Source organism: Xenopus tropicalis, chromosome 7, assembly GCF_000004195.4.
Source record: "Xenopus tropicalis strain Nigerian chromosome 7, UCB_Xtro_10.0, whole genome shotgun sequence".
Taxonomy (NCBI): domain Eukaryota; kingdom Metazoa; phylum Chordata; class Amphibia; order Anura; family Pipidae; genus Xenopus; species Xenopus tropicalis.
The window spans coordinates 112,574,435-113,672,738 of NC_030683.2; the positions used below are offsets into that span (position 1 = coordinate 112,574,435).

Genomic DNA, 1,098,304 nt, shown 5'->3' on the forward strand with positions numbered 1-1,098,304 from the left:
TTTACTTGCTGATAAATTTGTAATACCCAATACATCCCACCCCTTTCCTTACCTTCTCTGCGCTGATCAGCCTTAATACTCACGGGCCCAAACTACCCCGCCCATTTTCCTGCCCACTCTGCCCATTTACCAGTCACATTCATTCTTTCCCTACCTGATTTTCCCACCGCTTCCATCATAGCCACACCCCCAAATGATGTCACAACCCGTCCCTGACCCAAAGGCTGGTATTATAGAAAAATTAAGGTGGTAACCCTACCCGGACTGGTTCCATAAGATGCCCTGCCATTTTAAATATACAGAGGCCCAAAGAACCCCCCACCAGACCAATAAATAATGTTTATAGCATCATACAGCAGCCCCTGTTGCAGATTGCCAGTCCTGGCCTGCTCAGATGCACTGTAACATTGTATATCAGATAAGAGAACCAATCAGCAAAGGTCACTAAACTCTTCTGCCAATCAAATAAAGGGTTCTTGCCGGGCATTCACGTTTCATTAGAAAAACTATGGAAAGCGATAAAGGAAACAAAGAATGATTCAATCACTCGATTTCCTATGAGATAACATTGTTTACTGCAAAGCAAATTAACTGACAAACTCATAAACAGCAGTGAAAAATATTCTCAAAACTCAGAATTGGAATTGAATTTATTATGTACAATTACTGCACATTTCCATGGTTAATTGTCCAGCGCCATTACCCTTTCCAGAAACCTATTCCTTCTGCAGTGTGAGGTTTCCCCACCTGTCACTTCACTGTGCCTTGTTTGACTGATGGCTTTAGAACATCAATGTAATTCTCTTTCAAGGGCACAGCTGTCCATCTTCTACATGAAGTGATGAAATGCCATGACAGATATGGAGCCCTCAAGTTTGCTGATGGGATTGTTCGCAGCTCTTGAAGGTTGCTAAAAGCCTTTGGTCATGCATTAGGCAGGCCTGCTCCTGAGAATAGAACGTATGAATGCCCGCGCCTAAATACTGCATGCAACCCTTCACCCGTCTCTGCTGGACTCATGTTTCTTCAAGAACAGAAGAAACTCATTGAGCGATACCCAACTCTTTTCTTTGGATAAGGTCTAGGAGGGATTTGGCATGACACTACGGTGTCTGGCATCCAATTCTAATTTACAGAAAATCGTATAGTTACGGAATAAGCCGAACGGAATATAAATATAATGGGCAATGAGGTAACTCCATAGCAACGCACTTCTCATGCTCTACCAGAGATGATGTTGCATACTGTTCATTGGCTTGGACCTTTCATCTCCTGATAAAATAGCTTCCGGGTGTTTGGTAGAAGCTCGTAAATACTTTCTGGCCTCAAAATAGAGGACACTAGGGGGAGTTCTATCTTGAATGATCAGTTTGGGCGTGATTTAGGGCAGAGGCAGATTCATCGTAACAACCAAGGTTTCATGTATCTGTAACCATATTATGAACTAACAAATGGTCCACCCTGAAAGGGCAGGGGAGGGTTGTCAGCTGATGGGGGAAGTAATATATTTTGGTGTGTCTTTTGCCAGTATGTTGGTTAATCTGCCCATGTTGGATAAGAAAGACCAAAAAGTCTGGAGCTCAAAGTAGAGAAATTAGTGGGTACTAATGAAGACACCCAATAAAAGACTTTATGTATCCATATTAAAATGTGAAAGGAACATGCCATGACCACACAATTTGCACAACTGGCGACAGATACAATGGTTTGTAATATGAACACGCCCATGTTACTCTAGGACAGAAATGCCAGACATGTGGCACATGATGCACCTCCTCCCAGTCAATGGCTGTCTGAGGCTGCTGGGTGCTGAATTTCACAACAGCTGAAGGCTGCTGGGAGTTGCATTGCTAAACAACTCATGCCAGGCATTCCTCTTTGTCTCTAGTTCAATGAAACACTGAATTCATTGGGCCACATTCATTTAAAACAAGTTTGGCTGGCATGGTGGAATTGTGGAAACATGACCCTACGTCACGGAGTAAAGATATATATAGATATCTGGAAATATATATTTTTATATAACTCTATTTTTTTTAAAAATGAATAGTTAACACCAAGTGGTGCTAAGAATTGGCCATGCCCTATCATCATGGAAATGTTCTACATTATATCCCTGGTTTTAGCATGGGGGAGTCACATAGTAATGTGTACGTCTAACTCAATTCACTGTCAATGATAAACGCACCTTCTCATTTGTTATTGCTTACACACTTATACAAGTGATAGACTCTTATAACACACACGCCTTTGCGGCATCTATACACGTAACAAGCAAATCACTGATACCAGAAACAGAATTGGCCAATGGAAATGTAGGGGCAGTCCAAGGAAGAGTAGGCACTGCCTTATTCCCCCCCTTATGTATAATAAATGGAAAGGTATTGAAACAATAGAAAGGGTGCCATGTAATGATGTGGCTAAAAATGGGGAGACACTGAAATACCAGTCACCTCTCCTTTCGTACTCGCCAGTCTTGCAGATAGAGGTGAGACATTGATATTGGTTTAATTATATTTTTTGCTTGTAATTCTATTCAAGATAAGTCTCTTTCAGCAACTGTCCCATATAAATAGGGGTCCTTTCCCTGGTCTTGGATGAATTCCTCTTTTTTCTCCCACTCAGCTGTCCATCCGCCATTCTGCTGGCTTGTGGTTTGGGTGGCACCATAGCTGCCATACGCTCCATAAGCTTGGCTTTGCTCTTCACTTTCGTCTGCCAGTTCATCTTCGTGGATGAAGCCGCACTTTTCGTCGCTGGTTTCTTCTGGTTCTGCCCATGGCTGCTTCTCCCCCGAGGCGAAGATCCCATAGAAAAGAACACCACCATAATGGACAAGGGAAGCAATCAGGAAGACATATTGCCATTCCTCACGGGTCTGCAATCAAAGATTGGTAAAAGGTTAGATGAAGGTAAAAACCTTGCTTATACAATTATAACATTTATACTCTTATGTAAGACCATAGTACATACATGTATATCCAACAGATATGTGTGATGTCCCGGCAATGTAACTGCATGTGATATTACTACTGGCGTAGTAACCAAAGACCACAGCCCCAGTAAACACCTTCATTAAGCAGACGGCATGTAGACATATTGCCTGCCTTACCTTGTGCTTTGTCATGGCTCCTACAATCAGTGGGCACACCATTCCTGATAAAGTTCCAACTCCATTGGAAATACCCATGAGGATGCTGGCATAGCGGGGGGCAATATCCAGGTGATTCACATTGAACCCTGAGATGATTGTAGGACAGGGAAAGCAGAACATAATACACATTAGATTAGAACTTCTCTCCCAAGCCACTACAAGACCAACTTCTTCTTCATTTCCATGGTAATCAAGTTGAACCTTCATTGTATATACATTGTGTAGTAATACCTTCACTATTTTATACTGCTATGACACAATTATTACCTTTTATTATAATGCCATAAATAGTTTTTTGGTCAAATTAGAGGTTGAGATTTTATACATGTATATAAAGTAATCAATCTGTTGACATTGCCTCAGCTTATCCTCCTTATCTCTTTAACTGTCATTGTTAAACCAGCCACAGGCATTCCATTCAGCAGTGTAGTAAATATTTATGAACCATTCAGATAATGGGTCTAATTCCATCATGAGATATATCTTTGCATGTATACACAGTAGGATGTACAGGTTTAAACAAAACCCATGGGACCAACACACTGCCTGCTGGGACAGGACACCTGCCAAACTTTGAACCAGGCCAGAACCAGGCCAAACTGAACCAGGCCAAACTGAACCAGGCCAGAACCAGGCCAAATGCTGATGTGTCTGTAACTCCCAGCACCCTCCTCAGTGGCATAATCATTAGGGATATGGTCTCTATGTGATATTACCAGAGAGGCAGGTTGAGTGCAGGTACTTAAATCCTCTCTTAACCTTAAGATGGGTGGAGTCTGTATTGACAAAGTGTGGTATAGGTTGAAAAATGACCATCTGATGCACCAGTAAGAAACAGAATCATTTGCCTTCTTTAGAAAAGGTAAGGTTATCCAGAAACCGGTTATCCAGAAAACTCCAAACTACGGGAAGGCCGTCTCCCATAGATTCCATTCTAATCAAATATTTATAAAATGTTTCCTTTTTCTCCGTAGTACTAAAACAGTACTTGATCTCTTCTATGATATAATTAATCCTTATCGGAGGCAAAACAATCCAATTGGGTTTGATTTTTCAGTAGAGAAAGTATGGAGATCCAAATTATGGAAAGACCCCTTATCCAGAAAAACCCAGGTCCTAAGCATTCTGGAAAACAGGTCCCAGACCTAGATAAGAGCCTTCATTATCTGAATCAGCAGACTGCTGCTGCTCTGACTTATCTACATATGATCCCATTATTCTATATAGGGAGAGTGAGTCGAGGATCCAAAAGAATGTGCACAAAAATGCAAACAGGGCTCATAGAACATCTCTATGGCTGATAGGAGATACAAGTATACAAGTATAGTATATCTTAGTCTGAGAGCCATTGGATACTTATTGTACATTATGTAGTCTCAGTAGCATTAGTATCAGTTTTGTCATTTGATACCATCTGTCCCAGTATAAGAGTGGGTCCTATAAATGAACAATGAGCAATGATAGACTTTGGCCCTCCTTATTTAATATATATTTCAGTAAAATATGTGTATATTTTTTAAAGGAAATCATTATCGGATTAAAACAAAGCCCATTAAAACACAGACCCACCTGATATGGCGAAACCACTGAATCCCACGGCCAAGACCAGGAAGGAGATGGCAACTCCTCTTGAATGGGAATAACCCACAACTAACAGAAGTGTAGCTTCCATGCCAAACCCTTTAAAAAATAAAGATATAATCAACATTTAAAGAATTCTGTCATGGGAAAACATGTTTCTTTCAAAAACATCAGTTAATAGAGCTTCTCCAGCAGATTCCTGCATTGTAATCTATTTTTAAAAAATGTGAACAGATCTTTTTATACTTAATTTTGTGGTTTCACATGGGGCTAGCCATATTCTTCATTTCCCAGGGTGCCACAGCCATGTGACCTGTGCTCTGATAAATTTCAGTCACACTTTACTGCTGCGCTGCAAGTTGGAGTGATTTTTTCCCCCTCACCCCCAGGAGCCGATCAGCAGAACAATGGGAAGGGAACAAGATATCAGCTCCAAGTAGGTATCAGAATAGCTCTCAATAGTAAGAAATCCAAGTCCGGCTTGGGACTCCTCCAGTTACATGGGAGTAGGAGAAACAATAGGTTACCTGAAAGCAGTTCTAATGTGTAGCGCTGGCTCCTTCTGAAAGCTCAGACTCAGGCACAATGTACTGAGATGGCGCCTACACACCAATATTACAGCTAAAAAAATACATTTGTTGGTTCAAAATTTCTATTGGTATAATTTCCTCTTGGTATCAAATATACCAACAACATTCTGCATGTTTGACTGCTCTAGCACTTCCCAGTTTCTGAACTGTGCCTCTATTTTTCTATAGCATAGTTCCTGCCATTGGGTCATTTTTCAACCCAATTTAACTATGTAACTATGAAATGGTAAAACCGTATCTGGCTTCAACGGAAATAAGCACATACAACTCCTTTTTGAATTAAGTGTTGGCCACATACAGCCTGCCTGATTGGAGATGCATGAAAGTCTGAACTCGAATAGATATATAAATAGTGTATTCAGGGACATGACTAGATATGGGATACAACAGGAATAGTGTGGTAGTAGGAAAGGAAGGACAGACTGTTTCTGGTGCAGAGGTGGAGAAATATGCATCATTTAGCGCTTTAAACCTCCCATGTAAAATTGCACTGCATTTATAAGTACTGTATATACTCGAGTATAAGCCTAGTTTTTCAGCACCCAAAATGTGCTGAAAAAGTCACCCTTGGCTTATACTCGAGTCGGGTGCCATGGGTCCCTCTAGACTAGCACCCTCTCTCTCCTTTGTGTGCAAATTAGGCCACCAGCAACCAGACCCTCCAGTGCCCTGGCCTAGGCTCCCACTAGCAATACTTATTTCCCCTTACATCCCTCCGGGACTGGGTCTGCTGCCAGTTTACCAATGTACAATACGTGTGGGGTAGTACTCATATTGTTTTTGTTGACCCTCTTCTCCGCTTACAGACCTAGTTTACTGTTTTTCTTAAAAAAATATTGAAAAACATATACCCCACTGATGCCTCAATTAATGTCATTTTATTGGTATTTATTTTGATTATTAAAACTTAGCAGTAGCTGCTGTATTTCCCACCCTAGGCTTATACTCGAGTCAATACGTTTTTCCAGTTTTCTTAGGTAAAATTAGGTACCTCGGCTTATATTCGGATCGGCTTATACTCGAGTATATACGGTATATACATATACTGTATAGTGGTGATTGGAGGAACCTGAACAGTTACAAAGCCAGGGAGGCCGTATGAGTTGTGTTGCTCACACAACCAGCACATAACTCACATCATACCAAACTGTAACACACAATTCTGTGAAAAACTGGTTTCCTATAGATTAATGGGGGCCAATTAATGAGGGACAATTTCTTCTTTTCATACCAAGCTCACTAAAAGCAGCAACTTTTCCAAGTTCAATATACTGTATATTTTCATAGTACAGACTGCCACATAGGTGTATTACTCACCTCCACAGTTCATCATTTTGCGCACATTGGTTGTAGACATTATCCGTTTGGTCCGTAGGAAATCAGCAATTTGACCACCAATAGGAACTATAATTGTCATAACCAAGTGGGGTAAAGCTGAGAGAAGTCCAACCTGTGTATAAGATGAACACAAATTGGGAAAAATTCCATGGAAAATGGGAACATATTTGGTCATGTCATGTGTAGGTGTCAGGGACATAATACAAATTATGTCGCCCGTTTCGCAAAAACAATGTCTATGTCAATGCCAATTTCACCCATCACTAATAGGAACATATTCTGAAGGCAACTGTCAACTAAGGAATAATATCAGAGCTTTTCAGAAACAGCCAGCAATGATCCCTAGATAGGCCAGATAGGGCAGAATGTGGGGGGACAAAATGAACTGGTCTTAGTCAGAAAACGTAACTGAAATTCAGTAAAAATGTGAAACTTCAAGGGCTAGAGCAGGGGTCCCCAACCTTTCTTACTCACGAGTCACAGCCAAACGTAAAAAAGACTTGGAGAGCAACACAAGCACCATAAAAGTTCATGGAGGTGCCAAATAAGGGCTAAGATTGGCTATTAGGCAGCCTCTATGCACACTATCAGCTTACAGGGAGCTTTATTTGGTAGGAAATCTTGTTTTTATTCAACCAAAACTTGCTCCCAAGTCAGGAATTCAAAAATAACTCCCTGGTTTGGGGGCACTGAGAGCAACATCCAAGGGGTTGGGGGGCAACATGTTGCCCCTGAGCCACTGGTTGGGGATCACTGGGCTAGAGTATAAACCTCAGTGTATCAAAATATACTCAAATTTGTAATAATTCTCCTGTATGTGCTATGCTGATGAATATATTAAAAATGTGGTGTATTACCCTAAACCTTCAGATCCCAGAAGGTCCAAAGTGGACTTCTGATAACAAACTGGTGCTGGATTTTTGCCACAAATGAATTGGTAATGTCTTTTCATGAAATAAACATTGAACTGGTGTTAAAACATATCAATTTAATTAGAAAAGACAGTGAACAGTGAAAGAAACTAAAATGCAGCAAATTCATAATCTCTGCATCATTGTCAATGCATCTACAAACTCAAAGAAATGAAAAACTTGAAATCAAATAATTCATAAATTTTGCCTGGGACAACTCGCATTGGGTTGATACATGATACATGAATGTGCAAGCTTTTACATGCTGAAGTTACAGGGGCTCATTTACTAACCATCGATTTTTTTATTTGAAACTTTATTTTATTATTTCTTTATTTATTTATTTATTATTTTAAGCTTTTATTTACTATTTGTCTAAACGGCTAAAAATCCTAAACTGTCAATTTGCCAGATTAAACTTGCCGAGTTGATGTAGAAGTCAGTGGTAAAGGTCCCTTCCCTTTCCTTGAAGTTCTTTCTTTTGTTTTGAAACTTTAGAGACTTCGCTGGGTCCAGAGACAAAAGTTTGTCCAAAAACTTGACTTTTTCGTATTGTTACAGCGACAATTTGATAAAGTCGAGATTTTCACAGCAACGATTCGAAAAAGTCAAGTTTTTTACGGGTTTTCTCGTAGTGACTTTTCTTGTGATTTTTTTAGTAAATATCAGACATTCGGGAAGACGAACTTAGACAAATTAGATTTACATCCTGGCAGGGGAAGAGGAACTAAAACATTGATGTTACCTAATGTAACAATGTAACTCCACAGCTTACAGACAGCATGCAGGAACTACATAACCCAAAATGCATTGCACTGCGAAGTTCCTTTCCTTATTGACATCACATGTGCAGGGAATTGTGGGATTGGGAGGATGCAGGCTGAAGGCAGGCTGAGGACAGGCGACTACTGTTACATTTTATGAGTCTCAGAGTAGTCAGATCAGCAGGGGAACAGGGGCGGGGCTTAGGGAACTGTTCCAAACCATATTATTATATTAAATGCTTCATATTTTTAATTGATGTATATTGCAAAGTCGGTTGAAATTGTGTTTTCTTTTCAAAAAGCTCAAGTTGTGTTTGGGTTGAGTTCCCCTTTAATAATAGGGGGGTGTTGGTGGTACCGTTTTGCCTATGTGTTGCTTTATGGGCTAAATAGGATGCATTTTCTCTTTTCATGGACACCTGATATAGACTCTCTTGATGTGAGTAGATTTCTGCTATGTGCTTGTTTTCCAGTACGGAACATTAATTATTCATTCAGTTATTGGCTGAAAATATGTGTTGATCAAAATCCGCTAGATTGAGCGACTGGCTGAATGCCTATAGCATATGCATCGTAGGCAATATACACGTACCTTGCTGATTTCAAACCCAAATACTTCTTCAAAATAAGCAGGCTGGCTAATTAGCAGCAAGTAGAAGGTCCAGCTACGGCAAAAGTTTGCAACAATGATGGCGTACACCGGCATGGAGGTAAAGAACTTGCGCCATGGAGCCTTGAATTTCTGTGAGAAATAAGATGGAAGAATAATTTGAGGAATTTTAGTATTTATTTCAGGGTTTGTTTGAGCAATCATAAACCTAGCATAGGGACAGCATTGCATTCTACATGCCTGTGGGGCAAAATGTGAATTACTAGGTATCTCTACTAAACTAGCACTCTTATTTAGATCCTGAAGCTCTCCAATATCACAGACGTGATTCCAAACATTAGTTTGTTATATGTGAGGCACTTGATAACATATAGAATGATAGTACCGGTATGGGACCCATTATCCAGAATGCTCGGGACCTGGGGTCTTTCTGTAATTCGGATCTTCTACCTTAAGACTACTAAAAAAATGATTTAAACAGTAATTAAACCCAATAGGATTGTTTTGCCTCCAATAAGGATTCATTATATCTTAATTAGGACCAAGTACAAGGTACTGTTTTATTATTACAGAGAAAAGGGAATCATTTAACCATTACATAAACCCAATAGGACTGTTCTGCCCCCAATAAGGGGTAATTATATCTTAGTTGGGATCAAGTACAGGTACTGTTTTATTATTACAGAGAAAAGGGAATCATTTAACCATGAAATAAACCCAATAGGGCTGTTCTGCCCCCAATAAGGGGTAATTATATCTTAGTTGGGATCAAGTACAGGTACTGTTTTATTATTACAGAGAAAAAGGAAATCATTTAACCATGAAATAAACCCAATAGGGCTGTTCTGCCCCAATAAGGGGTAATTATATCTTAGTTGGGATCAAGTACAGGTACTGTTTTATTATTACAGAGAAAAGGGAATCATTTAACCATTAAATAAACCCAATAGGGCTGTTCTGCCCCCAATAAGGGGTAATTATATCTTAGTTGGGATCAAGTACAGGTACTGTTTTATTATTACAGAGAAAAGGGAATCATTTAACCATTAAATAAACCCAATAGGGCTGTTCTGCCCCCAATAAGGGGTAATTATATCTTAGTTGGGATCAAGTACAGGTACTGTTTTATTATTACAGAGAAAAGGGAATCATTTAACCATTAAATAAACCCAATAGGGCTGTTCTGCCCCCAATAAGGGGTAATTATATGTTAGTTGGGATCAAGTACAGGTACTGTTTTATTATTACAGAGAAAAGGGAATCATTTAACCATTAAATAAACCCAATAGGGCTGTTCTGCCCCCAATAAGGGGTAATTATATGTTAGTTGGGATCAAGTACAGGTACTGTTTTATTATTACAGAGAAAAGGGAATCATTTAACCATGAAATAAACCCAATAGGGCTGTTCTGCCCCCAATAAGGAATAATTATATCTTAGTTGGGATCAAGTACAGGTACTGTTTTATTATTACAGAGAAAAGGGAATCATTTAACCATTAAATAAACCCAATAGGGCTGTTCTGCCCCCAATAAGGGGTAATTATATCTTAGTTGGGATCAAGTACAGGTACTGTTTTATTATTACAGAGAAAAGGGAATCATTTAACCATTAAATAAACCCAATAGGGCTGTTCTGCCCCCAATAAGGGGTAATTATATCTTAGTTGGGATCAAGTACAGGTACTGTTTTATTATTACAGAGAAAAGGGAATCATTTAACCATTAAATAAACCCAATAGGGCTGTTCTGCCCCCAATAAGGGGTAATTATATGTTAGTTGGGATCAAGTACAGGTACTGTTTTATTATTACAGAGAAAAGGGAATCATTTAACCATTAAATAAACCCAATAGGGCTGTTCTGCCCCCAATAAGGGGTAATTATATGTTAGTTGGGATCAAGTACAGGTACTGTTTTATTATTACAGAGAAAAGGGAATCATTTAACCATGAAATAAACCCAATAGGGCTGTTCTGCCCCCAATAAGGAATAATTATATCTTAGTTGGGATCAAGTACAGGTACTGTTTTATTATTACAGAGAAAAGGGAATCATTTAACCATTAAATAAACCCAATAGGGCTGTTCTGCCCCCAATAAGGGGTAATTATATCTTAATTAGGACCAAGTACAAGGTACTGTTTTATTATTACAGAGAAAAAGGAAATCATGTTGTAAAATTAAAATTTGTAAAATTTGCTTATAATGGAGTCTATGGGAGATGGACTTTCTATAATTTTCTGGATAATGGGTTTCCGGATAAGGGGTCTGATACCTGATATACTGAATAATCAAGTAATTCTTGTGCCCAGTACAGACTGAAGTGTTTAACAAGTGTTTAACTGATTTCTGCTCTCCAGTTTCTCCCTTTAGATCAATGGTTTTAAACATAGGATGATGGGAAGACCCCCCCCCCTGGAGATGCCTGGAACAGTGGTTGGAGACTCTATAGAGCAATTAGGGTGACATTTTGGAAAAACGCCTACTTGCCCTTCTAGATACTCCTGGAAACTTAGCATAAATGTCAAATAGAACTAAGGGGTGGGCATTTCTTTGCTGTTCTGTGCATTGCTGGAACTATGGCTGAATGCCCGATACAGCAAGGTTTTCCTTGTTCTGACCTAAGGGTCCCATCACCAAAGGTTGGATCTCTAGAGCGGGGACATGAACTGAGAAGGTACAGGTTTCTCCTCCTGAAACAGCCATATCACTGATTCATGCAAAATGTTTAAGCCAACCTAGATATCTAGTACTAAAAGGAGTAAACTGATGCTACCTCATCTTTTCTTTATTTTGCGTCCCACTGCACATTTCTTATTTATAGATCCATTTTTTTTAACATATCACTGCAGTTAAAAGTCCAACTGACCGCCATTGGGTTCATGAGTCCTGTGGACTCTCCGATGCTTTCTTCAATGTATTTCTTCTCTTCCTCAGATATTGTAGGATGTATTGCTGGACTTTCGTAGGACACAAGTATCCAAAACATGTACCACATTATGCCGAAACTTCCTGCCAACACATACAATAATGTTCACTTTAGTAGTTGAAATAAAGTATAAGGATCAGAATTATGGGTGTAATATGACACATAATAGCACTGAATACTGTGACAGTGTGTGGAAGGATCTATGGGGAATTATGATTACCATGTGTCTTCTTACCAAAGGGTAATAGTAACACTGGGGGAATGCCTTTGGGCCATCACAAGTGATTCTCAACAAATAACATAAGAATAAAATAGGTAAGAACTAGGAGGCTGAATAGGCAGCAACTGGTAAAGCCACAATAGTATTGATCCCTAGGCATTATTGAGTAAATTCTAACTGCAGAATCATATGACTGATTTCATATCATGGGTCTTATCTTGCATTTGTGTGAACTGTATATACAAAATAATGTCTATTCTGTGTTTATTTAGGCTGTATTATCCCTATTGCAGAATCTAACACAGATTATTCTAGAAGGTTACCCTACTATTGTTTTACATTTCTACAGTTTGTTGACTTGCCACCAAAATCTCACATACCCCAAATGAAATCCATTATTTAGGTACTGTGCCTTTTTCCAAGTCCACCATTGTGTAGATAAATGTACGTGTATTCATGAAATGCTAAGGACATTTTATTAAATTGTTTTTTATTGTGTCTGCTATTTCCTATCCTCTGTCATCCTTTCTGGGGTTTTTTGTTAAAGTTTTTATTTGTACATTTTTCAGTTTAACATAAAAAAGGAAACAACAAACACAAGGGGGAAAGTAGAGAGAAAGAGCAAGTAAGAGGGAGGAGAGGCAAAGTGTAGAGCTGGGGAGATTTTAACCAGTTTGTCTTCATTGTTGTGGTGTGCTGTCCATGGAGTTTCCTGGGGTTTCAAGTTCACCCAGGGGCGCCATATTGCAACCCTGTGCGAGGTAGGTCAGCTTTTGGTTGGTAACGGTGTTATTGACTAGAGCAATGGGGGGGGCCAAGGATTTCCATTGTAGAAGGATGGCTTTTTTGGCATTTTGCTGGGGTTTCAGTAAGAGAACATTGACTTACCGTAAACATAAAAAACTGAACTCCACCCAGAGTATTGAACTAAGACCCCAGCCAAAGGCATGGCCACCACAGCTCCGGCATAGGAACCTGAAAGAAACAAGACAACCATTGCAGAGACATGGATACAAAGACAAGGAACCTTCATCATACATGAAATAAAGATGTACAGTACAGTATGTAGTTTTGGATACTGCAAAATAATCAGTGTCAGTTAAATCACAGTCCACTTTGTCTATGTTCTGGTAAAGGAATATACATACTTTAGCATTCTTTCACTGGTACTGGCCCTCGGTTAGGGGTCTACAATTATCAACAAAGCAAAATATCAGCACAATAATTGATTAACTGGGTTCATCCCATATTGGCTGATAAACCCATAAATGTGCCAGAGAGGAACCCCAGCCAAACTGGCTTTATCCTTTGGCCAAATGGCTATGTTGGCTCCAGACTGAAATAATCTATAAATAACTGATGATGATGCAAAGAATATGCAGAATCCTAAAAAAAATGAAAGCTGTGCTCAAATCAGATGAAATGTTCGGATCTCTCTATGCATTATTATTTAAAGGATGCTTTGCAGTGTGCATTATTCATGACCCTGAGTGATGAAAGCTGTTCTTTTTTTATCCTATAAACCTGAAAGCTCAGGAAGAGAGCTGAATCACTGCACAAAATGACATTTTGCAGAAAAAGTGAAAAATTCCTCTTACTGCCCTTTTCTTTTTCTTTACCCCTAGATTGAGTTAAACACGTTATACAACACCGCTTCCCGTAGGAAACTTGCTCACACCTGAAGTGCTAGCTGCCTTGTAAGGAGAGAGTCAGCTGAATAGAAAGAGGAGAAGCAGAACCTTGTCCTGGAATATGGAGGATCAGAGAGAATTTGTTGTGGGACCCACTGGCTTCTATTTACTCTACTGGGAGGCCATTGGACTGCTAAAGCCAGCAACATCCTACACTCAGCCAACCATGAAGCACTTATGGCTTGTGATGAGCGAATCTGTCGCGTTTTAACTAAAAATTTATGAAACACATTAAATGCATTGAACAATTACTTTTTTTTTTGTTTGCACAAAACACATTGAAGTTAGTAGTGTTTTTGCCTGCAGTGTTCTTTTCATGTTCTTTTGCCAAGTTGAGTCTGTTTACACTGGAGAAGAGGCTTAAGGGGTGACATGATAACTATGTATAAATATATAACGGGATCATATAATAACCTTTCTAATGTTTTATTTACCAGTAGGTCCTTCCAACGGACACGAGGGCACCCACTCCGTTTAGAAGAAGGGAGGTTCCATTTAAACATTCGGAAAGGATTTTTTACTGTGAGAGCTGTGAAGTTGTGGAATTCCCTCCCCGAATCAGTCGTACTGGCTGATACATTATATAGCTTTAAGAAGGGGCTGGATGGATTCTTAGCAAGTGAGGGAATACAGGGTTATGGGCAATAGCTCTCAGTACAAGTGAGGGAATACAGGGGGAGATAGCTCTCAGTACAAGTGAGGGAATACAGGGTTATGGGTAATAGCTCTCAGTACAAGTGAGGGAATACAGGGGTAGGGGAGATAGCTCTCAGTACAAGTGAGGGAATACAGGGGTAGGGGAGATAGCTCTCAGTACAAGTGAGGGAATACAGGGGTAGGGGAGATAGCTCTCAGTACAAGTGAGGGAATACAGGGGTATGGGAGATAGCTCTCAGTACAAGTGAGGGAATACAGGGGTATGGGAGATAGCTCTCAGTACAAGTGAGGGAATACAGGGGTAGGGGAGATAGCTCTCAGTACAAGTGAGGGAATACAGGGGTAGGGGAGATAGCTCTCAGTACAAGTGAGGGAATACAGGGGTAGGGGAGATAGCTCTCAGTACAAGTGAGGAAATACAGGGTTATGGGAGATAGCTCTCAGTACAAGTGAGGGAATACAGGGGTAGGGGAGATAGCTCTCAGTACAAGTGAGGGAATACAGGGGTAGGGGAGATAGCTCTCAGTACAAGTGAGGAAATACAGGGGTAGGGGAGATAGCTCTCAGTACAAGTGAGGAAATACAGGGTTATGGGAGATAGCTCTCAGTACAAGTGAGGGAATACAGGGGTATGGGAGATAGCTCTCAGTACAAGTGAGGGAATACAGGGGTAGGGGAGATAGCTCTCAGTACAAGTGAGGGAATACAGGGGTAGGGGAGATAGCTCTCAGTACATGTGAGGGAATACAGGGGTAGGGGAGATAGCTCTTAGTACAAGTGAGGGAATACAGGGGTATGGGAGATAGCTCTCAGTACAAGTGAGGGAATACAGGGGTAGGGGAGATAGCTCTCAGTACATGTGAGGGAATACAGGGGTAGGGGAGATAGCTCTTAGTACAAGTGAGGGAATACAGGGGTAGGGGAGATAGCTCTCAGTACAAGTGAGGGAATACAGGGGTATGGGAGATAGCTCTCAGTACAAGTGAGGGAATACAGGGGTATGGGAGATAGCTCTCAGTACAAGTGAGGGAATACAGGGGTATGGGAGATAGCTCTCAGTACAAGTGAGGGAATACAGGGGTATGGGAGATAGCTCTTAGTACAAGTGAGGGAATACAGGGGGAGATAGCTCTCAGTACAAGTGAGGGAATACAGGGGTAGGGGAGATAGCTCTCAGTACAAGTGAGGGAATACAGGGTTATGGGTAATAGCTCTCAGTACAAGTGAGGGAATACAGGGGTAGGGGGGATAGCTCTCAGTACAAGTGAGGGAATACAGGGGTAGGGGAGATAGCTCTCAGTACAAGTGAGGGAATACAGGGGTAGGGGGGATAGCTCTCAGTACAAGTGAGGGAATACAGGGTTATGGGAGATAGCTCTCAGTACAAGTGAGGGAATACAGGGGGAGATAGCTCTCAGTACAAGTGAGGGAATACAGGGGTAGGGGAGATAGCTCTCAGTACAAGTGAGGGAATACAGGGGTATGGGAGATAGCTCTCAGTACAAGTGAGGGAATACAGGGGTAGGGGAGATAGCTCTCAGTACAAGTGAGGGAATACAGGGGTATGGGAGATAGCTCTTAGTACAAGTGAGGGAATACAGGGGGAGATAGCTCTCAGTACAAGTGAGGGAATACAGGGGTAGGGGAGATAGCTCTCAGTACAAGTGAGGGAATACAGGGGTATGGGAGATAGCTCTCAGTACAAGTGAGGGAATACAGGGGTAGGGGAGATAGCTCTCAGTACAAGTGAGGGAATACAGGGGTAGGGGAGATAGCTCTCAGTACAAGTGAGGGAATACAGGGGTATGGGAGATAGCTCTTAGTACAAGTGAGGGAATACAGGGGTAGGGGAGATAGCTCTCAGTACAAGTGAGGAAATACAGGGGTAGGGGAGATAGCTCTCAGTACAAGTGAGGGAATACAGGGGTATGGGGGATAGCTCTCAGTACAAGTGAGGGAATACAGGGTTATGGGTAATAGCTCTCAGTACAAGTGAGGGAATACAGGGGTAGGGGGGATAGCTCTCAGTACAAGTGAGGCAATACAGGGGTATGGGAGATAGCTCTCAGTACAAGTGAGGGAATACAGGGTTATGGGAGATAGCTCTTAGTACAAGTGAGGGAATACAGGGGGAGATAGCTCTCAGTACAAGTGAGGGAATACAGGGGTAGGGGAGATAGCTCTCAGTACAAGTGAGGGAATACAGGGGTATGAGTAATAGCTCTCAGTACAAGTGAGGGAATACAGGGGTATGGGAGATAGCTCTCAGTACAAGTGAGGGAATACAGGGGTAGGGGGGATAGCTCTCAGTACAAGTGAGGGAATACAGGGTTATGGGAGATAGCTCTCAGTACAAGTGAGGGAATACAGGGTTATGGGAGATAGCTCTTAGTACAAGTGAGGGAATACAGGGGGAGATAGCTCTCAGTACAAGTGAGGGAATACAGGGGTAGGGGAGATAGCTCTCAGTACAAGTGAGGGAATACAGGGGTATGGGAGATAGCTCTCAGTACAAGTGAGGGAATACAGGGGTATGGGAGATAGCTCTCAGTACAAGTGAGGGAATACAGGGTTATGGGAGATAGCTCTCAGTACAAGTGAGGGAATACAGGGTTATGGGAGATAGCTCTTAGTACAAGTGAGGGAATACAGGGGGAGATAGCTCTCAGTACAAGTGAGGGAATACAGGGGTAGGGGAGATAGCTCTCAGTACAAGTGAGGGAATACAGGGGTAGGGGAGATAGCTCTCAGTACAAGTGAGGGAATACAGGGGTAGGGGAGATAGCTCTCAGTACAAGTGAGGGAATACAGGGGTATGGGAGATAGCTCTCAGTACAAGTGAAGGGATACAGGGGTATGGGAGATAGCTCTCAGTACAAGTGAGGGAATACAGGGGTAGGGGAGATAGCTCTCAGTACAAGTGAGGGAATACAGGGTTAGGGGAGTTAGCTCTTAGTACAAGTTGATCCAGGGACTGGTCCGATTGCCATCTTGGAGTCAGGAAGGAATTTTTCCCCTCTGAGGCAAATTAGAGAGGCTTCAGATGGGGTTTTTGCCTTCCTCTGGATCAACTAGTAGTTAGGCAGGTTATATAAAGGCATTATGGTTGAACTTGATGGACGTACGTCTTTTTCAACCCAACTTACTATGTTACTATGTTACTATGTAACTATGTTGCTATGTTTTGCAGCAAATATTTTAGTGGAGAATTTTTTGCTGTGGTTTTGTGAAAAAAATCATTGCTGGTGAAACACAGAATTTAGGTGCAAATCCATGCCTGGCAAAACAATTTGCTCATCACTACTTACAGCTATAAAGGAATCAGTTAAGGTGAATGTAAACTCCCCCAAAGTTTGTCTAATGACAGAACATATATTTCTACTTATAATTTTAGGTTGATTTGTAAACGTATTTTCTATAAGTGATGAATGAAACTGATTTGTTGTTTCACCGGAAAATTAGGGAAACGTTTTTTTTCCTCTTGCACAAAAAGCCGAAAAAATGGGCTCAGCCTTATTTGCTATTGAACATAGTATCCGTCTGTCACTTTCTCTAATCTGCTGTTTCTGGCTCATGAAACCATGTTGCAGAAGCTAGCTGTTTAACAAACCATCAGCCATTTTCTTCTAATAGACATGAAAAGATGCATATTCCTGTCTCAAAAAAAGTGCCAGTGGGGTAGAAGCAAAATTACCACAGAATGCCGTAGTTGCCAGTCTGCTGCGCTCCAGGGGTGGTGCCCATTTGCTCCAAATCCCGTGGCATGCTGGGTACGTTACTCCCTGGAAAGGAACAGAATTTGTTAGCAAAGTGAGTAGAACCTAAGAATGCAGAATAATAAGTTCAAATGTTATTAAGCTTTCTCTGACATCTCTACCATGGAAGGCACTAGACTGAAACTCGTGGCTATAAAGGTTTATATAATAGTGCTGCAGATGGCTGACACTGTGCATGGGTCCCATGGAATGTAACAGCATTTATTTCACTGGAAAAAGGAGTGATAATTGCTTAGATGGAGTGACATGTTAATCCATATGAGCCTAAATTCAGAAAGAAAATAGTCTCTGCTTAAAGGTGTTGTTTACCTTTAGGGCTGTGGCACACGGGGAGATTAGTTGCGGGCGACTAATCTCCCCAAAATGGCATCCCACAGGCGAGAATGTAAATCGCCGGTGGGATGGCATACGCGGTGCCGTGATTTCCCCGAAATCCCGGAAGTTTCCTCTCAAGTTTCTCTGGAGCTACTTGTCACGGCTACTAAACACCAGAAAATCCCCTGCCATGGACAATACAGAGAATTGCCTCTGCTAAAACACATGTAGAGACAATTATCAGTATTGTGTATTTTGTAGCTGCTGGCTGTAAGTAGCTCTGTATGTCTTAGCCCTTAAATTAACATTTAGTATGAAGCAGGGAGTGCTATTCTGAGACAATTTGCAATTGGTCTTTGTCATGCCAGGCACCATATGGCCTGGACCTGGCAAAGAGTTAACCCCTATCACCATCTAGTCTCCTGCAGAGACCCTTAATTAAATAGGCATTTAGAGGCTGCGGGAAGGGGGCAACTCATATTGTGGGGCATCCATGTTCTTTTGGATTGTGAGTTCACTGTTCCTAACTCTCGCCTCAGGAGGACACAAGATCCCGGTAACGTTTCTCTGTGTTTTTATCCCCTTTATTTTATTTACTGTTTGTACATGTCCCTTTTGTAATATTCTTTTAATGCACTGTTTACTTTTGTAACATTAAATCTAAAATTTAATAAGTTATGTCCTTCGGCTCTATATTAATTCCCACGTACCTTGTATGACTGCTCAGGCCTAGAAGTGTACTAATTGTTTGGCTGTGTGGATGCTAATTAGTTAGTGGACTGTCAGTAGGGCAGTGTGTATGTAAATTAACCGTGGCTGCTGGTGTGTGTGTGGAAGTAGTAGAACTATCCCTCACTGCAGTAGGAAGTTTGTGCATGAAATATTTGGGTTTCTATCGCCTGTTAATGATAGATGGTGGCAGCGAATAGTTGTGTTTGGGGCGGTGGTTTGTTTGGGGGTGCTTGATGTTAGTCTAACCTGTGTGAAAGGTGACTGAGTGTAACCCCTTGTTCCCCATCCCGGTATCAGGCGCGTCTGTGAGTAACGTTTCCGTGACAATTGGTGTGCAGCGCTGGGATATTGTTTAATTTTTTAATAGAGCATTAGTGCTTGGATTAAGTGTTTAACCCTCGCACTAAGGGACTGTAAATCCTTGAGAGGAATATACAGTCCTGAAGGACAAAACACAGTGCATATTTTTTTTTAAAAAGACATACCTGCAAACAGTTCCCTACTTTCATAATAATATTGAATACTGGCAAGTACCAATATTATATGAAAAGAAACTGGCATGAGAAGTACAGCTCTCTAAAGAGGTGGACCACCCAAAGGGGTCATGTGACCAGTTCCTGGGCACTCCCTCCTCATGCATACGGTAATGAGGGAGGGGCCCAGCGGGGAATAAAAGCACGCATGCCCAGGTATTCTTTAGCTCATTCTGGAGGCCGCAACTTATGATGGGGGATGGGCTCAGGACTTTCAACCTCTTGCCTCAGAGGGCACAACAGATCACTCGGTAACGTACTAGGGTTTTCTCTGTGTTTTTATTTATTTTATTGACTGTTTTGCATGTATGTTTCTCTTTTGTAACATCTTTTTGAAACGGCACTGTTTACCCTGGTAATATTAAATTTAAAATTTAATAAGTTTAGTCCTTTGGCTCTATTCCCACGTACCTCGTATGACTGCTCAGGCCTAGGAGTATTAACTGTTTGGTGTGTGTGTATGTGCATTGGGTAAAGGGCAGATTCTGTGTAGATGCTAATTAACTAGTGGGCTGCTAGCAGGGGGGTAGGTTTGACTGTAATTTTAACCCTGTGACTGCAAGTGTGCTGTTAAATTAGTGAGAACTAACCCTAACTGCAGTAAGAAAGTTTGTATGTGATATATTTCAGTAACTACAGTAGGTTTCTATCGCCTGTTAAGGATAGATGGTGGCAGCGAATAGGTGTATTTGGGGCGGTGGTTTGTTTGGGGGTGCTTGATGTTAGTTTAACCTGTGTGAAAGGTGACTGAGTGTGACCCCCTTGTACCCCGTCCCGGTGTCAGGCCCGTCTGTGAGTAGCGTTTCCGTGACAGTCTTCATTTTTTTATTGTTTTTTTAATTATTTAGCTTTTTGGTTAGTAGCTCTCCAGTTTGGATTTTCAGCAGCTATCTGGTTGCTAGAGTCCAAATTAACCTAGCAACCAGGCAGTGGTCTGAATGAGAAACAGCAATATGAATAGTAGAGGGCATGAATAGAAAGATAAGGAAGAAAGAATGAAAATAACGATAACATTGGAGCCTCACAGAGTAATAAGTTTTGGGCTGGGAAGGTCAGTGAACCCAAATTGAAAGCTTGAAGTCAGAAGAAGAAGGCAAATAATTTGAAAACTATAAATATAAGAATTTAAAACCAATTAAAAAGTCTTGGACATTCTATAACATACTAAGGACTAGCTTGGTGAACTACCCCTTTAGGGGTAGCTCAAAGGTTGTACAAAAGGGCTGTCACGGTGTATTTGCACAAAATCCATATTGCATCAGCCTTTGTATGATTGAAATGAGAACTCAACTTACTCTATTTTTGGAATTTTTTACACTAAGACATTTATCAGAGGAGAACCTTGCCTCTTACTGCTGTGAATATGCATTGTTTTCCTATTCCTGTGCCTCCTCTGGCTGTGCGAGACCATATCAGGCCCAGACTGGCAATCTGTGGGTTCCGGCAAATACCAGAGGGGCTGTTATAAGTAGCCGTAGACAGTCACTGATTAGTGGGCTGGTGGGGGCTGTATGGACTCCCATGTTTTTCAATGTCATAATAAAATACAATGGTAGTAACTCTTTATGTGGACTCTTAGCTTCAGCAAGAGACATATTTATTAAAGTGTGTAAGCCAACATCACTGTTGATGTTGCCCATAACAACCAATCAGCAATTAGATTTGAATGGTCACCTACAAGTCATAAAACAAAAGCAAAGATCTGATTTAATCTGATCTCACTGTTGATGTTGGCTTACACACTTTTATAAATATGACCCTGTGTCTTTTGGTGTTTGAGCAAAGGTAGAAGTTGCAGCCCCAATAGTGCTTGGCCACTTATAGTTGTATAATGATCTTATAAATTCCATGGACCCAATCAACATAATTAAAATTCAGAGCAGAAGTTATACCCAGTTCTTGTAACTCACAAGGGGAGATGGATAGGTGCTGCCTGGAAATAGGTTTTGTTGTTTTTGGTAGAGCACATTGGCCGTCATGTCCCCATAGGAAACAATGAAACTTATTTCTAGCCACTAATACTTCTAATGGAAAACAGACTGCAGGGAGCATGCTGGGAAATGCTGAATTGGCAAAAAAGTGCAAATTCTGTTTCTCTAAACTACATCTTTGTATAGAAGCATTAAGGTACTGAAACACAGTTTGGTAGGTAATCAGTAAATATTGTCAAATAAATGTAAATGCAAAGAAATGCAAAAACAAAAGACTCATGATAAATAGTGCAGATGCGTCAGCACAGAAATAAATGCATAGGCAGCACAAAGAGAAAGCATGATACCCCTGAGACAGGTAATTGTCCAGAAAGAAGTATTTTATATCATTTTCTACTCACTCTGTGCCTGACCGTCCTGCCCTTTTGTGCTGTTTTGCTGTTCTCACCAGAAAGCCCTTTCTTCTCAGCAACAGCAAGAAATGTACTGCCCGCTGCATGGCATTCTGAAGGGCAAGGGGTCTCTGAACATCAGGGATTTAGAACCCCAGTATGTATGTGCTGGGTATAGCTGTAATGTGCTCTGGCATAGGCTGTGAATACATCCATTGGACCTTTTATTATAGGCATCATGCGAACTACTATGCCATTGTAGTACTACTTAGCCGGCACCCTATTAGACAGATTTAAAATACATTTCTAGGGATACATGTTTTTGGATTCAAGTAGGGAGCCAACTACCCTGAGCCTCCTACAAAGCAATAGACTGGCCCACTGGGACACCGGTTCTTTGGGTCAGGGTGCAAGTATTTGTGCTGTAAGCAGGGCATTGCTGTGATGGGGTTCTAAGTAGTTGGTGGCAGTGGGGCCCTAAATGCCAAGTCCTCCAATGAGCCCTTGGCTCTCAAGTCTAACACAGTCCTTACATAGTGGGGAATACAGAACATCAAGTGTAGGAACTGCGGGTATAGTAGGGCAATATGGCAACATATTTACACTCTCTACCTGCATAACTTCAGCTTCCACTGAAGTGCAACAACATTTTTAGACATTTACCGGTCTGTTACCGGTATATTAAACGTGATATAGAATTCCATGCACTAATCAAGTCTTTAAAGTACTGAAGAATGAATCTTTCAGCTTTAGAAACAAAATGACCCAACAGCACAGGTACCAAGCCATGCTATGATTTTTCACTTTCCTATTCCTGGAATAAAGTTTAAAACCAACTTACCTCTACGAGACCCTGTAAGATCCTGACGCAGATCACACAGGCGAAGTGCACTCTCGCAGCCGACGGGATCAACATGTTTAACGTAGACGTGGCTACTATGGCAAACCCAAACACCCTGTAGAGTAAAGGCATTGAGCAATGAGTAGCATTATTTCTGTTAGCAAAAGCTGAACAAAAAGCAGTGACCAATCATACAAGGGCAAGGTTTGTCTTGATTCAACACTGATACAGTCCTCTTTTGTACTGCGGAGAGGATAAGACGCTTTGGTATTCTGTGGAACCCAAAGATTTTTTTATTTAGAGCATCTCTACTACTTAGTGGCTGTAGTTTGAAGGTGGCTGACCTTCTCAAGGTTGATGTCCTTGAAAACCAATACTGAGGATCTAGAGATACAAACACTATGAGCTGTAGATAGAACCTTTTTGGGGCCTTTCCGTATGAATTCCTTGAGGGACACCAAAGAGTCTATGCTACTGACTTATTTAGCTGAGCTCCAATAACCAATACTGTAACCACATGTAAATCGCCCTGCTTCTTCCATGTAGAAGTCTCTTGAAGATAAATTCCAGTGTAGCATTGGTCATGAGCTGTCTGGTTATAACCTTGCTTTTCAGCTCTCCGCTACTGACTAGGGGTTTTATTTGCTATCATTCACAGCCACTAATGGTTTTCCAAAGGCAAAGCCGCAGTAGCAAATTTGCCCTTTCAATTCACCAGAACAGAGAAATACCACAACACTATGCCACTATAATTTATTATTATTATTATTATTATTATTATTATAATAATCATTTATTCTTAATATTAAGGAATAAAGTACTGTCAATATGAATGGATTTTATTACAACACCACAGCTGCTGGTCAGTTTCAACCATGATCCAGATGAGGAAATTGTCAGGAGAAAGAAAGAGGGCTGGGCTGATGTTCTTCTGGTTAGGAAAAACAATAAAAACCTCAGATAACTTTTCTCACATCTTTCCTACCCAGAAGAACATCAGATCAGCCCTCATTCTTTCTCCTGACAATTTCCTCATCTGGATCATGGTTGAAACTGACCAGCAGCTGTGGTGTTGTAATAACAACTTCCTCAACTGGATCATGGTTGGGAAACTGGCCAGCAGGTGGCGCTGTTCTAACAAAATTCCTTCATATTGACAGTACATATTTTTCTTAATATCTTGAAATTAAATAAACTAAATAATAAATGTAAGTGCTTAGAATAGCACATAGCACTCTCATCAAGTTTGCATTTGCTCATTTGGAAGGTTTACTTCAGCATAATTCATTAGGGAAAACTGTAATGTACAGTGACCCTTTCATAGAAGTGACATACTTTTTGTCACCCTAAAGGGATCATACTCATCAGTATTTGAGTGATCACAAATGTTATCAGTTTAAATGCCAGAGCACCATTACAGCAGAGGTGCCCAACATGGACCTCTGACCCTCTTGAGGGGGCAGACTGAGAAACAATTATGGTTAGATTTGGGGGATAACGTCCTCTTTCTACAGCAGCACGGCTGTTCATATACGTGCAACCTGAGAAGCCCGAAAGCATTTGCCACTTACCATACAGAATTTTCCAAAGAACCTGTTTATAAAGGGGGAGATGAAACCACTTTGAAATCACATTTATTCTTTCTGCCTGGTTTTCATTAGAATACATGCTCAGGCTATTGTTCAACCGAACGAGAATGATTTCATGGTGGGAAAGAAGGATAACAAAGGGATGAAAATCCATTGTTTGCCTCCGCGCCCGGCTCTTGCTGGTAGAGCTATTGAAAAGCTACTCGGTGGGCCTCATTAATGTGTAGCTTCAAGCAAGTGCTCTAGCCGGCCTACACATGTCTTGATATTATTCTACAAAGGCTTTCTGGCTGATGAATTGAAAGCCAGGTTGTTTAAAAGCAGGCAATCGCAAAGCCGCATTAAATTACACTGTAAAATTGAATCTGCTGCAGTATATTCACACTTTACAACATGGTGGGTGTGATTCAGAGATGGTTAATTTAAAGGAACACTCTTATCTATGATACGTCAGTGGCTGGAAACATAATGTTTTGCAGGGTAGTGCTGACCTGGTGGCATGGTGGGGAGTATAGAGTTAAAACTCCTGAATCCTCTGCACTCCCTGCTTTACTTCCCTTCTATGAAAACAAGGATGGAGTTAACCCACTACTTAATCCAGTAAAATCCCAGTCTGGAGTGGGTTCCAGCCTATTTGGCATCCAAGTGTACTGGATATTGGAATGCTGGATAGGAGGACCAAAACCTGAACCTAAACGGTACCCAGGTCTGGACTAAGACTCAAAATAAGCCCCTGGCATTTCAAGTACACAGAAACAAAACAGCCCCCCACCAGTCCAATAAATAGTGACTGCCTATGGCATCTTACAGCAGCCCCACTGGCATTTGCCAGATTTAGCAGATTGCCAGCTCGGCCTGAATGTATTTCTGCTTAATAAAGGTTACGTTAATACTTTTTGATTGCATTAAGACCTTAATTAAAACTTAAAACACCCCCCTCCGTTCTGTCACACAGCAGCAGTTAGGTCATGCTTTATGGTTCAGCTACTTGCTATCTTTATAAAAGAGCATTCAGACTACAGTGGTCAGTGGTTAGTAACTATCATTACTACTTAACTGGCCCCAGTAATACATTTTTTCATAAAAAAAAGCCCAAAACTAGTTAAAAAATGACAGAAATGGGTGAAATGATAGAAGGAATGCATCTGTGAGTCTTCTTGTTACATAATCTTCCATCTTTAATGCTTTGCATTTTTCTTGCTTCCTGTGCAGTATATTTTTAAGTGCTGTATTAATAGATCATTAGATGAAAACCCACAATTCCCTTTATCTGCCAATGCCATTGAAAAGTCATTAAAAAAGACATTTTCAGAAGACCAAACCATTGCAGGGTGAATGAAAATACCAATATGAATAAAGGGCTAAAATAAAGCTTCATGGCCTCCCGCTGCTGCTTGTTTTGCTGTGCAAGGTGTATACCTGGGAATTAAATATCTCACCTCTGGTTTTCCCCTCCGTCTCCCCCCAACTCACCCCGGTGCACTGACACACAATAAATTAGTGTGAGAAGACTTCAGCTCTGTCTTTTTGATTAAAAAATGTGTCATCCACACTTTGCTGCCAGGAGGTTGCAGGCCCCTTGTAACAGATGTCTGGGCTGTGGGATAGAAAGTAACTGACTCACTGCCAGTGGGCTGGATATTATTCTGGGGTATGGAATTCATTATAAGTGATCACAAAGCTGGATATACAGAGCCACATCCTATGGTGAGCCTGTGGCACTGACGTGGCTGCTAACCTACTATTATTCTTCAGCAGTCACTGTCAGGTCTAAATAGCGTTTGTGGTCTTTGTCCAACAGATCTTAGTGGTCCCCAGTGTAATCTGATTGTTGATTAGTTTAGGCTAGGGTCAGAATGGGCCAGCGGGGCAGTGGGAAATTTCTATGGCCCCACCAACCCTGACCCGCACTTGTGTAACAATGGGCACTCCTCCCACCCCAGATCACAACTGCAAGGAGAAAATTTCAGCTATGCAGTATGCGGTGTGCGTCAGGGTTGGTGTTGGGTGTCCAGTTGCTCAGAGAAGCTTGGGACCAGGGTGGGGGGACCCCTGAGGTGCCAGCCCCGGTGAGCCCCCGTGGGTCCTGGACACCCCAGTCTGACACTGGATTGGGCTTCACCCAAAATGGGCAAAGTTTGGGCAATATTGTCAGGTATGTGGATCTATGTGTGATTTCCACACACAGGATATAAGTTCAATTCTGTACCCTGTGGGGGGGGTGACCAAATCGCATTTTAGGGATAGATAAGTAGTTAGTAGCAGCAATCCAAATGCTGAGAAACTCTGTTGCTCTCCATTATCTAATTACAATTAGAAAACTGAAAGTGGCTACAGCCAACACAATCATCCGAAGATGCTAGCACTTGCTTTTGAGGAATAATCATTGGCTAATCATCAGTGACAAAGGCCCTTTCTCCTCAGTCAGCAAAACCTCAATAACCCCCCAGGTTTAGGATAAGAGTAGTTTCTGGGCCTCAGAGGCAACGCAATGGCCACAATGGATCGCGACACCATTGCTACTTCTAGCTCTTTAATTGTAGACAATGGGAAATAAGTGATGTATTCAGATTTCCTGCCGATAATTTACCAATAGGCGCCAATACTTGGACCAAGGCATTTTAATTACCTCAACCGATTGGCTGTGATAAAAAAGCCCATGTGATATCACAATAATGGGTCTGAGAAGATACAATAAATGGTACATGAGAGTCTTTCCTTGAGGAACACTGGGTTCATAAGTACTGAAATATTTAGTAACATGTATATCCCTTCTGCTTCAGTGGCTGCACCTTATTCTATATATTATATCATTTGCAATTAATGGTGCATTTCCACGCGGCAAATGTTTTTTGCAACTGTCAGGCAGCAGTTTCTACCTATAATCCTCATATACAAAATGCAAGCCAAAGATTCAAGAGGGATCATGATGGCATCATTTCTGCCTGTCGCGTCACCAGTCATAAGCACACAAATTCAATTAATTTGAATAAATTCACATTTTCCCCCAGACAACACGGATGACTCTGCTTGGTACAGAGCCGCTATTGCAATGGGGGACATGGAGCAGCCTGATATATAATGAATTATTACTCATGATTTTAATGAATGGAACATTTTTCAAGCAATGACTGGCATGCCAATCTCCTACTAGAATATAAGGAGGGCGCTAATAGATTAACCCCTTAATTACACAGAGATCCCCAATTCTTTTTTACCCATGAGCCACATTCAAATGTAAGTAGGGTTGGAGTAGGGTTGGAGAGCAACACAAGCATGAAAAATGTTCCTGGGGTGCCAATTATGGTCTGTGATTAATGACTGGTAGCCCCTATGTTTTTATTAAACCAAAATTAACAATAATTACAAAATATTCACAACCAGGGTCGGACTGGGCCGCCAGGACACCGGGAAAATATCCGGTGTCCCAGCGGCCCAGACCTGACCCTATTGCTGCTTCCTCTGGCCTCTGATGTCCTCCCTGACGTGTTTCACATATGTCAGACAGGGGCCTCTGCGGGGGGTGTTTAGGGGTGCACGGTGGGGGCCCCTGCGGGGGATGTGGCCAGAGGAGGCACCTTGGAGCGGTGCGGGGCCCAGGGGTGGCGGCCCCGGTGGGCCCTGCACCCCCCAGTTCCCAGCTCTTGTATATTATAAGTAAATAATAAAAAATAATCTATATATAAGGAAAGGAACAACATTTGTGCCATGTCTAGTAACCGTAGCATGCATCAGTCACCTGTTATATAATATTAGATTGGTTTCTATGGGTTGCTAGATGTAGTGCAGTTCTGGACCTTGTGGGTAAACCTTGAGTCGCTAGGGGTCATTTACACAAACCCGGGGCAGAATAGTTTAGGCACAAGTTGAAGAGTACAGCCAAGCTAAACATGTCAAATTCTATTTATTTTCTCTTTAAGGGGAAGTTCTCCTTCAGATGATCTTTTGGCATGCTACAGATAAACTTCTAATAAGTCTTAAGGTGGCCATACACGAGGCGATTTCGCTCGTTGTGCGATGAACGATTATATCGACAAACGATCGTATGGCGATCGAGTTCCCATACGATATGCCATCCACGGGCAACGATAATTCGGGAAAGATTTTGTCGCATCATTATCGTAAAATACCTACGATCGTACATCTACGTACGATCGATGTCGTTGACTTCTGCTGCTGGCAATCGTGACATGCGCAGAGAACAATCGTTGAAAGACAAATGTCTGACACTCACACCAACTGGCAGATTTTATCGTTAAACGACCAAAATTTTTAAACCTGGCCGATCGATTTTGGGGACGATAATGTCGGCTCGTTTAGTGGGCCGACGATCGTTCGTACACCACCAACTATACGATAACTTAACGATAGCATCGGATCGTTCGGGAATCGGTCGTTTGTAAGTAAAAAATCGGTCCGTGTATGGCCACCTTTACTTCTCAGTTGGTCTTTATTTTGTATGTTTCTTGTTTCTACTTTTAGGGCTACTGACATGTTTTAGGTTCACGAATATTCTTAGTTCTATTGCTTACTTTATCCTTTCAGCCTCAGCAGCCATTGTAATTTCATGCCTCAGTGCTAATTGCAAAGTCTCCTAGTTCTAGAATACACTGTCTGTTCTACAAAACCTTCACAAATTTACCATGCTTATAAAAAGGAATCAAGTCATTCCTTTTCTGTTTAAAGGACAAGGAAAGCCATATTTCAGCTTGCTAGAATGTTCCCTGGGCCTGTAAGGAAATATGGCTCCAGCTAGGGCTGCCCTTTCTGACTGAATTTCACAGGCAGCTGGGGACGTGCACAAAAGGGGCTGGATGATGAAATCAAATGGGTGGGGTAATGATGCAAAATTGGCGGAGGTATGACGGGGTGATGGCCGGAGGAAGGGTTATGGAGCACATCCAGGAAAAATAAGGTAAATAAATAAAGCAGGTAAATAAGTAATTATATTGCCAGTAAACTAGTAATTCTGGCTGGGCCATGGCAAGTGTTTTACCTGTAAAATACAGGCCAGGTGGCAACCTTAGCTCCGGCACCAGTTTGGCACCATATTACCTTGCTTTCCCAGTTTCCCCTCAGTCAGATATAGATTAGATTTAGATATCCAGATCAGCTGTGCCCTAATTCTTTATTGCCTATTCAGGGACAACAAACCCTATGGTAAATTGTACTGATCAATATGCTATATTTCACCTTAAATATAAGATTGAAAGCACCGAGATATTATAATCAGTGGTCAGATGTATGTACCAAAAGCAGTCCTAGTTGTAGGGATGGGGATGCTGAAGATCGAGTATAAGGTAATGCCAGATACACAACCATCTGGCTGGCCCAGCTGTGGCCCCCCTTGCCCCAGTCCTAGAGGTGAGTAGTTGAAGGGGTTACATTGCCCCTGCATGAGGCAGGCAGTAATTCATTAAAATCTAATTATTAACATACAGTATACATACCTGTTGGCTGCAAATTTTTGACAAATGTAACCTCCGGGAATCTGCGTGACTATATAACCCCAAAAGAAGGAGCCGTGTATCATGCCGACAGTCTCAGGATCCCAGGTGAACTGTGCTTGCTGTAGGGACAGAGATACGAAAGCATGTCACATTAAAGCACCTCTGAACCCTTATTGCTAGGGTTTACTGGGGCTGATTTAAAATAAGGGCCCTAATCTGCACCAGTGTAGGCTTTATATGCTTCAATATAGGCCCTGGCATTTCAAGTACAGAGGCCCAAACCACCCTCCACACTCCCACTATTTAGTGACTGTCTATGGCATCTTACAGCAGCACCTTTGGCATTTGCCCTAACCCACAGATTGCCAGTCCGGGCCTAAATTTACTTTGGTAAGTAAGTACATTGGTAAGTAATTTCTGTACAGGTATAGAATAGAAATGCATGCTAGAAAACTGTACACGTTTGCAGGGAATATGGAGCTCCCCCTTCAGGTAAATGGAGGTAACTACGTGCAGAAGCAGCCATTTTGATTTCCACTGTTCTTCCTGAGAAGAACAGAAGGACAAAGTAAGGTGTATATATATATATAATATACTTTTTCCCATTGCATTGTGCAATTTCAGATGCAATTTTCTATGTTTAATTACCCACAATGCAGTGTTTTATCCTTACAATTCCAGTGTTATTGTGGTCACAAGCAGATTTGCACTCAGTGTAGTTGCATCTGATGCAAACAATCGTGCAGTTGTTGTGTTTGTTGATGATTTGGATGCAATTAGTCTAAGATTTTTTTGAACTGTGCATGATTCACAGAGCTGTTAACTTTTAATGATTCGGAGCCAGGTGATACTGCCACACGCGCCACCAAAAATTTGCGCTGATACCCATAAGTGGCGTCACAAGTGTCGTAAGTTTTAGTAGACTGTTCTACGGTAATTGCTGATTAACTGATATTACTATCTGTACTGGTGCATTTTAGCACATATGTAATTAAATTAGCCCCAGTATCTCCACAGTAGCAGCAATGGACGACATTTTAGACACCAAAGTACATTTTGATATTGATAATAAAACAAGAGAATCACTCAACTCCCTGTATACATTAATGTGTGCCATAGACATAACTGGCCAAAAATGGACTGTGGTCTGAGTCTGTCCCTATATTTAAGCATACTGACAGATAGCTATATGTTGCACAGCAACCATGATTGGACCATATCAATGGGGAAATTGTATGTGGGATCACAGGGCTAGGTAGTACATTAGCCATAGATCATTATTGATATTCAACCATTTTTTGTCACCCACCAAATGTTGTTAGTGAGAAACGTTGGCCAGCCATGCATAATGTAATAGTGATGGTATTTTAGGAGTGTTACCTACTCATTTTGCTTTACCCATGAGAGAACATAATGTCAGTGCTACTGAAAGTGTTCTTGCTGCCAGTGAATGAATGATTAGATAATCATACAGAAGATACAGAAAGATAACACATTGGGCACCGCTGGGACACACACAAAGGCATGACAAAATAAGTGTCATAAGGCAACAGAAAGTGTGAAAGGTTATGTGATGAGATTTTATCTGCCAACAGGATGGAGAAGGTGGTGACAGTGAACCATTTTACAGAGAGAAGGGTGGGCATGTATGGATCAAGTTGATTTACGTATTTTGAAATATTTTTGTATTTTTGAAATAAATCTGATTAGCTGGCCAGGGTACATTATAAAACACTTTAAAAAATCTTCTGGAGTCTATCCATGGGCCAATATAGCCCGCCATGGCAATAGTGTTGCAGAAATATATACTCCATCCTTATACATTCTGATAATCAAAGCAATGAACAGAATGGAAGATTCATATGAGCCTTCCCACACCAGACATCACATGTGGTAGGGATAGAAGCTAAATAGCGCGGTTTGTAGAACGTATGGTTTTTACCCCATGTTTTTAGAAGCCCTATACAATATGTTGACCTGGTACCGGGTACCAGAACATTGAGGTTAATATTATGTAATGTTTGGAGAGGGTAAATAAAGATCTGCTACTTTTTATAATTTTGTGTTCCACTGGACACATTTTAAAATACCATTGGCTGTCTTACCATCCACCTGTCCTTTAAGTTCCTTGAACTGAATGGAAGTAATTCAATAATGTGTGGCTTAAGGAATTATGACCCTTTGGTTACCATTGAGCTTGGCTTTCATGCCTCATTGCCTGTGTATTGGTAAGACCCTGTGCTAATACTGAAACGTCAAAATAAATGCGGGCTGACCTTTAAACCATTATAGATGTGAAGCCCACCCCCTCAAAAGTTATGAATGAGATGGTGATTTTATTGGGGGCCATTGAAAGTGTTTTGTTCAAAAGGTAATGACTCCCCTGGAGAAGCAGGGGAAATATGTGGAGAACACGTCTTTCTCTTATGCGATAAAATATTTATTCTCACCTCGATAACAATCTTATTCCCCTTGTAGACTGTGTTATTGTTGACCATGCTCACAATGGCTACACCCAAATTACATCGGATGCCAAATGAGATACAGAAGCCCAAGCCACTCATGATGGCGATGATGTACCGACGAGGAAGCCCAAAGCAAGTACAGTCTACTACTGGTTGGCGTTTTTCTTCCTTGACGACAGGCCGCCCTTCTTCCGTCAGCTCAATGGTTTCTCCATTTGTCTGCTTCTTCTCCAATATCCTAGAGTTTAAAAATCAAGAAATAGGGTATGTGAGTTAATATCTCTTTGCATAATACACAAAAAGGCCACAAATACGCTGAAGTGTTACAAATGTAAGTTATTCATGTGCAGGAACTCCTTGGTGCACCTTTATCACCCACATGAGCCGAAGGATAAAATACATTTCACCCTTGTTTCCAACATGACCCCAATAAAACAAGGTTGTATTAAAAATGTCATCTGCTTATTGTATTAAACTTGCTTTGTTAAACAGTATATGTAGCAAAACATTATTTTACAGTATATTTAGCCATTTGAATGCTGTAGATAAGTGGTCCCCACTTTTCTAGTTCATTCCCTACTTTAAAGGTCCAGCATTTGGTCAAAGCATCCTATGGCTCTTAACCAGGCTAAAGATACATTAAAACATTGCTATTTTAGCCATATTCATTCATCTCAAATCTCACCCTAATAAACCATCTAGACTAAGGAGTATCTAGAGCACTGATCCCCAACCAGTGACTTGTGTGCAACATGTCGCTCACCACCTCTTTAGATGTTGCTCCCAGTGGCCTCAAAATAGATGCCCATTTTTAAATCTTTGGCTTGGAGACAAGTTTTGGAAGCACAGAGACGTGGTTTTACTCCCAGCAGAACCTGCAGGCTAACAGTCCACATTGGGCTACCAAATACCCAATCACATTTGGTATCCCCAAAAAACCATAAAATCCACCATTCTTTATATGACACCATGATGTAAATATAAGCAAGGGATGGTCAAATAATTTGCCCATTGGAAAAACTATCTGTGTTCTATGCCATGTACTACTTTTAGGCACAAGATGTATGCCATTTTTTTGCACTTTGCCACAAGTCTGCACTCGGTTTCATACAGAGGTGTATTTACCATATAAGCGCTTGAGGGCCTGAGCCTAGGGCAACACCTTTATGGGGGTGGCCCTCAGATGCCTATATGGTAAATAAAACTTTTGGGGGAAAAAGCCCCATCCCCTGCTGCCAGATACTTTTCTATCAAATCTGGCAGCAGAGGTGGGGGTAGTGCGCGTAAGTGACGTCATACGCAGGTGCGTTACGCCATGACATCACTTCAGGTGATGTAATTGCACATTCCCCGATGCATTGGTCCGATGACTAGGGCAACACCGGACCAGAATATGCTACTGGTTTCATAGCTCTTAGGCCTGTGGCTGCACCCATGAATACAGTGCTGCCTGTGTTTGATGAGGGTTTAAAGGAGTATTCATATAGGCCTAACATCTCCCACCCCCTGTCCATCCCTTAATTTGCATAATATTTAGATGTTAGAGCAGTGATCCCCAACCAGTGGCTCAGGGGCAACATGTTGCCCCCCAACCCCTTGGATGTTGCTCTCAGTTCCCCCAAACCAGGGAGTTATTTTTGAATTCCTGACTTGGGGGCAAGTTTTGGTTGAATAAAAACAAGATTTCCTACCAAATAAAGCCCCCTGTAAGCTGATAGTGTGCATAGAGGCCCCTAATAGCCAATCTCAGCCCTTATTTGGCTCCTCCATGAACTTTTATGGTGCTTGTGTTGCTCTCCAAGTCTTTTTACATTTGACTGTGGCTCACAAGTTGGGGACCCCTGTGTTAGGAAATAATGGTGCCCCTTATCGCTCCTGCACTCCTGCCTTTGTTATTCTAAATTACCCCTAAGGTCTCATTATCATAGCATTGGGGTATTTTTCCTCTCGCAATAACTCTGCAGATTCTAAAGGGATGGTGTTTAAAATATGCATTGGGTTGTAAACCGAAATGCTCTGTATATAAATCCTATTCCCTCAGTTACAGTAGGATGCAGAGTAGATGCCAGCATTGCATGATTTCCTGCAGCAGAAGACTTTGCAATAAAAATAGCCCAGTGTTGCTCAGATAAAGTTTGGAAGCCAGTAACTTTCCCACAATGCTCATCTCCAAAAATTGCCAATTAACAGCTCTTACAGCTCTGCACTTACACATTAGAGTTGTTAGAGAACACGTTAACAGGGGGTGAGAGAAAGCGAAAAATCACCACTTCTTATGAATAAACTATGTGCAAAATGCGACTAATGGAAACAAGATAAAAGCACCGGCCCGTCTATATTTAGCCCTCATTTATGTAATCCCTTGAAGTGCGTTTTGTTTTAATCATGATGCATAATAAAAATTCATATATTTACAGTGTGCTAAAATTGGTAATTAAAAAGACAAGCGTCCATAAATGAGGTCTCAAATAGAACCCAGAAAGTGATTCCTAGCTATCGTATCAAAGCAGGGATAAGCTTAGTACCCTGGAAAAATGTGTCCCAACTGAGCATTGTCCCCAGCTGATGGATTTGTCTTTAGCAGAAAAACACTCGTCTGGAGTTAAGGTTGCCACTCTTTTTTGTGACTAATACCGGCCTTTGGGTTTGCGGGGGCAGGAAGTGTCAGAATTCAGAACGAAGTGGACTGGGTGGGGTTAGGCAGAAAAGAGGTGGGCCCATAATAATAATCAATGGCAGCAGAAAGGGTCAGGGTTGGGGGCATTTATAGGCCATTAAAATTTACCAACAAGTAAGTTGCTGGTAAATTTGTAATACCAGTGCCAGCCCTAACTGGTCATTTACCGACTAGGTCGGTCAAATACCAGCCTGGTGGCAACCCTATCTGGAGTAAGGGCTCAGACATATGCTAGTGTAGGCCATGTTACTGTAAACTGTAAACATATTTCTGATAATTTTTGTTAAATATTGCATTGGGTCTATGGCTTGGGTGTCATTTAAGAGCTTGTTTTAAATATAATCATCACTGTCCAATTTCTAATCATCACTGTCCAATTTCTACACACACATATAAACATATAAGCTGCATAAATATATGTTGGTGGCAAAACAATCCTATTGGGGTTATTCAGTGTTTAAATCTTCTTTACTGGATATCATTCAAAGAGTAAAATATGACAAACCCCCTAAACAATATGAGATAAAGACCAGTTGCAAATCACCTTAGAATTCCCTTGTCAACATCATACTAAAAATTTAGTTCAGCGTGGGAATTCTGCAGGTTTTCTCAAACTCAGATGGAGTCAGAACAGCACTGTTTCTTCACATGCCAATTTGATCCATGAGATAGGATGCTAAATCCAATGTAATGGTCTAGGATGCTAAATCCAATGTAATGGTATAGACAGTGATTGATATTTACTGATTTAACACTTCCTGGAAAGATTGATCACTATTAGATCAATCCACAATGCCATAATGATATTTTTTATAAATTATGCCTTAATTTTAAGGTAAACACCCTCTTTTAAAGTGGTTGGTACTACATTGGTGCTTCTTGGTACCACAGGCCACCACTAGGCCAAATGATATTAAAGCACTGGTATCCATTTTTTTCATTAGCTGGGCACATTTATCCTTTGAAATCGATATAACAATTCCCAGGCCACTATTACAGAATGATCTTTTATTTATATGGTGCCAGTAGGGGCTGCCAAGGCTGTTGGGCACTTCTCCATCTACATTTTGAGTACTTATGCAGAACAATTATCCACTTTTTTCTTCTTTTTTTTTCCCACCCAGATCCTGACATTTCCAGCTTCTTGTTTACTCAGCATCTCTCACATGGACTTGTTAATTGACTGTTTCATTAATTCTTGTCGTGCTGGTTTCCTGCGTCTCGGGGAGTAGGAACATATGGAGCTGGCACCGACATCTTAGGAAGTGATGAAGGGATCTGCAGCCTCCGAGCCTCATAAAATATTCAGGAGAGCAGCAAGGGAGCCACCCCTCCGTACCTATAAATAAATAATCTCAGGTGGCTGCAGGGGGCAGCTACAGTGCTTTACCATCTCCAGTTTAAAGATGAGACTAGAGATATAATATTATACTAAGGCATATACTCTGCAACAGGGATGTCAAACTGCAGCCCTTTACAGCATCATGCAACTGCCAGCCGCATATTCAACGCTCTTCCAGCCTAAATTTGCTGTAGATGGCAGCAGACGATTCATTATCATTACAATGCTGAAAAGCCATCTTGGCTTTGCATAAAACTTTCTACTTTTCATTGAAACACAGTGTTTGAGGTATGTTAGATTGTAAGCTCTATGGGGCAGGGACCTCCTTCCTACTGTGTCTCATACCACATGGCACTTATATATACAGTGGAGGAAATAATTATTTGACCCCTCACTGATTTTGTAAGTTTGTCCAATGACAAAGAAATGAAAAGTCTCAGAACAGTATCATTTCAATGGTAGGTTTATTTTAACAGTGGCAGATAGCACATCAAAAGGAAAATCGAAAAAATAACTTTAAATAAAAGATAGCAACTGATTTGCATTTCATTGAGTGAAATAAGTTTTTGAACCCCTACCAACCATTAAGAGTTCTGGCTCCCACAGAGTGGTTAGACACTTCTACTCAATTAGTCAACCTCATTAAGGACACCTGTCTTAACTAGTCACCTGTATAAAAGACACCTGTCCACAGAATCAATCAATCAAGCAGACTCCAAACTCTCCAACATGGGAAAGACCAAAGAGCTGTCCAAGGATGTCAGAGACAAAATTGTAGACCTGCACAAGGCTGGAATGGGCTACAAAGCCATTAGCAAGAAGCTGGGAGAGAAGGTGACAACTGTTGGTGCGATTGTTCGAAAATGGAAGGAGCACAAAATGACCATCAATCGACCTCGCTCTGGGGCTCCACGCAAGATCTCACCTCGTGGGGTGTCAATGATTCTGAGAAAGGTGAAAAAGCATCCTAGAACTACACGGGAGGAGTTAGTTAATGACCTCAAATTAGCAGGGACCACAGTCACCAAGAAAACCATTGGAAACACATTACACCGCAATGGATTAAAATCCTGCAGGGCTCGCAAGGTCCCCCTGCTCAAGAAGGCACATGTGCAGGCCCGTCTGAAGTTTGCCAATGAACACCTGAATGATTCTGTGAGTGACTGGGAGAAGGTGCTGTGGTCTGATGAGACCAAAATAGAGCTCTTTGGCATTAACTCAACTATGACCCCCAAAACACCGTCCCCACCGTCAAGCATGGGGGTGGAAACATTTTGCTTTGGGGGTGTTTTTCTGCTAAGGGCACAGGACAACTTATTCGCATTAACGGGAAAATGGACGGAGCCATGTATCGTGAAATCCTGAACGACAACCTCCTTCCCTCTGCCAGGAAACTGAAAATGGGTCGTGGATGGGTGTTCCAGCACGGCAATGACCCAAAACATACAGCAAAGGCAACAAAGGAGTGGCTCAAGAAGAAGCACATTAAGGTCATGGAGTGGCCTAGTCAGTCTCCGGACCTTAATCCAATAGAAAACCTATGGAGGGAGCTCAAGCTCAGAGTTGCACAGAGACAGCCTCGAAACCTTAGGGATTTAGAGATGATCTGCAAAGAGGAGTGGACCAACATTCCTCCTAAAATGTGCGCAAACTTGGTCATCAATTACAAGAAACGTTTGACCTCTGTGCTTGCAAACAAGGGTTTTTCCACTAAGTATTAAGTCTTTTTTTGTTAGAGGGTTCAAAAACTTATTTCACTCAATGAAATGCAAATCAGTTGCTATCTTTTATTTAAAGTTATTTTTTCGATTTTCCTTTTGATGTGCTATCTGCCACTGTTAAAATAAACCTACCATTGAAATGATACTGTTCTGAGACTTTTCATTTCTTTGTCATTGGACAAACTTACAAAATCAGTGAGGGGTCAAATAATTATTTCCTCCACTGTATACAGTATATATTTATTGTATTTATTTATTATATCACTTGTCCTCACTGTGTGTAATTTTGTGTTCTGTAAGATTGTACAGCGCTGCGTACCCTTGTGGCGCTTTATAAATAAAGTTATACATACATACATACATACATGTTCACCTTCTAAAGTCCAACCAAAGACCATTGGCTTGGGACTTGGGGTTTTTTGGACTGTATGGGAAATGGCATTCCCGTATTTCTGATGCTTCTAGATAATTGGTTTGCAAATAATAATGAGGATAATGGCTTTGCAGATGATAGAACCCACCCTTGTACAATAATCTGCTATACCAAGGGCTGACTCTAATGTCACTGCATTGTATGGGCAGCCATCATGATTTTTTCATTTCTAAATGACACTGTTTACATAGCAAATAATTCACTCTACCAGTTAAAGTTTTATTCTTCAACCAACAAATGTATTTTTTTTAGCTGTAATATTGGTGTGTGGGCGCCATCTCAGTGCCTTGTGCCTGAGTCTGAGCTTTCAGAAGGAGCCAGCGCTACACATTAGAACTGCTTTCAAGTAACCTATTGTTTTTCCTACCCCCATGTAACTGGAGGAGTCCCAAGCCAGACTTGGATTTCTTACTATTGAGTGCTATTCTGATACCTACTGGGAGCTGCTATCTTGCTCCCTTCCCATTGTTCTGCTGATCGGCTGCTGGGGGGGGGGAGTATCACTCCAATTTGCAGCTCAGCACTAAAGTGTGACTGAAGTTTATCAGAGCACAGGTCACAAAACTAAACATAAAAAAATCTGTTTGCCTTTTTGAAAAACAGACTTCAGTGCAGGATTCTGCTGGAGAAGCTCTATTAACTGTGTATGTGTTTTGAAAAAAACATGTTCCAGTATTCGTTTAAGATTATTTCATGTTACCAACCAGATACCCTGTTTGTGATAGATAACTTTTGCTGTGGTACAAGGAGGGGCTATTACTATTTTTGGTTTACTACAAAAGGAAAACAGCAATAACTGGTTACTAAATTCAACTGCAGTAGTGCATTTAACCCTTGAGAGTTGTAAATCAGTACAAGAAACAATGTTGTTAGATGAAAACCCTTCTTTATAAGGACATGAGTTTATTGTCTGGCAGCAAACTTCAGGCACAGACTATACAATTCTCTGCAAGCTTGCCTTGTTCTCACCTCTCTACATCTTCGCCAATGTCCTACCATCTGTCGCACAATCGTCCTTTTGGTAAGTGGATTACTTAGTTAACAGCTCAATAATTAGATGTTGGCGTGAAGAATAATTTGGTGCCACTAAAGAGAAGCTGGATAAGAAAGCTGTGCAGCCTAATAGGGATTGGGAAATTTCCTATCACACACCCAAAAAAATGGCCCAGTACATCGCTGCGGAATATGTTGGCGCTTTATAAATACATTTTAATAATAATAATAATAATATATTGCTGTTTAAATCAGGCTGGGCAGGCCCATAGGGTAATATAAAAAAAAAAGAGCATAGGGAAACAGTGGCAAGTGTGGGGCCCTCCATAGGGCCTTATGGGGCAAAATAGCTTTCACTGGCACAAGGCCCCAGTTGTGTATAACTACAAAGCTCCACTATCCTTATAGTTCCCAGCAGGGGACACAATATCACTCATATAATCACCATATTTCTTGTCTGGACCACATGAGCAGTATGTATTGACAATTGCTTGGAACCAATTTAATACATGCTAAAAGTCTATTATATATTCTAAATATAACTATTAAAGGTCACATTTTATATTAGTTTACATGGTTTCATCTTTCATTCAAAGATGTCCCTAGATCTTTACGTCATGCATCCAATTCTTTGACATCACACATTGTAGATGATCTATAATACACTCCATTATTTGCTCTGTTCTTAAGCAATGTATTTTGGGTATCTAGGGATGCATATTATGATTATTATTACAACATACATCTCATTTAAAATATATAATGCCAACATATTCCATAGTGCTTTTCAGAAAATATATATCATTCACATCTGTCCCTGCCCCAGAGGAGCAACCAAAGGTACATATAAGGCCTATGTAATCAGCCTATGTAATTCCATACAGGTATAGGATCTGTTATCTGGAAACCTGATATCCAGAAAACTCCATATTATGGAACAGCCATCCCCCATAGACTCAATTTTAATCAAATAATTCACACGTTTTCCCTGTAATAATAAAACAGTACCTTGTACTTGATCTCAACTAAGATATAATTAATCCTTATTGGGGGCAGAACAGCCCTATTGGGTTTATTTAATGGTTAAATGATTCCCTTTTCTCTGTAATAATAAAACAGTACCTGTACTTGATCCCAACTAAGATATAATTACCCCTTATTGGGGGCAGAACAGCCCTATTGGGTTTATTTAATGGTTAAATGATTCCCTTTTCTCTGTAATAATAAAACAGTACCTGTACTTGATCCCAACTAAGATATAATTACCCCTTATTGGGGGCAGAACAGTCCTATTGGGTTTATTTAATGGTTAAATGATTCCCTTTTCTCTGTAATAATAAAACAGTACCTGTACTTGATCCCAACTAAGATATAATTAGCCCTTATTGGGGGCAGAACAGCCCTATTGGGTTTATTTAATGGTTAAATGATTCCCTTTTCTCTGTAATAATAAAACAGTACCTGTACTTGATCCCAACTAAGATATAATTACCCCTTATTGGGGGCAGAACAGCCCTATTTGGTTTATTTAATGGTTAAATGATTCCCTTTTCTCTGTAATAATAAAACAGTACCTGTACTTGATCCCAACTAAGATATAATTACCCCTTATTGGGGGCAGAACAGCCCTATTGGGTTTATTTCATGGTTAAATGATTCCCTTTTCTCTGTAATAATAAAACAGTACCTGTACTTGATCCCAACTAAGATATAATTAATCCTTATTGAGGCAAAATAATCCTATTGGGTTCAACTAATGAATAAATATTTTTTTAGTAGATTTAGGATATAAAGATCCAAATTATGGAAAGATCTCTTATCCAAAAAAACACAGGCTCCAAGCATTCTGGATAACAGGTCCCATACCTGTACTTGCTGTACAACAAGTATGCTACTACAGGTATTCTCAGCAGAAGACATACAAGTGGGCCCTAAAGCTTCCCCTTAGTTGATTACTGATTGTCACTCAGTTATCTCATCCATTTATTATGTAGTGTTTTGGGAAACAGTTATTTTGGTGATTTATGAAATGCATTGTTTAAACTTTAAGAGCAATTTTATAGCACTTTTAATATTTCCCAACCTGCATTTTTCCTCCAAATAATTCATCTACAAAAATATATATGTATCACCAGTATCATGGCAGGTTCTATCAATAAACATCACATTTTCTGCTGATTATACTGGAGAAACTGGAGTAATTTCCTGAAAATCTATAGCTTCAGTCAATATGTTGGAATCAATCCCTTTTACAGCTCCTCACTCACTTCTACATAATATCAATGATTTGATATGGCTATCTTTATTCTCAGATAACATTATTAGTTATACAGGGCAACTGTTTTGATAACATATCCCCTGGTCCATTGAGTTTAGAATCTAATCTAAAGTGCCAGAAAAGAACTAGAATAAATACCCTTATCATTGATGTTCCATCATTCAGTGCAAACAAATGATAGGAATTCTTCTCTTAAGTCAATGCAGAACAATTAGAAAGGCTATTTAAAATACATAGCATAAATAAAGTTTGATTATTAATGAAAAACAATGTTAGTTTGAACCAGATAAATGTATATATATATAGGAATTTTATTAGTTGTACAGTTTGGTTGATATGATGAAGGTGAGTGGACCTGCTGTCATGTGACTCACAGGATGCACCCCTATCATTACTGGGAAGGAGCCAAATGATGTCAATTACTAACCCAATAATAGTCTTTATAACAGGTGGCAGCATCATGTACCAAGGCCCAAGGCCAACAGACATCATTAAACTAGGATCAGCAATGATGTTACCTGCATCACTAACCCCTGTAGTCTATATACATATACAGAAAAAGCTGGTCATGATTCACTTATATAGGACCTGTCACCCAGACATAAAAATTAAATACATGAAACCCAAATTCATTTTTATATTAACACATCCAAACCCATTATAAAGGTATTTAAAAATCTTAGCTGTCAATCATAAATTGCTTGCCCCGCCTCTATGCCTTAGGCATAGAGGCGGGGCAGACAATAACTTTAGCTTTCCGTTCAGCACTACCTAGATGTCACTGCACTCCTCACTTTCCCCCTCCCTCCTCATCATCTAATTGTGTAGCCAGTGCATGGGCATCTGGTCCCCCATTCTGGCACATAAACAAGATTTTGGGGTGATACAAAGGGGCAGATTTATCAAAACACGAATTCGAATCCCGAATGGGAAAAATTCGGATTGGAAACGAAAATTTCTGAACATCGCAAATATTACGAAAATGCTTCCGAAAAAAATCGTATTAGTCACGATAATATCGTATTGGCGTTCCGAAAGTCACGAAATTTTCGTACCGAACCATTGTAAACAACGGCAGAGCCTTTCCGAATTTTTCGTGCGGATGCGCGACAAAATCGACGAGAATACGCTCGGAGCGTTCGCATGAATGCTCCGAGCGTTCAGGTCTTTGTAAATCTCCCCCATAGTTTGCCTTCATAACAGTGCCCACAAAATGGTGCCTGCCTGCTTGCTTTGATTGAGTAATTCCACGACAGAAGGAAACAAAATTTATATTATTTATATAGAGTAAGTAAAGTTTATTTTGCTCAACTAACAATATAGAAAATAATTTGGAGTTATTTCTTAGGGTGTCAGGTCCCCTTTAATGTTGGGCAAGTAAACCTTATAACAATGACTGAAATATAAGGAGGAATTAAACTGATGATGGTTAAGACATTCAATCCTTTCATGGTGACTACTTATACCATTAATAGATGGTATAGTAATTGCAAATTTGCACTAGGATTTCACCATATAGTTTGCTTCTCCTGAAAAAAAATCTCTTTTTTACATGCAAAAAGCAACCCAAGGGTGAGAAAAAACGCCTACTGACGTGTTTGGCACAAGAAAAAATGAACCTTAACTAAAAAGCATTTTGCATGATAAAAATGCAGCGAAAAAACAGCCATTGACTCCCATGCATTTGGCAACATTTCACCATTTCACAAATATTTCTGTGGCTTCTTTTTGGAAAAAAGGGCAGTTTCGCTCCTCACTACTCATAACTATATGCCATAACAAGGACTTAGATAAAAATTCTTGTGTTTAGAAAACAGGTTTTGACAGGAAAGGTTTGAACAAGGTTTCATGTGAAGAAAAATTCCAATAAATTTTAGAAGAGACAACAAGAAATGCCTTGTGTTAGAAATAAAACATTTCCATCAAAACATAGTTTATAGAAATAGTCAAAGGACAAAGCAGGAGAATTTATCTAAATTTGACCAAATTTCCCATTTCAATAGGTTATGAATAAGGGCCTAAATAAAACAAATTATCATTTTTTTTGCTTCAAATCAAAACGAAAAACTTGCCCAACAGTTTCCTTAAAAAAGAAAAAAAAAACTGATTGGCAAAAATCCCCAGCCCCCAGGCTAAAAGGCTATAAGGTGAAAGGGTCTTCGGATCTCCTTTCACCAGAAGGCTTGGGAGACCCATTTGGTCTTAAAAGCTGATGAAACTGGCCATACAATAAGTTGTGTCTATGCTTCCATACCTGAAATATAATGGCCAACAATATACGGCCCAACCAGACTTGGGGAGAAATAATTCATTATCATTATTTCCTGGAGGCTTGGTTCTGTCAGAGAAGAGTTTAAGGTTACCAGATCCGTCAAAAAAGCAGGGAGACTTCTAATAAATGCAGCTGCAGTCATTGCCATTGAGTGAAATGCATCTGGGTCGCCCTTATAACTGAATTTTCTGGAAGTGTTCCTGATTTTTTATTTGATGTGGGGAACCCCTCGCCTACCCTCGGATCATACTGAGCCACGTGCTGCCAGACAAACCCATGGCATAGATCAGAGTAAGCTGGAAGCCTGGAAATGTAAATCCTACAGCAATGGCAGTCAATGTATGGTAGGCAAGTGCTTGAGGGACTGATCTTTATTTGAATTTCTGAAAGAGGCTGAAAAAATGATATAAAGACATCATGTCTGACCTTTTCAAATTCCAGTTTCTGTTGATCCAGAAGAAAGTGAAGTCCCCAAGAGGCCAGCTGCCATTTATACCTCCTGGGTTGGGAAACCTTCCTGCCCCAAATATGGCATTCAAACAATTCACTGGATCAATAACTACTGATTTTGTTTAATATTAATAATAACTATATACAGTATGTTTGCACCCAGGAGAAATCAATAATTACACTTTCACCTGGAAGGGAATTCCATAACCAAGCTGCCTTTATGGTAAATGAACCCTTCCTATGATGATGGGTCTATAGTCTTAATGGGTATTTCTAGGTACACTTTTTTGGGCAAGAAAAAGACAAATCTTTATATTGACTGTACTTGCATATGTTAATCATATCCTCTAAGGAACCTTGCTTTTGGCTTAAGGAAGTGGTTACCAAACTGTTGGGCTCTAGATACCTGAGAACCCAGCTTTAAGATCATATATAGTGATACTTGGGATGATAATGTATCTACTGTCCTAGATATGACTGAAATACCTTCTTATGATTGTTATAAGATAAGAGGAATGCCCTCCCTAGTGATGCTGTAATGGCAGATTGTGTTAATGTCTATAAGAGGGGCCTGGATTGTGATCTTAACATCTACTGTTAATTAGTATATATATATTGATATTGTATGTACAGGACAGTTTATATATGTGAGTGTATCACTAGGTCTGTCTAGTTATATATTTATATTTATATATCATATATATATTTGCACTGGGCTTTATTTGAAGGGATTGAACCTGGACATTTGTCTTTTTCCAATACAAACTGTAACAATTTAGATATAAAAAGATCAGAGAGGGCTAAGTCCAGTGGCACTGCCATTTTTAGCAATAGTAATGCAGTAGTTTGTTATGCTGAGCCCTGATCTTGTTTACTACTTCTTCTACTACTCTTCATTCATGGTAATCAGATTAGTCTGACATAACCAATCACCCATAAGGCCATGCTCAGCCTCTCAAATTAGCACACTGTGTTTACTATGTTTTGTTCTGAATATTTGTTCAAAAATATTTCCCACAATCAATATAAAGCCCATTAGCCTTTAGGTTTATGGATGCCATCTGGTTCCCTTTTCTAAATTCTAGTAGCACCTTGACTGTATGATGCCCATGTGCCTATAGGCCAATAAATGTTATCTTGACCCTTTAAAAAATTAGCCATGTATGTATGTATGTATAAATTTATTTATAAAGTGTAGCAAGGATACGCAGTGTATCCTCTTACAATATACACAATTACACACAGGGAGGACAGGTGTTATAATAAATACAATAAATAAGTACAGAGAGATTAAGTGCCATGTGGTATGAGACACAGTAGGAAGGAGGTCCCTGCCCCGTAGAGCTTACAATCTAAGTGGTAGCCATTACCGAAACATAGTAGGCCGGCATTCCAAACAAACCCAACATGTAGGCCATTAATGTAAAAACAAAGTATTTTTATTCTACTTACATGACCATATTCAGCCTTACACGTTTTGTGCTTCAAGGCACTTAATCATGGGCTGTTTTTATATTTCTGACCTGCATTGGGGAGTGCCAGCTTACATTGTTTTGGTAATAGCTATCTGTTACCTCTGACTGTAGATTTGGGGCTTGACACCCAAACCCAATATCCCTATAGGTGAGAGATTCACTGTACTGCACCATTGGGCTGTCATTTTTTAATATATAGGTAGGGACCTCTTATCCAGAATACTCGGGACCTGTGGTTTTCCAGATAATAATTTGGATCACCATGCCTTAAGTCTGCTAAAAAAAATCACTTGAACAATTAATAAACCCAACAGGATTGTTTTACCTCCAATAAGGAGTAATTATATCTTAGTTGGGATCAAGTACAGGTACTGTTTTATTATTACAGAGAAAAGGGAATCATTTAACCATTAAATAAACCCAATAGGGCTGTTCTGCCCCCAATAAGGGGTAATTATATCTTAGTTGGGATCAAGTACAGGTACTGTTTTATTATTACAGAGAAAAGGGAATCATTTAACCATGAAATAAACCCAATAGGACTGTTCTGCCCCCAATAAGGGGTAATTATATCTTAGTTGGGATCAAGTACAGGTACTGTTTTATTATTACAGAGAAAAGGGAATCATTTAACCATTAAATAAACCCAATAGGGCTGTTCTGCCCCCAATAAGGGGTAATTATATCTTAGTTGGGATCAAGTACAGGTACTGTTTTATTATTACAGAGAAAAGGGAATCATTTAACCATTAAATAAACCCAATAGGGCTGTTCTGCCCCCAATAAGGGGTAATTATATCTAAGTTGGGATCAAGTACAGGTACTGTTTTATTTTTACAGAGAAAATTTTAAAAAATTTGTATTATTTGATTATAATGGAGTCTATGGGAGATGGCCTAATTCAGAGCTGTCTGGATCACTGGTTTCTGGATAATGGATCCTATACCTGTTTATATCAGACCTTACAATATAATTTAACTTCTCCTTTGAACTCGGATCCTATGAGTAGTATTATTAAGTCATTATATGAACGACGGTGATTATTTTATTTAAGCTATTATATCATAACAAAAGAAATCTTTTTTTATAAACTGATTCTTTCTTGGAAAATTAAAAGATTGGCTTAAAACACCCCATTATGTAGTGCCACTCACATAAGCACCAAATGGCAAGCTGTTATTAAAGAGGTCTCAGTCTAAACATCGATGTATATAATGATGTGCCCTTTCATCTCCTCCATGTCTGATATCTGATTGTGCTCTTTGAGGCTGCGCAGCCTGATATCTCTCAATAGTTGGATGTATCTACTGTTGTTAGAAGAGTCCGCTGGAAATCAGCTCAAATATGTTTTTAACACTTTTTCCCTTTATCTATTACAGAACAAAAAGGCCTCGAGCTGAACCCATCACAAAACCCCTTTGAGTTCAGTAATCCGGAGGATGATATATATTACCTATTGCTTGGGCAACAGTTAAAATATGTTTCAGCGCACCAGAACTGATACCAAACACATTGCAATAAAAAAAATCTGGATTTCTGCTTCAAAAGCAACAATTATTTAATTACTTACTCATAAAATAGGAATAAGTGGTTTATTATATTAGTTTAAAATAATTTTTTGCATTACTGGCCTCTTAGGGCTCTGGCACACGGGGAGATTAGTCGCCTGCGACAAATCTCCCATGTCTCGGGCGACTAATCTCCCCCGATTGCAATCCCACCGGCGCGATTCCTCTCGTGGCAACTTGCGTGATTTCACTGAAATCCCGCCGCCGCGTATGGGATGGCAATCCGGGGAGATTAGTTGCCTGAGACACGGGAGATTTGTTGCGGGCGACTAATCTCCACGTGTGCCAGAGCCCTGTCATTCAGTGCTACAACTTGTGGAGCAACTTGATTTAAGGCACAGATCCCAGTGACTAATGGCAGCAATTGTAGAAAAATAACAATGTTGTCAATTTAGGGGCTGTAAGTGTGGCAACACTTAGGGGTAGATTTACTAAGACACGAATCTGAACCGAATTGGAAAAATTCCGATTTGAAAACGAACATTTTGCGACTTTTTCGGTTTTTTTGCGTTTTTTTCAGCGTCTTTACGACTTTTCGGAAATTGTCGCGACTTTTTCGGTACCAAAACGCAAGTTTTTCGTAGCCATTCCGAAAGTTGCGCAAAATCTGGCGATTTTTTCGTAGCGTTAAAACTTGCGCGAAAAGTTGCGCCTTTTTTGTAGCATTAAAACTTAAAAGGTGCGACGTTTCGCGCAAGTTTTAACGCTACGAAAAAATCGCAACTTTTTGTGCAAGTTTTAACGCTACGAAAAATCGCCAGATTTTGCGCAACTTTCGGAATGGCTACGAAAAACTCGCGTTTTTTCGCACAAATCGTATTAGTAACGAAAAAGTCGTGACAATTTTCCGAAAAAATCGCAAAATACCGATCATTACGAAAAAAACGCAATCGGACGCATTCGGCCCGTTCGTGGGTTAGTAAATGTGCCCCTTAGGGGTAGATTTACTAATCCACGAATGGTCCGAAGGCGTCCGAATGCGTTTTTTTCGTAATGATTGGTATTTTTGCAACTTTTTCGTCAGCATCGCGACTTTTTCGTATGTCCCACGCCTTTTTCGTCTCCGTCGCGACTTTTTCGTCGCCGCCGCAAGAAAATCGGATTGGTTTTTACAATCACTCGATACAAAAAAATCGCGTGGCGGCAAAATAGTCGCGCAAAATACGATAAAGTCACGGCGGTGACTAAAAAGTCGCGACGGTGACGAAAAGACGGCGAAATTTTCATTTCCAATATGAATTTTTCCCTTTCGGTATTCAGATTCGTGGATTAGTAAATCTCCACCTTAGGGTGAAGACACATGGGGCGACTAATCGGCGCAACTTTTTTTTGTCGTGGCGATGCAATTGTACTCTATGGTCGGAAAGTCGCCACGATTAGTCGCCGCAACTGAATTAATTAAAAGTCTTGTCGACTAATCGCCCCGTGTGTCTTCGCCCTTAAGGAGAATCACTCGGCCCTACCAGTTTGCTTGTAGCGAAACACCAGGAGCCCCAAGCTGCGCAGGGTAGGTACTGTGGTTCAGAGTGGCGCTGACTGGGGAACAAGCAGGGGGTATATTTAGGGTGGGAGATTTAATCTATTCAGGAATTGAGGGATTGGGAGGATGCAGGCTGAAGGCAGGCTGAGGACAAGCAACTACTGTTACATTTTATTTGAGTCACAAAGTAGTCAGCCAGATCAGCAGGGGAACAGGGGGCGGGGCTTAGGTAACTTTTCCAAACCATATTATTACATTAAAATCACAAAAAGGCTGCATATTTTTAATTAATGTATATTGCAAAGTTGCTTGTTTACTTTTGGGTGTTTGGGTAAAGTTCCCCTTAAGGCATGTTTAATTGGTATATGCCCTGTATGAATGAACAAGCTATTATTTCACAGTTCACTAGGAATTCAAAGGAATTCTGTCTGTATCAACTGATGCCTAAATGGTTAATGCAATGGCAAGGGCTGCTGTAGATGTTTGTTCATACAGAAGGGAGATGACTAATAAAGTCTACTAACAAACAGGATAGATTTGACCTGTGTATTCCTGTTGCTTATTTACTTGTTCATGTTTATCTAGACTCTGGCACTTTGGCTGCAGAGAAATTAGTGTTAAATGGAGAAGCTGTTGCTATGGATTTATTAGCATGGAGCTCATTAGCCGGGGGGCACCCTGGCACGTGCCGCTGATTGCGTAGGGCAGTGAAACCCTGTTACAGACCCTTCAGTTCCTCCCTAATGTTCTCCTGCTTTTCTGGATTTCAGAGAGTAATTCTGCGAGCGTGAATGCTTTCCCCGGAGGATTACATGGAATCAGATGGTAATCCCTACAAAATGACAACGGGAAGAAATAAAGCTTAACCCTTGTTATTCCAGAATGATCACCAAAACATGACAACTGAGGCCAAATGGGTCAACACCGATAGCAATTTGAGGAGCTACAGGCAGGGCTGCTACAATGAAGGGAGGGGGTGCCATGGCATTTGTAGGGGTGACATTTTAAAGGGAAACTATACCCCCAGAATGAATACTTAATCAACAGTTTATATTATGTTAAGTGACCTATTAAATAATCTGGCCAAACTGCAATATATCTATCAGTAAATATTGCCCTTTCCCTTTCCCTTGAGCCGCCATTTAGTGATGGGCTGTGTGCTCCCTCAGAGATCAGCTGACAGGAAATAATGCAGCTCTAACTGTAACAGGAAGTAGTGTGGGAGCAAAAGGCAGAACTCTGCCCATTAATTGGCTGACGGGGCCTAGCATGTATGTGTGCCCTTGGTTTGTTTTTGTGCGCTGTGAATCATGTGATCCCAGGAGGCGGCCCTTAATTCTCTTAAAATTTCCTCAATTTCCCTGATTTGACCGTAAATCCATTATCATGATTTCACCCTGCAGTCCCCTTTTTAAAATAATAATCAACCTTGCCAAAAAGTCCCCCAGTACCAAACCATGCCACCATATTGGCAGGCTGAGTCCTCCAGAGGTATTATAGTGGGGGATGAGCCACTATGCTTCAGAGCCTGTAATGTCTGTAATGCGCCTGCATGTGGTCCCTGTCAATATGGTGGATATAAGTAGGGTTAGATAGAGATAGGTAGGGTCTTGCACCTAAAGGTGGCCATACACCTTCTTCCCACGAACCTTTGGATATCGATCATACATTTAAATGCAACAATCTAAAACTGACATTAAGGGGTATATTTATCATGCTGTGTAAAAAGTGGAGTAAAATATCACCGGTGATGCTGCTCATAGCAGCCAATCAGCTGCTTCGCTTTGGTTTTTTAACTGTTGAAATCTAATTGCTGATTGGTTGCCCTGGGCAACATCACCGGTAATGCTTCACTCCACTTTTTACACAGCATGATAAATATACCCCTTAGACTGAAATTGTAGGATAAAATTGGAAGATGTTCTGCCCATAAAATAGTTGGCAGACACCAATCATAGGAAAGGGACTTCCATTGGAGGTCCCCCAAGTATATCAGGTGCAGATTTTATCTTTACCTGACTGAAATTTTTTAACCTGTCTGATCGACTAAAAGACCGACATGGTACAAAAATTAGCAGGACAATAATTTGGAGCCCAAACACGGTCTGAAAATCATACAAAATGAATGATAAATAGACAGACAGATAGATAGATGGATGTATAGATAAACTGATAAGTGATGAGTGCAATCGATCCCGTTTTGTGTGTGTAAGTGTGTATGTGAGTGTGTAAGTGAGTGAGAGAGTGAGTGAGAGCTGGAGGCACAATGATACAGTGAGTGCTGGGGGGTAGGACGCTGATCCTGGTGGGACCCAGGGAAATGGGAGTATAATTAGGATTGGCAGCATGTCCGGGGCAGCCCAAGCCCATAGAGGGGCACAAGCAGCTTGTGATGTCTGTATAATGAATGGGAACATGGGGGCCAGGCTGCTGCCGGGGGATGCTGCTGCTCAGAGAAATACAAAGATCTCTTTTATGTCTGGGGCCAAAAGGTTCCGAGCCTGCGGTACATGGAATAACGAGCTGCCATTATATTCCTGCAAATAAACAGATCTGCCCGGGTTCCCTGCGCCGTAACCTGTAGTACCGTGTATCAATAAGTCTATATTCCCAGCCTATACTGCTTATTATTCATTTGACTTCTTTCTATTATATCTATTGTATCTAGCACTTCTGCTCATTTATCTGCCTGTTTGTCTTTAAATCTGTATATATATAGCTGTCTGTCTGTCTGCATACATACTTTCTCCATGCCGGTCTATTAAATTCAGCCTGTCTATCTATCATCTATCTATCTATCTATCTATCTAACATCTATCTATCTATCTATCTATCTATCTATCTATCTATCTGTATACTACAGTATATCCATCCTCCTATCTATCTTGGTGTCTTCAAATGTATGTCTTACTCTTTTCTCTCTCTCTGTTAGCATCTCTCTCCGTCTGTCTGTCTGTCTATCTAGAGAGACAAAGATGTGTATGTGTAATAGAGGGAATGAGTAACAAACAAGCAACAAACTGTATGGGGGGGTGAGAAATAATATGAAAGAAATGCTATGTGCGTGTGTGTGTGAGTGTGTGTGTGTATGAGAGAAGAGAGAAGAAGGAAAGGAATAAATCATTCATTCAATTTAGAAAGATAAAATGGCAATGGAATTTATATATATAGTAACAAATAGGATGTCTGCTCTCTGCTTAATTCAAATAGGTGTATACAATACACTTTGTTTAATTTGTATATTAACAGATTTACTATTTTCCTTACTACACTAAGTTGCGGTTCACCCAACACACGGAATGCAGTTGAGGAATGCGGATAATGATTGTGCCAGTGTGTGACTGTGTATCTGGGAATGTTTGTGCTGATTTTGATGTGTAATATATAGTAGCGCTTACAGGGATTCATTTGGAAGGGTTTATTATTGCTACGGGGAATTCATCTCTCCCCAGCTATCTGGACAGGAGCATTTCTTTTCCAAGTATTTGCCATTGCAGGACACTAGGATGACAGATGGACAGGACCCAATTAAGATCTTGTTACAATTAGATCTAATACAGATTTTTGCTCATTAGGGGAAGGCTGGTACACCTCTCTATACACTATAGGGGAGCACCGACAAATGTCACTGATATATATCTTTTTGCTTAATTCCTCTATCCACCATTATACCTTTACTCATATTATTCTCTCATTGCCCTTCTAAACCTCCTCTGCCTGGCAACGCCCATCCCTCGTCCCCAGCTACAATCCCCAGTGATTCCCAATAATATTATTAAACGAAAAAATAAATAAAAACAATACATTTGGCAGCATAAATGCCACTTCTGGAAATTTCTAACTGGTATAGTTTAATATCATTTGTATTCAAACTTATAATTTTACTGATCTGATACAGTTTATATTATATATTTATATACATCACTATCTGCCTCCCTAATCTATCTATCTATCTATCTATCTATCTATCTTTCATCTATCTATCTATCATTTATCTATCTATCTATCTATCTATCTATATCTATCTATATCTTTTATATTATATAGATATAAAAATAGATTATAGACATTATATAGATATAGATATATCCAAGAGAATATTTACATCCGTAAGAACTGATACAATAATACGAGAACATGTTTTTCCCTACACTCACACACATACAGCATGCAATCATTCGTTAAATCTCATTTAATTTTAGCCCCTAATTGATCAAACTGCAGTTCATTTTTTTGCAGTGTAGGTGACGGCTGCACCCTAATGATGTGTGGAGCCCTGTGGGTGTTATTATATTTTAAAGACTGGGGGGATTGGTTTGGAGAGGGAACTCATGCATTGTTTAGTGTTAATTTGCTAATAATAATAAAAAAGTAAATATACTCTTTAAATGTCAAATGTAAAGCAGCTCTTATAGAGTCTTAATTGACAGGCTATAGTAGAATACAATGGGAAGGGCATCGTTATAGTAGAATACAACGGGGAGGGCAGGCATATTTTCGCATAGTATGTACACTAGTATTATGTACACGGACTGGCCTTTATTCTGTACATACATTTATTTAAACCCGAAGGTTAGAGAATGGAAAGTACATGGTTTTGTAATTTTTCATTGTTCCTTTATGTGTACAAGTCATACATAATTTAGGATTATTCGCGACCTGAGATTTTCCTTCTTAAATACATTTTTGGGTGATTTGTCGGTGCTTGGGCGAAACAAGGCGACTGTGCCAGACCATGTATTAATCAATCACTAGATGTGCGCAACAATAATTTCGCATTGTAACCCTGCACCAAATATTCCTATTCCCCTTGTGAACTGACTCTCTGCCTCTTAACCAGGTTATCATTTCTAATCATTTTTTTTATTGTTTGTGGCTATCACAAAATAAATATATGCTGAGAACAGGTTTATTAAAATAATAAATATATACACATATACGCTACATTACTGCTCAGGACTCCAAATAAAACACAAGCTTGATGCTAAACTGCATGAAATATATATGACGGCTCTGCATTTATTTGCAGGGTGTATCAATTATTAAACCTGTTCTCAGCAAGGAGCCTCCTAAAGTCATTTCTGCAATTAGCCACCGGTCTTAATCAATATCCCAGATGTGACTGCCTTACTTATGTTATAAAGGATTTATATTTAACAATATACATGGCCAAACATCCCATATTCGAAAGGAATCCCAGCCAACAAAATCTACACATAATTGCAAAAACAGGCATATGTGTGAGTGTGTTTTCTATATTTTTTTATCATCTATCAATATTTTATTATCTACGTATCCCTCTATCTTAACTCTACATTTGAACAAATTATTGCACACACACAGCAGTTGTGTGGTACAGAAATACATGAACACCAGTGAATTCACGAGAAAGCTGGTTCTGTCCTGACCCAACTCTCACAAGGCTATAGTGAAAGAAAGAGGCACAGTTTCCAGTCTGAGAGGGAAAAATGATGTGAATGATGTTCAGCATATACAGTAGTTTGGCCCTCCAGCTGTTTATGAATGAAAACTCCTAGAATGGCAGGCAGAGCAGAATGCATAGCCTTGGTGCAGAAGGTATGCTTTAGGTTTCATTTCATAGGCCACACAACACGCCATCACAAACGCTATGGCTATCAAATAAAAAGTGAAAATACAAGAAAAGGAAACCAGTAAGTTCAAATATTATTTACTTAAATTTATGGTAAATGGAATTAAACTACTGAAGGGTCCAGTCCCACCCTTTATGCAGCCGTGGTCACCATGTTTGCAGATTTAGCCGCCCAAGGTGAAGCCCAAGGTGACTTTGGCGGGGGGAGATGACTGCAGTACTACTTGTTCTCACCTGGATTGTGATGTCACAATGGCAAGTTTGTGTCACTGCCTACTGCAAGGGACAGCCCATACCAACCTGACGTGGGGGAAGGGAATCAAACATGGCGGATCTGAGTCTCAGCCGATTCCGGCTTAACACATCCTAGTAAAATTCCACTTACAAACACATGGAAAATACTGCCTAAGTCATTCTATACAAACATGGGAATTTTACTTTATGGGTGTCTGTCCACTGAGCACCCCTTCTGTCCTTACTGCTAATCCCAAAACCTGTGTGTCCTTTCACAAGAGAGGTCTCAAATTCCAGATTTAAAAAGCCCCTCCATTAAATTATCCCTAACCTCACAGTGGGATTACAGGATAATATACTTTGCAGCCCATCAACGTAATCACCTCTCTCACTATTCCCCCCGTGCTAAACCTATAAGCTCATTAAGGTCCCTCTCTGCCCACTCCCCGGACATGGGAACATAAATTAATCAAGGAGATAGAAAAATGGAAGGACTGAATGGGAAAATCGGCTTTCCCCCGACGGATTAAGATTTCTGGAGGAAATGAATGAATGGCCGCGAATGTTAGGGGACGAGACACCCCCCCCCCCAAGTCCCACGCCTGGTACAGACCCCTTGGGGTTTTACAATAAATCACATGTGCCTTACAAGAGCACCAGCCAACGAGAATTTAATTAAATTTGGGGGCTGTCAACACAAATCATCACTTGCGAGGCAAGAAAGTACCATGAGATCTCTATTAGAGAACAATGGAACGCATTTTTAGAGATTCCTTTTATTTAAAATTGTACTGTGAAGCCGAGGCGTTTCTAAAGGAGATGTTGTCATATATATAGTATATATAGTGCAGTATAATATCACAATATTCCAACATAAGGGTTAGTGTGACTGTTGGGCTCAGCAAAGTGATCAAATTTGATAAAAAATTAGAAAATATAATGTTTGTCAGTGAGATAATTTCATGCTGTTTTTCTTTTTTTTATCTCTTCATATGTTTCTTTTTTTCTCTGCAATGTACATATATAGACAAATATAGATATATATATATAAATAATGGCAAATACCTGTGCAGGTGTCCTAGCGTATTCCCCGCTAGTTTCTTGAATTCCTCTTTCCTAAACTCCATTGTGATCCCCTTTTCTTCTTCTTCTTTCCAGCTGTCAGGGAGATTCTTTTACGAAAAAGTTCTCATAACGACTTTTAAGGCCGGGGCATTTAAATGTCTGTGTGTCCAGCGCAGGGGTTAAGTGGGGCTTTACTCTAACACACAGAATGAGTAGGAATTAAACGAGTCGGAGCTGTGGCCTGGCCAGGGGCAGGCATTACGGGATACCAGCTTAGGTAGTAATGGGAAGAGCCATCAGAATGATAGAACGGGGGGATCAGACTTTGCAGGAGAGGAGAATATCCAATAAATATCCCTCCTTCTTGCGTGGGATGGCCATGAAATGGAGAGGGAGAGAGGAAAAATCCCTTTAGTCAGTTCCAGTCAAGCACATTCACTGGCAGGCTAAGTTGCCCCTACTAGGAGTAGGGCTGTACAATCAGCACTTCCGACAGTAACCCCCGCCGCGTTTTGCCTATATTAGCAGCACCATGGAGAGTTGCCCCAGTGTTCCGCTTAGAGTTTCAGTACCATGGACAGCGCTCTATTTGCCGATTCCTTTCTCTTCTGTATTTGTCTCGGCTTGTTATGTCATTTATCCCCAAATCTTTCCCATTGAAGGCTTTTCACACAATTAAGGCAAAGTGTGCTCTGGTTGACGAACAGCCCTAGCCTCCACCCCCTACCTCTCCCTTCCAACCTTCAGCACCGCAGACTGTTCCACACCAACTGCTATATTTGGAGGAGGATTAGAAGACGTTCCAGGCTAGTCCCAGCTGATTTCAAGGGTGGGGAGGAGGAGGAGGGTCAGCAGGAAGGTGGGTGAGCAGGAAAGGAACAAAACACATAACTCTAATCTGCAAAGGTACTTACTGTAACTTGGGGTAAGGTTGAGGCTATTGTTGCACAGGAATGCAGCACAAACTCAGAACCCCTGGTATTGCCCTAAATGTACACAGAACCAGACTGCATTCCCTTGTGGGACACATAACATTGGGTTAAATCTCTGTTATTCGCTGTGTATGTGTAAGACCAGTCCATGTACAAAATACTAACGTTCACACAATGCGAAAATGTGCCTGCCCTCCCCATTGTATTCTATTACAACCTGTCAATTGAGACTCTATATGAACTGCTTTATATTTGACATTTAAAGATTTACCTTTTCTTTATTATTAACAAATTAACATTGAAAAATGCATTATTTTCCCCCTCCAAAAAAAGTTTGTCATATTCTGCGCAGTAACTAGCAGTCTAATAAAGCTTTCAAATATTTAGTAAAATTCTCCCAGTCTTTATAATATAATTACACCCACCGGGCTCCGCACATCCTGCAGCGTCACCTACACTGCAAATAAACTGCAGTCTGATCAATTAGGGGTTAAAATTAAATAAGATTTAGCACCGTGTGTGTAGGGAAAACATTTTCTCGTTTTATTGTATCAGTTCTCATGCATGTATCTCTGATATATCTTTGTGATATCTAATGTTCGTATTTTTTCATTTTCACAAATCAGGGTTTTTAGCGCTAAAATTCGTAGATTGTACTAATAACACAAAAACTCAATAAAATGTGGGATTTATTAAGCAAAAAAAACCACAAAAAAGATAAAACTACATCTAAAAGCTGTCAAGGTCATGTGGGAGTCAGTGGATGCTGTCCTGGGCAAATTGTAACAATCTTTTTATTTGGGGTTTTAGGAGTTTTTGCTTATATGTTGTTTATTTGTAAGCGCATGAAAATTTGTGCGAAAACGAAAAATTCAGGTTTTTTTTTTCTTTTTCAGTTTTTGTTCTTTATTTTAATTTTTTTGTGCTTTTTTATATTCAGATCTTTTAATAAATCAATAGACATGGTTTTAGTGGAAACAAGTTTTTTCATGGTTTCAAAAAACTCTAAAACAACTAAAATTAGAATGTTGGTAAAATCACCTCCCCGTATTGATAATGATACACTATCTCTGGCAAAAACCTCTGATAATTAGAAAATCATATATATATATAAATCAGTAAAATTAGGCTAGAGTTTGCTTCAATACAAACAGTGTTAAACTATACCATTTAGACATGCTGCCAAATGTATTGTATTTTATTTCTTTTTTTGTTTAATATTATTATCTATACTATATTGAATGAACTATTTATTCCAAGGGGCACCAAACAGTATTTATTGCTCTTCCACTTCCGTTCCCTTCCATTCTCTTCTCTCAAACACACACAGACTCACTCACTCACAGGCAAAGGAATTGTTACTCTCACACACAACGAGGACAGTACTTATTGCGCTTCCTCTCCCCCCCCCTCCAAACACACAGAGATCACGTGTTCCACTCTCTCTCATACACACACTGCCTCTCTCACACACAGAGCATGTGTTACTCTCATAACACATGTTTCTCTCTGCCCCCCCCCCCCCACAGTACAGGTATGGGACCCATTATCCAGAATGCTTGGGACCTGAGGTTTTCCGGATAAGAGATCTTTCCGTAATTTGGATCTCCATAACTTCATATAAATATTAAATAAACCCAATAGGCTTGTTTTGCCTACAATAAGGATTAACTATATATTAGTTGGGATCAAGTACAAGGTTTTGTTTTATAATTACAGAGAAAAAGGAAATCATTTTTAAAAATTAGAATTATTTGCTTATAATGGAGTCTATGGGAGATGGCCTTTCCATAATTTGGAGCTTACTGGATAACGGGTTTACTCTGGCACACATGTAGACACAGAGGGATTCTAACAGAAAGAGAAAGAGTAAGACAAGACTTTCAAATGGGGGTCACTGACCCAAAAACTATGGTTCTGTGAGACTACTATTTTATTGTTATTATTACGTTGTATTACTTATCTTTCTATTTAGTCGCTCTCCTATTCACAGGGGCGCTTCTGCCATTAGGCGAGTTGAGAAACTCGCCTCAGGCGGCAGAAGCGCCCCAGTTACCAGGGGCGGCAAAAAGCCGCTCCTGGTAAATGTAAGAGCCGAATTTCCGGTTTTTAAACCGGAAATTCGCCTCTTCTAGTGCAGAGAGCGCAATTGCGCTCTCTGCACTAGCAATCAGACCGCCCCCGGACCCGCTCCTGCGCTGGAGAGGTAAGCGCTGGGGAGCGGGGGGGGGCATCCAGGAGCCGCCTCAGGCGGCAAGAGGGGCCCAAACGCCCCTGCCTATTCATATTCCACTCTCTTATTTAAACCACTGTCTGGTTGCTAAGATAAGCAAGACCCTAGCAACAGCAGTTGGAGTTTCGGTTCACTTTTTGTTAGTACATTTTTACCACTTTTTAAAGCCGAAAAGATGCAAAAGAGTTCAGCTGCTCTTTGAGCTTTCATGATATATTTTTCTTTCATAAAACCTTAAAGGGTAACTAAAGTCTTGACCTACTTTGTATTATGTGTCTGCTGCTCTGTGTCCTTGCTGGTGTCTTCCTGCTAATGCCAGCATCATCTGTACAGTGTGCATTGTACAGCAGCCCAATGGGATCATGCCCTGAGCTACTGATTTAAAGAGTTTTGCAAGGTAAATAGCACTATAATTAAAATGTACATATCTATATATATATATATATATATATATATATAAAGAATGGCAAATACCTGTGCAGCTCTCTTGGCGTATTCCCTGCTAGTTCCTTGATATCCTCTTTCCTTAACTCCATTGTGATCCCCTTTTCTTCTTCTTCTTTCCAGCTGTCAGGGAGATTGTTGTAGGGGATCAGAGAACCCTGTCCCCTGTTTCTCAGTCTGTGATCTCCTCCAGCCTAGCTACAGCCTGGGGAGGGATCCGGTTGGCTGGCTGCCCCAGTACACGTTTGGGAGAGGTGTGCCAAGTTTTGGAGCCAAAAATCTAGGGGCGGGCCCAGCAGTTTATAAAGCGAGCCCCTGCTGTTGTTTGCCAGTGCAGAGATAGAGACCCAGGGGTTAATTCACTAAAGTGCGATAAATTTTATCGCACATTTTTTTGCGTTAAATAAGACGCTACAATTAGCGCGCAATTCACTACAGTATTATCGCGTGCGTTAAGTCGCATATCGCATGCGTTAATTTTCGCCCCTGAGCCAGCAGAGGCCCCTAAGCCAGCAGAGGCCCCCGAGCCAGCGGACTCTCCCCAGGCCAATTTTGCTCCCCTGGCCGAAAACTGGGAAGAGGCAAGTCCTCCGACCGAAGAAGTGGGGACTCAAACATCATCATCCAGGATTGACCTCACTCTTCGGTCCATACAAGAGGACCTTGCCTCCATGAAGGCCCAGTTGGCCAGAGTGGAGCAAAAAGTGGACTCATTTATGGGCAGCAAGCCCTAAGTGTTTAGAACAATTAGCGCGTGTTATTTAGCACATAAAATATCGCATGCAGTATCGCGTGTAAATTAGCGCAAATGTGCTTATAGTGAATCGTGCGTTGTCGCGAAACTTTAGACGCGATACAAATTTTAACGCACGCCATAAATAGCGCACATTAAAACGCACTTTAGTGAATCAGCCCCCCAGAGTGAGCAGTCAGTAAAAGTCTGTGTTCAGACTGGAAAGGATAAAAGTCTGCTGGACTGCCAGGGAGTAATAAGTCCTCTGTGGTATCTCTTGTGTGTGTCCCCGGCGATGAACAGGTATTGCTTGTTTGCCTGCTACGTGGGAGCAGCCACCTTTATACAGGGAAGGTACTCTGGGGCAGGTAGCGCTACCTGGGGGGACTTAAGAGCTCTTGGGGAAGGGACTGAACTAACCTAAGGGTTGTGGTTTATGCGGATCCAAGTGGGGATTGGGCATCTATAGAGACTGTCTGTGCCAGCTGTGGATAAACTACATGGGTTCCTCAGAGCAGGAAAATCAGTTATACTTGTTAACTTCCAATTACAACAGTTATATAAAGTTTAGCATTTCTGCAAAAGCTGTGTGTTTCCTGGTGGAAATGCCCTAGAGGAGTGTTCCTCAGTGTCCACTAGGTGGAGGCACTGTGCTGTTCCCAGTTCCCAGTATCAATATCACTTTGAGAACACATATCTCCTGACATACAGCCCAATATTAAGTGAATGTGACAAGAATGGGTTACATTGTTTTACAAAAAAAGTTCTCTTAACAACTTTTAAGGCCGGGGCGTATAAATGTGTGTGTGTCCAGCGCAGGGGTTAAGTGGGACTTTACTCTAACACACAGAGTGAGTAGGAACTAAATGGCCTGGCCAGGGGCAGGCATTAAAGGATACAAGCTTGGGTAATAATGGGGAGCACCATCAGAATGACAGAACAGGGGGGACCAGACTTTGCAGGAGAGGAGAATATCCAATAACTATCCCTCCTTCTTGCGTGGGATGGCCATGAAGGGAGAGGGGTTTAGTCAGTTCTAGTCAAGCACATTTACTGACAGGCTAGCTTGCCCCTATTAGGAGTAGGGCTGTACAATCAGCACTTTGGACAATAACCCACTGCTGCATTCTGCCTATATTAGCAGCACCATGGAGAGTTGCTCCAGTGTTCCGCTTAGAGTTTCAGTACGATGGCCAGCGCTCTATTTGCAATTCATTGCTCTTCTGTATTTGGCAAGGGTCAGTCCAGCAGTTGTTGGCTTGTTATGTCATTTATAGTTAAGTCTTCCCCATCAAATTACACAATTAAGGCAAAGTGTGCTGCTCTGGTTGACAAACAGCCCCCACCTCTCCCTTCCAACCTTCAGCACCGCAGACTGCTCCAAACCAACTGCTATATTTGGAGGAGGATTAGAAGACGTTCCAGGCTAGTCCCAGCTGATTTCAAGGGTGGGGAGGAAGAGGGGGGTCAGCAGGAAGGTGGGTGAGCAGGAAAGGAACAAAACACATAACTCTAATCTGCAAAGGTACTTACTGTAACTTGGGGTAGGTTGAGGCTATTGTTGCACAAGAATGCAGCATAAATTCAGAATCCCTGGTGTTGCCCTAAACGTACATAGAACACCAGGTGTCCCTTGTGAGACATAAAACATAGGGTTAAATTTTGCTAAGTGATACCAACCCAATATCATCACTACTAAGATGAGCCTGTCAGATGAAGCAGACATTTTAATTCAGCAAAATGATGGGGATGTTTGTGTGGATTTAAAGAAGTAACAGATGGAAGGAACTGCTGCTCAGATGTTACCTTTATACCTTTACCTTTATAAAGATATAGCACAGGTATGGGGGTTTTCCGGATAAAGGATCTTTCTGTATTTGTATCTCCATACCTTAAATCTACAAAAAAATTATTTCAGTATTAATGAAACTCAATAAGATTATTTTGCCCCCAATAAGGGGTAATTATATCTCAGTTCGGATCAAGTACAGGTACTGTTTTATTATTACAGAGAAAAGGGAATCATTTAACCATGAAATAAACCCAATAGGGCTGTTCTGCCCCCAATAAGGGGTAATTATATCTTAGTTGGGATCAAGTACAGGTACTGTTTTATTATTACAGAGAAAAGGGAATCATTTAACCATGAAATAAACCCAATAGGGCTGTTCTGCCCCAATAAGGGGTAATTATATCTTAGTTGGGATCAAGTACAGGTACTGTTTTATTATTACAGAGAAAAGGGAATCATTTAACCATGAAATAAACCCAATAGGCCTGTTCTGCCCCCAATAAGGATTAATTATATCTTAGTTGGGATCAAGTACAGGTACTGTTTTATTATTACAGAGAAAAGGGAATCATTTAACCATTAAATAAACCCAATAGGGCTGTTCTGCCCCCAATAAGGGGTAATTATATCTTAGTTGGGATCAAGTACAGGTATTGTTTTATTATTACAGAGAAAAGGGAAATCAGTTTTAAAATTCTAAATTCTAAAATTCTTCTGCATGATCATACTTGGCTTTAAGGTGTTGCTTATATTCCTCTCAGTTCTAATTTCAATGAAAGTCCTGGATCTTCATCAGTTGTTGACATCAAGTTCTTTATTATTGCATCAAGCAATCTGTGTTATTGTGTAATGATGATGGATCAAAAGAACACCCGTACTTATTGAATTATCCTGCACAAGACAAGGAAATCAGGTTTCAGGAGTGCGTGTTTGGGTGAAGACACACAGAGCTACTAGTAGCAGCTACTTCTTGTGGCTATAGAAATAGACAATGTGTTTTAGCAGAGGCAGTTCTCAGTATTGTCTATGGCAGGGGATTTTATGGGGTTTTGTAGCCGTGACATGTAGCTGCTACTTAGTAGGTCTGTGTGTCTTCACCCTTTGTGTTAATACCGCCGAGTGAATATCATAATTGGATACCATCTGGAACACAGCCAGGGGTCTGTTTAGAGTGGGAATGGGGTGGCTATTAGATTATTGTAACAACTGCTTGATTTCCATGGATATTGCTTACCAAATCCCAAGACCACCAGTGCTGGTAAAGAAATTGTATGACAGGCACCAGAGGGATTCCTAAGAAAGGTAGAAAAGAAAAATGAGAGGGGGTAAGAAAACATTAACCTGACAATTCTACTAAACTATATTGTTTAGAAATGTACAGTTTGGGGTATTTAGTGCCATATAAAGCAATTTTAAAGAAAGCTACAGTATAACTGAGATATGAATTGCTACTGGATAAACATCAAATATAAAAATACATTTTTTGCATTCTTTGGACACTTTAAGCCCTGTGGTACTGTACAATAAGCTGCTCCTGGCCACCTAATGCAAGGCAACTGCAAAACACAGCAGAACGTTTCTGCAAGGATGGTTCATGGATGTTGTTTTATGCTGCCTTCTTGCATTTCAGGAAAATAGAAAGTATACCTTTAACCCTCCCCCCCTCCCAACCGCTCTGTAAATTAATCTTATTAAAAACTCTGCTGGAGTCTGCTCTAGTGCAAACACCAGCGTCGGGCCTAGCCAGCCTGGCAGACGTGCTCCCCACCCCGCGCGTGTGAGCATGCATTAACGTGTATGTGCATAGGACATGGAGGCACCAGTGCCAGAACTAAGGGTAGGCGAGAGATACACTTTTGTTTTTTCAATCACCTTTTTATTTGAATAAAAGTGCCCTTTACCTTGCAAAATTCCTTAACTCAGTAGCTCAGGATATGATCCTATTGGGCTGCTGTACAATGCACACTGTACGCCTGATGCTGGCATCAGCATAAACACACCAGCAAGGACACAGAACAGCTGGCACATAATACAAAGTAGGTTAACTTATTGCTAGACTTTAGTTGCCCTTTTTTATGAAAACAAAAAATATTTGTCTTGACAGCTGAATTCTTTTGGACTTGCTAAAATGTATTGAAAAGTGAAGCAAAACTCCAACTGTTGTTGAACTGCAACTAACAACAGCCTAGGAATGGTGCAGGGGGTGCTGCAAGTTGTAGCGGCACAGCAGCTGGAAGGTGAGGGATGTCATGCAAGGGGCAAGCATTTTATAAAATTTTGTGGTAAGTAACCGTCCTCATCTCCCCTTGCCCCTCTAGGACTGTTCCCATGAACTGAAACCACAGCGGCCCAGGCAGCTCACTCAGACACCCTCTTCTCTGCATGGTCAGGTATAGGTTTAATTACTCATAGGAATTATTCTAGAATAATGCCAGTGCCCCAGGCAAGTATTATTTAGCCTACAAATAGCTATTCTATACATTCGGCACACCCTGTGTCCCTGAGCTGCTTTGCATAGTCACCCCCTTAAGTATTTGCAGCAGATAATTCCTGTCTTGTAAACTACTAAACCCCCCTTCCCTCAGGAGCATATTAGCGTGTGATTGGGCAAGCACATCATATAATACTTACTTATACTACTCAAGAATTTATTAAGCCACGTGATCCCTATAGCAGGACCAAAGCATGGGAAATGTTTTCTTATATAGTACAAGTATGGGACCTGTTATCCAGAATGCTCGGGACCTTGGGTTTTCTGGATAAGGGATATTTCCGTAATTTGGATCTCCATAACTTAGGTCTGCTAAAAATCATTTAAATATTGAATAAACCCAATAGGACTGTTCTGCCCCCAATAAGGGGTAATTATATCTTAGTTGGGATCAAGTACACGTACTGTTTTATTATTACAGAGAAAAGGGAATCATTTAACCATTAAATAAACCCAATAGGGCTGTTCTGCCCCCAATAAGGGGTAATTATATCTTAGTTGGGATCAAGTACAGGTACTGTTTTATTATTACAGAGAAAAGGGAATCATTTAACCATTAAATAAACCCAATAGGACTGTTCTGCCCCCAATAAGGGGTAATATATCTTAGTTGGGATCAAGTACAGGTACTGTTTTATTATTACAGAGAAAAGGGAATCATTTAACCATTAAATAAACCCAATAGGGCTGTTCTGCCCCCAATAAGACGTAATTATATCTTAGTTGGGATCAAGTACAGGTACTGTTTTATTATTACAGAGAAAAGGGAATCATTTAAACATGAAATAAACCCAATAGGGCTGTTCTGCCCCAATAAGGGGTAATTATATCTTAGTTGGGATCAAGTACAGGTACTGTTTTATTATTACAGAGAAAAGGGAATCATTTAACCATTAAATAAACCCAATAGGGCTGTTCTGCCCCCAATAAGGGGTAATTATATCATTGTTGAGATCAAGTACAAGGTACTGTTTTATTATTACAGAGAAAAAGGAAATCATTTTTAAAAATTAGAACTATTTGCTCATTATGGAGTCTATGGGAGATGGCCTTTCAATAATTTAGAACTTTCTGGATAAGGGTTTCCAGATAAGGGATCCCATACCTGTATATGCATTGCTTGGCTTCAAAATAGGCCCTGGCATTTCAAGCACCCCCTTCCAGCCCAATACATTTTTTGCCAGTCTGGTTGTAACAGGCCAATGAAAAATAACCTTACATACAAATCTGGGCTGCTTTGTCCATAGTCATGGGCACAAAAATAGGTAGAGAGGAGTCACATTGGTTGGTGCATTGACCGTGTGGCATAATCTCCACAAGCATGGGGCTCTTATAACATATCCAACTGATACTACATGTTTAATTTGCCCAGGTTGGCCAGCAAGAGCATCAGTGAATTCCAGCAATGTGCATTACTGGCTTCACCAAGAGTCAAATGCTGGTGTAGTAAATGAGCGCAACCTTTATTAATATAGTGTATATGAAGCTACTGTATGTATCATGTGTCTGTATATTGCTTATTTAATAATAATATAAAGTATAGAATCTTTATTGAATGTCTACAGGAAGCTACAAGAGGCAGAATCTCTCCAGGAATTGGTACCTTCTGTGTTCCCCATGATGCAGGGAGCTATTTTCAGCCTGTACAATATGTTATCGTTTTCTCTTGCCGCTCCCAAGAGCCATCGCCTGAACTCTAGTGCATATTCCCAGTGCAGACTCTCACTCACGGGGTGGATCCCTGCATAATAAAAAGAAACTACATCCACACAAATGCATTTTGTACATAAAACCAAACCCAAGGGGATCTCAAGGTCGGCTATGATGAGAAACAAGATGCTTGATTTTGGCCTGTTTGAGTCCAAGCAGCCAAACTGAGATCTGCTGAGCTGGAATTTCTGCTTTGGGAACAAAGGGATTAGATATTTATTGAACACCTTGTACTATATACAGATATAAGCAGCTTGTTCTTAACATATTAAAAGTCAAAAGGACAAATCCCTTTTTCCTCTATAAGTAATGAAGTATAATAATGTTTTTTTTCAGCAGGTGAGAAACAATTTGCTTAGCACTGCATACCAAAGCCAGCGAGGTGTCCAAAGGAAAATCTTACCCTTCCCAAACACGAATTCACCCAAATGTTCCTAATGTTCATTTGCTTCTGTCCCTGCTGCAAGTGCAGAATAGAGACGTGCCGGTAAGGGGTTAGGGCTAACCCTGACACACGGTTTGTGGGTCACAGGCTGGTTGGGGCTGAGTTACCCCCAGAATGAATACTTAACCAACAGTTTATATCATATTAAGAAGCCGATTAAACAATCTCACCAAACTGGAATATACAGTATATATTAGTTAATATTGCCCTTTTACATCTTTTCCCTTGAGCCGCCATTTAGTGATGGGCTGTGTGCTCCCTCAGAGATCAGCTGACAGGAAATAATGCAGCTCTCACTGTAACAGGAAGTAGTGTGGGAGCAAAAGGCAAAACTCTGCCCATTCATTGGCTGATGTGCCCTAACATGTATGTGTGCCCTAACATGTATGTGTGCCCTAACATGTATGTGTGCCCTAACATGTATGTGTGCCTTGGCTTGTTTGTTTGTGTGCACTGTGAACTGTATGATCCCAGGGGGCGGCCCTTAGTACTTAATATAGCAAATTTTCTATTTAGGATGACCTAATGGCACATACAACTAAAAAGTTCTTATGAAAATGGCTTCTATCTATCCATCATCTATCTATCTTCTATCTATCTGCCTATCTATCTAGCATCTATCTATCTATCCATCATCTATCTATCTTCTATCTATCTGCCTATCTATCTAGCATCTATCTATCTATCTATATCTATCTATCTGTCATCTATCTATTTATCTTCTATCTGTCTGTCTATCTATCATCTATCTATCTGCTATCTATCTATCATCTATATCTATCTATCTATCTGCTATCTATCTATCATCTATATCTATCTATCTATCTATCTATCTATCTGTCTGCCTATCTATCTATCTAGCATCTATCTATCTATCTATCTATCTATCTATCATCTATCTATTTATCTTCTATCTGTCTATCTATCATCTATCTATCTGCTATCTATCTATCTATCATCGATCTATCTATCTATCTATCTATCATCGATCTATCTATCTATCTATCATCTATCTAGTATTTATCTATCTATCATCTATCTGTCTGTCTATCTATCATCTATCTATCTATCTATCTATCTATCTATCTATCATCTATCTATCTATCTGCTTGCCTATCTATTATCTATCTATTTAGCATCTATCTACATCTATCATTTATCTCTTCGCACAGCGCACAGAGAATGCACTATGTTGAATATTTATAATTTCCTCACACCTTACAAGGTTGGGGGAGACTTCAGTACAAAATTGTGTGACATGTTCCACCTTCAACCAGCTGAGATCTGAGTGGAATCCAAGCATAAGCGGGGGTGGAGAATTTAGAGCAACATATGGTGGGAAGAGGATGAGTGCTTAACCATTTAAATGACAGAACACTCTCCTACATATTATCCCTAGGAACACAATGGGATGGTCTCATTTCATGTTCTCTTGTGTTGAGGAGAATTCAGTGGACCCACTTTTACAACTCTCACCAGATTTAAAAACTAGACTTGGCATTCCCCAAGAGTGCGTGGTTCCACTATACTTACAGGGGAGCACCAGGGGGGCTAGAAATTCAGAAAAAAGCCACTCCTAATCACTGGCCCATCTGTCCATTTGCTGGATCCTCAGTAGATCAGGAAAACAGTGCAATTAGCTATTAAACATTATGTAAGCATTGCTCACCATTACTGAAAAATAGGAGATGAATTATGGTAGGGATAAGGCCAGTGCTGAGATGATAGTTGAGTTCACACATCTCAAAGATGACCAGTAAAATGTTTGTGGTTTAAGAATAAATCTTTTCAATATCAAATACACAGTTTGCAACTACAACTCTTGACAAGTCCCGACAATTTAACTGGCCAATGTGTCAAACAATAGGAAACCTTATTATTAAGCCTTTCAGGGTCCATACTATCAGTTCTACCCCCTCATCCCATATGGCAGGCCAGATCAGTAACATGGGCCCAGTCTAAAGACAATTTTGGTGATTTGTTCTTCTAGAGTAGATCTGGGATACAGATCTATGAAAATATCAGTTTGACCAAGAGTATCTAGGTTGGCAAATACATATTCACCCCATTTCTCAAACTAACGGATCTTCTAGATGGGGTTTCAGGTGTATCTAGGACAACCTTTAGCACTGTTCCTGATAAACACAACTGGGCCTCTTCCAATATGTTTTCATTTTTAGAGTCCTGTTCAGTGTCCAGTGTGTGCCAGCTGTTCTTAAACTTATTAGAGTATTAGAAAGGCATTTATTGGCCACAAATGAAATTGTTTTCAAAGAACTACCATTGTGAAGTCATAATAGAGTGTCCTGTCAACTGCTCCCATTGTAAACTGACAAGCCCAAACATGCTCCAAACATGGTGAACGTATGGGAGCACTTGCACATAAGACACAAGAATTGTGCATTGTCATTTGCTAAGATTACCATGTTCATAAGACTTTACTACAAGAAAATTCTTATTGTCTAAAAAAAAAAAAAAATCAACATTACTAAATGTTGTTTTTTTCCATGTCAAATCCATGGCTAAATTAACAGTCCATATTATTAATAACAAATGAAAGATGAATGTGGTTCCTCATGGCAGCTCTATTTGACATTTTGGTGATAAATCCTGGAAATTAGTGGCGGAACTGCAGCAAAATGAACAAAATAAAACTGTCAACAATGCTTGACCTCCTCCCAGACGTCTTGCTTATTAGCCCACAAAGCCATTTTCAGTTCCAGCTGCTCCTCAGATCCGATAGGATACTGGGATGGTATTGATCAATTAGGCACCGTTTGTTAATACATTGTTCTTGGATCATGAGCTGTGACCAAACAAGACAGCAAGTTTCCCAACAATCCCTATTTACAGCTTTATACATTTTAGGCTGTTCCTATGTCTCTACCAGCCATGTCCAATTAAACCCAATGACTCACCAACCTCATTTCCCTTTAAGCCTAACCCCTAGATCAGGCCCACAGATGAATGGAAACACTTTCAATGCTTTTGATCTATTGTATTTGTGTTGCAAATGAGCAAATGAGGTCAAAAGGCAAGAGGAAAATAAGGTGTTGGCATCCCTTTTAGATTGTAAGCTCTTGCGAGCAGGGCCCTCCCCCTAGTGTCTCCGATCCTCATCCAATGTAACTGCAAACCATTCTTGTGAATTGTTTATATGTACATGTTAACTGTTCTGTCTTTTGTACCCCTCTATTCTGTAAAGCGCTGTGTAAATTGATGGCGCTATATAAATAATAATAATAATGGGACATTTACGCTGGGGTTGTAGATCCTACATTTGCTGGATTGTAAAGGTTAAACATCCAAAATAGGCAGAGCTGGGAGGTGAAAAATGGACTTGATATAAATGAACAATTAGTAATATTGCCATATTCAGAACTGTGAGAGCCTTAAAAGAGGTAGTTCATCTTTACTCTAACTTTTAATATGATGTAGACATATATTATTTTGATATTATTATTATTGATTATTATTATTTTGCAGTTGGTTTTCTTTTTTTTTTATTATTTGTGGTTTTTCAGTCATTTAGCTTTTTTTCAGCAGCTCTCCAGTTTGGCATTTTAGCAGCTATCTGGTTGCTAGGGTCTTGTATACCTTAGCAACCAGGAATTGTGTTGAATGAGGGCATGAATTAGAGATGGACTGAGTAGAAAGGTAAGGAATAAAGAGTAACAATAACAGTAAAACTGCAGCTGCTGTGAAAGCTGAAAAGCTGTAGAAGAGGAAAGCAAATCATTCAAAAACTATTAAAAATAAATAGTAAAGGCCGATTGCAAAGTTGCTAGGAATAGGGCATGCTATAACATTAAATGTTAAAAGGAGAACCAGCCCTTTAACAGTGTCTGGCCTTCAGAGCCACACCATTTATGATTTATTCTTTAGGCACAAATATTTAGTATGCACTGTACATAGTAATTTCTAAAAGGATTTTAATATTAATTTTACCTCTTGACAAGGAGGACACTGCATATTGTAGGGAGGCTGTATTTAATTCTAAATCAGCTGCCATTTATTCCTGGATCTTGTCAATAGAAGATACTGTATAGCAGTGTTTCCTAAATATTTCACTTTGTGAGAATTGTGGTGGGATATGTTCTTTATAAACAGACAATTTCAATTCTCACAGAGATGGGGCAGGGTCGGGCTGGCAGGACACTGGGAAAAAACCCGGTAGGCCCCATTGACCCAGACCCAATCACTACCTGCCACTCCACTGCCGTCACTCCCCTCGATGCCCTCCCTCCCCTGATCAGGGGCAAGCATAAAGTATGCACATGTGGGGGGGAAGGAGCTGGCAGTGGGTAAGTGGGCAAGCGGATAAGTGGGTGGTCTGACACTGAAAAGGGGTCATTTATAATGGATTAAGTAGAGTGCCAAAAACAGGGGCAGACCACCTTATTGTTGCACTTTGCACCCTAAGTTTCACCCTAGATGAATTGCTGCAGATCTCTGTCCTCCACAGTGACTTAACTACTACGTGCTGGCAACCCTCTTATAAAGAACTCCGGAGGGGGCATTGTTCCTTCCCCAACTTCTAGCTGCCCACCGCTTGATATTTGGTCACAGCGGGCGACAAAACTTTAACAGTCATGGAATCTGCTGTATGGTAGGTACAACACTGCTGCTCCATTTTGGAGCACAGAGACCTGCGGACACCCCAGTGAATACAACGGTGACTGCTTATATATTCACATAGGCATTCGCCCCTCACACCCATCCGCTGATGGAAGCATCATTTGGATGGTCAAGTTAGGAAGCATTGGCAAATGGGACCCCTTCACTTAACCAACTGCCCAAGCATGAGCCTATTGGGTATCTTAGTTGGGATCAAGTACAAGGCACTGTTTTATTATTACAGAGAAAAGGGAATCATTTAACCATTAAATAAACCCAATAGGACTGTTCTGCCCCCAATAAGGGGTAATTATATCTTAGTTGGGATCAAGTACAGGTACTGTTTTATTATTACAGAGAAAAGGGAATCATTTAACCATTAAATAAACCCAATAGGACTGTTCTGCCCCCAATAAGGGGTAATTATATCTTAGTTGGGATCAAGTACAGGTACTGTTTTATTATTACAGAGAAAAGGGAATCATTTAACCATTAAATAAACCCAATAGGGCTGTTCTGCCCCCAATAAGGGGTAATTATATCTTAGTTGGGATCAAGTACAGGTACTGTTTTATTATTACAGAGAAAAGGGAATCATTTAACCATTAAATAAACCCAATAGGACTGTTCTGCCCCCAATAAGGGGTAATTATATCTTAGTTGGGATCAAGTACAGGTACTGTTTTATTATTACAGAGAAAAGGGAATCATTTAACCATTAAATAAACCCAATAGGGCTGTTCTGCCCCAATAAGGGGTAATTATATCTTAGTTGGGATCAAGTACAATGTTCTGTTTAATTATTACCGAAAAAAAGGACATCATTTTTAAAAATTTGAATTATTTGCTTATAATGGAGTCTATTGGAGATGGATAATGGGTATTACGGAAATTTGAGATACCAAAAGTTGTTTGAGGTAAAAGTTGAGGCAAGGTTCATTAGTTACATATGTGGGTTCTGAGCAAGACATCAGAACTGCAGAACAAAGACAGCACTGGGTTTATATAGACTTTGTGACATAGTAACATATAGAAACGTATGAGCATAGGCGTTACCAGTGTACGCGCATAGAAATATCTGTTCACAACACACAAAACAAGGAGCTGCTTCTTGCCTAACAGGTGGTTCTGTCTTCAAGGCCATACAGACATAACTAAGGCTAGCTTGGGAACAGAATCCATCCAAGTCAGGGGGCCTGAAGGTGAATCTGCACACACAGAATGTATTCCTTATCACGGGATTCCGGATAACAGATCCCATACCTGTACCAAACAATCTATGACTGCCAATGTGTACTGCAAATCTTGCCATACTTGGCCTTTAGGTTGTTATTTCAGGGAAACAATGAACATTTACCCTTAATGCATTTCTGTATTTGGGTCCCCATTCAGTGCTTTGGCCCCGCTGAGGGGAGTAGCTGCAACATCTGGGAAATACTATGCAATACAAAAATGGAAAACCTTGATACCTTCACGGGTTTCCAATTATTTTATATAAACATTTGTGTGGCTTTTGACTCTCCTGTCATTAGGCTGATCAGAAAGCATCCAACGGCACTGCTGCCCTCAAAAATGGTCTGTAGTCGAGATCTTGCCCCAGTTAACCTCTCAAGCCCAGTGGGTAAGTTCTATGTTTTAGGGCATTTCACAAAATTAGATAATTTTCAGGGTGCTTGCCATAATAATTCTGAATGTCTTTGCTCAAGGGAGAATATTGTTGGGATCACCCTAAAAAGCCTGTAACAAAAATAATAAAAGAGCAAATTCTTAATTCTTTGTTTTTATTCAGGCAGGGCCATAGCTTAATCATTTACTCCCTCCCTATTCACTATGTAAATCAGAGTGTGAGGATGTAATTGCACGTGCCGGTCGCCCCCCCGGGAATCAGCTTACACAGGGGTCATGGCATGACAAGTATTACATTAAGATCGATGCATTGCTCCCTCCTAGCAGCTGAACCCAGGCAACTGTCATTAGAGTGTGACAGGCCCGTGACTACTAAGTGTGCTGTGTGGCCTGTCCTGGGGCAAGTGAAATATATTAAATGTGTCTGGGGGGTTCGATATTATTACAGATGCAATTGTCATAGGGATTTAGACCCATCTGTTCATCTGTAACATTATATACAAAAATAAAAAATACATATATATATGAGAATTAGGATATTATGTTATAATTGGGTGCAGGATGGTTGGGAGCTATAAAAATAACATTGAGGGCCACATCCGGGTCACATGTCTCCAGCTGGGTACCCATGTTCTACAACATTATCAGCACGGAGGCAGAGCAGAGACATGGATACTTGCCCAAGCGGGTAGCGTATGGATAGAAGCTTGTTGGACAGGGGATTTAATGAGTGTTGTGATTTACCAATCCTCTGGTAACAATTTGGATAGAGATTTTGGTGTCTGGCAATGACACAACAGAGGTGCCGACCTGAGTCCAATGAAAGTTCTATGGGTTTTCTGTTCTCTAATGATCACTCCTACGGCTCCCTAACTCTGTGCTTTTATTACGTCACTTCCTGCAATATTTAAATTCATGTTTAAAGTTCAAGTTTTAAACTACTACCATGAGAAGAACAAGATCAATTACAATGAGGTTTGACCACCAAGGCAACCTCTCGTAGGTCATAAGAGAAACTAGCTGTAACAGATTTATTTATAGATTAACTGCACAGAAAGTAGGTTTATATAAATATCAGATGATAGATATTAGATATATAGATAGATAGATAGATAGATAGAAAGATAGATAATAGATAGGTAGATGATAGATTGATTGATTGATTGATTGATTGATTGATTGATTGATTGATTGATTGATTGATAGATAGATAGATAGATAGATTGATAGATAGATAGATAGATAGATAGATAGATAGATGATAGATAGATAGATGATAGATAGATAAATAGATAGATAAATAAATAGATAATAGATATATAGGTAGATGATAGATAGATAGATAGATAGATAGATAGATACATTGATAGACAGACAAATAATAGAAAGATAGATAGATAGATAGATAGATATACAGATCAATAGATAGATAGATATCTGATAGATAGATAGATAGATAGATAGATAGATAGACAGATAGATAGATATACAGATCAATAGATAGATAGATAGATAGATAGATAGATAGATAGATAGATAGATAGATAGATAGACAGATAGATAGATATACAGATCAATAGATAGATAGATAGATAGATAGATAGATAGATAGACAGATAGATGATAGATGATAGATAGATAGTTATCATAGTACAGGTATATGACCCGTTATCCAGAATGCTCGGGACCAGGGGTATTCCGGAAAGGGGTCTTTCCGTAATTTGGATCTCCATACCTTAAGTCTATTAAAAAATCAATAAAACATTAATTAAACTCAATAAGATTATTTTGCATCCAGTAAGGATTAATTATATCTTAATTGGGATCAAATACAGGTACTGTTTTATTATTACAGAGAAAAGGGAATCATTTAACCATTAAATAAACCCAATAGGGCTGTTCTGCCCCCAATAAGGGGTAATTATATCTTAGTTGGGATCAAGTACAGGTACTGTTTTATTATTACAGAGAAAAGGGAATCATTTAACCATGAAATAAACCCAATAGGGCTGTTCTGCCCCCAATAAGGGGTAATTATATCTTAGTTGGGATCAAGTACAGGTACTGTTTTATTTTTACAGAGAAAAAGGAAATCAATTTTTAAAATCTGAATTATTTGCTTATAATGGAGTCTATGGGAGACATGCTTCCATAATTCGGAGCTTTCTGGATATCGGGTTTCCGGATAAGGGATCCCATACCTGTATATGATCATAGTATATCATCATAGTATGTCAGTGTTCTGGCATAGACTGGATGGAAGAAAGTAATTTCTATAGGCTGGGCCCTCCTTCTCCAATCAGCCCACATTGTTGGTCTGTCACTCCCTGTTCACGTAACTTTTTTTGTGTTTGCTGCGCGTATTGATGGGGCCTGGGATGGGAACTATGGAGCTGCCACTTTTAAACTAGACATATTAAGGTTCAATCTGGCTCAACCATCTGTGAGAGGCACTAACAAATACCCAATATATGTCTTTCTAAAATAACCCAAAGAGCCTGTTATTATTATTATGTACGTGAATTGGAAAGTCTTCCTATTACCAGTCCAGATTGGGCAAATCTAAATCTAAATAACAAATTGCAGTCCTTATTGGCACCCCTAGGAACCTTGTTAATGTTGCTCCCTAACTTTTTTTATATTTAAATGTGGCTCAGGGGTAAAAAGGTTGAGGACCCCTGGTATAGGCTGTGTCTCATAAAGAGGTGTGTCTTATGTGTATATGGAACGGGGCAGTTGAAGGCATATACTCACAGTACTTGTATATGTGATCCCACTTGCATTAGACAATGGAGAGTGAGGAGGTGATATGTATAAAGTCAGGGGTGACATATACAATTTATAAAGAGAATGCGGATATTTACAAAATAAGAATTAAACTGACTCTTTATTGAAGCCCTAGCTGAAAGCCCAGCCTCCTTGTTTGGGACAAATCAACCTCAAACGGCAGTGAAAAAAAAGAGTTTAATGGACGCCCTTATTATATTGAGTAGAAAATTCAGCAGCACGAAGCTAGTATGTTGTACAATGATGCCCCTTTAGCTTAGAGCCGCGCCATCTGTTCCGCCAGCTCATTACCAATGCAGAACATAATTCAGAATTTAATCGCGAGGCGGAAGCGACAGAGATCCCTGTGCCTGTTCCCTAGTCCCACGGCACGCATCTGTTCCCTTCGCTTTGGTCGGCACACATGATAGGAACACTTTCCCCGGCTCGTGCTCGGGAAGGGGATTGGGAAGATGATGATTTCTGCAGATCAGATGTAATCTGGCCCCCAATCTCTGGTGGGACATTAATCCACTTCCTGGGTTTAACATATATATTAATAATATTTTCCTGTAAAATTCTTACAGATACCAGACTCAGTGGTGTAACTACGTATACAGCAGATACCGTGGTTGCGGGGGGGGGGGGCAAGCAATAGGGGGGACCTGACCCTGGGGTCTGCAATTCCTTAGTCCCCCCACCCGGCCCCTCTCCTACATTTAAAAATAGCAGCCGGGGGCCAGGAAGTGCGGTGCCAAAGGTCTGGGAGGGGCTGGGGGAGGAGGGACTTGTCGCCCTGGGCCCCCCTCAGAAGATTTTTCAGCAAGGGAACCCGGCACTGACCAGAATCATTTTTGCCCTGGAAAGCCTTACTTGGCTGCTATCATTGCTGCTTGCCTGCATTCTTTTTAAGATGCTTTGTAACCATTTCCGTGAATTAAGGGGTCCCCATTCTACTAAGTTAGCAGGCCCCGATGTGCAATCCCACCAGGGCTTGAACCCCCTCGGGGCCCTCTGGATGCTCGCACCGACGATTACGCTTTTTGGGGTATATTTATCATGCTGTGTAAAAAGTAGAGTGAAGCATTACTGGTGATGTTACCCAGGGCAACCAATCAGCAATTAAATTTCAAGAGTTAGAAAACCAAAGCAAAGCATCTGATTGGCTGTTATGAGCAGCATCTCTGGTAATGTTTCACTCCACTTTTTACACAGCATGATAAATATACCCCTTACTGTTGAATTCACCACTAAAAAATTTGCCCAGGGGCGGAGTTCATTATTGCCTTTATTGCTCATTACCACTGGCCACCTGAGAATTAATCAGTGGAAGCCACTCCCCTTGTGTGATTTATACAAGTAGGGGGCCCATAACGAGGAGCTGACAAAAATCATAGACAACAATCTACATGACCCCTGAAGTCAATATTTACTGGCCAAGATGGGTAGCCCCACATGGCAGCACAAGGGCAATTGGCCAACAATAGTGCTCAGGATGAATGAATGGGTGGTGAAAAGCTAGGAGCTCCATGGTCACAGATGTCATGGATTCAGAGGGGCTACACCATGGAACCAAGAATAAATAAGAGTAGAATTCTGACGGCCAGTTAGTAACATAACGAGAGCCAAAATACAATTAGAAGTGAGCAACAGATCTATCTAATACCAGGGGCGGGCCAAGCCGACCGGGCGCCCTAGGCAACCGGGTCGGCCACCTCGCCCACGCACCTTCCGCCCCCCCTCGCATTTCAGCGTGCATGCGCAGTTCCGGGGGAGGGGGGACGGTGGCTACGTGATAGTTCATTGCCCCACCGCGTATTGACAATACGCGGGGGCAATGAAAAAGGAGCTAGGGGTAGGCAGGAGAGGTTCCTGCCTGGCGCCCCCCAGTGTTTGCGCCCTAGGCAGCTGCCTCTTCTGCCTACCCCTAGTTCCGGCCCTGTCTAATACCCATGTTACAATGGGGCTCAGCAGTGGTGAGGCTGTAGTTCTTTAGAGGAAAACTAAACCCCAGAACAATATAGGTCTCTATAAAAATATATCACATAAAAAAGCCCATATATAAGAATTAAATAAACCATTTTCATAAAAATATACTTTTTTAGTAGTATGTGTCATTGGCTTATCCTGGGATCATATGATTCACAGCCAAGGTACACATACATGCTAGGCCCCATCAGCCAATGAATGGACAGAGTTCTGTCTTTTGTTTCCACACTACTTCCTACTACTACTTATATATATATATATTCCAGTTTGGTATTCTTTAATAGGCCACTTAATATGATTTAAGCTATTTCTGTTGGTAAAATGTTCATTTTGGGGGGGAATAATTTTTCTTCAACTTGTGGCTAAAAGCTAATAAAGTTATAAAGGAGAACATTGTGGACTGATTGGTTGATGCTAATACTATGAGGTTACTTAGCTGGCTAACCATGCTAACTGTAGCCCGGATCCTGGGCCATGCATGTATTTACTGTGTATGGTGTCGGCCCAAAGCAGATAAGCTATGGTCTTATTATGTGCAATGCAGCAGTTTTACTCCTTTTATATCTCTCTTGGTTGCATGTTCAGATTTAGAGGCACAGAGAAGCACAGCCCTTACATACTAATCAGTTAACACTGTTTTAATGAACCCCCGCCTGTTGCCTGTACATGGTGTGTCTGTAGCAGCGACGGCGGAGGTGAGAGATTTCCTCCTACAGAATAAGCTGGCACACTTTGCACATGAGCAAGGGTAACCAACATGGTTTTCAGGTTAACGCTTTACATAGGAGCCCAACCAGCAGGGGTGTGACTACAGGGGAAGCAGATCCTGCAGTGGCAGGGGGGCCCGGGAGTGTAGGGAGCCCAGTAAAGTCCTAATTAATGAGCAATTTCAATATATCCTGGTAGAATAGGTCAATTTATCAATGTTTGGGGGCCTATATTGACTTTCCTGTTGGGCGCTGTAACATCTAATAATACCACTGCTAACCAGTATACTCGCCTAGGCATCACAATGTAACTAGGGCTGGCCAAGTCACCTAGTGTGTGACCAATCATCCCATGGACTACTAACCAATGGCTGTGGATGGGCATGATTGCAGTGATCTGATTAACTTGCACCAAATAAGGTCACTGTTGTTATTTCTGGCCAATAAGCTTTGGAACAACTGCAGAGCTGTCAACCCCCCCCCCCCCCCCCCCTATTTTTTTAGGAGTTACCAGATTTTGGTTTAATGACCCAATATCATTCTGACATTTTTTTAAAAATCCCCCTGCGTAAAATTCCGAGCATGCATGCGCAGTACACAAACGGTGACGTTATCCAAAGCATTCGCGCATGCACGGGTGGTTATTTTTCAGCTTCAATGGGGCACTTGCGCATGCACGTGATGTCACTTCTGGAAGCATGTGCTGGCGCATGACATCACTTCCGGGTATCGGCGCAAATTTCCCAGCCAACTGATAAGTTGACAGCTCTGCAACTGCACCAGCGAGGTGAACAACTAAATACATTTTTTTCATGGGCATCACCAGTGTTCTTGGGATTTCTTCAAAAATTCTGCCACCTTTACCTGGAGAATCTGGATCGCTCTCTCAGGCCCAGATGGATAGATAGATACAGGTATGGGATCCGTTATCCGGAAACCCATTATCCAGAAAGCTCCGACTTATGGCATGCCTCCCATAGACTCCATTTCAATTAAATAATTCAGATTTTTTAAATGCATTTTCTTTGTCTCTGTAATAATAAAACAGTACCTTGTATTTGATCCCAACTAAGATATAATTACCCCTTATTGGGGGCAAAACAGCCCTATTGGGTTTATTTAATGGTTAAATGATTCCCTTTTCTCTGTAATAATAAAACAGTACCTGTACTTGATCCCAACTAAGATATAATTACCCCTTATTGGGGGCAGAACAGCCCTATTGGGTTTATTTAATGGTTAAATGATTCCCTTTTCTCTGTAATAATAAAACAGTACCTGTACTTGATCCCAACTAAGATATAATTACCCCTTATTGGGGCAGAACAGCCCTATTGGGTTTATTTAATGGTTAAATGATTCCCTTTTCTCTGTAATAATAAAACAGTACCTGTACTTGATCCCAACTAAGATATAATTACCCCTTATTGGAGGCAAAACAGCCCAATTGGGTTTATTTAATGTTTTATTGTTTTTTTTAGTAGACTTAAGGTATGGAGATCCAAATTACGGAAAGACCCCCAATCTGGAATATCCCCAGCATTCTGGATAATGGGTCGCATAACTGTAATAGAAAAATAGTTAGCAAAACTACCGTATTTTTCGGACCATAAGACGCACTTTTTTTGGGGGGGGAAAAAGTCCCTGCGTCTTATGGTCCGAATATACTTTAAAAAAATGTTCTTACTTGCCCGCGTGGTCTCCGTGCAGGGCCTCTATTCAACGGCGCTTAGCTGTGGCGCTGTGCGCATGCACAATGACTCGCATGCCCATACGCATGCGCGTCATTGTGTATGCGCACAGCGCCACAGCTAAGCGCCGGTAAATAGAGGAGGGCCCTGCACGGAGACCACACGGGCAAGTAAGAACATTTTTTTAAAGTATATCTGTAGGCTATATGCTGGTACAGATGGGGGCAATATGTTGGGTGCTGCTGGTACAGGTGGGGGGCAATATGTTGGGTGCTGCTGGTACAGGTGGGGGGCAATATGTTGGGTGCTGCTGGTACAGGTTCGCTTTTAATGCACATAAAATATTTTAGGACAGTATTTGTTTCAGAATCTTTTTTTCTTCATTTCCCTTCTCTAAAAACTGGTGCGTCTTATGGTCCGGTGCGTCTTATGGTCCGAAAAATACGGTACATACTACAGCATATATCTATCTACCTATCTATATCTATCATCTATCTATCGATCTATAAGCTATCTATCTATCTATTTATCGATCTATCTATCTATCATCTATCTATCTATCTATCTATCTATCTATCTATCTATCTATCTATCTATCTATCATCTATCTATCTATCTATCATCTATCTATCTATCTATCTATCTATCATCTATCTATGTATCTATCTATGTATCTATCTATCTATCTATCTACCTATCTATATCTATCATCTATCTATCTATAATCTATCTATCATCTATCTATCTAGTTTAAAGTGAAATGTGTACAATTTATATACAGTATCTATTTTCCATGTATTACCTATTTATCTATCAATCATCTATGTAGTTCAAAGTATGTAGTTTTGCAGTCAAGTATTTATATATGTTTTCCATGTTTTACCTATTTGTCTATCTATCATCTATCTATCTATCTATCTATCTATCTATCTATCTATCTATCTAACTAGTTTAAAGTGAAATGTGTACAAGTTATATACAGTTTGTATTTTCCATGTATTACCTATTTGTCTATCTATCTATCTATCATCTATCTATCTATCTATCTATCTATCATCTATCCATCTATCTATCATCTATCTATCTATCTATCTATCTATCTATCTATCATCTATCCATCTAACTATCATCTATCTATCTATCTATCTATCTATCTATCTATCTATCTATCTATTTATCATCTATCTATCTATCTATCTATCTATCTATCATCTATCATCTATGTAGCCTGTGAATTGGTTTATTAAAGCTTACAGTCTCCTTCCCGTATGATATTAATGCTGGCCAGTGAAGGAGAGGTGTCAGAAATGATTATTGATCTAGGAATCAGGAACACATGGCGACACAGGAATGCGTAGCAAGTGGTTGGCTGCAAATCCTGAATAATGTATGGGACCTGGGGAGATTATGGATTTGTAGAATGCCAGTGAGGTGGAGGCAGGGGTAACCCAAGGTCATGGAGGGCAGGACACAGGGTAAGTGAGAATGAGTTAAAGGAAAACAATATACACAATAACCTGGTTAAAATAAAAAGCTAAAACAGTTAAAGTGATATACACATATCTGTAATGCGTTTAGAGAGTTACTGACACCAGAAATTAAACCTTTTTTACATCTATCATAGCATTGTCTTTGTATGACATTAATCATTTTGCCATAAAAGTATTTTCCTGATGCTTTAACATTGTCTGTCTGATCCCCCATGTTCCTCTACGAGGGGGCGGCCATGTTTGTGCAGCAGTAGGCTATAAGCTATAACTGACAGGCTGGGAAGGGACAGACAGGTTGGAGAAACAGTCAGGTTTAGGGACAAAAGCAGCCCTATCACCGAAAAACAATCAACATGACCTATAGGCAACTTTTAATGTACATTCATATTTGAAAGAGTTCTTTTTAGTGCCAGTATCACTTAAAGCTTTTGTCTGGCTGTGTGTGAGGTGGCAGCAATGCTACGAGATACTGCGGCTCTTCCAGAGTCTCCTCCGCTATAACCGCACAGATTAAATGACTGGGAGTTCTGACTTCTGTCTGACACTCTACCCTAGCAAACAGCCCAGCATAGTTCCATTACACCTCCTCTCCATCCATCTGAAGCACAGGGGTATCTGCCTCAATTTTCCACCCACAAAAGGCGGCTCTGCTGCCCCCGGTGACACAAAGGGAGATGACAATCACCCTGGGGTGATTTTTAAACAAGAGGTACCCTGGCCCAGGGTTGATCCACATCCTGGCAGGGACAATGCCATTCTCACACTCTAAGTGATTGCATGGATTTATTCCTATATAATACAATGGACAATCTGACTGCTATCCCTTCTATGCCTGCAAATACAGTAACTGTCACCTTTGGCAAACCACTGGCTGGCAGCTACATTAGGAGAATGTGGGAGTACTGCAGGCCCTGCATGTGTCATAATCGGTGCCATTCGGTAAAAAAAAAAGTCAATGTAAGTAGTAAGTAATTAGCAAAGAGCAGGTCACTGAGTCACCTAATTAAATCAGCGTTAAAATCAGTACTGCTCACATCCAATGGAAAAAATGGAGAGGTTAAAACTTGGCACATTCCATGATTGCTTCCTGGGGGTTCATTGTGGTTTGCCTAGAATCTCATGCAGTTTAAATGGAGGGATCACACTGGAGATTTTGATAAGCAGCATTGGTAACAGACACACAATGATCCACTCTGGCCGATGGACAAAAATTGGTCAGAAATTGAAAGAAAGGTGCAGCCTATGATGCTACATGCAATGATGGATGGACAGTGCCCCCTATGTATGGGCCAGCTCGTATGGCCACCATGATGCCAGGTCCTATTTATATTTAGTAGGCTACCGCCACACAGGGCAGTTTCTTTGCCTGCGTATAAGCTTAGGCTGGGAAACTGCCCCTCCGCTCCTATCTACACTAGGGCCGATACCCAGCCGGCATTGCACCGGCCAAGTTGGTAAAGAGGTACTTTAAATCCCATAATTCATCACTTCACAATGGAATAAGGTGTGGGATGGGTTGTCTTACACTGTGAGCCTAAGGGATGTTGGGACATGGTTTGTCAGAGAACCATTCTATGAGTCCAAGGGCGGACTAGACTGTCCCCTCCCCTTATTATCTGAAGGCTGAAGATGTATTAAGACACCAAGTGCATTTACTCCCATATCCCACCCTAGCAGGATTTCAGTCTAGGCCCTTCCTCCATTGCTTTGAGCCCCTGTGCTAGATTCTCAATTTAGGAAACAGTATAATAAAATTGAGAGAAGACAGGAAATTTCAAATTATGTCAGTGTCGGACTGGGGTGTGTGAGGCCTGTGTGTGAGGCCTACTGGGGCTGCCACTTCAGGTCCCCCCACCCCACGAGCTTCTCATCAGGTAAAGATCATCTTGCCTGCCTCTTTATGGGTGAGATAGGGGATTAAGTGCTTAATTGCACCCATAGGAGACAGAGTAGGACCGGGACGGCATGACCCACAAAGGCCAGAGTCCACAGGGTTTTATCCTGGTGTCCTGCCAGCCCAGTCCTTGATTCTGTTCATTTCTATTGTTTTATTGCAAATGGTTAACAGCGTTATCCCTATAAGAGCAAGGGATTGAGAAGGAGCTCTTTAGCCACCAAGATAACAGATGGCTCTCCGTGTCAGCAGCATTCTCTGCAGGATTGTCGGCCCAAAGCACTGAAATGAAAATGAGCCGTGCCATAGGATCATACACACACACTGCATAGTATGTGCTAGAAAACCCTCTCCATATACATTTCTGTCAATAATAACTAACCCTGTGGAACCCGACGGAGCACAAGGGGCACAGCTGGCTGACAATCATTAGTGCCTCTTCCATAAAACATGCTTTATTCTCTCTTTAAATTCCCTTTCTCATGTATTTCTGTTTGAAATAGGTCTGTGCCTACGCTAAGAATATCCAATAGGTTTATTCTCTTGGGGCCTGAGAGGTGAGAGCGAATGACTTTACATGACTAGAAAGCCAAGTCGCTTTCATATTTACCAAAGAGATATTCCTTTAAACCCTTTGCCTGCCAAGTGCCCTACAAGCTTTACTGGCCTGGAACGCTGCCTGCCCACGTGCAGCCTGGGAGTTGTAGTTTATAACTGTGGGTTTGACATGTTAGATACAAGATAAATAAATAATGCCTTTGATTCCAGAGCCTTGCCTGCCAATAAGACATGAATTATTTACAGCCAGAGAGTTTGACAGCAGAAAAGAACCAATTTCTTCATATTTTATGCCCATGAAATGATTTAAGCAGAACTTTCTCTTTATTTTATACGTTATGCTTTGGGGCATAAGCCTTTCTTTTATCAAAGTCGGCGTTTGCAGAGCTGAGATTGTTGCCAGCCTTCAGAAACCAACCACAGAGAGTGCCAAGTGCTTCTTAAAAGAGATGGCTAAGGAACACGAGTTCATGTTTTTAAAGGGGAACTCCAGCTTCCGAACCAAAATTTGTTAAAGAGCCCCACACAACACAGAAACCCCTAATATACCTATCCCTGTAATCTGTTCCTTCAAACAGTATGAATAAATACCATTGTATATGCTGATATCCAGCTGCAAATCAGTTCTTCTCTTTCTGCATCATTTAAAATCCTGGCAGGGGAGGAGGGACTGAAACATTGATGTTACAAATTGTAACAACTTCTTCACAGCTTACAGACAGCATGCAGGAACTACATAACCCACAATGCATTGCACTGGGATGTTCCTTTCCTTATTTGCATCACGTGTGCAGGGAATTGTGGGATTGGGAGGGTGCAGGCTGAAGGCAGGCTGAGGACAGGCGACTACTGTTACATTTTATTTGAGTCACAAAGCAGTCAGCCCGATCAGCAGGGGAACTTGCTTCATGTAAACCCCAAAATGGGCATGAAGCCTTGTGTCCCAATGCTGTGAAACAGTCCCGCACACTCAATGCAGAAGTTTCTATGGTCCCGCTGATGTTCCTTGGATACCAGGCAGTGTATCACCATACAGGTATGTATGTATCATCATCAGTGTATGACCCTCTCCACTGGCAGATTAAACCATATAAGGCTGATGGCCCACATAGCAAGTTAGTAGCCCACTATAGATCTATGTTACCACAGGCGACCGCTCCGCTCCAAAGTGCCTAACGGACCAACAAAGGAGCAGCTGGTGGAAAGTAACCATAAATGTACATACAATGGGCTAACTGAATAGATCTAACTGTGCAATCAAAGTGGATGCTCTCTGAATATCCCTCTGGGCAGAAGTTCAAATATTAATAGAAACTGGCAGATTAAAGTTACCTACCTACACATTTTTAAAACAAGCTTAATTATTATTACGGTTGAGCAAACAGGAACTGAATAATCAATGTATTATGCAATTAAGCCAAATATTGGGTTTCATAAAGGGGTGCAGACCCCCATGTTGTATGCACTTTGTACCCTGCCCTGCTATCATTACCTGTGGGTCCAGTCAGGATCTCTGATACCCCCCCTCTCTGTACTTAACACTTTGGCGTTGAAGTGGGTCAAGGGGGGGCCGCATCACTAGTGCTATAGTGCTCTCTGCACTATAAGAACCAAAATGGAAATTTGGCTTTTTGCCACCTCTGGTACCTGGATACTCACTGCCACCTTTGGCAAGGTTCTGGGCACAGATCCTTCCACAAGGACGTGTACTTTCTGTATGAATACAGTGCTGCCTGGGTTTGGAATTGCGAACACCACTAGCTGGGGGTGGTAAATATTTGACCCCCTCCTGCCCTCCTACTCATCTCCTAACCACCCCCTGCACAACCCTTAACCATCCCCTTAACCATCCCCTACACATCCCCAACCATTCCCTGCCTGTTATTATGGTGCCAAGGGCGGACGTCAGCTATGCCCTAGATACAAGTGCCTGGCGAGTAAGCACTATAGAACACAATTTTTTTCTTTACATCACTGCCCCTTAATGCTCTTGCATTTGCATCCTAGTGCATAATGTTGGCAGCAAAACTATTCTCCATTAACATGGCCAAAGCAGCACCATCTAGTGGTCCCAAATAGATGATGGCGTTCTATTTAGACGTAGATAAAGGCAAGTACGCAAATAAGAAATGATGTGCATGCACTATACACTCAGCTGCTTAATGTTTTTCTTTGTACAAGGAATAGAATACAGATAATATCGGCTTTAATTCATACTATATTTCCCATATTGTGGTTTATAGGAAGGATGTCTGTGATAAACTGGGTGAAAGAGAACATACTGAGAGTGCAGGCTGTGATACGGACATTGGAATACAGAGCCCACATAAAACCTACAGATATAACAGAGATATAAACCTTATAGCTGCAGATTCACCTCCATGCATAAACAGAAGAGGGACATGATTATTAATGGCCAGGGCTGACGATCTAAATCTCTGGGGCTACCAACTGTCAGCAGATTTATAAACAGTTGGAAATGGCACTATCTCTTGGGGGTGCTACGGTTCACAGCTGAACAGATAAATCCTCCAATCAGAGGTCAGAGCACGTCACCCCAGAGGAGAGCCTTGCATCTGTTCATTGCATCTCCCACAGGCCCATCCGGAATACTGGGCTTCTGGCGCAAACAAGGGAAACAGTAAAGGCAAGAAGAGACCATTTCTGACCCATACGCTTTCTGCTGTCTGACCATTTGCACTGACCTCTGTCCTTCTTTCTGACTGTCTGCCAGTCTTCATATCTAAGGCCCCTTAGCTCTTGAGGGGTTCATGCATTTGAGGGGTTTGCTTTCTTACTTTGCTGTGCCATAAAGCAGTAACTTTGTTAGGGCTTACATATTAGATAAATATACCCCTTAACTATAACCATTTAGAATTTCTTCATTCCAGCTGCTCTAACGCAATGAAGCTGACTGCAGTGTCAGACTAGGAACCCAGAGGCCCACCAGAAAACCTTAGACCCTAGGCCCGCTTTGTAAACTATTTTTTCCTCCTTTCTTTACACACAACCTCTTTATTCTCCTAGTCTCTTTTATTTACATGCTAGCATCTATTTCTCCTCTTTCTTCCCATTCACAAATAGGGAATGACCATGAAACAGGCCAAATGGCCAGGAGCAGGAGGGCCCACTGACACCTGGGCCCACCGGGAGTTTTCCTGGTATCCTGGTGGGCCAGTCCAACACTGCTAACAAATGCCAGGGGGGCTGATATAATAAAAAATAGACAGTTATTATTTATTGGGCGGGGGGGGGGGGTGCTGTTGGGGTCTCTGTGTACTTAAAATGCCAAATACTTTGAATCCCAGTCCAGACCTAACTGAAGTATTTTGTAGGACTGATAACTCTTTGGTTGCAGAGAGATAACCAGAAGCAATTAGCCAAGAGGCTCCTAGTTGCCCATGCTGCATATGTGGCTATAAATATATATTTTTGAACACTACCGACTCATGAAAGCCTGGGTTTGGAACATATTTCCTGTTTATGTGACAGGTTTATCCTAAATCCCAGGCCCATTATTTTAGTGCACAGAGATCCCACTGAGACAGTAAAGGAAATGACTTGGTAATGGAGCTTTATTTGACAGAAGAAGATGGGAAGCCCGAGGCGCGTGCAAGGCTGCTGTGACACTTATTGTGCACATTCATTACCTTGTGTAGGAGGCCAGACATAGCTCACTGTTATTCCTGACCCCAGGCTTGGAGTTCACAGATTGTGTGTTCAGGTGCACAACACTGTAGCCAAAATAAATAAATTACAGATGCAAGTGAGGGGGGGGGGCACATCAACAATTACATCACTTAGGCCAGGTACTTTATCCTTAATATCTATATTATTATTATTTTAAAAATAATGAATGCAAATTGCTTAGAAAAATGCTTAGAATAGCACTCTCATCAGTAAAATATTATGCAGCCATCACAAACACCTAGGGTCCCCTTAGTGAATCCCCAAGCCTTCGGCTCCTTGGCCTACCCTACATGGGAGCCACTCACAACAGGCTCTGGACTAAATCTTTCCTGCTCACTCATTTACTGCTCCAAGTCTGAATTTGAAAAAGTATGTTGTGTATTGACTGTTAATGTGTGATCACTAGATGGCGCTGTTACATGTACAAAACTGATATGTGTCATCCGGTTCTGCTAATAATTGTTTCCCCTAGCATTGCCTGTCTATCCTTGCCTTCCTCCCAACTTGTTGGCAGTTCAGCCATGTTTTGTTCTAAGTAAAGTTGTTCCACTACAGCTGCTGTGAGCCTCTTTTATAATACTGTGTCCAGAATACAACACTGGCGACGAGGATTGGGATTAATGCATGAAAAAAAATCAAAAAAGAGTCAGTGAGTAAACAGAAACCTTGAGACCTTATTGCTCCAAAATGGTGTCCCTGGGCCACATAGAAGAGTTTGATATTGCCAGGCCATCCTCCTGGGATTCCTATGCAGAGAGATTGCATTTCTTTCTAGAAGCAAATAATGTGACAAACCCTATGCAGAGACGTGCAGTGCTGCTCAGTGTCATAGGCTCAAAGACTTATGAGATTGTGCGCTCTCTGGTGTCCCCCACTAAACCCAGTGACTGCTCATTTGAGGAAATTAGTAAGCAACTTAAAAATCATTTTGCACCCACCATATCTGAGACTGTTAAGAGGTTCCACTTTAACAGACGCAGCCAGCAGCCGGATGAGAGTATTGCTGCCTATATAGCAGAGCTGCGCAGATTGGCAGAAAGTTGTAATTTTGGCAGCAGTTTGAAATCTTTGCTAAGGGACCGTATTGTGTGTGGGGTCAGGGATGCAGCACTGCAAAGAAGGCTGCTAGCTAAGCACAACCTAACCTTTGCTTTGGCCCAGGAGGAAGCACTTGCTTATGAGGCTGCATCTGTGCATTCCAAGGAAATACAGGCCTCACCCAGTTCAGTTATTGCACCGGAGCTGCATCAAGTGTATAACAAGCCTGATGTTAAACTGCAGCCTGCATTAGCACAAGTATCAGATCAAGCAAAAGTAATGTGCCATAGTTGTGGGGGAGGCCACCTGCGTGGAAACTGTCGTTTCAAAAATGCTGTGTGTCACAAATGCAAGCGTCGTGGCCACATACAGAGAGTCTGCCGCCAAGCTGATAATCTACAGAGACCCAAGCAAGCCAGAGCAAATCTATCTGGGAATGCAACCCATATAGTGAAAATCCAAAATGACACCACTGAGAAAGAGGCAGATACAGGTATCTATATCTCTGAAATAATAAATAGTGTTGAAAATCAGCCAATGTGCAAAAAGAAATACACTGATGTAATACTACAAGGATCTAAGTGTAGAATGGAGGTAGATACAGGCTGTGACTATTCCTTAATTTCAGAGGAAACCTTCCATGCATTATGGCCCACTAATTGCCCACCTATTTTACCATGTGACGTTAGACTTGTGGATTACAATAAAAAGCCTGTGGATGTTGTGGGTGCATGTTTTGTTAAAGTCCTCTATGAAAAAGACAGAGGAAAACTACGCCTCATCATTACTAAAGGTCAAAGAGCAAGTTTATTAGGAGTAGAGTGGTTTGAACCCCTGGGCATTCAGTTAACCGGAGTAAATTATGCAACAGCAGACTCTTTGCAAGCAGTCATCAAAGACTTTAGTAGTGTATTTGAAGAAGGCCTGGGTAAATTTAAGGGCTCACCAATATCATTCCTACTGGATCCCAAAGTTGTCCCAATACGCATGAAGCCCCGGCCTGTACCATTTGCTCTCCGTTCAAAAATAGATGACGAAATAGATCGCTTAGTGCAACAAGGAGCACTAATTCCAGTAACCCACCCAACTTGGGCCACCCCAATAGTGCCTGTACTGAAGCCAAATGGAGAAGTGAGGATATGTGCTGACTATAAATGCACAATCAACAAGGCATTACAAGAACATCCATATCAAATTCCTGCTGTCAATCAAATTCTCAGCACCTTGGCTAAGGGGAAGTTATTTGCCAAACTTGATTTAGCGCAAGCATACCAGCAGTTGCCGGTGGATGATGCAGCTGCTGATGCACAAACAATTATCACACACAAAGGAGCATTTAAAGCTACTAGATTGCAGTTTGGTGTTTGCATTGCACCAGGCGTTTTCCAGAAATTGATGGATGACCTTCTTTCCAACCTGCCAGGGGTGGTGCCATATTTTGACGATGTCCTCATTGGAGCAGACTCTCTGGAATCATTAACTGAAAGGGTGAGAGCAGTATTAAAGCAAATTTCAGATGCTGGATTAAAACTTAAGAAAGAAAAATGTGTTTTTGGGGTACCAAGTGTTGATTTCCTTGGATACAAAGTTGATGCACATGGAATACATCCAACAGATACAAAAGTGAAAGCCATTCATGAAGCTCCATTCCCCAAAAATAAACAGGAGCTGCAAGCATTTCTTGGCCTATTAAATTTCTACCATTCCTTCTTGAAAGACAAAGCTACTGTGGCTGAGCCGCTGCACAGACTACTGGATAAAAATGCTACCTGGAAGTGGTCAGCCCTGCATGAGCAGGCATTTAGTGATGCCAAGAGACTTTTATCATCAGACAGTGTGTTAGTACATTATGATTTGAATAAACCTCTTACCCTGACATGTGATGCTTCTCCCTATGGAATAGGCGCGGTTTTAAGTCATACCGTAAGTGGCGGTCGTGAGGCTCCAATTGCATTCTATTCACGGACCATGAGTACCACAGAAAGGAATTATGCTCAGATTGATAAGGAAGCTCTAGCCATTGTGGCAGGTGTAAAAAAATTCCATGAGTACTTGTATGGCAGAGGTTTTGCTATTATTACTGACCATAAGCCGTTGTTGGGACTTTTAAAGAATAATGGGCCTACTGCACAGATAATTTCTCCACGCATGCTAAGATGGTGTTTATTGCTGAATGCTTATGACTATGAGTTGCAGTACCGTCCAGGGAAAGACATAAGTAATGCAGATGCGTTAAGCCGTTTGCCTCTAAACACTCCTGATTTTCAAGTACCGGCCTTGTCCGAGGTCCTCATGCTAGAGTCCTTAGCTAGTCCCCCTCTACAGGCATCAGATATTGCTCGCATGACAGCTACCGACCCAGTATTGTCTCGAGTGTTGAACTGGGTATGGAGGGGGTGGCCAAAAATAAGTTTAAAAGAAGAGTTCACACCTTTTGAGAAACGCCAGCATGAACTCTCTGCATACAAAGGGTGCCTTTTGTGGGGAAATAGAGTGGTAATTCCCAAAGCTGGGCAAACCCATGTTCTCAAAGCCCTGCATGAGAGTCACCTAGGTATTGTAAATATGAAAGCCCTTGCAAGAAGTTATGTCTGGTGGCCTAAAGTGGATGAATGCATTGAAAAATGGGTAAAAAGTTGTGTTCCTTGCCAATCCACCCGCCATGCCCCTGCTAAGGCCGGGGTACATCCATGGGAGGTGACTCGGAGCCCATGGTCTCGGCTACATATAGATTTTGCAGGCCCATTTCAAGGTCAAACATTCTTCCTTGTAGTGGACTCCTTTTCCAAATGGTTGGAAGTTGTTTCAGTTGCATCTGCAACCACCAATGCAGTCATTCAAGTGTTGCGGAAGTTGTTTGCCACACATGGGCTCCCAGACACAATTGTATCAGATAATGGAGCACAGTTTACATCTGCAGACTTTAGAGCATTTATGGAAAGTAATCTTATTCGTCATGTGACAACAGCACCATTCCATCCATCCTCAAATGGGCAAGCTGAGCGAATGGTCCAGACTACAAAGGATGCATTAAAAAGGATAATTGATGGTGACTGGAATTATAGACTGGCAAAATTTCTGTTGCAGCAGCACTTTTGATGAACCGACGTCTTAAAACCTGTTTGGACAGACTGCATCCTGACCTGGCTTCGGATTTACAAAATAAACAAGAAGATCAATTCCATAAGAATGCACAGACCTCCACAGTGAGGATGTTTGAAGCAGGTAATAGTGTGTATGCCAGAAATTATGCAATGGGACCATAATGGATACCAGCAGTCATTGTTGAAGCCACGGGCCCTGTCTCATACAAGGTTAAGATTGCGGATGGCCGTGTTATTCGAAGACATGTTGATCAGCTGCGGAGCAGACTAGGGGACAATGCTTGTCCTAACACTGAGGGTAACCATGGCCAGTCTGGATTGCAAAATGACTTAACTCCTCTAGCTTTTCCAGAGGAAGAGATTCCTGCAGCTGAACAAACAGAAGATGTACCTGAGAGGGTACCCGATAACACTGAGGCCAATCTACAAGGAGAGGTTATCAGTGTCCCACTGGAGCGGCCCCGAAGGGCCATTCAAAAGCCCCGCTAACTAGAGGATTATGTTATCTAGGAGGGGAGGGGTGTTGTGTATTGACTGTTAATGTGTGATCACTAGATGGCGCTGTTACATGTACAAAACTGATATGTGTCATCCGGTTCTGCTAATAATTGTTTCCCCTAGCATTGCCTGTCTATCCTTGCCTTCCTCCCAACTTGTTGGCAGTTCAGCCATGTTTTGTTCTAAGTAAAGTTGTTCCACTACAGCTGCTGTGAGCCTCTTTTATAATACTGTGTCCAGAATACAACAAAGTACATTACATCCCATACTCCTATGGGGAAGCCTGGTTGGTGTTGAGAGGTTATTCACTCTGGGCCTGGTGATTGGCTTAAGGGAAGTTTGGTTAAAAAAACACTACTGTGATTTACTACAAGCAGTAATGACATGTTCCTAGCTGTTATAGCAACAAGCAACTTCTGTCTTTGGTGAGGAGTTAGGGTCAGTCTTTTTCTGCTTATATGAGTTACAAATGGCACAAAGTAACCCTCCACTAACACAGATTCCTTTACACCAGTCAAGCCTGAGCCGGACCAGAAACTCAGTGGGTGCTCCATTCTGACAGAGGCAAATGTAGTGGGACCTGATTACACACTCACTGATTCTTGACCTCAATGAAGCAATTTACTTAACAAGTAAATTAATGATTAGAGTACAAATCTCTTGGGTCTCTACTTTCTTTTATATAGTTCTATGTTTCATTTGACACAATAATGAGCTGGTGATAAGCCAAAGCTACCCAGTATATATTCTAATTCTCAATATAGGCTTGACTTTGTCCTTACTCCGTGCATGGATCCTGTGTTGGTTTTGGCCACCATTGGGATGTTTAGCCCACACCCTAATCCACCATGGCCACACCTACACATTCCTGGATCATACCAGATTTCCACCAGCTTCTGAAAGCTCTACCCTTTCTGAGGTCCTACAATTCTACAATGTCCCATCAAATTTGGGGCAGTTGATGTGTGTGCCTAAGGTTTAATGGCAAGCACCACATTTCCATAGGACATTATGGTTTAGCAGGGGCCAGTGCACTCTCTTGCCCTACATCATATTGTCTTTACAAGGCTTGTCTGGGCTCATTAGTGTTTATAGTTGTGTACCCACTTACAAATAATGAAACCTATCCAATGGGAACACCAGCAATTACTCGTATGAAATTTGTAACTGATAGAAGTAAATCCATTCAGCCTTTGTAAAGCTTAGTTATGGTCTGATCACACTACAAATTCCCCCGCACGTGGACCGACGGACACCCAGTTTGGTAAGAATAGGTTGAAGTAGCATCTAGTTTAAGTTATTGTGTGTCCATGTTTCAGTAAGCTCATTGCATATGATAAATTGCTTTTCCATTTCTGTCAGCAAATGAGCCCATTCATCCATCCTCCAAGCACACGTACTTAGGGGATTTTGGCATCGCAACAGAAGACTTATATATATTCAAATTGATGTAGTAAAGCAAATTGCCTATGACTGCATTTGGAGTCTCATGATCCACTGCAAGCACCCAGATCCATAAATGATCCCTGCCAGTGTCGGACTGGCCCAGCAGGATACCAGGAAAACTCCTGGTGGGCCCAGGTGTCAGTGGGCCCTCCTGCTCCTGACCATTTGGCCTGTTTCATGGTCATTCCCTATTTCTGAATGGGGACAAAGAGGAGAAATAGATGGAAGAATAGCTGCTAGCATGTAAATAAAAGAGACTTAAGTGGCTGAGTGAGGAAAGGAGGAAAAATAGTTTGGAAAGTGGGCCATGGTCTATGGTTTTCTGGTGGGCCCCTGGGGTCCCAGTCCGACACTGATCCCTGCAGTTGTTCTTCTTTTTTCTGTGAACTCAGAATGTGAGGCCATCACTGAGATTTATGCAGAGCTCTAACCACTACTTGAATAATGCATGTTGTTCATAGAGGTTATATAAATGAATGTTCTGATTGCCCAAAAGCTATGCCTATGTAACCCTTTCCCAGCATTATCTTGAAGGACAGAATGACAATTCAGCATGCACAGGGTGTGTATCTGCTGGTGAGAGCCACTGTGTAGGAAACAGAGAAATCTGCTACTTTATTTTGTGGTGCCAACTATAGGTTGCAAGGGGCAGCATCCAACTGGGTGTCCGAGGCCTATCAGGGCTGCTGCCCCAGAGGCCCCCACACATGATCAGGGCTCTCTGCAGCAGAAAGCTGCCAACCCTACTTCATTCCCAGACAAAAGTCCCATCCCATTGGATGCAGATTTGTAAAGCAAAATGATAGAACAACTTGCTAGAAATGAAATGAGTGTTCTAGGGGCATTATACCATAAATGTTATTAGCACTGTATTTATGTTACTCGTACTGAGTGTTCTAGGGGCATTATACTAAAAATGTCATATTTGGCACTGTATTTATACTGCTGTTTTCTCAGGGCATTATACTGTACAGGTATGGAACCTGTTATCCAGAATGCTAGGAACCTGGGGTTTTCTGGGAAGGGGTCTTTCTGTAATTTAGATCTCCATACCTTAAGTCTACTAAAAAATCATATAAATGTTAAATAAACCCAATGAGATTGTTTTGCCTTCAATAAGGATTAATTATATCTTAGTTGGGATCAGTTACAAGGTACTGTTTTATTATTACAGAGAAAAGGAATCATTTAACCATGAAATAAACCCAATAGGGCTGTTCTGCCCCCAATAAGGGGTAATTATATCTTAGTTGGGACCAAGTACAGGTACTGTTCTATTATTACAGAGAAAAGGGAATCATTTAACCATGAAATAAACCCAATAGGGCTGTTCTGCCCCCAATAAGGGGTAATTATATCTTAGTTGGGACCAAGTACAGGTACTGTTCTATTATTACAGAGAAAAGGGAATCATTTAACCATTAAATAAACCCAATAGGGCTGTTCTGCCCCAATAAGGGGTAATTATATCTTAGTTGGGATCAAGTACAGGTACTGTTCTATTATTACAGAGAAAAGGGAATCATTTAACCATTAAATAAACCCAATAGGGCTGTTCTGCCCCCATTAAGGGGTAATTATATCTTAGTTGGGACCAAGTACAGGTACTGTTTTATTATTACAGAGAAAAAGGAAATTATTATTAAAAATAAGAATTATTTTCTTATAGTGGAGTCTATGGGAGATGGCCTTTACGTAATTCGGAACTTTCTGGTTTCCCGGATATCCTGTATTTGTGGCACTGTATTTATACTACTGTGTACTTTGGGCATTATACTGTATATAAAAATTGGCCCTGTATTATACTACTAATTGTTCAGAGGCATTATACTATAAATATCATTGACCCTGTCTTTATACTTCTGTGTTCTAGTGACATTATACTGTGTATAAAATTGACATAGCATCCAGATAAGCTATCCAGATAAAATATGTATAATTTACCTTTTACAAAGTTAAACAGTAATGTTTTTTCCTTTATATGTGACTGTGTTTTATTTCCTGAAGGAACACATCCAACAATCTACAGAGAACATTCTATGGATCCTTTTTGACATTATTACAAGGTAATTAACTCACTGGTTGAAGAGTTTTCTCTATGGCTGGCCCTGCGCACACCCCGCTCCTATAAATGAGACCCTCTAAGTCTTTTATTAATATGACAGGCTGTCTCTGGCTGCTATTAAATCTGTCATGTGGAACGGCACTGCATATCTGGTGATGCCTTCCTTATGATTTATACACAGGCGGATGATAATTTGCTACACAGCTCCATAAATACTACATAAATACTCCTGCTAGTGCGGCTGTCACGCACTGCAATTGCTTATTCTTTCCTAGGGTTATGTACACAGGCACAAGGTTTGGTTTGATGACAAGAAAATAATTTCATAACTAATCCACAAATGGGAAATTTGGACCCAAAACCTGGAGGCAGAGTTTAAAGGTAACTAACCAGTGTATGCGCCCTCTTCTATGGGTAACCTAACCAAAACTTGAGCATCCCATAAGGCAAGGACCACAATGACACAGTGATGCAGTGCTCTCCCAGGAGGTCCTTAAATCCCTTTAATGATCCCATTGTCACCCCAGAGGCTGAACAACTGATTACGCTAATCCAAAGATTTGGGCCCCTTAGACTGGGTTCCCCTTCAGACAGGCAAACTAGAGGGTGGCCTTGTGGGATATGGACACCTAAGGATTCCTATGTGATTTAACAGCCACCACTAGGTGGCGGTGTGCTGCAATATAAAAAGGGATGACACACACACTGGGGCTGATTTATTAATCCACGAATCTGAATCCCGAATGGGAAAAAATCGGATTGGAAACGAACATTTTGCGACTTTTTCGTATTTTTTGCATTTTTTTTCGTCGCCGTTGCGACTTTTTCGTAGCCGTTACGACTTGCACGAATTGTCGCAACTTTTTCGTATTGAGCGCTAGTAAACGGCGGGCAAACCTTTCCGATTTTTTCGCGACGGCTACGAAAAAGTCGCGACAATTCAAGCAAGTCGTAATGGCTACGAAAAAGTCGTGACAATTTACAAAAAAGGCACGACAATTTACGAAAAATTAGCGAGAGCGACAAAAAAATCGCAAAATACCAATCGTTACGAAAAAAATGCATTCGGACACTTTCGATCCGTTCGTGGATTTGTAAATCGGCCCCACTGTGTAGATCTTTGGTCCTGGGACCCCTCCTCTGTCAGAGGTAAGCTACAGGATTCAGTTAGATAGTTCAGATAGATCATTTATAGTCACTCTAGGAGTGAAAGGATAGATAGGGTATCTAGTAAGGGTAGTCCGAAGCCCCTCCAAGGAGATTAAAGAGGTTAGTACCTCCCGGCATTACTGGCCGTAGTTCAGGTATATCAAGCGGCTAGCTCAGGTGATAGCCAGTTCTATAAAAGGGGAGATTGCCTAAGCGAGAGGGTGTTCTGGCGTGAGTACAGGGGAGACCCCTAAGAGAAAGGGTCCCTTGGCGGGAGTACCGGGGAGTAGTCCTAAGCGAGAGGGTCTCCTAGAGGAAGGAGAGATATACCTGAACCTGCATAACAATTACTGGATACTGTTTGGATTCAATAAAGAAGTTATTTGGTTTATCAGCAACTTCCAGTCTCCTGGTGAATTCCTCTAAGAGCGGATCCTCAACTGCCTGGTAAGCAACAACCCCAAGGGGGGCAAGGTCCCGCTACATTTGGAGGACTGCACAGATTAACCCAGAGAAGTTTCCCAGGGAGGGGTGTTACAGTTCAACCTGTCCTGACCCTGGGTGGAGGCACGCCATTAACAGTGTACCTGCTCTTCCAGATAGCAGAGGCACAGGACTCCAGTAGCGCCACACGCAGGTAAATGCATGTTAGAAGTCAAGCAGTAGCAAAAGAGGGCTACACTAACATGGCCCAGGGTGTTGGTGAAGCCTAGGAACAAGAATCCTGGGGACATGAAATGCACCAGGTTAACAAAATGATTGTTTAAAAGCTATTTAAATAAAATACTACTATTTTGCTGATTCAACATCTCTACTATTTGTGGGTCTGGTACAGTGCCAGCCTGATGATCATCCTTGGTATTCGAGGGGGTTGGTGGTCAAGCTGAGTTAAGATCTGCTTGTTTGTACCCTGCTAAAAGAGTTGATTTTAAGATATTTGCCCCCCCTTCTTTTTAGTAAATGGAATATGACCCACAGTTACCCAGTGAGGCAGGAACCATCAAAGTCATTCTTTGCCAAACCCTCCCATGTGGATCCAGCACATAGAAAAGCTCCCAAAAATACGGTGAGGGAAACAGTTTTTACTGTATTTCATTTCAACCAGAAATGTAGCTCAAGTGACCCGGAATATAGAAGAGCACCCGTGTCTGTGTATCAGAGAGATTTAGGGTGGCCAACATGGCAATGTAAGTAAATGTAGCCTTTCTATAGTCCTTATCTATAGTTTCCTTATCCGGAAACCCGTTATCCAGAAAGTTCTGAATTACAGAAAGGCCATCTCCCATAGACTCCATTTTAATTAAAGAATTCACATTTTTGAAAATGATTTCCTTTTTCCCTGTAATAATAAAACAGTACCTGTACTTGATCCCAACTAAGATATAATTACCCCTTATTGGGGGCAGAACAGCCCTATTGGGTTTATTTAATGGTTAAATGATTCCCTTTTCTCTGTAATAATAAAACAGTACCTGTACTTGATCCCAACTAAGATATAATTACCCCTTATTGGGGCAGAACAGCCCTATTGGGTTTATTTAATGGTTAAATGATTCCCTTTTCTCTGTAATAATAAAACAGTACCTGTACTTGATCCCAACTAAGATATAATTACCCCTTATTGGGGGCAGAACAGTCCTATTGGGTTTATTTCATGGTTAAATGATTCTCTTTTCTCTGTAATAATAAAACAGTACAGGTATAGGACCCGTTATCCAGAATGCTCGGGACCAAGGGTATTCCGGATAAGGGGTCTTTCCGTAATTTGGATCTCCATACCTTAAGTCTAATAAAAAATCAATAAAACATGAATTAAACACAATAGGATGGTTTTGCATCCAATAAGGATTATTTACATTATTTAAATGGAGTCTATGGGAGATGGGCTTTCCGTAATTTGGAGCTTTCTGGATAACGGGTTTCCGAATAAGGGATCCCATACCTGTACCTGTACTTGATCCCAACTAAGATATAATTACCCCTTATTGGGGGCAGAACAGCCCTATTGGGTTTATTTAATGGTTAAATGATTCCCTTTTTCTCTGTAATAATAAAACAGTACCTGTACTTGATCCCAACTAAGATATAATTACCCCTTATTGGGGGCAGAACAGCCCTATTGGGTTTATTTCATGGTTAAATGATTCCCTTTTCTCTGTAATAATAAAACAGTACCTGTACTTGATCCCAACTAAGATATAATTACCCCTTATTGGGGGCAGAACAGTCCTATTGGGTTTATTTAATTTTTAAATGATTTTTAGTAGACTTAATTTATGGAGATCCAAATTATGGAAAAATCCCTTATCCAGAAAACCCTAGGTTCCAAGCATTCTGGATAACAGGTCCCATACCTGTACAAGCATTCATTAGAAATTACACTTGAAAGACCCAAACTCTTGGTCGTTTTGTATTATCCCAGATATCAACCCGGTGGGACCTTTTACTGGGTGCATTTTGGTAACCCCCCAGTCACGCTCTGAGCTCTACTCAATGTTGAATTAGAGGTAATTTTGGTGGGTGTTAGGCCTTGTCGGTTGTAGGGGGGGTGTACAGGTAATTTTGTCTAAATTATAGGGCAGCTAAAAAGCAATCTCTGCTGTATTGGGCACCCACCACAAGGCTGATATTCGTATTAATAAAAAGGCTATAGAAGGATTTCCAGTCAGAACAGAAATGTTAGAAGGTAGGCAGTGGTGTAAATTACTCTGCACATTTAATGAAAACATCTTCTCGCCTGTCATAACATTTTTTTATAGCAATGTGATGATTGAATACAAAATGGCCATTAAACCCCAAATGCATGTTCTTATACCACTAAAAATAGTGATAACCCCATAGCTCAACAGCCTATCACTGGAGCTGGAGCTGTTAAAAGGGAAAGAAGAGCATTTGTTTAGTCAGAGTGCCACCTAGTGTACAAGTGTGGGAATAAAACAGCGAATCAGGAAAGATTCAGTAAGGCGCTTCTGATGTTAGGCGCAGTCCTGTCTGACGTCTACTTGTGTGTCCAGGCCATACAGCGATCCCAACCAGCAATAACCCGCTGCAGCCCTTTATTATTTTCACCATAAGCTTATATATATATATATATAGGCATGGGATCCCTTATCCGGAAACCCATTATCCAGAAAGCTCTGAGTTACGGAAATCCTGTCTCCCATAGACTCCATTTTAATCAAATAATTCAGAATTTTAAAACTGATTTCCTTTTTCTCTGTAATAATAAAACAGTACCTTGTACTTGATCCCAACTAAGATATAATTACCCCTTATTGGGGGCAGAACAGTCCTATTGGGTTTATTTCATGGTTAAATGATTCCCTTTTCTCTGTAATAATAAAACAGTACCTGTACTTGATCCCAACTAAGATATAATTACCCCTTATTGGGGGCAGAACAGCCCTATTGGGTTTATTTCATGGTTAAATGATTCCTTTTTCTCTGTAATAATAAAACAGTACCTGTACTTGATCCCAACTAAGATATAATTACCCCTTATTGGGGGCAGAACAGCCCTATTGGGTTTATTTAATGGTTAAATGATTCCCTTTTCTCTGTAATAATAAAACAGTACCTATACTTGATCCCAACTAAGATATAATTACCCCTTATTGGGGGCAGAACAGCCCTATTGGGTTTATTTAATGGTTAAATGATTCCCTTTTCTCTGTAATAATAAAACAGTACCTGTACTTGATCCCAACTAAGATATAATTACCCCTTATTGGGGCAGAACAGCCCTATTGGGTTTATTTAATGGTTAAATGATTCCCTTTTTCTCTGTAATAATAAAACAGTACCTGTACTTGATCCCAACTAAGATATAATTACCCCTTATTGGGGGCAGAACAGCCCTATTGGGTTTATTTAATGGTTAAATGATTCCCTTTTCTCTGTAATAATAAAACAGTACCTGTACTTGATCCCAACTAAGATATAATTACCCCTTATTGGGGGCAGAACAGCCCTATTGGGTTTATTTAATGGTTAAATGATTCCCTTTTCTCTGTAATAATAAAACAGTACCTGTACTTGATCCCAACTAAGATATAATTACCCTTATTGGGGGCAGAACAGCCCTATTGGGTTTATTTAATGGTTAAATGATTCCCTTTTCTCTGTAATAATAAAACAGTACCTGTAATTGATCCCAATTAAGATATAATTACCCCTTATTGGGGCAGAACAGCCCTATTGGGTTTATTTAATGGTTAAATGATTCCCTTTTCTCTGTAATAATAAAACAGTACCTGTAATTGATCCCAATTAAGATATAATTACCCCTTATTGGATGCAAAACAATCCTATTGGGTTTAATTAATGGTTTATTGATTTTTTTAGGTAAGGTACGGAGATCCAAATTATGGAAAGACCCCTTATCCGGAATACACTTGGTCCCGAGCATTCTGGATAACGGATCCTATACCTGTATATATATATATATATTATATATATATCTCAAGCTGTGAGAGTGGGTCTTGATTATTAGGTTCTCTGGTGGGCTTAAGGCTCCCACCTTTTCTGGATCAAAATTCCAGCATTCTGATATGATTTTCTTCATCTGGCAAGGTTATCTGTATACCAGCTAGCAGGCAACCCTAGGACATCCAGTGTAACATAATGTACATGTCCTTATAATGTTACTGACAAAAAAGGCAAAAGCCCTTCAGATACATTAAATGGGTTGTTCACCCATTTAAGGTATCTGAAGGGCTTTCAAATTAACTTTTAGTATGATGTATGAGAAACTGATACAGGAATAGAAAAGGACCTGAATTGTAAGAAAAATAAGTTATATATAAAGTAACAATAACAGCCTCACAGAGCAATAGTTTTTTGGTTGCCGGGGTCGGTGACCCCCATTTGAAAGGTGCAAAAAGTTAGAAGAAGGAAAATAATTCAAAAACTATTAAAAAAATATATATAATGAAAAGTTGCTTAGAATTGTCAAATCTATTACAGGTATGGGATCCCTTATCCGGAAACCCGATATCCAGAAAGCTCCGAATTACGGAAAGCCTGTTTCCCATAGACTCCATTATAAGCAAATAATTCAGATTTTAAAAATTGATTTCCCTTTTCTCTGTAAAAATAAGATAGTGCTTTGTATTTGATCCAAACTAAGATATAATTAATCCTTACTGGATGCAAAATAATCTTATTGAGTTTAATTAATGTTTTATTGATTTTTTAATAGACTTAAGGTATGAAGATCCAAATTACGGAAAGACCCCTTATCCGGAATACCCTTGGTCCCGGGCATTCTGGATAATGGGTCCTATACCTGTACATACTAAAAGTTAACTGAAACTAAACCACCCCTGTAATGATATTGCTTATAATCAATCAGTTTTCCTTAATTCTACTGTCACGGAATCTTTATTAAAAAGAAAAAGACAAAATAGCTAAGCAGCAAGACCCTCCCGAGCTATACCCAGGGTCGGATTGGGCCGCGGGACACCGGAAATATACCCGGAGGGCCCCAGCCCTGGTGGGCCCCAGTGGCCCAGACCCGACCCTGTTGCCGCTTCCCCTGGCAGCCGATGTCCTCCCCTCATGCGTTTCACATACACGCTTACAGAGAAGGATGTCGGGCGTGGCCTCCTGCGGGGGAAGGGGGTGGTAGGGGTGCACAGTAACCCCGGTGGGCCCTGCACCCCCCCAGTCTGACCCTGGCTATATCATATCAGTTGCAAGGCTTGCTAGCTGCTTGGGTCAATTAAGCCCATTCTGGAACACCCTATTTATTTGTGTTCTGGCTACATCTATGTGGCCACCCGCTGGTGGACTTGAAGCCAACATATTAAAATCTATAACTGGTTGAAAGGGTTCCTGTTCAGCTTAGGCCCACAGAAACTGTGTTACCCTCACTTTAACTATGCCATATAAGTATGTACCTCTCTTTAAAGCCATAAAACATGGCAGCCCCTTACAGGCCATGCCAGCTGTTATGCTTCACTAACTAAATCTGGAGACAAAGAAAGTTTGATCTGTATAGGTCTACTCCTTACAGCAGGGGTCCCCAACCTTTCTTACTCGTGAGCCCCAGTCAAATATAAAGACTTGGAGAGCAACACAAGCACCATAAAAGTTCATGGAGGTGCCAAATAAGGGCTAAGATTGGCTATTAGGGGCCTCTATGCACCCTATCAGCTTACAGGGGCTTTATTTGGTAGGAAATCTTGTTTTTATTCAACTAAAACTTGCCCCCAAGTCAGGAATTCAAAATAACTACCTGGTTTGGGGGCACTGAGAGCAACATCCAAGGGGTTGGGGAGCAACATGTTACCCCTGAGCCACTGGTTGGGGATCTCTGCTTTACGGTATGTGTAAGTAGGTTCACACAACACACTAGGGACTTGAGTCTGGTTATAATACTATGACACCCCAAGCACAGCTAATCAGCTACTGTTTTACATCTAAATTATAACCTCATGTGGGAATAACTATTGTAACTTGAAGGGGAAGTCATGCGTATAGTTACTAAATTACAATTATTAAGGAAGTTACACCAGTCATAATTGGTTGAATGTGAATTAGCAGCCCCCAAGAACACAACCATAAAATATTAACTATTGCCATATCATCTCAATGTCACCATGGTGCTGTTGCCTCAGCCTGACCTCACCCTGGAAACCTCAGAAGAATGGAGGCCGAGAGGCAAGTAGGGGAGTAGTAAAACTGCCAATCATGTTGCACACAAATCCATTGTCTTGCTGTTCAATTCTACACTAATAACAGATTTCCATAGGAGCCCATAATAATGTCACTGCTTTACTGCTAATTGTTTTTATTTGCACAAGAACATCAAGTAGAGTGGCGGTGGGTGGGGGGATTGTATATAAAAACAGAAGCAATAATCCAGTTGATGAGAGTTAATCCACAGGAAACAGTGCGCTAGGAATGAGATGTAAATCCATTCACTATACAAGTGATATTAATCCGGAGGCAATGATTTAATGTTAAACAGGGACCGGCTGACCTTTTATAATACTTGCCTTATAGGAAAAGCTACAACTGGTGCTGTTTGTTTCTCAGAAATAAGTGGTTTTAGTTGCTGCAGGTACCATATACTAATTGGCGTTAAGCGTTATTTCCGATCTCTCACAGTGCTGTTTCAAAAAAAGAGATAAATATGGGCAGGTTTAATAGCTACATTAACAGATAGTACATTAGTACTTAACACTTCATCTGCCTTTTCTGTGATTAAATAATGCAGCCGTGTGGTTAACATGGTACAGGTATAGGACCCATTATCCAGAATGCTCAGGACCAAGGGTATTCTGGATAAGGGGTCTTTCCGTAATTTGGATCTACTAAAGAATCAATAAAACATTAACTAAACCCAATAGGATTGTTTTATATCCAATAAGAATTAATTATATCTTAGTTGGGATCAAGTACAGGTACTGTTTTATTATTACAGAGAAAAGGGAATCATTTAACCATGAAATAAACCCAATAGGGCTGTTCTGCCCCCAATAAGGGGTAATTATATCTTAGTTGGGATCAAGTACAGGTACTGTTTTATTATTACAGAGAAAAGGGAATCATTTAACCATTAAAGGAACAGTAACACCAAAAAATGAAAGTGTATAAAAATAATTAATATATTATGTACTATTGCCCTGCACTGGTAAAAGTTGTGTGTTTGCTTCATAAACACTACTGCAGTTTATATAAATACCCTGCTGTGTAGCCATGGGGGCAGCCATTTAAATTGAAAAAAGGAGAAAAGGCACAGGTTACTAAGCAGATAACAGATAAGTAACATAGATTCCCATTGTATTCTTCACTGTTATCTGTTATCTTCTTATGTAACCTGTGCCTTTTCTCCTTTTTTCAATTTAAATGGCTGCCCCCATGGCTACACAGCAGCTATTTCTATTAACTACAGTAGTCCTTTCTGAAGCAAACACACAACTTTTACCAGTGCAGGGCAACAGTACATTATATTTTAATTATTTTAAAACATTTTTATTTTTTAGTGTTACTGTTCCTTTAAATAAACCCAATAGGACTGTTCTGCCCCCAATAAGGGGTAATTATATCTTAGTTGGGATCAAGTACAGGTACTGTTTTATTATTACAGAGAAAAGGGAATCATTTAACCATGAAATAAACCCAATAGGGCTGTTCTGCCCCCAATAAGGGGTAATTATATCTTAGTTGGGATCAAGTACAGGTACTGTTTTATTATTACAGAGAAAAGGGAATCATTTAACCATGAAATAAACCCAATAGGGCTGTTCTGCCCCAATAAGGGGTAATTATATCTTAGTTGGGATCAAGTACAGGTACTGTTTTATTATTACAGAGAAAAGGGAAATCACTTTTAAAATTCTGAATAATTTGATTGAAATGGAGTCTATGGGAGACAGGCTTTCCATAATTCTGAGCTTTCTGGATAGCGGGTTTCTGGATAAGTGATCCCATACCTGTACAAGATTTCTCTGCATTTATTTCAGTGGAAATGTATAGATTGAGGTTGCTTAGTAAATGGAGGGCATTTACTAACACCCTGGGCAGAAGTGCAAGAGCGTGCCCCATAGTGATCATGCACCGTGTATCTCACATAAAAGTCTGGCACGAGGAGCACAGCGTTGGTGGGGGCAAAAGGTAAGGACAGAACCCCATCATGTAAGGTTTTCGCCCAACCTTGGGTGTCTACTAGAGAGGCAAGAAATGCTAAGACTCAACTTATTCAATGCCTGGGGTTATTTTTGTAATTTTGTATGTAATTTTTTCATATGCCGTTTTTATGGTTTAGGGGCCATAAGTCAAGGCCACAAGACCGTCAGGACCAGCAAGTAGGGATTAAGGGGAAACATGGCCAATGGTGTTGTAATAGAAGAGCAAATTAGTAGTCAGGCTAACGATCAGGATTAATTAAAGCAGACAAGGAATCAATAAACCAAAATACCAGACAATATACAGCACCATCAGCAAGTAACCCCTACAATTATGAGGGTTTCTATCTCTACTAATGTCCTTACAATTACGATCTTTCCCACAACCATTGGTTGTAGGAAAGATCATTCGTCCACTTTACTAACGTTAAGAGCATATTCTATATGCAGGTAAAAACAAAGGAATTCTTTACCCCTATCTGCCAATTTAGCATTAACGTTACAAAGTTCAGACACTTTCAAAGGCACCTGATCAAACTCTCAGTCCTGCCTCTTGCTCCCTTGCTCCTGAGGAAGCGTAACGTGCAGCACGCGAAATGCGTTGAACTATTGTTACTGCCTCCATTACTCCTGAACAGTGTGAGTAGCCTGCATTGCGCAGGGTTTTTTGTCTTAATAAACTGTATTTCACTATCCATGTTCTCTTCTATTTAACCCATTGAGAATCGGGCAATGACTGCAAACAATATTTGATCTGTGTTTCTATGGGCTTTATCCTACATACATCTGGTGAGCATTTGAATTGACAGATTGCGTGTGCACTGATATATAATATTTTGCCACTTTGCACGTTTGGTGCTGTTGTTATTTTAATGTACTTCACTAGATTGCGTTCTATTTGTTTTATTTTACATTCGCTTCCACGATTACCATTGTGCAAGACAACTGATACCCAGGGCTTTTACTTATATAAGTCGCCTCGTCTCCCAACATACATGCACTGTGTTTTGTGTGATAATATCGGTGCGAGTGTGGCCACCTTAAGAACCATATCTGTTCCCATAATACATTTGTTGATCAGCTAGACTAGAAATAACAGCCAGCCTATTGCTCGGCAATTTGTTTTGGAATTAAACACAGTGGGCCTTTCATGATCGCAAAGCAAGAAAACCCATATAAACACATTTTGTGTATTTTATGCTTTGAAAAGGATACGAGAGGCACAAAATGATCTGAAATGACCCCCAATCTTTACAGACATGCAGAGGTGGTTAAGGCTGATGCCACACGAGGTGTAGGGCTGATATTTTCGGCAAGCGGAAAAACGCTTGGCGAAAATTCAGCCCTACGCCTGCTACTTGTGCCTGCACCCGAATGAATGGGATACGCTCGGGTGTGCCTAAAATGTGAAGACATAATTAATGGACATTGAATCTCAAGGACTCCCTTGTTCGAATCTTTGTGTTCTTGATAAGCTGTTCTACCTCCTAAAACATGCATTCTCATTGGAGAAAAAGGTAGATGCCGTGACTACAACAGACTGCTTTGGGTCCCCTGGAATGAAAATATAGCTGTCTATAAGTCTCAGTCCCATTGTTTTCCTCAAAAATAAAACAACATTAGGCACATTACAAAGAAGACCATTTGTAAAAATGCTAAATTCATACTCAACACACACTTTGCTATTCATAATGGAGTCTTAATTAACCATGTAAAAAGATCTCATGGGCTTAGAGAGCCCTCAGGGTTGAATAGAAATATTCATGTATGCATTACACGGCTCTTACACAACACTGCATATCTCATTACCGCCCTGCAACAGGTTTTGTATTAATGATGAGCTGGCTGTGCTATAGAATGGAACAGTCTTCACAGTTAATTATCATCGTCTGCAACGTGTCCTTGTTATTTCTATATTTATGTGTATATTTGAGATAGAAATGTAAGTTTGAGACGCACAGGGAAAGCTGGGGGCTCTGCCAGTCAGACAGGTTGTCTGTAGCAGGTTAGTGAAGGTGCCAATCAGCCAGTTATACTGCTATAGGGATACCAAGAAAAAAATCCAATTTTCTCAAAAGAAAACATTTTGGGGAGGAGTCTAGGGCAGGGGTGGGCAAACTTTTTGGCTCAGGTGCCAACAGACGGGCCGGGGGTTTGACAGACGAGCCAGGCCAGCGTTACGTCGTCTCAGCCCGTCAGTCCAAGTCTCGCGTGATGAGACTTGCGGAGTCGGCGGCCGGATTAAAAAGGCCAACGGGCAAAGGTATGGTCACCCTGGGACCTACTCACACGGCCAACACAAACTTAGACCTGGGTATTCCTATACAGATAAGACAAAGCCTTTCTGGAGCTCTCTCCCCTCAATCTATGGCTAAACAACCTCCCCCCCCCCAACCCATATATCTCCTTTCTACTGTCCCCTTTTTCTCTCAATATATGATTGTGACAGACGACAAATGTATAAACAAAGGTATAAAATGCTTTACTATGCTTTGTGAAACTGCTAACCCTTTCCCTTCTTTCTTTCTGTACCCCCAAAATCTTTCAATAAAAATTGTAAGTTACAAAAAAAAAAAAGGCCAACGGGCCAGACGGCCGTAGTTTGCCCACCCCTGGTCTAGGGTGTAGACAGCATTGCTCACAGAATCCAAGAGACATCCACATACGGCTTCCATGACTTCCAGTTAATAGGCAAATGTATCTTAATGGCAATGGTTTGAGAGACTGGAGGGGGTCTGAATAGAAACATAAGGAATAAAAAGTGACAGGAATAATAAAACTGTAGTATCACAGAGCAATGGTTTATTTTGTAACAGTAGTAAGTGACCTCCCATTTGAAAGCCGGGAAGATGTAGAAGAGGAAGGCAAATCTTTCAATAAAGATCAACTACAAAGTTGCTAGACATAGGACATTCTATAACCTATTACAAGTTAACTTAAAGATAAATCACTTTAAAGGAGAAGGAAAGGTAAAAAACTACTGAGCTTTATCAGAAAGGTCTATGTAAATACAGTGAAAAAGTATTGCATTCCCTTTCTTCTATTTTGAACACATGGGTTATGGTATCAGACTTCCTTTGCTCAACTCAAACATCCCACCGCTTGCTCCTCTTTACCCCTCCCCTTCCCCCTCAGCAGTGAGAGATACAAGCACGGAAGTGACATCAGACCAAGCTAAAATGGCAGCTGAATAAATATAGTGTTCTAGCTTGCCCTGTTGTGACTCTATTGGCAATAAACTACAGGCTGTACCTATTGCAATGGGAAATCAGCTGTGCCAAAAAGGAACTGCAATCAATTCGCCCCACAGAATAGGAAACTTAATATAGATCATAAGGAGGGAGGGGAATTATGAAGAGAACAGTGACACCTAGGAAGTGCTGAATGGAAAGTGAAAGTAATTGACTGCCCTACCTTTTTGCCTGAGGCTTAGAGACGGAGCAGGCAATATATGACTGACAGCTCGGATTTTTAAATACCTTTATAACAGGTATGGATGTTTTATTTAAAGAAAGAAGAATTTGGGCTTCATGTTTAATTTGCAAAGGACTTTTATTATACAGCTTTTTATGTCTAGATGAAAGGTCCCCTTTGAATGGAGTAACTTACCTTGTATTACAATGAGCGTGGAATTGTTCATTTATAAAAGACCCTCAACATAAATCAGCCTGATTGTTATATACATGCAGCCGACCTTAGTCAGTGCTATTATCTATCCAGTTATTCTACAGAGTGTTTGATACTATTTACCCCCACACACATAGGAAGAACACATACTCTCCTTATAGATGGAATAATACACTCCTTATATAAATGGAATAAATCACAAGAAACTATTACATTCCTGTGTCAATTGTGATCCCTCCCATCCCAGGATCTGGTGCTTAAATCTGATAGTATGTCTATGGAGCATCTATTCCTCACCTACATAAATATTTTCGAGAAGATCCATTCGCAATAAAGTTGTTATTGGGAGATAACTGGCAAAAGCATGACATGACTATGAAGATTTTCATCCAGGTCATGGTATATCTAGTATAAATAAATCTAAAGCAACTGGACTTGTTAAGTAATCATTGAAGACGTTTCACTACTCATCCGAGCAGCTTCTTCAGTCCGACTGACTGGTATGGGAAGCCCTCAGCATATATATACTCTTTCACTAATCCAATCACAATGGCACTATGTAAGTTTGGTGACATCTGAAACGCACAGAGGTGTGAATGCTGTGGAGTTACTTTGAAATAATCATAAGTACATTAAAGGGAAACTGGAAAGCAATGGAGCAGCCCAGTGCAATTAATTACAGGCTAGGTTTCTTACGGCACAAATCACATATAAGTGCACTTGCCTCACATCACATGACATTGCTCGCTGTCTCTCCATAGGTCATTATTTGTAGACAGTTCAGCTGACAATATCTTGCATCTTTTAACCCTTAGGGGGAGATTTATTAAGACCCGAACGGGTCCGAACGCGCCGAGTGGATTCGCGCCCGATTTTTTCGAGCGGCCGCGGCGTTTTCGCGTGGGCGCACGGAAAAGTCGGGCGAAAAGTCGTGCGCCCGCGTGAAAAATTCGGAAAGACTGCCGCTGTTTGCAATGGTTTGGTACGAAAATTAAGTGACTTTCGGATCGCCAATACGATTTTTTCGTGACTAATACGATTTTTTCGTGACTAATACGATTTTTTCGTGACTAATACGATTTTTTCGTGACTAATACGATTTTTTCGTGACTAATACGATTTTTTCGTGACTAATACGATTTTTTTGTGACTAATACGATTTTTTCGTAAGCATTTTCGGGATATTTGCGATCTTCAGAAATTTTCGTTTCCAATCCGAATTTTTCCCATTCGGGATTCGAACTCGGGTTTTGATAAATCTGCCCCTTAGTCTTTTGTCTTAGAACTTTGCCTGCTTACTATCAGAATCTTATCTTCATGATACTCCAAAGCATTTCTTATAAACGAACGTACTCTGCATCCAATTATACGCTCTCGTTATATTATTATGTCACATTAAAAGTATTTATGGACCCTGAGATACAGAGTACCTGATGCCATTTTGTACACATACATTGAGTTGGACACGACCCTCCAAAACAACATGCTGTATTTCTTCAAAGTAGATATTAGGGATCATTTATTACCTGCAGGGCAGGGTGCAAAGTGCTAAAATAGGGTAATCCGCCATGTTTATTGCCTGTTCACCTGTCCTGCATCTAACAGAATTACTGCTCCATTTTAGAGACCTACGTTTGCCCCAATGTTTGTGTTTGAAAATACAATATTCATGACAGGTGATACGGGGGGGGGGGAGTACTGTATGTGCATTGTTGTACCCCTTGGTGCTTTTGCACCTGCATCAGAGTTGCCAGTAAATGACCCATTTTGTCTGTTCCAGCTGTGTAATGCAAGGGCCTTTGAAGACCATGTCATGTTTCAGTTAGTCATTGTAGGTCAATAATTAGTAAGCGTCATAAAGAGTAATATAATATAAACATGTCTAGTTTGCCCACATCTAGTAACCCATGGTTACCAGTAAATGCTATCTGCTGATTGGTTGCTATGGGTTACTAGACAAGTAGCAAACTTACATACAAACATAATTTATTACATTACCTTCATAGTTTTTATTAAAACCAGATCTTTTGAGATAGAATATCTACTGGTTATTTTATCATATGTCTGAAGTTCATTAGATCTGCTACTTGCGGGCAAGTTATTAGGTGTCAGGTGTCTACAGTTGAAAGCAGGTCCACAATGTATTTATATATGCTTAACTGAAAATCTTAATGAGCTGCTGTGAGGTTGGAAGTTCATGCATAGCTTGTCTATAAATTGAGGAAGAGCTGACATTTGGGAGCGAAATAATTAAAACATTGAAAATGCAGATATTATTGCTAATAGCACTCAACCCAGCTAGAGTTCTATCCTAAATATGAATGTAAGGAAATGAGGTGTCTGGGTTTCTGATTACCATCGTGATGTCAAGGAACAAAGTTCTTCATGTGGTCATGGGGGTAGAAGGTATAAAGCTGGTGGCCTCCTGGGGTTGGAGAGCCACAAGTCAAGCAAAGCCTTGCAGCAGAACAGACCCTAGCCATGGCCAGCTCAATAAGAGGTAACCTTTGCATGATAATGGGTTTTCTTCTGGGTACTTGAATTTTGTCATGGACTAACTCTTAAGTGAAAATGTAGCCTAAGCCATAGGTTCTCAAAATGGGGGCTCAAAGAGAAGATAAAGGGGTCCAATATGAAGTTCATTCATGGTAAGATTTGGGATACCCAAGCCTAAGCCATAGGTTCTCAAAATGGGGGCTCAAAGAGAAGATGAAGGGGTCCAATCTGAAGTTCATTCATGGTAAGATTTGGGATACCCAAGCCTAAGCCATAGGTTCTCAAAATGGGGGCTTAAAGAGAAGATGAAGGGGTCCAATCTGAAGTTCATTCATGGTAAGATTTGGGATACCCAAGCCTAAGCCATAGGTTCTCAAAATGGGGGCTCAAAGAGAAGATGAAGGGGTCCAATATGAAGTTCATTCATGGTAAGATTTGGGATACCCAAGCCTAAGCCATAGGTTCTCAAAATGGGGGCTCAAAGAGAAGATGAAGGGGTCCAATCTGAATTTCATTCATGGTAAGATTTGGGATGCCCAAGCCTAAGCCATAGGTTCTCAAAATTGGGGCTCAAAGAACATGAAGGGGACCAATCTGAAGTTCATTCATGGTAAGATTTGGGATGCCCAGTTTTTTACTGTCCTGGGTATTTTTTTTGATTATGAAGAAATTTGTATATAATTATTTACCTTACTATGATGATAGAGGATCTTTTTTTTTACAATTTTGAGATTCACTGTGCACCCTCAACAAACAAACCATTAGGAAGTATAGAAAGTAGCAAAAGATCAACAAAGTTTCAGATTTACATAGTATCTAAGCAGTCTACCTATACTGGTGCAGGGCAGGTAGAAAGATAAAAGCAAACATCTGATTGGTTACTATGGGTTACCATAAATAACAGACATTGCCAATGTTATTGTGCCAACTCATATATATATAATATAATGTAAAGCTTAAAGGTGTCACCAATTACTGAAATCGAAATACTTCCATTGAGGTACAATGTATGTGTGTTGCTTAGTAAATGACTTATATATAAATGGTAATGGTATAGTGTTACTGTTTATAGGTATCCGAGAACATTTTTTTTAACCTGGTATTTACTGTTTCGTGATCTCCTCTCCAGGTATCATGCTTCTTGCACTGTTGATGTCTGATGGGTTCAAGATGAGAAAGATGGCGTCCTCTATGCCAATATGCACCCCAGGGAGTTTCCAGTGCCAGGTTCTGCTCAGTGACCTCTTTGACCGAGCCGTAAAGTTATCACACTATATCCATTCTCTGTCCACTGAGATGTACGAAGATCTGGTGAGTAGAGCACAGACTTAAAGTTCCTCTTCTGATTTACCCCAAGCATTAAAACTATTGCATTATCTTCTTGATTCATAATTCAAATATTAAAGGGGAACTCCGGCTTCCAAACCAATATATGTTAAAGAGCCCCACACAACACAGAAACCCCTAATATACTGATTACTGTAATCTGTTTCTTTAAAAAGTGAATAAATAACATTTTATATGCTGAATCCAGCTGCAAACAGTTCTTCTCTTTCTGCCACATTTGAAATCCTGGCAGGGGAGGAGGGGCTTGAATATTGATGTTAAAAATTGTAACAGTTTACAGACAGCATGCAGAAACTACATAACCTTTCCTTACTGACATCACATGTGTAGGGAATTGTGGGATTGGGAGGTTGAAGTCAGGCAGGGGACACGTGACTACTGTTACATTTATTTGAGTCACAAAGTAGTCAGCCAGATCAGCAGGGGAACAGGGGCGGGGCTTAGGGAACGGTTCCAAACCATATTATTACATTAAAAGGCTGCATATATTTTAATTGATGTATATTGCAAAGATATTTATGTTACTTTTTCAAAAAGATTACGTTGTGTTTGGGTGGAGTTCCCCTTTAAAGTAGGCAGCTGGGACTGGGGCATCTGCTTTGCCTACTAAATGTATGTCTACATCCAAGGGCATTTAAAAGAACATAAATAACCAAACAAGCAGTCTCTGGATATATATTAAGAGTCAATAAAGCTTAGCTGGATTTTAACAATGAAAGAATTTATAACCCACAAAGCCCAGGATTTGAAGGAAGGATGAATAAGCATTTGGCTAAAGGACAGAGTATGTTATTCGGTGATATGAAGGGATTCTGTCATGGAAAAACATGTTTTTATAAATTGCATAAGTTAATAGCACTCCTCTAGCAGAATCCTGCATTTTAAAATTAGACATGGGGCTAGACATGTTTTTAGTTTCCCAGGTGCCCTCAGTTATGTGACTTGTGCTCTGATAAACTCCAGTCACTCTTTACTGCTGTGCTGCAAGTTGGAGTGATATCGCCCCACTCCATTCTCCCCCACAGCAGCAGATAAGCAGAACAATGGCAAAGTAGCATGATAACAGCACCCAGACAGCTGTATTGCTAAAAAAAAAAAAAATGCTCACAAGCCCCTAGTGGTAGATATGAGAATAGCACTCAATAGTAAGAAATCCAAGTCCAGCTTGGGACTATAGATAGATCTCTTGTAATAATGGGAGTGGTTTGGATTAGAGGCAGGAATATGAATAGGAGAGAGGCCTGAATAGAAATATAAGTAAGAAAAAGTAACAATAACAATAAAATTGTAGCCTCACAGGGCAATAGTTTATGGGCTACCAGGGTAATTGAAAGCTGGAAAGAGCCGGAAGAAGGCGGCAAATAATATTAAAAAAAAAAGACTATTAAAGATAAATAATGAAGTCCAAATGAAGAGTTGCTTAGAACTGTATTATCTTATCCATAAGATCATACAAGTTAATTTAAAGGTGAACAACCCCTTTAGGGACTATAAAACTGCACCACCAACCATCTAGAGTGTGGGGCACTTATGTGTGTGATAGTTACCCTTTAGAATTATACCTGAACCAGCAATTGGAATGTTCACTTTCACATAGACAAGCAAATCAATTAACTGGACCTCTATGGTTCCAGGATCAACGGTTCTCCCAGGGCCGCCAGTTTTTGGGCAAATCCATGAGCAGCTGTCACACCTCCTCGCTAAGTACCCCGGAGGACAAGGACCAGGCTTTGCAGACGCACGTAAGTACATACAGAACGGCACAAGTGTGTGTTACCCCTGTGTGGCTCCCTGGCATCTGTAGCACAACAAGGCAGGGAATATGTAGATAGGGTCAGGGTACAATATAAATCACTAACCCTATAAATGTATTGGGATATTTGTGTAACCTTTGTGTTTATATGACTTCAGGGACTGACACAGGGGACAAAAAATGCCTAGTTGGCTGCATGGCTTCCCTGAGCTTGCAGATACACAGATACACAGATACACAGATACACCTAAGCGCACAAGGGGCTATTAGAAAACATTACATGGGTGTCCAGTCCCAAGGGCAGCAGAAGACTCACCAATATTGTGCATAAGTTGGATTAAGTGGGTTTTCTTTTATAGCTTCCATCCCCTATATCAGTCCCCAACAACCTCCAGGTACATTTTCCTGCTTGTGTTGCTCCCCAACTGTTTGAATGTGGCTCATTTGTAAAAACAAAAGTTTGGGGATCCCTGCCCTAAATCTAGGCCAGCCTGTATCTATGCTAGGTTCTCAACCTGTGGGTCGGGACCCCTTTGGAGGTCGAATGACCCTTTCACAGGGGTTGCCTAAGACCATCGGAAAACACACACTTCCGATGGTCTTAGGAACCAAGACACCGCTCCTCTATGGTTGGGGGTCACACCAACGTGAGGAACTGTATTAAAGGGTCACGGCATTAGGAAGGTTGAGAACCACTGATCTAGGTGGATAGGGAAGAGATTGGAGGTTCATTCTAACCATTCTAATTCATTGATAGGAATATGGGCTGAATTGTGCAGGGTCTAGTCATGGTTAAAGAGGCTGCTACATGTATTTTTAGCAATTTGTGGGATAAAGGAGCAGTTGCAAAGTCTGTATGAGTTCTAGTAACCCTCATTAACCAGATTCTTGCTTTTAAGCAGGGGACCAATTATTGCTGCTTGGGGATTGGTTCTTATGGGTCCTAGCTCTGTTTAAGGTAAGGGATGTAATTCACAGATGAAATGTCGGTGTGCTCACCATTATTCTGTATTATATACTGTACTATATAATGCAAAGGGCATTTATGGTTTGATTCCCAAGCAATTGTTTGCAGAGAAAATAACTTCTATTCATCAAAAGTAGCTAATGTACCAATATAGCTCCCCTGATAAATGGCCTCTTGCTCTACATATTTATTCATTCAGATTCAGTACTATGAGAGACTGAGGCCTATGCACATACCCATGGAAATGCCAACACTTACATAATAAGGAGCAACTATAATAGTGCCCATAGGCACTCACCTGTGCGTTCATAAGATCAAAGTGCTTTCAGCTGTTACTCACCTTCTTTATTTTGGTTCCACAGCACGACGACCTGATTAACCTGGTGCAGAAGTTGCTGCGCTCATGGAACCAACCCCTGCAGCATTTGGCGCTGGAGGCTCCAGACAACATGGCGAGTAAAGTGAAAGAAGTAGAGGAACACGCTAAGATCCTGCAGGGAGGGATTGATAGGATTGCTGGAAGGGTAAGCAGCTATCCACCCAATACAAAGGGCATTGATATTCTGTTTGTCAACTGGGGGGGGGGGGGGGGGGTTAATATTATATTATTAAAGGGACAACACCCACCTGTAATCAACATGAGCTGAAAAAAATGCATAGTTATTGTTGTAGATTGTGCTGGATAGCATTAGGCTGTGACACCAATAGCAGCCACAACAATTAGGGGCATATTTATCAAAATGTGAGATTAGGGATCACCATAAAACAATTTCCCACTTTCTATTTATTTCTATGGGATTTTTAAAAGTGTATTTATCAAATGGTGAACTCTAACTTTCACCCATTGACAAATACGCTTCTAAAAATTCCATTGTAATGAATAGAAAGTGGTTGATTATTTCTGTACTGAGCCTAATCTCATATTTTTGATAAAACTGTTCTGATTTTTTTTTTTTAATCTGTTCAGATTTGTCAACATTATGATTTTTGTGGTTTTATAGGTTTATGACACCACAACTACATTTGCTCTAAAACAATGAATGCCAAGTGATTTAAGAAAGCCTTTTACAAAAAGCATGAACTACAGACACGTAAAAATGCAAAAAACACAAATATTTGTATTGTCGTACAAATGAAAGAATTAAAAAAAAAAACCCTGAATACAAATACAAATCGTGAAAAAAAATATGACCTTTAGTAAATGCCCCCCTAAATTGTGATCAGCATACGACTACAATATAGACAATGAATGCAAGGATCTGATTTTATTTTTTATGGATCACAGTAGTGGTGCAATGTCACCCCTATATTTGTAAATTAGCTTATATATTTATTAATGAGGTCCCTACCTTTGCCGTTAATCACACCGGCCAGGATATGTGATACTATGGGTCTAGCAAAACTAACAGTGCCCTTAACTTTAGATGCAAAGCAATCTGGGAGATGACTTCTACCCTCAGTGGTTCGGCCCGTTGGATCCCAGGATGCCAAAAGGAGATTCGGAGAGTTACGCCCTCTATCACTTGCTGCACTGTTTCCGGAGGGATTCCAACAAGATAGACAACTACCTGAAGATCCTGCGGTGCCGTATGGTGCATGCCAGCAACTGCTAAAGGCGCCACTTGGGTGTCACTCTGTCTGCAATGTCACCTCTATGGTTAGACATCCTAGCTCTGTTCTTTTACTGCACTTATCTAGGGATATTCCCGACTGCATTACATCAGGGGACATATTTATTATGTGTAAGCCAGCATCAGATCTTTGCTTTTGTTTTCTAACTTGTAGGTAAATGTATAAATCTTATTGCTGACTGGTTGCTATGGGCAACATCACTAGTGATGTTGGCTTACACACTATAATATACCTGAAGCCTTCAAATCTACCAAACTAAAACTATGACCCATAAATAAATATTTTACTGTAATAATTTCCACCCTAATTCCCATGCCCCAACCTCTAAAATGTGATGATATCAGATATAAATATACAGGCCGGCCTTTATCCATTATCCTTATCCAAGTCCTATGGGTAGGAAGAGATCAGTCACTGCATTCCCGCTGGTTTTGGAGGCACAGAGGGTTCTTTCTCTTGGAAAACCCAAAATCCCATGTGCTCATGGACTTTTTTCTGCACAACATTGATTTGCATGAAAAAAAACCATAGGCTGAGAGTGAAAATAGTGAAGTCGATCATTGGTGGCTTTCCCATAGCAAATTAGTTCCACCATAGTGTCCCCCCAATTTGACCCCTGTGGGGTACAGTGTCTTATATGGGACATTTTTATGAGTGTCACTGCTGGGAACAAGTATGGACCATTGTAGGGCCACCCCCAGGTAGGGATTTTAGCCTTCACCACTGAATGGCAGAAGGACACTGACAGTCATAAATAAAAAATTACGCCTTTTTAGCAGTGCTTTTTGCATTCCCCCCAACTGTTTTATTGGAAAGTGCTGCTGGGGGGTTTATGCTCCACCTAGAGGTGTTTTTTCTCTGCACATCAGTCTCAATTGATCCTAGTAGAGATATGACGACAAATGATGCAACCAGGTTGGTCCCGCCCCCCTTCCCTGCAATTTGGGTCAAAATCTAAACATAGAAGCAGAATCAACCCTTTCGGTAACACTGAGCCACAGCGTCAGGCTTCTGGCAGCTAAAGAATAGCCACAGACCCCTTAAGGCTTATATCACAATTGGCAGAAAGAAAACAGTGTGACTTCCCTTTATAATTAAAAGAAGCCTGTGTGGCTGCAAATGCCACCAAAAAGTATTATTTATACAGTGCAGACATATTCTGAAGTGCTTTATAGAGATTATATGCATTCACATCAGTCCCTGCCCTAGTGGAGCTTACAATCCAAGGTCCCTATCACATTTACTAGGAGCCAACCTGCCTGTAGGTTGGGAGGAAAAGCAGAGTAGCCGGAGGAACCCCCAGTAAGCACAGGGATAACATGCAAGCTCCTTGCAGATGGCCCAGGCTGGAATTGAACCCAGTACCCCCACCAAGTGCTGCAAGGCCGCAATACTAAGCATCCTAGTGGTGCCTTTAAACATATACACATCCCTCTTTTCAGGATTTTCCTGCCACATTATGTGAGATAACGTATAAAACATAGCACCTCTATACAAGCTAATGGCATAATGATGTACATAAAGATGTTTTAAAGTTCTGTGAGGCAAATGATACCTGTTGGCAGCAATAAATTCTATGCAGTCTCTCTTGCTTCACCTTTATTTCCATATAAATAAAAGGGACAAAGGAGTTTGATTATTGATTCTGTAATGATCATCTATCTTGCTGATAGATGTAACAGTGAGTTGTCACAGACCATAGATTTATTGCATTTGCATTTATTACTGACTGACCAGTGAGTTGATAAGAAAATATTTAGTAAATATTGCCCTTTATTCTAACATCACATCCCAGTAACAGCTCGTTCCCGGAGACCCTGGCACAAGTACAGAACCTTAGACAATGAATATCAAATTGATCATTAGTTTGCCCATTTGCATGCTGAAGACCAATTACTTTTTGGTTATATAGCATAAGTGAGTATGGCATAGCTGTCTACTTATTATTCAGTTCAACAACCCTTGGGGCCCATAGTTGGCTCAGGCCCCTTTTGCTCACAGAGAGAGGTTAAAGACTTTAGTATCTGCAACATTAAATATGTGTTCACCTAAATATTTTCTCTAACTGCCCTTCAAGATGGGTTCCATGGGCCCAGCTAAGGTTCTGAAGCCCCCAAGGGGGGCAGCCTCACCCATTTGGGAACCTTTGTGTTTAAATGAAATATGAAGGATGGTTAATTATAAAATTATGTCTTAAGGCTAAGACTTATTTGACAGACAGAACCCCACTTCTGATAATGGTATAGCAGACTACCAGCTCAACATTTAGTAGTTGCGTAAGTCAGGGTTTGGCCACTGTATTAAGAAAATGGGCAGTGATGCAGCTTCTAAGGGTGCTACTAAGGGTGCAATGGTCTGCACTGCTGCCTTAAAGCACTATAGTACAAGGTTCAGTTTACAGAACCTAAACTGGTCTCTGTATTACCCAAACCCCCATATGCAATAAAAGGCACTAAGTTTGCCCAGTAGCAGGAACCCATAGCAACCACTAAGAAATCTGAAGTCCCTTAAGATGTTAGAATAAAGAATATGGATTATTATAAGCTTTAAATAAGCAGAACAGGCCCAGTTCCATGACACAAAATATTTATTATATAGTGTTATATCCCAGCCCCAAACATTGGGACGAGTCAAACAGATTTTCCTGATTTGGATCCATTGGACCTATATATTGTATAGGATTTGTAAGAAGTTGCAAACTTTCCCGTCACAGTCTTGTTATATTGGTTGCACTGGCATGGTAATGGTCAGCACCTAGAAAATACAACCAAGTGTTATATTAAATGGGGATCCTGCAGGCCAGGAAGCAAACTCTATGGCATCTGAAATAATGTGCATCAATGAAAATACAGACATATATATATATATATATATATATACCTATATATATATATATATATATATATATATATATATATATATATATATATATATATATATATATATATATATATATACAGTCCAAGACACTTTCACAATACAAATTACCTGGGTGCTACCTCCATGTATCAAACTATCCAAAAATCCAAAAATATAAGGTGCACACCAGGATCTTTTAAGGATAAAACATTACTTTTATTGTGTCATAGTATTAAAACAGGCCAACGTTTCGGTCTCCACCTAAAGGTGATAAAGGTCTTAGGTGGAGACCGAAACGTTGGCCTGTTTTAATACTATGACACAATAAAAGTAATGTTTTATCCTTAAAAGATCCTGGTGTGCACCTTATATCGTTGGATTTTTATATATATATATATACAGTATATACACACACAGAGACTCATGTAGGCAACATTCAGTCAGCAAGAAAACGAAAACTTGTCTTGGTGCTTTAAAAACAAAAGCTTATTGCCTATGGGAAACTACGCATATGCACTATATATAAACTATGAAGACACACTGTCATTCCATATTTGCAATATAACTGCGACTAAGTGATGCCGAGTGGATTATGCCTGCACAGCTATTTCATACCAGTGAAGGAACAGCAGCATCTATTTTAAGCAATGCTATTCTCAGAGGAGAGATAAGGTAGAAGTGTAATGCAAATATGCAGCAAGAAGGATCTGTGAACACAGCAAGTTAATGCAGGCCCTGCCCAATGAATTCTAATCACCAACAAACCAGTGTCCCATTTGACCAGAGCAAACCTTACCTGATGTATAAAATGAGTAAGGTAACTGTTTGTCTCTTTACATCTCAGCTAGGTGTAAGTCAATACGCCTTACCCAACATATAACAATACAAACACAGACTGGTTATTTCCACAGTTGACCTCTGGGCAGCAATATAATATGTTGCCTGTGCATTTATCCTGGGAATGTTTCCTGCTAAAGATTTTTCATGGTGCTGCAGGAAAGTTGCCTATGTGGCCAGAGCCGGACCAACACAGGAGAGCGCCCAAGGCAAGTCCCTGGCTTTATCCCCTCCACCCTGCAACTCTCCCCTCCCATTACCTGCCCATTCCACCTCCATATGCAACTCTCTCTGACCGGCCCCCACTGCTGACATTTCTGCTGGGCTGAAGACACAGAGGCCAGCAGAAGTATATACCCAGGGTCCTAACCCCCCCACCCCACTGTTGCACCCTAGGCATGTGCCTTTTCTGCCTACCCCTAGTTCCAGCCCTGCATCTAGGCAGCTGTAACCCTGCAACTTTAAAAATCTGTATTATTTTCTTACATAGAGCATATAATACTTTACCTTGATAGCCATGGTCTGGGCAGTGTGGTATGTTAAGAGAGTAACCATAAGCAAGGCCACATGAAACTAAAACTGCAGCTTGCAGAGTATAAGAGACACACCCAATGATGGTGCATACATATTTTTAGCTTTTTTGTAAAGTAACACAACAGATATACTGCTACAGTTACTCATATGGCACCTACTTTTGTGTCTCGGTTGAACTGTGCTCCACTCTCCTCCTGGGCAATGTTGTAAGGAAGGAAGATATCCAGGTGGTACAAATCTGGCCTTCCCCATAGCACTATTCGATCTTCACCAAGGTCTAAAACCAGGGATCTGACTGATGTCTAAAAAAAATCATTAAAGGAGAAGAAAAGGTAAACACTAAGTAAGCTCACAGAAAGCACACACAGAAATGCTGCACTGAGTCCTCTATCAAAAGAAACACAGGATTTCTTGTCTCCTTTTTTTGAGAACAGGTTCTTAGGGTATCCAACTTCCTCTCTCAGAAAAATCCTTCATTCCTGGGGCCAGAGTCTGCCCAGCTCTCTCCTCTCTCCCCTCTCCCACAAGAATGCTGAGCTACCAACTACAGCTGTGCAGGAAGCTACTTAAAATGGCAGTTGCTGTCTTAAACAAATGGAGAAAGCTCTTTACTCAGGTATGGTAAAGCTTTCTGCAGAATAAATATAGTGTTCTAGGTGGCACTAATGTGGCGAATCTATTGGCAGTAAAATGCCAAAATGACTTTCCTTCTCTTTTAACCACATTAAAGATATTGAACTCTGCATTCCCAAAGATAAAATAATGGATTCATTAGAAAGCATGGGATTAAAGAGGAAATTCGCCATAAGATTCAATGTCATTGGGGTTGACTTAAAAACACAGAGTGAAATTTCCCCTGGGCATTAACCTACAGCAACCAATAAATGATGACATTTTTCTTTCAGCCAACTTTAGGTAGAACAATGAAACCAAACATCTGATTGACTGCCACGGGGCAAATTTGCCCCCCAGTGTGTTATAGTTGGTCCCATTCTGCTCATTTCTGAATTAGTCTTGATTTTGTATTGTTTCCTATTCTGCAACTTTCCGGTCACACATAGAAACAAGGCAGAACTTACCACTTTTGGCAAGGAGATCTCTGCAACGAGGAAGCTTGGGTGCCCTTCAGCCGGCTCTGCCACAATAGTGTACTTTGGCACCTCTGGTGAACTGAAAAGCAAATCAAAGAGGAAAAACAAAAAACTTAGAGTTTCAGCATAATGAAGCTTAAAATTATATTTAGTGGTTAATTATATTTTAGTATTGCACTCCTGTTTCATCCCCCCAACTGTAGGGCTGACCCATAGGATGTCCAGTTTGAATGGCAATCATAAGACTGCACGGACTGAGTGCTGATTTGGTGTTCAGGAACTCTAACATTGTGCGACTATTTACCATTATTTACTGTTAAACTTGTAATAAAAGGCTCTAAGTTTTCCCAGGAGCAACCAATAAGATGTTTTCTTTCAAACGGCTGTCCAGCTACCTGCTCATTGGTTGCTATGGGTTACTGCTCCTGGGCAAACTTACTTTTATTACATAACCCCATAAGAGTAGTACCATTTTAGCAACACTCTAACAGCAAAAATTAGTGTAATTGTATAGGTAATACTGAACACACCTTTTGATCTCTGAAATGAGGGGCTTGCTCTGAGGTTTCTGTGATGCACTAAATAAAAAAAAAAAACACGGTGGTTAGCCTCCCAAATGCAAAAACTGGAAAAACAACATGAACATGCACTGCAGCTAGCACTTATACTAGTTATTCATATGCAAGGTGGGCCTAAAAATGGTCTGCCAATCACTAGTGGTGTAACTAGATGTTGCTGGGCCGCACAGCAAATTCAATTTCAGGCCAGAAGAAAAAAGGTTAGTTTTTTTTAACCAGGATATACTTAAACTGCTCATTAATTAGGGCCTTGCTGGGCCCCCTACATGCCTGGCCCCCCTAGAACCACAGGGTCTGCTTCCTCTGTAGTTACGCCGCTGCCAATCACTTTAGGGTGGGTCACCAGGATCCATTCCTACAGTAAAGCATTTTTTTCTGACAGTACCTATTAAAAAGTTATACATGTTAATTACATATCTAATTACATTTCTACTAATGTATGTATTCTATACTAATTTGCAGTCACTAATGTCGCTAATAACTCAGCTCAGCCATTATGATGGACATGATACACTCTGCATAATGAGGGGCTCCCTTATCTATAAGTCTAACAGGCTGCAGCTTAGGGAAAGGAGGGGTTTATTTCCACAAAGTCTTCTCAAAGGACTGCCGATTTGTTTTGATTGTACTGAGAGGGATCAGGAAGTTTTATTTCCCTGTATGGCTTGTTTAGTGCAAGAAATAACAAAAAATGTTCATATTTATAGGGGGTACCTTGTATCCATTTCCTGAATGATGGGCTTTGATTTTGTTCTGATGTTTTGATCAGAAATGGATCCCATGAACTTACGATTCTTCAGCATTCGCCAGTCTGCAAGGGGAACATGAAAATATGATTGAGGATTTTATAAAAAGAAAAATATATAAATGATTAATTACATATAATAAGTAGTTATTTAAAGTCTGCAGGATTCCAGTTGGTCTTTTAAATAAAATGTGCATAGATACTTGTAACCGATGATACAATTCATTTTTAGCCCCTAAATAAGGGCAGAAGGGCAGTTTATTGGAACCCTACACTCCTTCCTGCCCCTGCTCTGGCTGTTATTGCTTGATATGGAGGTAACACAAATTGCTACAAAGTTATGTAAACTGCAAAAGTTTAGGGGCCCGATGATCTTGCTGTGGGGCCCTATAACTAGTCAATAGTAGTTCATAAAGACGTAAACATAAAAATAATTACTGTGCTAATAAGTCAGTGGCGTTTATACACAAGTTACTTAAGACTCTTTAAAAGTAAAGTAGGTTTTTGCCTGTTACGTAAATTGCATAGGGACCCAATGATGTTGCTGTGGGGCCCAATAACCAATCATTCCACATAGGAGCCACTCATATAATTCAGTAAATAGATCCCAATATAAACAGCTGATGTTACTCTATAATAAGCAGTTCATATAAACAGTTAAAATGAATAATTACTGTGCTAATAAGTCAGTTAATTGGGGGCAGTGGAATTTACCTTATAGAGATACTGAAACCAGAAATTACATTTTTTTACATCTATCGTAACTTGTCTTTGAGTGCTATTATGCCATAATTTTGCATTAGAAGCTATAACTGACAGGCTGAGATGGGACAGTCAGGTTTAGGAACTTCACATAACAATTACAGGTATAGGTATCCAGAATGCTCGGGACCAAGGGCATTCCAGATAAGGGGCCATTCTGTAATCTGGATCTTCATACCTTGCCTACTAAAAAATCGATAAAACATTAATTAAACCCAACAGGATTGTTTTGCCTCCAATAAGGATTAATTATATCTTAGTTGGGATCAAGTACAGGTACTGTTTTATTATTACAGAGAAAAGGGAATCATTTAACCATTAAATAAACCCAATAGGACTGTTCTGGCCCCAATAAGGGGTAATTATATCTTTGCTGGGATCAAGTACAGGTACTGTTTTATTATTACAGAGAAAAGGGAATCATTTAACCATTATATAAACCCAATAGGACTGTTCTGCCCCCAATAAGGGGTAATTATATCTTAGTTGGGATCAAGTACAGGTACTGTTTTATTATTACAGAGAAAAGGGAATCATTTAACCATTAAATAAACCCAATAGGGCTGTTCTGCCCCCAATAAGGGGTAATTATATCTTAGTTGGGATCAAGTACAGGTACTGTTTTATTATTACAGAGAAAAGGGAATCATTTAACCATTAAATAAACCCAATAGGGCTGTTCTGCCCCCAATAAGGGGTAATTATATCTTAGTTGGGATCAAATACAGTTACTGTTTTATTATTATAGAGAAAAGGAAATCAGTTTTAAAATCTAAATTATTTGATTAAAATGGAGTCTATGGGAGACAGGCTTTCTGTAATTCAGAGCTTTCTGGATAACAGGTATGACCTATAGGCAACTTTTATAATTTGAAGAGTAGTTTTTTAGTGTCAGTATCATGTTAAGTTTTTAACTCAGTGGCGGTCAGTCGAGTTTTACCCTTCCTGCCCATCACGCTTCTTTGCACTGTTTTAGTTTTATATGCAAGTTAAGCAAGTTTCTGGAAGTTACGTAAATTGTGTAAGTTTTGACATAACTGTATACTTAACTTACACAATTCGCATACCGTTTGCAACATGGCCGGACCCCCCTTACGGGAGAGGATTTCTTTGGGCCTGGCACAACTGTACCAACTCTCCCCCCCCCCCAGTTGGCAGCCAGGTCTATCATGTTTAATAATGTGCCCAAGTATTAATTCCAGAGGAAAGGATAAAGAAATAAAACCTGAAGCTGTCAGCACATTGACTCTAAGCCCATTTATATCAGGGGTGTTACGTTAGACCTATTTAGCCTACAGTAAAGTATTATCCTGCATTTAATAGGCTGTAATATAATATATAGTGCTGGGTTATTAACAGTTGGACATACAGAAGCAAAAGCTAGCAAAAGATTGCTGGGAAGTGGTACCCAGCAACAACTACAGGGGAACAGTGTGAATTCCCCTTTTCTAAACTAAGGGGAAAAAGTGACAGAAACAGATATGGATTCTTTTCAGTTTACAGCAGCACATCCCATGTCACACAGCAGCAGTTACCTCTAGAGAGTTCCATTTCATACTTGTTTTCCAGTCCCTCCATTGCCACTGTGATGAAAAATTCCCTGAACAGCTCATTGCTCTGAGGAAAGAAAAATGTCAGAAATATGCATATAAACACACACGGGTACAGGTATAGGATCTATTAGGGGTTTTACAGATAAGGAATCTTTCCATAATTTGGATCACCATACCTTAAGGGTGAAGACACACTGAGCTACTTAGTAGCAGCTACTTATCACGGCTACTAAACTACAGAAAATACCCTGCCATAGACAAGTAGCTGCTACTAGTAGCTCTGTGTGTCTTCACCCTAAAAAACATTTCAACCTTAAATAAACCCAAAAGCATTATTGTGCCACCAAGATGGATTCCTGCAGCTTAGGTCTCATCAAGTACAAGCTACCGTTTTATTGTTACAAAGAAAGGGGAAATCATTTTCAAGAAAGTAAAGTTATTTGCTCATAATGTAATCTATGGGAGATGGCCTTTCTGTCATTCAAAGCTTTCTGGATAAAGGATGTCTGGTATAAGGGATCCCTTACCTGTACTAAACTAACATTGATTTGTATTCATAAAGATTTATCTAATTAAGTTTAGCACTGATGCCAAGTTGAAAAAACAAAAAAAAAATAGGTGCACATAACCAACAGATGATAAATACAAGCTGTTACAACTGCTTCCACTGTGTTAAAGGGTGCTCCCTCTGCTGTGCAAAAATATATTATCCCCAAAAAAGTAAAATCTTTTCTTGGGCTGACTAAAATAAAACTCTTGAACATATCAAAAATAGAGTTAAGATATCCAGATATCGGTCAGGCAGGCCCGTCGTTAGTGCCCATACACGGGCAGATAAGCTGCCGAATCAGTCTAAGGGACCAATATCAGCAGCTAGAATCGGCCTGTGTATGGGCACCTTTACTCTACCTATACTCTGCAAGAAAGGCATATATAACCTATAGTGTTACCAAAAACCAATAACATCCCTATAAACCAGCTGCTTTTAACATATCCATGCCTGCCTGTTTACTGCTTGCAATCACATTGTGGGTACCTTCATCTTATCAAAGAAAGTGCTGTTTATGACAATTTCATACACTGTGCAGCCGTTCCCACCTGCAAATAAAAATAAAGAAAAATATTGTAAGCAAACTTCCTAAAGCAGACAGCTCTGTCCAATCATGGTTACTGACAGCAGGGATGAAAACATACTATTGTCTACTTCCACATGTGGTTCTCCAATGCTCATAGGAACACGGTATCCTGAAGGGTCATCAGATTCCAAGATGTTAACCAGCTCCACCTCACTTAAATCTGGGGGTGCTGGGATGTCATTTGTCTTGCAGATATTTATAAAGATCTTTGCATTTTCAGAGGTCCGGGTCTTAATGCAGAAACCTTACAAAGGTAGAACACAAGTGATAGTTAACACCACAGGTATTTCTGAGGACAGGAATAAATAATAAAATGTCCCGGGCTAATTATATATATATATATATATATAGATAGACAGAGTACCGCACATGTCTATCTGTGCGGTACTCTGTCTATCTATTGAATTTTTTGACCAGCACCGAGGGCATTTGCCTCTGCTTGAAGGGTGTGCTCCTTTCTGTTTCTCCCTGATGAAAGTTCCTGCTGGAACTGAAACGTCGGATGAATAAAGAAACCATGCTGTGACGCTTTGCTTTGGTATATTCTTTTATTTTTTACTGTTGTTAAAAGTCCCGTGAGTGCTGGCTTTTCCATGCACCTAGATTCATTTTTTACTGGCATTAGCACCCGGGCATTTTCTATTGTTTGTGGAGTGCTACCTGTCCTGGAACTGTATATATATATAATATATATATATATAATATATATATATATATATATATATATATAAAAAATTGGCCAGGGTGCTATGCTAAGCACTTTTGCTGTTTACATTAATTATTTTTTCCATTATTTGCTATTTAACAATTGTTTTTAACCAATATAATGAATTTTGTAACAATAGCGCCTGCTGGTCAGTTACTGTAACTGGGCAGCCAAAGAGATATACCTTCAGAAGGAAAACAGAGAAGGGTTCTGATGTTGCTCTGCTCGAGAAAGAGATCAGATGCCCTTTCCCATCTCCTTCCTGAGCAGAGCAACATAGGAACACTGTTTTCCTTCTGAATGTATATTAGTTACAAAAAAAAAGTTAATATGAACTAAAACAGCTCAGAAACTGAAAGAAAATGAATCAAAGTAAATTGTAAAAGTGTTTAAAAAAAAAAAAAAAAAAACTAATTAAACTAATTTTACAAATGCATTTATCATGCAATCATATTATCCATAGAAGAGAAACCAAATATACCTGGTTGTGGTCGGATCTGTTTTGATTCAGGAGTGCTGGGTAATCTGTTCTGTATCTCTTGCTTAGCCTTTAGGAGGAGACATATTTAAGGATTATTAAAAAAAATACACTTCTAAAATATATACACACGGTGATGGGAAAAAGTTTGAAGACCACAAATGATGCAATAATCTTGGTTAGAAATACCATCAGCCATTTTAAATATATTTGTAGCCAGGAGGAGACCTTAAAAAGGGATACTGATTTAATAGATGTATTCAGGGGATATATCTACAAAAAAATGTGAAGACTTTCACACATACAGCATAGAGCAGAAAGAAAACAGAAGATTTGAATCAGAAATATTAGTTTCATTCTTGGACTTTTAGAGAGGATATTGTGCTTAAATGATAAGTAATAAAATTGACAAGAGTGCTATTCTAGGCAATTTATATTGATTATTATTATTTTTAATTCCAGGATATTAAGGGATAAATTACTGTCAATATGATTAAAAAAACACAAATACAAGAGTAGTGTAGACATGATACCTATATTGGCTAACAATAGGAATACATTGCAAGCTTTCGGAGCTCTAAGGCCCCTTCTTCAGGCAAAATACCCTGACAAAGGGGCCTTAGAGCTCCGAAAGCTTGCAATGTATTTTTATTGTTAGCCAATATAGGTATCATTTCTACAATAAACTTGTATTTGTGTTTTTTTAATTATTTTTGACACTGGCTAACAAGGTACTACAGTTTTTGTTTTGTGTCACTATGAATGAATGTTGTTACAACAGTGCCACCTGCTGGCCAGTTTCCGACCATGATGCTGTTGAGGAAGTTGTCAGGAGAAAGTAAGAGGGCTGATCTGATCTGTTCCTTTAAGTTGGTAGTGAGGGACAGAACAGAGATCTTGAAAATGCTATTACTTGTCTAATGTGTATATTTCAGAGACACAAATGGGAGAAGAATGATGCACTAAGGCTTGCCACAACCAAGTTTCGAGTACAAAGAATACAAGCTCTTTATATTCCTCCATGCATTCCGACCTCAGCGTATGGCTGTTAGCTATGAATATGTAAGCATACGACTTACCTTTAATAACATTTGCTCATAAAGAGCCTGCTCAAACTCAGAATTTAACTCTGCTGACAGCAAGGATTTGTCCGATTCCATCGTCTCAAGTTAAGAGCTGCAGCTGTGAATATGGTTTTCTCTCACTGTGACAGGGCTGCATAAACAAACAGAGCGGAAAGACTTAATATTTCATTTTAAACAGGCTTGGCAATATAACAAAAAGGGTAACATTAATAGAAATACAATTTTTTTTTACAAAATCTGCTGAACTGTATTATTGGCAAGAAAACTGATCTTGCATTTGGAATTTATTTTGAATTCAATACAAATTCAGTTTCATGCTTCAAAAGGAAACATGGAATCCAGTAGCGTCCATGCAAGCCCTGGGCACACACCACATTGTCCATATTTTCAAGGTACAGGTATAGGACCCATTATCCAGAATGCTTGGGACCAAGGGTTTTCCGGATAAAGCATCTTTCTGTAATTTGGATCTCCATTCCTTAAGTCTACTAAAAAATCAATAAAATATTAATTAAACCCAACAGGATTGTTCTGCCCCCAATAAGGGGTAATTATATCTTAGTTGGGATCAAGTACAGGTACTGTTTTATTATTACAGAGAAAAGGGAATCATTTAACCATTAAATAAACCCAATAGGGCTGTTCTGCCCCCAATAAGGATTAATTATATCTATTATATTATAAGAGGATTGGTGGAGAAATGTGAATGCAGCACCCGAGCGCGTCTCTGACAGACACGCTTCCATGTACTGGGACTGGGGGTCAAGGGAGAGTTCAAAAACTAAGGAAGGGGCAAGAATCCCCCCCACTGGGAAAACAAATGAATGTAAATCTTACAACTCCAAATGCAATTTTCAATAAAAAAAACACATTGAGCAAAAAAAAAAAACAAAAAAAAACAAAACATCGGAGGAACGATCTCATGCGGGAATCGAACCCTGGGTTCCCAGCCCACCCAACCTTACCAGGGTGTCGCCCCAGTCCAATTGAGCTATCCTTCCTCTCAACTGTAGTAGGTGCTTTTTGGTCTGTTGTCCTAGCGTGTTGTCCGTTACAGAAGAGCAGTTGGCATCTTCTGTGGAAATGAAACATTCCGGCCTAAAGCCTGTGTAACTAGGGGGACTGTCTCATAAGTAGAGAGTTTGCGCGCAGCTCTATGTTTAACATCGAAATAGGCAAAAAAAAATCTTTTTGAAAAACGTTTGACCTGAAAGCAGTGGCTTGTGTGCCCATCCAAGCTGGACCCAATAAAGAAAATCTTCTTGCGTCAACTCCACTGACACCCAATGCACTGAATTTTAATTAACACATTAAATCAATGAGCTGCTTATTATAGATGAACGTGAGCTGGTTATATTACACACAATAAGGGGCCTGCCAACATTTTTTGTACTGCACACGTGTGTTAATGGGGGGCCCTATATAAATAGTTCATTTCTTTAACCAGCACTTTATTTAAGAACAACGTACAGACAGAATCTTCATTCCGGTTATCAAGAGTGGATTCATTTGACCATTAATTATATCAGAGCTAGTAACTATCAATTTTCATCATATTGTTACATTGCATGTAGATTTGTTCACCTGATTCCCCCGCCCCCCAATTTTTATTTCTTAAACTTATTTCTAAGGGTTTCAATAATATTTATGGTACCAAGTACATTTACCATTTACACAACACACAGCAGGTTCAGTTTCATCAGAAGCACAGAAATGCCAACTAACCCCATGTGACTAGGGTCATAGTGATCCAATTCTGCATTATTTAAAATCTAATACAGGTATGGGATCCCTTATGTGGAAACCCAATATCCAGAAAGCTCCGAATTACGGAAAGCCTGTCTCCTATAGACCCCATTTTAATTAAATAATTCAGATTTTTAATATTTATTTCCTTTTTCTCTGTAAAAATAAAACAGTGCTTTGTATTTGATCCCAACTAAGATTTAATTAATCCTTACCGGATGCAAAATAATCCTATTGGGTTTAATTAATGTTTTATTGATTTCTTAGTAGACTTAAGGTATGGAGATCGAAATTATGGCAAGACCCCGTACTGGGAGTTGCATGTAAAAAACTCTCATAGCGATTGCAGAACGTAACACTGATGGGCAGGGACACTGTAGGATTGGATGCAGGGAGTTGTTGCGGGAGAAAATACCAAAAAAAACCCAGTTTAGGAATCAAAGTACAAGTTACAGGGAGTTGTGTGTAAAAAACTCTCATAGTGATTGCAGATCATAACACTGATGGGAAGGGACACTGTAGGATTGGATGCAGGGAGTTGTTGCAGGAGAAAATAACAAAAAAACCCAGTTTAGGAATCAAAGTACAAGTTACAGGGAGTTGCGTGTAAAAAACTCTCATAGCCGCTGTTTCACTTTCAGAACCTGATCAAGTAAATGAACAATATAACTATATATAACAGGAACCTAACATGGATGCAGGGAGTTGCAAGCAAATAACACACATTTAGTTATCATTAGGGTCAGTTTATAGCAGAAAAAGTTTTGACTCCTTTATTATGAATAACATTTTTTTTTAAAAAGAGATTCCTTACATTCCTCACAGATGCATCGAATCTGGGAGCACAGTGAGCCGCTAGTGGGGAGGGCCAGGCGGGGTGGGTTGGGAGGGGCGGGGTGGGTTGGGTTGGGAGGGACAGGGTGGGAGAGTCCAAAAACTAAGGAAGGGGCAAGAATCCCCCCCACTGGGAAAACGAATGAATGTAAATCTTACAACTCCAAATGCAATTTTCAATAAAAAAAACACATTGAGCAAAAAAAACCAAAACATCGGAGGAACGATCTCATGCGGGAATCGAACCCTAACCCTGGATTCCCAGCCCACCCAACCTTACCAGGGTGTCGCCCCAGTCCAATTGAGCTATCCTTCCTCTCAACTGTAGTAGGCGCTTTTTGGTCTGTTGTCCTAGCGTGTTGTCCGTTACAGAAGAGCAGTTGGCATCTTCTGTGGAAATGAAACATTCCGGCCTAAAGCCTGTGTAACTAGGGGGACTGTCTCATAAGTAGAGAGTTTGCGCGCAGCTCTATGTTTAACATCGAAATAGGCAAAAAAAATCTTTTTGAAAAACGTTTGACCTGAAAGCAGTGGCTTGTGTGCCCATCCCAGCTGGACCCAAAAAAAGAAAATCTTCTTGCGTCAACTCCACTGACACCCAATGCACTGACTTTTAATTAACACATTAAATCAATGAGCTGCTTATTATAGATGAACGTGAGCTGGTTATATTACACACAATAAGGGGCCTGCCAACATTTTTTGTACTGCGCACGTGTGTTAATGGGGGGCCCTATATAAATAGTTCATTTCTTTAACCAGCACTTTATTTAAGAACAACGTACGGACAGAATCTTTATTCCGGTTAATCAAGAGTGGATTAATTTGACCATTAATTATATCAGAGCTAGTAACTATCAATTTTCATCATATTGTCACACTGCATGTAGATTTGTTCACCTGATTCCCCCGCCCCCCAATTTTTATTTCTGAAACTTATTTCTAAGGGTTTCAATAATATTTATGGTACCAAGTACATTTACCATTTACACAACACACAGCAGGTTCAGTTTCATCAGAAGCACAGAAATGCCAACTAACCCCATGTGACTAGGGTTATAGTGATCCAATTCTGCATTATTTAAAATCTAATACAGGTATGGGATCCCTTATGTGGAAACCCAATATCCAGAAAGCTCCGAATTACGGAAAGCCTGTCTCCCATAGACCCCATTTTAATTAAATAATTCAGATTTTTAATATTTATTTCCTTTTTCTCTGTATAAATAAAACAGTGCTTTGTATTTGATCTCAACTAAGATTTAATTAATCCTTACTGGATGCAAAATAATCCTATTGGGTTTAATGTTTTATTGATTTCTTAGTAGACTTAAAGGGGAAGGAAAGGCTAAGTCACTTGGGGGTGCCAAAATGTTAGGCACCCCCAAGTGACTTAGATTACCTTTTACGTACCTTTTACCCTGGGCTGGTGCCCCTGTTAGGAGAAAAAAGCACCAGCCCAGGGTACCTGTAGGAAGCGCTTCCTCCTTCCTTTCTCTTCTGCAGGCGAAATCCGTCGGCTGGCGCATGCGCAGTAGAGTGAAAAGCCGACTTTCTTGTTTAAATTCGGCTTTTCACTCTACTGCGCATGCACGTGCAAGCGAAAAGGAAGGAGGAATGCTCGCTACTACCCCGGGCTTCTCCTTTAAGGTATGGAGATCGAAATTATGGCAAGACCCCTTATCCGGAATACACTTGGTCCAGAGCATTCTGGATAACAGGTCCTATACCTGTACCTCTTCACTCAAAAAGGAAACATAAAAGAAAGGTCTTAAATATGCCTGGAATGGACCATCATCATCTCCTAATGACACAGGGTTGGTCAGTGTCTCTGAGAGCTTGTGTTTTGTGATTATCCAGTAAAGTTAATCAGTTATGTGGCCAGGTCTGTACAGGTCTTTTTTTGCATATTTGTGGCCTAAAAGGTGCGTTTTGGGATTTGGGTACCATTAACTATAACCATGTAAAATGGATTTTAGCCTCTGTATGTTTATGTTAAAAGGTATTTGCCATATTCCTTTCATTTGGGGAGTTCTGTGGCTTATCCATTGATAAAATTGTATGTTATACTATTTCTTAATTGGATAATAAGCAATGTTACAAACAACCACAAAAATGGTACTGCAGGTATAGGACCCGTTATGCGGAATGCTCGGGACCAAGGGTATTCCGGATACCTTAAGTCTAATAAAAAAATCAATAAAACATTAATAAAACCCAATAGGATGGTTCTGCCCCCAATAAGGATTATTTACATCTTAGTTGGGATCAATTGTAAGGTACTGTTTTACAAACCGGATTCCAAAAAAGTTGGGACACTAAAGAAATTGTGAACAAAAACTGAAAGCAATGATGTGGAGGTGCCAACTTCTAATATTTTATTCAGCATAGAACAAAAATCACGAAATAAAAGTTTAAACTGAGAAAATTCTGAATATTGATTCAGAATTTCATGGTGTCAACAAATCCCAAAACAGTTGGGACAAGTAGCAATAAGAGGCTGAAAAAAGTAAATTTGAGCATAACGAAGAGCTGGAAGACCAAATAACACTAATTAGGTCAATTGGCAACATGATTGGGTATAAAAAGAGCTTCTCAGAGTGGCAGTGTCTCTCAGAAGCCAAGATGGGTAGAGGATCACCAATTCCCATAATGTTGCGCAGAAAGATAGTGGAGCAATATCAGAAAGGTGTTACCCAGCGAAAAATTGCAAAGATTTTGCATCTATCATCATCAACTGTGCATAACATCATCTGAAGATTCAGAGAATCTGGATCAATCTCTGTGCGTAAGGGTCAAGGCCGTAAAACCATACTGGATGGCCGTGATCTCCGGGCCCTTAAACGACACTGCACCACAAACAGGAATGCTACTGTAAAGGAAATCACAGAATGGGCTCAGGAATACTTCCAGAAACCATTGTCAGTGAACACAATCTACCGTGCCATCCGCCGTTGCCAGCTGAAACTCTACAGTGCAAAGAAGAAGCCATTTCTAAGCAAGATCCACAAGCTCAGGCGTTTTCACTGGGCCAGGGATCATTTAAAATGGAGTGTGGCAAAATGGAAGACTGTTATGTGGCCAGACGAGTCACGATTCGAAGTTCTTTTTGGAAATCTGGGACGCCATGTCATCCGGACCAAAGAGGACAAGGACAACCCAAGTTGTTATCAACGCTCAGTTCAGAAGCCTGCATCTCTGATGGTATGGGGTTGCATGAGTGCGTGTGGCATGGGCAGCTTGCATGTCTGGAAAAGCAGCATCAATGCAGAAAAATATATTCAGGTTCTAGAACAACATATGCTCCCATCCAGACGTCATCTCTTTCAGGGAAGACCCTGCATTTTTCAACAAGATAATGCCAGACCACATTCTGCATCAATCACAACATCATGGCTGCGTAGGAGAAGGATCCGGGTACTGAAATGGCAGTCTGCAGTCCAGATCTTTCACCTATAGAGAACATTTGGCACATCATAAAGAGGAAGGTGCAACAAAGAAGGCCCAAGACGATTGAACAGTTAGAGGCCTGTATTAGACAAGAATGGGAGAGCATTCCTATTCCTAAACTTGAGAAACTGGTCTCCTCGGTCCCCAGACGTCTGTTGAGTGTTGTAAGAAGAAGGGGAGATGCCACACAGTGGTGAAAATGGCCTTGTCCCAACTTTTTTGGGATTTGTTGACACCATGAAATTCTGAATCAACATATTTTTCCCTTAAAATGGTACATTTTCTCAGTTTAAACTTTTGTTCCGTGATTTATGTTCTATTCTGAATAAAATATTAGAAGTTGGCACCTCCACATCATTGTGTTCAGTTTTTATTCACAATTTGTTTAGTGTCCCAACTTTTTTGGAATCCGGGTTGTATTATTACAGAGAAAAAGGAAATCAATTTTAAAATTCTGAATTACTTTATTAAAATGGAGTCTATGGGAGACGGGCTTTCCGTAATTCGGAGCTTTATGGATAAGAGGTTTCCAGATAAGGGATCCCATACCTGTACCTTACTAGTACCCATTGTAAATCAACTCACCAAATTCAGTAGGTAATCCAGGTGCACAAGGCCCAAACCCTTATCTTAGGGGAGCAGAAAAACAGTCAATGAACAGGAGAATGGGAGCCTCCAGGCACACGGAAAATCCACAGGGCAAAATAAAAGTAAAAATATTCTTTATTAAGGTTGAATTAAAAACCAAACATCTCCAATGTCTCCACACATATCGTGCCCCAGGGCACTTAACGTTCCCATTTGGGTTGATGCAGAATACCTTAGCATAACTTAAATAATACAAAGGGAATAATGCACTTTTGCATTTAAATTAAAATCACATTCTACTCCCTGACTTGTACAAGCACAATCAAAGCAAAACCAGCAGCCCACTAAGAAGAACCCCCCACCCCCCTTCCCCAAGCTGCAGCCGGCAAGGCTGTGAGATAAAGAGCAGATCATACAGATGGTTTCTCTGTTGACTGCAGATTTGTTCTGACTTGAGGACCAGGAAGTAGAATGAGACCTTACTTTTTAAGTGTTTAGTGCAAGAAATAAAAACTGTTGACATTTTCTAATTAAAATTATAAGCAAAAAGTGTGTTGAGCCCTGTTCACTGCACTAATGTTCCTTTAAATGACAAGTAATTATATAATGTCATAATGAAAAGTGATTAAAATATAATGTTGCCCTGCTATGTAAAAGTTGCCCGTTTACTTCAGAAACACTACCATAGTTACGATAAACAAAGTTGCTGTGTGGCCAAGAAGTCAGCTTTTCAAGCTAGAAAAAGGCAAAAACGAGAAAATGCAGAGGTTACATAGCAGATAACAAAGACACTCTGCAGAATACAATGGCAATATACAGAGCTTGTCTTCTGCTATGTAACCTGTTCCTGCCCACATGTCAGTGTCTGTCTCCGTCCCCCATGTAATGCTTCTCATATCAGGCTTTGCCATTCCCCATGTGTCGCCCCCTGCTGCTGCTGCTGCCACACACGGCCCAGTGCCCTCATTGGGGTCACTTCCCTGGGATGCCATCAGGGGGGCGAGAGGGTAGTGTTGTGCCGGGCCCGGGAAAATCTTCCCTAACTGCCAAATAGAGCCTCCTATAGGCTGCCAGTCCAAATAAGGGCTACCTAAAAACCAATCACAGCCCCTATTTGGTGGTAAGACCCCCTAACTGTACAAAGACCCCCAGAAAACCACATATTTTTGGGAAGGACATATTCTGATGAATCTAAAATAGCTAAAGATGTCTTTCTGCACCAAACGACAAAGCTTTCCTAAACTTAGCGGTATTTATGCCATTTCTAAAAATTGCCTAAAAATGTTACAATTTGCCGCATTTAATTCACACGTGATGGGGTGACATGATGCCCAATATGCACAGATGTACCAAAGCAGGCGGCATCCATGGACCCCGAATGATAATAGCGCACAATTGTACTGACAGCACACTTCCACTAACTGTCACAGCAACCATAATGGGCAATTTCATAGCTTGGTACAAATAATCATTAGCTGCCCCTTTAAAAACCTGCACAACTGGCCAAAGCCCACATTCGGGATATATAACATTGCAATATATTACTACTAAATACCAAATCAAGTTAATTTACTAAGAGTTGCACATGTACAGTAACCCATAGCAACCAGTCATTTCCTTTGTTCAGTCAGCTGCAGGAATTATAATGAAAGTAAGAAAATTATTAAATGAGCCCTAGTGCGGATCTACGCCAGGATTTCAGGCAAACACATCAGGTAACAGCACAGTCCGCCTTTAAATCATTAGAGATTTGCCCTCGTATGAAGCAACACATTCCATCTCACCTTAGCAACCACAGCATTCGGCCTTCTAAACACCGACACTTCCGCGTAGATGCTTCATTTCCGATTGACCTTCTTCCGGTCTTTACCAGTCCTTAACCCATATCATATGCATCGTACATTTTAGCATTTTGTGAGTAGTATCCATTCTAGTGGGAGTAAATTTAACGAGAACCGAGCACAAAGGTCTGAAATATATTATTACCTGAGAGTCGGTTCTTTCACATTCTTGACATTCGTGTGATGTGCGCCGCATGTCCGCTTTGGCTCCTCCCCCTGCCATTCATTAGGCTCCACCCCTGCCATCACGCCCCCTGCCTGCCTGTCACTATCCCCTGTCAGCAAGTGGGGTAAAGTTCCGCGTTTAGCTATGGCTGCCTCCACTGGAGCGGAGAAACTCTCGGTTAAGGACATTTTCCTGAGCATGGAGTACGGGCCGGCCCCGGAGGCTGCCAATATAGCTCAGGTGAGAGCCTGCTGTCTGTGTCTCTCCTGGGGAAGCGCTGAGTGAGCTCCCATATGGGCATTACAGCTCCCACTCACTCTCTCAACTTGCCCTCCCAGGAATGCTACGTGGTATTGCTATGAGGATACTATGGCTGCCCACTTCTTTACTATCTTAAAGTGATACTGACACGAAAAAACAACTTTTTAAAATATGAATCTACATAAAAAGTTGCCTATAGGTCATGTTGATCATTTTTTGCTGATAGGTTTGCTTTTGTAAGTAATTGTTACTTGAAATCCCAAAACCTGACTGTTTTGCCAGCCTGACTGTCCCTTCTCAGCCTGACAGTTACAGCTTCTAATGCTAACGGCCCCCTGCTGGACAAATATGGCAGCCCCCTTATAGAGGAACATGGAGGATCAGATAGGGAATGTAAAAGCTTGGACAAATACTTTTATGGCAAAATTATAAATAGCATGCAAAGGCAATGTTATGACAATGTTATAAAAGGTTTGATTTCTGGTGTCAGTATCACTTTAATATGTATGTTTCTCTGTGTACCATTCAGGCAAGGTCAGCCACGGACAGTGAGTGAGCAGTTTCAGCTGAACTATAACTTACTGCAGCACTGCTTCTGGCATTATAGTTATTAGGGCTAAACATCTGAGCAAAGGATGACTGTTATCTATTACCCAGTGATTACTAGTGGTACTGCCCAGTCTAGTGAGTACTAGTGGTACTGCCCAGTCTAGTGAGTACTAGTGGTACTGCCCAGTCTAGTGAGTACTAGTGGTACTGCCCAGTCTAGTGAGTACTAGTGGTACTGCCCAGTCTAGTGAGTACTAGTGGTACTGCCCAGTCTAGTGAGTACTAGTGGTACTGCCCAGTCTAGTGAGTACTAGTGGTACTGCCCAGTCTAGTGAGTACTAGTGGTACTGCCCAGTCTAGTGAGTACTAGTGGTACTGCCCAGTCTAGTGAGTACTAGTGGTACTGCCCAGTCTAGTGAGTACTAGTGGTACTGCCCAGTCTAGTGAGTACTAGTGGTACTGCCCAGTCTAGTGAGTACTAGTGGTACTGCCTGTCTAGTGAGTACTAGTGGTACTGCCCAGTCTAGTGAGTACTAGTGGTACTGCCCAGTCTAGTGAGTACTAGTGGTACTGCCCAGTCTAGTGAGTACTAGTGGTACTGCCCAGTCTAGTGAGTACTGCCAAAAGTGATTACCAATGGTACTGACCAGTGCATTCATTATTAGTGGTACTAATTACTAATAATTACTGCCCAGTGCTGTAATTACTAGTGGTACTAACTACTGCCCAGTGCAGTGATTACTGGCAGTACTGCCCATAGTGATTACCAGTGGTACTGACCAGTGCTGTTTTTAATTAGTGCCCAGTGTAGTGATTATGCCCATTACTATCTACTGACTTTCTGGGACTACTTTTATTACTGACTACTGCATAGTGCAGTCATTACTGTCAGTTCTAACTACTGCCCAGAGCTCTAGATATTTCCACTGTTAAAAACCACCAAATGAATTGATGCTATTTAGTTCCCAGTGATTACTGTCAGTACTAATTGCTACACAGTGCTGTGATTTATGCCCGTACTATTTGTTTTGTATTGTTATGAGCTAACTCCTGCCTGGGGCAGTGATTACTGGGAGGCCTATCTCAGAATTTGGATCCATTATTTCTTATACATTCTGGAGTCTACTTTTTGTATTTCTATGTTAGATTATATATATATATCCGCAGCTGATAGTTTAGATTTAGATAGTGACCCGATTAAATAGCTTTTTTGGGAAGGATATTCTCATTGCCACCTCTTTGCAGTAACCCAGATATACAGTTCCTGGAAAACTCGCCCCCTGTGCTTGGGTAAGAGACAGAGTGACCTTCCCTTTGTTTGCTGTACAGTACGGACTGCTTGTTAGTAAAGTCAATAGTACAGTGCAAAGGTACCTTCCATGTTTGTATGGATATGTGCTGTATTTGTTAAAGGGATTCCCACAGCAGGCTTGCCAGGAGTTACCTTTTCTAACTAATAAGTGTTTGGATGTCAAAATGCATAGAAGAGGCTCTAAAAAGAGAGGATAATAACAATATAACCTACTTTTGGTGTAAATACTATAATGTTTTTCCTTCATAATTTATGGAATACAGATGAGAGTACTTCATGGGGTCAGGTACCCACAGAATACCTGCAAAGCAGTTGGGTTTCGGGCAGAAAGTCCCTGTTTTTCTGAGAGTGTGGGCAGTCTGCAGATAACCCGTCTGGGTGCCCGGCTAAGGTGCAGGAGTGGTCCCTACCACCCTCCCCGTGGATACCGCAAGTTTTTTCCATCACCCATCTCCATCTCACATAGGCTCCATTTTAATCAGATAATTTACATTTATCCAGGAAACCCCAGGTTGAAAGTATTCTGGGTAACAGGTCCTATACCAGTTTAAGACAGAAATATCCTGTCAACTATAGGTGGGCGAGGGCTGTTGGGGATGGCAGGAGGGAGGAGCTGGCAGGGCACCCTAGATTAACCTGAGAGTCCCATGGCCGAAAAGCATGGCTACCTTTGTACCTAACTGGAAATGCAGACTCAAATAACTAACAAATAATCATTTACTTTGGTCAAGGTCCATACAATAGATAACTTCCATTATCTCCTTATATATGGACATAGGTTGCTATTATATGAGTATTTGTTTTATATATACAGTGGTGTGAAAAACTATTTGCCCCCTTCCTGATTTCTTATTCTTTTGCATGTTTGTCACACTTAAATGTTTCTGCTCATCAAAAACCGTTAACTATTAGTCAAAGATAACATAATTGAACACAAAATGCAGTTTTTAAATGAAGGTTTACGTTATTAAGGGAGAAAAAAAACTCCAAATCTACATGGCCCTGTGTGAAAAAGTGATTGCCCCCCTTGTTAAAAAATAACTTAACTGTGGTTTATCACACCTGAGTTCAATTTCTGTAGTCACCCCCAGGCCTGATTACTGCCACACCTGTTTCAATCAAGAAATCACTTAAGGCTGATGCCACACGTGGCGTTTTTACGCTGCGTTTTTTCTCAGCCTAAAAACGCCGCACAAGCCACACATGGCGTTTTTCAGCCTAGTACTGGTGACGTAAGCAAATCCCGTTGCCATGGTGCTAATAGTGTGAAATAGCAAAAAACGCTGCGTATTTCCGCTAGGTCTGGCAGCTGCCTTTGCGTATCCATAGGAATAGCTTGCTTTGCAAGTACTGGCGTATTTCAGCCAACGCTTGAAAAATCCGTGCTTAGGCGTTTTCTAGCGTATTTCTGCTTTGTGTGGTTTGCTGCGCGTCTTTTCAAGCTATTTCTATGGATGATGATATCAGGCGTTTTTCAGCCGCCGAGAGAATTCGAAAATACGCAGCGTAAAAACGCCACGTGTGGCATCAGCCTAAATAGGAGCTACCTGACACAGAGAAGTAGACCAAAAGCCCCTCAAAAGCTAGACATCATGCCAAGATCCAAAGAAATTCAGGAACAAATGAGAACAAAAGTAATTGAGATTTATCAGTCTGGTAAAGGTTATAAAGCCATTTCTAAAGCTTTGAGACTCCAGCGAACCACAGTGAGAGCCATTGTCCACAAATGGCAAAAACATGGAACAGTGGTGAACCTTCCCAGGAGTGGCCGGCCGACCAAAATTACCCCAAGAGCGCAGAGACAACTCATCCGAGAGGCCACAAAAGACCCCAGGACAACATCTAAAGAACTGCAGGCCTCACTTGCCTCAATTAAGGTCAGTGTTCACGACTCCACCATAAGAAAGAGACTGGGCAAAAACGGCCTGCATGGCAGATTTCCAAGGTGCAAACCACTTTTAAGCAAAAAGAACATTAAGGCTCGTCTCAATTTTGCTAAAAAACATCTCAATGATTGCCAAGACTTTTGGGAAAATACCTTGTGGACCGACAAGACAAAAGTTGAACTTTTTGGAAGGTGCATGTCCCGTTACATCTGGCATAAAAGTAACACAGCATTTCAGAAAAAGAACATCATACCAACAGTAAAATATGGTGGTGGTAGTGTGATGGTCTGGGGTTGTTTTGCTGCTTCAGGACCTGGAAGGCTTGCTGTGATAGATGGAACCATGAATTCTACTGTCTACCAAAAAATCCTGAAGGAGAATGTCCGGCCATCTGTTCGTCAACTCAAGCTGAAGCGATCTTGGGTGCTGCAGCAGGACAATGACCCAAAACACACCAGCAAATCCACCTCTGAATGGCTGAAGAAAAACAAAATGAAGACTGGAGTGGCCTAGTCAAAGTCCTGACCTGAATCCTATTGAGATGTTGTGGCATGACCTTAAAAAGGGGGTTTATGCTAGAAAACCCTCAAATAAAGCTGAATTACAACAATTCTGCAAAGATGAGTGGGCCAAAATTCCTCCAGAGCGCTGTAAAAGACTCGTTGAAGTTATCGCAAATGCTTGATTGCAGTTATTGCTGCTAAGGGTGGCCCAACCAGTTATTAGGTTCAGGGGGCAATTACTTTTTCACACAGGGCCATGTAGGTTTGGATTTTTTTTCTCCCTAAATAATAATAACCCTCATTTAAAAACTGCATTTTGTGTTTACTTGTGTTATCTTTGACTAATAGTTAAATGTGTTTGATGATCAGAAACATTTAAGTGTGACAAACATGCAAAAGAATAAGAAATCAGGAAGGGGGCAAATAGTTTTTCACACCACTGTGTATATATATATATAATTATAATTTATATTCTAATAAAGGTATTGTTTTCTTTACATACATCCTTGAAGTTAGAGAGTACAACATACAGGTATGGGACCCCTTATCTGGAAACCCATTATCCAGAAAGCTCCGAATTACAGAAAGCCTGTCTCCCATAGACTCCAATTTAATCAAATAATTTAGAATTTTAAAACTGATTTCCTTTTTCTCTGTAATAATAAAACAGTACCTGTACTTGATCCCAACTAAGATATAATTACCCCTTATTGGGGGCAGACCAGTCCTATTGGGTTTAATTAATGTTTTATTGTTTTTTAGTAGACTTAAGGTATGGAGATCCAAATTACGGAAAAAACCCTTATCCGGAATACCCTTGGTCCTGTGCATTCTGGATAGCAGGTCCTATACCTGTATTTAGTACTGATGCAGATATTGTTTTCTCTCCCATGTACTTTAGTTTCCTGTGACAGAAGAGTATTTATAATTGAGACTTCTTAGTGCTCACCAAAGGATTTTTTCCCCTACTACAATGGCAGCTGCCAAAGTATCTTCTGTTTATTGTGTTTAAAGGAGAAGTAAACCTACTTAACCAACATAGGGTCCAACATGGCCCTTTCCTGGAGCACTATCTGTGGTGGTACAACAGCAAAAAACATAAGGTGTAGCGTCTCACTATTTAAAAAAAAGAACCCCCCCACCCCTGCCACTGTCTTGTTTCATTAATTTAAAAACCTCCCCTATATCTTTAATTTATGTCATTGCTTGATGCCTGGATGCATTTTGCCACTTGAATATTCTTTGACCCTTTTGCTTCCCTCTAGGCTTGGCTTGATTCCCATCAGCGCAGCTTTGGACATTTTATTGATGGCAAATGGTTAAAGCCCGAAGGCCGGAAGACATATACCACCAAGAACCCAGCTACAGGTAATTTTATGTGGGCTCACAGATGCTGTTTTCTTTCTTTGCAGAAAGAAGTGTTTTGCAGAACACTCATGTCATTTTGTTCTCAATGATATCTTTAGAACTTATGAACTCAGAAGGGCAGATTCATTTTATACACAAAGGATAAGTAAACCTTTAAATAAATGAATATAAAATCAATGAGAGTGCTATTCTAAAGACTTTTGCAATTACATTGATTTTTTAAGATACATGAGGGAAATATGTACTGTTAATACGAATGAATTCTGTTACAGCAGCGCCACCTGCTGGTCAGTTTCCAACTGTGATCCAGTTGAGGAAGTTGTCAGGAGAAAGAAAGAGGGCCAGTCTAATGTTCCTCTGTTTAGAAATAACATCCCTAAACAGGGAAACATCACAACAGGCCTCTTAAGGTTGCCATACACGCACCGATAATATTGTACGAAACCTCGTTTCGTACGATATTCGGTGCGTGTACGGTATGTCGGCGAGTCGACCGATATCGCAGGAAGCTGCTGATATCGGCTGACTCGCCGATCGGACCAGTTTGAAAATTTTGATCAGGCGCCATAGAAGGCGTCTGACCAAAATCTCCCTTCAGCGCTGAATCGGCAGAAGGAGGTAGAAATCCTATTGTTTCTACCTCCTTACCTGCCGATTCAGCCCTGAATGGTGTGTGGCACATCTGACGATGTTTTGTGCGACCATCGTCAGATCGCCACGTGTATGGCCAGCTTTACTTTCACCTTTGACAACTTTCTTGACTGGATCGCAGGTTTGAAACTGACCAGCAGGTGGCGCTGTTATAACAAAATTAATTCATATTAACAGTACAGTAAGTTGCAAAACTGCTTAGAATAGCACTGTCATCAATTTTACATTCACTTATTTTAAAGGTTTACTTATCCTATAAGGTATATATTATAATATTTATATGGATAAGGATATGGGTATAGAAGTAAAGTGTCAGTGCGATTCCAAAATATGGAATGCGATGTGGGAAATTAGGACAGTAAATTAGGACATGACTTTAAGACTAGACTTAAGAATCACATTTCTCTATATTTTAGGAGAAGCTCTGGCCAGCACAGTCCAAGGAGAGGAGGAGGATGTGGAGACTGCAGTTAAAGCTGCACGGAAAGCCTTTGAGTCCTGGAGCAAGCTTCCTTGCCATGTCCGAGCCCGCTACCTGTACAGGTCAGACAGGACTTTTTGTCTCTCCCCCAGCTCAGAAAAAGCTGAGAAATGGCAGTCTAATGTGTTAATGTAGAGCTGGCCCCTAGGCAGATAACATTTGGCAATTGGAGCAAGCAAACTAGCGCAACATCTGAGACAACTTCTGAACAGAATCACCTTGGAATTTAGCAGGTTCCTATGAAACATTTTGCGAAGCTGTTAAGATGATGATCAGGTTGGTGGGTTTAAGTTGTCAGTCACAGCTCCCAGAGTGATCAGTCATTCAGGCAACTTCCATTACACCATGTCTGGCCTTATACTGATCAGTTTGGGCCACTACATGTGTTAACTGTGTTGCTGTTTGTCTGCTGATTTGACTTTTGAGGTAACAGGGGGATCAGCCTTTGTTTTAGCAGTCTAACTGGCTTGTTAAAGCCAGTGGCAAATTAATTAAGCCAGAAGTTATGTTCTTTTAGTAGTCTTTTCACGATTGCTAGGGGACGTTCCTTGCGTCAGTAAATAAGCTTTTGACGTTCTGTCCAGCCCTTGCCTAGAGAAAACAGCAAGGGAATTCCTGTTACACGATGATATCTGAGCAATTCTACATTAAGTTATGAAAGTAGGTATATGTGCCTGTTAACTTGCACTCTTTAGGCCATTCTTTGGCCTCATATTTTTTGACTGCAACTAGCAGGTCAGTCGTGCTGTTTTTCAGTTTAATATGCCAAATTGCTGACTAATGAGTTTTTTACACCAGGGAAATCATTAACTGACACATACTTCCAGGGCTATTGAAAATAGCTCTAATACAAGTGATCCAGGGACCGGTCCAATTGCCATCTTGGAGTCAGGAAGGACGTGTGTCTTTTTTTCAACGTAACTTACTGTGTTGCAAAGTATTTCCTTGGGGGCAACCAGTGTTAATTAAGCCCACTGCAGAAGCAATACAGTTGTAAACAACAACAATAAACTGGCTGTTGTTTATGCCAAGGTTGGAAACATGTCTGTATCCACTCATGGTGTGTGCTAGAGTTTCAGGTTGATCCACTTTAATCTCAAAATTTCATTCAGGTATGAGACCTGTTTTTGAACAGAACATGGGGTTTTCCAGATAACTCTTTTTGTAATTTGGATCACCATACTTTAAATCTAAGAAAAAAAAATCTTTTTTTTAAGATTTTATTAAAATGAAGTCAATGGGAGGGATCCAATACCTGTACCACATATTTAGTTTATTATCTGTAATTAAAGGGGGTACATCATGAGGCTCAAGATGGCTCCTGCCTTCATTTTGAGACCATCCTATAAAGGCTAAGTAATACCAATCTTGGGTAATTCATTCATGAACGTTCAGTTTATAGGCCAAGGATAAAATAATTTTTTATCCACTAGAGAGCAGCATAAGAAAATCAATGGCAGTGTAGGAAAGAGACAGCTTTAAAGTTTCCCAACAAACTACAGTGGTTTAAAATTTGGTGGTGAGCACAACTTCCTTTTTTTTGCTATAGTTTATACAGGAGCAGTGGCCAGCTCCATTTTGTAGCTCCCACCCTTCCCAGCAAAAGTCAGGTGATCCCAGTGGAGCCAATAAAAGGGTAGGAAAGCACATACTCACTTGACAGCAGCATCTGTATTTGTCCGATGCATTGCCACTGTTTCTAGAATTCAGCTCCGATACCTTTTGAGACCTGTAAAGTTTTTTTTTTGTGTATGTTTGCCTCCCCTTGTTGCAGGCAGATAACAAGTTATTGGACCTCTAATGGGAATTAGAGTTTCCATTTAACAGGAAACTAAGTCTAGAAATTAATTTTGCTACATATCAATATTATATATATATATATTTACTGCACCAGTCTTAAGGTTTAGCAGCCTTTTACAAAGTAATGACCCAGGCCTTCAAAGTTGTCCAGCACAACTCCCAGTTTTATGCTGTGGGCTGCTGCTAAAAAGCTATACTTTGTAGGCCTTGCTTTGTGGCACCTATGCTTTGGGTGTAAGATCAAAGGATGCCCTGGAGACTGACGGCCTCTGAGCGCCTTGAGAATAAATCCAGCCCTGAAGAATATTGGGCATAAAAAATTAATCAGCACATTAGCAGAACGTGTGCTTACATCTGACTTGGAATGCTTATTACTCCATTCTGATGGAAGATGTGAATCTAAATTACGTATTAGCCTTGTGTTACGAATTTCATATTCTATATATACAGTGCATTGTGAGTGGGTCCCTAAGCTCAGGTAAGTGACAGCAGAAAAGATGATGGGGTGGGGGGCTACTGGGGCATCTTTGGGGGCACAGATCTTCCCTGCCTCTGCCCTTGGGTTGCTGCAGAATCCCTAAACATAATGCATTCCTAGCCTGATTTTTTGTTCATGTTTATTTCTTCATTAACATTAAGACACTAAGATCAGTCGCAGGTAATGCAATATTGAACATAAATCCGTTTTATTTCCTCCCCAGCATTGCCCGCACTGTACAGAAACACCAGCGATTACTAAGTGTGATTGAGAGTATGGACAATGGGAAGCCAATCCGTGAGGCTCGGGACTGTGATGTTCCCCTTGTGGTTCGCCATTTCTATCATCATGCTGGCTGGGCACAACTCAGGGACACAGAAATGAATGGGTGGAAGCCCCTTGGTAAGTGTAAAAAAAGTGTGAAATCTTGCCTGCTGAAGATGGCCATACACTCTACAGTTACGATCTTTCCCACAACCACTGGTCGTAGGAAAAATTGTTTATCCACTCTACTCAGTCAGAGCTGAATGGTCAGATATTCAGGTAAAAACATAGGAATTTGTTACCCCTAACTGACGATTCAGCATTAATGTTATGATGTTCAAGCACCTTCAAAGGTGCCAAATCAAATTTTTTAGTCCTGTCTGATTGACTGATACCCAAGGCCTTTATGTATGAATTTTTACTATGTCATTTTCTAGGGTATTTTCTCTGACAGCATATATTTAAGTTGGGGGGAAGAAACCCGATCCCTTATGCCCACACAGAAATGTGTACTGGCAGGCATGGCATCCTACTGTCATTGCGCACACAGGGTAGATTTCATCTCGGAAACAAATTTATACAGGCATATGCTGTACCTTTTGGAGTGGAAGGTAGTGGATTGTCGTTTTCTTCCCTGGCGTAAAATAGTCTAATGTGACATAACCTGTAGGTGTTGAATAAACAAGCCACCCTATTCTTTGTTTTTATCTTTAGGTGTTATTGCTGCTATTGTTCCCTGGAACTTTCCACTCATGTTACTCACCTGGAAGATTTGCCCTGCTCTTGCCATGGGTAAGTGCACAGTTTAATCTCTAAATAGACCTTACCCTGCTTATGGACTTAAGGTCGCCATACATGTGATGATTCACTCATTTGATAAGATCTCCAAACAAGCGGCTCTGTCATGCCATGATGCCATGAGGTGTTCAGTATTGGATTGATCCAATTGCTTGGTTCTCGGTCTAAACAATCAGATCACATTGACAGGATGCAGACCACCTGGGTGAGGACTGCATCGACGAGCCAATAAACATCTGGCCAATATCGGTCAGGCAGGCCGAATGAGGAAATCTGTATGCCCTGTCCTGTGGCTAATAAGGATAGGGCTGTCAAGCACCCCCTGATGCTACTGTCTGCACCTCACACAGGATTTTCTTTATCTGCTGTGAGCTTCAGACCACAGCCAGACTAGGGGGAAGAAGCTGCCTGAATGAGTACAATTGCTATTTTCCCTGGACTGTCATAAATGACCCCTTTTATCGTTTGTTACAAACTCTCCGTTTATGGTATTTTTTCTTGAATTATTCCCACTCTGATTGACTCTAATTCATGGAAACTTTTTAATTTGTTATACTGCAGGCAACACCGTAGTGCTTAAACCAGCTACCTACACACGGCTAACAGCACTGCTACTAGCAGAGATCTGCGCTGAGGCAGGACTTCCACCAGGAGTTTTCAATGTGGTCACGGGCAATGGAGCCTTTGGTGGGAAATTGGCTGACCATCCTGATGTGGACAAAGTAGCATTTACTGGTTCTACTGAGGTAACATAAAGTACATATATGTTTAGGAAGTAACTATACTGCTGAATACTTGTCCACTTGGCTCCTGTAGAATAATTTAAGCTGCTTTCATTTGTATGGACCTTGTCATTGCAGGTTGGACGCACTCTACGTAAAGCAACAGCTGGCACTGGGAAGAAATTATCTCTGGAGCTTGGTGGGAAGTCGCCATTCATTGTATTCGACACATCTGATCTGGATAGTGCTGTAGAAGGGATTGTGGATGCCATCTGGTTCAATCAAGGCCAGGTTGGTAGGACTATAAATAGTATAGCATAGGCATAAGTTATCATATATTCTACTCTAAGATGTCAGGCGTATATTATTTGACACTTGAACAGTCATTAGTTAGATTGGGGGTCCCCAACCTTTTTTACCTGTGACCCACATTCAAATGTAAAAGGAGTTGTAAAGGAACACAAGCTTGAAACAAATTACTGGGGGTGCAATATAAGGGCTGTGGACTGGCAGCCTAAAGGCTCTGTTTGGCAACACCCCATGGTTTTTATGCAACCAAACGTTGCCTCCCAGCCAGGAATTCAAAAATAAGCACCTGCTTTGCGCCCACTGGGAGCAACATCCAAGGGGTTGGTGACATGTTGCTTGTGAGCCTCTGGTTGGGGAACACTGAGAGATGTAGAAAATACTATGAGCAAATTTTTATTGCTTTACTTTGTTCCCCTTTATTAGGTAACAAAGTAAAAAAAACTTGCAGCTAGTATAGTATTTTGATAAAGAAAAATTAAGTGGAAAGTGGCAGTGTGAAACAAATATATACATATACTGCCTGAAGCAGAAAGGTCAGCTGATCTATATCCCTAGTACAGCATTTTCATCCTTTTCCATCCTTGCTAATTAATCTGTATAAAGTAATAAGGAGAAATCACTAACTGACTGCTTTGCATCAGGTTTGCAGCGCCGGGTCTCGGCTTCTTATGCAAGAATCAATCGCTGAAGATTTAATTCGCCGACTGAAGCAGAGGATGTCACATTTGAGGCTGGGAGACAGCCTAGATAAAGCCATAGATGTGGGAGCCCTTGTGGATGAAACACAGAAAAAAACAATTGAAGAGTTTGTGGAAGAAGCCCGAGCAGAGGGAGCCGATGTAAGAACAAATGATATAACATGCCTAGAATAATGTATGCCATCTTCACAGTGTCACATTTCAGCAAATATTGTTATGGCAGAACAATAAACTGGTCCTGTTGTAACAATCTGGAAGGAGGTCCGACTTATGTAAACACCTGACAGGTTGTGATAAATGTTATTTTATTGTCCTCTGTAACTTTTAATGCATTGAATGTTTCATTATTGTACTTTCTCCCACTAACTGTGTGTTCCCCGCTGCAGCCAAATTGCCTGTTGTATTACCATTGTAAAATCACAAGTCAATGACCAGAAAGCAGCACTATTTTCATATCTGTAGTACAATGTTTTACTCTGTGAATATGTTATATTCTTAAAGCTCATTCAGGTGGGATTATGTAAAAATGTGCATAAACATCTGAAAGAATATATTAATCCACAGATTTAAAGGAAGCCATGATAGTCTCTGTCTCATAGCAACTATTTCCCAAACCCTTCTTAGTCGCACAGAGTTATTCACTATCCCTCACCTTTTTCTGTATTAAAAGGATGGATTCTGGGCGGTGCACAGATTATTTGGAAAGCAGAGGGACTTCAAATCAGTCAGTGAGAGTGGTAATCACTCTCTAGGTTTGGATGCACCAAAAAGGATTGCATTCGTAAAGCCAGCAACATGGGCATCTCAGGGCTCACTGCCACCCTGATGTGGGCACGCTGATGTTGCCCCCTGATCCGAGTTTTTAAACTTGAGTGGGTCGAGGGTGTGGCGCATTGCTAATAGCACTCTCTGCACTAGAAGAGCCAAAATTCCAAAGTAACAATCAGAATTTGGCTTTTTAAGTTTTTTTGCAGAGAGAAGAACTTTGCACATTCACCTTACCATTTTGTTTTCTGTCAGTGGGACAAGGGAAATAAAAACAAAAGTTGATTCTCTACTCGTCCTTTTATTAAAAATAATTTTTTTTACCATATTATTTTCATCCAGGTTTTCCAATCACCCGGTCCCATTCCCAAGAAAGGATTGTTCTACCCGCCCACCTTAATCACTGGAGTGAACACCACATCGCGCTGTGTGAGAGAAGAGGTAACAGCCATGTCTGGACTAGGAGTCAAAATAGGCCCTGGCATTATGAGTACACAGGGGCCCAATCTGTCCCCACCAGCCCAATAAATAGTGACTGTCTATGGCATCTTACAGCAGCCCCTCTGGCATTTGCCTGAATCCACAGATTGCCAGTCCGGGCCTGATAACAGCCTGTCCCAGAAAATTTATAGCAGCCTGTACAATCAGGGTCATCTCCTGGTTTGTGTATTATACTTCACAAATATAGGCCAGCTTACTGCTCTTATTACTGATTCTATAGCGTTCTGCTGATAGAATCACAGATTCATACCAACTTACAGGGCATTACTAAGTCAGATATAAGGGATGATAAAGAAACGTGTGCAGAAAGGATATAAATATATGTTCTTAACAGCATGTGAGATGTGGGCACAGGTTGTTTGGAGTTTATTGTTAATATAGCTGTGAGCTTGAGAGATTTATAGACAGAACTGTCATTTTAATCTACTTATTCAAAGCCCTGACTGCAATGTAGATCAAACTAGTTTCAGGGAAAAATAAGCCGATGCAGGATTGGAGTCTGTCAATGGAGATGCCTGTGATATTTCAAAAATCAGGCAGAAAGCTGAAATTCAAAGCAGCAGTGGTTTTAGGGTTGTGCAGAAAGAGCGTTTATTTATTCTTTATAAATGCTTGTGTAGGTTCACTTGCATTCACACCTAGTAATATTTTGTTAAAGGAGAAATTACCATTTAAAACAAGTGAATGTAAAATTGATGAGAGTGGAGTGCTATTTAAGTGGTTGGCATTGACCTATTCCAAGATATTGGCAATCCCCCGACAGTACAATTATCACTTAGTTATGGCATTGAACTCTCTGGAAGGTACTTACTATTCTGCCCCCACCTTTTAATTTTTCAGTACTTGGCCAGAAGTTTTTGGAATCTTTTTGTTTGTAGTTTAAAGGGAAACTAGAGAACAAAACTGATTTTTTTTTTTTTTAAAATTTGGATGCTTACTAATTTATTAATATAGAAATGAAAGGGACTATTCATAGGTACCTTGCAATTTATATGCATTATTTTTTTTTTTTTTTTTTTGTTTCAGAGCTATTTCAGTTTTTATTAATTGCAAACATAATATATTTTGTAACAACAGTGCCACCTGCTGTTCTTGTTTACTTATCCTATAACTTTATCTTCTCAGCACATTCCATGTCAGCTCTGCCTCAGGAAATCTGAGCTTCCATTATCCTTCTAGTCCAATATTTATGATTTTAACCCCCCATAAATGATAACTCCTTGAACTGCATTTAATTTGCTTTTCCTTCCTGCACAACTGCCCTGTTGATAGTGCTGTTGATGTGCCACTTTTGGCCCCATGATCCAATTAGATGAATGCGATGCATTCCACTCTCTGTAATATTATATACATTAACCTGTAAATACACGTCATGTTTTACAGGTCTATTCAGTTCTATGCAATTTTATGTTCTATTGGTCTGTGTTCAAGGCATTGTGTCTGAGCTGACATAGTAATATCAGACATATGATGGACTCCATATTACATTGCATACACTTTCAGGCCTGTACTGGGATACAAAATAGGCCCTGGCATTTCAAGTACAGAGAAACCCAAACAGCCCCCACCAGCCCATTAAATAGTGACTGTCTATGGCATCTTACAGCAGCCCCTCTGGCATTTGCCTGAATCCACAGATTGCCAGTCTGGGCCTGTCCACCTTCAGTACAGGTGCCAAACTCTTAATGCTGTTTAGCCAAAGCACTTAACTGTAGAACTGTGCTACAGATAGAAAAGTGCAAGCATTAACACAAATTTTAACAAAAGCTTCACTGCACATAAACATATCTATATTTTCCCCCCTTTTCTAGATTTTTGGACCAGTCTTGGTTGCAATGACATTTCGCACGGCAAAAGAAGCAATAGCCCTGGGGAACAATACTCCATATGGACTGGCTGCAAGTGTCTGGACAGAAAACCTCCCCTTAGCACTGGAGGTTGCTATAAGGTAACAACAAAGTGTTAAAATGTTCATATTCAGTGAGCCTGGCTTATTTTAAAAACATGTATAGAACCCTTGGAAAACTAAAGATTTGAAATAAGTGAATGTTTGAAATTAGTGAATACTATTCTAAGCACTATTGCAAATAGCATTCATTGAGGGTATGAAGGGAAATATATACTTTAAATATGAATGAATGTTATTACACTAGCGCCACCTGCTGATCAGTTTCCAACCGTAATCCAGTCGAGGAAGAAAGAGGGTTGTGCTGATGTTCTTCTGGTTAGGACAAACATTTTACACCTCTCATGGCTTTTCTAACCAGAAGAACACAGACCCAGCCCTCTTTCTTTCTCCTGACAACTTACTCGACTGGATCATGGTCAGAAACTGACCAGCAGGTGGCACTGTTGTGGAAAAAATCATTCATATTAACAGTACATATTTCCTTTACTTTAAATCTTGGAATCTTAAAAAAAATGTAAATTGCTTAGAATAGCACTCTCATTAATTTTACATTCACTTATTTTTTTTTTTTTTTTCAAAGGTGTTTATTTATGCATTTGTAACATAGAACAACATGAACATTCATTCACTTATTTTAAAGGTTTACTTTAACCTTTAAATAAGTCAAATGTAAAAAAAAATTATATTTACAAGATACAAAGATGGCGTTGCTAACATGTACCATAGGTATGGTTTTATACAAGTGCAGACCAAAATCCAACTATCACTTTCAGCTAATAGAACTGTTTGTGATTTGTCCCTTTTGTCTTCTTTCTCAGTATAAAGGCAGGCACAGTGTGGGTGAATGGACACAACATGTTTGACGCAGCTGCTGGATTTGGCGGTTATAAAGAAAGTGGATTTGGCCGTGATGGGGGTAAGGAGGTAAGATATTCTCTCAAAAATGAATCTACATTCATATCATGAATACAACAAACAGGTCCCCAGAAATAGATTTCTTACCGAGGGTTGGAGTAAACACGATGCAAACCACTGTAGTACATGCATTAGTTGACATACTGAATGCTTTATAAGTGAAATCCCTACACATAACAGTTGCAGCACACACACTGTGATTGTCAGACTAATAGCAGGAATAACTGGAACTAACAGGGAACCCAGTGATGCTACTCTCTAGGCCCCTCCAGAGTCAGAATTTCACTGGCCCATGTATGGAGCCCTCTCCACAGCCTTCCCTACCTATATATGGCAGTCAGCTTTAGATTGGCAGAGCATGTGTCCGTGGTTTCCCTAGTGTAATAACAACCCGATTCCAATTTGCGTCAGTGACTTTGCATGCCCAGCTCATTCCAGCATGATGGCGTATGGTGAAAAAAATGAGTACAGTTTAGGTCAGTTTTTATAGATAATACAGTTCTGTATAATTGTGTTTGATAAGAGATGTGACCAGGCTGTCAGCTCTGTGCATATCTATTGCACACACGTTTTTATTCCAGCAGAGGGAGATCTCGTTCCACAGCAGAGCAAGCAGGACAGCTTTACAGCTGTGGGGCAAAGAAAAAGCATCTTATGGTTTATAGGAAAATGAAGCCAACAGTCATTTTTCATCAGATCATTTGTGGCTTATTATTTGACATAGACTTCCTCTAGAAAAGCATAGGCTGAACATGCTTGTGGGAAACATTGTTTCACATTTGTTCATAGTAAGTTAAAGAATGGCCAATTCTTAGCAACCTTCTAATTAGTCTCCATTTTTTTTAATAGTTTGAACTATTTGCCTTCTTCTTCTTTCCAGCTTTCAAATGGGTATCACTGACCCCAGCAGCCCATACACTATTGCTCTGTGAGGCTACAATTTTATTATTATGTTTTTATTATTTATCTTCCTGTTCAGTCCCTCTCCTGTTCATATTCCAGTCTCTCATTTAAACTACTGCCTGGTTGCTAGGGTAATTTGGACCCAAGTAACCAGATAGCTGCTGATATGCCAAACTGGAGAGCTGCTGAACCAAAATCTAAATCTTTCAAAAATCACAAATAATAAAAAAAATGAAGACAAATTGCAAATTGTCTCAGACATTGTCTCTACAATGTTGAATCTGCATCATACTTAAAAGTTAATTTAAAGGTAAACAACCCCTTTAAATAGGCGTAGGTTAGCGGGCAGTTAATATTGGGCAACTCTCAATAGCTTGTTACATATGCCTGTTTAGTTAAATGATTTCTTCCTTTTACCTTTATTCTTCCTGTGGCCCCACGTTGCACAGGTGATCAGGGGTGGGCTATTGCTGACTGCTGTCAATTACCATACAAAGACTTTTATCCTGTGCTTTATCCAGGGACTGTATGAATATGTGAGGCCATCTTGGGAGAGCAGGCCCCAACCTAACCCAGGCGAAGTGAACTACAAAACGTTTGCTGCCTCATATGGGGCTGACTTACCCCCTATTCCAGGGCAGAAGGATATCCAGCCATCTGTTATCCGACTCCAGGACAGCCAGATCCCCAGGTACATGTTTATATTATACATTGTAGTTTTTGTAGCCATGTGATATTCCAGCTAGGGGCTTTTACTGAACTACATATCTAAGATAGAAGTATTGTTCTTGAATGGGGATAGAAAAGGTTCCAAAAGTGTCAGCATAAGTCTTCTCTTTCTGGGAAGCACAACTGTGAAGGAAGGAAAGGAAAAACCATTCCCGGGATTTCTGCAGTGGACTTGCCCTCTACATTGTTTTATTTGGCAACCAGCATTCCTGTAACTATCTACAGTCCTACATCTGGCATCTTCAGATTGTGCCTTTATGTTCCTGTCTTTTAGATTACAAAGGTGAAAATCACAAAGCCAACACGCCAAAGTATGCTGCTGAGTATATATAAAGTATATTTAGAGTGTATGCTCAGTTTCTCTTTATTTGTAGCTAATTGACCAGTTCCCAGTTGTTTAAAGAAACCATAATGCAAAAAATGAAAGTGTTTAAAAGTAATTAAAATATAATTTACTGTTGCCCTGCACGGGTAAAAATAGTGTGTTTGCCTCAGAAAGGCTACTATAGTTTATATAAATAAGCTGCCATGTACCCATGGGGGCAGCCATTCAAAGGAGAAAAGGCACAGGTTACATAACCGATAAGCCCTGTAATATACAATGGTGTTTTACAGAGATTTTCTGTTATCTGCTATGGAACCTATGCCATTTAGCCCTATTTATATTTGAATGGCTGCCCCCATAGATACACAGCAGCTTTGTTAAATTGGTGGTTCACCTTTGAGGTAACACTTAGTATGTTCTAGTATGTTTATTTCCTAGCAACTTTGCAATTGGTCTTCATTATTTATTTTATATAGTATGGTTAAGTTATTTATTTTCCTCTTCTACCTCTTTCCAGCTTTGAAATGGGGGCCCCTGACCCTAGCAGCCAAATAACTGTTGGTCTGTGAGGGTAACATTTTATTGTTACTTTTACCTTTTCTACTTATCTACCTATTCAGGCCCTCTACTATTTATATTCTAGACTCTCATTCAAACCACTGCCTAGTTACTAAAGAAAATAAAACCCTAGCAACCAGATAGCTGCTAAAATGCCAAAATCAATAGCTGCTAAGCAAAAAACATAAATTAAAAATGATGACCAATTGCAAATTGCCTCAGAATGTCATTTTCTATATAATACTTCAGGTTAATTTAAAGGTGAACTATGCCTTTGATATAAACTATTACCACTGCAGGGTAACAGTACATTATATTTGACTTATTCTGATACATTTTTGGTGCTACTGTTCCTTTAAGGCAGTGATCCCTAACCAGTAGCTCGTGAGTAACAGGTTGCCCCCCCCAACCCCTTGGATGTTGCGCTCAGTGCCCCCAAACCAGGTAGTTATTTTTGAATTCCTGACTTGGGGGCAAGTTTTGGTTGAATAAAAACAAGATTTCCTACCAAATAAATAATAAATAAGCTGATAGTGTGCATAGAGGCCCCTAATAGCCAATCTTGGCCCTATTTTGGCTCCTACATGAACTTTTATGATGCTTGTGTTGCTCTCCAAGTCTTTTTACATTTGACTGTGACTCACGAGTAAGAAAGGTTGGGGACCCCTGCTTTAAGGTGTAAGTCACAAATCCTGTACTAACGTTATATAATATTATTTGTTGTACTTTACGTGCTTAAAAGCACAGCCCTGACAATAGTCTCTACTATACACTCACCAATCGGCACGTGTGCGGTACAGCTTGCCTGGGTGATTGCTGGTCAGGAATGTATTTTTATGCTTTCCCTTTCAGTGTCGACAGGACCTACAAGCTGTATTATGCTGGAGCCCAGAAGCGCCCCGATGGAATGTACTCTCGGCCAATCTGTGGACCAGATGGGACAGTAGCAGCTTATGTCTCTGATAGCAACAGAAAAGATGTCCGCAATGCAGTGGAAGCTGCACACAAAGCTGCTCCAGGGTAAAGATGGGGGTAGTGAGCTACATCTGGGGTGCTAGGGAGCCTAGGGATTTCATTTTAGCCTTACTTAGTAACCACTATTGCCTCAGTGGCAGAAGATTAAAGGAAAAGTATAAGCCTTTCCTTTTAACCTGCAGCACATTTATCAAGGAGTCACAATGTGATATTTCATGCAATACTTTGGGCTACCGTCTGTGGCAAGTGGCAGGGCTCTGACTTTTTAGTCCATGAAGTGGCTCCATGAGACTCCCATCATCCTCTGTTTTCTTGAGTAGCTGCATGTTTTGTAATTTAAAGTAGAATTTAGGCTTCTAAACCAAAATGTTAAACAACCCCATGTAACACAGAAACCCTTAATATACCTATCACTGTAATCTGTTCCTTCAAAGAGTAAGAATAAATACCATTTTTATATGCTGAAATCCTGTTGCAAAACAGTTCTTCTCTTTCTGTATCATTTTTAATCCTGGCAGGGGAGGAGGGACTAAAACATTGATGTTACAAATTGTAACAACGTCTCCACAGTTTACAGACAGCATGCAGGAACTACATAACCCATAATGCATTGTAATGTGATGTTCCTTATTGACATCATGTGTGCAGGGAATTGGGGGATTTGGAGGATGCAGGCTGAAGGCAGGACAGCTTTTTACATTGCTGATTGGTTTGATTTGTCAAATTGGCCATTGACAGAAATGACAACATTTCTTGAGACTGAACCTTTGCATTTCTAGGTGGGGGAAAAGGGCAGCACACAACAGAGCACAGATTGTGTACTACATGGCCGAAAACCTTGAGCTGCGAAGAGATGAGGTGGCGCAGAGACTGAGCACCCTGACGGGGCAATCCAAGGAGAAGGCTTTGCAGGAAGTAGATCTGAGCATCCAAAGGTTGTTCTACTGGGGAGCATATTGTGATAAATATGGAGGCACTGTTCAGGTAAGAACTAGTGTCAGACTAGAAAGCCTAAGAATGGAAGGGTTGCCACCAGTATCAAAACCAAAAAAACCATAAATAAGCCAAGATCCAATAGAGTTTTGCTCAAGGTTTCTTGCTACTTGAATGAGCCTTAACTCTGTTTAACCATGAATAATTGTATCTGTTTATAGGAAACGTTGCTGTATGGGGCCACTGTTATGATTCGGGAACCTGTCGGTGTGGTGGGCATTACTTGTCCAGATGAATATCCTCTTCTGAGTTTCGTCAGCCTCTTTGCTCCAGCTATTGTTCGTGGAAATGCGGTGGTCATGATACCAAGCGAGAAGTTCCCTCTGCCAGCCTTAGATTTCTACCAGGTAATTGTTTCCATTGGTCAGAAATGATAGGAGGAGGCTTATTGTTCCTAGGTGCAACAAATGTAAGACTAAGGGGGGTCAAAGATTGCCTTAATGATGCCACCCTTGCCAAGTGAGCTTCAGACAGCATTTACAGATCTAGTGCTTGTAGAATAATGATATTTTATTTATATTCTTGTTTGTATATTATAGGTGTTCGATACATCAGACCTTCCCGGAGGAGTCGTGAACCTTCTCACAGGAGGACGTGATCACTTAGCCAAGTACTTGGTGGAGCATCAAGATGTCCAGGCCATGTGGTACTTTGGCTCTGAGCAGGTATGGATTATATACTATGTATATAAATGGCACGCCAGTCGCAGGCAGTGTGAAAATGAACAGAATTGTGTATATTGAGCAGCAGTATATATGAGACACCACACCACACTTTTGTGAACGTGACACAGACATGCCAGCCTTGCTAAGCCAGCTACATGCTTTAATATGTGTTTATCATCCTCTGCCATTTTAAAAAAAAAGTTTGCCATTCATTTAAAAGGGGTTGTTGTATTCCAGCCTCACATTCAAATCACTGTCTGATTGCTAGGGTAAATAAGACCGTAGCAACCAGATAGCTGCTGGAATACAAAACTGGAGAGCTGCTGAACAAAACGCTAAATAACTAAAACAGAAAAAATGGCTTCCTTTGGGTGTAGACTATGAAAATCAAAAGTTTATTTCACTTATACCTTCTCTGACTGGATCTGCCCCTGTTCTTTCCAATTAAAAAGGGAATATTATGTATATAGTCATATCTATATAGTGATATCTAGTTATATGGGGATTTTTTTTTAGTTTAGAAATGTTGGATTTAAGAAAAATAAATCAATCCCATTTCTTATATAAGCATTGGCCTGTCTAACCACTATCTCTTTAACAAGGGGCAAATGCTATTCTTTGTTTAGGAATAACAAAAAAACACCATTATTTTTTTTTTTCCTGCCTACAGGGTTCTAAATTTGTTGAATGGTCTTCAGCCGAGAACTGTAAGCGAACGTGGGTGAACTACGGCCATGCGAGGGATTGGGAAGATGCGCAGCAGGGAGCAGGGGAAGAGTTCCTGTACCAAGCTACTCAGTGTAAAAATATCTGGATTCCCATGGGGGAAATCTTTGCCAATTAACACTGATGAAAGCCTCTTTTACGAGTTATAAGATTATATCTTATTTAGTAATTACAAGGGATCAGTGTAGGATGGGGCTCATTAAATTCATGTGCAAATTGTGTGTATTCAAACACAAGCCTTAACCAGTCTCACATCTGTTTTTGCTTCTTGCACTTACATCAGTACAACGGTTGAGATTACTGGTTGCGACATGTTAAGTACACTAAGGTGCAAGAATTGCCCTAAATTAACAGTAGTTTGAAAAGTGTTACTTGCAGGGGTCCCTTTGCTCATTCACACACATCTACCTAGCACTTAATGAATTACACACATATGCAGAGTTCTGCATGCACATACAGGGCTGTCATCAGGGGAGATACAGGGGGAAAGGTCAGGGGCCCTAAGAGACATGAAGGTCCAATTGGTGGGCTGCAGCCAGGTTTAGGCTTTCTCCATAGACTGCAATGACAGCACCTCTAGTGCATTGTTCTTATGGTATGGTCCACAGAGCAAACAATATGGCATCTGCCATTTATTCAGTGTGCCTACATGCAAAGGAAAGTTCTGCCTATGTTTTACCCTCATACGTTACATTTCAGGAAAAACCTACGAACCATTATCAATATTTATAAACAGTATGTTGGCTCTTTAACTGCCAAATATTACTTTACTTGTTAAGTAATCACAGTGCCTTTAAATGCCCCTCAGGACATCAGAATAATAATAATAATGTACTGTATTGCAGCGGTGGCTACCAGAACATTACCCTCAAACTGCTGCGGCCGTGGTGCTATATATCAACTGTAACAATATGGGGACACTTGCATTTCAATAAATTCATATATTGCTCATGACGTGGTATTATTATTATTATTACATTTTTCTATTGAGTAACAGTTACAACAAGTAGTTCAGTAAATGCCTGTGGTGTCACGGAGCTAGACAGAGCACTGGTGTGTTCATTGTTTAGCGTGTAGAAGTCGGAATTTCCCTCAGGGGATTTGCACTCCCTTTGGAAGTACTGATAGAAAGTTTATTACACAACTGCTTCTGCTTCATTACAGTCCAATACAAGGAACCATTATTGCAATTTTACTAGCAGGATGTGGCATCCATAGTCTGAGCACAGCACAGTGTGCATTGTGTTGTATTGCTAGTTGGGCAGTTTTTTTTGCATGTTGTGTGCTTAAAGGGATACGGTCATGATTTTTATGGGGTACGTTTTATTTCTAAATTACACTGGTTACATAGCAAATAATTCACTTTACCATTTTAAATTATATTCTTGAACCATCTCAACCAGAAGGAGCCAGCAATACACATTAGAACTGCTTTCAGGTAACCTATTGTTTCTCCTACTCCCATGTAACTGGAGGAGTCCCAAGCCGGACTTGGATTTTTTTTACTATTGAGTGCTATTCTGATACCTACTGGGAGCTGCTATCTTGCCCCCTTCCCATTGTTCTGCTGATTGGCTGCTGGGAGGGGGGGGGATATCGCTCCAACTTGCAGCTCAGCAGTAAAGTGTGACTGAAGTTTATCAGAGCACATGTCACATGGCTGTGGAACCCTGGGAAATGAAGAATAGCTAGCCCATGTGAAATTTAAAAATTAAATATACGAAATCTGTGTTTTCCCATGACAGTTACTCTGTACAGCCCAATTACTCTGTACAGCCCTCAGAATAATATACCTTTCTCCCTGCATCCAGATGTATTTTATTTCTCTATTACAAGTAACTGAACAGCAGTTGTTTTACTTAGTTCCTTGTCTAATATGAAGCTCCGCTCCTTTTGCTTTCTGGGCCCTTTGTCTCTCTCCGACTATTATGACCTCAAAGAGGTGCCTACTGGCAATGAGCACCTAGTTATATCGGAATAGACAGGACTCAGGTGTGAGTGGCAGTGCTACCGGTAATGGAGCAGCACTCACGTGCCTGATATACAGTGGCTTGCAAAAGTATTTGGCCCCCTTGAACTTTTCCACATTTTGTCACATTACAGCCACAAACATGAATCAATTTTATTGGAATTCCACGTGAAAGACCAATACAAAGTGGTGTACACGTGAGAAGTGGAACGAAAATCATACATGATTCCAAACATTTTTTACAAATAAATAACTGCAAAGTGGGGTGTGTGTAATTATTCAGCCCCCTGAGTCAATACTTTGTAGAAGCACCTTTTGCTGCAATTCCAGCTGCCAGGCTTTTAGGGTATGTCTCTACCAGCTTTGCACATCTACAGACTGAAATCCTTGCCCATTCTTCTTTGCAAAACAGCTCCAGCTCAGTCAGATTAGATGGACAGCGTTTGTGAACAGCAGTTTTCAGATCTTGCCACAGATTCTCCATTGGATTTAGATCTGGACTTTGACTGGGCCATTCTAACACATGGATATGTTTTGTTTTAAACCATTCCATTGTTGCCCTGGCTTTATGTTTAGGGTCATTGTCCTGCTGGAAGGTGAACCTCCGCCCCAGTCTCAAGTCTTTTGCAGACTCCAAGAGGTTTTCTTCCAAGATTGCCCTGTATTTGGCTCCATCCATCTTCCCATCAACTCTGACCAGCTTCCCTGTCCCTGCTGAAGAGAAGCCCCCCCAGAGCATGATGCTGCCACCACCATATTTGACAGTGGGGATGGTGTGTTCAGAGTGATGTGCAGTGTTAGTTTTCCGCCACACATAGCGTTTTGCATTTTGGCCAAAAAGTACCATTTTGGTCTCATCTGACCAGAGCACCTTCTTCCACATGTTTGCTGTGTCCCCCACATGGCTTGTGGCAAACTGCAAACGGGACTTCTTATGGTTTTCTGTTAACAATGGCTTTCTTCTTGCCACTCTTCCATAAAGGCCAACTTTGTGCAGTGCACGACTAATAGTTGTCCTATGGACAGATTCCCCCACCTGAGCTGTAGATCTCTGCAGCTCGTCCAGAGTCACCCTGGGCCTCTTGGCTGCATTTCTGATCAGCGTTCTCCTTGTTCGGCCTGTGAGTTTAGGGGGACGGCCTTGTCTTGGTAGGGTTACAGTTGTGCCATACTCCTTCCATTTCTGAATGATCGCTTGAACAGTGCTCCGTGGGATGTTCAAGGCTTTGGGATGTTCAAATCTTTTTGTAGCCTAAGCCTGCTTTAAATTTCTCAATAACTTTATCCCTGACCTGTCTGGTGTGTTCTTTGGACTTCATGGTGTTGTTGCTCCCAATATTCTCTTAGACACCCTCTGAGGCCATCACAGAGCAGCTGTATTTGTACTGACATTAGATTACACACAGGTGCACTCTATTTAGTCATTAGCACTCATCAGGCAATGTCTATGGGCAACTGACTGCACTCAGACCAAAGGGGGCTGAATAATTACGCACACCCCACTTTGCAGTTATTTATTTGTAAAAAATGTTTGGAATCATGTATGATTTTCATTCCACTTCTCACGTGTACACCACTTTGTATTGGTCTTTCATGTGGAATTCCAATAAAATTGATTCATGTTTGTGGCTGTAATGTGACAAAATGTGGAAAATTTCAAGGGGGCCAAATACTTTTGCAAGCCACTGTATAGTGAGTGAAGCTGCAGTCTAACCCCAGAGCAGAGGATATTTGGGAAATGCCATTACTGCAGGGACCCCAGACATGACTAAAAGCAGCCGACTCTATTAACTGCAATATGTTGGGGTAAAGCTTCCAAAGAATCATTCCTGAGTGTTCTGTGGCCGGACAGTGAGTTTCTGCCTTTGGTTCTTATTTATGTTGAGGACTAACAACTAAATGTCATTGGGTCCCTTTAAGGAGTAAGTTTTTAAAGCATTTTCTAAGAGGCATTTCATGTTAAAGTAGAAGGAAAGGTGAACTCACTGGGGGTTGCCAAAGTTAGGCATCCCCAGTGATTGTATTTACTGACCTGATACTCCAGGCCGGTGCTTTTGTTAGCAGAAAATTGCCCTGGCCCAGGGTACTTCTCAGCAAGCACCACGGAGCATTCCTCTTCTTCCACTTCATCATTCTTCCCTGCCCCAGGGCCGACACATGCCCAGTAAAGGGAAAAAGATGCCTTTTTTGTTTAAAGTTTAGATTTTCAGTTTACTGTGCGCACCCGCACGAAGAGAGAAGTAAGAAGGGGATCGCTCCGTGGTGCTCACTGGGAACAAGCCTGGGCCAGGACAGTGCTCTGCTGATAGGAGCACCGGGGCTGGGGTATCAGGTCAGTAAATTATAAATGGACCTTTTCAGTTCGTCTTCATTTTGTATTTGTTGTGGTTTTTTAATTATTAACCTTCCTGTTCCTTCTACTTCTCTCTGCCCTGTAACTGCAGCACTCTCTCATTCTTCCCCTAAGCATTGCATCACTCATTGCAGCACTTACTCGGTCACCCCAAGCATTGCGTCACTCACTGCAGCACCTACTCGGTCACCCCAAGCATTGCGTCACTCACTGCAGCACCTACTCGGTCACCCCAAGCATTGCGTCACTCACTGCAGCACCTACTCGGTCACCCCAAGCATTGCGTCACTCACTGCAGCACCTACTCGGTCACCCCAAGCATTGCGTCACTCATTGCAGCACCTACTCGGTCACCCCAAGCATTGCGTCACTCATTGCAGCACCTACTCGGTCACCCCAAGCATTGCGTCACTCATTGCAGCACCTACTCGGTCACCCCAAGCATTGCGTCACTCATTGCAGCACCTACTCGGTCACCCCAAGCATTGCGTCACTCATTGCAGCACCTACTCGGTCACCCCAAGCATTGCGTCACTCATTGCAGCACCTACTCGGTCACCCCAAGCATTGCGTCACTCACTGCAGCACCTACTCGGTCACCCCAAGCATTGCTTCACTCATTGCAGCACCTACTCGGTCACCCCAAGCATTGCATCACTCATTGCAGCACCTACTCGGTCACCCCAAGCATTGCATCACTCATTGCAGCACTTACTCGGTCACCCCAAGCATTGCGTCACTCACTGCAGCACCTACTCGGTCACCCCAAGCATTGCGTCACTCACTGCAGCACCTACTCAGTCACCCCAAGCATTGCGTCACTCACTGCAGCACCTACTCGGTCACCCCAAGCATTGCATCACTCACTGCAGCACCTACTCGGTCACCCCAAGCATTGCTTCACTCACTGCAGCACCTACTCAGTCACCCCAAGCATTGCTTCACTCACTGCAGCACCTACTCGGTCACCCCAAGCATTGCTTCACTCATTGCAGCACCTACTCGGTCACCCCAAGCATTGCTTCACTCATTGCAGCACCTACTCGGTCACCCCAAGCATTGTTGTGTGACTGCAGCACCCCTCATTCACCCTGTCAGTGAACCCATGTTTGTGGAACACATCGATTCAATGGACCATTCAGTGAGGGAAGTTTGTCACTGACAAATACTTTGCTGGGCTGCAAGGGGCGCTGCTTTCCCTTTACTATAAGGCAGACCGGCATTTTGTAAGAGATGAGACAGCACTTGAATTTGCACATTAAAGAGACAGCAAAAAGACATTAGCCCTGAAATTCATCCTAAATAAGATTAAAGCCGCCCCCTGGAACAGCTCCATATTTTAACAACCTCAGCTTGGAAGTATCCACCATCCATTCTATGAAACAATACAAACAATCACATCTCTCATGGTTATAAACCTTGTATAACTCAAATTAACCCAATTTGTAAGAAGTGAATATGTGTTCCTATTCCTTTCTGTCTTCCCACTTGTTACTAAAATCAATAAAAATTCATATTGGAAAAAAAAAACAATCACATCTGCCTGCCCTTCCCTTTTTCCAATACAGAGCTGAATTTATGACTTCCCTTACCACACAGAACCAGTCACTGTAATTCTTCAATTCTCTTGCCTAGTTCCAGTATAGACTGCGTGCAAACTCAGATCCCTTGTTAGTTAATTGAACATGTGGAGAATTACAGAGGCTGTTGTGCTGCATCTGTTTTCCTTTGTGAGGCTTCAAAGCCAATTTAGCACTAATGAACTTCAGAACCCAAGAATGCTGTTCATGTACAGCACTGCCTTCTTAGCTTGAAAGTCAACTAGATTAAGATTACATATGTTGCCCTGGATATCCCTGGGACACACGGGACGCCAGTGCTTTTTTATATCTGTAGCCTTTGCAATAAGCTAAGGGGGGCCCCTGGCCAAAGGTTGGACCTCTAAGGGGCTTGGACTGAAAAAATCTTACAACTGCTGCTTTACAGCGACTCATCCCTGCCCCAGCAGAGTTTACAGTCTAATTTCATCACATTCACACAATACACGCTAGGGTCCATTTTCCCCAGGAAACAATTAACCTGCATATATGTTTTTAGATTTTGAGAGCTTTGAGCAGAAGGAGTTCTGGGAAGGAAACACAGCGTAGCCCCTAAATGTTTCATAGAATTTCCTATATGCTAAAGCTCACCCTGTGCTGTGGAAGCAGTCTGTATTTGGGGTCTGATCAGCAACTACCCTGGCTGTGATTTAAACCCCAGTAGGTGCGCTTACAACTCAAAAGTATTCTGTGTGCCCATCTGCACCAAAATACGACCTTTTTACTGTTTTTAACGTTTAGATGAAAAATTCAATCAAACTATAGCAAAAAAGGGAAAGTTGTGCTCACCGCTAAATGTTAAACCATTAGGCGGGGGTGCAATGAGGGTGTTACCACAAAATTCATACAGACAACAACAAGAGCCCCCTCTGAACTCAATTATCAATATATATAGAACATTAAGCCATTCTGTGCATTAAGATAGCAAGATATGCCCTCCCCTTTATATTTGTCCATATACTGCAATATATTCAAGCTGCCCAACCATGTCACAGTCACCCCCGGTCTGGCCAGTCCTACACTCACTTGTATCTGATTCATTAATAATTCTACTGCTTTATTGTACATTATGCACAGGGACTAAGTTGCCGAGCTTGAATATATTGCAATATATGGACAAATAATCCCTGTTTTGCTTAAAGGGGAGGGCATTTCTTGCTAGCTTAATGTACAGAATGTCTTAATGTCCTATATATATTGATAATGGGTGAGTGCAGGGAAATTCAGATCAAAGCCACTGACATCTCGTCAGCAAAGGAATAAATTGTTAGCATTGCCTTCTGCCAGACATTGGCCTGTGAGCAGAACAGGCTCCTCCAGGATTATGATAAAGTAGGAGGCCATCTTTCTTCAAAGTATTTGACCTTTTTTATCTTGGTGTGTGTTCATCACACTAACATTCTGTTTTACAGTGTAAAGGCTTCCTGTTTGTAATAAAAAAAAAAAATCCTGAAATTCCTGTCGTTTAATCCACTGCAATAGAGGGCAAAATCCAAAGGTCCCTGCTGCAATATACTGTATATTTGGGTACATGATGGGACAAAACTAGCGGAACCAGATTTGTAACTTACATCATTTCTATCCAGGTCCAGCATGTGGCTGGTATTGAACCAGTTTCATATAGCTCAGAGTTTGCTGAGGAAGCAACTGTATATTATGGAAAACTTAATATGCTTCTTATCGTTATTCTTCTGGTTAATTGTTTCTGTAACAGGGCAGTTGAACTAGGGGCCATGCAAGGTATTTTTATAGCCCTTTACCTGCCAATAGACTTCATAGACGACTAAGACATCACCACTTTGATATAAATAGGCCCCCAGACATATAGTACATCAGCTTATTAGCCCACAGCATGGGAAACATTGAACAGCTCTGTCCTATAAGGTATATGTGTTGCATACATCCAACCTTTATGGAGGAGATGACCACATGTGGACATGACCACTGCACTGAATTCTTAGTTCTGAGCAAGTATAGAAGAGATCTGGTATCTGTTATCTGTTATCTAGTAATCTGTTATCCAGAAGGCTCGAAAATATGGCAATGCCATTTCTCATAGCATTGTATGTAATCAGTCAAATCAGAAACCCTACTACAGTTTATATAAATACCCCGCTGTGTAGCCCCGGGGCAGCCATTCCTGCACTGGTACAGCTGGGGTGTTTGCTACAGAAACCCTACTATAGTTTATATAAATACCCCGCTGTGTAGCCCCGGGGCAGCCATTCCTGCACTGGTACAGCTGGGGTGTTTGCTACAGAAACCCTACTATAGTTTATATAAATACCCCGCTGTGTAGCCCCGGGGGCAGCCATTCCTGCACTGGTACAGCTGGGGTGTTTGCTACAGAAACCCTACTATAGTTTATATAAATACCCCGCTGTGTAGCCCGGGGGCAGCCATTCCTGCACTGGTACAGCTGGGGTGTTTGCTACAGAAACCCTACTATAGTTTATATAAATACCCCCCTGTGTAGCCCCGGGGGCAGCCATTCCTGCACTGGTACAGCTGGGGTGTTTGCTACAGAAACCCTACTATAGTTTATATAAATACCCCGCTGTGTAGCCCCGGGGGCAGCCATTCCTGCACTGGTACAGCTGGGGTGTTTGCTACAGAAACCCTACTATAGTTTATATAAATACCCCCCTGTGTAGCCCCGGGGGCAGCCATTCCTGCACTGGTACAGCTGGGGTGTTTGCTACAGAAACCCTACTATAGTTTATATAAATACCCCGCTGTGTAGCCCCGGGGGCAGCCATTCCTGCACTGGTACAGCTGGGGTGTTTGCTACAGAAACCCTACTATAGTTTATATAAATACCCCGCTGTGTAGCCCCGGGGCAGCCGTTCCTGCACTGGTACAGCTGGGGTGTTTGCTACAGAAACCCTACTATAGTTTATATAAATACCCCGCTGTGTAGCCCCGGGGGCAGCCATTCCTGCACTGGTACAGCTGGGGTGTTTGCTACAGAAACCCTACTATAGTTTATATAAATACCCCGCTGTGTAGCCCCGGGGGCAGCCATTCCTGCACTGGTACAGCTGGGGTGTTTGCTACAGAAACCCTACTATAGTTTATATAAATACCCCGCTGTGTAGCCCCGGGGCAGCCATTCCTGCACTGGTACAGCTGGGGTGTTTGCTACAGAAACCCTACTATAGTTTATATAAATACCCCCCTGTGTAGCCCCGGGGGCAGCCATTCCTGCACTGGTACAGCTGGGGTGTTTGCTACAGAAACCCTACTATAGTTTATATAAATACCCCCCTGTGTAGCCCCGGGGGCAGCCATTCCTGCACTGGTACAGCTGGGGTGTTTGCTACAGAAACCCTACTATAGTTTATATAAATACCCCGCTGTGTAGCCCCGGGGGCAGCCATTCCTGCACTGGTACAGCTGGGGTGTTTGCTACAGAAACCCTACTATAGTTTATATAAATACCCCCCTGTGTAGCCCCGGGGGCAGCCATTCCTGCACTGGTACAGCTGGGGTGTTTGCTACAGAAACCCTACTATAGTTTATATAAATACCCCGCTGTGTAGCCCCGGGGGCAGCCATTCCTGCACTGGTACAGCTGGGGTGTTTGCTACAGAAACCCTACTATAGTTTATATAAATACCCCGCTGTGTAGCCCCGGGGGCAGCCGTTCCTGCACTGGTACAGCTGGGGTGTTTGCTACAGAAACCCTACTATAGTTTATATAAATACCCCGCTGTGTAGCCCCGGGGGCAGCCATTCCTGCACTGGTACAGCTGGGGTGTTTGCTACAGAAACCCTACTATAGTTTATATAAATACCCCGCTGTGTAGCCCCGGGGGCAGCCATTCCTGCACTGGTACAGCTGGGGTGTTTGCTACAGAAACCCTACTATAGTTTATATAAATACCCCGCTGTGTAGCCCCGGGGGCAGCCATTCCTGCACTGGTACAGCTGGGGTGTTTGCTACAGAAACCCTACTATAGTTTATATAAATACCCCGCTGTGTAGCCCCGGGGGCAGCCATTCCTGCACTGGTACAGCTGGGGTGTTTGCTACAGAAACCCTACTATAGTGCCTTTACTCCTTTTTTCCAGCTTGAATAGCTGCCCCCATAGCTACCCAGTAGCTTATTTATATAAACTATAGTATACTTTCTGTAGCAAACACCCCAGGGCAACAGTACATTATATTTTAATTACTTTAAAACACTTTCATTTTTGTGTTACTGTTCCTTTAAGGCCTGGAGTATGCACAAAAAGAGAAAACTCTGTGTGTACCCCTGGCCTATAAACTCCTGTTTGCTGGCTTGTTCACAGGGCCAACCAAAACCACATCTTATCTACCGCTCTTTAGCAATACTACCGCAGACTGTCTTTACATATTCTTTAATTTACAAGGTGCCAGAGAAGCAAAGCATTTCTAAACAATGCCAAGTGATCTCTGTTTAACAAACACCTTGGTATTTTCAGAGTAATCTGGTTAATTAACATTCCTGTTAAACATGATGCCTGGAGCTATGACTTTGCTCATCTCTGCTTGGTTTGTCATGAAGACTGATGTTCCGCAGTTTGTTTGGATGGATAATAGTTACTGAGATACACAGAGATAGATAGAGGATAGAGAAGGGTCAAAGCAGACAGGCTAATAATTAAAAAAAAATGCAAACAGTAGACAAGAACTGGTCATAGATTGTCTTTCAATACCACGGTCTATGTCTTAGTAAGTGTAATTAATTAATAGCTCCTGTTATATCACCAGTAAATATAAACTATATACTATATATATATATATATATATATATATATATATATATAAACTCACATGGGGAACAATATTTGCTGGTCCCAAAATGACCATAAGGATAAAACTGAAGTGAATTAATTCTGATTAAATCTAATAAATAATATAGGGAGTCATATGGATGGATTTTCGCCCAGCTACCTTGCTTGTATGCATTTTAAAAAGATAATAATAATTAATATATAAATAATAATCTTTAGAGCAATAGTACATGGGGCAGTTTCACCCCGGACAGTGAGTAGCTATGGGGTTGTGCTATATTACTTGAAATGTCCTCATTGGCTGTAATGACAACCCTTCAGTTCAAGCCTACTACTCAAGCCTTGGGCAGAGCAATTCAGGTTTCCCACTATATTACCAAAAGAGTCCAAAAACCACCATGTTCAGTGCCTCATTCAAAAACCAGACTTGTTGCTATTACAGCCTCTATTCTTCTGGGATGGCTTCCTATTAGATGTCCAAATATTGGAGGGATTTATTTCTATTCAGTCACAGGAGCATTAATGAGGTTGGGCACTGATGTTGGGGATCAGGCCTGGCAGTTTTTACTAAATATCAGATACTGTAGCAAATCCCTTTGTGTGGAGGTGCTTGATATTGGGCCAGTCGAATTCCATGTAAAGGTGGCAATACACAGTAAGATTCAATCATTTGGCAAGGTCACCAAATGAGCGGATCTTCTCCCCATACGCCCACCTAAAGGTGGGTGATATTCGGCTAATTAGATCGTTTGGCCCAAGGGCATAGGCGCCGTTGGACTAAGGGATGCATCAACAAGCCGATGTGGTCCCCGATCCGACCTGCCCGATCGAGATCTGCCCAATCAGCAGCTGAAATCTGCCCATGTATGCCCATCTAACACAACTGCTCGCATTTCCATTCAATTTTTTTTAACAATTACATACCTTGGCACCGCTGGTATCAGGCACAACATTTTGCACATCATTGCACTGGATCCACTCAAATGCTGGAAAAAAAATGTTACATTGTGGTTAAAAATCATGTTCAATTGTGCCTTTTTCCATTTTGAACTTTAATAAAGCTTAAAAAGGTCCTGTGAATTAAATCTGTAAGCTGAAGGGGAGTTCATGGAAGCACATAAGTGTAGGGACATGCAGAGTGCCCCCTGGCCATAGGGGAGGTCTGGGGAAAATCATTTAGAGGTTGCACTGTTTGTTTTAGTCTGCGCTGCCTCTGTGACATGTCAAGTATGTCTGAAGTGCTGTAATTTATGTGTAGGGAGCAGTTAAATTAATGACTCTGTTTCAACACAAATCTTATTATTCTGCCATAGTCCTTGCCTGGATAAGGCACAATCTCATTTTACTGAAAAATAACCATGTCCAGTGTCTCTTATATGTCTGCTGACCCTGGCAATTGCCTAGGGAACATCCATCGCTTTATGTAAATAGAAGAATAAGCAGTGCCGGATTTCAAATCCAGGCGCCCCGAGGCCGCCCCCCCACCCCCCCGCGCGCATGCGCAAACGCTCGAACAATCTCCCCAATCACGCATGCACAAACATCTCTTCTTCCCCTTCTCCCTACACTTATACTCCATTACGGAGCTGTGGGGAGCAGCCCCATTGCTTTGTATGGGAGCAAAGTGTCAAAATTTGTTTGCGGCATGCCGCCCCTAAATATGTGCCGCCCTAGGCCCGGGCCTTTGTGGCCTCACCACAAATCCAGGCCTGAGAATAAGTCACTGAATCTTCTTCATGGCAGCATTAGCTCTGAATCTTATTACAAATTGCACAGACTGATGAGATTTAAGGTTTGCCTACATGGGCCTATAAAACATGCCGAGGGACTGTGTTGGCAATTTATCAGCCTGTGTATGGGGCCTGTGTATGGGCCTATGTATGGGACCTGTGTATGGGACCTGTGTATGGGGCCTGTGTATGGGCCTGTGTATGGGCCCTGTGTATGGGCCTGTGTATGGGGCCTGTGTATGGGCCTGTGTATGGGCCTGTGTATGGGCCTGTGTATTGGGCCTGTGTATGGGGCCTGTGTATGGGCCTGTGTATGGGCCTGTGTATGGGGCCTGTGTATGGGGCCTGTGTATGTTGATGGAGCAGATTTAAAAATCCCGACAGGGGGAGAAGCTTATCAGCATGTTGACACAGTCCTCCTCATGATGGCCTGTATCCTATCAATGTGATCTGATTGATCAGCCAGAGGCTAAACTATCAGATCAATCCAATGTCGCCCACGCTCAAGGTGGCAGTCAATCAGATGCTTTGCTTTTCTAACTGTTGAAATCTAATTGATGACTGGTTGCCCTGGGCAACATCAGCGGTAATTGCTCTCTCCACTTTTTACACAGCATGATAAATATACTCCTTAAGCCGGCCATACACACACCAATGATATTGTACGAAACCTCTTTCATACGATATTCAGTACGTGTATGGCGGCTCGACCTATATCGCAAAAGGCTGCGGTCATCGATTGGCCAAGTTAAAAGATTTTGCGCCCAAGCAAAATCTACATTCAGGGCTGAATCGGCAGATGGAGGTAGAATTGCTATTGTTTCTACCTCCATATCTAATGATTCAGCCCTGAACGTCAGTGGAGAGTGGGAACGATCGTTATTGCCACGTGTATGGCCACCTTTAGGGCTGTGACACGGGGAAATCAAGACAAATCTCCCTTGTTGCGTGCAACTAATCTCCCTGCAATACCCAGCGCCGGATTTCAAATCCAGCCCCCAATTCGCGCCCCCACCCCCGTGCACGCATACGCGAATAAGCCTCCCCCGCTGCGCGACGCTTGCGCCACATTTATACTCCCATACGGAGCAGTGGGGAGAAGTTCCATTGCTCTGTATGGGCGCAAAATGTAAACATTTTGTTGTAGTGCGGCGTCATACCACCCCTAAATTTGTGCTGCCCTAGGCCCAGGCCTTTGTGGCCTGGCAATGCCATCCCACCAGCTAAATTGGTGGGTGGCGCCGTGATTAGCCGAAGTCACCGAAGTTGCCTTGAGAGGAAACTTCAGGCGACTTGGGCAAATCGTGGTCCGCGTTTGCCATCCCACCGGCGATTTACATTCTAGCCGGTGGGATGGTTTTGCAGGGAGATTAGTCGCCCGTGACAAGGGCTCACTAATAAAAAGGGTAACAAGGGCAAACCATAGTCAAAGTCCCTTACTGTCACGTGACTTCCTGTTATCTATATTATACAGTAAATAATAAACATCCCATAGATAAGCTCTCTCATGTTACTGATAAGCACCTTTGTTGGGCTTCTAGTCTGCCATTCCCATTACCAAAATTCAAGTCATATTTCTGTTTCTATATACAGTCTCATTAATAGATTACCTAAAATGTTGTTCCCTTCAGAAAATATTATCACGTCACTGCATAAATACTGTCAGAAGCCTAAGCAATAATTACGGCTGTTTCATTGGTCTGTTCAAGGTAAACTCCTCTTCCAATTGCAGGGACAAAGTGCAGTTGTACAACACAGAGATTAGGATCATGGGAGAATGCAGCCCTGTAATGCTGGAGCCTTAATGTTGCTGGACTTCAGCTCTCAGAACGCTTTAATCCTTAATAATATGTTGGAGTGCGCGAGTATGTGCAGGTCAGCAGAACTGGGACAAAGTATTGTTGAGAGTCATTGTTTATATTGCCTTTAAAAAATGAGAGTGAAAGAGATAAAGAGGCTTAATGGGTGCAAAGTAAACAGATTCACATCAGGGATATAAATATTATTGTTACCCTTAATAAAAGATCAACATGCTTACACAGGGCTTTACAGGGATTCTGCATCAGTCACATCAGCCCCTGCCCCAGTGGAGCTTACAATCTAAGGTCCCTATCCCATTCCCATCAGTCCCTGCCCCAGTGAGCTTACAATCTAAGGTCCCTATCACATTCCCATCAGCCCCTGCCCCAGGGGAGCTTACAATCTAAGGTCCCTATCACATTCCCATCAGTCCCTGCCCAAGTGGAGCTTACAATCTAAGGTCCCTATCCCATTCCCATCAGCCCCTGCCCCAGTGAGCTTACAATCTAAGGTCCCTATCCCATTCCCATCAGTCCCTGCCCCAGTGACCTTACAATCTAAGGTCCCTATCCCATTCCCATCAGCCCCTGCCCCAGGGGAGCTTACAATCTAAGGTCCCTATCCCATTCCCATCAGCCCCTGCCCCAGTGGAGCTTACAATCTAAGGTCCCTATCACATTCCCATCAGTCCCTGCCCCAGTGGAGCTTACAATCTAAGGTCCCTATCACATTCCCATCAGTCCCTGCCCCAGTGAGCTTACAATCTAAGGTCCCTATCCCATTCCCATCAGCCCCTGCCCCAGTGGAGCTTACAATCTAAGGTCCCTATCACATTCCCATCAGTCCCTGCCCTATGGAGCTTACAATCTAAGGTCCCTATCCCATTCCCATCAGTCCCTGCCCCAGTGGAGCTTACAATCTAAGGTCCCTATCACATTCCCATCAGTCCCTGCCCCAGTGGAGCTTACAATCTAAGGTCCCTATCACATTCCCATCAGTCCCTGCCCCAGTGGAGCTTACAATCTAAGGTCCCTATCACATTCCCATCAGTCCCTGCCCCAGTGAGCTTACAATCTAAGGTCCCTATCCCATTCCCATCAGTCCCTGCCCCAGTGAGCTTACAATCTAAGGTCCCTATCCCATTACCATCAGTCCCTGCCCCAGTGGAGCTTGCAATCTAAGGTCCCTATCCCATTCCCATCAGTCCCTGCCCCAGTGGAGCTTACAATCTAAGGTCCCTATCACATTCCCATCAGTCCCTGCCCCAGTGAAGCTTACAATCTAAGGTCCCTATCCCATTCCCATCAGTCCCTGCCCCAGTGAAGCTTACAATCTAAGGTCCCTATCCCATTCCCATCAGTCCCTGCCCCAGTGAAGCTTACAATCTAAGGTCCCTATCCCATTCCCATCAGTCCCTGCCCCAGTGAAGCTTACAATCTAAGGTCCCTATCACATTCCCATCAGTCCCTGCCCCAGTGAAGCTTACAATCTAAGGTCCCTATCACATTCCCATCAGTCCCTGCCCCAGTGAGCTTACAATCTAAGGTCCCTATCACATTCCCATCAGTCCCTGCCCCAGTGGAGCTTACAATCTAAGGTCCCTATCACATTCCCATCAGTCCCTGCCCCAGTGGAGCTTACAATCTAAGGTCCCTATCACATTCCCATCAGTCCCTGCCCCAATGGAGCTTGCAATCTAAGGTCCCTATCCCATTCGCACACAGTAGGGCCTTTCATTAGTCAAGTAATGTGCCTGTTTGCTTTTATGAGAATTATGGACACTGGGAGGGGCGTGGCCAACCACCGAGCAAGATGGCTGCCTAATTCTTAGCTCCGTGAGTGCTCCGATATAGTGCTCATCACTTCGTCCCAGCGTCTCATGAAAAAGTTTCTTGCGGCTCCAGAAGCAGAAAGTGCTACCAAAGGTGACGACACAAGGCCTACTCAAATAGCAGATCCATCCGAGGATTCAGACGGAGACTCAGCGACCTCGGAACACAGTGCAAGAAGTTACCTTAAAACTCTACCTACAAAAAAGGATCTCAGGAACCTAGCGAAGCAAATAACTACGCTGAAGGAAGAGATCGCGGATATAGAAACAGAAATCGCATCGTTACTGGAGAGAACTGCGGAAGTCGAGAGTCGGAACGAAGGGATAGAAAACTCAATCGATTCCCTCATAGAGGTAAATACTGCACACACTAAGACAATCCAATCCTTACTACGAAAGATGGATGATCTAGATAACCGAAGGAGGAGAAATAACCTCAGAACCAGAGGCTTACCTGAAACGTTCGGTATGAAATTTTCATACAGAACGTTTTTAAACAGCGGCCGAACCTTTCCTAATTTTTTACACAAGCGTACGAAAAAGTCGCGCAGCGTACGAAAAAGTGGTGTGGGCGTATGAAAAAGTCGTGCAAACGCGAAAAAATCAGCAAAAATGCGTTCGGAGCGTTCGTGTCTTAATAAATCTCCCCCCAAGGGGCTGATTTACTAACCCACGAATCCGACCCGAATTGGAAAAGTTCCGACTTGAAAACGAACATTTTGCGACTTTTTCGTATGTTTTGCGATTTTTTCGGGGTCTTTACGAATTTTTCGTTACCAATACGATTTTTGCGTAAAAACGCGAGTTTTTCGTAGCCTTTACGAAAGTTGCGTAAAATCTTGCGCTTTTTCCGTAGCGTTAAAACTTACGCGAAAAGTTGCGCCTTTTTCGTAGCGGTAAAACTTAAAAGGTGCGAAGTTTCGCGTAAGTTTTAACGCTACGAAAAATCGCAAGATTTTACGCAACTTTCGTAATGGCTACGAAAAACTCGCGTTTTTACGCAAAAATCGCATTGGTAACGAAAAATTCGTAAAGACGCCGAAAAAATCGCAAAAAATACGAAAAAATCGCAAAATACCGATCTTTACGAAAAAAACGCAATCGGACTCATTTCGACCCGTTCGTGGGTTAGTAAATGTGCCCCTAAGTGTTGGATTTAATTTTGGTCTATAATGCTATATTTGACACATCCACTTTATACTGAAGGTTTTTCAGTGCTTATGGTTTCAGTTATAAGATGTTTTATGTTTACTACTTTATACAGATGTGGTCGCCTGGGCCTGGTATTTCAAACTGCTAGAAATATATATTTCTTCTTACAAATATGTGTAACCTAAAGGTCATATCCCTAAATGTTAATGGAGTGAATATCCCAGAAAAAAGAAGGCAACTGGTAACTATCATGCGTAGAAAGAAGGGAGATATACAATTAACCCAAGAAACTCATTTTAAGGGAGACTTCTGCCCCATGGAAAAGCTAGGGATGTATCCCAAATGGTGTTATAGCAATAACCCAAACCAAAAAACTAAGGGAGTAGCAATTGCATTTTGTAAAAATATAGACTTCCAATTGACAGATACCCTAGTTGACCAAGAAGGGAGATACATGTTTATTAAAGGCTTATTATACCACACGCTATGTACAATTGGAAGTATAAATGTGCCAAATAAGAACCAAACACGTTTTCTTACACAAATTGCCCATAAAATTAGGGACTTTGGAGAGGGAACACTAATAATAGGAGGAGATATTAATCTCCCATTCAACCCCTCACATCCAAAGGACACTCAAATATTCCACACTCTAAACTTAAAAAGGGACTGAAAATTATTCAGTCTCTTAGAATTATAGACACATGGAGATTTATGAACCCCACAATGAAACAATATACCTGTTTCTCCCCCCCCCCCACAAAACTGTTACTCTAGGTTAGATTATATTTTCTTGTCCCAACACAATTTGCAATGGCTGAGATCAGCCTCCATGCACAGCATATACTGGTCGGATCCGCAGTGTCAATTCAAATCCTGATTCCAAATAGACCTAAGACATGCTGGCAGTGGAAATTCAAGTATGTAATGCTGCACACCTACAGAATCAATACAATAAGGTGGGTGCTCACTGCAGGGGTCCCCTGAAAGATCCCCCCAAAAAATCCAAAATATAAGAGAAGAGCAGGGCACATCCAAATGATAAAAAGTTACAGCTTTATTTTACATATGATAAACAACTTATGCTGGAGATGTGAGGAACCCTCTGGATCACTGTCACATATTTGGTTCGGATGTAGAATTATCCCCAACCTCAATTATTCTACATATTCCTTCTGAGGAAAAATAGTTTAAGCAAAGCCTACTCCTTCAATTGTTCAATAGCAGCATGCTCCCTGATACCTAAACACTGGAGAGATCCTAACCCACCAACAATTGAAGAATGGCGAAATACAGTTAATGATATTTACCTCATGGAAGAATTGTCTTCCTCATGTAATAACAAACAAAATGATTTCATAGCTACTTGGCTGCTATGGGTCTCCTATTATATGACCAGACACAACCAGGCGACCACATCCCCTTCTCTTTCTCTCTCTTTCCCTCTACTTTCAACCTTTACCCCCCAACCGCTGATAACTAGTGATGGGCGAAATGTTTTGCCAAGCACGGATTTGTGGTGAACTGAGTTTAGCGGATTGTTTCGCGAGACGGATGAAAATATTCTCAGCGGAAAAATTTGCTGCACGTCCAAAAACTGTCTATTAGCGGCTATTCTTTTGTCGCCCGCGGCTATTCCTTTGTCGCCCGCGGCTATTCTTTTTTTGCCTGCGGCTATTCCTTTGTCGCCCGCGGCTATTCCTTTGTCGCCCGCAGCTATTCCTTTGTCGCCTGCGGCTATTCTTTTGCCACGTGACTATTCTTTTGACGGGGGCGACAAAAGAATAGCCACGGCGACAGAAGAATAGCCACGGGCGTCAAAAGAATAGCCGCAGGCAACAAAAGAATAGCCACGGGCGACAGAAGAATAGCCACGGGCGTCAAAAGAATAGCCGCGGGCAACAAAAGAATAGCCGCGGGCGACAAAGGTATAGCCGCGGGCGACAATTTTTTTTTGCCGTGCGGCATTTTTGCCGTTTCGCGAATCTTTTGAAACATTCGCAAATTTTTCGGCGAAGCGAAACGGGACAAATTCGCTCGTCACTACTGATAACCTATACTTTTCCTTCTCTTCTCTTGTTTCACCTTAGACTTCAATATGCTTAAGTCCTATAAAGTTACTATACATTTGTTATACAATGTTTATAAGTCAGAAATTGTGATAAAATTGTCTATGCAAATGTGAAATGTTATAACTATATGCTTCTGAAGCGTTATTATTATGACAATAAACAAGTTTAATACCAAGTAAATATAGGAAATCTGAACTTCTAATATTAGATTCTAATTAATTAATTAGATTCTTCTAATACAGTAGGTTCTGATTTAAATATGAAATGGTATTATAATCAAAGGGATAAATGAAATGGGAAAGGGTTAATTAAAAGGAAAAGTACTGGCAGCATCGCTGAATAAGCAAACTAGACTGTTCCATTCATGATTGCAGACAGCTGCAGCTAAAGGCGTAGGAATAACACCATGTTACATTTGTTTTTACAAGATAATAAATGTGTGTTAGTGATAAACTGGATTCCCATGTGTGCAGGCTGCTGTGTGTACTGACCCAGCTCCCTATATCTTACAGTACAGCTATGGCTCCTGTCATCCAGAATGCTCGGGACCTGGGGTTTTCCAGATAAGGGGTCTTTCAGTAATTTGGATCTCTATACCATAATTCTGCTAAAAAATAATTGAAACATGAATTAAACGAAATAGGATTGTTTTATCTCCAATAAGGATTATTTATATCTTAGTTGGGATCAAGTACAGGTACTGTTTTATTATTACAGAGAAAAGGGAATCATTTAACCATGAAATAAACCCAATAGGGCTGTTCTGCCCCAATAAGGGGTAATTATATCTTAGTTGGGATCAAGTACAGGTACTGTTTTATTATTACAGAGAAAAGGGGATCATTTAACCATTAAATAAACCCAATAGGGCTGTTCTGCCCCCAATAAGGGGTAATTATATCTTAGTTGGGATCAAGTACAGGTACTGTTTTATTATTACAGAGAAAAGGGGATCATTTAACCATGAAATAAACCCAATAGGGCTGTTCTGCCCCAATAAGGGGTAATTATATCTTAGTTGGGATCAAGTACAGGTACTGTTTTATTATTACAGAGAAAAGGGAATCATTTAACCATGAAATAAACCCAATAGGGCTGTTCTGCCCCCAATAAGGGGTAATTATATCTTAGTTGGGATCAAGTACTGGTACTGTTTTATTATTACAGAGAAAAGGGAATCATTTAACCATGAAATAAACCCAATAGGGCTGTTCTGCCCCCAATAAGGGGTAATTATATCTTAGTTGGGATCAAGTACAGGTACTGTTTTATTATTACAGAGAAAAGGGAATCATTTAACCATGAAATAAACCCAATAGGGCTGTTCTGCCCCCAATAAGGGGTAATTATATCTTAGTTGGGATCAAGTACAGGTACTGTTTTATTATTACAGAGAAAAGGGAATCATTTAAACATGAAATAAACCATAACAGAGTAAAAGAAAATAATTTTTTTTACATGGAATCTTCCTTTAATTCAGGGCTTTCTGGATAAGGGTTTTTGGATAACTGATCCCTTACCTGTACAACATTCCTTGCTGTAATCCATCACAATGCGACACACTGTAGCAGCACAAGCCTCTTGTTACATCCTAATGAATCTGCCGTATCTTTCCGGACAATCATATATATCCCTTCACTTAAAAATGTCCAATTTTCAGTATTTAGAGACTTCACAAACTTATACGGGTATAGGATGTAAGGACCTAAGGTTTCCAGATAAGGAATCTTTCCATAATTTGGATCTCCATACCTTTAATCTGCTAAATCTCATTTAAACATGAAATGAACCCAATAGCATTGATCTGCCCCCAATATGGATTGATGCAGATTAGTTACCATCACATACAAGCTACTGTTTTATTATTACAGAGAAGAGTTAAATGGAGTCTATGGGAAAATAGCCTTCCTGTAATTCTGAGCTTTCTGGATAAAGGGATTTAAGGAATTAGATCCTATTTCTGGCAGCTATTCATGCGCAGCTTGTTTCCGCTTTATCCAGCTAGTTATCATTTTTTCACACAAACCATCTTTATTATTTTTTTTGCCAAAAATGATTTGGCCGCCTGAAGCTATTTAGCTTTGTTATAACATGCAAAGGTTCACTCTCAAAATATGTTGGTAATTTACAAGAAGATTTAAACATATTAAAAAACAGATTTACCACGTAACAAATAGAGGTAGGGTTAATACTTTTGGGCTTCTTCTTATCTTCTAGGGCAGGGGGCGGGTCAACAGGGGTGGGTCCATTACATCATGTACGGAGCAATGACGTTAATGGGGTGGGGCAAGAAGTCAGTGGGCCACATTCGAGGGGAAATAGTTTGAGGGCTAAAAAGGGAGCTGGGAGAGGGGATAGGAAGAGGACTGGGGTCAGACCAGAGGCAGGATGGCGGTGGATCAGAAGTGGGCCGCGGGAGGATAAGAGTACAAGATATTACAAACTTACTTGCATTACCAGTACATCTGTAATATTGGCCCTGGCCCTAGGCCGATGAAATACTGCCCAGGTGGCAAGCCCAAATGAAGGGATCCAGAGTTTGATATTTTTGATATAAAAGTTACTGGGCCCTATATCATTCTTTATAAGCACATGTAGGGAGGCTGGGGATACCTGTCCCACCCTCTGTGTTGTCTCTGTACAGTAAGGGAAAGGATTCCCCACTTTCTCAGCGAGCCTTCCTTCCTGTCATTTCACAGGGGAATTTACAGGAAGTGACAGGAAGGCCTGCAGAGGAAGTGCTGGGAGAGATGCAGGCAGAAAGAGAGAGAGAGACGAAGGTGTTCCTGTAAGATCCCAGATCTTACCAAGTGTAAAAAGTCAGTAGAGACCCAAGTGGCAGGAAAGCAGGCTCTGTTTAGGGTACATAAGGAAAATGTCTCCTTGTCAGGGTTCTAAAGAACAAAACATGATATTTTCACAGAAAACCAAAGGGATTCTGAAAAAAACACTGCAAGATAGACTCATTTGGCAAGGTCACGTAAGGTGGGCAATATCAGAGTAATCTCCCAAAAATCGAATTACAACAAACACCTAGTCAGTTTTGGAGAGCCCTGCCCTGTTTCCAAACTGGGAAAACCAGGCAGGCAGTTTTGACTTCGACAGCCCTTTTGAAAATCAGGCTGTTCAGGTCAAAACTGGGCAGGTGGCAACCCTGTGTGTGTATGCGTGCCTTGGCTTGTTTGTGTGCACTGTGAATCATATGATCCCAGGGGGCGGCCCTTAGTACTTAAAATGGCAATTTTCTATTTAGGATTACCCAATGGCACATACTACTAAAACAGTATATTTTTATGAAAATGGTTTATTTAGACGAAGCAGGGTTTTACATTTGTGCTTGTTTATGAGATATATTTTTATAGAGACCTACATTGGGTATAGTTTTCCTTTAATTCAGATGGGGACAAAGCATATGGACAAACCTCCATGCCAACATGGATAAGAGTTTGGTAAATGGGAAACTCTGATGAATCTACTTCCTACCACCTCGATATTTCACTTCAACATCGGGAGAAAGATGAATGTGTCCCATAGTCTCAGTAATAAACAGGGTTATATAAGCACAGATGGTATACAGAAAAGACCTTGCACTATAATCACACTACAGGGTGCACACTGTGTCATTTTGGATACAAATTGAAATTCAATATAAGCAGAGATGATCATTCCCACGGGTGCCATTGCTGTTTTGCTTTACAGAACTCTCAGATTTGAAAAATATGTAAAAACCACCTGCAATACGACACCACAGACACAACACTGACACAAGGGGGTTTCTGGCACAAACAATAAATGTTTGGTTTTTTTTATAGAAAACAGTGACTGGGTTCTTCTGCCTCTTTGTTTTACATGAGAACATGGAAAAAGTGCCTTCTTCCCATGGAATGTTATTATAACATCTTATTCTAAGTTATTTTGTTTTATTACATTGATAAAATTAGATAGATTTGCTGCTTGTTTGTCACCCATGACTTATACTTCACAGGTGTAGATATCGTCAGCCCATGCTCATCTGGCCAGGCCTGTAAGCAGTGATATCCACCTGTCACTTTGCACAAGGGGTGATTTGGGGGCTGTTCAGCACAGACAGTATCCTCAGGGACAAAAGCTCCTGGTCTGCACATTGCTCACTTTTAATTCCATCCTCTTGTAAAGCAACATTAGTTGTTGCTTATAAAAGCCGTAGATGTGGTCTTCCAATTACTTAGTTGGGTATACCTTGAAGCCCAAGGCCTGGACCTGCATGTTTGTAATAACAGCTCTCAGTATGGGCCCCCAGTAAAATAAGGAACCCCTTGTCATTGAAAACCCCTGATATTATAATAATATTATATTATTAATTATTATTATACAGGTATGGGACCTATTATCCAGAATGCTCGGGACCTGGGGTTTTCCAGATAAGGGATCTTTCTGTAATTTAGATCTCCGGCCTTAAGGCTGCTAAAAATCATTTAAATATTGAATAAACCCAATAGGATTGTTTGTCTCCAACAAGAATTATTTATATCTTAGTTGGGATCAAGTACAAGGTACTGTTTTATTATTATAGAGAAAAAGGAAATAATTTTAAAAATTAGAATTATTTGCTTATAATGGAGTCTATGGGAGATGGACTTTCCGTAATTCGGAACTTTCTGGATAACAGGTTTCCGGATAAGGGATCCCATACCTGTAATTAGAGATGATACATTAGTCATATCAATCCTACGATGAGATTCTTCCCAGGGTTTTACTGGGCCCATTCTCCTGCCCTACCACAGCCACGAGGTCAGCTCCCTATATTGTTGACATGAGCATTGTTAGAGCGCTTTCTCCCAATAGTATTTGGCTAGAGGATGCCCATTACATGTGTCAGTGGTTTTAAGTTCAAGTGTTTGCCCTGGTATATTAGGAATAGGCAGTCTCACCTGTCGTACTGGCAAGTTATCTTTGTTACCCTTGCGTAGCTGTTAGTTTTGTCAATTGGGACTGGCTCTGGGTGATTGAGGTCAGGGGCGGGCCAAGCCGACCAGACGCCCTAGGCAACCCGGTCGGCTAACTCAGCCCACCTCCCCGTGGAGGAGTCATTGCCTCCGCCGCTAATGACAAGCGGCGGAGGAAATGACAAAGTAGCACTAGGGGTAGGCAGGAGAGGCTGCCTGGCGCCCCTCAATTGTTGCGCCCTAGGCAGCTGCCTCTTCTGCCTACCCCTAGTTCCGGCCCTGATTGAGGTCTCCAAGTATCTAGCCAGTCTCTGGCCTCTTGTGGCGTCTGGAAGAAGAGGGCTCTATCTCCAGCTTGAACCCTCATTTTGGCCAGGTATAGCATGCCATATTTTAAGTTGGCCTCACGGAGTCGACGTTTGACTGCTGTGAAAGTTCCTCGCTGGCGCTGTGGCTCGGCCAAGAAGTCTGGGAACACTGAGACTTTCTTCCAGTCCACCATGACGTCTGGGCTTTGACGGACCGCTTGACTGCTTCCTATATTGTTACACAGCTGTCTATAGTTTTATTACTTCTCATCAGAGATAAAAGTGCATTTCAAAAAGACATACAGGCAGCTGGATGCACTGCTTGAAACATTTATATAATATGTAAGGGGCAAATAGAAAAGGCTAGGGGTATTACTGTTATTGCTAATGATAGCAGTAACAAACTCTTTGAGGTACTGATATACTGCTGTTAGCATTTAACTCCCTCATTATGGGACTGACGTATTGCCGGAGTCAGTTTTTCACCTATCATGGGATATAGTGCTGTAAGCAATAACTCACTTTTCAAGGGACTGACTGCTGGATTGTGGCAGTGCCTTTATTATAGCATTGACATACTGCTCGTGGCAATACTAAATATAAATCATTTAAACTGTTAAATATTATCAAATTTTGTACAGTTTCTGAAGTAGTCAAATTACTCTTCTCTATCCTTCTCTATCCCTCTATCTCTATCTACTCTTCTCAGCATCTGTCTCTCTTCATTCTCTTGTCATGCAGGAGCCGGAATCAGATTATGATTGACAGGTCTAATACAGCCTTTGGGGGCAATGCACCCTTTCCCTACAAGATGAACTAGAGCTTACTCTTTCAAAATAATTTGCTCTGATGGAAATGCCGTCTCTCTACATGCAGGAGTCAAAATGTAGAGTTGATATATTTAGAATGTTTCCTGTTTCCAAGAGGTAAAGCTTATATCAAACTTTGATTCTCACGATAGTTCACCTTTAAGTGCAAGCATACAAAAGAGAGAGGGGTATTAAACAATGCACATACCCTGGCCCCTTGTTTCATAAGTGATTCACTTTGCCAGTGCATCTTTAAAAAAACAGGGGGTTCTAGTTACAAAATTGGCAAGCCACCACACCACGTGAAGGCAAACCTAACATAGTGGTCCCAACTATTCACCTCTGGTCATACCCCTCAAAGGCTGGCACCTCCCTGCATGGCAGCTTCTCCCAGGACAAGTGTCTTCTGAGCAGGGCATTGGTTCCAGTCACAGGGCTTATCCCCCCCCCATGCCATTAGCATTTATAGGAGAGAGACTGCCAAGGCCACAGCATTGGTTGGTTCTACAGGCTTACAGCTTGCAGCTTGTAAAGGAGAAAAACTGGCCACTTACCAACACCCATTTTTTCAAGACATAAGACCACCATTAAACTAGGAGAGAATTGATCAATGCACATTCCCTGGTCCCCTGCTTCATTAGCTATCCAGCATCTATACCAGTGTTTTTTGAAGATGCATGCAGTGCAATAGACGTTGAATGGCTTATGAAAAAGGGGACCAGGCAATGTACATTGATCCACCCCTCCCCCCACCTCTCTTTTGTATATCTGTAGCTTATTTCACCAGATTAGTTGCATTTCCAATGTACTTGTATGCTTTACTTAGCCTTGGAGAGCTCCCACAACTCCCCTTTGTGTATTTATGTCATTTTAAATGCAAAAAGGGTTCCCTATTTTTACCCACAATGGTAAAACAATCGTTTCTCTCCACTATCCATTGGAAATCGTTGTGCCCCATATGCCACCCCATACAAAGCAACCACAAGTTTCTGCCTCCTGGGAGCTATAACCAGCTACAATGCAACAAAATACATCAGTCCATGTGTGGGAAACACTACTGAATCTTACTTCACACTACTTTTAATACATGCAGAAAGCGGAAAAAAAAACAAATGGCATCAAAAACTTAAAAGAAATAAATGGTTTTCTAGAGAAAAGATCAACTTAAAAGAAAATTACATTTTGTGCTGTGGCTTCTGAAGTTAACTTCCTGTGTGGGACATTTTACTAAGAATATGCTTAAGTATCGACAGACATGCTTTATTTCAAGGAAAATGTAGCAAATAAAAGGTGCTGTGGGGGGGTTGAGGTTTATGTTTAAGGCACGAAGCCTAAGCAGAGGTGTCTGTTATATTTAGTAGCTAATATCTCAGCCAACAGGTAGAGAGGTGGAAACCATTAGGTCAATGTCTTCCTGTTCAGAGCATGGAAACTACTCATTTGGTGTCAGATATAAGTAGTAGGTTATTAATGGGCTGAAGTTTGGCCAACGCATAATTGCAGAGGATGGATTTTCATAGCCCACTGTGGATAATTTGAGTCATCACCAATACAGGTTTGGGTCAGTTTTGTGTGATCTTGGTTTGGGGCCTCGCAGCATAGAAAATGAAGCAGCCAATGTTCGTAGACATGAAAACGATCATGGTCTCAGGTACTTTCCAAGGAAAATGTTAGTTTCCATGAATCATTTATCATTTGCACACAAAATGCTATTGAAATAGCAATGGGCAAATTTGCACCTGGGCAGTAACCCATAGCAACCAATCAAAAGTGATTTCATTGCTCAACCTGAAGTTGCCCGAAAAAAAGCCAATCACTGATGATTGGTTGTTACTGGTTATCACGCATGTGCCCAGTGTTTATAAATTAGCAGTACAATATTTTATGGCATGGCACAACAGAATTTGATAGAACTAAGTTAATTGTATTAGTGGTGGGCTAGGGTGCTGGGTACAACTGGCACTGACCCACCAGAACAGATGTTGTATGGCACAGAAAGCTTGGTGCTGGCTTCCTAATAACCCAAGGTCAGAAAATATGTGTCAGTGCAACAAATGAAAAATCAGGGTATTGGGGATGCCATCATAAATGTTTTTTAAGGACTCCTTATGGAATGACTAGAAATGTTATGGTGTTAGTCTTTGATTTTGGTCTTAGCTCATAACAAACATATATAGCTGCCGACAGTGCTAGGTGTCACCTAGACCCATGGCGGAAACCAGAAAGGGCTGATGGGAATTGTCCTTTGCTGGGGCCCAACAGGAGATCATTTGATACTCTGGCATGGGTGTTTTATAATTTGATGTGTTTAAACCTAATTATATATAAGAAACCAAAAAATGTTTTAGAATGCCATGCAGAACAGATAGTGAATCTCAAAATGATTATGTTGCATGCCCTTATGTGGTTGGATGCGGAATATATGGTTGGCTAACATCTATAAGCTCTAATGAGAAGGGCCCTCTTTACCTTTACAGCACCTGCTATGTAGACTTTTTAAGAGCAGAGTGGGGGTTGAGCATCGAGAGCAGAGTGGGGGTCGAGTATCGAGAGCAGAGTGGGGGTCGAGTATTGAGAGCAGAGTGGGGGTTGAGTATCGAGAGCAGAGTGGGGGTTGAGTATCGAGAGCAGAGTGGGGGTCGAGTATCGAGAGCAGAGTGGGGGTTGAGTATCAAGAGCAGAGTGGGGGTTGAGTATCGAGAGCAGGGTGGGGGTTGAGTATCAAGAGCAGAGTGGGGGTTGAGTATCAAGAGCAGAGTGGGGGTTGAGTATCGAGAGCAGAGTGGGGGTTGAGTATCGAGAGCAGAGTGGGGGTTGAGTATGAGTTGTGTGTGCACCTTGGGCACCAATGCTGCTTGGCCCAGCTCTGCTGAATACCTGTGATTGAGGCACCTGATTGACCAACAAGGTACAAGATTGATATGCAGCTTAGGATATGTGTAGGGGGCACAAGGAGGGACATCTACATGCCACCCCTCACCTGCCCTTCATGAATAGAGCAGTGCAGAACACAGGCAGTGCAGTATTCATGGAAAAAAATATAGGCTTCATTGCCCGGTTTTGGAGTGTGCCAATTTGTGCCAATTCTCCTCCGTGCAAGGAAGTGTGCAAAATTTCCCCCTGCACTGTGCTCATTCAGTAAACACATAAAATTTAAGTCTAACTCTGAATTGCTCATCACACTAATACCTACAATTGTTTCCTCATAGATTTTCTTCCCAAAGGGAACTACTGGAACTTCTTCAATACCTACGGCAAGACTATACTTAAGGGGCCAGTAACAAGAAAGGGCTTTGTATACTTTATATATAACTCACTGTTACCTTGACCAAGCAAAAAACATATATACTGGTTTCTGCATTGGCGCCAAATAACACCTATTTTAGCAAATCAGCCCCATAATCTATTAATGTAAATAAAGCATTTGTACTTTTTGGTGGTATCTGCTCTTTAAACCACTTTAATAGCTTTATGTCTGTACTATGATCCACATGGATTGGATAGATAGTGGAAAGGAGCTTCACAATCTTTTCATACAACCAAGCAAATCAAAACATGACTGTTGAGCAGAAGACATGGTAGCTCAGTTTATTTGTAATTACCCTAAGATCATAGGGTGGGTGGGATAGGGGGGGGGGATACAGTTCTTTACAAATACATTCAGTGAACTCAACAAACAGATATTTCCATGATACTAAAACTCAACCATCACTAGTCAACCAGTGTGAGGTCCAGAACTACCGTTCCTTACTATGAAAATAATATTCCTTAATCTTCATGCGGACGTATGGACTAGAGAAAGAGAACTCTTTGCCTTAATACAATAGAAAATCATGAATTGAATGTTTCATGAACTAAAAGAAAATCTCCAGGGAATTGAGCTAAATATTTGGGTTTATGCCTGGGAAGAATTTATGTGGTTTCCTTGACCTGCATACTCAGGGCAATGCCTCCATCTATTAAGGACATGTAACAATAATAGACAAGTAGGCTAACATTCTTCATGCCAGACTCGGGAGACAGAAGACCAGGGACAGATCTATCAAAGGTTGAATAGTTTATGCAGATACAACTTGGTGTTTTCCACCCGAAAAGTAAAAACCTTTCAAAGTATTTCCCCGCTGATTTTTTTTTTTATCTCCAGAAAGTCATCACCAGCTTTGAGCAGTAATCGATCACAATACAAGTCCTGTAACATATCACATGTTTTATTACATTTTTCTAATTCATTGAACATATAATGAAACATTCTCTGAAAATGGAATGTAGGGTTTTTATGGCTGATAAGGCAAACAAACCTAAAGGTCACTGCCAACGAATTCTGAAGAGGTTTTCTGAAGTGATAAATAGCTTCTAGCCAAGTGCAGTCTGGGTTAGGAAGATGCCTTCTGAACACTACATGAATGCATAATGCCATGTACAATGGCCTGGCTGTTTCCATGGCTTGGTCCCCTGGTTCCATTGAAAGAAAACCCAAAGACTGCACTGTGTAGTAACATCCTTGACAATTCCATGCTTTGTATTTTGTGGCTAGAGTTTGAGAAATGTCACTTCCTGGTTTGAGGAGAATAATGTTACCATATAGAATGGGTTTGCTGAGATACATAGTTACATAGGGTTGAAAAAAGAGTCCATCAAGTTCAACCCTTCCAAGTAAACCCAGCACACACAACCTATACTTATCAATCTTTACTATCACATACATAAACTATCTATACCAACATCAATACTAGGGGGCTGATTTACTAACCCACGAATTCGAATCCGAATTGGAAAAATTCCGATTGCAAAACGAACATTTTGCGACTTTTCCGTATTTTTTGCGATTTTTTCGGCGCCTTTACGTCTTTTCGGAAATTATCGCGACTTTTTCGTTACCAATACGATTTGCGCGAAAAAACGCGACTTTTTCGTAGCCATTCCGAAAGTTGTGATTTTTTCTTAGCGTTAAAACTTGCGCGAAAAGTTGCGCTTTTTTCGTAGCGTTAAAACTTAAAAGGCGCAACGTTTTGCGCAAGTTTTAACACTACGAAAAAATCGCAACTTTCGGAATAGCTACGAAAAACTTGCGTTTTTCCGCAAAAATCGTATTGGTAACGAAAAAGTCGCGATAATTTTCCGAAAAAATCGCAAAATACCGATCATTACGAAAAAAACGCAATCGGACGCATTCGGCCCGTTCGTGAGTAAGTAAATGGGCCCCTAACTGTAGATATTAGTATCACAATAGCCTTGGATATTCTGATTGTTCAAGAACTCATCCAGGCCCCTCTTAAAGGCATTAACAGAATCTGCCATTACCACATCACTAGGAAGGGCATTCCCTAACCTCACTGCCCTCACCGTGAGGAACCCCCTACGCTGCTTCAAATGGAAGCTCCGTTCCTCTAATCTAAAGGGGGGGCCTCTGGTGCGTTGATTGTTTTTATCGGAAAAAATAACCCCCCCATCTGCCTATAATCCCCTCTAATGTACTTGTACAGAGTAATCATGTCCCCTCGCAAGCGCCTCTTTTCTAATCTAGTCTAATCTCATAGTTTAACCCTTCCATCCCCTTTACCAGTTTAGTTGCGGTCTCTGCACTCTCTCCAGCTCATTAATATCCTTCTTAAGGACTGGAGCCCAAAACTGCACTGCATACTCAAGGTGAGGCCTTACCAGGGACCTATAAAGGGGCAAAATTATGTTTCATCCCTTGAGTCAATGCCCTTTTTATACAAGACAGCACTTTATTTGCTTTAGTAGCCACAGAATGACACTGCCTGGAATTAGACAATCAACAAAAAACCCTAGATCCTTCTCCATTAAGGATACCCCCAACACACTCCCATTCAGTAGATAGTTCGCGTTTATATTATTTCTACCAAAATGCATAACTTTGCACTTATCAACATTGAACCTCATTTTCCAGTTTGCTGCCCAGTTTCCCAATGTTGTCAAATCGCTCTGCAAAGCGGCAGCATCCTGCATGGAACTTATAGTTTTGCACAATTTTGTGTCAACAGCAAAAATAGAAACAGTACTCTCTATGCCCACCTCCAGGTCATTAATAAACAAGTTAAAAAGCAAAGGCCCAAGGACTGACCCCTGCGGTACTCCACTAACCACACTGGTCCAATTAGAATATGTTCCATTTACCCCCACTCTTTGTAATCTATCCTTCAGCCAGTTCTGACCCCTCTGACCCCCTCGTGATAATAAGGTTCCCACCCCTTCTTGCTTCATTTTTTTTCACATAATTAAAAAAAAATATTCTTTTTACTCCTAGCTGCAATATCCCTTTCCATCTCTATTTTAGCTTGCTTGATAGCTTTTTTGCATGCTTTATTTGCTTCCTTGTACCTGATGAAAGTTTCTGCTGTCCCAGCTAACTTGAATGCTTTAAAAGCACGTTTTTTCTTACCAACCTCGACACTAACACCTTTATTCAGCCATAAAAGTTTTGCTTTGCGATGCCTCTCCTTGCTTACAAGGGGAATATACTGTTGTGTATACCTGCAAAGCAATGTTTTAAAGATGTTCCATTTTCCTTCTGTGTCTAACCCCATGAAAAGCCTTTCCCAGTTGACACATTGCAGAGATGCCCTTATACTGGCAAAGTCTGCACGTCTAAAATTGAGCGTTTTAGTTACTCCCTTATAGCGCTGTCTCTGCAGCATTATCTCAAAGGAGACCATGTTGTGATCACTGTTCCCCAAATGCTCACCCACACAAATGTTAGAGATGAGTTCAGTATTATTAGATATTACCAGGTCCAAAATAGCGTCATTCCTAGTGGGTTCTTGAACTGCCTGAAATAAAAAGTTGTCATTTAGCATATTTACAAACCTACTAGCGTTTTCTGACTTAGCCACCCCATTACTCCAGTCAATGTCCGGATAATTAAAGTCCCCCATAATAACAACTTGACCCAGTTGTGAAGCCTCCTCCATTTGCAACAATAGCTGGGCCTCATCCCCCTCATCTATACGGGGTGGTTTATAGCATACACCAATGATCATTTTCTTTGTGACCTTCAGCCCTACTGAAATTTCTACCCAAAGAGATTCAACGTTTTCATTGGTAATGTCTTTATTACATTGCTTTAAGTCTGACTTTACATAAAGACAAACCCCTCCACCCTTTTTAATCCCTCTGTCCCTCCTAAAAAGTGTATAACCATTTAAATTCACGGCCCAGTTGCATTTTTCATCCCACCAGGTCTCAGTGATACCAATTAAATCATAATTTTCAATACATGCAATAGCTTGCAGCTCTCCTAATTTACTCGACAAGCTACGCGCATTAGCCAGCATGCAGCGGAGATTACTACTACTCCTCCAGCCTCTTAACCATTATCTCCCCTAGCACAGCGGACCCCCTTCCATTGAGGTGCAATCCGTCACGGCTGTATAGATTGTACCCCAAAGAAAAGTCAGGCCAGTGCTCTAGGAACCCAAACCCTTCCTTCCTACACCAAGACTTTAGCCACACATTTAGCTCCCTAAGCTCCCGTTGTCTCCCTAAACTTGCACGTGGCATCTGCAAAATTTCCAAAACCTACCATTCACTTTGTCATTAGTACCGATATGTACCAAGACAGCCGGGTCATGCCCAGCCCCTCTCAATAATTTGTCAACCCGATCAACCACATGCCGAACCCTGGCACCAGGAAGACAGCAAACTGTTCGGTTGAAGGAGTGAAAGAACTTAATTGGCCTGCTTAGAGCCCTGACCTAACCTAATTGAACCGCTGTTGGATAACCTGGAACATCCATGCCCAACCTCACTACTGCTCTTGTGGCTGAATTGATCCCACCTACAACGTCCCAACTTCTAGTAGTAGCAGCAAAGAAAGACCAACTTCATATTAATAATACCCTTGGTTTGTGAACTGTATGTGGTTTACAAATCATATTCTTTAAACTGTTGCTCTTTAAGATGGATTTGACAGCAGAATCATGAGCCGTTATGAAGCTGACAAACTACAACCTGGGTTATGAGTAAGACAGTTACGATTGGCTTTGTTAAAATTAGAGTTAAAATTATGTGTGTTTAAAGATGAATATGGTATTAATATTGTATTAATATGTACCTGTGTCTCTGTAGAGCTCCCACTAAATTACTCTTAGGCCAGTTGGCTTATATGGATATGAATATTATATACTGTAGATCAGTGTTTTTCAACCTTTTTTGGGCAAAGGCACACTTGTTTCATGAAAAAAATCACGAGGCACACCACCATTAGAAAATGTTAAAAAATTTAACTCTGTGCCCAGCAGCAGTGCCCCCCTAGTACACTGGTGCCCAGCAGCAGTGCCCCCCTAGTACACTGGTGCCCAGCAGCAGTGCCCCCCTAGTACATTGGTGCCAAGAGCAGTGCCCCCCTAGTACATTGGTGCCCAGCAGCAGTGCCCCCCTAGTACATTGGTTCCAAGAGCAGTGCCCCCCTAGTACACTGGTGCCCAGCAGCAGTGCCCCCCTAGTACATTGGTGCCAAGAGCAGTGCCCCCCTAGTACATTGGTGCCCAGCAGCAGTGCCCCCCTAGTACATTGGTTCCAAGAGCAGTGCCCCCCTAGTACACTGGTGCCCAGCAGCAGTGCCCCCCTAGTACATTGGTGCCAAGAGCAGTGCCCCCCTAGTACATTGGTGCCCAGCAGCAGTGCCCCCCTAGTACATTGGTTCCAAGAGCAGTGCCCCCCTAGTACACTGGTGCCCAGCAGCAGTGCCCCCCTAGTACATTGGTGCCAAGAGCAGTGCCCCCCTAGTATATTGGTGCCCAGCAGCAGTGCCCCCCAGTACATTGGTGCCAAGAGCCAGCCCCCCTAGTACATTGGTGCCCAGCAGCAGTGCCCCCATAAGTCAGTGTGCCCCGTGGCCCCCCCTAATACATTGGTGCCCAGCAGCATTTTACTTCTGCTCTTCGGCGGCTTCAGCAGCATCTTCCCCTCACGCGCGCCGCCTCTGCACTTCTGCCTACACGCGACCGCACACATGCCCTTTTATAACGTTGCGCCCCGTGCGTACTGACGTCACCCGTACACACGAGGCGCAACCAATGACAGGGCCCGGATTTTATTAAAGGGGGCCCGAGCTACTAAGAAAAACTGTAGCATCGCCGGGCCCCCTTTGAAAGTAAAAATTGCGGCCCTGCCTATGGCACACCAGGCAACATCTCGCGGCACACTAGTGTGCCGCGGAACAGCGGTTGAAAAACGCTGCTGTAGATAACTGCAGACCCCCTGTTCTTGACTTCTTCTCTGTGTAGTTATTTGACTCTGAGCTGCTGAGGATCTTCTTTTCTCTCTCTTTTGTACTCCATACTGGTTAATTCAATTCTCTATCCTGCTGTTGTGTTGGCCATGTGGTGGGATGAACCCAGGTAGCCCAATGACTAAAGGCATTTGATAGGTGGACAAGAGGTGTAGCGTGGCAGGACTTGTTAACAGAACCTAATCTAAAATCTAATTGATTTCAGGGTCAATAGAAATTTAGGACAGTGGCACACAGTCAGGGAGATTATATTGCTGTGGTTAAATCTTGGCTACTTTGGGCGACTTTGGAAAATGAAGTCTCATGTGTGTTTTCCCACTGGAAATTCACTTTATAGCTGGTGGGAAAGCATTCTGGGGAGACCTGTCACCTGCGGTAGCCAAGATTTAACTACGGGCAGTTTAACTATCTCCCTGTGTGCCAATACTACTGTGGTGCTAACAAGGCATCGACCTGCTACAACAGGACTGCCTGTCAGTCAAACACAAGAGCTTTTACTGGCAATTTGTTCATGCCAGGGCAAATACTACAGGTTGGGCACACAAAGGGCACACAAAGGATGCTGTTGGTAAATTTGATGCCACTGTTTTAGGTATGTAGTGATTTCATCTTCTTTTGTGTGCAGAGTGCGAGGGAGGTGTGAGTGGGTCGCTGCAGCAAGTATTTATAGCCTGGGGTATGAAACCACACAACTACAGAAAGAGTTGCAAACCTTTAACTGCGTCTCATACATTCAGAAGTTCAACATATGACAAAGGTATAAGTAATGGGAACCCATTTTTGATCTAATAAGACATTTTAATACAAACTGAATGGAAAGGCAATGTGCAAAGTGCCGACAACAGGTGTGATCTGCCATGTTCTGCACTCTGCTTTAATGAATATTGTAGCACAGAGACCTGTGGCTGTCCTGATGAAGGCCTGTGTTTGGCAGAACTGTACACATGAGAGGCAGGGGGGTGGCATCTAGGCACATCAGTGCTGTATGAGTGCTAAGGGCCTATTCCTGCACCCTGCGTAGGGTCATCGTATACGTATAACCCCTTATGTTTTATTGTTACCATTATCATCAATCACTGGACCCTCTAATAAAACGCGCCTTTGCTGTATGCCGCTGACTACTTTATTAATAAAGAAGAGAAAGCAAATGCAATGCTAAGCCACTTTCCAATATACAGTACATCTATTGAGCGTTTATGTTTCTAGTTACAGGTATAGGACCTATTATCCAGAATACTCGGGACCAAGGGTATTCCGGATAAGGGGTCTTTCTGTAATTTGGATCTCCATACCTTAAGTCTACTAAAAAATCAATAAAACAGTAATTAAACCCAATAGGGCTGGATCAATTACAAGGTACTGTTTTCTTACTACAGAGAAAAAGGAAATCAGTTTTAAAACTCTGAATTATTTGATTAAAATGGAGTCTATGGGAGATGGGCTTTCCGTAATTCAGAGCTTTCTGGATAATGGGTTTCCGGATAAGGGGTCCGATACCTGTCTTTGTAAACTAAACTGCAAATAAAAGCTCTCCCCCCACACATAACCTTGCATAATATCATTTAAAAAAAAAGATTTAAAAAGCAATATCAGAGAAAACGGGAAAAGATAAAATAGATGCAGGCAAGTATGCAGAGTCTTGGCATAACCAGCAACCTCTCCGGCATTTGCCAGAACCCACAGATTGCCCGTCTGGGCCTGAACAGATATTTAATATTTCTTAGATAATAAACTGAATTCCCTAGGGAGATCTCTCTCATGCTCTCAGCAGATCCCAGCCCACAACTTGGCTTTTCAAGATTTTAACGCCACAAATTATCTTCATAATCTCCATCTTTATATCAAGTTAATGGGCTTGTAAAATACCACTATGAAACAATATTTGGAGGGATGGAAGGGGCCCACCAGTTGGATCTTTGCCTACGACCCAGCAAGGCCTTAAAATGGCCCTGCATAGGAGCCAGCTTTATTTACCGACTGTTTAGTCTAGTAACCTTGGCTTATGCTCAACTTATGTGGTTTCCTGTTAATAATTCTACTCATAATTACAATCATTTGGTGAATATACTGCACAGATCAACTTATATAAGCACTGCCTAGTCAGTTTGAATAGGAGAAATGTCATTGCTGTGTCTAACAGAAATTGTGTTGAAATCCTTAATGTAAAGCAGTGCTGTCCAACTGGCGGTCCGTGACCCCCCTCTGTGTGGGGGACGTGTCTGGCTGCTGTGACCTTTGTGTAAGCTTTAAATAGTATCAGTACTGAGATTAACTGGCCCCCTGTATGGTTCACACCTCATATTCAGCCTGTAATTCCCCTGCATTATTTAAACATGTAATCCGCTGTTCTGTTCACACCTTTTAATCCCTACATTGTTCACACCTCAGGCTCAGACTGTAAGCATCCACATTGTTCACCTGTTCACACCTCAGACTGTAGGAGCTGTAGAAACCCACCCATAAACCCTACACGCTATAAAAAGAACATATACTGAGGTGGTACTGCAATTAAAAAGTTTTTTAATATATAATTATTGTGCAGACTGTAGGAGCAGTGCCAGAATTGTGTCACTGTATGCTGCCTGTGTGTGTCATACTATGCCTGCCCTATGCTGCCTGTGTGTGCCATACTTTGCCTGCCCTATGCTTCCTGTGTGCCATACTCTGCGTGCACTACCCTGCCTGTGTGTGCCATACTCTGTCTGTCCTATGCTGCCTGTGTGTGCCATACTCTGCCTGCCCTATGCTGCCTGTGTGTGCCATACTCTGCCTGCCCTATGCTGCCTGTGTGTGCCATACTCTGCCTGCCCTATGCTGCCTGTGTGTGCCATACTCTGCCTACCCTAAGCTGCCTGTGTGTGCCATACACACAGACAGCAAAGCGCAGGCAGAGTATGGAACACAGGCAGCATAGGGCAGGTAGAGTATGGCACACACAGGCATGGTAGGGCAGAAAGAGTATGGCCCACACAGGCAGCATAGGGCAGGCAGAGTATGGCACACACAGGCAGGGTAGGGCAGACAGAGTATGGCACACACAGACAGAATAGAGTAGGCAGAGTATGGCACACACAGGCAGCATAGGGCAGACAGAGTATGGCACACACAGGCAGTATAGGGCAGGCAGAGTATGGCACACACAGGCAGCATAGGGCAGGCAGAGTATGGCCCACACAGGCAGTATAGGGCAGGCAGAGTATGGCACACACAGGCAGCATAGTCCAGGCAGTGTTTGACACACACAGGCAGCGTAGGGCAGACAGAGTATGGCACACACAGGCAGCATAGGGCAGACAGAGTATGGCACACACAGGCAGTATAGGGCAGGCAGAGTATGGCACACACAGGCAGCATAGGCCAGGCAGAGTATGGCACACACAGGCAGGGCAGGGAAGGCAGAGTATGGCAGGTTTTTGCTGTGCTACCACCACTTATATGGGTATGGTCATGTGATAACATGGTGTGGTTTCAAGTGGGTGTGGTTTTAAAAAAGGGGAGTGGTCAAAACCGGCTTCCAGAATCGGCCCTCCACCATGTAGGCCAGAAAAATTCTGGTCCTTGGTACCACAGAAATTGGACAGCACTGATTTAAAGCATCGGTATTATGGTAAGGGCCACAGAGAGAGATATTTACTAGGGCAACACTGTATATGCAAAGAACCAGAGAGAAATATTACCCTTTACATGTATTTATTAGTAATTCTGGAGCTTTGGCAAGATTATTTAAAGGGTAGTGCCGATTCTGTCATATTCATTGTTCATGCAATGGGATATTGGAACCCTACTGAGCTCTTCAAAGATATGTGCAGTATATAGTGTTACATGTGCAGGCAGCTTTCTACATTCTTGCAATAGCTTCCTAATACAGACAAGGGGCACCAACATTGCGGTAAATAGAAATGAAATTTATACAGTTACAAAGATTAAATACCGGTATGAGCTCTGAATTACTGGATTCTAAACCCCCTGTGCCATTTCCTTTGGAGCCCCAATAGGCACACATAGCCTGCTATCACATAGTTCAATCATGTATAACACTCATGCCAGGGACAGCCACTCTGTGGCCTTTTAGCTGTCAAACTAGAGTTTTTTGTGCTTGTTAACTACAGTACCAGTAGGTTTCTCATGGAATAAAACCCAGTTTATTTTAACAGCTGTTGTGTAAACACAGGGAACCTCCAGGATTTGGCTACAGTCACCATAAGGGTGAAGACAGCTACTAGTAGCTGCTACTAGACTCCAGAAAATCCCCTGCCATAGACAATACTGAGAACTGCCTCTGCCAAAACACACAGTGACAATTATCAGTAAATGATCAGCATTGTCTATTTTAGTAGCCACGACAAGTAGCTGCTACTAGTAGCTCCGTGTGTCTTCACCCTAAGGGTTCATTGTTTTCCTCCAGCTTTAAAGATTTTTCTATTTAGAAAAATGTCTTTCTGATTTTTATCCCAAGCTGTTTGAATGAGGAGGTAAACTCTAGGCATCAAGGGCACAAGATGTAGATGGCTACGTCCCCTAAGGAACAGAGGGTTATCTTTACTGTTTATAGCTGGGACCAAGTATCATCTTAGAATTACTTTATATGAAGTAGAAGGGTATTGAGCTATGTGCCCCTATGTTATAAGGACTTTAGATTGTAAGTTCCTCTGGAGAAGGGACTGATGTATAATCTCTGTAAAGTGCTGTACTATAATAATAATGTTGGAAGAGTATAGTATGGAGAGTATTAAGTAAAAAAATAGGGGTGCAATCCCTCTGTACAGTAAATCTAAGCTATTGATTTCTATTGTATTCATTTCTTAATAAATGAATAATAATAAAAAAGGATATCCATGCGTTGCCTATTTTACACTGCCAGACTAATACAATAAAAATATGTGTTATTGCTCCATTATAGAGACATCTGTCAATTTTTTTGCATCTCAAGACTATTGAGACATTAATGCAGGTATTTAACTCCCAGGGTATTCCATATCATAAGTCCATTTTTTTTTCCTCCCTTCATTATTTGTTTTTTTATAGTATTTGAATTATTTGCCTTCTTTTCTGACTCTTTCCAGCTTATAAATGGGGGTCACTGACCCCAGCAGTCAAAAATGATTGCCTTGTGAGGCTACAATTTTATTGTTATTGTTACTTTCTGTGTACTGTTATTGTTACTTTCTATTCAGTCCCTTACTATTCATATCTGTCAATCTCTCAAACCACTTCCTGGTTACTAAGATAAAATGGACCCTAGCAACCAGCTAACTACTGAAATTCCAAACTGGAGAGCTGTGAAACAAAAAGTAATGGGGCCAGGGTATGACAGGCGTGGCCAAGATCACTTAGGGTCTGGTTGGCATCTCTGGATAATGTATCTGCTAGTAGTCACTATAACAAAGACTTTTTGCTCTTTAAAGGGGTGGTTCACCTTTATGGAAACTTTTAGTATGTTATAGAATGGCCACTTTTCAATTGGTCTTCATTTTTTATAGTTTTTGAACTATTTGCCTTGCTCTTCTAATTATTTGCAGCTTTAAAGGAGAAGGAAAGGCTAATAAAGAGTTAATCTCAAGCTGCAGGCATACCTTCAGTTCTCTCAATAGTGCCCTTAAGTCTCCCCATATTTCTACCGTTCAGATGATCAGAAGCCTCATAAGGAAAAAAACGCTGAGCTGTGTAAAGAAAGTTCCCATAATGCCTCACTCCTGCACCAAGACCCAGACCCATGTACATGCGCAGTTTGTAAGACTATGAGGAAGCTTCCTGCTGATTGGCTCAGATCCACATTCCTAAGGGGGGGGGAGTAAGTTCTTAGTATTCTTTATGGAGGGGGAGCAGGAGAGAGGAGAGAGCTGCATGTCTCTGGCACAGGAAAACAAACAGACAAGAAATCCTGTTCCTTTTGACAGAGGACTCAGTGCAGTGTTTCTGTGAGTGCTTATGGCTGTATTTACATAGACCTTTCTGATTAAGCTTACTTAGTTTTTACCTTTCCTTCTCCTTTAAAATGGGGGTCACTAAGCCCGACAGCCAAAAAGCTATTGCTCTGTGAGACTTTATTGTTACTTTTTATAACTTCTTTTTCAATTCAGGTCCTCTCCTATTCATATACCAGCCTCTCATTCAAACCACTCCCTGGTTGCTAAGGTAATTTGGACCCTAGCAACCAGATAGCTGCTGAAACTCTGAAGTTGAAGAGCTGCAGAACAAAAAAAAAACTACAAACAATAAAAAATGAAGACCAATTGCAAAACATTTCCATATCACTCTCTACATCATACTAAAAGTTAAGTCAAAGGTGAACAACTCCTTTAAGGTGGAACTTTCCTTCTTATAATGTCAAGGGATGATCTTATGCCCTCTGGAAGGATCTTCTGGTGACCGACATAAGGCAATTAAGGTTTGATTGAAACTAGTGCCCCTTACATATAACAAAACAAACCTGTCCCTCATCAAACTCTAACCAACCTGATCCAACAGCAACTGCTCTCCACCCTCACCCTTATGGATTCTACTGTATAAAGTCGTTATTGTTAGAAAAATGTGGTTTTGCCCGGTGACTGTGAATCTGTTATTCTCAATTTACTGGAAGGGTCACTTTCTTCCTGGTAATAATGTTATTAAATGACATTTCTTTCACTGATTAGTAAACAATCCTCCCTTCTCGTGTGACGAATGATTGGGAACTTCTTGTACCAGTCTCAGAATCTTTTGTAAAGATATCACTTCAATGGGTTATTTTATCTTCTATTGGGCAACTTTTCAGCATGGATGGGTGTTAGGAGTGGCACTGCCAGGTGAATTCAACTTGCCCGACCCAACCATAAGTACATGCACGCAACACTAATGTACCAAACAATTACTGATTTTGCACTCAGCAAGTTCAAGTACTGCTAATGTACCTGGGGCTTGTATGCTGGCCTGTTCCCAAACAACTCCTGCCAAAAATGAGTCAACAGAACCTTCTGAAATGTTTCTGAAACTAGTGTGGACAGGGTCGGACTGGGGGGTGCACGGCCCTCCGGGGCTGCTGTCCAAGGGGCTCTGCAGGTGCCCCTGCTGGCCATGTCCCCCACACTGAGTCTCCACTTAGCCCCCACTGAGCCTCCCTTACCCCCCCTGCAGGGGCCCCCACTGAGCCTCCCTAACCCCCCCCCACGGTCCCCCACCCGACGCCCTACTCTGAGTGTGCATAAGTTTAATGCATCAGGAACGGTCAGCTGGGGGAGCCCTGGCAAGTGTCGGGTCTGGGCAGCCCACTAGGACCGGGGCCCACCGGGTTTTTTCCCAGTCTGACCCTGAGTGTGGAACATCATGGGGTCAAAGCAAGACTGTTTAGGGGCCCCCAGACTTTGAAGATTCGCTCGCTTACGGGTGGGCGATATCGGGGAACATGTAGGCTAATTCGAACGTTTGGCCCTGGGGCCAAACAACTGAATTATAATGGCGGCAATGGGGCAGTCGATTTGGGGACCGCATCAACGAGCCAATGTGGTCCCCGATCTGACTAAATCTTTTAACCTGCCCTATCGATATCTGGCCAGATATCAGTCGGGCATGCCCCTCGTTCCTGCCCCTACACGGGCTGATAAGCTGCAGAATCGGTCCAAGGGACCCATATCAGCAGCTACAATCGGCCCGTGTATGGCAACCTTTAGTCAGAAAGGATATGCCCTTTGCCAACAACATCAGAGAATCCCCATGGAAGACTGCAACACAGCAAAGGGCATATATATTTGGAGTATACACATAAGGGATGTCCAGTCTAAACTGCAAACCCAGCATCCTACCAATCTGAAGGTTTGTTGTAGGGATGTTCAGTTTTATAGCAATATAGGAGCTGCCGGTTGCGCATAAATAAATATTGTACTTAACAGTATGGGGAATTGCACCTCTGGAAAAGGCAGTTGCCAAACACCTGACTCCTGAAAGCACAAGCAGAAGGGAGAGATAACTTACGACAATAAGGCTTCTGTGCATGCCATGCCTCTTAGTCACTCATTATATATCAGTAATCGTATTAATTGTCAATGTAAATGATTGTGGGTACATGTGCAGTATCGTACATCTGCCCAAAATTGTTCATGGATCCTTGTAATTGGTGGATTCCACAGAGCTGACTAATGTTTAGGCCTACAAATGCCAGTGAGGAATTTGCCCTGTTATTAGACCCAGCACGGAAGGGCAGACTGTGTGTGGGGCAGGAACTCAGAGATGAGTCTTCTGTGCTATTAACTTGAAAGTGGCAATCTGCTGTACATCTGATGGTTTTCAATTGTATCTACTTTTCTTATATACCTTTCCTTTATTGCCTGGTATATATTATATATATGATATTTTTATTTTTACTGTCCAGCAACCAGGCACCCACCCCAACCACATGGGGCCTGTTCTTTAGTTACAATGTTAATATCTGCCTGCAACTGGCTGCTCTAGTATCTACGTCAGCATTTCTTTTTAAATAATGCTTTATTTATTGCTTTTATGTACATGTAGTAAGGGTACAGCAGAGGAAGGAGGGATAAGGGATAAGCATATTGCAGATTAACAACTGTACAATAGTCTGTAATGATTAGGATGTCTAGGGGGCTGATTTACTAACCCACGAATCCGACCCGAATTGGAAAAGTTCCGACTTGAAAACGAACATTTTGTGACTTTTTCGTATTTTTTGCGATTTTTTCGGCGTCTTTACGAATTTTTCGTTACCAATACGATTTTTGCGTAAAAACGCGAGTTTTTCATAGCCATTACGAAAGTTGCGTAAAATCGCCCGATTTTTTCGTAGTGTTAAAACTTACGCGAAAAGTTGCGCCTTTTTCGTAGCGTTAAAACTTAAAAGGTGCGAAGTTTCGCGTAAGTTTTAACGCTACGAAAAAATCGCAACTTTTTGCGCAAGTTTTAACGCTACGAAAAATCGCCAGATTTTACGCAACTTTCGTAATGGCTACGAAAAACTCGCGTTTTTACGCAAAAATCGTATTGGTAACGAAAAATTCGTAAAGACGCCGAAAAAATCGCAAAAAATACGAAAAAATCGCAAAATACCGATCATTACGAAAAAAACGCAATCGGACTCATTTCGACCCGTTCGTGGGTTAGTAAATGTGCCCCTAGGTGTATGTCCAGTTTTGTCCAGTGAGGCGATCTTTTCTTAATTTGGCCCCCTACATGTTGGCTCCTCTTATTGCTTGGCCCACAGGCCAATAATGAATTATAATGGAAGCCTATGCAGGCCCATTAGGAGAGGAACCACCTGCTGGGTGGCACCCCTACCTTCACTTGTACCCAAAGAGTAACTGCTGAGATTACAGGCAGGAGGGGGGTCTCCCTGAATACATAATATTATCTAATACAAGCACTGCATGTGCAGGATAAAACTTGCAGTCTTCTTTTATTATGGACTAAAACATATATATATTTGTGTATTATAAAAATTCTGACCTTGAATAAAGCAATAAAAGCTGCTTATTAACTGGTCAATCCATTAGTAATTTGTTTGTTTTACTGAGCTGCAATGGGTCCCTCCTTTATTATCTAAAGTAAATACTGACTGCACATGTTTCCTTAATATATTATATAAATTGCAAAATATTTTAGAGCTCAACCTGTTTAAGACTGAGAAGTTTCCATGGTAGCTAAACAAACAGAAACACTTAAATAAAATCGGCAGTGCCCATTTACAAAAGTGCGCATCAGTTTAAATGGACACAAGGCTGTGTTCATATAAATGTTATTCATTAAAAGTACTTGCAAACTAGGCCCAGACTAGCAATGTGGGGATTCTGGCAAATGCCAGACGCAATAGCCGGTGCCATTGGAGGGGCCCAGGGGAACAGGATGCAATGTATTGTAGTATAGTTCACCATGATAATAAATTTAGGTGCCCAATGTAAGTGAGCGGCAGCAGAGCAAGCCTGGGAGAAGTGAATAGGATGCGCCGTGCACGCACTCAAGGGTAAGCGTTGGGCCACCTGAAGATTTTTTTTGCTTGTAGTTACCCCACTGGCCAGAGGGGCTGCTGTAAGATGCCATAGACAATCACTATTTATTGGGCTGCTGGGGGCTGTTTGGGCCTGTTTTGAAACCCAGTCCAGACTGTTGCAAACAAACACACTCCTGCCACATTGTTGTGTTGAGCACCTATTGGTTCATTAGGAAAATCACGCCCTAGTATGCCTATTGACGCAAGGGAACAAGCCTGAACGATTACAGGATTCCCACAGCGAGCTTTGTCACTAGGCGCAACACCAGAACAGACACCATTTTATTATATAAAAACTTACTAAGCTACTGATTATTAGTCATGAATCAATTCCATGTTTAACTATTACTTAACTATTTGTTCAATCATGATTTAATAATCAGTTTTAATAACACTTCTTCCCCAAGGCATATCCTAATATCAATATGCTAGGTGTGAGCTGTAGGGGGTGCAATTTTTATAATGATGGATGGGGCTGTCTTTCTTGTCTCCATAATGGGGATCTTAATTCAAAAATTAATCAATGTATTAATCAATCAACTTTTCAATACACTTTCATAACAAATTCCATTGGTTTTAATGTTATTCCTAAATGTAATTGCAAGTGAAAGCAGTGTCGGAGTACCGCTGGCCATTTGCTGCCATTGAATCAATGTAGCAGGAGGCAGCCCATTAACAGATCTATGAAGCAGCATGTAGGGTATTGAGGGAGTCCTACATAGTTTTTAGGAGACAGAACCGGCAGTCCCAAAAGAGACAAAAATTGCTTTCAATTGCAATTACATTTACAAAGAATTTTCAAATCAATATAAATGTACATTGGAAAGTTACTTAGAATTACAGAATCTTCCACCAAGCATAACTATTGTGGCTGTGCCTCTGCCAGGAATGAAAATCTAAATCTATTCATTTCTATATCTGCAGACAGAATAACTAAGCAACTGTGTCAGCCTTGCACAGGCTACCAGAAGTGCCTCAATGAGGTGTTACATTGTAAAGGTGAGTTGTGTTCTCTTTTGGGTCTTGGTAGGGTTCTGGCTGGGCCGATAATCAGTCAGCGCTTGAGAGGAACAAATTCATGTTTATTGCAATATTTGTATCTTATAGATCAGGATCTCCGAGTTGCTGAAGGAGAAGACCTAAAGTTTGACTGCAACGTGAATTTTCTTAACAGCGTTGATGAAAAATTTGAATTTGTTTTAGAAAAGGTAAATTGCCCCAGTTCTCTTTATACTGATTAATCAATTCATTTCTCACATTGGAGGGTAAGGAAGGGAGAAAATAAGGGGAAAAATAAAGTGTAAATAACTGAACCTCTAAGCTTTTACACAATAAGCCAGACACAGTGTTCAAAGTGATTGTAGTGATTGTGGCCCCTTGTAGTCAGTTCAGTTATTTAGTTTGCCAGTTTGTTTAGGAATACTGATATTTGTCACTATCATATAACATGGTTTTATTTTTTGTTTTGTAGAGAGAAGAATTGGACGTCTCACCCACGCAGACCGCCAACAAACCGGACATCCTTTTTCACAAAGCCAACAAGGATGTTTCAGGCCGTTACAGCTGTACGGCAAAGGCCAAAGATGCAATGTTTCCAATAAGCAGATTTTACAGTAAAAGTATTTATTATTAAATAGCACTGATTCAACCATGTGTATCTGTCTGTGGGTAGATAAAATGGGAATAAGTACAGCATTCAGGGTATTAAACACTGACCCAACATTTTGGTCCCATCTCAGATTTTCTTAAGAATTGCAGGCATAGTGAGGAGTACAGACATCTTATCTTATCACACAATATTTTTCTCAATAAGAAGTGTATTTTCTAAAATATATAATTGTTTATATTGTTATTTAGGAAGCCTGATCTAATACGCAGTATAACAAATATTCATCTTTGTTTCTCATGTGCAGTTGTGAGCCCACGGAAACCTGAATTTCTGGGCTCATCAGTTCCATCTCCTGCTGGAGATAGGAAATATAAATTTAAAGATATTCGGTTGGCCAAGATAATGGTGATAAGTGGCACTGTAACCTGCTTGGCCATTACTGCATCGATAATGACCTGCATATGGTAGTGTGCTTTAATTAACATTGGGAATTAATGCCTGTGGCACATGGAATGATTTTCAAGCATTCCTCCTATTTTTAATACTTAAAACTCAGCTTCTAAATATCCCAAATCACCCCTTCCCATTTTATTCCATGGTAGGGCCTGAAAATACCAGCATTGGCCCCTAAGATGTGATTGTCACATGAGAAATGTTCACAGTCAGCTGAGGAGGGCCAAGCTGGTGCTTTCATGCAATTCCTATTAAACACAAAGGGGGGCAGGAGAGAATGTTGTAATGTCATGCCATGGTGGACAATATTCCTCACATTCTTCCAGTGTGCCATAGGTCTAAGAGACAGATAAGATAATAACCCTACTAGGTTGTATGTGTAAAGCTTTAGAGTAACTTCAGCATATTAATGATGGACCCAAGGGAATAAAGTTTGATTAAATCCTGAATAAACCAAAGCTTTCCAGGCTTACTAGAATTGAGCTTTAAGGGGAGCTGCGAGAAATAAGGTTAGACCCCCTGGAAGAAGCCTCACATGATTTTTGATGTTTCAGTTTATATATAAGAGAAAGCCACAGAGCAGAAGAGGCTCGTGCCCAGAAGAAACCAACGGTACTGGAAGAAGTGAAGATCTCCATGGATAGTGAGAAGCCAGAAACTAGAGAAAAGGCAACACAAACAGATGTCTGAGGGCAACAGATATTCCGTCCCTCTATGGCTGTACCCCAACGTCATTCTGTTACGTGTATCAGCGCAGGTTAAATGCCACAGAAACCTTGATCCTATTCTGCCCTGAATACTTACACAGCGCTCCCTCTTTACACCCCCTTATTCTAACACTCAGTTGGTGAGGAAGGGCGACCGAGGGATGGTGGGCGGGTTGGGGGTATATATGGTCTATGCTTCATATCTCCGCTTCAAAACCTCACATAGTAGGCAACATGCCCTAAAACCTCCTGTCTGTATTCAGCAATGTCCTAGTCTTTAGGTCACAACTTTATTGCTCATGTATGAAGCTCCAGTTATGGCGGCCTATCCCAAAAGCCTGTCCATATGTTCTTATAAAGCAGGCTCTGCTCACTGTCAAATGATACAAAACAAGTCTACACTTACATGTTAAATGCTGGGTCCATACATTAGTGTTTGGGTACTGATGCTATTAAAACAGGAAAACTTCAATATGATCTATAGTGCTCTTGGGTAGTTGGGGAAACATTGTTGCGTTGTTATTGCAAACACTGTGTTACTGGGATTGTTTTTGCAGCACTGTTTAGTTATTATACCCCAGCAGTGGCTGGGTTACCCCTCTGTAGGCAGCTTAGCATTAGAGCCAAGATAAGAGGCAAGTCTGCAGATAGGGAGAGAGGTTTCTGGGCAGGGAGCGTGTGGGGCCTACATTTTCTAATTGGACCAGTGTGGTTAGTGGAGTACCGCAGGGGTCAGTCCTTGGGCCTTTGCTTTTTAACTTGTTTATTAATGACCTGGAGGTGGGCATAGAGAGTACTGTTTCTATTTTTGCTGATGACACTAAATTGTGCAAAACTATAAGTTCCATGCAGGATGCTGCCGCTTTGCAGAGCGATTTGACAAAATTAGATAACTGGGCAGCAAACTGGAAATTGAGGTTCAATGTTGATAAGTGCAAAGTTATGCACTTTGGTAGGAATAATATAAACGCAAACTATCTACTGAATGGTAGTGTGTTGGGGGTATCCTTAATGGAGAAGGATCTAGGGGTTTTTGTTGATAACAAGTTGTCTAATGCCAGGCAGTGTCATTCTGTGGCTACTAAAGCAAATAAAGTGCTGTCTTGTATAAAAAAGGGCATTGACTCAAGGGATGAGAACATAATTTTGCCCCTTTATAGGTCCCTGGTAAGGCCTCACCTTGAGTATGCAGTGCAGTTTTGGGCTCCAGTCCTTAAGAAGGATATTAATGAGCTGGAGAAAGTGCAGAGACGTGCAACTAAACTGGTTAAGGGGATGGAAGATTTTAACTATGAGGTTAGACTGTCAGGGTTGGGGTTGTTTTCTCTGGAAAAGAGGCGCTTGCGAGGGGACATGATTACTCTGTACAAGTACATTAGAGGGGATTATAGGCAGTTGGGGGATGTTCTTTTTTCCCATAAAAACAATCAACGCACCAGAGGTCACCCCTTTAGATTAGAGGAAAGGAGCTTCCATTTGAAGCAGCGTAGGTGGTTTTTCACGGTGAGGGCAGTGAGGTTGGGGAATGCCCTTCCTAGTGATGTGGTAATGGCAGATTCTGTTAATGCCTTTAAGAGGGGCCTGGATGAGTTCTTGATCAATCAGAATATCCAAGGCTATTGTGATACTAATATCTACAGTTAGTACTAGTGGTTGTATATATAGTGTATGTATGTGAGTGTATAGATTGGTAGGTGTGGGTTAGGTGTGCTGGGTTTACTTGGATGGGTTGAACTTGATGGACACTGGTCTTTTTTCAACCCTATGTAACTATGTAACTATGTAACTATATCAGTATGGAGATTGTGTGACCTTTGTGCAACATTACAGTTCCGGGGTCACTTGTTATTAACCAATGGCTGAAATCTGAGCTGGCTGCTGATGGGAAGCCAAATCTGAAAAGCCCCTTGTCTAACCTTTAAGCATTTGCTGGAGATAAATATGGCTCATCCAAGGTTCTGCACAAACCTAAAATAAAAAGGGGTTTCCCTCAATAAAATAGCAGTTGCTGCTTAAAAACATTTACAGAGGCTGAACTAACAAAATTATCCTTTATCTGTAAATAAACATTCATGTTATAATGCGGCTGGTGATTTGATAACGTTTATATAATTGGATGCCCTTTATGCCCTCTCTGAGGTCTGTCTCTGGGGCTGTATAACAAAGCGGAATTAGGGCAGGTTTTGTATGGCAGTTGCCTAAATTATTGGGCGAATCAAGGTGTTATGCTCACACAGGGCCCCCCTCAATTGCAGACAACTGTCATGCAGATAAAGGGATGATTCCAATCATTTGGTAGCCCAACTGCAGAGCTAAAAAATATTCAGAATCAGTACATCTGCCATTGTCCTTAAACCCCCTCTATGACTCTAAAAAAGTGCTGTCCTACATCGGTGGACTGAAGGCCGTAATTTTTCTGGCCTACATGGTTGAGGGCTAATAATGGAAGCCAGTTTTGAAAACTCCCCTTTTTTAAACTGCACCCACTTCAAATCACACTCATGTTATCACAAGAGCTTTTAAGACCATAGCGACATTTACGGTGGTAGTGCAGCAAAACCCAAATGGTTGGTGCTCACTGTCGGGATATCATCCTATTCATATGTTATTGTGTCATATTAAGACATGTCCTTAAATCCATATGCCTGCCTTGTGGAAAGCACAGCAACACATAATTACATACCTCCCACAGGCAGAATAGGGCAGGTATAGTATGGCACACACAGGCAGGGTAAGGCAGACAGAGTATGGCACACACAGGCAGCATAGGGCAGGAAGATTATGGCACACACAGGCAGCATAGGGCAGGTAGAGTATGGCACACACAGGCAGCATAGGATAGGCAGAGTATGGCACACACAGGCAGCATAGGGCAGGCAGAGTATGGCACACACAGGCAGCATAGGGCAGGCAAAGTATGGCACACACAGGCAGCATAGGGCAGGCAGAGTATGGCACACACAGGCAGCATAGAGCAGGCAGAGTATGGCACACACAGGCAGCATAGGGCAGGCAGAGTATGGCACACAAAGGCAGCATAGGGCAGGCAGAGTATGGCACACATAGGCAGCAAAGGGCAGGCAGAGTATGGCACACACAGGCGGCAGCATAGGGCAGGCAGAGTATGGCACACACAGGCAGCATAGGGCAGGAAGAGTATGGCACACACAGGCAGCATAGGGCAGGCAGAGTATGGCACACACAGGCAGCATAGGGCAGGCAGAGTATGGCACACACAGGCAGCATAGGACAGGCAGAGTATGGCTCACACAGGCAGCATAGGGCAGGCAGAATATGGCACACACAGGCAGCATAGGGCAGGCAGAGTATGGCAAACACAGGCAGCATAGGGCAGGCAGAGTATGGCACACACAGGCAGCATAGGGCAGGCAGAGTATAGCACATACAGGAAGGATAGGGCAGGCAGAGTATGGCACACACAGGCAGCATAGGGCAGGCAGAGTATGGCACACACAGGCAGCATAGGGCAGACAGAGTATGGCACACAGGCCGCATAGGGCAGGCAGAGTATAGCACATACAGGAAGGATAGGGCAGGCAGAGTATGGCACACACAGGCAGCATAGGGCAGGCAGAGTATAGCACATACAGGAAGGATAGGGCAGGCAGAGTATGGCAAACACAGGCAGCATAGGGCAGGCAGAGTATGGCACACACAGGCAGCATAGGGCAGGCTTAATATGGCACACACAGGCAGGGTAGGGCAGGCAGAGTATGGCACACACAGGAAGCATAGCCAGGCAGAATTTGGCACAGAAAGGCAGCATAGGGCAGGCAGAGTATGGCACACACTGGCAGCATAGGACAAGCAGAGTATGGCACACACAGGCAGAATAGAGTAGGCAGAGTATGGCACACACAGGCAGCATAGGACAGGCAGAGTATGGCACACACAGGCAGAATAGGGCAGGCAGAGTATGGCACACACAGGCAGCATAGGGCAGGCAGAGTATGGCACACACAGGTAACATAGGGCCGGCAGTACATAAACTGACACAATGTTAGCATTGCTCCTACAGTCTGGTGTAAACAATTGAACAATGTGGCCACTTACAGTCTGAGCCTGAGTTGTGAACAATACAGGGACTAAAGAATGTGAACAATGCAGGGGGCCAGTTAATCTCAATACTGATACCAATAAAAGCTTACACAAAGGTAAGCAGTGACAGCAGCCAGGGGCTGCTGTAAGATGCCATAGACAGTCACTATTTATTGGGCTGGTGGGGGCTGTTTGGGCCTTTGTGTACTTGGAATTCCAGGGCCTATTTTGAATCCCATTATAGGCCTTGAAGATATTTTGAAAGAAGTCATTATTCCTTTGTTTTTCAACATGCAGGCCCCATGCTCTTTTGCAGTTAGACACCCACCTGCACAATTATAGAATTTATTATCCTGGAAATTACTCATCCTGGGTATCAAAAGACTCAGAAACCAACAGCTAAAATATAGTAATCTGAAGTTCTGCCCATAGAAATGCTTTCAATCACTGGACGTTTGTATTTAAAGGGAAACTTCAGCCAAACACAACGTAAGCTTTTAAAAAATTAAACATAATTTTAAGCAACTTTGCAATTTACTTCAAATAAAAAATATGCAGCCTTTTCATGATTTTGTAATAATATGGTTTGGAACAGTCCCCTAAGCCCCGCCCCCTGTTCCCCTGCTAGTTCCCTAAGCCCCGCCCCCTGTTCCCCTGCTGATCTGGCTGACTACTTTGTGACTCAAATAAAATGTAACAGTAGTCTCCTGTCCTCAGCCTGCCTTCAGCCTGCACCCTCCCAATCCCACAATTCCCTGCACACGTGATGTCAATAAGGAAAGGAACATCACAGTGCAATGCATTGTGGGTTATGTAGTTCCTGCATGCTGTCTGTAAACTGTGGGGAAGTTATTACAATTTGTAACATCAATGTTTTAGTCCCTCCTCCCCTGCCAGGATTTCAAATGAGGCAGAAAGAGAAAAACTGTTTTGCAGCTGAATTTCAGCATATAAAATGGTATTTGTTCATACTTTCTGAATGAACAGATTACAGTGACAGGTATATTAGGGGTTTCTGTGTTGTGTGGGGCTCTTTAACACATTTTGGTCTGGAAGCCTGAGTTCCCCTTTAATGTACCATCCAACAATACACAGGAAACCCACTGACAGATTTATATTCCCATTGGAACATAAGCTAGGTGTTATCAGAACTCACACCACAAATACCTCTGTGGATCCCCTTACCGAGCCTTATCAAAGCCGCAGCAAGGTCAAGCAGGAACACCAGACTGATAAACAGAGGGGAGATGCAGAACATAATTAAGATATTTGTCTTGTGGTTGAAGAGACTGAATAACTCTCACTAAGCATTGCCACCCAGTGTTTTTCAAACCCAGGACTAATAAAACACTAAATCCAGTATAGTGAGAAGTGCCCATTAATGCTCTAAGGGTCGGCCTAGCAGAAAAAAACTTAGTTGGCACTAAACCTGTTGGGCCCTGCCACTTCAGAAAGATTAAAGCAAAATTAAAAATGGAATGCACAGCCATCTTTAATTTTCATCCCTGGAGGTGTGGTCTAGGTGGGGTGGCTGGGGCAAAGTAAGGAGGGGGGGTGGGCGAGGCAGATCAGGGAGTGGCAGTGGCCCTTAAGTTAGGTATCTGGCTGGCTCTGGGTACCCTGTGCTCTGACAGTGTCCTGGTGAATAACATTCAGGTGAATGGTGGGGTGTTCCTGAATGTTTTACTGATCGTTAGTGATGATTAAAAATTTCCCTATTTCTCCTTTCAACAAAATACGCAAATCAGTGTAAAAACTTGCAAAACGATGACATTTAACCAAATGAATTTTTTCCTCAAGAACGTTCTCACTCCAAATGCACTGAAGTCAATGAGCCTTTCTCACATTTTTTTCCCCAGTGAAACAAAACAGTGAACAAAAGTTCCCCCTTTTTTTGCTATAGTTTATACAGGAGCAGTGGCCAGCTCCATGTTTTGGCTTCTGCCCTTTCTAGCTACAGTCAGGTGATTCCAATGAGCCAATGGAAGGGCAGCTATTTGGGGGTTTTAACCTTGAAAACAAGCATGTTGTAGGTAAAGCTCAGCCCCTTTGTTAAATGTACAATGAAGCAGTAGAATTTTTAATGAATCAGATAAAAGTGAGTGTAGAGGTCCCCATACACGGGCCGATAGAAGCTGCGGATATCAGTCCCTTGGACCAACTCGGCAGCTTATTGGCCCGTGTAGGGGCAGAAACGAGCGGGCTGGCCGACCGATATCTGGCCTGAAATTGGCCAGATATCGATCGGCCAGGTTAGAAAATCCAGTCGGATCGGGGACCGCATCGGCTCGTTGATGCGATATCCGAACCGACTGCCTCATTGCTGCCTATGTAATCCGGTCGTTTGGCCCCAGGGCCAAACAATCGGATTATTTTTTTTTATAACTTCAAGCTCCCTGATATTGCCCACCCGTAGGTGGGGATATCGGGGGAAGATCCGCTCGCATGGTGATCTTGCCAAGCGAGCGGATCTTACCGTGTATGGGGACCTTTAGACTGGCCAAAGAGGTGACTGACGTAGTTGGGCAGCTTGAATACAGGTCCTTTTCAAAAAATTAGCATATTGTGATAAAGTTCATTATTTTCTGTAATGTACTGATAAACATTAGACTTTCATATATTTTAGATTCATTACACACAACTGAAGTAGTTCAAGCCTTTTCTTGTTTTAATATTGATGATTGTGGCATACAGCTCATGAAAACCCAAAATTCCTATCTCAAAAAATTAGCATATCATGAAAAGGTTCTCTAAACGAGCTATTAACCTAATCATCTGAATCAACTAATTAACTCTAAAAACCTTAAAAAATTCCTGAGGCTTTTAGAAACTCCCAGCCTGGTTCATTACTCAAAACCGCAATCATGGGTAAGACTGCCAACCTGACTGCTGTCCAGAAGGCCATCATTGACACCCTCAAGCAAGAGGGTAAGACACAGAAAGAAATTTCTGAATGAATAGGCTGTTCCCAGATTGCTGTATCAAGGCACCTCAGTGGGAAGTCTGTGGGAAGGAAAAAGTGTGGCAGAAAATGCTGCACAACAAGAAGAGGTGACCCGGCCCTGAGGAAGATTGTGGAGAAGGACCGATTCCTGACCTTGGGGGACCTGCGGAAGCAGTGGACTGAGTCTGGAGTAGAAACATCCAGAGCCACCGTGTACAGGCGTGTGCAGGAAATGGGCTACAGGTGCTGCATTCCCCAGGTCAAGCCACTTTTGAACCAGAAACAGCGGCAGAAGCGCCTGACCTGGGCTACAGAGAAGCAGCACTGGACTGTTGCTCAGTGGTCCAAAGTATGTCATTCGGAAATCAAGGTGCCAGAGTCTGGAGGAAGACTGGGGAGAGGGAAATACCAAAATGCCTGAAGTCCAGTGTCAAGTACCCACAGTCAGTGATGGTCTGGGGTGCCATGTCAGCTGCTGGTGTTGGTCCATTGTGTTTTATCAAGGGCAGGGTCAATGCAGCTAGCTATCAGGAGATTTTGGAGCACTTCATGCTTCCATCTGCTGAAAAGCTTTATGGGAGATGAAGATTTCATTTTTCAGCACAACCTGGCACCTGCTCACAGTGCCAAAACCACTGGTAAATGGTTTACTGACCATGGTATTACTGTGCTCAATTGGCCTGCCAACTCTCCTGACCTGAACCCCATAGAGAATCTGTGGGATATTGTGAAGAGAAAGTTGAGAGACACAAGACCCAACACTCTGGATGAGCTTAAGGCCGCTATTGAAGCATCCTGGGCCTCCATAACACCTGAGCAGTGCCACAGGCTGATTGCCTCCATGCCACGCCACACTGAAGCAGTCATTTCTGCAAAAGGATTCCCGACCAAGTATTGAGTGCATAACTGAACATAATTATTTGAAGGTTGACTTTTTTTGTATTAAAAACACTTTTCTTTTATTGGTCGGATGAAATATGCTAATTTTTTGAGATAGGAATTTTGGGTTTTCATGAGCTGTATGCCACAATCATCAATATTAAAACAAGAAAAGGCTTGAACTACTTCAGTTGTGATGTAATGAATCTAAAATATATGAAAGTCTAATGTTTATCAGTACATTACAGAAAATAATGAACTTTATCACAATATGCTAATTTTTTGAAAAGGACCTGTATATTGCAATATATGGACAAACAATCCCTGTTGGGAGGGCATTTCCTAGAAGCTTAATGCACAGAATGGCTTATGTGCTATATATATTGACAAGTCTGAGGGTGATAATGTGAAGGTAATACAGAGTGTGAGCAGCCATCTATCTGCTTTCCATAGCAGCCGCCCAGGCCGGCAGTTAGCTGATGGGTTGTGAATGATTTATGGGAAACATGTTTGATGGTGCTCTGTTATCTGTAATGTGGATTCAGGGAAGTCAGCTGATATATAGCGAGCAGACTGATGAATATTCAGAGAGAGTCGCACAGCTGGAGGCATGACAGCAAGGGAATTGTGTGTATGAGCGACAATCACATACATGGAACTCTAGCAATGATCTCCTGTATGTACTTGTATGAAGTAAAGGTGCTGAATACGGGTGGGGGGGAGAAGAGAACAACAGTCAAAAATAAGGAATAAGTTAAGGCAAAGAAGGGTCTTTTTCTGATCAACTGGGGGCTTTCATGGATCCCACAAAGGCTCATTCATAGCCAACTAAACAATCCCCATCGCAAACAAATGATACAACAATACAATCATGTTCTGTTTTCACTTGAGTTGGCTGCAGAATTGCTGTAGAAGAATGATAGGTATAGAATGATATATCTTCTCTGTAAAGCGTTGCAGAAATGTGTCAGCGCTATATTAATAAATAAAGTACTTATTTACTGGGCTATGTCTCATAGGTTAATGTTGAACATGAATCATTCTGGGTGCCGTTCCTTCTAGGGGCCAGAGGGGTTAGGGAAAACAAGAAAGTTATAAGGGGTTGTTCACCTTTGAAATAACCTTTAGTATGATGTATAGAGTGATATCCTAAGCAGACATTTGCAATTGGTCTTCATTTTTTATTATTTTTAGTTTCTTAGTTATTTTATTTTCAGTTCAGGAGCTCTCCAGTTTGGTGTTTCAGCTGCTATTTAGTTGCTAGGGTCCAAGTTACCTTAGCAACCAGGGAGTGGTTTGAATGAGAGACTGGTATATGAATAGGAGAGGGCCTGAATAGGAAAGAAAGTTACAAAAAGTAACAATAACAACAAATTTAGACTCACAGAGCAATAGTGTTTTGGTACATACATACATAAATGCTAGGCCTAGAGCCCACACTACAAACATGCTAGGCCTAGAGCCCACACTACAAACATGCTAGGCCTATAGCTCATGCTACAAACATGCTAGGCCTATAGCCCACACTACAAACATGCTAGGCCTATAGCCCACGCTACAAACATGCTAGGCCTATAGCCCACACTACAAACATGCTAGGCCTATAGCCCACACTACAAACATGCTAGGCCTATAGCCCACACTACAAACATGCTAGGCCTATAGCCCACGCTACAAACATGCTAGGCCTATAGCTCATGCTACAAACATGCTAGGCCTATAGCCCACACTACAAACATGCTAGGCCTATAGCCCACACTACAAACATGCTAGGCCTATAGCTCATGCTACAAACATGCTAGGCCTATAGCCCACACTACAAACATGCTAGGCCTATAGCTCATGCTACAAACATGCTAGGCCTATAGCCCACACTACAAACATGCTAGGCCTATAGCCCACACTACAAACATGCTAGGCCTATAGCTCATGCTACAAACATGCTAGGGCTAGAGCCCACACTACAAACATGCTAGGCCTATAGCCCACACTACAAACATGCTAGGCCTATAGCCCACACTACAAACATGCTAGGCCTATAGCCCACACTACAAACATGCTAGGCCTATAGCCCATGCTACAAACATGCTAGGCCTAGAGCCCACACTACAAACATGCTAGGCCTATAGCCCATGCTACAAACATGCTAGGCCTATAGCCCATGCTACAAACATGCTAGGCCTATAGCCCACACTACAAACATGCTAGGCCTATAGCCCATGCTACAAACATGCTAGGCCTATAGCCCATGCTACAAACATGCTAGGCCTATAGCCCATGCTACAAACATGCTAGGCCTATAGCCCATGCTACAAACATGCTAGGCCTATAGCCCATGCTACAAACATGCTAGGCCTATAGCCCATGCTACAAACATGCTAGGCCTATAGCCCATGCTACAAACATGCTAGGCATTGAGGGACCTGTTGAAGAGGCAATCATTACAAGAACATAATGGTGAGCACATAGAAATAAGATGCACAGCGTGGGGCACAGGAGTTGGGAACTCCTTTGGATATGAGAATCTGCAGCTTATATGTTTTCCTGATAATGAATTTATACATTACTTCAGTGAAGTGAAGGATAAAGTGGAAAGTAAGAAATATTAATAGTATCTGTAACCCTATTCTGGCTAATAATTGCCAGTACCGGCTAGTAGGTATGAGCACGGGCACATGTGACTCCAACACACAGGCTGGGCCTTCGCAAAACGGAAGAATTACACTTGAGAGGTGTTGCAGAACTACAACTCTCTACTGCCACAACGTGTATACTAGTAATTATGGACGCCAGAGGTTCTTTTGCATTGAACTAGAACTTGGTTTATTAATGGTACACAGCATATGCAGGGTTAATACTCACAGCTTTGAGGTAGAATAGCACATAAATGTCAAATGCAGTTGCAGATAGCAAGAATAGTATGGCACCACTGTGGAGATAGGTATAGGGGATAGCCAGGAGTCCCAAAGGTAGTGTCTGCTTTATCTGGACCGGATCCCTACAGCGACGGTGGTTCAGGGGTTAATAACAGCCTAAATCCTATGTCTGACACTGCGGTCCCTACAGTAAGGCAGCAGAGCCTTGGGTGTACTAAACCCTCTATAGTCTCCTATGTGGGAGCGTATAGCTGCTCATACTAAATAGCCCTGAACTAAGTCACACTCCTAAAGCGTGCTATAACAGAGTCTAACCTGCAAATGACTACACCTCATTCACGGGGTCCCTGATCCCCGACTTAGAATCACTAGATGGATTGGCTTCCTCTAGGGCACAGACTTCTGGGCCCAGTTGAGAACCCAGGCTCGATGTGCAACCTGTTCTGAAGGATAGGAATGCCAAAGAGGAAGTGTCCACACCCTGCAAATCACTATATTACAGTGTGCAGGAAGTGGTCATCCTAACTAAGGGCCAATAAGTGCATAGTGACACATAACTAAAGTGGCAACATTACAATCTGCTCAGTAACAGCAGATAGCACAGTGTAGGGCTAAAGCCATAGGGAGCTTAGTTCCTATGGGTCCCTACATATCAGTTAGGGAAAATGAGTTGCATGGCCTTAGATTTTTAACCCTGCCCCAGAGTATGTGAGGCCTTAGAATGAAGCTGCATAAGGGGTCACTTACATTGCCTTGGGTAAGCTGTGCTTTGCTGCTCATGCTGGATTGGTCACTCTGGGCATTGTGCCTAACCAACTAAGTAGAAAGGGTACCCAAATTTAAAAAAATAAACAACTAAATTCCACGCTTTACATTACATTTCAGAACATTTCCACAATCCACTGAAATTCTGCCAACTCCCTGAAAGACATACCGCCTTTACGGTTTGTGAATTGGACCTTTATGTCTCCAGCTCCCCTGCACCACAGAGCCCCTGATTACACTTCCCCCGTCGGTCCCCCCTCATAGTGACCCTATATACTAGTCATCATATAGGGCCCTATAATATATTTCTCTATTGGATATCAGATATAGGCAGATACGTTAAGACCCCAAGGCTGGCACGAACAAGTACTAAAGACCACAAAGGAAGTTGGCACCGGGAATAGACATAATAGTCTGAAATCCAGTGGTGTGGTATTAGAAGGGTTGAGCAAACTCAAAGTTCAGGCATCAGACAAGCAATAACCAGGACAGACACAAGCAAAGCAAAGGGTAGAAGCTAAGGGATGAGAATTAAGTACACTAGGAGACAATCTAGGACGATCTAGGAAATTCATGGGCTTGGAACTACAGTAGGACATTGAATCAACACAAGGGGGTATTTTGTTTGGAATCTGGCATCAAGCTGTGTTGCAACGACACCACATGTCATATTGGCTTGAAGTCCATCTCATCAAGGGTGCTGGGAAGTGGGTACATGACCAGAGCTCCTTGCTCATCCATAGAAAGCTATCCAGACTGTTGGTTCTGAAGGAATAGCATTAGAACTGCAGAACGTATTAAAAAACAGAAAAAAGGGACACCGTTTCAGTTGATCCTTAATTAGACGCCAATCAACTGCCTAAAATGCACGCCATCAACACCCTTCCTCCCCCCTCAGAACAAAATGCCCGACGCACGTTTTGCTCTGTCAATTCAGAGCTTTGTCAAAAGCTTGCAAAATGCCCAACGCGCGTTTCGCTCCATATCTTTATGTGGAAGGTGCAACTCTCCCCTTTTCTACATATTTTTTGCCAAAACGCATAAAAATGATGAATGGTGATTGGTCACACGTGCCCTAATCCTCAAGCTACTGTTCTGCTGGGAATACAATGCTGATTGTAGTTTAGAATTGTGTGTATCAATTGTACCCCGATTCATTGCATATCCGATTGTCTCAATGCATGTACATAAGAGTCTATCTGTGGCCTTTTGTATGCACACGCTTGTGGGGGTGGGGATGAGGGGCGAAGAGAACAACGGTCAAAAATAAGAGCAAAATAGTGGGAGAGAAAGGGGATTTTCTATCAATCAGGGGCTTTCATGTATCCTACAAAGGGTCTTTCATAGTCTCATAAAAATCCCCGTCAAAAACAAATGATACAACAATACAATCACAATCTGTTTTCATTTGGTCACACACTTTGGCATTTAAAAAATACTATTCCTAATGTGCTAATATCTCATAGGTTATCATTACTGTACTGGGCACCATGCCCCATAGAGCGTGCATCTAACTGCATGGGTAACTTACAGACAACAGTGCTTAGTCTGTGCCCTGCTAAACTCAATCATTTCCCTTCTTGCACCATCAGGGCTAGACTCTGGGCTGCCAGGGTTACAGGAAATCTCGGTTAAATTCAATCAGCATTTAGTGGTGGTCCACCTTTGGGTTAACTTTTCTTTGCAAGTTTTTAATTGGTGTTAATTTTTTATAGTTTTTGAATCATGTGCCTTCTTCTTCTGCCTCTTTCCAAGCTTTGAAATGGAGCCACTGACCCCGGCAGCCAAAACGATATTGCTCTGCAAGACTACAATTTTATTGAATTTTTTTGTTATTGTTACATTTTATTTCCCATCTTTCTCTTCAGTCCCCCTCCAATTGATATTTCCATCTCTCATTGAGCCACTCCCTGGTGGCTAGCTTATATTGGACCCTAGCAACCAGATAGCTGCTAAAATTTCAAACTGGAGAGCTACTAAACAAAAAGCTAAAGTATTCAAAAACCACAAAAACAATTACAATACCCGTTGAAAATTGTCCCAGCGTATCAGTGTCTGCATCACTCTAAAAGTCAAATGCCCTACATGTACATCTATATGATGTTTAGATTGTAAAGGTCCCCATACACGGGCCGATTGTAGCTACCGATATCGGTCCCTAGGACTGATTCGGCAGCTTATCGGCCCCTGTAGGGGCAGAAACAAGGGGCCTGGCCGTCCGATATCTGGCCTGAAATTGGCCAGATATCGATTGGGCAGGTTAAAAGATTCAGTTGGATCGGGGACCGCATCGGCTCGTTGATGCGGTCCCCGAACCGACTGCCCCATAGCCGCCAATATAATTCGATCGTTTGGCCCCAAGCGAGCAAATATTAACGTGTATGGGGACCTTTAGCTTTTTTTGGACAGGGTCCTTTTTACCGCTTATAAGTTGAATGTATACACTCACAGAGCTGTCAACTTTTCACTTTGGGCACGGGGGGAAGGACTGCAAACTTTTTTTGATACATGGAAGTGACGCCACTCACAATCGCAAAACCGGCGCTGAAAAATTCTACCCGTGCGTGCGTAAATGCATCACATGACGTCACCAAACTCTTCCTGCGCACGGGGGGGTTAACAGTTCTGCATTTATTGTACAGTGCTGCAGAATATGTTGGCACCAAGAAATCTATTTTATCTCTATTTTTTTAATATTCTTTTCCTTTACAGAAATCGCAGCAATCACTCAAGCTCACAAACTGGAGATGGTTTCTCCTCCCCCCCCCCCTCTATTTATGATAGATGGGAGGGTGTGCATTACAGGCAGTTACTTTCACTTTCTCTTTTTCTCAGCAGCAGTCTATCCACAGGCAGATACAAGGACTGCTGTGGAACAGGGGTGCCCCTCCAGGACTGTCATTGCAAATATACCCCCATTAGGAAGGTCTCACCACGTGTGCAACGCCCATGTACCATCTGAGCTTAGTCCCAGGCTGGGGAATTCCTGCTGGGTAGGTGAGTGGGTTTCAGGCTGCAGCGCTTTGCCTTTAAATAAGCCTCATCTGGGGATATTGCAACTACTCACAAGTGATGCTCAGGAGCTGATGCACAGCAGAGAGGATTGTGATGCGACTATAAGCACCGGCGCCCCATTACGCAGAAACCCTGGTGGGGTAAGTTTCCTTCTCTCCTTTTACTAAGGGGCAGGGTAGAGTATTTTGTTTATTGCCAGACTCTTACAGATTGCATATAGCTGGCTAAAGCTGAGATTCTAGTCTCTTATTCTGAGCAGCCATACATGAAAAATAGCTGTGCTCATACACCAGGACCATCCACAGGAGTCAATTAAAATCCAATTTTATTCTCTCATTTAAAAGAACAAAGCCTAACTAGTTTCGTGCACAGGCGCACCTAATCATAGGCATTTCTTTTTCTGAGCAGGCATAATGCTTTGAGCCAGCCCTGTTACTCACGCACTGACTGTCAAATTGTGACCCCCTGTGGCTGTTTCTAAGCTGCTCAGTCACAAAACAAAAACTGTAGTACCGTGTTAGCCAGTGTCAAAAATAATAATAAAAAAACAACAAAACACAAATACAAGAGTATTGTAGAAATTGGCTAGCCTGATGAAGGGGCCTTAGAGCTCCGAAAGCTTGCAATGTATTTTTATTGTTAGCCAATAGAGGTATCATTTCTACAATACTCTTGTATTTGTGTTTTGTTGTTTTTTTATTATTATTTTATGCTGCTCAGTGAAATAGAAGCTGGGACTTTAGTCAGTACTGCCGGGGCAATAGAGAGTACACCGTGCAGTTCAACTTGGCAGCCCCTGTGGGTGCAGGGTGTAATGTGATATTTCTTCAACCAGAGCACCCTGTGGGTGCAAGGAGCAAAGAAGCACTCGGCGCAAATACAGAACAGTGCCAATAGGTGCAAGTACCTTCATAAGAAGGATTTATTTGGCTGCCTCTTTGCCCGCAGTGCCATGCATAGCAACCGTAAATGAGCCCATGTTTCTACAGTCCCAAGCCTCAGCTTCATTGGGCACTTAGGACACTTACACCACTAGGAGCATAGTCAGCAAGTGTATGCACTATTGTGTCTATTCTGCTACATTTCATTAAGCATTGATATAGAGCCAACATGTGCCGTAGCAGTGGAGACAATAACATTAGGGCTGGTGATGGGATACAGACAGCATCGGGGCAGTAGGGGTGCAGAGTTTTGTTACATGCAGTTAGTGTTAATCAAGTATTACAGATAGCTGTTGGAAGTAAAGTTACACATTCTACCTCCTGGTTTCTACACATTCAAAACAAAGCCCTCTGTATAAACAAACTCCATCCCCTCCCACAAAACCTGCCTCAGATACCAATATATTAATGCCCTTACCCCATTACTGTTCCAACAAACAATGCCCTGCTTATCACTTACTCCATGATAACAGCAGTAATAACAACTTCAATTAACCCCTTTCTTGTCACAGCGATACCTTAAAGTACATCTATGTTTCTAGCAAGGGTTAAGTAGAATGCTTCATACAAATGCTGTCTCTTCCTCAGGTGTCTCAGCTGCTGGTTCTTACTGAAAACTAATAAAAAGAAAAATCCTTGCCTGCCCTTTGACCAGTACTTAATTAATAGCTAGTAGTAAAAAGTATATCCCTTTAAGCAGTGGTTTCCAGGCAGTTCAAGCCCCTCTTGTAGTTCTAATATTATTTGACATGTTTCTATAGTCCCTGAACTAATATTCTCCTTTAGCCTGAAACCTTAAAAAAATAAACAAATCCAAAGTAATTGACTTATATTGCTGCCTCTTATTCCAGTACTGATGTACTAATTGCACTTCCAGGAACTCTATCAGACATCGAGTATAATTGTAAAAACTACATGCCACATGGATAATTGCCTGTCATACAGAATGGCTTGTTAATGATCTGTTGAAATATATTGTTTATAATAATTAGATAAACTGTATATCAAATGCTGTATCTATTCTATTGTTTCGAGGACAGGAGAGTCATTCTATTCAGGGCAGTGCCCCTCTAGTGTATACTAGTTATACAGTATGTAGGATTGTAACTAGCATTAATACTAGCAGTAAAAGAAAGAAAGAGGGCTAGGCTGATGTTCTTCTGGTTAGAAAAAACATTAGAAACCTCAGGTAACTTTTCTCACGCCTTCTCTAACCAGAAGAACATCAGCCCAGCCCTCTTTCTTTCTCCTGACAACTTCCCAGACTGGATCACAGTTGGAAACTGACCAGTAGGTGGCGCTGTTGGGACAAAATTCATTCATATTAACAGTACTTTATGTCTTAATATCTTGGAATTAAAAAAAAAAAGGAATGTAAATTGCTAAAGTGCTTAGACTAGCACCGTCATCAATTTTGCATTCACTTGTTTTAAAGGTTGACTTATCCTTTTAAAGAGAATTTATTACTCATATAAACTGGAAACAATTGGTATGCCTGATCTGTGGCTAGTAGAACCTGATTGACGTTATGGGTATATAGGGCTTTTAGTTTTAATCTATTAAAGCTTATGGCTATGACACACATTAGGGCTCATTTACAACTTGCACTTTTCCTCACAGTGGGTTTCATCTAAAACCACTTCCATTAAAGAAACTTGCATCCAAACGTGCTTCTGTACAGTTGCACTCACCGCTGCTCACCGATGCAGGCAGACTTTAAAAATATTCAGTGCAACTGCGCCTGGTTTGCGTCAAAATGCATGTGTGGTTGCGTCTGTTTTGGCTAACTGGCCAGAACTGATGTAGATGCAGCGCAGTTGCACCAAGCAAATCACTCCTGTGTGCCCACAATATTGCTAGAAACTAGGCAAAAACACTGCATTGTGGGAAAAAAACATGTCAGTTGTGCTCTAAATTGCACACTGCATCAAGGTAAGTGAATGGGCCCTATGGTGCACTGGTTTCTGATACTTTTGGGGCCAAGTAGTGGCAGATTAATTGCTGCCATAAGTAGGGAGGCTCTTGGGAGCAGGCTGTCAAAGCTTTATATGAGAAGGGCTATGGCACTCATGGGGCTGTTCAGCCTGGTTCATTTCACTTTTAGACCTGAAAATTCAGTTCTGAGCATATTCAGGTTTAAAGTAGAAGGAAAGGCTAATAAAGAGTTAATCTCAAGCTGCAGGCATACCTTCAGTTCTCTCAATAGTGCCCTTAAGTCTCCCCATATTTCTCCTGATCAGATGATTAGATGCCTCATAGGAAAAAAAAAAACCGCTGAGCTCTGTAAAGAAAGTTCCCATAATGCCTCACTCCTGCACCGACAACCAGACCCAGACCTCAGTTAGATAGACTATGAGGAAGCTTCCTGCTGATTGGCTCAGATCCACATTCCTAAGGGGGAGGAGGGAGTTCTTAGCATTCTTGAGGGAGGGGGGAGCAGGAGAGGGGAGAGAGGAGAGAGCTGCGTGTCACAGGAAATAAACAGACAAGAAATCCTGTATCTTTTGACAGTGTTTCTGTGAGTGCTTATGGCTGTATTTACATAGATTCTGATAAAGTTTACTTAGTTTTTACCTTCCCTTCTCCTTTAAATGAACCTGTAACTGGATGTTTCATGTATATTAATCAAGGGCAGCTGAATTTGGCAGTTTGGGATGGTTCTCACTTCTCTGCTAGGTCAAAGTGCTAAGGAACATAGGCACAACAATGGAACAATATGTGATTTTACTGTTGAACTTGCCTGTTTACTCTGATGATGATGATTCATTGCCTTAGAATGAGAATTGCCTAGTAGAAGTAAATAAAGGTCCCATTTTCCTCAGGTCACTTAAGGTGAAAGATAAAAAATGTCCGGCATGGCAGATGTCACTTTATAAGGAGTCTTTCATGACTCAAAATGGCAGCTGGATAACTCTGTTTATTCGTTTATCAGATTTATTTATCACTGTTTGTTTCATAATCACACTACAAATGTATCCCACTAAAGGTTTTGCTCAGTATTTTCTGGACTTTTTTGGTTCAAGCCGTCTTTGTGTTCTTGGCCCCCCCCCTTGGCTCATAACAATGTTAAACATGCAGTATAAGGATGCTGTATCGGCCATTTCAGCCATAGTTATTTAGCAAAGTAAATAAATGTACATCCAAATCCCAGCCTGCCCCGAGCCCGCCCAAATCCCCTGTCTGTGCTCTCCTTGTGGCCCACAGATCACCTGCTAAATCACAAAGTTCTCTTCTTATTAGGCCAGTAATGCCATGGCTCTCCCCACTTTGAATTGTTGCCCCACCCCTTACATCATGGACCCGCCTCCTCACTGACCCACCCCCACCCAGCCAGTATTGTAAGTTTGAAAAGGTTGCCACTCTCTCAAATCTCAATCTAAGTGCTGGGCCCCTCTGCCCATGGCTCCAAGCCCCTATATGGGGGCCAGCTGCACAGAACCACCGGCTTAGGCATTATGGCAATAATAATGTCTCGCCTAATGTCTTCCTAATATTTCCATGAAAGCTGATAGCGTAGGGAACGTCTAGCCCTTCATCAACAGTATTTAATACATAGCAGCAAGTTTCCATTCCACTGCTGTGGTTTTAATATAATGTTGATAAAACAAGTTCAATTTTAATTTAATTGTGATTAATTGTAATTAATTGTGACAGCTGAACCCTAATTATTGATAACTGGGAAATTCCAGCCTGACTGCCTGGGCAGTAAATAACCAAAGCGCCAGCAAGTTTCACAGCACTTGACAATAATTCACAACAAACTGGTTTACATAATACCGATAGCATAGGAGGGTCCTGCTCACAGGAGCTTACAATCTAAAGCTCTCCTCTTTCACAAGTCTTTAGGGTTATCCCTTGAAGTCCATCTGCTCTCTGCCTTTCTTATTGATAATGAAGTTATTACAAGCTTGCCCCACTACAATTGGAACTCCGCCTTTATAAGTGTGCCTGTACATGTATGTGTGCAAGTTTGTTTCTTTAAATAAATGAAATTAAAAGGCACATTCTCCAGGTGAAGCCAAGACTAAACTGTCAGATAAAGGACAACAAACTCAGCTGTATATAAACACACAACACATATTATTCCTCCCAATGTTATATGCACACCTCTCACTAATTATTTATAATTACTTTTATTCTATTATATAATGTAGTTTAGCAATGTGTAAAATGCACTCAGTGTGTGTTTAGTTTGTAGGGGCCAAAGTGTCAACCATGAAACTGTTATTATTTTGGGGTCTGTTGTAGGTGGGCAAACATATGTGTTTTGCTACTGTTATACAGAAAGACGCCATTTACTCACTGCTATACTTTTACAAACTTAACTTGTTTATTAATGACCTGGGGGGGGGGCATAGACAGTACTGTTTCTATTTTTTCTTATGATACTAAACTGTGCAAAACTATAAGTTCCATGCAGGATGCTGCCGCTTTGCAGAGCGATTTGTCAAAATTGGAAAACTGGGCAGCAAAATGGAAAATGAGGTTCGGTATGGACAAGTGCAAAGTTATGCACTTTGATTGAAATAATATAAATGCAAGTTATACACTAAATGGTAGTTTGTTGGGGGGATCCTTAATGGAGAAGGAAAGGCTAAGTCACTTGGGGGTGCCAAAATGTTAAGCACCCCCAAGTGACTTAGATCGCTTACCTTGTACCCTGGGCTGGTGCCCCTGTTAGGAGAAAAAAGCACCAGCCCGGGGTACCTGTAGTGAGCGCTTCTTCCTTCCTCTCTCTTCTCCCGGCGAAATCCGTCGGCCGGCGCATGCGCAGTAGAGTAAAAAGCCGACTTTGTTTTTTAAGTTCGGCTTTTCACTCTACTGCGCATGCGCGTGCGGCGCTACAGGAAGGAGGAAGCGCTCGCTGCTACCCCGGGTTGGTGCTGTTCTCTCCGTACAGGGTATGAGGTGAGTGATCTAAGTCACTTGGGGGTGCCTAACATTTTGGCACCCCCAAGTGACTTAGCCTTTCCTTCTCCTTTAATGGAGAAGGATCTGGGTGTTTTTGTAGATAACAAGTTGTCTAATTCCAGGCAGTGTCATTCTGTGGCTACTACAGCAAATAAAGTGCTCTCTTGTATAAAAAAGGGCATTGACTCAAGGGATGAAAACATAATTTTGCCCCTTTATAGGTCCCTGGTAAGGCCTCACCTTGAGTATGCAGTGCAGTTTTGGGCTCCAGTCCTTAAGAAGGATATTAATCCAAATAACATTTTTAATTGATTTACTACATCTGGTACAACACTACAAGGAAGGTGTTATGGCAGGAGACTCAAATATAAGTATAGATCCAGGAATGGATAGATCAAGCCCCCTGATATCTTCCCAAAGACTGCCTCCCTCTACAAACCGAGGGCTTCACGATCTCAAAAAAACGTTAGCAAACCTACAACTTGTGGATATCTGGAGAGAATTACACCCTAGGCAAAAAGACTACACTTTTTATTCAAACCCCCACTCTAGCTACTCTCGAATAGATCATATATGGGTCCCGCAAACCCTACTAGCAAAGGTAGCCTCCTCTAAAATACATACCACACCATGGTCAGACCACTCCCCACTATCATTAGTCCTAAATGATATCTACGACAAACCGCTGACACGAAAATGGAGGCTAAATGACACATTTTTAAAGCTTCCACAGATCCAGCAAGAAATCCAAAACCATTTAAACCAATACTTTAGTGAAAATGAACATAGCGTTCAGTCGAAAGTTACTCTATGAGAGGCACATAAAGTGGTCATGAGAGGACACATTATTAACTCAATAGCACACAAAATTAAACTACAAAACCAACAAACAAAGATTCTTAAAAACAAATTAGAAACCCTAGAAAACCAAAACAAAAAGAAATCTACTCCCACATTAAGAACCCAACTGTCTTGGGGACAGAATTGGACGTCCTTCTTTCTGCTAAAGCAGCTTCCACACTGCAATGGAGATCCCAGAAGTATTATTCATTGAGTAACAAACCTACTACATTACTAGCTAACAAATTAAATAAACCCCTGAACCCAACTTATTCACCCCATAAAATTAGAACATCCCAAGGGGAAATCTCGGGCAACCCAATTAAAATTTTAGAGGAATTTAGTAAATTTTACAAAACCCTTTTTTCCTCTAAACCTGACCTACTTAGAGATAAAGCAGATAAACTTCTAGGATCTATTAACCTCCCTTGCCTAACCGACTCTCAGGCAAACATAATGGAGAGTCCGATTACACAGGAAGAGGTACAATGGGCCATCAAACAGTTAAAAGTATCTAAATCTCCAGGACCCGATGGCTTTTCAGCCCTATATTATAAAAAATTTAATAAAACACTAGTCCCAAATCTAACCAAAACCTTTAATCAAATACCAGATGGAGGAGAATGGGGAAGGGACACCCTCCTGGCTCAAGTCACACCAATTCCCAAGCCAAACACAGATCAGTTGAAGTGTTCAAACTACAGACCCATCTCTATAATGATTATAGACCTGAAACTTATGTCAAAAATCTTAGCCGAAAGGTTAAATTCATTTCTCCCTACAATAATTGATAGAGACCAAGTGGGCTTTGTCCCTAAACGCCAAGCGGCTGATAACATAAGGAGAGCACTTACCTTTATACATAGGATCCAGGAAAAATCAATCCCGGGGTCATTACTATCAATTGATTTAAGTAAAGCCTTCGATTCAGTCTCCTGGCCATATTTACACTACATAATGGAAAAATGGGGCTTCAAACCCAAATTCAGACACACAATTAAAGCTTTATATAACCATCCAACAGCATACGTAAAGTGGGGTCCATATCACTCAAACTCCTTTTCCTTATCTGGAGGTACAAGGCAGGGCTGTCCATTATCCCCAATCCTATTTATCCTCGCCCTGGAACCACTAGCCACATTAATCCGAGAGAATACAGACATCACTGGCCTCTCCCAGAACTCAACGCAGCACAAAGTATGCTTATTTGCAGACGACATTCTCATGCTTATCACGAAACCACTCACCACTCTACCAAATTTAATCAATACCTTCAATAAATTTGCAGAAATATCCGGCCTAAATATTAATTACTCCAAATCCCATGCTTTGAACATTAATCTACCACAAACAACTGTTAAACTCCTTGAATTAAATTTTGACTTCCACTGGCAAACACAACACCTTAAATACTTGGGAATTAACATAACTGCAAATATACAAGATCTATATAAGCATAACTACTCATCCCTCTAGAAAGAACTTACAGAAATGTTAGAAAATTGGTCTAAATATGAGATATCATGGATAGGCCGCATACATGCAACCCGAATGACAATACTACCCAAGGTCTTATATTACTTCAGAACTTTGCCGATATGCATACCAAGGTCAGATATAGATAGATTACAGAATCAGGTAATGAAATTTATATGGAACACCAGACCCCCCAGGGTATCTAAAGCAACAATGTTATCATCCAGATTAAAAGGAGGTTTAGGGGTTCCAGACTTTGGAAAATATTACCAAGCTGCCCAGTTATCTACCATCCCATTACTATTTGCAAACCCACCTCCAAAGTGGGTAATGATGGCAGAGGCGGAGACCCTACCGATTAAACTGGCAGCGACCCCATGGACCCCATATGTTTTAAGACCCAATAATCTTACCCCAATGCTGGAACAAGCTCTGAATATCTGGGACAAAGTAAAATACAAAACCAAATTGCTATCTCCGCATTTCCCAGCATCTCCCTTACTGGGCAATCCGGAATTTCCCCCAGGTCTAGAGGGAAAACCATTCCAATGGTGGGAAAACAGAGGTGTTAAATTTATAAAACAAGTATACGGTCTCTCAGGACCACTAAAATGGGAGAGATTTCAGCAACAATATGCGGCCCCCCAGGCTGAAACATTTCGCTACTTGCAAGTACTACATTATTTGAAATCAAAATATAATGGATCTAACACACCCCCATCTTCATATCTGGAAAGTATTCGTATTAGTTACCCCTACTCCAGAGGAGTGCTTTCAAAGCTCTACCAAATATTACTAGAGGTGTACTCCCCACCCAATTTACCCTATATGAAGGCCTGGGAGGGGGACCTGGGGTATCAATTAAATGAGGACACATGGTTAAAGGTATGGGACTCAACAGCAGAGATCAATACATCTCTGCTGGAAGCAGGATATAAAGTCCTGCTAAGATGGTACTTGGTCCCCGCAAGATTACATATGATAAACAATGCATATAGTTCCCAATGCTTTAGAGGTTGCGGAGAGGAGGGCACGACATATCATATCTGGTGGCAATGTCCCAGAGCCCAGCGTTTCTGGAACAGAGTTTACGAACTAATTTTTTCTGTAACTGAGATAAACCTACGCAAATCACCAGAACAAGCTTTGATAGGAACTAAAATCCCGAATATAAACAAACACTCGAGATTTCTGATTACCCAAATTTTTATAGCAGCCAAACTGACTATAGCTAGATCATGGAAATCTCCACTCCTGTAGAAATAAAAAATTCACTGGAGAGCCAAATGCGTTCTGTGTTGTTTATTAGTTCAGAGATGCATAGCACTACATGTTTCGGACCGCTGGGGTCCTTCCTCTGGTGCAGTATAAAGAACACTAGGTGAAAACCTTTTTAAACCCCCACTCCACCAATTAAGCCATGTGATAAGCATACCAGCTCCATCTAGAGGCCAGGTATAATAATTACATAAACAGAGCAATTTAATGGAAATTACCGCAGGGTCTATCCACATAACACCACAAAAATATATAGTATCTTTATGTATCCAAAACGTTACTCCTACCATCTGGTAGTTCAGTCCATTGTAAAGGTAGGAAGCAGTATAGGACTCAATCTGCAAAGATATTTTTTAAAAGGGTTATTAGCTTAGCAATGTATAGTCCTGTGGTTTACAGAAAACATTTTAGACTCCAAGCCTCATTCATTCCCCTTGGTTCAATAGTATTTAGAGACTCAATCCATTTCGCTTCAAGTCTCAATAGCATGGCTTTCCTGTCCCCCCCTCTTGTAGGCATAGCAACCTGCTGGAGGACCATCCACCTTAGAGTGGTTACATTATGTCTTTCATTAAAAAAATGTCTGCCCACCGGTGTGTGTGTCTTTTCTCCACTCCTACCAATACAACAATTCAAACATAAAATAAACTGGATTCTAGTAAATGAGAAACTTACAAGCATCCTAAATTTGTAATTGGATAGAGAACTGGCTGAAGGATAGAGTACAAAGAGTGGTTGTAAATGGAACATTTTCTAATTGGACCAGTGTGGTTAGTGGAGTACCGCAGGGGTCAGTCCTTGGTCCTTTGCTTTTTAACTTGTTTATTAATGACCTGGAGGTGGGCATAGAGAGTACTGTATCTATTTTTGCTGTTGACACAAAATTGTGCAAAACTATAAGTTCCATGCAGGATGCTGCCGCTTTGCAGAGCGATTTGACAAAATTGGAAAACTGGGCAGCAAACTGGAAAATGAGGTTCAATGTTGACAAGTGCAAAGTTATGCATTTTGGTAGAAATAATATAAACGCGAACTATCTACTGAATGGTAGTGTGTTGGGGGTTTCCTTAATGGAGAAGGATCTAGGGGTTTTTGTAGATCACAAGTTGTCTAATTCCATGCAGTGTCATTCTGTGGCTACTAAAGCAAATAAAGTGCTGTCTTGTATAAAAAGGGCATTGACTCAAGGGATGAGAACATATTTTTGCCCCTTTATAGGTCCCTGGTAAGGCCTCACCTTGAGTATGCGGTGCAGTTTTGGGCTCCAGTCCTTAAGAAGGATATTAATGAGCTGGAGAAAGTGCAGAGACTGCAACTAAACTGGTAAAGGGGATGGAAGATTTAAGCTATGAGGTGAGACTGTCGAGGTTGGGGTTGTTTTCTCTGGAAAAGAGGCGCTTGCGAGGGGACATGATTACTCTGTACAAGTACATTAGAGGGGATTATAGGCAGTTGGGGGATGTTCTTTTTTCCCATAAAAACAATCAGCGCACCAGAGGTCACCCCTATAGATTAGAGGAACAGAGCTTCCATTTGAAGCAGTGTAGGTGGTTTTTCACGGTGAGGGCAGTGAGGTTATGGAATGCCCTTCCTAGTGATGTGGTAATGGCAGACTCTGTTAATGCCTTTAAGAGGGGCCTGGATGAGTTTTTGAACAAGCAGAATATCCAGGGCTATTGTGATACTAATATCTACAGTTAGTATTACTGGTTGTATATATATAGTTTATGTATGTGAGTGTATAGATTGGTTAGTATAGGTTGTGTGCTAGGTTTACTCGGATGGGTTGAACTTGATGGACAATGGTCTTTTTTCAACCCTATGTAACTATGTACCGTAACTAACTATGTAACTATGTAAATGATAAACAAACACAATTCCAAAAAATCTGGGAACCATGGTTACATTACATTGCACCAACCAGGGAGAACCATGGCCTCCTCTCCAACTGAACTGAATTATATAAATAAGGATAAGGTAAAATCACACGGGAAGATTTATCTCCTACCACTCTGGAATAAACTGCATTAACTTTGCTATCTGTTTACCTACGGCCAGCCCTCACATCTATCATTATGTGGGAATGAAATTTACCCTGACAGGAACTACTTATATAACCAGGAAACTAGGGAGGAGAGGGAAAAGGAGGCACCACTTGTTAATCTTGTTAATCTAGTTAATTGTGTTAAATTGGTTAAGGCTATAAGTTTGTTATGTGCGATAAGATTTCTTTCAGAGCAATAATACCCCTAGAAGATTTGTACACCAACGTCTGGGAGGATCTTTAATATGGCAAGCTACATAACAGAACAATCAAAGGTTACGAACGTTATCAAACTCAACATCATCAGCCATCCACAATAAAAAGTAACAAGATTCAGAATAGGTCTGGAATCCAAAAAGGAAAGAATCCAGCCTATCCAAAAGTACTTTATTAATAAAGAGACTCAGGACACAAAATTGGTTACCAATCACCAGTTTATTTTACAAAACTTTGCTGTAAAACAATTTTCTTAACAAACTTACTTCTCTGTATAACTGTGAAACTATCAATAAAAGTTTTAAAAAATGAAAAAAAAAAAAAAAAAAAAGAAGGATATTAATGAGCTGGAGAGAGTGCAGAGACTGCAACTAAACTGGTAAAGGGGATGGAAGGGTTAAACTATGAGGTGAGACTGTCAGGGTTGGGGTTGTTTTCTCTGGAAAAGAGGCGCTTGCGAGGGAACATGATTACTCCGTACAAGTACATTAGAGGGGATTATAGGCAAATCCTTGTTTTTGAGTGATCTGCTTTTTGTCTCTATAATACTAAATCAACTGCATTTGATAATTAATAGATTACAGATTTTGTCACCCTGAGATCTTTCTTGACACCTGGTCTCCAACATGAGATCTACCTTAATAAAAATAGTGCACTGTCTATTGTATGGCACAAGCCGCAAGAAAAGGTATCACTCTGCTGTCAGACTTTTTATCACAATAACGATTACTATTCATTTTCCATGCTATTATCTACCATTGCCCAGCCTAATGACTTTGAGTGGGAAGAAGATGAATAGGAAATAATAGCAGGAACTGTAACAGTTCCTAAATTGTAATTCAGCCAGTGGAAAAGTACAAACTGTCATGTTAATATGTTTATGAACCCTGTAACCAAAAGTCATCTGCAAATAGATGAAATGATGTTTTACAAAATTGTAAGTAGGAAAATAGTGGGAAGTGATCAACTCATCCACTAAGTGAAGATCTCAAGGACAGACTGCAGGTCATCTTCTTATTGGTCAGCATTTTATCATTCATAATATTATTTCCCTTTATATATAATGTACCGGCATATTCCACAGGGCTTTATATGGATTATCCAACATTCACATCAGTCCCTGCCCCAGTGGAGCTTACAATCACACACATGGGTCAGTTTTATCAGGAGCCAGTAGATAAAAGCTCTGATTATTGCTGTTCTAGACACAAACAAGATAAAAGCTCTGATTATTGCTGTTCTAGACACAAACAAGTTTAAGTATGATACCAACCCTGGCTTCATGCAAAATGTGTCTACAGACATGATTGATCGGTCTGTTGGATCCATGGAAGGAGCTATCTAATTTTAACCTATGATGTTACATTATTTTAGGACTGATTTAGTGGGTTGCAGGAGGCTATCAATAGTATTTTACCCCAAAACACATCTTACAATCTCATTTAAAGAATTGGAGGGTAGTAAGTGAAAGTGCCATACCTTGAAGCTTCTTACAATATTAGTTACATAGTTACATAGTATGTATTGTAATACAGATATGCAATAAATGTACATCAGCAGGCAAGTTTTACTCCATCTAATAAGACTATTGCCTAATACATGTCAATACTCTGCAACTGACAGTTCAGCAAGCGAAGTGCGTAGGGCAGGTCTGTATTGGCAGTCAGAATAGGCCCTGGAATTCCAAGTACACAGACCCAAACAACCCCCACCAGCCCAATAAATAGTGACTGTCTATGGCATCTTACAGCAGCCCCTCTGGCATTTGCCCGAATCCACAGGTTGCCAGTCCGGGCCTGGCATAGGGACATGTGTTTCCCCAGGGGGAAATGTTCTATATATACTTTTTTACTTTTTTTTTTTTTTTTTTATCCATTTCTGATGGATTTTCAAATTTATTGAATAAGGTTTGTGGCTTGCAGTATCAGCAAATTGCTACAAATTGAGCAATAATAAGAGCAATAATACAAAGTCCTGTTCAAGCCCAAACAGTTTAAATCCTTATCCAGCAGGCTTGGGTTTCTGCTGGACACTCTGGCACAGGGCAAATTGTGCCTGATAAGGGTTTCTCACTGATAGATCTGTTACATTGCACTGGAACCTAGGCAGAGTAGGGTCAGAGCAGGACAAGTGTCCCTTTGGATATGGGTTGGCATCCTCGAGAGACATGTAAAAAGAGGTTAATAATAAACCAAGACAGATTAGGGACCCACTCAATACACAATATACTGTATATATATAATACAGATTATTAGTACATGGCAGCTCTGAAGCCAGTGCAATTAGAATTAAATAATCAGTCCTGTAATATCAGCTCCTATAACAAACAAACCTTATTTTCTGCTTGAAAATTTGTGACAACCCCTAAGCTTAGCGTCTCACCAGCTGCCCAGAGCGGACTGAGCATGTGCAGTGTCACTGACACTCCTAACAGAATTCAAGATCGGGATTTCCAACGGCAAGTTTGAAGGCCTGGATTATTACTGCCATAGAGATGCTAAACCTTTAGGCTGATACAGTAAGTTCAGATAAAATAAAAAGCATTTCTAGCTAAATTTATTTTTGGGGTTGCAACTGCAGGTGATGTTTAATAAGACATTCTAATGTTAGCATGTAATGTGCTCTACTATCTTCCTAGCCAAAATTTGTATCAGGAGAGGTGAAGGTGAAGCTTGTGTTGTTGAAGGATGGTATTGTATATAAGGCTTCAAGAGAAGCATGATCTGTGGTATTGAAGCTGTTTGTTCAAACCCATTGGCATCGCCACCACTGGCATTTACTGTTGTTAATGTAAGATGGACATATATGGATCGATATTGGCTGTCAACTCTGCCATTCTTAAGAGATTCAGCACCTTATTGGATCATGTATGGGTGCTGAATGATGTCCTTCCCGTATCTGTTCACAAAGGCTGAAAAATAATGTGGAGGTGAAGTTAGCATTTGGCCATATATGTGGTTCTCTCCTGTCATGTGTGCACTGTACATGCAATCTGGTCTTGGTCTATGAGAGGGTGAACCCACTCTTACCCACTTAGAACAATTTATTAGTATGTTCCTGTTAGAACTAGCCATAAATGTTTAGATGTACTGCACTGGTGAGGTTAGTCACGTCTAGCCAATGCTTTTGCTCGTACAACCAAGACTTGGTCACCCAAGTAGTTGGCTAAATGGGAAACTGTATCACAGTGTGGGCCAATGCAGAGCAAGGAAGGTGGTGTTCAGGCAAAAGTTCACTAAGCAAATATGTATTTTAGGGTTTATAACCCACACACAGCATTAGCCTGTAATTCTGTTCTGTATAAACATATTCTTAGTTTCAGCTCTTTATATATATGAAAATAACAGACCCTCTTTAATCACATATTCCATTTTATTGTTGTTTATATATGTTTTTTTAACAGAGTTGGAATTTCCCAAAAATTTCTAGAAGTTGCTAATAGAAAATTAGCATGGGTGTGCTGCTGGCATATCCAAAGCACGTCTGTGCCAGAGCTCATAAACATCCTAATTATCAAATATATTCATGAATATATGAAAAATCTAATTGTGTAAGCCTGATAAACGTCACCAAGCATCTGGCGTTCACTGTTTTACAAGGCCAGTTGGTAATTTACCAACTGATTCAGGGATAAATTCTTATTTCTAAAACTCTATGTATCAGGAGTTATCTTATTTTCTGTTGCTGTGTATATTCTGCCTAATGCTAATGATTCTCTGCATTTCATACACGTTGCAAGCAGAAAACCAGCAATTGTTGAAATATCAATTTTGCCAATAAAATATTATTTTATTAATATAATATTAATTTCATTTAGATCAGCAACAGGTGAGAAGGAACATTACATGGGCCCCACATTAACCTGATAACTGTCTATCAGATATATCTCTCCAGCTATAGTTCATAATTCCCCCATTAATCTTCCAATACAATGGAATGGTGCAATCTCATTGGACACATGGGCAAATGTGTGATTTGGGTGTAAACAGATGGCAGACTGAAGCTTAGCACCTTTGGATACATGTTTTGTTGCATTTGGTTGTACCTTATAGAAAGTAGCCCAATGACCCGTAGTGTAACGTAGGGAAGCAGGGGCATGACAGATATGTTGGACAGACTTAGCCACTCCCAGTTGCAGGTGATTCGCTGATTCATAAAAGGTATAAATGCTGGTAAACCGTTCCCGCTTCTCAATCCATTTTAGTCAGCATAGTAAAGCGCCCACCCTCCCTCCCTATAGAGATGGAGATAGCGGAGTGTTGTGGGTGGGGTGATTGAGTTGGGGGAAAACAATGGTTGGGTTAGGAGGGGAGTTTTATAGTTAATTGGGGCTGGCATGCTTGGAACCTCAGGGGTAAGAAAGTGGATTAGAGGTGAGTTTTGTTGGGTAGTTGGTTCCGGGCTAGAAGGGCAGCTGGCAGCGCCAGTTGCACTGCGCAGTTATTGGATTGTTACAGTGTTTGGTTATTTAAAAGTTGGTTTGTTTGTTATACAAACATTTGTGTTATGTTTGAGATGTTTTGTTTCACATTTGTTATTTATGTTATGTTTTAAATTAAAACTTTGATTGTTGTTAATAAATTTTCTGCGGCCATTTTATCCCAAGAATTGGTGTTCGTGTGTTTATTGGGGATGGTATGTAAAGAGGTAAAAGGGGGTGTTGGTTGGGAGAAGGGCGGGTCAGGATCCGACGTTACTCATGTCATGCAGAAATGGATTTGGTCAGACAGAATGGTGGCTACTGTAGGCATGGGGCTGATGTTTTGAGATCAAAAAGTAGTCCTTGATGTCATCCAGGATGGGACAGTGGACCCTAGGGAGTTCTCGGAATGGTACTTGGGGAGGGTATAACACACCAGGCGTACCTGTATCTAGTTGCATCCTCAGAACAAAACACTTGTGCCAGTATAGAAGTAACACAACTGAAACAACTATAGCCACCATAAAATTCAGCAGGTAGGGGGTGGGTCAGCTGGGAGTAGATGCCATATTTAAGAGAGACAAGAAAGACCAAGCTGTGCTGTATATATACTTTAGCTGTGTATTTGTATATAGTGTATAGAGTTATTCTGCCCCCCCCCCGAAAAGTACACTTTGCTTATTAGATTTTTTCAAAAAGCGATTAACATATAGACATGTACAAAATGATATTTATTTTGGGTGCATGCCACGTACACACTTGATAATTTATACGATGAAAAGCCTTATGCTTAGTAGTGGCCCCCCATGCAGACAAGATTTTTGGGACTTTCCATTTTAACTGAACCAAAGAACTGTCCCACGTGGGGCCACTACTCACACTATTTTGGATTTGACACCAGGATAATTGTTTAGATGCAGTAGGATTTATGATTCTTAGAAGCGTGTTTTGGGCATGTGAAGAAGTTCATCTGAGTTCATTGATAGGTTTAGGCAGGTTCATTAGCGAGAGATCCACCACACCCCTTAGTATTTACACAAACTTTCACACACTTATGAGGCTTGGTAGGGCCCCTCTGTGGCATCTGTAATTTGTTGATCTCCTTGGTATGTGGCCTGGAAATTTTGCGGTGGAGGAACAAGTTACTGTTTTATTATTACATATTTTTTTAAAAAAATGTGAATTATTTGATTAAAATGGAGTCTATGGGAAACGTTTTGGAGCTTTGGAGCATACCTGTACTACTTTGTCAGATATGCTTTTTGGTAGGCATTTCTGGAATGTAGCAGGCTGGCCACAGTATGTTTCAAAAAAACATGACCCGGGTATCAGCCAACACTCTAAACTGACTAGCAATTAAAACAGGTGACCATATCATTATGGAATACAGGTATGGGACCTGTTATCCAGAATGCATGGGACCTTTGGTTTTCCGGATAAGGGATCCTTCCGTAATTTGGATCTCCATAACTTAAGTCTGCTAAAAATCATTTAAATATTGAATAAACCCAATAGGATTTTTTTGCCTCCAATAAAGATTAATTCTATCTTAGTTGGGATCAAGTACAGGTACTGTTTTTTTTATTATTACAGAGAAAAGGGAATCATTTAACCATGAAATAAACCCAATAGGGCTGTTCTGCCCCCAATAAGGGGTAATTATATCTTAGTTGGGATCAAGTACAGGTACTGTTTTTTTTATTATTACAGAGAAAAGGGAATCATTTAACCATGAAATAAACCCAATAGGGCTGTTCTGCCCCCAATAAGGGGTAATTATATCTTAGTTGGGATCAAGTACAGGTACTGTTTTATTATTACAGAGAAAAGGGAATCATTTAACCATTAAATAAACCCAATAGGGCTGTTCTGCCCCCAATAAGGGGTAATTATATCTTAGTTGGGATCAAGTACAGGTACTGTTTTATTATTACAGAGAAAAGGGAATCATTTAACCATTAAATAAACCCAATAGGGCTGTTCTGCCCCCAATAAGGGTAATTATATCTTAGTTGGGATCAAGTACAGGTACTGTTTTATTATTACAGGTATAGGACCCGTTATCCAGAATGCTCGGGACCTGGGGTATTCCGAATAAGGGGTCTTTCTGTAATTTGGATCTCCATACCTTGTCTATTAAAAAATCAATAAAACACTAATTAACCCCAATATGATTGTTTTGCATCCAATAAGGATTATGTTTATCTTAGTTGGGATCAATTACAAGGTACTGTTTTATTACTACAGAGAAAAAGGAAATGAGTTTTAAAATTTGGAATTATTTGATTAAAATGGAGTCTATGGGAGAAGGGCTTTCCCTAATTCGTAGCTTTCTGGATAACGGGTTTCCGGATAAGGGGTCCGATACCTGTACAGAGAAAAGGAAATCATTTAACCATGAAATAAACCCAATAGGACTGTTCTGCCCCCAATAAGGGGTAATTATATCTTAGTTGGGATCAAGTACAGGTACTGTTTTATTATTACAGAGAAAAGGGAATCATTTAACCATGAAATAAACCCAATAGGACTGTTCTGCCCCCAATAAGGGGTAATTATATCTTAGTTGGGATCAAGTACAAGGTAGTGTTTTATTATTACAGAGAAAAAGGGAATCATTTTTAAAAATTTGAATTATTTTCTTGTAATGGAGTCTATGGGAGATGGCCTTTCTGTACTTTGGAACTTTCTGGATAATGGGTTTCCGGATAAGGGATCCCATACCTGTAATACATGCCATAGCTTTTAGGGTGCACAAGCAGTGCAAATACATCAATATATCATACAGTGCAGTAGAAAACAACATGTATTTAAAGGAGAAGGAAAGGTAAAAAAGTAAGTTTTATCAGGTCTAAGTTTTAAAGGTCTATGTAAATACAGCCATATGCACTTAGAGAAACTCTGCACTGAGTTCTTGGTGAAAAGAAACACCACATTTCTTTCCTTTATTCTGTACACATGTTCTTAAGTATCGGAAAAAATCTTTCAGGGCAAGTTTGCTTCCCTCTCCCTCTGCTGCCCCCTCCCCTGTAATCTGAGCTGAGAGCTGTCCCTTGCCTGCACCCTGCTGCCTGGAAGTGAAGTCAGACCAAGCTAAAATGGCAGCTGCTATCTTAAACAAATGGAGGGAGATTCTAGGGCTCTTTACTCAGGTATGGTAGTGCTTTCTACAGAATAAATATAGCGTTCTAGCTTGCACTATTGTGACTAATCTATTGGTAATAAAATGTCTGACTAGCTTTTCTGCCTGCTGTGTCAGACAGCAGGTGGTGCCTGGAAAGTAACGTGAACGTGCACAGTAGGGGGTCCACTTTGACACCAGGCTTCTCCTGCCTTATCCTCTTTATTCTGGAATGTGGGAAGTGCTAAGAGTGATTTTTTACCAGTGACCCCCTGGTAAAAGCAAATAGAGCACTAGTCTCTGCTGTGGGTAATTACACACTGGGCTGTTTCTGGCCATCAACCTAGGTGCAGATACACAGAGGCAATTTTGGTGCGAAAAATCTGCTCCATGTGTCTGCACGCAGTGGGGACGCTTGGAGGGACTACTGGTGGTGAAATATTTTCTTGAGAATTTAATTTGTTTGTGACCTTCTGAGACTTGTACTATATCATAATAATTTTACATTTGATAATGAATTTTACCCGCACACCCTGGGAACAACTAAGGCATGTGCTGCCACATATGCAAATGTTTTACTAGGCTTTCGGGAGGAGACAAAAGCTCCTGTCAAGCAAGAATATCCCCACAAATGACTTGGCATAATTCCCTAAGCAGTACATCCAGTTAGTCTTAGGGCAAGGGCACTCGTAGCATTGACTCCGCTGCTCTCAGCCTGTGTTTGTTCTATAGGTTGAGACAGCAGATCTGCTCCATTCTGCCTCTCTGTATAGCTGTATTGACAATCACAGCTTGTATGCGTGTAGCTACAGAGAGCAAACATCGCAAAAATAAAACAAAAAAGCAAATGCTGGCATTTTCAGGCCAGTCTCCACTGTGGTCCATGTAGCTGGCTTGTGCCAGCATTACCCCTCAGTGTTCTTTGACAAATCCAGTAGGTACAATATATAGCCTTTCTTCACACATTATGCAATTTTGTTTTCCTCAATAATTTAACTATTAGAGCTCCCAGATCCCTGCAAAGAATGGGCCCAGACAATAAATAAGTTCAAGTGAATCTTAGTACAGTCGGCAATTATATAAATAATAGGGACTATAATTAATAGCAGATGATATTTTTCTAACATCCCAGTTCTTAATCATTAATCTGTTAGTAATGTCACTCTCAGCACTCTATGGCAGCTATACATGTTCTCTGCTTACCCCTATACATACCTATTGGCCTGTCTGTGTGAGGGACTGATATTGAAAATTGGTCAGATATCAGTGATGCACGTGGCAACAAAAGGCCCTCTCCCAACATTATTATTATTAACATTAATTTATAAAGCGCCAACATATTCTGCAGCGCTGTACACCAGCCTAACCACAAAAAAAACAGTGTCAAATTTAGGAAAGCTAAATTTAGGATGTAAAGGTTTATCTATGAATATACATCTACCATAATATAGGTATGGGATCTGTTATCCAGAATGCTGAGCACCTTAGGTTTTCCAGAAACGGATATTTCCATAATTTGGAGCACTATACTTTGTCTACTAAAAATAATTTAAATATTAAATAAACCCAATAGGATTGTTTTCCCTTCAATAAGAATTAATTATATTTTAGTTGGGATCAAGTGCAGATAATGTTTTATTATTACAAAGAAAAGGGTAATTATTTTTACAAATTTGAATTATCTGATTAATATAGAGTGTATGGGAGATGGCCTTTCCCTAAGTCAGAGCTTTCTGGATAACTGATACGAGATGCCACAGCTGTAGATATGAGATGTCATAGTTGTAGAGAAATGGACAGAGATATACTGTACATAGATATACAACACTCTGGCTAGGAATGTAAGTCTCATAGGTCTGGTAGAACAGACTATAACATGGAGTCAAACTACAGTGCGGGTGTTGGGAAGGAACTGTAATTTGGTGGTTGATCTGTTCCACCATTCAATTGTAAATTTGCTTATCAATCCTGTTTCCCAAACTGAATACACTGGCAAGTTGATTGAACTGGGACTAAAACCACAAGAATGGCTTTGTGGTTGTTGCCATAAACAGTAGCAACCCCTGCAGCAACCCAGACAATATAGTATACTAAGTAGGGTTGCCACCGGCAAATACCGGCCTTCGTATAGTTTGCCTATAAGTAACATTAGGAGCAAGCATCATTTTTACCAGCCACGTGGCAACCCTAATATCAAGACATGACGCCAAGCATCAGGTCCAGACTAAAATTCAAAATAGACTCTGGTCCAAATAACCCATCCACAGGCCCAATAAATTCCGACTGTCTACTATGGCCCCTTTGTCATTTGCCAGAATCCTCAGATTGCCAGTCCATGCCTGCTACACACATAATGAATACACAAACAAAGTGAAATGACAAATAATGTTCAGAAATCCTCACTGGGCATTGCTGATTATCAAGTTTCTGAGTGTTGTAGTTCAGAGCAAGACTGTCAAACAAGTTTAAGAAACTTATACACATACAAGGTTTAGCCACACATACTGTGACTGACAATAGCATTTATTAAGGTGCAAGGAGCTGTAGTGTCAGTTTACTCCTGCACAGCGAATAAGATATATACAGATCTAGCAGTACACTAATAAACAATATTGTGATCTAAGAAATAAAACAATTCTAAGGGTTTGAACTAGCAAAATCTCTACGTAATGTAACACAACTTATTATAACTATACCCCTGTTTGTGTTCTCACCTTGCAAAGCACTGCGTACAATTTGGGTGCTGTATAAATAAATACATTCATACACCCCATTTTACCTCTTTACTTACTCACTGATATACAAGAGCACATGTATGGTATGGGTTTTATTTTAATTTATAAACACTGCATACTGATACTTATATATGCACGATATGAGGAACCAGAGGAGACATACTGGTGTTTCTCATATAACTTTTATATGATTACTTTGAACAGTAATACAAAGGCTGCATCTAAATGAAAAGGAATGTGACTGTCTGTACATTGTTCTAGTCTACTTCATCTGTATGTATATATATATATATATTGGATTTTTTAAAATAAAATTATGTTTGATTCCAATGTTATTAATAGGACAGAAAGATAAAAATATAGGAAGGCAAGTATTTTTTCACAAGGTGACAAATATATATCTAACTAGAGGGTAAGGTATCTTTCACTTTCATTTTACATGCAAAGAGACTAGAAAGAACAAGCAGTAAGGGTGCTGCTCCGGAAGACAAGCAGGGGGTAAGGGTAAGGTCCTATTGACTTCTTACATATATATATTTAGATACTTATATCTATATATATCTTATATTAATAGCATTTAACTCAATGTTGGGCTGTAAGTATACAGTATGCTTGTTATGTTGTTTGCATGAATGAATATAGAGTACAAGAGAAAGTCCCCTCAGACTATTTGATAAATTTATATTAATCTTTTAATGTGCTAAAGTCATACAAAGAAGCTCTAACGGCTGGCAGCCATAAAATAAATACTTAACTGCTTGTTATCAATGGGTAGTTCACCTATAAATGTAATCCAGTACGCAGATATTGTGAAACCATTTGCAGTTGGCCTCCATTTTGTGGAATCTTGATTTATTTAGCTTTATTTTCACCTGCTCTCCAGTTTGGAATTTTGGCAACTAAATGGTGAAGGGGTGCAATCTACCCTAGCAACCAATCAGTGGTGTCCGTGACAGACTGGAAGATGAATACGAGCTAAGTAAATTTAAGACAGCAATAATATACAAAATAAAACATTTTGACAAATGGAAAAGCCTCTGAGAATAGGACACTCGATGACATGTTTAAGAAAAACACATTTCTTGGCAACATGTGGTGCTGCAGCAGCCACACAAGCCTGCACTAATTTGTGCTTTTGTTAGTTTTCTTCCTAAGGTGCCCATTTGGGGTGAGGAATGCTGTTTGTGGTATATCTGTAAAGGTCCCTTTTATCCTTGGGGTCCTAATTTCATGTTTCATTGGTGCCACAGAGAAAATAAGTGGGTATCTGATAGCTGTTCTGCTCTATGCCTGTAATGCTGGGGCACTAGGGCAGAGACTGTACCTTCTCTGCCCTTCCCTAAAGCCCAACCTGCATTCCCTGTAGTTCAGAGCAGACAGGCCTTTTGCATGAAGTTGATTTTGTAAATAAAAGCATTTGTCTTGGCATATTTATAATACAGGGAATAATATACCCTCAACTGTATAATAAGGATATTAGAAGTCACAGACTTCTAAGAGGGGAGGTAAGAGGGGTACATTATATTTTATAATACACAAGTTTCTGTGAGTCATGTGATACATATGTCATTCCTAAGCGCCAGTTATAACTGATGACATCAGTATTTCCCAGGGTATTCATGGCTCCTGTGTGATATAACCCTATAATACTCAATTGCCATGTGTAAGATATTTTCACAGAATTATAATTCCACAGCATATGTGTCACGGTCGGCACCCTAAACCAGAACAGATGCCAAGTTCCCTTGTCTCGGCTCGGCTTCACCAGTAATGTGACCGCCTTTGGCTTTGGGAGGAGCCCTCAGCTACTCAGATGCCACCTGGACTTAACGAGGGGAACTAGGCAGGAGTTCTGGCAAGCAAAGGGGCACGACTGTAGATAGAGTCAGTTAGGCCGAAGATCACGGTACAATTAGGGTTAAACAAGTTCGTAGTCAGGCAGGCTGGGTCGAGGCAGGCTGAAACCAGGGATCGTCAGACAGGCAAGGGTCAACCAGATAATCAAGCCGAGGTCAGGTTACGGATTTCAGAATAGTCAGGAACAGGCCGGGTCAAAACAGGAAAAATACCAACAGGAACAAAGGCACAAAGCTCAGGAAGGCACCAGAATCAAATTTTATCACGGGCAATGAGTCTAAAGCAAATGGCCCTTTAAATATTTTGAATTTCGCGCCTTTGCGCGCTGACGTCATGACGTCAGCGCGCATGCGCCTTTAAAATGCGGAAGTGCGTGCGCGCGCACCTAGGAGAGAGCCGGCACAGGGAGCAGACGGCGCGGTGGGCGTCCCCGCCGTGCCGGTAAGGCACTTTTCGTTACAATATGAAATGTATACCTGCCATTCACACATACTTGTAAACTAATTTGGGAAAGGACTGAGCACGCCTTTTAACATATGTTCTTGCCTTTTATAGATATTTGGGGAGTAGGGACATACTGACACCAGGCATATAGTCTTGGACACAAGTCTCTTGCTCTCTTCCCAGGAGGGACAGACAGGTCTCTCTTCCTGAGACATGGGCACGCATCCAGGCACACACACATATATGAAACATACACACATATCACATATACTTAACATTATATTTATATGCATTAATTGTACAGATTACTCCTGTGAGCTGGGGTATGTTTGACTGGCTGTTTGTACTGTGCATATCATTTAAACTCCACACAATAAAGATATTTTATCACCTTGGTGAGTGGTACTTTGACCATAATACTTATACAAACATTTTATAATAAATACATGCTTTTCTACACTGTGTACATCCTGTAATAATATCCTTTTTACAAAAACAGGGCTTAGTGACATTAGTTATAATCACAGCTTAGTTTTGTTGTTTGTGTCTCATGTATAAAACAATATTGTTATTATAATAAATACTATGCCACCTGTAGTTAAATATGAGAAAATAAAGGCTGACATTGAATTTCTGTGACCTATGGACAAGCACTTGGACTACAGCCTTGGGCCTTTATATGGTCATATAATCCCTCACTGGCTTCCAATATCCTTATCATTTACAGTAGGGGGTACATTATTATTATTATTATTAACATTTATTTATAAAGCGCCAACATATTTCGCAGCGCTGCACAATAAGTGGGTTTCATACATTGGACATACAGAGTAACATATAAAGCAATCAATAACCGATACAAGAGGTGAAGAGAGCCCTGCCCAAAAGAGCTTACAATCTACAAGGAGAAAGGGTTGAGACACAAGGTGTGGGAATGGGCATGACAGAGTTGTGAGAGGTGTGGCACAGGGTATTGCTAAACTAGATTAGGGTAAGCTTCTCTAAATAAATGTGTTTTTAGAAACACATTATCCCTTATAATACATGATTAATACTCCCCGTTAAACTTGGCCTGCAGCCTTGTGCCTTTATATGATCACAAAACCCCTCAGTGACTTCTAATATTCTTATAATTTAAAGTAGGGGGTACATTACCCCTTATAATACATTTGTGATACTCAGAGTTCCCTATATAAATCAGCCTACAGCTTTGTGCCTTCTCAGTGACTTCTAATATCTTTATATTTGAATATAGGGGATACTAATACCCTATATAATTATGAAACAATATATAGCAGACATAGTTTGGTCCAACTCTAGTAACCCGTAGCAACCAGTCAGCAGATAACATATACTAGTCTGTAGAGTGGGTCATTAACCTGGAGCCAACTGAAGGTAACATTAGACCTGTAGATGTTCTGGTGCCACATCACCCATGAATTCCCCTGAAACAGATACAACACATTACTGACGTTATGCACAGATTCTATAAAAAGGTCACAGGCAGCTCTAGCCGGAGGGAAAAGCTGATTTTATCCTTTTAGTTTCAGTTTGATAGGGACCCTCTCTGAGTTGATGATAGAGGAGAAATGTGTGCAAGGGATGGTGGGTTTCACTTTTATATCCAGTTTGCTTAAAGGAATACTGTCTTGGGAAAACATGTTTTTCTCAAAATACCTCAGTTAATAGAGCTTCTCCAGCAGAATCCTGAATTAAGATCGGTTTTTCGAAAACAGATTTTTTATATTTAATCTTGAAATTTCCTATGGGGCTAGCCATATTCTTCATTTCCCAGGGTGCCACAGCCATGTGACTTGTGCTCTGATAAACTTCAGTCACACTTTACTGCTGAGCTGCAAGTTGCAGTGATATCCCCCCCCCCCTCCCAGCAGCCAATCAGCAGAACAATGGGAAGAGAGCAAGATAGCAGCTCCCAGTAGGTATCAGAATATCACTCAATAGTAAGAAATCCAAGTCCGGCTTGGGACTCCTCTAGTTACATGGCAGTAGGAGAAACAATAGGTTACCTGAAAGCAGTTCTAATGTGTAGCGCTGGCTCCTTCTGAAAGCTCAGACTCAGGCACAATGCACTGAGATGGCACCTACACACTAATATTACTGCTAAAAATACATTTGTTGGTTCAAGAATTTTGAAATGGTGGAGTGAATTATTTGCTATGTAAACAGTGTAATTTAGAAATAAAAAGTATATAATTAAAATGATAGCAGAATCCCTTCAATATTTTTCCTTTAACCTTCCAGGAAACTGTGACCTTTGACCACTCTCTTCGATGCAGGGATTCTGTTCCTCGACAATGTGGAGATGAGTTTTTGCCATGAGGCGCACTGCACGATTTGTGGTTTGTGCTACATGACACCGAGGGCTGCTAGCGTGAGTCTCATTCTACTTCTTTCCATAATGAGTGGGACCCTTATTTTATAGATTAAAGAGGACGTTCACCTTTAACTATTAGTATGATACAGATAATGTTATTCTGAGACAATTTGCAATTGGTCTTCATTTTTTATTATTTGCGGGCTTTGAATTATTGCACTTTTTGTTCAGCAGCTCTCTGTTGTGGAATTTCAGCAGTTATATGGTTGCTAGGGTCCAACAGAGACAGAGAGACATATGGCGGGCCTAAATAGAAAGATAAGTAATAAAAAGTAACAATAACTATAAAATTGTAGCCTCATGGAGCTATCAGTTTTTTGGTTGCTGGGGTCAGTGACCCCCATTTGAAAGTCAGAAGAGAAAGGCAAATAATTCAAAAACTATAAAAAATAAAACATGAAGGGCCATTTGAAAAGTTGCTAAAAACAGGCCATTCTATCACATACTAAAATGTAACCTGAAGGTGAACCACCCCTTTAAAGTGATTAATTATTGTCTGTAAATGTTCATTTATCTCTGGATATTCAGAGCCAAAGCTTATGGAAATACGGCTTATATTTAGAGAATTGTCTGGCCAGTGATTCCATGCTTTTAGTGAATGAAGCAACTCTTGGCATTCAGTGCTGTAAATCAAGCAGCCATGACTGGAAGCAGAAAAGGGAGTTAATTGGTAATGTAAGAAGATAGATGGCCATGATTACATGTAAGGCCCTGTTCAGACGAGAGTTTAAAGTGTTCCACTGACTTTCACTCAGAGACAGTTGGATCCAGCTGTGCCGATTCTGCTCCAGCTGCAACACAAGGTTTATCTCGCAACACACTAGACTAAATATTAATTAGAATGCAGAATTAAGCCTTAGGCTAATGCCAGACGAGGCGTATGGCAGATATTTTCGGCAAGCGGAAAAGCATTTGCTGAAAATTCCGCCCTACGCCTCCTACATGTGCCTGCACCTGAATGAATGAAATACTCTCGGGTGCAGGCACATGTAGCCGAAATACGCATAAAAACGCAAGAGAATGCAAAGTCTCACGTTTTTATGCGTATTTCAGCTACATGTGCCTGCATCCGAGTGTATCTCATTCATTCCAGTGCAGACACATGTAGGAAGAGTAGGGCGGTATTTTCAGCAAGCACTTTTCCGCTTGCTGAAGATATCTGCCCTACGCCTCGTCTGACATCAGCCTTACAGTCACATCGAAGCCTACAAGGAAATAATTGTTACAATGCTAACCTATTCATAACCTCACTCATCCATTTTACATCAGTTATATGCCACCTCTTTAGAAACTAAAGGCTATGGGGATCTTCCCAACTTATGAATGTCCTAGTGCGGGTCCCACTCAGCTAACTTTTTCCATACTATCTGGACCTTCTGGTCCCATGTAATGTACACTTCAGCCACTGCACTAGATCTACCTTTTGCCACCTTTTCTGAAAAAAAATATTGGCCTTCCTATATTTTTTCCCTATAAATAAAGTTGACATCAGGCATCATTTTTACCGGCCAGGCCAGAAAATACCAGCCAGGTGGCAACCCTAGATCTACCACAGGTAATCTCCACTTTCACATGTCTTCTGGGTATTCTAGATGATCTGGGTACCACCCAGAGGAACTTCAGATAAATTTAAAAAATTTTGGAGCCCCTGGACTTACTCACCCTCCCACCCAATGAATGTAACAAAGTTACTTCTTAATTGTATTTGTTATACTTCACGGGTGATTAACCAGTGGCGTTTATATTAACGTGTAATTGTATGTCATAAAAACAAGTTGAATTCACCTCACTTATAAAAATATAAGTACAGGTATGGGATCCATTATCCGGAAACCCACTGTCCAGAAAGCTCAGAATTAGAGCTCCGAAGACTATCTCCCATAGACTCATATAATTTATTTTTTTTTAATGATTTCCATCTCCTCTGTAATAATAAAACAGTACCTTGTACTTGATCCCAACTAAGATATAATTACCCCTTATTGGGGCAGAACATTCCTATTGGGTTTATTTCATGTTTAAATGATTCCCTTTTCTCTGTAATAATAAAACAGTACCTGTACTTGATCCCAACTAAGATATAATTACCCCTTATTGGGGGCAGAACAGCCCTATTGGGTTTATTTAATGGTTAAATGATTCCCTTTTCTCTGTAATAATAAAACAGTACCTGTACTTGATCCCAACTAAGATATAATTACCCCTTATTGGGGCAGAACAGCCCTATTGGGTTTATTTCATGGTTAAATGATTCCCTTTTCTCTGTAATAATAAAACAGTACCTGTACTTGATCCCAACTAAGATATAATTACCCCTTATTGGGGGCAGAACAGCCCTATTGGGTTTAGACCTCTTATCCGGAAAACCCCAGGTCCTGAGCATTCTGGATAACAGGTCCCATACCTGTATACAAGAACTTGCTGCCGCCCTTTAAATGTAGAATCATATTCACTCTGATCCATCACCCTATACTCTTTTACATTGATCGTTAACTTTTTCTGGTTCCCAGGAATTCAGCTGTCAGCCTAGATATGACCCTTTTGTTCCCGTATTTTTTCTCTAGGTGGTTCTGTTGCTGTTGGTCATCAAAACCTGCCTGGGATGTAACTTCACCGAACACAGTCCAATAAGTTCCACATTTGATGACACCATTAAGAAACTGGTGAGTCCCTTTTACCATACAGGTATGGGATCTATTATCTGGAATGCTTGGGATCAGGGGTTTTATGGATAATGGATTTTGCCTTAAATTGGATCACTTTACCTGAAGACTTTAAAAAGCATTTAAAAATGTAAAAGAAACTATCAGATTCTACATCCGGGATGTAGGTCAATCTATGGTGACAGACACTGTGGCACAGAATGGGTAAAAGCATCACTACGTTTTCATATTTTAATAATTCTCCCATGGGTTTACCTACTGGATATTTTAAAGGAGAAGGAAAGACATTTTGGCATTTTATTGCCGATAGATTTGCCACATTGGTGCCACCTAGAACACTTTATTTATTCTGCAGAAAGCTTTACCATACCTGAGCAAAGAGCCCTAGAAGCTCCCTCTGTTTGTTTAACATACAGTAGCTTCCTGCTGCAGCTCTAGCCTTTGGTAGCTCAGATCACACATTTCTCACACAAGGGAGGGGGGAGTGAATTCTTATGGGAGGAGGGAGCAGGAGACGGGAGAGAACTGTGCAGACTCTGGCCCCAGGAATGAAGGATTTGAAAGTAAAATACTGAAAAACATGTTTACAAAAAAGGAGACAAGAAATCCTGTTTCTTTTGATAGAGGACTCAGTGCAGTTTTTCTGTGAGTGCATAAGGCTGTATTTACATAGACCTTTCTTGATAAAGCTTACTTAGTTTCTAATTATATATTTTATATGTTTTTAGAGTTATTAGTAAAGCAGCCATTGTAGGAAGAACTAAACCCATTAGTGATGTTACCATGGAAATAGCCAGTAAGTGAGGATTTCCATATAAAGTCACATTCATACTTACTTCCAATTTAATGACACCTCAAGTAGTGAGTCTAAACCCATCATCCAACTGTGTTTTTTAAAAATTGTGGTTCAGGTAAACCCTCCAGGGATAGGTACTGTGCAAAAGCATTAATACTAAACCGTTAGTGTCATTGTGTGTTTAGAAAGGACAAGTCTGCATCATGTACAACATTGACTGGAAACGCATTTGGAGACTTGGCTGGGCCTATGGTACCTTGGTGAGAACAAGTTCACCATCCCTATTCTTAGGGCTCATTTACATCTGCAAGTGAAGTGAGCAAAGTGCAATTTCGAGCGCAGCCCCCTTGTTTTATTCCCACAATGGAGCATTTTTTTCCCAGAATTCTGCTATCATTTCAGTTGCAAACAGGCAGGTGTCTCAATGCAATTGTGCAGTGCCTACCCTAATCTGATTCAACGAAATGAATGCAACTGTGCATGCACTTCATCACAAATGGGGCACAGTTGTACTAAGTATTTTCAAAGTCTGAATTAGAGAGGGTCTAAAGAAGGGCAACTTAGCTAGTAAAGGGCATGGAAAGTCTCAGTTATGAAGAAAGACTGGCCACGTTGGGTTGTTTACACTGGAGAAGAGGTGCTTAATGGGGAATATGATAACTATGTATAAATATATAAAGGGATCATATAATAACCTCTCTAATGCTTCTTCTAAAGAAAGGAGATTCCATCTCTATATTGGGATTTTTTTTTTGCTGTGAGAGCTGTGGAAAGTTGTGGAATTCTCTCCCTAAAGAGAAGTTGTACTAGCAAATACATTAGATAAGAAGGAGTTGGATGGAAAAGACAGGGTTACTGAAAATAGCTCTTAGTACAGGTTGATCCAGGGACTGGTCCAATTGCCATCTTGGAGTCAGGAAGGAATTCTCTCCCCCTTTAAGGCTAATTGGAGAGGCTTCAGAAGGGGTTTTTTTGCCTTCCTCTGGACCTTCCAGTTAGGCAGGTTTCATATAGATATGCCAGGTTGAACCTAATGGATGTGTGTCTTTTTTCAACCTAACTTACTGTGTCTTCTGGGTGTCATTTCCGGCGTTAAGGATGCAAGTAACGGATGAACCCTATACTTTTGGTGCAACTGAAATGTAGCAATCGACACTAGGTGCTATGGGAGCCCTGGAGATAACACCTGGTCCAGAGGTGGTGGTAGCTCTGGGGTTCCCAGTTGTACGGAAGCCCAAGTACCTTTAATGAAAGTGGTTTTACGTGCAACTGATGTGGGGGAAATGGTGGGGACCATACTAACGCTTGCAAATGTAAATGAGCCATCTTAGCTGCTTTTCCTGCTGGACTAGAATTCAGTTGCAAAGCCTTTATAAAACTGCATGTTATCAGACAACCCTTATATCACTAGAACGTTAGCACGTAGCTCCAACATACACCCGTGCTGTACATTAACCTCATTTTTAATACATTTTTTTTATCTTTTAGTTAAAGTACCTTCCTTGGGACTACAACGTTTCTGTCATTGCCAATCTACAACCAGTAAGTTCATCTTTAACAACTTTATTACATTACAAAAAGACTTCAAAACAGCTTTTACACACACAGCGATGCCTCATGTTTTTTCATGTCCAAAAGTTTATGAGAGGACGAAAGCTAAACAGGTCGACCTGCAAAATGCATTTTATTGCCATATTTTGACCTCCAATGGTGTTTATAAAGTATGAAACACATGCTTCCCAAAAACACCATAAATGTTTCCCACAACTGTTTGGTTCAAACCAAGTCTATAAAGTACATTTAAAGGAACAGTAACACTAAAAAATGAAAGTGTATAAAAGTAATAACAATATAATGTGCTGTTGCCCTGCATTGCTACAACTGGTGTGTTTGCCTCAGAAAGACTACTATAGTTTATATAAGTAAGCTGCTGTGTAGCCATGGGGGCAGCCATTCAAAGGAGAAAAGGCACAGGTTACTTAGCAGATAACAGACAAACCCTCATTATATGGGGCTTGTCTACTAGTTATCTGCTATGTAACCTGTGCCTTTTCTCCTTTTTTCCAGATTGAATGGCTGCCCCCATGGCTACACAGCAGCGTATTTATACAGTATCTTTTCTGTAGCAAAAACACCAGTTTTTTGCAGAGCAACAGCACATTATATTTTAATTACTTTAAAACACTTTAATTTTTTGATGTTACTGTTCCTTTAACAAGGTGTGTGTCCATCTATGTGCAATACAGGTAATGTTACAGAAGGATCCTTTTATTTCTTCAATGCTTATGTAGCAGGACTGTGAAGTCCCATTAGATATGGATTCATTCATCTATGCCAGGGGTGGGCAAACTTTTTGGCTCAAGGGCCACATTGACTTACAGATGGGCCGGGCCAGCGTTACGCCCAGGGCCGCCATCAGAAATCACGGGGCCTCTCAGCTCCCCCCCAGCATGCTCCCCAACATCCTCCAGCTCCCCCCCCAGCATGCTTCAGCTCCACCACCAGCATCCTCCAGCTCCCCCCATCAGCATCCCACCCAGCATCCTCCAGTTCCACTCCCCAGCATCCTGCAGCTCCCCCCCAGCATCCTCACGCTCCCCCCAGCATCCTCCCACCAGCATCCTCCATCTTTCCCCCCCCCCCAGCGACCTACAGCTTCCTGCGGCTCCCCCCAGCTCCATCCTCCAGTGCTTCGGTCTGCTTCCTCCGTCCTTCGGCTGCATCTGTCCCCCTGCTCCCCGTTGCATCAGAACACTTTTATGCGGTTGCACCCATGCATACTGACGTCATGTGCAAGCATGGGGCGCAACAAATCAGGAGTCGGCAGCCGGATTAAAAAGGCCAACGGCCTGTACTTTGCCCACCCCTGATCTATGCAGTCCTTTTCCAATGGTACTTTTAAACCTATCTGGCCAAATGTTGGGCCCTCCCTCCCAATGTGTCATTATCTCTTATTACCCCACATATAGCCAGCTTGACTTTGCAGTTTCATCCACTAATGGGCTTATTTATCAATTTTCGAGTTTGTCAATTCGAGTTTGTTTTTGTAAATCGAATAAAATCACATATCGAATGCTTGCTTATTTATTAATGAGGAAAACTCGTTCAAATAAAAAAAACAACAACAACTCCCATTGACTTCTATAGAAACTCACAAGCTTTTAGATGGCATATTTTTACATTTGAGTTTCTTGCACGTAATAAACACTGGACATTCGAGTTTTTTCAACCATAATTCAAATTCAAGTTTTTTTAGCGCAAGAGAACATGAATCCTGAAACAAAATCACACTTGAATGTTGATAAATCTCCCCCTTAGTGTTCACTTGCACTAAGGGCTCAATTTGTATAAAGGTATCTAGGAAGAGACCTCAAGGGGGATAAACTACATACATATATGCAGAGGTTGGGATCAGTGTTGGACTGGTCATCTTAGGGACCACCAGTAAACCTGACATCCAGGGCCCACTATTCAATTAAATGGAGCCAAATAGTATAGAGCTTATATTGGCTTATAGTGAAAATATGAATGATTTGACTAAATAAGCGAATGTTTAAACGAATGTCGAGAGACAAAGCTAATCTTATATAATATTAACCATATCTGTAGGCTTACTGCTACATAAATTATAATTATAATGTTGGGAGTCAACAAGTCAAGTGGTTATAGGTAAATGGTAGTTATTAATTCTAACAACTCTTTTCCAAGAATTATATCTAAATGTTACCAACCTTGCTTTATACTGTGTTACCCAACAGTTTCCTAATAAATGTTATTATTTCCAGCACAGCCAATGCTCTGATCTGTGGATGGTGTATTTCCTCAGAAAGGAACTGGTGAGAATAGAGGGTGTCTCAGGGGAAAGGCTGAAGGAGCAAGTAGCGGATATGCGGGGAGAGATGGAGTTTATTCAGACTGAATGTCATTTTAATGTAAGTAATCTGGGGTATTTTTGTAAATATGTATCAATCTGCCATAGTGCCTCTATGTAGGTCTCTAAAAGTCAGCATTCCATATCTCTCTTATATGTACTCTATAAAACCTACCATGGTATAATAAACAGATAAAAAAGAAAAAATAGTGGTGGGACCATATAGTCCTATGTAACTGAAGAATGTTCCAGGTTTGTGGAAATCGATAGGCAGGCCTTTGGGAAGCACCCATACATTCAACAATACCCTGCTGACATGGTCTAGAGGGGCTGAGTTGGCTTGTGTATGACCAGTTAATGAAGAACACATACCATATTGTAAAGTGTTTAATCTTCATGGGAAACTCCCCATTGGTTGTTTGGTAGCCCCATGTGGATTGGCAGCCTGCAGAAGGCTCTGTTTGGCAGTGCTCATGATCTTTATGCCTCCAAGTCAAACATTCAAAAATAAGCACCCGCTTTAAGGCCACTGGGAGCAACATCCAAGGGGCTAGTGAGCAACTTGTTGGGGATCACTGGCCTAGAGGAGGAGGTAGAAGATGACTGTCTCTTGTGCTCTTGAACAGAAGAATGTGTTTCCTGAACCCACCGACCCAAATCTTCAAGCTCTGCAGGAGACCTAATGGGTTTTTCCCTCAAATTGCACCCTTACTGGCCTTCAGTCTGAGCTTATTTCTTCAAGTCCCCTAGGGGGATCAGGCCAACTGTTTAGGAACTGCTGTCAGACTTTATTATATATCAGTTGCAGAATATCAGCAAACACACAGCCCAGCATCGTATATCATATAATTATAATATACCTGCAGTATGTGAACTTTTTTTTTTAGGTCTCAGAAGACTGCAGAATGCAGAAAAAGAATGTTACTGACTTTTTGGGCATAATGTCTTCCACAATGAATCACATGGCGGCTGGTAACAGAATTAAAGCCGATTTCTCCAGTTGCGCCATGATCCTCTGTAAAAAAGGTATTGAGTACTGCAATTCCAATGTAAAAAATAATCACTGTGTCCTTCAATTCATTGGTAATATTTCTACAGACAGACAGAATACTTAAGGCGAGGTCTCATATAAGTAGTTTATACAGTATAGCTTCCTGCTAATACTTTTTCTTATACAGGTATAGGACACGTTATCCAGAATGCTCGGGACCAAGGGTATTCCGGATAAGGGGTCTTTCTGTACTTTGGATCTTCATACCTTAAGTCTACTAAAAAATCAATAAAACAGTAATTAAACCTAATAGGATTGTTTTGGCTCTAATAAGGATTATTTATATCTTAGTTGGGATCAAGTACAAGGTGCTGTTTTATTTCTACAGAGAAAAAGGAAATCAGTTTTAAAATTCTGAACTATTTGATTAAAATGGAGTCTATGGGAGACAGGCTCTCCGTAATTCGGAGCTTTCTGGATAACAGGTTTCCTGATAAGGGATCTGGCTTTTCTTTGTGCATCATTACCACTTCCGAATAATGTCACTCACTAAGCTTGTTGGAGTGTTAATACGGTTCAATTTGTTAAAAATATATAACGGCCCTTTTTTACCAAAAGTTGTATCAAGAGAGCATTAAATGGGGAACACAAGCAATTGTATTAAACCATGGCTAAAGTTTGGGTTGCTTGCCTGACCAGGCTCAGACTGGAAATCAGAATAAGCCCTGCCATTTCAAGTGCACACCCAATAAATATTGACTGTCTGTGGCATTTGCCAGAATTCACAGATTGCCAATCTGGGTATCTGCCTGATATTTGACATTTGTATTGATTCTCCTCTCCTTTTTTATCATGGTTTGTTGCTTCCTATGAAATTAGCAATAGGGGACCTTCAGCCAGTACCTGTATTCTGTTTTTTGGGTGGCAACCAAACAGTGTCAGGTTTTGCACATGTTAAGGTTACAGAAATAGATATGGTGTCATTGTTGGATCAGTATACATAATGTATTCTATCTATCATCTATGTATCTATCAAAGTTACATTAAATGAAATGGGTTAAAAATAGGTGCATATGTGCAGATCCACAGCTAATTTGTTTAGAGGATAGCACTGTACACCAATGAATGCTACCAACTAGGGTTTTCAACCAGCCGGTATCTTATTGGCCTAGCCAGTAAAACACCTGCCATGGCAGAAGTCGGTATTACAAATTTAATTTAAATTAAACTCTTGGTCCACCTCTTAAGACCCAATCCTCTCCAATTTTACCTGCTCTCTTTCCTGATCTCTCCTTAATCCGACCTAGACCTGTCCGGTGTGTCATACCTCTGCCCCTTTTGATGTTACTCTGCCCCCTTGCCCCTCCCCACCTCACAAACTACTCCCTTTTTTAAATGTGGCAACTCTGCTACCAACAGGGCCACCTTTGGAGCATATGACTAATAGTGGGCTAGACAAATTGTAAGGTACTGTATGGACAGAGGCCCCTTGGGCTTTCTTGCTTTTTAGCAGGCAAGGCAATATCTAGTCCATGTGGTGCTTACAGCAATAGTCATGGGAGAGGGACCCTGATCATGGCTGTATTTGGGTCTAGGGATTTTTGATGATGTCCCTGCCTAACAGTGCAGGCTTCTTTCATACTGGCCTATATAAACATTTGAGAACCATAATACATCCTCTGGCTAATTTATCTGGGCAGGAGGGTCACATGTTAGCTTAAACCATTACAGCTGTAAGTGAATATGTCTCCAGCATTGGTCCATGTTGCCCATGTGAGCAGAAATCTAGTCTCCTAGAAAAGCTTCTATTTCCCAGAAGTTGGTATTAGTATCCATTGCTGGAAACAACCATGGACATGCACAGTGGGATGGAATGATCCTTAGGTGGTGCAATTAGAAAGTGAAAGTGACTTTTAATCTTTGTATTTATTCTGCTAAACTAATCTCTGTGCAAACAATTCTCTTCTCAAATACATTTCATTATGGTATTTTTTTCCAGTTTTTCTGTTTGGTTAGGCAAGCAAATGTGGACAAGCACAGATTCCTAATATTTGACAGTTTAAACCCTCAAAAGAAAAGCAAACAGGACCATGACATTTTGTTGGACAGACCTATAATCCAATCATCACACTAATGATGAGCAGAGGAACGTCCAGATTATGTACAGTATATTTTAAACATGGGCAAGCCCAGCCAGGAAGGGTTGCAGGATGTTTTCTATAATGGGGGGGTGTGACCTTGATGTTAGGGGGTGGATCGGAGATGTCAGTGGGTGGAGCTATGACATAGGTCAGTTTAGTGATGAGGTGTGTGTATGATAACAGATTCTTTACCTATCAGCAGAGAAATAGGGCTTAAATTGGTATTATGTATGTCTGTCTCATCTATCTATCTATCTATCTTTCTAACTAACTGTGTGTTTACGTACAATGTTGCAGTCAGGGGCTGCACATTAGTTACTGCTTAATTTTATATTTTAGCCATTGCCAACAAACAAAGCCTCTAACGCTTAATGATCTACAGCTCACAGTAGCCACCAACAGCTGGAGGGCTTCAGGTTAGCTACCAATTACACAATTTAATAAAATATTTAAAGTAATGGAAAATAACAAGCCTCTAGATGTCTATGAACAACAGCTTTCAGCAACCCCAGAGCTGTAGCTTGGGGAGTGCACAGATTATCTGGTTTTGAGCTACAAAACTTGGAAGCCATGTATCTGCATCCACATACTGCTTTACATGGATTCCAAAGGCGGAAGAAAGGTCGGGTTACTGGGGGCAAAGTGTATTGTTCGAGTGTTGGTGGTGACAAGTTAAGAGAAGACAAGGGACCAAGTTGTAGTTTCTTCTCCTTACTTTACTTCTACCACCCCCTCCTTCCCATTGCTGTACCATTTGTGTAATCTTATACTTTACAGTGGAGGGTACATCATTTCTTATATAAACAATGTTGGTGATATCACGTTAGCCCAATGATCATTCTGCAGTCCTCCTGCTGTTGTGGGACAATAACCAGCATCCCTGAGAAGCTATATATATATATATATATATATATATATATATATATATATATATATATATATGGCTGTATTTAAGGATATATTTTGTGTTGCATTGTGAGATACCCAAGCCAGTTCCCAAATCTAACAAATGAAACTGAAATCTTTATATTTTGCTACAGACACCTCTGTTAATAATACAGTGCAGCACCAAAGACATAATGGCACTAAAGATTGTAAACAGCCTGAAAAAGAGCAGAACTCCAGAGTACATACCATTGCTATCCCCATCGCCGTAGGTTTGGTCATCGTACTTCTTGTTGTAGTGGTCTTTGTACAGCGGCAACTGGTAAGATTCATATTATTCTAGTTTAAAATGGGTTTCTACTAAGCTAAAATCTGTACCATTTGTGTGTGTACTGGGGGGATGTAGAAAATAACATTATGACAAATAAGGTGCATTACAAGAACATTAAGCCCCAGTTAAATTAATTTGGATCTGTGTAGCACCAGTTGAAGGTCTTTATAAAGAATAAAAGTTCATTTTGGAAACTTTTTTGCCCGGTTTTATAATCGTGATAATCGTAAATTATTATAGTGACCATTTTAATTATATACTCTACAGAAGAACTTCCCTGAGCATATATGTTATCAGTTGTTTTTAGCTGATGTTCAAAAAATGAATTTGCCAAAGGGTTCTCCATTCAGAAGCCATTCTACCCTTCACCCTAGGTGCAAAACTATGCAGACTCTGCGACTGCTGGGTGGACCCATGTGGTATAGGTGCCCCAGTGGGCCACTTACTGATAAGTACTGTGCACCAGAAACATTTTACCAGGGGTGTGTAGACTTTTTATATCCACTGTATATATATATATATATATATACAAGAACAAACAGGAGCACACCCTTCAAGCAAATGCCCTCGGTGCTGGTCAAAAAATTCAATAGACAGACAGAGTACCGCACACATAGGGACTTTATGAAAAAACAAAAAGGGTTTATTGAAAAAGATCCGACGTTTCGAGCACCAAACTGTGCTCTTCCTCAGGGACAAACCAAAAGACAAAATACATACATACCCCTTAAATACCCTAGTGTACAAAAACGGCGCCAAAATGTGCAAGCTGTCGCCATAGTAACCCATATAAACAAATAGCATGTAGCAATACTCAAAGTGAAAAACACAAGTGAACAATCAAATGGACATAGTTAAATATAAAACTAGTTACTAGAAGAAAAAGCAGACAGAAGGGAATGATACAAATAAGATACATGTGGCCGATGTTCACAGTGAAAGTATCGAGTTAAATAGGATACAAAGTTGCAGAACGGTGAAGTAAGAAAGTTATCAGAGAAAGATCGCTGTTGAGCAAAGGAGTTAATGCCGTCCAACACACTATCGTTATCTCAGTGGTTTGAGACGTCATCATTTTTCATAAAGTCCCTATGTGTGCGGTACTCTGTCTGTCTATATATATATGTATATATATATATATGTGTGTATATATCTATAAATATTGCCCTTTTACATTTTCCCCTTGAGCGCCATTTAGTGATGGGATGTGCGCACCCTCAGAGATCAGCTGACAGGAAATAATGCAGCTCTAACTGTAACAGGAAGTAGTGTGGAAGCAAAAGACAGAACTCTGCCCATTAATTGGCTGATGGGGCCTAGCATGTATGTGTGCCTTGGCTTGTTTGTGTGCACTGTGAATCCCATGATCCCAGGGGGCGGCCCTTAGTACTTAAAATGGCAATTTTATATTTAGTAGTACCCAATGGCACCTACTACAAAAAAAGTATATTTTTATGAAAATGGTTTATTTAGATCTTTACATATGAGCTGTTTTATGCAATATATTTTTATGCAGACCTTCATTGTTTGGAGTATAGTTTTCCTTTAACTTGGAAAACCCTCCCGACCCTGAACAGACCCAGCTCAGTGCCAAACCTTTATCCTCCTACATGTGCATTGTACTAATAAACGCTAATCAGAATAATAATTGGAACATTTTTAAAGCTTGGGTAAAAAGCCAATATATAATTACACAAGGGGGTCATTAAATGATGATAGCATCCCTTCAACAGGGGCAGTTATTTCAGTAGGACAGTAAACCAAAGTAAACAAGCTGCAAATAGTATTGGCTGGTAAATGCAGGAAATGTGCTCCAGTGCAGTAACCCATAGCAACCAATAAAACATTTGTTTATATTTTGTTCCACCCGCTGCTGGCAGATTAGAGCAAGGAGAGCAATGATGCATTTTACAGTAAATATTTTTCATATTTTTTTCCTGCTGAATAGAAAAGTGTTCCTGTGCTAAGACAAGCTTTATTCCTGCTGAAGCTATTACTAAAATATATATTCTTCATTTAACCTTTAGTGCTGTTTCTGGGCATAAATACAAACTTATCCTTTTGGTTAAATTGTTTCTCATTTTTACTCATTTGTTCTAGTGCTGCAATAAAATCACTGATCAAAGAACAGAAGAATCAAGAGAGGGGCAAAGGGTATCATCTTGTAAAGTAAGCCTCATTTACTAACGCGGGGTGTATTTGCCCTAGTGCAGGAACCTATAGCAATCATTGGGGGATTCACTTTCATTATTCTGCCTGCAGCAGGCTGATAGAAGTTAATTGCTGACCGGATATAGGATATTTATTGCCCCGTCATGCATCATCAAACCACATTTCTAGCAATTCTAGTGACACCATAGGGGTCATTTATGACCTCCTGGGCAGTGTGCCTGTTTTTTGCTCTTGCTAAGGGGCCTCTGTGCTCTCTACTTCAGGTTGCTCTTTAAAGGGGAACTCTAAACAAACAAAATCTAGACTTTTTCAAAAGTAAACATAATTTCAAGCATTATACATCAATTAAAAAATATTCAGCCTTTTCATGATGTAATGTAATAATATGGTTTGGAACAGTTCCCTAAGCCCCACCCCCTGTTCCCCTGCTGATCTGGCTGACTACTTTGTGACTCAAATAAAATGTAACCGTAGTCACCTGTCCTCAGCCTGCCTTCAGCCTGCATCCTCTCAATCCCACAATTCCCTGCACACGTGATGTCAATAAGGAAAGGAACATAAATGCCATTGCATTGTGGGTTATGTAGTTCCTGCATGCTGTCCGTAAGCTGTGGAGAAGTTGTTACAATCAATAACATCAATGTTTTAGTCCCTCCTCTCCTGCCAGGATTTTAAATGATGCAGAAATCTCTTTCTGCATCATAGTGCCAAGAACTGTTTTGCAGCTGGATTTCAGCATATAAAAATGCTATTTAGTGGCTGACCTGCAAATTTAATGTGGTGCAAGGAGCAGAGTGCAGCATTTTTTGGGGTGCAAGTACTTGTTAGATAATCACTAAGGGGCGTGCTCTAGCTCCACATATTGCTCTAGTTCTTGCATCCTGGGCAAAAATACATGAACCCTTATATAGTTTATCCAGTGCCAATAACTCAAGCATGTCCATTTTACAATTCTATCTTCTGTTTAAAATACAGGTATGGGATCCGTTATCGAGAAACCTGCTATCCAGAAAGCGCCGAATTACGGGAAGACCATCTCCCATAGACTCAATTATAATCAAATAATTCACATTTTTAATAATGATTTCCTTTTTTTCTCTAATAATAAAACAGAACAACTAAGAATTAATCCTTATTGGAGGGAAAACAATCCTATTGGGTTTAATTAATTTTAAATTATTTTTAGTAGAATAAAATATGGAGACTATGGAGAGTATGGAGATCAAAATAACACAAAGACCCCTTATACGGAAACCCCCAGGTTCCGAGCATTCTGGGTAACAGGTGTCATACCTGTACGTATTTCGATAGCTTCTATTTTTCCCTTTATATAAACTTGCAGAGAGTCACCCAGTAAAAGAGATGGCAGCCAGACAACATGTGAATTTGATACAGTTCTTGGCAGGAGAGGGAATTATAATTGCCGCACCAACAAGCAGTGATCAGAATGCTGTCATTTCTTTTCAAGTTGATATTATAATATTATTTATACTTTCTGTTATCCTCCTTAGGGTCTTGAATAAATACAGAGGGATTATCCTTGTGATGTGACTTTCAACCTGTTGCCTAGTCGGGATATGAAGATAATTGTGGCCTATGGTACCCTTTACTGGCAACGTCTGATACTGCAACGTGATTTTATATCATTAGGACCAATAATGGAAACTGTTTAACAATACACTCATTAATAGACTACTCAACATTAACAGAACCGAGCATGAGAAATTGACTGATAATGGACTGATAAAGGACAGAAGAGCTACTGTATAATAATTCAGTTAAAAAAAGATTAATATACATGATTTTATTTTCATGAGTCCGAAAATGTGCAGTGTTTGTGAGTTGTTAACATAAAGATAAGACTGACCATCATGGCTGCAAGTTGTACATGTCTGTCGGCACTTTTAGAACTGTTGTTTGCCGGCTCTAGGGCTTTTGTCTTTATCCCGATGTGAGGAGTAAGCTGAGACCTGGTGTTCTAGGCAACCATAAAGAATCGGCCGTGGTGGCTATCCTTGGAGAAATAACATATGTACAAGTGTTACCATATTTCATCAGTATTCATTAAATAAAAAAGCAATGCGAGGTATTGGCAATGCACTTCTGGAAATGTCTTTACCCCAGGGATGGATCAGTTTCTCAACCAATCTCCTCATCTGTACCATAAATGGATCTATTACCATTCTCTTTTTATGGCTTTGCAGCTGCAGTAACTCCAATTGTTCGAGAGCTCCTCCAATCTAACAGCTTACAGACCCACAATGCATTGCACTGTGAAGTTCCTTTTCTTATTGACATTGTGTGAGGACAGTCGACTACTGTTACATTTTGGGTCTCAAAGTAGTCAGCCAGATCCACTGGGGAACAGGGGGCGGGGCTTAGGGAACTATTCCAAACCATATTATTACATTAAAAATCATAGAAAGGCTGCATATTTTTTAATTAATGTATATTGCAAAGCTGTTCGAAATTATGTTTACTTGTTCAAAAGCTTAAGTTGTTTTTGGGTAGAGTTCCCTTTTACAATGGAAATTAGGTAATATATTATTCTGAATTATTGGCAAACACAAAGACACTTTGGTGCCAAATGCAATGTGTACCCGTGATGCTCAATGCTATGGTAATTGACTTACTGCACTGGTCCAACTAGAAAATGCTGTTATCATTAATGACAAATGTCATTGTAAATACAATATTTAATCCAGTTGTCTCCAGGTGAATGTTCATTGACACCCAAGCTACCCTACATAGAAAACTATAATTAAAAAATGATAAATCACATGACACTCATGATACCTTCAGTGCCCTTAGGTGGAAGGGAGAGAAAGCTTCTTGGCTGGATAGAGCTCAAAGGCCATATGTGTCAAATCTTCCTTAGAATTATATTCTATATATAGTTTACATTACTGGTAGGCAGGAAAGAACCTTTACCATAGTATGGTATCAGAAAGTTCAATAGATATTGCATAGTCCATCCATAATCTTATTACTCATCATTTATACAGATATATACAAATGGGGTAGATTTTAATGATGCACAAAATGAGACTCTTCCTTGTAGTTATTGCCCTTGCAATGCATATACAGGTATAGGACCTGTTATCCAGAATGCTCGGGACCAAGGGTATTCCGGATAAGGGGTCTTTCCGTAATTTGGATCTCCATACCTTAAGTCTATTAAAAGATGAATAAAACATTAATTAAACCCAATAGGATTGTTTTGTATCCAATGAGGATTATTTATATTTTAGTTGGGATCAATTACAAGGTACTGTTTTATTATTACAGAGAAAAAGGAAATCAGTTTTAAAATTCTGAATATTTGATTATAATGGAGTCTATGGGGGACAGGCTTTCCATAATTCGGAGCTTTCTGGATAATGGGTTTCCGGATAAGGGATCGCGGGTATCATAGTTTGTAGCAATTAGGTAGTCCTACGTGGACTGGCAGCCTGCAGGGGGCTCTCTTTGGCAGTACACATCGCCTCCAAAACTCGCCTCCAAGTCAGGAATTTGAGGCCACTGCATGCAACATCTATGGGTGGGGGTGAGCATGTAGGAAGCTAATATATAGTTTATGCCAATGCTAATAGTTATGTTGTAGCAATAAACTTGGTTGACACAAAAGGAATAAAGGAAAAAGGAAGCGGAAGGAGGAGGCCATCTGGCAGTATTAGTGATAGGGAGAGAAGTATTGTGCCACGGGGGGAGATTAAGCCTGGACTCCATTGCATGCTGACCCAGAGTGGGGCCCACAAGTTGTATGCAAGTTGTTGAGGAAATAAATCAATGACCCAGCCTTCCATACATTCTTTGTGTGAACCTTTCAAGGAATTTGTTCCTCATGAGCCACTGGTTGGGTATCACTGTTTTAGCGGATGGCAGTGCTAGACAAGATGGAGGAATAGGATGGAGACACAATAAGCTGATTTAAACCTTAGAGGGAAGCGATATATCTACCAGAATGTTCGATGTTACACATCAAATAAGGTGAATGGCACAGGCTGTGTGTGAGTCACTACTAGGGAAAAGGGGAGTGGCTGGGGGTAAGCTCTCTGCCCAGGAAATAGGAAGTAGGTGAGAGAGTTGCTTGTGCAGGGGGATTTGAAATTCCGGAGAAGCAACACAGAGCTTAGAGTTATATTTGTATGTGAATAAAATGGAATAAAGATGGATTTCTGTTCCTTACTTAGAGAATGTATTGCGAATTCAGTGAATTCCCACACTATATATAAACAAAGGTTAATAGCCAGTGTATATCATTTTCTCTATGGCAGCGAGATATGGGGCCAGACTCAACTAGATGAGAAAGACTCCTCTCCTTATCCGATTCCAGATTTTCCTACAGATGCAGTTCAGTGAGAAAAACGTACTCTATGGGGCTGATTTACTTACCCACGAACGGGTCGAAATGAGTCCGATTGCGTTTTTTTCGTAATGATCGGTATTTTGCGATTTTTTCGTATGTTTTGCGATTTTTTCGTATGTTTTGCGATTTTTTCGGATTCTTTACGAATTTTTCGTTACCAATACGATTTTTGCGTAAAAACGCGAGTTTTTCGTATCCATTACGAAAGTTGCGTAAAAAATTGCGCTTTTTTCGTAGCGTTAAAACTTACGCGAAAAGTTGCGCATTTTTCGTAGCGTTAAAACTTAAAAGGTGCAAAGTTTCGCGTAAGTTTTAACGCTACGAAAAATGCGCAACTTTTCGCGTAAGTTTTAACGCTACGAAAAAAGCGCAATTTTTTACGCAACTTTCGTAATGGATACGAAAAACTCGCGTTTTTACGCAAAAATCGTATTGGTTAACGAAAAATTCGTAAAGAATCCGAAAAAATCGCAAAATATACGAAAAAATCGCAAAACATACGAAAAAATCGCAAAATGTTCGTTTTCAAGTCGGAACTTTTCCAATTCGGGTCGGATTCGTGGGTTAGTAAATCAGCCCCATTATCTCATGTTTATCACATAAAACTACTATGGGAAAAACTGGACCTGAATTAGGAGAGAATTGTTTTTCTCCTCAAATTGAATCTCACCCATAAGTTTTCACGGAAAACCATAAAATTATGTTTTCTCATGGATTTGAGTCTGACCTATGGGAATGGCTGATCTTTTAAAACAACAGAAGTCATTGTAGATTTTCGCTTAAGGCATGTCTTGGCAGTAAAAAAGACAAATGTAATAGCTATAAGGACCTCTTGAGGATTACTGACCTGTTGTAAATATTTTTTTAAATTCAAAGCAGGAAAGGGAAGTGGCAAAGTCTTCCTAGACCTTCAGCTGGAATTATTTCCCATCCACTATTGAAAAGGACTACAGTAGTGGAAACAAGCCCTGGCCAAAATGAATAACATCCATAAACATAGTTTTTTTGTGGTTTCTTTTCTTTTTTTTTTTGTTGTCTGCTATTGCCTCGTGAGTGGGAGAGCCTTTCGGTAGCAACCGGTCCCATGAAGGCTAATGGAGTTATGTACTAAATGTCATTAAGAGCAATTTGAATTTCAACCTTTTTGTAAATGAGCCCTTTATTAATAACATTTTTAATTATTGATTGCAATGCTTCAGTATAATTAATGTGAAGTCATTTCTGCTCACACTCTAATAAGAAACAGTGGGTTTACTGTGTCACAGAATGCTCAAGGGGGCAGTTAACGGTTGCATTGTGTTATTGCTTTAAGATCAAAGTTATCCACCAAAGGGGAAGAAACAGGAAATATAAGGAATAGCAAAATATGAGAAAACACACTTAAACAGATGTGTTAGAAGGAAACAGGAAATGACTGCAGCAAAATATATCACTTTGCCTCAAATCATAGACCTTTATTAAGCTGACACAAGGGTCAAACACAAATACAGGCAATTGTATTATTTAACTTACAGAATAGACAGTACTCAGGGGAGCCTACTTCATGTTTATGTTTTCCAAGACTTAAATACATTTTTGTTTGCCTTCTATTAACCAAGACAAATCCGTCTTTTGTGGAATGGAGACCTCTCAATGGGGCCTCAACGCAGTTCACCATAGTTCACCTGAGGAAAAGTGAATAGAGTTGTGGAGTTCTTCTGTTGGCTGTCTCTTTCCCCTTGAATAAATATTCCCTACTGACTTTATATTCATTCATTAATGTAATGATCTTTATATAATTTTTTTGCAGATTTACTTTACAATATTGTTATTCTACGTTTGTAGATTGTCAAAGCTAATTATGTCTTTTAGTACCATGTTGTGATAGTGACTGTTATCCATTTGCAACGTCTTTATATATGACACTCAGGAGAGAGAGATAGCCTGCGCAGAACTAACGCTGACTGCGTAAAACAAATGAAAATAACATTTTTCCATTCATTTTCAACACGGAATCTGGCATAGGTGGCAGAATATTTCATTTGTTTTTCCATTTTTTTTAAAAAGTTAATCCTAAATATTGAAAATGTGAAAACCGTGACAAATGAAAGCATAAAAAACAGTGAAAACCTCCAAAAACACAAAGCAAAGAAAAGTCTTCCAGTTGTAAAGAAGCAACTGCCATTGGCTTCTACATGATCTTGACGTATTTTTTCTTTGGATTCAAATCATGAAGAAAAACATTAGCAAATACTAATTAGTATAGTGATAAATATTAGTTACTGTCATGAAGAGAAATCAGTTTTTAAAATATATTTGCTTTTTTTCTTATATTTTTTTTTCCATTATTTCAATTGTAATAAAGAGTGAAGGTTAAATAAAATGAAAATGCGGTATTTCCTAGAATTACAGGGTTAAGTCTCAGCAAAGCCTTTTGACTCTTGGAGACGATAGAGAGACCCTCTATACCCTATATAGAGGGTTTTAATTATTATTGAGCATTGAGGTTTAATTTCATTTTTTTCTATAAATTAACATCTATACTTGTAGCAATGTAGTGATTGTAGTGTAAAACGAGTGTGGAGTGGGTAGGAAGAGAGCTAAAAGTAATGGGGTCATACACTTGATAGCATGGCATCACTACTTGAAGCATTTTAATCCCCTAACGGGATTCCCTTCAGAATAACTACAGTCATTCACATTGCCTGCCTCCTCTTCAGACGGATGAAGGCTGGAGATGCTGGAGCATCCAATGCCAGTCCAGATGTGATTGTGATTTGATTCGGCCTCAACTGAGTTTTATCCATTTATTTATTCTCTTATTATTTCTGGACTTGGTATTTGCCACTTGGCCGCTATCATCAACGCTGGACTGGGCTGCCCATTCAAGGTATTGTAACAAAAAACAAATTAAAAATGGTGGATTCTTCTCACTAGAGACTACAGTGTGGCTATAGATATTCACCAATACCAAAAACCATGACCCATATATATATACTTTTATTATTATTACTATTATTAATATTATCATTATAGCTCATCCAAGTGCAAAGCAATTTCTGTACAAAAATACAATACTTAGAGCTGCTGTACAGGAAGAATTTACTCTCTGCAAATCCCAGCATTCCAATAACCACCTAACGTTGCTCTTCACATCAGCAAACCCCCACTAGAGAATTATTTTCTGAGTGGGGCAAAATTAGAAGTAATTATCCTGTTTGATTCTCATAGTTGAGGGTGAACTCTGCATTAAGTTGTCCCATCTATATCTGTTTGCTTGCCTATAAAATGTATTGATCTGTGAGCTAATTGGTTCAGGGCCTATGCATCCACTTATGCCATGTAAATAACTGTTAATTGGGTGTATCGGAATTAAAAAAGATTAAAAGGGATGTACATTTTATGTTAATCCCAGCACTCGTAGATGGTAATTCAGCACTCAATTGCAGCAATCCCCTACATAAAAATAACGTTGAGAGCCAATATCTTAGATTTGGTGTAAATCTGGGAGAGGAGTGGGTTCTTTATATATTTCTATACCCACAACAAATGAATGAAAATTAAATATTGAATAATGAAAAATGTATATTATTCTTCATGAAACGAAAGTCACTAAATATGTATTGTACCAATTCCTTCTATCAAATACTTGCTAGCTCCAGCTGTGCTCTGCCCCCCAAGCACTGTATCTCTCACTTCAGTAGTGTATTTCTTTTAAGTCATATGTCGGTTCTTCTATAACTGTTTATCCAGTAATCGTTATGTCTTCTTTTATTCTCACCCATGGGGAAAATATTGGGAAAACATTAAGTCGATTCATGTTTTTCTAATTTTTCAATTTTTTTTTCAAGATCTTTGATTCATTAAAAATAAATATAATATATATTGTACAGGTATCAGACCTGTTATCTGGAAACCTGTTATCCAGAATGCTCCGAATTACGGAAATGCCATCTCCCAAAGACTACACTTTAATCAAATAATTCAAATTTTAGAAAAAGTTTCATTTTCTCTGTAATAATAAAACCGTACGTGTACTTGATCCCAACTAAGATATAATTACCCCTTATTGGGGGCAGAACAGCCCTATTGGGTTTATTTCATGGTTAAATGATTCCCTTTTCTCAGTAATAATAAAACAGTACCTGTACTTGATCCCAACTAAGATATAATTACCCCTTATTGGGGCAGAACAGCCCTATTGGGTTTATTTAATGGTTAAATGATTCCCTTTTCTCTGTAATAATAAAACAGTACCTGTACTTGATCCCAACTAAGATATAATTACCCCTTATTGGGGGCAGAACAGCCCTATTGGGTTTATTTAATGGTTAAATGATTCCCTTTTCTCTGTAATAATAAAACAGTACCTGTACTTGATCCCAACTAAGATATAATTACCCCTTATTGGGGGCAGAACAGTCCTATTGGGTTTATTTCATGGTTAAATGATTCCCTTTTCTCTGTAATAATAAAACAGTACCTGTACTTGATCCCAACTAAGATATAATTACCCCAGTACCTGTTATACGAGGTATCTGAAGTGAGGAGCATACACTGAAATTTGCACTTATTTATATTTGTAAAAACTGTTTTATTATTACAGAGAAAAGGGAATCATTTAACCATTAAATAAACCCAATAGGGCTGTTCTGCCCCCAATAAGGATTAATTATATCTTAGTTGGGATCAAGTACAGGTACTGTTTTATTATTACAAAGAAAAATAAATAATTTTTAAAAATTAGAATTATTTGCTTATAATGAAGTCTATTGGAGATGGCCTTTCTGTAATCCGGAACTTTTTGGATAACAGGTTTCCGGATAACAGATCCCATACCTGTATCAACATTAAAGAAGCATAACATTATAAACCCTCATTATTGATGGCTACAGAAAAAGTGTCCTTGGTGAGATACCGTAAACGTTCTTTACAATTTTTACCATGTAACATAATTTTTTTTCAAGTAACAGTAAATTACTGGAAAATGTACTTTTAAGGACATGGATTGTATGTTTGTTTTTTAGTATGATCAGTAGGACTGATAAAATTATAAAACAAAAGAATAAAGTTTTTAAATGTAATTTTCACTGGTGTTTTAGAAAAGGAATTACCTATTACTACAATGGCCAACAACTTTTACCCTATTTACTGTCGGACGGGGCTGTGTAATGTACAGTATTCAGAAACAGGTCCAACCAACATGCGAGGTTGTTGGGGTGCTGTCAGTGAGTTGCCATTGCTTGTAACCATTAAGGGTGAAGACACATGGAGCTACTAGTAGCAGCTACTTGTTGTGGCTACTAAAAAATACAATACTGATCATTTACTGATAACTGTCTTTATGTGAGTTTCAACAGAGGCAATTCTCAGTATTGTCTGTGGCAGGGGATTTTCTTGTGTTTAGTAGCCTTGAAAAAGTAGCTACTAGTAGCCCAGTGTGGAGTTGCCATTGCTTGTAACCATTAAGGGTGAAGACACACAGAGCTACCAGTAGCAGCTACTTTTCACAGCTACAAAAATAGACAATGCTGATCATTTACTGATTATTGTCTCTATGTGTTTTAGTAGAGGCAATTCTCAGTATTGTCTATGGCAGGGGATTTTCTGGGGTTTCATATCTGTGACAAGTAGCTGCTACTAGTAGCTCTGTGTGTCTTCACCCTAACTTGAAAGTAGCAGCAACTTATTAATGCTTGTTCATATAACAGCTGGGAGGCTGTGGGGTTGCCCCCTACTGTAATCACACAGTTAGTTAAAGTGTTACCTGTAAATAGAATTTCCCTTGAATTTTCTGTATGATTAAATGACTGAAAGGGATTAGGCAAGATTAGGATCTATCTCTCGAACACAAATTATTGCACAGGCAACCTGTGACCCTCCAGCTGCTGGTGAATTGCAGCTGAAAACCTCTTCAGTCCTTTAATAGCTGCCTCAGCCAAGGATTCTGGGAGTTGTAGTTCAGCGGCAGCTGGAGATGCACGGACTCTTCTTCTAATCACATGATTCCAAAACAGATGCTATGTATTTTATACAGAATGTACAAGGTCTACAGTTTTGAATGGCAATGCTTTCTTTGTAAAATTGCTCGATAAGCGATTTGATATAGTATCATCAGTTTAGGTACCGGCGATTTATATTCTTCTCTTCTCGAGCAACTTGTCGCTGGAATTCGCTTTATAAAAATCGCAGCAACTAAATCTCCCTGTGGGACAATAGCCTAAGGGCAGTGACACACGGGGAGATTAGTCGCTGCGCGACAAATCTTCGTTGTCGCAGGCGACTAATTTCCCCACAATGCCATCCCACTGGCTAGAATGTAAATCGCAGGTGGGATGACATATGCAGCGCCGCGATTTGCCTAAGTTGCCCAAAGTCTCCTCTCAAGGCAACCTCGGCAAATCGCGGCACCGTGTATGCCATCCCACCGCCGATTTACATTCTAGCCGGTGGGATGGCATTGCGGGAGATTAGTTGCCCGTGACAACGAAGATCTGTTGCGCAGCGACTAATCTCCCCGTGTGTCACTGCCCTAAAAGTAACAAACCTGGCTATTCCAGATAATAGCTCTACAGAAACCTGATATTCTGCATTTCTACATGAAAGGACATCTCTGTCTGTACAGATTCCCATTGTCAAACGTTTACAAGGAAACTTGTCAAATCTTTCAAAGACTCTTTGGATGTGGTTCAACCTTGTTTTTGTAACAAACACAAAGTCCATAGATTTTGTTTTGAATCTGTATTGAGAACATGGGTAGATGAATTTCAAAGTTTTTACATTGTAATATAATGCCAATTACTGACTTGTAGTGAAAAAAACGAAAGCTCTACAAAAAGTCTACCGAATTTATTAAGTGATTTTTATTTACTTCAACCTAACACGTTTTTCTTCTGCAAATATTTCACTGATGCAGAGAGTAAAAGATTTCCTTGTCTAAAAAGCTAATTCCATCATATAAAATATAGTGATTTCAAATCATGTTGTGCCGGAATAAATGGGTTTTCTGCCACAAGAGAAAGATAACAATGTAAATGTATTAATGAACAATTGTAGGGTGTTGTATTGTACTAACAAAAAAGAATGTTAATGTAACACAGCAACCAAGCAGATGTTTTCTTTCAAACAGCAGACAAGTAGATTTCTCTGCTGATTGGTTGCTATGGGTAACTGGAACGTGAACAAACTTTAAATTCACTACTATAAAATTCTTCCCTTAGTATTAAATGTGTAAAAAAAAGTTCATCAGAAGGGAAAAAGTTAGACTGGTAAAAGTCAGTAGTGATTTAGTGAATCTGTCCTTTTTCACCAACAGTGCAAAAATTTGCCAAACACATTCAAGTAACAGGCAATTTTTTTAGCGGAATCTTTTTTCCATTTCATTGGAGTCTATGGGGCACATTCATCAATGTACGATTGAGTCCGAATACCAAAAAATCTTATTTTTTCTAAGTTTTAGAACTGTGCGTATTTTCTGCGTTTTTTTTCATTAATTTGCGCAACGTTTACGTACTTTGCGACAATTTGTGCGACAAAATCGTATTGTCGCAACAAGTACAAAAGTTTTGGATTCATTCACGCTTCAGTATCGTGACTTTCCTTTGGCCAGGTTGGAGCTGCAGAGTGCCATTGAGCCCTATGGGAGACTTTCCTTGGGCCGGGTTGGAGCTGCAGAGTGCCATTGAGCCCTATGGGAGACTTTCCTTGGGCCGGGTTGGAGCTGCAGAGTGCCATTGAGCCCTATGGGAGACTTCCCTTGGGCCGGGTTGGAGCTGCAGAGTGCCATTGAGCCCTATGGGAGACTTTCCTTGGGCCGGGTTGGAGCTGCAGAGTGCCATTGAGCCCTATGGGAGACTTTCCTTGGGCCGGGTTGGAGCTGCAGAGTGCCATTGAGCCCTATGGGAGACTTTCCTTGGGCCGGGTTGGAGCTGCAGAGTGCCATTGAGCCCTATGGGAGACTTTCCTTGGGCCGGGTTGGAGCTGCAGAGTGCCATTGAGCCCTATGGGAGACTTTCCTTGGGCCGGGTTGGAGCTGCAGAGTGCCATTGAGCCCTATGGGAGACTTTCCTTGGGCCGGGTTGGAGCTGCAGAGTGCCATTGAGCCCTATGGGAGACTTTCCTTGGGCCGGGTTGGAGCTGCAGAGTGCCATTGAGCCCTATGGGAGACTTTCCTTGGGCCGGGTTGGAGCTGCAGAGTTCCATTGAGCCCTATGGGAGACTTTCCTTGGGCCGGGTTGGAGCTGCAGAGTGCCATTGAGCCCTATGGGAGACTTTCCTTGGGCCGGGTTGGAGCTGCAGAGTGCCATTGAGCCCTATGGGAGACTTTCCTTGGGCCGGGTTGGAGCTGCAGGGTGCCATTGAGCCCTATGGGAGACTTTCCTTGGGCCGGGTTGGAGCTGCAGAGTGCCATTGAGCCCTATGGGAGACTTTCCTTGGGCCAGGTTGGAGCTGCAGAGTGCCATTGAGCCCTATGGGAGACTTTCCTTGGGCCGGGTTGGAGCTGCAGAGTTCCATTGAGCCCTATGGGAGACTTTCCTTGGGCCGGGTTGGAGCTGCAGAGTGCCATTGAGCCCTATGGGAGACTTTCCTTGGGCCGGGTTGGAGCTGCAGAGTTCCATTGAGCCCTATGGGAGACTTTCCTTGGGCCGGGTTGGAGCTGCAGAGTGCCATTGAGCCCTATGGGAGACTTTCCTTGGGCCGGGTTGGAGCTGCAGAGTGCCATTGAGCCCTATGGGAGACTTTCCTTGGGCCGGGTTGGAGCTGCAGAGTGCCATTGAGCCCTATGGGAGACTTTCCTTGGGCCAGGTTGGAGCTGCAGAGTGCCATTGAGCCCTATGGGAGACTTTCCTTGGGCCAGGTTTGAGCTGCACAGTGCCATTGAGCCCTATGGGAGACTTTCCTTGGGCCGGGTTAGAGCTGCAGAGTGCCATTGAGCCCTATGGGAGACTTTCCTTGGGCCGGGTTAGAGCTGCAGAGTGCCCTTGAGCCCTATGGGAGACTTTCCTTGGGCCAGGTTGGAGCTGCAGAGTGCCATTGAGCCCTATGGGAGACTTTCCTTGGGCCGGGTTAGAGCTGCAGAGTGCCTTTGATTCCTATGGGAGGCTTTCCTTGGGCCAGGTTGGAGCTGCAGAGTGCCATTGAGCCCTATGGGAGACTTTCCTTGGGCCAGGTTGGAGCTGCAGAGTACCATTGAGCCCTATGGAAGACTTTCCTTGGGCCAGGTTGGAGCTGCAGAGTGCCATTGAGCCCTATGGGAGACTTTCCTTGGGCCGGGTTGGAGCTGCAGAGTGCCATTGAGCCCTATGGGAGACTTTCCTTGGGTCAGGTTGGAGCTGCAGAGTGCCATTGAGCCCTATGGGAGGCTTTCCTTGGGCCAGGTTGGAGCTGCAGAGTGCCATTGAGCCCTATGGGAGACTTTCCTTGGGCCGGGTTGGAGCTGCAGAGTGCCATTGAGCCCTATGGGAGACTTTCCTTGGGCCGGGTTGGAGCTGCAGAGTGCCATTGAGCCCTATGGGAGACTTTCCTTGGGCCGGGTTGGAGCTGCAGAGTGCCATTGAGCCCTATGGGACACTTTCCTTGGGCCAGGTTGGAGCTGCAGAGTGCCATTGAGCCCTATGGGAGACTTTCCTTTGGCCAGGTTTGAGCTGCATAGAGTCCTATGGGAGGCTTCTGAAATCATGCACTGAAGGTTCAAAGTCAGAAAGTTGCGCCGTTTACGATCGTTTGGATACGTAAATTTTGTAACTTTCGGATCATACTACGATAATTTCATACAAGCACGACACGACTTTTCGCAAACTCAACGCACATCAGAAATTTTTTGTATTTAATGCGAATTGTAGCAAATTGTACTCGTAATTCGCACTTAATGAATCTCTCCCTAAGTGTTTTTTTTTTTACAGCAAAAGCTGGCGAAAATTTTCGCTCATCACTTAAAGTCCACATTTGTTTCCCAGTGTGCTCATTGGCACTTGCATATTACTGGTGGCCATAAGAAACAGAGAGACATTAGCAGAGAGATGTGACGGAAGAGGGTGCATTGGGAACGTCTCCTGTGTATAACAGTACTAGTTGGCGTGTATGTGTTTGGGGAGGAGCTTAAAATGTTATTTACCTTTATGGGGGCAATATAACAAAAGTTTTAATCAGAATAGAAATTTGGAAAAGAAAGAAACTGAGAATGTCTTGTTGCAAAATCTATAGAAATGTAATTTGTGCACAGTATGTTGAAATTAAATTTCATTCACAGCGTGTGAAAACTTTATTTCAGGCAGTGGAGGAGTTGCTAAATACCTTTACGGTTGGATAAACATATTGAAACTTAATCAAGGTTTGTTTTTTACTGTGGTTGAAGTTTTCATCCATCAATAATATAATTCCCCCAATGGCCTGGTAACCAAATCAGATCTGTGTGGGATAAGCTTTTTTAAAAGACCATGGAGAAACTACAAGAAAGGAGTTCAGACACATATAGGAGATATGCAACATGACATTTAGTGCTACAACACTAATAAACATTCTACAGACAGACTGGATAGAACATATTGTTCTTTTCTACTGTCAGATTTCAATGGGTTAAAATAAAGAACAGATGCCTTGTTTTATCAGTTTCTTTCAAACCACTCAGTTCCTTCGCTTTGCAAAGCTTTTCCTTTCAAGGTTTGTTTTGAAAGCTATGAATTTACTTTACACCCTTCCCCTCATTCAGTAGATCAATCTTTCATCACCACAAAACACAACATTACATCTTAATCCAACTATAAATTGTTTTGTTCTACTCTATTGACTCATTATAATGCCTGAGGCTCTCATGGTGAAGCTACATAGAGCTCAACCAGTCAAGGAATTTGACCAGTCTTTGTGCCTGGTATTTTTTTTTACAAACAATGATATAATAATTCATACATAATGCATTTATACATATAATAAAGTGTCTGTACAGCTGTCTATACACTAATAGAATGGGGATTAATTTGAACAAACAAGCAACTGCCCCAGGCTCCTTTCTTTATCTTACCCAACATCTCAACCCTGTCCTGATAGCACAACTCTAATCCTGCCCACCATATCCATTTAAACCAACCTACTAGTGGGTACGATACACAATACCCCACGAAATAAGGCCCACTGACCTTAATGGCTGCAAAAAAAAAAAAAGTCAGAGTATGGAAGAACTTGCTGCGTAAGAACGCCCATTGACTTCAATGCGTTTTGCAGTTTTTTTCCATTTCGTGTAATTTCCGTAAGTGAAATGGGACAGATTCACTCATCACTCTTTGTAACGAATGTAAAGTAATGTATTCTCAAAGCATGAGCTTATTTTCCAGTACAAACCTGGAACTGGCACTGAATCAAATCTAGTTACTGTAGATACAACTGGTAAAGGTATCTATCAAATTCAGGTTCCACTTATTTGTTCATGTCACAGGCTTTTTTAAATGAGCATTAAAATAAAAGATAATCCCAGAGAGATAAGGAACAGCAACATTTTAAAGCTCAACAGAAAAAGGGCTAAAATATGGTATAGAAGACAAAAAAACAACAGCGTTACAGCTGAGTAAGTAGTACCAAAAACATTACTACCAGGAGTACCAAAGTATTTACTACTTCTGGGGCTTGTGTTACTTACAGTATTTACTCTTTAAGTGACAATGACACATCTAATCTAATGATGGCCTCAGATTTACACTAGTTGTGCACTTAAAGGTGTTTGGATCAGGGCCATCCATGGAATAGGAAGTGAGGGCTAAAGTAGTTGAGGGTAAGCTTCTGTAAAGAATTGTGTTTTAATAGATTAAAGCAGTGATCCCCAACAAGTGGCTCGTGAGCAACATGTTACTCATCACCCCATTTAATGTTGTTCCCAATGGCTATTTTTACATTTCTGCCTTGGAGACAAATTTTGGAAGCACAGAGACGCAGTTTTACTCCAAGCAGAGCCTCAGTTCATATGGGGCTATTAAATAGCCAATCACAGCCCTTATTTAGCATCCCCAAAGAACTTGTTTCATGCTTTTTTTTTCATTTGCTTGTGTGGCTCTCTAAAAAAATTATCCCTGACTTAATGGCTGAAAAATTTGGAGTAGGCCCAATGGAACATGAAAGGTATTTAGAAAAAAAGGGGTGCAACTCTAGCATAGTCTTAGATGCATAAATGAAGAGGTAATAAGTAAGGTGTTGAGTAGCAGATTGTAAAAAGAGCAAAATGAGTGGTGAATATTTGGAAAGAGCTCACATCTGTGTCATATTCTGTATCTGTGAACTTGCTTTGAAATTCGAGGGTAGTGGTTTAAATTCTATACTGAGTGGTAATGGAAGTCAGTATAGGGATCAGCAGAGTGGCAAGGAAGAGGAAGAAAGGAAGGTAATTAGGTAATTATTGTGATGTGTTGGTCGAGAAAAACTCAAGCCTCACCTGACCTTAACCCACCCACTCCCAACCCACTCTACTCCCATACACCTACTCCCCTCTATTTATAGACATGTGCCCGCCCCCTTCACTGATGATGTCACAAAAGGGGAAGGGCGGAGTGGGAGTGAACCTATAAATCCGAAAGTGCAAACCAGCAGCGTAAGGTTGCAAATGATGCACTGAGGTCAGCCCGAACCTATGCACTAGTGCATTAGCCTGGCAGCAGCATTTGCTGCGGACTGGAATTATGCTCGTCTGTATGGTGAAAAGCCAGTTAGTAGTTACGTTAGTTAATAGAGCACATGAAGAGAATTTTGGTGGCATCCTGTGTCATAAACAGTTGTATTTTATTCTGTTATTAGCTGGATATAAGGAGTGAATGAGGGCAAAACCAAGGATAAATATTACAAAATAGCCAAAAAGAGGAAAAAATAAAAAAAGACTATAAAGTAAATTCAAATTTAGGCGTGCAGACTCAACCCTCTAGTGACCAGAAGGAAAAAGCAATACAATTTAAAGATTGAGTCCGCAACAATAAAAAAAAAAGTTAAAATGAAACATCTTTATTCTAATCCATTAAAACAAACCCGATGTACAAAGCTTAACTACCCCAAGACATCATGTTAAAGTCAACTGAGAATTTTTTACATTTCGGGGTAATAAGTGCATATCTTGATCAGTTATAAAGGAAAGTCTAAATAGATGCCATAGAACTTTGATTAATGAGTGATAAACAATACTTTGAGCAGTGTATGAAAGGGAGAGTAGAAACCTTGAGTAGCGGGATTAAAGAGGTCTTTTACAGAATGAGGCAATTAGTACAAAGAAGAAGCTTTGTTTGGCCAAGCAGAGGCTGGTATTATAATATTACTCCCACTAGCATGGAAATCAGCAACAAAGGATTTCCACTTCTGACTGTCTTTGGACAATTTTGTGCCTGTGCCCCATGTTATTAAATTCTGCCTCAACTGTACATTGCCTTGTCACTCTAGCCCAGCCTCTCCTCCACTTCCCTTCTGGTGTCCAGTGAATGGAAATGGTGGTGGTTGAGTCTGCACTACACTCACGTATGTGCCCAATCCACTTCCATCGCCTTTGCATTATGATGGTTCCCATGTCCTCTAGATGACACTGAGTAAGGATGTCGTAGTATGAAACCTTCTGTGGCCAAAAAATGTGCTTTTAAGACTTGTGGCATGGAAGGCTGGCAGCTTTACTGAGTCAGGAGCAGTGTAGTGCAGATTTATAATTGGTACTTAAGAAACCTGGTAGCTTTCTTGTGCATCAAACACCACAAAATACAACACTGCATGAAACTAATGGCACTCATAAATATAATCATAATAACACTTATATGTGCACCCCTTATAGAAAAAGTCTAAATAAAGATGGTCACACAAAATTGTCCAACCGTGGCTCTGTATCTGGTGCTCTTAGCTTGCTATATTGAGTAACTATATATAATCCAATTAACTTACAGTCTGTTGCTCTAGGCCACGGATCTCCAACCTTCTTTACTTGTGATCCACACTCGAATGTAAAAAGTGTTGGTGAGCCACACAAGCATGAAAAGAGTTAGATTGTAAGCTCTATGGGGCAGGGACCTCCTTCCTACTGTGTCTCATACTACATGGCACTTATTCTCTGTGTATTTATACTTGGTTATTGTATTTATTTATTATATCACTTGTCCTCCCTATGTTTAATCGTGTATTTTGTAAGATTGTACAGCGCTGTGTACCCGTGTAATGCTTTATAAATAAAGTTATACATACATTGAGGAGGTAAAATAAGGACTGTGATTGGCTATTTGGTACCCCCATATGGACTCCTGGCCTGCAGGAGGCTCTGCTTGGGGTAAAACTGCATCTCTAGGTTTTCAAACTTGTCTCCAAGCCAGATATGTAAAAGTGGGCACCTACTTTGAGGCCACTGGGAGCAACATCAAAGGTGAGCGACATGATGTTTACTGGTTGAGGATGACCCTCATCAGCATATGTAAGAAGCATATGAGAATCCATACATCCATGAGAAGCATTGTAGTTATGGGTACCAGACGTTGACCAAAAATGCAAGTGGTCTGTAGCTGATGAAAGGCTGTATAAACTACAACAAAATGTGTTTTGTTTTTCAAGATTTAGGTGAAATAAAAACCTCTACTTGTAGAAAATGGCAAGATTGTATTTCCCACCAACTTCCTGCTTTCTCCAGTCCAGCTGATAGGATTAGTGCAATTCACCCATCTATAGGGCTGATTCACTAAAGTGCGTTAAAACGTGCGCTATTTATAGCGTGCGATAAAATTTTTATTGTGTCTAAATTTTCGCCACTTAACGCGCGATTCACTATAAGCATACTTGCACTAATTTACGCGCAATATATTATGCAGCATTTACCGCATGCACGCTAATTAACGCCTATTATTATGTGCGCTAATAGTCGCCGCGTATAAATAGTAGCATATAAATAGTAGCCACATATAAATAGTGAATAGCAGCCACATATAAATAGTGCATATAAATAGTAGCATATAAATAGTAGCCACATATAAATAGTGCATATAAATAGTAGCATATAAATAGTAGCCACATATAAATAGTAGCCACATATAAATAGTGAATAGCAGCCACATATAATTAGTGCATATAAATAGTAGCCACATATAAATAGTAGCCACATATAAATAGTGCATATAAATAGTAGCATATAAATAGTAGCCACATATAAATAGTAGCATATAAATAGTAGCCGCATATAAATAGTGCATATAAATAGTAGCCACATATAAATAGTGCATATAAATAGTAGCATATAAATAGTAGCCACATATAAATAGTAGCATATAAATAGTAGCATATAAATATTAGCCACATATAAATAGTAGCCACATATAAATAGTGCATATAAATAGTAGCATATAAATAGTAGCCACATATAAATAGTAGCCACATATAAATAGTGCATATAAATAGTAGCCACATATAAATAGTAGCCACATATAAATAGTGCATATAAATAGTACCATATAAATAGTAGCCACATATAAATAGTAGCATATAAATAGTAGCCGCATATAAATAGTGCATATAAATAGTAGCCACATATAAATAGTGCATATAAATAGTAGCATATAAATAGTAGCCACATATAAATAGTGCATATAAATAGTAGCATATAAATAGTAGCATATAAATAGTAGCCACATATAAATAGTAGCATATAAATAGTAGCCACATATAAATAGTAGCCACATATAAATAGTGCATATAAATAGTAGCATATAAATAGTAGCCACATATAAATAGTAGCCACATATAAATAGTGCATATAAATAGTAGCCACATATAAATAGTAGCCACATATAAATAGTGCATATAAATAGTAGCCACATATAAATAGTAGCATATAAATAGTAGCCGCATATAAATAGTGCATATAAATAGTAGCCACATATAAATAGTGCATATAAATAGTAGCATATAAATAGTAGCCACATATAAATAGTAGCATATAAATAGTAGCCACATATAAATAGTGCATACAAATAGTAGCATATAAATAGTAGCCACATATAAATAGTAGCCACATATAAATAGTGCATATAAATAGTAGCATATAAATAGTAGCCACATATAAATAGTAGCCACATATAAATAGTGCATATAAATAGTAGCCACATATAAATAGTAGCCACATATAAATAGTGCATATAAATAGTACCATATAAATAGTAGCCACATATAAATAGTAGCATATAAATAGTAGCCGCATATAAATAGTGCATATAAATAGTAGCCACATATAAATAGTGCATATAAATAGTAGCATATAAATAGTAGCCACATATAAATAGTGCATATAAATAGTAGCATATAAATAGTAGCATATAAATAGTAGCCACATATAAATAGTAGCATATAAATAGTAGCCACATATAAATAGTAGCCACATATAAATAGTGCATATAAATAGTAGCATATAAATAGTAGCATATAAATAGTAGCCACATATAAATAGTGCATATAAATAGTAGCCACCTATAAATAGTAGCCACATATAAATAGTAGCCACATATAAATAGTGCATATAAATAGTAGCCACATATAAATAGTAGCATATAAATAGTAGCCGCATATAAATAGTGCATATAAATAGTAGCCACATATAAATAGTGCATATAAATAGTAGCATATAAATAGTAGCCACATATAAATAGTAGCATATAAATAGTAGCCACATATAAATAGTGCATATAAATAGTAGCATATAAATAGTAGCATATAAATAGTAGCCACATATAAATAGTGCATATAAATAGTAGCCACATATAAATAGTGCATATAAATAGTAGCCGCATATAAATATTTATATGCTACTATTTATATGCTACTATTTATATGCACTATTTATATGTGGCTACTATTTATATGCTACTATTTATATGTGGCTACTATTTATATGCTACTTTTTATATGCACTATTTATATGTGGCTACTATTTATATGCGGCAAACTGGAGGCTACATGACTCTGGGGCCAACACAGACTTGAATAAATAACACTGCAAAGTCCATATTTTATTGCCAAAAGCTCATTAACTGTACTTTTCTATAATTACCGCCTGCCTCAAGTAGGTGTGTATTTTCGCATAGTCTAATGCAATATTTAGCGCGCCTAAGTGTTTGTGAATCATGCGTTAGTATTCTTTTCTGTGCGCTAATTAACGCATGCGTTAACATTACCGCATGTGGTTGCGCGCAAATTAACGCATGCGATAATACTGTAGTGAATTGCGCGCTAATTGTCGCGTCTTTTTTAACACAAAAAAGCGTGCGATAAAAATTAACGCACTTTAGTGAATCAACCCTTATGTGTCATGCTTAAATTGTATGTGACTGGATCACTTGTAAGAGGACAAATAATCTAATCATATAGAATCTTGATCAAAGAAAGAATTTTCCAGTTATAAAGGAAAGTCTAAATAGATGCCATAGAACTTTGTTTAGTGAGTGATAAACAATACTTTGAGCAGTGTATGAAAGGGAGAGTAGAAACTATGAGTAGTGGGATTAAAGAGGTCTTTTACAGAATGAGGCAATTAGTACAAAGAAGAAGCTTTGTTTGGCCAAGCAGAGGCTGGTATTATAATATTACTCCCACTAGCATGGAAATGAGCAACAAAGGATTTACACTTCTGACTGTCTTTGGACAATTTTGTGCCTGTGCCCCATGTTATTAAATTCTGCCTCAACTGTACATTGCCTTGTCACTCTAGCCCAGCCTCTCCTCCACTTCCCTTCTGGTGTCCAGTGAATGGAAATGGTGGTGGTTGAGTCTGCACTACACTCACGTATGTGCCCAATCCACTTCCATCGCCTTTGCATTATGATGGTCCCCATATCCTCTAGATGACACTGAGTAAGGAGGTCATAGTATGAAACCTTCTGTGGCCAAAAAATGTGAAGAATCCTTTTAAACCTCGTGGCATGGAAGGCTGACAGCTTGCCTGAGTCAGGAACAGTGTAGTGCAGATTTATAATTGGTACTTAAGAAACCTGGTGGCTTACCAAGAGCAGCCATAGCTCCCAAAAATGTGCTTATTTTTCTTGTGCATCAAACACCACAAAATACAACACTGCATGAAACTAATGACACTCAGAAATATAATAATAACACTTATATGTGCACCCCTTATAGAAAAAGTCTAAATAAAGATGGTCACACTAAATTGTCCAACCATGGCTCTGTATCTGGTGCTTTTAGCTTGCTATATTGAATAACTATATATTATCCAATTAACTTACAGTCTGTTGCTCTAGCCCACGAATCTCCAACCTTCTTTACTTGTGATCCACACTCGAATGTAAAAAGTGTTGGTGAGCCACACAAGCATGAAAAGAGTTAGATTGTAAGCTCTACAGGGCAGGGACCTCCTTCCTACTGTGTCTTATACTACATGGCACTTATTCCCTGTGCATTTATACTTATTTATTGTATTTATTTATTATAACACTTGTCCTCCCTGGGTGTAATTGTGTTTATTGTAAGATTGTACAGCGCTGCATACCCTTGTAATGCTTTATAAATAAAGTTATACATACATTGAGGAGGTAAAATAAGGACTGTGATTGGCTATTTGGAAGCCCCATGTGGACTCCTGGCCTGCAGGAGGTTCTGCTTGGAGTAAAACTGCATCTCTAGGCTTCCAAACTTGTAGCCAGAAATGTAAAAGTGTGCACCTACTTTGAGGCCACTCAGAGGCAACATCAAAGGAGGCGGTGAGCGACATGTTGCTCAGTGGTTGAGGATGACCCTCATCAGCATATGTAAGAAGCATATGAGAATCCATACATCCATGATGGAAGCATTGTAGTTATGGGCACCAGACGTTGACCAAAAATGCAAGTGGTCCAACTATTGTCTGTAGCTGATGAAAGGCTGTATAAACTACAACAAAATGTGTTTTTTTTCAATTTTTAGGGGAAATAGAAACCTCTACTAGTAGGAAATGCCAAGATTGTGTTTCCCACCAACTTCCTGCTTTCTCCAGTCCAGCTGATAGGATTAGTGCAATTCACCCATCTATGTGTCATGCTTAGATTGTATGTGACTGGATCACTTGTAAGAGGACAAATAATCTAATCATATAGAAATCAGCTTTGCCTATTTGAAAATAAGTGCTGCCCTTCTCATACTCATAATTCAAATATTTTAGTGCTGCCATTGGCCATTTAAATGCAGCACTGTGTAGTTAAGCCTGATGTATGTGTTCTGTATCTTATAAAGTACTGTAAATATAAGGAAGAAATAATAACGTATTCATGCCAGGCGCGCAAGGAATTGCCTTCAGTTTGGCCAAAGATTAATATCCCTGTAAAGATTATTTATTGTCTAAAACAAATTAAAAAATACAACCTACATCCTTGTGGATTAAAGGTTATTCATCTCTGTCCAGATGCTGAGCACAGACCAAAAAATTGATACTTAAAGACACAGATTATTACTTATTTTGTAATCCCTTGAATAGTCTTACACAAATAATCAAAGACAGACTGGAAGTTTTGGTCAGAGGAATCTGCTGTGGGGTTTTTTTCATGTGTTATTCCTGGAATCGCTCCACGTTTATATTTATACATAAACCCCTCCCCATGGCCTCTTTTTGTGCCAGCTGTCCTTGTTGGGATGATCCCTTTGTGCAAATCTATTTGTCCTCGCACCTGAAGTAGTCTATTACACCTTTTTTATATCAGGCATGGGCAAGCTATGGCCCTACATACAGAAGAACTACATACAGAAGAACTCCGGCTTCCAAATATGTTAAAGAGCCCCACACAGAAACCCTTAATATACCTGTCACTGTAATCTGTTCCTTCAAAAAGTAGGAATAAATACCATTTATATGCTGAAATCCAGCTGCAAAACAGTTCTTCTCTTTCTGCCTCATTTAAAATCCTGGCAGGGGAGGAGGGACTAAAACATGGATGTTACAAATTGTAACAACTTCTCCACAGCTTACAGACAGCATGCAGGAACTACATAACCCACAATGCATTGCACTGTGATGTTCTTTTCCTTATTGACATCACAGTGCAGGGAATTGTGGGATTGGGAGGATGCAGGCTGAAGGCAGGCCGAGGACAGGCGACTACTGTTACATTTTATTTGAGTCACAAAGTAGTCAGCCAGATCAGCAGGGGAACAGGGGGCGGGGCTTAGGGAACTGTTCCAAACCATATTATTACATTAAAAATCATGAAAAGACTGCATATTTTCAATTGATGTATATTGCAAAGTTGCTTGAAATTGTGTTTACTTTTCAAAAAGCTCAAGTGGGGTTAAGTGTGGGTGGAGCTCACAGGATTTGGACACAAACTCCTTAAAGTCTTTACAAATTCTTCTCGTTCTCAATAACTGGCCCCCACTCCTACAATTCAAACCACATGTCTAAACGCTTCTTACTATATAGTGAACTCAAAACCTGATGTGCACAACGCGTGAGTGCACACGTGAGATTCCATTAGTTATGATTCATATCAGCCTAAATTTCATCAACGTTTTCTGTTGTATCATTCCTAATAAATAGCAGATAATGAATGTACCTGTCATAGTAAAAAAATGAAACTTATAAGGATTGATATCATTTTATATATGGGTCGTTAGGACCTGGGATCACTAACACTTGAAGACCCATATAGAATGTTCAATCAGAGAAGGAATTTTTATTGTTCCAGTGATCTTTTTCTCCAACGGGCTAACAGCATATAATAGTACAGGCATGGAATCCCTTATTGGGAAACCCATTATTCAGAAAGCTTTAAATGACAGTAAGCCCATCTCCCATAAAGTCCACTTTAAGCAAATAATTCTAATTTTTAAAATTATTTCCTTATTCTCTGTAATAAAACAGCAGCTCGTACTTGACGGAAACTATGCTGCAAGAATCTGTTTTGGTGGTAAAACAATCTTATTGGGTTTATTTCATGTTTAAATTATTTTTAGCAGACGTAAGGTATGGAGGTTGAAATTACATAAAGATCCCTTATCTGGAAAACCCCAGGTCCCAAGCATCTCAGATAATGAGTACTATACCTGTACAAAAAAACAGACATCATTATATTAGAATTCTTACTATTTCAATTTGTTAAGTATAAATCTGCATTATCATTAAATTCTTGATCATTATATACTGTGATAGCCTCTAGTGACCAGGCCAGCCTTCAGTTCATTCTATTCTTTTTGCAACTTCCTTTTCCCTTGCAATACAGCTAGCATATCAGATCTTCAATGTCCAAACCTTATTATACCATGCTTTCATTTTCATTAAAATATAAAGGCCACTGTAAAAGCTACTATTTATACCTGCTAAATCAGTCCTTCTCCTGTCTCTCTGATCAGTTTTCTGAAGGGATGGGAGTGGCCTATATTGAACCTGACACACTGAGAACTTCCTGTATGCTTACATCATCACATCCAGGCTTTCCCTTACATTTTATTTATTGGGCCAATTCATTGGTTGTTTGTGCTCCAATCAGCTGCTTAAACTGAAAGGTCATTGGTTAATTTCTCCCTTGCAAAGGCATAGGCAAACAGACTCAGCATATCACAAATCTATCATACTGTTATTTACTCTGTAACAAGCACAGGAAGCAGTGTCTGACTGACCGGAGAAACAGCCAATAGGAGTTAAGTCTGCTGTCAGTCTAATGTATGACAGGAAGTAAAAAAGTGCCCATAGAAAAAAAGCATTTTCCCAAGACTTTTCTGAATGCTGACTCCTTTCACCCACTAACTGGAAATAAGAGCGGCTGTGGGATTCTTTTGCTGGACCAGCCCTATATCTTTGTGTGCAACCTACATCTATACCTATACCTATGCCTGTGTGGACCTATATTCTGTGTGAAATGGTACCATATGCCAAGCAGTCTCCCTGTCTCTCCAATCTGTGTGCTCTGCAATAAACTGTGTGTGTGTTTCTCTATAGGGACTAGTACTCTGTTTGTAATGAAATAGTCTGTAATGAAATAGTCACCTTTTCCCTTTTAGTAATAAAGGATCTTTTCTTTTATAAGTGCCCATTTGTGACAGATGAGTGCCTGCTCTATGCCCTGAATACAATCTATAGCCCTGCCAATATGGTTTTACTAACAGCACCCTAGCACCTCATGGATCCACTTGTACAAGGTGCCCACCAGCTTCATGTGGAGCACAAAAGTCATCTGTGTTCCAGGATGTGACAATTTTGATGCGCATGCTTGTGTCTTGGCACAATTACGTCACCATATTTTGCACCTTATGCTGATGCCTTAAACCCCCAAATAGCAACGCAGCAATGCTTGGTTATCAGGTTATCTTATGCCTGGTGTTCCTTAGTCTTGAGCTTCTTGTTGTGACCTGGTGCCTGACCTTCACTGTCTGCCTTGACCTGTTTGGCGATTCTATTGCCCATTCCCTGGTACCGCACTACTCCAGCCTCACCCCACTGCTGTGCTTCTTGTCCAAACATTCAGCCAGTTTGAGGTGCTTGTGGGTGTCAATCTCATCTAACCTGCTTGGCGTGGCACAGTGTGGATTTTGGGAGCACTGAGTATTCACGACATGTGACCCCCTCCCTGAAGTCTATTAATCTGTGCCGTTGTGCACTAGAGAAAAAGAAGAATAGAGACAGTGCCTCTCTATGAAATGAAGGTCTATAGCTTCAACTTGTTTTATTATCTGTGAAGATAACAACACTTTTTTGGGCAGTAATAATGTGCTTATATGACTGCATGTTACCATAAAAGACTGTTCTGTTAATATAGAAAGCCAAGTGTTTAGACTGATGAAGTCCACTGATTGCAACATAGGGAAATCTCTACCATTCATTCATGAGGCAACACCATCATCACATCAACAGCTAATTAGTGCATTAATTATGGATGTACTGAATCCAGGATTTGACCTGATACCAGCAGCTTTCATAGTATTCAAAAATCTATCTAGAGCTCAACTTTTTATGTGTTTATTTACAAAAGCAGCTATACCTACACATGACATCCAGTCTGCAGGGAATTGTGGGATTGGGAGGATACAGGCTGAAGGCAACTGAGGACAGTCGACTACTGTTACATTTTATTTGAATCACAAAGTAGTAAAAATCACAATGCTGTTGTGATAGAAACTGGGTAAAGATGTGCATGTTACTGATGCTATGCCGTGTAAGAATGGCACTGCTTGTGTTGCAGAACCCACCTATTTCTGGATAGCTGTTCCAGCTTGACATATATGGGCCTTCCTCATGATTTATATCTTGACATGACTAGACTTTTTTTCCTTGGGATCAGAAGGTAGAATTTGGCTTTAGTGTCATTTTTAACTTACTGCCTTATTTAGAGCACAAGCTCTATTTATTGCACCAATGTGGAAAATGTGGCTATAATACTCCTTTAATTAGGATCTAACCTTTATTGAATCACTCTCTGCCCCAAATGAAGTAAACAGTTTTTCTTTCTTATCCAATTGTTAGATTATTTTTGAATATTTTAAAATTCCATGTTGGGAAGGAGAGTTAATTTTCGAAGGCAAAAGCAATGATTAAAGTAAAATTGATCTAATGGCATAATGGATTATACTCTGTCATTTTGGCATAGCCATAATCGCTGGTTTATACAAGGAAATAGTATTTGAGATGTCTTCTTGATAAATTCATAGCTTATCCTAAGAATAACAATTTAATAGTCTAATCTTTAAATAATCATATAAAAAAATTATTGTACTGAAGTGGTAATCCATCCTTATGTTAAAAAATATAAGAATTATTTTGGAAATGTGTTGCTCCTTTGCTGGCATTTTGAAATTTAAAAAAATTACCTTACCCAATTTTATTTCTATATTGGACAAGGCAGTTGCCTATATAAATGTGAAAATCCACTTTGAATAATGGCTGTACAAGGCCCAATATAAACTGCTGACTCGGCCACTCCAGCCTGCCAGATTGTATGGTTTTAAATTAGCTAGATGTTTATCAGGCAGGTAAAAAAATTACCATCAGGTGAGGACCACATAATCCTCTACCTTCTCAATTGTATAGACCTCTATTATGATCTGATCATTGGCCCAGAGGCCAAATGATCAGATGAGAACCATTCTGGTCCATCACATCGGTTATCTACCAGAATTTCAGAAACTAGGCAGGCACACTGGAACATGTTTGTAGAAAAAGTGCAGAAGTTTATATAGAAATGGGCAATATATACGTTGGTGCTTAATCCTAGCTTACCATTAAGTATCTATTTTCAGGCATAAAAGTAAGTTTATTTTTCTGCAGTTTTTACGCAAATGTGTCCCAGTGTGCCTTGCGTGTATGGTTTTCTGAAATTCTGGTGAATATTCGCTCCCTATGCTGCAAGGCTTGGGGCATGTCCACCTGGACCCCCGTGAGATCAAAAGATTAAAATGGAATTTATTATTAAACAGAATTACCAGTGCCTACGTTTCCAAAATCAGGCAAAGATCAATTTACTTTTACTTGGTCAATAAGGATGAGAGGATTACAAAGTCCAGTCACAAAGTCCAGTTCAGGTGTTGATTCCAAATAAATCTCTGTCCAGTTGGCGTCAAAAGGAAATGCAATTCTTCTAGACTTCAGAATGGCAATACTACTAGGTGCTGGATAGCTATTCTTCTATATGCATTAGCACCAATAGCTTTGAATATTCTAATTTGCTTAGAGTGCATCCAGAACTTGACCTTCACACAAACCTTTGTTTCTTCCAGTCTTAAATGATGTACTTTGTGCTCTGTTAAAATCTATTGGTAAACAGGCTTCTTGCATGGTCCCTTTACACATGTATTTAACATGTTTATATCCCTCTGTAAGAACTTCTTGTACATTGCAAATCAGACCCAACTCATCCAGCCTACCTTCAAAACAGAAATCTTCCACTCATTTACTTCCACTATTTAATTTAGTTTTATATGAAACCTCATAATTTCCATCATTATTTTTTTGTGAAATACACACCACAATGCCACTGCATATGCTAGTTATACAAATCAATTTCCTATAAAAAGAAGTACAAGTATGAAATCTATTATTAATCAAGTATAAGTTATTGTCTTATAACAAAGGAAAAAAAAAGTAAAAAAATGCCAAATTGTTTGAATAAATCTGACTTTGTGGGAAATGACAACAACATATTTCCATGCTTTGTCAATAAAATTCTGGATAATTGATCCCATACCTAAAGTATTATAGTTTCTTCATAAGGCGATATATATCTATCAGTATGATGCTGAGCCTATGGTAGGTACTGGGTTTTTATGTGCAAATCCTACTAGTCATTCAAAGAAGTAACTAAATTCCATAAATATCCCCATATGTACCATGAATGTTCATTTACACTGCAAAAGCATTGCCTACATTTAATTTTATCACCCACCAACATGTATAAATCTCCATTTGTCTTGGCATAAGCAGACATGGATGCATTGCCTTCACTGCCTATAATCAAAGTAGTTTGAGAACAGAATACTATGGAACACTACTTATATATACAAAAATAGGTTATGATGAACCATTACCAGTTACACAATGCTTTTGCCAAGACTTTGTCTAGGTACATCAATATATTTAGTAATGGCGTATTTGGCACTGCTGTATGTCAAAAGCCCGCTCTAACTTCATTGTTAATAGCAAGTCCATTTTGTTTTCTAGGTTATATCTCTCATAAAACAATTCAAAGTCAAGAGTAAAGTAAAAATGTATAGATTGTGTGAACTACTCCAATGCGAGCAGTGAAACACTAGTGCTTATATTTTTGCATTGAGTAAAAGAAATAATTTTCCTTCCTTTCCTTGATATGATATGCTTTTTGAAAGTTTGTCTTTGATTCCTTCTTTTCAGGGTTAGGTAGCTGCCTATTTGTTTGCATTTGTTGCACTTCTTTTTGTTTCTAAATGTATTTTCTGACACCTTATATTTTATAATATTTTGCAAGAATTTGCACTATACATATATCACATAGTTACATAGGGTTGAAAAAAGACCAGAGTCCATCAAGTTCAACCCATCCAAGTAAACCCAGCACACACAACCCATCACATCTATAGAATGTTTATACTATATTAGACTTATACTCTCTAATCCCCTTATATATTGCTAACTCTCTTCTGCTAACTGTACCATCTCACTCTGTCAGTCACTTATTCATACTTTTTGTTATTTTTTGTCAGCATAAAAATATTAATATGAACATTGAGAGCACACTGAAAACTGAAGTGGGGACAGTTCATATCTAATTGATGCTTATTTGGATACCAATCAATCCTACCAACTCAGCACTTCATTAGAACAAAGAATTGTTCACAAATTTCCTTTGTAATTTGATTGTTGGCCAATGTATATGCTTGGGGAGTACAAATATATTCTACTGCATAAACTGTGTGGTCTGTACCGGGTTTTTACAAATAAAAATAATGTGTAATGCACAGAAGTAACTAATGTATATACTCGAGTATAAGCCGTTCCGAATATAAGCCAAGGTACCTAATTTTACCTAAGAAAACTGGAAAAAGGTATTGACTCGAGTATAAGCCTAGGGTGGGAAATGCAGCAGCTACTGCTAAGTTTCAATAATCAAAATAAATACCAATGAAATTACATTAAATAAGGCATCAGTGGGGTCTAAGTTTTTAAATATTTATTTCAAAGAAAAACAGTAAACTAGCTCTGTAAGTGGAGAAGAGGGTCAACAAAAACAATATGGTATCAACAATGATGCTTTAAGAGTACTACCCCCTTAGCTCAATCATCAACCAAGCTAAACACAAAGAGTTAAAAAAAAGTTTCAGCACATTTTTGGTGCTGAAAAACTAGGCTTATACTCGAGTATATACAGTATCTTTCATTTTGCCATTGCATATACTCTATTATTTGTGCTTTAGTATAATAGAGCTAATGGCTTAGTGGCATCTGGTTTATTCTGCTGACTTAAGGAGCATGTTCCTGGATATTCCTGCCCATTATTTTTATACTATATACATATATAATTCTTTCTAATTCCCACTATGAAAGCTGGTTAAAGGTGTTGTGAGTATCCCAACATTGTGTTCCAACAAAAGTTATGATGGCACCAGTTTCCTGTCTCTGGTCTCCATCTTCTGACTTATGTTTATATTGAGGTCTACAACTGCACTAGTATCAGTTCTTCTCCTAACATGGCACTAGTAAAAGGAAATATTCCATTGTCTATGTTGGTCCATTAAGCTACCGGGTGTTTAGTTCTGTAAGAAATAAGTGTATTAGTAAGAAATATGTGTAATAAGTGTATTCTTGTTCCATTACATAATGAACATAATAAATGTGAAACAAATTAAATAAATCTATTAATTTGCCACATTGATTTTATGATGATGATTAGTAACAATGGATCAACATTATGATGCTTATGATACTTTTTCATTAACTAGGATGACCAATCACATTGAGGCTCCAATCTCAGATGGACATCACATGAGCATAGAAGACCTTCCCAAGCCATGCTGGACTAAAAGATGTAGTTGGCTAAGAAGGAATCTTCTTTTAATCCTCACCATTGGAGGTACGTGATTGCCATAGTGACATTTGTAGTGACGTTTGTATTGTTATTTGTGTGATACAAAAATATATTATTATTCATATAGATAATAAATTGTTCTCTTTTGTGAATGTAGTTAAGTTTGTGCATGTTAATAGATAGGTTTACACTCTTTAAAACATCTTTAAGACACATACAAAAGTAACTGCACTTGCGGAGTGAGCTAAAATAGACACAAAATTGAGTGCACATTGGCACGATTCATAAAACATACTTGCTTCCATACATGATATATTTGCTTGTGGGTACTTCCAAGGAACACCAATGCTCCAATGCACCAATTGTGTGTAAATGCATATACATCAATGCGAGGGGACCCTGGTAATTCTAGGGCTCCCATAGCGGGTTGCATCAATATTCACAACTGACTTATAAAATTAAGTGCATCGGAAGTGACAACAAACCCACTCTGAAAATGTTCGCTGCAACTTACCCCGTTGATGTCTCAATACAAGTACTATAAATATGAAAAGAAGCTCAGATTACAATTAAACACACCTTCATATGCTACATTCTAACATATAACCTATATTATTTAACATAAATTTACATTTATGTAAACGTATGGGGCTCCTTTATTAGCATGAGTGTTAATTGCAGTTGCCAATATCAACCAATCAGCCATTTGTTTTGTAAATTCACTACAAATTATAATCTGGGTAACTGCATTGGTGCAAATGAGTTCCTATGTTAGTAAATCAGCCTGCTATTTCCAGCTGCATTCAGTGAACCAGAGGTAGTAACTAGAATGTGCCCTACTGGTAGGTCTGAACAGGAACAGTGGACGTCTTGTAAACAGTACCTTTAGATTCTTCCCCCAAATTTTCTCTGGATATTAATTTAACATTTCAGATGAGACAAGAATACCGAACACAAAAAATACTGTACGGCTTAATCATGCCACCATCCCTTTGGGTGATCAACAAAAAAAGGGTTACCTTAAAGGAAAACTAAACCCCTAGAATGAATACCAAACAACATTTTATATTATATTAAGTGGCCTATTAAGGAATCTTACCAAAGTGAAATATATCTATCAGTAAATATTGCCCGTTTACATATTTTCCCGTGGGCCACCATTTTATGATGGGCTGTGTGCTCCCTCAGAGATCAGCTGACAGGAAATAATGCAGCTCTGACTGTAACAGGAAGTAGTGTGGAAGCAAAATGCAGAACTCTGTATATTAATTGGCTGGTGATGTGGCCTAGCATGTATGTGTGCCCTTGGTTTGATTGCGTGCTTCATAAAAGGGGGTGTCCCCTAGTACTTAAAATGACAATTTGCTATTTCGGAGTACCCAATGGTAGCTTAGGAAATAGGTAGGCAATATTTTCTCTTAAAAAGGACATACCACCCTCTGTAAGAAGAAATGGGAATAAAAATTCCTTTTCTTCCACATCCTGACATGTCAGTACACATGGGTAGTATTGCCCACCGGCACAAGGAGGTAGGACCGGACCATAGCCTATCAAAACTAATCATGACCTATAATATCACACATATTCTGACTCCAATTGCTGTGATAATGGCTGAGTTTCTCCTGAGACCCCTCTCCCTGGGCCTGTATGGAGCTGGGCACAGTCACTGTGGGCAATCTTTGCCAGATAGCAGAACTCACCAGACACTTGGGATCCACAAAAGGTTGTTTATTTGTTGTGGGTTAACAAACGTTGGGGGTGGATGGACAAATGCTGGAGGTCAAAAGAAATATGCTTTCCCAACCCCTGGAGTAGCTCCTCACACATAGAAAGCAGGAACATGAATGGCATGATGGGAGGAACTGACGTCACACATAAGGAAGGGAATGGGAGGGTATACAGACTTAGAAGTAAACAAGTTGTAATGCTACCTTGGTCACTAGGTGGCAGCATAACAATGAAAACACATATAACCCATTAACTTTAAAACATGATATACATTATTAACTGCTGGGGCAGCACACTCCCCGTCTGGTATCTTTAGGTACCACTATATCATAAACATTACAGTAGTTATGAAATTGCAAAATAAACATAAGTGCAATTTTGCTTGAAGATCCTTCCTGTGACCTGGAAGACAAAAGAGAGAAACAAGCATGCAATGCAACAAACATGGCATTTTAAACTGTATGTCATAGCAGGTTCCCTTGGGTATCAATGTAAGTCTCTTACTTCAAGCACATTAAGAGTTCAATGCTCAAAAGGTAAGAGCAGTATAAGTTCAGTGATGGGACGACTGAAAGTCTTTGTGGTACCATCCTTGGCAACCCTCACTTCCACCTTACGTACCTTACCATCATCACTGGGAATGATCTTTGTAATAAGTCCCAATGGCCAATCGATCCTCTGAGCTTGTTGGTCTTTTAGTAGGATAAGGTCTCCTACTTGTAGATTAGGAGTCAGTCTTTGCCACTTTCTGCGTCCTTGCAAAAGGGTGAGGTATTCCTTCTTCCATCTGTTCCAGAAGTAGTTGGCCAGGTGTTGCACACGCTTCCACTGACTCTGGTAGAGGTTCCCAGCTGCAAAGTCACCAGGTGGAACAGGAGCATTCCCCATTTTCTGGGTGAGAAGAGTGGCTGGGGTAAGGATGACTGGAAATTCTGGATCTGTAGACACTGGAACTAGAGGTCTTGAATTGATTATGGCAGACACTTCTGCGAGGAATGTAGTAAGGATCTCATGAGTGAGCCTTGTGGAATTCAAATCCATCAACATGGAGTCCAATATTCTACGCGTGATGCCTATCATTCTTTCCCAAGATCCACCCATGTGGGAAGAATGAGGAGGATTGAAGATCCATGTGCAACCATTGCTGGCTAAATAGTCTTTGACAGGCTGAGTGTCAAACTGTAGCTCTCTGCAGGCTCCAGTGAAGTTAGTCCCACAGTCTGATCTCAACAGTCTCACTGGCCCTCTGATTGCAAGGAATCGCCTAAGAGCATTGATAAAGCTTGAGGTATCCATAGACTCTATGACCTCAATGTGTACTGCACGCACACTCATGCAGGTGAACAACACTGCCCACCGTTTGTTATATGCTTCACCACCTCGAGTCCTCCGTGCCATAACTGTCCATGGCCCAAAGACATCCAGGCCAACATGAGTGAAGGGAGGATCAGTGCTCAACCTGTCAGCTGGCAATTCTGACATCTGTTGTTGTTGAATTTTCCCCCTTAGTTTACGGCACTGGATACACTTGAGAATCACATTACTTATCTGTCTTTTTGCACCAATAATCCAAAGTCCTGCAGCTCTTATAGCACCCTCAGTAAAATGTCTGCCTTGGTGCTTGACTTGCTCGTGGTGATGGCGAATAAGCAATGTGGCAATGTGATGGTGACCAGGTATTATCAAAGGATTTTGTTCATTTCCTTGTATTGTGGCCTTGTTCAAGCGGCCACCAACCCTTAACATGCCATCACTGTCAATTACTGGGTTCAGGTTGGCAATAGGACTATTTTTGGAAATGTTTTCCTTTTTAAGAATGCATCTGGTTTCTGCAGAAAATACATGCTGTTGCACACAGCGTATGATGATTCGCTCACCTTGAGCAATATCTGCTGCAGTGGGAGATTTGTGGCATAAGTGCCAGCCATAACAGGCCTTAGCATCCTTGGATTGTGTATGGTAACAGTGTGCAATGTGAACTAACCTTGCAATTGTGCGTACAAGTCTTGTCCACGTGGAGAAGCGTTCAAAGCGCTGACAACCTAAGTTGAACCGTTGCTCAGCTCTTGTAGCAAGTGCTGAAACTTTAGGTCGAATTTCGGGGTCTCTGTCAGGATCTAGGAGACTGAAGACATCTGCAGTAGTTGTAGCCTCTGAGTGATCCAGTAAGAATTCAGGACCCATTAGCCAGGAAGTACCTGCAAAGACAGCTGTGGACACTGGCCTGGTTGCATGGTCTGCAGGGTTAATTTCAGATGGTACATAATGCCACTGTTCAGGTTTGGTAGATTTCCTGATTCTTTCTACTCGATTGCTCACATACACATAAAAGCGTCTTGTCTGATTGTATATGTAGCCTAGAACAACCTTACTGTCTGTGTAGAATTTAACAGCATCAATGTGAATATCCAGCTCACACAAAATAAAGTCTGCAATCTCAACTGCTAACACAGCTCCGCAAAGTTCAAGTCTTGGGATGGTGTGCTCAGGTTTTGGTGCTAACTTAGCCTTGCCAAAGAGAAAACCTATATGAGGTTGACCACAGGTGTCTCTTACCTTCAGGTAGGCCACAACTGCTATGGCTTCAGTAGATGCATCTGAGAAAATGTGGATCTCTCTCCTCTGACTTTCAGCAAGGGAAGTTGAAGTGTAGCACCTAGGTATGTGGAGTTCCTCTAGGTCCTTTAGAGATTGCTTCCAAGACTCCCATTTTGTTTGTTTATCAGTTGGTAAAGGAGTGTCCCAGTCTTTAACAGTCTCTGATAACTGTCTTAGTAAAGATTTACCTTGTATGGTGATGGGTGCTACAAACCCCAGTGGGTCATACAGGCTGTTCACTACTGACAGGACACCACGCCTTGTAAACGGTTTGTCTGCAGTGGTAACCTGGAAACCAAATGTGTCGTTCAATAAGTCCCATCTTAAGCCAAGGCTTCTTTGAATGGGTGGATTGTCTATTCCCAAATTTAAGTCTTTAAATTCTGTGGCATGATCATCAGTTTGAAAGGCTTTCATTACGGTAGTGCTGTTTGAAGCAATCTTATGGAGTCTCAGGTTGGCCTCAGAGAGCATGCTTTGTGTCCTCTTAAGCAGGTCGATAGCCTCTTCATCTGTTGGTAAAGATTTTAGGCCGTCATCCACGTAGAAGTCTCTTTCTACAAAATGCTGTGCATCTGCACCATACTCATTTTCACCTTCGCAAGCAGTCCTTCTTAGGCCATATGTTGCAACAGCAGGTGATGGACTGTTACCAAAGACATGCACTTTCATGCGATATTCGATCACTTCACTGTTGATGTTATTGTCGTGGTGCCAGAGGAATCTGAGGAAATTTCTGTGATCCTCTCGTACGATAAAACAATGGAACATCTGCTGGATATCAGCCGTGATTGCAACTGGCTCCCTTCTGAACCTCATGAGCACTCCCACAAGGTTGTTAGTTAGGTTGGGACCAGTGAGAAGAACATCATTGAGAGACATACCTTGATACTTGGCACTTGAGTCGAATACCACCCTGATTTGTTTTGGTTTGCGGGGGTGATACACGCCAAAGGAAGGTAGGTACCAACACTCATCATGCTCTTGTAGTGGTGGAGCTGGTTCCGCGTGATCATTTTCAAATATTTTCTTCATAAATGCGACAAAGTGGTCTTTCATTTCAGGCTTGCTCTTAAGAGTTCTCTGTAGTGAAGCAAATCTGGAAATGGCTTGCTCACGATTGATTGGAAGTTTGGTTCTGGTAGTACGGAATGGTAAGGGTGCAACCCAACTGTTGGAATTGTCTTTGAAGAATTCATTGTCCATTATTCTGATGAACTCTTTATCCTCAATGGAAGGTGCAATTTTGTTGTCATCATTTGTAGTATGAAAAACTGTAATCCCAAAACTGTCATCACAAGAAGTAGGAGTGACACTGGTTGCTGGGATCATATCCTTAGTATTCTCTTTCACCTCAAAATGATGAGGGCATGGTCTGAAGTGAGTAGTGCGTCCGCTTCTCAATACATGAGTTTTGTAGGAGTCTACTTCAGATGGCCTGTGCATTTTGTCAAGGCACACATCACCCACTATTACCCAGCCTAAGTCAAGTCTTTGTGCATAGGGAGCATCATGAGGACCATTGCACTGCTGGCGTACCTTATGGACCCTAAGAATGTCTCTACCCAACAAGAGCAGGATATCAGCATCTTTGTCCATGGCAGGAATTTGGTTGGCCAGGTGCCTTAAGTGGGGTTGGTAGTATGCAGCTTCTGGTGTAGGAATCTCCTCCCTGTTGTTAGGGATTTCATCACATTCAATTAAAGTAGGTAAAGGTAGATGAATGTTACCTTTGATTGAAGAGACGACATACCCGTTAGCCCTTCTGCCCAGAGTCTCTATGCGACCGGCACAGGTATTGAGGGTATATGGTGATGCATCTCCCTTGATGTTGAAAATCTCAAAGAACTGTGGTCTTGCAAGAGATCTGTTGCTTTGGTCATCAAGGATGGCATAAATCCTGATCGCCTTCTCTGGTTGTCCTTCAGGATATACTTGTACTAGGCATACCTTGGCACAGCATTTGGCACTGCAACCTTCCCCGCAGACTTCAGTGCATGAAGTTGAAATCTTTGGTGAAGCTGGAACATGCCCCTGTTCCTCCCCGCCATGAGTTGAGGCAGGGGTTGGAGGCTGCAGATTATCAGGAGGAGGAGTTGGATGCATTGCCGCAACATGCTTGTCACTATTGCACTCTGCACACTTAATAACCGCCTTACAGTCTTTTGCAAAATGGTCTGAGGAAGCGCAGCACTTATAGCAGACCCCACACTTCTGGAGAATCTCCTTGCGCTCCTGTAAAGACTTTGCCCTGAACCCACGACATTTTTTAAGCGGGTGTGGTTTCTTGTGAATTGGGCACTGACGATTGGGATCCTCAGTTTTCCCAAAAGAGGAAGATTTGTCAGTGTAAGAGACTGTGGTTGGAGGAACTTCTGTCTTTCTGACTGACACTGTTCTCCGCAACTCTTTGTGTTTAGCAGCTGCATTGTCGTGCTTTGAAAATGATGAAGCAGGAGGGTTAGGCTCACTGAAGCTAAAACTGGGATCATTCTTGGTCCAGGCATAGTCACTGATGAACTTGCAGAAATATGAGAATGGAGGAAAAGATACATTATATTGTTTCTTGTACCTTGAGCCCGTTGTGGCCCATTTCTCTTGCAATCCGTAAGGCAGCTTCAATACTACTGGGTTTACACCATGTGCAGTGTCCAAGTAGCTGAGCCCTGACAGGCGAGGATCTGCCTTAGCTAACTCTAGCTCCATCAGAAGGTCACTAAGTTCTTGCAGCTTGCGATTGTCTTTGTTAGTTATTTTTGGGAAGTTTTGCAGTCTCTTAAACAAGGCATTTTCTATGGCTTCAGAGCTCCCATAGGTTTGCTCAAGCCTTCCCCAGGCCGCAGCAAGGCCTGCATCTGGGTAGTCAACATGTACAGCTCTAAGTCTCTTTACACGATCAGCAGACTCTGGACCAAGCCACTTAATAAGTAAGTCAAGTTCCTCCTTGGCAGTGAGGTTGAGGTCAGCAATAGCAGCTTTAAAGGTTGATTTCCAGGCTCTGTAACTCTCTGGACAATCGTCAAACCTTGAGAGACTGATATTTATGAGCTCACGACGTATCATATACCTGGCGAAGTCAGATAAGTCTGATCTCTCACTCTTTGGTGCCTGAGTAACTTGTGGAACCCTGGGGTTGTATAAGCTTTCTGGCGTATAAAGGTGAGATGAACCAGGATAGAATGAAGTGGCATGAGCATTCAGCAGTGGTTTAGTCTCTAAGGCCTTTGCTGGCTGTAGCTTACTGCTGCAGTCCACCTGAGTGATGGTAGGAGGCAGTATTTTGTGCTGTGTGACAATGTCTGTGTGGCTGACCTGTTGCTGTGCCGGCATTTGCAGCTCTGCAGGTTGGGCACTGTAAGGAACAGCGGTATTAGAAGTGACAGGTATAAGAGACTGACCTGTACTGTGGGTTGCAGGGGTTGTCCCTGGACGTTGCAAGCTTGGTTCTTTGGCATTAGATGCATCCTGGTTTAGTACATATTTACTTGTGCGTTCAACAGGATCTTCAGACTCTGTTGGAATAAGGCAGTCCTGATCATGTACTCCTCCCAGTGCTTGTTCAAGAACCTTTAACCTCGCAATAGCTGAAGCCTTTTCTTTCTCCATTTGAAGAATTTCTAATTCGGCTTCCATTTCTGCCTTTTTACGGGCAGCTTCTGCTTGCTGGCGTGCGGTCTCAGTTGCAGCTTCAGCCCTAAGACTTGCCTCTCTTTTAGCAAAGGAAACTTGCACCTTAGCTGCTTCTGCATTGGCGCGGGCCTCTATAAGCTTGTCACTCAGTGCTGATTTCCTAGAGTGAGAGGTTTTAGAAGATCTTGATGTAAGCTTTGATGACGTGGATCTGTGAGACCTGGTCTCTTGCAGGTGTGCAATCCTGAGCTCTGCCTTCTCTTTAGCACTTAGCACCAGAAGGTCTCTCTCTTGATCTAAGGCCTCAGTTTTGCTCAGCTCTGCTAAGGATTCCACTATATTAGTGTCCTTTAAGAAGGAAGTATACTTAGCGGACAGACGCTGATAACGCTCATAGGTGGAAGATAAGCGATTTATACAGTCTCTTAAATCAGCTGCGTCATTATTAGAATATGAAAGAACTGACATGCAGCGTACAGTTCTATTCCATAGGTCTGATAAACTGCTTGACAACTCATCCCTTGTAGCCTCATAGTTTTCTCTAGACTTTTGAGATGGTTTTATTATACGCTTGGATCTAACACTTTGCTCTGCAGTATGTATGGGATTTTCTCCCTGGATGTCTGTGAGCTCTGGTTCATGGGGTACTTGCTCAGATTCACCTGCAAACGAATGCACAGAGCCTTGCTGGGACATTTTGCACTTTTGGTGAAAAAGGTTACTGTCTCTTTAAGATGCTTATAGCAGTGGTAGGTGTGCAGGACAAACTGCAGTAGTGTTATAGCAGGACCAAGATAATGTGTTTAGCCAGTTATAAAGGATATACGGCACCTTAATATTCACAGGGTACAGACTGCGCTTGTACAATCAGGCGCTTGCAGGGAGTTGTGAGCTGGCATTAAGCTTGGGTGCAGACTGAATATAAACAGCTGCCTGTGAGTGGGGACTTGATGGAACAGGCACTCTGACAGCAGGTTATGGAATTCTATTTCTTTTGACTATTCTGACTCCAATTGCTGTGATAATGGCTGAGTTTCTCCTGAGACCCCTCTCCCTGGGCCTGTATGGAGCTGGGCACAGTCACTGTGGGCAATCTTTGCCAGATAGCAGAACTCACCAGACACTTGGGATCCACAAAAGGTTGTTTATTTGTTGTGGGTTAACAAACGTTGGGGGTGGATGGACAAATGCTGGAGGTCAAAAGAAATATGCTTTCCCAACCCCTGGAGTAGCTCCTCACACATAGAAAGCAGGAACATGAATGGCATGATGGGAGGAACTGACGTCACACATAAGGAAGGGAATGGGAGGGTATACAGACTTAGAAGTAAACAAGTTGTAATGCTACCTTGGTCACTAGGTGGCAGCATAACAATGAAAACACATATAACCCATTAACTTTAAAACATGATATACATTATTAACTGCTGGGGCAGCACAACACACTTCCCCCTCACCACTGTTATACAGTCAAAGCTGTACAGGAACCCACAATATACTTGGGATAGGAACTTGTACTGACATGTCGAGACACGAGAGAAAAGGAATTTAAGGCAAGCAAGTAAGCAAAATTCCCATTTTCATGTCCCTTCCATGTCAGTACACATGGGATCTAGCAAAGCAATCCCATGTCTAACAAAGGGTGGGAATGAACCTTTATCCCCTTCTAGAACAAGTAGATAAAAATGACTTTACAATCATTCAGTTCCAGTGCTTTAGCAACTAATGAATCTGAAAGAAATTTACAACAATGGGGAATGCTTGGCCCAGATGTTGACCTACGGACAGACTACAGCAACACTGCGGTCCTCTAGGCCTTGATTAGTTTTGATTGGCTATACCGGTCCTACTTCCTTGTGCAGATGGGCAATACTATCCATGTGTACAGATATGGAAGGGACGTGGAAGAAATAGTATTTTTAATCCAGCTCTTTTATTTTCAATAAAGAATACAAGTTTACTGCTCAGAATTATTATGGACAATTCATGAATATCATAGGTTCCTGTTTTTCTTCTTAAAAGCACTCATTCTAAATCATTTACTAACCCACGAATCCGAATTGGAAAAATTCCGATTGGAAAACGAACATTTTGCGACTTTTTCGTATTTTTTGCGATTTTTTCGGCGTCTTTACGACTTTTCGGAAATTGTCGCGACTTTTTCGTTACCAATACGATTTGCGCGAAAAAACACGAGTTTTTCTTAGCCATTACGATGCGCTCGTATCTTGTTGCGACTTTTTTGTATTGAGCGCTCGTAAGCGGCGGGCAAAACTTTCAGACTTAGCATGATTTTGGAAGCCTCCCATAGGACTCAATGGCACCCTGCAGCTCCAACCCGGCCCAAGGAAAGTCTCCCATAGGGCTCAATGGCACTCTGCAGCTCCAACCCGGCCCAAGGAAAGTCTCCCATAGGGCTCAATGGCACTCTGCAGCTCCAACCCGGCCCAAGGAAAGTCTCCCATAGGGCTCAATGGCACTCTGCAGCTCCAACCTGGCCCAAGGAAAGTCTCCCATAGGGCTCAATGGCACCCTGCAGCTCCAACCCGGCCCAAGGAAAGTCTCCCATAGGGCTCAATGGCACTCTGCAGCTCCAACCTGGCCCAAGGAAAGTCTCCCATAGGGCTCAATGGCACTCTGCAGCTCCAACCCGGCCCAAGGAAAGCCTCCCATAGGGCTCAATGGCACTCTGCAGCTCCAACCCGGCCCAAGGAAAGTCTCCCATAGGGCTCAATGGCACTCTGCAGCTCCAACCCGGCCCAAGGAAAGCCTCCCATAGGGCTCAATGGCACTCTGCAGCTCCAACCCGGCCCAAGGAAAGTCTCCCATAGGGCTCAATGGCACTCTGCAGCTCCAACCCGGCCCAAGGAAAGTCTCCCATAGGGCTCAATGGCACTCTGCAGCTCCAACCCGGCCCAAGGAAAGTCTCCCATAGGGCTCAATGGCACTCTGCAGCTCCAACCCGGCCCAAGGAAAGTCTCCCATAGGGCTCAATGGCACTCTGCAGCTCCAACCTGGCCCCAAGGAAAGTCTCCCATAGGACTCAATGGCACCCTGCAGCTCCAACCTGGCCCAAGAAAAGTCACCATACTGAAGCTTGAATGAATCCGAATCTTTCGTACTCGGCGTGAAGGCTACGAAAAAGTCGCGACTTTTCGCGCAAGTAGTAACGCTACGAAAAAATCGCCACATTTTGCGCAACATTCGGAATGGCAACGAAAAAGTCGCGACAATTTTCCGAAAAATCGCCAAATACCAATCATTACGAAAAAAACGCAATCGGACGCATTTGGCCCGTTCGTGAGTAAGTAAATGTGCCCCTTAGTAAGATGACACTAACACTATCTAATGTCAGCTACAGGCGGTGCTGACTGCACCCAGATGTAATGGTATTCACTTAACAATATTGTCTAGTGGTTATACTCTCTTGCAATATATTAAATTAATCTATTACAAATTCCTTAAAAGAAAAGAAAAATTGATTTAGCAAAGCTAAACATGCAAAGGTTTAAAGTGAAAATATACTTAAATAATATAAATTGTTCCACTGAGCACTTTTGCAATTAAAGTTCCTATTCTGTTTTGAGCAGTTCCTGAGATATTAGCAGTGTAAATACACTACTAAAACCAAGCTTTGGCTCAGTAGCTATCTTTCCAGCAACACTGGGATTAGTTGACTATGTGGGCATTTGTGATCCCATAGGATCTGGAAATCTATAAGCTCACATTTAAAATGAAAGTGCTCTTAATGTTCCCTGTTCTTCACATTATAACACATTAAATACAAATCTCGTCATTTCTTTAGAATACAATATTTTCATCTTAAATTAACCGGGCTATTACTGGAAATATTTGCATACTGCCCATATCACCCTTTGAAGATATTGGGGACATTTACAAAGCTCTTGGGCTACTGGGCCCAAGAGCTCACCCCTGAGAGCTCATTCAGGCAGTACACCCCCCTGGGATTGGTTGCATTGCCTCTGGCCTTTCGGGCATTGTTTCTATCTACTGTTTATCCCCTTTCCTAATCTTTTGGCTTCTTCCGTATTTCTTCTCTCCCTAAAAGAGAGGATTAGCCACTGATCAGAATACTAGTGGGAGTTTAGCCCAGATGGCCCTCATAAGAATCTCATTGTTTCTTTAACATCATTCTGTAGAAATAAAATTAAAGTCCACATAATCCCCCGAGCTGCTGTTCCTTCCTTCCTTCTGCTTCTTCTATCTCATGTATTGCTTCATCGCTAAATACAGTATATCCCCTCACTACTTCTGCATTCTGATCATAATGAAACCTTATTGCATGAGTTATCAGTTTGCTTCCTGGGTATTTTCTGCTGTGTTATCTTATTTGACTGTAAAGCTATTTTTGAAGTTTTTACTTTGCTTCCGTATTTAAATTATGATTACTTTACAGCTCAGGACTAGGTATTTTTCAATTAAAGTAAGAAAAATCATTGCCACAATACGGGGCGTCCTTTGTTTGCTTTTGACACAAGTTTTTTCCCCCTATGCATTGCTCATAAATACAGGTATAATAATGAGTGTGGATCTTATAAGATTTAATTCCCTTTATACAGTCATTGCAGTTATATGTATTTGTGGGGCTCCATATTGCTTTTGTTAGCCATTACAGTATAAGGTAGTTTTGTTATTGTGTGTATAATATTCTGCTTCTTTATACATGTCCTGGGGCTGTCATATTGTTGTACAAAAAATTAACATTGATTTAGGCTGTTTAGGTACAATTTAGGTTAGTAAATTGTACATAAATGGCCACAACTTGCAATCACCAGCATATCGTTACATGTAGTGGTGAGCGAATCTGTTCCGTTTCGCTTCGCCAAAAAATTTGCGAATCTTTCAAAAGATCGGCGAAAAGACGAAAAATTCACGAAACTGCGAAAATGTCGTGTAAAAAAAAAAATTGTCACCCGCAGGTATTATTTTGTTGCGCGGCTTTTGTTTCGTCGCCCGCGGCTATTATTTTGTTGCGTGGCTATAGTTTCGTCACCCGTGGCTATTATTTTGTTGCACGGCTATTATTTTGTTGCAGGGCTATTATTTTGTCACCCGCGGCTATTGTTTCGTCGCCCGCGGCTATTATTTTGTCACGCGGCTATTATTTCATCGCACGGCTATTCTTTTGATGCCCGCGACTATTCTTTTTTGACGCCGGTGACAATTTTTGGACGTGCGGCGAATTTTTCCCCACCAAATTTTTTTAGCCATTTCACGAAACAATCCATCAATGGCGAAACGCGGAAATTCGCCGCAAATCCATGCCTGGTGAAACATTTCGCCCATCACTAGTTGCATGCTCTTCCATTGCATGCAGCTCACACTGGTGCAAAAGTGTTTAGATAAGTTGAGGCAATTCAGGGACACTTTTATAAATAAAAACATGTTGCAGGGTGACATTTAAATTAAATTACAGTGAGCGCAGCCCTTCTAGCTGTGCCCCCGATTTTTTTATATGAGCTGGTAACCTCAAAGGGGTTGTTCGCCTTTAAATTAACTTTTAGTATGACATAGGCATTAATAATTCAACTGGCAATTGGTTTTCATTTTTTATCATGTTTTTCAGTTATTTGGCTTTTTGTTCAGCAGCTTTCCAGTTTGGAATTTCAGCAGCTATTTGGCAGCTAGGTTCCAATTTAAAGGATACTGTCATGGGAAAACATGTTTTGTTTTGTTTTTTGTAAACACATCGGATACTAGAGCTTCTCCAGCAGAATCCTGAATGGAAATCCATTTTTCAAAAATCTAAGCAGATGCTCTAATAAACTTTAGTCACACTTTACTGCTGATCTGCAAGTTGGAGCGATATCCCCCCCTCCCAGCAGCCAATCAGCAGAAGAATGGGAAGGGAGCAAGATAGCAGCTCTCAGTAGGTATCAGAATAGCACTCAATAGTAAGAAATCCAAGTCCGGCTTGGGACTCCTCCAGTTACATGGGAGTAGGAGAAACAATAGGTTACCTGAAAGCAGTTCTAATGTGTAGCGCTGGCTCCTTCTGAAAGCTCAGACTCACGCACAAGGCACCTACACACCAATATTACAGCTAAAAAAAAACATTTGTTGGTTCAAGAATAAAAGTTTAAATGGCAGAGTGAATTATTTGCTATGTAAACAGTGTAATTTAGAAATACAAAGTACCCCATAAAAATCATGACAGTATCCCTTTAACTAAGCAACTGGGCAGTAGTTTGAATAAGAGACTAAAATATGAATAGGAGAGGGACTGAATATAAATATAAAAAGCTGGAAAGATGTAGCAGAAGGCAAATAATTAAAAACTGTAAAAAATATTGAAGACAAATTGCAAAGTTGCTATGTATCGGACAGTCTATAACTTTTAGTTAACTTTTGTGAACCACCCCTTTAAAGCAAGTGCAACTGTGGACTTGGTGACCAGCACTGCAAGTAAATTCAAACCCATTTAAAGTGTGGATTCTCTGCCAATTTTAGTGCCATGCTTTGTTCATAGTCATTGTAAACAATGACATACAGTAACTAGATATCATATTAAGTGGCATATTAAAGAATCTTACCAAACTGAAACATATATATCAGTAAATATTGCCCTTTACATCCCATGGGCCACCATTTTGTGATGGGCTGTGTGCTCCCTCAGAGATCAGCTGACAGGAAATAATGCAGCTCTGACTGTAACAGGAAGTAGTGTGGGAGGAAAAGGCAGAACTTTGTCCATGAATTGGCTGATGGGGCCTAGCATGTATGTGTGCCCTTGGTTTGTTTCTGTGCACCACATATGATCCCAGGGGGCGGCCCTTAGTACTTAAAATGGCAATTTTCTATTTAGGATTACCCAATGGCGCATACTACTAAAAAAGTATATTTTTATTAAAATGTTTTATTTAGATGAAGCAGGGTTTTATATAGGGCTATTTTATGTGATATATTTTTGTAGAGACATACATTATTCGGAATATAGTTTTACTTTTTTGGGGGACACAAATCGAAAGCATTTTATGGCCCTCTGAGCTTGGTAAACAAACTACATATTGTCATTCTTATATAGCAAAGTAGCCTTAATACTATCCTATAATCACACTGTGCCTGGATGTGTGGCAGAGATCCATCTTGTTGCAGATGATAAGGCCATCAGAAGTCTATGCAGCTCATTTGAGCTATTAAATGTATAGATGATAATAATATAAGCATCCTTAGAAATGATAGGAGGTCATGGCTTCAGGGTGCCACAAAGATCTGAAAAAGAGATTCACTGTTAGAGGCAATTTATATAACCTCATTTAACCTCTAGACCAGGAATACCAACCACAAAGTGTTAGTGGGCCACACAAGCATGAAAAAAGTTCTTTGAGAATGCCAAATAAGGACTCTAATTGGCTATTTGGTAGCCCATGTGGACTGCCTGCTCTGCTTGGCGTAAAACTGCCTCTGTGTTTCCAAAACTTGCCTTCAAGCCAGAAATTTAGAAAAAGGAGAACCTACATTGAGGCCACTGGGAGCAACATCAAAGGATTGGTGAGCTACATTTTACTCACAAGCCTCTGGTTGGGAGTCACTTCTCTAGACCTCCCCACACATACTACTAATACAAATGATACACTGTGCATGGGCTTTTCATTCTTTGTAAAGAAAATGTTAATTTAGTACCAAGACCAAGCATTTTTGTTCAAACGTTCAAGGAAAGTGAAAACCAGATAACTAAGTATTTATGGGGTTAGGAGTGGGGTATCTCTAAATCTATAGGTTTTCACACCCTGGTCATCAGCCCCAACATGGACACAGATTTACTGTATTTTATGTAGAGTGCTTCATTTGTTGGAATTCCCTTATCAGGGGGAATGCCAGGGAAAAAGGAAACAGCCCAGATGAAGGTAGGACATAACCTATATATATCTGGAACAGGGATCTACAATATGTGGTTTAATTAACGCTTTGACAGTGCAACATATGGACAAACCCTATGGAGACATCTCTCCAAAATAATAAGGCAGTTTCCCCTCACCAGTTAATCTAAGGGATTATCAATTATATGCTGAGGTGTAGGTAAAGACACCATTTTTGGTTGGTACTTATTCTCCTCAGCAGGTATCATGCCTTGTCTTTTTGGAACTACAGGATTTTACTGTTATTATACGTGTTCTTGACCTTTTCTCTCCCTCTAGGTGTACTATTGGGCTCCCTTTTTGGCTGCCTCCTTCGTCTCCTTCCTCCTTTGGATAGCAATATTCTGATTCTGATATCATTCCCAGGAGACATTCTCATGAGAATGCTGAAAATGCTTATTTTGCCTCTGATCATCTCTAGCTTGATCTCTGGTAAGACAATGTTATACTTATAATTATACACAGATCTTTCTTATCACTCCCAGAGGCATGATGGTAATAGTGAAGATCTGTGACTCCAAATTTGTCACTATAGCTAAGGGATCCCCAGCCTTTTTTTAACTCGTGAGCCACACTCAGATGTAAAAAGTGTTGGGGAGCCACACAAGCATAAAAAAGTTCCTTGTGGATGCTAAATAAGAGGTGTGATTGGCTATTCGGTAGGCCCATGTGGACAGCTGTCCTACAGGAGGCTCTGCTTGGAGTTAACCTGTGTTTCTGTGCTTTCAAAATTTGCCTCCAAGCCAGAAATGTAAAAATGGGTACCTACTTTGAGGCCACTGGGAGAAACATCCAACATGAACCACTGGTTGGGGATCACTGCTATAGTTCCATATTTATGAAATCTTGATCAGCCCTTTCCCTGCTGTCAGTGACTAATACTGATTGTGCTCTTGGCTGCCGTAGGTGCTTAAATGAATAAATAAAAATGATGACATTTAATATTTATCTTTGGAGACATGGTTCCTGTATCTCCAGACATGAACATTTCTAACCTAACACTTTGAGGGGATTTAGAATTTTATAACATTATTGACCATCAACAGGTCTGGCTGGTCTTGACGCCAAGTCTAGTGGGAGGATGGGTACTCGTGCCATGGTCTATTACATGTCGACGACAATCCTAGCAGCAGTACTTGGGGTTATCTTGGTTCTCTCCATCCACCCTGGCAATCCCAAACTGAAGAAACAGGTCAGCATATCATCAAAGAATGAAGAGGTTTCTAGCATTGATGCCTTCCTGGACCTTATAAGAAACCTCTTTCCAGAGAATCTGGTACAAGCATGCTTTCAGCAGGTATATTATCATTTTACCATTCTTTCTTCCCCATACTGAAATATGAAGTATCCTACTGGCTAGGATTCTTGTTTTAGTTTCCATTTGACTCCAAGGTGTCTCATCTAGTCAACATTAAGTGACTTGCTTATATTGGAAATGTTACCTTAATCTATAGGACAGTATTTAAAGGAGAAGGAAAGCTACTGAGGCATTTTATTGCCAATAGATTAACCTCAACAGTGCAAGCTAGAACAATATTTATTCTGTACAAAGCTCTACCATACCTGAGTTAACAGCCCTAGATGCTCCCTGTGTTTGTTAAAGATAGCAGCTGCCATTTAAAGGAACAGTAACACCAAAAAATAAAAGTGTATAAAAGTAACTAAAATATAATGTGCTGCTGCCCTGCACTGGTAAAAGTTGTGTGTTTACTTCAGAAAGTCTACTAAAAATTCATATAAATAAGCTGCAATGTAGCCATGTGGGCAGCCATTCAAAGGAGAAAAGGCACAGGCACATAGCAGATAACAGATAAAACACTATTGTATTCTACAGAACTTATCTGTTATCTGCTATGTAACCTGGGCCTTTTCTCCTTTTTTCCAGCTTGAATGGCTGTCCCCATGGCTACACAGCAGCTTATTATATAAATTATAGTAGTGTTACTGTAGCAAACACACCAGTTTTACCAGTGCAGGGCAACAGTGCATTATATTTTTGTTACTTTAAAGCTCTTTCATTTTTTGGTGTTACTGTTCCTTTAAGTTTGTTCTTAGCAACTTCTGTGCTGAAGCTCTGGGTGATGGTAGCTCAAATTACAGCAGAGAGAGGAGGGGGAGAGAGTACAAATACATGGCTGTATTTACATAGACCTTTCTGATACAGCCTAGGCTTTTTACATGGGGTTTGTTTTAATGGATTGTAATAAAGACTTTCTGATAAAGCTAACCTAATTTTAAAAATGTAAAAAAGTACACTTTAACTGCTTACCAAACAGTTATCCTAAAACAGTAGAAACAGAAGTATTAAATGTTAAAGGAACTCACCTACAGTATAATCATTCCAACTATCTGTATATGCTGAAACCAAGCACCTGCTGCACTAATACAACTAATACAAAAGATTGAATCCAAACTATTCTCCTCCTTTTGTATTACAACAGAGAACCCAATATTGGCTATGAAGCCATTTTGCCAAGCACATGGTGTTTACCACCTATATCACAAGTATAATTACATGAAAATAAGTTTATTAATACTTAAAAAAAAATTAATTTGATTTATGCAGATATTGCTCTATCTATATTAACCAATTAAGTTCATTGCCTCATTCAAATTCATTAGACTAAGTTAATAAATGTATTTAAACTACATTACAATATACAGGTATAGGATCCCTTATCCAGAAACCCACTATACAGAAAGTTCCGAATTAGGGAAAGGCCATCTCCCATAGACTCCCATAGACTCCATTTTTTAAAAATGATTTCCTTTTTTTCAGTAATAATAAAACTTTACCTTCTACTTGATCCCAACTAAGATATAATTACCCCTTATTGGGGGCAGAACAGCCCTATTGGGTTTATTTAATGGTTAAATGATTCCCTTTTCTCTGTAATAATAAAACAGTACCTGTACTTGATCCCAACTAAGATATAATTACCCCTTATTGGGGGCAGAACAGCCCTATTGGGTTTATTTAATGGTTAAATGATTCCCTTTTCTCTGTAATAATAAAACAGTACCTGTACTTGATCCCAACTAAGATATAATTACCCCTTATTGGGGGCAGAACAGCCCTATTGGGTTTATTTCATGGTTAAATGATTCCCTTTTCTCTGTAATAATAAAACAGTACCTGTACTTGATCCCAACTAAGATATAATTACCCCTTATTGGGGGCAGAACAGCCCTATTGGGTTTATTTAATGGTTAAATGATTCCCTTTTCTCTGTAATAATAAAACAGTACCTGTACTTGATCCCAACTAAGATATAATTAATCCTTATTGGAGGCAAAACAATCCTATTGGGTTTAATTAATATTTTAATAATTTTTTGGTGGATTTCAGTTACGGAGATCCAAATTATGGAAAGATCCCTTAACCGGAAAACCCCAGATCCCAAGCATTCTGGATAACAGGTCCCATAACTGTATTACAAAAGTGGAGGGTTCAGTTAATTCATGAGCTACTGCCAGAGTAAATAGCAGTAGCTCACAAATTAACTTAACCCTCCCCTTTTGTAATATATTGTAATATAGCGTAAATACAAATGTATATTACAATATATTACAAATAAGTTTATTAATACTTAAAAACAATTCATTTGATTGATGCGGATATTGCTCTATCTATATTAACTTGGCACTTACGTACCTGATAGCGGTTACATGCTCTTAGTCTAATGAATTTGATTGAGGCAATGAACTTAATTGGTTAATATAGATAGAGCAATATCCGCATCAATCAAATGAATTGTTTTTAAGTATTAATCAACTTATTTTCATGAGCTCGGGTTCTGTTGTTTTTTAACTTTTTTATACTTTACAAATTAAAGGATAAGTTTTATGTTAAAAACACTAAAGGTTTTTGTAATTATATTCCCCTCGTTCTCTTTTCTCTCTCCTATTTTATCCTCGTGTCCTCTCTTTACATACTATAATATCTATTTGTTACTTTTTTTCGTAATATTCTCATACAGAAAAGGCGCTGGTATAGCCATAAAAGTACAAATGGCTGGGCAAGCAGTAGGGCTACTGGGATTTTTCCTGGTACTCAGGTGGGCCAGTCCAACATTGCTAATATAATTAATATTATTCTAATGATCCTTACTAGTGCCAGCACATTCTCAGGCTCTTTAAAGCCATAGTGAAGCTGTTTTCATATCACAAGGACACACACTTGGGTCCACTTAATGAGATGCCGGTTAACCTACCAGTATGTTGATCTAAAGAGAGAGATGGCCAGATGCAGGTAGATGTTGCAATTTATGAAAAAAGAAGACAGAAAGGCATCGACACGCTCTTGATATAGCACATTTAAATAAGGCATATCAAACCTATTCTGGTACCTAAGATGTAAACTGGTTTTATCTGCAGATTTCGACCGTTTCCAAGAAAGTTCCTGTTGCTCCCTCACCACTTGAGCTTATGAAACCAGAAAATATTTCCAGCATGTTTAGCAACATATCTCAGCCTAACAGCAGCATGGCTGAAATGGACACTGAGCCACTCATGGTAACACAGAAGAAGCTGGAGTTTAAGAGTGGCATGAATGTGCTTGGTAAGACAATGTTTTGAGTACTCTATTGAGGTGGAACTTTATTGGAGCTGTGCTTCCAGCTTTACCCTAGCCCTAAATTCAAACTGTGAATTAATATATGTGATTTCTTTACAATTTACATATCTATTATAGCAAAACAAATAAGACATTTACTGTATATTGCCTATTAATTCCTTGGGACCCATTCAGATTATAGGTTTTGTGGATCTCTATACAAAGGAGCCACTAGATTACAGGTTGATCTGTCAGTATTACCTTTCCACTTACTCAGCAACAAGAATTTGTTTAAGTTACAGTTCAGGGCCCCTAAACACAAGCACATCAACACTAAGGGGCTGTTTTACTAATCCACGAATCTGATGGGAAAAATTTGGATTGGAAAACGAACATTTTGCGACTTTTTCGTATTTTTTGCGATTTTTTTCGTCGGCGTTACGACTTTTTCATAACCATTACGATTTGCGCAAATTGTCGCAACTTTTTCATAGCCGTTACGATTTGCTCGTATATTGTCGTGACTTTTTCGTATTGAACGCTCGGAAACGGCGGGCAAAGCTTTCAGACTTTGCATGATTTTGGAAGCCTCCCATAGGACTCAATGGCACTCTGCAGCTCCAACCTGGCCCAAGGAAAGCCTCCCATAGGGCTCAATGGCACTCTGTAGCTCCAACCCGGCCCAAGGAAAGCCTCCCATAGGGCTCAATGGCACTCTGCAGCTCCAACCCGGCCCAAGGAAAAGTCTCCCATAGGGCTCAATGGCACTCTGCAGCTCCAACCTGGCCCAAGGAAAGTCTCCCATAGGGCTCAATGGCACTCTGCAGCTCCAACCTGGCCCAAGGAAAGTCTCCCATAGGGCTCAATGGCACTCTGCAGCTCCAACCCAGCCCAAGGAAAGTCTCCCATAGGGCTCAATGGCACTCTGCAGCTCCAACCTGGCCCAAGGAAAGCCTCCCATAGGGCTCAATGGCACTCTGTAGCTCCAACCCGGCCCAAGGAAAGTCTCCCATAGGGCTCAATGGCACTCTGCAGCTCCAACCCGGCCCAAGGAAAGTCTCCCATAGGGCTCAATGGCACTCTGCAGCTCCAACCTGGCCCAAGGAAAGTCTCCCATAGGGCTCAATGGCACTCTGCAGCTCCAACTTGGCCCAAGGAAAGCCTCCCATAGGGCTCAATGGCACTCTGCAGCTCCAACCTGGCCCAAGGAAAGTCTCCCATAGGGCTCAATGGCACTCTGCAGCTCCAACCTGGCCCAAGGAAAGTCTCCCATAGGGCTCAATGGCACTCTGCAGCTCCAACCCGGCCCAAGGAAAGTCTCCCATAGGGCTCAATGGCACTCTGCAGCTCCAACCCGGCCCAAGGAAAGCCTCCCATAGGGCTCAATGGCACTCTGCAGCTCCAACCTGGCCCAAGGAAAGCCTCCCATAGGGCTCAATGGCACTCTGCAGCTCCAACCTGGCCCAAGGAAAGTCTCCCATAGGGCTCAATGGCACTCTGCAGCTCCAACCCGGCCCAAGGAAAGCCTCCCATAGGGCTCAATGGCACTCTGCAGCTCCAACCCGGCCCAAGGAAAGTCACGATACTGAAGCTTGAATGAATCAGAAACTTTCGTACTCGGCGCGACGGCTACGAAAAAGTTGCGACAATTCGCGCAAATCATAATGGCTATGAAAAAGTCGGGCCATTTACGAAAAAGTTGTAACGGCTACAAAAAAGTCGCGACAATTTACGAAAAAAATCGCAAAATACCGATCATTACGAAAAGAAAGCATTCGGACGCCTTCGGAGCGTTCGTGGATTAGTAAATGTGCCCCTAAGGGTTATAAAATTGCAACCCTTGAAAAATAACTGATAAACGCTAAAGACTGAGTGCAAATATCCCTGTCCACAACGAGAAGGAAAGCTGCTACCGGCTTAGGCATGCATGATAATGCAAGCTTGCTCCCTAGTGGAAAGAAAACCCCTTTAAAGCTCCACTGACACCAATAGCCATTGCCAGTTTGTTGGCCTCATTCCTGCTGGTGGCTCTGCCCCTGGCAGGTCCCTTCTTCCTTGTTTCTTTTGTTATTTGGTATTGACCCTTGCCTGCTTGATCTTACCTGAACTCTACCAGCCCTGAACTGATGCATGTTCTTTGGAATTATTTGCCCCCTCTGCCCCCCCCAGTGGCAATGCCTGTCATCAGTTATTTTTTTCCTGTGCCTGTCTTTCTGTTTGTTCTGCAAATTCCTTCCTGCCTGTTTCCCAGTACACATCCTCCTAGGTCTCTACTCCATACAATACTGCCAGCGGCCCCTGAGACTTTTGACCCTATTGGTAGTGACAGTACCCAATCTAGACCAAAAGAAAATGCATGGAAATAGGAGTCCTATTTTATTTACATTGTTTAAACAATCATATTTATAGCCTGGCACATTTAGTGCCTCCCATGGGCACTTAATAATAGTAGTTTATTTTGTCATCCCCACCCCCTGCAATCACTAGAAGGTTAACCTAATGATTAGCACTAACCTTTGTCTTTATTGCATTATTTACACAGGGCTTATTGGCTTTTTCATCGCCTTTGGTATTTCAATGGGGAAGATGGGGGAGCAGGCCAAATTAATGGCTGATTTCTTTAACATCCTCAACGAGATCATAATGCGGCTTGTGAACATGATTATGTGGTAAGAAGGTGCAGAAGGGTCACTGTGATATAGACTGTGGTTTGGGGAAATGTTCCAGCTTGTCCAGTGAGGAGTTTAAGGTTATTTTGGTTTTCAATGATACAGGGTTTCAGGGTCAGGGTTTCCATTACAGGGGGAGAGCAGTTACTGCTGAGCCATAATCTATTTTTCATAAGCAATTACAACGCAGAGCAGAGATAGGGCAAACTGCACTGACTCCCCATAAACTGACTGTTATTTAGCACATTAATTAATTATTGGAAAACTTTATATGGACTGCTTATTATAGAGTAAAATCAGCTGTTAATATTGCACACACAAGGGTATGGCCAAAATGTTGGTACTGTGCACTTGTATTCATGGGGCCCTATATAAATAACTTGTATAGACCCCAAAGTTTCTGATGGGGGCCCTGAATACAGTCATAGAAGGTCACAAATTACAGAATGGTTTCATTCCTTATAGCAATCTACAGTAGCAAGACTAAACAACTGCAACACATTTGGCAGATCTGATTAGATTAATATAGCCTTTTGGGAAACATACATTATCACATGGTAACACCATAATAACTATGTCTAGTTAATTGGGAACTCCAGCTTCCAAACCAAGACCCACACAACACAGAACCCCCTAATATACCTATCACTGTAATATTCCTAAGGGGGGGGGTTTATGCATTCTTATTGGAGGGGGGAGCAGGAGAGGGGAGAGAGGAGAGAACTGAGCAGACTCATGCATGAAACCTGAAGGAGCCCTAAAAGAAAGGAAGAAGAACATGTTCACACAAAAAAAAAAAGACAAGAAATCCTGTGTTTCTTTTGAGTGCAGCGTTTCTGTGAGTGCTAATGGCTGTATTTACATAGACCATTCTGATAAAGCTTACTTAGTTTATACCTTTCTTTCTCTTTTAAGGGGGCTTTTTGACCTTGGGGGGGGGTAGTTCTTTTTTAATAAACCCTGGTGCTGGGCTTTGCAGCCTCTACGTAGACGTAGTTTAAAAATGCCTGCACAGGGTATGTGTCCCGGAAAATAAACACTTTTTTAAAATTACTGTCCCAATGTTTAATGGGCGTATAGCTGTGAGCGAAGCCCACTCAATCAGATTTGTTGCAAAGTTTACTCGTGTTTCCATTGTGAAGTCATATAGACAAATAACAAGTTTTTCACTGCAAGCCAGTACATACAATTATACTAATATATATATATACATACTTATTTGTCATGGTTTTTATGGTGTTCGTTTTATTTCTAATTTACACTGTTTACATAGCAAATAATTCACTCTACAATTTAAAATGTTATTCTTGAACCAACAGATGTATTTCTTTTAGCTGTAATATTGGTGTGTAGGCGCCATCTCAGTGCATTGTGCCTGAGCTTTCAGAAGGAGCCAGCGCTGCACATCATTGCAGTCTGATCTGTAACAAACTGTTTTGCCACTAAATGGCGCTTTCTTCTGAGGCTCCTGAATATTTGCTACTGCTCTGTTCTTTAAACATTTATCTGTAGACAAGGCTGTCATTACTTCAAGGTTAAATCAATATAAAATAAAAACATGTGCTGCTTAATGACCCTTTCTTTCTCTCATTTAGGTATTCTCCAATAGGCATTGCTTCTTTGATCTGTGGAAAAATTGCAGGAATCAAAGATCTGGAAGTAGTGGCACGGCAACTGGGAATGTACATGGTCACGGTCATAGTGGGTCTGGTCATTCATGGAGGGATGGTTTTGCCCCTTATCTTTTTCTCAATCACCAGGAAAAACCCTTTTGCATTCTATGGTGGTATATTCCAGGCCTGGATCACTGCTCTTGGAACAGCATCCAGGTAATGGGAGGAAGGGGTGATTAGTTACATCTGCACAAATGTGATTCTGTTTATAATCCAGGGAAGAATCAGATTACATTTTTAGCTATTATATGGGGACAAAGAAGAAGAGGATATATCTTGTTGTTCCAATTGTTCAACCCTTAGGAACTGGATAATATGGGAAATCCATGCAGATATGTTAGGATGGAACCACATTCATAGCCCAATGTGGTCCTTGGGATTTCCTGTTCTACCTATATGTATCTGATTAGATATTGGTCAAGAAGTCAGTAATGTTGGCTCCATATATTGGCCAATAGACTGATGACTGGTTGCTTATGGAATATGCCACCCCATTATGTATTAATCAATGTAATAAAAGTGCAGCTCAATATTAAAGCTAAGATTTAAACCAGCAGTTGGACCTGCTCTCTTTTCATAAATATGTGCCGGGTGCTAAGCAGCCGGAGGAGTTTGTTATACATACTGGTCTTATAATGCAATATTTGGGCTTACTGTCCGACCCTTGTACATGGGTTTATCCATATGTAAGTAATTGAGATTGAAATAAAAAAATACTTCCTTGTGGTCAAAATTAATCCCGCTGATACAAATCCAATATAAGGCAAATATAATATCTCCCCTCCTTATTCTATACTTTTCAAAATAGATTTCTTATAGCTTTTTTTTTTTTTTAATATAATTGGTGTGATAGGAAGCTGCCTCAACCCAACTTTTTTCTGCTGAAAACAACATAGTCATGCTGCCTGGCAGTTAAGCATTACAAATCACTGATGTTGCAATTGGCTTGTTAGACCTAGTAAATAAGTCTGGGACTGGCATTAGAAGTGAGATGCTTGCAGCAGCAGAACACTGTACATTGAAAATTCAATGGAAGGCAAACATTAATTTACCTCTATTAAATATAACTTGCTATAGATATAAACACAACAATACTGCAGGGGATGTTAAGTAAATACCTTATAGTTTATGAGATATAAAATTTGTTAGTGTGCTTCCTCAATGGCGTCAGCTTTTATACCTAGGACTTGCTAAGCATAATAACTGTTTGGACCAGGAATAAATGTTAGGGTGAGAAGTTTACAAATAAATCTAAAACGAGTAAAAAAGTAAATAGGTGTGGGGCCCACTTGATAGGCCAGTGCTCAAATAGATATTCACACAGCACTCTGAAGCCTTGGGCCCCAAATGTGGCAAAACTGACTACTTCCTTTTACCAACAACATAAATTTTTTTTTTCCATCCAGTTACAACCCACATTTTTCCCCTTTATCTAAAAATTCAGCCATGACTGAATAGTGTCAAAACAGTAACTTATTATATAATTAATCTACAGATTATCAGTTTCTGATAAGGGATGTCCTTATGTCCTTGTCATAGAGACTAAATAATTTCCTTACCCAGCTTTGTTCCACAAATTAATCATAAGCTTTATGGCATTTAATGTGTATTTTCTCTAAGAATAACACATTTACTTTACAAGATCTTTCTTCGTGCAGTCACATTTAGGGTTAGCTAAATAGTTGTAACTGGTTTATTTTCTAATGTTATCTTTAGCTGGGGGGCTCCCAAAGTCTGTGGGGTCTGCCTGAAAGTAGAGAGGATGATACATTAAAAGCTGTCACACTCAGAATGGGCCCTTGCAGATGTAGGAAATGTAAGAAGAGAGCATTTGTTTTGGGGTGCATACATGATACAAATACATGGATCCTTAACCATATAGTTATAAATGGTTTATGAATGACAGTGACAGAATAAAGATCAATACTCAGCACATTATAGGCAACCACTGTTGAGCAGTCCTTGGATACTTTAGGGATAATAATTTTCCCCGTGTCTTCTACTTTTGTACCTACATCAGTTCCCATACACCCTAAAGCCTGCTGGGAATCAAAGATAACAATCTAGTTAACACCCCTAATTAGGATAAAATACAGGAAGGTCCTGAGAAAATGAAGCTACCCTAAACTTTCCCACTATATTTACCCTAGGTCAGTTCCTACTCATAAAGATATAGCCTTGGTTTACAAACTGCCTGCATTGGTAATTTCATTAATTTCTCCAAGAACGGCAAGGCTCAGGAGCAACATGCTGCTCACCACCCCATTTCATGTTGCTTCCAGTGGCCACAAAGTAGGTGCCCATTTTTACATTTCCTCTTAAAGGTATACAAAGTTTTGGAACTCCATATGGGGCTACAAAATAGCCTATCACAGCCTTTATTTAGCATCCTCAAGGACTTGGCTCCCCAACACTTTTTACATTTGAGTGCGGCTCACAAGTAAAAAAGTTTGGGGATCCCTGTTCCAACCCTTTCAATCAAGTAAATACTCAGTTTACCTGGCCTTCTCCATCTGTTACAATCTAGATTTTTGTTTATTCTTCTGTATGCTCAAATTGATTGAAATTTATATCTCTTGCATATGTGAATCTTGTGGAACAATATTTTATTATTTTTCGCAGCTGCTTGCAACATTGTAGCTCTGTCAGTTGCCTGATAGCAGTCCTACGATATGCATAGAAAAGCAGAGATAATTTGCTGATTTGGTGTCTCTTGACCAATTATAGCTAAGACAATGACCTTCCAGCTCAATGGCCTCATTGGATTTCAGTCATATATTGAGTAAGCTAGACTAAAGATCTCTTTGGCTATGAGCCATATCAGGCATGAATATGGAAAGCAGCCAGTAGCTTATTGTTGGCCCAGGAGTCACATTTTATAATTAATACTAATTTAACCCATAATTTGTTTGTTCACCTGACACAACAAGAAAACCTTTTTATGTATGTGCAGCTTTATAAGCGTATAAGAACAGAAACCCACATTCCATATTTCAGAAATAATCTTCCAGTAATGTATAATTATGGCTACTTCCCGTTTCACCAGCATGGTTTTCACTATATCAGCATAGAGCTGAAAAAAATAGAAAAATAAAGTTTAATTTTAATTACCAGACAAACATCCAACTAAGTGATAATAATAATAAAGCTAAATGAACCCGGTCAAGTGCTAAACCCTATACCTTACCACATCTTATTCAAATTCAGCTCCAAATCACTCCACGTAAAACAAATATTTGATCACTTGTCTTGGGCTAGTTTGCTATTTATATTAACGTTACTATAATTACTTTACTGGAATTTATATTATTTAACTTTATCAACACAACACTTTATTGTATGTATTATTCCTATAGCCATAACTGTGTTTGTTTAACAGTGCTGGGACCCTCCCTGTGACTTTCCGGTGCCTGGAAGAGAACCTAAAGATTGACAAACGGGTTACACGGTTTGTTCTGCCAATAGGAGCCACCATTAATATGGATGGCACAGCCCTCTATGAAGCAGTGGCAGCCATCTTTATTGCTCAGATGAATGACGTGTCCTTGGATGGTGGTCAGATAGCAACCGTGAGGTATTTATCTGTATTAATCATCTATTTGTCTTACATAGGTAGAATAAATGTAACATTATTATTATTATTAACCCTTAATGTCTTCTTTTTGCAGCCTGACAGCTACATTGGCCAGTGTAGGTGCTGCTAGTATCCCCAGTGCAGGCCTTGTCACGATGCTGCTCATCTTAACTGCTGTCGGCCTCCCAACCCAGGACATTAGTCTGCTGATAGCAGTGGATTGGCTGCTGTGAGTACTGAGTCCTGTTTAACACAATATACATGAAACTATGCTGGTATATTAAATATAGGTATGGGACCTATTATCCAGAATGCTCAGGACCTGGGGTTTTCTGGATGAGGGATCTTTCCTAAATTTGTATCTCCTGCCTTAAGTCAGCTAAAAATCATTTAAATATTAATAAACCCAATAGGATTGTTTTGCCTCCAATAAAGATTAATTATATCTTAGTTGGGATCAAGTACAGGTACTGTTTTATTATTACAGAGAAAAGGGAATCATTTAACCATTAAATAAACCCAATAGGGCTGTTCTGCCCCCAATAAGGGGTAATTATATCTTAGTTGCAATCAAGTACAAAGTACTGTTTTATTATTACAGGGAAAAATGAAATTTTTTCCTTATAATGGAGTCTATGGGAGATGGCCTTTCCGTAATTTGGAACTTTCTGGATAACGGGTTTCTGGATAAGGGATCCCATACCTGTACTAATTATGAGAATAAAAATATTTTGTATTGTTTAATGTCCTATTTTCAGCCATAAGGAACATAGCAGGTAATGTAATAAAATGTGCACTGTTTGCTCCATTTCTAGTTACTCATAGCAACCAATCAGCAGGAAACATTTAAAGTGAAAATATTGTGTATTATGGGTTAATACACCTAAGGGGTATATACAACGGCAGAGGTGGGTCTTTTACTCCCACACTACTTCCTGTTACAGTCAGAGCTGCATTATTTCCTGTCAGCTGATCTCTGAGGGAACACCCAGCCCATCACTAAATGGTGGCTCAAAGATGTAAAATGTATATATGTATTTGCCAATTTGATATGATTTATTAGTTATTTATTAGGATTTATATTATCTGATGGTTTTTATTCAGAACTTGTCAGCGCTGGCAGCTGCGTTCACACTCACTCTTGGAAAATATCAAATCATGTAGTTTTCAGGACACTGTTTAGTTTACAAGTCAAAGCAACTGCATCAAAAAAAGTGGTTCTTGAGGTACCATGGTTGCTTCAGTCAAGGGTTGAAGGGCAGTGGGCCTGTCACTCAGGGATCTATTCAATGTTTAAGTTGTGACTAGGAGCACAAGCTATGTTTTATAGAATGGTGGGTAAACTGTTATCTCTTTAGGCAAGGCAAAAATAAAGTACCACAACGGCTTTAAAGTTCTATTTTTTTTTCTTCCAGTGACCGCATGCGTACATCTATCAACGTTGTGGGTGACTCCTTTGGAGCCGGTATAATCTACCACTTGTCCAAAGAGGAGCTGGCAGCCATAGATGCCAAACATGATGCTAAGGACGGGGCCGATATGGTCAAGCTGCAATTAATGAACCACGAAGACCTCAAGAAGCCCCTCAGAGAGAGCAGGAATACCCCTCCTTTCTCAGGCTACACCTCCCTGCCTAGTGATGAGTATGAGGTAGAAGTAGAGCAAGCAATGCGTCTTTAGTCCAGCTGACATTGCTGCAGGTTTACTTTTGGGCTCTTAGGCCTGGATTTAGAGTCAGAGTAATGCTTGAAGGGCGTATTCCAAATATGAAGGAAAAACCTATTTGAATCAGGAATGTGTTTTTAAACTGTACCTTTCTGTACCCCTTGATTATTTGTCTCCTGTTTATATTTCATCAACAGATGGAGGAACGATGCTGTGCATGCAACATAACCACATGCGCAATGCTTGATTCAGGTCTTGAAACACAAAGCAACCAATCACGTCTGCTTTCAAACAGTGGATTAATAAATTGGTTGCTATGGGCTTCAAGATCTGGTGCCCTATCTGCCCATTTTTTCATATTCCTTCCATTTTGAAGACAGCAGCAGGATCTAACACAGGCAAACTCAGGCTGCCCAGCCTTTCCTAACCAACGTAGGACTGACCTATTCAATTACAGATCTGGGTCTGGTCGCCTGAGTTTGCACCTGTTAACTGATGCCTTTATTTACTTTATCCCTTTCATTGCTATTATTTACTATAAGTAAAGTGACGACTACATTTTATAAAAATACTTGGGGTTAAAAAGCAACCTTAAAGATACACGCTGCTACTATGTGAAAAAGTATCCAGTAACGTTCATAAATATTGATTTCAGCATTTTCCTGTCTTAATTTAACTGAACTCCATAAGCTTTGAGTTTGCACTGGTAACTTTAATATATCTCAGAGTCATTTCCTGCTGGGTTGCACAGTAGCCTTACTGTAGGAGACCAGAAGCAGTTTCCTGTTTGGCAGAACAGGGAGCGAATACATTCATTTGCTTACTGCTTTTGATTTCTGAGAATTTATATATATATATTTATATATATTTGTGAATATTAGCATTTTTTATATAGGAGCAGCTTGTATTTTAGAAACGTTCGCTTTGCTTTTATTAGTATAGTAATAAGTTTAGCATTAGTCTGTGTAATTGCCTGTGTCAGTTTATATACATGCCATAGTCATTTAAGCACACATACATTCTGTAGTCATTTCAGCACAGAAAAAATAATAAAGCAAGAAAAAAATGATGCTATGTTTATGTTCCATTGAAACTGAACAAGATTTACTATTTGTAACTAGGTTTCCTTTCAAGGTGCTGCCCTCACGTGGTGATTTCAGTAGTCTGAACAATAATCAGTCATTATCTACAGAATGTACTTGGCCTACACACGAATGCAATCCAAACTGATTCTGGCTAGTAACCAAGTTGGTTTACAGGGTTGTTAATGGAGGGGGTGGATTTTGGAAAGCTAATTTGCTGAGTGAAAACACGCAAACATGCAGATTAATTATCCATGGCAATAAGGCCAACAAGGAAAATATGTAGAACTGAGTAATAACCTCTCCATCGTTCAGGACCACTTTAAAGGGGAAGGAAAGGCTAAGTCACTTGGGAGTGCTAAAATGTTAAGCACCCCCATGTGACTTGAATCGCTTACCTCGAACCCCGGGCTGGTGCCCCTATTAGGAGAAAACCGCACCAGCCCGGGGTACCTGGGGTGATGCGCTTCCTCCGTCCTGCTCCGTTCAGCCTTGACTGTGAGTCAGGCGCATGCGCAGTAGAGTGAAAAAGCCGACTTCTCTGTTAAACTTCGGCTTTACACTCTACTGTGCATGCGCGTGCGGCGAAGAAGGAAGGAGGAAGCGCTGTAAGTACCCCGGGCTGGTGCTGTTCTCTCCGTACAGGGGCACCAGCCCGGAATACGGGGTAAGCGATTCAAGTCACTTGGGGGTGCCTAACATTTTGGCACCCCCAAGTGACTAAGCTTTTCCTTCTCCTTTAATAAATGGGCAAAAGGGACATTTGCCCAGGGCCTACCAGGGCAAGGGGCCCACTACCAGCCAAATCATTTGCTATAGCCTTTTAATGAAGTGTCCCCTATAAATAAGACCCCTCATTTTAATCAGCTGGAAAAGTCATGCTATTGGGCACCTATTATTTTATTTTGTTTGTTTTTGTAACTTTATCGTTCTTTAATTGTCCCATGAGCACACAGAACATTATTAGCTCTGTAAAACACTCACTCAAGGCACTGTATAAACAGATCTGATGATGTTTATTTAACTTTACTTCTTTAATAGGGATTTTCTTTTCTCTCCACTGCAAGGATGCACTTAAATGTGGGTGGATGGATATTAGGTCAGCTGTCCAGCTAGTATTTAGATTACCCTTTGGCCAGTTACAGTGCTTTGGGGCAGCTTCATTATTCTGTATATGTCATAGCCAATCCGGATTTTCTGTTCTGTCAGGTCACTGACTGACTGATACAGTCTGACACGGTAAAGATCTACTCACAGGTTCTAAGCAGCACTGATTGGTTGCTGGGCTATGTCAGTAAATTAGACCCAAGATAACTGACTCCAATGTGTGTGATTATTTTGGGAGTGGGTGTTTGCTTTCAGAAATAATGCACATTCAAATGCACCCCCTAGTATTCTAGTTGTTCTGATGATGTATTTGTTTGCATTTTTTTTGTATTGTTTTTTGTGTTATTTTGTATTTATTGTAGCATTGTTAAATTGACTTATTCACTGTATTGGTGTCTAACCTAATATAATTGCCCAGGTAGGCTGTAACAAATACTCAGAAATTAAAGTCATTTTTATTTTCTCTGTGTAATGGTTGCAATTATTTGTATTTTTCCAACCCCCAAAGCACAATATTGTGCTATAATCTGAATCAGGTTTAGTCACTCTGTGTCTCTCTAGCTGGATATATGCCCCCCAAGATCCTCTGCAGCAGTAAGGCCATGGGCTGGCCTGCCATAGGTAATATCACCTTGCTACACATCTTTGTGCTGTTACAGTAGAAAGAATATGAAAATGATTCCATCTAAAATCCTGAGCAGTGCTGTTCACCTGGAGGTCTTTTTGGGTCACTAAATGCTCCATAGAACTTCCTCATACCAATAGAGTCCATCGGTGGACACAAGGACAAGAAAGTGACCCACCACATGGGAGAAGCCAAAGAGTGCAGCTAAATGGACACATGTATTAATACAGTGCAGTGACGCTATTACTAATGACCAGCGCTCAAGTGACGTTGGTAAAGCTTGCACCTCCTACATTAATACCAGCATCATAGAAGGCAGCTAACAGTAGCCTCCATAGATGCCAACTCTTATTTTATGGGACATTCCCGATTTTTGAGCTCTCCCTATACAGTCCCGCCACAATTCCTTGTTTCCTCAGTATCTAATGTACGCATGCGCAGTGCGTAATCCCTGATACGTAAATTACGTCGGACAACCTTTTCCTGGCTGCGTTCTTCACACACAAACGACTGCCAGTCTTGGCGGCGGAGCAATTAAAGTCTGCGAACCTTACTTTTATTAATGTTCTTGTATGGCCATTGATGACATCAAATAGTCAAAAATCGAGTACAAAACCTGATACCAGCACAAACAGGGGGAAGCCTAAACACCATGAGAGCGTTAATGTTTTTTATTTCTTTTGGAGGCCATTATAGTAGGGTTGCACCTCAGAGAATGTTATCTGGGAATTTGTGAGATTTTCTATTTTGAGACAGAATTAGCAATGGCCCGGTCAGTTGTTACTCTCCATGGATGCAGCGTACATCACCCACGTATTGTAACAGATTATACCATCTGTATACAGGAAAAAAAATCAAATATAAACAGATTTACTGAGTAGAAACAGAGCTGATTTAGGAAAGCATGTCACCAGTAATCCATATTTGTAGGAAAGGGAAAAGAAGAAAATACTTTGGGGCTTAGAAAATGAAATCTGTCTGCATAACATTAATCAGCGGAGAGGGCACCCTTTATAAGAAAGCCTGATCTGCCTTTGTGGATTAACACATAAAAATACAGTTCAACCTGCAATCTGCTCAGAAAATTCCACTGAAGGTTCTGTGGGCTGGGAGTGAGGGGAGGATTACACAGCATCTCCGCTTCCTGCACATTTAGGCCAATGTGTTGCAAATGTATTTAAGTTGATATTGAATTGATTTCTTCTGTGGTTTTCTGTTCATGAATTAAGTTTTTTGTGTATTAAATCAATAGTGTTTCTGTAAGGATGTGATTGGCTGGGAGATATAATTCTGCAAAATTTATATAGCTGCAGCTGGCAAATTCCTGGCGTAGGAATCAGGTTTAAAATGTCACCACTGGGATAGCTGGAGATCTCCAAGCAGGGCATTGTATCTGCAGGGCCTGAAATTCTCCATGAAAGATTTTAAAAAAGCACAAACAAAAAAATGTATATGTATTAGTAAAGATAGGTACCCAGAATCCTCGGGACATGGGGTTTCCAGATAAGGGGGGATCTTTCCATAATTCACCTTACTTGCTAAAAAAATCCATTAACACATAACATAAACCCAATAGGATTGTTTTGCCACCAATGTGGATTAATTATATCTTAGTTGGGATCAAGTACAGGTACTGTTTTATTATTACAGAGAAAAGGGAATCATTTAACCATGAAATAAACCCAATAGGCTGTTCTGCCCCCAATAAGGGGTAATTATATCTTAGTTGGGATCAAGTACAGGTACTGTTTTATTATTACAGAGAAAAGGGAATCATTTAACCATGAAATAAACCCAATAGGGCTGTTCTGCCCCCAATAAGGGGTAATTATATCTTAGTTGGGATCAAGTACAGGTACTGTTTTATTATTACAGAGAAAAGGGAATCATTTAACCATTAAATAAACCCAATAGGGCTGTTCTGCCCCCAATAAGGGGTAATTATATCTTAGTTGGGATCAAGTACAGGTACTGTTTTATTATTACAGAGAAAAGGGAATCATTTAACCATGAAATAAACCCAATAGGGCTGTTCTGCCCCAATAAGGATTAATTATATCTTAGTTGGGATCAAGTACAGCTACTGTTTTATTATTACAGAGAAAAGGGAATCATTTAACCATGAAATAAACCCAATAGGGCTGTTCTGCCCCCAATAAGGGGTAATTATATCTTAGTTGGGATCAAGTACAGGTACTGTTTTATTATTACAGAGAAAAGGGAATCATTTAACCATTAAATAAACCCAATAGGATTGTTTTGCCACCAATGTGGATTAATTATATCTTAGTTGGAATCAAATAAGGGGAAAAGGGGGATCATTTATATAGCGCTTTTCTCCCATGGGACTCAAAGAGCTTTACAACAAGCAAGGCAGCCATTTTAGGCATACAAAGTATTCTGGGACACCAGCAGATTAAGTAACTTGTCCTGGGTCAAACCAGGATCTCTAGTAAGAGATACCACATCAGAGGCTACAAGGTACTTATTTATTATGACTGAGAAATAGAAAATAATATAGAAACATTTGAATTATTTGATTAAAATGGAATCTATGGTAGATGGCCTTTCTGTTATTTAGAGCTTTCTGGATAACGGGTTTCCTTATAAGGGTGAAGTTACAAGGAGCTTCTAGTAGCAGCTACTTTTTCGTGGCTACTAAACGCAAGAAAATCCCCTGCCATAGAGAATACTGAGAATCGCCTCTGCTAAAATGCACGTAGAGACAATAATCAGTAAATGATCAGCATTGTCTATTTCTGTAGCCGTGACAAGTAGTTGCTACTAGTAGCTTTGTGTGTCTTCACCTTAAGGGACCCCATACATGTAATGTAAGTTGATTAAAATTAAGATTTAAATAAAAACATATTGAAAGGGAAGAACTGTGAGAAGTAGCAAGTTGGGGGGGTTAAAATACAAGGGTAATAAGTAATTCTACTTGGTGTTCACCTTCATCCTTTTTTATTGCCAGAAAGTAGGTTTATTCACAAATCTAGGTTTACAAAACAAGTTTAATTTCGGTGATAGGATCTCTCCTTGTATGGGCAGAACTCACTAGTCTCTGTATACGTTCTGAGCCAATTTAGTGTCTGGATTTTGAAGCAGAAATTTTGGAGACACAAGAGCTCTTGGCTGAGGCTCTGGGTTGATGCTTAGAAATAGGGGTGTTTGAAGCAAAGACCATTGTAATAATTGGCAGTTGAAATGATTATTTTTCTGGCATTTTTAGTGCCAGTATCCCAGTAATATTTAACCTTAAAAGGAACAGTTCAGTGTAAAAATGAAACTGGGTAAAATAGACAGACTGCGCAAAATTAAAAAATATATTTCTAATATAGTTAATTAGACAAAAATGTAATCTCTGAAAGCTGGAGTTAGCAGATACCTAAAATAATAGCCAGAACTCTACTTCCTGCTTTCAGCTTTCTAACCTCTTAGTCAGTGACTTTAGGGGGGGGGGCACATGGGACATAACTGTTCAGTTTGTTTGTGAGCACACAGGTCTCATTCAAATGCAAAGTAACGGAACAGTTATGTCCCATATGGCCCCCCTCAAGGCACTGATTGGTTACTGACTGACAGCTTAGAGAGCTGTAAAGAAGAAAGTAGTGTTCTAGCTATTATGTTGGACATCTGCTCACTGCAGCTTTTATAGATTACATTTTTGCCAAATTAACTACATTAGAAATATTTGCAATTTTGGGCAGTCTATCTATTTTACCCAGGTTACATTTTTACACTGAACTGTTCCTTTAAAGCAAAATAAAACATGGGCAGTGTGGTTGAGCTGTGTTTTCCTGAACTCAAACCAACATACCCTAAATGCTCCATCCTCATTTTGGGGATATAAATACCACAGCCAATTTATTAATTATAGGTAACCATTAAAAAAAGCATTGACACATGTTAACATCAGTGACATTAGATCGATCAGATGGCCAACTCTGATACTAGTTTAGCTGCTGAAGGCTGTACTTGCAGAGAACATTCTTGCCTCACCTCCCTATCAGATCTGTGAGGCTAGACCCCCATATTGCTCAACCAACCACTTCTCACTGACTTATTACCTCCATATAACTCTATCTACTTCTGAAGCGTAACCCCTAGCAGCAACTGACCATGAAAGTCTTCCCACCAATTACACCCAAAGGCATGAAAACTGAACCTAAAAAGGGAGGATGCAAGGAAATGCTGCAGTAGAATTGTCGATATCCATTCTCCACCACCCCCTTACAAACTCCTGTCAGAACAACTAATTTTGCACAATCCCCAACCTTCTGGTAGGTCCTACTTGTAAACCTCTGATGGCACTGTCTCTTCACTGGTGCCATTCTCAGTCCCTGGGGCCCACCATTGCTTAAAGGAAATCCAAAATGTCTTCCTAATAGATAATAGAACAGGAACCAACAAGTCTGAACATCTGAGATATCAGAGGGACTTGTATCATTTATGTCTGGAGCACCATATTGGCAAATAGCAGGCATGAAACAAAATATATAAATGAGAAACAGGAGACTCACTAATTGCATAGGGATGGGTTTATTCTGGGAAAATGTAACATTTATAACAGCAACAAAAACAATTAAACCATCATTATATCATGCAGGAGTGATGATGTCAAAGTTGTGAGATCACATTTTCATGGACATCTTGTTGGTTAGAGCTGTGACCTCATAACTCTAATATTGCAGTTAACATGACTGTTTTTAGTATTATAAAGCATTTTAATGGAGCTTTTCCATCTAACTGGAAATGCTATAAACTATATCCTTCCATCATCACAAGCCACATGTAAGAGCAGGAATTAAATTACAGTGAAAAACAGTCCTTCATATTGTTTCCCACCCAGGTTGGCTTAGTTATCTCTTATATCATTCAGTGTTTTAGACCTTGGCAGTAGAAAAACACTGTGCTATTATAAAGTGCAGAAAATAAGTTGCATTCAACGTTAGTCATTGTTGGCTTTGCCGATTTGGGTAAAAGTAATACATTATCTAATTTGGAGAATAAAAAAATCTGGTTCCACTACACACACTGTCCCAGTGGCGATTTGTACATGACATGGGCTTACACCAAGTCATGCTTTGATTGTATTAGGGATGGGAATACCAGGAAATATAAATACCAGGAAATAATGGGAAACCTAAAGTTAATGGAAATGATAACTATCAGCTTTTTTTTAGCTTGGCATTGACCTGATAGGGATGTGCGTAGATTTCTACAGCAGCTAAAATGGTGTCTTTTTATAACTAAGCCTAAAACATGGTATGATAATGGGAGACACTACGAAAAACAGTATGTTTGCATAATACACACAACGGATTGTTCACAGTAATGCCATTACTTGTATCACACCCACAGGACACCCTTAGGTTGCACAGCACTAGGTGTCACTGTATGTAACATGGGAATGTGGTTTGAGCCAATTTCCCCTTGGTTGTTCCCATTCAGTAGATCATAATTGGGTTGCTCCTTAGGTGTCAGATACAAACTGAAAACCTAGCTGCTGGTTCCACCCTGATCACCAAGGGGTTAAAAGAAAACCAAACATCATACAAAATACGTTTTCAAGAAAAAAAGAAACAGAGATTGTCGAAGGCCCACAGTTTCTATCGGATGATGCCATTAGCTTGTAGCTAATGTTATTCAAATCAGGGATGACCTTAGCTTCTGATGAATTCTGACCATTCATGAAAGCCACTTCCATCACTTGAGCCTCCATCGCCGCTGCCACTGCCACTTCCACTGCCGCTGCCGCTACCACTTCCAGGTTCATATGGCCCTGAGCAGGTGTTGCAACCACAAGTGACTGCATTCCTTACTGTCAGACTTGTGCGAGTGCCATCAGGACAAGGCAGCTGGAAGGTCATGAAGCGATCGGTTTTTATAGAGCAGCATCGGCAATGAGTTATGGGCTGCCAAAAGCTGGTATATTCTGTCTTGGAGTGACAGTATCCACTGCACACGTTCAGCTCCACCTGATAAAAGAACACAACCCAGGAATTAGAAGAGGCTTCTTTTTTAAGATAGAAAAGATGAACATTTTTTATCCATTTACTATCTTATCCTGAGGCAGCATTTTCTAAATTTTGGGTCCAGCTCTTCTAGCTAAAACAGTGGATGGGTCAACTGAGCCATAAATCTGTAGCCATAAATATTCAGACAATCCAGTGATGAATGTATTGCTGTAACCTAGTGAAAGATGTTGTTGCAGCAAGGCATTCTTGTGCTACCATTGTACAATGATATGGCTTTAGAGCAGTGATCCCCAACCAGTGGCTCGTAAGCAACATGTTGCTCCCCATCTGTCTTAATATTGCTCCCAGTAGGAGACACAGTTTTACCCCAAGCAGAGCCTTCTGCAGGCTAGCAGTCCACATGTGGCTACCAAATAGCCAATCACAGCCCCTATTTGGCATCACCAAAGAACTTTATTTATAGTTTTGTGGATCACCAACACTTTTTACATCCGAGTATGGCTTATGGGTATAAAAGGTTGGGGATCTTCAGAGTGTATTATAGTTTACATATGAACCACACTTTTCTTATCCTTGAGAAACTCATTGGGCCATATTCAATTTAACAAGAAAAATATATTCAATTATTTAATTCATAGAAACTCAACTGATGTCAATGGGGAAATCAGGAACTGATTGAGTTCACATTGAATCTGACCCAGATTATTAAAGAGATCATAACCTCTACCTATTAACCTTGTCCAAACCACCATTTCTAATCTGAGTCAGAGTTAGTCACCACACTGTCATGTTACAGTAGGTGATATGGTCCAAAGCTCAGGCAGAGGAATGGAGTAGAACATTGTCATGGTAGCCTAGCATGGAGAAAGCATGAATTCCTACCTATGACATTTTGTATTGAATAAATAAAAAAAAACATTTTCCTTGTATTTCTGCCCCAGGCCCATTGTATATAAAAATACTTACAGAAGCGCTACATTGGCCTGACTTCAGAAGCATAGTTTTACGCACTGGATGGCATTCATCCCTCTTGCGCTCTATAAAGAAAATAAAGGAATTCATTTTGACAACAAGTTCTTGAAATCTGAATAGATGTGCTATTTACTCTTAAGCTGACAAAAAACATGATCGTGGATATATTACAAGATATAAATGGGTCATTAACAAATAAACCAAAACACAGGTTGGATCTATTTGCAAGAGATACTTCAAGTTAAGATGAAAAATATAAATGTAGTCACTGCTATTCCACTTTATCATGCGTGATTTAAAAAGTTGCAGCAGAGTGCAGTGTTTTTTTTAATGTTATAAAGCAATAAGTCCACCCTACTGTCTCCATCTTTTGCTAAGCTACTGCTAGTGCCAGTCTATAAAAGGGACTTTTTGTACCAAAATAATCAGCCAGCACAGTTGGAGTTGACAACATTTGGATGCCCTTGACTTTGCCACCCCAATTACAATATTATGTTCTACATACCGCATTTAAGCTTTGGACAACACTGGCCATTCTGACTCACGGGGACCAGTCGCTCGTCACTTCTGCATTTTGGCACGGTCTTGCACTGGCACTCTAGAATAGAAACATATATTTTATATATGCACTGCACAAATAGCAAAGAGAACAGATGACAGAAAATGAAATGATATCTTCCCCTCATATATATATAGGTGAAAAATAAAATAACAGAATTATAGGGTAAAATTTGATTATCTAAAAATCCACTTCAAGATCGAGAACGAAGAAAGAAATAATTAGGGCAGGTGTGGCAATCTAAGGCTTTAATATAATCATTACCCTCCTTAGAAATTTGATATCTTAAGTATTTGAATAATTTTTTTTAATATTACAGCAATAAAACTGCTCCCATACCCCACCTATTGTCAAATATAAAAATAGCACTCAATAGTAAAACACCCAAGTCTGGCTCATGACTCCTTCAGTTACACTGAGTAGGAGACACAATAGCTTATCTGAAAGCAGTTCCATTGGCCACTGCTGGCTCCTTCTGAAAGCTCAGACTCAGGCACAATGCACTGAGATGGCGCTTACACATCAATATTACAGCTAAAAATACATTTGGTGGTTCAAGAATAAAATTTTATATGGTAGAATTATTTTTTTTCAGTGTGAACAGTGTTATATAGCAATAAATACAATAAAAATCATGACAGAATCCATTTAAGTAGGCCAAGGGTACAACTGTACTATTTTTATACATGGGTGACCTGTCCAGAGTGACCTGTCCAGAGTTATACAAGCTTTCCACAGGGAGTTCAAGCAAGGTCTGTAGCTTGGTATCTAGTGACTTGTTCTGTGCATACTTACCGCACTTTTGAATGGGACAACAGGGGTCATATGGATTTGGCACCTCAATAAGTTTTTCTGAAAGACGGCAGCTGGTTTTGACACATATCCTTTTAGAGCAGTCAATCTGCAAGAGTATATACAAGGTAAAGAATTTTTATTCTAGGAACAAATTGCTTATTAATCTTATCAAGTGTATTAAATAACACATTTATTAGGATAAGCACAAGAGGAATGCCTGTGTTTACCCCCTAGTGCTCTTTAGCTGGGCAGGGATAAGTCCTAGTTACAAAAATGCTCTTGCTTATATAATGGGTGATTCAAATCATTTTATGGCAGCAATTTTTTGGAATATACATTCTCCATCAAGGTAAAAAAAATAAAAGCAAGACTGTGTTTAAGGTGTAGCTGAAAAGGGATATGCTCTGCGGTTCCCAGCAACTGCTGGACCTCTCAGAAAGGACATAGATCCAAGCATATTGAAAATTTTATGTTGCATTACAACTGTTAGTTATTTAAATTATTTACATTGGGGGTGTCCCAACAGCAGCCCACTTGCTGTGTGCCGGCATTGTATGGCTAGGGATACAGTCCTATCTACAACCATTCCAAAAGCAGGCACTTGTATCAGGGTCTCCCTCTTAAGAATCAGAATTACAGTTAAAGCTCATATAGTCTAAGGCAGCTATGGTTAAATAACTCCTGATGGTTAAATAAGTCCTGATGTCCTTAAGAGTCCAAGGCTATCAGCACAAACCCGGCTTGAGAATAAGTGAACCAACTATTGTTTTAGTCAAAACGATGTTAGTAATACCAGGAGCATTTCTCATTTCGCTTAACTATTTCAATATTTTTGTTGGTTACAGTAACAGTAAATTACAAGGCACATCCAGGACTAGTAGGAATTCTGACTTTACCTTGGTGGTGCTGATGATTCTGGTGGTTGAGGGTGGCTGTGGAAAGGAAGAAAGGAAAATGCAGTTAAAAAGATTACTGTCTTGGGACAAATTATAGAAAGGTCTATTGTCAATATATATTTAATAAACAGGCTCCACCTACTTACATCACAATATTTGATTTCCCAAACAAAGTGGGATAACTAAATCAGTGACGGTAAATATAAGGTTAATCTTGTAAATCATGTATTTGTTATTTTTCTACCCATTATATTATAACCTTTATTTTCACTATGGGGCCCATTTACTAAAGGTACTAGAGGTTTTCATTTTGCTTTTACTCTTTCATTTGTGAGACAAAATGAAAAATTGGAATTTTTGCATTTTATCCACTTTTTTTTATTTGTGCTTTTTTTTTAGTTTTAATAAATCACTTGGCTTTGTGGTTTTAGAGAAAATAAGTTTATTTGTGGTTTTCAAAAAAACTTTAAAACCACTAAAATGAGAATGTTGGTAAACTGTTGCAAAAAACATAAGTGGGCAAAGTAGTGGTCAAGTAGTGTGGCAAAAGAGTAAAGAAACACTTATCTTTTTATATAAAACTGACATTTATATTAACATAAGCATATTTTGGGGTTAAGTAAAAGGGGGTTTTATATCAAGGTATAAGAACAACAGGAAACACATGGAAATCAAAGGCATGTCATACATAAACTTACCCCTGAAGGTGAGATTGTAGATTTTGGCTCTAAAATATAAGAAAAAAACATAATTAATTATTTTAGTAATAGAAACAGGAATTCTAAGAGACTATACTCTCTGTTTTAGGTAATAGTTTAGATTGTAAGCTCTACGGGGCAGGGACCTCCATCCTCTTATCTCTTTGATTCTTAACTTATTGCAACTGTACCTTGTATTTATTTGTATTTTTGTTATACTTTGTATGTATCTGTCATTTTAATAATCTATTCTACTGTACAGTGCTGCGTATATAAGTAGAGCTTTATAAATAAAGATATACATACAATAGTTTAAGCGTTATAGGTTTGATTTCAAACTCTAATGGTGGCAAATTGGTGGCCACTAGAGGGCATGTACATTTTCCTGGTGTCGGCTATTTGCCAATACTGAAAGAGTGCCACCTTATGGCAGAAATAACACTTATTATAAGGTACATTGAAGATAGTTTCCTAGCACTTATATCATAGTCGTACACACACAATCAGGGCTTTTACGTTTCATCTCACAATCGTCTATTACATCATCCCGTTATTCACTTACCACAATAGTAGTTGGGGCAGCAAGGATCAGATGGGTTTGGAATCTCAACCTCATTCTCATTAGGTGCACAAAAGTGTTTTTTGTTACATGTGACACCAGCACATTCAGGCTACAAGAGAACAAGAAAATAAAAGCCTTAGCACAACGTTTCTTATATTTTTTTTTTACCAAGAAAATCAATTACGGTGCAAATGAATTGCTGTTAGAGTACTATGTGATTTTTGTCCATCATTTAAAGAAGCAATATACTGTACTGTTGAATATAGGTTGGATAAGCAATCACAAAAATATGGCCCACACAAAAGGCCACCAGGCTTATTCTGCCTAGCACAACCGTTGATTGGTCACATTGGTTATAAGGAAAATGGCATCCTAACTCCAAGCATTTCAACATTCTTATTCTTGGTTAGATTTCCACTGAAGCTAGATACAGGTATAGAATTTATTATAGGAAAACCCATTATCCAGAAAGCTCTGAATTACAGAAAGCCCGTCTCCCATAGACTCCATTTTAATCAAATAATTCACATTTTTAAAACTCTGTAATAATAAAACAGTACCAAAACAATCCTATTGGGTTTATTTCATGTTTAAATTATTTTTTAGTAGACATAAGGCAGGGGTGTCAAACTCAATCACATAAGGGGGCTGAAATCTAAAACACAGGCTAAGTCGCCGGCCAAATTTTTTATTAGGATACTGTATGGTCAGTCACAGTGCAGTCAGGCGATTGGTGCTGCACAGTCAGCCAATTATAAGGTATGGAGATTCAAATTACGGAAAGACCCTTTATCTGAAAAACCCCAGGTCCCGAGCATTCTGGATAACAGGTCCCATACCTGTATTGTGTATATCAGTTACTGAAAAAATGGAACAAAGTGGCACTTTATTAGTTTTAGGAGTTTGAATTGTACCTTGGTGGTGATCGGTATTGTCTGTGGAGAAGAACAGAAAAATGCTGATTAATAAAGAGAACTGTTTGACCAAACACAAGCAAACTTGAGGAAAAAAGAAATGTAATAGTATTTAATGGCAATAGCTATCTATCATGATCACCCATTACACATTACTTTCCAGGAAGCAGTGAGGATAATAAAATATCTACACAGGAGGTCAACCCAATATAAAGTATTAGCTACATTTTTAAATGAAACATTTTTTTTAATTAAAAATGGTGGGGGGAGAAGGCTAGGAATAAAAGTGATGTAATGTCACAATCCATCTACTTACTGTAGGAGGCTGGATAGTTGTTATCTTGGGCTCTAAAAAAAATAAAATAAAAAAAATGTTACCAAATGGGAAAACAGTGATATCATCTATATATATATATACATATATACAGGCATAGGATCTAGTTTCCTTAATCCTGTTATCCATAAAGTTCCAAGTTACGGGAAGGCTATCTCCCATATACTCCATTTTGATCAGTTAATTAAAACTTTCTAAAATGGTTATATTTGTTTTAATAATAAAACAGGACCTTGCACTTGATCCTAACTAAGACTAAGAAGGAATCCATATTGGGGCAAAACAATCCCATTGAGTTTAATTAATACTGAAATTATTTTTTGTAGACTTAAGGTATGGAGATCCAAATTACAGAAATATCCCTTATTCAGAAAACCCCAGGTCCCGAGCATTCTGGAGAACAGGTCCCATACCCATATATCTATATATCTATACATACCCTCTAACCCTTATTTGAAACTATAGCCCAGAACTTCAACATTTCTGGAAGAATATATATTTATAGCACCAATACAGATGCTTTTATGGAGACATTTTCAACTCTCATGTATGAATGTAACAAGGCAAAGAAGAAATTTAACAATTGGTTCATTTTTAACAAGGTAAACAATTTCAAGACTTTATTCCTCTTTAAACTTATGAATACTTTGTGACTATAATGTGATGGTTGCTTCAAAGCCCCTATATCAGAGTTCTTTCTGGACTACAATAAACTCAGTCAGACTTTGCCTTTAGTGTCTTTTCAATGATAGTCATTGATATCCAGTCTTTACTTACCACAGCGATATCTTGGACAACAAGGATCATATGGATTTGGTTCTGCAATTTCAATCTCGTTATATTGACAGGTAACATCTTTGTAACACGTGACGCCGGTACATTCAGGCTATAAGAACATGTAACATATGTAAGAGGACATAGTTCAATCTTTATAATAGGTTCAACAAACATGGCTCAGTTTAGAGAGACCATGACGAATACTTCAGCCTTATCTCATACCGGAGTGGTGAAGTCTGGTCGTCTGGGTGTTGTAGAAACTTCTGGCTGTAAAAGTAAGAAAAGAACAGCACATTATTGACTTTTTCAATGAAATTGTTTCTGTAGATATATTCTGTATATATGTTTTTATCTAAAGCTGATGTAGGGGTAGTATAGGATTTATAGAAAGCAAGTGTAGTTCAAATGGATTTCATTGATGTGCACAGTCTACTTACTGGAGGAGTTGGGCCTGGTGTTGGCTTGGGCACTAAAATTAAAGGAAACAATGTTTAGTAGTTGAATTCTATAGCAGCTTGGAGCAAGGAGGAAAGCAAAGACTGTTTTAATAGCCTTTCCTAGAGAAAATATACAGGTATGGGATCCCTTATCTGGAAACCAATTATCCTTTTTCTCTGTAATAATAAAACAGTACTTTGTACTTGATCCCAACTAAGATATAATTACCCCTTATTGGGGGCAGAACAGTCCTATTGGGTTTATTTCATGGTTAAATGATTCCCTTTTCTCTGTAATAATAAAACAGTACCTGTACTTGATCCCAACTAAGATATAATTACCCCTTATTGGGGGCAGAACAGCCCTATTGGGTTTATTTCATGTTTAAATGATTCCCTTTTCTCTGTAATAATAAAACAGTACCTGTACTTGATCCCAACTAAGATATAATTACCCCTTATTGGGGGCAGAACAGCCCTATTGGGTTTATTTAATGGTTAAATGATTCCCTTTTCTCTGTAATAATAAAACAGTACCTTGTACTTGATCCCAACTAAGATATAATTACCCCTTATTGGGGGCAGAACAGTCCCATTTGGTTTATTTCATGTTTATATATATATATATATTCTTCAATAGTATAGAAATACAGTTTCATTAACAGAATAAACATTACTCTTCTGCTATAATTATCCAGCCATATCGAGCAAGCATGTATAAATGCAAGTGTGCACAAAATTAGTACTATGGACACTGTACAATAGATTAGTTCTTTCTGGACTTCTTTCAATATAATTAGTGGTCTTGTGAAAGTTTTTATATTACTAAACAAGACTATAAAACATGTATGGCAACCATGAGTAACTATGTCCTGTCTTTTAAGTCAAGCTCATGGGTAAGATCATTGCACTCTGTACTTACCACAGCGATATCTTGGACAGCAAGGATCAAATGGATTTGGTTCCTCAATCTCATCCTCGTTGTAACGACAGGTAACGTCTTTGTAACATGTGACACCGGCACATTCAGGCTATAAAAACGATAACAGATATAAGGATATACACGCTTAGAAATATAGCTTGTGTCAAAACCCCTCTAATATTAAATGATATGGAGTAAAGAAACAAGATGGTTTCTTTTTTCTTTCACACTAGAGAAAAGAGATCCATGTGCATGAGAGGGGTGGTGGGGACTTAAAAGCATTTTCAAGTTTCCTTCCAATAAAAAAAAACTTTGTGCTTGCAGAGTGGAGAGGAAAGAATTGTGCCTGCCCTGAATGCGGTGCTGGCAATCACTTCTAGTTTAGCATACGGGAAGGGTGAAACATTGGCACAGGCAGTCATTTAGAACATGGCTCCTTGCACTTTAGGTTGATGTCCCACAGAGCATGTTAGTCGTCCGCGATAGATCTCTACTAGGCCTTTCCACCGGTGACTCCTATTGTTGCAGGTGAAAAGGTGTTTCGGAGCGGCGACTAACTCGCTCCGTGGGGCATCAGCCTTATAGTGCTCCATTACAATGAGCATGTTATCTATGTGATGAGAGAATCCATCATACAGCGTTCAAAGCTCAGTTTTGACAGACAGCGTTCCTTTAGTACAGAGTGAATATTTTTGCCCTATCCCATACCGGAGTGGTGAAGATTGGTGGTCTGGGTGTTGTAGTGAGTTCTGGCTGTAAAAATTAGAAAGAACAGAACATTATTGACTAAGCAAGAAATAGGAACTTCCCTAGCACACAAAAACACAAATAAAGACGGAAGGAGCTAGGAAAGGAATGATTAAAAAACAAGTAATAAATTGATTCCCACTAAAATGTGTTTTTTTTTATCAAAAAGTGTCATGGTACCCCTTAACATTTACTTTAATATATTTATTTGGGGTTCAAATGAATCATTTTCAATCACTTTATTCTAAAGTTATTCTCTATTTTGTGTCGTTTTATTTGTGTGGATTCATAAGACCTTGCAAGATGCTTTTATATATAATGCGCTTGTCCTGCATGTTTATTGGATTAAGAATGGGTTATATAGTAGAAGGGGATCAGTTCATTTTTTATGAACCTTTAGAAAAATGTACACTAAATACATGTTCTATTTTTAATTAAAAGGTAGACTGAGGATCACAAATGCTTTCATATGTAGTTCAAACGGATCTAATTGGTTTGCACGATCCATCTACTTACCGAAGGAGTTGGCTTGGGCTCTGAAACAAAAGGAGAAATATGTTTAGTAATTGAATCCTTTAGCAACTTGGAACAAGGAAGAATAGCTTATAATAGGGGGGTAGACACAGTAAACATACTTAATAGCATTTAATCTGTTTTATAGCCTTGATATCAATGGTTCTGTATAATACACAAGGTCAGAGTGCTTGCTAGAGTACACTTAAACTAGTCACAGTTTGACATTGGCTTTCAGTATAATTTGTGGTTGCGTATATTAATATATAAAACCATAGGGCACCTATGGCAACCATGGGTAACTAAAACCTGTCTTCCAAGTCAAGCTCATGGGTAACATCATTCCACTCTGTACTTACCACAGCGATATCTTGGACAACAAGGATCAAATGGATTTGGTTCCGCAATCTCATCCTCGTTGTAACGACAGGTAACGTCTTTGTAACATGTGACACCGGCACATTCAGGCTATAAGAAACGATAAAAGATATGAGGATATACACGGTTAGAAATATAGCTAGAGAAAAGAGATCCATGTGTATGACAAACAGGGGTGGTGGGGAATTAAAGGCATTTTCAAGTTTCCTTCCAATAAAAAAAACTTTGTGCTTGCAGAGTGGAGAGGAAAGAATTGTGAATGCGGCGCTGGCAATGCCTTCTAGTTTAGCATACGGGAAGGGTGAAACATTGGCACAGGCAGTCATTTAGAACATGGTTCCTTGCACTTTAGGCTGATGTCCCACAGAGCATGTTAGTCGCCCGCGATAGATCTCTACTAGGCCTTTCCCCCGGTGACTCCTATTGTTGCAGGTGAAAAGGTGTTTCGGAGCGGCGACTAACTCGCTCCGTGGGGCATCAGCCTTATAGTGCTCCATTACATTGTTCCTTTAGTACAGGGTGAATATTTTTGCCCTATTCCATACCGGAGTGGTGAAGATTGGTGGTCTGGGTGTTGTAGTGAGTTCTGGCTGTAAAGATTAGAAAGAAGAGAACATTATTGACTATGCAAAAAATAGGAACTTCCCTAGCACACAAACACACGAATAAAGAGGGAAGGAGCTAGGAAAGGGATTATTAAAAAAAGAAGTAATAAAATGATTCCCATTAAATTGTATTTTTTTTTTTTTTTTAATCAAAAAGTGTTATGGTACCCCTTAACATTTACTTTAATATATTTATTTGGGGTTCAAATGAATCATTTTCAATCACTTTATTCTGAAGTTATTCTCTCTTTTGTGTCGTCTTATTTGTGTGGATTCATAAGACCTTGCAAGATGCTTTTATATATAATGCGCTTGTCCTGCATGTTTATTAGATTAAGAATGGGTTATATAGTAGAAGGGGATCAGTTCATTTTTTATGAACCTTTAGAAAAATGTACACTAAATACATGTTCTATTTTTAATTAAAAGGTAGACTGAGGATCACAAATGCGTTCATATGTAGTTCAAACGCATTTAATTGGTGTAAACAATCCATCTACTTACCGAAGGAGTTGGCTTGGGCTCTAAAATAAAAGGGAAAATATGCTTAGTAGTTGAATCCTTTAGCAGCCTGAAGCAAGGAGGAATAGCTAATAAGGTAGGGTGGATACACTAAACAGTTAATAGCATTTAATCTGTATGATATAAATGGTTCTGTACAATACACAAGGTCAGAGTTCTTGCTGGAGTACACTTAAACTGGTTATATGTTTGCTTTCAATATAATTAGTGGTTGCATATATTCCTATATAAGACTATAGGGCACCTATGGAACCCATGGGTAACTATGTCCTGTCTTTCATATTAAACTCATGGGTAACATCATTCCACTCTGTTGGAACAAGGAAGAATAGCTCATAATAGGGGGGTAGACACAGTAAAGAGACTGAATAGCATATAATCTGTTTGATTGCCCTAATATAAATGGTTCTGTACAATACACAAGGTCAGAGTGCTTGCTAGAGTACACTTAAACTAGTCACAGTATGACGTTGGCTTTCAGTATAATTAGCGGCTGCATATAATTAATATATAAAACCATAGGGCACCTATGGCAACCATGGGTAACTATGTCCTGTCTTCCAAGTTAAGCTCATGGGTAACATCATTCCACTCTGTACTTACCACAGCGATATCTTGGACAACAAGGATCAAATGGATTCGGTTCTACAATCTCATCCTCGTTGTAACGGCAGGTAACGTCTTTGTAACATGTGACACCGGCACATTCAGGCTATAAGAAACAATGAAAGATATGAGGATATACACGGTTAGAAATATAGCTAGAGAAAATAGATCCATGTGTATGACAAACAGGGGTGGTGGGGAATTAAAAGCATTTTCAAGTTTCCTTCCAATAAAAAAAAAACTTTGTGCTTGCAGAGTGGAGAGGAAAGAATTGTGTATGCGGCGCTGGCAATGCCTTCTAGTTTAGCATACGGGAAGGGTGGAACATTGGCACAGGCAGTCATTTAGAACATGGTTCCTTGCACTTTAGGCTGATGTCCCACAGAGCATGTTAGTCGCCCGCGATAGATCTCTACTAGGCCTTTCCCCCGGTGACTCCTATTGTTGCAGATGAAAAGGTTTTTCGGAGCGGGCGACTAACTCGCTCCGTGGGGCATCAGCCTTATAGTGCTCCATTACACTGAGCATGTTATCTATGTGATGAGAGAATCCATCATACAATGTTCAAAGCTCAGTTTAGACAGACAGTGTTCCTTTAGTACAGGGTGAATATTTTTGCCCTATCCCATACCGGAGTGGTGAAGATTGGTGGTCTGGGTGTTGTAGTGAGTTCTGGCTGTAAAAATTAGAAAGAACAGAACATTATTGACTAAGCAAGAAATAGGAACTTCCCTAGCACACAAAGACACAAATAAAGACGGAAGGAGCTAGGATAGGGATGATTAAAAACAAGTAATATAATGATTCCCACTAAATTGTATTTTTTTAAATCAAAAAGTATTATCTTACCCCTTAACATTTATTTTAATATATTTATTTGCGGTTCAAATGAATCATTTTCAGTCACTTTATTCTAAAGTTATTCTCTCTTTTGTGTTGTTGTATTTGTGTGGATTCATAAGACCTTGCAAGATGCTTTACATTTATAATGCACTTGTCCTGCATGTTTATTGGATTATGAATGGGTAATATAGTAGAAGGGGATCAGTTCATTTTCTATGAACCTTAATACATGTTCTATTTTTAATTGAAAAAGGTAGACTGAGGAACAGAAATGCGTTCATATGTAGTTCAAACGAATTTAATTGGTTTGCACGATCCATCTACTTACCGAAGGAGTTGGCTTGGGCTCTGAAACAAAAGGAGAAATAAGTTTAGTAATTGAATCCTTTAGCAGCTTGGAACATGGAAGAATAGCTTATAATAGGGGGTTAGATACAGTAAACAGACTGAATAACATTTAATCTGTTTTACAGCCTTGATATCAATGGTTCTGTACAATACATGAGTGCTTGCTACACTTAAACTGGTTATAGTTATATAAGACCATAGGGCACACATGGATAACTATATCCTGTCTTTCATATTAAACTCACGGGTAACATCGTTCCACTCGGTACCTACCACAGTGATATATTGGACAACATGGATCCAGTGGATTTGGTTCCGCAACCTCAATCTCATTGTATGCACAGGTCAGTTCTTTGCTACACGTGACGCCGGCACATTCAGGCTGTATGGAAAGGTAACAGATATAAGAGGATATAGACACATAAAAATATAGTTAAAGAAAAGAGATTAGTTTGTGAAAAACAGAACTGGTGGGTTATTCATGGCATGTCTATTTTTTTAAACACCTACTTAGGAGAGACATTTAGCACATATCTCCTTGCACCTCTGTAGACTATGCTGTATTTATACTGTATACTGCGCCAATAAACTAAATATATTATCTGTGTGATGAGAGAATCTCCCGTAAAATGTCAAGGCTCAGTGTTCAATTAGCAAATAGTAAATAACTTAACCCTATCTCTTACCGGAGTGGTAAAGATTGGTGGTCTGGGGGTTGTAGTGAGTTCTGGCTGTAAAAATAAGGTAAAATAGAACATTATTAACTTTTTCTCTTCAAATGAAACAACTAAGCAATAAATAGGAGCTCCCATAGCACACAACATACAAATAAAGAGGGAAGGAGCTAGGAAACAAATAATTAAAAAACAAGTAATAAAAGGATTCCCACTGTATTGTATTTTTATATCAAAAAGTGTTATCGTACCCCTTAACATTTACTTAAATACATACTGTATATTTGGGGTTCAAATGAACCATTTTCTAATCATTTTATTTTGATTGTTATTGGGATGTTATTCTCGCTGGCTGTAAAAATAAGGTTAACATAGAACATTGTTGGCCTTTTCCCCTAAGGCGCTGCTGCAATAAATACCATTTTTCTATTTTTAATTGAAAGGAGTGAACTAAAGATAAAAAAATTATTGCGAAAAATTTAGTATATCCATCCATCTACTTACCGAAGGAGTTGGCTTGGGCTCTAAAATAAAAGGAGAAATCTGTTTAGTAGCTGATTCTTTCAGCTGATTCATTGAGCAATAGCTGATAAAAGGGAGTATATTCATATATATCCACTCTATACCTACCACAGTAATATAGTGGACAACAAGGATCCAGTGGATTTGGTTTTGTAACCTCAATCTCATTGTATGCACAGGTCAGTTCTTTGCTACACGTGACGCCGGCACATTCAGGCTGTACGGAAAGGTAACAGATATAAGAGGATATACACACATAGAAATATAGTTAAAGAAAAGGGATTAGTATGTGAAAAACAGAACTGGTGGGTAATAAGAAATTCCTGCCATTAATTCTGAGCTTCCCACCTCAGCAATTCAGGACCCAGACCTTTCCATTCAGAATTTAAAGTACCATGGTTTGTACTAGAGTACAAAGAGTTGTTCCTGTCCATCTGTTTGGTACTAGTGATGCCTGTCAGCCTGCACCATGACTGGCCTACTGGAGGGGTGGAACATGGGTCATGGTCATACCCAACAATTCCCTTCCTTTTGTCCCATTCACAGCACAAGTGAGCCCTGTATTTAATACTGTATACTGCACCATTACACTAAGCGTATTATCTTTATGATGAGAGAATCTTTTATACAATGTTCAAAGCTCAGTTTTTCATTCTGAACACTTTTGCATCAGTAGGGAATATTTTTTGCCCTATAACATACCGGAGTGGTGATGATTGGTGGTCTGGGTGTTGTCGTGAGTTCTGGCTGTAAACATAATAAAAAAAAACAGCACATTATTGACTTTTTCTCTTCAACTAAAAATATTAAGCAAAAAAATACAAGCTTCCTCTAAAGCTGACCATAGCACAGGATGGAGTAACATGAAAGAATAACAATGATGCAAGACTGAAGATCATTGTTTAGTTGATATGGATTTAATCGATGTGCAGAATTCTACTTACCGAAGGAGTTGGACTTGGTGTTGGCTTGCGCTCTAAAGTAAAAGGAAAAATATGCTTAGTAGTTGTTCTCTCCACTAAATTTGAAGCCATTAGGCAGGGATGCAACAAGAGCCCCTCTGCACTCACTTGTTATCAATATATATAGGACATTACGACATTCTGTGCATTAAGCTAGCAAGATATGCCCTCCCCTTTATACAAACCAAGGATTATTTGTCCATTTATTGCAATATATTCAAGCTGCCCAACTACATCACAGTCATCCCCGGTCTGGCCAGTCCTACACTCACTTTTATCTGATTCATTAAGAATTCTACTGCTTCATTATACATTTAACAAAGGGGTGAGTTTTGCCTGCAACTTACTTGTTTTCAAGGTTAAAACTCCCAAATGGCTGCCCTTTATTTGTTCCATTGGGATCACCTGACTGTAGCTGGGAAGGGTGGGAGCTACAACATGGAACTGGCCACTGCTCCTGTATAAACTATAGCAATAAATCACCCCCTTAAACTAACTTTTGGCACAGTCCAGTAACCAATGGACTTTTGCTTTCAATATGTTTAGTGAGCTTGTGTGCATTTATATATTCCTGTATTAGACCATAGGATATGTAAGAGAACAATGGGTAACTATGTCCTGTCTTTCATGTCAAGCTCATGGGTAACATCATTCCACGCTGTACTTACCACAGCGATATCTTGGACAACAAGGATCAAAAGGATTTGGTTCCTCAATCTCATCCTCGTTGTAACGGCAGGTAACGTCTTTGTAACACTTGACGCCGGCACATTCAGGCTATAAGAAACAATAACAGACATAAGAGGATATACACGATTAGAAATATAGCTGGAAAAAAGAGGTGTGAAAAGCAAAGCTAGTGGGTAAATAGAAAGAACTTCTCACTATTAAACCTAATTGGGTCAGATTCAATTAAAAAGCACTCTCCCTTTACCTCAAGAGAGTTTTAAGATAAAACCATGTGTTTTTCTTATTGAATTGAACATAGCTCAGTGTATCTTACATGTATGAGATCCATTATCCAGAAAGCTCCAAATTACAGGAAGTGCTTGTCCTATAGACCCCATTTTAAGATAAAACCAGGTGTTTTTCTTATTGAATTGAACTTAGCTCAGTGTATCTTACATGTATGAGATCCATTATCCAGAAAGCTCCAAATTACAGGAAATCCTTGTCCTATAGACCCCATTTTAAGATAAAACCAGGTGTTTTTCTTATTGAATTGAACTTAGCTCAGTGTATCTTAAATGTATGAGATCCATTATCCAGAAAGCTCCAAATTACAGGAAATCCTTGTCTTAGACCCCATTTTAAGATAAAACCAGGTGTTTTTCTTATTGAATTGAACATAGCTCAGTGTATCTTACATGTATGACCCCATTTTAAGAAAATAATTCTAATTTTAAAAAATGATTTCCTGTTTCTCTGTAACTTGTACTTGAAGGCAAAACAATTCTATTGGGGTTACTTAATGTTCAAATTATTTCTTAGTAGACTAAAGGTATAGAGGTCCAAGTTATGGAAAGATCCCTTATCCAGAAAACCCCATGTCCCAAGCATTCAGGATAACAGATCCTATACCTATACAATATTACAGGCTTGATTCATGAGGCCAAGATATATATATACGTACCAGAGTAGTGCTACTAGGTGTTGGGGCAGTGGTTGTAAACTGTAGAAAAACAAGGAATAAAAATAAAGAACACATTAGTGACATTTTCTTTTCAATTAAATAACCAGCAGAGAAAAAGAAGAAATCAAAAGAGTCATGGTCTTCAAACAGAAAGTGTCAGCTTTGAGATCATGGTCAAGCTATTACATACCTGTGTTTCATATGGAGTAGTCTGTGAAGGAGAAATAATAGAGATATGATGAATTCTCGTCTAATATGATAATGTAACAAACCCATTCAATACAATTGTATCCCCCCTTCCCCTCCATTCTTTCCTTCTGTACCCCCATCCCTATTATATAAAAAATAAGTAATGATAAACAATATTACATAAACCTCAACTGTCCATAGCAGATTCATAAGCTCAAACTCTGTGGCATGTTGCCTTTATATGGCCATGGAACTCTATGGTTATTTCTGATATCCATAACATTTATGATATAACGGTTATTCCATAGAAATTTATATTTATGTATATTAGAAGTTACTAAGGGTCATTTATCAACACTGGACAAATTTGCCTGTGGGCAGTAACCAATGGTAACCAATCAAATTGTTGCATTCATTGTTCTTCCTGCAGCTAACTAAGAAAATCTCTGATAGGTTGCTATAGGTTTCTGCCTATGGGCAAATTTGCCCAGTGTTGATAAATGAGCTGAGTTTCATGACCATATAAAGGCACAGGGTCACAGTGTGAGTTCTTTTATACAGGTCATTGGAATTGGAGATGAAACCAGTAATGACCCACAAATAAATGTTATAGAAAAGTAAAATAAAGAGAAAATAGAAAAGAAATACATTTTATGAAGGTCATTTAATAAAAGATGATGGGCCTAGAGACCCTTAGCTACCTACTATCAGAAGATAGCATTTCCTTTAATTACATTACGCCTAATACATTTCCTGAGTGTGCTTAGGTAATCAAGGTGCACAGTTATCCCTTCTGGCCATACCTAGGGGAACATTGGCTTTGCCCTAGCACTGTTTATTGATACAAGTGAAGATCTTAGCTCTCTTTAACATTTGGTTTTATGTCCTAGTGTTGTTCACAGAACCCCCTTCAAATGACATGGATTCTCGTCAAGCAGTGTAGTAAAGAAAAGACTTTCTACAAGACATGGATTCTGTCCATTGAAAATACAAAAGTCAAAATGAAATGCCCCAATGAGCGCTGCAAACTTGCTGCTGTGGTCTGTGGCATTCGCTTCTGCTATAATTGGATGTCACTAACATTGACTATGTGACAAGTGTGTATAAATATATGTATAAGTTGAATATACAGTACAGGTATGGGACCTGTTATCCAGAATGCTCGGGATCCAGGGTATTCCGTATAAGGGATCTTTCCATAATTTGGATCTCCATAACTTAAGTCTACTAAAAAATAATTTAAATATTTAATAAACCCTCCAATAAGGATTGATTATATCTTAGTTGGGATCAAGTACAAGGTACTGTTTTATTATTACAGAGAAAAGGGAATCATTTAACCATTAAATAAACCCAATAGGGCTGTTCTGCCCCCAATAAGGGGTAATTATATCTTAGTTGGGATCAAGTACAGGTACTGTTTTATTATTAGAGAGAAAAGGGAATCATTTAACCATTAAATAAACCCAATAGGGCTGTTCTGCCCTCAATAAGGGGTAATTATATCCTAGTTGGGATCAAGTACAGGTACTGTTTTATTATTACAGAGAAAAGGGAATCATTTAACCATTAAATAAACCCAATAGGGCTGTTCTGCCCCCAATAAGGGGTAATTATATCTTAGTTGGGATCAAGTACAGGTACTGTTTTATTATTACAGAGAAAAGGGAATCATTTAACCATTAAATAAACCCAATAGGGCTGTTCTGCCCTAATAAGGGGTATTTATATCTTAGTTGGGATCAAGTACAGGTACTGTTTTATTATTACAGAGAAAAGGGAATCATTTAACCATGAAATAAACCCAATAGGGCTGTTTTGCCCCCAATAAGGGGTAATTATATCTTAGTTGGGATCAAGTACAGGTACTGTTTTATTATTACAGAGAAAAGGGAATCATTTAACCATGAAATAAACCCAATAGGGCTGTTTTGCCCCCAATAAGGGGTAATTATATCTTAGTTGGGATCAAGTACAGGTACTGTTTTATTATTACAGAGAAAAGGGAATCATTTAACCATGAAATAAACCCAATAGGGCTGTTTTGCCCCCAATAAGGGGTAATTATATCTTAGTTGGGATCAAGTACAAGGTACTGTTTCATTATTACAGAGAAAAAGGAAAAATTAGAATTATTTGCTTATAATATAGCCTATGGGAGATGGCTTTTCCGTAATTCAGAACTTTCTGGATAATGGGTTTCCAGATAAGGGATCCCATACCTGTACACTCATAATAACCCCCGCACCAATAACAGATAGCACCTATTAACTTACAGTTTTTTCTGGAACTTTTTCAGGAGCTGTAAAAAAGAAAAGGAAGTGTTACTTTACAATATAATGCTTGATTTGAAGTGCACAGTCCTAAAAGTTCTTAAAAGCATGGCATCCTATGAATTAGCTTAAAAAATATCCAGAACAGATTAATGGTACATCAAATTTGTTACCTAGGATGGATACTTACGACAAGTGTATGTGGGGCAGCATTCTGCTTCTGGATCAATCTTCATGGTTGGCTTGCCTGTTTTACAAGTCAGCGGTGGTGGGCATGGGTCAAGGCAGTCTGTAAAAGGAAAGAAGGTCCAAGATAAGAAGTCAGACCAAACACTATCCCATTATGCTTCCAAATATTAAAAGCATTATCTTGAACAAAGCTGTACGGTCCCCATCGTGCTGTGAATGTCACATTACAGTTAGAAATGGTGATAAGAACCTAAGAGAGGCAAATTGTACTAATCCTGCTGATAAAGAAACAATAGCGGCTTACAACCAATAGTCTGTTCTTAATTGTATCATTTGAATGATTATAAAGTTGGCACACAGCCTTGAATCTTGAAACTACTATAAAATACCACTCACCACAATATTCTACTTTACAGCAAGGATTTTTTCCCATGAAAGACACAAGACTGGAACCGTTCTTTATGCAGTTTATCACTGGACAAAGGACATCCTTGCATGGTTCCTGAAAGACAAAGAATCAGTATGAGTTATTTCATTCCTTTCAAGTTCATGCATTCATTTTTGCATTTTGTTACAATGTTGCTATGTCTTACCTCTGGTGTGGTGTTTGGTGGTAAGGTGGGAATTGGAGGCACTACAAGAAAAACAAAATACAGTTTCGATAAACTGGTCATCCTTCAAGTGGGGCAGTCAATGGAGGTTAAAAGGCCTTAAGCTAATATGCAATAATATAAGTTGCAGGTTTTGAAATGGGTCTAGTAGCCCATATCAACCAACCAATCAATAGATAGCAAGTGTTTGAAAGTAGACTTCTAATTGGTTGCTCTGGGGGGGGGTGTTACATGACCTTGCCGTCTGTTCCTATATACTTACAGCATTCATAGGTTGGACAGCACTTAGTTGCAGCGTCAGTGATTTGCACTGGTGGTTGTCCATCCACGCAGGGAACAGGAGGGCTGCATGACTGAGCGCATTCTGTAAATAAATGTAAACCTCAGATTGTTATGACAGTTTAGGAAGATACAGTCAGAATGTCAGGTACGGGTATGGGATCCCTTATCCGGAAACCCGTTATCCAGAAAGTTCCGAATTACGGAAAGGCTCTCCTATAGACTTGATTATAAGTAAATAATTCTAATTATTAAAAATGATTTCCTTTTTCTCTGTAATAATAAAACAGTACCTGTACTTGATCCCAACTAAGATATAATTACCCCTTATTGGGGGCAGAACAGCCCTATTGGGTTTATTTAATGGTTAAATGATTCCCTTTTCTCTGTAATAATAAAACAGTACCTGTACTTGATCCCAACTAAGATATAATTACCCCTTATTGGGGGCAGAACAGCCCTATTGGGTTTATTTAATGGTTAAATGATTCCCTTTTCTCTGTAATAATAAAACAGTACCTGTACTTGATCCCAACTAAGATATAATTACCCCTTATTGGGGGCAGAACAGTCCTATTGGGTTTATTTCATGTTTAAATGATTCCATTTTCTCTGTAATAATAAAACAGAACCTTGTACTTGATCCCAACTAAGATATAATTAATCCTTATTGGGTTCATTCAATATTTAAATGATTTTTAGCAGACTTAAGTTATGAAGACCCAAATTACAGAAAGATCCCTTATCTGGAAAACCCCAGGTCCCGAGCATTCTGGATAACGGGTCCCATACCTGTATATGCTAAATGTTAAGTCAATGGAAAAGCACAATATCCCTCAAATGAGGTTGGAGCGACATAAGAATGTAAAAAATTGCTCCCTGAGCAGGTAAGAGAATGAGCTTGTGCTTTTTATACAGTAAATGGCTAATTTAGGAACATTAAAGAAAGAGAAAGTTGTGCTCAGAGTGACAAATGTTATTAGACATGGTGCAATAAGAGCATAACGGCAAACTTCATACATACAGAAACATCATATTGAGGCCAGTAAGTCATTTAAAATTGGCATAAAACTACTTGTTTCTGCCTATAGAAACTTACCGCACACAAATTTTGGACAGCAGGGATCTGAGGAAGGAACTTCAACCACTTGTTCACCCTCCTTCTTACAGGTTACAGTTTTACAAGTCACACCACTGCATATGCTCTAAAAGGTAAAAAACATAAATAGGGCGAATTATCTCTCTTTTCCATTTCCAATACATGGAGTTTTTCAAGAGAAGGATGTCCAACCTATGGCCAATGAGCTGATACCATCAGCTGACAACATGCCTTGTGGTTGTTATGGGTTGCAGGGCGTCACAGTGCAACAAAAACTAAAGGGCCTCAGTTTGGCCAGGGTTAAGGACTGAAAAGTCATATGCAATATTGTTTTTCAGAAACTAGAAAAAACACACAATTTGCTAGAAGTAAAAGCATCAGGCTAATAAACGTAAAGCAGCATGGAAAGATTTATAGTAAGGATGGACCATTATTCTGCTTTTGTAGACTTTGTAGATCAGAACCTAATTTGTGGAAACATGTAAACACGCACACAATTTTAGAATTTATCATTTTAAATAAATGAAATCATAAAAGAAAATTATTCAAATAATAATTGCATTTAGTAGTACTGGTCACTTAGGTCCCCGCAGGCTTAAAAGTATTCAAATGCAAACGCACAATGTCTGCTAAAAATTGATGTAGGTTACATAGAGGTCTACCTCCCTAGTTCCATTTCATCATTAAATTCAGCCAAGTTACTAAAAACAGCAAGCACATACCGGTGTAACGGGGACTGGTGTGGTCTCGGACACAGGTCCTATGAAGAAAAACACATTTTTCATATAAACCTGTACACTGAATACATCAACATTGGGAAATGATCAAATGTAATAGAAATGAATCATCTGACAGTTACAACAAATCTATGATCTCTCATTCCAGTATTATTGTCTTGACAGGATAAAGCATCATTTCTGCAATAGGTATAGGTAGCATTAATGGCAACTAGATCTGAGAAGCAACCTTGTGGAAGAGCCCACAATTCAGTCATATGATTGACCTGGCACGTTGTGGTTTCTGCCCTGATGAAGTCTTTAATATTGTTGCTAATGTGCAGGACCATTAATAGATGCAACATTGAATCACACCTGATTTGATACTTAGTCAAAGTGAGTGCACTCCTACAAACTTGTTCAGATTTTGTAAAACCTAAAGGACCTTACAATCCAACGTTGGGACTCTGGCTATTGCAGACTAAAATATCATTATTCTAAGACAGCCAAGCAGATAATAAAGATCAAGGGAAGTATTTTATCTTATTGGAGACTGGAGCAGATATTTTAAAATGAATGATAGCCATTGTCCATCCTTTAGCTCTCTGGCAACTATTGATGATAGGAACTGAAGTTAAGTCTAGGCATATTTGATATATAGCATTGTTAAGCATCCAGACTCATAAATGAGTAATGATTACATTTATCTGTAATAGATCGGCAATTTAACTAAAAGCTGAATTTCAGAAAAAGAACCCATCCAACCTACAAACCAGATCAAAGTCATTTTGGAAACTGTGTTGGACTGGCCCACCAGGATACCAGGAAAACTCCCGGTGGGCCCAGGTGTCAGTGGGCCCTCCTACTCTTTACCAAATGCCTGCTTCATGGTCATTCCCTATTTCTGAATGGGAACAAAGAGGAGAAATAGATGTAAGAATAGCTGCTAGCATGTAAATAAGAGAGACTTGGAGAATAAAGAGGTTTGGTGAGGAAGGGAGGAAAAATAGTTTGGAGAGTGGGCCTATGGTCTAAGGTTTTATGGTGGGCCCCTGGGGACTCAGTCCGACGCTGTTTGGAAAAGTTCTGTTTTTTATATTTTTATATAATGCCCTTGTATTTCAACTCTGTTACATTCTGTTACAGACCTTTATTTCTCACTACCTCAAGAACATCTATGGTAGAATCAAAAAGAATTTATCTTGAAGAACCCATTGCTTCCCTCTATTGATCAGTAAATAATTCATTATAATATAGTCAACAATTAATGATGCCCTGTGTGTACGTACTGCATTCATACTCTGGACAGCATTGGGTATCAGGGTCAATCGTCTTTAGTGGCGGTCTTCCGTCAGTGCAGGTAGGAGGAAGGCTGCAATCGGAACTGCATTCTGCAAGAAAATATTCTGTCTTAAATAGATGCCTATGTTGGTGTTTCATAATGTATCGTAAATGTGTATTATGTGTGTCCCTACTCTAGCTTGAGACTTGTAGACTTTAAGCATAAGCCTACTGTTGTCCAAAAATAGCATCAAACTAATCATTTTAATAGCTTCAAACTAGTAAAAGTCAACCACAAACATGGTTTTCATAGTCCATTTCAGGTCACATTTATCGTCAGTCACAAGTAGAACTTACTACAGACATGGCGTGGGCAACAAGGATCTGCTGAAGGAACTTCCACCACAGTCTCTCCCTCCTTCTTACATTTCACCACTTCACACTTGACTTCACTACATACCCCCTATAATGAAATTAACAACCAATAAAGTAACCTATTGAATAAACATTGTATTGTTATTTTGTAGAAAAAAGAGGAAGGAAGCCGGGTCGGGTTGGGAGTGGGCGGGTCAGTTTGGTAGCGGGCGGGTTAGTTATATTTAATTATATTTAACAGTTGACCGCGAGTGTCATTCACCATTCAAATAAATCAAAATGTATCATTTGAACCCTTTTGGGAGGTCTCTAGATTCTTACCTGTGTAACTACCGGTGTAGTGGGGAAGGGAGGTAGAGTAGCGATTTTAACTGTAAACAACAAAAAATAATTAAAATCATTTTTATTTAAATGATTTATTATTTCTATTATTCATCTTTGAGCCATATTGCCCATCTAACACAGCATTGTTTAAAAATACAGAGAATTTATGTACACAAATTAATCTTGTATTCACATTAAGATCTATAACTGAAAAAATTATATTTTCTTAGATTTTCCTTCCTGGATAAAACATTATTACTCTGAACCTGTAATAATATTCATTTAAGAACTTACCACAGGCATAATGGGGGCAGCAGGGATCTGATGACTCAAGTGCCACCATATCTTCTCCATCTCCACATGTCACCGTATTACATGTTACACCCTGGCATACCTCCTGTAAAAGGTAAAAAAAAAAACAATATGGGCATGTTGACTTAAATATATATATATATATCTATATAAATATTAAAGGTAATGGGAATGTTTTTCTATATTACTGAGTTTTGTTTTTTATCTAGTCACATAATGTTGTATTTTTCTATAAATACACAGTATAGAGCAGTGATCCCCAACCAGTGACTCAGGAGCAACTTGTTGCTCACCAACCCCATGGATGTTGCTCCCATTGTCCTCAAAGTAGGTGCTTATATTTGAATTCCTAGCTTGGTGGAAGTTTTGGAGGCATAAAAACCAGGTGTACTGCCAAACAGAGCCTCCTATAGGCTGCCAGTCTGCATTGAGCTTCCAAATAGCCAATCACAGCCCTTATTTGGAACTTTTTTCCTGCTTGTGTTGCTCCTCGGCACTTTTTATATTTACATGTAGTTCACATGTCAAAAGGTTTGGGGAGTCTGGCCCTGAACAGAATTATATATATTGAGTGTGACGTATAGTATTTTTCCATATAAGTGGGGGCTTTCTAATGAATTGCTTCAGAAGAGGCACTCAGTGAAACAGCATCCCTAGGAACAGATTTATCAAAATTTACGACTGTGTCATTTTCCTTAATTCGAGAAAATCGCTGCAGAAAAGGTAATCTCAGCTTTATTCTAATATGAGTAAGAAAACTTGAAATTTCAAATGAAAAAAAAATTCAGCAACTCAACCTGGTAAGCTCCTATAGATGTCAATGGAAGGTGTATTTTTAACAGTCAGTCTATATTTTAGGGTTTTTTTGTTATTGACTTCTAGTGATTGAGTTTTTCCAGTTCATATCTTTTTGTAAATATGATAGTGATCAAAAAAAGTGAAATTTCAATTAAAATTCTAATTCAAAAATTGATAAATCTCCCAATGTTTATGAACAGCCTGTACTGAAACCTACTGAATATACCTTAGCAATGTGAATCAGTGTGGCTTCTCATGTGTTTGACTTAATGAACACAAATGTTCCATAAATGCTACTGATTTATAGTTGGGGCACTTACAGTTCTGCCCAAGTTGCGTGTATGTAGTACTGTAGCTTATTTAAGAAATATATGTAATGCTACAAAATTAGTTAAAACACCAACAAATACCCTGAACTAACTATTTAACGTGTCTCTATAAATAACATTTCATCATGGAACTGTTAAAGTGCTACTCAGTATGTAATTAGTGAAATAGGACACTAGTTACCCCTAAAAGGTCCGCCATGCCCCGCGATTAACAGACTTGCATTTTTAAAGGATCATTTCAAAGCTACACAGCCAATCACAGGTATCAGACAAAGCTGAATATGTAGAGTTGTAAGATCTTCATCTGATCCTCTGGTCCTTATAGGAAGTGACCACTGGGATTGTGACACAAAAATTGTGAGTGTTTGGTTGAACCTTACCGGTAGTGTTGTAGTAGTTGTCGGTAATGGAGTTGTATTAGGCTGTGGAACTGTAAAGAGAGAACAATTGATATTAAAATTAATTTACAATGACAAAGCCACAGAATTCTTTTTTTTTATTTGCTAAAAATACTACAGGTATGGGATCCCTTATCCGGAAACCCGCTATCCAGAAAGCTCCGAATTACGGAAAGGCCGTCTGCCATAGACTCCATTTTAATCAAATAAATTAAAATTTTAAAACTGATTTCCTTTTTCTCTGTAGTAATAAAACAGTACCTTGTAATTTATCCCAACTAATATAATCCTTATTGGGGGCAAAACAATCCTGTTGGGTTTAATTAATGTTTTATTGTTTTTTTAGTAGACTTAAGGTATGGAGATCCAAATTACGGAAAGACCCCTTTTCCGGAATACCCTTGGTCCCAAGCATTCTGGATAATGGGTCCTATACCTGTATTCTATTTATTCATGTTTGCACCATGGTGCAGTAAGGGGTAGCGATTGGGGGACACAAATCAAATGTAAAACTATAAACATGCCAAAATGCTCACATTCAATTGAACTGCAAATAATAAGATAATAGATCTTACACTAAAAATATTTTTCTATTTTGGAACTTACCACAGACATAACGTGAGCAGCAGGGGTCTATTTTGGGACCTTCCATCTTAGTTTCTCCATCTGTGCATGTCACGTCTGAACATGTCACATACTGGCATGGCTCCTGCAATGAAAAGGATATAAAGTTAATACATATATATATAATATACAGTTTGGTCATTTCCCTATGGAACCAAACTGTAAATGATCCTTATAAACAGTGCTAAGTGATGTGTTTAGTTATAATCAGAGCTTAATGACTCAACCCAAAACTTGTATATTATTATAAATAAAGTACCCCCTGTTATATGAGCGGATATCAGAAGTGACCTCTGCGTTCCATGGCATGTATAAAAGCACTTGGCCTTCAGTGGAACTCCTCAGTGACTTATAATAACGCTATATTTAACAGTAGGGGGTACATTATTTACCATATATATATATCACTCTACTCACATAGAGGGGCTGATTTATCAGCGCTGAATTACGGGAAAGCCATCTCCCATAGACTCCATTATAATCAAAAAATTCACATTTTTAAAAATGGTTTACTTTTTCTCTGAATTTATAAAACAGTACCTATGGTACCTAACCAGTCCCAACTAAGATAAAAGTATTCCTTATTGGAGCCAAAACAATCTTATTGGGTTTAATTACTGTTCAAATCAATTGTTTAGCAGACTTAAGGCTGGAGATCCAAATTACAGAAAGACCCCTTATCTGGAAAAAACCCCAGGTCCTCAGCATTCTGGATAACGGGTCCCATATCTGTACTGGATGTACAACATCCAATCAAGAGAAAAACCACATGAACAGGTCACATTGTAAGCAGATTGTGGGAGCTTACCGGCAGTGGAGTTGTGGATGGGAATGGAGCTGTAGAAAAAAAAAAAAAAGATTAAGGCTAAATAAAATGCATTTATAATAATTCTACTACAATTCAGAGACCTTTTTTCCTTAACTGCACAGGTGCAGGCCTGAGGGGTTATGTAATAAATGTACAAAGTTTGTCCCATCATCTGTAGCAACTAATCATGTTTAAATATGAACTTAATAGAACTAACTGGCAAGTTAAGCCTACTATACTTTCATAGTAATGCTGCTGCTTAATTCTAAACTAATCATGACAAAATACAATGCAGTTAGTATTACTAGTGCTACAAATTGTGCTCTGATTCATGTAATGAATGTAACTAATATATATATATTTCCCACATTCATGTTGTTCGTATAACACACTCCCCATATGTAATAAAAGCCAATGTTTGCCCAGAAGCAGTAACCTGTAGCAACCACTAAAATGTTTGCTTTCAAACAGGTGACCAATAAATTCTACCTTCTGATTGGCTGCTATTAGTTACTGCTCATGGTAGTGCCTTTTACTACGTAACCTCCTATGACTTCTAACCCTCTTTAAGTACAAGCAGTAACATAGTAAGTTAGGTTGAAAAAAGAGCTACGTCCATCACGTTCAACTTTAATGCCTATATATAACCTGCCTAACTGCTAGTTGATCCAGAGGAAGGCAAATAACCCCATCTGAAGCCTATGAAGCCGCAGAGGGGAAAAAAATCTTTCCTGACTCCAAGATGGCAATCAGTAACACTGTAAGACAGTAACACTGTCTAGATAACAAGCATTGCAGAATTAACGGCAACAAACTAAATATTCTTATGTTTGAACCTACCACACACAAAGCGTGCACAGCAGGGATCTGATGAAGGAGCTTCTGTCTTAAATTCTCCTACTGCACATGTCACATCTGAACAAGTCACATGACTGCAGGGCTCCTGTAAAGAAAACAATTCAGATTGTCTATGAAAATTTTAATTCATCCAGTCATGATATACAGCAGGGGTCCCCAACCTTTCTTACTTGTGAGTACAGTCAAAGTAAAAAGACTTGGGGAGCAACACAAGCACCGTAAAAGTTAATGGAGGTGCCAAATAAGGGCTTAGATTGGCTATTAGGCAGCCTCTATGCACCCTATCAGCTTACAGGGGCTTTATTTGGTAGGAAATCTTGTTTTTATTCAACCAAAACTTGCCCCCAAGTCAAAAATAACTACCTGGTTTGGGGGCACTGAGAGCAACATCCAAGGGGTTGGGGGGTAACATGTTACTCACGAGCCACTGGTCGGGGATCACTGATATACAGTATCTAGTAGAATTAAGTCTAAGGCAACATGACTTGAAAATGTTTTACCACTCATTCAAGTGGCTTTATCAGTTCAACTGAGTTGTAGGGAATTCCCCGGCATGTTGTTTTAACCATTTTACCTTTATAGAAGTCCATAAAATTGAATTTTTTGTGCCAAAATAGGCATTTTTGTAATTAAAATCTTCTGTAGCCTACTGAAAGACTTCCAGATATGAAATGTGACTAATAGAAATGCTGAAATCCATCTAATTTTGATTAAAGTCTATTTCAAAATTAACATTACAAAGTGTTAGAGGAACCTTACCTCTGGTGTGGGTATAGTTGTTCCTGGAACTGTTAAGTAAGAAAAATAAAAGGCAAATTATTATCGTTTACAATTTTCACTTTAGCTGCTGCAGGTCATATCCAAAAATGGTCTCAACTTGGAACTTACCACACGTGTAACGTGGGCAGCAGGGATCTGCTGAAGGAACTTCCATCTGTGTTTCTCCATCCGCACAAGTCACCGTTGCACATGTCACATACTTGCATAGTTCCTACAATGAAAAATTGCCATGTAATTCAAATAAAAATGTATTGTGTTCATGGGACTGGACTTGTGTGTGCACTAAATTAATGGAAAAGGGGACTAATGGAACTATCTTTTATATTATGTCTAAAAGTCTGAGTCTAAACTTCCATGAATTTTGTGAATGTTTTCTTTTTATGCTTTTGGTTAGGTAAAACATAATTGTCATGTATTGTGAATGCTTGGTGGCACCTTACCGGTTGTGGGGTTGTAGATGACTCTGGAACTGTAATGAGAAAACAATTGACCTTAACATTTATTTACAATAACAAGGCTGTAGAACTTTGTTTTGATAAAAATCATTCCATTTTCTCATGTTTGCACCATTGTTGTTACTATATTTCAGGGAAAAAAATCCATATACATTTCTACATAGTGTTTCAGGCCCAGACTGGCAATCTGTGGATTCAGGCAAATGCCAGAGGGGTTGCTGTAAGGTGCCGTAGGCAGTCACTGTGTACTGGGCTGGTGGTGGGGGGGGGGTCTGTTTGGGCCTCTGGTTACTTGAAATACCACGGCCTATATTAACTCTCAGTTCAGACCTGCAGTGTTTGAATTTTACCATGGTGCAGTTGGTGGCAAGGTTTAGGGGACACTCAATGGACAACTTTATAATTATGACTTTTTTCCTCCATACTGAAATATTGTCAACAATCATAACATTTCATTGAACTGCAAATAACAATATGCCTTTATAAATTTTATAACTGAAATATTTTTCTATTTTGGAACTTACCACACACATAACGTGCACAACAGGGGTCTATTTTGGGACCTTCCATCTTAGTTTCTCCATCCGCGCATGTCACGTCTGAACATGTCACATACTGGCATGGCTCCTGCAATGAAAAGGATATAAAGTTGTATATAGTGAGTAGCCGCCATTTGCAGCTGCCTAGAAAACAGTTTAATGCATTTACTACTTGAAATGCAACATTCCATCAGACAAAAACCACAAAAACAGGTCACATTGGAAGGAAATGGTGGAAACTTACCGGTAGTTCAGTTGTAGTTGGCAGTGGAACTGTAAAAAACAAAAAATTGCAGGTAAATAAAATGTATTTACACTAAAACCACCAGAAGTTTTTTTCCTCTACTGCACAGACGCAAGTCTTAGGTCTATGATAGGGATGACTGGAAAGGCAGGGAAGATGGCCACATGGCACTGGTTAAGGGGGGGGGGATTCTTTTCATGTGTTTGATTAGAAGCCATTGATGGCCAGCAGTGCACAAAACACATTAGTTGGGGATCGTTTTACCAATGAAAGTAGTAAAAGAGTCTAGAGTTAAATGAAACAGCTCTGGGTTTAGTGTGTGAATATGGGCTTAAAACATATCTGTAGGATGACCCTACTATAATTTCTCTTTCATGTTTATTTATAAGATGGGATGAACAGTAGAAAGGAAACATGAGGCACATGCATGGAGAACAGGGTCGGTCAATTCAAGGCATCACTAAAATAAAGGTAACAACTTAAATATCTTCATGTTTGAACCTACCGCACACAAAGCGGCTGCAGCATGGATCTGCTGAAGGAGCTTCTGTCCTAGTTTCTCCAGCGGCGCAGGTCACGTCTGTACATGTCACATGACTGCATGGTTCCTACAATGAATACAATTCAATATGTAATGTTACTCTTTCACTTTTGTAGAAGTCCATAAAATACAAATGGTTATAGGTATAGTGGCAGCCAATACAATTAATGTTGTGCAATGAGGCAGTTATCCTGAATTACTCTGCTCTCTAACCTGGACTTTAATTGACTGATTTGCTAAAGCTGATTATTCTGCTGATAAACATCCTATCCAATAGTGAAACAGATGATCCAAAGGCAATTATCTCATTAGAAGTAAACTAATATTCTATTTATATTTGAACCTGTAGAGTAGAGGTTGTCATGAATCTATTATGCTAGTATAGATTGGATAAGAGGTACTGTATATACTTGAGTATAAGCCTAGTTTTTCAGCACCCGAAATGTACTGAAAAAGTCATCCTCGGCTTATACTCGAGTCGGATGCCATGGGTCCCTCTAGACTAGCACCCTCTCTCCTTTGTGTGCAAATTAGGCCGCTCGCAACCAGACCCTCCAGTGCCCTGGCCCGCTACCAAATTCATCTTTATCTACCATCCTCACCCGTCCCATTCTGCACTAGGCATGGCACTTTATATTCTATATAAACTATATACAGTTTTGAGGGATTGAGCTAAGGGGTGTAGTACTTTTAAGTTATCATTGTTGATACCATATTGTTTTTGTTGACCCTCTTCTCCATTTACAGAGCTAATTTACTATTTTTCTTTGAAACAAATATTTAAAAACATATACCCAACTGATGCCTCAATTAATGTAATTTTATTGGTATTTATTTTGATTATTGAAACTTAGCAGTAGCTGCTGCATTTCCCACCCTATAGGTTTATTCTTGAGTCAATACGTTTTTCCAGTTTTCTTAGGTAAAATTAGGTACCTCGGCTTATATTCGGATCGGCTTATGCTCGAGTATATACGGTAAGTCAATATTAGTCTAATTTTGATTAAAGTCTTTTTCAAAATTACTATTACAAATCGTTAGAGGAACCTTACCTCTGGTGTGGGTATAGTTGTTCCTGGAACTGTAAAGTAAAAGGAAAATAAGAGGCAAATTATTATTTACAATTTTCTTGCAGGATCACTTCAGCTGCTGCAGGTCATATCCAAAATGGTCTCAACTTGGAACTTACCACACGTGTAACGTGGGCAGCAGGGATCTGCTGAAGGAACTTTCATCTCAGTTTCTCCATCTGCACAAGTCACCGTTGCACATGTCACATACTTGCATAGTTCCTACAATGAAAAATTGCCATGTAATTCAAATAAAAATATATTGTGTTCATGGGACTGGGCTTGTGTGTGCACTAAATTAATGGAAAAGGGGACTAATAGAACTAGCTTTTATATTATGTCTAAAAGTCTGAGTCTAAATTTCCATGAATTTTGTGAATGTGTTTTCTTTTTATGCTTTTGGTTAGGTAAAACATAATTGTCATGTATTGTGAATGCTTGGTGGCACCTTACCGGTTGTGGGGTTGTAGATGACTCTGGAACTGTAATGAGAAAACAATTGACCTTAACATTTATTTCAGTGAAAAAAATCCATATACATTTCTACATAGTGTTTCAGGCCTGGACTGGCAATCTGTGGATTCAGGCAAATGCCAGAGGGGCTGCTGTAAGATGCCATAGACAGTCACTATTTATTGGGTTGATGGGAGGCTGTTTGGGCCTCTGTGTACTTGAAATGCCAGGGCCTATATTAACTCTCAGTTCAGACCTGTGGTGTTTGAATTTTACCATGGTGCAGTTGGTGGCAAGGTTTAGGGGACACTCAATGGACAACTTTATAATTATGTCTTTTTTCCTCCATACTGAAATATTGTCAACAATCATAACATTTCACTAAACTGCAAATAAAAATATGCCTTTATAAATCTTATAACTGAAATATTTTTCTATTTTAGAACTTACCACACACATAACGTGCACAACAGGGGTCTATTTTGGGACCTTCCATCTTAGTTTCTCCATCCGCGCATGTCACGTCTGAACATGTCACATACTGGCATGGCTCCTGCAATGAAAAGGATATAAAGTTGTATATAGTGAGTAGCCGCCATTTGCAGCTGCCTAGAAAACAGTTTAATGCATTTCCTACTTGACATGTAACATTCCATCAAGACAAAAACCACAAAAACAGGTCACATTGGAAGGAAATGGTGGAAACTTACCGGTAGTTCAGTTGTAGTTTGCAGTGGTACTGTAAAAAACAAAAAATTGCAGGTAAATAAAATGTATTTACACTAAAACCACCAGAAATCCCTAAGAGTTTGTTTCCTCTACTGCACAGACGCAAGTCTTAGGTCTATGATAGGGATGACTGCAAAGGCAGGGAAGATGGCCACATGGCGCTGGTTGAGGGCAGGGATTCCTTTCATGTGTTTGATTAGAAGCCATAGATGGCCAGCAGTGCACAAAACACATTAGTTGGGGATCGTTCTACCAATGAAAGTAGCAAAAGAGTCTAGAGTTGAATGAAAAATCTCGGGGTTTAGTGTTTGAATATGGGCTTAAAACATATCTGTAGGATGACCCTACTATAATTTCTCTTTCATGTTTATTTATAAGATGGGATGAACAGTAGAAAGGCAACATGAGGCACATGCATGGAGAACAGTGTCGGTCAATTCAAGGCATCACTAAAATAAAGGTAACAACTTAAATATCTTCATGTTTGAACCTACCGCACACAAAGCGGCTGCAGCATGGATCTGCTGAAGGAGCTTCTGTCCTAGTTTCTCCAGCGGCGCAGGTCACGTCTGTACATGTCACATGACTGCATGGTTCCTACAATGAATACAATTCAATATGTAATGTTACCCTTTCACTTTTGTAGAAGTCCATAAAATACAAATGGTTATAGGTATAGTGGCAGCCAATACAATTAATGTTGTGCAATGAGGCAGTTATCCTGAATTACTCTGCTCTCTAACCTGGACTTTAATTGACTGATGTGCTAAAGCTGATTATTCTGCTGATAAGCATCCTATCCAATAGTGAAACAGATGATCCAAAGGCAATTATCTCATTAGAAGTAAACTAATATTATATTTATATTTGAACCTGTAGAGTAGAGGTTGTCATGAATCTATTATGCTAGTATAGATTGGATAAGAGGTACTGTATATACTCGAGTATAAGCCTAGTTTTTCAGCACCCGAAATGTGCTGAAAAAGTTATCCTCGGCTTATACTCGAGTCGGATGCCATGGGTCCCTCTAGACTAGCACCCTCTCTCCTTTGTGTGCAAATTAGGCCGCTCGCAACCAGACCCTCCAGTGCCCTGGCCCACTACCAAATTCATCTTTATCTACCATCCTCACCCGTCCCATTCTGCACTAGGCATGGCACTTTATATTCTATATAAACTATATACAGTTTTGAGGGATTGAGCTAAGGGGTGTAGTACTTTTAAGTTATCATTGTTGATACCATATTGTTTTTGTTGACCCTCTTCTCCATTTACAGAGCTAATTTACTGTTTTTCTTTGAAACAAATATTTAAAAACATATACCCCACTGATGCCTCAATTAATGTAATTTTATTGGTATTTATTTTGATTATTGAAACTTAGCAGTAGCAGCTGCATTTCCCACCCTATAGGTTTATTCTTGAGTCAATACGTTTTTCCAGTTTTCTTAGGTAAAATTAGGTACCTCGGCTTATATTCGGATCGGCTTATACTCGAGTATATACGGTAAGTCAATATTAGTCTAATTTTGATTAAAGTCTTTTTCAAAATTACTATTACAAATCGTTAGAGGAACCTTACCTCTGGTGTGGGTATAGTTGTTCCTGGAACTGTAAAGTAAAAGGAAAATAAGAGGCAAATTATTATTAACAATTTTCTTGCAGGATCACTTCAGCTGCTGCAGGTCATATCCAAAATGGTCTCAACTTGGAACTTACCACACGTGTAACGTGGGCAGCAGGGATCTGCTGAAGGAACTTCCATCTGTGTTTCTCCATCCGCACAAGTCACCGTTGCACATGTCACATACTTGCATAGTTCCTACAATGAAAAATTGCCATGTAATTCAAATAAAAATGTATTGTGTTCATGGGACTGGGCTTGTGTGTGCACTAAATTAATGGAAAAGGGGACTAATAGAACTAGCTTTTATATTATGTCTAAAAGTCTGAGTCTAAATTTCCATGAATTTTGTGAATGTGTTTTCTTTTTATGCTTTTGGTTAGGTAAAACAAAATTGTCATGTATTGTGAATGCTTGGTGGCACCTTACCGGTTGTGGGGTTGTAGATGACTCTGGAACTGTAATGAGAAAACAATTGACCTTAACATTTATTTACAATAACAAGGCTGTAGAACTTTGTTTTGATAAAAATTATTCCATTTTCACATGTTTGCACCATTGTTGTTACTATATTTCAGTGAAAAAAATCCATATACATTTCTACATAGTGTTTCAGGCCCGGACTGGCAATCTGTGGATTCAGGCAAATGCCAGAGGGGCTGCTGTAAGATGCCATAGACAGTCACTATTTATTGGGTTGATGGGGGCTGTTTGGGCCTCTGTGTACTTGAAATGCCACGGCCTATATTAACTCTCAGTTCAGACCTGTGGTGTTTGAATTTTACCATGGTGCAGTTGGTGGCAAGGTTTAGGGGATACTCAATGGACAACTTTATAATTATGTCTTTTTTCCTCCATACCGAAATATTGTCAACAATCATAACATTTCATTGAACTGCAAATAACAATATGCCTTTATAAATTTTATAACTGAAATATTTTTCTATTTTAGAACTTACCACACACATAACGTGCACAACAGGGGTCTATTTTGGGACCTTCCATCTTAGTTTCTCCATCCGCGCATGTCACGTCTGAACATGTCACATACTGGCATGGCTCCTGCAATGAAAAGGATATAAAGTTGTATATAGTGAGTAGCCGCCATTTGCAGCTGCCTAGAAAACAGTTTAATGCATTTACTACTTGACATGCAACATTCCATCAGACAAAAACCACAAAAACAGGTCACATTGGAAGGAAATGGTGGAAACTTACCGGTAGTTCAGTTGTAGTTTGCAGTGGTACTGTAAAAAACAAAAAATTGCAGGTAAATAAAATGTATTTACACTAAAACCACCAGAAATCCCTAAGAGTTTTTTTCCTCTACTGCACAGACGCAAGTCTTAGGTCTATGATAGGGATGACTGGGAAAGGCAGGGAAGATGGCCACATGGCGCTGGTTGAGGGCAGGGATTCCTTTCATGTGTTTGATTAGAAGCCATAGATGGCCAGCAGTGCACAAAACACATTAGTTGGGGATCGTTTTACCAATGAAAGTAGCAAAAGAGTCTAGAGTTGAATGAAAAATCTCGGGGTTTAGTGTTTGAATATGGGCTTAAAACATATCTGTAGGATGACCCTACTATAATTTCTCTTTCATGTTTATTTATAAGATGGGATGAACAGTAGAAAGGAAACATGAGGCACATGCATGGAGAACAGGGTCGGTCAATTCAAGGCATCACTAAAATAAAGGTAACAACTTAAATATCTTCATGTTTGAACCTACCGCACACAAAGCGGCTGCAGCACGGATCTGCTGAAGGAGCTTCTGTCCTAGTTTCTCCAGCGGCGCAGGTCACGTCTGTACATGTCACATGACTGCATGGTTCCTACAATGAATACAATTCAATGTGTAATATTACTCTTTTCACTTTTGTGGAAGTCCATAAAATACAAATGGTTATAGTGGCAGCCAATACAATTAATGCTGTGCAATGAGGCAGTTATCCTGACTTACTCTGCTCTCTATCCTGGACTTTATTTGACTGATGTGCTAAAGCTGATTATTCTGCTGATAAACATCCTATCCAATAGTGAAACAGATGATCCAAAGGCAATTATCTCATTAGAAGTAAACTAATATTATATTTATATTTGACCCTGTAGAGTAGAGGTTGTCATGAATCTATTGTGCTAGTATAGATTGGATAAGAGGTAAGTGAATATCAGTCTAATTTTGATTAAAGTCTATTTCAAAATTACTATTACAAATCGTTAGAGGAGCCTTACCTCTGGTGTGGGTATAGTTGTTCCTGGAACTGTAAAGTAAAAGGAAAATAAGAGGCAAATTATTATTAACAATTTTCTTGCAGGATCACTTTAGCTGCTGCAGGTCATATCCAAAAATGGTCTCAACTTGGAACTTACCACACGTGTAACGTGGGCAGCAGGGATCTGCTGAAGGAACTTCCATCTGTGTTTCTCCATCCGCACAAGTCACCGTTGCACATGTCACATACTTGCATAGTTCCTACAATGAAAAATTGCCATGTAATTCAAATAAAAATATATTGTGTTCATGGGACTGGGCTTGTGTGTGCACTAAATTAATGGAAAAGGGGACTAATAGTACTATCTTTTATATTATGTCTAAAAGTCTGAGTCTAAATTTCCCTGAATTTTGTGAATGTGTTTTCTTTTTATGCTTTTGGTTAGGTAAAACATAATTGTCATGTATTGTGAATGCTTGGTGGCACCTTACCGGTTGTGGGGTTGTAGATGACTCTGGAACTGTAATGAGAAAACAATTGACCTTAACATTTATTTACAATAACAAGGCTGTAGAACTTTGTTTTGATAAAAATCATTCCATTTTCTCATGTTTGCACCATTGTTGTTACTATATTTCAGTGAAAAAAATCCATATACATTTCTATATTGTATTTCAGGCCTGGACTGGCAATCTGTGGATTCAGGCAAATGCCAGAGGGGCTGCTGTAAGATGCCGTAGGCAGTCACTGGTGGGGGGGGGAGGCTGTTTGAGCCTCTGGGTACTTGAAATGCCAGGGCCTATATTAACTCTCAGTTCAGACCTGCAGTGTTTGAATTTTACCATGGTGCAGCTGGTGGCAGTGTTTAGGGGACACTCAATGGACAACTTTATAATTATGTCTTTTTCTCTCTTGTCAACAATCATAACATTTCATTGAACTGCAAATAACAATATGCCTAAATAACTGAACTATATCTCTATTTTGGAACTTACCACACACATAACGGTCGCAGCAGGGGTCTATTTTGGGACCTTCCATCTTAGTTTCTCCATCCGCGCATGTCACGTCTGGACATGTCACATACTGGCATGGCTCCTGCAATGAAAAGGATATAAAGTTATATATAGTGAGTAGCCGCCATTTGCAGCTGCCTAGAAAACAGTTTAATGCATTTACTACTTGACATGTAACATTCCATCAAGACAAAAACCACAAAAACAGGTCACATTGGAAGGAAATAGTGGAAACTTACCGGTAGTTTAGTTGTAGTTGGCAGTGGAACTGTAAAAAACAAACAATTGTGGGTGAACAAAATGTGTTTACACTAAAACCACCAGAAATCCCCAAGACTTTTTTTTTTACTCTACTGCACAGACGCAAGTCTTAGGTCTATGATAGGGATGACTGGGAAAGGCAGGTAAGATGGCCACATGGCACTGGTTGAGGGCAGGGATTCCTTTCATGTATTTGATTAGAAGCCATAGATGGCCAGCAGTGCACAAAACACATTAGTTGGGGATCGTTCTACCAAACGAAACTAGTAAAAGAGTCTAGAGCTGAATGAAAAAGCTCGGGGTTTAGTGTTTGAATATGGGCTTAAAACATATCTGTAGGATGACCCTACTATAATTTCTCTTTCATGTTTATTTATAAGATGGGATGAACAGTAGAAAGGAAACATGAGGCACATGCATGGAGAACAGGGTCGGTCAATCCAGCACATCACTGAATTAAAGGTAAGAACTTAAATATCTTCATGTTTAAACCTACCGCACACAAAGCGGCTGCAGCACGGATCTGCTGAAGGAGCTTCTGTCCTAGTTTCTCCAGCGGCGCAGGTCACGTCTGTACATGTCACATGACTGCATGGTTCCTACAATGAATACAATTCAATATGTAATGTTACCCTTTCACTTTTGTGGAAGACCATAAAATACAAATTGTTATAGGTATTTTTGTAACTCATTACAGAAGTGGCAGCCAATACAATTAATGCTGTGCAATGAGGCAGTTATCCTGACTTACTCTGCTCTCTAACCCGGAATTTATTTGACTGGTGTGTTAAAGTTGATAATTCTGCTGATAAAAATCCTACTTATTCAATTGTCTAACAGATATTTCAAAGGCAATTTGTCAAGAATCTACTGTGGGAGTATACATACACTTTGGGGCTGATTTACTAACCCACGAATCCGACCCGAATTGGAAAAGTTCCGACTTGAAAACGAACATTTTGCGACTTTTTCGTATTTGTTGCGATTTTTTCGGCTTCTTTACAATTTTTCGTTACCAATACGATTTTTGCGTAAAAACGTGAGTTTTTCGTAGCCAAAAGAAAATCGCAAAAAATATGAAAAAAACGCAAAATACCGATCATTACGAAAAAAACGCAATCGGACTCATTTCGACCCGTTCGTGGGTTAGTAAATGTGCCCCCTAATGTATGCACTTTATAAGCAGTGAATAAATATTAGTCTAATCAACACATATACAAAGAATTTGCTTCTCTACTCCATCAAAATGCTAAATGTGACTAATAGAATTTGTCTTTAACTGATGGATGTTTTAAAGTGAACCTTTATTAAGTATAATCATATGTAATCTACTGTAGCCTTCTGAAAAAGTGAAACTTTCAAAATTTCTACAAATATCAAATTGTTGGTGGAACCTTACCTCTGGTGTCGGTATAGTTGTTCCTGGAACTGTAAAGTCAGAGAAAAATAAAAATTAATATTCTTCATTCTCATACAGTAAGTCCCTGCCACATTTGATCTTACAATCCTTATTAAACTAAGGATAGATCTACAAGGTGAGATCCACAAGAGGCAAATTATTATTAACAATTTTCTTGCAGGATCACTTCAGCTGCTCCAGGTCATATCCAAAATGGTCTCAACTTGGAACTTACCACAAGTGTAACGTGGGCAGCAGGGATCTGGTGAAGGAACTTCCATCTCAGTTTCCCCATCCGCACAAGTCACCGTTGCACATGTCACATACTTGCATAGTTCCTATAATGAAAAATTACAATGTTGTCTTCAAATAAAACTATATTGAGTTCATGGGACTGGGCTTGTGTGTGCACTAAATTAATGGAAAAGGGGACTAATAGAACTAGCTTTTATATTATGTCTAAAAGTCTGAGTCTAAATTTCCATGAATTTTGTGAATATTATTATTATTATTATTTATATAGCGCCATCAATTTACGCAGCACTTTACAGATTAGAGGGGTACAAAAGACAGAACAGTTAACATGTACATATAAACAATTCACAAAAATGGTTTGCAGTTACATAGGATGAGGATGTGTTTTGCTTTTATGCTTTTGGTTAGGTAAAACATAATTGTCATGTATTGTGAATGCTTGGTGGCACCTTACCGGTTGTGGGGTTGTAGATGACGCTGGAACTGTAATGAGAAGACAATTGACTTTAACATTTATTTACAATAACAAGGCTGATACAAATTATTCTATTTTCTCATGTTTATACCATTGTTGTTACTATATTTCAGTGAAAAAATCCATATACATTTCTATATGGTGTCTCAGGCCCAGACTGGCAATCTGTACATTCTGGCTGCTGTAAGATGCCATAGACAGTCACTATTTATTGGGCTGGTAGGGGGCTGTTTGGGCCTCTGTGTACTTAAAATGTCAGGGCTTATATGAAATCTCAGTTCAGACCTGAATTTTACCATAGTGCAGTTGGTGGCAAGGTTTAGGGGACACCCAATGGGCAACTTTATATTTATGTCTTTTTCCCTCCATACTGACATATTGAAATATTGTCAACAATCATAACATTTTATTGAACTGCCAATAATAATATGCCTTTATAAATCTTATAACTGAAATATATTTCTATTTTAGAACTTACCACACACAAAGCGTGCACAACAGGGGTCTATTTGGGGACCTTCCATCTTAGTTTCTCCATCTGCACATGTCACATCTTCACATGTCACATGCTGGCATGGCTCCTGCAATGAAAAGTATAAAAAGTTATATAGAAGTTTATTTTGCAGCAAAACTACACACTCGCATTTATTTTCGAATTCAGCTTGAATTCAAGTTGAAATAAAATGTGAACGTTTGAATAAAAATATTCAGCAGCTTATCTTTAAATTCAACTTTTTGGAAATAAACTCTACAGGTCCATGAAAAATAAATTGTAGAATGTGAATTTTGTCAGATTGAGTTTTTTTGGCATGGTTTTATGCGTCTGGCTCAGGTCACATTAGATGGAGATGGTGGCAGCTTACCGGCAGTGGAGTTGTGCTTGGCAGTGGAGCTGTAAAAAGAAAAAAAATGAAGGGTAAATAAAATGAATTTACAATAACAGCATCAGAACCTTTTACACGCTACTGTCCATGTAATTAAAGTTATATGTGTATTTCCCACATTATATTTGTTGTTCGCCCAACACAAGAAAAGCTCTTACAGACTTATGAGCATCCTTAATTAAAGGAGAAGGAAAGTCATTTTGGCATTTTACTGCCAATAGATTCGCCACATTAGTGCCACCTAGAACACTATATTTATTCTGCAGAAAGCATTACCATACCTAAGTAATCAACCCTAGAAGCTTTCTCTGTTTGTTTAAGATTGCAGCTGCCATTTTAAGTAAGGGAGGGGGGTGGGAGTTCTTAGAAATATTGTGGGAGGGAGGAGCAGGAGAGAGCTGTGCAGACTCTGGCTCTAGGAATGAAGGATTTTTCCGAGAGAAGAAGTCTGATACCCAAGAACATGTTTACACAAAAGGAGACAAGAAATCCTGTGTTTCTTTTGATAGAGGACTCTGTAAGTCCTGTAAGTGCTTATGGCTGTATAAAGCTTACTTAGTTTTTACCTTCCCTTCTCCTGTAAGAGCATTAACCCTGGGTAGAGAAGAACTGTCAACTGTAACCATCACTTTCATGTTTAATCATAAGATGGAATGAACAGTAGGAGTAGACACATGAGGCGCTTGCATGGGGATCACTGCCATTCATTTAAGGCATCGCTTAATTAAAGGTAAAAGCCTATTTTTAAACTTACCACACACATAACGTGCACAGCAGGGATCTGCGGAAGGAACTTCTGTCTTAATTTCTCCAACTGCACATGTCACATCTGAACAAGTCACATGACGGCAGGGCTCCTGCAACGAAAACAATTGAATATGTTATTTTTTTTTTGCCATTCTAAAAGTCCATAGAATACAGTGGTATTGCAAGACTTGCCACATCTCAGTAAGTGAAGCCCTCAGGGTTTCCAGACATTGCAAACTATTGGTGGAACCTTACCTCTGGTGTAGGTGCAACAGTTGTTTCTGGAACTGTAAAGTAAGAGAAATATAAAAGCCAAGTTATTATTATTCACAGCATTTATGATATGTTTTATGATAAGCTAATGTCAGTACAGGTATGGGATCCCTTATCTGGAAACCCATTATTCAGAAAGCTCCGAATTACAGAAAGCCTGTCTCCCATAGACTCCATTTTAATCAATAATTCAGAATTTTAAAACTGATTCCCTTTTCTCTGTAATAATAAAACAGTACCTGTACTTGATCCCAACTAAGATATAATTACCCCTTATTGGGGGCATAACAGCCCTATTGGGTTTATTTCATGGTTAAATGATTCCCTTTTCTCTGTAATAATAAAAGAGTACCTGTACTTGATCCCAACTAAGATATAATTACCCCTTATTGGGGCAGAACAGCCCTACTGGGTTTATTTAATGGTTAAATGATTCCCTTTTCTCTGTAATAATAAAACAGTACCTGTACTTGATCCCAACTAAGATATAATTACCCCTTATTGGGGCAGAACAGCCCTACTGGGTTTATTTAATGGTTAAATGATTCCCTTTTCTCTGTAATAATAAAACAGTACCTGTACTTGATCCCAACTAAGATATAATTACCCCTTATTGGGGGCAGAACAGCCCTATTGGGTTTATTTAATGGTTAAATGATTTTTTAGTAGACTTAAGGTATGGAGATCCAAATTACGGAAAGACCCCTTATCTGGAATACACTTGGTCCCGAGCATTCTGGATAATGGGTCCCATACCTGTTTTTGTAGGATCACTTCATGTGGGGCAGGTTGTATTCAGATAGCAACTCAAGTTAGAACTTACCACACGTGTAACGTGGGCAGCAGGGATCTGCTGAAGGAACTTCCATCTCAGTTTCTCCATCTGCACAAGTCACTGTTGAACATGTCACATACTTGCATAGTTCCTATAATGAAAAAAATGATGTGATAAGTCTTTAAATATATTGTGTCCATAGTATTAGGATATTAAAATACATTACACCTATTCAAAATGCTAACAGTTCCAGCAGGCCACATCTATATTTAATAGAACTAATGCAATTAGACACCAGCATACATAAACTCATTATCCCAACAAAACAAATGAAGTTATTGTATTTGCTGCCATAAACTGTGCATAAAAACAGTTTCACTAGCAGTTACCAAAATATCTATAAGTTTCTCTGCTGCTACTGAACAAGTGTTTGGGGGACTAAATTTATGGGAGAGATTGGTAGAATCTTACCGGAGTTGTAGCTAAGGTTGTAGTTGGCTCTTGATCTGTGACAAAGAGATAACAAATAGAAAGTCAATGACACAAACACAGAATTATTTGACAGAACCATTTATAACAGTGCAGATATGTCTATAGGAATTAGATGAACCATAAAAAGCAACCGAACATAACCAAGTTCTAGCTTCAACCAGAGGAGACTTGCATTTCTATCTAGCACATTTATTTTGAAGGCAATTGGTAACTGGAATCTGAATGAACTTCCTATCAAAAGAGCTTGAAGACCTTCCTGAAGGGTTGGAAAGGTAATAGTTCAAACATTTATATACAAAAACTTACAACACTTATATCTTGGACAGCAAGGATCTGCTGAAGGAACCTCTGTCTTTGTTTCTCCCACAGAGCAGGTCACCACTTGACATTTCACCTTTGTGCATGATTCCTGTTATGAAAAGGTAAAACCATTGATATAGGTTTGCAGGTGTTATTAACAGTACTAATAATAGTCATATTTGAAAGCTATCTTTGGCCTTCATCATATGGTCCTTACCGGTGTTGTAGGTTTAATTGGAGTTGGGGTTGTTGATGAAACTGTGAACAAAGAACAGTGATTTTTAAAATGTAAACATAATAACGCCTTGTACAGAAGAAGCACCTAGCTAAAAGAATTCACAGTGGGTCTGCAGGTCACTTCAGCTGTGGGAAATGGTAAGGGTCCCCCAATGGGAGCAGTAATAGCAACTTTACCAATTAGTTATATTTCCTACACTGAGTGGAAGTTGCTGATATCAACAGAGTTCTCCATAATTGTCTGTCCCAGTAGGGCACAGGAGTAGATGTAGCCCCTACCCCCCCCCCCCCAGCTATGATCCAGAAAAAAAAGTATCAATACAGAGGTCCATCATTAGATGAAATGAGATAGAGCTTTTCCAAGAGGAGTGTAGGCTGAATGAGTACACAGTTCCTTCTGGAAGGGCTATAGGCACCCTTACAGACTACATTTTTTATTAGGCAGGGCCCTGTTTACCCCATTTATCTGCTATAGGTGGTTTTTGTATGTCAATATATATGTTCAGTGCATACATCACTATATTGTACAGTGCTGTGAAATTTGTTGGTGCTTTATTAATTTATGTTATAATAAAGGGAAATTTGGTTGGCTGCCTTTATGTGCCTTCTTCTGAATGAACAGGAAGAGAACAGGAAATACATTACTTTAGATCTTACCACACACATAGCGGGAACAGCATGGATCAGTTGAGACAATGGCCACCTTATCTTCACCCTCTGCACATGTCACTATTTCACATGTCACACCCTTACATTGCCCCTGTAATTAAGAGAATTCATTGATGCCTTAAAATGTGTAATATCTGCTTACCGTTGAGATTGCAGTTTGATATTGGCTTTTTGACTATTACTAACATTTTTATATTGACCATATCTATAATATATATATATAATAGTCAACATCAAGTTGACCGACGTGACACTGCAGCTTAGTGGATGTCCATAACTAATACAGTATATGGTGTATTGCTGATATCCACCAACCATCATAATAAAATGGTCTATTCAATAAACAAGTGTAATCTTCTCCATCTCTTGGATCAAGCAGGAATTGGCATAAACCCTAGTATGAGGTTTTGATAATTTCTTACCGGAGTTGTTGTCCTTGGTGCAGGTGTAGTTGTCTCTGGAACTGTAAGTGAAAACAAAAACAGTCAAGCAATCAATCATGCAATTCCCTGGAATAACATAAACGCAAATACAGAGGAACTAGGTCTTTTTATAGTGAATGTCCTAAACAGAGGGCAATAGAGTTTTCCTTCTGTTACATAGTTACATAGTTAAGTTGGATTGGAAAAGTCCATCAAGTTCAACTCCTCCAAATAAACCCCCAGTGCACATATACACACACTTATACTGACCTATCTATACACTCACATATTGGTATCACAATAGCCTTGGATACTGTGCTTGTTCAAGGACTCATCCAATCCCCTCTTATAGGCATTAACAGAATCCGCCATCACAACATATTTCCTGATTATATTTTAGCATTTTAATTAATATTGTTGTAATCTCTCTTGCTGAAAAACCATACAATGACTTTGTTCTCAAAATCCATATCTGGCACAAAATTTGCTTTTGGTGTTAAAGAAGCCACTGCAAAATGTGGCCAATGCCTTTTTCAAAGTGAGAGCACAAGTGCAGGTCTGAAACAGGGCCTGTCAGGCTTATCATCGTACAGATGAATGATCTACCTCTGGATATATGTATGTCTGTCTGATCAATCAGCCTGTAAGGACATAGTGCCTACCTTGCTGCCTTATTAATAACATGGGTACTTACGGCATTCATATTTGGCACAACACTGAGAAGTTGGGTCGAAATTTTCTATGGGTGGTCTTCCATTGCTACAAACAGGGGGAGGGCTGCATGTAGTCAGGCACTCTGTAAGTAGATGCAGAACCAAGACATGATTAAATACTGTGAACTAGAGAAGTTGTTAATCTGCAGATACCAAACAAAAAGAGGTTCATCTATTCTATTTTGTAAATATATAAGCAAAATGCTCAGTGCATGCATATTTTCTACACAAATCCCAAGTTAGAAATGGTGGTTATAGTAGGAGGGTGGAAAGGACTATTAAGACCAACCTGTACCCACAAGCAGTCTGTGGACATCCCACAAAAGCTGGTTATTATAAAGAAACAATTAAAACAAGTAATAGTTATTTCATAAATGACTAATGTTCTATTTCTAATAAACTAAGACATCTCCTGCAAAAGGTGGCAGTTGTTGACGGCTCAGGGCAAAAGCCACATCTGCCCTAAATCTGCTACATGATTGGTGTAATTAAATACATTATTGTAATACTTACGACAAGTGTATTTTGGGCAGCAAGGGTCTGTAGATGTAACTTGTACAAGCTGTTGTTCTGTATTGCACTTTGGAACGTTACATGTTACACCTCTACATGGATTCTGTGAAAGGGCACAGATAACAGTGTTATACAAAGTCCAGCACCTTATATTGTACGATAATATTTGTTTAGTTCCATCCTCTATTCCCGAGCAAGAGAAGACAATAAGCATATTCCTATTCATGCATGATAAAAAGAAATAACTGGAAGACAATACACATAACAAATCATGGATGGAATGGGTGCTTAGGGCTACATCCATCAAAAAAGTCATGTTTACATGTTGGAGTATATTTTTATGTAAAGGTGTTGGCTAAATGATCGGAGCTTTAACTGGCCACCAAACCAGACTGACATGACTTGTTCTGTGGTCCTTGTTATACCAAGTAGCAATAGTGTTATATAGTGCAGTTGTGTGGGGGATCACTGGATGGTCTATATCAGCGATCCCAACCAGTGGCTTGTGAGAAATATGTTGCTCACCACCCAATTGGATGTTGCTCCCGGTGCCCATTTTTAAATTTCTGGCTTGGAGGCAAGTTTTGGAAGCATAGAAATAGATTTACTCCAAGCAGATCCTCCTGCAGGCCAGCAGTCCACATGGGGCTACCAAATAGCCAATCACAGCCCTTATGTGGCATTCTCAAGGACATTTTTTTAATGCTTGTGTGACTCACCAATACTTTTTGCTCACAAGTTAAACAAGGGTGGAATCCTTGATCTATATTACAGGTATGGGACCTATTATCCAGAATGCTCTGGGATTTTCCAGATAAGGGGTCTATTCACTAAAAAATTAATTAATAACCATTAAATAAACCCAATAGGATTGTTTTGCCTCCAATAACAATTAATTATATTTTAGTTGGGATCAAGAACAAGGTACTGTTTTATTATTACAGGGAAAAAGGAAACCATTTTTAAAAATTATAATTATTTGCTTAAAATGGATTCTACGGAAGATGGCCTTTTCGTAATTCAGAACTTTCTGGATAACGGGTTTCTGGATAACAGATCTCATACCTGTATAAACAATATGTGATAAAGACTTTAATACTACTGAAGATCCTTACCGGTGATGTTGGTGGTGATGGGGTAGTAGGAATGACCTCTGAAAAAACATATACAATAATAAGTCCAATATAGAATATAAATAACACCACACAATAGTAATTGTTTCTAGTAAATTGTAATACAAAATAGCTATCAAAGGGGGCTAATATCTACATATCTGTGCAGAGACTGACCAACCTAACCTAAACATATATATGAGCCATTACTTACCGCATTTATAACGTGGGCAGCAGGGATCTGTTGTCGCAATTTCCACTCTTTTTTCTCCAACCTTGCAATTCATTTCTACACAAGTCACACCGGTGCACGGTTTCTGTAATGTATACACACAATATCAGTTTTGGCCAAATAGACTGTATCTACAGCATCTTAATATATTAAAGTATTAATACAGAACATCTGGGCAATATCTGACCAGGGAGATATCTGACTGGCCATTGTATGTACAAAATCCACTGGGCAGTTTGGACAAGCCTGGTTCAGACTTAGGGGCTGATTTACTAACCCACGAATCCGACCCGAATTGGAAAAGTTCCGACTTGAAAACGAACATTTTGCGACTTTTTCGTATGTTTTGCGATTTTTTCGGATTCTGTACGAATTTTTCGTTACCAATACGATTTTTGCGTAAAAACGCGAGTTTTTCGTATCCATTACGAAAGTTGCGTAAAAAGTTGCGCATTTTTCGTAGCGTTAAAACTTTAAAAGTTAAAAGTTTTAACGCTACGAAAAATGCGCAACTTTTTACGCAACTTTCGTAATGGATAGGAAAACTCGCGTTTTTACGCAAAAATCGTATTGGTAACGAAAAATTCGTAAAGAATCCGAAAAAATCGCAAAACATACGAAAAAATCGCAAAATACCGATCATTACGAAAAAAACGCAATCGGACTCCATTCGACCCGTTCGTGGGTAAGTAAATCAGCCCCTTAGTGTTAATCCCACCATAATTAACTGCTCTATTCAAGTGTGATGGATTTGTAGAAGTCCATAATTCAGTAAGATAATTACCTGAGTTGGTGTTGGTGGCACTGGTGTTGGTGGTACTGTAGGAGTTGGTACGCCTGGAATCAGATCACTAGGATTAGTGGCCAGATCTCATTTTTTAACAATGGGATACAATTTATATAACAAAACAAGTTGACAGGTCATTTAAAGTGACTTGTCTAAGTGCATAATATATATCTTCTCAGGGTGATGGAAAAGGGGGTTCTTTTTAAGTCAGGCTTTCAACAAAGAGGTAAGTGATGTGCAAGAAACTTGCCTTACAATGAGGTTAAAATGTTTTATTTGAGTGCTGCAAGAGCTGAATAATAGGAACTTACAGTCATCTTTATTCACACAACGATGGGTAACTTCATCAAACACCATTCCTGGGGCACAAATAGGGTAGCAACCCTCCACTCTATAAATAAAAAAAGCCAACAAAAAATTAGATAATCTGCATAGAACATTCCTTCTCTACATCAGCCTTCTTCAGTCTGTGGCTTTCCAAATCTTGCCAAACCACAACTCCCAAAAAATGTTCAATGGAGTCCTGAGGGATCAGTCTGCTTATGAGAAGTGGAGCAATTATTAATGCTACTTACGGAAGAGTTAGGGTGCACTGCGTTGCCTGAGGATCTTGGCATGTTGGGATGCAAGGAGGGCCACAGGATCTGTACTTCCAGGTGCAGATAGAGAATGATGGTAATCCAAAGTTTTCCTCTGGAGAGACAAGAGCATGAAGGTTACAAAACAGTGGTCATCTAAATATGTGTTATATATGGGGCTCAACCTGTTTAAAAACATTGGCTAAAGGAACAGTTAAATGGGATCAGTAGCGATCAAATGCACTTTTCTAAATGATTGATCATAATAATTCTGATTTAATTACCTGACTAACTAAATTGCAATGATTACTTAAATCTAACAGGTTGTGGTATATTTAGGTAAGTATGTTTATCTTCTTGTAGTTTTTATGATATTTATGTTTGTATCAGTGAGTTTCAACACTTTTTTTTCTGCTGCAAACAACTGACTCATGCTGTTGGTCTTGTTTATTAGAAGGAACAATTAGACCATTGTACATGATTCCGTGCCTTCATTTCTCCCATGCACCCACCTGTAAGCTTGAAATTCATTGCCAGCATGTTAGCAGATTTTACCCTGGTCATCACCAGATTATCATTATTGCTGTCAAAAGAGAGATATTGGCCCCTGGAGGAATAGGATTCAAGGGTGCTGTAGCCATTGATCCAGCGACCTTCTCTCAGGATAAAAGTGGCCTGTGTACGAAAGCTGGCACTTGGCTGCCACTTCTTTAAGCCTAGGGTGCCATCTGCATTCTGAACGATGAAGAAGTTGCGGTGCAGAGCAGATTCCAAGGAGATTAACTTTCTGCCATCTATAAATGGATAAAGAAGTGTAAACCATAAGCTGCTGAATTCAAAGAATATTTGCCATGTCAGTGTTATTTCTACTGTTAATTCATAATCTGGTGGGATAATGTCAGATGCAGTGTTTTGCAACTGTAGTCATTAGGTGGTCAAAACCCTCCTCTACAGCTGTTGCTACTTTCCAAATTACAGATAGCCACTTGATCAGGATTGGATAGGATGATGTCCTTATTGAGGAAAACCAGTTTATAAAAGACTAAAGTCAAGATGGAGTTAGACTATGGGCATTGAATTCATCAGTGCAAGGCAGGCTAAGAGAATCTCTGACAAGAAATAGATAATTAAAGTAAAAACCTTTGGACCATTTAGTGGGAATACTATGTGTTTTGGAGGTCCTTGATGCAACCAAGTTATTAGGCAGATTAACAACTTACACTGTGGGTCCTTGTAGAGACTTGGGGTGACCATGAAGCTGACTTTGACATTTCCTGGTGTATCCTTAGGGGTCAGTGACACAGACTGGGTGTCATAATCTGCCATCAAGGTCTGACCATTGACCATGACTAAGCGATATGGTCCATCTCCAGCATCTAAGAGAACAAAGAGATAGTAGTAACCATAACCTGGTCCAAACCAAAGATACATACTCTACATCAGTGATCACCAACCAGTGGCTTCTGAGCAACATGTTGCTCCCCAACCCCTTGGATGTTGCTACCAGTGGTCTCAAAGCGGGTGCTTATTTTTGAATTTCTGGTTAGGTGGCAAGTTTTGATTGCTTAAAAACCAGTGTAATTGCCAAGCAGAGCCTCCTGTAGGCTGGCAGTCAACATAGGAGCTACCTAATACCCAATCTACCAACCCATAGTAACAAATTTTTGAAAAGAAATCAGCTAGTACTGTATATTTACTTTTCAGATTCTGAAAACTCTTTAATGTTAACAAGGCTTATACACAGGGGGACGTATATAACATAGAGCCCCTATGCTAGAGTCCTGGGCCCCAGAGTACCATTGGGCTTGCTAAACAAGCTTTCAGTTCCTATTCTATAGCGTGTTTATTATGCTTACCTCTGTTGTAGTATTCACAAGGGGAAGCTAGTAAAGGGGAAAAAGAAAGAATAACTTGTTAGATTTAAGTCAAATGCTACCATCCATAAACCATAACACTAAACAATAAAAATCCTCACAGCAGGTGTCGGGGTTTCTCCAGTCAAGAGTGATGCCTTTACGGCAGCAGGCTCGGGCATAAGCAGCAAGGGATGTACAGAAGCACAGACAGCTTTCTCCTTCTCTGCAGGCCTCAGTCTCTTCTACACAAGCTGTGTAATATGGCTGTACAGGGACCTGTTACAAAGACAGGGTCTTAAAAACTAACAGGCAACGTGTATGTATTCTTGACCCAACTATGGCATTGGGTCCCAAACCAAATTTAAATGCCTGGCAAAAAAAATAATAATTACCGCGATGTGACATTCAGCAAAGTCCTCATTGAACAGCTGACTGCAGCGTTTCTCTGTGTAATGCTTGTTATCAGGTGGAGGAGGTTGGGGTACATCTGGGGAATCACACTGAAAATAAGGAGAATTCATGTCAACATAACAATTTTAGGACGTTAATTGGGTCATTACAATTAAACTGGTAAATATTTACTTACCTTGCCAATGATGAACTGAGCTCCATACTGTGCCATGTTGCTAATAGCCAGTTCATAAGTTGTTGACTGGTCAGCATCACCACACATACCCTGGACCTTGCCCTGAATGGGAAAAATAAATACGTGTATGGCTTCATGTATTTTCCCAAAATACTTTTTTTGTTACTTCCTATAAAATCCCAACTTCTTTGCCTAGTCACATAATTAAATAATGATAAATTATCCATTGATGAAGATTGTTTCCCACCAAAGTGACTTTTTCTAGCCTTTGAAATGCTGTACCCTTCCCAAATATATCTAATTGTTATGTATTCAATGAAGGCATTGAATCTGATCTTCAGTTAAACATACAACATATTTACCAGCGCTGTGACATTGCTTTTTGGTGTCAAAAACTTCTACTTAATGCTATTATAACCTTTGCTGTTGCATTGGTACATACATGAAAAAATGGGAACCCTATAATTAATTATATACAGGTATGAGATCCCTTATCCGGAAACCCGTTATCCAGAAAGCTCTGAATTACGGAAAGCCCATCTCCCATAGACTCCATTTTAATTAAATAATTCAGAATTTTAAAACTGATTTTTTTTTCTCTGTAGTAATAAAACAGTACCTTATAATTGATCCCAACTAAGATATAATTACCCCTTATTGGGGGCAGAACAGTCCTATGGGGTTTATTTCATGGTTAAATGATTCCCTTTTCTCTGTAATAATAAAACAGTACCTGTACTTGATCCCAACTAAGATATAATTACCCCTTATTGGGGGCAGAACAGCCCTATTGGGTTTATTTAATGGTTAAATGATTCCCTTTTCTCTGTAATAATAAAACAGTACCTGTACTTGATCCCAACTAAGATATAATTACCCCTTATTGGGGCAGAACAGCCCTATTGGGTTTATTTAATGGTTAAATGATTCCCTTTTCTCTGTAATAATAAAACAGTACCTGTACTTGATCCCAACTAAGATATAATTAATCTTTATTGGATGCAAAACAATCCTATTGAGTTTAATTAATGTTTAATTAATTTTTTAGTAGGTGTGGAGATCCAAATTATGGAAAGACCCCTTATCCGGAATACCCTTGGTCCCGACCATTCTGGATAACAAGTCCTATAGCTGTATATACTTTAGCCTTGAAGTCTATGTTTCCAAAAAAATGTTACAGATCATCTCACCTGTAGTTGAGGCTGGAGCTGAACAATAACATCTAAGTGCTGATCATAGTAAACTGCAAGACCATCCAGAAAATGGGCAACGACATAGAATCCAGAGCGATATACTCTTACTTGGGTTGTACTTCCCGGTTCTTGAGCCTTGAGACAGGACACATGGATAATGTATGAAGAATGCATTTAAACAACCAATAATAATTGACCTATAAATAATTGACCTAGATTTCTATTTACCAAGTAAGGATCTGAGTCGCTCAACTCGACATATGCTCCTCCAAATGTGATGAAGAGCTTCTTGGTGGCCAAAGCTCCACCAAGATTTTCTGTTTGTGTGTTTTGCATTACGACTCTAAACTTCGGGACTTGTCCATCTTGAGACTAAGAAGCCAAAAGAGAAACAGAAAGGATGCATTTGTAAGAGAAACAGTGACATCTATTTAACCTTATGCTTGCAGGTTGTAAAAAGAAAAACTTACTTCAACTAGAATGATCTGGCAGTTGCCTGTGTTGAAGGTTTTCCAGATGTTATCGAAGAGGAAGAACTGACCCCCAGCGTAGGCATTACACACTACGTTGCAGGCGTTATTGGTGCAGGAGAACTTGCCATCTTTGCAGGTGCTAGTGATGGAAACAGGGTTGTAGAAGAATTAATATTGCTCACAACTACATCTCTAATAGTTACTTAATGTATAATGTGTATAAGGTGCTCACCAAGTGTTGCAGTCTTGTGCCAGTGTCTCTCCAGGGTTATAAACATCTTCTCCGTGCACACATGGACATTCCTGCAGTGGGACGCAGCTTCCATCATTGCTCCTCAACGTCCTATAGCATGACAGGAGAAAAGTTATATTTTCATAACTTCTGATCTTAATGTGCCAGTTTAATGTTCTGTATTACGATTGTTCCCCAATATCTGTCTATGTTGACAACAATATGACAACAACTGAATTAAAAGTAAAATGTTTGATACAGGTCAAATGACTTATAGCAACTAATAACCTGATGGCATTTACTGCTCAGGTGTTTACAAAATAATATCTGATTGGTTGCTCAGGGTTACCAACCCTAAGCAAACTTTGCAACTTGTGTTACATTGCACTGGTATGTACTAGGTATGTGGTGAGCATCTAAAATGCTTAACTACCACTTATCTGAACTACTGAAATGAATGGAATGACTGGAAATGTGCAAAGCTATGGATACACAAACCCCATGAATAGCAATGACCTGGAATAATCATAGTTCCTTCTCATGGGCAGTGTAATGCAAGTACTAAAGTTTTCACCAGGTTTAATATCCCATAGCAACTAATAAGAATGTTGCCTACTACTGGTCTGCTGTTTGCGATATGGAGACTATAATGATGCCATTGCCACTTTGCCGCTAGCCACCCCCTAGTGAGTTCTATAACTTTAATAAGCAGTCCGCCAACCAAGATCTCAAGATCTTTTGGAGTTTTAGTGTTTCTAACTCTAGTAGTCACTGTATTAGAATTAGTCTTAAGCACAGATATCCTTTGTAGAGTTTTAGGGGAACCTAGGTACATAAGGAGACGCGTACACCACTTTTTCTAAAATGTATATGCACATCATGTTTTACACACATTGTTAAATGCTGCCCTTGGATTGCTTTGGAAAGCTTACCCATATTTGCAGATGCAGCCCGCCTCACACTCAAGAGGACATACTTGGTCGATGACTGCCATGTTTTGGCAGCTTGGCTCACAAGACTTTCCAGATCCCATCAAACAGTCAGAAAATACTTCACCTTCTGGACATGTTGGAACTTCATCTAAAAAAATGACAAAGCAAGACATGTGGCTTCACTAAAATGTATTATGACACCAGGAATAAATCACCATGAGAACGTGGGTCATTCCATCACCGGCCTTAGAGCTCTATGGCCTGTAGTATAGGATTTTGTGTTATACTTTTAAAAGTGAAATGGGTAATTTGTCTTGTTTGTAGTCACGTTTTGGTGTGCCGGCTTTATCTATTCATCGTGCACACTCTGGAATATTTGCTGTGGATTAAGGCTACATCTTTTTGTAAATGTGCATTTTATGAACATAGTAATTGTATGTTAGGTGTCTCTTGCATACCAGCTATATTTGTCATGCTGTACACAGGCCTAGAGAATTTCTGAACTTCTCAAAAGCGACTGATAAAGCATACATATATACACAGGCTATGAAAAAGACAATTTTTTAGTACGAGTTTCTTAGTTCATAACAAATGATATAATCTTACCTGTAGGCAATTCTGGATTATCTGTGCATTCCATTATTCTCTCACAAGTACTATAAAAAAAATAGATACACATTGTAGATGTTTGTATTAGACATAGTTTTCACTTGTGATCTTTAGAGCAATTTATTGGGCAAAACACACTGACAATAGGTGCAGAATGTAAGTGTATTGTACCTTTTTGAATGGCATTTAAAGCATGTGCAAAACTATTTCCAGTTTCTTAGATCAGGCTCATAACCCACAATCCTTTTGGCCAAGTAGAAGCACAAGAAATGTTCTGCTATAGTGTTGTCCATAATAATCTGTGCCATGAGCTAATTATCCCCTATATCGTGTTTGGGGGATAGATAATTATAAGACAATAATGTCATACAAGGAGATCTATAGATATCATGCTGGGGACCTTAAAATTTCTCATTGGCCTCACACATGAGCCTTTTAGATGGATAGTCTATAACTATGAAAAAGGTACATAAAAGAAGCAAAATATTTTTGACTATTAAGAATACAAAGGCCTGGAAATCTCACCATGATTGTCCATTGGAAAAAGTGACGTTCTCTCCAATCTTGTATGCATGGCTGTTACTATAACATGGACATACATCGCTGTGAAAGAAAGATGATTTATTACAATTGAATTCATTTTTTTATTGTATTCAGTGAATTACAGAAGAGCAAATGGCTCAGAAAAGTATAAAATTAGAAATTGATAAAAATCAACAATATATCATTCCTGGGATAGTGGGCCTCACTATTTTCATCTTAATTCCAAACCCTACTTACCCATCAACACACTGATTTATTGTAGAATCATAGTATAAATTATCAGGGCAAACACAACCCTCGCTCAGTGGAAGCTTTATTAAAAACTTCAAGATCTCTGAAGAATGTTCAGCACAGTCATCCTGACTGAAGAGACTTTCTGTAATGGGAACCATGCCTCCCTCACAAGAAACAACTGCAAGAACAACAAAAATGCTTTATATTAAATAAGGCAATTCATTAATCAATTGCTTTTAGGAAAATTCATTGGCTGTTACTTTATGACATCTGAGGTTTAGTTCAAAGAAAGGTTGTAGCTCAGGTAGCCAGAAATAAATTATAAATGTTCTGATACATGAGGAAATACCACTGCAGTGGAATTATGTTATCACAACTCATTTCTGCAACTTCTAGGCATTTTGTCTAGATCATACTGAATATATTTATCTGTGCAGAAATGCAGTCTTGCTAGTAGGAAGAGGTTGAAGAGACTGTGGAACATGTGCAGTAGGAAAGAGGTTGAAGACATTATAGAACATTTGCAGTAGGATAGAGATTGAAGAGAGAGTGGAACACGTGCAGTAGGAAATAGGATTGAAGAGACTGTGGAACATGTGCAATAGGAAAGAGGTTGAAGACATCATAGAACATGCAGTAGAAAAGAGGCTGAAGACATTATAGAACATGTGCAGAAGGAAAGAGTTTAAAGAGGCTGAAGACACTATAGAACATGTGCAGTAGGAAAGAGTTTGAAGAGGCTGAAGACACTATAGAACATGTGCAGTAGGAAAGAGTTTGAAGAGGCTGAAGACACTATAGAACATGTGCAAAAGGAAAAAGTTTAAAGAGGCTGAAGACACCATAGAACATGTGCAGTAGGAAAGAGGCTGAAGACACTATAGAACATGTGCAGTAGGAAAGAGTTTGAAAAGGCTGATGACACTATAGCACATGTGCAGTAGGGAAGAGATTGAAAAGACTGTGGAACATGTTGAGTAGAGAAGAGGCTGAAGAGATTGTAAAATGTGTAGTAGGAAAGAGGTTGAAGACACTATAGAACATGTGCAGTAAATAAGAGGCTGAAGACACTGTGAAACATGTGCAGTATGATAGAGGTTAAAGATTCTGAAATGTGTGCAGTATAACAGTTCAGCATAACATGTGCAGCAGAAATGCCATAAAAAGGGTAGTGGAACATGTGCAGCAGGTAAGAGGTGGGCAGGCCAATTGTACATGCTAGCTGAACTAATGTTACATTTGATTAGATTGTTGGAAAATACTTTTGGTACTTACAGCAGTCTGGGAATGCAGAACTCAAAGGTACATAAATGCCTGCCAAAGCACATCGATAAGCATAGTCTGCCATGGCTGAGCAAAAGCCATTATCTTTCCCGAAATAAATGCTGTTGGAACAGGAGGCCTGATAGTTATGAGTATCAATCACAAGGTTGCAGTCAGCGAAGATGGAGTCCTGAAGGGAATTGGTGCAACTTAAATCCGCTGTGACTCGCTGAGCTACAAAACAAAATGTGAGAATTGTACTGTAGAATGAAGGTTTTGCCAATTTCATGAGAATAAGCAGAGATATTCCTAATCTAAGATGGAAAGTAAGAGAGATTGATTTCATTTTCATACTCCAGGACCTTTAGAATGACTGCAATTGACATGTTTATTTTGGGCAAGTATCATATTGTATAAGAATAAATGCCGATTCTAGATATAACAATAGAATATCAGGCAAATTTCAGGGAAACGTTTTTTCAAGAGCAATACAAAGCATCCAGACCAGAGATTTTCTGACTTTTGATTACCTGGACTATCTGATGTTTTGACATTTTCTGAGCATTGAGACTGCAACTTCCAGGATTTGCTGAACAAGCTGGAGACTGTCTCAGTTATATCACTGGAGCTCCTGGGATAGAATACAAACATTGTGCAATATAATCAATATAATATCATAAATAAATATTGCTCATTGACTAATCTTCTCATGCATCTCTATGCTCTTCACTTTCCAATGCACATTCTTGTACCATATATATATATACTGTATATTTCCCCATTGCTATTAGCCCCATTCCTGTGGTATTTGTGCAAACCATACACTGCAGCCTTTCCCCGTGTAATATTAGTCCTATTCCTGTGGTGGTAACCTCAGCTCTATTCTGTATTCATTCCCCAAGTGCTATTAGTATATATTCAGAACCATGAGTCTTAGAAAGTAAAAACAGTCTGCATTATCCATTTTCGTTGGCCCATTTGTTTTATTACTGAAGATATATGGTTCTTTCAAGTACAGTAACAGCATCCCAATAAGTGCTACTCAGCTCAGACTCCAAATGAAGATGAAATATTAGAAGTGGAAAAATAAGAAGATATTTACCTGAAGTCATCAAGGCGGTTGTCATTGTATGTGCCGCAAAGCCCACTAGTTTGATCCTTGTAGCTTGTTTGAACGATGACATAGAGTCGGTTTCCCTTGATGTCATACTGCAGGCTGAACATTGGGGTGACCACATCCAGGAAAGTAGAAGAACTTCTTAGTATAGTAATGGTTTCTAAAAGATAATAAATTACAAGTTGATTTAATTCCAGGTACAGATGGAGAGGATTGCATTGAACCCCATCTTATCACATCTTTTCCACAATCCTGTTAAACTGATTTGTCTGTTAGATAAACCAAGATTCATCTATCAACATATTTTCTGCTTTTTTAAGCTAGGTTTCTCACCCACCTTCTATCCGTAGTACTTTTGCAGGCACACTGCCCTAAATACTAAACCCAGAACATTACAGCAAAAGCTACAGTATAAACAAGTACCCTGGCTACATGATCCCCAGAGTAGCCCTGGTTTAACAGATCTATCGTAGAAGAACTCTAGCAACTGATAACACACACCACTGATAATTGGTCCTCAACTGTTTGAAATCTAAGGACTGCCAGTTTTGCCACCTACCCGCAATAAAGAATGGAAGGTCAACTTGCTGTCCTGCTGACAGTACTGATCCATCTGGTAGAATCTTAATGCTGGCAATTGTAGGCAAGTAAATGTCCACTGTGTCGATGCAAACTGCATCTGGGTTCTAAAAATACATAAGGGATTATTTTATGTCCTCTTGGAACCTGTGTGCTTTAGTTTCTTTATAGATTAACTACTAACCGTAATCCCATTATCTTGACCAGAGCAGGGCTTGTTGCTAAGGCTAATTGTGAAGTTGGAGGTTTTGACCAAAACATAGTTGCAGGTTCCAGGGCTGTCATACAAGGAACCATCAAAGGTCCGGATCATCTGATAACCTGTGACCGAGCAGACACCTGGCATAGACATAATTAAGAATCAAACATTAATACAAAACACTATTACATCCTACCCCATAGATACCTGTGGTTAAGCTATTATATTTATAAATATATTAATTATAAAAAAGAAGCTACCTGGACAGTTCAGGTTCTTCATGCAAGTGAGCTTCCCTTTGTTACAGGTGCTAAAAAAAACGAAAGCAGAAAAATAAGCACAAATATAAGAGATGCCGCCAACTGTCAGTATCTCCCGATTGTCATATGTGATAGTATGGTTAGTCCTGCTTATTTCTAATAAACACTGGCATTACATTTGAGAACATGAGAGGTTTAAACTCCTTTGTATCGCAAACATTTACAACAAAAGCATTTAGAATTACAACATGCTACAGTATATGTGTATGTGTAGGGTTTATCGTAATTGAATAACACAGAGACAATAAGGGGCCCGTTTACTAATGTTTGTATCTTTTTCATTTTCACTAAAAGTTGTGGATTTTAATAATTACATGAAAACTCAAAAAATGTAATGATTTATTAAGAAAAAAAAAACTGGATAAAAAGAAGAAACTACGCCATCTACAAACGTCATGTAGACGTCAGTGGAAGCCGTCACGGCAAATTGTAGCAATCCTTATTTTATTTGTGGTTTTATAGATTTTCAGGGTTATTTTACGTTTGTAATCGCACAAAAATTTGCGCGAAAACTAAAAATGTGAGGTTGTAATGTTCTTTTCGGTTTTGTTCAGCATTTTAATTCATTCGTGCTTTTTCCATTCAGATCTGACTAGACATTTGTGGTTTTAGTGGAAATGAATTTTTGCTTGGTTTTAAAAAAACTCTAAAACCACTAAAATCAGAATGTTGATAAATTTGCCCCCCTAGTCAATGCTTAGATAAAGTAATATGCCATTCTCTAAACATTAACACCTGTACACATGGCTTGCACTGACTAATGCCTTTAGCTTAGGTATCTATCTTATCATGTGACTAAGAATACACTTCTAAATGGAGAGCCAAAGCCAATAAGCTCTTTCCATTCATATTCAGATATGGTCACAAATGATACATCTATGCACTCAATAACATATGATTTAGTATTTTATTTGGACCATTTTTCTTTAAATACCTCTTAGCTGCATGGTAAATGACGGAGACAAAGGGTCATGTCAATTTAAGGCATTTTATTGGCCCTCTAGTACAAGTCAACTTACCAGCTGGAACAGCTAAGGTCTTTGGTTTCTCCATCAGCTATAGACTCCTTATTAAATATGCATGAGTTTATAACTGCCTCCTCTGGGCCGTCGGCTGTTTAATAAAACAAAGGGAGAAATGGAGACATTATTTCAGTTTCACACATAAATGCAAATAAATAAAAGTAAGAAAAGCTCTGCAGCTCTCCAACTGTTGCTAAGCTGCCCCTAAAATTATATGCTGGAAGATGCAATGAGATTTAGTTTAGTAAAAAGTAAAAGCTATGTACGGAATATCTCAGCAATACATTATTTGGAGCCAAGGAAATGTGTTTCAGACATAATGAAGAGAAGACAATGCAAATGTAGAACAATTGTTTGTTTACTAATCATTTTCCCCAGAAAATTACTTTTTGGCAATATGAAGTCACCTTATAATAGTTCCTGTTACAATAAATGATTATTGGTGATTGTCCATACAGATGTGCTATATCTCCTCTTAGGATACTTAATAGGGCTCACTTACTAACGCAAGTACAAGATTGTGTTGGTAAATATGCTATTCATTAAAGCCACGCTTCCTACACTTGTGAATTGGTGCCATGAACGACTGTAAATAACCCCTATGGCTAATTCTCTGATAAATGTATTTTGCATGTTCTTACTGGAGATGTCCTGATCACGTTTTTGTTCTACGACTGGCGTCACGCTTGGTGTTACGTTGTTATCCTCCTCATCGCCTAGAGTCAAAAAGAAAAGAGTTTTAGGTCTTTTTCAGATTTTTATATTGATATGACGTAAATGTACATACTGCATAAGGCTTGACTTAAGTTGTGGAAAGTATGAAATGTGAGTGCAACCTGGTATATTTTCAAAATGCAATAATATCAGCACAACTGAAGGCACAAATGTACTCAGCAAAGATTGAAGAATGCCCATGATCAATATAAACCCAATAGTTAATATAAGAACTATACAGTCCACGCAATGGAAGAGCCAAAAAGACACTTAAGGACAAGGGGAAAAAAACAGGGATATACACAAAAAGTACTTGATTACCCTTTATAAAGTTTAATGATGATTAAACTGAATATTTAATTTCAGGTGCCAATTAATTACTGAATGTAAAACTGAACTGTGGCTTTCAGTACTATTATAAGAAACATTCATAGTGATCAGTGATGGCTGAACTATGGGGCTACAATGTGATGCTGACCAACTTGTGTTACCTATCACACACATGGATAATTCTCAGATACACTGTATGTATATCTTATCTATCTTTACACTTACCAGTGTTTTCATTGGATACGGTGGGTACAATTTCTACAGATGAGTCCTTGTTCTGTCCTTTCTCTTGGCTATTACTCTTGCTTTCATTGCTGGAGTCACCTTGATCTTTACCCTTGTTTTGTTTTGGCTTTCCTTTGCCATTCTTCCAATGACCTTCAGTAAAAGAAAGACAACATGAGTTTTAGGGCTATTTCTAATGTTTTATTGGTATAAAACATCCTACATATAAACTCCTAAACTATACTCCTGGAGATTAAGACAATGAGCTTGATGTGTCATATTTTCTACCCAAAATTCTACCTCCCCCCAAGAATTCCAGCATAACGGTGGCCACTACAAACTGGGGAAAATGTTTTGCTCCAGACTAGCGTCTGTCCTCACCTGTGCTATCAAGAAGTGCCAGTGCATTGGTGGAACATTGGTTTTTTGGCAGAAATATTATGGTTCAACCATACCAGTGACATTAATACAAAAGATAATTCATAAAATATGGTTAAACTCTGCTGTTGCCTTTGCAACTTTTTCTGAAAAAGGAAGAAAGTCCTTTTGCCCACTCTGTGGCAAAACCAATAAGACAGTTGAGGGATGTAATGTGGTTATTGGGTGTAATGCCAAAATAAAAGAAAAAACTCGATCAAGCACTTGATTTCAGATATAAAGGCAGATGCAGGGTATCAATATTTCAATTTAGTAATTGACTCTTTGAGCTGTGACCTTCTTTATCACAATGAGCTGAACAATAGGACCTTGGTTTTGCTGTTCAAACAGAGCTGTGTTAACCATCACATACATGGATAATTCGCTGATGGGTGTGGGTGTTATCTTTGTTTATACTTACCCTCCTTTTCTTTGGATCCATCATCCTTTTCATGAGATGAGTTCTTAAGCCATCCGTTCTTGTTTTTCTGTCCTTTCTGTCTGTCTGTATTCTCCTTGCTTTCCTTACTGGAGTCATCATGATCATTCCCTTTGTTTATATTTGGCTTATTTTTGTCATTCTTCCCATGACCTTCAGTCAAGAAGACAAACATATTTTTATTTCTGTTTCTAATTTTGCCGTAGCTATGGTGAACATATAGAATATATAAAACATACTGCATAAGAGCTCATTTAATACATTAGTGGAACGTGTAATATATGGATGTGATCTGCCATGTTTTTCTCTCTCAATACTACATTTCTCACCCAGAATTCCAGCATAATTGTGGGAACTACAAACTGGACCAGAATTTTGCCCAAACACTGGCTTGTCCCCTTTGCCATCTTCCCAGCATAATTCCCATTATAATAGGCTTCCTGGCAGAAATGTATAGGTGATGATTCGAGCATGCCCATAGCAGCAATACAACCCAAAATAATAGGTAAGCTAACATATTAAAATGTATACAAAACCCTTTTATATTTTTTGGTGTTACTGGTTCTTTAAACAACAAATTGGATAACCTGTACTACCCATTACACACATAAATACTCCTCTGATAAATGTATTTGCTATCTTTGTTTACACTTACCCGATTTTTCTTTGGATCCATCATCTTTTTCTTCAGATGAGTCCTTTGAAAATCCATTCTTGTTCTGTCCTTTCTTGTTCTCCTTGCTTTCACTGCTGGAGTCATCGTGACCTTTTCCTTGGTTTTGGCTCGTCTGTACTGAGTAAGTCTTCTTAAAAGCTTCAGTCAAAAAAATGGAAAATCTAGTTTTAGGTCAACTTCAAATCTTTTATTGGTATGATAAATCTGTATAAATGATGTACTGTATAAGGGATCGTTTGCTAAGCTTGCAGATTGTAAGCTCTTTTGGGCAGGGCCCTCTTCACCTCTTGTATCGGTTATTGATTGCTTTATATGTTACTCTGTATGTCCAATGTATGTAACCCACTTATTGTACTGCGCTGCGGAATATGTTGGCGCTTTATAAATAAATGTTAATAATAATAATAATAATCTGGTGGAAGATGGTTCATATTAATACAATATACTGTTTCCTACCCATAATGCACCATTATCCCCACTGACTTCCAGCAAAATTACACATATAAGTATAGTATGCTAAGTATTACATTTGTACATCACATATTGACATGCAGCTTTGCATCGGTTACATGTTATTTGAGGTTATTTTTATATTCCACTATTGCTATCTGTATTATGTTATCTTATTGTTATCTCTATGTATATTACAAATAGTTTTACACTATCTAATAACCCATAGCAACCAATAAACAGGTAAAAGTTACTGGTCACCTGTTTAAAAGCAAACATCCTATGAGTTGCTGTGGTTGCTGATATCGGGCAAACTCATTGCCTTTGATGTAATAGGGGGGTTCATAATTTATCTTTTATTAATATGGATAAGAATGCAATAAAGAGCCCAAGAAGGAAATCATAATGGGTTGTACTACCCATTACACATAAATGTGTGTGATGATAAATGTATTTGGTGTTTTTGTTTACACTTACCCGATTTTTCTTTGGATCCATCATCTTTTTCTTCAGATGAGTCCTTTGAAAATCCATTCTTGTTCTGTCCTTTCTTGTTCTCCTTGCTTTCACTGCTGGAGTCATCGTGACCTTTTCCTTGGTTTTGGCTCGTCTGTACTGAGTAAGTCTTCTTAAAAGCTTCAGTCAAAAAAATGGAAAACCTAGTTTTAGGTCAACTTCAAATCTTTTATTGGTATAAATCTGTATAAATGATGTACTGTATAAGGGATCAGTTGCTAAGCTGGTGGAAGATGGTTCATATTAATGCAATATACTGTTTCCTACCCACAATGCACCATTATCCCCACGACTTCCCGCAAAATTACATATAAGTATAGTATGCCAAGTATTACATCAAATATTCACATGCAGCTTTGCATCGGTTACATGTTATTTGATGTTATTCTGATATTATGCTATTGCTATCTGTATCATGTTATCTTATTGTTATCTCTGTGTATATTACAAATAATTTTAGGCTAATCTAATAACCAATAGCCACCAATAAACAGGTAAAAGTTACTGGTCACCTGTTTAAAAGCAAACATCTTATTGGTTACTGTGGTTACTGATACTGGGCAAACTCATTGCCTTTGATTACATATAGGGGTTAAAGTTTTATTAATATGCCTGACAATTCTATAAAGAGCCCAAGAAGGGAATAGTAATTTTTTGCCCATTTATTCAAAACATAATTATCAAATGCCCCATAAACCAGAACAGAATTAGTTGGGTTGTGGGGAAAGTTATTAAAGACGGTGGACCTTATTTGATAATAAATGCGCCAGAATCATTTTATTGGGCCTGAATAAGACATCATGCAGTGAATGGCAGGGCTCCCCGGCAGAAATGTATAGGTGATGATTCAAGTATTCCCATGGCAGCAATACAATCCACCATAATAGGAAACATGCTTACAATACTCTTTCATCTGTTGGTGTTACTGGTTCTTTAAACAACAAACTGGATAACCTGTTCTACCCATTACCCACATGAATTCTTCTCTGATAAATGTATTTGTTATCTTTGTTTCCACTTACTTGATTTTTCTTTGGATGCATTATCTTTTTCTTCAGATGAATCCTTTGAAAACCTCTTGTTGTTTTGCTGTCCTTTCTCTTGGCTATTATCCTTGCTGTCCTTTCTGGAGTCATCGTGACCTTTTCCTTGGTTTTGGTTTGTATTTACTTTGTCGTTCTTTACATTACCTTCAGTCAAAAAATGGAAATGTTAGTTTCAGGTCTACTTCAAATCTTGATATGATAAATCTGTATAAATCAGGATGTATAAGGGCTTATTTGCGTATAAGGGCTTATTTGCACCTTTGTTCCCCATGATTACAGGTATGAATAAGGTATGCTGAGTATTACACTTGCACACCATGCAGCTTTGCATTGGTTACATGTTATTTTAGGTTATTGCTACGCTGTTACTATCTGTATTATGTTACCTTAATGTCATCTCTGTGTATATTACATGTGGTTAAAGGCTTATGGTAATTGCTGCAAGTAAATTACATTACTAGTGGCGATTCGACTTAATTGCAAAAATGTGAGAGCGGAAACAAGACGGAGATGAATATCAATCTGTATTCAAACACTAATTTAATTCAGAAGCCAACAGACTCGATTTATCTACAACAAATGCAACAAACTGAATCTCAACAGAATGGACCATCGGCAATAATCAGCTGAAGACCATGAGAAGGGTTCCAAAGAAATAAATAAAGCAAGGTCAACAACTCTCATTCGTTATGTATAATGTTCAATAGGTTATATAGGTACGCCAGTGTGCAAAAGGCAATCAGGGTTCTATTCTTAAGGTTTTATCTTTAATAATATGCCTGACAGTTCTATAAAGAAATTAAGAAGACAATCAAAATTGTTATGGGCCATGATTCAAAACACAGCCATCAAAGGCCCCACATGCCATAACCCTAACAGAATTAGGAGATACAGACGGAGAGTTTAGGGAAAACAGAGCAAGAAAAAATTATTATGAAAAAAGAAAGAACATCCTTTTGCCCACTCTGTGGCAAAACCAATAAGACAGTTGGGAGATGTACTGTGGTTATTGGGTGTAATGCCAAAATAAAAAAAAAAACTTGATCAAGGATTTGATTTCAGATATAAAGCCAGATGTAGGGTATCAATATTTCAATTTAGTAATTGACTCTTTGAGCTGTGACTTTCTTTTTCTTTCATCACACATAAATGTGTGTGATGATAAATGTATTTGGTGTTTTTGTTTACACTTACCCCATTTTTCTTTGGATCCATCATCTTTTTCTTCAGATGAATCCTTTGAAAACTTCTTGTTGTTTTCCTGTCCTTTCTCTTGGCTATTCTCCTTGCTGTCCTTTCTGGAGTCATCGTGACCTTTTCCTTGGTTTTGGTTTGTATTTACTTTGTCGTTCTTTACATTAGCTTCAGTCAAAAAATGGAAATGTTAGTTTCAGGTCTACTTCAAATCTTGATATGATAAATCTGTATAAATCAGGATGTATAAGGGCTTATTTGCACCTTTGTTCCCCATGATTACAGGTATGAGTAAGGTATGCTGAGTATTGCACTTACACACCATGCAGCTTTGCTTTGGTTACTTGTTATTTTAAGTTATTGCTACGCTATTACTATCTGTATTATGTTACCTTAATGTCATCTCTGTGTATATTACATGTGATTAAAGGCTTATGGTAATTGCTGCAAGTAAATTACATTACTAGTGGCGATTCGACTTAATTGCAAAAATGTGAGAGCGAAAACAAGACGGAGATGAATATCAATCTGTATTCAAACACTAATTTAATTCAGAAGCTAACAGGCTCGATTTATCTACAACAAATGCAACAAACTGAATCTCAACAGAATGGACCATCGGCATTAATCATCTGAAGACCATGAGAAGGGTTCCAAAAAATAAATAAAGCAAGGTCAACAACTCTCATTCGTTATGTATAATGTTCCATAGGTTAGATAGGTACGCCAGTGTGCAAAAGGCAATCAGGGTTCTATTCTTAAGGTTTTATCTTTTTATAATAAGCCTGACATGTCTTGTCTACCAAGAAGACAATCAAAATTGTTATGGGCCATGATTCAAAACACAGCCATCAAAGGCCCCACATGCCATAACCCTAATAGAATTAGCTAAATATGAGATACAGATGGAGAGTTTAGGGAAAACAGAGCAAGAAAAAATGATTATAAAACCTTGTAACGTTATTTAAAAAAAAAAAAAAAAAAACATCGTTGTTTAAAATATTTATGGAAGATGCGTCAACTTACTCTTTAGGAATTCCTTATCCTCATCGGTACCGGTAATCCCAAGGCTGAATTTCGTTGCTGTTTTGTATAAAGTGGTTGAAGAGAAAGAGAAGTTATGAAAGTTGTGGGCCCTATGTGATAATAATACTTGTATGGGATCTGTTATCCGGAAGCCCAGAAAGCTCCAAATTATGGGAAGGCCATCTCCTATAGACTCCATTTTAATCAAATTACATTTTTTAAATAATTCTCTAACAACACCTTGTACTTTATCCCAACTAAGATATAATTACTCCTAAAACAAACCTGTTCTATTTATTTTGTTTAATGTTTAAATTATTTTTTACAGACTTAAGGTATTGAATCCAAATTACAGAAAGATTCCCTATCCGGCAAACCCCAGGTCCCGAGCATTCTGGATAACAGGTCCCATACCTGTGGTAGAAGCATTTCATTGGGCCTGAGGAATGTATCATGCAGTGAATGATGGAGAGAATAGCAGGAAATTGGACATATTTTATAACAAGTTTATAACTTTCTGTATTACATTTGCCTGTGATGTCATATTAGTTGTCTCTTTTTTTATATGAATGTTTTGATAATATCTGTATAAAGCAGTTGGCTTTTTCCTATTGTGTATTATTTGAAAAACAGAAGCCAGCTACACTCCTGAAGGGTGGAATTTATTATGTGTCCTCTGCTGCCCTGTTAAAGAAGCAGCTACATGGATTTCCTTCAATATGAACATTATGCATTATTAATTGCATATGAAATTAAATCTGTAGCAATGTGCATTCATTTCATATATGAGGGAAAATGAGCAAATGGAACACTCGCTGTGGGACTGAACAGAATACATACCAGCAGAGTTCTTCTTATTTACTCCAACTGCAGCCCGTTTCGCCCTAACATTCCCTTTGCCCTCGCTGCTTTCAATGACACTTGGATCATCATCATAGACGATTGGAACCTCATCCTGCTCAGGTGTGACTGCTCTCTTAATTTCTATTTAGAAGTAAAATACATGTCAGTCACAAAATATACTCTTAGGAATATGGAAAGCTAGAGAAAAAAATGTTCATTCCCTATCTCGATCCTTTATGCTGGGATCTCCTCAACAGAGAACCACAATGATCAAAACACTTTCTCCATCTATCACCAATTTCCCATTCTGTTAATTAGGAAATGCAACACAAATATGGTAACATAGTAGGTAACATAGTAAGTTAGGTTGAAAAAAAGACATACGTCCATCACGTTCAACCTTAATGACTATATATAACCTGCCTAACTGCTAGTTGATCCAGAGGAAGGCAAAAAACCCCATCTGAAGCCTCTCTAATTTGGCGCACATGGGGAATAAATTCCTTCCTGACTCCAAGATGGCAATCGGTTCATTAAGCAAGTGTTGCTTGGCATCTATGCTCCGGAAATGACTTTAGCATATTGTAAACAATTACTGAAATGCTCTGGTACATGTATAATCATATTATGTTTAGGAACCAGAATAAAACAAAGAAACATCAAAGATCAGATATTGAAGAAACCCAGACATCTGACCATTTTAAAGAGCTGGATTAGGTTTCAGCTGGTATGACAAATCTCTCCTGCTATTGGGTCAGAACATTTTAGGTTTGAAAGAGTTCACTAACAAAACAGGTTTTTTTCTTTAATGCCTCTATGGTAATGGGCCCAATATTAGACACTAGCTGATACAGGGTCATAAGCTATAGTAGCATGAGTGAATTTCTCACCAAACATCCCCAAATAAATAGTCCAACCTAGGTAGCCTATCGGTAGCCTTCTCCGTGTAATTGAGCTACAGCTGAAAGCATCGCTGCAATGGACATTTATCATGCAATTTTTGTTGCAAGAAGTGAACACTTACTGCAGTTTACGTCGCGTGCACAGTCTTTAATTTTTCCATTCTCGCATTCACTGCAGGGTGTAAAAGAGACAATTTTGATGTACTATTTTTTAAACTGTAAAAAAGATGCAAAAATTCTACATTTTTAAATAAGAGTCTGGGTTAATATAATGCTCAGTAGTAAACTCCAACTCCCACTTGTGTGCTGGTGTTTTCTCATGTTTCCTTTCTTTGTGTATGTTGCGTTGGTGTCTCCTACAGTGCTAAGAAAAGCATTTACTGGTGCAAAGCTAAGCTAACCCAAGGCACATTTTTGTGACTGACCAACGTATTGTTTAGAACAGCCATACACTGATGATTGATATATGACTTTACAGCTTTAAATCTGGTTTGAAAGTTGTACAGGGTGAATGATATTGGGTTGTATATGTCTAAGGGGGATATCAGAGTTTACCTTTTGATGACTGTGTGCCTACAAATCATATATAAATTCTGAATAAAGCTGCTGTGAAACGTTCAGGCTTTCATAAGTATGCCTTAATGTCTTTATTATTAATCATTTTAAATGGTATTATAAGGCCAGTTATAAAATATCACATCTGAGAACAATACAAGCCTATACTGTTTTAAAAATGAAGCTATACCTTAGTTATTAGGATAAGGGATGTAGCTACTAAAAGCTAGAGCTGAATATTTTCTTTATAACTTTTCTCCAAATGGCCTTGGATCAGGGCTGGGAATTTATTCTACAGTCAGAATGCAGAACTTAATGCAATATTATGGCCTTTGGCCATGATCTCCATGCAGTGTCACAGCCTACACACAAACACATCAATAAGCCCATTACACTGTAAATATTTGTACAGCCCCCAGCTGGAAGGCTTGATTGTATCTCTGGCTGACAGTGGGGATTATATAAGAATGTCTGATATTCACTGGAAGAAGGTGACAAAGAGAGTTCAGACTCAGAAGATATAGTTTCTTATATTAGTTAATTGATTGGGTTGGCCCAGAGCAGGGGGATACTGAAAGCAACATCAAAATGCAATCATAAAACTTTAGATTCTTACCAGATTTGGCAGTTAGATTTAACAGTATCTCCATTTTTGTAGATCTTATCATTGTAGAAGCAATCTGTCGGAGAAATAATACACAAGTATGAGATAAATATTTAGAACATAATAATAGCTAAATTAAACATAAATCATCTCCTTGATTTTTTAAGCTATTCACTTTTGTGGTTCTTTTACAGGTGTCAATCAATGCCCCAACACTTTGTTGGCAATGGAACTTGTATCATACAAATGTCATAGCCAAGACGAGCCTTGGCCAATCAGGTGTCATTTTGTTTTTAAGCTGTTCATACATAATTTGTGTATAGTTTCATACAATTGATGATACACATATTGACTACCTCTGGTATAGTGCCAGTTTGTACTTCATTCAAAACAATTTGTGGGGACTCAGAGGACAAAGTGTTTGACAAAGTACCATTTGCTAAAGGGAGAATATAAAGAGAGGTTAGTGAATGGCTCATTGATTGTATTTGATCAATCACTGTTTTCCATATAATGAGCCTGATTCAGTTTGATGAGAGAAGCTAATCTAATTCAGTTCCATGTTTTCCCATAGAGCCAGGTGCAAATCAATGAGAAAAACGTATCTCACTGTTTATCACATTAAAGTCTATAGGGAAAACTAGAACTGGATTAGGAGAAAAGTCTCTACAAATTGAATTTCAACAATAAGTTTTCATGTGTGCTGTATATCCTGTGGTATATCCTCTGCACTCCATTTCAAAACAAAGAAACCTGCATTGACTGCATTTGGCAGCCCTGTATTCATGTGGTATGGGAGGCATGTAGCTGCCCCCTCCCATCCTCTAGTATATGAGTCATTGAAACTCCCATGCCAGAGGATGTTTTTGTGCCTATTGTTTTTTTAGTAATAAGCCTTATAATATGTAACTTTAAGAAATCTGGATATAATTACTAAATGCCCAGCATTAAACTGATGTGGATTTTGAAGTGGACATTGGGGCGGGGGGGGGGGGCTGCTTACTGAGAAATAAAGCCTCTAGCAAAATAAAAATGTCTGTGTCTCATAAAAGCTGTTGCATTGAAAATGGTTGGGCCTACAGACCAGCTGAACCATGCCAGGGTATGTTACTATAAAGACTAAACTAAAGAAATATATAGAGGTGTTTGGAAATAACTGAATATAAGAAACATATGCCTAGCTATGTTTTATTTGGCAGAAGGGATTTTCATGTTCCATTTTTATGGATCTTTTCTGACCAGCAGAATTTTAACACTCAGAAAGTCAGAAGTCATTATTAACAGTTCATATCCACGTCATGACCATCCCTTCTGGGACTCTCCCTCCAGTTTAGACGTGAATGTGGAAATACTGCTAAATATCTCATAAACATTTCAGGCAGCTTAAATGGTGTCCAACCAGATTTTCACCCTAAAAGTTAGTCATTAACGTGCTTCCCAAGTACTCTGGTCAAAGAAAGAAATGGCAGGGGGAGCATCACAAAAATGTTTGCATTGATATATAAGAGCAATGGGACAATCATTCATGGCTGGAACAACTTAAATTGTCCCCAGAAACAATCTGGATCATCTTAGAAATCAATGGAATATCTTGTCTAAGAAGGCATCACTTTCAACCTAAACCTCTAACAAACTCCAATAAAGCCTGCTTTAACTGCTAAGATTCCAGGCTCCATCATTAGTAAATATCTGACACAATAATGATATATTGATACATTCATATAATGTAATATAATGAAAATGAATGTGACATGGCTATGGGATCCACCTAAACAAGTGCCCATGGGTGAAGCTAAGATAAAGGGAGGCTTTAGCATTCTCAAAAAGAGATATATAATTATAAGTTCTCCAATTAAATGCCTTCTGGCACCTGCAATTGTCCACTCTTTAGGATTTTCTTGTTTGAAGGAAGCTAATGCTTGTTATTTATAGTCAGAAAGAATTTCTCTAGCTCCAGGCAGCCAATTCACTTGAACATATCAAAGATTCTTAGACCCTTATCAGAGGCATAACATCAGGAGCAGCAGACCCAACTGGTTTTACAATGGCAAGTTGCTCCACTAGTGTTATAATAATACACAGATACACAGATAGCTGAAAAGCAGTAACCTATTTGTTTACATAATGGCCTAAATGAGCAGATCCGAGTTGGAGTGAGTGGGTGCTGTGAGTCGCCTCAATCTCATGTCAGTCAATGCCCAATCCACCCAGAAACTGGTAAATTCATAGATAAGACTTTTGGTTAGGAAAAGTTCAGAAAGGTTTGATGTTACGGAAGGAATTGACTCAAGGGATGAGAACATAATTTTGCCCCTTTATAGGTCCCTGGTAAGGCCTCACCTTGAGTATGGGGGGCAGTTTTGGGCTCCAGTCCTTAAGAAGGATATTAATGAGCTGGAGAGAGTGCAGAGACTGCAACTAAACTGGTAAAGGGGATGGAAGGGTTAAACTATGAGGTGAGACTGTCAGGGTTGGGGTTGTTTTCTCTGGAAAAGAGGCGCTTGCGAGGGGACATGATTACTCTGTACAAGTACATTAGAGGGGATTATAGGCAGTTGGGGGATGTTCTTTTTTCCCATAAAAACAATCAACGCACCAGAGGCCCCCCCTATAGATTAGAGGAACGGAGCTTCCATTTGAAGCAGCGTAGGTGGTTCCTCACGGTGAGGGCAGTGAGGTTGGGGAATGCCCTTCCTAGTGATGTGGTAATGGCAGATTCTGTTACTGCCTTTAAGAGGGGCCTGGATGAGTTTTTGAACAAGTATAGTATCCAAGGCTATTGTGATACTAATATCTACAGTTAGTATTAGTGGTTGTATTTATAGTTTATGTATCTGAGTGTATAGATTGGTAGGTGTGGGTTGGGTGTGCTGGGTTTACTTGGAAGGGTTGAACTTGATGGACACTGGTCTTTTTTCAACCCTATGTAACTATGTAACTAAATCGGCCATTCTGCAAAATTCAGTCTAGGACACTTTGAAGAAAAAGTGATTTTTTACAAGGAATCTACCATTTATAGGAGATATTGCAAATGCTTTTCCAGTATAACAAGCAAAGCAAAAGTGCCAATTTGGCCAAACAGATAAGAAGGAGGTGGTAATGCCAGCAGCTAGATTAGACTTCAACAGAAGATAGGAATAATGGTAGAGCTCCTGGTATATGTGCCATTAGACATATGTGACTCACACTACAGCCTGATACAGTGAGACCCAGTCAGATCTAGTTCCCTGCAGTTTGTTTGTTTATTGTGGGCAGGCTGGTGTGTCTCCATAGCACAGCTTCATAGCAAGAATTAGTTTTTATGGGGGTAAATAATGCATATGCACGCCTTTGACATAAGTCATAAGTCTGAAGAAAATAAATACTATGCTTTAATTGTTTGTTTCATTTCTAAATGTGACTTGATTGTGAATAGGCTAGAGCAGGTTTGTCCACCCTGAGACACCTACAAAAGATTATTCCCTGCCAAATGTTTGCTCTGTATGTAGCAACTTGTGTGTTTCAAATGACTGCACCAAGAAATAAAGCATCTGTCAGCCTAGCCCATGTTATAGCATTGCCCAGCTGCTAGGAACCACTGCGTGCCACTGCTCAGTGTAACCTATAATCAAAAGCTAGCCAGCTGCTGCAACACCAACAGGATCTGTTATCCAGAAACCCATTATTCAGAAACCTTTGGATTGCAGAAAATACATCTCCCATAGATTCCATTTTAATCAAATAATTAAATTTTAAAAAGGTACTGTATTTTCTCTGTAATAAAACAGTACCTTTTACTAAGATATAATTAATCCTTTTTGGAGGCAAAACAATCCTATGGAGGTTAATCAGTGGTTAAATACTGTATTTAGTAGACTTAAGGTACAGGTATCTGGAAACCCGTTATCCAGAAAGTTCCGAATTACGGAAAGCCTGTCTACCATAGACTCCATTTTAATCAAATAATTCTAATTTTTAAAATGATTTCCTTTTCTCTGTAATAATAAAACAGTACCTTTACTTGATCCCAACTAAGATATAATTACCCCTTATTGGGGGCAGAACAGCCCTATTGGGTTTATTTAATGGTTAAATGATTCCCTTTTCTCTGTAATAATAAACCAGTTCCTGTACTTGATCCAACTAAGATATAATTACCCCTTATTGGGGGCAGAACAGTCCTATTGGGTTTATTTCATGGTTAAATGATTCCCTTTTCTCTGTAGTAATAAAACAGTACCTGTACTTGATCCCAACTAAGATATAATTACCCCTTATTGGGGCAGAACAATCCTATTGGGTTTATTTCATGGTTAAATGATTCCCTTTTCTCTGTAATAATAAAACAGTACCTGTACTTGATCCCAACTAAGATATAATTACCCCTTATTGGGGCAGAACAATCCTATTGGGTTTATTTCATGGTTAAATGATTCCCTTTTCTCTGTAATAATAAAACAGTACCTGTACTTGATCCAACTAAGATATAATTACCCCTTATTGGGGGCAGAACAGCCCTATTGGGTTTATTTCATGGTTAAATGATTCCCTTTTCTCTGTAATAATAAAACAGAACCTGTACTTGATCCAACTAAGATATAATTACCCCTTATTGGGGCAGAACAGCCCTATTGGGTTTATTTAATGGTTAAATGATTCCCTTTTCTCTGTAATAATAAAACAGTACCTGTACTTGATCCCAACTAAGATATAATTACCCCTTATTGGGGGCAGAACAGCCCTATTGGGTTTATTTAATGGTTAAATGATTCCCTTTTCTCTGTAATAATAAAACAGTACCTGTACTTGATCCCAACTAAGATATAATTAATCCATATTGGAGGCAAAACAATTCTATTGGGTTTAATTAATGTTTTATTGGTTTTTTTTAATAGACTTAAGGTATGGAGATCCAAATTACAGAAAGACCCCTTATCCGCAATACTTTTGGTCCCGAGCATTCTGGATAACAGGTCCTATACCTGTATAGAAATGCCATACTTTAGGACAATCCCTTTGCCGGAAACCCCCCAGGTCCTGAGCATGTTGGAGAATAGGCCCCATACCTGTACAGCCATTATTCACACACTTAGATTACAGCACACAAATCCAGCAGGTGTTAATATATTCATTACAGGAAAAAATGCAGAATCAGGTATTATCCAGAAACCTGTTGTCCAGAAAGCTCTGAATTACGGGAAGACAATCTGCCACTGATTCCATTTTAATTAGATAATACGATTTTTTTAAATTGATTTCCTTTTTCTCTGCAATAATAAAACAGTAGCTTGTACGTGATGGTAACTAAGCTGCAGGAATCCATATTAGTGGCACAATAATCCCATTGGGTTTAATTCATGGTTTTATTTTTTAGCAGATATAGAGGCCCATTTAACAACATTATTGTTTTGGGGGTTTTATAGTGTGGACTAAACTCCACTAAAACCATGAACGTCTAGTCATTTTTTAAAAGATCCGAATTGAAAAAGCACAAACAAAAAAAAAAAAAAACTGGAAAAAACATTTTCCAGTGAATGGAGTGTCCAAAAACTCCAAAAAACCTCTAATACCAGGAAGCAAAAGAAGATCTTCCAATCAGAGACAGGGCAGCTGCCCACTTATAGTGCATTTTTTCTTTAGAATTTTTATGCATAATAAATGTTAAAAAAAAAAAGTTTTTTCTCCACTAAAAATGCAAAAAAATGAATTGTGAAAAAGTACCAACGTTAGTAAATGCCCCCCTTAAGGTATGTATTCAAAATTACAGATATAGCCCTTCACCAGTGTCAAGCATTCTGGATAACAGGTCCCATACCTGCACCACACCAATATATGTAAGCTCTTGTGCCATGTCAAGGCCCCTCATTGCACATGTGTCCTACACTGCCTATCCTTATATCTCTTAGCAGCAAGGGAAAGTAATATATGATAAATGAGAGTATATATCTGTGTATATATATATATAGAGTCATACATACCTCCATCATCCCCAGCCCCAGTGCCGACGAGGCAGGCGACAGTCACAACCAGGATAGGTAATACCCTCATGGTTCTAGCCACAGTGGAACCACACCAGCTGACACAGTAGCTCCTGATTCCCTTGCTTTCCAAGTCAGGTTACTTTGATAGCAATAACATTCCCCACGCCCAAAGAATATCTCCCAGTGGCAAGCTTGCTTGGTGGAATGTAAGGGCAGCCCGTCCATCTCTTCTTTTTATAAGATGGACTACAGGAATGGGGGAGGAGAGCAGTGACAGGTATGACAGGTTTAGCAACACTCTGACAGGTCTCCGTACTGCAGGTTGTACTTGCCTGAGAGATATTTCCATTTAATACATCTAAATGTATCTAATTCTTAGCATTATGTAAGCTGTGCATTATAACTGGTAGCAATAGTTAGCATTATTAGGAATATAACTTTTTGCATTGTACTTATCCTGCAGTCTGGCAAACTGTCAGTAGTGTTAATAACCGCTTTGTATCATAAGAACTTATGTATCTTACATACTTACTATCTACTCTATCTATATATGTATGTATCTATCTATTATCTGTCTATCGTCTGTCTATCAATCTATCCTCAATCTATTATCTATCATTTGTCTATCAATCTATCATCTATTATCGATCTATCATCTGTCTATCAATCTATCTATCTTCTGTCTATCAATCTATCATCTATCAATCTGTCATCTATCTATCGTCTATCTATCAATCTATCGTCTGTCTATCAATCTATCATTCTATCTATCATCTATTGTCTGTCTATCAATCTATCATCTATCTATCGTCTGTCTATCAATCTATCATTCTATCTATCATCTATTGTCTGTCTATCATGTATTATCGATCTATCATCTGTCTATCAATCTATCTATCTTCTGTCTATCAATCTATCATCTATCAATTATCTATTGTCTCTCTATCAATCTATCATCTATCTATCTGTCATCTATCTATCGTCTATCTATCAATCTATCGTCTGTCTATCAATCTATCATTCTATCTATCATCTATTGTCTGTCTATCAATCTATCATCTATCTATCGTCTGTCTATCAATCTATCATCTGTCTATCATCTATCATCTGTCTATCAATCTATAATTCTAGCTATCATCTATCGTCTGTCTATCAATCTATCATTCTATATATCTTCTATCTATCACCTATCGTCTCTCTATCAATCTATCATCTATCTATCATCTATCTATCGTCTATCTATCGTCTATCTATCGTCTATCTATCATCTATCTATCGTCTGTCTATCAATCTATCATTCTATCTGTCATCTATCTATCATCTATCTATCGTCTGTCTATCAATCTATCTATCGTCTATCGTCTGTCTATCAATCTATCATCTATCTATTATCCATCTATCTATCTGATTTAGCTGTCATCTATCTAGCTGTCCTTTTGAGCTAGTAAGCCTCTTTTAAAGCACCAATGCAGAGCAAAAGCATAAGGTGAAGTTTGGGTTGCTTATGAGGGTCCCCTTACCATAAACTGCATTGGGCGGAATCACAAATAAAGAAATACATCATAATCAGTGAGAGGATATTTTATTTATGCAGTCAGAGATCTGATTGGTTGGTTGAGTCCCAATTGGTGCATATATATTAAGGAGGGGAGAACATTTAGTTTTTATGAATGGCAGTCATTTATCAAAAGATCCAAACTGAAAAATCATAGATGAAAAAAGTTGTGGAAACAACGTGAAAATCGCACAAAAGCCAATGTAAAATAAAACCCAAAAGCCTCTAAAGCCACAAAGCAAAGAAAGTTCTTCCAGTTATAAAAGGGATATCTGCTATTGACTTCTACGTGATCTTGACAGGTTTTAGGTGGCGCATTTTTCCATTCAAATTTTTCTCGTATTTGTCACAAACAAAAATGCAGTTTTTTTTGTGACAAAATTGGGTTTTGGTATAAAAAAAAAACCATTAGAAAATGCCCGCTTTAGTATTAATATACTGTCTAGAGGGCATTTTTCTTTTAAAAATGCAACAATAAGCCCTGTACAGTGTATGGAAGGGATCATAAAAGTCACCAAGGAATTTAGGCTGCAGGCCATAGCCTTGTATTATGGTAATGAACTATTTATTATCTTTACCTTTTCTTTGGGCTATATAACTGGACATGCTTCATTAGTATTATCCATATGGTAATATAAGAGTGTTTATTACTATATCCAGTAGTGGAATATTCTATTAGCCTTCTATATTTATGTTTTCCAACTTAGATTAGAGAGCCAAGTATTTCCCATATAGCATGTTCAAGGGCTGGGTTATAATAAAGTGATGAAGTCATACAGTAAAGTCTATGGAGCCTTCCAGTTCTACTGGGCCTCCGGAGTCTTCTTTATTTGATTATCCCTGCATGCCCCAAATGAAAAAGCATTGGAGATGCTGTGGTCAGGCAATCCAATGAATCTCCATTCATTTGGCCTAGATGTCCTCTGGTCTACAACATTTCTAGGGTCCACAAAGTTTAATGGGCTCACAAATTTTATAGGGTCCACAGTGTTTATAAGCATAGGCTTATTTTGTCTTTTGGCCTTTTATTTTTGTGTTACTGTAGCCTTTAAAACATGGCTCCCAGGTTGCTTTTTTTTTTTTTTTTTAAAGATTAGTCACATTCATCGTTTCAAAGGGCTATACACAAGAAAACAGCCCTGACTGGATTATTTGCAGAGAAGGGAGGTGAAGTATTTCCCCCAAAGAATACAATGGCACATCCCATGTATGGTGATACTACAGTAACCCTGAGGTTTTGCAATAGCATGCATTTTTCCTGTATGTCTCACATTTCCACAGTGATTGCTTGCCATACTCTTCTCCTTATCTCGTTATATGTATATAAATGTGTTAAGGGAAAAACCAGACATAGGGAAGAGCAACCTGATTCAGTGTGAGTATCATAGAACAATTAGCAGGGTCGTGAGTGAGTGTGTGTGTGAGTGTATGTGTGAGGGTGTGTATGTGTGAGTGAGGGTGTGAGTGTGTGTGTGAGGGTGTGGTGGGTGGGTGTGTGAGTGTATGTGTGAGTGATGGTGTGTGTGTGTATGAGTGAGTGGGTTGGTGTGAGTGGGTGGGTGTGTGTGAGTGAGTGGGTGTATGTGTGTGAGTGGGTGTGAGTGAGTGAGTGGGTGTATGTGTGTGAGTGGGTGTATGTGTGTGAGTGAGTGTGTGAGTGGGTGTGTGTGAGTGAGTGGGTGTTTGTGTGTGTGTGTGTGTGTGTGTGAGTCAGTGTGTGTGTGTAAGTGAGTGTGCGGGTGTATGTGTGTGTGGGTGTGAGTGAGTGTGGGTGTGTGAGTGGGTGGGTGTGTGTGAGTGGGTGTATGTGTGTGAGTGAGTGGGTGGGTGTTTGTATGTGAGTGGGTGTGTGTAAGTGAGTGTGCGGGTGTATGTGTGAGTGGGTGTATGTGTGTGAGTGAGTGGGTGTATGTGTGTGAGTGGGTGTATGTGTGTGAGTGAGTGGGTGTATGTGTGTGAGTGAGTGGGTGTATGTGTGTGAGTGAGTGGGTGTTTGTGTGTGAGTGGGTGTGTGGGTGTGTGTAAGTGAGTGTGCGGGTGTATGTGTGTGAGTGAGTGGATGTGTGTGAGTGGGTGTTTGTGTGTGTAAGTAAGTGTATGTGAGTGGGTACAGTATTGAGGACTGAGGATGATGCTATAAATAAAACATGGCTTACAAACAAAAGATTAGTCTGTTAGAGTATGGAGTTTCTTCTGACAGTCTGGCCCAGAATTTCTCATTAGTTCTCCAAGTCTTCATGATTTGCTATGTAAATACCCTGTGGCCCAACTGTGAGCTCTTGTGGCAGGGCATTTTCTCTTGTCTTTATAACTTTAACTTTGTATATTGAAGGACCCTACTATATAGCACTTTACAGCAATATGATACAGGTATGGGAAATGCTACCCAGAATGCTCAGGACCTCGGGTTTACCAGATAAGGGGTCTTTATGTAATCTGAATCACTGTCTGCTAAGGGAAAACTTTTAAACAATAATTGAACCCAAAATAATTGTTCTGCCCCCAATAAGGGGTAATTATATCTTAGTTGGGATCAAGTACAGGTACTGTTTTATTATTACAGAGAAAAGGGAATCATTTAACCATTAAATAAACCCAATAGGGCTGTTCTGCCCCCAATAAGGGGTAATTATATCTTAGTTGGGATCAAGTACAGGTACTGTTTTATTATTACAGAGAAAAGGGAATCATTTAACCATTAAATAAACCCAATAGGGCTGTTCTGCCCCAATAAGGGGTAATTATATCTTAGTTGGGATCAAGTACAGGTACTGTTTTATTATTACAGAGAAAAGGGAATCATTTAACCATTAAATAAACCCAATAGGGCTGTTCTGCCCCCAATAAGGGGTAATTATATCTTAGTTGGGATCAAGTACAAGGTACTGTTTTATTATTACAGAGAAAAGGGAATCATTTAACCATTAAATAAACCCAATAGGGCTGTTCTGCCCCAATAAGGGGTAATTATATCTTAGTTGGGATCAAGTACAACGTACTGCTTTATTATTACAGAGAAAAGGGAATCATTTAACCATTAAATAAACCCAATAGGGCTGTTCTGCCCCCAATAAGGGGTAATTATATCTTAGTTGGGATCAAGTATAAGGTACTGTTTTATTATTACAGAGAAAGGGCACATCATTTTTTTTTAAATTTTAATTATTCAGTTTAAATGGAGTCTATGGAAGATGGCCTTCCAATATGAGCTTTCTGGAACATGGGATTCCGGATAATGGATCCCATGCCTGAATACAGAGAGTGAATAATGTACCCATATTGTAAAATATAAGGATATAATAAGTCACTGAGGAGTTCCATGACCATATAAAGGCATAAGTCTGAACACGAGCGAAAAAAAGTAAAGGAAAGGTTGCAAAACACACAACTGTTTTAGTTTGTCACACAATACCTGGACTTTTTTGATGTGCGCAACTTTTTTTGACGTGGCCAGCACTCACTAACTTGCTCAGTATTTAGGGGGTGGGATAGGGCCCATGTACCCCCTCAACCCCTCCACAAAGGCAAACAGCGCTGTATTAATGTGAGAAGCATAGGTCTGTGCACTGTATGGCAGGTTGCAAAAGTGCAAATACCATGGAGCTATGTGTCAGATTTTGCAATTCTCTGCACAATAAATTAGCCATTATAGACCTTGCATGTAGTTGGTTATGCTGGTAATAGTACAGGCCATTTTTGGTAGTAGGTAATTGGAGATGTTGCATTTGTAGTATTACTAAAATGTACAAATGTCAAAGTTTTCCAAAGGGTAAATATCAATACCAAACCATTTAGGCAATTCAGCAATTGTGACTGAGCCTCCATGGCAGTACTGGGAGCTGCATTGGTGTATAGTAGTGTGTGTTGTGTGTGGGTTCAGGTTGAAATTTATTGTGGGTTCGGATTGGGTGTGGGTGAGATTGTGGAAGAACACACCATTTCTGCTCCCAAAGATTCCCCTTCTTGGAACCAATGGCATGCACAGAAGTATTGTACGGAGTGGGAAGATGCTGGTATGGGTTGGGTGGGGGTCCTATAATGATAAAATTTAGCGGTTATGGGTCAGGTGTAATTTAGCGTAGCGTAAAGGTTTTGCGGGTTAGGGTCGGGTGCAGGTTAAGGTTTTGTGGGTTAGGGCCGGACATCACTAGTGTATAGTATGCAAAATATCTTTCCTGTTGCCGTTGGGAATAGCCTACCTACTATCATCAGGCCCGGACTGGCAATCTGTGGGTTCAGGCAAATGCCAGAGGGGCTGCTGTAAGATGCCATAGACAGTCACTATTTATTGGGCTGGTGGGGGGGCTGTTTGGGCCTCTGGGTACTTGAATGCCAGGGCCTATTTTGTATCCCAGATATGACTATAATTCCTGTATAGACCACTGTTTGGCACACTTTATGTGCGTATGCGCAGACTAGACACATATCCCAAACACTAATATTGTTGTTAAGTCAAAGCAACACAAAGTTGGATGGCAAATAAACAATTTCCAAGCATTTTATATACATGCCCTTAAGCAGCAATGTTAATCAGCATTCGGGTACATGTGCGGGATCCCTTATCCAGAAAGTGCCGAAATACTGGAAGGCCATCTCTTATACAGTACATTTTAAGCAAATAATTCTAATATTAAAAAATTATTTCCTTTCTCTCTGTAATAAAACTTGATGGTAACTAAGCTGCATGAACCCATACTGGAGGCAAAATAAACCTATGTTTATTTAATGCTTAAATGATTGCTAGTAGACTTAAAAGTATGGAGATCCAAATTAAGGAAAGACTCCTTATTCAGAAAACCCCAAGGCCCAAGCATTACAGAGAATAGATTTCATACCTGTGTAACATACCTGCCTACATCTGTAATATGCTTCCCTGCTTTTTGCCAAACTGGTCCCTAATGCCTTATTCTATCCAGTCTATCTGCCATTGCTATTCTTGTATAGCCTGTTTAACTTCCCTCCCTAGTTCATCTCTAGATCTCGTAACTGGGAGAAGTGTATTTAGGATGTGATTTACATGCCCCATTGTTTGATCCCAAGCTTTCCATCTTGTGCTGAACTCTAGTAAGCATGGGCACTTTATAAATGGATTTAAAAGGAAAACTATGTCTGTAAAAATGTATTGCATAAAATCCTGCTTCATCTAAATAAACCATTTTCATAAAAATATCCTTTTTTAGTAGTATGTGCCATTGGCTACTCCTAAATAGAAAACTGCCATTTTAAGTACTAAGGGCCGCCCCCTGGGATCATGTGATTCACAGTGCACACAAACAAGCCAAGGCACACATACATGTTAGGCCCCATCAGCCAATTAATGGGCAGAGTTCTGCCTTTTACTCCCACGCTACTTCCTGTTACAGTCAGAGCTGCATTATTTCCTGTCAGCTGATCTCTGAGGGAGCACACAGCCCATCACTAAATGGTGGCTCAAGGGAAAGGATGTAAAAGGACAATATTTACTATATATATATATATACAGGTATAGGACCCGTTATCCAGAATGCTCGGGACCAAGGGTATTTTGGATAAGGGGTCTTTCCATAATTTGGATCCTCATACCTTAAGTCTGCTAAAAAATCAATAAAACATTAATTAACCCCAGTAGGATTGTTTTGCATCCAATAAGGATTAATTATATCTTAGTTGGGATCAAGTACAGGTACTGTTTTATTATTACAGAGAAAAGGGAATCATTTAACCATGAAATAAACCCAATAGGGCTGTTCTGCCCCCAATAAGGGGTAATTATATCTTAGTTGGGATCAAGTGCAGGTACTGTTTTATTATTACAGAGAAAAGGGAATCATTTAACCATTAAATAAACCCAATAGGGCTGTTCTGCCCCAATAAGGGGTAATTATATCTTAGTTGGGATCAAGTACAGGTACTGTTTTATTATTACAGAGAAAAAGGAAATTAATTTTAAAATTCAGAATTATTTGATTATAATGGAGTCTATGGGAGACGGGCTTTCCGTAATTCGGAGCTTTCTGGATAATGGGTTTCTGGATAAGGGATCCAATACCTGTATATATATATTCCAGTTTGATAAGATTCTCTAATAGGCAACTAAGGTTCTGCCGCTGTTTGCAATGGTTCGGTATGAAAATTTAGTGACTTTCGGATCACCAATACAATATTATCGTGATTAATACGATTTTTTCGTAAGCATTTTCGTGATATTTGCGATCTTCAGAAATTTTCGTTTCCAATCCGAATTTTTCCCATTCGGGATTCGAACTCGTGTTTTGATAAATCTGCCCCATAGAGTATCTCTTGGTTAAGTATTCATTCTGCGGGTATAGGTTACCTTTAATAAGGAACTCTGTCCCACCACTAGTTCTACACTGGTCTTGTAAAATGCCAGTAAGTCTTATGCTCGAAACACTGATTGCTTTAACATCATCATCAACATTTCAGCTCTTCTAATGGAACCTTTGTTGGGTAAAATGTTACAATGTGCCTCATTCACTGGAGCAACTACCTACTGCATCCGGAGGGGACCTAGGGTACTGGGGTGTATGGTAAGTTGTGCCAATAGCAATTGACTCACAGGAAGTGTAACCACCCTATCAGGAATTTCAGCCATAACAACTTGGATAGAAATGTGCGTCCATATTGGTGCACCAATATGGATGCAAATAGATGGTATTTACAGAAACATCTTGAAAACCCCAGGTCTGGGTAACAAGTCCCATGTCTGTACATTATAATTATTTATGATAGTTATTATGCTGTGTAAAAAAAGCAACAAAATTCACCACACATTGCGAGGCTTCGTCATGTAAAATCGGCTTTTTGCCCGTTTTTTCTTCCGCACAACTTACATAAAATAATGGCGTAAAATTTGGATGCCAAACCTCTCCATTTACTTTACACAGTCTTTAAAGAAATCATAACTCAAAAAGCATAAAGACTAATCACACAAAATGGCTCTTAATGTCATTGTCCTCATCATATAAAAAGTTAATTGAATGGTAAACTGAATTTGATTGCAGAGTAATACCGAGTAACAGAAATGCCTTTTCTTAAGAAATGGAGAATCTGTAGAAATGATTCATCTAGTGAAGATGTTCTGCTTCCAGCCAAGCTACAAGCTATTTCCCCTCTGGCAGGGAAGCGTGCCATTAGTACAACAGCTGTTATCTTACATGTCTCATCATACTAAATATTGCAGAAATGCATTGTAATACTACATACTTGGTTTCACTGTAATTATAATGGCTGATTGCCAGGAGAGTTTAAATGTCTTATTGGATAAGAATCATAATAAATAATACAACTGGGATAACACTTGCCTCAGATATCCTTCAGGATATTCTATGGGGCACATTCATCAAAGTACGATTGAGTCCGAATACAAAAAATGTATATTTTTTCTAAGTTTTAGAACTGTGCGTATTTTTTTTAATTTTTTCGTTAATTTGCGCAACTTTTTTGGACTTTGCAACAATTTGCTTCAGTATCGTGACTTTCCTTGGGCCGGGTTGGAGTTGCAGAGTGCCATTGAGCCCTATGGGAGACTTTCCTTGGGCCGGGTTGGAGCTGCAGAGTGCCATTGAGCCCTATGGGAGACTTTCCTTGGGCCAGGTTGGAGCTGCAGAGTGCCATTGAGCCCTATGGGAGACTTTCCTTGGGCCGGGTTGGAGCTGCAGAGTGCCATTGAGCCCTATGGGAGACTTTCCTTGGGCCGGGTTGGAGCTGCAGAGTGCCATTGAGCCCTATGGGAGACTTTCCTTGGGTCGGGTTGGAGCTGCAGAGTGCCATTGAGCCCTATGGGAGACTTTCCTTGGAAAAGTCTCCTTGGGCCGGGTTGGAGCTGCAGAGTGCCATTGAGCCCTATGGGAGACTTTCCTTGGGCTGGGTTGGAGCTGCAGAGTGCCATTGAGCCCTATGGGAGACTTTCCTTGGGCCGGGTTGGAGCTGCAGAATGCCATTGAGCCCTATGGGAGACTTTCCTTGGGCCGGGTTGGAGCTGCAGAGTGCCATTGAGCCCTATGGGAGACTTTCCTTTGGCCGGGTTGGAGCTGCAGAGTGCCATTGAGCCCTATGGGAGACTTTCCTTGGGCCGGGTTGGAGCTGCAGAGTGCCATTGAGCCCTATGGGAGACTTTCCTTGGGCCAGGTTGGAGCTGCAGAGTGCCATTGAGCCCTAGGGGAGACTTTCCTTGGGCCGGGTTGGAGCTGCAGAGTGCCATTGAGCCCTATGGGAGACTTTCCTTGGGCCGGGTTGGAGCTGCAGAGTGCCATTGAGCCCTATGGGAGACTTTCCTTGGGCCGGGTTGGAGCTGCAGAGTGCCATTGAGCCCTATGGGAGACTTTCCTTGGGCCGGGTTGGAGCTGCAGGGTGCCATTGAGCCCTATGGGAGACTTTCCTTGGGCCGGGTTGGAGCTGCAGAGTGCCATTGAGCCCTATGGGAGACTTTCCTTGGGCCAGGTTGGAGCTGCAGAGTGCCATTGAGCCCTATGGGAGGCTTCCAAAATCATGCATTGAAGGTTCAACGTCAGAAAGGTTTTTGCGCCGTTTATGATCGCTTGGATACGAAAATGTTGTGACTATTGCAAACGATCGTTTCGATATGAAAATTTTAGATCATAAGTACAAAATTTTCGTATTCAAATGGAAAGAATTTTCAAATTTTCAGGACATTTGCGATCATCAGAAATGATCGGATTTCATGATTCGGATTCGTACCTTAGTGAATCTGGCTTTATGTTTGGGGACCAAAAGCAAATACTGTATATCAGTGTTTGGCTCTGGGTTTGATTCTTGTCAAGGCATTGGGTTTGTATTTATATGGATTTCCTCTGGATACAATACTGTCCGCCCACAGTCCAAAAACACACCAGCCATTTGTGGTTCCTGTCAAAAATCAAACCTCATTTATGATTTAAAGGGACAGCACACCCCTTTGTTCAACATGAGTTCAGTGAATGGGGCTTGTGCTAAACGTAGTTTTTGCCCTTTGTTTTAATCATGAAAAAATGTTTTTCGTTATTTCCTGAGCTAAACAAGGAAAACAGATGCAACTCCATGTTTGGTTCTTTCAAGGTAGATGATTAGATTCCCAATGCACAGAAAACCCCTCTGCATAATGGACTCCTGCTAACAAAACAGTTACAACAAAGAGGATGGAGGTTGATTATTGGTAATATAATTATCTACTTTACAAGAACCAAACATGGTGTAGCTTCAGTTTCCCTGTTTGCCCTGTTTAGCTCAAGAAATAACAAACCCCATTGATTTTTCATGATTATAATAGAGCTAAAAGTCCCTATATGTTGCATTTAGGCTACACATGGGTGTATACGGCCCCTTTTAACTGGCTTCAACAGTATGTAGCCCTATAAAAAGTTTGCATTGGCTATTTCTTGGTTCTAGCCTTCCAAACACTATAAATAAACCAAAAGGGAAATGCTACTAAATAACGGACAGTAAAATAATGCATTCATTTTCCTCATATATTTCTCATACAATCCGTTGCTAGTGTGGGAATGTTATTGTTACTATAGTTTCTGCCTGCAGTTTCTCATAGACATTGTGATAGGCGTGCATCACAGCAACATTGTTATGCAAAGAGGTTTCTACTCCCTTCTCAGTTGCCCTTCTTTTTCTATACAAAAGAATAATCTCACATTTCACTTGCACTTGAGGAAACAACATAACTAACAGCAGCTCACTTTGTTTTTCTATACCTGGGTCACACGGAGAGGCTGTAACTTTCTTCTTCTCCAAAATGCTCCTGATGTTGAAGCTCAGACTGCCTTTATAGTAAAGAATATGTTTTCATCCTCCAAGTATGTAAGTGCGCGGTTTCCGTATCATGATAGGACTGGGATCCAATCAGGTGTAACAGATTTCCTCAACCAGGTTGTTTATCAATATCTGAGAAATAGCCACCCACCTGGGCCTCGTACTGATTAAATCATAAAAGTTAAATAAAGTTAAATTAACCCCAGTGCACATATACACACACTTATACCTATACTCTATACACTCACATATATAAACTGTATATGCCAATAGCTATTAACTGCAGCAGTGATCCCCAACCAGTGGCTTAGGGTAACATGTTGCTCTCCAACCCCTTGGATGTTGCTCCCAGTGGCCTCAGAGCAGCTGCTTATTTTTGAATTTCTGGTAACTTGAAAAAGTGTTGGGGAGCAAAACAATCATGAAAAATGTTCCTGGGGGTGCCAATAAGAGCTATAATTGGCTACTTAATAGCCCCTATGTGGACTGGCAGCCTACAGAAGGCTCTGTTTGGCATTATACTTGGTTTTTATGCAACCAAAACTTGCCTCCATACCAGAAATTCAAAAATGAGCACCTGCTTTAAGGCCACGTGAGCAACATCCAAGGGGTTGAGGAGCAACATGTTGCTCATGAGTCACTGGTTGGGAAACACTGTTCTAGACGTTGCCGGATTTTCATTTGTAGTTTGCTTGACTTCTCACCTCGGCCTGCCCTGACTGTGCTTCTTGCTAACAGCCATGACTTTTGGATTATCTGACCAAGGGCTACTAACACTAGTCGTAGAGAACTGCTCTTTATATCAGTTAGCTACCACATTGTCTACCACTGAGGGCGTACTGTGTGGGGAGCAGTAAGATAAACCTTTACCAGTCACAGGTTCCAAGATATCAGTAAGCCTTACAAGAGGCTGAAGAGTTGCTACTGAATGCAGGTTGGTAGTTGGACTTACTGATGCTTTGTGCATGGGTGGAGAGCTTCTTAATGAAAGCACATAATAACTGTAAGAGAAACTATGGCAAGTGTGAAGCTTCTCTGGAAAGACCAAGGATACAAAACCCAGATTCCATCGAAGTGAGGGAAGGGTGTGGGCAACTCATCCCTACAAACTGAGATAAACTATCATGGTTTCCTTTTCGTCTTGGGAATTAGTTATGTCTGTATAAAAAAATGTGATTTCTGGAAGTTCATTCCAACTGTATGAGCTCATGTGAAAAACCCCTAGAAGCCCTATTACTGTATATGGACTTGCAAAGAATGAACTGATAATAAAACATGGAGCCAGGAAATGACCACTGATCAGTGTTTTTGTGTGCACGTTATAGGGCCAGTTGCATTATTATGGGACCTAGAACTGTGAATGTTTAAGGGTTCCCTCACATGCTCCTCACCCTCGCTGTGATACATTTTCAAACGAAACGCATTGTATTTGTTCAAAAAGGCAGAGACATGATGTATGTGTATTTTAACCTCTGGTAGTTTTAATAAACATACATAAATAAATTAGATAAACTAATATTTCAAAGGCTTTATTGTAATTCCGTTTGACAACTGGATTGTTATGTCTACTTATAGGTGTGTGCAGGTTAGTCACCTCATAAGGATGTAAATATATGAGAGCCTGGGGAAAGAACAGCCTTTATGGTTTATATATTTGTCATTTTTATCACTAGAACTTACATAAGCTTTAGGTAAAAGTCTGAAATGTCAACAGACTAAGGGGCAGATTTACTAAAACTCTTGAAATTTCTTATTTTTTTTCTTTAAAATTCAAATAAAATTGTTTCCATGAATGTCTGACAGTTACCAAAAACTGGAAAAGTCAGGACGGGAAAAGGTTGCAGAAAAGTTGCGAAAACTGGAACTTGGAACTGCTATAATTAAGGAGCAGAAGAACATCTTCCCAGGACAACAGGTCTAGGGGATACTAGAAGGCTCATTTACAAAATGGGGTGGTCAATTGCAATGCTTTTTGTACTTTTAAGCTTACTGGCCCCTAGACTTGTGGCAGCTGATCACATGGTCACAAATGGTGTCTCCTACAGGAGGTGGAACATAGCAAGTATATGGCTGTCACACACCTGCCTTGACCTGTGCATAGTACTATTGCAGGCAAGGCCCTGTAGTTTACAATTGTATTTGTAAAGGCAGAAGCCCCCTTGTCCTGTGTGATCTGTACAATGTAGTGGCTTGAGGTGATAATGCCCTAGGTAATTATTGGGTGGTTTCATGACCATGTTTCATGTTCTAAAGCTGCAGGTTTGATTTGTTCCAATTTAAATTATTTGTGGGCAAAACTCTGTGCCTCAGTGCCCAAAAATATGGATTAATGAGAACAAAACCTATAAAAATAACTTTGGGCCACTGAAGAGACCTTCCCACTTATCTCCTAAGCTGGAATATACATTACATACTAGCCCTACATGTTAATAAAATGCAGAGTAGCACAATGGGGTTAGCAGTCATTATCTCTGGATCTCTTGGTATCCTCTTCTCAGCTCCCTTCTCAGCCAGAGTTCCCTGACCAGGAGTATGCACAGATGGAGTCAGGACCAGAGCAACTTGAACTGCACAGGCTTCTGGCCAATAGGGAGCTAGAAATAGGATGTCAACAGGAGAATGTGGCCACCAACCATATTGGAGCCATATTGGTGGTCCTGTGTGGTGTCATTCAGGACAGAAAGGAGAGGCCTCTGCAGAGACCCAAGTAATGTAAATGGGTTGTATTCTCCTTTTTGCAAAGGCAAAACTTCTTCTCATACAGTGACAGAATAAACAAGGTAGGGGTTATTATTTATGCCTGACCTGCACAAATAATTTCTGGCTTTTATGATCTACTACCAATATGTATAGATTTGTGTTTGCTTTTACACAAGGCGTGGATGTGTTATTCGCATGGAACTAATACAAAGGGACCTGAGGAAAAGCCTGTGGCCTCTCAGCTGCCTTTTCTTTTACTGGATGTCTAAGTAAAGTTCATTCTGGGTACAATGTTTAGGTACTGGGAGGCAAAAAGGCAACTACAGGCAGTTACCCTGAATTCAACTTGAAGTCTAGGGCAATTTAATTTACCCTTAGAGCAGCCTATTCAAATATATAACCAGGCATAATAATGGATAGTTAAGGGGGTGATTCACATTTACATTAAAAGGATTCTGTCATGATTTTTATGGTGTACTTTGTATTTCTAAATTACACTGTTTACCTAGCAAATAATTCACTCTATCATTTAACATTTTATTCTTGAACCAACAAATGTATTTTTAGCTGTAATATTGGTGTGTAGGCGCCATCTCAGTGCATTGTGCCTGAGTCTGAGCTTTCAGAAGGAGCCAGCGCTACACATTAGAACTGCTTTCATCTAACCTATTGTTTCTCCTACTCCCATGTAACTGGAGGAGTCCCAAGCCGGACTTGGATATCTTACTATTGAGTGCTATTCTGATACCTACTGGGAGCTGCTATCTTGCTCCCTTCCCATTGTTCTGCTGATCGGCTGCTGTGGGGGGGGATATCGCTCCAACTTGCAGCGCAGCAGTAAAGTGTGACTGAAGTTTATCAGAGCACAAGTCACATGGCTGTGGCACCCTGGGAAATGAAAAATATAGCTAGCCCTGTGTGAAATTTCAAAATTCAATTTAAAAAAAAAATTTGTTGCAGGATTCTGATGGGGAAGTTCTATTAACTGATGTGTTTTGAAATAAACATGTTTTCGCATGTTAACCATTTAGTATGTTATAGTATAGCCATTTCTTAGCAACTTTTCAACATGTTCTCATTTTTTAATTTCTTTAGTTTCTGAATTATTTGCCTTTTTCCAGCTTTCAAATGGGGGTCACTGTCCCCAGCGGCCAAAATCTATTGGTCTGTGGGGCTACAGTTTTATTATTATTGTTACTATATATTCTTTATCTTTCTATTCAGACCCTCTCCTATTAACATCCTAGCCTCTCACTTAAACCACTGCCTGGTTGCTAGGGTAATTTAGACCCTAGCAACCAGATAGGTGCTGAGATTACAAACTGGAGAGCTGCTGAACAAAATGCTAAGCAATTAAAAAACCACCAATAATAAAAACTGAAGACCAATTGCAAATTGTCTCAGAATATTAGTGCCTACTTCATACTAAAAGATATTTTAAAGGTAAACAATAGCCAATGTGTTTTCTCTGAGACTGGGCCTGTAGGACTGAGCCTTATCTTACAATCAGCCTTATCCATGCCAGGGCCCGTTGCCTCTCTTATTGCACATATTGTGAGTTTTTTTATAACTGTTTGGTGTGTTTCTTCCCTTGAAACCAAAGCCCAAGTGGCCCATCCTTTCAATAGATAATGAATGTTTGGATTTTCAGTGCCGCGCCAGCAGTTCCGTAGGTCTATATGTGCAATCCATATTCTTAAATAAGCTGGACTTATGGTTCTGTTTGTTCCCTTGAAGCAAGTGCAAATGAATTAAGAGTAAACATGCCACAAGATGCATCATCAGTTCTATACATACAGAGTTTGGGAACATTATGCTTTTTATTATGCAGGATTGTATAACTGGCAGCAAAAATTCCTGCTCCTACTTACATAACATACCCACACAAACACTGTCACTCAAATGCCCCTAGGAATATTAGGAACCAAGTACTCACTCCCCTTTATTGAAGTTAGCCTGTCCTGCCTCCGTCATGTTTCTCTTCTTTATTTCTCTTGCCTTGTTCTTCTCTTCTCAATAATTGATGTTTTCAGACCACCTTTCCTTTATTCTTCTTGACCTTCCTTTCTAACTTTTGTGTCCCCAAAATATTTGTCTTTACTCATTTGACTTATTCTCATTTCATTCCTTGTTGTAATCCTCTTCCCCTCACTCTTATCTTCTTGCCTCTATTGTATCTATAACCCCTTTCTTTACATTCATTAAATGCTATACCCCCAGAATGAATACTTAACCAACAGATAGTTTATATCATATTTAGTAACCTATTACTGAATATCACCTAGCTGGAATATATATATCAGTAAATATTGCACTTATACATCTTTCCCCTTGAGCCGCCATTTAGTGATGGGCTGTGTGCTCCCTCAGAGATCAGCTGACAGGAAATAATGCCGCTCTGACTGTAACATGAAGTAGTGTGTGAGTAAAAGGCAGAACTCTGCCCATTAATTGGCTGATGGGGCCTAGCATGTATGTGTGCCTTGGCTTGTTTGTGTGCACTGTGAATCACATGATCCCAGGGGGCGGCCCTTAGTACTTAAAATGGCAGTTTTCTATTTAGGAGTAGCCAATGGCACATACTACTAAAAAATGATATTTTTATGAAAATGGTCTATTTAGATGAAGCAGGGTTTTATGCAATATATTTTTACAGACATAGCATACATAACATAACATAACTCTGCCCATTAATTGGCTGATGTGCCCTAACATGTATGTGTGCCCATGGTTTGTTTGTGTGCACTGTGAACCCTATTATACATGGAGGAGGCCCTTAGTACTTAGGATTACCCACTGACTCATCCAGCTAAAAAAAGTATATTTTTTATTAATATGGTCTATTTAGATGAAGCAGGGTTTTACATATGAGCAGGTTTATGCAATATATTTTTATGGAGACCTAAATTGTAGGGTATACGATTTATAGTTTTCCTTTAATATGCTTCTTCCTCTCCTCAACACTTTTTCCTTCCTCTCTTACCTATTACTTTCTGTCTGCCCTAAAATTTCCCTTCTCCTGTCCATCTCACTTTCTATCATTCTCTTCAATACTGATACATAATATAGGGAGTTCATTTAGATTCAGGTAGATTAGTGAGTCAACTAAAGGAAGCCAAGCATGTCCAGCTCCTACCATCATAATATATCATAATATTCTGAAACATTGTTTTGTGTGATTTTATCTGTGCAAGTATTTCCACCTTAAAACCTGCGTACAGTGTCAAATTGCAATTATGGATGCAAATCTCCATGTTTTTCACTTATAATGCAGTTGGGCTTACTTTCCCTTTTTATTTTCTATCAAATAATACTGTGCATTTTTTCACATTCCTAGAGCGCAATCAAGAACTTGGTATGAAAGGAAAGGTTAGGAACACGCCTAAAAAGAAAACATTTGGCCTACATTCCTCATCTTAACATTTTGTGTTTACACGACAGCTACTCTGGACTTATTGACACTTTGGCAACTACTACGCTCAACATAACAAAGCTTTCTCCGTGTTGGCATGGATGTCGCTGTGAAATAACATACAAGAACATTAGTCATCAGCGCTGGAAGCTTATCATTAACATTCTATGGCTCAGAATGTTCTTGCTGGTTATTCTTAAACGTAATCCATGCCAACAGGTGCAAACACAGTGTAACTTAAATTCTAGGTGAAAAAATGGAGAAGAGCAATTTAGTACCACAAAGAAGAAGACCATGGCAATTGCCTCTCATATTATAGACCAGGTCAGTGTATGACTCTTGAACTCTCAGTTGCACAGCCAGGAACTCGATAGTTATAAAAGTGAAACTGAATTTTTTTTTTTATTATTTCTTTCCGCCCCTATTGTGCCATCTTGGTTCTTTGCAGGAAGTGTAGGAACAAAATAAATTAGTCAGAATCTCTATTGTAACCATTGTAACTTAAGGCTCTTGGAGGGATATATCTATATACACTAGGGGGCTGAAAAATTCCGATTGGAAACGAACATTTTGCGACTTTTTCGTATTTTTTGCGTTTTTTTCGGCGTCTTTACGATTTTTGCGTAAAAACGCGAGTTTTTCGTAGCCATTACGAAAGTTGCGCAAAGTCGCGATTTTTTCGTAGCGTTAACACTTGCGCGCAAAGTCGCGCCTTTTTTGTAGCGTTAAAACTTAAAAGGCGCAACGTTTCACGCAAGTTTTAACGCTACGAAAAAATCGCGACTTTGCGCAACTTTCGTAATGGCTACGAAAAACTCGCGTTTTTACGCAAAAATCGTAAAGACGCCGAAAAACTCGCGTTTTTACGCAAAAATCGTAAAGACGCCGAAAAACTCGCGTTTTTACGCAAAAATCGTAAAGACGCCGAAAAAATCGCAAAATTACCGATCATTACGAAAAAAACGCAATCGGACGCATTCGGCCCGTTCGTGGGTTAGTACAGTGTTTTTCAACCTTTTTTGGGCAAAGGCACACTTGTTTCATGAAAAAAATCAAGAGGCACACCACCATTAGAAAATGTTAAAAAATTTAACTCTGTGCCCAGCAGCAGTGCCCCCCTAGTACATTGGTGCCCAGCAGCAGTGTCCCCCTAGTACATTGGTGCCAAGAGCAGTGCCCCCCTAGTACACTGGTGCCCAGCAGCAGTGCCCCCCTAGTACATTGGTGCCAAGAGCAGTGCCCCCATAGTACATTGGTGCTCAGCAGCAGTGCCCCCCTAGTACATTGGTGCCAAGAGCAGTGCCCCCCTAGTACATTGGTGCCCTGCCTACGGCACACCAGGCAACACTAGTGTGCCGCGGAACAGTGGTTGAAAAACGCTGGGTTAGTAAATGTGCCCCTAGGGGTCATTTTTCATTCCTCAAGGTGCAAGTGCTAGAGCCCAAGGAGTTGAAGTGAAGAGGAGCACTAGCTCAGGGTTAGGGTTCGGGACCCCCAGCGATTAACCCCAGGTTAACTCTCCACAGCTATGTTATCAGCAGTGTATTATGTTCATAGAAAATCCCATTATGCTATTTCAGACAGAAGGTTAATATTTGCTTTGACCATTTACAGAACCCTGAACCCAGAACCATTTACTTAGAACCCTGGCTGGGGTAATCAGGTCCTATTTAAAAATATTGTACCTCAGACATTTGCCAAATTCTATAATCCAGCAGGCACAATGGTCACATAGAGGGACTTGGCTCATCTACATGCGGTGGCTAAACTCTGAAAGATCATCTCTTTTGGAAAGGTCACCAAACAAGCATATCTTTCACCAATATTGATCCTTGGGCCTAACAATCATATTATATTGATGGGATACATGCTGTCAGGGACAAGGACCACATCAATAAGGAGATGCGCTCCTTGTCCTGAAAAAAAATGTTTAAACCTGACTATTGACATTTATCCAATTTTTGACCAAATATCGATTGGGTAGGACAGTCTGAGGGCTCCATATAGGGGCCAATAAGCTGATGGCTGTTCGTGCCCTTCAATAAAAGTAATGCATGACCATGTTTTGGAAACATTGTGTCCTCCCTGTATTTTATGATGTGGACAACGGTTTTAATAGACATTTATTGATTTTTAATTTTTTGTGGCTTTTGACATATTTACAGCTTGGATCGTGTAGCCGGCCACTATTCATTGCAAAGACACCTAACAAGTGTGAAACAACCATAACACAGGTATTTCATTGGCTTCAGCAAGAGCATTGGCAAGATGCTGGGCACTTGTTGGACCTTAAAGAGGCCTTGCAGTCCGCATTTCAATTCATCCCACATGGGTTCAGTTGGGCTTTCTCAGTAACCAATTATTGTGAAAAATTGTCAATAATGTTGTTATACCCTGTTTTGTTTTGTATGTGACCAGGGACAATAGCCCAAACCCATTCCCAGTCTCAGATACAATTCCTCCTGCAACAAACTTTACCTACAGCATTATGCATTCAGGCAGGTAATATTATTCCTGCATCTGCCACACCCAGAACTTTCTCTGCTCCAGAGCCCAGTGGTAGTGAGATTTTTTTACCACCCCAATTGACTCTTGGCATTGCACATGGTGACGCTAGCTTTCTATGTCATCACCTACACACCCTCCCTACTTAAAGCCATTGTGTTGCCATTGTTTGTGGATAGGGTTTGGAACTCAGCAGTGAGTGCAAAAAGTGCAACCCCAAAATGAATCCTGGTTTTGTTGCAGCCCTAGCTTTAAGTGATATAGGTGCTATGCACCAGTATGGTGGAATTACAGTAAGAAGGGGCTAATAGGGCCCACTAAGGAATCCTCTAATATTTGAAGAAACAATAGTGTAATGGGATTATCTAAGGCTTTTATTGAGAGAAACAATGGTTTTCAATGTAGTGGTGAATAAAGCATTTCACATGCTCCCTAAAAAACTACTCAATACACAATATTTCCAACCATCTGTACTCAGTGGAAAGGGGATATTATATAAATGCCTTTGTCAAAGAAGTACAGGTAGATGGGAAAATTAGATTCAATTGGCCAGTCTGTATCATTATTTCCATAAAATGTGTACTAATACTGAAGGCAATATGGCATTTCAGTCTTTAGTTAGGCTAAAGTCTAACTAAAAAAGTAGGGTACAAATATTGCACATTATGTTTTGGGTTTCTGTACCAGCCCAAGGCACCCACAGCCCTTTAACAGGAAGGTCTGTGCCCCCAAAGCTGTCCCCCAGTAACCTCCCATTTCTTTTCTGCTGATTCCCTGCACAAACTCTGTGCTGCTGTCACTTACCTGAGCTTAGGGGCCCACTCACACTGTACTGTATATATAGAGTATAAATGTCACAATATAAGGCTGATTATTAAATAATACAGATTATTAGTACATGGCATCTAAGAAACCAGTGTAATTAGTATAAAAATGTAATAATCAGCCCTGTAGCTGACAGGCCAACCCTTATTTTCTGCTTGATAATTTGCGACAACCCCTAAGCTTAGCTTCTCACCAGCTGCTCAGAGCGCACTGAGCATGTCCAGTGTCACTGACACTCCTAACAGAATCCAAGATGGGGAGCTCCTGTAACAACTGTAAAGGCCTGGATCATTACTGTTATAGAGATGCTGAACCTTCAGGTTAGTGCAAAAAGTTTAGTATATAAAATATGGCATTTCTAGTCATATTCATATTTATGGTTTAAATCTCACATAATCAGCCCTTAGTAAAGTCTCTAATCAACTTATCATACCCTTAAGCTGTTCTATGGTGAAGCGGCACGTATGCTTTTAGTTTGATCTTTTGTTTATAAAAATAATATTCATACTGGATTTAGAATGAATAGATTCATTCATTTATTACTGCAGGGCAAGGGGTAATTTTCAATAAATGAGCACAAAGCATGCCTTTTTTTGCACTTTGTCCCTTCTCCCTATGAGATTCCACCCCAATGTGCAACATTTTGCACCCACAACACTCACCCATAGCATATAGAATATAGGCAGGAGGAATTTATCCGTATCTTTGCACCCCTATTGCGATATTTAATAAAAGGCACCATGTTTGACCAGGTGCAGTAACCTATAGCAACCAGTAAGAGTAGGTAGATGGAAAGTTCCCAGTTCCCAGCCATGATCATAAATGTCTTTAAATAGCAACATCTTAAAGGTTTTGCTGAAATGTTATTACTATACACAATAGCATGTGTAGCTTTGTCTTTATTCTAAGTCGAAGGCTGGAAGGGTGTACAGAAAACTTGTTTTGCCTTAAGGCACAATTGTCAATGCAAAAATCTATGCCCAGCCTGTTTGTTATTCCAACCCTTCCCTGAAGACATTGTTAACAGCACAGGAACCAAAGATATCTAGAATGTGTTATTTATTAATTATGATCAATGGCAGTTGTAAGCAACACCAAAAATTGTCTGTAGGGCTCATTAATGAGCAATGATGCAGTGTGCAAAGTGCAATTTTGGATACAGTTGCCATATTTTTTTCCCATATTTTTGTTTCCCAAAATTCCAGTGTAATTGCACATTCTCTAGTCACAGGTATCTGCATTGTGACTACTGTAATTCTTACTGATTTGTGTCCTCCTTGCATTTGATTCTGTTGAATATGTATTAGAATTATTACTGATGTGCACAAATATCCGTAACTTAGCTGGGCATGTTTTTATCCTCTTTTAACAACGAGTAGCCAAAATGAAAAATATTCTGTTCTGTAGCCATGAAGCGTACCATTCTAGATTCTGTGGGGCTATAGAGTCAATTTATATGTCAACTGCAAAAAAAATGCAATCGACTGACCACTACAAGGGGTAAGGGTCCTGCCCTAGGGTTACGGTACATGTATCTCAGTCTCCTCCTATGAGTAGCAGCTCACTGCTGGTTGTGTGCCATTAACTTTAGAGAGAAGCCTGTAGCAGTCAGCTGTTGCCCAAAAAAGAGCACCATTAAATGTGTATTCAAAGGGCACATACTGTTGGTATCTCTTTATGCAACTGTTGGTATTTTAAACAACAAGTACTTGTTGGTTCAAAGCAAGGTGATTTAGTATGATTTCCATTGCATTCAGTGGTTTAGCAAACTGTTACTGTAGTACAGGTATAGGACCCGTTATCCAAAATGCACGGGACCAAGGGTATTCCGGATAAGGGGTCTATCCGTAATTTGGATCTCCATACCTTAAGTCTACTAAAAAATTAATAAAACATTAATTAAACCCAATAGGATTGTTTTGCCTCCAATAAGGATTAATTATATCTTAGTTGGGATCAAGTACAGGTACTGTTTTATTATTACAGAGAAAAGGGAATCATTTAACCATGAAATAAACCCAATAGGGCTGTTCTGTCCCCAATAAGGGGTAATTATATCTTAGTTGGGATCAAGTACAGGTACTGTTTTATTATTACAGAGAAAAGGGAATCATTTAACCATTAAATAAACCCAATAGGGCTGTTCTGCCCCCAATAAGGGGTAATTATATCTTAGTTGGGATCAAGTACAGGTACTGTTTTATTATTACAGAGAAAAGGGAATCATTTAACCATTAAATAAACCCAATAGGGCTGTTCTGCCCCCAATAAGGGGTAATTATATCTTAGTTGGGATCAAGTACAAGGTACTGTTTTATTATTACAGAGAAAAGGGAATCATTTAACCATGAAATAAACCCAATAGGGCTGTTCTGCCCCCAATAAGGGGTAATTATATCTTAGTTGGGATCAAGTACAGGTACTGTTTTATTATTACAGAGAAAAGGGAATCATTTAACCATTAAATAAACCCAATAGGGCTGTTCTGCCCCCAATAAGGGGTAATTATATCTTAGTTGGGATCAAGTACAGGTACTGTTTTATTATTACAGAGAAAAGGGAATCATTTAACCATTAAATAAACCCAATAGGACTGTTCTGCCCCAATAAGGGGTAATTATATCTTAGTTGGGATCAAGTACAGGTACTGTTTTATTATTACAGAGAAAAGGGAATCATTTAACCATGAAATAAACCCAATAGGGCTGTTCTGCCCCAATAAGGGGTAATTATATCTTAGTTGGGATCAGTTACAAGGTACTGTTTTATTACTACAGAGAAAAAGAAAATCAGTTTTAAAATTCGGAATTATTTGATTAAAATGGAGTCTATGGGAGACGGGCTTTCCATAATACGGAGCTTTCTGGATAATGGGTTTCCGGATAAGGGATCCCATACCTGTACTGTAGTATGCATGGCTTATCCTGGTAAATGTTATAGCTGCAGCTTTCAAGAGAATATGCATTTATTGGCTTACATTTGTGATGTGTAAAAAGTTATGGAAAGTAGTCCAAACAAGGTTACCCCCTGGCAAACGGGAAGATCTTTGGCTGATATCCTTGAGATCATAGCAACAGGGATACAGGCCGCCCAGGTGAGTTTTAATTCAGTTTTAATTCAGTTTTAAAAGCTGTGAAATGTGGGAAAACTGAAAAACTTTCCTAGGGGGAACTAATCTTAGCTACTGAATTTTGACTCTCAAAGATTTTGTCCATTTTTTAGAGTGCATTTGTCCAACTGCCATGTAATGGGTGGGACATAGATATCCAAATGCCCTCCAATTACTAGCACGCTATTTGATGCACCTAGTGTGCCCTTGGAACTTTTATATTTCACTTATTACTCTGTTTAGTTACTTTTTTCATTTACTTAGTTTTTTCAATTTAACCCAAAAACTCTAAAAAAATAGAAATAAAATCTTATTAAATTCTGCCTTCTCTAGACAATATGGCATTGCGTCAAAGGTGCTGAAGAGCAATGAAACCAGCCCTTTCAGCATTCATCTCACTGCCTTCTATATAACCAACAATTTGGAATCCATAGACTTCTTCTCATAGGTTTGCCTGAAGGAGGAACCTGAACAAGAGAAAATTATTAATTTTAAAAAAAATATGACATTTTGGCATAATTTTAATTCTTCTAATGCCCAACCATATGTTTGAGCAATATGCATTTTCCTCATCTTGATTGATTTCAGCACAAAGTTGACAGGGAAACTTGGGATGGAAGTTGCCAGTTCCCTACTGATACAAGTTTCATGGTTCAGTCTACAGTAGTGACTATTGGACTATACCAGATGAAGCCCACCTTATATTTCCAGGCTTTGGTCAGGGCCGTTTATCTTTCATCTATGGCTGATGCCACACGTGGCGTTTTTACGCTGCGTTGTTTCTCAGCCTAAAAACGCAGCACAAGCCACACAGCCCCTGACTATGGCGTTTTTCAGCCTAGTACTGGTGACGTAGCAAATCCCGTTTCCATGGTGCTAATAGTGCAAAATAGTAAAAAACGCCGCGTATTTCCGCTAGGTCTGGCAGCTGCCTTTGTGTATACATAGGAATAGCTTGCTGTGCAAATACTGGCGTATTTCAGCCAACGCTTATGCGTATTTCCGCATTGTGTGGTTTGAAGATAAACCTTAAGAGGCATTAATGGTCGCGGTTGTGTCAAAAAAAGGTGTGGGCGAAAAATAGACTCAGGCGACAAAAAAAATGCAAAATTCGCAAATTTTTCGCCACTTCGTGAATTTTCTTGCCATTTCGCAAATCTTATGGCGAAACGGGACAGATTCGCTCATCACTACTCATGATCATTTTTACAGTACATCGTTCAACATCCATCCCTTCTTCCCAGTTATAAACTTGACATTGTCTGCTTTAACTGATTCCTGAAGATAAAATTTCACAGCAATGTATAAAATGTATAATATCTTATGTTGCTTTATGTAGCCAAGAATTATTTGTCTTAGAAGTGCACATTGCTGCATTTTTTCACACAAACTTATTTATGCTCTTGGGTGTTTGGATATTCCAAGTCGCTGACTCATGCTGGAATCAACTGGTTAGACTGGACATTTTTTACAAAGGGGTTACCTATTAATTGGCCACAGACTGCCTTTTCCCTCCATGTTCCCTTGTGTTCTGGGCTATTTATACGAGTGCAGTTGCTGCTCATTGGAAATGAATGGACTCTTCCATGCCTTCTTAATTATGCCTTGTTTCAGAATAATAAACCAAATGTGACCTAATTGCTCATATTGATCCTAGACTTTCCTTATTATTACATCTTCCATATTTGAAAAACACACAAGATAGGGGAGGAGGCTGGAGGTGGGATGCCTATGTCCCCCCCCCCCCATAATGCTGTGCTCTGGTATGAGTGCAGAGACTGTGGTGATTCCCCTATGTGCAGGACAGGGTGTACAGTGCAAAAAACATGGCACTACCTGCTTCAGTTCATCTTTCAGCAATATATTAATGTAGAATGCAAGATGCGTCTCCAAGGCAAAGCTTTACATTGCCTACAAAGGCTTCGACCAGGCCAGATATCATTGCACGCCCATTATTATATTTCTCTCTTTTTCTTCCTTTCTTTGTAACAGAATGATTTTGAGTTCATTGGGCAGAGACAATTCCTAGGATCAGTCAAATCCCAAGACGAGTTTGAACCATACTAAAGCAAAATGAAACACCATGTTATGGAAACTCATTCCCTTTTCTCAACTGCAGGATTGTGCAGATAATAAGAGGATGAGGAAGTTTCCAGTGGTATACAGAGGTTTTGTATAATTCCTGTCTAGGCAATGCTGAAAGTAATGTTTTGTGGGGGAGGGGGGGGGTTCAAGATACTTCAAGTTACAGAGCCAGTGCCATAGATTCTACTTTTGTTGGTTCCTTGAGATTCATGAAAAAATCATGATTCATTTGAAGAGACTGAACTGGATGTATATGTTTTTTTTTTTTCCCAGCACCACCGACTGTACAGAGAATGGTGCTTAGAAAAACAGTGATTACTAAACTATGGGTCAGATTTGAGTTTTGGGGAAAATGCCTGTTTGCTCTGCTGGATGCACATGGAAACCCAGGCTGAAGAACAGTTAGGAAGAGATGGGATGAACGTTTATTTGCTTCCATAGTTATCCTTGGAACTATAGCTGAAGGACTGATACACCAATGTTTTCCTATAGCTCTAACCTTGTTATAAACTAAGGGGGATGTATGCAAGCTTTTGTATTGGTGGTAGAAGATAAGATAGCATCCCCTGAGTCTCACAAAACATAACCAACCATCAAACCTCATTTCATCTCATGGGTTTGTGTGTCAACTGAAGCCAGACAGGTGTTCCTTTACATCCCTGTAGCACTGTTGCAAGAGGATAGGTCAGCACAACTGGAACTACCTTATAAGAAAACACACAATAGGTTCCTGCATTTCATTTTTCCATATTATTATTATCTATTTGATATTTTAAAGGGAAAGGCTTCAGAAAATGCACAAAAAAAGAAAGCAGAGCAAAAAAAGAACTAGAATGAAAATGAAAAATAAATTGAGAGAACAAAGAAAGGCAGGGGATCAGCAACAATCAGGTTTTTCTGGTACCTGGGGTGCATTCCATTATCTACAGTCATCAGCTCACTTGAAAAATGGCAGGGCTTCCTCAGAGGCGTACTGTAAATACAGGTAACATTACACGAATCTGAGCAGTCTGAAAGAGAGAAAATGGCAGGGATTTATGGAACAATAACTTAGAGTTTATTGAAATAAGGTAGTGCCTCTATTGGACTCGGTACAATAGATTGTAGATTGTAAGCTCTTTTGGGCAGGGCTCCCTTCACCTCCCTTCACCATCGGTTATTGATTGCTTTATATGTTACTCTGTATGTCCAGTGTATGAAACCCACTTATTGTACAGCGCTGCGGAATATGTTTATTAACAAATAAATGTTAATAATAATAATACATGTTAATAATACAAAGTTTTTTTTAGGATTTCCACATCCTTCCCATTCTGTCCGCTTATTTTTCTCCATAATGCATCTTTTATCCAGATTCCGGCAAAAACTGGATATGCATCTAATTTACTTGCGGAAAAACTGTTTGTGTGTTTTGTTGTTTGTGTGTGCAAGTGGTGTATGCAATAAAACATGTGCAGGTCAGAATGTCTGAATTATATATGTCCAAAAAAATTCCATGCAGATCATCCCAATTCATCTGAATAAGATTTAACTCATTCCAACCTGTATACCCATAACATCTAACTCTATAAGTGGGGCAGTCATCCTGCTTACCGTAGGAACGCCCCATGCAAATTCTCATCCATATAATGTAACCAAACTTTCTAATGAACATAATCATTTTGGTAATTGTTCACATGTTTGTGGCATTTTCCTGTGTAATGTTCTGGGAATCTCTCAAACAGGGAATGTGCATTGAGCAGAAAAAACAAATAAATAAAATATTGAGGCTCACAGATGAAAGAGTGCAATCTTGCACCCCGTCCCAGGGTGCAGCATCAGGGGACACAGGGCATAGGGAAGGCAGTAAGGACAGGGCTCAGTTGTGCATCTTTTACTACTCCCTATCTTGTTGTACATATGAATTAAGTACAAGATGAGGGGTAAGTAGAGGATGGGAGGAGGGGACCTTGCGTACCCCTTATGAATGCAGGCAGCCCTGTATTCATGGGGACCACTGTGCAAGTACAGCAAAAAAAGGCAGATTGTGGTAGTAATTTGCCCCTTCCAGTAAATGAGCCCCATTGGTCTCTAAATCCATTATGAGTTAGTATCATGTTTATATAATATTTGAATATTCCATGTTTATTTCTACATGGACAACTCTGACACAGCAATAGTATCAGAATCCATTGCATTGTGTCTTTGTATTTTCACATGGAATGACTTCCTTCTCTAACAGGATTCTGATGCCCGAGGCTAAACAAGACCAGTGTCTGGCGTAGAAAAATGACTGACCTTAGGTCACAGCACAGTTCTGGGAATCTGTCCCTTTGTATTCATCCAGTTGTACAGCCCTGGGACTGAGCCGCACCTGCAGCCAACACATAAGACCTGTTAGATGACTCAGTCTGGTTTAAGGTATTGATAATAAGATGCCTTTCCCTCCGGACTGGAACTAGGGGTAGGCAAAAGGGGCAAGCGCCTAGGCCATTGCAGTGCGGAGGAGCATTCTGTCTGCCCACCCCTAGTTTGGCACTTGGATGGGTGAAAGTTCAGTACAATGAGTAGCCTGCAGACAAATCGCTGGCATTTACACACAATGCCAACATGACACTATTGGGGTTGGGTGGAGGGTGGGCCCTTGCCTAGTCATTCGCCAACTCCATGTGCTTGTCACTTTGTGAAGGGAAGGGTAGGCAAGCAAGGGTGGCTTACCTTGGGTGCACTTGGAACTTGGCCCAGAACTGCTTTTCCTTTCAGAGTAGGACAAAATTATTAACTGTTTCATACCAACAGTCATGGACACTAGCACTTATACAAACCATTGGACACTAGGGGGCACATTTACAAAGGCACGAAAAAATCGGAAAGGTTTTACCACTGTTTACAATTGTTCGGTACGAAAATTTCGTGACTTTCGGATCGCCAATACGATATTTTCGTGACTAATACGATTTTTTCGTAAGCATTTTCGTGATATTTGCGATCTTCAGAAATTTTCATTTCCAATCCGATTTTTTCCCATTCATGATTCAGATTCGTGGATTAGTAAATGTGCCCCTAGGTGTAATGCAAAACATTTATCAAGTTTCAAAATTCCCCAAATTTTGACTGCTTTTCAATCCATGAAACCTTTTAAGTATAAACCTGACAGAAAACAAAGGGTTTTATTCTCATAATTTTGCAACATAACAGATTGGGCTCCACAGATTGACAAAATGATCTCCTATTTCATGAACATATTTTAATGATGGGTGGAACACAGAGGGAAAGAGATGGTGACGATGGAAACAAAGGGCAAAGACAAGGGACATTCACAGGAATGGCCTTCGTTGACACATACAGAAGTGGTGCTCATCAGCAGTAACTGCAGTAAATGGTTCTCTGAATATATTTTCCCCTGGCTATCCATGTCATCATTCACTCATGGGTTATTCCACCCATGAGTGAATGCTGCCATGGATCGCCAGGAAAAAAAAATTATGGTAAGTTGGTATTGAATTTTCCCTTTTATCTTAGTGCTGTTCAGTATCATATATTTTAGGAGAGGCTCCATAGGAAAGCAGCAAATTATGTTAAACATCAACATTTAAAAAAAAACTTAAATAAAAATTTGTAATTTAAAAAAAATGCAGTCATCAGTCGTAAAAGATACTCCAAGGCATTTTAACCTGGTGGCTCAAATACCTTGGAAAGATTTTGATCTTTAATACATGGGGAAGCGCATCTTGTACCGTGTCCCTTGACGTAGCCTGACCTGCTTGAGGTGTTAAAATGGCTAAAACTGCAAGTGCACGTGTTTCGCCTGTGGGTGGGGAAAGGAACCATCCATCATCTCACTCTCAAGATGAAAGGAAAATGGAAAAAAGGCGCTTGCGAGGGGACATGATTACTCTGTACAAGTACATTAGACGGGATTATAGGCCGATAGAGGGGGTTCTTTTTCCCATAAAGACGATCAACGCACCAGAGGCCCCCCCTTTAGATTAGAGGAAAGGAGCTTCCATTTGAAGCAGCGTAGGTGGTTTTCACGGTGAGGGCAGTGAAGTTGGGGAATGCCCTTCCTAGTGATGTGGTAATGACAGATTCTGTCCTTTTTGGATGAGCTCTTGAACAAGCAGTATCCAAGGCTATTTTGATACTAAAATCCACAATTATGTGAGTGTATAGATAGTCCAGTATAGGTTTTTGTGTGCTGGATTGAACTTTGACGGGTTTTTTTCAACCCAGACTAAGTATGTAACTATACAAGGCCTCATGTATTAACAATAACTTCATATTCATGCACAGTTGTGCAGTTGCATGAGAAATGTTCCCTTGTGCACTTGCTGCCACTGTTGGCTCTGACCATTACCAGCAGTCACGGCGCCACAAATCTAACGCTCAGCTCAGGAGGCGTAAAGAATCTTAAGAATGAGCAAAGCTCTCCCTGTGGGTAAATGATAGCCCTTATTTGTGGAGAGCTTTTATTCACTGTATTATATGGAAGTGAAGAAATCCTGTGAGACTGGAATAACCAGAAGCACCAGGTTTTTGGTAAGGAAATTACTTTACACTCTAAATTAAGCCACCCTCCAGCTACTGCTAAAATATATTATAGAGCAGCTCCTAGTTTCTAGAAAAGCCCCTACTCTCGCTATAATAAGGGCCCTGTTACATTTTTTGCTGATAAAACATACCATTAAGCATGCTATATACATGGGGTGTTCTTATCTGCTCTCCAAGGGGGCACACTGTACCAGTAGAGAAAAATCCCTGAATTTGTGAGAGACCATAATTTGACCAAGGTTATTGAAATAATAGGATTTCTATGGCATGTACCATCAAAGGCACGTCTGACCTTCTACTACCTGTGGTGGTACTCAATGCCAGCCCTACGCTTTGCCCTTCACCTCTGTGATTTCCTCTTGTACTTGGACCATGTAATGTTTAGATAATACAGTTGTGCATTTTACATTAAAAGAGACATTTCTGGTTTTGTGACCAAAAATTAAGCTCTATCATTTACGTTATCTCCCCATGGCACATAACATTATAGCTCCAGTATTATTGGATCATTCAGTCATGTTGGTCTTGGGGTGGCAACATCATTGAAAGACTGGAGTATGGTTTGCATTTGTACTCCATTTTATCAGTGGAGCCTCCCCCAGACTGGCAGCTCTGTCTCTGCAAGAACTAGACAATAAGGGTCAATAACTGAGCAGAAGGCAGTGTGCAATGTGTAAAAAAGGGTATTTTTGTACTTTGCACACTGCATTTTGCTCTCTATGCTTTATCACAGGTCTCTGCACTCCATTTTACTACCCCAAAATACAGTACTCACTGTGTTTGCAAGCATTGTATGAGTAAGGGGCAGGAGGGAGAGGTACCTAGGCACCCACCTTGCCCCCTAACCATTCGAACATTATTTAGATTTCCAAGTAAGGTTGTGGCAGAAGACACAGGCCTCACTAAGGAAGTTAGTACGGACAGATCTGACCTGTGCCCTCCTGATGCTGCACCTAGCCTTGGGTTTTCCATCTGGCAGCATTTCCCAGGATACAAGTCCTTGTTAAATGAGCACTAAGGGTCGGAGCTCTTGCTTCTCTTGGTGAGCCCTAGGGAAAAGTAGATGACCCTCTAGTGCAGTGATCCCCAAGCAGTGGCTCACCAACCCCTGACGGTGCTCCCAAGTTTTGGAGGCATAAAACCATGTGTACTGCGATACAGTAGTCTGTCAGATCACATTGGTTCATCACGTTCAACCCTTCCAAGTAAACCCAGCACACACAACCTATACTTACCAATCTACACTCACATACATAAACTATATATACAACCACTAATACTAACTGTAGATATTAGTATCACAATAGCCTTGGATATTCTGATTGTTCAAGAACTCATCCAGGCCCCTCTTATAGGCATTTACAGAATCTGCCATTACAGCATCACTAGGAAGGGCATTCCCCAACCTCACTGCCCTCACCATGAAAAACCCACCTACGCTGCTTCAAATGGAAGCTCCGTTCCTCTAATCTAAAGGGGGGGCCTCTGGTGCGTTGATTGTTGTTTTTATGGGAAAAAAGAACATCCCCCATCTGCCTATAATCCTTTCTAATGTACTTGTACAGAGTAATCATGTCCCCTCGCAAGCGCCTCTTTTCCAGAGAAAACAACCCCAACCCTGACAGTCTAACCTCATAGTTTAACCCTTCCATCCCCTTTACCAGTTTAGTTGCACGTCTCTGCACTCTCTCCAGCTCATTAATATCCTTCTTAAGGACTGGAGCCCAAAACTGCACTGCATACTCAAGGTGAGGCCTTACCAGGGACCTATAAAGGGGCAAAATTATGTTCTCATCCCTTGAGTCAATGCCCTTTTTTATACAAGACAGCACTTTATTTGCTTTAGTAGCCACAGAATGACAATGCCGGGAATTAGACAACTTGTTATCTACAAAAACCCCTAGATCCATTCAGTAGATAGTTCGCGTTTATATTATTTCTACCAAAGTGCATAACTTTGCACTTATCAACATTGAACCTCATTTCCCAGTTTGCTGCCCAGTTTTCCAATTTTGTCAAATCGCTCTGCAAAGCGGCAGCAAAAGGTGAAGGTCTTTACTGTTACGTTTTGAAATGGTTAAAATGACTCAAATGCACTGGTTTGACAATACATACCTTAAAAATAAAGAAAGACTTAAAGGAGAAAAGAAAAACCTGTCCCCCAGGGTTTCCAGAGAAGCTTATCTTACTGTATCTTTTCTTGGTGAACACATTTCTTTCATGATAAATCCTAAAAGTGTCACAAAAACCAATTATGTATATTTTAAGGCACCTCTAAGGGAACTATAATTATGAGGAACACGGTTGCCCAAGAAGGACTGAGTGTTGCCCTTGGGCATTTTTATGGCCCCCAAACAGATCATGGACTTCTTTGCATTCAGCATTTCTATCTATAGGATTTTTGAGGCTTTAAGAGTTGTCTCTTGCTTATTGCCCTATTATTTGGGAACAGGTTAATAGCCCTGGTGCTGAGCATTATTGTGGAGATTTGCTCTAAAATAAATTGTAATTTAATTTCAATATCCATCAAAGACTATGAGTAGTAGAATGATGGGAGCCTATAGATGTTTTATTAGAATTAAAGAAAGCTATCTCTGGTAACACAGACATAGGGAGAAAAATGAGTAGTGATGAGCGAATCTGTCCCGTTTCGCCAAAAAATTTGCAAATCTTTCAAAAGATTTGTGAAACGGTGAAAATGTTGCACGTAAAAAAATGTTGTCGCCCGCAACTATTCTTTTGACACCTGCAACTAATTTTTTGACGCACGACTATTATTTTGACGCCGCTACTATTTATTTTGCCGCGCGACTATTCATTTTGACGTGCGACTATTTATTTTGACACCGCGACTATTCTTTTTACAAACGACTATTTAGTTTGACGCCGCAACTATTTATTTTGCCACCACGACTATCCTTTTGACGCACGACTATTTAGTTTGACGACACGACTATTCTTTTGACGCACGACTATTTATTTTGACGGTGCGACTATTTATTTTGCCACCGCGACTATTCTTTTTACGTGCGATTATTTAGTTTGACGCCACAACTATTTATTTTTCCGCCGCGACTATTCTTTTGACACACGACTATTTAGTTTGACGCACAACTATTTATTTTGCCGCCACGACTATTCTTTTGACACACGACTATTTATTTTGCCGCCGCAACTATTCTTTTGACGCACGAATATTCTTTTGACGGACAACTATTCATTTTGACACCGCAACTATTCTTTTGACGTGCGACTGTATATTTTGCCGGCGCAACAATTCTTTTAGGACCCGCTTCAATTTTTGGACGCGCTGCGAATTTTTCTGCAGCAAATTTTTTCTTCCATTTTGCGAAACAATCCACCAATGGCGAAACGTAGAAATTCGCCATGAATCCATGTCTGACACAACATTTCGCCCATCACTAAAAATAAGGATTGGATCTCAGGCAGCACTGGGATTACATTCAGACCCATCAAGCACATGTAACTATAAAATACAAAGTTTCTGTGTGAAGAGCTACCCTTCCTGTTGGGAATCTTGACTAAGGGCAGAAGAGTGTATTCTGTCTTTTCCATCCCCTAAATGGACTGACATCTCAAGGGTGGCTTAGGAAAAGTGGGTCCAGGGTGGCCACCTAGATTGTCTTCCTTAGGCTCTTATATTATTCTTGTCTAATGGTTCCTTCTGTGTTGTTTCCCATGCCTATCCTGAGAGAGGGAGCCAATTCCAGATGAGGGTGCAGCTAGTTAGGCTGGGGAAGAGGAGGACCCATTGCCATTTTTCTAGCCTGTAGAGAAAGGCACAGATGTTACTCAATTGGCCATACTCAAGCCAATAACATCTATGGGTACATATATGCTGACAGCCCCCCCAATCCTGACCAATATTCATGTACTATAGATATAGGTTGTTTCAGGATTAGGGCAGGTTTGAAATTTCATCAGCCAGTGCACTATGTCAGTCATTTTCTCATCTTCCCCCTCTACTGATTCGGAAGTGACCGACATGCAAAGACAATAGAAATCACAATGAACAAGTTTATAAATCTAAAGTGTCAACAAATAATTCTAACTTTCAAACATGGTTCAATCCCTGAACCAACCTGTATCCATAGTGAAGAGGAGCCACAGCAACTTTTCACTTCCAATAAATGATGGTCTTTGTGCAAAAGATAGGAAGGCGCCCATGCTGGGTGTGACCCCTCTCCATCTGTTGTGTCCATGGGCAGATTGGGTGGACACGGTCAGCTCATATATGGCTGCCTTTACAGACAGTTAGGCCAAGAGTCCATGTTACATGGGAATGACTCATCTGTATGTATGTATGTATGTATATCTTTATTTATAAAGCGCTACTTATGTACGCAGCGCTGTACAGTAGAATACATTAATACAAACAGGGGGTTAATAAGATAATAGATAAATACAAAGTATAACAATAAATACAAATAAATACAAGATACAGTTACAGTTGCAATAAGTTAAGAGTCAAAGACACAAGAGGATGGAGGTCCCTGCCCCGTAGAGCTTACAATCTATCTGTTATGACATAAAGGGGGCTATGTTACAAAAGACACTAAGTTTGCCCAGGAACAGTAACCCATAACAACCAATCTGCAGGTAGAATATACAGGTCAAGCAAAAAAAGCTTCAAAGTTTTCTACAGGTCTTGTCACCTATTGCAACCAAGCAAAGAGGAAGTATTTACTGGTTATCATAAGTAAATATCTGATTGGTTGCTATGGGATACTAGGAAACGTTTATTACATATGACTGGTTAAATGATAAATTGTTTCATTGTTATTTCTGTGTTATGAACCCTTTGTTACTTGACAGGCTTCTAGTTAATTCTAAACCTGCCTACTACCAGTTGGTTTCATAAATAGGTTCTTACCCCCCCCCCCCCCTTTCCCCCAGAGAAATACTCCTAGAAAATAAAACACTAGTAAAATATACTGACCAGTTTGGTAGCTTTCTGAAGAGAACTGCATGGTTGGCGATCTCTTAGGAACATACTCTATCAACAAGAAAACTTATCCTTCTAGTGTATAGAGTCCCTGTCACAATGTCATTATAGGAACTAAAAACAGCGTTGTGTGGAACATAAATACCAACAGCCTCCTGCCTTGTTTAAGGGAAACCCTAGCAAAGAGACTCCTATTCATGCAGTTCACAATTGTACATAGTAGTGTGAGAAATACTCGGCCACCACCCAACCCTAACTGCTTCCGGACCCTACCAAACCTGGCTTCCTCCATTTATTTATAGACCCGTACTTGCCCCGCCCCACCCGGCAATGAAGTCACAGAGAGCCGGAAGAGGAAGCCAGCAGTGTAAGGTTGCGGGTGGGGGAGGTGAGCGGAAGTGCTCAAGCTGAACCGTCCCGCAACTCACAGTTGATGTGGCAAGGTTGGCCCAAACCCGCTCGGCCCACGGGTTAACCCGTGGCTCCTGTGGGTATCGAGCCAGCCCGCACATCACTAGTACATAGGCACTCACCTAAGGAGAAGAAAAGGTAAAAACTAAGTAAGCTTTATCAGAAAGGTCTATGTAAATACAGCCATAAGCACTCACAGAGTCCTCTATCAAAAGAAACACAGGATTTCTTGTTTCCTTTTTTGTAAACATGTTTTTTGGGGTATCTGACTTCCTCTCTCAGTAAAATCTTTCTTTCCCGGGGCCAGAGTCTGTGCAGCTCTCTCTTCTCTCCTGCTCCCTTCTCCCATAAGAATTCATAAAACTCACTCCCCCCCACTCTTAGGAATGTGTGATCTGAGCTACCAACCACTAAAGCTGCAGCAGGAAGCTATGAAGACCAAGCTAAAATGGCAGCTGCAATCTTAAACAAACAGAGAAAGCTTATAGGGCGGTTTACTCAGGTATGGTAAAGCTTTCTGCAGAACAAATATAGCATTATAGGTGGCACTAATGTGGCAAATCTATTGGCAGTAATATGCCAAAATGACCTTCCGTCTCCTTTAAATATGTTGAATTGGGTTGCAGTTTTTGAGTGTTATTAAATCCAGCGCTCAATAATGCACCCAGAAACAGAACAGGAGATGTGATTGGTGCTTACAGTGTGACAGTAGGGGAGCAGGAGATGTAATTGGTGCTTACAGTCACAACTTGAAGAAAATAAATCAGTGCAAACTGATAATATATTTGGTAAGGCTAGGAAGCCCCCCCCCCCCCCCCCACCTTCCCAATTTTGCAGGTTGTTGTTGGTTAGTGGGATTCCCGGGCTTTGGAAAAGAGTATAGCTTACCAGTTCCAGTGGATCAGTGGGACCAGCGTCCCACCCTTGTTATGGTCGGAGTAGTCAGTCGCAGTTAGGAATCGTTTGACCCTAAAGGTGGCCATACACGCACCGATATTATCGTACGAAACCTCGTTTCGTACGATAATCGGTGCGTGTATGGTATGTCAGCGAGCCGACCGATGTCGCAGGAAGCTGCTGAAATCGGTCGGCTCGTCGATCGGCCAGGTTAGAAAATTTTGATCGGGCGCCATAGAAGGCGCCTGACCAAAATTCTCCCTTCAGAGCTGAATCGGCAGAAGGAGGTAGAAATCCTATTGTTTCTACCTCCTTACCTGCCGATTCAGCCCTGAATGGTGTGTGGCGGATCTGACGATGTTTCGTGCGACCGATGGTCGTACGAAACATCGTCGGATCGCCACGTGTATGGCCAGCTTAAGCCTTAAGGGCACTGGAATGGGTAGTTGGAAATGTGAATGGGTAACTGGGTAGGCCTGGGGTCCTGTAGTCAGACTCTTATGGGGCCTTTAGAAAGGTGGTGATCAGACTTTAGGCTCTGGGTCTTTATTGCTAAGGTTAATATTTGTTGGACAAAGAGTTTACAAAATGTTTTGGCTGGTTGTACTTGTTAACTATGTTAAGAAAATTGATAATAAATAACTGTGGCCTTCACTTTCCAAACCCTGTGTCAGTTCAATTTATTGGGGATAAAGCGAAACGATTGGTTAGGGCAGATATTGATGCTGCATTTGTCATTCATAAGATTAGTGTATAGGAAAACCCTGGTTTACCAGTCATTCAGCCATTGTTCCAATCTACGATAGCAAATAAGCATCAGCCCAAATTCTACCATTTTAACTGAACTACACTAGCAAAACTAACTATGGGATAATGGCTTTTCTTCATAGCACCCTATGACCTGTTTCTGCATCATAAAGCACAGCCATATGCTGACAGGAGTGCTTTATTTTTATATATGACCACAATGATAATCATATACTATTTTACCAAAGAAAAATGTAAAAATTTAAAAAATGTAAATTGTAAATCTCTTCTGGGTTTAAATATATATAAAACCAAGGAAAAAGTGAAGCAGGAGGATACATTTGAATAAGTAAACACACTGAGCATTCCTTCTCTGCATAACTGCCCATACAGACACACACATAACTGGCAGCTCTCACCCCAGGGGTGCTGGACTATCTGTGAGATCTCACTGCCACTCCCAAGCTATGGGTCTGGGACTTGGGTACCTGCACCCTACAATTTCATGTGTCAGCGGTGGCGCATACCTAGCATCCTTGTTTTGTTCTCCATAGATAATATAACGACAACATCTTTTATGGTCAAAATTAGCTTTTGCTGTCAGTCAGACTGAACTATAATGCTCAGAATCTTCAACCCAAAGATGGCAGGGGTCATTTACTTATTCCCCAGGCAGAAGTGTGAGAGTGTGATCCCTTAGTGCTCATTCAGGCAGCACTTCTGCCCAAGGGAATGGTTGCACTGTGCACCTTGCTGTAGTATGTATTTCTAAAGCGCCACAAGGGTACGCAGCACTGTACAATCTTACAAAATACAAATTACACACAGGGAGGACAAGTGTTATAATAAATACAATAAATAAGTATAAATACACAGGGAATAAGTGCCATGTGGTATGAGACACAGTAGGAAGGAGGTCCCTGCCCAGTAGAGCTTACAGTCTAAGTGGTTGGGTAACATACAGGCACAAATTGGAAGGTATGAGTGCACCAGGTATGGGCATTTGCCCTTAAGCGCAGGACTGGGCAAAATAATGTTTTAGTGCTCCAGAAGGTAACAGCTGAGCTTTTCCTTAAAGCGAGTGGGTGAGTGTTCCCTATGGAGGGATTCAGGGATAGAGTTCCAGAGGTAAGGGGCAGCGAGATAGAAAGGTTTAAGACGGGGGGATTCAGGGATAGAGTTCCAGAGGTAAGGAGCAGCGAGATAGAAAGGTTTAAGATGGAGGGATTCAGGGATAGAGTTCCAGAGGTAAGGAGCAGCGAGATAGAAAGGTTTAAGATGGAGGGATTCAGGGATAGAGTTCCAGAGGTAAGGGGCAGCGAGATAGAAAGGTTTAAGACGGAGGGATTCAGGGATAGAGTTCCAGAGGTAAGGAGCAGCGAGATAGAAATGTTTAAGATGGAGGGATTCAGGGATAGAGTTCCAGAGGTAAGGAGCAGCGAGATAGAAAGGTTTAAGACGGAGGGATTCAGGGATAGAGTTCCAGAGGTAAGGAGCAGCGAGATAGAAAGGTTTAAGACGGAGTGATTCAGGGATAGAGTTCCAGAGGTAAGGAGCAGTGAGATAGAAAGGTTTAAGACGGAGGGATTCAGGGATAGAGTTCCAGAGGTAAGGAGCAGTGAGATAGAAAGGTTTAAGATGGAGGGATTCAGGGATAGAGTTCCAGAGGTAAGGAGCAGTGAGATAGAAAGGTTTAAAATGGAGGGATTCGGGGATAGAGTTCCAGAGGTAAGGGGCAGTGAGATAGAAAGGTTTAAGACAGAGGGATTCGGGGATAGAGTTCCAGAGGTAAGGAGCAGTGAGATAGAAAGGTTTAAGACAGAGGGATTCAGGGATAGAGTTCCAGAGGTAAGGGGCAGCGAGATAGAAAGGTTTAAGAAGGAGGGATTCAGGGATAGAGTTCCAGAGGTAAGGAGCAGTGAGATAGAAAGGTTTAAGATGGAGGGATTCAGGGATAGAGTTCCAGAGGTAAGGAGCAGTGAGATAGAAAGGTTTAAGATGGAGGGATTCAGGGATAGAGTTCCAGAGGTAAGGAGCAGTGAGATAGAAAGGTTTAAGATGGAGGGATTCAGGGATAGAGTTCCAGAGGTAAGGAGCAGTGAGATAGAAAGGTTTAAAATGGAGGGATTCGGGGATAGAGTTCCAGAGGTAAGGGGCAGTGAGATAGAAAGGTTTAAGACAGAGGGATTCGGGGATAGAGTTCCAGAGGTAAGGAGCAGTGAGATAGAAAGGTTTAAGACAGAGGGATTCAGGGATAGAGTTCCAGAGGTAAGGGGCAGCGAGATAGAAAGGTTTAAGAAGGAGGGATTCAGGGATAGAGTTCCAGAGGTAAGGAGCAGTGAGATAGAAAGGTTTAAGATGGAGGGATTCAGGGATAGAGTTCCAGAGGTAAGGAGCAGTGAGATAGAAAGGTTTAAGATGGAGGGATTCAGGGATAGAGTTCCAGAGGTAAGGAGCAGTGAGATAGAAAGGTTTAAGATGGAGGGATTCAGGGATAGAGTTCCAGAGGTAAGGAGCAGTGAGATAGAAAGGTTTAAGACGGAGGGATTCAGGGATAGAGTTCCAGAGGTAAGGAGCAGTGAGATAGAAAGGTTTAAGATGGAGGGATTCGGGGATAGAGTTCCAGAGGTAAGGAGCAGTGAGATAGAAAGGTTTAAGATGGAGGGATTCGGGGATAGAGTTCCAGAGGTAAGGAGCAGTGAGATAGAAAGGTTTAAGATGGAGGGATTCAGGGATAGAGTTCCAGAGGTAAGGAGCAGTGAGATAGAAAGGTTTAAGATGGAGGGATTCAGGGATAGAGTTCCAGAGGTAAGGGGCAGTGAGATAGAAAGGTTTAAGAAGGAGGGATTCAGGGATAGAGTTCCAGAGGTAAGGGGCAGTGAGATAGAAAGGTTTAAGAAGGAGGGATTCAGGGATAGAGTTCCAGAGGTAAGGGGCAGTGAGATAGAAAGGTTTAAGATGGAGGGATTCTGGGATAGAGTTCCAGAGGTAAGGGGCAGCGAGATAGAAAGGTTTAAGACAGAGGGATTCTGGGATAGAGTTCCAGAGGTAAGGGGCAGTGAGATAGAAAGGTTTAAGACGAGAGAGCGCAGTGAGTGTGAATGGTGTAAAGAGACGGAGGCTCTGAGAGAAGCAGAGGAGACGACCAGGAACATGCAGGGAGACCAGTGAAGAAATGTAGTGAGGAGCAAAGGAGTGAAGGGCTTTGAATGTTAGCAGAAGGATTTTGTAAGCTATCCTTTGCTTAACAGGCAGCCATGCTAGGGAGCTTAAGTGAGGCTGAGCAGGTTCCCTCTTCGGAGAGCAGGAGGATCCTGGCAGCAGAGTTTAAGATTGATTGCAGGGGAGAGAGGTGGGAGTCTGGGAGGCCGGTTAGTAAGAGATTGCAGGTTTTGGCAGTGTCTAAATGATGTGCAAATAAGGGGTCAGGTCAGTGCAGGAAGGGGGACTATAATGTGCCTCCATCCTACTACCCTCTCAGCAGCAGCTGCAAGTCTCTGTGTCTCTTAATGATCCAATAAGCTGAAAAGTTACCAGTAATCTTACTCATTTAATGTCGGAAACAATTGCCAATAGCTAGTCCTAGTGCCTGCCACCAAGGCATGTCAAATTGTTATGGTTTTCATATACAGGATTAGCAGATAAAATCTTCCTATTACTCAAAGAGAAAGTAATAATGAATATATGGGACATGGTTCCAAACCCACATCAAACTATCTTTAAGGTTAAATGGAGAGATGTAATACCACCCATGATGTACATATTTTTCTTCTGGAAGTGGTCATCTAGGTCAGGCATGAGCGAGAGGAAGCCCTTTAGAAGTTGTTGCCCTACAACTACTCTGATACACCAGCATCAATAACCTTATCAATAATCTGCTCTCTGTGGATTAAAGTAGATAAGGGCTTGTTCTAAATTCATCTTCAAAGATATTTTTTGCATACAGTGCCTTGAGCTATAATCAGTATTAAAGTACCCTGGGCCATTTACTCACCAGGATACAAGCTTGGCAGGTTTTTCTAGTTCTTCTCCTTGTGCTGCAACCCAGGCCGCCATTGTAGTTCTTTGTCACTAAAGAAATGCATTTTCTATCTTAAAGGAAAACTATACCCCCAAACAATGTAGGTCTCTATAAAAATATATTTCCTAATCAAGTTCATATGTAAAACCCTGCTTCATCTGTATAAACCATCATCATAAAAATGTTATGTAGTATGTGCCATTGGGTAATCCTAAATAGAAAATTGCCATTTTTAGAATCAAGGGCCGCCCCCTGGGATCATAGAATTCACAGTGCACACAAACAAGCCAAGGCACACACACATGCTAGGCCCCATCAGCCAATCAGTGGACTGCCTTTTGCTTCCACACTACTTCCTGTTACAGTCAGATCTGCATTATTTCCTGTCAGCTGATCTCTGAGGCAACACACACACCCTCACAAAATGGCGGCTCAAGGGATGTAAAGGGGCAATATTTACTGATATATATATTCCAGTCTGGCGAGATTCTTTAACAGGCCACTTAATATAATATAAACTATCTGGTGGTTGGGTATTCATTCTGGGGGTATCGTTTTCCTTTAAATTGTGTTCATTTGCTCATTTTTTGACATTCTGTCACTGGACGTGACTAACATATACTAATACTATGGGGATGTCTCATTTATGTTCCATTTTTGAGAACAGTAAGAATTAGCCAGAACCAGTTGTGGTTGTGTATTGGCCTTCTAGCACTGAAACCAGGAATGTCCCCCAGCATCTTCTCTGAGTTTCCCACAGATTTCAGTAGACAGAATGCTGTCTGAATGCCCAAACACCAGTATAAACATTAGATAAACAATACACTGTCAGAAAATAATGTATGATATTTAGTAAAGGAGTGAGGATAAATGGATATAATGTGTTCTTATCACGTCCTGAAGTGACAGAGCAGCAGCTCTGTCTTGCTTTATGACCGACATTCTAGCTGCCTTAGTAAGTAAATAGTCATCAATCCTACTTGAAAGCCATTGCTTATATAACTGCAAGCTTGACTAGCAAACTGAACGATAAGATAAGAAAGTTATACTAGAAATGCAAACAACTGAATACTATGGGGAAACTGCACAGCATTTTCAGGTCAATGCAAAGCTCACAAGGCTATCTACAGAGATAGGAAAATAATTACTCAGATATCTTGCTCTAAGGCTATTGCCACACATAGCAGATCCAGTGGTTCCCATTGAGTTCAGTTATAAATGTGTGGAAATGCCTGTACTTCCACTTATTTCTCATTGATATGAACAGAAGCCATGAAAAGCCATGATGGGTCTTTCTCTGTTGTTGTCCTAAGTGGCTTTAAGGATGGGCTCCCGTCTATGGTTTTAGGGATCACTGCTCTATAGAATTGCCATACTATGGCATGATAGCAATGGTCCTCAGGAACAAGATTTCAGATACATTTTTTTTTTTATTTATAAAGATCAAGAAAACTCTAATAGATGGGTACGTTGGGGATCATTTCCAAACTAGGCCCAGGTTATATTGTGTTTTCCCCATACAAAATTGTCCCTGCGTAAGACCACAACCAAGTTATGCAGCAACTGGTGCAACATTTTCTGACCAATAGTAATGGGGTTATGGTAGGGTTATGGGAGATAGCTCTCAGTACAAGTGAGGGAATACAGGGGTAGGGGAGATAGCTCTCAGTACAAGTGAGGGAATACAGGGGTAGGGGAGATAGCTCTCAGTACAAGTGAGGGAATACAGGGTTATGGGAGATAGCTCTCAGTACAAGTGAGGGAATACAGGGGTATGGGAGATAGCTCTCAGTACAAGTGAGGGAATACAGGGGTATGGGAGATAGCTCTCAGTACAAGTGAGGGAATACAGGGGTAGGGGAGATAGCTCTCAGTACAAGTGAGGGAATACAGGGGTAGGGGAGATAGCTCTCAGTACAAGTGAGGGAATACAGGGGTATGGGAGATAGCTCTCAGTACAAGTGAGGGAATACAGGGGTATGGGAGATAGCTCTCAGTACAAGTGAGGGAATACAGGGGTAGGGGAGATAGCTCTCAGTACAAGTGAGGGAATACAGGGGTAGGGGGGATAGCTCTCAGTACAAGTGAGGGAATACAGGGGTAGGGGAGATAGCTCTCAGTACAAGTGAGGGAATACAGGGTTATGGGAGATAGCTCTCAGTACAAGTGAGAGAATACAGGGTTATGGGAGATAGCTCTCAGTACAAGTGAGGGAATACAGGGGTATGGGAGATAGCTCTCAGTACAAGTGAGGGAATACAGGGTTATGGGAGATAGCTCTCAGTACAAGTGAGGGAATACAGGGTTATGGGAGATAGCTCTCAGTACAAGTGAGAGAATACAGGGGTAGGGGAGATAGCTCTCAGTACAAGTGAGGGAATACAGGGGTATGGGAGATAGCTCTCAGTACAAGTGAGGGAATACAGGGGTGGGGGAGATAGCTCTCAGTACAAGTGAGGGAATACAGGGGTGGGGGAGATAGCTCTCAGTACAAGTGAGGGAATACAGGTTTATGGGAGATAGCTCTCAGTACAAGTGAGGGAATACAGGGGTAGGGGAGATAGCTCTCAGTACAAGTGAGGGAATACAGGGGTATGGGAGATAGCTCTCAGTACAAGTGAGGGAATACAGGGGTAGGGGAGATAGCTCTCAGTACAAGTGAGGGAATACAGGGGTAGGGGAGATAGCTCTCAGTACAAGTGAGGGAATACAGGGGTAGGGGAGATAGCTCTCAGTACAAGTGAGGGAATACAGGGGTAGGGGAGATAGCTCTCAGTACAAGTGAGGGAATACAGGGGTAGGGGAGATAGCTCTCAGTACAAGTGAGGGAATACAGGGGTAGGGGAGATAGCTCTCAGTACAAGTGAGGGAATACAGGGGTAGGGGAGATAGCTCTCAGTACAAGTGAGGGAATACAGGGGTAGGGGGGATAGCTCTCAGTACAAGTGAGGGAATACAGGGGTATGGGAGATAGCTCTCAGTACAAGTGGGGGAATACAGGGGTAGGGGAGATAGCTCTCAGTACAAGTGAGGGAATACAGGGGTATGGGAGATAGCTCTCAGTACAAGTGAGGGAATACAGGGTTATGGGAGATAGCTCTCAGTACAAGTGAGGGAATACAGGGGTAGGGGAGATAGCTCTCAGTACAAGTGAGGGAATACAGGGGTAGGGGAGATAGCTCTCAGTACAAGTGAGGGAATACAGGGTTATGGGAGATAGCTCTCAGTACAAGTGAGGGAATACAGGGGTAGGGGGGATAGCTCTCAGTACAAGTGAGGGAATACAGGGGTAGGGGAGATAGCTCTCAGTACAAGTGAGGGAATACAGGGGTAGGGGGGATAGCTCTCAGTACAAGTGAGGGAATACAGGGGTAGGGGAGATAGCTCTCAGTACAAGTGAGGGAATACAGGGGTAGGGGGGATAGCTCTCAGTACAAGTGAGGGAATACAGGGGTAGGGGAGATAGCTCTCAGTACAAGTGAGGGAATACAGGGGTAGGGGAGATAGCTCTCAGTACAAGTGAGGGAATACAGGGGTAGGGGAGATAGCTCTCAGTACAAGTGAGGGAATACAGGGGTAGGGGAGATAGCTCTCAGTACAAGTGAGGGAATACAGGGGTAGGGGGGATAGCTCTCAGTACAAGTGAGGGAATACAGGGGTAGGGGGGATAGATCTCAGTACAAGTGAGGGAATACAGGGGTAGGGGAGATAGCTCTCAGTACAAGTGAGGGAATACTGGGTTATGGGAGATAGCTCTCAGTACAAGTGAGGGAATACAGGGGTAGGGGGGATAGCTCTCAGTACAAGTGAGGGAATACAGGGGTATGGGAGATAGCTCTCAGTACAAGTGAGGGAATACAGGGGTATGGGAGATAGCTCTCAGTACAAGTGAGGGAATACAGGGGTAGGGGGATAGCTCTCAGTACAAGTGAGGGAATACAGGGGTAGGGGAGATAGCTCTCAGTACAAGTGAGGGAATACAGGGGTAGGGGGGATAGCTCTCAGTACAAGTGAGGGAATACAGGGGTATGGGAGATAGCTCCAGTACAAGTGAGGGAATACAGGGGTAGGGGAGATAGCTCTCAGTACAAGTGAGGGAATACAGGGGTAGGGGAGATAGCTCTCAGTACAAGTGAGGGAATACAGGGGTAGGGGAGATAGCTCTCAGTACAAGTGAGGGAATACAGGGGTAGGGGAGATAGCTCTCAGTACAAGTGAGGGAATACAGGGGTAGGGGAGATAGCTCTCAGTACAAGTGAGGGAATACAGGGGTAGGGGGGATAGCTCTCAGTACAAGTGAGGGAATACAGGGGTAGGGGGGATAGATCTCAGTACAAGTGAGGGAATACAGGGGTAGGGGAGATAGCTCTCAGTACAAGTGAGGGAATACTGGGTTATGGGAGATAGCTCTCAGTACAAGTGAGGGAATACAGGGGTAGGGGGGATAGCTCTCAGTACAAGTGAGGGAATACAGGGGTATGGGAGATAGCTCTCAGTACAAGTGAGGGAATACAGGGGTATGGGAGATAGCTCTCAGTACAAGTGAGGGAATACAGGGTATGGGAGATAGCTCTCAGTACAAGTGAGGGAATACAGGGGTATGGGGGATAGCTCTCAGTACAAGTGAGGGAATACAGGGGTAGGGGAGATAGCTCTCAGTACAAGTGAGGGAATACAGGGGTAGGGGGGATAGCTCTCAGTACAAGTGAGGGAATACAGGGGTAGGGGAGATAGCTCTCAGTACAAGTGAGGGAATACAGGGGTATGGGAGATAGCTCTCAGTACAAGTGAGGGAATACAGGGGTAGGGGAGATAGCTCTCAGTACAAGTGAGGGAATACAGGGGTATGGGAGATAGCTCTCAGTACAAGTGAGGGAATACAGGGGTAGGGGAGATAGCTCTCAGTACAAGTGAGGGAATACAGGGGTAGGGGAGATAGCTCTCAGTACAAGTGAGGGAATACAGGGGTAGGGGAGATAGCTCTCAGTACAAGTGGGGGAATACAGGGGTAGGGGAGATAGCTCTCAGTACAAGTTGACCCAGGGACTGGTCCGATTGCCATCTTGGAGTCAGGAAGGAATTTTTTCCCCTCTGAGGCAAATTAGAGAGGCTTCGGGTGGGGTTTTTGCCTTCCTCTGGATCAACTAGCAGTTAGGCAGGTTATATATAGGCATTATGGTTGAACTTGATGGATGGATGTCGTTTTTCAACCTAACTTACTGTGTTACTAGTGATGAGTGAATCTGTCCCGTTTCGCTTCACCAAAAAATTTGCAAAACTGCTGAAAAATTCATAAAAAGGCAATAAACTCAAGTCAATGGGCATTTTCTCGTAGCTACTGTGCAACTTTTTTACATGTGCAACTTTTTTTCTATTCCAAATGCATTAAAGTGAATGGGTGTTTTTTTTTTTATCAAGTTTATTCTCACACCAAATAAATTGGGCCTTTTTTGCTGTGTTTTTCATGGCAAGTTTATTTTTGTGACACATTTTTGTCACAAAATGTGAAATTTCGTTGCAAACCCGTCTGGTGAAAAAATTGGCTAAAAATTGGGTAAAGTACAAATTATATCTTGTCACCTAACAACCAGTCCTTTGCATAGGGTGCATCTTTTATTCCATTTGACATAAGCCTTATACACAAGTCTGAGAAAGAAAAGAAAATATTTGTGAGAATAAAGTCTGAAGCTGTGGCTATGGTTACCAAGTTGCCTAGCTCCAATGCTTTTATAGATATAGTAAAGTCACAACATAGGTCCCCAGGTATGGGACCTATTATCCAGAATACTCAAGACCTGGGGCTTTCTGGATAAGGGATCTTTCCATAATTTGGTTCTCCATACCTTAAATCTACTAAAAAATCATTTAAATATTAAACCCAATAGGATTGTTTTGGCTCCAATAAGGGCTCTGGCACACAGGGAGATTAGTCGCCCGGAAGGCTTTTTCGTCGATTTGCCGAAATCGCGCCGCCGCGTGTGCCATCCCACCGACGACTTACATTTTCGCCGGTGGGATGGCAGGTGATGGCAACTCGGGGAGATTAGTCGCCCGCGAACAGGGAGTTTTGTCGCGGGCGACTAATCTCCCCATGTGCCAGAGCCCTAAGGGGTAATTATATCTTAGTTGGGATCAAGTACAGGTACTGTTTTATTATTACAGAGAAAAGGGAATCATTTAACCATTAAATAAACCCAATAGGGCTGTTCTGCCCCCAATAAGGGGTAATTATATCTTAGTTGGGATCAAGTACAGGTACTGTTTTATTATTACAGAGAAAAGGGAATCATTTAACCATGAAATAAACCCAATAGGATTGTTCTGCCCCCAATAAGGGGTAATTATATCTTAGTTGGGATCAAGTACAGGTACTGTTTTATTATTACAGAGAAAAGGGAATCATTTAACCATTAAATAAACCCAATAGGGCTGTTCTGCCCCAATAAGGGGTAATTATATCTTAGTTGGGATCAAGTACAGGTACTGTTTTATTATTACAGAGAAAAGGGAATCATTTAACCATTAAATAAACCCAATAGCGCTGTTCTGCCCCCAATAAGGGGTAATTATATCTTAGTTGGGATCAAGTACAGGTACTGTTTTATTATTACAGAGAAAAGGGAATCATTTAACCATTAAATAAACCCAATAGGGCTGTTCTGCCCCCAATAAGGGATAATTATATCTTAGTTGGGATCAAGTACAGGTACTGTTTTATTATTACAGAGAAAAAGTAAAACATAATATAAATATATATATATATATATATATATATATAAATATAAATAATTTGCTTATAATGGAGTCTATGGGAGATGGCCTTCCGGTAATTTGGAGCTTTCTGGATACCAGTAGTGATGAGCAAAATTTTTCGCCAGGCACGGATTTGCGGTGAATTTCCATGTCTCGCTATCAGCGGATTTTCAAGCGAAACGGAAAATATTTGCTGAGTGAGGAAAAAGTCACGGTCACATAAAATAAAAAAGTTACGCAAATTTTCCGGCAATGCAAACGGGATAGATTCGCTCATCACTAGATACTAGCTTTCCAGATAATGGATCCCATACCTGTATTACATTCATTATGAAATGAGGTGTTACTGTAAACTTTGACCATGTTACATGAAGAATGAAAGATCAGATACTGAGTGCAATGAGTTTACAGATATTTGGAGCTCATTTGTCATTGATGTCTGACTGGACCTCAGACACATCAGTGCGAGTGACGTCATTTGCACTAAGAAAAACTTGTGGAGCAGGTTGAGTTTAAGTTGCCAAAATTGTGCACAAGGTACAACGGAATTCTGAGAATAAATGCTGCATTGTGGGTAGAACTGGGTTGTGCTTTGTACTTGCACTTGTAAACAGGCCTTTGTATGTGTTGTCTCCCCCTCTATTTCCATTATAAATGGGGTGTCTGAACATACTGCCAGTCTGTAATTATTAGGCGTGAAAGTTTCCCATTAAATACATGGGCAATACATTTTGAAATTGTAATAATATATCCTCATAAATATTGTTTCACTAAATATTATTGGAATTGTCCTATAATTATGTCAAACTAGAATGATTTATGCATGCTTAGTAATTTGGATTCTTTGGTGAAGGGATCCCTTACCCAGAAAGCTCTAAATTATGGGAAGGCCATCTCCCATAGGGCTCATTTTAAGTCAATAAGTGTAATATTTAAATATGATTTCCTTTTTCTCTGTAATAATAAAACAGTACCTGTACTTGATCCCAACTAAGATATAATTACCCCTTATTGGGGCAGAACAGCCCTATTGGGTTTATTTAATGGTTAAATGATTCCCTTTTCTCTGTAATAATAAAACAGTACCTGTACTTGATCCCAACTAAGATATAATTACCCCTTATTGGGGCAGAACAGCCCTATTGGGTTTATTTAATGGTTAAATGATTCCCTTTTCTCTGTAATAATAAAACAGTACCTGTACTTGATCCCAGCTAAGATATAATTACCCCTTATTGGGGGCAGAACAGCCCTATTGGGTTTATTTCATGGTTAAATGATTCCCTTTTCTCTGTAATAATAAAACAGTACCTGTACTTGATCCCAACTAAGATATAATTACCCCTTATTGGGGGCAAAACAATCCTATTGGGTTTATTTCATGTCTAAATGATTTTTAGTAGACTTAAGGTATAGTGATCCAAATTAATAAAAGATCCCTTATCTGGAAAACCCGAGGTCCCAAGCTTTCCTGGTAATAGATCCTATACCTGTATACTATTTTTACCCTTTTCTTAGGTGTAGTATTCCATCTTATGTTTGCTAAAATCTACCACCTCTCTTTTTCCCATTATCAAAATATCATAGTAATTTGCCAAATGGAAAAGAATGCTGAGCCTTATAAAAATAACAAAAAGGTACAATATAACAGGGAGGGTGACATTTTGTTTATGGAGGCTACAGATAGATGGCTTTTCATGAGAAAGCTTATACATGCATACTTTATATACGTGTCAGTTGGTCTCATTTTGGGGGCTGAAGCTGCCCAGATAAATAAGGACCACTTGGATCATCCATTACCACCAACAATATTAAACATAAACCCAGTTCTGGGACTCTTCCCAGATGAAAAAATATATCAGGATGTACAGTATCCATTAAGGCCTGAATGGTACAGGACATCACTACTTTTTGCAGAGACAATTCTCAGTGTTTTGTCTAAATCTTATGGTGTTGCACAGCAATAGCTGTAACTATGACATATTGAGATTATCACTTGAAAAAATCCATCTTATGCTGGAACAGTGATCCTTGCATTAACATTCTGTAAGAGTTGGCACTTAGTGTGCTGGGAGACCATTCTACATTAGTAGTAATTACCCATTTATTTATATACAAAACACCTAGAGGGTGGAATTGACTTTTGATGTAAAATACATTCTTCATTAGGTTACAGATGGCAAGATGGGAGATAATAGGAGGGCCAACTGTTCAGTTGGTTCTGCAATGCAGAAGAAAATATATATTCTATACTAAACCAGGTGCAGCCCTAATATACAAGCTATGGTTACATTTTGGCATGTCACCAGTAGCAATCAGAACAGCAAACAGATGGTGAGAGTGGCATTCATATGATCAGATTCCATGGACAAAGTGTGGAAAGTCAAGGGATGCTGACAGTTTATAAGAGCTGACTTTTGGCGAGTCCAAATCATAACCATAACAGTAGCCAATACAGTACCAATATCAGGACCAATTCATTATGAAATATTAAGATGATCAAAGTTTTTATCTATCATGCAACTCCTGCTCAAGCCCTTGGAATCAGAGATAGAGGCAATACACAGACCACTAAGGTCAAAGTAGCTAAAACGGCAGCCAAACTGCCTGAGCATTGCTACAAATACAGCTCTTATTAGGCAGCAGTTTCCTGTAATATCTTTGAATTGTTATTGGTTCAGACAGAAAATCAGGCTGCCTATGCCTTCCTTTGGATGCAATGGCTGACCCAAACAAGGGCACACATCCTTTAAGCTTTCACATATATGATCTTTCCCATTGGCTGCTATTTTTGGCATCAAAACCCTTTCTCCTTGTAGATTATAAGCTCTTTTGGGCAGGGCTCTCTTGTATCGGTTATTGATTGCTTTATATGTTACTCTGTATGTCCAATGTATAAAACCCACTTATTGTACAACCCTGCGGAATATGTTGGCGCTTTATAAATAAATGTTAATAATAATAATAAAACCTTTTTTGCCCTACCTTTGCCTTTATTATCAAACCTGTGCCACCAGGGACAGAGAACTTCTTTACCAATTTAAATCGCATTCCAGAGCAACTCACATTTTTTCGCATATTACAAAGTTGGTATGTATGCAAGCAGGTACTGTGTTTCCTTTGAATTGCTCTTGGCTCTTGGCTCTCTATCATGGTTGCAATCAAAAATGCGCTTTTTAGAAATGTGATAAATGACACCGTGTAGCTCTCCAGGAAGTTTGGCCAAGCAATAAAATAATCTGTAGGGAGCCATAGGGTTAACAACCCCCATGGCTTTAAGTCCCTACACTTCCTTATTTCTAGTTGCTGGGCATATGCCCTTGTATCACTTTTCTTTTATTTCTATCATTGGCCATTAGGCTTATAACCACTTCCTGCCCGCTGTAATATAGTGTTTAGCAGGGGTGGGATCTTCCTCTTTGGCCTGCATCTGTTGAACCAGGTGGATGTTGCAGGGAGCTTGGGATCAACAACAACCAGTTAGTGTTCTGCCCTTTATCTATAGTGAAGTCAGGGAGCGGGGACCCCATGAACGAGGCTTAAAGAAAGGTTACTTATGGTTATAGCACTTTCTAGGACAGTCAGATAGATTTAACTAGAAAGTGCTGTAGATTCAGCTAGAAGGTGCTCCAACTAGGATCAATAGCAGGGAGTAGCTCCCCCCTAGACTCTGCTTGCCTAAGGGAAGGGGCTGCAGTTCTGAACAGGGTATGACGCTTATTTTTATCTTCCCAATCCATGTCTGCTGTATGGGATCAGGACTACATGAGGCATTGAAACCCTAGAAGGTGAACCTTAACATTTCCTAACCTCTGCACGGTGTCACATTGTGCTGTCTCCTCTACTTCCCTAACATGTGCTATTGTCATTTACTTGCTGCTATCTTGCCTTTGTGGCCTGCGCGTATGATCAACCCTGCCTTGCATTGTCTTGGACAATAAAATCAGTTCTGTGGTTGTTTGTGCAAGAACCTTCTGGTGTCCTTTATTTTATTATATTAGCACACAGCATAAGCTAGTTGTAGCTGCATAGGCTTATCCTATATGTTAGAATGCAGTGTACCCCCTGCTCTAACCAACCTACTGTAGCTGGTCATTGTTTGTTTTACAGCCAAAAATTGGTTATAAAATATAAAATTGCCTGAAACTCCTTTGTGTTTCATGAATGAACATTTATTATTATGCTGTCACACAAGAGGTCCAGGTATAATATAAATATATATGTCTTCAAACTCCAGTAGTTTGGTTTCCTTTTCCTACTCTTTGGTTTCTCCAGCTAGCAGAGCTATGGAGACTATTATAACTAATTCTCTGATTCTATCTCTACAGTACACTGGTGGGCCCCGCTAACCCAGACCCGATTCCCGCCGGCACTTCCCCACTTATCTACCTCCACCATTTGAGCCAAAAATAAGTACAGTGTATGTGTGCTTGGGGGGGTGGGACAGGGACATGATAGGGGCTCCTGGGGCGGCAGCCTTGTTTGAACCTTCTCACCCCAGTCTGACCCCGCACACCCCAGTCTGACCCTGCACAACACTACCCAGTAGACAATAAAGGTTGCTGCCTTTTGCCAGTAAATACCAGGAAATATAGTAATGATAACATTCTCTACTTCATTATTTCCACGTGAATTGGCTCATGCAATGTTTTTCTTCCCTTAAAGGGAACCTATCACCCCTATATTGTTTCTCCTGTTTGGAGTGAGGGCTAATAGAGCCTGTACTCCAGATAGGAAAACAATAGTTTGTTTTATTTTAAAAACTGCCCCTGCCAGCGCTGGGCTACCCGCACCGGGAGGGTACTTTAAACCAAACATTTTGAGTGAATTAATTTCAATGGTGGACAGAAACACTTTTGTGCTATTGGGTGTGTGAACGACCAGTTGGATTTGCTTTTAAATAACCCAGAAATGAACCCAGGCAAGTGCTGTGTATAACATTGCTGGCTACATTAAAGCCTTATGTATATAAACAATATAATATCTGTGATATCGAAGTATGGGTTTCTTGTGTTAGCTGAACGTCATATCCCCATAAAAAGGAAATTTGGAAACCAAGGCTATCCATTATCTTTTCCTCTTATGTTTTTTCCTGCTTTTTTATCCTTTTTTATAAACTTTTCTTTCCCTCTTTCTCTCTTTCTTCCTACCATTTCTATTTTCTGTCTTCTCCCCTTCTTTTCTTGATCTCCTCATTCCTTCTCCCCTTTCCCCTTCTGCTCGCTCCTTTTTGTTTCTTTTCATTATCATCCCCATTTTGCTTTTCCTTTCTTTCCTCATTCTACCAATATTTCTCTCAGTCTGATCCATTTTCTCTTCCATTTCCACTTTCATCATTCTGTTTAGGTTTCCATTACCCAGGCCTGGATTTGTGGAAAGGCCACAAAGGCACGGGCCTAGGGCGGCACAAATTGGGGGGCGGCATGCTGCACCAAAATATTAAAGTTTTTCTCGCATACGGAGCAATGGGGACCTCTCCCCCACTGCTCCGTATGCAATTGTAAAGACCTACGATCGTGAGTTTGCGCATGAAGGGGGGTTGCGTGCGTGCGGGGGGGGGGGGATGGACAGGTAGCGGCCTTGGGGCGCCCGGCTTACAAATCCGGCCCGGCCCTTACCCAGTCATTTTCCGATATTCACTCCTCTCCCAAGTCCTGGTTTTTCTCTTTTCACACTTTTAAATACTCACACTTTCTGCCTACATCACCCTTCCAAACTAGTCCCTTGATGTACCCCAACACCAAATCCCCCTTTCTCTTTCAGGTTTTTTTAATTATTATTATTTTGTTCTATTCTTCATTCTACATTTTCTGTTGTTTTTAGAGTTGAAAGAAACACTCGCAAACAAGGATGCAAAGAGGGAACTTGCTACATGGCAGGAAGTTAAATATATATATATAATATTAGCCCATGTCCTGTATGCATTACATCCATTTTGTCACAGGCGTCATTCTATGTGACTTACTATTGCCGTATATTTGTCTGCCACTTTTCAGGAACTGCAATTAAACTAAAGTTCTGGTGAAAAGAGCTGTGAGAAAAAACATTGTGACTTGCACTTTGCAGTTTGTCCCATTTAATAAACTAGGCCTAGTTTTACAGAAAATAGCTGCTCAGGAACAACAAAAGCGCAGAGAATGTTAATCATTTCATTGATGCCTTCTTGTTTGTCATTATTAGGAAAAGAAGAGTCAGACAATTAACATTCTTACTGCATCATTTTGTCAATATGAAATTCCAAGAAAATATAAATATATTTATGTCATAGGGCAGGAGGTAAGTACCTTGTGACCTGAGTCCTCTTGCACACTGCCTTTCATATAGTAAATGACTTCTTGTATCTTGGTTATTATATGCTTTTATATATGTTTCCCATCATTTTAACTGGCCTGGCTGCTGCTCATCAATCTAACCTACAGCCTGCCTTTGTTTATAGAAAGCTGATAGCTCTCTCCCCCATAATGACAGCAGTGAAACTTCCCTAGGCACTCTCTCAGCTCCCATTTCAAGTAGATGTATAATATCTTTGAATGGTGTGTGTGTGTGGCTGCAGATGAGCCGCACGTGTGTTGGTGCCGTGCATTGTGATCTGTCCTGTTTATGTGGTACAGAGTATCTGCCGCGGCTCTGGGTTCTTTTATAACCCTCGTTCTAAGAAATCTCTCTAAGTATTTAAAACAATAACCCCTCATATCCTCCTCGTAACCTCTCAATCTAACAAGTTGAAAAAAATGTGTATTTTTGTGGCAATATTTCACGTGTATGAAAAATATCATGAATTATTAGTGAAAGCCAAAATAAAGCAAACACCATCTAGTATCTGGGGACAAAATCTGGATTTGTTACACGGCTTTACTTCAGAAATGATGAACAAAAATGCCTGTCGGAGCATGTGTAACCTGTTCTGTGCATTTGCCAATTGGCGAGGGGAGAGGGGTGGGTAAGTTCTGGTGTGTAGGGTAGTACCAGACCCAAATACAGCACTGCATTTGAGCACTCCATTTATTGCATATATGGTAGTATACATACTATTATACACAATATAATATATAATTATACAGTGCCTTTGGGGCAAAAAGGTTCCAGCTTTTCACCCTCAGAAGTTATTTTGCAACATTCATGAAGGCTGATTTGATTTGCCACAAGTTATTCAGGTTGGTTGGATGAGGCTTGTGCACTCTCAGGGGGATCACATTGTGTCCCCATCACATTAGAAAAGTATATTTCTGGATGCAGCCCATGATCCCTCACAGATACCATTGAGGTTTGAGGCACCTTACTTTGCCCCCGGCAAGAGTCTATACCAGGGATCACCAACATTTTTCACTCCAGAGCAACACTCAGATGTAGGTGTGCACACAAGCATGACAAAAGTTCCTTGAGGATGCAAAATAAGGCCTGTGATTGGCTAGTTGGTAGTCCCATGTGGACTTCTGCCTCCAGGCTACTTCTGGGCTGGCTTGAATGAACTGTGTCTCTGTTCTTCCAAAACTTGAAATGTAAACATGGGCATCTACTTGAGGCCATTGGGAGCAACATCAAAGGGGCTGGTGAGCAACATGTTGCCCACGAGCCACTGGTTGGGGGTCACTGGTCTATATTTACTCCTGGGTATCTTCAGTATTAAATAGTACAACAGATTCTCAGCTGGAAAGAGATTAAGGCTTTGACTGGGCCATTGTAGGACATTCACAATATATATTGCAAAATAGAAATAAGTAATGGAACTCCCAACCTTCCTTGAAGGTCTGTGAGTCTACTAAGACAGCAAATGATTAGTCCTGCAAAATCATTCAAATCAAGCAATTGTGCCAAAAGTCTAAACTGGTTTGAATGTGGCTAAATATAAATAGTTTGAGGACACCATCAATTTTAGTTTATGAAATATAGAAAAAAAACCTCAGGGTTTCCCAACCCAAAAGGAACACATTCTTTCAGGGGCTTTTCCACACCAGGCTCTGGATTGTATTACTGTCTTTATATAGCACGCCTTTATTTACTAGATAACTAACTAACTGTTCCTGTATGCAGAGAACGAAGGAATCTGATTGTATGTATGTATGTATGTATGTATGTATGTATATCTTTATTTATAAAGCGCTACTTATGTACTCAGCGCTGTACAGTAGAATACATTAATACAAACAGGGGGTTATTAAGATAATCATAGATAAATACAAAGTATAACAATAAATACAAATAAATACAAGATACAGTTGCAATAAGTTAAGAGTCAAAGACACAAGAGGATGGAGGTCCCTGCCCCATAGAGCTTACAATCTATTATTTTGTTCATGGTCCAATAGCTATTTTTTTTTTTTGTCCCAGAGCCACCCCAAGGACTTGGAACACCCTACCCTTTCTGCCTGTGATCTTTAATGCCCTAACTGGAAATGCAGATCCACCTAAAGAAATATTATATCATATCTGGAGCTTGAGAAAGGGCCGATTTGGACGTTGCTTGTACTTTCCAGGATGTAGCCGCAATGGAATAAAGGCTTTTTATATTCTTAAAAAAAAAAATGTTGGTGATGTTCATTACATATATGGTTTATTTTGTGGCACGTGCCCACTAGTTTATAAGGTTTTGGTCAAGTTGTGTGCTGTTCGGTTTTCTGCATTGTCAGTATGTACAGAAATAGGGTTGTTAAGAGTTTTTTCCGCTGGTGTTTTTTTGTTTCACCTATTATAAATCAGATATAGAATTATAAATCAGAGCCCTGAATATGCTGTAAATTATACCCTTATAATCGGTGCTTACTGGTGTAATTTGTGTGACATGACTCGCTGTCATTTTTGTATTGTAATAAATAATGTACCCCCTGTTGCAAAATGTAAGGATATATTTGAAGTCCCCTCTGACAGTGTAGACTGTCTCAGACTGACAGTCTATGGTGAATGTACAAAGGTCACAGTCTCTGGACCCTCCATGGCAAACCAAGAGCCCAGCGGAAACCCAAACAGGAGAACATGCAGACTCAATGCCGAACCCACTACCACAAGGCAACAATGCTAAATCCTACACCATCGTATGAGATTATTATTAGTATTATTATATGATTATATTATAAGTATATTTTTTGAAATGGACTGTTTCTTACCTAGTTCTCATATATATATCTTATTTTTTACCCTATTAATGCTTTACCAAGCCCACGTTGCATTGTAATCCTAGGCTTTTCTCATAAAACCAGCTATGAAGTAATCTCAGCAATGATTTACCCCACTCTTGTTTGCCTTATAAATGAACATTTTTTAGGGATGCTGGAAAAACTTCTATTTAAGTGGTGAAATATTTGAATCTAGGCCCCCACTTTTTTCTACCCTAACACCTATGTTCTTAGTTATAACATACCTCATCTAACCTCCTTTATCCATATAGATTTTAACACATGGGAAGGATTATTGGCCCCAGGGTCAGACTGGGGGATGCAGGGCCCACCGGGCTACCTCCCCAGGGACCCCACACCCCCCAAGATGCCCCCCCGCACGCCACCCTAACCCCCGCCACCCACCCAATGCCTTCCCCTGAGCACAAAACTTACTTTTAATGCATCAGGGGAGGGACACCGGCAGCCGGGGGAGTGACGATAGGGAGCAGGTCTGGCCCGCTGGGGCCCACCAGGTTTTTTTCCTGGTGCTCCGGCAGCCCAGTCCAACCCTGATTGGCCCACTGACACTGCACTTCTTCCTTTTGTTCATGGTCCAATAGCTTTTTTTTTTTTTGTCCAAAAGCCACCCCAAGGACTTTGGAACACCCTGCCCTTTCTGCTTGTGATCCTAGAAGTCCACATTGTCATCTGCTCCAAATAAGTGATACATAGTCATCGTTTGCTGTTTGTACATAGAAACTGAAATACCAAGACAATTTGGAAAGAATGGAACCGGTCTGATACTATGCGCGGAACCTTCACATTTATGTCATTGTTATTTCAGTATTTGCTATTGTTATTTTAGATTTAGATTTTAGAATCAAATTAAAGGGCATGTTTTAACAGCCAGAGACATTTATGTTCAAACAGTGAAGTTTTGTTTTGCAAATACATATTTATAAGGACTAACAGCTCGGAGGATCTGCCTATATTTAGAGATGGCAATCATAATCCAGCTCTGGCGCATATGTTGCGTTTAGGTCAGTTGAAGCACAAAAACCCATTGAAGTCTGTCAGCTCCCACTGCGACGATATACTGGGCAAATATAAATATCAACTGTATATGTGGGTCCCCAAGGCTGTACTTACTGCTCGTGCAAACTGTACCTGTATATACAGTCAGAGGTGCTAATGGGAAAATATGTACAGGTATGGAATCCGTTATCCAGAAACACGTTATCCAGAAAGTCCCAAATTACGGAAGACCATGTCCCATAGAATCAAATAATCAAACATTCTGGATAATAGGTCCCATACCTGTATATGGACACATAGGGGCCGATTCATTAAAACACGAGTTCGAATCCCGAATGGGAAAAATTCGGATTAGATACGATAATTTCTGAAGATATGCTTACGAAAAAATCATATTAGTGACAATAATATCGTATTGGCGATCCGAAAGTCACAAAATTTTCGTATCCGAACGATCGTAAAATGCAGGAAAACCTTTCTGACTTTGAACCTTCAGTGCATGATTTTGGAAGCCTCCCATAGGGCTCAATGGCACTCTGCAGCTCCAACCCGGCCCAAGGAAAGTCTCCCATAGGGCTCAATGGCACTCTGCAGCTCCAACCCGGCCCAAGGAAAGTCTCCCATAGGGCTCAATGGCACTCTGCAGCTCCAACCCGGCCCAAGGAAAGTCTCCCATAGGGCTCAATGGACACTCTGCAGCTCCAACCTGGCCCAAGGAAAGTCTCCCATAGGGCTCAATGGCACTCTGCAGCTCCAACCCGGCCCAAGGAAAGTCTCCCATAGGGCTCAATGGCACTCTGCAGCTCCAACCCGGCCCAAGGAAAGTCTCCCATAGGGCTCAATGGCACTCTGCAGCTCCAACCCGGCCCAAGGAAAGTCTCCCATAGGGCTCAATGGCACTCTGCAGCTCCAACCCGGCCCAAGGAAAGTCTCCCATAGGGCTCAATGGCACTCTGCAGCTCCATCCCGGCCCAAGGAAAGTCTCCCATAGGGCTCAATGGCACTCTGCAGCTCCAACCCGGCCCAAGGAAAGTCTCCCATAGGGTTCAATGGCACTCTGCAGCTCCAACCTGGCCCAAGGAAAGTCTCCCATAGGGCTCAATGGCACTCTGCAGCTCCAAACCGGCCCAAGGAAAGTCTCCCATAGGGCTCAATGGCACTCTGCAGCTCCAACCCGGCCCAAGGAAAGCCTCCCATAGGGCTCAATGGCACTCTGCAGCTCCAACCCGGCCCAAGGAAAGCCTCCCATAGGGCTCAATGGCACTCTGCAGCTCCAACCCGGCCCAAGGAAAGTCTCCCATAGGGCTCAATGGCACTCTGCAGCTCCAACCCGGCCCAAGGAAAGTCTCCCATAGGGCTCAATGGCACTCTGCAGCTCCAACCCGGCCCAAGGAAAGTCTCCCATAGGGCTCAATGGCACTCTGCAGCTCCAACCTGGCCCAAGGAAAGTCTCCCATAGGGCTCAATGGCACTCTGCAGCTCCAACCCGGCCCAAGGAAAGCCTCCCATAGGGCTCAATGGCACTCTGCAGCAATTTTGTTGCGTTATTTTTAACGCACAGTACGAGAAAGTCGCGTTAAATAACGAAAAAATCGGCGAAAATACGTAAGGTACAAAAAAGTCGCGGAAAATACGAACGGTCTGATCGAACAATTGCTCAGAGCGTTCGTGGATTGATAAATCTCCCCCATAGTCATATATCTCTGTGAGTGCTGAAATGCATAATAGAATATGAACATTGGTTCCTGAGGGCCCATATCAGCAAACAGAAACAGTTAGAAGTTTTATCATTTCGATAAAACTTTCAATCAAACATGTTGATTCAACATTCCTGATGGGCAAAAATATCAGGGTTCCCGATATCAAAACAAATCGTTCTGTGCTAAATCACAGAATTCATGCTGAATGGAATTGTTTTGCCTTCCTATCCAGAATCAGTTCTTTTTCCTACCACCTTTTATTTATGATAGGGATAATGTACCCCAGCCATGTCCCAAGTACCCTGTACAAGAAGTCTGGGAGGAATATGCAGGTATTATCATGATCCATTATTAAGCTTGAAGGAAATAAAGGCTTCAGAATTTTGTTTGGTTTCAGTTTACTGAAACTGTGTTCTGCATAAATATAAACGTGATGCCCTGCTGCATCAGGATTAACTAAATACTTTTAGACAACTATCCCCTTTCAGTATTTGCGTTGGGAAATTATATTAGAGAAGGCATTTTCCTCTTGTCTTTGTGTCTATGTACAGTATAGCAGGGATCCCCAACCTTTCTTACTCGTGAGCCACAGTAAAAAGACTTGGAGAGCAACACAAGCACCATAAAAGTTCATGGAGGAGCCAAATAAGGGCTAAGATTGGCTATTAGGGGCCTCTATGCACACTATCAGCTTACAGGGGGCTTTATTTGGTAGGAAATCTTGTTTTTATTCAACCAAAACTTGCCCCCAAGTCAGCAATTCAAAAATAACTACCTGGTTTGGGGGCACTGGGAGCAACATGTTGCCCCCGAGCCACTGGTTGGGGATCACTGCTGTATAGTATATACACACCAATCACTGGTGTATGGGCTGGGCCAAGGCCTGCAAGTCTACCCCCGGCTGCAAAACAGGTAACAGGCAGGTTGCAGGCCAAACTCTGCTTACTGACCGCCATCAATTCCTCCATCGGGAACATACCATCTGCTTATTCATATACTTGCGCCCCTATGATGACATCACAATTGGGTGAATCAGGCACAGGTATCAGAGCCAGGCCAAGCTGTATTGCTGTCCAAGCCAATACTACCTGGACCTGCACCAGTCTAGCCACTGCACACCCACAAAATCCAGGTGCCCATCCACCCATCTGCCACCACCGCTAGGCACCTGTCAACCCGAGCTGTCACTCCAACACTCCTCTGTCCCTCCCTCCCTGGCAAGTATATAAATAATGATGGCTCACCGGGCTTGGTTGGAAGAGGGTGGGTAAAGGACCTACACATCATTACTACCAATCCCTATTTTTCTACAAGAAATGAAAGCAGAATAAACTTTCTTCTTGTCTCCATTTCTTTATGTTTGGCATTTATCTACTCATGTCTGTATGGGACATTATGAGTCAGTGGTCTGAAATTCCTTTGTTTTTGTTCACTTTGTTATATCACCGTGGGATGTAGGGTTGTAAAGCAATACATAGTTACACAGTTAAGCTGGGTTGAAAAAAGTCCATCAAGTTCAACCCTTTCAAACGAACCCCAGTGCCCATATATACACATACTTATACTGACCTATCTACACACTCACATATATAAACTATATATACCAATATCTATACTAACTATAGACCTTAACATCACAATAGCTTAGGATACTATAGATCCTATAGCCTAAGATGGCAGATAGAATCTGCCATCACATCATTCGGAAGGACATTCCCCAACCTCACTGCCTTCACAGTTAAAAACCAGCTACAATGCTTCATCTAAATCGTTGGTCTCTGGTGCACTGATCTTTTCTATGGTAAAAGAGACAGAACCCTAGGAGTGAGGGTAGTACAGACAGCCAGAATCCTTGGAGTAAAGGGAAGAACAATGAAACCTAATCTGTTAGGCTACTGCTACATATGGGCAATTCTCAGCCTGCACGTATCCCCTACGCTCCTTCCGGTTGCACTAATAATTCCTTAGCACAAATAATTCAGAATCACATGTTGCTCTCAGGTGCAAATGTGTTTATGTGGCGGTGTGAGAGTGTCCATTAACCTTATTTTCTGTTCCTTATTCATATCTGGTTTCACATAGCTATTATGTGTGTTGGCCTGGCAGCGTGGAGACAGCTCTATGGGTTGTTCATTCCATGCTGTCTCTTCATATTTCTTCTCTTTAGCAAAGCGCTTGTTCTTAATTGTTCTCTTTGACAGACTTTCTGCTAACTCTCATTATAGAGCGGCTTCAGATTACAGAAAGAGGCAGCTAATTCTGCTATGGGATTTCCTCTAACTCAGTCTCCCATAGACTCCCTTTCAAAAATATATTGCTCATTTTTAAAAAGATTTCCCTTTTCTTTGTAATAATAAAACAGTCGCTTGTACTTGATGGTAACTAAGCTGATGATTTTTAGTATGGCTATGCCAATCCCAGAAAGATCCCTTATCTAGAAGACCCCAATTCCCACGCATTCCAGATAACAGATCATTAGGATTAGGTGATTCATTTGTTACCATGGATGCAACCTGCAAGGGGATCCCTGTAATTAGCTCCATGTATGTAGTTTGCACATGTTTCAGCTCTTTTTGTGTCCATTCTTGTACAGGTATGAGACCTGTTATCCAGAATGCTTGGGACCTGGGGTTTTCCAGATAAGGGATCTTTCCATAATTTGGATCTCCATACCTTAAGTTTGCTAAAAATCATGTAAATATTGAATAAACACAATAGGGCTGTTCTGCCCCCAATAAGGGGTAATTATATCTTAGTTGGGATCAAGTACAGGTACTGTTTTATTATTACAGAGAAAAGGGAATCATTTAACCATGAAATAAACCCAATAGGGCTGTTCTGCCCCAATAAGGGGTAATTATATCTTAGTTGGGATCAAGTACAGGTACTGTTTTATTATTACAGAGAAAAGGGAATCATTTAACCATTAAATAAACCCAATAGGGCTGTTCTGCCCCAATAAGGGGTAATTATATCTTAGTTGGGATCAAGTACAGGTACTGTTTTATTATTACAGAGAAAAGGAAATCATTTACCATTAAATAAACCCAATAGGGCTGTTCTGCCCCAATAAGGGGTAATTATATCTTAGTTGGGATCAAGTACAGGTACTGTTTTATTATTACAGAGAAAAAGGAATCATTTAACCATTAAATAAACCCAACAGGGCTGTTCTGCCCCTAATAAGGGGTAATTATATCTTAGTTGGGATCAAGTACAGGTACTGTTTTATTATTACAGAGAAAAAAGAAATCATTTTAAAAAATTAGAATTATTTGCTTATAATGGAGTCTATAGGAGATGGCCTTTCCGTAATTCTGAACTTTCTGGATAATGGGTTTCTGGGTAAGGGATTCCATAGCTGTACTTTGCACTTGTGTTTGTGTTGGTAAAAGAACCCTCTCCTCTAGACATCTAACCCCACATTAATTTGCATTAGGGAACTTGCATTAACCAATGGCAACTAACCAGATTCTAGGATTAAGCAATTGTTGAATTAAATTATAAATGGCCGATACTATATTGGGGGGGGGGGAAATGGCGCCTGTGACGGAGACTTCTTATATAGACTGTAGGAAAAATAAATGGTATTTAGAAAAACAAGGGTGGCCAACAACATACTAAAGTCTTGTAGTAAAGGTTTTCTTGTCCTTTAATATGATATAAACTATATGTTGGTTAAGTAAATTTTAATCAATTTATAATTTAGGGCAAAACATTTATTGTTGCTGTTTAGAGTCTCTTCATTCAGAAGGCATTAATTATTTGTTTCCTGAAGGAACCCTTTACTTAAATAGACAGGAGGGTTATCTACTATGTACACATGACATTCCTTCACTTTTTACTGGCATTCATGCTTATCAATGGGAGCTAGAAACTGCTCGCTGGGGGCATTATTATATATTATTCCCATATTTATATGGGAATAGAACCATTGGGAATACAACTATTGGTGGTCACCATCTCTGGTGCAAGATCATACAATGGAAAATGCATTCAAACACGGCAGATTCCATTGATATGAATTTGCTTTCAGTACATTAACAAGTCAGAAAGGAAACTTACTAACATAACTATTTGCTCTTAAACTAAGCCATGTTAAAGGGGCAGTAAAGCCCTTGTGCAGTGAATAAGGCTGTGCATTCTTTCAGTTTTAATCATGATAAATGTGTTTTGTTATTGCTACAGGTAAATGGGGCAAACAGATTGGAGATTAGAGGTGATTGAAGCTACTTTATATTTGGCCCTGGCGAGGTAGATAATTAGATTCTGAGTGCACAGATAATTCCACTGCATAATGGACTCCTGCTCACTAAACAGTCACTTGGGCTTGGGAAGGATTCCCCTAGATCAGTGTTCCCCAACCAGTGGCTCCTATGCAACATGTTGCTCCCCAACCCCTTGGATGTTGCTCCCAGGGGCCTCAAAGCAGGTGCTCATTGTTGAATTCTTGGCTTGGAGGCAAGTTTTGGTTGCATAAAAACCCAATATAACACCAAACAGAGCCTCCTGTAGGCTGCCAGTCCACATGGGGCCTATTAAATAACCAATTATAGCTCTTACTGGCACCCCAGGAACCTTTTTCATGCTTGTGTTGCTCCCCAACACTTTTTCCATTTAAATGTGGCTCACGGGTACAAAAGGTTGGGGACCCCTGCACTAGATGTTGGAACATTGTTGGTGGCATTTCATACTATTAATACACAAGAGGTCTGTAGGGATCAGACCAGAGACTCGCATCAGTGTAACAATTCATCTCACAGGGGTTCAGATCGGTTGAGGGCATGAACCTGTGCAGTCAGGTCCATCCATTCCCATCTCAGAAAGTCCATTCTGTATGGACCTGGCTTTGTGAATAGGGGGGCATTATTGTGCTGAAACTGAGAAGAGTGTACGACAACTGTTGCCACAAAATAAGAAACCAAGTACTGTCAAAAATATCACTCTATGCGGCACCTGTTGGTGATGGGTAAACAGCCAATTCTAACAATTAGAAGATGTATCCCCTAATTTTGGGCCTGTAGTGTAGGACTGTCCAAATGAAGGCCCATGAGGGCTCCTAGTCTGATCAAGGGTTCCATTACCTTCTTTGTATGGCGTCATCATTTTAATATACAGTGGTGTGAAAAACTATTTGCCCCCTTCCTGATTTCTTATTCTTTTGCATGTTTGTCACACAAAATGTTTCTGATCATCAAACACATTTAACTATTAGTCAAAGATAACACAAGTAAACACAAAATGCAGTTTTTAAATGAGGGTTTTTATTATTTAGGGAGAAAAAAAATCCAAACCTACATGGCCCTGTGTGAAAAAGTAATTGCCCCCTGAACCTAATAACTGGTTGGGCCACCCTTAGCAGCAATAACTGCAATCAAGCGTTTGCGATAACTTGCAACGAGTCTTTTACAGCGCTCTGGAGGAATTTTGGCCCACTCATCTTTGCAGAATTGTTGTAATTCAGCTTTATTTGAGGGTTTTCTAGCATGAACTGCCTTTTTAAGCTCATGCCACAACATCTCAATAGGATTCAGGTCAGGACTTTGACTAGGCCACTCCAAAGTCTTCATTTTGTTTTTCTTCAGCCATTCAGATGGATTTGCTGGTGTGTTTTGGGTCATTGTCCTGCTGCAGCACCCAAGATCGCTTCAGCTTGAGTTGACGAACAGATGGCCGGACATTCTCCTTCAGGATTTTTTGGTAGACAGTAGAATTCATGGTTCCATCTATCACAGCAAGCCTTCCAGGTCCTGAAGCAGCAAAACAACCCCAGACCATCACACTACCGCCACCATATTTTACTGTTGGTATGATGTTCTTTTTCTGAGATGCTGTGTTACTTTTACGCCAGATGTAACGGGACACGCACCTTCCAAAAAGTTCAACTTTTGTCTCGTCGTTCCACAAGGTATTTTCCCAAAAGTCTTGCCAATCATTGAGATGTTTTTTAGCAAAATTGAGACAAGCCTTAATGTTCTTTTTGCTTAAAAGTGGTTTGCGCCTTGGAAATCTGCCATGCAGGCCGTTTTTGCCCAGTCTCTTTCTTATGGGGGAGTCGTGAACACTGACCTTAATTGAGGCAAGTGAGGCCTGCAGTTCTTTAGATGTTGTCCTGGGGTCTTTTGTGGCCTCTCGGATGAGTTGTCTCTGCGCTCTTGGGGTAATTTTGGTCGGCCGGCCATTCCTGGGAAGGTTCACCACTGTTCCATGTTTTTGCCATTTGTGGATAATGGCTCTCACTGTGGTTCGCTGGAGTCCAAAGCTTTAGAAATGGCTTTATAACCTTTACCAGACTGATAGATCTCAATTACTTTTGTTCTCATTTGTTCCTCAATTTCTTTGGATCTTGGCATGATGTCTAGCTTTTGAGGTGCTTTTGGTCTACTTCTCTGTGTCCGGTAGCTCCTATTTAAGTGATTTCTTGATTGAAACAGGTGTGGCAGTAATCAGGCCTGGGGGTCACTACAGAAATTGAACTCAGGTGTGATAAACCACAGTTAAGTTATTTTTTAACAAGGGGGGCAATCACTTTTTCACACAGGGCCATGTAGATTTGGAGTTTTTTTTCTCCCTTAATAACGTAAACCTTCATTTAAAAACTGCATTTTGTGTTCAATTATGTTATCTTTGACTAATAGTTAACGGTTTTTGATGATCAGAATCATTTAAGTGTGACAAACATGCAAAAGAATAAGAAATCAGGAAGGGGGCAAATAGTTTTTCACACCACTGTATATATATCCTGCCCTCAGACATGCAATCTGGCAACAACATTTCTGTGGACTGGTTTATAGTCTTGGCAGTTTTCTCTGGAGAAGAGGCACGTGTAAAGGGGACATGATAACCTTTCAATATCTTAGAGTATTTTAGACAGTTACCTGGGGATGTTTTCACACAGAAAAAAAACAAAGGTAAAGAGGCCACCTATTTACTCTGGAGGGAAGGAATTTTTGCCTGAGAAATTGTTCTTTACAATGAGGTTGGTGATGGAAATGGAATTCCCTGCCGGGTGATTTGGTGACGGCACATTCTTTTAATGCCATCAGTAGGGCTGGGACTTGTTGGAAAAGCATAATGTTCAGGGCTATATTTCCATCAGCGTATTGAAATTAATGTATATATGCAGGTATGATGTTATATTTACAAAGGGAAACACAAAGTTGAGAAGCCACTTGTTACCTTCTTAATTTGGGTCAGTGATGCTTCGGGGGGGGGGGAGGGGGTCACTGAAGGGTTTGTTTATACATGGGCAGCTGCCTTTGTTTACCCTAAACTCACTTTCAAACACACTTCACTCCTAAAGGGAAAAGTTCATTAGCATTAAATATTTTGAAAACTTAAAAAAATATGAAGACTACTTGTTAAGTGTGCAGGTTTGTGTGTGCCAAACCCCATTCATGAAGCACTTGTGCCTATATTTTATGGTGCCCAAGTACTAATGCGCCACACTGAAAGGTTGATTCATTAAAAAACTTAAATCTGAACAATTTTAAACGTACAGGTATGGGATTGTTATCCGGAAACCTGGTATCCAGTTCCAAATTAAGGGAAGGCCATTTCCATAGACTTCATTATTAGCAAATTATTCTAATATTAAAAATGATTTGCTTTTTCTCTGTGATAATAAAACAGTACCTGTACTTGATCCCAACTAAGATATAATTACCCCTTATTGGGGCAGAACAGCCCTATTGGGTTTATTTAATGGTTAAATGATTCCCTTTTCTCTGTAATAATAAAACAGTACCTGTACTTGATCCCAACTAAGATATAATTACCCCTTATTGGGGGCAGAACAGTCCTATTGGGTTTATTTCATGGTTAAATGATTCCCTTTTCTCTGTAATAATAAAACAGTACCTGTACTTGATCCCAACTAAGAGATAATTACCCCTTATTGGGGGCAGAACAGCCCTATTGGGTTTATTTCATGGTTAAATGATTCCCTTTTCTCTGTAATAATAAAACAGTACCTGTACTTGATCCCAACTAAGATATAATTACCCCTTATTGGGGGCAGAACAGCCCTATTGGGTTTATTTCATGGTTAAATGATTCCCTTTTCTCTGTAATAATAAAACAGTACCTGTACTTGATCCCAACTAAGATATAATTACCCCTTATTGGGTGCAGAACACTTCTATCGGGTTTAATTAATGTTTAAATGATTTTTTAGTAGACTTAAGGTATGGAGATCCAAACATAAAGACCCTTTATCCAGAAAACCCCCAGGTCCCAAGCATTCTACATAACAGCTCCCATACCTGTACTTTTTTTTTGCAGTGTTTTTTTCAAATTGTGGCAAAAACTCCAATTTAGAAATTTATAAATGGAAGCATTAAACTCATCTGATCAGCCACTTAGCTTTGTAATGACAATTCCCAACATTCTAGTGAATGTGACTTCCAGTAACCCTCACAAGGCAGTCTGGCTATGAAAGCTGCTTTTTCTATGAAATCTGGTTGAACATGTACAGTTACATTCTTTCTGTCCAGCCTTGGGGCAGAGGACCGGACAATGTATTTCCCGCCCCCCAGATTGTGGTTTCACACGCTCTCCTGCAGGAGGAGAAAGGTAATACAGGTTTCTTTGTCCCCAGGAAATGCATATGGTGATGCGTTTCTAGAAAACTTCTCATATTCTGTTTGGTTATTCTCGTTACACACAGGCAATGGGCATGAGAGGTTTCTCTTTCAGACATGGAGTTCATGAATCCATATGATGAGGATGATCCACCGTAGGATCATTTTTACTCACAAAACACCTCGCGTGCCAAAATAACTATAGTGCCACATGACTCTATGCATTAACCAGGCCATGAATAACGTGAAGGTGGCAAGACACGAGTAAGGGCACCCATATTGTATCCATATATGAGTTGGTTACCATAAAGGAACAGCCAATGTTTAGCCATCTCTGGTGCTCAAGCAGATGTTCTTACAGCTCCCTCTCTGTGCCTTACAAAGCACTCAGGGGGCTCCAAATATACTCTGTATTAAACAACAGGGCGCATTCAACTTGATGCAGTGTGCAATGTGCAATTTTGAGTTAAATCACTATGTTCTTTTCCCACAATGCAGCAAATTTTCTCCCCAGAATTCTGGTACAAACAGGTGATTCAACTGGGCGACATAATTGCACTGCAGCTACCGCAGTTACGTTCGTTTTACCGTAATGGATGCAACTGCACATGCGCTTTGACACGTGTCAAATATACGCCAGACCCCTCGTCTGACATCAGCCTAAAAGTTTTTTTATGTGGGGAAAATTGTCCACTGTGTTTGTGGATAGAAATGTGTTCTAATATCTTGGCTTGTACAGCTGGCGGGTCAGGTTTTTCCCCTGAGGGTATAATTAGGGTTTTTTGAACCTGTGACTCCTGTAAGGCCTGATAGTATTTATAGCCAGTGCCCTCTGGCTATGAATGTGAAGAAGCCGGATCTTTGATGTGCATTTTACTGATATTTCTCCCAAATAGCCACTGCTCTAAGTGGGGCCTTTGCTGTAATCCATATGAGGTCATTTACTGAGACCCCAGTCAAAAGCGCAAGGGCACTCCATCTGGGGTCTGACTGCACTCTACATCTTGTGCCAGATAAGAAAAATCTGGCACAAGGTGGTGATCCCTAGCAAGTTAGGGGTGTAAGGTGGTGTTCCCTAGCAAGTTAGGGGCACAAGGTGGTGTTCCCTAGCAAGTTAGGGGCGTAAGGTGGTGTTCCCTGGCAAGTTAGGGGTGCAAGGTGGTGTTCCCTGGCAAGTTAGCGGTGCAAGGTGGTGTTCCCTGGCAAGTTAGGGGTGCAAGGTGGTGTTCCCTGGCAAGTTAGCGGTGCAAGGTGGTGTTCCCTGGCAAGTTAGGGGTGCAAGGTGGTGTTCCCTGGCAAGTTAGGGGTGCAAGGTGGTGTTCCCTGGCAAGTTAGGGGTGCAAGGTGGTGTTCCCTGGCAAGTTAGCGGTGCAAGGTGGTGTTCCCTGGCAAGTTAGGGGTGCAAGGTGGTGTTCCCTGGCAAGTTAGGGGTGCAAGGTGGTGTTCCCTGGCAAGTTAGGGGTGCAAGGTGGTGTTCCCTGGCAAGTTAGGGGCGCAAGGTGGTGTTCCCTGGCAAGTTAGGGGCACAAGGTATTGTTCACTAGCAAGTTAGGGGCACAAGGTGGTGTTCCCTAGCAAGTTAGGGGCACATGGTGGTGTTCCCTAGCAAGTTAGGGGCGCAAGGTGGTGTTCCCTAGCAAGTTAGGGGCGCAAGGTGGTGTTCCCTAGCAAGTTAGGGGCACAAGGTGGTGTTCCCTAGCAAGTTACGGGCACAAGGTGGTGTTCCCTGGCAAGTTAGGGGCGCAAGGTGGTGTTCCCTAGCAAGTTACGGGCACAAGGTGGTGTTCACTAGCAAGTTATGGGCACAAGGTGGTGTTCCCTAGCAAGTTAGGGGCGCAAGGTGGTGTTCCCTAGCAAGTTACGGGCACAAGGTGGTGTTCCCTAGCAAGTTAGGGGCGCAAGGTGGTGTTCACTAGCAAGTTACGGGCACAAGGTGGTTTTCCCTAGCAAGTTAAGGGCGCAAGGTGGTGTTCCCTAGCAAGTTAGGAGTGCAAGGTGTTGTTGTAAATGAACTGTACAGTTTTAAAAAAATACAAAATAAAAAGCTTTGCACACACAATGTACAAGAATTATAGAGGGAGCATTGCCTAAGGACAATGACAGTCTACATGCTCCATGTGCCAGTGCCCTTAAAGTTGCAGCTGTGTCTTGCAGAACCACAAAGAAGCTAAAGAGTTACCTAAACTAAACGACCCAGTTAGTCTATGGACAGGTTGTGCCCAGTTAATGATTTCATATGACACAATAAGCTAGGATGGAATCTCCGTTTGGGAGGGTACCCCCAACATCTATATGCTTTATTGGCACACATATTTCTGTTTATATATAGGTGTGCCGCCCCAGCCCTCTCCACAGACAAAACACTTGTTCGCCTGTAAAGAAGGCAGATAAAGATCAGCGGGGCTTATCTCTGTAACTCTGACATTTGCACAGAAGCAGAACCTGTCTGGAGGAATTTCTGAAAGCTACAATGTACGATCGCTGTGAACTTGCTGAACCAGCTGTGATGCAGAAAATTAGATGGTGAAAAAAACAAAAAAGCACTGGAAATGTTGAAAAATTTGCCGCAGGAAGGGTGTTTTTTTTTCTTATCTACAAATGGGCACATTTCACAAATAGTAAATGTATGAAATTTGCCATAGGCGGCAAGATTTTTCATTAAAAAAAATATCAGCACATTGACACAGCTCACAAATGAGCTGACAGTTGGGGCTTATTTTGGCTCCCTACATGGGAGTTGCCATTTCCAGCTCTGCATGCAAACACTGTGGCGCTCCATAAGTGAAACGCCAGCTCCTCTGACTTTACTCCCTATGCCTAAGGCTCAACCCCAGCTTGGAACTACTGCAGATAGGTTGCCCGCAGGTGCCAAGCAGGCCTGGGATTCAAAATAGGCCCTGGCATTCCAAGGATGCAGAGGCCCTAACAGCCCCCCACCAGCCCAATAAATAGTGACTGTCTATGGCATCTTACAGCAGCCCCTCTGGCATTTGCCCAAACCCACAGATTGCCAGTCCAGGCCTGATGCCTAGGCCTTTCTCCCCAGTAGGCGCTGTCATTTAAAAGCAAATGTCCACATCACTACAATCTTGTTTTGCCAACGCAAAGGCTCTAAGTAAATGTATTGAGTTTTAAATCGGGTCATAAGTGAATTTTTACCGTGTATTTCAACTAAAGGAACGTCCCATCCCAACAGCTTAATCTTGAAAAGTGAGAAATGTGCTGCGCAGAGCAAAGTGTAAAAAATAAATATTTGTCAAACTGATTAGGGAAGACAAAAGAGACCACAGTGCACATTCTTTTGCTAAACATATAGTATTTAAGTCCCCCTTCGGGGAAGGTTATACCTTGATCCTCCCTTAACCTTGTCAATGTGGGGGGGGTAAAAAAAAAAAAAAAAAGAAGCAGGGAGACTTCTTATGGCTCATTTATGTGCACAAGTGCAGGGAGCAAAGTGCACTTTTGAGCACAATCACCATTTTTTCCCCACAATGCTTCCAGCCCAGTTTGCCTACAGCAATTGCGTCCAATTCTGCTACAACTTAAGCAAATCAGACCAAGTTGTGTGAAAGCTTGCCTGGTGTCATTTCTGGTGTTTGCCACATGAGTGGGGTCTGCACCCAATTCTTTGGGTACATGTTCTGTCTATTGACGCTGGGCATGAAGGGTTCCCTGGAGCTACTGCCAGGTCAGGAGGTGGAGGTAGAACCAGGGTTCTCCTGTGTCAATAGGCAGAGCAATACTCTATATGGAACAGGCAATAAGAACTGAGTGGCACCAAGCATAAATATATAGGAGTGCAAGAGGCACATATTGACGAAGGTACCTTTCATGAAAGTGGTTTTATGCGCAACTGACTGCAGGAATCACAACTTCACTTGTGCCCTTATATCTTCTTTTACCTGGGGAATTATGCCCTTAAAAAAAGAAAATTGCTTGTTTAAATGTTAGGGTTCCCACCTGTATAGTTAGCTAAAGTCCTTTTTTATTTTATTTTTATGGATTATATAGACACCCAAGGACGCCCCTCTTAAAGCTGCCAAGGTGTATGTATATATATATATATATATGTATAAAACCAGCATATTCCTATATTTAGTATTGGGTCATGTCCCAAAGACACTTATAGATATTCAGTGCCAGAGACTGCCATGATAAAAATGTATGGCATCTGTTTTTGTTTTATTATTACAGAGAAAAGGTAATCATTTAACCATGAAATAAACCCAATAGGGCTGTTCTGCCCCCAATAAGGGGTAATTATATCTTAGTTGGGATCAAGTACAGGTACTGTTTTATTATTACAGAGAAAAGGGAATCATTTAACCATGAAATAAACCCAATAGGGCTGTTCTGCCCCCAATAAGGGGTAATTATATCTTAGTTGGGATCAAGTACAGGTACTGTTTTATTATTACAGAGAAAAGGGAATCATTTAACCATGAAATAAACCCAATAGGACTGTTCTGCCCCCAATAAGGGGTAATTATATCTTAGTTGGGATCAAGTACAGGTACTGTTTTATTATTACAGAGAAAAGGGAATCATTTAACCATGAAATAAACCCAATAGGGCTGTTCTGCCCCCAATAAGGGGTAATTATATCTTAGTTGGGATCAAGTACAGGTACTGTTTTATTATTACAGAGAAAAAGGAATCATTTAACCATTAAATAAACCCAATAGGGCTGTTCTGCCCCCAATAAGGGGTAATTATATCTTAGTTGGGATCAAGTACAGGTACTGTTTTATTATTACAGAGAAAAGGGAATCATTTAACCATTAAATAAACCCAATAGGGCTGTTCTGCCCCCAATAAGGGGTAATTATATCTTAGTTGGGATCAAGTACAGGTACTGTTTTATTATTACAGAGAAAAGGGAATCATTTAACCATTAAATAAACCCAATAGGGCTGTTCTGCCCCCAATAAGGGGTAATTATATCTTAGTTGGGATCAAGTACAGGTACTGTTTTATTATTACAGAGAAAAAGGAAAACATTTTACAAAATATGAATTTCAAAACATATTTGATGACACGCAGCCAAATGAGCCACATAATAACTCCAACATGGTGACCTTGAAGAAGAAGAGTCTTGTCTTTAAAATTCATCTGCTCTGAGTGTTTTATATACAGGTATAGGAGCCGTTATCCAGAATGCTCGGGACCAAGGGATTCCGGATAAGGGGTCTTTCTGTAATTTGGATCTTCATACTTTAAGTCTACTAATAATTCAATAAAATATTAATTAAACCCAATAGGATTGTTTTGCCTCCAATAAGGATTATTTATATCTTAGATGGGATCAAGTACAAGGTACTGTTTTATTATTACAGAGAAAAAGGAAATCAGTTTTAAAATTCAGAATTATTTGATTAAAATGGAGTCTATGGGAGACGGGCTTTCCATAATTCGGAGCTTTCTGGATGTGTTTCTGGATAAGGGATCCCATACCTGTATTGTGTAACCTTTATATATAGCACTGAAACTCCAATGTGTTTTGCTTTATATTATGCCCACTGTTTTCGTTTGCATCAAATTATATGAATAATCCAACAAATTTCATATTTTAAAAGCTATTGCATTTGGTTATCTCAATAACACAACAGCTGAGGCTTCTAAACCCTGCAGTGACATTTGCGACAGAATACAAGTAAAATCTCAGCCATAAAGGGAGGTTGTACTGTTGTGCTGTAAGCTGCTTGGCTTCTGCTTGGCAGCCAATGCCATAGTGTTTTTTTTAGTTTTGCTAAATATTTGGAAGCATTACCAACTTTTGAATGTTTATCCAGTTGTTGCACTACTTTGCTCCATGGGCACAGGCTGTAATGTTCTCCTCTGAGATGAATAAACAGTCCTCTGAGGAATAAAACAGAAGCAAAGCAGAAGGAAAGGTAACGCTTGTGTGTAATGCAAATACATGAATAATACCATTCCATGCAGATGTCTCTTCTTGCAACACACAAATCTATTTTTTACGTTCTGTCACCAGTGAAAAACCTTCAAGCCAATAGGAATCTGTCCCAAGTTTATCATTGTTCCCCAGCATTTTTTCTAAGGGGCAAATGTACCGTATATACTCGAGTATAAGCCGAGATTTTCAGCACCAAAAATGTGCTGAAAAAGTCAGCATCGGCTTATACTCGAGTATATACGGTAATAAAATTTGAGAACACTGCTGTTTTTCCCATGTTATCGCATTTATATTTAGTAGTGAAAAAAATTCTAATTTTGATAAAATGTAAAACCGACGAGAGCGCTACTTTGCTATTCTAATAACCTGTGTAATTTACATTCATTTTTTTTTAAGGTTCACACATATTAATTAAAACATGTACTGTTAATATGAATGAATTTTGTAACAACATCGCCACCTGCTGTTTCCAACAGTGATGTCCAGGGAGAAAGAAAGAGGGCCGGTCTGATGTTCTGGTTGGGAAAGAAGTGAGACAAGTTATCTGAGGTTTATAAGGCTTTCCCTAACCAGAAGAACATCAGATCAGCCCTCTTTATTTTTCCGACAACATCATGGTCACAAACTGACCAGCAGGTGGCGCTGTTGTGACAAAATTCATTCATATTGACAGTACTTTATCCCTTAATATCTTGGGATTAAAAACAATGATGAATGTAAATTATAGAGGGGCTTAAAATTAATTTTACCTTTCAATTATACATTCACTAATTTGAAAGGTTTACTTATCCTTTAAAGGTAACTTTGGCCACAGGGTGCTCCTTGCTCTTCCACAGAGTTACCATACCATTTCCATCCCGCCTACTGTTCTGAATTTAGTGCAGTGCGCCTATTGACACATTTACGTATCCACAATGCAGTGTTTTCCCATAATGCCAGCGTAATTGCAGCCACAAGGAGACGCAACTGTACCAGATGCTGAAAACTTTGTAATTTCAGTTGGTGTCTCATTTCCAACATTTGGTATCAAAATGACTTGTACGTTCCTTAGACATAAGTGTGCTACTAATATATTGACCTGGGCCACTGTAGGAGCTACTACCTCCTAGCGAGTAAGGTAGAAAGTAAATTAGCCAGTGAGAGTGACTGACTGCCCCCCCCCAGTAACTCTGAGTTAAAACAATAGGTCCTGTTTCAAGGCAAGAACATTACAGAACATGCCCCATAAATAATATTCCTGTTGCAAAGATATCATGCAGCTAGAGACCTCTAGTGGTTATAAGGTCTCCATGCATGTCAGTCTTTCTTTCTTTACAGAGAAAGCCATTTGTTCTTCCTGAGATTGTCCCAGTCATCCAAGCAGAGAGATGTACAATGTACTGGGATGCTGGGGGGATGGAAGGGCCCAATAGCATAGGGCTGATGTACACTGGAAATTGCAATGTAGTGAGCAAAAGGTCATTTTGACTTGCCCGCTTTCCCCCTGCAACGTTATGGCCTTTAGTGCCACCTAGTGGAACAGTTTGTACTCACACTACCCAAGCAGGATCAATGTCTTCTTCAGCTTCTATGATACTGGTCTGTTCCAAACTGTTCCACTAGGTGGCACTAAAGGCCATAAAGTTGCAGGGGGAAAAACTCATGTACTGTATGTATCACATACTATGCTAGTGCCATTTATTTGTGCATGAATGTTACTTAATAAATGGCTCTGTTTTTATTAAATGGGACACAAACTGATTAGTTCTTGAATATTAGGCTTCCAATACTATTCTTGGTATAAGGATGAGAACACAGGTAGAAATGCTGTATTTGAGTAAGTAGAAGGCGGCTTTTAGACAAAAGTGATTGGATGAGAAGCCCGTCTTTGTGCAGACAGGGCACCAAGGAGTTCTACCTCCATATAAATGAATTAAACAACAGGGTGAGTGCTTTTATACAGGTTATGGGACTCCAAGGTGTCTTCTTCTATGCTTATACCTGTACATTAAACAGTAACCACCATATGTAATAAAACGCACTAAGCCTGCCCAGGTGCAGTAACTCATACAACCAATTAAATGTTTGTGGTTGAACAGGTGACCAGTTAATGCTACCTGCTGATTGGTTGCTATGGGTTACTGTTTCTGGGCTAACGTAGTGCCTTTTTACCTCCTACGAGACATAACAAAGCACCGATGATATTATTCGCTGTTTATAATGTAAGTGCCCTGCTGTAACAGACAGGAGGCAAAATGTACAATCTCATTTTATTCTGAGATGATTCTTCCAAAGTAACTTTGTACTTCATTTACCACAATTAATTCTAGTCTGCCAAAAGAGTAAAAACCATTATCTTGCCCAATGTCTTGTTGTTTTTTATGGATACGTAACACCGAGTTGCTGGAGAGCTTCATCCATGATGCTGGCTACCATTTCACTATCTGCTAAGCTCATTATTGGACTTTCCTTTAACCCTATAAAAGAAAGAAATAACACAGCTCAGCCTCATCCTCTTGGCACCTCCTCTTGGCACCCCACTCCAGTGTCGGACTGGGACCTCAGGGGCCACCAGGAAACCTTAGACCCTAGGCCCACTGTCCAAACTATTTTTCCTCCTTTCCTCGCCCACACCCTCTTTATTCTCCTAGTCTCTTTTATTTACATGCTAGCACCTATTCTTACATCTATTTCTCCTCTTTGTTCCCATTCAGACATAGGGAATGCAAACAGGTACACGGGAGCACTTACCGCTGAAAAAGTGTGCTACACGCGGGTCCTCTCCCCCAAGGATCCAAAAAATCGTATAGTAAAGCAAAAAAATGCGGAGCACCACTAAAAATAAAACCAGTCTTTTATTGCATATTTCTTAAGAGGTACACGTACATTCCTTAACAGGACTTTGGCGCATAGGGAATGACCATGAAACAGGCCAAATGGTCAGGAGCAGGAAGGCCCACTGACACCTGGGCCACCTGGAGTTTCCTGGTATCCTGGTGGGCCAGTCCGACACTGCTCCACTCACACAGCCTCTTAATCCCCCCTGCTGCTTTCTGCTGATTGGCCCCTGCATATCGTTCCCCCCAACTGTGCCTTTGCTGCCTCCCCCTAGTGTCAGCCTTGACTTGATTGTATATATGCAACCTCCTGCCCAGATACAACCAGGGCCATATTTTCTATACAGACACTGTGGGCCGGTGCCTAGGGTGGCAGCCTCAGGATGCTTGGGCACAGAGCCTGGATGTGCTACGCTAGGGGGTAATTAGTTTTAAAGGGTTGTGTCAAGCTATAAATGTGTTTGCACATAGAGTATGGTACCTTTTAACAGACACTGGCGCACGTGCTCTGCTTCATAACTCATCCCCGTTCCATTGGAAAAATTCATCGGCTTTGTTGTATGTGGAATGTCGAATTTCCTTTCTTTCCCATTAACAATGATTGAAGTGGGGCTCCACATGTCTGAAGGGATCTGCAGAGAGCAGAGATTACAGATGGAACATGAAATCTATTAGGCCATTACTCAAGAAAATGAGAGTTACTCAGTAATATTTTAGATTCAGGTTATTAGTCTGCATCTGATTTCGCTGCAAAAACTCTTCGGAAAGGCCCTGCGTATACAGCGTCCCCCTAGCCCCCCGTCTGTAGGTGCCTGGGGAAGAGGGATTTCTTTACAACTACAGGGGAATCAGACCCCCTTCCTGTAATAGCCGCAGTACACAAACTGCTTTAAAGGATAAGTAAACCTTAAAAAAAGTGAATGTAACATTTACAAAAGTGCTTTTACAGTTACACAATTTGTGTTCTTTTTTTTTAAGATTCAAAGATAGTAAGGGAAATATATACTGTTAATATAAATTAAATAATAATGAATGTAAATTATGTAAAATCAATCGTACATTCATTTATTTTAAAGGTGTATTTTCCTTTAAAGGCTATCTGGTTAGTAGGGCCTGTGCCCAGAAAGATATATTTATCTTTTTATTTTGTACTAGGAGTCTTTCTACCCCTATAATTCTTGCTGCAATTCAGGCAAATCCCTGGTTTCTGGGGTCAGTGAGCATAGCTGCCAGACAGCATTTAATCGGTGATCCATTAAGTAGTGAGCGTCAAAAGGTAAATGCCCCAACCCTCATACCCTGCTGCCTTATTTGCGGTTAAACAGTTACCAGGCAGATTTGTGGTGGTTCCAACACACCCAAAGGTGACTGTCATTGTTGCAACCCTGTTATATGAAAGCCTCACAGTGGCATTAGCCAGCACTTCTACCCACAATCAAACACATTTGAAAAAAAGAATAACATACACTTAAATGGGCTGTTCCCCTTTAACTTTCAGTATGACTTAGACATTGATATTTTGAGATGAAAACTGTAGCCTCAGAGAGCAATAGTTTTTTGGCTGCCGGGGTCAGTGATCCCCATTTGAAAGCTGGAAAGCTGTGGAAGAGGAAGGCAAATAATTCAACAACTATAAATAATGAAGACAAATGGCAAAAACTAGGAATAGTAAAATGTTATTCTAAAAGTTAATTTAAAGATGAACCACCTTTTAAAGGAGAAGGAAAGGTAAAAACTAAGTAAGCTTTATCAGAAAGGTCTATGTAAATACAGCCATAAGCACTCACAGAAACACTGCACTGAGTCCTCTATCGAAAGAAACACAGGCTTTCTTGTCTCCTTTTTGTAAACATGTTCTTCGGTATCAGACTTCCTCCCAGAAAAATCCTTCATTTCCCAGGCCAGAGTCTGTGCAGTTCTCTCCTCTCTCCCTCCCTTCTTCTGCTCCCCCCTCCCATAAGAATGCATAAGAACCCACTCCCCCCTCACCTAAATGTGTGAGCTGAGCTTCCAATGGCCAGAGTTGCAGCAGGAAGCTACCAAGACCAAGCTAAAATGGCAGCTGCTATCTTAAACAAACAGAGAAAGCTTCTAGGGCTCTTTACTCAGGTATGGTAATGCTTTCTGCTGAATAAATATAATGTTCTAGGTGGCACTAATGTGGCAAATTTATTGGCAGTAAAATGCCAAAATTACTTTCCTTCTTCTTTAAGAAGCCTTGTTTATAATTAGCAGGAGTGCCAAAACTGTCAAAATCCATGTTTTTAACTTGCACTCACACCTTACCTTACACATATAGGATTAACGAAAAAAACTCTAACCTTGTAGGCAGCTATGATTATTATATGGTTCTGGTTTCACATTGGTCTAAAAATTAATAATATCTGTAAAAATAGCCCCTTTATTGGAGCTCCCTATAGATCCTTTCAGGTCCCTGTATAGACCAGTGCCCGACACATCCCATCTGTGACATCATGAAGGGGGCAGGGCAGGAAGACACACACCTATAAATATAGGCTGCTGGAAGCAGAAGCCGGACAGAGTAAGGTTGCGGGAGGGAAGGTGGAAGTGAGCGCTCAGCCAAAACCCACGACCCGCAAGCACTGCAGGTTTTAGGAGGGCCTGCACATCACTACTGCACAGCCCTTGGCAGTAAATGTCCGAACAAGTCAGGAGTGGGTGCTTCCTACTGGGAGAGCAGGCCTACCTTGGTCCCTTTTGGCCAAATAAGCATAGAGCGGATGGTGGCTTACTCATAAAGTATCAGCAGGTAACAAGTAAACATCTGATTGGTTGCATAGATTAGATGAACTAGTGCTAAATTTGTTATTTGTTATTGTAAATCTGTTCCCTAAACAATGTTTTTATCATTTTGCCAAAATGTACAGTGGTGAAATACCTGGATAATGCCTTTGGTACCGCAGATAGCAGCTTGGTTCGGCAGTGTAGCCATGATGGTTGAGGAAAGGACGGCCTGGCGTTTCCCTGAATACTGAAGGATAAGGCTCATTGATTCATCCACTCCTACAGAAAAGAAATAGATTAATAACATTCTGCATTGTTATAAATTTAGCGCATCAAATGCAGAATTTGGTTTGGGATTCGGACAAATCCACACCTCTGACCGAACCAAATCCAAATCCTAAAAATCACTTGACTTTTTGTCACATAAACATGGAAGCTGAAAATCTTTCACGCGCATGGTTCTCTTTGATACTTTCTTCTCCTTGTTTGTATATGAAAATTAGGAATCGGATTCAGGCCAAATCCAAAGGATTCGAGGTTCAGCCAGATCATAAAATAGTGGATTGGGTGCATCCCTTCCGTAAGTTGAGTAGTTATGAGATTTTTGTAGACCTTATCCTCAATATCGATATCGCTACTAGAGAAATACTTACCAGTCTCATGCAGAAACCCCTTAGCTGTCACAGACTCCGGTCTCTCCCCATTGAACACCATTGTTACAAACTGCACACAGTAACAGCCAATATCAAGAAGGGCCCCCCCACCGAGTTCTTTCTCAACAGCTCGCGGGACCTTATAGATTTCTACGCCAAACTCCGCCCTTATAAATTTCACATCTCCAATAGCCTTCTGGGACAGGAGAGCTCTAATTTCTTCATATACGGGGAAGAAACGGCTCCAAAATGCCTGTAGGCCAATAAGAGAGTAGGCTGCTTATTTCCAGAAAAAGAGTTGGAATAGAATGTAGCCAATGTCTATCTTGTATTGTATAGTAAATAATTTACCCACTATTGTAATTTATAAGGATATTATAAGTAACCCTAAGTAAGGGTGACCAGATCACTTGAAAATTCAGGGACACAACTAGAAAATCCAGGAAAAAGGGCTGCCCTGATTGCAATTAAATGTCCCTGAATTTTCAAGTGTTCTGGTGACCCTACCTTAAGTCAGGTGGTAAGGACAGGGCTAGCTGCATTTGTCAATGAGATGGAAAATCCGTCAGTCAGTGAAGAGCGCAGCAGTCAGAGGGGCACCAATAATTCAGCAATGAGATTACATCAGCCTCATACAATTAATATAATGAAAGCAAATGTCTGATTTGTTCCTGGGTGGTTACAGTGTGGTTCACTAGTAGTAAATGTGGGCTTGTTGGTCTGGTTAAATATACAACACTAAAACCTGAGCTGAGCTATAGTGAATGAATTCCTCTACCTCCATGAGGAATACGTTGAATTTCCTGGCAGTTGCAATAAGTTCCTGGACCTGAGCAGCATTCATAGCCAGTGGCTTTTCACATAATATGTTCTTGCCATTCTGTAGGCACATCAGTACCACATCTCGATGGACTGGATGGATGGCACCAACATAGATAACATCTGCAAACAGAAGGTACATGAAGGCAGTGACTATATAGAGCATGTTTGTACAGTATTCATTGGTTTAATGCAGTACTTATGCCAGCTATTACCACAAAGCTCTTCCCTTACTTCAAACCACAACAGAAATTACATTTTTATTTTGTTGTCAAAATGTAACTTAAACAGCTTAAGGTTTGCATTAAAATGGACCCTAATAGGCCATGTGCTGGGCATTTGTGTTACTTTAAGTTGGCAGACCATGGATGTCATCAATGGGCTTTGTGGAAGTATAGTATATATTTTTCTGCTCATCAGTTAAAGTTGGCAGCGGCATCCCAATATGGTATGAGCATAGGGATGCATTGACTGGTTCTGTGTTTTCCAGTGTGGAATCCAGTTTCCCTGAATGTACCAGTATGGCAACCAAAGACTTTGCACATGCATAGCTTTGATTTGTGTGTAAATGCTGGGATTTGATGCTTGGGTCATTGCTGGCCACATCTTCCACCTCAACCATCAATTTTATTGCTTTCTCCTATCGCATAGTGCAGGGGTCAGGAACCTTTTTGGCTGAGAGAGCCATAAACACCACATATTTTAAAATGTAATTCCGTGAGAGCCATACAATATGTTTGGCCGCGGATGCTGCAGGGCAAGGTAGGGTGGGTCCCAATGATGCCGGATGCGATGCAGAGGAGGGCGTGGCCTGCGCTCGGTGGATAGAAGATGTGTTTTAAGGCTTAGAACACGTCTTCTATTTGCCGAGCGCAGGGGCAAGGTAGGGTGGGTGCCAAGGATTTTTTTATTAAAGTTTTGGCAGTGAGCCAGATTCAGCCATCAAAAGAGCCACATCTGGCTCCCGAGCCATAGGTTCCCTACCCCTGGCATAGTGTATCGCAATAGGGTCCTATCACCCTTGTGCACACGCAGTGAACTCCAATATTTCATTTCTAACCAGGTATTTTTGCCCCTGTTTGTAGTGATCTTAACTCTATATATAACACTAGAAAATAATATATACTGTTTTTTAATTATACTTATAATTGTTGTTATGTTACCAATGTCTGGATCTTTGGCAAGCTCCTCATAGGAACCATATGCCTTAGGGATATTATGGTTTTGGGCAAAGTTCTTTGCTTTCTCCAGATCCCGCGCTGCTATTGCCACTACCTGTGAAGAAGGAGGGAAAGTGTTTAAATATAACCACACCCACGTTTCACCATACACCAACACCCCAGCCCCCATGCTTCCTGCTTCACTGCTTTGGATGATGATTCTATTCTATTCATTTCAATGGAGAGAGTAAGTTTCTAGTGTAAATTACTTACCATGGAGGCAGGGGGAGGAGAAGGAGCTTAAATCAAGGAGACACCCAACTAGGTTGACATGTCTGAATCTAAAGCCCTCTAGGTGGCCATACATGGGCAGATTTAAGATGCAGATTCGGGTCCTTCAGATCGATTTGGAAGCTTATCTGCCTGTGAATGGGGACCCCCAATGGGCCAGATGCCAATCGGGCAGGATTCATTTTCCCATCAGCTTGGGGACTGCATAGGCTCATTATTGCAGTCCTTGCTCTGAGGGGTCTTATTCCCATCATGGCAAATCGATCATCTGACTCGAGAGCCAAATAATTGGATTACTCCAGTATTGCCCACTTGAGTTGGGTATATCGGTGGAGAGATCTGCTCGTTTGGAGTGGATCTTATGGTGTATGGCCGTCTTCTGTTAGGAGCTGTTTTTTTTTTTACATCAGGCAAAAATTCTTATTTCAGCTATAATTAGTATTTTTCAACAGTTTATTTCCACATTATGTCCACATTCCAGTTGGCCAAGACAAAAAAATAAAACATTAAGGGCTTGAGGTGGCCATACAAGTGTAGATTTGTAAAAGATTTTTCGTTATCATACGACTGTTCTAATCATGAAATGATCATTTAAATGTACATTTGCCATCAACGAAAACAACCATTTCAATCCATATCATCTAGTTTAGGGGTCCCAAACCTTTCTTACTCGTGAGCCACAGTTAAATGTAAAAAGACTTGGAGAGCAACACAAGCACCATAAAAGTTCATGGAGGAGCCAAATAAGGGCTGTGATTGGCTGTTAGGGGCCTCTATGCACACTATCAGCTTACAGGGGCTTTATTTGGTAGGAAATCTTGTTTTTATTCAACCAAAACTTGCCCTCAAGTCAGGAATTCAAAAATAACTCCCTGGTTCGGGGCACTGAGAGCAACACCCAAGGGGTTGGGGGGCAACATGTTGCTCACGAGCCACTGGTTGGGGATCACTGGTCTAGTTGAAGCTAAAGAAGAACGGAAAAACTGTGGTATATTTTTTTCAGAATTTTATTGTTGTTGTACATTATTGAAAAAAAGAGTCAAAAATATTTGACGTATATCTGTGTGTTCCGTTCTGTTTATATATTTACACTGCCCCACACATGCACAGTTTCCTAACTATTAAGATGGCCATACACAGTGCGATCTGCTTGTTTGGCGAGGTCGCCAAATGAGTGGATCATCTGCCGATGTGCCCACCTACGGTGGGTGATATCGGGCCAGTTCAATATTTTAATTTTATTTCAATATTAAGCCTAATATCGTTGGGTAGGCCCATTGGGGGTGCCTATTCATGGGCAGATAAGCTACCGAATCATTCTGAGGGACCTGATTTGGCAGCTGAAATCTCCCCTTGTATGGCCACCTTTAAGCAATGGAAATCTTCCCATCCCATCAATGGACAAATTTCATTGTTTAAAGATGAAAATTATTAAACCTGGTTTTCTGACCGATATCGGATAAAAGGTCAATAGAAAGACGACGGTACACATTGACCTTAAAGGAGAAGGAAAGTCAAAATCTAACAAGCACACTATTAAATAGTACTACTATTGCTGTGTAAAATCGCTATATTCCTGGCTTGCCTAATGAAAGATTTACAGAGATACACTTACTAGAACCTACATACTTGTTTCAGTGAACGGCGCCGCCATCTTGTCCAGTGTTTCTGTATGGGCTGAAAAGCACAAGCCAGCTACCCGCTCCTGTCACAAAGATTCTGCAGCTCCCCGCTCCTGCCACAAACCCTCCGCCGCTCACAGCACCTGCCCCCCCCCCCCGCTTCCCCCACCTGCAGGTCACAGAGTTCGGCGACGCTGCATCGCCATGGCAACCGGACGCTCCTGCCCTGTGCGCATGCGCCGCCAGCAGTAACAAGTCGCCAAGTCTTGAAGGAGCAATGCATTATGGGAATCTTCTCTACCCAGCTCAGCGTTTTTTTTTTCTGTTTGGCTTCTGATCTTCTGAACAGGTGAAATATGGGGAGACTTAAGGGCACTATTGAGACAACTGAAGGTATGCCTGCAGCTTGAGATTAACTCTTTATTAGCCTTTCCTTCTCCTTTAAGATAAATCAACAGATTTGTCAGATCACACTAAAACTGGTTGTTAAGTAAAGAAAAATCATTAGGTTTATGGCCAGCTTTACACACTGCCTGTTTTGCTTTCTTTACGCCTGATTAAGATGCAGATTTGAGCATACCTTAAAAGCGTCAGATAACTGGTTCCATTATATTCTGCCGGTTTGTATTCATGAGTTGTGTTTTATTGCATTCACATTTCATTGCGTTGTTTAAAAGACAATAAAGTGTTGCATTTAGATCTCAACAAAAAATAGCAATATATGTGTTTTTATGCGCTCAGCATCTCAAAATGCCCATGTGTAACTCCCTAATAGGGGGCTTCTGGGAGCTGTAGTTCAGCAACTGCTAGGGGAAGAAATGTTGCCTATTACTAAATGTATGCTGTTAGCTGCAGAGTAATGAATCTCAGAGGATTATTTGCAGGAGCAGCAGAGAGACTGAGCAGGGAAACAGCAGATTTTGTGTAATTTACAAATGCCACAATGCATTGTGGGATATCCATAAGCACAGTGAGACGGGCTGGACAGTCATAGATACAGGAAGTCCAGCAACACAAGGAAGACATTTGATTGGTTCTCTTACTGTGATCACAACATACTGCACTTGCATGTGGGATACCCACCTGGTGGTCGACGGCCGGCAAAGTACTGAGAGCCACCACAAAGTCATTACTGATTTTCCCTGCTGAACAAATGCCCCATTTAGTTGCCATAGCAGGAGAGTGTCAGATACGTGCGCTGTCTGTGAGTTCCTGTGTGAGACTGACAGACTGAGAGCAGAGCTGTGGGCGTGTCTTGGTCACACAGCCAAAGGCTACAGTCCCGGAGCAGTGTTTAGTTACACATTATGTCAGTAGCTTTCCATACACATTACAAATGCAGCATGTCAGTAAATAATTGGTAAAATGTACAGTTTGCAAAGCACTGCTCTCAGACCATTCAACTTTGTGTCTCATACCATTTTCTCAAACTTACCATAGTAACCAGGCCATGGTTCGAATGAAAAAATGGAAAAGGAATCGCGGAGAGGCTGAATAGAAAAATACACCATAAAAAATATTAATACAATTTGTAGCCTCACTGAGCAGCGTTTTTTTATTTCTAGAATACCCAGTGCCTTTAGTTTACCAGCAGGGCCAGAACTAGGAGTTGGCAGAAGAGGCAAGTGCTTAAGGTGCAATATTGGGGGGAGCACTAAGCTGGTAAGGCCCCATCTAGAATATGCTGTTCAGTTTTGGTCTCCAGTGCGGAAACAGGATATTATTGAGTTAGAGAGGGTCCAGATAAGGGCAACTAAGCTGGTAAAGGGTATGGAAAGTCTCAGTTATGAAGAAAGACTGGCCAAGTTGGGTCAGTTTACACTAGAGAAGAGGTGCTTAAGGGGTGACATGATACCTGTATAAATATATATGGGGATCATATAATAACCTCTCTAATGCTTTATTTACCAGTAGGTCCTTCCAACAGACATGAGGGCACCCACTCCGTTTAGAAGAAGGGAGGTTCCATTTAAATATTCGGAAAGGATTTGTTACTGTGAGAGCTGTGAAGTTGTGGAATTCCCTCATCGAAACAGTCGTGCTGGCTGATACATTATATAGCTTTAAGAGGGGGCTAGATGGATTCTTAGCAAGTGAGGGAATACAGGGTTATGGGAGATAGCTCTCAGTACAAGTGAGGGAATACAGGGGTATGGGAGATAGCTCTCAGTACAAGTGAGGGAATACAGGGTTATGGGAGATAGCTCTCAGTACAAGTGAGGGAATACAGGGGTATGGGAGATAGCTCTCAGTACAAGTGAGGGAATACAGGGTTATAGGAGATAGCTCTCAGTACAAGTGAGGGAATACAGGGGTAGGGGAGATAGCTCTCAGTACAAGTGAGGGAATACAGGGGTAGGGGAGATAGCTCTCAGTACAAGTGAGGGAATACAGGGGTAGGGGAGATAGCTCTCAGTACAAGTGAGGGAATACAGGGGTAGGGGAGATAGCTCTCAGTACAAGTGAGGGAATACAGGGGTAGGGGAGATAGCTCTCAGTACAAGTGAGGGAATACAGGGGTAGGGGAGATAGCTCTCAGTACAAGTGAGGGAATACAGGGGTAGGGGAGATAGCTCTCAGTACAAGTGAGGGAATACAGGGGTATGGGAGATAGCTCTCAGTACAAGTGAGGGAATACAGGGGTATGGGAGATAGCTCTCAGTACAAGTGAGGGAATACAGGGGTATGGGAGATAGCTCTCAGTACAAGTGAGGGAATACAGGGATAGGGGAGATAGCTCTTAGTACAAGTTAATCTAGGGACTGGTCTGATTGCCATCTTGGAGTCAGGAAGGAATTTTTTCCCCTCTGCGGCAAATTAGAGAGGTTTCAGATGGGGTTTTTTGCCTTCTTCTGGATCAACTAGAAGTTAGGCAGGTTATATATAGTCATTATGGTTGAACGTGATGGACGTATGTCTTTTTTCAACCCAACTTACTATGTTACTAAATACCTCTTCTGTTGCCTACCCCTAGTCAGGACCTTGTTCCCTCAGGCAGTTCATGCACACACACTCATTCACGCATTCGCACAGTATTGGGTCGTAGCTGTCCAGGTTGCCTAGGGCATCTGGCCAGCTTGACTCGGCACTGTTTACCAGATGATCTGAAAAAGTAGCGCTCTCGGAGAAAAACCAGAATCAGGAAAGGTGCACTGGCTGAATTTAATTTAATTGCCATCAGTTACAAATCAGTGCAGCGCACAACTTGCATTTATTAGAAGTGACCAGCATTGCAGGAGATCTACGTGTTCTCCATGTTGGTTTTATACATAAATATGTATTCTGCTGATTCTTGGGTGCGTAATCCTCAGTTCATTTATCCCACACTGTAGGCCAGTGGTTCTCAAACTGTGGAGCTGGCCTCCTTGGAGGGGCCTGGAGTAGGGGCACGGTGACCCAGTCTGTAGGCCAGATTCAGGAACAATGCCTATTTGTGCTCCTAAATACACCTGAAAGCTCAGCATGAATGACTGAATAAACAACACACCAGTGTTCTCCTATATCTGTAACCTTGTTATGAGGAGGGGTTGCCTGAATCATAGTGTTACAAAAACTAAACCACTACAGTACGCCTCCTGTGGACAATTTATACTGTATATGTGTACCATCATGTTGTGTATAAAGGTTTTTATTTATTCAGGTCATGATATAAAGTATCTAGCAGCGATAAAACATTTTCAAAGAAAATCACACAAAAAAGAACTGGATCTGCAGAACAATGTGGATGTCTTCTGATTATTGAACCTCAATGGCTCTTAAGATGGGAATTTACCTCCTAGTAAATATTCATATAAACCACTGGAGCTCTACTCAGCCTCGGCATTCCAGACACAATGGCCAATAACGGAGAAATTCTCTTACAGGACTGGGAGTGAAGGCAAGAATGTTCACCAAGACTGAACTTCTGGGTATAGGGGAAACAATGGTTGTAATGTACCTGTGCCTAATATGTGTGACTTAATCTATTTTATGGTTTAATAAGTTCATGCTTTTTTGTGTCCTGTTGGATAGTAAACAAACATCCCTTTTCACACAAAAATATGCTATAACTAGAAAACAAATGTCAGACTTGTTCAGTAGCATATTCATTTATTAGAACACATACACAGTGTCAACCAATGTGAGGGATAAAAACCAACAGAATGCAGTAGAACCTTCTCTGGGGATCAAGATAACTTGGACATCTAGTGAAAATTGGAATTAATTTTGAGGTGGCTGGATGTAAAGAAAAATGTAAAATACAAAAAGTGTTGACAAAATATGGGAAATATTCAGAAAAAAAGAAAAATTAATGGAGTAAAAAACATTTATTGGAAGGGGAAATTGAAAGTTCAGATCTGCATAGATATTTAGTAGGGGTTGATGGCCTACAGGTACTGGGAACAGGGATAACAGGTAGGTAACATGCAAGCAGGTGAAACAGGCAAGGCAGGTACAGTTGGGACTGGAAACCAGACATAAAGGCAATGTCCAGAAAAGGAGGGGGGGCAAGTTCAAGGTCAAGAGAGGTTTATGGGAAGCAGAGGCAAGGTCTGGAAACAGTCAAAAAGACCTTAGCAAGATCCTGCAGTATCATATTCAGGACAGGTAACAAGGAACCTATGATGAGGCCAGGGTAGGGAATAGGATTGACATTTTTAAAGGCATGAAACAGGTAGTAATAGGATGGACCTGCTGCATAATGCTATACAAATTAGTAGAGCTAGGAACTGCAGCAGTAGGTTTCTGTTTGGGAAAGCTTATAACCTGTAGCAGTCTTCCCACCTCTTACTACATTACCCTCAATGAAGTTTAAAAATATAAAAGACACATGGCATAAGGCAGTAGTGGGCGCTACATTTGTTCGAGGTCTAATAACCAGATGTTTGCAGGAGACCAGTAAATGCTACAATCTGATTGGTTACTAGCACTACTAGAAACTTTGCACTTTTTATTACATTGCCCCAGTAGAAAGTAAAATATAGTAAAAGAGAAGGTATAAAGAAAAGCCTAGGATTCATTCTGAAAGTGAAGCTGCAGTGGGTTTGCAGTTACAATATATATACTGTAGACAGCATGGGTAATTTTAATTTGTGACCTTTCTACATTTTAATTTCCATTTTATTACTTTGCAGAAATATTTTGAAATATTTTATATTCTGTCCTGAGGGAATTTGACACCAAGTTGCCCACGAACTTCATCCATGATCCTGGACAGCAGCTCACTATCCTTCAGCCTCATTATTGGACTTTCCTTCAGCCCTGAAATAAGAAATCTTACAATTTTCTGAAATTATTGTACAGTAATTATAAACCCAAGTCACCATTTTAAGTTACCTTTCAAGAGACACTGCCGTACATGTTCAGCTTCATAGCTTAGCCCAGTGCTGTTAGTAAAGTGCATTGGCTTTGTAGAATGAGGAAGGGGGAATTTGGTTTCTTTTCCATTCACAATTACTGATGTTGGACACCACATGCAGGAAGGAACCTGTAGATGACAAAAAGTGCCCAATCCAAACCTGCCAAAATCCAGCCTGGGAAATCCATCTTCCCATTTCCAAAGGGAGGATGAATAATTTTTGTTTGTCAAGATACTTATCTGGGGGTCAATGATTAACTCTATACCTCTTAGAATAAGAGGACTTTTGTCTTTTCTTCTTACCAGCTTTAGAATGCGCTTACCTGAATCATTCCCTTTGAGCCACAAATGGCAGCCTGATTTGGCATTGCAGCCATTATAGTGCAAGTAAGGATGGCTTGCCGTTTTCCAGGATACTGGAGGATAATTGTCACTGTTTCATCCACTCCTGCAAAATTTCAGTAGAAAATAACAACAGTTTTATGAACACAGTATAGAATAGAGGGAAACCACCCATTGCCATTCCCTTTACTGAAAGCTTACCAGTGTCATACAGAAAACCCTTGGCAGTTACAGACTCTGGTTTTTCCCCATTAAATACCATCAAAGCAAACTGAATACAGTAGCAACCAATGTCTAGTAGTGCTCCTCCACCCAGTTCTTTCTGCACTGCTCGTGGAACATGATGTTGGTTTGAACCAAATTCTGCCCTTACAACCTTCACATCTCCAATAGCATTCTGGGACAAAAGAGTGCGGATCTGCTCATAAACTGGAAAGAAGCGACTCCATAAAGCCTATAAAATAATCAACAAAATTATATTTTTATGAAATTGTAATGGTTTATGGTGTATAATAATGTTCTTCTACTAGTAGAGAGAAGAGAAATACTGTAGATTGTACAGCTTGATTTAAGACTGATGTAGGTAATTGTTATTCAAGTTTAGACTTACCTCCATAAAGAATACATTATATGCTCTTGCAGCTGAGGTAAGTTCCTGAACTTCAGCTGAGTTCATGGCTAGTGGCTTTTCACACAAAACATTTTTCTTGTTCTGCAGAAACATCAGCACCACATCCCTATGGACCGTGTGCAGGACCCCAACATATATTACATCTGCAAGGGGGATAATGCATCACAAACATGTGACTTCTTAAACTGAATTCAACATAAGGGGGGGGGGGGGCAGAGCTTTTTTATTGTCTGCATATCTGTTTCTAGATTAGTAAACCCAAGTACAGGTATGGGATCCGTTATCTGGAAACCCGTTATCCAGAAAGCTCCGAATTACGGAAAGCCCATCTCCCATAGACTCCATTTTAATGAAATGATTCATAATTTTAAAACTGATTTCCTTTTTCTCTGTAATAATAAAACAGTACCTTGTAATTGATCCCAACTAAGATATAATTAATCCTTATTGGATGCAAAACAAGTCTATTGGGTTTAATTAATGTTTTATTGATTTTTTAGTAGACTTAAGGTATGGAGATCCAATTTACAGAAAGACCCCTAAATCCATGGGTCCTATACCTGTACTGTACTTGGGCAAATACAATTTCCTACTTTGGTGTATAGAAAGCATGCCTAATAACAGCAGGGTAAAAGTCAACAGCACTCTAAATTCTAGTTGAATCCACCATATTGAAACAGTGAGGCACCAATGGCAGCAATTTACACAATGATTTACATAATATGGTTTTATGTGGCTTCAACTTCTGATCCTTTGACCCCGAACCTGAAGGAATATTTTTTAAATAAGTGTTTATTAAGAAAAATATCAGAAGAATGGTTGTTTCCTTTATATAGTTTTCTGCTCTGTCCCAACTCAAAGCTTTACCAATATTAGGATCCTTAGCAAGCTCCTCATATGATCCATACGCTTTGGGTATTTTTCGGATCTGGGCAAAGTCCCTGGCCTGCTTGAGATCTCTTGCTGCCACAGCCACAACCTGGAGAAAAGAACAAGAAGTTTGATGTACAAGCAGATGTTCAGAAGGGTCAGTAAGCTGCAGTGGCTTTTGGGGGTAGAGGGACAAATCACAATATCATCTTCTCCAAGGTTTAGGGTGGAAGATGGCTGGAAATGCCTAAAAAGACTGTGGTATCAAGTAATTTTTAGTTATTCAGATGGAAATGTAGCATTTTCACGGAATTAATTTAGGTCAGTCTCTAGTACTCTGTTGTACATGATAGCATGTAACAAATACATAGTCCCAGGGCACTCTAATAGAAATCCATCAACCAAAGCCGTTAAAAAGCATTAATTATACATGTTCAATACACTTAAAACATAAGTTGCTGCCGTACTATGAAATATATATTGTACGTTCAGTCCTCCTTGGTTAACTTGGCCAAGGAACCCTATGAACCACCAAAAGATTAATGACGGGAATGACTTCACAGTAAATTACACCTTAATAAATGTTATTACTTCACATCATTTTCAGGCTTTCATTTTATAAAGTGTTGATAATGCCTGCTTGGCTCATGACTGGCAATCAATGACTGAAATAAGTACAGTGTAATGTAGCATGCAAGCCATGAGCAGAAGAGCGCTCTCGTACAGAACAGTGTAGAACACTGATGACATACAAGCCTAAGGAACTGTGTAGAATACATACATTTTATTGCTGCTCTCTTTATTTTCTATTGTTTACCCTACTTTTCTTTTATTTCAGCAATAAAATGCACAATCCTGCCCTAATGGTCCTTCAGTCTGCAACCTACCTGGTGATCCTGAGCAGGCAAAGTCTCCAAAGCCACCAGAAAGTCATTGCTGATTTTTCCTGTCGAACAGATGCCCCATTTTGTTGCCATATCAAAGCCCCGTACCAAGCAGACTAAAAACCCTTTGCCCCTTGGCCTGTAAATGCCCTTTATCTTATAACCAGAAAGAGTGGCCGGTATGTGAACAGTGAAATATTGCTGGCAAATCTCACGCTGAGTAATAATTACTTGTATCCTGTACTGAGATTAATTTATTCTTGATTCCTTTTTTTTTCCTGAAAAAGGTTAAGAATTCTTTTTTCCGTAGCAGTAAAACTGTCCCTAAATCTGTGAATTTATATATATTTTGCTATTTAGCTTTTGTTTGAGCCCATAGGACCCTATGAAATAAAGGCTTTGCACAGTCAGAGAATATGAACAGAATGTATTTATTTATAAAACCTCTATCTAATAAAGGCAGAAATAATTATAGAATTGCACAGTTTAAATAAAAAATATACACAAACAAATCAATCATCTCCGGCTTTGGTATAATCTCTCTATTCACAGGCAAGTTTGCTGTCGAAGCTGGAGAGGCAGATGGAAAATGCCTGCAATGCGCACAGCGGGTATTGGAAATCCATGGTGAACACATCTTCTGCTACGCGGCCAAACTGCATGATTATGTATTCCGCTACAGGAAGAAATGACATATAATTAATAATGGACTAATTACTTACACATAGCTTCTCATACAAACGCATTATATATGTCCTTTCCCCATCTGCAACTTACGATCTTCGGGAGATATAATCTGGAAATTCTTCACTGATGCCTGTGTAACACGACCGTGAAAGTTTAGCACAAATGACTGGGTCTCCTCATTCCATGACGGCGCCTTGTTCTGCAATGCTATTATGTTTTCCATGTTCCCGGTTTGAAATCTAGAGAGAAGGGTTTCATGTTCCTTGAGGAGATAAAGTATAAAAATAACCATATTGTTTCTGCAGACATTTGCACACAAATACATTAGTTCCAGTGCAGGTTTTATTAAGCCTCCTCTTCACCATCAACTACCCCTGGTCCTTTACAGCTACTTCAAGCAAGTTAGCTTTCCCTGGCCTATGCCTACAACATATTGCTATTCAAATGGACATTTTTAGGACAGCAGTACCCTTGCCCAGGAATTTAACTACAAATAAAGGGTCAACTAGTGCACAAAAACCTAATATCTTCAGTTAGAACAACAGTCCATATGATAACCACCAAGTGATTACATGTGTGTACCTGAATTACCCTACTAACCCCTCTACTGTTACTCACTAACTCCCACACCTAGCATTCTTTAAGAGTTAAGATTCTTTAAGATATTAGAAACATTAGATTTTAGGTCTTTAAAACTACTACTACTGCTTTATCAAACAGAACTGGGCCCCTAAATGATTGCCAGATCTCTTAGATGAAGCGGAAGGGGCTGTACCTTTAAATCCTTCAGTCCTTTTTCAGCTTTGTAGGTTGATGGTGCTACATTCTGGGCAGTGGTCAAGACCCTCCTGGCCTAGATCCAGGAACCTAGTGTTTTTTAGCCACTGCCTGGTTGGGCAACATGAGACTGTCTAGGCTCAGGCTTGCAATCACTGTTAATGACTACTATCCCCAGAACCTCTACTTTCCTTTGTTGATATCTGCAGCCTTTTACGTCCAGCTGATATAATTCCCTAGCAGGATCATTGAGCTTTCTTCTGGGGTCTAGCTCCTGAGTCTTGATTTCTTCTGCTCTAACAGTCTGTCCCTGGGCCTGTTTATAGGTCCATGTTTTCCTGACACCTGTTCTAATTATTTAGCCTGTTTAAAAACTAGTGTTTGCTTGCAGTCTGTTGTGACTTTTGTTATTTTTTTAGATCCAGGACCCACTTGTCTCTAACTGAGTCTGACAATAAATGTGTAGTAGAACTGAAGGGTGTACAGTATGCCATGGAACCAATAAAAATGAGTATGAAGTCAAGTGCAGACAATATTTTCTTGCTTTCTTTTGTTTAACAGGACTAGCATAATGTACATGGTGCATGTAATGATTTCAGGTGTTTTGCCCTTGTGATTTTTTTCCATTCTATGAAATGCACTTGCCCTGTTATTGGAAGATTATTGTTTAAAAATTCATCATACTGGTGGTTTGACATTATTCTCATCTTGAAATGAGCATAATGAGAAACAATTGAAGGTAAATTGGAAGCAAAACACCCAATACTGCTACAAAGAGTCAAGGGCTTCCAGGCATAATGGTTAAAATAACTACTGGTTATGAACTGATAGAAATATGGGAGCCTAAAAGGTCTAATATAATTACAAGCATAATAACCACATGTAATCTGTTTAATGTTGGTATATGCACAATATTAACCTGATAATAATATGTTATTAGTTTTGGTTTTCACATATATAAATGGCTGCCAATTTCTCAGCAATGGCTTTCAATGGAAATGATTAGACTCACATTCCGTGGTCGGATGGACACTCTCTCCCCCTCCATATTCATGCTGGGAATAATAACAGTCATTTTACGGGGACCTCTGAAGCCCAATACATTGGTTTCCTGTTGGTGGAAGAGAACAGATAATTGTATCAAAGTTTAATTTTTATGTAGAATATTTCACCAGCATGAAACCTGATCAGCACATTTCACTAATATTTTATTTAACCTTTGAAATAAATCCACGGTCGTTAATGCACAGGTTTACTTATTAAGCTTAGAGTAAGTGCGTGTCTAAGCTGATTTCACAACACACTGGCAGTTGGTATAAACTCTGTTAAAGTGACAGGAGTGACAAAATACTACTTTTTTGTTGATGGGGCCACTTTCAATGAAAAATAGTTCTTTATTCACATTGACCATGACTAAGTCTTTCTTACACACTCACAAGAATTGTATTCTTGTACCATTACGTGCACTAGGGAACCCAGACACTAATATAATGCATATTTCCCACCTAAATTGTGTCCCTTTACATATTGGCCCCCTGCCTGCTATCAGGTCTGTGTCTTTTCCTGTTTGATACCAGATTGACCAACACCTTGTTGTTTTCTCTCATCCACAAACTAAATAAATGAGTTCTTTTCAGGGCAAGATGAGTTCACGTAGGCAGAGGCAGAAGTAATAAGATGGTTATTTATGAACACCTGGGAGAGAATAAACTAACTTTATGTGTTACTTACATAACATATGGACACAAGCTCCTGTCTGAGGGATTCCCTCTCCTGTACAAAAGGCTTGGTATCTGGGTTTACTCCATTGTCAAATACGGTAAATTTGGTACCCAGCATGTTTGACCTAAAAGTAGAAAAATTTGTGAGACAATTAGGAAACAGGCTTTTTTTAAATAGTGCGATTGGGCTTTAGAATTACAAATCTTCAGCCTACTAGCAAAAATTAAGTCAATGAAGCCTAACTCTTAAACAACAACACATTAAATTGTATAGAAGCGGTAATGAGTTCCTGAACACATTCACGTTCTCTGTAATCAATTACTTCGGCTTGCTGCAGAACGGATTTTAAAAAAATCAAAAAATTTGGCAGGTGTTAGGTGCTATGGATTTCATAGTTGGTATTTAGTAATAAGAGAATTCACTTAATATAACTCTCAGTGACTAGATCTAGAGTTGCTGGTAGAGAGAAAACCACCCCCAAAGAACATATTTAACAGGTTCATTAATAGGGGATGTTTAATGTCCTAATATTGCAAGTAGAGGAGTAATATTGTTGGATCCAAACCACATCCCATTCCCAATATGTACCAGAGCACATGTGCCAGTCCTTTCACCTAAGCATGGCTCTAAACCATGCATTCATCTTCATTTATCTACCCAATGTCTGTGCCTACTTTATGTGGTTGTTTCTCTATTGGGTTTGCTACCACCTAAGACAGGTGGTACCCTTCAGGATACCAAAGAGTTGCTTCGCAAGGAACTATTTTTTTTATTATCCAGAATGACTAAACTGCATCCCACCAATTGCCCATGTACAATCCGTGGCCAGCAGACAGAAAAAAGTGTAACTCCTTAAAAAAAATTGGACATCTCTAGTTTGTCTTTATTATTGTTTGTATAAACAAATGAGGCCACTTACAGTGAAACATAAACTGAACATTAGATGTAACATACCCACATATTGTTTGGTTTTAAGAAGGTCATTGACAAAGATGAGAGTTTAGGAATTTACCTCAAATTAGCCAAACCATTGCCAGATATATGTAGAGAATGAATTAAATAACTTCTCCAGTCAACAATAGGTTCTGTTTGCAGGCATGGTTACAATACTATTGGAGGTTCATACATTACCCCATCTATATACATGTAAGGAATTTGGACAACCTGACTTTTCCAATGAAGCTGTCTCCATCTCGGGAGAGGTCGGTGGGGTCCACAGAGATTAGATAGTTTGAGGTCTTACATTTCTTTCTCTTTCTTCCAGCCATAAGGAAAAGCTGTTAGCAAAATGCAGAACTGAAAATTAGCCATTAACACCTATTACAGAGCTGTCAACCAGCCCCATGTCATGAGGGAGAGATCTAGTCCTATTTTTTTCAGGCCTGATGACTTCTTTACAGGGTTAGACTGGGAAAAATCCCAGTGCGCCCCAGCCCTAGTGGGCCCCGGTGGCCCAGACCCGACTCTTGCCTGTGCTCCCTCTGCCTGACCATTCCTCCCCTGATGCGTTAAATTTACGCGCGCTCAGGGGAGGACATCGGGTGGGGGACCCTGTGGGGGGGGGTTAGGGGACGGGCCAGTGGGGGCACCTGCAGGGTCTCTGGGGGGGAGCCCCGGTGGGCCCTGCACCCCAGTCTGACCCTGCTTCTTTACACTAAATGATAACATGAAATAAGGTCTCATAAAGGCCTGATGTGGATCATTATCTCCCTCGTGACACTGGGTTGATTGACAGCGCTGCTATTATAGAAATGTTATCTGAAATGTACCTAAGTTTCATCTGGATGTTTGAAGTTACAGAGCACAAAGGTGGAAGAATGTAATGGTTCTAAGAGTTTTGTAAACAACCTAGACTGCTTTGGGTGACAGAAAAGGAAACGCATTTCTTATTTACCCTCTTTCCATCATCTCTCTCTAGGTGCAAGTAGTAAGTAGGGTAGATGCCTTTATCTACTCCTTTCTTATCCCTGGTGATTCGGCACTGAAAGATCATGTTATTGGGAGCTGGACGCAAAGCAAAACCTTCAAGATCATCTATTTCAATTGCTGCTGCCAAGTGTGTATCTTCCTCCTTTTACAAAGATAAAGTAGTTGTCAGCTTTTTGCCTCCCAAGAAACCTCAGTTTATTGTTCCATTTAATCCCATAATAACAAAAGAAGAGCTCTGATCGTGGTAAATATAAGCCGTATTTTATGATCCACTTATGGAATTGTTATTTATAAAACCTACAGGAAAGGTAGGGACGGGAAGACAAGATAATACTGATGAAGTCAGCACCAGGTAGTAAATATTGACGTCATTTAAAGTGCAAGTCTGGCATTAAGCTAAAAAATCTTTATAAATACTTTTCTTAGCATTTTGTAATGGACGAGATCCAAAATAGATTAGTTTAATCATAAGGACTTTAACTGAGCTTTATAAATATGCCATTTATTTAACAGCAACTTCTACACCATTTCCAGTAAGCCCCTACATGTAATGGAGAGTCTGGCCTTAATACTTGTTATATAAAATAAAATACAGCACATTGCTCACCCTGCTGGAGGTAGATACAGGCCTTGTATAAACAACACTACTTAAAATATCTGACTCTCCATCAAAATCATCCTCCTCTGTGGCTTGTGCGACTCTTTCCTTACTGCTGTGACACTTTGTTCTGGAGTGCCCTGCGGAGTAACATCACAGGAACAAATGTCAGTACCCTCTACTGTAGTTAGTAGTATTCTAAGACTACTTGCAGTTGGTCTTAATTGATATAATATGTGCATTTACTGTAACATGCATATACAGTAATATGCATAATATGGTTAAGGACCCTGTGACCTGCAAATCATCATTTGGGACCCTTTTTTGTTTATCCTTATCACAGAATAAAATATCCTTTGTCCTCCATATAAGAGAGTAAAGTGGAGGATTGTGAAGAAGAGGTGGCGTTATTCAAGTTTAGAAAAGGAGGTAGATGTAATGGAGGCGGTAGAGGATAGGCGGTAGGTGGTGTTGTTGTTTGTTTAGCATTGTAATAACTGATAATATCTTGAAAACTAAAAATTGCCTTTAAATCAGCGGTCCTCAACCTTTTTTGCACCACGGACAAGTTTACAATTAAGAAAATTTTTCCACGGACCAGTGGGAGGCACATTTCAAAAACTGAGGGGAAGTAATTAGCAGACCATCCAGACACACTGTTTGACACGTAGGACATACAGTTGTTGACCTTTATGCACGTTGGTGCATCATACACCCCATTATGTGTATCATTGCATCATACATGCCCTTATGTGCATCTCTCCCTCACCACTGTTTAACAAATGCCAGGATCAGGGCCCGCTGCAACACAGCCCACAGCCCGTCACTGGTCCGTGGCCTGGTGGTTGGGGACCCCTGCTTTAAATGACATTTCTTCAGTTTGTCATTAGCCAATAAACTCATCACAAATCAAATCGGCTGCTTCTGTAAATTTAAGGCCCCTGGTAAAGTTTTACCGAACAGTTACCGCTTAATAGGTTTCAAGAAATGGTTCTGCAAATCACAGCAAGAACCCCTTAACCAGAAAACCCCAGGTTCCAAGAGTTCCAGATAACAGATCCCATGTCTGTATACAGTTTAAATTAACCATTTATTGAGTTTTTAGAAAATTGTGCCTTCTACCTACCTGGCTTTGTCGTTTTCTTCTTATTACGCCTTTTTACAGGGGCTGGTGGAATTTTTCGGTCACCAACAGTAAATGAGCTTTCTCCCTCTTCGCTTGAGTGTTGTACTGGGAAGGATGTATTAGTGTGCATTTCTTGTAGCTCATCATGGAAAGCAGCTACGTCATCAAAACCTTAGTAAACACCAAGATTAACTAAGATTTTAGAAGCCCTAGTTCCCTAGAGAAGTGGAACATCTGAGCTAAATTCATAGTATAAAGTGTACTCTAGCAGTTGCAGGTTTCCATTATTGTTGCTGTAAAATGGCCACTGATCTGACCAAACAGCCTGTGAGCCGCTAACTAGATGCAACAGTTGTGTGAATAGAAATGTCCAGCTGATGAATGACTCCTCTGGTGGGTCTCAGCAGGGTGGTGGACCTAACTCTTGCCAGACCCTTACCTACTGGCAACGTTACCAGACCCCACACCCCTTCCCAGCTACTGCAGTAAAGTCAGCCCAGCCCCTGTTTTACCCCTACCTGCTCACGGGATCCCTACCTTTCTCCTGCGGTGTATTTTCCTTCTCAGCATCTTTGGCAGGAGGTGATTTTGACTTCTTTGAACTTTTGCAGGAGGCTGTCTGTGCCTTTGTTTTGCTTTCTTTCAAGTCCCACTTTCCTACAAGGTAAATTAAGAAAGATATCAAAAAATAAACATATGTAAAGGTCACTAGTAGTAATCAAGAAAAAATAAATTGAGCAGAAAAACTTAAGTTAAATTCACTAAAAGGTCCTGAATGTTAAACAATTTAAATCAACACATAAGTTTTTTAGTGAAACGAACAAACATTTATTGGCTCAGAAGATTTAACACAAATTCAAAAAAACATAAGCCATACTATACCACAGTGTAAAGGAAAACCCAGTGCCTCATGGTACCCACTCTCCTTCCTAACGCGTTTCGCACCATTAGGTGCTTCATCAGAGGAAGTGTGGTGTGAACATGTCACTTCCTTTTTATACCCTAAAGGTATTAATTTTATACATTTTCCAGGGCCACTATTAAAGCCCTGCAACAAGCACATACTATATCCAACCTTTAAAAATACATCACACAGGGTTCACAAAGTGGCCCCATATTCAGCACAAATAATAACAAATGACCAAAAAAAGTGTGAATCACCTATCAAAATATGTCAAAAATTATTTGTATAATGTATAAAATATGTATAAAATTAATACCTTTAGGGTATAAAAAGGAAGTGACATGTTCACACCACACTTCCTCTGATGAAGCACCTAATGGTGCGAAACGCGTTAGGAAGGAGAGTGGGTACCATGAGGCACTGGGTTTTCCTTTCCACTGTGGTATAGTATGGCTTATGTTTTTTTGAATTTGTGTTAAATCTTCTGAGCCAATAAATGTTTGTTGTTTTCACTAAAAAACTTATGTGTTGATTTAAAGGTCACTAGTAGTATAAAATATCTTGAACTGTCTCAACCTGTCTAAAGCTAGCTATACAGGGGTCTTTCACATTATTCAATAATTGGCCCAATGTCTTCTTTTGTAGGCTTTCTGTCTAAAGCTAGCTATACAGGTCAGATGCCAAACATGGGTGGGTTTTTCTATGAAACATTTTCTCAATTGTGAAATAATAAGCAAAAAAAAGCATAAAATTCACACTATTTGGAGCAAGAGGAACGCCTAACAGAAGTTGGTGGTTGCTAATATAATGTAAAGCATTTCATTACACTTACCAATATATGTTAATATAACCAAAGGCATACTAGTTTTAACTCTTTTATTCCTACTTCCATAAAAGGAAATCATCTTGCCATTCAGATTTAATATGGATAAAAGGATACAATTAAAGCCAAGGGCTATTAATGAACACTTCTGTCACTTGCAAGGTTGGCTTATCGTGTTGGTGCAGTTAATCAGTTATTGTCAGTCTCAGACACACACTAATGCTCACATACCAGTCTTTGCCTTGGTTTTCTGCCTCCTTCTGGCTGTGACCAGATGCCCCTTGTTATTGAGGGGTTTGGTGTCTTCAAGGATAGTTTCCTCTATGTCTTCACAAGAATAGTCTGAAAGTGTAAAATCAGGATGTAAAAGTCTATATTAACGAATACGTCCACATTTCAAAGACACTTTAACAAATAAACATATTCAAATTGAATCAGTTCTTGGTGCCCCCCCATTAATATTGGTACCCCCATTGTATACATCAGAGAGGCTTGGTGTTTAGGGCTAGGCCCTTTGATTTGACTCTGGCAAAGATTCCCAGCAATACAACATGAGTGCACTAATGCTAGGCACCAGAAAACATAGGGGCATATGTATTATAGTTGTACAAGTGCAAGTTTGTAGGTGTTCTTGCACCTAGAGCTGCACCATTTGATATTATATGAGGCCTCTCCTAAATAATGTCAACTGCTGCCTGGTAGTTTGGGTAAGATGGAAACTAGTTTTTCATGTTATTATTTAAATGTATTACTGTTCATGGCTTCTGTAGTTTGCATGCTGTCTGCAAGCTGTGGAGAAGTTGTTATAATTTCTAACATCAATGTTTTAGTCCCTCCTCCCCTGCCAGGATTTCAAATGGTGCAGAAAAAGAAGAACTATTTTGCAGCTGGATTTCAGCATATAAACAGGTAACAGAGTATGTCATTTTGGGCTCAGGACATTATTTATCCTTATAAAACTACTTTTTGTCATAGTTCACCAGAGTCAAATTCTAATGCTCTGTGTTCACCTGCATGTAGTGTATGGTTTTGAACTGACAGGCTGTTTTTTACACGGGCTCTCCAGTTGAAAACTGCGTGTCTGGGTTTTAGAACATTGCTAATACAAGCCCTGGAATGCATCAGTCCCTGCCAGCTATTACCTTGCCTCCTTACATCATAGGCCCACCCCTAAATGTCATAACCCCCCAGAGACGTATTTACCATTTAGGCACACGAGGGCTGTGCCTAGGCCGGGAGCCTTAGGGGTGTAGCCCTTGGATGCCAATATGGTAGATAAAAGTTTTTCCTAAAAAAAAAATGATCTTCCACTTCCAGCAGATAGTTTTGTGTGAAATCTGCTAGTACAGGTGAGGGAAAGGGGTAACTTTAGTGGTGCCGCAAGCAGAAGCGAAGTCAAGTGCACAAGAGTGTGTCATGAAGTCGCTTCCGCCAGAAACCCAGTGCCTAGGGCAGCACCAAACCAAAATACAGCCCCCCCCCCACGATGCCAATCTGACCCAACCCCTGACATCACTGTCTGGTCTCACAGCAATCTAAAGGTAGAAACCCTACTTGTATGTGATTTGTGGAGACAAAGGATAAAAGAATAAAAGAGTTCAACCTTTCCATCATTCCCTTCTCAGCAGTGTATGCTGCAGCACCGGTAATTATATTGGTGCATAAATGAAATGATTAGTCTATTATATTTTAGATAATTATTCTTATAGCATGCTCAGCAACATACATTATTCTCATTTCATTATATTTTCCCTTTAAGAACAATGTGTTGCATGCTACACCTGCCTTGTTCATCTGCGTTGCTTGTATTGCTGTCTGGTTCAGCTTTAAGCCCGGTGGGAGAAGAGCCTGAATGTTCCTCTGACATGGAAGGGTTGTTGGCACCTGTATAGATTGTAAGAAGAATGGAATGACACAGTGCTTTAATGAACATGTATTTCTGCATGAGTTTCTCTTCAGGTTAACATTTAGTATGTTATACAATGGCCTTTTCTTAGCAACTTTTCAATAAAGTCTTTGAATTATTTCTCTTCCGTAGGCTCTTTTTATTGGGGGTCACTGACCACAACAGCCAAAAACTATTGCTCTTTGAGGCTACAATTTAATTGTTGTTTTTACTTTTTATTACTTATCTTTCTATTTAGGCCCTGCTCTATTCAAATCCTTGTCTCTCTTAAGGCCCCCATACACGGGCCGATAGAAGCTGCCGATATCGGACCCTTGGACCGACTTGGCAGCTTATCTGCCCGTGTAGGGGCAGAAAAAACGAGCGGGCTGGCCGACTGATATCTGGCCTGAAATTGGCCAGAAATCGATCGGCCAGGTTAAAAGATTCAGCTCGTTGATGCGGTCCCCGAACCGACTGCCCCATTGCCGTCTACATAATCTGGTCATTTGGCCCCAGGGCCAAACAATCGGATTATTTTTTTTTTACTTCAAGCTCCCCGATATCGCCCACCCATAGGTGGGGATATCGGGGGAAGATCCGCTCGCTTGGCGATCTTGCCAAGCGAGCGGATCTTGCCGTGTATGGGGACCTTTAGGCCCTGCAAGCCCCCAGTCTGACGAAGGGTTGCTTTGAATTGAGCATGTGGCACAGTGGATTATTGGCAGTCTGCATTTGAACAGCCCCATTGACAAGGACAACCTACTAAAGTAATGGAGTACAACATTTAATTATACTAATTTGCTATACTGGAAGGCAAGTCAGATTATGCAACAGATAAGGCAGGTTTTGGATTTAGGCGAACACTAATTTCCTGATTTGTCTATAGCCGAACCTGCTACTAAATGGCTTAGACAATGTATATATATTTATGCAAACTTGTAATTAGGTAAAGTGGCCCTGACCAATAACTGGATGCCATAGGAGGTCTTGAACCAAATTAGTCCTGAACAACTGCATTAGGGAGTTACAAATGGCGACCAGCTTCTGTTTCTTTTTATACCCATATAAATACTGGAAACGCTGCAGGAATCCACAAGAGGCGCCTGATCTTCAGTCTTCCGTGTGCGCCTAGGCTTTCCCTTGACGTCTGGGTTTGCTTGGAACATCAGAGGCTCTTCTCGCTTTCTTCTTTGCTTCTCTTGAAATAGGTTTCGCTTTAAATTCATAATGGAGTTTGTTACCAAAAGGCTGATCATGATATACAAGACATATAAATGTAAAATATGTCCCTCTTTTACTTTGTTGCTTAACCCATTATTTTGATGTTTACACTAGAGCCTTGTAGTTGTTAAGTATAGCACCACATTAATGGAATGACGGCAGGGTGAAGGCACCCGGTAGCCAAAATCAGTGCGTATGTAAACAAAGCTTGAATAAATCTTTAATCACTGCTGCTATTGTGCCGTGGAAGACCCCTCACATCCCTTTGCTTTTATGGTGCTTTGGGCTCTAGGCTGGCACCCAAACAGTGCATCATTATATTTGTATAGGAAAAATATATGTTTATTTTTCCCATTCCTGATGCCTTTGTCTAATTAAAGGTTAATTTACACAAACTTCTATTATGGTTTCCATGGCTCATCTTCCAGTTTTAGCCCAATTTCAGTCTAAAATGCCATTGTCTCATTGGAAGAGAGGCCAGTAACCTTCCTATTACCTGCCTTAGACATGCTGTTGTATAATCCAGTTAGAAGAAGTCAGAAGGTGCATGAATGGCAATTATCCATTAATATCTGTCACTGGAAGGGGCATATTTATGATTGCTTGAGGTATATCAGCCCATAATACCACATGAGTTCCTTAACTCACACAAGGTTTCCTTTATGAATGCTTGAGCCCAAAGACTTGAGCAGTCATAAATCTGGCCCTTAATCTTCACCCGCCACCAGCCTCTGATAGAAAGAAATATGTTTTACATGGTTTAGAGAACTTGTGGCTATAGGTGCAGGAATACCCACACCTACTTTATGCCCCTACCCCAAGCACTTATGGAGTACCAGTTTGGCCCCCTATATCACCCTACACTGGCAAGTAAGCACAGAATTTAGTATTAGGATATCCCTCCCATTGGCATTTGCAGAAAATAGGTCAAGGGTTTTAAGTAACCCACCTCCCTTGACAACCTTTTGTATCATCTAAATACAAAATCAAGTCAGAATGGTCTGAAATGTTAACGTATGTTACCTGGTGGTTCAGCTTTTGTTGACGCACATTCATGTCCCCCTCCATAGTTCTGTGAAAAAAACATGCTAATGAATGAATGAAAGGTCACAACACTCACACATAGCGCTTTTCAAATGGCGACCATTCAGTAGAACAGGTATCTTCACTGTACCATTTGCACAGACAGAAATAGCTATATTTCTCCACACACACATTTCTATCTATCTTATCATCTATCAATCTATCTAGCTATCTATCTATTTCTCCATGTACAGAATAAGGCACTCCCAAATTTTAATTATAAGAATATTAGAAACGTCATTAAACAGGTGTTAGATACTTTCAAAGATTCCAACACATCACACGTTAAGTAATTTGAGCTGAGCTTAGTATCTAAGCGACGGAAAATGGAGATTCCTCATGTGTTGTTATCTACAGACTGTTCCAATATGTAGTTTCTGGCAAATTTATGTGTGGGTGATAGCACAAAGCGGTTGGTTTTAGTAAAGTTTTAGTAGAATGTAGAGAGTGCTATCCTGAGAAAATTTGCAATTGGTCTTCATGTTTTATTATTTGTGGTTTTTTAATTATTTCCACTTTTGTTCAGCTGCTCTACAGTTTGCAATTTCAGCAGATATCTGGTTGCTAGGGTCCAATTTAACCTTGCAACCAGGCAGTGGTTTTAAAGAGAGGCAGCAATATGAATAGAGAAAGACCTACATAGAAAGATAAGAAATAAAAAGAAACAATTACATTACAACTGTAGCCTCACAGAGCAATAGATTTTTGGCTGCATGGGTTAGAGACCCCCCCATTTTAAAACTGGAAAAAGCCAGAAGAGGAAAGCAAATAGAAAAAAGCTATAAAAAATGGAAATGAAGACCAATTGAAAAGTTCCTTGTTGGCCATTCTGTAACATAGAATTCTATTCTATATAGAAAATAGTTCAGTGTATTTGGGGCCAGAAACCATTATGGCATCTGTCAATGAATTTAGTAAAGCGATGTGTACTTTATATAACACACTGATTTTTCATCAGATTACTGCACATATTACAAAGATGCGGCCTAATTGTCAGAAGAAGGATAGAGATGCCCAGATACACGAGATTAAGAAGGGCAAAGCTTCTTAAGGATTAGACCAGGGACACCTGCTCCATCTGCATTTAACAATTAATCAGTGTAAAGTGCATTGCAATGTTTTTAGCCACAATGCATTGTTTTCTCAGAGTTCTAACACTCCAACAGATGTTCACAAAATAAAATAAAGGAAAAATATACCCCAAACAATATAGGTCTCTATAAAAATATAACAGCCCATATGTAAAACCCTGCTTCATTACACAAACCATTTTCTTAAAAATATACTTTTTTAGTAGTATGTGTCATTGGCTAATCCGAAATAGAAAATTGCCATTTTAAGTACTAAGGGCCACCCCCTGGGATCATAGGATTCATGATGCACACAAACAAGCCAAGGCACACATACATGTTAGGGCACATCAGCCCTTCAATGTACAAATCTTATTAAACCACCAACAATGCTCTCAGTGTGTCAGAAAATCCATTTCTCTTAATAAAAAGTTAAAAGGCTACTGTAACAGCTACTATTTATACCTGTTATATCAGTCCTTCTCCTGACTCTCTGATCAGTTGATCAGTTTTCTGATGGGAGTGGCCTATTTTGAACTTGACACACTGAGAACTTCCTATATGCTTACATCATCACATCCAGGCTTTGCCATTACTCTTCTCCTATTGGACCAGTAGGTAAAAAAGTGACTGTTGTGTTCACTGACCCCCCCCCCCCCCCTGAAGGATCAGCAGAGGAAAGATTCTGAGGAGAATATCTCTTCAGCTGCACATTTTTTGTTAACTATCTATATGGCAAAGATTTGTGATGTTGAACCAAGGTGAACAACCCCTTTAATGGACAAAGTTCTGCCTTTTACTCCCACACTACTTCCTGTTACAGTCAGAGCTGCATTATTTCCTGTCAGCTGATCTCTGAGGGAGCACACAGCCCATCACTAAATGGTGGCTCAAGGGAAAGGATGTAAAAGGGCAATATTAACTAATATATATATATATATATATATATATATATATATATATATATATGTATATATAGAGGAACGGAACGTAGATGTTTTTTCACAGTGAGGACAGTGAGGCTGTGGAATGCCCTTCCTAGTGATGCTGTAATGGCAGATTCTGTTAATGCCTATAAGAGGGGCCTGGATGAGTTCTTGAACAAGCACAGTATCCAAGGCTATTGTGATACTAATATCTACAGTTAGTATTTATTGGTTGGTATATTCGTTGGTATATATGGTTTATGTATGTGAGTGTGCGCTGGGGTTCTCTCAAATAAACCCAATTAGATTTTTTTTTACCTCTAATAAGGATTTATTATATCTTTGGATCAAGTACAAGGTACAGTGTATTATTACATAGAAAAAGGAATCATTTTTAAAAATGTGAATTAGTTGTATAAAGGAGAATTAAAGCCTAACTAAAGAAGAAGGCTAAAAATGTTGTACATTATGTTTTGTGCTTCTGTACCAGCCCAAGGCAACCACGGCCCTATATATAGAGTGTAAATGTTACAATATAAGGCTGATTAGTAATTAATGCAGAAAATTACTAAATGGCACCTCTGAAACCAGTGGAATTAGCATCAGAATGTAATACTCAGCCCTGTTTTATCCTCTTATATTACAGGGAGACCTCATTTTCTGCTTGATAATTTATGATGACCCCTAAGCTCAGCTTCTCACCAGCTGCCCAGAGCACACTGAGCATGTGAGTATCGCAGACACTCTCCAAGATGGGGAGCTCCTGTGACAAGTTTAAAGTCTTGGATCATTTCTGCTATAGAGATGCTGAAACTTTAGGCCAGTGCAGTTAGAACAGTATATAAAATATGTCATTTTTAGGGTTTAGTTCTACTTTAAAATGGAGCCTTTGGGAGATGGCCTTGCCATAATCTGGAGCTTTCTGGATAACATGTTTCAGAATAACAGATCTCCTACCTGTATACTGTATTTACTTGGAAATTAGCTATTCTGGAGAATTTAAAAATGGGTACATTTAATGCAGAATTTGTGAACAGCAAGCCTTAGCTAAACATAATGGATTTTTAGAAATCTACACAGTCACCCCTACAACAGCCTCACAGGTGCCACAGCTTTTATGATATGCAAAACTGTATCCATATATATGCACCACACATTATCTAAGCACAATAATAAGAAACAATAACATATATTAAAACAGCTGACCACAATGTGTTATTGTTTCACTAGCTTTCAAGCTACATCACATTGCAGTCAGAAACAGTAACTATGCTGGTAATTATTAGTTTTTCAAGGCTCTGGTCCTTCATCTACAGTCCCATCAAGTGTCACACAGTGACAACGAGCTGCCCTCCTCATCTCCTGATCAAGAGGCCAGAAAGTCAGCCGCCATTGCTGGAGAAGGACTTGGCGTAGCCTGCCCACAAGGATTACTGTGTGGGGGAGTTCTTTTTATACCTTTTTATATGACATTGTTGAAGAACAATTGTCCTGTCCAGCATTTACAACATCAGAACATGATGCACTATAAATAATGCCATAACCCTAAATAAGAAGTTGTTTGCCTTAAAAGACATAGAAAATTAATAATCACATATACTTTTAGGATGCAAGAACAGTCTAAAAATGATTTACCACTATTTTACTGGCCTGGTTGGTAAAAATGACTCTTGATGCCAACGTTACTAATGGTGACTAAAGCAAAAATAATAGGCAGGAAGGTATCTTTTTCAACATAAGGTTGCAACCTTATTCATAGGTTTATTGATGACATTGTATGGGGCTGCTGTACACTCTGTAACTTATAGCAGTTTAGTCAACAAAGTCTTGTGTCACCTTAACCTAAACCTTTGTGAATGTCCAGTGCAGCAATAAGTGCTACTCTACCACATTCTTTTACTCTTGCCTATTCTTTTACCCTGTGAAAACAAAGCTGAAATATACACCTTACTTTAAAGCATGAAAATGTTTAAAGAGATGGGGAAAAGATACAGAAATATTATTTTGGATATACTTTTCCTAGGCAGAATTGCCTCTATTAGTAGTTTCTGAGGTTTCAGAGAATATAAATGCTTATTTATACTTACATTTCCAGATTCCTAACTGCAGGCAGCCTTCAGTACCCAGCATCACCTGTTTGCCCCAGACACGGTTCCTGGCTGTCACATTCAAATCCTGAAGTCTCTTCAAATCTAAATTTATTGTATTTACTCCTTTGAGGTATAATAAATATGAATGATCAGCTGAATCCTTTCTTTGGTGTAGTTCTGATACCTCTTTAGCTGTTACAACCTTGCAAACAACGTGGGATATAATCAGCTTTAGAGAAGCAAACCCCTATGTTTGTGAATTAGCCATCCGCGTGGCAGGCAGGAGATCACAGAGGGAGGGACAGCGATAATCTTCCTGTAGAGTCCCTTTCTAGGGACACAGGCATCGGTAAATTAGGATTCTTCCTAATCAGCTTTCTTGGCTTGGCTTAGGAGTCTTGGCAAAATTAGGTCTTCTGTGACATCAGTGATCGCACTGTTAATATAAAGGAGCACTTGTGGGAATATCATATTCTGGTCAATTTGACTCACACCTGAGCCTCAGTATAAATGCATGTTAATGGTCCTAAAAATAAAGTGTATGAAAATCTATGGCATAATGCACAGAAGAATCACATTTAAAGGGGAACTCCACCCAAACACACTTAAGCTTTCTGAAAAGTAAACAAAACTTTATATGTCAATTAAAAAATATGAAGCCCTTTCATGATTTTTAATGCTTAACAGTTCCCTAAGCCCCGCCCCCTGTTCCCCTGCTGATCTGGCTGACTACTTTGAGACTCAAATAAAATGTAACAGTAGTCGGCTGTCCTCAGCCTGCCTTCAGCCTGCATCCTCCCAATCCCACAATTCCCTGCACACGTGATGTCAAATGTATATTTTAGAAAGCAGCATTTAGTAGTGAACTTCTATTGTTTATTCTCTTGGCCTGTTACATCTTAAACGAAAAGTAAACCTATAAAATAAGTGAATGCAAAATTGACGAGAATGCTATTCTAAGCACCTTTGCTATTTACATTTTTTTTTTTTTATGATATTATGGGAAATATGTAATGTTAACATTAATTAATTTTGTTATAACGGAACCACCTGCTCGTCAGTTTCCAACCGTGATCCAGTCGAGGAAGTTGTCAGGAGAAAGAAAGAGAGCTGGTCTGATGTTCTTCTGGGCAGGAAAGAGGTAAGAAGTTATCCGAGATGTCTAATGTTTTTCCTAACCAAAATAAAACCATCAGACCAGCCCTTTTTCTTTCTCCTGACAACTTCCTCGACTGGATCATGGTTGGAAACTGACCAGCAGGTGGCACTTTTTTAACAATATTTATTAATGTACATATTTCTCTTAATATCCCAGAATTAAAAGAAAAAAATAATGAAAGTAAGTTGCAAAAGCACTTAGAAGAGCAATCTTGTCAATTTTACATTTGTTTATCCTTTAACATTACCGAGTAACTACAAACATATCTGACAACCAAAAATAGTATGGATAGAAAATTTTGAATGCCCATAATGCTGCACTGCAGTATACCTTAATACCAATGTACCTATCTAAATTGTATGCTATGCACAGAAGGGAATACTCAGTCAGGAAGAGAACAAAAACCCTGACAATTCCAGATAGAGATGTTACCATGACTACAGCTTGTGGGATGTCATTTCTGTAGCTCCTGCTATTAACTGTTTTGCATTGTAGCAGAGTTTAAAAGAATAACGAGCATTAATGGGCCAGTAACAGTGAAAGGTGTTATACACATTATTTATAGACAATCTGTTTACAATCTGTAAATGAATAATTTATCATTGCATTAATACAAACTTCCATTGGAATCTTGATAGCATATCTGTTAAATGCTATGCAACATGGGTCCTAGATCCCTAAAGGAACCTGGTAACATATGAAAGAGCATGGGGGTCACTGACCCCACAAGCCAAAAAAACGATTGTTCTCTGAGGATATGATTTTATTGTTATTGTAATTTTTTAACATCTTCCAAGTTGGTCTATTGCCTAGTTATATTCCAGTCTCTCATTCAAACCACTGCCTGGTTTCAAGGGTAAATAAAACCCAAGCAACCAGATAGCTGTTGAAATACCAAACTGGAAAGCTGCTGAACAAAAATCTAAATTACTCCAAAACCACAAAAAATAAAGAAAGGAGACCAAATGCAATTTGTCTTGGATATCGATGTCTGTGTTGTGGTAAAAGTTCACTTAAAGGTAAATTACCTGAAAGTTGAGCATATGCACATTTCTATATTTATTATTTATGTTTGTTTCAATATCCTGCTCCTCTTGTATAAGATATGTTTGCAGATCCGGTAGGTACTCATTGTTCCTCATGTTTGGCAGTACCTGCAGCATTGTATTCAGACAGGCCAGTTTTTGTTCTTATTATTGCTTCATCTCTGGAGGTGATGCCAAAATATATAGACAGTAATATCTGAAGTCTCCCATAGGGCTCAATGGCACTCTGCAGCTCCAACCCGGCCCAAGGAAAATCTCCCATAGGGCTCAATGGCACTCTGCAGTTCCAACCCGGCCCAAGGAAAGTCTCCCATAGGGCTCAATGGCACTCTGCAGCTCCAACCCGGCCCAAGGAAAGTCTCCCATAGGGCTCAATGGCACTCTGCAGCTCCAACCCGGCCCAAGGAAAGTCTCCCATAGGGCTCAATGGCACTCTGCAGCTGCAACCCGGCCCAAGGAAAGCCTCCCATAGGGCTCAATGGCACTCTGCAGCTCCAACCCGGCCCAAGGAAAGTCTCCCATAGGGCTCAATGGCACTCTGCAGCTCCAACCCGGCCCAAGGAAAGTCTCCCATAGGGCTCAATGGCACTCTGCAGCTCCAACCCGGCCCAAGGAAAGTCTCCCATAGGGCTCAATGGCACTCTGCAGCTCCAACCCGGCCCAAGGAAAGTCTCCCATAGGGCTCAATGGCACTCTGCAGCTCCAACCCGGCCCAAGGAAAGTCTCCCATAGGGCTCAATGGCACTCTGCAGCTCCAACCCGGCCCAAGGAAAGTCTCCCATAGGGCTCAATGGCACTCTGCAGCTCCAACCCGGCCCAAGGAAAGTCTCCCATAGGGTTCAATGGCACTCTGCAGCTCCAACCCGGCCCAAGGAAAGTCTCCCATAGGGCTCAATGGCACTCTGCAGCTCCAACCCGGCCCAAGGAAAGTCTTCCATAGGGCTCAATGGCACTCTGCAGCTCCAACCCGGCCCAAGGAAAGTCACGATACCGAAGCTTGAATGAATCCAAAACTTTCATACTCTTTGCAACAAATATGATTTTGTTGCACAAATTGTCGCAAAGTACGAAAAAGTCACGCAAATTAATGAAAATATCGCAGAAAATACGCAAAAGTTGTGAACTTTAGAAAAAACACACATTTTTTTGTATTCGGATCTGTTGTACTTTAATGGATGTGCCCCTAGGACATGGCTAACAAACTGGCACAGCCAAGTGAATGAGGGTTCATCGTGCATTAATTGCACATAGTGAATGTTGAAGACCTGCTTGAAAGGGGCTTATCTTTTTGGTGAAAATATAAACACGCACAACCTTTAAAAATGTCTTTTTCCCATTGGTGGATGGGTCGCTATATACTTGCTTAGGCTTCTAAAACCCAGTTTAAATAAATGAAAATCTGTTTTTTTCATTTAGAACTTGACTTATGTATAAGGTAGGGGGACAGATGAAAGAGTCATCGGTGCGCCATTAGTGTTTGTGGGCAGGATCCTTCCGTGTCGCGTCTGAGTGACGTCACGTGCCGGAAGGCTGTCGTGGAAGCTTCAGAGTAGTGATTGCGTTGTAGCGAAGCCGGAGTCGAAAGAAGGTGTGTGACAGAGAAGCTGTGAGGTAGGGGGGCTGCGGAAGGCTTTCGGGTGCTACTGGTAGTGTAGCAATAAATGGAGGCAGGTAGGGAAGGCGCAGTCTGGCACCGGTGTGTTGAGCACTAGCCCGGGCTGTGGGGCAGGTGTATGTACTGCGGAGTGAGAGGTGAGGGGCAGGTGCTAGTTCTATGGCTGGCTTACAGTAACAGGGCGCTGTAATCCTGACAGGTGGCACTGACTGACCGCAGGGCATTATGGGAGAAGCAGGTTTCAGTGAATGGAGCTGGCATTCATTACAAATGCGCGGGGGGCGGAGTCATACCGTCAATATAATGTTGCGGGGGGCGGGGTAAGGTGCTGTAGTAGTAGGCTGCTGCAAACCTTGATTATATATATATATAGTCGGCCATGTATTCTCTATGCACATGAAACAGCATGGGCTATTTATAGCCTCTCCCTAGCGCCGAGATGAGACATACAGCTCCAATTGGGTTTGTTGTTGTCTTGATATTGATGGTTCCGGTTTGTGTAGGGTTAATAACTTCTCGGTATATACCGGATAATTCCTAAAGCCAAGGTTGTTACTAGGGAAGTACAACACAAGAGAAAGCTACTAATTATCCCATTATACATTATGTAGGAGTAGTGTGGCAGCAGGCTCGGCACCCTAACCTCCTTATGCCTTTCATACCAGCAATTACATACTGCATTCACTTATACCTTCATTATCAGCCCAATAGTGTGAAGATTTCATGTGTGACTGGTATTGATGGGCTGAGGGGCAACCCTACTAGGCAGCTATAAGGCAAAGCTGCTGTTAAACAATATAATGGCAAATAGAATCTGCTTCCTTCCAGTATTTGGCTCTTTAGGGCAGGACATGTAGAGAATCTGAGCGCTTTGATGTCCAGGCGATTATTAGCTCAGAATTTGGGCTTGGAATCGCCTCACAATGATTTAAATGGCTTGTTTGGCTTTGTCCTTACTGAACTGTCATCTCTGTTCATTCCAGCCATATTTCCCAAACTGAAAATTTAAAGGACAAGAAAAGTGGAATCCATGGGGGGGGGGGTTCTCAGGCACTGATTCTTTACCTCAAGCTGGCACCCCTCTTAAAAAAGAAAATGCATTAGCCTTGGGTACTATGCCACAATAATGACTGCTTTTCCAAGGGACCCCCAACACTTGCACAGTACAATAGAACCCACATTTTACATTTTTTAGGGGACCTGAAAAAAATGGTGTAATTTCAGGGGATGTAAAATTGAAGTTTGCATTTGTCGGTCTTGGAGCAGTTCCAAGGGCTACATGTACTGTAGTGTACATGCGTTTTGCAAGGGATCCCAGGGAAAAAGCAATTAAGATATTAAAGGACCACCTGCAAGTGTTCAAGGCGTGGCAGCGCTGACTCACATGCACAGAGAGTGAACTGCAACTGTCATATTCTGTGCCTCATTCACTCTTAGTTTAACATACAGTAAGCTCAAAACTTCTTTATTTATATATATATATATATATATATATATATATATACACACACATATATATATACACATATATATATTAACAAAAATATATATATGTATGTATATATAAATATATATATATACACACACACACATATATAGATAGATAAGGGCTGAAGTTTTGGGAACCATGGCAACTTGTCTCCTAAAATATGTTTAAATTGGGTTTTTTCCTTTTTAAGCTGTGCAAATTTGGTGTACAGAAAAGCAGAGAGTGAGTTATGTGGAACCTCCATATATGGCTATCTAACAGGAAAGCAGATTATGATAAAACATTTGCTCATTTGTATTTCAGACTTTGTGGGTTACACTTTAACTTGTGTGTGGGCTGTACTTTGTTGTTAGAGCTGCTGGTGCTGAGAGGGCTAATAGGTCGCCATGGCCATTGGCAAAGCTGGTCATAAGCTGCACATGAATTAATGTCATTATTACCAGTTCTGCTTGATGAACATTTCAATATGCGTTAGATTTTCAACAAATCGGCTGCCAAGTTCTTGCAGTGAGATATTTGAAGGTAATGAGAGATGGTGTTGGTTGCTTTGTCTCTTGCAGTACCACTTCTCACCAGGAGGTCACGCATTTTACCCGATGTAGTCCAAGAAACTGCCGCACACTGTAGAACTTGTTGTATTGTCTCAAAGTGACTTTAGTCGCTCAATGTAAGTAGAGATCAGAAAGGCCTTTCCAATAAAGTCATGATGTCTACTTATATTGAGCCAATGAAGGCACCTGGGTAGAGCACTTCACCATTGCGCAAAATCATTTTACCCTAGGCTCGGTTTGTCCTACTGTGAATATTGTAACTTGTGAGTAAATCAGATATGTCTGTAGACTCCTTTTCATTAACAGAAAAAGAAACTTAAACCCTTTCCCCCATTTTATAAAATACGTTTTATATAAAAACATCTTTAGATATAGGTTAGTGGTATCCTGCACAGTAGAAAGATATGGATTGGATCCATATTTTCGGTGTATACATGTAGCATATAGAAATGGCAGTGTCTGTGATTATTACTTTTGTCTTTCTTTATTCTGTATCTCAGCCATCAGATATTGCTGTAAATTCAGTAGAACCTTTACAAGAGCCGCGTGACCTTGTTTCCCAGCAGGATGAAGATCTGTACGCTTCTCCTATTTTCCTTCCTGGGATTAGGACTTGCAGTCCCCATAGAGAGACCCACTCCAAAGAAGGAAGCTGAGCCCCCGCCGCCTCCGGAACAACCAGTGAGTTCCTGCTCTAACTAATCAATTTATTACAATTAGCTAGAAGTACTCATCTTCTTAAACAGCGTTTGCCTGTACCATTTAGATATACCCAAATAAACTCTATAAGGGCTCTCCTATCCATTGTATATAGAGTTAAAAAGCCCTGCATTAGGCAGTGAGGTTTTAAAGGCAGTTTATTGATAGCTTGCTCACTAAATGACTAGACTAACTTATGTAAGGTAAATTTCTCATAGTGCTCTTGCATTAACAACATGAATAATTATTTTATATTTCATGATATTGGCAGTTTTTACCCTGCTACTATTATGAAGGTGTAATATAAGCCCCCCTGCTTGGTAAAGACAGACAGAGCAGCAAATGCTTCATTTACTGAAACCGGAAACTTCCCTTGACATTTCCCTGCTCAGATCTATCACTCCTGTCACACCACACAATAGAACTGAATAGAATAAAATGCGTTATTTGCTGTTCCGCCCAGGCTGTAAAGCAATGGATGTGTTCAGATTACACCTTCATGTTAACAATCTATAATACTGTGAGAGGTCTACTGGGTAGACCTAATTACATGGAAGCTCTTATGGAAGCAGGCTTGTCAGGGATTTCTCTGTGCAGTCAATAGGTATTCAAACAGTCAAAAATATGGCAGCACTTCTCATTCCAGTATTAAATGTACTGTTTGTTAAAAAATACAAAAATTGAATTTAAAAGCAGTGGTGTAGAGGATGAATTCTTGTCCTAGACAGATAAGCAGGTACTCCTTATTACCTAATGGCCACTATGGGGTTCAAAAACTAACTCCTGCTGCACCATAAAACTAAACCCTAAAAATGAATATGGCTGGAAACACCATATTTTGTAACTTATTGAACCAGCCTAAAGGTTCAGCATCTCTATAGTAGTAATGATCCAGGCCTTCCAAGTTGCCACAGGGGGGTCACCATTAGGTTCAGTGCATCAGCAAAAAAAAAAAAAAGATGGGGGGCTACTGGGGGCATCTTTGGGGGCACAGATCTTCTTTGTTAATGGGCTGTGCTTGCCTTGGGCTGGTACAGAAGCACAAAACATAATGTACAGCATTTCTAGCCTACTTCTTTAGTTAAGCTTTAGTTCTCCTTTTAGGATAATTTACATGAATCCTTTATTAACAATTTAAAGTTTAATGTTGTTGGTGATTTTACATTGCTAAAACTATGTGTGCTTTGATTTGTGGCAGGACACAGGGCTGTACTATGACCGATACCTGCGGGAGGTTATTGATGTGCTGGAGACAGATGGCCATTTCCGGGAGAAGCTGCAAGCAGCAAATGCTGATGACATCAAGGTAAAATGTGTTTGAGCTGCAAAACCAATTAAACACTGCACTTGTTTCTATTGGCTTAGAGATAAAATGGAGGAAAGGACAATTTGTAATGAATTTACTGGGCTTCCCCCGTAGAGTCATTTGTGTGCTACAGTGTTGGGCTTATAGGTTCCATGAGTGCATGAGTAAATGCTACTGGCCATGAGCACAAGGGTGAACCTTCCTTAGTATCTTTACAACTAATACAGGATCCCAAACCACTGATTTTTCTAAATGACCCTGATTTAGTGTATTCCCTTCTTCTGTTCCCTGCAGAGCGGCAAACTCAGTAAGGAATTGGATTTCGTCAGTCACCATGTCAGGACCAAGCTGGATGAGCTGAAGCGGCAGGAGGTGTCCAGGCTACGCATGCTGATTAAAGCCAAGATGGATGCAACAATGGAAGAAAGTAAGAACAGTGCATAGGGGCTTTACAGACAAACATGATACCGTATGCAAACACATTAGTTCTCACAATAAGGATTTTGTCCTTTGTTATAAACTGTAAACAAGGTTTGCAGCCAATTTTAGTAGTTAAATGTCTGGCTTGAAGTTGTCTGCATGTTTGTGACCAGACCCGGCTTTACTGTAATAAACACCAATATCTGTGTAGCGTTACTGTAATCTTTCAGTGCTTGTATGGCAGACTGTAATTGAGCCCTGTTCCTTAGATGTCCAGATTGACCACATGTCTTTACTGAAGCAGTTTGAGCACCTGGACCCCCAGAATCAGCACACCTTTGAAGCACGCGATCTAGAACTCCTGATTCAGGCAGTAAGTGAGATCATTTGAGCTTCCCAATATGGCGGCCCTTTTTTCCTTCAACTGTAAGCTTATTATTTCTAATATGAAACTCCTGTAAATGTTAGGTATCTACATGATGCCAGGGAGATGTAAAACCAGTGAATACAATGCCTTCATTTAAATACATGTTTCAAGTATTGGATCCCTTATCTGGAAACCCGTTTTCTAGACAGCTTTGCATAACAATAAGGCCACCTCCCACAGAATCCATTATAAGCAAGTAATAAAAGATGATTATCTTTTTCTCGGTAATAAGAAAACAGTACCTTGTATTTAATAGTCACTTAGCTGCATAAATCCTTATTGGAGGCAAAACAATCCTATCGGCTTATTTAATGTTTAAATTATGTTTAGCCAAATTAAGAAATATTCCATATCCAGAAAACCCCAGGTCAAAAGCACTCCAGATAATAGATCGCATACGTGTATTAAATCTGTCTACTGGCTTCTCCACTCAAGACACAGAAGTGCAGATGGAGGAGGGTCAGCACCCAGCCACAAATACTTTTCTCGTCTTTAAAATAAACTGTTCTTTTTGCACCAAATGCATAAAAATACATTCATTTGTTTTTTTTGTGGCATAAAGTTATGCCCTTGGAAAGCCAATTCCCACATCTGATTGTTTTGTTAAGGGCCAGAATTATGAGTGAGGATTTTTATTTCATAACCAAGTAAAATAGCACTTTCATTTTCTTTTGTTTTTTTTCTCAATAAGGCCACAAAAGATCTGGAAAACTACGATGCTGCTCGCCATGAGGAATTCAAACGCTATGAGATGATGAAGGAACACGAGAGGCGAGAATACCTCAAGTCGCTGGATGAGGAGAAAAGGAAAATGGAAGAAGCTCATTTTGAGGAGATGAAAAAGAAACACAAAGAGCACCCTAAAGTCAATGTCCCTGTAAGCATTTGTTTCTTGAGCATCATATTTCAATAGCCATAGGGCTGTATCTGTGAGTTGTGTGATTTGATCAGTGGGATCCAATATTGGAACACATGAATCGGATGATATTCCAAGCACATTTTGTAGTGGGTTTGAAGTCTTTCAGGAGCATAGAAGTGCCAGGAACATGAAAGGGTATGCCAGGAGGCAGCTGAAGGTCCTAGAATCATGCATGCCTTTTTTTCCGCTCTGATCTAAAAGGTATTACTGGCTATGAGGCTTCTATGGTTATGTAAAAGCACCTGTGATTTTCTCAACAGGGAAGCATTGATCAGTTGAAAGAAGTATGGGAAGAAACCGATGGTTTGGATCCTAATGAATTCAACCCTAAGACTTTTTTTAAGTTACATGGTAAGGATAATCTTTTACACGGTTCGCATAAAGCACTGCATTTTCCACTGAGGCACTGGAACAGCTGTTCCCCAGCTGGTTGTCAAAATCATTTTGTGTACAAAGTGGACAGGAGACTTAAACAACAGAGTAAAGGTGTTTTACCTGACAACAATGTATAGCTACTGGAAAGAACCCTGATCCCTTTGCCTATGGACCAAGTCAAACTGTAAAATGGGCCATATATTTTCCAGCACATATTTTTACAGTCTGATTTATGCTGTATATGCTGTATCAAGCAATATTTGAATTCAGCCATTTAAAGGGAGGAATCGGAGCCACCACAGACTGGCGGTACAGCCACATGCTTTTGTACCGGATGTGGCAGTTTTAGCTTGGAAATCAGCATGAAAATGCGTATCCTGTTGCAAACAGTCTTTCTCACCACAAAATGTGGGTTTTTTTTGTTTTGTAAAATCCTGTTGTCGGAATCCCTTTGTTGTACAGATACAAATGGAGATGGCGTCCTGGATGAACAGGAACTTGAAGCTCTGTTTACCAAGGAGGTAAGGGCTTCTGCCCCTGTTAGTATTTCTAAGCTGACTGAATGTCTTGCTGTCTACCTTTTGAATTTCTTTTGTTGCTGTATCTCTCTCATATGTATGTATCTATCAATATATATATATATATATATATATATATATATATATATATATATATATCTTCCTGAAAGGGGTGTGTGCTTTGACTTATCAGCCGCTTCTTTGTTTTTTAGTTAGAGAAAGTGTATGACCCAAAGAATGAAGAGGACGACATGGTGGAGATGGAAGAAGAGAGGTTGCGTATGAGAGAGCACGTCATGAAAAATGTAGGCAACTTCTGTACTCATGCATACGTAATTGTATTCACCATTTCTGGAACACACTTTGTACCCCGGGCAGTGTAGTGATTATGTGCTAGCTGTTGTTGGAGGAATTAATAGCTGGAAATTTTTATAATCAATTTCTTTGTTTATTATATTATGATATAGATATCGATTGGACAGGTTTACAAATCTCACAGTGATGACTGCATCTGCTCGTTGTCCTCTGCATCTGCTCTGATGGGCTGTATTCCCTAGAGCCAAACGATCAGATCAGTCCGTTATTGCCCACCTCAAGGTGGGCATATAAGGGAAGAATCTGCTCATTTGGTGACTTTGCCAAACAAACAGATCTTTCAATGTATGGCAGCTTAACAGTGCATACAGTCTTTCCTGTTCTGCACAGACAATACAGTAGCTACCGTCCGCTTACTAAGATGTTGTGGCTTGCAAACCCAGCACACACAAACTAACATCAGTACTAACTGTAGATTTTAATATCACAATAGCCTTGGATACTATGCTTGTTCAAGAACTCATACAGGCCTCTCTGATAGGCATTAACAGAATCTGCCATTACAACATCACTGGGAACCTAAAGGGGGGGCCTCTGGTGCGCTGATCATTTTTATGGGAAAAAAGAATATCCCCTATCTGCCTATAATCCCCTCTAATGTACTTGTTCAGAGTAATATTGTCCCCTTTAATAGCATTTTTTTCCAGAGAAAACAACCCCAACCCTGACAGTCTTACCTCCCAGCTTAAATCTTCCATCCCCTTTACCAGTTTAGTTGCAGTCTCTGCACTCTCTCCAGCTCATTAATATCCTTCTTAAGGACTGGAGCCCAAAACTGCCCCCATACTCAAGGTGAGGCCTTACCAGGGACCTATAAAGAGGCAAAATTATGTTTTCATCCATTGAGTCAATGCCCTTTTTATGCAAAACAGCACTTTATTTGCTTTAGTAGCCACAGAATGACACTGCCTGGAATTTTAGTAAAAGAGGGGTCATCCTTAAAATCCTGTTCTCATTCAGGAAAAGAACAAAACTGTGGGTATTTGTTATTTCCTTAAAGTGAATGCCAGTCACTCATACATAAAAGTGTAGTGGACCTAGCAATAAAAACGGCAAACCGTGCCACAATACACATACTGACAAAGTTTTTTTGGTTTAGGTGGACGCAAATCATGATCGCTTGGTCACTCTCGATGAGTTCCTAAAATCTACTGAAAGAAAGGAATTTAATGAAGCTGATGGATGGGAGGTGAGAGCTTGAATTGTGCTATATTGTTGTTACCTAACAACACACAGTTCCCAGAGCAGCCACTGCCACTTAATGGGTTAAATGCCAAGGAAATAATGCATTGATGTGTACAGCTTAATACAGCAAACCTATTTGTTTAATGTAAAGTAATAGCCACAGGGAGCACTGACAACATTTTTAGTCTGGATCATCTAGTGCAGTGCTGTCCAACTGGCGGCCCGCGGGCCGCATGCGGCCCGCGACCCCCCTCTGTGTGGCCCCCCACCTGTCTGGCTGCTTTGATGGCTTACTCTTGTGTAAACTCTAAATGGTATCAGTACTGTGATTAACTGCCCCCCCTGCATGGTTCTCACCTCAGATTCAGGCTGTAATCAGGCTGTATTGTTTAAATATGTAATCCCCTGTACTGTTCACACCTTTTAATCTCTGCATTGTTCACCTCCTGCAGTGTTCACACCTCAGGCTCAGGCTGTAATCACCCCCATTGTTCCCTCTGTTCACACCTCAGGAGCAGTAGAAACCCACAAATAATCCCTGCACACTACAAAAAGAACATATACTGAGGTGGTACTTCAATTAAATTTTTTTTTAATATATAGTTATTGTGCAGACTGTAGGAGCAGTGCCAGCATTGTGTCACTGTAGGCTGCCTGTGTGTGCCATACACACAGGCAGGGTAGGGCAAGCAGAGTATGGCACACACAGGCAGGGTAGGGCAGGCAGAGTATGGCACACATAGACCAAGTATGGCACAAACCAGCCAAGAATGGCACACACAGTGAATGTATGGCACACAGGCAGGGTAGGGAAGGCAGAGTATGGCAGGTTTTTGCTGTACTACAACCATTAATATGGGTATGGTCATGTGATAACATGGGTGTGGTTTCAAGTGGGTGCGGTTTCAAAAAGGGGAGTGTTCAAAACTGGCTTCCATTATCGGCCCTCCACCATGTAGGTCGGAAAAATTCCGGCCCTCGGTACAACAGAAGTTGGACAGCACTGATCTAGTGCCTTTGGGTAACATAGTTACATAGGGTTGAAAAAAGACCATTGTCCATCAAGTTCAACCCATCCGAGTAAATCCAGCACACAACCTATACTAACCAATCTATACACTCACATACATAAACTATATATACAGTGGAGGAAATAATTATTTGACCCCTCACTGATTTTGTAAGTTTGTCCAATGACAAAGAAATGAAAAGTCTCAGAACAGTATCATTTCAATGGTAGGTTTATTTTAACAGTGGCAGATAGCACATCAAAAGGAAAATCGAAAAAATTACTTTAAATAAAAGATAGCAACTGATTTGCATTTCATTGAGTGAAATACGTTTTTGAACCCTCTAACAAAAAAAGACTTAATACTTAGTGGAAAAACCCTTGTTTGCAAGCACAGAGGTCAAACGTTTCTTGTAATTGATGACCAAGTTTGCGCACATTTTAGGAGGAATGTTGGTCCACTCCTCTTTGCAGATCATCTCTAAATCCCTAAGGTTTCGAGGCTGTCTCTGTGCAACTCTGAGCTTGAGCTCCCTCCATAGGTTTTCTATTGGATTAAGGTCCGGAGACTGACTAGGCCACTCCATGACCTTAATGTGCTTCTTCTTGAGCCACTCCTTTGTTGCCTTTGCTGTATGTTTTGGGTCATTGTCGTGCTGGAACACCCATCCACGACCCATTTTCAGTTTCCTGGCAGAGGGAAGGAGGTTGTCGTTCAGGATTTCACGATACACGGCTCCGTCCATTTTCCCGTTTAATGCGGATAAGTTGTCCTGTGCCCTTAGCAGAAAAACACCCCCAAAGCAAAATGTTTCCACCCCCATGCTTGATGGTGGGGACGGTGTTTTGGGGGTCATAGGCAGCATTTTTCTTCCTCCAAACACAGCGAGTTGAGTTAATGCCAAAGAGCTCTATTTTGGTCTCATCAGACCACAGCACCTTCTCCCAGTCACTCACAGAATCATTCAGGTGTTCATTGGCAAACTTCAGACGGGCCTGCACATGTGCCTTCTTGAGCAGGGGGACCTTGCGAGCCCTGCAGGATTTTAATCCATTGCGGTGTAATGTGTTTCCAATGGTTTTCTTGGTGACTGTGGTCCCTGCTAATTTGAGGTCATTAACTAACTCCTCCCGTGTAGTTCTAGGATGCTTTTTCACCTTTCTCAGAATCATTGACACCCCACTAGGTGAGATCTTGCGTGGAGCCCCAGAGCGAGGTCGATTGATGGTCATTTTGTGCTCCTTCCATTTTCGAACAATCGCACCAACAGTTGTCACCTTCTCTCCCAGCTTCTTGCTAATGGTTTTGTAGCCCATTCCAGCCTTGTGCAGGTCTACAATTTTTTCTCTGACATCCTTGGACAGCTCTTTGGTCTTTCCCATGTTGGAGAGTTTGGAGTCTGCTTGATTGATTGATTCTGTGGACAGGTGTCTTTTATACAGGTGACTAGTTAAGACAGGTGTCCTTAATGAGGTTGACTAATTGAGTAGAAGTGTCTAACCACTCTGTGGGAGCCAGAACTCTTAATGGTTGGTAGAGGGTTCAAAAACTTATTTCACTCAATGAAATGCAAATCAGTTGCTATCTTTTATTTAAAGTTATTTTTTCCATTTTCCTTTTGATGTGCTATCTGCCACTGTTAAAATAAACCTACCATTGAAATGATACTGTTCTGAGACTTTTCATTTCTTTGTCATTGGACAAACTTACAAAATCAGTGAGGGGGTCAAATAATTATTTCCTCCACTGTACAACCAGTAATACTAACTGTAGATATTAGTATCACAATAGCCTTGGATAGAACATGTCTCTTGGTCATATTGATGTACTACTCACACACAGAAATATGGTTAGCCAGTTTAGTTATCTGCTACTCTGGTTCAGTATTAAGTCTGCTCCCTATGGGCAGATTTGCCCTATTAAATACTTCTTTAACAATGCTGCATTTTGTGGGCTGCCATTCTGTACATTCCTATCTGTATTGTTCATAAGGTCCATTCTATGTCCCAAATTCCCATTAAATCAACACTCTAGTCTGCAGGTATTATACTCTTTTACAATATCTGCAGAAAAAGTAGAATTAGTTGGTACTGTGTAAGTACAATATAAGGGCACTTTGAACTGGCTAATTGAAGAAGTAGCATAAGCCACTGCCTTTATGAGGTATAAGAAATTATAGGTTTGCACGTGACCCATACATGTGGGGCCAAACTTATGGTTGGAGATGCATTGCCTTAGACTGTAAGATCAGATAAGCTGGGTCTTCATATGACCTATATTGGGTATATGTGTTAACTCAGGCTTTATTGTGATTGATTGTGGTCTTTTCCAGACAGTAGATGAAACACAGGTTTACACAGAAGAGGAGCTGCGCAAATTTGAGCAGGAGCTTTCTGCCCAGGAAACTGCGTTAAACCAGCGGGCAGAGGAACTTCGCAAAGAACATGAGCAGTTACAGCAACAGCAGATAGAGCTGGATGCTCAGAAGAAGGAATACCAACAGGTACAGTGACGGCTACCAGGGCAAAATAAAATGGGCACCGTTGGAACATCCCCTTACATACTGAAAGGATCTGTGGTAGGAATATAGATTATTGCACATGAGCCAGAAATAACCCCATTGCCACCCAGATGCTGCTCTGAGACCCCAGAAAGGTTAGTTCCACTTTAGTCTGTGCTATTTACATCATGCTTTTGCTTTTCTTCAGGCTGTTATGCAAATGGAACAGAAAAAAGCCCAACAGACGGGAGCTGAAGCTGCTGCTGGTCCAAACGGGGAGCTGAAGTTTCAGCCTGAAGCACCACACGCAGAATCAGAACATGGTAAGTCTCGTCAAACAGACATTTGCCGTGATCGAACCATAGGTTCCCTGGCTGTTGGGTTGACCCAGCTGCAAAAGTCTGCATCTTCTCAGGTTAAGGTTGCTGTCCAGCAGTTAACTTCATTAACTTTACATCCTTCAAAGATAAGTAAACTTTAATAAAAAGTGAATTGATGCAGTTGTTATTTTAAAAACGTTTGCAATTTACATTCTTAATTTATTTAATTTCAAGAAATTAAGGAATAAAGTACAATTAATATGAATGACTTTGTCACAACAGCTCCATCTGCTGGTCAGTTTGTGACCATGATGTTGTCGGAAAAAGAAAGAGGGCTGATCTGATGTTCTTCTGGTTAGGAAAGTTGTGAGAAACCTCAGATAACATTTCCCACCTCAGATAACATTTCCCACCTCAGATAACATTTCCCACATCTTCCCTAACCAGAAGAGCCAGAACAGACCAACCCTCTTTCTTTCTCCTGAAAACTTCCTTGCCTGGATCATGGTTGGAAACTGTCCGGCATGTGGCGCTGTTGTAACAACATTCATTCATATTAAAAAGTATATATTTCTCATATTTGGGAATCTTAAAAAAACATACTGAATGTAAATTGCAAAGCTTCTTAGAATAGCACTATCAATTTTACATTCACTTATGTTGAGAACGTTACATCGGTGTTAGCTGAAACACTTGTATGAACCTCACCGGCTAGATCCTGCAGGGGGCAGTACTATATGCCTCAGATTTTCCAGCCAGTTCACTATGCCTTGCTTGCAACAGATATGTACAATGACAGACTGCTTGTAGTTTAGCTCATAATGCTGCCAGTCGCAATAAATCTCTATAGGATTTCAGCAATAACTCCCTTGAAGTTCCTCTGCACAAGTAGTGTCACATCAGACATGCCTCCATGTGAGAGAGCGGTCACATTATGGTAGCCTTTCCAGTAGTCACCTGCTAGTCTTAATCTGGGGATCAAGTATATTAAATCTGCTTATTCCTACAGCCAAACCAGTGGAAGAGCAACCCAAACTAGCAGAACAGCAACAGAAATCAGACGTTCATCCTGCAGCCCCAGGAGAGGCAGACGGTCACCCAGCCGGACAGAAGGAGCCTGAGGTACCTCACAGCCAAGGACAAGACCAGCAAGCACATCCTGGTCAGCCATAGGGGGAAAACCCAAAGAGGACAGTGTGTGGAGGCACAGACCAGGCAAATCTCTAAGCAGATATGCTGAGATCCTTCTTGCTCGGCCTGCCACCCTCCTGAAACTGAAAGTCAAGGGACGTGCAATCAACCTCTGGGTGAATACTGTACATCAGGGCTAAACACTCACATGTAAAAAAACAAAAATAAAGAAATAAAAGCTAAAACAAATGTGGGACCAGAGGTCACTTAAACCCATGTAAAGCACCTTTTGCTATCATGGCTTTTTAGTGATTTGATGTTTTTGGCAAATGCTGCAAATCTGGCATAAAGCTGTGGCTGTTCCCTAATGTACCATCTCCTCCGGTACAGCGAGAATGGCTTATGTACTAACATGGTGCAATGATTCTCTACTGCAATATCTATGAACCCCCAGAGAACTGCATTTGATCAGGGAAAGCTGATTGGTTAGTATGGCCGTGTTACTCCATAAGCTCTACAATATGTTCTGTAGTATTCTTCTAGCAATCTCATTATACTGTAAATGGGACTGGCCTTTTTATGACAGAGGCTTTCTGATAACAGGGATTTCAGTCTCGGGGCCTCAAGCTGTTGTTATACTACTACTCCCAGCATGTCGGCTGCTTTCAGCTGCCATTAAGGACTGGAAGCGCTAGTTCAACAATTCCTTTGACGCCTTGATATATGACATCACTGTTTATTTTTCTTACACCTTTGAGTAAGTGGTTACTCAAGGTACGCCATTGTCTCAGCTCTGATATCCTCTCTCTTTCTCGCTCGCTCTCTTTCTCTCTCGCTCTCACAGGAGCTGTATTTAGGAAGAGGAGATGGTACATGGGTTCAGGTTTTTGTTACCCTTTAATTTGTTCCTCCCTTCTGTACTACTTTGTTGTTTTTAAAATCCCCAAGTGTTGTTTTAAAGTGTATTAAAGGGAAATCGTATTGAAAATTGAGTTTCTTATATCAAATTTTTTGTTTGTGTTTCATCGGGATCAGTGTTAGTATTACTTGCCCCAGGCAGTCCCTGGACAAATGATTTTGAGGCACACTAATGGTTTTGCCCCTCTGGACCACGTCGGCAGCATATTGGCTTGTGTATATAGGGGCCTTCCAATGTGTCTTGACTGATTTTTCAGTCAGATATCTATTGGGCAGATTAGATTCCACTGGGAAAGACTGTATTGGTGCACAAGCCCATATTATGCATATTAAGATCCAATCAAACCATCAGATCAGCCTGATATGCCCAGCACGAGTGACCCAATCAGGCAAAATACTGCTCATCTAGAGACCTCACCAAACGACTAAATCTTTGCCCAATATGCCCATGTGCTGGGCCATATCAGGTAAATCTGTTTGGCCCCAGCTTAAAGGAGACATATCCTATAAAAATTAAGAAGGTACCAGTGAATTATACTCCTCTAGATATAGAAGGATTGTGCTTAAAAAGTTGTGTTTCTGACTGATTTATTGAGAAATTCCACAAAAACCCCACTAGCCCCGCCCATCTGTTCCACTTCCTGCTGGCTGAATTCTCTGGATGAGCTGGGGAGCCGGCGGCCCTCCGTACACTGCACTGTAGGATAGGAACCAATCAGCAGCTAGGCTGACCTGATAGGGAACTGGAGCCTGTCTTTGCTTGTGTGACTGCATGGCTGTGATTGGCTCTCCCCCTCCTACTGTGCTTCTGGCAGGGACCGTTAGGACACGCCCACTCTCCATTTCAAACTGGACAGAGAAGTGATAGGATCTATAGGGAGCTCCAATAAAGGGGCCATTGTTACAGATAGGATTAATTTTTTAAAGCAAGATCTTTATCACAGGTGATGAGCATAGGAAACATGTGAACTCCCCCCCCCGCTATTGCCATTAGGCAGTTGGAAGGTACCAGAGCCCGTGCAGCATAGTAACTACAAAGCAGAGGGGGGGGTTAGGGATTGAGAAAGGAGGAAATACCATTTACCTGACCTTTACTGAATCTGAAATGTATCTACATCTTGGCTTGTTAGAGTACAGGTATCGGACCCCTTAGCTGGAAACCCATTATCCAGAAAGTTCCAAATTACGGAAAGGCCATCTCCCATAGACTCAATTTTAATTAAAGAATTTAATGTTTAAATATTTTTTTTAATAGACTTAAGGTAGGAGATCTGAATTAAGGAAAGACCTCTTATCCGGAAAACCCCAGGTCCTGAGCATTCTGGATAATGGGTCCCATACCTGTTCCTCAAGGATGTCGTCATTAAAAAAACAGGTGTGGGATTTGGGAAATAGCACCACCTCCTTCCAGCACCAAGTTGTTTCCAAGTGATTCAGGTGTCTGCTAATCTATGGAGCCACTGGGCTTTAACCCTTTAAGTGCCAGCCGAATTCGTCATTTCGGTTCCCCCCAGTGCCAGACGTTTTTTAAGCATTTTGTACTCATTCACTTTAACAATGTTTTTTGGTAGGAAAACCTCCATGAAACTAGGGAAATTATATATCGTTTTTTTCGTCACTAATTGGGCTTCGACATACATATCAAATTTTATAACTTTTCTGGAGATATGATGTGTATTTTGGGTGAAATATGTAAAAAAAAAAAAAAATTATGAAAAATTTCTGTATATTTTGAGGTTTTTTTCCATAGAAAAGTTAATTTTACACACTTTTTTTTGTCGTTTGTAAAAGCCCTGATACTCCCAAGTCCAACGATACCAAATATGTGGTGGTACCCCACAGTTCCTGTCCAGAAGTAACCCCCAAACTAAAGCAATACTTAGTACAATATCACACCAGAACAAAGCGGAAAAGCGCTTGTAACAGTTAATGCAGCATAACTTATATGTAAATCTAAAATATCCCCTCATGTTTGGTATCTTTAGAAACTACAGACCTTCAGGTTTCTAGGTGCAATGTAGTTTTCTCTCAAAAGCCAAATACTTTTTGTCAGTGCATTGTGCAATTTGGAGCTTTTTTTGACATTTTTTTTTTTTTTCTAAAACGTAAACTTGGACGCATGATCAAATGTGGATTTGACAAAAAAAAATCTCATAAAAATTTTCTAACAAAGGCAAATTTGAAAGACAAACTTCTCCTGAATAAAATGATGCCCCATATGTATGGGTGCACATAAAGACATGGGCACCAAACACTCCAAAGCAGGGGCAATGCATAAAGGCAATTACAGCTAAAAATTTGGGGGCTGCGCTCTATGTGCACTACCTGCAGTTTTTCAGTGTTAACCCCCCCTACCTGTGAAATAACCCCCACAAACTATATATTTCTGAAAAGTGCACACCTTCAGCTATTCAGAGACACCACTCTTCTCTTTCTACATGGAAAATTGTGGCCGCAGTCCCTTGCAGAAGTAAGCGCTTTGGTCAGAAATCAAGGAAAAAAAACAGATACAAACCTAGATTTCTCCCCAAAATCTCCATGGCAACTACCAAAAACTTACTAAACATCAATCTGCAAGTTCCCCTGAATAAAACGATACCCCATATGTATGGGTGCACATAAAGACGTGGCCACCAAATGCCCCAAAAAAGGGGCAATGTATAAGGGCAATTTCAGTTGAAATTTTGGGGGCTGCGCTCTATGTGCACTACCTGCAGCTTTTCAGTGTTAACCCCCCCTACCTGTGAGATAACCCCCACAATCAATATATTTACGAAAAGTGCACACCTTCAGCTATTCAGAGACACCACTCTTCTCTTTCTACATGGAAAATTGTGGCCGCAGTCCCTTGCAGAAGTCAGCGCTTTGGTCAGAAATCAAGGAAAAACCAGATACAAACCTAGATTTCTCCCCAAAATCCCCATGGCAACTACCGAAATCTTACTAACCATCAATCTGCAAGTTCCCCTGAATAAAACGATACCCCATATGTATGGGTGCACATAAAGACGTGGCCACCAAATGCCCCAAAACAGGGGCAATGCATAAGGGCAATTTCAGTTGAAATTTTGGGGGTTGCGCTCTATGTGCACTACCTGCAGTTTTTCAGTGTTAACCCCCCCTACCTGTGAAATAACCCCCAAAATCTATATATTTACGAAAAGTGCACACCTTCAGCTATTCAGAGACGCCACTCTTCTCTTTCTACATGGAAAATTGTGGCCGCAGTCCCTTGCAGAAGTCAGCGCTTTGGTCAGAAATCAAGGAAAAACCAGATACAAACCTAGATTTTGGTCAGAAATCAAGGAAAAACCAGATAAAAAACCTAGATTTCTCCCCAAAATCTCCATGGCAACTACCAAAAACTTACTAAACCTCAATTTGCAAGTTCCCCTGAATAAAACGATACCCCATATGTATGGGTGCACATAAAGACGTGGCCACCAAACAGGGGCAATGCATAAGGGGGGGCTGTGCTCTATGTGCTCTACCTGCAGTTATATAGTCTAAACACCCCCATACCTGTGAAATAACCCCCGCAAACTATATATTTACAAAAAGTGCACACCTTCAGCTATTCAGAGACACCACTCTTCTCTTTCTACATGAAAAATTGTGGCCGCAGTCCCTTGCAGAAGTCAGCGCTTTGGTCAGAAATCAAGGAAAAACCAGATACAAACCTAGATTTTGGTCAGAAATCAAGGAAAAACCAGATAAAAAAACCTAGATTTCTCCCCAAAATCTCCATGGCAACTACCAAAAACTTACTAACCATCAATCTGCAAGTTCCCCTGAATAAAACGATACCCCATATGTATGGGTGCACATAAAGACGTGGCCACCAAATGCCCCCAAACAGGGGCAATACATAAGGGGGGGCTGTGCTCTATGTGCTCTACCTGCAGTTATATAGTCTAAACACCCCCATACCTGTGAAATAACCCCCGCAAACTATATATTTACAAAAAGTGCACACCTTCAGCTATTCAGAGACACCACTCTTCTCTTTCTACATGGAAAATTGTGGCCGCAGTCCCTTGCAGTAGTCAGCGCTTTGGTCAGAAATCAAGGAAAAACCAGATACAAACCTATATTTCTCCCCAAAATCTCCATGGCAACTACCAAAAACTTACTAACCATCAATCTGCAAGTTCCCCTGAATAAAACGATACCCCATATGTATGGGAGCACATAAAGACGTGGCCACCAAATGCCCCAAAACAGGGGCAATGCATAAGGGCAATTTCAGTTGAAATTTTGGGGGCTGCGCTCTATGTGCACTACCTGCAGTTTTTCAGTGTTAACCCCCCCTACCTGTGAGATAACCCCCACAATCTATATATTTACGAAAAGTGCACACCTTCAGCTATTCAGAGACACCACTCTTCTCTTTCTACATGGAAAATTGTGGCCGCAGTCCCTTGCAGAAGTCAGCGCTTTGGTCAGAAATCAAGGAAAAACCAGATACAAACCTAGATTTCTCCCCAAAATCTCCATGGCAACTACCAAAAACTTACTAACCATCAATCTGCTAAAACTTACTAACCAACACCCCCATACCTGTGAAATAACCCCCGCAAACTATATATTTCAAGGAAAAACCAGATACAAACCTAGATTTCTCCCCAAAATCTCCATGGCAACTACCAAAAACTTACTAACCATCAATCTGCAAGTTCCCCTGAATAAAACGATACCCCATATGTATGGGTGCACATAAAGACGTGGCCACCAAATGCCCCAAAACAGGGGCAATGTATAAGGGCAATTTCAGTTGAAATTTTGGGGGCTGCGCTCTATGTGCACTACCTGCAGCTTTTCAGTGTTAACCCCCCCTACCTGTGAGATAACCCCCACAATCAATATATTTACGAAAAGTGCACACCTTCTGCTATTCAGAGACGCCACTCTTCTCTTTCTACATGGAAAATTGTGGCTGCAGTCCATCGCAGAAGTCAGCGCTTTGGTCAGAAATCAAGGAAAAACCAGATACAAACCTAGATTTTGGTCAGAAATCAAGGAAGAACCAGATAAAAACCTAGATTTCTCCCCAAAATCTCCATGGCAACTACCAAAAACTTACTAAACCTCAATTTGCAAGTTCCCCTGAATAAAACGATACCCCATATGTATGGGTGCACATAGACAAGACGTGGCCACCAAATGCCCCCAAACAGGGGCAATGCATAAGGGGGGTATGTGCTCTATGTGCTCTACCTGCAGTTATTTAGTCTAAACACCCCCATACCTGTGAAATAACCCCCGCAAACTATATATTTACGAAAAGTGCACACCTTCAGCTATTCAGAGACACCACTCTTCTCTTTCTACATGGAAAATTGTGGCCGCAGTCCCTTGCAGAAGTCAGCGCTTTGGTCAGAAATCAAGGAAAAACCAGATACAAACCTAGATTTCTCTCCAAAATTTCCATGGCAACTACCAAAAACTTACTAAACATCAATCTGCAAGTTCCCCTGAATAAAACGATACCCCATATGTATGGGTGCACATAAGTACATGGCCGCCAAACCTGAAAATGCATAATATTGGGGCTGCACTCTATGCACCCCTTTTTTTTTTGCCTGCACCCGAATGAATGGAATACGCTCGGGTGCAGGCACATGTAGCCGATATACGCATGAAAACGCGTGAGAATGCAAAGTCTCGCGTTTTCATGTGTATATCGGCTACATATGCCTGCACCCGAGCGTATTCCATTCATTCGGGTGCAGGCACAAGTAGCAGGCGTAGGGCTGAATTTTCGGCAAGCGTTTTTCCACTTGCTGAAAAAAATCAGCCCTACGCCATGTGTGGCATCAGCCTAACCCTTGGCAATAGAAACTACCAGAACAATCTTAGCCTTTCTAGAACAACTGAAATCAAATGAAGTTAAAATGGAATAAAACCACTAAAAGCAATCAAAGAACAATAATTGCAATGAAATCGGTGGTCAGAGCCCTGGATCCACCAATGTCACTGCAAAAGCAACCTTTTTGGGGGCACTAAACACACAATAAAGAACAATGCAAAGATAAAACACCATAAAATCAGTAAAATCCAATAAAACCACCTAAACCAACAGAAGAACAATAATTGCAATGAAATTGGTGGTCAGAGCCCTGGATCCACCAACGTCACTGCAAATTCAGCACCAAATAGCAATAAAAAAAGTTACAATACAATACAATAATAAAAAAACAGAAATCAATTATGAAAATGCCAAAAAAACACTAAAATGCAACCAAATAAATCAGATAATTATAGAGCAAGATCAGAAATAAAGTTTTAGTAAAAAAAAGACTGCCAAAGAAAGCAAAGAAAGAAAGAAAAGAAAAGAAAGATAGAAAAAAAAAAAAAAAAAAAGTGTAAGTGTGTGTGTGAGTGTCTGTGTGTGCTTGGGAAAGTTGTAAATAAGTGTGTATGTGTACAAAAGTGTAATAATGACAAAGATAGAAGAAAAAATTGAAAAAAAAAAAAAAAAATTTTAGACAGTTGAGATCGAAATAAGCAAAATAAACAGTGGTAGAGAGTTGTAGTTCAGCTTACCCAAGGCAGGCAGGCGATCAGGGGCGACCAATCTGGCAGGAAGGCAGCAGGGGAGCTCCATCAGGTCCGAAGTGCGCAGCAGGAATGAGGAGCCGACAGTAGGCGGCGCTATTTAAAGGGACAGCAGTGGACACGTCATCATCGCGTGTCCACTGCTGTCATTGGCTGGCGACGCGATCGTGGGACCGGATCGGTGAGTATGACTGTCTCTGCTCGTTGCCTAGGGGGTTGTGAAGGGTTTACAAGCGCTGCGCTGCTTTAAAAGCGAGCGCAGCGCTTGTAAACCTGATAGTGCTGTAGGACGTAGATTCTACGTCCTGTGGCACTTTGGTCCTTTGCTACCCAGGACGTAGAATCTACGTCCCATGGCACTAAAAGGGTTAAAAAGAATATATATATTTCCCTTGGTTTTGGAACGTGTATATATTTCACCTCTGGCCTGGGGTAGGCCGTGTTAATAAAAGCTGGAAGCTAGAGCCCAAGGGAATGTTGTGTTTGTGTGTCAGTGATGTTTTTGGCCATTTGTTTCTTGCAGGGTTAGTTCCCATTTGAGTTACTTTTAGTATGTTACAGACTGTCCTATTCTTAGCAACCTTTAATTGGCCTTCATTTTTCATAGTTTTTGAATTATTTGCCTTCCTCTTCTGCCTCTTTCACATGGGGGTCGCTGACCCCAGCAGCAAAAATAACTATCACTCTGTGAGGCTACAACTGTATTGTTCGTTCTTATTCCTTATCTTTCTATTCAGACCCTCTCATATCCACCTTCCAGTGTTTCATTCAAACCACTGCCTAGTCACTACGGTAAATTGTCCCCTGGCAACCAGACAGCTGCTGATATTCCAGACTGGATTGCTGCTAAACAAAAAGTCTAATAATTCAAAAACCACGAATAACTGCATATTTTTAAACTATCACCGTCAGCATTATAAGAAAAGTTAATCAAAGGTGAACTACTCCTTTCTCCAAAGAATATGTCTGGATACTGTATGTTATTTTGTTTTTTAATAACTAACACTAATGGTTTTTAGTCTGATCTAAAGCTTGGCTCAATCCCTTCACTCTGTACATTGCTGTGAATAATGAGCTTCCCTGTGGCCTATAGGTTACATAACTTTAGCTGATAAATTATAGCAAAGTACAGTACATTCACTGATTGTGCACAGGAGAATGCATTTCATTTAGCAGGCTCACTAAATAGGACAGTCACAGCATTTGGGGTAGAACACCTAGAGTAGGTATATAGCCTTGTTGGCTAGCTAATGCTGCTGGGAGCTATAGTTTAGCAACAGCTAGAGAAACAGAGATGTGGTGCAGTTTCTTGTGTAGTTTGTGCAATATGGATGTTCTGTCGCAGCAGCAGAATCTGTTGGGAGCTAGCCCATCTCAAGATTGCCGCAATACAATAATGGGGTGCAGGGGTTATGTTTACCAAGGGTATTCCGGATAAGGGGTCTTTTTTTTTGTCTCTAATAAGGATTATTTACATTATTCCTTTAAATGACAAGTAATTATATAATGTCATAATGAAAAGTGATTAAAATACAATGTTGCCCTGCTATGTAAAAGTTGCCCGTTTACTTCAGAAACACTACCATAGTTAGGATAAACAAAGTTGCTGTGTGGCCAAGGAGGCAGCTATTCAAGCTAGAAAAAGGCAAAAAAGAGAAAATGCAGAGGTTACATAGCAGATAACAAACACACTCTGTAGAATACAATGGCAATATACAGAGCTTGTCTTCTGCTATGTAACCTGTTCCTGCCCACATGTCAGTGTCTGTCTCCATCCCCCATGTAATGCTTCTCGTATCAGGCTTTCCCATTCCCCATGCGTCGCCCCCTGCTGCTGCCACACACACACGGCCCAGTGCCCTCATTGGGGTCACTTCCCTGGGCTGCCATCAGGGGGGCGAGAGGGTAGTGTTGTGCCGGGCCCGGGAAAATCTTCCCTAACTGCCAAATAGAGCCTCCTATAGGCTGCCAGTCCAAATAAGGGCTACCTAAAAACCAATCACAGCCCTTATTTGGTGGTAAGACCCCCTAACTGTACAAAGACCCCCAGAAAAGCACATATTTTTGGGAAGGACACATTCTGATGAATCTAAAATAGCTAAAGATGTCTTTCTGCACCAAACGACAAAGCTTTCCTAAACTTAGCGGTATTTATGCCATTTCTAAAAATTGCCTAAAAATGTTACAATTTGCCGCATTTAACTCACACGTGATGGGGTGACATGATGCCCAATATGCACAGATGTACCAAAGCAGGCGGCATCCATGGACCCTGAATGATAATAGCGCACAATTGTACAGACAGCACACTTCCACTAACTGTCACAGCAACCATAATGGGCAATTTGATAGCTTGGTACCATAAATCATTAACTACCCTTTAAAATTGCAAAAAGAGGATTGGTGGGGAAATGTGAATGCAGCCACTGAAAAAGTCAAAACAGCACCCGAGCGCGTCTCTGACAGACACACTTCCATGTACTGGGACTGGGGGTCAAGGGAGAGTCCAAAAACTAAGGAAGGGGCAAGAATCCCCCCCACTGGGAAAACGAATGAATGTAAATCTTGCAAAATTTTACCTTGCAAAATGTTCAATAAAAACAACACATTGAGCAAAAAAAAACCAAAACATCGGAGGAACGATCTCATGCGGGAATCGAACCCTAACCCTGGATTCCCAGCCCACCCAACCTTACCAGGGTGTCGCCCCAGTCCAATTGAGCTATCCTTCCTCTCAACTGTAGTAGGCGCTTTTTGGTCTGTTGTCCTAGCGTGTTGTCCGTTACAGAAGAGCAGTTGGCATCTTCTGTGGAAATGAAACATTCCGGCTTAAAGCCTGTGTAACTAGGGAGACTGTCTCATAAGTAGAGAGTTTGCGCGCAGCTCTATGTTTAACATCGAAATAGGCAAAAAAAAATTTTTTGAAAAACGTTTGAGCTGAAAGCAGTGGCTTGTGTGCCCATCCCAGCTGGACCCAATAAAGAAAATCTTCTTGCGTCAACTCCACTGACACCCAATGCACTGACTTTTAATTAACACATTAAATCAATGAGCTGCTTATTATAGATGAATGTGAGCTTGTTATATTACACACAAAAAGGGGCCTGCCAACATTTTTGTACTGCGCACGTGTGTTAATGGGGGGCCCTATATAAATAGTTCATTTCTTTAACCAGCACTTTATTTAAGAACAACGTACGGACAGAATCTTCATTCCGGTTATCAAGAGTGGATTCATTTGACCATTAATTATATCAGAGCTAGTAACTATCAATTTTCATCATATTGTTACACTACATGTAGATTTGTTCACTAAATAGGACAGTCACAGCATTTGGGGTAGAACACCTGGAGTAGGTATATAGCCTTGTTGGCTAGCTAATGCTGCTGGGAGCTATAGTTTAGCAACAGCTATAGAAGCAGAGATTTGGTGCAGTTTCTTGTGTAGTTTGTGCACTATGGATGTTCTGTCGCAGCAGCAGAATCTGTTGGGAGCTAGCCCATCTCAAGATTGCCGCAATACAATAATGGGGTGCAGGGGTTATGTTTACCAAGGGTATTCCGGATAAGGGGTCTTTCCGTTATTTGGATCTCCATACCTTAACTCTACTAAAAAATCAATAAAACATTAAACCCAATAGGATTGTTTTGTCTCTAATAAGGATTATTTACATTATTCCTTTAAATGACAAGTAATTATATAATGTCATAATGAAAAGTGATTAAAATACAATGTTGCCCTGCTATGTAAAAGTTGCCCGTTTACTTCAGAAACACTACCATAGTTAGGATAAACAAAGTTGCTGTGTGGCCAAGGAGGCAGCTATTCAAGCTAGAAAAAGGCAAAAACGAGAAAATGCAGAGGTTACATAGCAGATAACAAACACACTCTGCAGAATACAATGGCAATATACAGAGCTTGTCTTCTGCTATGTAACCTGTTCCTGCCCACATGTCAGTGTCTGTCTCCGTCCCCCATGTAATGCTTCTCATATCAGGCTTTCCCATTCCCCATGTGTCGCCCCCCTGCTGCTGCTGCCACACACACGGCCCAGTGCCCTCATTGGGGTCACTTCCCTGGGCTGCCATCAGGGGGGCGAGAGGGTAGTGTTGTGCCGGGCCCGGGAAAATCTTCCCTAACTGCCAAATAGAGCCTCCTATAGGCTGCCAGTCCAAATAAGGGCTACCTAAAAACCAATCACAGCCCTTATTTGGTGGTAAGACCCCCTAACTGTACAAAGACCCCCAGAAAAGCACATATTTTTGGGAAGGACACATTCTGATGAATCTAAAATAGCTAAAGATGTCTTTCTGCACCAAACGACAAAGCTTTCCTAAACTTAGCGGTATTTATGCCATTTCTAAAAATTGCCTAAAAATGTTACAATTTGCCGCATTTAACTCACACGTGATGGGGTGACATGATGCCCAATATGCACAGATGTACCAAAGCAGGCGGCATCCATGGCCCCCGAATGATAATAGCGCACAATTGTACTGACAGCACACTTCCACTAACTGTCACAGCAACCATAATGGGCAATTTGATAGCTTGGTATCATAAATCATTAGCTGCCCTTTAAAATGGCAAAAAGAGGATTGGTGGGGAAATGTGAATGCAGCCACTGAAAAAGTCAAAACAGCACCCGAGCGTCTCTGACAGACACACTTCCATGTACTGGGACTGGGGGTCAAGGGAGAGTCCAACAACTAAGGAAGGGGCAAGAATCCCCCCCCCCACTGGGAAAACGAATGAATGTAAATCTTACAACTCCGAATGCAAATTTCAATAAAAACAACACATTGAGCAAAAAAAAACAAAAAAAAACAAAACATCGGAGGAACGATCTCATGCGGGAATCGAACCCTCACCCTGGATTCCCAGCCCACCCAACCTTACCAGGGTGTCGCCCCAGTCCAATTGAGCTATCCTTCCTCTCAACTGTAGTAGGTGCTTTTTGGTCTGTTGTCCTAGCGTGTTGTCCGTTACAGAAGAGCAGTTGGCATCTTCTGTGGAAATGAAACATGCCGGCTTAAAGCCTGTGTAACTAGGGGGACTGTCTCATAAGTAGAGAGTTTGCGCGCAGCTCTATGTTTAACATCGAAATAGGCAAAAAAAAATCTTTTTGAAAAACGTTTGACCTGAAAGCAGTGGCTTGTGTGCCCATCCCAGCTGGACCCAATAAAGAAAATCTTCTTGCGTCAACTCCACTGACACCCAATGCACTGAATTTTAAACTTATTTCTAAGGGTTTCAATAATATTTACGGTACCAAGTACATTTACCATTTACACAACACACAGCAGGTTCAGTTTCATCAGAAGCACAGAAATGCCAACTAACCCCATGTGACTAGGGTCATAGTGATCCAATTCTGCATTATTTAAAATCTAATACAGGTATGGGATCCCTTATGTGGAAAACCAATATCCAGAAAGCTCCGAATTACTGAAAGCCTGTCTCCCATAGACCCCATTTTAATTAAATAATTCAGATTTTTATTATTTATTTCCTTTTTCTCTGTAAAATAAAACAGTGCTTTGTACTTGATCCCAACTAAGATTTAATTAATCCTTACCGGATGCAAAATAATCCTATTGGGTTTAATTAATGTTTTATTGATTTCTTAGTAGACTTAAGGTATGGAGATCGAAATTATGGCAAGACCCCGTACTGGGAGTTGCATGTAAAAATCTCTCATAGCGATTGCAGAACGTAACACTGATGGGCAGGGACACTGTAGGATTGGGTGCAGGGAGTTGTTGCAGGAGAAAATACCAAAATAAAACAGTTTAGGTGTCAAAGTACAAGTTACAGGGAGTTGCGTGTAAAACAAAACGCCTCATAGCTGCTGTTTAACTTTCAGAACCTGATCAAGTAAATAAACAATATAACTATATATAACAGGAACCTAACATGGATGCAGGGAGTTGCAAGCAAATAACACACAGTTATCATTTAATTATCATTAGGTTCAGTTTATGGCAGAAAAATTACTTACAAAAAAAGCACATCATATACAATGAGACACAGTCTATATTTACAAAACCAGCACATTATATACAGTGAGATGCAGTCTGTATTTACAAAACCAGTACATTATATACAGTGAGACGCAGCCTGTATTTACACAACCAGTACATTATATACAGCGAGACGCAGCCTGTATTTACAAAACCAGCACATTATATACAGTGGGATGCAGCCTGTATTTACACAACCAGTACATTATATACAGCGAGACGCAGCCTGTATTTACAAAACCAACACATTATATACAGTGGGATGCAGCCTGTATTTACACAACCAGCACATTATATACAGCGAGACGCAGCCTGTATTTACAAAACCAGTACATTATATACAGTGAGACGCAGCCTGTATTTACAAAACCAGTACATTATATACAGTGAGACGCAGTCTGTATTTACAAAACCAGCACATTATATACAGTGAGACGCAGTCTGTATTTACAAAACCAGCACATTATATACAGTGAGACGCAGCCTGTATTTACAAAACCAGCACATTATACACAGTGAGACGCAGCCTGTATTTACAAAACCAGCACATTATATACAGTGAGACGCAGCCTGTATTTACAAAACCAGTACATTATATACAGTGAGACGCAGCCTGTATTTACAAAACCAGTACATTATATACAGTGAGACGCAGTCTGTATTTACAAAACCAGCACATTATATACAGTGAGACGCAGTCTGTATTTACAAAACCAGCACATTATATACAGTGAGACGCAGCCTGTATTTACAAAACCAGTACATTATATACAGTGAGACGCAGCCTGTATTTACAAAACCAGTACATTATATACAGTGAGACGCAGTCTGTATTTACAAAACCAGCACATTATATACAGTGAGACGCAGCCTGTATTTACAAAACCAGCACATTATATACAGTGAGACGCAGCCTGTATTTACAAAACCAGTACATTATATACAGTGAGACGCAGCCTGTGTTTACAAAACCAGCACATTATATGCAGTGAGACGCAGTCTGTGTTTACAAAACCAGCAAATTATATGCAGTGAGACGCAGCCTGTATTTACAAAACCAGCACATTATATACAGTGAGACGCAGCCTGTATTTACAAAACCAGCACATTATATACAGTGAGACGCAGCCTGTATTTACAAAACCAGCACATTATATGCAGTGAGACGCAGCCTGTATTTACAAAACCAGCACATTATATACAGTGAGACGCAGCCTGTATTTACAAAACCAGCACATTATATGCAGCGAGACGCAGCCTGTATTTACAAAACCAGCACATTATATACAGCGAGACGCAGCCTGTATTTACAAAACCAGCACATTATATACAGTGAGACGCAGCCTGTATTTACAAAACCAGCACATTATACACAGTGAGACGCAGCCTGTATTTACAAAACCAGCACATTATACACAGTGAGACGCAGACTGTATTTATAAAACCAGCACATTATATACAGTAAGACACAGCCTATATTTACAAAACCAGCACACTTCCACTAACTGGCACAGGCACAAGCAACCATAATGGGCAATTTGATAGCTTGGTACCATAAATCAGTGCTGTCCAACTTCTGTTGTACCGAGGGCCGGAATTTTTCCGACCTACGTGGTGGAGGGCCGATAATGGAAGCCAGTTTTGACCACTCCCCTTTTTGAAACCGCACCCACTTGAAACCACACCCATGTTATCACATGACCATACCCATATTAATGGTTGTAGTACAGCAAAAACCTGCCATACTCTGCCTGCCCTACCCTGCCTGTGTGCCATACTCTGCCTGCCCTACCCTGCCTGTGTGTGCCATACTCTGCCTTCCCTACCCTGCCTGTGTGTGCCATACTCTGCCTTCCCTACCCTGCCTGTGTGTGCCATACTCTGCCTTCCCTACCCTGCCTGTGTGTGCCATACTCTGCCTTCCCTACCCTGCCTGTGTGTGCCATACTCTGCCTGCCCTACCCTGCCTGTGCCATACTCTGCCTGCCCTACCCTGCCTGCGTGCCATACTTTCACTGTGTGTGCCATTCTTGGCTGGTTTGTGCCATACTTGGCCTGTGTGTGCCATACTCTGCCTGCCCTACCCTGCCTGTGTGTGCCATACTCTGCCTGCCCTACCCTGCCTGCGTGCCATACTTTCACTGTGTGTGCCATTCCTGGCTGGTTTGTGCCAAACTTGGCCTGTGTGTGCCATACTCTGCCTTCCCTACTCTACCTGTGTGTGCCATACTCTGCCTGTGTGTGCCATACTCTGCCTTCCCTACCCTGCCTGTGTGTGCCATACTCAGCTTGCCCTATGCTGCCTGTGTGTATGGCACACACAGGCAGCCTACAGTGACACAATGCTGGCACTGCTCCTGCAGTCTGCACAATAATTATATATTAAAAAACTTTTTAATTGCAGTACCACCTCAGTATATGTTCTTTTTGTAGTGTGCAGGGATTATTTGTGGGTTTCTACTGCTCCTGAGGTGTGAACAGGGGAACAATGGGGGTGATTACAGCCTGAGCCTGAGGTGTGAACACTGCAGGGGGTGAACAATGCAGAAACTAAAAGGTGTGAACAGTACAGGGGATTACATATTTAAACAATACAGAGGGATTACAGGCTGAATCTGAGGTGTGAGCCATGCAGGGGGGCAGTTAATCTCAGTACTGATACCATTTAGAGTTTACACAAGAGTAAGCCATCAAAGCAGCCAGACAGGTGGGGGGCCACACAGAGGGGGGTCGCGGGCCGCCAGTTGGACAGCACTGCCATAAATCATTAGCTGCCCTTTAAAATTGCAAAAAGAGGATTGGTGGGGGAAAAAAGTCAAAACAGCACCCGAGCGCGTCTCTGACAGACACACTTCCATGTACTGGGACTGGGGGTCAAGGGAGAGTCCAAAAACTAAGGAAGGGGCAAGAATCCCCCCCACTGGGAAAACGAATGAATGTAAATCTTGCAAAATTTTACCTTGCAAAATGTTCAATAAAAACAAAACACTTTCTGCCCAGGAAACTGCGTTAAACCAGCGGGCAGAGGAACTTCGCAAAGAACATGAGCAGTTACAGCAACAGCAGATAGAGCTGGATGCTCAGAAGAAGGAATACCAACAGGTACAGTGACTGCTATCAGGGCAAAATAAAATGGGCACCGTTGGAACATCCCCTTACATACTGAAAGGATCTGTGGTAGGAATATAGATTATTGCACATGAGCCACAAATAACCCCATTGCCACCCAGATGCTGCTCTGAGACCCCAGAAAGGTTAGTTCCACTTTAGTCTGTGCTATTTACATCATGCTTTTGCTTTTCTTCAGGCTGTTATGCAAATGGAACAGAAAAAAGCCCAACAGACGGGAGCTGAAGCTGCTGCTGGTCCAAACGGGGAGCTGAAGTTTCAGCCTGAAGCACCACACGCAGAATCAGAACATGGTAAGTCTCGTCAAACAGACATTTGCCGTGATCGAACCATAGGTTACCTGGCTGTTGGGTTGACCCAGCTGCAAAAGTCTGCATCTTCTCAGGTTAAGGTTGCTGCCCAACAGTTAACTTCATTAACTTCACATCCTTCAAAGATAAGTAAACTTTTAAAAAAAGTGAATTGATGCGATTGTTATTTTAAAAACGTTTGCAATTTACATTCTTAATTTATTTAATTTCAAGAAATTAAGGAATAAAGTACAATTAATATGAATGACTTAGTCACAACAGCTCCATCTGCTTGTCAGTTTGTGACCATGATGTTGTCGGAAAAAGAAAGAGGGCTGATCTGATGTTCTTCTGGTTAGGAAAGTTGTGAGAAACCTCAGATAACATTTCCCACCTCAGATAACATTTCCCACATCTTCCCTAACCAGAAGAGCCAGAACAGACCAACCCTCTTTCTTTCTCCTGAAAACTTCCTTGCCTGGATCATGGTTGGAAACTGACCAGCATGTGGCGCTGTTGTAACAACATTCATTCATATTAAAAGTATATATTTCTCATAGCTGGGAATCTTAAAAAAACATACTGAATGTAAATTGCAAAGCTTCTTAGAATAGCACTATCAATTTTACATTCACTTATGTTGAGAACGTTACATCGGTGTTAGCTGAAACACTTGTATGAACCTCACCGGCTAGATCCTGCAGGGGGCAGTACTATATGCCTCAGATTTTCCAGCCAGTTCACTATGCCTTGCTTGCAACAGATATGTACAATAACAGACTGCTTGTAGTTTAGCTCATAATGCTGCCAGTCGCAGTAAATCTCTATAGGATTTCAGCAATAACTCCCTTGAAGTTCCTCTGCACAAGTAGTGTCACATCAGACATGCCTCCATGTGAGAGAGCGGTCACATTATGGTAGCCTTTCCAGTAGTCACCTGCTAGTCTTAATCTGGGGATCAAGTATATTAAATCTGCTTATTCCTACAGCCAAACCAGTGGAAGAGCAACCCAAACTAGCAGAACAGCAACAGAAATCAGACGTTCATCCTGCAGCCCCAGGAGAGGCAGACGGTCACCCAGCCGGACAGAAGGAGCCTGAGGTACCTCACAGCCAAGGACAAGACCAGCAAGCACATCCTGGTCAGCCATAGGGGGAAAACCCAAAGAGGACAGTGTGTGGAGGCACAGACCAGGCAAATCTCTAAGCAGATATGCTGAGAAGATCCTTCTTGCTCGGCCTGCCACCCTCCTGAAACTGAAAGTCAAGGGACGTGCAATCAACCTCTGGGTGAATACTGTACATCAGGGCTAAACACTCACATGTAAAAAAACAAAAATAAAGAAATAAAAGCTAAAACAAATGTGGGACCAGAGGTCACTTAAACCCATGTAAAGCACCTTTTGCTATCATGGCTTTTTAGTGATTTGATGTTTTTGGCACATGCTGCAAATCTGGCATAAAGCTGTGGCTGTTCCCTAATGTACCATCTCCTCCGGTACAGCGAGAATGGCTTATGTACTAACATGGTGCAATGATTCTCTACTGCAATATCTATGAACCCCCAGAGAACTGCATTTGATCAGGGAAAGCCGATTGGTTAGTATGTCCGTGTTACTCCATAAGCTCTACAATATGTTCTGTAGTATTCTTCTAGCAATCTCATTATACTGTAAATGGGACTGGCCTTTTTATGACAGAGGCCTTCTGATAACAGGGATTTCAGTCTCGGGGCCTCAAGCTGTTGTTATACTACTACTCCCAGCATGTCGGCTGCTTTCAGCTGCCATTAAGGACTGGAAGCGCTAGTTCAACAATTCCTTTGACGCCTTGATATATGACATCACTGTTTATTTTTCTTACACCTTTGAGTAAGTGGTTACTCAAGGTACGCCATTGTCTCAGTGCTGATATCCTCTCTCTCTCTCTCGCTCGCTCTCTTTCTCTCTCGCTCTCACAGGAGCTGTATTTAGGAAGAGGAGATGGTACATGGGTTAAGGTTTTTGTTACCCTTTAATTTGTTCCTCCCTTCTGTACTACTTTGTTGTTTTTAAAATCCCCAAGTGTTGTTTTAAAGTGTATTAAAGGGAAATCGTATTGAAAATTGAGTTTCTTATATCAAATTTTTTGTTTGTGTTTCATCAGGATCAGTGTTAGTATTACTTGCCCCAGGCAGTCCCTGGACAAATGATGTTGAGGCATTTGAGGTACACTAATGGTTTTGCCCCTTTGGACCACGTCGGCAGCATATTGGCTTGTGTATATAGGGGCCTTCCAATGTGTCTTGACTGATTTTTCAGTCAGATATCTATTGGGCAGATTAGATTCCACTGGGAAAGACTGTATTGGTGCACAAGCCCATATTATGCATATTAAGATCCAATCAAACCATCAGATGAGCCTGATATGCCCAGCACGAGTGACCCAATCAGGCAAAATACTGCTCATCTAGAGACCTCACCAAACGACTAAATCTTTGCCCAATATGGACACCCATGTGCTGGGCCATATCAGGTAAATCTGTTTGGCCCCAGCTTAAAGGAGACATATCCTATAAAAATTAAGAATGTACCAGTGAATTATACTCCTCTAGATATAGAAGGATTGTGCTTAAAAAGTTGTGTTTTGGACTGATTTATTGAGAAATTCCACAAAAACTCCACTAGCCCCGCCCATCTGTTCCACTTCCTGCTGGCTGAATTTCTTGGATGAGCTGGGGAGCCGGCGGCCCTCCGTACACTGCACTGTAGGATAGGAACCAATCAGCAGCTAGGCTGACCTGATAGGGAACTGAAGCCTGTCTTTGCTTGTGTGAGTGCATGGCTGTGATTGGCTCTCCCCCTCCTACTGTGCTTCTGGCAGGGACCGTTAGGACACGCCCACTCTCCATTTCAAACTCTGACAGAGAAGTGATAGGATCTATAAAGGGGCCATTTTTACAGATAGGATTAATTTTTTTTATTCATAATTGCCTAGAAAATTAGTGTTTTTCCCATTCATCCAATATGTCTCCTTTAAAGCAAGATCTTTATCACAGGTGATGAGCATAGGAAACATGTGAACTCCCCCCCCGCTATTGCCATTAGGCAGTTGGAAGGTACCAGAGCCCGTGCAGCATAGTAACTACAAAGCAGAGGGGGGGGTTAGGGATTGAGAAAGGAGGAAATACCATTTACCTGACCTTTACTGAATCTGAAATGTATCTACATCTTGGCTTGTTAGAGTACAGGTATCGGACCCCTTAGCTGGAAACCCATTATCCAGAAAGTTCCAAATTACGGAAAGGCCATCTCCCATAGACTCAATTTTAATTAAAGAATTTAATGTTTAAATATTTTTTTTAATAGACTTAAGGTAGGAGATCTGAATTAAGGAAAGACCCCTTATCCGGAAAACCCCAGGTCCTGAGCATTCTGGATAATGGGTCCCATACCTGTTCCTCAAGGATGTCGTCATTGAAAAAGTCTGTGTGGGATTTGGGAAATAGCACCACCTCCTTCCAGCACCAAGTTGTTTCCAAGTGATTCAGGTGTCTGCTAATCTATGGAGCCACTGGGCTTTAAAAAGAATATATATATTTCCCTTGGTTTTGGAACGTGTATATATTTCACCTCTGGCCTGGGGTAGGCCGTGTTAATAAAAGCTGGAAGCTAGAGCCCAAGGGAATGTTGTGTTTGTGTGTCAGTGATGTTTTTGGCCATTTGTTTCTTGCAGGGTTAGTTCCCATTTGAGTTACTTTTAGTATGTTACAGACTGTCCTATTCTTAGCAACCTTTAATTGGCCTTCATTTTTCATAGTTTTTGAATTATTTTCCTTCCTCTTCTGCCTCTTTCACATGGGGGTCGCTGACCCCAGCAGCAAAAATAACTATCACTCTGTGAGGCTACAACTGTATTGTTCGTTCTTATTCCTTATCTTTCTATTCAGACCCTCTCATATCCACCTTCCAGTGTTTCATTCAAACCACTGCCTAGTCGCTACGGTAAATTGTCCCCTGGCAACCAGACAGCTGCTGATATTCCAGACTGGATTGCTGCTAAACAAAAAGTCTAATAATTAAAAAACCACGAATAACTGCATATTTTTAAACTATCACCGTCAGCATTATAAGAAAAGTTAATCAAAGGTGAACTACTCCTTTCTCCAAAGAATATGTCTGGATACAGGGGTTATGTTTACCAAGGGTATTCCGGATAAGGGGTCTTTCCGTTATTTGGATCTCCATACCTTAACTCTACTAAAAAATCAATAAAACATTAAACCCAATAGGATTGTTTTGTCTCTAATAAGGATTATTTACATTATTCCTTTAAATGACAAGTAATTATATAATGTCATAATGAAAAGTGATTAAAATACAATGTTGCCCTGCTATGTAAAAGTTGCCCGTTTACTTCAGAAACACTACCATAGTTAGGATAAACAAAGTTGCTGTGTGGCCAAGGAGGCAGCTATTCAAGCTAGAAAAAGGCAAAAAAGAGAAAATGCAGAGGTTACATAGCAGATAACAAACACACTCTGCAGAATACAATGGCAATATACAGAGCTTGTCTTCTGCTATGTAACCTGTTCCTGCCCACATGTCAGTGTCTGTCTCCATCCCCCATGTAATGCTTCTCGTATCAGGCTTTCCCATTCCCCATGCGTCGCCCCCTGCTGCTGCCACACACACACGGCCCAGTGCCCTCATTGGGGTCACTTCCCTGGGCTGCCATCAGGGGGGCGAGAGGGTAGTGTTGTGCCGGGCCCGGGAAAATCTTCCCTAACTGCCAAATAGAGCCTCCTATAGGCTGCCAGTCCAAATAAGGGCTACCTAAAAACCAATCACAGCCCTTATTTGGTGGTAAGACCCCCTAACTGTACAAAGACCCCCAGAAAAGCACATATTTTTGGGAAGGACACATTCTGATGAATCTAAAATAGCTAAAGATGTCTTTCTGCACCAAACGACAAAGCTTTCCTAAACTTAGCGGTATTTATGCCATTTCTAAAAATTGCCTAAAAATGTTACAATTTGCCGCATTTAACTCACACGTGATGGGGTGACATGATGCCCAATATGCACAGATGTACCAAAGCAGGCGGCATCCATGGCCCCCGAATGATAATAGCGCACAATTGTACTGACAGCACACTTCCACTAACTGTCACAGCAACCATAATGGGCAATTTGATAGCTTGGTATCATAAATCATTAGCTGCCCTTTAAAATGGCAAAAAGAGGATTGGTGGGGAAATGTGAATGCAGCCACTGAAAAAGTCAAAACAGCACCCGAGTGCGTCTCTGACAGACACGCTTCCATGTACTGGGACTGGGGGTCAAGGGAGAGTCCAAAAACTAAGGAAGGGGCAAGAATCCCCCCCCCCACTGGGAAAACGAATGAATGTAAATCTTACAACTCCGAATGCAAATTTCAATAAAAACAACACATTGAGCAAAAAAAAACAAAAAAAAACAAAACATCGGAGGAACGATCTCATGCGGGAATCGAACCCTAACCCTGGATTCCCAGCCCACCCAACCTTACCAGGGTGTCGCCCCAGTCCAATTGAGCTATCCTTCCTCTCAACTGTAGTAGGTGCTTTTTGGTCTGTTGTCCTAGCGTGTTGTCCGTTACAGAAGAGCAGTTGGCATCTTCTGTGGAAATGAAACATGCCGGCTTAAAGCCTGTGTAACTAGGGGGACTGTCTCATAAGTAGAGAGTTTGTGCGCAGCTCTATGTTTAACATCGAAATAGGCAAAAAAAATCTTTTTGAAAAACGTTTGACCTGAAAGCAGTGGCTTGTGTGCCCATCCCAGCTGGACCCAATAAAGAAAATCTTCTTGCGTCAACTCCACTGACACCCAATGCACTGAATTTTAAACTTATTTCTAAGGGTTTCAAAAATATTTACGGTACCAAGTACATTTACCATTTACACAACACACAGCAGGTTCAGTTTCATCAGAAGCACAGAAATGCCAACTAACCCCATGTGACTACGGTCATAGTGATCCAATTCTGCATTATTTAAAATCTAATACAGGTATGGGATCCCTTATGTGGAAACCCAATATCCAGAAAGTTCCGAATTACTGAAAGCCTGTCTCCCATAGACCCCATTTTAATTAAATAATTCAGATTTTTAATATTTATTTCCTTTTTCTCTGTAAAAATAAAACAGTGCTTTGTACTTGATCCCAACTAAGATTTAATTAATCCTTACCGGATGCAAAATAATCCTATTGGGTTTAATTAATGTTTTATTGATTTCTTAGTAGACTTAAGGTATGGAGATCGAAATTATGGCAAGACCCCGTACTGGGAGTTGCATGTAAAAATCTCTCATAGCGATTGCAGAACGTAACACTGATGGGCAGGGACACTGTAGGATTGGGTGCAGGGAGTTGTTGCAGGAGAAAATACCAAAATAAAACAGTTTAGGTGTCAAAGTACAAGTTACAGGGAGTTGCGTGTAAAACAAAACGCCTCATAGCTGCTGTTTAACTTTCAGAACCTGATCAAGTAAATAAACAATATAACTATATATAACAGGAACCTAACATGGATGCAGGGAGTTGCAAGCAAATAACACACAGTTATCATTTAATTATCATTAGGTTCAGTTTATGGCAGAAAAATTACTAACAAAAAAAGCACATCATATACAATGAGACACAGTCTATATTTACAAAACCAGCACATTATATACAGTGAGATGCAGTCTGTATTTACAAAACCAGTACATTATATACAGTGAGACGCAGCCTGTATTTACACAACCAGTACATTATATACAGCGAGACGCAGCCTGTATTTACAAAACCAGCACATTATATACAGTGGGATGCAGCCTGTATTTACACAACCAGTACATTATATACAGCGAGACGCAGCCTGTATTTACACAACCAGCACATTATATACAGCGAGACGCAGCCTGTATTTACAAAACCAGTACATTATATACAATGAGACACAGTCTATATTTACAAAACCAGTACATTATATACAGCGAGACGCAGCCTGTATTTACAAAACCAGTACATTATATACAGTGAGACGCAGCCTGTATTTACAAAACCAGTACATTATATACAGTGAGACGCAGTCTGTATTTACAAAACCAGCACATTATATACAGCGAGACGCAGCCTGTATTTACAAAACCAGCACATTATATACAGTGGGATGCAGCCTGTATTTACACAACCAGTACATTATATACAGCGAGACGCAGCCTGTATTTACAAAACCAACACATTATATACAGTGGGATGCAGCCTGTATTTACACAACCAGCACATTATATACAGCGAGACGCAGCCTGTATTTACAAAACCAGTACATTATATACAGTGAGACGCAGCCTGTATTTACAAAACCAGTACATTATATACAGTGAGACGCAGTCTGTATTTACAAAACCAGCACATTATATACAGTGAGACGCAGCCTGTATTTACAAAACCAGCACATTATACACAGTGAGACGCAGTCTGTATTTACAAAACCAGCACATTATATACAGTGAGACGCAGCCTGTATTTACAAAACCAGCACATTATACACAGTGAGACGCAGCCTGTATTTACAAAACCAGCACATTATATACAGTGAGACGCAGCCTGTATTTACAAAACCAGTACATTATACACAGTGAGACGCAGTCTGTATTTACAAAACCAGTACATTATATACAGTGAGACGCAGTCTGTATTTACAAAACCAGCACATTATATACAGTGAGACGCAGTCTGTATTTACAAAACCAGTACATTATATACAGTGAGACGCAGCCTGTATTTACAAAACCAGTACATTATATACAGTGAGACGCAGTCTGTATTTACAAAACCAGCACATTATATACAGTGAGACGCAGTCTGTATTTACAAAACCAGCACATTATACACAGCGAGACGCAGCCTGTATTTACAAAACCAGCACATTATACACAGCGAGACGCAGCCTGTATTTACAAAACCAGCACATTATATACAGCGAGACGCAGCCTGTATTTACAAAACCAGCACATTATATACAGCGAGACGCAGCCTGTATTTACAAAACCAGCACATTATATACAGCGAGACGCAGCCTGTATTTACAAAACCAGCACATTATATGCAGTGAGACGCAGCCTGTATTTACAAAACCAGCACATTATATACAGTGAGACGCAGCCTGTATTTACAAAACCAGCACATTATATACAGTGAGACGCAGCCTGTATTTACAAAACCAGCACATTATATACAGCGAGACGCAGCCTGTATTTACAAAACCAGCACATTATATACAGCGAGACGCAGCCTGTATTTACAAAACCAGCACATTATATACAGTGAGACGCAGCCTGTATTTACAAAACCAGCACATTATATACAGTGAGACGCAGCCTGTATTTACAAAACCAGCACATTATACACAGTGAGACGCAGACTGTATTTATAAAACCAGCACATTATATACAGTAAGACACAGCCTATATTTACAAAACCAGCACACTTCCACTAACTGGCACAGGCACAAGCAACTATAATGGGCAATTTGATAGCTTGGTACCATAAATCAGTGCTGTCCAACTTCTGTTGTACCGAGGGCCGGAATTTTTCCGACCTACGTGGTGGAGGGCCGATAATGGAAGCCAGTTTTGACCACTCCCCTTTTTGAAACCGCACCCACTTGAAACCACACCCATGTTATCACATTACCATACCCATATTAATGGTTGTAGTACAGCAAAAACCTGCCATACTCTGCCTGCCCTACCCTGCCTGTGTGCCATACTCTGCCTGCCCTACCCTGCCTGTGTGTGCCATACTCTGCCTTCCCTACCCTGCCTGTGTGTGCCATACTCTGCCTTCCCTACCCTGCCTGTGTGTGCCATACTCTGCCTTCCCTACCCTGCCTGTGTGTGCCATACTCTGCCTTCCCTACCCTGCCTGTGTGTGCCATACTCTGCCTGCCCTACCCTGCCTGTGTGTGCCATACTCTGCCTGCCCTACCCTGCCTGCGTGCCATACTTTCACTGTGTGTGCCATTCCTGGCTGGTTTGTGCCAAACTTGGCCTGTGTGTGCCATACTCTGCCTTCCCTACTCTACCTGTGTGTGCCATACTCTGCCTGTGTGTGCCATACTCTGCCTTCCCTACTCTACCTGTGTGTGCCATACTCTGCCTGTGTGTGCCATACTCTGCCTTCCCTACCCTGCCTGTGTGTGCCATACTCAGCTTGCCCTATGCTGCCTGTGTGTATGGCACACACAGGCAGCCTACAGTGACACAATGCTGGCACTGCTCCTGCAGTCTGCACAATAATTATATATTAAAAAACTTTTTAATTGCAGTACCACCTCAGTATATGTTCTTTTTGTAGTGTGCAGGGATTATTTGTGGGTTTCTACTGCTCCTGAGGTGTGAACAGGGGAACAATGGGGGTGATTACAGCCTGAGCCTGAGGTGTGAACACTGCAGGGGGTGAACAATGCAGAAACTAAAAGGTGTGAACAGTACAGGGGATTACATATTTAAACAATACAGAGGGATTACAGGCTGAATCTGAGGTGTGAGCCATGCAGGGGGGCAGTTAATCTCAGTACTGATACCATTTAAAACTTACACAAGAGTAAGCCATCAAAGCAGCCAGACAGGTGGGGGGCCACACAGAGGGGGGTCGCGGGCCGCCAGTTGGACAGCACTGCCATAAATCATTAGCTGCCCTTTAAAATTGCAAAAAGAGGATTGGTGGGGGAAAAAAGTCAAAACAGCACCCGAGCGCGTCTCTGACAGACACACTTCCATGTACTGGGACTGGGGGTCAAGGGAGAGTCCAAAAACTAAGGAAGGGGCAAGAATCCCCCCCACTGGGAAAACGAATGAATGTAAATCTTGCAAAATTTTACCTTGCAAAATGTTCAATAAAAACAAAACACTTTCTGCCCAGGAAACTGCGTTAAACCAGCGGGCAGAGGAACTTCGGAACATGAGCAGTTACAGCAACAGCAGATAGAGCTGGATGCTCAGAAGAAGGAATACCAACAGGTACAGTGACTGCTACCAGGGCAAAATAAAATGGGCACCGTTGGAACATCCCCTTACATACTGAAAGGATCTGTGGTAGGAATATAGATTATTGCACATGAGCCACAAATAACCCCATTGCCACCCAGATGCTGCTCTGAGACCCCAGAAAGGTTAGTTCCACTTTAGTCTGTGCTATTTACGTCATGCTCTTGCTTTTCTTCAGGCTGTTATGCAAATGGAACAGAAAAAAGCCCAACAGACGGGAGCTGAAGCTGCTGCTGGTCCAAACGGGGAGCTGAAGTTTCAGCCTGAAGCACCACACGCAGAATCAGAACATGGTAAGTCTCGTCAAACAGACATTTACAGTGATCGAACATAGGTTCCCTGGCTGTTGGGTTGACCCAGCTGCAAAAGTCTGCATCTTCTCAGGTTAAGGTTGCTGCCCAACAGTTAACTTCATTAACTTCACATCCTTCAAAGATAAGTAAACTTTTAAAAAAAGTGAATTGATGCGATTGTTATTTTAAAAACGTTTGCAATTTACATTCTTAATTTATTTAATTTCAAGAAATTAAGGAATAAAGTACAATTAATATGAATGACTTAGTCACAACAGCTCCATCTGCTGGTCAGTTTGTGACCATGATGTTGTCGGAAAAAGAAAGAGGGCTGATCTGATGTTCTTCTGGTTAGGAAAGTTGTGAGAAACCTCAGATAACATTTCCCACCTCAGATAACATTTCCCACATCTTCCCTAACCAGAAGAGCCAGAACAGACCAACCCTCTTTCTTTCTCCTGAAAACTTCCTTGACTGGATCATGGTTGGAAACTGACCAGCATGTGGCGCTGTTGTAACAACATTCATTCATATTAAAAGTATATATTTCTCATAGCTGGGAATCTTAAAAAAACATACTGAATGTAAATTGCAAAGCTTCTTAGAATAGCACTATCAATTTTACATTCACTTATGTTGAGAACGTTACATCGGTGTTAGCTGAAACACTTGTATGAACCTCACCGGCTAGATCCTGCAGGGGGCAGTACTATATGCCTCAGATTTTCCAGCCAGTTCACTATGCCTTGCTTGCAACAGATATGTACAATGACAGACTGCTTGTAGTTTAGCTCATAATGCTGCCAGTCGCAATAAATCACTATAGGATTTCAGCAATAACTCCCTTGAAGTTCCTCTGCACAAGTAGTGTCACATCAGACATGCCTCCATGTGAGAGAGCGGTCACATTATGGTAGCCTTTCCAGTAGTCACCTGCTAGTCTTAATCTGGGGATCAAGTATATTAAATCTGCTTATTCCTACAGCCAAACCAGTGGAAGAGCAACCCAAACTAGCAGAACAGCAACAGAAATCAGACGTTCATCCTGCAGCCCCAGGAGAGGCAGACGGTCACCCAGCCGGACAGAAGGAGCCTGAGGTACCTCACAGCCAAGGACAAGACCAGCAAGCACATCCTGGTCAGCCATAGGGGGAAAACCCAAAGAGGACAGTGTGTGGAGGCACAGACCAGGCAAATCTCTAAGCAGATATGCTGAGAAGATCCTTCTTGCTCGGCCTGCCACCCTCCTGAAACTGACAGTCAAGGGACGTGCAATCAACCTCTGGGTTAATACTGTACATCAGGGCTAAACACTCACATGTAAAAAAACAAAAATAAAGAAATAAAAGCTAAAACAAATGTGGGACCAGAGGTCACTTAAACCCATGTAAAGCACCTTTTGCTATCATGGCTTTTTAGTGATTTGATGTTTTTGGCAAATGCTGCAAATCTGGCATAAAGCTGTGGCTGTTCCCTAATGTACCATCTCCTCCGGTACAGCGAGAATGGCTTATGTACTAACATGGTGCAATGATTCTCTACTGCAATATCTATGAACCCCCAGAGAACTGCATTTGATCAGGGAAAGCTGATTGGTTAGTATGTCCATGTTACTCCATAAGCTCTACAATATGTTCTGTAGTATTCTTCTAGCAATCTCATTATACTGTAAATGGGACTGGCCTTTTTATGACAGAGGCCTTCTGATAACAGGGATTTCAGTCTCGGGGCCTCAAGCTGTTGTTATACTACTACTCCCAGCATGTCGGCTGCTTTCAGCTGCCATTAAGTACTGGAAGCGCTAGTTCAACAATTCCTTTGACGCCTTGATATATGACATCACTGTTTATTTTTCTTACACCTTTGAGTAAGTGGTTACTCAAGGTACGCCATTGTCTCAGCTCTGATATCCTCTCTCTCTCTCGCTCACTCTCTTTCTCTCTCGCTCTCACAGGAGCTGTATTTAGGAAGAGGAGATGGTACATGGGTTAAGGTTTTTGTTACCCTTTAATTTGTTCCTCCCTTCTGTACTACTTTGTTGTTTTTAAAATCCCCAAGTGTTGTTTTAAAGTGTATTAAAGGGAAATCGTATTGAAAATTGAGTTTTTTATATCAACTTTTTTGTTTGTGTTTCATCAGGATCAGTGTTAGTATTACTTGCCCCAGGCAGTCCCTGGACAAATGATGTTGAGGCATTTGAGGCACACTAATGGTTTTGCCCCTCTGGACCACGTCGGCAGCATATTGGCTTGTGTATATAGGGGCCTTCCAATGTGTCTTGACTGATTTTTCAGTCAGATATCTATTGGGCAGATTAGATTCCACTGGGAAAGACTGTATTGGTGCACAAGCCCATATTATGCATATTAAGATCCAATCAAACCATCAGATCAGCCTGATATGCCCAGCACGAGTGACCCAATCAGGCAAAATACTGCTCATCTAGAGACCTCACCAAACGACTAAATCTTTGCCCAATATGGACACCCATGTGCTGGGCCATATCAGGTAAATCTGTTTGGCCCCAGCTTAAAGGAGACATATCCTATAAAAATTAAGAATGTACCAGTGAATTATACTCCTCTAGATATAGAAGGATTGTGCTTAAAAAGTTGTGTTTTGGACTGATTTATTGAGAAATTCCACAAAAACTCCACTAGCCCCGCCCATCTGTTCCACTTCCTGCTGGCTGAATTTCTTGGATGAGCTGGGGAGCCGGCGGCCCTCCGTACACTGCACTGTAGGATAGGAACCAATCAGCAGCTAGGCTGACCTGATAGGGAACTGAAGCCTGTCTTTGCTTGTGTGAGTGCATGGCTGTGATTGGCTCTCCCCCTCCTACTGTGCTTCTGGCAGGGACCGTTAGGACACGCCCACTCTCCATTTCAAACTCTGACAGAGAAGTGATAGGATCTATAGGGAGCTCCAATAAAGGGGCCATTTTTACAGATAGGATTAATTTTTTTTATTCATAATTGCCTAGAAAATTAGTGTTTTTCCCATTCATCCAATATGTCTCCTTTAAAGCAAGATCTTTATCACAGGTGATGAGCATAGGAAACATGTGAACTCCCCCCCCCGCTATTGCCATTAGGCAGTTGGAAGGTACCAGAGCCCGTGCAGCATAGTAACTACAAAGCAGAGGGGGGGTTAGGGATTGAGAAAGGAGGAAATACCATTTACCTGACCTTTACTGAATCTGAAATGTATCTACATCTTGGCTTGTTAGAGTACAGGTATCGGACCCCTTAGCTGGAAACCCATTATCCAGAAAGTTCCAAATTACGGAAAGGCCATCTCCCATAGACTCAATTTTAATTAAAGAATTTAATGTTTAAATATTTTTTTTAATAGACTTAAGGTAGGAGATCTGAATTAAGGAAAGACCCCTTATCCGGAAAACCCCAGGTCCTGAGCATTCTGGATAATGGGTCCCATACCTGTTCCTCAAGGATGTCGTCATTGAAAAAGTCTGTGTGGGATTTGGGAAATAGCACCACCTCCTTCCAGCACCAAGTTGTTTCCAAGTGATTCAGGTGTCTGCTAATCTATGGAGCCACTGGGCTTTAAAAAGAATATATATATTTCCCTTGGTTTTGGAACGTGTATATATTTCACCTCTGGCCTGGGGTAGGCCGTGTTAATAAAAGCTGGAAGCTAGAGCCCAAGGGAATGTTGTGTTTGTGTGTCAGTGATGTTTTTGGCCATTTGTTTCTTGCAGGGTTAGTTCCCATTTGAGTTACTTTTAGTATGTTACAGACTGTCCTATTCTTAGCAACCTTTAATTGGCCTTCATTTTTCATTGTTTTTGAATTATTTGCCTTCCTCTTCTGCCTCTTTCACATGGGGGTCGCTGACCCCAGCAGCAAAAATAACTATCACTCTGTGAGGCTACAACTGTATTGTTCGTTCTTATTCCTTATCTTTCTATTCAGACCCTCTCATATCCACCTTCCAGTGTTTCATTCAAACCACTGCCTAGTCGCTACGGTAAATTGTCCCCTGGCAACCAGACAGCTGCTGATATTCCAGACTGGATTGCTGCTAAACAAAAAGTCTAATAATTCAAAAACCACGAATAACTGCATATTTTTAAACTATCACCGTCAGCATTATAAGAAAAGTTAATCAAAGGTGAACTACTCCTTTCTCCAAAGAATATGTCTGGATACTGTATGTTATTTTGTTTTTTAATAACTAACACTAATGGTTTTTAGTCTGATCTAAAGCTTGGCTCAATCCCTTCACTCTGTACATTGCTGTGAATAATGAGCTTCCCTGTGGCCTATAGGTTACATAACTTTAGCTGATAAATCATAGCAAAGTACAGTACATTCACTGATTGTGCACAGGAGAATGCATTTCATTTAGCAGGCTCACTAAATAGGACAGTCACAGCATTTGGGGTAGAACACCTAGAGTAGGTATATAGCCTTGTTGGCTAGCTAATGCTGCTGGGAGCTATAGTTTAGCAACAGCTATAGAAGCAGAGATTTGGTGCAGTTTCTTGTGTAGTTTGTGCAATATGGATGTTCTGTCGCAGCAGCAGAATCTGTTGGGAGCTAGCCCATCTCAAGATTGCCGCAATACAATAATGGGGTGCAGGGGTTATGTTTACCAAGGGTATTCCGGATAAGGGGTCTTTCCGTTATTTGGATCTCCATACCTTAACTCTACTAAAAAATCAATAAAACATTAAACCCAATAGGATTGTTTTGTCTCTAATAAGGATTATTTACATTATTCCTTTAAATGACAAGTAATTATATAATGTCATAATGAAAAGTGATTAAAATACAATGTTGCCCTGCTATGTAAAAGTTGCCCGTTTACTTCAGAAACACTACCATAGTTAGGATAAACAAAGTTGCTGTGTGGCCAAGGAGGCAGCTATTCAAGCTAGAAAAAGGCAAAAAAGAGAAAATGCAGAGGTTACATAGCAGATAACAAACACACTCTGCAGAATACAATGGCAATATACAGAGCTTGTCTTCTGCTATGTAACCTGTTCCTGCCCACATGTCAGTGTCTGTCTCCATCCCCCATGTAATGCTTCTCGTATCAGGCTTTCCCATTCCCCATGCGTCGCCCCCTGCTGCTGCTGCCACACACACGGCCCAGTGCCCTCATTGGGGTCACTTCCCTGGGCTGCCATCAGGGGGGCGAGAGGGTAGTGTTGTGCCGGGCCCAGGAAAATCTTCCCTAACTGCCAAATAGAGCCTCCTATAGGCTGCCAGTCCAAATAAGGGCTACCTAAAAACCAATCACAGCCCTTATTTGGTGGTAAGACCCCCTAACTGTACAAAGACCCCCAGAAAAGCACATATTTTTGGGAAGGACACATTCTGATGAATCTAAAATAGCTAAAGATGTCTTTCTGCACCAAACGACAAAGCTTTCCTAAACTTAGCGGTATTTATGCCATTTCTAAAAATTGCCTAAAAATGTTACAATTTGCCGCATTTAACTCACACGTGATGGGGTGACATGATGCCCAATATGCACAGATGTACCAAAGCAGGCGGCATCCATGGCCCCCGAATGATAATAGCGCACAATTGTACTGACAGCACACTTCCACTAACTGTCACAGCAACCATAATGGGCAATTTGATAGCTTGGTATCATAAATCATTAGCTGCCCTTTAAAATGGCAAAAAGAGGATTGGTGGGGAAATGTGAATGCAGCCACTGAAAAAGTCAAAACAGCACCCGAGCGCGTCTCTGACAGACACACTTCCATGTACTGGGACTGGGGGTCAAGGGAGAGTCCAAAAACTAAGGAAGGGGCAAGAATCCCCCCCCCCCCACTGGGAAAACGAATGAATGTAAATCTTACAACTCCGAATGCAAATTTCAATAAAAACAACACATTGAGCAAAAAAAAACAAAAAAAAAACAAAACATCGGAGGAACGATCTCATGCGGGAATCGAACCCTAACCCTGGATTCCCAGCCCACCCAACCTTACCAGGGTGTCGCCCCAGTCCAATTGAGCTATCCTTCCTCTCAACTGTAGTAGGTGCTTTTTGGTCTGTTGTCCTAGCGTGTTGTCCGTTACAGAAGAGCAGTTGGCATCTTCTGTGGAAATGAAACATTCCGGCTTAAAGCCTGTGTAACTAGGGGGACTGTCTCATAAGTAGAGAGTTTGCGCGCAGCTCTATGTTTAACATCGAAATAGGCAAAAAAAAATCTTTTTGAAAAACGTTTGACCTGAAAGCAGTGGCTTGTGTGCCCATCCCAGCTGGACCCAATAAAGAAAATCTTCTTGCGTCAACTCCACTGACACCCAATGCACTGAATTTTAAACTTATTTCTAAGGGTTTCAATAATATTTACGGTACCAAGTACATTTACCATTTACACAACACACAGCAGGTTCAGTTTCATCAGAAGCACAGAAATGCCAACTAACCCCATGTGACTAGGGTCATAGTGATCCAATTCTGCATTATTTAAAATCTAATACAGGTATGGGATCCCTTATGTGGAAAACCAATATCCAGAAAGCTCCGAATTACTGAAAGCCTGTCTCCCATAGACCCCATTTTAATTAAATAATTCAGATTTTTATTATTTATTTCCTTTTTCTCTGTAAAAATAAAACAGTGCTTTGTACTTGATCCCAACTAAGATTTAATTAATCCTTACCGGATGCAAAATAATCCTATTGGGTTTAATTAATGTTTTATTGATTTCTTAGTAGACTTAAGGTATGGAGATCGAAATTATGGCAAGACCCCGTACTGGGAGTTGCATGTAAAAATCTCTCATAGCGATTGCAGAACGTAACACTGATGGGCAGGGACACTGTAGGATTGGGTGCAGGGAGTTGTTGCAGGAGAAAATACCAAAATAAAACAGTTTAGGTGTCAAAGTACAAGTTACAGGGAGTTGCGTGTAAAACAAAACGCCTCATAGCTGCTGTTTAACTTTCAGAACCTGATCAAGTAAATAAACAATATAACTATATATAACAGGAACCTAACATGGATGCAGGGAGTTGCAAGCAAATAACACACAGTTATCATTTAATTATCATTAGGTTCAGTTTATGGCAGAAAAATTACTTACAAAAAAAGCACATCATATACAATGAGACACAGTCTATATTTACAAAACCAGCACATTATATACAGTGAGATGCAGTCTGTATTTACAAAACCAGTACATTATATACAGTGAGACGCAGCCTGTATTTACACAACCAGTACATTATATACAGCGAGACGCAGCCTGTATTTACAAAACCAGCACATTATATACAGTGGGATGCAGCCTGTATTTACACAACCAGTACATTATATACAGCGAGACGCAGCCTGTATTTACAAAACCAACACATTATATACAGTGGGATGCAGCCTGTATTTACACAACCAGCACATTATATACAGCGAGACGCAGCCTGTATTTACAAAACCAGTACATTATATACAGTGAGACGCAGCCTGTATTTACAAAACCAGTACATTATATACAGTGAGACGCAGCCTGTATTTACAAAACCAGTACATTATATACAGTGAGACGCAGTCTGTATTTACAAAACCAGCACATTATATACAGCGAGACGCAGCCTGTATTTACAAAACCAGCACATTATATACAATGAGACGCAGCCTGTATTTACAAAACCAGCACATTATACACAGTGAGACGCAGCCTGTATTTACAAAACCAGCACATTATATACAGTGAGACGCAGCCTGTATTTACAAAACCAGTACATTATACACAGTGAGACGCAGTCTGTATTTACAAAACCAGTACATTATATACAGTGAGACGCAGCCTGTATTTACAAAACCAGTACATTATATACAGTGAGACGCAGTCTGTATTTACAAAACCAGCACATTATATACAGTGAGACGCAGCCTGTATTTACAAAACCAGCACATTATACACAGTGAGACGCAGTCTGTATTTACAAAACCAGCACATTATATACAGTGAGACGCAGCCTGTATTTACAAAACCAGCACATTATACACAGTGAGACGCAGCCTGTATTTACAAAACCAGCACATTATATACAGTGAGACGCAGCCTGTATTTACAAAACCAGTACATTATACACAGTGAGACGCAGTCTGTATTTACAAAACCAGTACATTATATACAGTGAGACGCAGTCTGTATTTACAAAACCAGCACATTATATACAGTGAGACGCAGTCTGTATTTACAAAACCAGTACATTATATACAGTGAGACGCAGCCTGTATTTACAAAACCAGTACATTATATACAGTGAGATGCAGCCTGTATTTACAAAACCAGTACATTATATACAGTGAGACGCAGTCTGTATTTACAAAACCAGCACATTATATACAGTGAGATGCAGTCTGTATTTACAAAACCAGCACATTATACACAGCGAGACGCAGCCTGTATTTACAAAACCAGCACATTATACACAGCGAGACGCAGCCTGTATTTACAAAACCAGCACATTATATACAGCGAGACGCAGCCTGTATTTACAAAACCAGCACATTATATACAGCGAGACGCAGCCTGTATTTACAAAACCAGCACATTATATACAGCGAGACGCAGCCTGTATTTACAAAACCAGCACATTATATGCAGCGAGACGCAGCCTGTATTTACAAAACCAGCACATTATATACAGTGAGACGCAGCCTGTATTTACAAAACCAGCACATTATATACAGTGAGACGCAGCCTGTATTTACAAAACCAGCACATTATATACAGCGAGACGCAGCCTGTATTTACAAAACCAGCACATTATATACAGCGAGACGCAGCCTGTATTTACAAAACCAGCACATTATATACAGCGAGACGCAGCCTGTATTTACAAAACCAGCACATTATATACAGTGAGACGCAGCCTGTATTTACAAAACCAGCACATTATACACAGTGAGACGCAGACTGTATTTATAAAACCAGCACATTATATACAGTAAGACACAGCCTATATTTACAAAACCAGCACACTTCCACTAACTGGCACAGGCACAAGCAACTATAATGGGCAATTTGATAGCTTGGTACCATAAATCAGTGCTGTCCAACTTCTGTTGTACCGAGGGCCGGAATTTTTCCGACCTACGTGGTGGAGGGCCGATAATGGAAGCCAGTTTTGACCACTCCCCTTTTTGAAACCGCACCCACTTGAAACCACACCCATGTTATCACATGACCATACCCATATTAATGGTTGTAGTACAGCAAAAACCTGCCATACTCTGCCTGCCCTACCCTGTCTGTGTGCCATACTCTGCCTGCCCTACACTGCCTGTGTGTGCCATACTCTGCCTTCCCTACCCTGCCTGTGTGTGCCATACTCTGCCTTCCCTACCCTGCCTGTGTGTGCCATACTCTGCCTTCCCTACCCTGCCTGTGTGTGCCATACTCTGCCTTCCCTACCCTGCCTGTGTGTGCCATACTCTGCCTGCCCTACCCTGCCTGTGCCATACTCTGCCTGCCCTACCCTGCCTGCGTGCCATACTTTCACTGTGTGTGCCATTCCTGGCTGGTTAGTGCCAAACTTGGCCTGTGTGTGCCATACTCTGCCTTCCCTACTCTACCTGTGTGTGCCATACTCTGCCTGTGTGTGCCATACTCTGCCTTCCCTACTCTGCCTGTGTGTGCCATACTCTGCCTGTGTGTGCCATACTCTGCCTTCCCTACCCTGCCTGTGTGTGCCATACTCAGCTTGCCCTATGCTGCCTGTGTGTATGGCACACACAGGCAGCCTACAGTGACACAATGCTGGCACTGCTCCTGCAGTCTGCACAATAATTATATATTAAAAAACTTTTTAATTGAAGTACCACCTCAGTATATGTTCTTTTTGTAGTGTGCAGGGATTATTTGTGGGTTTCTACTGCTCCTGAGGTGTGAACAGGGGAACAATGGGGGTGATTACAGCCTGAGCCTGAGGTGTGAACACTGCAGGGGGTGAACAATGCAGAGATTAAAAGGTGTGAACAGTACAGGGGATTACATATTTAAACAATACAGAGGGATTACAGGCTGAATCTGAGGTGTGAGCCATGCAGGGGGGCAGTTAATCTCAGTACTGATACCATTTAAAACTTACACAAGAGTAAGCCATCAAAGCAGCCAGACAGGTGGGGGGCCACACAGAGGGGGGTCGCGGGCCGCCAGTTGGACAGCACTGCCATAAATCATTAGCTGCCCTTTAAAATTGCAAAAAGAGGATTGGTGGGGGAAAAAAGTCAAAACAGCACCCGAGCGCGTCTCTGACAGACACACTTCCATGTACTGGGACTGGGGGTCAAGGGAGAGTCCAAAATCTAAGGAAGGGGCAAGAATCCCCCCCACTGGGAAAACGAATGAATGTAAATCTTGCAAAATTTTACCTTGCAAAATGTTCAATAAAAACAAAACACTTTCTGCCCAGGAAACTGCGTTAAACCAGCGGGCAGAGGAACTTCGCAAAGAACATGAGCAGTTACAGCAACAGCAGATAGAGCTGGATGCTCAGAAGAAGGAATACCAACAGGTACAGTGACGGCTACCAGGGCAAAATAAAATGGGCACCGTAGGAACATCCCCTTACATACTGAAAGGATCTGTGGTAGGAATATAGATTATTGCACATGAGCCACAAATAACCCCATTGCCACCCAGATGCTGCTCTGAGACCCCAGAAAGGTTAGTTCCACTTTAGTCTGTGCTATTTACGTCATGCTCTTGCTTTTCTTCAGGCTGTTATGCAAATGGAACAGAAAAAAGCCCAACAGACGGGAGCTGAAGCTGCTGCTGGTCCAAACGGGGAGCTGAAGTTTCAGCCTGAAGCACCACACGCAGAATCAGAACATGGTAAGTCTCGTCAAACAGACATTTGCAGTGATCGAACATAGGTTCCCCGGCTGTTGGGTTGACCCAGCTGCAAAAGTCTGCATCTTCTCAGGTTAAGGTTGCTGCCCAACAGTTAACTTCATTAACTTCACATCCTTCAAAGATAAGTAAACTTTTAAAAAAAGTTAATTGATGCGATTGTTATTTTAAAAACGTTTGCAATTTACATTCTTAATTTATTTAATTTCAAGAAATTAAGGAATAAAGTACAATTAATATGAATGACTTTGTCACAACAGCTCCATCTGCTGGTCAGTTTGTGACCATGATGTTGTCGGAAAAAGAAAGAGGGCTGATCTGATGTTCTTCTGGTTAGGAAAGTTGTGAGAAACCTCAGATAACATTTCCCACCTCAGATAACATTTCCCACCTCAGATAACATTTCCCACATCTTCCCTAACCAGAAGAGCCAGAACAGACCAACCCTCTTTCTTTCTCCTGAAAACTTCCTTGCCTGGATCATGGTTGGAAACTGTCCGGCATGTGGCGCTGTTGTAACAACATTCATTCATATTAAAAGTATATATTTCTCATAGCTGGGAATCTTAAAAAAACATACTGAATGTAAACTGCAAAGCTTCTTAGAATAGCACTATCAATTTTACATTCACTTATATTGAGAACGTTACATCGGTGTTAGCTGAAACACTTGTATGAACCTCACCGGCTAGATCCTGCAGGGGGCAGTACTATATGCCTCAGATTTTCCAGCCAGTTCACTATGCCTTGCTTGCAACAGATATGTACAATGACAGACTGCTTGTAGTTTAGCTCATAATGCTGCCAGTCGCAGTAAATCTCTATAGGATTTCAGCAATAACTCCCTTGAAGTTCCTCTGCACAAGTAGTGTCACATCAGACATGCCTCCATGTGAGAGAGCGGTCACATTATGGTAGCCTTTCCAGTAGTCACCTGCTAGTCTTAATCTGGGGATCAAGTATATTAAATCTGCTTATTCCTACAGCCAAACCAGTGGAAGAGCAACCCAAACTAGCAGAACAGCAACAGAAATCAGACGTTCATCCTGCAGCCCCAGGAGAGGCAGACGGTCACCCAGCCGGACAGAAGGAGCCTGAGGTACCTCACAGCCAAGGACAAGACCAGCAAGCACATCCTGGTCAGCCATAGGGGGAAAACCCAAAGAGGACAGTGTGTGGAGGCACAGACCAGGCAAATCTCTAAGCAGATATGCTGAGAAGATCCTTCTTGCTCGGCCTGCCACCCTCCTGAAACTGAAAGTCAAGGGACGTGCAATCAACCTCTGGGTGAATACTGTACATCAGGGCTAAACACTCACATGTAAAAAAAATAAATAAAGAAATAAAAGCTAAAACAAATGTGGGACCAGAGGTCACTTAAACCCATGTAAAGCACCTTTTGCTATCATGGCTTTTTAGTGATTTGATGTTTTTGGCACATGCTGCAAATCTGGCATAAAGCTGTGGCTGTTCCCTAATGTACCATCTCCTCCGGTACAGCGAGAATGGCTTATGTACTAACATGGTGCAATGATTCTCTACTGCAATATCTATGAACCCCCAGAGAACTGCATTTGATCAGGGAAAGCCGATTGGTTAGTATGGCCGTGTTACTCCATAAGCTCTACAATATGTTCTGTAGTATTCTTCTAGCAATCTCATTATACTGTAAATGGGACTGGCCTTTTTATGACAGAGGCCTTCTGATAACAGGGATTTCAGTCTCGGGGCCTCAAGCTGTTGTTATACTACTACTCCCAGCATGTCGGCTGCTTTCAGCTGCCATTAAGGACTGGAAGCGCTAGTTCAACAATTCCTTTGACGCCTTGATATATGACATCACTGTTTATTTTTCTTACACCTTTGAGTAAGTGGTTACTCAAGGTACGCCATTGTCTCAGTGCTGATATCCTCTCTCTCTCTCGCTCGGTCTCTTTCTCTCTCGCTCTCACAGGAGCTGTATTTAGGAAGAGGAGATGGTACATGGGTTTAGGTTTTTGTTACCCTTTAATTTGTTCCTCCCTTCTGTACTACTTTGTTGTTTTTAAAATCCCCAAGTGTTGTTTTAAAGTGTATTAAAGGGAAATCGTATTGAAAATTGAGTTTTTTATATCAACTTTTTTGTTTGTGTTTCATCAGGATCAGTGTTAGTATTACTTGCCCCAGGCAGTCCCTGGACAAATGATGTTGAGACATTTGAGGCACACTAATGGTTTTGCCCCTCTGGACCACGTCGGCAGCATATTGGCTTAAGTATATAGGGGCCTTCCAATGTGTCTTGACTGATTTTTCAGTCAGATATCTATTGGGCAGATTAGATTCCACTGGGAAAGACTGTATTGGTGCACAAGCCCATATTATGCATATTAAGATCCAATCAAACCATCAGATCAGCCTGATATGCCCAGCACGAGTGACCCAATCAGGCAAAATACTGCTCATCTAGAGACCTCACCAAACGACTAAATCTTTGCCCAATATGGACACCCATGTGCTGGGCCATATCAGGTAAATCTGTTTGGGCCCAGCTTAAAGGAGACATATCCTATAAAAATTAAGAAGGTACCAGTGAATTATACTCCTCTAGATATAGAAGGATTGTGCTTAAAAAGTTGTGTTTCGGACTGATTTATTGAGAAATTCCACAAAAACCCCACTAGCCCCGCCCATCTGTTCCACTTCCTGCTGGCTGAATTCTCTGGATGAGCTGGGGAGCCGGCGGCCCTCCGTACACTGCACTGTAGGATAGGAACCAATCAGCAGCTAGGCTGACCTGATAGGGAACTGAAGCCTGTCTTTGCTTGTGTGAGTGCATGGCTGTGATTGGCTCTCCCCCTCCTACTGTGCTTCTGGCAGGGACCGTTAGGACACGCCCACTCTCCATTTCAAACTCGGACAGAGAAGTGATAGGATCTATAGGGAGCTCCAATAAAGGGGCCATTTTTACAGAGAGGATTAATTTTTTTATTCATAATTGCCTAGAAAATTAGTGTTTTTCCCATTCATCCAATATGTCTCCTTTAAAGCAAGATCTTTATCACAGGTGATGAGCATAGGAAACATGTGAACTCCCCCCCCGCTATTGCCATTAGGCAGTTGGAAGGTACCAGAGCCCGTGCAGCATAGTAACTACAAAGCAGAGGGGGGGGTTAGGGATTGAGAAAGGAGGAAATACCATTTACCTGACCTTTACTGAATCTGAAATGTATCTACATCTTGGCTTGTTAGAGTACAGGTATCGGACCCCTTAGCTGGAAACCCATTATCCAGAAAGTTCCAAATTACGGAAAGGCCATCTCCCATAGACTCAATTTTAATTAAAGAATTCACATTTTTGAAAATGATTCCTTTTTCTCTGTAATAATAAAACAGTACCTGTACTTGATCCCAACTAAGATATAATTACCCCTTATTGGGGGCAGAACAGCCCTATTGGGTTTATTCATGTTTAAATGATTCCCTTTTCTCTGTAATAATAAAACAGTACCTGTACTTGATCCCAACCAAGATATAATTAACCCTTATTGGGGGCAGAACAGCCCTATTGGGTTTATTTAATGGTTAAATGATTCCCTTTTCTCTGTAATAATAAAACAGTATCTGTACTTGATCCCAACTAAGATAGAATGAATCCTTATTGGAACCAAAACAAGCCTATTGGGTTTATTTAATGTTTAAATATTTTTTTTAATAGACTTAAGGTAGGAGATCTGAATTAAGGAAAGACCCCTTATCCGGAAAACCCCAGGTCCTGAGCATTCTGGATAATGGGTCCCATACCTGTTCCTCAAGGATGTCATCATTGAAAAAGCCTGTGTGGGATTTGGGAAATAGCACCACCTCCTTCCAGCACCAAGTTGTTTCCAAGTGATTCAGGTGTCTGCTAATCTATGGAGCCACTGGGCTTTAAAAAGAATATATATATTTCCCTTGGTTTTGGAACGTGGATATATTTCACCTCTGGCCTGGGGTAGGCCGTGTTAATAAAAGCTGGAAGCTAGAGCCCAAGGGAATGTTGTGTTTGTGTGTCAGTGATGTTTTTGGCCATTTGTTTCTTGCAGGGTTAGTTCCCATTTGAGTTACTTTTAGTATGTTACAGACTGTCCTATTCTTAGCAACCTTTAATTGGCCTTCATTTTTCATAGTTTTTGAATTATTTTCCTTCCTCTTCTGCCTCTTTCACATGGGGGTCGCTGACCCCAGCAGCAAAAATAACTATCACTCTGTGAGGCTACAACTGTATTGTTCGTTCTTATTCCTTATCTTTCTATTCAGACCCTCTCATATCCACCATCCAGGGTTTCATTCAAACCACTGCCTAGTCACTACGGTAAATTGTCCCCTGGCAACCAGATAGCTGCTGATATTCCAGACTGGATTGCTGCTGAACAAAAAGTCTAATAATTCAAAAACCACGAATAACTGCATATTTTTAAACTATCACCGTCAGCATTATAAGAAAAGTTAATCAAAGGTGAACTACTCCTTTCTCCAAAGAATATGTCTGGATACTGTATGTTATTTTGTTTTTTAATAACTACCACTAATGGTTTTTAGTCGGATCTAAAACTTGGCTCATTCCCTTCACTCTGTACATTGCTGTGAATAATGAGCTTCCCTGTGGCCTATAGGTTACATAACTTTAGCTGATAAATCATAGCAAAGTACAGTACATTCACTGCTTGTGCACAGGAGAATGCATTTCATTTAGCAGGCTCACTAAATAGGACAGTCACAGCATTTGGGGTAGAACACCTAGAGTAGGTATATAGCCTTGTTGGCTAGCTAATGCTTCTGGGAGCTATAGTTTAGCAACAGCTAGAGAAACAGAGATGTGGTGCGGTTTCTTGTGTAGTTTGTGCAATATGGATGTTCTGTCGCAGCAGCAGAATCTGTTGGGAGCTAGCCCATCTCAAGATTGCCGCAATACAATAATGGGGTGCAGGGGTTATGTTTACCAAGGGTATTCCGGATAAGGGGTCTTTCCGTAATTTGGATCTCCATACCTTAAGTCTACTAAAAAAATCAATAAAACATTAATTAAACCCAATAGTATTGTTTTGTCTCTAATAAGGATTATTTACATTATTCCTTTAAATGACAAGTAATTATATAATGTCATAATGAAAAGTGATTAAAATATAATTTTGCCCTGCTATGTAAAAGTTGCCCGTTTACTTCAGAAACACTACCATAGTTAGGATAAACAAAGCTGCTGTGTGGCCAAGGAGGCAGTTATTCAAGCTAGAAAAAGGCAAAAGAGAGAAAATGCAGAGGTTACATAGCAGATAACAAACACACTCTGTAGAATACAATGGCAATATACAGAGCTTGTCTTCTGCTATGTAACCTGGTTCTGCCCACATGTCAGTGTCTGTCTCCATCCCCCATGTAATGCTTCTCGTATCAGGCTTTGCCATTCCCCATGTGTCGCCCCCTGCTGCTGCTGCCACACACACGGCCCAGTGCCCTCATTGGGGTCACTTCCCTGGGCTGCCATCAGGGGGGCGAGAGGGTAGTGTTGTGCCGGGCCCGGGAAAATCTTCCCTAACTGCCAAATAGAGCCTCCTATAGGCTGCCAGTCCAAATAAGGGCTACCTAAAAACCAATCACAGCCCCTATTTGGTGGTAAGACCCCCTAACTGTACAAAGACCCGCAGAAAAGCACATATTTTTGGGAAGGACACATTCTGATGAATCTAAAATGGCTAAAGATGTCTTTCTGCACCAAACGACAAAGCTTTCCTAAACTTAGCGGTATTTATGCCATTTCTAAAAATTGCTTAAAATGTTACAATTTGCTGCATTTAACTCACACGTGATGGGGTGACATGATGCCCAATATGCACAGATGTACCAAAGCAGGCGGCATCCATGGAGCCCGAATGATAATAGCGCACAATTGTACTGACAGCACACTTCCACTAACTGTCACAGCAACCATAATGGGCAATTTGATAGCTTGGTATCATAAATCATTAGCTGCCCTTTAAAATTGCAAAAAGAGGATTGGTGGGGAAATGTGAATGCAGCCACTGAAAAAGTCAAAACAGCACCCGAGCGTCTCTGACAGACACACTTCCATGTACTGGGACTGGGGGTCAAGGGAGAGTCCAAAAACTAAGGAAGGGGCAAGAATCCCTCCCCCCCCCCACTGGGAAAACGAATGAATGTAAATCTTACAACTCCGAATGCAAATTTCAATAAAAACAACACATTGAGCAAAAAAAAACAAAAAAAAACAAAACATCGGAGGAACGATCTCATGCGGGAATCGAACCCTAACCCTGGATTCCCAGCCCACCCAACCTTACCAGGGTGTCGCCCCAGTCCAATTGAGCTATCCTTCCTCTCAACTGTAGTAGGTGCTTTTTGGTCTGTTGTCCTAGCGTGTTGTCCGTTACAGAAGAGCAGTTGGCATCTTCTGTGGAAATGAAACATTCCGGCTTAAAGCCTGTGTAACTAGGGGGACTGTCTCATAAGTAAAGACTTTGCGCGCAGCTCTATGTTTAACATCGAAATAGGCAAAAAAAAATCTTTTTGAAAAACGTTTGACCTGAAAGCAGTGGCTTGTGTGCCCATCCCAGCTGGACCCAATAAAGAAAATCTTCTTGCGTCAACTCCACTGACACCCAATGCACTGACTTTTAATTAACACATTAAATCACTGAGCTGCTTATTATAGATGAACGTGAGCTGGTTATATTACACACAATAAGGGGCCTGCCAACATTTTTGTACTGCGCACGTGTGTTAATGGGGGGCCCTATATAAATAGTTCATTTCTTTAACCAGCACTTTATTTAAGAACAACGTACGGACAGAATCTTCATTCCGGTTATCAAGAGTGGATTCATTTGACCATTAATTATATCAGAGCTAGTAACTGTCAATTTTCATCTTGTTTGTTACACTGCATGTAGATTTGTTCACCTGATTCCCCCGCCCCCACCATTTTTATTTATTAAACTTATTTCTAAGGGTTTCAATAATATTTATGGTACCAAGTACATTTACCATTTACACAACACACAGCAGGTTCAGTTTCATCAGAAGCACAGAAATGCCAACTAACCCCATGTGACTAGGGTCATAGTGATCCAATTCTGCATTATTTAAAATCTAATACAGGTATGGGATCCCTTATGTGGAAACCCAATATCCAGAAAGCTACGAATTACGGAAAGCCTGTCTCCCATAGACCCCATTTTAATTAAATAATTCAGATTTTTTTTTTTTTTTTTCCTTTTATAAACTTTTATTCACAATTTTACAGTTATACAGAGAGGTAAGTTTGTAAAGAAGATTGTTTTACAGCAAAGTTTCATAAAATAAACCGGTGTTTGATAACCAATTTTGTATCCTGAGTCTCTTTATTAATAAAGTGCTTGTGGGTAGGCTGGATTCTTTCTTTTTTGAGATCCAAACCTATCCTGAATCTTGTAACTTTTTATTATAGATAGCAGGTGATGTTGGGTTCGGTAACGTTCGTAACCTTTGGTTATTCCGCTGTGTAGCTTGCCATAATGAAGATCCTCCCAGACGTTGGTGTACAATTCTTCTGGGAGTATAGTTGGTCTGGAGGAAGTCATATCTTATATCACATATCAAACTTATAGCCTTAACCAATTCAAAAAGATTAACTAAATTAACAAGGTTAACAAAATTAACAGGTGGTGCCTCCTTTTCACTCTCCTCCCTAAATTCCTTGTAATGTAAGTAGTTCCTGTCAGGATGATTTATATTCCCACATAGTCATAAATGTGAGGGCTGACCGTAGGTTAACAGATAGGGAAGTTAATACAGTTTATTTCAGGGTAGGAAGAAATAAGTCTTCTTATTTCTTTTTACCTTGCCCTCATTTATATATTTCAGTTGGAGAGGAGGCCATGGTTCTCTCTGGTTGGTGCAATGTAATTTAACCATGGTTCCCAGATTTTTTGAAATTGTTTTTGTTTATCATTTAAGATGCTTGTAAGTTTCTCGTTTACTAAAATCCAGTTTATTTTATGTTTGAGTTGTTGTATTGGTAAAAGTGGAGATTTCCATGATTTAGCTATAGTCAGTTTGGCTGCTATAAAAATTTGAGTAATCAAAGTTCTCGAGTGTTTATTTATATTCGGGATTTTAGTTCCTATCAAGGCTTGTTCCGGTGATTTTCGTAAATTTATCTCGGTTGCAGAAAAAATTAGTTCGTAGACCCTGGTCCAGAAGCGCTGGACCCTGGGACATTGCCACCAGATATGATATGCCGTGCCCTCCTCTCCACATCCTCTAAAGCACTGGGAACTATATGCATTGTTTATCTTATGTAATCTTGCAGGGACCAAGTACCATCTTAGCAGGACCTTATATCCTGCTTCCAGCAGAGATGTGTTGATTGAGCTGTGGGCCGTTGAGTCCCATACCTTTATCCATGTATCCTCATTTAATGGATACCCCAGGTCCCCCTCCCAGGCCTTCATATAGGGTAGATTGGGTGGGGAGTATGGTTCCAATAATATTTGGTAGAGCTTTGAAAGCATTCCTCTAGAATAGGGGTAACTAATACAAATAGTTTCCAGGTATGAAGATGGGGGTTTGTTGGATTCATTATGTTTTGATTTCAGATAATGTAGTACTTGCAAGTACCGAAATATTTCAGCCTGGGGGGCTGCATATTGTTGCTGGAATCTCTCCCATTTTAGTGGTCCTGTGAGACCGTATACCTGTTTTATAAATTTAACACCTCTGTTTTCCCACCATTGAAATGGTTTTCCCTCTAAGCCGGGGGGGAATTCCGGATTGCCCAGTAAGGGAGATGCTGGGAAATGCGGAGATAGCAATTTGGTTTTGTATTTTACTCTGTCCCAGATATTCAGAGCTTGTTCCAGCATTGGGGTGAGATTATTGGGTTGTAACACGTATGGGGTCCATGGGGTCACTGCCAATTTGATGGGTAGGGTCTCCGCCTCTTCCATCGTTACCCACTTTGGAGGCGGGTTTGCAAGTAATGCTGGATAGCTGGGCAGCTTGATAATATTTTCCAAAGTCTGGAACCCCTAGACCTCCTTTTAATCTGGATGATAACATTGTTGCTTTAGATACCCTGGGGGGTCTGGCGTTCCAGATAAGTTTCATTACCTGATTCTGTAATCTATCTATATCTGACCTTGGAATACCTATCGGCAAAGTTCTGAAGTAATATAAGACCTTGGGTAGTATTGTCATTCGGGTTGCATGGATGCGGCCTATCCATGATATCTCATATTTAGACCAATTCTCTAACGTTTCTGTAAGTTCATTCCAGAGGGATGGGTAGTTATGCTTATATAGATCTTGTATGTTAGCAGTTATATTTATTCCCAGGTATTTAAGGTGTTGTGTTTGCCAGTGGAAGTCAAAATTTAGTTTAAGGAGTTTGACAGTTGTTTGTGGTAAATTAATGTTCAAAGCATGAGATTTGGAGTAATTAATATTTAGGCTGGATATTTCTGCAAATTTATTGAAGATGTTGATTAAATTTGGTAGAGTGGTGAGTGGTTTTGTAATAAGCATGAGGATATCGTCCGCAAATAAGCATACTTTGTGCTGCGTTGAGTTCTGGGAAAGACCAGTGATGGCGGTATTCTCACGGATCAATGTAGCTAATGGTTCCAGGGCGAGAATAAATAGGATTGGGGATAATGGACAGCCCTGTCTTGTGCCTCCAGATAAGGAAAAGGAGTTTGGGTGGTATGGACCCCACTTCACATATGCTGTTGGATGATTATATAAAGCTTTAATTGTGTGTCTGAATTTAGGTTTGAAGCCCCATTTTTCCATTATGTAGTGTAAATATGGCCAGGAGACTGAATCGAATGCTTTACTTAAATCAATTGATAGTAATGACCCCAAAATTGATTTTTCCTGGATCATATGTATAAAGGTGAGTGCTCTCCTTATATTATCAGCCGCTTGGCGTTTAGGGACAACACCCACTTGGTCTCTATCTATTAATATAGGGAGAAAAGAATTTAACCTTTGGGTTCAGGGGTTTATTTAATTTGTTGGCTAGTAGTGTAGTAGGTTTGTTACTCAGTGAATAATACTTCTGGGATCTCCATTGCAGTGTGGAAGCTGCTTTAGCAGAAAGGAGGAGATCCAATTCTGTCCTAAGATTGGCCAGTTGGGTTCTTAATGTGGGAGCAGAATTCTTTTTGTTTTGGTTTTCTAGGGCTTCTAATTTAGTTTGAAGAATCTTTGTTTGTTGATTTGTTTGTTTAATTTTGTGTGCAATTGAGTTAATAATGTGTCCTCTCATGACCACTTTATGAGCTTCCCATAGAGTAACATTCGACTGAACGCTGTGTTCATTTTCACTAAAATATTGATTTAGGTGGTTTTGAATCTCTTGCTGAATCTGTGGGAGCTTTAAAAATGTATCGTTTAGCCTCCATTTTCGTGTCATCGGTTTGTCGTATATATCATTCAGGACTAGTGATAGTGGGGAGTGGTCTGACCATGATGTGGTATGTATTTTAGAGGAGGCTACCTTTGTTAACAGGGTTTGTGGAACCCATATATGATCTATTCGAGAATAGCTCGAATGGGGGTTTGAGTAAAAAGTGTAATCTCTTTGCCTAGGGTGTAATTCTCTCCAGATATCTAAAAGTTGTTGGTTTGCTAACGTTTTTTTTGAGGTCATGGAGCCCTCGGTTTGTAGATGTAGGCAGTCTTTGGGAAGGTACTAGGGGGCTTGATCTATCCATTCCTGGGTCTAAACTTATATTTGAGTCTCCTGCCATTAATAAAACTCCCTCCTTATATTGTTGTACCAGGTGTAATAAATCAATTAAGAATGTTGTTTGGCCTGCATTAGGGCTGTAATAGTTTACTAATGTTATACGTTGGTCTTGGAGATATCTTCCTTCTGAATCTTTGATTTCCTTATGCACTGATAATGGGAGACCTTTTCGTAGGGCTATGGTGACCCCTTTCGTTTTGTTTGATCCATTTGCTGTGTAGAATGTGGGAAAGTAAGATGACAAAAATTTTGGGCAGGATGTAGTTGAGAAGTGTGTTTCCTGTAACAAGAGGATATCAGCATGGGTTGTATGATAATATTTAAATGCCTTTGTCCTCTTGTTAGGGGAATTAAAGCCCTGGACATTGTGAGAGATCATTTTCAATTGTAGGGATGTCATTGTTTGTTTGCGAGTAATCTTTTGCTTTTACAAAACTCACGGTTAGTTGAGCTCTTTGACAGGCTTGTAGTAGAAATCTTTCCCAACTGGTTAGGGATTGGAGGTCCACTAAGACTGGCTTGGAGGTAGAGGAGGAGGCACCATATCATAGAACTAAAAAAACAAGTGGTTACATCAGTCAACATATTAAACAACAAATCTGGCCTATTGGCCTATTTTTAAACTAAGTCGTATGCTCTTTTTAGTGTGTCTAGAGCAGATGGAATTAGCAGTTTATGCTATTGTTCAAGCGGGGGGCAACTATGCATTCACTACGGTGCTAACGTAAACATATAGTATATCTTAGGCTACATTTTCCCTTAGGTGGTTGAATTTGGGATAATCAGGTTTTAGAATGTTCGTGTTGAGAATGTTCTTTGGGCTTCTCTTTGCTTCGTGGGGTACGCTGAGTTTTAGCCCATAGTGGAGACAGGGTCACTGCTTGAAAATAATTCATATTTTTAATATTTATTTCCTTTTTCTCTGTAAAAATAAAACAGTGCTTTGTATTTGATCCCAACTAAGATATAATTAATCCTTATTGGGGGCAGAACAGCCCTATTGGGTTTATTTCATGGTTAAATGATTCCCTTTTCTCTGTAATAATAAAACAGTGCTTTGTATTTGATCCCAACTAAGATATAACTAATTAAAACTCTCATAGCTGCAGTTTCACTTTCAGAACCTGATCAAGTAAATGAACAATATAACTATATATAACAGGAACCTAACATGGATGCAGGGAGTTGCAAGCAAATAACACACATTTAGTTATCATTAGGGTCAGTTTATAGCAGAAAAAGTTTTGACTCCTTTATTATGAATAACATTTTTTTTTTAGTAAGAGATTCCTTACATTCCTCACAGACGCAGCGAATCTGGGAGCACAGTGAGCCGCTAGTGGGGAGGGCGGGGTGGGTTGGGAGGGACGGACGGGCGGGCCGGCCGGGAGCAGAACAGCAGATCAGGACCCCAGCGGGACTGACGTGGGCGCCATACACAATGCCTCCATAGAAAGTGCCCCCAATTGCCCTCATAGACTGTACCCCCATACAAAGCTTTCCTAAACTTAGCGGTATTTATACCATTTCTAAAAATTTTAAAAAATTTTACAATATCCCGCATTTAACTCACACGTGATGGGGTGACATGATGCCCAATATGCACAGATGTACCAAAGCAGGTGGCATCCATGGACCCTGAATGATAATAGCGCACAATTGTACTGACAGCACACTTCCACTAACTGTCACAGCAACCATAATGGGCAATTTGATAGCTTGGTATCATAAATCATTAGCTACCCTTTAAAATTGCAAAAAGAGGATTGGTGGGGAAATGTGAATGCAGCCACTGAAAAAGTCAAAACAGCACCCGAGCGCGTCTCTGACAGACACACTTCCATGTACTGGGACTGGGGGTCAAGGGAGAGTCCAAAAACTAAGGAAGGGGCAAGAATCCCCCCCCCCCACTGGGAAAACGAATGAATGTAAATCTTACAACTCCGAATGCAAATTTCAATAAAAACTACACATTGAGCAAAAAAAAACAAAACATCGGAGGAACGATCTCATGCGGGAATCGAACCCTAACCCTGGATTCCCAGCCCACCCAACCTTACCAGGGTGTCGCCCCAGTCCAATTGAGCTATCCTTCCTCTCAACTGTAGTAGGTGCTTTTTGGTCTGTTGTCCTAGCGTGTTGTCCGTTACAGAAGAGCAGTTGGCATCTTCTGTGGAAATGAAACATTCCGGCTTAAAGCCTGTGTAACTAGGGGGACTGTCTCATAAGTAGAGAGTTTGCGCGCAGCTCTATGTTTAACATCGAAATAGGCAACAAAAAATCTTTTTGAAAAACGTTTGACCTGAAAGCAGTGGCTTGTGTGCCCATCCAAGCTGGACCCAATAAAGAAAATCTTCTTGCGTCAACTCCACTGACACCCAATGCACTGACTTTGCATCCAGGGGTGCATGTACTACTAGAATGAGCACTCTAAATGACCACCAATATGTTTAGCTTTTGGGGGGGTTTCATGGTGTGGCATCCATATACAGAATACAAACGAGATCACCGGGGATTTACATTTGTAACACTTTAATCTGTGTTTAATATCACAGCATAACAGAATGAAAACATGACTTGGCAAGCAAAGCTTAACTCAATATATATGATTATAAAAAGAGAAATTAAAAAAAGCCACTTTTCTGCACTGGGTAATGAGAGGTAGATATTGGTGATAGGGAATATTCAGAGCATAGTAGGGCTTTGGGCAGATCAATCCCATAAAAAAGACATGCTGCAGGGTTAGGACTACAGCACAGATATTGCTACACTTTCATTCTTGGCCATTTTATAGGTGGTCAGTATTAAAGGGATTGGGGAAAAGAAAAAAAAAAAAAAAAGTATCTGTAAAAGGAGCAAACCTGTACTAGAGAGAGCAACTTTGTTTTAGCTGCACTAAAACTCCCAGCATCCCACTGATGGGGGGGATACTGAGGTTTGGAATTCAACAACATCAGGAAAGGTGCAGGTTAGAAGGTTACCAATTCAAATCAGATGAACTGCTAGCTATACACAGGTGGCTTTGTGAACAGGTTCATCCATAGTGTTCAATATCAGGGCTCTATTACCTAACTTGGCCATGCCAGAATTTTAAAGTGCCTTTTAAGGGAGACAATTTTAAATACAGGAACCAAACAGTAGCATTTTTTTTAACAATATGTATATGTTTAAAACAATGTTTAATAATGCAGCAGTATCGGTAATAAAAATGCAGTGGCAAATTAAATAGTCTGCCCACATAAGTAAAAAAAATAAATAAATAAATCTGTGGGTAGCTTGGTAATACCCCGATTACAATACAGAGTGGGCAGTTACAGCTATATTTCTACTCATTATTGCTTTCATGGAGACGAGCCCAGATTTTCTTTCTGTGCGGGGGCTCCATGCAGAATCCAATGGCAGCTTCTGTCTCAGCAATGCGCCTCTGGAAACGGCAGCGATCCCGGGCATACTCCTTAATTATATCAGAGCTAGTAACTATCAATTTTCATCATATTGTTACACTGCATGTAGATTTGTTCACCTGATTCCCCCGCCCCCCAATTTTTATTTCTTAAACTTATTTCTAGGGGTTTCAATAATATTTACGGTACCAAGTACATTTACCATTTACACAACACACAGCAGGTTCAGTTTCATCAGAAGCACAGAAATGCCAACTAACCCCATGTGACTAGGGTCATAGTGATCCAATTCTGCATTATTTAAAATCTAATACAGGTATGGGATCCCTTATGTGGAAACCCAATATCCAGAAAGCTCCGAATTACGGAAAGCCTGTCTCCCATAGACCCCATTTTAATTAAATAATTCAGATTTTTAATATTTATTTCCTTTTTCTCTGTAAAAATAAAACAGTGCTTTGTATTTGATCCCAACTAAGATTTAATTAATCCTTACCAGATGCAAAATAATCCTATTGGGTTCAATTAATATTTTATTGATTTCTTAGTAGATTTAAGGTATGGAGATCGAAATTATGGCAAGACCCCGTACTGGGAGTTGCATGTAAAAAACTCTCATAGCGATTGCAGATCATAACACTGATGGGCAGGGACACTGTAGGATTGGATGCAGGGAGTTGTTGCAGGAGAAAATACCAAAAAACCCAGTTTAGGTGTCAAAGTACAAGTTACAGGGAGTTGCGTGTAAAAAACTCTCATAGCTGCAGTTTCACTTTCAGAACCTGATCAAGTAAATAAACAATATAACTATATATAACAGGAACCTAACATGGATGCAGGGAGTTGCAAGCAAATAACACACATTTAGTTATCATTAGGGTCAGTTTATAGCAGAAAAAGTTTTGACTCCTTTATTATGAATAACATTTTTTTTTTTATAAAGAGATTCCTAACATTCCTCACAGACGCAGCGAATCTGGGAACACAGTGAGCCGCTAGTGGGGAGGGCGGGGTTGGGAGGGACGGGCAGGCGGGCCGGGAGCAGAACAGCAGATCGGGACCCCAGCGGGACTGACGTGGGCGCCAAAATGACGTTATCAAAATCGCCGCCCACATCTCACGCTCAGGCTTCTCTTAGTGGCTGCCACGGTTCTATAGGAAGAAGCTCGGGCCGGCGGCCCCAGCTACAGACAGCCTGTTTCCGCTAGCCGGAAGCCCTGCAATTGGGAGGGGCTTCAGCGTCTGTACAGCAATTGCCCAGCGTTCTTGATTAGTTGGTAAAAAATAAACGTTATTTTATTCAATTTTATAGTATTAGCTACATTTTAGTATAAAGTTAAAAATGATGGTATATGTCTCCTTTAAAATATAATGTACTGTTGCCCTGCTATGTAAAAGTTGCATACCTCCCAAGATTTGAAAAATGAAGAGGGAGAAAAAGATTTGGTGCGCGTTTGACCACGCCCACTTTGGTGGTCAAGCCCCAATTAACACCACATTTTTTTCTAAAACTACTCCTTTTATATAGTTGAAATGGTGGGATCAGATGCAAATGTGCTATACCCTCATACTGTACTACCTAAGGAAAACAATATAGCAACTCCTACATATAAAATATAAATTTAACTATAACTATAAGTGAGTTCTAACTATGTACCAGCTTTGCCCCCCATACACAGTGCCCCAATAGACAGTACCCCCAATTGCCCCATAGACATTACCCCCCCCCATAGAAAGTGCCCCCAACTGACCATATAGACAGTGCCTCCAATTGACCCCATAGACAGTGCCCTCAATTGCCCCATAGACAGAAGCCCCCATAGAAAGTACCCTCCATACACAATGCCTCCATAGAAAGTGCCCCCAATTGCCCTCATAGACAGTACCCCCATACAAAGCTTTCCTAAACTTAGCGGTATTTATACCATTTCTAAAAAAAATTAAAAAATTTTACAATATGCCGCATTTAACTCACACGTGATGGGGTGACATGATGCCCAATATGCACAGATGTACCAAAGCAGGTGGCATCCATGGACCCTGAATGATAATAGCGCACAATTGTACTGACAGCACACTTCCACTAACTGTCACAGCAACCATAATGGGCAATTTGATAGCTTGGTATCATAAATCATTAGCTGCCCTTTAAAATTGCAAAAAGAGGATTGGTGGGGAAATGTGAATGCAGCCACTGAAAAAGTCAAAACAGCACCCGAGCGCGTCTCTGACAGACACACTTCCATGTACTGGGACTGGGGGTCAAGGGAGAGTCCAAAAACTAAGGAAGGTGCAAGAATCCCCCCCCCCCCCCCCCACTGGGAAAACGAATGAATGTAAATCTTACAACTCCGAATGCAAATTTCAATAAAAACAACACATTGAGCAAAAAAAAAACAAAAAAAAACAAAACATCGGAGGAACGATCTCATGCGGGAATCGAACCCTAACCCTGGATTCCCAGCCCACCCAACCTTACCAGGGTGTCGCCCCAGTCCAATTGAGCTATCCTTCCTCTCAACTGTAGTAGGTGCTTTTGGGTCTGTTGTCCTAGCGTGTTGTCCGTTACAGAAGAGCAGTTGGCATCTTCTGTGGAAATGAAACATTCCGGCTTAAAGCCTGTGTAACTAGGGGGACTGTCTCATAAGTAGAGAGTTTGCACGCAGCTCTATGTTTAACATCGAAATAGGCAAAAAAAAATCTTTTTGAAAAACGTTTGACCTGAAAGCAGTGGCTTGTGTGCCCATCCCAGCTGGACCCAAAAAAAGAAAATCTTCTTGCGTCAACTCCACTGACACCCAATGCACTGAATTTTAATTAACACATCAAATCAATGAGCTGCTTATTATAGATGAACGTGAGCTGGTTATATTACACACAATAAGGGGCCTGCCAACATTTTTGTACTGCGCACGTGTGTTAATGGGGGGCCCTATATAAATAGCTCATTTCTTTAACCAGCACTTTATTTAAGAACAACGTACAGACAGAATCTTCATTCCGGTTATCAAGAGTGGATTCATTTGACCATTAATTATATCAGAGCTAGTAACTATCAATTTTCATCATATTGTTACATTGCATGTAGATTTGTTCACCTGATTTCCCCGCCCCCCAATTTTTATTTATTAAACTTATTTCTAAGGGTTTCAATAATATTTATGGTACCAAGTACATTTACCATTTACACAACACACAGCAGGTTCAGTTTCATCAGAAGCACAGAAATGCCAACTAACCCCATGTGACTACGGTCATAGTGATCCAATTCTGCATTATTTAAAATCTAATACAGGTATGGGATCCCTTATGTGGAAACCCAATATCCAGAAAGCTCCGAATTACGGAAAGCCTGTCTCCTATAGACCCCATTTTAATTAAATAATTCAGATTTTTAATATTTATTTCCTTTTTCTCTGTAAAAAATAAAACAGTGCTTTGTATTTGATCCCAACTAAGATTTAACCTTTTTAGTGCCACAGGACGTAGAATCTACGTCCTGGGTACTAAAGTACCTAAGTGCCACAGAACGTAGATTCTACGTCCTGTTGCACTTCCGGTTTTGAGAGCGGAGGAATGGCTTTTCAAGCCGTTCCTTCGCTCCCCACTCGTTCCCCAGCCTCTAGACAATAGTCAGAGGGGGGAACGAGTGGCCCCTGGGTTGCGATCGCCCAGGGGCCCCATGGGACATACCTGCCATCCACGTGGCTTTCCCTGCAGCTCCTCTCCCTTCTCCAGCTTCCCCCTCTGGCCCCCCTGCTTCCTGACACGCCCCCTCACATGAGTTAATGCTGTTGCTGTGCCAGATCGTTTTTCTCCTGCAGATCCTCACCTAGACCTCAAGTAGGTGGCAAATACACACACAAACACACAATCACACACTTATTACACTAATACACACTTATACTCACACTTACACACACACACATGCATTTTTGTGAGGTTTTCACACATTCATCACTTACAGCACTTAGAGAAAACTCACACTTGCTTGCACACTCACACACATGGACACAAAACACATTTTACCTAATGTACACACACACTTACACACTTACGTAATTTTGTAATTTTTTTTTTTTTTAATCGCATCGTTTTTATTCCTGCCTGAAAAAAATGTTTTATTGCCATTGCGGATAGTGTATTCGCTAACCGCACTGCGCAATACCTTTTGTGTATTATTTTGGTGTTTCTACTACATTTTCTGTGATTTTGGTGCATTTTTGGGTATTTTACTGCATGTTTAGCCATTTTATAGCATTTTCAGTTATGCATAGTTGTTGTTCGCTTGACTTTGAGTATTTTGGCTTGGGCAAATAAGTTTTACAGACAAACTGTTATTCTGCCCGCAGATATTATTAGGCAAAAATAAAAAAAATTATTTTAGTGATTTTTTTTTATTTTTATCAATTTTATTGCTTTTTACATTGTTCTTTGTTACTTGTCTTTGCACATGGACATTTTGTCTGCTGTATTTCAATTTGGCATCCTCTGTACCCCATAGTTTGGTAAATCTATTCATATTGGGCATCAAACTGTTCAGTAGACTAGTGGCGTTCATAGTTAGAATGTTTTATGTTGGTACGTTACTAAATGTGGGGTACATAATGGGGCAACATGCAAGCTTTGTGATGATTTTCAGAAATATCACAAAAACAGTTCTGTTTAGTATAGCTTTGTAATTTGGTAATTTGCAGTAGAAAGTTTTATTTACCCATTTTTGTTTTGTCAGAATGTGTACTTTCAGAAAATATATGGTTTTCTAGGGTGTCTTTACTGTTAGGGGGTCTTATGCCGCATAATACACATACCGGGTGCAAAAACTGCATGAGCCGGAGCGTCTTATGTGAAATGCACTATTTTTACTTGGGTGCCCCTGTACCCTACATAGTTTGGTAAATCTATGCATATAGGGCATCAAACTGTTCAGTAGACCCCTAGCGTTCATATTTGGAATGTTTTATGTTGATACGGTACAAATTGTGGGGGTACATAATGGGGTAAAATGCAAGCTGTGACAATTTTCAGAAATGTCATAAAAACCATTGTTTAGCATAGCTTTGTAGTTTGGTAGTTTGCAGTAGAAAGATGTATTTACCCATTTTTGTTTTCTCAGATTGTGTACTTTTGGAAAATATATAGTTTTCTAGGGTCTCCTTACTGTTAGGGGGTCTTATGCCGCATAATGCACATGCCGGTAGCTTATATTGCAGTGTATACACTTTGTATGCACTAACTTCTTTTGGGGTCTCTAAATGCCAGATACATCGGTGATCCTCTGCACAATGGGCATCAAACTGTTCAGCGGACCCTTGGCTTTCATATTTAGGGTGTGTTTTCTTGGTACCTAATGTTATGTGGGAGATATGGTGCTTGAAAGTGGAAGATTTGATGTGATTTTCAGGTATTTCACCAAAACTAGCAATTTTGGGAAAGCACTGCGACTCTGTAGTTTGGAGTAGAAAGACATGGATACCAATTTTGAATTCGCCCGAATGTGTACTTTCCAAAAATATATGGTTTTGGGGGGTCAATGTATTTTTTTGTGTTTTTACCCCACAGAAAATGCAGTAAATGTGTTGAATTTTCAGTAGCTAAAGAGATCTCCTGGGCAATTTGTACAGTGGCTTGCAAAAGTATTGGGCCCCCTTGAACTTTTCCACATTTTGTCACATTACAGCCACAAACATGAATCAATTTTATTGGAATTCCACGTGAAAGACCAATACAAAGTGGTGTACACGTGAGAAGTGGAACGAAAATCATACATGATTCCAAACATTTTTTACAAATAAATAACTGCAAAGTGGGGTGTGCGTAATTATTCAGCCCCCTTTGGTCTGAGTGCAGTCAGTTGCCCATAGACATTGCCTGATGAGTGCTAATGACTAAATAGAGTGCACCTGTGAGTAATCTAATGTCAGTACAAATACAGCTGCTCTGTGACGGCCTCAGAGGGTGTCTAAGAGAATATTGGGAGCAACAACACCATGAAGTCCAAAGAACACACCAGACAGGTCAGGGATAAAGTTATTGAGAAATTTAAAGCAGGCTTAGGCTACAAAAAGATTTCCAAAGCCTTGAACATCCCACGGAGCACTGTTCAAGCGATCATTCAGAAATGGAAGGAGTATGGCACGACTGTAAACCTACCAAGACAAGGCCGTCCCCCTAAACTCACAGGCCGAACAAGGAGAGCGCTGATCAGAAATGCAGCCAAGAGGCCCATGGTGACTCTGGGGGAGCTGCAGAGATCTACAGCTCAGGTGGGGGAATCTGTCCATAGGACAACTATTAGTCGTGCACTGCACAAAGTTGGCCTTTATGGAAGAGTGGCAAGAAGAAAGCCATTGTTAACAGAAAACCATAAGAAGTCCCGTTTGCAGTTTGCCACAAGCCATGTGGGGGACACAGCAAACATGTGGAAGAAGGTGCTCTGGTCAGATGAGTCCAAAATTGAACTTTTTGGCCAAAATGCAAAACGCTATGTGTGACGGAAAACTAACACTGCACATCACTCTGAACACACCATCCCCACTGTCACATATGGGGTGGCAGCATCATGCTCTGGGGGGGCTTCTCTTCAGCAGGGACAGGGAAGCTGGTCAGAGTTGATGGGAAGATGGATGGAGCCAAATACACTCACTCCATGAGGAAGGACGGGAAGATGGATGGTGACAGGAGGCAGAGAAGATCCACGCACACAGGGAACCATGTTTCTTAGGGGGCTCTCATTGTAATGACCTTGTCAGTGATTCCAGCGCTGAAACTTTCTCTTAAAGGAACAGTGTGCAAAAGACAAGTTGCCCTTAAGAGTTTTTAGCATTAACAAACATTTTGCTCATTCTGAACCTCAGCATTGCCTTTCCATGCAGCATTTACCTGTTACTGTTGGATTCCACGGTATAAGCACTGGTAGCCACAAGGCTCTATGGCGTAGGTAGCCTGTCTGGTGATTGGCTGCTTGTGATCTGCAATGCAAGCAACAAATTGCTGTCTGCCCAAGAAGTTGTCAGCTGGTCACCCTTTCATCAGCTGAAAGTGTACCAATCAGTTTTTCTGTAATGTGACAAAATGTGGAAAAGTTCAAGGGGGCTGAATACTTTTGCAAGCCACTGTATGTACTAACTTCCTTTTGGGGTTTCTAAATTCCAGATACACCGGTGATCCTATGCACAATGGGCATCAAACTGTTCAGTGGACCCCTGGCTTTCATATTTAGGGTGTGTTTTCTTGGTACCTAATGTTATGTGGGAGATACAGTGGTGTGAAAAACTATTTGCCCCCTTCCTGATTTCTTATTCTTTTGCATGTTTGTCACACAAAATGTTTCTGATCATCAAACACATTTAACTATTAGTCAAAGATAACACAAGTAAACACAAAATGCAGTTTTTAAATGAGGGTTTTTATTATTTAGGGAGAAAAAAAATCCAAACCTACATGGCCCTGTGTGAAAAAGTAATTGCCCCCTGAACCTAATAACTGGTTGGGCCACCCTTAGCAGCAATAACTGCAATCAAGCGTTTGCGATAACTTGCAACGAGTCTTTTACAGCGCTCTGGAGGAATTTTGGCCCACTCATCTTTGCAGAATTGTTGTAATTCAGCTTTATTTGAGGGTTTTCTAGCATGAACCGCCTTTTTAAGGTCATGCCACAACATCTCAATAGGATTCAGGTCAGGACTTTGACTAGGCCATTCCAAAGTCTTCATTTTGTTTTTCTTCAGCCATTCAGAGGTGGATTTGCTGGTGTGTTTTGGGTCATTGTCCTGCTGCAGCACCCAAGATCGCTTCAGCTTGAGTTGACGAACAGATGGCCGGACATTCTCCTTCAGGATTTTTTGGTAGACAGTAGAATTCATGGTTCCATCTATCACAGCAAGCCTTCCAGGTCCTGAAGCAGCAAAACAACCCCAGACCATCACACTACCACCACCATATTTTACTGTTGGTATGATGTTCTTTTTCTGAAATGCTGTGTTACTTTTACGCCAGATGTAACGGGACATGCACCTTCCAAAAAGTTCAACTTTTGTCTCGTCGGTCCACAAGGTATTTTCTCAAAAGTCTTGGCAATCGTTGAGATGTTTTTTAGCAAAATTGAGACGAGCCATAATGTTCTTTTTGCTTAAAAGTGGTTTGCGCCTTGGAAATCTGCCATGCAGGCCGTTTTTGCCCAGTCTCTTTGTTATGGTGGAGTCGTCAACACTGACCTTAATTGAGGCAAGTGAGGCCTGCAGTTCTTTAGATGTTGTCCTGGGGTCTTTTGTGGCCTCTCGGATGAGTTGTCTCTGCGCTCTTGGGGTAATTTTGGTCGGCCGGCCACTCCTGGGAAGGTTCACCACTGTTCCATGTTTTTGCCATTTGTGGATAATGGCTCTCACTGTGGTTCGCTGGAGTCCCAAAGCTTTAGAAATGGCTTTATAACCTTTACCAGACTGATAGATCTCAATTACTTTTGTTCTCATTTGTTCCTCAATTTCTTTGGATCTTGGCATGATGTCTAGCTTTTGAGGTGCTTTTGGGCTACTTCTCTGTGTCAGGTAGCTCCTATTTAAGTGATTTCTTGATTGAAACAGGTGTGGCAGTAATCAGGCCTGGGGGTGACTACAGAAATTGATATTGAAATTGAAAATTGAAATTGATAAACCACAGTTAAGTTATTTTTTAACAAGGGGGGCAATCACTTTTTCACACAGGGCCATGTAGATTTGGAGTTTTTTTTCTCCCTTAATAACGTAAACCTTCATTTAAAAACTGCATTTTGTGTTCAATTATGTTATCTTTGACTAATAGTTAACGGTTTTTGATGAGCAGAAACATTTTGTGTGACAAACATGCAAAAGAATAAGAAATCAGGAAGGGGGCAAATAGTTTTTTAAACCACTGTAAGGTGCTTGAAAGTGGAAGATTTGAGGTGATTTTTTAGAATTTTCATATTTTTTTATAGAAAATGCTAAATTCAGTAAAGCATTGCCGTTTGATACTTAGGAGTTGGAAGACAGTTACCTATTTCGGATTCGTCAGAATGTGTTGTTTTCAAAAATGTATGGTTTCCTGGGGTAAACCTAATGTTCCAGGATTTTTGGCTTTGGAATGTAAAGTATGCCGTATTCTGCTGTAATGCTTTGAAAATTTAGTAATTTACTATTGGGAGTTTTTGATCTATAGAAGTCCGAAATCTCAATAAAACTATACATATCAGGTATTGGCACGTTCGGGAGACATGAGGCTTTCCAAATCAGTTGAATTTTTGTCCATAAAATAAAATATGTTTCTGGTAGAAATCCTTATATCATGAAAAATAGCATTTTATTTATTTTTTTTTTGTATTTCAAGCTCTAAATCTTGTTCCAGAAGTGGAAATACACAAAAACTCAGGTAGATTTGGAAAGCTCAGGTTCTCCTAAAAAAAACAATATATAGTTTGCCTACCTAAACTTAACCCTGCCCCCAGTAAAAGCCCCTACATTGAGAGAGCACAGAATGTTTACAAAATGTCTGGCACTGGGGGGAACTGAAATGACGAATTCGGCGGGCACTTAAAGGGTTAATTGATCCTTACCGGATGCAAAATAATCCTATTGGGTTTAATTAATGTTTTATTGATTTCTTAGTAGACTTAAGGTATGGAGATCGAAATTATGGCAAGACCCCGTACTGGGAGTTGCATGTAAAAAGCTCTCATAGCGACTGCAGAACGTAACACTGATGGGCAGGGACACTGTAGGATTGGGTGCAGGGAGTTGTTGCAGGAGAAAATAACAAAAAAACCCAGTTTAGGAATCAAAGTACAAGTTACAGGGAGTTGCGTGTAAAAAACTCTCATAGCTGCTGTTTCACTTTCAGAACCTGATCAAGTAAATGAACAATATAACTATATATAACAGGAACCTAACATGGATGCAGGGAGTTGCAAGCAAATAACACACATTTAGTTATCATTAGGGTCAGTTTATAGCAGAAAAAGTTTTGACTCCTTTATTATGAATAACATTTTTTTTTTAGTAAGAGATTCCTTACATTCCTCACAGACGCAGCGAATCTGGGAGCACAGTGAGCTGCTAGTGGGGAGGGCGGGGTGGGTTGGGAGGGACGGACGGGCGGGCCGGCCGGGAGCAGAACAGCAGATCAGGACCCCAGCGGGACTGACGTGGGCGCCATACGCAATGCCTCCATACAATGTACCCCCATACAAAGCTTTCCTAAACTTAGCGGTATTTATACCATTTCTAAAAATTTTAAAAAATTTTACAATATCCCGCATTTAACTCACACGTGATGGGGTGACATGATGCCCAATATGCACAGATGTACCAAATTAGGTGGCATCCATGGACCCTGAATGATAATATCGCACAATTGTACTGACAGCACACTTCCACTAACTGTCACAGCAACCATAATGGGCAATTTGATAGCTTGGTATCATAAATCATTAGCTGCCCTTTAAAATTGCAAAAAGAGGATTGGTGGGGAAATGTGAATGCAGCCACTGAAAAAGTCAAAACAGCACCCGAGCGCGTCTCTGACAGACACACTTCCATGTACTGGGACTGGGGGTCAAGGGAGAGTCCAAAAACTAAGGAAGGTGCAAGAATCCCCCCCCCCCCCCCCCCCCCCCCACTGGGAAAACGAATGAATGTAAATCTTACAACTCCGAATGCAAATTTCAATAAAAACAACACATTGAGCAAAAAAAAACAAAAAAAAACAAAACATCGGAGGAACGATCTCATGCGGGAATCGAACCCTAACCCTGGATTCCCAGCCCACCCAACCTTACCAGGGTGTCGCCCCAGTCCAATTGAGCTATCCTTCCTCTCAACTGTAGTAGGTGCTTTTTGGTCTGTTGTCCTAGCGTGTTGTCCGTTACAGAAGAGCAGTTGGCATCTTCTGTGGAAATGAAACATTCCGGCCTAAAGCCTGTGTAACTAGGGGGACTGTCTCATAAGTAGAGAGTTTGCGCGCAGCTCTATGTTTAACATCGAAATAGGCAACAAAAAATCTTTTTGAAAAACGTTTGACCTGAAAGCAGTGGCTTGTGTGCCCATCCCAGCTGGACCCAAAAAAAGAAAATCTTCTTGCGTCAACTCCACTGACACCCAATGCACTGACTTTGCATCCAGGGGTGCAAGTACTACTAGAATGAGCACTCTAAATGACCACCAATATGTTTAGCTTTTGGGGGGGGTTTCATGGTGAGGCATCCATATACAGAATACAAACGAGATCACCGGGGATTTACATTTGTAACACTTTAATCTGTGTTTAATATCACAGCATAACAGAATGAAAACATGACTTGGCAAGCAAAGCTTAACTCAATATATAGGATTATAAAAAGAGAAATTAAAAAAAGCCACTTTTCTGCACTGGGTAATGAGAGGTAGATATTGGCGATAGGGAATATTCAGAGCATAGTAGGGCTTTGGGCAGATCAATCCCATAAAAAAGACATGCTGCAGGGTTAGGACTACAGCACAGATATTGCTACACTTTCATTCTTGGCCATTTTATAGGTGGTCAGTATTAAAGGGATTGGGGAAAAGAAAAAAAAAAAAAAAAGTATCTGTAAAAGGAGCAAATCTGTACTAGAGAGAGCAACTTTGTTTTAGCTGCACTAAAACTCCCAGCATCCCACTGATGGGGGGGGATACTGAGGTTTGGAATTCAACAACATCAGGAAAGGTGCAGGTTAGAAGGTTACCAATTCAAATCAGATGAACTGCTAGCTATACACAGGTGGCTTTGTGAACAGGTTCATCCATAGTGTTCAATATCAGGGCTCTATTACCTAACTTGGCCATGCCAGAATTTTAAAGTGCCTTTTAAGAGAGACAATTTTAAATACAGGAACCAAACAGTAGCATTTTTTTTAACAATATGTATATGTTTAAAACAATGTTTAATAATGCAGCAGTATCGGTAATAAAAATGCAGTGGCAAATTAAATAGTCTGCCCACATAAGTAAAAAAAAAAAAAATAAATAAATCTGTGGGTAGCTTGGTAATACCCCGATTACAATACAGAGTGGGCAGTTACAGCTATATTTCTACTCATTACTGCTTTCATGGAGACGAGCCCAGATTTTCTTTCTGTGCGGGGGCTCCATGCAGAATCCAATGGCAGCTTCTGTCTCAGCAATGCGCCTCTGGAAACGGCAGCGATCCCGGGCATACTCCTTAATTATATCAGAGCTAGTAACTATCAATTTTCATCATATTGTTACACTGCATGTAGATTTGTTCACCTGATTCCCCCGCCCCCCAATTTTTATTTCTTAAACTTATTTCTAAGGGTTTCAATAATATTTACGGTACCAAGTACATTTACCATTTACACAACACACAGCAGGTTCAGTTTCATCAGAAGCACAGAAATGCCAACTAACCCCATGTGACTAGGGTCATAGTGATCCAATTCTGCATTATTTAAAATCTAATACAGGTATGGGATCCCTTATGTGGAAACCCAATATCCAGAAAGCTCCGAATTACGGAAAGCCTGTCTCCCATAGACCCCATTTTAATTAAATAATTCAGATTTTTAATATTTATTTCCTTTTTCTCTGTAAAAATAAAACAGTGCTTTGTATTTGATCCCAACTAAGATTTAATTAATCCTTACCAGATGCAAAATAATCCTATTGGGTTCAATTAATATTTTATTGATTTCTTAGTAGATTTAAGGTATGGAGATCGAAATTATGGCAAGACCCCGTACTGGGAGTTGCATGTAAAAAACTCTCATAGCGACTGCAGATCATAACACTGATGGGCAGGGACACTGTAGGATTGGATGCAGGGAGTTGTTGCAGGAGAAAATACCAAAAAACCCAGTTTAGGTGTCAAAGTACAAGTTACAGGGAGTTACGTGTAAAAAACTCTCATAGCTGCAGTTTCACTTTCAGAACCTGATCAAATAAATAAACAATATAACTATATATAACAGGAACCTAACATGGATGCAGGGAGTTGCAAGCAAATAACACACATTTAGTTATCATTAGGGTCAGTTTATAGCAGAAAAAGTTTTGACTCCTTTATTATGAATAACATTTTTTTTTATAAAGAGATTCCTAACATTCCTCACAGACGCAGCGAATCTGGGAGCAAAGTGAGCCGCTAGTGGGGAGGGCGGGGTTGGGAGGGACGGGCAGGCGGGGTGGGTTGGGAGGGACGGGCGGGCCGGCCGGCTGGGAGCAGAACAGCAGATCAGGACCCCAGCGGGACTGACGTGGGCGCCAAAATGACGTTATCAAAATTGCCGCCCACATCTCACGCTCAGGCTTCTCTTAGTGGCTGCCGCGGTTCTATAGGAAGAAGCTCGGGCCGGCGGCCCCAGCTACAGACAGCCTGTTTCCGCTAGCCGGAAGCCCTGCAATTGGGAGGGGCTTCAGCGTCTGTACAGCAATTGCCCAGCGTTCTTGATTAGTTGGTAAAAAATAAACGTTATTTTATTCAATTTTATAGTATTAGCTACATTTTAGTATAAAGTTAAAAATGATGGTATATGTCTCCTTTAAAATATAATGTACTGTTGCCCTGCTATGTAAAAGTTGCATACCTCCCAAGATTTGAAAAATGAAGAGGGAGAAAAAGATTTGGTGCGCGTTTGACCACGCCCACTTTGGTGGTCAAGCCCCAATTAACACCACATTTTTTTCTAAAACTACTCCTTTTATATAGTTGAAATGGTGGGATCAGATGCAAATGTGCTATACCCTCATACTGTACTACCTAAGGAAAACAATATAGCAACTCCTACATATAAATTTAACTATAACTATAAGTGAGTTCTAACTATGTACCAGCTTTGCCCCCCATACACAGTGCCCCAATAGACAGTACCCCCAATTGCCCCATAGACATTACCCCCCCCATAGAAAGTGCCCCCAACTGACCATATAGACAGTGCCTCCAATTGACCCCATAGACAGTGCCCTCAATTGCCCCATAGACAGAAGCCCCCATAGAAAGTACCCTCCATACACAATGCCTCCATAGAAAGTGCCCCCAATTGCCCTCATAGACTGTACCCCCATACAAAGCTTTCCTAAACTTAGCGGTATTTATACCATTTCTAAAAAATTTTAAAAATTTTACAATATCCCGCATTTAACTCACACGTGATGGGGTGACATGATGCCCAATATGCACAGATGTACCAAAGCAGGTGGCATCCATGGACCCTGAATGATAATATCACACAATTGTACAGACAGCACACTTCCACTAACTGTCACAGCAACCATAATGGGCAATTTGATAGCTTGGTATCATAAATCATTAGCTACCCTTTAAAATTGCAAAAAGAGGATTGGTGGGGAAATGTGAATGCAGCCACTGAAAAAGTCAAAACAGCACCCGAGCGCGTCTCTGACAGACACACTTCCATGTACTGGGACTGGGGGTCAAGGGAGAGTCCAAAAACTAAGGAAGGGGCAAGAATCCCCCCCCCCCACTGGGAAAACGAATGAATGTAAATCTTACAACTCCGAATGCAAATTTCAATAAAAACAACACATTGAGCAAAAAAAACCAAAACATCGGAGGAACGATCTCATGCGGGAATCGAACCCTAACCCTGGATTCCCAGCCCACCCAACCTTACCAGGGTGTCGCCCCAGTCCAATTGAGCTATCCTTCCTCTCAACTGTAGTAGGTGCTTTTTGGTCTGTTGTCCTAGCGTGTTGTCCGTTACAGAAGAGCAGTTGGCATCTTCTGTGGAAATGAAACATTCCGGCCTAAAGCCTGTGTAACTAGGGGGACTGTCTCATAAGTAGAGAGTTTGTGCGCAGCTCTATGTTTAACATCGAAATAGGCAACAAAAAATCTTTTTGAAAAACGTTTGACCTGAAAGCAGTGGCTTGTGTGCCCATCCCAGCTGGGCCCAATAATGAAAATCTTCTTGCGTCAACTCCACTGACACCCAATGCACTGAATTTTAATTAACACATTAAATCAATGAGCTGCTTATTATAGATGAACGTGAGCTGGTTATATTACACACAAAAAGGGGCCTGCCAACATTTTTTGTACTGCGCACGTGTGTTAATGGGGGGCCCTATATAAATAGTTCATTTCTTTAACCAGCACTTTATTTAAGAACAACGTACAGACAGAATCTTCATTCCGGTTATCAAGAGTGGATTCATTTGACCATTAATTATATCAGAGCTAGTAACTATCAATTTTCATCATATTGTTACACTGCATGTAGATTTGTTCACCTGATTCCCCCGCCCCCCAATTTTTATTTATTAAACTTATTTCTAAGGGTTTCAATAATATTTATGGTACCAAGTACATTTACCATTTACACAACACACAGCAGGTTCAGTTTCATCAGAAGCACAGAAATGCCAACTAACCCCATGTGACTACGGTCATAGTGATCCAATTCTGCATTATTTAAAATCTAATACAGGTATGGGATCCCTTATGTGGAAACCCAATATCCAGAAAGCTCCGAATTACGGAAAGCCTGTCTCCTATAGACCCCATTTTAATTAAATAATTCAGATTTTTAATATTTATTTCCTTTTTCTCTGTAAAAAATAAAACAGTGCTTTGTATTTGATCCCAACTAAGATTTAACCTTTTTAGTGCCACAGGACGTAGAATCTACGTCCTGGGTACTAAAGTACCTAAGTGCCACAGAACGTAGATTCTACGTCCTGTTGCACTTCTGGTTTTGAGAGCGGAGGAATGGCTTTTCAAGCCGTTCCTTCGCTCCCCACTCGTTCCCCAGCCTCTAGACAATAGTCAGAGGGGGGAACGAGTGGCCCCTGGGTCGCGATCGCCCAGGGGCCCCATGGGACATACCTGCCATCCACGTGGCTTTCCCTGCAGCTCCTCTCCCTTCTCCAGCTTCCCCCTCTGGCCCCCCTGCTTCCTGACCCGCCCCCTCACATGAGTTAATGCTGTTGCTGTGCCAGATCGTTTTTCTCCTGCAGATCCTCACCTAGACCTCAAGTAGGTGGCAAATACACACACAAACACACAATCACACACTTATTACACTAATACACACTTACACACACTTACACACACACACACATGCATTTTTGTGAGGTTTTCACACATTCATCACTTACAGCACTTAGAGAAAACTCACACTTGCTTGCACACTCACACACATGGACACAAAACACATTTTACCTAATGTACACACACACTTACACACTTACGTAATTTTGTAATTTTTTTTTTTTTTAATCGCATCGTTTTTATTCCTGCCTGAAAAAAATGTTTTATTGCCATTGCGGATAGTGTATTCGCTAACCGCACTGCGCAATACCTTTTGTGTATTATTTTGGTGTTTCTACTACATTTTCTGTGATTTTGGTGCATTTTTGGGTATTTTACTGCATGTTTAGCCATTTTATAGCATTTTCAGTTATGCATAGTTGTTGTTCGCTTGACTTTGAGTATTTTGGCTTGGGCAAATAAGTTTTACAGACAAACTGTTATTCTGCCCGCAGATATTATTAGGCAAAAATAAAAAAAATGATTTTAGTGATTTTTTTTTATTTTTATCAATTTTATTGCTTTTTACATTGTTCTTTGTTACTTGTCTTTGCACATGGACATTTTGTCTGCTGTATTTCAATTTGGCATCCTCTGTACCCCATAGTTTGGTAAATCTATTCATATTGGGCATCAAACTGTTCAGTAGACTAGTGGCGTTCATAGTTAGAATGTTTTATGTTGGTACGTTACTAAATGTGGGGTACATAATGGGGCAACATGCAAGCTTTGTGATGATTTTCAGAAATATCACAAAAACAGTTCTGTTTAGTATAGCTTTGTAATTTGGTAATTTGCAGTAGAAAGTTTTATTTACCCATTTTTGTTTTGTCAGAATGTGTACTTTCAGAAAATATATGGTTTTCTAGGGTGTCTTTACTGTTAGGGGGTCTTATGCCGCATAATACACATACCGGGTGCAAAAACTGCATGAGCCGGAGCGTCTTATATGAAATGCACTATTTTTACTTGGGTGCCCCTGTACCCCACATAGTTTGGTAAATCTATGCATATAGGGCATCAAACTGTTCAGTAGACCCCTAGCGTTCATATTTGGAATGTTTTATGTTGATACGGTACAAATTGTGGGGGTACATAATGGGGTAAAATGCAAGCTGTGACAATTTTCAGAAATGTCATAAAAACCATTCTGTTTAGCATAGCTTTGTAGTTTGGTAGTTTGCAGTAGAAAGATGTATTTACCCATTTTTGTTTTCTCAGATTGTGTACTTTTGGAAAATATATAGTTTTCTAGGGTCTCCTTACTGTTAGGGGGTCTTATGCCGCATAATGCACATGCCGGTAGCTTATATTGCAGTGTATACACTTTGTATGCACTAACTTCTTTTGGGGTCTCTAAATGCCAGATACATCGGTGATCCTATGCACAATGGGCATCAAACTGTTCAGCGGACCCTTGGCTTTCATATTTAGGGTGTGTTTTCTTGGTACCTAATGTTATGTGGGAGATATGGTGCTTGAAAGTGGAAGATTTGATGTGATTTTCAGGTATTTCACCAAAACTAGCAATTTTGGGAAAGCACTGCGACTCTGTAGTTTGGAGTAGAAAGACATGGATACCAATTTTGAATTCGCCCGAATGTGTACTTTCCAAAAATATATGGTTTTGGGGGGTCAATGTATTTTTTTGTGTTTTTACCCCACAGAAAATGCAGTAAATGTGTTGAATTTTCAGTAGCTAAAGAGATCTCCTGGGCAATTTGTACAGTGGCTTGCAAAAGTATTGGGCCCCCTTGAACTTTTCCACATTTTGTCACATTACAGCCACAAACATGAATCAATTTTATTGGAATTCCACGTGAAAGACCAATACAAAGTGGTGTACACGTGAGAAGTGGAACGAAAATCATACATGATTCCAAACATTTTTTACAAATAAATAACTGCAAAGTGGGGTGTGCGTAATTATTCAGCCCCCTTTGGTCTGAGTGCAGTCAGTTGCCCATAGACATTGCCTGATGAGTGCTAATGACTAAATAGAGTGCACCTGTGTGTAATCTAATGTCAGTACAAATACAGCTGCTCTGTGACGGCCTCAGAGGGTGTCTAAGAGAATATTGGGAGCAACAACACCATGAAGTCCAAAGAACACACCAGACAGGTCAGGGATAAAGTTATTGAGAAATTTAAAGCAGGCTTAGGCTACAAAAAGATTTCCAAAGCCTTGAACATCCCACGGAGCACTGTTCAAGCGATCATTCAGAAATGGAAGGAGTATGGCACAACTGTAAACCTACCAAGACAAGGCCGTCCCCCTAAACTCACAGGCCGAACAAGGAGAGCGCTGATCAGAAATGCAGCCAAGAGGCCCATGGTGACTCTGGAAGAGCTGCAGAGATCTACAGCTCAGGTGGGGGAATCTTTCCATAGGACAACTATTAGTCGTGCATTGCACAAAGCTGGCCTTTATGGAAGAGTGGCAAGAAGAAAGCCATTGTTAACAGAAAACCATAAGAAGTCCCGTTTGCAGTTTGCCACAAGCCATGTGGGGGACACAGCAAACATGTGGAAGAAGGTGCTCTGGTCAGATGAGACCAAAATGGAACTTTTTGGCCAAAATGCAAAACGCTATGTGTGGCGGAAAACTAACACTGCACATCACTCTGAACACACCATCCCCACTGTCACATATGGTGGTGGCAGCATCATGCTCGGGGGGGGCTTCTCTTCAGCAGGGACAGGGAAGCTGGTCAGAGTTGATGGGAAGATGGATGGAGCCAAATACAGGGCAATCTTGGAAGAAAACCTCTTGGAGTCTGCAAAAGACTTGAGACTGGGGCGGAGGTTCACTTTCCAGCAGGACAACGACCCTAAACATAAAGCCAGGGCAACAATGGAATGGTTTAAAACAAAAAATATCCATGTGTTAGAATGGCCCAGTCAAAGTCCAGATCTAAATCCAATCGAGAATCGGTGGCAAGATCTGAAAACTGCTGTTCACAAACGCTGTCCATCTAATCTGACTGAGCTGGAGCTGTTTTGCAAAGAAGAATGGGCAAGGATTTCAGTCTGTAGATGGGCAAAGCTGGTAGAGACATACCCTAAAAGACTGGCAGCTGGAATTGCAGCAAAAGGTGCTTCTACAAAGTATTGACTCAGGGGGCTGAATAATTACGCACACCCCACTTTGCAGTTATTTATTTGTAAAAAATGTTTGGAATCATGTATGGTTTTCGTTCCACTTCTCACGTGTACACCACTTTTTACTGGTCTTTCACGTGGAATTCCAATAAAATTGATTCATGTTTGTGGCTGTAATGTGACAAAATGTGGAAAAGTTCAAGGGGGCTGAATACTTTTGCAAGCCACTGTATGTACTAACTTCCTTTTGGGGTTTCTAAATTCCAGATACATCGGTGATCCTATGCACAATGGGCATCAAACTGTTCAGTGGACCCCTGGCTTTCATATTTAGGGTGTGTTTTCTTGGTACCTAATGTTATGTGGGAGATAAGGTGCTTGAAAGTGGAAGATTTGAGGTGATTTTTTAGAATTTTCATATTTTTTTATAGAAAATGCTAAATTCAGTAAAGCATTGCCGTTTGATACTTAGGAGTTGGAAGACAGTTACCTATTTCGGATTCGTCAGAATGTGTTGTTTTCAAAAATGTATGGTTTCCTGGGGTAAACCTAATGTTCCAGGATTTTTGGCTTTGGAATGTAAAGTATGCCGTATTCTGCTGTAATGCTTTGAAAATTTAGTAATTTACTATTGGGAGTTTTTGATCTATAGAAGTCCGAAATCTCAATAAAACTATACATATCAGGTATTGGCACGTTCGGGAGACATGAGGCTTTCCAAATCAGTTGAATTTTTGTCCATAAAATAAAATATGTTTCTGGTAGAAATCCTTATATCATGAAAAATAGCATTTTTTTTTTTTTTTTTTGTATTTCAAGCTCTAAATCTTGTTCCAGAAGTGGAAATACACAAAAACTCAGGTAGATTTGGAAAGCTCAGGTTCTCCTAAAAAAAACAATATATAGTTTGCCTACCTAAACTTAACCCTGCCCCCAGTAAAAGCCCCTACATTGAGAGAGCACAGAATGTTTACAAAATGTCTGGCACTGGGGGGAACTGAAATGACGAATTCTGCGGGCACTTAAAGGGTTAATTGATCCTTACCGGATGCAAAATAATCCTATTGGGTTTAATTAATGTTTTATTGATTTCTTAGTAGACTTAAGGTATGGAGATCGAAATTATGGCAAGACCCCGTACAGGGAGTTGCATGTAAAAAACTCTCATAGCGACTGCAGAACGTAACACTGATGGGCAGGGACACTGTAGGATTGGATGCAGGGAGTTGTTGCAGGAGAAAATAACAAAAAAACCCAGTTTAGGAATCAAAGTACAAGTTACAGGGAGTTGCGTGTAAAAAACTCTCATAGCTGCAGTTTCACTTTCAGAACCTGATCAAGTAAATGAACAATATAACTATATATAACAGGAACCTAACATGGATGCAGGGAGTTGCAAACAAATAACACACATTTAGTTATCATTAGGGTCAGTTTATAGCAGAAAAAGTTTTGACTCCTTTATTATGAATAACATTTTATTTTTAGTAAGAGATTCCTTACATTCCTCACAGACGCAGCGAATCTGGGAGCACAGTGAGCTGCTAGTGGGGAGGGCGGGGTGGGTTGGGAGGGACGGACGGACGGGCGGGCCGGCCGGGAGCAGAACAGCAGATAAGGACCCCAGCGGGACTGACGTGGGCGCCATACACAATGCCTCCATACAATGTACAATGTACCCCCATACAAAGCTTTCCTAAACTTAGCGGTATTTATACCATTTCTAAAAATTTTTAAAAATTTTACAATATCCCGCATTTAACTCACACGTGATGGGGTGACATGATGCCCAATATGCACAGATGTACCAAAGCAGGTGGCATCCATGGACCCTGAATGATAATATCGCACAATTGTACAGACAGCACACTTCCACTAACTGTCACAGCAACCATAATGGGCAATTTGATAGCTTGGTACCATAAATCATTAGCTACCCTTTAAAATTGCAAAAAGAGGATTGGTGGGGAAATGTGAATGCAGCCACTGAAAAAGTCAAAACAGCACCCGAGCGCGTCTCTGACAGACACACTTCCATGTACTGGGACTGGGGGTCAAGGGAGAGTCCAAAAACTAAGGAAGGTGCAAGAATCCCCCCCCCCCACTGGGAAAACGAATGAATGTAAATCTTACAACTCCGAATGCAAATTTCAATAAAAACAACACATTGAGCAAAAAAAAACAAAAAAAAAACAAAACATCGGAGGAACGATCTCATGCGGGAATCGAACCCTAACCCTGGATTCCCAGCCCACCCAACCTTACCAGGGTGTCGCCCCAGTCCAATTGAGCTATCCTTCCTCTCAACTGTAGTAGGTGCTTTTTGGTCTGTTGTCCTAGCGTGTTGTCCGTTACAGAAGAGCAGTTGGCATCTTCTGTGGAAATGAAACATTCCGGCTTAAAGCCTGTGTAACTAGGGGGACTGTCTCATAAGTCGAGAGTTTGCGCGCAGCTCTATGTTTAACATCGAAATAGGCAACAAAAAATCTTTTTGAAAAACGTTTGACCTGAAAGCAGTGGCTTGTGTGCCCATCCAAGCTGGACCCAAAAAAAGAAAATCTTCTTGCGTCAACTCCACTGACTTTGCATCCAGGGGTGCAAGTACTACTAGAAGGAGCACTCTAAATGACCACCAATATGTTTAGCTTTTGGGGGGGTTTCATGGTGTGGCATCCATATACAGAATACAAACGAGATCACCGGGGATTTACATTTGTAACACTTTAATCTGTGTTTAATATCACAGCATAACAGAATGAAAACATGACTTGGCAAGCAAAGCTTAACTCAATATATATGATTATAAAAAGAGAAATTAAAAAAAGCCACTTTTCTGCACTGGGTAATGAGAGGTAGATATTGGTGATAGGGAATATTCAGAGCATAGTAGGGCTTTGGGCAGATCAATCCCATAAAAAAGACATGCTGCAGGGTTAGGACTACAGCACAGATATTGCTACACTTTCATTCTTGGCCATTTTATAGGTGGTCAGTATTAAAGGGATTGGGGAAAAGAAAAAAAAAAAAAAAAAAAGTATCTGTAAAAGGAGCAAATCTGTACTAGAGAGAGCAACTTTGTTTTAGCTGCACTAAAACTCCCAGCATCCCACTGATGGGGGGGGATACTGAGGTTTGGAATTCAACAACATCAGGAAAGGTGCAGGTTAGAAGGTTACCAATTCAAATCAGATGAACTGCTAGCTATACACAGGTGGCTTTGTGAACAGGTTCATCCATAGTGTTCAATATCAGGGCTCTATTACCTAACTTGGCCATGCCAGAATTTTAAAGTGCCTTTTAAGGGAGACAATTTTAAATACAGGAACCAAACAGTAGCATTTTTTTTTAACAATATGTATATGTTTAAAACAATGTTTAATAATGCAGCAGTATCGGTAATAAAAATGCAGTGGCAAATTAAATAGTCTGCCCACATAAGTAAAAAAAATAAATAAATAAATCTGTGGGTAGCTTGGTAATACCCCGATTACAATACAGAGTGGGCAGTTACAGCTATATTTCTACTCATTATTGCTTTCATGGAGACGAGCCCAGATTTTCTTTCTGTGCGGGGGCTCCATGCAGAATCCAATGGCAGCTTCTGTCTCAGCAATGCGCCTCTGGAAACGGCAGCGATCCCGGGCATACTCCTTAATTATATCAGAGCTAGTAACTATCAATTTTCATCATATTGTTACACTGCATGTAGATTTGTTCACCTGATTCCCCCGCCCCCCAATTTTTATTTATTAAACTTATTTCTAGGGGTTTCAATAATATTTACGGTACCAAGTACATTTACCATTTACACAACACACAGCAGGTTCAGTTTCATCAGAAGCACAGAAATGCCAACTAACCCCATGTGACTAGGGTCATAGTGATCCAATTCTGCATTATTTAAAATCTAATACAGGTATGGGATCCCTTATGTGGAAACCCAATATCCAGAAAGCTCCGAATTACGGAAAGCCTGTCTCCCATAGACCCCATTTTAATTAAATAATTCAGATTTTTAATATTTATTTCCTTTTTCTCTGTAAAAATAAAACAGTGCTTTGTATTTGATCCCAACTAAGATTTAATTAATCCTTACCAGATGCAAAATAATCCTATTGGGTTCAATTAATATTTTATTGATTTCTTAGTAGATTTAAGGTATGGAGATCGAAATTATGGCAAGACCCCGTACTGGGAGTTGCATGTAAAAAACTCTCATAGTGATTGCAGATCATAACACTGATGGGCAGGGACACTGTAGGATTGGATGCAGGGAGTTGTTGCAGGAGAAAATACCAAAAAACCCAGTTTAGGTGTCAAAGTACAAGTTACAGGGAGTTACGTGTAAAAAACTCTCATAGCTGCTGTTTCACTTTCAGAACCTGATCAAGTAAATAAACAATATAACTATATATAACAGGAACCTAACATGGATGCAGGGAGTTGCAAGCAAATAACACACATTTAGTTATCATTAGGGTCAGTTTATAGCAGAAAAAGTTTTGACTCCTTTATTATGAATAACATTTTTTTTTTTATAAAGAGATTCCTAACATTCCTCACAGACGCAGCGAATCTGGGAGCACAGTGAGCCGCTAGTGGGGAGGGCGGGGTTGGGAGGGACGGGCAGGCGGGGTGGGTTGGGAGGGACGGACGGGCGGGCCGGCCGGGAGCAGAACAGCAGATCAGGACCCCAGCGGGACTGACGTGGGCGCCAAAATGACGTTATCAAAATCGCCGCCCACATCTCACGCTCAGGCTTCTCTTAGTGGCTGCCGCGGTTCTATAGGAAGAAGCTCGGGCCGGCGGCCCCAGCTACAGACAGCCTGTTTCCGCTAGCCGGAAGCCCTGCAATTGGGAGGGGCTTCAGCGTCTGTACAGCAATTGCCCAGCGTTCTTGATTAGTTGGTAAAAAATAAACGTTATTTTATTCAATTTTATAGTATTAGCTACATTTTAGTATAAAGTTAAAAATGATGGTATATGTCTCCTTTAAAATATAATGTACTGTTGCCCTGCTATGTAAAAGTTGCATACCTCCCAAGATTTGAAAAATGAAGAGGGAGAAAAAGATTTGGTGCGCGTTTGACCACGCCCACTTTGGTGGTCAAGCCCCAATTAACACCACATTTTTTTCTAAAACTACTCCTTTTATATAGTTGAAATGGTGGGATCAGATGCAAATGTGCTATACCCTCATACTGTACTACCTAAGGAAAACAATATAGCAACTCCTACATATAAAATATAAATTTAACTATAACTATAAGTGAGTTCTAACTATGTACCAGCTTTGCCCCCCATACACAGTGCCCCAATAGACAGTACCCCCAATTGCCCCATAGACATTACCCCCCCATAGAAAGTGCCCCCAACTGACCATATAGACAGTGCCTCCAATTGACCCCATAGACAGTGCCCTCAATTGCCCCATAGACAGAAGCCCCCATAGAAAGTACCCTCCATACACAATGCCTCCATAGAAAGTGCCCCCAAGTGCCCTCATAGACAGTACCCCCATACAAAGCTTTCCTAAACTTAGCGGTTTTTATACCATTTCTAAAAAAAATTAAAAAATTTTACAATATGCCGCATTTAATTCACACGTGATGGGGTGACATGATGCCCAATATGCACAGATGTACCAAAGCAGGTGGCATCCATGGACCCTGAATGATAATAGCGCACAATTGTACTGACAGCACACTTCCACTAACTGTCACAGCAACCATAATGGGCAATTTGATAGCTTGGTATCATAAATCATTAGCTGCCCTTTAAAATTGCAAAAAGAGGATTGGTGGGGAAATGTGAATGCAGCCACTGAAAAAGTCAAAACAGCACCCGAGCGCGTCTCTGACAGACACACTTCCATGTACTGGGACTGGGGGTCAAGGGAGAGTCCAAAAACTAAGGAAGGTGCAAGAATCCCCCCCCCACTGGGAAAACGAATGAATGTAAATCTTACAACTCCGAATGCAAATTTCAATAAAAACAACACATTGAGCAAAAAAAAAACAAAACATCGGAGGAACGATCTCATGCGGGAATCGAACCCTAACCCTGGATTCCCAGCCCACCCAACCTTACCAGGGTGTCGCCCCAGTCCAATTGAGCTATCCTTCCTCTCAACTGTAGTAGGTGCTTTTTGGTCTGTTGTCCTAGCGTGTTGTCCGTTACAGAAGAGCAGTTGGCATCTTCTGTGGAAATGAAACATTCCGGCTTAAAGCCTGTGTAACTAGGGGGACTGTCTCATAAGTAGAGAGTTTGCGCGCAGCTCTATGTTTAACATCGAAATAGGCTACAAAAAATCTTTTTGAAAAACGTTTGACCTGAAAGCAGTGGCTTGTGTGCCCATCCAAGCTGGGCCCAAAAAAAGAAAATCTTCTTGCGTCAACTCCACTGACACCCAATGCACTGAATTTGCATCCAGGGGTGCAAGTATTACTAGAATGAGCACTCTAAATGACCACCAATATGTTTAGCTTTTGGGGGGGTTTCATGGTGTGGCATCCATATACAGAATACAAACGAGATCACCGGGGATTTACATTTGTAACACTTTAATCTGTGTTTAATATCACAGCATAACAGAATGAAAACATGACTTGGCAAGCAAAGCTTAACTCAATATATATGATTATAAAAAGAGAAATTAAAAAAAGCCACTTTTCTGCACTGGGTAATGAGAGGTAGATATTGGTGATAGGGAATATTCAGAGCATAGCAGGGCTTTGGGCAAATCAATCCCATAAAAAAGACATGCTGCAGGGTTAGGACTACAGCACAGATATTGCTACACTTTCATTCTTGGCCATTTTATAGGTGGTCAGTATTAAAGGGATTGGGGAAAAGAAAAAAAAAAAAAAAGTATCTGTAAAAGGAGCAAATCTGTACTAGAGAGAGCAACTTTGTTTTAGCTGCACTAAAACTCCCAGCATCCCACTGATGGGGGGGATACTGAGGTTTGGAATTCAACAACATCAGGAAAGGTGCAGGTTAGAAGGTTACCAATTCAAATCAGATGAACTGCTAGCTATACACAGGTGGCTTTGTGAACAGGTTCATCCATAGTGTTCAATATCAGGGCTCTATTACCTAACTTGGCCATGCCAGAATTTTAAAGTGCCTTTTAAGGGAGACAATTTTAAATACAGGAACCAAACAGTAGCATTTTTTTTAACAATATGTATATGTTTAAAACAATGTTTAATAATGCAGCAGTATCGGTAATAAAAATGCAGTGGCAAATTAAATAGTCTGCCCACATACAGTGGTGTGAAAAACTATTTGCCCCCTTCCTGATTTCTTATTCTTTTGCATGTTTGTCACACTTAAATGTTTCTGCTCATCAAAAACCGTTAACTATTAGTCAAAGATAACATAATTGAACACAAAATGCAGTTTTTAAATGAAGGTTTACGTTATTAAGGGAGAAAAAAAACTCCAAATCTACATGGCCCTGTGTGAAAAAGTGATTGCCCCCCTTGTTAAAAAATAACTTAACTGTGGTTTATCAATTTCAATTTTCAATTTCAATATCAATTTCTGTAGTCACCCCCAGGCCTGATTACTGCCACACCTGTTTCAATCAAGAAATCACTTAAATAGGAGCTACCTGACACAGAGAAGTAGACCAAAAGCACCTCAAAAGCTAGACATCATGCCAAGATCCAAAGAAATTCAGGAACAAATGAGAACAAAAGTAATAGAGATCTATCAGTCTGGTAAAGGTTATAAAGCCATTTCTAAAGCTTTGGGACTCCAGCGAACCACAGTGAGAGCTATTATCCACAAATGGCAAAAACATGGAACAGTGGTGAACCTTCCCAGGAGTGGCCGGCCGACCAAAATTACCCCAAGAGCGCAGAGACAACTCACAAAAGACCCCAGGACAACATCTAAAGAACTGCAGGCCTCACTTGCCTCAATTAAGGTCAGTGTTCACGACTCCACCATAAGAAAGAGACTGGGCAAAAACGGCCTGCATGGCAGATTTCCAAGGCGCAAACCACTTTTAAGCAAAAAGAACATTATGGCTCGTCTCAATTTTGCTAAAAAACATCTCAATGATTGCCAAGACTTTTGGGAAAATATCTTGTGGACCGATGAGACAAAAGTTGAACTTTTTGGAAGGTGCGTGTCCCGTTACATCTGGCGTAAAAGTAACACAGCATTTCAGAAAAAGAACATCATACCAACAGTAAAATATGGTGGCAGTAGTGTGATGGTCTGGGGTTGTTTTGCTGCTTCAGGACCTGGAAGGCTTGCTGTGATAGATGGAACCATGAATTCTACTGTCTACCAAAAAATCCTGAAGGAGAATGTCCGGCCATCTGTTCGTCAACTCAAGCTGAAGCGATCTTGGGTGCTGCAGCAGGACAATGACCCAAAACAAACCAGCAAATCCACCTCTGAATGGCTGAAGAAAAACAAAATGAAGACTTTGGAGTGGCCTAGTCAAAGTCCTGACCTGAATCCTATTGAGATGTTGTGGCATGACCTTAAAAAGGCGGTTCATGCTAGAAAACCCTCAAATAAAGCTGAATTACAACAATTCTGCAAAGATGAGTGGGCCAAAATTCCTCCAGAGCGCTGTAAAAGACTCGTTGCAAGTTATCGCAAACGCTTGATTGCAGTTATTGCTGCTAAGGGTGGCCCAACCAGTTATTAGGTTCAGGGGGCAATTACTTTTTCACACAGGGCCATGTAGGTTTGGATTTTTTTTTCTCCCTAAATAATAAAAACCCTCATTTAAAAACTGCATTTTGTGTTTACTTGTGTTATCTTTGACTAATAGTTAAATGTGTTTGATGATCAGAAACATTTTGTGTGACAAACATGCAAAAGAATAAGAAATCAGGAAGGGGGCAAATAGTTTTTCACACCACTGTAAGTAAAAAAAATAAATAAATAAATCTGTGGGTAGCTTGGTAATACCCCGATTACAATACAGAGTGGGCAGTTACAGCTATATTTCTACTCATTATTGCTTTCATGGAGACGAGCCCAGATTTTCTTTCTGTGCGGGGGCTCCATGCAGAATCCAATGGCAGCTTCTGTCTCAGCAATGCGCCTCTGGAAACGGCAGCGATCCCGGGCATACTCCTTAATTATATCAGAGCTAGTAACTATCAATTTTCATCATATTGTTACACTGCATGTAGATTTGTTCACCTGATTCCCCCGCCCCCCAATTTTTATTTCTTAAACTTATTTCTAGGGGTTTCAATAATATTTACGGTACCAAGTACATTTACCATTTACACAACACACAGCAGGTTCAGTTTCATCAGAAGCACAGAAATGCCAACTAACCCCATGTGACTAGGGTCATAGTGATCCAATTCTGCATTATTTAAAATCTAATACAGGTATGGGATCCCTTATGTGGAAACCCAATATCCAGAAAGCTCCGAATTACGGAAAGCCTGTCTCCCATAGACCCCATTTTAATTAAATAATTCAGATTTTTAATATTTATTTCCTTTTTCTCTGTAAAAATAAAACAGTGCTTTGTATTTGATCCCAACTAAGATTTAATTAATCCTTACCAGATGCAAAATAATCCTATTGGGTTCAATTAATATTTTATTGATTTCTTAGTAGATTTAAGGTATGGAGATCGAAATTATGGCAAGACCCCGTACTGGGAGTTGCATGTAAAAAACTCTCATAGCGATTGCAGATCGTAACACTGATGGGCAGGGACACTGTAGGATTGGATGCAGGGAGTTGTTGCAGGAGAAAATACCAAAAAACCCAGTTTAGGTGTCAAAGTACAAGTTACAGGGAGTTGCGTGTAAAAAACTCTCATAGCTGCAGTTTCACTTTCAGAACCTGATCAAGTAAATAAACAATATAACTATATATAACAGGAACCTAACATGGATGCAGGGAGTTGCAAGCAAATAACACACATTTAGTTATCATTAGGGTCAGTTTATAGCAGAAAAAGTTTTGACTCCTTTATTATGAATAACATTTTTTTTTTATAAAGAGATTCCTTACATTCCTCACAGACGCAGCGAATCTGGGAGCAAAGTGAGCCGCTAGTGGGGAGGGCGGGGTTGGGAGGGACGGGCAGGCGGGGTGGGTTGGGAGGGACGGGCGGGCCGGCCGGCCGGGAGCAGAACAGCAGATCAGGACCCCAGCGGGACTGACGTGGGCGCCAAAATGACGTTATCAAAATTGCCGCCCACGTCTCACGCCCAGGCTTCTCTTAGTGGCTGCCGCGGTTCTATAGGAAGAAGCTCGGGCCGGCGGCCCCAGCTACAGACAGCCTGTTTCCGCTAGCCGGAAGCCCTGCAATTGGGAGGGGCTTCAGCGTCTGTACAGCAATTGCCCAGCGTTCTTGATTAGTTGGTAAAAAATAAACGTTATTTTATTCAATTTTATAGTATTAGCTACATTTTAGTATAAAGTTAAAAATGATGGTATATGTCTCCTTTAAAATATAATGTACTGTTGCCCTGCTATGTAAAAGTTGCATACCTCCCAAGATTTGAAAAATGAAGAGGGAGAAAAAGATTTGGTGCGCGTTTGACCACGCCCACTTTGGTGGTCAAGCCCCAATTAACACCACATTTTTTTCTAAAACTACTCCTTTTATATAGTTGAAATGGTGGGATCAGATGCAAATGTGCTATACCCTCATACTGTACTACCTAAGGAAAACAATATAGCAACTCCTACATATAAAATATAAATTTAACTATAACTATAAGTGAGTTCTAACTATGTACCAGCTTTGCCCCCCATACACAGTGCCCCAATAGACAGTACCCCCAATTGCCCCATAGACATTACCCCCCCCATAGAAAGTGCCCCCAACTGACCATATAGACAGTGCCTCCAATTGACCCCATAGACAGTGCCCTCAATTGCCCCATAGACAGAAGCCCCCATAGAAAGTACCCTCCATACACAATGCCTCCATAGAAAGTGCCCCCAATTGCCCTCATAGACAGTACCCCCATACAAAGCTTTCCTAAACTTAGCGGTATTTATACCATTTCTAAAAAAAATTAAAAAATTTTACAATATGCCGCATTTAACTCACACGTGATGGGGTGACATGATGCCCAATATGCACAGATGTACCAAAGCAGGTGGCATCCATGGACCCTGAATGATAATAGCGCACAATTGTACTGACAGCACACTTCCACTAACCAGCAACCATAATGGGCAATTTGATAGCTTGGTATCATAAATCATTAGCTACCCTTTAAAATTGCAAAAAGAGGATTGGTGGGGAAATGTGAATGCAGCCACTGAAAAAGTCAAAACAGCACCCGAGCGCGTCTCTGACAGACACACTTCCATGTACTGGGACTGGGGGTCAAGGGAGAGTCCAAAAACTAAGGAAGGGGCAAGAATCCCCCCCCCCCACTGGGAAAACGAATGAATGTAAATCTTACAACTCCGAATGCAAATTTCAATAAAAACAACACATTGAGCAAAAAAAAAAAAACATCGGAGGAACGATCTCATGCGGGAATCGAACCCTAACCCTGGATTCCCAGCCCACCCAACCTTACCAGGGTGTCGCCCCAGTCCAATTGAGCTATCCTTCCTCTCAACTGTAGTAGGTGCTTTTTGGTCTGTTGTCCTAGCGTGTTGTCCGTTACAGAAGAGCAGTTGGCATCTTCTGTGGAAATGAAACATTCCGGCCTAAAGCCTGTGTAACTAGGGGGACTGTCTCATAAGTAGAGAGTTTGTGCGCAGCTCTATGTTTAACATCGAAATAGGCAAAAAAAAATCTTTTTGAAAAACGTTTGACCTGAAAGCAGTGGCTTGTGTGCCCATCCCAGCTGGACCCAATAAAGAAAATCTTCTTGCGTCAACTCCACTGACACCCAATGCACTGAATTTTAATTAACACATTAAATCAATGAGCTGCTTATTATAGATGAACGTGAGCTGGTTATATTACACACAATAAGGGGCCTGCCAACATTTTTTGTACTGCGCACGTGTGTTAATGGGGGGCCCTATATAAATAGTTCATTTCTTTAACCAGCACTTTATTTAAGAACAACGTACAGACAGAATCTTTATTCCGGTTATCAAGAGTGGATTCATTTGACCATTAATTATATCAGAGCTAGTAACTATCAATTTTCATCATATTGTTACACTGCATGTAGATTTGTTCACCTGATTTCCCCGCCCCCCAATTTTTATTTATTAAACTTATTTCTAAGGGTTTCAATAATATTTATGGTACCAAGTACATTTACCATTTACACAACACACAGCAGGTTCAGTTTCATCAGAAGCACAGAAATGCCAACTAACCCCATGTGACTACGGTCATAGTGATCCAATTCTGCATTATTTAAAATCTAATACAGGTATGGGATCCCTTATGTGGAAACCCAATATCCAGAAAGCTCCGAATTACGGAAAGCCTGTCTCCTATAGACCCCATTTTAATTAAATAATTCAGATTTTTAATATTTATTTCCTTTTTCTCTGTAAAAAATAAAACAGTGCTTTGTTTTTGATCCCAACTAAGATTTAACCTTTTTAGTGCCACAGGACGTAGAATCTACGTCCTGCGTACTAAAGTACCTAAGTGCCACAGAACGTAGATTCTACGTCCTGTTGCACTTCCGGTTTTGAGAGCGGAGGAATGGCTTTTCAAGCCGTTCCTTCGCTCCCCACTCGTTCCCCAGCCTCTAGACAATAGTCAGATGGGGGAACGAGTGGCCCCTGGGTCGCGATCGCCCAGGGGCCCCATGGGACATACCTGCCATCCACGTGGCTTTCCCTGCAGCTCCTCTCCCTTCTCCAGCTTCCCCCTCTGGCCCCCCTGCTTCCTGACCCGCCCCCTCACATGAGTTAATGCTGTTGCTGTGCCAGATCGTTTTTCTCCTGCAGATCCTCACCTAGACCTCAAGTAGGTGGCAAATACACACACAAACACACAATCACACACTTATTACACTAATACACACTTACACACACTTACACACACACACACATGCATTTTTGTGAGGTTTTCACACATTCATCACTTACAGCACTTAGAGAAAACTCACACTTGCTTGCACACTCACACACATGGACACAAAACACATTTTACCTAATGTACACACACACTTACACACTTACGTAATTTTGTAATTTTTTTTTTTTTAATCGCATCGTTTTTATTCCTGCCTGAAAAAAATGTTTTATTGCCATTGCGGATAGTGTATTCGCTAACCGCACTGCGCAATACCTTTTGTGTATTATTTTGGTGTTTCTACTACATTTTCTGTGATTTTGGTGCATTTTTGGGTATTTTACTGCATGTTTAGCCATTTTATAGCATTTTCAGTTATGCATAGTTGTTGTTCGCTTGACTTTGAGTATTTTGGCTTGGGCAAATAAGTTTTACAGACAAACTGTTATTCTGCCCGCAGATATTATTAGGCAAAAATAAAAAAAATGATTTTAGTGATTTTTTTTTTATTTTTATCAATTTTATTGCTTTTTACATTGTTCTTTGTTACTTGTCTTTGCACATGGACATTTTGTCTGCTGTATTTCAATTTGGCATCCTCTGTACCCCATAGTTTGGTAAATCTATTCATATTGGGCATCAAACTGTTCAGTAGACTAGTGGCGTTCATAGTTAGAATGTTTTATGTTGGTACGTTACTAAATGTGGGGTACATAATGGGGCAACATGCAAGCTTTGTGATGATTTTCAGAAATATCACAAAAACAGTTCTGTTTAGTATAGCTTTGTAATTTGGTAATTTGCAGTAGAAAGTTTTATTTACCCATTTTTGTTTTGTCAGAATGTGTACTTTCAGAAAATATATGGTTTTCTAGGGTGTCTTTACTGTTAGGGGGTCTTATGCCGCATAATACACATACCGGGTGCAAAAACTGCATGAGCCGGAGCGTCTTATGTGAAATGCACTATTTTTACTTGGGTGCCCCTGTACCCCACATAGTTTGGTAAATCTATGCATATAGGGCATCAAACTGTTCAGTAGACCCCTAGCGTTCATATTTGGAATGTTTTATGTTGATACGGTACAAATTGTGGGGGTACATAATGGGGTAAAATGCAAGCTGTGACAATTTTCAGAAATGTCATAAAAACCATTCTGTTTAGCATAGCTTTGTAGTTTGGTAGTTTGCAGTAGAAAGATGTATTTACCCATTTTTGTTTTCTCAGATTGTGTACTTTTGGAAAATATATAGTTTTCTAGGGTCTCCTTACTGTTAGGGGGTCTTATGCCGCATAATGCACATGCCGGTAGCTTATATTGCAGTGTATACACTTTGTATGCACTAACTTCTTTTGGGGTCTCTAAATGCCAGATACATCGGTGATCCTATGCACAATGGGCATCAAACTGTTCAGCGGACCCTTGGCTTTCATATTTAGGGTGTGTTTTCTTGGTACCTAATGTTATGTGGGAGATATGGTGCTTGAAAGTGGAAGATTTGATGTGATTTTCAGGTATTTCACCAAAACTAGCAATTTTGGGAAAGCACTGCGACTCTGTAGTTTGGAGTAGAAAGACATGGGTACCAATTTTGAATTCGCCCGAATGTGTACTTTCCAAAAATATATGGTTTTGGGGGGTCAATGTATTTTTTTGTGTTTTTACCCCACAGAAAATGCAGTAAATGTGTTGAATTTTCAGTAGCTAAAGAGATCTCCTGGGCAATTTGTACAGTGGCTTGCAAAAGTATTCGGCCCCCTTGAACTTTTCCACATTTTGTCACATTACAGCCACAAACATGAATCAATTTTATTGGAATTCCACGTGAAAGACCAATACAAAGTGGTGTACACGTGAGAAGTGGAACGAAAATCATACATGATTCCAAACATTTTTTACAAATAAATAACTGCAAAGTGGGGTGTGCGTAATTATTCAGCCCCCTTTGGTCTGAGTGCAGTCAGTTGCCCATAGACATTGCCTGATGAGTGCTAATGACTAAATAGAGTGCACCTGTGTGTAATCTAATGTCAGTACAAATACAGCTGCTCTGTGACGGCCTCAGAGGGTGTCTAAGAGAATATTGGGAGCAACAACACCATGAAGTCCAAAGAACACACCAGACAGGTCAGGGATAAAGTTATTGAGAAATTTAAAGCAGGCTTAGGCTACAAAAAGATTTCCAAAGCCTTGAACATCCCACGGAGCACTGTTCAAGCGATCATTCAGAAATGGAAGGAGTATGGCACGATTGTAAACCTACCAAGACAAGGCTGTCCCCCTAAACTCACAGGCCGAACAAGGAGAGCGCTGATCAGAAATGCAGCCAAGAGGCCCATGGTGACTCTGGGGGAGCTGCAGAGATCTACAGCTCAGGTGGGGGAATCTGTCCATAGGACAACTATTAGTCGTGCATTGCACAAAGCTGGCCTTTATGGAAGAGTGGCAAGAAGAAAGCCATTGTTAACAGAAAACCATAAGAAGTCCCGTTTGCAGTTTGCCACAAGCCATGTGGGGGACACAGCAAACATGTGGAAGAAGGTGCTCTGGTCAGATGAGTCCAAAATGGAACTTTTTGGCCAAAATGCAAAACGCTATGTGTGGCGGAAAACTAACACTGCACATCACTCTGAACACACCATCCCCACTGTCACATATGGGGTGGCAGCATCATGCTCTGGGGGGGGCTTCTCTTCAGCAGGGACAGGGAAGCTGGTCAGAGTTGATGGGAAGATGGATGGAGCCAAATACAGGGCAATCTTGGAAGAAAACCTCTTGGAGTCTGCAAAAGACTTGAGACTGGGGCGGAGGTTCACCTTCCAGCAGGACAACGACCCTAAACATAAAGCCAGGGCAACAATGGAATGGTTTAAAACAAAACATATCCATGTGTTAGAATGGCCCAGTCAAAGTCCAGATCTAAATCCAATCGAGAATCGGTGGCAAGATCTGAAAACTGCTGTTCCCAAACGCTGTCCATCTAATCTGACTGAGCTGGAGCTGTTTTGCAAAGAAGAATGGGCAAGGATTTCAGTCTGTAGATGTGCAAAGCTGATAGAGACATACCCTAAAAGACTGGCAGCTGGAATTGCAGCAAAAGGTGCTTCTACAAAGTATTGACTCAGGGGGCTGAATAATTACGCACACCCCACTTTGCAGTTATTTATTTGTAAAAAAATGTTTGGAATCATGTATGATTTTCGTTCCACTTCTCACGTGTACACCACTTTGTATTGGTCTTTCACGTGGAATTCCAAAAAAATTGATTCCTGTTTGTGGCTGTAATGTGACAAAATGTGGAAAAGTTCAAGGGGGCTGAATACTTTTGCAAGCCACTGTATGTACTAACTTCCTTTTGGGGTTTCTAAATTCCAGATACATCGGTGATCCTATGCACAATGGGCATCAAACTGTTCAGTGGACCCCTGGCTTTCATATTTAGGGTGTGTTTTCTTGGTACCTAATGTTATGTGGGAGATAAGGTGCTTGAAAGTGGAAGATTTGAGGTAATTTTTTAGAATTTTCATATTTTTTTATAGAAAATGCTAAATTCAGTAAAGCATTGCCGTTTGATACTTAGGAGTTGGAAGACAGTTACCTATTTCGGATTCGTCAGAATGTGTTGTTTTCAAAAATGTATGGTTTCCTGGGGTAAACCTAATGTTCCAGGATTTTTGGCTTTGGAATGTAAAGTATGCCGTATTCTGCTGTAATGCTTTGAAAATTTAGTAATTTACTATTGGGAGTTTTTGATCTATAGAAGTCCGAAATCTCAATAAAACTATACATATCAGCTATTGGCACGTTCGGGAGACATGAGGCTTTCCAAATCAGTTGAATTTTTGTCCATAAAATAAAATATGTTTCTGGTAGAAATCCTTATATCATGAAAAATAGCATTTTATTTTTTTTTTTTTTTGTATTTCAAGCTCTAAATCTTGTTCCAGAAGTGGAAATACACAAAAACTCAGGTAGATTTGGAAAGCTCAGGTTCTCCTAAAAAAAAACAATATATAGTTTGCCTACCTAAACTTAACCCTGCCCCCAGTAAAAGCCCCTACATTGAGAGAGCACAGAATGTTTACAAAATGTCTGGCACTGGGGGGAACTGAAATGACGAATTCGGCGGGCACTTAAAGGGTTAATTGATCCTTACCGGATGCAAAATAATCCTATTGGGTTTAATTAATGTTTTATTGATTTCTTAGTAGACTTAAGGTATGGAGATCGAAATTATGGCAAGACCCCGTACAGGGAGTTGCATGTAAAAAACTCTCATAGCGACTGCAGAACGTAACACTGATGGGCAGGGACACTGTAGGATTGGATGCAGGGAGTTGTTGCAGGAGAAAATAACAAAAAAACCCAGTTTAGGAATCAAAGTACAAGTTACAGGGAGTTGCGTGTAAAAAACTCATAGCTGCAGTTTCACTTTCAGAACCTGATCAAGTAAATGAACAATATAACTATATATAACAGGAACCTAACATGGATGCAGGGAGTTGCAAGCAAATAACACACATTTAGTTATCATTAGGGTCAGTTTATAGCAGAAAAAGTTTTGACTCCTTTATTATGAATAACATTTTTTTTTTAGTAAGAGATTCCTTACATTCCTCACAGACGCAGCGAATCTGGGAGCACAGTGAGCTGCTAGTGGGGAGGGCGGGGTGGGTTGGGAGGGACGGACGGGCGGGCCGGCCGGGAGCAGAACAGCAGATCAGGACCCCAGCGGGACTGACGTGGGCGCCATACACAATGCCTCCATACAATGTACCCCCATACAAAGCTTTCCTAAACTTAGCGGTATTTATACCATTTCTAAAAATTTTTAAAAATTTTACAATATCCCGCATTTAACTCACACGTGATGGGGTGACATGATGCCCAATATGCACAGATGTACCAAAGCAGGTGGCATCCATGGACCCTGAATGATAATATCGCACAATTGTACAGACAGCACACTTCCACTAACTGTCACAGCAACCATAATGGGCAATTTGATAGCTTGGTATCATATATCATTAGCTGCCCTTTAAAATTGCAAAAAGAGGATTGGTGGGGAAATGTGAATGCAGCCACTGAAAAAGTCAAAACAGCACCCGAGTGCGTCTCTGACAGACCTGCTTCCATGTACTGGGACTGGGGGTCAAGGGAGAGTCCAAAAACTAAGGAAGGGGCAAGAATCCCCCCCCCCACTGGGAAAACGAATGAATGTAAATCTTACAACTCCGAATGCAAATTTCAATAAAAACAACACATTGAGCAAAAAAAAACAAAACATCGGAGGAACGATCTCATGCGGGAATCGAACCCTAACCCTGGATTCCCAGCCCACCCAACCTTACCAGGGTGTCGCCCCAGTCCAATTGAGCTATCCTTCCTCTCAACTGTAGTAGGCGCTTTTTGGTCTGTTGTCCTAGCGTGTTGTCCGTTACAGAAGAGCAGTTGGCATCTTCTGTGGAAATGAAACATGCCGGCTTAAAGCCTGTGTAACTAGGGGGACTGTCTCATAAGTAGAGAGTTTGCGCGCAGCTCTATGTTTAACATCGAAATAGGCAACAAAAAAATCTTTTTGAAAAACGTTTGACGTGTCAGTGTCAGTGGAGCTTGACGTTGCGTCAGCTCCACTGACTTTGCATCCAGGGGTGCATGTACTACTAGAATGAGCACTCTAAATGACCACCAATATGTTTAGCTTTTGGGGGGGTTTCATGGTGTGGCATCCATATACAGAATACAAACGAGATCACCGGGGATTTAAATTTTTAACACTTTAATCTGTGTTTAATATCACAGCATAACAGAATGAAAACAGGACTTGGCAAGCAAAGCTTAACTCAATAAATATATATGATTATAAAAAGAGAAATTAAAAAAAGCCACTTTTCTGCACTGGGTAATGAGAGGTAGATATTGGCGATAGGGAATATTCAGAGCATAGTAGGGCTTTGGGCAGATCAATCCCATAAAAAAGACATGCTGCAGGGTTAGGACTACAGCACAGATATTGCTACACTTTCGTTTTTGGCCATTTTATAGGTGGTCAGTATTAAAGGGATTGGGGAAAAGAAAAAAAAAAAAAAGTATCTGTAAAAGGAGCAAATCTGTACTAGAGAGAGCAACTTTGTTTTAGCTGCACTATAACTCCCAGCATCCCACTGATGGGGGGATACTGAGGTTTGGAATTCAACAACATCAGGAAAGGTGCAGGTTAGAAGGTTACCAATTCAAATCAGATGAACTGCTAGCTATAACCAGGTGGCTTTGTGAACAGGTTCATCCATAGTGTTCAATATCAGGGCTCTATTACCTAACTTGGCCATGCCAGAATTTTAAAGTGCCTTTTAAGAGAGACAATTTTAAATACAGGAACCAAACAGTAACTTTTTTTTTTAACAATATGTATATGTTTAAAACAATGTTTAATAATGCAGTATCGGTAATAAAAATGCAGTGGCAAATTAAATAGTCTGCCCACATAAGTAAAAAAAATAAATAAATCTGTGGGTAGATTGGTAATACCCCGATTACAATACAGAGTGGGCAGTTACAGCTATATTTCTACTCATTATTGCTTTCATGGAGACGAGCCCAGATTTTCTTTCTGTGCGGGGGCTCCATGCAGAATCCAATGGCAGCTTCTGTCTCAGCAATGCGCCTCTGGAAACGGCAGCGATCCCGGGCATACTCCTCCCATATTCCTCTGCGGGCCATTCTGTGGGCATAACTCCAAACCACAATGTGATGCACCGTGACTGAAGGTGAGAAACGTACCTGGAAAGAGAATGACATGCTTATTCATCTGTATTGGCTGGCAATATACTATGTACTATCAGGGATCCCCAACCTTTCTTACTCGTGAGTAACAGCCAAACGTAAAAAGACTTGGAGAACACAAGCACCATAAAAGTTCATGGAGGAGCCAAATAAGGGCTAAGATTGGCTATTAGGCAGCCTCTATGCACACTATCAGCTTACAGGGGGCTTTATTTTGTAGAAAATCATGTTTTTATTCAACCAAAACTTGCCCCAAGTCAGGGATTCAAAAATAACTCCCTGGTTTGGGGGCACTGAGAGCAACATCCAAGGGGTTGGGGAGCAACATGTTACTCATGAGCCACTGGTCGGGGATCACTGGTCTACATTATACTAAGAGTGAAGAGTCCCAGCATGCCTCTGCACACGTCCCTGACTCCTCTAAGGCCATTGCCTTATTGACACAGCCTGACAGGCAGATAAACAACAGCACACAAGAGCTAGTGTCTGTGTTAATATTTAATGCATAGGGAGGGATCACCACATATACCACCTGTATAAAAAGTGGTATTTACACATAAAGCTCACTTTAATATCCAAAATATATTAAATTTACTTACATGCTTAATATGGCTTTTTTCCTGCTTCTCTGTCTTTTTTGACGATTCAAGCAATTCTTCATTTGCTTCTTCGTGCAGTACTTGGCTGTGGGATGTCTGTTTAATACAAGGAGATTCTCTCTGACCTGCAGTTTGGTTCTGAAAGTCCTTTTTTGCCTCGGCTCCAGACTCCCCCAATAACACTGAATATGTAACACTACCCCCTGTAGCAGAGTCCTTCATACCAGTAACAGCCTTCTTTGTTTCCTGTGTATTTTTTGGGCTCTTTGTGGGCATGGCAAAACACAGAGGATTGTATGGATCATCATTTTGGCAGAAAGATGCCCACAGATCTTCATCCAATTTGCTACTCTCTGTATCACTGTCAGAGTCCCAGGAGTCCTCATCAGACCAATCACTCTCCTCAGTGTTGGCTTTAGAGCTGGGAGTCTGGGGCACTTGCATGCCACTGTCAATTGCTTTATTATTTTCAGTAGAGAAGGATTCCTCTTCATCCTCCCACAGCTGCTCATATTCTTCCTCCAGCTCATTTAGATCTGACGCTTCTGATGTGCTTGAAGCATCCTCATCATCAGACGGCAGATAAACCATAGATAGTATAATTGGGTTTGTACAGGAGGACACAATTGCTTCTTTGTGTGGCATCATTTCCATTGAGCCCTGACCATCACAATTCCAATCCAGAGTCACAATGTCCTGAATAGGCATTGGCATAGATGTGGGACTCACTTTTTTCTCTTGTGCAGTGGGGTTTTGTGCAGGTGATTCCATTAGATCCTTCCAGTAGTATCTCATTGTGACTGGGCCACCAATTCCTACCAGGGATCCAAGCACACTCCGACATATCCACATCACTGCTCTGGCTGCTCTTCCCATCCAGTCAACTGAAGGCCATTTCCAGTGCATTTGGGACATGACCTGTTTGCCCAATGAAACCAACATTTGCTTGGTTCTGGTGGCCATTGTCATGATGACGATATCTCTGCCAATTTCAGCACGAAAGGTTTGCAACTCCTGGTTAGCTCTACACATGTCCAACTCAAATGCAATCCCCTTGCTCCAGTAAAAGAGAAGGCTTCTCGTGGACAATACAGTAGCAACGTAGTGCAGATCCATACTTAATAATACACTTCTCCCTAGTGAAAGAAATACATAAGTAGCTCAATGATATAATGTGCAGGTAACTACAGAACGCTTAAGGTAATTATAATAATACAGACTCTTCAGCATGCCTGCCCACTGCAGTACAGAAACGGTTATTACATAAAGATTGCTCCTTAGACATTAGATTGTAAGCTCCACTGTGGCAGGGACTGGTGTGAATGAGAATTGTGTAAAGCATTTCTCAGATGACTTTACTAGTCATGTGTGTCTCCTGCACTGTCCTATATTAACTTGTGACTTTTTAAAAAGCCAGACATGGACTAACTGCTAAAACAATAGTGTACACAGCTGTCACCGCCCACACAGGCCTTCCAACTGAGTCATGTTTATTTTCTATTTAAGGCCACGGTCTCCGATTCTGTACAGGCCAACGGCAGCTAACAAAGCACTGATAATTCTGGAATTATCCGACTGCCAGGGGCTTTGGGACACAAAAGAAAAAAAAAAATCTGCATTGTCTGCCCAGATATGTGGCTGCTGGGAACTGCGTTGTATATAATATAATGGCTTTGAGTGTTAGGAAGAGGAAGGGGTATAGCAATATACAGTAATAGTATCCAGCAGCAACCAACCAGCAGATAACAAGCACTGGTCTGTTCCTAGAAAGCAAGCATCTGTCTGGTGTGAATTCAAGAATGCCCATTTTGGAACAGTCCAGCTATGGTTTATGAATACTGTTAGCTTATGTTCAACAGCCAGAGCGCTAAAGCTTGGACAACCCTGATATAATCAATAATGTATTCCCAGTTGTATAATATAAGGATATATGAAATCACCAAGGAGTTGTATAATCATATAAAGGCACAAGGCTGAAGGCTAAATGCTTTTATACAGGTCACAAAACTCTGTGTTGACTACTAATATCCTCATTTTACAACAGGGGGTACTTTATTCATTATAATACACAAGTATCAGTGAATCATGTGACCAAAATAGCATCACTGAGCACTGTTTATAAGGATATAATGTACCAGATATCTATGGCTCATGTATTATTTATTATATATCAAACAGTTGGTACTAAACAAGTTACATCTTTTTGTATTTTTATCAACACTTTTAACTTGCAAATGACTTCAAACTGTTCTTAAATACACCGACTTCAAATACAGGTATGGGATCCCTTATCTGGAAAGCCGTTATCCAGAAAGCTCCGAATTACAAAAAGCCCATCTCCCATAGACTCCATTTTAATCAAATAATTTAGAATTTAAATAACGGATTTCCTTTTTCTCTGTAATAATAAAACAGTACCTGTACTTGATCCCAACTAAGATATAATTACCCCTTATTGGGGGCAGAACAGCCCTATTGGGTTTATTTCATGGTTAAATGATTCCCTTTTCTCTGTAATAATAAAACAGTACCTTGTACTTGATCCCAACTAAGATATAATTACCCCTTATTGGGGGCAAACCAATCCTATTGGGTTTATTTAATGGTTAAATGATTCCCTTTTCTCTGTAATAATAAAACAGTACCTGTACTTGATCCCAACTAAGATATAATTACCCCTTATTGGGGGCAAACCAATCCTATTGGGTTTATTTAATGGTTAAATGATTCCCTTTTCTCTGTAATAATAAAACAGTACCTGTACTTGATCCCAACTAAGATATAATTACCCCTTATTGGGGGCAGAACAGCCCTATTGGGTTTATTTAATGGTTAAATGATTCCCTTTTCTCTGTAATAATAAAACAGTACCTGTACTTGATCCCAAAACACTTAAACACTGCGCAAACACTTAAACTCCCATATGGAGGAGTGTGGAGAGGTCCCCCATTGCTCTGTATGGGGGCAAAATTTAAACATTTCTGCCACCCTAGGCCGGGCCTTTGTGGCTCTCCGCAACTAAGATATAATTAATCCTTATTGGAGATCCAAAATTACAGAAAGACCCCTTATCCGGAATACCCTTGGTCCTGAGCATTCTGGATAAGGGGTCCTATACTTGAAACAGAAGTTCCCAAGCAGGTAATACCAGGTTGCCCAATACAGTTTCCGGGCCAGTACCAACGTTCCATGATGCCAATGCTATTAATAGAGAAGCATATAAACAAAGACAGGATAACGCAATAGTCTGGCAGCCATATTGCCCGACAGGATTGTATACTTCCAGGTATATTTAACCCCTCACCTGCTTAGGAAGTGTCGGTGTCAGTCAGTGACGAGGGCGCTCCAGCAGAAATGAGTAGAAATTTCCCGGCTCGGTCGGCGCTTATTATTGCTATAGAATCCCGGTTTGGCTGTAACTGCTGGAAATTCCTTCCTTCGGCCTTGCGGCGGGTCACTCAGATCGCTCCGCATTTTGTTTATACCCACTAGAGAGAGGTTAGCTGTCCGGGCCATGCCTCGGCATTGGTGCACTTATAAACGATAAACTTCTTTGCGTGGCTGCGAGTAGAATAGTGAGACTTTCCCAGCAGCGGGGTCCTTACATACTTCAGCTCGGGTAAGCAAGGCATTGTAGCCAATCAGCGCGCCCCAGAGGCGTGGCTTTCGCATCCCGGATGAAAGTACGCGCAGTTTCTGTCGCGGGAGTAGCGAAACCAGTGACGTAACTGACGTCGTGACTGTTGCCGGGGTAACGAGGGGCGGAGACCGAGGAGACGTCAGCGTTATTTCCGAAGGCATTCCGCCGTGGGAAGTGCCGGAAGGTACGTCATGAGAACCGAATGTACTGGAAAATTCACGGCTGGGAAAAGACTAGGAAGTGATGTGACTGCTGAACCGGCTATGTGACTGCTAAACCAGCTGTGTGACTGCTAAACCAGCTATGTGACTGCTAAACCAGCTGTGTGACTGCTAAACCAGCTGTGTGACTGCTAAACCAGCTGTGTGACTGCTAAACAAGCTGTGTGACTGCTAAACCAGCTGTGTGACTGCTACACCAGCTATGTGACTGCTGAACCAGCTGTGTGACTGCTAAACCACCTATGTGACTGCTGAACCAGCTGTGTGACTGCTGAACCACCTATGTGACTGCTAAACAAGCTGTGCGACTGCTAAACCAGCTGTGTGACTGCTACACCAGCTGTGTGACTGCTACACCAGCTATGTGACTGCTAAACCAGCTATGTGACTGCTGAACCAGCTATGTGACTGCTGAACCAGCTGTGTGACTGCTAAACCACCTATGTGACTGCTAAACAAGCTGTGCGACTGCTAAACCAGCTGTGTGACTGCTACACCAGCTATGTGACTGCTAAACCAGCTATGTGACTGCTAAACCAGCTATGTGACTGCTAAACCAGCTATGTGACTGCTAAACCAGCTATGTGACTGCTGAACCAGCTGTGTGACTGCTAAACCACCTATGTGACTGCTAAACCAGCTGTGTGAATCGCTGGGTAACATGGTGGCACTGGGTAGGTGTATACAAATATGTTCAGCGCAGTTACACTGCCATCCTAGCTAACATGGAGATTCCGCTTCTATAAGCAGCCTGGTAGTGCTGGCTCAGCAGCAAACAAATCAATGGGGGAGGTAAAAGTCAACTCAGATGCATTCTCAGCTAGCTTGGTAGCCCGACTGAGCTGGGGGTAGGGTGGCCACCTATTCTGGGAAAAAACACAGGATTTATATATTTGTTATATCTTTCTTCCCTATTAATAACTTTGCCATCAGGCTTCATTTTACCAGCCAGGGGGCAGCCCTAGTGGAGATGTGGCATAGGTGGCAGTGGCATACAATGTATAGTGAAGGAATGCTAGGTGAGGGTAAGGTTGGGGGAAAGACAAAGGCGTACAGAAAAGTCCTGTCTTGATTTTAAATGTGTAAATTCTTATAGGCAATTTTTGCCCCAGCAGCTCAGGTTTTTATAAGGCCGGGCAGGTTTCAATCCTAGACACAACAGTCAGGTCCTGGGCAGAGAGGTGAGAAAAGGTAAAACTGGGACTAATTGAGAGCTTAAATTGGTGATCCAGGGGCTAAGTGTAAGGCTGATGCCACACGAGGCATAGGGCTGATTTTGCTTGCCGAAAATTCAGCCCTACGCCTGCTACTTGTGCCTGCACCTGAATGAATGGAATACGCTCGGGTGAAGGCACAAGTAGCCGATATACGCATGAAAACGCGAGAGAATGCAAAGTCTCGCGTTTTCATGCGTATATCGGCTACTTGTGCCTTCACCCGAGCGTATTCCATTCATTCGGGTGCAGGCACAAGTAGCAGGCGTAGGGCTGAATTTTCGGCAAGTGTTTTTCCGCTTGCCGAAAAAATCAGCCCTACGCCTCGTGTGGCATCAGCCTAAGGGTATTACAGCCAATATACCAGCCAGTGCTGAAGCCAGTATTACAAATTGACTTATACCACAGTTAAATACAACAATACCAAAACTTGCCACCCAGCACATCAAGCCTAATTTAAAATTTGAAACAGTCAGTATCAGTTTGCATTCGCTTACCCCTTCACGGTTGGTCCACGTGTCTTGCCCTTCTCCCAGGGAAAAAACATTTTCACAACTATTTCTTCATTAAATTATCACATAAATCAGTTTTTCATGGACATTGACCCCACTGATCCAATGGTTTGGGTGCAGCGCCCCAGACCCGTAGCAAAGGGAGACCCAGCAGTCACAAGCACAATTTCTTGATGGGTACGCACTCCAGACACGGGTGAAGGTGGTTTAAGAAATAGCTTTATTCACAATTGTTCTGATGCATTTCATGTCTTTTAACACACTACTTGTTGAAAGACACGAAACGCGTCAGGATAATTGTGAATAAAGCTATTTCTTAAACCACCTTCACCTGTGTCTGGAGTGAGTACCCCCGTCATATGACTATGCGTTGAAAGACACGAAACGCGTCAGGACAATTGTGAATAAAGCTATTTCTTAAACCACATTCACCCGAGTGTGTACCTATCGAGAAATTATGCTTGTTACAAATTGCCTGGTAATGTACTTGAGAGTAAATTTGTAGCTAATCACTTCAGCTCCAGCCTGCCCCTTTTTTTCTCCCTCCATACTCACAAAATCCCCATAATTCCATGCTTGATGATGTGGTTCAGTCCCCTTTATGCCCAGACTCCTCCCCTGTGATGTCATGGCCACACCCCTTTTACATTATTACCCACCTTGTGTGGTCACCGCCTGCCCTGCCGGTAGAGTTTATAGAAAAAGGTGGCAACCCTAGGTAGAACAGAGTACTGAACTGCTTTCAATGTCAGGGTCATTTGTTTGAAAATGTAAAAAGCAGAAGCCAAACCATACCTCCCATGTGGGCCATGGACTGGGAGAACTGTCCAGCAGTGGCATAACTAAGGGGGCCAAGGCCTCCTGCAAAAAATGTTTCCCTGGCCAAAATAGTTAGTGACCCACTTCAGAAGAATCACCGCAGGCCCCCCTATAGAGGATAAAGGATCCCATATCTGCAACATGCAGTCACTGCATCCAATTGTGTGAGTCAGTAAGTAACCCAATGTGCTCCACTGCTGGTATCACTTTCCCTCAGGCCTGAAAATATCTGCAGCGAGAACCCAGTGCAGTGACAGTATGTAGCATTTAGTTCATAACAAGTATGGAGACTGTGTTCAGCACATTACTCTCCCATAAATCTAATTGAAATTTGGGCCTTGTTACACATAAAGATGCAAATGGTGTGCATTATGTTTGCTGCTGAGTTTGACACAGACTTTGTCTGGGCTGATTCTTGGCCTATGGATACATGCAGCCTTTTTCTGTGTGTGTGCCCAGAGTAAATGTGTGGCAGCTCGGGTGCAGGCACACAAAACAGATATTGGCGACAAAATGCATACTCGGGTGTTTCTGCACTGGAATCTGCTCTTTGTGCTGGCACAGTGGCGCCAGGTGCACACGTACAGGAAGGCTGATGCCAGTATAGGGGCTGATTCTTGGCCTGTGCTTTTCCGCAGGCCGAGAATCAGCCCCATGTGGCAGTAGCCTTAGGGTGAATATGCACTACCTGTCATGGCTACTAAAATAGATAGTGCTGATCAATTACAGATAATTGTTCCTACATGTGTTGTAGCAGAGGCAATTCTCAGTATTGTCTATGGCAGGGGATTTTCTTGTGTTTAGTAGCTGTGAAAATGTAGCTGCTACTAGTAGTTCCGAGTGTCTTCATCCATAAGGTTACATAGTTACATAGTTACATAGTTACATAGGGTTGAAAAAAGACCTGTGTCCATCAAGTTCAACCCATCCAAGTAAACCCAGCACACCTAACCCACACCTACCAATCTATACTCACATACATAAACTATAAATACAACCACTAGTACTAACTGTAGATATTAGTATCACAATAGCCTTGGATATTCTGATTGATCAAGAACTCATCCAGGCCCCTCTTAAAGGCATTAACAGAATCTGCCATTACCACATCACTAGGAAGGGCATTCCATAACCTCACTGCCCTCACCGTGAAAAACCACCTACGCTGCTTCAAATGGAAGCTCCGTTCCTCTAATCTAAAGGGGTGACCTCTGGTGCGTTGATTGTTTTTATGGGAAAAAAGAACATCCCCCAACTGCCTATAATCCCCTCTAATGTACTTGTACAGAGTAATCATGTCCCCTCGCAAGCGCCTCTTTTCCAGAGAAAACAACCCCAACCTCGACAGTCTAACCTCATAGTTTAAATCTTCCATCCCCTTAACCAGTTTAGTTGCACGTCTCTGCACTCTCTCCAGCTCATTAATATCCTTCTTAAGGACTGGAGCCCAAAACTGCACTGCATACTCAAGGTGAGGCCTTACCAGGGACCTATAAAGGGGCAAAATTATGTTCTCATCCCTTGAGTCAATGCCCTTTTTTATACAAGACAGCACTTTATTTGCTTTAGTAGCCACAGAATGACACTGCCTGGAATTAGACAACTTGTTATCAACAAAAACCCCTAGATCCTTCTCCATTAAGGAAACCCCCAACACACTACCATTCAGTAGATAGTTTGCGTTTATATTATTTCTACCAAAGTGCATAACTTTGCACTTATCAACATTGAACCTCATTTTCCAGTTTGCTGCCCAGTTATCTAATTTTGTCAAATCGCTCTGCAAAGCGGCAGCATCCTGCATGGAACTTATAGTTTTGCACAATTTAGTGTCATCAGCAAAAATAGAAACAATACTGTCTATGCCCACCTCCAGGTCATTAATAAACAAGTTAAACAGCAAAGGCCCAAGGACTGACCCCTGCGGTACTCCACTAACCACACTGGTCCAATTAGAAAATGTTCCATTTACAACCACTCTTTGTACTCTATCCTTCAGCCAGTTCTCTATCCAATTACAAATATTATGTTCTAGGCCAATATTCCTTAATTTGATCATTAACCTTCTGTGAGGTACTGTATCAAACGCTTTAGCAAAGTCCAAGTAGATGACATCAACTGCCATTCCAGCATCAAGGTTCCTACTCACCTCCTCATAAAAGGCAACTAAATTAGTCTGGCAAGATCTGTTACGCATAAAACCATGCTGGCACAAACTAATAAGGTGTTGTTTAAATGAATTTATTTGAACAATGAATTTATTAAGTTTAGTGTAAATTAAACATGAAGTTTGCTCTGCATTTAAACTTATTGTCTAATGGTGCACTGAAATGAAGCTGGTGTTGCATCTATACTACTAAACTGTATGTTCTGAGGCTTTATATGTGAAGTTGGCATATTGTTGATGGTTGCCATGAAACATAACTTAAAAACAGGCCCGGACTGGCAACCTGTGGATTGGGCTGCTGTAAGATGCCATAGACGGTCACTATTAGTGGGCTGGTGGGGGCTGTTTTGGCCTCTGTGTATTTTAAATACCAGAGCCTATTTTGAATCCCAGTCCAGTTCTGCTGAAAAAGGTGCTTGGCTGTATTACTGTTATATTGCAGCCTCTGTGTAAAACTATACAGATAAAAAGCATTTTAAGCACCACACCCACATATCTGTCTCTGGGTTTCACTTTAAAATTGAGTAACTTTTTGCTATTGGGACAAAGAGGAACACACACAACTGATTCTGCTCCCTCTATTTGTCACAGACTCAGTTGCTGGTATGTGAGCTATTGGAATATTAAGTGATGAGAAGTCAGACATGTAAGATGCACTGCAACTTGCTGCTGAATGGTTTGGGTGCAGAAAAGTGCTCGTTGGTGGCATAGAGGTATGTGTCATGAGTTACCTACAAACTGCTAAAAATCCTGCTTGTTGTCAATGTTATTAATAGAGCAGAAAGATAAACATATAGGTGGGCTGGTATTGTTTCAGACAAGGCGGCAACCCTACTGCAAAGTGTTTTTCTCACTGGAAAAGTCAATATTTTGTACTAAGAAAGACACCGCTAAGCATTTGGCCCATCAGTTTGTAATCCCACATATGGCACCTTTAGCCCCCCCAAACTAAATATCACCCGGTGTTAGCAAATACCACAGGGGCTGCTGTAAGATGCACAGTATATTTAAAGGAAAACTATACCCCCAGAATGAATAATTAACTAACGGGTTAAAGTATTAAATAATCTCACCAAACTGGAATATTAAATATATATCAGAAAATATTGCACTTTTACACCCTTTCCCTTGAGCCACCATTTAGTGATGGGCTGTGTGCTCTCTCAGAGATCAGCTGACAGGAAATAATGCAGCTCTGACGGAAACCTGAAGTAGTGTGTGAGTGAAAAGGCAGAACTCTGTCCATTAATTGGCTGATGGGGCCTAACATGTATGTGTGCCTTGGCTTGTTTGTGTGCACTGTGAATCCTATGATCCCTATGACCCAATGGCACATACCACTAAAAAAGTACATTATTATGAAAATGGTCTATTTAGATGAAGCTTGGTTTTACATATGAGCTGTTTTATGCAATATATTTTTTATAGAGACCTACCGTGATCAGGGGTATAGTCTTCCTTTAATGGGCCAGTGGGGCCTATGTGTATTTTAAATGCCAGGACCTATTTTAATTACCAGTCTGGAACTAAGGCCAAACAATCTTATTAAAAACGCAGGCATAGGCGCTTTCAGATCCAACTGGAAAATCAATCCTGTCTGATCAAGTTGTGCCCAATTTTAGGCCAGATGTTGGTTGGGTAGGCGCATTGGGGGTACCCATATATAGGGGCAGATAAGCTGCTGAATCGGTCTGAAGGACTCAAATCGGCAGATAGAATCTGCCCTTGTATTGTCACCTTTAGCCATGTTAGAGCACTTTCTATGGAATGTTGTGGTTAAAAGCCAGATTGTAGGGGGTCCAGCAGGCCATTATCAGGCACTAAAAGGGTTGGTTGTATAATAAGTGTTCAAATAGTTTAGAGATAAAAAGAAGCAGTGAGATGGGGCAGAGTTTACCAAAATTGGTATAAGCTAACTCCTCCACAGAGCTATTTTAGGGGGTTCAAGCTGTGATGGCCAAATTTATATATGGGGTTACCACACTGTTTGTATGTAGTACAGGATCTATTATCCAAAATGAAATGCTTGGGACCTGGGGTTTTCCAGATAAGGGATCTTTTCATAATTTGGATCTCCATAAGTCTGCTTAAAATCATGAAGTAAATCCAGTAGGATTGTTTCACTACCAATATATTTGTGCAGCTTAGTTACCATCAAGTACAAGCTACTGTTTTATTACAGAGAAAAAGGAAATCATTAATAAAAATTAGAATTATTTGCTTAAAGGGGAAAGAAAGGCTAAGTCACTTGGGGGTGCCAAAATGTTAGGCACCCCCAAGTGATTGTGCCTAACATTTTGGCACCCCCAAGTGACTTAGCCTTTCCTTCTCCTTTAAAGGAGAAGTAAAGCTTAACTAAATAAATACGCTAGAAATGCTGTACATAATGTTTTGGGCTTCTGTACCAGCCCAAGGTAACCACAGCCCTTTAGCAGGGAAGATCTGTGGCCCCAAATATTCCCCCAGCAGCCCCCCATCTTCTTTTCTGCTGATTCCCCTGCACATACTTTGTGCTGCTCTCACTTACCTGAGCTTAGGGGCCCTCTCACAATGCACTGTATATACAGAATATAAATGTCACAATTTTAGACAGTTTTATTATAGTAATTTATTCATACACTCATTACATGGCAGCTCTGAAACCAGTGCAATTAGCATCAGAATTTAATTTCAGCCCTGTTGCCTCAGCTTATATGACAGGCAAACCTAATTTTCTGCTTGAGATGTGACAACCACTCAGCTTAGCTTCTCACCAGCTGCCCAGAGCCCACTGAGCATGTGCAGTGTCACTGACACTTCTAACAGAATCCAAGATGGGGAGCTCCAGTGACAACTGTAAAGGGCTGGATCATTACTGTCATAAAATTGCTGAACCTTTAGGCTGTAGTTAGTTCAGTATATAAAATATGGCATTTCTAGCAATATTTATTTTATGGTTTGGTTCTTAGAGAATTAATCCTTAATCCTTTATTAGAGAATTGTTTTTGCCAGTATATTTGTCATTTTAAATGGTTGTACCCCTGCCCTGCCTGCCCTCTTATGCTCTTGATTCACCCCAGTCCCACTAGACCCACTCCCTATCTACCAAATACCAACCTGATCTGCCTCCTTAATGCCCTATCCCACAGTCCACACCGAACCTGGTCCATTTTTCATTTTAAAAAGGTATCCCCTCTACTTACATAGTTGTTGGCCTGTAAGTCTGTCTGTGCTGTTTTTCATAGCAGCAATCTAAATTTATGATGCTCCACTGTCTTTAGATCCCATATATGTAATGTTCTAGCATGCAGCCCAGGGGGCCTGAGGGGTCTACTCTATGGTAGTCTTCCCTCCTCAGCCACTTCTAAAGTTTAAACTTTGCCTGCTCGCTCATTTGGAGTGGGCTGTGAGCAAACTGGTTGGGCTTGAGCCTGATCAAGGAATGTAGTTGGGGGGAGTCTCAGGTTCTGCAAGCAGAGTGCTGGCATTGGGAAGGCTGCTCTATCCACCCCAGTACCCAGCCCCACTAACAAAATACCAGAATGAGATCACTCTATGCAGGGAGAAGCACTCTGCATTCTTTATAGGGAATTAAACCCTGTCTCACTGCCCCTACATCAGAATAATCAGATATCAGCCAGTCCATACAGGAGCTGTCAGAGGAGAAGAGACGTTTGCAGCCACATTTTCTCAATTTCTGCCAAACATTAAGCAGCAAAAGTGCCTGTCAGAGCAATTCCTAAAACCTTAGAGAAACAGAACAGGCCATATGCCACCCCTCTGGTTACACTACAATACTCTAATGATGTAAATTGTCCTTGTACCCACTGTGATTCCCATGATAATAATAGAACCTGAACAATATCTAGCTGAAAATTGAGCAGATGTTGATCGGGCAGGTTTAAAAATCCTGCTGGGGCGTGGAGCATATTGGCGCGTTAATGGGGCCCTCATTATGATGGCAGGCATCCCAACAACCTGAAGGTGGGCATATCGCAAATAGATCCGCTGTTTGGTAACCTTGCCAAACTAGCAGATCTTTCAGTGTATGGCCAGCATCCAACATAATTGGATATCCATGCATTGTAATTAAGAGTAATTACAGTTTAGTGGAGTCCTGTCTGTCCAGGTGAGCCAGTGGTATAGAGAGCTGATACCTCCATCATTTATTTATATAGCGCCATCGAGTTATGCCGCACTTTATATTCATTTAAAAGAAACAGGGGGTCTTACAATCATTTAAGAGTTACAGCAGTAAAATAAGAGCACAAGAGTTAACAGTTACAATATACCATACCAATAACTAAAGAAAAAGGTTAGCAAGCCATGTGCTTCATTTATTTATGCTTTTTAGAAGCAAGCGCTGCAGAACTGGGGGGGTGGACCCCCTTGCCCATTCAGATAGAGCTTTTGCATTGAGGACATACCTGCAATAGGCACTTAATGCCTGATTTAAAGGGTACATGGTTCAGTTCCAGAAGGCGCAAGGCAGCCTGTCCTTACCACATGCCATAGGGCAGGCAGTAATGATAGGGATCCTTTGCTCCCTGATACCACAGTCACTTTCTGCCTCTATGAATGCGCAGGTAGGGGGTGGTAGAGAGCCTGCCTGTGGCTATATGCAACAAGGTATATGCAACAGAGATAGTTACACTGAAATACACCTAAATGATGCAGAGTGTGCTTCTTCATACCTACTGTGATTCCCATGATGTTTGACTAAGCATCTCACCTGACTAAGAGGCTTCTGCCCTGCACCAACAATTAATGTGCACGTTTCTCAGTATTATATAGAAAACACATTAAACTGAAAAATATCTTTATATAATATCTCCCAGTGCCTAACAATAGCATGTCAATAAATGAATCACTAGACAAAGCCCATTATTGGGTCTCCCTGAGCTGTAATGAAGATTAATTATAGTTTCCTGCGTAAGCTGTGGGGAATTCGTAGGCCTCGGCACCTAGGGACTGATACGCGCAGCAGGGCAACACAATGCAATTCTGCTTTGTTACACTGAAATACAGCAAATGATGCAAGGACCTGCCAATATTCATTGTAAAGACAGAAATAATCTCTGAATCATCTCCTGGATTTGAATATGTTATTGTCAACAGTACAAAGTTTAAAAGTGCGGGTCCAAAAGAAATGAAATATTTTGGTTAAAGAGGGCTTTAGTTTTTGTATGTACTATAGAGGAGCCAGTGTTACAGATACACTGTAGTAGTACAATAGGGTTAGCGCAAACATATTGTCAGTGGCTGAATGTGAACAAGGCTTAAGGTGCCCATACACTATAAGATCCGCTCGGTGGCGATGTCGCCAAGCGAGCGGATCTTCACCCGATATCCCCACCTACGGGTATCGGGTAGCAAGTAGCTTAAAAAAAAAAAAAAACGATCGGATTACATTTGCGGCCATGGGGCAGTTGGTTCGGGGACCGCATCAACGAGCCGATGCGGTCCCCAATCCGACTGGATTTTCTAACCTGGCCGATCGAGATCTGGCCAATTTCAGGCCAGATATCGGTCGGCCAGGCCGCTCGGTTCTGCCCATACAAGGCCGATTAGCTGCCGAATCGGTCCAAGGGACCGATATCGGCAGCTATAATCGGCCCGTGTATGGGGACCTTAAGGGCCTAATGGGGGGCAGCCTTCACACCTACTTTTGATTTTAGTTGCCACAAGTCTCTGTGTGATTGTTTCTTGTGTCCTTAGATTAGAAAACCACAACAGGGATATTCTCTTAAAGGAGACATATTGGATAAATGGGAAAAATGGCTAATTTTGTAGGCAATTATGAATAATATCCGGTGCTGGTTTCCCTTTGGGCTAAAAATTAATCCTCTCTGTAAAAATGGCCCCTTTATTGGAGCTCCCTATAGATTCTCTCACTTCTCTGTCCAGTGTGAAATGTAGAGTGGGCGTGGCCTAACGGTCTCTGCCAGAAGCACAGTAGGAGGGGGAGAGCCAATCACAGCCCTGCACTCACACAAGCACAGACAGGCTTCAGTTCCCTATCAGGTCAGCCTAGCTGCTGATTGGTTCCTATCCTACAGTGCAGGGTATGGAGGGCCGCCGGCTCCCCAGCTCATCCAGAGAATTCAGCCAGCAGGAAGTGGAACAGATGGGTGGGGCTAGTGGGGATTTGGGGGAATTTCTCAATAAATCAGTCAGAAACACAACTTTAAGCACATTCCTTCTATATCTAGAGGAGTATAATTCCCTGGTACATTCATCATTTTTATAGGATATGTCTCCTTTAATAGCTTTCCCCCTACCCAAACTGCACCCCTGGGGACTTTTCTGTACTTGGAAGTAAACCCAGGCTGCACTTTTTATTTTTATCACCCTAATAGAAAGCAAACTGATGTAAGGGGACTTTTATCTGCCCTTTTATGTTTTATACCTTTAGGGCAGTGGAACATGGGGTGATTAGTCACCCGCAATAAATCTTCACTGTTGTGGGCGACTAATCTCCCTGACATGCCATCCCATCAACAAGAATGTAAATCGCTGGTGGGATGGTATACGCATTGCTCCAGTCGGCCAAAGTTGCGTCGCCAGAAAAGTTCGGGCCATTAGTGAAAACCGAAGCGACGCGTATGCCATCCCACCGGTGATTTACATTATTGCTGGTGGGATGGCATGCTGAGATTAGTCCCCTGCAATAGTGAAGATTTATTGCGGGCAACTAAACACCCTGTGTGCCACTGCTCTTAGGGTAAAGACACACTGAGCTACTTAGTAGCAGCTACTTGTCACGGATACTAAATGCCAGAAAATACCCTGTCATAGACAATACTGGGAATTGCCTCTGCTAAAACACACGTAGAGACAGTAGAGACAGTTATTAATAAATGATCAGCATTGTCTATTTTAGTAGGCATGACAAGTAGCCGCTACTAGTAGCTATTTGTGTCTTCACCCTTAGTGGTAACTTTGTTTTACCCTATTTCTTACATTCTGTTCTATATCTGTAACCTTTGCCCCTTTCACTTTCCCTTCTGCTACCTCCTTGTGCCTTGGCTTTCTCTTTTTTTTCACGTTCTTTATGCCACCTCTTGTACAGCATGTTAGTTTTGCATATCTTCACATGCTTTTGCTTTCAAATTCTGCCAACAGTAATACCAAAAAATGAAACTGTAATACTGCTGCCCTGCACTAGTAAACCTGGTGTGTTTGCTTCAGAAAGAATACTGTAGTTTATGTAAATAAACTGCTGTGTGGCTGTGTGGGCAGCATTTCAAGCTGGAACTAAGTAAAAAATAGCAAATGGATTAGCTCTGTAAAACACTATTGTATTCTAAAGAGGTTATGTTATCTGCAATGGGACCTGTGCCATTTAGCCCTATTTTCAGTTTGAAATGCTACCCCCGTGGCTACACAGCAGCTTTTTAATATAAACTATAGTAGTGTTTCTAAAGCAAACAGTGCATTATATTGTTACTGTTCCTTATACACCTTTCTTTCATTATTCACTTTACACAATCCCTTGTGCCTTTTAGCTGCCAAACTTCCTGCTTATTAATTTTAAACTGTTGTCTTATGTTCCCTTTTTATTTCTAATTTTCACTTTCTGTTTTATTTTCCCATTAGTTTTCTCTACCATTTACCTGCTTTGTGATTATCTTTTTCCCCATTCAGAGTTTCATTCTCGCTACTGAATTTTCTGATCTTTCAAGCAAATGTACTTTTTGTCATGTGTCTTCCCTTTTTATTGCCCTTCCTTCCCCATCTTTCTTGTTCTCTTCCTTTTGGTTACGTTACTATTATATCCAACTTTTGATTTTTTTTCCTTCCCTCATTTAAAGGGGTGTTTCACCGTAAGTGTTAACTTTTGGTATATTATAGAACGGCCAACTCTTAGCAACTTTTCAGCTGGTCTTCATTTTTTATTTTGTATAGTGTTTGAATTATTTTCTGGAGTCTCTCATTCAAACCACTGCCCGGTTGCTAGGGTAATTTAGACCCTAGTAACCTGATAGCTGCTGAAATTCCAAACTGGAGATTTGAACAAAAACCTAAACGCAAATAATAAAAAATGAAGACCAGTTGCAAACTGTCTAACAATATCACTTTCTACATACAAAAAGTAAATTTTATGGTGAACAACCCCTTTAATTTATGCTTTCTGTTTTCTTTTTCGTTGGCCAGAGATAGTGTCATGTCTAATGCTGGTAACTGGCAACTAAAGTTAACATTTCTCTAGGCTTGTTTGTGTGTCTGTACGGACAGTGAAGTCTCTTTACAGATTCCAGGGCTTGAACTTTTTAAGCTTTGTACAGTAATTAAATGTACAGATATGGGATCCCTTATCCGGAAACCTGTTATCCAGAAAGTTCCGAATTACCGAAAGGCCATCTTTCATAGACTCCATTATAAGCAAATAATTCTAATTTTTAAAAATGATTTCCTTTCTCTCTAATAATAAAACAGTACCTTGTACTTGATCCAACTAAGATATAATTACCCCTTATTGGGGGCAGAACAGCCCTATTGGGTTTATTTAATGGTTAAACGATTCCCTTTTCTCTGTAATAATAAAACAGTACCTGTACTTGATCCCAACTAAGATATAATTACCCCTTATTGGGGGCAGAACAGCCCTATTGGGTTTATTTAATGGTTAAACGATTCCCTTTTCTCTGTAATAATAAAACAGTACCTGTACTTGATCCCAACTAAGATATAATTACCCCTTATTGGGGGCAGAACAGCCCTATTGGGTTTATTTCATGTTTAAATTATTCTCTTTACTCTGTAATAATAAAACAGTAACTTGTACTTGATCCCAACTAAGAGATAATAAATCCTTATTGGAGGCAAAACAAGCCTATTGGGTTTATTCAATATTTAAATAATTTTTAGCATACTTAAATTATGGAGTTCCAAATTACGGAAAGATCCCTTATCCGGAAAACCCCAGGTCCTGAGCATTCTGTATAACAGTTCCCATACCTGTATTCTACTTTTTTCAAACTGCCATGCCCATGACATTTCCTGACTGGTTTTATGTAACATAATGTGTATTGGAGGGACATGTGTATAGTAGGGCTGCCCGTGAGTAAGGTGTGTGTCAGCTGAAGTGCTTGTCTGACTGCAGTCACAGCAGTGCTATTCAGCAGGGTTTTATAAGGTGGTGTTAAATGAAAAGGAATCTCAATAACCATGTTGCATAAAATGTTGTCTACTCGGAATTTCTGGCTGTCAGTTACATAAGTTTGTGTAAAGCAATAGGCTTATTTATCAGTGGCACCTGGACAAGTTGGTGGCTTGGTTGTCTTGTTTGCACGTACCCCCAGGCCGGTTGTTTTCTGCTAACAGGAGCACTGGTCTGGGGTATCAGCTAGGTGATTACAATCACTGGACAGTGCATAACTTTTAACACCCCAGTAATTGTACCTTTCTGTCTCCTTTTAAAAGGGTTTGTTTTGTCCTACATGTGGACCAAATGGAAAAGTAGCTGAATTGGCAGAAAAGTAGCTGAATTTGTCCCCAGATGGGCCCCTTTGCTGGCAATGCACGTAAATACAATAATATGAATATGGGGCAATAGCAGTGCATCATGGAAGCAAGTAATTCCAGTGGAACTAGATATACTAAAGTTGGGTGTGGGACCTTCCCACAGCCTAGATGTCCTTTTTCTATGGCCAGAAAACAGATTTGCTTCATAACTTCAATAACAGTGTGACAAAGTATCCCTCAGCCCTGCAGTAAATTATCATTTGTTTAAGAAGTAAAATCAGCCTTGGTGCAAGGCTTTTTGCATGCATTTCAGTGCCAAAATCTGTGCAGGCACAGCACCTATTCCTGCACCCACCCCGACACTGCCTGCTTTGAGACTTAATTTTATGATACTATTCAGTGAGAAGAGGACGTTAGGTTTTTATCGAGCACTGGCTAATAATTACCCTAATGACACAGGGGTCGTTGGCATATCTGTGTGAAAGCATCAGTACTGATGGGATAGTTCTTGGCCTGGAAAGGCACAGTGTAGCATTCATTGCCAAGAACTGCAAGTACTGTGCTATCCGGCAGTTCACATTACACCCAAAGTAGGGGGATATGACCGTGATGATTTTGGGTGCAGAAATACGTTAAGTTTTCCTGCATATTACAGCATTTTTGTGGTCCCAGCAATATATAATCCACTGTATATTTTCCTGATTTTACACCATTTTTTCTGGTGTCCTGTAAAATGTGGGTTATAGTGTACATACTTTCATTTTTTGTTCCTCTGCTTTACTTAGCCACACTCATGAAAAACTCATGAAAAAATGTGCGGCCCCATAGAAGTTATTATATGGGGCTACCCATAAACACAAGAGCATAGTACAAATATTTTGGCCACACTCCTTGTGGGTGCAGTACGAACAGATGATATTACTCTATAATTAGATCTCTTATAAAGAGTTCTATTTATCTTAACGCATTAATTAACAGTCAGCTTATTGGGGGTCAGTGGAGTTTGCCATAAACTTTGTGCTGTCATTGCTTGATATAGAAGTTACATAAACAAGATCTTGCTGTGGGGCCCTATAACTAGTCAGTATAAAAAAAAAATAGTAAAAAGAAATGTGCTAATAAGTCTTTAAATTGGGGGTCAGTTGATTAAATACGTAAGTTGCATGAGCCCCTCATGTCCATTTGTTTTTTTTTTGTTTTGGGGTCTGCACTGATAGTTACACCACTGTTTGGGTGCATTTTAGCCATTATGCCCTTGTAATGGTTTTACTGGCCTGATTGGTAAAAATACTGCTTGATCCTGGCCCGAATTTGTGGCGCGGCCACGAAGGCCCAGCCTAGGGCGGCAAAAATTTAGGGGCAGCATGCCGCCCCGCCGAAGTTTTGCTCCTAAATGGAGTAATGGGGACCTCTCCCCACTACTCCGTATGAAGTTTAAATTGTTGCCCACACGAATGCATGCACTCGCAGGGGGCGGTGATGGGGGTTGGCCTCGGGGCGCACGGATCAGAAATCCGGCACTGGCTTGATCCCAATGTTAATAGGGAAGAAAGATAAATAGGAAGGCTGGTATTTTGGGCCAGCAGAGGGTGCAACCCTATGTCCTGTTTTGCCCAGTTGTGATCCTAGCTGTGCCCAGTGCTGCCAGTTTTCTACATTGGTTCTAGTGCATTGTAGGCCCTTTTAGTGGCAGTGATCAGCTTTTATTTAGGTGCAAATCCATGATGGGTGGCCAAGGGAAACGTTCCAAATTGAATATAAATAAGTACTGTTGGCTGCTGGGCATTACCTGCTCAGCTGTTTGAATGCAAACTTTGCCCTTTTTATTACAGACCTGCACAAACTTTAACTTCTATTACATTTAATTATAAATCCCCTTTATTAATCATAAAGGCAATTGGTCAGGAATGCGCATATGAGCAAGGGCAGAGGAGTCCATTTTGTATGGAGCTGGGCTGTAAGTCCCTGTGCGGCGCTTGCGTCCTGTCACGTCCCAGCAGCTTCATGACGCAACGCCTTACTCCTCTCAATCACACGGAATGGCTAGGGACTATGAGAGGAACACGTGATATTTCATTTCCCCCTCCCCCAACACCTTGGCAACGGTATTGAACTCTCTTCGTTTTTATTGCAGAGCGACTGGAGGCAACGCACGTACTTTCAAGAGAAACGCGGAGACCACGCCCCTGCACCACGCCGATTGGGTACAATATCCCGGCTGGTTATGAGTCAGCTTATATAAGGAGGTTCGAGAGTAAAGCGTCCATTTCTTTTTCTTTACGCCGGAAGTAGAATAGTACCGTGTGAGAGTACCAATGCCGAGGCATGGCTTGCCGCTCTAACTTCTCTTTAGGGGAGATACGGAAAATGCACTGTGTGCTGAGTGAGACGAAACAAGACAAGAGAAAGGGATTCCTACCTGTTATTCTCCGCATCGGGTTCTGCGTGAATACTCAGGAGCCTCCGGCCCAGGAAACCTCTAGCCATTTCTGTTGGAATGCCGTGGTGACTGGCTGAGAAGCAGGTAAGGGCTATCTGTTGTACTGGGAGAGCCTGCCAACCTTGTTAGAATTCAGTGTAATAGAGATTGTTCTCACAGCAGAGCAATATAACCCTTCCTGGGTGTCATTATGGCGCCATCATAATCTGCAGTGCTGTACAATAGCAGGGCATGCATCTGCTTTAGGAGTCAATTCCCAGCATGCTCTTTAAGAGCAATTGTACTTGGGGCAGTTAAGTGCTGGGTTTTCAGAGCCCTAAGCAGCTCTCATAGACTTTAATGTACCAGGCCTAGTTAATGTCAGGCAAAGGGAGCTGATGGGCTATTATTGCCAGGCTACACCCACATGAGCACATTGGCTGGTACAGTCTGTGGGGGGGCTGCTTTGTCTGACTGAGGCTGCTGGGAAATGTAAAAGTTGCTGATGTTACTCAGAGCTCCATATGCTAGCGTCCAAAGGCAGTCTGCCTAGCCCCGGCATCTGGATGGATTATACTGTCTCCTGTTTGTCGTGGGCGGTGTCACATTCTGATCCCTGTGCTGCCACGTTTATATGTTAATCTTTGGGCTGGGCCCTAGCAACCCATTGGCTTGTACAGAGGCCGGGCTCTACCACTGGAAATAGGATTATGTGCGTTGGCTTGTGTCGGCAGCGTTGGTTGCTTGCCCAGCACAGCGTTCTCCAAAAGCCAGAGATAGTAAGGATTAAAAATACACGTTGCCGCTGAGCTCCATGTTGAATTCTCATATTTCACATTTCCCCGCATCTGCTGGTAACTGGAGGATATTTACAGTATTGATTCCAAGGCTCCCCAGCTTTCTTCCCCAGAGCTCTTGTAATATTTTAGGCCTTATAGACCCAGTTTTTACTGATATAATTGTGCCTCAGTCTCTCACTTGCAGAAAGCTGGTGTCCTTTCACTTCTGTTGCCCTTTATATAGTGTTGGCGTATTAAGCACAGCCTTGCCTTAAGGAATGTGAAGAATTTGCCCTGTGTGACAGTGGAATATCGTTGTAAAGTTTGTATTCTTATTTATCCAGCACACTCTGCTGCTCATGGCCTGGAAATATCTTTAAAGGACAAGGAAAGGCTAAGTCACTTGGGGGTGCCAAAATGTTAGGCACCCCAAGTGACTTTAATCGCTTACCTTGTACCCCGGGCTGGTGCCCCTGTTAGGAGAAAACAGCACCAGCCCAGGGTACCTGTAGCGCGCACTTCCTGCTTCGTTTTGCCGGGACCACAGGACCAGTGCATGCACAGTAGAGCGAAGAGCCGACTTTTCTGTTAAAGTTCGGCTTTTTCACTCTACTGCGCATGCACACGCAAAGGAGGAAGCGCTGCAGCTACCCCGGGCTGGTGCTATTCTCTCTCCGAGCAGGGGCACCAACCCAGGGTAAAAGGTAGGCGATTTAAGTCACTTGGGGGTGCCTAACATTTTGGCACCCCCAAGTGACTTTGCCTTTCCTTGTCCTTTAATGCACACTATAATGTACAGCCCTGCACACGTGTTGGTGCTTTATAAATGTTCTCTTATTCTAATGCACAAAGGCTTCTGTGCACTGTATGTATTATCCAAGTTTCTGGGGCTTGTGCTCCTTCCTTGTCTTGCTGTGACATTGTGCAAATGATGGGATTGGTTCATGCTGAAGTCAGTGCAAGGTAACCTGTGAGTGAAGGTGCAAAAGAACCAGAAGTGGGACATCATATAGAAAGAACTGGCCTGTGGTTTCTTGGTGCTTTTTGCTTAACCAGTTATGTCTTATGTCCATGTTCTGCTAGGGCTTTAGATGTCCTGCAGATACTGAGCCATCCCTACTAAGTGCACAAGCCATAGCTTGAATCCAAAGGGCTTTATGTGATCAGCCTAGAATACTATTAAGGTGTTATAGTATGAGTTGGCAACATCATTTTTCCAGCTAAGTCATAACAATTAGATGCCAATGATCTCTGCTGAGGGCACTATGAATGGAAGTACATGAGTACATAATTATCCTCTGTGTGTGCTATAAATCTGCGGTGCTTTCAAAGTTTTGTTAAATAGTAACCCTGTGCTATAAAGCTTATGGTAATGGGCCATAAATGGGTTTGGAGGGTTCCCAAAATGCACCTGAGGTTTATTTCAGAAGGGTTGCCATACTGTCTCTCATCTGTCACACCCTTTTTCCCCTGCAAGAACTGGCAAAGTGAAGATCTAATTTTAAAACCCCCTGCATTTAAATGTAATATTCCAATCCAGGTTGCTAGAGGTACATTTAAAGTGAAACTGACTGCTTCTCTTACTAACGGGAATCCTGTCAGCCTGGGCTGGGGGTGGCGCAATCCTCTTATTCGCTGGAGTGTAGTCTGACCGACACAACTCTCTCTCTCGTACTTTTAAAATAGGCATGTTAGTGTCGGAGCCCTCTAGTCACGTTGGGCTGCTGTGGGAATTGTTGCAGTAAAGTGTTAATGTATGCAGGCTTCTAGCATTGCAGCCTGGGGCTTCTAAACTGAGCACAGCATGAGTAAAAAGAAAAACAACTTGTGTAATAGATATTGCCGTCTCTTGCATATAACAGCCTGTTTGCTTTTTTTCCTCTCTCTAGGGAGCAACGATGGGCATCATGGATTGGTACTACCGTACCCTTGCCTTGTACCCAAGTAACCTTACTGCCCCTCTCTCTTATTGGCACAAGGGGACTGCTTTTCAATTGGACTTGGTCAGAGCTTACCCCGAGATGCAAGCCATTCATACTGAAATGAGCACAGGAATTGTTATGGCCTCAATGGCTGCCAGAACCATGCAAATGTTGCTGTCTTTGGCAAAAACGCTTGGCTACCAAAGGCACTGGTACTGGAAATGGTCTCCAGCTGCCTGGATGGGGAAAGCAGCCAGAGCATTGGTGTATTTATGTTTTGGTCTGCTTGGATCCCTGGTAGAAATGGACAGCTCAATCTCAGTGAGATTCTTTTGGATAGGTCTGACAGAACCTCCTACACAAAACCATATTCCGCAAAAGGAAAAAGGCTTGAGTGTAATAAAGCTTATTCAGGACATGCAGCTTGTGACTCTTAATTGCAATTGTGATGATCAGGGCTTCATGGAGAAGCTGCCACACAAAGAAGCCATCCTGTCCTCCTGTACAAACCCAATTATACTGTCTATGGTTTATCTGCCGTCTGATGATGAGGATGCTACAAGCACATCGGAAGCATCAGATATAAATCAGTTGGAAGAGGAAGATGAGCAGCTGTGGGAGGAGGAGGAGGTGGATGAGGAATCCTGCTCTACTGAAAATAATATATCAACGGACAGTGGCATGCAAGAGCCCTGGACCTCTGGCTCTAAAAATGACACTGAGGAGAGTGATTGGTCTGATGAAGAGAGTGAGTGGTCCGGCGAGGAGAGTGATTGGTCTGATGAGGACTCCTGGGGCTCTGACAGTGACACAGAGAGTAGCAAATTTAATGAAGATCTGTGGGCATCTTTCTGCAGAAATGATGATCCATACAATCCTCTGTGTTTTGCCATGCCCACAAAGAGTGCACAGAGACCCCACGGACCAAAGAAGGAAGTAACTGGTATGAAAGACTCTGCTTTAGGGGGCAGTGTTGCATATTCAGTGTTATTAGGGGAGTCTGGAGCCGAGGCAAAAAACAAGAACTGTAGAAATCCCACAGCGGATAAAAGACAAAACCCCTGCATTAAACCCTTGTCTCCCAGTTCTGGAGAACTGGCACAAGAAAATGCAGACTTACTTGAACTTTCAGATGAACCCAAGAAACTTGATGGGGGCTTTATTAAAAGAGTAAGTATGTCCTTCATACGGAGAGCTAATATCAATACCACTTCATTTAGTCTTATGGTCAATACATGTTTTTGTTACTGATTGGCTGTGAAGAATCTAAATAACTAGGGTACTCTTGAATCCTGCCCAATGTAACAGTTTTTGGGGTTTTTTTATTCCCCCCACCACAAACACAAACGTAGGGCATTGTGGGATAATGACAGGCATTATCTCTTACCTACAATTTCATATTCTTGCATAAGTGGCCTACTGGGACCTGATGCCACCTCTTGTAACAAAAGCAGCGGCACAGGTCATATTTCAGACAAATAGGCTATATGGGGACCTGGCTGACTCAGACATAGCAACCATTCCCATGACTCAGCACTGCCAGTACTATGTCTGCCTCATGCATCTTCTAATTGCTAATTAGCCGTGTAGAATAAGGGTATGACTCTATCCAATTTTAAATGGGTCAGGTGACAGCTGTAACTGATCTTCACTTAAAGCAACCCCACCCATTGTTCTAACATGCACCCCACCCTCTTAGTGGCAAAGGGCAGTCCCACAGATTGGGAACCTAAAACACCCTTATCTTATCTGCCATATCCAGTGTTGTAAGAAGGGCTTGTTTCACAAGTGATACAATGAAGGTATAAGCTAAATTGAGAGCAGACTGTTAAATGAGGACTAAAGCTTAAAGGGCACCTATCACCCTCTTATTCAGCGATCACCAACCAGTGGCTCGAGAGCAACATGTTGCTCACCATGCACTTGGATGTTGCTTCCAATGGCATCAAAGCAGATGCCTATTTTTGAATTTTTTTTGTACTGCCATACAGGGCCTGTAGGCTGCCTGTCCACGTCGGGCTACCAAATAACCAATCGCAACCCTTTTTGGGCACCCCCTATGAACTTTTTTCATGCTTGTGTTTTTTTTATATTTAAATATTGCTCATGAGTTAAAAAGGTTGTGGGGCCCCTGCTCTAATTGGTTCCCCCCAGAGGTGTGGGCTAATAGGTTCTGCATTCCAGTTAGGGGAAACAATGTTTTATTTTATTTTTTTCATCTTTTAAATACAGCCCATTGCAAGGCTGCTAGCACTTGAAGGGAGCTCCCAGTGCGGACGGCCATGTTTGAATGTGTGTGTCCCTGCTTGCTAATTATGCACATGTGCCTGATGTAGGAGCGGCGGATGTGGTTCACCCTCCTACATAACATTACACGCATGCACATAATGAGCGAGTGCCACAACATGGCTGCCTGCACAGGGGGCTCCCTCCTGGTGTGGGCAGCCAAATGCTGGTGCTTTTTCTTTTTACCCCAATTAGACTGCCAGCTCTAATAACCTGCATCTCTAGCGGGGGAAAAATTTGAGGGTGCTATGTGCCCTTTGACAAAGAAGTGGGCTGAAAGTGCAGCACATTATGCTTTGGGGTTCTGAACTACCCAAATGGAACTGCAACCCTTTATCAGAAAAGATCTGTGCTCCCCATCTTCTTTTTCTACTGATTCCCCACACATACTCTGTGCTGCTGTCGCTTACCAACTCAAACACACCAGCCACCAACTCTATATATTTACATGGCAACTCAGAAACCATTACAATTGGCATTATAATTACCCAGCCCTGTAGCATAAGCTTATAGGACATACAAATCTCATTTTCTGCTTGATAATTTGTGACAACCCCTAAGCTTAGCTACTTAACAGCTGCTCAGACTACACTGACACTTCTAACAATATCCAAGATGGGGAGCTCCTGTACACAACTTTGGAGACATAATTCAATACTGTTATAGACCAGTGCAGCAAGTTCAGTATATAAAATACAACATTTCTACCCATATTTGTTTTTAAGGTTTAGTTTTCCTTTAAATCTAAATGCATCATTCTTATGAGCTTAAACTCCAGTACAATAAAGTCGACAGTTAAATTTATATATATATATCTCTGTACTTTGCAGGTGCATTTCTCACCCACAGTCACAGTGCATCACATGGTGGTTTGGAGCTATGCCTACAGAATGGCCCGCAAAGGACCATGGGAAGAATACGCAAGAGATCGCTGCCGTTTCCAGAGGCGCATTGCTGAGGCAGAAGGTGTCATTTCATACCTCTTGGAAACCCAGCACAGAGAGAAAATCTGGGCTCGTCTCCAAGGAAACAATGAGTAGTGACGGCTTTATGTGGTCCATTTGAATTTTAATCCTTGTAGTGAGGGGTCAGGGGAATGTACCCCTGGCTGCTCTGCATTATTAAACAGAACTACATAGTTACAGTTGTCCAGTTAATTTTATTTTAACATATCCCATAATATAGGGGTAATCTCATAGAAGATGCAACGTTTCTGCCACTTCATAACAGCCAATGAGCAAGCAGGATTTACTTGTCTGCTGTTTAATAGCAAAAAAATCAGATTAGTGATGTGGGGGGCTATCACTAATACCGCTGTATTAAGCATAATCTTACATGCCAACACTTGCAGTGCACTGCTGTTTGACCATGTTTTATAAAGCCCAGGTATTTACCAAATGCAGATATATTTTCCAATATATGTATATTTTTAATACAAATGTGCCAATGAGAGAATTGTTTCCTTTTATAATTTGTGTTTTGTTTCTTGGGCTGCACATACTTTTTTTTATTTCTATGGAATAATTTATTTGAATCCTATGATTGTGAATAGGAAGTTCTTATTGGGAGGGGAGGTAGGACTGGTGTTACTGTATATAGGGGTGTATTTATCAACATGAGATACAAACATCACTGGTGATGTTGCCCATAGCAACCAACCAGATCTTTGCTTTAGTTTTCTAACTTATGGATAGCCATTCAAATCTGATTGCTGATTGGTTGCTATGGGCAGTATCAGTGGTGATGTTTGTCTCCAATGTTATTTAGTACAGCCAAAAGTGTAGGTTTTCTGGTCACTGCTGTATGTTGTCAGATCCCTGGCTAAACCATATTCATTTGGTTTGAGTGGGCTGAAAGCAATCACTATGCAGGGCCTGACTGGGAGGAAAGGGGCCCTCACTGTGTAGCAATGTTAGGGGCCCCTGCTGAGAGGGGGAACTATATAAAAGAGGGACGACCTGTGGCCCTCTGACGCTTGTGGAATTGCTACTGACAGCATTCACCTTACAGCCACTGTCTGATTCAGAACTGCTGGAGGGCCACAGGTTGGGCACCCCTAATGTGTATATATTGATATTATCTAACAGTTGTTACATATTCTTTGTATTTACAATATTCAGTCTGAAAGGGCCTCTTAATGCTGGCAGCCCTGATTGAATAACCCTTTCACCCTACCCTAAACCAGCCCTGTTCCCTGTAATATATGTAAATATGTATATAGTTGTGATAACAAATCAGTTTATATTGGAAATGTTATTATACAGTTGATCTTTATCCTGAAATACATTGCCACTTCATCCCTTAGGGCTAAGGCCGTTTAGAATGGGAGTTGCCTGTGGGCAATATAACTGTAAGCAGATGCCAGCCTTGGCACTTGTTTGAGTAGGTGACCATCTCATACCCCCTGTAAGGCACTGGGCAGTGTACAGTATCCTGAGTGGGTGCTGTAGTGGTAAGGGGGGGAGGTGCTTGCAATCTATATACCTTGCTCCTGTGAAATAAATCTGCTGTAGACTGAAGTGGATTACCAAGTAGCTCTGCATTATTCATATTTTTAAAGGTGCTTAGTTTAAATAAGAGGAGATGAGACGTCAAGTTGGTTCTGAAACAGTTAATATTAATGTCTTCTGCACTGACCGTCCCCCGTTCGCATGTTTCTGACTACCGGAAGCATTATGATTTATCAACACAAAGTTATACATAAGCTTATAGAAGGGGATACAAGTTACACTAAATCCATTGGACTTTCAGTCAGGGGGAAAACTGCACCATGAAAATGTGGGTGCCTGTTCTAGAATGCATTTGTTGCTTTGTCTGTTGCGAAGTTGTTTACATTTGCTGTGAAATACATTTTAAGGTACTTAATAAAAACCTTGTTAAGTAAATGAACCCATTGGTCCCTGTTTATACGGTCCATGATGAAAGCTGAAGTACAGCTAAGGTGCTTCTGCGACAGGTACCCAGTCTGGATCTATGGCAGCTCCGCCCACAGGTAAATAGCATGGGAATATACAGCAGCTTACCTGGTATGGATGTTGCCCATATGAATCCCGTGCTAAATGACTCCTATTTCATTTAGGTACATATTAGTGCATGACTGTATACAGACTCATTTAGTCAGCAGCATTTACATTTTATTCATTGCTAAAGAGCTATGCAATGGTTTATCATTACCATTCAAATATTCAGGCAGCTGATTTATATAAATATCTATCATTTTATAGCAGCCATATCATAAGTCCAGTTTGACTTAACGGCAGGATAGGGCAAGTGTCCAGTCATAATTGGAGAATAACACTATTCTCACTTAAAGATGAAACCTCCTTTCTTCTAATCATAGTGAGTGCCTTTGTGTCTGCTCGTAATACCTACTGGCAAATAAAGCATCTGAGTTAATTGTATGGTGCCCTTATTTATTTATACATAATTGTAAATACCTTTTTACACAAATAGTGCTTTGTACTAAATTATACCCATCCTGCCGCTACTATACAAACAAAACACATGGCTTTGAAAAAGAAAAAAAAAATAGGTAAATACTTTAGCGCCTAAAAGTAGGACCGGTTTTTCCACCATACAGTAAGCCTGACCTGCCTAAATATACACACAACTTTTTTACTTGGCATTACTTGAGAGAAACAGTAGGTAAGGTTGTCCAAGGAAAACTCTTGCTTGTAGTGTAAGTGAACAAAGTGTTGGTGCCCTTCTGTTGCTTAAAGGAAATGTAACACAAAATTTTTTCTTTCAAGAAATCCATTCTATATACTTTAATTAGCAAATATATCATAGAAAAATTACAATAGTATTAGTGGTTTTCTTTGTAAATGTACTTTACCCCAGATTTACTGAGCTCTGGCAGCAGATCTCTCCCAAGTCTCTCAGTCCACTTCCGCTCAGATCCCCCTCCTCCCCCCTCCCTCTCTCCGTGCAGGCTGTGGCACCGCTCCTTCTTACAGACACGCAGACCCAGCAGAAGAGGTGAAAAGGTCTGTCTCCCATCCCTCTCCTTTCCTTCGTTGTGCCCCATCGCTAGCAGCCCATTAATCACTTTTAATAGGACACAGAAGAACGCTGTAAATTAACTTCCGGATTGAACCGGAAGTCTACCCCATCGCCATATCGCCTTTTCAAGCTTTGCCCAGAAAGCCACTGGTAATGGAATTTATTACAAAACCACTTAAAATTTCACAATTTTTTAAAGTTATTTAGGTTAATAAAAGTATTTAGAAGTGATATCTTTAAAGTAAATTTTTTGTGTTACTGTTCCTTTAAGGAATGATGGCAATAAATAAGTTATGTCAGGTTCTATGCTTTGAACATAGTAGGTGGCCTAGCAGGTCTCACCAGTACACTCGGCTCTCTGATTCCTCAATCCAATGTCAAGAGTATAAATGTAACTTAGATGCTTCATTTGACAATATTCTGTCTAGACGTTCCCAAGAAACTGGAAATTCAATTTCCCACAGCCAACCGTACATTTCAGGTGTGTATGACCCTTGTACTCGCATCTTTTACCTGAGGCCTGTGGCCTCAACCCCTTGGGATGTGGGTTAGTTGTACCTGTAGTAGCAGGTAGGTATAGTAGGGAGAGATGGTGCATATAGTAGCAGTGGGGGGATAATAGCCTCTGGGAAGGGACTGTGGCTGTGGCATAGCAGGTATAGTAGGGAGAGATGGTGCCTATAGTAGCAGTGGGGGGATAATAGCCTCTGGGAAGGGACTGTGGCTGTGGGATAGCAGGTATAGTAGGGAGAGATGGTGCCTATAGTAGCAGTGGGGGGATAATAGCCTCTGGGAAGGGACTGGGGCTGTGGGATAGCAGGTATAGTAGGGAGAGATGGTACCTATAGTAGCAGTGGGGGGATAATAGCCTCTGGGAAGGGACTGTAGCTGTGGGATAGCAGGTATAGTAGGGAGAGATGGTGCCTATAGTAGCAGTGGGGGGATAATAGCCTCTGGGAAGGGACTGTGGCTGTGGGATAGCAGGTATAGTAGGGAGAGATGGTGTCTATAGTAGCAGTGGGATAATAGCCTCTGGGAAGGGACTGGGGCTGTGGGATAGCAGGTATAGTAGGGAGAGATGATGCCTATAGTAGCAGTGGGGTGATAATTCCCTCTGGGAAGGAACTGTGGCTGTGGGATAGGTATATAGTAGGGAGAGATGGTGCCTATAGTAGCAGTGGGGGGGGGGGGGGAATAATAGCCTCTGGGAAGGGACTGGGGCTGTGGGATAGCAGGTATAGTAGGGAGAGATGGTGCCTATAGTAGCAGTGGGGGGGATAATAGCCTCTGGGAAGGGACTGGGGCTGTGGGATAGCAGGTATAGTAGGGAGAGATGGTGCCTATAGTAGCAGTGGGATAATAGCCTCTGGGAAGGGACTGTGGCTGTGGGGTAGCAGGTACAGTAGGGAGAGATGGTGCCTATAGTAGCAGTGGGGGGATAATAGCCTCTGGGAAGGGACTGGGGCTGTGGGATAGCAGGTATAGTAGGGAGAGATGGTGCCTATAGTAGCAGTGGGGGGATAATAGCCTCTGGGAAGGGACTGGGGCTGTGGGATAGCAGGTATAGTAGGGAGAGATGGTGCCTATAGTAGCAGTGGGGGGGATAATAGCCTCTGGGAAGGGACTGGGGCTGTGGGATAGCAGGTATAGTAGGGAGAGATGGTGCCTATAGTAGCAGTGGGGGGGATAATAGCCTCTGGGAAGGGACTGGGGCTGTGGGATAGCAGGTATAGTAGGGAGAGATGGTGCCTATAGTAGCAGTGGGATAATAGCCTCTGGGAAGGGACTGTGGCTGTGGGGTAGCAGGTACAGTAGGGAGAGATGGTGCCTATAGTAGCAGTGGGGGGATAATAGCCTCTGGGAAGGGACTGGGGCTGTGGGATAGCAGGTATAGTAGGGAGAGATGGTGCCTATAGTAGCAGTGGGATAATAGCCTCTGGGAAGGGACTGTGGCTGTGGGGTAGCAGGTACAGTAGGGAGAGATGGTGCCTATAGTAGCAGTGGGGGGATAATAGCCTCTGGGAAGGGACTGGGGCTGTGGGATAGCAGGTATAGTAGGGAGAGATGGTGCCTATAGTAGCAGTGGGGGGATAATAGCCTCTGGGAAGGGACTGGGGCTGTGGGATAGCAGGTATAGTAGGGAGAGATGGTGCCTATAGTAGCAGTGGGGGGATAATAGCCTCTGGGAAGGGACTGGGGCTGTGGGATAGCAGGTATAGTAGGGAGAGATGGTGCCTATAGTAGCAGTGGGGGGGATAATAGCCTCTGGGAAGGGACTGGGGCTGTGGGATAGCAGGTATAGTAGGGAGAGATGGTGCCTATAGTAGCAGTGGGGGGATAATAGCCTCTGGGAAGGGACTGGGGCTGTGGGATAGCAGGTATAGTAGGGAGAGATGGTGCCTATAGTAGCAGTGGGATAATAGCCTCTGGGAAGGGACTGTGGCTGTGGGGTAGCAGGTACAGTAGGGAGAGATGGTGCCTATAGTAGCAGTGGGGGGATAATAGCCTCTGGGAAGGGACTGGGGCTGTGGGATAGCAGGTATAGTAGGGAGAGATGGTGCCTATAGTAGCAGTGGGGGGGATAATAGCCTCTGGGAAGGGACTGGGGCTGTGGGATAGCAGGTATAGTAGGGAGAGATGGTGCCTATAGTAGCAGTGGGGGGGATAATAGCCTCTGGGAAGGGACTGGGGCTGTGGGATAGCAGGTATAGTAGGGAGAGATGGTGCCTATAGTAGCAGTGGGATAATAGCCTCTGGGAAGGGACTGTGGCTGTGGGGTAGCAGGTACAGTAGGGAGAGATGGTGCCTATAGTAGCAGTGGGGGGATAATAGCCTCTGGGAAGGGACTGGGGCTGTGGGATAGCAGGTATAGTAGGGAGAGATGGTGCCTATAGTAGCAGTGGGGGGATAATAGCCTCTGGGAAGGGACTGGGGCTGTGGGATAGCAGGTATAGTAGGGAGAGATGGTGCCTATAGTAGCAGTGGGGGGGATAATAGCCTCTGGGAAGGGACTGGGGCTGTGGGATAGCAGGTATAGTAGGGAGAGATGGTGCCTATAGTAGCAGTGGGGGGGATAATAGCCTCTGGGAAGGGACTGGGGCTGTGGGATAGCAGGTATAGTAGGGAGAGATGGTGCCTATAGTAGCAGTGGGATAATAGCCTCTGGGAAGGGACTGTGGCTGTGGGGTAGCAGGTACAGTAGGGAGAGATGGTGCCTATAGTAGCAGTGGGGGGATAATAGCCTCTGGGAAGGGACTGGGGCTGTGGGATAGCAGGTATAGTAGGGAGAGATGGTGCCTATAGTAGCAGTGGGATAATAGCCTCTGGGAAGGGACTGTGGCTGTGGGGTAGCAGGTACAGTAGGGAGAGATGGTGCCTATAGTAGCAGTGGGGGGATAATAGCCTCTGGGAAGGGACTGGGGCTGTGGGATAGCAGGTATAGTAGGGAGAGATGGTGCCTATAGTAGCAGTGGGGGGATAATAGCCTCTGGGAAGGGACTGGGGCTGTGGGATAGCAGGTATAGTAGGGAGAGATGGTGCCTATAGTAGCAGTGGGGGGATAATAGCCTCTGGGAAGGGACTGGGGCTGTGGGATAGCAGGTATAGTAGGGAGAGATGGTGCCTATAGTAGCAGTGGGGGGGATAATAGCCTCTGGGAAGGGACTGGGGCTGTGGGATAGCAGGTATAGTAGGGAGAGATGGTGCCTATAGTAGCAGTGGGGGGGATAATAGCCTCTGGGAAGGGACTGGGGCTGTGGGATAGCAGGTATAGTAGGGAGAGATGGTGCCTATAGTAGCAGTGGGATAATAGCCTCTGGGAAGGGACTGTGGCTGTGGGGTAGCAGGTACAGTAGGGAGAGATGGTGCCTATAGTAGCAGTGGGGGGATAATAGCCTCTGGGAAGGGACTGGGGCTGTGGGATAGCAGGTATAGTAGGGAGAGATGGTGCCTATAGTAGCAGTGGGGGGATAATAGCCTCTGGGAAGGGACTGTGGCTGTGGGATAGCAGGTATAGTAGGGAGAGATGGTGCCTATAGTAGCAGTGGGGGGATAATAGCCTCTGGGATGGGACTGTGGCTGTGGGATAGCAGGTATAGTAGGGAGAGATGGTGCCTATAGTAGCAGTGGGGGGATAATAGCCTCTGGGAAGGGACTGGGGCTGTGGGATAGCAGGAATAGTAGGGAGAGATGGTGCCTATAGTAGCAGTGGGATAATAGCCTCTGGGAAGGGACTGTGGCTGTGGGATAGCAGGTATAGTAGGGAGAGATGGTGCCTATAGTAGCAGTGGGGGGATAATAACCTCTGGGAAGGGACTGGGGCTGTGGGATAGCAGGTATAGTAGGGAGAGATGGTGCCTATAGTAGCAGTGGGGGGATAATAGCCTCTGGGAAGGGACTGGGGCTGTGGGATAGCAGGTATAGTAGGGAGAGATGGTGCCTATAGTAGCAGTGGGGGGATAATAGCCTCTGGGAAGGGACTGTGGCTGTGGGATAGCAGGAATAGTAGGGGGCTCTCAGTGTACTGGTGATTTATTTTAGGGAAGCGCTGAAGTGGACCAGACTTGATGTTCTTGTTTATTACTAGAAATAAGAGAAACCATAGGTTTTTCTTAAAACAACAGGCAAAAAGTATGTTCATACCATGTCCTATTTATTCAGGTAAGGGGTGTATACTGTCCAATTAAGTTGATGTTGAAGTGCACCTCCCACACTCGGTGGCAATGAAAACCCATTATCCAGAATTACAGAAATGCAATCCTATTCTTCCATAGAGCCCATTTTAATCAAATAATTCACATTTTTAAAAATGTTTCCTTTTTCTCAGTAATAATAAAACATTAGCTTGTATTTGATGGTAAGTAAGCTGCAGGTATCCATATTGGGGACAAAACAATCCTATTGGGGTTATTTTATGTTTAAAATTATTTTTTAGCAGACAAGTATGGAGGTCAAGATTTCAGACATTCTGGATAAAAGGTCCCACACCTGTAATAGTGTATAATAGTGCGAGTGTCATTTCTCTCTTTGCACCTTCTTGCATCATTCCAGTGTAGAGAAATTGCATTGTTGCCCCATTGTGTATATGAATCCCTGGGGGCTGAGACCCGTGACTCCCCTATGGCTTATGTGGGAGCCATAATTACTCCAGATACCAGTTCAGGGAGGCCCAATAACGTGCTTCTCCTATGGCTAGCAATTGGGCAGAGTCTATCATTGGGGTAAAGCCTCTATTTTTTATTCAATTATAGGTAAATCTAATATTTAGGGTTATAAATACCCAGTCCTATTGTAAGTGATTGCCTTCTGTCAAGGTGGGGGAGATGTTTATGATCTTGGTTGCTCTCTCGTGTTGGTAGGAAACCTATTAGCCATATTAGCTGCCTCGTCATTCTCCGTTGCGTTGTTATGCTCGCCAAGCAGTCATGGAAATGTGTGTGTGCAGAGTAGCACAGGGAATTGTTTGCCTGCGGAGCAAATCTTACTGAGTGGTTGCATCATTTAAGTGCAGTTTGGTGTAACGAGCTGAAATCCGGACTCCTCTCAGCGTTGGAGGCAAAAGTATAGAATATGTAGAATTGAGATTTTTCCATGTAGGTGAACTGGGTGGATTGTTCACATTTAAGGTTTGTTGGCAGTATGTAGGTTTCAGCTGTAAGTGACTAACACAAGGATCCTGTGAGATGGGGGCATCAGGCCTGGCCTGGCAATGTTATTGTTATTCTGGCCAGTGCCACTAGGGGTGCTGTAGGATACCATAGATATCAGGTTTATATTGGGACTGTTGGGGGGGGGGGGGGGGCGCTGTTCAGTGGAAAGCCAGAGCATATATTGAACCTTAGACTGGACATGGCTAAACCTGGGCCATTATCCAAATGTACCAGGAACTATTTTGAAGGTTTTTTTTCACATAAGTGTGTTTTGCTTGGTTGTTCTACCCACAACTCACTAGCATTTAGGGCAACCATCAGGAGGGTTTATGGGGTAGTCCAGTCTAGGGACCCATGGCAATGTAGGGCTCCCAAAAGATGCAAAGTTGCATTTCATGGTCACAGTGGGTGGGATGTGGGCATAATTGGGCATGGTTCGGGTGGATCAGTCTACCACTTCCTATAGTTTTCACCCAAATGAATGATAACCCCTAAAAGTCCTGCCATCCACCCAAAATAATCGCTGATCAGGGCCAGAACTAAGGGTAGGCAGAAAAGCCTCCTGTCCCTCGTCTGGGCTGTTTTACCGCCACTGCAGCTTGTCACTGCGCGCTCCCCCTGCATGTCACTGCGCGCTCCCCCTGCATGTCACTGCGCGCTCCCCCTGCATGTCACTGCGCGCTCCCCCTGCATGTCACTGCGCGCTCCCCCTGCATGTTACTGCGCGCTCCCCCTGCATGTCACTGCGCGCTCCCCCTGCATGTCACTGCCCATGGGATATATAAGGACAGTGCTTATTATGGATGCAATTCAGCACTAGGAGTGAGCTAAAATCATCACTTGGGGGTATATTAGGCATCCTCAGGGATCCACCTCTGGAACTGACACACGGATCAAATGACTTGTTCTTATAGCATAGCAAGCTAGTGGGCTGCCAAGATATTTTGGCCACAAGGCCAATTAGTTCAACCCATATCTATTGCACAAAATGGCTGCCACTCAGCATTGACTGGAAATATTATATGCTAAAAACTGTATTCAGTGTGGTAATGGAGTCACATTGTCCATTAAATAAAAAGAAAGATGATAAATTTGGTATAGGTCTGGTCACCTATAACAACCAATTAGATGGTAGCATTTACAGGTCACATGTTGGAAAGCAAACAGCAGATTGTTCTAGGTTATGGGATTATTCCCTTAGGGTTTAACTATCTGCCTAACATTGCTCAACATTTTACAGCTTATTTTGTTGTTTTACCCATGGGTAGATTATAGTTAATTAGGGCAAAGCTTCTTTTTTGTAAATAATTTTCCTCTGCTTATTTGCATTGATATATACATGGGGTCCAGACAGGTTGCTTTCCTTGGCTCAGAGAGATCCATAGCCCATCACAGTCTTGTATGGCCCCTACAGGTGCTGGTCTTACAGCAGTCTCTAGCAAATACCTCACCCATGGAATGTAATATTGCCCCTGCACATACAATTTGGGGCATGTGTCATGGGGTCTTTAAGGCTAGCAATGCCCCCAAAAACCCACAAAGCTATAGTACACTGGTTTTGTAGTAGGCAATGATCTGACCAACTTTGGAGCCATTTAATTTTGCAAAAAAATACACAAGGGCCACAGGCTAATGCTGAAAATCCTTTATTGATAATCTGTAACAACACACAAAGGACACTTAGCTTCCCCCTACTAACACAGGGACACACAATGGCTCATTAGTTGGACTCTCCTGCTGTTCTTATGCAGGTCGGCTCATTGTAGGATGTTGCAGGCTAGCTGTGTCCTTGCTGAGCTCCTTTAGCTCAGGCTGTGCTTGTCGAACAGGTACTCGCCCATGCCATTCTGGGGCACCCCCAAGCGCTTCAGGTTGGTGATGTGGTCTCCAAACTTCTTCATGTGCTTGACTTGCTCATCAAGGTGTTCCGACTCCAGGAAGTCACAGATCTGATTGGGGGAAAGGCTGGGGTAAATATCATGCATTAAACCTATTAACAAGTTTGTGTATGGTCTTGCTCTTGACCCACTTAAAGGGTTAGGAAAATAAAGGTGCCAATTTGTTAGCCAGTGACTAAAAATGTGTTGCTCAAAATTACTTAGTAAATGTGCCCCTAAGTTTGTGAAGTCAATCTGCTTTCCCCACGTCTGGGAGCCCTTTAAAAGCATCTTGCTGTTGAGCTCACAACCTCTAATATCTGGGGTCAAAAAGCTTAATCTTAAATAAGCAAGAGCAGAGGAGATAGATAGATGAGAATGAAGCCTACTGCCTTGAACCTGCCTGCACTGCCAAATACTGTACTCTGGGAAGGAGATCACTCCTCATTGGAACACCCAGGGTACTGTAGCTCTGGCAATAGAACATCTTGCCCACTATTCATGCTGGTTCATAATGGTACACGTGTATGTTTGTTACTCACGTGTGGGTCCTTTCTTTCAGTTGCCAGGTTGTGCAGGTCCAGTAAGGCTTGGTTCACATGCTTCTCCAGATCCAAAGCTGTTTGCATGGCGTCCAGGGTGCTTCCCCACTCATCTCTCTCTGGTTTCTAGGGTACAATTGAAAGACTTAACTGTTACTATTCCTAGCATAAGCATGGGCCCTAACAGAGACATGGCTTTCTGCAGCAGATATATGTGTCTGACTCTCAGGTGGGTTCTTAGGTGCCACCAGCGACTGCATACAACAATACCTCGCTAATCACTACAACTGGTTAGAGGAGACAACTCCATTTCATTACACAGATCAGAAGCAGCTAGTCAACAAAAGGGATTGCCACCCAAAAACTGGGGTCTGAACCTCTGGTCTACTGGTTCCGACTCCTGAAACAATGAAGCAGAAGCCAGCTCATAAGACCAAGGGGAGAATCAAGTTCTGCTATGTTGTTTGAGCCAGAACTGCTCTGTCCATTGCAATACATCTACAAATTGGGAAGTTGGTTAAAATTAAACTTTCTATTATTATGCAAAAATAGTTTTTTTGGGCCATCACCATTTGCACATTCTTCCTGCCAGGGAAGTGGAAACAAAAACCACTTCCAATTAAGCATTAAAGAGTAATTGTAAGACATAGCTATGTATCAAGTAAAAGATATAGGCGCTACACCGGGTTCCCCATCAGTCTCACCTTAATATCCTGCAGGACAATGCGACCCCCACGCTTATTCTGGCATTTCATGAGCTTCTCGGCACACTCCCTCTCTTCTTTGCTCTGCTCCTTAAAGAACTCAGCCACGTGGTGAAGAGCCACATCATCACGGTCAAAATAATGGGACTATAAGGGAAAAAAGAGTAAATTGATGGCTAGGGGCGATGAAAGAAACATTTTAGGAAGGTCCAATCAGTGATATTTGGCTTTCAGTGGGATGCTGGGAATTGTAGCTCAACAAGAGCAGAAGTCCTGCCATTTCAGTCCTCTATCATTGTCCTAAGTACTGTCTTCTCTGTGTTCCTTCTTGGGAGATGCTTTCTGGGGGCCTTAGTTTACCTAAGTCTAACATCATAAATAAGGTCATAAGGCCTTAGTTTACCTAAGTCTAATGTCATACATGGACTGATATTAGTTGCCAACTTGACCCCTGCCATGTGTGGAGGCAATGTGGAGTCTTCCTGACCTGTATCTGATCAGTGATATCTTTCTGCCAACTGTTGCTTGAGGACCTTATCAGCCATTTGGTGTCCTCAAGTGATCATTGACCTGGAGGCCAAACACTTATATTTGGTTAATATGACCCACCATGTTGTCCAGCTTTAAAGTATGCCTAGCTACAGCCGTGCCCCTGGCCTTGATCTACACCTGGATAATGCAATAATAGGTCATTTGCACTTTGTGTGCCTTTGATAGATCAGTCTGTTCTACAAAATCCCTTGTGCTGGAGACCTTGGTCCATGATACCTGGCCAAACCCTGCCCTATTGATGTAAGTAGTAGAGCTGAGCAGCACTGTAGAAGACTGGCATATGGTGATGAAGCTAGAGAGGAGGACTTACCATGGACAGGTAGGTGTAGGAAGCATACATTTCCAGGTTCACCATGCGGTTCACTGCTGCCTCGCAGTCATGGCTGTAGTTCTGACGCACCTGAGAAATCATGTTGATGCCAATATAACTGTCCTTTTAGACAAAGAGGTAGAGAAAAATCAGGTTTGATCTGATGGACAGAGAAGGTTCCGTTCAATCACTGTTGAAGCAAGAACTTGCTCTGACTGTGAGGCTGTAGAACACTGCCGGCCCTTTATACCCTGCTAGACTGCAGGCCGCCCACTCACACCTCACTGCCTGGAAAGCACAGGAGCAATTATCAGGTTCTTTATGCTAAGTCACCTGAGCAGCTGTTACACCAGGGTCCCTGGGGTAGGGTTTCTGCAGACTCATGCTACCTATGTAACACTATAACCGCACTGCTGTCATGGAACATTGGATGAGCTGATGTCAGATTTAGAGTCACCTTTCCATGCCTGATGGGTGGCTTTATGGCAAGAATTTCCCCTGCACTTACATGCTATGCCATACCTGTCCAACAATGGGATTCAAGGCAACTAGATAATAGATAATTCACATGCCATGTAGAAATGTCTATGTGTGCAAGCGATGGGTCAGGACCTTTTGTACTCAGTTTGGACAGGGCATATCAGATATGTAGAATTTGGATTTGTCCGTTTTGAAAGGGGTGAGGAAGCATCACTGGACGTAAGCACAAATGGCTGGAAGTGGAGTTTTAAATAGCACAAAAATACCGGCACAACAGGACTTGTTTAAGCGGCATAAACCCTGCTGATATAAATATGGTTTGCTACTATTAAAAATCAGCAGGGTTTATTCCATTTACAGTGGCTTGCAAAAGTATTCGGCCCCCTTGAACTTTTCCACATTTTCTCACATTACAGCCATAAACATGAATCAATTTTATTGGAATTCCACGTGAAAGACCAATACAAAGTGGTGTACACGTAAGAAGTAGAATGAAAATCATACATGATTCCAAACATTTTTTACAAATAAATAACTGCAAAGTGGGGTGTGCGTAATTATTCAGCCCCCTGAGTCAATACTTTGTAGAACCACCTTTTGCTGCAATTCCAGCTGCCAGGCTTTTAGGGTATGTCTCTACCAGCTTTGCCCATCTACAGACTGAAATCCTTGCCCATTCTTCTTTGCAAAACAGCTCCAGCTCAGTCAGATTAGATGGACAGCGTTTGTGAACAGCAGTTTTCAGATCTTGCCACAGATTCTCTGTTTGGATTTAGATCTGGATTTTGACTGGGCCATTCTAACACATGGATATGTTTTGTTTTAAACCATTCCATTGTTGCCCTGGCTTTATGTTTAGGGTCGTTGTCCTGATGGAAGGTGAATCTCCGCCCCAGTCTCAAGTCTTTTGCAGACTCCAAGAGGTTTTCTTCCAAGATTGCCCTGTATTTGGCTCCATCCAACTTCCCATCAACTCTGACCAGCTTCCCTGTCCCTGCTGAAGAGAAGCACCCCCAGAGCATGATGCTGCCACCATATTTGACAGTGGGGATGGTGTGTTCAGAGTGATGTGCAGTGTTAGTTTTCCACCACACATAGCGTTTTGCATTTTGGCCAAAAAGTTCCATTTTGGTCTCATCTGACCAGAGCACCTTCTTCCACATGTTTGCTGTGTCCCTCACATGGCTTGTGGCAAACTGCAAACGGGACTTCTTATGGTTTTCTGTTAACAATGGCTTTCTTCTTGCCACTCTTCCATAAAGGCCAACTTTGTGCAGTGCACGACTAATAGTTGTCCTATGGAAAGATTCCCCCACCTGAGCTGTAGATCTCTGCAGCTCGTCCAGAGTCACCCTGGGCCTCTTGGCTGCATTTCTCTGCTCTCCTTGTTCGGCCTGTGATTTTAGGTGGACGGCCTTGTCTTGGTAGGTTTACAGTTGTGCCATACTCCTTCCATTTCTGAATGATCGCTTGAACAGTGCTCCGTGGGATGTTCAAGGCTTTGGAAATCTTTTTGTAGCCTAAGCCTGCTTTAAATTTCTCAATAACTTTATCCCTGACCTGTCTGGTGTGTTCTTTGGACTTCATGGTGTTGTTGCTCCCAATATTCTCTTAGACAACCTCTGAGGCCTTCACAGAGCAGCTGTATTTGTACTGACATTAGATTACACACAGGTGCACTCTATTTAGTCATTAGCACTCATCAGGCAATGTCTATGGGCAACTGACTGCACTCAGACCAAAGGGGGCTGAATAATTACGCACACCCCACTTTGCAGTTATTTATTTGTAAAAAATGTTTGGAATCATGTTTGATTTTCGTTCCACTTCTCACGTGTACACCACTTTGTATTGGTCTTTCACGTGGAATTCCAATAAAATTGGTTCATGTTTGTGGCTGTAATGTGACAAAATGTGGAAAAGTTCAAGGGGGCCGAATACTTTTGCAAGCCACTGTAAACAAGTCCTATTTGGAACGTGGTGGAGAGTGCCAAAGTCTCTCTAAATATTGTGCACCACGCAGAACAAAGTGGAAAGGCCAGGGTGGGCTGGTGAGTATGGATTGAAAGTGGAGTTTTCCCTTAAGAAAGTTGAGTGAATTGTATTCCTCTCAGTATTGGTTCTAATAGAAAGGGATCAGAATAATGCCAGTCTCGGGGGCTGCAACCAGGACAATGCCAGTCTCGGGGGCTGCAACAGGAAAAATGCCAGTATCGGGGGCTGCAACAGGAAAAATGCCAGTCTCAGTCTTGGGGCTGAAGCAGGACCATGTCGTGCAAATCTAGGGGTTTCTAAAGTGATACCATGGAAATATCCACAAGGAGAAAAGGCACAAGGGCTTATTTAAAAAATGAGTACAGAGTGCAAAAGAGGGGGTACAATTCGCCATGCGTTTACCCACAATGCATTTACCCCGAATAGTAATGCTAATGGGTGCAACTTGGGCCTGGGAAGTAAGTGAGGGCATACAGGCAAGACATGGGTATCTATTTACATGCATTGCAGCTGTGTGCAGTGTATAGAGGTAGCCCTGTACTTGATAGCTGATATTGGATACCGGGCACACAGTACTGATTATAGCACACAAATCAGAGCACAGAGCTGGCATGGATGAGCTACACAGATGGGCGCAATGAGGAGCATGGCCAATTCTAAGCAACATTTCAATTGGTCATCATTATTTATTTTGTTTAGTCTTTAAATTATTTGCCTTGTTCATTTAACTCATTCCAGTTTTCAAATGGGGGGGGGGGGTCACTGACCCCAGCAGCCGAAAAACTATTACTCTGTGAGGTTACTATTTTTTTGTTATTGTTACTTTTTTTTATTACTTATCTTTTTATTCAGATCCTCTCCTATTCATATACCAGTCTCTCATTCAAACCACTCCTTGGTTGCTAAGGTAAGTTGGACCCTAGCAACCAGATAGCTGCTGTCTGAAATAAGTGAAATAACTAAAGAAAGCAATATGGCAATCCCCACATCTTGGATAGAGAAATACAAAAAAGCAATGTTACAGGTTGTTTGCTGGTAATGATAAAATACTGTGACATGTTATTCATATAATTTGTATTTAGGATATTTGCAGGCCTTTCTTTATTGTTGATCCAGCAGAAAGCCCAGCTACCCTCAAATAGGTACAACAGAGTGTAGCATATATCATGGGACAAATATCCGCTCTCTCAGGGCATGACACGGACATTTTGTTACACATTTCGAACATTCAGTCTGAGAAATATATCTCTGTACCACTAGGTGGCATAAGTAGAAAAAGTATAGAGACATTCATGTTATGTCTCACAATAAAGAGGCTATAGACTGTAAAAAAACAAAAGGAAAAAAAAATATATATATATACATATATATACACAGTATCTCATACCAAATATGCAATTGAATCATTTATATTCTAAAAAGAAATAGCACAATAGGAATATGTGGATGCTTGGTACATTAGAATAATATCAATCACAAATAACCAAGGTACCTAAAACAGATAATGATATATAGATAGACAGACAGATAGATGATTGATAGATAGATAGATAGATAGATAGATAGATAGATAGATAGATAGATAGATAGACAGACAGACAGACAGACAGACAGACAGATAGATAGATAGATGATTGATAGAATGATAGATAGACAGACAGATGATTGACAGAATGATAGATAGACAGATAGATCATTGATAGAAAGATAGATAAACAGACAAACAAATAGATAGATACATAGATAGATGATTGATAGAATGATAGACAGACAGGCAGATAGATGATTGATAGAAAGATAGATAGACAGACAGATGATTGATAGAAAGATAGACAGACAGACAGATAGATAGATAGATGATTGATAGAATGATAGATAGACAGACAGATAGATGATTGATAGAAAGATAGATAGACAGACAGACAGATAGATACCTGTACATACATAGATAGATAGATGATTGATAGAATGATAGATAGACAGACAGATGATTGATAGAAAGATAGATAGATAAAGAGAGATAGAGAGAAAGACATGGTTTGGGCTAGGAGCCCGGGCAGTGAAAGCAAACAATAACGCTACAGCCTATTTTGTGGTAACAGATTAGGCTGTATAAGATTTGCCATTTATTTTACACTGCTTTTTATTCGTTTTTAAGTGTATTTTGTTTTACACAGCATAATAAATAGGCCCCATAGTGTATATGGCAATGAGGGAATGTTTCTATGTAAATTTACCATCCTCCCCTTTATATTCCCCCTGCAGATAGTTGCATTACTTGGCGTGGCTGTTAGAGCATGGCTCAGCATTAAGCTCTGCACTGGGCAGCAATCCATGGGGCTGTAGCTTCCATATCATGTGCAAACTGCGCCATTCATACAGCCTTATTTTAGTTGTATTGTATTTAATGGTGGCACAGTGGTTAGTATTGCACTAATTGATTACTGACCGTGGGACAACAGTTTCACCGGGCCCTATATTTGCACCAAACCCCCCTTTCCCATATGCCATCAACTTGCAGCTGTGAGTCCTGCAGAGCTGTGGGGCCTGCTGGGCTTCAGCGGTTTCTGGCTACAGTGATGCAGGTCTTCCAGTCCAGATACCCCCCTGCTCCCCAGATGGTTGTGCTACTGCTTTGTTGCGCTGTAACATTGGGGTCCTTGGTTTGATACCAGCTAGGGCACTATTAGCAGGGAGTTTGTATGTTCTCCTTGGGCTTGGGTTGGTTTCTTCCATGTAACCCCTAGTGTGTGTGCATGTGATATGTGTAGAAGCTCCATTGGGCCAAGGACTGATGTGAATTCAACAATGCTGAAAACATTGGCACTATATAAATAATATTATTCCTGTTTGCAAGGAAAATATGCCCCATTTATAAACTGGATGAACTTTCATTTACCATAAACAAACCGCAATGAATGAGGCCAAACATTGCGGAACTACCAGGGGTGCGGAGGGTGTGATTGTACCTGGGCTTCACCCCATTGGGGCCTGCTCAGGCTTTGGGTCGGTGCAAATCCAGTCCAAAATTTGCATTTGAAGTGGGGCACGGGGCCTGACAGTGGTAGCTCTATTACAGGGCCACAACATATTAAGGTTCATCTATTAACACAGTACATGATCCTAAGTGCGTTTTCCAATGCAAACTGCCATGTTATTCCCTAGAATTCCAGGGTGGTCCTCGTTAACTAGTGTTGCCACCTGGCTGCTATTTTACAAGCCTAGCTGGTAAAATACCAGCCATTGCCAGGGCCAGTATTACAACTGTAATACATTGTCTTCCACCCTCTGTCCTACCTCCTATCCACTCTTCCAGCTCCATTTCTAATCCATCTCGCTCTCTATTTCCCCTAATTATGGACCACCAATGTCATGCCCCACCCCCAATTACATCACAACCCTGCCCCAACATCACAGAGGATAGGTGGCAAACCTACGCTCAACGGGGCAAGTTGTGTCTGACAGATTTCACTATTTGTCACTTCCTGGGCACAAGTGCGTACGGCATTGCTTGCAAGACACTTGGTGCTAGTCAGTTGCTGCTATTGAGACAAGAACCTCCCTGAAATGATCATAGTGGAATTACCATATTTATGGTGTCAGTTCCAGGGTTACAGTTGTCAGTTCTTGCATTTGCGCATAATTCATTAAATCAGTTTAGGCACAACTTTGCATCTATTATAGCTGGCAGCTGCGTTCATAAATGAGCCTTATTGTGTGCGCAGAACACCTCTGGGCTCATCTACTGTACCTTTTGGATGCCAATTGCACCTTTTTAACCCACAATGCAGCATTAATTACCAGAATTCAGTGTCATTGTGGGTGCCTCCTAAACAGGGAGCAAGTCAGTTGCATGTGTTGGCACAACCTGTCATGGGGAACCCTGGAATAAACATTGGTGGTAATAATTTGTTACTTTCTTTGGAACTCTTCCTGTTCTGCTATTAAATAAAGCACCTGGGTATCAACCATCTTTGGCACAGGGTTTATCTGAGTGTGTATAGGTGTGATCCTACCTGACACCTGCCTGAATGCTATGTTCCAATGTAACTACATTATGGGCCTGGTGGGGACTGAAAATTTTCCAATTCCCACAGTTTTAGCCCAAACAGCCCCCCCACCAGCCCAATAAATAGTGACTGTCTATGGCATCATACAGCAGCCCCTCTGGCATTTGCCCGAATCCACAGATTGCCAGTTTCGGCCTGACGGGGAATGAGAAATGCATGAGGGCAGATGGTTCCTGAACATATAGACTGGTCATTGACAACTGATATGTGCAGAATCCTAGGTCTATGGAGCTTACACGCACTATTTACTGATCAATTCCAAAACTAAAACCTGCTTTGACATTCACAAGCCAGCAGGGGCAGTATTCCCCTCAGGCTACTAGAGGAGATTTTCAGTCTAAAACCAGAAGTTCTGCTCCTGGAATAGAAATAATTTTGGATCTAAGGTGCTCACCTCACCCCAAGGCTAAAAGCCCTCTAGTATCTAGACTAGTGCAGTCCTAGCTGGGTGTATTGGGTTGTCAGTGACCTTTACAGTAGATGTTTGAAGCAACTTTGCTCAGATTTGAAAATATTTGTAGCCCATGGTGGGAGGCAGGACCAACACTCTCTGACATGAACCTCGATATTTAAGCCTGTATTCTTTAAGGAGCCCAAATCCCTGTGCAGTGAATGTCAGGTGTTACTGTCTCTGAGATAGCATTATTGTGTATCACTGGCAAGCAAGCGGGAAATGCACATGATCACTGATATACCAACCACAACACTGTTTTGTTGTTATGTTTATTTATTGTTTTGTGTTTTTATGGGTAAATAAATTAATAAAGCATTACCTATAAAAAAAAGTAACATTTCTCTGGTACTTTGCTTGGGAGCAGAGATGTCCTGCAGAATTTCCCTCAGGCACCAAGAAGAAGCTGAAAGTTCCAGTTGAAAACCAGAGATTCTGCTCCTAGAATAGAATTTAAGTTCAATTAATATTGACTCCTGCCCCTGTGTGAATGTAACTGAAGACAAGGTGCTCACCTCACCCCAGGGCTGAAAGCCCTCTAGTAACCAGACTAGTGCAGCCCTAGCTGGGCGTTTTGCACTGTCACCCTGATAGGGGAACCTTTCACCCAAATTTTTTAGCAGCACAAGGGCAAATAGATGGTCCACAGTAGGTTTTCTCCAGGCCCTGGAAAGCAGTGATATCCTGCAGTGTCCACTACGGTGGTATTTATGCCTCATTTGGTTAGGCTGACCTGATGGCCCTTTAACTGTGGACAGAGGTGCATTAAAATGAGTGCTGCTCTGCAGGGTGCATGCCTGGAGAGGGTCCCCAGTTAAAGGGAGAATCTGGTCAGTATACATTTGGGGCCACTTGGAAGCACCACAAATTGAGATGCTGCTCATTATTCCTTTGGTCTGTTGAAACATTACCTAGAAATGTGATCCAGTAATTCAGTAATTCAGCAAGACGTGGCCCAGGAACATGCTGTTTACCTCAACATCTCCATCTAGGTCAGTGGTTCTCAACCTGTGGGTCAGGACCCCTTTGGGGGTCGAACAACCCTTTCACAGGGGTCGCCTAAGACCATCGGAAAACACATATTTCAGGGGGGTCACACCAACATAAGGAACTGTATTGAAGGTTCGCAGCATTAGGAAGGTTGAGAACCACTGATCTTAGGTGTTCATTGGGCAGTTCTTGGAAATTTCAATTAACACATATTTATATTTAGAGGATTCATCCTGCTGAGTTACACTACAACCAATTAATGATGTGTACAGCCAACCAGAGCTCTGATTTTTGCAGCCAATGGGAATCATGTTTTCAATGCATGCATTAGTTGTGTGGGTTCTTAAGGTGGCCATACACCTAAAGCAAGTTGGTAGCTTATCGGCCTGTGTGTTGGGAAAAATATCAGAATATCCAGAAGCAAGGTCAATATTGGCCTGTTCATGCCAACATTATGATTCAATCATTGGCCCAGAGGCAAAAGGATTAAATCCACCCAATTTGGCCCAGTTTATGAGTGGCCAAATTATTCAGGTAAAAATCTGCTTGTTACTCTTAGGCTATAAAATGATTAGGTCTCCGGATTTAAAGTTTAACTATACCCCCAGAATAGAGTTGCCACCTGTCTGGTTTTGACCCAGACTGCCCGGTTTTTGGCAGGGCTGTCTGGTTCAAAACTACCTGCATGGTTTTTTTAATTTGGAAAACCAGGAGGGATTCCCTACGACTGATGCTAATTGTGCCCCGTGATGTTGTGGCCCACCCCCCGAACATCATGCCCCACCTTCCTTCCTTGAGTTCCCAGGCAGGAAAGGTGACAACCCTACCCCAGAATGAATACTTAACCAACAGATAGTCTAGAATCTTACCAAACTGGAATATATCTATCAGTAAATATTACCCTTTTACATCCTCTCCCTTGAGCCACCATTTAGTGATGGGCTGTGTGCTCCCTCAGAGATCAGCTGACAGGAAATAATGCAGCTCTAGCTGTAACAGGAAGAAGGATGGGAGTAAAAGACAGCCAAATTTTTGTTTTAAAAAGCAAAAATTTAGTTACCAGCCGCCCCTGGTAACTGACTGCTTTCTCGCCTTAAGGCAGGAGCGGCCCTGGGTGGCCTTTAGAACTTAAAATGGGCAGGTTTATATTTAGGATTACCCTACAGCACATACTACTGAAAAAGTATTTTCTTTTATAAAAATGGTTCATTTAGATGTAGAAGTAGGGCTTAATATACAGGTATGGGATCCCTTATCCGAAAACCCATTATCCATAAAGCTCCGAATTACGGAAAGTCTGTCTCCCATAGACTCCATTTTCATCAAATAGTTCAGAATTTTAAAACTTTTTCACTGTAACAATAAAACAGTACCTGTACTTGATCCCAACTAAGATATAATTACCCCTTATTGGGGGCAGAACAGCCCTATTGGGTTTATTTAATGGTTAAATGATTCCCTTTTCTCTGTAATAATAAAACAGTACCTGTACTTGATCCCAACTAAGATATAATTACCCCTTATTGGGGCAGAACAGCCCTATTGGGTTTATTTAATGGTTAAATGATTCCCTTTTCTCTGTAATAATAAAACAGTACCTGTACTTGATCCCAACTAAGATATAATTAATCCTTATTGTGGGCAGAACAGCCCTATTGGGTTTATTTAATGGTTAAATGATTCCCTTTTCTCTGTAATAATAAAACAGTACCTGTACTTGATCCCAACTAAGATATAATTACCCCTTATTGTGGGCAGAACAGCCCTATTGGGTTTATTTAATGGTTAAATGATTCTCTTTTCTCTGTAATAATAAAACAGTACCTGTACTTGATCCCAACTAAGATATAATTACCCCTTATTGGGGGCAGAACAGCCCTATTGGGTTTATTTAATGGTTAAATTATTCCCTTTTCTCTGTAATAATAAAACAGTACCTGTACTTGATCCCAACTAAGATATAATTACCCTTTATTGGAGACAAAACAATCCTATTGGGTTTATTACTGTTTTATTGATTTTTTAGCAGACTTAAGGTATGGAGTCCAAATTACGGAAAGACCCCTTATCCGGAATACCCTTGTTCCCGAGCATTCTGGATAACGTGTCCTATACCTGTATAAGCTGTAATATGCAATACATTTTTTAAATGACCTGCATCGTTGGGGTTATAATATTCCTTTAAGCAGCGACACCTTGCAGTTCTGGGCTTGATTCTGGCATTAACATTGACTGAATATGAAGTGTTTCTGCATAAGAAATTGAACAGTGTGTATGAAGTGCTGCGCTGTAGTATATGGCGGCAATTATAATTATCTCTATAACTAACAATCTTTATGGATTTTAATTTGCTTTGGATATTAGTACAGGTATCGGACCCCTTATCCGGAAACCCGTTATCCAGAAAGCTCCGAATTACGGAATGCCCGTCTCCCATAGACTCCATTTTAATCAAATAATTCAGAATTTTAAAACTGATTTCCTTTTTCTATGTAGAAATAAAACAGAACCTTGTAATTGATCCCAACTAAGATATAATTAATCCTTATTGGATGCAAAACAATCCTATTGGGTTTAATTAATGTTTTATTGATTTTTTTAGTAGACTTAAGGTATTGAGATCCAAATTACGGAAAGACCCCTTATCTGGAATACCCTTGGTCCCGAGCATTCTGGATAATGGGTCCTATACCTGTACCAAGACTATCCTACACAGCCAGTGAAAAAGACGCATATATTAGCAGGTGAAATGGTGGAAACTTTATGGGGATTTCAGAAGTTTACTGGTCTCCTTTTGCTGCTCAATAAACTACAGCTCCCAGCATTGCACTGAAGAGGTTAATGTGGCAGCATTTTGGGGCAGTTTGCGTGACTATATCTCTGTCAGCTTATGTGTAGGTTTGTTATCAGAGGGAGGCTGCAGTGGGGGGGGGACACAGGGGCTAGCAGTAGGGGGTGGGGACACAGGGGCTAGGTGTAGGGGGTGGGGACACAGGGGCTAGGTGTAGGGGGTGGGGACACAGGGGCTAGCAGTAGGGGGTGGGGATACAGGGGCTAGCAGTAGGGGGTGGGGACACAGGGGCTAGGTGTAGGGGGTGGGGACACAGGGGCTAGGTGTAGGGGGTGGGGACACAGGGGCTAGCAGTAGGGGGTGGGGATACAGGGGCTAGCAGTAGGGGGTGGGGACACAGGGGCTAGCAGTAGGGGGTGGGGACACAGGGGCTAGCAGTAGGGGGTGGGGATACAGGGGCTAGCAGTAGGAGGGGCTTCTTATGCAGCGCTGGGGGGGGGAGTAGTTCAGTCGGTGGGTTTCCACAACAGAGGTTGCAATGGAGTCTCAGGTCCGGCACAATTTCCACCAGGACTGCGAGGCCGGGCTCAATCGCTTGGTGAACCTGAAATACCACAGCTCCTATGTGTACCTGTCCCTGGTGAGCCTGTCCGTGTGCCCACATGTCTGAGCCCTGTCTTACTCCTGCTCGGCCCAGCACTGCCCGCACTTACCGGCACTTACCTACCGCTGCTGTGCCCTGTGTCACTCCTGCTCGGCCCAGCACTGCCCGCACTTACCGGCACTTACGGCACTTACCTACCGCTGCTGTGCCCTGTGTCACTCCTGCTCGGCCCAGCACTGCCCGCACTTACCGGCACTTACGGCACTTACCTACCGCTGCTGTGCCCTGTGTCACTCCTGCTCGGCCCAGCACTGCCCGCACTTACCGGCACTTACCGGCACTTACCTACCGCTGCTGTGCCCTGTGTCACTCCTGCTCGGCCCAGCACTTACCGGCACTTACCTACCGCTGCTGTGCCCTGTGTCACTCCTGCTCGGCCCAGCACTGCCCGCACTTACCGGCACTTACCTACCTACCTACCTGCTGCTTCGCCTCCTTATGTGTTCTCTTTGGTCGCAGCTCTTTGCAGTTATAAGGAGCATGTCGGTGCTTTATACAGGCAGCCGTACCCACTAGGTGTCTATATTTTATGGCAGACGTTCTATGAAGTCTCATGATTTGTTATAGTCTGAGACGTTTTGTTATGGTTTCTCACTTATACGTTATCCTTCACCTTTATAAAGAAGGGGGGCTTGCAGTTGCTTATTAGCTCAGTAATTACCCATCTATGAGATAGGTACCCCCTTTTTCACTTGCATGTAAAGGGCACGTTAAGGCACAGATCAGGCTTGTATCATTTAACTTTGCTTGGGCAATAAACCTACATTTCCTCTCTAAACAAATACACTTCAGCTCTGCTGTAAGAATCTATTGCTTTGATACAGATCCCTTTTACCCATGAGCAATATATAAAAGGCTGAGGAGCAATTTAAGCATGGAAGTTCATAGGGGTGAACAATAAGGGCTGTGATTGGTTGTTTGGCAGCCTACAGGAGGCTCAGTTTGGCAGTACACTGGGTCTTTATACCTTTAAAATTTGCCTCCATGTCAAAAATGGCCACCTGCTTTGAGGCCACAGGGAGCCACATCAAAGGGGTTGGGGAGCAACAGGTTAGTCACTAGTTGTAGATCAATGACCTGCATATTTGCAGGGAATATAGAGCAAAAAGACACTATAATAAAGAAGCAGTAGGTGTACAGGTTTGGTTGGATGTTGTGGCCAGTTTTAACATAGCCAGCTGCCCATCTGGGCCTGTATGGCCGCCATTGGGTGCAGTTTCAATATTCCCCTACAGGCTTCTTAGGTTACAGTTATTCATTACACTAACTCAATGAATTGGGGGTAACCCTCATTTGTGTTCTGATATGTTATACTAGTTTTGCTTTAACAGATATCTCCTGCCTTAATTCCACTTGTTTGTGATTCATGTCTGATGGCTGTGCTTTCCTGCAATGTGCAAAATGCTTACTGTGAAAGAATTGGATTTTGGAGGGAAGTTACAGCCATTGGGACTTTGTAATTTATTGCCACAGATATTCTTTAACAGCTGCTCACATCTAGCCATGTTCTATGAAACCAAGCTTGAAAATGAGTCCACATGTGCTATAAGAAATACATTGTCCGTGGCTGGAATAATTACTACATTCTCTCCTTCTGTCTGCTCATTTAGTCCTCCTATTTTGACCGTGATGATGTCGCCCTGGCCAACTTCGCCAAATTCTTCCGGGAACGTTCGGAAGAGGAAAGGGAGCACGCAGAGAAATTTATCAAGTACCAGAATGAGAGGGGCGGGCGGCTCTACCTGCAGAATGTAGAAGTAAGTGCCCCTTTTAGGTCTTCATTACACAGATGTGCAAAAAAAAAAAGAGACAAAAAGACCTGAGGGATATCATATGAACTGCCATAAAAATGTAGTTGTGTGTGGAGTGTGACCTCCGATACTTGTATGAGTCCCTGCTTCCTTTCTGGGCAGCAGTGCAGCATTGCATTATGGCTGTTTACATCCCCAGTGCAATCAGAAAAGCTGAAGCAGGAAAAACATAACCATTACTGAACAACAAAACCTTAATTTACTAGGGAGTGCTAATTTGTTAGGCACCCCCTGCAGACTTGTGATTCACCTGCAACCCCAGGTTTTGGTGTTAAGATGGCTATACACGCAAAGATCCACTCGCTTGGCGAGGTCACCAAGCGAGCAGATCTTCTCCCAGAATCTAAGGGACCGACCCTTACCCAGCTAGCCCTTTCTAAGTGGCTATTGCAAGGAGAATACATTGGATTTAGTAGGTTGGAGGCATAGAAATGGTGCCTGTGCCTAGAGAAGGATCATACAGCTGGTACCCACTTCCATAGGTAGTCTATTCATCCTTCAGCAGGACAGTCTCAATGTTCCCAGTTAAAATATACCCCATATGGGGCATTCCAGCATGTAGGGCTTAGTTCACTTTTTTTTTTTTCTAACATTTTTATTTTTATAGAAGTTTTTCATACAAGCATCATTTTTGTTAATTGCGTTTAGACATTGCATAACATTGCAGTGAAATAACCGTTACATTTTTGGGGTTAGTTCACTTTTATCTGTTAGTTACCTTATCATAAAGAAAAATGTGTCTCCTTGTCTCCCCCTCCCTTCTAGCAAGCCCTGTACTTTGTATGGTGGCTGCACTGATAAAAGCACAGGGGGGTGACAGAAGAGTCTGCTAAGTCACCGAGCCTGTAGTGTATCTTAGGGTGTAGGGAAGGGATAAAGAAGCTTTGCCTTTTGGTCCTCCACTAGCAAGCCATGTTACAGAGCAGTTACCAGGATTTTGTTGCTTTGTTATAAAAAAAAAAAAAAAAAAAAAAAAGAATCATTGACACAGAGTAGGTTGGGGATGTGCATCTATTTTCTTCAATATTCCTTTGTTTTTCCCCTATATGTAGTGTTTGTGCTCAGCATTCCTATATGTTTACATCAGAGAAAGTGTTTCTTTCTTTGAACCCACAAACCACCCCATTTCATAGTACTTGGTCCCAAAACAATTGCACCCTTGTTCCAGCTGGGTCTCTGAAAAGCATTCGGCTCCAGTTTGTTTATCGCCCTAGATTCAATGTAACCCTTCCATAGTTACATAGTTACATACGGTTAAAAAAGACCAGAGTCCATCAAGTTCAACCCTTCCAAGTAAACCCAGCACACACAACCTATACTTACCAATCTATACACTCACATACATAAACTATATATACAACCACTAATACTAACTGTAGATATTAGTATCACAATAGCCTTAGATATTCTGATTGTTCAAGAACTCATCCAGGCCCCTCTTATAGGCATTAACAGAATCTGCCATTACAGCATCACTAGGAAGGGCATTCCCCAACCTCACTGCCCTCACCATGAAAATCCTCCTACACTGCTTCAAATGGAAGCTCCGTTCCTCTAATCTATAGGGGTGACATCCCCCAACTGCCTATAATCCCCTCTAATGTACTTGTACAGAGTAATCATGTCCCCTCGCAAGCGCCTCTTTTCCAGAGAAAACAACCCCAACCCTGACAGTCTAATCTCATAGCTTAAATCTTCCATCCCCTTTACCAGTTTAGCTGCAGTCTCTGCACTCTCTCCAGCTCATTAATATCCTTCTTAAGGACTGGAGCCCAAAACTGCACTGCATACTCAAGGTCAGGCCTTACCAGGGACCTATAAAGAGGCAAAATTATGTTCTCATCCCTTGAGTCAATGCCCTTTTTTATACAAGACAGCACTTTATTTGCTTTAGTAGCCACAGAATGACACTGCCTGGAATTAGACAAATTGTTATCTACAACAACACCTAATTTCTCCATTAAGGATACCCCCAACAAACTATCCCTCTGCTCCTATTCTGTATGCAGATTCTATTCTCAATATGGATTCAGAAGGTAAGAGACATGTCCCTATGTGTAATTAAAGGCACTAACTTTGCCCAGGAGCAGTAACCCATAGCAACCAAGAAGATGTTTGCTTTCATACTGGTGACAGTAAATGCTACCTACCGATTGGTTGCTATGGGTTAATGCACATGGGCAAACTTAGTGTTTTTAGTGATTACATAACCCCAGTGGTGCTTCATTCTACCAGCATGTGCTTGTGTAGATTGACCCTTTAGCTATTCTAATGTCCTCTAATCTCTAATAGAAACCAGAGCGAGATGACTGGACCAGTGGCTTGGAGGCACTCCAGGTAGCGCTGAAACTGGAGAAGCATGTCAATCAAGCACTGTTGGATCTGCACGGTGTCGCTGGAAGCAAGAATGACCCTCATGTTAGTAACGTATATGTAACCTCCCAGCGTAAAGCAGAAACCATTTATATATGTACACAGACTACTGTTTGATTTCTAATATTATTTTACAATTGGTTTTGCAGTGGCGGTAGGTTGTTACCTATATGCCATGCTTATTTTCTGAGAGTCCCTGAAAAGTCTGACTAAATCTATATACTGTTCCGTACAGATGTGCGATTTCCTGGAATCTCCATTTCTATCAGAGAGCACTGAAGTGATCAAGAAGCTTGGAGACCACACCACCAGCCTGAGGAAGCTCAGTGGGGGCCAGCCTGGAATGGGGGAGTATCTCTTTGATAAGCACACGCTCGGTTGAATGCTGCATTGCTGGAAACCTCTACCTCATCCTGTGTAGGAGCTAATCCAACTGGAGACACACACAAGCTGTTTTTTTAAAAATAACAACCATTCCAAATTTCTAGGAGATTGAAAAAGTTTATCCTTTTCAAATAAAATGTGCCATGTGACATGTCCATTGACCAACTGACTACTTGCCTTTGTTCACCTGTGCACTTGTGTGGTGGTGCCTTGCCCTACATGACATCGCTTCAGTGTGGTGGGGCAGCTGATCATTGAACAAATGTACCTAGTCGACCATTGCTGTGGCTTATTAGAGAATCCATTTCCCTTAAAGTAAAGAAGACCGCAATAGCAGCTCAATCCTGAATCTAAATCTAACAAACGTGGTCCTAGGTACCCATTTTAGATATTAGAATAAGGGAAGAAAAGAGGACTCTTCCCTCTATATGTAATAAAAGGTACTAAGTTTGCCTAAGTAACCCATAGCAATCAATAAGATGTTGGCTTTTAAATAGGTGACCAGTATATTCAACCTGCTGATTTGTTGCTATAAGTTACTGCTCCTGGGCAATGTTTAAGCCCTTTATTATATAATAATATATGGCAAGGAATTTGAATTTAAAAGCCTTTTCCATCAAAGATCTGTCTGTCTTAGAGAAGATCCACATTCCGTAATTTATGGAAATTTCTTTTAGAGGCATCATCTCACTACAGCCTCCAGTCTAATTGCAATTGGACTGACAGGGTTATTGGTTGCAGACTGGTCCTCCTTGGCACCCTGCCAGAGAACCTGGCATCCAGGGCCAACTCTCAGGTGGCATGAAGGTAATAAAGGTTTATGGTGGAAATAAATGTGGGAATAATTACGGGAATTTTTCTAGACTTGGGCCCACTGGGGGATCATCTAGCAGGCCTGTGTGACCCTGGATTCAGATATCCAGTTGGATCATGCTCCTCACATATGTGGTATTTGCATAGAATGCAGTGTATGTGAGCACCATTGAAACAATATGGCCGGCTGTTTGGATGACTGGCTGGGAGGATGCTTAAATTAGTTATCTTTTGAAATGTCTGTTGAAAGTAAGCAATATCCAGAAATACTTAAGGGGTCAATTACTTTTGAAACTGGATGAAAGTTCAAGAGCACTAAGGGGCACAAAAGTTTTTAGCAAAAAAAAAAAAGGCACCAGCGCTTGTAAGGGCTCTGACACATGGGGAGATTAGTCGCCCGCGACAAATCTCCATTGTCACGGGCGACTAATCTCCCTCCCACCAGCGAAAATGTAAGTCACCGGTGGGATGGCACATGTGCAGGCGATTTTGGTAAATCGCCGAAAATGCCTCGCAAGGCAACTTTGCCGATTTGCTGAAATCGCTTGCGCAGCGTGTGCCATCCCACCGGCGACTTACATTTTCGCCGGTGGGATGGTAGTTCGGGGAGATTAGTCGCGGGCGACTAATCTCCCTGTGTGCCAGAGCCCTTAGACAATCAAAGACTTCTAAACTTTTCTGATAGAGTCAAAAGATGAAACAATGCATTGGGAGTGTGCCTCTTTATCAGGTGATAAAAGGCAAAGTTTGCCCAGGAGCAGTAACCCATAGCAACCAATCAGCAGGTAGCATTTACTGTCCACTTGTTTAAAAGCACATCTTACTGGTTGCTATGGCTTACTTCACCCTGCAAGCTTACTGCCTTTTATTACATATGGTGGTTAATGTTAAATAGGCAGCAGACCCACCCCTCATGAATATGGTTAAAGAGCCCATAGCCAGTGTCCTTATTTCTTAGTCTCAGCATAGTCCCATATTATCCTGTAATGCTGTAGGCAGATACAGAATAGATATACAAAATGGATACATATTAATGATTGTGGTGACACCTGAAGAAGGGGCAAGCCTCACAAATATTGTTTGATTTCAAAACTCAGTGAGCAATTAGTTCCCCATTTTGATTGCCTTCTGAGTGCCACTATCTTTGCTAGCCGCACTTGGGGGAGTGCCATCTCCCCGGAGGATCATGCACCAGACTGTACTTTGCTCCAGAGACCCGGGGGTGCTAGTGTCAGGGTAGCACCAAAAGTGTGTCTCTTAGTGTTAATTTAAATAAAATTTGTGCATATGCTCAGCACCCAGGGTTGCATTGGAAATCTGTTGCTGGGTGCAGAGTGAAGTGCTGGAGGCCCAATGCAATCCTGGTATAACAGACAAGTGGTAAGTGCAGTGCTCTGTTACAACCTGTGCTTGCCAGAGCTCCCTAACTTGCAAGTTGAGGCAGACAAGAGTACAGTGCTGTATACACAGGATCAACCAGCTTTCTGTGGTACGTTTTGGCAATTCTTTAAAGTGCAGTGTCGGGCAAAATGCAAAAAACATGGGAGAAGATACCCTGATCTGCCGATTTTATGCCAGGGGACATGAGTTCTGTTTTATCCCAGAGTGCTGGCTCCTAGTACCTCCAGAGATAACCCACAGAACACTTGTGCATTCTTAACATTCACAGCATATTTATCATTGAGATTAATTTCATGGAGGTTAATTGCATTCTGCTTTTCAGCAGAAAAGAAGATGGGGCTACTAGGGGCATCTTTGGGGGCACAGATCTGCCCTGCTAAAGGGCTGTGATTGCTTTGGGCTGATACAGAAACCCAAAGCATAATGTGTAGCATTTCTACGCTACTTTTTAGTTAGACTTTAGGTCTCTCTTAAAGGGTGAAGAAATAGCCCTGAAAAAAATACAAATAAAGGGCAAATTCAGTCTGGATTTTTTTTTTAACATATATGCTATTAAACATGCTAAGCTCCAGGAAATAATCCAGCCACATACCATCTGTTCTAGTCTGTCTAATATCCCATTCATTGATATCAAGTGCTGCCTAGATGGGAAGCCCTGAATGAGCACCCCCAACTTGCAGCAAAGGTGCCACACAGCACACAAAATTCACCCTGGCAAGTGTTAAAGGGGAACTATCACTAACAACAAATCTGCTTTTTAAAGAAAAAAAATGCTTAAAGCAAATGTGAGGGGAATCCCTGTAGAGAAACACTGAGCACCATTCTGCAAATTTGGGGGCTCAGAACCTGGACTGCTGATTTGCAAAACACTTGGGAATGATCATGTTCTTTTAATGTTAGATTTTGCTTTGGGAAAAGTAGAAAAGTTAGGTTGTTGTTTCACTTTCATCCATTTGGTGGTAGCAGTTGGCTTAATATTCTGAGGTTTATCAGGATGCAGACTTCTGTACACACAGACATGTTAAACGCTGTGTCTGGAACCTCTCAGCGCCATTTTGTAGAACATCCCTTTTGCTTTTTAGTGATACCTTTACTGATGTATTAACCCTAAGGATTTGTGGAAGAATATTCTATAGCCTTTAAAGGGAGATAATGGAGAACCAAGAGCACCACCTCCTGCATCAGTTTCTGCTTCCCTGCACCTTAGTTTACCAATTGCACCTTAGTTAACCAATCTAGTTAGGTCTTCTTCCCCCGTATCTATCCTGGGTTGTAGGAAAGGGAAATCTGGCCTTGGCCATTATGTTGCAAGATTGTCCATTCAAATCTGATTTCATCAAAACACCCAAATGGCAATCTGTTTTTTCCCTTGCCACTTACTAAGGTAGATGGGCAGTAACATGTCATTGCTGGTTGGTTGTTTTCGGGTGTTTTGCTAATGGCATATTTTTTCGCACTCAAAAAGCAGCATTCAGATCCCCAAAATCACCCCCATCAAGGCCAATGGGAATAGCACTTTGAATGTTTTACCATTTATTTTTTTGTATAAATGCTTTCATTTAAAAAATGGAGGTATATTTTTCCTTTAGGCACGTACGTGTTACTAACTGGTTTGCCAACCAGATTAATAATTACCAATCCCTTAAGTGCAATAGGTGCACTGTCATGGAAAGGAATTGTTTTTCTCCTGAGCTCTTTATTGTTACAGCCCTAAAGGTCATTAAATGTGTATGTACAATGTACCTGAACTCGTTACATGCTTAGTCACATGGTGTTAAAGGTGTGGTGGTGCTAAGAAGGTGTTACACTGTACTTCAGTTTTAATTAATGTAGGGTATCCATTCACCCTAATGTATTAACCAGTGAGCTGATGTAATGCTGATAGCGAAACCATGGCACCCTAATATATCAGAATAGGGAGTCACTGAGGCAAGCTTAACATTAGCAGCCTGTTACTAGAAGGCTTTCATACAGTATATGCTTGCATTTTAATTATTCAGATAGAGTGATTATCCCATTTAATTTCAGTAACAGAACCAACCAATCACTGAGATACAGTACTGTCCATCAGCTTGACCTTGGTCAGTAAGTCTCGGTGGGTATATTGCAGGAAAAAATGAATCTAATAAATCTATTATTCAGTACAAATAACTTCTATTAGTCTGGACTGTAAAACCATGTGTCAAACAAGAGAAACCTCTACCTGCTGGGTTATTATATAGTCCCAGTGATTCCTACCCCGACATACCCACTGAACACTTTGATGGAGCGCTCCATAGGCAAATGTAGATAATAGCTCTTCTCTGTCATAGGGCTACTATATCTCTAACTTGCTACAGTAATAAATAGTATTTCTAGTACACTTAAACTTAATTTCCCAATTAAGCAAAAAAGCAGCATCTACGCTTATTTAATCTAACCTATGCTGCAGGATATCATTTGTAAATTGGAAGCAAATATGGATGAACCTGGGTATGCAGCCTCGGACTGGGCCTTCTACAGCCCACTAGTAAGCCTAACAACCCCATTATCACAATAAATACATGGAGACACTACCAAATGTACTTATGGTGGATAAAGAAAAGGCTAAAGGCAAGGGATTCAGGCTGACTTCCACTAGGAGATCATCTGATGCTCTGGTAGGTAGATGTGAGTGAATTTGGCAATGTTTAATTGTTGTATCAACATTATTATGAACAGTGTAGTAAGCACTCCTACAGTGGAGCCTCTTAACTGTTGAACACTGACTTTCTAAAAAATAGATTGCACCCTTATACCTCAGCCAATCACATATAGCCTCATTGGTCCATGGCATGGTACATGAACTATGATGTTTGTTTTTCTGAAATTAATAAACTGGCATATCTAATGGTCGCTCATTTATTAATAAACACAAACCCGCTTGAATAAAAAACTCGAATATCTCTAGTTTTTCAAGAATATGGCGATCGTTGATAGATCACCCCCTCTATTTATAGAATCCCAGCCTCTGATTGTAAAGTTAATGCCATATTTTTTGGTTCCCTTTTGATCAGGTTCCAAATATAAGAAAATGTTGCACGAATCACCTTGCTACAGGATCCATATTGTCTAAGCATATATATGCCCCAGGTTTCCAGCTGACATTCAGATTAGGCTTCCTTGAGTATCTACCACAGCATTCTCCTTAAATCCTATCTTTATTGACCTTCGGCATGGCCCCCCCAAACTGAATTTTTGGACAAAAATGGATCCTTCCACTGAGTGCCTATTATTACTTTCCTGCAGGGCATGTAATGCAAAAAACATACTGTTTTATATGCCAAATATATACCAATCTTACTTTGTTTTACACATTAGGGGTCAATTTCTAATAGAAGTACACTGCAAATACTGTATGATTCTTTTTCAGTACATGCAATATTGTTTTTTGCTTGTACATCCCGCTTAAGTCACAAGAGCATGAACTGGCCTTTGTGGTTTGTTAATGTCCGCACATTGAAAGTCAGTAATATTTATCAGGGCATCAGCAGATGTAGGATATACACTGTACTGCGTTCTGGTTAAATGTTACAAAACGATTCCCTAACTGACCATTACTGAGCACCTCTCTGTTGTTAAAACCACTGTATGCCACTTTATCCCCTTTAAGCAGCATGGTAGTAGTTACAAGATAAGACAGAAGGGGCTGTGCCATTTGTAGATGGCTCCTAGGTTAAACACTCATCCACCGTGCCTAAACCCTGTGGAACCCAGCAAGCAAACTTAATGACACTTGCTAATTGTAGCTATGCGATTGTAGGGTGCCAAGAATGATTACAGTGAGAAAACCAGAAAAAGCCTGCCCATGCTTCCTAATTATACAGTAACTGGTCCTGAGATGGGATAAATATAATTTCTTGGAGCACGTAGGCCTTTAGCATGAAACAACTGCTGCCCAAATGCCAGGTTCTCTCTGGGATATAACATGTAGCAAAGGACCCTTGACATCGTTTCCTCTTCATATTCTTTGTTACATGCAATCAGCGATGTAAATCGCTGATTGTGTTGAAAAGAAAGAATATACAAGTATGTGGTATGAACTGTGCCTCATAGCTCCCATACTGATTGGTAGACTTATGGCCTGGTACAGTACTTGCAGTTATTGGCCCATGCATGAGGGGTTCCATCACCCTGCCCAAAAACAACCAGATATCTATGGGGCGAGTCTAAAAATCCTGTAAGCCGAGGACTACCATGACATATTTATCCGGTCTTTATCGGCCTGACCAGTGAAGATGAAGCTTAACACCAATGTTATCAATTGAAAATAAACATAAAAATACAGGTAGGCTGATTTTCTTTCCCTGAAAAGGTGGCATGTCTATTATTGGGACTGAGGCAATGTCTGAAGGCCTAGTTAATGAATTTTTTTTTCAACCTTCAGAATAGGATCCTCGCCTCTCTGCATTGAGTTAAAATTGGCCATATGTTGTACAGCGCTGCGGAATATGTTGGCGCTTTATAAATAAATGTTAATGTAATGTAATATGCTATAAGATCCACTTGTTTTGGCAAGGTTGCTAAAGGAGTGGATCTTTTCACCTATATGTCCACCTAAGGTGGAAGAAATTGGAGTAATCTGATTGTTTGGACCTCAGGCTAAACTATCAAATTACAACAACACAAATAGGACCCGTTGGAGCAAGGACCATATCAATGAGCCAATGTGATTGCCAATCCTGACGGGAAAATAAAAACTGCCTGATCGGTATCAGGCCAGTTTTAGGCCTGCCTAAATTTGTCTGAAGGACCCAAATCGGCAGCTTAAATTTGCCCTTGTATGGCCACCTTAAGAATTATGTTTAATATGGTTGCAATGTCATACTTTCACTGTAATGTGTTAAAATCTGTGTGATATTAAAAATCAAACAAACATACACATAAACAGTACAATCCAAACAGTTCAGTAGAGTGAAGATGATGGCAAATTCTACTCCAGACAAGTGCAAACAGAGCTTTGCACCAATGTATACAAACGTAAGGAATGGAATGTGCTAACGGATGCAGTAAGTCATATAAGGTAGCATGTTGCAACAAGGGAAAATACAACATTTCTAAAGCTTCCAGTGCAGGGAACTGCGTAGGGTGTCTGGAAATCCATAAAAGTGTGGAGTCTGCAGTTTATTAGCAAGCCTGTCTAACGGAGAAAAGCAGAACCCTATTTGTATCAAGCAGCATATTAGCAAATTCACATGACCGAGGAATCAGCTGGTTTATTCAGATGACCATCTGCCAACTCCAGGCCAATGACTTTTATTTAATGGGGGAGGGTACAATGCAGATGACTTACACAGAAAGGTCACAAATGACCCCAGACCTGATCACACTGCCCAGTACTGTGAAGTAGCATGCTCACTAGGGGCTTATGGGAAAGAATATGTGCCCTACCTCTTTAACTAACAGATGCTTGCTTTTATTATTAACATTGTGAAAACCAGTAAAAGCTAAGTGCTGATTGGTCTCTATACTATGGGTGCATAACATTGGGGGCCCTATGCTGAAATATTGTTAAATGCCCCTGTATTTTCTTAGCAAGTCTTTGTGCCCCTTAATGCAGCTCCCAGAGTGAGCTTGTTTCTTCTGTCTTGTGTTAACCTGGAGGTAATCCTGTCATGTTCCCCCTAAGGCTATATTTTGGGGAATACGCAGTGCAACTAGTGTTCCTATGCATTGCATTATGCCTAGAAATACAGAATTTGTTGTTATAGGTGTTATAAAGCAGAGGGTTCTGTGTAACCCCAATGCCTCTTATGTAAATTATATCAATGATGTGAATAATTAGTATCTGTTACCTGTATAATTAATATCTACTATACCCAAATCAATGTTCTTTCCAGTATCTGTGAAACAATTATGCAAAAGGACAACATGTAGGTCATGTGGCACAAAGTAGTTATATTTTCTACTCCTAAACATACACCAATCACAAAGTAACCCAACTGGGGGTTTATAGTAAATGTAAAACCTTCCTTTGAATAAACTGCCTATATTGAACACCTACAGTACATTTAACTGTGTTTTGTGCATACAAATATAAGGATAACTAAAGGGAAATGCACCAGACAGCTCTCACTTAGCATTAGACCAGCAACACAGAGCAACCATTCATGTGTAAATTCTAACCGGGAACTGCAGTGAGATTGTTAAACCTAAATGTTAAATGGTTTATTAATGCATTTGCAGGATTTTCTTTTTTATTTGTGGAGTGCTCTGTGTAACCCCAATGCCATCTTGGTTGCTACTATTAGTTATCTGTATAATAATACGAAATGTGTACCAATGCAAAAAAAGTGACACTACACTACATATAGTGCACTTATACAGATAATGTTGTGCCACTCCACTTGCTCTTACATCTCTGAGCCGCATCAGGGGAACCTCTGTCTCTAACTTAGTCTCACAAAATGGGCAGGTTAAGGCAGGACTGGCAACAGTAATGTAACTAGACTTTTACTGGTCCAGGTTCAAAATTTGTTCCAGGGCTCCCCTCTGCACTGTTTCCCATCCCCTTCTCCTTGTCATCTGTTTACCTCCTTTGGCTGGCAAGCCCCATGGGTAGGCTGTGGGTCCTTGTGCCGTTAATCCCCCTGTCCCCTGGTAGTTTTGCCCCTGACTGGCACTCTTGCTGTGGCAAAGGCCAGAGAGGCTGCTGAATGTTACCATAGACTAGTCTTTAGTATTTAGCCTGTATGGTTGGGCAGTTTTGGGGTGTGAATTACAATGTTCTAATGTTTGGTTTTAAAATGCCAGCAGATATACATTCTGCTGTAATTGCTGAACTCTTAGAGCCGTGACACACGGGGAGATTAGTCACGCCGTGACAAATCTCTGTTGTTGTGAGTGAAGTCGCCGAAGTTGCCTTGAGAGGAAACTTCGGAGGCTTCGGCAAATCGCCGCGCCGCGTATGCCACCCCACTGGCGATTTACATTCTAGCCGGTGGGATGGCATTTTGGGGAGATTAGTCGCCCCGCGACAACGGAGATTTGTCTTGGCGCAACTAATCTCCCCGTGTGTCACGGCCCTTACTATGGGGCGCAACTCCAGAGTCAAATGACTAGAGTTTTTTTGGATTCCCCCCCACAGGAAGAAAGGGAGGAGGATATTCATTTAGATGCCCCTAATCTTATGTCCAGCACCTTTCATATGTAAATGCTCATGTTGCACTTAACATGAATAAAAAATAGACTACGTAGGGAAATCTTTTGTGAGGGAGAATAGTAAGATTCCCTAATGAGCACACATGAATTATAGATAAATATAAATAAAAAATAGATAGGACACCAATGACCCCCCTTGTTAATTAGATGAGTTATTCTGGTTGATACAAGAGCATGACACTTGTGACAGAAACGTTGCATCAGATCCTGCTCAGGCTGGAGTTGTTATTCTATTTAGTCACCAGTTGCCGCGACAACATGGCCATTATTGTGTTCAGTCAGAATATGCCTAGTCATGCTTGCTTGCTCCGGCCCTCACTGCACTCACTCATTACATATCTAAATTATGTCGAGTCATGCAAACCTTTCCCCAGTTATTTGTGATAGGGAGATATCACACCCTTTTATCTAACAACAATCTAATTTATAACTGCAATATTTCTTTGTACTTTGCCTTATGCCTCAGATAAGAAATTACGCTGAGCCATTTCCATCTGTTTCCAAATCAAATAAGCAACTATGGTATAAAATGCCTTTTATGACTTGGTTCCAAAGGAGACTGATCTTGAAATATTCTTCATTATTGTGCATTAATTAAAGAGATAACATTTTAAAGGGATTTTATCGCACTCCACTTTTAATTAAAAACAACATACTTTATGGTATATATATATTTATTTATTTAAGTGTGTTTGTGTGGAATAACCTTTAACGTGACAGAAAGTGACAGTATTAAATGGGTTGTTCACCTTTACATTAACTTTTAGTATGATGTAGAAATTGATATTCTGAGATACTTTGCAATTGGATATCATTTTTTATTTTTTTATGGTTATTTTGTTATTTAGCTTTTTGTTCAGCATCTCTCCAGCTTGGTATTTCAGCAGCTATCTGGTTGCTAGGTTCTTATTTACCCTAGCAACCAAGCAGTGGGTTGAACAAGAAACAGGAATATGAATAGGAGAGGACGTGCATAGAAAGATACGTAATAAAAAGTAACAATAATAATACAATTTTACCCTCACAGAGCATTTATTAGAGTTATTTACTTCTGGGGTCAGTGACCCCCATTTCAAAGCTGGAAAAACAGAAGAAGAAGGCAAATAAGTTGCTAGGAATAGGGCATTGTATAACATACTAAGGGGCAGGTTTATCAAACTGTGAGTTTAGAGCTTAGTACATAAAAACTCACCTACGTTCTATTCATTCCATTCCCCCACCGTGTGCACACACACACACACACATGGGGATGCCCTAGAGGGGGGAGCGCGGCATGTAGATGTTGTGCAGGGAGGGAGCACCAGGAAATCAAATGTGGGGGTTAGAAATCCCGGACTGGGGATTGCAACAGAGGTACCTGCCTAGCGCCCCCTACTTTTGCACCCTAGGCAGGTGCCTATTCTGCCTACCCCTAGTTCCAGCCCTGCTAAGCTCTAAACTCACCTTTTGATAAATCTGCCCCTAAAAGTTCACTTAAAGCTAAACCACCCCTTTAAAGGCTGTATACGGTTACAATGAAAGCAGTAAAAAAAGTATCCCTTTAAGTCTGCATTTTTTTTAATAAAGCTGACAATGATATTGCAATTGCTGTGAAATAGTAATATAATGATCGCTGTTGAGTGGATACCACTCCCAGCATTTCTGTCAGTTTATCAGGCACAGAGTTGCTGGCATTTGTAGTTCAGCTGATATGGGCTGTGTATGCCTGATGCAATGTATGGAAAAAAGAACAATTCAAACAGCAAATCCATTGGCCTCTGGGTAACAAAGAGCCCAACATAAATTTTTGAGGGTTAGGGGGAGCCATTACGATATAATGATATATAGTAAATAATAAACCCTATTTTAAATTTAAGGATGTGAGAAATCACCCAGGAGATGCATGACCATATTAAAGTACCAGGGTGCATGCTGAGTACATTTATAAGGGTTAATGAACTCCAAGGTGACATCTAATTTACAACAGGGGGTACTTCCATTTGTATAATATGCACGTTTCGAGGAATCATGTGGCATAAGTGACATCACTAATCCTTGATTAAAACTGATAACAATTTACTAGGATATAGTTTACAGATTATTTTTGACTTGTGTGCATTATACAAGGATATTGAATAGTCACTGAGTTCTGTGTAGAAGCTCAAGGTTGTAGAACTCCAAGGTGACCTACTCGCATTTCTCACTGTTCAACCATTTCCCCAGGATTGTACAGCAGATTTGTATGTCACTCTTCAACAGAGTGCCCCAGCTGTACTTCTCTACAAAAGAACTCCTCCAAGCCTTCATCCCCATATCTTCAGCCACCAGCTCCCTCCAGCAATGTGTATCTCTCTTCAGCACTCACTGTCTCCATCAGTCTGTCTATCTTTAATTGTGAGTTTAAGATATAATGTATAGCACACTATGCAATATTTGGGCCTGCAGCCTTGTTACTTTACTATGTGGCAATGGCCCTTTTCTGACTTCAGAGATTTCACGTGTTTTACTTATGGAGCTGGCTTTTACATTACATTACATTAACATTTATTTATAAAGCGCCAACATATTCCGCAGCGCTGTACAATAAGTGGGTTACATACATTGGACATACAGAGTAACATATAAAGCAATCAATAACCGATACAAGAGGTGAAGAGGGCCCTGCCCAAAAGAGCTTACAATCTACAAGGAGAAAGGGTTGAGACACAAGGTGTGGGAATGGGCATGACCAGAGTTGTGAGAGGTGGGGCACAGGGTATTGCTAAACTAGATTAGGGTAAGCCTCTCTAAATAAATGTGTTTTTAGAGATTTCTTGAAGGCAGAGAGATTGGAAGAAAGTTCTTCAAATGTCAGTATAACTTCTTGGAGAATAATACACTTTATATTAAAATTATCTTTAAAATATATTAAAATATCAGTATATATTTGTGTTTATAATGTATCTCAAGAAACATGATTCCCTGTCCAATTGCATTGGAACCACTGTGACCCAACAACTGTTTATTCTATAGTCTGAAATGTGGAAGTGCCTTGTTATAACCACACAAACACAAGTCTTTTTTGTCCTTATTCAGTCCCAAAAATTGCACTGCTTATAAGCACAAGTTGGATTTCCAGTATTGCCAGTATATGGAAAACATGTGATATAGTCATAGCTTGACTTCTTTATCCATAAATCAGCCACAGAGCTGCATATAGCCCTTACACCAAGTTCCTAGAGAAAAAATTGCCACCCAAAAATCATTACACAAAACCAACACCCACATGGCCATTTTGGAGTAGAAAGTGAATGCCGCCATTTTGTTTGTTATTTGTTGAGTAATATACTCAACTTATGTGTATCTTGCAGCCACATCATGTTCAGATCTAAAATGGTTCAGAGTGTGCTACCACATTTAGCTACACATTGCCATATGTATAGTGAATTGTGGCATTTGATGCAGGCGCCCAAAATTGTGTTAATTTTTTTGTATTTCTATTAGTTGGCCACACACAGGTTAAATGTTTTCCAACACTGTTAAGACCCTATAAACATACATCTGCTGCTTTTTATAAATGGCTGAAACTGGCAGAGAATGGGTCAGGCAAAGTAAGTGGCCTTGCTTAGGGTACAAGTACTGCTTGAACTTAATCTGAAACCACCCCAAGTAGGGACCCAAAGCAGGACATAAGGGGCCCAGCCTAAAATGTTATGTTTGGGCAGGTTTTGGGGAAATGCTTATTTACCTAGTCTAAACACAAATCAGTTAGTACTTATTAGCATGCCTTAATTCCCCTGTAAGCAGAGTAACTAGTACCCCAGTGTTTCTTTAGCAGACAGTGGCACATCCAGAGCAAAGTGGCATTGCAAAAAAGGTACATCTGTGAGCAGCAGGCACAACATGGGGTGGCAAAGTGTGAGTTAATGGCACCTGTTGAGTATTAGCTACAATTTATTTAGTCATTTTCATTTGTTAGGTGCCTAATTAAAGAAACTTTTTTTATACTTTCCAGTATACATTTGTTATAGAAAGTCAATCAGCTGGCTTCTGCTACATAGTTTCAAAAGTCAAAGCTGAGGAATCAAGCAAAGGAGAGGCAGATGCTGCTTTTCAGTAGCAGTTATATTTACGGATCAGTCAATCGCCTGGCTTCTGGTACATAGTTTTAAGAGTCAAACGCTGAGGACTCAAGCAAGGGACAGACAGATGCTGCTTTTCAGTATCAGTTTTATTTACACATAACATTAAAACCACCGACAATTTGTAATGAATGTGTATTGGAAAGTTGCTTAGCATGATATTCACTATACCAAATTGTATTTATCTATTTTGGGTTATACACTCCCTTTAATAACTGCTCTTCATTCTTAAAAAATACATAGAAACACATTAGTACTGCACCCTGGGTGTGAATTTACAGTTTCCTGTAGTACAGTATGCTTCAAGCTTACGCAATGACAAACAAGGAACAAGTCAGGCTTGTTACACAAGCAAAGCTGCCTCTCACCCTCCTTCACCCCCCCCCCCTTCCTTTCTCCAATTGCAATGAGCTGATTGGCTGCCATTAGGAATTGTTAGAGGCAGGGGGGTTGGCTGCCCCCAGAATTCCATGCTGGCTGCCTATAAATACAGAGCTCCTTTGTGCTGAGTTAAAAACCTCCTCTCTGGCTCTGAGTAGAGTTCTTGCTTCAACAGTGTTTGAACGGAACCCTCTCTGAGTCTTTTTTAGACCAAAATCTCTCTCTCTCTCGCATTACTCTTTTTTTTGTGACTTTTTTGCGCCACCAGCAAACACCGAAACGCCGCCATGCAATCCCAGGTGCGTCAGAACTTCAACAGCGACTGCGAAGCCGCCATCAACCGTATGGTGAACATGGAGTTGTATGCCTCCTATGTCTATCTGTCCATGGTAAGTCTCTAAAGAAACAATGTGGCTTTGTTTGGAACATGTGTCAGGTGATATAATGTGTACAGTAAGGCAAAATGGTTTCAGAGGAAGGGGCTGTAACTGTAGGATAGTGTGTATAGTAAGACAAAATGGTGTCAGGCTGAAATAATGCCAGGTACAGTAATGCATATTGCTATCTAGGGAAAGGGTTGCAGCTGCAGGATTACACATATTATACGTGTATAACATGGCAATGTGCTGTGTATAGTGAGGTACGGTGGTGTCAGTTATCGCAGTCATATCAAACCTGTCCAGCTAGCAGCCTCCAGCCCTATCAGTGCCTTTTGTTAGTGAGCTAGGCACCCAGCTGCATGTTTCTGTTACCCTTATCTCATTCCCTGTTTTGTAGGGAGTTGCTGAGAAAAGCACAACATGTTTTTTTCCACCATAGAACAAGGACGTTAGAAGGTGGAGCTTTGTGGCTCGTTAACGCCCTGGGCAAATTACACTTGATAAGATAAACAATGTTACTTGGTCAGCAACTAAACCTGCAGAGGGTGGGGTGGGGGATCCAGCCATGTCAGCATCAGGGATCCTTAAAATATGCATAAAAAGCTGTTCTGTTGTTTTGTACATACAGAATGCATAGAATTTATCTGAAATACACATCTGTAGCCATTCTTCTCCAAAGCACAAATTCTTGCTCATTAATAAGCCCTAAAAGGGTGTATATTCCCCTAAATCCATTACTAGACAGACTGCATAGAATAAAGGGTAATAAATACATTTTATTTCTCTTATTCTCTGTTTGTTAACTGAATTGCTACCTAGTTGGGTATATAAATAACAGTCACATGATTGTATGTACAGGGTTACAGCAGGTTTGGCCTACCAGCCATTATCAAGCTGCAACTCTCAGCATCCCCTGAGGTCAGGATACAGAAACAGCTGCTTGTTGCCCATCCCTGAATTGTTGGAATAATAATATTATTTAGCAAATGTCAGCACTATATATATATATATTATAATATTATGAAATAAGCAATGCATAACAAAATAAACCCTGTTTTGATTCTATAACTATACTAGCAGTTACTTACGAAGAGACTACTCTATTCTGTACATAATATCTATTTAGGCACATGCATTTGATCATTGTTCCCACAAATAAGCAGGTAACTTGCCTTTTTTTTTTTTAAACCTGTATGCTAAAGGGGCATATCTTCTTTTTCCTTCAGTCTTACTATTTCGATCGTGATGACGTGGCACTCCACCATGTGGCCAAGTTCTTCAAGGAGCAGAGTCATGAGGAAAGGGAGCATGCCGAAAAGTTCCTCAAATACCAAAACAAACGTGGGGGCCGCGCCGTCCTTCAGGATATCAAGGTAAGAACCTGGCGTGGATGTTAACAACAGCATGCTCAGATAGATGTTGACTGGCTGGGAACAGCAGCATTAGAGCTTTTGATATAGAAAAATATGATTACAGTAATCCTGCACTAATTTATTGGGCACCTGTGATAAAATAAAGGGATATCTATTATTTTATAGAACAAAAAACAGCAGGATGTAAGGAGTTCGCAAATCTTCTATAGCAACTTAATACTATTGCCATTGTATTTTGACTCCTCTTTGTTTTTGTTAGAAACCAGAGCGTGACGAATGGGGTAACACCCTGGAAGCCATGCAGGCCGCTCTGCAGCTGGAGAAGACTGTGAACCAGGCTTTACTGGATCTGCACAAGCTGGCATCTGACAAGACTGATCCTCATGTAAGTACCTGGACTAGTAACTGCCTGCTACTATGTAGGCCTCCTCGTTGCTTATGCAGCTAAGCGATGACAAATGATTCTTCCTCAACCCAGTGTGCAGCAACACTTTATTAAGTCACTAATGTATAGAGGCATTACTTGTGTGGCCAAAACATTTCTTCTCTGTATATTTAATGTGGGATGTACCAAATCCCTTGCTTCGGCTAGAAGGACTACAGAAATCTGCATTTTTTGTCCCCTCTTGAAGTGTTGTCTAGAATCCTGTGTGAAATATTGGAGCAATATTTATGGGTCTTTCCACTCAAATATAAATCTAGGTATGCAAGGATGGCATGTTGGATATTAAAATTAAGCCATGTCTTTCTACTTTACTGATTAAAGGAATTTGATAAAGCATGCATTTACGTTTTTACTTAGAGCACCTTTTAACAGAACTTACACCAGATCTGAAGCAGTAAAAAAAATATAGTGTTAAATCTGGCATTCATACAGTGTAAAATAAAACACACCTTGATAAAATTACCATTTATTTGCCATAGATTTTTTGGTGAGTTTCTTTTTACACCACATAATAAATAGGCCCCTGTGTGGGCAGTTTAGTTTAGTTAACCCAGATGGTTTTTCTTCTCCTTTTATTAAGCAATCATCTAGGGTGGAACTAAAGATATATATAACATATTTCGTAATCTTTGGTGTTAGTCCTGCTTTATAAGCATATTTCACTGGAATAAATCTGCTTATCTAGGAGAAAAAAATCATCAACCCTCAAAAAAACCCAAAAAGGTAGAAAGTCTAGATAGATGATTTGTAAAAACATGACCATGTTGGGAGCACATAGTTTGTCTTGCTTTCTTATTAACCTTATAAACCATAATATTAGAGTGCAGTTACTCAAGTATATGCATGCGCAAAGTATACTTTTCAGGGCCTCAAGTAAGAGTTTATTTCTATTCCCAATGTAGCTCTGCGACTTCCTGGAATCTGAGTACTTGGAGGAACAGGTGAAGGCCATGAAGGAGCTTGGAGACTACATCACAAACCTGAAGCGCCTTGGGGTGCCGCAGAACGGCATGGGCGAGTACCTGTTCGACAAGCACACCCTGGGGGAGAGTAGCTAAGCGCACTCTCAGGGTGGAAACAACCAGTCAGCTCTCTGTTTCAAAATACTGTCTCTTTACTATCTGTGTGGATTACACCATAGCTCCCATGCCCCTGTTGACACCTTTTTATCTTGAGGATGATGGGAATAAATCTGTGCTATTACTGTTCTGAATCATGCAGAAGCTGCTGTGCTTGTCAACATGTTTTCAATAAAGTTTTTTCAGCATTCCAAATTGTGCCTTGGTGGTCTTCTATTAAAGGTGGGCCTTAAGTGGGTAGTGTCAGTGAATGTTAGCCACCCATTATTCAGAGTAAGATGAGTTTTCTTAAATCTGAATGTTATACCTGATCACTGGCAGGCCTGGACTGGCAATCTGTGGATTCAGGCAAATGCCAGAGGTGCTGCTGTAAGATGCCATAGACCAGGGATCCTCAACCTTTTATACCCATGAGCCACATTTAAAGGCTTTAATTGGCTACTTAATAGCCCCTATGTGGACTGGCAGCCTACAGGAGGCTCTGTTTGGCATTATACTTGGTTTTTATGCAACCCAAACTTGCCTCCTTACCAGAAATTCAAAAATGAGCACCTGCTTTGAGGTCACTGGGAGCAACATCCAAGGGGTTGGGGAGCAACATGTTGCCCCTGAGCCACTGGTTTGGGATCACTGCCATAGACAGTCACTTATTATTCAGCCAGTGAGGGGCTGTTTGGGCCTATGTGTACTTGAAATGCCAGGGCCTCTTTTGAATCCGAGTCCAGGCCTGAGCACTAATAAATTAAAAATAAAAAACATTATGTTTAGGGGGAAAAGGTAAAACTATACACAGTTTTGTGTTCCTTCTACACTCCATTGTTTGCATTAGTTTTTATAGAAAAAGTCACTACCAACTGTACAAGCAGTTAAGGCAAATACCTTTTAATAATTTCTAAAAGGGGCACATTTAAACTATATAATTTGTACAAGCATGCATAAGCTGATGCACCTCGTCAAAGCAGTGCCCTGCTCTAGGCTACATAAAATAATAATAGTGGATTAGATTAGATTAAGAAAGAGAATCTATAAATTATATCCCACTGATAGGTCCTGAATCAATATATGAACAAATAACAACATATTTCAGTGAAATAAACAAACATTTATTGCCTCATACTTAAACAAACAATTCCAAAAAACATACTATACCAAACATGGTACCCACTCTCCTAATGCGTTTCGCACCATTGGGTGCTTTATCAGAGAAGGTGTCACACCTCCTCTGATGAAGCACCCAATGGTATGAAACAAGTTAGGAAAGTGAGTACCATGAGGCACTGGGATGCACCTATCCATTGTTTGGTATAGTATGTTTGTTTTTTTGGAATTGTTTGTTTAAGTTTGAGCCAATAAATGTTTGTTTATTTCACTGAAATATGTTGTTTGCTACATAAAATAAGCATATCCTCCGTGGGTGAGGAAACCCCATACTGCTTCTCTTTTTATTTACTATAACATGTTTTAATGTAGTTTGACACATTTTTCACAGCAAATGTGTTTTCTGAGGTAATGTACTTCCTGTCAAAAACCAGTCATTTTCTTGCCATGTTAAAAACACTGCTGTAGCTAGGCAACCAGACAGGAAGCTGCCACTGCCCTGCAGAGAAGCGAGAGGTTTTATGCTGCAGAAGAAAATGTACCTGCAGTAAAGGGGATTGCTGTGACCCACTTTAAACAGAATGGGGACCTGACCCACTGGTTATGAATTAAAGGGGAAATAAGGCTTCCAACAAGTTTAGGGATTCTGTAAGAATTATTAAAAGAAGCTACTTTCTATTAAAATTGTTTTCCTCTTTTTTTATAAACTATAAGTGCTAAATTCCTGTGCTCCACTTCAGAGCCCCATCTCTAATTTTCTTGAAATCAACATGGAACTCTCTGAAGCAGAAATAAGTATTAGAAGGCCATGTATATTCATTTCTGATTGCTTCCTACTGCAGAGAGTGAAGATGGCAATGGTGCAGATTCAGATTGCTTTATATTGTCCTGGCTGGGACTTACCCTGGCAGAAACCCCTGTCCCCACATGGGGAGCATAGGCCTAATCTATCAGGTCACGTTTCAGGACTGCAAATAAATGACCATCCTACCACTGGAAGGCATTAATGTCCCTACTGACTAAGTAAAATCCTAACCATCTTTAATTACAAATTTCAAATATTAAGCGCCAATAATGAAAGGTCTTGTGTGTCTTGGAGACTCTCAAATGCTACCTTAAATGACATTTATTCATGGCAATCCCTGTCACTGCTCAAAGACCAACCAGGAGGTATCCCCACAATTTGGGAACCACTGGTTTACATGAACTCTTCTATTTTCAAAGTAGCATGAAAATTATGTTCAGAGCTTATATATTTCTTCTGAGTAAACCTAAGGCCTTCAAGCAAAGGTAAAGCTTAAATGGGGCCCATTAATTCAGACCAGATGATGACTGGGATAAAATAATGAACAATATACAGCACCGCTTATTGGCACCAGGGACAGCCTAATCTAAAATTATTCAACATGTGTAGAAAATCAAAACATTCACCCCCAGATACCTCAGGGCATACTAGGTACTTTTATCCACGTCATTTGGGAATGTGATCCAATACAAATACTTTGCCATGCTGTACTTTTCTATGGCAGGGATGGGACCCAAACCTTCTATACTTGCCAGCTTGAAAGATTGTCCTAAAACCAGATTTTGCACTTGTTAAAGATAATAAATTATGATACCATAAATTACAGACTCATAAATTGTGGTTATATATAACCAGGCAAAAGTTAGAAACACAATGAATTCTAGATGAGGAAATTCGGTGTTGTCTTCTAGTGAAGTCTAGAAAAAAACCAGTAAGATAAATATTGACCATTGCAAAAATAGATATGTAACATGTGGGCCGGGTGGAAGGGTGATGTTTTTATTTAGAGTGGCTACCAATAGATTGTTTTCCAATGGAGACCTTATAATTATTTATGAACATACAGCAGTTGTTTTGTCCAGAGGCTAAGCTTCCATATATCTTCATCAATCTCTGCATATTCCAACATGATCCAACATTAATACATGTTTAATGCCTATATGTTATTATTATTCTTTATCTGATATACCACCTTCATATTTGTGTAGCACATAGCAAAGGCTGTTTTCTTTACATATATTACTTAACATTAATATAATATATATATTATATATAATAATCACTTCCCAAGCCTGTTAAAAAATCTCCTCTGGATATAACAAGGCTAAACTCATTTCTGACAACTACCTGTTTGGCTTTTGCTCTGCTCCAATGTATTTTGGAGCCAAGATACCTCCCCATCTTTGTGTACGGAGCCAAGATGTAAACCCATATTGTGTACAGGAGATACTATATACCCCATATTCAGCATTTAAAAGAAAACAATATCCTTTAATCCTAAGTAACATAGTAACATAGTAAGTTGGGTTGAAAAAAGACATACGTCCATCACGTTCAACCATAATGCCTATATATAACCTGCCTAACTACTAGTTGGTCCCGAGGAAGGCGAAAACCCCATCTGAAGCCTCTCTAATTTGCCGCAGAGGGGAAAAAATTCCTTCCTGACTCCAAGATGGCAATCGGACCAAAGTAAGTAATCGGACCTAAGTATGGGGTATGGTCTCTTTATGTTTCTATAAGGGTGAAGATATACAGAATTACTAGTAGCAGCTACTTGTCACGGCTACTAAACACCAGAAAATACCCTGCCATAGACAATACTGAGAATTGCCTCTGCTAAAACACACGTACATCGCAGCATTGTCTATTTTAGTAGCATGACAAGTAGCTGCTACTAGTTGCTCCATGTGTCTTCACCCTAAATGTTCAGTAACAAATACTGTCAGGGCTACCTTATGATTGTCTTCCTTTAATTGAGTGGGACCTACCATTCTGGTGCCACCAAAGAAATCAGATAAAGCTTCTCCTTAGATACAGCAAAAGTGTGCCCTCTGGTGGCCATATGCTAGCTTGGTTGTACTAAGGAACTACTTTTGCACCATGCATTTGTCAGATACAGAAGTACCATATTTTTCACTAACAAAACATAGCATGCATCATTTGCCAAGCTGTACCTCTTGTAGGTGACTACCTTAATAATATATAAGTCTGGAAGGGATCAGTCTGTTTTGCATCCCATTTCTAGGACTGGTGGTGGTGTAGGGGTGGGGAGGGTAAAGCAGATAGCATAGGAGAGTAATTGGTTGTCTAGACTAGTGGCACACCTGGCAGATCCTCTGCTTGCATTGTCTGCTTTGAAGAAACGGAAGTGCCTACGTGGTGTTGCCTATGCCTCCTGCCATTCCTTTTGTTTGTATCCACAAGTCAGTGTGCACACAGAAGAGATATCAGGCCTCCAGTACTGGGAGTAGAAGAGGTGCCCATGCACCTCCCTTTGGAAACCATCTGACCCTGATACAGGCAGTTCTCCACCCTGAGAGTTCCAGCCATGAACTGACTGCACTAGCTTTTTCAGGCGCTTCATTATAAAGTCAGAGGGTGGCAATAGGCCCCTCACAGCAAAAGTCACTGATCACCCCATGTGCTACAGATATCCCCACCTTAGTCTCTGCATATGAATCTCTGTCCATAGAAATGTTTAAAAATGCAAATAAAAACTCTTTGCTCCTACTAGAAGTCTTTTCTCTAACCCTGTTTAACAGGGGTACTTTACATAGTATTTCCATTTTAAAACTAAAAGCATTAGGCTTGACATAAAGTCAACAGTGACATAGTATGCCCCATTTACATTAACAGCAACAGTAACTTTCAACCCTTTGCAGAGTGTAAGTGTTGTGTGTTATATAAAAGCTATTGGCTAGTAGATTAAAGACTGGACTACTACTAAACGTTAAATGTTTGGCTTTTGGCTAAATAAGTATGCTAAGTTCTTCTCAACTCAGGTTACTAGATACAAACTAAAGTCTAGCCGCCAATGAAGAGATGGCACTGCTGGTTTCCATAAAAACTCTGCTTTAGCTGTGCACTGTGCTGGAGAAACTTGTCTCTTCTCCTAACCTCCTCTCCTGAGCTCAATCTAACCGTTGCACGGCACAATCCAAGAAGGACTTTTTATTAAGTAAGTTCTGCCTGTGTAAGCCTGCATTCTTCATTGCATTAACTTTACAACACACATGTGCTATTTGCAGATATGAATGTCACTGATGATGTGTGAGAGGGAAAATGGCTGCCGGGTAAAAGCTGCTATTTGTTTTATGAAAATGTAATAGTGCTGGCAGACAGAAGGGATATATGCAATGCAAATGGTGTGGTTTGGTTGGGGGAGATGAGCCCAACTTATATACATGGTAGGAAAATATAGGTTTGAGATGTCCTAAAATGGCTATGTAGAAGCTGACAGCCACTCACAGGGTACATATGAGCGGGACAGGAATACACAGTGACTTATTGAAGGCAGATAACAGATTAGACTTTCTATAAATCAATAAAGCCTAGTAGAGAAATAACAACTTATTTGATTAGGTTAAAGTCCAGAAACTATCTGGGTTTATATAAAACACAGTGTCATTAACCTTTAGGCAAGTTTGCTTCCTTTGATAGTTAAAGCAGGGAAATATACAATAATAAATTACAAGGTACAAGGTAACCTTATCCCCAGACTCCATTGGTTGCACAGAATAAAATAATATACCACTTTGCTAGAGCTGTAGCTTAGGAACTCAGCAGCCCCATTTACTATATGTGACAACAGTACTAGGTGCAGAAATGTTTGCTGAATTGAGATGACCAAGTCTCTTGCCTGTGATGCACTCAAGTGGCTAAACTCCAGCCAGTGATTGGCAGGTTGCTTGCCCATGATACACTCAAGTGGCTAAACTCCAATCAGTGATCAGCAGGTTGCTTGCCCATGATACACTCAAGTGGCTAAACTCCAATCAGTGATCAGCAGGTTGTTTGCCCATGATACACTCAAGTGGCTAAACTCCAGCTAGTGATTGGCAGGTTGCTTGCCCATGATACACTCAAGTAGCTAACCTCCAATCAGTGATCAGCAGGTTGTTTGCCCATGATACACTCAAGTAGCTAAACTCCAGCTAGTGATTGGCAGGTTGCTTGCCCATGATACACTCAAGTAGCTAACCTCCAATCAGTGATCAGCAGGTTGTTTGCCCATGATACACTCAAGTGGCTAAACTCCAGCTAGTGATTGGCAGGTTGCTTGCCCATGATACACTCATGTCTGTTAGTTACCCCTCCCATATAGATTGTAAGCTCTACGGGGCAGGGACCTCCTTCATCTTGTGTTTCTGACTCTTATTGCAACTGCACTTTGTATTTATTGTATTTATTGTTGTACTTTGTATTTATCCATTATCTTTAACCCCCCTGTCTGTATTAATGAATTCTACTGTACAGCGCTGCGTACATAAGTAGCGCTTTATAAATAAAGATATACATACATACATATACATACATACATACACTCAAGTGGCTAAACTTCAATCAGTGATCAGCAGGTTGCTTGCCCATGATACACTCAAGTAGCTAAACTCCAGCTAGTGATTGGCAGGTTGCTTGCCCATGATACACTCAAGTAGCTAAACTCCAGCTAGTGATTGGCAGGTTGCTTGCCCATGATACACTCAAGTGGCTAAACTCCAGCTAGTGATTGGCAGGTTGCTTGCCCATGATACACTCAAGTAGCTAAACTCCAATCAGTGATCAGCAGGTTGCTTGCCCATGATACACTCAAGTAGCTAAACTCCAATCAGTGATCAGCAGGTTGCTTGCCCATGATACATTCAAGTCGCTAGACTCTAACATGATAGTTGCCCATGATACACTTATGGAGCAACCCCTCAGCTAAATGAGATTCATTTGTTAAGGTTTTATTAACAGAAACTGCTTTAATAGCACAATATGTATTTGCTATCTCAGAAGTGCTTGCCACGGCAGTCTCAGAGTCACAAGTCCCATGATTTCCCTTTACTGTACGAGGCATGTGACAGCTCTAAGACCTCTGCGGTTTGCAGTCAAAACATGTTTGTTTTTCAGTCCTACTTCCCATCATTTGGTGCTTGCCAATATATAAACGAGGCAATAATACACAAACATGAGGAATTATAAATGCACAAAAATATAGAACTTTATTACATATATATAAAGTCAGGACTGGTTTTAGAGTAGGCAAAAGAGGGCATCTGCTAGGTATGCACCAAATCCAGGATTCAGTTCGGTATTCGGCCAAGATTCTTGAGAGACTTTTTAGCAGAATTCAGATTCGCCCGAATCCGTGGTCCTGGCTAAACTAAATCTGAATCCTAAAAATCCCGTGACTTTGTGTCATGTAAACACGGAAGTTGAAAATTTTTCACTGTGCTGACATTTATCCCCTCCAAAACCTAATTATCTGAAAAAGTGGATTCGGTGCATCCCTAATATCTGCCCTTAGCTCCGTAGTACTGAGCAGCAGGAGGCAGCTGTAGATAAAAGTAAGACTCCTTTGTGTAATAATTAATAGATATTTTCAGTAATGATATTACTAGTGTACAACCTGCAGCCCTTAAAATGTAAGCATCCCACCACCATCCAGAGGGGCTGCAGGCAGATTATGTTTGATTTATTTTCTTTCCCTCTCAGATGGGGGGCAGCATTCCTGCATTGCAAGGCATCTCCTCTTCGCTATCTGTGGTTCTGTTTGAAATGGTTCATTCTGTAAACGTAAACAAAGTGAGAGAATAACCGTCCCAAACAAAATGTCACCCCCCTACCCAGGGGCGATTCTGGACATATAGCCGCCTGAGGCGGCTCCTGGATGCCGCCCCCCCGCTCCCCAGCGCTTACCTTCTGAGCGAAGGAGCGGGTCCGGAGGCAGTGAGATCGCTGTTGCAGAGAGCGCAATTGCGCTCTCTGCACTAGAAGAGCCAAATTTCCGGTTTAAAAACCGGAAATTCGGCTCTTAAAGTTACCAGGCTTTTTGCCGCCCCTGGTAACTGGGGCGCTTCTGCCGCCTGAGGCGAGTTTCTCAACTCGCCTAATGGCAGAAGCGCCCCTGCCCCTACCATTTAGGGCTCTGGCACACAGGGAGATTAGTCGCCCACGACAAATCTCCCTGTTCACGTGCGACTAATCTCCCCGAATTGCCATCCCACCGGCAAAAATGTAAATCACCGGTGGGATGGCATACGCGGCGGCGCGATTTCAGTGAAATCGCAGAAGTTGCCTAGAGAGGAAGTTGCACCCCATCAGTGAAATGGATCATTATAACCCAATGTCATTGGGTTTGTTGGCATCTCTAAGTGCAATGCAGGCTAGGGGGGGTATTCAGGCAGCAGACTGACCTGGCTCTTCCAAGGTTAATACCACTTCACATGGATAATGTGAGTGAATTTCAGAAAAAACAGTTCATCATTATAAGTACTGTAATAACACAGGAACGTGGCGCAAAGTTCTTGAGCCGTGAGATGTTGAGAGATCTCAGACAGTTTGTATGACTTGCACATTTACTACTGAGTCAGGATCCCATGTCTGTGACTCAGCAGAATAAACAGGTTCTTAGAGTGACTCTGCAAAATCCATTTCACCCTCTTAGCACTGCTTGAAATGCTATTTTTTTTCCAGAAAAGTTGGAAACTACAGGTAGAACAGGGACAACATGTATGTTTCCCCACCCCCTTGTACCCGAGGGGCCCATAAGACATAGCACATATAGCTATTCTAAATGTATACATAGGTGATCTCCAATGTACAGCCCTCAATGCTTACACAAACAGCCAAAAGCTGGCAGTTGTAAGTCATCAAATACTGCAGCTTGGAGCCCCAATTGTATGTAATGTGCAACCCTAACCACAAATAGACACTTGCCCGGGTCTAGTCTGGGATTCTAAATAGGCCCTGGCATTTCAAGTTCACAGATGTGCTCTCCCCCGGCACATTTGCTGGCATTTTCCAGAATCCACAGATAGCCAGTCTGAGGCTGCACTTGTCCAAATTATCACTCTAATTCCTACCTTCCTTGGTTCTATGTATTGACCAAGGCTTTGCCTGAATTCATTGAGGTAAACCAGGGCCAGAACTAAGGTTCGGCAGAAAAAGCATGTGCTTAGGGTGCAACTGTGGAGGAGGGGGCACTTACCTCTTTCACCTACCTCTAGTCTGAGCCCATGTCTCCCCTACTACAGGCATTACTTCTCTCCACCCTGTGGTTTATGGTGACTTACAGCAGCCCCTCTGGCATTTGCCTGAGTTTACAAATTCCCAGTCCTGACCTGTATATAGGCTTTTTGATTTCTGCCTGTGTCTGGATTTTATTCATGTTGATTTACAACAAGTGTATCCTAAAGTTAGACTAGTCTACTAATAGCTCTTGAGCTGGAGACCAGGAGATCACAACACACCAGCACTGTCCATGAGCAAATTCATGAATTCATCTTTCTGAGCATTTTTCATTATTCAGATTTACACATTATTAACTTGAAAAATGGCTGTTGTTCATTTAAATACAAACCCATCCGACAACTGATGGGTGGAATATGCTTAAACTTGGTGACATCTGCTGGGTGGAGGTGCTACCTGGCCTAGCTAGGCCAATAGGCACACCCAAACTGATAATTCAAATGTACAAATTTATTATTTAACCAAGAGGAGGGTACCCAGGTTTAACTGATTGTGGCAATGGGGTAGGCGCATCTGCAGTGGATCAATGAGGCCACCATACACCTAATGCTTCTTCTCCTAATGTTGAGATGGCAGTAGAGAGGGACCTCTACTCACCTTCTGGTCAGGATTCTTAACCACCTCTGTGACTCTGACCCTCTTTTTACCTAATCTCTCCCTGTGACAAGAGTCTGCCTCATTCTGCCAACTGACAAGCCAAAATGGCACCCACTTCACAGATTCTTCCTAATATGTAGTCCTCAGGTCCTGCAACTACTGCAGAGGTGGATCCCAGACGCTTAAATAATGCTAACAAAAAAATAAACTAGGAAATGTGAAACAGTTAAATAGTATACGTATAGGCAGAGGGTTATTTTTTTTGTTCAGGGAAGCTAATTACTGACATAACTGTAGTGGCAAATTAATACATTTCAGAATATGTGTAGGTAGGATAAATATTCCATATTTAATACAAGATAGTATAATACAATATCAAGTACCGGTACATATATTTCAGTATAAAACTCACTTAATACATGGCAGGATTTTCATTTCCACCTTATTGTATAATTCCTCCATCCTGTTTGTTGTAGGAAATTTATTGGTATTGGTTTAGGGAGGTTTAGGCTCCCCAGGCCTTCATTAAAATAAGCTTAAATGCACAAAAAACACATGACATTCATGGCACCAGACATGGAACAAACAATCCACTCCCTTGCAAAGTGAATGCTGGTGAATGTAAGTCCTAGTGCAGTCACACAATTATGACTTGGATCATTCTGGCGCAACATGACATGATTTAAAAATGGGGCAGGATAACCTGTAGCTGCAGGGGGTTCTGCCCTGTGCCACAAGATAAGTAGAAGGGGGCATAGAAATAGAGCAGTAGTTCCTGAACTGTGGGGCTACTTCTCCTGGAGCATTTGCATGGGGACCCAGCCTAAAGGGCAGTTAGGTTTTTGCTGGTGGCCAGGGGCTGATGTTACACCCCTGAGTAACATGTATGACTTTGCTCCATTTGGTGCTGCATGCACAACTTAGCTCCATCTATGTCTGTCTTATTGATCTGTACCCACGGGAGCTGACATACACTCTAAACACAGGACAAAATTAGACAATACATAATATATTCACCTCACTGCAAAAAACCTTGTGTGACACAAATGTGCAGTAGATAGAGAAGTCTGCTAAACTGCGTGGTATATATCTACTAAACTGCGTGGTATATATCTACTAAACTGTGGGGTATATATCTACTAAACTGTGGGGTATATATCTACTAAACTGTGGGGTATATATCTACTAAACTGTGGGGTATATATCTACTAAACTGTGGGGTATATATCTACTAAACTGTGGGTTATATATCTACTAAACTGTGGGTTATATATCTACTAAACTGTGGGGTATATACTGTATCTACTAAACTGTGGGACATACAGTATATCTACTAAACTGTGGGACATATATCTACTAAACTGTGGGACATATATATACTAAACTGTGGGGTATATATCTACTAAACTGTGGGGTATATATCTACTAAACTGTGGGACATATATCTACTAAACTGTGGGGTATATATCCACTAAACTGTGGGGTATATATCCACTAAACTGTGGGGTATATATCTACTAAACTGTGGGACATATAGCTACTAAACTGTGGGGTATATATCTACTAAACTGTGGGGTATATATCTACTAAACTGTGGGGTATATATCTACTAAACTGTGGGATATATATCTACTAAACTGTGGGACATATATCTACTAAACTGTGGGGGTATATATCTACTAAACTGTGGGGTATATATCTACTAAACTGTGGGGTATATATCTACTAAACTGTGGGGTATATATCTATAAACTGTGGGGTATATATCTACTAAACTGTGGGGTATATATCTACTAAACTGTGGGATATATATCTACTAAACTGTGGGACATATATCTACTAAACTGTGGGGTATATATCTACTAAACTGTGGGGTATATATCTACTAAACTGTGGGGTATATATCTGCTAAACTGTGGGGTATATATCTACTAAACTGTGGGGTATATATCTACTAAACTGTGGGGTATATGTCTACTAAACTGTGGGACATATATCTACTAAACTGTGGGATATATATTTACTAAACTGTGGAGTATATATCTACTAAACTGTGGGGTTTATATATCTACTAAACTGTGGGGTATATATCTACTAAACTGTGGGGTATTCCTGATCCATTTATAAGACCTTATTTTATGGTTCCTTTAGGCTAATGCCAGATGTGGTGTATTCTTGGCAAGTTGAAAAACTATTGCTGAAAATCTGCCCTGCTACCGTAAAAACTTCCTACTTGTGCCTACAACCGGAAGCATTGAATACACTCAGGTGAAGGCATACGTTGTATATTTCTGCCTGAAAATGCTCGCGTATGCAGTTTAAGGCAGAAAAACGCTATGTGTGCCTTCACCAGAACGTATACAATGCTTCCTGGTGCAGTCACAAGCAAGTGTAAAGGTCCCTATACACTTGAAGATCCGCTCGCTTGGAGAGGTCACCAAGTGAGCGGATCTTCACCCGATATCCCTGCCTATTGGGGAACATGTAGGCTAATTAAATTGTTTGGCCCAAGGGACCGATATCGGCAGCTACAATCGGCCCATGTATGGCCACCTTAAGGGCGTATTCTTAGCAAGCGTTTTTTGGCTTGCTGAGAATACCCTATGTGTGGCATTAGCCTTAGACTATACAGTAGTTATAAAACTTCAGTACTGGCTCATTATCATGCTAATAGCACTGGGTTTATTGGTACCTCTGAGAATCCCGTGTGCAACACTGAGTACAATTACAGGCAATACAACAGTAGAGGTGACACAAGTGATACACCCACCTCTTGTTATTTTCCATTGACTAGCTCTATCCAGATTGCAGCCAGTTAAAAAGCACCTGTCACCACAGTGCCGAGTGCAACTCATTAATAACCCGCTTGTTGCACCCAATGCTCCAGATCCACCCACATTAGATAATGTCTCTCTCACATATAATATCCCTGTTGTGTGACTCCTGACACAGTTCCAAGGCTGTGTGGCATGTCACGTTGCTTACCCTGTGCCTGGACCTAATGACCTCCTCTATGCTTCATTTATTATCAGATACATAGAAAAGCATTTATATTATACGAGAGCCTTGTTGCTTTCCTTAATGCTTTGTAGCTGCTGGAAATTGGGTATTGCAGGTTACTATTGCAGCTTAACTCCAGTGCCCAGGCCCCTGATGCCTACCAACTATCCATATGCCACAGTATCCGCAACAAGCCCCATGGAGGGCCAGGACTGGGTACAGTTGCACCCAGGGGCGTTTTTAGCCCCTGAGCCGCCCGAGGACATTCTCTAATGTGGGATGGTGAAAGCAAGAAAGTGTTAAGGAAGTTTCTGCAGACTGGGGCCATTCAGGAGATCCCCCAGTACTCTGGCAGGCCTGTCTGACCCTGGCCAAATAACCCCACAAAAACCCTGCACACCAGAAAAAACTTCCCCAGGGGAAACCCTAGCACCTGGATACTTTATACTTTATTGTTTTTTTGTATATATAATTTTTTTTGGCAAGGATATTCTAGCCAGGAGTGCCCTCCATTTCTCTAAATTGTTGACCCTGGCCAAATCCCAAACCAAATTCTGGACTTTGTGCATCCATAGTGAACACAGGACAACTGTACACTCTGTCCTTCTCTAGACCAAGGGGGCATAGATATCATTCTTTTACAGTGGCCTAACTACTCTGCCCCCCCCCCCCTGCTCTCCTACCTTAAGGTGGCCATACACGCACCGATATTATCGTACGAAACCTCGTTTCGTACGATATTCGGTGCATGTATGGCATGTCGGCGAGTCGACCGATATCGCAGGAAGCTGCTGATATCGGACGACTCGCCGATCGGACCAGTTTGAAAATTTTGATCGGGCGCCATACAAGGCGCCTGACCAAAATTCTCCTTTCAGAGCTGAATCGGCAGAAGGAGGTAGAAATCCTATTGTTTCTACCTCCTTACCTGCCGATTCAGCCCTGAATGGTGTGTGGCGGATCTTACGATGTTTCGTGCGACCGATGGTCGTACGAAACATCGTCAGATCGCCACGTGTATGGCCACCTTTAGAGCCGGCGTGGAGCAGGGATTTATATGTAAAATGGAGGAAGCAGACCCTGCTGTCCGGGTCCAACTGTCCCCTGCCCCCCCCCCCAGTGACCGCAAGGTCTGCTTCCTCTATTGTTACGCCGCTGCCCTTTTATAAATATGCCCCTTTGGTCTGTATTGTGAGCCAACTGTAAATAATGAATTAGGTGCTACAGGTTACGGCACTGGTGTCACTTAGCTAGTGTGTTGGTAAATAAGGGCTTATTATATGACACCTCTCATTCATTATTAATAATTCAATTTTACCTACAAATTGCAAGCTCCTGTATTAGTTATTGTTTTTTTGTATGTTTAATGTATACACATTTATTATACAGCCCTGTGGAATACGTTGGCGCTTTATAAATACTTTTATAAAAAATAAAGAATGAAAATAAAAAGCAGTGTTAGTGTAATATTGCCACCGCTGTTTGTCCATCTTGTATTTTTCCTATATAATTCTACTCCAATGCACATAACCAGGATTAAATGGCCACAGGTTTCTTAGGAATTGTTACTTGGAATAAAAGTCCTGTCCTGTCTCATAGCAACAAACACTTGCACATATTTCAGGTCATTGCCTGATACATATATATATATATCTGTGCGTTTGTTGCTATGAGACTGGACAGGATTGTATAAATACATATATATATATAGTGCAGAATATATATTCAGAATGTATATTCTGCAATTCGGCACCTTGTGGGCAATATAAACCCACAGCAGAAAGAAAATGCCCCAACTCTCAGAAAGTGCAAGTGCGAGGGGCAAGTATAGGGGCAGCAGAGTCTGCAACTACTGGGGGGGGGGCAGCTGTACACAGAACACTGACTAACATTTAATCAATTTTTGAAGGGACACCCTCACAAATTCAATACAAAGAAATAGTCCCAGCAGCCAGCAACAGCCCCCACCCCTTCATGTCACTCAGGGCACGCCAGCTGTTTGTAACCAATCGCATCCCTCCCAAATGATGGCACGTCCGTCCCACCAGAAACTCCGCCCACTGGCTCTATAAAAGGCCAGTCGTAAACAACGCAACTTCAGAGACATCTTCGCAGTGACAGCAGAAGGAATCCGCAGTTCTTGCTTCAACAGTGCTTGAACGGAACTCGGCTTCTCCAGGCTCGAATCGCAAGTCGCATATCCGCAGTCTTTTTTAATACTTTGCCAAGTCCAGCAAAATCGTGACATCATGAGCGCTCAGAGTCAGATCCGCCAGAACTACCATGAGGAAAGCGAGGCTGGAATCAACCGCATTGCCAACCTAGAGCTGCAGACTTCCTATGTCTACCTGTCTCTGGTGAGAATGAGGCCCTTCTAACCCTCTCTTTAACCCTCTCTCTTCCCTGAGCACAAACTCTATGGGCAGACCCAACCCTTATTGGTTTTGGTTTTTATCCAGAACTTTCTCTAAAGTAAGAGGATCCTTAGCTAACTCCTTACCCTACCCATGTGATTTGTATTACTGATTACTTGGTCAAGTGACTCCCAAAAAGACTTTTTAAATCCTGTTTTAAAAGGGTTGTTCACCTTTTGAGTTAACTTTTATTATGATGTAGAAAGTGATAGTGATAGTTTGCAGTTGGTCTTTGTTTATTTGTAGGTTTTCTTAGTTCTTTTTCAGTTCAGAACTCTGCAGTTTTGAGTTTCAGCAACTATTTGGTTGCCAGGGTCCAAGTTACCTTAGCAACCAGGGAGTGGTTTGGACGAGAGGCTGATATATGAATAGGAGAGAACCTGAACGGTAAACAGTTACATAAAGTAACAATAACAATAAACTTGTAGTCTCGGAGCAATAGGTTTTTTTTTTTTTTTGCTGCTGGGTGTCCGTGACCTCCATTTAAACTGCAAAGAGTTGGAAGAAGGCAAATAATTGTAAATAATGACCAATTGAAAAGTTGCTTTAGAATTGGTCATTCTATAACATACTAAATGTTAACTTAAAGGTGAACCACCCCTATAAGGTTCCTGGGCCCCAGTACATCTCCTACAGAAATGGATAGAAGGGTGCAGATATACATAGGCATCTCCTGTGCCTTTTTGATAAATACACCCCTCTGAAACTGCAGTTTGCTCTTGGCACTATAGGGCTTATTTATTAATGTTCTGTGATCTCCATATTTAGGGCTATTACTTCGATCGTGATGATGTGGCTCTTTCCAAGTTCTCAAAGTACTACCGTGAGCTATCTGAGAAGAAGCGGGATCACGCTGAGGATTTACTAAAATTCCAGAACAAGCGTGGGGGGCGCGTTGTGCTCCAAGACATCAAGGTAAGGGCTGATGCACACTACTCCATTAACCCTGCTACTGGGCTTAGGTGCCAAGGGAAGTCCTCCCTGCAGTGTATGCTGCTGGAGAAAAGGCAAACTGTGCGGGGGGGGTGGGGCTTGCATGGAAGCAGCTGGGTCTCTGTCAAAGTGAGTTGCTTGCTTGCTTCTCTGCATATTTTATCTTGTCCCTTGGACTTTAAAGATGATTTAATTGCATAGTAATCCTAACTCTTGTGTTTCTGTTCCTTAGAAACCTGATGCCGACGAGTGGGGCAATGGGACCAAGGCTATGGAGGTTGCACTCAATCTTGAGAAGAGTGTGAACCAGGCTCTCCTAGACCTGCACAAAATTGCTACAGATCATGCCGATCCACATGTAAGTGCAGATTTGTGCTGTTTATGAATGAAAGGGGGTAGGTTTGCCGGGGGCAGTATGTGGGTTGTAATGGGGAGTGGTCAGGGGCATAATAAAGTGTACAACAGAGTTTTCAGAACTGGGTTCCTATTCTACTTTAGTAGGCATTTTGGCGAATTGCAGAGCTCTCCCCAACAGGGGGCAGTATGTTAATAAGGGCAACTTTGTAATGGGTGGTTTATATATGACTACATGTCGCACCTTATTCCATTACACGTCCAAATGGGGATGTACCGTTTGATGGGTAAGTGGGTTGCCTTAAGCCAGTGGTTGACTTGCTGTTTAAACCACCCAACCTTTGTTCATGGGGCCCCATTCAGCCACAGTGTCAAATATGTAGAAAAGCAAATACATTTTAACCACATCTCCTTACTGGGTCCAGCCCACAGTTGAGGAACCACTGCCTTAGGCAGTCTGGTCTGATTAAACATTGTCTGGCTCCTGCACATACACAGCATGCCCAAAATGGAAGCCAGTTATCATTGAATGCTTTGGACTGAGTGATTTTTCTCTTGCTAGATGTGTGACTATCTGGAGCGCGAGTTCCTTGAGGAGGAAGTTAAGATCATCAAGAAGCTGGGCGACCACCTTACCAACCTGAAGCGCGTTAAGGCAGCTGAAGATGGCATGGGAGAATATCTCTTTGATAAGCTGACCCTGGGAGACAGTGACTAAGTCCTGTCACTAAAATGTGTGGGGTGCATATTCTGCCTGGCCAGTCGCCCCTTCTTCCCGCTTCTTACTATTGCTCATTAATTGGAATCCAAAGTTGAAATGTGATCTCTGGAATGTGATTTGCTTGATCTGCACATAAGCAAAATACAACTTTACTAGCAGCATTAACTCCTGTCTGTCTTTTTTTCTGTTGGGGGAAGCCATGGGAACATATGTGGTACTTTAATCTAGCCATACAAAGGCAGATATTGCCTCCAGCCAGTCGGCAACTTACTGGTTGGCTAAGCCATTGACCCTATATCTGGTCAGGGCTTGGCTATTTATTAGGCTGGCTAGAAAATCCTACCCAATGTCTGTAACATGAAGTTACATGGATGCCACAGTTACACACAAGGTGGGGTTGAAAAGACAAAGGTCCATCAGGTTCATCCTTTGCATTTACCTAGATTTATAGATGTAGGTGATGCAGGGGAAGTTTATCTATCTAATCACATTATAAAGGTTTCCAACACTTTCTGCCACCACATCATAAAGCTCACTGGAAAATAACCCACTTTTTGCACCTGAGAGGAAATTCCCTTTCCAAGAATTCCCTTGCATCCTATGACTCAATGAATGTAAAATCAGTGGTGTACCCTTTGGTGCGCCTGGGCCTAGCAACTGAAATGTAGGGACAATTTCATGGTTCGCTATTGAGGCAGTTTAACTGATGCCATCTTGCTCTGCCCTGAGCTTAGTTTCTCTTGCTTTAGAGGGTGGGCGCATCACTAGTGCAGGCAGCGCAGGGCACTGCCACCTGAAGCAAATTTTTCAATCAGCGCTCCTGATTTCAGATGACCCCCCCCCCCCCCCCCACCACTGGACCCCCTTGTTACCAAAGGCCCCTCTACAGTTGTACAATTTGCTTCCCCCACAGTATGGCAGGATGTTTAAACCTAGAAATCTGTGCTAATGTTTGTCCTGTTCAAGAACAAGTTAATGCACACATCCTAACCGTAACTATGCCATTTATTTTGGAATGTGTCAGTATGCATGCCATCTTGGCTGAATTCGCTGCCATATACCACGCTGTGTACACTGGATGCATAATGATATGTGAATATTGCAGAACTCGGTGGCTAGAGGTGCTCTGACATTATCACATAGTTGATGGGATACCAGTCCAGACAAGATTTTTCTGCAAGCATAGGAGGACACCTACCTCTGTGTAGCTGAAGGAAAGCAAAGTTAATACAAGCCATTCTGAAGTGTTTCTTAAAGTGATACTGACACTAAAAAACTACTCTTCAAAATATGAATGTACATTGAAAGTAATTGTTACGTGAAGTTCCTAAACCTGACTGTCCCTTATCAGCCTGTCCGTTATAGCTTCTAATGCTAACGCCTCCTGCTGCACAAATATGGCCGCCCCTTATAGAGGAGCATGGGGGATCATGATCATGAACATTGGGCAAATGCTTTTATGGCAAACTTTAAATAGGGGAATCTATGGGTATGCCTGTGTACAACGAACAGAAGACCTCTCGCACACCCTTGCTCTCCAAGATACTTTAGCACTCGGTGCACAATGCTGGAGGGATCGACACCCTCCCAAAATTCCAAGTAGAAACTAAAACACTGGCACTCAGGAGCTGCAAACGGAACAAGCCCTTTAGAAATCTTTATTGCAGAAATGCAACGTTTTGGGGCAAAGTAACACCATGCTTGACAAAGGAGTTATTTTACCCCGAAACGTTGCATTTTTGCAATAAATATATCTAAAGGGCTAGTCCCGTTTGCAGCTCCTGAGTGCCAGTGTTTTAGATGCCTGTGTACAACCCACAGCTCACACATGAATACAGCTCCCACTGTGATCGGAGCCTAGCAGGTCTTGGGCTCTGAAATGTAACCCACAGGGCAAGGGTACGGAGTGCAGAACACATGATGCCTTGCACTATGCCCCACAGTTTGTGTCCCTGTATCTACTGAAGAAGGAAACACGAAATCACTAGGGGGTGCCCCCCAGTTATTGTAATCACTTACCTGTAACCCCCAGCCGTGCTCCTGTTTGGAGAAAACTGCTCCGGCCTGGGGTAAATGGAGACGAGCGTTGCTCCCTTCCCCTTTTGCAGCAATCCCAGGGCAGACATTTGCACAGTTAAGCGAAAAGCCTGTTTTTTTTGTTAAAATTCGGCTTTTCACTCTACTGCGAATGCACGAAGACCAAAGGAGGAAGAGAATCGCTTGCTCGCATACACCTCAGGTAAGCGGTTACATTTACTGGGGGGTGTCTAACATTTTGGCACCTCCCAGTGATTTGTATTGTTCCTTGTCCTGTAAAGCAAAACTTGGCCAGGGACAGATAATTATTTGTACCCAAGAAGTCATATAGGTGCCTTTGCCTAGGGCAGCAGCTTCATGGGCTGGGTACACCACCAATGGCAGAGAGGGGGCCTTGCAGCCCAGAGCATACCCCAGTGCAGTGTGTGTAATGCTTATGTGCTGGGATGGAGCGTCATCAATCAACTGTGCCTGTATATTGCTTCAAATGGATATTAAAACCACATAATCACATTCTTTATATAATAATATACAGTTTTTTGTTTTAATGCAGATTGTATTGTGGTTTAAACCATCCCAATGTCCCTGTATCCCTACCACTGATCTTTAAACCTGAAATGACAGGTTCTCCAGTATATATATGTATGCTATATAAATTCATGTCAGAAGTAGAATGCTGTTTATTTGAAATATTGTTCCAATTGTTTCACATTATTTTATTGACCATTCATGGCAGTGAGCAGTAAAAAGCATAAGGGCTGCACTGCCATCATGACATACCATCTTTTGCAGAATAAAACAACATAAACAATGAATAAGATTCATGAAGCAAATAACCACTGCCCTCTCTATATCATAGGAACAGAGGAATTTATGTTGTTCATTAATTCAACCTTTTAATCTGAATGACCCCTGCGTCAGCTTAGTCACTCTTCTTCTTCGGACTCCTACTATTTCATTAATAACCATTAACAATATCTGATCCATTCTCTATTAGTAGAGTAACGAGACAGGGATGCCCGCTTTCCCCACAATTATTTGCACTGGCCATCGAGCCCATGGAACCCATGGCCAGTCGCATCAAGCAAGCACTAACAAACAACGGACTACGTCCGGGTCCCAGGGAAGAGATAATATCAATGTATGCGGATGACACATTATTATACTTGGCAAATTCCCATCATGCCCTACCGTTAGCACTCAAAGTGATCAATACACATACCGACTACTCAGGCCTAAAAATAAACTGGTCCAAATCAGTAATCTTCCCAATAGATATCCTCCCGGCTGATGCCCCGACACACATACAAGGTCTACAATGGGTACAATCCTTCAAATACGTAGGGGTTTGGAGTCACACTGACCTTTGCAAATTTGCCGAACTCAATATACAGCCAATTATAAGATACACAGAAACCAGAGTTGAATCATGGGCCCACCTTCCTCCTTCTTTAGTAGGTAGAATAAATATATTCAAGATGATAATACTACCAAAACTAACTTATATACTCAGACAAGCTCCGACAGTCTTACCAAAAGGACTGTTTACTAAACTAAAAAGCCTAATGCTCACACTGTTCTGAAATAAAGCAATTGTCACAGTTAGGAAGTAAATTCCTGAGCAAATTATACACAAAATGGCAACGAGATATCCCCCAGCCCACGGAAGAGGTATGGGAAGATATACTAACTCTGCATTTGAAGGGGTTATAAGCAGCAAAGATAAAATGACCCAAGTAAACCTCCTGCACAGGGTATACCGCTGAGATGACATAAAATGAACCCAACCCTAAGCCCAAAATACCCACCCTGCAGCCACAATCTAGTGGGATATACTGTATGCATATGGTATGGTCCTGCCCACTAGTTCAGATATTTTGGTAACAGGTAATACATAGCATCAATACCAAAACTGATCTACACCTACCACTAGACCCCAAGGTATTGTTACTTAATCAGATGGAAGACATCTCACCCAAAAGGGCAGACCGAACCTTATTATCTATACTGTGTCTCTATGCAAAAAGACCATAGCCATAAACTGGAAATCTCAAACAAGGCCTACCCTAAGGTCCTGGGAGTTATTCATAGAGAAAAGCATTCCCCTTTACAAAATTACTTACATGAGAAGAGGTTGCCTGGAGAAAGTTAACGTTTGGGAAAAATGGGTTGATATGGACCCTGAAGTATAACTATTCTACTCATGTTGTCCCTCCCCCCCAGCCCCAGGGAAAGGGAATAATTACAGAAAACTACAAATAATAATCGAATCTCCCCCCCCGACTTGTATATGTGATACAGGTAATATCTGCAATGGTAAAAAAAGCACCACACCTGTTTAGTTGTTGTATTAAATTTTATTGTAAATAGCAGCAAGTACAACCACTGTATTGCACTATATATGACTGTTTTATCTGATTGCTCAATAAAAGAAATGTTAAAAAAAAACAAAACAAACACTTCTCAGGGACCAGGATACACATGATATAAAATGCAAGAAATGTAAAATAGGTTTTGTGGGTATAATGTTTTAGATCATTGTTTTTCCCCTCCTATTTCCTTGTGTGCCAGTGCTGACACCTACAGGTTGGTTATAGTAACATCTTACCCATCCTTACGGTTTCTAAAACTCCAGTCAGACCGCAATATGATTTAACGCCAGCAACCGTGCTAAAAAATAATTTTCTATTTTATTTGCTTACCTATATTAAGAATGCAATATAACTATAGATGTTGAGAGTTGCAGTACAACAACAGCTGAAGGTTCACAGTCTGCATACCCCTTCTTTAGGTAATTTACACTTTCAGCCAGTGACCCAGTATTTAAAGCTAATGCAACTCAGGACCATCAGAGGATGAAGTTACGAAAGTGTCAGTAATATATCTGTTGGGGTAACTTCCAGCCCATGATACCTCATAATAAATAGTGTCCTTGTAACCTGACAAATACTTCCCAGAAGAGCTGCCCTCGACCTGATGGTGGGAAAATGAGATTCCACAGTTGCACATCATTAACTCCTCCCCCACACCATGGAATTCCGCGGCTTCTCAGTTAGCCACGCCTCCTTGCCCTCCTATATTTCCTATTTATTGGGCCTGGTGCTTCAGCTTTTTCATCACTTTGTTCTTGGCCTGCTTCAGGTGGAACATCATGTTTGCCATTTCATCTGTAAAACCCTAGAAAGTAAAGGGTATTATTTTTTTTTCTTGTTCATGAAAATACTATTAAACAGTTGCAAGGTTCATCATTAACATTACTCAACCCAGAAATGCATAAGCTGAGCTTTAACCAAGTGATCCAATCAACTGACCCATTGGTGGGATTAGTCCATCCATACTTAGTGCCGTTACTCTAATATCCAGCCATTATGCTTCAGCACGATCAGCTGGATATTCTCCTTGGTCAGTTATCCATCCAACATGACCAGGCTAGTATAAGAATAGCCAGTGTTGGGGAGCAAAGGGCTATGACTTAAGCTGAATTCTTCTCTTGGTGAAAACACCAAAGGAAAAGCAAAGCTACCTCTGCCACAGTTTGGGAATCACTACTGCCCCACAATGGAAGTGCCTAGCCATAGATGGTGACCAGCGTGAAGGCCAAATAGTCATAATATCTACTAGATATACCCAGACTTACTCACGGCTGCAATCGGAAGGTACAGGGGGTACTGTAGTCAGTGGAACCGCAGCAGAGGGGGAACCCAAGATGGAAAATAACACGTAAATATTGTTTAACAGAGATATACACCCACATACATATACAATAAAAGTAAAAATTGTGTTTCCCTCATAAAGTACCAATGAGAGTAGAAACAGGTGAGGTGCTCTACTCCAACTTACTTTCACAGCAGGGACATGTGTGTTTCCTTGTTCACGTTGTCTCTTGATTGAATTTCCCTAAAGAAAAATAAAACAAACACAGTATTTACATTAAAATAAACTCTCTGCTTCTATACACAACTATGTATCCTGATCCAATGTCCTGTAACAACCAATCAGATGTTCCCTTTCAGCATTTGTAGATTGTAAGCTCTTTTGGGCAGGGCCCTCTTCACCTCTTGTATCGGTTATTGATTGCTTTATATGTTACTCTGTATGTCCAATGTATGTAACCCACTTATTGTACAGCGCTGCGGAATATGTTGGCGCTTTATAAATAAAGGTTAATAATAATAATAACTGCATGCAATGAATTGCAGCTAACTGCCAATTGGTTGTTAGGGACAACTGATGCAGGGCACACCTCCAGAGCTACACACTTTGTATTACCCCTAACATACAGTCCATGGACTTAAAGGGGTAGTTAATTTTTAGTATGTTATAGACTGGCCATTTCTGAGCAACTTTTCAGTTAGTCTTCATTTTTATATTTTATAGTTTTTTTAAATTATTTGCCTTTTCCTTATGACTCATTCCAACTCAAACAGTCTAAAAAAATATTGTTCGGCGAGGCTACAATTTTATTGTTACTATTAATTACCGTATATACTCGAGTATAAGCCGATCTGAATATAAGCCGAGGTACCTAATTTTACCTAAGAAAACTGGAAAAACTTATTGACTCGAGTATAAGCCTAGGGTGGGAAATGCAGCCGCTACTGCTAAGTTTCATCAAAATAAATACCAATAAAATTACATTAAATGAGGCATCAGTGGGGCATATGTTTTTAAATATTTATTTCAAATAAAAACTGTAAACTAGCTCTGTAAGTGGAGGGTCAACAAAAACAATTGTTTTATCAAGAATGATACCTTAAAGAGATACTGACAGCAGAAATGAAATCTTTTTTACATCTGTCATAACACTGTCTTTGCATGCTATTTATAATTTTGCCATAAAAGTATTTGTCCAAGCTTTTCCATTCCCTATCTGATTCCCCATGTTCCCCTATAAGGGGGCTGCCATATTTGTGCAGCAGGAGGCCGTTACCATTAGAAGCTGTAACTGACAGGCTGAGAAGGGACAGTCAGGTTGGCAAAACAGTCAGGATTAGGAAATTAAAGTAACAATTACTTACAAAAGCAGCCCTATCAGCAAAAAATGATCAACACAACCTTTAGGCAACTTTTTATGTAGATTCATATTTTAAAAAGTTGTTTTTTCGTGTCAGTATCACTTTAAGAGTACTTAATCAGCAACCAAGCTAAAACACGAAGAGTTAAAATCCTTCAAAACTGTATATATAGTTTACATAGAATATAAAGTGCAATGTCTAGTGCAGAATGGGACGGGTGAGGATGGTAGATTAAGATGAATGTGGGAGCGGGCCAGGGCACTGGAGGGTCTGGTTGCGGGTGGCCTAATTTGCACACAAAGGAGAGAGGGTGCTAGTCTAGAGGGACCCATGGCACCCGATTCGAGTATAAGCCGAGGGTGACATTTTGAGCACATTTTGTGTCCTGAAAAACTAGGCTTATACTCGAGTATATAAAGTATTTATCTTAGACCCTCACCTATTCATATATCAATCTCTCATTCAAACTACTTCCTGGTTGCTAAGGTGATCTGGACCCTAGCAACCAGATAGCTGCTGAAATTCCAAACTGGAGAGCTGCAGAACAAATCATACTAAAGGTGAACAACCCATTTAACCTTTGCCGGTGTTTATTTAATTATACTTACATATACTTGCAAATCTTCATAGATGGGTGACATGGTGTTCTCCCACTCCTCATACACATCATTACTTGCCTCATACTTCTCGTGTTTCCTGGAAAACCACAGACAATAACTATTCATCAGCATATTATATATCAGATAGTACCACCATAATGATACAAAGAGCCCCCCAGAAACTCTATGATACTATTATGGAACAGGACTGCAGCCATGTCATTTTATACACATTATGGAACTCTGCCCCCATATGTAATAAAAGGAACTAAGTTTGCCCAGGATCAGTAACCCATAGCAACCAATTTTAAGATAGGTAACCAGTAAATGCTGCCTGCTGATTGGTTGCTATGGGTTACTGCTCCTGGGCAAACTTAGTGCCTTTTGTTACATAACCCCCTAAAGTTACTTTTTTTGAAAGGTGTATTTTATTGATTTTCATACAAACAAAAACATAAAATAACACATTTAACATTACAATAAAAAATTATGCTGGTCTTTCTTATTCAGGTCTATCTTTAAGGTTTGTTACAGACATTAGAGTAGGTACAACATTACAAAGTATGAGCGTGAGTCTGGCAGCAGTTACGGGATATTGAATCCATCATTCTACTGAGCTGAGGTGATCAAGATGTGGTAGAGGGAAGTGGGGAGACACCGGGGGTTTTACAGTGTACATGGGAGTGAAATCCTCTAATTTCCCTCTAGGTCGCACCAAGGGCCCCAAACTTCAAATTTGTCGGGTGCGCCCCTGTTCTCATATGTGAGCTTATAAAGAGGAGCAACGGTATTCACTAGATTTTTCCAGGCTGTAACAGTAGGGAGGGTAGAGCCCATCCAGTGCATTGCAACAGTTTTTTTTGCATAGAACAGTAGTATTCTGTAACGTATCCGGGAGTTGTTTTGAGCAATTATACTGTCTAGGACTCCTAGCAAGCAGGTTTCAGGATCAGTCACTGTAGGGAAGGCTAAGTTATCTGATAGATATTTAATTACTGCTGACCAGAATTTGGCGATGTGGGGGCATGACCAGATCATGTGAAAAAAGTTAGCTGGGTTTGCTGCACATCTTGGGCAGTTGGCAGTTGGGGTGCGGCCCATCTGGTGTAACCTTAGTGGTGTAATATATAGGTGGTGAAAGGTTTTGTACTGTATTAACCTATCTCTGGTAGATATAAGATAGTTGTACATTGTGTCTGTTGCCTCTTCCCAATCGTCTTGGGTGAGTGCTGGTATTTGTGAAGTCCACCATATTTGTGTGGTGTGAAAGGGTTTGGGGCCTGTTGAGAGTAGGTTCTGGTATAGAGTTGAGGTAATCTTTACTGGGTTGCTAGTTTGTAGAGTAGCCTCCACTGCTAAGGAGGTGAGCTGGGGGGTGAGAGTGGCAAATTGGTCCCTGAACACTGATCGTAACTGCAAATATTTATAAAAGGGGAGAGTAGGTTGTTGAGCTTTCTCTCGGATTTGTGCATGTGTTGGGAAGGTTGAGTGTTCTGTGAGGTCTCCCAGATATTTAATGTTGTGGCGAGGCCAATATATGAAGTCGGGTAGCGACCTAAATTGTGGTAAGTATTGATTGCCCCAGAGTGGAAGTCTAGACGTAAGTAGGGGTGGCGGGTGTTTGAGCAGTGTAAGTGCTATGGTCCAGGCTTTATGCGGGATAGTTAGAGTTGTTGGTAGTGGGGCTGTATCCTTAAGATGTCGGTATGGAAAGTTGCTCAATCCTTCCAGGGAGCCAAGTATTGTTGCCTGAAGCTGCAGATTTGGGTTGTAAGGGTCATGAATGAAGCACCAGTGTAGGTAGTGTATTTGTGAGGCTAAGAAGTAATGATAGAAGTGCGGGAGGGCAAGGCCTCCTTCAGCTAGAGGAGCGCATAGTTTTGTCCAGGCCATTCTGGGGGGTCGGTTATTCCAAATAAATGGTAGGATAATTTGGTTAAGTTTCTTAAAAAAGGTTTTAGGAATAAAAATTGGGGAATTGTGTAGTATGTATAGAAACTTGGGAAGATATATCATTTTTATTATATTTATGCGGCCCCAGAGTGAAAGTGTTAATTTGGACCATTGGGTCAGTCGGGTTTTGAGATCTGATAGTAAGGGGTCTAGGTTAAGTGATATGTAGTTAGTAGGATCTACAGTTATCCAGACTCCTAGATATTTAAATTGGTTGGCCCACTTTAAGGGTATATTGGGTATTACTGGCTGTGGTTGGAGAGGGTCTATGGGGCAAAGGATTGACTTATCCCAGTTGATCCGCAGACCGGAGAAGTGTCCAAATTTGTCCACTTGCTGCAGCAGAGAGGTCAGCGAATCCCTGGGATCTGCCAGGTATATTAATAAGTCATCTGCGTATAGTGATAATTTTTCTGTAATGGTACCATATGTAAGGCCTTTAATGCCCGGGGAGTTCCTGATCAGTATGGCTAGAGGTTCTATTGCTAGGGCAAATAATATTGGTGAGAGCGGACAGCCTTGACGGGTCCCTCTTTCCAGGGAAAATGAGGGAGATGTGATCCCATTTACTCTGACTCTTGCTGTGGGGTGTTGGTATAGTAGCTTGATCCACTTTAAAAATGTTTGGCCAAAGCCGAAGCCAGACAAGACCTCCCATAGGTATCCCCATTCAATTGAATCAAAGGCTTTGGCAGAGTCTAGGGAGGCAGCAACTCTGGTGCCAATCTCTAAATGAGGGATTTGTAGATTGGTGAAGAGTCTTCTTAGGTTAATGTCAGTGGACCTCCCGGGCATAAAACCTGATTGGTCAGGATGCACCAGATCAGGAACCACCTTTTGGAGCCTCGCCGCCAGGATTTTGGCCAAGATTTTGGCATCTGTATTAATTAGAGAAATGGGGCGATATGAGGAGCAGAGGGATGGATCTTTGCCCGGCTTCGGAATGACCACTATTAGGGCCTCAGCAAAGGATGCAGGTAGTGCTTGATTGTCATAGGCATATCGTAAAGTTTCTAATAATTTGGTGGGAATGTATTCAGCTAGTGCCTTATCCCTAAAGTTACTTTTAATGGGGTTTCACATATTTACTGGGTTTGCATTAGCCCTTATAATACACTTTGTTGAACCTGATGGGCACATGCCTACCCCACCCTTCACTAATCCAAGGCTAACCGACACTGTGTTGTGAGAGAAGCCACAGGCCGCAGCTACTTGGGTGCACACCCAAACACAAAGTGCAAAAATATTCAACTGGCTGGCAATTGAGCCCTATGATGTTATTAAAGACAGAGTTAAGAAAACCCCAGGCTATGCTGCCTTGTGGTGCCAAGCAAGTCCCTAAGGCCTACAAATGGACAGGTCTGCCAGGGTACTAGGGAATTTACTGGTGGGCCCCACTATAGGACAGCTCCCATCAGCTCTCTTAATTTCAACCAATAGAGCCATTTCTCATTAACACCATTTCCCATATTATATATCTAACAGTGGGCCCTGGATGTCAGGCCAACATGCTGACCCTAGGAGCTGCAGGCTGACACTGCTGTGGGTTGCAGTTCTATGTGCCTGCTTAGAAATAGCAGTTAAATAAAGACAGTGGAGAAGCAGCCACACCAACGTTGCTACTATTACACCGATACTTACATAATCTGAGCAATGAGTCCTTTCAGCGCCAGAGCCACCTTAGTGGCCTCCTCCACACGTCCTTCCATAGCGAGATGGGCACTTATCTGGGCACTGTGGATCTGCAGGACACTCATATTAAGGGCTTCCAGCGCAGCTAAACTAATGTAAAAAAGAAACAAAAGGCCCCAGTCAGGCAGCCAGTGTATGGAATGCACGTGTTGAGCATATTCCCTGGTAGGGGTGTATCTAGATGTCTGTTGGCTCCATCAAACATTTTCTACAGGAACCCCAAATAAATATTTCCAGATATTTACAGATGTAGCTGCTGGATAAAGCAATACATGCTACGTTGGAACTCTCATGTGCCTCTATAATTAATTAAGTAATTATTTCTCTTCAATGCCTCCCCTTGTCCCTGATGCTCACCAGTCATTGGTCACTGGCCTCCTCTGAGTCAGAATCCTGTGGCCTCTCCTTCCGTCCTGCCGGCAAAATGTCAGCTGCACTTGGACTGGTAGTTGGGAGTGGCGCAATGCATCTGTAATCCAATCACAAAGGAAAAAAATCTTAGTCCAACACACCCATACTCACTTCATATCAGCATTGCAAAAATGTCAATATTTACTTAAATAAAAAGGGCTCAATTATGAGCAGAAAATCAGGGTGCAAAGTGCAAAAACCAGGCACAAACCACCATTTGTTGCACTTTGGACCCTTTGCCTAATGGAATTGCTGCAGGTCTCTATGCTCTGTTCTGAAGCACAGACACCTGCGGTTACAATGTAACTGTGGGAAAATGGTAGACATTTGGCAATTGGTTAATTCTGGTTAATATTAAGTATAGCCGCCCTGAATTCCTGCTCTTCCCAGGTAATTGAGCCCTACTGTGAGGCAAACAAAGCCAGGACCCTCTATAATACAGTTATAATCTCCCCTGTAGGAGCTGTGTACTGTATTGATTTTACAGGTTAAACTAGCCATGCTCACCAAATGGTACCCATTGGCCCAGTAATATTAGCTGTGATTGGCCTTATCACAATTATGGTCCCTATAATGGCCCCAAACCCTGTTCTGCATTTACAACATGAGCTGATCACTTTGTGGCTTACAAACGTGGCTACCAAGAATCTCATGTTGTTAGTTTTTTTACACAGGGAAGACCACAGAGACTGCCCAGTTATAACCAGCGCAGCTGTACCAACAGGTTCCAGTGACCAGTAGTAGCTGTGCCCAACCCTGGCATCATCCACAGGAGGAGCAAAGTGCAGGCTGGATGCCACTGACACTCTGAAAAAACCTGTTGAAGTATGAATCGTTCTCTAGAACCTATGATGCTGTCTGTTTCGGGTCTAATATACATTCCTTGATTTAATGTCCCTCCCTCCCTTTTCACCTCTTGGATAATCATTGGACTGTACTGGTGGGATTAGGGTATATATTCTGTATACTGAATTCAGTTTGTGTAGCCTATAAATTCCAAGTACATGAGCCTATGTTACTTCTTATATTTGCATAGAATAAAGCTTGCAGTGTATTTCCCGCATTTCATGGTATTAAATCTTTCCTGAAGCTGTAGGTCATACTGTAGGGATGTGCACCCAGACCCCATGTGAGTACTGGTGAGCTGTTTCGCTGTTTTTTTGTTATACATAGACCTTCATTTTTCTCCCTAAGTGTATGTGTGTGTGCTTTCTACCCTAAGTCCACATCCCTACAAGGCCTGGCACCAAGGCCAGAACTAGGGGAAGAGGCACGTGCCTAGGGCACAATGCCTAAGGGGGTACTTGGCTCATCCCTCTTGTCTGCCTACCCCTAGTCCAAGAGCTCCAGCCCCAAACATGATCCCCATCACTCCTGCGTCCCCGCGTTCCTCCAATCCTCTGCTCATCTCTCCACCCCCACCCCGGTGTCATCATTGCATGCATGCATGTGCACGCCTGTGGGCGGGGGTTGGAGCAAGGTGGCCGGCCGGGTAGCCTAGGGCCCAGCATGGCCTGGCACCGTCACACTGTCTACATTCAGACTTTGACCTGAGGGGGACCTGGCCATGCAGCACCAAATTACAAACCCTACAATATAGCTAAGTAATTATGTTCATAAGAATAAACCATTTTACTTAATTACCCTGAATCAGGGTTGAATGGATGTCAAACTCCAAAGACAGCACAGTATCAGGCGTGGTGCTTCCGATAGCTCGCTCCAATACGGGCATGGAGTGCCCCTCAAACACAAAATACCTACCGAGAAAAAAACGCTTAGTATTAATCACAAAATCAGCAGAGTAAGCCCCCATGGGGCAGCACTTTAAATCATGGGAACATATACTATACCCTGCAGAGGGATCATCACCCCTGGTCAGTTTAATAAAGGAAAAATAGATAATTCTTTAAAAAAAATCTTCAATAATCCATTGAAATGCATGGCAATCCTGCAGGCTTCCTAGGTTACAATATGGAGCGCGCTCTTCTATAAGTATTCAGAATAGGTCTCCCAGGGAGAAAAGAAATATATAAGGGCTCATTTACAGGGGTGCTGCTGCCGTAAGACAAGTTGAGAAACTCCTCTCAAGCGGCAAAAAGAGCCGAAACTCCAATTTTTTAATTTAAATTCCAGCTCTTCTAGTGCAGAGAGAGCTTCAGAGAGCAACACGGTTCCCACTCGGCCCCCTCTGGGGGGGGGTGGCATTTCCTAGGCCACCGTATTGAACGACCACATATGAGGGGGTAAAGAAACATTTGTTTTATAATGTAAATAGTTATGTGCAGAGCCAGCCAGCAGGCAGCGCCAAAGCCAAGTGAAAGCCTATATAAGACTCTTCTTTTGCCCATATAAGATCAGGAGGCAAACAGACATCACTGTGTGATCTGCCAAACAAGTGGCAAATTCGATCGTTTGGCCCCCCAAAAAAAAAAAAAATGAATAATGACTTTTAAAACAAATAATTCTGACTATAAAAAGTCAAAATTATGCTTTTAATCTCATAATTTTGACTGAGCTCTGCCTCATTGTGCATTAATTATGAGTTAATTTCACTTTTTAATAGGTATGAGATAAAAAGTCATCATTTCGAGTTTTTAGAGTCATAATTAAGTGTGTCTTCATTTTGAACTCCAAAAGTCATAATTCATGCTAGTGTTCTTCCGTAAGTGAGGAACTAGTGCGCTGTTAGTTTTAGTTTCACAAAGGCACGCTTCCTGCACGCGTTCTTGGTCTTTGTGTTCCCCACATGGCTGCCATGTTGTGACACAGTAGGAGTTCCTTGAAGATTTGGTGCTGTATTATCTCTCTTTCAAACCCAGCTTTCAGTCAGTTCATGGAAACTACAGGTATCACAATAAAATCAACCTACCTAACACTAGTAACATTCACTTACATGTAACTGGGTAGGTAAACCCTCACTTTTACATCTGTAGCATTGATCTCTTCTTCCAGAATAGATTGGAATTCTTGGGCCAAGTTCAGAGGGTGGACAATATTCACCTACAAAGCCAAATAACAACCAGAATCAGTCTCCAATTTTTTATCAGATCATAGTATAGGTAATTAGCAGCCTTCCTGTCAATGTAAAACTCTCAGGAACTCATCAATATCTGACACGCCGATCAATAACACCATCGATAACTGCATGTTCCCTGGAACAGGGCTTACCCATTTACTACTTAACATAGGGCCTATCTACCTTTCTCCAGTCATGTGATTATAGAAAAAGATAAGGATTATGTGCCTCTTTCTGGCATGGAAGAAAAGCAGATAAGTACAGTTAGAATTAAATCTTTTAACCCTATGGTGATAGAAGAAGTAGCTATATTGTCACAAAATAAATACATCTGTATTCATTTATTTTTTGCGCATAGAAGCTTTAAAGGAAAAGTAACACTAAATTGTTTAAGTAAAAAAACTATTCTACCCTGCTCCAATAATTGCCCTATCCTGCAAACCACGTAGTATTTTGAATGCTTTATTAGCAAATACCTGTTAAAACTTGGCTTCCGGTCATTTGAAAAAAGGCAATAAAGGAGCAGCATCCACTATGCGATGATAAATTGATTGAGCCTAGCCTTCCTTCTGTATAGGAAGAAGTCAGGCTAGGCTCGATCAATCGATCGTCGCATAGTGGATGCTGCTCTTCCTTCGCCGTATCGCCTTATTTCAAATGACCGGAAGCCAAGTTTTAGCAGGTATTTTCTAATAAAGCATTCAAAATACTAAGTGGTTTGCAGGATAGGGCAATTATTGGGGCAGGGTAGAATAGATTTTTTACTTAAAAAAAATTAGTGTTACTTTTTCTTTAACAGCATTTTTCCCCCACAGAACACCAATAAAGCCTTAACCCAAAGGTTGAAAAACTTGGGAGCCTAAATCTGTAATTGCATTACATCTTCCTCTTAAAGGGAAACGAAAGTCAAAGTCACTTGGGGGTGCCAAAATGTTAGGCACCCCCAAGTGACTTTAACCGCTTACCTCGTACCCCGGGCTGGTGCCCCTGTTAGGAGAAAACAGCACCAGCCCGGGGCACCTGGAGCGCAGCGCTTCCGTCTTCCTCGCTTCCTTTTCCTGAGTGCCAGCGGTGGGCGCATGCGCAGTAGAGCGAAAAGCCGACTTTAACATTTAAGTTCGGCTTTTCACTCTACTGCGCATGCGCGCGCAGCGAATCAGCAGCAAGGAAGCGCCGGCAGCTACCCCGGGCTGGTGTTGTTCCTTCCTCACAGGGGCACCAGCCCGGGGTAAAAGGTAGGCGGTCAAAGTCACTTGGGGGTGCCTAACATTTTGGCACCCCCAAGTGACTTTGACTTTATTTTTCCTTTAAGCTCTACCTCTAGATATCAAATGACATGTACCAGTGATTGTGGTATGACTGTATAGACTTGTACCTCACCTTGCCTCCAGTTTTATCAGCTAACTGGCCCAGCTCATGCAGCCTGCAGTCAGTCCTTTCTATGGTCAGCACCGACACTACCACACTGTAGGGAAATATGGAACAGATTAGGGCTGTAAAAAGAAAGTCAATTACTTCATGGATCTGCAAGTGCTGAGACTTTTTAGTATATTCACATATCCCTAACTTGCCAATTACCTTTCCCTGGAACAATATTAGGTTAAAGGTTTCAGTTCACGTTGTATTTATTTCATGGGGTTGTACCACTGCTATGCCACCCCTCATTAAATCAGATTCTGTACATATACAAAATATATGTATCCCAGGTATTCCCAAAGAGTGGGAATTTTTTGAAGTTTGTTGGGATACTAGGGTTGCCATCTTTGCTGGAGCAAAAACCAGATAAAGGGGCAGGATGATGATGTCAGAGGGCAGGTGGGTGAGAGGGAGGAGCATGGATGTGTCATTGGGGGAGGGCCCAATGATGTTAAAGGGGGGTCACTGATGTGAGGGGCGGGTCTGGTAACATTGGGGGCAGGCCCAGTGATGTTGTGGCGGAAATATGTCATCATATGATGCACAGGTTGATAAAATGAACAGGACAGTCCCAGGACAAGTGGCCACCCTATGCATCAATGATCTCTGGTTGCTTTCTTTTGTAACAGTATTCCCATAATTCCATAAAGGGATCATGTAAATATATTATTTTTTTAGGAGATATTGGATTCAAGGGGTTGTTCAACTTTAAAATAACTTTTGGTATGATGCAAAGGGTGATATTCTGAGAAAATTTGCAACTTGTCTTTTTTATTATGTGTGTTTTTTTAATTATTTAGCTTTTGTTCAGCAGCTCTCCAGTTTGGAATTTTAGCAGCTATCTGGTTGCTAGAGTCCAAAGTACCCTAGCAACCAAGCAGTGGAGAAAATGAGACATTAGAATATGAATAGGAGAGGCCTGAATAGAAATATAAGTAATCAAATAAAAAATATAAACAATAACATTGTTGCCTTACAGAGCAATAGGTTTCTGGCTTCAAGGGACAGTGACCCCCATTTGAAAGTGGCAAAGAATTGGATGAAGAAGGCAAATAATTAAAAAAATAAAGAATAAAGACCAGTTGAAATGTTGCTAAGATTTGCTATTTCATACTAAACGTTAATTTGAAGGTGAACAACTACTTTAAAAAGGATTAGGAACCAAGGCCTGACCTGTGCTGAAGAGCCAAATTGGCCAAGTTGCTGTAGAAGAGTCTGGAAGACTGATAGGCATGCTCTTCAGCAATATCGTCCAGGTTCCCCAGGTACGTGTTGGCTCTGCCGTCTGTGCAGATGATCACCTGAATACCCAGGAGGGGAAAAGAAGGCAAATATTTGTGAGTAATGCAATAATTTGTATAAAGCACCTGGAACACATCCTGAGTGCATGTTTGTTCTTCCTCGTATGGTCATGGAACTCCTTGGTGACTTATAATATCCTTATGTTTTACAATAGGGGCTCCATTATTCCCTGTGTATTGGATATAAGAGGGGGTTCATTATTCCCTAATGATATTACTAAGTCAGACTCACTTGCCTTGGATCCTGGTTTCTGAGCAGCCATTGCTATGGAGACCAATGCTGCTGGTCCAAGTGCCGTTGCTCCCATTTCATACAAACTGTTTTAAAACAAGACACGTTATTCACAGTACCTGAACTGGTGCCCAACTGCTAAAGGAGAACTAAACCCTAAAAATAAATATGGCAAGAAATGCCATAATTAATATGCTGAACTTATTGAACCAGCTTAAAGGTTCAGCATCTCTACAATATAATGATCCAGGCCTTCAAAATTGTCACAGGGGGTCACCATACTAGAATCTATTAGACGTGCCAGTGACACTTACATGCTCAGTGTGCTCTGGGCAGTTGACCACACTGGATTTACAGTTTTGGCGCCCAGGGGTCATAGTGCTCGCCTGAGAACTTCAGCAATTTACATGACATTTTTCTAGTTTTCGAGATACAAAGCAGTTTTACACTGCTGACATAATGATTTTGAAACAGGGGCAACTGCTGTTTATTTTGGTCACCTGGACACACTCGGCAGAAAATTATGCTTGTGAGCACTCAGCAACATCACAAGACTTTCCGTTTCTCACAAACTTAATTTTCTACGGACTGTGGTCAGTCGGATAAAATAAAACAGTGGGCAGTTTTGTTGTTTCAATCTTTTTTGCATTAGTAGTATAATGCTGCTAATATTTTGAAAACTAGAAAAAAAATTCAATAAAATAGCAAAAGTGGTCAGAAGAGCACGCCGAGCAATTTTACAGTAACAACATTTTTAAAGGGGAACTCCACCCAAACACAACTTGAGCTTTTTGAAAAGTAAACAGAATTTTAATCAACTTTGCAATATACATCAATTAAACAATATGCAGCCTTTTCATGATTTTTAATGTAATAATATGGTTTGGAACAGTTCCCTAAGCCCCACCCCCTGTTCCCCTGCTGATCTGGCTGACTATATGTTAATAAATATTCATAATCATAATAAAAAAACAATTGTGCAGTATTTAATCTTAGTTTCTATTTCAATTTGCTGCAACTGGGGAGAAATTTCCCAAAACTCTCAGTACTTAAAATTTTCTTGCATTGCAGCAGTGTAGTCAGGCAACAATGTGCCTGGGGTTCGTTCATGTGACACACACACACAATATCCATTGTCTGAACTATACAAAATGTTTAACTCTGAGAATTAGCCACCAACAAACAGTAGATGGTATAGTCCAGATCACTGGATAATAGAGGATATGTGTAGCAGTTGGTTATATGTGTCTATGCTATGGGATGAGAGTACCAACAGTATACAAACTCTGTACTTAAGGTACACAGTACAATGCCTAAACCAAATAAGACAATATGGACAACTATGCCTCCCTATTGCCACCACCAAGTCACCACCCTATAAATACTCACAGTCAATGAAACAAATTGCTGCTGGATATAATTCAACAAAAGGGGGTTCCCAAATGTATTAGATGCTTCCAAACTTGAAAACACCCCACTGTTGAACCAAATCCAGCCACATATTGATTTATTGACATACACAGTACCTTCCAATCCTTGACTTCAATGCTGTCAGTGTTTCTTCTAATGTGTGAGGCATGGGCTGGGTTTCTCCACAGGATCTTAAGTAATCAGGATCCAGCAGCTCCGTATCATCCAGGATATGAGGTGGGGATGTGCCGTCCCCATATATCATTACCTGAAACAGATTAGTGCATCAATGCAGCGCTCATTGCTTCTATAGCAAGGATATTCATGTGGGGTTGTATAGGTTGATGTTACCCTTATTACCATCTGGTTATTACAATGCAGCCAAAGGGCACTCACCTGGTCACTGAAAGTGATGAGCACAACCCTTTTCTTTGGATGTTGGTTATAAAGATAATCAAGAGACTGTAAAAGACCAGCTTTCAAAGCCTGGGAGAATAAAATACAAAATCAGCAATTTTTTCTTTAATATCTTTTTGGGGAAGGTACTGCAAGATGCTCCCTGTGATGTACTGTATGCCCATTCCTGCAGTAGCTCAGCCAATGTCTCAGGCTTAAGGTGTCCATACACGGGCCGATTCTAGTGCCAATATCAGTCCCTTAGACCGATTTGGCAGCTTATCAGGCCATGTATGGGCAGTAACTACGGGGCTGCCTGACTGACATCTGGTCGATCGGGCACGTTTGATTTTTCATCTGTTTGGGGACCACATCGGCTTGTTGATGCAGTCCCCGAACTGACCGGTGTCATACGTGCCCAGGGCCAAACGTCTGAATTAGCTCGATATCACCCACCCGTAGGTTGTGATATCAGGAGAAGATCTGTTTGCTTGGCGAGGTACATGTATGGCCACCTTTAGTCTCCCATCTAAACATCAATTTTGTCCCCAAAGGCAAAAGGTGATCTTCTAAACCTTACTCGTTTTATTGATGAATATGGAGCTGATTGGTGCAGCCAAACGCATACCACAAAGCCAAGTATTTTTTTGTTATTGCTAAAGTTTCTGAGGAACAATTTCTTGAAGTTTCTTGGCTGTGCAAAGTACATTAATATTTACTCAGACCCAGAGAAGAATTTCGGGGGCCCAAAGCATTCTACTCATCCCAGTGAGCCTTACCTCCATTCTTGTTATGTAGAGCGCGTGATTACCATTTAAGTTCTGCTCACTTTCTATCTGCAACATAAAACAGACATCCAATCAAATGATATAATATTTTACACTAGGTTTCTAAATGAGCCCCCGAGGTAATTGATAGTAACAGTATACATGTACAGATATGGAACTTAGCGGTATCTGAAAGCTCTGATATATATAGAACGAGATATATCAAATATAAGAGCTGCAAGACTCACCTCTGATGTCACACTCATACTCCCAGATATGTCAACACAGAATATTAATATGGAGTCATCGTCAGGAGTTCGTCCGGGCAGTGGATCCGAGAGGCAGATTTGATCTTCTGTAAAGTTCTCAATGTGTGCACCGGCCGGCATGGTATTTTCACAGCCACAAAAAGCACAACACCAGGTCTGAAATAAAAATGCACACAGAGTGTTGGCATACTGTATCTGCCGGGCAAAGTGAGAAGTGTGCGTGCCCATATGCCAATGAGAATGGCACATAAAATAAAAGTTGTGAAGGAAAAGGCATTCTTTTTATTTATTCTACAGCATAATAATTTCATCTGGGCCAACCCCCTGCATTGATGTTGATCAAGAAAGGGTGACAGTGTAATGACCACAAAGCTGCATTTGAAGCGTTGCCCTGCCCACCAAACACTAGTCCTTTTATTGCATTGTCTGCAGAAGGGATCCCCAACCTTTTTAACTCATAAGCAACACTCAGATGTAAAAAAGTGTTGGTAAGCCACACAAGCATGAAAAAAGTTCATTAAAGATACCTAATAAAGACTGTGATTGGCTATTTAGTGGCCCCATGTGGACTGATAGTCTACAGGAGGTTCTGCTTAGAGTAAAACTATGTCTCTGCGGTTCCAAAACTTGCCTCCAAGCCAGAATGTAAAAATGGGCATTGGTCACTGGGAGCAACATTAAAGGGGGTGGTGAGCAACATGTTGTTCACAAGCCACTGGTTGGTGATCACTAGTCTACAGCAATAAAAATAATGACAAAAGCCAAATAAATAACGTGCCCCTAGGGTACCACAGATCAAGTGGCTGCATTCAGCTTCTATTTACCTGGTTCTCTAGGCCAGGGTTGACCTTGGATAAAGCGGCAGAGCATCTGCAACACACAGTGGGCTTGACAGAGTTGGCTGTACCTGTGGGTAAAAGGAAGAGGTTTCAGCATGAGATGCTTGTGGAGAATACAATAAATTGCACACCTGACTGAATTGGTAGTGTGAATTTGAATGCCCTGAAGCTCCCAACTTAAGAGATTCCTGTAGAGGTAGACATTGAACCAACCCAAGGCAAAGGCTCTCTAATGTAGTCAGTGAGTACCTACACAACCAAAGGCAAAAATTGTGCTCACCACTAAACAATTTTGAACTATTAGTCGAGGGTGCAGTGAGGATGTGACCACAAAATTCATACAAAGACAATACATCATCTGCATTCACCCACATCAATATATGAACATTATGTGCATAAAGCTACTAGTAATGCCCACAGTGACAGCCACAAGGACAAGGAATCAAACACTACCCTTGGCTTCATCATTGAACCATATTGGCTAGTAATGATTACAAAACCTAAACATAGGCGTGCTGTAGCCTTGCAGCTCTTATTTCAAACCAACAAGAGTAAAAATGACTTGCACCAAATCAAGGAACTTGTGTCCATTAGAAACACATAAAACTCTTTGCTGGATTTCATTGCTGTAAGCCCTCAGTCATTTTATACTGGCACATATTATTGTCTGCTGGACCCTCCAATAGACAGTCATGAGTATAGCTTTGCCCAGTTCTGGATGCAATATATGAGCATACTGATTATACAGAGGCCAAAAAGCCTAAAACTGCTGACAACTATTGTCCATTTAGTCAAGGAATGACCAACCAAAAGGTCTGTAAATGGGATGGTCCAAAGTAAGGATGACAGAGAGATACCATAATGATTTCACGTTCTTAACCAAAATAATACCATAAACGAAATACACTAATCCAAATAGTAAAGTATTCCAAAATAATGATCCTCGTCCCAAGCAGCAATGACCTTGGAGTTATCTTACCTGAGATATCCACCAGCTTCCCAAGATTGAGGAGCAGAACATTGCAGTTTGCCTGTAACTGTTCTTTCACTTTGTTTTCTTCCAACTGAGGTGCTACAAGACATAGTAATGGGCAACACATTACTGGCCAGCTTGTAAAAAATGACTTGTAATGACACATGGGGCTACTTCAGGGGCTCTAAGGCACGTTTTTAGTAGCCCAACAACACAATGTTGTTCCTGCCTGATGGTATTTTTAAACCTGTTATCGGGATGGGGCAGATGGTTCACTCCTTCCTAAATGTATGGTTAAGATGCATCCAATTTCTTCTTAATAGTGTTTGCCTCGTACCTTGCCCCTCAAAACATTAATAAGGCCCCTCATGCCTCTACTGCAATTAAGGGATAACCCCACAATGTGTAGAGCCCAATACATATCCATTTCACCCTCTGTAAAGTGAGGCTGTATAATATGCAGCCTAATCAATGCATAAAGGGGGGCAACATAACCAGGGCAAATTTTGCTCAAGATCTAAAACTCATCTGGTTTATAGCTGGTGTTCTGCTTAGCTTGTAGAACCAATGCACCAATATCTCAAAAGGGTATTAACATTTGTAAATGATGTAAATTTTAAAGGTAATACATAAATAATGTGAATGAAGAGACAGTTGCTAGACATCAGTATCCCCTCTAAGCTTTGTAATAACAGAAACAGGAGAAGCAATGACTTACAAGCTGGTGGAAACAATGAATGACTCTTTGACCTTTCCATCTCTGAGGCAGATGCTGGAAGTACTTCCACGTAAACGCTATTGGGTGGTTCATTGAACATAGCTGATAGTGAGTAAAAAATGTAAGAAATATACCCTAAAATAATTCTTCAGTCGTAAATATGACAGACTATATTGTACAGCTAACTTCTTATAAGGGGATTATTACAAACTAGTTAATCAGTATTATTATCAGAGTACAAACAAATAGTGACTGATATAAGTGAAGAGGGTCCTTAGAGCACCTAGAAGGAGAAAGGAATATTGGGAAAAATAGGGATTCGGAAGAATGAATGAGAGAAATGGCTCTGAGTACTGCACTTGGTAGGTGGCAACAGCATATTGTGCATTACAGTGTATGCTTAGCTCGTAAGAAATGTGTTTTATGAGATCATTTGAAGGCTGAAAGATAATGAAAAATCTAATGGAATCTGTAAAAGTGGCCATACAAGCACCAATATTATTGTACGAAACCTCATTTTATACAATATTCAGTGTGTGCATTGCAGATCGATAAGACGCCCAATATCGCAAAAGCTATGTTGTAAGTGCTTTAAAAAATATCTGCCCCCCCGCCTGCCACCAGATACTTTTAGCTACAACGTAGTTGATGCATTTGCAGACCATCCTGCACATTTGCCGACAAAGGGGCAAAGGGAGGGGGCTGATGAAGTCTAGTGTCTAGACATAAACATTGTTGTGGAGCCACACTAGCATGAAAAATGTTGGGGAGGCCACATTAGGGCTGTGACTGGCTATTGGGTGGCCCCATGTGACTGCTGGCCTGCAGGAGGCTCTGCTTGGGGTAAAACTGTGTCTCTGTGCTTCCAAAACTTGCCTCCAAGCCAGAAATATAAAAATGGCACCTACTTTGAGGCCGCTGGGAGAAACATCAAAGGGGCGGTGAGCGACATGTTGCTCCTGGTTGGGAATCAGTGGTCTAGGGCAAAGTGAGTCCCGGACTGGTGATCTGTGGGTTTTGGTAAATGCCAAAAGGTGCCATAGAAAGTCACTATATATTGATCTGGTAGGACCTGTTTGTACTTGAAATGTCAGGGCCTGTTCTGAATCTCAGTCCAGACCTTGTCATTCCTACCTGCAGCCCTGGGTAATGAATGAGGTGCTCTAGGTTATGTAATGAATGGTTTGTTAGTACTTAGAGATATGTTCAGAGTTCCAAACAGTAGTAGAAGCCAATATACAGACTTGTTAAGTGGCATGGCAAAGGATAAGGAGAGGTTGGGGTGTATGAGGCTGAAATTCCATCTTTTAGGGACTAGAGTGGTGGGCAGGCCGGCCAGTATAGAGCATCTGTGGTCAATGACTGACATAATGAGAAAGTGAAAGATAATTATAAAAGATCAGGTGTATTGTATTACACAGGTGAAAGTGGAGTTATTGATTGAAAATGAGGAGTAAAGGTGGGTCGATAAAGTTGGTACTACTAGAAAGAGAGAGTCAATAGAAGGATGGGCGAAACAAAGGCTGTGTTTTTTTAAAAGCAATAAATTCTTTAAAGGGGAATAAAGATACAGTTGTTGGAGTTCAGTCAATTTTCCACTAATCTTTGTAAAGCTAGAAAGAAGCCCTTACAAGTTGGTGGAACCAGTGAAGTCCTCTTCTTCCGCTCTGGAACAGGAGGTGGAGTCTTTGACCTTTCCAGCTCTGGGGAAGGTGATTGGAGCGCACACGGATACTCGCTGTCAAGAGGTGTTTCATAGTACACATCTGGAAAGAAGTAATAAAAGGTAAGATAATAAAGATAAGGTAATATACCCTTAAAAGACCAGCGTCTCAATTTCATATTTACCTGTAGTTTGATTGTTTGGCTGAGATTCCTCAGTAGGTCGGAAGTTATCATAGGGCACGCTTCCAGGACCAGAAACATCTGTAATTAAAGGAAAGTTATTTTAATTTTACATCTAATGCAGAAGTGGTGAAGTGTTATCCCCCCAATGGGTTATCTTTGCCTAAGGCTGAGGCCACATGGAGACCATATTACACAGCACAGCCTTATAAGATAGAGGTTCTTATACTGTAAAACAGTGGCAAAGGGGGCACAAGCCTAATGGCCAAGTAGAGATCCCTGAAAGTCAAGCTAGAACGTCAATTTGACTGACACTTATCTGCTGTCATAGATATTCTTGGAACTACAGCAGATGGCTGATATACCAACGTACTCTATACTGGCAACTGATGTGCGGGCCGGCCCAATACCCACGGGACCCACGGGTCGGACAGCTTTGGCCCAATGTCGGCACATCACCTTACACTGCTTACTCTTTCGGCTTATGAATTTATAGGCCTGCGCCCCTTTTGTGACACCATTGCGGGGCAGGCACAGGTCTATAAATAGGGAGAATCTGGGTCAGGTTGGGATAGGGTTGGGTGCGGTCCCCACATATCACTACTGGCAACCTAGTTATCAGCTAAGGCAGGGGTCCCCAAACTTTTTTACTTGTGAACCACAATCATATGTAAAATGTGTTGCCAAATAAAGACTGTGATTGGCTATTTGGAAGCCCCATATGGACTGCTGGCCTGCAGGAGGCTCTGCTTGGAGTTAAACTGATAAAAAAAACTGAGATATACTTTTCTCTCATAGATTACCCATGAGACTCTACTTTATCTATAGTGCCTTTAATAAGAAATGGTTGCTTTCACTTTCATTTCCTTTCTTTTGCAGTGTGAGTACAGGGCTAGGTGCCGCCCCAACCTGGAGTAAAGGCTGTATGTACAGTGCAGGGGCAGAAACTGCACTGGCAGAGGCGTAACCAGAAGTTAGTGGGGCCCAATTTAAGTCAGGGGTCTCGCTGCACTTCCCACTGTATAGCACAGGGAGTGCTGTATAGGGGTCTCGCTGCACTTTCCACTGTATAGCACAGGGGGCGCTATATAGGGGTCTCGCTGCACTTCCCACTGTATAGCACAGGGAGTGCTATATAGGGGTCTCGCTGCACTTCCCACTGTATAGCACAGGGAGTGCTATATAGGGGTCTCGCTGCACTTCCCACTGTATAGCACAGGGAATGCTATATAGGGGTCTCGCTGCACTTCCCACTGTATAGCACAGGGAGTGCTATATAGGGGTCTCGCTGCACTTCCCACTGTATAGCACAGGGAGTGCTATATAGGGGTCTCGCTGCACTTCCCACTGTATAGCACAGGGAGTACTATAAAGGGGTCTCGCTGCACTTCCCACTGTATAGCACAGGGAGTACTATATAGGGGTCTCGCTGCACTTCCCACTGTATAGCACAGGGAGTACTATAAAGGGGTCTCGCTGCACTTCCCACTGTATAGCACAGGGAGTACTATATAGGGGTCTCGCTGCACTTCCCACTGTATAGCACAGGGAGTACTATATAGGGGGTCTCGCTGCACTTCCCACCATATAGCACAGGGGGTACTGTGCAGTGGAAAGTGCAGTGAGACACCCTGGGAGGGTGCAAGTTGTCTGTAAGCACCAGTGCAATTTAATACAATAACCTGGAGGCATTCTGGGTGCACAAATCTGTCCCATTGTTTTCCAGACCTATATGATCTGAGTATTAGGTATGGTGCTGAATCATGGAGGGTTTCTTCCTACGTTCAGGAATGGGAGGGGGTGTCTTTCTTTCTGTAGGACCAGATGGCTGTACATTCAGATGGGGACTTGGCAGTGCATTGGAACAGGGTGCCTCCTGGAAAGTGGTGGCTAAAAACAAACACAAGGGGCATCTTAATCTACTCAGAGATAAATTTACTTGTTACTTCATTGACGAAAATCAATAAGTGAAATAAAAATCACACCTTTTTGTAGAGCAATTTTCTGTACTAAATCGGCTATCAGTGGGGAATGAGGCCTGGCAGGGCCATTTGTCCTTCGCTCTGGCTTGGGTGAGAGCTGGGGTCTCAGTGCAGGAACCTCCGTGGCTACAGAAGTCCCAGTAGAGTTGTCATAGGCAGGGGGACATTCAATGGGAATGAAATTATCATATGAACTGGTAACCAAGGAAGGAGATTCTGTAAAAATGTATTTAGGTACCATTACATGTACTATTTGTACTGGGTCACCTATTCATGATGGAAGGTGAAGCATGTGTTTGACTGCACTGAGCAGTTATTGGGTTATGTAATATAAGGCAGCCCAAGAGCAGTAACCCATAGCAACCAATCAGCAGGCAGAATTTACTGGTCACCTGTTTAAAAGCAGCCATCATATTGGTCGCCATGGGTTACTGCTCCTGGGCAAACTCAGTGCCGTTTAGCTGAAACGCTTCACCAAAATTGTTACCAGCCAAAAATGAAATTTAAAGCAAATTGTCCCTAACAGTGCTTGTTTAATCTCTTCCTTATTGTTGCCACATGACAGAGGGTCCATAAATCTGCCCCAGAATACACATATTTTGTTTAATCTATTATTAATTGTTACAAATAACTGAAAGCTTACAGTAGTACATTACACACCCACACAAAGCCGCAAGGAATTTACTGCTTATCCAGCAAAACAAACAGCCCCATTGTGCATTAGACATAAATAGGAGCAAACTGCGAACAAATGCACATAATATTTATATATATAGGTGTGTAATCAGGGACATAACTTACCCTCAGAAGGGTTCCACATATCCACATACAGAAATAGGTTCTAAACTCGGGACCTAGGGTTTTCCAGATCTGGCAAGTTTCCAGACAATAGATCCCATACTTGTGTCTTATGCCCCCTTCTTTATTTAGATTGTAAGCTCTATTGAGCAGGGCCCTTTGTACCTCCCATATAGATCAGTAAGTGTGCGTAAATTGTATGTTTGATGTATTCACCCTTTTTATTGTACAGTGCTATGGAACAGTGTTCATTGGCACTACACAAATGCCTGTAATACAGGTATAGGACCTGTTATCCAGAATGCTCGGGACCAAGGGTATTCCGGATAAGGGATCTTTCCGTAATTTGGATCTCCTACCTTAAGTCTACAAAGAAATCAATAACACATTAATTAAACCCAATAGGATTATTTTGCATCCAGTAAGGATTAATTATATCTTATTTAAGATCAAATACAAAGCACAGTTTTATTTTTACAGAGAAAAAGGAAATCAATTGTAAAAATCTGAATTATTTAATTAAAATGGGGTCTATGGGAGACAGCCTTTCCGTAATTCAGAGCTTTCTGGATATCGGGTTTCCGGATAAGGGATCCCATACTTGTATATATAATACATTTATGGGATCCATTATTCAGAATGCTTGGGACCTGGGGTAATTTGGAATTCGATTCCTTAAGTCTGCTAAAAATCATTAAAAGATAGGACTGTTTTGCCACAAATATGATAAGGTACTGTTTTATTATTAAAGAAAAAAGTCATTTCTAAAAATTAGAATTATTTTCTTAAATATGGGAGACGGTCTTCTTATTTTGGATCTTTCTGGATAACGGGTTTCCAAATAAAGGATCCCATACTCATTAATAACAATAATAATAGGAGTAATTACAATATACCTATACTTTAAAACTGTTCTTTTTTTTTATAAGAAACAAATGAGTTCCCCTTAGACCAATGGAAAGCATTTTCCTAGCTAGGAAAAAATTCTAAAAAAAAAAAAACAGTGTTAGAAGCATCATTTTATCCAACAACATTCTATCCCATGACATATAAACATGCTTTGTTTTCAGACACAGTCCACACCCAGGTAAGAGGAGTATGTTTGTGTGCACTCTCCTTTTTTTGGAATATATAACCTTGCTTTTATAGATGAGCTGAGTGGGTGGGTATTTCAGAGGAATGGGCACTCCGCAGAGCTGCTATGTGGAAACAAGGTCCTGCGCTGGTTATTGTGTTGGTGCATACACCCGGCTTGGTCACAAAAGGTTTCTTAGTATAATCTGATGCTTTTGTTTTGCTGTTCCACCCTTTCTCCGTAGCGATCTTTTATTAATATAACTAAAGGGGAACTTTCTACAGCTAAACAAGGAACTACTGCTGTATTAAAGTATTAAAGAACGTAAACCCTCAAGACAAATGAATGTATAATTGCTCAAAGTGTTCTTCTAAACATGTCTGCAATTTACATTATTTTTTCTAGTTTTTAGGATACTGGCATTTTTTACTGCTAATACCATGAATTTAGAACAACAGTGTCACTTGCTGTTCAGTTCTGCCGGCTGGCTACAATGGATATGCTACAGAAAGACCTTTTATATGGCTCGTGGAATGCCTCGGTGACTTCTAATATCCTCAGATTTTACAACAGGGGGTGTATTATTATTTCATAAAACACACGTTTGAGTCACGTGACTCAGCTTCATTAAGCACCAATTGTAACTGATGATATCAACAAGCACAGGTGATAAGGATATAACTTACAGCATATTCATTATATATGGACTTACTGTATGCATGAACCCTGCTACTTAAGGTATAGTGATCCCCTATCTGGAAAATCCCAAGCATTCTGAATAAGAGATCCTATAGGTGCACAATAATGCACAAGCCCAATGACCAGGGGGATGGGGTAAGGAGCGTTTAACTAATACAGATATTCCTATAAGAAACATAAAATCCAATTCATGTTTAATCATTTAAAGTAACAGTAACACCATAAAATAAAAGTGTTTTAAAGTAATTGATATATAAAGTACTGTTACCCTGCACAGTAAAACTTGTGTGTTTCAGAAACACTCCTGTGTGTATATAAACAGTCTGCCGTGCAGCAATGGGGGCAGCCATTCAAGCTGGAAAATAGGAGAAAAGGTGAAGCTTGCATAGCAGATAAAAAGGCTCTGTAAAATACAATATTGTTTTAGAGAGCTTATCTGTTATCTTCTATGTAACCATTTACCTATATAAACATTTAGCCCTATTTTACCTTTAAGGGCTCTGGCACACGGGGAGATTAGTCGCCCGCGGCAAAACTCCCTGTTCGCGGGCGACTAATCTCCCCGAGTTGCCTTCCCCTGCCATCCCCGTGTGCCAGAGCCCTTATAGCTGCCCCTGTAACTACACAGCAGCTTATTTATATAACTATATTAGTGTTCCTAAAGCAAACACACCAGTTCTACCAGTATAAGGCAACTGTACATTATATTTACTTACCTTGATACATTCACTTTTTGGTGTTACTGTTCCTTTAAGCAGGAGCTGGTCCATTACACATGCTATACATTAGGGCTGGGCGATATACCGTTTAATACCGAATACCGGTGTTTATTTTTAAAACTATATTGATTTTTCAGATACCGCAATACTGGGGTGTCAGGGTACTCACCAGTGCGGCCCGGTCTTGCGCGCCTCCTTGCGTTCAGGTGCGCGTGCGTCAAAGCGCACGTACATGTCAAAGCGTGCACGTCCGCAACATGCAACATGACGGCGCCGGTTCTGCGCATGCATGGGGGGTATTTAAAGCTATCAAACGCCTCCTCCTGTGCTATGTTGTCTGCGGCCTTGCCTGGGAAACTAAGCCTGCCTGATTTACCTTACGACTTTCTGTTGCCGATCCTTCACTTGCCTGACTCTGATTTTCAATACTGCAGTAATTATTCTCTAATTTATTAGGAAATGGGGTTAACACCTAATCATGCATGGGAAAAAAAATACCGTCAAATACCGTGACCCCGATATAATTTTGAAAAATACCGTGATATAAATTTTTGGTCATACCGCCCAGCTCTACTATACATACGTGCATTTGAGTGGATCTCCACTGACGGGAGGTGGGTATGTATTTTCTCATTGTCTCTATTGATGTTTTTGTCGTTGACATAAATATATCTGCAGCCGAACTCCATTTCCGACTTTCAGCACCTGAAATGAAAACACCAGAAATTCTAAATGAAGCCAAATATATGGGCTGTGAAAACAAGGTAAAATACCTTTAAATAATGAACCTTAAAATGAATATGGCACTTAAAGGTCATTGTCAGTGGCCCAAAGAGTAACACAATACATACGCTGAGTCAACAGTCTATTCAGGAGCCAATAGGATCATTTAGGTTCACACACGTACAGTGGAATATAGCGCAATTAAGTTTAAAGGGGAACTTCACCAAAAATTTTTTTTTTATGGTTATTAGGCTATTTGTAAATGCAACTATATTGGATAGTTGCTCGGAAACCAGTTTTCTTTATTCAAAATCAAAACAAGATAGTTTGGCTAGTTGTCATTATGTATAAACAATAAGACAAATGTAAAAAACAGAAACACCAGTATTGTCATCTCCCCAGCCTGCGGGGCTCTGAATCTAGTGCTATAAATAAGGACTGGTTATACCGCATTGTCTCCTATGACAGGGACGAAGCAGAATGATATATATTGCCTTGTGCAATAAGAAGACAAATATCTTAATAAAAACATTTCAATCATTTTAGCAACGTGGGCAGGAACAAATAAAAACTTCCTGTTCGGATACTACAGTCCCTTTAAAAGAGAGCTATCATGAAGACAATTTGTCGATTTGTATCTGTTATTAACTGGTTGCTGGGTCCCACTCTGACCCTGACATTCAGAAGCTTAAAAGTAATAATATTCCGATAAACCACAAAAAAATGACCAACTGTAAATTGTCCCAGTATACTGATATTCACATTACACAAAGTTCATTCTAAGATTAACTTTCCCTTTAATATCTTATAAACCTGGAAACCCCATGAGTATTAGGCCTTGCTTCAAGCTGACACACTGTGAGGGCTTATACACACAGCATGGTTGCAGTGCCCTGCCCTAACATATACCAACCTTACAGTAAGTTAATTGATGACATTTTAGATAATGGGTCTGTACCAACAGCAAAGCAGACCAACACATAAACATCCATCATTTTATATGTGCCGCAACCTTGGAGTCCTTGTAGATAATAAACTTGGCTGTAGCAAGCAATGCCAGGCAGCAGCTGCAAGGGCAAACAGGGTTTTGAGCTGTATTAAAAGGGGCAAAGATTTAGGGGAGGAGTGGGTTATTCCTCCATCATACAGACTGCATCTAGAATATCCAATTCAAATTTGGTCTCTAGGGCTCAAACATGATATTATTGAGTTAGAGAGGGTTCAAAAGAGGTCAACTAAGCTGGTAAAAGGCATGGTAAAGTCTCAGTTATGAAGAAAGACTGGCCAAGTTGGGGCGGTTTACTGGAAAAGGGGCTCATAAGGGAGTATACGATAAATATTCAAAATATATAAGGGGATCATATAATAATCTCTCTAATTCTTTATTTACCAGTCGGTCCTTCCAGTAGACCCAAGGGCATCTATTCTGTTAAGAAGAAGGGAGGTTCCGTCTAAATATTCAGAAAGGATTTTTTACTGTGAGAGCTGTGAAGTTGTGAAATTCCCTCCCCGAATCAGTCGTGCTGGCTGATACATTATATAGCTTTAAGAAGGGGTTGGGTGGCTTTTTAGCAAGTGAGGGAATACAGGGTTATGGGAGATAGCTCTTAGTACAAGTGAGGGAATACAGGGGTAGGGGAGATAGCTCTCAGTACAAGTGAGGGAATACAGGGGTAGGGGAGATAGCTCTCAGTACAAGTGAGGGAATACAGGGGTAGGGGAGATAGCTCTCAGTACAAGTGAGGGAATACAGGGGTAGGGGAGATAGCTCTCAGTACAAGTGAGGGAATACAGGGGTAGGGGAGATAGCTCTCAGTACAAGTGAGGGAATACAGGGGTATGGGAGATAGCTCTTAGTACAAGTTGCCCCAGGGACTGGTCCGATTGCCATCTTGGAGTCAGGAAGGAATTTTTTCCCCTCTGAGGCAAATTAAAGAGGCTTCAGATGGGGTTTTTTTGCCTTCCTCTGGATCAACTAGCAGTTAGGCGGGGCGATTTGCGCGAAATCGCGCCGCCGCGTCTGCCATCCCGCCGGCGACTTACATGTTCGCCGGTGGGATGGCAGGGGTAGGCAACTCGGGGAGATTAGTCGCCCGCGAACAGGGAGTTAAATCGCGGGCGACTAATCTCCCCCGTGTGCCAGAGCCCTTATGCCAATAACTCCATCCCTTGGGTGTTAGTTTGTTAGTTTTGTGTTAGAAGCTTTAGAAATAGATAAACAGAACCTAATGTGACAGTTACTGTGGGTGGGGGTTTGGGGCGGCTCTGGCGCTTTTGCTGAAAGCTTTTATTAGGAGGACAAAGGCTCCCCCGAAACTGTGTAATATTATAAGTATTCATTAACTCCAGTTACCAAGGAGCAGAGAAAGGAAAGCTATTTATCCTTCCTGCGGGCAATAACAGTCTATTTTTGTTACACACTGAAATTCTCAGCTCTGAAATCTGAAGCTGCCACAGACCTCACAAGATTGGCTGCTGCCCTGTATTGTTTCTCTTTTGGACATAACCTCACAAAAGGCACAGGTGGGACGGGATATCTACCTTGGCTCATATAGGTGGTACCAGTCTCGGGAACTTTCACACTGTTCATGTTTCATGCAATTATACACTCACAAGTCATACTGGTTGCAAAATTCAGGATCTCCACACTTTTCACTTTTTAATCATAATTTTAATTGCCATAAAGGTGAACTTAACTATAAAATGAGCTTTTAATTTGATGTAGAGAATAGTCATCTAAAACAATCTGTAACTAGTCTTTATTTATTTCAGTTTTTTGCTGTGCACCTTCCAGGCCTGGAATTAACCAGCTACCTGGTTGTTATGGCTTAATTACCATCATGGGGGTAAAGTCACAGATGGTCCTAGATGTATGTAACTTAAGTATAATCTTAAGCAAAAAAAATTATGTTACTTACGTAAAAATCTCCGTCACTTACATAAAAACTTCTGTGACTTATGTAGAAACTTTTGTGACTTCTATACCAAGCAATGACAAGGCAGAGCAAAGTCCACTGACCCCCAATAAATTAAAAAACCTAAGCTAAACTCCACTGACCCCCAATAAATTAAAAAAACCTATTACACTGACCCCCAATAAATTAAAAAAACCTACTCCACTGACCCCCAATAAATTAAAAAACCGACTCCACTGACCCCCAATAAATTAAAAATCCCAAGGTAAACTCCCCTGACCCCCAATAAATTTAAAACCCTAACGTAAACCCCCCCTGACCCCCAATAAATTAAAAACCCTAAGGTAAACTCCACTGACCCCCACTGAACTGACTGACTTATTACCTTATTAATAAATGGAACTTACTATGAACTGCTTATTACAGAATGGCATTAGCTGTTTATATTGGGAGCTATTTGCTGAATTATATGAACTATCCAGCAGGGGAATGACTGGTTGTTGGGCCCCACAGCAAGATCATCTGGGAACAAGACATTTTACATAAACATATATTTCAGCTGCTTATCAGTCCCACTGGGCCCCCTATAGTTCCTGGGCTCCCTATAGTTCCTGGGCCCCCTATAGTTCCTGGGCTCCCTATAGTTCCTGGGCTCCCTATAGTTCCTTGGCTCCCTATAGTTCCTGGGCTCCCTATAGTTCCTGGGCTCCCTATAGTTCCTGGGCTCCCTATGGTTCCTTGGCTCCCTATAGTTCCTGGGCTCCCTATAGTTCCTGGGCTCCCTATAGTTCCTTGGCTCCCTATAGTTCCCGGGCCCCCTATAGTTCCCGGGCCCCCTATAGTTCCCGGGCCCCCTATAGTTCCCGGGCTCCCTATAGTTCCCGGGCCCCCTATAGTTCCCGGCTCCCTATAGTTCCCGGGCCCCCTATAGTTCCCGGGCCCCCTATAGTTCCCGGGCTCCCTATAGTTCCCGGGCCCCCTATAGTTCCCGGGCCCCCTATAGTTCCCGGGCCCCCTATAGTTCCCGGGCTCCCTATAGTTCCCGGCTCCCTATAGTTCCCGGGCCCCCTATAGTTCCCGGGCCCCCTATAGTTCCCGGGCTCCCTATAGTTCCCGGGCCCCCTATAGTTCCCGGGCCCCCTATAGTTCCCGGGCTCCCTATAGTTCCCGGGCCCCTATAGTTCCCGGGCTCCCTATAGTTCCCGGGCTCCCTATAGTTCCCGGGCTCCCTATAGTTCCCGGGCTCCCTATAGTTCCCGGGCCCCCTATAGTTCCCGGGCCCCCTATAGTTCCCGGGCCCCCTATAGTTCCCGGGCTCCCTATAGTTCCTGGGCCCCCTATAGTTCCTGGGCCCCCTATAGTTCCTGGGCCCCCTATAGTTCCTGGGCCCCCTATAGTTCCTGGGCTCCCCATAGTTCCTGGACCCCCTATAGTTCTTGGGCCCCCTATTGTTCTTGGGCTCCCTATAGTTCCTGGGCCCCCTATAGTTCCTGGGACCCCCAGCAGTTGCAGGGTGAAAAAAAAATGGATTGGTGGGTTTTAGTGATGTAGAAAGATAATATAGAAGAATAACAATACACGTGGAACGTGGAAGTTTCTGGTCATTCCTGTTTGGGGGGGGGGTTCTGTGACTCAGCAACCAGATTGCTTTTCAGCTGAAAGAGGCAGAACAGTAAGACACAATAAAATGTCTTTAATGTTCCAGGATCTGGTGAGTGTGGTATACACGTGCCTTAAAGGGATGCTGTCATGATTTTTATGGTGTAGTTTTATTATTATATTACCCTGTTCACATTTCAAATAATTCAATCTACCATTTAAAATTTTATTTTTGAACCAATAATATTTTTAGCTGTAATATTGGTGTGTAGGCACCATCTCAGTGCATTGTGCCTGAGTCTGAGCTTTCAGAAGGAGCCAGCGCTGCACATTAGAACTGCTTTCAGGTAACCTGTTGTTTCTCCTACTCCCATATAACTGGAGGAGTCCCAAGCCGGACTTGGATTTCTTACTATTGAGTGCTATTCTCATATGTACCACTAGGTGGGGCATGGGAGCATTTTTAGCAATACAACTGTTATCTTGCTACCTTCCCATGGCCATGGGCTCCTGGGAAAGTAAGAACATGTCTAGCCCCATGTCAATATTAAAAATTAAAAAAAATAATGTCAATACAGGATTCTACAGTTTTCCCATCACAGAATCCCTTTAATATATTACCTGTGTGCTTTGATTGACAGCGCCACGGTAACTGCTCCTCCACAGCTAGAACCCCTGTTGAATAAAAGTGTTGGCTTAATCTCCCTAAAGGGCCCATAGGCAGGTTGTGCTTAATCAAAACGCTCTTTTTGGCCAAATGATTGTTCCACTCCAATGGGCGTGCAAATTTCATTTTATAAAAGTTAATGCCACCTTCACAACTATCATGGGTCAGCTCCTGACCTACACTTAAACTGAAGAAATTATAGGCTGGGGTGGCTCTCCATGATAAGTACCTCTACTTCTGCTACTATCTCTACATGGGTGGAGGATACACACTCCCTTTGAGTTAAGTGGACCGGCTCTGATAAGAACCCTGTAAGTCAGATAGTAGGTAAACTAAATCTTACTCACAATCTTACTCACAAGCTTTACTTTCTACCCTTTTCACCATAATAAACGTGCTACATGTTACAGATCCCTTAAGGTGGCCACACATGTGGCGATCTGACGATGTTTTGTGCGGCCATCGGTCGCGCAAAACATCGTCAGATCCGCCACAACACCGTTCAGGGCTGAAACAGCAGATAAGGAGGTAGAAACAATAGGATTTCTACCTCCTTCTGCCGATTCAGCCCTGACGGCAGATTTTGGTCAGGCACCTTCTATGGCGCCCGATCAAAATTTTCTAACCTGGCCGATCGGCGAGTCGACCGATTTCAGCAGCTTCCTGCAATATCGGTCGACTCGCCGACATGCCATACACGCACCGAATATCGTACGAAACGAGGTTTCGTACGATATTATCGGTGCGTGTATGGCCAGCTTTAGGCCCACTCTGGGATAATTCTGCTTACCCCCCTTATTGTAAAACTTGGGGCTCCATGCAACTGAGCGAAGTATGGCATCTGCACCATGAAAGATGTGTGGCAAAATGATAAACCTGTTCCTTTTACATGGTTGAACTTCACACCCCACAGAGCCAGTGGCTGAACTATTTAAGGCTCAAACAAGCCCTGCGCATGATTCACAAGCATCAGAAATTCACTATTTATATGGGTCCATTTCCTATTTACCCTAGCAGTCACCATACTGAGGGTCTTATTACCATACCATAGGCTACGTACTCACTGACTCCTTGGAGGCGGTTAAATACAAAGACCTGCCTCGGATTTCTATGCTAAAAGCACATCTTCAAAATGCAAGAAACAATCAGCTTCCATGTAATCTGACAATCTTCAGCTTCACCTTGATGTTTATGGTAGTTATGCATCAAATGCAGGATTCGGTTTGGTATCTGGCCAAGATTCTGCCTTTTTCTGCAGGATTTGGATTTGGCCGAATCCACGGTCCTGGCCGAACCGAATCCGAAAAATCATGTGAGTTTTTGTCACATAAACACGGAAGTTGAAAATTTTTCAGCGTGTAGCGACATTTAACCATCCAAAACCTAATCAGCATATGCTAATTCAGTTTCGGTTCAGTATTCGGTTAATAGGGTTGCAACCTGATGTGGCCGGTAGAGATGATGCTTGGTGCCTATGTTATTAATAGGGCAAAAAAGCAAAAGGGCGGTATAATGTGTAAATGTGGCAACCCTAGCTAAGAAGCATTTAAATAATGAAAATGCTATTACAATAATGGGATTTCACGCATACATTTTACTACTTTCAACAATTATCCCCTGGTATTGATAAAGACTTGGCACCCTACCAATCCAAACCTTTTTATAGCTTTGTAAATAGGAAATTCCATTGTTGTTAGAAATTTGCAAAGTGCGCTGACGTTAGCACTCTAATGCTTTATAAACAGGCCCATGAACCCGAGGCACTCTGTATATGCAGAGGGAGATGATAAATACATATATACAAAACAAGCCCTTTATTTGCTGAAGAAAAGCAGAGGTCACATGGCTCAAATGCCTTCGTAAATCAGGTGTAGCCCAAAATTACATGTATTTGAAACTGTAGGTGATTTCGGCAGAGGTAATAATAGATAAGATGTTTTAACAGTGACTGGTATTAGGTACACAGTTACCTGTCTGGCTGCATACCAACCGCAGAAAACTAAACCTGTAAGGCAAGTCAACACTTACAGGTCTCACAGAGGGACAAGATCAAAGGAGTGTCCCCATGCAGAAGGAACCACATAGAGAGTAGTGGGCTAAGATACTTCCATTGCCCCTTAGGTACCAGGTATGTCTCAGAATTAAACGAAACCATTTTAGCTACAGGAACCCTATGGTGGTTTCAGTCCAGACACCATGAAATACAGTTCTTTTAGACTGGCCCTTGATTTGGAGTGCTTGCTAACCCTTCAGCCATTATCTGTTAAAGTTCTACAGGCTACATCCATTCAAATGAGGATGGCTGATCTTCTTCTGGAATGCCAGCCCCAAAATATGAGGAAAAAAATCTGGACAATCAGGGGAGAGTAGATGTACTTGCTCTTGGCCAAGCACTGGACATATAGGTGCTCTGCATCCAATACACGCTAAGATCCGCTCGATATCCCCACCTACAGGTGGGCGATACCAGGCTAATTCGGTCGTTTGGCCCTGGGGGCCAATTTCAGGCCAGATGTCGGTCGGGCAGGCCCATCGTTAGTGCCCATACACAGTCTAAGGGTCCGATATCGGCAGCTACAACTGGCCGTGTACAAATACACTACTCAGTATTCTTAGACTTCAGATGTTGGGGCAGATTGAGGCTCACACAGGAGCCAGTCTTTGGGTCTGATTTATTAACACTTGTCACTCCATTACAGTAACCCATAAGGCTGAAGACACACAGAGCTACTTGTAGCAGCTACTTGTCATGGCTACAAAAACAGAAAATGCTGATAATTATTGAAGTATTGTCTATAGTGGGGTATTTTCTGGCATTTTGCAGCCATGACAAGTAGCTGCTACAAAGTAGCTCTGTGTCTTAGTCGTAACAGCCCATCAGAAGTAAGCTTTATTCAGCCCTCTGCAGCTAAAATAATGAAAGTAAATATCAGATTTGCTGAGCCCCAATATATCTACTTCAATACAGAGCATACGACTGAGCACACTGCAGCTGTCAGATAAACCGGTGTTTGTGTGTTTATCTACTTTAGGCAACACAGTCCCATTGTGAATACTAATGGCAGCTACAGCCATGCCCTACCTTTCCAGCTCAAGGCTTTGTGCTAATAAATCCCCCCCACTGCAAGGTGAATGCTATTTGCTGACAACCTGCTGTATGTCAGTAACACACAGGGTGGAGGAGAATGCAGTATATCACCTTTCCCTTCTTTGTTTTGGATTAACCAAACAATGGTACAAGATAAAAGGCCAAGCAAGTTGTAGTAGTACACTAGCCAAGGTGGCCATAGAGGGGCTGGCCCATGTAGAGATCCACCCAATTGGCTTGAAGTCTAAATGTCCAGATACTATAAGGGATCTGGCACACGGGGAGATTAGAATTACCATCCCACCGGCGAACATATAAGTCGCCGGTGGGATGGCACACGCTGTGCAGGTGATTTTGGCAAATTGCCAAAGTTACCTCGTGAGGCATTTTCGGCGATTTGGCGAAATCGTGCTGCTGCGCGTGCCATGACAACTTACATGTTCGCCGGTGGGATGGCAACTGATGGCAACTCGTAAAGATTAGTCGCCCGCGAACAGGGAGATGTGTCGCGGGCGACTAATCTCCCCGTGTGCCAGATCCCTAAAAGTGATTCCCAAACAAGGCAGGGTCTTGGGATTCAGCCTGATTGCCAGTTAGTGTGAGATTTGGAAAAAAATCCTATTTGCTCTTCTAAATACTCCTAGGCAATCAGTTTAAAGGTCAGTTAGGGTGAGATATGGGGGTGAACACTGACACTAAAGCTGGCCGTACACACACAGCGATATAATCATACTAAATGTAATATGGGACCATGCGTGGGCTCCTAGTTATCATCCGGATAATCTTTGTACCATGCCAATCGTTTACCATGGCCGTTTAGCCAGTCGGACAGGTTCGAAAGTTTTGGTAGTCAGATAAAAATAAAATCTGCCAATATATTGTGTATCTGACGATATCCTTGGGGGACCTAAATGGAAGTCACTTTCGTACGATTGGTGTTTGCCAACTATTTCCTGTTCAGAACGTCACCTGAATTGTTATTTTTAGGGCTTAAGCCTACAATTTCAATTTCAATGTCAGTTTTAGATCATTGCATATAAATGTCTGATCGATATCCGAACATTTGTCAGAAGAAGACTAAAATCTGAAAGTGTATGGCCAGCTATAGGGTGAAGACACATGGAGCCACTAGTAGCAGCTACTTTTTCATGGCTAATAAACGCCAAAAATCCCCTGCCATAGCCAGTTACTGAGAATTGCCTCTGCTAAAACACATGCTGAGACTGTTATCTGTAAATGATCAGTATTGTCTATTTTAGTAGCAGCTACTAGAAGCTCCATGTGTCTTCACCCTTAGTGCTTTTCCATGTATTCCTGAGCCTACTGATAAATGACTGATCCAGCAGAGCTTTTCTATACTCTGCCTGCAATGTTCCCATGGAAAAGGCTCTGTTAATTCTTTATTGTGCATCATAGTAATAAATGCCAGTGCTTTTGCCACTAGGTACATACAGTTTAGCCCCCTGTGCCCTGTGGGGTGGCCCCCTCCCATGGCTCCTGTGCTGGGACTTATATATTATATGTATTTTGTTGGTTCCTAGAGACTTCAGTGCAAGCAAGCACATTGCCCATATAAATGGAAATCCTGGAAGGAATACACCTGTGAGCCTGCAGAGCTTTCACAACAACATAGATGTTTCCAGATCTGTCACTTCCAGCATTAATGCCAGTGATGCACAGCAGCTCTCATAGCAGCAAGGGGTATCCCTGGGTGCCACACAAGCTTACTTAACCCTTACAATAAGAAGCAGAGACTGAGAGAGGACTCTCCCCTTACCTGCTCGGGTTCCCTTCCTGCCAAAGCGGTGAATTCTGCTTTGCTCCGATGTAGCGCAACTTTTGTGACAGACTGGGCGCCACCTGACCCGGGGGGAGGATTTCCCAGCACACACCGCGCTCACCTTGCTAAATACCTGCATGCAGTGGGGCCTGTCTGCCACAAGAGGGCGATGTAGTGCCTGCGTCATTCCTTGCCGATTCCTGGAAACTAACCAAAACCTAATTACAGTAGCTGTTGATTTGCAGCAGATACGGACAATATAAATGGTAGGATATCTGTTTATTAAAAGGCTACATTTTCCGTTTAAAATATTTACTTTTTACATTTCCTGGTTAATGACTGAGGCAAGGTTCTCACTTTCCTTTTTGCAGAAATGCCCCAACCATTGCCACCATCTCTCTCCCTACTGTACCTGCTACTATAGGCACCATCTCTCCCTACTATACCTGCTATCCCACAGCCACAGCCCCTTCCCAGAGGCTATTATCCCCCCACTGCTACTATAGGCACCATCTCTTCCTACTATACCTGCTATCCCACAGCCACAGTCCCTTCCCAGAGGCTATTATCCCCCCACTGCTACTATAGGCACCATCTCTCCCTACTATACCTGCTATCACACAGCCCCAGTCCCTTCCCAGAGGCTATTATCCCACTGCTACTATAGGCACCATCTCTCCCTACTATACCTGCTATCCCACAGCCCCAGTCCCTTCCCAGAGGCTATTATCCCACTGCTACTATAGGCACCATCTCTCCCTACTATACCTGCTATCCCACAGCCACAGTCCCTTCCCAGAGGCTATTATCCCCCCACTGCTACTATAGGCACCATCTCTCCCTACTATACCTGCTATCCCACAGCCCCAGTCCCTTCCCAGAGGCTATTATCCCACTGCTACTATAGGCTCCATCTCTCCCTACTATACCTGCTATCCCACAGCCACAGTCCCTTCCCAGAGGCTATTATCCCCCCACTGCTACTATAGGCACCATCTCTCCCTACTATACCTGCTATCCCACAGCCACAGTCCCTTCCCAGGGGCTATTATCCCCCCACTGCTACTATAGGCACCATCTCTCCCTACTATACCTGCTATCCCACAGCCCCATCCCTTCCCAGAGGCTATTATCCCTCCACTGCTACTATAGGCACCATCTCTCCCTACTATACCTGCTATCCCACAGCCACAGTCCCTTCCCAGAGGCTATTATCCCCCCCTACTGCTACTATAGGCACCATCTCTCCCTACTATACCTGCTATCCCACAGCCACAGTCCCTTCCCAGAGGCTATTATCCCCCCCACTGCTACTATAGGCACCATCTCTCCCTACTATACCTGCTATCCCACAGCCCCAGTCCCTTCCCAGAGGCTATTATCCCTCCACTGCTACTATAGGCACCATCTCTCCCTACTATACCTGCTATCCCACAGCCACAGTCCCATCCCAGAGGCTATTATCCCCCCACTGCTACTATAGGCACCATCTCTCCCTACTATACCTGCTATCCCCCAGCCACAGTCCCTTCCCAGAGGCTATTATCCCACTGCTACTATAGGCACCATCTCTCCCTACTATACCTGCTATCCCACAGCCACAGTCCCTTCCCAGGGGCTATTATCCCCCCACTGCTACTATAGGCACCATCTCTCCCTACTATACCTGCTATCCCACAGCCACAGTCCCTTCCCAGAGGCTATTATCCCCCCCCCACTGCTACTATAGGCACCATCTCTCCCTACTATACTTGCTATCCCACAGCCCCAGTCCCTTCCCAGAGGCTATTATCCCTCCACTGCTACTATAGGCACCATCTCTCCCTACTATACCTGCTATCCCACAGCCCCAGTCCCTTCCCAGAGGCTATTATCCCCCCACTGCTACTATAGGCACCATCTCTCCCTACTATACCTGCTATCCCACAGCCCCAGTCCCTTCCCAGAGGCTATTATCCCCCCACTGCTACTATAGGCACCATCTCTCCCTACTATACCTGCTATCCCACAGCCCCAGTCCCTTCCCAGAGGCTATTATCCCCCCACTGCTACTATAGGCATCATCTCTCCCTACTATACCTGCTATCCCACAGCCCCAGTCCCTTCCCAGAGGCTATTATCCCCCCACTGCTACTATAGGCACCATCTCTCCCTACTATACCTGCTATCCCACAGCCACAGTCCCTTCCCAGAGGCTATTATCCCCCCACTGCTACTATAGGCACCATCTCTCCCTACTATACCTGCTATCCCACAACCCCAGTCCCTTCCCAGAGGCTATTATCCCCCCACTGCTACTATAGGCACCATCTCTCCCTACTATACCTGCTATCCCACAGCCACATTCCCTTCCCAGAGGCTATTATCCCCCCACTGCTACTATAGGCACCATCTCTCCCTACTATACCTGCTATCCCACAGCCCCAGTCCCTTCCCAGAGGCTATTATCCCCCCACTGCTACTATAGGCACCATCTCTCCCTACTATACCTGCTATCCCACAGCCACATTCCCTTCCCAGAGGCTATTATCCCACTGCTACTATAGGCACCATCTCTCCCTACTATACCTGCTATCCCACAGCCACAGTCCCTTCCCAGAGGCTATTATCCCCCCACTGCTACTATAGGCATCGTCTCTCCCTACTATACCTGCTATCCCACAGCCACAGTCCCTTCCCAGAGGCTATTATCCCCCCACTGCTACTATAGGCATCGTCTCTCCCTACTATACCTGCTATCCCACAGCCACAGTCCCTTCCCAGAGGCTATTATCCCCCCACTGCTACTATAGGCATCGTCTCTCCCTACTATACCTGCTATCCCACAGCCACAGTCCCTTCCCAGAGGCTATTATCCCCCCACTGCTACTATAGGCACCATCTCTCCCTACTATACCTGCTATCCCACAACCCCAGTCCCTTCCCAGAGGCTATTATCCCCCACTGCTACTATAGGCACCATCTCTCCCTACTATACCTGCTATCCCACAGCCACATTCCCTTCCCAGAGGCTATTATCCCCCCACTGCTACTATAGGCACCATCTCTCCCTACTATACCTGCTATCCCACAGCCCCAGTCCCTTCCCAGAGGCTATTATCCCCCCACTGCTACTATAGGCACCATCTCTCCCTACTATACCTGCTATCCCACAGCCCCAGTCCCTTCCCAGAGGCTATTATCCCCCACTGCTACTATAGGCACCATCTCTCCCTACTATACCTGCTATCCCACAGCCACATTCCCTTCCCAGAGGCTATTATCCCACTGCTACTATAGGCACCATCTCTCCCTACTATACCTGCTATCCCACAGCCCCAGTCCCTTCCCAGAGGCTATTATCCCCCCACTGCTACTATAGGCACCATCTCTCCCTACTATACCTGCTATCCCACAGCCACAGTCCCTTCCCAGAGGCTATTATCCCCCCACTGCTACTATAGGCACCATCTCTCCCTACTATACCTGCTATCCCACAACCCCAGTCCCTTCCCAGAGGCTATTATCCCCCCACTGCTACTATAGGCACCATCTCTCCCTACTATACCTGCTATCCCACAGCCACATTCCCTTCCCAGAGGCTATTATCCCCCCACTGCTACTATAGGCACCATCTCTCCCTACTATACCTGCTATCCCACAGCCCCAGTCCCTTCCCAGAGGCTATTATCCCCCCACTGCTACTATAGGCACCATCTCTCCCTACTATACCTGCTATCCCACAGCCACATTCCCTTCCCAGAGGCTATTATCCCACTGCTACTATAGGCACCATCTCTCCCTACTATACCTGCTATCCCACAGCCACAGTCCCTTCCCAGAGGCTATTATCCCCCCACTGCTACTATAGGCATCGTCTCTCCCTACTATACCTGCTATCCCACAGCCACAGTCCCTTCCCAGAGGCTATTATCCCCCCACTGCTACTATAGGCACCATCTCTCCCTACTATACCTGCTATCCCACAACCCCAGTCCCTTCCCAGAGGCTATTATCCCCCCACTGCTACTATAGGCACCATCTCTCCCTACTATACCTGCTATCCCACAGCCACATTCCCTTCCCAGAGGCTATTATCCCCCCACTGCTACTATAGGCACCATCTCTCCCTACTATACCTGCTATCCCACAGCCCCAGTCCCTTCCCAGAGGCTATTATCCCCCCACTGCTACTATAGGCACCATCTCTCCCTACTATACCTGCTATCCCACAGCCCCAGTCCCTTCCCAGAGGCTATTATCCCCCCACTGCTACTATAGGCACCATCTCTCCCTACTATACCTGCTATCCCACAGCCACATTCCCTTCCCAGAGGCTATTATCCCACTGCTACTATAGGCACCATCTCTCCCTACTATACCTGCTATCCCACAGCCCCAGTCCCTTCCCAGAGGCTATTATCCCCCCACTGCTACTATAGGCACCATCTCTCCCTACTATACCTGCTATCCCACAGCCACAGTCCCTTCCCAGAGGCTATTATCCCCCCACTGCTACTATAGGCACCATCTCTCCCTACTATACCTGCTATCCCACAGCCCCAGTCCCTTCCCAGAGGCTATTATCCCCCCACTGCTACTATAGGCACCATCTCTCCCTACTATACCTGCTATCCCACAGCCCCAGTCCCTTCCCAGAGGCTATTATCCCCCCACTGCTACTATAGGCACCATCTCTCCCTACTATACCTGCTATCCCACAGCCACATTCCCTTCCCAGAGGCTATTATCCCACTGCTACTATAGGCACCATCTCTCCCTACTATACCTGCTATCCCACAGCCACAGTCCCTTGCCAGAGGCTATTATCCCCCCACTGCTACTATAGGCATCGTCTCTCCCTACTATACCTGCTATCCCACAGCCACAGTCCCTTCCCAGAGGCTATTATCCCCCCACTGCTACTATAGGCACCATCTCTCCCTACTATACCTGCTATCCCACAACCCCAGTCCCTTCCCAGAGGCTATTATCCCCCCACTGCTACTATAGGCACCATCTCTCCCTACTATACCTGCTATCCCACAGCCCCAGTCCCTTCCCAGAGGCTATTATCCCCCCACTGCTACTATAGGCACCATCTCTCCCTACTATACCTGCTATCCCACAGCCCCAGTCCCTTCCCAGAGGCTATTATCCCCCCACTGCTACTATAGGCACCATCTCTCCCTACTATACCTGCTATCCCACAGCCACATTCCCTTCCCAGAGGCTATTATCCCCCCACTGCTACTATAGGCACCATCTCTCCCTACTATACCTGCTATCCCACAGCCCCAGTCCCTTCCCAGAGGCTATTATCCCCCCACTGCTACTATAGGCACCATCTCTCCCTACTATACCTGCTATCCCACAGCCCCAGTCCCTTCCCAGAGGCTATTATCCCCCCACTGCTACTATAGGCACCATCTCTCCCTACTATACCTGCTATCCCACAGCCACATTCCCTTCCTAGAGGCTATTATCCCACTGCTACTATAGGCACCATCTCTCCCTACTATACCTGCTATCCCACAGCCCCAGTCCCTTCCCAGAGGCTATTATCCCACTGCTACTATAGGCACCATCTCTCCCTACTATACCTGCTATCCCACAGCCACACTCCCTTCCCAGAGGCTATTATCCCATTGCTACTATAGGAACCATCTCTCCCTACTACACCTGCTATCCCACAGCCACAGTCCCTTCCCAGAGGCTATTATCCCACTGCTCCTATAGGCACCATCTCTCCCTACTATACTTGTGTTGCAACACCCCTTGTGTTTGTACCAATAATATTGCACAAAGTTCTGTTATTTGGTCTTTTTTTAGCCGTTGGCGCTGATCTGTATTTTGTTTTGAGTATTCAGTCTGTATTTATGTTTGTATATGTGTGTGTGTGTATATATATATATTATATATATATATATATATACACATATATTTACATATATACATATAATATATATATATACACACACATATACCGGTTTCCATTCCTTTAGTGCAACATGCAATGATAGCAATTGTGGCTGTAAATATGACCTTTAAAAACTCTGCTGCCTTTTCTTTTTCCTTTCCCTATGTTTATTTTTCTTTCCTACTGACAAATTGACATTTGCGTAGGTGTTTTTTTCTTTCTGCCGGTTTCACAAGATCTGTTCCACGGTATAACCCCACCCTGTACTTCTGCATTGCTCTGAGGGCCAATGGGCTGCACCTTCTCTAATGTCCTGGTTTTTTTCTTTTCTAAGTTCGCCGAGGTCACCGAATTTACACTTTTTGGCGCCACTTGCTGTGGAAACCCGGGCAGACCAACTGCAATTTTTTTCAGAATAGCACTCTCTATAGCTATAACATGTTAAAATTTGATTTAGTTAAAGGTAAACAACCCCTTTAATGCCACCGGCTGGCCCAGGCTGGAGGGAATTCCAGGATTCCTCAGCATCTTGGTGTGTATTTGCACCCTATTCATCAGAGCAGCCTGGGTGGGGGCTTTAGAGCAAGGGGCATGTATAGGTGCAACTGAATGTTAATTTTTTTTTTGTTGACAATTTCATTTTTGCACATTTAAATATTCAAATTAGGGTTTTGATTAGTTTCCAGGGCCAGATCTTTTGTTGAGGATTCAAGTCAGTGGTCTAACTACTCTGTGCCAGGCCCCGCCCCCCCTCCAAAAAATCTTCAGAGGGGCTCAGTGCTGAGTAACAAACCCTATCTGGCCCCCTTCCCCTGGCCCGCATGTGTCCCCCCAGCCCTCCCACATGAATATAAAACCCTTCTCTCCTACCAGAGAGCCGGCAGGGATTTATATGCAACAATAGAGGAAGCAGACACCGTGGTCCGGGCCCCCGGCAACTGCAGGGTGTGTTACCCAGTGATTCAGGTGCACTTGTAGCATATCTGAGTGCTTATTGGTGGCAGGTTAGACTAATTGTCAGAGTAAGTAAAGAGGTAGGGGATCTTAGCAAATAGGGAAGAAAACATGAATCAAATCAACAAGTGTGTGATAAAAAAAAAAAACAATAGCCAAAAAGGGGAAAAAAAACCCAATGCAATTAATAAAACAAAGGCATCTTTCATATTTTAAAATTTTATTTTTTTAAATACTATTCTTTCTGGAGACAACATACTCCTTATACATCTCATTCAGACAGCTCCCCCCGCGCTACGTGTGGGACAGTCGCAGGGTCAGCACACCCAAGGGATCAATAAATGGCTGTAAACATGGGACAAAGAGAACACAAAGAGAATGACAGACATGTACCTAAAGACTGACACCTCAAAGGGATTCAGAGGAACACAGATCTTTCTCCTTTCCATGATTGGTTGATGGGTAAAGCCATGGTATGTTTTTGCAGTTTTACAACAATCATCCTTAAATAAGGAGCCAGACATTACCCTGAGACAAACAGCAGCAGCCAGGCTTACAGTACACAGAAGCAGAAAAATTCAAATGCTTGAGCTTGGTGGAAGACCTTTGTGGAGAAACAGGAGAAGAAGAGAAAGCAAAACTGGAAAACCTAACCTACGCCATCATATCAGTTTGAGAACACAGTATCACCCGCTGGGTTATTGCACTGAAATCACATAGGACTGTAAGGTGGGAAGGTTCTTGTGCTAAACCTGAAACCTGATGGAGTCAGTGGACTATTTTAGGTAATTCATCAGTTCAGGTCATAGATGTTTGATAAGAACATAATTAATAACATTCCCACCTAAGTGTGGAGGTGACAAGCAGCTGGAGTATAATGCAGGTGTGATACGGTGGTGTTTATAACATAGGAGAGTGATGATAAATGACAAAGTTCCTCTTGCATTGCTATTGTCCATAATTAGTGATTGTCATTGGTGATGACCAACGAGCTGTAGCATGATGTGTAAGATACGCCGATACGGAAGCATTTAGTTCCGCTCTTCAATAAGCGAGCTGGTGGGACTGCTGAGGTCACTTGGGCTGCTTGGGTTGGTGGGTGTGCTGGCATTGCTGGCATTACTGGAGTTGGTGGCGTCTATGGAACCTTTCTTGGAGCGTCTGCGCCACTCGGGGGCTGAGGCCATGGAGGTAATGGACGGCTGCTTGATGTTCTGACGGTCTTTCTCAGCTTCTTCCTCCTCGTCGTATCGTTCGTCGTCTTCTGTCTCACTGTGGTGCGGGCTGGAGTGTCGGGATAGGGATGGAGACGGAGGTACAGAGGCCGGGCGTGGGTAGCGGAATCCCTGAGCCTACAAACAGAAAAACACATGATATGATCTTATTAAGATTAATAGCTGCCATTTTATTTGAGACAAAACATCCCACAATAGTGCACACCCAATATCAATTTATCTCAGGTCTCCTTAAGATATTAATATCTTAATATCTTCAAATAAAAAAAATGAATGTAAGTTGAAAAAGTGCTTAGAATAGCACTTTTATCAACTCATCCATTTTACATTCACTTATTTCAAAGGTTTACTTATCCTTTAAGCATTCCAAATGCCCCGTAACTGTCGGTACACTGTGCCACTACATTCATACTTACAGCTGTTGGTTCATGAGGCTCGTATGTGAAGTTGTCAGGGAAGGCCTTTGCCAGAGCCATGTGTCGAGCGTACGTGTAATACTGAAAGATGAGCAAACATATAATCAATAGGTATTTTTTGACTGCACAATAAATTCTTTTCAGATCCCTTACACATTGGTTACCTACATAGAGCTTTATAGTCATGTTTAGATTGAATCTTAAAAGGGGTGGTCCACTTTTAATCTGACTATTATGTTATAGAATGGGCAATTCTTAGCAACCTTTTAATTGGTCTATAATTTTTATCTTTTATTTTTTTTTTTAATTATTTACCTTGTTTTCTGACTGTTTCCAGCTTTAAAATGGGGGGGTCACTGACCCCAGCAGCCAAACTTTGTTGCTCTGTGAGGCTCCCATTTTATTGCAATGGTTACTTTTTATTCCTTATCCTTTCTATTCAGGCCCTCTCCTATTCGAATTCCAGCCTCTCATTTACACCACTGCCCGATTGCTACTTAATTTGCACTATAGCAACCAGATAGCTGCTGAAATTCCAAACTTAAGAGTTCCTGAACAAAAAGCTAAAAATTTAAAAACCACAAATAACAAAATGAAGGCCAGTTGCAAGTTATCTTAAAAAATCCTTCTTTACATCATTCTAACAGTTCATTTCAATGTGAACAACATTTTAAAAATATTATTAGTATGCAAGAGTCTCCATAAAATATTGTGTGGGGATTCGCCACACTTATTGGGAAGCCAACGAGTTTCAGAGCAGACTTTATCTTGAATTGCTTCCCAATAATCTGCACCCCAATAAATGGGCTATAGGTTAATGAATGTTGCAGCAAAGCACCCTGACCTCACACTCACTTCTTAAAGCAATAGAAAGGAGCTTTAGGGTTCTGTACTGTGGAGCTGGTCTCAGTAAGCAACACTTACCCTCCCCAGGTACTTCCAATCTAACAAGTCTGAGAGGCGTTCTGTGCGGTTCCTCTGGATGATGCGCTGCCGCCGGGTTTGCTGAGAGAAGCTGTAGAGGAAGGATGTGAGTTGGGTGCAAGATTCGTCCACTGAGCGGAACCGTCGGTCTTGGATGTAAATACCTGTTGGGAGGGTAAAGAAGCAACATGTGTTATGGTGAGAGGAAGGACAAAAGGGCAACCCTAGCAATGCACAAGATGGTGGATACAAACCATAAGCAGTGGGGTCAGCAATGTGCTCCTCCATAAAACATCCAAATCCAGAGAGGTTGGTGGAAACACTGGGAATTCCCATGACAGTACATTCAGCTGAAATGAAACCAGGAACATTCGTTCAGGGAGAAGCCTAAGGCAGATCAGTATCCCACACTCTCCTCCCCCCACTGGGGAAGCCACGGATGGTCCTTTCCTCACCTGGTGTGTACCCCCAAGGTTCATAGTAAGAGGGGAAGACTCCCAAGTGACAACCACGTACAAATTCCTCATAATCCATGGGCAAAAGTGGGCTAGTTGAGGAAAGGAACTCTGGATGGAAAATAACCTGGAATAAAAGACAAATATAAATCCACAAGTGGTTATAGAGGAGGCAGTACTCAAACTCAAATTGCTTATAAGCACTGCTATGGTTGTATGGCAAGCTAAGAGCTCTCAAACAATTCAAGGGGAACTCCGGCTTCCAAACCAAAATTTGTTAAAGAGCCCCACAAAACACAGAACACTGTAATCTGCTCATTCAAAAAGCATAAAAATTATATTCATTTATATACTGAAATCCAGATGCAATACAGTTCACTTTCTGCATCCTTTGAAATCCTGGCAGGGGTGGAGGAATTAAAACATTGATGTTACAATTCATAACAACTTCCCCACAGCTTACAGACAGCATGCAGGAACTACATAACCCACAATGCATTGCACTGTGATGTTCCTTTCCTTATTGGCATCACGTGTGCAGGGAATTGTGGGATTGGGAGGATGCAGGCTGAAGGCAGGCCGAGGACAGGCGACTACTGTTACATTTTATTTGAGCCACAAAGTATTCAGCCAGATCAGCAGGGGAACAGGGGGCGGGGCTTAGGGAACTGTTCTAAACCATATTATTACATTAAAATCATGAATAGGTTGCATATTTTTTATGTATATTGTAAAGTTGGTTAAAATTATGTTTACTTTTCAATAAGCTAAAGTTGTTTTTGGGTGGGCAGGGAATTAACTATAGAAGAGCAGATACTGCAACTTCTGGGGGACCTGGTGGGGTAGTGGCTTAGGTCCCAGTACTCTAGGTTCCAGTAAATAGTAGTTATGTCACTGATTATCAGTTGCTGAGAGAAGGAAAGGAATAATTAGGGTATTAGGTTAGAACACCCTGGTGCATTGTGGGTTATGTAGGAGGTGTTGCTACGTGCCACTTGGAGAATGAATGGAATAATGATAGTAATGTGTGAGATTATCCTGGTGCATCATGGGAAACAATAAAACAGGAAGTGACAAGTTAACATTCAGGGCAGCTCACCCACCTTCACTCTATCAGAGCTGCTGTTAAATAGGCCGATCCTCCGGATAGTGTTCAAAATGGCGTCTGTAGAGTCATCAAGCATGTTATGGGTGCATATAGGGGGGAAGGAGTGTCTCTGTGGGGGAGACAAAGAAGGTCATTTCATCAGTTTGACTATATTTGCGCTTTGAATAACACTTGAATAACTAGAGAAAATTAAGATGATTCATAAAAATAGCACCAAACAGTATTGAATTTACCTAAAGGGTAGCTATCATGAAAGGCTTAGAAACTTGCATTATAGGAGGCTGACCACACCCCTCTTTCATAAGAAGAATTTATTTCATATGAACAGACATGAATAAAACTGCCTCCAATTAGTAGCACTATAATTATTAGGGGGGGGGGGGTAAGGCATGTAGGAAATTAGTTCCCATTACTGCTCTAGCACTTTCTTCTAGAGACTTCTTAAATGATCCCTACGGTGCCCAAACCGGCAACATTTTGGTTACACATCCTTTAGTAATAGTAAACTTTAGACCCCACACACCTGTAGGCTGCAGCTATGACCTCTAGGTGGCACTATTTGGTAGTACCTACAGGCTATGTCTTTATGTGTCCTGCATATTCTTTACCTGTGTGGCAAAAATGGCTCTCTTCAGCATTGTAAAGTCCTCCTTATCCAGCATCTTATTCATATCCGGCAAATTCCCTCTGCAATGCAAATCAATGCTTGTTATTAACGCTGAATTTAGGGCCCCCAGGGGTGCTGGAGAATTGGTGCTGCCACCCAAGGGAACAACATTACATTAATCAGAGACAACTGCAGGGTACAGGTAGGAGACTTGTTACCCATAATGCTCTGGACTTGAGGGATGTCCGGATAAAGTGTCTTTCCGTAATTTGGATCCCCATACCTTAAGTCTACTAATAAATAATTTAAACATTAATGAAACCCAATTGGATTGTTTCGCTTTCAATAATGATTAATTATATCTTAGTTGGGATCAAGTACAGGTATTGTTTTATTATTACAGAGAAAAGGGAATCATTTAACCATTAAATAAACCCAATAGGGCTGTTCTGCCCCCAATAAGGGGTAATTATATCTTAGTTGGGCTCAAGTACAGGTACTGTTTTATTATTACAGAGAAAAGGGAATCATTTAACCATGAAATAAACCCAATAGGGCTGTTCTGCCCCCAATAAGGGGTAATTATATCTTAGTTGGGATCAAGTACAAAATACTGTTTTGTAGGGATGCACCAAATCCAGGATTCAGTTCGGGATTCGGCCAAGATTTGGCCTTTTTCAGCAGGATTCAAATTCAGTTGAATCCATGCCTAACCAAATCCGAATCCTTAAAATCATGTGAAATATACACAGAAATTGAAAATATTTCACTGCGTGAAAACTAAGGTTTAAACTAAGGTCTATGGGAGATTGCCTTCCTGTAATTCAGGAAATTTCCGGATAACAGGTTTTTGGATAACAGATCCCATACCTGTATGCGTATCCCAGATGCAAAGTATTATCCCCCATAAGGGTTTATTGATGGCATACAGCAGTTGTTATACATAGGACAGTCCAACTCTTTGCAAGATGTCTGCCATTCATATTAAAGCCATATATAGAAGTGAAATTATAGAGCAGAGTAAAGGAACATTATAAATAAGATCTTTCTTTGGAACTATGAATAACGATAGCACAAGGCGGGGATTCCCAAATAATGACAGCACAGACTGGCTGGCATTTCCCAATATATTACTGCATTATCACATATATAAATAATGATGAGGATGACGACAATGACATCACTTACACTAGTAATGACTCATATAGTTTCTTTCCAAACTTTTCCTTAATCGTGTTGGCTGTATCACTGAAAAGCACAAGAAAAAAAAATAAATGAATTATGCTTATGGGTTTACTACAGAACAGGTTGCTTAGCAACAAACATCTTGTTATAAACCCAGAGGCAATAAATAAGAGTGTGACTAACAGCTCTGCTATTTGTAAGGAGCTGCTGAGTCACAGTCACATGAATGGCAAGCCTCTTTTAGCCCCTGTGGCCTAAGGACAGTTGATGTGGGGCCTCTAGTGGCCAAATATAGGCAGTGCTACTACAAGCAGTATGTAATTCAGTAGGTACCAAAAACATTGATAGCTACTTATCTATACTACATATAACTATAAATGTCACAGAGAGAAAGAGACATGGAGGCCTAGTATGAGGAAACTATACCCCCAAACTAGTTGCCCACCTGAAGATATTCTTGCACTCACCACAGCTGTTTCCGCACTGCTTGACCCTTCAAAGTTTCCACATTGAAGTTGTTGGTTCGAGCCGGCATGATGAAAAAGGCAACAATGGTTGTTTCACTGTGATTAACCTGCAGGAAACAATGGCTTCAGGTTTACAGGGGTGGTTCACCTTTTGGTTAATAAGCTTTACTATGCAACTTTTCCATTGGTCTTCATTATTTATTATTCATAGTTGTTTTATTTATTAGACTTCTCCTTCTGACTCTTTCCAGCTTTCAAATGGAGGCCACTGACCCCAGCAGCCAAAAATCTATTGCTCTGTGAAGCTACAATTTATTATTTATTTTTCTGTTAATTTCCTATTCATATAACAGTCTCTCATTCAATCCACTCCCTGGTTGCTAAGGTTATTTGAGCCCTAGCAACTAGACAGCTGCTGAAATTCCAAACTGGAAAGTTGCTGAACAAAAAGTAAAATAATTGAAAGAAAAAAAAACACAAATAATAAAAATACTGGATATGATGCATGTGTTACAGTTCTACAGTTTCCAGAATTCATCTAACAGCACAGCTGATGAAGGGATTCTGGGAGTTGTAGTTCTGGGGTCACAGGTGCTACATTCGAATCCTCTTACCCTCAGAAGGTAGTTGAGCCTGGCCAAGGCCTCCAAAAACACGTCCGCTCCTTTGTTCGAGAACTCGTAGCGGCCAGCAATGAAGAAAAACAGAGTCTTGTCCAAATTAAAATCTAGATGTCTGAAATAAAAGATCCAATTGGACAAAGTAATTGGTCTTCACTGGCCAAACTCGAAAGTAAACAAAAGCAACACATAAGACAATTGCTTTCATCTGTCTAACTAATGCGCTGAACAGATCAAAGGTAATTGCTGATTGGCTACTCTGGAATACTGCACTGGAACATATATATATATATATATATATATATATATATACCCCTAAAGCGCTGGATGCCCTTTCCATAAAGCTGCTCCCGAGATAAAGAAGTCATAAAACTCACCCTGGGGTGACATGGCCTCTGATGCTGCTGGACTAAAACATCCTGCTGGCTCGGCAAACGAAAGACCCCAGATCAGACACTTACATACTCATTAATCAAGGATAAGCCACTGCTCCCATCCCAGCATTGCCGACTATGGGAGATGTAGTTGCACAACAGCAAGAGCTTCCCTGATATATAGTATATGTGATTATGCCATATGCCAGTAAATAAGATGGGCTCACCCATAAAAATGCCCCCTGATAAACTCCTGGATGCGACCCTTGCTCTGTGCATGCAGGTTCTGAAACTCGTGCATGGCCGAAAACTTCTTTACATTCAAACCGTTTGGTGTCACAATATCTGAGAAAGAAGAAGAAGCAGAGGAATATGAGGAGAAAGAAACAATACAGAAGAAACTCACTGTTGTGCTGGTCAAGGGGAACAATTTGGGCAATCTTTAAAGGGGCTGTTCTCATTTAAATTGACTTATTACATTACCTGATATTCTGATAATAAAAATGAATTCCTATTGCAAATTTTATGTCTGTATTTTTTTAATTATTCAGTTGTTTGTTCAGAGCTATCTGGTTGCTAGGGTCTAAATTACCCTAGGAACCAAGCAGTGCTGTGAATGAGAGACTGAAATATCAATAGAAGAGGACTAAAGAAAAAAGCTAAGTAAAAAAATGCAACAATGGCATAAAACTGTAGCCTCGCAGAGGATGGAGGTCAGGGACCCCACTTTTATTTTCAGTGGGGCGTTGGTGCTTATGACAGCACAAAAGCCGCACTGAGCATTAACACCCTTCAGAATCATAAATCCCAGGGGGGTACAGAAATCCCCATGGGGAGGAACTTGTGTTATAGCTTTAGGCTGAGGGCTTAAGAGGCACAGGCTCAGCTTCTCTCCGCCTGCATGCTCCCCTCGCCTCATGTCCCCTCAGCCTTACAGGGCAAGGATCTCCTGCGTATCTTAACATGCAGCACTTTTCTAATTACATATATTATTATTATTGTTCCACCAGAGGGTTCCTGGGTACATGGGAAGTCACTGGCCCTTACCAGGCTTGCGCTTCAGCAGATGTTCAGCTTCTATGGCAGTGATTTGAGACACAGTAGTAAAGACGTGACTGCACTGTACAGCAGCTCGTTCCATACAGTATCGGTGATAGATCTGGCGGTCTCCAGCTTCTTTATCTACATTAAACTGCCAAGAAAATCAGTTCAGCATATAATCAGAAAAAAAGGGAAACATCTAAATTACGGAGCTCATTAGAGGCTCAATCCCCTATTGGCTGCCCTCATACATATACATGCCAGTCACCACCAGTGTCTTAATATTTCCTACTCTACCCATTCAAATCCCTCACTCTCAGCATTGCCCTTTGTACACCACAACTGCATTTATATATATATATTTTAAATACATTTTATATAGACAGATGGAGCCATATTTGTTTTGACATCACATGACTCAAACTACATCACAGCACTTAGTTAACCAGAATAAGGTGTGATAGTATACTGAACCTGATTTACATGGATGGACATGATGAGCCATCAGAGCCCAAATCTTTAATATTAGTAATTCCTATGGGGCCCTCTTAGGTTAAAGGAACTGGTTGCACTCATAGCCCCTCATATAGGCACAGGTCTGAACTGAGATTCAAAATAAGCACTGGAATTTCAAGTACACAGAGGCCCAAACAGCCCCCACCTGCCCAATAAATAGTGACTGTCTATGATATCTTACAGCAGCCCCTCTGGCATTTGCCTGAATCCACAGATTGCCAGTCTGGGCCTGTATAGTCAGAACAACTGGACTTTATCAACAGCAACAGAATAATTTTACCCATAAACCTTGTTCTCATCACCGTTACTCGCCTGAGTATTGATATAAGCGGTACTGTTAGTAAATGGTGCTCACCGACTGCAGGTTGTTGTAAAAGTCTACATTTCCAGCGCACAGGTATCTCCCCAGGAGGGTGGCATGTGTAGTGAATATGGTAGCCACGGGGAGCTTCCGTATCCGGCATAAACACAGGCCTACACCAGCAAGCCACTCGTGGAAATGGGCAATGATAAAGGGCTTCTCCTCACATTGGGCTGAAAACTGTCACAGTAGGACACAGAGTAGGGAAAGGAACAAAAGGAGAAATAAAAATAAGAAAATCCAACATTGCAATGTAAAACATTTATTATAAATGATTGCTTGTGCATATACAGAGAACAACTGAATATATATGTATGTATGTATGTATGTATGAATATCTTTATTTATAAAGTGCTACTTATGTACGCAGCGCTGTACAGTAGAATACATTAATATAAACAGGGGTATTAAAATAGATAAATACAAAGTATTACAATAAGCACAAATAAATGCGAGATACAGTTGCAATAAGTTAAGAGTCAAAGACACAAGAGGATGGAGGTCCCTGCCCCGTAGAGCTTACAATCTATATGGGAGGGTAACTTACAGACACGAATAGGCAATATAAGTGCTGTAGGTCACAGTGGGTGACATTACAATATAAGTGAATAATGTGCCCCCTACTGGAAGTTAGAATGAGTTCTATGACCATATAAAGGTACAAGGCCGAAGGCTAAAAGCTTTTATACAGGCCATGGAACTCTGTGGTGACTTATAATATCCTCATATTTTACAAGAGGGGGTATTTTTTTTTTTATTGACTATACTACACAAGTTTCAGTGAGTCATGTGAAATTACATCACCGTTTATAACTGATGACAATCACTAAGCACTGTACATACATACATTTATATGTGTATGAATGAAGGGTGATAGCCCTACAGTGAGAACCAACCAGTAGTTTTTTTGCTGTACTACCACCATTAATGTGGGTATGGTCTTAAAAATTCTTGTGATAACATGGGTGTGGTTTGAAGTGGGTGTGGTTTAAAAAAAGGAGAGTGTCACCATGTAGGCCAGAAATTCCTGCCCTCGGTACCACAGAAGTTGGACAGCACTGCTCTATACCATACTCTGACTTGTACTGGTAACTGTGACAGGCACTTCAGGAGCCACCTGATTTTAAAGGAAAGTGCTTATCACTAGGGATGAGGGGGTTGGTGATTTCTTAGGCAACTTTGGACCCCTAGCTGGGGCTCCTCTTGCTGAAAAACCCTGGGGCATATTTCAGTGAGAGCCACCATCTTCACTGAGCTTGCAGGGATCCCTTTCATCTGTCATAGAAGTCCAGTTCCAGTTGGAGGAAACAATATTCTTTTTGAAAAAAAAAATAAAAAAAATTGCTCCCTACTGTACTAGGCTGCCCGTACCGGGATGGAGCTCCCAGTGTGGGCAGCCATGTTGTGATGTAGCGAGCTAGGTGAATCCATACATCATACACATGCAAATAATGAGCGAGCAAGGAATCTCTATCAGTGTGCCAGCACCAGAGATTCTATCCACCATATGTAATAAAAGGCACTAAGTTTGCCCAAGAGCAGTAACCTATAGCAACCAATAAGATGTTTGTTTTTAAACAGGTGACCAGTAGATGCTACTGCTATTTGGTTACTATGGGTTACTGCTCCTGGGCAAACGTAGTGCCTTTTATTAAATAATCCCATATGTTTCCTGTTTACACGTAACTGTAGTGGCCGCCATGGACAAGATGGTGGATAGTTAAAGCAATGCACTGTGCACATCTGACAGGGCTTTGGATATCCACTAGATGGCAATATGTGGAAAGCTGGCACTGAATAGGCCTATAGCGGCTCTGGAATCTCTCATTTCTTCTGTTATTTAACAAAGATACAAGTCATGTTTATTATAGTTAACCCTTTGCAGCCTGGGAATTTATACTTCTAAGCAAGCTATTTCCATTGCTGTCAACATGTTACTGATCAGGCCTTACCTCTCCGAGGAACCAGGCTGTGAGAAACCCAAAGAGGACGGCGTCGTTGGCTTCCCTGTCGTACCATGGAATTCCAATGTCGCAGCTGTCCCAGAGTTCAGTCTTCCATCGGTCAAGGTTCCAAGCGGTGGCTGCAATGTCAATCAAGATGACATACGGGCTCCCTTCTATCAGCCAGCGGCCAAAGTATACCTGCCAGAAAGGAGAGGGAAAATACAAATACAATTTTGAGTCTTATCCTCATGTGTAACAAAAGGCAACAAGTTTGCCCCGGGAGTAGTAACCCATAGCAACCAATAAGATGTTTGCTTAAAAAAAAAAAGTGACCAGCAAATGCTGCCTGCTGATTGGCTGTTATGGGTTTCTGCTCCTGGACAAACATAGGGGTGTATTTATTAACACTGGAGACAAACCTCATCAGTGATGTTGCCCTTAGCAACCAGATATTTGCAGGTGACAGTTCAAATCTAAGAGCTGATTGGTTGCTATGGGCAACATCACTGATGATGTTTGTCTCCAATGTTAATAAATACACCCCTCTGAGATGTATTACATAACACCCTGAAGCCATCATTTGTGCATTTTAAAGGGGTGGTTTACCTAAGTAAACTTTTACTATATTATAGAAAGGCCAATTCTAAGCAACATTTCAATTAGTCTTCATCATTTGTTTTTCAAAGTTTTTGAACTATTTGCCTTCTTCTTTGTAGTTTTCCATTGGGGGTCACTGAACCTACAGTTTAATTGTTGTTATATTATTTTATATTCAGGTCCTCTTCTATTCATTTATCAGTCTTTCATTCAAATGACACCCCGGTTGCTAAGGTAATTTGGATCATAGCAACCAAATTGCTGCTGGAGAGCTGCTGAACAAAAACTGAAATAACTAAAAACAACAAATGAAGACCTATTGCAAATTGTCTCAGTATGTTACTCTCTACAACATACTAAATGTTAACTCAAAGGTGAACATCCCCTTTTAACCTATCACTACATAGAAATGTTCTTTTCCGGATTGATTTATTGTGCAAGTGTCAGTAGAGCAAGGTAACAGCTTCCAACCTCATTGCTAAAAGATAGGTGTCAATATCTAAATCCCTGCTCTGCTGACTGACTTATTCATGATAACCTAGGGAAAGCTTAATACATATCATCTAGATAGTGAATCCAGTTTTTCCCTTTGCTTCTGGGATATACTGTATTTATAATAAAGGCTACAGCAGTCATAGGGAGTCTAAGTGGTTAAACTTTGGCCTGGCTTAGGAAGGTATTGATTAAAGAGGAAGCGCTGTGCCCTTTATGGACTACATACAGAAGCACAAAAATCTATTTTTCAGAACAGATCAGAGTGTAAAGCAGCTTAGGAAATTGCTTCAGCCACAGAGTGACGACACATGATACCAGTTATGCTAAATCCCACCTAGCCAGTCACAAGGGCAGTGCAAAAGTGCCCATGTATCAATTCACTTCCTATAGCCACCTTGTTTAAATGCCACTATCTTGTATGTCAGTGAGCTGAACAAGATCTGCTGTATACTGACAGCTGTACTTCCGCTGTCCTATCTGATTGCTCCAAGCTTGCCGAGAGAATAACGTGCGCCGGTATGGAAATACAGCTTATAGTATTTATAAGAATGAGTCATCTTCCATTTACTTTGCCTAAACAAAGATATAAAGGCAAAGCTTAATGTGTGCCATCATATCTTTCTATATATTTGATTAAATTGATACTGTGATCCCATAATTAATTTATTTTTATAATGCATTTTTTTTTTTTTTTACATACTGGACTCAAATCCGCAGCTTAATAGGAAACGAAATAGAGGCCAATTGTGGCCCGCCAGGAGAGGATACCATCTACAGGCCAATATATCTGTCCAATCCCCAGGCTTTTTTTCCCTGATCAAAAGCCTCAAATTAACCCTACCATCCCTACTGCTGGCAATAGTATTCACACTAAAACCCAGTCCATATGAACAAGGCAATACTACTGCTACTACTACTAATATTACTGCTGCTACTACTACTAGTAATTCGTGGCTCGTATTTTGCCGGCATAACAAATGGGAAACTAAGCCCACTGTGATATATTTTCTAGCAGCACCTTTAGGACTGCAGTAACCTTGACTATAACCTCCATATCCCTACTACAGGTATGGGATCCATTATCTGGAAACCATTATCCAGAAAGATCAGAATTACAGAAAAGCCATTTCCCATCGATCCGATTTTATTTAAGTAATTCACTTTTTTTTTTTTTTTTTTTAAATGATTTTCTTTTTCTGTAATAATAAAACAGTAGCTTGTACATGATCCCAACTAAGATATAATTAATCCTTATTATAGGCAAAACAACCCTATTGGTATTATTTAATATTTAAACGATTTTTTAGTAGACTAAGGTGCCCATACACCATAAGATCCGCTCGCTTGGCGATGTCGCCAAGCGAGCGGATCTTCACCCGATATCCCCACCTACGGGTGGGCGATATCGGGTAGGAAGACTGCCCCATAAGCTCAAATGTAATCCGATCGTTTGGCCCCAGGGCCAAACGATCGGATTACATTTGAGCTTATGGGGCAGTCGGTTCGGGGACTGCATCAACGAGCCGATGCGGTCCCTGATCCGACCGGATTTTCTAACCTGGCCGATCGAGATCTGGCCAATTTCAGGCCAGATATCGGTCGGCCAGGCAGCTCTGTTCTGCCCATACACGGGCCGATTAGCTGCCGAATCGGTCCAAGGGACCGATATCGGCAGCTATAGTCGGCCCGTGTATGGGCACCTTTAAGGTATGAAGACCCAAATTACAGAAAGACACGATATCTGGGAAACCCCAGGTCCCGAGCATTCTGGATAACAAGGTCCATTACCTGTACTTAAATCTGTCTCCACAAGATCTGAATACTTTGAAAAGGTAAGAGAGGCCTTACAATATATAAGCTGAGTAGGGGTTATAGTATTCCCATTGATATTATTATATTGCTGACCTATTCCCAACAGGGCGGCTCAATGACAAGTCCTGACCGCCAAATGGTCACCTTGTCACTTCTACAGCTATAAGGGCACTTGTACCCCCCCCCAGCACTCAAATGATATGTTCCTCTGTTGGAATCTGAGGGCTTATTCAAACCTACTCCAGAACTGGCAAGTTGACCTTTTCCGTGGATTGTAACCGAATCCCTGCATAACACAGGGTCGCTGCGGAGGGAGCGCTAAATTTAGCCCCCGAGCATGTGCTTGTGAGGTCAGAGACAGTCCGGCAAAGAAGTGCATGAGTGAGAGGACAAATCTGAGACAAGGCAGGATATGTGGTATTAGAATCAAAGCTTAATAAACAAAAGAAAATGTTTTGTTCATTTGCGAGGAATTAGAGGGGAGCACTAAGAATGTTTGTGTAAACCTTTGAACTGCTATTAAATTCTCCCTCCTTGGTGAGGGAAGGGAACAAGTGTCATTGTGCAGAGATTGTGTGACATGAGGATTCCGGTATCTTACACTCAGTGTGGCCTGCCCTTGGGCTTTACATAAGTAACATTTGTACTAGTTAAAACTTAACCAATGATGAACTCCATAGCTTTAGTTATGTAATGCTGACTCATGAAAGTAAACTGCTCAGATTTTTTTAACATTTTTTTGCAGATAGGGCTGCCAACCACAGGAAGTAGTAAAGTAGCACAAGAGACCCTCTTCTGTGCCAAAGCAGCACCCCAGCACTGGGGACCCTCTCGTGTGCCAGAGTGGCACAACATTACAGACCTAATCTTTCCGTCACTTCCACCATGAACTATTGATTTGAGGTTGTTTTGCACCAATGCAAGATATGCACAAGGTAAAACTGGGCAAACTGTCCTGCATATCTGTTCCTAGGCAGAAAAAAGAACACTGCTATTGCTATGGATGGTCTAGTCCAGTGATCCCCAACCAGTGGCTCGGGGGCAACATGTCGCTCACCACCACCTCTGATGTTTCTCCCAGTGGCCTCAAAGTAGGTGCCCATTTTTACATTTATGGCTTGGAGGCAAGTTTTGGAAGCACAAAACACCGTTTTACTCCACGCAGAGCCTCCTGTAGGTCAGAAGTCCCCATGGGGCTACCAAACAGCCAATCACAGCACTTATTTGGCATCCCCGAAGAACTGTTTCCATGCTTGTGTGGCTCCCCAACATCTGAATGTTGCTCACAAGTAAAAGGTTGGGGATCCCTGGTCTAGTCCCTCAAACATAAATATTTAAATGCAAAGCAAAGCAGACAAATATCCAGCGGATACACATACTAAGTTTCACCACGAGAGGATCCTGCTTACCTTGCATCCCTTTGCATTCATGGAGTCCAGGGCACGTTTGATGGCAGGATGAGTTGGCTCAATCAGCTCCACTTGAGTGCGCACATTATTTTCAAAGTAGGGACCAATCAGAAAGTAGTTTTCTCCCCATTCGTCAGTGGTGACCTTCGCCTTTGTCTGAATTACTGTATAAATGCCCCCCACTAGCAGAGAAATAGAAGAAAAAGCCATATTAGAGGACATGTTAAATAGTCCCAATCCATGGGCCTCTTATAGTTTTGTATTAAAAGCAAAGTGCATTAAGATGTCATATACAAAGGTGTTACAGCCAGTAAGCTCAGTATGCCTATTAACGTGAATGAGGTGCTAGAGACAAAGTGCAAGGAAATGCTTTACTCCTGCCATTGGCCAGGCATAAAATACAAAGCTCCTTTTGAGCAATACCCCTGTGAGTACAACATTTCTGTGCTCCAAAACGGTGTGCAATTGAAGGTGCAAATAGACATCCATGCCCAGCCTATGTATTGACAATGACAATATGGTCGCCCTTGAACTTTCTCATTGGGGAAGAGCTGTCACGTATAGTGCGGCTGGCAAGCTCATGTGGCACTGCTGATCAAGATCAAGGCTTGGAGCTTTGGTCTTTACATGGCGTGCCACCGCGTTTCAATATATCACAAACTCATTGCAGCACTGCTTGTATACAGTTTTATTGAGCTTTTGTGGTCACAGTCGGGAATGACAGCAGCAGTCAGACAGCACCATTTACTGACCTGGTACCTATTTGTAGCTGCAGACAAACACTGTAGCAGGTGCTGCCCAGCAAGGTCACAGTGGGTCATTGTGCAGCCTGCAATGCAGCAGGGGCTATTTGAAACAGACAAATCATATAACAGTTGCCAGGCAACAGTCACCATGGGTCATTCTTCCTCCTCCAATGCTGCTATAAGGGGCTATTTGAAGTAGACAAACAATGTAGTGGGTTCAAGGAAGAAAGGTCACTGGGGGTCATTCTAGCGCCTCCAATGCATCTTGAGAGGGGGCTATTTGAAGCAGAGAAGATAACAAGTTGCCTTATCCTTTCCATTTTTGCTCAAGGAGAGCCAGAAGTTATTTTATCTATGCATTCCTCCCCTGGAATTTCTAAGCACAAACCAGGGACAATATTGGTCATTGGATAACATTTTGCATAAAGCTTGGACAGTCTTGGCAGTTTTTGCCTTTATTCACTCACAGAGGGTGTGCGGTGTGGCTCAGTGGGCTGTACTAAGCCTGGCTGCATGGAAACATAAGGTTGTGAATGGTTCCCGGAAACCAGACCAGAATATCTCTGCATAGAGCTGTGGTACATGCCCCATACAAACTCTTAGCCCTGTGTGATAAGGAGTTAGATGCACAATTAGCTGAGATAGTGGGGAAATAATATCTTTTCACGGGCATGATTATTGGTTTACATCTAGAGGCAATGTTAATCCAATGTGCTTGAGTCTCGGCCAAGAACATCTCATGAGTACAAGAAAATCTATCAGCTCGGTGTCAGTTGTAGGGCAGCGGTCACTTCGAGAAGGACAACAAGGTGTATATCATAGGCCAGAGCCGTCCAACCGGAGTCTCCATGGACTTCACTATATAAAATCATTATTTTAATTGAATGTGGCTCTCCAACATGCTGTGTAAGATATAACCGGCATACTACATGTAGTAAGTTGGACAGCACTGTCATAGGTGTATGTATTCAAAGAGGCAATAGGAATTCTCTGTACTGTGAGAAGGTGTCAAGTCATGGAAAAAAGGAAATGATTTCAGTCAACAAACTTAACCATTTCCCATTGACTCTAAATAGCAAGTGGGGGGGGGGGGGGTGCTAGAAATTTGCCAACCCCAGGTCTGGACTGGGATTCAGAATAGGCCCTGGCATTTAAAGTACACAGAGGCCCAAACAGCCCCCCACAAGCCCCCCCAGAGGCCCAAACAGCCCCCCACAAGCCAATCGTGACTGTCTATGGCATCTTAGAGCAGCCCCTCTGGCATTTGCCTGAATCCACAGATTGCCAGTCTGGGCCTGCATTACACTAAATATTACAAACTATTCTCTACTTTCTAAAGTCTGCCGAATTCTCATCTTCAAACCGACTGCTGGGAAAAGGGGCATTAGAGATAAATAAAGAAATTGCATCTTCACAGACCCCCTACCATATAAACCAGGTATGGACTGGGCTTCAAAATAGGCCCTGGCATTACAAGTACACAGAGGCCCAAACAGCCCCCACTAGCCCAATAAATAGTGACTTTCTATGGTATCTTACAGCAGCCCCTCTGGCATTTGCCTGAATACACAGATTGCCAGTCTGGGCCTGATATAAATACCATTAAGAGTCTGGGGTACAGTGGATCCACCCCTTAAAGGGAACACAGCAAGGATGCATCAGCAGTGGTGCTCAGTCCTGCTAGCACTACTCCCTAATAGCCCGTACGTGCAAGGCCATGCATTCTGGTGTGCAGCTTAAGGGCTCCTGAGCCACCTGACTACGCAATTAATGGAATTAGCTCTCCACCAATTGCAATCAGCTTGCGAGCACATCATTACTTATATCCTGGGGGCTCAACTGCTGTCACTGAGCTATCAGTACAACTCTCTGTTCCTACCTTTATTTGTGAAGTTAAGCAATATAATCTCGCACTACAATAACAAAATTCATCTTTAAAGAGACATGTAGTTACAGCTGCAGAAAATGAACACAAGTTGGGGGTAGAGCAGCATGCTCTGGGCACGTGCGTGGCTCAGGATGAATACACCTATTGATGCACACTGAGGCTGTTCATGTTACAGCTTACAAATACTGCCCTATCGCAGTGCCTCGACTCGGCAGTGCCAAAAAGGTACATTATGAATGGTCAGGCCCGGCCCTCGAGTGGGTACTAGCTAAAGGATTGGCACGATACCAAAGGGGAAGCCACATCTCTAGCCTACTAAGCCACAATGAGCAGCATTACTAACAAGAGGAAATAGATGTTGCTGCACAGTTAGGAGCTAGGCCTCATGTAAACTCATACAGTAACAGCCAGCAATCAGTATTCACAATGAGAATAACAGTCTGTGCTTCTTATACAGAGTTGCGTTTTGTTATACACAGACACTAGGGGAAGCAGATGAAGTGGAAGGATAATATATTACAGCGGGCATTCCTAGAATAGTTGCCTAAATAAGAGAGAAATCCAAGCAAAAAGCAGGACAGGTGGCAACTCTATTTATATACCTTGAATAAACATTACCCTTTGGTGAAACAGGAAAGGGTTTATATGCTCAACCCCCCCACGTGGCATGGAGTTCTAGGGACATTACATTAAACTAAGAAGTGGTGGCCCTTCAGCTGCTGCTTAACAGCTGCCTTTCTGTGCGATGCTGGAATATAGTTCAGACTCGAATATGATGTATTGCTTTATAGACGCAGGAAGGAAACCAGGGCAACTGGCCATGCATACACCAATGGGATGTGTCTGTATTAGCAATGTTTATACCAATGTGCTGCCTCAGTATTAGCTATGCTTATACCTATGGGGTGTCTGAGCATTAGTTATGCACATACCACTACCAAGTCTCAGTATTATCTTATATTATATATTATATTATGCTTATATCTATGTGGTCTCTAGTATTAGCCATGCATACACCAATAGGCTCCCCAGTATTAGCCATGCATACACCATTGGGCTCCCCAGTATTAGCTATGCATACACCATTGGGCTCCCCAGTATTAGCCATGCATACACCATTGGGCTCCCCAGTATTAGCCATGCATACACCAATGGGCTCCCCAGTATTAGCCATGCATACACCAATGGGCTCCCCAGTATTAGCCATGCATACACCAATGGGCTCCCCAGTATTAGCCATGCATACACCATTGGGCTCCCCAGTATTAGCCATGCATACACCAATGGGCTCCCCAGTATTAGCCATGCATACACCAATGGGCTCCCCAGTATTAGCCATGCATACACCAATGGGCTCCCCAGTATTCGCTATGCATACACCATTGCGCTCCCCAGTATTAGCTATGCATACACCATTGGGCTCCCCAGTATTCGCTATGCATACACCATTGGGCTCCCCAGTATTAGCTATGCATACACCATTGGGCTCCCCAGTATTAGCTATGCATACACCATTGGGCTCCCCAGTATTTGCTATGCATACACCGATAAGCTCCCCAGTATTTGCTATGCATTCACCAAGGGGATCTCTCAGTATAAGTACATAGAAAATATAAAGTAAAATATATTAATAGTACAGGCACCCAAAATGAACAGGAACTGGGCTTTGACTTGCCGCAATGTAATGATTATGAATAATACAGACAAGCATGGAAGTGCAAGCTGGTGTGGGGGAGGCCTTGCCAAACACATCTGCACAATAAGCCATTCGGAAGTTTTGTAATAAAATACCCCAAACCTGCAATTTAAAGAGACAAGTTACATTTCTGAGCCATTTCACAATGTACCAGAGCAAGGCCGCCACAGCTCCTTTGGCAACCACTCTGCCCCTGATGGAAGCCACTTACCCATAAAATGACCACTAACCTTTGTTGGCCACTTCCCAGGCAACCTCAAACAGGATGGAATTTTCCAGATCCAGGTCATCATCCCAGTCCTCCAGGCCGGTGAGAGAGGTGACTGACAGGCTGCGAGCTAAAGGCATCTTGCCCAATGGGAGCTCAGGCTACAGGAGGTCCAAGAGGGAGGTTGTGGCCCTTGTTGGCCCCGGAGTGTTTACTATTAGAAGAGAGAAGACTGGATTAGTGCACAGATCCTCACCTGTTGGCTCTGAAGGTGTAGTATGACTATAACACTCACAGCCAGATTACTGTGAATTGTAGCTCAAGCACAGCTGCACTGCAGGGACATGGGTTATTTAGGGTTGGAATACCCCACAATATAGTAGAAACCAGTGAGGTGATATGCAAAGGAACAGTGTGTGTGTGTCCCAGTGCTGCAGTGCGGTGCCCTTGAACTGTCACCCTATGCGGCCCTCCTGCTGACCTGCTGTGGGACAAGGAGGAATCCCGGCTCCAGCTGATCAGCTCGGCTCAGGACCCCCTGCAGCATTGACAGCAAGGAGAACCGCGTTACCAGCCAACCCCAGATACAAGGGGGTATGTCTACAGGGGGCGTGCTTCTGCGCAAACCCCGCCCCCTTCCCCTTCTTGTCAGCTTGTGGCAGAACAGCTGTTCGACTGCCGGGCCCCCTCACGCTGTCAGCCAATGAGGACGACGGAAATGTCGCATAGATTGTGAAAATGAACATTGTAACGCTGAAATCAATCCCTATCCCTTCCCAAACGTTAATTTTCTGATACCGCCTCCAATTGGCTGCTGCAGACGCTGCTCAATAGTATCTACAATTTGATAGGAGAAACGGCAAATAAAGATTGGGCGTGTTTAAGTGACGACCCCTGGGAGGTAGGCACGGCTGCTGGTTGGCTGCTGGGGGTGGCACTCAGTGGGGAGAGACAGGTGGGAGGGAAACGTGGGCTACGTGCGGAATTAACATGGTGTTGGGCAATGTATCCATTTGGGATTGGGGAGGTGAATCGGTTCGTTTAGCTGAGAGGGGTCTGTTGTTCGCTAGCGCCACCCCTGGGGCAGGTAACTGCTGAGCTACTAATGGGGGGGGCAATGGGTCATCAGAGTCTTTTCTCAAATGGTACATACAGTTATAAGGGATGTATTATAAAATGTAACATTAATAAGTGTAAGGTATATCCAGCCTGCAGCCGCCCAGCTCTTGTTAAACTGCAGCTCCCTACATCATGCTCACAGCAAGTTGTAGTTCAGCCACAGCTGCAGGGGCTCAGGTTGCATAACCCTGATTGGTCTTAGTCACATCCTTTTTCCTGGCACAGGCCAAGCCAAGGTGATGTTTGGGAGGGCACTGCTAACATGACAGGTAAGCCTGGGGAAAGGGACTGTAGTATTAGTAACACTGAGCAATGTCTCCCCAGCACTGCCCTTATGCCAGCACTGGAGTCTGCGTGACACTCATCCTGGGCAATTTAGTGATGTTCCCTTGGAACCGGAGGCATAACAAGAGGTAGTTGAAACCCTGGGGCAATATATGGCCCATTTGCCCCCTCACTGACCCAGTGACTTCAGTTCTTCTAAAGCAGTGATCCCCAACCAGTGGCTCAGGGGTAACATGTTGCCCCCCAACCCCTTGGATGTTGCTCTCAGTGCCCCCAAACCAGGGAGTTATTTTTGAATTCCTGACTTGGGGGCAAGTTTTGGTTGAATAAAAACAAGATTTCCTACCAAATAAAGCCCCTGTAAGCTGATAGTGTGCATAGAGGCCCCTAATAGCCAATCACAGCCCTTGTTTGGCTCCTCCATGAACTTTTATGGTGCTTGTGTTGCTCTCCAAGTCTTTTTACAAAGGTTGGAGACCCCTGTTCTAAAGCACCCACTAAAAAAAAACTATGCTGTATGGGGCAGGGACCTCCTTCCTACTGTGCCTCATGTGTATTTATACTTATTCATTTATATTTAATAAAATACGTCTCCTCCATAAGTGTATTTTTTTACATCATAAGTTTGTAGAGCTTTGTGTATCTTTGTAGCGCATTATAAATAGTTACACATACATACATACATACGCACAGTGCCACCTTAGTTGAACTTATTCCAATAGCCCAAGGTGCTTTCACCCAGAGCCATGCAGCTTCTCCACTGCAGTGTCGGACTTGGGTGTCCAGGGACCACCCACAGGTTCCAACCCAGGGGCACCCTAGTCACCAACTCCTCCACTGCTGCCAGCCTCCATCCCACTTAAAGGGAAACTATTGCAAAAGTAACTGATATAAGCTTTATCTTATGGGAATATATATGATATATATAATATAGATATAATCAATGAAACATTTTGAGGGAGAGAAAATACAGTAGGATAAGCTGACACATGTTTCTGGTTGCAGTTCATACATGGACGTTACCCAAATACTCTTCTCTTCTGACTGTGGGAAACATTATTACTACTGGAATGTGAAGGAAGGGGGGATTTATATTCCACTTAAATGGGATAAAAGGCCTATATAATAAAATCCTGGGAAAACCAAAAGTGCCATACTGAGAATACTGGATTTGCAAGATTTCTCATGTATTTATTTTCTTATAATTTCTCCAAAATATGAAGTCCCCTTCTGTCCTCCTTGTCTTGCCAGTTTCCACATCTCTGTTTGCAAAGCCTTCCACCAGATTTAGTGTATGGAATAATGCCACAGTTACAATGCCAAGCCTTACATTGGCAACAGTGTACATGTCTTCCTCACACCTTGCTCTTATAGAGTAGGGTTCCACAGACCAGGGTCCCAGCAACACTTTAATGCAGCTTCTGCATAATAAATGGGGCAAAATGCCTTTATAGCTAGTTGAACTGATATGCCCAAATTTCCATTAGCAGGTGACTGTGTACCAAGCGTAATATATCGGTTTCATGCCCAACACAACACAGGGCAACCTGTAAGGCACGTTTTTATGCTCATAGCGTAAGGTAATGCAGCTCATAATGAGACATGCTTGCCTTGGCACTGTGCCTTGCTCATTTACAAGCAGACAGACGACTATTAAAGTGACAGGCGTTCAGACAGGGCAAAACAAAGCAGCTACTAATATAACATTTACTGTCACTGGAACTCACTGTCTGCCAACACTCTCCCAAGTCCTTGGTGCCACTAGGCCTCTTTCTCCCCCTATGCAGATTTAGAATGTAGCAGTCTGTGCCCTTCTTTTCACTCTCCCAAGATGCTCTGTGTGGTACACTCCTACATTTCTCTCCTACTATATTCTTTTCTCTTGCAAGCAGCTGGTTAGCTAACCATGCTCATAGAATAGATAGCAGATTGCATTAATTATAAATGAATACTCAAACTGAACTCAAATAACTCATTCTGGAGGTTTTATATTTTCATTGGGTCTTGGCCATAACCCCAACCACACCCCAACCAAACCCTGTTACGCCCCTGGCCACACCACCAATCACACTGCACTACCTTTTGGAGCAGTCACACGGCACCTGATCTGGGAACTGGCACTTATATTGTAATGTCACCCACTGTGACCTACAGCACTTATATTTGCCTATTTGTGTCTGTAAGTTACCCTCCCATATAGATTGTAAGCTCTACGGGGCAGGGACCTCCATCCTTTTGTGTCTTTGACTCTTAACTTACTGCAACTGTATCTTGTATTTATTTGTATTTATTGTTATACTGTGTATATATCTATTATTATCCTAATAACCCCCTGTTTGTACTAATCTATTCTACTGTACAGCGCTGCGTACATAAGTAGCGCTGTATAAATAAAGATATACATACATACATACATACTACCTAAAACGTCCTGTTTCTGGGGACTCGGGATGTATTTTCAGTGGTGGGTATTAACATGAAATCAGATGGCAATTACAGGGAGTTGGACACTAGGATGTTCCTTTGCGTAACTGGGTGAGAGGGTGAGTTGATATATTTGCATTTCCCTCAGTTCTTAAATATTAGGCCAAAAGAACAGAGTGGTTTTAAGCATTTGGCTGGGGGGGGGAGGTAGAGAGGTTCTGGGCAAATGTGTATGGATTATTAAAAAACGAAGACAGCAAAATGTCAATATTATGTCATATTGTTCCCTGGCTTTCAAATATGTGACTGCTTGTGGTTCTGCAGAGTTAAAGGATAAGTAAACCTTTAAAGTTTTTTACATTACAAGATGTTAAGGTATAAAGTACTGTCAATATGAATGAATTTTGTCGCCACAGCACCACCTGCTGGTCAGTTTCAGACCATGATGTTGTCGAGGAAGTTGTCAGAAGAAAGAAAAAGGGCTGATCTGACCAGCTGTTGTGCTGTTGTGACAAAATTCATGCATGTTGACAGTACTTTATCCCTTAATATCTTGATTTCTTGGAATTAAAAAAAAATAAGTATTATTATTAACATTTATTTATAAAGCGCCAATATATTCCGCAGCGCTGTACAATAAGTGGGTTTCATACATTGGACATACAGAGTAACATATAAAGCAATCAATAACCGATACAAGAGGTGAAGAGAGAGCCCTGCCCAAAAGAGCTTACAATCTACAGGAATGAATGGAGATTGCATTGTGGGCAATGTGGCATACCCTTGAATGCCCAGGACACCCTTGGACTCTCAGGACCTTGTGTACAACTGAAGCTTAGTTGTCTTTGAAAGGACATTTATGGGTTTAAATAATAAATACCAATACCAGCAGTGGCCAGAAACTTTGCAATTACACCTGAAATTGGCACAGAATCAATTGGCTGGAGGAACGTTTCCTTTTCTGACTTTCATTCTTTCAATTCAATTGTTTATTATATACAAAATCTTAAATTCGCTGGCGCCATATACTCAGTACATACCAGTATGCACCATGCACCCAGCATCATGAGTCCAACGTCAACTGTCCGAAGAGTCAACATGGTGGGCATTAACTCAGTTTCTGACGTGCAGGCCTAGGAGATTGTTAGCTTCCTCTCTTGAGAGAGGTATGATAATCTTCCAGTTTGGGAGGGCAATAAAACGGCCCAGAAGCAAATGCTTATCAGATGTTTAAAGTGCTGCTTGCGTAGATAATTTGGGCTTAGATTTGATCAGCTCACCCTGCAGCAACTTTGGTCCAATTGAAAACACCGCAAGCCAGAGTTGTGATGTAAGTCACACTGCATGAGCACCATAAGGATTTCTTAAGTACAATAAATGTTTCTACTATTGTGTTTTACAAGGTGGTGAAGAGCATGAAGATGAGGAGGAGATGCCGGATATACCAAACAAGCTGGATGTGGAGGCGGCCTCACCTCCATAACCGTGACAAGTAGCTCCGTGTGTCTTCACCCATACATGTTGTGAGGGGGAATGCTACATTGAAAAAGGGAACGTGAGGTTTCCGACATGTCTGTATCCTCCTCACTGATTGCTCCCAATAAACCACTGCGGAGGCAGTTTCTGCACCAGCTAAAATGTGAGTGACATCCTTTTATATTTGCACATGATATGTTTATAACCGGAAGCCACGGTCTTCAGGAATGTGCACTCACAGTTAAGATAATCAGTGACTTTATTTTGGAGAGCACAATTTATCCTTCTTTTTGCACTATACAAATGTCTATATTATTATATATCTTATGACTTGTAAATTGATCCTCACACTTTTAACCAAACACAGAGAAACCAGAAGGTTAAAGGGTCTGGTACCCGATCAACCGGATCCTCGCTGTTTCCCATTCTGACAATGGTATTGCAGGAACTTTTCCACTTAGTGTCCAAAGTTAGTACAGGTATGGGATCTGTTATCTGGAAACCCATTATCCAGAAAGTTCCAAATTATGGAATGGCCATCTCCAATAGACTTCACAATAATTTTTAAAAATAATTTCCTTTTTCTCTGTAATAATAAAACAGTACCTGTACTTGATCCCAACTAAGATATAATTACCCCTTATTGGGGGCAGAACAGTCCTATTGGGTTTATTTCATGTTTAAATGATTCCCTTTTCTCTGTAATAATAAAACAGTACCTGTACTTGATCCAAACTAAGATATAATTACCCCTTATTGGGGGCAGAACAGTCCTATTGGGTTTATTTCATGTTTAAATGATTCCCTTTTCTCTGTAATAATAAAACAGTACCTGTACTTGATCCCAACTAAGATATAATTACCCCTTATTGGAGGCAGAACAGCCCTATTGGGTTTATTTAATGGTTAAATGATTCCCTTTTCTCTGTAATAATAAAACAGTACCTGTACTTGATCCCAACTAAGATATAATTAATCCTTATTGGAGGCAAAACAATCCCATTGGGGTTAAAAGATGTGTAATTGATTTTTTAGTAGATATAAGGTACGGAGATCCAAATTACCTAAAGATCCCTTATCTGGGAAGCCCATGGTCTCAGCATTCTGGATAACAGGTCCTATACCTGTACTGCAGGCATGGGAGGGGTATTCTTACTAGTTATCACAGTGAGAAATCTCAAGCTGCCCTAACACGTTTTGCTTAGGGCTCTGGTACACGGGGAGATTAGTCGCCCGCGGCAAAACTCCCTGCTCGCGGGCGACTAATCTCCCCGAGTTGCCTTCCCCCTGCCATCCCACCGGCGAACATGTAAGTCGCCGGTGGGATGGCAGACGCGGCGGGGCGATTTCGGGAAATCGCCGAAAAAGCCTCGCGAGTCTTTTTCGGCGATTTGCGCGAAATCGCGCCGCCGCGTCTGCCATCCCGCCGGCGACTTACATGTTCGCCGGTGGGATGGCAGGGGGAAGGCAACTCGGGGAGATTAGTCGCCCGCGAGCAGGGAGTTTTGCCGCGGGCGACTAATCTCCCCGTGTACCAGAGCCCTTAGGGATGGCAAGGATTGCTTAGGGATCTGTATATATGCCTGTAATATATAATATGCATAAAATGGCATTGAAACCCAACAACTTGTCTTTAGAGTCAGGGATTTTCAGGCTCAACAGATAGTAAGTTTTTAACTGGAAAATGATGATACAAATGTATTGTTTTCTGCCTGGGAATGCAGCCAGCTTATTAAATCAGATTTATTCCCATAAGTAACCTAGAAACAAGACTTGGCTGCATGGGCAGAAAAAAAAATAATATATTTGTATTATATGCACCTTCTGTTTTACCCGTATGGGAAGCTTACTCTTATCTCCCACATGTCAGGGTGGACCTCTCGGACATACTTGTAACAAAACTGCTCCTAACAAACTATTGGGGCTGAAAGTCTCTGCTCAGAGTGTCAATAAATTTGATGAGTTGCAAGATGGTGGTGAGCACTGATGAAGGGTGGCCCTGGCATAATGAGAGTGAGGACTTATAAGGCTCAAAAAATTACAAATTTACCTTATTGGCCAGGAAAAAGGTATTTTGAAAGGGAACTGAAAGAAAACAGAAACGGGGTTTGCATAGGGGTATACTAGTGTAGGGATCCATAGGGTTAACTAGTCCCTATGACTTTAAACCCTGCAGCTTCCTTGGTTTGTGCTGTTATATAGTGCTTAGCAGGGGGGTGGGGCTTCCTCTTTGGCTGCATCTGTTGACCCAGGTGGAAGTTCCACTGAGCCTGGGATCAACAGGGCCCCAGTAAATTATGTACCCTAGAGTCTGCATCTACTCTAGAGAAGTTGGGGACAGGGACCCCGTGAATGAGGACCAGTTAGATAGCAAGTTGTGTTGAGCACTTTCTAGGAAAGTAAGATAGTGAGGGAAGGAAGCAAGAGCAGTTTGGCTCCACCAAGGGAAGTAGTTTTGGAAGCACCCTTCCATACAGGCACCGTTGCCTTAGTGTAGGGCCACAGTTTAGACATAGGAGGCAGGCAGTATCTGAACCCTGATCCGGAGTTGCTGTGGGACCCTGAGGGCTAGAGGTGTTCAACCTGGGGAGTGTGGTATCCAATCTGACTGTTCCAAAGGGTGGATAAACTGAACCGGTGGCACTGACCCTGCCCAGACTCAAGAGAAGTTGGGAGGAACAGGGGTGCACCCTCTCTGTGCTGTCCTCAGAGAAATGCTCTGCTAAACTGCTGTATGTGAGTATATTGCATTAACCTTGCATATTGACAATAAACCAATTCTATTGTTCAACTTCAAGAACCTTCTGGCGCCCATTTGTTATTCTGCACTGCACTACACCATAGCTCCGTTTGGTTCCTTCCACATAGCAAAGGACCCCCTGAAGGATTGAGTCGTGTGTACCCCATGCTCTAAACCTATCTAGGTTTCTCATGTGGAAGCCACCAGGTAGAGGATGCAGCTGGGGAACAGAGCCTTATGCAGTTTAATTGAAACTCCTCCGTTCACAGGTGGGGGGGGGGCAGTTGCAGGGGAACTTCTCCGTTCACAGGTGGGGGGGGCAGTTGCAGGGGAACTTCTCCGTTCACAGGTGGGGGGGCAGTTGCAGGGGGAACTCCTCCGTTCACAGGTGGGGGGGGGCAGCTGCAGGGGGAACTCCTCCGTTCACAGGTGGGGGGCAGTTGCAGGGGGAACTCCTCCGTTCACAGGTGGGGGGGGCAGCTGCAGGGGGAACTCCTCCGTTCACAGGTGGGGGCAGTTGCAGGGGGAACTCCTCCGTTCACAGGTGGGGGGGGGCAGTTGCAGGGGAACTTCTCTGTTCACAGGTGGGGGGGCAGTTGCAGGGGAACTTCTCCGTTCACAGGTGGGGGGGCAGTTGCAGGGGAAACTCTTCCGTTCACAGGTGGGGGGGCAGTTGCAGAGGGAACTCCTCCGTTCACAGGTGGGGGGGGGCAGCTGCAGAGAGAACTCCTCCGTTCACAGGTGGGGGGGGGCAGTTGCAGGGGGAACTCCTCCGTTCACAGGTGGGGGGGGCAGTTGCAGGGGGAACTTCTCCGTTCACAGGCAAAGCAAGGAGGGCTGCAGAGGGGAACAGAGCATTACATGGACTCATCAAAACTCCTCCGGTCACAGGCACAGGGAGGGGGCTGCAAGGGGGAACGGTGGTAAACTTGGGAGTCCTTTTCTAATAATAATAATAAAAAAAAACACTCTTCCACGTTCTGACAAATTCTCTGTGATCTTATTCTGCCCTGAATACTTACACAGCGCTCTCTCTTTTTATACCCCCTTCTAACACAGCTACTGTTATAGAGGCTGATGTTATTTAAATAATGAATGAGTTGGTGAGGAAGGGCGACCGAGGGATGGTGGGCGGGTTGGGGGTATAAAGAGGGAGCAGACGCTGCTGTTGTGTATTCAGAGCTGACAGATCAGAAGATCTATAGATTGAAAGAAGATCTCTGTGATTATAAAATTTGACTATAAAATGAGCCTGTCCCACCGCTCATGGACAAGGAGCCAATGGGGCAGAACCGTTACTTGTGTTGTGGACATCGCAGAAGAGTGTAAAAATCTTTGTTTTTGTCTATAAAAATACAATAAATGCTGTTTTTATTGCATTTCTGTAGTCTCTATTGTATTTATTGGATGCTATTCTATAATAAACTATAAGGATTATATAAACTATTTTATACATCTTGGGGGAATTGACAAAAATGTTGGTAAGGAAAAATGTTTTAAAAATGTCATATTTGCGTCGCTTTATTCACAGACCAATTTCCCATCATTTTTCCACCTCTACCAACAATTTTCAAGAAATTATTCACACACAACATTTTAACAGACTTTCTTTATAACAAAATGTCAGGTGAAAAGGTTGACAGATTAATTTCGCTTAAGTCTGTATAGAGAACATTTTTCCAGTCCAAAAACAAGTATTTACCCTGTATACGACAACTTTTAAACTTTGGCGGCATTACAACAAATCCATAAAACTATAAGATACCTTTTGTGAATTTCTCATGCTTACGCCTTTTTTACAATTTGGCAACCGACACTTTAAGAACTGTGTACTTGCCGACACTTTTGTGAATTCCCCCATAGAGTTATATATGTATAAAACTCATTATTCTTTAGCCCAATGTGCTTGTTTGAGGGTAAATAGCATATATGGGGCAATGAATTACTTCAGCAGCCCCCCATTCTCACTGTACATACAAATACTCATATAACATACATAAAACCATAATATTAGCTTGCAGCGCTGCACCAGCCTTTATATATTGTAGCAGGTAGTGCCCCGAGCTATTCTCTTTCCTTGTATTACTTTGGCCGCTGCACATCTGCTGAAGGTTTCATTAGACCTGAGAAGGCCACGTGACTCACTGTCTTCATTCATCCCCCTATTGCACTGATATGGTGATAGAGCGCCATCTGCTGGCAAGTCAAATGCAGATAATGTTGCCTGCTGAATAGAGCTAATAGAGCTAGGCCTAAGGGTCAGATAACAAATCTATATCTAAACAAGGAGATATTATGACAAAGCCTGCACTCTGCAGGGCAGCACCTACCTAACTGCAGGGGTAATAGGACCTAGAAACAGTATATACTGAGATACCAGCCCCTAGGGGCATTATTTGGGCTAATCATAAAAGGCATCATAGTGTTATAACAAACATTACTTTCCCCCAGTATGCATAGCATGTGTGCACAGTGAGAGCTGAGCTAATGACCCAATGGAACAAAGGTTTTAATTTTAATTAAAAAAAAGTATCTCATAAATCCACAATCGGTAATATATGCTTTAAAATAGACTTTATTACTTATTGACGCAAAGTTAATTTATGGATGAATGCATAACATATCTATAATCTTAATAATTCATAATGAAATTCAGTGGCATAACTAGAGGGTGACAGGCCCCTCTGCAAAAAAATCTTTATAGGGGCCCAGTGCGCTCAGCAGCTCATACCTAACTGTTACCCCCCCACCACCGCCTGCTCATACACAGTATAAAACTATCTATACAGCAAACCCTGTGGTCTTGGGGGGGCACAAACTGTGGGGTCTGCTGTAATCCCCCCCTCCATGGCCCCTCTCCTACCTTTAACATTGTGGCCCAGGGGCAGGGAGTTGTGGCTGTTTGCACCTGGCCCCCTCAGAAGTTTTTTTCATGGGGGGGAAAGACACTGCCCAAGACATGCCCAAGACACTGCTCATGCGTGTATTTTTAACAAAATGCAGCAGCTGGGGAGGGAGTGATATCAATGCTATAGAACAGTGCTGTCCAACTTCTGTTGTACCGAGGGCCGGAATTTTTCCGACCTACGTGGTGGAGGGCCGATAATGGAAGCCAGTTTTGACCACTCCCCTTTTTGAAACCGCACCCACTTGAAACCACACCCATGTTATAACATGACCATACCCATATTAATGGTTGTAGTACAGCAAAAACTGCCATACTCTGCCTTCCCTACCCTGCCTGTGTTTGCCATACTCTGCCTGCCCTACCCTGCCTGTATGTGCCATACTCTGCCTTCCCTACCCTGCCTGTGTGTGCCATACTCTGCCTTCCCTACCCTGCCTGTGTGTGCCATACTCTGCCTTCCCTACCCTGCCTGTGTGCCATACTTTCACTGTGTGTGCCATTCTTGGCTGGTTTGTGCCATACTTGGCCTGTGTGTGCCATACTCTGCCTGCCCTACCCTGCCTGTGTGTGCCATACTCTGCCTTCCCTACCCTGCCTGCGTGTGCCATACTTTCACTGTGTTTGCCATTCTTGGCTGGTTTGTGCCATACTTGGCCTGTGTGTGCCATACTCTGCCTGTGTGTGCCATACTCTGCCTGTGTGTGCCATACTCTGCCTGTGTGTGCCATACTCTGCCTGTGTGTGCCATACTCTGCCTTCCCTACCCTGCCTGTGTGGCACACACAGGCAGCCTACAGTGACACAATGCTGGCACTGCTCCTACAGTCTGCACAATAACTATATATTAAAAAACTTTTTAATTGCAATACCACCTCAGTATATGTTCTTTTTGTAGTGTGCAGGGATTATTTGTGGGTTTCTACTGCTCCTGAGGTGTGAACAGGGGAACAATGTGGGTGATTACAGCCTGAGCCTGAGGTGTGAACACTGCAGGGGGTGAACAATGCAGAGATTAAAAGGTGTGAACAACACAGGGGATTACATGTTTAAACAATACAGGAGGATTACAGCCTGAATCTGAGGTGAGAACCATGCAGGGGGCCAGTTAATCACAGTACTGATACCATTTAAAGCTTACACAAGAGGCCACACAGAGGGGGGTCGCGGGCCGCCAGTTGGACAGCACTGCTATAGAAGAAGCAGACTCCCATGGTCTGAGCCGACCCCCATGCTCTGCTTTCTCTATAGTTATGCTAGTTATAGTTACGCCATGGGGCTCATGGCTGAGACATGGAATCATATTATGGAGTCTGCTTCAAGGTTTAGGGACCTTGCATAAGTTTTACTGTCCCAGTGACCATAACAACCAGTAAACAAATGGTTGCACCATAGTTGTGACTCTGTACAGGATTGTGCCCGGTGCCATCTGTGTTGTCAGAGGAAGCAGCTTTGCTGCCAGTATAGTTCTTTTGCATCTTTTTCTCCGGACAATTCCAGATGAACGCTGAGTTACAGAGGGAATTTCTATCAGGGCTTATAGGCAGGTAGGTTTAATGATGACAGTCCAAGGATTAAATTAAACAGTTAAATATATAGTTATAGTTGCAGTAAAAATTATAGCTAAACAGCCCCCTCTATTGCCATTTGTGGTAATTCAAAATTGTTGCCATACTAAATGCTGTTAACTGTGAGTAGCGCTGTGTTGGCTAAAACCTGCCACTAGATGGCGAGATGGGTCAGGAAAAGCACAAACCGGCAGAGATATAGGCCAGTGATTGTGAACTAATATCATCTTGCAACAAATATAATGAATGGATGTTAGAAGTCACTAAGGTGTTCTGTAAACCTATAAAGTCCACGGAATTCTGAGGTTATTTCCAATATCATCATCTTTAAGTAAAAGAGGTCCATATGACACAAGGGACTTTAATGTAGAAAAATCCAGAAGCTTGAACTGCATCAAAAATGTGATTTATTTAGCCCATGTCAGAGGGGACAGAAGCTGCATTTAATGAATATAAACAGTATGACAAGTGTTGTAAAAAAGCAATCCAGAAGGCAAAGATAGAAAATGAGGAGCGTGTTGCGGCACAGGCTAAAACTAACCCCAAAAAGTTTTTTCAGTATATTGATAGTAAAGAGATACAGTTTGAGAGTGTGGCCCCATTGAATTATAGTAACAATATGGTTACAATGGATACAGAAAAGGCAAATATGCTCAATCAGTTCTTTCTGAGTATACAATAAAGGAAGGGCCAAGTCTCACCCAATAGCTGCACTTTTAGCTCAAGCTAATCAGTGGTTGATGCAGGATATGGTACATAAAGGGTTACTTTAAATTAATGTGAACAAGGCAGCAGGGCCAGATGGAATACACCCTCGGGTACTGAGGGAGCTAGGGTCAGTTTTACAATGCCCTCTGTTTCTGATATTCTCACACTCACTTTCATCAGGTATGGTACCTATGGATTGGAGGAAAGCTGAAGTCATTCTTATATTTAAAAAGGCATTATGAATTATAGGCCTGCAAGTTTGACATCCATGGGGTGCAAGTTATTTGAAGGCTTGTTAAGGGATCACATACAAAATTATGCTCAGGAGAATGGCTTTATTAGCAGTAATCAGCATGGCTTTATGAAGGACAGGTCATGTCAGACCAATATGACTGCTTTGTATGAGGTTAGTAAACAGTGGGGGTGCAGTAGATATAATCTATCTGGATTTTGCCAAAGCATTTGATACCGTTCCCCACAAACGACTGCTTTCTAAACTAAGGACTGTTGGGCTCAGTGAAGTCGTTTGCACATGGATAGAAAACTGGCTACAGGATCGGGTACAGAGGGTGGTTGTTAATGGTACATTCTCTACTTGGAATAAGGTTCTCAGTGGGGTCCCTCAGGGTTCTGTACTGGGTCCACTTTTGTTTAATTTGTTCATTAATGACTTAGGGTATAGTATTATAAATAATGTATCATTGTTTGCAGATGACACAATTCTCTGCAGCCCAATTAATTTCATCCAGGATGTGGCATCCTTGTAGAAGGATCTTGACCAACTGGCAATCTGGGCGGCTAAGTGGCAGATGAGATTTAATGTGGATAAATGTAAGGTCATGCACCTGGATGTAAAAATATGCAGCCACTTATACCCTTAATGGGACTGCACTAGGCAAATCCATAATGGAGAAGGACCCTGGAGTCCTTGTAGATAATAAACTTGGCTGTAGCAAGCAATGCCAGGCAGCAGCTGCAAGGGCAAACAAGGTTTTGAGCTGCATTAAAAGGGGTATAGATTCACGGGAGGAGGGGGTTATTCTTCCCCTTTACAGAGCGATGGTAAGGCCCCATCTAGAATATGCTGTTCAGTTTTGGTCTCCAGTGCTCAAACGGGACATTATTGAGTTAGAGAGGGTCCAGAGAAGGGCAACTAAGCTGGTAAAGGGTATGGGAAGTCTCAGTTATGGGGAAAGACTAGTCAAGTTAGGGTTGTTTACACTGGAGAAGAGGCGCTTAAGGGGTGATATGATAAATATATAAGGGGATGCTTTATTTACTAGTAGGTCCTTCTAACACAAGGGCACCCATTCTGATAAGAAGAAAGAAGGTTCTGTCTAAATATTCTGAAAGGATTTTTTGAAGTGAATCAGTCGTACTAGCTGATCCATTAGAAAGCTTTAAGAAGGGATTGGATGGCTTTTTAGTAAGGTGTCATTTTTCAACCTAACTTACTATGTTATATGTTTTAAATGTTATTATAATAAAGCAATATACTCCTTATTCTAATCCAGCAAAGCGACAAAAAGCTTTCTATATGCATATACTGTATGTGCCAATAGATGCAATGTCCTTGGTGCCATCAGAGCAAATATGTAGGGTAACCAAATTACAATCAGATTATGTAAAAACTCTAACAAGCTATACTGTGCCTAAGCACCAATTCCATATGGAATATTAAACTTTCTAATACAAATCATGGATAGGATATTACAGGATATTTCCATAAGGCTCCTATAAAGGTGACAGAAACCCAAGGTACCTACTAATATATATTTATAACACCGGGTGCATTGTATATTGGCCCCTGGCCTTGTGCCTACATAAGGTAATTGGGCTCCTCAGTGACTTTTCATATCCTTACATTTTCCAATAGGGGGTACATAAAATATGGAATTAACATGCACACAAAAAAATTTATTAGGGCACATGCATTACATATTTATGGGTATGGGGTACAATAGCAGTTTGATGCAGTGGGATACAGTGGTGCTTGAAGACAGTTTTAAAAAGAAAATGAAGGAAGATGAAGATTTGACGAGGGGCTGTAAACTCTTGGGACACTGGGAGTCTCAAAGATTTCTTTAAAGGGGGCACAGCTGATGGAAATGCATCACAAAAGAGAGGCACCACTGGTGGCAAAGCAAAAGTGGAGGCACAGTAAGGAGAGGGACAACACATGTACTGTGGCACAAGAAAGAGGGGCACAGATGGCGGAACTGTAGAAAGATGGAGCCCCATTGGTGAAGCTGCAGAAATAAGAAGGCACCACTGGTAGTAGTGCAGCACAAAGAGGGGCAACACTGGTGGCAAAGCAAAAGTGGAGGCACAGTAAGGAGAGGGACAACACATGTACTGTGGCACAAGAAAGAGGGGCACAGATGGCGGAACTGTAGAAAGATGCAGTCCCATTGGTGAAGCTGCAGAAATAAGAAGGCACCACTGGTAGTAGTGCAGCACAAAGAGGTGCAACACTGGTGGAACTGTGGAAAGGTGATTGGATACTGCGGCTGGAACTGCCAAAGAGAGGGGCACTGCTGGAGGAACTTCAGGATAAGGTATAATGCCAGAGGAACTGCGGCACAGTAAGGAAGGAACACCACTAGTGGTACTGTGACACATATAAGGTGTGGCATTGCTGGTGGTACTGAGGCACAAAAAAAAAGGGACATAGATGATGGAACTGTGGATAGAGGGGGCACCTCTGGTTAAACTCCAGAACAATAAAAAAAAGGGCACCATTGGTGCAACTGTGGGAATGGGGTGCTACTGCTGGTAGTACTGAAGCACAAGAACGAGGAGGACCACTGGTGGAACTGCAGCAAAAAAAAAAAAAAAGAGGGCACCATCGGTGTTACTATGACACAAGAAAGAGGGGAACCACTGGTGCAGAAATGGGGGTGCCAACAGGCCCAGACTGGCAATCTGTTGGTACAGGCAATAGCCAGAGGGGCTTCTGTAAGATGCCATAGAAAGTCACTATTTATTGGGTTGGGGGCTGTTTGGGTCTCTGTGTACTTGGAATGCCAGGGCCTATTTAAAATCGTAGTCCAGACCTGGGTGCCACTGGTGGTAGTGCAGAAGGGGGAGGCACTGCTGGGGCAAAACAAGAGAGAGGGGCACTGCTGGTGATATTGTGGCGCAAGAAAGAAGGGAACTGCCGGTGAAATTGCAGAAGAAAGGGCACCATCAAGGTAACAATTTGTGAGCATTAATTGGGTCACTGGTACCTGATGTAGATGTAGATACAATATATTCCAATAGTATTGTGGTCATTTAGAGCAATTGCTGTTGGTTACCCCACCTCGACCGACCCGCACCCCATGGGCGCCATTTAACTCATACGGAGCAGTGGGCTAAAGTTTCTGCGCATCCTCTCCCCATGGCTCTGTATGCGGCCAAAATTCCTGTGTGCCTTGGCGGCATGCCAACCCTTGAATTTCTCCTGCCCTAGACCCAGGCCTTTGTGGCCTTGCCACAAATCCGGGCCTGCCCACATGGTGCCGTGGCTGAAACAACCAAACTGGCCAATCAATGTAAAATGACTGGGAAGTGAAAGCTACAGCTGGAGAGGTGAGAGAGCTCTAACCTGATTGGGCAGCTGTTACCAGGCAATGGTGCATATGTCTACAGCCCACCCTTTCCTGGTGAATGGACTATAGTGGCCCACTGTGCTACTGACTTGCCAAAGGATAGGGTTATCCAGTTACATAGAGGCAAGCGGGTAGGGCTTAGCTATAATGACATAAGGCAGCAGATTCTTCACCCTGGGTCTAGCGATGCTCCAATGGTAATGCTGTGTATAAGGGCAGATAACAGGAGCATGTGACGTGTGCTGGATTTGATATCATCTCATGTGATACTGAGATCCATGCAGCTAAATCTGAGCGGCCACATTACTTGTGTGAGCAAGGCCTTAGAGAACGTCACTTCTGCTATCCACATCAGCCCTCCTGGAAAGCCTCAGCACAGATATGCATCAAGCAGTGCGCCAGGTGCATCTTTATCTAGGGAGTCACAGGGGATAATGGAATGAGATAAAAGGGGGCAGTAGCCCATGGAGAAAGGCTGAAGTCATGATCAGGGGTGGAAAATAATCTTATGAATCAGAGATGCCTGACCTGTCGCCATTTTTTAATAGCTATGCTACCATCCCTCCAACTGCCTTCATCTGGGAGTTGCAGTTCAATATCAGCTGGAGGTCTGCAAGTGAAACATCCCTGATTGGCACAGTGTCTGGCATCTGTATGACCATGTACAGAAAATGGGGCAGCAGTATTATAACAACTCTGCACCGCCCCCCCCCCCAAAAAAAAAAAAAACTTTGCAGGTGCAGAGTAGCAAACCCCCAGTCACATAAATCCCCTCTCCCCACACACTCTCCTACCTGAGAGCCGACAGGGAGCAAGGATTTATATACAACAACAAAGGAAGCTGACCCCAGGGTCCGGACCTCCCTGTCCCCCAGGTTCCCCTGCTTCCTCTATTCAGTGCGGGGCAGTGTTGGGGTTCCCAGTGGGGAATGAGGATTTCTTAACCCTTAAGGGACAATATGTCACATAAGGACACTCCTAGCATCCTGTGCAGTCTGCAGCTTGCAGGGGGCAAATTGATGGGAATTGCTCTTCCATTGACTTACATAGTAATCGCCTGGACCCTTCCAATGTCACTCAAAATATATATGTATTCAGAAAAGTACATATTTTATAACCTCTGCAGAGTTATTTCCTTTACACTGCTGAGCTTTCTTATGTCACTGATAGTTGTGCATTTTATCTACCCAAACCATCCCTATATACTTGTGATTGTGTGGCTTTATATAGGGCACCGTCCTTGTGCTGAGAGCATTTGCATCTTCTCCAAGTGACTATGAGCCTATTGGCTCTCAGGATTCCAAGACAAAGGAGGGTTTAGTCACCATGACAACACACAAACACAACAGTTGCTGCTAATTCCATGAAGGCAGTGTATTATCCGGCTTCAGGCTTCTTTTCCAGGGTTATTTCTCTTGCTTTGAAGAGATTTTGTATGATTTAGGATGAATGAGTTGGAGAGACGGCAGGACTGGCATTTAACCAGCACCGGAGTTGGACTCAACCACAAAGCCCTGACCTCCTTCCCTCCTCCACATATCAGGGTAAGGCAGAAATTACATGTCCAGCGAATCTTTCTTAAAGCACAGAGTTACTTGCAGAAATATTGCCAACTACTGCTGGCTACTAGATTTGGTCAAACCGTTTGGCCAGTTCTTGTCATACGGCCCAACCATATATAATTAACAGATAATCCTGTGATCCTGGTAGATCGGGATTCTCTGTCCTGGCAGAAACTTTATGTTACTTTGCCAGATGTTTCAGCTTGGCTTTCTGCTTTTCCAATAATTCGGGCGGCCAGAACACCGGATTTATTTAAAATCTAACTCTTTATTTTATTTTTAAATGATAACCTGAAATAAGGTCCTTATCACCCTAATGCCAGTAGATCAGTATCTCTAAGAAAGCAAACTATGTGCAACAGTTGGTGTGTTGGTTTGTGTATCATATGTACCATTCAGCGGTATTCACCGCAACTCAACTGCCTTATTACTAGTAAGTACCACCCAATGGAAGCCCATTGTAACGTAGGTGCTCATTTAGTAAAACAGTGGCCTCTAGTGGCCAAAGTCCTGAAACTCCCAGCATGGCTTTGGCAAGACTGTTAAAAACAAGAGGGGTCATGTACTTATTTGCTTTGCTAGTTGTGTGCTTGTTGATGCAAACACCACTTTTTAGCCACAGTGCAATGTTTTCCCATAAATCCAGTGTCATGAGGAGTCAATTACATAGCTCCAAGTGTAACGTGTAAATAAAAAGACATCTTCACAGCAACTAAAATGTTATATGATCCCAGTCTTCCCTATGGGTACACAATGCCCTGAACACAGTAAAATATATAAAATGCTCAGTATTATTGCCCTCTACTGTGGGGACAGAGCCCAAGGGCAGATTTATTAACACCTGGGTTGCTATGTGGTAGCACACATGAAACTACACTGCCCACCTGTGTGCATAAACCCCTAGGGATCTTCTTCTGGACCCAGTCCAATTGTGCTAAAGAACCTGAACCTACCCGGTGACTGGGTTATTTATCAGAGTGATACTTTTTTGTTCTCTAAAAAGTGATGCTCATAATACCAAGGTGATTCACATGCAGCACTGCCGGCAGGAGGGAAGGTCTATGTTGCAAGCTGTCAGGTATATAAAGTGCTACTATTGATTTCACTCCACTGGCAGCCTGCCCACCACAGACCTGCATGGTGTTTCTATGGGGAAGAGCATTCATAAATACTTTATTTCTAATTATACATGTGCCCCATGTGTATATTTATATATAAAGTTAGTAGTGAGTTGAGTGCAGAGCAATGCTCAGCGGGTTGCAAAGAGGGGAAACTGCCATGCTCTTTGTATAGGGCCCTAGTGCCGATAATGCCGCCCATGCTCAGAAGTCTACCGCACTGCAATGGGAGAGGTCAGGCTCTGCATGGAGCAGAGTCACAGTACTGTCAGAGAATTTAGGTCACTAGGCTGGGTAGACTAAAAGGCCCTCCTAGCATTCTATTGGGCCAGTCCAGCCCTAAAGATGGTGCTCCTAAAACGTTATATTAGGGATTACTAGAGTTATTTTGCTTTAGGCATTGCTTCCTCTAAAGATAGCAATGCATAGCGTACAGTGTATTTTGCTGGTCACAAAAGCACCTAGGATATTTGAAATCATTGTTGCACCAAACTGCACCCCTAGGGTAGCAGCCCCACCTTTTACAATTTTATCAGTTAAATAAAACTTATTATGCAGATCATATGGCTCAGCACCATCATTACCTGTGCAGCCCTGCAGTGTGAATTTGTGATTGACTGGTCTCAATCATTATTCTTCTATGTGTTTTTCACATTAGATCACTGGTGCACCCAAAATGACCACTGACTTGCAAGATCCCAGCCTTGGTGGGCCCAGTGGGTATGGCCATCCTTAAGGGCCCTTAGGAGGCAAAGCAGGGACACACAGCAGCGGTGTCCATACTTTTCTGACAAGTTCAAAATCTCTACTTATAGGAAACCCCTGCACCAAGTCCACCAGAAACCCTTAGACCACAGGCCGACTCCCCAACTATTTTTCCTCCTTTCTTTTCTTGCTTTCTTTGTGCTCCTAACCACTTCTCTCTATGTACTTTTCTCTATTCTTCTCTCCATTTCTCCTCTTTATTCTGATACAGAAATAAGGAATGAACTTTATATAGACATACAAGGCGGAATGGTTGGGCGAACAGAAAGGTCCACTGACACCTTGGCCCACCAGAGTTTTCCTGGTACCATGGAGGACCAGGCTGATACTGGACACAACAGTAGGCATGAAATGCTAGACCTTTTTTGAGCAAATACTGTACGTTATGTAGAAGTAAAATTTGCATACTAATGAAATCTTCTGACAATATTGTTCCTTTTCCTTTAGTCAAGCCTGAGTGACCCCTTGCCTCCTGGGCTGGACAGGACAGATGAAGTGACTGCATATGACGAGCTCCTTAACACATATGAGACCACGACAGGCAGTACCCATAATAGAAAATATCCAGGGGGAGTCTACTCCCAGCCCAGGCACCCCATTGCCCCCCCTCACTGGAAAGTCCATTACAACAAGGATTTGTGGGATAAGGTATTAAAAATAATGCTTTCTTTGGTCGATTTCTACCTGCAGGTTTCTTTCCTAACATGTAGCTCATTAGGACCAGTCATGTCTGCTGCTCAAAGTCATACTACAGACAAGTGGTGTCATTGTCTTAGCACCCACGAGTGAACCTGACAATGAGGATCCACTGTCACTACAATTAACATGGAGACACTGCCAAATGTTATATATACCTATGGTGAAAATAAAAAAAAGGCTAATTGTAATGGTTCTGTAACCAGCAGGGGCAGGCCAAGCCGAACGGGCGCCCTAGGCAACACGGTCGGCCAACTCCGCCCACCTCCCTGCCCTCCCGAACGGTGCATGCGCGCCAAAGCACAGGAGAAGGTTCGGGTGGGCGGAGCGATTAGATCGGTCATTGCCTCCGCCACTAATGACAAGCGGCGGAGGCAATGACAAAGTAGCACTAGGGGTAGGCAGGAGAGGCTCCTGCCTGGCGCCCCTCAATCGTTGCGCCCTAGGCAGCTGCCTCTTCTGCCTACCCCTAGTTCTGGCCCTGGTAACCAGCCCAATGTCATGTGGGAGATAATGATCCACTCCAAGTCTTTTTGAGACCTTTATTTCATGTTATCATTTAGTGTTAAGAGGAATTCAAGCCTAAAAATACCAGGACTGGATCATTAACTCCCTCATGACCATAGGGTTAGTTCACAGCTCTGAAATAAGGTTGCCATCTTTCTACTGAAGCCTAACCAGCCAATAACATAGAACAGAAGGGCGGGAGTGAGAAGGGTGGGGAAATGACATTACGGGGAAGGTGTTAGGACCCAGCTGAGGCGAGAGTATGATGCAACAAGGCGGAGCTCAAAATTGAAGGGGCTATGGGTGGGATGGAGGGTGAGAGGGGAGGCCAAATTGAGCTGGGCCAGAGGCAGAATAAGTAGGGATCACAAATTTACCAGAAAATACATTGCACTGTAATACCTGCCCCAGCCCTGGATGGTAGCTTGCCAGCTAGACCAGTACAAAAATGTGCAATATGCCAAGGACATTTTCTGGCAAAGAGTCAGGCCCTACTCTGAGGATGGGAGTCCAGTACAGAGTTGTCTGTCCCTTTATTAAAGTATCATTTTGACACTTTTACCTAACATGTATTCCACAGTTAAAGCTAAGAGCATGGAGATCTCCGCTAGACCCTGCCTCTCAAAGCAGTGAGATGAAATCGGAGTTCACTGGACATCAGACTCAACCTACATTGGCTAACTTCCATGCCGGGCCGCAACCTTACTCACTCAGTAACCATCATGGTAATGGGCCATCACAGGTACGGGCACAGACTATAACTCTGTGTGTATATCAAGCACTGTGACTCCTGACCTGAGGATAAGGGCACTTGATATGAGCATTGCTTGTCTTTAATATCAGAGCAGTTTGCATGTATTATTGATACTATATCATATTGATGCTCAGTCCATAGTGCCTACGACAGAGAATAAAGCCCTTTCTGGAGAGACTTTTTATATAAGGGATGGCGGGGCCTTGCGTCTCAATGACATCTATGCGTCCACTACTGCACGGGATTTCAGAGCTTTTACAGCGTAAGTGTCCTAGTCTATTTATGTCTATTGTTCCATCAACTGCATATAACTATAAATATATTCTGTTATTGGTAATTCAGTACTGTTATATCTTACATACAGGCATTCAGGACTGGGTTTAGACAGAGCATGTAGCAGCACTTTGGGATGCATGTGTAGTTGGTCCAATTGGGGCTACCTACCCTTTGCTTTGCTGCCTAGCAGCCTGCACTATTCTAGCTTTACCTCAGGCCATCATTTTGGTTTTATCAGAATATTTTATTTTGATTCACCTAGGAAAGAACTGGAGGGCTACCCCAAGAAAGATATCCTGACCTACTGGCAGGCTGAGGATTACCCCAAGGCCTGGGGACATGGCCTTAAAGAGAACCCGCTCCCTAAGGAGACTTATCCCATCCTGCGAAGGCCTCCTCCTATGCGTGATGTTACCCAGTTCCCTATTGCTACCAAACTACCCAGGATACCCCCGCGTGCAGTACCAGTTCCTAACAGAGGCCTTAAAACCCTGGTACAGGAGAGTTACCAGCGGCCATTGGATGTTAAAAGGTCACAAGATGTCTATTTCCCCTTGGAATGCCCATGGACAATCCCTCGGCAAGGATCTTTACCAGAAATAATGGCTGTGCCTAAAATGTATCACACAGAGTATGAGACATATGGAAGTGAGAGACCAATTACTGTGTGAGACCACCCAAAGATATAATACAAGCTAGCATGTCAGTGCTTACGCTAAATAAGGGTAACAATAACCAGCTTGCCTTGTCCTCAACCTAATAAAGTCCAGTTACCCAGCATCTGTCCCTGTGATCTCCTTCTAAATGCATTGGTTAGTAACAGGTCCAGACTGAGATTTATAATAGGCCCTGGAAGTTCATGTTTACAGAGGCCCAAACAGCCCCCCCCAGCCCAATAAATAGTGACTGTCTATGGCATCTTACAGCAGCCCCTCTGGCATTTGCCTGAATCCACAGATTGCCAGTCTGGGCCTGGGTCCTGGCATTCCAAGTACCCAGAGGCCCAAACAGCCCCCCCAGCCCAATAAATAGTGACTATGGCATCTTACAGCAGCCCCTCTGGCATTTGCCTGAACCCACAGATTGCCAGTCTGGGCCTGGGTCCTGGCATTCCAAGTACCCAGAGGCCCAAACAGCCCCCCCCAGCCCAATAAATAGTGACTATGGCATCTTACAGCAGCCCCTCTGGCATTTGCCTGAACCCACAGATTGCCAGTCCGGTCTGATTAGTAACTAGATGTTGCCTGACACATTTTGTCTATGAGATATGTAGGCCTACAGTATATGCAGTAGGACAAATGCGAAATTATACACTCCGAGGTGACTTTCAAGGATCTCCAGAGCAATGTTCTAAGGATGATGGCACATGGTTCCTTGCAGTGTCGGACTGGGACCCCAGGGGCCCACCAGAAAACCTTAGACCATGGGCCCACTCTCCAAACAATTTTTCCTCCTTTCCTCACCCAACCACTTTATTCTCCTAGTCTCTTTTATTTACATGCTAGCACCTATCCTTCCATCTATTTCTCCTCTTTTTCCCATACAGAAATAGGGAATAACCATGAAACAGGCCAAATGGTCAGGAGCAGGAGGGCCCACTGACACCTGGGCCCACCGGGAGTTTTCCTGGTATCCTGGTGGGCCAGTCCGACACTGGTTCCTTGCACAAGGATGAAAAGTTCCCAAAATTGCCTCCCATTGTGTTAAATGAAAACACCATTCTGGCATTTGCTATGTAAGTCAGTGGGGGCACTTTTAATTACTTCTCAGCTGGAAAACTACACTCCCAAAATAAATACTTAACCATTTATATGATATTAAGTGGCCTATTAAAGAATCGTAAAAAACTAGAATAAATATATCAGTAAATATTGACCTTTTACACATTTTCCCTTGATCCATCATATTGTGCTGGGCTGTGTGCTCACTCAGATATCAGCTGACAGGAAGTAATGCAGCTCTAACTTTAACAGGAAGTAGTGTGGGAGTAAAAGGCAGAACTCTGCCCATTCATTGGCTGATGGGGCCTAGCATGTATGTGTGCCTTGGCTTGTTTGTGTGCACTGTGAATCCTATGATCCCAGGGGGCGGCCCTTAGTACTTAAAATGACAATTTTCTATTAAGGATTAGCCAATGGCACATACTAATAAAAAAAAGTATATTTTTATGAAAATGGTTTATTTAGCTGAAACAGAACTTGACATATAAGCTGTTTTATACAATATAATTTTATAGAAACCCACATTGTTTGGGGGGTATAGTTTTCCTTAAAAAACATCTGCATGGTATCCAACTACAGGTGGAAAATAATGATTATTGTCTTCTAATCTAATTGCCCACACCCATTTGAGTTCAGTTAGAGATGGCTTCAGCTGGGGTCTGGGATCCCTTATCCAGAAACCTGTTACACAGAAAGCTCTGAATTATGGGAAGGACATCTCCCATAGAATCCAAATTAAATAAATAATTCAAATTCTTAAAAATGTTTTTTTTTTCTTTGTAATAATAATAAAACAGTAGATTGTACTTGATGGTAACTAAGCTGCATGAATCCTTATTGGAGGCAAAACAATCCTATTGGGTTTATTGCACATTTAAATGATTTTTAGCAAACAGATGTATAGAGATCCAAATTACAGAAATACCCCTTATCTAGAAAACCCCAGGTCACAAGTATTAAGTACAGGTATGGGATGCCTTATCCGGAAACCCGTTATCCAGAAAGCTCCAAATTACGGAAAGCTCGTCTTAATCAAATAATTCAGAATTTTAAAACTGATTTCCTTTTTCTCTGTAGTAATAAGACAGTACCTGTACTTGATCCCAACTAAGATATAATTACCCCTTATTGGGGCAGAACAGCCCTATTGGGTTTATTTAATGGTTAAATGATTCCCTTTTCTCTGTAATAATAAAACAGTACCTGTACTTGATCCCAACTAAGATATAATTACCCCTTATTGGGGGCAGAACAGCCCTATTGGGTTTATTTCATGGTTAAATGATTCCCTTTTCTCTGTAATAATAAAACAGTACCTGTACTTGATCCCAACTAAGATATAATTACCCCTTATTGGGGGCAGAACAGCCCTATTGGGTTTATTTAATGGTTAAATGATTCCCATTTCTCTGTAATAATAAAACAGTACCTGTACTTGATCCCAACTAAGATATAATTACCCCTTATTGGGGCAGAACAGCCCTATTGGGTTTATTTAATGGTTAAATGATTCCCATTTCTCTGTAATAATAAAACAGTACCTGTACTTGATCCCAACTAAGATATAATTACCCCTTATTGGGGGCAGAACAGCCCTATTGGGTTTATTTCATGGTTAAATGATTCCCTTTTCTCTGTAAAAATAAAACAGTACCTGTACTTGATCCCAACTAAGATTTAAATAATCCTTATTGGATGCAAAACCATCCTGTTGTGTTCTATTAATGTTTTATTGATTGATTTTTAGTAGACTTAAGGTATGGAGATCCAAATTATGGAAAGACCCCTTATCCAGAATACCCTTGGGTCCCAAGCATTCTGGATAACGGGTCCTATACCTGTATTATACATCCCATAGCTGTATTTAGTATTGTTTGTATTATATACTTTGGCATATTTGGAAGCTGAAAGGGGTTTAAAAGGAAGAAGGGTTGAACTCATAGTGCAGAACCTGTCAGGTCAGTAACATTGGCCAATGTTTGGACAGTTTTTCGACTATGTGCAGATGTTTTGGGCTTCACCTGTGCAAAGTAGCTACCCTGCAGCTTTCTGTTATGCTCTTTCCATTTACAGCCCAGTTCCCATTCTGTCTCGCAGTCTATACATAGGATGGGGTAGACACCTCCATTCATGGTGTAGCAGCAATTTGCTTTGTGGAGAAAAATATTATATCAGTTTATGGATGGTTATTAGCCCTGAAGTCATTTCAACCCCACCAATGGTGAGAAACAAATCTCCTACAACCCAGATGTAGAGTGACGGGGCCAAAGCACCTTTCTCCATGTTGCTACTGAGAAATATAGCAGGTATAAGTGATAGTGTAAAAGGGGTTAAATCAACTTGTAGTATGACATAGACGTTCATTATCTGAGACAATCTGCAACTGGTTTTCATTTTTTATTTCTTGTGGTTTTTCACTTATTTCTCTTTTTCTTCAGCAGCTCTCCATTTTGGTATTTTAGCAGCTATCTGGTTGCTAGGGTCTTGTTTACTTTAGTAACCAGGCAGTGGTTAGAATGGAATATAATTAGGAGAGGACTGAATATAAAGATGAGGAATAAACAGTAACAATAACAACTAGAAAGGGAAGTTTGAGAACAAACTTCATGTTGGGTTGAAAAACATGAAGTCACTGAATGGGCCCCGCCCACTTTCTCTAACCTTGGAGCACAGTTATACAGTAAAAACCACTGTGTAAAGTTTGGGGACCCTGGTTTTAATAGTGTCTGAATGGCAGCAACTTAAATTTCTCCACTGAAAGTCAACGAGTGACATCTGATTGGCGGTTGGTGGCTCCACCCCCTTTTTCTAACCTGGAACTGCAGTTACCCAGTGACTAACCCTGCAAAGTTTAGTGACCCTAGGATTAATAGTTAGAGAACGGCAGCAGTTTAAACTTAAATCAATAAAAGTCAATAGGTGAATAGTGATTGGTGATTGGTGGCTCCGCCCCCTTTTTCTAACCTTGAGTCGAAGTCACCCAGTGACAAACAGTGGGCACCCTGGCATAAATAGTGTGAGAATGGCAGCATTTTAAATTTAAACCAATAAAATTCAATGGATGAAATCTGTTTCGCTGTTAGTGGCCCAACCTACTTTTCCTATTTTTGAACTGCAGTCCCCCAGTGACCAACTTTGCAAATTTTTGGGACTCAGGCATAAAAATTGTGACTGACAGCATTTTACACTTCACCATTGAAAGTAAATAGGTGAAATGTGATTGGCTGTTGGTGGCTCCGCCCACTTTTTTTTTCAAACTTTGAATGGCAAATACCCAGTGACTAACTCTGGAAACTTTAACAACCCTGGAATTAATATTTAAATAATGGCATCAGTTTAAATATAAACCAATGAAATCTAATAGGTGGAAATGGATTGGCTGTTGGTGGCTCCTCCCACTTGTTTGGGAACCCTGACATAAATAGTGTGAGAAAAGCAGCATTTTAAATTTAAACAAAAAAAAATACAATAGGTGAAGTCTGATTGGCTGTTGGTGGCTCCACCCACTTTTTAAAACCTAAAAATGCAGTCCCCTAGTGACCCTGGTGTTAATACTGTGAGAATGGCAGCAGGTTGAATTTCCCCATTGAAAATCAATAGTTAAAATCTGATTGGCTGTTGGTGGCTCTGCCCACTTTTCAAAACTAAAGCTGCAGTCCCCTAGTGACCAACTGTGAAAAGTTTGGGGACCCTGGTGTTAACACTTTCAGAATGGCAGCAGATTGAATTTCCCCATTGAAAGTCAATAGGTAAACTCTGATTGGCTGTTGGTGGCTCCACCCACTTTTTCTTACCTTGTACCACAGTTACCTGGTGCCTGACTCTGCAAAGTTTGGGGACCCCGCCGTTATTACTGTGAGAATGTCAGCAGGTTGGATTTCCGCCAAGTACAAAACCCTGCCATAGGCCTGGCCTCATAATCTATAGGAATTGAATCTTCTGTAGATATTGTATTATGAAAATAATTTTTTTTCTAAAAATGTGCTTTGGAGATGACTTTAATGCTGGCTCTGACTGAGAGACACAGGTATTTGGCAGATAGGCAGGGCTGCCATCGAAAACACACTTTTTTCTCCATAAAATACAAAATATGCTAAATATATATATATATATTTATATATAGTAGACTAGACTGTATTTAATTATTGTTTTTAGAAATGATGGGCCCATTAGGCTTGGACTCCCTGTACCCCCAAATGGCTGCCCAGCTCTGATCCATTAACGGTTTCCTAAAGCAAAGTAATATTAAGGCAGTAATCTAAATTGGATATTATTTATTATATATTTATTATGAATTACACTTATTTAGCCATAGCCCTGTGTAATACACTGTTATTATATTACATTAAAATATTGTACAAAATTGCCTTGGGCGCAGTGGGGGGGCTGTAGCGTGCATGTTGGGAGCTGTACTGAATAAAATTGTTGAAGTGACAGAAAAAACTGCTTCTCCTTATGGTTACACAGCAATACAATAAAATAAAAGCAAAGATCTAATTGATTGCTATAGGTAACTGTGATCGTTTAATTTAGCACCTATGTTTATAAATACACATATAAAGTCACATATACAAAGCATTGTTCCAATGTTCTGTATACACAATAAGCTGTGTAGGTTCTGCACATATAAGGGCAAACTAATGGCATATAAACCTCACTCATGAACAGGGTACATTTCACTCTGTGATGTCACATGCTCACCAACTGAATAACTGCCACAGCGCTGGCTTTGGCAGTTATTCAGTTGGTGAGCATTGTGGTGAGAGGTAAGTGATCTTCCCTTCAGTGAGATTATTTGCCAAATAACACTTATTTTATTAAAAAAAGAGAGGCTATAGTGATAGTGCTGTACCCCTGAGACTAGCAGCAACTGGCTTTTAGTTCAGTGAGGCAATTTTCTGCTAAAATGGGCTTTGGAGATGACTTTAATGCTGGCCTCATCTGAGAGACACAGGTATTTGACAGTTGGGCAGGGCTGCCATCAACTACCCACATATTTTCTCCTAAAATTCATTAGATTTGGGGTTTGTGGCTGTTTCTTTACCCCCTTTTCTGATGCTGAAAGGGTTGATTAAAAGTATAGGTGCTAAATTTTACAAGGGCAGTTGGGAAAAGCAATCATTTAGTAACAAAAGTACAATAAGATGAAAGCAAAGATCGAATTGATTGCTATAGGTAACTGTGATGGTTCAATTTAGCACCTATGTTTATAAATCCAGGCCCAGAGTGTATTTTCTCCTTTTTTGCCTCTCTCCAACTTACTACACTTACTACACAGTTGGTTGGCATTGTAATCCTTATTTTATTTAAAACATGGGGGGAATTGTGATACTGCTGTACCCCTAAGACTAGCAGGAACTGGCTTTTAGTTCATTAGGGCATTTTTTTTCTAAAAATGTGCTTTGAAGATGACTTTAATGCTGGCTCTGACTGAGAGACACAGGTATTTGGCAGATAGGCAGGGCTGCAACCGAAAACACACTTTTTTCTCCGTAAAATACAAAATATGCTAAATATATATATATATTTATATACAGTATACTAGACTGTATTTAATTATTGTTTTTAGAAATGATGGGCCCATTAGGCTTGGACTCCCTGTACCCCCAAATGGCTGCCCAGCTCTGATCCATTAACGGTTTCCTAAAGCAAAGTAATATTATGGCAGTAATCTAAATTGGATATTATTTTCAACAGAATTACACTTATTTAGCCATAGCCCTGTTTAATACACTGTTATTATATTACATTAAAATATTGTACAAAATTGCCTTGTGCGCAGTGGGGGGGGGCTGTAGCGTGCATGTTGGGAGCTGTACTGAATAAAATTGTTGAAGTGACAGAAAAAACTGCTTCTCCTTATGGTTACACAGCAAAACAATAAAATAAAAGCAAAGATCTAATTGATTGCTATAGGTAACTGTGATCGTTTAATTTAGCACCTATGTTTATAAATCCAGGCCCAAAGTGTATTTTCCCTTTTTTGCCTCTCTCCAACTTACTGCACTTACTACACAGTTGGTTGGCATTGTAATCCTTATTTTATTTAAAAAAATGTGGGAAATTGTGATAGTGCTGTACCCCTAAGACTAGCAGGAACTGGCTTTTAGTTTATTAGGGCATTTTTTTCTAAAAATGGGCTTTGGAGATGACTTTAATGCTGGCGCTGACTGAGAGACACAGGTATTTGGCAGTTAGGCAGGGCTGCCATCAAAAACACACTTTTTTCTCCATAAAATACAAAATATGCTAAATATATACAGTATATTTATATATAGTATACTAGACTGTTTTAATTGTTTTTAGAAATGATGGGCCCCTTAGGGTTGGACTCCCTGTACCCCCAAATTGCTGCCCAGCTCTGATCCATCCATTTAATTTAGCACCTATGTTTATAAATCCAGGCCCAGAATGGCTCAAGCTTTGATGTAATGAATATATCAGTAAGCCTGTTATAGTTGGGGCTCTGAACTGCACCTCACAAAGGGGGGATGCTTTAAACAGAAAAGTCTGAAAACCTGTGACCTTTAAGTAAATTAAAACTTTTAGTATTCTTGTTTCTTATATTTAATAGGCCTCATACAATTCAATAAGGGAAAATAGCCAGGTCTCTACTCAGTATTCTATATATTTATGTACTAAATGCACTCTCTGAAGTTTTCTTTCCCCTTATATTCTTTTGTCTCTATTTACAGATTGCTATAGTGCTGTTCCTGCTGAACCTATTGCGGTCTGTGCTACCGAGTGCTTTTACAAGCGATTTGTAAGCGATTTTCTGGCTACCCCTTAAGTTCAATCTTTTCCATTCTGATCTGAGCTTGGGGAAAGCCACTATCTACTGAGGGTCTCCCTTGGGTTCCCCGGCCTTGTGCCGGCCCTCAAGTGTGAGGAACCCCTCAATACCCGAACCAGAAGAATTTACCATCTGGCACTTCTGGTTCCAACAGCACCGTCTAGCTCACTTCTTTTAAGAGGTAATCTTCCTGATATTATGGGGGCTTTTCTTATCAAATCTACCCCATATTCAAAAGGGGAGGCTTGCAAATTGGGCCCAGTTCCTCCAGCTCTGCTGATAGCCTGGGGTAGAAGGCTAAAGATTACAGTTACCTGGGGTGCCGAGTATATTGGTACCTCTAAGTAATCTTACATTTCATGGTCCTTCAAGTATAAGGGGCATATATCTCTGGGTGCAACAGTGCTGCTGGTATGTTGATATACTGTAAGCACTATGAGGCAGGGATCTCCTTTCTCTTAGCACTTGTTATGTAACTGTACCTAGTATTTATTAGTATTTATAATTGTATTGACCCCTGTTTGTTCTGTTACTCTATTATTGCATATATTAATTGATATATTATTCTGCTGCAAAGTGCTGCATACATAGGTAGCACATAATCAATAAAAATATACTTACATACATAAGAAAAAAAGATGCAAAATGTGACTGAGAATAGAAAGCTATAAACACACACATTGTATTGTTGAGTCTACCTGTGTCTGTTCTGCCAATATAATGCCCCTTTGTATCTCTTGCCTTTAGGTGGCTGTACTTAGCGACAGCAGAATGCTAGACGTTAAGGTAAGGAATCACTTTCTTCTTACTATACACACCATCCTACTTTCCTTCCCCTGACATTTTCTTGCCTTACTTTAAACACTTTACCACACTTGCCTTACTATACTTTCTATCTCAGTACAGACACCTCATTCCAAACTCTCTTGCCTTACTTTACACCCTATGCCATAGGTAAACCTTCCTTTAAGAACATCTTTGCTTATTATACAAACTATACTACTGATGCATCTTTTTTCCCTGACAAATTTTACCTGATGATTTACTCTATACTTGGTGCAGTCCCTTCCCCTGGCATCAACTTGCCTTATTATACCCACTGTTCCACAGTTAACTACCCCTAGCCATCATACCTTATTATGCACAACTGTCTCCTTTATACCATTTTGACTTATTATGCCACAGTTACAACCCATTTGCCTGACACCATCTTGCCTTGTGATACTCTGTACCTCACAGAGTACTGTGGTACTGCACCATTTTCAAGCTGCTTTAAAGAAGTTTGTCTTTAAATTTGTCAAACAATTTACTTCATCTGCCAGTATTTCCCTCAATACCCAGTACAGCATAATCCTCGTTGTTCCCATACAATACAACCATGAGTTCATTGCAGGCACTGATTGTGTTTATGTACATACAGTACTAATACCACTCCAGGTTTTGGGTTACACTGCTTTTCCTCATGCAATCATTCATTTATAATGCACATTATGCCACAGATTCAGCCCCTTCCGTAACACCCTTATGCTATACTATACACACTAACCCACAGGTACAGTCTCTGCCCCGGCAGCATTCAGATGTGTCTAGAATTGAGTCCTTAATGCTCTTTCCATTCACTTACAGGTGCTATTCGCTGTCCTGGAGGACTACGTAAAGGAGAAGACGTTCGACGAGGCCATTCTCGACTACTATGGTAAATAATATGGCTGAACTTCTAGTAACACTCCATTGCACCCAGCCACACCCATGAAGTGTATTAACCCCACAAACATTTTAGTGAGCTTAATGCTGTTCAGGACTTTCAGGCCAATGGCGGGATGGCTGGGGCAGGGGACATAATGGTGTAATTACCAGAGGATGGAGGGGGGCTCTTTTCCTACAGAATGCTGCTATGTTTTTTATTGGACAACAGGATTAAAGCAGAAGTAATTGATGTCTTAGTACTGATGGATTATGTCTGGAAGTGATACTAACTGTTATCTACTTGTGATCTGTTGTCTTTGGGGCATTTTTCTTTAGAGAAAATTATATGTGAATAGTTTCCCTCTTTTTGCTTATTGTTTAATGGCAATGTATTTTCCTTGCAGAACATCACTACATTTGGAAACGAGAAGCCACCGACGAAATGTAAGTACAGGTATTGGACCTGTTATCCAGAATGCTCGGGACCAGGGGTTTTCCGGATAAGGGATCTTTCCTTAATTTGGATCTTCATAACTTAAGTCTACTAAAATTCATTTAAATATTGAATAAACCCAATAGGTTGTGTTGCCTCCAGTAAGGATTAATTATATCTTAGTTGGGATCAAGTACAGGTACTGTTTTATTATTACAGAGAAAATGGAATCATTTAACCATTAAATAAACCCAATAGGGCTGTTCTGCCCCAATAAGGGGTAATTATATCTTAGTTGGGATCAAGTACAGGTACTGTTTTATTATTACAGAGAAAAGGGAATCATTTAACCATTAAATAAACCCAATAGGGCTGTTCTGCCCCCAATAAGGGGTAATTATATCTTAGTTGGGATCAAGTACAGGTACTGTTTTATTATTACAGAGAAAAGGGAATCATTTAACCATTAAATAAACCCAATAGGGCTGTTCTGCCCCCAATAAGGGGTAATTATATCTTAGTTGGGATCAAGTACAGGTACTGTTTTATTATTACAGAGAAAAGGGAATCATTTAACCATTAAATAAACCCAATAGGGCTGTTCTGCCCCCAATAAGGGGTAATTATATCTTAGTTGGGGTCAAGTACAAGGATCCATTTTATTATTACAGAGAAAAAGGAAATCATTTTTAAAAATTAAGTTATTTGCTTATAATGGAGTCTATGGGAGATGGCCTTTCCGTAATTCGGAACGTTCTGGATAACGGGTTTCCGGATAAGGGATCCCATACCTGTATCATGAAAATCATCTTATCAATTATCTTTCCCTCATTAGATTGTAAGAAGTTTGGGAAGCTCAGCACAAGCAAATTGTCCCATTCTAGCCGAATATTCCTTCTTTAGCTACTTATAAAAATATTATTTTCTAAAAAAATGAATTCTTCTTAGATGATTTATATTTGGATTATTCAAACCTGGTTAAAAACAATAATTTAAAATGCGCAAAAATACTGGCACAACAGGGCTTATCTAAGCAGAATAAACCCTGCTATTTTATTAGTTGCAAACTGTATAACATTTCAGGGTTACACCTCTCTAACTATTGTGCACCAGGTGGAAGATACGTGGTAAGGCCAGGGTGTGCTGGTGAGTGTGGATTAAAAACAATAATCAACACCCAAACAGGGAGCCAAATATAATATTTTGCTCCAGAACCACCCCCCCCCCCAATGCTTTGTGGGACATTTTATGCTTGCCCATATTGTACAGTAGAAATATAGTGGATAGTAAGTGCCATTAATGCTTCATTGGGATTTTACTTTTTAGGGAAGACTTCATCAGTCAATACTATATTGACAACGATGTGGAGCATCTGCGGAACATGGCCCACTTCATTGTTATGGATGCCTATCGGGTAAGGAATAGAGAAAAGTATTTCAGATTGCCAGCTCTGGCACCTGTAAATGTGCATCTTTGTCCATATGATGAAATGGCAAAAGGCTAAAGAAATTATATTAGATAAGTACACCCAGAGCTGCACTTTATACAACTAAAACTGTTCCCATTATCCAGTTTAAATAATAATGCGGTTAACTAGACCCATGTGTCAGTGTATGTAAAGCTAATATGTGTAGGCAGAAACCAATAAAAGGGGAACATACATGAGTTTTGGCTTCTGTGCCCTGGAATAGCAATAAAGTGCAGAAGGCCCCCTACAAATAAAATCTGTAAATAAGTGAAGCAGAATAGAAATTTCAGAGTGGCATTGTGTCATATTCCTGCTACTGCAACTTTCCTTTTCCTCTGGCCAACCAGTCAGGATCTATAAACTACATGGGTCTGTGTGATAATCTCTGATTATTAGATTCTTTTCTTACATTGGCACATTCCTTTATGTTACAGAAACAACTTGAAGAACTGGAGACTACCCTATACAGCATCCACAAAGTCCTGGCTTTATCGGAAGTAAGTGCTTTTATTGTTATCTATATTATTATTAGTGAGGTTATTATATACTGTATCACCTTTTCCCTTATTATAATTATTTTGGAGATCTATTACTCACCATATCCCAAACACATTATATATGTGTCTCTAAATTACATGTCTCTTGTTAGAAGTTTTTATCACAGGGGCATATTAATGAAATTGGTACAATTCAGGCCCTTGTTTAATATAGAGTCTCTTCTGCCACAGGAGGAGCACGAGGTGGACCATATCCTCTTCCAATACGAGAAGACGCAGCAAGCTCGAAGAGTAAGTTCCTTAATCACTGTTACTGTCCCAAAAGATTTTCCTAGGTGATTGTTGCTGAACTCTACAGGGCACACTCAGGCTATAGGGACCACTGTGCCATATTTTGTGTTAAAAAATGGGCATTTTGTACTTCTACGCAGGGGAATATTGTAGATAAAGGTAGTGCCATAACAAACTGCCAATTACATATTATGGACAAACACTCCATTCCAGTCCAGTTTTGCATACTGGTATGGGTTCAGTTATCTGATACCTGTTATCCAGAAAGCTTATAACTTATGGACCAATAAGACAGTACCTGGTACTTAATGCTATCAAAGCTGATGGGCATCAAGTACCTGGGGTGTTTTTTGGCCCTCAGTCTGCCAAAAATTTTCAAAGGGTAAATTATAATGCAGGCATATACTGTATACCAATTTCCCCAATACTGTTCATTGCAAGGTAATGCAGGAACCTCACCACATACAGTATGCATGCATTATGTAATGCTGTATTTTTCTTTCCCCCTTTTTTTTCCTGCTTACAGGTTTTGGGACCAAAGCTCGAAGCCTTGCACAATAGCATCGTGGCAAGGCAGAAGGAGCTGGAAGAAGCTGCTAAGTAAGTATTATACATATGACATTTACTTACCGTATTTTTCGGACCATAAGACGCACCGGACCATAAGACGCACCAGTTTTTAGAGAAGGGAAATGAAGAAAAAAAGATTCTGAAACAAATACTGTTCTAAAATATTTTATGTGCATTAAAAGCGAACCTGTACCAGCAGCACCCAACATATTGCCCCCCACCTGTACCAGCAGCACCCAACATATTGCCCCCCACCTGTACCAGCAGCACCCAACATATTGCCCCCATCTGTACCAGCATATAGCCTACAGATATACTTTAAGAAAATGTTTTTACTTGCCCGTGTGGTCTCCGTGCAGGGCCCTCCTCTATTCACCGGCGCTTAGCTGTGGCGCTGTGCGCATGCACAATGACGCGCATGCGTATGGGCATGCGCGTCATTGTGCATGCGCACAGCGCCAGAGCTAAGCGCCGGTGAATAGAGGAGGGCCCTGCACGGAGACCACACGGGCAAGTAAAAACATTTTTTTAAAGTATATTCGGACCATAAGACGCAGGGACTTTTTCCCCCCACTTCTGGGGGAAAAAAAGTGCGTCTTATGGTCCGAAAAATACGGTAGTCCTGCTTTTTGCTAACCACCTGTATTGCAATAAAATTGTCATCTTTGTGGCCAGAATTCTGAAGTAGGCAGTAATAGAACAACCCTGTAACTGGAGTTTTAAAATTTCCCTACAGCAGAGCTTGTAACATATAGCAAATTCAGCTCAGTAGTTACCCACCCTTGCACAGTGGACACAATTTTGTTGCAGGTATAATAGTAGTATCGTGCTGAATGGCTAAAATTATATAATGCCATCATTAATAATGTTTTTATTATGAAACCTTTTGAAACAGAATAAAACACTTGCTGATTTTTACATTTTTTATCAGAATCAAAGAAGAGGAAACAGAAGAACCCCCTGTGGTGGAGGTGCCCAGGCTCAACACCAGGAGGAGGCTTATGAAAGCCATAGCCAAGAATTTCAACAGGATTTGGGTAACGGATCTATTTAAAGATATTACCTTTTAGACAACCTTAATTATACTAAGGGGCTGATTTACTAACCCACGAATCCGACCCGAATTGGAAAAGTTCCGACTTGAAAACAAATATTTTGCGACTTTTTCGTATGTTTTGCGATTTTTTCGGATTCTGTACGAATTTTTCGGATCCAATACGATTTTTGCGTAAAAACGCGAGTTTTTCGTATCCATTACGAAAGTTGCGTAAAAAGTTGCGCATTTTGCGTAGCGTTAAAACTTACGCGAAAAGTTGCGCATTTTTCGTAGCGTTAAGTTTTAACAACTTTTTACGCAACTTTCGTAATGGATAGGAAAACTCGCGTTTTTACGCAAAAATCGTATTGGATCCGAAAAATTTGTAAAGAATCCGAAAAAATCGCAAAACATACGAAAAAATCGCAAAGTACCGATCATTACGAAAAAAACGCAATCGGACTCCATTCGACCCGTTCGTGGGTAAGTAAATCAGCCCCTTAGTGATCCCCTCAGGATTGCATAATCATGAAGACTAACCCCCTTACGTAATAAAAGGTGCTAAGTTTGACGCTCCTGTGACATAACAGGGCAGGCACAAGGAAAGAAGTTTGGCACTAGGCACACTACTTGCTGACATTGGCTTGCTGCTTCCTGACATTGGCTTGCTGCTTGCTGGCATAAGGTTGTATGAGGTTGCTGGCTTAGAACAGAGTTCTGCCCAAACTGAGATTATAGATGTAATTGCTCAGTTTGGGGAGAGGTATATTAACTCTGACAGGGCTGCTTTTGCTTTTTAGCAGCTCTGTGACTTGGATATCTAAATTTTGAAATGGATTTTCTAAAATATTAGTTTTCCTTCAATATCTAGGTAATATCATTATGTGCTACCACCCATAATAAATGACAGGATTATAAAGGGGGCTGAGTTTTAGTGCCATTGCCCCATCCTCTAGGAAGGAGCTGTAGACCCAGACTAAGCTTTTAATATCCTAAAAAAATAAATGCATGTCTGTAATTCTCTTTTTAAATATTTAAACCAGTTTTTTCTTTTATTTTCAGCGTTCCACCAGAAGAGCCATTACAGGTTTATTTCCCCATGTCTAAAACTCTCTGCCTCCCTAACCCTCCTCCCTGATCCCTCACCCTGTCTCCCACCCCCAATTATTGCTTGTGTTTTTATATTTCTTTGTGTTTCTTTGCTACACATACCAATGATCCAGGGTGTAAAACCGATTGCCATTTGGAGTCAGAAAGGAATTTTTCCCATTTACTGCAGATTGGCCCCGCAGTGGATGGTTTTTTGCCTTTCTCTGGATCATTGTTTGTTTAGGGCCCTGTGCATTCCAGCCAGCTGCTGCTCCCGGCATCAATTCAGCTCCTTCCATCGTGCAGGCCTAGCCAGAAGGTATCGGTTCACCCCTAGGGCGGGGCTAGAGCCATATTTGCACACTAAAGGGCAGGGAGAGGGAGAAGGTAGGTTTCCCGGGGCGCACTACCCAATCCCTGCCCTTTGGTTGAGCCATGTTTGGGAGCCGCAGCTGGCATAAGAGAATGTACAACCCTCTTTTATTTATAGCTATTTATTTTAATAAATCCTGTGATTCCAAGAGATTTAGCCATAACCACGTCTCTGTGTTTTTCTTGAATGTGTACAGTGAATATTGAAAGGGGAATGGGCTCCAGTGCCTGCCTGGTGGCTAAGCAATTGTGTAACGGGGGTTATGTATACTTCTGGGAGGTGATAAAAATGCTACAGGGGTAAAACTGGTGTTGTTGATAGAGAGGTTTAGTCTAAACTTGGTGTGTTACTATTTCTGCAGGGAGTTCTGCCACTGTAATGCTATGAGTACCACCAATTTCCCTTGTTGCACCATCCTATCAGGAGCCATAGGCAGCACTTGGTGTTTGGTATAGGGGCCTTGGGAAAGGCGATATGTGGCCTGCTAAAATATCAAGCCATGCCCACTTTAAATGTCCCCTCCTACCTTAAAATGTCTGACACACAAGGCACCTTATTAAAGCTCCCCATACACTGGCAGATCCGCTCGCTTGGTGATGTGGGCGATTTCAGGCCAGATATCGGTCAGGCAGGCCTGTCGGAAGTGCCCATACATGAGCCGATTAGCTGCACGGGCCGATAGCAGCTACTATTGGCCCGTGTATGGGGACCTTAACAGTGAAAAGCAATGTGTCTTGGCATCACACATACATCGATACAGCCTAAGGCAGTGGGAACTGACTCCCTAGGCACAATCGACACTGGAGTGGGAGGCCCACCTGCAAACCTACCATCAGCCCCTTACTCCCAATTCACACCTTATACTTACTTTTGCCACAATAAGGGGAGGGACAGTAGTGGGGGCAGACAAGAATTGGGTATAGGTCAGCCTGGCCCATGATGTTTGGGAACTACTGGGTTTTTTCCTGGTGTCCTGACAGCCAAGACAGGCAGCTGGGAGAAGCATGTAGCCCCCCACCTGCTCCATAACTTGCCCATTATTTAGCCATACAAGTTAGGGAGTATCAGGAGGTGAAGCCTGCATTAGGGCCTTGTCCTTATGATTTCCATTTTCCACTGTGAGACAAGAGAGACAATTACATTGTAGCTAGCTATCCATTTAAAATAATACCTATTACTAATTAGCCATAGGTGGTAATGAAGAGGGTTTTAATGTCATACTATAGGGTTTGATTTTGATTATTTAAAAAAAAAAAAAAAAGAAAGGTGATCTCTGGCACAAATAAAACCTTTTCATTGATTTACAATGCTGCAGCGTGATTTATCTGTACTTCAAGTGTATCTGTACTTCAAGTTACAACCAAGTGTATAGCTTTGAGAGAACACAAGAAGTATGTTAGTGGGGGGTGTAGCCACCATATTAATCTTCAGGTGTAGGAATCCATATTGGTGGCAAAACAATCTAATTGGGTTTATTTAATGTTTAAATAAGTTTATCAGACTTAAGGTATGGGCATCCAGATTATGGAAAACCCAATGCCACAAGTGTTTCAGACAACAGATGCTATACCAGTGTTATTATTTAAATCTTTTTTACAATTTTATTTTGAAAACTAAAAAGAGCCATGTGCTAAGAAATACAGGAGGAAGGAGGTTTATGCCCGACAGAGCTTACAATTCAATTCAGTAGCTGTAACACTAATGGAACCCAGGAGGCTGCCAAGGGAAAGAATTCACCCAGAAGGCAGCATTTCAGAAACAGATAACAGGCTAAATTTGAGAACAAACTTCATGTTGGGTTGAAAAACATGAAGTCACTGAATGGGCTCCGCCCACTTTCTCTGACCTTGGACCACAGTTATACAGTAAAAACCACTGTGTAAAGTTTGGGGACCCTGGTTTTAATAGTGTCTGAATGGCAGCAACTTAAATTTCCCCACTGAAAGTCAACGACATCTGATTGGCGGTTGGTGGCTCCACCCCTTTTTCTAAGCTGGAACTGCAGTTACCCAGTGACTAACTGTGAAGTTTAGGGACCCTAGGATTAATAGTTAAAGAACGGCAGCAATTAAAATTTAAACCAATAAAAGTCAATAGGTGAATTGTGATTGGTGGCTCCGCCCACTTTTTCTAACCTTGAGTCGAAGTCACCCAGTGACAAACAGTGGGCACCCTGGCATAAATAGTTTGAGAATGGCAGCATTTTAAATTTAAACCAATAAAATTCAATGGATGAAATCTGATTGGCTGTTAGTGGCCCAACCTACTTTTCCTATTTTTGAACTGCAGTCCCCCAGTGACCAACTTTGCAAATTTTGGGGACTCAGACATTCATTGTGAGGCTGACAGCATTTTACACTTCCCCATTGAAAGTAAACAAGGGAAATGTTATTGGCTGTTGGTGGCTCCGCCCATTTTTTTTCTAACTTTGAATGGCAAATACCCAGTGACTAACTCTGGAAACTTTAACAACCCTGAAATTAATATTTAAATAATGGCATCAGTTTAAATATAAACCAATGAAATCTAATAGGTGGAAATGGATTGGCTGTTGGTGGCTCCTCCCACTTGTTTGGGAACCCTGACATAAATAGTGTGAGCAAAGCAACATTTTAAATATAAACCAAAAAAATTCAATAGGTGAAGTCTGATTGGCTGTTGGTGGCTCCACCCACTTTTTAAAACCTAAAAATGCAGTTCCCTAGTGACCCTGGTGTTAATACTGTGAGAATGGCAGCAGGTTGAATTTTCCATAGAAAATCAATAGGTAAAATCTGATTGGCTGTTTTTGGCTCCACCCACTTTTTCTGACTCTGAACTGCAGTTACCAGGTGACTAGCTCTGCAAAGTTTGGAGACCTTAGTATTAATAGTTAAAGCATGGCCGCAGTTAAAATTTAAACATATGAAGTATATAGGTGAAATCTGATTGGTTGTTGTTGGCCCCACCCACTTTTCTAAACTTGGAACATAGTCACCCAGTAACAAACTGTGCAAAGTTTGGGGACCCTGACATTAAACATGTGAGAATGGCAGCAGTTAAAATTTTCCTACTGAAAACAATGAAAGAAATGTGATTGGCTTTTGGCAGCCCCGCCCACTTTTTCTAACCTTGAGTACGAAGTCACGCAGTGACTGACTGTGCAAAGTTTGTGAACTCTGGCATCAAACCAATAAAATTCAATAAGTGAAATCTGATTGGCTGTTGGTGGCCCCGCCCACTTTTTCAAAACTAAAACTGTAGTCCTCTAGTGACCAACTGTGAAAAGTTTGGGGACCCTGGTGTTAATACTGTGAGAAAGGCAGCAGGTTGGATTTCCCCATTTAGAGTCAATAGGTAAAATCTGATTGGCTGTTTGTGGCTCCACCCACTTACAAAAATACAAAAACCTTAAATGCGTAGTCACCCAGTGTTTGGGAAGCCTGGCAACAAACCAATAAAAATCAATAGGTGAAATCTGATTGGTTGTTGGTGGCTCCGCCCACTTTTCAAAACTAAAACTGCAGTCCCCTAGTGACCAACTGTGAAAAGTTTGAAAAGTTTGGGGACCCTGGTGTTAATTCTGTGAGACTGGCAGCAGGTTGGATTTCCCATTGAAAGTCAATAGGTAAACTCTGATTGGCTGTTGGTGGCCCCGCCCACTTTTTCTTACCTTGAACCACAGTTACCTGGTGCCTAACTCTGCAAAGTTTGGGGACCCCGCCGTTATTACTGTGAGACTGGCAGCAGGTTGGATTTCTGCCAAGTCAATAGGTAAAATCTGATTGGCTGTTCACATCTCCGCCCACTTTTGGGCATCCAACAATCATCCTATTTTCATTCAGGCTGATCCCATGACTATGTGATTCAAGTTTCGGGAGTGTAGCCTCAAAGCTGTAAGTTTGGCAGCAGTTTCTATTTCCCCATTAAAGTCAATGATTAAAATTTGATTGACTGTTGTTGGCCCCTCCCACTTTGGGGTCATCCAACAAATGTTGCAGCTTCATTCGGGATGACCCCATGATTATGTTATTCAAGTTTGGGGGGTGCAGCTTCAAAGCTGTAAGTGTGGCAGCAGTTTGAAAATCTTCCCTGTCAAAGTCAATGGGAAAATTGGGGGGTTCGGAGCGGCGCCACAAAAAGACGGGGGTCGCAATTGCTTAGAAAAGCACAAGCAACCTGCTCCGCTATAGGGCGAAGATGTGTGGGGAGTTTGGGTATTGTACCCCTAAGAAGAAGAAGCGGAAGAATAAGCCAAAGTCGAAGAACAGTCTGTTGGTGTTTTCAACCCAACATAATAAACAATGAAGACCAATCACATAACATACTAAAAGTTAATTTAAAGATGAACTACCACTTTAAGGAACTGGTGGCAATTTGAGACATAGATTTTGAGATGGAAAGATAAGGTCCCAGTTCAATTTTTGTAAATGGTTTTGTAAGTCAGCCATAGCTTGATGATAGTCCTTCCAGTCTCTATTAAAAACTATTAGGTTTGAAGGTTGGAAGATCGTGGCATGTGGTTCAGTAACAGCTGGAGCCACAGAATACACATGTGACCTACGATGGGCCCCTAGCAGGGCATGACGTACATCCCACTGTCCCTGCACATTTATAAAACCCGCTGGTGTACGTTCCAGCAAGGAACAGTTGTTCCGGTAACCAACTCCCTCGCAGATAACCAGCTTTGCGTTTCAGAACCCACTGCCCAAGGGCACAGGTGAAAGTCAATACCAAGGCCTGTTAGATAAAATAAGATGAATTTCTTTTCTTTCTCTAATTAACTGACATAAAAGGTGTTCCCTATAAACTGTATATTGTGTAGTAGAACTAACGTACAGGTACATACATTACTATACGGACTAGTGTGATGTAAGGTTTTTCGGTTAAAGTTTGCATCTGTTTATCCCAACAAGAAATGCCCATTTTATAGTTCTACGTAATCATTGGTGGAATACAGACTCTTCAGGGCACCCAGGATAGAACATAAAAACAATGCTAAATGCCAAGAAGAATCTATATTGGTTTTGTTCCTGGTTTGGTTGCCAGGAGTCATGTCTGTCTAGTTTCCCTGTCATCTTCCATACGCTTTCTCCTTAGCAGTCTCTTATCTCAGCTACCTATACTATGGTGTCTTTCTGACGGGCACCTAGCCTTGGGGACTTAGCATTAGGGGAAGCTCACAAAATGTACCGATCCTTGGGGCCAGTCTTAAGGTCCCCATACACGGGCAGATCTGCTCGCTTGGCGATGTCACCAAACGAGTGGATCTTCTCCCGATATCCCCACCTACGGGTGGGCGATATCGGGAGAATCCAGGCTAATTCAAATTATTACTGCGGGTATAGGCAAAGTCGGTCCGGGGACTGCATCAACGAGCCGATGTGGTCCCCGATCCGACTAGATTTTCTAACCTGCCTGATCGAGATCTGGCCGATTTCAGGCCAGATATCAATTGGGCAGGCCCGTTGGTAGTACCCATATATGGGCCGATTAGCTGCTGAATTGGTCTAAGGGACTGATATCGGCACCTAGAATCGGCCTGGTTATGGGGACCTTTACTCAATGCACCTCATGGGCCCCTCAGCTCCATCCACTTTCCATCTCTATTAGTGCAACTATTAGTTGCCCCATGTGTTCCACTTCCAGAAGACATTTCCATTCCTGGTCCCACCCTGGCTCTTTTTTCACCATTGGTTTTAGGCCTGGACTTATTCATAGGTGTTCCCTTCTTTTTCTGGCAAAAAGACAGAAGACAGTCCTAATGTAATTAATAAAGGGCATATTATTCCATCATGTCACATGTCAGGAGAGAAGGGAGTTTTCCCAACTGTTCATCAGCCAAGCACAATGTGGCCCTCTATACTCGTGGTCCATCCTGCAGCTGCAGGGTCTGCTGTACCTATTAGTACTTCGGCTTTGTTGGAATGGGCTGCCTAAGGCTCACTGGTAAATCTGAAACCCAAGCCCCACAACAATGAGATGGTGACAGTGCCAAATGATATGAAGATTAGATTTTGGTGAAAATAAGAAAGGGTTAATGGTAATTGTCCCAGACCAGGGCCCACTGGGAGATCCTCTGAAAGTCCAGTCTGACCCAGCTCCCTTGCTCTATAGTGTTCATATTGCTATAATGCACTATACTAGCCATTTTTAATTCAGGGTTTTTATCCTCCCAAAGAAATATCAGCAATGCTCCCGGTACATTTGTTCCTCAGTGCGCACTAATCTAGGACATACTGCCTGCTTCCGGATCAGATTTTCTGCTTGAGCTAAACTTGCACAAAGCCATGCTTCTCTGATCTTTTCCAGAATAAGATAAGGAAAGCCTTTTGGCCTTCACACCCCCACAGGCACCTCTGTCACCTCATGCCTGACGTAGGCTGATTCACTTCTGACCATTTAAATTGGGAGCCTCGTTGAGGAATAAGCCCAGTTATGGTCCTGATTCCTGGTTTCTCTACTTCAGCTGCACTTTGAGTTCCCTCCTTTCCAGGTAAGTGTCTTTGCTGCTCCTCAGAAGGTTGGTGCCAGCTAGGGTGGGACATTTATCTTTTTAGTTCACTTACAGTTAAAGGGAGAATACTGGGTCCTCATGATCCACTTTAGGGCTATGGCACGTGGAGAGATTGGTTGCTCACAGGAAATTTGCACTACCCGCAGGCGACAAATCTCCCAGTGTGCCTCTGCCCTTATACTGAGACTTTTCCTACCCCTGCAGATATGATAACTGAATTAAGGTGCATTATTAATTGTAAAGCAATTTTTGACGAACTATACAACGAAATAATAGACAAACAAGAAGAGAAGAGAGAGAAAAGAGTCAAGAGGAGTAGATAGAAGAAGAGGAAGAGAAGGGAAAGAGTAAGCCGGGGGAGGGATGCAAGTCAAGTTACATTTGTACTATTCTCTTAATAACACAATACCCCTACGGGTGGTGTGTTTGCCACAAGCCGTGATCCCCATATGGCCTCAAATTTGTCTGGGCATCTGCAAGCTTGGTATACCAGTTTCTGCTTTGGTAGGGAGTCGTTTATAAGCTTTTTCCAAAAGTTCAGCGAGGGTGGTCCTGTAGCTTTCCAATGTAGTAGTAATGCCTTTTTGGCATAATATAGCAGTTGCAGATAGCATAATTTAGCTGGAGGTCTCAGCTGTAGGGTTTCCATTATGCCCAGTAGGCACAGACTGGGTGACAAAATATTGGGGATTGCTAAAGCCGATTCAGCTTAGCTAAGCACTTCCCGCCAGAATCCCTTTACTATTGGGCATTCCCAGAAGACATGGTAAAAGGATCCCACCTCGTTAAAGGTGCCCATACACAGGCCGATCCGCTCGCTTGGCAATGTCGCCAAGCGTGCGGATCTTCACCCAATATCCCCACCTACGGGTGGGTCGGTAGTCGCCATACACGGGCCGATTAGCTGCCGAATTGGTCTAAGGGAGCGATATCGGCAGCTAGAACCGGCCTGTGTGTGGGGACCTTTAGACATTTAGGGCAGAGGCCCCCATGTATATTCTAGCCACGCCCAAGACTTTGTGTAGGTGAGTGGGTATATTTTTGGGTACATGGAAGTGAAATTAGTGTACAAGCATGAATGATTTCCAAAAATATGGGGCATATGTATTAGGGAGGCACCAAATCTCTAATTTATGGATTCAGTTGAACACCAAATCCTCCACCAAAGATTTGGCCAAATGCCAAATACTAAATTGCATACTGAAATTTGAGATGAATGATATCACCTGTAAACCAAAAATAGTTTCATTCATTTGTGCAGAACTTTCAAAGTCATGCGACTTTTAAGGGTTCAGATTCGCTTTGGTTATACACTTAGCTTCGGACCAATCAGAAACCTGTAAAAAGAGCTAAATCCTGGATTCTGTGCATTGCGAATATTTATCAAAGAGAACGTAGACAGTTCAGCATGAATGTGTCTAGAGGAGACCCATGGTTTTATGCCATTGTACAGGAATTCTTTTTTGGGGATTTGGGGTTAACTTACCCTTAATTACCTAGTTAACTCATCACTTAATTACCCCCTTTATTTATCACTTAATTACGCCTTTACCCTGTTTCTTTGAACCAAGCTTTTAGAGTGTTCTGTTATTTCTTGCTAGTTTAGCAGCCCCAGTTTAATGTATTTATATACAGATATGGGATCCCTTAACTGGGAACTTTGTTATCCAGAAAGCTCTAAATTACAGGGAAGCCATCTCCCAGACTCCATATTAAGCAAATAATTCTAGTTTTTAAAAATGTTTTTTTTTCCTAAGGAATAATAAAACAGTACCTTGTACTTTATCCCACCTAAGATATAATTACCCCTTATTGGGGGCAGAACAGCCCTATTGGGTTTATTTAATGGTTAAATGATTCCCTTTTCTCTGTAATAATAAAACAGTACCTGTACTTGATCCCAACTAAGATATAATTACCCCTTATTGGGGGCAGAACAGCCCTATTGGGTTTATTTAATGGTTAAATGATTCCCCTTTCTCTGTAATAATAAAACAGTAGCTTGTACTTGATCCCAACTAAGATATAATTACCCCTTATTGGGGCAGAACAATCCTATTGGGTTTATTTAATGATTAAATGATTCCCTTTTCTCTGTAATAATAAAACAGTACCTGTACTTGATCCCAACTAAGATATAATTCATCCTTATTGAAGCAAAACAATCCTATTGGGTATATCTAATGTTTAAATCATTTTTAAGGCATGGAGATCCAAATTACAGGAAGATCCCTTAGGTCCAGAGCATTCTAGATAACAGGTCCCGTATCTGTCTCTGCTCATACAGTTGCAAGCAGAAGGAAGGGGGGGGGGGGGGGGGGCTGTTGTGGCAAGTAGCACAGGCAGGAGGGGAACCTTTATTAGAACCTTTATTCCTGGGATCCATTATGCTGTCAAGGAGCACAAACGCCAGCTTAAAACTTAACTGAGAATATTAAGCCTTTTTTAAAAATATATATTCTAGCATTTTATTTTCTGGCCAGAACTCCTGTGACTCTGGGCGTGCATGACATGAAACCAATTTATTAATACAGGATGTTCAGGTCTCAGGTAACACTGACACTTGTGGCAATCTACTTGTCTGCTGTGCAAGGACGTCGCCTGTGCCACCCAACCAATGCCACCATCTCTGCCGAAAAAGATGACTGTCCGATCTGCGTCACTCTCACCACAACCATCTGCAGTGGGTACTGCCTGACACGGGTGAGTAAAAGCCTAGAAAATTTCTCACATTGTACCATTCCCATAAACTATATTAACCCTATAATCCTACAGAAACCCCCATGTCCAACCTCTGAGGCATCTGCCCTTAGAATGATTACACACGGACATTTTTCAGTATTTAGCATCTGGTTTCATTTTCACAGGATCCGGTATTCAAGAATGCCCTTTCCTCTGTGTACCAGAACATCTGCACCTATAATGAGATCCGCTACGACACCATAAAACTCCCAGACTGCCTGCCAGGCACAGATCCCTTTTTCACCTATCCGGTGGCAGTGAGCTGTAAGTGCAACCAGTGCAAGATGGACTACAGCGACTGTACAGTGCAAAGCATTGGGCCAGACTTCTGCACCAACTCTCTCATATCCATATGAACTGTATTGCTTAGCCTTACTGAGCAACCACAACAGGCAGCATGGGGGGGGGGGGCACAGTCTCAGTAAAACTAGACAGAGAGGAAAGGGCTTTACCCATAGAGAATAGTGTTAGTCCGTGCATAACGAACATCAGCCACCATCTTGCTCTGCGGTACAGAAATCAGTGGGTTTGCCAAAAGCAACGCATGGAATTGTCTGGGTCACTAGAACAAGATGGCATTGTAGCATTACTCTAACAATACTCTGGGATTGTGTGGTTTTTAAAAAAAAAAAAAAAAGTCCAGCCAAGGGGAGCAAGTAAGTAATTTGAATCACTGAGGGGGTGCCTACCAACTCTGCATCCCCCAAATGATTTCATCCTTTCTTCTCCTTCCTTCCCTCACTACAAATGCACTATAAACACTGCAGCTGCCCCATACATGCACCCCTGGCAGAGAAATGGCTTGTCATATGTTAGGGTGCTCTTTAGCTAATGTAGGAATGCAAATATGGCTTTATCATATCTCCCTCTGATACAGAGATGGGCCACCGATAGACGTGAACCCAAACTACATAGAGATAACCATCTGTATAACTCATTTTGCATCCATATAACCTTAACTATAATACGTATCGCAGTTCCAGCTGATTAACTGACCGAACCACCTTCAGGCACGTGGCTGAGCAGAGAGAATCTGCCTTTCCTCGAGCAGTGTGTAAAGTCTAAATAAAACGTTATCACCTCAATGAATGGATCTTTGCGCTGTGTATTCAAACTCTGTAGCTGTGAAAGAAATAATGAGCTAGAATGTACATACTCATAACCAAAGGTGATCCCACACCAGCTACAATTATCCTATGTACCAAGAGCATCTGCTCACCAGTTGATGTTAAAGGAACAGTAACATCAAAAACAGAGGTATAGGATCTGTTATCTGGAAACCCTTATCCAGAAAGCAAATTACAGGAAGGGCATCTACCATAGACTCAACTTTTTTCTCTGTAATAAAACAGTACCTGTACTTGATCCAGTGTAGGATATCATTAACCCTTATTGGAGGCAAAACAATTCTATTGGGTTTATTTCCTATTACACTTTTTTTAGTACACTTAAGGGTACACTTAAGATCCCTTATCTGGAAATCCCCAGGTGCCAAGCATTCTGGATAACATACTTGTATAATGTACTGGTGCCCTGCACTGGTAAAACTAGTGTGTTTGCTTCAGAAAGACTACTATAGGTATAATTATATAAATAATTATAAATAAGCTGGTGTGTAGCCACAGGGCAGCCATTTGGAGGAGAAAAAGGACATGTTACGTAGTGAATAGCCCAAGCAGAATATAATGGTATTCTATAGAGCTTATCTGTTATCAGCTATTTAACCTGTGCCATTTAGCCCATTTTCAGTTGCCTCCAATGCTAAACAGCAGTAGTTTATATAAACTATAATACTGTTTCTGAACTAAACAGATCAATTTTACCACTTCACTGCAGCAGTACATTATATTTAATTGCTTTGAAACACTTTATTTTTTGATGATGTCGATTACTATACAAAATGTTCTTGCAGAATTTTTCTGAGTACAGGGAGAATGTTATCCTGGTATGTTTCTATGGTATCCCTTGCTTCTATAAATGTCCCATTTAAAGCTCTCCATGGCCTAATCATGCCCACAGGCTCTGCTTGCACAAACCTCTTGCTAGCTTATTGTTCTGGGATCATGAAACAAGTAGAAAGTGTTATGTTGATATTAAAGGTGATCCTTTAACACGCTGTATGCCCTGCGTATGTGTGCCAAAATCCTCATAACAGAATGTAAAACGCCAAACCTTTTCCTTGAATATTTTATATAAAACAGATACTGAGGGATCACAGCATTTGTCAGAACAAGTTAAGGAACAAGTTGAATATTTTATATAAAACAGATACTGAGGGATCACAGCATTTGTCAGAACAAGTTAAGGCATCTAACAAAAAAAAAGTAAGAACCAGGCGAGGTGGAAAGAAACAAAATTACTCTAAACGGCTATCAGGATGTGTCCATGGTGTCCGTTTCTGCAAAGGAAAAAGGATATTAGATTTACAACAGCGTAGGCTTGCATGTGTGCGGCTATAGAGTGTGTAGCTTGAGAAAAGGCCAGATGTAGGCCTGAAACGTCACTTCATCATGGCTATCCAATAGCCATGTATATTAAATAAAGGCTTTTTAAACGGAGACAAGAAGGTGCTGTTTGCTATTTTTCTACACGCTATAGAGTGCGTGCATAGCTATCAATAGAGAATTCCCTACTATATACAGAGGTCTCCTTTGTAAGAATGCTGTCCCCCCTTTTTTAATACTTACTCATTTCATTAAACATAAAGGCATCCTGGTATTCCTTCATGTACTGTGTTGACCGTGACTCATCCAGAAAGAGCGAGTAAACTCGTTTGATATCATCCACTTGCACCTCGGTTCCCTGAAATGCAAAAATCTGTCAGCCATATAATGTATCATATACCCACCAAGGGGTAAACTAAATTGTGAAATAAATAAGAAAGATGGCCATTGTTTATATGCACAAACTGCAGCTACTTGCCTCAGATTGCTTGATAGTCATAAGCTATTTGGAAACTAGGTAGCAGCAATAATCTACAACCCACATATGCAATGCTGCCTGGACTCTCTAAGAGCTATGGTATAATGATTAAGAGTCGTTCTAGGCTCACCTTCCTCTTCCTGCAGACCAAGCTAGCTGCTGTTATTAGTTGCATGGAATATCTGAGGGAGGTCTCTAGGCCAATCCTTGTCAGAACAGTGTAAGCATCTTCAGTCATATCCACGTCTTCCTCCTCGCACCTGAACAAGATGTGGAATTGTTTCAAAATTATTCAAGGGCAACTCCACCCAAACACAACTTAAGTTTTTTGAAAAGAAACAATTTCAAGCAACTTCGCAATATACATCAATTAAAAAATATGCAGCCTATTCATGATGTTTAATGTAATATGGTTTGGAACAGTTCCCTAAGCCCCGCCCCTGTTCCCCTGCTGATCTGGCGGACTACTTTGAGACTCAAATAAAATGTAACAGTAGTTGACTGTCCTAAGCCTGCATCATCCAAATCCCACAATGCCCTGCACAATAAGGAAAGGAACATCGCAGTGAAATGCATTGTGGGTTATGTATTTCCTGCATGCTGTCTGTAAGCTGTGAAGAAGTTGTTATAATTTGTTTTTTTAGTCCCTCCTCCCCTGCCAGGATTTCAAACAATGCAGAAAGAGAAGAACTGTTTTGCAGCTGGATTCCAGAATATAAAAATAGTGTTGTGTGGGGCTCTTTAACACATTTTGGATCTGAAGTCAGAGTTCCCCTTTAACGAGAAACAAGTAGAAAAAAAAAAACAATAAGAAAGTTAATTATATAAATGGGCTTGCATTCCACTGGATGGTGTCATTTAAGGGGTAAAGACGACGATAGTAACATAGTAAGTTGGGTTGAAAAAAAGACACGTGCCCATCAAGTTCAACCATAATGCCTATATATAACCTGCCTAACTGCTTGTTGATCTAGAGGAAGGCCAAAAAAAAAACCCCATCTGAACACACTCTAATTTGCCACAGAGGGGTAAAAATGCCTTCCTGACTCCAAGATGGCAATTGAACCAGTCCCTGGATCAACTAAGAGCTCTCTCCCATAACCCTGTATTCCCTCCTGTAGTAGTTCTACACAATGCCATATAATGCCTTTTGGCTCTCAGGCCTGTACCCTCAAAAGTCATTAAATGCAGTTTCTTACCTGATCTTTAGGATCTGTTTGGTCTCTTTTTCATTGTATGGTGAGGTGGAGATAATGAGTAATCGATCCAGTAAATCAATAGGAATTCCATGGGGACTCTGGTAGTTTGTGCCCCGAATTCTATTTTAAAAACATTAAAAACAAAAGAATGAAAGTCCAGAATATGTTGGTACTTTATAAATACAATGGTCAGACACCAAAGCAAGCAACATTAGTCCAACTGCAGCATCTTCCCAGGGACACTTGTCTGTATCTAGGACTGTGCTAAGAACAACCAACCAAGCTGGTCAAACTGATAAAAGGTTACTGCACGGATTCTTTATATGAGCTGCACCTTGCTCAGCACAACAATGTGAACAATGTGACAAGATCCTATCAGAACCATTGCACACATTGCAACACCTATAATATCTCTTCACACAGAAGGAAAACCTATCTGTAAGCTTTGTGCCAATGGGTGTGACATAAAAAAGCAGCGACGTGTTAAAAGCACAGTGTTCCCAAGAAAGGAGCCCAACTTTCTGGTAGACCCAAAGGTGCCCATACACGGCCGATTCTAGCTGCCGATATCGGTCCTTTAGACTGATTCGACAGCTAATCGGCCCGTGTATGGGCACTACCGATGTGCCTTCCAGACAGATATCTGGCCTGAAATCGGGCAGGTTAAAAAATCTAGTCGGATCGGGGACCGCATCGGCTCTGCCTATACCCTTCGTTATAATAATACCGAATTTGCCTGGATTCTCCCAATATCGCCCACCCGTAGGTGGGGGATATCGGGAGAAGATCCGCTCGCTTGGCGACATCTCCAAGCAAGCGGATCTGAAGGTGTATGGGCACCTCAAGGGTTATCAGGTCAGATAAATCTCTCACACGTCCTTCAGATCGAGACAAAGCGTGAAATAGACTGGAATGAAACCATAAAAGAGTTCTACACACACCTTGCAGATAAATGGCCAAGTGCAGCGGCTGCGACCTACCTGGTTATTCCTCTGTTGGTGGCCATTATGAGAACAGGGGCCATGTCACTTTCCAAAGCTCGATTCAGAAAGGAGAAGCATTCTATATCCAGCATGTGCACCTCATCTATGAACAGCACCTGTTGAGCACCAAAAAAAAAAAAACTAATCAAAATTAAACTTAAATTTAGTTTAAACTGCGGAACTACCAAGTATTTTTCATGCAGCTTTAAAGCATGAGGATCTGTAAAGGCCCCAGAATAACATACCCTTCACCCTGCATGTAGATTTATTTTGTTTCTCTATTACAAGCAGCTGTAGTGCTAATCTTTTACAGACTTCCTTGCCTAGAGTGAAGATTCACCCCTTTTTTTCTGAGCACTCCTCTCTCAGACTATGAAGACCTCAACGAAGTGCCTACTGGACATGCCTCTGCACCAATTAAAACCAATTAGGCATGCACAGTAGGCACCTCTTTAAGGTCAGAGAGAGAAGGAGGGCAGAGAAAGCAAATGGGGGCGGAGCTTCAGGCTAGACAAGAAAGTTAGTAAAAGAGCTGCAGTTCAGCTGCTTGTAATAGAGAAACAAAATAAATGAGAAATTTTAAGTTTTTTTTTAAACTGTAAAAATTCCGTAAAATATATATCCAAAGTAGTTATATTGTTTTAGCAACAGCTTCCTGCAAGTTAAAAAAAAAAAAATAAAAAAAAATTGCTTCATAACAAGGACAAGTGTTTAGCTATGTATAGCTACAGAGGGCTTGCAGGCAAAGATAAAGAACAAGTTACCAAACGTTGCAGCAATATGAAAAGCAACTTTTTATCTTCTCTACAGAAGCACAGTGTGCTTTCTTATGCAGCCCCTTATTCCCATAACCTTGGTGCGAGCGGCCAAATTATTCCCGACAGAGCAATCTTGTTGTTTTCTAAGGCATTGGCTAAGAGTGCCATAATAATGAACTCTGCTACCCAAACACACATCTGGCCAAGGACAGCCAATGATGATTTTACTGTAAAGCTAAGGTAAACACTGGTGCTCTATGTTTTATTCACTATACACATTATCTATTTATTTATTTTTCTTATTTCAAATATTGTGTACAAAAAGAAATCAACAGAAGATCAACAACTTACACCAGGAATAATCTCAGCCTTCCCTTCCTCTCTCCATTCTGCAACCTTTGCATTGATCTGTTCTCGCACCTCTGATTTAATCTCCCCTGTGTCTCCTAAAACAGAAAATTCCATTATGTTAAAGGAACAGTAACATCAAAACATAAAACTGTTGGAATACCTAGTAAAGTAATGGAAATATAATGTACTGTTGCCCTATACTGGTAAAACTGGTGTGTTTGCTTCAGAAACTCTACTATAGTATAAAAAAGCTGCTGTGTAGCCACGGGGCAGCCATTCAAGCACAGGATACAACACCGCTTATCTGCCTATATAAACTGTGCCTTTTCTCCTTTTTCCAGGTTGAATGGCTGCCCCCATGGCTAATCAGCAGCTTTTTTTTTATATAAACTATAGTAGATTTTCTGAAGCACCAGTTGTATCAGTGCAGTGCAACATTAAATGGGATTTTAATTACTTTACAATGCTTTCATTTTGTTGGTGTTGCTGTTCCTTTAAATTACATTTGAAAAATCTAGTGGAATCAACAAAACAGCACAACACAAAACTGGATAAAGCTTGAAGTACTTCTGTATCACTAGGCTAAGGTGCTACTAAGCACATTGCTGTGACACATTGTTACCATCATCCTACTACACCCATCACATACAATTATGTCCAACTGTACCTGAAAAGAGAGCAAGGAATCCTTGTGTCCGACTGTTTATCACATCGATTTCATGCAGTGACACAGTATGTACTACTTCCTTGCGCTTCTGGAGTTCCCCATCAGGGCACTGAACAAACTTAGTCTTAATTGAAAAAGAAAAGCAATAAAAATCAGTTTATTCTATATTGTCCAATAACTCCCAGCCCAGAAAGTCAAAGCAACCAGCTACCTACTTACCTGAGATCCCATGGCATCATAATCCCGGGCCCTTGTGAAGGCGCGACCCAGCTTTGTTATTTTGCCTGTGGCTTTATCAATAGTAATTACATCCCTAAGGAAAAGCACAGGTAGGCATGGTTTAGACATTATTTCCTATAATGATTAACATAACATGCACTATATAGAGGAGTTACCAGACAGTGCCCAAAAATAACAGCTTTGTTATGATCTTACCCTGCCTGTACTTTTTCCTTTGTTAAAGACTCAATCATCTTTGTCCCAAGATCATAAATGGTCTCCATCTCTGTTGTCTTCAGAGTCAGCTTACCAACTTTTGCACCCTATAAATGAAAAAAAAATTTATACTTGAAAACATGTCTCTAAAATGCCATATGGCTTATGAAACTAAGGCCCTGCAGCTGGTGATAACACAATGCATACATACAAAAGCAACAGTTGTTTAAAGCTATGACTGTTTTAACAGAATATATATGTATTTATAAAGCCATTAACCCCCCAAAATTTTTTAAACCTCTGCATCAGTTCATATCAGGTTAATGTCATAATAATCATAAGTAAACGTACACATAAACAATACGCATTCATGTAGTCATTTAAAAGGGAATATTCTGTTTGTGTATGTTACAGCTGTATATGTAACTGCTACAAAGCCATGAGTGATAGGACAGGAAAAAGCAGCCTTTGTCATTCCACCTGATGCAGAACTATAACCAATAAATGTTGCCACTATACAACAGCCACGGGCTGCCTGACACAACAGACTTGTACACTGCTATTTCAGCACAGATCCAGCAGAATCATCATCACCAGAAGGTAGAAACATGTTTACAAAGGCTTGCTTTATTAGCACACAAATAACAGTACTACCATTTCTTGAATATTTCATAAGAAATAAAGCATGCCTTTGTACAACATCATCTTACCAGTATGGAAGTAAATCACCCATTTCAACTTTCCTCTAAACTATACTAAGCCTATATTTTTCCAGTCCATACTCTTCTAAAAAGTATAAAAACAATATGAAGGGAAAAAAATATGCTGTTTTCAGTGCAACCTAATTTTTGCACAATTACTTACTGTCCCAGTGGCAGGTCTATCAATCTGAACCTCAACAACTTCCCCTTCAATGATTTCTGTTTCTTCCCTAGAAAAGAATGATGAGATTTAAAAACCTAGCCTGAGCGTTGAAGTCTATCATTGAATGGACTCCATTCACAAACAGACTGACAGAGTATTTTGGGAATGAAGCCGAGTCTTCACCATCAGCAGACTGAAAACTTACTTAATCCTCACACCGATGGACCGCCGGAAAGCTTGCGTTAGAGCTTCTGTTTTGCTCATTTCCAGTGAAAAAATCTCACTGCCAGCAATGGCTGTAAAAGGTGTGTCTGAGCCCAAAGCTTGAGCCATACCTGTATTAAACACAAATGATCAGAATTAATATAAAGTAATAACATTAAAGATTAAAAAGCCTGGAAACACTACAATGGGTTATTGTAACCACAATTACACAGAAAGGATGAGGTTATTCTTTTAAAGGCTATGACGCATGGCATTTGCACCTGCAATAATGTGTGGTGGATTTATGCGTTTCACCACATGGAAATGCAGGGGTTAATTGACCCGTGTCTTCTATATGGGGAATGGGGTCTAATCTCTGCACTGGTTTGAAGTCTGCCTACCCTCTGCTCCTTGGTCTGTGGCATGTTTGATAATATTATTGACTGAATTTAGGTAACTGGTCAGTGTCACGGCTCCTTGTGTGAATGTAGAAATGTCACTAAAATATATCCATGTATTTGTAACGATCTTACATCAAACAAACAAACATACGGATATAATACATAAAACTCATTAACAGATTGTTAAATCAATACATCTTCAGTTGCTTACTGGCATCATATGTAATTTACATCATATGAATCATTTTAACTTTAAATGTATACTAAAAAGAAGACGGGCAATGCCCCCCCATTCCTGGCATTTCATAATATTAATACTTAAAGTAGCATACCTTACAATAATAGAAACAAAAATATTTACCCATAGCAATGGCTGTTTTCCCTGTGCCCGGCTGTCCAGCGATGAGCACTGCTCGCCCAGCAATTTTACCTTCCTTGATCATCTCCAGAATAACACCTGCTGCCCGCCTGGCTGCCAGCTGTCCCACCATGCCCTGCGATACCTACACAAATACATAAGAATAGCTTTCTGTGCTCCATTGTGTACACAGCCTATTAAAGTCTCTAAGCTTGTCTTTCTTAAACTGGGATTAAATATATAAGCACCAAGCAAGAGGTTTTCTATTCCTAAATAATGTACCTGCACTTCTATTCACATTGTTTATAAGGAACTTCGATAAATGAACATATTACTAAGAGGCATTCTTAAGCCAGATCCCCCAAATATTTGAATGCACTGAACAGTTGGTGACCATATGTAGTGTCAATAATAAAGATAAAATCTGCTTCAGGAAAGAAGCATGGAGGTAACAAGCTGAATGATGTTATCAAGCACCTGCGTGTTTGTGAATTTAGTGGATGTAGAGGGCTGTCAGCTGCACACTGCAAAAGACAATTTAAGTGGACTTCATCCAAACACAACTTAAGCTTTTTGAAAAGAAAACATAATGCCAAGCAACTTTGCAATATACATTCCAAACCATATTACATAGATATACAGTGGTGTGAAAAACTATTTGCCCCCTTCCTGATTTCTTATTCTTTTGCATGTTTGTCACGCTTAAATGTTTCTGCTCATCAAAAACCGTTAACTATTAGTCAAAGATAACATAATTGAACACAAAATGCAGTTTTTAAATGAAGGTTTACGTTATTAAGGGAGAAAAAAAACTCCAAATCTACATGGCCCTGTGTGAAAAAGTGATTGCCCCCCTTGTTAAAAAATAACTTAACTGTGGTTTATCAATTCAATGTTCAATTTCTGTAGTCACCCCCAGGCCTGATTACTGCCACACCTGTTTAGATCAAGAAATCACTTAAATAGGAGCTACCTGACACAGAGAAGTAGACTAAAAGCACCTCAAAAGCTAGACATCATGCCAAGATCCAAAGAAATTCAGGAACAAATGAGAACAAAAGTAATTGAGATCTATCAGTCTGGTAAAGGTTATAAAGCCATTTCTAAAGCTTTGGGACTCCAGCGAACCACAGTGAGAGCCATTATCCACAAATGGCAAAAACATGGAACAGTGGTGAACCTTCCCAGGAGTGGCCGGCCGACCAAAATTACCCCAAGAGCGCAGAGACAACTCATCCGAGAGGCCACAAAAGACCCCAGGACAACATCTAAAGAACTGCAGGCCTCACTTGCCTCAATTAAGGTCAGTGTTCACGACTCCACCATAAGAAAGAGACTGGGCAAAAACGGCCTGCATGGCAGATTTCCAAGGCGCAAACCACTTTTAAGCAAAAAGAACATTATGGCTCGTCTCAATTTTGCTAAAAAACATCTCAATGATTGCCAAGACTTTTGGGAAAATACCTTGTGGACCGACGAGACAAAAGTTGAACTTTTTGGAAGGTGCGTGTCCCGTTACATCTGGCGTAAAAGTAACACAGCATTTCAGAAAAAGAACATCATACCAACAGTAAAATATGGTGGTGGTAGTGTGATGGTCTGGGGTTGTTTTGCTGCTTCAGGACCTGGAAGGCTTGCTGTGATAGATGGAACCATGAATTCTACTGTCTACCAAAAAATCCTGAAGGAGAATGTCCGGCCATCTGTTCTTCAACTCAAGCTGAAGCGATCTTGGGTGCTGCAGCAGGACAATGACCCAAAACACACCAGCAAATCCACCTCTGAATGGCTGAAGAAAAACAAAATGAAGACTTTGGAGTGGCCTAGTCAAAGTCCTGACCTGAATCCTATTGAGATGTTGTGGCATGACCTTAAAAAGGCGGTTCATGCTAGAAAACCCTCAAATAAAGCTGAATTACAACAATTCTGCAAAGATGAGTGGGCCAAAATTCCTCCAGAGCGCTGTAAAAGACTCGTTGCAAGTTATCGCAAACGCTTGATTGCAGTTATTGCTGCTAAGGGTGGCCCAACCAGTTATTAGGTTCAGGGGGCAATTACTTTTTCACACAGGGCCATGTAGGTTTGGATTTTTTTTCTCCCTAAATAATAAAAACCCTCATTTAAAAACTGCATTTTGTGTTTACTTGTGTTATCTTTGACTAATAGTTAACGGTTTTTGATGAGCAGAAACATTTAAGCGTGACAAACATGCAAAAGAATAAGAAATCAGGAAGGGGGCAAATAGTTTTTCACACCACTGTATGTAATATGGTTTAGAACAGTTCCCTTAGCCCTGCCCCCTGTTCTCCTGCTGATCTGGCTGACAAGCCTGCCTTCAGCCAGCATACTCCAAATCCCACAATTCCCTGCACATATGATGTTAAATTTACTTTTAGAAGGAAGGACAGATCGACACGTATCCAATCTGCCACTTGCTTGTCTAACGCTAACCAGTGTCATTATAAGCAAAAATTCATAACCATTCATATTATAGTATTAGAGCGCTTTCAGTACCTGACGGGGTTCCAACGCATCGTCAAGGCCAAGCCCTCTGATGTGAGAATGTGCGCCTGGCAAAGAGAGACAAATGTTAGACTATATACACAAAAATAAGCAGTTAATAGGTAGGAAACACAAAACACAGACTAATTTTAATGTGTTGGATATCTTTTGTATTAATCTATACATACCCAGACTACCTCATACAATTAATATGCACTGTTACACGTGCTAATGCTAGGATGCCAAATGCAGAAAAATAAATGTTTTACAGCTGGATTTCAGCATATAAAATGGTATTTATTCATACTTTTTAATGGAACAGATTACAGGGATAGGTATATTAGGGGTTTCTGTGTTGTGTGGGGCTCTTTAACTAATTTTGGCTTGGAAGCCGCTGTTTGATTTAATGGATATGGAGGTGAATATATATTGTCTTAAGCGAGTTAGAGAAAAACATAAACAGACACTGCTTTCATTTGCAATTACATGTACAAATTGTTTCCTTGAAATATTTTATTATTTGGATATTTGTTAAGCAATATATATGTTTTATTTTATCATATATAGTATATATATATGTTATCAAAATAATCTGGCACAGAGCCAACAGCTTGACCAAAGTGTAGGAAAAAAGGCACTGTGGGCATTCCTTATTAGCAACATATTTCTTACTTTAAACAGGCAAAAAATTATGCTCAGCACTCAAAATTTTTGAAAAGGGGTGTATAATGCGCGTTTAAAATTGTTGTTGCAATTAGATAAATAAAATTAAACACATTTGGCTTGAAAGTAAATGAAAATAGTGATGGAACTTTGTGATGCTAATGCCTGGGATTGCAGCAAAGTTACAACCCTCTGTAGCTATTTATCACCAAGGAGACTGTTTGTTGATTAAACTGCACTGCTGCCCATGGAAACAAAAAGTGTCACGATGCAATGGAGGTGAATACATGAGTTCTAAAATATTCAGTTATTTGAATAGGAGGGCTACATGGGAACCACATCATGTTTAGCAGGTTATTTTTGTGTTTATTTTTGTAGTATTTTTACACTCACCAATCCTCTCAATCCGGGTGACATCTCGCACCTCTGGCACCTTGGTTGTCTATGAGACATAAATAACCATGAATATTGATCACGGTTTCCTTTAGACATCAATGCATGAAATACTAATTACAACTCAGCAGCAAAATAAATGCAGGAGACATTGGCTTATAAAGATTCACCAATGTTTTCTACAGAATGTGAGATTACCTCTTGAGAATTCCAAATGTATTTGCCCCACCCCTGCATGTTGTGAGCTGAACATTGTTTTTTGTCCACCTCATGCCCATTTAGCCCTACCTTTATATAAGAACAACTGCAAACTGCCTCGGCCTATGCCTGTCATTACCATCCTAACAGTCTGCCCTAAGGATCTTCCCCGTTAACAAACGGTTTCCTAGTAACAAATCAAGGTTGTTTGCAAAGCAAATTCTCCAACAATAGGATACGGGATGGTAAGAACCAAGGCAAACTGTCCTGCTATAGGATACCCAAAACACACGGGTAATTCATGGAACTGGAGTCATTTTACTCTTATAGTACTCAAGAGCAACTACATACACCCCTGTCACACCAGGCAACACAAGCCATCTGACAGGGAGTATGATGTGAAATAACAGCTCAAGCAGGTGAGCAGTTTATCTAATTGAAAGGATTTACTAACATTTGCACTAAAAATCTGCCTTATTCTGGACAATTCGTAACCAGGAAGCTGTTTTTTTTTTTTTTTTGGTCATACAAAAAAAGATGGGCTAAACTGGCAGACTGTCTATCCAGGAACAAGCAAAACAAAGCTACTGAGACTAACACCGTGTTAAATAATTCATCCCCAGAGGCCCAGAATATTCAGCATACCTCTGCCACTACACCACAAGCAACCCCCCTAGCTACTGCATGGCTATATCCAAGGATGATGGAAAGGCTGGAGGAAAGCATCTTTGGTCTACATTGCATTCAACTATAGAGTAATTAATTTGCTTACCATGAACCAACACTACTGCTCCATATAAAAGTGGCCATACACACCAACACATTTCACAGAGGGGGGAATTTACAAACAGATGCATGCCCTACGGTGATGCAGAACCCCATGGCAACCATAGTTCAGCTTTTTGCAGTCAACTGAGCAGAATGCTATGGAGTAAATGTTTCAGTTCTGGTGAGGCTGGCTGCACTAAGAGGCCTGAATATACTGCATAGAAACAAGAGCTCTTTTTCACTTTCCAATAATGATAAAGGAATGAAATCTTACGCCATGTAACTACAAACCTGAACCTATGCATAGCCACAGGAAAAGTATCTCATATCTGTTATAGGCTGTTTCTCTGGAGCTAGTGTGTAGATCTGGGTTACTCTTTTATATGCAGTGCCCCCTATACCCCATTTGGCCTGGTCAGGTTCCTGCTGCCTCTCCCTGGGCACTATATGTTGACTAACATAGAGCAAAACTGTCCTGATGAAGTAACCTATGGCAACCAATGAAATACAAATGTTTGCTGTAAAGAGGAAAAATACACATACATTTGTGGTGGGGTGCCATATTGTTAGCAGTGTTGGGCTGGGTGCCCGGGGCCCCCACTACACTCACCTACATTTACTTAGCCACAAACATAGAGGAAAGGCAGCAGGGTTGCAGCAGCACTTACAGGTATCGGGTCTGGGTCGGCGGGGCCCCCCGGGTTTTTTTCCCCAGTGTCTCACAGCCCAGTCCGACCATGACAGCCATGATACCAGTCACTAACCTACAGCCTCAGTGGTACCTAGAAGAAAGCAGGGAGGCAGCAACAAGGTGCTTTACATTAAATAGAATGGAGCACCAGCCTGGGAAAGGAGGCCAGAGATTAGAGAAGGTGTGGCTGCCACATTCTAGCAATTTTAGGTTTAGTTGTCATTTAACTATTCTTCCTGCGAGTGGCTAAACAAAGCTGCCCAGTTGCTATTGGTTACTGCCCAGGTGCAAACGAGCTCAGTAAATAAGCCCCACTCAATAAGAAAAGGATGTGCTGTGTTAGCCCAATGAGGAAGCAGTACCAGAGCAGCTCAGGGGCCGCTACTAGGCACACACCAGAAGCCATGCCTTAGACTAAACATACCATATAGGATAACAGGGGGATAACATGGCGCCTTTAAGGTAGAATATTACCAAGGAAGGCCGAGCGCCTCAACAGCGTCTCAGCTATTTAAACACATTAACCCTAAAAAATCCCAAGTACCTTACCGCCATGGTTGCCATGCTGCACTATCACTCCAACCGCCAGAGAACAGCTGGTGCGACTGTCTAAAGACTCCGGCGTGGAAACAACTTCCCTCCTCAAGCGTTCCGAGCCCTGAGCAGCCAGCGGCTCCTCCCACTGAGAGAATAGTTATCCAATAAGGGAGCGCTATACACCTCACGCAACGACTTGGCGCAGGTGTGTGAGTAAAGGAATTCTGGGAATTGTAGTTAAATAGAGTGATTGAGTTCTCTGCTGCCTTTTCTGAAGAACCAATTTTACATGGCGGGGTTATCAGGGCTTTGGGGCGGGATGTCGTTTCTGAAGGGATTGGTTGCTAGGTTACTGCGTTTGTACGCGTTCAGAATATTTTGCGAGGTTGTGGTATAACGTTCTAATAGAGCAGGGGTCCCCAACCTTTCTTACCTGTGAGCCACAGTCAAATGTAAAAAGACTTGGGGAGCAACACAAGCACCAAAAAGGAGCCAAATAAGGGCTGTGATTGGCTATTAGGGGCCTCTATGCACCCTATCAGCTTACAGGGGCTTTATTTGGTAGGAAATCTTGTTTTTATTCAACCAAAACTTGCCCCCAAGTCAGGGATTCAAAAATAACTCCCTGGTTTGGGGGCGCTGAGAGCAACATCCAAGGGGTTGGGGGGCAACAAGTTACCCCTGAGCCACTGGTTGGGGATCACTGTAATAGAGTATAGTAATCACCACAGGGAGGCCATAGTAGACTTGAGGGTAGGTTTAATTATAAGGATCATAAAAGGGGTTTCCATCTAAATTTTTCTGGGAAGCGGAGAATGCAATTCTAAGCAATTTACCAGTGTGTCTTAATTATAATGTGTGTAAAACCTGGGCTGTGTGTGTGTTGTCCCCATACTGTGAGACAGTACAATGTGCCGTAGTGCACAAACATAGCACAAAATAGTTTTAACACAGGGTAGGACTGGGACACCGGGAGAAATCCCAGTGGGCCCCGGCGGCCAGACCCAACACTTGCCAGCGCTCCCCCTGCCCGACTGTTCCTCCACTGAGGCGTTAAACTTATGCGCACTCAGGGGAGGAAGTCAGGAGGGTTACGGGCGCCCCAGTGGGTAGGGTTAGGGGACTTGGGGGCACCTGCAGGGCCCCAGTCCGACCCTGCAGGAAACTCCCCTCAGGCGACAGTGCCAGGTGATTTACTAGGGGCGGCAAAAATCCGCTCCTGGTAACTTAAAAAGACGAAATTCTGATTTTTAAATGGGAATTTTGCTCTTTTAGTTCAGAGAGTGCTATTTCTCTCTCTGAGCTAGCAATGCTGTCCCCCCTCACCCCCTCTGACACGAAAAAGCTAAGCGCAGGGGGAGAGGGGGGGCGGCATCAACTTGGCCTCCTCAGGCGGCTGCATGGGCACACCATCTACTATCAGTGTCTAGCATGTAATTCTCTGGCACTGGTGCTAATATAGCTAATTGGGCAGAAAAAATGAAGAGACAATGAGACACAGTAAGCAATCAATAACAGACAGCAACTCATTATGTTTATTGTTCAAAGGACACAAAGGCTGACATTGGATCAAAAATATTTGTTGAGAGATTTTGCTTTAAGAATACAAACCATTTGTATCTCAACTACAGGTACCAGCATGCTTGGCAAAGGTTGGAAAAATATTTGGGTAAAGAATGGTTGAGCAACAGTGTTTAGATTCCCTTTCAACATACAGGAGGCTGTCTGGGCATGAGTGGAGTTGTAGCCCAACAATAGCTGGAGGACTGCAAGTTGGACACCCCTTCAGCTGGAGGACAACTCTTTTGCAACCTGTAGTAAGTTGTGCTGTGGAGCCCAGTGTGTTGTTTTAGCAGAAGTTGCTTTGTTTTAAACAGATGCCAGTCAGTGCCAGACACTGTGCCAATTAGGGATATTTCACTTGCAGCCCTCCAGCTGATATTGAACTGCAACTCCCAGATGAAGGCAGTTGGAGGGATGGTCGCAGAGCTAATAAAAAGGGGCTACAGGTCAGGCATCTCTGATTTATATAATTATTTTCCACCCCTGATCATGGCTTCAGCCTTCCTGCATGGGCTGCTCCCCCTTTTATCCCAGCACTGACTCAAGTGCCCCATTCCAAACCCCTGTGACTCCCTACATAAAGATGCACCTGGCGCACTGCTTGATGCTTATCTGTGCTGAGGCTTTCCAGGAGGGCTGATGTGGATAGCAGAAGTGACGTTCTCTAAGGCCTTGCTCACACAAGTAATGTGGCCGCTCAGACTTACCTGCATTGATCTCAATATTAACATTTATTCAAATGTTGAATAAAATCTCCTGTTTTTGCATTAAATTTATATATATAATTTAGAGAATAATGTAACCCCTATTTTTAAATATAAGGATATACTAAGTTACCAAGGAGTTCCACGATCGTATAAAGACACAAGGCCAAAGGCTTTTATATGGGTCATGGAACATCGAGGTTACTTCTAATATCCTTATATTTTATGACAGGGGGTACATTATTTTTTATAATACACAAGTTTTAGTGAAACATGACAGAAATTACATCACTAAGCAGTGATTATTAGTAATGACATCACTGAGCACTAATTATAAGGATGTAATTTACATGATATTCATGGCTCTTGTGTATTATAAGGATTAGAAGTCACCTTATATTTCCATGACCTCTATAAAAGCACTTGGCCTTGTATCTTTATATGGTAATGAAACTCCTCACTATCATAATACCCTTACATTTTACAATAGGGGGGGACGTTATTCACAATATAATCCCAAGTGTGCTCATTTTTGCCCATTTTATCTATACAGGGAACCTGTTATCCAGTATGCTCAGAACCTGGGGTTTTCCGGATAAGGGATCTTTCCATAATTTAAATTGCCACATTTAAACATTAAATAAACCAAATAGGATTGTTTTGCATCTAATAAGGATTAATTATATCTTAATTAGGTAACAAATCTATATCTAAACAAGGCAATATTATGACAAAGCCTGCACTCTGCAGGGCAGCACCTACCTAACTGCAGGAGTAATACTACCTAGAAACAGTATGTACTGAGATACCAGCCCCTAGGGGCATTATCTGGGCTAATCATAAAATACAGGGAAATACTGAGAGGCATCATAGTGTTATAACAAACATTACCTGCTACAATATATAAAGGCTTGTGCAGTGCTGCATCTACAGTGAGAATGGGGGGCTGGTGAAGTAATTCATTGCCCCATACACGTTATTTACCCTCAAACAAGTACATTATGCTAAAGAATAATGAGTTTTATACATAACTCTGGGGGAATTCACAAAAGTGTCGGTAAGTACACAGTTCTTAAAGTGTTGGTCGCCAAATTATAAAAAAGGTGTAAGGATGAGAAATTCACAAAAGGTATCTTATAGTTTTATGGATTTGTTGTAATGCCGCCAAATTTAAAAAAGTTTTGTATACATGGGGGCCGATTCATTAAAAGCGAGTTTGAATCCCAAACGGGAAAAATTCGGATCGGATACGATAATTTCTGATGATCGCAAATATCATGAATATGCTTATGAAAAAATCGTATTACTCACGGTAATATTGTATTGGCGATCCGAAAGTCACGAAATTTTCGTATCCGGACGATCGTAAAATGCAGGAAAACCTTTCCGACTTTGATCCTTTTGTGCATGATTTTGGAAGCCTCCCATAGGGCTCAATGGCACTCTGCAGCTCCATCCCGGCCCAAGGAAAGTCTCCCATAGGGCTCAATGGCACTCTGCAGCTCCAACCTGACCCAAGGAAAGTCTCCCATAGGGCTCAATGGCACTCTGCAGCTCCAACCCGGCCCAAGGATAGTCACCCATAGGGCTCAATGGCACTCTGCAGCTCCAACCCGGCCCAAGGAAAGTCTCCCATAGGGCTCAATGGCACTCTGCAGCTCCAACCTGGACCAAGGAAAGTCTCCCATAGGGCTCAATGGCACTCTGCAGCTCCAACCCGGCCCAAGGAAAGTCTCCCATAGGGCTCAATGGCACTATGCAGCTCCAACCTGGCCCAAGGAAAGTCTTCCATAGGGCTCAATGGCACTCTGCAGCTTCAACCCGGCCCAAGGAAAGTCTCCCATAGGGCTCAATGGCACTCTGCAGCTCCAACCCAGCCCAAGGAAAGTCTCCCATAGGGCTCAATGGCACTCTGCAGCTCCAACCTGGCCCAAGGAAAGTCTCCCATAGGGCTCAATGGCACTCTGCAGCTCCAACCCGGCCCAAGGAAAGTCTCCCATAGGGCTCAATGGCACTCTGCAGCTCCAACCTGGCCCAAGGAAAGTCTCCCATAGGGCTCAATGGACACTCTGCAGCTCCAACCCGGCCCAAGGAAAGTCTCCCATAGGGCTCAATGGCACTCTGCAGCTCCAACCTGGCCCAAGGAAAGTCTCCCATAGGGCTCAATGGACACTCTGCAGCTCCAACCCGGCCCAAGGAAAGTCTCCCATAGGGCTCAATGGCACTCTGCAGCTCCAACCTGGCCCAAGGAAAGTCTCCCATAGGGCTCAATGGCACTCTGCAGCTCCAACCCGGCCCAAGGAAAGTCTCCCATAGGGCTCAATGGCACTCTGCAGCTCCAACCTGGCCCAAGGAAAGTCTCCCATAGGGCTCAATGGCACTCTGCAGCTCCAACCTGGCCCAAGGAAAGTCTCCCATAGGGCTCAATGGCACTCTGCAGCTCCAACCTGGCCCAAGGAAAGTCTCCCATAGGGCTCAATGGACACTCTGCAGCTCCAACCCGGCCCAAGGAAAGTCTCCCATAGGGCTTAATGGCACTCTGCAGCTCCAACCTGGCCCAAGGAAAGTCTCCCATAGGGCTCAATGGCACTCTGCAGCTCCAACCTGGCCCAAGGAAAGTCTCCCATAGGGCTCAATGGCACTCTGCAGCTCCAACCCGGCCCAAGGAAAGTCTCCCATAGGGCTCAATGGCACTCTGCAGCTCCAACCTGGCCCAAGGAAAGTCTCCCATAGGGCTCAATGGCACTCTGCAGCTCCAACCTGGCCCAAGGAAAGTCTCCCATAGGGCTCAATGGCACTCTGCAGCTCCAACCTGGCCCAAGGAAAGTCTCCCATAGGGCTCAATGGACACTCTGCAGCTCCAACCCGGCCCAAGGAAAGTCTCCCATAGGGCTTAATGGCACTCTGCAGCTCCAACCTGGCCCAAGGAAAGTCTCCCATAGGGCTCAATGGCACTCTGCAGCTCCAACCCGGCCCAAGGAAAGTCTCCCATAGGGCTCAATGGCACTCTGCAGCTCCAACCTGGCCCAAGGAAAGTCTCCCATAGGGCTCAATGCCACTCAGCAGCTCCAACCTGGCCCAAGGAAAGCCTCCCATAGGGCTCAATGCCACTCAGCAGCTCCAACCTGGCCCAAGGAAAGTCACGATCCCGAATCTTGAATGAATCCGAAACTGTTGTACTTGTTGCGACAATACGATTTTGTACGTTTTTTTTACACAGTACGAAAATCGTGTTAAATAATGAAAAAAACGGCAAGAAAACATGATGGATTGTGGATTGATAAATCTCCCCCATGGTGTAATAAAGTGGCTGGGTTAGTTGTAGATGGACAATATGTTTCTCCCAGGGTTTTGCATAGTGGGTACCCTGGAACATGGAATAATTAATCACAAACTCAGCCCTTTAATAAAGATCTTAGCAGCAAGGTAATTGCTGCAGCTGACAGCCTTTTAAAGGAACAGTAACACCAAAAAATGTATATATTTCAAAGAAGTTAAACTATAATGTACTGCTGCCCTGCACTGGTAAAAGTTTTGTGTTTGCTTCAGAAACATTATTAGAGTTCATATAAACCCTGCACACCAGGAAAAACTTCCTTAGGGAGGTATTATAGTTAAAAAAGCATTTTATTCATCAAAAGCATGATGTTAAAAAGTTTCAGTACTTTAACAATATATATCCATCAAGAAACAAGTACATACATACCACCCCGCAATTTGATGGAAAAAAAGAGGATATGAAGGCAGATACTCTGGATGAGAGAATACCATAACATTTGGCTCAAACGCCTTTGTCAAGGGAGCTCTAGTGCCCCTAGTAAGTTACACAGTTTTTAACCCTTTTTTGGTGCAAAAAATTACCGCATTAACGCGCGCTCGGGTACCGTGACTTCACTTCCGCAAACGTTACATTCGCTTACGCGATATTGCGCCCCATCTACTACACATGGGGGGATTGCTAAAACCCTAGCATCTGGATATTATATACTTTGTATACATTTTGTATTTTTTTGTGGTTAAAGGGCAAGAATATTCTAGCCCGGAGTGCCCTCTATTACCCTAAATTCTAGAATTTATATAAACCCTGGTGTGTAGCCATGGGGGCAGCCATTCAAAAGGAGAAAAGGCATAGGTTATATAGCAGCTAACAGATAAACCCTGTAGAATACAATGGTATCTGTTATCTGCTATGTAACCTGTGCCTTTTCTCCTTTTTTCCAGATTGAATGGCTGCCCCCATGGCTACACAGCAACTTATTTATATAATAGTTCCTGAAGCAAACACCCCAGTTTTACCAGTGCAGGGCCACAGTACATTATAGTGCTGGGCGGTATGACCAAAAATTTATATCACAGTATTTTTCAAAATTATATCGGTATCACGGTATCACCCCAAACACTCCCCCCGCCACCCCAAACACCCCCCCCCCTGCCACCCCAAACACCCCCCCATCCTGCCAGGGTACTGGGGGATCTCCCTGTGGGCCCCAGCTAGTACTAATCCCATCAGCCCTTTCTTATACCCCTCCCACAGGTCTGTATGACACCTGTTACATTTAGAACTGTTTGTATCTAATGTTTGTCAGTGGGACCTCAATGTGTCTGGTGGGCCCAGTCTGGCGCTGAATAAGTCACTAAGAATATTCTAAGGATGGAATGGCTATGTGTTACTTTCCCTTTTGCAGAGTCAGGGCCATACATAGTAATGTATCCTTAACTGTAATATAAACTAATGGATAAGCAGTGAAGTACAGTAAATATCATCATTAGCACTTAGATCAGAAATACAAGACTCTTTAGTCTGCCTGTTACATTGGCCTCTCCCCAGACAGGGGGCACAGGGGGTATAAGCATCATTGGAGATGGCTGTTACTCATACAAGATCCTACATATGAGTGCGGTACCTGTGCCATATAATATTGCATAAAGTATTGCATGTACTGTGTGTCACCTTGCATGTACCCACTATCCTCACTGGTACCCATACCCCATGCGCCAGGTACTATGGGTGGAAAAATACTATAAAAATAGCCACTTTATAATATTAAATAACCAAACTCTATTTATATTACTCCATCACTGAAGCATTAGACTTTACTCACCACATTTGAAGCCACCTTTCAGATTGGGGCATGAACCTAAAAAGGAAAACAGAGAACAATTAGTAAATATTTCAAGTTAATTAAGGTCAAACATATCCCATAGAATCAAGTGTTTAGATTAAGCGGATATATTATTACATGTTTCATATTTGAATCAGATATTTATTGAGGTTAAATTACTTACGTTCTTGCTCAAAACTTTGACCAATAATCTCGGCTTTCCGTTTTAGTTCCTGGAAGTTGGATTCTATGGCCTTGATAAATTCAGTTCCTGCATAAACATAAAAAGAGGCAGAGTTCAGAAAAAGAGCTAAAGTTGTGTATATTGGGAAGTTGGTTAGAATGACATTCTCTTGCATTAGATACAACTTCATGTTGGGGGCAATTCTCATTCCTAACGGCAGGGTCATTGAATTATTAACAGGACAAATCTGACCCAAACAGCTATAAAATAGGATTATTATGCAGCGCTTTTTAAAAGATGAACCTTTCTATTTTGTCTCTTTCTTCTGTTTGGTAAAGTCACTTAAAGTGGCCAGATATCAATTGCACAGGTTTAAACATCCCGTTGGGCAAAGAGTGTATTTAGGGGGCATTAATGTGATCCTCATCCGACAGGCCTCCATAGGCCCCAGTGTATGATCCAATCACTGACCCCGGGGCCAACAATTGGATCAGTCTACTTTGGCCCTGTGCATGGGGGGGTCGGATTGGATCCAGTTCCACTTGTTTGGTGGATCTGGCAGTGTATGGCCTCCTTTATTCCAGCAACTAGAATACTGTTTCATGGTAGTTTTGTGCTCCCCAAATAAACATCACTTTCTAGTAGAATTAAGCTTACCTGTCAATTTAGAATCTTTAATAGATTTCATTATTTTCCTAAACTCGTTGGCCAATTCATTTATCCCTCGATTATCTGTAAAAGAAACAGATTATAAAATGAATTTCACATACTGGGTTGGTCTGAATGTGCATTAATGGGACCATAAAGTGTTTATATACTGTAGGCCTGTAACTCGGTTATTTAGTAAAGCACCAAATCCATCATTCTTGCACTGGGACCAATACTGAATCCTCCGCAAAAGATTCAGAGAAAATACCAAATTTGAACCCTATTTGAAATTAAAATTTGAACAAAACTAGGCTGAAATTTTTCAGATTTTTTAAAAAAAACATTTTAGGTCATACAGCTGTTTTTTCAACAAGATTTTTAAAAACTTTTCCTAAATTGCAGCAAGAATGCAATCTTGCATTTTTAGTAAATTGCCCCTCAGACAGATTGGGGTTCGGATTCGGTGCCTCCCTAAAAGAAAGACTTTAATACTTTATGGTACTGAGTTTTGTTATCTCTTTAATATGTCAGTAAAATGGAAACAAATTAAATATCGGCCATGAAAAACACAAAGAAAACATGATATTATGATACATTTTTAATATAATTAAATACTACTAACAGAAATATGCTTTAAAAAGCCCAGTGCTGCCGGAAATTTTCATTGGACATTGGATCAAAAATATTTGTTAAGGAATGTTGCTTTAAGAATACAAACCATTTGTTTCTAAACTACAGGTACCAGCATGCTTGGCAATATGTGGGAGAATGTTGGCACAATATTTGGGTAGAGCGCAGCTGACGCAAAGTAAAGCTGGAGTGGCCCTTTAAATCTAGTAAGCGCTGGCTTTTATAGGATTTATAGCGTTCTGACTTCAGTAACTTGGCCCATCCTCTCCCTCAGCACTAACTGGGTTGTGTAAATGACAGGAACAAACATGTTAAGCCTTTATTGTCAGATTAATAGTCCTGAACATGGGAGATTATGGATTTAAATGGGGAGTTTAATCATTAGCCCAATCAAAGCGATGGCTTCAGAAGAGATGAAAACAAGTGATTTTGGAAGAACTTTCCTGCATGTTGCTGAGAAAGAGAATTCTGTTTACATTGATACTTGAAACATTCTATTCCTGCCCCAATCTTAAAGTATTTGAATTTGCTGCCAATGTGATGTCATCATGATGTCATAGGTAGAAATACAAACAGAAGAACGCAAATTGGGTCCCAAAGCATGATATGATAACAAGGTGTTTAATACTGGATAGTGTGTCTAAAGCAGGGCCCCAACCTTTCCTACTTGTGAGCCACAGTCAAATATAAAAAGCCTTGGAGAGCAACACAAGCACCATAAAAGTTCATGGAGGAGCCAAATAAGGGCTAAGATTGGCTATTAGGGGCCTCTATGCACCCTATCAGCTTACAGGGGCTTTATTTGGTAGGAAATCTTGTTTTTATTCAACCAAAACTTGCCCCCAAGTCAGGAATTCAAAAATAACTCCCAGGTTTGGGGGCAACATGTTGCTTTTAGCCCACCCTGTGCCTTCATATCAGTCAAATATCAAGCCTCAATCATTAGGCCTCTCCATATGGCAACAGTACTTGTTCTTTAGCCACATATGGAAACTAGATGGCTTAGTGATGGAAGCTGGTAGAAGAATGCCAAGCCCTACAACTCCCAGAAACATCTAGATATCGTTGAGTGCTTCTGCCACAATAACCTCGTGTTGCTCCCCGACTCTTTTTACATTTGAATGTGGTAAAAAATGTTTTAGGGCCCCCTAACCTGTTCTTTTCAATTCAAATCATTCCATTTTCATTTTTCAGAACTACAGAAGCCCCAGAAATCCTAATAAGCCTCATTTAAGATGTTTCCCTTAGAGAAAAGTGGGCATCTAGCTCCCTTCCAGTGCTCCTTAGTAACTTGTACCTAGAAGTTAGTAGGACCAAAAATTGCTGACTAGAAAATATGCCATCTGAAGCAGGGCCGCCATCAGAAATCACGGGGCCCCTCACAACAAAATTTACTGGGCCCCCCTCCACCCACACCCTGCCCCCCAATGGCCCCTCCCATCAGTAAAAAGGACACACAGACATTGGTATCCAGGGCCCCCTAAAACAGTGGTAGCCCGGGCCCCCCTAAAACATTAGTAGCCAGCATCAGCCCAGCATCCTCCAGTTAACCCCCTCCCTTGTCCTCCAGCTCCTCCCCCTCAGCATCCTCCAGCTCCCCCCCAGCGTCCTTCCCACTATCCTCCAGCTCCCACCCCCCCAAGCATCCTCCAGCTCCCCCCCTGCTCCCACCAGCATCCTCCAGCTCCCCCCCAGTGACTTCCTGCGGTTCCCCCCTCTTGATATGTGCCCCAGCATCTGCACAGCTCCCCCAGCATCCTCCAGCCCCACCCACCAGTGACTTCCTCCAGCCCCCCCAGCGACTTCCTCCAGCTCCCCCCCCACCAGCGACTTCCTCCAGCTCCCTCCCCACCAGCGACTTCCTCCAGCCCCCCCCAGCAACTTCCTCCAGCTCCCCCCCCACCCAGCAACTCCCTCCAGCTCCCCTGTGGCTTCCTCCAGCCCCCCCCCACCCAGCCACTCCCTTTGGCCCCCCTGCGGCTTCCTCTGGCATCTTCCAGCTCCCCCACCAGCGACTTCCTCTGGCCGCGTCCTCTAGATCTGTGCCCGGCTCCCCTCTGAATCTGCACCTTTTATATGGTTGCACCCCTTGGGTACGGATGCACGGGGGGGGCAACCAATCAAATTTCCCGCTGGCCACCAATGACAGGGCCCGTAGTTCTTTAAAGGGGGCCCGAGCAAAAAAAAAAATTGTATCACGGCCGGGCCCCCTTTAAAGCGAAGATATCGTCCGGGCCCGGGACAATAGTCCCCCCTGTGCCCCCCTGATGGCGGCCCTGATCTGAAGAATATCGGTTCCTGGGGGTGCTATAACCTTGATGTCTTCAGTCTTCCCCTTTGAGAATGGCAAACTGGGGGCTTCATTTCTCTTTTAGTAATACTAGTGATGAGTGATTTTTTTCACCAGGCATGGATACGCGGTGAAACTTTCCCCGTAGATAAAACAGTTTGCCATTATTTTGTGATTTCAAAGCTTCTTCCGATGTTAAAGGCCCCAGGGATTTATCAGTGTCTTTTATATTTCATCATTTGCGTAATAATTAGAAGCTTAGGCATGTTTCAGAAAGCAGGCCAAAAAGCTTCCCTGGCACAACACAAGTCAAACTGAAAAGTGAATGTCTAAAGGTGTAAAGTACATACTACTCCTTGTACTTCTCAGTCATTACATGTAATTGTAGAATTTACATTCATTATTTTTAGTTCAAGATTCCAAGATATTATAGGAATACATGTACTGGTAATATGAATTCAATTTTGTCAACACACCGCCCCAGTTTTTGACCATAATATCGTTGAGGAAGCTGTCAGGATAAAGAAAGAGGGCTGCTCTGATGTTCTTCTTGTTAGGAAAAGATGTGAAAAAAAGTTCTCTGAGGTTTCTATTGTTTTTCCTAACCCTAACATCAGACCAGCCCTCGTCTTTCTCCTGACAACTTCCTCAAGTGAATCACAGACACAAACTGACCAGCAGGTGGCGCTGTTGTGACAAAATTCATTCATATTGACAGTAACTATTTCCCTTGAAAAATCTTGAAAAAAATCAATGTAAATTGCAAAAGTGCTTAGAATAGAATTATTGTCAATTTTACATTAATTTATTTGCAAGGTTTATTATCCGTTTTGGTATCACTACTATCAGTGTGGCATGATTTGGAGGATGCAGCCATGACAGAATACTAGAGGATCTCATGGTGGGCCCAAGCCAAAGGCCATACTTACCAGCTATCTCTTATTTCAACCACAGGCCTATGTAACTCTCGTTACACACATCAATATCTATACCTAACTGTAAGATTGGGATATTTGCTTGCATGAAGGGTGCAATATGATCCATGGACTGGTTACATATTAATCTTGCATCTTAGGGTTCTGCTGCTTGTGACTAGGGCACAGTAGTTGGTGCATTTTGCACCTAGGCTACTAGTAAATGAGATGCAATGTCTATAAATTACCCCCAAAACTATACAGCAAAAATCCAATGCTTTTCATTATAAATAAATGAATAATTATGTTCTTGGGACATAAAAATATGCAAGTTCTTTATACCCTCCATCGGGCAGAAGCTAGGAGAACAAGGAGGCAGCAAGCAATGTCAGTGTGTTGGAGATTGTAGGCATTAAATATTGTGCTATAATAAAAAAAATATAGAACTGAAGGAGCAAAGTGTTATTCTTGCTCTTTATAAAGTGCTAGTAATCCTAGCTTTACACTGCAGCTCAGGTATTAGTATATAAAGCAATATCATTTTGCAATGCGACGTTTTATCAATGGGCAGTGAAGTTATTGAAGGAAATGTTTACCTGAAACTGTAGTTAAAAGTGACATCTTATGAGATATTACCAGAGCTACATTTTATAAACCACCATACAGACTGGGGTACCCGTTGGCAGACTGCATTTCTATGGCCGTACGGTAGTTATATGGCCACAATGCACAGTGCTGTTATTCTCCTGCTTCTCTGACCACAATACATGCAAGGCACTGTTGGAAAGAGGAGTCTTGACTGGAGAAGAGCTGACACTTTGTGTGTTCCCCCCAATAAGCAATTGCCCAACTTCTTTCCCAGTCTGCATGATGGAATTTGGTTACAGACACAAAAACCTCTGCACTGCTGATACCAACCGCTGGAAATTACAGTACAAGGGAATCCACTTAGTGCCAACTGGAGTAAAAAAGCATTGTGGGTTATTTTCTAGGCTGGACAGAATGCTTTTTTCATTGTAACTGCACAGCATTCTTATAGAGAGCTGAGAAATATGTTTCCCTTATAATTTGCCTTTAAGGTTTGGCCAACTGAGGCCAAGGGATCCATCCTAGTGAGGTAATAGGTAATTTCCGATCTTGTTATTATATATATATATATATATAAACATCCAAGTAAATGCTGGCACTCACGTATAGATAAGTTGCTGTTGCCTGGGTGCAGGTCCAAATAATGTTGAAGGTGCTTGAGAGAGGGTCAGCACTCACAGGACTTATACAAACAAATTATTTTATTAAAGAGGAGACTAACGTTTCGGCTAGCACTCTAGCCTTTTTCAAAGTGGTGAATACAACAAACACAGTGTCTAAAAAGCACAAAGTGGCGGGAAAAAGTGGAGATGACGTCATCAAACGTCGCCAGAGAAAGAATACCAGAGATAAATCAATAGAAAACTGAAAACATGCAATAAAACAAAAAACAAAAAAGAAATAATCAGTACAAGCAAGTAATCAAAATTAACACGCTACTGTAGCTAGCTGTCAGGGATGAGCCGAGAAAGTAACAAGTTTGTATCAACACAGTTCTGTTTCACATGAGCCCCATGAGTTGAAATAGACCCATAATCAAGAAAACTTGGTCAGTAAATGGAAACTTAAATAGGGCTAAAACGGGTTGCTATGGTAACTGGTTGCCTTAGTAATACTACAAATTTTTACACCACTCCCCATTGGGACAGTAGGGGGTAAAGTATAAGTACTCAGAGGTTCATCACAGTAAGTTAATTTGATTACAAATCCATTTATGTGGGGTGTGAATATACATACAAGGGACAGGTTGCTAGGTTGCCGGTATCATAGCAACCAGACTCAAGTAGGTTAAAATGCCAGGTTAATCATCAAAAACACTTGTTGTAGTTCATAAAACATCGGAGTCATTATTCTTGCAGGGGATAACACATCCCTATCTATAAAAGTAGGAGAGAATACACAGGTGTGATTTGATATGGAAAGAAAGTGACATGTTGTAAGCTATCTCAAAGTAGAGCAGCGCACCGTGAGAGAAGTAGAGATAAAATAAAGGTAAGTGGCTGAGGAGAGGAACCTCTGATTGAAAAAGCCAAAGAAGAGGTATTGTTGGAGTGTCGCAGTCCATGACAGAGGGTTAAGGGCACCCATTGGAGGGTTTCAGACTCAGGTGGGTACTACACACAGAGTTGTCATGGTCAGGTGGTCAATTGTGGAGGCATCTTGTCACCAATGAGTATAATAGATGGTGCAAAGAACCAAAAGGACGCTGGATACTAGGTGTGGTCCACCACCTGTCAAAACCCATACAGGAATTAGTGTGTAACCAGGGGTAAGGGACACACCACCCGTCCAATAAAGCATCCAGTGGTGACGAACAGGTGTACCCAAATGTGGTCAGGCAGAGTATAATCAACCCTTTAGTGTGAGGGTACTTGTTGGTGAGTAAAAGGTTAGCAGGAAACATTGTAGACCAGACCAGACAGAGAATTTAGGGCCCATAATTAACCATGATTATGGGTCTATTTCAACTCATGGGGCTCATGTGAAACAGAACTGTGTTGATACAAACTTGTTACTTTCTCGGCTCATCCCTGACAGCTAGCTACAGTAGCGTGTTAATTTTGATACTTTTGTTTCTGTTTAAGCTGCTGCTTAGATCTTTTGATTACTTGCTTGTACTGATTATTTGTTTTTTGTTTTATTGCATGTTTTCAGTTTTTTATTGATTTATCTCTGGTATTCTGTCTCTGGCGACGTTTGATGATGTCATCTCCACTTTTTCCCGCCACTTTGTGCTTTTTAGACACTGTGTTTGTTGTATTCACCACTTTGAAAAAGGCTAGAGTGCTAGCCGAAACGTTAGTCTCCTCTTTAATAAAATAATTTGTTTGTATAAGTCCTGTGAGTGCTGACCCTCTCTCAAGCACCTTATATATATATATATAAACTTCCAAAGAGATGCCGGCACTCACGTATAGATAGGTTGCTGGTGCCTGGGTGCAGGTCCAAAAAGTGTTGAATATACTGGAGGAAGGGTCAGCACTCGCAGGACTTATACAAAAAAAGTTATTTTATTAAGGAGACTAACGTTTCGGCTAGCACTCTAGCCTTTATCAAAAGGCCAAAACGTTAGTCTCCTTAATAAAATAACTTTTTTTGCGAGTGCTGACCCTTCCTCCAGTATATATATGTATATGTATATATATATACTGTATATATACACAAAGGATGGCGCACCACTACAAACCATTCCTCGGGTGCAGGGTAAGGGGTTCCAATACTGTAAAAATGACCAGCAACACCGAGATCTCTTGTGAAAAAAGCGTGTATTTTTAAAACAGCATAAACAGCCGACGTGGACCAAAACGTAACGTCGGCTGTTTATGCTGTTTTAAAAATATACGCTTTTTTCACAAGAGATCTCTGTGTTGCTGGTCATTTTAAAAGTATATATAAACAAGAGTCATGAATATTCTGAAAATGACATCCTTATAAATGGTGCTTAATCAGTTATAATCGGAGCATAAACATGTAATTCCTGTCACAGACTCACTAAAACTTGTGTATTATAATAAATACACTGTTGACAAATATTTATTACCTTGAAGTTCTATGACCTGTATAAAAGCACATTATTCACTATATATATATTAAAGATTATTTATCATGAGGAATGATGAAGGCTCCATAGCACGCCAATTTGATGAGGGCTGACAGTTGGACACCCCTAAATTACAACCTTTTCTGATCTCTAAAGTGCTCATACATAGACTTATACCATCTGCCAGACAAAGTTAGCAGCTTAGGTATAGATCAGGACAGGTATAGACCAGGACAGCTGTAGAATTCCATTGGCCGAGGATAGTACCGAGATATAGACTAATATATATACTGAAGAGTATGCACGGGCCCCCTTCGTGATCCAAGAGTTGGTCTGGAGACTCAGTAATTGGCTCCAATTTGGGTGTTCAAATCAGGTCCAGGTCTAGAAGACCTACCATCTTCATGGGATAACCAGCCACATTGTCCCACCATGGTATCCATTGCTCGTCTGGAACCAATTCCCTAGAGACCTTTTGGATGTTGCCAGTGATATCCTGCTAATTCAGAATAATACCCAGCCACCCACTTTGCCGACTTTGGCATTAGCCCTAGGGCTTAGAGCAACCTGTGTGCAAAAGAAGAAACAAAAATATAGTATAGAAAAAAAAACATTTTATTTTTGTTTTCCTGTTTCAGAGATTTTTTCATGACAACAAAAAACATCAACGACTATTGATCATTAAAAATAATAAAACAAATAAGTTATATAAGAAATATAGAAAATATATCATTTAGACAGCAAAATCTGATAGAAAACAGGTCATTTTGTGTAATACCTTCCTTTGGAGGGTTTTTAGATGGGGCAGCAGAAAGGGAAAATGTAACACATATATGAGTAGTGGGACCTGGCAATTCATTCCTCGCTTGAGCAGTTATTTTATTGGTTAAAAGAAACAAAAAACTCAGTACTATAGGGGTATTAGCTCTCCTTAGGAGCAGTTTGGTGCTATCTGGGGTAGCTGTTGATTTAGGCCTTACAATTTGTGATTTTCTAGGAGCCCTTGGCTTCTGGGGCAGTTCACATTCACATTATATTTTAGTATGTTATAAAATGTACTGTTTCTAGCAATTTTTTAATTAGACTTCCTCTTGTGTTTCTGTCTAGTTTTCAAATGGTGGTCACTGACCCCCAAATCCTATTGCTCTGTGAGGCTACAATTTCATTGTTACTTTTTATGACTTGTCTTTTCAATCAGACCCTCTCCTATTTATCTTCCAGTCTCTCATTCACACCACTGCCTGGTTGCTAGGGGTAAACTAGACGCTACGAGACGCAACAAGATACTGAATTTCCAGACTGTCGAGCAGCTGATTAAAAAAGTGAAATGATTCAGAAACACAAAAAAATGAAGACCAATTGGAAACTGTCTGAATATCACTGTCTATATCATATTAAAGGTGGTCTACCTGCTTTGGGCTGTGGCATAGTGACAAATGGCAAATCCAGGGCCTGGCGCAGAGTTATGGGCATATGGAATGCTACCGTAAAGGCCTCTTCTGCTCAGTTATGTCAGTTTCCAGCTGGTATGCAGCAAACAAGTTCAATAATGGCATGCTACTTGTATCACAGTGGATCAGCTGATTCATACAGCCAATGACAGAGCTGCAATTGGCTTTCAAGGTTTGGGACTGTTGAACTTGTTAGTGAAATTGTATAGTAATGTAAATGAAAGCCAGGGTGGCGGCTATACTACAATGTAAGGTCACTGTACTCCCAGCATGTATTCTCTGCTCACTGCCATAAAACATAAATAATGCATCCAAGCCAAGAACCCATATCCTGGATAATGCATCCCAAATTACAAACCCATCTCTCTACTGAGCTCGTCAGCTAGTCTGATTTTCCATAGCAACCAGCAGCCTTCGGTAATTTGGGCGGCTGTAGGCAGGGTCGGACTGGGGGGTGCAGGGCCCACCGGGGCTCCCGCCGGCCGCGTCCCCTAACCCCCTGCGCAGGGGCCCCCCTAACCCACCCACAGGGTCCCCCACCCGACGTCCTCCCCTGTGCTCGCATAAATTTAAAGTGTCAGGGAAGGAACGGCTGGGCAGGGGGAGAGCCGGCGGCTCAGTCCGACCCTGGCTGTAGGTCCATATACGGCACATGTAATAAATTCCAGTCCGGTAAAGCCGTGTGAGCCCAACAGTGCTTCATGCTGACCGCGGTGGAGGCCTCAGTGCAAAGGATTCGCAGTGGTACAAAAGCCTTTAGTGATGCATAATGGAAATATGGTTTTAGTTTAACCCAAAGGATCTATATATATATATAAGCACCAACCTGTGAAAGATATTTACCAACGTAGGTACTTCTATTACACCAGTGCAGTAGCCCATAGCAACCAGTACTTATCAGTCCAGTACACGTTAGCAAATAAAAGTATTGGAAGAAAAGCTCTGACTTACGGGAAGGCCATCTCTCATAGACTCCATTTTAATCCAATAATTTTAATTTTTAAAAATGATTTTCTCTGTAATAATAAAACAGTACCTGTACTTGATCCCAACTAAGATATAATTACCCCTTATTGGGGGCAGAACAGCCCTATTGGGTTTATTTAATGGTTAAATGATTCCCTTTTCTCTGTAATAATAAAACAGTACCTGTACTTGATCCCAACTAAGATATAATTAATCCTTTTTGGGGGCAGAACAGCCCTATTGGGTTTATTTAATGGTTAAATGATTCCCTTTTCTCTGTAATAATAAAACAGTACCTGTACTTGATCCCAACTAAGATATAATTACCCCTTATTGGGGGCAGAACAGCCCTATTGGGTTTATTTCATGGTTAAATTATTCCCTTTTCTCTGTAATAATAAAACAGTACCTGTACTTGATCCCAACTAAGATATAATTACCCCTTATTGGGGGCAGAACAGCCCTATTGGGTTTATTTCATGGTTAAATGATTCCCTTTTCTCTGTAATAATAAAACAGTACCTGTACTTGATCCCAACTAAGATATAATTACCCCTTATTGGGGGCAGAACAATCCTATTGGGTTTATTTCATGTTTAAATGATTTTTTTAGCAGACTTAAGTTGCGGGAAAAAAAATTGTGACAATTCCGAATGCTAAAATATACCAGATCGTGTAGAAGTCAATGGCAGATCGTGTAGAAGTCAATGGCAGATGTCTCTTTTTACAAGAAGTTTCTTTGCTTCATGGTTTTAGAAGTTTTAGGGTTGTTGACGCTGGCTTTTGTGTACAAATAATTATGTGATAAGCTGCGGTTTTTGCGTTTTTTCTGCAACTTTTTTTTGTTTGTGCTTTTTCAGTTCAGATCTTTTGATAAATGACATTTGCCATTTCGGGAAATTAGTTTTTTTTCCATGGTTTCAGACAAATACAAACCAGAAAAAAACAAGTTTTAGTAAACACCCCCCTTTAAATGTAATGGAGATCCACATTACAGGAAGACCCTTTATGCAGAAAACCCCACATTCCGAGCATTTTGGATACCGTACCTGTATCTGATTAGTTGCTATAGTTCACCACTCTAGTGCAATTTAGCACCTACATGTTCTTTTGGTCCCTTATGACTTCTTCAGATATATCTATATATACGATGTGACAAAATGAAATGGTCATTGCCCTGAATGGTGTGTTATTTCATTGTATAAAGTTACTATTTAATGGGACAATATCAGCTGAACCAGTGTGTAATATTTAGCTGATTTCTAACAAGTCCTAGCCAATGCTCAAGCACAAATGATTGCTTTACATCCTTGCAGCCTGGGGGGGACATGAAAAGGTAATTAAGACTTGTGGTTATTTGATCTCATCTACTCGCGTGAACGGATAATGGGCCCCTGGGTTATAACATAATGGAACAGAGGGATTTCGGACCACTGACTCTTTTAGGTGAGAGTGAGAATCACATGACTGGAAGAGAGTAGATAAGCCCATGGATATCAGGTTATGTGCAGCTACTAAACCACATATATTTTGGGGTAAAAACAAAAACTTTTCATTTTGAAGACGTTCTAATACACTTTCACCTTTGGGTGAATATTTTTTTTATATACCTCCAATCTTGTACCAGTCAGATACTCTATCAAAGGCATTACCCTGGATACACACACACAGACTCTTACTACACGCATATATATATATACACATAAAATATCTGATTGATCCTTAATTTGTTCACGCTGGGAGGCAATGAAATAAATTTCAGCACCCTCACTGCGACTATGGAGTCCTTGTTCCCAAGATCGTATGTGTGTATTGGGTGGGGGTGCAGATTGGTCTACTTTTATCCTATAGTTGGTGTGTTAGAATTTACAGACAGAGCAGCTCATCTGTAGCCCTAGGGTCACATATTGCCAAACAAGGATTTTTACGGACCACAGTATGGCATTATAATGCCTAAAAAATGCTTGCTTTCATGATTCTTCCACAATTTGTTTTTGTAATACAGAAAGCAGTATCTATCTGTTCCATGCTGTTCTCTGCACTGCTGGTTCTGACAATGCTGTAAAAGCCCAAAGCTATCAGACCTATCAATAAACACTAAGCAAAATTAAGTCTTGGCTGAAGGAGAGCTGACTTTTGCTGAACCAGCAGCGCAGAGAGGGATGAAAGTTAATGGCAGGACCGAACTCTGGATAATCTGTCCCTTCCCATACGTAACCTGTGTGATGTCTGAGGGGGCAGGGTACATATAGGCTCACCCATCAGTGGAGGGGCAGGTTATGGGTGGTAACATCACCAATATAAGTTTTACTTGTGACCAACCCAAACATGGAGTTAGTGGGTTCCATGGGTTTTTAGCTAAATTATATTTTCTTTCATTCACCAAAATCTAACAATAAATTGAACATTTCAAGAAGGTACACCAGTGACATAAGTACTTCTGAGTAGCAATTGTACTAGTAAGTTCTGCACATAATAATTATAACAATGTAGGATACAGGGAAGCTATATCCTATTTATAAGGTGGGGTTATCTGTCATTTCCCACCCCTGACATAGGCAGATATATAAGGGAAATAGCTGTACATGAAGATCCCTTCTCTACACATTTGCCTTTATAACTATAAGTGGGAGCGGGTCACATCTGCAGCTTTAGGACAATGTTGTTGGTTTCAAGGGAGGGCGCCACAATCCAGGCAAACAATATGGCGGATTGCAATCTTCCTATATATGAAAATGTAAACAGAAAAGGAATTTTCTTCCATCGCTGCTTACTCAGAAACAAACATTATTTTCCCCTTAAGGATATACTTGGTCAATGGCAGGTCAGTATCAATGTTAATAGTCTATCTGAAACCCACAGCTGTACCTTATCGGGTGGGTCAGTCGGGCACTGCTGTGAATTGATTGGTTCACTTTAATTTTATCTAAAAGGGAATCGGGATGTGGTTATAAGCCAACAGAAAATAAATATGGGGTAGAAAAAAATGCTGTGAAAGGCAGGATCCAAAGACTACGAGTAGTGACATGCAGTCCATAAAAATTAGTTGCAAATAAGTTATATTTCTCAATATATATATATGTATATATATAAAATTTACAAATAGAATAACCACTTTATACTAGCTTACAGTATAAGCTGTCTAATGGGGAGACACCATCCCCAAGGGGGAGGGAATCAGTTGCTGCTCCAAGGACCTTCTTCACATTAAATGTACCAGCTTAGCCGAGTCTCAGCTGAGTCTCTCACGTTCAATGTTGCCCAATACAATAAAATTCTTTCCAGCTCTTTGCAAAAAGGCAAGAAAGTAAATACAGTGCATGGGTGAAAGTGGCGGTTTTCTGCCATTCTTGCAACAATATTCCATGATGCGTGTATCAGCCGTGGGAACACTAACGTGAAAAGGCACTGAGTGAGCTAATGGAAAGTAAGGTTCTCCTTCCAGAACTGCTGAACAAGGCCTCTCGGGTGCTCATTTATATCCAGTTGTGTGCATCTTGGGACCCTCTTCTATAAAACATTGACGTTGGTGTTGAGACTCCAGGAATGTGTATTGCAGGCCTTTGTGCCACGCTGTAAACAGATGAAGGATAAACACTCCTCATTCCCTAACCACAGTAATGCAACGAGAGGAATCACCCTTTTCCCTCTATATTGCAACCCTTGTCTTTTACGTCCTTCCTGTCCGACTCAACAAGGTACAGACACATGCTGTGTCAATGCGGATCCAACGCCAACCCACAAGCTTGTTGACATCTATGGTCAGTGCCCTCACATAAGATTGTTTTGCTTTGCACTCAGATATCCAGTGCTTTTTGTCCACACCTCGGCATCCTTTAGTGGTGCTGCCTGATGGATTGCACTTGGTCTCAAAGAAGTATTGCTTCAGTGGTCCTGTAAGAGTCTGAATCTCAGACATGACAGTCACTGTTTTACCTCGGTCATCCACAGCTGTACGCTTATCGGTAACCCAGACGTTGACACTGTCACACACAGAGAGCTCTCCCCGGCGAGAAAAGCTGACCGAGTCAGTTCCCGCGGCCCTTTTTAGTCGAGAAGTCTTGTTGGCTGCTTCTGGATGTGCCACTGTCTCCTCTGACAAGAAAAGAATTGGAGGTCCAGATGGCTCCTCACTTGAAAGTGTCACTCTAGGTGAGTAGAGGTTCCAGTCCTTACCAGCCATGTTGGAATAGGTGGATGACAAATCTGGGAAGAAACCATGCTGCAAGACATGACTGAAGTTGTAGGGTACTTTGTGTAGGTCTGAGGCGTCGGATGTGTTATTAGGGCCATAATCCAAATCTGTGTTTTGGCTCTGGAAGGGGGCAGCGCAGATGGCACAAAAGTATGAGATCACCATGGCATAAAAGCGGAGGATCATTACTTAAACCACCTCAGGCCACTGCAAAAAAAAACAACAAAACAGAATTAGAATAGGGAATAACATACAGAAGCCATCCATTATACCACTATAATGTGCACATATATACACACACACACACATATATTTATTGTACATACGTATGAGCAGATAAGTGTTCTGGATTAAATATGAAAGAACTACTTATTTAATGATGAAATGTTGGAAGAAACAGATTATAATATAATATATTTAACATAAGTCCATAATGGGCCGTTTTTATGTTTGTTGTCAACAGATGATAATGCCATTGCAATACCGAGAGTTGTATAAAGCCATGGGCAGGACTAAGCATTAGTACTACATAGCAGTGATTGTTATCCGTTTTTATTTTAAACCTTACCCCGGAACACCTTTGGTTAGGGCCCCCTCATCTTATACCAAGGTTACATACAGTAGATATAAGAAATAATTGGTTTATCAGCCAATCAGTCACAGTTCCAAGAATATCTAGAGCAGCAAATTAGTTCATACCCTAGCTCTCAACATAATTGACCTTCAAATTGGCATTTGAAGTCTACTCTGGAGGCCTTCAAGTTAGGTGCCCCCCCTGCTCCAAGCCCCACCAGTGTGGGGAACACTGGCACATGGTGAAAATCTACATATGCTGTTTTATCTGTGTTTGAATTCAAACTCTTAGCAACACTTAAACACTGATCAGAGAGATACAGGTAGAAAAGTCCCCAACACATAAGCTTTATTCTTCTAGCTTGTATAAAGTTACTTGATTTTAAAAGGTAAAAGATAAATAATGACTTTTATATTGTATCCTATTGCTGTTGAGATACTTTAAGTCCAAGGCTGCCAATTGCAATCGTGTACTCTGGGCAAAAAATGAAATATCTGACCAATGTGAATAATACTACAGATACCTGTAAATGAATATCTGCTCCTCTCTTACTACAAACCATCTGTAACCCACAGACTACATACCTTCTCCAATACATTCTACTGCCAGTTACATACCATATAGAGAAACTTCACCAATTCACTGAGCATTATGCACAGATACAAATCTATTTGGAAAATATAACTGTCCAGGGGCTGTTGGTACAACAATGGGTTTCGTAATGGGCGCACTGACACTGAAAGAACCATATATAGCAATAAAACTGGGGAGCAAACTGGCAACTAAGGTTGGTAATGGGCGCAAGGTTATTCACTAGGGCAGAAATAGCGTACACACTAAATGGTAGAGTCTTGGAGAAATCCTTAATTTAGAAGGATTTGGGGATTTTTAGGTAAAACAAGCTGTGTAACTCTAGGCAGAGACACTAAATGGCTAGAGCAGAGATAGAGCAGAGACTGCAACTAAACTGGTAAAGGGGATGGAAAAGAAAAAGGAAAATTAAATTTCTTTTGTCATTAAATGGACAGAACCTGCACAGTTCCTGCATGTTACAATTAGTAAGAAGTCACTATAACTATAAGGTTATTGAACATCAGTGATTACAAACTTATATTGACTCAAGCTGTTGGTGTCCAAGCTCTTTGGTTGCTAGGTTCATACCCCCCAATAAGCCTTTAATCTTGGGAGCCAGATGAGAAGAATCCATGAGAAGGGGGGACTGGAAAAAAACTGCAATGAAATGTATATGCCTCTCACCTTTCCCCATACACAGGCAGCATGGCTATAAACTTCTTGTAAAAAGATAAAAGCCTTTAGGGATAATTGAAAAGATTACGAAATCAACAAATACCAGGGGAAATGGGAACATTTTTATAGGTGTGGTTCTATATCTGGCACAGTTTTCCAATCACCTGTGCAGTATTTGAATTGAGTCCTCTCCCAACTGGGAACAAAGAAATGACTCCAAGACAAGAGCAGACAAACCATGGCCCCCGATAAAAAGCCAGACCACATGCTCAAAAGCCTGAATCCCACCAATCACTAAGGGAGAGCTGCATACTTGGTATGAAGCCCTTTTTATCAGTTATTGTCCCTTAATAGTCCACCGGCAGGGGCTTTTGTTTTAAAGTTCAGTAGAAATGGGAGAAGCACTGGCTTAAATATAGAGGCCTAATTATTGGTTGATTTTACTGCCACTTCAAGCCGTGGGCAATAATTGGACTATTTAAACTATGCACCCACGTCATCTTTATGTGGGTTAGTGGTTCAGCCAGGTAACAGATGCCTCACTTACATGATACAAACCTCTTAGTTCTCTGCTGAGTCACTGTATTTCTACTGAATAAAATACTTTGTATAAAACACAAAGAAAAAGATACAAGCACTATTTGGTTAAAAGCACAGAGCTTTGATGACCTTTATGTAGGAATGACGCCAAGAAGCTCAGTACCTTAGGGAAAACTTTTTTATTCTAGAGCAGATTCTTTTGTGGCCCCCTTTGAAGTATAACATTAGGTTAGCTCATTACAATATTACTCAAAGGATAGCTTACAAAATCCTTCTGCTGACATTCAAAGCCCTTCACTCCTCTGCTCCTCACTACATTTCTTCACTGGTCTCCCTGCATGTTCCTGGTCGTCTCCTCCGCTCCTCTCAGAGCCTCCGTCTCTTTACACCATCCACACTCACTGCGCTCTCTTAAACCTTTCTGTCTCACTGCCCCTTCCCTCTGGAACTCTATCCCTGAATCCCTCCATCTTAAACCTTTCTATCTCGCTGCTCCTTACCTCTGGAACTCCATCCCTGAATCCCTCCGTAGGGAAAACTCACCCACTCTCTTTAAGAAAAAACTCAGCTGTTCCCTTCTGGAGCACTAAGACATTATTTTGCCCAGTCCTGCGCTTAAGGGCAAATGCCCATACCTGATGCACTCTTACCTTCCAGTTTGTGCCTGTATGTTACCCAACCACTCAGATTGTAAGCTCTACTGGGCAGGGACCTCCTTCCTACTGTGTCTCATACCACATGGCACTTATATATATATATATGTATACATATATGTATTTATTGTATTTATTTATTATATCACTTGTCCTCCCTGTGTGTAATTTTGTATTCTGTAAGACTGTACAGCGCTGCGTACCCTTGTGGCGCTTTATAAATAAAGTTATACATACTTACATACATACTCCCTCAAATAAGGATTCTCCCTCAAATGTTACTGTAGTTGTCCTCCATGCCATGCCCTATGTGGGTCACCCATCAGTTGAGGAACCATTGCTCTCAGTTTGGGGGGGGGGGAAGCTATGCTGTGCCCCTTGTCTGACAACAAAAGTGCTTTTCTCCTTCGATGTCCCCCTTTACTTCAAGTTATCATTTTAGATAAAAGTTGGAAAATAAATCTACTTTGTTTGTCAATTTTGCTTCAAGCTTTGCCTTGTTCATTGACAACAATTCAAATTCATCTAAACCCTGGATATAAACCAACCACAACCAGGTGGATAAAGACAGCAGTGACCAATTAAATCCTGAAAACCCTGGTGCTGTGTGCCACCTTCTACCTACTATGCGTACTCTCTTTATGCTTGAATCTTCATTTCATGCCCCCTACATTACTGTCCAACGCTCTTTCAGGGCCCTCCTGGCTTATAACAAGGTTACAGACCTAAACAAACGTATTTGGCCAATACATGTCACTACAGTCCCAAGAACACATAGACATCATTGCATATGTTTTTATTCCATGACTGACCTTCCAGGGGTATTAAGGAGAGCAAATGGGCATCCTCACCAAGTCTCACCCTAACTGACCTTCAGACCTAAGACACCCCAAATGATGCAGTGAGTGGAAATGATAAAGAGCATCTGCTGTGGGTGTGTAGGCCAAAGTTTTACTGTGGCATTAGAAAGTCTAGGAATACGGCACATATCTTTTAACCCTCATCCTATGATGTTAAGAAATTGATATACACTTGCACACAGACACCGGCTCGGAAGAGATCACATTGCCTTCATCCACACTAGCCTGGGCTCTAGCCAAAAACCTGAGCGCACTCCTTCGACACAGATCAAATGTACTTCTGAAATTCCACCCAAGGCTCAGGTTAATCTTCGTACTGGGGCTGAAGAGCTGCTGTGAACCCTCCCGTCTCCATTCTGAAGCAGACACTGGTGATAAGAGGCATGCCACCCAGCTGCTGCCCTGCTGGCGTGCTGACACGGTGCTGCTCCCCCTTGGGACACGCTTCTCTTGTAGCTGGGGCCTCCAGCTGTTTTTACTGGCATGGTTAGCTGAAAGCCAGCGAGCTAGAAGCTGTCCTTACCATCAAAGCTATCATCATCTAGTTAATACCCCTTTGTGAGTCATTTGTTGAGTGTTCCGTGAATGTTAACTCTCCACATTCTGTAGAGCCCCAATCATGCACCCAAGGCACTAACTACATGGTAACTAACAGCAAGCAATAAGCGGTTTGTTTGTGCAGAAAACATTTAAATACCTTATTAACTGTCCCTTGTCACTCAATCAAGGTTAGTAGGGTCAAGAGCGTGCCCTTTAGTGCTCATTAAGGCAGCACTTTTTCCTCAGTCTGGCGGCACCTCGTGTTGGATAAAAAAATCCAAGTACAGACCACAATGCCAGGGGGTGCAGGCCAGCCCTGGCCTTAATACTTCCTGCCTGGGTTATTTCTAGGGCTAAATCACTTGCCCATGTGTAAAGCAGAGAGTCCAGTTTTGGCAGATAGTACTTTACTGTAGTCTTGACAGCAGCTTAGTAGCCACATACACCCTGGAACTGCGGCGCTGCCTTTATTAGCTTTCCAGCGAATGTTTTGTTATTGTGGAGGTCATAAAGACAGTTTTAATCCCATGCTATAAACAAACCAATTAGGGTTTATGAATGTCAAAACCACAAAAATCTGACTTCGTTTGACACTGAAGGGGTAATTAACTAATGGAGGTAAAGTTCAAAAAAAACAAAACATAATTTTTTTCCTTGCACCCACTTATGTCAGGCAGAACTCTTTGTGCCTTTGTGCTATGCTTTATTATGGGGCACAGCACTGCATAGGGTAAGGGGGTTGGTGCAAGTGCTATGTGTATGGTGCTCTAAAAGGCACAGGTTTGGGCCCCTTAGTGAACCAGCACCCATATAGAACCTTTATTCTCCATAATGGCATTGCTGGCAGTTGCAATTAAAGGGACAGTATACACCCCTTTTCAACATCATCTGAATGAATACTTTTTGCCTATGGTTTTTATTAAGAAATATCTATGGTTTCTGTTATAAATAAATATGAAGCCAGTGCTCCTCCTGGTCCCAAAGAACTTCAAAGGAGCTGATAAAACAAATTATCGGTCCACTGAGAAGCCCCTGATAATGAACTGCTCCAAGGGCTGCTGCTTAGAAAAGGGAGGGTTTTTTTTGTTCAAAGACAGATAGGGAGCTCTGAACAAACAGGCAGTTTATAAAGAAAGGGGGACGGGAGTTCAGTAAACATAGCCCAGCTTTTAAATTAGTGCAAAAAAAAAAAAATTAGGGAACAATAGGCAGAATGTAATTTCAACACAAGTCCTATCTAATGTACTAATTTTTAGCAAAGGTATTTTGTGCAAACCTGTCCCTTTAATATTGAAAGGCACACAGACTGCTCCACCCTGTTCTTCAAAATAAGTATTTGGTACATGACATTTTACTGTACGGCCTCTTTTAATGTCACACTGACTCCGGCAACCTGTCAGCTCAGATCAATAGAAGCAATAATGGCAGTATGTTTAAAAACACCCTGTAGCTTAAAGCATCTCTTGCTCTAGCGGATAAACAATAAAAACATTACATTTCCTATTAATTAATTATAAAGAAGCCAAAATTACCCCCCCCCCCACTCCACCATTGTATCACTCAATCTTCCATAAACAGGTCAGTACCATGACCCATGCAAAGCAGCGTAGATGGGAGATACTGTCATGGCTCTGCGCTTGCAGAATACAATTGGCCTTTGTTACGGCTGCACTTTGGGCAGGTTGCTTTCATTTTCTATATCCAATACAGTGTATCATTAACCAAAGCCAGATGTGTCCAAGGCATTGACTCAAGTCAATGAAAGCGCTGGGTTACAAAAAATACATATACCATAAATCCTTTAACCCGTCACCAGCGTCACGCCATTATAAGGATGCCCAATATAGTGTATACAGGAAATTGGGGGCTTTACAACTAAAAGGTCTTTATACTGCAATATCAGCTTTGTGTCAGATCCAAAAATGAGTAACTCATAGTTACATAGGGTTGAAAAAAGACCAGAGTCCATCAAGTTCAACCCTTCCAAGTAAACCCAGCACACACAACCCACACCTACCAATCTATACACTCACATACATAAACTATATATACAACCACTAGTACTAACTGTAGATATTAGTATCACAATAGCCTTGGATATTCTGATTGTTCAAGAACTCATCCAGGCCCCTCTTATAGGCATTAACAGAATCTGCCATTACCACATCACTAGGAAGGGCATTCCCCAACCTCACTGCCCTCACCGTGAAAACCCCCCTACGCTGCTCCGTTCCTCTAATCTAAAGGGGGGGCCTCTGGTGCGTTGATCGTTTCTATGGGAAAAAAGAACACCCCCTATCTGCCTATAACCCCCTCTAATGTACTTGTACAGACTTATCATGTCCCCACGCAAGCGCCTCTTTTCCAGAGAAAACAACCCCAACCCTGACAGTTTCACCTCACAGTTCAGCTTTAAACATATTTATTTCTTTTAGACTGTAAGCTCCAATGGTCAGGGCCCTCTTGTATTCGTCAGTATTTGAATGCAGTCTGCTTAGTGGGTACGTACTTAGGGTTGCCAATTTTCTAGAAAAAAACAACCCACCGGCCTTCAAATATTTTTAACTTTGTTTCCTATTAATAACATTGGCATCAAACGGCATTTCTGTACAGTACTGCAGATTATATTGCTGCTTTATAAATAAATAATAACAACAATATAATGCCCCGTTATTAGGCTGGTGTGCCGTTAACATTTAAAATGTTCAGTACCACAGGATGTCACTAGAACTCCACCTAGTGCAAAGCCTAACAGCAGCTTAGGGATATAGGAGACCCCAGGGCATTCCTATTGCAAATATACACCACATAAAACACAGATTTCCAGCATGCTTCATCTCTTGTTAATGGCGAAAGACAACTGAGTGCAACATTTGACAAGTTCCCTTTGGAAAAAAATATATAATTGTAGCCAGGTCTGAACTGAATTCAAAATAGGCCCTGGCATTTAAAGTACACAGAGGCCCAAACAGCCCAATAAATAGTGACTGTCTATGGCATCTTACAGCAGCCCCTCTGGCATTTGCCTGAATCTACAGATTGCCAGTTCAGGCCTAATTGTAGGCACCTTCTATAAGTGAAGGCCATAGCAAATGTTTAACCAGGAGGCAGGCAGGTAAAAAGGTTGAGAAAGCCAATGCCATCATTTGTCCTTTATGCCCTTCTATAAAACTAGCCATGGGTACAGTAAAGGTTTTGGTATCCCTATAGATGGTCACACCAGAGATGATAAGATATTGTGCCACCTAGCACTGCACATACATGCAAAACTGGATCAGGAAGGCCAGTGACTTCCATGCACATACATAACTGTGATAGATAGATAGATAGATAGATAGATAGATAGATAGATAGATAGATAGATAGATAGATAGATAGATAGATAGATAGATAGATAGATAGACAGTAGATGATATAGAGTGAAAGATAGATATATTAATAGATAGATTATTAGATTAGACAAATAGATAGACAGATAGAGGATAGATACTGAAGGCACTCATCTGCCAACCAAGTTTTCTGCATGGTCAATCAACTGCTTGGCAACCACACCTTACCATCCAGAAGCAAGCTATGCTTATTTACTAAATAGTGCAAATCTTTGTGCCTCCAGTATCTACGATGGAAGCAATTATTCTGGATTTCTTACAGTAAGGAAAGCTCCGGTAAGCATGTAAGGCTCTTCTGGCTTTGGTGGTACAATACACAGAAAATCTCTACATAAAAAAATAATATCGTCCCATTTATAGTCAAGGCTTTGCTCTCCAAGCACACGCTATTTATACTCATTTAAAGGCTCTGGGACATGGTTTCTTTTATGCATAATTGCCTAATAAATCCTGTGATGTGAACCAGACAGAGGAAATGCAGTGATTAAATTTCTGTTCTGTGGCTGTTCCGTTTGCATTCAGGTTGTGCAGTTTAAAGAAGCCAAGGCCAGGAAAGTCTGAATGGGTGCGATACATGACTTTTCATATCTGCACAACAATTAAAGCGCAAACCTGACCTTGAATGTGGGCATTGATGTTCAAAGACCATTTCCAACTGTGCTCAATTATTTCTTTTGGATTTCTGCACCTTCCCAGGTTACCAGATTGGTTGCCAGGGTCAAACACATTCATTCTGAGGCTGAATGATGATTACTTCTATGTTTTAATACTTTCCTCTCCTATTCATCACGTCAATTGTTGTTACTGCAGCAAGTCAATGGGAAGTGATCCTCAACAGAAAGCACTGTTACAAGGGCTGACACCTAGTTCCAAGATAAAACAACTGGAATACAAACTGTAGAGGTACATGACAACATTTCTTTTGAATTATTAAGCACTTAGAACATTGTTGTCTTCATCGCTAGTCTTACTCATCAGGGTTTTCTCTTTGGACCAACATGTGGTTAAGGAACTCCGTAAACAGTTTACTGATATACAGGAAACATGGATGACACTCTTCTCTAATTACATATGTATTTGTGATAGTAAATAAACCTTCATCCCTAGTATTTTAAGTGAAACCAATAAGAGAAGCTTTTATACCCAACAACACACAAGGACAATAATGATGGACCCATTGAACAGTGTAAGAGGTGGGCCATGGTAGAAATGAGGCACACAAATAAAATATTTGATATTCATCTGCAGGAATCATTTCATGTTGTTTCCCATTCCCTTCTATGGAACTAAGAGCTGGAACTGGAAGGCTGGTATAAGAGATTTTGGTGCCAAAAGGCCTTAGCATGTAAAATCTTCAGTCTATTCCCGCTCTGCCAGGATTCTCAACCATCTGCTCATCGTTCTGACACCAAATCTCAGTCTTGCTCTGCTTTCTCTGTACAAAGGGGTAACATTTTCTCATGATTGGAAAAGGGTTTAGTTTTCACAACTGTGGCAGGCCTACGGGATTGTTTATAGATTTGGGATAATGGTACTTTATTCATATCCACTCGCTACAATGAACAAATCATACACATAATACTCACAGGTACTCCTGCCCTGTGAGCCCTTCCTTGTGGCTGGAGTTGCCACCTTTTCACTGGCACCCAGTGTCGGACTGACCCACCAGGATACCATGAAAACTCCCGGTGGGCCCAGGTGTCAGTGGGCCCTCCTGCTCCTGACCATTTGGCCTGTTTCATGGTTATTTCCTATTTCTAAATGGGAACAAAGAGGAGAAATAGATGGAAGAATAGATGCTAGCTTGTAAATAAAAGAGACTAGGAGAATAAAGAGGCTGGACGAGGAAAGGTGGACAAATAGTTTGGAGAGGGGGCCTAGGGTCTAAGGTTTTCTGGTGGGCCCCTGGGGTCCCAGTCCAACACTGCTGGCACCCTACTTGCCTGTGGGGACGTTTGTGGGGTGGTGACATGACAAGTGTGGGTCAGTGACATGATAGGCAGGGAATGGGTGGATTGGGGGCAGGGAATAGGTGGATCAGGGGAGGGTCTGGAACAGAGTGGAGCGGTTGGAGAGGGGATGAAGGGCTTAAAAACATAGGTTGGGTGGAGGAATAGTTCAGAAAAGGGGAGGAAAGGAACGTTAATTGCAAATTTACCAGCAAATATATTGCAGGCAAATTTGTAATAACAAAAGCATTTTGGGCAGATAATTTTGCATGTCCCACCTCACCCACCTATACCCATAATAAATCTGAACCCTAATTATCAGTTTATGTGACAACTCACAACAGCCCAAGACCTTGATCACAAGAGCTCCAGGAATTAAGTAACAATTAGATTGCAAGCTCTATAGACATTGTATAATTGCTTGTATCTAAGGCTTACATCCCAGTTGGAGCAGTGTGTTGTTAGTGAGCGCACAGTAGCTCCCCATGTACTACTATTCACAGACTGCTCTGATGGATGGGCGAGTGTTAGATAAATATAGAACTGCTAATTGGAACGCGCAGCACCATAGCATTCCCAACATGCCTCCCAAATCAGCAGAAAAGAAATACGGCTTTTGCAAATTCTTTTGAAAGAACATCTAAAGCCGTAAAGTCACTTTTTGCATTCGCTTTCAAAGGGCTGCCGTATATGTCCCTCGATACACCAGTCCTAGTCCCGACTCTTAGTCGCTGGCCCCCGCAGGGCTGGACTGTTCTACAATCAAATCAGTTGCAGCACTGCAGCCATTCTCATTATGGGATCTAATTTATCATAAATCTATGCAAGCAGCCATACTTGCACCAATCAAACGTGGATTTTCTTGACAAATGGATGTATTTGGGGTAGTTCATTTATCAGTACAGCATAAATCATCCAGTGCATAATGAATACAGGCTCTATTAGGAGTTGATAGGTACATACACTAGAAAATAACAATCTAATTAATTCATTTTATCTCCCATGACTCATGAGCATTTTTAGTAGTATAACTGCTGCAATGACAAATGGCTCTTTTTAAAAACATATTTCTAATGATTAAGTGTAATTAGAATCTAGATATTTCCATGCTTACTTCATGGAAAATGCAGGGGATCTAAGGTAATGAAACGCAGTCAAAAAAGTGCTCAGTGTGAATTCACAGCTAATGGGATGTTACATAATAGATCTCCATACGTTAAATCAATTAAAAAATCATTTAAACATTAAATAACCCCAGTGGGATTGTTTTGTATCCAATAAGGATTAATTATATCTTAGTTGGGATCAAGTACAGGTACTGTTTTATTATTACAGAGAAAAGGGAATCATTTAACCATTAAATAAACCCAATAGGGCTGTTCTGCCCCCAATAAGGATTAATTATACCTTAGTTGGGATCAAGTACAGGTATTGTTTTATTATTACAGAGAAAGGGAACCATTTAACCATTAAATAAACCCAATAGGGCTGTTCTGCCCCAATAAGGGGTAATTATATCTTAGTTGGGATCAAGTACAGGTACTGTTTTATTATTACAGAGAAAAGGGAATCATTTAACCATTAAATAAACCCAATAGGGCTGTTCTGCCCCAATAAGGGGTAATTATATCTTAGTTGGGATCAAGTACAGGTACTGTTTTATTATTACAGAGAAAAGGGAATCATTTAACCATTAAATAAACCCAATAGGGCTGTTCTGCCCCAATAAGGGGTAATTATATCTTAGTTGGGATCAAGTACAGGTACTGTTTTATTATTACAGAGAAAAGGGAATCATTTAACCATTAAATAAACCCAATAGGACTGTTCTGCCCCAATAAGGGGTAATTATACCTTAGTTGGGATCAAGTACAGGTACTGTTTTATTATTACAGAGAAAAAGGAAATATGTTTTAAAATCTGAGCTTTCTGGATAACTGGTTTCAAGTTGTAATGAGTTTGGGATACTATTTTGGCCCTTTTGACTGGCCATCTAGGACCTCCATTACCAGTAAATTGTCAAGTTAATAGATCCCATACCTGTAACTGCAGTGTTATTGACTGCTTATACAGAAGGAACAGAAACAACATGCCCCTTATGGCACAATCTGAAGGTGGGATAGGGCAAGGCTGCCCAACTACAGACCTCAGGGGCTTCAACAGATCATTTATCTTTTCTCCACTCTTCGATTAAGGAAAGATGGGTCAAATGAACATGACTGAAACACTAATTACATGGCTGTTACTCGTATATACCTACTGCCCTGTTGTAACCTTTGGGGCCTGTGCTTGGACTTAAATGAGTCAGCTGATGCTTATTGGAGTCCGCTTGGGGTGGCCGTTCTGGCATTGCTAGGCCTGTGAGCTCGGCTTGATGCTGTTTATCCCAAGTCCCATTAAATGGCTAATGAGTCTGTTTCACCTTCTTTACTCATTTTGCTCTAAAAGCATGTGTTTAGTTTTATTTATTGTCAAGCTTAACAAAAAATAAGCAGTATTCCCTGGGGCCAACGCATGCTGTCAACACAGCTGAGCATTCCAACCTGTGACACATGCTGTGGTTTGTTTGTTGTTACACCGGCCCCAGGTGCAACCAAATGACTAATGCACTCTGCCAGGCGCTCACAGCATGAAGCAAGCGGTGGCACAAGCAAAATGTTTGTGAAATGTATTAATCCTGTCAATGCCTGCTTTTCTTTGATCTTGCCACACTGTTAAAACATTTCCCAGCACTGATCACTGATCAAAAAAGCCAAAAACAACAGCAAAACACAAAGCAAATATCCATATTGGGGCATATTTATTATAGTGTGTAAGCCCACAACACTGGTGATAGCAACCAATCAGATCTTTGCTTTTGTTTTCTAGGTTGTAGGTGACTGTTCAAATCTTATTGCTGGTTGGTTACTATGGGCAATATCACCAGTGTTGTTGGCTTACACAGTATAATAAATATGCCTCTACAGTACATGCATGTTATTTCTTCACATCTCATTTCATAGTTTTCTCAGTTAATGGCAATGTAAACCCTCAACAACAAAATATAAAACCGCTTAGAGTGCTCCTCTGAGCACTTTTGTAATTTACATCAATATTTTTCCCCCTAGCTCTTTAAGCTGCTAATAAAATGAATTTGAAACAATAGCGCCACTTGCTGATCACTTCTTTCTAGTGGCCAGAAAATGAACTTTCTGAGAGTAGGAAAGCCTTGTGATGTTGCTCCGAAAATTAATTTAGTGAGCAAAGAAGAGTCATCTGATGTTCCTCAGGTCAGTTGTAAGCAGAGCAACATGACAAGACTTTTCTCACTAACTTAATTTTCTGCTCACCGGCCAATATAAACAGCAGTAGAAGAACTACTTACATCTTAAAACCTTGAAAAGGTTGTCTTGAAAATATCTTGTCTATGGCATCTTACAGCAGGCCGTCTGGCATTTGCCAGAACCCTCAGATTGCCAGTCTGGGCCTAAAGGGAACTGAGAGGGAACAGCAGCTATTCTAGTTATGTTGGCCTAACAAACAGCAAATTGCTTGGCTACCTACAAGATAGGCCAATGTATTCCCACCTTTAGTCCCTGCTGTTTGACCTTTCCAGTGCATCAAATTAGCACACAGTCCCCGTACATGGGCTTTCTCATGAATCCAAAGCCCCAGACAAACCTTTTCTGGCCTCAGTGATATTCGCTTTTGCTTATTCACCTTTAAAATCACTTTTTTTTTTTAAACTGGGATGGCAGTTTGTTTTATTGCCATAATGAGCACACATAATGTCCCTTTCATCTCTGCCGCATTAAAAGCACAGTGCAGTTTTCAAACAATATCTATTGAGAGATCAGAGCCAAGTGTTGGACAATAGGAGACTCCTTTCTTCCTTTTCTAATTCAGCCGCAGATGGCGTTGAGACTAATTCACATGGCGGAGTCACCTTGCAGGTGCTCATTTCATGCCCCGAGGCAAGAGCTGCATACCTCGGCCGGGTCTCACTAACCAAACATCATTCCCAGCTACTGGCCCTAATGTACTGGGTGCCCAAGGGGAGACAGTTTGTCAGATTAATCAGAATTCCTGTGAGGTTCACCCTCTCAATGTTTAGCTCAGGTTTCTAAGGCCAAATATTCCATTCCTAAACAACTTTTTTAAAAAAAAACAAAAAACTATGAGAAAAGTATAAATGGATTGTTTATCCAATGCATAACAGGCTACCTTGATCTGCCTAATTTGTATTACTAGTTGATTCAGGAGATATATAGAAATAACTAGAAGGGCTATGGCACGCAGGGCACATTCACCAAAGAAGCACCTGAAAGTGGCCATGGAACCTGTCATTTACTTAAATATATGCATCTGTTTGACACTAGGAAGATTTCATTCCCAAAAAACTCCTGACCTAAATCTTATTACTGCTTGTGATGGACAGGTTCCATTCAAGTAAATGACAGACTGCATGGCCACATTTAGGCACTTGGTAACTCAGTGGTATACCACCTTGACTCTGTGTGGCCAGTAAGGGTACATTTGGAACTTACGGGGTAAAGTCAATTAAACTGCACAACGCTATCAGTTAATACACGCACCGATATTAATGCACAAAACCTTGTTTTGTACGATATTCGGTGCATGTATAGTGGCACGAAGAGGTGACTGATATTGCAGAATGCTGCGGCTATCGGTTGACTTGTCGATTAGCCAGGTTAAAAGATTTTGATCGGGTGCCATTGAAGGCACTCAAGCAAAATCTAAATCTAGGGCTGAATCGCCAGGTGGAGGTAGAATTTCTATTGTTTCTACCTCCATATCTGATGATTCAGCCCTGAACGTCAGCGGAGAGTGGGAACGACTTGGTACGATTTGGTTGCACGAAATTGGAATTGCTCATGTATGGCCACCTTTAGTCGGGGACCGCATCGGCTCATTAATGCGGTCCCTGAACCAGTGGACGCCTATAGACATCGTTCTAATTTGATCGTTTGGCCCCAGGGCCAAATTACTAAATTAGCCTGATATTGCCCACCCGTAGGTGGGGATATCGGGAGAAGATCCACTCGCTTGGCGACCTCACCAGTGTGTATGGTTACCTTTAGGCTGGGCAGTTAGTAGGGCCTGATATGGTCAGGGCCCACCGGAATTTTTCCTGGTATCCCAGTGGGCCAGTCCGACCCTAAGTGCAGTATAGGTTCTTTTTAAATGATACTTAGATATGAGATTAGGGGCAGATTTATCATCATTCAAGTTCAAAAACTCAAATGTAAAAATGTGCCATCTAAAGGCTTGCAGGATTCTATAGAAGTCAATGGGAGTTGTCCTAGGCACAGTCAAGACATATTTTCAAATTTTTTTTTCGAGTTTGTAAACTAGAAAAATTCAAGGTATTTGGGTTTTTTATTTGAACAATTTTTTCTTATTAATAAATAAGAAGCATTCAATGCAAGTTTGTTATACTTAGAAAAACAAACTCAAATTCAGTAACTCAAAAATTGATAAATAAGCCCATTAGCTTTCTATTCTGTATGGGTTGTCTTTGCAGCTTAAACCTTTTGGGTTTCCATTCTGAAGCATCGTAGCACAGGAGCTGGAGAGAAACAAAATGAACTCCCCCAACACACACACACAGCACGTATACATACAGTAGGAACAGCATGTTATATAAATGAAACATATTTAGTATTGCTGTTATTCGATTATGGGTACATTTATTTAAGTCATGCTAGTAACCTGCGGGCCACCTGCTGTTGTTGACATCCCTGACATAAAGCAATTTAAACTATGCACGAAGGGACAGCAGTGTCACTGGCAGCTGTTTTTAACATCACAACAAGACATTTCTTTTCCATAAGAAGGCAGAAAGCCTAAGGCCGACAGTGGCACCCAGGGCCACATGTAGATAGCACCCATGTTCTAGCCACACAGCAGCCTAACTGGCAGACAGTCATTAGATGACAATAGTGCTTATGGACAGCCATTATTATTATATGCCAACATATTCCGCAGCACTTTAGAGGTTATACATCATTCATATTAGTCCCTGCCCCAGTGGAGCTTACAATCTAAGGTCCCTCTCCCATTCACTCACTAGGGACGATTTAATCAGGAGCCAATTATCCTTCCCGTTTGTTTTTGAAATGTGGGAGGAAACTGTTTATCTGAAGGAAATCCCACATTCACATGGGGAGAACACACAGGTAGCACCCAGGCTGGAATCCAACCCTAGCTATACTATGGGGCAGATTTACTAATCCATGAATCCGAATCCCGAAAGGGAAAAAATCGTATTGGAAACGAAAATTTTGCGACTTTTTCGTCGCCATCTCGACGGAAAAAATGCGGGATATACGAAAAAGCCGCAACGGCGACTAAAAAGTCGCAAAAATACAGATCATTGCGAAAAAACGCATTCAGACGCCTTCGGACCGTTCGTGGATTAGTAAATCTGCCCCTATATATTGGTGTCCATGGTACAATATAATAATGGTAAAACACCAGAAACCTTTATGTTATGACTGGAGCAGACTTTGAGCCAACCGTGAATGGGGTAAAAGTGCCTGCCTACCAATACAATCAAATAAGTACCCCTGGCAGGAGCACCTCTATATAGTGCTTACTCTGGTTTTTAAAAATGCAAGTCTTGTGACACACAAGGTATCACTTAGTATTATTTATAAGAATCTATTTTACATGTTATTTTAAGGTTCATGAGTATGATAAGCCATATTAGGAATCTGTACCAGTACGTTCTACACATAGAAGACACTGTTGCGCTGTCAGTTGCGCTCCCATGAATATATCCCCAGAAACATTTCTAGCACTTTAGCATAGTTCCAGCATAAGCAGTCTCTGTGCAGACAGTCGGTACTGGGGTCAGGGCCCTGAACCACTCACATTCCAGGCGACAGTAAGAAGAGAGATAAATAAGGAAGCTGCGTTTGGTTTAGGGCAGTATCGCTTTAGCAGCGCGCCTGGGATTGTATTTTACTATAGAGCTATTTTAGGGGATGTGCTAATTGTAAGCTTTGGTTTTTAGACATTTTCTGCCTCGTGGGTGCAGCCAGAGTGTCTAGATGGTTTAGCCACATGGACTAGAAAGGAGAGGGCTTTCCAACTGAGACAGGCAGAATGGCTGATGTAGAATTCAGAGTCGTGTCAGGGGGCAGCTTGACATGAAAACTGTAGGTGATTAATAGGGGGAAACAGTTTACTAAACTACTGATTTGAGAAACAATATGTCAGTAACGAGAGCTGAGCATGGCCAACGTTAATACCAAAAGCCTGGCCGGCACTGGGGGTCCCCTAGTAATAAATTACCCAGTAGGCAAGAGACGTGGCCCTTACTATGTAAGCAGCTTCTATAGCCTACCCCAGAAAAGACCCATTTTTCTCAGGATGTGCATGTATATATATACAGAGGGAAGTTAAATATGTTGGTAATTTATCTTTCAGTCCTCCATTCTGATCTCTTCCATCCAATATGGACTTTCCTATTAGTCACTGTACAACACAGCAGAGCATTACTTGGAATTTTAAAGGAATTCTGTCAAAACACATCAGTTACTAGAGCTTCTCCAGCAGAATCCTGCACTGAGATCCATTGTGTCAAAAACACAAACAAATTTTTTATATTTAATTTTGAAATTTCACATGGGTCTAGCTATATTCTTCATTTCCCAGGGTGCCACAGCCATGTGACCTATGCTCTAATAAACTTCAGTCTCACTTTAATGCTGCGCTGCAAGTTGGAGTGATTACCCCCCTCCCAGCAGCCGATCAGCAGAACAATGGGAAGGGAGCAGGATAGCAGCTCCCAGTAAGTATCAGAATAGCACTCAATAGTAAGAAATCCAAGTCCGGCTTGGGACTCCTCCAGTTACATGGGAGTAGGAGAAACAATAGGTTACCTGAAAGCAGTTCTAATGTGTAGCGCTGGCTCAGGCACAATGCACTGAGATGGTGCCTACATACTGATATTGCAACTAAAAAAATACATTTGTTGGTTCAAAAATAAAAGTTTAAATGTCAGAGTGAATTATTTGCTATGTAAACAGTGTATTTAGAAATAAAAAGTACACCATAAAAATCATGACAGTATCCCTTTAAATTCCCCTGCTGTCAGTAAAAAAAAATTGTGATTATTTGTGAGTATTTGTGATTTTTATAATTTCTATTTCAGTTTTCAGAAATATTTACTTGACTTGCTATTTTACATTTAATATGTTTTTTTTAGGGAACATGAGACTACTGACCATTAATGCACAGCCAAATGCAGCCCCTTGTAAACCTCCAAGTCTGCATGTGACAAAAGGCAATGAAAGAAACAAGGGAAGACAACTGGAAGAAAAATTCAGAGAGGTTTGTGTATCCGTAAGAGCCAGAGAGCCATTTACCTCATTTAATGTTTTTGTACGGATGTGTAGGGATGGCACTTAGGAATAGTGGGCCCCGGACCCGTGTAACATTGGTGACTGCTGTGGTGTGAGTGTATATGGTAGGTTTAACTGGTTTACATCTTGAACAAAATAAGATTAATTTCTTCCTCTGGAATAAAACACACAAGTAAGTGCTCATAGAGATGTTTACTTTAAAAAGATCCCTGGATCCCTGTATGGCTTCCACATCGCAAACACATAATAGGTAATAGCCATTGACTTATGGATACCCCTATCTCCTATTCTGGGGAACTGTGGTTCATGAACCCCCCCCCCCCCACACCAAGCTACACACTGAAGTGAAACCTAAGCAACCCCACCTGCTCACTCCATATGTGACAAAGGCTCAGTTTAGTGGCCTCCTGTGCCACCCATTACATCCCTGATGCCAGAGCAGGATTCCTAAAAGTTTTTAGCATCATCATAACATTCCTTTAAAAAGGGGAGCCTTGACGGCTTCTCCCAAAACTGACATGCCCTGGGTACGGCTATTGAAAACATTTGCAAATATTACCAACTTGTGCTTTTTTTCTCCATCTCTTGAAGAGCTATGGATGGAATAACATGCATGTTAGAAGGAGTGGCTCACCAATACATGAATTTATGATGGTTCGACTTCTATAGTTTTAATAAAAGAAAAAAAACGACTTGGCAGGATCTTAGAAATGAAAAAACTCTCTCCTGCCTTTCAGTGCTGGCTGTGATTTATCACACACTGCAGGCATGCTAAAACATCCATGCCAACATATTGGAGATGTATAACCATATGCTTTCCACTCAATGAAGTGAATTAGGTGGGATATTATGGAGTGATGACAGGCTGCGTGACTAATTTATTTTTAACCCATTACAGTCTTGTGATCAGTCAAGAAAAATATCACTATACTGTATGTTAGAAAGACTGATGGATAGATTGTGCCGCGATGCTTTAGAAAGAAGCAATATACAGGTAATTCAATAAAAGGTACATTTACTGGCTGGCCCTGCCTTGATTGGAATTCATGTTCTTCTGTTATGCTTGCTGCACAAATGACCCTGTTCTTTTACACACAATAAAGTCCCCCCCAATGAATGTGAATTTAAAAATAGTCAGAGTTGTGTTGGTAAATCATGCACTAGATTTAGTATTGGTTTTTGGACCCAATAACAGCACAAGAGTGAGAGTGCATAGGCAAACATATATAGATGCAATTAGGTATTGTGTTCCAAAAATGTACCTCCACATGGGTGCCAATGTGTCCATCCCACCTATTCTGATGTATGATATGCAACTGTGCCTTCTAACACTGGAGCACCCTGAAACGACCACCAGTAGTTTGGGTGCATTGATAAGTGCACCAGACTTTTACTCAAATGCATTTTTGGTGGACACCGCTTGGAGCGTCACTGCAAGCATTCCGAATTATGGGGGAAACTATTTGTGCCAAGAATTGCACTTTGCACACTTTACTTGCATTTATAAATGACCATTATTGAAATATTGGTTGTTAAGGAACATGGATAGGAACAAGTACATTTGTGAATGGGGGCTCTAAACCCAAAACATGCAAATGTAAATTGTAAAAGTGCCACTCTGTATAAATTTCAACCAATTCATTATTTGGGGCTTAGAAACATTATTTTACATGTTGTTCTTGCTTTCATTCATAAATGAGACCACAGAGTACAAGTATGTCTGCAAGTGCAGTGACCAAATTGCAATTTTGAGCACAACCGGCATGGTTTTTCCCACAATGCAGCATATTTCTCCAGAATCATAGCAGACACAAAGTGGCAATGTTCTTGCGGCAATTGTGCGCCGGTAAGGATAAGTGTAACTGTATCTGCCCAAACATGGTAGGAGGACAAGTTATAGCCAAAGTGTTATCAGCATAGCTGCTTTGTTTATAAGGATAACCATGGCATGATTCAGCCTTATTATGCCTCTTTACATCCCCTGCAAGTAGATGGATTTAGGCATGACAGGTTTACATTAAAGAAACACTAATGTTTAGATACATCAGAGAACAGCTGTCCTCTCCTCAATGTGTGAACTGCAACGGAACATACTTTTACAAAGTCTACAGTTCTACTGCAAGGTCAATTAAAAGAAAAACAATTGTAGTTTTCTTCCTATTTTATAACATAAATAAGTGCACTTATTAAGCATATTGGGTATTTGTGGATATTTGTTACTTTTTCAAAACCTTATTGCTGGCAGATCTACAAAGTGGACAAAATCACCACCTGACTAGCTGACGTCTGCTTGGAAAGTTCAGAGTGTCAATGTGCCATTCTTATGTGCCATTTTGATCACACTACAAGGAATCTATAGAATATAAATTGTCTAAGGGAGAGTAAGAGCACAGCAAGATTACACATCTTAAACTGATGCAAGATTTATTGCCTGTAAAATAGATCCAGGCTTGGACTGACAATCTGTGGGTTCGGGCAAATGCCAGAAGGGCTGCTGTAAGATGCAATAGACAGTCACTATTTATTGGGCCGGTGGGGGGCTGTTTGGGCCTCTGTGTACTTGAAATGCCAGGGCCTATTTTGATTCCCACTCCAGACCTGTACAGATCATCTTCATCCCAAGGTTCGAAGTGGAAGGTTTTCTAAAAGATGGAGACTGGCCCTTTTCTTCATGCTTTTACAGTATATGGACCACTTGGTGATTGATAACATCCTTATATCTCACAAAAGGGGTTACATTATTCTCTATACTTATTATCCTTAGTTTGTCTTGTACTCCCAGCATGTCACTGTAAGCCACAATAAAACTATATAACTATATAACTATAAAACTATATAATAAAACTAAAGGCAGAAGGGATGCAGAATCCATGCCCAGAGTATCTGCCAGGCTGCCACACAAGGGCCAGACACTTGCTTTGGAATCCAGCCGCGCTACCGACACACAAAGCAAACGAATTGACCTTTTTATCCTCAAAAGAGGAAACCAGACAATAGCACTGAGCTATTTAACATTTCTCTTTCCCCCAAATAATAATCTACTTCAAAAAGAGTAATTACTATCAGGCAGAGCTGATGAAATGTCCCAGCACAATTACCAACAAAGCGCACTATCTCCATTCAGTATTTTGGTTTCGGGATATTTTGCAATTGGAATCAGACACCTTGAGGTTTGTTTGTTAATACAATAGAAGCCCTTGATAGGTTGTATAATCAATTACAATGTCTCCTAACGTAAAGGTGCAGTCCTGTCCTGGTAATAACTACATTCTCTTTAATGCACCATAAAAGGACAGGACACACGGTGAGAGCAGATTGCTAATAATGTGTCCCCTTTAACCTCTGAGGATGACAGCTGGAGTACAGATGGTGGGCTCAAGGCAAATGATTCTGAACTTATGGGTAGGGAGACCAATAAGCCAATGTTGCATTAATATTACAGGTATGGGATCTGTTATACAGAAAGCTCTAAATTACAGGAAGGCCATCTCCCATAGACTCCATTTTAAATCAAATAATTCTAATTTTAATAAATGATTTCCTTTTTCTCTGTAATAATAAAACAGTAGCTTGTACTCGATGGTTAACTAAGCTGTATGACTCCAGATTGGTGGCCTATTGGATTTGTTTCATGTTTAAATAATTTTTTAGTATACTTAAGGTATGGAAATCCAAATTATGGAAAGACCCCTTATCCAGAGAAACCTAGGTCCTATACCTGTACTATGCTTTATAATGCATCAACATGTTATTCAGCACATTTTATGTTCAATTACATCTATATGAATTATTGTCAGAGTTGAACTATCCCACCAGACAAAAGTAAAGCGGAGAGCTCACTAACATATTAAATCCTCAAACCATGGATCAACCCACGGATTGATTCTAATATAAACAATGAGTTCATCTAATAATGAAATCCGCAACAAATTAAATATGCTGCCCAAATGAGACCAGTGGCTCAAATGTTTTTATCCTGAGTCAAAAGATTGCCGGGAAAAACAACAATCAATGGCCTAGTCCACAGGGCACTACGCACCCCCATCCAATGGTCGAGGAGCAACCACCCTGAACCCGTAGCTAGGGAGAATCTCATGTGTATCGGCCAGTCCACCAAAGTGGACAACTGCCATGATCTTGCAGTCCCATATGGGCAAAAACGTTTTTTTGTTTCTGGATTTTAAGTTTATATTTTTTTCTATTTTTTTCTTTCTTTCTATCTATCTATCCATCTGTCTGTCTGTCTGTCTGTCTATCTATCTATCTATCTATCTATCTATCTATCTATCTATCTATCATCTATCTATCTATCCATCCATACATCCGTTCATCTCTCTCTCTATAGTGTACACAACTTTGCAACAAGAATGATGTATGAAGGGCTGTGCACTACCCCCACCCACATTTGAACAGGTCCATGTATTTGGGTTGTACGAATCAGAACTGTCCCAAGCCATTAAGGTCAGTTGGAAAGTATTTCATAGCCATGACACAAGGTAGAATGCCCCATAGGGATTACTTGTGTGGTCACATTTCCATATAAGCATGCCTACAGTGGCTTGCAAAAGTATTCGGCCCCCTTGAACTTTTCCACATTTTGTCACATTACAGCCACAAACATGAATCAATTTTATTGGAATTCCACGTGAAAGACCAATACAAAGTGGTGTACACGTGAGAAGTGGAACGAAAATCATACATGATTCCAAATTTTTTTAAAAATAAATAACTGCAAAGTGGGGTGTGCGTAATTATTCAGCCCCCTTTGGTCTGAGTGCAGTCAGTTGCCCATAGACATTGCCTGATGAGTGCTAATGACTAAATAGAGTGCACCTGTGTGTAATCTAATGTCAGTACAAATACAGCTGCTCTGTGACGGCCTCAGAGGGTGTCTAAGAGAATATTGTGAGCAACAACACCATGAAGTCCAAAGAACACACCAGACAGGTCAGGGATAAAGTTATTGAGAAATTTAAAGCAGGCTTAGGCTACAAAAAGATTTCCAAAGCCTTGAACATCCCACGGAGCACTGTTCAAGCGATCATTCAGAAATGGAAGGATTATGGCACAACTGTAAACCTACCAAGACAAGGCCGTCCACCTAAACTCACAGGCCGAACAAGGAGAGCGCTGATCAGAAATGCAGCCAAGAGGCCCATGGTGACTCTGGAAGAGCTACAGAGATCTACAGCTCAGGTGGGGGAATCTGTCCATAGGACAACTATTAGTCGTGCACTGCACAAAGTTGGCCTTTATGGAAGAGTGGCAAGAAGAAAGCCATTGTTAACAGAAAACCATAAGAAGTCCCGTTTGCAGTTTGCCACAAGCCATGTGGGGGACACAGCAAACATGTGGAAGAAGGTGCTCTGGTCAGATGAGACCAAAATGGAACTTTTTGGCCAAAATGCAAAACGCTATGTGTGGCGGAAAACTAACACTGCACATCACTCTGAACACACCATCCCCACTGTCACATATGGGGTGGCAGCATCATGCTCTGGGGGGGCTTCTCTTCAGCAGGGACAGGGAAGCTGGTCAGAGTTGATGGGAAGATGGATGGAGCCAAATACAGGGCAATCTTGGAAGAAAACCTCTTGGAGTCTGCAAAAGACTTGAGACTGGGGCGGAGGTTCACCTTCCAGCAGGACAACAACCCTAAACATAAAGCCAGGGCAACAATGGAATGGTTTAAAACAAAACATATCCATGTGCTAGAATGGCCCAGTCACTGTCCAGATCTAAATCCAATGGAGAATCTGTGGCAAGATCTGAAAACTGCTGTTCACAAACGCTGTCCATCTAATCTGACTGAGCTGGAGCTGTTTTGCAAAGAAGAATGGGCAAGGATTTCAGTCTGTAGATGTGCAAAGCTGGTAGAGACATACCCTAAAAGACTGGCAGCTGGAATTGCAGCAAAAGGTGGTTCTACAAAGTATTGACTCAGGGGGCTGAATAATTACGCACACCCCACTTTGCAGTTATTTATTTGTAAAAAATGTTTGGAATCATGTATGATTTTCGTTCCACTTCTCACGTGTACACCACTTTGTATTGGTCTTTCACGTGGAATTCCAATAAAATTGATTCATGTTTGTGGCTGTAATGTGACAAAATGTGGAAAAGTTCAAGGGGGCCGAATACTTTTGCAAGCCACTGTATATATTCATTATGCTTCTGTAACGCAAGCTGTTTTATAAGGAACCCGTTGGCGCCCTTTTCTTGCTAAGTAAGAAACATACTCCCACCATACTTGGGGTTACTAAGAAAGGAAACAATATGAAATATAATAAGAGATATCACAGTATCCAAATACAAGAAGGGATATTAGTTATTGGTTAACAGGGCTGCTTCATATATATTAGTATGTTGTATAGTTAACACCAGTACCCCACCAGCATAATATTTGTGCCCCCAACCAAAAAGTGCACAATGAGCCTCCTTGTGTATACATGATGGGGCATGGGCTCTGGAAGAAAAAAAACAATGCTATGCAGGTTCTTTTGGACCCCCAATATAGTTAGCTTAAACATACTGTAGACAGTGGGTTGTAGGGCTCTTCATTAAAATCAATAGCAGTATTGGGGAGCTCAACCCTCTGTTAACTTACCCAAACGGGTATCAGGTGCAAATACTGGAAGAACCTCACCTTGCATGGGGGTCAATATCCAACAGCAAAAAAAATCCAGTAGCACACTGAAGATGCAAGCCGTGAAAAAATTGTATTTTATTTGCCCAAGTACATATAAAAACCAAGAGCAACGTTTCGGGACCCTCCGGACCCTTTCTCAAGCTTGAGAAAGGGTCCGGAGGGTCCCGAAACGTTGCTCTTTGCTTGTTTATATGTACTTGGGCAAATAAAATACAATTTTTTCACGGCTTGCATCTTCAGTGTGCTACTGGATTTTTTTGCTCTTCATTAAAATCAGGCACCACAAAATGTATTTCTTTCCCTCATCTCTGCTTATCTGTAAGTCTGCGTATAAGTGATCTCTGTCATTTTACATTTGGTTATGAATGCATTATTCTTTTTCCAGAGGTTACAGTCATTCCATTCTCAAAACATCCCTTAGCAATTAAAGCCAATTCTGTGGTTTTGCTAAATATACAAAAGTAACTAAAGATCTTACATCCAGTATGTATGTAGAAGAGCCTAAGATGGACCAATGCAAATAAAGAGGCAAAATATATACTTGGCAGGGCCCATAAGCACGCTGCACATGTAGCTAATTTGCTTTTACAAACATTCGTTAGGATTTCCAATAATTTCAGAATTGTGCGATGTCTATTAAAGCAGCCTTTGCAAGAAAGGCCCCTAGCAACATACTAAAATTGGCATCCCAGTAAACAAAATGAGCCAAAGGCAAAGAATGTGGTAGGCCGACTGCACAGCACTCAACAGGGACAGCTCCTCCTGAATGGGTGCTACTGCCTCACTTCCTGCAGATATTCACACACTTATATATATATATATATATATATATATATATGCACACTTGTTTTGCACACGACTAGCTCACTAGCTCCCACCATTTTTCACCAAGGCCAACTTTCTTATCAAAGGCAACACTGGAGATTCATTAGAAGCATCACTTGAACAAATCAATTAATAGTGCCCCTTTGTGTACGTTCGTGGATTAGTAAATCGGCCCCTAAGGGTTACTACACTTTTGTCCCACTGAGAAGAGATCACATAAAAAAGGGAGGACTGCAGACATTAGGAGGGTTGAGAAAATAAGGGCTGTGACAACTAAAACACCATGGATAAAATGAGTACAAGAGGGATAACAGTGATGGACTAATGTCATTTCCTGTACGTCCAAATAACCATGGAAACGACATAACTGAATTTTTAACAAGTCTGACCACATCACCAATTCTCTAGAAATTTTAGAGTGCCTACTAAATATTTTTATGGACAGCTTGAGTTTCTGCACCTCAAGGTAATAACTAGGCTCTGCTAAATGATCTGATAAAAATGTCCTAGGGCAAAATCTACCCCCCTCCGAATTAGCTTGGAGATCAACCACTTTGACACAAAAATAACCAGTTTTCCCAATTCTCCGCATACTTTTACCTCAATGCTAAACATATTTTGCAAAGGAAAATGCAGGGCTTGGCTTTACAGAATCAATCAAAGCGTTGACTGTGGGGGAGATATCACTTAAAATGAACTACAGAAATATTTATCTGGATAAAGCAGGAGAGTAGAACAAGGATCACAGAGGAGGGCACGGCGATGGTATTTAGAAAGAAATATGAGGGAAAATACCAGTGTGTTGGGAAACACGGCAAACAGTCCAAATGAGGATGCACATTTCATGGTTTACAAATGGGCGAGAGGAGGAGAAGAATGGAAAGAAAACAATATTAGTGGTTGGATTCTATGAAAGTGTACAGATTTTTTACATTACAAAAGTATCTGTAATGCCTTATCTTTACAATTTATTGAAAAACCACTGTAACTCAGAAGAGCTACAAATAATCTGTAACATATGGTCATAGAATGCTCAGTGATTTCTAATATTATAATCTTTGCCATTATTCCCTATACAGAGATAGATAATGCTATATGCTATATACATGTTCCCTAAGCCAGACAACATACGACATGGCCTAGAGAGGAAAATCCAGATACATATTGTAATCAACAGCTGGCAAGATAACAATGACAAAAGATGAAAAATTACATTTTTTCTAACACAAATTTATATCCAGGAATAGCAAACTATATTTCTATGTTTTCCTTTTTTTGCCAATGTGAATTAATTTGTATCCTAATGCTCAGGCTGAAGAACAAAAGGAAGGTGCCCACTGCTCCTTAACCTGTTTCTTGTTAAGGGAAAGCAAAGTTTGTCTTGGGTGATCTCTGGTGGTAATTGGAAATCCCATCCCAGCTCCCTGCAGACCTCCAATATTTTTCTTTTTTGATTCTGGCACCAGGCTCTATGGTCAATTTGAAGCTTAGTTAAGTGTTGGTTTTGTAACCCCAGATCCCCAGGAAACAAGCCAGCCTTCATGTGGATAACTAAACCATCCAGCGATAAGGTCAAAGTGTTGGACGTGAACTCACTGGGTAAAAAAAATATCCCAGAAATAAAAAGAGACAGATGTCAAGAACCTTGCGAGAAAATAAAAGCGGGAAGTGACTTCCAATTGGACAAGGGTCATGTCCCAAGGAGCAGTGGGCACCTCTAGAGAGGCAATGCATTAACTATATACCCACAGGGAAACCATTCACTTGGACACACAGAGACAACTTATGGACACATTACACATAGACACAACCCAACCGAAGAGTTTAATAAATAACAAACTAAGCAGCTACAAATACAATGTTTATAACTCATCAGAGAACTCATAAACCAACAAATTATATATTTAGGTTTGTGATACTGACAAATTATATTTGTATTATCTGATTATCTGAAAAATAAAATATAGTTGTCTTGGTTACAAATATCATTTATAGGAAATTATAAAGGCTGTTTCAGTAATAACAAAATAAATAAAGGCACGCAAGTTCAGGGTCGGACTGGGCCAGCATGATACCAGGAAAAAACCCTTAGGGCCCTGGCTCTCGTGGGCTCCACTGGCGCAGGCTTGATTAGCACTAAAATCATATTCATAATCATATAATCTTATATAAAAGACAATATATGTATATTCATAAACAGAATATATGGAAATATATATGCCTGTTGTAAAATATAAAAATATTAGTCACTGAGGAGTCCTATGACTATATGAACTCACAGAACTCTAAGGTATACAGGTATGGGACCTGTTGTCCAGAATGCTCAGGACTTGGGAATTTCAAGATAAGGCATGTTTCTGTAGTTTGGATCTTCATCCCTTAAGTCTACTAAAAAATCATTTAAACATGAAATAAACCCAATAGGATAGTTTTGCCTTCAATAAGGATTAATGTTGGGATTAGGATTGCCATCTATTCGGTTTTGACTCGAACAGCCTCGTTTTTGAAAGGGCTGCCTGGGTCAAAACCTCCTGCCTAGTTTCCCAAGATACGAAAACCGGGCAGGATTCAGTAACACTGACGTGGCGATCGGGAAATTAACGATCGCCGCATCACAGCCCCGGCCCACCTCCTCCCCGCCCCCCATGATGTCACCTGACCCGGCAAAGAAAGGTGGCAACCCTAGTTGGGATCAATACAAGGTACTGTTTTATTATTACAGAGAAAAGGGAATCATTTAACCATGAAATAAACCCAATAGGGCTGTTCTGCCCCCAATAAGGGGTAATTATATCTTAGTTGGGATCAAGTACAGGTACTGTTTTATTATTACAGAGAAAAGGGAATCATTTAACCATGAAATAAACCCAATAGGGCTGTTCTGCCCCCAATAAGGGGTAATTATATCTTAGTTGGGATCAAGTACAGGGTACTGTTTTATTATTACAGAGAAAAGGGAATCATTTAACCATTAAATAAACCCAATAGGGCTGTTCTGCCCCCAATAAGGGGTAATTATATCTTAGTTGGGATCAAGTACAGGTACTGTTTTATTATTACAGAGAAAAGGGAATCATTTAACCATGAAATAAACCCAATAGGGCTGTTCTGCCCCAATAAGGGGTAATTATATCTTAATTGGGATCAAGTACAGGTACTGTTTTATTATTACAGAGAAAAGGGAATCATTTAACCATTAAATAAACCCAATAGGGCTGTTCTGCCCCCAATAAGGGGTAATTATATCTTAGTTGGGATCAAGTACAGGTACTGTTTTATTATTACAGAGAAAAGGGAATCATTTAACCATTAAATAAACCCAATAGGGCTGTTCTGCCCCCAATAAGGGGTAATTATATCTTAGTTGGGATCAATACAAGGTACTGTTTTATTATTACAGAGAAAAAGGAAATCAGTTTTAGTCAAATAGAGCACATGGTAGATGGCCTTTCCATTATATGGTGCTTTCTCCAAATACCTGTACACAATTATGTTAGATATAAACTGGTCAGGCTGAGTCAAGGAAAAAAAACAAAAAACTTTTTCTTTGAACACTTTGGATCAACACAAATATTTAACAAACTTGTTGTTTTAAAAACATACCATGAGTCATTATCGTTTTATAGTTCTCCCTTGCTAAACTACAAAGTTTCCCTTTACCATTTTATAAATAAGATACCCTATGTTTATACTTCACTGCAGGATTCCTAAAGCCAGATGTAAACCCAAAAATACATTTTGGCCTAATGAAAGAAAATGTAATTCTAAGCAAATTTCCATTATACATTCATTGCACATTTTTAGTGGTTTTAAAGTTATTTTTAAATATAATTGCTTTACAGAAGTAGAATCTGTCTGTACAGAATTCTCGGGACCTGGGGTTTTCCGGATAAGGGGTCTTTCCGTACTATAAGTCTACTGAAAAATCATTTAAACACAAAATAAACCCAATAGGATTGTTTTCACTTCAATAAGGATTAATTATATCTTAGTTGGGATCAAGTACAGGTACTGTTTTATTATTACAGAGAAAAGGGAATCATTTAACCATTAAATAAACCCAATAGGGCTGTTCTGCCCCCAATAAGGGGTAATTATATCTTAGTTGGGATCAAGTACAGGTACTGTTTTATTATTACAGAGAAAAGGGAATCATTTAACCATTAAATAAACCCAATAGGGCTGTTCTGCCCCCAATAAGGGGTAATTATATCTTAGTTGGGATCAAGTACAGGTACTGTTTTATTATTACAGAGAAAAGGGAATCATTTAACCATTAAATAAACCCAATAGGGCTGTTCTGCCCCCAATAAGGGGTAATTATATCTTAGTTGGGATCAAGTACAAGTACTGTTTTATTATTACAGAGAAAAAGTGAATAATTTTTAAAAATAAGCATTATTTGATTACAATGGAGTCTATGGACTATGACATACCCGTAATTCAGAACTTTCTGGATATTGGATTTCTGTAAAACGGGTGCCATAATTGTAGTTGCTTTGAATTTTATTTGATTAGGCAAGAATTTGGTTTATGTCTCCTTTAACAGAGCGAGTTAGTGAAGTGCTTGAGATGATAAAGCTTAGCAAGGCAAAGTAAAGAAATCTACAGCAATTTTACAAAATTATATATATTTGGATCTGAATCCTGAAGCACTGACACACCAAGAAACAGAATGGCATAACCATGGCAAAAACACTGCAGTAAAGCTAAACATGTCCAACTATATTTTTAAAGAGATATTTTATGATCATGCCTGGAAAGCTAAACAGAGGCAAATCCTAAAAGCATCAGGGTAATATGTGTCATATCAGAGGAGGCAGAAGATAAATGAAAAGCCTACACCAAAATGTGTTTTCGCCAGCTTCTGGAATGCATTTAATCAAACTGAAAGAAGCCTCTATCCCCACAGTACGATTAAATTGTCAGGAGGTGTTTAGGTCAATGTGCCCCTCCTTAGCACGGAACGCCAAGCAGACCACATATAAAGTTCAAAAGAATATACATGTACACAAGCGTTAAGCTGAGGAGGGAGACCGGTGGCTTTCAGATGAAGCAGTTTAGGTAAAGACTGACTGTTGTGTAGCTATTGCTTTATGGTTGGAGGGCATAACATCTGCACAAAACTAGCATAAACATATGTGGGAAAAGTCTAAACTGAAAAAGAAAGGGGGAGGGGGAATGAAAATGAAGAAAAAGATCCAATATACATGGCTCTATCCTGGGTATTTGTTCTCCTATCATAATTACCGTTACTTCCTCACCATGTCAAGAAGAAGGTACAATACCTCATTCTCTATATTGCACAAAACAAGCTATAAACTAGTAGTGAGGAATTCATTTTGCCTTTGTATAAAAAAAGTTGGGGAGCAAATGTAGCTGTATGGCAGCCCTGTAAGAAGACCTGTCCATACAACCTGCCCTATGGAAGTTAGTAATGACAAGGCCACCTTGGACCAACCAGTTATGCGCTCTGCACCAATGCCCCAATTGCAAGTGCTAAGTCCTTTAGCCCCATATGTCTTACCAAAGTCAGCAAACAGACAGACACCTAGGGGCTGATTTACTAACCCACGAATCCGACCCGAATTGGAAAAGTTCCGACTTGAAAACGAATATTTTGCGACTTTTTCGTATGTTTTGCGATTTTTTCGGATTCTGTACGAATTTTTCGGATCCAATACGATTTTTGCGTAAAAACGCGAGTTTTTCGTATCCATTACGAAAGTTGCGTAAAAAGTTGCGCATTTTGCGTAGCGTTAAAACTTACGCGAAAAGTTGCGCATTTTTCGTAGCGCATTTTTCGTAGCGTAAGTTTTAACGCTACGCAAAATGCGCAACTTTTTACGCAACTTTCGTAATGGATAGGAAAACTCGCGTTTTTACGCAAAAATCGTATTGGATCCGAAAAATTCGTAAAGAATCCGAAAAAATCGCAAAGTACCGATCATTACGAAAAAAACGCAATCGGACTCCATTCGACCCGTTCGTGGGTAAGTAAATCAGCCCCCTAGTGGTGCATTTATCAACATAACCTCAACCAAACCCATTTCCACATAAGATTTGAACTGAAAAAGCACAAATGGGAAAAGATCTGGGGAAAAGCATGGAAATCGCAACTTTTTCATATTGCTGCATCAAAGGATACGAAAAACCTAAAACCATGAAGAAAAGAAATCTTCCAGTTGTTAGAGCGACATCTGCCATTGACTTCTACATGATCTCCACAGGTTTTAGATGGTGTATTTTTGCTTTTGGATCGTTTTCCATGACAAAATCGGACTTTGGTACAAAAAAAACATAAATCAAAAACACCAAGCCATTGGTTGCTTCCAAAGTAATCACATGCATGAAGCTTTTTGGGATCTGAGAAGCCATAGCCAAGAGCTCTAACCACCTGACTTTACATTGATGGCCCTTCAACATTGGCTTTCTTTAACTAGGACAAGGAATTTGTATACTCTAAAAGACCGTCATCAAAATGATCATTTGTCTCAATACAATACTGAGTAAATACCCTAGTCTTATAGCAGTAATTTCATCTACATCAAAGATAACCAACCTGCAGGAGGCACTGTGAGATACTGGTCAACATTTATGGTATTTTCATTTCTTCTTCAACATTCACATTTGAGAAGCTGAAATATTTCAGTGTCAACAAATACATAATGTTTCAGCCTTTGGTGGTGTCATAAAAACCACATCTCGGTATCTGACAATTTGTGTCAGAGATAATTACCCACTGGAAAGAAGTCAACTAATGCAATGTTTTCAGCGCCTCCGGTAATAATCTTACGCGCACACATGTCAATGTCAAGAGTTAAGCTCTCTAGCAGAGAGTAACCCACAGGTGTTGTACTGGAGAGAAGTCTAGGTTTGGATCCTTCGGTAACTCAGTTCAGATAAACCTGTTAAAAGTACATCAAAGCATAATTTGATCTTAATAAAGCAGAGTCAGACACAAGGCTGCAAGCAAACTCCTTCGGGAATATGCAAGAAAAAGGGATATTTTCCCCAGGTCTAGTAACTCATAGCATCCAGATGTTTCACCTCATTGCATTACTGACCTAAACTCCTCTCCATCTTTCCTGATTTGTTCATAGAAGCGATGAAAAATGATAAAAAAAAAAAAACAGGCACTGCCAACTCAGTGCTAAAATATATCACTGAATGGAAAATATCCAAACTACCCCAACCTCAGCACCTCAGAATTGATGGGCTACCATGGAAAGGTTTGTATTCACCATAGAGGTAGTGGAAAATGAAGAGGGTCAGTAATACTCCTTGTGCAAGCAATGCAATGGAAAATGCCCCAGACTTGAGCAGTCATCTTGTAGCAGCTGTAAAACAGTAGGAGGCCTGGCTCTGCCCTGCGTGATCTAGAGAATTTGCCACCAGCACTCAGACCCACAGAGAGTTTGGTCAAGCCCCGAGAGCAAGGAATGCGGCTTTGTGCCTTCTGACACAGATCATTACCAAAGGTTACATAGTGCTGCAGAAAATGAAAATGTTTCATCCTTGGCTAGTTCCACATTGTGTCGTCACTTTGATGTGGTCCTGACACCATTTGAAAAATAGTTCTCAATGGATCCCCACAACCTTTTCTTGTAAATGGGTACTTAAAGCCCAAGACAAATGCCCCTTATATCCCTGGAACCACTGTGCCACATCTAAAGAAAAGCAGTTCTGGGCTGAAGTGGAGAAGGCAGCCCAGGTAAACCTAGAAAGTATGTAAAGGCTCATTGTTTCTCTTATATTCCAGCTACAGTCAGGTGATCGATAAAAAGGGCAGCCATTTTGGGGTTTTGATCTGCAAGTAAGTTGCAGGTAAAACTCAGTCCCTTTGTTAAATGTATAATGAAGAAGTAGAATTCTTAATGAATCAGATACAAGTAAGTGGCCGGAGGGGATGACTGTGACATAGTTGGCCAGATTGAATATATTGCAAAATATGGAAAACAATCCCTCTTTTGCTTAAAGGGGTGGGCATTTTTTAGTACAGGTATGAGATCTGGTATCAGGAAACCTGTAAGAAATCCAGAAAGTTCAGAATTATAGGAAGGCCATATCCCTTAGACTCTTTTATAGGCAAATAATTCTAATGATTAAAATTGATTTATTTTATTTTTTTTTTCTGTCATAATAAAACAGTAGCTTGTATTTGATGGTAACAACTAAGCTGTATAAATCCATATTGGTGGCAAAACAATCCTATGGGGTTTATTTAATGTAAATAATTTGTAGCAGAATTTAGGTATAGTGATCAAAATTATGGAAAGATCTATTATCTGGAAAACCCCAGGTCCTAAGCATTCTGGATAACATGTCCCATACCTGTAGCTTAATGCACCCAATTTCTTAATGTCCTATATATATTGATAATGGACGAGTGCAGAGGACCTCTTCTTTCTGTTCTCTCAAATTACCCCAAATTTTAACAAGAACAAGCTACAATCCTTTTGCTATTATAAGAGCATTTAGTTTTCTGTCTAATGACTGAAATTGCAGCCAAATGCAATGAGTATGATTGCTACCAGGCTGGCCAGTCGGTGCAGACTTACTTAACCATTAACCCAGCATAGTGTCAGTCTTTTTATATCAAGTATCCCACCATGAAGGTTCTACATTTGGTCAGGGCCCCTTAGCTCATACCATGGTTACAGATATAGAAAAACATTGGTGTATTAGTCATTCACCCATAGTGCCACGACTACCTAAGACACCAAACTGTGTCCAGCCCAAATCTCAACCCAACTGACCTACAAGGTGTTCTTTTAAGTACACAAAGCAAATTTCACCCTAACTGGGCTTCAGACCGAGTGCTCCATAGCCACTTAGTAAACATAGCCACGTAGTAAACATTAGTTGCCATTTCTTTTGAAAAATACCTTTTTTATTTAGGGGGATGTTGATTACAAGTTAAGAGAGAGTATTGTGCTTCACCTACACTAAAAGACTTGTTATTTCTAGGGATAGAGTGCATCCACAATTTTTGGATTCGGCCGAACCCCAAATCCTTTGTTAATGATTAGTCCAAATACCGAACCAAATCTGCATATGCAAATAATGATACAGAAGAGTTAAACAGTAAAAAATATTCAACTTGTTTATGTGACAAAAAGTCACGTGGTTTTAAGGATTCGGATTCGGATTCAGTCCGGCCAGAGAAATGGATTTGCCCCAAATCCTGCTGAAAAAGGCAGAATCTTGTCTGAATTCTGAACCAAATCCTGGATTTGGTGCATTTCAATGATTTCATTAAAAAAAAAAAATTGGGAAATTTGCTTAATGTTACCATAGGCAGCTTTGTGTCCCCCCTGGAGTTGCACCACCTACAAAAAAGTTCTTTCTTTCCTCACTGGAGAAGCTCTTCTGTTAAGGCCCATGATATAGGGAGCATTTATATTTCCCATATCTTCTTAAGGAAAACGACAGCAATCAAAACCCTTGGAACCCCTGGCAGATGCTTCTCATTAGCGTGGGAACTGCGCTGCTTATGGCCTATGGCATAACCAAGCCACCATCATGACTGAACACAGACATTAGTGATCTCTCATTACCCTTACCCCCCGCGTCCTATACACCAAGATTCCCATGCAATACAATGGGAAGCAGGTGCCAACCATCCCACACTTTATTTTAAACAAAAAAATTAAATATATCTCTGACCAGAACAGCTGTAAATGTACAAGATCCAGACCCAGATAAAGACTCATTAAGCAAGCCATGTGCTTGCTCTGCTCCTAAGAGAATTTCTAGCATCCCAGCCATAAAGCATCACAGAAGTGCTGCATCATTTTATGGAACTTTTCTTATTATACAGGCCCAGATTTGTGGCAAGGCAACAGAAGCTCAGGTCTAGAGCAGGAAGATTTTAGGAGTGGTATGCCGCCTAAGGCCACCTCTGTAGTTGCGTAACTAAAGGCATCACAGGGAGCCCCTTGGGATAGGGGGGGCCAGACCACAGGGACTGCCTCCTCTGTAGCTGTAAGAAATCCCCCCTTACCAGCCACTCTCTAACCTACCCGGGGAGTAAGTGGCACGAGTGGGCGTGCAGGCCGATGAAGGGTCAGGTAGGTGTGTTGATACACCATTGCGCCTCTGAGGAGTGGGGGGTGGCTAAAGCCTGGAACTTAGATTGAAGTGGTTCTACAACAGACAGAATCCTTTTTTTACTATCATTGAAAGAACAAGTTTCCAGAAATTTGAATAAGATTTTTTTATCTTAAAAATTTCAAAGTATATGAGGGACTTTCTTTAAGTTTGCACTTTCTGACAATTTTTTCCTTTATTTTTAAATCACAGCAGCACAAAATTCATTTTAATTATCCTGGAATTTACATTTGTACTGCCATGTGCAATTTTGTTACCCTTTATCTATTGTTCAATATTTGTAAGTGCATGCAGAGTGATGTAGTTTTATTTCAGGCTGAGGCAGGCAGTACAAATAACACTGCAATAACCTGCATGCATGGTTGGCACCATTAGAAGGTGGCCACTGCTAATGATTGGTGCTTCCATTTCAGAGAGGTCTAAATGGAGGTTTATTTTCATGTATATTAATTTATTAATGATTTGTTTTCATCATACAATTCATGATACCATTGGCCCTTTATATGGGCTATGTTTTTGGCCCTTCTTTTATAAACTGGACCAGGCAGCCTTTCTGTAGCAAATCTTCTTTAAAATTGCTGGTGGCTCTGCCTTTATAGACTGACATTGAAGTCTTCCTGTCAGAACGTAGAGTGATCAAGGTAGGCGTCACAGAAAGAGATGTGTATCTGACCCTCTCTGTACAATATCTGCATTGTAAAGGCCAATGAGGAGGCGATCATCATCATCATCACTTATCATTTATTTATATAGCCACAGTAAGTAATTAAGCAATGTAAATGGGGCAGAAAGGTAGTGATCCAGGCAAAGGAAGCTAAACAAACTCTAAGGAATAATGAGAAAGAAACATTAGCTGCCTATGGAAAGCTGTCAATCTACTGGGGGGCAGGCTTCCAGGAATGATTCAAACAGCAGGCACTCCCCCCCTGCTCATTTCTTTAGGACAATATTCTCTAAGTTTAGAGCTATTATTAAAGTAAAAATGTGTTTCTACTCAGCACTAGCCTACTTTAAGCAAATACTGTAATATTTTCTGTATTTTTTTTTTCTTTGGATCATTTACGTTCTGTTTATAATAGAAGATTGCAGCCATGTGATTAGCAATACAGAGTATTATGGATTCAGTGAAGCATTAGTCCTATGAATGGAGGTAATTAGACTACTACTAGCGTGTGCAGTGGGCAAAAGCCTAACACAGCTTCAGACGTGTTGATATTAATGATCTCCTTGATTAAAGGACAACACTTCAAAACAAAACTGTGGTTTATAGTTTACTTTAAATACATTCCTGCTTGTTCACATGGCTGTGTGTCTATAATTTGTTTAGAGGTACAGTGATTTTTGCAAGAGAAGACATTTTCCTGTAACATAGTTGATTTGGGCTGATAGGAGGCAGCTGTTCATCAAATTCAACCTATTATAGCAAATAACATAGCACTAACTATAAACCCTGGACATATAGCATAGAGTAGTGCAGTTGGTCGGAAACCTGCAGAATATCTGCAAAGCGGTCAGGACCCGGTCAAAATATGCTTCATGTCCTAACCATGCTGGTGATCTGTGTGTAGCCTTTAGCTGCAGGTGGGTAGTTGTAAGTGGCCATTTGGGAAAAGGAAATGTGACTCTATCCTGGTGAAAATGGAGTGCTGTGTGATGTAACTTCCAGGTTATGTGACACATACTTCAGGGGGCGGGTGTACTAGAATAGAGAAAAGAATGCAGGCAAGCGGGTGTGGGTTTGCAAAAATGGAACCATACGTGTTTCTAATACAGTATATAGCATCTCTCAAATACCATCATATTTGCTACCTGAGATGCAGTGGCGCACAGTTCTGAGAACTGGCACTTATATTGCAGTTATCCACTGTGACCTACAACACTTATATTTGCCATTTTGTGTCTGTAAGTTCTCCTCCCATCTAGATTGTAAGCTCTACGGGGCAGGGACCTCCATCCTCTTGTGTCTTTGGCTCTTAACTTATTGCAACTGTATCTTGTATTTATTTGTATTTATTGTTATACTGTATTTATCTATTATTATCTTAATCATCCCGTTTGTATTAATGTATTCTACTGTACAGCTCTGTGTACATAAGTAGCGCTTTATAAACAAACATATACATACATACTGGTGGGCCCCAGCCTAATATTACATCCCATCAGCCCTCCCTTATTTCCACCACTGGCTCTCGGAAAAACCTGTACCATTTGGCACTTCCTGCATATACAGTATAACCAGGGCCGGATTTGTAATCCCGCAGCCCCAAGGCCGCCCCTGTCTGTAGCCCTCCGTGCATGCGCGCATGTGCGAACGGCACCCCCCCACGCGCTGCGCGAACGTGCGATCAGCATCCCCCCCCCTCCCCAACGTGTATGCACGGGGTATAACCATTTGCATACGGAGCAATGGGGGAGAGGTCCCCACTGCTCCGTATGGGTGAAAAAGCTTAAGATTGTGGTGCGGCGGGGCGGCATGTCACCCCCAAATTTGTGCCGCCCTAGGCCCGGGCCTTTGTGGCCTCTCCGCAAATCTGGGCCTGAGTATAACAGCCGAGAGGGTGGGCCCAGGGTGTCCAACTGATTTCCTGTTGGTGAGATTGAGATCCCAACTGAGCCAACATTAATCTATGGTTAGCGTGTGTATTTCCATCCATTTAAGGGCACAATGAAAGGGCCACAACATTTTTCTTTATAGATTACATGTACAGTTTGGGCTTTTGCCTTTTTAAAATATCCACTACCCTTATGTTCCACTTGGCTCTCTCGATCAAATGAACCCAAATGGGCGTACACCGGGGGCAATCGCATTACTGTATATAGCCGCTGCCAAGATCAGTAATGGGCACGTTCACGTCTGAAGTAAATGAGTGAATCCGGAGGGCTTTAATTTTATTGCTATTTTGCTGCTAGTGTGTGCACTCCATTCTAACAAAGGTCAGAAGTGACCCTTGCGGTGACCAGTGACAGTGTTTTACAGAGCTGGGTTACTTGTGGGTTAGCAAGCTGATTTTTGCTATGTACAGAATTTGGCCCCGGGTCTTTTTCAACTTGCTGATGCCCCAAACCTGTCTGACTGGTGAAAAGCCAATGTGCACACTGTCTGTGGGAGAACCCGTGTGCATGCACTGTGTGGCTTAGATTCTATTACCAACTCCTGTTTTATAACTGGGGAGGTTCAATAACTTAATATTTGGGCAGCCCTGAACAAGTCAGCATTGTGGAAAAAAAGGTATTTAATCAGCATTGATTTCTCCCTTTGCTCAGAAGAATACGACGAGACAGACGGTGTCCTGACATTCTAATACAGCTTATAGCGAGGCAGGCTCTGACCTGCTCATATTAAATGCTTCCACCTTGGGAAATTCCAAGGCAGACCGTAACCTCCATATCAGTGCTCTATATATGTCCTTATAACTCTGCGCTGATCGTGTCCTTGCTGCCATTTGCCTTTGTAGTGGTATAACTAGCACTTACTGGCACCTAATGCAAATTCATTTCAGGACTTCCCTAAACATTAGAAACAAGAATTATTATTATTATTATACTGAAACTGCTTATCAATCTTGTGCAACCCTGGGACCCTACAACTTCAGAATAGGGTGACCAGGTCACTTGAAAATTTAGGGACACGTCTAAAAAATCCAGCTAGCAGAGCATTTTAAATGCTGCCCTGTAATATGTATTTATTAGATGGGTCCATAAATTTTCAAGTGATCTGGTTACCCTACCTCAGAACTGACACTATGTGGCGTTTCCATTCAGGAGAATATGAGGCAGCTCTGGGGGCTTTTCAGCTTGCTGAAAAAATACTCAGTGCTCATTTATAAACAATGGGCAAATTTCCACCAGGGCAGTAACCTAAAGCAACCAGTCATTAATTAGCTTTTTTTTCAGCCAGCTGCAGGTAGAACAATGCAATCTTATTGGTTGCCATGGGTTACTGCCCTGGTGCAAATTTGCCCAGTTTCATAAATGATACCCAGAGTGTCATTAGATTTGGTTAAGGTGCAAGGTCCATCGCTGTGCAACTCAAAACAAATACTCTGTGTGGGTGACTCAGGTGCACTCAGTCTTGCACACCCACGGATTCCACTGAATTTTGCTTTAAGCATTCTGGGACAGGCCGCCCGCAGATTCCTTCTTTACTGTCACATAAAATGACCAATATAAGGCCCGGCACAACAATATTCCCAAGCACAGCTATTTTTAAGAAACAGGTTTAGAAATAGTGATTTGTTTCTGATAATTTGTTGATTATTTGAAAAAGTCCCCTAAATATCACTTTTCAGTGCTGGCATACAGTATATAGTGCATTCTCTGGTACATCACTTGTTTGTTTTAAAGGACATGTAAACCCCACACACAAAAATTTAATCAGTGAACAGCCTCTTTGAAATCTTTCAATACCTGCCACTCTGGTTGTCCAGATGTTAATAGTAAGGCTGCAACATCTCCTTAATCACTTAGATTTCCTTCTCCTCCTGTAACCCATTTGCCCCCCCCCCCCAAGAATTTGCTTTGATTTCTGGCTTGTGGGCATGCTCAGTTGTTCTAAGCTCAGATTACTAAACACGCCCCCCAGTCTGGGAGCCAGTGAAGAGATGACATTGCTGGTTCCCATAGAAACTCAGCTCTAGCTGTCTGCTTCAATTTTTTTCTCCTAACTTTCTCTCCTGAGCTCAGCTTAAACAAAGCAGAACTTTTATCAGAGACAGTTCTGCCTGTGTGAGCCTGTATTCTTGATGAAATGTATGCTGAATAAGGGCCTGTGTGTGTGTATGCTGCTTGCAGATTTAAATATATCTGATTATGTATCAGAGGAAAAATGGCCACCAAAATTGTAGGTGTGGTCTGTTTCGGTTTGGGTGTGGCTTATTGTGAGAGCCCATATTATGTCACTGAATGATCAATGTGCATACTCCGAGGTAAAATTTTTAAGAAAAAAGAAGAAGAATAGCATAAAATGATGGCAGTTCAGTCTGGGAAACTCCTTTGGAACCCAGGGAAGCTGACAGGTATGGGAGCAGGATCATTCTAACTTACCAGAAAGGCTCACTTACAGTACCTACACTTTTGCCTGAAGAGATCACTAACTGAATACAGTTATGAGTGCAGAAGAGAGATACGAAAGCTTGGGTGAGGCAAACAAAACTGAAGCACTTTCAATACACAAGTAATTATATGACTTCCAGGGGCAGGAAATGACACAAAATGGCTTATATGATGCCAGTATCCTTTAGATGCAGAAATCAGCTGCCAGGGAAGAGCAATGAAAAACTGTATCTGGTAGAAACCACAGAAGGATAAAGTGGAACCCAATACAACAGAATCTGACAAAACATTCCAAAAATAATAAAGTATATAAATGGGGAAATAAATTGTGAATAAGACAAGACTCTCTCCAGCCAGCAGATACATGATAGAGAGATGCAGACAGACTCCCTTATCTATAATTCCTGGCCTTACCAGATGCATCCAGAATTACAGGTGAAAGAAAATGCTTCACATTTCTAAAAAGCCACACAAATTCTTAGGTTTTTTCTTTTCGTCTGGCTCATCATTTACGGCGGATTCGCAATCCAGAGAAGCGATAACACTTTCTATCCATCATACAGCCAAGTGTGACCTGAGCTTGCTGGAATGAAAGCGTCCCGTCTGATTCCTCTCCCAGCCTTCATTTATACAATTTATAGAATGTTACATTATATCTGCATAACAACGTTATCTGGAAACCATACTTCTGAGGAGTCACCCTACCACGAGGCAACCGATCACTTGTCAGTGGAGACACAAAGAAGCAACCAAGTATTTAGCAAAAAAGCATTTATAAATACGTAACTACCAAGAGTTAACATTTGTTTTGCAGGAAAATACCTTTTGTATTTTAAACTCCTTTAGATCTTGAATGGGGACTAAAGGATTTAGACATGTGACCCTCTTAGCCAGTCACAGGCTGCATTGATGCATTGATTTCCTTGAAATGGCTACTTCTGAGGGAACACCACAGTTGGCACTAGTGCTTTATGTATATAGGTCCATAAATATTACAGTTCCCAATTATTATGTTTCCCATGTTATCACCTAAACTCTCAACAGGGGCCTTTGGTGTTTTTCCGTTATAATACTTGTTTTGGATGTGACCCCAACTTTGCCTTACTTTCATAGCCCTAACTAACTGCACTTGCTTGCTTTTCAGAATTCAAGCATTCTGTCAATAATTCCCCTTCTGCGTCTGCACCATATGGCAAGTACACCCGATGGTGTATGGATCAGAGCCCACTGCAATGAAAGCTTGCCATCCCAACATTCTGAAATCAAGAAATGATTGCCAGCATGCCATATAAATATATTGGTTTGCTTTCTGCTAAAATGTATTTTAGGTTAACAAAATGACAGTGTAGGGCTCATTTATAAACACTGAGCAGTAAGCCACAGCAACTAGTGATGAGCGAATCTGTTCCGTTTCGCTTCGCCGAAAAATTCGCGAATTCGCGAATCTTTGAAAAGATCCTCGAAACGGCGAAAAATTCGCGAAACGCCGAAAATGTCGTGCGATTTATTATTTTGTCGCGCGGCTATTGTTTTGTCTCCCGCGGCTATTGTTTTGTCGCGCGGCTATTATTTCGTCGCCCGCGGCTCTTGTTTCGTCGCGCGGCTCTTGTTTCGTCGCCCGCGGCTATTGTTTTGTCACGCGGCTATTATTTCGTCGCGCGTGGCTCTTGTTTCGTCGCCCGTGGCTATTGTTTTGTCGCGCTGCTATTATTTCGTCGCCCGCAGCTATTATTTTGTCGCACGGCTATTGTTGCATCGCGCGCGGCTATTGTTTCGTCGCGCGCGGCTATTGTTTCGTCACGTGGCTCTTGTTTCGTTGCCCGCGGCTATTATTTTGTCGCGCACTATTGTTTCGTCACCCGCGGCTATTATTTTGTCGCGCGCTATTGTTTCGTCGCCTGCGGGTATTATTTTGTCGCCCGCGACTATTCTTTTTTGACGCCGGCGACAATTTTTGGACGTGCGGCGAATCCATGCCTGGCGAAACTTTTCGCCCATCACTAACAGCAACCAATCAGTCATTGAACAATGAAAGTAAACACTTGATTGGCTGTTATGGGTTACTGTCAGGTGCAAATCTGAGCCCTAATTTTAACTTCAAGTCAAGTCACTCAATGGACCCCCACAGGCTACAGTTTCCATTCAAATTGAAAGTCAATAGAGAAACATTTTTTTTTTTTTTTTAAAAGGGCAATTAAAAATAAATGATAAAATCTACTCATCAAATGAAAACTATCTCATAACAAATAACATATGGTAGTATTTAATATAGCATATCTATTTTAAACACACATTAACCGCACACAGCAGCAATGGTTCATGGACTACAAAATGGGAAATAATATAGTTGCTTAATGACCAAGGACCATAATAAGATAAAGACTTAAGCTGGCCATACACGCAATGATGATATCGTACGCAACCTCGTTTTTGGTGTGTGTATGGCGGCTCGACGAGGCGACTGATATCGCAAAAGGCTGCGGATATCGGTCGACTCATCAATTGGCCAGGTTAAAAGATTTTGATGGCGCCCGAGCAAAATCTATGTTCAGGGCTGAATAGGCAGAAGGAGGCAGAATTTCTATTGTTTCTACCTCCATATCTGACGATTCAGCCCTGGACGTCAGTGGAGGGTGGGAACGATCCTTTGTGCTATCAATGGTCGCACAAAAAAATCAAAAATTGCTACGTGTGTGGCCACCTTTAGATATACTGGCATTACATGCACATTGGGCCAGGACCACCTATAATATGTTCAAATTCTGCATATGGTCCCAGTCAGGGGATTACACCTAGCTTGGTTTTTTCTGATGTGTGATTTGTTGCTGGATCTAAAGCTCCACGATGCAAGACTAGTGCCACGCCACTGAAAATAATGTATAGTAAATCTCAAACAAGAACAGTAGCAGCAGAGAAGTCAACCTCCCAAGACCAAAATCAAGCTAGACCCACAATTGTGCCCAGCTATGGCCCTTGCAGGTCTGTAACAGGCCTCCTGAGACTCATATGGTCACCCACACCCTCTCATCCTATTTTATGGAAACTACATAGATTTTAGAACACAGTACCAAGTACTTTGAAAAAATGAAGACATCTGGATTCTCTTATGATACTTATAAGCCATAAGCCATCAGATTTCCACCCAGCAAGATGTAAAGCAGCAGCATGTAGCTCAAGGGAGTTTGAATGCCATGGTTTCCCATGAGAAGATCTCATCACATGACCAGTGCAGCTATCCATAATGTTATAATTATTAGATATCCACAGTGAGGAATAAAAGACACCTTATAGACGTACTTAAAATTAGCCAAGCCTAAAATTAACCGCAGGGCTGGTGATAAAGCTTCTCAGCCCATTGGGTGTAGATCCTTCATGATCTACATGTAGGTATTGAAATTTTTAAAGTGTGCTGTTTCAAGCCTACAATGTATTTTAGCAACCATGTCCCTTTTAAGGATAAGCAAAAAAAAAACAAAACATTTTGAAAGCATTACCATAATGGTCCCAACTGCTTTTATTGTCTCATAAATCAAGGGAGGGCAGCAACAGGTTCTCAGATAAAACAGAACATGAAATAGCTGTGTTGATGTTCCCAACATAGTACAGGCTTTCTTGCCTAGCATCACCTTCTTTCCTCCATTCCATACAGGCAGGTTTAAGAGAATGTTGAACCTGTTTCAGTCTGTCTCTAGCAAAAGATATAGTCAGACTTCACAAAAGCATATGCCAGCTGCACACCAGATGTTTCCTTTTGTCCTCCAATACAGCTGTCTAACGTGACGGCATTTAGATATGGGAATTCATGTTTATTGCAGCTACACATTTCCATATACCCCCTACTGGTATGCACAAACTAGGTGCCTCTAGGTCAGGTTGGTTGTATTGGCTCCACATGGACATAGTCCTAGTATATGAAAGAGTTGCCTTCTCGTTCTCACACCTCATTAGAGAAAATAACCAGCTGGGGCCATTCTGTTTTAGGACTGAGTACCAGGAGCCTGCTGGTACACTATTTTGGAGATATATATATGAATGAGGAATAAGTATCTCAAAGAGTGGACGTATAATACAATGGTAGAGGGGGCAGGGTACGCAGCCATTGATAACATTCATAAAAGGGCCTTTCAACCCATTTCTAGCAGACCTGCACAGACAAAAATAAACCTTTAAAGAACCTTAGAACATTCTGATAAGGTTGCTTTTATTGTTACTAAGTACACGTGTTCTTGGCATCAAGTTTGTCTATATGGAGTAGTAAAATGAAACCAATAAAGGTAAGGTAGCCCTGAGGCTATCGGAAGTCAAACATGCACATAAACTGTATCTTGTTGATATGAAGCTAGTAGGCTGTTATACAGAGCTAAACAAACTATACATACCAACAAGGCAATTTAACCTACACATTTGTTGTTATTTCTTGGCTTCTACCATAATCTTGGTTACACCCCAGAAATCCTGCCTTCTGCATCAATCACTTCACTCTATTCTCTCTTCCTTAGTTAGACTCAGACCCTCTGTTTAATTCATGTCAATGTATTTCCATACCTGCCTATACAATTTTCTTGCTGTATATTGTTACCTCTACATTATTCTACACAGTGTTGTACTGTGGGCCTTTAAGTAACCAATTTATGTCCTTGAGTGCTTGCAATATTATTCCAGCCGAAGCTCTCTCCATTCTGCAGCAGCCTGTGGCAATAAATTACCCCTTTCCCCACTCTCCTTACCCTCCCTTTAGTTCTACCTATTGTAGGGTCTTCAATCATTTTGAATTTGATTCATAAGATCACTGAGGGACAACTGGATTCCTTAGCCCTGTATGTAGTAAACCCTAACTGGCCTGTAATAAACTAGTGCACAATGCAGAGTATGTGCTATTTGTTCTTTGGTCTTTCCGGTATATTGTGTTTTTAAATGTGCCATTCTACAATCACCAGGGCTATAAAAAAATCTCAAATAAAGAAACACTTGTTTAAATCTTTTATATGGTAAATGCCTTGGCTTTATTGCAACTCCAACATAGGTTTATAAGACAGGATTGTGGTTTTGAAATGAAAGGCTAATTAGGGTATAGCCAGACAGAATAGAGAATTGTGACATTGTTCTGAGTTTTTCCTTCTCATTTGCAAAGGTTTTGGGAAAATCAAACTTGAGCACATGATAACAAAAGACAGGTTGTATGTCCCAAAAAACGAAAAACCAGCTATTGGTAAGTAACACTCCCAAAGCGGTGTATGTGCTCAAAATCATGGCATTCCTGACCATTATCTAATATGGACACCTGGAAAATCCAAGTGGGCAAGAATATTACTATTTCCAAAGTATTCTTATATTAGAATTAATTAGAATATTACAATTATTATAAACAATATATATAATTTAAGCAAGTGAAGCCACATACATGTCCTTTATTAGATATAATAAGTGGGTCAAATTGTATATGTACTGAAAATGTACCATGTCTTATATTGATCTGTGTTAATTGTCTCCAGAACTGGATATAAGATATCTAAAATACTACTCTACTCTACTTGTAACAGTCAAACCTTGGTGGGGCTTCAGTCTAACAAACAGAACCACTGATATGCTCAAGCCCCATTGGCTATACCATATGCATTCTAGAAAGTATTAATCTGGGTAACTGTTACAGGTATGGAATCTATTATCCAACACTAGCATATTCCACATCTCTGTGTACTACATTTGGAGGAAATTCAAACACATACCACATGTCCACAGAACATTACCCACAAGAGATTACAATTTAGAGAAGCTTGTTCTGGATCAGTCAGCCAGCTACAGTACAATATGGCACGACTGGATGAGGTTGCTACATTTTATATATTGATTAATGCAGTTTTGTATTGGCTTCCATACATGTTCTCATCAGTTCAAGCTAGCTATCATTCTGACTGGTCAATTTTGGTATAATGCAAGTCTAACCTCTTAGTGGGATCCAAAAAAAGACCAAGTTCAGTTGTAAATGAAAGCATCTAAGTGCATAGTGCTAATTGGATTCAACCCTTACTGGAAACAGAAAGGCAAAATCAGCACCAAGACACAATGGAGTCCAGGTCCATCTTGTCTGAAGCAACTAATGTCCTGACCTCACGCATATTTTTGTGCCTTCCAATTTAATATCCCTCTTTGTGATGATTATTTATGCTGCGTGTCTGAAGACAGAATGGGTAATAAAGCTTTTGTCTAAGATAAAATTCCATAAAGTTCAATTTGCACAGGGATCAAGTGTTCCTAAATGTGAAGACACGCTGATTAATTAATTGCTGTAACCCAGCCGCAGTCAGTTAAACCTGGAGATAACGACTGGCTTTAGATTGCACAAACTTGGCACCCGTTACCGAGATCCCTGGTGAATCAGGCGCCTGTGTTGACCCAGCTTCTTTGGGCTTTCTTTTTTCTCCTTGTTAACAGGGACACAAAGTCCCAGAAACTCAATCTCTCTTTGCAAGAGACTTTCATACCCATTTCTCTATCATCTCCTTACAGCTGCTTTCCATTTACAAAGGAATTGTATTTTACTAGCTGAAAAAAAGCCTTCCTAGTCTGTAAATGGGATAAAGAAAACTAAATGTGCCCTAGTTTTACAATTTTCTCAAAGGACCAACTGAACATTTCAGTGAAGTGTTGCACCTTAAGCCACAATCCACATGGTCTACCTGTCTACAATGTTTGAAAATGGCTGTCTGGACTTTTTTTTTTTTAACTAGACATGCCATAATAAAGACTCAAATAGAATTGTTCTAGTGATGGAAGCCAAAAATTTGTCAAGGAATCCCAATATTTTGTCTGCCAAATAATGCTATTGCGGTGCTTACTTTGTCAGCAGACTTATCCTACTCAATATTATCTTTTCTTCCATTTTATGGAAAAACAGTCACAAAGATAAAGACATGTACCTAAGGCTTAGGCTCCTTATTAGCAAATAAGAAACTATATACAGGTACAGGATTTATTATACAGAATGTTTGGGAACTGGGGTTTAGTTACCAACCAAGTTCAAGCTACTGTTTTATTATCACAGAGAAAAAGGCAAGAAATTCACTTTTAAAAAATAGGATTATTTGCTTAAAATGAACTCTATGGGAGATAGCCTTCCTGTAAATTGGAACTTTCTGGATAACGGGTTCCTGTATAACGATTTCTATCCCTGCAGTGCAGTTTTTTGGAGTAAGGAATACATTTTTCCTAACCCTGCAGCAAACTACTTGCACCTTTAGACAGAAATGTTAGGTGGGAATTATATTAGTCTGTAACACAGCTCTTTACCTTTCTTGTGCCACAGGAATGTGAAGCAGATAATAAGCCCTATTTAGAAACCCCTGAAACACAAACTCAACTGGCTAGTTCTGCAGTAATGAACCAAATTCCATTTTTATTTTTTTTAGAAAACATTTGTTAAACCTCCTTACAAATACACTGCAATGATCCAAAAATGAATCAGAGAAATAATTTGAATAATATTTTCTGACCGTTACAAAAGCAAAAACAGGTAATATATCTTAGATTGTAAGCTCTATGGGACAGGGACCTCCTTCCTACTGTGTCTCATACCACATGGCACTTATTCCCTGTATATTTATACTTATTTATTGTATTTATTATAACACTTGTCCTCCCTGTGTGTCATTTTGTATACTGTAAGATTGTACAGCGCTGTGTACCCTTATAAATAAAGTTATACATACATACATCTCTTCAATTTGGATTGTTTACAAATAAAGACCCTATGGATGCCCCTGTGGTGGGATGGGGTTGTGGGATGGTTTACAAAAACAAATCCTTGAAAAAGATAAGATCAAGCTTCTACTCTACTTTACATTCCTATATGGTTCTTGTAACCATGTAGAATTTCATACACTGGCTGGTAGAATTTCATACCTTGACTGGTATCCTTAGTTTTAGGAAGGCTCCTTCCTCTCCCTGGTCCTTAGATCTCCTGGTGGATACATCCCACTCATCTCAAAGAACCAAACTGCTCTCCAAACGGGACCTTTTTCTCCGTGCCCACTTCGGAACAGGGTGCCGAGGAGGCTTTTAAAACATGCTGTGGGCTGAGAATATGATGAGCCAAGTCTCCTAATCACATGAGAAAAGAGAGAGGCCAGATCTGGGCAGATCGCTAGCGAGATAACGCTTTTAGCAATGTACCTGCAGGCTGCCCCACCAACATCAAACTAAAGTTCAGGATGAATAGAGATTTTTTTCGCTCTCTCTCTCTTTCTTTCCCCTGTCTCTCCTATTCTGCTATCACCAAAGAGGAAAAGAGACGGGAGGTTCATCTTTCACATGAAAACTTAATAACTCTTTAACAGAAGGGAGATCGGTTTTCCTACTGTTATTCAAACACGAGAGGGGCGAGAGAGTTATAAAGACAACAGAAAAAAATACATTACTATGTAGCGAGCGAGAGAATGAAAACGGACTTTTCCACTTTCGCCCTTTGATGTTGAACATTGTGAGACAAGGTTCTGAAAAAAAAAACGTTTTTTGAAGAAAAAATGAATAAAAAAAAAGCCTGACAAAAAAATTGATTGTACGACGTATCAGGTAACACAGCCCCTCATCACAAGCCATTCAGCCTCAGAATCTATAGATAAAACACATCTAGTATTACCTCTTCATATAGACTTAAGGTCTTTTCTTACTTGGCTGCCTACATGCGGATTGTTTGTTTAATATAATCCAACAGCATGGTTTACACCCTTTGAAGATAAAGCCCTCTAACAAATCAAGGTGCAAAGGGAAAAAAGCACCAGTGTTCTCATAGTCATTAGAACAAGACACGGCAAATTTAAGGTGCACTTAATCATCGCCTGTTAGGGCATTAAGAGGTCTCTATGAACAGAGACAACGGCCCCCTGTAGAAAAGGTCAGTAACACTAGAACATTAGTTGCCTTTGCAGGAATGGTCTACAGCTTAAATAATAGCAAACAAAAATGTCACATATTAAGAGTATTTAAGATATGCATTATGGAATGTGATGTGGAACAGAATGATATTTACCCAACATCCTCAACAACAATAAAACAAGCACATTTTATTCATTTTTTGATATAATGGAAATTTGGGCTATAGGATATAGAGGCTCATTCTCTGTACTGCTGAATAAGGAAATGAAAATTAAAAGGTTATGCATTCGATGGCATTCAGAAAATGTTGCAGCATATAAGCTTTGTACTGGGAATGCAGCCGGAACGCATCGGCAAATGGGCCGAGAGGCATCTCAATGTGCAGAATAAACGTCAATAAGGTGCAAAGCTAAATAATTATCACTAGGAACAGGAGCACATAGGCTTTAATTCATATCAATGGCAGCTCTACATGTGGTTTATCTGTTGCTGCACTGTATGCATTTATTCTGCTGATAACCAATGTGAAGCTGAAAGTAAATCCACTGGCAGACGCAGTAGATAGCTGCAAGAAAGGGCCTTCTTAAGCTGGCAATACATGCTAATAAATGGTCAGGCAGTTGCGATTTCAACCATGCTGCCTGACCAGGATGGGGCTGTTTAGATTTTTTGTCCTGACAGAACACTTCCATTGGTCTCCCTTCAGCAGTGATCCCCAACTAGTGACTTACGAACAACATGTTGCTCACCAACCCCTTAGGTGTTGCTCCCAGTGGCCTCAAAGGAGGAATTTCTCTTCATTTGTGTATTAAAGAAAAGCTTTAGTTGCATCAAAACCATGTGCAGTGCCAAACAGAGCTTCCTGTAGACTTTTAGTCCACAAAGGGGCTACCTATAGCTAACCACAGCCCATATTTTGCAACCCCAGAAACTTTTTGCATGCTTGACTTGCTCTCAAAGTTTGGGGACCCCTGCCTAAAAGGAAGTGAAGAGAAGATGCAGCTTCTTTCACTTCCTGCTGGTCCAATGGGGCAGAAAAGGTAAATAATGATGGTCAGCCTGTGTACGGACTTCTGAATGTCATTCGCCCACACAGGTCTTTTTCATTGACATTACAAATCCATATTTAAATACAATGCTGTTGAGAACCAAAATAGTCTTCCCATAAATTATAAAGGCTTACACCTGATCTAGGCAATAATTTAGGAGCAAACAGATCAGGGACACAGCTAAAGATGTATTTTTAAATATATCAAATTATATATCATAACAAATATTAATACAGGTATGGGGAACCTGTTATCCAGAAAGCTCCAAATTACGGGAAGACCATCTCCCACAGACTCCATTTTAATTAAATAATTAAAAAAAAAATTTTTTTTTTTTTAAATGATTTCCTCTGTAATAATGATCTCTGTAATAATAATACAGTACATTGTACTTGATCCCAACTAAGATATAATTACCCCTTATTGGGGCAGAACAGCCCTATTGGGTTTATTTCATGGTTAAATGATTCCCTTTTCTCTGTAATAATAAAACAGTACCTTGTACTTGATCCCAACTAAGATATAATTACCCCTTATTGGGGGCAGAACAGCCCTATTGGGTTTATTTAATGGTTAAATGATTCCCCTTTTCTCTGTAATAATAAAACAGTACCTGTACTTGATCCCAACTAAGATATAATTACCCCTTATTGGGGGCAGAACAGCCCTATTGGGTTTATTTAATGGTTAAATGATTCCCTTTTCTCTGTAATAATAAAACAGTACCTGTACTTGATCCCAACTAAGATATAATTACCCCTTATTGGGGGCAGAACAGCCCTATTGGGTTTATTTAATGGTTAAATGATTCCCTTTTCTCTGTAATAATAAAACAGTACCTGTACTTGATCCCAACTAAGATATAATTACCCCTTATTGGGGGCAGAACAGCCCTATTGGGTTTATTTAATGGTTAAATGATTCCCTTTTCTCTGTAATAATAAAACAGTACCTGTACTTGATCCCAACTAAGATATAATTACCCCTTATTGGGGGCAGAACAGCCCTATTGGGTTTATTTAATGGTTAAATGATTCCCTTTTCTCTGTAATAATAAAACAGTACCTGTACTTGATCCCAACTAAGATATAATTTACCCTTTTTTGAGCCAAATAATCCTATTGGCTTTATTTCATATTTAAATGATTTTTTTAAGTAGACTTATAGTATGGTAATACAAAATTATGGAAAACCCCAGGTCCTGAGAATTCTGGATAATAATTCCCATACCTGACAATGCTTGTACTTGCTGGTAACTAAGCTGCATGAATCCATATTGGTGGCAAGACAATCCTATTGGGTTTAATGTTTAAATGATTGTTTAGTGATCCTAGTTATCAAAATTATTGAAGATTAAATAATCCAGAAAACTCCAGGCTCCAAGCACTCTGGATAACAGATCCCATACCTGTAGCGTGAAAACTTATTATTGACCTGTAGTGGGAAAACTTATTATTGACCTGTAGTGGGAAAACTTATTATTGACCTGTAGTGGGAAAACTTATTATTGACCTGTAGTGGGAAAACTAAAAAAGTTTCTTAAATATCCCAGTACAGGTTCATTTGCAAATTAAAGATATTAACAGCAGACCTACATGTGTCCAACCCCCTGTACAATCTAAAACCAGGAACTCAATTAGCTACAAGCAGAGCAGTGACCAACACAAACTGGAGCTTGGCCATGACAAGAAATAATGTAAGCTCTATTGCAAAATATAAGGATATCATAGATTACCTTGCAGTTCCATGACCTGTATAACAGAACTCTGCCTGTGGCCTCAATGCTGCATATGATAATGGGATTCCTTCTAATACTGATAGTCTTCTAATAAAAAGTACAGCAGTTACTATTTCTAGTACATATATATATATAGCAGGTTTGTAGAAAGCACTCACGGCATCAGAATGTAAAGTAAAAAGATTTCTTATTTATTTAATCATTGCATCTACTTACTTGGACTATATATATATATATATATATATATATATATTAGAAAATATAAATTTATATTCAGTGATGCTGCTCTGCCTAGATCTGTCCAGAGAAATACGACTCTTCTCTGCTCACTAACTAAATTTTCTTTAAAGGGATTCTGTCATTATTTTTATGGTATGCTTCATATTTCTAAATTACACTGTTTACATATGCAAATAATTCACTCTTCTATTTAAAATGTTATTCTTGAACCAACAAATGTATTATTTTTAGCTGTAATATTGGTGTGTAGGCGCCATCTCAGTGCATTGTGCCTGAGTCTGAGCTTTCAGAAGGAGCCAGCGATACACATTAGAACTGCTTTCAGCTAACCTATTGTTTCTCCAACTCCTATGTAACTGGAGGAGTCCCAAGCCGGACTTGGATTTCCTACTATTCTACTATTCTGATACCTACTGGGAGCTGCTATCTTGCTCCCTTCCCATTGTTCTGCTGATCGGCTGCTGGGGGGGGGGGAGATCACTCCAACTTGCAGCTCAGCAGTAATGTGTTACTGATCGGAGCACAGGTCACATGGCACAGGTCACATGCCTGATGATGTCATAAAAGTGAAGTGAAAGTGGTATGGGCATATCCGATGACATCATAAAAGAGGTACAAGCAGGCAACCTGCCGTATCTATGATGTTCACGTCTTTTAGTGAGTAAGACTTGACAGTCTTGCTGATCCATCTTCCAACTCAATGATGACTACCAATTGGTGGAATCTCAGGAATATTCAGTAGGGAATATAACCTTTTCTATTGCCGGTGATACCATCAGTACATATCCACTGACACATGTGCTGTAGGGCAGGGCAGAGCACTATCAGGAAATATTCCAGGAACTTCATGCACATAACTTAGAGAAGTGTTATGAAGGAAAGCTTAATAACTGATGGGACAGAGCTCACAAATAGGGCATTTTTCATAGTACTAGGAATGAAAATAATGCAATGAGTGTTACATATGGCTCATTATTAAAGGGTAACAAACTCTGCATTGGAAATAACAAAATACGGAGTAAAGATGTAGTTGGGTATAAAATGTTGTGTAAGTTTTACAACTGCTGTAGAATGTTTCAGCTAGTATGCAGGCAAGGGGACAGAAGTGCAACTGGACACAATATGGCATTATTTGCACCAGTATATATGCCATTCGTGCTTTTTAATGTGATGCATTTCTGGCATTTGTTTTTTTTTTCTGTTCTTTACTTCTGCCTGAATGATTGGGCTACGCTTCATAAACCTTTACTAACAAAGTAGAACTATGGTAGCCAATAAATATAGTAACTGCCTATGTGTAATATGCAATGTATTATTCCACCTTGTGGTTCATTTGCCTCATGTCTCATTAGTAGGATTTGTCTAACGGTCATTTTCCCACCTGGGCTACTCTTTAGATTTATTTTCATTTCATTACCAGTAATTTGATTTGATGTTAAGTTAACATTTAGTAAGAATGTTTAGAATGGCCAGTTTATAGTCTTTGAATTATTTGCCTTTTCCTTCTGACTCTTTCCAGTGTTTAAATGGGGGCCACAGACCCCGGCAGCCAGTAACTATTGCTCTATGAGGCTACTATTTTATTGTTACTTTTTATTATTTATCTACCTATTCAAGCCTTTCTTACTCATATTCCAGTCTCTCTTTCAAACCACAGCCTGGTTACTAGGGTAAATTGCACCCTAGACACCAGATAGCTTCTGAATGCAAGAATAAGAAATGAAAACCAACTGCAAATTATCTTACAATATGACTAAATGTTAATTGGAAAGTGAACAATCCCTTTAATATGGATCCGATGCAAAAATATTTGGCTACAAATATTAAAAGTATTGTGCAAAAACACTCCCTACTACTAAATCCCCTCTCTTGGATTTCAGGGTAAATTAAACTCTTCCTTTTAAAAAAGCAGCAAGATTTATACAAATGTAACCGCAGTTTTATTGCCTCAGTTCTATACTCAAAGGGGAACTCACACAAGTGAATGATTTTCACAGACTTACACGTTTCAGCCGCTGACAAGAAAAGCACCGTAATCGCAGCATATGAAAAATTGGATCAAAGCGTATTTTGTTTGGAGCTCAGATTACAATCAGTGATGAGTTTGTATGGATTCGCTCTGCAGACTGTATTTTTCCAGCCACCTGTGCTGCGATTAATTCCGTGGCCAATAGATATTGCCCATGTCTCTCTGCTGCACCATTTGGGGGTTAAGAGCTATGCACAGGGGAAGGTTAGGTTTTAAAGGGATAGTTTACCTTTAGTTAAGTCTTATTATAGAATTGCTAATCATCTCAGAATATTATTATTGTTAACATATATTTATAAAGCACCAAAATGTTCTGCAGCGCTGTACAATAAGTGGGTTTTATACATTGGACATACAGAGTAACATATAAAGCAATGAATAACCGATACAAGAGGTGAAGAGGGCCCTGCCCAAAAGAGCATACAATCTACATCAACGTCTACATCATACCAGTTTATTAATTTAAAGTGGACTACCCTTTAAGACACCAGATTTTGCCCATGCACTGCAGATCTGCTGCACCACAACGCAGTTTTGTATTGGAGCTCCCTTTTAAGAACCATGCATGTAGGGTTTAGCAAACCATATATTGTCCATATAATGCAGATCTGTGTTCGGCACCCTAAAGGTTAACAGTGATGAACAGAGGAGATATGGTGTAAACATTAACCCCTTACCTCCTGCCACATATGTGTAATGCACCCCAGGGTTTAAGAGTCATACATAGAGGATAGCGGTAATAGCACTGGGTACAACCAAGCCCCTGATCAACACAACATTTACACCAACCACTCAAAGTTGTCCCCAAAGTCATCAGAAATTCTCTAATCTGTGATGTGAAAAGCAGACAATCCATTTAAAAAAATCCATAGCCTCCACACTGGATTTGGATTGTTCTAGTGATGGAGATTCTTTTTTATCATTCCAATGGCAACACCAGACTTTATTTAGCAGCAGCCTGTTCACGAGGGCTGTAGATAAGGAATAGGGGCCCCAGCAAAGCAGGAAGCCTAGGGGCCCAATTTCAGAGGTGGAATCAAAAACAGGGGTGTCAAACTGTGTGCCTGTAGCAGTTGTAGACCAAAGCTGAAGGACAGCCCTATAACATATATACAAAAGTTGTATTTAGTAATCAATTCCTTCTGCTCCTCCTCTCTGGTGCCGATGCCGTCTGTGCCGTACTCTAACACGGGACCCTACTAACCACGACTGCCCTCCAGTTTCTGACTCATGTCAGCAGCAGCAGCAATGGCTGTGAGAAAGTGCAACCTTTACAGTTACGAGTCCGTGCCACATGGCTGAGTTACAATGGCAGGTGCTATGCAACCAATTCAAATTCTTGTTAATAAAACCCTGCAAAAGCACCAAACCCATTCTAAGGGCAAGTGGCCCCCACATCAAAGCTGCAATCTTGTCTTTTGGTTGAAAATTTACAGCAAGTTTAGCCAATAGAGGCAATCAGTCTGTCATCTTCCGCACATACGGCCATGCTTTTCTCTCCTCAGTCTTGTCAACTCCAACCTTCAAGCTGCTACACAGACCAGGTTCTCCCCTGTGCAGGTAGCAAGGCACCTTATCCCTGAAATCCATCAGAGTCCCTTATGGCCCAGCTCATTATGGCACATTCCTAATGTTATTTTTACCTCCCTACACTTACAGCATTGCCTCATATAACCTCTGCTACAACTCTTGTTTACATAACACAGTAAGACCTAGTAGTACGGGTGCAAGGCTGGCGTTGGCTCCCCATACTAACAAACCTTAGGCAAATCCTTACTTGCACTATATTAAGCAAATACCCCTTCCCTACTGCATGATATAGCTTATTCCATTATCCATGGTCTCATATCAAGAAGAGAGCTGATTCTACCTTAGACATTTTTAAACAGACACATACTATTGAAATTAAAAGAAAATTGTTGAGGGTAACTAGACATTATAATTATTCCCATTTCTTATGGGCACATATAGATATTTACCAGAATCTAGTCGGCGTTTATAGTAAACTGCTTTCAAAAGAATGGCGGCAAAAATAAAAAAATTACAAATATGAACACACACAAACAAAAAAAATGTTTGACCAGTAGCTTGCAGTCTTAAAAGTGAATATGCAATGATTTTTTGTGATATATATTTTTTCAATATACATAATATAATCATTAGTTGCTTAGGCTGGTTTTGAGAAAAGTTATAAGATGGTCATATCTGTATGTACGTCAGCTCGTGGGATACTTTCAACAGACCCCCCAGGACCCTTCGAGATCAGGAATTTAAATTCTAATTACAATTTGGACAGATCTTGTGATATGAGACGATGGTCAAAAACCCCTGGGCTGTTCCACATGGCTGGGCTGTTCCACATGGCTGGGCAGTCGGACGCAGCATGGTTACTGTGCCCACCATAATCTGGCATATATGGCCACGTGCCTCAAGATCTAGTACAGACTGCCATGTTGGACTCCCACTTGGAAACCCACTTTCAAAATACAAAAATAACTGAATTCTTGCAGTATAAAAGTAACCCCACAAGCAAAGGAATTCCTAAATAAATTGACTAATCCACTTTAATGCCACTTCTAGGCAATTGTAGCCCCTTTTCAGACCGCTTTTAAGACTGACAGGCAGTTGCAGCCCCCTTACCATAAAAAGAAATACCCATTATTATACCATAAAAAGAAATACCCATTCCCCCACACCCCAGCCTTCTCCAATGGTCGCCCATACATGTGTAGCCTTCAGGCATCTGTCACAGATACAAATCCACCTGGTGGGGATAGGGTGGAATATACTGAATAGGAATTGATTCCATAACCAAAATACACTGTATTAATAGGCTACACAATGCGGTGCCACTAGCCCCTGGCTGCTGGAGGATGCTGGGATTCGTAGTCAAACAAAATCACTACGGGTAACTGTAACTATTTCATTGAATCAGTATAAAGAAAAGGTCTCACCGTGTCGGAGTTGTTCAGCCTCCCCAACATGGGACAGGAGGAGCGACTTTCCCTTTGCAGTGCTGAGCGCCGAGTAGCCGGACCGCTGCCTCCCTCAGGACACCTTGCTCCCACAGCCCGCACAGAGAAACTGCCGCCACAGCAGCAGGGGACAAGTCATTCTTGCGGGCTGGTGTCCGGGGTCGGGGTCGCGGCTAAGGGGGTCCGCACAGAGAGGTGCAGCATAAGTCCCTTGTGTAGCACTCACTCACTGGCACTCACACTCACTCACTAGCACTCACTGGCACTGCTGCTCATCCCCACCCCCTTCCCTTAGCCTCCGCATAGAATCGGCTCCTTCCCCACACACAAACACGGCAGCCGAGATTCCCAGCAGGAGGAGAAACTCAACTTTAAAGAACAAAAAAAAAAATTCTCTTTCTTTTTTTTTTTTCCTCCAGATGACGTGTCTGTGGCAACACGCCCCCTTCTGGGGGTTATTGTACCCGGATAATAATAATAATAGCCCCCTCTGGGCAAATACCTGTGTGCGTATCTAGCACAATGCTGCAGGGTAGGGGCCCATTAGCCTTTCTGCTGCCCAAGGGATTGTCGGCTTATTCCTCTGCAGTCATGGGGTTTCCACTCACATATGTAACTATAAGCTCTTGGGCCAAATCATTTTAGGCCCCTCCTCCCTTAATTTTGGGAATACAACCTTCTTCATAAATGTATATACAGTATATTAGTAATACTAGCAGCCTAGTCAGTGTCTCCCTATAGCCCAGTATCCCAGAATTCACCCTGTCTGTTCATACTCATATAGATTGTAAGCTCTATGGGGCAGGGACCTCTATCCTCTTGTGTATTTGACCCTTAACTTATTGCAACTGTATGTTGTATTTATTTGTATTTATTGTTATACTTTGTATTTATCTATTATTATCTTTAACCCCCTGTTTGTATTAATGTATTCTACTGTACAGCGCTGCGTATAAATAAAGATATACATACATACATACATACATACATACATACATACTCACTCTATGCTACACCTGGACGTAGCCATACAAATATTATTATTACAAATATGTTTTCCAATCTGTATGTGTTTTAAAGGGGACAATAATTTTTTTTGTATCTATATAAATTTTAAGTAATCCAGGTTAAAGTCAAGCCCCCACCCAGGCATTATATGAAGACTAGGGCCTGAATCCTCACATTTTCTAAAAGAGTCAATATAAAAATGAAAACAGTATTTTAGTGGTAAAAAAAATAGAGGGATAAAGGGATATTGACATTGTTTATAAATGGGGAAACAAAACAATATTTGCTACCTTAACTGTTTTTAAATAGAAAGTTTAGTTAGTACGCTCATTCCATTTGATATACTGGAGATACATTCCTGTAAATAAAAGGTCAGAATGAATAAGCTTACCTGCAGACTTTACTGTGAAAGACTGACCCCTAGTGGCCATAATACATTAGAATACCTGCTCAGTTTGCAATGAAGTATCTAAAACAATTATACCCCAGATATAGGAATAACTATGTATGTCTTGCACTGACATTTTTATAGGGATGTTTTTCAATGTTTTTTTGTTTTGGAGAAATTTATGGTTTCATTGCATTCCCTGAAAAAGAACCTTCGGTGCCCCAGCATTTGCCCGACTAAAGAGATGAGTCAATAGAGAGTGAAAGATGACTTTATAATAAACTGGAGATAAAGTGTTCCTACATAGCAAACACCTTGGTATGTTGGAAGAGTGCAGCTATCAGAAACTACTGGGTCCTTTCAGTGGTCTTTTGACAACAAAGATCCACCTTCCTCAGCCAAGAAGGAAACTGCTCAGCTACTCTCCAGCCTCAAGCACTTTGTTCTGCAGGGGAAGATGAGCCTTCCATATGGGGATCTGCTCTACTATATTTACAGGAAAGAAATGAGTTGTACAGGACCAGACTGCAGTATGAGGATGAATACCTAGGCAAACCCTTGAGAGCCAAACTATTCCCAGTAGATAGCTGCCTTTAAACAAGTTATATTACAGCTGTTAGTAATTGTATGCCTCCTTGACCTCTGCGCTGTTCCATGGCTTCTAATGGATATTTTGGGTTAATACATTATTTGGGGGTGGATGTGTGTGTGTGTGCATGTAAGATAAGAACTGGATATGGGAGTGCTTCTACCATAAGTTCAATAAAACATGGAATATCGTTTTGTGTTTCTAGCATCTATTACTGACAGGCAGTGTCGGACTGGGGTGCCAAGGGCCCACCATAAAACGTAAGACCTTAGGCACACTCTCCAGACCACCTTTCTTTCCCCATTCCCCATTCTTTCTTTAATTTCTTAATGACTTCTTTTTACATACTAATATCTATAATTTCTTCTGTTTCTTCTCGTATAGAATTGAGTAATGGCCATGGTGGAGGCATACAAGTCAAATGGTTGGGGGAACAGGAGGGTCCAATGATACCTGGGCACCGGGAGTTTTCCTGGTAGGCCAGTCCGACATATTATGTCATATTATGTATCTTTCTATGGTTCATGCTGGATGAAATGACCTCTACTTAAACTAATGTTATTTGCACACTTTGCACAAAACCAGTTTTCCAGCTGCAATAAATCATGTCACAGTACATGGTAGTCTGGGTAACCGTTTGTAAATCATTTATCTTTTTGCTTTCACCAGGCCTAGCCAGTGGACATGGGTAATCTAACCAGTGCGCACAATGGGCACTTAGTTGACCTGTGTCCTGTCTAAAACTGATTGGGCCATGAACAGAATTGTCTTTGGGGGTATAAATAGGGGTAATGGCCCTTAAAAGTAGGGAGAGTGAGGGTAAAAAATATAGCAGACTATGATGGTCACAGTAAGAGAAGAATACCACTTTATGTCATTGTTGCACAGTCTATGACTCCTTTAGTTGTTGTTAAAGTATAATTACAAGTTAGTTATGTGCGGGTTGACCTGAAACCCATGGGTCAGATGAGTTTGGGTTAAAATATGGGCGACCATTGCAGGTTCAGGTTGGGTGCAGGTCACACTGGGGAAGGGCACTCTTCCTCTGCTCTTGAAGATTTTTTCCATTGGAAACAGAGAAGAAGTAGCATATGTAGTGGGAAGATGCAGGTACAGGTTGGGTGCAGGTCCTATAATGGCAACATTTAGTGGGTTAGGTTTGGGTGCTGGTTAAGGTTTTTGAGGGTTAGGGGTACAGGTAGGTTTCTGACCTGCACATCACTAGCTACCTGGAGCCAAAGGTTTCCTGGGTTGCTGGGAGTTTACATGGGGTGATTCTAAGTGTTTTGTCTCCCAAATACTCAGGAATTGCCCCCAATGTCTAATGCATATTTGAATAATAATTGTCTAACCCACCTTAATGCAGGCAACTCCCATAGGAATGAATAAAGGCAATTCTAAATTTTTATCTCCAACCTGCCAACCTCTAAAATGCAGTCTATTGGTTGGACGGTCCAGCTTTATATATATGTTAATATATAATGGCACAGGGCCCCTCCCAAACTAAAAGCGACCCTATCCATCTATATTTTCTTTATTTAAGATTTTATAATAAAACCAAAATCTCTCCAGTTTGTGGCTAGTTGTACAGGGACAGGATGAGCTGCTAAAGGTCACACAAATCTGTCGCAAGGTCTCCGGCCAGTGGCTACTGCAAATGTCTCCTTAATCACTGTCAGTCAGAACAAATGGGTTTTCCATCACTTCACATCATGAATTAGCCTGTCACGTTTATCAGACGAGTCGCCTGCATTTGTCATTGGGTTAGAATGTAAGCTCAGCCGTCTCCCCCTTGCCTGACAATTATCCCTCGTACTCATTGCAGTGTACGTTTAGCTTTAGGGTGAATAGCTTTGTGGCCTTTCAGGAACAGACAGATACAGCAGAACCTGGTAATTTTCTTTTCTGCAAATAACTGTGAAACTGTCAGTGGGGAAAAAAATCTGTGCCAAATCCTCAGCGAAGGTGTTTAAAGTTAAAATAGAGCAACTCAGATGTTAAAAACCACACTATAAAGCCTAGTACATTATAACACAGTTACTGGAGGTATAAGATTACAATACTTTGTTTAAGTTATACCTCAAATATATGTCGGAGATGTTATATCCATATGCTGTTAGTGGGGATTGAACCACAGATTCCAGCGCCCAGTCATTGTCTCCTTGTACTTCTGTATAAAGGCACCAAGTGCTGTTGTGTCCATCCTACTCTTCTGCTGAATCATGCATAAGTACGTAGAGATATGACCAACAGCAGGGTCAGACTGGGTGGGGTGCAGGGGCCTACCAGGGCTGAACCTTAAGGGTCCACTTCTCTATTCCCATTTCAAACTCTGCCCCCCACCCACCCAATGCACCTAACTGCCTGCCCTCCCAATGCACCACCCACCCATACCTTGGACTTTCCCCTCATAGAAACTTGTGGCCGCTGATGCTGTTGGTGCACTGGCCTGGGTAGGACTTGATGGGGCTCATGAGGGCTGGAGCCCACCAGGTTTTTTCTGTCTGACCCTGACCAATAGAAGAACCCACTCAAAACCATGGGTAGAGATCCTCTCTAATTGAATACATTCCAATATAGACTTTTCCAGTACATTATGTACATGCTATGTGTAGTCCACAAGCCATCTCTTCATGCCTGAGGGCAGTGCAGACTAAGTAATTGTTTAAAAGCAGCAACAGTGTTACAAAGAAGATGTTAGCAACTCAGTGACTGAGCCTTTTTGTAATTAAGTCATTAATTAATGCTCTAAATTGCTTCTTATGCATTTTTCCCATTGGCAATAGGATTAGGATACAGTTTTAATGGCCTTTGAGTAGACATTTAGGTGCTAATATTTGGAGGCACAAGGACAGTTTAAAGGATTATGAGTCCTAGTAAGGGAGCTACAATTTTAGAGTAGTTAACCATAGGCATAAATAGAAGGTGTGTGTGATAAATAAGAGTTCATATGTTAAAATGTGCACTCTTAGGTCAGTGGAAGTAGGGTCAGACATGTTCTAGAGCAGGGATCCTGAACCTTTTTTTTTACCGGTGAGGCGCAGTCAAATGTAAAAAGAACTGGGGAGCAACACAAGCATGAAAAATGTACTTGGGGGTACCAAATAAGGGCTGTGATTGGCTATTTGGCAGCCCCTATGTGGACTGGCAGTATACATGAGGCTGTTTGTCAGTACACCTGATTTCTATGCAACCAAAACTTGCCTCAAGCCAGAAATTAAAAAATAAGCACTTTCTTTTAGGCCACTGGGGGCAACATCCAAGGATTTGGAGAGCAACATATTGCCCCTGAGCCACTGGTTGGGGATTGCTGTTCTACAGCACATTGAAAGGGTGCAGACCAGCTTAGAGTTGCCCATGTCATTGCCTATTTGTACTCCATTATCCCAGTGTTAAGGGAAATGGTCCTGAAGGCCTCTTCAGATATATAATCTCGAACTGCACGTTGTGTGGCTTATATGACCACTTTAGTTAATTGCACGGCCATTGGTGTGTAGATATATACATGAAAAGCCTCCTACTTATTCAACTCACTAGTCCAGTTCACTTGACTGACTTCCTTTGTTGTTTGAGGGCTACTCAGGTCCTTCTGGATACCATTGGCTCCTTTTTAACCATAATTTAACGCTGCTACAACTAGAATACCATGGTATTTTTGTCTTAAAAAATAAAATGGCTATATTTGAATAGTTTGAATAGTACTGCTTACAGCAGAGCATTATAGGGCATCTGGCAGACCTGGGTTTTATCCAAGAAAGGGAGCCAAACCAAGACTGTATTGTAATTTGCCACTCATGTCCCTTTAAATGCCCTGTAGTATTAAGTATTTAATATTAATTTCCCATTTCCTGATCTCCGCCCCTTCACAGCTCATATCTCTTCTGATTCAAATAAATAACATTCCAAAGAAGCCATTAAAGTGCTATTCATGATAAGCTTCATTCCTTCCACCCGCCCTTGGTGCTGTGAGCTAGAAGTGTGCGAATAGGAAGCTGGTCCTACCTGGGGGGTCTCCGCCGTTTGCCATTCTCAAACAAATTTCTGTGGTTTACTTCCATTCAGTTTTATACGCCACAAAGACAGTTTCATTGGAGACAGAGCTAAGTCATATAATATAGTCACGCACATGTCACAATAGAAAACCAGTTACTCCCAATACACACCAGACTGATAGCTGTACTATGGGCAGATGCTTCTGATAAGTGAGACTCATTAGGGAGGATCAATCAATAGGAACATCTCTGAGGTTGTTTTTGCCTCAGTCACTAATGCTTACTTAGGTCTTAGGGGTGAACTGAAAGGACATTGAAATGATATATGTCATGGCCTGACCTACTTTTCCTGAGGTTATGAAACCACTGTAGAATGTATTTATGTTTTTGTGATGCAAATAATTCAATGGTACATGTTCTGTATCAATGTTTATCTCCCCTGCATCCTTAAGCTGGGGTTGAAAGAGTGGCTTAAGGCAGCCAAACACTGGCTAAACGCTTATGGTATCCAAGCAGTCAGCCTATAGACAAGTGGGGATTCTATTCCAAAGGCCCATACACAATATGGCTTCCCCCCTGTTGTACTACTTGTTCTTGCTGACAGCCCAAATCTGCAACTCTCGTCTGCCAATAAAGTTACATGTACAAATAGACATGTATCCGTGAAATATATATGGCTTAAACTTGAACTAGTTATGGTTTAGTTATTAGTATTCATAAAGTCACAGCATGTATATATTAAAGATAAGCATGTTTCCATATGATAACCTTTGTCATATTAAATTCAGTACAGAGCAACTTACTTAACCATTAAATCTCATGAGGCACTTGATGTTTTTTCTTAGTTGATGATTTGTGGCCTACCCCAAGGTGACATATTTAAAAAAAGAAAAGGATAGAGTGTGTGTGAATGTTTATGAGAGTGGGTGTGAGGCAGTGTGTATTAGACAGTGGAAACTACACTGGGCAAATTTACCCTTGTGCAGTAATTCATTCAAACTTGTAAAGTGTGTGAAAAAGGTTTTTATTATAACTGTTGTAAGTTCTGGTTCAGCTACCAGGTGGCGCTGTTGGGAAGGGGAGCATGAGGTAGGCCACCTCAGTAAATTGTCTGGCAGGAGAGAATGGGGGAGATAGTTATAGCAGAGATTTGTTGGAGCTCACTGCAGATGATAAGAGTTAGTGGCAGGTTAGAGAGACTAGCAGTTGAGGCTCCAATGAGGAGGAAGTGAGGAACCAAGGTCCTAGCAGTATTTGCCCAGTTAGGGACCCAGAGAAATAAGCACTAGGGTACATAGGGCCTAGTATACTAGCTTTTGTCAAAAAAATATTCAAACAGTGTGTGATTACACAAAAATGTTTGGCATATAATGGTGTAAAATGCAAGCTTTGTGACGATTTTCAGAAATGTTATAAAAATCCACAACGTTTAGCATAGCTCTGTAGTTTGGTAGCTTGCAGTAGAAAGACCTATTTACCCATTTTGGTTTCGTCAGAATGTGTACTTTCAGAAAATATATGGTTTTCTAGAGTCTCCACACTGTTAAGGGTACTCATAATACACATACGGGGTGCTTATATTGCAGCAGCCTGAGTGTTGGATGTGAAAATTTATGCATTATTTTCATTTGGGGTGCCGCTATAAGCAACATAGTTTGGTAAATCTATGCATATTGGGCATCAAACTGTTTATCTATACAAAGACATATTTGTTTAGCGATAGTGTCCTATTTGGCAATATATAAGAGTAGAAGACATTGCACGTTTATATGTGGGCTGCTTTATTTTTTTTGCCAGGGCTGCATTTTACTTCCAGTCTGGCCCTGACAGTTGCAAGATTTCTATACTGTGACTGTGGGTGAGCCACTCAGCCTAATATCCCATGGAGGGTATGAAAAACCATGTTACAGGCCCATCAGTGATTATTAATCCATTGCAGGGTGTATAATGAAAACAATCTCTGGTTGCTATGGGTTACTGCACTTGTGCATTTCTGCCCAGTTTTATACTAAATGCAGCCAAGGATCTTGTTCTGGTTTTACTGGGATTGTGGAGAGTTGAATGGGGCCATAACTTGCACCCTCTATAACAGAGACTACTTTCAAGGATTTGCCATATCCTGTAGAGTGATGTCTGAAGGTAGAGTGACCTCTGTGGAAGAATTTTGACCATCATTAGAGTACTGTTCGTCTTTTGAAAATTGTATCTCGGGGTATAAATGACACAGACAATTACAAGTGTTAAACTAAGCTCCACAATTAATACATTTAGGGACAAAATGATGATCAGACCATGATAACCTCCTTTTACTTTTATTAATTCAGATTTTGTGTGTTGGGTGGCAATTGGATATCACATGTATTGTGGCTAGGGTTGCTACTGCTATTTCTGGCTTCTTCTGACTGCCAGGGCAGGGAGCAGGTCAACAGGAGGTGGTTCCATCACATCAGGGGCGAAGCAAGAAGAGTCTAAATAGGTTTTCTGACAGTAACTCTCCATGTAATGTGCATATAAAGGTAGTGACTCCCCACATCACATACTTCATTATAACAAATGCAGATCTGTTGCTGATAGGGTTGTCACCTTGCATGTAAAATGTTATCAATAGGGAAGGAAGATAAAAATATAAAAAGACTGGTATTTTTCAGCCCTAACTGCTGAAATCTGAATGCTCGCGAGGCCAGACAGATCTCATGGTTTGTTATGATTGCTGCATAGAATAGGTGTGTGGATAACTTTAAAATGAAACATATAGCAGTCGCAGGTGGAAGGGACCAAGCAGCCCAGATCAGAACAGGTACATTCTTTATTTTACTTGTTCATTGCTCAAGGTCTCTATGGTACTCAAAACCTCAGGATACCATCAGCAGTCAGGTATGAAACTCTCTTTTTTTCACCTTTAGGCCAGGTCACCCTACAGCCTGACTATCCCCCAGGCTCAATAAGATGCTGGCGCTCGTATTGCTAATATTAAACGAGGGAACCTCACTGGGCACTGGGCGGACTGGACTGTAGCCTTGTTTCCCACACTAATTATACAAACATTACTGCGCTGCAGGTGGATGTGGCTCATAGGCCACCCCAGGATAGGGGAGGCCAGCTTTCCATAACAACCTGCTACCCTAGACCTGGGTCTTTTTGCACAGATCTTGGCCTGGGATCAGTCACTGTTTCCTGCAATCTATGTTTGCTCTTTAGGCGTTTGCCACAACCCTGTTAATCACTCATATCCTATTCTACGTATTTTGGCTTAATAGCAGGGAAACCCTAATCATTATTATCAACCAACAAATGTATTTTATAGAGATTCTCTGATACAGTAAGTCTGTATGTGTTGCTTCACTGTATCTTGAAGTTGGATGGTAATTGGTTTCACAAATAAGGAATTCCCATACTTTGTAGCTGACAAATTCCATTCCTTATCTAAAATAATTCACTAGGATAATGCCTAAGGAATGTGTAAAATATTTCTTATCTATGTTTAAAGGTTAAAGATCTAATTTGACATTTAATCGCAAGAAACTTACAGCAAAGCTAGTAAATAATACAACTATTTCGGCACAGGAAGGGTTTCCTGATTGGAAGTTCAGCTTTGTTAGGTTAAAGGTACGCAGGTATAGGATCCATTATCTGGAAACCCATTGTCCAGAAAGCATTATGGGAAGGTCTTCTCACATCAGCACAAGTTTAATCAAACAATTTAAAGGAGAAGGAAAGGTAAAAACTAAGTAAGATTTATCAGAAAGGTCTTTGTAAATACAGCCATAAGCTGTCCTCTCTCAAAGGGAACAGGATCTGTTGTCTATTTGTTTTCCTGTGCCAGAGACACGCAGCTCTCTCCTCTCTCCTGCTCCCCCCTCCCTCAAGAATGCTAAGAACTCCCTCCCCCCCTTAGGAATGTGGATCTGAGCCAATCAGCAGGAAGCTTCCTCATAGTCTAACTAACTGAGCATGTACAGGGGTCTTGGTCTCGGTGCAGGAGTGAGGCATTATGGGAATTTTCTTTACAGAGCTCAGTGTTTTTTTTCCTATGAGGCTTCTGATCTTCTGAACAGGAGAAATATGGGGAGACTTAAGGGCAGGTATGCCTGCAGCTTACTTTCTCCTTCTCTTTTAAATTTTACAAAATTATTTCCTTTTACTCTGTAATAATAAAACATTACAATGTCCTTAACCCCAAATAAGATATAATTCATTCTTATTAGAGGCAAAAGAATCCTATTGAGTTTATTAATGTTTAAATTATTTTTTAATAGACTTAAAGTATGGAGATTCAAATTACTGAAAGACCCCTTATCTGGAAAACCCCAGGTCCTGATGATTCTGGATAACAGGTCCCATACCTGTAAATAATGCATTCTGCATTTTTTTTTTTTTTTTTTTTGGAAAGATGAAACGACAGCAGTAAGATGTCTGGTTGAGAATCTTCCATAAAAAGCAATAAAGAAATAAGAAATTACAAGATCAATAAGGGGATCTGGTTCTGCTGCTCCGGTTCCTCCCAGGAGGTTTGCAGTATTATCTAAATCCTATGTGTGTTGAATTGGTAGAATTGCCCCACAAATTAAGAATTAGGGATGTGGCAACGAGAAACCAGGTGTGGTAACCCGGGATGGCAGAAATGCAAAGAGGAGCTGGAATAGGACGAACCAATCTGTTGGGTGAAACTCCTGAGATAGTTAAAAAAAGGAGATTAAATGGTGGTCAGATAGTAGGAGCCATTGTAAATTGTGTGGGAGAAAAGTAAGTCATATGGATATCTAGTTTTGTGGCCCCAGTCTATTGGAGAAAGGCATATGGTGAAGTTACAAAGTGGATGAAACCACCAAAATAGTTTGCGGTTATCAATGTGACAGTTGAATTTCCATAAAAAAGAAAAGTGCAGTCAGGATAAAAGCAGAATGTAATAATTACAGGAAACATACAAAAAATTGCAAGAAAGGATTGATCTGTACTGTTAACCTTGAAGGAGAAGAAACTGATATAGAAACATATAGCACTTATAGCCTTGGTCTTGGCTTGTCAAAAAGAATATTGACTCCAAGCAAAGGTTTTCTTTTCAGACTGCCAAAAATATCTGGAAAAATGGTGGAAAAAGCATTCATTGGAGATAACCTGGGCCATGTGAAATATCTTGTGAGACCAGACAGAGGAAAATGGAAAAGTACCCCAATGGATGCTGTGTATATTGGCTTGTTTTCAAATGTGATTGCAGGCATGCTTCTCTCATGTTGTTGTACATCGAAGTTACACATGATAATATCAGTTAGCGCTCTTCTTGATAATGGAATATTTTCCCAGACTTTATGTTTCTTCCTTTCACTAGGTATTTGTCTTTTTTGTACGTTTTTGTGATATTTGCTTATCTCATACAGATATGGGAGCTGTTATTCTGAATGCTAAGGACCTGGGGCTTTATGGATAAGGGGTATTTCTAAAGTTTGGATCTCCATACTTCAAATCTACTAAAAATAATTAAACATTAAATAATAGGATTATTTTACCTCCAATAAGAATTCATTATTTATTTATTGGGATCAAGTACAGTGTACTGTTTTATTACTACAGAGAAAAAAGAAATATATTTTAAAACTTTGGACAATTACTTTTGGAGCTTTCTGTATAATGGGTTTCCAGATAATGGATCCCATACATGCATACTTGATTGGTACTGGGATTGTACCATACAAATACTGTATAGTGATACTTAATATTTGCTTGGTGTGTATTTTGTATTATTTCCCCTTACAACGTATTTTATTGGATAAGCATTTTAAACAAGGCTAGGAGACCTCATGTTTATCATTGTATGTACTCATAAAAGTATTATTGAATTAAGAATTGGTAGACTGTTTTCAATGTGATAATTGCTAAGAACTCCATAGAATGCCAAAAACAAAAGAATAAAAGATGCTGAACCTCCAGCAGTACCATTCATAGCATTAGTTTCTTACAATTCAATCTCATAGCAAGACAGATATATTATAAATAAGCAGCTATTTCATACATGCCAGTGTGTATACATCTCACTATTACCCATAGCCATGCAGGAATTGAATGGATAAAAGAACATAGCAAGATAATATTGTTAAAGAGATGGAAGTAACCCAGTAATATTGTGCTTAGATTGTTGTGAACCACTGTAGAATTTCAATAGATGTAATTGTTAAAGAAATGTAAAAAAAGCACAAGAAAACATTTCAGTTATCTAAATAATATACAGGCACATGTATAGTCCATTTATCTGCTTAATTAACTGCAGTTCAGGTAGTACTGTATCTCCATCCATTCTGAGGAGGCACAATGGTGGTCTCATATTTTAGAAAAAAACTTTATAATAGAAAAGAAGGTAAAAGAAAATCAGTGACCTAGCTAAAAAGCCTCAAGGTTTCTATCAAATCAAAATCAAATCACTTTTATTGTCACATCATGTTACTGGTACTCTGGTACAGTACATGTGAGATATTGGGTGCATAATTTAAGTACAGGCAGGCCTTAAATGATGCCAGGAAGGTTGAGCTACAGCAAAAGAGAGCTTTAGGCATATGTTTACCAGCTAATGGAATAGGGTTATTTGGAAAGCTTTCTTGTCAACTTGTAAACGTATAAAGAGAATTATGCACATTTGTAAAAAGTGTATATAGTGTAAGTGCTACTCAACTGTAAACACACAGTATACAGGTGCCAAGTCTCAGACCTTCAGCAGGAGGGAGCAGATCACTGTATGCAGCCATTTGAAAAGGCCAATGGACTGGCCAATGTTTTTTTTAAGAAACATGTCCACAATAGCCATAGACAGGCCAAACTGGCAATCTGTGGATTCAGGCAAATGCCAGAGGGGCTGCTGTAAGATATCATAGACAGTCACTATTTATTGGGCTGGTGGGGGGATGTTTGGGCCTGTGTGTACTTGAAATGCCAGGGCCTGCTTTGAATCCCAGTCTGTGCCAGTATGTGACAGAATCCCAGTATGTACCAATATCAAAGGAGCTGTAAAAAGATTTTATATATATATATATATATTCAATGGTTCTCCTATTGGCGTATGTGTTTACCATTTTTTTTTCAATGTATCTAGTTATTTGGGATAGTTAACATCATCAAGTGCTGTATATTGGAGTCCAAATATGCTACTAGAAAATGGATCTCTTAAAAAAAATTAGAGAATTGTGAAAACAACAGCATCCCGCTTCACAGTAAACAGCAGCTTAGCATCTGTCCCAAAATGATGGACTTTTAAGAGGGTATAAAAATTTACAATCTAAATTTGTGGTTGTTCTACAAGCAATGTCTTGCCGTATGCAGCTTCCAATAAAAAATATATTTATTGCATAATCACAGCAGACGGGATGAACCAATATCACACTTTGAAAACTTTCAATACTTACACATTCAGTTTCAGATTCCAACATAGATTCCAGCCATTTACACACATTTGCACACAGATTTGGTAGTGTCACTCCCAGGCCACCTTTCTTCTCTCTCTCTTATGTTCTCCACCTGGTGCCAATTGCAATTCCAATAGATAATGCTGTAGAATTTGGGCAGAGACAAGACATTAAGGCAGCTGTTAAATGAACACATTGGACATGGCTTGAACTTTGCGTACAGCATAACAATTTCATATTTCACAAAAAATTTTAAATTCCATCACACTTCATAAAAGTGATATATTTCTTTCTCCAGAAACTCTTGACCTATCAATAGTATCATTGAGATGCACATTATGTTCCTTCACTGTCAAGCCTAGGAAAGGTGTGAAGGAAGGTAGAGGAATCGTGCGATGAACCATTAATCTGAAGCACAAAGTGTCTATTCTGCAGAGCATGTTTATGGCTGTAGGGGATGATTGTCCTAGGCCGGTGAAGCTTCCTTTAATGGGTAAACTGTTTAAGAGGTAATAAATTATAGGGTGTTGGTTGCAACATCGGTCCTGGAAAGAAAACAAGTTGGTTGCAGCTGTTCACACCTCTGGCATGTTTATCATGCAAACACTTGTTTATTATTTATACTAAAAATACTATACCATACTATACCCAAAAGACTAACCCTCATTGGTGACAAGGTTTAAATGCATGTTATGATTTGGTCAGGCAGCTTGGCCAGTTTTAGCAGAACCATCAGTGGCTTAGGGTAAGAGGCAGTGCTCCTGCACTCCCACAGATGTAAGTAACTGTAAGAGTTATTTTACTGGAGATTTGTGCAGAAGCATTCCTTCCACTTTAAGTCTACTAGCCATGAATTGTAGCTACTAAGGCAAAGAAGTAATGTATTGCACAATAAAGGGCATTAACTCAAGTGATAAAAAATTGCCTCTTTATAGGTCCCTAGTATGGTCTCAAATTGAGTATGCGGTGCAAGTGTGGGCTCTAGTCCTTAAGAAGAATATTAATGAGCTGGAGAGAGTGCAGAGACTGCAACTAAACTGGTAAAGGGGATGGAAGATTTTAATAATGAGGTCAGACTGTCAAAGTTGGGGTTATTTTTATTTTATTATTATTTTTTTTTTCCCATAAAAACGATCAGCGCACCAGAGGCCCCCCCTTTAGACTAGAGGAACAAAACTTCCATTTGAAGCTGTTTAGGGGGTTCCTCACAGTGAGGGCAGTGAGGTTGGGGAATGCCCTTCCTAGTGATTTTATGATGGCAGAGTCTACTAATGCTTGGATGATTTCTTGAAGAAGCATAGTATCCAAGGCTATTGTGATACTAATATCTACAGTTAGTATCGATGTTGGTATATATGGTTTATGTATGTTGGTGTATAAAGGGGTTGAACTTGAGGGACTTGAAGGACTGTGGACTTACATGTAACTATATAGGCCCTCTACATGCTTGCAGGCCTTAATTGGTTATACAATTAAGGCACCATGCATGGTATGGTCACCTTCCTTTTGTTGTGTAAGTTTAGGCCAGCAGCCCAACCAGTCAGTAAAGTGGAGAGGAGCTGTGACACCTCATCACAATCCACCATGCACTGACAGATATGGAGGGCATGGACATTTTCAACATATCAGATTAACAAAATGGTTGTGATCATAGGGCCACAATATACATACAGTCTCATATGACTTTATTAGTACCTGTATTACCAGCTTTAGCCCCATAATCAAGCCAAGCAAGGAACATATTTCAGCTCTCTAACTGCAAGTATAGGGGAACAGGAGTTTTCGGTGCCTTCTAAAAACCCTGCATATTTAGCACTGCTGTCATCTGAGCTCTGTGTTACTTAAAAGCTATATTATGTAGGTACATTCGCTGCAGACAATGTGATATAATATCAGGATAAACAAAACATTATTTTTAGCTTTATTAGTATAAGAGAGTACCACAGTATATATTTCTAACTAAAGAAAATCATAAATTCTTAGCAGCTGCAATTCCTTTAAAACTTCAACAAGTCTGCAACTCATCATTCTTGGTTTATTCGGCTGGAAGGGGAGTGCGCTAACAAATGGCAATGAGAGAAATTATTTTTTAAGAGTTGTGTTTATTGAATCTGCCATGTATTTTTCAACAGCATGGCACGTGTTTGCAAAAGGAAATATAAGCAGATCCTAAATTTTTCTTGCACTTGTTGAACAGACTGGTGTTATGCCAGTTTTAGATTTGCCAGAATTCAGATTTCTGACACCTGCTATTGGCCTGAATGGGAAACCACCTGACAGCAGTTTTATCTGTAATATTAAAATCCTGTAATCCTGCAACCGAGAGCAAGCCTTGTGTGTCAGACAGTGCAGCATTACAGCAAGCCATCAAACCACTTGTCTCTGTGAGTCAAGCAATAATAATACAATAACTACAGACAGTGTGGAAATGATGGTACTGTTAAGCCGTCAGTTCTTCCTGTCCTATGATCTTTGCACGGCTGGGTTAAGTGAAATACCTACTGTTCTGTAAGGCCCAATGGAATTCACGTGGAGGGGGAGCAGACAGCACTGTACAAGAGGGTTGCTCATTCAGTCACCATTATTTATTTTATAATTCCCTCTGGGATATGGCACTAGTGTTTCGCTGGGGCCCTGGATACTGCAGGAAGACTGGGGGAGAAAAGGAAAAAAACATAAATCAAAAATGTCTAAACTGCTATGCCTTCTGCTGGTAAGCTACTGCATTCAGGGAAAAAGATGCAGTTGTATGGCCCATTAAATAAGGGAGGTGAAGGGTAGCAATTGCAGCAATATTATGACTTAGAATCCATACAGGAGAATTATTTCTTTATTGATCTATAGTTATAAATTCACATACAGATGTTATTCAGTTAAAAACTGATGTTGGTATTGTGATACTGGGAGTTACAGTTCAGCTGAAAGGCTGCAAGTAGGCTGCAAGCACCTATCTATTGCTAGGGTCCAGGCCAAATACCACCACTACCCTACCATTGAACCAGCCCTTCTGCTATTAAAATGAATATCAGAGGGGGTACTTTGACTATTGCAGCAGAGCCTGTCTAGAGATATAGTAAGTACATGATAGATGCAGTCAAAAAATGTCACTGTAGCCATGTAAATACTGTTAGTAATGGACCTCCTTATGCCTCTCGTACTAGAAGCTTTGTTGTTAGACACCCTTTGTCCTGGTCATGTACCCGTTGCAGTCAAGAAGTACTAAATATAGGGCAAAACCTGTGTAGCTGTTTCTATAATTGTCATTTTGGCAGAAATAATTCTAATTTGTAAGTCCTAGACCATTTTATCTACATTAGGAGCTCGCTTACTGTTTTGAGGCCAAAGTAAAGAAAAACAGCTTGCTATCCATGCTATTGATTGATGCACCTTTTCCACGGACTGAGTGCATCTTTGCCAGGAATTGATTCATCTGTGCCACTGACTGAGCCATCTATGCCACTCATTGATGTTTCTGTGCTTTTGATTGGTTCAACTGTGCCTTTAATTGATGTATTTATTCTAGATTAATATTCCGGTGCTACTGAGTTATACTCCTGTGCCACAATCTGATGCATGTAAGCTTCTGATTTACTGTATGATCATTGCTGATTAACCAGCCTTTTGCGTGATACTAGTGATTCATTGGTTTCCCTGACTCACATTCCTCATAACACAGCATGGTAATAACCTATGGCAGTTCTAGCACCAGGCGTACCGATGCTCCACATTTTTAATGGACTGTTTGCACATTCCCACATCTATGAGAGGGCGGAAATAGATGTATCATGACACAGCCATTTTCGCAATGCTATACTACACTCAATATGCCTGCAGCAATCTGTGGATACTTGTATGTGTACTGCGGAAATACATTGAAACATCAAAATAGCTTAATGTTAAAAAAAACATACCTTCCCTTGGCTTTTATAAATGCTTATCAGGTTTTGGTTGCTACATTTTTTTCATTCAAAAAATTCAAGTTAGGAAAACTCAAATTTGAAAAAATGTAACATTGTGGGTTTTTTTTAAGCAGAATCACATGAAAAACACAAGTTTATTAATAGTATCCAACATTATGTTAACCTTTGTCAGGCAAAAAAAAAGGAAAATTAGTGGGCACACTCTACAGCCTCGAAACATGTCATTGTGTCAAAAGTGCTCTGCAATTCTCTGGTTGCCATGGTAACCAGGAAGTGGTGACCAGGAAGTGTACATGTGCTTCTGTATTTGTACTGTATTTATTTATAAATTATCACAAATCTACTCAGTGCTTTATAGGATGTAAGCACACATGGAATGTAGTGGGTATTTGTCTAGGTCATTCTCCTGCTTTGGTATATGCAATGTGAAAGTATGGCTGCCCTAGATAAAAATCTTAATGGCCCTCTGGGAAGTGTAGACGTGCAGCATTTTCTGTACATTTACAATTATTATGTCACCTTGCCTCGAGGATTACACAGCTGCCAAACATATACCGTAACTATTTGCAGTTATTTCTTACACACATTCCTGCAATTGTTAAAGCATGTTCATATACTAAACGTGCATATTTTATTGATTACTGATTTACTTAAATACAAAACCTTTGCACAGTATAACTATGACTTTGCCAGCACTAGACTGTCTAGGATCAAGCTTTGATTTTATCAGATGCCCTTGAATGCATAAGGAGGTTAAAAGATAGGTATTAACATTACACTAACTAGAGGTGAATGTAATATATCCAGCAAATAAGCTTTTGCCCAATATTTCAGCTGCCATTCAGACTGAGCCTGGGGCCCACCCAACATCTTGGAAACATGAACCTCTAGTTAATCTTCCTAGAAACTTGTATAGAGACAGTGGGCCCATATAATTCCAGGTAGCTGATGGTCTTAATTTTTCATTAGTTTTTAAATTGACTCTTTCCAGCATTCAAATGGGGGTCACTGACCCCAGTAGCCAAAAACTATTGCCATGGGAGGTTACAATTTTATTGTCATTGGTACTTTTTATTACTTTTCTTTCTCTGTAGGCTGTTCTATATTCACATTCCTATCTCTCTTTCAAACCACTGCCTGGTTGCTAGGTTAAATTGGACTTTAGCAACCAGATAGTTCCTGAAACTCCATACTGAAGAGCTGCTGAACAAAAAGCTAAATAAATAAAAAACGGCAAATAATAAAAAATAAAGACCCATTGCAAATTGTCTCAAAATAACACTCTCTACATCACACTAAGAGATAATTTAAAGGTGAACATCCCCTTTAATATGTTTTGTGTGCAGGAGAAGCCCTTAAGTCCATCCTGATGGATGACAACGTGCTGAGATATGTGCAACTTATCAGTGGGGCGTATATACTGTATATATATATATGAATGATATATTAAAATCGTTTATTGGGATTCAATTTTGTTTTGACCTCTGCTAGGGAGGGAGTTGTCTGTGATTTCCATTTAGATGCTATGGAGATGCGTGCTGCTGTGAGTACCTGGTTTACCAGTCTCTGTGCCCACTTTAAGCACTTCATCATTTTGCCCTGCTACTTCCATTTCCTATACTTTTGCTCTTGCTTTATTGTCCCCATCTTATCTTGTCCTACTACCCTCACAGAAGCTAGAGAAAAAAAGTAGGGCAATAAATATAACTTTACCTTTTAGGCATAGGCGGAGGGTGACTTTTTTGTTTGGGGAGGCTAAAGATGGCCCATACACAGACTGACCTACAGCTAATGTGACACTTAGTGGATTCACTGCTGGTGTAAAAAATTAACCTCCCAACTACCTCTTGCCGTTCCCACTGACTCCCAGGGATACTGTACAAAAGTGCGGGTGGGGGGGATTTTTTTAACCCTAAAATGCTTAGGATGTAAAAGCATTCATACGTGCACTTCTGTTAGGGGTTCTCTATACATTTGTGTTCAGTTAATTTAAAGGTGAACTACCCCTTTAACCTAACTTTTAATATGATGTAGACACTGATATTCTGAGACAATTTGCAATTGGTCCTCTTTTATTTTTAATGGTTTTTCGGTTATTTAGCTTTTTGTTCAGCAGCTCTCCATTTGGTATTTCAGCAGCTATCTGGTTGCTAGGGTCTTATATACCAGGTAGTGGTTTAAACAAGAGATGGGAATATGAATAGTTAAGGGGCCTGCATGGAAAAATAAAACTGTAGCTTCACAGAGCAATACTTTTTGGTCAGTGACCCTCATTTGAAAGCTGGAAAGAGGCAGAAGCGAAAGGCAAATTATTCAAAAACTATATAAAATTAACTAGGAAGACCAATTGCAAAGTTGCTAGGAATAGGCCATTCTATAACATACTACAAGTTAACTTAAAAGTGAACCTCCCCATTAGATGTGTTTAAGTTAGCTTTATAGAAAGTGAGGCAGCAGGTACTGACATCCCAGGCACGTTATATACAGCGAGACACAGTCTTTATATACAAAACCAGCACATTATATACAGCGAGACATAGGGGCTGATTTACTAACCCACGAATCCGACCCGAATTGGAAAAGTTCCGACTTGAAAACGAATATTTTGCGACTTTTTCGTATGTTTTGCGATTTTTTCGGATTCTGTACGAATTTTTCGGATCCAATACGATTTTTGCGTAAAAACGCGAGTTTTTCGTATCCATTACGAAAGTTGCGTAAAAAGTTGCGCATTTTGCGTAGCGTTAAAACTTACGCGAAAAATGCGCAACTTTTCGCGTAAGTTTTAACGCTACGCAAGATGCGCAACTTTTTACGCAACTTTCGTAATGGATAGGAAAACTCGCGTTTTTACGCAAAAATCGTATTGGATCCGAAAAATTCGTAAAGAATCCGAAAAAATCGCAAAACATACGAAAAAGTCGCAAAGTACCGATCATTACGAAAAAAACGCAATCGGACTCCATTCGACCCGTTCGTGGGTAAGTAAATCAGCCCCTTAGTCTTTATATACAAACCCAGCACATTATATGCCATGAGGAGCAGTGGGTACAGATGGCAGATATTCAGGCCCTGGCACTATAACACTGGCACTGATACACAGCATTGGCCCCACTGTAACTTACTATAAATGAAAAAACAATGACAAAAGTAAAAAAAAAATAGAATGTGCAAAAAACCATAACAAATATATAAAAGCACAATGAGCTTTGTCAGGGGGAAAAATTAACTTACCCTCCATCTGTTAGGGTAGGGGATAGGGATATTATAAATGTCAGATGACAAAAAACAATTTAATTCCAGCTAGTGGGTCAGTCTTTAGAACATATACAGTATAGTACCTGTGTATAGTACCTGTGGGATGAAACTGCAGCAAAGTTCAAAGCTGGTTCATGGGTAAACTTACAGTCTGCAGATTCTTCTTTTTTAAGTCTTCATTTCTAAGTCTCCAGTTTGCAAAATTTCCCGATCCCTGTCTGCATCTGTGTCTTGATTGGTCAATTTTACTGTCTGTCAAGAAAGCTGTGCTCTGATTGGAGAATATACAAGAAGAAAGATCCAATCAGAGCACAGCTGATTAGAGCAGAACCCAGAGCTTGCAGGGACAGGAGAAGATTTGCAGGACAGCGCAGAAAAAGAGCCAGGTTTTTTTATTTTATTTTTTTATTTTTAGGGTGCCAGAGCAGGTTTGGGGAGGCTTAGCCTCCCCTAGCCTTATTGAAAATCCGCCTATGCAGTTTTAGGAGACATATAGGATAAGTGAAACTCCCCTCAAATTTTGTAGGCAATATTGAATAATATATGTTGCTGGATTCACTCTGGGCTAAAAATAATCAAAATTGCTCCTTTATTGGAGATGCCTATACATCCTCCCTGGTCCCTGTTTGTGTTTCAAATGAAGGGTGGGAGTGTTCTAACAGCTGCCGACCCCCTGAAATCTGCCTGTGTATGGCCCCCTTAACACTCACAGACACACTCTAAAGCTCTTGTACAGGTATCGGGGGGGAAAGCCCGTCTCCCATAGACCCCATTTTAATCAAATAATTCAGAATTTTAAAACTGATTTCCTTTTTCTCTGTAGAAATAAAACAGTACCTTGTAATTAATCCCAACTAATATATAAATAATCCTTATTGGATGCAAAACAATTCTATTGGGTTTAATGTTTTATTGACTTATGGTGTTGAGTTCCAATTACGGAAAGACCCCTTATCTGGAATACCCTTGGTCCCAAACATACTGGATAGTGGGTCCTGTTCCTGTACAAACACACACATACCGACAGACTCAAACACAGGCACAAAATAGCACTCACACAAACACACACAGTCATGCACACACATTCGCACACACTCATTTTATACAAAAACATACAGCCAGACACAATAATTTGCTTCACACCCAGCAGATTTTTACATGTGTCTTATCTGAGAGTAAACACAATTAAGGGATTGAAATAAACGATGACCTTCTAAAACCACAATATAGAAAAATGTTACAAAGAGGTGGCCCTCTGGCTGGATTTTTCTCCTAGGTAATCTGATAATTTCTGACATTCCTTTGTACTGATTCATTATTAGGCAATTTATTCTAGATATCAGGTCAGTGTGTATTTTATTGATCCCTTCATTTACTGTGAAAAAGGGAGCTTTCTGTATTTTTTACATGGCATCAGGCTGTAAAAACATTATTTTCTACAAAAAATGTACTTTTTTGTATGTGCTAACTAACTATTGCATTCAAAAATTAAATTGTAATATTTAGAAGTCATTTACCCAGTGATCTAGTTTTCATAAAAACGTCAAATTTTTTCTGTTGTGATACAAAAGAACAAAGGGATTTAAAGCGAGTGACAGTGATAGGATAAGGGTCACCCAGACCTGTAGCCAAAATGATAAAAGACTTATTCTCTTAGAAAGTTCTGCTTTTTCTCTTTTTACCTTTAGGCTCATGTCAGATGAGGTGTTATTTCCACCAGTGTATTTTATGAAACATACATGAAATCGCTTGTGCTACTCTTGGCTGAGTATAATTGAAGTCACATTTCACTGCTGGTACAAGCTTTTTTTTAACCTACTAAACACTCAACTGCATATTTTTAGTCTGAAAAACATGTGTACCATCAGTGACAGGCAATTTCCACTATACTCAAGGAGTGGAAAAATTCTTCTGAACAAAATAATAGTAAAATGTAACAGATTTGAACAGATTTTTGGCCATACCCTTACCTACCTTGGCCATTTCTCACTGTACACACTTAAGGTCCCCATACACGGGCCGATTACAGCTGCCGATATCGGTCCCTTGGACCGATTTGGCAGCTTATCGGGCCGTGTAGGGGCAGAACCGAGGGGCCTGGCCGACCGATATCTGGCCTGAAATTGGGCAGATATCGATCGGCCAGGTTAGAAAATCCAGTTGGTCCCCGAATCGACTGCCCCATTGCCGCGTGCAGAATTCGATGGTTTGGCCCCAGGGCCAAACGATCAAATTCACCTACATGCCTCCCCGATATCGCCCACCCGTAGGTGGGGATATTGGGTGAACATCTGCTCGCTTGGCGACATTGCCAAGCGAGCAGATCTGCCCGTGTATGGCCAGCTTTACCCTGTCTGCCTAGATATTCCCCAGATCTACTCCTATGGGGGCATTTAGTATTGCTTAATTTTTTTTGGTTTGGATTTTTTGTTGCTGAAAACCCAATTTTGTTGCGGAAAACCCACCACAAGATATTGTCACAATTTATTATGTGACAAAACCACAACAATTCCATTTTATAATCTGAACATCTTTTTCCACAACGTTTTTTCTTTTGTGCTTTCTCAATTTGTTTTTTTTTGATAAATGACATTCATGGAAATGAGTTTAGTTGTGGTTTTAAAAAAATATAAAACCACGAAAATCTGACTGTTCATAAATCACCCTCCTATATTTATGATTTATTATAATTTTTTTTTTATAATTCTTTATTTTTGCATTTTCAAGTATGGGGAAGGGATACAGAAGGTAAAAGGGGGGAGGGTAGGGAGAGGAACATTGCACATGTTGATTTTACGTTTCTTTACATATACAGTATCAGGCAAGCTGTTGTCAAGTTATTTCTATATTTTCCAGGTAATTATTCCTTAACTAAACCATATATACAGTGGTTGTAAAATGCTACTTCTATATGGCTGATTTGTGGTAATTTTTTCATAGTGATCTTAAATAATCTATCCAGGGAGTCCATATTTTCCTGTAGTATGTGCTTTTATTGTGAATCATGAAGGTTATTTCCTCCATCTGTCTAATTTCTTCTGTATTAGCTAGCCATTCTGCAAAGAGGGGGGGATCAGCAGATTTCCATTTTCTGGGTATGAGAGATTTCGCAGATTGTAATAAATGTAAAGTTAGTGGATCTGAGATAGAGACATTCTTGCGTAAATGGATGTTGAGTAGGATTAGTGCGGGGTCACCAATATCTATATTAAATTTAGTAATTGCATTTATTGTTTTCAGTACTTCTGTCCAGTAATATTGTATTTTTGGACAAGTTAGCCAGATGTGTGTATGATTTCCTCTGTGTGTATTGCATCTCCAGCATATGTCAGAGGTATTGGGGTATATTTTATTTAATTTTACTGGCGTGTGATGCCACCTTGTTACCAGCTTATAAATTGCCTCGTTCGTTCTGGATGCTCTGGATGCTTTATGTATGGTTCTTAGGATTCTATCCCATGCATCTTCAGATATATTCGTATCAAGTTCTTTTTCCCACGCTTTGCAGAATGATCTAGTTGGTAAGGACATGGCATTTAATAAGTACCTGTAGGTCTTTGAAAGTGGCTTATTAATCATTTTTGTTTCTATTATGATTTGTTCCCACGGGGTCAAAGGTCTATTCCATTTATGGTTCTTATTGGCTTGTATAAAATGATGAATTTGGTTATAATTCCATGTATCTCTTGGGTGTGTTCCCCATTTTTTTTGAATATCTGCCAAAGGTATCATCTTATTGTCTCTTATAAAGTCTCTCATTCTAGTTGGTTTATTATCCCATGAAGACCATCTGGTGAAAGAGCCTCTGTCTAGTCCCGGGGTAAAATTGATTTATTATAATTAATAGAGATAAAAGGTCCAACTGGACTAGTTTAAAGGGTATATTCACCCTATTAGTATATGGGGTCCGGGTGCTCAAACCTCAAAAACCTTCAGCCCACAGGAAACTCCAAAACAAAATACCTCAAAAATGAGAAAAACAAGGCTGGCACTAAAGAAAACTGGACCAAAAAGTGGTGAAGTTAAAACACTTTTGTTTAATTTAAAAAAAAAATATCTCAAACATATGGGGCACTTAATCATAGGCTAAAGAACAACCAATCAAAATACAGAATTAAATAACCAATCACTGAACCTCGTTTATAGCTAAAACAACTAAATCAAAATACAGAATCAATTGATCGATCACAAAATAAAATTAAAACTGACTAAACTAGATTTCCTTGTCTTACTATTAGAGAACTTTGTTACTCATTCAGAAGTTAATGGATCAGAAATAAGTTACATTTAAAAAATTGTTAACAGCCAAGACTAAATGGGTTATTTATCAAAAAATAAGTGTGCAAATGGGAAAATTCATGTTAGTGTTTTCTGAAACCCCAGTTGGCATTTATTAAAGAACAAAAAACAAAAGGTTGCCCGAAAAGTCTTGCTGGATTTTTTTTTCTGTAACAAATCTCGAACGCGAAAATCATTGTTTTGTTTAACAGAGATGGCATTTTGAATGAATAAATATAACATTTTGCTGTTTTATGTTTCATAGCTATGGAGTAGGGATGGAGAATTTACAATTCTAAATGATATTTTGACTATGGAAAGAAATTATGCATGGAGCTCTAGAAATTTACTTTGAAGACTACCCTCGGGGTGTTTCGAGACACTACAAGGTGAGATTCTAATTGGGTCACTCTGTCCAGTAGAGGCATTTATTAAATGTTTAAACATCAAACACTACAGGCATATGGTCTAAATTCATAGCATTAGATGTTTTGGCAGTGGGATGGTAAAAAAATAAATAAATGACTCCTAGCAGATCTTCCTACTGGGACAAAGGAGAGACCAATCTCACCCAGATAAGGTGGTTCCTGGAGAGCATTGTTTTCATTTGGCAACAGAGGATTTGATCCATCATTTGCAAAACTCACCTTTTTATAACATCTTCATGCTAGAAATACATTAAATTGATATCTAATGAGCAGCACCGTATTTCCCAATATGTCTCTGTAATCTGTACGTTTGATATATATACCCTTCCATTGTACAGTGTGATAGAATGTGCTGGTACTTTACAAATATGTTAATAATAATGATATTTGGTAATGTTCCTTTATAAAGGGTTCCTTTAGTATAAAAAAATATTCTGATAATTATGGGGAAACTTTGCAAGGAATTTATTTCCCAGCGTATGCCAACTAGGTTATGAAGAGCCTTGTGCTAAAACCATGTTTCTAGAGGGAAATTCAACATAAAGTGATGCTTAGATTTCAGTCAAGTGCCTTAAATGACAGAATTTAGAAATACCAATGATGTTTGAACTGTGTAATCAAGGAAATGATTTGTTACCTCTTGCCCAGTGGATGAGTGATCTGCCTCTGACACTGAATGTCAAGCTAGAGACCATGGTTTGAATCCATGTGGCTCTTGGCATGTTTGTAGTATTTTATCAGTATAATTCTCATAACAGGTACAGTAAATGCTCAATAAGCACTTGCATTTCCTTATTTCATAAAGGATTGATGTTTTGATAGATTCGGTCCCTTACCTATAGTGATGTCTCATGCTTTTTTTAAAAGGCTGTTTTAATAAATCACTTGGCATTCATGGTTATAGAGAAAATGAGTTTATTCATGGTTTCAAAAAAACTCTAAAACCACATTGTTATTTAATACCTAAAGGGTAGGATGCAAAAAATGAGAGCCTGCCCACATGAATACAGGACTGGCTGCATTTACTCATTATGGGAAGGCAACAGGGGCACATAGGTGCCACCCTTACCTGCCCTAGCACAGGGGTCCCCTACCATTTTCTACACATGAGCCACTATTAAATGTAAAAAGATTTAGGGGAGCAACACAAGCATGAAAAAAGTCCCCAGGGGTGCCAAATAAGGGCTTTAATTGGCTATTTGGTAGCCCCTATGTGGACTGGCAGCCGACAGTATGCTTTGTTTGCCAGTATACTTGTTTTTTATGCAAGAAAAACTTGATGTCAAACCAGGAATTCAAAAATAAGCACCTGCTTTGCTGGGAGCAACATCCAAGGGGTTGGTGAGCAACATGTTGTTCCTGATCATTGCCGTAGCACATTCCCTAACTTTGCGCATTATTTACATAGTTAGAGAGTACCGGCCACATCGTAGCCCTGTACTTACCACCTGCCCTAGGGCTGCCATTAAGGACAGGGGCCACCTTCATCTCTCAACACTGTGCTCTGCACCTCCCACCAGATTTTTGTATCTGACATGGAACACAGCCAGAACTCAGACAGAAGTTCTCTCTGAATGAGCTGAAGGCTTCCCAAGAATCTTTAAGCTAATGGAACACAGGGCAGATTGGGGGCTTTTGCATTATCAGCATGGGAGCAAAGCCCCTGAAGGTTCTACCTCCCATAGAGATAATAGTGAACTCATAAGCATTAGAACTTGAGATTGTCAGGTGCTTTTCAGCATATAAACTGTCACTAGAGCCTTCAGGCCTTTCACATGTAACTCAGTGGGAGGCAGCAGAGGGTGATTTCAGGTACTGTATAAGTCAGGCACACAAAATATGCCCCATGTGCCATAGGCCTTGTAGAAAAAGATTGGGATACACTCTTTACCCCAATGAAGTAGATCATTACATTTGGAAGGTTTCGCCTCACTAAGGCTCTGCCCATATTAATCTAACCCTTCAGAGTGAGCCCAGTGTAGCTCCATGTTTCCCCTGAAGGCCCAGGGTATTTATTGACATAAACTCTTGTAGGTTATTCATTACAGGGAGTACGGTTACCAATGATGCCAGAAAATGTCAAATTTTTTTTGGGAGATCAGACTTGTAAGAATATAATCTTCACCCTTAGGTAATAACGTAATTACTTATAGATTTTTGGTATTTATTTGCTGTCAGTGCTTCTGTGTTGCTCGTGAAAGACCTTGGCAATCTCAGCCGTCATCTTTCAGTCACTCATAATTAATCTGATGACATCTGACGAACCTTTCATTGTCTTGGCTACGATGTTCCCTTGAAATAATCTGAAACTACATCTCACATTGCCAGTCTTTGCTTAGATCTTTGTGTTGACAGTGCGGCAGTTGACACCACACAAGGAATCATAGCTCGAAGGGACCTGTTTGCATATGTCTTACCTTCTTTCCCAATGAACTGTACAAGCCAATTAAAGGAACAGATTATGAACTAGGTATACAACATAGTTTAGTAACAAATTAAAGGGGTTGTTCACCTTTAGGTTAACTTTTAGTATGTTATAGAATGGTCTATTCTTAGCAAGTTTTCTCTTGGTCTTCATTATTTATAGTTTTTGAGTTATTTGCCTTCCTCTTCTGACTTTTTTCACTTTTCAAATGGGGGTCACTGACCCTGGCAGCCAAAAAACTATTGCTCTGTGAGGCTACAACCATATTGTTATTGTTACTTTTTATTACTTATCTTTTTATTTAGGCCTTCCTCTATTGATATTCCAGTCTCTCTTTCGAACCACTGCCTAGTTGCTAGGTTAAATTGGACCCTAGCAACCAGTTTGCTGCAGAAATTCCAAACTAGAGTGCTGCTGAACAAAAAAAGCTAAATAACTCAAAACCCGCAAGTAAGAAAAAATGAAAGCCAATTGCAAATTGTCTCAGAATAGCAGTCTCTACATCAGGGATCCCCAACCTTTTTTTACCTGTGAGCAACATTTCAATGAAAAAAGGGTGGGGAGCAAAACAAGCACAAAATCTTTCCAAGTAGGTGACCAATAAAGACTTAGATTGGTAAATTAGTAGCCCAATGTGGACTGGCAGACTACTAGAGGTACTGTTTAGCAGTACAGATGGCCTTTATGCCTCCGAAACATGCCTCCAAATAAGAAATTCAAAAATGGGCACCAACTTTGAGGCCACTGGGAGCAACATCAAAGGGGTTGGGGAGCAACATGTTGCTCAGGAGCCACTGGTTGGGGATCACTGCTCTACATCATACTAAAGTTAATTTAAGGGTGAAGACATACTGAACTACTAGAAGTAGCTACTTTTTTATAGGGGTGCACCGAACTCCGGATTAGGTTCGGGATTCTGGCTGAATCCAGGCTTTTTTTGAAGGATTCGGTTTTGGTCAAATCCAAGGTCCTGGCAGAACAGAATCCGAATCCTAATTAGCATAAATTAGCATATGCTAATTAGAATTTGGAAAGGGTTACATGGTCAGGGGGGAAAACATTTGGGGAGCGCTGCACCCACAGCAATTTTTAACCCCTTCCAATCTTCGGATTCGGATTTGGTTCGGGATTCGGCAGAATCCGTCAGGGTGGGTTTAGTAGTTCGGCTGAACCTAAAAAAGTGGGTTTGGTGCATCCCTAGTTTTTTATGGCTACTAAACTCCAGAAAATCCCCTGCCTCTGCTAAAACACACGAGACAATTATCAGTAACAGATCCGCAGATCTATTTCTCTAGCCGTGACAAGTAGCTACTACTAGTAGCTCTGTGTGTCTCCACCCTTAAGGTGAACAACCCCGTTAAAAAGACAGATTTTTAGTGCCTAGAACAGAAATCCCCAACCAAAGACTCAGGGGCAACATGTTGCTCCCCACCCCCTTGGATGTTGCTCCCAGTGGCCTCAAAGTAGGTGCCATTTTTACATTTCTGCCTTGAAGGCAAGTTTTGGAAGCACAGAAACACAGTTTTACTCCAAGCAGAGCCTCCTGCAGGCCAGCAGTCACATGGGGCTACCAAATAGCCAATCATAGTCCTTATTAGGCACCCCCTAATAAGGCATCTGCGTGTGACTCACAAGTAAAAAAGGTTGGGGATCCCTGGCCTAGAAAATGGCTTTATGAGACCGTCCAGTCTAAACAAAACAGCTGGAAGTTGGTAATGATTGCATTCTAGATACCACGTTCTCCTTTCATTTTAAATAGCTAAAGATCAGAAAACAGACGACTGTGATATGTCCCAGCATCAGTGAGTCATACCATTGCAAGGCCAAGAAAATATCATTACATTTCTGATGAGCAGATGAGCAAATTAGGTTATAATGAGCTCTGTTATTTGTATAATGTTCTAAAGACTGAAATCAGGCAACAGTAGGTGACTCTGTGATGGGTACCCCTTCCCTAATCATGGGCAGCAGTGAAGCTGAGGGAAAAGAAGATTTTGTTATTTTAATTTTTGAATGTTTACATGAGGGAATTGAGTAGAAGTTGAAGAAAACTGATATTGTCAGCATATGTGTAAGAGAGCCACTCATAGATTTGCCACCTTCCCCCTCCCCCAGCCTGTGTTGAAGGAGGGGTGGTGGTCATAGGCGGATTTTCAATAAGACTAGGGGAGGCTAAGCCTCCCCAAACCTGCTCTGGCACCCTAAAAATAAAAAAATAAAATAAAAAAACCTGGCTCTTTTTCTGCGCTGTCCTGCAAATCTTCTCCTGTCCCTGCAAGCTCTGGGTTCTGCTCTAATCAGCTGTGCTCTGATTGGATCTTTCTTCTTGTATATTCTCCAATCAGAGCACAGCTTTCTTGACAGACAGTAAAATTGACCAATCAAGACACAGATGCAGACAGGGATCGGGAAATTTTGCAAACTGGAGACTTAGAAATGAAGACTTAAAAAAGAAGAATCTGCAGACTGTAAGTTTACCCATGAACCAGCTTTGAACTTTGCTGCAGTTTCATCCCACAGGTACTATACTGTATATGTTCTAAAGACTGACCCACTAGCTGGAATTATATTGTTTTTTGTCATCTGACATTTATAATATCCCCTACCCTAACAGATGGAGGGTAAGTTAATTTTTCCCCCTGACAAAGCTCATTGTGCTTTTATATATTTGTTATGGTTTTTTGCACATTCTATTTTTTTTTTACTTTTGTCATTGTTTTTTCATTTATAGTAAGTTACAGTGGGGCCAATGCTGTGTATCAGTGCCAGTGTTATAGTGCCAGGGCCTGAATATCTGCCATCTGTACCCACTGCTCCTCATGGCATATAATGTGCTGGGTTTGTATATAAAGACTATGTCTCATTGTATATAATGTGCTGGTTTTGTATATAAAGACTGTGTCTCGCTGTATATAACGTGCCTGGGATGTCAGTACCTGCTGCCTCACTTTCTATAAAGCTAACTTAAACACATCTAATGGGGAGGTTCACTTTTAAGTTAACTTGTAGTATGTTATAGAATGGCCCATTCCTAGCAACTTTGCAATTGGTCTTCCTAGTTAATTTTATATAGTTTTTGAATAATTTGCCTTTCGCTTCTGCCTCTTTCCAGCTTTCAAATGAGGGTCACTGACCAAAAAGTATTGCTCTGTGAAGCTACAGTTTTATTTTTCCATGCAGGCCCCTTAACTATTCATATTCCCATCTCTTGTTTAAACCACTACCTGGTATATAAGACCCTAGCAACCAGATAGCTGCTGAAATACCAAATGGAGAGCTGCTGAACAAAAAGCTAAATAACCGAAAAACCATTAAAAATAAAAGAGTCTACATCATATTAAAAGTTAGGTTAAAGGGGTAGTTCACCTTTAAATTAACTGAACACAAATGTATAGAGAACCCCTAACAGAAGTGCACGTATGAATGCTTTTACATCCTAAGCATTTTAGGGTTAAAAAAATCCCCCCCACCCGCACTTTTGTACAGTATCCCTGGGAGTCAGTGGGAACGGCAAGAGGTAGTTGGGAGGTTAATTTTTTACACCAGCAGTGAATCCACTAAGTGTCACATTAGCTGTAGGTCAGTCTGTGTATGGGCCATCTTTAGCCTCCCCAAACAAAAAAGTCACCCTCCGCCTATGGTGGTGGTGACATCATGGGGGTGGAAAGTTGGTGTTTTGGGGGTGGGGGATGGGCGTGCCAGGGATGGACAATAGGCATGTTGGGGGGCAGCTAATTTGTATTTCAGGTCTGGGAGGAGGTCCTGGTCATAAGGAGTGGGTCAGAGCAGTAAAAAGTCCTCTCCTAGAGGGATCTGAAATAATTACAGTCACATAACTCTGGAGACCAAAGCCATCTTGAGCACCTTACCAATAAATGGCATATGGAATTCAATAGTTTTGCTCATGTCGTAGGAAGGTTTACATGTCCTGTTTACTTATCCTGTTTACTTATCCTTCTCTAGGGAGAGGCATTTATGGAACTTTAGTTCAGCATCCAGAAATCTGAGGACACTTTTGGGTAAGAGAAGTTGTTGCTTAAAATAATAAAAAACAATAGTAGATGTTTATTTCACCATAGTTTATTTTTCTTGTCGTTATGTCTCAGGTAGTATCACAAGCATACCTTTTGTATACTGTATGTCTAAAATCTGGAACTGTTATTACTGTGGGGGAGGTGTAGCAGAAGGTGTTGTGTGCCTAAAGGTGGCCATGCACGGGCAGATTTAAGCTGCGCTTTGAGTCCTTTAGTTCAATCCGGCATCTTATCTGATCATGTATGGGTCCCCCCCCCGACAGGCCTCCCTGATTGATATCTGCCGGAAAATCATCCAGGTGTCAATTGGGCAGGTCTGATTTTCTCCTATGCCGTTGTTGTAATTCGATCTAGGGCCAAACGATCAAATTAGCCCAATATCACCCACAAGCAATTCTTAACGTGTATGGCCACCTTAAGCCCTGCTTGCCAATGAATCCCTCCATCAGCAACTGTATGAGTAATTAGTCAGGTTTCCTAGGCTGTTGCCTCCTAAATTTATAACTGTTTATTATTAGGATGAAAGTCACTGTTTTCCACTTTTATCTGGGGCCAGATATTGATCTGCCTGATCTGGCCCCATACACAGGCAAAAAAGATGCCAACCGGGTCTGAGGGGACCAAATCAGCAGCTTAATTCTGCCGGTGTATCATATGGGCAAGATACATGCAGCAGTATTACTAGAGGAAAGTGCACTGGGTGAATAGAAAATTAGAATAAAAAATGTTGGGATGGTGGAAACTATAGTTCAGCAACAACTGGAGGGCTGCAGGTTGGACATCCCTGAATTACATAGCTTTTTTCCTTTTTGATTTGGGGCCTCATCCTACCGAAATATCTGGGGTTCCATCCACAGGCAAATTTATTCTCTTATCCTCTCTCCAGCAGTCCTTCCATCATTCAGTGAATCTCCTACACTAATTTATTTCCTGCTGGGGTAGATGAGTCTTAAATAACAATGTTAAAAAACAAGAATATATTTCTTTTCCTAGAACCCAGATTTGATGGACAAGGATATATCATGTTTCGCACATCTTGTTAGCAGCTAACCTTTTCTTTGCCAGTTCTTTAGGGCATCATCAGATTCATCTGGCACTGTTGGGTAAACACCTCAGATCAATTAAACTCAAGTGCCTCAGTAGCTTTAACTGCATTGGCACATGTTGTAAAATCACATAATTACCATACTAGGTTGTGAATGAGCCCATTTACTGTCTTTGATCTCACAGCACCATTAGCACTGAAAAAACAATTAAAGGAAAATAGTTCCAAAGAACAACAACTCCATTCTGCCAGAACTAGAAATCTTGTTAACATTGGTTAACATTGTGATATTAGGTGTGCTTATGACATCAAAGCAAATTCTCCAGAAATCCATTTTCATCATTATTATCATCATTGCAACTATTAGATTCTGAGCACCAACAAATGACCCATAAGATTGCTGATGATAATGATTGATGATGGTTTGTTCTGGTGTGCTGAATTTTCAGGCTACATGAAACAGGCTTTTTTTTTTTTACAAGAGGTTCTATAAGAAACCCCTAATATTCAGATGGTGCTACAGGTGGTCTATATGGTATCAATGCTCTTTAAAGAGACCAGGCCAAGTTTGCCATGACTAAGTGCATACAATGTGTTAAATGGCATTGGTGTGAAATGGCTTATGGTAAATATGTACAGTATATGGTACCAGGGTCGGACAGGCCGCCGGGACACTGGGATAAATCTCGGTGGGCCCCAGCTCTAGTGGGCCCTGGCACCCCCTGCCCAACCACTCCTCCCGACGCGTTAAATTACACACGCTCGGGGGAGGAAGTAGCGGGTGGGGGGGCCTGCGAGGGGGGTTAGGGGGGCCCTGCTGGGGGGGGAATTAGGGGATGTGGCTGGCGGGGTCACCTGCAGGGCCCTGGGGCAGGAGCCCCGGTGGGCCCTTCACCCCCCAGTCCGACCCTGTATGGTACTACAGTGGGACCAACAATCTGTGGATTTTGGCAATTGCCAGAGGGGCTGCTGCAAGATGCCATAGACAATCACTATTTATTGGGCCGTGTTTTAGCCTCTTCATACAGAAAATGCCAAGGCCTATTTTGAATCCCAGTCCAGGACTGGTGGGGTCTACCTGACATGCCAGATTAACTCTGGGACTCCTTCCTGGGCTCATTTATGAAGGATTAAAAGTGGAGGTGCACTATAGTCCCATGCACAAAGCATTTGGGGCAATTACATTAAATTAACAGTATATCACAGACTAATGTGAATGGCTAATCCCCTTAAAATTGCTGCATAATATCCCATGCCTTTATATGTAAAGGATACAAATATATAATCTCCTTGCTCAGGGAATACAATCTTCTCTAGCATACAGGAGTAAGATAATCACAGTTTCCTGTTTTCAGAGACACTGTTACCTGATTTGATGACTGGGAAATATTTGAATTCCATGCCAGTGTTGGTGCAGCAAAGTGTATCATTGGACAACTGGGATATTGTGTGTTCAGCACTATTTTCAAGAATGAGGTTGAAAGGGAACTATTCAACTGGTATGATGCTTACATGGCAAATTACATCAGGGACAGTGCATGAATAGCTTGGAGGAGAGAAGGGAAGTGTTCCAATAAATTAGGGAATGCTACAAAGTGCTCGAGGGTGGCATTTTTATATTAGAAAAAGGAAGATAAGGACAAGAGGTCACTTTGTAAAATTAGAGGGTGAAAGACAAGGAAGGAAGTAGTGGAAGGAAATGTGATGGATGCCTGGAATAGTTTCTGAAAATGACAGGCCGCAGCAAATATTGGATGGAATGTGTTGAAACCTAGGGGAGACCCTACGTATGTTTACCCTGTAAACAACAATCACTTTCAGATTCTGGGATTCCAAGTGGCAATTAAAAAATAAAAAATGTCACCAGAAAATGCTTGCAACAGACAAAAATAATAGCAGCGTTTTATATAAAATACTATTGGATCTTGTTGGTCATGAAATGTCAACTACACCATGTAATTAGATCAGCTCCGGAATAATGTTCCAGCCAATAGCAAGCAAAGTTTAGCAGGGGATTGAGCCTTTTCTCTTCTCAGCTGTGAAAAGACACAGGAGTTTCAGTCACCGGAAATATCAGCATCTTGAAAGCTTTATCTAAATTTTCATTGCCATGACATGGCATCCAGATATTTGAGATCATGCAATTTCCAGCTGAACCTTAACTACAAGCCTAGCCTCCTGACATGCTTTCCAAAATGTCGCTCCAAGCATCAACACAAGGGGACTCTTGCAAATGCCAGCTGCGACATAAGGCATGGGAATCTGGCCACGGGCATCATCTAGGTCTTTTGGAAAGGGAGAGAAAGGGAGAGAAACACATGCCAACTGGAGGGCAGAGCAGCCACAAACAGTCTGCCTGCAACTTAGCACTAAACATGATTTATTGGTAGATAGAAAAATATACAAGCCTCATATAATTACTGCATACCATACCATACAATGTTATTCCAATAACCTGCATGGCCAGCTTTAGACAAACTAAATATCAGGGCAGCATTTTAATGTACATTTATATTTTTCTGACTTGTATGTTTATTGGTGCCCTCTACTATTTACTTTCTGGTCTGTACTACAGTCCTGCATGGGCCAGGTTGAGCAGACCCATGCCCAACCTGGAACCACTGGCCCGCAAACCAACCCACACCCACAACCCTGACTACCTGACCCAAGTGATGTCACCATGGACCAGAAGTGACATGACAGGCAAAGGGAAAAACATTCTTTAATGTCAGGGGCAGGCAGGAGGGCTAAGATCCACAGCTGAACCAGATACCCAGGTGGGGTACTGCTTTGTGGGTATTCCGCGGGTACCCGTGGGTATTTTGCAGTTCTCTAGTCTGCACCCAAAGAAGTAGACACCAGTGATGAACTGTGTGATTTTAGGGCACACTGTGGTACAAAACAAGGTCAATAACGCTTGTGATATTCATGGCAACAGAGCATTAAGTAGTTGTTTAGCTCTCAAGCTGGGTTGGGACAGCTTAGACCTCTCTTCTCTATCTCTGAAGCTGAGCTGAGTGGATGCCAGGAGTGTAATCACAAACGAGAGACATAAAAGAGACAAAAACATTATGGCAGCGGCTTTTACTAATGATAATTGCTTTCCCTTTCCTTGTGCTCATGTTTGTACCTGGCTTCCACAAGGAATGCATTTGCAAGCATTGAATAGGCAGCCCTGAAACACCTTTCACCAAGGTGAGGGGGACAGACAGATGGAGTCTGAGGGCATTTATCTTCACCGGTGTAGAATATCTGTTGAGACAGGTATGATTTGACATATTAGCTACATTCACCGACGTGCACTCTCGTTGATTAAGTTACATAGACCAGGGCTAAGGTGACAGTCAGACAGCACGGACAAGGCCAATCTGAAAAAAGAAAAAGAAAAAGCAGAGTTGTTAAAAATAAATTAATAATATGATAAATTTCCACTGCCCCAGAAAGGTAAGCCTGGCCTGACCCCCAGTGACCTGGCACAGAAGGAAATCTGCTAAAGAATATATCCTGTGTGCAGCTAAGCAGGACAATTTCATTAGATAATGGAGCCGGCTTTAATGAATGCTTCTCCTGATTACATGTCTTTGCAAAAGGGATTTAAGCCCGGCAAATTAAAAGGAATACAGGACTAATTTATTCAAGGGGCTGTAAGCCAAACATAATATTTGCCTTAATGAAAGCAAATTTAATTCTAAGCAACTTTCCAATAGATATAAATTACACATTTTTAATGATTTTAAGACTTCTTGTAAAAGTTCTTGTTAGAAAGTAGCATAACACTGGCCTGCTGGGTCACTGGGAGAAAGCCGGTGGGCCCCGGTCCTGTTGGGCATATGGGCAGGCTATGTAGCGCAGTGGTGGAGTTCCGGGGGTTGCAGTGAATAATGATTGATAGTGAAAATCATGGAGGGGAGGTGGTGTCAGGTGGTGTGCCAGAGAGCTTGGTAGGGCCTTTATATGTTATCTGTAGGCCCTGCCTTCCCCAGTCTGGCACTGTAAGAATCTATTTCTACTGTAAGAAAGGAGTAGTTGACCTTTGCTATTCTTTGCACCTCTGGTTCTTACTACATACACCATTAAAACAATGTTGCTGTAGACAGTTTCCTGCCAGCCAAGACCCCAGTTCCCACAATTCAATGCACCCAATCTGTCATTGTCCTTCTTTACAGGTCTGTCAATCGCAGAACATGCAAGGCATCATGGGAACTGGAGTCTTGGCTGAAGCAGAGCTGGCTATTAAATATTATTATGCCCAGCAGTGTAGAGGATATAAGCATATCATCTCTACTTTGCTATTAATTGCATAGAAAGTCATGCAAAATATATATTTTATCTTTTTTAGGTGTAGGTTCACCTCCTCATAACTCCCAAACTCCTATATCTACTATTAAGGTCCCCATACACGAGCTTGGCGACACATCTACGGGTGGGCGATATCGGGGAGCGTTTAGGTAAAAAAAAAATAATTTGATCGTTTGGCCCTGGGGCCAAACGATCGGATTATGTGGGCGGCAATGGGGCAGTCGGTTCGGGGACCACATCAAAGAGCCGATGCGGTCCCCGATCCGACTGAATTTTCTAACCTGGCCGATCGATATCTGGACAATTTCAGGCCAGATATTGGTCAGGCAGGCCCCTCGTTTCTGCCCCTACACGGGCCGATAAGCTGCCGAATCAGTCCAAGGGACCGATATTGGCAGCTACTATCGGCCCATGTATGGGGACCTTTACTCTAAGTCATTACTATTTGAATACCAACACTTATAAGTTGACATTCCTCTTTGATGTTTAGTTACGAGTTTAGTTAGCATTGCATTCAGGGCTCGCTGTCAAAATGCCATGTGTGCCTGATTATTGAAGCGCAATTTCACTGTGCCAATTGATGAAGGTTACTGAGGGAAAGGTGGAGCTTGCAGGGTGCACCTGTGTCAGTAAGCTTGCTGGGCTCAACTTGGAACACTAGGCGGCACAGAGCAAGTGGCACCAAGCATAACTATATGCAAGTGCAAGGGGCAAATTTTGACACAGGTACCTTTCATGAACAACTGTATTTTTTTCAGCAGCAACTGTGGCCAAACATGCGCAACTGCAATTGCACTTGCCTTTGTAAATGACCACTGTAGGCTTCTAAGTAAACCATTTTCATATAAATATACTATTTTAGTAGTACAGGTATAGGACCAATTATCCAGAATGTGTGGAACCAAGGGTGTTCCTGATAAGGGGTCTTTCCGTAATGTGGATCTTCATACCTTAAGTCTATAAAAAAATCAATAAAACAGTAATAAAACTCAATAGGATTATTTGCATCCAATAAGGATTAATTATATCTTAGTTTGAATCAAATACAAAGCACTGTTTTGTTTTTACAGAGAAAAAGGAAATCAATTTTAAAAATCTGAATTATTTGACTAAAATGGAGTCTATGGGAGACGGGCTTTCCGTAATTCGGAGCTTTCTGGATATTGGTTCCCGGATAACGGATCCCATACCCATACATGCCATTGGGTAACCCTAAATAGAAAATTGACATTTGAAGTACTATGGGCCGCCCCCTGGGATCAGAGGATTCACAGTGTACACAAACAAGCCAAGGCACGCATAGTCCACACAATTAGAGCTCTGGTACACGGGGAGATTAGTCGCCCGCGGCAAAACTCCCTGCTCGCGGGCGACTAATCTCCCCGAGTTGCCTTCCCCCTGCCATACCACCGGCGAACATGTAAGTCGCCGGCGGGATGGCAGCGCGGCGGCGCGATTTCGCGCAAATCGCCGAAAAAGACTCGCGAGGGAGATTAGTCGCCCGCGAACAGGGAGTTTTGCCACGGGCGACTAATCTCCCCGTGTACCAGAGCCCTTAATGGGCAAAGTTCTGCCTTTTACTCCCACACTACTTCCTAGAGCTGCATTATTTCCTGTCAGCTGATCTCTGAGGGAGCACACAGCCCATCACTAAATGGCGGCTCAAGGGAAAGGGTGTAAAAGGGTAATATTTACTGATATATATTCCAGTTTGGCAAGATATCTGTGCTGTGTATGCTTTGATTATTATTATAATGCGCAATAATGACTATTCCCCTACATTACATAACAGTTATGTCTATACAAACCTGACAAATGTAAGTATCTGATTATTATTATTATTATTACACTGTAAATGACAAACTCCCCCCCCAAGTTTCTGCCAGTTTTGTGTCCATCCCAGCTGGCAGCAGAATCCCAGTTACAAATTTATGGTATCTTTACCCTGTTGCAATGAATTTAAATTAACAACAGCGTCTGGCCATGATGTTGTTGAGGAAAAAGAGGGCTGATCCGATGTTTTTCTGGTTATGAAAGCTGTGAGGCAAGTTATCTGAGGTTTCCAATGTTTTTCCTAACCAGAAGATCTTTATCCCTTAATATCTTAGAATTAAAAAAATATAAATAATGAAGGTAAATTGCAAAAGTGCTTCGAGTAGCACGCTCATCAATTCTACATTCACTTATTTTAAAGGTTTAATGATCCCTTAAACATTGGGCTTTCTGATGCTGATCTACACTTAATAAACTTAACACCCGTAATAAATTTAATATATCCTCTAATTACCATGCTGTAATCAACATCTAATCATTATGTAGTTATTGTGCTTTGAGGTTTGTGCAACCCAGAGGCTTGTCAAGGCAGAACATTGTAGATGGCAATTAATAAATATGAAATGATCTTTGCTCGAATACAAGGTTGCTATGTTGGTTAAACATGGAGTTATTGCTTAGATCAGTAGCAAAATGATGAGGTTTAAAGAGTGTTACTTTAGTGAGCAAAACCAGGGGCCAAAGGTAAGGGAGCCAACTGCCCTGACTAAATTATGTTTATATCAGGCATAGAAATAGGAACCACATTTTTACAAAACAGAAATTTCTGAAATAATAATGTTTTCTAAAAATGTTGCAAATGAAGGCAGCACAACGGCACCTTTTGTGAAATAACAGATTATTATGATGTAATGAGGCTGGATGTAGGAATACACACACACACACACATATATATATATATATCCACATATAGTGATCTGATAATTCTGTTTGTCAGAGAAACAGCGCAGCTTACTGTGATCTTTCCCTCAGGCTGCAGTCATTCCTCTTCTCTTTGAACTGGATGAAAGCAAAGAATGTCATAATTCCCATATTCCCAAACAGTGCTGATCCACTGACATCAGTGGTTCTTAATACAAGGATATATCTAGTGTTCCCAAAGGGCTCCTGTTTTGAGGGGCCAGGGAGGTTTAAGGGCAGGGCAATGAGGGCAACATGCCCGGGGTTCTTAGTCTCTGGGGGGTCCTCATTTAGCTTACACATAACTTTTTTGTTACTTATTTGTTTCGATTATCTTTCCGCAGGGGTGTACAACCAACAGCAGCCTTTGATCTATAAGCTCCAACACCTCATTAAGAGCAAGGCTAGGATTTATATTTCTACTGTTCCTAAGTTATTTACCCAATTGGTTTGCTAGTTTGTGACATTGTTTTTGACATCTGGTTTTAAAGCAATAATCTGTTTTGACAGATTGTCACTGTACCATACTGGTGGCACTGCAGTATAGTAACCCTTCCCCTTGGCACTTTTGCATTTTAATGCAGGTTGGAGTGGTTAAGGGAAAGCGGTGGGAACTGTTAGTTTAGGGGACCTGTGTAGAAATAGTGCAAGGTCCCACTGATCATGCAGGGGCCCCTGTTTATTGACCCTAACACTAAAACTGCCATCTGGAAGTAGAGAATTTTCTTTAGGGAGGTGTCAGAGGTGCAATGTCGGGAGTTCATCGTTGTGAATCCCCCAGCCACCCCTGTGCTTAACACTTACCCATGTTCCGCACCCCACTCCCCAATTTATGCCTCAGAGCCGAGACATGCTGCTGCCTGTAGCTGCCACAAGCATATTTCCTGACAGGATAAACAGAGGGTTTGGGCTGGTGGGGCCCTAGAGGGCCAGGGTCCACTGAATTTTCTCCCGGTGCCCGCTGGTCCAGTGCAACCAGACCATAGCTGAAAGAAAGAAAAAGAAATATATATATATAAATCCTGGTATGTTTCATACTAGATACTATACTATAATAGCCATTATATTACTGTTCTTAAAGCCATTCTTCCACGGGAGGTTTTGCTTGATGCAGGAAAAACCTTGACAATGGGGGACAAACAGGGTGACAATGCTTAAATTCTGGATTTTTTAAAACCTAACCCCAACAACCTACAGCACTTATCATTATTAACATATTAAAATGGGCTTACTTGAATGCAAACCACATTCCACATAGGCTTCAGGTATATTTAAGGGACACCTAAAGACCATCACAAACATTAACCAACAATTAACCAACAAAAAAATTATATTCTAATAAGTTATCTATTTAAAAAATCTTATCAAATTGGCATATACACGCTGCACATATAAGTAAATATTGCCTTGTTACATTTTTGTCCCTCTAGACACCATTTAGTGATGGGCTGTGTGCTCCCTCAGAGATCACATGACCAGAAATAGTGCAGCTCTGACTGTAACAGGAAGTAGTGAAAAGTAGTGATGCAGCCTAGCATGAATGCATGGCTTTGGTGTGTGTGAGCACAGCAACTATAAATGTGTTTCTATATGGGATTATCCAATGGCACACAAAACCAGAAAAGAAAAATAAAGGCTGTGGCAGTCAGGGTTTCCTATAAATGTGCTGCTGCTTGCTGATAAAATGCTTAGCAGCCAGTGGGCCATTGGCATTTACCTTTGGGCCATTGGCATTTACCTTTGGGCCACTGACATCAGGGGAGTCCCAAGACATCAGGGGAAAGCATGAAAGAGCTCTAACTATATTGGCCTTCTGTAATTGAAAGCCCATACAGCAGCCCAACACAGATTCAACAAATACACAAATATATGGTTATAAATTGATTTATTTTCTCTGTTGTTTACACTGCTGAGTTGTGTTTCCAGTGATCAGACAAAGGCATGTGTTTATTGATGTTTAAGGTATCTGCATCCTCAAAAACACACAATTATGGCAATTTCCTCATTAGGTTTTGGTATTTGAGCAATGCAGCTCGTAATGCAGTCGTAAAAGACTCCTCTCAGGTTACCCTTAAATAGCAACTGAACAAATCCCATTAAATTGGTTTAGTGTAACATTTAGCTTAATGCTATGATAGCCAAACCACTTGTTAGTTACCTGGATATCTAAGAATGGTAATAGAGGAGGATGACAAGGCCAACTTTCCAGTTGTTAAATCCACTTTGGTCAATGCAAGTTTAGGGGAGGAGACAGGATCATTTTTAAGAACTATGATAACAGAGGCTGCTGGGTTTTTTCATCCAACCAATGGCAGCTCATTCAGAGCTGTTTTTAAGAGGGTGTAATTAGGGTAGACTGTCTGGGCTCTGCATACCTCCCAACTTTTGAATTCTTAACTGAGGAACAATTTAGACCATGTCCACATTTTGCCCCAACATGCCGCAAACCTCACGGTTTCAGGCATAGCCTTGCCCATTTTTGGGTCGGTGAGGTGCCAGTCTGTGGCACTAGTCCTGTGTTGTACTATAGTAATATGGTGCCAATCTTACTCCAGAAAACAGTAAACCATAGCAAACAATTAGATCTTTACATTCATAAATGCACTAGATAAACCAAGCTAATTGTTGATAGGTTGATAAAGGTGGCTAAATTAAAATTTAATCCATTCTTGTACATTTTTGTGACTTTTCACAAATTTTCACCACAAGTTTGCAAATTCGTCAGGGAAGCAAAATGGACAGATTCGCTCATCACTAATCAATCCCCATGCTAGTAGGCCTGACTTGATTTTCAATGTATATATGAACTCTTCTGTCTACCCAGGCTATATGAAAGCATGACACAACTGTAAAGGGTAATTTATTGAAGCTTTTCAAGATCTTTTCACTAATGAGTTTCGGAAAAAATCTTGAATTCAAAATATAGGAAATTCTATGTAACCCCTCCCAAACAATATAAGTGATTCTATCCTTATTCATAGACATAATTCTATCCTTACTCATTACCCCTTTTTTGGGGGATGGGTGGAAAAAGAAGAAAATAGAAGCAACAGAAAACTTTACAATCTTTCCACCTTGCTTACCTTGAAAGAGAGAGAGGGAGAGCAAGCAACTGGTTGTAACATCTTCCCAATCTTAGACAAAACTCACACCCTCCAAGCTCCAACATGACACAGAACAGATTAGTTATGAAAAATGGCTAATTCTGTCTGGAGGAACATTGCTCGTGTGGTGAGTTTGCAGACACATTTCAGGTCAAACAAAAGAAAACTCTAGGGGTCTTTTAACTCACAGGAATGTATGAAGAACAAGAGGTCATACTTGAAGATTAGAGTAAAGGTGTTTTCACCTTCAGCAATGGGAGATAAATTGACCCGCCCAAGGTCCTTCACTCTGACAGCGGTAAAACTATGGAATTCTCTGCTAATGGTGGTTGTTATATCAGATACCCTAAATGCCTAATTCTATGGAGAAGGGTTTTCTTAATTTATATATAAATTATATATATAGATTATATATATAAAGATTATACCTTACAACCAGCAAGTTAGAAATATAGATTAGCTTCATTCTGAGCCAGGCCTAGTCATATTGACACCCAAGGCAATACTATTTGACCCAGCTCCCTGCCAGCCCTCACCCGACCCATTCACACCTGTACACAGCCCACCACCCCACTGCCTACATTGCTATGGCTCAACTTGTCTTACTCACTTACTTCACCCCCCCCCCCTAGGAAAGGGCCTACCCTACGTACCCCTTGTTCCAGCCCTGGCAGCAATGTCTCTGTTTTCCCTGTTAACTCACAGAATAGCAAAAAAACATAAATGACTCTTAATTAAAACTATAGGCAAAAAGTATATTCAGCACAAGCGCTGTTCATGGCTCAAATAGGTAGTACGGCCTTGTTTAAAAATGAGGTCAATGAATAGGGCTTGTACTGAATATACTGGGGCTCATTTATAAAGGCTGGGCAAATTTGCACCTGGGCAGTGACCATAGCAAACAATCAGTGATAAACTTTTTTTAAACCAGCTACAGGAAGAACAATAAGAGCAAAATCTGATAGGTTGCCATGGGAAGAATTTGTAGTCCAAGACTGGGATCCTTGACCAGTTACTTGGAGAACAAAAGGTATGCATGACAACTGAAAAATGCTTTGTACAACATAGCAGCACTCTGGAGCCAGCTTGCCATGGCAGTTTTTCAAGTACTCAACTCTTCTTCTCCCCAAATTTGTTTACCAGTGAAAATGAAAGCTGATAAGGATTAAAGTATTTAGCATGGGGTCCTGGGTGGCATGTGGCCTGCAGAGATAAACTGACAGGATAATTGTTTCACCTTGTTGGAACATCTCATTAGCTCCATAGCTCATAAGCAGCTCCATAGCCTCATTTCTCTTCATAAGGCTGGAATGGGCCGTGTGGTGCGGCAGTGATGGACGGGCTGGGATTTATCCACCAGCAGAACATGTGTTGCTTCAGGCTCCTGCTACACAATGGAGCACAATGAAGCCTCCTTCAGCCAGATGGGTTAAGGATCAAGTTAGAATATTCATGATAAAACAGTTATATTATTCATGTCTCAAAATACATAGCTACATTATAGGGTATCGGGTTTCCTGGTGTAAAGTCCCAGAAAACTGAGAAGTTTTGTGGATTTTTTCCCTAAACAAGGATTTTACTTACAACAACTACTCATCTTATGATCAAGGAATGTGCCAAACAATAAAAAGAAATGGAATTGGCCTGCAGCTTAAGCAATTTCTCAGGCTGAAATCAGGCTTTTCTTTGGAAGGTATATTATCTGACCTTGACATAGAAATCTGAAATATCACATTAAAAGACCTTTTTTTCCTGCAAGAGAATCTCCATTCTATGATGGTGGAACCTGGAGTTTTTCCTACATAGCCTTGACCAGCGAAAAGGGACCTTGACATAAGAAGTGCAAGAGTGCAAGAGCACTAAGAGGTACAAAAGCCCCTTAGTGGGCACATTTAGAGGAACATAAGCCACAGGAAGACGTGCAAAAGCACTAAGAGGCACCAAAGCCCTTTAGTGGAAGACACAATGCTTGACCTTTTCATAGCTGGTGATGGGATTTGGCTGCTAACATAATTGCACAATTCGATTTGTTTAATTGGGGTGATTCCCATCACCTGTAATGGAAACGTTTTCCCACAAGGAACTGCAAACCGGTAAGCTTGACATCTATAGTAAGCTATAAGTTGCACTGAAAGATAAATACTTTATAAGGATCTTTTGTGACAATATGATTATGTGTGAGCTTCCTTGGCTGTTTCAGGGTCAGGTCTTGCTGATCAGTTTTAAGTATAAGCTTAGGTATGGTCACCATAGTGAATACAAAATACTGTACTTTTATGAAAGCTAAAGATTGAGTAACATATAAAAGACCACTAGATTAAAGTATAGGAAGAGCTAAAGTTACTGGGTGGTGTCCATTTGCTAGGGACCCCCAATTATTATAAATTAGGCAGCCACCATCTTCTCTTTTCTTTCCAGGCATACTTGTGCCAGCCCAGAACTTTTAAGCAAAGTTCTGCCAGTCCCAAACTTCAGGCTGTTCTGGTTTCAGAACAATGAACCTCAAGTTTTATGTTTACATATGTTATTTATAGAGAATCCTGCTGTGATGCATTTTTGTCTCCTTAAGGCTAATGCTTGATGGGGCTGATGTGTGGCCTGTGTATAAATGGAGGCTGAGAATTGGCCCCTACGCTGGCACCAGCCTCTCCCTGCACATGGAGCCAATGTGTCAGCCTGGGTGCAGGCAAACGGAGTCATTTGGCACTAAAAAAAGAGAAAAGGGGAAAAAGAATAAAAAAATAAGAAGAAAAGTTAATGGGGGGTACAACCAAAGGAGCAGCACAATTGTTCCAAGGTATTAAACATCTGGCTGGTAATGACTCACAGTAACAAAATCCCACTTTTATATGGAGTTTTTTTCAATAGAAATGCAGCTCTTTCCCATGCCTATTTATTGTATAAGGTCTGTTAAAATGCAATTAGAAAATAAAGCATTACTCATTTGTACCAACAAGTTGGTTATTCATATCCAGTACTAGTAACAAAGGCTTTCTGGCACTGTGCTCCTGTATGTCTAATGGCAGACACTTGAATCTATATAATGCATAATGGTGGCATTAGCTCCCTACAAAGTGCAGCTTGAGATACTTTTAAAGAAATACACATAAAAATCCACAGTTCTGGAAATGAGGTAGGAATCTGGGTCCGCAGATTGAAAATAGAAATACTAAACTTGGGGTCCCCTGTAAATGAGCTGCACAGGCATCAGTATAAGAAGGGTCTTTATATGGGCAGTTATATTACAAAATTCCCGCTATGAATATATTGGGAAACTGATTAAAGCTTATTTACAAGGGCAAAGTGCAAAAGAATCGGTGCAATCCCATCAGTGGGTGACATGGATATCTATAAAGAGGCTTGGCGGCACCAAATTTAATACTGTAGTGTGAAAACTCTACGTCTTCTACAGTCTCACAGTGCACCTCATTACCAACTGCTATCAAAGGGGATTTTCACCTTTAAATAAACCTTTTGTATGATACAGAGAGTGCTATTCTGTGACAATTTGCAATTGGTCTTCATTTTTTATTATTTGTGTTTTTTTTCATTATTTTGCTTTTCGATCAGCAGATCTTCAGTTTGGAATTTCAGCAGCTTTCTGGTTGCTAGGGTCCAATTCAACCTAGCAACCAGAAAGTGGTTTAAAAGAGAGGCATAAAGTCCTGCATTGAGTCCCTTCTGTGCCACCTTCAGCTGTGGACCTGAATGAAACTCATTAATCAACGTTTGTGCATTCTACTAAAAATAGCGTTAGTCTATATATCCCCACAGGGGGCTCTAAAATATTTTTGGGGTTTAAATAAAGCCTATGTAATGTGAATAATATGTTTATGGGGAACCTCTGAGACTTTGAAATGATCAGAAGCAACACCTGGCTCCAACAATGAGCCCTTCCTTGAGCAGTTTAAATATCAAAGGAACGGTGCTGAGGGCCTTGAATCTCACATAACATCAGGTGACACTCGGCAGGGTGACACTTTATACACTGCTAAAATTAACTTGCCCTAATAGAACTTCATCTTGAACTTAAACCTGCTGTTAACCCAGGGATTGGTCATTAAAACAAAGGGAGAAGTGGTAAAAAAGCAGCAGCTGAGTGCAGGGAGAAGTTGGGTAGGCATTGCAGGGTAAGAAGGTGATGGTTGGGGTGGAGGCAGATGTAAGAGAAGTGAAGAGGGGCCTGGAGAAGTGTGGGGAGTCTTATCTTGAGGGTATATTAGAAGAGTGGGTGGTTCTGCAAAGCCTGGAGCACAGAGAGAGATTCAGGGACTGGAGCAAAATCACTAGCACCATGGGGCAAAGACAGTGGTAGTGCAATGATGGGTTTCATTGGAACTGCAGGAAGCACTTTACACCAGCAGGAGTAAAAATGTATACATATTTATTATTTTAGTTATTATTATAAAGCTTGTACTCCCTGTGAGTACTGTGGCCATTGAAACAAAGGGAGAAGTGGTAAAAAGGCAGCAGCTGAGTGCAGGGAGAGGTTGGGTAGGCATTGCAGGGTAAGAAGGTGATGGTTGGGGTGGAGGCAGATGTAAGAGAAGTGGAGAGGGACCTGGAGAAGCAGTAGAAGGCAGGGGTAAGTGCAAGGCATAGAGGGGCAGTGTGGGGAGTCTCGTCTTGAGGGTATATTAAAAGAGTGGGTGGTTCTGCAAAGCCTGGAGCACAGAGAGAGATGAAGGAACTCTAGCACCATGGGGCAAAGACAGTGGTAGAGCAAAGATGGGTTTCATTGGAACTGCAGGAAGCACTTTACACCAGCAGGAGTAAAAATTTATACATATTTATTATTTTAGTTATTAAAATATTATTTTATATGTACTTCTCTACATTCACATATTGTACAGCTGTATATCCTAGTTGTGCTATATCAGCAATATTATGCATATAAGGCTGTACTTAGGTCTGGTCCCACCCCAGGCACTGGACCGCTGTCGGTAGCATGTGATCTCACTTCCATACTAATGATGTCACGTTTTTAGAAAAATCAATTATATATGCAATCGAGGGCCGCCCCTCCAAAGCTGCCGCTCTAGTCACAGACCCTTGGGTGCCTGTATATAAATACAGCCCTGTATGCATACATACCTCTGAGGCGCAGTTTGCCATACTGATGGATACAATATACCCCCCTTATCCCTGTGTTCATCCAGTGCTTAGGGCCAGACTGAAATCAATACTCACAGTGCAGATTCCTCATATGTTTCTAACTTGCCCATGGGCTCCCAAGAATTAAGAATGTACCTATAATAAATGCTGGTTGATTTATTCCTGTTGGCCTAAATACAAGAACATGGCTTATTAAACTCTAGGGTTGATCGCTGCTTCTATCTGGTTACAGGTTCCTATACACATTTCCTCTGAATTTGCATGTAGTGCCATGTCTAGAACTTCCAGTGATTACTTCCAGTGATATTTTCTGTATTTGGGGAGCAAATTATGTGCTAACTGGAATACGCCATAGTCATACATCCCATAAAACACAAAATGTGCACGGATGGGCGAAGTTAATCACTCCTGCTCCATCCGGAACACGTTAACAATTGCTCAAAGGAGAGTGAAGAAGAATGTACCGCAAAGGTTTTAGTCACTCGCTTAACAAGCAAAATGGTATTTTGAATGGTATTTAAGACATTGTTGATGACATTTATTATAAGACTAAATAGATACTTACAAGAATGAAGAAATTAAATACAGAAAACTTTGTGAAATGAAAGGAACATTTATAATCATTAAACAATCATGTTTCTTTTTTTTTATTTTTAATAAAAGAGCATAACTTCTAATTATAATTAAATCCCATTAAAATACAGCTAATCACTTGATAGATTGCATTAGGGTGGGAGATGGGGCTCGTCCTTTGAGGGTTCCTTTTCTCCCACATTAGTATATGAAGTTCTAAATTGTAATATATATATAACTTGCATTTCCTACCACTACCTTGATAGTGTTTATGTGTTATTGCCTGATTCTCTGTAAGAAGGGGAAGAAAACTGTAGGGATTTTGCACCAGGGCTGCCATAATGGTGGTATTGCAGTCAGGAGCCCCTTGCAGTGCCACGTGCCGGCCTCTAAAGGGACATGCACAGTCTTGGCATAATGGAATTTCACCATGAAGGGCCCTCCGCCAAGGGGTTCCAGCTGACCAATGGGCTAATATTTGGGGCACTCTGGGAGGAGGCCCTGTCTGCACCTGACTCCAAAGTAAAAGACCAGTGGTTATGATAGCAAGGATTGTTTATCCAGTTTCCATATTATTATAAAGCTTTGAGTTCATACAAAGAAGCCTATTGAGACCTTGAGAATACAGGAGGCCATAAAAACCTCTGGAAGGGCAGTGTTTTAAACTTTAATATGTTTTTGGCCTCCCCAGTCATCAGACTGAACCACATGGCAAAGTCTAGAAAGCTGGGGGCAGAGTAGATTTCTTTTCTGGAAAATGGGTTTGTTGACACATCAGGACCTGATCCAAGCAGAGGAGCCAGTATTTCAGAGAAAGTAAGACCAGAGGGGTCATAATGTGTTTTTTCCTAAGAAATCCAGTGCCATTGTGGTTACAAGAGGACAATTGCATCTTAAGCAATTGTGTCCAGTTCACCATAATTAGCCAACTGGGCAATGTACTTGCTCAGAAATCTATCTGGCATTATTTCTGGTGTCCAGTGTGCAAGTTTTTTTTATCAGAAGAGGGCCCAGGCCCAGGGTAAGAAGTAAGCAGCTGTATATACTGGGGGATGTGTAATAAGTTGGCTGGTTTAATAAATACTCATAGCCCAATGCTGTGTCAGACAGTTTTAGCCCTACCTCCATGGCTGCCCATCAATAGTACGCAATAGTACAGGGTACGCAAATGCAGTGATATAAGAAGGGCCTTTGTGTGAGCGCAATGAGCATTTAGTCACATGAAAGCGCCTCTGCGCATGAGCCCAATGTTTTTGGGGCCACCCTGCACTCGTCGCAGATCTCCCACCCAATAAGCATTGAAAGTTTATGTCTCTGCCAATAGACTGCTCCAGCTGGAATCTTATTTCTCCTACTGCCACAAACAGGAGACAGCATCATATTTTATTCCCCCTAGATTAACTAGATTTTAGGTAGGATTATTTTTTCCCCCAAAGGGCAGCAGCAATGTTGGGTTCCGCCCTCTCTGCCCTATCCTAGGAAGATAGTATTAAAATCAATAATCCCAACGCATTTCACGCAAGCACACAGAGTGCTGAACTGCTTAGCAAGTGTCATTCAGAGGCGCTACCTGGTGGCTGGCAGCTGTCTTGCTGCTCCTTGTTGAGGAGATCCTGCTGGGAGTCTAATTACAGGTTCAGTCGTGAGGATGCATTATTACAGCTTTGGGCAGGGTGCCAGATGGCTCACAGGCAGCACCCATTCCTACTTGACTCTGACTTTGATCATTAAGATTTCAGGCTGGTGCAAATCCCATTCCAGGCGACTGACACGGCTCGGAGATTCCAGTGGTGGGGAAATGCAGACATCGATGTTATCATACTTCTCACTATACATTGTAAGGAGGGGCCCTGGATTGCGAAAAATTCAGCCGACAGGTTTTCTGAATGCTGATTACATAAATATTCCCAGCTATTTTCCATTTCATGTTGTAGAACTGATTGCTTGGGGCTACTCGCTGAGACTTTCACAATGAACTTCCCTCACACCAGCCCTTTCTGCATTGTTTTGCTACTACAGGAGGAGTTTGGTAACTGGGGCTCGCCAGCCGGGTGTAAGTAATGTTTATGGAGAATGTTTAAGGCTGCACCTGTATTCCCTCAGCTGCCGGAGGGGGTTTAGAAGACGTTGCTCAGCAAGTAGAAGCAAATTTGTATCCGAAGAGTAAAAAGTCTGCAAGGGAGAAATATCTGCTGTAAATAAGAATCTTTCATGGGAAATGAAGAGAGTCCACCCCATTAACACTGCATGTTGCTCCCTATGCTGAAATACAGTAGTAGGGGCATGAAGTCCTACCATCAAACAGAAAGGTTTGATGTGGTCACAAGTGTGATCCAACAGCAACACCCTTACCTTCTACCTCACCGGCATGTTGAGGTCAACAAAACTTGAAAAGGGTTTTGACTATTGTGGTGGCCTACAGGAGAGCAGTATTTCTCAAACTATGGGGCTGAACCGCTAGGTAACCAAAGCAATGGTTGGGGGTCCCAGCCTGAATAGAATTTAGGTGGTTTCCAGGAGAAAGCAGTAACTCCCATACTATGGGACTGCACCCCTACGTAACCAAAGCAGTAGTTGTGTGTCCAAGCCAGTGGTCACAAGTGCGATCCAACAGCAACACCCTTACTTTCTACCTCACCGGCACATTGAGGTCAACAAAACTTGAAAAGGGTTTTGACTATTGTGGTGACCTCCAGGAGAGCAATAGTTCTCAAACTATGGGGCTGAACCACTAGGTAACCAAAGCAAAGGTTGGGGGTCCTAGCCTGAATAGAATTTAGGTGTTCTCGAGGAAAGAGCAATAGTTCTCAAACTATGGGGCTGAACCGCTAGGTAACCAAAGCAATGGTTGTGGGTCCCAGCCTGAATAGAGTTTAGGTGGTTTCCAGGAGAAAGCAGTAACTCCCAAACTATGGGACTGCACCCCTAGGTAACCAAAGCAGTAGTTGTGTGTCCAAGCCAGTGGTCACAAGTGCGATCCAACAGCAACACCCTTACCTTCTACCTCACCGGCACATTGAGGTCAACAAAACTTGAAAAGGGTTTTGACTATTGTGGTGGCCTCCAGGAGAGCAATAGTTCTCAAACTATGGGGCTGAACCACTAGGTAACCAAAGCAATGGTTGGGGGTCCTAGCCTGAATAGAATTTAGGTGTTCTCCAGGAAAGAGCAATAGTTCTCAAACTATGGGACTGAACAAACCACTAGGCAACCAAAGCAGTGGTTGGGGGTCCCAGCCTGAATAGAGTTTAGGTGGTCTCCAGGAGAGGGCAGTAGTATCCAAACTATGGGACTAACTCCCTAGGGGACCAAAGTAGTGGTTGGGGTCCCAGCCTGAAAATAATTTATACTATTATTAATATGATTATTTTTTGTTCTGAATACCCTTTTAACTAAAGCGGAGTATAATTCATGCATCACTAAAAATGATTTCATAAAGGCACCAGAAATAAAAAAATATATGTGTTCCGACAACAATACACTTTGAACTCCAGTGCACCAGCCCAGAGGCAATCACACATCTTACCTTGCTACTCTACAATACAATACTGTCCTTATCCACCATAGATGACAAAATAGAAAATAGACCTCTAGTGAGAAATTCCCTCCTTGCTGTGGCAAATATTGGACAAGGCCAGGATGACACCTGTACAGAGGATGAGAGGGTTTATAAGCTGGTGTTTAGGTGGCATTACACTCTGTCCCGGCTCTCCAAACTGGCGGAAGGTACTTTCTCTCCTCAGTGCTTTGCTGAATGCAATGAGAGAGCCACTCTGTTGCACAGGTGGTGGACATGCAAGGTGGTCACAGGGTTCTGGGAGATTGGTGCAGACACATTGTCAGCCATCTTTAAACTTAACCCACACCATGCAGCCAACTGGAAAATGACCTTCCTCCCCAAATGCTCACCATAAAGCTGGCCGAGGTTTCGTACGATATTCGGTGCGTGTATGGCAAGTCGGCGAGTCAACTGATATCGCAGGAAGCTGCTGATATCGGTCGACTCGCTGATCGGGCCAGTTAAAAGATTTTGATCGGGTGCCATAGAAGGCGTCTGACCAAAATCTGCCATCAGGGCTGAATCAGCAGAAGGAGGTAGAAATCCTATTGTTTCTATCTCCTTATCTGCTGTTTCAGCCCTGAAGGTTAGTGGCGGATCTAACGATCTTTCGTGCGACCATCGCAAATCGCCACCTTTAGGGTGAAGTGGATCAGACCAATGGAGGCAATCAGAGCACAGCTACAGGGCAGAAGCTATGATTACATTAATGTGGCTTCCCTGGTTGGAGTTAAAGCGAGAGAAGTTGGGTACAAAGTGAACCACCCCCCTTGGTGTTGGGAGCCACGTCACCTGGCCTGTCCCCCATTTTATCCCTAGTTTGCTTCTGATCTAGCCTCCACAGCCTTGTTTTAATTGTCATGTTTTCTCCTCTGGACAATTTTGAAATAGCCTAATGTTGCCTCAGAACTTCAGGTTACTACAAATGTTTTTTCAACATGAATGCCAGTGGGAAGAAAGCAAAACCAACTGCAGTGCATCTCTAGCCTGAAGGACTTGGGTGCAGAATTTGGCCAAATTACAATCTTGCAAAAAATAATGCTGAGATTTAGCCATATCCCTAAAGCCAAACTTGGACTCAGTGCATCTATTCATGCATAGCATTAGCTGTATCTCTGCAGCAGAAGAAAGTTAAATCCATTGAACTCCCACTACCTTGAGCCTACAGCCAAGAAGCTGATGGAACAGGGCACAAACTCCTTGTAATGAAGAACCACAAAAACCAAAGTGCAAGAACGTTTAATGGTGAGGAGCTTAAATGCATTCAGACTATAATCCTGTTAGGGTGCATGTAAAGCAAAACACTTAATGGCAACTTAGAATTTTCCTAATCCCTAGTAATTACCTTCCCAGGCCAGATCATCTTGTTTAGAAAAAGCCAGTGCAAATGTTCCCACCAGGACCCAATGACAGGAATCAACTAGTTTGTTAATACCGGAGGCGAATAATAATTTCTGATACGCTGTACCGCTCGCCCATTTATTTGATGCTCATGGATGCGTTAACACACATTTATACTCCCTCAATTATTCTAAGGGCAATAGGCATCCTGAAGGGGGCAGCCACCATCATGGTTCAGTTGATGCACACTGTACGCCAAGCTAAGCGTGATGGCATTCAAGGTGTTTTGATCACTCTGGTCGTGAAAAAGGAACACAGACTTCCCCATGCCCAAAAGATACTTGGAACAAGATATTACAGAGCAGTGTGTCAGCCAATAAAAAGAATGGGAAGCCATTATTGGCCAGAAAGGTGGTTCTTCTTAAGAAGAAATCTGCAGTCAAAATGCCTTGTACGTCCCTGCCTAAATACATCCCAGCTGGGATCTGGCTCATACATAGTAATTCAGAGTTAAGGGCAGTTAGGTTAAAGGAGAAGGAAAGGTATTTTACTGCCAATAGATTAGCCACCTAGAACACTATATTTATTCGGCAGAAGCCTTTACCATACCTGAGTAAACAGCCCTAGAAGCTCCGTGTTTGCTTATGATTGCAGCTGCCATTTTAGCTTGGTCTCAGTAGCTTCCCTGCTGCTGCTAGCTCAGATCACACATTCTGATGGGAGGGGGAGTGCTTTCTTTTGAATTCTTATGGCAGGGGGAACAGGAGAAGAGAGAGAACTGCGCAGACTCTGGCCCCGGAAATGAAAGATTTTTCAGAGAGAGGAAGTCAGATACCCAAAGAACATATTTACAAAAATAAATCCTGCGTTTCTTTTGATAGAGGACCTTTCTGATAAAGCTTACTTAGTTTTTACCTTTCCTTCTCCTTTAAAGACAGGTGTGCCCCAAACACCCATCTGGGGAAATGACTCAGGTACTCAGTAGGTGACTGTAGGTCTTTGCACCATTTTTATTGGATCCTACACAAACTGCCTACTGGATCAGATATACGTTTGGAGCCCAATGATGGCTCATTTTTCTTTGCATGTGAAACGCATGCACAGTTATTACATTTGGGCACTATGTACCTTGCCCATAGCTCAGTATACCTTTCCATCAGACCCCCATGCCAGCATCACATTAGCAAGCTGAGCAGTCACCTTCACTATATAGTCCCTACCCCATGTACTCTAACAATTAAGGTGGCCATACACCTTCAGATCGCCAAGCAAGTGGATCTTCTCCCGACATTCCCCACCTATGGGTGGGCGATATCAGGAGAATCCAGGCCAAACGATTGAATTGTAACAATGGGTATAGGCAAAGTCGGTTTGGGGACCGCATCAACGAGCCAATGCGGTCCCCGATCCGACTAAATTTTTTAGCCTGCCCGATTTCAGGCCAGATATCGGTCAGGCAGGCCCGTCGGTAGAGCCCATACATGGGCCGATTAGCTTCTGAATCAGTCTAAGGGACCAATATCGGCAGCTAGAACTGACCTTTACTCCTCTGTCAGTTACTGAGGATCTTTTGTTTTTTCTAGCTATCTTAGCCAAATACTTGACAGCTGGGTACCACCTGGCATGTCCCTATCTTTGTACCGGCTATAATAATGCAGAGTTGCACAGTGGGGTTGTGTCGGCCATACATACATTTCTCCTGGCACATGTATAATCAGCACTGCTATAGCAGGTTTCACTGCTGGCATTTGCCCCTCCTCTGGCCCTGGCCTCGAGAATCACAGACCATGCTCTACAAGTTAAAGGAAATGTTAACTCCCAAAACAAGTACATGGAAAACTGTTCAAAGCACGGTTTCTAGCACTTTGGCAATTCACATTTTTTCTAGTTTTCATATTAGCAGTTTTTTTTTTATTTTTTAATCGTACTGTATTAAAATCTTTAAACGTCCTCTTCATTTCAGCTGATTACAGTTGGCTGAAATTTAATTTTGGAAAAAATAGAAAATAAAGTTAGTGAGCGAAGAAGAGTCAACTGGCTTTCTTTGTTTCACTAAACTAATTTTCAGCCGACTGTAGCCAGTTGGCTGAAATGAACAGGTTTAAAAATTAATATATAGTATGATGAACTAAATTTTTTTATTACTAGCAATTTAAAAACTGCTAATATCTTGAAAATTAGAAAACAATTGTGTAAATTGCCTAAGTGCCCAGGAGATTGCTCCGAGCAGATTTCCATGTATTTGTTTTGTAGACTATAGTGGGCTGAATTTAATTTTGTGAGAAACGGAAAGTCTTGGGATGCTGCTCTGCTTAGAAAATAAAGCTAGTGAGTGGAGACGAATCGTCCGATTGGCTGAAAAGAACAGCAGTTCTTTATAAAAAAAAAAAAAAAAGCTTAAAAACTGCTAAAATCTTGAAAATAAGACAAAAAAAACCAAACAAATCTAATTGCAAATGGCTTTTGTGCAATTTGACATTCATTTTCTTGCTGGTCAATGCTTACAATGTAAAAGATTTGTCCAGGAGCTTGCACAGAGCTTTGCACATTGCAGTGGCGCTTCGTGTCCATGGATTCCATCTATTCACACATTGTGCAACAGAAAGAATGGGATCCAGACATCTATTAATAAGAAAAGAATTGCGTCGGGCACAGAAGGCTCTGTAATGAGTGCAGGGAATCATTACGCTGCGAACACGGCCACAATCATTTTTGTGGCAAAGTTACATGTGAATAACACAAAGATCTGAAGCCCAGGCCAAGCTTCCCGTCGCCGCAAGTTCCCCCAATGGGCAAACATAGGACTCTGAGAAAGCAGCAGCAGTAAAAATAGCAGGAGTTGGGGGGAGAAAGAGGCTAACACAGGTTTTTTCTTAAAAAGTTGGTTTTATTACAAAATCCTACACATCTGTCTTGTGTTAGTGAGTTACACTTGTAAAGGGGGGGGGTGCAAATAATACAGAAATATGTGGGGAACAGCAACTAGCAGAATATAGAAACCACACACACACGCACAGCCCCTTGTGCCCAGCACTTAGTGAGAGAGAAATCACACAGGAGTTATGAGCAGCGGTCTCTTTAGCAGGCAGGACGGTCTCTCTGGCAGCTTCTGGGAAAGCCGGGGGCAACGTGAGGCCACGGGGCATTCGTTTAAGTGACACTCGCAGAAAGAACGCCAACTCATCCCACATGAACTTATTTGTATTGTTGGGCAAAAGAAAAACAACCCAAACACATTGATAAGTAGTTACAGAGACTCAGTAGTGGCTGGGCGGGGCTTTCACCATGAATAACACCACTCTCATTGGACAACGAGATCATGAGACCTGTAGTGGTGGCATTATTGTTGGCGGGTGCATTTCTGGCGTAAAAAGTGACGTAAACAAGAAGAAAATGTTGCATTACGTTGGTCATACACTTGTTTACAGTTCGCTGGGTCGAATTGGACTGGTCTGACTGTTGGCCGGGGGTCTATGGTGTCTGACCAATAGCTTTGAGCCAAACAGCAGCTTTTTAAATATGCCATTTATTTTACGCCTCTTTTTAAATAATCTTTGGCTTAAAATATATTACCCATCTTCATGAATATCCCCCCTTTAAGTCATCTCTCTGGCTCTGGCTATAAAGAAAATGGAGGCCAATGCTGACTGACAGTGGGGCTAATGGCACACTAGCCATGTGCTGTTCCAGCAGCACATGGTTAAGCAGCCTAGAAATGCGTTGTTAAAGTGGACAAAACAGCCGCCCATAGACTGAACATTGTAATTGCCTGACAATCACCAAATGAGCAGCTGTCTGGCAACTGCACTGCTAGTCTACGAGGGGCTGCTATGCGGCCACCTTAACGCTGTTTTTGGGCCATTTAAAATGGCAGAGCACAGCCATTAGCCTAGCCTTAGTTTAGGGTAATTAAACATGGCGTAACTTGGTTACACATCCATTCAAAGTCACTTGGGTGCAGCAGAGGACATTGAGCCCTTGATCCCTTAGAATAGGGATAAAAAAAAAACACCCCTGCTGCCAGGGTTTCTTTAGGAGAAGGGCCCAAAAGGGACACTGGAGTGGGAATTGTATCTCAGTGGGGCCCAGAAAGCCTTAGAGCTGCAATGACTTTACTCCGGTTTGTATCAGTCATGAACACATTCATCTCTTCCCATATTATTCTGCCAAGATGGACTGGAGCGGAACTGATACCCAAAGGAGGATCGAACCTATAGCTGGCTGGGCCTGACAACCCCCCCCCCCCCCCCCTTACCTTTACAATGCACAAGGCCTATGTTAATACATTCATGCAGAGTTTTGACAAGAAAATAGATTGTGGGAAACAAACATAATTAACAACATAAACATATATATAGGAAGATAAAAACACATAGAAAGATATTGTACAGTGTACACCTATAATACATAGCTATGTACAAATGCTAAATCAATAAAAATTAAAACAAATTTGATAAAAATAATTGGTAAAACTATTTAATTGGTAGAAATACATTTATACTTCCCTCTGTTCCCTAAGAATGTCCATTAGAGAATGATACTGCCCGGCGGCCATATGTGTTGGGTAACTAGTGGCCCGGCCGATTTTATATTCAGTTCCCACCGACAGCTAAGGAAGTAGGGCTGTTTTTGTACAACATCTATCAGGCCACCACATACCCCTGCCTTTTTAATCAATATTCCTATAGAAATAGAACTTTTTGATTGGAGGGTGGCGATCAGATGGCTAATGACCCATGCAGTTCCTGCCCTTATGTCATGGATTAGATGTTGTACTATGGATATTTCCAAAGTATAAATCTCTTGTACCAGCGTCTCAACCACAGACACAAACTTTACATTTTTGGCTGATGATGATCCCTTTGGGAGCTACTGCATGTTACTAAGACCATTAGATAGTTACTCTATATTACTGCATTGAGTTTAGATTCGGCTGTTTCCTAGCAACTTCTGCATGAATTAGCGAGCCAATTTAGCACCCCTAAAGCAAACAAAGTCTATGAGAAATAGGTTTGCAATTTACATGATTTACTTAACTTCAAGATATCAGTAGTTTTTACACTGCCAATTAATGATGAAACAACAGCGCCACCTGCTGGCCAGTCCTGTCGACTGGGTTGCCAGAAGAAAAGTTCCCCTGATTAGCAAAGACCAGAGGAACATAAGATGCAGAAAAAGAGCAGAAGAGTTTCCGCTTCTTCTGAAATTTTCCCCAAACTGTCAGACAGATCAGCAAAACTGACCAGCAGGTGGTGCTATTGGGTCTATTTCATTAGGTTAGCAGTGTAAAAGTTACCAATATCTTGAAATCTGGAAAACCTTCATTTGTTCTGAGGGTTTACATTCCCTTTAAAAGGATGCAACTTATAAACTCTGGACCACAAAATGCAGCAATTTTATGGAGATTTTTTTTCTAAAGAATTGAAAAGAGTTCAGATTCGGCCGAATGCTTTGTCTGATTCCCTGAGTTATGGATTCAGTGCATCCCCAAATAGGACTCACTGTCATATGGAGTGATTTCATTATGCAGTCTAAAAAGGATAAGCATTAAGCCTGCTATGGTCAATAAGGGGTAATGGGGGGGTAACGAACGTTGATTTAAACAGAAACATTAAAAATGAGTAAAACTGCAAAAAAGCTCAAAAATAGATAAGTAAACTGGGTGAATTTTTTTTTACCCTTTTTCTCACCCTTTGATAAATAAGCCCTGATTTGTAAGGAACTTTTTTTGTGCCTTCAGATAGAACATTTGCACTGAATAAAAATGAATGAATCCAGTGTCATTTACTTATAGATGGCGCTATAGTACTCGTGGCAACGTGGTACAATATTTTCATTAAAAAATATCTGTACGGATCTACCCCTACACACTTCTCATGGAGAAGAGAAAAATGTTCCTTTCACTGCTGCACGTCCCCTGCAGAATGTAAAGGACACAAGTTGGCGAAAAGCAAAAAAGCATTCTATAAACAGTCAGCTCCTATAAATGAATGGGAGTTTCACAAACTTAGTTCAGATAAAATCACCGCACGTTCTATAACTTCCAATGGGATTTGTGAAAGTTCTAACTTTCACACACTCATACATACGCTTCTACAAATCCCATAGGAATGAATAGAACATAGGTGAGTTTTTCTGTATTAAGCTCTAAACTCACATTTTGCTAAATCTGCCCCTATGTTTCCTTCTTATGCGAGAGAATAACACTGAGATCCCAGTGGGTAGCTGGCAGTTTGGGGCTGAAAGGTTAAAGCCATGTTAAAAATCATAAATAAAAACAATAAAAAGTACTGCAGAAGAGGGATAAAAAGTATACAGCACTGGAGATAATTGCACTGTGTGTGCTGAGATGGTCACCCTGTTGGGCATCAAGCATTGTGGTGCCAACACTTAGGGAAATACAAGCAAAGGGCCAATAAAAACTACTGGGCAGAAGGTATGTGCATATATACATATAAAGCTTTTCCATGTATTCATCATGACTTGGAAACAGTGGAGTACTGTGTGAATCTGGTCACTGGAACAGCAGCCAAGGACCTGCCAAATGCCACCGTCCCTTTACCCGTCTTCTTGCCACTCTGGCCCCGGGGGCTGCTGCAAATGCTCTCTGTGGAACAAGAAACACAGTGCAGGACACGGTCTATTGATATTCCTGTCTCTTCCAAATTGGTTAAACTGGACCCTAGCAACTCCTGAAATTCCAATCTGGAGAGCTGATGAAAAAAAGCTAAATAACGGGAAATAAAATAATAAAGACCTATAGCAATCTGTCTCTAATTATAGTTAGTTTAAAGGTGAACAAGCCTTTAAATGATACTGAAGCTAAAGTTTCATTTTATTACTCCATACAGTTGGTAAAACATAGCCCTGCGTAACACATAGCCCTGCGTAACAGTGTAATATACTGAATGTACAGTGGCCTTTCATATAGAAGGCAGTTAAACAATGGAAACCCTGAGGCTAAAGCCAGAAGTTCAAGTAACTCATGACACAAGACAGAAGCCCCCTCATGCTTTCTGGTGGGGGCCTATGGTTTGTGATAAGTTTTTAATAATTTGCACAGCACAGTTTTCTCGGGGAGTACCAGGGTTATCTCAAAGACCATCTTTACTGGAAGCAGTGTCCTGTTTACTTGAGTTGGAAATGTGCTGATTCCATGGAACCCTCAATGTTCAAATTCATAGAACCATAAAGCAGCTGTAGGTGGGCATTTTGGTGGCTGCAGTTCCCCCAATCAAATCAGGGACTCCAATATACAATTTCTGTTCCATGGGCTTCAACCCCTCCAATCATATCACCATACCTGATATTGTAGGCGGCTGCTGCGATTTTTTCACTGTGCTCATCTGCAGCCTGGCAATGCGACTTTGAGCCAAAGTTCCTTTCCCTGCACGGGACATTGATGAACTGTAACAGAAGGAGAACATCTGAGTAAAAAGAACACATTTTTGCAACCCGGGTTCCATATTCAAAACGTTGTATGCTCACTAGCTGCTTCTATGCAACAGGATACACATATTTGGGTGGACTCTACTTAATAAGCATATACATTAACCAATAACATTATATTCTTTATCACCCACACTGCACTTCTTGGCACCATATTAATTGCTGGAAACCGTTGGGGCATGATGGCTGATGTGCCATTGGCTTACTCTCTGCAGGTGTGTCAGGTAAGTACAGGTATGGGAAATTTTATCCAGAATGCTCGGGACCTAGAGTTTTCTGGATAAGGGGTTTTTCCTTACTTTTGATCTCCATACCATAAGGTTAATTTAAACATTAATTAAGCCAAATAGGATTGTTTTGCCACCAATAAGGGATAATTATATTTTAGATGGGATCAAGTTACTGTTTTATTATTACAGTGAAAAAGCAAAGAAGTTTTAAAAAAATGTAATTATTTGGTTAAAATGGAGTCTAAGGGAAATAGCATTCCTGTAAATTGGAGCTTTCTGAATAATGGATCCCCTACCTGTACTACATTCCCTTTCATGGTAACAAGTGTAACCAGCAATAATGTTATTGTATATGTGAACAATTAGGAATGTTATGACAAAATAAGTGCGCAAAATCAAATTACTTATCAATGTTTAACCCCCTCCACACTAAACTCTTTGATCTTGCCACTTATTTTGCCAGACAACCAGCGGCACAGTGTAGATCAAAGAATAAACCAGAAACAGAATATCTTTGGTGCTGGCAGTCAGAGGTGACAGGCAGGGCAGTAGATTTAACGATCTGTGGCAGGCAAACAGTTAAAAGCAGCTTGTAGTTAGAACTATATCTAAAGATGAAAATGTTTCCATATACCTATTAACATTCCTCAGCCCACTGAGCGACTCCTGACTGTTTATATTGCCTACCTGCTGGAACGCCTTCGCTTGTGCGAATAGGATTTGGCTGCCGATGTCATCTGATTCGCATTCATGTGGTTTACAGAGAGGCCCTTCACGGAGAACACAGCAACATCCGAGCTGGGAAATGCAAACAATTTTGATGTAAACTCTACAATATTATCTACTTTTCCTGCCAATTGCTGTACTAAATTCATTCAGAACCAGCCCAGTATATAAACATGCATTAGACATGTTGGTTCCCCTTTAAGTTGACTGTTAGTATGTTACAGTACGTCTATTCCTAGCAACTTTGCAGTTGCTCTTTAGTTATTTCTTATAGTTTTAATTATTTGCCTTCCTTTTCTGCATCTTACAGCTTTTAAACGGGGGTCACCGGTCTCTTTTTCAAACAACTGCATGGTCGCCAAGGTAAGAAAGACCCTAGCAACCAGATTGCTGCTAACATTCTAAACTGGAAAACTGCTAAACACAAAGCTAAAAAAACAAAAAATTTAAATTGCACATTGTCTCAAAATATCAGTAGCTATGTCATACTAAAAGTCAATGTTAAGATCAACAACGCCTTTAGTGTTTCTTTGAATTGACTAATCTACTTGGAATTGAGAGAAAAAGATCTGTGTCTAAAGCTGCCCATCTCGCAGAGACCACTAAAAATACAGAAGGAATGTGAAGTGCTCAGAGAAGCACTGTGAGCAATTTGCATCAATTCTATTTTGGTTTATATCCCCTTTAATGTAAAGGTTGCCATATACGGGCCAATTGTAGTTGCCGATATCGGTCCCTTAGACCGTTTCGGCAGCTTACAGGGCCGTGTAGGGGCACAAACGACTGGCCTGCCCAAACGACATCTGGCCTGAAATCAGCCCGATATTGATCGTGCAGGTTAAAAAATTTAGTTGGATCGGAGACCGCATCGGCTCGTTGATGCGGTGCCCGAACCGTCTGCGCCTATTACCGGCGTTCTAATTCGATTGCTTGGCCCCAGGGCCAAACGACCGAATTAACCTAAATTCACCAGATATTGCCCACCCGTAGGTGACCACCTTAACAGCATGACTAGAACTGTAGCTTAGAGAAAAGGTTAAAGGAAAGGATGATGCCAGCCCATAGTGAGCCATGCAGAGAGAATCCTGTGCTTTAGGGGCCAACCTTTTTCCAAAAGTGGTGTCGATGTTGTGAATTGGCACATTTTCCCAGCCAGGAAAGTCAGAGGTTCCAAAAGTCACTGTTTTGTCCATCTCTGATACGAAGCAACCCTCCTCCGACAAATCAAATGTAGTATTCATATCCCTTGGTGCCAGGGCTGCTGCAGGGACAGAGGCACAGTTTTGTATGGCAGAGGTTCCCAAGGGCATGCGGCTTTTAGTAACCGTCTGTGACTGTATCTTTGCAGTCTGTTTAGGGGTGCAGAGGGAAGGGGGCTGGGAAGCTATGTCTTTTGCATTACTGGGCAGCAAATTTAAACTGGATCGCAGGGAGACTCTGCATCTGCTGGGGATCGAGGACTTTCTGGGTCTCTTAACTTGGACTTCTGGTGTGCTGGGGACCCCGGCCAATCTGGCTTTGGTCGGAGTGTTTGTGGCCTCTCTTCTTCTCTTCACTGGTACAATTGGGCTTCGGAGTGAGGGACTGTTGTCTGGAAGAATGTCCGCTCTGTAGCGCTTCCCTGGTTTTCTTTTCCTGGCAGGGGGGACTGGGTCTTCAATCACCTCCTCTTTAATATCGAAAACAACATCTACAAGAAACACAGACAAAAATGGCACTGTGAAACACGTGTTCAATCTACTGCCCCCTCTCTACACGGAATATATTATGGCAATTTTATTGAAATGTTTTTCCAAAATTGGCTAATATATCATTGAGGATTTTCACTGGCCTTCTGTTTGATAAAAATAATTACCTTTCAGCCTGATTTATTGGTGTCAGTGAAAGGCACAATCCCAATAATAGGCCCCAGACAGTGATTCAGCAATGACTACCTGATTGTGTAAAGCTGTTAAATAACTTAAAGTTGCAGTACACCTCCTTGTGCAACATTTGTGCAATGAATGGGGCTTGTGCTAAACATTCTTTTTGCCTATTGTTTTAATCAGGCAAATCTATGGTTTTTGTTATTTTTCCCCGTTAAACAGAGCAAACAGAGAAACTGAAGCTACTCCATGCTTGGTACTTGCAAGGTAGATAATTAGATTCCCAGTGCACAGATAATCTCCCTGCAGAACGGATGAACAAAACAGTCACAACAAAGAAAGGGGTTGTACACTGCTTATCAAATGAAATACCTTGCAAGGACCAAACTTCACTTTCCCTGTTTGGCTTAAGAACTAAAAAATATAGAATGTTCCTTATTAAAACAGTAAAAAAGCACGTTCAGCATAAGTCCTATTTATTTCACTCATGTTGAACAAATAGGGGCACTGCTCCTTAAAACATAGCTGGCAGCTCATTTTTTTACAGGGTACGTATCACCTACAGCTAATATGCCCTTACTAATACTTCAGACCCCATGGAATAAGCAGTATAAAGGCATATTCAGAGTGGTGCTTTAAAGCCACTGCAGTTGGACTGATGGGTCGTTGCTGACAGTCTGATTCTACTGATCGCTACAGTGGCAAGTTTTCATTGTTATTGTACATTTAAGAAGCCAGATTTGGTTAAAGTAATTATTTCATACAAAGAAGTCTTTAGAGATCTTAAGAAGAATGGGGCCATTAAAATTTCTTGCAAGGACACATCTGGCCTGCAGACCTCGCCCAGCTAGACAGCGTTGCTCTATATTAGGAGTCTCCAATCTTTTCTACCAGTGAACCACATTCAAATGTAAAGAGTCGGGAAGCAACACAAGCATGAAAAACAAGGGCTGTGATTGGCTAATTGGTAGCCCCTATATAGACTGGCAGCCTACAGGAGGCGCCGTTTAGCAGTACATTGTGTTTTAATACAGTCAAAACCTGCCTCCAAGCCAGGAATTTTGCACAGGAGCCACCTATTGTGTCTTTGTGGAAGACCGGTCCCTTATAACCAAGACTATGCTGTCTTTAAACTTATAAACAAGACAATTAAGCCCCACCTTCAACTAATGGAGTCTGAGGGACCTCTTCTTGTTCCTTGTGGGTTTCCATTTCATGTTCCTCTGTCACCTGTTCCTTTTCAGTCACCTTCTCAGCAGTGGCCTTCTGTCCTCGCAGGGCTAACCCTTCCAGTTGCCTTAGTTCATCCTCTAGCTCTGGAGTGTAAAGGCCGGCAAGCTTCAAAATCTCACACTGCTTCCGCACAAAGTTCAACAGAGAAGTGACCAGCCTGGAACAAAATGATGTTATAGTGAAAGGAATAAAGGCTAAAAAGCTTAGAGATAATAATTGCAGGGTCCAGGTTTCTATGCAAAGTGACAATACAGATCCAACACAATATAGAGTGTTATGTTAATTCCTCATCTCTGCATAAGACATACTTATACTGATATACTGCCCATTTATTAGAAACTTAAAGAGGTTCTGTCATGATTTTTATGGTGTACTTTTATTTCTAAATTACACTGTTTACATAGCAAATAATTCACTCTGCCATTTAACATTTTATTCTTGAACCAACAAATGTATTATTTTTAGCTGTAATATTGGTGTGTAGGAGCCATCTCAGTGCATTGTGCCTCAGTCTGAGCTTTCAGAAGGAGCCAGCGCTGCACATTAGAACTGCTTTCAGCTAACCTATTGTTTCTCCTACTCCCATGTAACTGGAGGAGTCCCAAGCCGGACTTGGATTTCTTACTATTGAGTGCTATTCTGATACCTACTGGGAGCTGCTATCTTGCTCCCTTCCCATTGTTGATCGGCTGCTGGGGGGGGGGGGGGGTATATCACTCCAACTTGCAGCGCAGCAGTAAAGTGTGACTGAAGTTTATCAGAGCACAAGTCACAGTGCTGTGGTACTCTGGGAAATGAAGAGGAGAACTGGAGAAGCTCTATTAACTGATGGGTTTTGAAAACATGTTTTTCCTATGACACTATTCCTTTAAAGGGAAATATGTACAGTTAATATGAATGAATTTTGGTTACAACAGCGCCACCTGCTGGTCAGTTTCTGACCATGATCCAGTGGAGGAAGTTGTCAGGAGAAAAACATTAGAAACATCAGAGAACTTTTCTCACGTCTTTCCCAACCAGAAGGACATCAGCCCAGCCCTCTTTCTTTCTCCTGACAACTTCCTCGACTGGATCATGGTTGGAAACTGACCAGCAGGTGGCACGGTTGTAACAACATTCATTCATATTAACAGTACATATTGTAAATATACATGCTTAGAATAGCACTCTCATCAATTTTTACATTCACTTACTTTAAAGGTTTATTTATGCTTTAAAGGGCAGGGAGGATCTGCTTTTAAGACCAGCAGAATATCGGGACCCCTTTCTCCCAGAGTACTATGCATAATGATACACACCCTTCAAATATTTGTTTCTTGCTTAGACTCACTTTGTAAATGTAATAAAGGTACTGAATTAGCCACTGCAACAAGCACACATCCAGTATCACTTACCTCTCTGCAGCATCATCTTTTAAGGCTTCGTGAAGACACGGATTCTTCTCAAGCTCTTCTCTTCCTAGACTGCAGTTAAGTGGAACTTGGTCCTAAAGTGAGATAAAAGAAAGGCCAAGTGATTCTTTTGGTTAAAAGATCTGGTGACACTGACACACAGCACTTGTACACATAGTCTGGGCTACTATCTTTCTTACAGTGTTACTACTTTGGAATGGTCTAAGATGCTTCCCAGTGTATCACGCAACTAAATATATAGCCACCACGGCTATACAGCTTGCTTGTAGGGCCTGCATCTTATTCTGTGCAGATCCTAGCTGGGTCACCTGACTAGAAGCTTTACTGTTTAAGGCACAATACCACATTGCAAAACTTGTGAAGATGACAAGTGTGTGACCTTGTGTAACCCTAAAGGGGCCTCCTGATGAACAAATCAGGGCACTTTATCGAGCAAACAGGCTCAGAAACAGATGCTTCATACATCCGAGAGGAAGGAAAACATCCAGGAGATAAGCTCATGGGAATAAACCTGACATAACTTGCTACCAAGTCAATAGATTCCACAAAAATGAAGCCATCAATGTCAGTTTCTCTATGTAAAAACAATAAGGAGTGAATACAAAACATGGGGCTGATTTATTGCATGCATAAAGAAAGCCTTGGCCAAGTGGAATCAGCACCATAGCTGTAAAAGGTATATTCTGTGAGCACAACTGGACATCCAGGAAATCTGGTATATTCTTCCCTTTACATTGTTATCTTAAGCAAAAGGTAATTTTGTTCATATTTATCATAAATAACAATGCAGAACAATCAGTCTATCAAACAGGTAGATACAGATATATTATACCGAGGACTAAAAGGATTTATTTGCTGCAGCACTCCACCCATGCCCACAGCTAGGCTTCCCAATATCACCTTTAATGATGGATGCAAAAGGTCTGAGCTGCTCAGGTGGCTTGACTCAAAACCAAGGCCAAAAGCACCTTTAACTTATTTTTCGTTAAACAAATGGTGAATTTCAGGGCTTTGCTTAGTACATGGCAGAAAGATGGACTTGCATGTCTACGTGACTGGGAGATGCCATATTGCTTTCGAATATTAGGAGTATTGCTGCATAGATACAAAAAAGCTCTTTCTGTGGTTGTAAAGAGTTTACTTGTATGGGCTGTGGCAGTTAAATTGGCAGCTCCAGTACAGTATTTGCTAATGCAGGAAAGGAAATATTGTTCTTAGACCAATATAGGCCTGTGACACGGAATGTACATGGAATAGCACTCTGTTTATAGACTGGGTGTATTTACTTGTCAGTATTCAAACTGCCAGCAAACGAGTAATGAAAAATAGGCAAAAAGCAGCTCACACGAGGAGGCAAAGATTACCCAAAGTAATATGGATACCAACCATAAATTATTCGCTATTTGGAGCTGTAAGTTTCTCCTGTTGTTCCTACTCTCTTTCATATTCTGTATCAATCCCTGGCCCCTTGGCAAAGCCCTGTGTAGAACCCTATGGTACAGTCCTGCAACGGGTCAGGTACCCATAGAATAATCGCAGAGCAGTGGGGTTTCGGGCAGAAAGTCCCCGTTTTTCTGACTGTGCGGGCAGTAGGTGGGTAACTGGATAAGGTGTGGGAGTGTTCCCTCCCCCTCTCCACTGTGGATACCGCAAGATTTTTTCCCTTAACCTACTGATTTGACTCTGGAGTGACATCCTGTATTTGGTGACGTCACTTCCAGGTTTGTGGGTCCTGGGTCGGACGGTAAGTTACCTATTTGCAGTCAGGGTCAGATAGTGGGACACACACACACATTAGATTCCCATTTAGGGGCAGATTTATCAAAATGTGAGATTAGCACTCTCCATAGAAAAAATCACCCACTTTCTATTCATTGTTATAGGATTTTTAGAAGCATATTTATCTATGGGTGAAAGTTAAAATAAATAAGCTTCTAAAAAGGACTGAATAGAAAGTAGGCAAATTTTTCTATGCTGAGCTCTAACAATAAAACTGAACTGAATTGGTTGATACAAGAGTTATCTGGCCACAGTTATAGCAATACTGCAGCTTGAAAGAGAATAGTACAGGTAAAAAGATGAGTATACGTATAGGGCTGCCATCTAAAGGGCTGTACAGTTACTTTATTGTGGAAAAATCATGTATATGGAAAGGTTTGCACTTCTTTTCTTTAGCATCAGACAGCACAGCTTGGAGAATATGATCATCAAAAACCCATTATTAAAACAAAACTATTATTCATTTACCCATTTCCTGGGGTTCATCTCGGCTGGCTTGTGATCCTGACTCTGGCAAGACGACGTGCTAAGTAGGAGGGCCCCGGACCCTTGTTCCGGACTTCCCAGGTCAGAGTGTTCTTCCCGCCTGTGGCACAACATCAAACAAAAGAGAGTTGAAGGCGACAGTGTATTTTCCCTTTAAAGCCATTATTATTTGGAGAACTGTAAATACACAGCAATGCGCTGTTGGGCATAATAGAATGGTTTGTAAAGTGTTTCATAAAGTGGAAAAGCCCCTAGAGCATCACTATAAGACTAATGTTGGCAGCAGGGAGAATAGTTGCCCCATCCCATGCTAATGGCATCCATTAAACAATAAAACAGTATTGTATTTGCCAAACGAGCAAATCTTTCCACTGATATGCCCACCTTGGGGGGCGATATTGTGCCAGGGCCAAACAGCTGCATTACAGGGGATATGAAAAGTCAGAGCGAGGACCTCATCAATGAGCCGGTGCGGTCCCCGATCTGACACAAAAATCAAGCCTGCCAGATGTAGATCAGGGAGGGCCCCATACACAGGCCAATAAGTGGCCGAGATGGTCTAAAGGACCCAAATTGGCAGCTTAAATCTGCTTGTGTATGGCTACCTTAACATATAGAAAGGACTCTTTGTGTGGCACTGTCTGGGATGGGGCAAAACAAATCAGTTGCTCCCAGAAGGCACGCAATAATCTCACACATTCATTCAACCAACAGTAAAGCCCCAGCAGGCACAATGGAGCGTGTGGATAATAATAGAAAGAAACATCAAATAAATGGGAATGGCCGGACTTGGCAGTGTGTATACAAGACGAGCATGAAAGGAGGAGGCACACATATTGCTCAGCTGGGATTTCTTTTTCCGTGTGGTAAATACAACAATAATAAAAGGAAAAAAAAAATACAAACTGAAATGAAACTTAAAGAACAAAGCCTAACATTGAGGACCCTCTCCCCTTCCCCCATATATATATATATTTTTTTTACTTCGTGCAGAGCCGACCTTAATGGCGAGAAATAAAAGAGAAAAACACACAAAGCTAAAAGGAGAGAATATTTCCTATGCCCTGCAGCAGGCCGAGCACATGTAACGCATTTGAGTTAAACTGTTCCAGACTCCCCGGGCAGGCGGCTGCTGTCACTGTGAGCCGCAACGTGTTGGGAGAGCGGCGGAATGGCCGGCACGGAGCAAAGGGCAGTGTTTAAAGTAGCGATTGGCGCGGCGCAGAGCAGACACTTGTTTGCTTGTCTGTCAGCAGCGGCTGTTCACAAGTCATTAGATTTACAGGTGTTGCTTAAATATTTATTATATATATACTCTGAGGTCAGTAACCCCCTATTTTAAATCTGGAAAGAGTCCAAAAAGGAAGCCAAATAATTTAAAAACTATTAAAAAAAAATGAAGACCAATTGAAAAGTTGCTAAGAATTGCCCATTCTATAACATACTAAAGGTTAAAGGGGTTGTTCACTTTTAAGTTAAGAATGCCAAGTAAGAAACATGGAAGTCAGTTGAATAACCTATGCATTACAATTACAAGATTAATGCCTGGTTCCTTTTTGTATTCACAGAATGCCTTCTGTCACAGCCCTATAATTTACATTGTGACATAATAAATAAATCCAAGCCAATAAGCCACAGTTTCTTCCAAACGTAATGCAGATGTGTGAGCTGAGGAACATAAAAGGAGTCAGGTGGGGATTTTGCTTACGTGCAACTAATTTTCCCTGTTGCTTCAAAGCGCTATCGCCACCTCATTCCTCACATACAAGGCAAACATATATATATGTTTAATATAAGGCCAACAGAAGTTGTGCAGAGAATGTTTAGCCTTTTGTTTTTTAAAAAGGGAATTTATCAGTTACCTGTACCTCACTCTGTAAGAATATTGCATGAACAGAGGAATTATTTTGACCCCCTCACCCTCTATACTGAATTACTGATGTTTTAAGCTTGAAAGCACAAGTAGAACAACGTGTAGGAAGGAGCTGTCAGTGCCCCAGAAGCTTAGAATTCATCTTGCACCTGAAAATGAAATGAAGGATTCCCTTCTGCTCTCAAAGTAGTTCTCCATCAGGAGGGAGTTTGTTTACACTTAGCTCATGTTCCCTATAGACAAAGTAGCGAGACTGAAAAACCCGCAATCATTTTTCTGAGAAAAAGCAAGGACCCTTAAAGCCCACCCACAGTACTTGCATATCATTTACAGTGGAACCACTGTGGGAATAAGTTAATGTTTGCTATATTTCAGTTAATGTTAACAAATGAATCACTAAGTTCTTTGTGGAAGAAACATTATGCCCTTGGCTGCTCCTTTATTAAAGAGTGGTCCCACAAACTAAGGTGCTATTTTCAGATAGCCATGGTCCATACATATTCAACCACCAGGAAGCGCTGAGTAATTTTGTTTTTTTCTTTTTTGTACTGCCAAACAGAGCCTTTTGTAGGCTGCCAGTACACATAAGGGCTACCAAATAGCCAATCACAGCCCTTATCCTAGTGTTGCTCCCCAACTCTTTTTACATTTAAATGTGGCCCATGGGTCGAAAAGTTTGGGGACCCCTGTCATACAGCAATGTTTCTCAATTCCAGATAACGCATAGGTAAAGAACCAGGGTACCTAGGGGATGTCTTGTCTTGCAGACTGTTGTCGGAGGTGTCATCATCAGGCTGCTCTTTCATTTCATAGAAACGAAGCTTTTCTCTCAACTCTGCCACCTGTTTAATGAACCATCAACACAGCAGGTTAGACAGGCCCATTCTCTGTAATGCAACCTCTCATATAAGCTATGGCCCAAGTACTTACCTCAGCCTTCAGCTCCTCACACACAGCTGCGTATTTACTAATGTGGCAATCCAGGTTGATCACATTGCTCTTCATCTGAAAGAGAAAAGACAGGAATCAAAATACAGAGCCACAGTACCTTTAGGATATGGCCTGTGCATACACTGTTTCTTTAGTACACTTACCCTAAACCAGAGCATTCTGAGTACTGGGTTCATGGATTATATTTATCTTTATTATAACAACCATAAGCAACTGATTATACTTTAAACGTTCAGGTTGTGTCTGCAGTGGAGTCACGTAATGCCAAAGCCAGACCAAGCCGGCTGGGCGCACTAGGCAACCTGGCACTGCTCCAGTGCCTGCTCCCCCCACCCCCCTGCAGCGTCACACACGTGATCTTTTGTGCACACATGGTGAAGCTGCGGGGGGTGGCAGAGCACGCAGTGGAGCGGTAATGACAAGCCGCAGCAAGGCACAACAGTGTCCAGACTAGAGTCGGGCAAAGGAAAAGGTATGTGCCTAGTGCCCCCCCCCATGGTTGCACCCTAGACACGCGTCTCTCCTGCCTACCCCTAGTTCCACCTGGTGTGATGCGCAATTATAGAAGTAGAATCCTTTTATCATTGCATCTTCTTGGGTGTCTTCCTGAACTTGCTGTGCTTATTTATTAGATTGCACATGTGCACTTGCCCATTACAACCAATCAACAGTTACGTTTGATGTTTGATGAGTCTACAGTTAGAAAATGAAAGCAAAGATTTGAATGGTTGCCATATGGGCAACTGTAGCTGTGCTATTTAGCACCGATGTTTATAAATAAGCAAGGGTGCAGTGCAAAGAAAGAAATACCCACGCAAAGTATAACAAGCAAAAAAAAAAAAACCACAAGGCAAAGTATTTAAACCAAGGTTTCCACACCACAGAGGCACAACACCACCCCTTTTTGAAACAGAATTTATTCACGCTTAGTAGCACAGAACTATATAAACACATTAACACATCTGGTAATATTCAGCTAAGCCTTTAAATCAAACAGAAAAAGTGTAACAGCAGTACAATATTTTGTTAAAGGGCCATTATACTGATCAGTGATGGATTCTAAAGCCAGAAAGTCATGATTGAATAATGTCAAGCAAGCGTATGACAATCTTTAGCGATAATTTGTGCACTGGAAAGCACTGTTTTATTGGATTTGTATAATTAATAACACCTTGCCATGCATTTGTACAAACATTTATAGAAAATAATAAAGCTAAAGTAATGCTTATTTATAGGGCAAAATGATCTCTTTAAACAAGAACCATATCCCAACTTGAGCCATAAAACAGGAATTTGCCATTGAGCTAAAAGTCCTAAAAATATCCCCCCTCAACTTGGTAATTGACTGTAACAAGTAAAGCTGCGCGGCTCAGTAAAGTTGTGAATACTGTGAATAAAATGACATTGGGGAGTCTGAGGAACTTACCGAGAGCTTTATTTCTTTTGCACGGTTGGCGTACTTTAGAGTGTTGTAGGTGTCATCATAGCTTAGAGCAGATGGACTGATGGCAGCAATCATGACAGTCCGACAGTTTCCACCAATGGAGTCTTTTAAAAGCCTGGTCAGCTTGCTGTCTCGATACGGGATATGAGCCTTCTTACTCTGCACAGCATCAGAGAAAGTAATTAGGAATGAAAGGATTTTTTAACATGAGTACAGTCAAATGTGTTTTCTGTAATTATAAATATACTAATTTGGTTAGTTAGTATAGTTGAGGGGTTTAAACCATTGTTATCTCTAGGGCAATCAGCTTGTATATATGAGTTCATCAAGCAATCTTCTGTGTGGTAAACATCGTCCCGGAACTATAACCTTGGTAACATGCTGGCAGCCACATGGATACCATTCAGTATGGTGGGAGGTAAGGGTTAGGAGGGCAGAAGACAGACAGACAGACACACTAGCTGTGATGATTGTAGCTGCTGAAATACCAAACTGAAAAGCTGCTGAACAAAAAGCTAAGTAGCTAAAAAAAAATGGAAAAAATTAACACTAAGTGCAAAATGTCTTAAAATTTCTATGTCTACATCATACTAAAACTACTCCATTAATAGGCTGGCATTCTGGCACTTAAATTTTGTTGCAGCTGACACCCCTATGATCTTTAGGAACGCTTAGAAAATGATATGTGTACACCTTACTCAGTGGGATTCTGGGTATATGAGATATAGGCTGAAGCACACAGAGTGCATCCAGATTCTATTTAAAAAAAAAAAAAAAAAAGCCATAACTTCCCTGCTCTCACCGACTGTAATACAAACGGTCTATTGCATTTTCAGACAGTCTGCATTAAAGCAGAGTGGGGCAGTAAGGGGTGCTTTTCCAGTTTAAATAAACCGGAGTAGAAAATTCTTAGCCTTCGGCCTTAGACTGTGTTATAAAATGATAAAGGAACACAAATTTCTGCTTTTTGGGAAAAGGGGGAAAAAGTGATGCAACGTTAGTCTACAGGATAAGGAAAATAAAGGGATTTAGGAAATGAGAGGTTTAAGTGCATCAAAGTTTCCAACAAATGTTATTCCCATAGAAGACTACAATGAAGGGACGGAATTGCTAAATACAAAGTGAGACATCGCTACACAAAACAGAAACATCTGCTACAATCATGGTTGGGATTGCTCTGTTGAAAAATGCCCTGAAATGTTTCGTTATTGTGAATCCTATAATGTAAACAAAGCCGGTCTGTATCATGTGCTGCTCGGAGCACTCAGAGCTGAATTCTGGTGGGAACCCAAAGCATAACATTTTCACAAAGCTTTCTGGTATTGAAGAGATACCTTACCTTTGCATCAGCTAACGCATTGATGACATTGATGAGGGCTAGCAAGGAACGGTTGATGTTGGCACCTTCTCGAAGGCGCTCGCCTTTAGCGTTTGTGGTGGAAGCTCGTTCTGAGCCGGCCAGATCAATAAGGCTCATTTTGGCTACCCGGACATCCTGAGATATACTGACAGTGCGATCTTGCTGCTTCACGTAGATCTATACAGAGACACAAAGAAAGTAAAAACTTTAGTAGAATGTGGGTAGGTGTGATTAACCTAAAGCCTTTGCAACAGCAGCACATCTGCCATGTCTGGTGCTTAGATTTAACATTAGTCCATTCTTTTTACTAGGGTTGCTCAGATTTGTAAAGTGAACCTGTCACCCAGACATAATAAGCTGTATAAAAGCCCTTTTAAGTTAAACATGAAACCCAAATTCCTTTTTTAATTAACACATCCATAACCATTATAAAGGCATTTAAAAATCCCAGCATCGATAATATATTGCCTGTCCTGCCTCAATGCCTTAGGCATAGAGGTGGGGAAGACAATTTCTTTCACTTTCCATTCAGCACTCCCTTTCTCCCTCCCTTCTCTCCACCTTATTGTGTAGCCAGTGCATAGGCATGATCATCAAGATTTTGGGGTGCTACAAAGCTTGCCTTAATAACAGTGTCCACAAAATGGTGCCTGCCTGCTGGCTGTGATTGTGTAAATCCAAGACTTAAGGAAACAAGATTATTATTATTTATATAATGTAAGTGGAGTTCATTTTGCTTGACAAATACAATAGAATATCTGCCTCTATCTTAGGAATATGAAATATTCGGTTCTGTTCAGCTGACAGCTTTAACGGACAGCAATTACGAAATACGAAATATATTCAGTGCTCCAACAGGTGATTTGTATGCACTGGATGCTTTCAGTGACAATGAAAAAAAGATAAAAATCAGTTCCCATAACCAAGGAACAATTATTTCTTGGCGTTTAGTTTTCTGGAAATGCTGATATGAGGGAACATATAGCTCTTTATTAAGGGGCAGATTTATCAACATGTGAGATTAGAGCTCATCCCAGAAAAATTCACCCACTTTCTAGTTAATCCTAAGGGATTTTTGAAAGTGTATTTATCAATGGGTTCAAAGTTGGAGTTGACCATTTGATAAATACGCTTCTAAAATTCCCATAGCAACGGACAAAAAGTGGTTGAATATTTCTGTCGTGAGCTCTAATCTCATATTTAAGTATACAAAAATGTTCTGTATCAATGAAATTCAATATTTGGGTTGAATTTTCAGGAATACCTTAAACCAGTGATCCCCAACCAGTGGCTTGTGAGCAACATGTTGCTCACTGACCCCTTGGATGTTGCTCCCATTGGCCTCAAAGCAGGTGCTAATTTTTGGATTTCTGGTTAGGAAGCAAGTTTTGGTTCCATAAAAACCCAATGTAATTGCCAAACAGAGCTTTCTGTAGGCTTCCGGTCAACATAGGGGCTACCAAATAGCCAATAATAGCGCTTATTGGCACCTCCAGGAACTTTTTTTATGCTTGTGTTGCTCCCCAACACTTTTTCCATTTGACTGTGGCTCACGGGTATAAAAGGTTGGGGACCCCTGCCTTAAACAGACAGCAGGACCCTGGAGAAAATGTAGCACAAATCACCTACCTGGAACACAGCATGTGAGTGTGAAGACGATGCATTGGCGTCTGTGGGATGCTGAGTCCGATTAAGGTTGCCACTGGCCAGCATTTGCAGCAACTGATCCGCAGACTTGGGCTGGAGAGATGGGAAAATATATAGTTATAGGGGCTGCTTTCAGATAGTATGTAATTAATCTACAACAACCATCATCCCTCCAGCCTTTGAGTGTCACAATTATGCCGGTCAGAAAGGAAAATAAAGGTTTTTATTCAAAGCTACATTAAAAAATCAACTTCCCCATATGCCCTATGTGTTGTGTGTCTTCATAATTCTAAGCAACTTTAAATTTTTGGGTCAACATACCCTTTAATTATTGGCTAAATCTGTAGCACAGGCTACGGATATTTACAAGGTGCACAACCAATAGGAGACTTCTTAGAAAAAACACAAAAACATACAAATGGGATCAAATCTTAAAGCAACAGTTTACCCTTCTTTTGATAAAGGAAAAACTCAAATTAAGATGCTAAAATACATAGAAAAACATGACAATATCCTAAGGACATATATGGCTACATAACAAATACAACAAATTATGTGGTGTATATACACATTCTCTAAAGCTTAAAGTGGAGAATCAAATGTATACAAAAACTTTAGCGAAAGTGTATATAAAAACATCTCTATAATATATTATGCACTTCTTAATAAAATCATCCAGTTTACATACAATTACATAAAAAAAAAAAAAAAACAATTAAGGAAAGAATCACAGAGTGGTAAAAGACAGGGAATTATCGGTCTTAGAACTAAAACATATGTAGACCCAGGGGGAAAAAACAGTTGGTTGTAGAATTTTTAAAATAATGATGTAAAAAGTCAAATGGATACAAGAATATATACTTTTGCCAGGCAATTTTTCCCTCTAAATCAATGTTATGCACAAATAAAACATTTTATTTTAGACGCAGTCTCTTAAGATAACTAGTTTCATGACATACTCTCTAAACAGGTGGCCACAGGGTGGGATATAGAAAGTTTCCTCTGCTATTTGCTTTCAAAAAGCCTTTGTAGCTGTTTATCTGACCAGAACAAATCCCATTAGCCAGATAACAAAGTGTGACTTATGTATTCAGTGCTGTGGATAAACTGACATCAAATATAGTAATTTGAAGCAGATGAGAGCTAGGGAATAACAGTGTGACATATGTTTTTAAATAAAAACCTTAAGCAACAAATTATGTTCCCAGCTTTGGCAACAAATAGGTTCCACACCTCGGAGGCAAAGAACTGGATAGTCGGGTCAACCAGACCAATCAATGCTATTCGTGCTGATGGCGCTCTGACTCTTTATGTAAGTCTGCTTACTAGCCTCAACTGCCATACAGAAAACTGAAAAGAAAGAGCTAATCTGCTTCCAAGCTCTTATACAGTCTTTAGTCTTTGTCTGATAAATGCAGTTGTACACTGAGCATGAATGGAAGGCTGCCTGTCTGAAAAAAGAAAGACTTTTGAAGGCCCGTGTCCACCTTTGCATTTAAAATTTGGCAAGTGTCCCCTTAGATTGTAAGGCTTAGAACAAGAAGTTCCTCCTAGAGGGACCAGGTCCACTTTTCTCTGAGCAATGAGTGAGTTTTTTCTTTGGGGGGGGGGGGGAGGTCACCCCTAAGATCTGAGGTGCATTCCTTTACATTCTCCTGCAAGCCTTTCACCGTTACTTCTTTGTATGCAGCAGCAGGCCATAATTTATTAAGGTCACACATATTCATTTTGCTTTGAACTGTAAAGTTTACTATAGATCAGTGATCCCCTAACCAGCGTGGCTCGTGAGCAACATGTTACTGGTTGTGGCTGGGTTTGGGGGGGCTGGCTGGGGGGGTTGTGGCTGGGGTTGGGGGGGCTGGGGTTGTTGGGGTTGTTGTTGGGGTTGTTGGGGGGGGTGGGGGGGCCACCAATATTTATTATTTATTTTTTATTTATATACCGTCAAATACCGTGATACCGATATAATTTTGAAAAATACCGTGATATAAATTTTTGGTCATACCGCCCAGCTCTACTCTGCAATAGATAATACTTCTTAAAGGGTAAAAACTACTGAAATACAAGGGGGGATATTTATTAGTGCATAAGCCAACATCACCAGTGATGTTGCCCATAGCAACCAATCAGCAATTAGAATTGAATAGTCATCTACAAATCAGGAAACAAAAGAAAAGATCTGATATGGGAATCACCACCAGTGATGTTGGCTTACACACTATAATAAATATGCCCCCAAATGTATAATTATTGGGGTATACTGAAACCTCAACCAGCTGCAAATTATCTAACAAACCTACAGCAAAAAATAAACAAGTTTATTGTTCCCGTTTTCCCAGCACTCAGATTCAGTTCCAAAAAAAAAAAATAATTTGGCCTAGATTCATTGAATCCTTTATGTAATCTATATATTCATGGGAACAGGATACTGCAAGCAACAAAATGATTACACTGTAGCAAAATATTGCTAAAAATTCTAAATATTAGTACAAAAGCTGAAAACATGTACCTGATGGAATGACAGACCCTGTACAACTACACCCTTCTGTGGATCCTCCCGGATTGCTAGAGATCCTCTTGGCTCCAGCAGGTCCTGTATCTGTTCATTATACACCTAGGCAGCCAGGAAATATGGGTAGAAAAACCATTCCAGTTAACAAAAGGAAAAAAAACATCTAAAAGGAGGAATTAAAATGATACTATTTGTACTCAATGGTGAAAATGTTATTAATAAATCTACTATGTGTGTAATTGACAAGGTGACAATGCAGGTCAACATACCATACAGCAACTTGTATCCATTTTAACTCTGCAACTTTTTTAGATAAAATCCAGAAAAACTTATACGAATCACTTCTAATTATGATCCGTGGGAAGTATTGAACATGGATTTAAAAATAATCTGTAAATACAGGCAACAGTGGTGCCACTCCATGGCTTGTTTGTTTATTATGGGACGTGATCTGAGAGCACTGAGCCACCAAGACTTTCCCCAGACAAAGTGATAGAGACACAATCAATTGCAGACAAACTGCCAGGCTTAGCATAAGCCTTATGCATCTGACTTTTACTCTTTTAGGCCATAACATATGTTATTAATTTACATTTATCACAAACTGTTTGGGCCTATACATGTGAATAGAGACATCAATGCAGTACAGAAAGTCTTTCCCAAGACCTATAATTTCATGTACATGGCATCTAAAACCCTGTATCTTGATAAAACACACTGATAGCCATACTCTGTGCATAATACTTAACCTTTATTAAATGATAACTCCCTTGGTATAATATTGCGCCAAAGGGAAACTGTACAGCACTCACCTCTAGGTAGGAGATAAGAACCTCGCATGACTTCTCCTCTTTAATTGCCTCAATCCTTCTGTACAGCTCAACCATAGTAAGGTACATAACACCAGGGTCAGCTTCACTGCCCAGCATTGTGTGGGTCTTCCCAGCACCTGTAGCTCCATAGGCAAACACTATATTTAAAGGGAAAAGAAGGACTAAAGTTAAACCAGCAAGGTAATAGTACACATTCTGATAACGCCATAGAGCAGGCACCATCCATGTCCAGATTTGCAGTTTATTTAGAGGAAATGTTGGGGGCCTCTGTGTACTTGAAATGCCACAGCCAATTTTGTCCAGGCTAGGCAGCACCTTCAATATACATACAAGACAACCAACCTAAATCAGCTCAAATACTCTCTGCACCTTAAGGTCCCCATACACGGTAAGATCCACTCGCTTGGCAAGATCGCCAAGCGAGCGGATCTTCCCCCGATATCCCTGCCTACGGGTGGGCGATATCGGGGAGCTTGAAGTTAAAAAAAAAATAATCCGATCGTTAGGCCCTGGGGCCAAACGACCGGATTATGTAGGCGGCAATGGGGCAGTCGGTTCGGGGACCGCATCAACGAGCCGATGCGGCCCCGATCCGACTGAATCTTTTAACCTGGCCGATCGACATCTGGCCAATTTCAGGCCAGATATCAGTCGGCCAGCCCGCTCGTTTCTGCCCCTACACGGGCAGATAAGCTGCCGAGTCGGTCCCAGGTTCAGCTCCAGTGCACCTTTCCTGTAGTTTCTCTTCTTCCTAAACTTTTTCATCTCTCCCTCTGGCTGGCCCCTCCTCTCATTACAGCCATTCATTTCCAATGAAAAGGATTAGCAACACCAGTAAATTTATGGCAGAGGTTGTTTTTCTTAATAATAAATAACTGTTTAATCTGATGAACCAACCACCAGAAAGTAAGCCAGCGGCACAAGCAATATAGCAACCAGATATAAAGATGAATCCCTGACAAACAAATGGGCATTTTTTTTTTTTTTTTTACATTTGAGAGGCAAGAGTCAGATATTACAGCTGGATATTGGGCAAGTACCACTGATGCTTTAATACTTGTCGGATTAAAAAAAAACAATGTTGGTACCAGAGCAGTTGTATCCATTTAGGACGCCATCCAGGATCTCCTTTGTTGTATGCTCAAACACATCCTGCTGTCTGGAATTTTCCCCGAAAATGCGATCAAAAATAAACTTCATGTCCTTTCCTTTGCGCTTGGGCCCATCATTCCCCCTTAGGCTGGAGAACACTCCAGTTGTCTCTGGCTCATCTGGGTCAAATACCAGCATATTGTGATCCACAACTTGCACCACCGCGTGATGGTTTCCTTCTTGTTCACGTTGATTTGGCGGTCGCACCCGGACCACCACTGATACATTGCCTTCCTCTGTAGATGAAGCCGTCATTGTCATGGTTACTGCAGAGAAGATATGCTTTCCTGAAAAATGGGGAATATAAGAATGTTGATTTAAAAAATATTTGCCATCAAAAGGTAAAACACTTGTAAAATAATGGTGACTTGTAGCTTATAACCCTGTTGCCTGTACATAAGGCAGATTGCACAGCATGCCACACATTTATCCTGTGAAGCAATATGTGAAAGTCATGGTGACCTATCTTTATAAAATAGGCAAAAAATTAATTACTCTGATGTTATTTACTACACATGTGCTATCAGCTGCCATAAATATAACAAAGAGCAAGTGTCATATAAACACCTGCAAAAAAATAACGTTTTTCTGAACATAACAGGAAGTTTAAAAAATAAAAATGTACGGTTGCTTAGCGCCCTTGGTATTATGGCACCACGTTGCCCCACATTTAATTAGCTTTAATTTCAATTATTATCAGGCATAGATTAAGAATTGTTTTAAATTACCTTGCTAGTTTTTAGAGCATTCTGTGTAACAGATCCTTAACCTCTATAATATTTAAGTAATAAATAATCAATTGTTGACACATCCAACTACACATCATTTTTAAATTTCTATGGCTGCAGCATAATCAAAGTGCTGTACAAATAAATGCCACTGCCTATTCTGACACTTTCTAGATATAATTGTGCTGTGTTCAGCACTGCTTATACAGGTATGGGATCCCTTATCCGGAAACCCATTATCCAGAAAGTTACGAATTATGGAAAGGCCATCTCCCATAGACTCCATTATAAGCAAATAATTCTAATTTTTAAAAATGATTCCCTTTTTCTCTGTAATAATAAAACAGTACCTTGTACTTGATCCCAACTAAGATATAATTACCCCTTATTGGGGCAGAACAGCCCTATTGGGTTTATTTCATGGTTAAATGATTCCCTTTTCTCTGTAATAATAAAACAGTACCTGTACTTGATCCCAACTAAGATATAATTACCCCTTATTGGGGGCAGAACAGCCCTATTGGGTTTATTTAATGGTTAAATGATTCCCTTTTCTCTGTAATAATAAAACAGTACCTGTACTTGATCCCAACTAAGATATAATTAATCCTTATTGGGGGCAGAACAGCCCTATTGGGTTTATTTAATGGTTAAATGATTCCCTTTTTCTCTGTAATAATAAAACAGTACCTGTACTTGATCCCAACTAAGATATAATTACCCCTTATTGGGGCAGAACAGCCCTATTGGGTTTATTTAATGGTTAAATGATTCCCTTTTCTCTGTAATAATAAAACAGTACCTGTACTTGATCCCAACTAAGATATAATTACCCCTTATTGGGGGCAGAATAATCCTATTGGGTTTATTTAATGGTTAAATGATTCCCTTTTCTCTGTAATAATAAAACAGTACCTGTACTTGATCCCAACTAAGATATAATTACCCCTTATTGGAGGCAAAACAAGCCTATTGGGTTTATTCAATATATAAAAATGGTTTTTACAGATTTAAGTTATGGAGATCCAAATTACAGAAAGACCCCTTATCCGGAAAACCCCAGGTCCCGAGCATTCTGGATAACAGGTCCCATACCTGTACAACCTCCCATAGTAAATAGTTGCTGCACTGTGCAGCTGTACGTACATATACCCTATTCTCTGACCAAGAAGGTGTAGTTAGCCAGCAGCAGAATCATTTCAGTGTTTTATTCACAATAAACCATGAATGTACACAGTCTGGATAGATAAAACAGAATAGACAGAGAGGAAAAAAGATAGAGATACAGAGAGAGAGAGACGTGTTCCTGACAGGTCAGATCCCCGGGCAGGGAAGACACCCCAGCATAGCTCAATATCACATTACATACCAGGAGAAGAAGGGGCCGTTTCTGAGGGGAATGACGTTATTCGCGTAGCATTACTAACATATCGATGTTATTATCAGCTGATATTATCGAACCCTTTCAATGGTCCGTGTCTGCCTTTTCCAAACACTTCCGCCAGCCTAAGTTCAAAACACGCGGGCCTTTCTCAGCAGAGATTGTGATTGGATGGTTCGGCGTCATTCAGATTTCTGGAGGAAATGATGTCAGCGGAGGCGCAAGGTGTATAGGGAGTTGTAGTTTGGAATGTGTGACTAGTTTTCAGCGGCAGGGTTGCCAGGCTGGCTAGCCAAATTGGAAGGCTTATATACTCTATATAAACTATATATACTATATAAAATACAAGCGCACCAAAAAGTTCTCAGCCTATGTGGTCCACCTCTTTCCCTTTGGTGAATTACCCACTGCATGCTGGGTAATGTAGTTCTTCCAGCTGTTGTTAGCTGCTACTCTTTATACATTACTACAATACCCAGCATGCAATGGAACTGGGTGGCGCGTATGGTTAAAGCGTGAATTTGAAATCTATTTCTGATGGTCTTAGGAATAGTTTTAGGTTTGGGGGTCGCCACAACATGAGGAACTGTATTAAAGGGTTGCGGGATTAGAAAAGGTTGAGAACCACTGCCCTAAAGGGTTTGTTACTGCTGCCATTGCAAAGCTGACTGGCAACTCTGTGGTGCGGTTTATAGGCGCTCCGGGTCCGGGAAGCTACAAGGCGCTGTGTATAGGGAGGGGTAGATGGGCCATGGAAGGCAATTATACTTTATTAAGCGAGCTGCCAGTTGGCTGCAGGTACTATCCCTGTGCATAGGGGGCTTCTGCCTGTTTGATTCAGTGGGAAGGGGTTTACCTTGTTTTGTGTTTGACCATTTAAATGCCTAAAAGGGTGTCCTTCTTTGCTTGAACTACACATCCCAGAATCCCGTGACTAGAGGGCAGCAGGTTGGAGCTGAGCTTTATGTAGCCCCTGTTTGGCTGTAAACAGTCAAAGCATGGCTAGTATAGGTTTAGAGCATGGGGCACATGCGACTTAATCCTTCAGGATGCGCCTTCGCTATATGGAATTAACCAGGGACCCAAGGGTGTAGTTTAACTGAAAATCACTGTAGCTGTGTGCAGTGTAAATTAGCAATAATGGACGCCAGAAGGTTCTTGCAGTTGAAACAAGAGAACTGGGTTTATTGTCAGAGACAAGTAGCGATGCGGGGTTAGATCAAATACTCCCATACAGATGGTATATAATAGTACACTCCGAGGACAACAAGAGAGGATGCACACAGGTTTATCCCACCTCTTTGGAAAACTGGGCAGGGTAAATGCACCTGGTCAGCTTGGCACCCCTATGGAAGCAGTCTGGATAGATACCTCAGTCCTCAGGTTGAATACCTCTAGCTTTAAAGGGGATATATACCATACATTTTTACAATGCACATAACCATGTAAAATAGAAGGAAGGAATTTTATTTTAATACTTTTGGGTTCAAATATGTCCATAACTGCTTTAAAACTGTGCTCTACCCAGACCTTTAGCCAGCTTCCGGTTTAGACTCTTCAGTATGTGGCTCTGGGCCCCCGGCAATACCCTGTGCCACACCTCTCACAACTCTGGTCATGCCCATTCCCACACCTTGTGTCTCAACCCTTTCTCTTTGTAGATTGTAATCTCTTTTGGGCAGGGCCCTCTTCACCTCTTGTATCGGTTACTGATTGCTTTATATGTTACTCTGTATGTCCAATGTATGTAACCCACTTATTGTACAGCGCTGCAGAATATGTTGGCGCTTTATAAATAAATGTTAATGTAATGTAATGCTGAGGCAACATTGCCTGTATGGAAGGACACTTCCAGCTACTTTCCTTGGTGGAGCCAAAACTGCTCTTGCTTCCTTCCCATCTCACTTTCCTAGAAAGTGCTCCACAAGAGTAACTATCTAACTGGTCCTAGTTCACGGGGTCCCTGTCCCCGACTTCACTAGAGCAGATGGTGACTCAAGGGTAAACTTTGGCTTTACTGGGGCCCTGTTGATACCAGGCTCGGTGGACCTTCCACCTGAGACACAGAGGCAGCCAGAGAGGAAGACCCACCCCTTTGCTGAACACTATTGGCGTGCAAAGGGTGGAGTCAACCTGTAAACCAATAAGGCATAAGTGCAAATAATAAACTAGATACATGGGTCTTTGCCCAGTAACAACATACACTAAGGAAGTTGTAGAGTTTAAAGCCATAGGAGCATATTAACCCTAATAATAAACATTTTTACCATGTATACAAAACTTTTTAAACTTTGGCGGCATTACAATAAATCCATAAAACTATAAGATACCTTTTGTGAATTTCTCACGCTTACGCCTACAATTTGGCAACCGACACTTTAAGAACTGTGTACTTGCCGACATACTGTATGTGAATTCCCCCATAGAGTTATATATGTATAAAACTCTTTATTATTTAGCCCAATGTACTTGTTTGAGGGTAAATAACTTGTATGGGGCAATTAATTACTCCAGCAGCCCCCCATTCTCACTGTACCTACATATACTCATATAACATACATGAAACCATAATATTAGCTTGCAGCACTGCACCAGCCTTTATATATTGTAGCAGGTAGTGCCCCTAGCTATTCTCTTTCCTTGTATTACTTTGGCCGCTGCACATCTGCTGAAGGTTTCATTAGACCTGAGAAGGTCACGTGACTCGTTGTCTTTATTTATCCCACCACCTATTGCACTGATATGGTGATAGAGCGCCATCTGCTGGCAAGTCAAATGCAGATGATGTTGCCCGCTGAATAGAGCTAATAGAGTGAGGCCTAACGGTCAGATAACAAATCTATATCTAAACAAGGAGATATTATGACAAAGCCTGCACTCTGCAGGGCAGCACCTACCTAGCTGCAGGAGTAATAGGACCTAGAAACAGTATGTACTGGGATACCAGCCCCTAGGGGCATTATCTGGGCTAATCATAAAATACAGGGAAATACTGAGAGGCATCATAGTGTTATAACAAACGTTACTTTCCCCCAATATGCATAGCATGGGTGCACCAACAGTGAGAGCAGAGCTAATGACCTAATGCAGTGCTGCCCAGCTTCTGTGGTACCAAGGCCTGAAATATTCTGGGCTACATGATTGAGGGATGATAATGGAAGCCATTTTTGACCACTATCCTAGTTTAAATTCTACCAGTTCAAACAGCACTAATGTTATCACAGGAGGTTCTAAGACCATACCCACATTAATGGTGGTATCACAGCAAAAACCCAAGACATACCCTTAAATCCATATAGCTGCTTCTCCCCTATGGATAGCACAGCAACCCCCAGCACTTAATTACACACCCTATCCAAATGCTAAAAAACTCCCAGGACAAACCTCTGCCAGGTTTACCTCCCTCAGGCAGAATAGGGCAGGCAGAGTATGGCACACACAGGCAGGGTAGGGCACGCAGAGTATGGCACACACAGTCAGCAATAGGGCAGGCAGAGTATGGCACACACAGGCAGCAATAGGGCAGGCAGAGTATGGCACACACAGGTAGCATAGGGCAGGCAGAGTATGGCACACACAGGCAGGGTAGGACAGGCAGAGTATGGCACACACAGGCAGCATAGGGCTGGCAGAGTATGGCACACACAGGCAGCACAGGGCAGGCAGAGTATGGTACACACAGGCAGAATAGGGCAGGCAGAGTATGGCACACACAGGCAGGGTAGGGCACGCAGAGTATGGCACACACAGTCAGCAATAGGGCAGGCAGAGTATGGCACACACAGGCAGCAATAGGGCAGGCAGAGTATGGCACACACAGGTAGCATAGGGCAGGCAGAGTATGGCACACACAGGCAGGGTAGGACAGGCAGAGTATGGCACACACAGGCAGCATAGGGCAGGCAGAGTATGGCACACACAGGCAGCATAGGGCAGGCAGAGTATGGCACACACAGGCAGCATAGGGCACACAGAGTATGGCTCACACAGGCAGCATAGGACAGGCAGAGTATGGCACACACAGGCAGCATAGGGCAGGAAGTGTATGGCATACACAGGCAGCATAGGGCAGGCAGAGTATGGCACACAGAGTCAGCATAGGGCAGGCAGAGTATGGCACACACAAGCAGCATAGGGCAGGCAGAGTATGGCACACACAGGCAGCATAGGGCAGGCAGAGTATGGCACACACAGGCAGGGTAGGGCAAGTAAGTAATCCAGTTCTGTGAGTTCCTCCCTGAACCAGTCGTACTGGTTGATACATTATATAGCTTTAAGAAGGGGCTGGATGGATTCTTAGCAAGTTAAGGGATACAGGGTTAGGGGAGATAGCTCTTAGTACAAGTTGATCCAGGGACTGGTCCGATTGCCATCTTGGAGTCAGGAAGGAATTTTTTCCCCTCTGTGGCAAATTAGAGAGGCTTCAGATGGGTTTTTTTCCCTTCCTCTGGATCAACTAGCAGTTAGGCAGGTTATATATAGGCATTATGGTTGAACGTGATAAATGTACGTCTTTTTTCAACCTAACTTACTATGCCTAACTTACAAGCCGGTCAGTGTCTTGCAGCCATTGAAAACCCCGTTATTACTTGGGAATGACCAGTTAAGGGTGCATGCAGTGGGGTGCCATCGTAAAAGATGATTCTGAAGCACATTATATCCGTTCAGAAGTTTGTGGTTTTCCTAGCTGATGATATTCCTGCACAAATATTTAAAGGATATCATCTCATGCTTTTTCGTCACCATACTTAATCTCTCTATCTGACACCAGATATTAAGTGACTGATCACAGTCTTGAGTTACCCCTCAGCACCCAGTGATCAAGAGCTTCTGGTGTTGTGCGGCTACAGAGAATAGAAACACTGCTGAGTGAGCAGAGGCTAGAATGGCACCGATGGACCTTCCGTCTGTCATCATTGAGCAGCCCTGGGATGTGAGTGAAGTGTGGATGGGAGGGGGCAAAATACAGAGAAATCATCCTTAGCCGGGATCTGCATAGGGAAACTTGATCTGGTTGGGTAGCCATCAGAATATTCAGACTCTCTTGGATCAGTGTTCATTGGTAATCTGGTTTTTCCTTTTCTGTATGTCTTTTAAAGGCAAGTCTGGTGGCTTTTTAAAAGATCCATTGTTATTTACAGATCATATTTAACATGCAGAATATGTCTGCACTGAATCACTAGCTGAAACAGTTCCCTTTGTTTATGAGATAGTGTTAGTAATTGTATATAAATCTCAGGAGTTGGTATTGGTATCTCAATAGGTGGCTGCTTTAGATTTAAGGGAAGGGATTCTGTCATGATTTTTATGGTATACTTTATATTTCTAAATGACACTGGTTACATAGCAAAAAATTCACTCTACCATTTAAAATTTTATTTTTGAACCAACAAATGTATTTTTAGCTGTAATATTGGTGTGTAGGCGCCATTATTTCCCCTCTGAGGCAAATTAGAGAGGCTTCAGATGGGTTTTTTTGCCTTCCTCTGGATCAACTAGCAATTGGACAGGCAAGACGAGTGTCTTTTTTTCAACCTAAATTACTGTGTTACAAGCATAGGCTGCTGCACATAGGAACCCAGTGCAGACATGTGTAGACATTGAAATTTTTACATAGTTTTATATGTGTTTGCAGCAGTGTGTCTCAGTCACTCAGTTATACAGACAGAATCCAGACTTTAACAGGGACCGCAGGGCAGCTCACAGCACCCGAAACTCAGAAATCACCCAGTTGGCACATTGTTATCTTTATAGCCCACCCTCTGTGGGATATGTACAGTGCCCTACAGTGACATGTCCTTATAGGCAGGATCCCACTAGCAATAGCAAAGGGGCTGCTGTAAGATGCCATAGACAGTCACTATTTAGTGGGCTGGTGGGGGGTTATTTGGGCCTCTGTGCTTAGAATGCCAGACCCAATTTGACTCACAGACCAGACCTGCTTAAGGGCCGTGACACATGGGGAGATTAGTCGCGCCGCAACAAATTTCCGTTGTCGCGGGCGACTAATCTCCAGCGCAATGCCATCCCACCGGCTAGAATGTAAATCGCTGGTGGGATGGCATACGCGGCATACCTCTACCCTAAAGGGTTTTTTATCTTGTAAAACATGGTAGGGCTATATAATTACACTGCAGCATCACTGTCCTCCACTCTTGGGTTTTTATTTCCCCCTTCAAAGAGAGTTTAATAAAACTGCTCTCGAAAAGTGTCGTAACAGCTGTCATACAGGGTTGTTTATATTGTACGGTGGCTCTCTGAGACCATACAGAACAGTCTCGTGCTTTGTGGCCCAAGAAGAGGCGATCTGGAAAGTTCCAAGCTGCACTAAATGAAATATTTGCATGTTATGCTGAACTGTAGAACACCTCAAGCTAGAAGTGCTAGGGACATTGCCTGCTATAGCAGCTGCCCTATTTACTGTCAGTTTAGGAGATACAAACTAACCTTGATGGTTCTGGCCGCAGGATAGTTCTTGCTGGAGATCCCAAGCCACAGAGTGCTGCAGGGCAGCTGGCTCCCATCTGTTCCCGATGCCCTTGTTTGTCCCCTTGTTACAAGTCTTGGACTTGTGTATAACCATTACCCATTACCTCCTCCTCTGTACTTCAGGGTTGGTCTGAGGAAATTTCCATTTTAACACAAAATCAAACATCACTTAATCTTCTCTTTAATGTTTAGAGGGTGACACTTTATTGCGCTGGCTAGTTATAATAGGCATTTGCCGGCGGGGTAAAGTTGCCATTATCGCCTTGTTCAGTTCAGACACATGCTTACAATAAACACCAACATGAAATAAAGTAATTTACTTTAAAGGAGATCTAACCCCCCACAGACAAAAGGCCTCATCCACTGCCCTCCATTGAGCCCCCTCACCGCAGACTCTATTGTAAAGCTGACCTACAGATGCTGAATAGCACAGTGGAGCTAACAGGCACCAATTTCTGAATCTTCGGGTTCTCTTGGATCATTTTGATGACACAGAGCTTGCTAGTGCATGCGTAAATAAAGATATTCCGGTTTTACCTTTAACTGGGTATGTGCCAAAAGCTCTGTGTCCCCGAACTGATCCGAACAGAACCCTGAAGATACAGTAGATGGCTCCTGCTAGCTCCACTGCGCTAGTCCTAGGGTCGGACTTGGGGGTGTAAGGCCCACCTGGGCCACTACCCCTGGGACCCCCTCAGGGGCCGCCCAGTCACCCACCTCCAGCCCCTTCCCACCCCCAGGATATATTTGATCATTAATAGCCCACCATAACCAAAAACTGTTAAAATGACAAATGTTCATGCAGTGAATCACTTGATGGAACTGTGTAGTTCTTCAGCAGTATTCTAAAGCAGTCTGAAATAATTTTTATATGTGATTGGGGGTTTTTGATAATTTACTGTACATCTTCTGTTCTGCAACTGACAAGCTTGAAACTTAACCTGCCATTTGGTCACCAGCCTTAATTACCCTAGCAACCAGGCAGCTGTTAGGGAACCAGAAACAATTTATGGAAAGATAAGCAATGCAAAATAAGACTAACAATAAACTCAAAGCCTCATAGCCAAACTGATTTTTTTTTTTGGTTACCTGGGTCAGTGACCCCAGCAACCAGACGGGATATTTTTAGTTGCTGGTTGGAAAGACAGAGTAGAAGGGATTAAAATTCAAAGGCCATAAACATGACAACCATATGAAAAGTTACATAGTGCAGGTCTATCTAGAGTTTCCTTATAATTAATTTAAAGGAGAGGTATATAATAACAATCTTTCAAAATGGCCGCTTTATTAGAGCTCCTGTAAATTGAGTTGAAAATGTCATAGTAACATAGTAAGTTAGGTTGAAAAAAGATGTACGTCCCTCATTGATATGGCCAAATCTGATATGGCGTCTGTCTGTGTTTAAATGAGGGGTGGGCGCATCCTATGGTCCCTGCCAGAAGTGTTGGAGGTGGATAGCCAATAACTGCCAAGCATTCAGACAAGACAGGTTTCAGTTCCCTATCAGGTCTTCCCTGGATTTGTTCCCATCCTACAGTGCAGTGTGCCTATAGGGTTGCCAAATTTTAAACATATTTTTACCGGCTGGCAGGGGGCAGTGCCAAAGGGAGGTGGGCCATGACCTATGGGGGTGTGATAAGCATGTGATGTAAAAAGGCGCAGGGCTATGACACAATGGAGCAATAGAGGTTGGATCAAGGGGAGATTGAGAAGGGGAAAAGGTGAGGGCTGAGGGGGGCGGGCCAGGGGCTAAATTTGAGGAAATTACATTAGGAAAAGTACAGATGGATACTGATTTCAGTAGCACTTACATACAACTTTCAAACTAATAAATAGTTTTATTTAATGTATATTGGGAATTTACTGAGAATTACATTTTCTAACAGTTAAAAAAGCAACAATTGGGGCTGGAATTCTGACACCTTCTACCAGCTGTCCATTAAATCCCAACAAAAATATAGTTCAACAGTCACTCGTTTGAATTGCTTTATTTTTTTTTAGGCACAAATTCTTTTATTATTTCTTCTTCATAAACAAATAATAAAGTGTTTCCGCTCAAGAACATCAGAGCCCCACATTTGTTTTCATGAACGTGAATGCAACTTGTTAGTGTGTGAGTCCAGATGTAGCCTCGGCCTGAGCAGTAAGTACTTGGCCCAAGTGGGAAGGGGCTTATAGGGGCACCAATAGTAGTGCTCTGTATGCTCTCCATGTGCAGTTTCACTGATCAGGATCTTGCGTCTGTGTTGGCTGCCAACTTTGGCCAAGCACTTTCCATTATCTATAGAATTACACAAAGGCGCGTGGTTCGTAGGTGTGAGGCTCATAGTGATACAGAGGCAACTTGCTTGAAATTCACAAACAGAATTAGGGTTGCCACTTTTTTATACTGTTATACCAGCCTTTGGGTTGGGGGAGCAGGTGGGGGAGTCACGTGGGGTGAGGAAATGGTGAAGAAATGGGCAGGGAGATGGGCGGGTCTGGCCTTATAAGGGGTAATCCATCACGGAGCGGGTCAGGGAAGGAATTACAAATTTATGGTTAATTTGTAATTCCCTCCTGGCCCTAGCTGGCGATTTACTGGCTGGGTCAGCCAAAAACCGGCTGGGTGATAACCCTAATTGTGGTACCATCAGGAACAGCAGCACTTTTCAGATATGAATTACAGAAATGGAATGGAGAAAACCAAAGGACACATGCCGTCATCTAACATCTATAGCTGGGATGAAAGGTCAGTGTAACAAGCTGGAATACTAAATCAAAGCAAAACTGGGCTGGGAAATGGTTTGTAAAGAATGATATTAACATCTTGCAGGTCTGTAGAGCTGCTACACACTCACTGCTGTAAGGCTTGGGTAAGTATGGGTACATGATTGGTGTGAGTATCCGCAGATCTGCTGTGCCACTGTGGGAGGCAAGGAGGGAACCGAATGGCCAGATTTAGCATTTTCCATAGGTATGGGTTATTATGTCTTAATATTGCTGTATAATCTATGGAATATTTGTATTGAAGTCCCCTGTTGTTATGAGCTGACCTTTCAACTGGCTTGTGATGATTTGTACAAGCACAATCTTGACATGACAGGGCTATTTTAAATGCCAGTCTAGGCCTGTTGTAAGGAGACAACAAGCCAGTTAGTAGATAGAGACGCAGAGCTGTTAGCTTGTAAGGCTAGCTGGGGGAACATGAAAATTTATGATGGTACCTGGAAGTGACATCACATGCTAGGGTGCACTTCTGGAAGTGACGTCGCATGCATGCACACCCCGAATTTGACTTTGGGGGATTGGAAAAAAATCAGAAGCATGCTATTGGACTATGGGAGACTGGGGGAATAAAGCCAAAAGTGGGTAACTCCCGATAAAATAAGGGGGTTGGCAGCTCTGAAGATGGCAGCTTTGGTGCATTTCTGTGCTTGTAAACCTATACAACATGTTTCTAACATCTTCCCCTGCAGTATATATATATTACAACCTTCGCTACTCACACATGCGTTCCGGCTGACACAAATAAATCCCATTGTATTAAAAGAAAAATCCCTTTAAGCCCTCTGGTGTCAAAGGGCCGTACAGTTCCTAATGTGTTTCAGAACCCTCTGGTTTCCATTAAAGCAATCACACATACTTCCACCAGCAATCTCTCTGTACTTATCTGGCTGCCTTTGATGCTGCCCATGCAGGCAACAGAATCCCCATAAGTGAAGCCTGCAATCATTTTACACTTTATTCTGGCACGTCGGCCGCCTCTGGGTAAGATGAGACGCTGCTGTGCAGAACAAAAGAGCGGCACGCGGGGCACGCACAGAATCGCTTTATAGATTCCATTATTTTTGTGGAACACAGACTAAATATACAAAATAAGGCAGATTCGTCAACATTTGAAAAAAGTTCCACCCTTTTTTTTTCTTTTGTGCCAGGTGACAATTTTCAGGTAGGCAGGAAAACCAAATAGGATTATGATTATACACCAGAAAAACTATTTTGTTAGGCTAATGCCAAACAGGGCTCATTCCTAGTCAGTGGATAAATGGAGGATAAGAATCAGCCCCTAAAGTGGTAACTATTTCTCCCTGTGCCTGCACCCAGAGTCATTTCATTGGCCCAGGCACATGGAGTGCATTTTGGCACCAAAATACACAAAGATACATTTTGGTGCCAAAATCCGCTCCAGGCCAACACAATGGTTCCAAGTGCAGGAACAGGGGAAGGCTGATGCCACAGGCCGAGAATGAGCCCCGTCTTCCAGTAGCCTTAAGTTTAATATAGAAACAAACATTAAAGGAGGACTAAACCTGCCACCCTACACCTAGTATAAATAAATCTAAAGCAAACGTTCTAAAGAAACGTTTTCAATGATTACCAAACAAGTCCAGTTGCTTTAGATTTATTTGTACTAGGTATATCATGACCTGGATGAATGAAAATCTTCATAGACATACCACCCTACAGTTTAAGCTCTTAGCATCCCCTGCCCCTGCTTCTTTCACCACTTCATTGCTGGTACTTGTATAAATCTACAGGGGTCCCTGGTACCTCTCCTCTACATGCAGGGTTGGCAGCTGTTATTATTGTCCACATCCAAAAGGGCTTTTGTGAATCGCCATAGGGCCCTCCGTGTACTTGAAATGCCAGGGCCTATTTTGATTCCCAGTCCAGACCTGTCCATATCATATGGTTTTAGGCTCTGCCAGTCATCACCAAGCAGGAACATGCACCCTGGGTGCTGGTACTAGTCAGTGATTGGGTGTGAGAGATAAATAGGGAGGTTCAGGGACTTTATACATAGATATTTGTGTATAGTGGGGACACACATGCATATAACTAACTCACTAACAACTGATTGTGGCCCTAGCTTTATTTTTTCATCTGTCGCAAGGCGCTCACCACAGCCAGACCTCGAGAAGAAGTGCCGGCTGAATGAGCAATAACCTGCAGCTAATCCCTTAAATACAACAAAAAACTGGATTTGTGAGCCCCTTGCATCCTTCGCCACTCCCTGCCCCAACATTTTGGTATCAGTACTAAACCGATACAACAATGGTGTTAACTATTAATTGCATGCAAACGGTAGTGTGGGTAATTATCAAATGGCCTGGCAAATTTTTGGGTGACATAACATAATGCCTGCAGTCTGCCATATACCACTGCTCTGTATTGTATGTTTCCAGGCCCAGACTGGCAATCTGTGGATTCTGGCAAATCCCAGAGGGGCTGCTGTAAGATGCCATAGTCACTATTTATTGGGCTGGTGGGGGCTGTTTGGGTCTCTGTGTACTTGATGCCAGGGCCTATTTTGAATAGGTGGGGTCCACGAGGGCTGAGGCCCACTGGCTTTTCCCTGGGGTCCCGCTGGCCCAGTCTGACCATGTCGTATTTATCTCTTTGTCCCTTTTCCACTTTCTCCAGAATACAGTCGGCATTTACACAGTTACTGAAGTTTGTAAACTTTTTATAGAATACAGTTCCAGTCAATTCGAACATACAAAAACAAATTGTCTAATGCCAATATTAATTAGCGATGAAGGATGTTTGCTTTAATTCCAGTCAGTCTCAGTGATCAATTCCAATCTTGGCCCCGGTGCCTGTAGAGAGCAAGAGATAAGATTCCATCTCTCTTACCTGGAAATGTATTCATTAATGCTAATGGCTGTTGGACTGATTGCAACCCGAGGCTTCTGCTGTAGGATCCAGTTTGCTAGTAAGAAGCTGAGATGAGAGCTATGATGGTGCTGATAAACCACTGACCTGGATCTTAAATATATGTGCTTTGTTCTTTCCAAGGAACTAGAGTTAGTGCAGGATGCATGTGTAGATATAGGCATTGTGATGGGCACATGGAATTAAAGCTTGTGGAAGCTGTGCCCATCTGTACAGGGCTAAATTAGTAAATGCCCAACAGGAACTTTTTAACATTGCTGTTCACTCCTCACAGATAGATGTATATGTCGCAGGGTACTGGAGTGATGGGCAGGCCTCATACATAAGCAAGTATATTCAATGTATAATTCACAGGTGTCTGGCTATGATACCCAAATGTACCCTAAGGTTATGATAGATAGAGAAGTAGAATAAGATACAAAATCACTGATGATTTATTATAGCCCACACCAGGTCTGGACTGGGAGTCAAAATAGGCCCTCGCATTTCCAGTACCCAGAGGCCCAAACAGATTGCCAGTCCGGGCCCGGCCCACATGTCATCATCAAAACAATGTACTTTGTATTTGTCCCTGAAAATAATGTGTAATAGTTAAGTTGTTTCCAAAAATGATTTAATTAAAATCCAGAAAGTCATGCACATATACAGAACTGTAATGATATAGTCTCCTTCTCATTTCTTACTGTGCAGCAGTTCTGTCTTACTTTATGGCTGAGATTCTTGCTATCCTTACAACAGAGAACTCACTCTGCAATGATTTGTTTTGTTTAAAGGCCTCATATCATTTTCTGGGACTGCTGGTTGACAAAGGCCGGCACATTCTGGATGGGGAACGATATTGGCCAGGGATCCAGTTCTCGTGAAGTTTTCTAGCAATAGGCTTGTTTGAAGGCAATGCTATGTATGTGGCATGAGGTATTCTTCAGTTAAAGATGCCTCTTATTTACTGTGTATATTTTTGAAGAGAAAAACAGCTTTAAACCCATATAAAATAAACCATGGTTTTCATTATAGATTTTTAGTGCCGCCGTAAAGGGCCACAGTCAGTTACCCTCCATTTATCTCTTTAGAGAAGAAGGGGCCCCAGGAAATTGTCCCCTCCATGCTGCATCCCTTTTCCCTCCTGGTGAGTAGGCTTGGGCAAGGGAGCAGGAAAGCTGAGTTGCCCGGTCAGGGAGTGGACCATGGGGCTGGCACCCATGAGGGCTTGGCAACGGGTTTTTTCAGTGTCCCACCACCAAGTCCGACCCTGGTCATCTGGTTGATACTGCAAATGTCCAGTTATTCAGATGAGTTCCTCCCTCTCACTATTGTTTATTTGTATGTTGTTGTTTTTACTTTGATATCTCGCCTGTCATCCAACCAGTACTGCCATTTCATGTTGCCCCATGGTCCAACCAGAGTCTGTGACCATTACTCATTAGTAACTGCCACCTAATTCTCTTGTCTAATGAGCACTGCCCCCCAGTGGCAGGCTGTCTACCTACCTTTTCCCTGTCTCCTGTGTTCTTTGCAGTTAGTTCTTTTTGTTATCTCTTACCCTGTAATAATTCATTTATTTATCTACTCTGCTAAAGTAACCAAATTCTTCTCATGCTTTCTTTATTTTAGCTTTTATACCTTTCCACTTCCTTTATTGCTGCCTTTCTATTCTAACTGGGACAAACGGAATCCTTAAGGTTGCCATACATGGACCGATTGTAGCTGCCGATATCGGTCCCTTAGACTGATTCTGCAGCTTATCAGTGGTGTTGGGGCAGCAACGACTGGCCTGCCCGACCAATATCTGGCCTGAAATTGGCCAGATATCGATCGGGCAGGTAAAAAGATTTAGTCAGACTGTGCCCTTAACAGTCGTTCTAATTCGATCGTTTTGCCCCAGGGCCAAACGACCAAATTAGCCTAAATTCCCTGATATCGCCCACCCGTAGGTGGGGATATCGGAAGAAGATCTGCTCTCTTGGCGACATCGCCAGGCGAGCGGATCATTACGTGTATGGCCACCTTTTCTTTAGATGCATCTGAGACTGATTCATTTTTGTGATGTTTCAAGTACAGTGACAAGCTGAACTTTACAGACTGCATATTTATAAGTGCAATAATTATTATTATCGTAAAGGCGGCACAACCCTGGATTTAAGGGCATGCTAAACCTTACAGTATATACAGGTACTGGCGAGCAATGGAAATTTTGACCTTTATCAAACACATAAACGATGCCTCCATGTAGCCATTCTCTGGGCCCCTGTATGAGATCTATGCTCTAAAAAATATACTCAAGGTGCACGAATACTATTAAGGCATATCTTGGGTCTTCCAGGGGCAAAATAACTACACCTGGGTAAGTTTTAGGTGTCACCAGTAATAAAACGCCCCACTGTATTATATTCCACAAAATAAAACCACTAAAATAGGTTGATGTAAAATTGAAAATTGATGCACTTTCACTATTCACATTCATTATTTATTCATTTTTTAATTCCAAGGTATTAGGGGATAAATTACTGTTAATATGAATGAATTTCATGACAACAGCGCCACCTGCTGGACAGTTTCTGACAGTGATCCAGTCGAGGAAGTTGTCAGGAGAAAGAAAGAGGGCTGGTCTGATGTTCATTTGGTTAGGGAAAGGCATGAGAAAAGTTATCTGAGGTTTCTAATGTTTTTCCTCATTTAAAAAACACCAAATACAGCAGAAAAGGACATTGTTGGTCTGGCTGCCAACACCAGGTGGAATATTATTCAATCACTTGTCATGGCAGTGCCGCTGCAAGCACACCATGTTACTATTAATAGGGCACACAACCCATCGGCACGTCTCCCATTACACGCTCACTGATATCAAACACTTCAAGGGAGAAAGGTGAGAAAGGCAGACAAAATGGAAACTCGGTCGGATTTTGAGACGCACGTACTTTGCTGAAATGCGTTTTACTCTCAGGCACAAGTCATGAACCTTTTCTGCTAATGTCTTGGGAGTCATTGGTCACAGGTAAGAGATCAATGAAAGCACTATACAGCAAATTAAAGGATAAGTAAACCTTTAAACTTAGTGAATGTAAAACATTGATGAGAGTGCTATTCTAAGCATGTTTGCGATTAACATGCGACTTCAAGATAATAATGGAAAAATGTACTGTTAATATGAATTGATTTTGTTACAACAGCGCCACCTGCTGGTCAGTTTTCGACCACGATCCAGTCAAGGAAGTTGTCAGGAGAAAGAAAGAGGGCTGGGCTGATGTTCTTCTGGTTAGGGAAAACATTAGAAACCTCAGATAACTTTTCTCACGTCTTCCCTAACCAGAAGAACATCAGACCAACCCTCTTTCTTTCTCCTGACAACTTACTCTACTCGATCATGGCAGGAAACTGACCAGCAGGTGGCGCTGTTGTGACAAAATTCATTCATATTGACAGTACTTTATCCCTTAATATCTTGGAATTAAAATAATAATAATAAAAAAAACTCAATGTAAATTGCAAAGTATAGAACTCACTTCAATTTTACATTAGCTTGTTTTAAAGGTTTACTTATCCTTTAAATAAAAGTAGACAGAAGCTTTATTGCCTATACTTTGTCAATGAGGCACAATTATTTATTATTCTTATAATCAATTATTGTAATGGAAGAAGCGCCTCATTTGTCTCTTCAGTCTTATATTCCCCATATCCCTCTGGGTTGCATCATGCCGCGCTGCGCGATTTCTCGCTGTAATACTTAACAGCTTTCTGTCTTCCCCATAGTCTTGTTTGTAAAAGAAAACAGAAAACAGAGGGAAAACAAACCTCAAACAGAGAGGTGCTAATTTCACTAAATACAAGATGAAACATTCTTTAAAGGAAACACTGCCAAGAGCATGCCTTTTAATCATCAACATCAGCAACAATGAATTCAGGCCACAAAAACATGTAGAATTAAGTAAAAAATAAAAGAAAACACAGTTGCTTTTTCAAAGTCCCCCATAGGGACTCTCATATTGGACTCAAAGCTGTTCTATATACAGTTATTGTGGGGTCCCCTACATTTTGAGGGCTTGTGCTGCAAAATCCAATGGCAGCCCCATCTGATTGACACTTTTGATGAGGAGGTCTTTTCTGGAACTGCAAATAATTTGCGGGGGTGGGTGGGGTGCAGGCCCAGACTGGCAATCTGTGGGTTTGGCAAATGCCAGAGGGGCTGCTGTAAGATGCCATAGACAGTCACTATTTATTGGGCTAGTGGGGGCTGTTTGGGTCTCTGTGTACTTGTAATGCCAGGGGCTATTTTGAAGCCCAGTCCATACCTGGTTTATATGGTAGGGGGTCTGTGAATATGCAATTTCTTTATTGCCCCTTTTCCCAGCAGTCGGTTTGAAGATGAGAATTCGGCAGACTTTAGAAAGTAGAGAATAATTTGTAATATTTAGGGGCACATTTACTAATCCACGAACGTCAGAAAGTGTCCGAATGCGTTTTTTTCGTAATGATCGGTATTTTTGTGATTTTTTTCGGTGCCGTCGCGATTGTTTCATATTTTGCGCAACTTTTCCGGCGCCGTTACGACTTTATCGTATATTTTCTGCGACTTTTTCGTCGCCGTTGCGAAAAATTCGGATTGGTTTTTCCGTCGTTTACTATAGCGCAATACGAAAAAATTGCGCCAGCGACGGAAAAATCGTGCAAAATACGATAAAGTTGCGACGGCGCCGAAAAAGTCGCGACAAATGCGAAACAATTGCGACGGCGACTAAAAAAAAAAATCGCAAAATTTTCGTTTCCAATCTGTTTTTCCCATTCGGGATTCGGATTCGGGGATTAGTAAATGTGCCCATTAGTGTAATGCAGGCCCAGACTGGCAATCAGTGGCTTCAGGCAAATGCCAGAGGGGCTGCTGTAAGGTGCCATAGTCACTCACTATTTATTGGGCCTATGGGGGGGGGCTGTTTGGGCCTCTGTGTACTGAAAATTAGGCCTGGACTGGCAATCTGTGCGTTCAGGCAAATGCCAGAGGGGCTGCTGTAAGATGCCATAGACAGTCACTATTTATTGGGCTGGTGGGGGCTGTTTGGGCCTCTGGGTACTTGGACTGCCAGGGCCTATTCTGAATCCCATTAAGGGTGGATTCACTTCAACACCAATCAGTTGACAACCTGGCACTTATTAAGGACTCTGGCTTTAAACATATGGTGGCAACACCTATAGCTATAGTTTTCCCATAGCGCCTGGCATCTCTAAGAATAGACAATATATAATATATTAGCAATCAAATATTGCAAGAGTAAAACTAAGGGTGATCTTCCATGTAGTGTTACGACTAGGGATGCACACAACCCACTTTTTTGGGATTCGGCTGATCCCCCAAACCCGCCCAGAAGGATTTGGACGAATCCCGAACTGAATTCAAATCCTAATTAGAATATGCTGGTTAGGATCGGAAGGGGTTCAAATGAAAATGGTTTTCACTGCCCATTTAACCCTTTCTGAATTCTAATTAGCATATGCTAATTTATTCGGATTCGGTTTGCCTGGGACCGCAGATTTGACCGAAACTGAATCCTTAAAAAAAAGCCGGGATTCAGCCGAATCCCGAACCAAATCTGGGATTCAGTGCATCCCTAGTTACAACTGTACTTCTCCTGAGACAAAGGTCAGGGAGGCTCATTAGCCAATGCTGCCCTTAGGGTAGATAGCACTCTGTGCAATGTGGGGCAGTAGCTGTCTACTGATAGCTTTAAAACCAGTCAGCTGTGTAAGCTCTCTTGAAGGACAAGTAAACCTGTAAAATAAGTAAATGTAAAGTATAAGTAAATTGATGACAGTGCTATTCTAAGCACTTTTGCAATTTACATTTATTCTTTTTTTCACAATCCAGATCCAGAGATATTAAGGGAAATATGTACAGTCAATATGAATGTGTTTTGTGACAACAGCGCCACCTGCTGGTCAGTTTCTGACCGTACTCCAGTCGAGGAAGTTGTCAGGAGAAAGAAAGAGGGCTGGTCTGTTCTGGTTCTTCTGGGCAGGAAAGATGTGGGAAAAGTTATCTGAGGTTTCTAATGTTTTTCCCAACCAGAAGAACATCAGCCCAGCCCTCTTTCTTTCTCCTGACAACTTCCTCAACTGGATCGCGGTCGGAATCTGACCAGCAGGTGGCGTTCCCATAACAAAATGAATTTGTATTAACAGTACATATTTTCTTTTTTTTAAAAAAATTATGAATGCAAATTACAAGTGCTTAAATCGGCACTCTCATTGATTTTACATTAATGTAATGTAAATGTTAAGTTTAAAACAGAACTGTCTAGCACCTGTGCTCTGCACCTTGCAATAGGTCTTAAATCACACAGTTAAAAAAAAAAAAATGACACCTGGCCTATCACTGGCCTTAATCTAGCAGTGGAACTGAAGGAGAGGAGAAGGTACCCCCTATATCACGCCTGGTGCATGCATAGACCATAATGTGTATGTGCGGATCATGAAGGAAAGTCCAGTGTCTCTAGGGCAGCCTCACACTGACATATGTCCCTGGGGTAGATGAGGGGCTCTATTGCACACCCCTTAGTACTCCAGCTCTTGTGCCTGGGCATCAGTGTGGCCTCTATAGAGTCGTATGCATGTTTGTGCCCATAATGAATACCTTCTGTCTCTTCTCTGGGAAACAAAAAATCCTGTTTTTTTTGTTTTTACAAGATGGTACATAATGTTCTTTGCAGCATTTTGTAACACTATAATGTGTATTTTACTGCTTTATTATACTGCTAATAATTACACATTTTTAAAGGGGAACTCCGGCTTCCAGACCAAAATTTGTTAAAGAGCCCCACACAACACAGAAACCCCTGCTATACTGATTACTGTAATCTGTTCCTTCAAAAAGTAGGAATAAATACCATTTTATATGGGGAAATCCAGCTGCAAAACAGTTCTTCTCTTTCTGCATTTGTAATCCTGGCAGGGGAGGAGGGACTAAAACATTGATGTTATAAATTGCAGGGTCAGACTGGGCCGCCGGGACATGGCAAAAATACCCGGTGGGCCCTGGTGGCCCAGACCCAACCCTTTGCCGGCGCTCCCCCGACCGACTATTCCTCCCCTGACGCGTTAAACTTATGTGCCCTCAGGGCTCTGGTACACGGGGAGATTAGTCTAACTGGTCGCGGGCGACTAATCTCCCCTAAATCCCACCTCACCGGTGGGATGAAATCGCCGAAGTTTCCTCTCACATTTACATTATCGCCAGTGGGTTGGCATTTCGGGGAGATTAGTCGCCCCCAAACAGGGAGACTGATCTCCCCGTGTGCCAGAGCCCTCAGGGGAGGACATCGGGGGGGTGGGGACCCTGCAGGGGAGTTAGAGAGGCTCAGCAGGGGCCCCTGCGGGGGGTAAGGGATGCTCAGCAGGGGCCCCTGCGGGGGGTAAGGGATGCTCAGCAGGGGCCCCTGCGGGGGGTAAGGGATGCTCAGCAGGGGCCCCTGCGGGGGGTAAGGGATGCTCAGCAGGGGCCCCTGCGGGGGGTAAGGGATGCTCAGCAGGGGCCCCTGCGGGGGGTAAGGGATGCTCAGCAGGGGCCCCTGCGGGGGGTTAGAGAGGCTCAGCAGGGGCCCCTGCGGGGGGTAAGGGAGGCTCAGCAGGGGCCCCTGCGGGGGGGTAAGGGAGGCTCAGCAGGGGCCCCTGCGGGGGGTAAGGGAGGCTCAGCAGGGGCCCCTGCGGGGGGTTAGAGAGGCTCAGCAGGGGCTGACAGTTTACAGGAACTACTTAACCCACAATGCATTGCACTGAGACGTTCCAATCCTTATTGACATCACATGTGCAGGGAATTGTGGGATTGGGAGGATGCAGGCTGAAGGCAGGCTGAGGACAGGCGACTACTGTTACATTTTATTTGAGTCTTAAAGTAGCCAGCCAGATCAGCAGGGGAACAGGGGGCGGGGGCTTAGGGAACTGTTCCAATCCATATTAGTACAGTAAAAATCCTGAAAAGGCTGCATATATTTAGATTCATGTATATCACAAAGTTGCTTAAAGTTGTGTTTACTTTTCAAAAAGCCCAAGTTGTGTTTAGGTGGAGTTCCCCTTTAATAATCGTCACTTTCTGCTTCATTATTTTTAGGAAGTCCACAAAGATGTTGGCTCAGCTGAACCTGGAACCACAACAGTTGAATCACAATGTTATTGAACTAGTGTTAGTGTTCGCACCCTGTAGATCAGCATTCCGTACAGAGAAAAAATGTAAGCCACACGTGTTCTGGTGTTTATTGCTGTCTGTGGCACGTTTTGTGAAAAGAACAATAGTAATTGGCTTTAAACCAGACCGGGCTCATTCCTCTCTGACATGCAAGGGCTTTTTTGTGTCGCTTTGATGAAGTTGCCAGTGCGTGATTGCTTACAGGCGCCACAAAGAGGCAACCCAGACCGTCACTGGCAATTCATTCGCCATTATTAGTGTCCAAAGCAATTAGAATTCATTTCAGGGTGAGAAGTAGGTCGATTACTCCAAAGGGTGTCATTTACAAAGGCAAGTGCAGTGTGCAAAGTGCAATTTGAATATGTCACCATGTTCTCACCCATAATACCCGACTCCAGTTGATGCAAACTGAGGGGAACCATGATGCCAGCAAACCCTAGGCAATGGATATAGTTACATAGGTACATAGGGTTGAAAAAAGACCAGAGTCCATCAAGTTCAACCCTTCCAAGTAAACCCAGCACACACAACCTATACTTACCAATCTATACACTCACATACATAAACTATATATACAACCACTAATACTAACTGTAGATATTAGTATCACAATAGCCTTGGATATTCTGCTTGTTCAAGAACTCATCCAGGCCCCTCTTATAGGCATTAACAGAGTCTGCCATTACAGCATCACTAGGAAGGGCATTCCCCAACCTCACTGCCCTCACCGTGAAAAACCCACCTACGCTGCTTCTAATGGAATGTGTTTTTATGGGGAAAAAAAACATCCCCCTATCTGTCTATAATCCCCTCTAATGTACTTGTACAGAGTAATAATTTCCTTTTTTTCAGAGAAAACAGCCCCAACCCTGACAGTCTAACCTCATAGCTTAAATCTTCCATCCCCTTTACCAGTTTAGTTGCAGTCTCTGCACTCTCTCCAGCTCATTAATATCCTTCTTAAGGACTGGAGCCCAAAACTGCACTGCATACTCAAGGTGAGGCCTTACCAGGGACCTATAAAGGGGCAAAATTATGTTTTCATCCCTTGAGTCAATGCACTTTATTTGCACAGCACTTTATTTGCTGTAGTAGCCACAGAATGACACTGCCTGGAATTAGACAACTTGTTATCAACAAAAACCCCTAGATCCTTCTCCATTAAGGATCCCCCCAACACACTACCATTCAGTAGATAGTTCGCGTTTATATTATTTCTACCAAAGTGCATAACTTTGCATTTATCAACATTGAACCTCATTTTCCAGTTTGCTGCCCAGTTTTCCAGTTTAGCCAAATCGCTCTGCAAAGCGGCAGCATCCTGCATGGAACTTATAGTTTTGCACAATTTTGTGTCATCAGCAAAAATAGAAACAGCACTGTCTATGCCCACCTCCAGGTCATGTTAGATATACACTTAAAGATAAACCCAAATTGCCAAAGACAGCCTTCTGTTTACCCACCATATACCCTAAATAAACAAAGTATATACTATACCAGTATAAAAGTAGCATTTGTATTACTGGCAAACAATTGACATAATCAAAAGACACGTACAGGAAAACACCCAGTGGTCACTAGCCCTCCTAACCCTCGCTGACCCAACCCCCACCTGCCCTCCCCTGTCACTCCCCCATTGCTCCCCTGTTGCCCTCTCTCCCCCGATCATGGCAAATGTAAGTATATGTTGCATGTGGTGGGGAGGGGCGGGTGGCAGGGGCCCCAGAGCGGGTGTTGGTGGCCCTTGGTGTAGCAGCACTGCTGGGCCTCGCACACCCCAGTCCAACCTGCCTGGAACCACTGTACAACAATGGCAGGGGTACCGGGAAATGATGAATCCAATGCAAACTGTACAATGAAGTTGGGTGTCCAGTTACCCTTTTAAGTGATATTCATAACTGGAAAATCAGGTTGGTTAGGGAGCTGGTTCTTCTCTACATGTAGCCCATCAGTAGGACAACAACCCTGCAGCCATAGATTGACCACAAAGTCTCAGATTTTTTCTTGTGTTTGTTTTTAAACCCTAAATTATGTAATATAATTTGAAAGCATGACACTGGTCCCTTGGGTCCCCTACCCCACCTTGTGCCGTTAGGTAGTAGTTCTCAGAAATGATGGGTTCAAGCCCTAATTTGTGGTTCAACATGTGGTCAGGGCCCCTTAGCTACTAACTAGGTTACAGATAAATGTGCACATTGTCAAAGCAGTCACCCAGTGTCATATCAGTCAGTCCAAGCCACTATACTAGCAGACTATAGCCACTATACTAGCAGACTATAGCCACTATACTAGCAGACTATAGCCACTATACTAGCAGACTATAACCACTATACTAGCAGACTATAGCCACTATACTAGCAGACTATAGCCACTATACTAGCAGACTATAGCCACTATACTAGCAGACTATAGCCACTATACTAGCAGACTATAACCACTATACTAGCAGACTATAGCCACTATACTAGCAGACTATAGCCACTATACTAGCAGACTATAACCACTATACTAGCAGACTATAACCACTATACTAGCAGACTATAACCACTATACTAGCAGACTATAGCCACTATACTAGCAGACTATAACCACTATACTAGCAGACTATAGCCACTATACTAGCAGACTATAACCACTATACTAGCAGACTATAGCCACTATACTAGCAGACTATAGCCACTATACTAGCAGACTATAACCACTATACTAGCAGACTATAACCACTATACTAGCAGACTATAACCACTATACTAGCAGACTATAGCCACTATACTAGCAGACTATAACCACTATACTAGCAGACTATAACCACTATACTAGCAGACTATAACCACTATACTAGCAGACTATAGCCACTATACTAGCAGACTATAGCCACTATACTAGCAGACTATAGCCACTATACTAGCAGACTATAGCCACTATACTAGCAGACTATAACCACTATACTAGCAGACTATAGCCACTATACTAGCAGACTATAGGCACTATACTAGCAGGAAGTTTGTATGCAGGTGGGGGGAGGGGCTGGGTAGGGTGCAACATGTTCTGGGCCCCTCCAAATATTTTTTTGCTGGGGGGCCTGGCACTGTGATCTTTACTTACGCTGCCTCCCATTGTTATTTTCATATGAAGGTTAACAGTAACAGTGAAAAATGTGCCCATGGTTGGGGGCCAAATCTTCCTGCATTGCCCCAGCTGGGGGAGTAAAGTCAAGTGTGGTTCCATGGATCTAATTCTTGTTTACAACATTCCGCCCCAGCACCACAGAGCTTAGAAGGACCATTGTTTCATAACATTGATGCATCTGTGCATTTTTTGGAAGCGCCTGTCTGGATTGCAGTTTCCCTGGTTCTGTGACCTTATATCAGTCATTGCGTAGCTGGGCCACATTCATAAGGGGGGGATCTGATGAGCACCACATGACAGCGCTACACAAGGAAGCCATTAAACGCTCTCATTTTTATGTTATTCTTCTTTTTATTTCGTAACAAAACCCATTCCTTTGCAAGCTTAACCCGTCTCTGGCAATTACATTAATGCTTCATCTGTACTGAGAGACACACGTGTTGCACGGAATAATGGGAAGCCTGCGAATCCGTATGTGAGCCATGCTGTATAGGCACATAATATAGTGAAGAGCACAGGAGTTAGCTTGGATCAGCCTAGGGCATTTAAGATACAGAAAGCAAATGTCTGATTGGTTGCTATAATTTGTATTTATGAAACTTCACTCCTGTATATTTAGTATATTTCCCAAGATGAACATTAAAAAAACAAACAGTGGTATATTTTTCCTACAGTGGTGTAATTAGCACAGAGCTATGCCATTGCCCCACAAGCTGATAGGCTAGTTCTAGAGTGATGTCATCATGGCACAGGCTGGTGCTAAATTCTAAATAAAAAGACCTGGTGCAATGCCAACTTTAGGTCTTTCTTTGAAGGTTCCTGGATACACTATTGACTGTTCCTGCCTATTTTAGTTTAGTGTCACAACTAGTGTGTGCTGGGGCCTGACCTACCACTACCTTAGATTTGTCGTTGTCCCCCTGACTAAGCCCCTGGGCCAGTAAATGGATCATGACAGGGGCCTGTGCAAGCCCATTGGGAGAGGATCAGTATCAGTTGGACAGGCTGTTATTTTGCCCCAATATACGTGCCAATGAGCTACTGACGTGATCTGGAGGGGCTGAGTCGCCAGTTATTGTTGGCATATCTATGACCACTTTTACCATCCACAGGGCCATCTGTTTGACCACATCAGGTATTGAAGGCATTTGCTTCTAAACTCACCATTACCTGCCCACTCCACTTGGCCTTTATTTATGATGCTACTGAAACCTCAGCAGTGAGAACAGATGGTACAAGGGGGTCATATTCTGAACTCTTGAGGTGCCTTCCATACCACATTGTGGCAAAGCAACGTGTATGTACCTGAAGGCAGCTCACACTGCTGTTTTGTGTCCCATAAATAATGCGAACAAAAGTGTTAGTGTTAAGTATGTCCAGCAAGGGTGTAAGTTAAAGTTTAACAATACCTAAAGGACATATGGGTAGCTTATATGTATACAAACAACAAAGTAGAGCATTTTGCAATGAAAGAAATATTCTGAATACTCACAGAAAAGTATTTATACTCCCTGTAAGTCTGCACTGCCACCATGTGGTAAGAATTGGTACTATCACATTAGGTGTGACTGTTTTTGCAGCCTTGGTAGGAAACAATTGCCCCTTTTTCCACTTTCATAACAAACAGAATTCATTTATATTAAGCAGTAGATTGGAACAATAACTTGTGATACAAATACAGTATCATTTCTTTAACAAGTAAAAACAGGTGGAATGCATAGAGCTGCCAGATTATTATAGAATATATTCATGAATGGCAGCTGTCTGGGGGGAACAGCTGGAGTTCCACTTAGGAGCTGGGTGCATTTTTGCCTTGGCAGCAAGATGTGTTTTATGCAGCAACATCTGGGCCCTTCCCCTTTATGCTGGCATGGCAATATCTAAACCCCAGTCAGGCCTGGACTGGTAATTGCCAGAGGCAGTGAGGAAGACAGAGAAGACTAACCCCCCCCCCCCCATATATATTTTGTTTACCCTTCAGGTAAACAAATTGCTGCATATAAAAACAAAAACGTGTTTATTGGAAAAGATCCGACGTTTCGAGCACCAACTGTGCTCTTCTTCAGGGTCAAACCTGAAGAAGAGCACAGTTGGTTCTCGAAATGTCGGATCTTTTCCAATAAACACGTTTTTGTTTTTTCTTAAGTCCCCGTGTGTGCAGCACTCTGTTCTTTTATATATATATATATATATATATATATATATATCCTCTTCTCGTTCACTCTCCTACCTGAGAGCTGGCATGGAGCAGAGATTTTTATGCAGCAATAGAGGAAGCAGACCCCTCCGTCCCCCGCCCACCCCCTGCGACTGTGGGGACTGTTTACTCCAGTGTTATGCCACTGGCCAGAGGGAATGCTGTAATAAGCCCTAGAGAGTCACCATTACTGGGCTTGTGGGGGGCTGTTCATGGCTCTGTGTATCTGAAATGCCAGGGCTTATTTTAATATTTTGGATCTCAGGATGGACCTGACCCCAAAGCACCCACTATCCTGTTCACTGTGTGGGGTGGGATGTATGAGGCCACAAGATTTCCCTTGGCAGCCCTGGGCATGTCTATCCTTCCTTTATGTTGCCTGCTTGGTTCTTTAAGACCCCAGTGCCAATTGCAAACTGGTTTGTAGGTTTAACGGTAAATAGCTGTGATTTCAGTAATGAGTATTTAATCACCCGAGTTAAGCAGGCCTCAGGCACTGCACATTCCTATACACATGGCTTACTGTTGCAAGTGTAATGAGTTAATTACATGTTAATTAGGGGCCTGACCTGCCCTGAGCTAAGTCAACTCACCCCACTGACCCTGGCTAAAGTGATTTGCGTCAAAACCAACAACAGAAAAATAAATCCGCTCCTTAAAATGGTTTCTGTACGAGTGCCCATCACGTGCAACGTTATGTTTTCCATAAATGCAAATGTATTGGTTTATTGCAAGCAGCGGGCACATGTGCTGTGTCTCATATGGCTGGCAGCCTCCTCCTTGGCAACGCTTAATATAAATGTTTAAATCATATTTTCAAACAAGAGTTAGATTTAAAGAAACAATACCCTACCGTCTCCAGATTGGAATAAGAACTGGTAGAAAACTCGCTTGGCTGAGCAGTAAGTTTGGACCATAAGGTGATACACAATTCTGGGCGCTCCATAAGCACAATATGAGGCAGTGAGTAAATGGCACCCAAGGTGCACCCTTATGGGTAGTGACGTAACTAGTGGGGAGCAGACCTGGTAACCACAAAGTGGCCTGCAGACTGAGGGAGACCTGTTACCAACCCCCAACAGCATGCAATCTCCATTCCAAAATGCTCTTGGCCTCCCTCATGGATTCCACCGTGTCCATGTTTACATTTAGGGGTGTATTTATTAACATTGAAGACAAACATCACTAGTCATGTTGCCCATAGCAACCAATCAGCAATTATATATGGTCAGCTACAAGTTAGAAAACAAAAGCAAAGATTTGCTTGGTTGCTATGGGCAACATCACTGGTGATGTTTGTCTCCATTGTTAATAATTACGGCCCTTAGTGTGCAGAGCTGCTCAATGAGCTTACCTGCTTACCTGAGCTGCTGCTATGTGGCTCAGTGGCATAACTACTACACAGCAATCCCCATGGCTACTTGAGGGGGGCCCGGACTGCAGGATCTGCTGTATTGTAGCTCCCCTCGCCAATGCGATACTGTTTGCCACCAAGTACATGAGCAGCAGGCTGAAGGGCGGGGGGCACCAGTCCATCACCCCATGGTGATTTTTTTGTGGGAGGGGGGCGGGTTGCTGGTATGCTTCTGGTGGTGTGGCTAGTTACAAAGGGTTCCAAAACGGCATCCATGGTAACGTTAAAAACCAAAGTAAACCTTTAAAATAAGTGAATGTAAGAGTGCTATTTTGTAAGCACTATTACAATTTACAGTTGTTATATTTTTTTAATTCCAAGATATTAAGGGATAAAGTCCTGTCAATATGAATGAATTTTGGTACAACATCGCCACCTGCTGGTCAGTTTCTGACCATGATCCAGTCAAGGAAGTTGTCAGGAGAAAGAAAGAGGGTTGGGCTGATGTTCTTCTGGTTAGAGAAAGGCGTGAGAAAAGTTTTCTGAGGTTTCTAATGTTTTCCCAACCAGAAGAACATCAGAGCAGCCCTCTTTCTTTCTCCTGACAACTTCCTTGACTGGATCATGGCAGGAAACTGACCAACAGGTGGTGCTGTTGTAACAAAATTCATTTGTATTAACAGTACACATTTCCCTTCATATCTTGGAATTAAAAAATAATTAATGTAAATTGCAAAAGTGCTTAGAATAGCACAGCCATCAGTTTTACATTCACGTACTTTAAAGGTTTACTTGAGTGAGTAGATGTGTACTGTAGCACGTGATTACATTAGCACAGTACAGGCTAAACACCATTATTCCAAGGATGCTTTAGTAAAATCAGAGATAGCATTTGTTATAAACATAACCCTAATTGTCTGGACCTGATGGTGTATATAGGAGGGTGACTACCCCCTCATGCCCAGTAAAGTGGGTGGGCAAATATACAAGTGTAAGCCTACTAATCTCCCTTTTATATGGAGGACGCTATACCCATGATCCTCCCTTCCCCTGTAGATGGTATAAATAGGATCACTGGGGTTAAAAGGGACCCCCCCACCCTGTGCATTGGAATGAGCAGGGTGACTGTCCCGCTGCCAGGTAAGTAATGCATGATGGAGGGGGGTCAGTACGGATTCTCTTACAGGGAGCTGGGGTAGAGGGAAGACATAGCTTCATTGCAGGTTGCATGCCACTGTTTCTCTCCCAGTTTATTCTAAACAAAACGATTCTCTCATTGGAAGTATTGGAAGTGATTCTGCTAGTACTTTAAAAGGCAACTAGAGCAGAGGAATCCAATGCCTAGTACTTGTACCCAAGTCATAGGGCAGGCGTACCCACTTGGGGCTGTAGCAGCCCTACTATTATAAACAGGTATTTATAAATCATTATTCTGCAGCTCTCTATATATTAAACCTATCACCCTAATATTATGTTTGAACACTTCATATCCTGCTCTCCATTGTCTGCCCCCTTAGTTTTGTCAGTGGCACTGCACGTGCTGCTTACACACTGAGCCCCACCATGTACTGTATTCACTGTGTGATTAACCTTTCCTACTCGTGAGCCACAGTCAAACATAAAAAGACTTGGAGAGCAACACAAGCACCATAAAAGTTCATGGAGGAGCCAAATAAGGGCTGTGATTGGCTATTAGGGGCCTCTATGCACACTATCAGCTTACAGGGGCTTTATTTGGTAGGAAATCTTGTTTTTATTCAACCAAAACTTGCCCCCAAGTCAGGAATTCAAAAATAACTACCTGGTTTGGGGGCACTGAGAGCAACATCCAAGGGGTTAATGTAGCCCCTGAGCCACTGGTTGGGGATCACTGGGTTAGACTGTTCTGTTGCCATACTGCCTGCCTTGGATTCTTACGCAGCATAAATCCCTGCAATGCACGTAGTGTCTCAGCACTAACACCCTAATAAATCACAATGTTATTGTCAGGGTAAATATAGTGACAGACAGTAATGTAGGAATCACCAACACAATTGGAAATGGAATGTTAGTTTGTCTGCTTGTGCCTATCACTTCCTTTCCCTTTCTTTCTTTCTGCCTAGATTCACATTTTGATTTTATAAGGCAACATTTTATTTTTTGGGTTTATGTCCCCACTCAACAAGTGTACAATAAATGTAAAATTGGTAAAAAAAAATTCTACTTTTCAAGATACAGGTATGGGACTTTTTATCCAGAATGCTTGGGACCTGGGGTTTTACAGGTAAGGGACCTTTTTATAATCTGGGTCTCCATACCTTAAATCTGATAAAAATCATTTAAACATAAAATAGGACTGTTCTGCCCCCAATAAGGATTAATTATATCTTAGTTAGGATCAAGTACAGGTACTGTTTTATTATTACAGAGAAAAGGGAATCATTTAACCATGAAATAAACCCAATAGGGCTGTTCTGCCCCCAATAAGGGGTAATTATATCTTAGTTGGGATCAAGTACAGGTACTGTTTTATTATTACAGAGAAAAGGGAATCATTTAACCATTAAATAAACCCAATAGGGCTGTTCTGCCCCAATAAGGGGTAATTATATCTTAGTTGGGACCAAGTACAGGTACTGTTTTATTATTACAGAGAAAAAGGAATCATTTAACCATTAAATAAACCCAATAGGGCTGTTCTGCCCCCAATAAGGGGTAATTATATCTTAGTTGGGATCAAGTACAGGTACTGTTTTATTATTACAGAGAAAATGGAATCATTTAACCATTAAATAAACCCAATAGGGCTGTTCTGCCCCAATAAGGGGTAATTATATCTTAGTTGGGATCAAGTACAGGTACTGTTTTATTATTACAGAGAAAAGGGAATCGTTTAACCATTAAATAAACCCAATAGGGCTGTTCTGCCCCAATAAGGGGTAATTATATCTTAGTTGGGATCAAGTACAGGTACTGTTTTATTATTACAGAGAAAAGGGAATCATTTAACCATTAAATAAACCCAATAGGGCTGTTCTGCCCCCAATAAGGGGTAATTATACCTTAGTTAGGATAAAGTACAGGTACTGTTTTATTATAAAAAGGAAATTATTTTGAACCATATGAATTATTTTATTAAAATTCAGTCTATGGAATACGGAAATAGTTCTTGCCTGATCACTACCCTTTCCCTCCCCAAAAATTTTCCAACTCTTTACCAAATCATAACAAATTACTACGGACGGTAGACAGCAGACGGATAATATGATTACGAGCTTTAACCCTTTTTATTTCTCTATATCTGAATGTTACTTGTTGGTAAAACATATGTATGATAATATTATCTGTCAAACTAATATTACCACCTATGTTGGATACTTGTTAAAACTAATAAAAATTAAAAATTTAAAAAAAAAAAATTCAGTCTATGGAAGATGGTCTTTCTGTAATTTGGAACTTTCTGGATAATGAGTTTCTGGATAACGGATACCATAACTGCAACAGTTTTTACACTGCTAGTAATCTGAATTTGAAACAACAGCACCACCTGCTGCTTATTTTGGCTGACCAAATACAGAAAATCCAGTTAGCCAGAAACGCATATTGCCCTGTTTACAACTGAGTGTAGCCAGGAGGCTGGAATGACCAGAAGGTGGTGCTGTTTTATCAAACTCATTAGCAACATTTACAGGACACTTATTACCTATGTTTTAGTGAGAAACAGCCAATCAGAAGGAAATCCAATGTAGGTAAATGCATTGCTGGTTGCTGGTATTCCTGTAGAACAGATCCCCCAACGTGCAACTAAAAGTGGCCTTCTGCCATATACATGCCCAATAGCAACCCCGCCCCCTCAAAGTCAGCTGACAAATGTCACATTTCATACATTTCTGAAATATCCATAATTACCCAAATGTAATTGTGTTCCTAGGACTTCATTATGGGATGTATGAACTGAAGCTGTATGATGTATGAAGCTTTCATACCAGCTCCTGATTGGCTAGCAGCTCCCAGTGATTGACAGCTTATATTGAGTGCATGGGGACATCCTGGTTCCTTTCTGGGATTCAAAATAGGCCCGTGGCATTTCAATTACACAAAGGCCCAAACAGCCCCCCCCCAGCCCAATAAATAGTGACTGTCTATGGCATCTTACAGCAGCCCCTCTGGCATTTTCCAGAACCCACAGATTGCCAGTCTGGGCCTGGGTCCTGGCATTCCAAGTACCCAGAGGCCCAAACAGCCCCCACCAGCCCAATAAATAGTGACTGTCTATGGCATCTTACAGCAGCCCCTCTGGCATTTGCCAGAATCCCAGACCTGATTAACTTGTAGTATTTCATATCGCTGCCAGGGATTTTTTTTTCTCTGATAAAAAAATTGACACCATTTCATAATAAAAAGAAATAAATCAAAACTGTCTTGGTCTCTTTTTTTTCTGGATCTCCACTGAGGAATATTCCATCAGCCGTTCCTTTCTCTGACTCATCCTCCCTGCCTCTTTTGGGCCTGTACCAAGGCTGAGAATTTACCATGCTGTTAAATTTAGACGGGTCTGAGCATAGAGACGCAACTTGTTTACGATAGGGTTGGTAACCTAGCCCCTGGTTACAGAGCACACACCTGTCATCCCCTTCCACTGCCGGCTCGGGAGGGAGACGGGAGGAGAGATCAAGATTAGGGCTCCATGTCTAACTGAGCTGGAGCGATTGAGAAGCAAAGAGATCAGTGACATTCTCTCGCCTCACACACGCTATAGTATGACACTTCCAATTGACCCAAGGTCTCAGAGGCCTATGTGGTCTTTAGAGGTCTGGCCACAAATTGCCTGACAAGTCGAGTCCTTTAACCACCTTGTTTGAATATTAAGGCTAGGATAACGGCACCGAAATAATCCGGGCCCAGACTGGCACAGGCTGTGCTGTTCAGAAAGCTCATTGGAGAGATAGGGATTTTCTCCTTGCTGTAAAAATCATAGTAACTATAGGTTATTTATTCAGCTCAGGAATTATTAACACTAATCATATTCAATTAATGAAAAAAAATACATGTGTTTGATTCCAGACGAGCTGGAGTTGAACACAGTAACATCAAACCAGTAAGATCAACATATGTATATATATATATATATATATATATATACAGGTATATATATATATATATGTAGAAGCATAGTAAGAAAGACTCTAGAGGGAAGGTATGTCTCGCTATGAGACAAAGGAGCTATGGAGACTAACAGGGGGCTGTGTTCACTCAGGCTACAAAGCCAGTACAGGTGCTAAAACACAGAAACCTGTGATCTACCTATTACTGTACCGTCAAAAAGTATAAATAAATGCCATTTTTATATGCTGAAATCCAGCTGCAGAAATAGTTTTTCTATTTCTGCATCATATGAAATCCTGGCAGGGGAGGAGGGACTAAAACATTGTAGAAATTGTAACAACTTCTCCACAGCTTACAGACAGCATGCAGGAACTACTACTTTCCTTATTCACATCACTCAGAGACATTGTGGGACTCATTCACAAGCACTGAGCAAATCTGCCCCATATAGCAACTAATGGCTTCTTTTATTCTACCTGCAGCTTATAGATCAAACATTTATTGTTAATTGGTTGCTATGGGTTACTAGGCCAATAGCAAGAGCAAATTAGGTGTAAATGCTGTTAAGGAAGGTATGTTTTAATAAGCAACCATTGTCTTATGAAGGATGGGGCTGGGCTTTAAAGTAAACTTCTGATTGGTTGAGATGGCTTGCATGAACAGACAAATTGCCCAAGTTGCTAACTAACCAAACAGAATGTTGTTAACACTGCATACTGCATTAGAAGGGGTGTTACAGATGTAGTTTATGTTTTTGTGGTTAAATGAAACCACAAGAGCAGCTGCCAGACTGGATATCTTCATAGCAAGCCCTCATTTACAGATATATATATATATACATAGTTACTGAAATTATGTAATGCCCAGCTGCCAGTGTGAAGTAAATACTCAATGGAATGCCCTTTAAAGCAACATCAACAGCCAGCGGGAAACTGCATAGTGTGGTTGTATTCTGTTTTGTGTGAGGTCGCACTGATTGCAATTAATCACCTCAATGTATGGCATTGCCCTGGCATATTGCTGTGCCGTGGCTACACCACAATGTTTATGCTGTCAAATGTAAACTGTTCAAAATGAAAGGATGCCAGGGGCCCAGGGTCAGTGCCCGATTGTAGGTCTTATTTTGGTAAGTTTCCTGGTTATGCTATTATATGATATTCTGGCTACTGACTTGTACCTGACCATTGTGACTGCTGCCTGCCTAGACCTGTGCCTCATTCTTCAACTATGATTCTGCCTTTTGGACTTTTTTCTTATTCTGCCTGTTCCCCAGTGGCAACTTTCTGGTTTCACCGGCCGTGTGGCCTTGACAGTAGGGGTCATTTAAAATGCAGAATGAGGGTCACAGTCAGCCATTTTTGGGCACTTTGCAGACTACGTCCTGCATTGCATAAGTCTCCATGGAGTGCAGAGACCTGTTTCTTGCCCCTTGGATAGAGTGCAGCCTGCCTTAGGCAGTGTTCTATCCAAGAGGGGCAGGCAGGGGGACGTACATTGGTATCTCCGGGGTGCAAGTGCTTGGTAAGTGAACATTAACTAACCATATTGGAAGCACCCCGGTGAGTAATAAATGACCCCCAATGTGTAGCTAACTATATTTCTCCTCTTTTTAAACAGAGTGCTATTTAATCCAATTTCAGTTTACAGCCCCTAATTAAAAGCAGAGGTTTTATCTAGATACCTTAACTTAATAGCGTCATCAAAATGTAATGTTCATATTGGAGATGTTTCTCCTGTTTGATCCAACAGCATTCAGGTCAAGCATTTTATTTATATGAGAGTTATATATTCCTTTGCGCAATCTTATTTTTGGACTCCCCTAAGGCAGTAAGAAGTTACATCAGCCCAGAGTCAGTAAACGTGTAGCGGCCTGCTGGGCACAAGCCAATGGGAGATGGGCAAACGTTAGCCATATGGACAGCTTAGCTTTGCTCCTGGCACACTCCCATGTAGATCTAATTTGTGCTGCCTCTTTCTAATGGTGGACTCGTGCACTTTGGCACCAGTAGTGGTGACAGCTATTCGATGATCAGATGTCTGTATGTTGAACAAGTGGCATATTCCCCGGGGGGGTGTACTTCTATCTCTATAGGATGCCCTTTGCTAGCTACAGATGCTCAGACAGGGATTAGTGTGGGCGTCGTTGGCATATAGAAATGCAATATTGGCCAAGTTGACTCTGGGAAAGGTCTATGTTATTTTGAAGGGGCTGCACCTTTAAAGCAGCTAATTGTGCAGAAGCTGCAGCTATTTATACTCATCTGGGTTCATAGCTGAAACTCAAGCAGCCCCCGTGAGATGGCACAGGCCGCAGTACCTGAGAAGCAGTACGGCTATGTGCCAACCTTAAAGGGGTGAGTCATCTTTAATTTAACTTTTAGTATGAACAATTCTCAGCAACTTTTAAATTGGTCTTCATTATTTATTTCTTTAAGTGTTTGAGTTTCCAGCTTTCAAATGGGGGTCACTGACCCCTGCAGCCAAAACCTATTGCTCTGTGAGGCTACAGTTTTGTTGTTACTTTTTATAACAATTTTTTTCTATTAAGGCCTCTCCTATTCATATATCAGTCTCTCATTCAGACCACTCTCTGGTTGCTAAGATAATGTGGACCCTAGCAACCAGATAGCTGTTATAACGCCAAACTGTTGACTTGCTGAACAATTATTGAAATAATTAAAAAACTACAAATAATAAAAACTGAAGACCAATTTAAATTGTCTTGAAATGGCTGATGGCATGGCCAGTGGGGGACTGGAACAAAAAGGGGGTAGTGCCATAAATGGATGGGGGTATGACACTTGACTACCAGAGGACAGGTTAAGGAGTGATTTGGGAAGAAAAAAAGGTACATTTGGGGTGAATTGGGGGGCTTTTCTTAAGGGTATTACAAATTTACTGACAACTATATTGCTGGTTAAACTGTAATACTGGCACTGTTGGCAGGTGTTTTCCAGCTTGTGGCGTAAAATACCAACCAGGTGGCAACCATATCTAAAGGCCTAAGGACACACAGGGCATTTAGACTCCTCTGTGATGTTGAGGAAAACATTGGCAGGCAATCGCTTCCCATAACAAATTATACTTACAGCATACTTAAGTGGCAACTGGTGGCTTTCTTTCAGAAAGTCCCTCTTTGGCTTTTCTGAGCAATGTCTGCAAAAGCACTCCAATGGCCTTCAAGCCCTGTGTGCCCTAAACCCTATTGGCTTATATTTTGCACTCCAATGGTCTTCAAGCCCTGTGTATCCTAAACCCTATTGGCTTATATTTTGCACTCCAATGGTCTTCAAGCCCTGTGTATCCTAAACCCTATTGGCTTATATTTTGCACTCCAATGGCCTTCAAGCCCTGTGTGCCCTAAACCCTATTGGCTTATATTTTGCACTCCAATGGCCTTCAAGCCCTGTGTGCCCTAAACCCTATTGGCTTATATTTTGCACTCCAATGGTCTTCAAGCCCTGTGTATCCTAAACCCTATTGGCTTATATTTTGCACTCCAATGGTCTTCAAGCCCTGTGTACCCTAAACCCTATTGGCTTATATTTTGCACTCCAATGGTCTTCAAGCCCTGTGTACCCTAAACCCTATTGGCTTATATTTTGTACTCCAATGGCCTTCAAGCCCTGTGTACCCTAAACCCTATTGGCTCATATTTTGCACTCCAATGGTCTTCAAGCCCCGTGTACCCTAAACCCTATTGGCTCATATTTTGCACTCCAATGGTTTTCAAGCCCTGTGTGCCCTAAACCCTATTGTCTCACATTTTGCACCCCAAAGGCCTTCAATCCCTGTGTGCCCTAAACCCTATTGTCTCATATTTTGCACCCCAATGGCCTTCAAGCCCTGTGTGCCCTAAACCCTATTGTCTCATATTTTGCACCCCAATGGCCTTCAATCCCTGTGTGCCCTAAACCCTATTGGCTCATATTTTGCACTCCAATGGTCTTCAAGCCCTGTGGATCCTAAACCCTATTGGCTTATATTTTGCACTCCAATGGTCTTCAAGCCCTGTGTACCCTAAACCCTATTGGCTTATATTTTGCACTCCAATGGTCTTCAAGCCCTGTGTACCCTAAACCCTATTGGCTTATATTTTGCACTCCAATGGCCTTCAAGTTCCTTGTACCCTAAACTCTATTGGCTCATATTTTGCACTCCAATGGTCTTCAAGCCCTGTGTGCCCTAAACCCTATTGGCTCATATTTTGCACTCCAATGGCCTTCAAGTCCCGTGTACCCTAAACCCTATTGGCTCATATTTTGCACTCCAATGGTCTTCAAGCCCCGTGTACCCTAAACCCTATTGGCTCATATTTTGCACTCCAATGGTCTTCAAGCCCTGTGTACCCTAAACCCTATTGGCTCATATTTTGCACTCCAATGGTCTTCAAGCCCTGTGTACCCTAAACCCTATTGGCTCATATTTTGCACTCCAATGGTCTTCAAGCCCTGTGTACCCTAAACTCTATTGGCTCATATTTTGCACTCCAATGGTCTTCAAGCCCCGTGTACCCTAAACCCTATTGGCTCATATTTTGCACTCCAATGGTCTTCAAGCCCCGTGTACCCTAAACCCTATTGGCTCATATTTTGCACTCCAATGGTCTTCAAGCCCCGTGTACCCTAAACCCTATTGGCTCATATTTTGCACTCCAATGGTCTTCAAGCCCCGTGTGCCCTAAACCCTATTGGCTCATATTTTGCACTCCAATGGTCTTCAAGCCCTGCCTCATATTTTACAATAGGAAGTGCACTATCCAAAGCATAATCTTACTTTGAAGTTAATTAAGCCTCCCTACGCATATAACAGAACATAAAGAAGCTATATTCGATATGTTGAAAGAGTGAAAGGCAGCCTTCACATATCAGGTTCTGTTAGAGACATAATGTACGGTTCCGGAGGGAGCATTTGGTGGCACGCTATAAATCTCCAAGTCACAAACAAGTCATTCTCCATGCAAGGAATAGCTGTCGAAGGGTTGTCATCTACAGGTCAAGGATTCCCTCATATTAATTTATTTCTTCTGCTACCTAAATGAAGGGAGCATCCCTTTAAAGAAATCATAAGGGGCAATTTCACTCCCACCGGCAGCTGTTTTTAATCTGTCTATTGGGCTGTGATGTGTGGCAAATCTTACTGAACCCAGCAGGTGCCCAAGATGAGACGAGGATCTGCGTATGTAACTGAAGAGGCAATCATATGCCGAGTGTCAAGTGATCACACAGCGTGTTAGCTCATTGCCTTAAAGACTGCGCCCTTCCCCCATTTGAAAGGTAAGACGGGGATTTGTCCTCAGCGATTTGTTATTCGATATAGGGATTCCCTTGCAGGGTATGTGAAAAGCATGTGTACTTTAGAGAAGACACCCTTTCTTGGAAGGTCTTGCTTGGTGTCCCACCAAAATGATGCAACAAAGATCATATTGATCACCTTGGCCTTTAATGTATCATTGCCAAATGTTTCATTGGGGTTTAGCGCCATATACTAAACATGAAAAATGAAAAATCTTCATAGGGGCCTGGTGCCCTACCCGGCCCTCCTTCCAACCACCTGCTTGTGTCCTACTCGCCATGGCCACTCACTGGTGCAATTTCCAAAAACTATAGAAAAAGCAGACATGTGGTTTGGGGCCCACCTGTCCCTCTTGTCCCTTACTCCTGCAGGTGACCTTGTTGTCATGCAAATAAATGATACAACTGTAAACAGGACGGGATACTGCAACCAACAATGTGATAATCAATCTTCTAAAGAGGTATTCAGTGAAAGGAAAGAATACTGGAACGTACACCCTTCCTATTCAACCAGATAAGTACCACCCTGGGAGAGTTAGCACCAAAGAGGCAAATACTAATTCATGGAAGAGGTGTCTGATCCCAATGCTGTACTGACACTTACATATGCCCATATCTACTGAAGGTCCCCAAGCTAGATCATTTTGTGTATATGTAGATCTCCGAGCACCAGCAAGCACATTGTGAATGAGGGTAGGCACCTGGTGGCCAAACCAAAATCAAACATAGTGGGGTACTCCATGAAATAGTATTGTCTGGCCACCTTGGATGCAGGCTCTATCAGCCCTCAGCTCTGGTGGTGGTAAACGCATTTCATGCTATAATAGGAAGAGTGTTATGGTGATGTTGCATGCACAATCTACAGGGGGTGGGAGGGAGGTCCTAGCCAAATGTTGAATCACAAAAGGGAAAAGGGAATCCATATCTTGTTACCCATACCAACCAATTAGATGTTTTTCTTCAAACATCTAGCCAGTAAATGCTACCTACTGATTGGTTGCCATGGGTTACTAGACAAGCAACGAACATTAAACCTTACATTAAACCGAACATTAAAACCTTTATTACATAACACCTGTCAGCTAATTGTTGTGACCTTCAGTTCAGTAACTTTAGCCTCAGTCCCAGATAACGTTTCTACAGCTGTATAAACCAAACCCGCCACTTTAAGAATCATACGCCTTAAGGACTTTGTAACCAAAAACAGTATTTAAAGTTATCTGCACTAAGTCTCAGTAAGTATCATTTACTACATCTGAGGCCTACACTTAAAGCAACTCGTTTGCAGTTTTGATTTTTTGCCAGTTGGTTAGTCTTAGTGAGTTTTATATTGGCATAGAAACTCAATGCTACGTTGGACAATGAAGGGTGAATTATTATTGCATTTATTAAAATTACAAGACACAAGGGGTCATTTATTAAATGCAGGGCAGGGTGCAAAAAACAGGCACAATCCTCTTGGTCTCTACAGAGAGACCCAGTGTCAGACTGGGATGCCAGGGGCCCACCAGAAAACCTTAGACCATTGGCCCACTCTCCAAACTATTTTTTATCCACTCCTCGCTCAGCCTCTATATTTTCCTAGTCTTTCCTAGTCTATTCTTCTTTAGATTTAATCTAGAGAGATGGGAAATGACCATAAATTAGGCCAAATGGTAAGAGGCAGGAAGGCCCACTCCCTGGGCCCACCGGGAGTTTTCCTGGTATCCTGGTAGGCCAGTCCTACACTGGAGAGACCTGCTCTCCCATGATGAATACAATGTTGTCTACATTTGGCATCACTATATTCACTAGGGGCAGCTAAGGGGTAGCATGTAGGCAATCCATCCTTTGTCCTGATGTGTGGATCATTCAGAGTACAGGGCTACCTTGTGGCTGCTGTTACTGGTTTCTGCACTTCAGATCGGCTTTTTCCCAGTGCAAGGTATAGAGCGGAGCCAGACATCAGACACAAGGACTTTTGAGGACCATCAATAAGTGGGTTTCAAAGCTTCCAAGGTTTGACCAGAAGACACTATTTTTCATACAATACATAACACATTGGGGGTTCCTGTGGTGCTTATTTAATAACAGTGGGCAAATTTCCACTAGTATGGCAACCAATCAACATTTAGCTTTCATAGTTTTTTCCTGAACCAAGCTGTGGGTTACTGTGGGTACAAATATAAACATGTTATATAAATGTGTTGATAAGTGCACCAGACAGTGTTAAGATGTACATATCAAATGTTGTGATCTTACAGTAGCTGGAAGTCCCCTATTCTGCACTTCTAAAGAAAACAGGGACAAACAAATCCCAAAAGGTTTCTAGAGGTTATGCTTCTCTCTCTGAATATCTGTTTCTAAATCTGGAGTGCTGATATCAAACAGACCTTAATAAATCTAAATGGGTTTGAGAGGGGCTTGAAAGGCGCCAAGGGTTCTGGCCTGGGTCTTTTATGTAACAGAAAGTCTGGCTTCCAGCTAAATAAGGATAATAACATAGTAACACAGTAACAAATTAAGATAGTTTGAACTTTCCTTCAACCATAATGCCTATATATAACCTGCCTAACTGTTAGTTGATCCAGACAAAGGCAAAAACCCCATCTGAAGCCTCTCTAATTTGCCGCAGAGGGGAAAAAATTTCTTCCTGACTCCAAGATGGCAATCGGACCAGTCCCTGGATCAACTTGTACTAAGAGCTATCTCCCCTACCCCTGTATTCCCTCACTTGTACTGAGAGCTATCTCCCCTACCCCTGTATTCCCTCACTTGTACTGAAGCTATCCCCCCCTACCCCTGTATTCCCTCCACTTGTACTGAGAGCTATCTCCCCTACCCCTGTATTCCCTCACTGTACTGAGAGCTATCTCCCCTACCCCTGTATTCCCTCACTTGTACTGAGAGCTATCTCCCCTACTCCTGTATTCCCTCACTTGTACTGAGAGCTATCTCCCTCTACCCTGTATTCCCTTCACTTGTTACTGAGAGCTATCTCCCCTACCCCTGTATTCCCTCACTTGTACTGAGAGCTATCTCCCCTACCCCTGTATTCCCTCACTTGTACTGAGAGCTATCTCTCATACCCCTGTATTCCCTCACTTTGTACTGAGAGCTATCTCCCCTACCCCTGTATTCCCTCACTTGTACTGAGAGCTATCTCCCCTACCCCTGTATTCCCTCACTTGTACTGAGAGCTATCTCCCCTACCCCTGTATTCCCTCACTTGTACTGAGAGCTATCTCCCCTACCCCTGTATTCCCTCACTTGTACTGAGAGCTATCTCCCCTACCCCTGTATTCCCTCACTTGTACTGAGAGCTATCTCCCCTACCCCTGTATTCCCTCACTTGTACTGAGAGCTATCTCCCATACCCCTGTATTCCCTCACTTGTACTGAGAGCTATCTCCCCTACCCCTGTATTCCCTCACTTGTACTGAGAGCTATCTCCCCTACCCCTGTATTCCCTCACTTGTACTGAGAGCTATCTCCCATACCCCTGTATTCCCTCACTTGTACTGAGAGCTATCTCCCCTACCCCTGTATTCCCTCCACTTGTACTGAGAGCTATCTCCCTAACCCTGTATTCCCTCACTTGTACTGAGAGCTATCTCCCCTACCCCTGTATTCCCTCACTTGTACTGAGAGCTATCTCCCTACCCCTGTATTCCCTCACTTGTACTGAGAGCTATCTCCCCCTACCCCCTGTATTCCCTCACTTGTACTGAGAGCTATCTCCCCTACCCCTGTAATTCCCCTCACTTGTACTGAGAGCTATCTCCCCTACCCCTGTATTCCCTCACTTGTACTGAGAGCTATCTCCCTACCCCTTATTCCCTCACTTGTACTGAGAAGCTTATCTCACTAGCTTTCCCTACCCCTGTATTCCTCACTTGTACTGAGAGCTATCTCCCCTACCCCCTGTATTCCCTCACTTGTACTGAGAGCTATCTCCCCTACCCCTGTATTCCCTCACTTGTACTAAGAGCTATCTCCCATACCCCTGTATTCCCTCACTTGTACTGAGAGCTATCTCCCATACCCCTGTATTCCCTCACTTGTACTGAGAGCTATCTCCCCTACCCCTGTATTCCCTCACTTGTACTGAGAGCTATCTCCCATACCCCTGTATTCCCTCACTTGTACTGAGAGCTATCTCCCCTAACCCCTGTATTCCCTCACTTGTACTGAGAGCTATCTCCCCTACCCCTGTATTCCCTCACTGTACTGAGAGCTATCTCCCATACCCCTGTATTCCCTCACTTGTACTGAGAGCTATCTCCCCTACCCCTGTATTCCCTCACTTGTACTGAGAGCTACTCCCCTACCCTGTATTCCCTCACTTGTACTGAGAGCTATCTCCCCTACCCCTGTATTCCCTCACTTGTACTGAGAGCTATCTCCCATACCCCTGTATTCCCTCACTTGTACTGAGAGCTATCTCCCCTACCCCTGTATTCCCTCACTTGTACTGAGAGCTATCTCCCCTACCCCTGTATTCCTCACTTGTACTGAGAGCTATCTCCCCTACCCCTGTATTCCCTCACTTGTACTGAGAGCTATCTCCCCTACCCCTGTATTCCCTCACTTGTACTAAGAGCTATCTCCCATACCCCTGTATTCCCTCACTTGTACTGAGAGCTATCTCCCCTACCCCTGTATTCCCTCACTTGTACTGAGAGCTATCTCCCCTACCCCTGTATTCCCTCACTTGTACTGAGAGTTATCCCCCTACCCCTGTATTCCCTCACTTGTACTGAGAGCTATCTCCCATAACCCTGTATTCCCTCACTTGTACTGAGAGCTATCTCCCCTACCCCTGTATTCCCTCACTTGTACTGAGAGCTATCTCCCCTACCCCTGTATTCCCTCACTTGTACTGAGAGCTATCTCCCCTACCCCTGTATTCCCTCACTTGTACTGAGAGCTATCTCCCATACCCCTGTATTCCCTCACTTGTACTGAGAGCTATCTCCCCTACCCCTGTATTCCCTCACTTGTACTGAGAGCTATCTCCCCTACCCCTGTATTCCCTCACTTGTACTGAGAGCTATCTCCCCTACCCCTGTATTCCCTCACTTGTACTGAGAGCTATCTCCCCTACCCCTGTATTCCCTCACTTGTACTGAGAGCTATCTCCCCTACCCCTGTATTCCCTCACTTGTACTGAGAGCTATCTCCCCTACCCCTGTATTCCCTCACTTGTACTGAGAGCTATCTCCCCTACCCCTGTATTCCTCACTTGTACTGAGAGCTATCTCCCATTACCCCTGTATTCCCTCACTTGTACTGAGAGCTATCTCCCCCTACCCCTGTATTCCCTCACTTGTACTGAGAGCTATCTCCCCTACCCCTGTATTCCCTCACTTGTACTGAGAGCTATCTCCCCTACCCCTGTATTCCCTCACTTGTACTGAGAGCTATCTCCCCTACCCCTGTATTCCCTCACTTTGGTACTTGGAGAGCTATCTCCCCTACCCCTGTATTCCCTCACTTGTACTGAGAGCTATCTCCCATTACCCTGTATTCCCTCACTTGTACTGAGAGCTATCTCCCATACCCCTGTATTCCCTCACTTGTACTGAGAGCTATCTCCCATACCCCTGTATTCCCTCACTTGTACTGAGAGCTATCTCCCCTACCCCTGTATTCCCTCACTTGTACTGAGAGCTATCTCCCATTACCCTGTATTCCCTCACTTGTACTGAGAGCTATCTCCCATACCCCTGTATTCCCTCACTTGTACTGAGAGCTATCTCCCCTACCCCTGTATTCCCTCACTTGTACTGAGAGCTATCTCCCCTACCCCTGTATTCCCTCACTTGTACTGAGAGCTATCTCCCATACCCCTGTATTCCCTCACTTGTACTGAGAGCTATCTCCCATAACCCTGTATTCCCTCACTTGTACTGAGAGCTATCTCCCATAATCCTGTATTCCCTCACTTGCTAAAAAGCCATCCAACCCCTTCTTAAAGCTATATAATGTATCAGCCAGTATGACTGATTCAGAGAGGGAATTCCAAAACTTCACAGCTCTCACTGTAAAAAACCCTCCTTTCTTCTAATTGGAATGGGAGCTCCCATGTGTGATCGAAGGACCCACTGGTAAATAAAGCATTAGAGAAATTACTATATGTTCCCCCTATAAGTGTATACATAATTATCATATCCCCCCTTAAGCACTTCTCCAGCATAAGCAACACCAACTTGACCACTTAAACAAAAGTGGCCCCAGTACAGAACCCAGAGGGACCCCACTGATAACCTTACTCCAAGTAGAGAATGTACCATTACAACCACCCTCTATTCACCATCCTGTAGCCAGTTTCCTATTAATGTGCAGACGACATTATTAAGACCAACGCATAAATATTTTATAGATTTAAAAAAAAAAATCACTGGGGATCTCAAGAATGATATGAGATGTAACTAACCCTCTCAGAATCATCAATGCCATGCAAGTTAATGAAACTCCATGAACATCATCAGAAATGTCATTGCATTAAACAAAAGTACAGTTTTCACACTGTTGGTGAGTGCTGGCAACAAAGGTGATGTAAAGCCTTAATGTCACATTAAATGCTAGCAGTAAAGTAGTGCACTGGTGTAAGAAGGTGTCAGTGAGCCCCAGAGAACCTGTGCTGGCATATTGCCACTCAAGCACTCATACCTTGGTCAGCACTAGTTCCCTAAGCCTACTCATTATGTATCCATATCCAACAACCCTTCTATGGGAGATTCTGAGATGGCTCCTTCACGTTGCATCTTCTCTTTCCGCTGTAATGAAAAATTTCATTTTTATGCCCACGGCCACTTCATCAAAGTCTAGGCTCAGGTAGAATTGACCACTTCTCTATCTCCGGTGCTTAGTAAAGAAGAGTAACAAATAAAGATAGAACTCACAAAACAAAGATAGGAAGGGCTCGAATAAGGTTGGAGCAAGGGAACAGGAACCAGATATATTCATGGCATGGACCAATGGGATGAGGAAAGGGTTGAACTACAGTCAGGCCCACAGGGAAGATAAATACTCCCCAACGTGCTATTTTTGCATCAGTAATTTAACATCCTGTACTGTGTTCTATGTCATGCTACACTCCAATTTCATGCTCCCCAAATTATGTGCTGTATGTAGCTAAGTTAAAGATGAAGAGTATTATATTATGCCAGGGTATCATGCAATTTATATATGATCTCCAGAGCTGAAAGAAATGTTAAATTCAGCCTCAGATACCCTTTAAGATAGGGGTACTTGGCCTGACTTGTAATCGACCGTACCTGTATATCTTATTAGCAACAGTATATGGGTAATATAGATCCGGTGGGCCCTTCTCATGGCAAGTCTTAGTTACAACCATTTATAGATCCCTTTCTATATATGTCTGTACCTCTCCATGGAAAGGAAGGAAGCAATAAAATGGACGTGCAAGTAAAGCTTTTCTCCAACCGTACCATACTAAGTAACGCATTTGCTTTAAAGAGAAGGACACAGCAAGAAAACGTGGAAAATGATATGAGGAATCCCCTTAAATGAAGAAAGAGAAAGCCGTTGACCTCAAAGTCATAAAGCATGAGTTGCTGTCATATTATAGTCATCCCACACGGTCCAATTACAACTACTCTAAGTACAAGAATTTTGACTATTCTGGCAGCCTAATTTTAACCCCGCTGTCTCAGCAGAAAGAATAGACACCTCATGCAGACAACGTGCTCAGGAGATTTAGAAGATCTCTGGCAGCGATAAGCCGATGTTCCATCTAATACTAAGTAGCCAAACCTTAGGCCTATGAGTTGCTAGAACTTAATCTAAAAATGCGTTTACAATATGGCAGGGGCAACAAGTGATTTAAGGTGACAGAGAGCACGGGGGGCATTTAGGGTTTAGAGTGACCTCTACAAGACATTCAGGAACCTGTATTCCTAAGGAATGGATTGTTCCTAGCCAAAGCAGACTCTTATCCTCAAGTAGATGGTTACACCTCCTGTCCACAAAAAAATCAGAAGTGCAGAAAAATAATAAGGGTTATAGACAATATATAACAACAAAAGCAGCTAAAGGGATGTGTGCAAAAGAAGCGGGGGAAGAAAAGGGAAAGGAAGAAAGAGAAAAACAGAAGGGGTATAATTATCAAAAGGTGAGATACATTAGCTATGCCCCAAGGTAATGGCAAAAGGGACTGGAGCAATTAATAAGAAACACAGAAAATGGGCAAGTTAAAAAGTAAGGTTATAAAAAATATATATCTGAACAGAAACACACACATAAAGAAAATATTTGATTAGGATATTCTGTTCAATTAAAATTTGTTGGCAAAGAGTAAGGGACTGATTGACTTAGCATCATTCATTGTTTCTGAATGTTTTATCAAATGTATTCAAATCGTTAACATCCCCGTGCAATCTGAATGAGGGATTAATGATTTAGAGGAGTCTTTGATGGTCAGTAAAGTGTTTATAATCCTATAAGAAATGACATGCTCATTACACACCATCTTGACGGAATTATAGAATGCCCATTACAAAGAGGACCTTATATTATTTCCATAGATAGAAGAAAACACCCCCACTGACCCAATTCACCCTCAGGTATATAGTTATATAGTTACATAGTTATATAGTTACATAGGGTTGAAAAAAGACCATCAAGTTCAACCCTTCCAAGTAAACCCAGCACACACAACCTATACTTACCAATCTATACACTCACATACATAAACTATATTATACAACCACTAGTACTAACTGTAGATATTAGTATCACTATAGCCTTGGATATTCTGATTGTTCAAGAATTCATCCAGGCCCCTCTGATAGGCATTAACAGAATCTGCCATTACCACATCACTAGGAAGGGCATTCCCCAACCTCACTGCCCTCACCGTTAAAAACCACCTACGCTGCTTCAAATGGAAGCTTCATTCCTCTAATCTAAAGGGGGGGGCCTCTGGTGCGTTGATTGTTTTTATGGGAAAAAAGAACATCCCCCATCTGCCTATAATCCCCCCTAATGTACTTGTACAGAGTAATCATGTCCCCTCGCAAGCGCCTCTTTTCCAGATAAAACAACCCCAACCCTGACAGTCTCACCTCATAGTTTAACCCTTCCATCCCCTTTACCAGTTTAGTTGCAGTCTCTGCACTCTCTCCAGCTCATTAATATCCTTCTTAAGGACTGGAGCCCAAAACTGCACTGCATACTCAAGGTGAGGCCTTACCAGGGACCTATAAAGAGGCAAAATTATGTTCTCATCCCTTGAGTCAATGCCCTTTTTTATACAAGACAGCACTTTATTTGCTTTAGTAGCCACAGAATGACACTGCCTGGAATTAGACAACTTGTTATCTACAAAAACCCCTAGATCCTTCTCCATTAAGGATCCCCACAACACACTGCCATTCAGTAGATAGTTCGCATTTATATTATTTCTACCAAAGGGCATAACTTTGCACTTATCAACATTGAACCTCATTTTCCATGTTGCTGCCCAGTTTTCCAGTTTAGCCAAATCGCTCTGCAAAGTGGCAGCATCCTGCATGGAACTTATAGTTTTGCACAATTTTGTGTCATCAGCAAAAATAGAAACAGTACTGTCTATGCCCACCTCCAGGTCATTAATAAACAAGTTAAAAAGCAAAGGACCAAGAACTGACCCCTGCGGTACCCACTAACCACACTGGCCCAATTAGAAAATGTTCCATTTACCACCACTCTTTGTACTCTATCCTTCAGCCAGTTCTCTATCCAATTACAAATATTATGTTCTAGGGCAATATTCCTCAATTTGATCATTAACCTACTGTGAGTTACTGTATCAAACGCTTTAGCAAAGTCCAAGTAGATGACATCAACTGCCATTCCAGCATCGAGGTTCCTGCTCACCTCCTCATAAAAGGCGACTAAATTAGTCTGACAAGATCTGTTATGCATAAAACCATGCTGGCACAAACTAATAGTATTGTGAACTGCAATGTATTCAAGTACCCTATCCCTTATTACCCCTTCCAAAAGTTTTCCTACTACTGATGTCAGACTAACAAGCCTATTGGTTTCAAGGCTGAGAACGGGATCCCTTTTTAAATATACATTAGCAATCCGCCAGTCTCTCGGCACCATGCCAGACCTCAACGAATCCTGAAAAATTAAGTGAAGAGACTTGGCAATCACAGCACTCAGCTCATTTAATACCCTGGGATGAATCCCATCCGGTCCTGGACCTTTGTTTACCTTTACATGTTCAAGTCTCTTTTGAAATTCCTCCCACGCGTCAGTAGCTAAATTACTAGAACTGGGCATATTAGGTAGTTTGAAGTAGGGATGCAACCTACTAAAAAATGTGATCTAATGGAAGCTGGGGGTGGTCTCTGGTCTACTGAAAAAGCCCAGGTAGCTCACGTCAGAGGGGAAGACTGCTACTTAACAACACATCAGATATAGTCCTTTTTCATTGACTGAGGTTACTAGATGCTCTTACCTAGACTTTATTGGTAATGACTTAATGACCAGTAGTACCATAGCTTAGGGGGCAAGTATGATACAATGCTGGGGTGTGTCAGAATGCCTTACACAACTCTATATATAGTGCACTGGATTTGCCAACAATGGGCAAATTTAATACATACCCCCATTAACTTGAATGGCAATATAGATAAATTCAAAATGCATATACAGTATATGGACTCTACTTGAGAAAGGGTCCAGAGGGGCCCGAAACGTTGCTCTTGTTTTGTATGTACTTGGGTGAAGAAAACACTTTTTCACACGGCTTGCAATGTCAGTGTGCTACTGGATTTTTTTTGCTGTTGAGTATTGACCCCCATGCAAGGTGGGGTTCTTCCAGTAATTTGCACCTGATACCCTTACGGGTATGTTGAGCTCCCCAATTCAACTGCTATATAGGAACTCTACGACCCAGTCCCACACTATATACTACTATATTCACTTGCCAGTTTACATGCAGTGGGACCAGATTGCCGTTAACTCATATCATAACTCATATTCATTAAATGAACAAAGAATATAATTGAAAACTAATGAGCCACTGCAGAAACAACCATGTGCAATAAATAAATGATTTTATTATTAGATAAATATACATTTCACAAAATGCTTTTGTGCTTACATTTTATTAAGAGCTGACCCGCCCGTGGACCAGAGGCGGCTGCCATTTTGTTGTTCTGTGTAAACATTCTGCCAACGTTTTTTTTCCCGCTTATTAAAATAATTGCAAATATCATCAGATACATAAAATATACCAGTTCACTCCAGAAAAGAAAAAAAAAAGAAAGAAAACAACTTGCAAATAAGCTCTTTTTCTTAAAAAATAAAATGTAAGATAATTCATAATACTTACAACCAATGAGCAAGCAAGTTCAGTTTTTAACAGTTGACACTCTGAAGTAAAAGCAAGCTTCTTATTCTCCTGGGTGCTCTGAAGGCTGTAGGTCCTCCTTGAGTCCCCAAGTCTTCTAATCAACACCTCCAATCATAACCAAAGCTGCAGCAGGCCACTTGGGTGATTCTGCCCATTTGTACTCTTGTTGGGTTGAAAGGCTCCACAAAGCAAGTTGGCTTGACCATATGTTCCAGTCATTTTATAAAGTCCTAACAACCTCAGTAAGGCAGTATAAGAGGTAGACATGAAATGAACCCCCACCCCGCACATGCGCCAGTATTTGTTGGCATTATAGGGATGCAAACGTTAACAGGTGTATTGATCAAAACATTTTTGGCTGCAAAACTTGATGAGAAGAAGCAAATTAAACATTGAAGTCAATTCCTTTCAAGCACTTAACAAAATACAAAGCTAATGTCATGTAAATATTCTATTAGCAAAACAGCTGAATTCATAGTTTTACAGTTTGATCACAATAAACCTAGTTGAAGCAATTGTTTATTAAAGGGGAACTCTGGCTTCTGAACCAAAGTTTGTTAAAGAGACCCACACAACGCAGTAACCCCCAATATACCTATCACTGTAATCTGTTTCTTTAAAAATTATGAATAAATACCATTTTATATGCTGAAATCCAACTGCAATACAGTTTTTCTCTTTCTGTGTCATTTGAAATCCTGGCAAGGGAGGAGGAGCTAAAACATTGATGTTACAACAACTTCTCTACAGTTTACAGACACCATGCAGGAACTAAATAACCCAAAATATATTCCTTATTGACATCACTTGTGCAGGGGATTGTGGGATTGGGAGGATGCAGGCTGAAGGCAGGCTCAGGACAGTCGAATACTATTACATTTTTTGGGGGGTCTTAAAGTAGTCAGCCAGAGATCAGGGGACCAGGCATAGGGAACTGTTCCAAACCATATATTTACATTAAAAATCATGAAAAGGCTTCATATTTGTAACTGATGTATATTGCAAAGTTGCTTCAAATTATGTCTACTTTTCAAAAAGCTTAAATTGTGTTTGGGTGGAGTTCCTCTGGGTTTCATGGCATCTCATCCGGCAACTCATTCACCTGTTGCTTGAGATGGAAAAGAGAGACAACACGACTAGAGGACAAGGTCATTTTACCAATGTATTCATATGAAGCAGCAGATGTACTGTAATTGCTAATATCTCTCATAGGGTATTATTATGTAATGGCTGAGTAGCGCCTTCATGGCACTTTGTGAGCGTATGGAGACTTCATGAGTGTCTGAAGGAGTTTGACCCAACACAAAAAGTTATAATGTTTGCATGATTGTGTTTTGGGTCTGGATATCAGGAAAAGCAGCTCATAGCATGAGCCCAACAAATGTTCTAGTGTTGAATTAAAGGTGTGTTATCTTGGGTGTATAATTGGCTGATTGGGGAGAGGAGTAGGCAAATGTAGAACATGGTCAAGATGTAAACAGAGCAGCTGTTCCAAACAACAGGAAGTTGGCCATACCTTGTATATATGCTCTCTGTCTGTTTAGCCTGTGGTTTGAAACATTAAAAAATATGACCTGTTTGCATGGCCTTGTCCCAAGTGAAATCCCACAGTGCCCTCTAGGCCTCACCCACTACTGGCTTCTTGTAAGGCAACAGTAACACAATAGTAGGTCTAAGGGAGTTGGCAATGTAAGCGTACTGTAGGCAAGAAAAAGGCACTTATAAGAAGAACAAAGGCAATCAAACTGACCTTTCCAGCTGGAATCAGCTTCTTATTCATATGAATGGAAAACATGCTGCCAACAGTAAATAGTTGTGTAGGCTGGTTGGCAGGGATTAATTGGGAGCACCAAATGGTATTTCAGAGGGATTCATGTTTGATAGCACCAGAGTAATATTTTATAGGCCGCACATTTCCCATGCAGCATGGAAAGGCCTATTTGATCACTGCAGTTCTCCCTCAATGTGCCATTAACCTAATACTGCAGTCTGGGTCACTGAATGTTAACTAGCTGCGGACATTACATTGTAGATACAGGAATGTTTCTCCTCCTTGCATCTGCCTGTTGGGCCACTCAGCTGCCAGTTAGATGATTACAAAAGGACATCAATAAACAAAATGCTCACATCATCTCCTTTTGGAGTCTTTGGCTTTTCCATTATTAGCCCCTAAGACAGTGGTCTTCTTTACATCTCTATAGTACATCTTTGAGCCTATTGGCTTGATCACACTAACTTCAGTTTCTGGCATCACAGCCTGTTAAATAAACACAGCTCAAGTGGTTGAACTGAAGCTTTTTCTAAAGGTAATATTGATTGCAATGCTGAATATGTGCAATTACTGAATATATAAAGTAAACAGGATAGTGTTGCCACTTTTCCTGCACTATCCTCTCTATTAAAGGAAAACTATATGCCCGAACAATGTAGGTCTCTATAAAATATATAGCATAAACAAGCTCATATGTAAAGCCCTGCTTCATCTAAATAAACATATACTTTTTTAGTAGTATGTGCTATTGGGTAATCCTAAATAGAATTAAGGGCCGCCCCCTGGGATCATATGATTCACAGTGCACACAAACAAGCCAAGGCACACATACATGCTAGGCCCCATCAGCCAATAAATGGGCAGAGTTCTACCTTTTGTTCCCACACTACTTCCTGTTACAGTGAGAGCTGCATTATTTCCTGTCAGCTGATCTCTAAGGGACCACACAGCCCATCACTAAATGGCGGCTCAAGGGAAAGGCTGTAAAAGGGTGATATTTACTGATATATTCCAGTTTGGTAAGATTCTTTAATAGGTCACTTTACATAATATAAACTATCTGTTGGTTAAGTATTCATTCTGGGGGTATAGTTTTCCTTTAATAAAATACCAGTCGGGTTGCAACCCTATAAGCAGCTGGCAAGAAACTCTCATTGTTAAAAAGAAGTGTGAGAGGTGCAAACGGCAGATGCAAGTGGAAACTAACAACCCATAATGAAGGCCATCTCTTGTATTAAGCAAGATACTCACTGCAATAAGTCATACAAAAATGACATAGGATAAACTAACTGCTGGACTGGGTTCCCATGACTGTGTTTATGGTGGAGCTCTTATATACAGAGTTTGTTTGTGAGTGATTAAGATCAGCTAATAAATATCTTCCATATTGAATACCAGATCAAATCTGCAACATAACAACAACAACAAATTACTAAGGGGGCGACTGCCAAAAAATGAAAATGAAAAGGCAGCCTTTCCGTACATACAAAAATACATACGGTGTCATCTATAGATTTGCCCAGTGCTGCCTTAGAATACTGACTTTATTATTTTTTTATTTGCTTGCATTCCTTGAAACTAAGCAAAAAAAAGTCACTTAGATGTCATAATGTACAGTATTTTGATTTCAGCCAAATATGGGATTCTAACTTCTCACCCAGTACATGCAACAGTGCCATTGCTTTTTTCTCTTGCGTTCAGATTGAGAGCCAGGAGATTCTGATTTCTGCTTCACCAACGTTTTTAAGAATATTAAGACAAGTATTTTTGAAAATGCAAGGGACCTGTAAAATGCTTGTTCCTATATTTCAGACAAAGCTCCCTGCTTATTATTAGGGTTCCAGCAAATTCAGCAGATACTTAAGGAAATTCATGGATTACTAAAAATAATCATTTAATTTTCTTACACAATTTGATTGCTTGTACTCATTATATAAGTCAGGGATCCCCAACCTTTCTTACCCGTGAGCCACAGTCAAATGTAAAAAGACTTGGAGAGCAACACAAGCACTATAAAAGTTCATGGAGGAGCCAAATAAGGGCTGTGATTGGCTATTAGGGGCCTCTATGCACCCTATCAGCTTACAGGGGCTTTATTTGGTAGGAAATCTTGTTTTTATTCAACCAAAACTTGCCCCCAAGTCAGGAATTCAAAAATAACTCCCTGGTTTGGGGGCACTGAGAGCAACATCCAAGGGGTTGGGGAGCGACATGTTACCCCTGAGCCACTGGTTGGGGATCACTGATATAAGATATCCAAACCACTGTAGAAGTCAGGGGCACATCTATTAAATGCAAGTTGCAGATTGGTTGCTTTAAAATGAGATCCAATCCTGGCAGCCCTTCTAGCGAATTGTCTAAATGTATTTCAGAATTTTCGCATGATCCGGGAACCTTATAAAAAACAGTCGAATAACCAAAAGGACAAAAAGTCAATGAGGGGCAACATACACCCATAGTCAACACAAGCCACATAAACAGGGCTGCTATTAAGTTGAAGACAGCCCATTTTTTAATTAAAAAAATATATATATTGTCATTAAAAAATACTAATGGATTCCTATTTTGTTTTTACTCTTATTATGAAGATAGGAAGGAAGACACTTAAGATTGTTAAGCTGATTAAACTAAAAGCCAAGGAGGTGGAATCAAGGGTAAAATGCAAGTGCTTTCAATTCCACTGTTCTACACTGCTTAGTATGACAAATAATAAAACCTATACATACTCTATTTAATAATAGAAAGAATGCCTTATTCAATGAAAGTCCTATTTATTGAGCTCACGTGGTGGGTGTATGTTGCCCCTTTATGACCAGGAGAATAGTCATGGCTAGCATTTGCTCCTTCACATGTAGAAGTCTATTAACATTTACAGCTCCAGTTTGTATCAGTATTGTTAAAATATTTAATGTATTTATTTCTCAATCTTACACCTTATCTGAGAGCACAGATTTTTAGTCCTGAAGTTCATAGAAAACTCATCTTGGCGCGATGGGGAACCTTGCTGTGAAACCTTAATACTAGACAGGATTTGTCTTCGTTTTTTATTTTTAATGTTCGGATTGAAAACTAATATGGTTTTAAAAGGGCACCTTATTGCTCATTCTGCATTCCGGCCCTGAATTACCTTTGCAGACATATTTATGCATTCAGTCATTTGCTGTCATTTGAGTCTTCTCTCCTCTGGCTGTTTCCCTCAGGCTTTTTCAGCACATGTAATTCAATAGCACATATCTGTAGTTTCATAGTTCCATGTCAGTTTGATGGCCAGCTGTTCCCTTTGGGATCTTCATGGAGCATCCTTTGCCAGTTGGTACAAAGCCTCCTACTGACCAATAAAAAAGTGCAAGATCTACTGGGCATCTATGGCTCAGGCAATAACACATTATGTATTGTACTCACTTGAGCGCAGTCCATCACCATGTATCCTTCTGCAAGTATTTAAGCTTTCTTGACATCTGACCAACACAGCTCTTTGGTGCTTATATAACTGTTTGTAAAACTACAAATTATCTTTGGCTACGAGAAAACTTTTATAAATAAATCAACATCAACAATTGTTAAAGTTCCAGTATGAAAATGTGCACATTCTCTGGATGAGATTATCTCACCAAACAGTGTTCTTTGTTGGAAATTTCAAGAGAAAAAGGAAAACGTTCTGTGGCTGACTCTTCGTTGTAAATGTTACAATTTAAGACAAGGGGTGAAGAGTTGGCATTAAGTGAAGACATGCTTGAGTTCCGAAATCACACTTCTGTTATTAAATGTGAGGACTGGCCAGAAACCAGCTGTCTGTCATCAGCAGGACCTAGTCCATCCAGGAAATTTGCCTTGGAATTGGTGTATGTATTTCTAAGTTTGCTTATCGTAGGGCTCTTGTCCTTTCCTTTTATCTTTGGAGTATGAGGAGGGCCATTTGGGCATGATCCAACATGGTTGTACTGGCCAATATCTGAGCATTCAGTCTCACGGTGGTAGAAGTAACTAAAGTTGGATACAATGACTGGCACTGGCAAGGAGATGGTCAGCACACCGGCAATGGCACAAAGAGACCCAACCAGTTTCCCACCGACTGTTTCAGGTGACATATCTCCATAACCTACTGTTGTCATGGTGACCACAGCCCACCAAAATGCTTCAGGGATGCTTGTAAACTTTGTATCCTCATGATCAGCCTCAGCAAAGTAGACTGCACTGGAGAACAATATGACTCCAATGAAAAGGAAAAATATGAGCAGCCCCAGTTCCCTCATACTGGCTTTCAATGTCTGTCCCAAGATCTGTAAGCCCTTAGAGTGACGTGAGAGTTTAAAGATACGGAAGACTCTGACCAAACGGATGACCCTGAGGATGGCCAAAGACATAGCAGGTTGCCCTACTCCCTTGTGGCGAGCAAGTTCAGTACCCAGAGCAACAAAATATGGTATGATGGCCACAAAATCAATCATGTTCATTATGTCCTTGAAGAAAGCTGCCTTGCTAGGGCACGCAATAAACCTCACTGAAAGCTCAAAAGAAAACCAACAGATGCAAATGGTCTCCACGATAAAAAAAGGGTCCTCGAAGGGGCTTTTCTCCTTAAAATGGTGTGTGCTGTTAGCTCGATGAGGCGCTACCTGCAAGAAAAAAAAAACCCAAGTTATTTATAATAGAAGGCCAATTATCACCCATTTTGAAAAAAATATGAACTGAAATTACCAGGCTCCTTCTTAAAGTGATACTGACACCAAAAAAATACTTTTCAAATTATGAATCTACATAAAAAGTTACCTATAGGTCATGTTGATCTTTTTTCACTGTTAGGGTTGGTTTTGTAAGTAATTGTTGCTTGAAGTTCCTAAACCTGACTGTTTTGCCAACCTGACTGTCCCTTCTCAGCCTGTCAGTTATAGCTTCTAATGCTAACGGCCTCCTGCTGCACAAATATGGCCGCCTCCTCATAGAGGGACATGGGGGATCAGATAGGGAATGGAAAAGCATCAGGAAATACTTTTTTGGCATAATTATAAAGCTCATGGTAAGACAATGTTACAATAGATGTATAAAAGGTTTCATTTCTGGTGTCAGTAACTCTTTAAGAAAAGGGGAACATTTTAAAAAATGAGGCCTGTATAGTTGAAATACATCTACTTTATATATATATTCATATACTATGTACAGCATAAGAATTAAAAAAAAACCTGTATTTGTTAGTCTGTATTAGTGAGTTATGCACATAATACATTTATAAAAACTACACAAAACATTGTTAAACAATTAATAATAGTATAATATAATCATAATAACGCCTGACTCCAGATACAACTTGCACTTATGTGTTTATTTTGGATTCGTATTAGTGATCCCCATACATGGACACAGGTATTTGACTTTGTTCTTTTTCTATTGGAGTCAAGTTGGGATTCCGTCTTAGCCAAGCAGTGTGTATTTAGGGATGTCAGGAGTTCATAGGAGTTCAACAACAGCTAAATATCCATAGGGTAGACATGGCTTGGAATTTGTCATCAGTTACTATTATATACAAAGTAATAATATATCATTTTAGCAATGGTATGTTCTCCCTATTACCTTCTATCCTTTTGTTATTTCTTTATATCTTTCAATGTAATTATGTTATTACTCTTCCCTCTCTCAATTTTCTCCCCTCTCACTACCCTTTGGTTGCTTTCTAGTTTGCTTCTGGTTTGTAGTTACAATCACTGGGGGGTTCCAAAATGTTATGCACCCCCAGCTGGTGCTTGTGTTAGGAGAAACTGCAATGGCTGGGGTGTATGCGACTATGGGGCACATTTACTAATCCATGAATCCGAATCACGAATGGGAAAAAATCGTATTGGAAACGAAAATTTCGGAAGATCGCAAATATCACGAAAATGCTTATGAAAAAATCGTATTAGTCACGATAATATCGTATTGGCGATCCGAAAATCACAAAATTTTCGTAGCGAACAATTGTAAATAGCGGTAATACCTTTCCGATTTTTTCGTACAAACGTCCGAAAAAGTCGTGCGCCATACGAAAAAGTCGTGCGGACGCTCCGAAAAAATCGGCAAAAATACGCTCGGAGCATTCGCATGAACACTCGAGCGTTCGTGCTTTTGTAAATGTGCCCCTAAGTGTTCCTCTTCCTTCTTCGATCTTTGCGTATCCACAGTGGAGTTAAAAGCTGAACTTTAACAAGTTGAGTTTTGCTCATCTATACATGTGTGGGCCCCGGGATCTCGTCAAAAGGAGAAGGAAGATCACTCACCTGAATTTACTCCCGGCCGGTGCCGTTTTCTCCTAACAGGAGCACCGGCCAGTTGGTTCAGGTAAGCGAATACAATCACTGGGGGTGCCTAACATTTGGCTTCCCCTCAGCCTTTCCTTCTCCTTTAATAAGACCTTTTGTTTTATCTTATATACACTATATGATAATAAAACACAAGGGGGGTGGGGAATCAAGAGCTCTCTTGTTAGTTTCTTCTAGATCAGAGTCTTATTTGTTTAATGCAATGCTATGGATAGGAAATTGTGTCTTGAGTTGTTATTGTTACAGGGAGTGTAGGGAATAGATGTAACATCTAGAAATTCAAATTTGGATGACACTAAAGGAATGACAAAAGGGTTATAGCACAGTACCTAGAACATCCATTGAACATTTGAGAATCACCACGTTTTGCTACACCGAGGGATTCTGTCTGTGAGGCTGTGTGTAGACAACCTCTAATGAAGTTCCAAAGAAAGACATGAAATGTGATTGTACATGTCATAGTGACGGGAGTGTGTTTCTGACTGGTATTTGCTCCATATCTAAAGGAGGTTTGAGAATAACATTTTTTGTTTCTGGTTTTTGCTTACATTGTGGAAGGACTGGAGCAGAAAGCCCTGCTAAAAGTGAGTACCCAGCAAACAGTATGACCATCAGTGGGGTAATCCCATGTGAGTTTGTACTTTATACGCCTATGTATATGCAACCCTAATATTATACTTTAGGCTCAAGACCTGTTACAGGTTAAAGCATGGTAGAGACTAATATAATGGTGGAGGTTCTTCTCTGTCAGCCATATATTTAGCAGCCGGTTGGTAGAAATGTAAACCTAGCAAACCTTTATTTAGGAAAACTAGGGACTCAGTTTATTAGGAATGCACCTGAATACTGTATGTGAATGAGAACATAAGGTTTCTGCCTTATCACAGCGCAGTCCTTTCAATGATACAAGCCCAGAAATGATGGTGTCCTTGTAGCTGCGCTAGATGGGGAGTAGGCATATAATCTTATCACGGTAGAGCCGATGTTTGGTGTTGCTCTAACCCCAGAAGTTCTGGTGTCCATTGCAACTCTGTTGCTCTCATTGCACTCAGTCCGGTTTTTGGTAGGGAACCACCTGGCACTAATGTGTAAGTTCTGAACTTTCTGTGATCCATATGTTGGTATTGTGATTACAATGATAGGTGTCAGGACCTGCCTGTACCAGAACTCAGGACTCTATGTTAGGCAGGTTCAGCATTACCGCACTGAGCCACTGGAGACCTTGGGCATCCAGCCCTGTACATTCTGTTAACCCCTCTTCTTTGCTTCTGTGTTTATATTCTCCTTCTCCTCCCTTAATTAGCCCAGGTGGTTCCAATCGGTCAATTAACGGGCTTTATAAGCCTGTCACAAGCAACCCCTGGTTGCTTGATCATTGAGCCTTTTATGTTCCAGTGACCTTACCTGCTTGTTCCAGTCCCTGTTCCTGCCTGACTCCTGCCCGCATACCTGCCTGACTCCGTTACCTTTCCCTGTTCTACGACTCCTGTTCCCGACCTCTGTTGATCTCCCGGTTTTGACCTCGGCCTGATTATTGGACTCTCCCTGCCTTCAGCCTGCCTTTGACCACTGCCCGTTATTCCGGACCCTCCTTGTTTGCTGCCAGTCCTGACCCTCTGCCTGTTTTACGGATTTGTTTCGTCTTCTGCCTGCCTCTGACCACTGGCCTGTTGTAAGGACTTCCATATTGTTATTACTCTATTTTCATTAATAAATCATGTTTCAGCAACATAACTTGTTTCCTGGCTATCCACAAGTGAAGTACCCCCTGTACCCATATTACACGGCATATAAGCTCCTACCTGCCAGCCACCCACCTGTGGCTGCGCCTGACAGATAGGTATTCTACCACATGGTGATTTATTCATGCAGTATAGTTATTCTATTTAGCAAGGTAATTTCCCTATTATCTTTTTACTGGTATTCTATCAATTATTTTACTGTGCCAATGAGACTGGAAAATATGGCACAGTATTTTTGCCAATTTGTAGCAATTCAGCCACTCTAATAGTTGATGGCTTCATTCAACCTTATCTCACCAGTTGTCGCTGCAGCCGCTGGTGGGGTGGGGGGGGGGGTAATAGTCAGCTTTTTCACCCTCTGCTAAATTTCAGTGACCTTTTATTATAAAATGTGAAATAGTGATACAGGCAGAGTCTGAGTATTTTTTTATAGATATTTGAACTTATTAAATAAAAGGTGGAGGCCCAGATTACATACATTCTTTGCTTTGGTTTGATATGCTAAACCTGGCAGGTTTTACTCTGGGGTTTTGGCTGTAGTTCCATGAAATTTATCATAAAGGGTTTACAATAAAGGTAAGCAAAAATTAACTTTGTTACATGTTTTACAAGATAATCTAAAGTTACAAAAATTCTGTCTTCACAGAGTGATACTTTGGACGAGCCAATGCTCTGGAGCCCAATAAAATCCTGAGATTAAGTGACACCAAGATGCTGGTACACTAGAGAGTGGTGCTAATCCAGACAAGAATAGAACTGCTTTCCAAATAACTCATAAAGAGAGAGGAATAGCTTTCACTTGAGTTTATGCTGTGAAAATGAAATGCCACCCAGTTTTGGTTCAGCCAAAAAAGCTGATTATATTGGTTCAGGGGTTTGTGTGCCACGTAAACAAGCAGTCTGGCAACGGTTAAAGAGTAAATGGTATAGTGTTTGCGCTATGATACTTCTGTGCTGTATATTCTAAAGCAGGTGGTACTAAATGGCTCCATCCCAGGGGTTTAAAGTCTTATTAATTAAATCAAAAGCCTATTTGCTTTGACTGTGCTGTTCTCATAGACGGAATATTCTTTAGCTGTAGTGGTCTCAGGAAGGAATGATATTTCTGCTGTCTATTATGGCTAAAAGTCTTCTCCGATTAATACAGTAATAATAAGATAAAGTAAATAACATTCTTGATCATATAGCAGTGACAAAGGGTGCCTGGAGTAGTATGTAAAATTCTCCTAGACATGCCAATGCCTGCAGCTGACTGCATTCAGCTTAAGAAAATGGGCTTTCTTCCATCCCAGAATGGTTGCTAAGAGTCAAATGTATCTCCTGGAAATGCATCCAACCCAGAATCCACAGTAAAGCTTAATGCTAATTTCCTTGTTTCTGAAACAATGGGGTTTGCATGAGAGGTAAATATAAAAATGGCTGTAGTTGCCCTGAGTTCTAACTAGGTAAAGAAAGATATTGGTTATTTTTCTGAAGCCAAATAATTTTCCATGGCTGCTTTGCAGGAACCTTCATCCAAAGAAACCAGGCCTTGGAGACACAATATACAGGAGCACTTTGGCCATTGGATTGAAATTATCCTGCAGTTCTTATTGGTTACATGTTTGTTCTAGCCCTAAAAATTAATTACAGAAGCTTAAAAAAGTGTAGGTCTAGGTCTCACTGAATTGAACATGACTCTCTCCAGGTGGCCATACATGTTCAGATTTTAGTCTTCTTCCGATGAACGTTCGGATATTGTTTAAATGCAATGATCTAAAACTAACATGCAGACTGAAATTGTAGGATAAAGTCCTAAAAATAACAAATTGGAGGATGTTCTGAACATGAAATAGTTGGCACACACCAATTGTACGAGAGTCATTTCCACTGTAGGTCCCCCAAGGATATTGTCCAATACACAAAATATGCGCAGATTTTATCGTTATAACTGAAATTTTCTCACCCGGCTGATCAACTAAATGACCAATCGCCATAGTACAAAAATTGGATGATACTTGTGAGCCCCCACACGGGCCAAAAATCATACTAAACTAGGTACGTTTATGGCCAGCTCAACTCTCAAGCTGTATATTCTACTTACCCATGATTTTACACTGTTTATCTTCATTTCTGGCAAGTAGCCTTCATTGTAAAGTTTAGCTTGTGACTTCCCTTTCCTGTGGTTAAACTTTTTCTTTGTGTATATGTGACAGTGTGATTTGCAGGTGTTATCATGCCACACTAGGATGATGCTCAGGGCATGCCCACTGACAGATATAGAGTAATTGATGGATAAAAATAACTTGCCTTAGAGCTTAACATAGCTGCTCTCTGCAGTCATTTGTTTTAGTGACTGCTGAGCTTTAAATTGGGTGGGTAAGCTATAGCCTATTGGGTATTTCATAAAGATGAAAATTCAGGAGCAAAACTTTGTCTCCTACCCAGAATTCCATCTGCTTTACATTCAAACGAGAAAAGGGCCACTTACTCTAAATGGGGGCATCTATCAACATTAGGGGGGAGATTTACTAATTCACGAATGGACCGAAAGCGTCCGAATGCGTTTTTTCGCAATGATCGTTATTTTTTATGACTTTTTCGTCACAGTAGCGATTTTTTTATGTCCCGCGATTTTTTCGTCGCCGCTGCGACTTTTTCGCATATTTTCCGCAAATTTTTCGGCTGCGTTGCGAAAAAATCTGATTGGTTTTTCTGCCGTTTACTATCGCTCAATACGAAAAAATCGCGACAGCAACGGAAAAGTTGTGCAAAATACCATAAAGTCACGACAGCGACGAAAAAGTCGCGTCAAATATGATAAAGTCGCGACGGTGACGAAAAAGTCGCGACAAATACGAAAAATCACAACGTCGACTAAAAAAAAATCGCAAAATTTTTGTTTCCAATACGATTTGTTCCCTTTCGGAATTCGGATTCGTGGATTAGTAAATCTGCCCCTATTCATGGTTTTAGAGTTTCTTAACACCAGGGCTCAACTCATTTGTAAAAAAGTCATTTCTAAAAAAAAAACTGAATTGGTAAAGCACAACCAAAAAAAAGACACTGAAAAAACATGAAAATTGCACAAAAAAGGCGACATTTATGTATCATTGTACAAATGACAGCATAAAAAAAAAAAAAAAAAAACCACGAAGACCACAAAGCAAAGACAGATCTTCCAGTTGTAAAAGGAACATCTGCCATTGACTTCAACATGATCTCTGCAGCTTTTACATGGCGTATTTTGCTTTCGGATGTGCTGCAGTTTGTTTCATAATAAATAGTGAAAAATCATATATTGGCTACAAAAGACCTGAAATGTGAAAATTATAAAAACTGAGTGTTAATAAATGCACCCTTAAATCTTGTTTGTATGGATCCATTTTCCCAGCTTGCATATGCTGACAAGCACCAATAAGATAATAAATGGTCTGCATTTGTGAAAATGATAAGCAAGGGTGCTGGCTTTAAACTCCGAACTTTAGCCTATACAGTATTCCTAGAAAAAGGACATTTTTGGAGTCAAACTTGGTTTGCTTCCCACAATTCATTTTAGCTTGCATACAAATGAGAAGAGAGTCCCCTCCCTGTAGATTCTGTTTGTGTCTCTTATTTCAGGTTGGTAGGATAATAATCCTAATTAAGATGTATCATTGTCAAGTCTAATGATATAGTTAGAAACTTGTATATTTACATGACACTGTTCCTTTTAATCAATAACCTCAAAAAATGTAATGCTGACAATTATGATTTATGAATTAATGAAAAGTTCTTATTCTTTATATTACTAATAGTGTAAAGCAAGGAACTTCCAGGACAACTGTACCAAACTGTGGAGCTGCCGCCACCCCAGGAGGGCCTAAAGCAGTGGCAGTTGAGCCTAGGCTGAATGTTAGTTTGGAAGAATGCCTATTTGCTTAGATACCTGTACATACAAGAAAGCCCAGTTGGTGTGGGTAATATTTGGGATAAAACCATCAGTGTTTTAGATGTTCTTGGTGTGCTAGGTGTTCTTGAAACTATGGCTGAACCACTCATACATCAATGTTTCTCTTTATCTGTAACCTTGTTATTAGCTTTGAGGGACCCAAATCAAAGTTTCAACCTCCAAGCAAGACTTGAATTTAAGTCATAGGACCTTGATCATCTCCCCAAATACAGACAGGTCCAATATTCCCAAATGCCTTTTCTGTGGAGTTTTCTACCTCTCACTCATCTGCACGATGCCTTCTAACTGTATTACCTTCATGTGAATGAAGTTACAGAAACCACTAAGGGGGTAAGGAAGAAAAAAGAAGAATCAATTACTGGGACAGTATACTGATCGATAATAGATTATAATAAATAATTCACATCAATGCCTTGTTCCAGTAGTCCAGCTAAAATGACTAACCTCGCGGTAACATTTTGACGATAACCTGACTTACATACGTACAGTAACGTAGTGGCCTTCACAGGACCTTCAAATTTTCTTGACTATGGTAGAATCAAGCAAGCACACTAATTTGGTCACTGTTGGGCACTGTATTGTTACACTGCAGTATAAGTTATTAGTATATTTTGGCCCCAAACTGTGGGGCCTACAGCAGTGGGTGGGGTGATACAGCACTGAGGCCAATAAGCCTTATTTGCTGTCTTATATATCTGAGAAACTACAGCACACTGTAATACACTGTAATATTGTTTTGGGATCAAGCCTATGAGTAAGTGCGCAAGCGCATGAAACGCGTTAGGCGTTCATTCTTTTAATGAATCAATAAAGATCCGTTTTTAAAGTGAGACCCCAGAGTCCGGAGCGCTTGGTGTTCTTTGCGTTTGAATTCGGAAGCAAACATTGGACCTAAATGAATGACTACAACCAAAATAGTTTGAAAATGTCCCGGTGGGTTTAAAAAAAAATAAAAAATCTGTATTCACAGAGCATAGTATCCAAGGCTATTGTGATACTAATAGCTACAGTTAGTATTAATGTTGGTATATATAGTTTATGTATGTGAGTGTACAGATTGGTAGGTGTGGGTTGTGGGTGCTGGGTTTACTTGGAAGGGTTGAACTTGATGGACTCTGGTCTTTTTTCAACCCTATGTAACTATGTAACTTATATAGAGAGCAAAGTGTTTAAACTCCAGCAGACCATCACTATACATGATGACTACCAAATATCTCCAGCTAATTAAATCCCAGTTATTTTTGTAATACAGCCTCCATCAAGCACCCACATCCCTTTGAATAGCTAAGCCTCTATGCAAAGTGCCCTTATTACACTCACAAAGGGTAACCGCTCTGAACTGACTGTGCTATGACTGTGCTGTGATATCTGATGAGTGATTTAAAAGGATGGCTGATTGAGAATGGTTGGAATTTCTGCTCAGCCACCTTCTGACATCCAGACAATGTTGGGTTTCAGATTTTATAGGTGGCACATTGTATGTGACGTTAAGGTCATGGTTTGCAGTCATCTGGCTGGGTCTTCATTTACTGCTTTGGGCGACGGCCTCCGAGTCCCTACTTTTATTGTTGTGCATGGGGTTCCAGAGCTAGAGATTAGGGTGCTAAAACAGTTTATTAGGAATATCAGTCTGGAGCCTCCCCATGTGTTGGTCAGGTACCATTAGTCACATTAGTAAAAAGTGCATTCCAAATATATCTTAGCTTTGCTTTCATCTCAGCAGAAAAGAAGCAAGTGCTTTCCCAGCAAGCAATATTTGGCCTTTCCTTCAATAAATACCATAATTAAAGATGAAATGTCACCATATTCACTAAAAGACCACTAAAAGAAAAGGATATTCATTTGACCTGACATACTAGTTAATGTATATGCCCATTGGTTTAGCTTTTCTGTTCGCTTTGTGGTACACAACTCTTGTATGCAGCATCCACAAACCCCTAAATGTTGAGTCTTGCAGTTGACTTGCGCAACCCATTGCTTTCATTGATGTTTTAAGCTACTATAGGTGCACAAAGGAAGATGGAATGATGTCCACTTTGACCTATTTTCCAAACTATTTAGCCACTGGGCTTAGAAATGCCTTGGAGAGCCATATCTGGCCTTAAGGCCTCCAGTTCGCTTTAGATACTTATTAATAAATTACCCAGTAATCCCTTGTAGAGAAGATGCAGGTAAAGTGCAGGTTAAGTTTACATGATGTTTAAGGAACTGTTTACACCCTTATTCAACATGAGTAAAATGAATGGGGCTTGTGCTGAACATACTTTTTGCCTATAGTTTTAATCAGGAAAAATCTATGGTTTCTGTTATTTCTAAGCTAAACAGGGCAAACAGGGGAATGAAAGCTACTCCATGTTTAGTCCTTGTGAGCTGGATAATTAGATCCCAGTACACAACTTCCTTCCCCCTGTGTTTACAGATATGCAGGCCTCTAATCCATGCAGGGGGATTATTTTTGCTCTGCTAATCTGATTACCTATGTGGAAGGGATATATTACAGAACCAGAGACTATAAATTGTGTTCAAGTGCCCTTTGTTTTTCTTTAATTAATCTAATTATCTACCTCACAAGGATTAAACATGGAATCGCTCCAGTTTTTCTATGGAATTGCAGTGTGAAGGTACCTCTATTGCACACACTGGTGCATTTGTCTCTGTACATTAGATCTCAAAGCAGTGAGGCCCAACCTGATAGGCAACTGGAGGAAGATTTGGAGTGAATTTGTCTTCTGGTCATTTCTAAAACTATAGGAGTATAACATTCACATTTATAACTTTTCCCTCAAAAGCCACACAAAAAGAAACCATAGGTAGTAAAATAATCATGATTTTCAGACAAATGCAGAGTAACTAAGAATTATGGGGCTGATAATTGGTTAGTGCTAAAATGCAGTCCATAGCAATCAATCAACAGTTTTGATTGATCAACCACAAATATGAAAAAGAAGAAAAGGATTCTATGCATTACTCAACCGGTAAAAAAATAAAGCACCTTTGTCAGTAAATCAACCCCCTTTGCTTAAATGTAGATCAAATATATTTATGAAACTACTGAAAACAATCGGGCATGATACAGTTGATAATGACACCAATGCTGCAGCCCCATTTATGCCTCCATTAAAATGAAATTTAGTGCTACAAAATGAAGCCATATTTGTGAGCACAGATGTGCCAACTATATGGTATTGCTACGATGACATGGGATTGGCAGTCCCTGGTACATCACAGCATGCCCCCTGGCTGAGTATTTTATGACCATGTCTTGGCTATGATCTCAAGTGAGGGAAGCCCTAACATCGCAATATCCCCTCCTAACGATACATTTTGAAACAGACATTAAAAGGACTTCATTTATTTGATGTTACTGGTGGATTAATGCCTGATTCCCTTTGTAAAGTTAGGATTAAGGGCATGAATCTAAGCAATACAAGTCTAAAGGTGGCTGATTTTAGCTGCCAATTATGGGTCCTTTAGAACGATTCAGCAGCTTCACCGACATCTGGCCTGAAATTGGGCAGATGTTGATCAGCAGGTTTGATTTTTCCATCAGCTTGTTGATGCGGTCTCTGAACCAACAGCACCTATGCCTGCAGTTTTAATTATTAGCCCGATATCGCCTACCTGTAGGGGGCATATCAGGAGAAGATCTGCTCCGCTCGCCAAACAAGCAGATCTTACAGTGTATGGCCACCTTAAAGCATGGGTACAACTAATGAATGTGTGTTACACAAGACAAAATGGCACAGGTAAAAAGTCAAAATGAAGCAGTTGTTATTCTGGTTTTTATATATTTAATTATTTTATTATTTGTAAACTATTTTCTGGATATCACTGAGCTACCTGAAGAATAGTCACATCATTCCTTCTCTTCTTAAGCCCAGGCTACAGGCTATGACAGACTTTAGGGTGTGCAGTAGATGCAGATCTCTCTATTATGGGCACCACAAAGTACCCACAGTGTTAAATTACACATTATTATTATGTACTAACATTTATTTATAAAGCGCCAACATATTCCGCAGCGCTGTACAATAAGTGGGTTTCATACATTGGACATACAGAGTAACATATAAAGCAATCAATAACCAATACAAGAGGTGAAGAGAGCCCTGCCCAAAAGAGCTTACAATCTACAAATGAACAAAAACTGTATTTGATGCAGATATGGGACCTGTTATCCAGAATACTTGGGACCTGGAATTTTCTGGATAAGGGGTCTTTCTGTAATTTACTAAAAAAATCATGTAACATTTAGCTTTCTGGATAATGGATTTCCAGCACTGTAACAATTTTATCTTGTGTGTACATGTGGGAAAAGTATTTCTTTTTCATGTATTTTTTTTTTCTCGCGTGCTTCCAACAATTTTACCTTAGGGTTCAAATAGCTTTCGAAATTGTATTCCTGGGAAAATATTTTGGTGAAAAAAGAAAAACGTGGGATTTTTAAAAATGCTTTAATAAATAACCACAAGTAATAGATTTGGAAAAAGAAATGACACTTTTCACAAATGTGAAACATATTTTGTGGAAAAGACACTTTTTCTACTCGAGCTTGAACAGAGCTAATAAATCTGCCACTTAGACGCAAAAATTAAAACTAAAAGGGATGTAGATGTGGCTTTGCACAAATGGCCCACTTAGAGAACCAGTAACACAAGAAAATGAGCGATAAGCTGCATTTTCCAATATTCTGCATCTTATCTAAATGCATCTATGGGATCTGGTTTGGAACCTGGGGTCTTCCAGATAAGGGGTCTTTCTGTAATTTGTGGAACCTGTTCTATGTGGAACCAGTTTTTAAAACCCGGATCCAGGGCGGGTAGGATTGCCAGCACAGATGGAAACCCTAGTGGTGGGCAACCCACATTTTTACTTGCTTTGACCTTCTACCTGACCCAACCTGCAGCCCAATCCGCAACCCAATGACCACCATTACACAGGAAGTGCTGCAAACCAGAAATTACATCGTCAGAGCAGGGTAGAAAAAGAACATTTTAAAAAATGCTTAATGGGGTAAAATATAAATAATATAAGTAATATAAGAAATAGGTATAAGACCAACCCATAGCCCATATCTATACCAATTCCAGAGGGCGCATTCACTTACCCTAACACAGTGAGCAAAGTGCTCTTTCGGTGCAATTGCTGTTGTGTTTTGTTTCCCCCCACATTTCACTGTTCTGCACTGTGCAAGAAGGCATTAAATTGGATGTATCTGACAAAGTCTGTGCCTGATTCACCAATTTTTGTCTGCCATCAGTTCTTGTGTTTGCACACATTAGTTCTAGTTTGGCGTGCTATTGCTGCTTGTGTTGATTCTTTAGGCACAAGTGCACTGCATCTATTGACGCAGGGTGCTGAGGGATCCCGGGAGCTACGGCCTGGTCAGGACGTAATGGTAGCTCCAGGTTTGCACAGCGTTGTGCAGCATCACTCAATTCGGAATGGAAGGCAGGAAGGACTGCTCGCTCCTGAGTACTACTGTATAGAAGTTTGCAGAGTGCATTTGGACGCAAACACTGTGTTTGTAGAAAACAGTTTAACATGTAAATGAAAGAAATACCTGTCAATTAAATCCTTCTAATATCCTTCTTTAATACATACAATAATAGTAATAATCATTTTGTCAGTACATTTATATCCAAAATGTAGTTCTTTTTTTTACCATACAATAGTAAAATGCTTGTTTGCATGGCACTGCATTGCCCCAGACAGTTGGGTTAAGCCGAGCTGATAACTTGGCACTTTCTCAAACACATAAATACATCATGGAACTCAACAACTACAGTAAGAAACCATCAAATTTATTTTAAAGATGCCACGAGGGGTAGGGCTATTAGGATTTCTATTTTAAGCACGTACGGATATGTTCTGAAATTACCACTGTAATGGATACCGGAGGAAAATGTGCGAAATGGGGAGGAGGGTCAGAAATAATGTGCTTTCCTTTAGGCCCAGATGAACGACGCGTGTATGACCTTATAATTATGTACATTCCATTTTACATTGTGTAGCACTTGCTGCTGGAAATACAACATGGGACATTCCTTTAGGAGGTCTGTGTCGAATGGTGCTTTTTTGCTCTATGTCCTGACAGCAGTCTCCATTCATTTTTTAGTGCAATGATTGCAACCCTATTGGGGAGCATCTGTTGCTTTGTGGGGCCTCGTATAAGCCAACATGAAAAAAATAATTATATAAATTGTGATGGTCAACCTGTCTCCCTCCAACTGTGTACTACAGCCCCCAAGCCCAGACAATATACACCCCTTTTCAACATGAGTGCTATGAACTGGGCATGTTCTGAACATACTTTTTGCCTATTGTTTCAATTATAGAATAGTTATGGTTTCTCTTATTTCTTGTACAGGTATGGGATCCCTTATCCAGAAACCCATTATCCAGAAAGCTCTGAATTACGGAAAGCCTGTCTCCTATAGACTCCATTTTAATCAAATAATTCAGAATTTTAAAACTGATTTCCTTTTTCTCTGTAGTAATAAAACTGTACCATGTAATTGATCCCAACTAAGATATAAATAATCCTTATTGGGTGCAAAACAATCCTATTGAGTTTAATTAATGGTTTATTAATTTTTTAGTAGACTTAAGGTATGGAGATCTAAATTACAGAAAGACCCCTTATCTGGAATACCCTTGGTCCCGAACATTCTGGATACCGGGTCCTACACCTGTACTAAACATGACTATAAGGCCAGTTTTGCTTTAGCACATCCTGATTCCGAAGAACTGAAGGAGCTGATAAAACAAATTACTAGGCCACCGAGAGGCCCCTGATAATTAGCTGCTCAAAGGCTGCTGCTTAGAGAAGGGAGGGGTTTGTTTATTTAAAGGTAGACAGGGAGCTCTGAACACATTGGCCTGTTATTATAAAGAAAGGGGGTAGTAAGGGCAATGAAATAAGCCTACATTTCAAATTAGTGCTTTACAATGGCAAAAAATAGGAAAACGTGGATTTTTTTAAGTTAAAACAAAGGGCAGAATTAAGCTAGGGCTGTATATAGGTCTGCTGCCACCCTAAGCACCCACCCCAGTATGCGGAAGTAATATCACAAGCACACCTGCGCTTGATGTCACTTTTTTGAGTTTTGGGTTAACGTTTCACTCCTCAGCCTCTTATGAAATACAGCACCCAGCATCCTAAACCAGTTGGACCATTCTATAGACAACCACTGTCCAGCATCCAGTTTATCCCTGATGTCTGGAGACTTTCTGAGGAAGCATTAGCTGCAGTATTTTGGCAACAGCATTAATACCAGAAGATACCAACTAGCAGGCTGAACATTTATTATAACTACCCCTCTTTGAAAGAGCAGGCTACTAAATATTCATTCAAGTTAATGTAATGCATGTTCATGTATATATATATATATATATATCCTTAGATTCCGTCTAGATGCTGAGGTCTGTTGCACTCTTTAGGATGCCCAGGGAAGATCTCTCATAGGATCAATGGATATCATTACACAAATACAGTGAAGCAACTTAGCAAACACAGAGGGCAAGGCCAACAGATGAGAGAAACATTGCTCTGTGTTGTACGGACCTAGTGACAGACTGAGAGAACAGAGGAACTAATCTCTGCACCGGGCGGGCCCCTTGCTAAGAAAATGTTTCTCTGCTTGCAGCAATGCTTGTTCCATGAGACATACTGTACGGCTATTTAATCCATGATCAAGGCAACCCCCATCCAGTTCTTTTTTTTTTTTATCTTGAAATCTAATTAACTGCTCTTTGCTTTATAGAGGTTTTCATTTTGTCATTAATAATGAAATTTGTCCATTGTTCAGTTGTTCACAGGACCAAGCAGGCAGCTACACACATTTTCCTAGCTTCAACTAAACAATATGGCTTGAAATGGTCATTTATGTTGATGGACAAATCAAACGATCATTTCAAGATAAGCTTGGTTGTACAATAATGAAAAGATCTTTTAAAAATCTACACGTGTATGGCCAGCTTTAGAAAGATCAGAAATGCAATAACCCTAATCTCAATGCCTTTCAAGGCAGGGGCTCGTGACCTATTAGCCAGGGCCCAAAAATCCCCATGTTGTTATGGGTGAGCCACAATAATACCCTTAAATCTATACCAATATTTCATTCTTTGAGTATATATTTAAGTTGTAGACAACTGCTATTAAAATGACTCATATAGACTTAATATTGCAGGCACTTGACAGAGTTTGTTCAGCCCTTTACATCAGTTACTATCCATTTTCTGTCTAATTTCCATTCTACAGGCACAAAGACTAGAGTCATGGTAGGGAACTATAAGTTCCAAGCAGGGTGTTGCCACTTTGCAGACTGATTTGGCTAAATTATAGAACTGGGCAAGCAAATTGGCAAATTAGGTTTAATTCTGATAAATACAAGGTTATGTACTTTGGTAGAAATAACATAAAGGCGAGTTATATACTAAATGGTAGTGTGTTGGGGGATCCTTAGTTGGAAAGGATCTGGGGGTTGTTGTGGATAACAAGCTGTGAAACTCAAGGCAGTGTCACTCTATATTAAATAAAGTAAATAAAGTGCTGTCTTGTATAAAAAGGGCATTGACTCAAGGGATGAGAACATAACTTTGCCTCTTTTTAGGTCTCTGGTAAGGCCTCACCTTGAGTATGCAGTGCAGTTTGAGAAGGATACTGTATTAATGAGATAAAGGGAGTGGAGAGATGTGCAACTAAAGTGGTAAATGGGATAGAAGAATTAAAATTTGAGGGCAAACAGGAGGGAACACAGTTCTCTGACCACTAAAATGGAGCTTTGGAAATTCAAATAAGTGCAGGGCAGGGATCAAAATTTAAAAAATATAGAAGATTTTGCCCCTTTTTTGCACTTTGCATCCTACCTTGCACTTAGTATATAAGCCCTACTGTTAGCGTTTTTACAATGTGGAAAAAGGTGTGTATCGCTGTTGCACTGATGACATGGAGACTAAGCAGTAAATAAGTGCAGCTGGATCTGATGTAAGGCTGATGCCACACATGGCGTTTTTACGCTGCATTTTTTCTCAGCCTCAAAACGCCGCACAAGCCACACAGCCCCTGACAATGGCGTTTTTCAGCCTAGTACTGGTGACGTAGCAAATCCCGTTTCCATGGTGCTAATAGTGCGAAATAGTAAGAAACGCCGCGTATTTCCGCTAGGTCTGGCAGCTGCCTTTGTGTATACATAGGAATAGCTTGCTGTGCAAATACTGGCGTATTTCGGCCAACGCTTGAAAAATCCGTGCTAAGGCGTTTTCTAGCGTATTTCCGCATTGTGTGGTTTGCTTCGAGTCTTTTCAAGTTATTTCTATGGATGATGATATCGGGCGTTTTCCAGCCGCTGAGAAAATTAGAAAATACGCAGCGTAAAAACGCCTTGTGTGGCATCAGCCTTATGTCAATGACCTCCACTTGTTAGAGATGCCCCAAGTTCGGTTGAAAAAATTGAGTTATAAAAGGAAGCAGTTGCCCTTTGTTGATATATAGGTTTTAATAAAAAAAAACAAAATATAAATTGGTAAGGTTTTGTAGCATTTACTGTATGTCTATGCTAACATAAATGCCCCATTATACCTCCAGGTCTGCCCGATTCAGCAGTGATAACCATAATGCTCCCTCCCGAGCATGAATGGTTAAAGTGATCCCTGTGTAACTGTAACCTTATACACGCTGCTTTATATTTCCCATACCCTCTGCACGCTTTCTATATGACATAATACAGATCTCTCTCAACAGTAGCATGTACAATAGATAATATCTGAGAGACTGTCATTAAGATGAACGAATTGATTTGAATATATTTAAGGGGAGAAGTAAAACATAGCTGTTGGCGAATGGAAGATTTACAAGTAGAAATAAATCCTGCATATATATGCTGCAGGCTGTGCCATTAGGTTACACCCTTATTATAACTCCCATATTAACAAAGGCGAGACCAGTTGAATCAGGTCAGCTTATGGGAATGTTTGAATGTTATGGTGCTCATAAGAGCTCATTTGACTCATTTGAAGGACGACATCAACCCACGATGGAACTCACAAAGGCCAATGTGAAAACATTAAGAATTGCGCTAAGCAATTTGCCATGTGTCACAAGTTGATGTAAAGACCACATTTCATAAATAGACATTTTCATTGGGTCCCATGGATTGACTTCCTTATCCAAGGGACCATATGTAGGCCTCACTTTGAGTTCACTGTACTGAATGTGCTCCATAGAAGCATGCACCATTCTTCTTAAGGGGCCCAGATAGGAGAATGAGGCTCCAGCCTGAAATCCAAATATGGTAAGCTGTTTGCTGTGTTGGATACTCTTGTAAATCTACCAGGCACATTATTATTATCCTTTGATTATATAGTGATGGTGTGTTCCACAGAACTTTATGAAAATTGTTCATTATTCACAGTCCCTGCCCCAGTGGAGCTTACAATCTAAGGTCCCTATCACATTCACACACACTATGGTCAATATCACCAGTAGTCAGTTAATGTGTATGCATTTGGTGTGTGCGAGGAAATGCAGATATGGATGGACCACACACATTTCTTTACAAGGCCAAATCACCTTAGGTAAAGACATGAGGGGTTATTAACCAACACACCTGCAACTGCGAGAGCTCTAAAATGGATGCAATGGAGAGTCCATATTGACTCGATTTAGTAAGGTACTTCCATCCAAACATGGTCCTGCACTTCTATTTGAGAGCAAATTGTGTCCATCTTGTATAATCTCATAAATGGTGCACGAGTGCGCCTACTGGCACTGGAGATCCATGGAGCTACTACCACCCAGGACATGCTGTTGTCTCCATAGTTCCCACAGTGGGTTGTGTCAATGGGTGCACCACACTTGCACCAAGCAAATCAGATACATATGTCAATGGAATTCACGCTCCAGAAGTGACTCAACTTTTACTCTGGAAATGCTAAATGCAACTTGGACCCAATTTGGGTGCAATTGCAGCAGATGCAAGTCTACCATTGCCCACAATGATGCTGGAATTGTGGTTAAAAAAAACACCGCATTGTAGGTATAAATCATAGTAAATTGCATCTGAAATTGTTCAAAATGACCCCTATGATGTGGGCAATCCTCCCTCTAGAAGAAGAAGGATGTGCAAGTTATACAGTATATACCACTTAGGGTTGGCAACTTGTTTTTCTATAATACCTGCCTTGGGGTCTGGGCCTGCCATGACTTTTTTTGGGGGTGGGGCTATGATGTAAGGGGGTGGGAAGTGGGCACACCGGTCAGGGCTAGGGTGAATGTGACTGTTAAATGGGCGGAGTGGGCAGGGAAATGGGCTGATAGAGGTTGGCCTGTGATTTTAAAAGGTGTTTAGCGGCGAAGGGGGTGAGGAAAGTGGGGGATTTATAGTGTATTTTACTGGCAAGTAAATTGCCGTTAAATTTGTAATAGCGGTGCCAGCCCTAAATGGTTGATTTATTGGCTATACTGGCCATATAGCAACCCTAATGCCACTATAATATAAGAAAATAAAAAATATCCTATTATACTTTATGGGTCATTTCCATAACATGATGTAAACTTGGGTATTATACAGGCAGCCATGTTTTATATAATTCAGTTATCAGTTTAACCCAAAATGCCCAGCATTTTGGGAAAAGCCCAAAGTAAAACTGTCATTTTGGATTAAATAGAGAGTTGAACTAGCACTCTGCTGAGCCAAGTGGGCCCTCTGGTTGTTATAATATTATTATTATCTGGCCTTTCATACACAGCTACACTATTTTAAACATTACAGCTCTACTTTAGTAAGTTTGGGCCCTACTTTTGCTGCACTGCTCTGGGGCCCGTATTTTCTATTTCTGTCCAGGAAAGACTGGAACATCTTGTGATTCTGTCTTAATAACCAACTGGGTATTGATACTGTGCCCTGACCTTGCCCCACGCTGAGACTATTTTAATCTCTCTTACTGCATCATGCAATCTCTCTGTAGAGAAAAGTAGAAAAGCTGTGTAGAAAAATATACATTAATCAAAAATACAAAATTGGCCTTTTATTTAGCACACATAGATGAATATGATGGGTAAGAGTGAGTGAGGGTGTTACTGAGCTGTGGTATTTGACATTAAGCTGTGATATTTGTAATTATAAATCTAATTGTTGTAGCACAGCTGATACATTCTTATTGTTTTACTATCCTTATTTATATAGTGCTTTGGTTTGCTCATCATTTGCATTATTCCTTGCCCCAGTGGAGCTGATAATCTAAGGGCCCTATCACAGTTACTATTGTCAGTTTTTATAAGGATCCAAACAACCTACATATTCCATATTCAGTATGCTCTTCATGTTGACATTTTTCAGTGTAAAAATGAATGACGTCACAGGGTATGGCATGCAAAATACTTCAAAGACTATCCCATCTATTTGCCTTCATAGCAGGTTCAGCTGGCAGCTTTTTAAATCCATAGCAAATATATTTTTATGGGACAGATAATGAACTAGGGCAGTCCCACTATAAAAATAGCAAGTGCTAAGTGGAAAACAGGAGGCACTTTTGTAATACTAATGATAGTCAGCTGCTGCAAAATGACCCCAGAAGAGGTGTCAATTGTCATTCTCCATTGTGATGTCTCCATTGGCCATTGTTATTGAGAATTCTCAGTTCGGGACCACTATTAACAGTTGACTTTGCCTAATTTCCTACTAGGTGAGACGGGAGAAAGTAGTATCATTTAAACCTAAGTGGGGGGATGAGGACGGGGGCGTGTAGAAAGTGAATTTGGGTGAACTTTGAGATGAATGGTTGTTGGATGCCCTGGACATTGCTGTTACTATAAAATGGTAATTGTACAACAATGCATATATTGTGTGTGGGGGGAGATTACGGTAGATTAAACCCAATTTTTAAAGAAAAAAATGGTATCTTAGCTGGTTGGGCATGCAGCTAGTTCTCTCCAAAACCTGGAGGGCCATAGCTTAACTATAGGATAACAATATAAAATATAACTTACCGGTAAAGACAGATCCCTGTCATCTCTGAATTCCGGTAGTGTTTCTAAGCAGAAGATGACAATGGAGATAAGGATGACCATAACAGAGATAATGGCAATGATTCTCGCTGCAGATGAGCTATCTGGATGTTCAAATAGAAGCCAGACCTGTTTCATGAACTCACATTCTGGAAGCAGTCTCTCCTCCTCTTTCATAAATCCCTCATCTTCCCGGAATTTCCTGATTACATTGTCTCCAAGCTGATAAAACAATAACTCCTCCATAAAGACATCTAAAGGGACGTTGGTCGGCCGGCGAAGTCGACCCCCTGACTGATAAAAATAAAGTATTGAGTCAAAGCATGGTCGGTTTCGGTCAAAGAAGTACTCATTCCTCAAGGGATCAAAGAAGTGTATTCTTCTCCTTGGGTCTCCTAGCAGAGTATCAGGAAACCGATGGAGGGTCCTGATTTGGGTCTCAAACCGCAGCCCAGACACATTGATCACCACACGCTCACAGCAATCTTTTTGCCGGCAGATTTCATACTTCTTCTCGTCTGGAATCAGGGCAAGGCTTGAGTTCCCAGTCACTTCCTCCCCGTTCTCCATGACCGAGGGCATATTGGTATTCTTAGCGTTGTCCTGTTTGATTTAAACCATCCATAGCTCCAATGCTATGATTTGATTAATTTTGTGGGTGCTTTTCGGTACTACTTCTCTTATTTCCCAGCTTCAGCCTTCACATTCTTTTTTCCAGTACCTTATTTTGCTTTTCGTATTCGCCTTCCGGAACTTACTTTTTGAACCTGTCAATCCCTTTCATGAGCTTGGCTTCCACTTACATGGGAGTAATTGTACATTTATGTATCATGTCTGCTTGGTTCTCTCTTCAGCCAACTTTACATTAACTTTTCCTGGCCTTTCCTTTGAATCCAATCTATTTCCAGTACAACTTGCTTTCATGCAATGAACATACAGTGCCTTCCCTCATTTCCTTTTTTAAATCACAACCTTTACTGCCTGCCTTCTCATAGTGGCTGCTGTATTCAGTGGCTTAACATTAGGCTTGCACTCTTTCCATCCCCTTCTTTCCAGACCCTCATACCAATGCCAGTCCTGCGCTGTGTGCTGTAAACAGATCCACAGAGATGAAGGTATCAGGTTCTCTGGACTGCATAAGCTCACAGTATTTCCATGCAAAATAAAAATACACATCTGTGGCTCCTCCCTCCCACACTCCTTCTTAATGTTCGGGACCCTATTGAACAGTGCAGGTCACTCCTGCCCCAAGTCCAACACTGTGCAGCCTCTAAAAATAATACCCTGCTAACTGAACTCTTTAGGGGAGTGTGCTGTGCTGCGGATTCCAGACAGACTTTGTCGGTATTGCCTGACTTCTCACATGGGAAAAAGCAGGATGCTAATTCCCAAGCCAAGTTGTGAAATCCATTAAAAAGATTTGGAAAGGGGGCAGATGTCATAAAAAAACACAGCCCTGATTTTCAAGCGGTTTAACCTAACACCTAGTAAACTAAACCCATTCCGTGCCGAGGGGAATGGGAAAAATGTAAGCAACAATGGCCAGACAGCATTATACATTTTCAAAATACAGGTATGAGACCTGTTATCCAGAATGCTTGGGACCTGGGTTTTTTTTCTGGATCCAGAAAAAAACCCAGGTCCCAAGCATTCTGGATAACAGGTCTCATACCTGTATTTTGAAAATGTATAATGCTGTCTGGCCATTGTTGCTTTTCCAGATAACTTTGGTCTCTATCATTTAAGTCTACTAAAAAACAATTTAAACTTAATTTAAATACACCCAAAAAATTGATAGATTGTTTTGCCTCCAATAAGGATTAATTATATCTCACTTGGGATCAAGTACAAGGTACTTTTTTATTATTAGAAAGAATCATTTTTAAAAATGTGAATTATTTGTTTAAAATAGAGCCTATGGGAAATGACCTTTGCATAATTTGGAGCTTTCTGGATAATGGTTTTACAGATAACGGATCTCATACCTGTATGTCATTATATTGTAATATAGACTGATTCCTCATCTGGTTCTATCTGTATGGCAGCTTGGAGATGCAGGGTAAGGTGGATCTGTACAAGGGGTGGCAGCAGAAACAAGGGCTACTGACACTTTCATATATTTTATAGGAATAGTGCTTTTTTGATCTTGCTTACCCCCTTTTTTAATTTCCCTGAGTCCTCCCCACAGCCTTTTTGGAACATATGGGTACAGTATATTGTTGGTCCGCAAAATTCCGCATTTCGTCATTGCCAAATTTTTTCACAAAACTGCTGACAAAAAATTCACAAAGGTAGAAAAAGTTGTGGTTGCATCAAAAAAGTAAAAAAAACACAGATACATAATGCAACTGTAAGTTGCCTTGTTTTTTTCCTTTTTCCATAGTTTCTTAGGTTTTTCCTTTTTAAAGGATACAATGTTTCCTAAAAAGGTATAAGCTTTTCCTAAATAAAATTAACTATTGTATATAATGAAGATTCAATGGCAGGTGTAAATAAAGTGATGCTCTGACTAAGTACAATTCCTTCAGACTTATGATGATGGGCAGTGACTGCCATAAGAAATTATAAGCAGGTCAAGCTCTGGCTAGCTGCACTGGCACATAGGAGTTATAAATGATACCAAAAATGTGTTTAAAAATTGTGGCACTGTACAATGTACAGTATATAGCTGATTATTTGCTGAGAGCATTGAGAGTGGTGCATATCTTTCCTGTCCTGAGGTTCTAACCCTGGTAAATAGTAAACAAGTTATTGTTCCCGTCTTGTGGTTCTAACATTTGTAAATGGTTATCGGTTATTGTCCAGGTCTTGTGGTTCTAACATTAGTAAATGGTAACCGGTTATTGTCCCGGACTTGTGGTTCTAGCCTTAGTAAATGATAAACCAATTATTGTTCCTGTCTTTAGATATGGATGTCCAGGCACTTGTAGCAGTTCATAAAAAGACAGCAATGTTCTATGTGTGTTATGGACTGTAATGAAGAGGAGCCTGTAAACTGCCAGCAGTAACCTCTTGGGTGTAGCAGGAGAGCCCTGCCAACCCCGGGATTCACCAACGCCGTTTTGGGGCCCCGGACTTTCTGCGGCTGAGTTGACAAGGATCCTACACACGGCCAAGGTTATACTGAAAAATGTGGTGCCAAAAGGATCAGGTGAAGACAAGGTCAAAGCCAGCCAAATGGTCAGTAGCAGGCAGTGGAGATTCGTAAGTCAGGGACAGGTAAGTGTCAAAAAAAGCAGCAGGAATCAGAACAACAGAGGCTTTAGCAAAGTCAGAATACTCTAAATCAGCTTGGGCAGTGAAACAAGCCAAGAAGCGCTATTTAAATTGGAATTTTGAGCCAAAAATGATGCCAGCGCGCTCGCCAGAGGACAATGCGCACACTGTATGTGCTCCATACAGTGTGATAGTTACAAATTACTGAATAGATTACTTAGGGAAATATCCAGCAACCTATAAGGCTACTGCCACACAAGGCTGTTTCTATAAATGCAATAGAAAAAACAGCCAATCCATGCCCATCTACTCCTTCCTGTATCTTCAATGATATACACTGCATCAACCTTTGTGCAAACACACAGAGCAGATTTTGGTGCAAAAATGCATACTATCATGTTTCTACACCGAAATCCACCCAGTGTGTCTGCACACAAGCCAACATAGTTCCCGTCTGTGCAGACACAGAAAGAAGCAGATTGGCTGTTTCTTCACCTGCATTTATACACAGGCAGAGAAACAGCCTCATGTGGCAATAGCCTAAGGCTGGCCATACACAGACAGACTAAACCATCAGAATGAATACTTAACAGACAAATTATATCATATTAAGTGGCCTAATAAAGAATCTTACCAAACTGGAATAAATATATATCAGTAAATATTGTCCTTTTACATCTTTTCCCTTGAACCACCATATAGTAATGGTCTGTATGTGTGCTCCCTCAGAGATCATCTGACAGGAAATAATGCAGATTGAACTGTAACAGGAAGAAGTGTAAAAGACAGAACTATGTCCGTTGATTGGCTTATGTGGTCTAAGATGTTTGTGTGCCTTGGTTTGTTTGTGTGCACTGTGAATTGTATGATCCCTTATTAACTAAAATGGCAATTTTCTATTTAGGATAAACCAATGGCACATACTACTTAAAGGGGAAGGAAAGGCTAAGTCACTTGGGGGTGCTAAAATGTTAAGCACCCCTGTAATATATTGCGCTGTCACCTTAAGCCTGGGACAGCAGCTGGTCACATGTTCTCTTCTTCCTGTCCCTGTACTGTGTGTGTAGAAGTCTAAGAGCCACCATTTTGCAGTGTGCTATTATATGTTGCTGTGTTAACCTTTAGTAAAAGTTATTCTCTACAAGACCAGTTCCTGTGTGTGCTTGTCATCTGGTTCACTGTCTTATCCACATGCTTCAGAGTCTCCTGCAAAGCCAGTGCAAGGTGCCTGAACAGATTTAATCAGGGACAAGACATGGTGTCAGAAGTTGGAGTGTAACCAGAAATCTGCAAGCAAATCCCCACAGAACTGTAAGTAGTTAAAGAAGAATACACTGTTTGCTAAAGGACATTTATACAGATAAAAGACTGTGTGCCTGCCTAAAATGGAGCAGTTTAAACCTCCAAATGCTTTAATATTTTCTGGCAACCTCAGTGAAAACTGGAGGAGATGGGAACAGAAATTGCAGCTGTATCTGACTGCAACTGGTGCCTGCAAATATCCAGAGGCACAGAAAATAGCCATTCTGTTACACACCATAGGGGAGGAAGGCTTGGAGCTGTATAATACTATGAATGTGGTATATGAGACTCCTGAAGCACCAACTATGAATGAACTGCTGGCACAATTCAGAAAGCACTGCAATCCTAGAAAAAACAGTGTGTTTGAGAGATATCAGTTCTGGACACATCCCATGCCAGACACTGGGGGTATAGACAAGTTTCAGACAGAGCTGAAATTAAAAGCAAAAGATTGTGAATTTAAAGACACAGAAGATCTCATGCTCAGAGATAAAATTGTGTTTAGCATTACTAACCCTGCACTAAAAGAGAAGCTGTTAGCTGATCCTGATTTGACATTAGAAAAAGCAGTGTCAATCTGCAGAATTAAAGAGACAACAAAAGCCCAAGTTGAAGCTATGGGTGCAAGTGCAGCAGAGAGGCAAATGCAAGCACTGTCACAGAGAAAAGCAAGCAAAGAATATGCCCAGGACAGAAAGTCAGGACACATAAAGCAAAGCATGCAAAAATCACCTGATACACAGGTTTATAGCTGTAAGCAGTGTGGGCAGAGGCACAATCCAAAACAGTGTTCAGCTTATGGGGCAACATGTCATAAATGTAATGGAAAGAATCATTTTGCTAAATGCTGCAGAACAAAAAATCCTCTTTGGAAAATGAATAAGGAGAAGCCAAAGGAAATAGACTCTCTGTTTATTGGTGTCCTGCAGGCAGCAGATTTATGTACACAGGCCCAGAAATTGGATGATGCCTGGTACACAGATATAACCATTGGAGAAAATACAGTTAAATTTAAGCTAGACACTGGAGCAGAAGCTAATGTATTACCAATTGCAACGGTTAATACCATGTCCACTCCTGTGAAAATTGAACCAACTACCACTGTGTTAGTTTCATATGGGGGTACAAAGCTGATTCCTAGAGGCTGTACAACTTTGGCAGTTATGGCAAAAGGCCAGCAAGCAAAACTCCAGTTTTTCATCACAAATGAAAATACAACACCTATTTTGGGAAGGAAAGCATGTATAGATCTACAACTCATTCAGAGAATAGATACAGTGAACGTAACATCACCTGCAACTAAAAAAGACTTAATAACAAAACACCCTGAAGTTTTCAAAGGACTCGGTAGTTTTCCTGGAAAACATCACATATATGTAGACCCTACAGTGACACCTGTCATACATGGTTGTAGGAAAATTCCCTATGCCATCATGGACAAATTCAAGCAAACACTTACAGAACTTAAAGAGACAGGAGTTGTGAGCCTTGTGACTGTACCTACACCCTGGGTTAATAGTCTAGTAATAACAGAAAAGAAAAATGGAAACCTCAGAGTCTGTCTGGATCCCAGAGATCTTAACAAAGCTATAAAAAGACAGCACTACTCAATTCCTACACCTGAGGATGTGAGATCCAAACTAAATGGAAAGAAATTCTTTACCATCCTGGATGAGAAGGACGGTTACTGGCAAGTCGTTCTAGATGAAAAATCATCATTGTTATGTACCTTTAACACACCGTGGGGGCGCTATAAATTCAATCGGCTACCATTTGGAATAAAGTCTGCGAGTGAGGTGTTTCAGCAGAAAAATTCAGAAGCTTTTGGAGACATTGAAGGCACCCACATAATAGCAGATGATATGATTATAGCTGCTTCCACTAAGCAGGAACATGATGACATTCTGAACAAAGTTATGGAGAGAGCCCGAAAGCTTAATGTCAAGTTTAACAAGGATAAAATCCAATACTTGGTGAAAGAAGTTAAATACATGGGCCACATCATTTCTTCAGATGGTGTCAAACCTGACGATAGCAAAATCTCAGCAATACTAAATATGCCTCCACCGCAAGATAAGAAAGGTCTAATGAGATTTCTTGGCATGACCAGGTATCTAGCACAATATATTCCTAAAGAAGCTTCCCTGACTGCACCTTTGAGAATGCTCCTCAAAAAAGACATTTTGTGGCAATGGGGCCCAGAGCAGGACAAAGCCCTAAATTTGCTAAAGAGCAGCCTGACACAAGCCCCAGTTCTCAGTTACTTTGATCCAGCCAAACAACTGGAAATACAAGCTGATGCATCAAAAGATGGACTTGGAGCATGCCTCATGCAAGAAAGAAAACCCATTGTTTATGTTTCCAGAGCACTATCACGTGCAGAACAAAATTATGCACAAATTGAAAAAGAACTGCTAGCAATTGTGTTTGCAACAAAGAAATTTCATCAGTACATCTATGGGGCCAATGTAAAAGTACAATCAGATCATAAGCCTCTGCAAGCCATTCTCTCCAGGCCTATAGGACAAGCTCCTGCACGACTACAGAGAATGTTACTGCAGTTGCAAAAATATGACATATCTGTATCATACACCCCAGGAAAATTGATGGCTATTGCTGACACACTATCCAGAGCAGTTGATATCAAAAGTACAGACAATGGAGAGGAACTTTTTGATGAGAAAGTTGTCTATGCAATGCAGTCTACAGAAGCATTAAGCCCCGAACTGCTACAAATGCTAAAAGTGGAGACACAAAAAGATGATATCCTGCAAGCAGTTAAAGACATGCATATGCAAGGTTGGCCACAGCGAAAGAAACAAGTGCCATCCATCTTACACCAATACTGGCCAATTCGTCACACATTTTCAATAGTTGATGATCTTCTAATGTCAAGTGACAGAGTTGTGATACCAAAAGGTTCTCGAGCTGAAATGCTAAGGCGACTACATAGCGCACACCAGGGCATGCAACGCTCCAAAGCAAGAGCTAGACTGATCATGTGCTGGCCAGGTATGTCCAAAGACATAGAACAGATGGTGGAGAACTGCACAGTCTGTCAAGAAGAAAGACCAGCCAACCACAAAGAGACATTATTATCACATGATATACCAGACCTTCCATGGCTAAAGCTCGCGGCTGACATTTTTGACTTTAGAGGTCATGCATTTTTGTTGATTGTGGACTATTTTTCGAAATATCCAGAAATCCTAAAACTTCCGGATAAAACGTCACACTCCATAATTGCAAAACTGAAATCCGTGTTTGCCAGACATGGCATTCCAAAGGAGATGGTTTCAGACAACATGCCTTTCTCCAGCAGAGAGATACATAGTTTTGCATCCCAGTGGGGAATTCAACTAACTCACTCTAGTCCTGGATATCCTCAGTCTAACGGTCAAGCTGAGAGGATGATACAAACGGTGAAGTTGCTTTTTAAGAAGTCGTTCAGCACTGGAGCTGATCCACACTTAGCACTACTACATTTAAGGAATACTCCTATCTCAGGTACCAATGTCACTCCTGCTCAACTACTGATGGGAAGAGTGTTGAGAAGTACTTTACCTGAAACAACTGAAATCCTTAAACCAAAAGTCCATGAGAAAGCTCACAAAATGCTATTGAAGCTACAAAACTCTCAAAGACAATACTATAACAGAGGCGCTAAAGATTTGCCAATCTTTCGAAAGGGAGAGAGAGTGAGGATACAGACCTCCCAAGGATGGAAACCTGCAGTCATTGTGAAACCTACAGCGGAACCAAGGTCATATATGGTAATGACTCCAGGTGGAGCTCGATTCCGCAGAAACAGACGTCATTTGAGACGTGACACGATTATTCCAACAGCTGAAGATGAGGTGCATCTACCAGCAGATATGAACAATGAATCTGGAGTAGATCCAGTGGAATCTCCAGAACGACGAGCTGTACCTGTTGATCCGAGAGTTGATGAACCAACCCCAGCAGCTCACCAGCCAACAGGAGAACAAAGAAGCACTCGCTTTGGACGAACTGTAATAAAGCCTGCCAAGTTACAGGACTATGTTCTCAGTTAGACATCCCTAGCAAAGTCTATTATGATAATCATTTTATAATAAAGAAGTAGATTGTATGCTCGGGGGGGAGACTTTGTTAAAAACGGGGGATGTAATATATTGCGCTGTCACCTTAAGCCTGGGACAGCAGCTGGTCACATGTTCTCTTCTTCCTGTCCCTGTACTGTGTGTGTAGAAGTCTAAGAGCCACCATTTTGCAGTGTGCTATTATATGTTGCTGTGTTAACCTTTAGTAAAAGTTATTCTCTACAAGACCAGTTCCTGTGTGTGCTTGTCATCTGGTTCACTGTCTTATCCACATGCTTCAGAGTCTCCTGCAAAGCCAGTGCAAGGTGCCTGAACAGATTTAATCAGGGACAAGACAACCCCCAAGTGACTTGAATCGCTTACCTCGTGCCCCGGGCTGGTGCCCCTGTTAGGAGAAAACCGCACCAGCCCGGGGCACCTGGGGCGATGCGCTTCCTCCTTCTGGCTTCGGTTCCCTGAGACTTCAAGTCCGGCGCATGCGCAGTAGAGTGAAAAAGCCGACTTCGCTGTTAAAGTTCGGCTTTTCACTCTACTGCGCATGCGCGCGCAGCGAAGCAGGAAGAAGGAAGCGATCGCTGCTACCCCGGGCTGGTGCTGTTCTCTCCGTACAGGGGCACCAGCCCGGGGTAGAAGGTAAGCGATTCAAGTCACTTGGGGGTGCCTAACATTTTGGCACCCCCAAGTGACTTAGCTTTTCCTTTCCCTTTAAAAAGTATATTTTTAAGAAAACGATTTACTGTATATACTCGAGTATAAGCCTAGTGCTGAAAAAGTCACCCTCGGCTTATACTCGAGTCGGGTGCCATGGGTCCCTCTAGACTAGCACCCTCTGTCCTTTGTGTGCAAATTAGGCCACCTGCAACCAGACCCTCCAGTGCCCTGGCCTAGGCTCCCACTAGCAATACTTATTTCCCCTTACATCTCCTCCGGGACTGGGTCTGCTGCCAGTTTGCCAATGTGCAATGAGCGTGGGGGAGTACTCATATTGTTTTTGTTGACCCTCTTCTTCGCTTACAGAGCTAATTTACTGTTTTTCTTTGAAATAAATATTGAAAAACATATACCCCACTGATGCCTCAATTAATGTAATTTTATTGGTATTTATTTTGATTATTAAAACTTAGCAGTAGCTGCTGCATTTCCCACCATAGGCTTATACTCGAGTCAATAAGTTTTTCCAGGTTTCTTAGGTAAAATTAGGTACCTCAGTTTATATTCGGATCGGCTTATACTCGAGTATATACGGTAATTAGATGAAGCATTTCAAGTACACAGAGACCCAAACAGCCCCCCCACCAGCCCAATAAATAGTGACTGACTATGGCATCTTACAGCAGCCCCTCTGGCATTTGCCAGAACCCACAGATTGCCAGTCTGGGCCTGTGAAGCAGGGCTTCACATATGAGCTGTTTTATGCAATATATTTTTTATAGAGACCTACATTGTTTGGGGGTATAGTTTTCCTTTAAGCTGCCAATTCAGCGCCTTCAGAGCTTATCTGCCAGTAAATGGCCTCTCTGATGGCCTCTCTCCCTAAAGCAAAAATCAACAGTATCTGTAAGCAAAAACAGGGATCATTTGCTAAGTGCAATTAAGGGTGCTGTTTCTGGGTTTGCACCTTGTGCTAGATTTCCAGCCCATCGATAGGTGCAGAGAGAAATGTGCCCAATAGGGCCCAAGTTTAGTGCTCTTGCACTTTCATCAGCAATCAAGTAAATGATCTCCCCGGTCTCCTTTAGTTTTCTAGATAATTTAATCACAGTTTGCAGATTCGATACATCTGCATTCTAAAGAGCTCAGAAAATACCAATTTGGCAACATCTGTGGCAATTCAGCCAGATTGTAAAGTGTATAAAGTGCTGGGTGTGGACAGATTAAGGGTAAGAACACATAAGGATTTTGAGTCTCTTTGAGTTTTGATTTATATGTCTGGCATCGCAGTACGTGTGAAGATACGCCCTACACCTGACTTGCGGCTAAAATCTGCTTTAGAGCCAGATGAAAGCATGGGAGCTTAAACAGGCACAGGAGATCCATGCGTAAATAACCTAAAGTTACGGGCACTCATGGCAAGTCCTCCATGCTGAGAGAGTATACCTGCAGATGAAATATTCAGTTTGGATAGACTAACTCTGATCCAATAATATTGCTGGACAATTTGTTAAACTGCCATGATGACACATATAGATACAAAGGTAAGTTAGGTTGAAAAAAAGACCAAAGTCCATCAAGGTCAACCCATCCAAGTGAACCCCAGCACACACACATACAGACCCATACCAACCTATCTATACACTCACATACAGACCCATACTGACCTATCTATCCACTCACATACAGACCCACACTGACCTATCTATCCACTCACATACAGACCCACACTGACCTATCTATCCACTCACATACAGACCCACACTGACCTATCTATCCACTCACATACAGACCCATACTGACCTATCTATCCACTCACATACAGACCCACACTGACCTATCTATACACTCACATACAGACCCATACTGACCTATCTATCCACTCACATACAGACCCATACTGACCTATCTATCCACTCACATACAGACCCATACTGACCTATCTATCCACTCACATACAGACCCATACTGACCTATCTATCCACTCACATACAGACCCACACTGACCTATCTATACACTCACATACAGACCCACACTGACCTATCTATCCACTCACATACAGACCCATACTGACCTATCTATACACTCACATACAGACCCACACTGACCTATCTATCCACTCACATACAGACCCATACTGACCTATCTATCCACTCACATACAGACCCATACTGCCCTATTTATACACTCACATACAGACCCATACTGACCTATCTATCCACTCACATACAGACCCATACTGACCTATCTATCCCCTCACATACAGACCCACACTGACCTATCTATACACTCACATACAGACCCACACTGACCTATCTATACACTCACATACAGACCCATACTGACCTATCTATACACTCACATACAGACCCATACTGACCTATCTATACACTCACATACAGACCCATACTGACCTATCTATACACTCACATACAGACCCATACTGACCTATCTATACACTCACATACAGACCCATACTGACCTATCTATACACTCACATACAGACCCACACTAACCTATCTATACACTCACATACAGATCCACACTGACCTATCTATACACTCACATACAGACCCACACTGACCTATCTATACACTCACATACAGACCCATACTGACCTATCTATACACTCACATACAGACCCACACTGACCTATCTATACACTCACATACAGACCCACACTGACCTATCTATACACTCACATACAGACCCACACTGACCTATCTATACACTCACATACAGACCCACACTGACCTATCTATACACTCACATACAGACCCACACTGACCTATCTATACACTCACATACAGACCCACACTGACCTATCTATACACTCACATACAGACCCATACTGACCTATCTATCCACTCACATACAGACCCATACTGACCTATCTATACACTCACATATATAAACCCATACCAACCTATCTATACACTCACATATATAAACTATATATACACCAACATCAATACTAATTGTAGATATTAGTATCACAATAGCCTTGGATACTATGCTTGTTTGAGAACTCATCCAGGCCCCTCTTATAGGCATTAACAGAATCTGCCATTACAACATCACTAGGAAGGGCATTCCACAACCTCACTACCCACCTACGCTGCTTCAAATGAAAGTTCCGTTCCTCTAATCTAAAGGGGGGGCCTTTGGTGTGTTGATCATTTTTATGGGGAAAAAAAGAACATCTTCCGTATGTCTATATTCCCCTCTAATGTACTTGTAAAAAGTAATCATGTCCCCTTGCGAGCGCCTTTTTTTCCAGAAAGAAAAACACCAAGCATGACAGTCTAACCTCATAGTTTAAATCTTCCATCCCCTTTACCAGTTTAGTTGCAGTCTCCGCACTTTCTCCAGCTCATTAATATCCTCCTTAAAGAGATACTGACACCAGAAATTAAACCTTTTTTAAGCATTGTTTTTGCATGCCATTTATAGTTTTTCTTAAATGTATTTGCCAAATGATTTTACATTACCTGTCTATTCCACCATGTTCCTCCATGAGCAACAAATGATGAACAAGACCAATAGGAAACTTTCAACATAAATTAATTTTTGAAGAGTAGTTATTTAGTGTCAGTATCACTTTAAGGACTGGGGCCCAAAATTGGAACACAAGGTGAGGCCTTACTAGGGACTTATAAAGATGCAAAAATATATTTTCTTTCCTTGATTCAATGCCCTTTTTT

The 1,098,304-nt window shown here is 41.1% G+C and overlaps 29 protein-coding genes and 4 long non-coding RNA genes across 93 annotated transcripts; 17 read left to right on the forward strand and 16 right to left on the reverse strand.

The window, feature by feature from the left end:
- Window positions 1-556: 556 nt before the first annotated feature.
- Window positions 557-56,710, reverse strand: slc17a7 (solute carrier family 17 (vesicular glutamate transporter), member 7). Its single transcript, NM_001079140.1, is given in 12 exon segments — window positions 557-2,878; window positions 3,113-3,240; window positions 4,724-4,834; window positions 6,643-6,775; window positions 8,931-9,080; window positions 11,818-11,960; window positions 12,986-13,072; window positions 18,140-18,227; window positions 22,966-23,080; window positions 30,005-30,123; window positions 32,455-32,707; window positions 56,069-56,710. Coding segments are annotated over 12 exon segments (1,731 nt in total). The 5' UTR covers window positions 56,131-56,710; the 3' UTR covers window positions 557-2,536.
- A 32,087-nt stretch (window positions 56,711-88,797) lies between these two features.
- Window positions 88,798-92,013, forward strand: LOC105947938 (uncharacterized protein K02A2.6). Its single transcript, XM_012967477.3, has one exon. The coding sequence runs from the start codon at window positions 89,194-89,196 to the stop codon at window positions 92,011-92,013; it is 2,820 nt and encodes a 939-aa protein (XP_012822931.3). The 5' UTR covers window positions 88,798-89,193.
- Window positions 92,014-111,830: 19,817 nt separating this feature from the next.
- Window positions 111,831-117,790, forward strand: prl.2 (prolactin, gene 2). The gene is made up of 5 exons (XM_018095782.2): window positions 111,831-111,936; window positions 113,062-113,243; window positions 114,914-115,021; window positions 116,362-116,523; window positions 117,424-117,790. Exons 1-5 carry the CDS (start codon window positions 111,918-111,920, stop codon window positions 117,610-117,612), a joined length of 660 nt encoding a protein of 219 aa, XP_017951271.2. The 5' UTR covers window positions 111,831-111,917; the 3' UTR covers window positions 117,613-117,790.
- Window positions 117,791-119,221: 1,431 nt separating this feature from the next.
- pih1d1 (PIH1 domain containing 1) lies at window positions 119,222-625,798 on the reverse strand. Of its 13 annotated transcripts, XM_031904791.1 has the most exons (25): window positions 625,504-625,798; window positions 618,740-618,849; window positions 613,287-613,396; window positions 609,462-609,571; window positions 602,677-602,786; window positions 598,846-598,955; window positions 590,536-590,645; window positions 586,713-586,822; window positions 580,202-580,311; window positions 569,008-569,117; window positions 558,219-558,328; window positions 548,147-548,256; window positions 545,943-546,052; window positions 132,856-132,965; window positions 130,961-131,070; window positions 129,990-130,125; window positions 128,914-128,980; window positions 127,785-127,970; window positions 127,627-127,688; window positions 126,573-126,654; window positions 124,245-124,341; window positions 123,483-123,530; window positions 122,941-123,031; window positions 122,020-122,163; window positions 119,222-120,385 (listed from the first exon to the last, which is right to left on the reverse strand). In XM_031904791.1, the coding sequence occupies exons 16-25, from the start codon at window positions 130,068-130,070 to the stop codon at window positions 120,350-120,352; spliced, it is 894 nt and encodes a 297-aa protein (XP_031760651.1). In that variant the 5' UTR covers window positions 130,071-130,125; window positions 130,961-131,070; window positions 132,856-132,965; window positions 545,943-546,052; window positions 548,147-548,256; window positions 558,219-558,328; window positions 569,008-569,117; window positions 580,202-580,311; window positions 586,713-586,822; window positions 590,536-590,645; window positions 598,846-598,955; window positions 602,677-602,786; window positions 609,462-609,571; window positions 613,287-613,396; window positions 618,740-618,849; window positions 625,504-625,798; the 3' UTR covers window positions 119,222-120,349.
- aldh16a1 (aldehyde dehydrogenase 16 family member A1) lies at window positions 138,725-161,615 on the forward strand. The gene is given in 17 exon segments (NM_001045624.1): window positions 138,725-138,860; window positions 144,397-144,499; window positions 145,567-145,693; window positions 148,133-148,311; window positions 148,888-148,965; window positions 149,533-149,717; window positions 149,832-149,984; window positions 150,644-150,841; window positions 151,808-151,906; window positions 153,778-153,914; window positions 154,694-154,799; window positions 156,215-156,384; window positions 158,158-158,325; window positions 159,060-159,264; window positions 159,435-159,620; window positions 159,813-159,938; window positions 160,609-161,615. Coding segments are annotated over 17 exon segments (2,490 nt in total). The 5' UTR covers window positions 138,725-138,764; the 3' UTR covers window positions 160,783-161,615.
- LOC116412377 lies at window positions 176,754-207,022 on the forward strand. The gene is made up of 3 exons (XM_031906544.1): window positions 176,754-177,171; window positions 206,122-206,405; window positions 206,669-207,022. The coding sequence occupies exons 1-3, from the start codon at window positions 176,754-176,756 to the stop codon at window positions 206,828-206,830; spliced, it is 864 nt and encodes a 287-aa protein (XP_031762404.1). The 3' UTR covers window positions 206,831-207,022.
- flt3lg (fms related receptor tyrosine kinase 3 ligand) lies at window positions 222,308-265,742 on the forward strand. Of its 3 annotated transcripts, XM_018095517.2 has the most exons (10): window positions 222,308-222,644; window positions 244,934-244,990; window positions 249,050-249,179; window positions 251,747-251,845; window positions 254,130-254,183; window positions 256,427-256,573; window positions 257,400-257,538; window positions 260,685-260,851; window positions 262,961-263,029; window positions 264,544-265,742. In XM_018095517.2, exons 3-10 carry the CDS (start codon window positions 249,111-249,113, stop codon window positions 264,553-264,555), a joined length of 756 nt encoding a protein of 251 aa, XP_017951006.1. In that variant the 5' UTR covers window positions 222,308-222,644; window positions 244,934-244,990; window positions 249,050-249,110; the 3' UTR covers window positions 264,556-265,742. The 3 variants fall into 3 exon arrangements, with proteins under 3 accessions (XP_017951006.1, XP_012822942.1, XP_031761411.1); XM_012967488.2 differs by lacking the exon at window positions 244,934-244,990; XM_031905551.1 differs by lacking the exons at window positions 222,308-222,644; window positions 244,934-244,990; window positions 249,050-249,179; window positions 251,747-251,845 and adding an exon at window positions 252,749-252,901.
- LOC100496635 (excitatory amino acid transporter 2) lies at window positions 270,034-325,097 on the forward strand. Its single transcript, XM_018095739.2, has 10 exons — window positions 270,034-270,270; window positions 294,738-294,868; window positions 310,939-311,091; window positions 311,706-311,956; window positions 315,037-315,220; window positions 317,757-317,883; window positions 319,479-319,712; window positions 322,936-323,130; window positions 323,225-323,359; window positions 324,546-325,097. Exons 2-10 carry the CDS (start codon window positions 294,739-294,741, stop codon window positions 324,808-324,810), a joined length of 1,674 nt encoding a protein of 557 aa, XP_017951228.2. The 5' UTR covers window positions 270,034-270,270; window position 294,738; the 3' UTR covers window positions 324,811-325,097.
- otogl2 (otogelin-like 2) lies at window positions 332,130-409,333 on the reverse strand. 28 transcript variants are annotated; one of them, XM_031905520.1, is made up of 122 exons: window positions 409,113-409,333; window positions 403,168-403,231; window positions 402,119-402,168; window positions 401,092-401,235; window positions 400,252-400,308; window positions 399,226-399,393; window positions 398,008-398,175; window positions 396,947-397,105; window positions 395,999-396,157; window positions 395,326-395,496; window positions 394,488-394,640; window positions 393,860-393,934; window positions 393,216-393,309; window positions 392,137-392,186; window positions 391,862-392,016; window positions 391,658-391,784; window positions 391,084-391,258; window positions 390,512-390,612; window positions 389,994-390,215; window positions 388,722-388,896; window positions 388,467-388,544; window positions 387,939-387,988; window positions 387,333-387,480; window positions 386,401-386,511; window positions 386,166-386,307; window positions 385,924-386,067; window positions 385,693-385,830; window positions 384,503-384,604; window positions 384,309-384,416; window positions 384,036-384,192; window positions 383,917-383,943; window positions 383,281-383,436; window positions 382,573-382,854; window positions 382,058-382,175; window positions 381,794-381,873; window positions 381,480-381,532; window positions 380,678-380,780; window positions 380,467-380,504; window positions 379,352-379,454; window positions 378,820-378,921; window positions 378,126-378,166; window positions 377,692-377,794; window positions 377,015-377,055; window positions 376,804-376,906; window positions 376,477-376,511; window positions 376,054-376,156; window positions 375,213-375,244; window positions 374,965-375,067; window positions 374,190-374,218; window positions 373,805-373,907; window positions 373,306-373,334; window positions 372,832-372,934; window positions 372,597-372,625; window positions 371,694-371,796; window positions 371,176-371,204; window positions 370,916-371,018; window positions 370,412-370,440; window positions 370,078-370,180; window positions 369,940-369,968; window positions 369,437-369,539; window positions 368,923-368,951; window positions 368,664-368,766; window positions 368,134-368,162; window positions 367,800-367,902; window positions 367,663-367,691; window positions 366,575-366,677; window positions 366,062-366,090; window positions 365,802-365,904; window positions 365,352-365,380; window positions 365,018-365,120; window positions 364,881-364,909; window positions 363,793-363,895; window positions 363,288-363,316; window positions 363,029-363,131; window positions 362,490-362,518; window positions 362,158-362,260; window positions 362,029-362,057; window positions 361,252-361,354; window positions 360,412-360,440; window positions 359,586-359,688; window positions 358,962-359,011; window positions 357,437-357,539; window positions 357,140-357,189; window positions 356,801-356,906; window positions 356,452-356,553; window positions 355,169-355,206; window positions 354,447-354,552; window positions 353,331-353,432; window positions 353,051-353,091; window positions 352,854-352,959; window positions 352,459-352,557; window positions 352,272-352,297; window positions 349,997-350,017; window positions 349,807-349,845; window positions 348,842-348,950; window positions 348,156-348,187; window positions 347,914-347,958; window positions 347,320-347,428; window positions 347,194-347,213; window positions 346,702-346,746; window positions 346,289-346,397; window positions 345,996-346,015; window positions 345,456-345,500; window positions 344,822-344,930; window positions 344,201-344,220; window positions 343,637-343,681; window positions 343,073-343,181; window positions 342,717-342,736; window positions 342,162-342,206; window positions 341,454-341,562; window positions 340,532-340,563; window positions 340,317-340,361; window positions 340,095-340,203; window positions 339,300-339,331; window positions 338,984-339,004; window positions 338,070-338,178; window positions 337,508-337,536; window positions 336,810-336,845; window positions 335,914-336,019; window positions 335,065-335,157; window positions 334,554-334,624; window positions 332,130-333,587 (listed from the first exon to the last, which is right to left on the reverse strand). In XM_031905520.1, the coding sequence occupies exons 1-122, from the start codon at window positions 409,180-409,182 to the stop codon at window positions 333,273-333,275; spliced, it is 10,428 nt and encodes a 3,475-aa protein (XP_031761380.1). In that variant the 5' UTR covers window positions 409,183-409,333; the 3' UTR covers window positions 332,130-333,272. The 28 variants fall into 28 exon arrangements, with proteins under 28 accessions (XP_031761380.1, XP_031761382.1, XP_031761381.1 ...); XM_031905522.1 differs by lacking the exon at window positions 399,226-399,393; XM_031905521.1 differs by lacking the exon at window positions 395,999-396,157.
- Window positions 485,946-495,004, reverse strand: LOC448579 (trans-1,2-dihydrobenzene-1,2-diol dehydrogenase). Its single transcript, NM_001005045.2, has 7 exons — window positions 494,900-495,004; window positions 491,907-492,018; window positions 490,703-490,866; window positions 489,925-490,177; window positions 489,426-489,550; window positions 487,008-487,158; window positions 485,946-486,166 (listed from the first exon to the last, which is right to left on the reverse strand). Exons 1-7 carry the CDS (start codon window positions 494,987-494,989, stop codon window positions 486,069-486,071), a joined length of 993 nt encoding a protein of 330 aa, NP_001005045.1. The 5' UTR covers window positions 494,990-495,004; the 3' UTR covers window positions 485,946-486,068.
- Window positions 497,889-501,996, reverse strand: dhdh (dihydrodiol dehydrogenase (dimeric)). The gene is given in 7 exon segments (NM_001127165.1): window positions 497,889-499,057; window positions 499,133-499,283; window positions 499,478-499,602; window positions 499,698-499,950; window positions 500,107-500,270; window positions 500,995-501,106; window positions 501,885-501,996. Coding segments are annotated over 7 exon segments (1,005 nt in total). The 5' UTR covers window positions 501,975-501,996; the 3' UTR covers window positions 497,889-498,947.
- On the reverse strand, window positions 502,294-519,290 carry tulp2 (TUB like protein 2). Of its 3 annotated transcripts, none has more exons than XM_018095512.2 (14): window positions 518,723-519,290; window positions 514,580-514,628; window positions 513,396-513,549; window positions 512,233-512,331; window positions 510,679-510,789; window positions 509,258-509,377; window positions 508,721-508,891; window positions 507,604-507,734; window positions 506,962-507,138; window positions 506,232-506,344; window positions 505,077-505,191; window positions 504,358-504,456; window positions 502,659-502,830; window positions 502,294-502,557 (listed from the first exon to the last, which is right to left on the reverse strand). In XM_018095512.2, exons 2-14 carry the CDS (start codon window positions 514,622-514,624, stop codon window positions 502,424-502,426), a joined length of 1,641 nt encoding a protein of 546 aa, XP_017951001.1. In that variant the 5' UTR covers window positions 514,625-514,628; window positions 518,723-519,290; the 3' UTR covers window positions 502,294-502,423. The 3 variants fall into 3 exon arrangements, with proteins under 3 accessions (XP_017951001.1, XP_017951003.1, XP_017951002.1); XM_018095514.2 differs by having other exon boundaries at window positions 513,408-513,549; window positions 518,723-518,812; XM_018095513.2 differs by lacking the exon at window positions 518,723-519,290 and adding an exon at window positions 516,175-516,287.
- On the forward strand, window positions 517,150-518,883 carry LOC116412081. The gene is made up of 2 exons (XR_004223536.1): window positions 517,150-517,362; window positions 518,731-518,883. It is a non-coding gene; the product is annotated as an uncharacterized LOC116412081 (long non-coding RNA).
- Window positions 522,403-554,797, forward strand: nucb1 (nucleobindin 1). 8 transcript variants are annotated; one of them, XM_031904961.1, is made up of 14 exons: window positions 522,403-522,541; window positions 525,152-525,266; window positions 526,483-526,590; window positions 526,885-527,017; window positions 527,280-527,383; window positions 528,129-528,314; window positions 528,617-528,707; window positions 529,194-529,252; window positions 529,462-529,554; window positions 530,724-530,813; window positions 534,152-534,220; window positions 552,271-552,372; window positions 552,578-552,692; window positions 553,679-554,797. In XM_031904961.1, the coding sequence occupies exons 2-14, from the start codon at window positions 525,153-525,155 to the stop codon at window positions 553,840-553,842; spliced, it is 1,428 nt and encodes a 475-aa protein (XP_031760821.1). In that variant the 5' UTR covers window positions 522,403-522,541; window position 525,152; the 3' UTR covers window positions 553,843-554,797.
- LOC116412082 lies at window positions 544,040-546,993 on the forward strand. The gene is made up of 2 exons (XR_004223537.1): window positions 544,040-544,472; window positions 546,604-546,993. It is a non-coding gene; the product is annotated as an uncharacterized LOC116412082 (long non-coding RNA).
- Window positions 555,185-564,289, forward strand: LOC116412378 (nucleobindin-1-like). Its single transcript, XM_031906545.1, has 4 exons — window positions 555,185-555,203; window positions 562,619-562,716; window positions 562,922-563,036; window positions 564,022-564,289. Exons 1-4 carry the CDS (start codon window positions 555,185-555,187, stop codon window positions 564,183-564,185), a joined length of 396 nt encoding a protein of 131 aa, XP_031762405.1. The 3' UTR covers window positions 564,186-564,289.
- LOC101731497 (nucleobindin-1-like) lies at window positions 573,400-575,989 on the forward strand. Its single transcript, XM_031905552.1, has 3 exons — window positions 573,400-573,549; window positions 573,755-573,869; window positions 574,874-575,989. Exons 1-3 carry the CDS (start codon window positions 573,415-573,417, stop codon window positions 575,035-575,037), a joined length of 414 nt encoding a protein of 137 aa, XP_031761412.1. The 5' UTR covers window positions 573,400-573,414; the 3' UTR covers window positions 575,038-575,989.
- LOC100489802 (protein phosphatase 1 regulatory subunit 15A) lies at window positions 616,096-631,240 on the reverse strand. 2 transcript variants are annotated; one of them, XM_004916289.4, is made up of 4 exons: window positions 630,839-631,240; window positions 627,535-628,670; window positions 626,849-626,932; window positions 616,096-616,304 (listed from the first exon to the last, which is right to left on the reverse strand). In XM_004916289.4, exons 2-4 carry the CDS (start codon window positions 628,648-628,650, stop codon window positions 616,176-616,178), a joined length of 1,329 nt encoding a protein of 442 aa, XP_004916346.1. In that variant the 5' UTR covers window positions 628,651-628,670; window positions 630,839-631,240; the 3' UTR covers window positions 616,096-616,175. The 2 variants fall into 2 exon arrangements, with proteins under 2 accessions (XP_004916346.1, XP_017951005.1); XM_018095516.2 differs by lacking the exon at window positions 616,096-616,304 and having other exon boundaries at window positions 625,915-626,932.
- A 28-nt stretch (window positions 631,241-631,268) lies between these two features.
- Window positions 631,269-655,849, forward strand: ppp1r15b (protein phosphatase 1 regulatory subunit 15B). Of its 3 annotated transcripts, XM_031905548.1 has the most exons (5): window positions 631,713-632,069; window positions 636,699-636,820; window positions 647,689-648,078; window positions 650,642-651,844; window positions 653,791-655,849. In XM_031905548.1, the coding sequence occupies exons 4-5, from the start codon at window positions 650,651-650,653 to the stop codon at window positions 653,998-654,000; spliced, it is 1,404 nt and encodes a 467-aa protein (XP_031761408.1). In that variant the 5' UTR covers window positions 631,713-632,069; window positions 636,699-636,820; window positions 647,689-648,078; window positions 650,642-650,650; the 3' UTR covers window positions 654,001-655,849. The 3 variants fall into 3 exon arrangements, with proteins under 3 accessions (XP_031761410.1, XP_031761408.1, XP_031761409.1); XM_031905550.1 differs by lacking the exons at window positions 631,713-632,069; window positions 636,699-636,820 and adding an exon at window positions 631,269-631,358; XM_031905549.1 differs by lacking the exon at window positions 636,699-636,820.
- An 8,391-nt stretch (window positions 655,850-664,240) lies between these two features.
- Window positions 664,241-666,804, reverse strand: MGC79725 (protein). The gene is given in 4 exon segments (NM_001005018.1): window positions 664,241-664,559; window positions 665,030-665,155; window positions 665,734-665,880; window positions 666,596-666,804. Coding segments are annotated over 4 exon segments (522 nt in total). The 5' UTR covers window positions 666,698-666,804; the 3' UTR covers window positions 664,241-664,412.
- Window positions 666,805-677,889: 11,085 nt separating this feature from the next.
- Window positions 677,890-682,759, forward strand: MGC76132 (Ferritin, lower subunit (Ferritin L)). The gene is made up of 4 exons (NM_203774.1): window positions 677,890-678,012; window positions 679,647-679,793; window positions 682,140-682,265; window positions 682,456-682,759. Exons 1-4 carry the CDS (start codon window positions 677,911-677,913, stop codon window positions 682,600-682,602), a joined length of 522 nt encoding a protein of 173 aa, NP_989105.1. The 5' UTR covers window positions 677,890-677,910; the 3' UTR covers window positions 682,603-682,759.
- Window positions 678,006-678,506, reverse strand: LOC116412250. Its single transcript, XR_004223616.1, has 3 exons — window positions 678,445-678,506; window positions 678,246-678,321; window positions 678,006-678,095 (listed from the first exon to the last, which is right to left on the reverse strand). It is a non-coding gene; the product is annotated as an uncharacterized LOC116412250 (long non-coding RNA).
- Window positions 682,760-696,644: 13,885 nt separating the features above from the next.
- Window positions 696,645-699,950, forward strand: fth1.1 (ferritin, heavy polypeptide 1, gene 1). Its single transcript, NM_203677.1, is given in 4 exon segments — window positions 696,645-696,867; window positions 698,085-698,231; window positions 698,491-698,616; window positions 699,579-699,950. Coding segments are annotated over 4 exon segments (531 nt in total). The 5' UTR covers window positions 696,645-696,765; the 3' UTR covers window positions 699,735-699,950.
- A 14,651-nt stretch (window positions 699,951-714,601) lies between these two features.
- On the forward strand, window positions 714,602-717,081 carry MGC75752 (uncharacterized protein). The gene is given in 4 exon segments (NM_203881.1): window positions 714,602-714,851; window positions 715,677-715,823; window positions 716,074-716,199; window positions 716,758-717,081. Coding segments are annotated over 4 exon segments (537 nt in total). The 5' UTR covers window positions 714,602-714,743; the 3' UTR covers window positions 716,914-717,081.
- A 4,209-nt stretch (window positions 717,082-721,290) lies between these two features.
- LOC100491292 (circularly permutated Ras protein 1) lies at window positions 721,291-757,953 on the reverse strand. Of its 6 annotated transcripts, XM_004916298.4 has the most exons (23): window positions 757,848-757,953; window positions 747,662-747,783; window positions 743,791-744,003; window positions 743,557-743,695; window positions 741,809-741,888; window positions 741,592-741,726; window positions 739,961-740,062; window positions 739,249-739,341; window positions 738,255-738,337; window positions 737,410-737,586; window positions 737,174-737,230; window positions 736,395-736,484; window positions 736,115-736,266; window positions 734,593-734,674; window positions 734,229-734,356; window positions 733,020-733,104; window positions 731,517-731,623; window positions 730,268-730,380; window positions 728,570-728,681; window positions 728,162-728,302; window positions 724,577-724,664; window positions 722,794-722,850; window positions 721,291-722,130 (listed from the first exon to the last, which is right to left on the reverse strand). In XM_004916298.4, the coding sequence occupies exons 2-23, from the start codon at window positions 747,765-747,767 to the stop codon at window positions 722,041-722,043; spliced, it is 2,430 nt and encodes an 809-aa protein (XP_004916355.1). In that variant the 5' UTR covers window positions 747,768-747,783; window positions 757,848-757,953; the 3' UTR covers window positions 721,291-722,040. The 6 variants fall into 6 exon arrangements, with proteins under 6 accessions (XP_004916355.1, XP_031761735.1, XP_004916356.2 ...); XM_031905875.1 differs by lacking the exon at window positions 743,791-744,003; XM_004916299.4 differs by lacking the exon at window positions 743,557-743,695 and having other exon boundaries at window positions 741,809-741,886.
- A 6,953-nt stretch (window positions 757,954-764,906) lies between these two features.
- gys1 (glycogen synthase 1) lies at window positions 764,907-785,491 on the reverse strand. 2 transcript variants are annotated; one of them, XM_002939232.5, is made up of 17 exons: window positions 785,291-785,491; window positions 784,832-785,023; window positions 780,272-780,453; window positions 775,965-776,156; window positions 774,007-774,192; window positions 773,142-773,286; window positions 772,322-772,439; window positions 771,715-771,835; window positions 771,101-771,207; window positions 770,637-770,696; window positions 769,450-769,528; window positions 768,837-768,950; window positions 767,734-767,860; window positions 767,533-767,628; window positions 767,279-767,442; window positions 766,355-766,435; window positions 764,907-766,055 (listed from the first exon to the last, which is right to left on the reverse strand). In XM_002939232.5, exons 2-17 carry the CDS (start codon window positions 784,947-784,949, stop codon window positions 765,735-765,737), a joined length of 2,211 nt encoding a protein of 736 aa, XP_002939278.3. In that variant the 5' UTR covers window positions 784,950-785,023; window positions 785,291-785,491; the 3' UTR covers window positions 764,907-765,734. The 2 variants fall into 2 exon arrangements, with proteins under 2 accessions (XP_002939278.3, XP_012822946.2); XM_012967492.3 differs by lacking the exon at window positions 785,291-785,491 and adding an exon at window positions 785,105-785,202.
- A 17,462-nt stretch (window positions 785,492-802,953) lies between these two features.
- On the forward strand, window positions 802,954-808,085 carry lhb (luteinizing hormone subunit beta). The gene is made up of 5 exons (XM_002939234.5): window positions 802,954-803,171; window positions 805,520-805,720; window positions 806,856-807,017; window positions 807,164-807,291; window positions 807,568-808,085. The coding sequence occupies exons 1-5, from the start codon at window positions 803,073-803,075 to the stop codon at window positions 807,974-807,976; spliced, it is 999 nt and encodes a 332-aa protein (XP_002939280.1). The 5' UTR covers window positions 802,954-803,072; the 3' UTR covers window positions 807,977-808,085.
- Window positions 808,086-829,658: 21,573 nt separating this feature from the next.
- On the forward strand, window positions 829,659-833,585 carry LOC100490615 (lutropin subunit beta-like). The gene is made up of 4 exons (XM_002939235.5): window positions 829,659-829,737; window positions 832,293-832,461; window positions 832,626-832,844; window positions 833,469-833,585. Exons 2-4 carry the CDS (start codon window positions 832,294-832,296, stop codon window positions 833,493-833,495), a joined length of 414 nt encoding a protein of 137 aa, XP_002939281.1. The 5' UTR covers window positions 829,659-829,737; window position 832,293; the 3' UTR covers window positions 833,496-833,585.
- Window positions 833,586-834,673: 1,088 nt separating this feature from the next.
- ruvbl2 (RuvB like AAA ATPase 2) lies at window positions 834,674-847,528 on the reverse strand. 2 transcript variants are annotated; one of them, XM_012966360.3, is made up of 15 exons: window positions 847,407-847,528; window positions 845,201-845,249; window positions 844,157-844,212; window positions 841,646-841,787; window positions 840,885-841,014; window positions 840,680-840,746; window positions 839,816-839,922; window positions 839,600-839,693; window positions 839,381-839,504; window positions 838,714-838,808; window positions 837,602-837,720; window positions 836,622-836,741; window positions 835,553-835,682; window positions 835,188-835,302; window positions 834,674-834,898 (listed from the first exon to the last, which is right to left on the reverse strand). In XM_012966360.3, the coding sequence occupies exons 1-15, from the start codon at window positions 847,419-847,421 to the stop codon at window positions 834,873-834,875; spliced, it is 1,389 nt and encodes a 462-aa protein (XP_012821814.1). In that variant the 5' UTR covers window positions 847,422-847,528; the 3' UTR covers window positions 834,674-834,872.
- A 20,988-nt stretch (window positions 847,529-868,516) lies between these two features.
- Window positions 868,517-927,712, reverse strand: ntf4 (neurotrophin 4). Its single transcript, XM_002939236.5, has 2 exons — window positions 927,315-927,712; window positions 868,517-869,876 (listed from the first exon to the last, which is right to left on the reverse strand). The coding sequence occupies exon 2, from the start codon at window positions 869,853-869,855 to the stop codon at window positions 869,145-869,147; it is 711 nt and encodes a 236-aa protein (XP_002939282.1). The 5' UTR covers window positions 869,856-869,876; window positions 927,315-927,712; the 3' UTR covers window positions 868,517-869,144.
- A 35,445-nt stretch (window positions 927,713-963,157) lies between these two features.
- Window positions 963,158-968,103, reverse strand: LOC105947941. Its single transcript, XR_001171349.3, has 3 exons — window positions 967,925-968,103; window positions 967,176-967,219; window positions 963,158-963,456 (listed from the first exon to the last, which is right to left on the reverse strand). It is a non-coding gene; the product is annotated as an uncharacterized LOC105947941 (long non-coding RNA).
- Window positions 968,104-983,678: 15,575 nt separating this feature from the next.
- On the reverse strand, window positions 983,679-1,010,094 carry kif18b (kinesin family member 18B). The gene is made up of 16 exons (XM_002939237.5): window positions 1,009,862-1,010,094; window positions 1,007,701-1,008,051; window positions 1,006,592-1,006,749; window positions 1,005,777-1,005,881; window positions 1,003,250-1,003,360; window positions 1,001,600-1,001,797; window positions 1,000,243-1,000,419; window positions 998,796-998,870; window positions 998,610-998,707; window positions 995,975-996,092; window positions 993,710-993,801; window positions 992,243-992,472; window positions 990,322-990,907; window positions 989,179-989,289; window positions 988,116-988,219; window positions 983,679-987,419 (listed from the first exon to the last, which is right to left on the reverse strand). Exons 2-16 carry the CDS (start codon window positions 1,008,023-1,008,025, stop codon window positions 987,289-987,291), a joined length of 2,619 nt encoding a protein of 872 aa, XP_002939283.3. The 5' UTR covers window positions 1,008,026-1,008,051; window positions 1,009,862-1,010,094; the 3' UTR covers window positions 983,679-987,288.
- Window positions 1,010,095-1,063,544: 53,450 nt separating this feature from the next.
- kcna7 (potassium channel, voltage gated shaker related subfamily A, member 7) lies at window positions 1,063,545-1,086,616 on the reverse strand. The gene is made up of 2 exons (XM_002939240.5): window positions 1,085,331-1,086,616; window positions 1,063,545-1,064,989 (listed from the first exon to the last, which is right to left on the reverse strand). The coding sequence occupies exons 1-2, from the start codon at window positions 1,085,928-1,085,930 to the stop codon at window positions 1,064,120-1,064,122; spliced, it is 1,470 nt and encodes a 489-aa protein (XP_002939286.2). The 5' UTR covers window positions 1,085,931-1,086,616; the 3' UTR covers window positions 1,063,545-1,064,119.
- Window positions 1,086,617-1,098,304: the final 11,688 nt, after the last annotated feature.

What these genes read in the sequence shown, in the direction of transcription:
- LOC105947938 (XM_012967477.3), top strand. Translation starts at nt 89,194, where the DNA reads ATGTGCCATAGTTGTGGGGGAGGCCACCTGCGTGGAAACTGTCGTTTC.
- prl.2 (XM_018095782.2), top strand. An exon ending in CTGAGATGTACGAAGATCTG is followed by an intron (nt 113,244 to 114,913) that starts GTGAGTAGAGCA and finishes CTATGGTTCCAG; the next exon opens with GATCAACGGTTCTCCCAGGG. An exon ending in TTGATAGGATTGCTGGAAGG is followed by an intron (nt 116,524 to 117,423) that starts GTAAGCAGCTAT and finishes CCTTAACTTTAG; the next exon opens with ATGCAAAGCAATCTGGGAGA.
- pih1d1 (XM_031904792.1), bottom strand. Translation starts at nt 130,070, where the DNA reads ATGGAATCGGACAAATCCTTGCTGTCAGCAGAGTTAAATTCTGAGTTT. An exon ending in ACATGTGGAAGTAGACAATA is followed by an intron (nt 127,689 to 127,784) that starts GTATGTTTTCAT and finishes TTTTATTTGCAG; the next exon opens with GTGGGAACGGCTGCACAGTG. An exon ending in AGATCTCCTTGCCAAAAGTG is followed by an intron (nt 122,164 to 122,940) that starts GTAAGTTCTGCC and finishes GATTTTTTTTAG; the next exon opens with ACATCAGTCAGATCCCTGGT.
- LOC116412377 (XM_031906544.1), top strand. Translation starts at nt 176,754, where the DNA reads ATGAAAAAGTTTCTTGCGGCTCCAGAAGCAGAAAGTGCTACCAAAGGT. An exon ending in AGGCTTACCTGAAACGTTCG is followed by an intron (nt 177,172 to 206,121) that starts GTATGAAATTTT and finishes CTATATCTGCAG; the next exon opens with ACAGAATAACTAAGCAACTG. An exon ending in TTGAATTTGTTTTAGAAAAG is followed by an intron (nt 206,406 to 206,668) that starts GTAAATTGCCCC and finishes TTTGTTTTGTAG; the next exon opens with AGAGAAGAATTGGACGTCTC.
- flt3lg (XM_018095517.2), top strand. Translation starts at nt 249,111, where the DNA reads ATGAGTTTTTGCCATGAGGCGCACTGCACGATTTGTGGTTTGTGCTAC. An exon ending in TGACACCGAGGGCTGCTAGC is followed by an intron (nt 249,180 to 251,746) that starts GTGAGTCTCATT and finishes TTTTTTCTCTAG; the next exon opens with GTGGTTCTGTTGCTGTTGGT. An exon ending in AGACTGAATGTCATTTTAAT is followed by an intron (nt 256,574 to 257,399) that starts GTAAGTAATCTG and finishes TTTTTTTTTTAG; the next exon opens with GTCTCAGAAGACTGCAGAAT.
- LOC100496635 (XM_018095739.2), top strand. Translation starts at nt 294,739, where the DNA reads ATGACCAATCACATTGAGGCTCCAATCTCAGATGGACATCACATGAGC. An exon ending in TACAAGCATGCTTTCAGCAG is followed by an intron (nt 311,957 to 315,036) that starts GTATATTATCAT and finishes TTTTATCTGCAG; the next exon opens with ATTTCGACCGTTTCCAAGAA. An exon ending in GAGTGGCATGAATGTGCTTG is followed by an intron (nt 315,221 to 317,756) that starts GTAAGACAATGT and finishes TTATTTACACAG; the next exon opens with GGCTTATTGGCTTTTTCATC.
- otogl2 (XM_031905520.1), bottom strand. Translation starts at nt 409,182, where the DNA reads ATGAGGGTATTACCTATCCTGGTTGTGACTGTCGCCTGCCTCGTCGGC. An exon ending in ACGTGATCAGGACATCTCCA is followed by an intron (nt 393,310 to 393,859) that starts GTAAGAACATGC and finishes TTTATTAAACAG; the next exon opens with CCGACGGCCCAGAGGAGGCA. An exon ending in TTGCTGAATGTCACATCGCG is followed by an intron (nt 384,193 to 384,308) that starts GTAATTATTATT and finishes TCTTTGTAACAG; the next exon opens with GTCCCTGTACAGCCATATTA.
- LOC448579 (NM_001005045.2), bottom strand. Translation starts at nt 494,989, where the DNA reads ATGGCAACTAAATGGGGCATTTGTTCAGCAGGGAAAATCAGTAATGAC. An exon ending in TCAACGTATTCCTCATGGAG is followed by an intron (nt 490,178 to 490,702) that starts GTAGAGGAATTC and finishes ATTGGCCTACAG; the next exon opens with GCATTTTGGAGCCGTTTCTT. An exon ending in GGGGTTTCTGCATGAGACTG is followed by an intron (nt 489,551 to 489,924) that starts GTAAGTATTTCT and finishes TCTTTTCTGTAG; the next exon opens with GAGTGGATGAATCAATGAGC.
- tulp2 (XM_018095512.2), bottom strand. Translation starts at nt 514,624, where the DNA reads ATGGAGGGGGACATGAATGTGCGTCAACAAAAGCTGAACCACCAG. An exon ending in GAAGAAAACGACAAAGCCAG is followed by an intron (nt 507,735 to 508,720) that starts GTAGGTAGAAGG and finishes GTTACTCCGCAG; the next exon opens with GGCACTCCAGAACAAAGTGT. An exon ending in AGAGAGATGATGGAAAGAGG is followed by an intron (nt 506,345 to 506,961) that starts GTAAATAAGAAA and finishes TTTTGCTAACAG; the next exon opens with CTTTTCCTTATGGCTGGAAG.
- nucb1 (XM_031904961.1), top strand. Translation starts at nt 525,153, where the DNA reads ATGAAGATCTGTACGCTTCTCCTATTTTCCTTCCTGGGATTAGGACTT. An exon ending in GACTTTTTTTAAGTTACATG is followed by an intron (nt 528,708 to 529,193) that starts GTAAGGATAATC and finishes TTTGTTGTACAG; the next exon opens with ATACAAATGGAGATGGCGTC. An exon ending in AAGCTCTGTTTACCAAGGAG is followed by an intron (nt 529,253 to 529,461) that starts GTAAGGGCTTCT and finishes TTTGTTTTTTAG; the next exon opens with TTAGAGAAAGTGTATGACCC.
- LOC116412378 (XM_031906545.1), top strand. An exon ending in AGAAGAAGGAATACCAACAG is followed by an intron (nt 562,717 to 562,921) that starts GTACAGTGACTG and finishes GCTTTTCTTCAG; the next exon opens with GCTGTTATGCAAATGGAACA. An exon ending in ACACGCAGAATCAGAACATG is followed by an intron (nt 563,037 to 564,021) that starts GTAAGTCTCGTC and finishes TTATTCCTACAG; the next exon opens with CCAAACCAGTGGAAGAGCAA.
- LOC101731497 (XM_031905552.1), top strand. Translation starts at nt 573,415, where the DNA reads ATGTTCAATAAAAACAAAACACTTTCTGCCCAGGAAACTGCGTTAAAC. An exon ending in AGAAGAAGGAATACCAACAG is followed by an intron (nt 573,550 to 573,754) that starts GTACAGTGACGG and finishes GCTTTTCTTCAG; the next exon opens with GCTGTTATGCAAATGGAACA. An exon ending in ACACGCAGAATCAGAACATG is followed by an intron (nt 573,870 to 574,873) that starts GTAAGTCTCGTC and finishes TTATTCCTACAG; the next exon opens with CCAAACCAGTGGAAGAGCAA.
- LOC100489802 (XM_004916289.4), bottom strand. Translation starts at nt 628,650, where the DNA reads ATGGATCTGCACTACGTTGCTACTGTATTGTCCACGAGAAGCCTTCTC. An exon ending in AAAAAAGCCATATTAAGCAT is followed by an intron (nt 626,933 to 627,534) that starts GTAAGTAAATTT and finishes TTCTCTTTCCAG; the next exon opens with GTACGTTTCTCACCTTCAGT. An exon ending in CCCGCAGAGGAATATGGGAG is followed by an intron (nt 616,305 to 626,848) that starts GAGTATGCCCGG and finishes GATATAATTAAG; the next exon opens with GAGTATGCCCGGGATCGCTG.
- ppp1r15b (XM_031905550.1), top strand. Translation starts at nt 650,651, where the DNA reads ATGGGCATCATGGATTGGTACTACCGTACCCTTGCCTTGTACCCAAGT. An exon ending in ATGGGGGCTTTATTAAAAGA is followed by an intron (nt 651,845 to 653,790) that starts GTAAGTATGTCC and finishes TGTACTTTGCAG; the next exon opens with GTGCATTTCTCACCCACAGT.
- MGC76132 (NM_203774.1), top strand. Translation starts at nt 677,911, where the DNA reads ATGGAGTCTCAGGTCCGGCACAATTTCCACCAGGACTGCGAGGCCGGG. An exon ending in CCTATGTGTACCTGTCCCTG is followed by an intron (nt 678,013 to 679,646) that starts GTGAGCCTGTCC and finishes CTGCTCATTTAG; the next exon opens with TCCTCCTATTTTGACCGTGA. An exon ending in TCTACCTGCAGAATGTAGAA is followed by an intron (nt 679,794 to 682,139) that starts GTAAGTGCCCCT and finishes AATCTCTAATAG; the next exon opens with AAACCAGAGCGAGATGACTG.
- LOC100491292 (XM_004916298.4), bottom strand. Translation starts at nt 747,767, where the DNA reads ATGGAGTTCGGCTGCAGATATATTTATGTCAACGACAAAAACATCAAT. An exon ending in GGAGATCCACTCAAATGCAC is followed by an intron (nt 744,004 to 747,661) that starts GTATGTATAGTA and finishes ACATTTTTACAG; the next exon opens with AATCTCCTTCCTTGGTTACC. An exon ending in TCTACATAACAAGAATGGAG is followed by an intron (nt 736,485 to 737,173) that starts GTAAGGCTCACT and finishes TTATTCTCCCAG; the next exon opens with GCTTTGAAAGCTGGTCTTTT.
- gys1 (XM_002939232.5), bottom strand. Translation starts at nt 784,949, where the DNA reads ATGCCTTTAGCTCGCAGCCTGTCAGTCACCTCTCTCACCGGCCTGGAG. An exon ending in TGAATGCAAAGGGATGCAAG is followed by an intron (nt 776,157 to 780,271) that starts GTAAGCAGGATC and finishes CCTTTCTGGCAG; the next exon opens with GTATACTTTGGCCGCTGGCT. An exon ending in CAGCCTGGTTCCTCGGAGAG is followed by an intron (nt 774,193 to 775,964) that starts GTAAGGCCTGAT and finishes CTACTGTGACAG; the next exon opens with TTTTCAGCCCAATGTGAGGA.
- lhb (XM_002939234.5), top strand. Translation starts at nt 803,073, where the DNA reads ATGAATGAGTTGGAGAGACGGCAGGACTGGCATTTAACCAGCACCGGA. An exon ending in ACAAGGATTTGTGGGATAAG is followed by an intron (nt 805,721 to 806,855) that starts GTATTAAAAATA and finishes TGTATTCCACAG; the next exon opens with TTAAAGCTAAGAGCATGGAG. An exon ending in GATTTCAGAGCTTTTACAGC is followed by an intron (nt 807,292 to 807,567) that starts GTAAGTGTCCTA and finishes TGATTCACCTAG; the next exon opens with GAAAGAACTGGAGGGCTACC.
- LOC100490615 (XM_002939235.5), top strand. Translation starts at nt 832,294, where the DNA reads ATGTTCAGGTCTCAGGTAACACTGACACTTGTGGCAATCTACTTGTCT. An exon ending in GTGGGTACTGCCTGACACGG is followed by an intron (nt 832,462 to 832,625) that starts GTGAGTAAAAGC and finishes TCATTTTCACAG; the next exon opens with GATCCGGTATTCAAGAATGC. An exon ending in ACTTCTGCACCAACTCTCTC is followed by an intron (nt 832,845 to 833,468) that starts ATATCCATATGA and finishes TAACTATAATAC; the next exon opens with GTATCGCAGTTCCAGCTGAT.
- ruvbl2 (XM_012966360.3), bottom strand. An exon ending in GAAAACAGCCATTGCTATGG is followed by an intron (nt 841,015 to 841,645) that starts GTAAATATTTTT and finishes TGTTTAATACAG; the next exon opens with GTATGGCTCAAGCTTTGGGC. An exon ending in ACCAACAGAGGAATAACCAG is followed by an intron (nt 836,742 to 837,601) that starts GTAGGTCGCAGC and finishes TTTTTAAAATAG; the next exon opens with AATTCGGGGCACAAACTACC.
- ntf4 (XM_002939236.5), bottom strand. Translation starts at nt 869,855, where the DNA reads ATGATCCTCCGCTTTTATGCCATGGTGATCTCATACTTTTGTGCCATC.
- kif18b (XM_002939237.5), bottom strand. Translation starts at nt 1,008,025, where the DNA reads ATGACAATGACGGCTTCATCTACAGAGGAAGGCAATGTATCAGTGGTG. An exon ending in AAATGGATACAACTGCTCTG is followed by an intron (nt 1,006,750 to 1,007,700) that starts GTACCAACATTG and finishes CTTTAAATATAG; the next exon opens with TGTTTGCCTATGGAGCTACA. An exon ending in AAGCGAAGGCGTTCCAGCAG is followed by an intron (nt 988,220 to 989,178) that starts GTAGGCAATATA and finishes CTTCTGTTACAG; the next exon opens with TTCATCAATGTCCCGTGCAG.
- kcna7 (XM_002939240.5), bottom strand. Translation starts at nt 1,085,930, where the DNA reads ATGCCCTCGGTCATGGAGAACGGGGAGGAAGTGACTGGGAACTCAAGC. An exon ending in ACAGGGATCTGTCTTTACCG is followed by an intron (nt 1,064,990 to 1,085,330) that starts GTAAGTTATATT and finishes TTTTTCTTGCAG; the next exon opens with GTAGCGCCTCATCGAGCTAA.